This window comes from Acanthaster planci, linkage group LG02, assembly GCF_054643075.1.
Source record: "Acanthaster planci isolate LZ-2023a linkage group LG02, COTS_SCS, whole genome shotgun sequence".
Taxonomy (NCBI): domain Eukaryota; kingdom Metazoa; phylum Echinodermata; class Asteroidea; order Valvatida; family Acanthasteridae; genus Acanthaster; species Acanthaster planci.
The window spans coordinates 3,441,019-4,299,799 of record NC_141778.1 but is presented as its reverse complement, the minus strand read 5'-3'; the positions used below and the strand labels follow the sequence as shown (position 1 = coordinate 4,299,799).

The following is an 858,781-nucleotide window of genomic DNA, read 5'->3' as shown; positions in this document are numbered from 1 at the left end:
GCAAAGCTTTATATACTTCTATGTACACTGGGCTTGAACACCCTGCAATGTGTAAATACCAACACTGACTACATTGACAGCTTGTTAATTACAGCTGTCAGAATAACCTGTTCAGTGCCGGGACGTCTGTCCACACCTTGGTTTCTTATCACTCACAGGCTGATTTGTACCCCTTTCCCTCGCCCCCGCACAGGGGACACGTAATCCATTTTCCAACTTGATTATAAATAAAGGATCTATACATGGTGCAGTTCTTGTCATTGCAACTGTTGAAAATACACCTTTGTTTCAGTTAATTGTATTTTCATTTTTTGGTTTTGCTCATCACACAGTTATTTTGGAGTCTTTGGGGTAACGGTGTATGCTAATGCAAATTTCCATATTCAAGGGTGAAACAGTAATATCCCAGGGAGAGAACCTCAGTGTTGTATTGATTTATACAAACGAAACTGCTAAAATCTGGGATAGTTTACTGTCCCAAATTTCCTAGGCTTTGGATAATTTATTTTTATTTATTTACTGTTATATTTAATCAGGGTAGCCATGTCAGTAAGACGTACTGCTATTAATGAGGGCCCTGAACACAAAAACAAATTATTATACAAGGAATATAAAGCAAAGAAAACAAAATTGAAAATCTACAAAAGGTAATCAAAAATAAGAAAAGATAAGAAATAACCAAATACTGTTTTGTAAAACGAGAAAACATGAAGAAATGGAAAAAGCCGAAAATAATAAGTATTGACACACATTATGACTAAAACTGAATAAAACTAACTGAGAAGGCAGCCTGAATAGACGTAAAAAAATAACAAAAATACATACTAACATGAAGCAAAGAAAACTAAAACTAAAACCCCAAGCAAAGATAGATTAAGAAAGGCATAATTAAGAAAATGAACTTTGAAAAAAAGTACAAAAATTAAAATTTGCAATTCAAATTTGAGGTAATAAACAAATATGTAAGAGAAAACAATAGCACAAAAACAAAGTTTTGTACCCTTACATTAAAAGTAAAACATATTATTATTACTTCTGGTAATGAAACCAAAGATTCCTCAAAAGTGCCCTATGCACTGTAGCTCACAAGCCTGAAGAAATCTGACAGAGAGGAGACAGTGAGAAGGGGTTACGGTTTTTTTCTATCCAGAGTAGGGACTGCAAACCCAATCCACATGTGGACCGACCCGCGAATCGAACCCGGCCCGCAGAGGTGGAAGGCGAGGAAAGAACCACTCCACCAGCCCGACAACCCCTTTTTGTTTGTATATGGTAATAATGCATCTAGTAACCCTTTCTCGGACATCTTTTCAATTAGCAAATTAATTTTTGGTTCATAAAGTAAACATTACAATTAACTGAACAATGATCCCCAAGGAGTCATCTCAAATCTCGTCCGGGATAAGTTGGGGGAAAACTGCGGTAGAGTGTTGCGGTGGAATGTTGAAGGCTGCAGAGATTTTCTCTACAATCTCCCCGCAATGAAGCTATCAGTATTTGTATACACGTTCCTCCCCCCCCCTCTGCGGTTTTGGCCAGGCAGGCCACTCAAGGACACCTGTGGTTCTGTTGACGGACGAGCCACAGGCAAAGACTGCAAGTCTAAGAACTTCCTCCCTACACAGTTTCATGAAACTGCTTTATCTGTATCACTTGAAATAAATATATTTTGACCCTTATAAAGAATTCAAAGCTTAATTTTTTATCTGGCTGAAAAGCTTTGGTACTTCTTCAGGCTCTTATAACTTTATATGCATTCAATCTGGCGATATTACTGGACAAAAGGCCATGAACAATATGCCCTGTAATTTGTATCTCAAACAATCTCGATATCTTTTTATTAGGAAAAGAAATCTTGGCATAATATAAGGAAGGTTGGGTAGAAAATGTTGATGTCAAATGCTGATCAGACAATTCTGGAACCTTTCAAAAAGTTAAAGTGAATAGTGCATAATGATTGTCCAACGAGAATGTTATTAATTTCAATTAAACTTTGTGCAAGATTGGAAAGCAGCAATAAAAGATCCAGTTCAGTGACCAGTAGAGTGTATAAAAAAATGAGTCATGCCCTAACCTTTTCAGCAGTGTAGTAGGGAGAATAACTCCCATGGGATAAATTCTGATCCCATTAAGGCTGAAGGATAAACTATTAGTGAAAGAATTACAGCCGCTTTCTAGTCTAGATGATGTGGGCAGCCTTGTGGTTGCACAGTGTACATGTATATGCCTCTCTTCCAACCTGTGATGATGTTGTGTTAAAGTGGTCACGCACATGATGGGAAATTTAAGAGCCATTCAAAACAATATCATGTGAATGATATGGAATTTCTTCCCACAGAAAATCTTAAAAGTGCTACAGTAGCCTACCATTAGAGAACTGAAATTTAACTTTTAAATCCTCAAAATAGACTCTGTGTGAACACAAAATATGCACAAAATTAGGGTTACTCGCTGTGTTTTCTTAGTTTAAATCGCTCACTGGAATCATTGAAGTTGTATGGAATGGTTTGTAGTGTGATTGTGGCAATTTTTTATCTGATGGGATGGTAATGGAGTAAGGAAAACGTTCCTCTTATGCAATTAACAAAGTTCTTCAACTCTCTTAACAACACAAAAGATTATGTCATTGTTCCTAAACTGCCTTTTTAAGTGTGTGACTTCCAGCCTACTTAAAATACATTAACATCAGCAGGGATTGTTTTGTTATTGTCTAAAAAAAGCTTGAGTTTAGTGAGTGCTCTTCAAAGTCCCAACTACTGCAGTAGTTTTGAAAGGGTACACAACTTTGGAGCATCACAAGATTTACACACCATGCTTTGCATTGAATTTGAATGGCTATGGATCTTCTTTTGTGGTTTTTTATTTTTTTATGTAATTTTCTATGTTTTTGAGTGGGATATGCATTTCCGAGGATGCGTAATACTGTAAAATTGTTGGTGGTACACTTTTGAAAGTAGAATGTCACATCATGTATTAGCAAAAATGAGAAATGCACAGTTTCAATTTGCAACCAGTCTAATGAAAAAGTGAATGTTTTGATTTGATTTGTTTCTTGGATTTACAATCGAAACAATTTTGTCCAGGTCACTGTTAATTTAACTGTGTTTTTTTTCAATGTAACTTGGTGAGTTAAATTTTTGGTTCATGAAATGAGGCAATTAATTCATAGAACGAGGAAAGTTTGAGTACGTGGAAATGATGTACGCCAGTTCGATAAATTCAAATCTGTAAAGAACATGAATTAACTCAACCGTGTTTTGATTTCGTCTTCAGGATAATAGATATTAGTTACTTCTTGACCACATCTTTTAATGCTCAATTTATTTTGTGCTGGTGAATTAAATCAACTGTGTGATATAAGTTCCCACAAATTTTGAAACCTTGCATTTTTGATCAACAAATGACTTCAGAACTGAATGGGTATAATCACGGAGGTATAACAGGGGCAGAGATAACGAACTTATTCATTTGCTGAGTTAGTGTAACAAATTAATATAATAATAGGAAATAACAAAGTCTGTAATTTTCCCCAAAAAACTATCTGACTCAGTCTTCAACACTGAAAGCATGACTGCAGAGAAAGTCAGTGTGTTCAGTGATCCAAGGTCAGTTTCTAGAAACCGCAAACCACTTAACTACTGACCACCTGTTACAAGCCCACTGGTAATGTAAACAGTCCTTCACAGTAAGTGACCTACTAATGCAAAATTCCTCCACAAGTTCCCCCCAATAAGTGCACAGCTACTTGCGGGGAAATTGTGGGGAAAGGATTCAGTTTCCCCACAATTTTCCCACAACTTATCCCGGACGAGATTTGAGATGACTCCCAAGTGACATTACACCTACAAAACACAGATTGGTTTTCCAGACAAGCAGGGACAATTATTCTCAAGTTTTTTTTAAATGCACCCTTTGACATACATAATCTGAAAGGGATATCAAATAACACTAACACTTTCATCGAAAACAACGGTTATACAAAAGTGCTTCCGAGAAAAATGCTTCACATAACAAGCTCCGTTAATGATATTGCAAAAATTTTGGTCGTTGAAAATCCTGAAAATTCTTCATGATCCACTTTCTTTTTCTTTTTGCTCATCACAAAAGAAGTATATATCCCCCTTTAAAAAAAGGTGGGGGATATACAGCCCCAGCCTCACCTCGGGATTTACGCCCATGCCAAATACATAACTTCGTCATTCAAGTAGACTTGAATCAAGTCGGACTTACGTTGCTCGTCCTCAGTCAGCCACCCTTCACATACACAGTACACGGTCGTAGTGCTAGGCCTCTCGTATAACTTCTCATAAGGCGCCCAATATGATAGCTTTTGTGCAACTTACTGCGTCAACGTCTAAAATGGTACAACGTGTACACTACGTCCGACTTGACGGATGAGCCATTCGAAACCCCACCCCGTCGGTGATATGTAGTTATTCATAATGCATTTACATGTACATATATACGGGATGTCCACCAATCAAAGTAGTCAGACTTGTAGACTCGCTCATTACAACGGGGGTATGGAAGAAGTCCGGCAATTTGATTAGCTGCTGCCTATTTTGGCAGATGAGCTGTTCGCTGTGTACAAACGGCCGGCAGATTCGTCAAGTCCGGATTTCTGAACTCCAGTAATAAGTGGACGCAAGAGGACGCGAAGCAAGTAACGACGCGCAGCCTCCATGTCCAAAGCATAAAAACATGACGTCACTTAAGATTGCCAGTTAGTCTAGTCAATAATTCAAGGGAATTTTGCCAGGAAAGTAACAGTGAGTGCAGCAATCTTGGAACTACTTGCGGATGAAGTAAGCTTGCCATGTAAGCTTAAGAATGACAAGATAAACTCACAAGCATTCTTGATAATGATACTATATGCCAATAAACAATACAAATTCAGCAGCTTTTGTGAGTGCTCATATCTACTAAAGCTTTCTGCACAATATTATCATTTTATTATTATTTTGATTTGGGATCACTTCCCATCAAAATCACCTACATGCACAGTAAAGCCTGATTGTCACTTTTTACATACAGATGGTAACGTGGATGGAATATGGCCCCTTCCTGTCCCTTTGTCTGCTTTGGGATTTCGCCTGCAGTTTTGACGTTATAAAAATCACCACTGTTGCTTTCGACATTCCGCAAACGCACATCGCGACCCGCATTAAAGTGATAGGCCTACATAAAGTGTACAATGAAAATTCATTATGTGCATGGTTCGTTTAATTTAAGAGCCACATGAAATACCCCAAGGGACTTGAATGAATTCTGAAAAAGTTTAATTCCTCAGTTTCCACTGAAATGGTTATAATCTGTGAGCTGTCAAATAGGACCACTTGTCCACAGAAAAAGAGATCACACGGCTTATGCGAGCAGCCATGCGTTTCTTCAGAACCATCCCTTTGAAGTGTTCGTGCGTCCATCAATTGGCGGTCACAATGCATTGGGATAGGTACCACTGCACGTTACCTATGACAGAACGGTGAACGTACATTTTATGCAGTGAGTGTTGTGCATGTTAATTCGTCTGCGTGCCATCAATCTTGGCATGCTTAATAATGTAAAAAAAAAAAGCGATGCTCAGTGACGTGTGCGGTTCTTGTACGCAAGGGCTTTGAGTATTCTGTGCATTACATTCGGTGTTTGCGGCGGTGAGGATGGCTGGTCTACATGTCTTGTTCTTCACTGTGGGTGTGTCCTACCTACTGGCACAAGAAATAGCGCCTGCAAATACTACAGCACCTACGGAGGTGCCACTTTCACCCACTGATGCACCTAGACCCCAGTCCTTCACGGGCACAGGAGGCGCGGATTTTGCGATCGAGGACCAAGCTCCTACTGCGTCCAGAGAAATAGAGGGTGAGTTTAAGTGTCAGGCGGTTAGTGGTAACTGCTTCATTTACCACAGAATGAAACTTCAAGTACTTCCTGGTGCATGCATATGGTACCAGAATTTCGGGAGAAAAATTCGACCATCCGTCGGTCAGAGATATTATCCAAAAAAATTTTGGTTAGAATATTTCTGCACGGAGAGCAGGTTCTAGTTGTCAGTAACCTCCACCCTCGTTTAATCTAAAATCACATGGAACACATTACGCGCCTTTCCATAATGTACGTTTTAGGGGTGCGTTGCACACACAATACGTTCATGCGTTTCACTTTCATGGACACAAATCGACTCTATTGGCATAATACTCCTATTCGTTGGATGCGGCCGCAACGCTTGGCTCAAGGGTTGACGCCTAATAGAAAGGCGCGCATATGGAAAATTAAGGCGTCTTTATTGGATAAATGTGTTCAAGATGAAACCTTGGTGAAAGTGTGAATAGAACAAACAGGTGGTTTTTTATCTTGATTTTTTTCTACCTTTCAAAGGATATGTGCAGGAATTTTAAAGCTCTACCTTCCATTGCACAAGGCAAGTGCAGCTGGTTTTTTTTTCAAACTTCAGATTGGCCTGGACTGCACCCGCTAAGTCACATTCTATAGCCCAGGGTCTCGGTGTAAAATATCAACAAACATGGCGTTCTCCAGTAGCAATGTGTTTGTAAAGTTTTATTTGGATTATTACTGAAGACGAGCACATGTATGACGATCAGATGGATGCATAACCCGACGGAAGCGAGTGGCATGGCAATGAAAACCATACAAGGATCGCCAGAAGAAGCCGAATCATACGGCTATTGACGCAATCACGGACTTCTCCAATTCAACCTTGAACATGGGTATAACACCAAGTAGCATAGACCTATACCGAAGTGGTGGAACCCCCATAACCCTGAGTTGAAATAATGTAGCTATTGATTCAACACACTAACTTTGCTTGAGCCGACTTTTGTGTTTTTCTCAGCTTCTTCGTTGCTATACTTCTAATTGGAGCAACAAGTGAAGTTAAGTGAATCCTCGTACCCATAACGGTTTGTAGGATTGCTGTCTCGTATGGTTTTCTATCCTCTCGGCCACCGAATCTTTTGGTTACTTACTTGCTGATAGTTTTCAACACACATTTCTTGCTTTCAAAGGGCAAAATCATGACCAGTGTGATAGTAGATCACTCGTGTTCCATCTCAAATGTTCATTTGAAAACCAATAATGCTTATTTATCCGAAATCTCAGGAAAAAATAGTAGGAACAGCAGGAAAAATCAAAATGGCTGAATTTCGTTTCGTTTACCCTGGGGGTGGGGATTCCCTGGACTAACACTGCAGATGATGTTGAAACATACAGATGCATTGTTTGCTATACATGTATTTGCTTGGTGAAACTAACAAAGATGCCATTGTCTTCCAACCGGACATACTGGCACATATACTTGCCCTAATTATTCAAGTCACCTCCCTACTAGACGTAATTTTTTATCTGAATTAAATCCATATCCTGCCAATGCGCAAGTTGTGATGGTGCAACAGATTTGTTGACATTTTCTGTTGCACTAAACTCGTCTTACACCACAGGTAGGAAGTTGGTGAGCGTCGTAACACATCGATGGTGCACCCAAATTTCGTTCGTTTAGTAGGCCTTCAGCACTTGGGACCTTTTGTGGAAATGGGCCCAGGTACTAAAATGAACAATTTACTGGCGTTGCTGTCGTGCATCTTAGGATGGGTGTGTTGGAGAGACTTTGGTTTTTTTTTTATAATTGTTTGGATTTATTTCACATTTATTAGTAGTTCCGTGTTGAATGACAGGGGAGGGTTATAGGCACTAAGGCTTACATTAAAAATTGGAAGGGGTGCGGTGAGTTTGCAAGGAATATGTTGAATGTTCTTTACTTGATCCACAGGGCATTTGTTAAATATAAAGAGATAAGAAAAAATTGGGGGCCAAACGTGCAAAAAATGTACAGCAAAAATGTATAAACTACTCACGCATAGTGAAAATAATTGGTACGTGCAATGAATTTGGTTGGGAAGAGGCTGGGTTTTGAGCACTGAGTGTTACTAGTCTTTTTGGATCCTATGCCTAGCGATGAATTTTCTTACAGACGCTTTTTATATGCAGCTGAAGACGCTGTTCATTTAAAAAGTTTACTATCCAAATTGAAAAAATATTGATCATCTAGAGTATTTCTGGGAAACGGTTGCTAATTGGTGGATTGCTGTGTTATGAAAGATATGTAGTTAGACAACAATGAAGTGCAGTTTTAAGCCAGTCACCTATATGAACAATTCCAGCAAATTGTTTGCACAGATCGATATGTAAAATTGAGGTTTTTATTCACGAGATAACACCGCAGTTTTTCTCCAAGAATATGTAAATACTCATCATAAAACAAAATACACCCAAAGCATCAAACTAGCAAAACAAACCTTGAACATAAGGTTAATTCATGGAGACTAATGAGGTGCTTGTACCTGTGCAATTACGTAGCCAAATTAATGCTACCTTGCAATTTGTCTCTACATATTTTTTATGTCCGTGAGAGGCTGATACGTCTTTATCAGCTTTAATATACACGTATAATACACCAAGGCTCTTATCGTATATTATACATTATGTTGTATATAATTCCATGCATGTAACATGACCTGCTAACAGGTGGCTACACTTTATGAATACCCAATGTGCAGTGCTTAATGCGGGATCTACCTTTTTGAACTAAACTATGTAGCCTTTATATTTTCAAAAAACCAGATGCTTTTAAAAAGGGTATATACCTTAAATGTGAAGAGTGTTTTTTTGGGGGGGGGTTGTAAATTGTTGTAATACGATTTTGTGATGCAAAATGTACTCTTAGTTATTTCGCGAGGTTTATTCATTCATGGAAATCCCCAAGTCCTCCAAACCGGTTCGACATAATAATATCAAAAATGTAAAACAGTTGTTTTGGGTAAGATTTACCGTTCCAATTAATAGGAATTTAATTCGGTTGACTCACACTAATGATTCAAAGGTATCAAAATTCAACAAGAACTAATTGGCAATTACTAATACAACAATGAACATGACACAATAGGAAGCTACTCATTATGCAATATAAGACTGACGATCATCAGGACGCTCCTTCCGAACACAGATCCAGATCCCACGTGGGCGATCTCGCACAAACAGAAGTACGGAAACAAGCCTGTGAACCGCTGATTCAGGAACAATTCCGAAAGGAAGGGACTATGCGATCAGACTCGGCTAAGGGTAGTACTTCTGACGTTCTCTTCAACAGGAGAGGTGATGATCTGGATACAGGAGTGGTTGGTTGGATACATTCTCGTACTCTTTGCATGAAGAGTGCAGGAATCGATTCCAACGTATCCTCCAATCCTCCTCCAATAACTGGTCACACATTTCAATCCCTTTTCACAAAACTGGGGCAACAAGTTACACACTACATTTACAAAAAGTGCAAGGTGGATGTCGATATGGTACATTTCACAGAACCAGTTAACTGTTAATCTACCAACAACATTAGTCTGCCTTTTTCTTTCCGATTGCTGTCCACTTGTAATGGGAATTTTAAACACAAGTCGGAATAAGAAGTCATTCACGTCACTTATAACCTAAACTCCCATTCAAGGGAACTCTGTAAACGTATTTCTAATACCTGTCGTTAGAAATCGAGCTAACAATTCACAATGCCCAATTGTATACTGTCCACAAATCGACTGATGTCTGTGCAGCATACAATGTGCTCGTATCAGCAGATGCATGGTCCTCGGCTCTATGCACAACACGACCGAGTTTGGGCGGTGCATTCTTAATTCGGTACTCAAGAGCACTCATGAAGATAAACAAAGACACTGAATAAAAACCATTGTCATGGAAATATATTTTGCATGGTATACAAGTCATTAGTACAAGTATGCTGCAACCAGTCTATTTCAAGCTAAAGAAAAAAACCTCCAAAGGTTGCAAAATAATTTCAAACACCCCAAAACCTTGTGGGGCGTGACTGAAGTTCCTTATGTGGAACACAAGTTTTGTAACATTTTGTACAGTAAAGGTTAACAGAAATAGAAAACATTTAGTTCACGTTAAGTATTTCAAAATAACAATACCAATGTAGGGTACGTTTTTGTCAGAAGTAATTTACAATTATAAATTTTCTAAAAATTACTATGCTGAAATCGGGACATCTTTTAGAGGCGTTTTGACACAGAAATAGCCATTGTATGCTGCCCTATTGGAGGGAACGACAAAATAATTCGAGATAATTCGAAATAAAATAAACTTCTCATTGTGCCTGTCCCCTTAATGCATATGCTCAGAACCCTCTAAAAGGGCAATTCATTAGCTTTGGAGCTTTTCATGGTGAAGGTGGCAAATTAAGTGAAAGGTTTACGGTAGCAAGATGTAAGGAAATCTCTCTTGTAGGAATAATAATTCACACATTCTCAGTGTTTCCTGCTATCCTATGGATAAACGTAAGACTTACTAGAAAATATTGTTGAGCTTAATAAGATAGGTTATAAATAAAAGGGCTGTAGTCATGGAAATAGCTTCCACCCGTCACCACGTTCGTGCGACTCTAGCCAAGACGAAAGAAACATTAGCCGTTTAATGGAAACAGGAAGATTTTTATTCATTAACCCGCCTAAACTTCAGACAGTTCTTGCATGAACAGTGGCAGTCCACTAGTGGCTCCAGTGGGACCATGGTTGGAGTCTAAAAACAAATAAACAGGAGCTTGTGTATAGTTGTTGGGTTCATTTCAAGAATGGGGCACGTCACGTGGATTTTGTTTTTTAGTTGTGTCGTATTCATTTCCTATATGCAGGCAAATTTTACAACGCTGCCCAAATATTGAAATCTCTCGTCCCGCATACAGTAGCTCATGATTTTTGTCTACAAATTTAAAAAGACATCGGACAGGACGTGTTTGGTTTAATTACAAACTAGTAATTTGGATGGTTGGATAACGGCAAAGAGTTTTGATGTGTGTCATCGGAAACCTAGCTGAGTGATTTCGTTGCTATATACATGTATAAAATGACGAAGTTAAAAAACAACGAAACCGATCATCTCTAGAGTGCCACTTTGATAAATTCTGGGATGAAATTATTCTTTTGAAAATTTGTTGTGTCTTGTTTTCGTCCACTTCCATAAAATTTGAATCTCAAATACAAAGAATAACAGTGACGAGTCGCAAGCGGGCAACCCATGCTTAACATTTATAGGAATTAAGTTGGGTTTGGAAAAGTCCTTCAGTTTTGAGTTATAATCCCATATTATTTCACTTCCGGTTACCCCAAAGTCGAGGTCATGTGACTTCCCGCTGCAATCAGTTGTACAATGACTGGTAATTACTTGATGATTCTCAATGACGTCACGAAAGAAAGCATAGCAGAACCTCAAGGTTTTTGCTTGTGCAAGGCTTCCAGAACTGTTTGGGAAGACTGGACGAAGGTATTGAGGTTCATTTAAGCATTTAACTGTAACTAAATTTGACCCCTCATTACCCCGGAAGCAAAGGCGTGATCACTCCGCTCCGCCCTGCCCCACCCCACCCCCTCAGATTTCTGGCACCATTTACTCCGGTACTATTTGCATGTGTGTAAATTTTAATTTCTTGGATTTTTTTTCTCGAACCTATGTCTGGGATTTAGGAGCACGGGTGCCGCCGGATGCCAAGGGCAGAGTGCCCCTCTCATACAAATTTTTAAATAAAAAAGGGGGGACACGATCAGACCAAGAACGTCTAATGATTGGACGGAAATGCATTGGGGATATGCTTGCAATTAACGAGAATATTGAAGCTTTAAAGTATATAGGAGAGTTGCGACAGGAAAAGAAGTCCCCTAAAGATTTTGTGGCCGCAAATAATAAATAACCTCCTTAGAACCCTTAATTTCGGTTCGGAAAATATACGTGCAGTACGAGGAATTACGTGTTTTATAAAAGCATAATTCATAACATTGCTGTGTATTGTTTGTCAATAACAAACAAAACCTCAGAATTCTAACCACCGTTTAGTAAAAGATCATTATAAAATTAATGTGACCCCCCCAAGAAAACAGCAACGGTTAATGCATGATCCCAGCTGTCTGTTCATGGATGCATTCTTCATTCCTTCCACGATAACGGTGATTGATAGAGTGCTCTCCATTATAGTGATTGCAGCAACGCAGTCTTCTCTGCCATCATATGAGCGAAACCACGAGGGGCCCGTTGCACAGTGTTTCCTGCACCACCTGATTAACTGAACTTCCTTCCCAAAATTTTCTTGGAACGATTTTATTATGGCTTCACAAAAAGAAATTGTTTGCTTATAGCCATCTGCGCCGTTTTCCCCGTTAACTATATAAAGATTTACTTCCTGTATTGCGACGATTTTTTTGACTTAATATGTGTATAGGGCCTATCATGTACATGCCTGGCAATGATTAAATGTTTCAGTCACTCTTGCAGTGCGTTATTTCGAAAAACAGACTCCTCTGACTATTGCCTCCTTAGTATAAAGGACCGCAGCTTGTGAATCCCAAACTAAGTACTGTATATGTATTCAAAATCGGTTACTGGCGCCACCCATTGCTACTAGGCTACATGAGGGAAACTCAAAAGGGGATAGATTGATCTGAAAAAAAATTATTGGAGAGATTAATAGTGGATCTCTGTGTCTCTGCCACATTACGGTCATTTATGCTCATTTTCTTGTATCATTCTTTCACATTAATTAAGTAGAGATGATACAGAAGACGTGCATGATCAGTGTTTTCCCTTTCAGCCGATCACGTGACAAGGCTGGACCTTGGTGGAACAAATGTTGGCATTTGCACCCAACGCCACCTGTGCAGAAGCCTTGGTTGTCGCTTCCAAACGTTCAACAGCACCGTCGGCACCTTGGCTGGTGCCATGTGCCAATGTGATCCAGCCTGCACCTTTTTTAACGACTGCTGCGTAGACTACACCGAGCACTGCCACCCACCATCGGCAAACTACACCCCTAATGCCGGACTTGTGGTAAGTCAAGCAATTGAAGCTTTGGGTTCTGCGTTTTGGGGATTGGGGGTTATCTGGTACGTTCAACCCGAATACAACTTCAGTAACAGGAACCACTGTGTTTGACCCTGTTTCCACGCTTCATCAACTCACCCCTCCTGTACTACATCGGTCGGCCCCATTCAAACGCAGGGGGGGGGACTTTCCATACATACACACACATTGACCTTTGACAGGTGGGGGACTTTCCATACACACACATAATCTTTCACACGTGGGGGACTTTCGTGACCACCGCCTCAAGTAAATGTGTATTTAATAAAAACATGTCAAACCAAACATACATCGTAACTGACGACCACGAGTGTCTCAATACCAACAACAGCGATCCCAATGTCGTTTACGGTCCTTTTGATGCAAGTAAACTGACCATTTCAAAACCCGCGACTAAAGAAGGCCAATGCAAATGTGTGCAGCTCGCCTATTTTTTATCGCCACAACGGTCAAGATAAACGCCTGTTGATTATGACGAGAGAATCTTGTTACGGTATAAATCCGCTGTATAAATATGGCGTTAGAGATAAAACGTTGGAAAATATAGCGGGCCGACAAATATTCTACCAATTACAACAGCCTACTGTAGACATACTCGTTCACATAAATTTAGCGGTTTACAAATTTATTGAAGAACAAGCGACTGAAAAGTCTAACATACCATCTTGCACAATAAACGCATATAATGCCAGTCGCGATATCGACGATTTAAATAGGATCGAATACGCCGTTAAACCTGGCCATGGGTACACAGACAAAAACCGAATGTACGTTAAAAAAAGATCCCTATACCTTGTTATTTAACCATGGAAAGACACCCGTTAATTCGTCAAATATAGGTAAATTTATAAACAAAAGATGTGATGCTCAGTCATTCATTTATCCAAGAGACGTGTACCGTTACGGAACCCACGGTTCGCTGTCGTGTGGTGCTAGTGTCAGGTATAAAGTAGCGGCGGCCACGTTGAAAGTTACAAATGACGATATCATTTCAAATATATCAGCATTGCAAGCGTTTAGAGGACTTGGACGTCACGAAACTGAATCTGAAATCTGAAACCGCCTTAAGTAAATGTGTATTTAATAGAAACATGAATACCAAAACCAAAGCACGGCTGCCATATATTTGTTTTAAAAACAACATCATCTGTCACTTTTGTAAAAATGTGACCCGATCTAATAACGCTATAGATTCTTGTGATTGTGATCGTTGTTCAGATTGTCGTTTTATTAATGTATGTAACTATTGCAAAAAATGTGTAGGTTGTGACAAATGCACCGATTTTTTTTATTGTACTGAATGTCAACGATGTGATAGCTGTTATGATTGTACTGGATGCAAACAATGTGATTGTTGTTTTGATTGTACAAATTGTATCGAATGTACCAGTTGTGTTGGTTGTTCTTTTTGTATCAACTGTATAGACTTGGGAAATAAAGCGTTTTTAATACTTGTAAATAATGATAAAACCGACACTGAGTATTACAAAAATAGTGAGATTTATTACGCCATGTGATCGCAAACCCGATGTAAAAACCGAATTGGACATTGATTTGAGAAAATTAGACCTAATGATTGACGACAACGAAGATTCTGATGTAAATGAAAACACAGACGAAGAAGACAAAGAATGTGCATATGAACACGATGACCCTGAGGTAAATGAATACACATACGACGAAGCCGAAGATGAAGATTCTAATGTAAATGAAAACACAGACGAAGAAGACAAAGAATGTGCATATGAACACGATGACCCTGAGGTAAATGAATACACAGACGACGAAGCCGAAGATGAAGATTTTGATGTAAATGAAAACACAGACGACAAAGCCGAAGATGAAGATTCTGATGTAAATGAAAACACAGACGACGAAGCCGAAGATTCTGATGTGAATGAAAACACAGACGAAGAAGACAAAGAATGTGCATATGAACACGATGACCCTGAGTTAAATGAAAACACAGACGACGAAACCGAAGATGAAGATTCTGATGTAAATGAAAACACAGACGAAGAAGACAAAGAATGTGAATATGAACACGATGACCCTGAGGTAAATGAATACACAGACGACGAAGCCGAAGATGAAGATTCTGATGTAAATGAAAACACAGACGACGAAACCGAAGACGAAGATTCTGATGTAAATGAAAACACAGACGACAAAGCCGAAGATGAAGATTTTGATGTAAATGAATACACAGACGACAAAGCCGAAGATGAAGATTGTGATGTAAATGAATACCCAGACGACAAAGCCGAAGACGAAGATTCTGATGTGAATGAAAACACAGACGACGAAGCCGAAGATGAAGATTCTGATGTGAATGAAAACACAGACGAAGAAGACAAAGAATGTGAATATGAACACGATGACCCTGAGGTAAATGAATACACAGACGACGAAGCCGAAGATGAAGATTTTGATGTAAATGAAAACACAGACGACAAAGCCGAAGATGAAGATTCTGATGTAAATGAAAACACAGACGACGAAGCCGAAGATTCTGATGTGAATGAAAACACAGACGAAGAAGACAAAGAATGTGCATATGAACACGATGACCCTGAGTTAAATGAAAACACAGACGACGAAACCGAAGATGAAGATTCTGATGTAAATGAAAACACAGACGAAGAAGACAAAGAATGTGAATATGAACACGATGACCCTGAGGTAAATGAATACACAGACGACGAAGCCGAAGATGAAGATTCTGATGTAAATGAAAACACAGACGACGAAACCGAAGACGAAGATTCTGATGTAAATGAAAACACAGACGACAAAGCCGAAGATGAAGATTCTGATGTAAATGAAAACACAGACGACGAAGCCGAAGATGAAGATTCTGATGTAAATGAAAACACAGACGAAGAAGACAAAGACGAAGATTTTGATGTCAATGAAAACACAGACGACGAAGCCGAAGATGAAGATTCTGATGTAAATGAAAACACAGACGAAGAAAACAAAGAATGTGCATATGAACACGATGACCCTGATGTGAATGAAAACACAGACGACGAAGCCGAAGATGAAGATTCTGATGTGAATGAAAACACAGACGACGAAGCCGAAGATGAAGATTCTGATGTGAATGAAAACACAGACGACGAAGCCGAAGATGAAGATTCTGATGTGAATGAAAACACAGACGAAGAAGACAAAGAATGTGCATATGAACACGATGACCCTGATGTCAATGAAAACACAGACGACAAAGCCGAAGATGAAGATTTTGATGTCAATGAAAACACAGACGACAAAGCCGAAGATGAAGATTTTGATGTCAATGAAAACACAGACGACAAAGCCGAAGATGAAGATTTTGATGTCAATGAAAACACAGACGACGAAGCCGAAGATGAAGATTCTGATGTAAATGAAAACACAGACGAAGAAGACAAAGAATGTGAATATGAACACGATGACCCTGAGGTAAATGAAAACACAGACGACGAAGCCGAAGATGAAGATTTTGATTTAAATGAAAACACAGACGACGAAACCGAAGACGAAGATTCTGATGTAAATGAAAACACAGACTGGTTTTGCTTTACGACGTGACAAGAGATTACATTCGAGCTTACGAGGCAGGGTCTTTTGCAGAATTTAACGACAGAGTCAACCAAAAATAACTGACCTTGAGAATCAAATAAAAAGGTTAACATAAAACGTTCAAGGTTAACTTCAATACAAGCCGAAGCATCGGGTAAAGGGAAAGACGACACGCTAATTGATTTTATACTGTTATCCCAAGGCCAAGTTGATACATACACAGAAGCCCGTCGCATCGCTTTAGAATTTATTCAAAAGGATTTTTAGGCAACGACAACGAGGAGAAAACGAGGACCATCAGAGCCGCTCAAACCGAACCCAGGCCCACTCTTTTAGTTACTGGGTCTGGTTCAAACGCCCCGGTTATGCATTGCTTGCACAAGAGAGAAGCTGGTGAACAGGGAAGTGATATTCCTCTGGGGTTTTACAACGTGGATTGGTTTGATTGCTATACTCCGAGTATTTCAACATGACAAAAACCACAGAAATTGAGTGGGACGTAAAAATTAACCTATTCAATTTCTTTATGGAAGTGGAAGGTATGGTTAATGGCACAGTAGGCAAATATTTATTAAATGAATATCTAGAACAATCTGCAGCTAAATTGAAACAATCGACGCAAGCGTTAGTTGGTTGGTTAATATATTTATTTGAGATTTACCTTTCTAATGTATGGCGGAAAGTAAGAGATACATATTATTATACACGTAATTGGGAAAAATTTGTCCATACTATAAATTACGAAAAAAGCCATTTTCTATCACTGGCAGAGGCAACGAGACAAACTTCAGAAAAGTTCTTTAGTGATAGAAAGATAGCAAGTGCTTCTGGTAATCATTATACTAGACAAATTGATCTTTTAGGCTTACACGGTGAGGTTCTTAAAAAATTGAAGGGGCAACAGACGCAGAAAAGGAAATAATAATTGAAGGAGTAATACGAGGACATGAACGTTTATTGGCCAGGTTACTTCATAAAGATATAATAAATAAACTTTCTTTATCCGAAGTAACATTTGAGAGAAAAGTAAAATATCTATGGATTAAACCTCCTATTTATTATTATAAAAGGGGGAAGCTTTTTAATACGTGATCCAAGAAAAGAAACTATTTTAAGAGAACTCGACGCCGATATATTTGATAGTTTTCAAGGGCAAGACACGTTTGAACGTTTACCCGAAGATACAAGCGGAAGTATAATATTATTGCCCGGTTGTTATGGTATAGATTGATTTAATTTTATTTTAAACGCTATTCCAGGTGTGAGTTTTAAAGTTTTTTCGGAGACAATGAAAGTGACTTTAGTTGTTCTAGACCCAAGACTCAGATTGGTGCTAAATAAAGAGGTAGCTAAGCTGTTGGGTCTGCCCAGAGATAGACTTTCTTATAAGACTGTTTATCAAGGTAATTTGATTTAAACCCCTTGAAATGTGTGTTTATTCATTGCAAACAGTTAAATACAAACACTAACTTTTATAACGGGCAATCTTCGGACATGTTGGACGTTGTAGCTGCTGTATCTGGCGATTCGGTTATTGTGCAAGATAATAAAGAAATATAGACAGGTAAGAGACAGAAACATTGACGATTTGACTTTTTCTTTAAAAAACAAGCGGGGTGAACTAGTAAGCAACAAAGGCGATGGGATTTTAATCGAGTTGGACCTTTTAAAAACACGTATATAATAAAAAGATGACAAAATAAACGTCGAGTCAATCATGTATCCGGATTTGAGTAAGTATCCACAGTTAAACTCAGCCGAACAAGCAGAGACTAAAGTCTACAGACTCAAAAAGATCGAAGAAATCAAATCGCAGATCTTAAGAGAACGCGACGCACGTGAGCACAGTTACAAAAAGATTGAAAGGCTATTAACCACTTTAAACTACGTGGAAAACGGTGTTGAAGCGATTGGCGCCACTTCGGCAGCTAAAGGAATCCCCGCCATTATGGGAGTCATCACCAGACCCGTAGGACTTGTAATGGAAGGTCTCGCCATCGGCGCATTTGGGGCTTACGCGATGCTAAAGCACGCCATCCGCCCACAAAACTAAAAAGCACGATCAAATCCGCGTGCTCGCAGATGCCAAGCTAAACACCATCGACAAATACGTGTCTCACGCGATTGAAGACGGTGACGTGTCTCAGGAGGAATTTGCACTAATGTGTACAAAATTACAAGAAAATAAATCAACGAGTAAAGAGGAATTTGAACGACAAGTCAATGAAAAAGCAGAAGTGCTAGCCAACGAAAGGGCCACAATTTTTTAAAAAGATCTTATGAAAAAACTTGGCGAGTAACTTTGCACAAGTCTGTCAAGTACGATGACCCGCCTCCGGCTTACTGAGAAATAAACCCACCGCGCCTCCTTTTTAAAAAGGCTCTTTAAAAGATGGGACAATTTAGTCATTTGGCAATCGTAGTCGATAAAGACACCTGGTTTTCATCCGAGTTTCCAAATTTAACGCACGGGTATAAATTACCGAGAGTGAAAACGGGCGAAGCAGTCAATCGTTGGGCAACTGAACCAATTTGTTTTACCAAAACCAATTTAATTTCGCGATATACTGCGCGACGACGGCACGAGGGGTGGGCTTTGATCTACTGTCCGATTCCAATCCATACGTGTCGGCTTTATTCAACTTTCACCTGTATTATACAGTACGGAAAATATTTTACGATTGAGTGATGCAGATACCAAGCGACGATGTATTTGATGCATTGCACAACAATTACGATCATCGCAAATTTATAGACACTTGTACATCGTACAACGTTGACCCAAATATGTCCTGCAAACAAACTCGCGACAACGTATCAAACGGATTGGGGGCTGCTTCTTATACACTGGGTAAACTCGACGGGTTTTGGGGGGTTAAGTGTAGGCAAATTGCAGCTTTAAGAAAATGTGCGGCAAGCTCTGTGGATTCGCCGGCTAACGAAGAGGAACGAAAAATATAGCAAAGTACAGGAACCAAGTTCGTCCCGGGTAAAAATTATAACAAGTGTGACATGCACATAATAAGCGGGACTAACGCGGGTCTGACATAAATGTCGATAGATACCGATCACCCATACACGGTCAAACGCGGTCACCTTAGCTTGGTGGGATTTCATTCCTAAAAAGTCTAATTTGACAGACGTGGGGATCACAAAAGTAAACGAATCGATCTGAGCTTACGTTTACGTGTTACTGGGTGCTCAGGTTCAGACGAAGACAAGCGTTTTAGCCCATGGCACCGGATTAGACGCTCAACTACAATTTATAACAATCGTGGAATCTTTAATAAATTCAGAGCCCGACCTCGAACAATCAATTTCAAGATTCTTTGCAATACGCAAAAACGCCTTTGTAGTCGCATCCAGTTTGTATTTGGCTCCGTCGGACATGGACTTGCGCATCGGTACGTTTGAAGGTTATAATAACAATTTACAAATTGCAACCAAAGACATGCAGACTGGCTATGTACCAACGGTGAATTCTAGTTCAATGTCAATTATAGAGCCTGAAAGTAAGCTTGTACCTGAGACCCTAGAATCAGACCCAGCCCCTACGTTACCTTTACCCGCGCCAAAGAAACCATTAGACATTCACAACGAAGAAGAGTTATCATCAACCGAAGGAGTCATTATACTCGGTGGGCTAGGTTTCATGTTGTGCAAGTAGTAACTTAACTTTAAAAAATAAAAGCATTAAAAAACCACCTTCTCAAATTTGGGAAGGGGGTTTCAATTTTTTTTGCCTCACGTTACATCTTTTGAGCCGGCATACATCCTCTGCACATAAGTCAAAATCAAAACACCGACACCTACAAACAAAGTCCACAAATGCTCGGCAATCCAACCGACCGCTTTACTCGCCACGTTAAATAGCCCACTCAACACGCTACCGATAATGCCAGGTAATGCGCCCAAGGCAGACAACCCAGTTTCTTGAATACATTTGCCAAATTTTGCACTTGACGTTTGATCCAGTCTGTTACGCCTCCTTTACACGGAGGCTTAGGTTCAGGTTCAGGAGCGGGACTTGGGCTAAGCGTTCCGGCAGCTCTGACGGCAGCTACGACAGAACAGACAATGGTACTTACGTCTAAACTGAAAGCCGTCAAAATGCTTACGATCGTGACGCCTTGTTCTCTAAACAATGTTCAAATCTTCTCGCGTAAAGTTGTATCTTTATTCATTACCTTTTCAATTGTTTCTTTGATGCGGTTAAATTGACTTCGTATCTGATCTGTGTTTCTGTTGGTTACTTCTAATCTGCCACGTCTCTCCACTCGTAAATTCGTCCAATTGCTGCCGAAGCTCTGCTCGTTCTCTTTCAGATTGCGCTTCCTCAAATTCGTTTTCAACCTGCGGAAATTTGCGTCCAATTCGTCCAATTTTCCCTGGTTTAAAATCAATTCTAAATTAACCGTTTGTAACGAGTTGTCTATAATTTAGCCCTTCGGTTTGTGCCTCTTGGTTTTTGGTAAGCTCTTCTACGTTGTCACTGATTTGGTCTGCTGCTTGGGGAAGTTCTTCCATCTCGATGTTTTCAACTTGAATAGAGTTTAAAGCCGCTTCCGCTTGCTGGAGATTTCTTTTATAATTGCGAAAACCTAATTCATCTCGAATAAATGCTGTTCCTAAATAACCAGCCTCTCTAGCATTTTTTGAGATTGTGTCAAGCTTTACAAATAAAGCGGGGTTTTGTTTTGCTGGTTAACAACACATCGCCATATTTACCAACGGCTTTGTAAAATAGGCCTTTTGCGCTTCGCCATTCAAAATTTTCATACTTGGGTAAATTTGGTACGTCAGTTCGACCGGCTTTTTAAAAAAAATCATAGAAATTGTTTACTTTGGGAATATTTATAAATACCGTTCTCCCTCGTTCTAATGTATCGCCTGTAGGTTCTGCCAAAGTTGAATATTGACCTTCTACAAAAGCAGTTTCTTGTGGCATTGTGTCAAATGTATCATCCCATTCCAAATCGTCTTCATTTGGTTCTTCTTTATCTTGATCCAACTGGGGCATTTCTTCAGGGTCAAATCCGCCTTCTGCCATTTTTATAATAAACCGAAAACTGCTGGGCAAACTTGCAGGTAATACACCTTGCGCCACGAGCCGGCCTTGGGTAGTCAATGTGCCGCTGGCCATTGCAGTCATTTTTGCTACGTCTTCGATAGACAACCGATCCAAATCTGGCGGTTTAATTTTCAATAGCCTTTTACCAAGCATGGCAAAACCCATGGAAATTGCTGATACTACAGCACTACGATACTACACCGTGTTAGCGATCCCGTTTATGTTAATGTTTGCGTTACTCATTCTTATTATATACGGTTTTTATAATTACTACTCCATGTCCAAAACTTCTTGCACAGGTGCTTTGGTTGTTGCTATTGGTTCAGGAACTTTTGTTTGAGCTGATTCAACGGGCTTCTTTTTCAAGTAAAACGCCAGTAACATTCCTCCAATGACCAGGCCGCCCAAAATTAAATACTGGTTATCGATGCACGCCGAGTAAATTTTACTTTCACTCGTTTCACTAGCTTCGCTCGCTTTCATTTGACGAGCTGCTGTTTCATCTTTTTGTTATGTTCTGCCAGGCGTTTACCCTGTTCTAATTTTTTCTGGATCTTTGGTTTTAGTCTTAGTTACTGTCTATACCTGCGCTTTCGCTGGACTTGGTGCTTAAGTCGGTGCTTGTGATACTTGTTCTTCTGTTGAAATCTTCTTCTATAATACACTGATTCTTGTTGATGTCTAAATGTTTAGTTGTAATTAAAGTTGCTATCAGTGGTGATAGATAAACCCCATACTTGTAACAAAGTTCAGTTAAGAAGTGTCCCATGGTTTGACTAATGATGGGATCGTCGTTCAGGTCTTTCGTTAGAGCATCTTCAGATTTCAAATCGACGTTGAAGCCCAGGAGGTCTACCGGACATGCGATGTGTAAAAGCCTGGCGTATAAGCTTAATTAAAATCGAATGACCCAACGTTTTGACGATCTCTCGACCGAATCGAACCTCGTATAAATTAAATAATTTTTCCTAGTCTGCAGTGGTAAGAGATTCTATGTCTTTAACGGAGTATTCTTTGCCCAGGTATTTCTTACTTTCGCCTGAGGCCACTACTGAACAGAGTCTGTCTTTGGTTTAGATTCGGAGCTTGATTTTGCACCGGCGAGGATATTTTTGACGGTTTCTTGGTTTGATTGGTCCATTTATATAAACTAAATTTAAATTGGTTAAACTTACCTTTAATTCAGAGGTAATTGTGGGTGTAGTAGGTCAGGTTAACTGCGATAACTAGTTCTATAACTACCTGGACGATCTGTAACATTGCTGCTCTTTATTTATAATAAAATTAAAAAACTAGCTCAAGCACGCTCGTCAGTTAGCTTAAGTTTGTTGTCTATTAGCTCGTCAGTTGTTTTAAGTTTGTTCATCAGTTAGCTCATTAGTGAACTCAAGATTGCTGTAAGTTTGTTATTAATTACCTCCTCAGATGTTATGAGTTTGTTATTAACTAGTTTATTAGCTAGTTGCGAGATCATTGTATTATTAGCTAGCTTGTCAGACGTCCTTTTACAATTACAACTATAACAGCGAATTACGCAGTTTTTTTACCATTTAGCCGTTCAATGGTACCCAGGTCAGATTGATGATTTTCAAATTGCAACTTAACTGTGCAATCCTCATAATAGCAGTATTCATAATCTTCGATTAATCCGCGACAAAAATCAGTATCAATGAAGTGATCGGGATCGAATGGGTTGTACTTCTTATCGCTTCGGCGACAGCTATAAATCCATTTTTTGATTGTGACTTTAATCAGATCTACACAAATTTTAAAAGTTTGCCTCTGTTTACCAAGTTTACAAACTGAAGAGCCGCCGCATTCGATACATAGATGTCTTTGTCCACCATGCTCACAGTTTGAAGAGCCTCCACATTCAATGCATAGATGTCTTTGTCGACCATGCTTACAGATTGAAGAGCCTCCACACTCAATGCATAGATGTCTTTGTCGGCCATGCTCACAGATAGAAGAGCCTCCACACTCAATGCATAGATGTCTTTGTCGGCCATGCTCACAGATAGAAGAGCCTCCACACTCAATGCATAGATGTCTTTGTCGGGCCATGCTCACAGATAGAAGAGCCTCCACACTCAATGCATAGATGTCTTTGTCGGCCATGCTCACAGATAGAAGAGCCTCCACACTTTATACACTGACTCTTCTGTCTCCCGTGCTCACAGATTGAAGCACCTCCACATTCTTTGCATTTTCGTCTTGCTCTCCCGTGCTCACACCTATTTCTGTTAATTCTCTCTAGCTTTTTATCGCTACATTGATTACAGCAGCGGTTCATGGTACCATCTGACTTGGTTCTAAAATCTTGTTTTGACTTTTCACAGATTGTGCAAGTTTTGTTTTCCATCTCAGATTTAATACTTATTTGTTTAAGGCAGTTGTAAAATTTTTCCATTTTTATTGAAGTGAAAAATCGACCGCCGGTTCGGTATTTAAAATCAATTGATTAAACCTTACATCTCTCAAATGCTTTTTAATTGAGGCCCTTTTTTATCGGGCACTACATTGTTCTCGTCAAAGCATTGATCAAATGAATTTCGATCTTTACAATAAAACATAGCAATCCAGGCCGTGTTCTCACTGTAGTCCTTCAACACAGAGTTGTACTTTTGCGACAATAACCAACATGAATGGTTAAAATGCCAACCACTGAAAGCCATGTACTGCTTCCTTCAGATTTTTTTAACGATATTTAATAAACTGATCGGCAGCACAATCGTCCACGATAAATAAAGTGTGTGTACCATCGAGCACCTTTTGATATAATTCAATAGCTTTGTTTAATTCGAGTTTCTCCAGATCTATGTCACATATAAGTACATTTTCGTCTGTGTATATCCATAGAAGATTTAAATAAGTCTTATTTTTAACTAGCGTCGGGCATATGATCACGATCGCTTCAAATGTAAAGCGATACTCAGTTTCTAATAAATCTAATATCCACTGGGTCTTCCCACTTCCCGTTTTACCTACGATTAATGCACAGTGTGGCTTCTTGTACATCTGGTTCATACTTTTTTAATAAACCAAACTTTTAAAATTCCCGTCCTCTACCGTCAATTGCGCGACCATTACCAAAAACACGTACATTGTCAACGGACCTGCAGTTTTTGCTTCCCTTTCCATCTTTATCGATATGTCACCTCCACCTCCCAAGGGCCGACCCTATCCGTGTGCTTCATTGTCGTCCGAACTCCTAAAGTCTAACCAAAGTCCATATTGGTCCTTTAGATACTTTAACTTCTGTCCAATGTTGATATTCAAATAGCCCTTGTGAATACAGCTGATTTGGTTTACCCTCTACCGTGACCACAGTTTTACTTATATGCGGATAATAGAATCTTTGGGGATTTTTAACGGCCGGATCTTTGAACAGGATCAAAACGCCTTTCAGGCTTCTAATCGTTTGATCAATGCTGATTTTTCATAACGTGTCTGACTTTTTTACAACTTGTTTCTTCCAAAAATGAATTTGGTAAAAAGATTAAAACGGGACCTACTTTATACTATGTGTTAAACGGGCCCAAACGGAGTTTCGTAAGACAACAGCTTCAAGTAGCCTAGTACCCAAAGACACCGAGTTACCTCCCGACCAAGTTTAACTGCGCAATAACCGAATTGAGAGCTTTTTCTTTGTTTTTGAAATTAGAGTTATACACCCATTCTTAAATGAATGAATCGCGTAGTTTTTTCGATTTAAATTTGGGACCTTGTGAAGCTTGCCTGGCGCGTTCTAGGTCAGTCGCCTTAAATCCGCTAATGGCCGATTGACAGTGCCCATAAGCTAATGTATCAATGCCATTTGGTAATATGTACCGCTTCATGTCTAAGTGGGACAGACTTAGTTTATTTTGCGAGATTGTGTATAATTGATGCTTGTCTGATCTGAATAGCTTTTGTGTGTTATAATGCTGTACCCGTTCAAATAAGTATCTTTTATAAGCCTCGTGCGATAAGTGTGTTTCGGTTACCACTTTAGTGACTCCTTTCACTTTTTTCAAATTTTGGTCCTCCGTTAAAATGGAGTACATTGTTGGTCGAATGCAAATAGCTTCCTTTATCACTTTGCCACCAAATTTGTCCCTCGTCTTACCGATTACTTTTTTTTTATTTTTAGCATCACATGCGTAGGTGGATAGTTGCTAAAGTCGAATAGCCCGCGCTTCTTACCCAAGTAGTCGTTTCGGTCCTCAGTTTGAATTTGAACGAGCAGCTATCGGTATCTGTATAAAGTAAGTTTATTTTGTCGCCAAAATTGGCTATCAGTTCGTTATAGTAAAAGTCATACATTAACGTCTGAGACAGGTCTAGCACGCTTAAGCCACAGTAAATGGGCTTATTTAACTTGGTCTTTATGCGATACCTTTCGACGAATGAGAGCGTAGTCGATTTGTAGTTTGGTTTACTAAGTTAGTTTCTTATATTGATCTGCGTCTTGAAGGTCCTTCAATAGATGTCCATTGATTCGGTATCTCAGGTATTCCATCGTCTTGCCAAATACCGAATTGTTCATCAATTTGAAGAAGTCTTTCTCAAAATCAGACTTGGCTTTTTTTACGCAATTCGGTGTTTTTATCAATGTAACTCTTCATCCAAGACGCCTGTTTAAACGACATTACACGGTAAACCTCTTTTAACTGGAGACCGAGTTGCAGGTAGGTAATGTTTGATTAGTGTGCCTAAAGTGGCTATGAGTTTATCTACTGAAGTTACTAATTATTTGCGTCTAAATACATGATGTGTTGGCATATTTGGATCGTAGTCCGGTAAACTCGAATTATTTGCCTTTGCATAGCGCTTTGCACCCATGCTAGAAATGCCGCCTCGTTTGGCCCTTTCAAAAAATAGGTGCGAGTCAATGTCTGTCAATAGTCGGTTCCAATTTAACCCCGGAATGTTTTAACAACGCATCCCATGATAAACCTGGTGAAGTGTAATAGTTGGCTGGGTCAAGGCCATATTTTCTTTTACACACTTGACGGAAGTTCTCAAATACACCCGCCAGTAGTAGTACATCCGTTTCTACGTATCGTGGCAGTCTCCCAGGTTTTGGCAATTGAACGTTCGCCATACTTTTTGCGCTCTTACGTGTTCTTTTTCTGTAATTGTCTCTTGCTTCAAGCTACTATAAAATGCGTCTCTTGGTGGTAAGTTAATCTCTTCAAATCGGTCAAAGGAGTCGATGTATTTATGAGGATAAATTCCCTTTTCTAAAAGCATGTCGGTGTCATTTGGGAATCTTCCGCGAAGTAACTAGATATCATCCGGGGAACAATTTTTAATCAACCGATCGAGTGAAGCGGCCATGAAATAAAATGAGTCGAGAAACCATAGTTGCCCAAAGCTAAACGAAATGTAATTTTCGGTGTTTTAGCGATTACTTTAATCTCCTTCCCGTTGATCTCGCGCACACCCTTTATGATTAAATGCGCGTCATATTTCTCCAGATTGTGTAAAATCACGGGAATAGGCGTTTGATTAGGCACGACTCTTAACTTGAGATTACAGTTGGCATGTGCGGGGCCTCTGTATTTACCCATTAGGTGGCAGTGGTCTCTAACTTTGCTGAAATTATTGATTGGCTTTGTGCGTGCCATACAAAGCAACTCCCTAAAACCAGATTCGTTTACTGAACTAAAAGCGGCTTTTTCGTTCTTTGTTTTCGGCTCCTTTGGAATTGAACATTGGCAATCAGATTCTTTATTTTTATCGATGTGCTTTTTCATTTCATTTTTCATATCGATGTGATTCAATTCGTGGAATTTGTGAAATTGGTGTTGGAAAGCTTATGTTTGTGAAATTTAAACCGTCTTTGTCCGTGTAATTTGAAGGTCTGTCTTCGTGTATTTTATATCTTGGTTTGATTTCCAATTTATTTTTGACATTGTCTGTGTATAACTTTAAAGCTGCTCTCAATGCCCAGCGAATGCACTGTTGATCATTTTTGTTTTGAACGTTTATGAATGCTTTCTTACGGGCTAGTTGTTCAGGTAACGGAATGCAAGTTGCGCCCACCGGATTATGCTTTACCACGTTGATGTAAAAGGCGACTACTTTATCAAAGACCCAACCAGACTCTCTCTGTTCGATTTGCTTTTGTCTTTGCTCCGCAAGTGCATATTTGATGTCTCGTTCAGAGATGACTACGTTATTTTTGCTCAAAAAGGTAAAGGTGCCAAGTTCGGTCTTTTCGGGTTTTTCCAATTTGAACTGAACTTTGAGAGCCGTTTGCAATTTATAAGAGCCGAGTTCTCGAAATTCGTCCAATGCTTTCTTCTCAATGTAACTCTTGTAAAAGTCCAAAAAGTGAACCAAGTCATACTCAAAGAAACGAGGTATCAATTCCCAGTTGCTAAAATTACCCTGAAAGCGCCGAACGCTTTTAATGTCTACTTCTGCAAGTTCTTCCGGTTGACTATAAGCTTTAATTGCTTTGATGAGATCTTTCTTTAGGATTCTGCGCGTGTATATCAAAGGGTATGTGATTGGCTTGGACAGTCTGTAAAAGTTGATGATATGATTGACGTGGGAGATATCTGAACTGTTGTTGGCTAGCTCGAATTGATTGGACTAGTTCTGGGTTGGTGTGTAATTTGCGCTTTGGTGGTAGTAATGGAATGTTATACTGCTTGACAAAGTCGGCTAGAAACGATTTTTTAAATCGGTTAAAGGTCGATAATAATGGTCTTGATTTGTGGCTGTTCATGTCTCTATTTATATATACATTTTATTTTTTCCCCTTTTTTTCTTAAAGCCCTGTATGTTTGATGTGACATATTTTTATTAAATACACCTTTACTTAAGGCGGTTGCAAAATTGGGGAAGTCCCGGTGGGTCACGAGTTGTTTGTGGAAAGTCCCCCGCGTGTGAATGGTCATGTGTGTGTATGGAAAGTCCCCCGCGTGTCAAAGGTCAATGTGTGTGTGGAAAGTCTCCCCCCCCCCTGCGTTTGAATGGGGCCGACCGATGTAGTACAGGAGGGTTGAGTTGATGAAGCGTGGAGACAGGGTCAAACACAGTGGTTGGTCTCGAACTCTCTTATACCTACTACTACAGGTCAAATCATTGCTCCATGGTCGAATACCTCTACGATCAAGAGAATCTTCCGATCATCAGTAGGCCTATTAATATATAGATTACTCCAGTCTTAAGGTTCTGAAATGCAGTAGAGATATTGAACAAAATCAAACTGATACAAAGAGGAAAGCAGCAATGTGATCAATAATTAGAGTGTTCACCACTTTAAGCGTCGACAAAGTTGATCAAAAGTGACTGGTTTTGTTTTATCCTGGTCGGTTGAAGTACCATCACGTGTGGTTCACCCATGGACTTTATACATATTTGGCCATGTTGTAAATAAAGGCGAGGTTAACTCATCATTTTTTAAAGTTGAGAGTAGAAATGAAAGTGATAATTTGAAATGTCACGACAAATTAGTACCTGTCTGATGAATATTTTCAAATTTGTAATTAAATATAACAACATATACATACCTTATTGTTTTATATGGGCGACATTTATTGCGAAGGAGGCTTGGAGAGCAGCAATCTGATCTCATTCTAATAGACAGTTAGAATAAAACGGATGCAGGAAATACGATTGAAAATGGTGAAACAAAACGTATCATGGAGGAATTATTTCGTGTATTGAAGGGCGACATCGTGCAAAAACCATTAGAAAACAAGCTAGAAATCTCCTAAATTTGGTCTTGTTTGAAATGAACAAATCACATGTCAAGGGTGTAAACAGAATACGTTTCCAGTGAAACGTGCAAGGGAACGGTTGCTAGTTCCATCACAAGTCAAATTGCCAAGGCAATCTGTTATTCAAGTCAAAAATAACGGCTGATACGAGTGACAAAGGATTCCCTTCGCTTAGTTATTTCATTTGAACAGCTGCATGGAGACTTGCATGGAGCCTAGGGTAAGGACTTATAGGTTGGACTTGGAAGGCACGTGATGGTTTTTATGACAAATCTGTATGGTTGTATAGAGCCAATGATACCATGGAGATGATGATAGAAAGGATGTAGTGTTAATTTGCCCACGGACAGGGCTATTGGGTTACCACTACTCAGCGTATAACACTTTCTTTTACATTGCTCAGCGTAACAATTTCACTTGCTACGTGGAAGATCCCAGAACTGACATCAAAAAGGGATACTATGTCATCGGTGCCTGCCCTCTAGACCAAACGACTCAGGACAGCAAAATACGCCAACGTTGCGAGAATGTCAACGAGAACGACTTCTTGTCCCGTGTCCTGGTCTCCGGCCGGAAGAACGACTTCCCGTACTCCAACGTGCACTGCGCTCTCTGCTGGGGTGAGAAAACGTCCGACTTGGAGGCGTGGAGCGTGGCCGTCAGCTGTGAGTCGGAATCGGCCGACGCGTCCGTCACCCAGCTATTTTCCAACTCCACGTCCAAGAACACGCTGGATCTCGTAGAGCAGGTCCAGGGATGTCGCGTTACGATTCGACAGCCACAGATAGCTGGTGCCAGCCTAAGAGCGTGCTTTCTCGGCGAAGGGGGCACTTACATCGATCAATGCCCTCCTGGAAGCTTACTGGACGTTGCCTGCAAATCCTACACTGCAGTCAGTGTAGCCTCCCCTTTGATGAAGTACACAGTTGGTAAAAACCCACACTGTTTGGTGTGCAACAACCCTTCGTTGTTAAACACTGACTGCGACGAGTATTATCCCTTCGTTTACAGCGTCTTATTCGGAGGCCAGACACCTCCGTACGGCCCATCCCCAGTTCCGCCTCCGCTGTCAATCATCTTCGACTTCCGGTCCGGGGGCAACGTCAAGGTGGTGACGCAGGACGTCGTGATCTCAGAACAGCATGTGACCTGTCCAGCCAACGAGGTGTATGACCCATTCCTATCTGCGTGTCGCGTGCTGTCCTGCGGCAAAGGGTACGTCTTCGACGGCGACCAGTGCGTGAGGGAATCAAACCCACTCCGACCAACATCTGAACAAGATATAGTCGTCTACGTACATATCACAGCCTGCAACTTGACGGTTTCAGGGTCTGGTCTCGCACAGGACGTCGAGTTCAAGATGTGCCTGGGTGACCTCATTGGAGTCAATCAGAGTGATATTCAACAGTCGACCATGTCCCCAGCAGTAACCGATGTAAACTGCAACTCCACTAAGCAGCCAACAGTCCACCCACTCATGGTCTTGACAGACTGGGAGAGTTTCCTCACCTTCAGTCTTAAACTCGAGAAGATTGACGATGAGACATTGTGCCCAGGTGCTACTATCCTGTCCATTGAGGTAATTTATCACAGCGTGAATTTAACACTGAGTAGATGCAATGGGCGCTGGATTGACGAAACTTGCCTCTATCGAAACCAATTGCACTGGGCATACAGCAATACAACGTATGCCATTGGTGGCAGGATCCAACGTCAGGTGTATGAATCACTAGCAGTGACAGCTGGCTTTAGGAGGTGTTACAGTATCCAAATTTGCGATAATCCGGATCTCTCCTGCCTTCTTGAGACTTTCAATGGTTCCCTGTTTCACCAAAGTGCCGAAAACGCGACGTCCCTGGTGTACATTCCGACAGGGGATGTCTTCGATCGGGAGCAGTACATAGAGACCGCCGACGGGGAAATCCAGGTGTGCTCCTTCAATCAGCCGAACGGGACGCGCAATCGCACCCAATTCTTCACCTTATTCGAGTACTCGCCCGTGCAGCAAATTCTGAGCATCGTCGGGAACAGCATTTCCATGTTAGCTGCTGTCATCACATTCGTGACCTTCGCCGTCTTCAAAGAGCTCAGGAACCGCACCAGCAGTCCGATCATGAACTTCACGATTTCCCTGTTTCTGGCCCAGCTTATTTTTCAACTGATCGGGGTGGGGACTGGACATGAGGCAATCTGTACTGCCATCGCAGTCTTAGCGCATTATTTTTTCCTAGTCTCTGTCATGTGGACAGGAGTTTTGGCTTTCATTCTCCATAGGGCATTTGCAAAAACTAGACAATCAGCAGTCCAGCAGGGCCACCGTCGCGATGGAGTACTGCTGCCCGCCGCATTTGCCTGGGGCGTCCCCTTGGCCATCACCCTCTCGTGCTTGATTCTCCACCTGTGCGACTGCACCGATCTTCCCCTTCAGTACGGCAACAGTCAAATCTGCTGGATTGGGAACGGTTACGTCAACATTGTCGTGTTCGGAGTTCCCATTGGGATCGTCATATTGGCCAACGTTATCCTGTTCAGTTTCACCGTCCGTGGAATTTGGCAGACCAAGCGTGTTACCAAGGCTGTCCAGAGTAAATCTGAAATACAACAAGTGAAGGAAGAACTGGTCATTTACATAAAGGTAGGTGGATGTTATCAGGAAGTTTTTTCAAAAATTGTTACAGTCTCGGCACTTTGGCGCTGACCGTGTTGTAGCCAAAAGCTAATGGGTGACACGACTTGCAAATATACTTTAAGCAAAACCAATCAATGAAGACGGACCACTTGCTTCTTAATCATATTAAATTTATCAGAAAAAAGGTGCTGTTCGATTGATCAGCTTGCAACTGAAAAGGTCAACAACTAATCAATAAAAAATAATCTAATAGCACCCAACTTGCAGACATTGTAAATCTTATAGTCAGAACACCTCAATCTTGAAATCATGAACCCATACCGAACTATGTGTCGGCCTTGCAGCGCCGATAGGTAACAAGCAGCAATCTTGATTGCACCTTTCCAGAAAGGTGGACCATTTCAGAACAAAGTTTCAAGTACATGTAAAAAGAAACTGCTATGGTCAACTTTGTATGCTGAAACTGATCGCCATGTTGAATGCTCAGGTCAGGAAGTACACATACTCATGAAAACGACCTCACACATGTATGATTAAGATTGCCTCAGACCGGAGTGTTCAGACTGAAAAAGTCAAGACGATTCTGGCTCAATGTCTCATAGGCTTATATATTTCTGGAGACTCTAAAAAAAGGAGTGTGGTAACATCGGTTCCTTCTTAAATGAAACCTGCTCTGTTAAAATGAGTATTTTCCCAATCAATTTCGTTTCGGTTAGCATTAATAGTAATCACAGCAAGAGAATCTTTTGTGATAAGTTTAATTTAGCATCCTGATGAAGATCTAGACATTGATAATGTCAGTGACAGATGTGGAGGGTTCCTACTACGTACACTTTAAATACATACAGAAGTCACATTGGCACTGGTGACTTGTGGTTCATTTTTGCAGAGCAGCACATTACACTGGCGTTCCCTTATCACAGTTACAATATGTTAATGTTAAACGACACGTAACACTTATGTCGTACCGATTCTTTGTGACAGATCTCAAGCCTGATGGGCTTCACGTGGATCACTGGCTTTGCCGCTGCCATCAGCGACGTCCCAGCTCTTTGGTACGTCTTCATCCTCCTCAATTCTTGCCAAGGTCTGCTCGTTTGCATCTCCTTTGTCTGCAATCGGCGAGTCTGGTGTCTCTGGCGGGACGGCCTGGGCAAGATGTGCGCCCTTGCGCGGGGACTGGACGCGGGCGAGAGCGATACAGGCACGCTGGTGACAGGGGTCAGCTCCAAAGCGGTCCAGCTAAGCATAATTAAGACCAAGCAATAGAGATTGCACCCAGCAACGTACAGAGGTATACATGGACACGACGTCCTGCAGCTGCAGACCAAGTATAAATTCCCAGTTTGTTCATGTCTGGGCCATAGTGTTACGAAGTCTTGCTTTGCTGAAGGCACCCATCAACACGTTGCAGTAGTGGTAGATCCAGATTTCTAGTTGGGAGGAGAACCAAAATGAGAGGCTTTTTCTTAAAAAAAATCCTATCCGTACATGAATCCCCACCCTTCTCCCAAAGCAAGGTGGTACAGTTTGGAGTGTTGGCAGCAGTGACTAAAAGAAAATAAATTGGCAAGGTACCTCTTGGGTTGGGGAGGGGCAACTTGCTTCCCCCATCCCATCCCCCAGTGGATATGCTACTTACCTTCCTGTCCAGAAAGGCTGGGCGGCAGGCTCGAGTCCACATCATTGGGTAACCACCTGATGGCTTGGAAATTGGATCAGTCATTTCGTTCTACGTTAATATCAACACGTAGGGTCGGAATCTGTGGCGTATCGTACATTTGGTTTTGAATTTGCCTCCGACACCAAAAGCTGATGGATACGTCACTGGTGTGAATGCACATTAGGGACGATTACATTCATAGTAAATACGTGTACTTCACAATCAAAACCGTTCAAATGGGTGGCCAAGTTTCCTCTGTCAAACAGTTTCTATCTGGTATACGACAGTCAACTGCGTATGATCGATATGATTGAGGCACGAACAAAAACAAACATTAACCCATTCCAATGTCGATATATCCAATTTTATTCGTAAAAAACAAAGTAACCCAACCCCAAACGTTTGTTCTTTCCAGTACGACTCTACGTACTCGGTTTGACATTCTGGGAAAATTGCACACATGCCAGTTTAAGGAGAACATAAAATCCTACACATTGAAAAGTGCATTGTAAAAATGTAATTCCTGATGTAGGACCGAGGAACACCTCCCCCCGACATTGTCTCAAACCAAATCGTGTCTTACAAATAACAACCACTGTCTTGGTATTCACAACGTATCAAACCAAATCGTGTCTTACAAATAACAACCACTGTCTTGATATTCACAACGTATGCTCGTGAATTAAACCAATCTTAGACCTTTTTAGAAATATGAACAGAAAATAAACCGGAACAATTATTGTTTGTGCGCTAATGTTCATTACGATGAGTGCTCAACCCCTAACTATATTACGGAAGAGCCTCATGAGGTTTTTGAGTTTACAACTTAAAGCGGTCAGATTTGGTGGACAATTTTAGCACATTATCGCATGACTAATCTCAAATATTTGAAGGCTAGTATGTTTCTGTTAAAAGTCTTTAAAAACTGAAGTACGAGTAAACTTGGTTCGTTATAATGTTAGAGCATAGGTATGGCGCCAGCATCGAACTAAACCTGCATCTGTCCGAGGTCAATTTCTAATACGTTATGGATATTTGTGATTACGTTGGACATTTCCAATTGTCATATTGATCCCAACTCATTTTCACACATTCTCTGTTGGTTAATGACCTTGGCTATATATTTCTCTGTTGAAACTCAAAGCCTATGTCAACATCCACTTTGCATGCGCCTCAAAAGGGACTCGGCTAGTTAAACGGTTAACAGAATTGAGGAAACCCTTGTGATCTTTGAGCCTCAATATAAGTTCACAAATAAAGCATTCCGGCAGTGTCAACAGACTGGGGTAATAACTACCCTGCTCATTTTGGTACATGTACAGGTGGGCTATTTTCCGTTCAAAGTCCATGGTCACTCTTAGATTCATAAACACATAGAACAGTGTGCACAGGGTAAATACAAACTAGTTCTCCTGGTGGTATGAGTGTCATGATCAAGGCGTTGTTTACTAAAGACACCGTTCCGAACGGCTAATTAACTGTTCAAATGCCGATAAATGAGGCCTTCTGATGTACATAACAAGCGAACACAGATGATACTTTGACAGAATGCTTTTGGTTGCAGTTGCTGTGTACAGAAAAGCCAGACAGCGTTGCTAAACATGCCCCCTATAGACCACTCTGATTTTGCCTACAATTTGTATGGGCAGAAATATCTTTTTGGTTTTTCAGTGCTACTTCAATTTTAGAATTTTGGGACTGTTAATTTTAAATAGGTTGTATTTTCATTTAGTATTTAGTAGTATGTGTATTATCTGGCAATCTGATAGCTGTGTGGGATTTCTAACACTCTGAATTATTTTATTTTGACATTTGTACTGATGGCCAACTATTGTTTTAAACTATTACCATCATATGGAAACTGCTTTTACAGTCATACTGTTTACGGACTGACATGCAACTTTAAAATCAGAAAAAGGGGTATTCTGAACTGTCTGAGACTTCGTGGGGCTTTCTGTTTTTTAAAATGTCTTCATTTGTAATGTTTATGTGCAAAAGTAATTGGTCCAAGGAAAAATTGAATGCCTGAACATAATTGTCTATTTCCTTTCAAGCAATTTTGAGTATTTGAAAATTTTATGTTCCTCCCTATTGGTTATGGCCAATTAGAACTCTAGCCAGTACTTGGTGTTTTCATTTAATTTGTTGGTATTCCTTACTCAACACTTTAATTTAAATGACTAAAGAAAATCAGGTACATGTCCTCAAAATTGTTCTTATTCTGTGAAACCAGGCCAAAAACATACAAAGCTATGTTAGGTTATAACTATCAATCTAAGGAACTGATTTTGACTGATCAATGGACTTCACTAGATTTAAAATTACTCGATCATAGAACAATGCCATGAAACAAATGATGCAAAAGCAGATAAAAACCTATTTTACGAAAATGAGGAAAATCAAACATCTGAAGAAGAAAAAAAATCTGAAATACTTTGAATCAAAACTGAATTAAAGGTCTCATGACCCGATGACATGGGCAATCCACATCCTCACAGAAAGTAATGGACCACATCTTTTCAAGCTGATTTTTGGAAATGGATGTCTGGTTTTTACATCTGAACTCTTCAAATGTAAAAACTCACAGTAAAAACTAATGTGCAGTAAGATATTGTAAACTTAAAAAGAACTGCATAAATGTTCATGTGTGCTCCTAGCAAATTAAGTCAGTAATTCAAATAATCAACAAAAAACTGTGCAAAGATTACAGTGTTTCTGGTTGAATTCTATACATTATTTGTCAAACACGGTATTGAGAGTCAATGTTGGTGTGGAAATACGAAAAAAAAAATGCTCGAAATTGGATGTGCAATTTTGGTCAATGCAAGTAATGACCTTGAATGTTGACCTTTCTACTGAAAGCTGGTCAAGTGATCAATGTCGGCGAACCAAATTACACTTCTGCATTGGTGAGTCAATATGAACAAAGTCTTAAATGCTGCACGTGGACTTCAATGTAGAAGCTGAACAGTTCAGAACATTGTACATCTAATGCCACTGGGTGCTGTTCATCAACAGGTTTCTCCTGCAAAGATATACATATATCAAGAAAAAAGTAAGTTTTAATGAGCAGTTTTGAAATTATTATCCACCTGTGTGCTAGCAATTTGTTTTTACAAAGATTGTGCAAAAAAGCTTTTTTTGTCATCTGTGACAGGCTGCACCCTAAGTCATGTGACCTATAGCAGGTATCAAATATCAACAAATATGGCATCCTCCCATAGCTAAAATTAAAGTGTGCCATATTTTCCAAAAATCAAGCTGATGGCCAGTACTGTACTGCGACTACACGTACTGATGTGCCGCATACTGTATCGAAAATCAGCTCCATTTTTGAATTAACACTTAAAACACACTTTGCTATGGGATTGATACCAACCAAAGACCACGACTTAGTGGGCGGAATAGGTCTTTTCAACCCAGGTCTCGCACATCTGTTGTTTTGAAGGGGGTAATGCAGTAGTGTAAAAGCTGTAGAGAGTTCCTACTTCCGAGGTAGAATTAAAGTTTGTGTCAAAATACTGAAGCAGACATCAAGACTCAAGCCCTTGTCATTTAGCTGTTGAGCTACAGGTATTTACACATGTTCATAAAGCCTATGGGCACTGTCGTGTTTGTTGGAAAATGTTTATCTCCTAAAAGTTTATATCGTCACCAACACCACGAAGCAGCACTCAACAGTACTTGCGTAATGCTTCGTGAAAACCATGTTTACAACAATTTCGGTTTCACGAAGTAGCACTCAAGTGTGCGCGCGCACATCGTACAGTGATGCATAATCGAACGATTTTCATTTTCACGAAGTAGCACTCGTGTGTTTTGTCAATATAGCATGTATAGAAACACTTCGAACAGTAAAAAATTATTCAATTCGCCCGTAAATATGTGACTTAACTAGAAGATGCTCGTAAAAACTCATTTTAACTGTTTAAATTAAGGAAAAAAGTCATTTCCTGAAAACAACAACTCACGGAGCACGTGCTACTTGGTGAAAATGAAAATAACACATTTCTGTGAAATACGCCCTGAAGCAGCACACACATCTATACGAGTACTACTTTGTGGTGTTGATGACGATATGTACGCTAATTATACCGAAATCTTCAGATGTGCTCACAGTGAAGAAAGGGGAATACCTCCTAAGATAGATGATTTCCTCTGTCATGATGAAGGATGCAAGTCCAGGACTAATCCACAGTCACCTAGGGTAGGATTATCTCAGTTTTTCCCTCCTAGTACATGCCATTGTACACCTGCAAAATAAACACAAGAGCCATTCATATCCCAGATGCTTGGTAATGACTGATTTATTTAGACCGCTGAGCAATTCAGACCCTGGATACTTGGAAAGGACTTGTTTATTCAGAGAGCTGACCATTCTGAAACCAACAAGCAGATGAATGATTTCAATGGTCCCTAGAGGGGTTAGGGTTAATCTGTGCACTAATAACTTGACACTCAGGTAAGTGGGGTTACAGTCTCTAGTGTAAGTCACTAATATGACCCACCCCCCCTCAAAAAAGGGGAATCAGGGGCAACAGAACATTGAAAAGATGACTGATGTCAAGGTAATGACAATTTCAACTTAAATTCATGTTGTTACCAACTAGATTAGTTATCTTGAAACGTGGCTCTGTGTGTGAAGATGTTGAATGTAGAAATTTGAACCCTGGCATGGCACACCTCCCCCCTTCCCGACCCTACCCTCCCCCAAAGGGAAAGGTTTCTTGCTGTGCAAATGGTTAGCAGTTCAACACTTGTGTCTACAGGCAAGCAACTTGAACTTTGACAAAAAGAGGAAATTCCGAACTTTACAATACTCTGTACAGTGTTTTCCAATTTTCAACAGCATGAGTGTGAAGTGAAAACCAGGAAATCAACTGATCCAAAGAAAAGAGCCCGGGCCTGTGTCTATTTAACTTCGCACAGAAGAGCAGAAATGAATTTGTCGGCCCTTGCCACCATCAACTCGTACCTCAACACAGTAGCAAGCTGTTTGGGTTTTCATCAGCATCTTGCACAAGTCTTTCTCCAGCATTGATGACTGCTCTGTCAAAGTAATGGACCTGGACAATAAAAGGGGATACAATTAGTTCTTGTAACGTGCAGAGAAACAAAAGGGTCTGATAATTAAATAGAGATTCTCAAGAACATGTACAGTCAACTCTCGTTACAACAAAGTTGTATGGACCAGACAAATGACTTCGTTATAACCAGGACTTTTGTTATAAGAGTGGAAAAGCAAAGAAAAACGTAAGAATTCAAGAAAGTAGGATTCTCAGAATTTGGTCTTTATAAAGAGAGTCGACTATACAACTAACAGATAACAGATTCCATTGAATCCAAATTCAAAGACCCCAAGAAGTTTTAGACCTTTTCCAGTTCGCAAGTGCTAAAAATGTGGACTAGTGCATGCAGAGTACAGCCAACTCGAGACGTGTATATAAAATGCTCTACAGTAAAGCGCCAAACAGTGAACTGCAGGTAGGTCTTCAAGGTTTTATACAGCTGGTCCAAGGAATCTTCTCAAAAAGACTCCACTGTACACTCGTGCCGAGAGTCCTACTACCTCAATATTTTTAAATTATGGTCTTTGGAGTTCATATAAAGCAACAGACAGTGCCTGGATTTTAGGGACAATGACTTTCAAGTGGCCTCTCGTCTAAGGTTTGGGGAGCTTCAAAATTGCAAAACTAAAGCACACTTTGTCACCAGTAGATCAAAGGCTTTGTGAAAATGCTTGACAAATTCCTGGCAATGGACCCTGAGCAATAAACTTCGAGCAAGCGTAAGTATGGCACTTAGAATGGATCGCACACATTATTTCTGAACTGTTCTCTGCAGCAATAAGCCTCAACACGATAAAAAGGAACAACATTGTTTGGGCTTTGTCTATGCTTCATCAAAAGTCAAAGACGTTTAAGGCAACACTCTGGAAAGTTATTGTACATCAACTCCTTGAGGCCGAGTTGTCACAAATCACCCCAGCTCTAGTCATGTCAGTGCTGGTTTTCTGTTATATCCGATGAGTCAATGTGCGATTGTGAAGTTTGAAACTGGGGATTAAAGAGGTTTCCTTGCAATGCCGCTTAAGGGTAAAAAGGACCCCGAAAGAATGGACAACAAACTTTCTCATATGACTCATCTTGAATCATATCTTCCCCGACAATGAAAACAAGCCCAAGCCCCCCCCATGAAAACCACCTTTGGACCAGCAGAAAAATAAACCACTTTCATCTTGGTGTCTATTACGAAATTTCTTTCAGAGTTGTCAAGCCAAAATTATTGAGTAGATGAAGGCTTTCACTGCAGTTTCAAGTAAACTGGAAACAAAAATTTAAATTTCAGCCGGGACAGAAGTTGTTTATAGCAAGCACAACTGTTCCCAAATTGGTGGTACTCCTTTGAATACTGCAATATGATTGTATTTCCCCCCCAAACACCATTAAAATGATGGACACAAAATAGGAATCTCAGAAAACGGTTAGCTTACCTCAGACACTAAGCTGGAAAAAGTTTCAAACTTAAAGGTTTGACATAGAAAACTAGTAGTCCAGATGTATAGTTCATAGTTCAATAACAGTTTCTTAATAAACAGTCTGAACTAAGTATTCCACACTGAGAAATATGAAGTACATTTTATAAGTCACTAATACGAATGCTTCAACAAGTCACAATAATTCCATTTGTATACACTACCATTTATGCCGAGTTCTGTACATGTTGCGTGAATGGACTCTGGACGGTTCTACCTCCCCACCATCCCCCACCAATAAAAAATGACAAGGGAAACACTTGGAAAACTGACACTAGGCTGGTTGATATTATGGGTTTGTGCTCATTCTGATGAGAGCTGCATGTACGTGGCCAAGTGCTTGTGAACCAGTGGGAGGCATACTTGTATATACATGTATACCCCTGCACATGACCTCATGCAAGAGTACACTTTGGGTAAGCCATGAGTCAATAGAGTTCACTTGTGCTGCTTCTTGGGATTGCTACATGTAATCTCCACAGATTAAGAAACTCGGTACTGTAAAACTAGGCCCTGTGCAAGTTGGCCCACTGATGAATATTTCCCACTGCAGGAAAGTGATCCTTTTAACACTGAAAGCGATTCACATACTGCTCGCAGGTCAGCTTCAGTAAGTATGCAGCGCTTTAAATGCTACTGTGCTTCCAAGATGGCAGACATCCAGCAAGTGAGATTGATGCAAGCCGACGAAGTAGATTTTGAATGATTGCAGCATCCGAAGTGGATTTGGGTTATAAAAGCATAGACAATGCATGCTGATTGAGAGCAGTTAATATCGAATTGCTGTATAGAGCTGAGTGAGGCAATGTTGGCTTTTCCCTACAATGCAGTGCAAGTGATTGATTTCAGCCTTCTGGTGACAGAATTGCTCCCACTGCCCATGTGATTTTCAAAATACTTTTGCCCTTGTCACTTGAAATGGCAACAGACGGGCTGATTTCCTGAGGGCACTCGAAGCAGAATCTTTTTAGTACTGTGCACATGTACTTGACACACTCCACTTTTGTGTGTACACAGCTATACAAGTTGGCAGACCCTTGGTGTAAGGAACCCCACAAACTCCGGAGCACAACACTGTTGGGCTTACGAGCTGTGCAAATGAAAATGTCCGATTCCACATTTCTGCTTGAACTCAAGTCCCCCGCCCATTAAATTCCCTGCCATCAACAGTTTTTCTCCACTTGTAAAACCAACGTAACATTCATATGAAGTATTTCCAAGGCCGGTTGAACTTTGTCTATTTCACTGTGTCTTCAAAATGATCACATATTTATTGGATGTTTATCGTACTTAACAAAGCTCTTATGATAGTCTAGGATAACATTAAAACCCAGAAATACAAATATAGATATTTAGACTCAATAGCAAAAAATTAGCCAAAAATGAATTCCGCAAATAAAACAGTTAAAATGAAAAAAATGCAAGAACTCCTGAATATCTGGGATCACTGTGTACATAATACAAGTGTATGCATGGTGCATTGTTCACAAAACAGCTAACACAAAAACACGCTAGCTGATCTTCCTTATAGGTAAGAAATTAAAAAGGAGACTGAACAGTCGTATCTACACCCATTTAAAGTTTCTGAACACTTTTGTGGGGGGGGGACACAAATGGACGAGAACTGGAGTAGGACGCCTGTACAGATTTTCCCCCTTGACTCTTCATTTTAAGCTGTCCGCCGTATCATACAAAAGCACTGTCCCCTCTGCAAGAACGCTGTGAGCGCATGGTGAAAAGCGCGCACTCGCCTGGACACAACACAGGCAAATTGCCCAACAAGCACCACTTCGCCCTGCGGCGAGCACTACATGTACTTGTCAACTGCTGTGAGTTGCAATGGGTGAAAAGATCCCAAACAAGTTATAAACAAGCTACCAGTGAATGTAGAATCAAAACTCATAAGTTTACTGTAAGATTTTCGTATTTACAAGCATCACAAGTACGCTTAAAACAGACCAAGAATTTTTTCTTCCACTTTTAAGAACTAATACAGGCACTAAGAATACATTGTACAAGTATCATTATTTACTTACAAACGTTCTTAGGGGCTGATAACTGGTAATGGGGGAATCAGAAGCTACAGTGCAAACAGAAAAAACACGGAATTTCTTTGGTTTGCTTAGACTGACAGCTGAGAAGTCTTTAGAATCAGCACCGAGGAAAATGACGATTTTGACCACCGGAACAAACCAAAATCCTCTGGGAATGAAACATATTCTTCATCTTCAAGATACTGCCGAGAAAAAAGTCTCATGTGGCCAATAATGCAAACCGAAGATTGCATTCTTGAATTATAGTCTGCTCAGCTAAAAATACCCATCGCAATGCATGCTCAGTGAGAGTCATTTCAGCATGAAGATGCCAGTTCTTTGCTTGCCAATAGCTTCCTGTTACTGGCTCTTGCAAAAATCTTCTCATAACGGTGTGACCAAAGCCAGTGTTGGGTCCAGATAAGATCATTTAAAAAGTAGCAAATCCAGGGTACAATAGCAATAGTTACAAACACAATAAATCCTGACGTGCACCTGTGACACCTAAGTGCCACTCATTAAAATTTCAGTGTTCATAGAAAACTGAAATTAACATTAGAGGATGAGCAGACGACTATGTCCTTTCGAAAATCAAACGTTTTTGCTAGGAATTTTTTATTTGAAACAGGATTTTGCTTGAATATATGTACAGACACTAACTAGCACTTGAATGATACCGAACTGTGATACACTTAAGATACTGCTGTTTGAAGCCGCGTAATTGGTGCAAACTTTACACCAATTAAAAAGCTCCAGAAGTAAATGGTAATATCTTAAAAACATATTAAATGTTCAAATGAAACTAGTATCTGACAGCTACTCTTTGACAAAAACTTTCATTACGAAGCAGCTTGTCGGACACATACACTGCCCTACTCAGGCAAGAAAACCTCAACAGTTGATTCCTTAGCTTTCTCAGACGGGCGGTAAATCCCCAAACCTCCTAAATGACTCTTCCTAGATCTGCAGCGCAGGGTCTCTAGGTAAAATACATCCTTCATCAGGGCAGACCTAGGCAATGGGTAACAGGTCTACAAAGCCAGCCTAGTAGATGGGGGCCGATCGAGACAGAGAGACTCCTGCTGTATAGCGTTACAAAGAAGGCAAAGACAGACCTCAATAATCAGCAGGTCAAATAGAAACAAATCAAGTAGGTAAAACAGTAACAACGTGCCGTGGGCGTGAGATTCAGAAGTGAAGCGCAAGGTTTTGGAACGACGCACGGCTAACAGCTCTCGGGAGCAGATGAGACAGTGAACCCATTTGCTGACTGACACCCAAATTTGAAAAGGAGGCTGTGCACAACATTGTCCTAAATCTCCCAACGTCAGAGGTCTCTTACGTCACAAGAATGACTTTCACCAAACCAAACTTACACCTAAAGGTGGTGGCTAAACGTTTTCCGCAGGTCCACTTACAAATAAGGCTTCCGTTTTGGGTCTAAGTCTTTCATCGTTTTATCTTCCTCCTCACTTTACCCACTGCCTGCATTTGCAACAGGTGCTTGATTCTCGCTAAATCGTAGGTGTTCCAAAGCATCAGTCTCAACGCAAAGCTGACAAAAGTCACTTGTGAAAATCACGGCAACACAAAAAATTGAACAGTGTTCTTAAACAATAATCAGTGGTATGAAATTGGTTGCTCTGGGCCAAGCAATATAAAGAATTCGCATATATCAATTTTCTGTTAACTGTATTTTGGAATCCTTCAATGACGCATGTTAATGTGTTAATTTTAATTATGCCATTTCGTATAAGACATGTAAATGTAACTATCAAAGTTATATTCTGCACTGACTGAAAAAGGTAAACAACCTGGTCATCGGTGAGAAAGGCTAGTCGACAATATTTAAACGAGAGGAATGATCCCAAAGCCGCGTTCACATCCTCTTTCAGTTGGGAACTCAAGACTGACCCAATTCGTGTAGTTTTAGTCATTCTCAAGGTGGAACCATTCTTTAGACTTACTTCCACAATCAGTTCGTACTAATTCAAATACTGGAAGAGTCCGTAACTGGTGATTTGGGAATAAAATCCCTTCCCGTTGGACTTCAACAGAAGAAAAGCAATACTGGGGTCAAAAAGCAAGCTGCATTGTAGATAGCAGCCAACTTCAGGCTGACAGAAGGGGGGGAGAAGTCTAGTAACCAGACTTACCTTAGGTAATCAACTGGTGATGGGTTGGCAAAGTCTAATACGGGTTGCTGCGGTAACTGCCCCCGCCGCCACCCGTGCTGCCATAACCCCCAGTGCTACCCCCACCATAGCCACCGGTTCCCCCGCCGGTGCCGTAGCTACTTGAGCCGTTAGAGTAGCTACCTGTTCCATAACTGCTTCCGTAACTGCTTGCGCCTGTTGAGAGAGAATGTAGCTTTGTAATTATTGAGCTCTGCCAGAAGTGCTATAGACAAAGAAACTTCAGCAAATGACCTTCTTGCTGGAAAGTTTTGATGGAAAGTTTTCTAAGGAGGGCTCGACACTGCAGGATGTCTGACAGACAAGTTTGTTCAGCCACTGTCGGCCGTTATCCTCTGCACACCAAACATTATGAGCCAAGGGACAAATTATTCCTTATATTCTTCCCCCCGTCAGAGTTCACTGAATTCAGCTGCAAGAGGGCTGCTTACTGCAGCCCACAGTGGGCTCAACTTTACTGGCACTTCTTAGTAGAGATCATTGCCCAACACATTTTCTTACAAAGCGGCCACTCACCTCCATAGTTGCTTCTTCCACCGCCCCCTTTCATGGGTCCGTAGCTTGAGCTGCTCTGGCCATAGTTGGAACCGAAGCTGTCATAGCTACTGCCCCCGCTTCCGTACGAGTCACCATTGTAGGAGCTGTTTCCTCCCCCATATCCGCCATACCCGCTCCCTCCTCCGTAACTGCTGCCACCACTGCCATATCTGCTACCGCCACTGCTTCCAAATCCTTTGGATCATAGAAACATATTAATTCAACAGAAGTAATTTCATAACTGCAAAGTCTATGAGTTGTGCGACTTTGCTGTTTTACCACAAACCCTTCATACAACTTGTAATTCATGAAGCAACAATGTTTGAGACACAGTGATCCTCCCAAAAGTATTGAAACCAAGTCATGTCCCCCAAGTCAAGTCACAAGCCCCAAGTCTTTATGTTTTCCAAGTCTATCTGAGGTCATAATTGGCATGGTACCTACATCCAAAAAACCTCATAGTGTCACATGTGATATTCTTAAAGGTAGGTCTGACCTGTCTCCCTGACTATTTAATAAAATACATTGCTACTTCAGATGATCGTCAGTACAATGAAAACAGACAGGGTTTTTATTTAGCATAGAGGCATTTTCTCTTTGATTTCATTTGAACACTACTGTCAGTAAATGTAAAAAACTGCATTCAAATCAAGTCATGAGTCACTTTTTTCAGTAACGTCTCGAGTCAAATCAATTGTGACTTGCATCCGAGTTGGCAACTCAAACCTACAACACTACCCCCAACGAATTTACAGAAACCTGGGAGAGGACTCACCTCCACCACCACCACGGCCGCCACTTCTCCTGTATCCACCACCGCCACCCCCAAAACCACCACCACCACCGTAGCTGCCACCCCCGCTGCCGTAACCACCGCCGTAGCTCCGCCCACCACGACGACCATCACGCTCACCTTGTGGCATGGCCTTCTTGACGTAAAACTTGAACCCACTGAATTCATGGTCCCCTTGCACTGCAGGAGGAAAGTTTTCACGAGTTACAACTTCTGAAAACAGGGCAGTTAGGCCCTAACCCCCCCCCAAAAAAGTCTCCGGTTTCTGGTCAGCGTGCACATTGCCACAAACCTAAACAATGGCAGAAAAAAAAGTTTTTGATTTGGTATAAAATGATGTCCAAAGGCTGCCAAATTGCTTAACCCTCACATTCCCAAATCCTCCAATTTCAATACGATTTTACATACACCCTTGGGGGTTAGGGTTAATCGACTGGAATCCTGCTACTGCATTATTTTGACGTGTTTTGATGGGTACAGTTGAGTAATGTGAACAGTAAAGGAGTCCCTCTAGTTCCCCATACATTTAGTCGGGCATACTTTTCAGATGATGTCATTTCTGTATTATACATTTACATCTGAGATTCAGACAAACAAGATGGTCTTATGTCCTGCGTACAGGTACAAGCTGAAATGCTTTTAAACAAAACATGCAGGGGCCAGTCTATTTTAGTGTTGGTAGTGGCCGGCGTTATGTATGCATGTAGTGGCGATGGACATTGCGTGTTATACATGCATCATTTCCAGAGATAAAAGTGAGGGTAAAATAGAACAAAAAAGCTGCGTCGCCATACTACTTTTGGAGCTGGCTCCTGACCAGAAATCATAAGACTTTTTTTAGCATTAGGTGGAATTGTTTTAGGGGGCTCTTTCACAATGATTCAGAGTGCTGCTACTAAGTGAAAACCAAAGACATCTGTTAAATGCATAAATACACGTAAGTCTGTTGAACCTTTCTGAACCACAACTACGATCAATGATCGACAGTCCAAGGAACAATGATGAAGGCAAAAGAACACCTTGCACACCCAACCTTTCTGCGTCTTGCTGTGGACGCTGTACTTACAGACAAGCTTGTCCACGGCGTCCGTTTCCTCCAGCTCCACAAAGGCATACTTCTGCCTCTCCCCGGTATCCCGCGACGTAGGGATCTTGACGTTGGTCACCGTGCCATGCTGACCAAAGAAATCCTGCAAGTCCTGCTCCGACATCTGCATGGGCAAGTTCCCGATGTACATCTTCTTGACGGCTCTGGTGGACATGCTATCCTGTAAATTTGGTTCGATACAAAAGAAAATAAGCGGTTTAAAGCTACAAATTTTGCTGAATACTACAAACGCAAATTAGCACTGTCAGGAGGGCGGCAGAAACTGGTTAGCTACATGGCAAATAAGTGGTCTAGAAATAGTACTGGTCTGCAAAAATTATTTTTCAATGGCCATCAAGTCCCATCCATATTCAAGACAACTTTGTTTAAACTCAATTCCCCATTAACTTTGTTTAAACTCAATTCCCTATTCACTTTGTGGTGTTGATCTTTCCGAATCTTTCAAAATCTTGAAGGACCCCATGGCAGGTTCTTTGTATTTTAAACTTCTGATGGGAACCAATTTCTATGCACTTTCCCTCCATCAATCATGGGAGACCCAGCACTATCTCTTGGGGGACTTGGAAGGAGGTGCACCGGTATAATGCAAGGCTCTCACAACTAGGGCCAAAGCCAAGCCTGAGGCTTGCACATTACTTCCAGTAATGCCTAGGAGTGGGTTTCTCATCCTCTTGTTGGTTTTGTTTTGGGTGAATGGTCAGATGGCTTTCACTGACTACTTCCAATGTAAAGGCTGCATAAAGTGATAGTATGTAAGGGTGCCTTGTTACATTGCGGGCGGGGCAGGAGGCTGGTTAGGAAAAAAAGACAACTGGATTACCATAGAAGACAGTGGTATGGTAAAATCTAATAAAAACTCAGTTACAAATTACAACACTGAAGGCTTTGTTTGGGTCAAGTATATATCCCGTTTGTGAAGTCTTAAGTGTGGAACCCGTTTGGAAAGGTCTGCACCGGAGTGCAATCTTTAAAAATTCCTCCATCTGAAATTGATCTTTGTAATAACAGACATCAAGAAATCCGTACAGTGTAACTTTATCAAACATTCCCATGACAATTACCAAACACACTCGGATAAGATACTAAGTAGATGATGATCCAACGAGCACATTCATATACTTTTTTGAGTGGAAAGGGTCAATATTACCATTGTAGCTTCTATGCCACAAAGTGGACGTCTGCAGGCAGGCTGAAAACTAAGAGTAGGTATCTAAACTAATCAAAGGTGTGGGTGACACACAATGCCAACATTTCAAAGTTTACAAGCTGTAATTCCAATGGGCTTCTTTCCGTGCTTACTTCTGGCAAACAATTGGTTTTCACAAACCCATGAGGCTGGGGGCGAGAGGCCTACCAAACAGGCCCCTGGGGACATCACAAAGGGATTACTCACCCTCCATCTACCACCACCACCACCGCCACCGCCATCCCGTCCGCCTTGCGACTGGGTGAGAAATGAAGAGTTTATTGCAACAAGAGCATACAAACCAACCTGTCCTCCAACCTCCACTTCTCTGCTCAATGTCTGGGGCACGGGCGGGGGGCTGGGTGGGGCGGGTTGGGGCAGTGACACACAGCAAAGAGTCAGTAACATTTTGGGGCAGTATGAGGTGGTATGCAAGTGCATAAGCAGCTTGGCTACTCACAATCAACTTTGTGCAAAGACTACAAAACGCGACAGCTAACTGCACAAACACCACACTTGGCTACCTCTGTTGAAGGGAAAAAGCCTAATTTTTGCAAACCCCAAGAAAGATTTAAACAATATTTATCTGCAACTCTGTGTTTAGACACTGTCCTTGATTTGCCAGCAGTAACTCAGTTCCATGATGCATCATTCAAGTTCCACACATGGTGATTTATTTCAATAGCCGACTAAAAAGTCAGATTGTACATTTTTCTACTAGTTTAACCCTAACCCTACATGTAAATAATACCAAAAAATTACTACTTAGTAAAATGTAGCAAACAGCACTGTCACTTGCATGAGAACATGACCTTATTGTTCTCTGAAGCCATAAAATCCAATAGATAAGACAACGTACAATACAGTGCTGTGAAACTATGAATGCAGGACTTTACTGTTATCTGTAGGAATAAAAATGGAAGTGCCCTAGCCAGAGGCAGTGCTAGGTCCCTCAGGCTCAGACTACTACATAGTATTTTGTATTTTGTACTACCGAGTCCTGTTAGCCGAATCACAACGCCTGGGGGTTAGGGTTTATGCTTCATATTTTGCATTAGACTTTTGCTAACAAAGACTGTTATCTTCTAGGGTAGGTGGCATCAGTGCACATATTCAAACCTTTCAGGTTAAATTCCTAGAGTAAAATGACTCCCCCCGCCCCCCAAAAAATAAAATTAAATACACAAAACCTGAAAGTTTTAAATCAAAGCCAAAGTACAAAAAGCCCAAGCTGATTATGTTCTTCTGTTCCGAGAACCAGCTTTGAAAACCAACAACTATCCCACTAGCAAAATATGAAAACTTTCAGTTCCTAATCCTCCAACTCGTCAAGGATCAAAGATTATTCGGATTAGCAACTTGAGCCATATTTGCAAACTTAAGAGAGAAGAAATGAATCCCCAGCAATGGCGAGAACTTGCATACAAACCTCCCTTGGGACTGCCCTCTTGACTTCCACGCTGTTGCCCATGAACTCTTGCCGGCCGTTGGTGTTCTTACTCAGTACCTTGTCCGTCTCCTCCACCGTGGACATGGTGACAAAGCCAAAGCCCTTGGACTCCTTGTTGGGCTTCCGGATTACCACCTGGTCTTCCACTGTGCCATACTGGCTGAAGAAGTCCCTGATGTCGTCATCGCTGGTGTCGCGGTGAAGACCGCCAAGGAACAGTTTCCTCATTTTTTCCTAGCAAAACACACCAAAAATACCCCAAAGAAATCAGTTACAAAGATACATGTGCTGAGGCTGCTGTTTGACACATGCACCTGAATCCCACAAAATGAGTACTGAGGCTATGCTTGAAACAATTTTGTTTGAGTTACATTACCCCTGACCCACTGACCTTTGGCAAGAAAACATCCTCATCCTCAGTGCTACACTGACATACAGTTTGAATCGCTACATAAAGAAGATGGGATACTGCGAGCTTGGCCATCAAAAGTGTTTCAATATTGAACAAAAAATTTCTGTTTTCTTCCTAGATGTTGGTTAACCTTGGAGCCACCATTGGAATCTTGGATTCCCACTGAATCCTTAAGTGTGTACATTAGACATTTTCAGGACTGTGGGGGGGGGGTGACTTCTGCGGATTTTGATTTTGGGTGCGACAATGTACAAACCGTTTTGAGTGATAACGATTAAGCCTAACAGTCCTCAGTCCTCCGACAGGTGAAGGATTGAGGACAATTACGGTTAATGGAAGGGAAAGACTATGAAGGGTACTTGGACGCGAACATGTCCAAATGTTAAAAAAGGCGATTTGTACAATCTAAGTTACTTGGACTAAACTGCCATCTCCTAGTTATGGATCGCGAAAATTATTCAGTTAGACTGCAGCTACAAAAAATCCTCAAATTCCAGTGATTTGTGGTCAGTAGTCTACCTTGTGTGTTGGAAATATTACAGAATTATTTTCAAAATCTAAGGTTTTTAATTGGACTTACAGGATCAACGAAAGTGACACTTTTCCTTGTTCTGGATAGCAATAAAACCTTCACAACTATAAAGTGACCATGCGAGAAATCCAATTTTCAGCCAGAGCCATTGTAAGAAGCTGATTTTCTAATGAAGAATTTCTTAATTTAGAGTAAATCAGTCCATAAATAAGAAGTCCAATGAATTGAAAAGCAGAACTTGGGTAAATTTTGGCTCAACCTTTTTAGCTGTACAGCGAGCTACCAGGCCCAATGATACTATCCCCGCACCACAGTTGACAAGCCCATTATGTCACATATAGGCCATGTCTTTATAGTTGTCTTGATGTTATATGTTATATAGGCCATATAGTTGAGTTGTGTGCACTTAATGCGTGATCGGAAAGTAGGAAAAACTATATATGCATTCACTTTTCAGCCAATTCTTGAAAAACAAATTCTACAAGTCACTTTAATTAAACAGATGTAAAAGTTTATTATATGACTATTGAGTATGAAACAGTATTTGGAATCACACAGTGACCTATCAGCCTGTAAAGATTTGTCTTTTTTTTGGCTTCCGTGATTTTACACAATTTTTTAGCCTAATGTTGAAGTGCGAATCGGATATCCAGCCAAAATTTCTTTTCTAGAAATTTTTTGAGAACCCCTTTTTTTGGCCTACAAGAAACTTACATTTCATCTTTCAAACAGAACTAGTCCTGACGACGTATGTTTTTATTTCAGGCGATCCAGAACAAGGAAAATTTCTGACCTAGCTTAGGGTGGGCCAAAAAAGTCCCCCGAAAAAGAATAGGCCCCGGTCTATTCTCCGTAGTACTGAGTGTCATCTAATTATGGGCGGGAAAGAAGGTACGCTAGTTATGTTAACTGAAAATTCTCTCAAACTCGAAGCTGTTGTCCGACTTCCATGACTTCCCTCACAAACAATTCTGGCATCCAATCCAACCCATGGCCGAGCATCCAGTTGAATGTACATCCTGCCACGGAGGTAGAATTTCTACCTCTATGATCATACATGTGCCACCACGTGGTCAAGTGGTCAGCGTGAGAGCCCAAATAATACAAAAAATTCAAGCGCACAATCCACACGAAATACATTCTTATTGCATGATCTTTCTCTCACATAATAACACTAACGTTGTCTACAGTATGCAGGAAAGGTCTTCCAACAAAAACCTGGCACTTTCAAGGGAACTTTTGGGTAATAGTTGCAAGGAGAAATTTACTTACGTCGCTTCTGTTTCGGTTCATGACGCTTTGAAAACTCTGGTCTTCCTTTGTACACGTACACGATCGACTCAACACGAAGACAGCGTACACGATAAAGAATGCATAGTGCAGAACCTATGCGCTTGCGTATTTCCTGCCCCTGCGGTGCGATTTGAGAGGCCGAGGGAAAACAAAGCCTTGGCGCATGCGTACACGGCAACATTTGATATTGATTGACACTTACTTTATTAACGTCACGCTTTGGCGGTAAAAATTAAGTTGCCACGAAGGTGTTCTCTTTCCAGAGGGTTAGCTCTTCCAGAGGACAATATTAAAATTGTGCCAACGTGACTGGACATGGATGGAGAGAGGGGTTTGGGTTGTTTGGGGGGACAGTTAACGCGGCAGTTAGAGCCCATTCAGCTGTTTCCTAGGTTTGCTTGCTGTGTGATTTTACCATCCAACCCCCTTTTCCCCGCCAAGGCGGAGCCCCATCACTTCACTGTTTTCTCATGGCCATCATCAACTTGCCCTTGCCACAAGCAAGTGTACTAGTAGATGCGAAGGCTTACACACCCGCGAAAGCGTTCTATGTGCGGACGCCATGAATTATTCCCTACACTGACCTGTTAGCCGCCAGAAAGCAGGCACATGCCCAGAAAAGGTCAATTGAGGAGGAAAAATACCAAGTCGCTAACCTAGAAAACACTTGGAATTTTTCGGACTTGTCTCATGAGGTTTGTACACACGGTGTTAAGCGGCGTCTGTATAAGAACTCTTTCCCTTGACATTTTATTAACCAAAGATCATTATACGTGAAATGAGGGAGTTGTTTTAGCCAACTCATTCACCTTTGGTCATTGAGGACCATTTTGTTTTAAATCTTCGCAGAGACGTCGTGGCCCTCGCGCCCTTGCCCTGTATTTATTTATTTGCAACCATTTAAAAACGGATTTTCGTGAAGGCGAAATTTCTTTTTATGTTTATATTCGTGTTTCAAAAATGTTCCGATGTCCCCTTTTATAGTGGTGCAACAGCCAATGTGTGCATTCTTAAAAAGAATATTCTTTCTTATGATAGGAAAACAACTGCGCGACTACACGCCTATAGGATATTGTATTATGCACCAAAAGCGTCAGACACCAAAATGAAAATGGGGGCCGTTGCCAACCGTCCGTCAATGTCCTTTGTTATTTAAATGATGAAATAATTTTCACAATCTAATGTTCGTGTGATGCACTTCTTTAGAGGAGCATTTCCCAATCGGGGCTGAATAACCCGGCGATGGTTGAATGGAATCATTAATGAATCAGAACTTTTTCTTGGAAGTGGATAGGGAAATCTCTCAGGAATAGGCAGCGTCAGGATGCCAAAACCGGCACAATAGCAACCCCCGCTTTATATACCAGTCACAAAATGGGACAGAGGGGTACTAGTCCAATCCCCCCCCCCCACACACGCACACAGCCTATTGTTACTTAAATGTCCCTTGAGGTGTCTGAAAAGAATTCCTGATATACCAGTATAACAATGACAAACACAAAGGCGCGGGGGTCTCTTTGTCCATGAAGGTGTGATTCTACCTCCATGCTCTGTCCACAGCTTGCATCATAAATGCCACTTTATGCCACGAAAATGGGGTCACTCACCAGGACGAATTCTTCATCACTACTTCCACCCTTTCAATGGTCAACCATTATTTGGAAATGCCCTTGCATTCTTAAGCTCTTCTAAACTTCAAATTGGGAGCCCACCCCATCCCTAGAAGTCTTGTCCCTCCCCACTGTCGATATAGGCCTTACCTACGAAAGTGACGCCACCTGTAGGATATAATGAGGCATTCAACACGTGAACGCAGTCAAGGGGGCTTCTATTATATGTGAAAACAGACGCAAAAACTAATCATTCAATTTTACCCGAGTACAACTATCATAATCTTAGCAAATGAAAGTCAAAGAGTCTGGTCTCCTCTGCTCGGTCCCACTTTTAACTCCAGTATCTAGTATTGTCGGAAAACGCATATTTTGGGTTCGGCTTTTGCTTATCTAGCATTTCAATCTGCATGGATCAATGACGCTTCTGTTTATACTCGATCTACAGTTTATGTATTAAACCAACGTTTATAAAGCCACGTACTTCCAAACCTGAAATAAACAAAACCTGCGAATACGAACACAAATAAACAGTACTTTGAGCTGTGGACCGCTGTTACAGATTTCTCACAACACAATAAAATGATAGTTAAATCTGCTAAAGACAACTTTAAATAGTGGTCTTTCGGAATACTTTTAACATGTTTAATTTCGGGCACTGAAGTGTGAAAAATGCCGATTGTAATGCGTTTGACTTAGAGAGACTCGGTAACACATGTACTTAAATTTGTGAACAGAAAAAAACTCATATACCGAGACAAGTAACGGAATGGTACATTGTAACTGGGCCGATCCACGTTTGTTTACAAGGTCAATGAACTTTTCATTGTAACACTTTTTTGCCCTCTAACCAATTCTTCAGGTTTTTCCATAACCGTGGGAACCCTGAGACAATTACAAATGAGCTTTCAGAACTGAGCTGAATGAAAACGTAAAAAAAAAGACTACATACACAAAAACAACCCACCTTCCACTCAAACACGAAGACACACTACTGCGGCACATTTTGGGTCTTTTGCAATTTATTGACATCACTGAACTAGAACGTCACGAAAACGGAACTGTGTAATACTTACAAAAGAGTTCAACCAAATAATGAACATTTAAAGAGCTACAAAAATGACTGTCCGAAAAATATATCTATGCATGACTAGTACATATACATATAACAAAAAAGGGGGTTTTGCAGTGAATTTGGACTTCTGTACATAAACATCAATCCTTTTTCCCGCTAAAAAGTTCTTAAACCAGGAAAAAAATATTGGCAAATGGCAAGAGAGTTTGCTATAGAGTAGAATTATAGCAACAACTACTTACGATTGTGTGATGTGTTGAAACAGTGTACAACAGAATGACAACAGGCTAACAGGCATTCTACTATTTGAGTATGAAAATCACAATGAGGAAAAAAGTTCAGAATTCAACCCGAGAAAAATATCTGTAAGAACTAAATGATGTGATTTACTTTGGCCATGTCAATTTTTCAAGAAGTTACTTTTTTTTGTCAGAGATGTGACAACAGTGACTTCAAGGTGATGCTGGTTTAACTCTGAACTTTTTCTCGGAGGCAGTGCATAGCTGTGTCACAATCAACATTCTTTACAATGTCTTGTACAGTTCTTTTAAAAAGGCTGTTTTGGACAACAAAAATATAAGAAATTGCTGGAATTTTATGGATACAGAGACTCAAGTCAGAAGAAAGTTGGAGGCACTGTGAAAGGCATTTCACCTCAAGTCCCTGTGTGGTCTTCGGAGGGCTAGACAATGAAGAGTCACAATTCCTTAACTCATCCCCAGACTAGTGATGTCTTAGACCAAACCCTATCCAAAATGAGCCTTCAGGCTTAATTGCTCCCATAACTACAATTACTGCACTCGCGCTAGGACTTTCCCTAGCCACGGATGTGAACTGCCGACTTGAACACAGCCTTCAAGAGAATAACGTACACTGGGCTAATGACATGACCAATCTGGATGCAAGAATCACCTCATGCAGTGCTTGTTTCATCATTCCTAGCCAGACGTCTGATACTGTGCTCTTAAAAGTGCTCTTTAATATGTAACCATTAGTGCTTAAGGGCAGTAGCCGCTAACCAAAAAGTCTGCAGAGAACCACTCATGTGAGACGGCCATTTTGACAGCTTTATGACACTAATCCAAGTGAATATAGGCAAGACAAGCGACTTTTTTTTGGTCAAAACCCACCTCTCTTAATTTTATTTGGTAGGGATCTCTTAGATCCTCCAGCAAAATCAAACACTTTAAAAGAAATCAATGGAGAATGCTTCGTAATTTGAACATTCAAAAGGCATATTCGTCAGATCCACCTCCTGATGGTTTGTGAAGGATCTAGGAGGTAAGGGTAACTTCCACAGAGAATCTGCAAATGTTGCAATGCCCTCCATGCCAATAAGCACACTGCATGACTAGTGCTCAACTGGCGCACATGCTTTTGTGCATAGTACAAGACCTCTGGCAAAATTTGTATCCACCTCAAAATGTCTTCCGCCCAAAAATTTTAAAGGTAAGGCCACACACTGAAACTTACTTGGATGAGGTTCGATGAAGTTTGGGGGCAGAAATTAAAAACAGACTGATCTATAGATCTGACAAGTACATGATTGGAGTATGCTGCAACAGCCTTCATTTCAGCAATGCTGGAGACGGGTTATGCTCGGGCAATGGACCAAACCAGTAAGCCCCGCCCACTGCGCAGGTGGGCACTTAGCACATGCTCTTTTCCAAAGCCACATCATGCTTGTCGGACTTTTGTGCACGCATGTTGGATGTGGCTTTGATTGGTCAGAAAACAATGGGGCAGGGCTTAATGGACCAGTCCACTGTGAGTACCTACCACACTCGAAATGGTTAATTTATGGCCTGTTGGATGAAGTGGGGCCTGCTAAACCAGCCCTGGAGAACTCTCTGATGGTTACGTTGCTGTAATGTTCTACTTTACAAGTACCTTTTCTGCACAGGTATTTGGCAAACATGATGACACAACACTGCTTCGCTGTAAGAATAAATACGGCCATTTCCAAATCATGTGTCAAAGCTGCACACGTAAGATACTTTTGCCGATACCCTGTTGTGGAGTTGTTTACTTTGACTATGAGATGCAAATGAGGAATATTGTCCCATGTTGACACACAATGTCAGGCAAGATATACATGGCTAAGAACAAAGTTTTCCAGTGATGCATGTACTGCCAATGGCAGCTGGAGAAAATCAACACTTAAATTGGCCTCAGACATGACACCGGTTAGGTTGCATTTGAACGGGAGAGATGCTGAATTGTGCGGGACGTGTTTAATAGGCAAAATATATTCCACACATGTGCGCAGTGTTATACAGATAATTGAAGCCCTTTTGTTTCTTCGAGAGTTAAAATGCTAGACATGGGTCGCACCACCCTGGCACACTTAGCACAGGCAATTAAACCAAGCGAGTCTCGCAGTGCCTCTCAGTGGTTTAATCCACTGAACAAGGTTATTTTCTTCGTAGCATTTATGAGGATCAAGGGCCAAGACTATCGTATCTTCCTTGGTAACCTGCTTCCAATATGAGAAGCTATCAGAGTTGTGAAAATGGGGCCAGTGTTTTGATCTCACCACTTGCCACCCAACTACCTCTTACCAAATGTGCCTGCCAAGCAACCTGCTGGAAACTGGTCACTGTTTATGTACAATGCACCGGTCAGCATGACTACGGCTTATCTGGTCTATTATAGGATGTGCTTGGTGCATTTTAAGCATTTTAAGCTACACTGTTTTTGTAATCACTGAGTGACAAGAGGATGCAGCCAACAGCAAATTATGGACAATATTCCTCATTCAAAATGTGTTCCTCTTTCCACCATTAGAATTCACTGCCACCGCTTACTATAATCAAAAACGAAAAGAAACCAGGTGACAAAAAAAGGACAAAAAAGCCGACACATCTTGCAATTTGTTTTTGTTTTTTTGCAGTAACCGACAGTTTTCCCCGCCCAATCATAGCGAATCACAGTACATGTACATAGTATATCACTAAACATTTCATTTTTCTCATCAATTACTTTTCCAATAAAGTACACCGCAATGAAAATGAAGGGAAAAGCCACGAGTCTTTTTTTCCGTTCACCAAAAAAGTTCGGTTGGAAGAATTTGACACAATTTTGGTTTCTGCTCAACAGTGTGCTGATCAGATATCCGAAATTTTTCTTCGGTACAGCAGTTTGACCACTTTCGACCCAAAAAATACAAAAGTGAATCTTTGGATTGAATTATTTACAATTGATAGGAAAAAACCAAGTTTACAGGATACAATAGCAGCAAGAATGAACATTCATTGGGCGTATGAATATTCATTATTGTCAGAAACTGTCAGCCAATGAAATGAATCATTACACTTTCAAACTGACTACTATGGTGCCACTGCTAGTTAGCATTCAAGACCCAATTTGACTCCTCAGACTATCTCAGTTTCTTGGACTCAAAAGTGACCTGTACTTACCTACGGTAAATAGTATTTTGGGGTTTTAGTAGGCACAAATTTATTTTTAACCCCACAAAATTGTACATCTACTTCCTACACAAATGAGCGCATGTCACAGTGGCATTTTCAATACCGTCTTTCGCTTTACACAGTAGCCTTTGAGGGCACTATTCTACGAGAGTTGGGTTACTTTTGAGCCCAAGGAGCTACTGCTCAAGATGCTGTGTGAGCCGACAGCTTGCCTTGCTCTGCAAGACTTCGGTGATCTAAAGCGTAATGGACTAGCCATTGTAAGACTTCGGTGATTTAAAGCGTAGTGGACTAGCCATTGCGTGCCAAGTATCATCAAACTGAAGGCACTAGTACAGGCTGCTGAATTTTCTGATGTCCTCACTGGACAGTCTGTGTGACATTTCAGAGGAGGGGGGGTATCAATGAACGTGGCCCTGCGGCACATTACCACTTCATGTCAGCACAGAGCTAGTTTGATTGAGAACTACTACTGGCTGGCCAAAGTCTGATCAATTCTGACCGAATGCAGACTAGCTGCTGGCTGACAATGGTTGGACTACCTCAGACACAACATGCAACGTTGGTGGCATTGTCACTGGTTACCGAAAGCTGCCCTATCGCAATGCACAACTGGGGAAACCAAGACCAACAAGCAGTGGTTGATGGCGTTTGACCCTTGCTGATTTCTGACTGTAGCATTTTGAAATCAGCATTCATCCATCAAGTACATCAGAAATTAACCGCTGGTATAACCAGTGGTCCTAGACTGAACTTGCTGTGTGCACATATAAAGGCTGCGGCTGGAAATGATGCATGTTTCTACAGTAGCCCATGACAAGTGGTTTCGGTATTTTTACCATAGACATGTGCAATACTCCTAGCCACAGCAAGTTAGTTGGGTGCATACATGTAGTCTCAGTTTGAAGGCTTGGGCAACCCCATATTTTAGGGCCGACTTCGATACCATAGACCCACAGCTTCCACATGTGCTGTCTTGTAATATGACTACATAAAATATATTATATAAAAAACCTCCAATTATTGTGTAACTTTGGGGATTTTTCCAGGAAGCAGACGATTATGTTTTATGCATCTATGAGAGGGAGAGATACTAAGAATTAACAAAGCAAACAAAATGAACGGGGGGGTAGGTTACAGTAATGCAGTTTTCACCATGTAGCTCTTAAGCGTCTTGCAGGAGGAAGCCTTGATGACTATGCAGTGGTGTTGATCTTTTGAGAGTCAAAAATTGCATCCTGCTGCTACTGTACTGTAAATATACACGCCCTCCACACACTCTGTTGGGTTGGAAAAAAGGGCAGAAATTGTTACCATTATACTCTTGAGGTGGTTGACCCTAACTCCTTAGATTGATTTACTAGGAACCTTCCTCATCCTTACAAATCCCAACACCACAGAGTAAACTGGGCACATAAACAGTTGGACTCTGTTTATTTGTGGTATGCTTTTTTAAATCCTACTTAAAAACACACTCAGTCCACTCGTGCAGGACTCATCTTAACAGATTCTAACAGGCCCTGGTGTTGGAGTTTGGCTGGTTGGGGATCGTTAGGGTTAACTAGTGAGTAAACGAGTATCACAACTCACGCTTACAAATCCAAGGCAAGTGTCAAGAAGGTTTGCAGCATAAAAAGTCTGAGGTCACACATGCCCATTCATCTGAACATAGCTTTTCTTAGCAGCATTGAAAGAAATTTCAACTAATTTCAGAAAGGTAATGAAACGAAGACTTCTGCATATTACTCATGTATCGTCTGCAATTCCGAGAGTTTTTCTTAAATTAGCTAATGCCTTCATAAAAAACCTTACATCGCTCCAGGCTAGGGAAAATGAAGCTTTATTGGAGGCATGGTTGAGCCAGCACCGAGACTTCCAACCTTGTCTGGTCAAGACAGGTCTGCAATCCAATATCACAATGCTGCTGACCAGTCAATGATGTTTTGTAGACAATAGACCTAGCCGTGGCTCTGGAAGCCCGTTTCAGACACAGCCAGAGACTTCGGTTCTAGATTTATGGTCCAAGATCACAACCAATATCCCAATCTCACTTGGTTTGCCTCTATCTTTTTGGATCACTTTCTTTGCCGCTTCATTTTAAATTTCTTCCCTGCCACACCGTTGCAAATTAAAAGATAGCTCACTACAAAGAGTTTCCAACTAAGATGGAGGATACCCGTTCAAAATGAAAGCAGAACAAAAAATGTAACTTTGGAAACAAGAGAGAACTACGACAACCCCCATACCCTATGTAGCTTACCTGGCTCAACAAAGCACTAAATGACATGTACCAAACTGGACTGAGATTCTATTACATGTAACCTAACTTCCCACTTATGCAGACTCACACTGTACAAGCATCCTTGCAGTTTTGTGGGCCATAGATTTAATCAAAGACAGTCCAGTTCAAGTGATCCGTCTTGAGGAATCTTTTTCTTTCAGTTCTTTATGCGCCCACTGTATACTTTAAGCTACATTCTTTGTGTTTGTCCATTGTTTTGCTGGAGAATGTTAGAGATTTTTAGTTCTAATAGTTTTGGGCGATTCCCTTTCAACCTCTGAAAGACATCATTTTCACCAAAGTATACACACCTAATGGAAAAGCCAAATTGAAGGGCCCATGGGAGGTTGGGGTTATAATGCCCAAGGATGGGCAATTTATAAAATCCTAGACAAAACCCTTCCCTACAGTAGTCCTGTCTAACATAGAACTTACCATACGACTGTGGAGAGGACCGGGGCTAATATCCCTTGTAGTTACCCCTGCCATATGCCCCTCCCCCACCATAGCTGCCCCCTCCTCCGTAACCACCACCGCCGTATCCACCACCGCCATAATTGCCACCACCGTAGCCACCACTGTAACTACCGCCCCCACCATAGTTGCCGCCCCCATAGGGGTCACCCCCGTAGCCTCCACCCCCGTAGCCGCCCCTTGCCCCGCCATAACAGCCGTAATTTCCACCTGCAAAGACAAACTCTGCTGTCAGGTTGCTGAAGTAAAGGCAGATGTTTCACGTCCGCGTGGTTTAAACGTGCATTAGGGGTTTCTTTCTTACGCTGGACTGCAGGGATTTTCAACATATATGTTTCTTACGAATGCAAATTAAATGAGGATGACCGTGCTGAGGAATTTGTATGGAATGTAACACTTTGAATGAAATAACGATCCAACAGCCAGCCCATTTGGGCAATAATGGACGCATCCAAATTTACCCCAGCAGCTAGTCTGGCATGAGTACAAGCACAATCAATGCAACAGGTGAATAAGTCAACCAACTCAAGTCAAGTCACAGGCTGCTCAAATTAACTGTGCCATTACTGTTAACCCGCTGTTAATCAATCAATAAATAAATCTACTTCACACTGACTTGTGATTTTTTTAATGGATTTCACCACTACTATGATCAGTCACAGTGATTGATTTGGCCCAATTAATTACGGAAGGCCAATTAAACAGCAAGGCCGTGAGATGATATTGGGTACCAGGGAATTCCCATGGTCACTCACACACCCTCCTGGTGCCCTGCAGGACTCACCTCCATATCCATCATAGTAGCCCGGCATTCCACTTCTGCCTGGATTCCGGCCAAAGGGATCTGCAAAGATACCCAAACCCCCCCAAAAAAATCCAGTTGTGAGCCTTTGCATTTCTCTTTAGCCAGACTATCCCCAATCCTAGCAAATCCTCTTTTGAGTTTTTGAAGGATTTTGTAGGAATGAAGCCAGTAGAGCCTAGTCACTTAAAACTGTACACAGCACCAGACCTTCCTGGTCTCGAACATCCACACTGTCCAAGAAATGGCTCCACAGCCGTTACTTATCAACACTAATCATTTGAGATCCTCCTAACTCATCTTACAGGTTTCAAAGGATTTTGGAAAGACTGCAGAGGGTAAAGCCAAGTAATTAAAGGGGCCAGCAATTCACACCTGTTATAATACCTTAAAAATTAAAAAGAATAAATAAAATTTTATATATCTATAATATTAATAAAAAAACCCGATATATCGGTACCGGCCCAAATATATCAAGGGTACCTAACTTACTTCCTCTCATTGCTTGATGTCTGCCATAGTAGTTGTCTTCTTTGTTACTTCTGTCTTCTGCTTTGTTACAGTAAACCTGCCGGCCTTCGATTGTGTGCTTCTCCATTACTGCAATCCAAAAACAAACGAAACAGACATTTCAGTCTTAAACTGTTTGGTCTGTCACATCTGAAACCCATTCCACCATTACTTCCTATCTGGTGTGTAATTTAGGGTGCGTTAACATGGTTACTCCTGTTAACACGAGTAGGATGCATGCGCATTACACTCGGGTGCAGGAATATACTCCCCCTCTAGCAAGAGTATACTCTCGCTGACCCGCGGGTCGTACTCCAGCCATTCGAGCGCTCAGGAGTATAATCGTGTCAACACAAGTAGCTCGCACGAATGCACCCTTAAGAGTCCAATAACATACCCAGTACGCACCATGATAGGCTGAATTGTATCTGGGGGTTGACTGCGGGACAGACCTCACATCTTTGGGAAGTGGTACAGATTTCATTTTGTGTGGGAGGCCGAGATTGAGACCAGCTTGTGGCAAAGGGCTCAGTTTGATGTCCACAAGACTGGCTAAGAGCAACAGTTGCAGGGCGGGAATGCCACAGAGGCATCAGAGGCAACTGCCTTGATGCCCCTGGTCTTTGCCAGGACGCCCATTGAAATGTTCGGTCCGACAAGTAAACATAACTGCTTTTTGCCCTGCATGTATGTTTGAGCCGCTCACTTAGATTGTGTGCATGTGCACCAAATCAAACAAAAGCCAGAAGCCAACAAAATAGCTTTTGACTCAGGCGGGTTGACAAAAAAATTGATTAATATCACAGGAAGATATAGTTGTTTCCCCCATCATTTCCTTACTGATTAGAATGTAAACGCTCGAAGTCCCTTTGGCTAAGTAGCACACGATAAAAATCCATTTTTTGTGAAATTTTTACCCATCCTTATCATGTACCTCAGAAGTAACAAGGTCAAAAGTTGGAAGTGAAGCCAACATCTTAGAGGGGAGATTTTCGTTTTTGCTGGGTTTTCCCCGACATTTCTCGACTTGTGAATGGCGAGGAATGTCACTCTAATAAGAAAGTATCATGCAAGAAGGAAATCATATGCATGGGAACAGGACATTCTAGTTTGTGCCTTTAAGTCGGGCGATTTGACGTCATTATACATGTACATGGAGTGCAATGCAGTGAAAGTCAACTCGTACCCAAATTCACTCGTATCCAGGTACACGTGCGTGTAAGTGTATGCCTTACCCCAAATCCAGACATACATGTATCATTTTTGACCATTGTCGGACTCAGTGCAGAAATTTGAATCTGCTTGAAAAATGTACATTTCAAACACATAGCTCTCGATCATGAAGAAATGAGTTGATAGTCACAAACAATGCATCAGTCTTTCCTACAGTATCACCAATGTTCTGAGGGAAATTCGACAAAATTGTGAAAATTAGATACAAAGTGAGGCAATAAAACCTTAATATCTTCATGACTATCCTTTGTCATAAAATTTACACTTTCCACTTCTTTGATTCTTTTCCACACTTATTGTAAATAAATAGGTTCTGCGGTGTAGTGAAAATCTACTGGAATCCTGGGCAGATAGGAGAACTATATTTTGTCACCATTGCATTCAATTTCTCAGAAATAATTGTGATTACTGTTAAAATAACACCAGAAATTTGTGGAGGTTGAAATGTCATCTCACCCCAGAAGGAAAAAATTAATACAATGCACTGTAATATGTGAAAAAACATGTACAACTGCCAAGGCATGAGTTATCTCCCGGGGCTAATTCAGCTTGTCTTGTCTGTCAATTTGTCTGTTGAAAATTTCTATTCCATTTAAATCTTTTCTGAATAATTTTCTTTTTGAATCATCACAAGATTTGTCAATTTTCATTTGATTTTGCTTAAAACAACCCTCCACAGTGCAATTTTTCTCATTTGTGAATTTTGCATTTGACTATTCAAATTCGGAAAATCATATTTGAATACGCGATAATGGATCAAATATTTGGATATTTGGAACAGCCCTATTATCTTCCAGTAATCTTGTATGTGGTAACTCGTAACTGGCATAAAAAGGGGGTCAGCTGCACGGCATCGCCAGGGAACATGTACAAGTTACATGCACCTCCCTGGAATCATATGGGATAACCAGGGATGAGATTGACCAATGACAAAAATAGATGAAACCAGCTGAAAAAGGGCATAAAGAAGCTGAACTGTGAAAATCCCTATCTTACCTCATCCCCAGAGGTTACTTCATTTCCAGCTGGGCTTTCAATACTAACCCCTGGAGACCGAACTTTTTCTTGTGTCTGATTCGATGCAGTGAGGAAATGATTTCTCTTATGTATTTGGTGTTTAAAATTTAGACATATAGTTTATCGTGATTACATCCACTTCCCCTTCTCAACAATCCCCTCTTCTCCATTTTGATTACATTTATAAAGAATTTGATACTGCATATTGGACCGATTTTCACTTTTAATCTTTGAAATGTCCTGCTCCTCAGTACAACACACCACAAACTGACTTTGGAGTTATCACCAGACCTTGCATACAAAAATGACTGCTGACTGAAAGCATGGTCAGGCACCAGACTATTCCTCATTTACATAATGTATCCCAAATTGTTGTATATGCAAACAATCCAATCCCAGGGTAAGAGCGGGTACAGTGTGCAGCTCTGGGGGGCTAACTGCATGACAGTTTTGGGACGAAAGCTGGCATGACAACATGGCCAACTTTACGCTACTGCCAATAATCAGTAATCTCATTGGCGTTTTATTAACACCATAAAACACTAAACATAAAAATGAACGTATCCCAATCTGTGTAGAGTTAAAAAATAACCTTCCAAATATGCACACATGTGTACCTTGCTTTGCAGAGAGTGCCTTGAACATGTTTAAACCTCATTTTTTGCAATCAAACCAAGGAGGGGTATTTGCGCACTACGCCTTTGCTATCTCAATATATTTACTCTGCCAGTGTCCAAACCTACTTGCTAACTTATCGACAGCATGGTGGCCGAAGGGCTCCTCGAACTCAACAAAGCCAAACCCCCTGCTCTTGTCCCCGCCCTTCTCCTTGATGACCTTGGTCGACTTGACCGGTGAGAACTGGCTGAAGTATTCCCGCAAGTGCTCCTCTGTGATGTTTGTACCCAAGTTGCCCACAAAGATTTGGTTGGTGGCCTCAGCTGAGATGTTTGACTATGAGGGGGAAAAAACAAGCACAGATTACAGATCAACGTCGCCAAAATATTGGTTGGCATAATTTGACCATCCATGCCAATGTGAGTGCCAATTTTAAATTGAAGAAAGGAACGAACTCTGCATTCAGTTTTGGCGAACATAAATCTCATATTTTTTTATTTGAGCATGACTAAAAACTGGTTTTCTCATTTGGTGTGAAAAATGAACAGTTACACCGTGGTTACACAGGTGCTGGAAGTATGCTTGGGCGGTTCCGGCGGGTACCCGGTTCTACCCAGTTCCAACATCAGGAACTGGCACCAGGTATCAATATTTTTCAGAACCGGCTACCCATAGAGGAGTCGGTTCCGAGTGGTTACTTATTCCCTACCGGGTACCCGCAGTACAGTGTTGAAACCGAAGCCTCACTAAAGGCTCGGTTCCGGTACCAAATTCAAGTGAGGAAACCTCTGAAGGCCGTCCTCCGAAGAGATGTGAAAGACAAGCATTGTTTATTTGGTTAAGGCGCGCCTGGCAGTGGCCCTGCACTTTGGATGTAAGAAGACTAAACCCAGGATGAGGAGCGCCAGGAAGTGGTCCTGTAACATGGATTAACACGGACCCACCAATCCGTCTGGCTGGATCCTACACGCTGAAGTCTGCATGCTGCGCCAGTGTTTTTGTGGTTGAAAGAAAACACCCCTACGATGTTTCAAGATTTCTTCCCGAATAATACCGATAATTGCCTTGTCAAGAGCCAATCGGCAGCCCCGATCTCACCGCCTTGAGCTTGTTAGTTTCGGTGGCCCCAACATGGATAGTTGTAAACAAGGTGTGCCGCGTCAATCAAGGGGACTAAAATAATCAGCCAATGACGATACCACATGTACTCCATCCAGGGATTCACTGCTTCATTGGCTTGCCTTATATGGAAGATGGGGGCGTGTTTACTTGGTGAAATCGAACAGCGGTGAATACCCTCGCAGCTTGTGGGCCGCAGATCGAATGCGCACGTTGCCTATTTGACTAGACTAGACTTTATTACAAGTCTCTTACATGTAGAAGGAAAACGACGCTCCACTTGGGGTTTATCGGAGCACTGATTTGATATTTTATTCTTGTCAATTATATTGTTGTCTTGTGCTATACAGCCCTTCCATATTTCTCCGATTGGGGTTTGCAGCTTCCACATGGGGCTGCGGCATGCGGATCTGGACCACAGCCAAATATGAAGAGATATAACGTGTCGAGACAAGTCTAGAGTGGCAAGCCGCGTGCTTTGTTTTTGGTGGTCGATAGGCCGGGCTATGTGGCTGCGCTGGCTGCATGATGGCACCAGCAGGCAAGACCGCTATCGATACATGTACATGATACATGTAGGTGTACGGTGCACAACGTACAGCACGCACGTGTACAGTCATGACAGTACACGTACTGAACGTGAACACAGTGTACTTCATGGCTCTGTGTCAGCCGCTTAAGTCCGATGACTGAGAGCCGGCGCAAATTTTAACCCCTAAAGTCAGACATGAGCTCTTAGTCTTCCATAAGTCAGACAAGTTTCAAGACGTTCATGCAAACAGACATAGACAAACACATTAACTTCGCAAATTCAATGATTTTGCAAGGGCACAATAATGGCAGACATAGAAAAACCTTTGACCTTAATTATGTTATTCTTTGAATTACCCGGAACTGGGTACGACTCAGAACCAGGTATTTATGCAGAACCGGAACCGGTTCCGTAAACAGTGGAACCGCCCAAGTGTAGCTGCAAGTAGGTGCCAAGGTTTGGTTTTGGTTTGGTTCGGACTTCGGATCGGTTCAGGTTCGGACATGTACACACATGTACGTACATGTGAAATGCATGTTGAGAGCTCGCTACGAATGTGCCGTATATAGTACTTCCGTGTATAAAATATGTTAATACAAGCAATGAATCTCGTCTCCATCCCAATCCATGAGTAACTTCAATGTGAACATTGTGAAACTGTTTTCCCAAAGTTTGTATAGGAGTTAAAATTCCATAGAAAGTTACTGTCGGAGGTTTGACAGTTTCTGTGGTTTGCTGACCGAAAGCGGTTGTTTGGACAAGGCCTGACTCAACAAATCGATAGTAGGATATGTGAAAACAGAAAAAACAGCAGGCTGAAAATGGGAGTTACCTCCTTTACAGGATACAAAATCAAATTAGAGTTCGAGCGAAGTGCATTTTGGTTATATTTCACAAAACAGATTCATCTACCAAACTATGGCTTTTGATGTATTCGCAGAAGAACCTTGGTATCCAGTCAGCATTCTTTCCCAGGACGGCACCCACGTGGCCAAAGGGGCAATTTTCCATTAGTCTTTTTCGAACGGATAATGGCATTTTGAGATCTAGCAAAATTCCATTACAACGTATTCACACTACGACTTCGATCAAACATGATCAACAAAAGGCAAGTTAGGCCACCGTCGCAAACCAAATATTGTCGCGCGCTGGAGCACTGCACTGGCCCGTCTGGCAAAGTCAATTTCCCTGTGGAGTAGCCTTCGATCGAGCATCCGACTGCAATCAGCATCCTATCAAAATTCGTTTTGCATGGCCATTTATGCATCATTGGCCTAATACGGAATGTAAGGGCGTGGCTATTGGAGATTGGCAAACATAATGCTAAATCTAATAAGTTACATAAGCACAATTGGATGTAGTGAGCATTTAGAATTTTTGTGCATTGGAAATGCCGTACATTGTGTGTTCTGGGTTAATTATTAGTGAATTCTCACTACTTGCTTTGCTTAACCCTAACCCCAAGGGTGTATGTAAAATCATATTGAATCGGAGGATTTAAAGCAGCTCCCTTGGAATGTCTAGTGAAGCGCCGCTGGATTTATCTACATAACATGTGAAATAGTCATTGGGTTTCAGAAATCACCCTAAGGTTGCCCTCTGGGACTTACATCACGCGGAATGGCCCTCTTCACCTCCACCTTCTTCTTGCAAATGTCATGGCTCCCGCAGTTGTTCTCCCTTAACGACTTGTCAGTCTCCTCAATGGTCGCCATGGTGACAAAGCCAAAGCCTTTGGACTGCTTCTCGGTGTTGAGGATGACGATGGAGTCCGTCACTTCGCCGAACTGCTCAAAATGCGTCTTGAGGTCATCCTTGGTGGTAGAGCGGTTCAGACCCCCAAGGAAGATCTTTCTGAGATTCTCCGGCTCCTGAAGAGAAAAACATTTACTGGTAACTAATGCTACTCATGACACCCCGAACTCCTCAAAAAGTTCTTTAGGCACTGTAGCATACAAGCCTGAAGAAACCTGTACAGAGGATACAGTGGGAAACAAATGACAGTTTCAGAAGTGGACGCACAATCCCAAGAGTGCTTTAGGTGAAACCTATGGAGTCAGGCTGGGACTGAAAATGTATACATGTAGATCAGAGTCGGCCTGGTTGGGAATCGAATTTGGGATGCAGACGTGACATGCAAGGCAAGTGCCAAAATCTAGGCTCCCCGTACTTTTCTAACCTGGCTCCTTGTGAGAGTTGGCTTTATCCAATTGAATTAGTCCCAGCCCTTTCAGCATGTTTTGGAGAGAAACCCCCATCAAAGCACTCTCAATTCCTACATGGATGCTGTGTAAGAAACCAGTGGCGCTTGAAGCATCCAGGAATGTCTTGAAACACCACTGAAAAGTAATAGTGGCTTGGAAACTCCTGTTAAATCATCCAAAACATCTGATGGATTTTTGTGGATCGGGGGGCAGCGCTTGAATTTCACCGTGGTCTCTGCAGCCATGGCAGTCCATGCCCTTACAATTGGCCGCGGTGCCCTGAAAATGTCCACGTAGTCCATGGCCAAAGCTAGCCGTGGGCCCCATTCTTCCTGGCAGTGGTGCCCCTCAAAAATACCCTATATTTCCCTTAAGTTTCCGACTTCACATTCGCATGAATGTATTTTGTGTTGTGGTCTACCGGTTAACGACTGTCTTCATGGGTGCACGGCCAAGGCAGCCAAGATGGCAGACCCGGTGTGCCGCGCCACAGTGCCGTACCACACGATGAGGCTTGTGCTGTGAAATGGCTCTGATTTACAATACATTAATGTACGTGTATTTCGTTCTGCAGTCCAACGTTCGGTGGACGATTATTCGCTGCATGTACGTACATGTACCAGCAAGCCTAGCCCAGCACGATACGCAGCAACCTGGCTGGCACAGGCGTATGTGGGCTTAGGCCGCGTCCGTAAAGGGGCCTCCATAGCTACGTCCAGGTATTTTGTCCCCCTAGTTTCCCATCGCGTATGCATGCACGCAGCAGTCTCAACTACACATGGGTAACCGATTATTCTGTGGCGCGATAGGTTGGTCAACTTTGGGGGTTTTGGTAGGTAAGTCTGCGCTTACACCGTGGCCTCACTGCCTTTCCTTGAAGAAATTTTGTTTTTGTTGCCGTGGTGCCCCCCCTCCCTTAGCATGTCCCATTTCTTGAAGCAACAAAAAAGTTGAAATTCAAGTCCAGGGGAGGGGGGGGAAGAGAGGAAGTAATGGATCTGGTGAAACTCCCTATGTCATGGTCCACAGAGCTGCGTTTTCCAAACTACTGACGTATGCGCCATAGAGCCCTGCATTTTTCTAACTCCAAGCTAGGGCTTTAGTAATACAGTAAACTCTGGCTAAGTCAGCACTCTCGGGACTCAAGAAATTATGACGACTTACGCACTTACGCTGTAAGTCGTCATTTTGCCCATTGATGAACATACTCATGTATTGCCTGTGTACATTATGATTCCTTGCACTAATTCAATGGCTTTGATTTACCCTGCTTTATTTCTACCTCCATGGTCGATCCCAGCAAATTCGTTCTTGATTATTATCCTCACAGGCTGCAAATTCGATAATTGATCATGTGCCCCTAAAGACGAAGCAAGGACGGCAAGCCACTTGCATATCGCATCACTACTCGACAGTGCAGTACGTATGTACGTGATACAGTTACGGTACAGAAAACATACACTCATCCACACATGCGCATTGGTTAAGTTCGTTCAATGTAGTCTGGATACCAGGCCCGATGATTCTGACTACCCGACGAATCATTATCAAGGGTCGTCAGGGAATCTTTGCGCAGGGAACCAGACTACGTTCAATAAGGCAACCCCCAAAATGGACAGAGCGCATGCGTGTAGCACTAGAGGGGTTACTGTTATTGATGTACTCATGCTGGCCGATTATCAACTACGGCCTGTGCTGCAAATAAACAGACATCAGTCAAGCAGTGTGAGAATTGTCACTTGACACTTCTTGGCAACCGCAGTGAAGGAAACTGATACTGAAGCACGATTTTTGTCTAATGCCGACATACACAAAGTAATTTTTGTGGTTTGTTGGAAAAGGGACCGAGAAAAACATGTCAACTTATATAAAATGACGACTTATGAATGCCGACTTAGAAATGAAATTGTCAATGGAAATGTATTATAGATGATCGGGACTTTTGTAAAAAGGCCAATTTAGATGATAAGACAAGTTACGCAATGCCGACTTAGTCGGAGTTTACTGTACTGTAAATTGAGGTAGAAATGTACAGTCAACTCTCGTTATTATGAAATCCGCGGGACCACGTAGAAACGTTCGTTGTATCCGAAATTTGTTATAGGCGGAACGCAGTGCATTGGTTTCAGTACACTGTACATGTATGTGTACATGCATAAGCATGTGCATACATGTGAATGCGTGGTTGATGTTATATCAAAATGATCTCTCGGTTATAATTAATCTAATATATTGTGATGTGTTTAGAATAATAAAATTCACTGTCATATGAAATAATGTGTGCATGTGGAATTAAAAAAAAGCAAGTACAAGTGATAGCATCGGTCCAGGGATTTTTAAAAGGCTTTATTCGCCATGGACAACGATGAAGCTAAACGGCATGCACATTGTAGGCCTGTGTGTAACCTGCAAGAATGTGAAGACTCATCAACTGGAGCCCCCATCTATGTAAGTAGTCTTTCAAACACAAATTGTGCCACAGAGAGACATTTTTAATTTAATTTTTTATCTGTTTTATGATTTTCAATACTAGCTGCAATTGATCGATAGTCCGAGTTCATTCACCCACTGTGGCGCGGCCGCCTGAGGGTGAGATGGTCCCTGAAGAAGCATATGTTATGAAGGAACATTGCGATTGGTGTCTAGCAAAATGTAAGTCACGAAAACAAACAGTCTCATTGGTGAGTACACAAAATCTTTTTGCAGCAATATGACTAATTCGGTATTTGGCGATTAGTTGGGCTTTTGAGATGTGAGAGTAGTCAAGTGAACTTATTTGGGCGTATTTTTATCGGAATTGGGAAAGGAATTTTTGTTTTGATTTTTGTGTAATCAATGTAAAAAATCATTGATTTTGAATTGAATTTCAATTTAAATACATGAACACAGAAAACACAAACATAGAAATGAGGTAAATTTTTGTGAATGTACCTGCAGAAAAATTTGACATGGCAGTGTTTTTTTGACTTGCAACTGTCGAGTTGCATTTGTATACAATGTACATGGAGTGGAACTTTCGCGACCCTTTTGGGCAGAAACTGCGCATTGACTGGTTGCTGCATTTCCCGCATGCCTTCTTCGGCAACGTGCACTGCACATGTGTTTTCACCACTGCGATTTGTAACGATTTGACTTGTAAGGAAGCCAGTAATAATAATAACTGGATTTCTTAAACGCTTAATACATTTAAGTTCCTAAGTGCTTTACAATGAAGGAATAAAACACAAAGATCACAGGAACAAACAAGAACAACATTACTATCCTCAATCCTTCAAAATCCTCCAGGCGGTTTTGGAGGATATCTGAGGATTGAGGGGGTATGACGAAATTGCACTGCTGATTGCGAAGGATGCATTGTCTCAAGGTTGTGGGTTCGACCTTGTGTTGTTTTTTTGTGTTCAGCCATGCATAAATTCATGCCTACATCATAGGCCTATGTGAAATCCCTGTATACTGCTCCAGGATACCATTCACACAGCCTCAACACTACAGGAACTGCAGGAGGATTTTGGAGGACCGAGTCTGTATCCCATTTTTTTCATGGTGGCTGTTGGAAGATTTTGAAGGAATGAGGGTGTACCCTAGCCAAAAGGGCCTAGGCAGTTAGGGTTGAGAATAAAGAAATGGTATTTCAAATTGTAGGTGGTTGTAAAGGCACTTTGGGTCACAACTGGGAATTTTGGGTGACCGTTTTCACTTTTCCTGTAGGCCTATATAACATCATGGAATATTAATATGATAATAATAATCCAATACAAAATTCAAAGGAGGAGTACTAACAGCTCCACTCAGTAGACATGGTAGAGCTTCCTAGCTGGTGTTTTCAAATGGGACAAAAATGAACGGATCTCGAAAACAAACTTAGTCTGCATGGTCTGGGCCTCCGAGTCCTTGTGACCAAGTTTTACTGAGTGTCACCCTCAGTATGGAGCCAGTCCAGAGCCTGGGCCCCATTTATTGGGATAAGGTAGGGCATAACATTAACAATTTCAATAGGTCATGTAGGTGCGTGATCATCATGATGCATTCATCATGTTCAGGACATGGGTGATCATACCGACTGTGATCAGTGATTGACATGCAAAAAATTACAAAAACGAATGCATCAGAATTGTACAAATATTAAACCAGGACAAGAAAGATGGCAGTACCTATACATACGTTTAAATTTCAACAAACTGTTACATTTTCACCGAACAATATGGACGTTCCGTGACAAAAAGTCACAATGATATGACATGATCAATGTCATTCATGTGTCCCCCATTCAAAAGCGCACATGGCGCGCACACTACAAACAATGCCATTTTAGTCAACGCAAATTCAGACTCTGATTTTTTAGCACTCTCTTTGTAATGTGCATAAAACAACATCAATTTTGCGAATCCCCTGTGACTGAATTTTGTTCTGATCGACAGGTACAGGAACAAATCCATGTATTTAGAGAGAAATTCATGGAAAGTCACAACTCACTTCGCTAGTGTTCGTAACTTGGCTGGCCATGTTGAATCTCAGCGGATCAATGGTACCTGGCGGTAAAATTGAGCATGCGGAACTTCAATATATTTTGAGTTTTTCGGCGTTTGGCAACCAGCTAACATGGAAAGCATGGCCAACCTCTATCCATGATGTGTGAACGCGTTGTGTGCAATGCACGTTAGCCATATTTGCAAAAATTGCTTTGTTTGTCATTGGCTATTTTTGTGGTCATGTGATAAGGGCGAGGGGCGTGGTCAGTTTGGTGCACATGCTGTTCCTTTCCCAGCCGGGTGAAGAGTGTGCATATGAAAATATAAGTAGGAAATTACGAGTACGCGTATTTCCATTGTTCTCTATTCAGGACTTCATTGACACATTTTTTGTCAAAGATAAAAGGTGGGGAAAAAAAACGGAAAAAGAAAACCAATAAATGTGATATCATCAAGATTTTCCAAAGAGATCCCATAAATATCTCCATTTAAAAGAAAGATCACTCGGCCATCATCCCCAGCACCCACCCACCCCCCCCCAAAAAAAACTGAACTTTCATCTATTCACTACACTTCAAATCTACAAGTTATGAAATGTAAGGCTCATGTTTCAGTCCATGCATTCACGGTGCCCGTAGAAAAATGTGGGGAGCTAGGTTGGGGTGGTGGTTCTTTTCTAGCCTTCCACCTCTGCGGTCCGGGTTCGAGCCCAGGCTCGGTCCACATATGGCTTGGGTTTTCAGTCCCTACCCGACTCTAAGGGGTTCACACAGAATATTCCTCCCACCTCTAAAACTGTAACTGGTTCTCACTGTTTCCTCTTTACAAGTTGCTTCAGGATACGAGCTACTGTGCCCAAGACACTTTTGAGGAATTCTTGATGTCATTACCAGAAATGATTACATGAATAAGTTACAGGACACAGACACTTTCTTGGCAATTCCCTTCTCACTTGTGTATTTGTCATGCTTACTATTACTCCCATTCATTTTAAGACGTAGGCTCTAAGCGTCTAAGGTACACGTGAATCCACAAGATCAATAGGAAATTTTAGGAAGTGAACAAACACAACAAACCAATTCTGGACATATGGATATTTTTTGTCCTGGTTTATTAAATGGTCCTACGAACAATAAGTGTAACAAAATCACTGAATGAACCTCAGAAAAACAAAATAATGGTCAATTTAAGTCGTGTAATGTTGTCTTGTTTTATATCATTAATAACTAATTCACCAATTAAAACAGTCGTTAATAAAATATTTATAAAACTACAGAACAATGAATGTCTGCAGATCGCTGTTATTTTGACCTGGGTAAAATCGACTTTGAGAAGTCAGATTTTTCTGCCCGTATGTACAAAGCAGGAGATTGAGGTGGAACATGGTTGGCTTTCATTTTTTTGCTTTTTTTGGCCAATTTCGTGTTGCTACAAAAAATGTTGACAACAAAAACAAGATTTGACTCAATTTCTTTTTATTTGCTAGTGTGTGGATCAATTCTGTGGCATGTAAGGACTGAGCATGTATTACATGTGCACTAGTGGCAGTTAATGTCAAACTCCAGAAATATAAATGGATTATTCTGCTGTTTTAATATTGGGAGGCTCTGCAGACAGGGCTTACTACTTCAGAACAGTGGACTGAGAACCAATCGGATTACTCTAAGTTATGGGATTCATTAGCAGTCTGTACAGCTTGGACAAAAAAAATAAGTTTAGAAAGTGTAATATTATGATGAGGTTAAACTCATAAGGAATTACTTCATTTTTGTTTTTACAGTTTGACAAAACTAATCAGTTTTAAAACAATGTTTGGTTATTTCACGCAGGTCTTGATTTTATTTGTTGAAAGTCGTGTTTACTACCTGAAACCTGAGGGATTCCTGGCTCAGACACACACACAGCAATGTTTGCCTCTAAAGAATACCAAGCTGGCAACCAGCCAAGAATATTTAGCAGTTACAATTCATTTGGGTGGTCACCGACAGAAATCTACTCAATCAAACTCGTCTCAACCTTTAAGCAGGGGTATTGTGTCTATATGATACCAATAGCATCAGTGACTTAGAATTGCAACCCGACTTCACACTGTGAGGATATAAAGTGCAGGCAATGTTCAACATTTTGGGGCATTCAGTTTGTAGGAGGGAAAGTTATTCTGAAAAGAGTAGAGGGTTTATTATGTGTATTTTCTGTCAATGAAGACGTTTTCATTTTAAGAAAAAACAGACCACAAAAAAATTCTAACAATCATCTGAATTGGGGCAAAAACTTGAATAACTATACACAAAATGGCACAGAAACATGTTCCAAACATGGCTCCAAGTGGGCCGGTGTACTCAACACCACAATTACAACAAAATGATGCAATGTCTTCAGGGCACACAACAGGGTCTTGTTTAGAGGCAGCCCGGACCACGTCTGAGACAGGAATAATAGCTGAGGCTATTCAATGTAGTGTGCCAACGGCAAAATCCAAGCAGTACCCACTAGACGGCTGATTGGGACAAGGCCTTGTTCTACATCACACGCCGTAATCATCCTGCAGTTGGCTCTAGTTATTTCCCTTAATTTTCTTCTTCACTATACACTACACACACTATCACACTAACACAACTAAAAGCTTCTGGACAGGGGGGTAATCCCAACGATCTTCCACCCCTTCCAAAAAAGTCTGTACATGATGTCAAATGTAAAAAGATCTGAACAAGTTTATTTTTGCTTGCTTAAGAAGAGAACAGAAAATCAAGGGTAGGTCAGAGTTTACAAAAGACACAACAAGACTGGTAAACTGCCCCCCGTGCAGTACAATAATCAACTTGTACAGTTATTTGAGATGCTGCTTCAAAAGGAAATTTGTCACACTTTAAGTCTATCAGAATCACAAATACAAAATTCTACTCAGGAGAAAAATTCCAAAATGGTCAACAGGATTGAATGGGTTGTGAGTCCCGGACAGTTTACCAGTCCTTACTTTTGACCATTAATTACCGGAATATTCACATCCTTTTTTTTTTTGTCAAACTGTCGAGAGAGAAGACAGCTCACGCCGACACTCGATTGGTCTGGACCTCGCTGCATATGCACATCGGTTTCTGAAAATACTCACTGTGCTTTCTGCAAAAGATGGGGATTGGGGAAAGTCATCAAGTCAAATTAAATCAAGAGAGCTAAGCTTATGTCTCCAGATATTTAATATGACTCAAATAGCAATAGGTTTTCACAATCTGAAAGAAAAATGGCAGTTTTCATGTCAGCTAAGGAGGCTCTTTAAGTCTTTTTGCGGTGTCTAACTCCTACTGCAACAACCCAGTAACACCAAAAGGAAAGCTTTCTTTGTAAATTAACCCTAACCACCTAGGCCCTTTTGGCTAGGATACACCTTCAATCCTTCAAAATCCTTCAACTGCCCCCATGAAAAAAATTGGATGTACAGCCTCAGTCCTCCTCTAATATTTCTTGCATGTATTCTGTAGAGGGGTGCTTAATGCCTCAATCCTCCAAAATCCTCCAGCAATTTCTCTCACTACGTTGAGGCAGTGTAATTGATGTCCTAAAGCTGTATAGAGGATTTCTGTGGCCCCATGCATGAATCTGATATGCCACAGACATGAAACTGAGAAAAATCTAGTTAAAGTTTTTGCTTCTTGGAATTTTCCATTCAGAATAATACTGCCCTCTATATTTTAAAAAATAGGCCACCCTATCTGTTGAGATTTTTAGCAAATAAAGATATGATATTACTCTACACATTCACGCATCTAACTGTAAAAGTTTGAAAATGTGGCATATCAGATTCATGCACGGGGCCACAGATTTCACATACAATGTGGGCACGAATCTATGCATGGCGGAACAAACAACACAAGGTCTAACCCAAGACCTTGAGACAATAAATCCTTCGCTATCAGCAATGCAATTTTGCCATGCAGCCTCATTCCTTCAAAGTCCTCCAAAAACGCCTGCAGCATTTTGAAAGATTTAGGAGGATTAAGGTTAATGGTATCACAGAGATCACCACAGCCCCAATGACCACAGGTCCACCAAATAATACTGTTCCAAGTTAACTGGCCCAAGGAGTCAAGGGATAAATTGAAAAAACGGCACTTGTTCATGCTTGTTTTGAACGGTGGGGGGGGGGCAATTATTTACTGACAAAGTGCATGTATGAACTAGCCTGATGTATCCTTGAAGAGCCACTGATGAAAGTTGTACTCAAATGGAAAAGAATGCAATGTATACATACATCACTGGCCGAGTCCAAGATCAATTATCTTAAAGCTCAAAAACCAGTCAGAAATCTTAATTTGAAAGGCCAAGACGGTTTTATTCACTGATCCCTCTCACAAACTGTGCACATTTCCAGACAGTTTTAAACTTGGCCCCCTTCATGAAGGCTCACTTGACCTCTCACCTTTGACATGAGGTTTGATGCTGGCATCGTGACCTAGTAGGGCCTGTAGCGACCTCCCCGTCCTCCTCTCCCCCTGCTTTGGCCACCGTAATAGTCTTGGTATTAAAGGGGAAAAAAGTTTGTTGGTTTTTAGCCGAGTAAACGGGTTTTGTCCAAACTGAAACACAACGTCAGGCCCAGCATAAAACTGAGCATGTTACAGATACCACACAAGCTCCATTCTGATACCACACTTTTTATGCAAACACACACGATAATATCTGTTTGCGTCACAAATCAGTAGCAAAGACATGGAAGCCATCTTGAATGGACGGGAAAATGACAAGGTAAGAGAAAACAGATTTCCTTGTCATTACATATAAAGACCAGTGGACTGAACATTCTTTCAAGGCAATCAAAGAAGCGTTTCAGAAAATCCAAAAGGCTATCCCTACTCTCGTATCTGGCCTCTTTTTCGTAATTAAAAAACAAAATAACTGGTGTCCGAGTAAGAATATATTTTGAAAGTTGCTTACCTCTCTGAGGGCCATAGCTAGAGTAATTATCATATCCACCTAGAAGAGAAAGGTTGGTCTTATTTTTAGCATTTTAGCACATCAGGATTGACAAAAATCTTTTTGGATTGCACAGCGCTGGAATCCGTAATTCTGTCAGCATTTCAAATTTCAGCGTAAGAATTTGCCTCATTTTGAAAAGTGGGGTGCCCGATTTAGTTTCAAGGGTTCACGAAAAACATATCCACTATGGCAGACAGGGTGTCTAATAAGGCCTAGTGGGCATCAAATGTGGCCTATTGGGTGTCTAATGTGGCCTGTCAAATAGATGCCCGGATACTTCATTGGCTAAAACCTGTGGCCTACTGGTGCAGGATTCTGCAGGGTGTCCAAAAAAACCCAACCACAGAAGTTGAAACTTTTTCCCCCACTAAATATTTTTTTCACACCAAGTGTTCCACATCAAATCACAACGTCACTCAATCAAATCAGGTGTCAAGGGCAGAGCCATCAATCTAGAGACGCTCTTACCTCCATAGCCATCATAGTCATTGTAGCCGTTTCCCCAGTCTCGGCCGCCACCGTAACCCCACCCACTGTAGCCGCCACCTCCGTAGCCACTGCCGCCACCGCCATAGCCGCCACCCCTGCCACGCCCGTAACCACCTTCAAAAAGGGAAGAATCATGGGTTAGTTTTATTTGTCAACTGCAGTTTCGGCCTCAGTCCCGTATGGCAATAAAGGAACTTCTCCACTTTGTTCCACTGAGTGGAAGGGGTCCAACCTGTGAGTAAGCCAGAGCGTACTCTCAATCAGGCTGGGGGTATATTCTTGCATCAGGCGGCTATTTCAAGATGGGAAAAAGGTAAACGTTTCCTATTTCCATGATGTGATCGAAGAGTAATATTTTCCTGCACACTGACAATCGCGAGTAACACATGCAGGAACACAGCCCAAGAAAAGCTTTTTTCAACAGTGAAATTACAAGTTTCACCGATCCCAAACCCTTTTTATTTCCAAATAACATTAATAACCCTAACCCCAGGCCCTTTTTCCTAGAGACCTTCCTCAATCCTCCAGAATCCTCCAATTTGGGGGTGAAAAAAATTGGATTCTTCCTCAATCCCCCTAAATCCTCCAAAAGTTCTTGAAAATGTTACTTGGAGGTGTGCCTCCTCCCTCAATCCTTCAAAATCCTCCGGCAGTTCCTGTCATTATGTTGAGGCAGTGCGAACGGCATTCTTGAGCAGTGGGGTTGATTCAAAAGAAGATCAGGCTGAATTTACGCACGACTGCAAGACCACCGCAAGGTCTAACCCACGACCTTCACTCATGGCATCCTTCATAATCAGCCATGCACTTTTGCCACTCACCCTCAATCCTCCAAAATCCTCTGAAACTGCCCGAAGGATTTTGGAGGATTGAGGAGGGTTAGGGCGACTGGTGTATTCTGATTAAGCGGCATCTACTTTTTGGTGCACTCCGATCTTGTGGCATGATTCATAATCCTGCACACCGCCTTATCAAACGAAACATGCAGTGGACATTCAGCTCAACTTGTTTTCACACTCATCGCTATGTGTTACAACAGTACAAACAAGATCTGAAAACTTCTTTTCATTAAAAGTGACAAGGTGTTACAGTTATTTCATTCTCATAAACAGTTTCATAATGATCAGCCACTGCTGTTCTGCTTTGGCCTGCATGGTAATTTAGTTCATGAACAAAAATTTTCACTAACATAAAGACCAAACACTTTGAAGTTTTTACCTTTTATTGCCACGAAGGCGATGTAAAGTTAGAACTAATTTGCAACAAAGCTTTCCTCAACACATTCGAGTCACAAAAATCCTCTTTCATGTCTCCTCCACAGTGTGGTGAATAACAAGAGAATGCTATGAACCATTTTCCGTACATAAATTCACCTTCTGCCCCCCCATATGAAGAGGTCATTAAAACACAAGCATAACGTGCCACAAGACGTAGCAACGAGCCAACAGTTTGAGGCTGCAAACGCACGGTATTTCCCTGAGGAACCGAAGGACAATTTGACATGCAGGGCCTGAATTTAAGTGAATTTTGTTTGCCCAGCTGACAGGAACTTGCATGCGCCTAGCCTAAATCCTCACCTCCTCCACCGCCTCGCCCGCCCCCATAGCCGCCACGCCCACCACGGTTCTTATCGGCGTGGGCTTTGTTCACATCTATCTTGGTGTTGTTGATTACGTGGTTCGTCATTACTGCACGGGGCAAGACAAGGGAAGAAAAGAGACAACATTAATGGCATTTTTTTTTTTACACAAGGAATACTCACAGTGCCGGGAAGGCTTCATGATATGGCGAAATGCTGAGTGTCTACCTAAAAGGGACGACTTTTCAACTTTACAGTCGAATCTTACGTTATGTTAATCAAATGTTAAGCATATTTGTTCCTATTCCCTTTACTATTGACCACGTTGTTGACAGTTGGCCGCTGACGCCAGCCAGGGGGCACTGCTGCCAGTGTCAGGCATTACGTGAGTGACACTGGCATAAGTAGCAGTAGGTATAGGCCCATTGCCAGTGGGCATAACATTAAAAGCAAAATAACTGATTCAAACACAATCTTAGCACATCCTTGGTTAAGGTTAATATATTATAAGTCCATTGCAAACAAAAATCCATCACTATTCAGAAAACTTCAACTCTGCCTAGTCTCAGTGGGTACATACCCACGAAAGTGGATTTTGATGCAAAATGAGAAAGTATTTGTTGTTTGAACAATCAGACAAAACTGATCTCTGGTTGTAAATGTACAACACATGACAGGTTATGAAGACATTACACAGATCCTTCAGTTTTTGCACTTCCACATACTTTTTGCATCGGTTTTAAGCCAACATTTTAATATGTGGCTGTCCAAATTTGTCTTTAACTTGAAAAAAGACAGCAAACTCAGTTTTTAAACTTTTGACATGAAATTACGTATTGAAGGACAATATCCAAAAGAGCTTGTATGCTTTAGTTTTCACAGCCAAGGACCCAAGTTTGAATCCAGCATATTATTCGTAAGAGAAAAAAACTAGGAAGGTTTCTCTTACACGCTGCTTTGTCGACCATGTAGTAGTACTCCAACTCGACAAAAGCGTAACCCCTGGACTGGTTGGTGTTCTTGTCCTTAACGATGGACACACTTTTGACCTTGGCGATGGTGTTGAAGTAGTCCTTGAGGTCGTCTTCGGAGATGTCGCCCTTGTTCAGGCCGGCGACGAATACTTTCTTGACCAAGTCATTGGAAACGTTGCTCTGTGTGAGGTGCAACAGCAAACAGAAAAAAGTATGAACGCAGGTCAAGGTACGATTCCAATTGGTTTAAAGCTCATTATGTAGTTTTTACCGACTGGTAAAACACTGACATGTTTTGTACAATTTCACACACGACACAAACCTCACATGTTGCATCTCCCCCTGGGATGTCAGTCACTATGCTAATCCCAACACAATATTATTCCCTTATTAATATATTATCCTTCATTCCTACTCCAAAGGGATGTGGAGCCCAGCCGCTTTTCACGTAACATGAGCCTCAATGGCCCCCCTTTAATATTGTAAGATAAAGACTGAGCCACTGAGCTGCTTAAAGACTGGCTGATGCGGAACGATTCTGGCAGATTCGCTGTAAATACAGCGAGGGAGCAGGAGGCCCAGGCGGGGAACGGCAAAAGGAATTGACGAGTCCCACAACAGCAGACTAGGGGCTCAGTGTGCAAGAAATGGAGATCATGCTGTACTTTTCACCTTGTCCAATGCAATTAAACTGACTCAGCAGGGGCAGAATGCACAGCCGCAAAATTCTGTATTTGACTCCAGGGGGCTGTTTAGAATTAGGGTTAAACACAACACCATCATAAACCAGATACAAATACTTTTTTCCATTCGCAATATGCCTTGCACCAACTTTTAAAACAAAGGGGTACGTCGACACTCACATTTTTTGGAATGGCGCGCCTGACTTCTATCTTCCTGCCCTTGAAGTGTGTGGGATTGTCTTCGTGGTCATGCAGCACTTTGTCTGTCTCGGCTACTGTCCTCATGGTGACGAAGCCGAAGCCCTTGGACTTGTTGTTGTTGTCGGTAGCCACCGAGACGTCCACCGAGTGGCCCAGTGAGCGGAAGTGCTCCTCCACGTCGTCCTTGGTCGAGGAGCGGTCCAGGCCGCCCAGGAACAGCTTCCTCAGGTTCTCATCTTCCGGCTCCTCCTCCTGCTCGAGATGGAAATGAACAAACAAAAAACGATCAGTACTGAAATAATTCCTCAGAGGGGAGATATGGCACATGCGTCTGCCAAGTTCCACACATGTGGTTTACTCTGCCACTGGTGTTCACTGCTACATTCAACACGTGTTACTTTTTCACCACTCATGGAATCTGTCGCATTCGAGCTAGGATGGGGTTAAAGGTACATGTAATTTGTCATGACAAGTGACGGAGTCATCATGTTGTCACTGTTTTGGAGACTCATACTCGTCTAGCCCTAATCCCTCAAGTGTGTGCAGAAACATACAGCTTGAGGGTTATTTATATTTATTTATACCATATAATTTGTGCATGAAAATCTGTACATTTTGTCCCAGTTTTTTTTTCTTCCGTGTTTTACCCCTCGGGTTGTTCTCATTGGAAGTTGAATCATGAACAGAAATTCACCTCCAGTAATCATAATGCTAAAACTGCATGTGACATGCAATGCTTTAACACTGGTTCCTGCTACTAAATTGGAAAGAACTATGACGGATGGGAGACATGCACTATGTGCAACAGGTTGAAAAATAAACTTAGAGTGTTGTGTTCCAAAATTAGTGGCTTCTAATGTCATCAGATGAATCTATATGTTTGTAAAAATGATGCTGTTGTCAAAAAAACTAGCAAAGCTCAGTGATGTGTGTAAATGTGTACAAAAGACTGTTTTACAAGTTATGCCGATGCTACTATGTTTTATGCATGTCGTAAAGCTCGCACAACATTAAACCAGAACTTGATGATTACGGCAATCCCCTTGAGTAAGGGTAGGGTGATTCCAAATATAGTGCTGAATACTAAGGGTCAATAGTGGCCATGGGTAGTCTGTAGAGTTCCATAACAGTCTGTAGTCTGTAGCGTTCCATGCATGGACATCACCTCACACCCTATGCACAAATCCTATGAGACTGGTCTGAACAATTCTACACTCTAAGTGTTTTCTAAGTAAATGCTTCGATATTTTCCCTACTTAAATTTGACTCCTTAGGACACGTCATTGCTTTCTGAGTGATAGTTGATATACCATGTACAGTTAACTCTCGTTATTATGAAATCCGTTATTATGAAATTTTGTTGTAACAGATTTTCTTCCCATACCAATGTGCAGATTTTCACCGGGACCACAGATGTGTGTTTGTTGTAACCAGAATTTCGTTTCAGCCAATTTCGTAATGACAAGTCGACTGTATATAGTTGCCTGTAGGAAAAGATTAGCTAGTGATGTCTGTACATAAAACTTTCCAACTGTAGTTTGTTCTGAATCCCCTCGACCTACATGCATGTTCAAGCCTGGCAAAACTCAAGTCCTCGTTCACATCAAGGCCTAAAATGTTTGGCTCGTGCTCGACCTCCTCAAAATATTCCCACCCCCCCAAAAAAGTAGCAATCTTGCAAAAAAAAACAAAGCACAAGCACGATTTATTAGTTGCTTTGCCGTAGAATTTTTACAACGCATTGTGCCAGCTCAAGAGAGGTTTGCATAAATAACACATGCAGCACGATTCGCCCAGCAAGACTGACTTACATGCCATGTAACCTACAACCACAACATTCGCCCAGAATTTACAACCTGGATTTGAATGCAGCCCCACTTCAAAGGACTGGCTTGTCATCTGTTGTACATGTACATGTATACATTTATGTAACACATGTACATGTCTCGGCCGCAATATTCCTGCGGGCCATAAACTGAGTAACAGCTGGAAAAGTATTGTAAGCATGCTTGTGCTTTCAGTTTGTAGGGAAGCAGTGCACCACAGGAGTGCCACGAAGTGAATCGCAACTCCTCTTCAATGGAATCTACAAAAGCTGGAAAGTTTCATACTCTTTCCCAAATTCAACCTGGTGTACATGTATGCAAAGGTGGCAACTTCAGCCGTATTTGCACTGGACTTTTTCGCCATTGGTTTTATCGAGCCGATGGTCAAATAAAAAATGGTCAAATGTGACCACTGTCTGCACTTGGACTTTCAACACAGGAAAATTTTACCGAGACCGTAGGAAAGTAACCAATGCAATGACTTATGAGGGCGCTTTGCATGACCTTTCTGCATGTATATTCATCCTTAGACATTTTACTGTCCCCATTATCATCAGGAAATGGTACATTCCCAACTTAATCTTCCAACAGTGTCAACAACTATTTCTACCATGATTGCGCCAAAAAGAGGAAAACATGTACGGGAAATATACGCCACATACATGTACCATACTGCGACGATACGTAGGCCTTACTGGTTCTTCACTTTTAATGGTTTGTTATGCTTTGGCATTTTTAATACTGCCCAGAAATAACCCTCCGTTGCTTGTTGAAACTGCACTCTCTCTGTCAAATCTTCCCCTAAAAAGCCGTAAAAAAGTTGATTATATATATCAAAATTGCATGCCCCATGGGTTTGAAATGTGTAACCCACTTTCTTTGCAAAAATTCAGAGCTTTTTCTTACCATCTTGCCTCTCTTCACAAGAAGATCTGCACAATCTCCATAATCCTGCCATTTACACAACGCATCACACATTGCACATGTGCAGTGTCACAAACGTCTGGTATCAGCTTGACCATTTACTAGTGTGTAAAAGCTTCACAGCGCAGTGTGAATAAGCTGTAAGTCATGACTTTGATTGGACAATACTATGGCATTAATATTCACAATCTTAGGGATTCCCTGGATTTTTCCGTTCTGCCATGTTTGTATCTTCATTCCAAAACTATAATGCAACACTCTGTGAGAAGAGGTGGCTTGAATTGGAATATGTAATAAAAAGGAAGCAGACTAACATTTTGCGGGTTCACTTCTCCGATTGGGTTGTGCATAAATGGATTGCCATCCAAACCCATAATGCATTGTGAACGTCGAAATGGTCTATTTCTGGGCTGCATTCAAAATGCCAAAGTGTAACAAACCATTAAAAGTGAGGAACCAGAGAGGCCTACGGAGTAAGTGTCTTACTGTTCGGTAAGTAATGACAATGAGGTCAGTAATGATGTGACCAAATTTCCACTTCTGCATGGAATTGCTCAATTTCTAACAAAAGTAGATAGGCCTAGGCCTATACAGTTGAACCTTGTTGACTCGTTCTGCTTACAACAAATTCTGCTTATAAAATTTTGGGGTCCCCAATCCTTTGTTTTCATTCCTGATAATACAAGGTTCCTGTTACAACAAAGTAATTGGCCACGTCCGAAGGACCTCTTATTAACAACGTTCGACTGTATTTTGAGAATTTTTCATGTCTTACTTTCCCACCAAACATCGTCAATTAAGAATACCCCCCCTTCAACACATCTGCAACAGGCCTAGCCTAAATGATAATTATCTGATTACCGTGATTATTAAGACGATAATGACTAGAAATCTGGAGTGCTTGGGGCATGGGGTGCTGAAATCATGACATAGATTGGCCCCATGGCAGCCTCAAAATTGTCGAACAATAAAAATGCGGAACCACCCATGCCACCAGCAAACAGGAGCACTTTTTTCGCGATTTTTTCTACTCCTTTTCAAATCTGGTGGTATTTTTACTTACAAATGTACCTACAGGTGTGACAGGGATTACTTGACCCAAGTAAAGGCCTTCCAGAGCTATTTTTCGACCCCGTTTTTTCCAATGAATATCCCGCCATTTTTGAAGCAACGCGCGCCGGCTTTGCTCGCTTGGCACGCGCATGCCATGCCTTGCTAGCTTGCACGCCAGGGAACCGCCAAAAACTGTCGCAATTTGTTCCACAAATTTCTATCCTATCTGTCCAGAATAGGGAGCTCTGTCTCTATCAGAAGTTCCCATGTATATCATAGACCCCTTAAATGTAGTTCAAACGTCACAAAAGGGCGATTAAAACCATACCTGTCCACATTCAAATTGTGCTCCATCTTCGGCAGCAAATGTGGTCTGTTCTTCCGCCATCTTGGATTGATACGGGAATGAACAAAAAAAAAAGTACACGTGCGCTTTACATGCGTACATGCACAACTGCTATGTGCATTGGCGTGCGGTTTTCCAAATCTTGGCTTTGTCACTATGTGGCGCTTCTGATGTTCAAACTCCAATCGCTCAAAATTTCAGTTCAACAAAACACAGTTTTTGCTAGAGGTACGAATAAAAGTGAAAGTTACCGGCTCAAGGGTGGCTAGGTTTTCATTTAGTTTAAAATTTGGCCTACAAGTGGTTTCGGTGATGGGGGAGACAAAGTCCCAACGAAGTCGGAACCCAGACTTAACAAAAACCCTTTATTCTACAGTGCATTGACAATGCATGGTGGCGTGCTTCGGAGTGCCACGCGGGGTGCGCTCATGCGCTGTAGATAGACTGAGTCATCGCCACTGACGCTTTTCCATTCAAAGATCGTCTTTTTCTTTAAAGAACAATGCACTTGTTTTGCATTAAAGCCGGATTATCTTTCTAGATGTGAGAATGCCTGCACTGAAAGTGAAGTCTTGTGAGGAAAGTGTAACAATTCAAGGATAATGTAATTAATTCAACACTTACTGGGAACTCCAGTAACATTTTAACATGTATTTGAGTGTTTAGGAAATTAGGAAACCAGTCGAATACAAGCTTCCTCCATGATACAAGACACAAATTCGAAAACAGTTTAGCCAAGGGTAGATCCAGAGCCGTGTTTTCGGGAGGGGCGCCAAATAAATTTAGAAACCTTCCCATGTTCTATGTTTGGGCCTTTTTGGGTGATGGGGCGGGGGTCCGGGGCATTTACCACTTTTGGGAGGGATATGAAATAGACCCCCCAAATGGTCTTTCGTTATTTATCAAAATTGTTTAGCTCTTTTGGAGGGAGGAGCCATGGTCCCCATGCATCCTCCCCCACCTGGCCAAGCCCCTGGTTAAGCAACTTTGAAGGTGTGACTTGAGGGAGGCTTGGATAAAAATGGGCAATTTTTTCCAAAGCTATTGCACGTACACCACGGCACTGATCGGGGGGTCTATAAAACTGATGTAATTTTAAAAACGGGGAAAATAATAGAAAAAAGTACCACTGTAAACAGTGTGCGTCGATTTGTTTCATCACCGTTTCCGCTTGTCCGCAAAAGAAAATGCAACAGTAAAAAACATTCTCCAGCATGAACCCCCTCCCTGAAAAGCTCCTGGATCCGCCAAAGAGTACACCCATCCCTTTTCTGAAGGATAATTAAAAGCAGTTCAGTGTCAGATAATTTTGGCAAGTTTTGCCCTTTAGATTAACATCTTCAATTATACCTCTGTCCCTCAAACTGCCCGTTTATAATACTAAATTGAATCATCAGGTTATGACACCCCCCATATTAATTGGGAGAAATGAAGCTGTAAAGTTGGAAAAGGCTACGCCTGTTTGGAAAATTCTGTTTTCACACCATGTTTTCACACCCTTAGGGCTATACCATGCAGAAAGTGCTCAGGGGTGCAAGTGGAGTGGATTCAACCATGGTCCAAGAAAGTACGTAGAGTACATGTACATGTATTTTTATAAAGTCATCGTTCTAACTGACCCATCAGTTTTGCCTTCGATTCCCACATAATTTATTCGAGCCATTGGTGAAGGTCGTGAATTGGCAAGCCCTTAATCACAGCCTCAGGAAACATTCAGTTGGGAACACTTTGAGCATTGTATTTGTGACAGTCCTTGCAAATTTTATTTCATTAAAAAAACCCTGATGTAAAAGTTAAAAATCATATTCACAACCTTAAGAGTGGAATGAGTACTTGAAGATTTAAAATGCAGGCATGTTCAGCTCATTCCGCGTTTCAATATGTAATGGTTAGGACATCTAAAAAAAATATCTACGGTAAAATGAGGTTTTAAAAAGGCCACTTTCTGAAACTATCTGCATGTAAAAACTTTGATCAAGAATGCATTTAACGAGGTTCAGGCTTTGGTATGAATTAAGTACGAAAATAAATAATTACACAGATAAAATGTTGTTATGCCAACACCTTTACTCTGGAAGTATGCAATTATCTCCATGATATAAAAGTCTTTTAAACAATAAACATTTAAATACGCACAGATCCTAAATGAACATTTAATATTTTGTCATGAGCACCAAAAAGAGATCAGATTAAGAGTCATTTTCATTAATTTTGATACTGCTGAAGTAATCACATGTAAGAAATGGATCTGTATCAAGTCCCTGTGAAAGAATTCACACAGGGTGCGCATGTGCATGTATGTGCATTTTTCTATATGCATAAGGCATACACAAAGTTGTAATCTTTGTATTATTTGACATGGGATATTCTTTCACTGGATGGATATGCACAGGGGTATGGTGGACAAAGCCTGCTGGTTTCATTAAACGAACTGAACTGACACTTCCTCTGAGCTTTGCTTACAAAATCTTGAGGAAATAACAAGCATCCTTCAATGTTAAACTTAAACTGCTGCTGTAGTTGTGAACCCTTCAAACAAAACTGCATGACACATGAATGTTGAATTACTCTTATATTTCAGACGTAATAGCGTCAGATCCACACGAACCAGTTTCATCATGAACATGTTTAATAAAACTGCTCAGTGCAATGTAGCTCTTCAGATGTACGACACCTGTAGAGAAATCCAAAATGGAGCAAATTAATTAAATTTGAACAAATGATCCATGGAGTTACAACGCATCTATGCTCCCTTCAAGACTGATGATGCATGACAGGATATCATTAATGTAATAACAGACGATAGCAACGCTTTATCTAAATGTGCATTGTCCTGTAGCATCCAGGCCCCAGAGGAAATTGCACATGTAAACCAAGTCCGCATTTATCGGTTGAAGTCTACTCAGACCAGAGCACATGGAATCCAAGTTGAGATTGTAAGCCTTGATTCAGGATTGTTTTCAGACTTAACTGGTGTGATGGAATTTGATTAGACTGGGTATCATGTCCATGAATATCTTCAATTCGTGCCATTTCAAAGTATGCGCAGGGCCCCCCCCCCAAAAAAAAACCCCAACCCATATTTGATGCGAAATTGACATTCAGTTTCCACCATCAAATCAAAACAGTGCCTTGAGTGAAAAGCCAACTCTGTAGAGATGCTGTCTATGTGGACGTATCTGTACAACTTTGGGGAACATACCATTCACGTGTACCCCCCTCAGATGTGTACCCCCATAATCCAGCAAATGCACAGATAACAAAAACATTCAACGAGATAAAAGTCGATGGCAATCAAACGAAGAAAAGTTCAACCAAACAGGTGTGTTATGAGGAGACGCTTGAATAGCTCAGGGCTAGGAGCCAATCGTATGGTTGATGGGAGGTCATTCCACAATTTAGGGGCAAAGAAAAAAGATTAAGAATGACTTTTTCACAACCGTCCTTTGACCCCTAGGGTGATCTGTTAATGCCACTGATGCATATTAGAGGCAGAGTAACAATCCAATACATAAACCATGTAAATTTGTAAATTTTGTATACATGTACACATCGAGTATGCATTTTTGTTGCGATATTTCAACTTATTATTTTTCCCACAAAACTTTTTGTTGAGTCACTTAAAATTTTAGACCAAAAAAAGGTGTAAAGGCGATTTCAAAAAGTTGACATCCTCCTACTCAGCGACAGTGCCTATACATGTATACTGTGACAACTCCGCAAGAAGTTCATTTAGAATAATGATCACTGCCATAAAAACGATTCTATGCTTCCCAATGTACATAACACGTGCACCATCATCAGCTCTACAGGTGTTCGGTACCTTGTGGTTTCAGGGGAAAAGGTGAAAACTTACCACAAACAAAAAATATGCACTTTGTGGATTTTGTTCCAGCATGCAGAGTGCATCTTAACGCTGCACAGAACACCTCCCTGCTAAAAAACCAAATCAACACAGATTTGTTACCTGTGTAATCTTCAACTTCAAACAATCCTGTGTCCTACTGGTATTGGTCAATGGCATGGGTGTTGCCAAGGAGGCATAGCTCTTTTTGGGGAGGTGGGGGGAGCAAACTTCATGCACTCCTCAGCAACAGGCTGACCAACCCTTAGCAGTGAAAGGGGTTCAATTCTCAGCTTTTTTTCCATGAAACTAGTTATTTTCATTTCTTTCTTTACTTCTTCCACTCTCTTTCCATGGACATTTTCAGTGGCTGAATTGACACTCCGGAATCGAATCATTAATTTAATGTCAAATTTCACTCATTCAGTCGACAGCACTTTCAAATTTCTGCAAAAATGAACTGCACTATGAAAGCAGTGTTTCATTACAGAGGCTGAACCAACGAAGAAGAGTCTGCCATTCATGTGCAGATTGGATTTACTTGACTCATTAGCAGTCTTCTAGCTAGCAAGTACAAAGCCTGACATCTGTTTCAGAAGTTTTTAAGAAGTTCTGGTAACACTGTGCTCATCGAGACTGTTTTCCTCTCCAACGAGCAAAAAAAAACGCACCACATTGGAAAGTCCTCAAACATCATATATCAAAGATGATCAGTATTTAACAAGAAGTGCTTAATCCTCGACTTGTGTGACGTGGAGATTACATCTGATCGAAGGAGGGCATGCAGAATGGCCTTCATGTTTACAGTACGGGACATTCTTCATCAGAATGTGCACAGCATCTCTACTTGGCCAATGGGAACAAGCAGGCAATAATGTCTGACCATCTTTCACAAATTCAGTCTGTAAGGATGGCCTTGTGGGGAATTTTTTGATGATGTAAATGATCGATACAAAATTCTATAATTCTGAGAAAAGCAGTGATTTTAAGACAGAAACTCAAGGGTTAGAGCGGCAGAAACACAAAACACATACATACTTTCAACCACTTGCAACGTTTTCTTGTAAAGTACACTCCGGCTAAGTCGGCACTCTCGGAACTCAAGAAATTATGACGACTTACACGAATGCCGGCTTGTGTTGTAGGTCATCATTTTGCCGACTTACACGTACACATGTATTGCCTATGTACATTATGATTCCTTGCACTAATTCAATGGCTTTGATTTACCCTGGTTTATTTCTACTCCCATGGTTGATCCCAGCAAATTCCTTCTCGATTAATATCCCGCAAATTCAATAATTGATCATGTGCCCCAAAGTTGCATATCACATCGCGACTCGATAGTGCAGTACAAACATAGTACGTGTACGTGATACAGTTGCGGTACAGAAAACATACACTCATCCACACACACGCGCATTGGTTAAGTTCGTTCAATATAGTCTGGATACCAGACCCGATGATTCTGACTACTCGACGAATCATTATCAACGGTCGTCAGGGAATCTTTGCGCAGGGCACCAGACTACGTTCAATGAGGCGACTCCCAAAATGGACAGAGCACATGCGTGTAGCACTAGAGGGGTTACTGGTATTGATGTACTCATGCTGGCCACACGCGCACCGGTTTTGTCACTTGACACTTTGGCAACCGCAGCGAAGGAAACCGATACCGAAGCACAATTTTTTTTTAATGCCGACTTACACAAAGGAATTTGTGTGGTTTTGTGCAAAAGGGACTGAGAAAAACTTCCCGACATATATGAAATGACGACGTATAAATGCTGACATAGAAATGAAATTTTGAATGGAAATGCATTACAGACGATCGGGACTTTTGTGAAACGGCCGACTTAGACAATATGAGGGATTATGCGATGTCGACTTAGTCGGAGTTTATTGTATTTCTTTGTCCATTCAGAACAGAACAACTGGTCAACATCACGGAAATATAATTTTTCCAAGGTGTTGAAGACTGCTTGCAGTTTTCACAAACTTGGTTGCAGATATTTGGAGATGGCAAACACTCTTGCACACAGCATTTGCATTAGAAACAAGTTGAAATAATCAGAACAAAATCTAAATAAGAATATACAGTCGAACCTCAATAAGAGCACTGTTACTACATGTACAAGGCAGTGATGGAAATAAGAAAATAAAATTGATTAGCAAAGTTGCTAATCATATTGTCATTTGATTAGCATTATGATGAAATTGACAGGCAAAAAATAAATGGACCTAATTCAGTACCATTATACCATGGTATACAATTTAAATATTGACTGATGTGTACACCAAGGCTAAACACTGAAACAACACACAGGTATGGTATAGCATGGTTGTTGGTTATGGCTCTGGCCAAACATGTGGAGAAACACATTTTTACACAATCAAGGAGAGAATAAACCAAAAAAAAAAATGCTATTAGTGAGTCCCTTCTCGTGATTTTTGGGGGGCCATTTTAGCTCCAGAGATTTCTACATTTGACCTAGAACAGTTGGTGACTTGCACACAAGTCAAATATTTAATAAGGAAAGGGAAATAGGATACAAGTACATCACTACAAATTGCACTGATCAGAAGTTACTGTCAGAGTCCATGCTTTAATGAGATCTAACAAATGTTCGGCAGAATTTCGAACGGCTTTGATTTTGGCCACTTAACCATATTAACTCACAGAAAAGGACGATGTCTTCCAACTGATTCTTTTGTTTCAGCCATGGCATATCTCTCTGCCATTTTTCAACGGTATATTTGGACGCTGCTTTCAGCATTTTTGTTACGCACTGATTACCACAAAATGACAGAAGTTAACATGTGCTTACATGAACGTACGTGTGAAGCTGGTATCTTGCTTGGGGTGTATGTAACAATGTGCAGTTCATGGCGCCACTTATCACGCATTGAATGTATATGTGTGCACTTGTACCGTACTGTACTGAACTACACATGCTATATAATCCCACCAAATCACAGAAACCTAGTTTGCTCCACGATCCATGGGCCTCGTGCTGTGCAAAACTAGGATATGCAACTAGGGGCAAGTTTGTTTTGTCAAACATTTCGTTTTTTCTGTGGAGCCGCTAGCGCTCCGGCTCCGAGCAGACAGGTGGACGCCGGGACGACATCCATGCCGCAATCTTGCCCAGTGCACGGTGGTTATGGCCGGCGGGGACAGGTTGTATGGCCGTTGTTATGCATGATTTTAACAGAAATTTCCATTTGCAAAATTCAGTTTCATGTTTGTCTCACTTTTTGTGCAAAATGTATCGCATTTAGCGATGCAAATCCAGCAATTTCCATCACTGCAAGGTTCCCGTTATAACAAAGAAAAGTTTAGGGCCCAAGTCTTTGGTTTTCATCGTTTTCCACTCCTGAAAATACAAGGTTCCTATTACGACAGGGTAATTTGTAAAAGTCCCAAGGACCTCTTATTGACGAGGTTCAACTGCTCTCTCTTCTTGGCCCTACAAGAGATGCTTACTTAGAGTGGATTTGGTTTGTAATTGACGAGGGGAATGCACTGTTTCTGCACGTACACAAATATTGTGCAGATGGCTGATGAAAGTTTAAACGTGTATTTTTCATGAGGCTATTTCCCACTGCAATGTTTCTGCACAATCACCCACAGCCGAGCAACACTGCACTTCCTTACAAACTTACCAAGTCTGTTGGGCCAGGGGCCTACATGTGAGCTACCAGATTTCTGTCCCGCAGAAACAGCAGAAAACCTACAAAAAAATGGAAAGTTATGAGAAAATAGTGTCAAGCATTACACCGCACCGACACAAATAAGCTCCCCCCCCCACCTTTGCTGTTTGGACGTTTAGCAAATAGGTCAACTGCAATGATACGCAGTAAGTTTTTAAAGAGAGTAACAAGTTCTTAAAATGGACGAAGTAATCACATTACAATTACATCTCAAGTTTAATAAAAGACCAATTTTTGGAGTCTTTGCAAGCAGAGAGCGACAAACTTATTTTTTCAGTGGGAGCTAAGTAATAAGCACAAGTGTACACACGGAGATAACTTAGATCTTACCTAGCAGTTGGGAATTCCACCTTACGCTTGATTTCATTAATCAGAGAATGATTTCAGGTTGATTTCGAGTTGTTGATATCAAGTCAGCAGTTATCAATCATTGATACAGGATTCAGTTCTTCATAGAGGAAAAGGTATATAGGTACAGCACGTGGCTTTTGATTCGAGGTGACTTATAACTGGATGTAAAAGCGAAGACTTTGTTAGTTAATCTATGCAATGTACTGGCTGAGTCTTACACTATAACTTCAAAACACTTCAATGATACAAGCATGCATTTGTATGAACTCTCATCCTAAACATTAATGTCTGAAGTAGAAGGCCGGTTGAAGAACAATGACAAAAAAGGACAGAATGCATTTAAGGTATTAGAGTTTAGCTCTTCACAGTGGTACAGAAACAGTGTATATGAAAAAGGCATGTATACATGTACTATTGAAAGATTCATGCACACCGCAGGGCGGAACTTATTTATGATTTTTGGACGTAAGACACAAGGTACAACTTTGCATTTTGGAGAGGGGAAAAATCAGAAAATTGGAAATTCTGCTTTTGGTTTTACAAAAGAAAATGCACACACCTATCAAGAAGAATGTGAAACGTAAAAAAAAAAAAAACAGAAATAAGAAAGCCTTTTCAACTTATTTTTGTCGAAATAATACTTGTTCAATACTGCAATTCAGTTGTGGGACTTTGAGGATGGTGTGAATAAAACCTTTTAATTCAGGAAATTCATTAAAAACCCACAAGATATACACAGGAATGTGGGATCAACTTGTCTGCATTTTGAACAAAAGAAAAACGAACACCTGTCAACAAAAAAGAATCAAACTGCAGTTCAAGATACTTAATGCCTTAAGGAAATTTAACTTGAAATGAAGAAAAATGCTGAGATAGTCGAGCTGAGAATTAGGCTGGTCTAAAACTTCCATTTATTTGACATCACGAAAAACTCACTAACATTTGAATACTTCTAAGAATTAAAAAAGGGCATTAATAGTGGATCTTACTTATCTGCCATCATACCATGCTTAACCGTTAGTCTTAAATATATTGGTTTCCCAAAATGTCTGCATGTCTGAGGTTAGCGCAAGCACACCGAGAAAAGCAACTTCCATTAGTTTACATACATGTACGATGATAGGCATTGTTTGTCACACTATGGGGAAAGTAAAAAACTGCACTATTGTACAAGCACTTCAACTCAAAGGCAAATGTTCTGAGCCTTAACTTTTTTTTTTAAAGAAAAAAGAGTAAAATAAAAAAAAGTATGCGACGCACTTACAAGTCACAATGCACAACTTACGAAACATCAATTGGTATTCAACAACTATTATGTACATGATTTTTAAGAAAGTAAAGGCTGTAGCGGGAGGGCCTTCAGACTGGTTATTGGAACCAAACTGAACTAATACTTGATTATGATAACTGGAATGTTGCTACTGAGTGGTTCTAAGTAGTCCAAAGAAACAAGAACATTCATGATGCTATGAAGCGAAAGGAACTACCTTGATTGACAGAGACATATTTGGTTAAAAGGGGTGGTCCCCAAAAATGACAATATGGAGTGCATATGGACAGGACGACGAGATGGAAATATTTCACATTAGGTTTTTTCAGTGATATATGTTTTTCTGACACATTTCGGACATCGTCAAGATCGTATGGCATCGTCAAGACTTTCTTTACGTGAACAATGATTGCGAACCCAAAAAAAATCACTGATGAAAAAAACTCTCATTCAAATTATCTCAAATTTTTTAGTTGCTTACAGAACTGCTTAAAAATTAAACTGACTGAAATCCATTTCTTATTTACAACTTAGGGAAAAATGCAGTGAATTTGCTTTCAAGCATGTCTACAAGAAGGCTCTTGTGGGCAGTAAATCTAATCCCGGTTGAGATTCACGTCTTTGCTCAGATTAGGCTCAGAGGGGTGAACCAGATAAAGGGGGGGCAATCGCCAACGGTAAACCGACTTAAAATACTTTGAAAATGGTGCCTTATGTAGTTTGCAAATTCACTGAGTTTTTCTACTTAACTTAGTCTTGGAAAATCAAGTATTTTCCAGCAGGGTCTCCAGAAGTCTACATATTACACAGCCTTAGACTGTACTTCCCAAGATGGAAAAAAAAAACCCTTTCCTTGGACCTTAAAATGTAGTCTGCGAGTTCTTCAGAGTGGATCCTTATCTAGCTAGCTTTCGTTTCAGTTCAGAGTGGTAAGTTTCTCCAGTCTATTCCAGTGGGGTTTCTTGAGAGAGAGTGGGGTATGCTTTGTGATGACTAGGTTGGTGTCCCACTGCTTTATTGATTGGGTAACGCTAACATTACCGTCCCATATAGTCATCTCTAGGAAAGGAAAAATATACATAAATGGTGAGAATGTGGATCTTATTCACTGAAATTCGATACACCAAAAAAAAAAAATTCCTGGCAATAATGAACAGTGACTTATAGACGACTTCAACAGATTGATTTTCTGAGGAAAAAAGTCTTGGCAATAATGAAGGAAAAGTGCGGAGACACTTGAGTGACTATCGCAGATGTGACCCCTGAAAAATAGTCTTCGCTGCAAAGCTACATGCTCTAGATAGAAGATGTAATACACTTTCCGCTGAAGAAATCTTAGATCGGGGCGATTTAAAAAAAAAAAATGTCAAAGATATAAAAAGGGAGATATCTCATGACTAGTATTTTTAGTAATTGGACGCAGTGACTGAAAGACATTAGCCAAGACCTTTTTTCTTTACTGGACCGTCTGCAATCCTCAACTGCCGAATGAAATAAAAAACTAGAGAGACCTTTTTACCACTAAATCAGTGTTTATCCATCACATAAGACTGATGCAAAGGCTGCAAATGGGCATTTCTTCCCCAAACGGACAGAAAAAAAATTGACGGCTTGAGGGGCACAGTTCACAGAGCTGCCAAATTAACGGCACTACATCAGATCTAATACAGCGATCATAAGCTTCACAAGATTTGGAACACAAGTTTATTAAAGTTCCTTCAGATTACAAACACGAACATGTGCTTCAGATTCAAATCTTTGGCAACGAATGTCTTGCCAAGTAACAGCTACACTCGAAGTCTATTTTATCTCGGCATCAAGCCTTGGCCTGGTTGCTTCCTTCTTCAAACACTTGGCAGTTCTGTGAGACCTGTCCCCACGCTTGATTCTGTAGATCCTACTTACCTCAGCAGAGGTTGAGTCATTCGATGTGATCTAATACGGACGGCCCCCTCTGCCGCCCCCACTGTATCCACCATAGCTGCTACCCCCACTGCTTCCGTAACCCCCGCCGCTGCCGTAACTGCCACTGCTGCCACCATAACCTGTCCAAAAATAACCCCAAAAATGTTCAAGTCACCAAGGTCCGCTGTAATCAAACCTCTTGGGCCAATGTATGTGGAACTGCCAAGCGCACGGTTGTCCTGAGCTTAGTTAAGAATGGGTAACTGGCTAATATGTTGTGATGTTTTGCTATCCTTTGGCCCTTTTATGCAAGTATCCATCGTGGGAAAAATCAGTCAAGTGAACTGTTTTTAAGAGTTGGAAGTCCCTGCCTACATCAAGCAAGATTGAGTGGCTCATGGCTGTTATTTGATACAGGTGAGCTCAGTTGATGGTTGACAAGATAGCTTCGTCTGTCACGTGTAGTTGATTTAATCTGACAGGTCACAGAACTACCAAGACATGACAAGCCTCAGTATGAAGTGTAGCAGGGGAAAATGAGTGGAACTTTTGCATGTGACTGTTATGACCAAAGGAGGTTTTCATGGTTCTTCACCTCTTGGCTCTTGAAAAAGATGGCTCTTTGAAAAGGTTATGTTTGCCGAGTAATGCTCTCTGCTTGCTAACTCCACATAACGTCAATGCTGCACTCTCACACAAATATAACATACACAGAGTGCATCTCCAAGTTACTACAATCTACTGGTCAGCAGGGCAGTGGAGTAGTTCTCAAAGAGAAAAATTCCTCAAGGGTTTGTACCGCAACAAAACTCACATCTTCAGCTTGAAAAACCATTCATGAGGGATAAATGCCATCTACTGGTACTAACCTCCCTTCATGGGGCCGTAATTGGAGCTTGCACCTGCGTAGTTGGAGCCAGCATCATATCCACCACTGCCACTACCCCAGCCTAAACATCAAATGCAAGTTAAGTATGAATGTAACATATTAAATGTCAAAAGAAAACCATATGGAAGGGGGAAAACAAGCAAAAAAACAAAACCCAAAAACAAACTTCTTTTGAATCCCTATCGAAAAGTTATTGGAAATTTTACGGAAAACAGTTTTAATGACTCAAGTGAGTCAATGAAGTATTAAGATCGGTTATTAACCCTAACCCCCTAGGGTGTATGTAAAATCGTATTAAAACTGAAAGATTTGGGAGTGTCAGGGTTAAGGTATTGTCAATTAATTTGCTTGTGACCAGACGAACCCGCTAAACATTTCACACACTAGCTCTTATTACTAGGTCAGAGCTGCACATAGAGAGTAGCACCAAGTTCAGACTTTGGAACTAAAATGGCTGTTCATCATGTGTGCTGGTTGTCCATGGGCACTGATGCAAAGCCACCTGTTGGGTTCCAACAATTAAGAGACTCGTGTCGCAATTCTATATACACATAGCTCTGCACTAGGTGAAGGGTCAGAAGGGGGTTCACTCACAGAGCCACTGATAATCCATGGGGAGACCATCATGCACATCGCAAGTTCTTACCGTCATAACCATTGCCGCCCCAGTTACTGCCTCCGCTGGCCCCGTAGCTTCCACCGCCGCCTCCACGGCTGCTGTAGCTACCACGACCCCGCCCTCGGCCACCACCGCTGTATCGGTCGCCTCCATAGGAGCTATAGCCCTCAGACATGTCCCCACTGTATGACCCATAGCTGTCACCACCCCCGTAGCCACCACCCCCGCCATAACTCCCACCACCGTAGCTTCCGCTGTTGTAACTACCTGCAGAGAAAAAATGTCGACTGTTAACGGCCAGTTCATACATCAGGCAAATGCAAAAGTGATGGGAATTTGGAGGTCACAAAACAACTCCAAAGAATGTTGCTCAACAAATATTGGATCTGACGTCCCATTCCCCATTTGTGTTCACGCCAAGCATGAACTGACCTTGAGTTCAACTGCAATTCGTAACTCATTAAAGGCTCATGTTGATGAATTTCCACCCAGATTAGATGAGGCTAGGAAGAGATTTCTCTTCCTTGTTGGTACTCATGGTATTCTTCAATGTGTACTGAGGCTTCAGAAAGTGGCTTCATGGAAGACTGGTGTTCTCTCACTCAAAGAGTGTTTCATGCGAGGGCTGTACTCATTATTTTGAAAAGTCACATATTCAACTGAGTTTTGAATATTTATTTCTGAAATCCAATGGAGGTAAATGTCAATGATAGAAGAGGGAAAGTTTAAATACACTGTTGACAAAATTCCCTCTCAAAGCACAATTCAAGGCGTTACGAATAACCTGCATGCAGCCGACTACAAATGCCCAACAATAAAGCCAAAATGACATTTCCTTCACATTCTTCTGCTTTCTGTAACTCACTGAAAAAAATAAATTCTGATTTAACTTTGGGGGATTATGTATAATTTGAATATTCAATCTAATGGAAGGAGGACTACTCAAATATCCAATCATTTGAATTGACTCGAGCTTTTTTTATGATAGGCATGAGGAACACAGCTGCTCCATTCTCTCTTCATCACTTGCTGCTTGCCGAGATATTTTGATTGGGTATGGTCACTATCAGAGTGGAAACCACGGCAGGTTTCACTGCTCAAGACTGTGCAAGTTTCATTAAACCTTACCCCCGCACAAGCAAGTTTTGCGGGCTACGATCTTGCTTTTACTCACCCCGCCCTCTGCCTCTGCCACCGCCGCCGCCTCCTCTGCCTCCGCCCATGGCCTCGTCACCCTTGGGTATGGCCTTCTTGGCGACCACTTTGATGCCTCTGATTTCGTGATTCTCAATGACTTGGAGGGGAAAAAACAAACACAAAAAGGTGTGAAGCGTCAAATCCCTGTTTCAGTCAAATGTCCCAACGCCAGGCTCTGGTGTTGTATTTCCATGAAAAACTGAGTTATCTTCAAATAGATATTTGTATTTCGACATCCACATAAAATTCAATGCATGAACTTCAAGTATGGAAACTGTAAATGTAAAATGCTTTTATCTTGGGCATACTTGAATTTGAGGCACTCTAAGCAGCTGCAGAAACTTAAATAGGAGCAATAACTCATTTTTAAAAAGGAGCAATTTTTATATCTTCCAATGAGTTGGGCCTCCACTGAAGCTGTGCAACTCTGCAGTTCAGAAAGTGCACACTTGTATCACGTTCCTCCAAATAACCACCCAAATTCAGTCAAAAACCGAGTGTACATGGGCGATAGTTTAACCCTAAAGATGGGACTGAGAGACAAACGTGTGGACCAAAGATGTGGCATTGAGACAAGTTGTTTCCTTACTTGCAGCTTTGTCGACCATGTGACGGTTGCTCAATTCGACAAAGCAGTAGCCCTTTTGCCTGTTGGTCTCTTTATCTTTCACAATGTGGACTTTGTCAACGGTGCACTTGTCGCCGAAGTAACTCTTAAACTCGTCTTCAGTGATGTTGGCATCCTTGAAGCCGGCCACAAATAACTTCTTGATCGGGTCAGGCAAGATATCTCGCTATATACAGAGCATTAAGTTGACACAAAGTGAATCAATTCACTGATTTTCTTTTCATCTTCTTTTTAAACTGCTAAAATCTACTGTATGGTTTGAAAAACTCCCAAGAAGTATTTCTGCGAGTTTCACATCCCACTTTATTTCAGGTCGGGTACTGAAATCACCTGATTTAAATAATAAACATTTTGCGGGAATTCAGTATCCCAAGCGATGCCAAAGCATAACACTGAATGATTCTGAACCTTGTAATCTACTGTAAATCAAAATATGTAATAACTAAATATTCTCTTGATCTCCCCAGATGAAACCAAAATGTTGCCCTTGTTCAGGTACTGTCACATTTGAATAGGACCCATGAGAAAAACCAAAGGTGAGTAGTTTAGGAGCTAGTTCAACTTACCCCTCTGGGTATGGCACGTTTGACCTCCACTTTCTTGTTATTGATGATGTGAGGCTCGCTGTCATCTTTGTCCAACAAGACCCTGTCTGTCTCATCCACCGTGGACATGGTCACAAAGCCAAAGCCTTTGGAGGATCCCGAGTCGTCCTTTATGACGACACAGTCAGTGACCTCGCCATAGGCGCTGAAGTAGTCTCTCAACTGTGCCTCCTTGGTCTTCTCCCTGTCTAGACCCCCCAGGAACAGTTTGCGCAGGGCTTCCTCCTCGTTCTGAAGAAGAAAGGAGAGACAAACATCCAACTGAATTCACATGGCTTTTCATAGGAGCGACTCTGAATAAGTGTTGCCCCAATGTGAAGTTCCAGGAAGGTCTATTTCTGGGTCACTGGTTAACATGCAACACTTTTGCACTCTGAGGCTGGCGGATACCCAGCAAGTGAGACAGACGAGAGTTCATGAAGAGTTTGACGTAAATTTGAAATGACAGCTCCATCCTATGCAGTGACAAGATGGATGGTCTGTATATCCAACATGACACCATCATCCTGTTTCCCGACCTTCGACCTTCGCAAAGATGGGGGAACAATGCTGCAGCTTAATTTCTTGTGGTGACCTGTTGAAATAATGTGTGCACCCCGGGTGCCCCCCCCCAGACATTTAGCCTTAATTACGTCCCTTCTTGCCAGTTGGACTTTCTCCCAACTTGACACCAACTCAGTCTGGTAGAAATGTGAGTAATGTTGTGTGTATCCATGCTATCAATGATTAAAAATAGTACAATAAGTGGCTCTGCCTGGTAATTATGTGTTTGACTACATTGTAGTTATGATTCAGTATTAAATCTTGATGCTGAATTCTTTTAAACGGATTAGTTTTTTAATTTGCAGTTCTGAAAAGAGTAGTTTTAATGTTTTGCAGTCATTCAATTCCAGAGTTCAGACTAAAACTGACAGTGTCCCGTTGCGGCGCACAAGTTTGTCCACGTATGCGTCAGTCAGCTTATGAGTTGGTCTGTGTACGAGTTGGCCAATACACATACAAGTTGGTCAGTGTACGATTTGGCACACATACGAGTTGACCTGTTCCCGGTCTAAGTGAGTCTTGGAGTGACTCTTAGCATGTCTGAAGGATGACAGTTGATGGAACACAAACTTGTTGAATGTTGCCATTCTCACTGTTGGCATGACGTCACTACGAACGTTTAGGCTTAACACTGCAGCAAAGGGGCAAAGTTACCATTCATGCCATTCAACAATCCCTGATAACGTACGTTAGTTCCCAGACAGGCCCTATCCGACTGCAAAAATTGTTGGCAAACAGTACCAAATCCTAGGTTTCTAGAAGCAAACCTAGGATCATGTTCATCATGTTCATAATTAGGGCCTTATGTGAATTAAAAGTTGAATGGCCATACTGAAGGACACAGCGCCTGCCTCATGCTAAACATGTCTTATCATATGCCATGTGAGCCAGGTCCCGCACTAACACAATGTCATGTGCATCATAGTCATACAAATTCAGGGTGCGAGTGGCCCCTTAAAGGTAGTGAACACCATTGGTTTTTTGTTGTAATTACACAGGATTGGCTGATTAAGGTGTATAATATTCACTGCAACTTACATCTTCCGACTTGTTTCATGTTTGAATCAACGGCTTTGTGAAAAATCCAGAAAAACAGTGCGGCATTTGCGATGCTTAAATCGAAGATCTTGTAATTTCTCTTGCGTAAAATATATGGTTTACAGGGTGTTTATAGTAAGCAAACAACATCTGTGGGATCAGGGTGGGAAACAGGCATGACTTATTTCCTTAAAAAAAAGTTTTCACTGGTTAGGAGTAATCAGTGAATTCACCTTGGAGTAATGCGCCTCCTCGACAATGTAGCATTGCGGATTCATGAAAAAACTTCATCCGGGAGCACAGTCGACTTGTGTCCGTGACACCAAAATGAGTCGGCCTATATGATAACGCACATGCATGCGCGATCGAATGTTGGTCAAGCTATTTCCAAGTCATGTCATCCCCGGGTCAAGTCATCTGCGGGTCAAGTCGTCCCCGAGTCAAGTCGTCCCCCGTATAAATAATTAAATTATTATGTAACTTTTTTTTTTTTACTTTTAAAATTTTTACTAGGGTAAAATTTTGTTTGGGGGTGGATAATTTATTTAATTTCATTTTTACTCATCAAGTTTTTACTGGGGTAATAAATATTTTGTATTTTACTGGGATTTTTTATTTGTTTTACTTAAACTATTTCTTTTTCATTTAATAACCATTTATTAATAATCAATATAGTAGACAAGACTGAATTATCTCTTTGAAAGTGTGCTGGCTCTGGAAAGTGTGTTGACTCTAAAAAGAAAAAGAAAATTACACGCACAGATAACACTTGTGAAGAACTAGTGGGGGACGAATTGACCCGGGGACAACTTGACCCGTTTCCCGCGCGATCATGCTTACTGACCACACTTTCGCATCAGTTTACACGTCAATAAAAGTCTAAGAAGTTCATTCTTAGTTGATTCACACATGGAAATCATACTTTTTGTCGACGAAAATCCTTTTCACCATTCTGCTTGGAAACAGCCACCAAATTTGGATCATACCATTATGATCTAGGGGTGATTTTGAATTCGCAAAGTTTTCGCATGACAAAAAATCCTTTCCTGAAATAAAATTTAACTTCACACTAATCAGCTGACCCAATTTATTTCCCTACTCTAAAACTTGAACTCAGGTTCCTATAATTTCAGTTTGCTATGCTTTGGGTGAATTTTTGTTGGTATATTTTAGCTGCTTTTAGGTTTACCCATTCATTGATGGAGATTCCCACATCAAGCCTACAAACACTACACACTGTACAAGAAATTGCCGCCTGTTAATTTTTAAAGAATGTGATGTGCGAAGTGAAATGAACTCCTATATGATGGTTGGCTGACCACCGTAAAAAAAAGAGAACAACATGGCAGCATTCTGGGCGGAAATATTTGACAGACTGAGTGTGGCCGTTAATGTTATGTTCTTTCTTTCAAATAAGTTATTTCAGGATTATATAGTCATGACGGTAGCCCAATTTTAGGGGATTTTACCAATCATGCCTATGTGTATACCTACCATCATTCCTAGGCATGCTAGGCCTACATCTACACAAATATTGCTGAAATCAGCTAAACACCTTAATTCTCACACCTCTGCCATGGCTGCAATTTAGTGAAAACTGAAATTGATAATGGCGAGCATGGCGCGCGTCACATTTGTATGATAGCTAGTTTGAGTGCAAAAACATGACTCAATTTCTAGGCCTCAATTTATCGTACACTGTCACAAATTTCAGACAAAATTATCAACACATTCATAATCAACAAAATTTATATCATGACACTGTTATTTATTGCAAGAAAGGGCAAATTTTCATGATTTTCTTCCTACCGTCATGGCGAATTTGATGCGTCGACTTCAGGCGTGCGTGACGAGAGCTGAAATAAATGTTCACTGGTTCACCCACACGTCGCTCACTTCAGTAAAAGGACGTGAACCAGTTAACAAACTGCCCGCGTCCGCTTTGTGCTGTTACATGTGCGCGTATAAATACAAGCCTCTTTTTTTACGCTTCCGTAAATTTTTTTTTCATTCTGGCATTGTATCTATTTTGGGATGGAAAACATCAGTTATGCAAGGAGTTTCAATTTAAGATTTGTACCAATTTCGTTACCAATTATGGAAAAATTACGACAAAAATAATTTTTATAGAATTATTATTATTTTTTTAGAATTCAGGTACTACTTTCAGCGGCAGACTACATTTCAGGTAATCCGTTCACGAACACCCCTTGCTTTGTGGACGCTATGTGGACGCTATGCATCACAATGCACAGCGTCCACGAAGCTAGCCGCTGTGTCAAGAACCTACGAAAGCCCAATCATGCCACAGACAAAAAAAAATCAGTGGGAAACTAATTTGTAATAACAAATTACTAATTAGAATTACTCATTCGAATTACTCATTAGTAGAAATTATTTTGTCATTGATACATCATGTTTGCAACCTACACATTCTAAATGGTAAAAATACCTTTGCACTATAACAATGTTGGTACATATAACTACTGAATATTCAGATCATGCCAAATTAACCATCATGACCTTACAATTATGTACTTTCATGTCATACATGCCCTCGGACATGGTACTGCTGTGCTTAGCATGAGATAAAGAAAAGCAACTATCCTCGGAATAGCATTGGCCAGTCATCTCTGAATACATCAGCAAGAAAGTCAGTTCAAATTCCTGATGACAAATCCTTGTTGAAGATCAGCGTGTCACTGAGCTAAAAGAAAAGGAGAGTTAAAAGAAGTTTTGAAGTTGTGACTTCAAAACAAGGAAAGGAATTTTCAGCTATACGGGAGATATGGCCAGGCTAAGCCACAGATTTAAGATAAAGTCTTGAACAGTTTGAAACAAAGTTGAGACTGAGGAGATCAGAAAAGCAATTTTTGGGGCTTCAGCCAATTCTACATTGGGTATGGAGAACATCTTCAAGTTGGCGATGAATATATGTAGTAGAATCATTGTCAGACATAGCGGTGAAAAACCAAAATGAATTTTCAAATGTTTCAATACAGGTGATTCACAACACATTGCACCATCAGTTTGCTGCAGACAGGCCACTGTCAAACTTATTGTCAACACTCTGCCCCGATTAAGCATATTCTGGTACTTAGCTTGGGGATATTTGATTGATTTGAGTTGTTCCCTACACCACACAAAACGACCATCTTGACTACCTTACGCCCATTCACAATAAGCAATTTCGAATTTTCAACCAATATAAACGTACAATTTGAAAAATTGAAGGTTCCCATGCACAGCACAGTTCATGAATGAGATTTTGGCAACTAAATACCCCTTAATGTATTATGAAAATAAGGCCTCTCCATGAAAACCTCTTGGTGGCGCACTGCATCATGAATCGCTCATATTTTCGATGATAAATGTTTCACTTTTTGTTGTAAACAGAATATCCGTAAAAACAATTCCACTGAATTTGTCATATCAGTCAACTCATTAAGGTTATAACAGTCAAGAATACTAACGTAACCCTCCAGATCCATCATCCAGTGGATCTCAAACAGGAAAGTTGGCCTTAGATTCCACGGCTAACAGGGTAGGGAGTATGTTCATGCCAGATTGAACAGTATCAGATCAGACTTCAAACTGATAAGTGGAAATCCTGAAAAACAAAATTTAATGATATGTATCATGAAGCATCACAGTAATTTCAATCAATTTAAAGTGGCCAAAAAGAGCTTAATTGTGATTTATAGGTTGCATAGAGAGGTAATGAAAACGTGTTTGCAGTTGTACGGGTTAGAAAGAGTTCCTTATACGAACGCCACTTGAGACCCTGTGCATATATCATGCAATATCTATTTCTACTTCCATGGTATGTGGGACTGGTCAGAAAATTTTTATCTGTTTTCGAAGTAAACGACTTGGTTTTATTCCTTCTAAATTGAACTTTTCTCGACATGTTTTTGCTTTCTGACGGCTGATAGGTAACTATGTAGGAAATTATCACTGGCGTCTGTTTATCCCGGAAAACTGTTGTGTTGGCGCTATAACACATGCCTGGCCCACATGCGCTGGACACGGTATTGACTAGGACCATCGGCGAGGCCGATCAAGTTCCCAATGCCAGATCTATAAAGCACGACTTTATCTCTTTAAATATCTCTTTTTATTTTAGTCTTTTGGCGATATATTTTGTAAATGGGCTTTAATATCTTCATCGCACTGGAACTTCAGACTAAATGTGGAGTAATGCAAATTATCACAACATTATCCATTGCACCGAATAGTACTGACCTATAAAGTTTCAGTCATCCTCCTGGCCGTGCGCCATCCTATAATGCTACGGTCTTGGTCTAAGACGTCAGTGATATACCCTTATACATGTGTACGTATCGACCATTAGCTTCTTGAACAAAGACTAATATTCTGCCTGCGCTTGCTCAAGCCTGACTTGGGCTGTGGAAGTACGTCATTTTCTGTTTGGGGGCCAAGTTTTCCCTGTCGCTCTTATATTTGTGACCCAGCACATCGAAATCAGGAATAAGTCTCAAATTGACTTTTTGAGATATGTTCGCATAGTCAGAAAGAGAATTTCACAAGCTTTCAAATGGTATATATTACACGTATGTTGATGGTAACCTTTCATACATACACTTCCAAAATATACAGAAACCACCACATTGATTTTTTCAACATTTACCAATATCACCACTTTGCTTGGCCATTATGTAAAACGGCCACAGCGACTTAGGCTATTCCTGATAACAATGTACCGGGTCAAATTTGGTGTATGATTTTGTAAGTTTAGAAAACATTCTTCGATTTCCAAGAGTGATTAAGTACCGTAATGCGAATTACTTACTAAGCAATTACAACAATTTGATGTAAATTTAATGACTAGTGTATATCCAATCACTGCAGGTCAGGTATGATAAACATGGGAAGAGAACTATATCACACGACGGACCTGAAATGTAGAAAATGACCTATACAGCAAATCACATGAGAAATAGGAAAAATGGCCCAGTAAAACTTGCTGAGAAGGTGAACTTCTCTCTTCGCAGTTTAGGCCACAGCATAGTCATAACAGATAAAGTGGCTCAGATGCAGTGACACGCAAAACACAAAGGTCTTAACATCTTCCATGAAAGAGAATTTTCAAAAATATATTTCCAATCACTTTCACGTACGACAAAAATTCTGGCAGTAATTATACACCACAAAAATATTTATGATTATGATAGATTAACTTATAATGACAGAAAACACATTGTTAGCTAGACACTACACGTTGGATCGGTGTTCTCATCACCATCCTTTTTATCTACTGTAACGTAACGACAGAAAAAGGTCAGGGTGCATACCTGTCCCATCTTTATTCCGAGTAATGGTTTTTTGATGTCTTTAGAATTAAAACTATTAATGTTATTAATAACAAGTGAGCCTCATTCTGGAATACTGACTATTTCTTCCTCTTTAAACTTGAAAATATACATTAAAGCTATTATAAAAATTGTGTCAAATACTGATGACTTATGGCTAGGAATAACATCTCAAATGCATGATGGACCAATACTCTTAACTTTAATATCAGTTGTAGTCAAGAATATACAAATATAGATGTACAACATATTTCTACTGACTATTTACACTTCGATTAAATACAACACTGATGATCAAAATAGGATAATTAACGTTTTTTCACGATGACGTCCATGATGATATTGTGACATGATATTCTAATAATATTTATGTCATTGTAGCTTAACTCAGCTTGAACCTGCAAGCTGTCACAGGGTCGTTTGTCCGAGTTGACCATCGCAAGGAAACTGAATACATGTACACTGTATACTGTTCATTACCAATGGCCATTCATGCAATAAAACGAGATAGTGTCCGGTTATAGTGCCCAACTCCCCCTCAATCCCCATAACATAATCAAGAGAATCTTTTCTTAAAACAACTTCTTTTTATACAAAGCAAACCAATCAAATATGACCAGTTTATAAGTAAACTGAAGAACTTTACCATTTTGGCCATGTACGAAATGTTTATGAATTTATAAGTTAATGAAAATCTCAAACGACCACATGTCGAAAATGGAAATCTCAGAAATTTCATCCATTTGCTATTGAAACTTAATGCCTTTCCATCAAAGCTGGGAGACTTTACTTCTTCCCTGGTATTAATGTTGGTCATTTTCGGCACAGGTGGTGCCGCTGGTGAATTAATCTGATTTCGAGCCTCGTGTCTCATTCTGTTAACTTGGATGCAAAAATGCCCTAGTTCCTCCATGCCTTTTTCGTCATGAACAAAGAAGAAAATGAAAATACTTTACCCAGGGTCCACTTGACCCCAATGCCTTACAAGTACGACAGACTTGACGGCGTTAACCATTCCGGTGGGGGAAAACGCCATGGAAGGATAGCTATCCTTCAAAACAGGAGTTTATACAATCAATTAATTTGTTTTAATACAAACCTTCGAAATGCACCTCTGTGTTTCAATTAATCTCATTTAAAGTTTTGTTTCACTATTTCAAAGGTCATTTTACTGCTTTTTTGTTTTTATGCGAATGTTTGTGTACAAAAACTCCTGCATTTTTGTAGATTTTGCTGAACTCAGTTTTCTCTTCTTTACTGATCCATTGCTGTTTATGTGCATAGCCATAGGCAAGCAATCCTTTCTCAAATATGTTTTCATGAAGTAAAGTCTGGGTTCTCAATTTGAACAGAAAAGCCTTTGCAATAAACTATGTCTTCCCTACATGACTTCACATGCAGCAACAGTGCCCTCAGTTGTCCAGGAACGCATGGATAATTTAATTGTTTAAAAAAGTGCACTTTTCAATGCATTTAACCAAATAGGAATGTAACAGAGTTTTCATACATTGAAGAAGAGTACAGAGTTGAAGAAACCTTGAAAAACTTCTTTATAAGAAAAATTCATTGCAGCTACACTTTAACGTACATGTACATGTGTATGTTGCATGCAAAGCAGAATTAGAGTCAAAAAGATCGGAACATGTTTTCCGAGAAATGTAATGCTGTTTGAAAAATCGAATTTTTTTTGTAATGTAATGTTTTTTAAAACAGACCGTACTTTGAATTTTTGAATTCATTTGCCAAAACCGAATGGAATCTTTCGTAACTAAAATATCTTTTTGGATGAAATTTTACAGACTCAATACATTTTTAAGATTCGAATGAAATTTTTTTGACCCAACATTTTTTTGAGATTCGAATAAAATTTTGTCGACCTGACATGTTTTTAAGATACGAATAAAATTTGTTGGACCTAATATGTTTTTAAGATTCGAGCAAATTTTTTTCAGACCGAACATGTTTTGAAGATTTGAATGAAATCCGAATGAAATTTGACAGGCCTAACGTTTTCCAGATTCGAATGCATTTTCCCCGACAATAAACAGCCGAAGGTTTCGAGTTCCGCACCAGCATTTCATCCGAATTCAGAAAGCATCCGAATTTCGAAAGCATTCGATCTTTTTGACGGTGTTTGGCCCGATGGTACCCGAAGTTCCGAATCTTTTTCGACGATTTGGCTGTGTTCGGTAGGCGCATGCGCAGTCAAGGAAAGGGGACGTGATCGGGAAAAGGGGGATGCACGCCTTCCCAAGGTGGTGCTGCAAGGGACATGCCCCCAAAACAGTTAAGTGTACGGTGATCTCTCCAAGCACCTTTGGGCTACTCAACAAAGAATAGGAACTTCACCAAGACATTAATGATGTTAGATTTGAACCCCCAATTTATCCCCACGCCCTTCTACAAGCGGGAAATCACCCCCCATCAAGCTGAAAACCATTTAATATGGTGTGAATATAGAACTTAAAATGTCAAGCAAAAATCTCAGTGTAATTGATGAGAACCACCACGGCCACCAAGACTAGAATCAACACGATAAGTAGAAACAAGGAGATGATAATGAGATGTCGGCGCATGTGACCGGCTGAGTTGATCCCAGACTCCACGGCTTTTTTCTTCCGCTTGGTGGATCCACTGCTGCTACCACCACCTGATCCGGTCTCCGAGCCGTGTTCCAGTTTGGCAGGAACCGGGATGCCGACCGGTGCTGTCGAGGCCGTGCTCGCTTCGCCAGTATTGCCGGTTTCAACGGCGAAAGGGTCGCGTTTGACATTCTTGATCAACCGGATTCCACCGTCATCGTCGGTACAGTTCGCATCTTCGGTAACCGTCGGGATTTCGGCGCCTATCTCGATCCCAGCTTCGGAATTGATTCGTACGTCGATGACAACTTGAGCTTCATCATCTGGCTCCGGGGACGAGGCCTGAAGTGACTCCTCCAAACTGATTGGTTGTGCGTTCAAAATTTCGGGCGGTGGCTCTTCTACATCTTCCAAATCCACACAGACATTGGTCTCTTCCTCTTTAAAATTCGGCTCGTAAACGCCCTCTTCAGGAGTCTCGTCGTGACAGGGTGCCGTTTCATCACTTAATATGTTCAGGACAGTACTTGCACTATGTACAGTTTTGACGGGACTATCTGGTGGGGTCTCAAACACGTTCCGCGAGCCCGTGACTTCGGGTACGGGCGGCGGCAGCAAGTCCTCCGGCGCTTTGTCGCGTTGAGTCCGCGGGACCGTCCCGCCGAACAGGCTGGCCAGATCTCGCACGGTGGATTTGGGCAGATTGGTCTTCTTTGCGAGTTCCGAGTACAGGCCGTTTCCCGAGGTGCCGTTTCTTGGTCCACCTGGGACCGGGGGAGGGCTACTGGGTTGCTGGTACTTCTTGACATCTTGTTTGTCCACTTTTTGCTGTCTCTCGTCTTCAATTTCATTTCGAAGCGCGACTGGGTCGGCATAGACGTGCTCCTTATAATTATAGGTGTCTCCTGGATTTTGTTTGTCCCTCATCTGAAAATGGGATACAAAAACATAAAATCAGTTGAGATTTACTCCTTTGTCCAGTTTGTCACTAGCATAACCTTGCTATTTGAAGAATATTATCCTTTCTGGAGTATGTAAAGCAGTAAATTCCATTCGTTCCATTGCACAGGAAATGGATTGATCGAAGTTCTATTCATCAGCTGCACGGTAACATTGCTATAACGATGGAGGGGCTTCTTTACATTTTTTTAATTGTTTGAGATGCTGTATCCGTAAAAAACAGTGGATGCTTCACATTGTGCAGTGGAAAGGATATGATTTTTGTCAAAGGGCAGATCGCTGAAAGGGAACAATAGGCCTACTGACAGCCCGAGCTTCCACTTGCTTCATTTGAATTGAAACTTGCCTCAGTGAATACTAAAATTATACTCAGTTTATGTCACTTTTCACCTTATTACATGTAATTTGATTTCAAAGGAGACGATGACAGCCCTGTGCGCTGAAACATGCTTCTACGAGCTACAGACACCGTCAATTGACCTTTTATGATCATAATGATGGACAATATTTCCTTGTACGTTTTGGTGGGAGAAGACACCCAAAGAAACTGCATGGAAGGCCAACTTACAGAAAAAGACTCGTGATTATCCGGCCCATTGAGAACCAAATCAGGGTCCATGCATATTTTGATAGAATGTCTTTTTTGTTTTTCTTTATCGCCCTATGAACATCAAGGTTAGAATACCTCGTAGGCATATTTGGTCAGATTTTTCACTGAGCCATGCAACTGGAAACTCACAGTTTCCGAAATTTCAACCTCTAGACCCTGCCCCGTCACCACTTTGTGTCAAAGCGGGAGGTTTCCGGTTAATTATGAACAGAAGCTGTCATCCAGCCAGTATGCCCGAAGATTTGTCACAATGATGCCACAGCAGGAGAACGGGGTAGCTTTGTGGGGAGCAAAAATCCCGCAGGTTGCGAATTCCACAGTTATTGTTCAATAGAATAGGACCAGCCAACCAAAAACATAATAGCTGTTATGGCCAATTCAAATTTGGACAAAGCGGGCCCGGTGAGGTATGGCCTGGTGCCATTGAAAGTTTGACTTAAGAGAAACCGCAGCGGACCTGCCCACGAGAGGTGGAATGGAATAACGGCGTTTTGGTTCTTTTAGATTTAAATACATATTTTCAAGCCCTAAAACGAAGGAACTGTTTAAAAAGGCTAAAAAGTTGGAAATAATTTACAATGCCAATTTCTACAAACTGTAAAAATTCTTTCTGTTCGCAACGTCCATCTGCATTCTGTTGCACCGATTAGAGTGTTATACCTTACATTTTATTTATTGTATAGTTGTACATGTATTCAACCTTCATGCTTTGTGGGTGATGATATGTACGCGCATAATAAATCACAAACTTCCTGAAACCTAAAGTAAGGGAAATTCGAAAGTGCCAACCAAGTGACATCCTTAGTCTTTTATTCCAGAATGACGCAAACTTGGCACAGGCTATGGGCCTAGAGCTTGACCGAGAGTGGACGAAATTTTCTCAGCAACGGAGGCTCCCTTGGTCGGAACTGCACTTCGCTGGTTCACGAACGACTTTGAAATGAACGCGTTCGGTGGCATTGCAACCGATAAAAAAGAACACTCGTGACCAATGAAGCTCTTTTCAACCGATGAGGGGGTGCTTTTGCTCGAGGCGGATTATGTGATTATGCTTCATGCGTCAAGTTACAGACATGGATACCGACACATGGGATGCATATCGACATCATGACAGAAGGATGACGAGATCAAGTTGATAAAAGAGCGAAAACTCACTTTCAAAAAAGAGTGAGTCATATTTATTAACCACTCAAAAAGAGTGAAAACCACTCCAAAAGAGTGAAGTTCCCACTCTGTCAAGTAGCCCATAAAAAGGACAACTCGAAAAAGAGTTGTCCTTTATATGGCTCCTCTTTCAGAGTGATTTTCGTTCCTTTAGGTGTGTTTTTTTTACTCTTTTGGAGTGGATTTACGAGGGACTCGCTTTTTTGAGAGTGAGTTTTTCACTCTTCTGCTTTTAGAGAGGATTTATCACTTGCTGTCAAGACATTGTCATCTAAACGTCAACATGACACTTCTGGGATGAAATTATCTACGGATGTCGACAACGTGCCTGGAATAATTACATCGTCATCCCAAGATAAACAACTCAGGATTTTTACAAGTTCTCTCATGCAGAGCTAGCTGCGTACTAAGCTTCAAAGCAAGTGACAGAATGCAATATAAAGTAAACGGATGGTTGGCTGGTCCAGCCTGCACATGTCGTCTGCCTTTGTCCATTACGGCTCTCCGTCAGGGCCGACGAAGGAAAATATAATAACTTTTCGACTGGGACCCACTTTCTTGTGCCGTATTTTATGCCCATTCCGGGCCGACTCCGTGCATTGTCATGTACATATCCACTACCAAACAGAACCGCTAAACATCTTGCCAAACAAACCTATAAAAAGAATTCATAAGTGAAACCGCAGAATTGCCAAAACGAACTTTGGTATTTCGTTTGGCAGGATTGCAACAACCAAACCATGTAAAGTTAACGACCAGGTTCAGGTTCACATCTGTTGCCTTTTAAAAGCAACGCTGCCATAGAGCATAGTTTTCCATGCCCATCGAGTCGAGCCAAATATTTTAACTATCTCATGACTTGCAGTCAAAGTGCACTGGCTTCATTCAAATGAGTTCATCATTATACAGATATAATTGAAACGAAAAATGCTGCAGAGCGAACAACAAATGCATGTTTTCATCAAGTTTTAAGTCGAAATAGTCACGGTGCTCGTGTTATACTTGAAAAAAGTTCAACAATAATGTTCGATATCTGTATTCATTTGGAGATGAACCACTGTGACAGTGTATTTACAGAACTTCGGTGTCACTGTTTTCCGCTATTTTCTTTGTAAGTAAACCTTAACCCTAACAGTCCTCAGTCCTCCAACAGGTGAAGGATTGAGGAGTGTTAGGGTTAATCGCTATGAAGCAGTAATCCAGAATATTTCCCGATAACACCGAAACGTTTTTACTCACAATATATAAGTCAGACGAAATAACCCCATTTTGGCAAAGATGAGGACCAGGGTATGCTACCAACAAGGTCAAAAGATTCAAGTAATTATAAATTCTCGGTAAGGTTGTCTTCCAACTTTTCGCTCACGGAAGTGATGTTGCGGTATTTCAACTATGAGTTTAAAAGCTAGATAGCAACAAATGTATGTAACTGTTGAAAAGATGGACAAGTTACATGCAGTTGCCGAACAAACGCGATCAACATAATGTGAAACAATTTTCTTTTGACACACTTCAGAGCATAGATCACTCTCTTAATGGATGAAACGCATTGTTTTCTGTATACTTTTCTTTGTAATGCATTTGATACGTTTCCGGGTGATTTTCAATAAAGTAAGAGTGCTGTTTATCTAGATGCAACTTTTCAATTGAGTTCAACGTGTATAGGGAGTTGTGAGAATACCGAGTTTGTTTTAAGAAAATGTGAAACATTAATTTGTTAAGCGCAACTTGACTCCCGCGCAAATTTATTGTGTTCCTTCCTGAGTTGGTTATACTACGAATGGTTTTTTTCAAAAGCAAATCAACATTGGATGTAGTAACAATAAATCTAATTAATCAAGACTCCAGATTGCGCTGAACACATTTAAGAATAACAGTTTAAAATGTTTTTTCAACGTAGGCTGTTTCACAACTATTGACCATTGACTATGCAATCATAGCAGTAAATAGGCGTTTGTATGATGCCTTCTTTCCTTAACCATGACTTCTCTGAAACGAGCAAGATGTAGCTTCATCTGGACTCTGCACTATTTCAACCACATATACTGAAGTAAAGTTTAAAAATCTGGTACAGTCCTGTTATGAAAGCAATACAGTCATGCCTTACCTTTAATATGGATTACGATGCAGAGGAAACACTACTTAAAGGAACTGTAACGTTCACATATCTTAAACTTGGTGCAGAGTTCGTCTGATTTGTGTGCAAATAATCTGCGGAGTCGCTCTTCCCTTAGGCTTACAGTGATAACTGTAATAACTCCCAGCACACCCAGCAAAACCGCGGCCTGACTAAACAAGAGCCGTTGACTGTAGGCTCTCAATCCCACACATTAAATGGTACAGGGTCGTTAACGTATGACGTGTCCTAACAATAGAGCCTCGCCGGTAAGAGTTGAATGCACCTTTTGTTGTGAAAAATTTGAATTACAAAGGGCGTCGTCGGTTGACTTCATTTTCAGGGTAAACGGCTGAGACAAGTACAGAGATATAACAACGTGAGATCAAAGTGGGCGATTCCGTCATGGACATATTGACTTCAAAAACTGTATTGGACTACAAAATGACTCAACATGTCAGTCTCTTTCATTACTTCTTGGCTATTTTTTCCTCACGCTGTTCAAACTTGCCTGTCAGAGCAAGCAAACCACAAAAGAATAGTGCATGGCGTTACAAAGACAAACCCATGGCCCATGTGGGGTGTGGCAAGCTTTGGTATTCTCGTTGTAAAAGTTATTGACTAGTGACTTCCTGTGCCGCAGTGGCATACATAACGCTGCTGTGTTATACTGGAATTTCTCTTCTTCGGGGGCAACTTAAATCGGGTCGCATACATTACTGTCAATCACCATCAAATGCAGGCTTCATTTTTTTTATTGCTTTAGGACAAAAATGCACTTCGGTCGACACTGGTTTTGTTCTTTTGCCAAGAGAACCCTTTTGTCATCATTTTGAATAAATTACTGCCTTAACTATTCGTATTTAAGTGCGAAAACTGTCCTGCAGGAACTGGAAATATCAGTGAAACTATCACAGAAATCCCGCAGTTTATTTTTACAGCTCAAAACTGACAGTCACATCCGTAATTATCCTCTCAAAACAATGTTCACTGACCCATTCAACAATCTGTTAAAACTGTCACAATTGTCATCCAAATTGGCACCCAATATGCGGTTCAAAAGGACAAGGTCCCCGTCAATATCATTAACACTGGATTTGTCATCTTGTAAAATTCATCTTTATAAAATGAAATGAACTGATCGCGATCTTCATCCTTGGCTGCTGCACAAACAAGAGTATTTTTACTACAATGACGTAACGATGAGGGCGCTATTTGGTTTGGTTATATCTCAGGTGTATTCTCCGTTTTCACCCTGACACATTTGTACTCACTCGAAGCAAATATCATCTTGGTTTTGTGGCAGCAAAACCAAAGCAGTTCTGTTGGCTTACCTATTTTTAACAGGAATATAAACTTTTTAACTGCTATAAAATGGCGTCCTACCACTGCAGAGACAATGCCATTGCAGCGGATAAAATCCACGGGCGAAAATCCGGGGGGGGGTATATAATCCCCCAACACAATTTTTGAGGTGGGGGATGGGTTATTAAATCCTGCCCACACTTTTTGTGGTGAGCAAAAAATTAAAGTGGATTGTGAAAAAATCTTGCGACTAAAATGCATTCAGTATCACACAAAAGGAAAAACCATTGTAAAAGCCATAAATATGCCAATCAGGATGCATAATACAGATGTACATCAATATCATAAACATGGACCATATAGAGCCATATGGTGTGGCCCATCTGCTCCCCCCGCTTTTCAATTTTTCATTACCAGGCAAGTCAACCCCCCTTTCGCCCCCTCCCCCCCCCATTTCCAGCACAGATTTACTCCACTGGGAGAGACATAACTCTTATAAGTGGCTGTCTACTTTTTTCTTTTCCCACTTTTTGACCCGTTTTTGTGGACACAGGCCCTTGTCCCCATATTTTATTTTAGTCTTTCGGCGATATATTTTGTAAATGGGCTTTAATATCTGAATCGCATTGGAGCTTTAGACTGAATGTGGAGTAATGCAAATTGTCACAACATATCACGTCCAAAATATCGACGTCATGGTGTCATTCCTTCTTTAAACCACATCTTAACTGAACAGCTTCAACAACTGATCATCGAAACAAGAGATTGTGTTCATTTGCCTTTTTCAGTTATTAATCTTATCTGATTAAACTTCGTTCTCCGACGGCAACATTCACTTACGGGTAGGGGGAATGTTCACGGTTGACCTTTGGACAGAAATAAGATGATCCCTCGATGACCAAATATTTACCAAAGATACCGACCCAGCCTTAAACTATAGCTTTTGAGTAAACAACTTACAACTCCCACACAAATTGCGTTCAGGAAGAGACTTGCCCAGGCTAAACTGCCACAATCATGAGTCTTTGATCGAACAAAGATTTTTTTCTGGGGAGAGATTACACAATTGAACTGCCAAACTGCATCGAAGAAGTTAAAAGACAAAAAATAACAGTAAAAAAAATATTGATATTGGCTATTGTTGGTGAGGTTGCAGTGAAATTCTTCTTAATGCGACGAGGCCTTTGTCAAAGTGAGGTGAGTTTTTAATAGTTTTTACTAGGTTCTTTCAACCGAGGGAACCTGAGTCTCCTATACGTCGGGCCGCCATTTTGACAGAACCTTCAAATCCATCGGAATGGAACGAAAAAGTGTGTTCTTTTATCGCACATTTTATTTCTGTCTTGGAATTTAATTAGTACATGCAATAAACCGTGGAAGGGTTATAATGCAAGAGGTTCAAAACAAGAGCCGGTGGCATTTTCAGCCCCATTCTAAATAAATCGCACGTCAAAAGAAGTACTTAAGAGCTACAGACCTAAAAGCAACGTTTTTGCAATGGAAGTCAGTACGAACTATCGACGTCAACTAATCCCATCGGTTGCGGATAGGGAGGGCACCCCCCGACACAAAACAAACATTGCAATTATAATAATAACAACAATAACTAAAGTGGAATGACGTATATGATGTAAATATAATCCATAGCAAATATATAAAACGACACCCTATTAATACTATATTCATAAAGTTAGTGAGTGCATCAGAATTAGTGTAATGCATTGTCTATGTGCCCGATCTACAAGGGACATTCAACAAATCTGACGGGCCTGACCCCCCTTGAAAACTTCCTGGATCCGCCCCTGTTTAATCTGAAATGCCACACTAATTGCTATATTGAAGCAAAGAATTATACACCGTTCTCCCATCATACAAGTGACGTATCCACGCGTTTGGAGTCCATGAAGCTGCGCCAAACGGCGATTGTTTTCCTGAAACGTTCGTCCAATTTTTATATTATTTCGTGTTCATCCGTAAAAGAATCCTTCCCATTGAACGTACCACTAACCATAGGCCTATTGGTATGTTCAATTCCTCAAATAACAAAAGTGGCATATATTCACAGAAAATGAGCCAATAGTCCCCTACAGTGACTTAGCACTTTTCGGGGGGAGGGACACGCCACTGCATACACAGATGAAATCCAACGTTTATTTTAAAAAAAAATTTATTTGGGGTTCACTGAAAATTCATTTATCATTCGGAAGCCCGTTACCTTTATCTACTCTAGACCTGTACGTTCTTAATTATATTCTCTCTGTTCTCCCGTTGATTTTTATCCAGCATACACAGGGAGAATATTATACGTAATCTTATCTCCATGTCGACACTTCGAAACAAAAATAATCTTCGTAAAATGATTAGATTAGAAACATCCAAGTATGAAATATCCTAGTTCTGGTTTCGAAACTTACGAATTTCCTTGGAGAGATTGTGAGTCAGCTTTGGCGGCGTATTATTGTTTTATGTGCATGACAGAATCGATAGACACATCAGCAGATTATGCATCACAGTCAATGACGGAATGTCATAATGAGTCATGTTCAGTTCAGCTTGAGGGCTGTTCCTGATTGGACGGCCATCCGTCGTTGTTTGATTAGCCTTCTGGTGCTTGTCAATTTTTAAACCACCGGTGGTCCTACCTCGGCATAAGAACTTCATGTCTGCAACTTTTCCCAGAGTTAAGTTGCTTGATAATGCCATCACCATCTTTCTGTATCTTGAATGTTTTCTGCCTCCAGCAAGCCCTCTCTCCTTTTGACAAGCCTCCTCTCCTCCGATGGTAATGGTTGACGAGTAATCCCAGTGGTTAAAATTTGGCGAGTCTCTTAAATACCCTGTAGTCAAAACGTAACATGGGAATTTCTCCTACATTTTTCTGTGATTTCATAACAGCGCCGCGCTGCGTGACATCTTTGGCTGTGCAGTGAAGGTACGCACACGTTTGCAGCAAGACTTAGGTTCCACTGCTATTAATTAAAACATTCGGTTCAAAGTCCAATTTGTCGATGAGCTGGCACCCTTTCTAACGCAAACTGCCTCAAACTTACGCGATAAGTCTGAAATAGAGGTACATGTACTCGAAAAAAGTCTCTGCTGACAATGGCGGCCGCTGGAGAACTTTGCACAGAAACTTCTGTCCTAAGATTCAAAATCTCCTTTGTGCTTTTGTATTGTGTGGAGGAAAGATGGATATGAAGTATTTTTTTATGTTGTGTTTTTCATGTAGACTGAGGAAAGGGGACTTATAAGATGGCCTTTTCCAGGAAAAGTTTTTATATGACCTTTAAATTGTGATTTTTTGTGTCTGTTTCAGTTATAAACTTTATTTGAAAACTTTCAAAGTTTGCATCGGAATATGAGAGTTCTGTCATGATGAAGCGTATTTTTTTCACCAGCATCAGGTGTATAACCACTCACCGCAAAAAAAATGTGCTGCTTCACTGTTTCTGCTTTACTTTACTCCCACCTTTTCATCAGGCCAACAGATAGAGTATTACAGGAAAAAATGATGCATGTTTTACTAAAAATGACCATTGACAACGCACATGAACCTGCATACTTCAGTTGATGGAAATACATATGGGCCATGTCCGAAGGCCTTGACTGAGTCTGCGTGGGAAGTGGATCCACCGGTAACATAGGGAGTCAGAGTCGGTTAGCCATCCATGGTACCACTAGCATAGGTACTGGCATAACAATTTGGCATACCTATTTTGTATTTTCATAATTAGTTTACAGACGAATGGACAGACAGTACTTAGAATGAACAACTCAACCGCCCAACATCAGGGACAAAATGGTGCCGTTTCCAAGACACAAGAGGCGAGCCAGGCGGCATGCAACGCCCGCGTTGTCATTCCGTACAAGTGCAGTTTGTCTCCGCAGCTTCGCAAACGGGCAGAAACCGAACTTGGCGAAAACCACCTCGTCCGGAAACTGGCCTTCGAGGCCCTGCGGCACCAGATGAGGACGCGGCCGGACATCCACTTCGCGCAGGACGAGCGCTTCCTGTTGAGATTTCTCCGCGCCAAAAAGTTCGAGGTCGATCGTGCCTTCAAGGCCCTCGTCAAGTATTACGAACTGCACAAGAAACACCCGGACTTTTTTCAGGACTACAAGAAATCCTCCATCAAACACGTGCTCGATGACGGATTCCCAATGGTCCTATCTTCGCCAGATCCAGAGGGACGACCAATAGTAGCACTCAGAACAAGTAAGCATTTACAATTTTATTATATAAGGATAGATTTGCGCCGGGGGAAGATCAATTAAGTAATTGTTCGCGGTACCTGCTGCTACATCTGACTCGAACCAGCCGGCCAGCACCGGCAAGCTCGGTGGTCGAGTGATTTAAGACGTCTGCACTAGTGAGCAGGAGGTCGTGGGTTCGAGTCCAACCCAAGTACGCGTGTGGTTCTTTCACACGCCCCCAGGCTGTGTTATGACTCATGTCGGGCAGGGCAAAAAATTAATAAGAAATTAATAAGAATTATAAATAATTACAATTTTATTGTCATTACATTTTAACAAGTCTGGGACAGATTCAGAAACCGCACTCGGAACATCACGGGCCTTTCCCTATAGGCTCTCAACCTCAGCAACGTATTGAAAGATTTAGATAAATACAAACAAAAGTAAAAAAAGCCAATAGTCTGGACTTGAAACTTGAGAACGCTAACCTCGCTTGGGTGCGCGAGCCATCACAACCCTTGGCATAAATATTATGACTCTACAAGTCTCTAATAAAGTGGTGCAACATGGCTTGAGGATTGAGGTCAGCTTCCCTCGGTATTAAAAGTGAAAAACTATAGTTCCCGAGGCGAAGTTTGTCGACTTCCAGTATCTCGGGTAGCTATTATTCATTAAAACATGGGTTTTTAATATTCCAATGCAGTCAATTGGGACACGAATAACTACGGCGCCGTAGACATTGTTAAGGCTCTCTTCATGGTGATGGAGGACCTGATGGAGGCCGAGGAAGCACAGATCACAGGGATCAACCTCCTGGTGGATCTCGAAGGCATGGGAACGCAGCACGTCATGCAGATGGGTCCCAACCTGGCGAGGAAAGTCACCTCCATATTTCAGGTAAATGTGGCGACAAATTCAGCCCATGAATTGATTATTTATGTCACAGCGCACTTGTACTGACAGAGCAGGTCGAGCCAAATGGCACAGAGGTGAAAGGCTATAAATCATAGCTTCTGTAGCGAGTCAGCTGCTCAGCTACGCAGTTTAGGATCAAGGACGGATCCAGAACCAACTTTTCAGGGGTGCCAAACCTGTTGTCGCGGAGGGGAAAATATTTCGATTTTTTTTCATTTAACCTTTTATGGCTTTTCCGAGGGGTGGAGCTACTTTCGGGGGCTTTTTACACGCCTTTTGGGTTATTATTTAGCACCTGAGGCATGTCCCTGCTGCACGCCCCTGTCTCTGTCGCTGTTGTGACACATCACAACAGCCAAGTAGATTTTGTTCTTTTGGCTTGAAATTCATGAAAAACAAATAATTGCGGTGTCACATCATGGAACCCCCTAGACTTGAACCCGTGCGGAGGTTAACAATTAAGGTAGCCGACCAGAACAGTAACGAACTATAAGGCTAAGAAGAACTATGTTACCACTCGGGCAGCAAAACTTCACTGGATCCCGAATCTTCATCTAAGCCGTTGGCCACTAAAACCGATATACAATGAGTCAAACTGATGGGAATCAGGAAGACCCAAAACACACAGAGACGGCAAAATTATGGTGGTCATTGGGTAGGGGCTTAAGGCCAAAAAAGGACTCCGGTTTTTGGTAATGGGCTTGGTCCAAAAGTGGTGCGGGCGGACGCGGTTTTTTTTTTCCTCGGTGATGTACATGCACATATACATGTACTTTAGAGTGCATGGCCTTGTTACTATGAGAAGTGTGAATTAACAACTTTTAATCAATAAAAAGACCATAAAATATGACAAGAAGCAATAGCGTCAGTCATCTCACTCAAAAAAGAGGCTTCTATTCTTGGCAAGATTGAGCTTGTTAAAATACAGTAGCACAACCACTATGGAAAAATTAAATGTCAAAAATAAATGTTCAGCTCCAGTCTCCGGTTTTAAATGAAATTCGTATGAGGTAGCAGTATGTGACATTCTTTGCACTTTTTTCTGCCTTAGCTTAGAGGAAACAAATTGCACGTCAAATGTGAAAAAATAGATGAAAACAGTTCAGCTCCAGAGTCAAAATGAAAATAAAATTCTCATGAGGTAAATGATATACTGTGCACATTGTTTTCTGTTTTAGCTTATAAGAAACAAGTTGCACATAAAATATTGGTGAAAAACATTCAGCCCAGAAATTAAAATCTCCTGTCACTCAAATCTACTTATGTCCTTGGCAAGTGACGATGCATGAGTTGTTACATGTAAGTTGTTATCATAACGCGATGTCCATCGCCACTGCATGCGTATTACCGCCACTGCCTCAACGACACTGAAATAGACCCTCACAGTTTGTTGCTTAAAAAGCGTTTTAAATTTGTATACATAAGCAGGACGTAAGACCACTTCTTTTGTCTGGTTCGCAGACGTGGGCCCGGGCCCGAATCAATTGGCTACGGCGAATATTTGGTAGCATCCACGGCCAGTTCCCATAGAATCATGCGTTATATCAAGCCGCAGCCAACTGATTCGGACACGGCCCGAAGTTCCTGTGAAGATACAGGAATGACGTCATCTGATAAGAGTGCCCGACTGAAATGTACGGATTCCTTCACCGTACATATTACTCAACCCTACCCATCAAAAACACTTCAAAAAATTACGCGGTAGCAGAATTTCTGCCGGTCAAGTAAGTTTGACGGCTTTTGGAAATCGTTTTATGCAAAATAAATGCAAAATAAAATAATCGTTTAGCGTACAAGAACGTGGCGCTTAGCCTACCAACTTGACCATCTGACTGAAAGTAATGGATGAAAAGAGATATCAAAAATCTGCTTGCGATTTCCCACTCCACAGAATTGTGTTCCTGTTCGACTGACTGGCATCCATTTCGTGAACGAGCCTGTGGTATTCGACGCTGCATTTACGATTCTGAAGGCATTCATGGCAGACAAAATGAAACAAAGGGTAAGTAATTATCATTGTCACCTTGGGTCCCTCCTGCTGTAATAATCATTATTATTAGAAGATTACCAACACATTTCCATTTTAAAGGCTTATAAGTAAGCTGTCACCTCGTTTCCCTTTCCCAGCAATGCTTCTCTTCATTCCTTTAAACACATTCAAAGGAAAAACGTATTGAAAATTGTTTTGGCCCTATTCCGCTGAGCTTTTGTGTTTTATGTGGTAATTAGTGCAACCATAATGGATACCAACACATCTAGAACTCATCAAACAGTAAGATCCAAGGTCGACTCAGCAAAAGAAATCAAACTAGTATACTTCCCAGACAACACAGTGGTGGTAAGTTGGCGTGCGTGACAGCAGTGGACCTTTATTGTTCACGCTTACCCAAATTGATATTTCTTCGAGCCGAGTTCTAAACGCAATTGTTTTTTTTAAAGGGAAATGCTTCCATCGGAAATGTCATTCGAGCTTTTCCAGTACGTTTCAAAGGTATTTACAATACAACAGGTCATGTCAAACAGACCTGGCAAATTGCAGAGCTGGTACACCCCCCCCCACACACCATTTATTTTCATTTCTCAAACTCGTAAGCAGCTTACCTTTGGCCTCTGCCCTCTGTCCCAAGGTCAAGGTACATGGCAGGGACTTCGGCAGTCTTCACCAGCACTTCCCGGCGTCGATTCTCCCAAGCGACTGGGGAGGTAGCCTGGGACGCTACTCGAACGCCGACTGGAGAGACAGGTTTCTCGCCCAGGACCGAGACTTTGCGCCTGCTGCCGACGAGGGAATTCTCCAGCATGCCAAGAAGTCCAAAGGTCACTCAAAGAAGGACTCGCTAGGCTCGTCCAAGAAACTCTTCAAAAAGGACTCGGGCAAAGGCACAGCTTGATACAGCTATAATCAGCCACAAAATGATGCTTAAATTTTGCTTAATATGCACGAATGTATGCTTCTATTCATGGGATAACAAATATAACATCAACTCTTTAACATAGGTGTGCATATCAGGGTGCGGGGTCCTGGTCTAGTATGAACCGTGAAGGTACTTTGACAAGAATAAAATCAGTGTAGGTATAAATCAAGCAAGAAAGCTTGAAGGCTGGAAGTGCAGGGGATTTGAGTGACACAAATGTGTCTCGGTAATTGCGAATCCTGAAACATGTACATGTAAAACTGAATAGAACAAAGGACACTCGTTAGAGACTAGTCTGCAAGTAAAATGAGCGGTCCCATATTAAATTAGTACAGCTTAAAAGGAACCAGGAAATAGAAATATTTTTATAAATTTTACTAAAAACCTTTTATATTGCACCTTTGGGTTTCAATTAACCTTATTTTAAATTTTTGTTTTGCCATTTTAACCCAAACTTTGATGCTTTTTTTGTTTTTATGCTAATGCTATTTGAATATTCATGAGCAGAAATATGATGCCATCCAAGGCACTGAATCTCAGTGTTGCACTGATTTGTGCACAGAAAATGTCTAGATTTTTTTACCACTGCTATGGCAGATTTTATTTTCTTTGGCAATTTATTGCAGTGTAAGTATATGGCCATAATCCAGCAAAAATCCTTTTCACAGAAATGTTTCCAGATGGAAAATTTGGGATTCACAATTTGAACATGAAAACATGCATCCTGAACCATGTCTTCCTGGATTTACATCAGAGCAAAAGCGTCCTCACTTGTCCAGAAATGCTTGGTCAATTTTTGATATTTGAAAAAGTGCAACGTTCAGTTCACGAAACTTAAAAAAAATGTCAAACAGTCTTCATACATGGAAGAAGAATATAGAGATACATGAAAACTGATTCTAAGAAAAATTCATTTCCTGGTTCCTTTTTAAAGCATATGTTAACATTATTACCTCCTCATTACAAATCATTGCTGTACATTCTCCACAAAAACACCAGTCTTGCACTTCCATTTGAAATGGTTTTACTCATCGTTTTGCAAATGTTTTGGAGAAAATTTCAAAGGATAAGTAAAGTTGGCCTGATATTATTTGGAAGGCGTTTCTTTACTTTGATGCCTGTGACGAAGAGATCCGTACGGTAGAATTTACTTGTGCATATCATTTGACATAATGATTAAAGAGAATTACAAAATAATAATAAAATGCAAAGTGCTCTCTTGCGCCCCAAACACACAACAACAGAAGAAAAGGGAAAGGCCTAAATACCCCCCGAAAAACGTAAACTGGAAAAACGCAACGAAGTTTTTTTTCAAGTTTTTAAAAATGCAGTTACCGAAACAAATAAACTCTTTTCGACTTGAAATAAAACAAAACTAAAATATTCATTTCGGAACCCAACTGATGTATTACTTTATGGCGTCAAAGTATGGAGCGCCAGCTTTAAACTTCAAAAATTAGTCAGTCTTGTTTTCTTTCATCTCCGTTACTGCATCTTTTATGGCAAAGCACACAAAAACACAAACCAAAAACGACACAAAAACTCATAAAAATGCTCTGCATTAAAGATGATTGAAGTGGTACAAAATGCAACCTTCTCAAGAAGGCCTATCTGGTCTAGTTCCCTGACCTGGTCGCCATGATAGCTCTTGAAAAATTGAAGCAGTCAAGGGACTAGGTCTAAAACTAGGTCATGCAATGGCGTAACTGAAGGGAAATTTCTGGGGAAGGGCGTCCGGGATGCACATATTTTTCCAGGGCAACTAAAAGCAAAGAACAGTGAATACTGGTGCACACTGTAGGAATTGTACACTTTTCACACGTTCAACGAGTGGGGGCACAACCTTCCCGCTGGGTCGAGGGCACGTGCCCCCCCCTATAATTTATGCCACTGAGGTCATGGCAGCCGTCACACGTTGCACTGTTTAAAGTTATAATTCAGTAATTTTTGCTGATGCCACTTTCAATAAAATAATAAAGAAAGATAATTGGAGAAAGAAGTCTGACAAATAATCTCTTCGCTAATTAAAACTTAATTTGAACGCTTGCCACCACTCCCCCCCCCCAAAAAAAATGGGTAAAGTTTGACTTGGCCTGACTTTGTGCATGAAGCTCTTCCGCTTCTGGTATCTGCGTGAGTTCGGTGCAGTTCCTGCTCAAGGTAAAATTGTAAGTGCATGTTACCAGCTATTACAGATCATGTTAGAGACACGGGAAAGGGCTATATTAAAAGCCGAGAAGAAAATGCAAAGAACCCCATTTCACCAAAACCGTATCCAAAGTAAAAGAACAACTGTGAGAGACAACGTTAAGCACGTCACAAAGTTGGAGTTACAGCTTTTATTGAAACAAACATTCTTTCAATTCATTTTTTGACATTTCTTCATGGAATCGTTCTACGAAGCAATAATACGGGGGTTCACAATAGTGCGCCTCTAAGAGTTCGCAACGCGTTGGCCCATCTCAGTGCGCGAAATCTGTCGACGTAATGTATATGTGCGTTTGGAAAGGGTCGACAGAATCCGTGCACTGTGATTGGTCAACACGTTGCAAACTCCTGGAGGCGCACTATTGTGAAACGCCCGTATTCTTTGATGAAAATCATCTTTCATAATTTATTTCAGTATGTGTATCAATTCCTATTTACACAAAACAAAAATAAGCAAACACAAAAATAATGTCGAAATCCGACACAGCGAACAGTCCTTGGATGTGGCTTCAGAGAAAGTGGATGCTTCCCTAATAAGAGCGTGTCTAAAAACAAATTTTTGAGAGTAGGGGCGATATTTTGTTGGGAGCGATTTTTTAAAAATTCTTGAAACCTCTAATTGCCTGGGGCTAAATATACCCCCCTTTTACACGCTTTTTGGAGGATGGTAAGTGAAAATATCCAACAACAACTAAATTGCCCTCTTTTCATTGTTTTTCCAAAAAAAAAAACTCTGTCCAGGGGGGTCCCTTTTGCCCCTCCGGATATGACAGTGTGACCTCATGGACTTACGTCACAGACAGTACGTGTCACTCTGTGACCAGCCAAAGAATGCGTCAGCTAGGCGGTCTTATTCTACACGACCACTACAACAGGTAACCGCAAAGGTCTGGAAAACAATCGGTGGATCAAATTCTTTGCGTGGCTTTTTGGAAAAAAGAATAAGAAAGCAGTTTTCTTTGGACTATTATATTCTCCCTTCCCAAAGCGTGTACAAAGACCCACAATGTAGCGTCTCTCCTCTAAAAGACTAAGAACGTATTTTTAAGGAACTTTGCGAATTTTTCGTTTAATTAAATAAAAAAAATCAATCGCGAGATTTGGTTCCGAACCCGCCCTTTTGTACATAACCAACTACTTGCACATCAGAAGTCCTCATTTCACATGCAATCTGGGAGTTGAAAGCAACAACAAAGTACACTTTGCCCGTGAACACAGACTTTGCCCCTGTCATATTCGTTCAGATTAAAAACAAACAAACAAACAATTAAAAAACAAGCATTATATTTAACCTCATGGCTTGGCCAAGGTTGGCACCAAGTTGCGTGGCAAAATATGTTCAGTGCAACCACGTTCCATTTACAAACTTCCAACCACTGGGAGCATTAGCTGCTGAAAGGTAACGAAATCACGTTTGGATGAATTCCCTCATTTTCAGAAGTGGTTTGAATTCTCCATGTTTTGGCCACGCAACACCGGTAGCTTCTCGGCTACAAAGACCCTGAAGGCCGTGTCGAAATTATTTGGTTGCGGCCTAAAATTACACGCAAGTCTATAGATTACCGTTGTGAATACGTCACGCACACAATTAGTGTGTAAAAGGCATTAGCGCGAGAACCAGCGCGTGAACCAACATGCGCGCGTATACTCCTTTCGTTTGCACTGCACTTTCTGGTTCACAGTGACGTCACATTTCGGTACTCTATGGTAGTGGCCGCGGTTCCCATAGAGTCGTGTATTATTTTAAGCCAGAACCAAGTGATTTGGACGCTGCCTATGAATTGTCACGTCGGGGTACCAGGCCATGAGTAAGGAAAGACGCGTGCACGCGCATGTATGCTGTTTAGAACTGCGATTACATGCGTTTATAGACGAATCCAGGCGCGTGAACGCAGTGCACTCAGAAAAGAAGCAACCATCAAGGGCCCATTATTCCAGCAAAAAGTGGCTTGAAGCTCCCGCCATTTACGAAGAACCTTTCTGGTGCCCACTTGGTGATCACACAGCCCGGATTCGTCTTCAATGGGGATTGAATACGCGCTACTCAATTTTCAATTGAATGTGCACAAACCGTATAGCTTATGGAAAAGATATATATTCGCTCAGCGAATGTCTAGGATAAGCTTGAAGTTGCATCACGTGATTGCGGTCCATCGGCAAGCATCTACCTTACGCAAAGAAAGCGTCAGTTGAAGCAATATCGGCAAATCACAAACTTGTCCTTTTTGATCAAAGGCTCCAGTTGGCTGGCGGCCAAGATACATCATTATTTTGCATGCACACAAGAATACACATAAGCACCATGGCCGCGGCTGTATACGTCGTGACGCGTGCTATTGCTGTGCCGAAATTAACACGAACGTGGTAATAGCACGGCAATAGAGTGGCAATTGCGCTGACCATGGTCACGCCACTATCATTCAGAACACCTATTACGCAGCATGTCCTGCAGAGCTTGCCCCGCCGAATGCAATTTGCCGATTCGAATAGGCGTTAAACACCGTGCTACAGCAGAGCGGAAATCAATTTATTTAAGTTCGGCACGGCAGTTGCACCGCAAATAGTCCAGGCCTAAAGGCCGGTTCATACTTCAGGCGAATGCGAAAGCGAAGCGAATTTGTAGCGAAATTTTCTCTCGAGGTGGAATGTGTTCGCGAATTCGTAACGCGAAGATTTGATCTGCCCTGCATACCGTTGCGTTTTCCCCTGCAGTAAAACGAGCGTCACAAATTCGCGTTCGTTTCCGCTTTGAACCGGCCTTAATAATACACTGAAAAAAAAAACGCCAAGCATCTTTCTCCCCTCAACACGTATGCAAGCGCAATGAAGGAAACAGGTTCATGGGTTGTTCTTTGTTTGTTCACTGACAAGACAACACGTGATTAATGTTTGTCATGAATGAAGCTTAACGTACACATACGGTGTATCAGCACAGACTTTGAGGGAACCAAGGTGGCGGAAACGTATACAGTTCGCTTACATCGAGAAGAAGCGCCAGTCAGTGTGTTGCAATCGGTCCAACTCATGCCACACAGTGAGTACTTCGGCGAACGATAAAAAAAACAGTCATTCTTCTTGTCGTTCGTACTACGCCTAAGAGGACCAACGGAAATCAACTTTCATGAGTTGGTTTAATGCCTTGTTGTACGGCCGGTAAAAATCCCGCAGCTTCAGCAGAGTCGCGTCGTCGACATCCGGATGGGGGCGCCCTTTTGCCTCTCTCATACAGTTCCTGGGGATGGGCTTATTGAGACAGAAGAACCCTTTCTGGGCTTCGAAGTAGAAGTGGTCGGGCGTGAAGTAATCCCTAATGCCTAAAAACTGTTCTACGCGTTTGACCGCTGGATAGGGGTCGTTGATAAACGCTTCACCGTCTATTGCAAGAATCTGCTTTGGGTGGAAGTACATTAGGTAACCCCGTAAGACAGTGACGTAGACCCCTTTCGCGACTAGAAGATTGGTACGGCTAACCTCCCCGCTGGAGTTTATGACGGACTCTTCGAATGTGTTGCCGATGAAGTAATTTGCGGAGTCGACTTGACACTTGGCGTCCGGCGCAATGGAGGACGTGAGGTTGCACTTTTTAGCCATCGTGACGCGCATGTGCACGTAGTCTGAAATGGCCCGTTGAACGGGATCGCGCATGATGGTGATGAGTTTGACGCGCGGCAGAGCCTTCCGGATCAGGGCAGGGATACCCCGGTACTGGAAATAGGCAGGTGACTTCTCCATGGTAATCTGATCTGGGATTGATTGAATCATTCTGCTCCGATAGTATTCCAATCCCTTCGACCTCTCCTCAGTCGAGGTGAAGAACTGCACCTCCCTTTGGGTGAAAGCGATGTCAGGATGGTAGCTCAGAAAGTTCTTCAAGGTGGTGGTTCCACCCTTCTTCACGCCGAATATGATGGCGTCCGGGAACCTCTTGGAGCAGCCCCTTTTGCGGAGATCCGATTTGCTCCGAATTTTCACGAGTCCCTTGTCGATGGTGGTGTAGCGATAGCAACATTTGTCGCACGTGGCATTTTCCCGAGGGACCAAATCCTCCTCCATCCAGCTCTCTTTCTTCATAGGTTTGTGTCGATCAGGATGATTCTTTTTGGACGAATAAGTGAGTTTATGAACTGCCAACTGGTAACCATCGCTTGGCCATGACAGAGTGTTAGCAATGCTGTTCCCTGTTGGGTACCTCCTCCCTAATATCCAAAACGTAAGTAATAGACAGACCACAGCGAACCAAACCGCTCTCTTTTTCCATCTTCCTCTGAATGACGTTTCAGCGTATTTCATGGTGCGATTTTTCACTAGGTGTACAATATTGTGCGTCCACTGCCTACACTTATTCGAGGTTTATTCCCTTCAGACAGGAGCAGACTGATTGTCAGTCTTTCAGCTGGGTAAAAAGGGGGAAAGAAACAGAGATGTGTCACTGCTTTAAGTTGGGCTGGGTTTATAGCGCCCCCTTTTAACTCAAAGTTGATCTCTATTGACTACATCCCGGCGGTGTCTATGACTGTGTCCGAAACAGGTTTCCAGAGCTATTCGGCCAGGTCCATTGCACGCGCGTCTCTGCGTATTTCCAACGGACTGAAAACCTAGACCTAGCTCTGGACAACAGATTCAGATGCAGCCTATGTTTCTTTCCCAGTAGACTCGGCTTAGTCTCCGTCTCAGTCTTCGCTCAGTTTTTAAACCCCTGACTTTGAAGTTGTTAGCCTAATAATAATTCAGAGAGTGCCGGATATACTGCGAGGATTTCTATTTAATTTGAACGCTGGACCTATAATCAGAAGTTGGTTTAGAGATGAACCTTCGACGGATACAAAGCTAGATTGGAAGCCACGAGTTTACATCAGTGTTGTATTTGAGTCCGTCACAAATCCCTGCAAGTTCATCACAAGTCATCCAGTCTTAAGCCAATTAACAAGCTATTTAAATGAGCTGAGACAAAAGTTTTATTTTGTCATTGTTTACCATGTTACTTGTGACTGGCCTCAAGCTTATGAAGCCGAGCTGCATACACAATTCAGTGCGATCACGCCAGTATCCATGGTTCATTTATACATCACATAGCATAGGGATCATAACTTTACTATTACGATCTCTAAGCTATGCCCCATAACAGTAGTTGCTAGGTAGGAAAGCGCCCTCTCTCGTTCTGGCACGGACTGCGTGGTTACCGCTTAGTGGCGTATCATTAGACTGGTCTTGAGTGAGGGGGACCAAACAGGATTTTTTTCTTCAAATAAGGGCTGTCCCAACTTTCACTAATAGAATTCTCCCCAGGGATAGGTTGCTGTGCCGTTTGCAATTACTAAAAAAAAGGGACATGTGTCCAGGAGGGCACCCACCCAATGCGCAACTTGAATCCCGAATTCCATAAATGCTGTCTTGAAATTACTAAATACGTCCGCAGACAACGTATTTTGCAGAAAATTCTGCCAAACTCCACGTATTCCGTCGAGATTCGTGAACGACCTACGTTCGTCTGGTAGTACGCATTAGCGCATGCGCAAAATGGTTTCCAAGCTCGCCCCACATTCTGTCAGTTATGTTGTCTTGAGCTAGGTCTAGGTCTTCGCTACATTGGAAATGCGGGGAGATGCATAGACAACAGACCCATCCGGATCTTTGGAAGCCCGTTCGGACACGGCCTTAGGCTGCGACTTCTTCACGCCCACGGCTCTTCAATTCAGCGCATGCGTAAGGGGCAGTCGAATACTATGCATTTCGTGCATGTGCGAGTACGCGTGATAGACGACACGAACGTACATGTAGATCGTTTACGAATCGCGACGGAAAGCGTGGAGTTTTGCAAAATTTCCTGCAAAATACGTTGTCCGCGGGCGTATTTAGTAATTTCAACACAGTATTTATGGAATTCGGGATACAAGGCGCTTGTGAACGACATTTTGAGCTGTCTTCGCCAGGTAAAAATGTGAGAAAAAAAGGTTAAAAAAATTCGCACTGTAGGAGGACTTTATACCCTGCAATGTAGACGACGTCCAACATGGGCTAGGTAAAATCCGTACCGGTCGGCCTATCTTTGAAAATGTGTTTTTCAATAAAATCAACCAAAAGGAAGATCGCATCGGGTTGACATTAGATTAAGAGGAAAGGAAAATGACACAAAACCAGTATCTAAGAAAAAAAATCATCCCATGGACCCTTTAACACAGTCGAGTGTGCATGGGCATGAAAACCTATGGGCTTGTTGGGGGCAAGCAGAACTGCAAAGGATTAAAGGGCCATGCGTTGAATTCCTCATAACTTGCAGTCTCACCCCTTCCCCTTTTGAACCAAAACTGATATTCAGCATCATGGTTTAAACATTGGTCTGCAACTCGGTTAAGCACTTAAAGAAAACTCGGAGGTATTTTCTGAACAGTTTTCCCGGAAGGGTGAAGTTCGAAGTGGTGTAGTAAAAAAAAAATTCACCATCGGTGACGGCCGTCACGGTGGCGTTCACTTCTTTCGTATATCCTGTCTTTGCCGCTGTTTTTATTGTTTGTCAGGTTTCGTTGTTATTGTTGTTTTCTGTTACTGTTATTGCTGCTGCTGTTGTTGGCGAATTATTTTGAAATCACCAACGTTGAAAAAATTCCTTTCTTCTGTGCACAGCAAATAAAAAACTTGGTAGCCTATTTCACGGGAAGAAATTTTCGTCAAAATGTTCAAGACACATGCGCAAGATATTTACCTCCATACAAACTCCAAAAAGGCTCGATGAGATAAAGAAGCAAATGGTGATACTGTAAAAACATTACAGAATTCCAATATCACCGGCCCTCAAACATATTACACTCAGCATTTGTCACACAACACTTCTGCACTTCAGTCTCCATGCGCAGACAAATCCTATCCCACCTCAAGCTAAGCTTCTTCCCCTTTGACCTTTGGCCCACTTTTTCAAGTTGTCGCCTCCAAAACACATTAAAGGGCACAAACGTTCCTTTCAATGCATTCCTTGAAGATTATTTTTTTTACTTCGATTAAATCTTATTTTTCATGAATTCTTAGGTTTGTCATTTTACAAGAACATTTTGGAACCTTTCGGGGCCTTATCCACATTTGAAATGGATATTTATCAGTCATAACCAGATCCGTGATGTCAAATCAGAAGGCGGACCACTAACGTGACTCGTATTTTTGTATCTGATTTTACCGAAATGTTGGTTGTTTGGCTTCCTGAAATTTTCTTTACTTCAGCGAATCTCTTATTACAGTATATATACTGAATATGGCAGATGGCCAACCTGCAATTTTCATGACAAATATTTTCACTGAGCGAAATTTGGATTCACAATTTAATCTGAAAGCCCCGGAAATGAAGTGTCTTTGTCAGTGATATTCAGCATCAATGCCCACAGGAAGAGCATGAAAAATTTCAAATTTTTCAAAAAAGGCACTTTCCAATAAGCTTTAATCCGTAACAAGGGACGGGACATTGTTCTTTACATTTACGAGAAAAAGACTATTGCGCAAGCTAGTCAATCTCGTGTCACAGGCCCTTATGGAGAAGTTTACATGTATAAAAGCAGTATAGCTTATACAAATCGTAATGTCTGAGGCCAAGTTATTTCCTTACACCTAATACCTACAAGACCTGTCTTCGGATAGCGGAGTCGGACCAGACAGATCCCTCCATGACCATATGCATGGAGGTGCTCCGTGGCCATTCTTTGACCCCACCGGGGGATCACACGCACACATGGTGTCGCCATCAGTTCTCGGAACAAGTTAAGTTCATCGATCATGGGTCTTAAGCATGTGGTACATGTAGGTAATCCGTGTCATAAATCCTGGGTTCAAAGTGTGATACGGGCAGGATATTTTAATGGATATTCGGAGCAGTACGTTAAATTCAATTTACAAGCGAAGCTTAAATATTATTTCCCAAATTTCACCGCATGCACTTTTTATACCCCCGAGTCACACATGTGGACTTGCAATCAATAGTACACAGTTTCCGGGGTTTGGCGAGACTGCGGGTCAGCCTATGTACCAGTAGATTTTAATGCGTGACAAACGGGCAGATTTTTTTACGACCTGATTCAGCCAAACAGTTTAACCAAACCGAAGCTTTGAACAGCATTTTCCGTTTGAGTTCACCACAAGATTACATTACGTGTACATACATGGATCACACATGCTTGTTAAGCATGGCTGGTGTAGAAATTCCTTGTTCTCCTGATGTTTAAAAAACTGTTCCCTATCCTCCCACTAACTCCTTCGATTTTGAGACTGATTCCCTTACCAGTTCCTCTTCATTTTGCCACAATGACCCTGACCCCAAAGAGGGGAAAACACAGTGTGCGAGTGGTCCACACAACGTCGTCTGACTTTACATTATGTGAAATTCTCTTGTTCGAAGGTCCATGGTCCAACATGCTCAGGTTTACATCCAGTGTTGTAGTAGGGACTATTACAAGGCCAGACACAAGACCATGCACAAGACCATCACGAGACCAGACACGAGACTATGTACAAGACCATGCACAAGACAATGAATGCTTCTGTTGCAGCCCATTTTGAGTGGTTGTGAATTCAATTCAGACTGGAGGTCTTGTGTTGGTCTTGTGCTGGTCATCTGTGGTCTTGTGAAGGTCTATAAGTGGTCTCAACTACAAAACTGTTTACCTGACATAAGACGTCCACCCACAATATTTCCATATTTTGAATTTAAAGTTGTCTTTGGATTAACCAGTATAACACAGACCGGTTAAACAGGAGTACAAAGAAAAAGATTCACATCACTGAAGGATAACAATTTGAAGATTTCTTTTGGATTACTTTGAAGAGGTCCATCATGGTTTAAGTCGATATCTGCGTATAAATGCATAAAAGAAACAGCACAGATCGAGTCGCAATTAAAAACCGAATGGCTATCGATCACGGGGAAGTGTATGTTGTGAACCTTACACAAGATCTACAAGACAAATATTTCAAAAATGACTTGTAAATTGGGTTTAGGAAAACCTACATGTCAACCCCACTTGTACAGTTTTTTGTTCGACTCGAGGAAACACGGTTATTGTGCAAATGCACAAATGTTTCCTTCATTCCTCTAAATTTTTCATTTGATATTTTAATGATAAAAACCCCAGAGCATATCACTCCCTTGACAGGGGGACGAGGAATAGTAACCTGGAATAAAAGCACCATTTTCGGTTTTCACAGACATTAGAAAAATTAGTTAGTAATTTCAGGAAAACGAGTGTGCTCTTCAGTGTGTAATTATTTTCGACGGTATAATTTTCAAAGTTTTTCACCTCCACGGCATACATTGTGCTGCTTATTGGCTCCAGGCATGGTTAGCGTGTAATGAGTTTTCATCTTAATTTCTTTTTTCGTAATTTATGTTTATTGTTTATGGTACACGTCTATAAAGTTATTTTTTTAGATTATTTTGTTCCTAACTTTGGCCTTAATTCTCGTTGCCATTTTGTGTGATAACGTCATACGACAGCTTGCCAGACCGGCTTGCTCTTTCATGAGTTTTTTCAAGTCGCTGGTTTGAAAATAGGGCAGAAAATATTGCACTCTCCGTGTCAAAAAAACACTAGCAAAGGCCAGCCTATTTTGACCTTCCGTTGATAAAACGAAGTCCAAAATCTGACTTTATAGTCGCTATATATAATCATCGCAACTTATTTTCTATTTAACTAACACTGTAGATCTCCGTGGCACTCTAAAGTCCATTTGGGCTTCGGCTGTTGGAGATATTGAAACTACATGTATTTCGTTTGAACTATCTATAGCAAATCTAGAACTTTGAAAAGAAGCTGTCGCACTTACATACTAGATACTACACGGAGAGGACCTCAGTTCCCAATATGAAATCGATTTTGGAATCCATAATGAAACTACCTCCCATTTTTACCTAAATAGATGCAACATGTTCTACGGGAGTCGACCGTCATCTTCACGTCTGTGCTCCTTCCTATAGCCTTGAACTAGCTAACCTCTTTCCCTGGAATCGACCTCTTTACACGGAAGTATTTAAAATACTCACCCTGATAAGGTTAAGGATCAAAACATGTTAAATATGAACTGTTAACCAAGTATTATAATCAGATGAAGGTACTAAATAAGGAATACTTTATTTCTGAAAACAAATAGAGGTATCTTTTTTTTACCTGATTTGAAGAACGTACGGCTAGCTGAGGACTGGATGCCCGTGACACGTACGCAGCCGTCCCAGACAGCATACCAATGTAAAGTAGTCTGATACAACCTAATTAACGAGCGGTGGCGCTATGCAACCAGCTGTTGTACAAGGTTAAAGTGAATGTCTGGTGCCGTCAGGCCAAAATCTGCGGAAATCCCATCCTTCAACCCAGGGAAACTGGCACACTGAACAGCCGATTGTAGAACTGAAAATATTTTAAGACTTTTACCTCCAAACATGAAAACTGCAGAAGGAAATACTGAGGTATTTCTATTTCACCATTAAGTTTCATTTGACTGTATTCTTTAAAAAAAATTCTTTACCGAATCCTTAGCCCTAACTATTTTAACTCCTGTGGCATCAAACATATATAGGCCTGAGGGTGGACCTTAAAATAAAACAGGGCTTCTCAAAGCATTGCCCGACAACAAGCCACAAAGATTTTGCATCTGAGACACGGAAGCGTGTCGTGTATTTATCTTTCAATGGTGACAATTTTGACAGTTGTATATCTACTGATATACGCTCAAATGCAAATTGTGGTAACTTGAAAAATGGCATCCCCTCGGGAACGTTTCGGTGGTGCACTGTGTTGGAATCAACTTTTTCTCCACGACTTTTCTTCTAACCGGCAGGTTTGCCACAAACATCAACTCTGAGCCCTAGCTGTTATAGTGTTAGTGTTACGTTATGATGACGTCATCAGGTGTCAAATTACAAATAATTTCAGGACAAATCATAACTTGAACTTTGGCACTGAAAGAGATAGTGTGGCAGAGGCAAAAATGAGTCTGCACTCTCTAATAATATTCAGTTTAGTTTAGTTTAGTTTAGTTTAGTTTAGTTTAGTTTAGTTTAGTTTAGTTTAGTTTAGTTTAGTTTAGTTCAGTTCAGTTCAGTTCAGTTCAGTTCAGTTCAGTTCAGTTCAGTTCAGTTCAGTTCAGTTCAGTTTAGAGTTTCCCTTCGCCCTTCCTTTTCCTATAGTAGTGTGTCCCCTGTTTGTTGAAGCCTTAGCTCCCCCCATATTTAGCCGCTTGGACTTATCACACTCAGCATACAGCAGAGACAAGTCAACTTCAATGTCATGTATTGTTCCTCCTATAAACTGGAGTCCCATCATGCTATAATGATTAAAGTCTTTGTAATCTCATCAGGTCATTTATACTCTACTGGTACAACGTTTCACTTTTTGTTTTTTACTGCACGGTCTTAGGTGTTCAAGGTTCTGCAATTTTAAGTCTAAGGTTTCGATCAATTTTATTGGGTTTTCGGTTTTTTTTTTGTTTTTTTTTCAGGTTCAGTTGAAGTGGTTAATTTTCACCTGGTTGTTTCCTTGATGAGGGTAAGTGGGACATTTACACGTTTAAACGAGACTATTTCCAAATCCGTTTACAGATGTTCTGAAACGTTTAAACAGAACTGTCCCTTTTAGAGGATTGATGTTTTGATTGATGCAGTCTGGTGTTACTTTTTTTTTATTGCAAACGATGCCTGTGAAATGTACTCAATGTTCGGAACACTTTTCCCTTTCGACATCCATGCACTTTTTGAGAAAAGAGTGGATTCTAAAACAATAAACATTGCTTGTTTTAAATGCCCCAACATCAGCTTACATTTTTACATTGGTTGAACCATGTGCATTATTGAACTACATAATTATGCGTATATGAAAACACCGAGGTAGGCTGCGGGGGCTTCTGTGAAGTGTTGGCTAAACGTTTAAACGGTACGGGAAAATTTTCTACACGTTTTTCAAATGAAACGTAAATCCCCACCTTTATTCCGTGAATAAATTCTTTTTGCCTGTTTTTGGTTTGGAAACCTAAAGGTTTGTGTCTGAGTCCCTATCAATTCAGTTCCCTGCTACTTTCTTTCAAAGATCCTTGGTTTGGTTGTTTGTTTGTTTTTTTCTTTTTCTTTTTTTTTTTAGCATTGTTAGCTCCCGGCTCCATTATAGCGTGCCATTTGCTGATTGCAACAGCAAGTCACGTGCCTTCGACTTCTAGGGTTACGGAAGGACAAGTGATGTGGGACTATAACTGAGAAACGAAAGGTTTTTACACTCAACAAATTTACAATACGGTTAATTAGGGGCACTATGCTGAGCACTGAGGCATTGCTAATGTCATAACATGAAAGGGCGCCCTCTTGTAGAACGTCAAGGACCGTTATTGTTTTGAGATCAGGTTCAGTGCTAGCTGCAATCAATTTTTTGATTACAAACCTGTAAAATGCACCTCTGTGCCTCGGTAAACCTAATTTTTAAACTTTGGTTTCACTATTTCAAAGGGTATTTAAATGCCTTTTCGGTTTTTATGCTAATGAGGATTTCCGTATTCATGAGCAATACTGTGATGTCATCTCAGGAAGAAGCCTCAATGTTACAATGGTCTTTTCACAAAAAAAGTCCTGCGTTTTTTGTAGACTTTCCTGGACTAAGTTTTCTCTTCTTTGCCAATTCATCGTTGTTTAAGTGGAAAGCAAAAAGAAACTATCAATTGCTCTCTAAGAACTGTTTTTAGTGAGTAAATTCTGGATTCACAAGTTAAGCAGAAACACCTATGCACTGAGCCATGTCTTCCCTAGATGACTTCACTGCATTAGAATCTTCAGTTGTCCAGGAAAACATGGACAATTTTTATTGTTGAAAAAATATGCACTTTTTAATGCATTTAACATTAATGTATTAATAGGAGTGTGGAAGAGTTTTCGTGCATGAATTGAAGAAAAGTACAAAGATGCAGAAAAATTGTGTCGAAGAAAAAATCATTGCGGCTGCACTTTAATGATGCCATGCATGAACGTTTATTAAAATCATCAACCAGAAATTGATATTGCTGGATCATATCGTTCTGCTATTAAAACAAACTCTCCAATCTAGTTCAGGTTTGTACCCGAATAGAGGGAGTTGAACGCAAGGTGCAAATCTCCCATGTCGCAACCAAACCCAAATAAAATCATTAGTTCCCTCAAATCGTGGAGACACATTAAGCGGTATCCGCAAATTTTCCCAAGTTGAACAAACAACCAGAATAGATAGTGCCTTTATGTTATGACAGTACACCTTGAGCTAGAAATAAAGAATTTACAATTCGTCTGATATGAATTTTGGAACCAGTTGCCGCTAATTCATTGTTCTCCAAAATGCAATTATTCAGCATGCGTTCTCTCATTAAAAAATAACAACTTGAGGGCGCTGTTGCGGTGATGTCATTGCAGGAGGAAACTGATCTTTTCTGGTTTTCTTTGCTTAGATAATTTGCTCTTTGAATATTACATTTTATTCATTAACTTATTAACTAAGTGACTTACTTAACTCCAACAGCAAAGACGCAAAGTAACAACATTAACATCACACAAATATGCAAATTCCGACACGTCAGAATGCGAAGTAGCTGTAATACCGACACGTATCACACTTTTGGTCATAAATATGTAAATAACATAATTTAGTATAAAGACAAGGCGGTATCTTACTTGAAAAAGCCGTGAAAATGGAACGACAGAATTTAAAAATAACGTTTAAAAGGACAAAGGAGAAAAAAATGCATTAAAATTACATTGCATAGGTTCTTCAATTCAAGAGGATTAAGAAGTTTCATTTAAAAAGTATGTTCTGTTAAATCCGTGTCATGATCTTTGATAAGTAGGCCTACAAATCTCAGTGCAATGTATGTCCATTATCACAAGAGATACTTATTACTTTTTTCCAACACTCGGCGTTGTCGAGCTGCCGTAGTTAGCTGAAGCCAAGGAGTGCCATCGCAACATGAAGATGGATCTACTCGCACCGGCGCCAAACACTGAAGCATATTAATTCCAACACTGTAAGCCAACATTCGGGGTTCAATCTCAGAGACCAAGCCAGAGGAGGAGACAAAGCCGAGTGTTGGAAAAACGGCTAGATTCCAACGAGTCAATCTTTTGGCAATAACTTTACCCAAATTGAATGTAACTTATTTGCCCCATTTTAAAATTTGAAGATATTTTAATTTGGTATAAATAGTAGTGCTTAATTTTAATGCTTCAACAGCTAGCTGCCCGAGGTATATTTTTTTAGCTTCTTGCCAATTACTGTTTTATTTCGTAAAGGTGGCGAGCCAAAGATTGCCAACCACTGATTGACAGAAACAACACTGTTGTGACGTAACAAAAAATTATTCAAATTAAAGAGTTGATCTGCACACTCACTTGACAAAAAAGAGTCAGGCTCGTGGGAAATTTTTCAACAAGGCTTGCGCATGCACCCAGACGTACAGGGCAAGACCGAACCTCGTCATGTTGGCTCCCATCATGTTGGGTGTACATGTATTGAGGAACGCTCATGCAGTCCGTTAGCCAATTTGAGGTGCAGGAGGGCACGTTTTGGTTGAGATAAAATCTTTCGTGTTCACTCCTAGTTTACCCGTATTAAATAGCGCCTGCCTATTGTGTCCACAATGTTTCAAAAAGGCTACTGAAGTCGAGAATGGCATAGACCGTACAGAAACTGGTAGCGTGTGCTACACGTGTCCCATGCCAAATGCGCAGAAACCTATGCACATACCCGGTGTCTTCCACGGCCGTCATTTCTTTATGTAAAAACTAGCAACGGATAGACAAATTCAGTGACCAGAATAAAAAAACATCGATGCGGTTGAACTGGATGCGTTTCACATGCCTCTGCTGAGTAATTTTGCTTGCTGCACGCGCACCTGAAGTTTAAGAACACGTGCCTGAGTGAGATGTCACTGCAGTACTGGCGTTTCTTTGGTTTCGTCTACGGCAGTAGGTAAACTACTATGTACATGTATTAATCCACCCTGAGTTAAAAGTGCGCTCTCACCGGCAAAGAGGACATGGATGAGTGGGAAGTTTTTCAACCGGACTCTCCATCACATTCAAACAGCCAGAAATTGGTCTCGTCTGTCCAGCGTATATCGAACACCTAAAGGTACATTTCCATATGCGCGTCAACACTTGCACCGAGCGTCGTGTATCCGTCAAAATCGTTCCCGGGGCGATTTTGAAGGCCGAACGTGAAAGCAAAACGCATGAACGCATCGTGTGCGCAACGAACCAAAAAGCGTACATATGAAAAGGTGCCTTAACGCGCCCTAACTTCTGCAAACACTCAGTGGTCGAGTTCGCGCGGCCTGTTCTACCCAGGATTCGTGTTCTCGCGCTCAAACGGCGGGAACACAACACAAGAACACTGATCTCGGAAGAGGTTCACACACCACCTCTGCGTCAGGGTTTTACAGAAACACACGGAAAAACTCATGAGATTTGATTTTGAAAAGCTGCAAAACTATCGAGGTGGCTTACAAAGCTGGAGAAAATAGAATGTTTTGCAAAATCAACGTTTTTGATGACAGCATTTTTTTTAATGGAAAAGAAGTTGCAAACATTAACTCTTGAAGAATGCACAAGGATGCCGCCATGTTGAATGTTGCTTGCTACAAACTAGTAGCGATAACCGGTTGTACTTTCCCAGCGTTCGAGCGGCCGTCCCATGAACAACAAATCGAGCTCTTCGGAACATACGAGAACAAGCCACCCGAACTCAGCTAGTGATTACATCAAAGGAACGCCATTACTGACATGCCCTCTGGTTTTCCCGCTCGGAGAGGACAGGGAAGACATCAGGGCGTCAAGAATGGTCCACGTGTAACATTTATCAAGACCAGTGGAAATCAGTTTCCATGAGCTGGTTCAGTGCCTTGTTGTACGGCCGGTAGTAGTCGCGCAGCTTCCTCAGCGTCTGGTCGTTTACATCCGGATGAGGGCGCCCTTTTGCCTTCTTCATGCAGTTGTTGGGGATGGGCTTGTTCAGACAGAAGAACCCCTTCTGCACGTCGAAGTAGAAGTGGTCACGCGCAAAGTAATCCCTGATACCTAGAAACTCCTCCACTTTCTTGACGGCCGGGTAGGGATTATTGATGAACGCCTCCCCGTCTATTGCAAGGATCTGTTCGGATTTGAAGTACTTTAGGTATCGTTTTATGTCAATGACGTAAAGTCCTTTTGCTACAAGCTGATTCGAATAGTTGACCTCGCCGTCTGAATCGATGACGGACTCTTCGAAAGTATCGGCTATGAAGTAACCCGAATTCTCGATCGAGCACTTTGACGAAGCTTTCCCCTTTTTGCATTTTTTGGCAATCGTGACTTGCATGTGCACGTAGTCGGATACCGCTCGCTCCACGGGGTCCCGCATGATGATGATGAGTTTGACATCGGGCAGGACTTTTGCAATCATTGCGGGGACCTTCGGGTAATGAGAATAAGCCGGCGTTTTCTCCATGGAGATCTGATCCGGGGTGGAGTAGATCATCTCGCGTCGGTAGAATTCCAATCCCTTCTCCCTGTCCTCAGACGAGGTGAAGAACTTTAACTCTTCCTGAGTGAAGGCGATGTCGGGATGGTAGCTGAGGAAGTTCTTCAAGGTGGTGGTCCCGCCCTTTTTCACGCCGAAGATCATGGCGTCTGGAAATCTCTTCTTGCAGCCTCTTTCTTTGAGTTCAGGTTGACTCAGGATTTTCATAATACCGTTTTCGACGGTTGTGTAGCGATAGCAACATCTGTCGCACGTGACATTATTTGGAAAAAATGACTTGTCCCCCGAAATGGAACCGGTTTGGTCAGGATAAACTTTGTGAGTAGATTGGAATGGCTTATCTACCTCTGACTGGTACCCGGCGTCTGGCTTTGACCAAATTTCAACATGACTCTCCTCATGTGGGTATGTTCCTCCCAATATTCCAAGAGTGAATGTTAGCAACAGGAATGCCAGTGCAAACGATGCGACCATCCTCCTCCAACTTCTGCCGCTTGCAAATGTGTCAGCGTCGCTCATGGTGGAAGATCGTCAAAGGTGCCACGACCACTTTCTTTTGGAATGGATGAGGTTGAATCCGAGGTTCTTCCAATTCCACATTGGACAACGCAGTTTATCTATAAATACAAAAATGTAACCTCATTAGTAAAAACTTTTAGTTCGCAACTTGGCCCACTCTGAATTGGGTTCTTGCCGCATATTGTAACATTTTGAAAAGCCGATGAAGCAGCCGATACACAGGAACAGATAGAATCATTTCAGCTGAGTTTGACTAATTTGGAGACGCGCTTTACTACGTGAACTAAAAGGTACAGTACACTAAAGTGGTACCTCAGAACACCGTGAGCGGTACACATACATGTACAGTCTACATATATTTCACAATCGCGTCAGTTGAACAAAAAGGAAAGGCTTTTCTGCACTGTATGTGGAAAATTGAGCAAATAAATGTAAAACCGTGTTGTCAATACATATAGGCTATATAACACAATATTTTCCTGTAAAATCGAGTCAAATTGGGAAATAAGAATTACATTTGCGTACATCCAAAGTGATGATGTCATGCAGAGGGAGCACAACCTGTACGAAATTATTTCAAGGATGGTCAATTTAGTAAGCAACCAATGAGGTCATGACCCTGGGGCCACTAACGCAGGAACTGTGGCTTGTCCTCATTGGGGAAATGGAAAGACGTGTGTCCAAGGAATAAAAAACCTTGAGAACAGGTGGGCTGTTTAATGGAAACACCTGTTACATAGGGTATGTCAAATGGTCAAATTTCTCCGTCACAGACAAGTTTATCCCTTCACGCTTCAAATACAACCATTGGCTAGGGACAGGTTTTGTGCCTGAAAATGTACATCAGTAACTATTACATGCACTTTTATAAGGGTCTTATTTCTGTTTAAATAACAGTATTTGATTATTTGGTGTATTAACACCCGAGTGAGAATTTTAGGGTAACACTGTGTGAAACATACGTATTGATTTGCTTTTCTACTGACCACCATCCATGACGTTTAGAAGGAGATTTATTTCCAGATAAAGCTTGATTCAAGCTCAGTCAACACTTTAATGTATGTGAGGGTAATCTACCGCCCTCGGTCAAAGACCACGTGTAATGCGCCTACCAAGTGCCGGGGACCGCATCCACTACTGACGAGGGAGCCAAAAGTTTATAAAAGGGGCAATGCTGATAGTCAGTCTTGTTGAATGGAACAACATTACAATTTACAAACTATACATTCGATTTCCCAGTGCTGTATTAACACTCAGTTTAATGATCGCTGCCCAGTTACGGCGAAGCAGTGGGATTTTTATGGATATTAGAATCGTAGAAAGCATCCAAAGGAAAGAGTTCCATATACGGACATTACTTGAAACCCTATTCAAAAACATATGAGACTGGTCTAAAAATTATGTTTTCTAAGTAAACGGTTCAATATATTCCCTGCAAAATTTGACTTTTCAGGACATATTATCCTAGCGTGGATCAAGGTGCGGGGGGTGTCAAAAAGCACCCTAAAAGGGTTGTACATGTATATGTGCATGTAATTCGTTGCCTATATGTGCCCGCATGTTCCCAACTAGTTCCCAACAACTATAAAAACATGACCCCAAGGAAAATTCCTGGATTCGCCCCTGTTGTCTCTTTCTGATGCCTGAAACGTTACCGCAGTGATTTGGGGAATTCTTCCCAAGACTGAATTACTACCACGACTTTGGAAGGAAATCGACAGAAATTTCAGAGCATCGATACCAGACTGTCCATCCATGAAGTACTGCATGCACGAAGAAGAGTCGGACTGACTGTTTCTTGCACCAGCTCCATGCTTCTACTCACGTTAAATGCTAACGTTAGTTCTCAAGTTTTGGGACTCTTAACCGTGTCTAAACACACGAAATGCAATGACACGAATGGTAAGTCCTTTTCCAAACGGCACAGAGCTGCACACTGCTGACGTTACCTTTCAATAGATCACAGCTTCATGAATAGATCTTACCTCTCTCCTGGGCAACTTACGAGGGTATACCCCAGTCGCACTTTAGTAACAGGACGGACCGTGCTCCAGCCATTGCCATGTTGGAATAAAAATGCTGTCGAGTTATTTCTGGAAGGTAATTTCCTATTGTCAGCAAGCAGTCGCTAACCTTACAAGTATGCAAAGTGATTCCGCGGTGCATAGCAAATCACAACTCTTTTGTCCGCCGAAGAGGGACCCTTTGACGGTTCACGCATGGGTGCACTCGGCCAGATCAGACTGTGTGCTGCCGAAACGAGGATACAGCACACGCACTACACGGGTGTCGTGAACAGGATTGATACTAGTTTATAAACCATGGAGGAATAAAACACACACTGCCATGGAGGAAGTTATAAAATGTCCCACTCCGTGATACCACATGCAGTAAAGGACGAGTCCAGAATGTTTAACTGTGCTGTGTGCACTACGCTTTTGGTTATCAGGAAGATATTCGCTTTACGACAGCATTGTGTGCAGTTGACTCGGAAGTTACCGCAAACGTTAGAAGCAGTAGAGGCCAGATACACATTAACTCGCCTTTAATAACAAGACTTCGTTCGAGCCGCGCCGGTGCACCATTTTTATCTATCCCGGCCGAGGGGTTTTTGTATTGTTTGTGGATTTGGGGTTTGTTTGTTTGTTTGTTTGCTTGCTTGCTTGCTTGGGTATTGGGTTGTGTGTTGGTTGTTGTTTGTGTATTCGTTTGAAAACAGAACATCGGGAACATTTCTTACAGACAAATCGAAACAATCTCAAGTAAGTCAAAACGGGGGATTACTTAGGGGATAAACCATGGTCGTACATGTACTAGTCTATGGTCAAACCTCAACGTTACATTTCCAAGGTCACCACAATGGGAATACTCGAACAAATAAAAGCCAAAGTTTGGCACTGTATAGTTTGGGGGGACTTTTTTCCTATATTTGGTTTTGTTGCTTCATCAACATTTTTGTCTCGCGACTGGGCAACTGCAAGGAAGAGCGCCACGCCACTTTTCTGCCACGACCGTTAAATACAGATGCCACGGCTTGAATAAAGGCTTTGAAGAGAATGGCATTTGTTGGTATCCAAGCGCCCGGAAATGCCCACACCCGTAGTCGTGTTGGATTATCACGCATGCCCGGATTTAGATAACTCGCCTGCATTTTGGCCACCGAAGTAAAAAGTTATGTTAATGGTAAACTTAAAGGCGCATACCGCGCTGAAATGCACCAGGCTTTGACCGTCGGGTGTTGGTGATTGTATGGTGTTCTATAGACAATAAAATTAGCGTCGCGTCGTCCCGTTGCCCCGGCGCGACGCTATGACGGCTCCGTCGTGTCGTGGCATCGCCTTTTTTCGTATTGCTTTAATGCTGTGCTTTATGTGTTGAGTTGTGCCGTCGTGGCGTTGCGACTTTCCATCATATCGTCACGTCGTGCCGTCGCACTGTCGCGGCGCGCCGGCGTCCTGACGTCGTGCCGTCGCGTCTTGTAGTCGTCCGTCGTATTGTGCCGTTGTGCCTTACTGTTTCTAAAACTGAGGGCTGGTAATAATCACGGCCAATAGAGGGCGTATGTCACAAGTCATGGGGAAAAGTGTGCTTGCACATGGTGCATAAAGCCTACTAGATGTGATTATAATAAGGGTGCACCACAACAAATAAATTCCCATAGACAGCAGTGATAAATCCCCATACTTCACAAATATTTTAAAAATACTCACAACTCTCACAGGTGTTCAGTCTGCACAGAAAAATGATGTTCCACATGTCCTCTTTCATTTTCCTTTCAATTTTCGGGGGGTTGACCAATGAATTTTTGAGAAATTTTCACCAGAAGCAGACCACCCCTAAAATGAAGAAAATGTCCCTGCCCAGAAAAGTAGCCATTTTGAAAAACCATCCCTCTGCAAAATGGCCAAGTAGTGCCATTTTCGGACCCAACTGCATCCAAATTACTCAGAATTTGAAGCCCAGAGTCCGGGCCAGGGGTTCAGTGCCATATTTCTCCAATTCCTCAATTTCATGGCTCTCAGGACTCTCTAATATAGAATATTTTGAGTCTATAACTTTTATTAATGAGCGCGGCGGACATATTTCTGGCCTAATTACCAGGGTGCACCCATAAGCCAATTTCCCATTCCGTCGGCATATTGATTTTAGCGCCCCCGCGCGAGTAAGTGAACCAAGCCAGAGCGGAACAAATTGTCTCCAACAATAACAATCCCGAGCATCCATTCGCCAAACGTTATGCAACGTTGTTGAAAAGTCTTATTGGTATATAGTACATGTATTAGAAATCAGCCCGCCTCTGAGGGCGCCCCGTATTTCCCCTAGTAATGAGGCGACGGCGAAAGCACGATGCGACTGCACAGCGCAACGGCTAAAGGGCATGATGCGTCGACGGCACGACGCGACGGTAAGACGCAACAGGAACTCGGGGCCGTCGCGTCGTGGTGTCGGGGCCGGCGATGGGACGACGCGGCGTAATACGGGCGATTCACAATAGCGCACCACGAAGAGTGCATTTTGATTGGTCAACGCGTCGCAAACTCTTGGAGGCGCGCTATTGTGAATTGCCCGTATTTTGTCACCTTTCTTTGACACAGTAAAATGAAAAAAAAATGAAATGAAAATATGAAATATACTGTGAAATTGACACTGACTCTTACCCATCTCTTCGCAGTGCAGTGCTGCAACAAGGCTTCCGTCGACCAAACGCTGAAACTAAATGGCTGGACGGGTTCGGCTGAATCATTACAGTTCATGGTCGCACCACTGGATCTGAAGGGCCATGTGTTCGCCATGTCCAGCAGCGAGTCCGGCTTGTCCGTGCTCCGAGGATAGACCGCTGACCTCAGGACAAATTGCAACATGCTGGGGTTGCCGCAGGCCTGTCTTCAATACCATTTGACGTTATACAAGAAGAGGCAGCTGCCCTGACTTTCTCTTTTTATTCTGACAACAAATTTAGTTATGGTTGCAGACCAGCAAATTAAAACCGTCACATAGACAGCAATTCAATTTTATTGGAAGGCTTCGGGGATACGAGAATAAACCGCACAAGCTGTAACAATGAATAGGTTGACATGAGGGTCCAGACGATTTCGAAGGAACGATTTAGATAATAAAAAAGAACCCCTTTCAGTGGAGGCTCGAGTGGCATGCGAAAATGCTATTTGATTGAACACATTTCCTTCCAGCTCGCATTGTTCTAAGTTTCAGTCGGGAGGATTGAAGCTTCACTCAACTGTATTGTCACTCTCAGATTTTATGAAGTGCGCACTCTCTAAATTCCAAGAGCGACAATACAAATGTGCGTGGTTGCTAGGTGACAAAGCGCCTCTAAAGAAAAGAAAGTACATGCATACGTACAATCACAAACAGTGGCCTTCGTGTAATACAGTGTTTGGCTCCCCACCAACTTTTTGAATTTTCGTGGCCAGGCAATTTTGGGACCTGGGTCATTCCCACCTCCCACCCGCCGGCACGGATTTACGCCGCTGCTCTCAATAACGTGTGAAGATAGCGTATATCATGACAAGCACAACTCATATTCACTGTTGTGACACAAGCCCATGATGCCTTTCACTGCACTAAGCTGCGCGTGCAACTGGAAAAATAAGGGACCATGGTTCTCCTTCTGTGGGAGAAATGAAGTTTGACACAAAGGTCGCTTTCTTTACCTATGGATTGGAGTCGCTTTGTTGACTTTGCTGGTCGCACACTGACATTTTCAGGGCCGATCATTCTTGGCAAAAAATCACCCTCAGTTCATTTTAACAGCTTGCCATTCGATTTTGGGTTGAAGCCTCCCTCCACGGTGGCAAAAAAGTAAGAGCTTGAACTGAAAATAGCCGGCCATTGCTGGCGTGATTCCCGAGTTCATGCGAAGATCCTAGACTGCTTTATTTCCACGGGTGTCGTTGCAGCTCCAACTGCACGCCCTCACTCCATAAGCGCCCGCTGTTCCTCAACAAACGCGTTTATCAGCCGCACCACGGAGCTATGATTCCCTGGCCCCGTATAGCTTTGAGATCGCATAAGTCATTTAAATAGCACACTCTCAACACAATCTATTAAGTCTGTCCTGTATTTGCACGTTCAGCCTATTTCAGACCATGCTTTTCTAAAAAGTTTTCGTTTTGTGAAAACGGGGAAACTTATATGATAACATCAACCATCCTGTTAATTCAAACAAACCAAATGACGAAAGAGGAATGCGTGTACATTCTCGAAATTTGCTCACAGAGCAAATACGTTCATTAAATAGGGTATCTCAACGATTTCACATACAAAACATAAAGTAACTTGAAAGAAACGAAGAGTGTTCATAAGCCAAGCTGTACATATTAACAATGTAAATGAACTTCGCATAATTTACTCTTAACACCAAGTAAATATTATGTATGCACTTTCTACGGCATGTACATGTATATTCCATAGAGATGTACAAATAAGGGTTTTTAAATGAAAAACAAAGAGATTTCGTAATTGCCAGTTTCTAAAAAAAAATATAGCTCAAGCTATTTTCCAGTGTGGATGAACCTTAATGCAACACGTTCACCTATCTACCTGCCTCTTTCACTGTCATTGGAACATGATGCAACATATAATCATTAACTTCAGAGATGAGCCGATTCTACAGGAATAATGAATAATGCATGCTGAAGTTTCTTTCATTCAATAAATGCCGAGTCAAAGAATTGGGAATATTAATGGGTGTGCACAAAATGCCAGAAGTGCCAATACACAAACGACTTAAGATGAGGTGAGTAAATATTACATTCAGTGGAAATCAAAAGGAATGTCAATAGCCATCCTATTCGACTCCTTTGTATGATGTGCGCGATTCACAATACACGTCGCTACCAAGAGTTTGCCGCAGACAGGCCACTTTTCAAGCTTACGCTGCCACGATTTTAAGTGCACTAATGCACTTCGTAGGGATATTTGATTGATAGAAGCATTCCCTGCACCAAACAAAACCATCATTTTTACTACCTAACACCCATTCGCAATAAGCAATTTCGAATTTTTAACCAAGATAAACAAACATTCAGAAAAATTCAAGCTTTCCGCGCACAGCGCAGTCAGCAAATGAGACTATTTATCCCATTATGTACTGCGAAAAAGCCTCTCCATAACAACCTCTAGGTGGCGCACGGCATTGTGAATCGACCAATCTACCTTTATAAAAAGGATCGACCGATCTACAGTTGTAACACTTTCTTGAAACATACTTGGATCGATAGTAAAACCTGCATATTCATATCTTTTGTAAAAGCCTCACTTTTTAAGGTATAGATAACAGTTGGCTTCTGTTATGTGGTCCACGGTGTTTTGCCAAACTGAAGGGCCAACAATGCAGCCAAAGCACCATCAAAGTGACGATATGCCCTAAAATTTGTGAATAGGGTCGAGCAGGCAAGTCAAAATGAGCACAAAAATTACTTCTACATCTTAAAACGTCAAGAATGCCACATTCCAATCATAATACAATTCACAGTTGGTGGCTGGAGAAATTTGGAGTCTCTCGATTAGAAATTAGACACCACAATTAAAGTGATTAGCTTCGGCATAAACAGTGCACGCTGGCCAAAATCGAAGGACTGCAAGTTCGCATATCACTCGTGAACGCAACATATTTTGCTTATCTGGTTAACGACTGGTTTTTGCATTATTAACTAGCAGCACAAAATTTCCCGCTTAACGCCTCCATGAAACTGGGACGTACCACTTTTTTTCAAAGCAACAAGATCTGGCGTCTTCAAGTGACCACAGCACTGAGAATTCAGGAGGAAAATTGGAAAATATGCACATGTACCGCAAAAAATGCATCTTTGGGCGCGAAAAAATATTCCACTATGAGGACCAATGCAAGTCCAGCTTCGTCAACTGCTTGAGCTCTGCGTTGTACGGTCTGTAAAAGTCGCGCAGCTTCCTGAGCGTGTCTTCGTGCACCCGCGGATGAGGGCGCCCTTTCGCCGGACACATGCAGTTGTTGGGGATGGGCTTGTTCAGACAGTAAAAGCCTTTCTGCACGTCGAAGTAGAAGTGGTCGCGCATAAAGTAATCCCTGATGCCCAGAAACTGTTCGACTTTCTTGACGGCCGGGTAGGGGTCGAGGATGAACGCCTCCCCGTCTATTGCGAGAATCTGTTCAGGTTTAAAGTAATCCAAGTATCTCTGTATATCCTTGACGTATACCCCTTTCGAGATGAGCTGACTTCGATCCTTGACACGTCCCTTGGAGTCGATGACGGACTCGTCAAACGTGCTGTTGATTTCGTAGCGGGTGAAGAAGTCACAATCCTTAGGCAGAGTGATATTGGTCAGCAGCGACGTCAGGGTTGAGGTTCCCAGTTTGTGGCAGCGCTTGGCAATCGTGACCTGCATGTGCACGTAGTCGGATACCGCTCGCTCCACCGGGTCTCGCATGATGATAATGAGTTTGACATCGGGCAGGACATTTGCGATCATTGCGGGGACCTTCGGGTAGTGAGAATAAGCCGGGGTTTTCTCCATGGAGATCTGATCCGGGGTGGAGTAGATCATTCTGCTCCGATAGTATTCCAACCCCTTCGCTCTCTCCTTCGAAGAGGTGAAGAACTTCAACTCTTCCTGAGTGAAGGCGATGTCGGGATGGTAGCTGAGGAAGTTTTTCAAGGTGGTGGTCCCGCCCTTTTTCACGCCGAAGATCATGGCGTCTGGAAGTCTCCTTTGGCAACCCCTTTCTCTGAGCTGCGATTCGTCAAGTACTTTTGTGATATCATTGTTAATAGTAGTGTAGCGATAGCAACACTTGGCACAAATGTCGTAATACACAGCTTCAGCTGTCGTTTGTGCTGGAATAAAAGTTTGCGTAGCCTGAGTGGAGACACTGACTTTTCGTCTAAAAGGTACTGTTCCGTTGTTTCTGTCTACGGACATTTTTGGATGATCAGGGAAAGATCCCTTAACAGGCACTGACTCTTTGAGTCCTGCAATATACTCAACTTTTCTTTGGATAGCTTGTTTAGTGACTATAGATGGCACACGTCTTGTTTCTAGGTTTATATCGCCCACTGTGGCATTAATTTTGTTCCTAGGCACTGATTTGATGTCGTTACCGACGCCCTCTGCTGCTGCACCCTGTTGAAACGGAGAGTTCGAAGTGCCACTCACTAGATCAGAAAACTCGGTTTCTGTCTTGGCGGCGCTCTCCGTCGGAAGGGTTTGCTCACTTTCACCATAGGTAGCGCCCTTGCCAGCAAGGACTGGAACAATTTTAAAGAAGTCATCATCATGATCATGACTGTCAAGAATATCTGACCTGACCTTGGCAAAGCCTCCGTCGCTGTGACCAGGTTGGTCTTGGATCCTCATCGGCGTGCTTATTTCCAGGTTTTCAGCACCAGACTGGTACCGGGCACCGGGATCGAGCCACCTGTGGAACTTGTACACGCCCGTCTGGTTTTGGCCTCCCAGTATGATAATGGCAAAGCACACCGCCAGTGCCACCAAGCAGAACGAGAAGACCCTCTTCCGTGACCAGCAGACACCCTTTTTGGTTGCTGCGCTGGTGCCATCCATTTTGTCTGGCTACTGCCTCTGAGCACAATCCTTTCCCACAGCGCCTGACCCACAAAATCTGTCCTCTGCACAAGTGAAGAGGACCAAATCACATGGCAATTACACAGCATTGAGCTCTGACCGCGTAGAAATCTGGGAGACAGATCTCAAATACTTTATTCATTCATGGACTATTCTTTGTGACTTCCAGTTCTCCTGCCCACTCACCAAGCAGGCGGCTCTTGCCTCGTGGACAGTCGGTTGATGTCCCTCCCCGTCAATAATTCGTTGTTCTCCAGCAAAGGGAACGATTCTCCAGCACTACACTGGCTTTTACTCCCCGGCTGCTTCGCTGAGCTCATTTTCCTGTATGATGTTTAGGGCGGGGCAAGGAAAGGATGAATGATAGCAAGGGAAATAAAAGAAATGGAAAGGTTGAAACAGGGTCAGGAGAGAGAGAAGGAAAACATGTGATCTCAGTGAGTTATATGGCAGGACTGAGGTTTAAATGCGGTTCACTCTTTAGTTCAAAATTTCCCGGTTGTTGCCCCAAAATCCTTAAACCTATTAGTGTAGCGATGTGTGTTTGAATGCAGTGATTTTCAAACATTTGTCTTTGCGTCAACATTGTGCATTTTACATTTTCAATAATGGCAACTTTGGTACCTCACAGACTAATGGTCTCTACTACAAAAACTAAATGCAGATAAACCCTTGCAGAATAACGCGTTTTTTTTACGAAGTACTACAACTATTCCCTTCAAACTTTCCCATCAAATATTCCTATGATATATCACAAAGTCCAACTACGAAAATATATCCCAATCAACCACTCTTAAAAGTTGGGTAAGAAAATGTTTGGCACTTTACTCAAAACCGACGGTTGATAGTAATTTATCAAACTGATCACGATTAATACGAGTAATTATGAGAGTGACTGACCCTGGGGAGCACCGCGCACAAGCGCTGGTTGCTGGCCTTTTTTCAGCGTTTGGTAAGATTTTAGACAGTAGATTTCACTGTTTGTTAATTAAAAATAATAATATTTAACTATTTCGCATGTTTATCCATGTTTATGGAAATGAATGATGAATGAGCTTGTACACAGTCAAGTGAAGCCAAACACCCAGCCACTAACGTGGATCTGACAGAACAGTTTTCTTAAAACAACAAAGTTGTCTGGTCTTTTGAATTCGCTGCTGTCACAGATTCGAAAACACCGGTTTAAACACGCCTTACACGAATTTACCCCACGTGGCAAAACGCCGAAAACCCATTCCCTGAGTCTCAGAAAGTAGGCTTGCGCAGGAAAAAAAATTGCGAAGATGGAACTGATAATATCTGAGGAGTGCTTGAGGATTTAGATCCAAAAACACTGCCGTGTTCATTCAAACAGACGAACTTGGAGAGGAAACACTGAATGAAGCTTAGCATGCCCTAGCAAACCGCCTTTATTTCTTCGAGTGCTTCTTCGATGTTGTTTCGAGTGCCTCAAGCTCCTTCTGAAATGTCGTCGGCCGACAACCCGCCGACTTTCGACAGTGGGGTCCAAGTGTCGTTCGCGTATTTTTTTCAGTGGTGTACAGAGAATAACAAACGCATTTTCGAGACCCATCCTCACTGCCGAACACTGGAAAAAAGGAGGTAAACCTGGGCACCCAATTATAATAAACACGGGACCCCCCCCGGCAACGACACGGGGCTAAAATCGAATTACTCCCCAAAACTGCCAATGGCAAGATACAGTAGTTGACGCAATGTAGCATTCACGCATAACGATGGTCTTTTTTGTGGTGAAGTTCATATTTCTCCTGGATATTACAAAATTTGGACTTCGCATCGGTCGCCACAATCACACGTATAAAATCTTTCCTGCGCATATGTTTCAGTTGAAATGTTGAAGGACTAATAAAATCAGCATGGTTTGCTTTTTAGGCACCAGTAACAAAGCAAGTAGGCCCTAAAAACACTACACTCTAAAAACGTCCGGGTCAGATTGACCCAGAATTGGGTCCCATGCGGTATAACCCTTTTCCGGGTCAAATTATGACCCAGAAAAGGTCAAATATGACCCGAAAAGGGATCATATTTTGACGCAGAAAAGGGTCATACCGAATGGGACCCGATTCTGGGTCAATCTGACCCGGAAAATTTTAGAGTGTACACTTTGGAAACTGAATGGATTTCTATGGATACTCTGCTCGCTTGTCTACTTTCCTGACCTGAGACATCACATCATCAAATAAAAGAAAGGGTATGACAGCAAAATATCAAAAATTCTATTAAGTATTAAATTGAACTACAACGGAGGAGTATTCCTTAAACGACATCACATGCAAATCGAATGATAGCTTAAAATCCAAAGGGCACCAAAGTGCCCTCAGAATGACAAAACTGTAACTATATAGGACACAAAGGTATGTTTACAAAGGCTCCTTTAAAACACATTTATTGCAAGGACCCCCTTCTCGCTGTGTTTGTGTTAATTGTTAATCAAGTCTTTAAGATGTGACCGTTTGATAAAAGATCGTTACCAGTATACCACAACAACTACCACAGATTTTACCCTTGGGTACAGCAAAGATTTGCTAGCATAACCATGACATGCCCCAACCCCAAAGACATCTTTTATCATAATTCCCGCCAGAATCAAACAACGTGCGCCTCGGCGCCGGGGCCAAAGGGCACGTGCGACGGCATTCCACTGGCGAAATACCAACGCTGAAGCGCAGCTGGGGTTTGATCGCTAAAGCCGATTCCCCGATGTCCCAGCGCTGCAGCTTGAATCCAAGGTCCATGCCAGCATTCCCGCTGGGAAATCGTCTTGAGTTATTGATGTGCGAAGCTCAGACGTTATTGCCACTGCAGACTTGAAACACGACTACGGCGGACAGGGCACCCAACGTAATTTACAACTGCCCTGCCAAAATACCAGTTGTCGTAATCGAAACATACCTTTTAATTTCGCAGAATTTTGCTCATTCACATTTGCAACATTTGCCTTTGCTTTTTACCGCCAGTAATAAAGCCATCGTCCAACGAAACATAAGGACAAATTATGGATTCATCAAAAGAAGCCGTCACTCCGGTGGCATCGCACTCACGTGCACATTCTTCAGCTTGACGCACAATGCATTTGGCAAATCACGACACCCTACTGGTCAACGAAGCAAGTAACGCGCGCGTGCCACCTGTCTACGAGCGTCGTGCCACCGTATTTACGGCTTCTACTTCTGGTTGTCGAATTACACAACTTTTCCTTCCTCCGTGGATCAATTTCCAGACACTTTGGAATTGCCAAGCACAGCTCAACCATTCACGTGTAGCCAGGGAAGGGATCGGTGGTTCAAACGCCCCCCCCCCCGTTCGCTGGGGGGTTTTATTTTGGTTTTTTGGTAACATAATATCTTCATACCGTGCAATGACCATCATGAAGTTGGGTTTGTCAGTATTTAAGTCGATGCAGTAATATCGTAGATGCGTTGCCTCCAAGTTTTTGCCTCTTTGGCGTTCCATATTATTATAAGCTTGCTGTTTGATCCATCCCTTGAGCTGAGAGAGATCGATCGCTTGGCGTGGTCACCGGCTCACCTGAAGCCGACATCATGCGTGCGAAAGGAAACTTGTGTTTTTATCGCTGGAAATAGAGATGAACAGAACTCTCAAGCTGTACTGACGGTGTACTGAGATAGACCACATGAGACGGACGATTCGGGCTATACCTACAGCATGCACAAAGGATACTGCCAGGTAAAATGTCACAGGTCACGATCTTTATACATCCTAACCATTTGGTCTAACCATGACCATCTGCGAAAGAAGGCAAACTAGAACTTCAACTGCTAAACACAATCCGATTGTACTTCTTTGGTAAATATATCAGGCAAGGGAGCAAAGCCTTGCAAGAATAAAGATGCAAGCTGGCATTTATCCACAATCCGGGCTCTATACATTTTCAGAATCCCGCAGTTGTATATGTTATACACAACACATGCATACGTGTTTATAAAATGCTTTTAAATCACATGCAATTTATAAGACCGATGATGGAAACGAAAGCAGTGGCTATAAAATGCACCAGATCACGGATTTATTTTTCTACCTTTCCTGTGCATGGTTGTCTTCACCACCATGAAAGCATGTTACTGATATCTGACAGGCCCACATTTCACGAGTTGAATGACAAAATGCATATTTTTGTTTGATGTTTCGTTGCCGTTACTAGTAAATTGTCACACAAACGAATTCACTTTGCTGTTTCATTTCACAAGAAGCATGGACCAGCGTCTAGGTATCAAGAAGAATTGGAAAGTCTCCACTTCTGGTAATTCTGGTAAACAACTTTAAAGTACGTTGAGGCGCTTAAAGTTTCATCAATTTTCTTAGCTGCAAAATCCTAGCCATTTTACGGGTTTAGCAGTTTTTGAAATGCGAAACTGTGAAAAAGACAAGAGTTCATCTTGTCAGATTATGTCAATGGACTCACTGTTATTCCTCCATCGTGCCTGTTTCTCGATTACCATTCTGTGGCGATTTTAAGAAGTGCTCCGCTCCCCCCTCTGTACTCGATTCCCCTACAAAGCAACATCCCACTACAAAGTTTATCACCCATTCTCCAGGCCTTGACGCAGCTCATTTGAAAGCTAACCGGGGAGAGAATTAGGGACTGCGATGAAAAGATTAACAGTCCAAAACGGGGTATTAACGCGCCCGGCCTGGTTAAAAACACTGGATTCGTTATCGATTAGGTATCAAACTAGAAGACAACCAGAAAGGAAATGTACCAAGCGCAGCATGCGCATGAGTAATAATATCGTCATCTATACTAACTCATTTCGCACCCGAATTAGGTCTACCTTCACGGAGAAGGCAGAACGCTCTTAAAAGTGACACTGCCTCAGCGGTTTGGAAGTCGGCCTTGTTACGTGTATAATTTTATGAACTCTGTTGTCTTGGGTCACTCATGGTGAGTGATTGCTTTCAGTTTGAAGGTTACCAGTACCCCAGGCCCGGTGCAACTTGCAAGACCAACATGTAACGGCTGTGTCGAGTTTTCTGGCGACGTCGCACATGGCCACAAGCTGAGGTGCCGCGTGGGCTTGGAGGAAATGTCAGTTAGTTTCTAATGCAGTTTTCGTGGAATTTATGATTATGGCAGACGATTCATCTCGTATCCGCTGAAGCTGCTTGTTACGTCGACGAAAGACTTCTTTGGTGTCAAGAATTTACAAAGAGACTAATGGAGTCTGTGAGATCGCTTAGTTATCAACCAGACAAATCGCGAGAGAAACTTGCACGAGCGGTCTCACAATGAAATGGCTGCGCTTCATCGGTTTACCACGTCAACTATGATTTCCGCAATGTTGACGGTTTACCAGACCGCAATGGGCGATAACTTGGACAAACACCCAAAAGCCCCAAGCAGCTGCAATGACGAACATCCGTGCGACCTTTCAGAGATCACGGGTCACATCCCATTCCTCTGAAATCCGAATTTGTTCATCTCGTAAACTAATTAAAAATTCCCGATACACAGGAGTATAGGTCAAAAATATTGATACCCTACAAATGTGTCAGATCGGCTTACAAAGTGTTTGGCAACAGAAACTTTGAAAATAATCGTTGTCGAGTTAAGAAGGGAGAATGATTATGATCCAAATTATTCAGTGATGAGAAGGGTTTAGGATCGTTGAGTTCAAATCAAAAATATCAATTAGTTCTGGCAAAATACCTGTATATACACACTTATGCTGAGATAAAAATGTCATTCAGTTCAAGTGCAGCAATGGCACTGCGTGTAAACTACAAATCGGTCAAATCCCCATAACATCAAGGACACGAGCATTTTAAGTACCCTTAATTATCATATTACAAGCTTAGGCGTACTCTACCTCTGATCGCGCCGCCACGGTCAATTGCCTTGATGTCCAATCAAGCTTCTACCTTAAAACGGTATGCAGGGTGCAGAGCACTAATTCAAGCCCAATGAAGAGTGTAAAATCAACAATGTACATGTCCATGCACAGAGCTCAATATCACACCAGTCGGCATTACAGGAGTTTCTTCAAAAAAACTTTAAATTATTGTCTTAGCCTTAATCTTTCCATTTCTTTTCTACTTTCAATTATTCACACAAAGCAAACTCACCCCTAAAAAGTGCTAGTTCCCTCACCAGCCCGCAGTCATTTTTAAATGACATCAGTCTACTCTCTCAGGCACTGAGCACCATTTTTCAACCATAATTTTATCAACTCGGGTGGATCATGGAAGCCCCTGAAACCAAGGAGTTGAGCCTGGCCTGCATTTCCACAATCCCTCTATTTTCTTCGGCCAAACAATCTCCATTTTCAAAAGAAAATGTGGGGCACTTTTCATGCTTAAGAGCTTGGGAAGGAATTACCACCTGAATTAGTGTACTACAATCATAAAGGGAATCTGCAATCAATTTTGTGTATTAGTAAACCTTAGTTTCAACTTTGGTTTCACTATTTCAAAGGGTATTTTAATGCCTTTTGGGGTTTTATGCTCATGAGATTTCCATATTCATGAGCGAAACTGTGATGTCATCTCGGAAGAAACCTTTTGTACACAAAAAAGTCCTGCATTTTTGTAGATTTTCCTGGACTAAGTTTTTTTTTAATTCTTTGCTGATTCTTTGTTGTTTATTTGCATAACAATAAGAAAACATCAACCCCTCTCCCAGAAATATTTTCAGTTAGTAAATTAAATCTGGGTTCACAATTTGAACAGAAATACCTATTCACTGAACCATGTCTTCCTTCATTGACTTCACAGCATCAGCGCCCTCTGTTGTTCGGGAAAACATTGATAATTTTGATTGTTTAAACGTGTGCACTTTTCAATGCATTTAAGCAGACAGGAGTATAGAAGAGTTTTCATACACTGAAGAAAAGTACAAAGGTGCAGAAACAATTTGTCGAAGAAAAATTCATTGCAGCTACACTTTAACGCTTAAGAACTCCACGTGTGCATCCGTAGGTTACTTTAACAATAGTTAATGACCCCTTCTGAATCATTTTGACCCTTTTCAAGGTCATTTTGATTGGGAACCTTAATCCGAAGGCTTTCCTGATGTATTACTCAGGATCACCATGCTAGAACTCACTGTAGGGTATTATGCACTGGTGAGGTGGGTATTACGACATTAAATTCAAGTCGGTATCCATTTTCACAAAACACCATCAAAGACAATGGAGAACAGTTCAAAAGGAGAATATTTGCAGCACTTTTTAACAGAAAAAAGCTCAAGAAGACAGACCATTTAATAAAAGCTTTAATTACAAATGATTTTTTAAAATACCAATCTACAAAGACTTGTAAACGCAAAAGATTTCATTTCCAGCTACAGTACAAAAACTGTGGTGCTAAATTAGTGTTAACGTAACACTCTCGGTACTCCTAGAGAGGCTCACACCGGATTGGTGTCATCACATATGCACACCGACAGTGCTAAATTTACACCACAGGGTTTGCTGTTATAACATCAATTTCATTCAAAGGAACAGTACCTCAAGGTAGTACATTATTGCACACTACAGCTTTAAAGTATTCATTACACAGTATTAAGTTGATGTCCATCTCCAAGAGATTAAATATATCTACATGTACATGCATTTCACACAGTAAGAGTGTCACACTGACAGGGTCAGACAAAATACATTTATTCGTGTTAACCTGACACACTCAGCAAGACAAGTTGAACAGAAAGACTACTGCATGAATCTGGACCAGACAGTACTGGTAAATGTTCGTTTGAACCATTCGTGTATAGCCTACGAAGACACATCCTCGATGTTAACGTGGGTGCTCCATCCAACCTGGTTTATACTGCATCCCTGGAATAGACTTTTTGACAATTAGACGAAATCATTTTTAGAAAAGGGCATGGACCATGTTGGCGGCCCAGGATCCAGCCCTAAAAAGTTGCATAACACGCCAACTGGTGAACACCCTAGCTTGAAATCGTGCCAAACTGGACTCAGATGTGATTTAGAACAGGCCGAACCATTAGGCGGATTCACAGCATGTTTGCACGGTTTTGTCGGCCCTTCTTTTCATGCCTCTCCTGGCTGTAGAAATACCTTCCAAATGACCTTTAACCCAAGAGAGTCATTATATTAAGTATCGCTCTGCAGGACGAATACCATGTACTTCCTTTTAATAAACTGGCCCAATTTCAAGGCAATCAGCAAACTTTTCTATGCCATGATAAACGCTTTCGACTGCAAATAAAACCAATAGATTTTTTCACCATCGTGCGTCGAAAACTTAAACATTTCGTGACAACTACGGATTAGACTTTCAACAAAAGGACCCAAAACACGTTCCAAATATCGTTCTACAAGTTCAGAACGGTTTTGCAGTAAACAATGTAAGCGGACAGACAGTAATGTCTGGAACATGTACTGTTTGGGCCCCGTTTATAAAACTTCAGTGGTGTAGTATCACATCTGAGTCCAGTTTGGCACGATTTCAAGTCAGTTCTTAGTAGTCGTTTCTTCATGCTCAGGGGACTCTACTGCAGCACACAACTGGGAAAAAAACAAGTTCCAACTATGAAGGCTCGATACCTCCCATCGATATGGGGGGGAAATGCATTTGGAATGAAGATCACTCTTTCAAAGGTCGATTACCGCTTAGAAAGACTGGCAAATGTGACCAAACCTTGACAAGACTTCGTTGAAACACGTACGTGTATAATCTATGGGGCTGGATTCCCGTCTACATGTCCAACAGCAACAACACCCTTTGCACAAAATATTCTATTTCTATAAATGAAACAGACCCCCAATTTCACCTAGTATCATGACGATTCTTCCAGTATGTTTTTCCCCTGAGGGTATGGTCAAATATACCGAGAATGGTCTTTGTAAAATTGTAAGTTTGTTTTACCGTATCGACGCACGATCGACTTGATCTTAAGGGGAGTCGAAGGATTTTCTTTTGTAGCACTATCAGCGATCTTTTCTACAGGTTAAGCTTCTTGGGAGTGACCAGGATGATTACGATCAATCATCTATCATTCAGGCTCTAACCACTATCCCAGACATGCCAGAATTTCAAAACTATTCGGTATATTTTTACTATCCATACTGCAGTTGATGACGAGAGTACCATGTGTGTGACCTTTAAATGTTGTGCTGGCAACAGCGCGTTTATTCTGCTAGCAGTTCAGAAGATTATCAAGAAAAAGCACTAAAATTCACTTTCCCTACCTTGAGCTGTCCGTGAGTGCGTCCCTCTTCGTGCCATGTGTTGCTTATTGGCTCAACGGTAGACTACTTAACCGCATACCAAGCACAATGAAAGTACAATTACTAATTAGGTTCACAGTACTTTGCTCAATCATGCCAATAAGGCGCGTGAAACGTTGAACACTGCTTTCGAAGCTTTAGACCTAGCACGACCGTCCCCGACTTTCTGTCGTGCGCTGTGCAAAACGCCTAAGACAATGGCCACGTTGAACACGAAGCACAAACATCACTAGTCCTGATCCGAAACTAAAAACCATGGCCCGAAAACCCCTGCACTGAAACGCTGACCTGCACGGGAAAGCGCGTAGCCATTTTGGAACCAGAGACCGGGCTCTTAGTCACACTATCAGCTATCAAATCTTGGTCAAATAACTTCAAGCTAGGGAACTATTCCAGAGTGCTGTGTACACACAACTCACGATCCCAACTCGATGCGTGGTACGTTGAAGGTCACGCGGCGTCAAAGCGTCCGGCTTGCGGTGTGTCTTTAAAGGGATCCTGGGTGTGCTCCAAATGGCTCATGATACTATTTTGAGAGGTTACCCAGAACATCTGCAGAAGGCTAAGTGCCCTTAATATACGCCCACAATCTCACACACGTCGTCATGAATGTAGCCTACGTTGCTTGTTGTTTGTCATAGGACCAGCTCGACTACTCCTTTAACCTTGTGCTTCCGCCCATGATTCAGTGCGGCTGATCAATAACTTCCGGAGCAAAGCACAGCAAACATTGACTCGACGCCAACTATTGAATGAATCGCATTTCAAACAAAATAAACCGAAAAATGGAAGGGAATCAGAATCCATTTGACGTTTTCATTGAAAGACCAACTTCACACAATGCGAAAATTTACTTGAATTTGTTGAGCATAAAGCGTGTCGTGCGATCGAGTACCATGGACGTACATGTAAATGTACATACATGTACATATACGCATGTACATCGGCTGTCCATGGTCACAGGTTAATGTACTGTACATGTATACTCCCTCATTTCAGATGCATTTTTGAAACCTTTTTGCATTTAAATAACTTCATTATTATTCATGAAATTTGCAACCAATCATTTCAAGTATCCTTCGCGGACCCCGCGACACACATCATTCTAGCTAGCCGTGGTCAGAGAAGCATCTAATATACTATTCCTTATTCGGATATTTAAGATAATTCATCATTTTCTACTATTACAGAGATATCTTTATCCATTATTTTGATCCTATATTTTGAAATCAATTGTTTCAAGAACTATTTACCTTTAATTTCTTGAATTTTTACATGTTTAATGCACAAGTGTCCTAAAACTTCCAAGATGGCGGCCTTAAAACCTGCTCCTTGTAAGGAGCAGGTTGGCAGAAAATTGCCACTGCCGCTATTTCAATTTGTATAATTTTTACTCTTTCAATTGCTAGCCGTGGTCATGGAAGCATCTTATCGATATTGTTCCTTTTCCCGCACTCATCACAGAATAAAAACACCATTAGATCAACAAAGTTCGCCGAGTCCTTTTTGCCTATTTTATTGACTCTAAGACATCAAGGGCCACATATAAAATAGTCCATGCGAAATTTCTCACTCTTTTAAAATATTTCATTGCTTTTCAGTCTACTTCAAAACAGTAACAGGGGTATTAGCTTGACAGATCTGAGGAAACATTACTTTGGAGGAAGATGAGTTGACTTCTGTAACCTTTAAACTCTCGCCGTCATGTTCACTACCATTTAGTGGGCCCGGTATGCTGAAAATACACTTTACAGACATGATACCTGTAGATTAAATGCACGAAGTCCGACGGTGGTTCGGGTGTGCTTATCCACATCCAACAGTTTTATCGGTCACTCTGAGAGTTTGGAGAAACGCGTCGGAAAGAGATTGATATTAGCCTGGAGGTTGGCAAAACATTGCTTTATATAAGAAAAGTATGAGCGGTAAGATCTGGCGGCAACTTTTTTTTGTCTGTCTGCAATTCACATTTTTCTGACAAACTTTGGTCCACATAACTCTACCATCGTATCGAATATTTCAGCGTGAGAGGATAAGGACTATCTCGAGAGAAAAGAATCACATCTGTTCATTCCTTAACTAGTTAGATAGATTCTTGCAACTGCTCCATCCACCATCAACATTCCAAGCAGCTTCCCGAGCGGGCCCTGATTCCTGTCATATCTCACGTATCTAGCTGTCAATTAACCTTAATTATCTTCAGGTAAGCCTACAAAGTGCCGTAAACTTGTAACAGTCCGTCGACAATCCAGTTCGTGACTCCGTGTCTATGGTTATACACGCACACGTACAACTGATAACTAGTCGGGTTCCCTGACCTGAATCCTCATATGCAGCAAAGTATAAGACGGAGAGAAACCCCCCCCTGCTTTGTGTTGGCCATCGTCTCGCAGGAATCTGGGGAATTTCTTTCAGACATCTTGGGGGATGTGTTAAGTAACAATAGTCTGGAATGTGTATAGGGATTGGACATGTTGGGGGGGAACCTTCGGTCTCACTTCTTGCTGGGTAAGCTCTATGGTATAACCGAACCCTTGCAATCGAAAGTGAGTGGTCAAGTCTGGGAACCAGACTACACTGATTACAAGCTCCCGTTGGAGAAACACTCACGTTTGCGCGTTCATTAGCCTTTTGCGAGTTGGATTTGAATAAAATCTGGTACACTGAGTTATCTGATTAGACGCACACATAAAATATAAAAAAAAAACTGAATTCCGCGGATTAAAGACACTGTTAGTATACATCGTGATTCGGGCTATTTTTTTCCCACAGCGACCACCATTTCTGGAATGGACTGGTTCCTTTGTGCTCTTCCTGTCCATTGAAAATAGTGTATTGTGCAAGGTGTCTTTATGTATGTAGGCCTAACTATAAGCAAAAGCTTTCCCAAAACAATGAGGTATAGCAAAAGTGTCTTCAGTATGAAGAAATCAAATTGTTATGTTCACGTGAGTTTGAAGAACTCTGTGTACCAGATTTTATTCAGATTTAACTCGCAAAAGGCTTATTCTGGCTTCATTGTTCCATGCATAGTAACTCCACGTGGAATGGGCACGGCTTGAAAAGAAGTGACGTCACGGTTATGAACTGGAAAGAGCAGGGAGCCATTTAGGACCAAAGTCTTGGCCCTGTACACAAGTAATGCATGAAATGCCTAATTTTCGCGAAATATAGCAGATAATATAGCTGAGAACTTCCATAAAAATAAAGTTCAGAAGATAATATGGTCCTCTGTTTAAATAATCCATTATATCTAAAATAGAGTTTATCCCAATCAGTTAGCACCTTTTTGTCAGAGAATAAGACTTTATGATAATCCATTCCGTTCCCCATAGTTCTCCAAAGCTCGAGCGATAAGACTCCCTATAAAAAATATGAAGATTATAGGCTCATATTCTAACCCCTGACTCGGGTATCCATGTTAAGTTCGTTCAGTTTCGATTACTGATCACTGACAAAGCAAACGCTCGTACACCTAATGGTGGTGATGGAATGACGTCACTCTTTTATCCTTAAACGGGTAGAATTAAGTAACACTTGATACCGTGCTCAAACGCCACGAGCTGTCATGCCTGCAGACACGTGCTTGCACAATACCTTACTACGTGGACTCGTACTCGATCGAATTCGAGGCTCGAGTAGTCAGACTGGTGTTACGAAATCCTGTAAGTAACTGTTACCCTGTGTAAATTATGTAGTGGGGTCAACTGTCTTTTGCAGAAACAACTGTAACTATGAATAGCCAAAAAAAAGAAAAAGAAAATGTACCGCTACGGTAGCAACTGATACGAAATTCTGGCCAATCTTGGCTTTGAAATGCAGGTATATATGCAGTTGCAGAAAAACTGAGCTCTCTATGGAAATGACCCGTCATTTTCGTTCATGAATATGCAAATAATAAGAGAAGTCTTAAAGAACCCCAAAGCACCAAAATGCCATCAAAATGGCCGGCAAAATGAAGTTTGAAAAGGAGGACTGCATCCAAATAAAAGGAACATTTACACGCACATGCCCAGTAAGCTTCACGAATGAGTGGATCAACTTCGGGGCTCTGACAAAGACTCTAGATTTTGTAGAAGAATTCAAGCAGAGCTGTCGATACATTATTAGGTGTTTTTGAATGCCACCCATGGAACATTTGAGGTGACTTTTTCATAAACGCACTTGTCTGCGCACGCCTAAAAACTATTCATTTTCCTTTCAAGATATAGACTATTGAAAAATGTGTTTTCTATATATCTTAGAAACAAAAACTTACAGTAATTTCATCAATTGAATCATGAAGGTGCATTTTTCAAAGACTGCAAAAAAAATGTGATACATAACATTGCCCTTTAAATATAGAAAGAATTGCCTGGCAGTCGGAACATGCAGTCCTCGCTTTTAATGCAGTGAACACGATGTAATTGCCTTTGGCATAACAAATCACCGAAGAATGTCGTAAGTAACAAGTTTATGCCACAAGGCAAATCCGCATTATTATACTCTGACAAGTTCGGCAACAGCTGCACAAGCAGTCACGTTTATTGGGGCATTTGTAGATATGATGACACATAACTTAGCTGGAACGGTGAAATCCACTCCGCGCACACCGCGGCCCTCAAGCGACCACAAACTCCTATTTCCCGGCCCTGACTTATTGTTGAAAAACGTGTTTCCCCTTAAAGGTGCAGATCAGTAAATCGGTTGCCATAGACAACAGTGATAAATATCCCCACTTCAACAAAATTCATGAAAAATACTCACAAGTTTCACAGGTGTTCAAGACACATATCAAATTCAAGCTCACTTCCTTATCTTTCATTTTCCTTTCAAATTTTCAGTGGCTTAACCGATGACTTTTGAAGATATTTCTCTCCAGAGAAAATCACCCCTCAAAACAGTCAGGAGGCCCATCGCCATTTTGGAAATTGATGCCTACACTCTATGGCAAAATAGAGCAATTTGGAGGGCCCCGTTTGGTCTGATGATTTCAGAAATACAAGCTGACAGTCCTGCCCCTGCATTACATCCACCTTTTTAACAAACCACCCTGTCCACGTGCCACGAAAGGCTCTAATAGTAGAGAATTTGACAGTGTACAAAACGTGATTTGGTCCGCGCAGGCAATTTGGACCTATTCACTGGCCTGCAACCTTAAGTGTTTCCTAGTAGCTGAAAAAATGGCTGAACCGATTGGAAAGCGTTGTATTTGGGGTAGGGGTGTTTGGATACCATCATACAAGTCATACCGACACAACCAAGGTGAATCAGCACTAGTATTTTGACTGAATGTGTCACTACGTGTAAACTCCACTGTGAACATCTATGCAGCGGAATGAACTCAACTTGCTTTTGACACAGTTCAACAGTGTTACTTTTACAATATTTTTATAAACAAGATATAAATACGCGTTTTCATGAAAACAAGAAATTGGTGGTCCTTTTTCCATTCTTAGGAAATCCTTTCATCACTAAATTTTAGAGAGCGCTCTGTTCGTTTTGTCACACAAGGCTTGTCAAAACGGCACGAGAGAAACAAAACCTTTTCCTTCACAATTACTCCTAACAACGTACTGAAGTGGGTCAATACTATTGTCCAAACAAGCTACTTAACCCCAAAATGATTAAAAAGTGGAACTTATTTCAAGAAAATGTCCAAAAGTGTGATATATATTTGTACGCAGAGATAATTATGAAGGCACTGCTGTTCTGCCTTGGTATGACAAGCTTTAGCTCATGAATACGGTAATTTTCGTTCGAATAAAAAGTAAATTGTTGAAATAAGTTCTCCCTTTTACTGCCACAAACGAGATGGAAAATCATGGTAACATCGCAAGAAAGCTTTCATACTCCTATTTCTTGTCGGTTTGGAAGGCACAAGCATCTGCCATTAACCTTGATAAATACAGCATCAGTCCACAGACTCTGCAAGCATGCTTGAGTTCTGCCGGAACACTTTGAACAAAAATTATGATTACTGAACCCATGGCCACCGATTGAGGCTCAAATGTCTCAAACACCCAAGTTACCATCTGTTCTGTAGAAGATTTAGTATCCAGAACTACCGACGATGTACATGTACCTGCCCGATAGGTTCCACACTAGCCTGAGGTCAGCGGTCAATGCAAAACATTCAAAAGTTCTCTCGTAAAGCGTGAATATTTGTTATACATGTACATCTAAATTCAGGCAACCGTTCGGAGATAACGCAGGTATATAGTCAGGCTTATTCTAAGCAGCTCTTACAGTGAACTTTACCAGTTTCAATAAACTTTGTATTATCCCCTCGTCATATGAACTCGTGTCGTGGCGGTCTTTAAAAGCTTTTCCCACGCCCGACCTGAACCTACGAATTCCCGCACGAGTTCTCAATGTGGCGTATCGCTTCGCAATAACTGGCGGAGGTAAGCGTGGCGCAGCGCCAGATCAGCGTGGTAGCTGACGGCACATCATGCAATCACCCTGCTCTCTGACCCCTCGTACAATTTTTTATAACTATGACCCGAGGCCTAGCTGGAGAACCCCTGATATTAAGTATGGGGCCTTGTGATACCAGATTAACTAAACTAATTGTGTCCATTAAGTCACGTGACCTATAGTGGGTATCAACATCAACAAGCATGACCTCTTCCCTCACAAAGTCATAAGTGTCATTTTAAAAAATAAAGTCGGTCGGTGAAGTACTATACTGATGTTCAAAGCGCTATACTGAAATCGACTTTAGTTGGCAACTATGTTTTCTGGCTTTTGACAATTTTTATGCCAGCTAAATCATATTTGCGACCTTAATACGCTTAGGTCACTGGACAAGTTTTACATGAGAAAATAGTACAGGCAAACTGAGAAGCATTGCCAAGAGGTCAAGCGGCCGTTCATGCGATGTGAACCAACTTAGCTACCGGTTTGGATCCCAGCTGATTTTCCTCTTTCTGACCGGGAGTTTGCAGAGATTCGGGGACTATTTGAAGACGTTTGCATTATGTGTCACATATACAATGTACTTCAGACTGAAAGGTCAGCACATACGCTGCACTGACATCATCACTACATGTATACAGAGCCGAATGTGACGTCACTGTGAACCAGAAAGTGTAATGCAAACGAATAGAGTGCATGTCCGAGTGCGTTTCGGTTCACGCGCTGGTTCTCGCTCTTATGCCCTTTACACACACAATTGTCTTTAAACCGCTGCAAGCACTTCTCTTACCCACTGTCCCCCCAAATATATACACCAGAATAACTGCAAACTGTACAGACTCTGGACCATAACACCCTTCAGTTTTGGACGCGTCTGGTAGGCCTATAGCGTGAAATTTGGACTCAAAGGTCAATTAATCATAGTGATTGAGAAGGTTAAACACTTGCGCCAAGCGTTGCATATCCGTCAAAAATCGCTCCCGGGGCGATTTTGACGGCCAAACGCAACGCACACGTGTGTCATAATAATGAATTCGATTATTATGTCCGTGAAAGTGAAACGTATGAACGCATCGTGTACGCAACGCACCAAGAAACGAATTATGGAAAGGCGCCTTCAGGCGTTGCGTTTGGCCGTCAAAATCACGCTTTGCGCAAGTGTTGACCTGCATATAAAAAACATGCCTTTACGCGTGACTTATGTACTGTACATGGACCCTTGACGATCGAACATGCATGTGGATGCTCAGATTCCAAAAGGGCCCGTATTTCATGTGGGTCAGAATTTCCTACGACACCGGACTGTTGTTCGTGTTTACACTGTAGGTCGGCGAAAAGTCATCAGTCTGCTAAATAAAAAGCACCATCCTCTGGCCTTTGTCAAGACATAGGTTACCTGACCAAGTTCATGGCATACCATGCTGTCTGTGTTTACATCGTAATTCGCTGTGTACGGCGAGGGCGCGCAAATAAACTTGCCGCTATCACAGAGACTTTGGCAAATCACAACAGCGCCCAAGACAAGTTCGTATCTCTCTAGCTCTGTGCATGTACGGAGCCCGTAATAAGGTGTACAGCTTGACACTACTATCTGCAAGCCGGCAAGGACGTACAGAAACGTGTGTAGGAATTCCGACCTCGCCGGGCTAGGGGTGCATGGCCTAAAATTTATTGATATTGTCAGATGTGCAATATGAGGAAAGCAGGCCTTGTACGCCTATGTCTGGCGAATTCCCAAAATTGCTACACAAAGCAATAAAATTTAATGAACAGTTAAACTGAACTCCATGAGACTGTAATTCTCCCATGTAGGGGAATTCATCCCAAAACACAGAAACTGTGTATGGTAATGATTCCGAACTAACTTGGGAAAAAACGTGCGCACGTTCACACAGCTTACTATGTTGTACGCACGCGAACATGATGGCATTACAACACATTGTAAGTACGCCATAGGGGTGCAGTGCCCCAATTCAAGGAAAATTCTGCGCCTGGCGGAGGTGCACAAAAAGTACCCCCCACAGATTCTTTCGACAAGAGGGGTCTGTTTGGGCCAGGAAATGGTGGGATCGTGCCAGTGTGGCCAAGGATCATCTCTGTAGATTCAGGGGCACCCATCTGGGGGCAAAGCAGACAAAAATGGGATTGAAAATTTGTCAGAAGAGCCCTAAGGAAGGTGAGGGATGTCATTTGAAAAATGGCTGCTGAGAAGACTTGGGGAACATTGACTTTTTGAGGGGTGAGTTTGTTTTTGGCGGATAATTAAAAAATTCATTGGTTAACCTGCTAAAAGTGGAAAATCAAGTGAAATCTGAAGGACCAAACAACACATTGTTTTCTGTTTGAGAGGCCTCAGGGACTTCAGTTGCCTGCCATGGGGCTCCAAACTTGGTTGATTTTACACTATTTTCAATGGAGCTTGAATAGGTTCAGTGCACCAATAGGCCCATGGCTAGGCTATACGCCATGCTACTGCCGTGCCGAACTCAATTTTAAAGGGTGTTTAGTGCGATTCGGCTCGGCAAATTGACTTCGGCAATTGAAGGAGTAATTTTCCTAGCAACGGAGGCTCCTTTGGGTAGGGTTAGAACATCGCTGGTGCTCGATCGACTACGAAACACAAGCGTTGCAGTCGCATCGCTACTAGCAACGTGAACACTCCCGACCAACATGGCTCTTTTCAACCGATGAGGGGGTGTTTTGGGGCGGATACAGCTAAAAAAATTCGCTTTCGGGACCATGCAGAATTGAATCACTTGCTGAATCAAATATTTCATTAAACCAAGTATCTCAACTCAACGGTTAAGTTTATGCATTTATTAAATGATATTCCCGCGTGCTGCGACAATGGGTAACGAAGGGAAGTGTGGCCTGTTTGCAGCTTGCAATTTGGTGCAAGCGTTTGTAAATCCACTAGGAATTTACCATGGCTGTTTGGTCGATTTGGGCTGGTCAGTAACATGAGAGTTTGACTTGCCAATGGGGCTATACTTGGAAGTAAAAAGTGAATGTGCAAGTCCAGCTTGAGTCTGATTGCATAGCAAGTTCAAATTGGTTTTATCATGTTGCTGCGCTATAGACACGTTTTACAAAAGGAAACTTTATAGAGCCCAGAAGTTTGCCCCTGTAGGCGCGCTTTGAGAACCCTTGAATAGGAAATATTACGTGCAGAGGTTTTAGAGTTTGCAATTCCTTTTTCGTCCAATTTTCCTCATAAATCACCTCGACAAAGGCTTTTATAAAACGTTTGCTGGAATAGGAAATTGAAAATTCATCTGACCTGAAAGACAAATCCTGCCAAACATTGACTTATCATTTCCAAAAATTTTAAACACATACATACCGCTGCAATTCGGCTTTTTTTCCCGGAGATGAATAGTAACCGCAACGAGATGACATTTTCTAATAAGGAAGTACACTTTATAAAGGAATAATCCGTCTTTACGAAAGATTCCAAACTTTAGTTTCTCTACTGACGTCACATGAATTCATAAGTACCTTGGCACTCGGTTCAAGAGGAAAAACAAACATACATGTTCAAGGAGGAGGGGGCTATGGTTTTATGAATGACAAGATTCAGGTTTATTATATTCATTGGTCGGATGAAGATGTCACAGGAAAATAATTCTGGTCTCAATAAACAGGTCGACTGACTGACTGGCTGACTGTTTCAACTGACTTCATTACTTTGCGGCACACGAAATTATTTCGAGAGAAATTCATCTTCCTATGTTCTGTCGCACTCATTATTTTTTTTCTAGCTGATTCAGACAGGCATCAAAACACTGTTCGCCCAATTTACGGGAAAACGCGCGCACAACCGATTTTATTTTATGAAGCAGCGTGTCTGCGAAAACGGGAACTTAGTTTTTACCTTACTGTCAATTCAAGATGACCGTCACATGAATACAGTCTATATATACCTGAACACAAATATGCAGCACTAGGTGCAGTTTTCTCATCAGATGGAACTCACATTTGTATGGAGGACGAAAAGTGGCCATCTGCTTTTCTGCTATCAGAATAGTAGGAAAGCAGATTCTACGTCTTTTTTAACATGCAATTATTGACTTTTCTACTTTTCTGCTGTCTCCAAAGCAGAATGACCATTTTATTGTAATGCATTTTTCCACTTTTCTGCTCTACAAAAGTAGTTTTATTTCCTCTTTTGATGGTTGCCGAAAAGTTACCATCTGCCTTTTACCTGTCAAACAAACAGGAAATAGATTGAACGTTTTAGCGACAACCGTGAATTCAACTTTTCTGCTTTGTGACAACGGAGAATCAGATTTTATATAGGTGGCCGAAAAGTGGCCATCTGCTTTTCTGTCCTCAATGGGCCGTGAATGGGGTCATGAACCTGTAGGTTACCACCATTTCCGTTTTGGGGGGAGTGAAGACATTATAGAAACCAATACGTAACTATGCTTTCTGGGGACCAATTCCATACGATAGTATCAGTGTCCCTGTGAGGCAGAGAAAACAGCATCTCAAAGGAAATATAGTTTTATAAATATTATCTAATAGACACACAAGCTTGCTTGGGCCGAGGAAAACATGTGAATCTTTCATCGTAACAGATAGCTTAGGGCGGACTGTAATTATTGGTTTATACGTCTTCAATACCCAAGAAAGGAAATGGTCATAACCTGAGGTTCACGACCCCGTTCACGACCCTTGGAAGGCAGTAAAGCAGATGGTCACTTTTCGGCCGCCTATGTAAAATTGCTCCTCGGGTATAAAAAAGCAAAAAGTAGAATTCACGGTTATTGTCAAAACGTTCGATCCTCATTTCTGCCTGGAGAAAAGCAGATGGCCGCTTTTCGGCCGCCAGCGAACGAAAAAAAAAGTAAAATCTGCTTTTTTCAAGCAGAAAAATAGCAAAATGCATAACCAAACAATGTTCGTTCTGCTTTTTGAGATGGCAGAAAAGTAGAAAAGTCGGAATTGCATGCTACCAGAACATAAAATCTGCTTTTCTGCTACTCTGATAGCAGAAAACCAGATGGCCACTTTCAGTCCTCCATACATTTGGGAAGTTGTGTCTCCCCACACACGCGAGAGGAAGCGTGGCATCGGCCAAAGGTATTTCGTGTGAAACCTTGATTCTGCTGTATCAAACCAAACATTATTTCGTGTATTCAGAATGCTTTATAAAAGGCCCTCAAAACGTGTTTCTCACGTAGCGGTGTGGCGTCCTCAGTTGTTTCCCTGTTGAATGACAGCGTGGTGAGCGGCTATTGCCGTTGGTGAGTGGTCCAACCACACAAATGAGTCATTCTATAACTCGATACGTCTAACGTTGTGACATCTGTGAGATGCCCGATAAAAAAGCCCTCATAGCCGGTTTCTATTGCAGCGGTGGGGTTTCCACGTTAGTCTCCGCATTCCATGCCATTTGTGCAGTACAGTGTTGTTACGATGTGTCTACGTACGGTGACGCTACGTAAATCAGTCATTTCCTGAAGTTTGACTTGCGTGACGTGACCGGGAAAAACGGCTGCTTCTCTCCCATAGCGGTTGTCATAATTTCGTGCGCGGCAGTGTTCGTAACGCAGACGCTCACAACTACGTTTTCGATTACGATAAGTTTTTCATTTGGGGAACCAGCGTGAAAATAAACAGCACTGAAATAAAAAGTTCATACAAATTCACGTTAGTTTTTGTGTAGAATAATTTCAAATTTATGTAAACTATAATATTTATTCCCTTAATGTTTGCCACAGTTTAAAAAAAATCCAAGTGAGGTTTGGAACCCCAAATAGTCTGCCACTACTCATTCAACAGATTCAGGGAGCAAGATAAAAATATCTTCCCTGTGAATAAAGAAAGGTCTGTTGCAACGTCCAATTTGATCTGCAATTCGGATTAAATTATATGTTTAAGATGAGATTGTCGTGATGATGAAATTCACTTATTTGTCACTCACATGAGATATTCAGGTCATAGGTTTTATACAGAAAGAATAAGTAGAGCATCCCTCAATATTTTTTGACACGACTTTTTTTGACTTTTCAAATGGAAACTTTATTTCATTCCATTGAAATGAACAAAATTACAATAAGTTACAAGAAATTAGAGTATTTACAGATAAAAGATTTGTTTTAACACAATTGAAAAAAACAGAAGAATGTATTAAGAGATACAATATAACCGATTACAACTGTAAACAGTTGAAATTATCACAATCGACACAATCGGTGAACAAAAGAGAAAAACAGCAGCAGCAAAATTTAGTCAGGAACATTGTACAATACATGGAAGGAAGTATACACTATTGACAAAATAACTAATGAAAATATTGTATATGGCTCGGGGAGGGTTACTGGAAGGAGAAGTGGAGGGCTTACGTCACGAGGCAGAGGGACTACGGCCCATATCTCGCCAAGGCGAGCAGCTGCCCCGGACTCAGGCCCGCCTGAGAGAGGGGAGATGGGAGAAGGGGCGGAGTAGGCCACCGGCGTCTCTGGACGTGGGCAATTCTGCCCACTGCCGTGGCCAAGCTCCTGGAAGGGAAAGGGGAGGGGGATAGAACAGTGATTAGATGAGCCTTGTTATCGTACGATTGACCACAGTAAAGAGAGAGCCGTTAATATAACAATTAACTAAGATTTATAAACAAGGAAAAAGACACGTAAATAAGGTTGAAAACAGATGGCGTGAAAAACACAAATGAAGAATGAATACAAACAAGAAGTTACTGAATAGTCATAAGAAGACCAAGAATCACAAATTAAAGTACAAAATATACAAATGAGATCATTGACGAGAAGGATTGCAATAAAATTGTGCTAATGTCAACTGTAACCAAGAGTTTGTAATCAAGGACAGAAACAAACTAACTGATGAACAAAAATAAATTTAACAAAATGACATACAACAAAATTGTAAATGAAAATTAAACTAAAAGACAATACTGACAGGAATAAACGACTACGAATTTTACCAAAAAGTACACTTGGATAAACGGAAAGAGATACGCAGAGAAGATTATAAATAGGCCTACGAAGACAAATCTTTGCGAAAATTTCACACAATAGTTACTCGTTTAATAGATATAAACGAAGGCAGTATTAAAGGGAGGGCTGGGAAGAAGGGTAAAGGGAGGGAGGGAAAGGGGAGTGGGGATCCCGGCATCACTGGAGTGGGCATCATAAACACCCACTGTCGGGAATCCCCGGTTGGGGAGTGGTAGGACCGCCGAGGTGGGCTGTGCGCAAGGCACAACGTCCCGCCTTTGGGTCAGCGGTGACTACCCACGCAACGGCGATCCTGGGAGGGGTGGGAAGATTCAAGGAAAAACAAAAAGCTTATAACAGTGTACATACAACTACACAAATGTATGAACAGTATAATGGGTAAGTGAGACGGAAAAGGAACATTTAACGATAAGTAACAAAAACTGATGAGAAACCAAACTCACAAAGTATAATTAGATTAAAGAAACAGATAAACAGTGGAGAAAAAACTCGAGGGTCTCACCCGGGAGTAGAGGTATTTCACCACGCTTCGTTTGCACGAACGGCCACTCCCGGGGACACCCATTAAACATGGTAAAGAAATTCACGAGAAAAATACAAACTCTGGGCATAAAAGATTACATTGAGAAAATTAAGACACACAAAAAAAAAGATTAAAGACTTTATGACACACTGAATTTAAACCGAAGTATAATCCAAATCGAAGTTTATGTGGTATAATAGATCAAACACAATTTACGACAAGAAGCAATAGGGTAAGAAAAGGCCCGCGTCACGGACGGTGGGATCCCCTCGCTCGACAAAGCGAGCAGCCGTTCCGGACTTGGGCCGTTAGGAAGACAAAAGCAACAAGACGGTGATTAGATCAGCCATGTTATCTTGTCGTTAACTACTGTAAAAAGAGAGCTGTTGATATACCATTTTTTGAAAAACAGATCAAGAGAGGAGTTCAAGCGGTAATAGTGATATTCTATGACGATTTTTTTATTTAAGGCGGTAGGACCAGATGAGAAGGGGATCGGAAAAGGCAGCAGAGCGATAGGACCAGTAGATGACGTTTTTGAGGCTGACGATGAGATAATTTGCGAGTTTGACCGCGTCCCGGTCCCGACTCCTGGCGTTTGGGATCAGGATCCAGTAGAGGTCAAAGTTGAGACGGAGATCGGGAAGAAGACGGGAGAGCAGGGTATGTAGTAGGTTGAGGGCTGGTTGGATGGCAGGGCACAGGATGAAGAGGTGGACGACAGTTCCTTCCTCTCCGCACCATTCGCAGGAGGGTGAGATGTCGGAGTTGATATGATGAAGAACAGGGAGAGAGGGCAGGAAGTTGTGAAGCAGACGGAACTGAACGTCGCCTTCTTTCTTGGAAATAGGGAGCTTGTAGATCTGATTCCGGGGATGGAGAAACTACAGTTCTTTAAAAAGCCGAGTCGATGCCAGTGGGTGATTGCGGTGGGAGGGTGAGAGTTGACGGAAACGTTGAAGATGTCGTAGAGAGTCTTTGAAGATAGCGAGAGTCCGTTGAGGTCGGGAGGGATGAAGAAGGGTATCGGAGTGTCCGGAAAGCAGGGGACGGTGCGGAGTGGAGTCGGAGGAGAGAGCAGACCGGAGAAGCCGAAGAGCGACGGAAAAGACGAGCGGAGGGCGAGATGTAGACGGTGAAGCCACGAACTAGCAGAGGGAAAGATGGATACGTGCGCCTTCAATAAAATCTCCGCGGTTTTCAGCGATTCGAAGCCCAACTTTGCTTTCTTGTCACATTCCGCTCCACGCCCCCTCCCCCAATAAAAAAGGAGGAAGATTGGATCCCAAAGCTTGTTTTTTATTGTACAGTTTGGTGTTTCAGTCCAGCAATGTTAAATGAAACACGCGTCTGATTTGACAATCAATTACTTGAACAGATAACTTCGGTGCATTTCAAACTCTACTCGAAAGTAACGAGGAAGGAAGAGGTATTGAGATCATTTTCAATTAAATGAAATGTTTTAACATTTTTAAAGCATGTTAGTTCATTTTGCACAAGGGAAAAATAGCCGCGTTTGAGAGCACAGCAAAGACGTCACCAAAAAAACCCAAAACACAGCGCAACAGGATGTCTCCATGGAAAACTGCAGTAGGCCGAGAGTTGTTAGTCAACCATGTCATACATAACAAAGCAGAAGTGATTACAAAATTAACATCATAATATACTTTTCTTTATAAGTCCGTCTGTTTTACCGCGTAGTCCGTTTTACGCCGCGAAAATTAATGAAAGTAGTGTTGAAACAAACCTCATTCTATTATTGAATGAAAACAATGAAGAAAGAAGTATCGATACCTAACGTTTTCTTTGTTTATAATAAGCAGAATGTTTGTAATTAGAGACACAGTGGTAACGGGGTTTGACTTTTTATGCAAATCTTTATCACTGTCAGTCAATAGGCAGCAAAATTTCCTACGAAACACTGTTTCTCATTCGCCTGTCATTTTACGGCGAAATCCTGTACAACTGCAAATTTACATACAATTTCTATGAGGGAAGCTGTCCGGCAAAGCCGAGACTTCTGTCACAAGAAACACGGTTATGTCTGTCTATGTTACGAACAATGCTGCGCACAAAATACGATACACCACAGCTCAAACAAAATGCCTTTTAGGAAGTTCCAGCGACCGGGCGTGATAAACTTGCCCCGTGCGGTATTTAAATGGAAAAGTTATATGTTGCGTTCGTGTACAATAGGGCGACATTCTTCGTTTCCTCTAGCGGGTCACGTACGTGTTTGTACCGTGTTTCTCAGACCTACGACGACTACAGAAAAATAGAATCATGTACGTGGCTGCAACTTCAAACACACATAGCGTGATTGAATGCGGAGACAAACGCGGACACTGGCCATGAAGAAACACGTTATACGGGCTTTTTTATCTGGTAGCTCCAACTACAGATAACATTGCACGGGCACCGGGCATTCAATGCCTCATTTACGTGGTGCTATCATCCACACACCTCCAAAACACTTTACTGCACAATGTCATTGAATACGGGGACAATCTTGGACGCTGGCACTGCCACTCCAGAAACATGATATTACGGCTTTTTATCAGGTATCGCCCACAAGTCCTAACGTTGTATGACTGCACTCAACAGAATACCTCATTTCGTCACCGTCACCTGCACCACGAAGTGACTGGCGTTCTGCCGCCCCGAAATTCTTTTAAAAGGCACCCTCTCTTGTTCAAACATGGACAGTCCAGTTTCTGTTGTAGACTGGTGCCATCCTCACTGTGCACCGCGTGTTAATTAATAGTTTGCGAAACTGGCCAAATTTTATGAGATTGAAAAGGTCGTCAGAAAAGAAGAAATAGCAATAGTATAATAGCAATAAGCAACAGTAAGCTAAACTGAAAGATGTAAGCTTAAATTTGAGGTGACATTTGTCTTGTATTTTGAGCCCAGTTACCCCAAAAGAAACAGTTTCTTCGGTCACATCCATGTCACGTGAAAATACTAATGTACAATGTACAATACGCAGTGAATAACTTGAAGATCCCATCGTCAAACGTTGTTTTCATTCTTACTGGCAGAGTAATATTGCTGAGAACATCAGGACTAAATTAGACAGTATTTTTCTTGCATCGTATCATAAATTTTAAGGGAAAATATAATTGGACTTGCCTTTCAATAAGTCTTTTATGAAATCTGAAAAATGATGACGTCATTAATCAAGTTTAAAACACCAGATTTGCAACAAATTTTTTAATGGACTATATCGTTTCATCGAGGGTCGATAATATCACCGTAATGGTTTAAAGCGGAAGGATAAGTGATGAAATATCACCCTCAAGCGTGTTTGTGTTGTTTTTTGGACAATTTCGGAAGTTAACGTCAATAGATTTTCATGATTTTGGTTCAGGTTACGTCATCATACTACAGAAAGTTCAGTCAACCATAAAGATAAAACAATTTGTCATAGCGGTTATATTTTTCTTGGCTTTATCGAATTAGGACTATAGTTTTCCAAAATAAGGGTCCTGGATGTGCCTAAAACACAGAAGTCTGTTAGACACGGCTTTTCACTCGCATGCGCTCAGCTCTCAATGTAGCCGTACGCCTCTGCGCAAAATAGGCCCACGGGTTGGAGGATTTTGTGAATGAAATACGGCGATTTGGACACCAAAAGTCCCAAATTCGCGATTAATGAAAATATCTCTATGATCGCTCCTGTTGATGGCACCTCCTATTGTAAAAAACCTCGTGGGATCACAAGATATTAATGAACTCGCGCGCAGAAATCTATCCATTTAGGGGAATGAATGCACCCCTAATGTTTTATACAAGCATATCAAAGGATTGTTTTTTCCATTGTATGGATTGTTCAAGCCACAGTGCCCCCCCACACACACACACATTCCCACAGAGGGATATGGCGGAAACAGTTATCATGCCCTCTCAACTTCGTCGGCGGGGCATAATGATCACATTTTAATACCTGTGCTAAGCGCCAATGACTGCACAACAAGGTTTTTTTTTTCAAGCCTTAATCGATGAGCAGGGGTATCGGGGGTACAGAATCTTATTAAATATATAACACAAAGCCATACAACAACAGGCTAGAGAAGTCTCGACGTAGACCTTGTGGATCAATATGCTTCAAAGCTCACAGGTAGCCTCAGCAACAGGGTTGGCCATTTTTTTAATTTCTTTTTTAATCAAACAACCGCGGATTTTTAAAGTTAAATCGGATTTGTTTGATTTAAATCGATGATTCAAATCAGCCAACCCTGCTCAGCAATACTGTATCCATTTATATCCCTCTTCGACATATCGGAACAACACTTTACTGTACAAAAAATTAATGGCATCAAATGCGGAGACAAACGCGGACCCCGAAACGGGCTGAGAGGGCTTTTTATCGGGCATCTCACAGATGTCACAACGTTGGACGTATCGAGTTATAGAATGACCCATTTGTGTGGTTCGACCACTCACAAACGGTAATAACCCTCACGACGCAAATGTCATTCAACATGGAGACAACTGCCGAAACCACACCGCCACGCGAGAAACGCGGTTTTGGGGCCTTTTGTAAAGCTTTCTGCGTGTACGAAATATGTTCGGTTTGATACAGCAGAATCGACGTTTTCATATGATGCAAGACTATAGGGCGGAGAGAAACTCCCCTCCCACGACCTTGTGTTGGTCATTGTTTGATCGAAATCTCAGGAACTCTTTACAGACTTTTAGGGGGGATGTGTTAGGTAATAATACTCTAGAGTATGTATAGGGATTGGACATGTGGGGGGGGGACCCATTGGCCCCATATCGTGCATGGTATCAATGTTTTACACGGAATACCTTTGGCCGATGCCATACTTCCTATTGTGTGTGTTCACGTATGTTTCACCCCAATTCAACGTGTGGAAATTAACGACTTCGACCGTGCGCGGCGGTTACTTGACCGGACCCTCGTGAATCCAAAGGAAATGTCCTTAGCAACCCGCCAGTCCTCTTGAGCCTGCCTTCTGGTTTGGAAGACTTCGTTTGCGCAAAGTTAACAAACGATCACATTGAAACTCTTTGTACGTGCTCCACAAGGCATAAACCGAATAAAACACTACAAAATCATGAAAAGAAACGCTACATAATTAAAATTTAGCCTCAAAGTGGTTGTTGCTAAGATAATAAATTACATGTATTTCCATTTTCAATAGATCTCTTGGTCTTTTTTTTCACTAAATTTCTCAGTTTTAGAAGTTTTCCCAGAACAATGAGACACTGCAGACGACAGGCCAGAATCGTAACTACACGATATAATCAGTTCTGTGCCGCTAGATTTTTTGTGTCGTGAGTTATATTTGATACTTCTGCGTAGCGCGATCTACGTATGCACAAAACCGATCCAGCCACCTGGCCACGTACTGTGCTCGCTACACTGCAGTACATGTATGTTACACGCGTAGCGCGGCGTACATGCCCATAGAAATTTTCGACGGAGCCGGTTGTACAGTACATACCGTGAATTTCAAGAAGACGTAAATTTCATGAAATGAAGCAGCTGTTTGCCTGGCACGAATTCCCATGGCCCTCATTTAATGCATGCAAATGACCCTAAATCGGGACATGCACAGTTAATAATTTCCCTCTGAAAAACATACGAGACGCGTGTTGGGGCAGACACAACTTCCCAAATGGGGTGAGTTCAATCTGATGAGAAAACGGCACTTAATTGCTGCAAATTTGTGTTTAGGTACACACGGACTGTATTAATGTGTCGGTCATCTTGAATTGAAAGTAATGTAAAAACTTTTTTTCAGTTTGGGAACCGGAGCGTGAAAATAACAGCACTGAAATAAAAAGTTCATAAAAGTTCACGCCAGTTTTGGTTGAAGAATAATATATATATATATCTTAATGTTTGCCACATTAAAAAACTGCAAGCGGGGTTTTGAACCTCATATAGTCTGCCACCACTCCATGCGATAGATTAAATTACATGGAGTATGATAGATGCAAATTAATAAAATAGTGCTGACAACCACGATTCTCTTTATTCAGACTTGCAGAAACCTCATTATATTAGGGAATGAAAACAATGAAGAACTATCGATATTTTCTTTGTTAATAAGCAGAATGCTTTTAATTAATTAACACGGTGTTTTTTTATAATGGAGTTTGACTTTAAATGCTATATATAGCAAGCAGATATTTTTTCACAGTCAGTAGGTAGCGAAATACTATTTCCTACGAAACAGTGTTTCTCACTCAGCTGCCGTTTTACGGGAAAATCCTGTACAACCGCAGATTTTACATACAATTTCTATGAGGGAAAGCTGTCCCCCAAAACGGACACTCCTGTAACAAGAAACACGGTTATGTCTGTCTATGTTACGAACAATACTGCGCACAAAATACGATACTCCACAGCTCAAGCAAAATTCCCTTTTGGAAGTTCCAGCGACCGGGCGTGATAAACTTGGACTGTGCGGTATTTCAATGGAAAAGTTATATGTTGCGTTCGTGTACAATAGGGCGACATTCTTCGTTTCCTCTAGCGGGTCACGTACGTGTTTGTAGCGTGTTTCTCAGACCTACGACGACTCCGGAAAAATAGAATCATGTACACGGCTAGGCTGCAACTTCAAACACACATAGCGTGATTGAATGCGGAGACAAACGCGGACACTGGCCAGAAAGAAACACGTTATACGGGCTTTTTATCTGGTAGCTCCAACCAATTTTAACGTTGTACGGGGACTGGGCTTACAGTGCCTCATTTACGTGATTCTACCATACACAGACCTCCTCAAAACACTTCTTTCTATACTGCACAATGTCATTGAATACGGGGACAATCGTGGACTGCACCCAACAGAATACCTCATTTATGAGTTAGATCTTACGAACACTGCCACAACACTTCCTACACAAATGTCATGGAACGAGGAGACAAACGAGGACACTACACCGCCACAATGGAAACGCGTAATAAGGGCTTTTTGTATGGGAGTTTCACACGCGAGAGATCTTTTAATTGACAACGAACATCAATCAAACGCTGGCATATCGTCGTTTCCTAACTTTCCCAAATCTGAGGGAAAAGATACTTTTTCATCGATTGCTCAGATGAACAGTAGTTTCAACTCGGAGTGTGAGCGATCACAAAGAGTATTTTGTCCTTTTGATCGTTGTATTTTGTGAGGAATATTGTGGGAATGAAGATTATTATCCATGTCACTTCTACTCACATAGGAAACAAGTAGGACTACAAATACGCGCGCATAGAAAGCAGTGCAAAATCGGATAGAAACAGCGCCGCCTAATGACTCCGAGGGAGAGGTTGGCCCCGCTTTTCTTTGGAAATTCAAGATTACGGCCAGAAGTGCACCTTTCTCTTCAATTTGACACTGATTGTTAGACAGCCACGCGAATTTTTTATTCGCCCTTCGCCGAAATCTACGTACTCACAAATAGGAGTAAAACTATGCGCGCAGCTCTCAATGTAGCCGCCCGCCTCTATGCAAAATAGGCCCACGGGTTGGAGGTTTTTGTGAACGAAATACCGCGGCGAGTTGGACGCGTATACGCCAGAAGTCCCAAATTCGTGACAACATTGATTTATGTGTCATCGTTTTGCAAACTTAAAAAACATGCCTCACTTAAATGATTGCCCAGAAAAGACTTGATTCTTTTTCAACCGATATCCCCCCTTTGGAGATTCGCCTCATAAAATTTAACTGTAACAGGGTCGAAATAAGCAATACTTATCAACATATAATCACAATCAAAACCCTGCTTACGCGGGCAGTTTTCATTGCAGGCCATTTTTGTGCTTATCAGACTGACAATTTCCTAGGACGGACCGTTTTGGAAACTGCCACGAAGTTTTTCATAATGACATCTGCGGGAAAATCCAGAAAAATTATTTTCTTCGTATTTAAATTTAATCAGATTTTTCTTTATGCAGCTGCTTTCCTTATTCATTAAAGTTTTTGGATTATTCTAAATCATTTATTCTTAAATTCAAGGACCAAATGAAAATCATTATTCGTTACTGGTAAAAAAACCTATAGCTTTCTAGTCCACTGGTTTCATAGCGCCGCCAAGAGTTGAAATCACTTTGGGGCGACCGGTCTTAATCTCGCTGGTTCCCTGGTTTGTGCGTTTTTATGATGCTGAAAATGTGTTGTGGAGCAGTGCGCAGCTGGCCGCCATAGATTTTCCAACTTGTGTAAGTGCCGAAATTGTTATGTAAACGTCAGCGCAAGGCTACCCAGAAATCAATCAACATTTAGCCAAAGAATTCTTTAAAGCTTGGTGGATCGAGGAAGAACTGAGCTCCAGAAATGGCACTTTCGTCTAAGCTATCAGTGCTGTTGCGAGGAAATTTTGGTAAGCAGTAGGATCTACGCCAAGGTGTACTTCTATTTTCTAAGCCAAGGATATAGGACTTGTCACACATGTAGGGCTAGCATGCAGTAAGCCGATGCTGAATTGATCATTGTATTGTGTTCTGTTTCTGTACTGCAGGCCGCTTGCCGAGTCCATCCACATGTTGCCTCAGTGTAGCATCCAGGCAAAACTCCACAGATGCTCCCATCAAAGTAAGTTTGTTTAAATAACGGTCACTTTTGCTTTGTCTGGAAAGAATTTCCTCCTGGGCTGTAGGACCTGAGTTGAAGTGTGTCCCACTTGTATGGATTCACAGCATGAATATTTGAAGTGACATCACAATTTAACGCTTACATTCACCTTCCTGCTAAGTATAAACCATCCTTTACATAATACATGTGAAGTGTACAGTACATATACCTGTATACATGTACATGTAAATCTCTTGAAACCATTAAATTGTGCCGGAGAAGAGATATGCTCTCAATTGTTCGCATTTCTTTTTCCCTTTTTTTTTTAGAAGTATGGCCCATTGAAGGATCAAGATCGTATTTTCACCAATCTGTATGGACGCCATGACTGGAGGTTGAAAGGTGCCTTGGCAAGGGTAAGATTCTGCAATTCACCGTTTGTCGGTTGTTAAGTGCAGTTGATAATACAAACGCGCAATTTTCATTGCCACACTTTCCATGAAGCAAAATACAGACCCTGATTGAGTGGAAAGAACAACCCACCTTTTTCAAGCTGACTAGCTGAAAAGAAACATGATGGCCACAGCAATTGGGCTCGGGGGTTGGCACCATGATTTTTAATTTGTGTTATTTTCTTTTGAATGAATAGATGAAGTGCTGCGGGATTTTCCTGGTTGAGGCGGTTAACTGTAAACAAACTGCTTTTGTGTGGCCCATGGAAAGAACCCGTATTTGCCCATGCAGAAAAAATACGGCACTATCAATTGGCATGTGTGAGAGGCTTTAAAGGAATTTGGCGGTACTCTCACTGAAGATAAGTTGTCACCCCTATTTTGTTGCAAATAGGGCGACTGGTACAAGACCAAGGAGATACTGCTGAAAGGGCACGACTGGATCCTGAAGGAGATCCGTGATTCAGGGCTGAGGGGGCGCGGCGGTGCAGGCTTTCCAACCGGAATGAAGTGGGGGTTCATGAACAAACCGTCGGATGGCAGGTGAGCTCAAATGCCAAACACATCAAGCTTTGCTAAACTGTAACACTGTCTTCGTCAAGCTAAACTGTACACTGTATTCGTCAAGAAATCAGTGGCCCAGATGTCGCAGAAACTTGCAGCACACTGTTTTTTGGGGGGTTTTTTCGTATCAGTGCTGCACTTCTTGCATCCCTGCCGTACTGTACCATTTGGTATTCTTTTTGTAGCAGACAAAGATTAATTCACCTTGACAATGAACATTGCGGTATGATTTGCAAATAGGGACTCCATAGAATCAGTTAATTACTGATCTATTGTGGATAGCTTTCGCTATCTTACAACTGGGTTACAAACGTGGTTGCCTCTAATGATAGCCTCTTGTTTATGGTAGCTTTATGCCCCATTTGTCAGGAACGTTCTTAACTTGACAGTATTCACGATATCCTTGGCATTCACGATGTCACTGGTATTTATGATGTCACTGGTATTCATGATGTCACTGGTATTCATGATGTCATTGGTATTCATGATGTCACTGGTATTTACGATATCCTCGGTACTCACCATGTCACTGGTACTCACGATGTCACTGGTATTCACAATGTCACTGGTATTCACAATATCCTTGGTACTCATGATGTCACTGGTACTCACAATGTCACTGGTATTCACGATGTCACTGATATTCATGATGTCACTGGTATTCACGATGCCACTGGTATTCACGATGTCATTGACCATTTTTAATTTAAGCTCATAGAGTCGCCATGTGTCTACTACTCCAGTATTCCCTCTCCAAGTCCTTTCTTTTCAATGCTGCCCACAGGCCCAAGTACTTGGTGGTCAATGCAGATGAGGGAGAGCCAGGCACGTGCAAAGACAGGGAGATTATGAGGCATGACCCCCACAAGCTGGTGGAGGGGTGCCTGGTAGCTGGCAGGTCCATGGGAGCCAGGGCAGGTAGGTAGACCACAGCCCCACTGGCTTCTTGGAAATGCAAGCCCCTGTCTGTAATTTTCCAGATTCCTAGTCACTTGGTGATGAATATGTGGGTCACGCCACTACAGTTCATTGGTCCCTCCCCTTTTGTAATACTTACAATGGAAATAGGGAAATAAAGCAAATTTGTGCGTAAAATTTGTAATGTAAGAATACATTCACATGAACGTTATACTTTGTCTCCTGAAAAAATTGGAATCTAACTGAGAAAAAAACTATATCTATCACAGATTTCTAAAAAAAAGAGAAAACTACATCTATCACAGATTTATTTACAAAATAAAAAAGAAAAAGTGCCTGTACCACTTGTCACATCTGTGAAATAAGCCATTTGCGAGTTAAATTTGAATAAAATCTGGTATACTGAGTTCTTTAAATTCATGTGAACATAACAAATAGAATTCTCCATACTACAGCCACTGTGATTCGGGGCAAGCTTTTGCTTAGTTACATAAGAGACGCCTTGCAACAATCCACTGTTGTCAATGGATAAGGAAGGCATACAGGCACCAGTCCATTCCAGGGATGGCAGTCGCTATACAAGAGCTTGCCCCAAATCACGAGGTATAGCAACAGTGTTTTTAGTCTGGGGAATTCAAGTTGTTATGTTTCTATGCACTCAGATAACACAGGGTACCAAATTTTATTCAAATTTGACTCGCCAGTGGCTTAGTGTCTGAATTGTTATCTTTTATTATTTCTAGCATACATCTACATCCGTGGTGAATTCTACACTGAGGCATCCAATATGCAAATAGCAATCAAGGAGGTAGGTGCTGAGATTGACAGTTGCACACCGCTTGAAGCTTTAGTTAAATGGATGAGTGCACTGATAGCTTAACAGCAGTAGCATTGATGAATATTAGTAGACGATGTTTCAGAAGACCAATGTGCGGTTCATTATTATTACCCCTGCTCATCAGGCTGTGAAGCGTCCAGAAACTTCCAGCTCCCTTTTGCCATAAGGATGCAAATGAAAAAACACAATAACCACACCTGTTCTGGACTCCTAGATTAGGAGCTAGTTGTGACAAAGTGTCTTGCTCAAGCCGCTTTGACACCTGATGCAGACTGATGCTTCTGGCAGAGTTTGGAGCAGAAATACCCTCAAGGGTTTAGGGATTCAGTTCCATCTACCGAACCAGAGAGTGCAGCACCTGCAGAACAGGATCACATGTTATCATCCACTCTGCGTGGGGACAAAAGAGGGCGTGTTTTTCAATGAAATTGACACTCCTTTGGTACCAACTCACGGCATAGGCATGCAAGTTTAAGAGCATTTGACGCAGAGCACTCTACGTACGCACAATGCATATACTCTGTATGGTCTTTGAGTGCACGCTGAACGTGTGCAAGAACCCGGTTTGAAAACGTTGTACCATCTGTCTTTCTTTCGCCAGTGAGGGCGCACTTCAACTCAGGGTGGATAGCACCTTGTCCTGTATTTTTCAGTTGATAACCGTTCCTTCACTTGTTTCCAAATGCTCAGTGCTCTCGGATGTGCTGTTTATTTGCAGGCCTACGAAGCGGGACTTATAGGCAAGAATGCCTGTGGGTCAGGCTATGACTTCGATGTCTTCATGCATCGTGGGGCAGGGGCTTATATATGTGGGGAAGAAACGGTAAATATGTTAACATTTTTAATGAATAAAATTGAAAAATCACATTGTTTAGAAAGAAGTGGAAAGATTACTTGGAAATATGTTGGATTTGTTCCCTAAAATCAGCTTCCTTTGTTAAAAAAAGGATTTGCCATCGTGTACATAAACTGTTTGCCAGCCAGACTGTAAGATTTGTATCTCTGGTTTAACATGTTGACTGCTGTGCATTATGTTAAGGGACATTCCCATTTGCTAAACGTTGTACACATGCGCGCATATTTAATAGGCACCTTTCAGGTGTCTACTCAAACATGAGCTTGTTACAGATGTACGCCCTATTTGTTGTGTTCTTCGGTGATGCCAGTGTATTCAATTTACATTACAATAGCCTTTTCTTTCCTACGAGTATACTCATATTGGCAGAATCTGATACACCTGTTACTACGAGTATACTCATATTGGCAGAATCTGATACACCTGTTACTACGAGTATACTCATATTGGCAGAATCTGATACACCTGTTACTACGAGTATACTCATATTGGCAGAATCTGATACACCTGTTACTACGAGTATACTTATAGTTGGCAGTCAACGTGTTAATAAGCAACAAACTTACATGTACCACTTTAATGGACGTAATAGGTTTCTGGTCTTTGGAAGACAAAAATCGGTGCTAACAGCTTCAGTGTTGTTTGGATCGTGTTCCAACGTGTAGTGGCAAATTTTGCCAGAAAACACTAAAAGAAAATTATCCATTTGAAAGATTGGGTTGAGGTAAAAATTCTTACCCGTTGGTTGAAATACATACGTCAGATGCTGTACCTTTGAGTCGAACAGTGGCATTTTCCTCGGGATGTTTTAGTTTTTGGATGGTTTTTCATTTCAGGCATTGATTGAAAGTCTGGAAGGAAAGCAGGGTAAGCCTCGTCTCAAGCCTCCCTTCCCTGCCGACGTGGGTGTCTTCGGCTGCCCAACGACGGTAGCTAATGTGGAGACGGTGGCTGTAGCCCCGGTAAGCATGACCTATCCAAACCCCTAATTATTGGCCAGTTCGTGCTCATCGCAAACGTGAATGCACTTTGACACCAACCCAACAGAACAAGCCACGAGAGCGACTTTCGGTATCATTCCTCAATGAACTTCTCACAGGCATAGTATCATTTGCTATGGAGAATACTGACTTGAAAATGAGATGACTCAACCAGACTAACATATGATTGATACAAAACCTTGGCTGGTTCCCTGCCGGTTCAGTAGTTCTGGCGAGGCAGCCACTGTCCACTAAAGGAAAAATTACCTCATGTCTAGCTTGCCTCCTTCACATACTGGTACATTCCTTCATTTTTATTTGGTCAGTGTTGTCAAAGTTGTGTACAAGTTGAGATCAAAAGACAAAAAATACAAGAAAACTTGAGGATGTTTTTTTCAAACTGTGATGCATATGAGAACATTAAGTACTTTATTTATGCCCGGTTTTGAGGAAAGTTAAAGACAGTGATTAGAATAGCAACAAAGTTGGTCTTCAAAATTTTGGCCACTTTTGGAAATTGTTAGGAACAGATGGAATTCCTATATCTTATCAAGTGACCATGGCAGCCATTTGATCTAAAGATCTCTCAATGTAGCTCTTATCCTTAGGTCTGGAAACCAAACACCGAAATTAAAGCCCCCTCGCTTTCGTTCGTTTTTCCCCAGAGCATCTGTCGCCGGGGTGGCAGCTGGTTCGCCTCTTTTGGCCGGGAGCGCAACTCGGGCACCAAGCTTTTCAACATCTCAGGCAGCGTGGTCAACCCCTGCACGGTGGAGGAAGAGATGTCCATTCCCCTCAGGGAGCTGATTGAGCGCCACGCCGGGGGCGTGACTGGGGGATGGGACAATCTCCTAGGGATTATTCCAGGCGGGTCCTCAACACCTGTCATTCCGAAAAGGTATTGAATAAAGACAGAGACAAATTGTCACTGTCATTATTATCAACGCACTTTTTTTCTGCAGCCCTTGAAATTCCCCTTTACGTTTCACATAACCTTCATTTTGATTTAGTTTGGCCATTTTACCAGGTATTTTGGTGCCTTTTTTCATTAGGCCAAACAAAAAAATAGCTGTGCTTCTGGTTACCTGACTCAACCTAGAAACTCTCGAGGAACCTACATCTTTTTACTCAACAAATCCCTAAAATATAAAAACTTACGGTGCCTTGCCCTGAGCGTAATTTTGTGTACATCGTCCTGTACATTGTGATTTTTTTAATGTTGCTTGAGATGGAAAGCTCTTGTGTGTTTGTATTTCAACAACCAGCTGCGTTCCTACTCAATCACAGTGCTGATATGTAATATTGACATGCACATGTACAGTATGAAGCAGACACTGACTGAGTACCTGTTACAACTATATGTGGCCCCCCCCACAGACCATCATCCGACCCGAATTTTTTGGGCTATAAAAATTGAGAGTATAAAAAAAAATTTTACCCAACCAACCACCCCAATAATAATAATTAGTTTTCAGTAACAGGAAAGAGTAGTTTTTGCTTTGGCCCTATTATGCCGATGCACATTTCTATATTCATGAGCAAGTGTCCGATGTTGTTCTTAATGTTGCATTGATCTGTGCCTCAGAAAACTGATTGAATTTTTTTATTTTGCTGTGCTAAATTTTCTTTTCCTTAAAGAGTTAACTGATGTGTAAATATCTGGCAATAAGCCAGTCAGCAACCCTTTTCCAGAAATGTCGTCCTCGGGAAAATGTTGGGTTCACAATTTGAACAGTGTCTTCCCTGAAATATGTTTCTGCAATAGCACTCCGCTATTCCAATTGTCATATCTCTGTCTTGCATATATGTACTGGCTTCTCATTGGTCCAGAACAATCACATGACGGAGACAAAAATTCATTTTTCACTCACCGTTAGACATCACATCAGCTAGCATTGTGTGACATCATGTGAATGCATGCACACGCGCACGCCAGCGCCCCACAGGACTGCTAACGGCTATTGTTGAAAGATTTCTGTTACCCTTCATTTCTCTGAGTAAAAGTAGTGGAAACGTCATCGAGACAGCGATTCAACATATGATGTTTGGAATTCCCTCGGGTACACATGGTGCCCAAGGCAAAACCGAGAATGCTACGCATCCCCTCTGGTTTTCAGAATGTTATAGCCTACACCACAACAGTCAGCACCTGTGAAATGTTTCAAAATATGCACCCTTCAAAAGTCTCAACCCAAATAGCATGCAAAATAGATTTCATACACTGTACATCAGAGCAGTGCATTAAAGAACAAAATCATCGCTGGGACTCTTTAAACCACTTTCTGGGCATTAGATTTGGCCCAAACCACTAGTTTTGTAAAAAAAAAAAAAAATTTAAATATGTCCACCAATTTTTTAACCAAGTCAAGTACCACGGATCTTTACTCTTTGCGTCTTTTGTGCAATGTTTACACAACACACCTCATGTCTGTGAAACTATCACTATAAAACACGTCGTCTGGTATAATTGGATGCCCTTAAGATGTATGTTGTGAAATTACGTGTGCAAAGAGATCCCCAAACACAGCTTGTTGGGTAGGGATTTCATTTTGCAATCCAAAATTACCTGCACTAAACATTTTATTGGAAAATCCTCACAAGCAAACCTGATAACAATCTATAAGGAAGATAATTAGGACGATTCGTATTTGGGTTTTTGTTTCAGTGAAGTTCCCATTTTCTACCTTGTACTTTTTATCTTAGTGTATGTGATGACGTCATGATGGATTTTGACGCCCTCGTGGCGGCTCAGACTGGTCTTGGCACAGCCGCCGTCATTGTCATGGACAAGTCAGCCGACATTGTCAAATGCATCGCCAGGCTGATCACCTTCTACAAGCATGAAAGCTGTGGACAGGTACTCGTACCATTAGCTCCTTATAGTTTGAGAATATTTCTGAGAATAGCTTGCATATGCCTGCATTTGTAATGTAAGTGAGTCCGTATGCAATCTGCTAATAACATTCTCATAACTTCAGAATATCTGGTAACATACTTGTACATGCGTTGATTAAGTGCTTAGGTTGGAAGTTCTTCTCTTAGGCAAATTACATCAGAAAAGTAGCAGCTATCCCAGAATACCTGTAGCATGAATTCGTCAAATTCCACTGAGGTTGAACATCTCTTCTTGGCTGTAAACACCCTCTTAATTGTCTGGTTTATCAAGTGGCTTTGTCTGCAAACTATCTGTAAAGGATCTAAAAAGTAGTAGAAAAATATTGAACATTGAAAAGCGGGAATGCTGAAACGACATTGCTTTGACATAAATATAACGGGTTCTGTGTGATTACGCCACAAAACTCATATTTTCCTTTCAACACAGTGCACTCCATGCAGGGAGGGGACAGGTTGGATGGAGAAGGTCATGGATCGATTCGGTAAGATCTCGTTCACTGACTGAAGTAATCCTTAAATCCCCGAATAAAATATTCCTGAGTGACTTATTTTGACCAGAGTAGGTTCGTGCACCAAATGTTTGAGATTCACCATGGTAAAGGTATATTGTTAGGAATTTCTCTTGGAATGAGCGCGTCATCAGTTCGCACAAACTCAGCAACACCCGCTCGGATTGCCTGAATACCTTCTCAAGAGTTTTCATTGCATAGCACATCCATTTTTATACATATTCCATCTGTAGTCAAGCTAGCACAAGTTCCGCTGAATGAAACCGTTGTTGCTATTGTTCAAAATTGTTCTGTATGTAGTAATAATGTTATGTTATGTAGTAATAATTATTGCACTTTAGTATGCTTGTAAAAGGACTTGTGTCGTGACTTGAAACATGACCTTGATTTGGGACTTGACATGAACTGTGGAAAAAAGAAAAGATTATAAAGAGGAACAAAGAAATTGACTGAAGCGGGATTTGAACCTGAGACCTCTTGAATACCGTACCAGTGCTCTACCAACTGAGCTATCCAGCCCTACGTTGGTGGCTCTTCCCATTTGTCAATATCTTTGTTGGGGGTGCCAGCCAGAAGCCATTAACTCTAACACTCCTCAGTCCTCCAACAGGTGAAGGATTGAGGAGGGTTAGGGTTAAACCTGAAATACCATGTATGTGTAGCCAGGGATCATCCCCCAATAACACAAAACAACCTGGGAAAAGGTGAGAAAAAAGAGAAAAGGAAAGAGACAGAAGACTGGAGACTTAACTCGTAGAAACTGTTGGAAATGGTCACCAACTTTGACTTTTTTTAATCTTGTGTCGGCAGTTACTGGAAATGCAAAGCCTGACGAGATTGATATGCTATATGAGCTGAGCAAACAGATTGAAGGACACACCATCTGTGCGCTAGGGGACGGAGCTGCCTGGCCTGTACAGGTATGGCCAAACAGAAAAACCTGAGGTCAAAAGGAGTCACAGGCCCCTAGAGCCCCCTAGGAGTGAAAGGGTTTTAAAAGAATCAAACATAGGGGTACATCAAAAAACAGCTTCACTTACTCTTTCTGACAGAAGCTAGTATGAAGTTTTGGGGGAAAAAAGAAGGCCTTCAGACTGGTTTTGTTGGATCTAATTTTTGTTTTGCACAGCAAGCTTTCAGGAACTTTTTCTAGCAATGTCTTGCTATAATTTTGGCACCAATTTTATGAAAAGCAGACATTTTTCTCATGGAATGTCCATTTTCCCATAGCAGGTCCACCAAAGGTACAAGCCTTTCTCACCATTGACTTCCTCAGATGAACGCAGGCTTACACTCATGAGGCCATGACCTGTAGATTACCACAACAAAACCTATGTTTGATTGAACTGAAGCGTCGCAGATGTACTCGATGTGAATGTGTCTACATGCATGCAAAGTTTCAGAAAGATTGGGCGTGGAACCACTAAAATCTGGCCTAAAATCTGATCTGTGCCTGGTTGCACCCTCAGGCCTTACATCACCAATTATCTGACAACGGCGATGACTCTGTTTTCCCTGCAGGGACTCATCCGTCATTTTCGTCCGGAGCTGGAGAGCAGGATGCAACGCTTCCATGAGCAGCAGCAGAAACAGAAGGCTGCGGCGTCCTCATAGCGTCTCATTTGTCCTTAAAAATGACCAGGAGTAGCTGGGAAGGATGATGGACCGACGTGCAAAAGTAATTTTCTCAACCTGGCACCTGTGTCAGTTAAGTGCTGAAACTGTGTGGACTGATTGATCAGGAATACCTAGAGTATCCAGCATAACTTCAAACACCGTCAAATTCTGCACTTTGAAGGGTAATAGTACACACTGCCATATTTTGCCTTGGATTCGGTCATAAGCAATCCATGAAAACAACTGTTGTGACACATACACCAAGTGGCATATGGATTACCTCGGATGCAGTGTGTATTGTATATAAATCATAAAATGTTCCTTTTTCCTTGTGTAGGCGACCTCCCCATGTCATTTTAGGCGAGCAAACTGCCCAGTCATTGCAAGGTGACATTGGAATGATTTCATTTATTTTTTGTGGAGTACACCAAAACCTTACATCTGTTTTGACTTCTGGATATAATATGACCAGAGATGTAGTTGAGTTTATCACAAGTTCAATCACAAGTCTTTTCATAAATCCAGTCATGAGTGACGGGTTGAACGACAGAAATGCTACGATCACCGTTCATGTGAATAGTTTGTGAATTGACTTGGGAACTGGATGATCTGTGATGCACCCGACTACTGAAATTATAGCCCACATTATAGACTGGATGTGTGCATAGCCCCCTCCCCCAAGACAAACATAAGATTTTGGGCCATTTCAGGTCGGTGTGCTCCTTTAACTGAGCTGCTCACATGCTCCACTGTTGCAGAGTAATGCAGACAGTGGTTGGGAAACCAGCACAAAGACCAGTTGTATATAAGTATTTTGATGTGAACTAGATGTGGACGAGTAACATAAACTTGAGAAACGTAGTTGTACACTTCAGGTGGAATTAAAGGGGTGGTTATTTATCCAAGTTGAGATAACTCTAAAATCTCACATTTCAGAGAAGCCTCATGCTCTTTCAAATTGAAGAGCAACACATGCTTGATTCTGTAACAAATGCCGCGTGATAAAAATTAAACGTCTGTTGACAGAGTTTTCAATTGATTTTTTCTTCTTGTATTTTTAAATTTAATATTGTTGAACAATAAATCCTGAGCAGTCATTAATGAAAACATTAAAAAAGTAGATGTTTACTCGAATTGAAAGACAACACAGTAAGCATTTGTGTTGTCAACATGTGTTGATTCTTTATTTCCAATTTTACTCATTTTTTTTTTCAAGCACTAGCTTGTATCTTGAACAAATTTGACAATCTCTTTTAACTTTTCCGAGGGGAGGGGAAAAGTTTGGAGATGTTTACAGGCTTTGGAAATTGAGAACAGTGAAAGTCCCAAACATGTATTTCCTCCATAAAACACTTATATTGGATGGGGGCACTGTCTCATTGCCTATAGAGCAAGAAATGAGACCATGGGGTTCCCCCCTTCATGTCCAATCGCTTTACACACTCTAGACTAGTGTTACCTTACACATTCCCCCTAGATGTCTGAAAAAGAATTCCTCAGATTCCAGTGAGACAATGACCAACACGAAGCAGGGGGGGTTCTCTTCATCTCATATCTTGCTTCATATGCCCGTTGCCACTCACCATCTGCCTTTTGTTCTTGATTGGTTGGGAGAAATTCAGTGATGAGGGAAAGGGATGAGAAAGTCATGCACAGAAATATCATGTGAATGCAATGAACACCAATGCACTTGTTCCACTCAGAAGCTCACATCATGCCACCTTTACAGCTCTGATATTCTAATCGGCCTTTCAATTGTGAGAGCCTCAGGTGTACACTTTCTGGGGATTTTCCCAGATGTTGAGGGGACTTTCTACCCTGCGGGGATGATTGGCCTTTTTTACTCATATTTTTTCCTTGATTCACTGGAAGGGAGAAATTCCTTTTTGGGGGAAAGGGGGGGGGGCTTTTGAAACTCAAGGCTGAAGTAGAAAATTTATCTCAAAGTACATGTACAGTTTCCCAGATGAAGGCCTTCACTTTCACATGCCAAAGGCAACCAGAAGGCGTAGTCAGTATAAAGTCTAGCAACAAATACTTGAGCCTGGCATATGAATATTCCAAACTTTTATCATGATAAAGAATGAATGAGCTGGTTGCTTAAAGGGAACACCTAATACTTTTATTTTACAACCCTTGAAATTACACCATAGTGTTTGGAATAGCCTCCTTTTAGGGTTTTGTTTGATTTTATGATAACGGTTCGCTTTAACATTCAAGAGCAAACCGGTGATGTCAACCTCTATGTACAAGTGATTGTGATAAAAGGAACACCTCAGATTCTGATATGTCACTGTACATGTAGTAATTTTCCATTTCTCTGGCATGCAAAAATCAAAGTTGGGGTTCAAAATTTGAACCTTTCTGATTAACCTTACAGCAACAGCACCCTTACTTGTCCAAAACAGCTCGAACAATTTTTAATATTTAAAAAGTGTTATTTCATTACACATAACTCCAAAAGGATGTCAAACAGTTTTCAAAGATTGAATACAGTATAACGATTCACAAACAGTGAGTCTAATAATAAAAAAGCATTACACAGATCCTTTAAAATACTTGTAAGACAATTTAAATGTTATTTGACATAAAATGCAGCCCATTAAATTCATCCATTCTTCCACGGAACTCTTCTTTTGGATTCAATTCAATTTTCTTTGGATTCAGGTCAGTGTAAAAAAGCAAGCTCCCATCATAAAGCGAAATCCAATTCTGAACGTAATTGGCTCCAAAAAATATATAAACGAATAGATTCTTTAGAAACTAAGATAATTTCATGCCTACAGTAACGTTATAAACTACATGTAAGCCAGCCCGAGGGGTTGGTTGAAAGCTGTAAAACGAGCAAAGATTATGCAGATATGAATGTGGTTGCATAGAGCGTATGATGTTTCATCGTCGGTTGCTCAACGAGGAATGACTTGAGACACGGCCAAGGCGAACAAAGGGGTGAGTGCACTTCCTGCTGGCTGGGTGTCTTAGCCAATCAGAAGGGAGTGACCATGGTAACTAGTCATCCCTCAGCTGATTGGTTGTTGCAGGCTGTGTTCTAAGAAAAGGAAGCTTGTATTTGGGGGGGGGATTTTCCTTCATTTCTCTGGCAGGGGCACTACTACCGAAAAATAAATGTCTCAATATTTCCAGACTAAAACAGAAGAGTATATGAAACGCTTAAAAAAAATCAAGTGTCACTCCAACTACGAGCCGCAATGCATCTCCTCAAGTTACGGGTATAGCGCAAAAGCAGAATTTATGTAAAGGTGATCAGCCTTTCTCAATTCCTGAAATCTGGTTAAGACCATGAATAAAAAAGCATGTTATGCAATTTACTGCAGTTAGCTGCATTCTCGACTAGTAGGCCAGGCAACAAAACACGTAACACATAAACAAAACCTCAAAAAATGCTCTCTTTAGCAGACTGATGGCTGGTGGTAGTATGGTGCATTCAGCATTGGCTGCCATCCTGTTGCATACTGATGGGGTTGATAGTTAGCTGGTGGGTAGTACATCACGAGCGGGTATGGCACTCGTCGTGGATGTGGAGTTCCCATCTGCTGTGTTACATGTGAAGATTGGTCTTGGGTGGGGCCACCGAAAATGTTCCACTTTGCAGAGGGAACAGCGGTAGGGTTCGTCATGGAAGTCATCACTGGGGTGACACATTGATAATTGGGCACACCAAGTAGACTGCAGGTGAGACTATTTGGAGGGTGTCTGTCCCGGCTGAGGTAGTCATCACCCGCTTCAGCTGGTACTCTCTCCTGCAGTGGTCTAGACTCAAAGAGTTCTCCTCAATGACTTATGGGGTAAGTTCCTCCAGCTGCACCTCTAGCTCCTGCTGAGGCTATTGTAGATGTGGCTCTGTAATTGGGTGGTGTACATGTAGAAGGGGTTCCCTTTTTTACAACGTGTAATTCCCTTAAAATTTTATTTTTGTTTTCTTTCTTTTGTATGGTACACCCCCAACCACCTTTTGTTTTCGCTGTTGGAGTTTCAACTTGATTTAGCCCATTACACCTGCGCTTACTGTAGACAGTGAGATCCCCTTCTCAAAAGTGGAGTGACCCTGGATGCAGGGGTGGTGCTCTGGGCTGGGTTGAGTGGTCCAGTATGCTTCAGTGCTGTACCATTCACTACCTATTCCAACCACCTTGTCTGTGTTCTCTCCTTTTCAGCCTGCCAGCAATCAAGGGTCTCAGGCCCCCCCACCCCCATCGCATACAGCAACATCATCCACCTCTGACGTGGCCTGCAACAGCGGATAGGGTTGTTGGGTTAGAAGATAGCACTTGTCATCAGAGCTGCTCATATCTTGGGTTGGGCCTGATTGGTGGGCACGTTTCTTCGTTGAACGCAGTCTTCTCTTAGTGTGTGGTGGTACGGATTCTGGTGCATGTTCTGATGCAGGGAAGTGATTATAGGGGAGAAGCAGGTTCTGATGAAGGACTCTAATCCTGCCGTTCCCGCTCTCTGACCTCACCTCACACACCAGCATGTCATCTTGCATCTGTCGGATGACAACGTGTATCTTCTTCTCCTCGTAGGATCTTAGCTTTCCTGGACCACCAGTCTCGTTCAGATTTCGCACAAGAACTCGGTCCCCAGGCTGAAGGCTGATATCATGTACCCTCTTGTTGTACTGATAAGATAGAGAGGGGAATACCCAGTTGCCTCGCAAGTGAAGTTGTAAGCATGTACAACTTTATCCAGAGACGCCTTCCAGTTAGATTTCTGCTCTTCCGGCATAAACAGAAAGGTTCGGCTGCATCTTTCAACTTGCTCGTAGCCTTATGGATGGAAGGGTGTGGTCCTCAACCGTTCAATGCCACACAGCTGATGAAGTCAGTGAAACAACTGGTTCTTACAAACTCCCGGCCCTGGTCATGGTGCAACCTTCGAGGAAATCCAAACTTTAGGGCAAAGTCGTTGACGATTTTCTCTGCAGCTGTTTTACCAGACTTGTTGGATGTGGCTTCTTCAAGTCGAGGGGTAACCGTGAGAGTGTATCAGCATCAACACTGGATTTTCCTGGCTTGTACTTCACATGTATGTTGAAGTTGAAGTCTGACACCTCGGCCACCCTGTAGCATTCAACTGGGCAGAGGTGAGGACATAGGTGAGCGGGTTGTTATCAGTGTAAACCGTCAAAGACTTGGTGTAATACTGGGAGTCACAGAATTTCTCGCATATCGCCCACTTCATGACCAGGAATTCTAGCTTGCCTGAATGTAAGTTGTAGTTGTTCTCTGCCGGGGTGAGAGTTCGTGACCCATAGCTGATGACCCTGAGATTTCCCTGTTGCCGCTGGTAGAGGATTGCTCCTAACCCCTCATTGGACGCATCCGTATGAAGGATGAAAGGAAGCGAAAAGTCAGGGAATGCCATCACAGGTGGATTGGTAAGGCGGTCGAGAATGACGTTCAGAGTTGGCTGGTGTTCATTTGTCCAGGTGATTGGTGGCTTAGAGAGGACTTGTCCTGCACCTCGTTTGGCGGCCTTCACCTTGCCTCGTCGAATGGTATGGTGTTGGGGTTTCTCATGGTTATCTGCGCTGACAGTGAGGAGATCGCACCTGATGAAACCTGCAGTTTCAGCTCCTTCACATCTTTGACTGGTGGGTTGGGCTTGGAAGTCTTGGGGGGTTCTGGGTCAGAACCCCCCACAGGCTGTGTTCTAAGAAACGGAAGCTTGTATTTTTTGGGGGGGGAGGAGGGAATTTTCCTTCATTTCATTCTAGCAGCAGCACTTCTCACAGAACTGCCATTATTGGTTGCAATGGACATGTAGTTTCAGGGGATACTTGTGTAAACCACTTATCTCAGCGGCATAGCCAGGGGGGCGGGGCTGACTGGATGTTGAACATAGACATGTACATAATCGTGATCACATCGGGATATGCATGTGTACCTTTTCCAAAATGCGACAGTTTTCCATGGCAGGCATGTGCCCCCCCCGCCATGCCGCTGACTTATATTCCCAAATTTTACATTAGAGAAATGAAAACCATCAATGAATTGAAATCAAAGAGAACGCACCAGCAGAAGTTTGATATGAAGACAAAACACAAAATTACAAAATTAAGTACACCAAGCTTTAAACTACTTTTTCAAAACAAGGAACTACAAGACAAAATGCAACTGAAGAAAAGCTCTTCAGCAGTTACTAGTCATTTCTACTTGAATCAAAAGAGGAAAACAGAGTGTATACAACTTACATATAGGTCAGATTAGTTGTTAGAATAATTGTTCCCCGTAACATTTCCAAACCTGGAAATATCACACAGCACCGTCATCTGTTATTAAATAAAAGAATAAAATTTTTGGTTCAACCCTAAAGCCTGATTTTTCTGCAATACATTCTACCTCCTTTTTTTAAGTTTTACGCTGGCCGGCTTGGAAAGAGTAGCTCATCCTTATGAATTTTGAAGCCACAACCAACGGCTGTCTAAATCCTGGTATTCTTCAACCACTCGACCAGTGAACATACATTGCACAGCCCTGATATGCAGTGTTACAGTGTAATGTGTGCATTACTGCAGCCGACAGTTCTTATGAATCGCAACAAATGAGAAATGTACCACAAAGAGGTATATAGAAAAAGTCAAAAATATAATGTAAAGTTTTTTAGTAAACCCCCTGTTTACTTCTTTACCCCTGAAGATCTCCTTCCTAAGAAAGATAAACAAATTCTCAGAATGATATTATGCATGAAAAAAGCTTAAGCCTTCACCTCTTTTCAAAAGGATATTAGAGAATATCAAACGGCACAAAATCTGAAAGAATATTTTTTGGATCATACTCAGCAAGACACTTCCAAAAAAAAAGAAAAAGCCAAGAAGTTACTGAAAACCCTATCCAAAATTTAAAATTTGATTTCAGTGCATCAGTCATTTAGGCTTACAGCTAAAGAACTTCTTTGAGAAGACACAAAAGGAATAGAATCTTTAATAAAGAGTTTCCGGTTCAAAATTGAGATCAAATCAGAAAAAGTATAGAATAGTATTGAGGAAAAAGTAACGAAAAACATAAACTTGTGGCTATTTGCCAATTCTATGAGCTGGGTTTGTTTCAAAATGCCTGCTACCCTTTACAAATATAAAAAACCACTTACAGCAGAAGTGAATTTGGTCTTATTACTGACTTACAGCAGGTCTTAATTTTTTCTGCAGAAAAGTAAAAATATATTTTCAGGAAGCTCACTTTGTAGGCAGGAGAGTTGTGGTTTGATTCCAGCACAGACTATCTTTGCCGCAATTGTTCACATTTTTTGAAGTAATAGCAAGAAGTTGGAGTTTTCAAAACATTTTAAATTTGCCAATTGTGAAATAAACACAAGTGAAAGAGGCTGGGTTGGGCAAATATGCGGTACAAAAAAAAAAAAGCTTCGGCCTGGTTTGGGAACAGTGAGTCATATATTGCTCAGATTAATAACAAGAAATACTTTTTCCAAAAAAATGACCATTTTTAAGTAACTGGATCCTTTAACGATCTACAGCAGTCCAGGAATGCTGAATATCACGTAGAGTGTCGAAGCGACCAGGATGATTAACACCAGGTTGATGTTGAGGAAGATCTTGGCCCGGGGGTCCTGCTTAAGGGCCGAGACCTCCCGCAGGTGCGCCCGGTGCTGACAAGCTTTGGTCCTGCCCGCAAAGGTGTCGTCGTAGCCACAGAACCAATCGTAGCCCCGGCGCACAAGAGACCTCTTGGTCTCCAGTTGTCCTGGGAAAAAAAAAAGGGCATTGCACCCAGCGAGTTAGAGCGATGCCAGTCAACGAGGGGAATCAGACCCTGTGCAGTGGTACCTTCCTCACCTTCCAGCTTCCGCGACCCAGGTTCGAATCCCACCCAGGCCAACACATGGAGGGGTTTTAAATCCCTACCCGATTCTGTGGGTTCCCCCTTACCCTCCCCGAAATGTTTGCCCCAAATATTCCTCCAACATCTCAGAATTGATCATTTCTTTGTTGGCTTCTTGTCTAAATTACAATCAGCTTACACTGTTGGAAGACAACAAAATATATGCATTAGAAAAATGTAAAGGATTGCCACATCCCGTGGGTTGGCATGAATGGGGAGTTGTAAGATCCGGTTTCGAGTTGAAAGCACGGACAAGATGGAGAGGCATGCATTATCACTACTAAATACAGTTGCCTGATGTCCACTTTTTCTCCCGACGCAGTGTAATTTGCATAGATCTCAGCTCTCTAATGAAACTCCAGCGATATAATGAATTCCTCCAGTTGAAAATTCCAAAACATTAGGCAGCTTGGTGTTTCTGCGAATGAAAACAGCTCTGCAACGGATCAGAAGATCACACAGTGGAGGACTAAACTCACGAAACCAAAGTCTGAATGGATGCAAAAAACAAAGCCATGTTGGTCCCCCATCATACGTACAAGGGAATATGGGTAAACTATAACAAAGAGAATATGGATGGCTCACCTTCAGAGGTGACAACTTGCAAACCATCGTTTAGTTCAATCTCCTCCTTGTCATCTTCAAAGTCATCCACGCGTTTGCCCTTTTCGAAACGTGTCCACCAAGTGGTGCGGATCAACTACGAAATGAAAAAGTGCAGTGAAAATTTCAAACAAGATAATCAGGACAGGATTAAGGCTTTGGAACACAAAGGGCCTAGTTATGAAGTCTGGGTAGGAACAGTGTACAGACATGATGTGTGCTTTCTCTGGTACATGTACAAAAAGCATGGCCAGTTTTCGTATGAATGTGTACGACCCTTTAGCATCTGTGCATGGGGCACCAGCCACACAGAGACAATGGCTTTCAAGTGTCATATTTGTCAGCCTTGAGGCTGTGCACAAAGACCAAAGCTATCAATATTTACATCATCAGTGACACAGTAATTTTTATGGATGCATTACTGAAATGGAGACCCGTGGGCAAATAGGAACTCTTGTCGGCATGAGCATCGTCTTTTGAGTGGCAAGAGGGACCATGGGAAAAGCTTCCTCATTTGATACTTGTTCTCATGTGAAGACCAATTTTATATGTCTCCCTTTATCTGGGTCACTCTGTGACTATTCCAGCCGGAGCTTGCAGAAAAAGACTTCTATTCGAGTCACAAAACATCAAGTACGAGCCCAAGTTTGAGTCACATCTCTCCCGTCCAAGTCCCAAGTCATCTGGGTCGAGTTCGAGTCCAGGTCACAAGTCACAAAGGTTGAGTCCAAGTCACGAGTCACCTTTATTGTTTCATTTGCAGATACGAAACCTTTTTTCCCCTCTATTTTTCTCCTGCAGAATTTCCCTTCTGCACTTGATCTCCCATTACCACTTATCTTCAAATTGATGAACTCAAACTTTCTTACTTTTCCAATGGATGCCGTGACCGATCTTTGCACTTTCACAGACCATACGTACTGACGTCAGGTCGTCAGACAGGTCAGACCCAAAACCAGCTCCAACTGAGATTCTTCGAACAGCAACACACGCGATTCCAAGCTTCTGCTTGGCAGGGCATTGGTCTGTGTCCAACAAGAACAGTCTGACACTGAATACATCATTCTGTATTAATGCAGTATCAAGTCTGGATGGCAGGGTACATGTTTCGGTACATCCATTTCCCTAATATGTATTTCAGAAACCAAGTGTGCACCGCAGTAGCTGCATCCTACACTGATTTGCTCAGTGGAAAAAAAAAAGAAACGATGTAATTTCTACCGAGTCACAAGTAATGCAGGTCGAGTCCAAAGCCCCGAGTCTGAGTCATTTGTCAAAGTGACTCGAGTCCGAGCCCAAGTCATTAAAAATGTGACTCGAGTCAGACTTAAGTCCCAAGTCACGAGTCATACAAGTTGTACTCCTCAACACTACCTAACTAGGCTATGCCTGAACTTGAATGTGCTACATATTTTACAAGGTGACTGAAATGCTTAACAAGCTCTCCAGCCACACACACAAGAAATCATAAAATTTAACACAATTAATTGATTGATTAAAACAAAATACACAAAATGATACAAAACAGAAAAAAATGAAAACACTGATGAAGTCAAATCAAATCAAATCACTTGCTTAAATTACCATTTGTTTTTGAGGGGGTACTGTCAGCAGACTGACCACCACATTCACGATGACCGTGATCCAGAACAGTATGAGGGCAAAGTACATGTAGTGGACTTTGGCCGTAATAGCCGGCCTCCTGTCCACCCCCCAGCAAGGCGGAGCTCGATAGGTGAAGTCCAGTATCATGCGGATCACACCCACGACGAAACCGACAACCAGCCCCCAAAAAGCACCCTGAAAGAAAAACCAAATCAAAAAGTAAGAGGGGCATCTGCAACCACAGCTACGACGGCAAGATTTTCTGCCGTCTCCATATTTTCCCTCTAATGGCTTGTACACATTTATTTACATTTATAAACAGCGAACACTGGCACATGCTCACTCCATTACTGCAGACGAGTCTCATCCAGCCAATGAGCTCTTTCAAATGATGAGGCGTAAATACAGATCAATGCAGGGACGCACTAAGCGATCAAACCGCTTATTTTATAACACGGGTCTGGCAGTCAGGTACGTAAATGGGAATTAATAAATTTCAAATATATATATATGTTTAAATCTTAACCTAAATTAATCAAAAATAGACTGTTATTGTGCTTTTTGTGAAAATTTTAGATACATGTATACATATATTTTAGGTTTTTACTGAGTGAGCAGTCAAGTAATTTCTGCTATTTGTACTTTTATGAATATGTAGCAATAAATTTCTGTTCTATTCTATTCAGAGGCAATTCTCAGTATTGCCTGAAACCAAAACATATTTCTCACCGTTACTTTACCTTTTTGACACTTCAAGGCAGTGCCATGGAGTGATACTTGCTAGGGTGACACAACCCAGTCAGGGTACCACACACAGTCTGCCCCCAGGGACAAGACCAACTGTGTATCGGTGTGTTTACCAAACCAAAAAGGACCACTTAAGCTAGAGTGCATGTTTACATGTCATCCATTTGCCCACCTACAAATTGCCCAAATATTTTCACAAGTCATTACAACAACAAACGTTTATGTTTCTGTTTAACCAACTGCAGAACACATCTGGTAAAGTTACAAGTAAGATAGCACATTAAAAAAGTAAAAAGAGAAAATTACCGTAACGTGCAGTGATGTAAGTCTTAGAACCTGCTCTAGCTTTGGAGATCATCTCAATCTTTGGGAACTTAAGGTTTCAGTCTTGATCTGGGAAGTCCAGATCTTAGTCATTGTCTTGGAAGTTAACGTGTAATTTTCGATTTGCTAAGTTGAGGTCTAGCTAAGGTCTAGCTCAGGTCTAGGTCTCAAAAAGCTAAGGTCTAGGTCTTGGTCTCAGAAAGCTTAGGTCTCTGTCTTGGAAGTTAAGGTCTCTCCAAAGTTAAGGTCTCAGTCTCAGTATCAGAAGTCAGGGCCTAGGCCTCAGTCACAGTAATGGAGGTTCTGACTATATCACTGGCCTTTCACCTTTTCATTTCCCCGGGGCCAGAGCAGTGCCACCAGGTAGACGGCAGCTATGGGCGGAGCCAAGAAGGAGGAGATCTCCTGGATGTAGATGAAGAGCTGACCGCCCTGCATCCGCTGAATGACGGGAATCCACAGGATGCTGATTACTGTCATGACAACCACCACCAACCTGAAATAGACAAGCAAACCCACCACCTCCAGGAATCAACACGGGCTTCCTCTGTTAACAGAGCTTAAAAGTTGACTTAAGCTCTCCATGCTGTTGTCAGTTATGAGAGGGAAGATTAACTTTGGCAGCAGGTGCACGACCTTGTGGATACTGAGGGCCGGGTAAAAATGCAAAGAACATTACAACTGACGTTTGCAATGCCAATCAAGCAATACTTGAGTTTCCAATTACCTGAAGGAAAATGACAATCAATCATTTTGAACCTTTTCAGGAGAAAAAACCAAACATCTTCATGGAATTAACTCCATGCCTAATTTTGTACATATTTTTTGGTATTCTTTACCTTAACACTCCTCAATCCTTCACCTGTTGGAGGACTGAGGAGTGTTAGGGTTAAGGAGGTAGCTCGAGATTTTGAAATTGTTATGCTACTTCAATTACATATACATGTACTCTGAGATACTGTGTGCCTTATAAATGCTTTGATGTCACCTTTCAAACCACTGAACATACGCTGCTGTATTTAGTAATTTATTTTATTGTAAATTTATAATATTTATAAATTTTATAATATTGTAATTTAAAAAAAAAAAAAAAACATCCTAATTATATGGCAAAAAATTTCAACAAGATACACATTAATAAAGAGCCTACTTATTAATCATCTGCACGATTACACTATTTGTTATTTGTGGACGTTATTAAAGTCACTTTGGAGCGAGCACGCCAACCAGTTTGTGAGCAGCACTGCAGTGCGAAGCATTCGTCAGGGCTGAACAGGGCCACCGGCAAACAGTGCACAAGGCAGATGAGACTGCAGAAATGGCCCACTGGTATAGTGGCAAAACCAAAAATTGGTGCCCACTGCATATACCTTCCAACCACCATGAGCTCGCGGACACTGGGAGCTTTCTTGCAGCACTTGGCCCGGAAATATTTCCAGATGTCGATGGTGAAGAGTGTGCTGGTGCTGTTAAATATAGAGGTTAGGTCGCTCATCAGAGCGGCCAACATAACAGCTAACATGACACCGCGAAGACCTAAGGGTTTCGAGAAAGAGGTATGGACACAGTTTACATCCCACAGTCTGGGGAAATAAAGATTTGTTGGACAAGCCATACTGGTAAAAACTAAATCATTAATGCCTCTTGGCCAGCAGCAAAGGGCTTGACACCTGGCCAAGATCTTGGCAAAAAAAGCCAAACACTTGGCAAAAGCGATGACCAGGGACTGCAAAGACAGGTTCATTTAGCAGAAAGCGAACAAGTATCAGATTCAGTAACTTCACAGCTTTTCTTATCCCTGGGATTGTGCGTGGTCTTAAACGGTCTCCTTACCTACAGGTAACACCCCGAGGGCCAGTTTGGGGTAGGCGATGTTGCTACATCCCGATGGGCTGCCACAGACAGCCATGCATGTCTCCTCAGATGCACAGGCAACTTCATCTACCAGGAGACAAACAGAGAGGAAATTACTGACATTGGATTTCCTGACTTTCGACTCACAGTTGGTGGAGGCTTTGTGGAGAGATATGGCAGATAATGGCCTACCACAGAAGTCTGCACTTTTTACACAACGTGGGTTCTGGTATGGTTGAAGAGAAACACTAAGTTTTATCAGTGGGTGCTCCTTATTTTCTGGTCGCTGAATTATACGCACCGGTGAAGAGCACCCGGCTGATCATGCCCGGTAGGACCATGAGAAAGAGAGGGAGGAACTTGATGTAGCCGGCCATCAGGCATCCACCTTGGGCATGGGACAGGCTCTTTGCTGACAGTGCCCTCTGAACCATCATCTACATTGCAGGAGAAACAAAAAGCCAGCAAACGTTGACCTTAACTCCCCCTCTCAGAGCGAGGTTTCCAATCTTCAAAATCAAAAATGGATGTGTGCTGCACTGTTAGAGTCCACGTCATGCACAGGCAACTTAGGTTATCTCACCCCACTGACAAACACTGGTGGCAGAGGTGGCTTGTACACAAAGCACATGTCTCTCACCACAATGACCCGGGATTGATTCAAGTAGTTTGTTGGTTCTTTCTGGGGTGTCACGGGGGAGGGGGGGGTTTCTACAGGATCTCCAGTCTTCCTCCTTCTGCCAAAAAAATCAATGCTATCAATATCTGGCTGTGCTCCGTGGCCAAACAAGGGTGGTCTGGTGGCTGCCTAAGGCTTCTTTACATTCACTCTGGCTCAACCATAATACTGTGCCCTTTGCAATCCACAGGGATACCAGTTGCAGTCTTATTGGGAACTTCAAAATACGGCCAGAGAAGCCGAATTATACCGTGTTAAGGCCCAAAGTTAGTCCAACATTTTCATTGGAAAAGCCTGAAATCAAGACATCTGCCTGGAAACTGTCATCCCTGAATTCAGCCTTGTGACCGCAAGGATGACTTACCCCCAATAAAATAAACACCCAATTAAAACGCAACACATTTCGCCTTCTAGTCTAACAGTATTAACCAGTGGTACTGCAGTAATATGGCCTATATAAAGCAACATCAAGAGACGCTGTCATCGCTGATGTGTGAAGTGCCTGATTAATTCTCCCTCAACAAAAAAAAACAACCAAATAAATAAGGGCATCGACACTAAGGGAATACATATGTGCTTGGCCTGTCTTAAACGTGCATTTATGACCGGCACAGGAGAATGGATGCGACTATCAGCACTCAGTCTCCTGAGCTGATCTTAAACTAACGTAAACATGTACGACAGGCACATGTTTATTCCCATCCATAAATACCGTTTTAGTCAGAGAGTCGAAAGAAGTCAATATATGATGGATTTCGAATGATTTTGTTCTCAAATTATACTTTCATTTTCCCGAGTACCCTCATCCATTTTATGGTATATTTCTTTTACAAGTTGTCCAACAGAATCTTGTTGTATGAACTTGGTGCGCGCATGGCGACCCGTGTGCACACAGACTCTTAACCAATCCGAATCAATCAAACTGTCCTGTATCCAGGTGCCATGATTTACACAGCGGGTATTACCACTTTTCAGCGGCATTATCAAATGTTAATACACGGTCAAGTTGCTTATTGTTGAAAAGGGAGACTGTCTGTGGTATTTATGAATAATTTGTAATACATCTTGCAAGACTTAACACTATTTAAAGTAACAATTTGCAGGATGATTTACTGGTGCATGCATTTTTACTGATGTCGTGCATTTTTTAAGGGTACAGTAAAAAAGGGGCTGAAAAGAAGGCCCTACATGCCACAAAGGGGGGAAGGGGGTTGCAAACATAGGGCCGAGTTATTGACGGGTGATTGAGGAATCAGCTTCAACGTGGTCACAAATGACGGGTCACCAAACAACACATATCTTGATTTTCACTCAGGAAGGAGAACTGAAGAACTTAGACAAAGAACCCCAGGGCAATGGAGAGAATCAACGAAGAACTCTACTCCCACTTGTCTTGGCCAGGATTCAAACCTGAGCGAGATGGGAAGAGGACAGTGCCTTATGCACTAGCCACCTGGGTGGTCACTGAAATCAGTGAGGGGGGCCTGGCCATCTCGTGTCTGATTGGACCGGGGAAACCCAGGTATGCCACCTGCTGAATGAAAAATATAAAAAATATGCAGAAACATGAATTGGCGTCTAGTACCTGGTCTGCACACCAGTACCAAATGGAGGCGGGCGTTTGGCCGAATAGGAAGCCCGCCCAGGGCATGTCAGAGTTGATGGGGTCCCGCAGCATCTGCCAAGAATCCTCCCTGGGGATTCCGCAGGAGCTGTTGCCATACAACGTTTCATTGGGAATGGCTCGCATGTATTCTTCCTTAAGGGCTCCATAGCCGCCAATCTTGATAAAACCTAGATTAATGCATAACACAAGAAAAAAGTGAAAGCAAACAGAAAAACAAAACAAAAGCCACAAAACAGAAGAGAAAAACAAACACTCAGCAAACTGTGCATGCATAGGGCACAACTATGTTGCAAATGCATCAAAAGTTAGATTCAAATAGGCTGATCGGTGTTATTACTTTGGTGAACCATTCAATTCTCATTTTACTATATTTAAGGGCATTTTGGTACCCTTACTGTCTTCATGCTAGCGTATATTTGTATGGTCATGAGTATGGATGAAACCGTCATGTTTACACTTATTTCTGCACTGAACTTAAAATCATATTTTTGGGAAGGATACGCTGATTTGCTGTTTCGGTTCATGCAATTTGGCCAATGGGCAAGATTTTCTCATGATTATTTTCAACAAGCAATCTCAGATTAAAATTTGACCAGACAACCCAATGAGCACTGTCTCCCCAAAATGGCACCATAAAAACAATGTTCTCATTTAAATGTAAACAAGAAAAGGACATTTAAATGGTTTTAATAAGAAGTGTACTTTTCAATGCGTCGCCAAAAAGAGAGATAAAGCACACCCAGTTTTCAAATAAAGATTTGAAATTGCAATTTTTCTGCAGGGTGGGAGATTGGTGTATTTGTTACCATCGTTAAAGCCATTTTATCTCTTTGTTTTGTCCTTTACCGAAAACACAAATAAGATGCCCACAGATCTGTTTGGGGGCTTGCAACCTTAAAATGTACATGTAGACCGCTCAAATAACGGCAGACCCCTTCCATCCCAGCCTGGTGGCAGTTTACATTACTTCCACAAAAGTCTTTCATGTGTGATGATTTGTTCTGATGAGAACCCGTATCAACACGAAGCTCAAAACAGAAGCTCTGTACTTTGTTAAGTGAATTGCTATACCAACAATCAATTTGAGTATCAAAATGCAAACAGGTGTTTTGCTCTGTTCAAAGCTTTCTGGAAATAAATCACAGACTGTCCTGTCAACTGTGAAATTTCCTGACCTATATGGAAAGATCATGAAAATTACATGCAAAGAGTTTTCTTTGCATCCATGCTCCTGCACGTACATGTACCTTTCAACCAAGGTCTGTCTTTGTGTTCAATACATCTGTTTGGACAGGGGGGGGCATATCTATTGGGTCACTTTTTGGGTGGAATGTTCAAGACCTGTTCTATGCTCTTGCACATTCTTTAAGGAAACCTTAATCACATACTCTTGATCGAATTTAAAAAAACAATCAATGCATCAATCAGTTAATCAAGTGACCGGATGACACTTGTAGGTCTTATGGACAGCTGCAGACCCTATGGAAGGTCAATTACTAAGCCTCTATGCAACTACATGTATCAACTTTTTGCTAGGTCAATTTAGAAATCCTTGCTGATAAGATATTGAGTTCACCAATGCCAAATGTGGGCATGTGGTTTGCAGTACACGTACGTATATGAATCTACTTACCAGCAAAAAAATGAAAAACCGGGTGAAAATGTAATCAAATTTCCAAAATTGTATAATTGTACTTGTCTGCGGACCAGTCAAAGCATATCGGGGCGTAAGATACCGTAACTCATCGAAAACGAGCTAAACTTATTTTGCCATTTTGTACATACATGTACATGTATATTCTCTCCCTTGTTTTACGTGTACAAAATAGTGTAAGTGCAATGTTACTGTGTTTTAAATGTCAGTCTCCTCACAAAATGCCCAATGCCTCATAGGTTTATTCTCGTGCTGCATGTAACGGTACTTGCAGTGTCATCTCAAGGTTCAGTTAGGCTTCATATTCCCTTGCCAAAATGGAACCAGGCAGGCAAGCACAAGAGACAAAAAAAACTGTACATGCATCTTCATGTACATGTATTTTGTTAGTAAAACAATGTCAGTAATTGTAAGTACAAGTTCAGTTTGTACAAGACATTTTGTACATCCGTGTGATGTGCACGTTCTGGTACATGTACAGCTCTGTTTGATATTCTGCATCAAATCAGTACACTTTTACCTCTGGCCTTTTCCGATTTTTATATCCCAAATTGGCTGCTTGCTGTACCACGACGGAAGGAACCCTAAAGCACAGTTTTGGTCCCCTGGGTTTTGCAAGGTCACTGAATTCAGTTATCAAGAGTTTGGGTTTTGTTGTTGAGGGGGTGGGGGGCTTTTTCCCCGAATTGAATTTCTGCCTTTACTAGTACCGTGCATTTGCAAGCTGGATGCACAGACAAGCATCTCGCTGGGTAGAGAATGGGGTACATGCACAAAGCCGAAAATCGACATAGCATCAGGCAGAGAAGGTTGTGCTGAAAGGGGACGGGGGATTTTATCCCCTCTATTTAGAGTAAATCCCTACAAGGCTCAGATATGTTCAATCTGCCAGGACCAGTTGCTCTCGCGGAAGTGCAGAGCTCCTAAACCTAAATGTAATCCCAGCTGCTGGGAGGAATTCCACGGAGATCTCTACTCTATCTAGAATTTTTTTTTACAGAATGAAGTTAAGAGGCACTTAACCTTTTCTGGTCAAAGGGCACAAATGAAATCGACATTACAGGCCCAGAACGTGCCACAAGTAATAAGAAAAACAGGTATCTACTCTCGAAATTAAAGGAATACAGAATCATGAAAACTAGCTGGTGAAAGCATTTTGCTACAGGAGAAAAGAAATGCTTTATGACTCATCACAGTGCCTTGGCAAAGGGATGAATGGACTCACTCAAGATCATCAACATGCAAGCTCCAAACAGCATGATGAAGAACTGCAGTGTGTCCGTGTAGATGACAGCTGCAAGCCCGCCAGTAACCGTGCAGATGGCTGTCAAGAGCAGCAAGAGGCCCACAGCCAGGTAGATGTTCCAGTTGAGGGCCTGCTGGAGGAACAGGGCTCCCGAAAACAGATTGACCTGTCACCAATTTGATTACAGAAAACAAACCTCTGTACCATTTGAACCCATAAAAATGAGTTGCAAATCCACAGACGTACTGTACTACAGTGCTTCACAAGTGTCTGGTGTTTGGATTGTGCACAGTGAAAATTAAAGTTGGGAACAGTTTTCGCATGCACATGTAACATTCAAGTTGCTGCAAATTCTAACATCCTGAAGCCGCATCAGCTTTATCAAGTGCTATGAAACAGGCTGCGGTAGGTCAATTCCCAGCAAGATCATGTGTTATTAACTGCAGTGCAGACAACACTTTTTGATAGAAATTTAGCAGTGTTCCCCAACTTGTACTGACTATTGAATCTGGATGACCTGATAAACTACTGATGTGGAAAACCTCAGCACAGGATTAAGGGTCTACCTGCAGGATTTGGGACCTGCAGGATTCAAAGCCTGTAGGATTCAGGGCCTACTTGAGGACCCCTCCTCAATTTTTTGTGTTGGTTTAAGGTCCAGCACTTTTCTGGAGACCTAGGAAGTAGCATAACGGCCACATCCACAGTGGCAGCCAGACTGTACAGCTTGGTGGCTACTTCTGAAACATGGTGGGGGGGAACAAGCCAAACTTGGCAGGCCGCCAGGCTACTGCCATAGGCCAAAGAACATTGGGGGAGTGGCTTACCGAAATCTTGGTGAAGATGTACAAGACGAGGGAGAGCATGGCCAGGTAGACACGGATCCTCTGCCCTCCAAAACGCTTCCTCATGTACTCTGGTAAGGTGTAAACCTAGTGGTACCGATGCACATAAAACCCAGGGGTGGGATTGAGCAATGAAGAGCAATCAACGAAATACAGCGAAAAATTGACTCAGGATTAAGCAACAGAGTTGGTACATGCATTGCAAAAGGTACCAAGGGAATGGTTTGAAAAATGAACAAATTCACATCAATCCAGAAATGCGATCTCACCCCACTGGCAATAAACACTGGTAGAAACACCCATCCCAGAAGCTGAATGAGAAGACATGCCTGTCAGTTGTCACAGGGAAAAACAATGAAAAATATCACTGCCAGCAAACAGGAGAGAAGACAGCTGACGCCAATCATTACATGAACAGCTGGAGAGCAACCGGTGCCCTCACACTGAATATAAAGGCCTACTTTACGCTGATGTTCATATTCGCTACTGTTTTAGTCAATTCTAAAACAATTCTTAATTGAACACATGCATACATGTACAACATGTATTCACATAGGGCATACCATGAAGAATGCAAATTTTCACTTCTCATTTGGGATTGTTTAAGGTGTTGTGGGTGAAAAATAAAATGCATTTCTAACCTCCAAAGTCCCTTAGTAAGTTTGCAAGAAAAGCTGAATCCACTAGGGTACATTACCAAAGTGGAATTGGCATCTGTACACCACACTTGATGGCTATATCCATATTTGTGCAGACCCATGGAAAGCTCCAAAAATGTAGAATGTTCTACTACAAGCTACACATGTACATGGCCTACATGTATACATGTATGTGTTTTTGAGATACAGGTAAATTCATGAAATTAGAGACAATGTGCCTAAAAACTAGAACATGCCACTTGTAAGATATTTTGCAACACCGCAAATAATGTACAATGGACAAACTCCATAGAATTGTACGTGAAGCCTGAATTCTCACTTTGCAAAATTTACATGCACAAGAATATGCTGAGCAAGTAACAGATGGATCCATCAATTCAATTCAACGTTTACATGTATATCCATACATAATGCATGACATTTTGGCTGTTATACTCAGTCACATATATTACAAAGCACATGGCCATGTCTGAATCACCTGCCGCTTGAAATCACATACTAGTCTATGGTTAGGGTTGCAGCCATTTCCAAGTTATTCCGAGTTTGGACACAGCCTATGCTTTTGGCTTCACAAATCTTCCCTTGGCAGCTCCATGAAATGAGCCCTGGGTGTATATTAAGCTGCGTCCAAAAGTTATGGCTGTGGCTGCAAATGATACATATGCTACTGACTGGTGGTTGCAGCCATATCCCATAGCTACATGTACCTACACTACTCCAAGCCACAGCCAGTTGATTAAGACATGGCTTTATCAGACAAATTTTAGGTAGCACAACTCGACTTACATTGAGCTCAAAAGCACCAACCCCAATGCCACCTGCAGCACCAGACCCTGCCAGGCCCACAAAGTGCTCGCTGCCGATGTTGCTCGCAAAGAGAGAAGCTCCAACCTTAGGGGATACAAGTGTGTGGATGTAGAGAGTTAAAATAGTGACTGGAGGGAGGGGCAAAGGCAGGGTAGCAGCGGGAAAAGGGGAGTTGGAACAGGGCCAGGGGCACCGGTGGGGAGGGAGGGATGAGAGGGTTGGGACAGGGCCAGGGGCACCGGTGGGGAGGGAGGGATGAGAGGGTTGGGACAGGGCCAGGGGCACCGGTGGGGAGGGAGGGATGAGAGGGTTGGGACAGGGCCAGGGGCACCGGTGGGGAGGGAGGGATGAGAGGGTTGGGACAGGGCCAGGACAGGAATACATGTACACGTACAGTGAGCGATTTCCCCTGTATCGCATCGCAAAATGTGACATGTTTTTGACATTTTTTCATGACCATGTTTTTATCAGACATCGTTAGTAAATTTTGACTCAACGAACCCTGAAGTTTTCTCTCATAACCCGACCTAAGGACAGAGGTACATGAAGCTGAATCTTATATACACTGGACAGCAAAAGAATCTTGCCACTTCTGTCCTTATAAACAAAGAAGAAATTGACATGCACAGCAACTTGGTTACTGAATCAAAAGTCACAGAATGTAACAGAATGAGCCTTAAGTTTTACGCAGAAATCAATGTCACAGGACGAAATAAAGAAGTCACAATCATTACTTTTCAATAATGTGTATGCATAGTCAGTAAGGATGGCATCCCTATACAGAAACCACTCATGCACATCACTTTGACAAAACAGGTGTTCACTTTGTCATTGGTTGTTTAAAATGTTGTCCATTCATGGGTCATTTTTGCTTGGTGGAGAGTGCTTTTGTGTGTGACTTTTGATTCAGTAACCAAGTTGCTGTGCATGTCAATTTCTTCTTTGTTATAAAGATAATCACTTGCTTTTGGGCATGTGATTAGTAAGGGGTACTGCAGCATACCTGTGTACAAAAATTGGAGTGAATTTTTATGTGTGGCCTTTGAAAGAAGTGGCAAGTTTCTTCTGCTGTCCAGTGTATCATGAATCACACAATTAGCTTTCACGTTATTTTTAGTGGTTTAACAGGGATATCTTGTAGTATTTTTAAGGTAAAGTAGCAGATCAATAGGACCAATTTTTATAGTGTGTTTGTCTAATGATATGCAATTGATGATACACATGCACCGTACCTTACGTTATCTTGGTTTTGCCCCCCTTAAACAGTGGATCTAGATTCTCATATAGGTAGGGATCTGCGGTTTCCCCGGTGAGATAATTACTTTTGATGCGAATATGAACTCTGACCTGCTGGTCTCTGGCACGAGATCAATGCGTGAGTATGAGCGTCCCTTGCCGTGTGCAGACTTCAATTATCTTTACGCCACGCCCTTTAGCCGGAAGTTGCTTACATTGTATTACATTTTGGCGGGACTTGAGAAGTTTCCGGGCTTTTCACAGTGACCGTTCCCACTCTTGAGACCTGCACCACGGTCACAGCAACATGGCTCCTTGTGAAATAACCTAAGCCCTAAATTCCTGTTGGCTTTAGAGTTCATACCAATTTGGGCAGTCTTTTAGACGTCAGGGTAAGAGAATTTATGATTGTACAGAGACATTTCTTTGCGTGAATTTATCACGGACATAGCGAATGTAACGTTTATTACGATGTACAGTACATGTGAGCCATCACTCAATAATAGTACGTCCTCTGTCTTTCTTCAGGGTTTTTTTCTTGGCTTCCTTTTGGTTACATTTTTTCTGATTAGCACCTGGGAATAAATCGAAGGGAATCAAGCCACAGTCGCCTCGAGTCCGTTTGTTGCCTGGTTTTGCGCCTCCTATCCTCCTTAATTGGTGGACGGATCTCCACCCTCCTGACAACTGCAGAAGGACCGGACCGCTACATATAATTTTAGGATTTATAATATCCTGAATTCATTTCTTGCCATTTATACCGGATGATTTGAGGTTCAAGTTATGCAGCATTTCTAATCATTCCCCATTTTTATTGTACTTGGAGATGCACTTATGAATTTGTGTTTATTTTAATCTTTCATATATATATTCCAGTTTTTATGTGAGCCACAGTGAACTATCATCAACCCTCATGAACCATTGTGATATCTGTGAATTTGTGAACCATCGTGACACCTGTGAATTCATGAATGCATTGACATCTGTGAAATCCCTTGAGTACCAGAACACTTGGGAAATCCCATTATTGGCATAATTGGCTGTAATGTGAAACCTTGTGAAACTGTATTAAAGAACTCAAGCTCATTATATACAATTTGTCAACTTGGAACTTTGAACTTTAATTGAAGTCAGACAATCAAGGGAGCTTTGTAGCGGTAGAGCAATCAACCGAAAACCGCCACACACCTGTATTTTCAAAAAAAATTTTATTGTTTCTAAGTAAGATTAAAATTTGCTAACCCTGTAAATACTGAAAAGTGGAAGCTAATTCATAAACTAACGCTTCCTACATTTTACACATACTAGAACATGTACGCATGTGAAACTGCAGCTGTTCAAATTGTATTCTCTGTCCTGATAGCATTGAAGATAAATTACTGATATCCAAATAAAACGGTAGCTATTATTGTCAACATCCTATGTGTGCCGATATTTCTTTGAAATGTTAATCACTGTAAATTATAAATGAATCCAAACTATGAAAATCCAAACTATGAATGAATCCCAAAACTCTCATGAACTGTTTACCCACATGCCTGTTAAGAGTTTCAAATAACATTACACTTTCACTTCTTACTCTGGCTGTCTCATCATCCCACTAATCCAACCCAACCATTACGCCAACCTTATCCAGCATTTCGTCCACTTTCTAAAGACGTGTACTTTGTCCCCATGATCCTCCTCCTACAGGTACCCCTCCCCCAACCAATATCCTAATCTGTCACTTGGAGTCCCCCCCATCCCTTACATTTTCCCCACATGCTTTACATGTACATTTGTATGTGTCCGTCCATCCGTCCGTCCATCCATCCATCCATCCATCCATCCATACATAACAGGAGTGCTCAGTACATACATGTATGTAATGTGTGTACATGTACTACAGGACAAGTACACAATACAACTCAAAACTTTAACATTCAACTTGTATAATTTTTTTAAAGGGATGAACGAAGGGAGGAAAACATTAAATTATTTTAGTTGGCCTAAATTCGCTCATTCAGTAAATGTACACTTGTTTCTCCAGGCCTTGAAATAGTACTAACCCGGCGTACAAATTCTAGCGAAAAATGCCCCTATCATGGAGCAACCCAATCATGCATGAGTAACATTTTTGACAATGTTACTCATGCACAAGGCCTGCTCTCTTGTAATCATGCCAGCATTTTGAAAAGGCAAGGAATGTCCCAATCGTGGAGCAACCCGATCATGCATGAGTAACATTGTCAAAAGTACTGTACTTTTGACAATGTTGCTCATGCCAGCATTTTGAAAAGGCAAGGAATGTCTCAATCATGGAGCAACCCAATCATGCATGAGTAACATTGCCAAAAGTACTGTACTTTTGACAATGTTACTCATGCCAGCATTTTGAAAAGGCAAGGAATATCCCAATCATGGAGCAACCCAATCATGCATGAGTAACATAGTCAAAAGTACAGTACTGTCTGAAGGTACCAGTAGGGACTTGTACATTTTGTCAGAAAAATCTGATACTGTGAAATTTGATACTGCAAAACTCACCTGTGATACTGTGAAATGCAATACTAATGCTTGCTTTAATCAAATTTATCCCATTCGTAACCCCCCCCCCCACCGGGTATTTGCCAGGGACCCTGCTACATGTAAATGCACCAGAATGCACCAGACCCCAAATGGGACCCTGCAAAATACACCAGTAGGCACCAGTGCATTTTGGTGCATTGTGCAGTGAACTAATGTTTGTCAGTCTAGGTACCTGTAGGTACTGGATCACAAGATTTGTGTTGACTGCTACACGCACCAATTTGCAACAACTTTTTCCCTCTGGTGCATTTTGGTGCATTTAGCAGGGTTAGGGCTAATTTATAGTACGGAGGATTAGCACGCAATTATGGTACATATAACTCTACTTACCGGCAACCAAGTCATGTAGCGGCCGGCCAAAAAGTAACCACTCACTGTCCCACGATTGGAGCGGCATAATGACTACAAAAAAGGAAAGATTCATAACAATAAATTTGAAGTTTTCATTATTAAGCTTCCATGACAGCTTCATTCGTTAGTTTATTAGTTAACAAATATGACAGATTTACTCAGCTGAACTTACTTTTTGCCTTTAAGTCAAAAAATAAGTCTCAAATTGTGCAGTTATCAATACATGTAGCCTTGTTGTTCCACGGACAAGTCGACATGGCTTAGAAATAGAAAATTTTGTAAATCTTCAAAACTAAAATAATGTGGAATCAAAGAGACAAAAAGAGATTCCCTTTGTTGGGTATACTAATTTGAAGTAATGAAATGAAGTGGGTTTGGCAGTCTAAAAAGCCTGCTTGGTGATAAAACTTGTGGGTTTTGGGTGGTATTTTTGGGCACCAAACTGATGCTTCTGTGAAGTTTTGTTGGTAATCACTTTTTGAAGTCTCTCTTTGTTACTAATTATGCGCAGGAATAAGTGATATGATTTACATTTTACTGGATTACATTCTACTTTGCAAGTACTTTCAGATGTGTACGTCCAACACCAATCTAACAATCGCTTTTTCTGCAAGTCACGATCAGACAAAAATATGTCATGCCTTGAAGTACATGTACACGTGTATATTAACAAGAGTCTAAAGAAACTAAACACAGGAAAAAGATACATGTAACTTCTGGTCCTAGCACATCACTAGAGTTTGTGATACAAAAATGGATACTTGACCAATTTTCTCTGAGTGCGTCTGTTGCTATGGTGTTAAGAGTCAGTTTCTATAAGAGCAATAATGCTGGATGAGTAATGTTTCATTGAATCGAGAACTACATGTAACTACGTGTACCTACCGTGACGGCTGATGCTTTTATCAAAATGAAAATCTGCTTTACATGTGTGATTATAAGTCTAAAAATGCAACTGCTGGAGCGTCTGAAATGGGCCTCTGACACCATGGAACTGCCCATTTCTGGATTAGTTATTTTCATTTGACAAAGTTTGCCAGGCATTACGAGAAACCCACTTATTTCAGTCCTTTTAAAAGAACTTTTTCAAATTTTTAATTCCAACACTTAAGAATTAAAACCGGCAATTAAACTGGTTTCTGATTGATAACCGATGATTTAGAATGAATACGTACAGAGCTGGACGACAAAATGGTAATGGGACATAAATCAATTTTTCAAGTACTTTTCACAGCTTTTTTTAATTTGAAATGAATTAAGTTCATTTATTTTCAAGGGCCCTGAATTCATTGTTCCTTTCAAGGTTAAGGGCCTTCCACAAAATAAATGTTTTACTCCCCCCCCACCTCTAGACCCTAGTCACTTTGGGGCAACCACACACAGCACCCTCCCTCCCTCCCCATACCAACACGGTTTGTTAGTGTATACCGTTATGTGTTAGAACTATCCAGATAAGGACATGTACATGTACATGTACTTGAAAGTCTCTGATACAGTACGTTTAATGAGGTAACCTTGTGTCAGATGCTGTCAAAACCCAAACAGATAATCAAACTTTTTTTCAATCAGTTGGAAGTTTAATTTTATTCACAGTCGTTGGACATGTGCATCGTATAGCCTACATATACATGTACATGTATATATACGGGTAAGGCCTTTTTCCGTAAGACAAATTTGGGGGTTGACAAGGGGTGGACACCATACAACATTTTACAGTGGCAAAATTTCACCCTGGGGCCTACCCCCAGTCAACATGAGACTGATTTCGCCCCAGGTTAAAAAACTCATTTCTGCTCCAGTCCAGGGGTGAGATTTTTGAACCCAGAGTTGAAAATCTTGCCCTGGGTTCAAAACAGCTAGCGATGTGGAAGGAACAGGGTTGAATACTCCCCCAGGTTGATCCTTACAGGAAAATCAAATGCAGGATTACTGCTCATGCTCACCTAAATATACGGTCAACTTGCCGGATAGAAAAAAAAACATGCATTTGAAAATATCTGAGAGGCCAAGCCTGGATCACCCAAAATTACATTAACTTCACTTACAAATATGAAAATACATGTAGGTGGAAATTAATATACTCCAATTCTTGTTTATTCCTGAAAACAAGAAAAATGCACATCTTTGAAATGATGAGCAGCCACGTTTAAAACATCAAAAAAGTGCCGGTATTTATATAATTAACCCAAAAGGATTACACTGTACTTTAGGTAATTAAAGAATGTAACTTACATGTAATGTACCTTGTAGCTCTGCAAATAATGCAATGTGTAGATTTCTAAGGCCTTGAAGGACTGAGTTACATGTAAATGCAAATTAGAAATGATGAAACTTTCGCTTAACAAAGAGGCATGTTACAAGTACTTGCCCATTTACAAGCACATTTGAAGACTGACTCCAATGCTAACGGGCCAAGGTTTAAACTGTCTTTCTGAATACATTCAGTCAGCCATTTTGTAAACGTCAGTGAAATTCAAAGTTGGATTCAGGCTTGTGTTGAGAGTGCTTCCTTAAACAGGGGTTTGAATGTGGAGTTGAAAAATCAGCAACCATGGGCAGGCCAAAGTTGGCACAGAGTGGAATTCAAGTGGAGTTAAGAGGCAGTAAAGTGAAAAGGCATACAGGGGTATGGTGGTAATATACAATGTGTCAGTCATGCCACATGCAGCATCGGTCCAAGCTACCGTACATGTACGCTATGCACAGGTGGCACTCTGGTACTGCGGTTATCAGCAGTCTCCTTGAAAGTCACAATTTTTTAAAATAAATAAAAGAATTCTCACCCCCCCAAAAAAAATTAAGTGCTACCGTCGTACAACTGCTGCCTATCAATTCCCAGAGAGAAACAGGGAACCACTTCAGCTAGCAAAAATACCGGTACTTCCTATGCAACAACCTCACCCTCCTTAATATAAAGAGCTGTAAGAGAGGTAATTATACAGCGTGCTTTCATTAGCCTACTTTATAAATATAGTGGACACCACTGACGGGGATCATCTTTTGTGTTGACTCAAATCTACCCACTTCATATAGTGGCCGCCTTCTGTGTCCGCCCTGCTCCAAAAAAGCTAATGGAGGAAAGGCTCCCGAGTCTGTGTAACATGCACAAGTACCGCAGATGCTGAATTCAAACTTTTATTGTCACTGAATAACAAATACTACCATCGCTTACAGTTTGATGCACTCTGCACATGTGGCACAGCCAGAAATTAGCCTGTGAATGAACCTTGCAAGTTCACAGTTCAGTTTTAGACTTTCCCTTTTCTTCACTTTTTAAGTTGTTTATTGGACATGCCACAGGATCTGAATACTTAATGAGCCCTATCAGCCTGTGTACAGTTTCAACATCATGACACCGCTCTCACCTCCCAGTCTAAGCACAAGGGATTTGTTTGTTGTTTCTTATGTTCTTTGTTTTCTTCTCTTTTTTTTTTTTACAGCTAAAAGTCTGAGCGTGTTCTCATACAGACTATTTTACGCACCGTGTCGGTCAAGCTTTTAGTTTTGTTTTTAGTCTTTGGTTTTCAGGTCTAACTTTTTGGTCTTCGGTTTCTACATGTAAGTCATTGTTTCTAGATTTGATCGGGTCTTGACACTTCTACAAATCAATCGTTTTGCCCTTTTTTTATTTTGAAATCTAGAATTGGTGTCCGAGTCCCCATTAAATCAGTTCCCTGTGACTTGTCCCTTCAAAGATCCTTGGTTCAGTTTGAATTTCTCTTAGCTATTGTGCGTTCCCCCCTAGTGTGCCACTTTTCCGGGTTACACAAGCATTCTGGACTATGGGATGAAGCACCACTCAGCTCCATGACATCTAAGCCATTACATTTACACGTCAACGGTATTTTCACCTCACTGTTACCTTTGGTTGCAAAAGCTCCCAGATGAAAAGTCTATCCATTAGTGTCAAATTAACTACAGACTATGGAAAAAACTTAACTATGTCCATGCACCAACGGAGAGCGGTCGATGCATGCAGGACTGTACATGTATTAGAAACATGCATAATTTGAACACCGATCTCCACCTGGGCCGATGCCATTGCCGATCTCGCCAGCTTCTCTTTCTTAATGAATGGTTTAAGTTTAGTTGGCAAACCCTGGAAATGTTTGACTTTGAATAACTTCGGATCGCTGATTTTATGTCAAGTTATTGTGGGATTGGGGAATTTTCCAAAAGCTGGCATCATGGGAATTTTCAAATGCTTCAACAGTTACATGTACTTGCATTTGGAGTAATTCATGCTAAAGGAAGAATTAATATCAGGCAAAGGGCTGTTCAGTTTTTTCTTGCAGTTCTGAGCAAATTTTTGTAATATGTGATGAAGTACATGTAGGCCTACTTTCTCCAACACAGTTTGATTCGATCTTGAAGATTAAAACGCAACGTTGGTCCAGCGGAAGATTTTTTTTGGAAGCAATAAACTTTCCAAGGAATGTGTGTCAATCCTTCAGATGTTACAATTAAGTTTCCAATAAGAAATAGAGGGTAATCAGCGACAAGAAATTTCATTGCAAGGAATTTGGCGTCCGGGAAAAACTCCGCTGTACGTGTAGTTTTCATCGCTCACAATGTAGCATCCAAATGCTCAGCATGTTAAGGGGTCACAATCGGCATGCAGCCAACAGTGGGCCATGGGCATGCTGTAGACAAATGGGTCGGAGTACTGCACGGAGCCACTGCGATTCTGCAAAGCATGTGGGCTATAACGCGTCGCAGACTTCAGTTTTTGCCAACGAAAATAAAGCCACGTGGATTACGTTCCTTGATTTGACATAAAACCACAAATTTTTTTCAAAACTCGACGGATCATTTTATATGGGAGTCTTTTGGAATCGCTGGACTGTTCCTGGAATCAGATCTCCAGGTGATGGAATCGGCAGTGGCGTGGATTCGATTCCTCAAAAAAAGGGAATCGCGACTCCGATTCCAAATTTGCAATCGATTCTACCCGCTTTCAGCATGGATTCACCCAAGCCTGAATAAAGTCTCGTTTTCAAATGCGGAAATGCGCAGGTCAATGCTAAAAGCGTTGTATTGGGATCCCTCTAGAATAAAAATAATTAAGTACACGAATACCGCTGTAAATAATGTATGTCATGTAATGTTTCAGCATCATTTCTGCTGGTCTGCAAAAACTGAGACATCAAATAAATCTCTGGCCTGACCCCCCCGGGAAAGATTCCTCCATCTTTCCCTCTATTACCAAGCATGACTGAATGGAGCTACAGTGACACACTATAAACAGTGATTAACATTTAACAAAAGCAAAAACGTTTGCTTTGTTAGATGTTTGTAGTCACAATATTATTTTAATAGTTCCATGCTACTGATCAGTTTTCAAGATTCCAGGTCTTCAATTGGTTGTGACCATGGTGACCAGGGAGAGTACCTTATTTTTAAAGACCTTCCCATTAGCATGGTTAGTAACCTCTTTATAGGGGCATGGATATAAAAACCATCCCCATCCTTAAATTCTCCTAGATCCGTGATGATAGATCTAGTTTATGTGTCCTTGCTCTATGATCCCCGTAACCACCCGCGTACTCCACCCCCTCTAGCTCTACACGCTTCCGGCCAGCCTTTGACCCCTGAAAAGGGGTGTTGGCTCGGTATCTATCATTGTCTTGAGTATCAAGACAAGTAGACAAAGCCTTCTTATTATAGGCGCGCCACTGCAAGGAGATAAGTTTTTATGCTTGGTTGAGCATCTAGACATGCTAGATGTCACACATTGTGCATGGTTGTGAACCGTGGTTTGGCTTCACATGTGTGATTGAGTGCAGCTCTTGCAAGCAGCGGAAGGTCTGTATGGAAGGCTCGAGATTAGGCTGAAGGTTTAGAAACGGCGCTGCCGCTTGTTATCATGGCCACGATCGACCGTGTTTGTTCATTGATCCAGTCATGGAGGAATGCTCGCCAAAGATTACTTACAAACAATCCCACGCACAGGACCAAGACAAAGTAGGTGGCGATGGCCACATAGTCCCAAGCCACCAGGGTTGTGTTGATGGCCTCCTCCGGCATCTTTTGCAGACACGCCCTCAAACCATGGAGCTATAAACCAAACCAAATCACCTCTTCAGATCACCGAAGGTGGTGTGTTCTCCTTGGCCAGCTAGGCCTGGTCTACATGTAGATCGATATACATGTACATGTATCCCCACTAATTCCTACGACAAACAGAAGCCCAAGGACAATGTCAATGGTTCCATGCAATGGTTTGAAAAATATTTAATAGGAAGCAAACTGCATGCAGAACCTTGCTCGGCTAGATAGCCCACGTTGGACGAACGCCGCGTCGGCATAAAGTACATGAACGTGTACTCCACACGTACGTACGTACAGTGTACATGTGTACATGTGGCGAGGGTATTCTTGCGCATGCGCACTAATGGCCCGTTTGCCTACAAAACAAGACGCACGGAGACGACGCACGCAGGGAGACCCGCGAAGATTTTGCCGTGACCGGACGTAGGATTGAATGTTCGAGAGCGCGCGAAAATTTGAATCTCTGTCAGCCAGTGACTGCCTTCGTTTGGCATACTTGATTATTTTTCAAGATTCTTGTGTTGCTACTTCAACTGTTAAGCAATATCTCATTATCAGGAAGTTTTAAACTTTAAGCTTTCCCCCTTTCTAGGCCGCTTTAGGCCGATTCCACCCCAAGACATGGGATCAATTATCACAATCTAATCAAAGGCCTTATGACAATCTTCAAGAGAATGATGACAGATCACGATCAAACCCAGATAGATTAATGAGTCAAGCCCAAAATGAAACACAGTCTCAACCTAAAAGCCATAAACGACAGCACATAACATACAGTGACGTCTACACAGATTCAGATAGTGACCCTCCACAAAACTCCCAACCTAAACGCCGTCTCATTCAGAACCCAAACATCAAGAGTCAACCTACACTGGTCATCATTAATTCCCCTGATATCAAACTTGCTAAGGTTAGCCCGATTAAAATTGCTAAAGCCTTGAACATCCTAGGTCGCAACTACGGTGAAAAGCGTCACCAAAAACAATCAAGGGGGCATTACTGTAAGATGTAATACGTCAGCCCAGGCCAAAAAACTCAAAGCCACGTCGCAACTTGATCAATGGACTATAACTACCGAATTTGCAAAATCAGAAACCCAGAGTAAAGGTGTAATAACTGGAATCCCCACTGAACTAGATGACAAAGAAATTCTAGAAGATTGCAAGAAACAAGGTATCCTGGAAGTCAAGCGTCTAATGCGCAGAAAAGATGGTAAATTCGAGAAAAGTCTGTCTGTCTGCCTAACTTTTAACACTCCCACCCTCCCTGAAACCTTCCAGCTAGGATATGAAAACTTCAGAGTCAAGCCTTTCATCCCACCCGTCATCTGTTGCTTTAACTGCCAACGACTTGGTCATGTGGCAAATAACTGTCGTAGCGCTGCTAGATGTGTTCGCTGTGGCGGCTCACACTCATACGAACACTGCACACAGAAGGATGAAGTTAAATACTGCAGATGTGGGGAGCAACATTTATCAGCATATGCAGGTTGCAACACTATGAAACAAGAAAGACGCATCCAGAACATCAAAGTTTCATACAATATATCATTTGCAGACGCAGCAAAGGCTATTAAAACAGACATCTCAATAAACCCAAACACATCATCCACCCAATATACTCCTGCAACACAACCAATGGCAACCCCTGAGGTAAAATCCACAAGTCGTGACAACCCAAATAGAACAAAAACTAAGATCAGCAGACCTATTCAACCCAAAACTACCCTCCCCTCGAAACAAAGAAAGGATGCCACCACCCAAACTGCACAGGCAACTGCAACACAAACTGAATCCACGCATCAGTGCCTTTGTAGCGCAGTCAATATCCTAGAACTACTCACCGGAGTAATGCAAATAATGGATACCCTCAAGAACAAAGACGAGAGAGTAGCTGCAACTAAATCTCTTATCGACCATCTTCGTCCCGAACCTGAAGAACTCAAAAAACACAAAGAAAAACCTGGCAGACGCAGATCAACTCCACAGACTCCATCCAGCCCGAAGAAAACAGATGCGTCGAAATCTCATCAAACAAAAACAGGAACACACTCATCTGACCAGTCAAACGCAAGCCAACCCCCCAAAAGTAACAGAAACGCAACATCATGAATATTTACACTTTGATGACAGACTTAATTATCTTACAATGGAATGCACAATTCCTTCAGGCTCATCAAAAGGAACTAAAAGAAATAATTTACTCCTGGCCTACGATCAAGAAACTAGACATTATTTGCGTCCAAGAAACTTGGTTGAAAGAGAATAAAAATTTCAGATTAAGTGGCTACGATGTATACCGCCATGACCGAAACAACTCAAACAAAAAATGGTGGTGGATGTGCTTTTATTGTAAAACATGGAGTTGCTTTCAAATACAAAACGGGTTTTAATATCCGTCTGGAGCTCCAAATAGGTGAAATTTACGATGAATGTAAAAATAAAATTAATATCATCAATGCTTACAACCCTTGCTCCACACTAGACTTCAACTCACTTAACCAAATCATTGGAAACACTGACAAGCCTTGCATAATTTGTGGCGACTTTAATGGTCACAACCCACCATGGGGTAGCTCTAAACTTGATCATAATGGACAAATTATTGATGATATTATCTCGAACAACAACTTGGTCCGTCTTAACACTGGAGAAGATACCAGAGTTAACTCATCACGCAGTTCCCATTCATGTATAGATATTACCCTTGCCCCCCCCTTGCATAGCCTCCAAATGCAAATGGACCATTCTAAATAACACGATGGGGAGCGATCACTGTCCAATCACTATTGAAATTAATCATCGCATTTATAAAAGCACTAACCACTCTACACCTCGGTGGTCACTTAAAAAAGCTGATTGGGGCAAATTTGCAAAGGAATGCAACTGTCTAATCAGTAAGCCAGACAGCACAGTCAGTATCGACGCTACATACCACAACTTCATTCATGAACTTGATTGCGCAATGATTAGTTCTATACCTAAAACCAAACCTAGTCGCACAAACAAACCACCTACCACTTGGTGGAATGACGAACGTCAGAAAGTTATATAAAACAAAAAGGAGGCTTTAAAAAAATGAGAAAAACTAGTCTATATCCCATCTGATCTAATAAACTACAAAAGAGCCTGTGCTATCGCTAAGAAAACCATCAAAGTTGCAAAAAGAAATGACTGGGAACAATTTTGCAACGACCTTAAGCCAGGAACTAATACTAAACTTATTTGGAACAAAGTTAAACGTATTGACCCTTCTCACAAAAAGACCAACATTCCGGTCATTAATTATGACGGTAAAAACGTTGTCACTGACAAAGACAAAGTTGAGACCCTTGTTGATAATTTTGCTAAAATCAGTAGCAATGAAAACTGAAACCCCTCTTTCATCAACACCAAAAAGAGGCGGAAAGCACTTTCAGGTTTCAAGACAACAATGATGGAGTCCTTAATGAACCTTTCAACATTGACGAATTGAATCATGCCATTGATGCTTCCAAATATACAACACCGGGAAAAGATGAAATCAGCAATGCGGTTATCAAACATTTGCCCATTAAAATCAGGGAATACTTACTCATCATCTTCAACATGATCTGGTACACCTCCCAATGCCCTAAGCAGTGGAAAGACACTATTCCCATTCCTATCCTCAAACCAGGGAAAGATCCAGCCAACCCTTCATCTTACCGCCCAATGGCTCTCACCTCCACCTTATGCAAGCTAATGGAACGCATGGTTAACTCCCGCTTATTGTGATATATAGAAACACATGACCTCTTCAGCCAGAAACAGAGCGGCTTCCGTAAAGGACGTAGCACAAAAGATCACATTCTTAATCTTGAGTCGTCCGTTAACAAAGCCCGTGCTAACAAAGAAAGCACTCTTACAGTCTTTCTTGACCTTGAGAAGGCTTACGATATGCTATGGCGTAAAGGGATCATAATTAAACTCCAAGCCATGGGCATATATGGGCAAATAACCCGCTGGATTGATAATTTTCTCTGTGATAGAAAAATCCACGTTAAGATCAACAATATTCTCTCTACTGAAAGAACCCAGGAAAATGGTTTTCCCCAAGGCAGTGTCATCAGTCCTTTGCTTTTTAACATTGCAGTGAACGATCTCTCCCAGCACCTTCCTAACGTCAAAGTTTCCCAATATGCAGACGACATAGCCATATGGAAGTCTAACAGGAACATCTCTTTCCTTGAGACAATAATCCAAAATAGTCTTAATAACATTCTCACTTGGTGTGAAAAATGGGGTTTCAAATTATCCTACCCTAAAACCGTTGCAGTTCTATTCACCAACAAACAGAAAACCAACGTCTCCCTCTCTATCCAGAACCGCTCAATCCAATTTTTACAATCAGCCAAATTCCTGGGCGTTACCTTTGACAGCAAACTTACGTGGAAACTACATATAGATAATATTGTCATGAAATGCAAAAGAAAACTTAACCTCCTGCGCTGTATTAGCGGAACCACGTGGGGCGCTGACTGCAAGACACTTTATCAGTTATACTCAGCTTTAATCAAACCAGTTCTTGAATATGGATGTGAAGCTTTCGACTCCGCTTCCACTACCATGAAACAAAAATTAGACAGCATACAATATCAAGCTCTTAAAATCTGTACAGGGGCTCTCCAAGGTACTCCTCTCTTCAAGCTTCAATTAGAATGTGGCGACCCTCCACTGAACCTCCGTCGTCAATTCTTGAGTGACATTTACAGCATCAAAATAAAGGCTCACAAAAACCACCCAAATCAGTATATTGATCAAGATAACTGGCAAAAAAAGTTACTTCAATGAGAAATGGAGTCAAACGCCACACAAAACTCCTTTTGAAGCCAGAGCTACTAAATATGATATTGTTACCTTCCCTTTGACTAACACCTTTCCATATTGGCACTATTACAAACCTAACATATCTACAGAAATCTTTTCCCGGATCTCATACAATGACGACCCAAACATGCGAGGAAGTATCAGCAAAGAAGTTATTAATACGGTTTGGCACAAATCACTTCGGATCGATACTGATGGATCTTTGAATCCTGACCTCAACACAGTTGGCTGCAGTCTGCATATTCCCCAACTTAACTACTCCAAAAATGTCAGACTTAACAACGGCATCTCTATTTTCACAGCTGAACTTTTCACCATCCTCTTAGCCGTGGAATGGATAGAAACCGTCAATCCACTTCACTCTTGTATATTCAGTGACTGTTTAAGTGCCATCCAAGCTATTGCTAACCCCCTGCCCCAGAATAAGATCGTCTTTGACGTTCGACATACCCTCATTAATATTCAGCACCAAGGAAACGTTGTTGTATTCGAATGGATTCCGGGCCATTGTGATATTCCTGGCAATGAAAAAGCTGACAAATTAGCTAAACTAGGAACAAAAAAAAAACAAATAAATGCTGACCATCACATCCCTTTCTCGGACACCGAAATCAAACGCTGTCTTAAAAAGGATCTCATATATAATTGGAAAAAGTCCGTCCCAAATATTGACCCTTCTAAGCACCTACAGCTTGACCCTTCCTTTACCTTCACAAAATGGGGCAAAGGACGTACACAAGACATTAAACTACACAGACTTCGCCTGGGCATCTGCAAAGGACTTAATACTTTCCTCTGCAACATCGGAAAAACTTCCAATAATTTTTGCGATTCTTGCGGCACTATCGATGATGTCAAACATTTCCTGCTTGAGTGTAATAAGTTCAATACACAGAGACAGACCCTCCAGAAAACACTAGGTATAACTGACGCTCAAATGAATCTCACACAATTATTAGGGCAAAAACATTTCTCCCATTCAATCCTAAAATACACATCCATAATTGTAATGTCAATATCTAACTTCTCCCTTTAGAGTGTTCATTCCTCCTTGATTTTGAGATTATTGCTCATGTGCGGGAGAGGGGGGCGCCAATGGTTGGCTGGACACAGTGTTGCCTTTCATCACCTGAAGGTGTTGCGGACCTGCGAAGAACTTGAACCAGGCGGGGCCCGGGCCCTTAAACTGCACGGTACACGGTCCGACCTTGCAGGGCACCAGCGACACTGCATGTTCGGAGGATCATTGGCGCTACCTCTTCTCTTGATCACATGTTAATGCCGTTTTGTTGTAGCATTTTTTAATGTCCATTTTTTTTCCTTTCCGGCTCTCATAATATCCACTCTTTACTGTCTGATCAAGTGTCTTCAGCTATTTGAATTTCTAGCCGTACTACCACATGGCTAAGCGACCTTTTTGCTAATTGCATACTAAAGGGCACTAGCGTATGCCATACATGCCATTAATTCTACTACAACAAGAACGACGCACGCATTGTGCATTCTGGGTACACCAATGGTGTTTTCACACTGTGTTTGAGATTCCTCTTGTTATTTCCCAGACTCGTGAATTTTTTTATTTTTCACGCTGCCTTCTCATTCTGTATCTCATTTTCACACTTTTACTGAGTTTTCCTTACAATCACTCGTGACACCATTTGGGAAAATTAGTAATTTTTTTGGAATAAGACAGTTGCTTATGGTTTCAGGAAACTGTTAGCTTGAAACGCAGCTCGTTTTTCACGCATGCTCATTTTAAAACAAACTGTAACAAACAGCTTGCCATGTACCTCGTGAGCATGTAATGGAGTCACGTAGCTTGCATGGCCCACGTTGACTTTTTGTGTAAGTTTAATTCTTTGAGAAGTGTTGTTAAACGTATCTGTAAATGAACTTTAAGCTATCAGATTTAAATATTTATTATACTCTCTTAAAAAACACTAGCAACAAAGAACCACGTGCAAAATACAAAAGTCTTGATGTCCGGAAATTGGGCATCGGCCCGGATTTGGTGGGATGCGCTTTCAACACACGTCGAAACTCTAAGATTGTTTTTTTCATTTTTAACTAAAAAGGTGTTAAGGACCGATACATTCACTTATACACTTCACTGTATACAAGATTTTTTGCATATTTTTGGAATGTTTTAAAAATAGTTCTCGACACTTAAGACAAACTCTGGCGAAAAACTTCACGATACGGTCGAATAAAACCAACTTGTTAATCGTCTCTTAACTCAAGATAAAGAACACTAATACACATGAACACGTACCCGAAATTCCCCAGAATTTCACTTTCTGTTGATTTTGGGCTAAAACGATAACAACATCAAAGGTCAACCGGAAAAAAATCAGAAACGCATCATGTTTCAGAACATTTGTTTAAGAACGTTTGAGACTGTAACGTCTCGTTAACACTGGGGACGGGCTTTTCAAACTCACATCGATCTTGCATTTGAAAATGCTTTAAAATTTGAAAAAAAGAATCAGTCAAACACTATGTCCCGATCGATGCACAAGATGCTCTTGACCTTTGTACTTTCCTTCGCATTTTCTGCATTAACAGTCATACCTGACGAGAAGCGGAAGACGTTGCAAATCATTTTGCAACAAGTTAAAGAACAGGAACTCTATACTGAAACATTGGATAAATCTGAGATAAATTTGTGAGGTCCTATGCACGGACCTTTATAACAGTGTTCCACTGTAATTTCGCTCGATGCCCTGCGCCGAACAAGGCGCTGGGAAGGGCTGATGGTTTTCCATTGTGATTAGCTACTTTGTGCACGACCCCTGACCGCGAGGTTATCACTTCCTGTTTAATAGGCCTATGTATGGAGGACGAAAAGTGGCCATCTGCTTTTCTGCTATCAGAATAGTAGAAAAGCAGATTTTGCGTCATTGTAACATGCAATTATTGATTTTTCTACTTTTCTGCTACCTAAAAAGCAGAATGGCCAATTTATTGTAATGCATTATTCCACTTTTCTGCTTTTCTGCTACAACAAAAGTAGTTTCACTTTTCCTCTTTGTGATGGCGGCCGAAAAGTGGCCATCTGCTTTTTACCTGTCAAACAAGCAGGAAAGTGGACAGAACGTTTTGACGACAACCGTGAATTCAACTTTTCTGCTTTTGTGATACCGGGGAAGCAGATTTTACTTAGGTGGCCGAAAAGTGGCCATCTGCTTTTCTGTCCTCAATGGGCCGTGAATTGGGTCGTGAACCTGTAGGTAGGGGAGTGAAGACGTATAGAAACTAATAAAAGCATGCTTTCTGCGGACCTATTAGGCAGAGAAAACAGCATCTCAAAGGAAATACGGTTTTACAGCTGCATGTATCATCCAATAGACACACAAGCTTGCTTGGGCCAAGGAAAACGTGCCAATTTTCCTTATAAAAGATAGAGTAGAGTGTAATTATTGGTTTATACGTCTTCAATACCCAAGAAAGGAAATGGTCATAACCTGAAGTTCACAACCCCCTTCACGGCCCTTGGAAGGCAGAAAAGCAGATGGCCACCTTTGCGACCGCCTGTGTAAAATTGCTCCTCCGGTATAAAAAAAAAACAAAAAAATAGAATTCACGATTATTGTCTAAACGTTCCATCCTCATTTCTGCCTGCTCGAAAGGAGAAAAGCAGATGACCGCTTTTCGGCCGCCAGCGAACGAAAGAAAAAGCAAAATCTGCTTTTCTTGAATCAGAAAAGCAGAAAAATAGCAAATTGCAAAATCAAACAATGTTCGTTCTGCTTTTTGAGGTGGCAGAAAAGTAGAAGAGTCGAAATTGCATGTGACGGAACATAAACTCTGCTTTTCTACCATTCTGATAGTAGATAAGCAGATGGCCACTTTTCGTCCTCCATACCTATGGTTAGCCAATGGCAAAGCACAAACTATAGTCAGTCAACTTATATGAGACTGGGCCGTGGAACAATCACGATAATTTATCTTCCAAGTATCACTGATCACGTGTCTTTTGGAAATATGTTTCGAATCATTGGTTATCTTGATAATTCTAGGATGAACTAATAAAGTGTAGTGAGTATATTTTCTGCAATAAGGGAGAAAAAGAAAAGTATCGAATTGATAACCGCCACATTGAGGGAGCGCGCCTGGCAGAAATTTACCAAAAATGCTCTGCACGTCGTTCATGCCTAGTCGGTTCCCAGACCAAGAATCTCCGACTACTCTGCCGTTTCAAGATTTTTGCAAGAGTCGTCAGGGAATCTTTGGGCAGGGAACCAAACCAGTTCATGCCCAGCCCCTCACTTAGTTGTGCGCATGTGCACCGAATCCACTAACGACAGAAGCCATTAAAATGGCTCTTCACTCGGGCAGGTGGACCCCAAAAGTAATCGATCAACATCAAGCTCAGAGTCTCTTTTGATAACTTGCACACTATCAAAATCCATTTTCTGCCAAAGTTTGGCCCGTTTTTGTCACGTACCTCCAAAGTAACAGGGTCAGAAGTTGAAAGTGAAGCGAACATTTTAGAGGGGATTTTTTTCAGTTTTGCCGAGTTTTCCCTGACATTTCTCTACTTATGAAGGGTAAGGAATATCATTAACACCCTAATGAGAAAGTATCATACAAGAAGGAAACCGTATGGATGAAAACGGAAAGTTTTTGTTTGTGCCTTTAGTGGGGCAATTTGACGTGATTGTACACGTACCGGTACATGTATTCGTGCCATGCAGTAGGTCAACTCGTACCCACACGCATTCGTATCCAGGTATGTGTACATGTACGTGTGCACCATGCCCAAAATCCCGACATCTCACATTCGACCGCTGCCAAACTCAGAGCGGAAATTAAGTTGAATCTGCATGAAAAACGAACTGCATTTCAGACAAATGACTCTCGATCTTAAAAAAAATTGAGCTGATATATACAAACAATTTATCAGTCTTCCAAACAGTATCACTGATCATCTCAGGGGAATTCGACAAAAGTGTGAAAATTGGGCACTAAGTAACGTGAAAAACACGGAAAAGGACTTTAAAATGGGTCCCAATGAAAAACGAAGGGAATTTCAAAAATGGTTTTCTTCCTAGACGTAGTCAACTTTTTTGTACATTAGATATACTGGTCTTTCATGTGGCATCAAAATTGTTTGAAGGTAAACTCGGCAAAAATTGTGAAAATAAAACACAAAGTTAGGTAAAGAAACGATAAGTTTTCTTAATTAAACATTGATATTTTCCACTTTCTTTGATTACAATCCGGCGATCTTTCTTAAGAAGCAATTAAATATTACCATTCGATAGACCCTTGGCAATTCATTAACACAAATGAATTGATTGAAATTGAACAAATCGCTCACATGGGTCACCACCGAGTCGTCTGCTAGAATAATTTTTCAGGCCGACGACCATCATGTCACTATTGCGCATGCGCGGATTGGGCACAATTGGCGCGCAAAAGGCATTAGCGCTAGAACCAGGGCGTGAACCAACACGCGTGCGTACTCCATTCGTTTGCACTGCACTTTCTGGTTCACAGAGACGTCACACTTCAGTACTCCATGCATGGGGACTGAACATTCGTGATAATATAGCTGTGACCGCGTGTGACGTATTTCTTTCACTAAAATCTGATGTGCCCCGTTCGGCCGGGCGCCGGGCGAACTTCGGTGATAACAGCACTTCGCTGGTTCACGAACGACAATGAAATGCATGCGTTGCGGTGGCTTAGCTACCAACAAAAATGAACACTCCCTGCCCGATGCCGAACCGCTCATTTTAACCGATGAGTGGGTGCTTTTGCTCAAGACGGAAACCAGTGCAACCCACAGGCAACGGAAGCGGGGGGGGGGACTTTATAGACTTGGGGTAATGGCCCACCAATTTACGCAGGTCTTTTAATGGCTGATCCCTGATGGTCTCACAAAATGGTCCCTCACTTTGAAAATCGTTCCGCCGTCATTACTCCAACCTCTGCTCTGATGAACGCCGTTGCTATCTTCGGTAGCCCTTAACGTCGTCCTTTTCATAAATTACACAATTTCGTTCGACAGTTTTGCCGTTTCATCAGATGAGTTTACCAATCAGTTTGGCAATTTCACCATTGGGATCATAGATGTGCCAATTTAGACATCCAAGCCGCCTATTCCATCATTCAGTGGAACAGAGACGACAGAGTATACATTGTACAATATACGGTCACGTATGGAATCGAAATTACTTCCAACTTCTATATGAGTGTTGGTTCTCAGAACTACCATTCTTACTAGTAAGAAGAGATCGATTCCACATGGTGTACCAGCAAACCTTCTCTTAGACTTGACTTCAAGTCAAGCATTTTTGGGAGCATACGTAAGTTCATTGTGCAACTGAATTGAATGACCACTCACAAGAAAGTACCCCCTCTACTGACAAACCTCTGACAGCATCACAATAGTCGGCACATTATATTCAGCTTTGAGATGATGAAAAGGTACCGCTCGTGCAATTAGCAAATTAGAATACTCTCTTTTTTAATTTCGAGAATATCCGAAGCTCTGCTTTTAATTTTTTTCAGTTTGATGAGCACAGGTGCACATGAATGGGTCTACCCATCAAAACAACAATCAATTTAAAAAAAAACGAATCCTGTTAATATATTTGAAGTTTCAACTCAACTTTACTGATTCATACTGTTCCTTGCTCTATGACTGGTAACATTACAATTTTCCAATGACGTGGTGGTGGGTGGGGCCAATAGGGAAGATGGTTCTATGGCTCAAACCATACCCCACCCAAGCAATGTATCCAGGTCTTGAAGTTGAAGGCGTGACAAAATTGGAATTTTTTCCAAAAACAACAGTGCAATTTTTTTTCATCTGTGAAAGAATCTTCAACCTCCCCTATGTCAGGCGGTGGTAACATTCCTAAAACACTGCCCTCATACCCACCACTAACTGCCGAAACACCTGCCCCAACAAACGAAGATATCATGAAAGTCATATCGAGTCATGGACACTGACGTCATTTCAAATTTCAAACAAAGGTACCGCTTGAGCCCAGCAAGGGGATGCAAATTGCTTTTCTGAATTAAATGTCTGTGCGTATACACTTTGCTGCTTTCAAATGAAAATACAAGTCTTAAAAAAGCATCCTGGTTAAGCCCAGTTTTTGATGACTCTTCAAGCTGACAGATTTTCCCCCCTTAGTGGGCTCTCGGGGAATTTACATATGTAATGTAAACTGCAGCTCAAGGAGGGCTGAAGCTTGGGGCCTGAAAACCCCATAACTTAGGTGAAAGCAGTGCCCATTCATGCAGCACTCCAGTTACAACAATCAGTCACTCTAGCTTTGGTAAGCGAGCACACACCAACAACAGGTCAGCATAGTCAGGTTGACGTAGTGGTTCTTTCCTCGCCTTCCACCTCTGTGGTCCCCAGTTTGATTCCTGGCCTGGTCCACATGTGGATTGGGTTTTCAGTCCCGAACTGATTTCGTGGGTTTTACCCAGAATATTCCTCTGGGGTTTTCCTCCCACCTCTGAAACTGTCACTGCTTCTCATTGTCTCCTCTCTTCGGGTTTCTTCAGGCTTTTGATTTACGGTGCCTAGGGCACTTTTGAGGAATCCTTGGTGCCATTACCAGAAAGACTTAAATAAATTTTTTTTAAAGAAAAAACACCAACAATGATTCTCATTTGGTTGAAGGTTAACGCCTGCCATGCACATGTACACTCAAAGGTCCAGCCTTCTGGTTTGGATGAATGCATCGTCAGCTCTGGTCAGCTGCTTTTTCCCATCGTTGCTTGTAGACTTCCTTCACCCATTCTTGAACAGTCGGATGCGTAAATTTGCCTGGAGGCAGGTTGAATAAACAAAATTTATATCAAAAGACAAAGGCAGAGAAAAAGAATGCAGGGGCCAAAAATGAGTGCACTGAGGTCATCTTTTCATTTTGTGAGGGAAGTTCAAAGAACTGCCCATGAGCAAGCTGAATTACACAGATACATATTAGCTTTATTATGCTGATGTGGGACCTTGAATTTTCCTCTCAGAAACAACTCCAACTTTCAAAATATTTCGCAATGCCGCACTAAAGATGCGACACCCAATTTCCCATTTGGACATTGCTTTTCTACAAATTGTTAACTCCCCCCCCCAAAAAAAAAATTGCTTGAATTACAAGATTTGTTTTCTGGAATGATGAATGAAACACAAAATAAGTACAAGTTGCAGACAGTGACAACCTGCAAAGGGCAGATCTAGGTTCACTGAGATACAGAAATACAAAGGGACACAGAAAGCCATAGCCTTGCATGTTCCACCGTATTCCTGAATTTTAATGGAGCCTTGATTGGACCTTGCAATGACCTCTTTCCTACGATGGTAACGGTTCCAGTTTTGCTGTCAAACATCCCCTGAGCCAATCTCAAGTCCCAAGATTTCACTCCCAAGTCGCAAGCTATTCAAATGAACTGTGATAAAAGGGCCTTCATTTTATCACCGTTCACTGCAGGTAACCAATGATCAAATGGTGATAGACTTACAATGGACTTGATGAGAGACTATTCTGAAGGATACCACACATATTTAAAACTTCTTTTTCTTAGAGGAAAATTGATGTAGGCCAAAACTAATGCCATTTGAGTGTATGGTGTTCAGGAACCCGTGGAGCTATGGTTCTCACAAGGATGCCAAATCCACTCATGCAAACGGATTCTGAATCTGAAAGGCCATTATTTCCACCAGTGGTGTTTTTCCGAATTTAAAAAATGTTTCCGGGACTTTCCGACCAGACGTTTTCCACATTGTCTGGCAACTAGCGCTTTCATCTGGTTCAACCAATGGCCTTTATATGCCGAAGGACCGAACAACATTCACCTCAGTCAGATCCTTTGAATACTTTTATGAGATAAATTGTGATTGGATCTTTGGATCGACGACTTGTAACTACATGCGCTGACTTTGAAGGGCTTAAAGTCTTGCCTCACGACCAAGTCATTGTGGCGATTCCATTCTAGTTTCATTACAGTTTGGTAATGGTGGAAATGTGCTGCTTCTCTCCCCCTCACTTCAAAAGTTGTGAGAAAATGGTTAATTTGGTCAAAAAGAAACTACAGATGGATAACCACTAATAAAGACTTGTAGAGTGTTGGCTTAGGAGCTCAGTTTGCATTTTACACGTGCGTTCCCAGAACACTTATGATTTCTGCCTGGTTTCAAACTGAACAATCGTTCCCTGTTAAATTAATGCACAGCATCAGCAATGATGAAAAGCAAGGAGTACATGTACATGTGCGGGTACATGCATATGGGGAGATGTAACCAGACCGTGATGGCTCACAAAGGACTGTACCCAAATGATTCTACTGTGTTTTTGATTGATGAACTACCATCACAGAAGTTACACTTTTTTTTTCCTTTTTTCATTTTGACACGGTCTCGCCGAACACATGGCTACAACCCCCCCTCCCATAAAAAACCCGCAATATTTTCCCCTTTGAGTTCTGCTCCACTGAGTTTGTGCAGTTACAAAACCAACACAGCCGCAGAGGGCACAACATACTGGTATTAGAATGTTTGCCTGCTCAGTTTGGCCGGTGTTTGGATGTGGGGCCTTTGCCCAGCGGGTCAACTCCCTATTGAATCACCCTTGAGCTGAGGACTCAGAGAGTTTTTCTGCAGTTCTTAAAATAGAATCCTCAGAAATGTGCATTGATGTCTCGATTAATCTCATTTTCATTTTAAGTTTCACTTCTTTAAAAGGGCATGTAGCACCTTTTTGGTTTTAAGTTAATAAGTTCAAGTATTCATGAGCAAAACTGTGATGTCATTCAAGGCAGAAAACCTAAAAGTAACCAATTCTCTGTAATAGTCGTAAGTCCCGATTTAACTGGGTAAGTACATGGCAATAAGCCAGCAAGCAATTCTTTGTTAGAAACCTTTTCAATGAGCAAATTTTGAGTGCAAAAACTGAACAGTAAGTGTATAAACTGTGCTAAACAATGGCCTTTCCTGAATGACATAATAGCAATGGCGCCCTCAGTCGTCTGGAAAAGCATGTACAATTCAAAAGGTTCCAAAAAGTGCACTTTTCAATACACTTACCCCAACAGGATGTCAAATTATTTTCATGGATTAAAAAGGGGTATAAAGTTTCACACTCGTTCTATGACTGTGTGTCTAATTCCTCACGAGGAGCAAAACTGACAGCCTTACCATGGCATTTCACATAGTGAGCTCTGCTTTTTTACCCAAGTATCCATGTCGTGCAATCGGTGATGTCCCGAGGCTTGTGAAAAAAATTTCACAAGCTTACTCGAACCCATGACCTCCTGCTTGTTAGTGCAGACGTCTTCCCATTTGACGGCTGCACTTGCCAGTCAGTTTGAGTCAATAATGCAAGTTTGTATCAATAATCATGGATATCACTTAGTATAGTAAATCGGTAAAGAACAAAACTCCCAACGTGGCATAAACAATAAATATCTCTCTGAGGCTGTTGCAGGGTGTCAGTAGCTTCTTGTAAACACTGTGGAAGTTACACAAAAAGACAGCAGTAAAGAATATCACCAACAATCCCCCCCCCGGGTCATAGATGTCAGACACCGGTGGCGTTCTAAAATTAGAAGCATGTTTCATTTCAAGTTTTGCACTCACTGAGAAAGCCCTTCCACGGACAGGCATTCATAGTCCTCGACGCGGAACAGCAAAACAACTCCGGGATTATCGAGCGAGATTGATATTGGAAGCTGGGAGATGTTTGTCTATATACATTTTGCTGTTGTCGAGGGAAGATCCGGCTTTGTCCCACGGTTTGACAATGACGTTGGGGGGGGGATGCTGCTACAGACAGTATTGCCTGGTGACTCCTTGTGTATTGGGGACAGGTATGCCAGTTGGCTGGTTGGTTGCAGCACTGATCCGTGACATGCACTGTGAATGGGCCAGGTTTCTTCCCACGATTCCACACCCTGTTTCCTCAGCGTCCACCTGCCATCATGGTTTGTGTTTTTGTTTTGTTTTCGTCTCCTCACCGGAAATTGCCAGATTTCTAGAATGGAGGGCTTTGACAGAGAAAACACTGAATGCCAACCAAAAAAGACCACAAACAAGTGAGAGACATGATCGCTCCCACAACTTACTGAAATGAATAAAGAATTCTGTCCACACATGCTATTAGCTCAAAGGACTTTACACCATTGCATTTTTAAAACATTTATAAATATGATAATCATGAAAAACTGAAAAGAGGATTGCATTTTACTGCGAGCCACATGTATCTGACAACTGTTGTCCATTGCTAGGCAGCTTTTTGTGTTGAGGTCAAATTTGATGAGTAATTGGACTGGACAATACTGACACAATGGAAAAATTTTCTGTCCAGTCATCCAAAGCAAGCAGACTGTAAAGGCTGTGATAGCAGTACATGACAAATGCCTCACAGTTGATGCCACTCTTGACTTCCACTCCACACTACATTGCCCAAAAATTTTCATCTTGTTTCAATTTGTCACATGGCTACTATGCAAAATGCAAATTCTCACATCCACACGAACCAAGGCCAACTCAGGCAGAGGTTTCAATTCCACCAACAAGGGTGAAATGTAGCGTACCCGGTACACATGAATTCTCCTTTCTGGTTTGCTTCTTCAAGGTTCCTGCACCTAAAGGACAATTAAATTCCATGACTTTTCCATGACCAGATTATGAAAATCCACGATCAAATAACATAACTTCTTGGACTATTCGGCTATTTAGGTTGCAAATTTATACATGTACCGTACAATCACAGATTTTATGCGCTTATTTCTGATAATAGAAATCACACAGTGTTTTATGACATCCATGACAAAATTCCATGACTTTTCCATGACTTTACTCATTTTGACAAAATTCTATGACCTTTCCAGACCTGAAAAGGAAAAAACAAATTTCCATGACTTTTCATGGCTGCAGGAACCCTGCTTCTTACTTGACAATGACTCTGTGAAGGAAGGCACAGTACACATGCACATAAATGGCAGAAAGAAGCCGAGTATGGGGTTTTTAAATGCAACATTTGTATTCTCTCAGATTTCACTACGTCGACTACGTCGAACACTGAATGTCTATATACCTGCACACTTCTTTGAGCGCAGTGTGATTGAATGTTTGTGGGTATGCTTATTGTCAACCCGATACCAGACCTACGCCGTCCTCCACAGAGCATTGTTTGGGAAGTGCGATGCACAAGGACTAGATTGATGACCCCACCCACAAAATGTGGCAGTCCTGGACGCATTCACGAATAAATAGGTACCTGCATCGCTATCTCAGCTCAACGGAACAAGCCAGCATTTGTCTGGAACAGACCCAGTCCAAAACTCTGGTTCCCCTTGAGTTATCCGAGTTGATGCCACATTTTAATCAGCAACTCTCTCACGCAGGTTCTTCAGCTTGACGCCCATTGACATGTACATCGGTCGACTGACAGCACCCTATTAGACGAGGAGGCATGTAACGCATGCACACCACCTGTCCACGAGCGTTGTGCCGTTGCAGCACTGTCCTCTAATGCTGGTAGAGGCATCACGCTACAGGGCTGCCCCAACATTTGAATATTTCATCTAACATCAAGTATGGAATTGACGGGGGAGGGGTTATCAACTACTCAGAAGTAAAATGCACCGATACAAATTTGGAAAAATTCGATTTTGGGTAAGGAAACTCAATTCAAGTATACAGCAGTTCAATGTTGGAAGTGGCGGACAATTCCGCGCAAATACCATCCAGGGTTTTGATTCTGTTTTTTGCTCATGTTGGGCATTGCAGTGTTGGAAAAACAACCACCACGAACAGAGACCAAGGCCCTATCTTTACAATGTACAAGTATTTCATGAATTATTCCTTTTTCTTTGTGAACTTCAGAGTCTACATGTATACCACAAAGAAGGGAGGTTGCCAGGGTCTGTCAGCCTGTTCCTATGACAACACATAACTTCATCTGATTCTTTCAAGTCCAGATTTCAAACGAACACAAAATCTCTTTGATAGAGGAACACTGCCAATTAAAGAACGGCACTAGAGTTTAGGTCCTAACTTACTCTCACCACATGACAGAACAGGATATGCGCAATTATAATAATCCCTTCCAATATGTCAGATGGTTTCTTACAGAATTACTGAAAAACCGAAAGGCAGCTTACAAATCGAACCTACTTCTATGGCCTGACTCCAAGCTTGCATGTACACGTATCGGCAACACAAAAAAAGAATTTGACTTCTGTCACTGAACAAGGGTTAATTCTTAACTTTATTTCATGTCAAACACACTTTGAATATTAAGAGCTGTTGGTATTTGCTATTCTGTCTCTAGTCACTTGTTTCAGATATCATTTCTCAAAAGTATCCCATGTGTCATTCGGAAATTTTGGAAATTTGGTTATTATACAGCCAAACGTTCGATTGAATAGAAGAGCAAATTTACTGACAAATTAAATTCTCTGAATTGACTCATCCCTACTGATTCTGCCCACCAAAAGAGTTGCTGGTGATCTAAACGTAGCTTGATGCTTCTCAATGCAATTCATGGTTAAAACAACGGAGCTCAAGTTGAAGACAGACTTGTGGAGACATTGACAAAAAACCACAACACTGGGGGTGGGCAGTAAAGGGGCCAAGCCATGGGCGTCGTCCGATGAGAGGAAAAGCTCGGGGGAGGAGGGGAGGATGTCGACAAAGCACTCAGCCGCAGCAAAGTGACAAATCATTGACAGTGAAAGATGGGGGGTTCAATTCCGAGATGTTTTCCAGCATACTGGTGATTTTTATCCCATAGTCTCCTTTCCATTTTGTTTGTTTATTCTGTTTTATAGCCTTTTTTTTTTCATTTTGCCATTTGCAACTTTTTTTTGAGGGGTGGGGCTGGGAATCTCCCTTCTGTCCCCCACACTCAAGATGCCAGTCATTTTAACAGTTTACCTCATGGTTCCCCCATTCAGGCTGCCGTTTCAGCAAGACAGTGGAGTGTGTTCTTGTTTGTAAACAATTCAACGCTGGCCTACATGTACATAACTACGACCCCTGTATCAACCCATGGTTTCAATCCAATTATAGCGACCACATTGGTAACGGTGCACCTGAAGAACAGGCTGTAAAATATACATGTTCTCACATAATGCCATTTCCTAACCAAATATTTACCTTTTTCATTTCTCACTTCACTGATTTTTCACCACGGAATACTCAATTTTGAAAAAAAACACTTGAATACTCACTAAGGAATATCTGAATAACTGATACAGGTCTATGACCATGGCTGAGTGCAACTGAAGATTCCATACATAAAGGAATCCCTTGTTGACAAATCCGAGGAGACGCCATTAGTGCGGGGCCATTGCACTCACGCACATGCCTTAACTAGAGCACCCATGTGCACTTTGGCGGATCACGACACCCTATTGGTTGTGGAGAGGAATGTAACATCTCATACCACCTGTCTTCCGACAGGATGGCCCCGCAGCAGTGGCTTCTGATTCGCCGGATTTGTCTAGAGTGTGGCATCTACTGGACCAGTGTTGGCACTGAGCCAAGAGACCATGGGCATGACCCAAAACGGTGCATACCTTTAGTTGTGTCGAAGAAGTCCTGTAACTCCATTGGCCTGTTCTGGAGCGTTTCATACTCAAAAGCCTGCAGGATCATCTCAAATTTGTCCAAGTCTTTCACAAACTTTGCCTCTTCAGTGGAGCCGTCCTCATACTCCTGCAAAAAAAGAAAATTAGGATCTGATTCAAAGTCAGTTACATTACTTAGCTTCGTGAATTTCTTGAATACAGCCTTTGCGCTGGCCCTGTCTTCATTGCTAAGATATCAAACAATGCCGCTGATCATTTCCAAACTCAATTCATACACATTCAACTCATTAGGAAAACGGCTTAAGTAGCTACCTGTATTAACACATTGCTTTAAATCCTGCCTTACTCTGTTCTCTTTTGTCATAGAGTTACTACATGAACCTTATCCTGCTCTGCCATGTCCTTCTTACCCTGCCAAGTCTTGTCCCATAGTTTCCTATTTTAACATGTCCTATCTAATCTAACATTCACAAAACAGGCTAAAGTAAATTGTACCCAGAGTGATTTGTATAACGTACCCCTGTTTCTTAGGGTTTTTTTCAGGGTCATACGTCATGTGACACGTTTTAAATTCCATAAAATCTTGTTAACGTTGAATTTTAGAATGTTTCCCCCAGACTCTGCACAATCAGTTTGATCTTTATTGACTGAACAGGGCCCTGACTTCAGGATGTCTTACAAGGAATCCTAGTTTCACAGGAACCTGACCTTATGAGAAACGGGTACATGTACCCAGTTGCATTAAAATCCATAAAGTACACCTCTCACACAGGTCTTAGAGGAGTAGGAATCTAACGTACTTACTTCCCAGAGTTCACAGAACTGCAAACCAACAGTAGGGTCCACAAGACCAGCCAGGTGCTTCATGGCATTCTGAAAGTACATCATGCACCATCATCAAACTATCAGTGGGACATACATACATCTCATTTTCAGACTATGTTGTCCAAAGACAGTGGCGTGAATCCAATCATGCAGGCAACCCAGTAAAAAATGTAGACCAATGTTAAGAGCTCGTATGACTCTGAGGGAGTTCAGTCATAAGCTGCTGGCAACAACACTTCGACTAACTCTCATCGAGCGCACGTCAGTCATTGGTGGTAGGACTTGGGGCCAGCCAATACAAGGATGATTGCATCGCTGGTTGCAAAAAGCGTTACACACAGCAGGGAACCAAGTGAAAGAGTTGCAGTGATAACTGGCCATGATGAGAGATGATTCACACTTTGGCATTTTTGAAAGGAGTGGATTCGGCTTAGACTTCGGTTTCGCTGGTTCCTGTCAGAGTTTGAACATGTGGTGTCGAACATCACCTCAAAACAGATGGAACCAGCGAGACCAAAGTCTAAGCCGAATCAAGTCGTTTCAAAAACGCCCTTTGACTACAGCACACAGGAGCCAGCTACATGTACATGTCACCATCAAAACCCTAGTCAAATGACATCAACTTGATTGAACTGTATCTTATATTTATCTGCGGACACAATGATCTTCTGTTGGTTACCAGCTTCCCCCATTGCCACCGCTGAGGAAGTGTACGTGTATGTACATGTACTCATGCGCAGAGCTTACAGTAAAATGACTGGTGCTCCTCAAGACTACAGGGTAGTCAGGAATGGGAAAGATGGAAGGGAGACGGTAGTGTAGTTGGAACCCTTTAAGACAATCACAGGACCCAAGAAGATCGTCACGAGATGCCCTACAAATATCACTAGGCCCCACAAGACTATCATAAATTTAACACAAAACCTCCAATCAGAAATCACACTGCTCAAATGAACCACTGCCTGTGTCACTATTCACCTTATCACTTCAACTTACGTCTGCTCTTGTCGGTAGTTCTGTAGTCTGGTCTTGTAATGGTCTCAGCTTCAACACTGAGGGGAGAGGGGAAATGTCAGGGGAAGTGGAATGGGTACGAGGGAGGACTGATTACTTCCCCTCACCTTTTCTCGTCTGTATTTCTCTTCTTTGCTGATCCCATCCGCCGGTGCAATGTCCCCAACTATGCATTCTGCCAGGTCGTGAACTATGGCCATCTTCATACAGCTGTGGAAGAGAAGAACAGGTGATTTCTGTCCACTTTAGAAGCTCGTTTTGGCTACCGGTACATGCATATCAACATCTACGGTGGTTGGGTACATGTACCTACATTAACAGTGACTTCCCTCTTCAACTAGCAGACCCAAAGTGTTCTGTTCATACGGTTCATTCTGAAAATTTCCTGGGCACCACCATATTGCTGCTTTTCATTGCCTATCATTTTGCGGCTCAGTACAGTTCACTGACCTTGAGGAAAAACAGGACAGAGTTCACTGCACCCCTGCAGACCCTCCAAAGTAAACTGAATTCAATGCCGAATGTTGACAAATGGAGGAAATAACGGCAATAAATGAAAGGTGGAAAGAAAATCTGAACTCCTATTGAAAATAGGACAATATCGTGCCTGTTGTAAATACATGTATCAATAAGGAAACTGTCACAGTTTGCTGTGTGTTCCTATCAGAATGGTGTTGTCAGAATGTGCGTACTGGTTGACATGCACTGAAAGAAAAATTTAGGGGGGTTAGGTAATTTTTGACTAGATTATCGGGACTTGGTGTGTCTATGTTATGATTACAGGTGCGTGGTCCTTCTCAAGACCATGGAACATGCCACGAAACATGTAACAATATGGTTTCATTACAAAAATGACTGGTCACCAGGCACCCACCATTTTGTGTAGTTGCCTATCAGCTATCAGGACACCCCTCCCGGCCCACGGAAAGGACCTGTTATTCTTTGAGAAAGTGTGTGACTAAAGCAGTGTGAACTTGGATAATTACAAAAGACCGAGAGAAGGTTTGTGGGTGCGCCATAAGGAATCAATCTCCTTTAGAATTGGGGTGGTTGCGTGAAGAACAAAAAGCATGAACTCGACGTCTCGACCCGGATGCTCTGGTCGTCCTCAGGAAGAATGCCAGACGAGAGTGGAGCACTGCAAAAGATTTTGCTTGGGGAAGGCAACAGCTTCTTATTTTGGCAGTTGGTGATGTGGATCAAGCACCAACTAATGAGTACATGCTGTACCACTGGGCAATTCCATTATACTCAACGTGCATTCAGGGGCTACAATGTAGATGTACATACTGTACTGCAAAGCACTTACATGCACATGTACTTTACAGTAAAAGTAAGTCTTACTATATGTACACATCTGTATGTATTTGGTACAACTTAAGCTTAGGCAAATGCGTATGATACATGTATAACACAGTTACCTACGTACATGTGCCTTATAGTCTTATCGGCAGCAGAACCGATGAGATATGAGCACTTACATGTACTGGTGCAAACCTCACGCAGTCTGACATGGGCTTTTGCATTCAGTGCATATTGATAAAAGTCTGTGAAGTTTGTTGCATAAATTTAAGGAAATGAATTCGCTGCGGTAGATACATATTTATGGATACATTCTGTACACATATGAATGATATTTTTTAAAGTTTCTGTAACGATAAGGCAACATCAAACTGTGAACATTACGGACATTACCTTTCAATGTTACGGATGTTACGCATGAAAAAACGTTTTCACATTAGTAACTTATAGCACACTAACTCAAGGTATAGTCAGTTCTGCATATTATTCTTCACTTTCAAGAGACCGAACACAAACACAAAATGCCCAATGAGAAATGATTGCTTTCTCTGAGTCTGTGTCTCGCTTCATTGTAGCAAATTTACATGTCTCCCACTGTGCTGGACGGTACTGAAAATCCATAATTTTAGCAAAAATGAAAAAGGTTTTCTCCTACTGTAGGTCCAATAAACACATCCAATGTCTTTGGTGTACCCTATGCTTCTGATATAAGGTGTTGTCTTTCTCTATAATTTATACTACAATGTTGACATACATGCACCTGTACTCACACTGAACCTTGCAGTTTAGAAGATTCAGAAAGATTCCACTTTTCAGCCATGTCCACTTTGGCATGCAATCGCCGCATCCCAATTTGGACTGCTGAACACTGATAGCCAGAAGTGTGGAAAAAAAATTAAGTTTCGATTAAATTTGTTTACGGTCTACTTTGTAAGTGTACTTGAATGTACATTGTACATCCTGACACCGCTTTTCTTGTCCTGAGGTCCATATGCCATGTGTGGGATGCATCTACCGGCAGGTGTGAATAAGCTCGCCAGGCGGGGGTAACAATGCAGTCCCCCCCCCTAAATGCTTCAGTGTTCTATAAGAAAACTATTTTTCTATGCTACATGTATGCTTAATTTGAGCTGAATGATAAGGCGTGCAATCACGTAAGAATAAAGACCAAACCCAAAATTCTTTGCAGAGAAAACCTACATGTACAAGGGAAGCCTGCCGGTACCCTGCATTTTCCCAATGCACAAAACTGCCTCCCAAGCACATCACGCAGCATTTTAATTCTGGGTCCGAACTGAAAGTCAACAACAGACAACAGGAAAAAGCAATCTCCTGCAAACAATGTCCATGTTGAATACCACTGCTTTTATGCATTTGCAGAAAAGTTGTGACACTGTAAACATCACAAAGAGATTTTCCTGCTGGTATACACCTTTTTTTTTTCGTTCGAAAGAAAAAAACACCCTGCTTGAAGAGATGTGCTTTCTAATGTCATTGTTTGGTGAACAACTGTTTTTGGGTCACGTTTCTATAGCACTTTGCCCCATCATGGTGCACTCTCCTTGTCGCCTTCATTTTTAACCACTTGGGGGGATGCTTTTTGTCCACAATGAAGTTTGTATTACATGTATTTTTAGTCCAAAATCTTGAGTTTTTAAGAACAGGATCAGGAGCCCCTTTTCGTAAATTTTCTGGGACACCACACGTCACTCTTCTCTCGAGAGTCATTGTTCATGTACGAGATTTGTACGACATTTCTTGCAGGTACAGACTAATGTTTGTTTTTTCATGCATATCATCACGGTGCTTTGCGCCATGTTGAGCCTCTAGGGGCCCTACCACTAATGTCTTTTCACAAAATGCCCATTTTTCCAAGGCAGCTAGCCAAACGGGTTCAATTAATATTTTTTTTCATTTCCATTTTATTGTCAAATCTTTACCAACAATTTTTTTCCCCTGGACATTTTCACAGCAAACCTGTCTCTAGTGGTGATTCGCTGTTTTCCCCTCCATCCATTCAGTGCCAGCAGAAAGGTTCTTTGACCATCTAACCGTATCGGAACGTCCTCATGTTGGTTTTAATTGTGGTCTTGCATCATGTGGTGCGTGTAACTTCCCATTCAGTCGTAAACAGCTGCTCAGATTGGATGCAAACAAGTGAGGCTTATCATGATGGTGCATCAGGCCATGCAAGAGTTTGAAAATTGGATTCATGTTGCTTCCAAAAATAGTACAGTACTCTCTACCAGGTTCATGCAAGAACTCACAGAGAACAACTGAACAATAGAAAGAACAGATCTCCAAAGTTGATTGAGCTATTACATGAACATGTAATGTTAATTGTGTGACATTTGATGCGGAACAGAAATCAACAAGCCTGACAGGGAGCATTAATGAGCTGGAATGTATGTGTGTGTCTAGCCTCCTTTCAAACAAATTCTTGTGTGTCTCATCAAGCAGCTGTCTCAACTAAAATGTCACGCTACATAGTGCGTGCTACGATCAAGTACACGTTGTAGCAGTGTTACCAGTTGTAGTCAGGACCATCACAAGACCTTTCACAAGACCATGCACAAGACCATGCACAAGACCTTTCACAAGACCATACACAAGACCATGCACAAGACCTTTCATACACGTAAGACCAGTCACAGGTACAAGTACCAGAGTGAACAATGCCAAAGCAATGCTTTTGTTGCATTTCATTTGAATAGCTTGAAAAGTGAATTCCGACTCAAGGCCTTGTGTTGGTCTTGTGGTGGTCTGTAGAGATCTGGACTACAACGCTGACTGTTTTAAATCTCAGCACATGTACCTTGGACGCATCGTATCATGACGATGTGATTATTCTCAAGATCTCACAGTCCTGTTTCCTATAAAAATTCACGGCCTAATCGAGGCACAGGCAAAAATATGTGGCTAACAAATTCTCCTGTGCTTACATGAGGCAAAGACGGAGATCCTCAATACATCACTTGCTATGTTTGAAGTCTCCAATCAATTTTAAAGGTGGCTTTCTTTATTTTGGAACCCTGACAGTGAACCCAAGCGATTTCAGGTTAAAGCCTTAAGACATGATGACTGGAGCTTGTACAATGTTGCTGAAAAGATTGACCACTCCCTGGTCTGGTGGCATACATGTACATGTAGAAAATGTACAGAAATACAGATTACCTGTAGGTACCGACAAGTGCCCCAATGGAGTGGCAAAGGAATATTGCACAAGAGCCAGTCTATTTGCTGACATGGCATGGCTTTACAACTTTTCAGTACTGTACTTTTTGAGACAAATTTTTTATACATGTAGAACTGTTTACAAATGTATACAATGTGTTCACTAAAATTATCAGGCTCCTACATTGTAAAGATTGTTGCACATGATGTTTGGAGTGTGAAACTTTGCGGGATAAAGTGCCATTCGTGAGGCCCGAGTGATAGCTATTCCAGCCTCCACTTGCCATGAAAAATTGTTGTTTTCCCTAGGGCTGTGCCAAATATCCAAATATTCGATCAATTATCAAATATTCAAATATTATTTTCCGAATTTGAATATTCAGATACAAAATTCTTGAAAAGAACAGGGAATTCCTTTGTTTTAAATGAGAAAAATTGCACCATGGAGGCTTGATTCAAGCAGATTCAAATAAAAAAGGATTCAAAAAAGTAAATTATTCATTAAACAATTTAAAAGGAATAGAAATTTTCATAATCTTTCTAAATCTTACCTGGAGATATTCCTAGATGTGAGAAGTTATTACAGTGATCATATGTACAATTGTGTGCATTATTCCAATTATTTTGTATATGGTTTGTGCCTCAACAATCTGCTGGTTGGTACAACCAAATATTCGGATATTCAATCAAAGTGAAGGTCAAATATTGGACTAGCATATTATTCGATTTGACTCTGCCCTAGTTTTCCCTGCAGGACTGTGGAATCAACTTATTTACATAATAACTTCTCCAATAATGCATGTAGGTGAAGTGGGAGTCCCTGTACTGAGATGACACGGTACTTCTTTTGAAGTCTGAAAGGCATTTTGATGTTGTTCACGCTTTGTTGATGCTGTGTTTGTTGACACTAAATGCATACATGTAGCATTGCGGTGAAAGTTTCACTGATTCACGTGCAATAAAATAAATGAAACAGAAAGCTCTTACTGGTCCCTACGCAGTCCTTTGCCCTCTGGAATAAGCATGGCAAGGACAGCCATGCGATACATGTGGTCTGACACACTCTCTGGCTGTTCCACCTTGTGGTTCACCCACCCTGTCCGTTTCACTCGCTGCAAAGGACCAAAATACCACAGAAATGTATTGCAAGCATTTGTGTACTAAAATGAATAAGAGCCATAAATTCTTCTTGGGGAGGGGCTCCGTATACATGTACATGTGCATTAATTTAACAAGGAAAATAGCTATTGATTTCACCAAGCCACAATCTTTCATGGATGACATATACACTGTACGCAAAATACCTTTGTTTTCATAAAGCTCCAAAGAATCAGAGGGACAAAAAAAAAAGAATTTTTCTTAGACTAACTTCTTTATTAACTTCCCAATGCCATAAATCATGCCCGAAGGGTTGAGCCTCAGGAGTCATCTGGTCATTTTCCAAAGCCATGAGAAAAGAGAGGCTATAGACTTGCATCCACGCCCACATTAGTAAGAAAAAGATTTTAAAAAAACACAAAAATCAAGGTTCCAAAACTTCCAGCAGCTGTATAGAACATGATATTTATGCGTTTCATCCATACTGAGCTCAGTTGAGATAGCTTTTGAATGTCCAGATGTCTGCTTGAGCTACGGCCAACTCACATGCCTTGGATTGGATTGCTTGTCTATTATGTACATTTCACTCTTTTTTGTTGTGATGATCCCTAATCGACCCAACCCATGAACTGATGAAGGGCCTACAAATGTAACTCATCTCTCAGCAAGGCTTTGATTCTAGTTTGGCAATATTATGCTTGAAAAGTGTCTGTACTTGGAGGTTAAAATAGAAGAATGAATGATGAAAAACGAAAAATGAAAAAATGCCATGGCAATGACATGGAACAGCCGCGGAGACGATGAGGGGTCAAGTGACGTAATGCTCAACGACCTTATTTTAAAGATGGCGACTGTGAGAGTGAGCCTGTTAGATTGAATGGATAAAGGAAAAAAGACTGGAAAATACCTGAATAACGTGAATGAAATCATTCAATAAATGGTATTTAGAAAACGGAAAAGTCAAGAATCATGTTCGTATGCAAAAGAAATTGCGCCCACGATGATAAGTGGGTGCGCCAAAAATGTTCAGTATTTTAAATGTTCAGGTTTGACCCTAAGGTCCTTGGGAACCACTGAGTTCTTGATGCAACGGACAAGGAAGGTCAGGTGGTTGGAGTAGCGGGCAAACTTCATCCTGCAGCGTTCATACCTACGTATGAGCTTGAGGGTAGTGCGCCCATATTAAAAAATTCATGGTTAACCTACTAAAAATTGAAAATCAAATGAAAATCAAATGAAATCTGAAGGACCAAACAACACATTGTTTTTTGAGGCCTCAGGGACTTCAATTGCCTGCCATGGGGCTCCAAACTTGGTTGATTTTACACTATTTTCAATGGAGCTTGAATTGGTTCAGTGCACCCCTAGGCCCTTACTTTATCAATGTTTATGAGATGAGAGAAACTATGGCCAAAAATCGACAACGACAAAACATAAAACCCTAAATCTGCCTGAACTCATTGTCCTGAACTTACTTTTAGTTGACCAACAAGGCGCATAAAATCAATGATATTTTTCAATTGGTCGTCCATTTCTTCGGCACAATATGCATGACGTGCGGGACGTGCACGCCGCGCCAATGATGAATGTAAACGACATGATCTATCCCAGAATGCCATCCTCTAGTTTTTATAGAGCCAATGAAAATACTCGTTACTTAAGAGATGGCGAGTAACTACACGATAGCTTGATTGTGATTGGTTTAATGGTTTGCCGGCAAGCAATATGGCGGCGCCCATGCGACTCGGGGTGAGTGCTATTAGGTTGGCCAGAAAGCTTTCGCAAATACGGTCACTGCGTGGGCTAAATGCCCCCAGAGCCACTTTTTGTGATACATCAGATAATAGAGATAGTTCAGAAATAAGTCGTTTGGACCAAAGTGGTGAATCTACCGAGTGGAAGGCAGAGGAAGTTCAGCCTAAATTAACTGGATTCGCTCGAGCATTCGCAAAGCATTCGGCTGTGCAGCAGACCGGTCTCCCCGAAACAGACGCATCACCAGAGACGCCTCAGAGCTTTGCTAAGCTCCTAAGACATTCATCCCACGTCCATATTGGCAACGCCAAGGGTCAAATTGTCATTGGAAAAATTTTTCACGTTGTTGATGATGATCTCTATATTGATTTTGGAGGGAAATTCCACTGTGTGTGCAAGAGGCCTGAACAAGATGCAGAGTAAGTAGGACACACTAGGAATTCCACAATTTTATAAGTCCATAATAATTATTTCGTGTATTTTAGAGGGTTGACTTTTTCTTGAATGACCCTAAAGTAAGCAACAAACTGGGGGGCATTTCTTTCTCAACACATGTACAATAGGATGACATTACTTTTTACATGCAGACAATTGATGCCGGTATTTGACAATTACATGTAACTAGTAGGCCTTGTAGGTAGTTACATGTACAGCAAAATGAAGTCAATTTTTCAGATGGAGATCAGGGACTAAACTACTTCTGTATCCTGGGCCCCACTTCCAACTATGAATAAGACAGATAAAGTGAAGAGTTTTTTTCCACAACACAGAGAATATTCTTTCAAGTAGATTGCTGGTTTCAGCGTATTCATAGCACACCTACCTCGTGTTTCTTACCACACGTAGCAAGGGAAAGTATGTTTACATGATGAAATTATAAGCCTGGGAATCACTTTTGCGACACAGGGCTGTGAAAAGGCAGGTTCATACTTCCACTGAACGTGATAGCAAAGCAAATTCACTCAACTTGCAATGTGTCCAACTTACGCAAATTTGCAGGGCGAATACTTGATATGGTCTCACAAAAGTGCTACATGTACATGAACATGCATATTCACTGTATTGTCGCACTGATTTCATAGCTCTTTATTTCTTAACAGGAAGTTCCACCGTGGCACCAAGGTCCGACTTCGCCTGCAGGATGTTGAGCTGACAGATCACTTTATCGGTGCAGCCAGGGATCTCAGCCTGTTGGAGGCTGATGCAGATCTCTTGGGACTCGCCAAACCCCATACACAAACAATCTCTTGACTGATCAATCGCATGCATCATTCTCTGGAGGAAGGACTCAAACACCCTTGTTTGATGCAAAAGTTTTTAACATTAAAGAGTAATTTGAACAACCTTCTCTCCTCCATTTTCAACGTACATGTTAAGCTGGCATCATCTGAAAAGTGGCCTGTTAGAAGATGTTGCAACAAATGCCGCTTAAATATAATACAGTGTAAATGATCATTTATCACTGACACAAACATGGCTGTGCGCACAGTCATGGACATTCACTTGGGATGAATCCATGGGCAGATCCCGGGGTAAACAGATGCCTACCCCAACCACCCCCCCTTAATCTTTTTTTTTTTGAAAAATAATTAAGGAATTAATTTCCCTCCATTCCCAAAAGTGTGTAAAAAGACCCAAACTGTGGCCTCACCCCTCAGACTGCCCATAACAGTTACATGTCAAGAATTCCACTACATGTATTTTGGTCCCTCACAAAATTTTGTTCTGGATCTGTCCTTGGATCAACGCAGGTGACTGGATACAGTCATTGATATGGACATGATCATGGACAGTGGTGTAATTATTCAGTGAGTTATTGTTATGGACACTGGCACGAGTAGCGACCGGCTACATGGATATGGACGTGTACATGCTTGACTTGTATCCTGTGAACTGGAAGTGTTCAAACTATTGGCTGTGGCTTGGAGTGGCAAGTGCGTCTGGGGGAAATGCATGCAGTCACTACCAGGTGGCTTCCATTGAGGCATATCCAGCTGTAGCCAAGCAAATTGGACATTGCCTCAGACAGGAGTCGCAGCATTGTTATGTAATGTATAGTTAGATGGCACTCGTCAATATGAACACATTTTAAGTAAGGCTTTAAGGGTTAGCACTCCCAGTTATGTCAGTTTTCGTAGCCTGTACACTTTGTTCGGACTTTTGGCATAGAGCTACATCGAAAACAGTTGATAATGTAAATGGGAATCGAATGTGTAATGCTCAATTTGGTAGCACCCTTTCGGGTCAAGCTGCATTTACTTGTGAAAATAACTAAGACTTTCGAATCATTCAGAATTGCAGATTGACTGCAGTCGAGTTCGATTAATTTTAATCTATGTATGAATAAGTATATATAATTTTTTTTTGTCAACACAGATTTAAGACATTGCATTTGTAACCAAATAAAAGTGAAATTTTCATCTCGATAAGGTTCTGTACTTTCCCGCTTTCATTGTGTTGTTTTCCTCATTTGCAACATGTCTCATAATTTTATTCACTGGAAATGTGTTCAAGTGCAGCATAGTCTCCTTTTATGTCTTTCAAATAGCGAGGCAAACTAACGTCCAGATGAGTGATATTCATCAACATGCTTCAGAGTTAACCCCCGGTCGCCGTAAGCAGAAATAGGACAAATTGATGAAATTTTAAGGGAAGCTGTAGACTTGCTCTTTATACTTCCCAGTACCTTATACGGTTAATCGTTGGCACCAATGGCCGACAGGTACATGTAATTATCGTGTGGTAATTGAACTTTTTCACAGTGAATGTCCGAAGTTAAGGGAAACGTTACGAGAAGAAAATAACGCAAAATCACCAAAAACTTACCCAGATTGGGCTGCAAGAGAATCTAATTTGAGTGCATCTAACTAAAACTCCCCGATTCGACATAATGTCAGTAGCCGGACAAGGAGGACACGTTGAACGAAGTGCGTCATATACATGTACATAACTGAAATATTTATACTTTATTCTATCAATTCTTCTACAGTTCGATTTTGAACTTCCCATGCCGTGTCTCTTCAACGTGAATGTGATTTTTTTTCATAGTATAAAGTATAAATATTTCGGATATGCGTATGACGCACGTCGTTCTACGTGTCTTCCTTTTCCGTCTACCTGTGCATGAGGTCAAACAACTTGCTTTTGATCGCATCTCGAAGAAGCGCCCTCTCGGCTTCATCTTTGGTCTAGTTCGGGCGGTCTGTTCTTGGTATGGGTTTCTTGTTCCCGCGCTCGAACGGCAGGGCTGAGTTCGGGCGGCTTGTTCCTGTATGTTCACGAACAGCTCGATTTGTTGTTCGTGGGTCGGCCGCTCGAACGCCGGGAACAAACAACTGGTTATCGCTGGTATAGTGACATGCAACATGGCGGCGTCCATGTAGGCCACGTTATTCGAGAGTTAATGTTTGGATGGGCTGAATTCTTTTCTATATAAACAGGAACATTCATTTCTGTGTCACGGAAAATAATAAATGTTAATTTTGCAAAACTTCCCATTTTCTACGGCTTTGGAAGCCATCTCTCTACTTTTTGCAGCTGTTCAACAGCTGCAAAAAGTGGAGAGGTAGCTTCCAAAGCCATAGACCATGTAGACAATGGGAAGTTTTGCAACATTAACATTAATTATTTTCTTAAACACAGAAATGAATGTTCCTGTTTATATAGAAAAGAATTCAACCCATCCGAACCTTAACTGTCGAGTAACGTACATGGACGCCGCCATGTTGGATGTTGTTTGTTTCTTCCCGGCGTTCGAGCGGCCGACCCACGAACAACAAATCGAACTGTTCGTAAACATACGGGAACAAGCCGCCCGAACTCCACTAAAATGAAAATGATGTGCATACTGGATACGCATGTGACTCGGAAAACATAACGAGCCCATCGGCTACATATTATTTGTTGTGATTCTTTCTGCGCGCTTCTAATGAAATAACTATTAGAAAGGTGGCTTTGATCGGCAACGGGAGCAAGATTAATTTTACTTTTCTCTTGCACATATTGCTTCTGTCGCAATAAGTTTTCTGAACATTATTGACATCCGGTCATGTACAGTGTGTATTTGTCGAGTTCGCACTGACTTACGCACGTGTTATGCATGTGCAATGTACATTGTACATGTGGTTCTCTTATTTCTTCTGCAAAAACCATGATGCAGTCTTCAGTTAAGTTGACAGCGTGTACTCAAATTTGCATCTTAAGGTTGTATGTGTGAGCATTTCCTAGGGGAGATATGTTACCCCAGAATGTTAACCATGTATGCAGTTTCCTGGAAAAAAACCCTCGCCATGCCTAGATAGGTGTAGAATTGAGGACGCACCTTCTGTCGTGTGCCGGGGCATTTGGACGCACTGCGACCGCGGCCGGACGTCCACGCGGTGCAGTGACGGCGGCGCGCGACTGGGCGCTGTTTCGCGGTGGGAAGAGGGCGAGGATGGGCTGGATGCAAGCGTGACAACGACTGCAATCGAGCAGATCCAATAGTTACAACTTCGCAGAAAGACACCGCACGGTTGGGTGGCAAGAGAATCTATAGTCGCAAACTCCAGACTACAGGCTAGACTCCAGACTCTTCACCACAGCAACCTATAGGCCTATATGTGCACAAGAAGAACAATTCCAAAATTTCCCAGCCTTTACAGAAGTCCATCAAATCGACGATGGCGTCGGTGTCCCCGGAGGTTGTGCAGCCCCCCAAAGATGGAGTCACAGGTGTGAGGCCGCACTGTTGGCAGTGGAGTGGAGTCAGGTCTTCTCTCCTTGCGGACCTGCCGCTTCTGGTCCTGATGATGCAAGCGCCTCTCCTCAACGTACGCTTGTTTGAATAATGGCGAGCGAATGCGAAGACTGAATTTCAGGCGATGGTTTCAAATCTTCAAAAAGGGACGGGAAAGTTAACTAAAAAAAAGTTTGATCGACAAAACTCACCATGAAAATCGGTTATAAAGTATGATCGAAATAGCCTAAAAGTTTAATAGCATGTGCAACGAGAACATGACGTGACAATTGCTTGGATATCAGAAATTTGGCGGATGCAGTGTCATGCAGCCGAGTGAGACCCAAACTCAGAAAGTTGCCTGACAACTTATGCCAAACTGCGGTTACCAGTTTCTTGTCGAAATGCGGAGGTGGACTTTAGAAATTTGGAAACTGTGTGCATGTGTGACTGTGAGTGTTTGACGGTACCAACTTGTACGTGGGTCGGCCTATAACGCGTCTTTATTCATGTCTGTATTCCGTGTGATGGATGAAGAGTTCTCTAGGAGCTCTCACGTCGCGAGAGGGGATGTTTTAACATTAAAAGTGACATGGATTTCAGGGCTTGTATTTGTGTATAATGTGCAGGGTTGACTTATCGAAGGGGCTACTTGTCATTGAGCCTCGATCGCCCCTGCATTTATAGGGATTCAAATGTTAAACTATACATGCTCTGTAAGATATCAATATGGATGCATGGGCATGGAGTGCGCCCTTTCTCCATGCTTTCTTCTGTTGGGTGTCCCTATGGTGGTATATACATCAGTCGTTGGACAACTTGAAAATCCCCCTAAAACTGCTGCATGAGCTGACAAGACGTAAAGTGAGGCAACAGGTAGGGGTGGGCTTTGCAGGGACAGCCTGTGGGTCGCTACGCCTGTCTAGCAAGGCCAAGTTGAATGGTCGACCACCCGCCCCCGGTATACACTGAACCGTGAAAAATTGTCTGCGCCGGTTCGAGCTAGCCAGCGGTCAGCCCATCTGTCAGGTTCGGTTAAAAAGCCCACAGTTTGGGAAAATATACATATTGAACTCGTATTAATTAATCTGAATATAACACGAAGCGAGGCATGTGACAAAAACGTGTCGGGGTTGCGGTGGGTGAGTTTATTGTATAGTGCTGAAGTCGCGGTTGTGTGTCATATGCGTCATATGGGTGAGCTGTCTTACTGTTCGTCATTTGTTTGCCTTTTCTGTTGTTGAATGCATTATTCATACGAAAAAAAGAGTTGACAGGGGTCGTTGGCCTCAACTTTCCAGCTCCAGGAAACGGCCCATGTGCCTAACTTCAAGTTATATTGAAACAGACTCTGAAAAGAGCAAGGAGGTTTTTTAATGAAATTATATCGTGAATTCTTTATTGGCGGTCCTGGAGTTATTACGTCGTAGTTGCAGGAGATGGTCCGTAGGTAGATGCCTAGGCAATGTGTGAGACATTTCAGGAGTTCGTAGCACCTGATGAAAACAAGCAACAAAGACTGCATGAGCGACTTACAGCCGACAAGGACCTCAGGAACAAACCCAACACAGCAATGTTTCGTTTAGCGTGGTTACTGTCCGCGCGACCAGCTGTGGACGCCGAACTTTGTTGCAAAGCACTAAACTCGTCCGCTGTTTCTAGCTCACAACCACGGCTGTCTGAGGCCCTAGCGACACTACGTTTTTGTGAAAACCATCAATAATTACTCCTTTCAGAGCTACGAGGGTCTGAAATGTGCTACCCACATTAAGTACCCATTGCACGGATAACCGATCCTAGCTCGCCTGAAGAATAAAGATCTCAACGCCATTGGACCATTAAAATGTTTACCAGTCTGGCAACACGCCAAAGCTCATGATAACTTTTTAATTTTCTCGGACCGTCGTCCCGACCAACGCTGAGGTTTTTCTTTCGCCCCAGCCGTTCTTTTCTTTTCCCGTCAGTTTTTTTTTTTTTGGTGGGGGGGGGGCGTTCATGCACACAGGGGGGAGGATTGAAATGGACGAAAATTCGGGATCATGCCGGCCGGCGTTCACTCGCTGGCGTTTGGCAGACCTCCCAGTTACGGGCCGGCCGTACGCCTGCAGATTGTCCGGCCGCTCACACCTGCACGAGCCGCCGATTTCCCGGCACCGTGTCCCCTTACAAATCGCAGACGTCTTGGCGGACTTACCCAGCTGCCGGGGTGGGGTATTTACGGGGGCGATAGGACACAAACGGCTGTGGGTCTTAGACACGCAAAAGCTATAGGCCTGGCAGGGAGGGGTTTTGGTTACGTATCAAGGTCTTACTCAGTGCTCGCGTCTTTCTTCACCACTTGCTGGGCCAGCCCTGGCTTTCACTCGGATGTGTATGTATAATTCCAGGGCTTTTTGTTTTCCTGAATGTTGTAATAAGAACTGATTTGTTTTGTTGTGTTTTCTGGGGTTTTTTTTGTTGGATTGGTTTGTTCTCGCTCCTGCATTGTCGAGTTACAGTGTCCCCGTCTTTCTGATCTGAATCTGCTCATTAAATTACAATTCATCACACTTGACGGAGGAACATGGGAACGGACAATCCGGTGCCCACGAGTGTAGTACACTCAAAGTGATTAAGTACCGGTACAATTAATGGTCATTCCAGTTTTGTCCCCCATTTTCGCTCTTTTATGTCGTCCCCTGCTGACCTGTGGGGGGAAAATTTCTCCCGTGCGCTGCTGGCTATTGAATGCTTTGTGGGTGTTTTCATCCACTGCAGCGGGGAGCTACCGAGACATCAAGCCCCATTTGGAGCACCGCGCGGTCTCCCCCCCCCTCCGAAATCTGCGCCGGCCATTCATGCCAAGATTGCAGGGAAGTATTGCATTACGGGCCCCGGCCCCCCGCTTACTCCCTCGCTCCCATTGTACCCCTTGCACCTCGCCCGTTAATCCTTATTAATTGCTGCTTCTTCTATTTCCATGCCAGCGGTGCTAAAACGGTTTCATCCACCACTTTCTCCCCTCCTTTCTCCTTCCCTGACTGTAGTGCTTAGAAATCGCGGAGTTTTGTTTAAAAAAAAAGTTTTGTTGTCATCGCTAGTGACGCTGGAACGAGCGTGTCCACGGACTAATAGCCGTGGGCGATGTGCCTCGCGAGACCCCGGTCTTATGCACGAGCGGCCAAAATGATCAGCCGGCGCTCTTATGATGGGATGAACGGTTGCCAAAGTCCCCCTGTATGGCATGGCATGTACAGGGCTAATGTATTCGCCCTCTTCTGCCTACGCAACATACAAAAACTCACACCTTTCTTGCAAATATTTTTATTTCTGCCTCTTTTTCCTCTCTCTGCAACTGCTATTAATTAACTTCTTCTCTAGCGATCTCTGATTTCAGAGGATGAACGTGGCTTTTCTTTTTGTCGAACACGATAGAGTAGTCTGTCTCTCTGACCTCTTAATAAGATAATGAAGCGTTTTCGCGAAGGCTTCACAAACACCACCAATTCCGGAACCTTCTTGCACCATCAACTTCCAGTCAACCATGCCGATTAGCTGTACAAAAGGAGCGTGCAAAATCCAACTTTAATTGTACCTCGTCCCTGACAGCCATGTGTATTTTTTCAGTTGCGAAGCACAGGCCACCTGCCCAGAAATCAAGAATCAATCTGTCTTTACTAAAACATCTATTTCCTCCCCGTTGTGTTATGGTGGGGCTTCTGAAAAAAATGCCTAACAGGAAGCATATTCGCCGGTCCAATCCATTTTTAGCTACACAAAAGGTGGTCTTAAGAAGTCCCATTGGTACATGCATTCATAATGCAACCTGATGTGAGCGTTTTGTCCATCACTTATTAGAATAAATACATTGTCGGAATATGCCGATAGCCACTATCGATAAAAAAAAAAATCAGTTCAGAAAAAAAGGAGCAGTTTTGTGTGCTGGCTTAAGGCGACGGGAGAAGCGTGTGTCGGAGCATTTTTGACTCGATTTACCCGGAAGGGAAAGCATTCCAAGTTTTGCTGTGCTGCTTTGGAGCCTTGACGAACAAAAGACCTCGGCGAAAATAAACCTTCGAAAAGGTCCAGTTGAAAGCAGAACACACAAATTAACGCGCAAAGCTTTTGCCATGGTCCTGTGTGGCTGTGGTTGTTTGCGGAGGGGGTAGTCCACGAGGTGTCCTTTTGGGGTTGTCATTTCAAAACGACAAGGGGAGTTTCCGTCCAAACTATGTCCTTGTGGCTCAACGAGAAATTCCCAGTTCATCAGTTTGTAGCGTGGGGAGAGGAGAGTCATTCCTGCCCGTGTTTTCTTTCCCGTTTGATAATAAGGGCGTGGGGTTGAAATGGAGGGGGTCACTGTGATTAGAAAGCCTGTATGCTTTTTTGCGTGAATGACTGTGTAATTTCCCAAGTGCACGGAGTCCAGATTTCCTTTTTTTAAATTAAGGATATCTCAAGATTTCTGATACGATCAGTGCATCGAGACCCTCAGTGATCAGTTTAATTCTTCCTTTCCCGTTAACTTTCATGTAACTTGAGTGTCCCCTACTGCGAATAAGAGTGTGATTCAAAAATGCACTATTAAACAGTTAAAAAAGATAGATGTCTCTAACAAAGGAGGTTTGACGTCCGTCTGGTGGTCAGTCGGCCTTGGACTATTTAAGTTGTGTTTTAGCAAAAAAGACCTGTCATCGCCAAAGTATCAACAACACAAATCACGATTTGGCATTGAAACCGCGCAGGTGCGAACTTGCACGGGCTGAATCCAATATTTGCCGTGGGAGGTACGCTTGAATCGGCTCGACTGAGCGAAACCCGCCCGGCCGGCAATGACCCCGAGCGCACAATTGACTCCTTCCCCTACAAAATACTCTATATGCCGACGGCAGGCAGGCCATTTGCTGCCGATTGAACCCTCATTCAGATGCTCCGTTTGACAACTATCTCTACTGTTTTTGACCGACATTGAAGACTGGTAAACCGTAACCGTAATTTTGTCGTCGGGCCATCGGCTGGACAAAAGGATTTCGTAGCCAGGAGTCATGTTTGAATCTGCGCGTGTGCAAGGTCGGCGAACTCCAAAGTACATCTTCCACGTTGTTTTGCGCAAAATCAACAGTTTTGCCTCAAGCCATTGAGTCTGGAATCGAGGATCGACCGAAAAGGTGTCCCGAACTGTAGGATTCCCGACCAGAATGTTCAGCTTGGAGTCTGTGCAGATCGTAGAAATGCGATTGAAGTTTGGGTGGAGGGGAGCGCGTAAACGGGGCAGTATTAGAGGGTGCATTGAAAGCCTTCATAACATTTCTCCTGATGACATTCAGAGCACGCAGGCAGTGATGATGTTCCCACCATTGGTTCTCATCAGAACATGTTTGATGCATGGTTTTTTAAAAGGAAACGGATGGTGTATTCAGCGTTTCTCCGTTCCTATGCACATCACTTTCTACTTTCTTGGGGGTATGCCTTGGCCGGTGGGGGGGAGGGGATAACACGGCCCAACCCACCCCCAACAAAAATATGGGAGGCAAGGGGGAAACGAGAAAGAGAAAAGGGTGATTCGGGGGAGTATTTCATTTCCACTGTTTGCCAAATGCTCCAAGTTTAAGCCTAACCCCTCTTCATGAATCATTTGTCACCCCAGCTACTGAAAAAAAGTGGCGCACCAGGTTTCACGGGCTAGTATTAAGTCGCTTCCAACCAACCAGCTTACACTAATCATGCGGAGTGTGTTCCGAGACAGAGCATCAACAGTTTATTTCATCGCCCATCTCGATCATTCAATTTAACGAACCATCCATAAGACTGCCTCCACGGTAAAATTATATGGTGAATCACAAATACAAACAAACATTCGTGGTTGCCAGATGTGAGGGCCTTTGAAAAAAAAATTTACCTGCAAAATCTGGTCTTTTCGCTTTGGTTTTTTTATGTTTCAGCTGACAAAGACGTTAACAAGTTCCAGCCCAACTGCAGAGGTCTTTAACGAACCGCAGACGCCTGTGCGCGCGATCTGAAGTAACAGGCCAGAACAAGGGGCCGTGTAAGCCAGCTTTAATCAACTGACATACGGGGTCCCATCCACGACAGGGCATGGTTCATTAATTTCCCCGTCATTTCAGGCCAATACTCCCCTTATTACATGCCCATTATGAATAAGGAATATACCCCTTGTCTGGACTGAGATTGAAACATGGTTTACCACAAGGCCGCAGGTTAAAATTAATAGTTAAACTCCAATCGCTTCGGGAGGCATAATCAATGGGCGTAGGCGAACTCCTACCTCGCAATGTATCTTGCCTGAGATGCTATGTCTTTCAACATTCAAATCAATTTTCCCGTTCTTTTTTGTGGTTTGTGTGCGTATAATTAATACAACTGGACGGATATGGTAACCATACCAGCCGTGTAGACAATGGACGTCCCGCAGTGGCACCGATTGCGCACCCGGTCCGTCACGGTCTGCGGTGTGGCAACTCCTCACCGGCCGTGTGTACCGTCTGCCCCCGGGGCGGTAAGCAAGGCCCGCCAGTGGATGGCGAGTGAACAGCACGCGGTGAGCGCACCCCGTTCACCTGTTGCGTTCTACGGTACCACACGACGCGGCACACGTGAGAGGAACAAAGGTCTGGCTCTGTGGCAGGACTGTACTGTGACGTACAAGAACTGTTTTGGAGGTTGAACTACTAACCGCCTGTTCTTGATTTGATTGATTTTGAACGCGAATTGGAACAGCAAAAGGCAAGGAAATCGGCATGAGAACACAAAAAGCAATCATAGCACGATAGATTTTGCGTCCTTTCCAACTGGCAGGTTGCTATCGATACAAAAATCACCGACCAAAACTTTTATCATCTCTCGTCCCATACAAAGGAGCTTTTTCAACGGTTGCTTTCTCAAAAGAGAGAAACGGTGGTCGGCAACAAATAGTCTTCAAGCAAATCTGTGCCGAATTTATTATCACTGACGCCAGCCACGTGCAAAAACAATGGGAAACTATGCTAAGTGACCGCAGCAGTTCGTAACTCAAAGAAGACAGGTTCATGTGTTGTAAGAACAGATTCATTTTACGGCGTGGTACGCACTTCCACCAAAAACCGACTGTAGCGACGGTCTCGTTATTGGCTGAAGCTGACCATAGCTGGTCAACAAGTTATTATCTCCGGACAAGCCATGCGTGAACAGGACCAAATATGAAAATAAATATTACTAAACCTTGTAATTGTCTTTGTTGAACGCAAGACTGACCATTACTGGCGTTGGTCAGTGGGTCTTTGTTTTGTTAATTTTTTCTGTAAGCACGATCAGATTTCTCATTAAACGTGTCGGCCTGTCGTCGAGCCTTAAGCCCTTAAATTAAATCATTTGGGGAAAATGCCACGGAAATCCGGGCAAAGTCTTTTTCTTTTGTAATCTCAGCCTTTGGGGGTATTGGCAGAACTCACAACGTTTGCTCCATACCCCAGTTTGCGAGGATCCCCTTTTCGTGATAGCGCCCTCTTTTGTCCGCAATATCTCTGGGCCCGTCAGCGTTGCCAGGCCAGTCGCTGCTCATGAGCGTGAATGTGAGCGTTTGAGAACTTTGTTGGCAATGCACGTGTACAAAGCGATGCCTTCAAAGAACCAGAAGTAAGACACTGGTATAAAAATGGAGGACGGTGAAGACTGGACATGGGCACTGTGGGTGGGGAGGATCTGCAGGAGTTATCGGAAACGCTGATTTAATTGTATTCCACTGCAGACTCCACAGCGCGACAAAAAACATTTTTTACCATTTATCTTCCCATGCTTGACCTTATAATTTGAACGGAGATTGAAGGTATTGAAGAGACTGAAGGGAGTATAGCACTTAAAAGTATTTTGTATAAACAAACTGGCGTTTGAAAGCTTTAACTCACTAGGTATTAAGGAGAGAGAAAGTTCATGAATGTTTTCTTCACGTAAATCCATTTTGTGAGGGAGGGAGTCTTATTGTTTCTCGGGACAGCGCCAGATCCAGATTGAAATTCTTACACTGTGGGAGCAAAACTTAATTGGGCTTTGGTTTCGGGAGTCTGTTTAATTGCCCTGGGTCTGGTTGGAACCTGCACTCCTCATTTTGTCCGTTTGTCTGAATTCCTTTTGTGTTTAAATGCCAAGTTTTCATAAGTTCGTCTGCTGATGTCTTGCACACATTTTGGCCCAATACCTAGAGTGTCGTTCTTGCGAGATGACATATTTTCTGAGGCACGTTGCCGTAGAAGCTTTTCTGTGCTTGCAAAACCAAAGTTTTGTGATGTTATACGGTGTATTTCAAAATGTTTGGATATTGTATGTTCCTCAGTGTTTTTTTCACAATTTATACTAATGCCAAGTACAGTTACGATTCATATTTCATCAGAGCTATTAAAGGATAATTCTGATGCGCTTTCCACACTTTCTCCAAAATGGCAAGGCTCAGCTCAAGCTCTTGAACAGGAAACCCAAACCGCAGAGGAAATATTAACATGGGAGACAACACTCGATCGCCTAATGTAGAAAATATGTCCACGAAAGGATCAAAGGAAAGTATAGATACTTTCTGAAGGATTCCAGACAATAACATCACTTACACAAAAGACCAATATCCCCCCCCCACAATCGACTTTTTTCCCGCTATCATCAGCTCTCACGGTCCCAAACACCTTGGACGCTCACGCAGCGCACACACATAAAAACCATGGAAGCTCGATTTTCATGGGAAAATTTCTCCACACAATAGCGCCCAACCAAAACTGCAGTAAGGGCAAGACGCTTGACTGGGCAGGGTAATGTGGGGCCGGATTTGTAAAGCAAATACCAAATGCCGCAGCGGCGAGCGCATTAAGACAACAAAACACAGGCGCAGAGAGGTGAAACTACATTAAGGGCCCTTTTCAGAGGTGGCCCCAACCATTCCAACAAAAGCCTCGCACCAATACCCATTCTTTTGCGCGTGCCGTTGGAGCCCAGGTCTCGTGCATTTCGCGTGCAGGGGTGTGCCGGGGCGTGTGAAAGTGGGGTGACGGAAATGGGCTCAACTTCCCTTCGCGTGCCGGGCGCACCGCGACACACCTGGACCCACGTGCGACTTTAGTGGCGACACAAATAAAGTTACCAACACACTTACGCACTCACCTGCTGGCTGTGCGCTGCCACAATGGGATTATTTCCGATTTTGTTCCGAGTGGGGAAGTTTTTTGCAAAGATGTGACGGTCCTACCCCGCGGGGTTTGTGGCACAGCCTTGGTAGATGCATTGTACGCGTGTGCATGTTGGGTCCGGGAAAGTTCAATACCGCATCGTCTCACGCCGCACGGAGAATTTCGTTTCATTTTTTTTTCAAAGAAGAAAAAAAAAAGATTTACGGCAGAGAAATTTTGATTCATGATTATTAAGGCCGAATTCGCATTTATAGAGTTAAGCCAAATTAAATTTGACCATATTTGAAACAGAAATTTTTGTATTTTTTAAAATCCAGCCTGGCCGAGGAAACGCATACATCATTTATTTTTACAAGCCAACGAAGCTATCACTTACACTTTCTTTTTGGCCACAGCGTAGCATTAATTAAAAAAACCCATAAAACAAAACAGAATCAAATTTAACAAAAACCTCTTTATTCAGCACCTGTGGGGCGGATAGTGTTACTGTGTAATTTGTTTTGATGATACGGTCCTGAATCTAACCACCGACACTCTTCCTCGTCAGGTTCTTTTGCATCTATCAGTTTTTCTGTATCATTGTTATTCTTTGTAGGTATGTTAGATTAACCACGTTTTTAAATCCATGTTCAGATTTTTTTAATGGGAAAATTAGCTATCTGGTGCCAAAATTGCTGAACATGTCTTATGAAAAGCATGGGATTTAAGTCTATTCGTAAATTTTACACTTCAGATTTTGGTGTGCCCCATTACATTGCAGGATTTTTAACTTTATAATTACAACTATAACTAATTAGGAGTTACTTAACACAGTGGAAAATTAACGGCCTAAACATCAAATTTTGCTTTTCAGAAGAAACGTAATTCCTTCTTAATGTGGAAGCAGAATAAGACTGTCGTGAGAAAATTCATTGCTTAATCCCTTCAACAAAATTCTTGCAGCTAGGTCGAATCACTTTACAAATAAAGGAGATGTGTGGGTATCCATTCAAAGAGTGGAAAGCAAACAGGATTTACTACAATGGCTTAAAATCGATTTGCTTAACCCAGGTTCAACTACCCCCCCCCGGCGAGCCGCTTCTCTATTCAGGCGAGCATGCAGTCCATGCTCTATCTGTTTCTTATCACGGACCGTCGCAGACTTGTTGCGGGTGTCTAACCCGCATGTCCGTCAATCAAGCCGTTCGAAAGACAATAGACGAGGATGGACCGAGCCTGGGGACAACAGCTTTCGCTACCCAGTCCAACGATCGGCTCTGTCTTGCTGGTAAAAATGGCCTGGAAATCCGACATTCCCACGGTTCTTACCAAACACTTTGCTGGTAAACCCGATTCGTTCACGTCATTTAGGATCAAGGTGCGTCTTTCTTGTGGCAAGATTAAGACCTGTTCCAGCAATGTTGATCATATCGTGGAACAGATAAACCCCACACAAGAAAGCCAAACTAAATTAACAAATTCATAATCAAGATCACAACTGTTATTTCGATATCGATGGATATATTCTGGAAATATCTTATATGCCCTATAAGCACTAGTGACCGTCACAATACGTTGTTGAGTGAGCACAAACAATCCCTATATTTAAGGCATTACATGAACCTCAATTTAATTTATCTAGTAACATTACTCTGTGTATGACAGTCATGACTAACAAGAACCAACTGTATTCCTGAAACGACCCCCCCCCCAAAAAAACCCTGTTCAAGTACAGTCGTGCAAGGAGAAACTGACGTCAAACCTCTCTTAATTAACCACTTACCCAAGCCCTCCATGTCGAGAGAATACACGGCTGGCCTAATAATAACCACGAACAATGGGCCCAAGTGCCCATGTATGTAGTACCGTTATGGGACAGTGCGCGCTGAGCCGTTCCCACAGCAGCGCGGCTGCAGCGGATCGCGCCTCCATTGTTCCCCGGCCGGCCCGGGGGCAACGTTGGGCTTCCGACGTGGACCTCTAGTTAATCATTTCTGAGATTTTTTTTTCTTTTCTGTCCCCCTCACTAAATATAATCCTTGGAGAAGTCCAGGCTCAGATGGAAATCAAACAATAGGGAGAAAATACCGATCATTTCATTATTTGGTGGTGAAAAAGTGACCATGGGGTGTTACGATAACAACTGCACCAAGGCAAATGGAAATTACTTGAATAGTGAAATTACACTTAACTGATTACCAGTCGTTATTTTTCTTCAACATTATACGCCCCAATAATGTTTTTAAAACAATATTCATTCAAATTCAAATGGTTATTCACAAAAACTGAAAGAGCTGGAGAATAACTTCATTCAGAAATCCTTCAGCATAATTACTGTAAAAAGATTGTAGATATTATTTTGGGAGATTACAGTATCCTCTTCACAAAAAAGAAAGGCAAAACAATATTTTAAAATTACATCAATCTTTTTTATTTTTTTGGCCGATTTTTAAAGTTTCATGATTTGGATCCTGTTGGACAGCACTTCACTTCACTCCCTCCGACTGAAACCAGGGTTAAGACGATTACGCATGAAGTTTATTTGACACAAAATCTTGATATTCCATTTGAGCTTTTGACCGAAAACATCTTGGTCAAAGCATCCAGTCGAAAAACTGAAGTGTTTTTTCATTCCGAATCATCTGGTCTGTAGTTTCTTTTTTGGATATAAAAAGAGTAAAAAGTTAAAATGTGGCAAGTTTAAAATTTCAAATTTAAAGTCAAAATTCTTTCAGGATACAAATATTTTAAAACTTCTTGTTTTTTTTAGTTGGTCCAAATGAGAGACAAAAACGAAAAAACAAAAAATCCCCCAGGAAAATTTTTAAAAAGTATATATAAGGCAGCAAACGAAAATAGCTCGTTTGATGGTTAAAACTATCCATTTTCTATTTCGGTTTGCTAACTACAATTAGCTTATTCAGGTAACGTTTGTAAAAAAAAAACGTGTGGGGACCATTAACAACTGGTATACTAAAAGGTATCAATTAAATATCGTCGTGTGCTCCAAGGATACAAACAAGAAAGTTCAAGTGATGTGCATGTAAGTGTCACATTTCCTCCAACTACTTTTTTGTTTTTGGCCTGATATTTCCGGTAATGGTTTGAGCTCTTTTCTTTTGCAACTTTTTATGCAGTGAGTAATCCGATCTATGAAAGAGTTCCACAATTTCCACATGCGCCACGACGCTTGCGCACGGCATGCTTGAATAACGGCCGCAAACGACCCACAATGTTTTGGGTTTTTCCATTAGAAGAATTTGGGACTGCGACCGTATCCATGTGACTTGGATACGGCTGGGGAAAGCACACGTGCCTATGAAAGCCGCAAGCCCTCGGCTTCATGCATGAATTCCGGTCCGTATGTATTACAACCAGCCGTAACAAAGTGAAGCGACAAGATATTCGTTGTCAGCAGTCCCGTAGTCATTATTCACTTGGAAGCCATTTTTTTCGATCTTATTCCCTGAATCTGTTTTATATTTCTTGAACTGTCGATCAGAATGGCACCAGACCTTTTTTTGTGATTGGCATGCATTTGAGGCCTCCCTTTCAATATTTTTCTTTCTTGCTTATACTTTTTGTATGATGAATAGCTAATCTGAAAGTATTCAGCAGAGTGGACAGGTACTAATTTGTCATGAAATGATCATTTGATTCCTTTCGTTTCTACTTCCAACTTTCAAAAATGAAAATTTAACCTCGCTTTTAGGGTTAACATGACAGACCCATGAACAAGGTCTGTATTGGTTAGCGGGTTGTGTATAAGCAGTCTGTAGAATTTAGTTTTGCCTTTGGTGGGCCTTTGGTAGCTTATGTAGCTTAAGTCTGCTGCGTTGTATGGATTATTCTTGTAATGAAAATAGCGTGTGCTAGTTTGTGTCGGTTTTTAATTAAAGCAGTTTATCCTCGCAGTAATGTCTGGGATAGCTCACATATAGCTCATAATGTATATACCAGATAGCTTGGATTCTTTGAACAGTGGTTAAGCAAATTAAGATAAGTTTCCTGTTCAGTTGAAGTTTTAGGCCAGGTAAAGTTGCAGCATGTAGATCACTTCTTTTTCTTTCTTTTTTTCCTTTTATATTTTATGAAAGAAGACCATCTATACAAACATCTTTAATACAAAAGGTCCGCTACAGTTTTGTCCTAAGTTCACAACTTGGGTTGTCTGTTTGTATACAATCGCACGGCTCTCCCATTTCATCTTGACAGCTCCGTTGCGGGCTCCTCGTGCGGAGAATTCTCAAAATTCCCCCTCGGAAACGATCATGACGATCATGAAGGATATTGTATCCGGGGCCGGCGCTGTCCCACCAGCAGGCGAGCTGGCGACGAGCCACGGGTGAGTTACACCGGTGTGTTGATCCAAGGAACGGTGGTTCGTATCATCGATCGACGGGGGTGACATCGACGGTCTTTTACCTAGATGCCTAACCAAGGGAAACAAAAGATCACGGGGCTGTTTTTGTCCCTCTATTTTTGAGGCAGAAAAGAGAGAGTAGTCCTTTTTTTGCGAATCAAGGTGGAATTCTCTGATTGGTTAGCTGATCTGGGACAACACGCCATGTCGACAGTCATTTCTTAGTGTTGCTTCCACCTTACGATAGTCTAATTGTTGGACAAGCGTTGCGATATTAAATCTTCGGGCTGGTAGAGTCTGGCCCCTATTGTGCCGATGATTTTTATAAATGACCGAAAAATTAGGGCTCGTCTCACCGTCACCATACCGGGAAAATTAGCAAATAGACGGCGCACGGCACACCGGTGCGCGCTCCCCGAAACCCCTTTAGAAATTCACGCAAAGAGGGGAAATTGATAAGATAAGAAATTTTCTTTCGTCGGTTGACCACCCCGTTTTTGGTTTTAAGTTTTTAAGGTGTGAGGGGGGGGGGCAAAATCGAGATATTAATTAGGAGGATTTCTTGCTGGTGTTTGACAGGGGCCTTGTGGCGGGCATGCGCCACGGTAAGTGATCGTGTTTTGCGAGGGAAGGGGCATCTTGGCCGGGCGGCGAGGGTACGGGCGCGCCTGGGTTATGGTGTAATTAACGGTGAAAGCTTCCTGTCTGCGCGCCGGCTGGTGGGCCACGCGACCCCGTGTGCACTGCTAGTGCTGGACCCTCGCGCATTTAAATAAAACTCAGGGTTTTTTAAGTAACGCCTTGGCGTTTACTTCAGTTGGCCTTAAGCAACGTTGAAGCAACGCAGGGAATAGCGAGGTACTCCTGCTTTTAAGGTTTTCTGAGCTTCCTTACAGTCAACTTCCAGATTATTTAATAATTGAGACACGGCATAATCTTTGCCCCAACTTTAAAAGCGGAATAATAGATAGACAGATACCTTGTAGTGAGACGATCCTTTTTATCGCAAACTTGCGAATTTAAACCGCCACCGATATAGATCGAACGAGCCCATATAGAGAGACATAGACAATTGCACTGAAAACGATAGACTGATGACTGACGTGCCACAGGGGCGCATGTATCCCGGGCGCAGGGATACACCCCTAAGTTTTGACCAGGGAATGGGCCATACGTTCTTCCCCAAACTTTGAATGCCGAGCTTCAAAGCAATGTTCACGGCGTTTTCCTGTCGACGTAACCGAGAAGACATTAACTATTGGGAAGGGGCACAATAAAGTGACATTGAAGCTGCTTTTGAATTTTCAGTTTGATAAGCAGCAGTGTAAACCACCGGGCGTTGATATCATTATGCATTAGGCACAAGTTTTTGTTGTGAACGGTGCCCGTTAGACTTTTCCAAGTGCGAACTCCAGCGCTTTTACAATTTTCAGCATTTGAAAAATAAAATCAGCCTGACCATCCTCCCTGGACTTTCAGACATTTTTCACGCCCCTAAATTCCTCCGATAAATAGAGGTCGCGGTCGCAGCACTCCCTGAATCTTGTTAATCGCTAGCCACAAGAAGTGTCGATGCACATGTACACATCAGCAAAGATGGAGTTATTGCCGGCCGGTCAAAGGTTACCAGCTCTCGTTAAGTACAATTGCACGAGCCTCACACGCCTACTGGAGCGTTGACAGATTGAAATGTTCCGCCTCAACCTCATGTTCTACAACAACAACAAATTTTTTTTTAAAAATCTGGCGAGTCAGACATATCTTCTGCTCGTCACTTCATAAAAAATCACAGCTAGGTTACTTCATAGCTCATGAATAACGGTAATTAAGACTTAGCCTGATTATTTGGTTAATGTCCATTGCATTTGGTCTCCTTATTTTGTCAGTCGAACCGTAAAAGCTTCCGAAAGTTGTGTTCCACCGTTTTAACGGTGAAAACATAGGCACACGCCCCTAAATGTACTTGAGCGGGATTTCAAATTCATTTATCCGTTCAGTTTTCTAGTTACTGGGATAACTGGTGGTGCATCACGCAACCGACCCATACGGAAACAGATTTCAGCACTCTTCAGTGCCTTATAATATACTTGATTAATTTTGTTTTGTTCTTAAATTATTCTTCAAACAGCGAGTCAGTGCTGATAATTTTTCCCGTTACCAGCAAGAATCAGAATCATTGCATATTCGTAACAATGATTCGGGAATGTGTGAACATAACTTTATGTATGACCGACGAGTCCAAGTAGGGTGCTTAGTGAAGTTCGCTCAGTGCTATTTTGCTATAAAGATCATATCTTATATATTCCCCTGACCTTGCCACAGCCTGTATAGCCCACGTAGGCTGTGTGAAATAAGTCAGTGAGTCATCTCCACATATGGCCAGTGTTACAGCTGATTCTGTGGGTCACAGGCAAATTCAGTAACACGGCGAGATAAATTTACCATTTTATACACAAAGACCAGTGCTGTTCAGAGAGGGCATGTCAGGCAGTACGCCCAGATCTGCCCCCCAAAACGGTCCTATGCATGACAAACACGTCCCCGCCTCGACGAAAGTGGCATTAAATCAAAACGCCTTTATATTTTATGGATCCACAACGTGCACATTGCAAGAAAATAACAAGTCAGCGATGAGCCGGCCAAGCTAACGCGCGTTTTCCGCTCAGTAAATGTTTATGGGGTTTTTTCGGGGGGCTCCGTCGTGTAAATACACGATGCGAACGCGGTAAACCTTGAACAGTTGGCAACATTGTTTTATTGCCGATGGCCATTAAATTCAACGCTATAGAAATTTCATATTCTTGTGCGCAGTTTTGTAGGCAGCGTGTAGTGGATGAAATTGCTCTGCTGTGAGAGTATTTCAACTGAGTAACAATTATTGAACGTAAGAAAAGCAATACGACTCTGGACATGTTGTTCCCATTCGATTGGAACTAGACGTGGCAAGCACTTTTTTGTTCAGGCGTGGCCTAGATACGGTGAAGCATTGGCCAATTATGATTTATGCAATCCCCTGAGGAGTTTTATACACCCTGAAATTTTGTTAAAGCGTTTCATACGCTTCACAGAATGGTCACGTACGGCAAGGCCTTCTTTTGTCAACCCGAGATTTTTTGTGTGTTTTGCAAGTCGCTTACTAAGGCCTGACAATCAAATCTTACCGGCACAGGAAGTTTTCAGCCGATTGTGACATGAATTTTGTAATCATCGTATAAATCTTGGTCACCATACACGCTTACCTAGTTCCCAAACAAAGGCAATGCCCCTCGCCAAAAACTGCCCCGACAAACCTTTCCTGAAAGTTTACATCCAACCAGATTGTCGTTGCAACAGACATCGCCCCTAGGGATGCTATTGCACGGCACCGGCGATCATAAAACGAGGAAGGTGTACAATAACATCGTGTTAGCTAAAAAAATCCACTCACTTACAATGCGCATCAACTATTTGCGCTCGAGCGCCGGGTACCATCACAGCAATGGCTCCCAATCCCCTTCCCCTCAGAAGTCTAAACTAATTTGCCGATCAGAATCTTAAGCCAAACTGTTTTGATTTTTTAAGGAAAAAAAATGGAGGGTGAAATATTCTTTACTTGAGCTGGGGTAGTTAACCCAAATAAGCCAAGATTGTGAGGCACTGAGACACTGTCACAACAGATTTACATATTTGCTGAGTATAGGCCTACACACACGTAGGCAGTTGGCCTAACAAATGGCCCACACATGCATTAAAACAGACCGAGGGAAAACGGGTCTTCGTCTTGAAAACCGCCGTGAACTAAAATAATTGAGTCGTCAAAGAACGAACGGGCACGCGCGAACACCTAGGCCGGAGACCGGCAGCGGTGGACGGCCGGCCACGTGGCCGGCAGTCAGGCCGATTCTTCCCCCCTAAAGGTGTTGGGCAGGTTACGCCTCCCATCCCTCAGAAGACGGAACGTCAACAATAAGACCACCAGCGTCTGCCGGATCAACTGAACAAACACACGGGGCAATTTGTCTAGGGGATCCGTGCTTGTCAGAAAGTGGCGTCTTCCGTCAACCAACATGAGGAGGGAAGTTGTACTTACAGGCTAAGGGGATCAAAGATGTTTAAGCAGAGAAGGGCAGTCATCGTTGTGAGTAATAAGAAAGCCAAGGACAAGGAAGTGTCAGAAAGGGGAGCGCTTTGATTAAAAGACCTGCCTCTTCGTAGATGTAGTTTTTTTGTCTACCAGTGGCTGGCCCTCAGTACAATTTAAAAAAAAAACTTATTCACAAAGCGCTAAAAGGTTTCACGCAGTTATCAAAACAACAGATCATAACAACCACCATTAATACTGAATGAAAACAAGACCCTCTTTGAAGGCAATGGGCCAAAATTTGTCTGAGCTTCCGGGGGTGCATTTCTGCGGACTTTGGCCAGTCCAGTAGTAAGCAATGTGAAAAAAGAAAACAGTTTGCAAAGTACTTTGAGAGAGGCTGTTTCTGTATACATTTTGCTTTTAATGGCTTTCGATTGAAAATAATTTAAAAGCAGTATTTTTCATTTGCCAACTTTCCACTTATGTTTCCACGGAAAATAAAGGAAAACTAAATAAAAACTATTAATGACAAAAATATCAACCTCCTGCTCTGCTGTACACGAGATACTTCGGTACTTTTTAGTATATGTTTAATTCAATTTACTAAGCGTGTCGGGGTTTTATGGCAATTCTATCCACTAACAATGCATTCTCAAACACATTTTAGGGTTTTGGAAATAAGGTGAAACACATTGGCAAAAATTGGTAAATTTTCCAGTATGGAAAACCTCTCAACACATTGGTGACCGAGGAAAAAGGCACGCAAAACAAAAAATAATGAAACCATTTATCAGTTCGAAGGGACTCCCCGGTGAAGTTTAAAAAGAGCTAATGAAGGATTCAAACAATCATTCCGATCCGAATTATGTGGTCAAGCCAAGGATCCGCCAGTGGCGTAATATAGTGCGGTGGGTCTAACAGCATTGCCAGCCAGCGCACCGCCTCTGCTGGGGGGGGGGGGAATCACCCCATCCCAGCCGGCACACCGCGCGCCACACCGCTGCTGCGCACGGCAGACCTGTCGGCCGGACACGGGCCCCGCGCGTGTTGGTGCGTCGACGGCTAAGTGTGGCGGGGAAGTTTAAAAGTCCGTCTTGTCCTCTGCAAAAACATCCTGACAAAACAACACTGGCAAAAACAGGCGGTGGGATTAGTTAACTAAACTCCATAATTGTTTTAGTGATCCCTTAGGAAGGGTGATATTATACCGATGCCTTACCGTACTTTGCAAATTAATTAAATTACCCACAAATAAGACTACAATAGGAAATGTCATAATAATTTTTCTGAGAAGAGAGAACATCTTTTGGGGCTTACGAAATTATGCCAATTCTGATTTTTCTTGTTTTATCGAGTTCTTGAATTGAATTTAAGAGGAAACCAAATACCGTAGCTAATTTTGGGACTTTGACGAGGTTGACCGCAGTTTCAAAAAAGGTCCCTGAATAACGGGAATGTAGCAAGGCCGTTGGACTGGGAAGAAAAACGCTTTGAGTGAGGCTGTTTAGTTCATGTTAATGTACATAGAAAAGGAAACCTCTCTCATTGTGTTGACCCGTATGTCACTCGCCAGCAGCGACCTTGAAAATTGTAGCACAGGAACAACATGTCACAGGTTCTGAAACCATAACTCTGCTGAGGTGAGCAACATACATGTCCTTCTCTACAAACTGGAATCTTCTCTCTTGTAATCTGTGGTGTTAATGTTCTAACATGTTCAAAACTCTTTTCGAATCATATTTATTGACAGGAACAAAAGCACCCAACTTACTTCAATTTCACAAATATTGTCATACAAGTGGGAAAAGCACAGTGCCGCTGTTTGAAAGGGAAAACTTTGAAGTATGAAATGATTTAGGGTGGAGACAAGGTATGCAATTTGTAAGAAGGAGTACAGTCGCGTCCCATTAAAACCGCAACGCCACAGAGCTCCGAAATGGCACCTTTAAACACTGATATTTCGAACGGGCTTGCACATTATGGAAATCACTTTTTTGTTAACGATTGCTGTATAAATCAATTCCATCTTTGGTTTAGATTTTCCTCACGGCCACGGCTTGGGGGATTAAAAGTCCTAATATTTACTTTTGCCGTGTTCTCTCATGCGAATGACGTGCCAACAAATGATCAAAAAATAATACTGCGCGGAATTCATTTCTTTCTTGGAGATTACTTCCCCGCAACATCAACTGGTGACGCGGGTGGTTTGGGCCGGGGAAAAATCCCCCGCCGTGTCCGACGGGCCCCCAGCGCGTCATGCGTTTGATTTGCCCTGGGGGCACTCCGCACGGGCGGGCGTACGGTTGGAATTAGGCGTAGGTCTCGACCGTGAGAACGGAAACCAGAGAAGGGTATGTACTTTGACGTATAAATCTAACACAATGCCGTCCTCCATGTTTCCGTTTGGTCATGTTACGGCGGTCATTGTGAAGAAATGCTCACCAGGACGTACGCCTATAGTTACAAGCACACTCATTTCACCACATCCTCGTGATGATAATGATGAGGCAACTAAAGACGAGAAATGGAAAAACAAAACAATGAAAACGAAGGAAATCACTGCGCTAACTGGTTCGTAAGTGTGACGTAAGGATTCAGTTCAAACCACGCCGACAGCACATGCACTGCACATAGAGAGTTGCATGCATTGATCTCTGTTTACGTGGAACCATGGAACCGGAAGTTAACGCGCAACTTCAGCGATTGTCCAATGGGAGCCTGCAAATCGTGGCGCGTCCGCCTTTTGTGACGAAGTCACTTACGAACCGGATACTCCTACAGCAGTTGCGCAGGCGCAAATACAATCTTCCCTTTGCTAAGAATTTTACTATCAGAAAGGTTGAACTGTGAGGCGAGCTCTGGGGCAGACACCTTTTATTTTAGCTCAAAGATAAATATTTATCCTGCACACTCGGTTTCTACCTTTTATCGGAAATACAGAATTCTTCCATGCAGCTTAAATGCGGCGGCTTGACTGGTGGTGGTCGCACGTAATCAACGACACTAAACACGAAGTTCATAAGGAAGGGACACCGTCTTCTTCCTGAGGCTAAATCTAGCAGGGCGTGGCCGGAAATCAGGTGATACCCCGTGCGCAGCCGTATCCCTGGTACAAGATTCAGACACGCGAACTTCCATCGGCACTTCATGCCACCGGCTGGATAGACGCAATGAAACTGGGTGAGGCACACACAACCTTTGGTCTAAGTACTGCAGGCCTACACCCGTGAGGTTTTCCTCTTGATTCAAAACGCTATACATGTATTTACGCATTCCGGGGAAGGATCTACTGTCTACTTTGCAAAATTCTATAATGTAGGTTCACTGCTGCCACATACTTTGACATTCGGTTTACCCTTAAGATTCTCTGTATTAACTTGTGATTATTGTATAGTTTAATAAAGTAGGCCTAAGAGGACATTGGCTGGTGTTAATGCAAAATTATATTTTAAAAAAAAAGCTTTAACAATTTAGAGCAGTGTCTCATAAAAATTTACCAGTAGGCTCGATTTATGAACCAGTTTTGCAGTTTGGAGAAGCGTCCGTGGTGGTGTCACGTCCTCAGAGGGAGTCCAGTTTTGGACGAAACCTGCGGAGCGTTTTCGCACGCGTGGCGGCCAATTTGGAAAACTCAGTTTCATTGCAATCTCCAAGGTTAATGATTGTAGATACACGCCTGGTCCACTCCCCTGCCAGGAAGTTGGCAGGCGGAGAGAGAGAAAGAAAGAGAAATCCTCCCCAAGCCTAGCAGACGGGCCAGATGGGTTATTATCCACGCATGATGCGAACAAGTCAGCTGTGAATTTCGTACCAACATCACATCGTCCGGCAGTTGGGCATGCATGCGTTTATGATCACCGGCATGGAACTTGATGGTCGTAATCCGTATAGTCTGCCAACCTGCTCCCTAAAAAAAATCTGTTTAAAAATACTCCTGGGAGTTTGTCTCTAAGTGAGCGCTTGGGGAGGACCTATGATTGGTACACTTAATGATATCCAGGCAATTAAATTTCTTTTAACTTAGTGTCTCTATGAGCCTGTGGGGGCCTGGGCCCGTTGGCAGCGCCGAGGTGGGCCTGGTAAAATTGGCCAAGTTCCCAGCGCATGTTAGCGATCATTGGGATTAGGTTAGCGGCGATCTGCCACGCGTCTCGGCTCGTTTAGGCCTGACGTGCTGGGTGGCAAATGTCATCGGGGAAAATCACCCACCAGAGAGCTTATGGAACCGGTTAAGACAGGACAGCCGTGCCTAAACCCGCTTTGCAATAAGTGATTGTTATACAAAAATTTACCTACGCCTCGCAATAAGTGTGCATTTTGAATCAATGTTTTACCCACACTGTTTGAGTTATTTTTTTTACTTATGCTTCATCATCTTAAGACGTTCATGTTCACTTCCATTCTCCTCATCTATTCCAATGTTTTTCTTTTCATACTTGTGTTTCTACAGCTTCATTAATTCCGCTGTTTACCACCACTTTTAAAATGTCTACTGATCCTTCAATCAAATTCTTGTTCGAACTTGTACAACTTCTTGAATCTTCAAGCCGTCACTAGTCACGCTGTCAATTTCGGGTAGGCCTACAGGAATGACATGAGCTGCTATGTGGATATTGTGTTCAGCCATTGGATCTAGTCTGGATGCCAGACCCGGTGATTCTGACTACTCTACGAATCAAGGGTCATCACCCAATATCCACGTGACCAAGACTGGAGAAATTCCTCCATTTTTCCGGAAATAGCCGAACTATTACAAAGTCGTCCAACCTATTTGGCATGTCCTTGTGGTACAGTTGATCTTCGGTTATTCCCGGCCGGGTAGGTAGGCTTGCAGTTGAACGTAAACTCCGGTAGCCTAATGGCTGCTGTTGATCCTACAATTTTGACGTTACACTGAAATTGAAGGTCGCCTTGGCCGAAATCAATGGCGGGTGAAGTGCAGAATATAACCTTCCTTCCTTCATGGACCAATGCATTGCAGGCTTTGTTTATGCTTTGAAGGTCTCCTCGGTAATCTAGGAAGAATCAGGACCTGACGACGAATGGCAAATGCCCACATATACAGGGTGCACCACTGTAATGAAATCGAAAACACCCGGTACCGGGCTCTCAACTTGTGGAGCCTGACCCTTGCTTCATATCTATTTATATCCGTGGGTGATGCCTGACCATTGATGTCCATCATATAGACTGGATAGGACATCGCGTCCAAAACGCATCCCGCGTATGCGTATTTTCAGGAGGGTAAATAACAAGCGTTGCGCATTTTGTTGCGTGTACTTTCAAATGGAGTTTTTCAAAAACCGGTTGAGGTGTTTGTGCTTCAATCGTCAGATTTTGAAGAAAAACTGAATTCTGCACTTGGAATGGATAAATTTGGAGAGAACAATGGTTGAGGTGTACGCAGCAGTGAATTACCAGAGATCAACGTCAACGTCTTTGCTCGATATACCCAGCACGATATGAGACCGAGGGGTACCCCCCATCATGTCCAATCCCTATACACATTCCAGACTATTGTTACTTAACACATCCCCCCAAGATGTCTGAAAGGAATTCCCCAGATTCCTGCGAGACAATGACCAACACAAAGCGGGGGGGGGGTTCTCTCCGTCTCATACCTTGCTGCATTTGTTGCTCGAAGGAGTGGTTTTTCACGTGACGTAACGCTAGTAATTTCATGTACGCAATTAGAATGTTGTGATACTTTGAAGGCTCGCGCGTTTCCCCGGACATCTGTGTAAATCGAACACTGACCTCCAAAAATCACGTGGCTGAAAATCCTCCATGAGTACCGAACATCAACCTCTTTTCTATGGATACGATCTCGCCGCGCCAAGTTGGCTCCTACCATGCCTTGCGCGATCTAACTCCTGGTATTGTACAATAGAGTACCGAAGTGAATACGTCACGCGCACAATTAGTGTGTAAAAGGTATTAGTGCGTGAACTAGCGCGTGAACCAACACGCGCGCGTACTCCATTCGTTTGCACTGCACTTTCTGGTTCACAGTGACGTCACACATCGGTATTCTATTTAAATATCCCATTATTTAGGATATATATGTTTAGGCGCGACAGAACAGATTTACGCGTGCGTGACGTGCAGGAGAATACGTGCAACTTTTGAAATAAGCGCGCGATTGACTTCACGTTTAAGTATATTCATCCTGCACAGCCAATCAGCGTCGTTTTTGTATTCTACACGACCAGGGGCTAGCGTGAAGTAACGTCCAAGCAGCCCATGGAGTCGATGTTGACCGAACATTGATTTCCATTGTCTTTATCCGCCCTGAGCTGAAGTGCACCCCAATCGGCGAAAGAAAGACAGGTGGTTACAAACGGATTCTTGCACGCGTTCTGCGTGCACGGAAAGACCATCCATCACAAAGGCGGACTCGCCACGATTTTCAGGCTCTCATTGGACAATCAGTGAAGTTTCACGTTAACTTCTGGTTCCATGGTTCCCTGTAAACGGCGATTAATGCATGTATCCCCATGTATCTCCGCGTCAAACGCGCATTTACATGAGGCGCGCCTATGCGGCGAGTACCAAAAACACGCCCTCTTTTGTTCCGCTCGTAGCAGATAATGAAGATCAATGGCACACGAACAATTTTGTACTCCATCGTTTGCATAACTGCTTCAAACTGACGTCACACTTCGGTACTCTGTATTCCTGTGTAAGGAAGGGAGTAGAACCCGTGTCGACTTATAACTTCACGATGAGGAAAGGGTGTGGATCTATGGCAAGGTGCATTTTTTGTGGATTATGCAATGCAGTCTGAGGTAAGGTGCCGGCGTGGAGCTCTTCCAACGGAAACAAAACAATACTAGAGGGTCTGGCTTGAGGTCGTTGATTTATATAGCTTGCACGCGCAGCACGGTTTAAAAGTACGAAGCACTAGATCAAAAGGCAGAAATCCCTGCATATACACTCTGGAATGACAGTATGTGGTTCTATACCCAGCAAAAAATGAGACCGAGGGGTACCCCCCCCCACATGTCCAATCCCTATGCACATTCCATACTATTGTTACTTAACACATCCCCCCCCAAGATGTCTGAAAGGAATTCCCCAGATTCCTGCGAGACAATGACCAACACAAAGCAGGGGGTGTTCTCTCCGTCTCATACCTTGCTGCATATGTGTGGTTCAGTGGCTGGGCCAGGGGAGGATTCCCATCATGACCGCTATAGGAACAACTTACAAACAAGTTTGTAATCGACTTAGCACCTGCACAAAACTGAGGGAGCGAAGAAAGAAGACAATGTGGAAAACAGTGGTCTGGGCTGGTTTCACTCACATCCGTTATGGTTCAGCAATCTATTTATTCATAACCGTCTATTCACAAAGTTCATGCCTGAATTGCAACATTTATCCTCGGGCAATTTATGAGAGCCTGGGATATAACAGTGTGAGTAACACGTTGTGTGGGTGTTGCATAGGCTGCCATGTTGGTGAGGAAAATAAGAATGGATATAAGCGGAAAAATTGAATAATTTCGTTTACGTGCAGTGTAAGCTACAATAAGGCTTAAAGAAGCAGCTTACCAACAGCTTCGAATGGCATTTTTGATACAAGCGTAGGATACCAGTTTTCTGTACCGAAACATTTGCTTTGGGGAGGCATGACATGAAAATTAAATTTTTTATCAATAATTATTCTGCCCCGCAGCTTTTGCAAGCTGACTATATTTCACGGCGCCGTCGTCTTGTTGCCGTGGGACTTTCCAATCCCCCACACCCATATAGCCCGCTTCCCCCCATGCAACCCAACACCCTATCACGACAATCCCCATTAGGTTACCTTATAAAACATCACTTATTTACACTGAATGCTCAAATTGTAATTTGACGGACAACCCCCCCCCTCCTTTTTTGGCTGCGCGGTGGTGGTGGAGCAACTATGATGACCACACAAACACTATGGCCGTGTAGGAACGGGCCTAGGTTGCCGTTCACACGGTAGTCCCAAACAATCGAGCCGACCGCAGAGCTGTGATTGGCCGACCGCGAACGCGAGTCCAACTTTCCCACGGTGCAACACAACGCGTGCTGGTCACACGCTAGCAATGTCTCGCGGTTTCTATTCACCCCAGAAGACTATCACACCCTTTGACATTAAGCATTACTGCCAAGTTGGTTTTTTATCTCTACGTAAACGAACAAATCTTTGACTTCAGTACATGCAATGAGGATTTTGTAAGTCGGGTTTGTTTTGCCCGTTAACAGTATTCTTGGATTGTCCTTTTGAGTATTCCTTTGAAAACAATTCTCTCGGTACTTGACAAAGTTAAATAAAAAGAAAGATGAAATTACTCCATGCGGCTCACAGATTTTTTGCAGATACATGGAAAACTATTTACATATAAACGGTAAACAAAACTGAAGCAAGTGCTTTTTATTTTGGAGGCCACCATTTAAATTGGTACGCCTTACAAAAGAGGAGCGTGGGGGAAAAGAAACCGCCAGGGGAATGACCGATGACGGCCTGGTGGCATTAGCCAATGGCGTGTGCCGTCTTAAGGGGTGACGGTGACCGTGCGAGTGCCGCACGGTTGTCAATCAACAGACAATTGGTCCCGCTGGGTGTTGTGTAAAATGTAGGGTTTTCTTCCCCCTCTTTCTTTTTTTACCTCACAGGGGCGACCCTTTGCCAGTCGCATGGACTTTTTGAACAGGAGCGTGGGAACAGAGCTCCTCATTCGTGACTTACGGCCGTTGCCGAGAGGACGTGTTTTTGTTGGCCTAGTCCGCTGCTCGCGCCAGTTCCTTCCTTAACCAGTGTCAACGCCTTCCATCTGTTGCTTGCTTGGACTTCACAGCCACAAAGAATCAACAAGTTCCTCAGTGCTCTCAGCATCTTCTTCCAAGTTAATCTACTTTGTTAATTTTTTAAAGGGGAAAAACCAGCGAGGCATTATGAAGAGGACACTGAGCGATTCTGATACGGACGAGATTTTCGACGACTCAATCAAAGGGTGAGTCTTTACTTTATTTACGTTCTCCAAAATGCAAAAATACTGACCTTTGATGAAAAGGGGAACTTTATCATCTAATCTCTTGAGGAATTGTTCCAGATGTGTGTTGAAAAAGTTTCACTGATGGTTTCAATGATATTTTCAGTGAGTTACTATGACAGTTGATGGTAACTGCCAAACCAAAATCAATGCTTCCAAAATTATGATTTTTTTCCTGTTTAAAATTCCTCCCTGTCAAAAGAGATAATAATTGTTTAAATCTTACGTAAGTAGTTTACATAATTCATGTATTTGTTTGTAACTTCATTCACTCTTACTCGATGTAAATGTGGCATACGTAACCACTGGTAGATGAAATTGCCTGATGAGATTAATCTTGGAGCGGGATCAGGTGGTCTCGATCACGTGACAGCTTGGAGAGCGATACTTCGCAATTCTTGAGCTAAATTGCTAAATTGGCCCGCCCACTGACTGCATCTCATCTCGACTGTTCACTGATTTGAAAAAGTTTTAATAAATGTAGTAAGAATCCCAATTTTTTTTAAACCTATTTAGATCACCAAGTCAGTCATGCCCGGTGACTGCCCGCAAGAAGCGAAGAGGGGTGAGTGTTGTGACACTTTTTTTCGATTGTTTCTGTCGCCAATTATCGCCAAATCCAGTCTATTACTTAGTATATATAATTAGTGATCATATTATGATGTGTGTGACCAGCTGTGAATAACTTTGACTTCAACAACCTTGTTTACTGTTGATTTTGTTTATGCAAACGTTCCCCCGAACCTTTGTATTTGGAAATAGGCCTAAAGGTATTCATTTCAGTTATAATCTGGAGTCGAAAAGTGCGTTGGCACCTAGGATTTATGTATTTTGGAAGCTTCCAAGCCAGATTTGGGCTTTAATATCTTTCAACAGTCTGAACTTTCAAAATTCGTTCCTGATTGTTCTGTTAAACCTGAAAATATATGTGCTGGTGTTGCGTAACAATTGAAATTTAGACTCTATGAAGAATGAATTTATCGCCCTTTAATGTCCATGGCTTGACTGACTTTAACACCAGATAATGAACACGTACATACGCACCTGAGGCACCCCCATTGGGGTTATAAGAGGCACTGTATTTGACAAGGTCCGAATTTCAAATGAAAGTTTTAAAAAGGGAGAGCAACCTTAACCGATACGCTGATAACTATGGCAGACCTGCCAACCTTGCCATACCCCTTCCTAAGGTCAGGTATTACCACACAATTGATTAAAAGGTATTTGAATGAGCCCTCACTTCAGTTAAATTTTTTGTGAGGTAATGCCTGACCTCAGGAAGGAGAGTTTCATGTTGGCAGGTCTGCTATGGTCACGGCTTTCTCAATCGGGCGGCCCATTTCAGAAAAGTGCCATAAGGGAATCATTAGCCTCTGTACATTCTGCAATCGACGTCACATGGAGTCGCAAGAACGACATGTATATTACTTGGTTTCAGTTTCCATGGCCATACTGCTTAGATCAGCCCAAATCCTTAGTGCTGGGCATATGTACGCTGCTTGGCATATCCATGAAGTTGATTTCTTCTTGGTGCTCTTGTGAAATCTTATTGCCCTGCAGTGGCATATTCAGCGGGGGACGGGGTGGCGGGAAAACTTTGCGGGGGGCCGGGGGTGTCATTTCTAAAAAGAAAGTGAAAGTTCCAACACTTAAGAACGGTAATAGCAGCTCTCGAGGAAGTTAAAAACAATCAGAAAAAAATTCCCATTTGCCCCCCCCCCACCACCACCCACACCACCACTGAGGAGGTCTGTTTACAATCAGAACCTGACACGCCCACGCTGCGGTTGGGTTAGCATTTAAAGTTTACTGAATAGCAGCGGAACTTTAACGACCCACTCAACCACTCCTGTAACTCTGTAATATACAACTCCCGTATAATCTTAACGCAGAGGGAAGCCTTGGCTCTCACAAGCAATTAGGTTTTACCGCAATCCATCCATAATCAGATATTTCTTCAGACATAAGAACAAAGTTTGACTGTGATTTCGTATTGTTTTCTGCTAAGATCATTGAGAAGCGTCGGCGGGATCGTATCAACAATAGTCTCACCGAGCTGCGACGCCTCGTACCCGCAGCTTATGAGAAACAGGTAATTTGACTTTCATTTGGAATAATATCCATTAGTTTCTCAATATTAATCTACTTTGTGGAAAACCAGCCCAACCTGAAAATGGATTCGCCATGCGTGTTAGATGAATACTTTTTTGCTAGCTGTCCGAGCTGTTAATAGTTTGCGTTAATTGTGCTGGACTGTCGTAGTGGTTTCCTACATTGTCTTTTTGCTAATTTTTTTTTCAAGACAAAAAGGAACACAAGGGAGAGAGAAAGAGAGGGGCTGAAAAGTAAAGTGACTTTCTTTTGTTTCATCGAAAGTACTCAGTTAGTTATCATTTGGTTTTAATTCGACGAATAGGGGCATGCCTTTATCAAGACAAGTACAATTTCTAAAAAACAAACATGTGCGCAGTGTGCAAATATTTACTCTTGACTACTCGGAAATAAAGAGGAAGGGTCGACCAACCAAATACTATGTTGCTTGTCTTGGATAAATAATACATCTTTTCCAAGTGGCTCTCATGGTGAACAATTAAATCGTGTGAACATGGTGACAAAACACACTAGCCCCGTAAGTGTCAGGGCGGCTGACCCCCTTTCTAGCACACAAGTCTCGCCCGTAGTATGAGTACACGTCCCACGGTTGTCATTAAACGGTTGCGTTAGCAATCACGGCTTCCACAAGGCTGTTCCCCCCCCCCACGTCCCCACCCCCGCCCATTGTATCCTGAATGATAGTTAAACGCAAACTAAATGGCCCTCACACAATGCCCACTCCAGGCGGCTCATGAATTTTTCATGTGAGAGCCCGGCTCGGGGGAGTTTTCCACGGGTACACGGGGAGCTGACACACCGCCGGGCGGCAGCACCTCCAATGCGGCCCTCGCCTGCGGGGCCCGGGTGGAAACAATGGTGTCCGGGCCGGCGGGGGACAATGGACCCAGCCGGGCAATTAATCATGCGAACCTTTAATCACAAGAAATGATTACAAAGTGGTTAACATGGGGCCAGGGTGTGATCACAGCAGCGAATGCTAAAGCTTAATCATAGATCCTAATAAAATGGTTCGCTGAAGACAGGCTTTTTATCGATTTCAAGAGGCCCCCACCCCATCCATCCAGTATAAGAAATTTAACCAATGCAACATATTCAACAGGTTAATTTATTCAGTCACTGGAACAAGATGAGAAGAATTCTTATATACATGTGTGGCTAATTGACACGAAGTTACCCAACTTTGAATAAATAAATCTTGAACTTATGTATTTTTTCCTACTTATCCACAGGGCTCAGCAAAGCTCGAGAAGGCCGAGATCCTGCAGATGACAGTGGACCATCTGAAGTACCTGCACGCCAAAGGTAAGCATGGTAAGAAAACCGAATCAATTTATATTCTTTAATTTAAACACACTCCCCTAAGCCCCATTTGACATGAAAAAAAAATTATTTTCCTAAACTTCAAGCTTAAAATTATTTTACACATGAAATACCAGAAGCTTATTCACTGTATAACAATTTTATATCTTATTCAGCAGCAAATCCATTAATTAATCCGTCTTAAAAGTTGGCATTTTTTAAGGCGGTTAAAACACCTTGGGGGTCTTGTAGTCTTAACAAAATGTCAAAAATTTGATATAAATCTCTGAACTCTTCTAATACATGTTCACGATGTTTTTCAAGTTTCTCCCACGGTGTGAAACCCATGTGGCCGCAAAAGTCACAGTTTTATTTTAAAACAACTGATTGGTTTTTGAACCCTCTCTCAGTTCCACGAATGGCCAACTTGCGTAAGTAGGCTTTGGTTGTGATTAAATTTTCACTGTTCTGATATTCTTCAGGTATCGATGGCTCCTTTCATCCGTATGGCGATGCGCACGCCTACGCCATGGATTACCGTGTGCTTGGGTTCCGTGAATGTGCCTCCGAGGTAGCACGCTACATGGTCACCGTGGAGGGAATGGACATCCAGGACCCGCTACGCCTTCGCCTCATGAGTCACCTCCAGTGCTACATGGCCCAGCGGGAGTTCCAGTCCCGTCAGCACTACTCGGTCCCTGGCCATCCGCACTCGCAGTTCAGCTCCCACGCCGCCGCCCACGGTCAGACCGGTGTCCTGCCTCACGGCCAGCAGCACGCTGTCACGGCCGAGCCCTCCCACGGCACCTCCATCCCCTCCGGGGTCCAGATCACGGACACCTCCACCCCTAGCCGGCAGATGATCCCCATGATCACCAGCTCCAGCCAGGAGGCGTCGTCGCTGACCTCTTGCCACACTCGGCTGCCCGTGCCGCCCTCTACGGGTGCCTCGGTCCCCATCAACTCCTCGGTGTCTACCCAAATCTCGCCGCCGGTAGCGCCCATCCAGAGCCTCCACACGCAGTACCCGGGGGTTACGTATAACAGTCTGCCAGTTCTCTCCCCGAATGGCTTCAGTCCGACAAGCTCCTCCCACATGACCCACAGCACCCTCGTGTCTAAACCCTACCGCCCCTGGGGAGCGGAGATGGCATACTAAATTTCAACCTCATGAACTCCGAACTCCGTCGGAAGTCTTCCTAAAGTCGTGACCTTTACAAGGCGAGTCTCTCATGTTAACATCTATCGCACGAATGAGAATCATCTCCAGGTCAAAGGTCACCTTTTGGAGTGCCTGTAACATTTTTGAATTCGAGTCTTTTTAATTTGATTGTCTGTGCTCTTTTTGTATTTTCCTCACACTACCATCACTCTGTATTTATACAATAGACCCAGCAGAGTTTATAAGCCTTGCAGTTCACTTCGTTTGCAGTTAAATCTCCGAAGTGAAAACAGCCCAATTTTTTTTGTCATTGTATGCCTCTTTTTTCATCGCATGTTTATAAAACGCGGTGCTTTCAAAAGAGAAAGCCAAAGATTGTCAACATTTACAAAAAGTTTGAAAACAGTTCCTGTTGTTTTGCATAGATATGTTGCTACGACGTTTAGGGTTTATAGAAGGTAGAAAATGCGTGAATTAGACTTAAAATAGAGTCATTTTCGAGTGCTACCTTCGAATTGTGCCTCCAATAATGCAATGCAATTTGCTTTGATTTTTATTAAATGCATTTCGTACCAATAGGAATGCTAAATTATTCGTTAATTCGTTATTTAGTGATATCCCTGATTAATTTATTAAATTATTACATTCCATTTCGACGACCCATTGCTTCATTAATATTTTATCCTGACGGAACGTCATCTATTTATCTCTTTCACACTAAGGAAATGTGTGGCTATTCATTGTCAGTACTGTTGCCATGGCAACGTGGAGGTATTCAGTTGGATGTTTATTATAAATTTCTGTTTGTAATGTTTTGTACCATTCTGTAAATACATTATTTATTTAACTCTTTTGATATGATACGAGAAAGGACCTCTTGAGATAAAAGTAACAGACTTGAAAAGATACACCTCAACTCAAACTGTCGGTAATCAAAGTGAGTATATTTATAGTGACCATGTCGAGACGGGTAGAAGATGTCCCACTGACAGTTTACCGCTGGTATAAAGTTCTATTTGGCGTTAATGCAGCGAAGGGGTTATAGAAAATGTCCTAAAACACACAAATAAGAAGTACAACCTTCGCAGGTTTAAAACTGCCCGATATAAATATTTGAGCGTTGCGTGCGATATTGTTGCAGTTTTAGACAGTATAAAAATGATTTTGTTTGTTTGTATGTGTTTTTGTTTAATAAAATGATTTTTTATATCGAAAACGCTGAAATGCAAGATTAAAATTTGAAATAAAATGAATGCTACCATGTGCGTGTTTTATGGGAATTCCTCCCCGATGATATTTTCGACTGAGACTACCTACCCACTGCCAAATTTGTTCCCGCCATGAATGACGATTTAATCTGGCTTTTAATTTTTGGGGGGTTGCTTTTGTTGAGAAAACAAGAGAGAGAGAGAGAGAGTTACAAGCTGGTTTTGACCTTTGGAACTACTTTTTTTGCCAAACATTTCCTTCATTTGAAACACAATTCTAACCTGTAACAATCCCTATTTCTCCAGAACCTTTTGCAGAAATTAGGACTTCCTTTCGGTGTTCTGGGCGTACATTACCGGTGCTAGAGTAATCATGAGCTGCAGAGAACTAGCAGCTCTCTGGTCTGTCTCGCGTGGGAATTTCATTCAACAAACTTGCTCTATTGAAAAGTTATGCATATACATCTAGATCCAAACTGGTGACAAATTTCACAATGCCTCAATAGTTCCGGCTTGGTGAGATTAGGTTTGCTAAAAAGAATCCTCGACACTTTCTTCCATATTCGGCGCTGAAGGATTTTCAAGATCCCCCAAAACGGAGGGGGAAATTCGATATTAGATTATATTGCTTCGAAAACGGGTTATGGGGGAGCTACCAATGTGGCAAAACTCCAGTCCGGGGCAGATTAAGGATTTTTTGCTGGCGAGGTTTCGGGAACTTTTTTCGCACAGTGGGGTGGGGGTACTAAATGTAGTTGACGCCGACTGTGATGCATTTATTCCCTTTATGTTGTCCTTAATGGTAGACGCAAAACAAAACTCCTAGTTGTCAGGTCGTCCAACCTTCACACGTAGGCCCCTGACAAAATGAGCGGATGGTGGGGGGTCAACCTTCCCTCACTGATTTTTGACAGTCTTGACATTATTGTCGGAGGAATCCACCCACTTTCATTGTGTTTCGTGAATTTGAAATGAATTATGCATCGCTTTCCTATCCTTCATGTCAATTTACAACTCCTGCCTCCCAACGCACGCCTCTCAAATAACTTGGGGAGACTTCCACAGACTTCATTAAATCCATCAGAAGGTCGACCGACATGCAAAGCGATCATTCGCTCAATGATCAGAGTGATGGTAATTGCTGCTCTTTCTCTAATGGAACGATCCCAGATGCCGCCCAAGGCAATATGACCAGTTTGACCCAGTTATATCTTTGAAAAACTGGAATAAAGGAGCCTCTACATTATGCAGAAACTTGTACCAGCACGCTTAGGCCTACTCTGCCCATTGCTTCCACTCACTCAAAAACTACTATCCTATGAATGTCTCCCGCAAAAAATCGAACGAGGAGAATGGACTCATTGGGAACATGGAACACCCACTGCGACAACTGTCAGGCTCAGCTCCACATCTTATTTGGGATGATAAATTTAAGAATATTTCTTTTTAAACCGGTTTGGGAGTACAATGGTGTTCCACCCAGGGTGGCATGGATCTTTTGGGGGTGTAAAAACAGAGGAGTTATTTATTATTTTTTTTCTGCCGGTGTCTGCTCTCGCGACAAGCAACAGCTCCAGCAGGGTGAATGGGGCCTTTGCGCGTGGGGGGAGCGTGGGAACCTCACCGGGCCTTTTGTGCCGGGTCAACCGGGCAGAACGCACCGTCGCGGCATGCCATCACGCCCCGGTGGACCCCGCGCGGCCAGAAAGGCAGTGTTGTTCCTCTGCGGGGTCACCAGTGTTGCAGGCTGGAACCCCGGCGAGTTTGTCGGGGGGGATAGCTGGGCCGGACTGTGGGAAACCACCTGCCAGGGATGTCCAAGGTTTGGAGGGGGAAGGGAGTGGAGCGAAGCACAGTACACAACCCAGTTCTTTGTGGTTGGTGTAGTTCCCGCTGTCGTTCAACTCGTCAATCAATTTCCCACGGGAGGGAGGTCAGACACACAAGACAGAACAAGCTCAAGTGCGTCATATAATGTCAGCAGGCACTCAACTGGTGTCAAGCTGTAGTCATCATTCTAGCTCTGAGGAATTTAATATATTAAAAATGAAAACATAATTACTTAAAGTATTAAACTAGCCTTGAGTTGTAATAGTTTTTTCCCCCGCAACGAACCACTTGTTCGATGATGTGCAGGGATATTATGCACTGAACAAAAGATATAATTCCATACCATGTGGAATGCTCAAGGGTCACCGCCATTTTGGCCGGGGCTGATTATGTCGCATACATGCAATTGTGTTACTTTTGGGCGTACGGTTATGCCAGTTGATTATTGGGTGAAACCATGCACAGATCTACACCAATAAGCCTCGCGTTTTTTCCGGGGCTGGACGAAGGTCCAGGAGACACTAATTAGCAACGACTTGGTAAACCATTCGAAACGGAATGGGGTCAATCTCCAACTTCTTGTTGTTGTGGTGGTGGAGGTGGTGCCGGTGCTGGTGGTGGTGAGCGGCCATGGGTTGTAGAAACCTCACCTTCGGCTCGCAAAATATTTTGCCTCAAATACTTAGCCCTATATTCGTGATACAGAATCCATCCAGTGGCTACAATTATCTAATGATTTAGTATGAGTATGTGATAGCGCCACCAAGCTATAGGGCCTATAGGCCTACGTGACTTTTGCTTTTGTACTGACAGCCGGCCATGTTTCGGAAACCTCTGGAAGTTAAAATCTGTAACTTTAATGGGTCCAGTGGTATGATAAATTTCATTAAAAAAAGGAGAACCTCGTTGAGTGGCGGTACACGCGAAAGTATTAAAACATATTTACAGTTGAAACTGACACAATATAGTGACGGCAATCCAAATAACTGAAGGCAAATGCTTTGCCAACCGTTTATATCACATTCATGCAAGACAAACTTGTCAGATTCTGTACAGTTGCTACTCGCAAAAGCTACTCGAATTCGACGAAAAATAGCCTCTAAATGGTTGTTAGTTTGCCCGCCCACTCGTGCCCTCCGTGCAAACATGCTCCCACCCACACACTCGGCAATAATTGTTCAAACTCTCTTATCAATTAGTGCCTGCGTTCTCGAAGTCCGTTGCAGGACCGCAGATGGTGCATTGTTCTCTCTGTGGATAGTGATTCACGTCGGGCTCTGATGACGACGACACTCAATATAGCTGTTGCCCTTTTGCTGTGAATTTGGTGACCTTTATAAACTCCCATGAACACCCTACCTCTACAACTCATCGCAGTAGGACCATTTCATCAAAAGTCGCCGATTTTGTCGATTAATTCCATTACAAAGTCACCGTGGAGGAAGCTATAGTCAACACTTCGTGTGTGGCGGCAAATAGGCGCAGAACCGTCTTGTGCCTCGTCGGTACACACTCTCCCAGGAGTTCAGTTTTCAAAGTCTTTGAAAACCAGTAGAATTTGTCCTTTTGGTTGCAAGGAGTCGAAAGCACAAGCAATTCAGTCAACCCGCCACTTAAAGGGAAAGAGAAGAGTTATTTATATATTTGGGCCATTTTTTTCCCCTCGAAATTTCCTCTTAGCCTTCAAGGGCCCCAAACCTGCAACTCACATAACAAAGGCTGTGTTTATAAAACTGGATTGCCAGAACCACCCCAGACACTATTCAGCATTATGATCACACTGACAGGAATATGGAGCCACTGTATCACTGTTTAGAAATTATTGTCCCTTACACCAAAACATACCAGTCTGAGGTTTGCATTACGGGATCTGCAAACAGTCGTACAATATACATATTTTTTTTTTGAAATTTACAGAGCGGCTTAACCCAATCCTTAGGGCACAAGCAAAGGGTAACCCCTGAAGACCTGTCTATAAAACTTTGTGATGCAGCTCGCTGGGGAGGTGAATATGCACTGTCTAACTTATGAAAAGGAATCCATTACGAATGTGGCATTATTTCTGAAATATTAGGCTAAAGAGGCAACCACCTGGCAAATAAATTTTCGGAACATTTACGGCAATTCATATCCATAATGAACATGAGCCACAAGACGGCGCACATGAATTTTCGAGCATGGCCGTCACCAACATGCAAACAATTAATGGAGGAAAAAACAACTTGCCCGTGATGTTTGGATCCGCAAACAATGAAGCAAAGTTAGTCAATTGGAAAATGGGTTTTTCGTAGGACAAAGACTTTGTCACATCGATAAGCCTAATGCGTGGGCAGAAGGATACATTCAAATCAGCTCAAGAGATGCAGGTGCGGTTCCTACGATTACTGTTACTGTTCCGTATTTGTTATATTTGGGGGAAGGGACCTCCCCTATTAAGAGTCTGTGCTCATCAAGATGACATTACAACGACGAACTCATACACCGTACTCATCTAGCTGCATGACAAGTTCTGCGGTTTTAAAAGAGGATTATTCATTAGGAGACTTTCAAGTATCAACTATCATATCGCCATTGAGATCCCTGCCTCGGATGCTTAGCGAGACAGCAACTTCAATCAACCCCTTTCATTAAAAATTGCTTCAGTGAAGTTTATTTAGACACACGTTTATGTGCAACTCATTTTTTTCATCGTTAGGGGGTTAAATGTAAAGAAAAGAGCACTTAAAAATATTTAAAATTGTCCGTACTTTTCCGGAAAGCTGAAGGAGCTGTTGCTGTGACGTCATTCGGGGAAGACGATGGTCGGTATGTAGGTTTGTCCCAATAAATTAGACTGCGAACAACAAATCTGCCCATTAAAAACACTCCAAAGAGGGTTGTTTGTTGGTGTATTGCCATACACTCCAACCAAAAAGGATTACCAAAGATAAAGAAATCTTTATCACCACAGAATGTCACAATTTTCATCATTTTGTCTATACAAATCAATGCAACATAGAGGGTTTCTCCTTGGAATGATATCACACTTTTACTCATAAACACAGAAATTTGAATTAGCGTAAAAATCCTTAAGGCTCCGAAATGCCTTTGAAAAAAAAGCAAATATTGAAACTGTGGTTAGATAAAGTTTACCTCTAATAGTGACACAATTAACATGGAAACTTGTTAAGTTGACTCGGAGATTTTCTAGATCATACGTTCAACAATTTGGAATGTCAGACCAGCGAAACTTCTTGCTTTCTTCCTGATTGTAGGAACAGTAGGCGGGGGCCTAGACCTGTATCAGCATTGGGGCGGTGAGACGTTGGAATAATCTTGGCATAGTCACACAACTCTAAATTTGAAAAGTTAAGGGAAAGCTGGACACTATTATAGGCGCTAGGTGGCGCTCTTCATGATAGACTCTTATAGACATCTCCTAGTGCTCACCTTTCAGACAAGTTTACCTTGTTAATTCTAAATCAGATACAAATTAAGAACGGACTGGATCTCCCTTTCTTAGTACCATTTATTTCGAATTCATTGGCTTTCTTAATGTTAACTATTAAGCAAGTGAAAATTTGCTTGGGGATAATCCAATGATGCGTTACTGCATACAGGTCAAAGAGAGGGGCTGCTACCCCCTTCCCCGCCTATTTTATACACCTTGTGGAAACTGGTTGGCCAGATGTAGTATACGCCGACTGTGAAACAGATCTTACGTGTCCATATGCAAGAATACTACATTTGAGTTTCAAAGCAGAAACTAGCCCAGAGGAAAAACAATGTATCGTATTGCAGAGGCCGCTCTTTAAAGCGGCTACATGCCTTATGCAAGACGATCCTCGAATTGACCCATCACTTAAAACGACAAATTGTGGCCTTTCTGGTCTGGCACGTCAGTTTAGCACCATATGGCATATTACAGGTGTGTTTTTAAAGACAGGAAAAACACGTAAGAAAGATTGATGACTGGTGGTAAAACTTTATATTTATTGTTTGCCGGAGCAGAACATCAGTTTCACGCATCACGTATTGTTCGGATGCAAACTTAAGCGACAGCGCACAGAGTGACACTGATGTTTTGCACATCCGTGAGAAGCCTTCGCGTTACGCCGGCTATTTTCTGTCACAACTAACCCCTCAAAACGTACAGGTCACGCACTAGTTCCCCGTGCGTTTGTTGTTACAAAATGCCGGATTGGTCGAAGTAAAACGTCTGCCCGTTTTTTCATTCACACAAATAAAGGTTGGTCATTTATATTTGTCACACTGTCTAAAAACAAAATTAATAGCATTTCGTCTCACACATGCAACAGTCGTTATCATGACAGGTGCACCTCACGATCTGTCTATAATCTCGAGCTCTCCCGCACCTGTTCCATCATAAACCTTTATAAGTTTGATCATTTATTATTACGGGGGAGCAGTTGGTGATAAACCATCACAATTTCTGTCTCTTGTCTTTGGATAGATGGAGGACGATCCTGAGAGTAAGGTGGACAACCAGGGTTCGTGGGTGTAAAGCTGCACAGGCTGAGGTTTCGTAGGGTTCAAATCAGCGTTGAACTGGTTTGGAGTGCCGATAAATTATAAGTTTAGATTGGCAATCCACTTGCGCCAAGGACGGTTGGTTGAGAGCTCAATATTAAAAATGATTGCCAAGCTGGTATGACTGCCACCACCATAATGCATTCTTCCAGCACTCGACATTACCCATTTTTTAAATTGTAACCACCTGACTCTGCCAGACGACTGGGGCGAACTGATCTGGGCTTAAGCTGTTGATGAAATTCAGATGTTGGACAGGCTAATATGGCACTAAGCGAGGAAGCATACGGGGTTTTAAAACGGGTTCACGACACACGTGCAGGCTTTTTCCTCGAAGGAACCCAATTTCTATTACCCCAGGAAAAGTCAATGGCAATGGCATTAACTTTCTTTTTTTTAAAAACAAGTTTACGATGCACACCTAAGATTGATTTATTTGCAGTTTTGGAAAATCATAACTCACACTTTTGCCAGTAATCTTCAATTATATCCCATCCTTTGTTCATTTCAGCGTTAAAGGGAAAAAGTCTTGTACCAAGCAGTTCATGTTAAACAAAAGTGCACCCCCCCAAAAAAAGACAGCGAATATCTAAGATAGCGCACGTATCCGAATGATAAAAGGAACAAATAAGGCAGTTTTTGACATTTGGCGCCATGTTCGTTTAATTCCTCAAAAAGAGACAACAGACATGCAACAGTTTCGGAAGAAACAATGACATCTGTTAAAAATTCGTCCGTAGACACTACGAACATTTAACAAAAGAAACGCAGTGCCCTTACAATCAACGTCCATTGTTATTCCATCGTACTTCTTTTGTTAGATGTTCATCGTGAGAGTATAAAGCAAACCTCCTACACATTCTGTTTAATAGTCACTAAATTATTCTGCATAATACAGCATCATAGGCAATACAATAACTGTTAAATAAGATTTTACTAAAACGCCAAAATAATACTTTCGGTTAAATAACATAAACGTAAAATATCAAAATGCTCGGAGAATTATAATACACTAGAATAATATCAGTTCAAAACCTGGGTACTTGCAGCACACGTTCAAACGGGTACAGCTTCCAGATAATTCAAAGAGTATGGGTCACAACTCATATGACATTATTCCTTCGAATAATACTCGAGCCAAAAATATTTACTGTATGTACTGTTTTATTGTAATAGGCTTTGAAGTGACGACATGCGAAAGCAATGAAATAGGGACATGCAGCTCTTTCTCCAAATGAACTGATTCGCTCGTCACCAACCGCCCTTACAGGGCGCTGGAAAGGGCAAGTGCATGACCTATATTTCGATGAGCACGCTTTGGGTAGAGTTCATGTTCACTTCCACACGACGAAGTGTACGTGAGACTTGCGCACTGAATACACATGCGTGGATCAGGACAGCAAGTTACCCACAATGCTTTGCTCACCCATAGCTGTGACATATTTTCTTCACAAAATTTGTGGAGCGCATTTGCCACTCCTTGGGCGACGAGCGAAACAAGATGGCCTTGTTCTTCGTGACGAGATAAATTGTTGATCAGTAGAGGGCGTCGTTTCCATAAAAAGCCACAAGCTGGCGCTGTTCAGGAAAACATTTTCTGGGAAGTTGGCTTTTTGTGGAAACTTCTGCACTAGTTCTAAACAGTGTCATATACAATTGTAACTACGTTTGTTGTTTATACTCGAAAGGATTTTATAGCTTACTGCATGCTTCGACTTTGTCGTTTATACATTGGAAATAACATTCACTATCAAACAGGTCTTTGCCGAATCACTTTCCGTATACATTGTAAATTACAATAAGATAGAATCGGATGATTCACGATAGAGAATGGAAAAGTGCTTGGGATTTTTTTTTACCCCAACGAAAATTCATATAAAAATGATCGTACTGGTAAAATTGTCTTCTTGGATTTTTCCCCAAGCGCAAAAACAAAACATGATGTACAAATTGAACATAGATGGGTAATGTTCCTTTGACCTCGTGGATTACAAGGTCGTATCACTCATATCTCAACATGAGTATCCCATACATACACACTCTTCGTTGTCTTCATGCATAACTTCAGCAACACATGGATTACTAGAAGACGCAACGTGACTTCAGCTCTGGTGGTTTGACTGGCCAACAGCAAATAAAATGTAATTTGCCGGGGGTCATGGGCATCTCACCAACAGTGGCATAGCCACGGGGGGGGGGTTCCCCCTGAAATAAAACGGATGAACGGATATTGAACAAGGCTAACAAAAACTTGCCCCTAAATGCCACACCACTGAAAGCTGGTGCCCCCCCTCAAGATGCTGGTGCCCCCTTTGTGCCAACCACTAGTAAAATCCTAGCTACGCCACTGCTTACCAGTCAGTTAGGTTATGCCGTTCACACACTGTTCAAAACTGACAAAAACTGCCGCATGTATTGTGGGTTATACGTATTGGAGGAAATAGCTCGTTTCTTCGCAGTTTTGTATATAAGACAGGAAAGCTTTCTTACGGTAGCATAGAGTACCTTTATACATGACATTTCATAACATTTCGAAGCATACAACTAAATACCCTGTAAAGAAACAACACTAGAAAATTTATCATTATGATTACGTACTCAACATTCAACAGTAATTTGTAAGGCTTTGTGTATGCTATCAAAATGTTTTGGCATCAAAAGTATGTTCTATAAAAGTAAGAAAATTACAAACATCGTTTTCCCGATTCACACTTCCATATTTTGGCAAGGTTTATGTCCAATATAGTAGACGCAAAATTAAGGTGTTTTTGCAATACGGATTTCAAACAAAAAAGGATCCTGTTGGCCATGCAGGGTTCCATATACTGCAAAAACTGGTGTCACTTTAACACCCTCGGTCTCCACCGAGGACATCAGTGGAGTCTTCTACTATATGAATACAGGGTGCTAATCTAACACTACAGTTTTGCAGTTTGCGTGATATCTGTAGTGATAGTGGTGCATCTTTGGCCGTAAGAGGGCGTAGTCACAATTTATATAATTTGGGAATTGAAGGCTTACAGGTAGATTGGTGAGAGTGTTACCGAACCGTGAGTAACTCAAGGTTTGTGTAGATTGTATCCTTCATACTCCCGCTTATTTCTAACACAACAAAATAAACAAGGAACGTTCATTTAATTCGAATAGTTCGTCGAGCTTTTTTCCTAGAACGAGGCGGAGAATTGCGCCCCGCTTCAGTCAAATTTCGTACCACCAAAATGACACTCGTCTTATTCAGACTATAGAGCTAGGAACACAGCTCTATGTTCAGACATGTTCTTTCCTCAAATGAAGGGCCCATCGTTGACCACAGACCTTTCCTATTCCTGCTTTCTTCTATCCTCATTAATCTAAACCAACTCCTTCAGCTGATATCCTACGTTTTATCTCTGTGTAAAACCTGCACGTTTGCAAATTTAGGTTTGTGACTTAAGCAGGGAGAGAAAGAAAACGTACTACGTCCAAGTTGATTGGATAGCATTAGAGCCGGGTCACACTTGGTGCAAGAGCGAATCCAATCACGAATTATTTTTTTACGTCAAATCATTATTCGCGCTGCAAACTCGCACAAGTTGAATACATTTCAACTCGTAGGATCTTTGGCTGCAAATTTGCTGTGATGGTAAAAAAGGAATTCGCTTCGCTTTCACATTCCTCTGTTGTATGAACTGGCCTTTAAGATGCCATCGAATATTCTGAAATGCCGACTCATGAGCTTTCAACTTGTATACAAGGAGACATACGCGATATGTCCAAAGACTCCGTTTTTCCTCAAGTCCAAACCGGTTATAGAATGAGTACTGAAGTTCCATGGTGCATTCCGCAGTAAGTGCAATAGTGTTAAACGAACGTAGTGTTGGCCAACAGATATCTCCAAAGGACTCCCCAAGATGACCTCGTTAAAGTGACCGAAATATTGACTTATTATCATGGTTGTTTTCGGAACCAAATATATTGTGTTATGCCAAACATAATTATGATGTACAGTTACGAACTGGATATGAGAATAACTTCTTTTAATTCATACAATTAAATTGTAACTACGCGTAATTAGAATAGGTACTAGGAAGTGATGTTAAATAATAAATCTAATCTGTGGAATGAATCTTGGAATCAGACCGTTGTTTCAATGCTGGACCTTTTCCTCTTAAAATGTCCATCCTCTGCTGCTGATACCAAGCCCATCTCTTGTTCCGTTGTCAGGTCATAGTCGGACACCGACGACCCCGACGGAAGTCGTTCCTGGTAGAACGACGCCTGGGCATCCAGGCCGGTCTTCAAGCGTTTGCTGGCCAGCCAGCGCGCCGGCAAGCGGCGGCCGGGGTTAGGAGAGGGCCGGGGGAAGTGCACCGTGAGGGCTGGAATGATGCCGACTTGGCTCGGCAACTGTGATGGTCAGTATACCCCGTTCGATTGAACAAGGGGAAGGGAGACAGGGAATGCAGGTTTAGACAGGACACACGCGAGAGGGTTGAACGAAAGATGAGATCGGAAACACAGGAGTGGAAGACAGGAGAGTGGACGGAGAAGGTGCCGCGACCAACCAGGGCAGGAAATAAAACGGCGAAGAACAGAAAATTAATGACAAACAGTGCCAAAAATCAAAATAATAACATGCAAACATACTGAAGGCTGTAAGAGCAAGACGTGGACTCTGAACGAGGCGTCTGTGTAGAACTGGAGTTTGATACTGGTACCAAGGCCATGATCACGAAAAACAAGGTGACTGCAGAGGATTAATCAATATACCGCTAAAGTCTCCAGACGCTTTTACGCTGCTCTGGGATTGAGCGGGAAAGTTGCTCATTCATGAGCGCACTGGCCTCAAGTGCTCTCAGTTTGTTTTCTCTTTTTCCAGAAAATTAACCCGTCGACGTGTATCGACTTCTGGTCCTGGACATTTTATTATTTTGCGCTTAAGTCTAATCCATTCTTTTTAGACCATTGCCCCTGTTCAGAGTACCTGCCACTGTTAAATAACGTAGGCATTCAATAAAAGCTGAAGAGTACGGCGTAACAGGAATTAGAAATTAACGGACAGAAACGGTTTAGTGTACAAAAATCTGGATTACTGTATTATGGGAACAAAATGAACAGTAGATAACCGAGCAAATGGGTCAAACAAAACGAAGTGGTGAGTGGTGGGTTTTAAGAACACGTTATTCAAGGGGAGGGGAATACAAACAATTGAGACGAACAAGGCGACAGACACGTTTTTTTGGACATTGGAAGCGGGGAAGAAAAATACAAGAGTTAATGAGCTAATGCCGCAAGAAGCGATGATTGATGTAAGGGAAAGTTTGACTAGTACATACGTGTCAATGAAGCTATCGTAAGTGTGATGTACAAAGTTGAGATTTTTTGGAATTAGTCGCAAAGATTCCTGTTAATGCACACTGGAGTATGGAAAAGGAGCATGCAGAATGCATCTGTCTATGGGAATTGTTTGCTTGGTTAAGATTTTTCTGCGACCATCACAGGGCAATAGTTATTGCGTCTACTAATCACTGAAGTTTGTAGGATGTTTTGCTGGCAAGATGCTCGTAGATAGAATCTAGACTAAAATGTTGTTTCTATCTTTTCTTGAGAACCTACCATTTCGTCAAGGGAGGCTGTAGGGGCAGGTTTCAGGGGAGCCTCTTGACTTGCTTTCCCTGGCTGTTTTTCCACATCTGCCACCCCTTTGTCACCAGTGGAAGAGCTAACCACACGGCACGTCTCCACTTGATTCACTGTTTTCTTGGACGATACCACCGTTACACAGGTGGTGTTCGGCTTGGGGGGGCTGGTGGGGCTGGAGGGACTGGCGGAGGTGGCAAAGGTCACACTCCGCGCAGGCGTAGCGTGAGAACGATCACCTGACTTGGACCGTTTCTTGTGCTTGGACGCGATAGATGTTTTGGTTTGAGGGGATACGCAGTCAGGCTGGGCAGATGCTCTAGGAGTTGGGGAGACAGCGGCAGATGGACGCTTCAAACTCGTCACTTGAGTCTCAACAATTTTGTGGCTGTGCTCCTCAGTTTTAATCTGGGAGTGATGCTGAGTGAGTGACACGGCCGGTGCAGCGCTCCAAACAGAACTCTTAGAGGGAGGGGAGTGAGTCTGGGGACTAGACTGGCTTGCCGCAGCCCCAGCAACCGTTTCGTTGTTGTTCGTCACTGAGACGGTGAGTTGTGACGGTCGGTGGTAGGGGTTGTTATTGTTGTTATTGGGTTCACGGCCGGCGGTGCTACTTTCCGTGATGGGTTTGATGGTCTGCTGCTGTTGCATGAGCAGACTCGGGGGCAGGTCTGCAAAGAAGTTGGCCCTGGCTGAGCGAGGAGACACCCGCTTGCGTCTTGTCGTCGGGGACTCCACCTCGCTGGTCTGGCCCAGGTGTTGTAGTGGGACCTCGGAAAATGGTCTAGTTTTGGCTTGCATTTGGCTCTTAGTCCGTGGCAACTGACCGGGAATGACCGCGAGAGGCTCAGCACTCTGCATGGCAGTTTGCGGGTAGGGCGGCAGGGGGATGTTGAAATTCTTCCCCGAAGCAGCCGAGTGTCTCCAGGTCGGCGGGGGAGACTGGGCTGGGGTCGTGGCAGGAGCGCTGTCGGACCGTTTGGTCGTTGCATGGACCTCGTTCATTTTCTTTGGTAGCAGGAAACCCGGAGGGGCACAGGGGTAGTTGGACACCGAGCGGGGCAGTCTAGGCGACCCGACAGGGCTCGGACCTTTGATGCCCGGGACTGAGCTGCTGGCTTTCACCGGGACTGTATTACTGTTTGGTTTGGAAGCACTCGGGGAGATAAGTTCCTGACTCTGAGCATGCACGCTTGCTTTCGAGGTAGTCGTGTTCCTAGCACTTTGGGAATCAAGGCCACACGGAGCACTGGCCCCAACACCTTTCATAGTCACGACAGGAGGGGGCGCACTGTCTTTCACAACGGAGGGCTTGGTGATATCTGGTTCTGAGGTTGGTGGGCTGCGACGTGTGTATAGTTCGCTGTCCGTGTGGCGCTCTCGATCGCTGTCGTGATCAGAGGAATCGTCGTGTTCCCGCCTCGGCGACAGGGCGCGGCTCGGCAGCGTCCCAGCTCCCCGCGCCAGGTTCTGCTCAAACATCTTCTTCGTCGACGTCACCCTGTTTTTGTCCAACTCAGCCATTCGCTTCTCCAGGTCCGCCTCGAGTTTCACCTCGGAGTCCGAGGACACGGGCGAGGATTTCCGGTCCGTTTCACGGAGCAGCCCCTGGCCGTCGAATCGGCCGAACTTCGTCAGCACCGGCTTGGCGGTAATTTTGGCCGGTGGTGCATCGCGCTGCTTGTCACTCAGCGCGGGGGACGAGGACGCCGAGTTGGTGTTGCTGTTACAGCTGCTTCCGTGTTCGCTATCATCCTCGTCCTTCACGGGAGAAGCAGTCCGTAGATCGGGCGGACTAGGGGTTGAACACATCCGCTGCGCCAGCTGCACCCGCATCGAAGATGTCTTGGGCTCAGGAGTCTGAGCCCGGGCCTGCTTCTCGGGAGATCGCTTCCTGCGCGGTTTGGGCGACGAGGAAGTGAGTACCTCAGCGCTCCGCGTGTGGGGGCGGTCATCACGTTTACTGCCCTCAACAGGTGGCCTCTCCGTGGTAATGATTTGAATGGAAGTGGTATCCGAAGTGCTGTCTTCGTACTGTTTGGCTCGCTGGCACACGGGCTTGGAATATTTGACAACGGAAGCTGCATGCGCGACGTCTGAGTGTGACTTGGACCTACGAGATTGTAAGATACAAGACCAAACATAAAAGTGAAAATCTGAAGGTGCCAGCCAAGTTATAAACAGAAATGCAGATTATCCTGTACAGGATAAATAGAGTGAACTCAAGTTTGCCAATGTCAGCCTGTAACAGTTGCCATTTTGTGGTCAGGCTGATTCAATTTCATTTCATATCCCATGTTTTGAGATCTCCCCCATAGGGGCAGTGCTGGTTGAAACATCAGTAAAACATTCGAGTATATAAAGAATCCAAACGGACTCTGACAATTTGGGACTGTCTCCCATAACTTCGCCGAATCTTGCCAAATCACGAATAAATTTCAATACCTCCACAAGGAACCCCACAGCTAACAAATCCTTGAAATTACAGTGGCTCAGAAACAGAAATATAATTCTGGAAGGGACACTAAATCAGGGCGAATCTCATCGTTTCTTTTACCGTCAGGTAGCAAGACCAACAATGACGCAGAACAGCAATACGAATGCACATGTACGTGTTTATCATTACCTTCTTGGGCGTGTAGCACACACTATCTCTAGTTGCGCCTGATAACAGGTTAGATCATCCCGAACAATTGCGATTCGTCGGAGGGCCTAGAGTTGCCAAAACCACGACCCCACAAATTTTGAGAAAAACACACAAAAAACCACTGTGAGAAAAAAAATGAAGACAAGCGGAAATACGCTGCCTACCTGTAGTCTTTCTCCGCTGAAGCCACCTTTTGAGCGCGTGCGCAGATGAGAGGGCAGGAAAGGAAGATGGAAGAGAAAATATGGCTGAGTTAGTACATGCGCTGTTAGAATCTACTACCAGTCTGCCACCTACATTTTGCTGTAAATTCTACGTGACAGGTGCCTTTTCTGTATCTCCATAATGCATCTAATTGGGCAAAAATGTTGCTATTCATGGAAAACATGTCATCAACGATAAGGTCCGTGATTTATAATGGAGCATACCTTCAGTGTTACGTCGAACAAAGAAATTCAAATTCAAAGAGAGAAATGACGTGGAAGACAACGGGTCAAATTCTATATGGGCAAAACCGAGATTTGTTGACTTCTCTCAGAAAGTTTTGATTGTTCAGCTTCTATGGCAGCAAATACCTCAACTTTTTATACCAGTTTTGGTTTCCTAGTAGATCCGTTAAGTGTTTCATCTTCTGGTTTGGGACTTTCAGCGCACGTTTTAATGATGAAATTCTATCAAACACACACGAGAAGCTTTAGGATGAATAACAGGGCTTTCATTCCACCAGAAAGCTTGCTGAAGCAAGTCAAAACATTTCTTAAATCTAGAAATCTGAGTCTTTATAAAAAGTAAAAGCCACTGAAAAATACATTGGCAAGATGCAAAGATGCACATGCTAGGGACAGTTTCCCGGTTTTCTTTTGCAAAGAGATCAGCATGCCGCACAAGGGAAGAATACAATATCGTTTATATCATTTTCGGGACAAATTACCAGGAGAAAGAAATTTACGTGCAAGCAATACACAGACCTTCAGGCAAAGTATACCTTAGGCTGAATAGGGGAATTCTTTCAGTGGGTGTAATTTGGTAAAAATGTCCTGCCTTGCTTAATAGTTCAACGAGAAGTTTGTATCATATGGGTATTACATGTCATGAATATTTCATACTCTCTTTATATGAATATTCTAACTAGCTAAAATCGACCGAGGAATTGGTTGGTTACCAGGTCAGTTATGGGCAAAGTAATATACCTTGGCATGCATGACAGGGAACAAAGTCACCAAACTAATTCAAAGTTTGAGGTTTGGACCTACCGGTTTTTATCCTAGAGGGCAGCATAGCAATGGGGCACTACATGAAACATGAGACTACAGAAGCAGCTACGTGGCACGCGCGCACCCGACTGATACAAAGTTATTTTGATGAGCCGAAAAAGATACGAATCTAAAGCAAAAGTTAAGATGGCATTACATCAACCGTTATGCATAACGTGGATTAAGAAGAGGATAAATTATAAACTACACCAGTTTCAGCTCTATAGAGTATTTCGTTACGTCTCATTTACGGCGTGACACATAACAGGGTGTGTACACAAATCCATAGTAGCAAGTTTCAGCTGATTTTAAATGTCCAATTAAATTCAGTGAACTCAAACTCGTCTGAATATATCAAAGTGTGCGGAAATCAATCCTGAGTAACGTATTTTGCAATCTGAGAGGTTTGAAAACAGATAATGTTAAAGTATCGAAAAGAAAGAAAGTAAAAAGAAAATGCAAGAACCTCGTCAAATGCGTTCTTAGCCGTCATGCTATCTGATGCTTTGATGACGTCAGGCACTTCTTGCGCATGGGCAATCCTATCTTTCCCGTCATGCTCTGGCACCTTTTCTTGCATTCGACGCACGAGGTCGCTCTTTTCCGTTTTGGGTGGGCCACCTTTCTCACTGGATGTTCTATTTTCCTTTATCTACAGTATACGTGACACATGTTTCTATTTCAGGTATGAAAAGCACTACTATAGTTGCACTAACACAGATCTCACAGAACTAGGTTTTAAGAACGATTGTGCATAATTTTTCTCATAGCATTTGATGTGTTTGTCTTTTATACATTTACACTTGTAGAAGCCGTTTACACGACTCATCGGTCTTTCATAAAACGAACATCGCTCATCCGAAATAAAAGATTATTCTGACCTCAGGATATCCTTTCCATTAAGCGAAGTCCATTACATTCCAAAGAGCAACTGGCTCTTGGATAAAAGACTGGTATCATTTTTTGTTTGAATAGATCTTGAAATTTTGAAACTATGGGTATCGGTCGGCAAAATACGTAAAAACAAAGGAGGTAATTTTCTGTTTCATGGTAAACTGGCCGGTAAAACCTACATGCCACTATAAGGGTTGGAATATACAAATATAAGGATACCCAAAGTATTTGATAATCAGCGTCAAATATAACGACCTTTGTTTTTTTTTAACTTACACTCAATTCCTGAAGTCCTTTAGTTAGCGGTTCTGTTGAATGGGAAGGGCTAGGACTTGAGGGTGTATCACTCTTACTTGATACCTGAAAACAAGTACACTTCGACGCCAATCATAATCGTCAACTCAATATGATTTGAAATCTGAAAAAAAGATTACTTTCTAATATGAATTATTTGTTTGCTCTTCAGCAAAAATGGTTCTCATGACCAGCTGAAAATAGTCTGGAAGTCTAGGAAGAGAAACAGATGATCTTACCTGCTTTGTGGCAGAATCATTCATCCGTAACTTTTGCAGCTGAAAAACACCACAAATTGTAGACACGATTAAAATTATGTTTTAGAAAGAGCTTTAAAAATTGTCTTAAATAGAAAAGCATCCAGGTAACTTGTAAATGTGATTCAATTGCATGGTTCCTGCTGATGGGGAAAAAAGGGGGTGAATGTCAACACTGAAACAATAGAGAACAACTGGACAGATGAATGGTGAATGAAACGAACAAAAACAAAAGCTCATGTAAATAAAATTACTCAGATGGCCAGCAGTTAAAAATAATTAAGCGAGTTTATATTATTATCATTTTTGACAGTAAAAACATACACAAGATTATTCAAAGTGCTAGTCAAAGAGAAAAGAACATACAATTAATGAACAAAGGACAAACTTTTGTCAGTATGAGCAAGAGATAGCAACAGCAAAAAATTTACTGTGGCCCGTAGACCTGCCATCCATCATGATGGCAAAAGAAACATAAAATAAGGTATTAATATACTCCTATTACTGGAGGAATTTGAAAAAACATTTGACTGTTATGCGGGTACCTCCTGTATAATGTTCTCAATCCTATTGTGTTCCAGCCTCCGCGAGGTTAGACTCCCCTGCAGTCGTTTTTGCAAGTCTGCCCTCTCGCTACGCCAAAGGTCCCTGTCTCGCTGGTACCGCAACTCCAATTGGCTGCTTCGCTTCTGCACATCTTTTATTGCCTCCAACTGCTCCTCAAGCTGGGACCAACCAGGACAACAGTGAGTTGTTGTATGGGTAAATGCAAATCATTCAGTTCTAACCATCAAAAGTAAGTGTGACTCCTTGGATTGTTAAGATTTAAGACAAGTTATGAAAAGACTTTGTCACAAGGACGCCACAAGACGTCAAGACGCAAACATTCGTGGAAGAGACGCTGCGTGGCGTCCTTCCACCCAAAAAAATACACAAAATGGCATTTCAGTTGGCAATACAACCTCTAAAAGCCAAACTGATATTCCCGTTCAATGCATTTTATTGACAATTGGGGCTGCATAATGTTCATAATAAGGAGAAATGGGCAAAATGAGATGTACTAAAGCAAGGGTGGCATCGTTGTACGCCCGTCATACCAGCTTGCGTGCTTGTATAGACCTTCCCTAGCTACTCAACGTAGAGAGTCGACAAAGTTGAATCTAATCCAACTTTGCCAACTGTCTGTGTCAACGTTTGCGTTAGTCACGATGACGTATTTGGATATCACTGCGTATCGTCGTTGACTGATCGGTGATACCCTCTGTGTCTCTTTACGTCGGTATGGAAACCAGGCTTTACATACAAAGTGTCCAACTACTATCCAACCTGCACCACATCTTGAAAGGTGAGCTTACCTCTTTGATGGAGTCCGAGAGTTTCTGTCTATCGTCTTCCCATTCTTTCTTTTCCTTGGCGAGCTTCTCCTGAGCCACGTCCAGCTCGCGCTGAATCTTGCCGTGGCGAGCATCGGCCTGCCGCCGGGTCTCCAAGGAGTTCTGGTTAGCCTCGGCCACAAGTCGTCGGTTGTCGGCCCGCTCGATGTCCCAGGCCGCCTGGAGGCGAACCTGGAGCTCTTCCAGTTTGACCTTCTTAAGTTTAGTCTGCTGCTCAAGCTGTCGGGTTGAAAAGATTTCAGAGTGAGTTGAAGAATAAAAACATAAAGATCATTAAGTCACATTTATCCAAAGACAAGCAATCAGAGATGGATTTCTAGGTACACTTGAGCGTATTGTCCTTTGCAAGAAAACCTACAAGTCTCAAGTTACACACCCCATAGACGAGCCATTGGTAACGCAAGCTATGCAGCCTGAGCTAGACCAAGAGAGGGCAAATTTTCCTAGCAACGGAGGCCCCTCTGGTACTTGTATGGAACTGCGTATCACTGGTTCACGAACGATTATGAAACGTAAGCGTTGAAGTCGCGTCGCTACCTACAAATGAACACTCCCGACCGATATTGCTCTTTTCAACCGATTAGGGGGTGCTTCTGCTCAGGGCAGATAACGATGCAATGTTCACACGGAAAAAGAGGCAACTATACTGTTTCAGGTATGTTTAATTCGACAATGCAAGTTTCCTCCGTCCCCAAATGTTTCATACCGTTCTCAGCAAGTCAACATCAAATCCGACCGCAAACGAGATCATCAAGTCTTCGTGAATGATGAAAGACCAGTGTCTACTTCAGAACAATGATGTTACAGCAATGCAGACATTAAAGAGCACCTCTAAGGAAAACATGTTTTCTCTGATTTTATCTGTTCATATAAAAATATGGAAGCATCCAAATCGAACACAGTGTCATTTGTCTTCAGAACACAACTATAACAAGTTAAAAAGGCGTTTTTTTTCTGTTCAGGCCGAGATGCGAATTCTGAATGTAGATTGCGTCATTCAGAGAAAACGAGAGGAACCCTCGCCCTGTGTTCGTAGTGGATAAACCCTTATGCATGTCAACCAATGCATGTAGCCATTGTTTGTAGCCATTGTTTGGCATTCACAAGGATTTATCCACTACGAACGCAAGGGGAGGGTTCGATCTGGATGCTACAACATTTGAAGAGATAAAATAGAAGTGCTCTTTAAGAACTAAAGGTTTTCAGTGTCCTTGGTGGCAACTCAGACATGGCACACTGTACCATCCGTTACCTCCTTACCTTTCCTATTTTCGCTAGAAGCTCGTTCTTCTTGACGTCCCACGACGCCTTCTCGTTGGCGTAGCTCCTCTGCAAGGCGTCGCAGCGTTCCCTCTCGGCTGCCAATTGGCCACTCAGCTCCCGCCTGTCTCGCTGGAGTTCATCCGCTAGCTGCTTGGACCTCTTGGCCTAAAACAACAAACGCGTATGAAGGAAAACCTTATCTCGCGTTTTACTTCCCAAAAGCAACAGGTGAAAAAGTCAAACTATTAAATACCATGCAGATAATGTAGCATTTTAAGAATCAGATGAAATTCCCGGAGTTAATTAATTGGAACATCGTAAATGATAGAGAATATGCCCAGGGGGTCATATCTATTTCCGTTATCATTTTTCGATCAATGTACACTACATAAGAGTTTCATCCATTTCTTTTGGTAAAACACACAGAAAAGAGCCCTGTATCCACTATGAGCAAGTCTTTCCCTAAAATCTCTCACACGTTGTTTCTTGAACTGAGAGAAAACTCGGACCCTCTTGTCTTTGTACAGAGCAACTGTTTCTCCCTTTTGCAAAAGAGCCTTTAACTTTGTGTTTTTCCACCCTTTTTAAACTTTCAAGCTTGTAAATGTATTTCAACATGACCCACCAGTCTAATACAGGCGTTTCACAATAATCGCGCCTCCAAGAGTTTGCAACGCGTTGGCCAATCACAATGTGCGAAATCCGTCTACCAACCCTTCCGACCCTATCCCACCCTTCCCGTTTGGAAAGGGTCGACACATTTCGCGCGTTGTGATTGGCCAACGCGTTGCAAACTCTTGGAGGCGCACTATTGTGAATCGCCCGTATTAAGATAAACTGTGAGATGTTAGTTTTTTTGCTCCTTTGTGTCAATCCAATGAGCTGCTTCAAAAAAAGATGAGGGAGACAATCGTGCAACAGAAAATCCTATTTTCGTAACGTGTACTTGAAATTCCTAAACAACATTCTTCCTTGTAAAAGTTGTCTCTTTTAGAAACTAACTTTGACCACAACACATACCGAGAGAGACTCTTTTTCAGCCGTTTGTCTGGCCGCCGTCTTGTCCGCTTCAGCGCGCTCAGCGATCGCCTTCTGCACCGTCATCTCCTTCTTTGCCATGTGCAGATCTTTCTCCATATCCGACTTCTCTTTAGTCTCGCTCTCCAGTCTGCACTGGAGTCGGATCAGCTCCTCCTTGAAGTACTTAGTCTCGGCCTCCAGCTTGAAGCGGCTGGCGGCTATTTCGGCCTTCCAGATTTTCTCGTCCCTATGGAACTGCGACTGAATCTCGAGGCGGGCATTCTCGATTCGGCGCGATTGATTGTCGAGCTGACGCTGGAGGCGCTCTAACTCCTTAGAGGAGTTTTTCACAACTATCTCCTTGTCTTCGATCTACAAGTCCAGAATGATTACATTTACATAATTTATATTTCGCATTAGTAACGACATGCTCTTTACAATGCCCAGCTGTTATGGAAACAGGTAGACACAAAATGAATTTCTGAAAGTTTGGATTGCAGAGAAATGTCTGAATTTTACTACCGATCTGGACGGTAAAAGATACACTAATTCAATGGCCACCGATTAATGACGATATCATCCTATGATAGACTCTGTGAAGAAATCAATAAACTTTGGCAAATTTGTGGAAAGTGAAATGTGTATTTGGGCTTGTATTAACTAACCTGCTTTAGCAGACGTCTTCTCTCGTCTTTGAACTTCGCCTCGCTGACTTTATGCGTCTCCACAAGCTCTGTTGCTGCCTCTACCCTAGACATCAGATCGGCTGATCTCTTCTCAGCACTCGTCTGCGCCTCTCTGAGTTTGCCTCTAAGCTCGTTTAAGTTGCTGATCAAGTCGGACCTCTCGGCTTTCCAGGCGTCTTCCCGTGTCAGCAGTGAAGTTTGCAGCGACTTGATGTTGGCCACCAGCTTGGACCGATCACTCTCCCAGGAGGCATCCCTGGCTTTCAGGCTGGACTTCAGCTTCTCCAGAGCCTCCTGCAGCTCGCCCCGCTCAGCCTTCCAGTCCTTCTCCCGACTGGCCAGCTTGCTCTTTAGCTCTCGCATCTCGTTGGCCAGCCGGGTGTTCTCCGTCCGCAACTCATCCTCGCCGTTGCGGGCGCTCTTGATCAGCTCGGCCTTCTCTTTGCTGCGCGAGTCCTCCTGCGCGCGGAGCTGCGCGTCTAGGGCGTGTATGGTGTTCCGGCTCTGCTCCAGCTCCTGCTCCATGAGCTCCACTTTGGCCTGCACCTCTTCCAGCTGCCGGGTCTTGCTGCGCAGCTCCAGGTCTTTCTCGTCCAGCTCCACCCGCCCCTCCGAGGCGCTGAGGCTGAGCTGCTGCTGGTGCGCCTCGGTGAGTTTGGACATTTCTGCCCGATAGGATGCCTGTAGGTGCTCCAGTCTGGTCTCCGCCTCCCGGAGCTTCTCCTCTCGTTCCTTCTCGTTGTCCTTCAGGGCTTTCATGTATGTTTCCAGCTCCACAGTCTGCTCCTGGAGGGTTTGCTTTTCGAGTTGAAACTGGCCGAATTCGTGCTGAAGCAAGCAAATAGGATGGACACAGAATGAAATGACACAAAAGCACAGGCTAAATTCTCAAGTGGAATATCACCGACTTGACCGAAAGAGAAATACGATATAGGCCCTAGATGACAGTCATTCAAGGAGGTTCTTAGGAATACACGTACATCACTTGGCTTATGTTAATACATGTCAGTCAAAACCCGGCTCAAGACTGACTACGCAGACTTGCACTTTCTCCTATAAGTGAACACTGAATCTCGGAAGTTAACGTTTGCCAGAACTTAATCTTGGAAAGGTTGATATGAACGTAAGACAAGTACCTGCCAAGGCCAAAAAAGAAGCAGTCCACGTGTCATAAATGCTTCTATTTAGAGTGGATATCAGCATAACCACATGAATGTCTTCGCTACAAAGGTCAACCGGAAAACTCTGAACAGTATTCGCTCTTGAGAACTGAATCATCCATTGCAGTTTAAACGCAACCTCTGAAAGTTTTGTGAACTGCCCGAAAGCTACATGAAGAGATAAGCTGTATGAAACGATCAACGTGACATAAAACAAGTGTTCGTGAAGTGCTTTGTGAAATGTAATGTCAAAAATACTTGAGGTTGTATTTTCTGTTTTGACAAAATATTATTTGTTCTTTGAAGAAATGCAAAGTTAGGAAGTTAGTTTCACACCAGTCCTTTCCCATTTCCCACTCTTACACTACTTTACAAAGTGAAAACGCAAACGGACCCAAAGTAAGTCCGGGAATTGTTTTACAGCGGCTCAGAATCCTTTCAACTTTTCACACATAAACCCTAAACAACCAGTTTAAATAAGACCAACCAAGAATGGGCCATTAGTTAGAAACTACGACAAACAGCATATGGTTTTTCGGCGTTTTACATTACTCCCATTACTTTTGTAGCAGAACGCTATCTGCTGTATTTTCTCAATGATCTCAAATAAGAGCATCCAGCGATTGGTTGAAAAGAGCTGCGTTGGTCGGAAGTGTTCAATTTCTTGGGTGGAGATGCAACCGTGACGCGTGCATTTCAGTCGTCGTGAACCAGCGAAGTTCAGTTCGGACCAGGGAGCCTCTTTTACTACGAAAATATCGCCCTCTCTTGGTCAAGCTCGAAGCCCATACCTGTATATCACTGAGCTTTCGGGCGTTCTCCTGTTGCTGGATGTCCTGTCTCGCCACTAGGTCGCTCTTCTCTCTTCCCCAGGCCTCGCGCTCTTTCTTCAGGCGGATGTCCAGTTCGGTCCGCTCCTGTTGGACAGCAGAGATCTTGCTGTGGAGCAGAGATCGTTCTTGGTTCAGGATGTCGTTGGACGCTTTTAGTTCCTCGGTCTGCGCTGTCATCTTAAACGAACAAGAAAAAACTCTGGCTAACAATCCCAGTTGAGGAATTCTCTTTCACATTCAAATACTTGAGTTATTATTTATTGGTACTTCTGTTCCACTGCCTTGTTAAATACAACATCAGTTTATCAAAATGACGGTTTTCTTGAACTTGCTCTTTTGCTTAGTCCCCGAGGTTGGAGAGAAAAATACCAAGTAGAATTCAGTCAGGTTACTCTCAAATCCAAAAGAGTGAAAACCTCACCCTCCAAAAGAGTACATACCACTCTAACAAGAGTGAAAACCACTCTAAAAGAGTGAAATTTTCACTCTGCCAAAAAGCTATGTATAAATGGACAACTCGAAAAAGAGTATGACTGGTCTTTTAGAGTGACTTTCACTCTTTTGGAGTGGATTTATGAGAGACTCACTCTTTTTGAGCGGGAATTTTTCACTTTTTTGCCTTCAGAGAATATTAAACAGCACTTCTTTGGCAAACCTACCACTTTCATCTTGGCCTGCATCTCTTCGGCCAGCTCCCTGTACTTCCAGCATTCACCGTCCAGGATTTCCACTTCCGTCTCCAACTTACTCAAGATTCGCTTGAGTTCAGCCTTTTCGGCATCCGGTCGTTCGGACGGTTGCGACTTGGACACCTGATCGGTGCAAACCAAGCGGAATAAAAATACATGGATGTTTTACTCTGCACAGAAAACTCAAGTGGCTGACAAAGGACATTCCTCAATTTTTGCACAGTTCTGTAAGCTTAAAAGAGGAAATATGCATCTTCAGTTATGAAACGCTCCCTATGAAACATGGTGACTTTTCTCAATTGGCGACGAGGGATTATTTGGCATCACAGGGAATTACCAGCCGTAAAGCAGACACGAATAAAGCATATCCCTTGCGCTTGAGTGCAACAATACAATTTGCCTGATGACGTCACTCTGCATTACACAAAAGCCATTGTATCACTCATTGGCTTCGAGGATGATCCTTTGGCTTTTTTAAAAGAACGTCAGACAGACTTTGAGCAGCATCATGGACCCTCTGACGTTTTTTCTCACCGAAGCTTAATTAGCTATTGAGTTTATTTAAATAAAACGCAACTCCACTCCCAAGGGCAATTTCTCGATAAAAGATCATATTCTGCTATTGCTTACAGTCCCCAACTAGCGTATCGGAATACGTGCACGGTTTTCAAAGAGATTTGTTCACCTAATTACGACACCATGGCCAATATAACTTGCGTAATGGTGCTTCATTCAGTCTCGAAGCTAACGACCTGATGGCTGAAAAACTCTAACCCACACTACTGAACTACTCTTATTTTCCTCGACGCAATCAGTGTGAATTGGTCCAACCTGAATTCCAGTGACTGTCACTCAACAGAGCACCACGTCTTACATATTTCAGAACTCCATTACTGCGCAGGAAACCGAATACCTTAATAATATTGACTAGCCACTGAGTCATCATATCTTGTACCCGCGCGAAATGGTTTCGATTGGGGGCTGTGTCGAATGGGGTCGTGCAGCGGACGTGACGCGAACGCTACTTTCAACCGTATCGAGAAGTGTATAGCTTCCCCTGTCCCAATGGTATAGTCCGTTTCTTTCCTCCATTTTTGCTTTATAAATCAGTCCATCACATTTCGAAAAAAAAATGACCTGGCCTTATCTGTGTCGGATGCAAAGTGTGGGGTCACAGAACAAAAACACTCATAAGATCGGCTACCAGGGGAAATAATGAAAAGGGGGTTGTGCGCACGCAGCATTTTTGCATTTCTTTTATCATAAGAATATTTACAGTGTCTCTTCTTATACACTCATCTTCCATTTGTTTCCCACTTGCTCGTACATTTCTATTGTCAGTGCATTTACTAAGCCCTGTGGGCTAGTGTAGATGAATACAAAATGACTGAGAGTAAATACACAGTAGTTTATTTCCTCCTGTCTGACTGACACACACTTTTTCATCTGTATCAGCTTTTCGTGCCAAGTAGGCCGGGGCCAGCGTTTCTCTCTTGGTAGTAAAGTGGGGGTAGATTAATTGGACGCTTCCCGGTTGACGAGAAGACCTTGTCTGTCGGGTGTGATGTCTCATTACAAGTCTTCTGGGGCTCCAACTTAAAGTGACTATACTGACAACAACGGCCAGTCGGATATGTAAAACGTTTCCTGCTATGAAGCCACGGTGGAATTCGTCCGGCGCAGGGTATTCCCGCCTGGCCTTGTTGTTGACTTATTTAAAAGATATTACATCTTTGGGAAATAATTACGCGCGTAACATGAACCGTTAGCCTTGAATGATTCAGTCTGAAAACAAGGTAGGTGTCTAAAATTCAGAAGAGAAAAGTTGGGAAGAGTTTGATATTCTTTTTGCAAGGATACAGTAGCCCACAGATACACAAATAAAAGTGAAATTACGACAGTTCATAAAGTAATGAAACCAATGACTGAAGGTCACTAGGAGATTTCTACTTCCCTGGTGATGTCCCCGTTTGCTTTTAGAATCTGGATCCGGATCCCATATTTTGGTAAAATCTCATCGACATAAAAGTACAACTTGTTTCCAAGTGCAGGTCTGGATAAAAAGATGACATTGTTGCGTACACAATGAACAAAGCACCCTTTAGGTTTTACATTGGAATGAAAAGCAAGTTAGTATACCACACATTGCTAGAAAGCAATAATTAGCAGACGGTTATCAACACCCTGTTACCAATAGTAAGGCCAATGAACCATGAAAATGTGGCCTACTACCTCTTTTCCAGCCGTTGCAGTGGCCGCTACGTCAGGTCGCGTCTGCAACTCCTCCATCTTCCGTTTGAGCTCGTCCAGCCTCTTGGACAGTTCGGCCTTCTCCCTGCGCCAGGCCATCGTCTCCATCTTTTTCTGGAGGTCAGCGCTCTCCCGCTCGAAGACGGACCGCTTCTCGGCCCGGTCCTTCTCGTCCAAGGTCTGTGTTTGGGTTGGTGCGGCGGGTGGAGGGAGTGGTGTTCGTGGTGGTGGTGATGGTGGTGAGACAAGAGGGGTGGGGGAGGTGAATTTCTTAGCGTACTGTCAAAGTCGTTTTGATTTTGATTGGAGTTACCGACACGGGAGTTCACATGATGTTGACGAGTACACAAACGGTGACATGCACAGCATGCAATGAGCCAAACACGATAACATGGGGACAAAGTGGTGTGTCAAAGTGTGTGCGCAGAGTGTCGGATTGAGACATTCCAACACAAAACACATATTAGGATATCGCAAGACCACGGTGTTGGCAGAGTTTAAATGGAGTGTCGGGCCCAGTGTATTTTAAGGACATTTCCGAGAACCAGACGGCAAGGTAGTATTATGAAGTTATTCACAGGGTGCCGGCAAGGTGTATTTTTTACACCAAACAAAGGGACAGCAACAGGGGAGATCGTCCGTCCATTCAGTCCATGCAGCATCCATGAGGGGTGACGATCAAAGCGCCATGGAGCAGGCATCATGCGATGACAACAACACACAGGACAACACACGCAACAGGAGCACAGGACATCCCACGAGGGAGACGAGCACGTGGTAGCAGGTCCAACATTCGTCAGGTGCGAACGGTGACGTTGAGTGCCCGGAGATTGCACAGGGTTACGATCGTTGGATCAGTCCGGAAGTTTGAAACCCGGTGTTTAGAATCGGTCGTCGGAGAACATGCGTGTGAGTGGAGAAGAACATGAACAATCGTAAACTGGGGTTAGTGAAAGTTATCCAACAATTAAAGTAAAGGCGACTACATTATAAAATAAAAACAGACAAGACAACCATACTGACCCGAGGCAAGCGACTCATGTTAGTTGAAATCAAGCATGAATGTCTGGCAAGTGTAAAGGTAGGCACTGCAGGACAAATGCACAGGGCCTGGCCGCAGTGTGACACATAGCTGGAGATCTCCCAGCTCTTACCGAGTGCGGTGTGTTTGGAGACCTGGGGCCGGAAACAAGGCCTCGGGGCGAGTCATACTTTCTCCAAATTTAGAAAAAAAAATGTTTCTCGAAAAGGAAAAATGATTTTCGAAAAGAAATTATTACACACCCAAGCATGCGCGGATGACCTAACGCTGCTTAAAGCATTGTTCTGATTAACAGGAAAGTCAATCATTAATGTGGTTCTTACGCCTGATGACCGAACATAAATTACATGTACAAAACTCTCAGGGTATGCACACAGATAGGTAGAATTCAGAGTTTAGGCCAAGTTGGGGAAGTGAGAAAGATAGCAAGGCGAAAAGCATGCTAAGCAAATTTGATGCAACATAATTACAGTGCCGCATATTCGCGCGGTTCAGTGAATAGGTCTAAGAATAAGTATCCCTTGATCACAAATTAGTCGATGTTGATCCACAACTAAGATGAGTTAAGAGGAAAACAGATAATCATTTAAAAAACATGTTATGTGAGATGTACGGACCCAAGCCGGTTAAGTCAGCCCTGGTTGCTTAATTAAGCACAGTTATTGCTGCAACAAGAAAGTATTAACTCAAAAACACCTTCCGAAAGAAGTAATTTCACGTAGTAAAACAATTCTAATGTTATATGCAAAAGAATAGACACAATGCTGTAGTCCTACAAATCAATTTCCATCATTGCCGGACAGGTTTTGATCTTTCGACATTTAACCACGATAATTTGAATACAGACACTAGACTTTCACAACTCATCCACAGGCAACAGGACTTTTTTCAACCGTGCCAAAATCTGGGCCCACACGGTGAAGGCCCCCCGACCGTACACATTCTGTCCGTCTTACTTGCTTGACACGAGATGCTGGAGCTATTTTAAGAATGAGCCCCGTCAGAAAGAGGATGTCTTGAGCGGAACTCCTCATTTAGTCTGCAGGACAACTAGGATGGATTGCATCTGAGATAATGCGCTGAAGGGGCCGTCGGGGAGCCCAATTGCCAATTTTGGTATTTTTAGTATAAGACACGCTGCATCACGTTCAGAAGTCGGACAACTTTCATTCTTTACACGTACAAACCGTTAAGAGCCGTTAAAAATCTGAAGAGGTTTTTTCATTTTCGTTGTATGTAAAATGTAGCATGGAGACGGTGGGTCCTGCGTAGCAAGTACATGTACTTTCTAAGACAGACAACCCGATTGCAAACTTGGATCTAGCTAGCCGCCTGGTATTTCAAGATAAGTGGAAGCAATGTTGGATGAACAATCAGTTCTTGGCGCAAGTTATCAGATTATAATTCTGCAACTTGAAACTTTTTTCTTTTGAAAGCAGCGCCTATTCCCCCCCCCACTAACCTCAGCTAAGCGGCGTTCCATCTCTTCCTTCTCTTGGGCGAAGCGTTCCTTCTCCCGTGCTAGCTCAGTCGTCAGGTCATCAATCGCTAGATGGCACTCCGTCAACTACATTATTATCAAAACGTAATAAAGCATTCAGCACATCCACACCAAGTTGAAACATCACGCTTACAGGGACCAAAGCAAGAGAAAAAAAAACACCTTCCTGAAAAACTAAATCAGCCACTTCGTATTAAATTGAGCGAAGCGGGTCACACAATCGTGTTTAATTCCACGCGTGACGTGGCTCACGTGGTTTTAATACAGATTGGAGTGATCGTGTGAAATGGCGCAGGTTTGACGAACTTGGTATCGCTATGTGTTACCACACTGGGAAAACACACAAAAAAGGTCTTACATTCTTACCGGACTCAAAATCGACAATGCATCATATCTTCGGAGGGATGAGTGCTCAGATTTTGCGCAGCTTACTTACACAATAACGACGAACGGCAGGTTGCGCTAGTCATGCTAGTCGGCACTTCCGAGAGATAAAGCTCGACACAAACTGCACATGCTTGGATTGTGTAAACTATTATCGTAAAACAACCGTGCGGGGAAAAGAGCGCCAACTGCAAGGATATTGAATAATTTGGGCTTTGGTGATGGAATGAACGATTAAGCCAAGTCGTCGGGAGCACAAAAACAACACGTTGGCGGATTTTTCATGAACAGTCTGCTTATTTCCTCAACGGAAGACTTGAAAAACAAGCACGTCACGTTTAACAAACGACTCTCCATTTGTAAAAGCAGGAGCTTGATAGTCATCAACGGCAAAGTTCACTAGATTCAAATTGAATTGGATTTCTCGTGCTGAACATGTTTCTGAGACCTGTTCACAAGCCCCGGGGTTCATGAAATGGTTATCTTGTCCTCGATGTACGCTAGAAACAAACGCAATGCTAAATTAAGACTGTTTTTCATTTTTATATCAAACGCATCCATCTAATTTCCACAAATCACAGGAACCAAACTCAGCGGAGTAATTTTTGTACTGAGGAGAGACACAGCAAAGTATCCAGGAGCAATGTTTTTTCGGCCAAGAATTAACACAATGACGACCTTGTATCCGTTCTACGTCAACGATGCACGTAGATCAGCTGGGTCTCATTTATACAAAGGCGTGGTCACCGCTAACCAAGCCGAAGCATTGGTCTGTTATCAGAAGCCACGACGCTGTTGAAGCGCGTACAGACAGGAAAGACTATCAAGGTTCTTCGCATTAATTTCACTGGTAATGTGAAGACATCACAACCATTTGATGAGCTATTCATTTGCAGACCAATGATTCTGATGACGTCACGTAACAACAACGGTTCACCTTTCCATGCAAGGAACGCTATACTTACCGTCTCCTGTGTCACATGTAAAAACGAGTGGTTGCCTTAAGCAATCATTTAGCGTCAATTTACAGACCGATAGATGGAGCCCAAGTCATTATGCATACAGAAACTAGCAATCAAACAAGTCGAAGTGTGCGATGGCCAATCGAGCCAACAGTCTGGTGACCTTTACCTCCGGCACATGTTGTATAGCTAAGCATAAAATAGGGTATGGCGTAGACGGCGTCTTGGTACAAAACAAGGGAGAGTCACACACCTTTTATCCAAAGATCTAACCAGAAAATGGAGAGCTAATGTTCAGGAAGCAAATTCAACGCAACTGGTATAGACGCTGAATAATACTTAATGCAAGAACTGAGTACGAGCACCAACTCTTGCATGCGACTGTACAAACCGAGAAAGGCGTCTCGATGTCATGCATAGCGGTATCGCATTCGTAAAACAGCAAATTCCACAAGCACCGCCAGACGAAATATTCGTGTAGTGTAATTACCCCCTACGTCTCTGCAAAGTTCAACGGTTAGTGCACTTGGGAGGGCGACCAGCAGTAAAAGGCGTTATGACAAGACGATGATACACCTCTCTGTACGGTTTTGGAGAGGTTTTGATTTCTCAGTTTTTAGCCTACTTAAACCAATACATCAGAAAATCTTCTCATTCAAAGATTTGATATTTGGTTATCATCATATGCTTTCTTCTTGGTTACTTAAAACTTCAACAAAATGAAAGGATCAATTGTAGGTAGAATTTATGCAAATTGGACAAATTTTAAATTATGAAGTACAAAATGGCCAGATTTAAGGTACAAACACTGCTGTATAGATATAGAGAATGAAAGATGTTTTATCAATCAAACTTGAATGGACCAAGCTCGAGGTAGGAGAATCTAAGATTATTTTCAAGCAATCGAGATCGTTAGGCCTTGTGTTTAACAAAATATTAAATACCACAATAATTACACCTGTCGACGCATGCCGGTATTAAGCAGTGAAGCAATTTGAGAGAACTCTTCAATTTCGATACATTTACGAATGGTTACTGACGATGGTCTCTTTATAACTCGCTGGCTCTGCGGATCGAAGTGCGATTGAGCAAGCTGATCACGCGCGGCAGGGGGCGGCCGCCTGACATTTGGCAATCAGTCTCTATAAACGGACCGCGTGTTCCAAAGACCCGTATCGATATCGGGGCTAGCCCACAGGAAACAGCGAGCGGGCACGATTCTACACTTTCGGACTAGGGTATACGATTTCCCCCTTCACGGCACGTTGAGCAGCATCGCGAGTGCAGGAGCCACATCTTCAAGTTTCTTCAATTATCGGGCGTGACGAGGTGCCGGCAAATGTTCAGTCTGTGCGACAGCCAGCCAGAATGACAAGGCCCTTTCTGAGACGTATCTGTGACAGGTTCACGCCGGACACACTCCTTGTTAACAACCGAAGAGTGAAGATCGTTTTTATTTTTGCCGATCAAATCGTGAAAAGCAACACCCTCAATATCGAAATGACTGAAAAGAACTTTACAAGGCACTTGTGCATAGGCTTTCCTAAATTTAAGCTCAAGAATTTTGTCCGTATTCCCCCGAAAATCAAAACTACAGGTTGCCACACTCGATATTCTTACAATGATCAACAGTTCAGGATAACAACACTGCTGAAAGTAACCAAAAAGATCCCCAAAACTAAGGAAGATTTCATAATAAAATAGCAAGACGTAGCGTGCCACTCTCTGTTGTTCCTTCGGATCTTCCTCTATACCTACAGTCAAGAAAGGCATCTTTACAGTCACTTTAACTTTGTATTTACATGTAATCATATACTTTCCCAAGTGAAACTAATAGGCCCTCCTGTACCATGCAAAGACAACAAACAGAACCATTAATACCAAGTGCATTGGTTTCTTGAAACTGTTGCCACCTGTCACATGTACTTATTGATACACTTGGCCGTTATATGATTCGACAGTTATAACAAGGTCACATCCCTTTGCCAGGAATACAAAGTTAGCCTACAGCAACGTGAGTAAAATTTGGCATAAGATTCCAATGTGTTAGCAATCTGTAAATTATCTGGAAAGAATAGAGAGTTATTCGAGATTTTTAGACCTGCGGGTACTTTTTCAGAAAGCGTAATGCAAAATTCAATAGACATGTTCAGAATTCCATAGAGATGTTCCGAAATATTGTAAGCTTTATCATTCTCAACACAGCTTACATTCGCGCCCCGTGATTCTCTGTAACCAGGAAAGGGTAGTCTACAAGCTATGAAGGCCGTACAAATTGATATTCAGAAGCGTCTTGCCAGTCTTCGTATAAGAAGACGTGACACTGACCATGTCCACATGCAAACCGCTTTAATGTCTGGTTTGGGAAGGATTTACTGATTAGTTTGGGAAGGATTTAAAGTCTTATTTCTGTATACATGTATGCTCTTCCGGCTGATGGAATTTTAGAGCCTGTTGGCTACGGTAAAATGTAGCAAACGTTCTTGTTTCTACAGAAACAAAAATATGGCCACAGCTGCAACGAGAGAAGATTGAAAGGGTGAGCAATTGACCAAGGTTTTCACGATTAAAGGCGGGTTCATAGTTCAGGAATGCAAAAACGAAGCGAATTTGACATCGTGACAATTTGTAGGAAAATTTCACTGAGTTGAAATGTGTTCAACTTTGGCAAATTCGCAGCGCGAATATTTGATCTGGCGTCACAATGTCGCGTTTGTGTTCGCTTTCGGTCCAAGTACGGAATGAACCAACGGTCAGTCATCAGCCACATTGTCGGTTGACGCCTTTCAGATTCTGTGCAGTGACAAAATAATATGTAACTATAACGCTTAAGATTGGAGATTGACATGAACTCTACTTGAAAGAACGAGGCAAACTAATTTGACCGAAGGAGCTCAAATAGTATGGAAGCGATCAATCTTCCCACGTCCAAAAGATCAAAAGAAAAACAAAGAAACTGATTAGTAGGCTTAAATCGAGATTTCACGATCTCATCATGAGAAAGTTTGCTACTGAGCATGGTATTGGTTAGCACTTGGTACAGAAACGTGTTGGAGCTGGCAATCCAATTACGCCATAGGATGTCATAAAGATTAGGGGCTGACTCATTCTCCCTAAAATAAGCTAACTCGAGCCTCTCGGCCCGCTGATCTAGATTGGCAGGGAAACCGGTCTTGTAGATATTAACCCGACACCAAGAGTAGGCCTTGAATTTGCTTTAACGTAATATAATATCAGTAATGTGCAACCATTTCTTTGGCTCTTGAGGGCGTTCGTGGGGTGGAAATCACGTAAGACTACGTGTCATCGCTTAACAACATTCTTTTTCATTAAGTCAGAATTGTGGTCTAATTTATCACATGGACGGGTCTATCACAAGTGAAATCATGAGTGATAAAGGATGGACCATGGCAAAAGATTACCTCCACCACAGTTCACGTATTTAGCTTTAAGCTTGCCTGAGTGTGTCCTGACCTGTCAGGACTTGGGAGGATCTCTGAATGAATTAAATGCAACGCCTAGAAAGTCGATACCAGTTTTGGTGGACAGCTTGTTTAGACAAGTTTTCGGAGCAAATGGTGGCACTTTAAGATCGACGTTTCGCTGAAAGAAATCACTTCAAATTCAGTACAAAAAAATCGATACGGTTCTCTTCACATTCAAGGCATTAAAAATTCATGAAACGCTTTCAAACTTGCGTCATCAATGTTAATACCTGAAACTGTGAGACGTTCTGATTACAACGTAAGAAACAACGTGACTGACATGTCCACGCAACTCCAGACGGCTACAATATTGTAATGTCAAGATCACCGTGGAGCATCAAAATGTACAGTTACTAAAATTAAGCTGTCCATGACATTCCTAACACAGCGACAGGACCAAGAACTACTTAGAAAATGAAGCCATAGACATTAAGGTGAATTCTGGTTACACCTACACATGCAGATTAACTCTTCCTTCCTGGGAAACTGGTACATCAGATGATTTGAGATTGAAACATAAATAAGGTACAATTTATTTCCCAAAACTGTCCCTAGGATGCTTGAAAAGTTGGAGCATTTTCGCTGAACCGTGGCAGTCACAGTGATGTATTTCATCGTAGGGTGATTTGAAATCGTTGATATCGGAAACCTAAGCATTTATTGTTTACAGCCCTGATCCTGATAATAAATAGCGTAACAGTTTTAACTCTGACCTCGAATCGGAGCAGTTCTTTCTCACGCTCCCTGTAGGCGGCATCTTCAGACTGGCTAACCTGAAGCCCGCCCTCATCGTCGACCCCGGAGGATGACCCCCCGTTCAGCATCTCGGCCTTCTTCTCGGCAACGCGGCATCTCTGTCTCTCCTCGGCAAGCTGCGTCTCCAGGGCGGAGATGCGGTCCTTGAGACACTTCTGGAGGGACAATGTGGAAACACACTCAGTGCCTGGTTACCAGAGTTGGTCATTTCGAAACAAAGCTCCCTGGACAGGCAGGGAAGGGATGGACGGATGACTAAAAAAGATGGATGATTGAAGAGGGTTTAGAGCCAGGCCTGATACCTGTAATAACTCTCAGACGGGTAGCTATGGGAGTCGACAACCTGAACAGGTACCACCGATGGTGCATTGTGTCACCACGCTCCAGAGGGGCAAGCCCGGTGCACGTCCCCTGATTTTTTTCCCCAAAATTTAGGAGGATACCTCGTCTCTTTTTTATTCCTTCATGGTTCTCAACCGGAAGGTTAATCGCCAAAAGACAGACATTCTGACCGGGTAAGAAAAAAATAGACCCCGCTCGTATGCTCGGCTTGGCTTCCATTCAGGAGCACCCCCTTTCCGCAAATGCTAGATCTTCATTATGCTGATAGCCTGGTAGTATTCCTAAAAGTCCGGGGAATTTAATGAAGGAGGGGATCACTTCCTTTCAGTACCGGCCAGAATAGGATACAGGCTAACGTTTGCTCAGATGGAGTCTTTATAATTTCCTTTTTAAATTGGTTTACAAGAAAAACGAAGCTTCAGATGCCTACACACTGAACAACTGAATCTTTGGAAAGTGGCAGGAAGAGGATATTGTCTAATTTATTACGCTGGAACGGAAACAAAGCTAACAAGCTAGGAAATCACTCATTATTATTCGAATGATGCAGTCACAGTTCCTTGAATGACAGCGAAATAACGCACGCCAAATTGGCTGAAATCGACTAAGACACAGAGGGCGGTAGACAAACTGATAAATTTTTATCCGACACGATGTTCTACCATCACTTCTTTTCTTCGGTTGAACAAATTCGGTTCTGGGCACAGAAACGAAGCTTGGGATTAGATAATAGCGTACTTAAGAACCCCCCCTTATTTTTTTATCTTTTCTATATTTTTTTATCCCAACATCTTAAAACTGAGGGCGCTGTTTGAAACTGACTGCGGTGACAGGTCAGAATGCATTCTGACACGTGTTGCCAAGCGCCTGATGTCGTATACAGGCAACCCTTAGTTTGAGTACCCAAAGCAAGTTTAGATCTGTTGTACCATCAGCAGTTTTGTCTGCAACCCATGGGAGGGCACATTTCCAAGGTATAATGATGCAGGCCAGTAAATAGGCCGAAAGCTGCTTGCGCGGTCCAATCACAATTTGTATTATGCACTCAAATTCTCTACGAAATAGAGCATTTTGTGGCCCAAGAACTTGAAGATTTGTAGAAAAGACAGGTTGAGGCGGGCAAAGAGAATAACACCCTGCGTCTGAGTGAGATTTGGAAGCAATCAGTGCCCGAAAAGGGATTTTTTTTTTTTAGAAGTGTAGGCATCGATATTTCAAAATGGCAAGGGGGTTCACGGATGAATTTTAGGGGTGACCTTCCGTGGAAATGAATCATCGGTTAATGAATCGAAATTTGCAAAGAAAGAAAAAAATCATAAACTTGGCTTTAATTTGATGTGCGTCTCGAACGTTTATCACTGTCGGCTGTGGCAGTTTATTTACTGGCCTGCAAACCTATATAGACTTCTCCACATGTGCGCCCTCTGTGACAAGCCACATACAATGCTCCACGAGCGGACGGTTAACCGAAACTGGTCTCATAAAAAGACTTGCTATGTATATGCGTGGTAGCCATCTTGCAGGGCGGTTCTTTTGTTCCACAGGGAAACGCTCCCATTCGAAGATTTCACGCCTTGGTCCCACATCCGAAGCATATGAACATCGGATGATAACAGGAAGGGCATGCACTTTGGAAATCCTGTTTCTCATTTCAACCGGGCCTATTTTGGCGTTCATGAGACCTAAACCTACGCCCTCACAGAGAACAAACTGAAAAGACCTTTACTCATGAAAACGATGAGTCACCAAAACGCTCAAAATTAAAACCAACAATAACCCGAACAGTTGTTACTTAAGCTGACAAAATACACCCATGGTTAGGTACGGCATCGGGCGACTTCTTTAATAGTCTGAAATAGACTTCGTTGGGGGACAAACCCACCTCATAATTCACTCGCACTTCAGTTTTAACCTCCTGCTCGGCAAACACGTCATCTGAGGCGACCTCGCTCCTTGCAACCGCTGGTTTTTCCCCTGCCACCATGCCTGCCTGCGGCCCGTCTCCGCCCGGCTCGGCCAGGGCACAGGCGCGCTTAAGCTCCTCCTCCAGTCTCTCCGAACGCTCCTCAGAGATGCTGAGGCGCTGCTCCAAGATGTCCTTGTCGGTGGTGAGGCTGCCGAGGCGCTGCTTGAGGGTCTCCTTGAGGCTGGCATTGTCGGTGCGGAGCTGCTCGGCCTCTTGGCGCACCTGGACTAGCTCCTTCTCCTGCTGTTCCTGGGTCACCTCTTTGCTCTTGATGACAAGTAAAAGGTCCCCTGAAATGTAAAAGAAATACTTATTTTACACATATTTACCCATTTAAAAAAAAAAGAGTCGTCAAGAACTTGTTACCACTGCTGTAGAACAGGCTGCTATGGTCAGACTTTGGGCAACCCAGCAGCAAAAGGTGTCCAAAATTGGACAAAGCGATGGACTGCCAATGTTCCAAACGTTGTTCACAGCTTGTTTCCTGATAAAACTAATGCCTTGTTTGATTAGGTACAACTCCAGAGTTATGCTCATATTAATCAATAACGACGGGCACCATATGGTGCTCTCCAACTACAAAGCGCGCTTACATGTAACAGTCATGCATAACTTCCATAAGCGATCTTCAAGCTGTAAGTCCAGACGGAACAAACATTTTCACTACCGATTCTCCCAGCAGGGAAGTGTGGCTTTTCAGCATGCCAATGCATGACCAGCAACATCTTCAGCAGATCAATATTACCACCGACATCGACGGCTGCTGCATGCAAGCAGTGAAGTCGAATTAAACTTATGGGGTATGAAGGTTGACCGAGGGCGGTAACAGTGGATCGTCGAAGTAGAACAGACGTGGTGTCGTTAGAACTGCAGATAAGCACTATCATTATCAGTAACACATGAAACGATAGGGAGTGTATGGAATATTTCTGGCATTCTCGAGGAGCTGCCTTTATTTCCCCCGGCCACGGGTAATTACGACACACATTGCAGCAATTAGGCTTCCAACCCCCCCCCGCAGCTCTGATACCCTATCCGAAATGCTAGCTGATTACGGGGTCTGCGTTGGGCCTGTGACGTCAGCCGCGTTGCATGACGGGATATTATCTTGAAAATGGACGTGACAGGTTCTCCTCGGGGAGAGGGGAGCTGACTAGAATATTTCGTGTGAGGGCGTGCTTTATCGAATACTGAGTTGAGCCGGCAAGGTTGTGACTCATAATGTAAGGGGCCTGGCCAGACTGCTTATCAGATATTCAACCACATTTTAGTATCCATTCAGAAGTATCGATATCTCTGTGGTTCCACTGTGTGTCCTTGCACTTTGCTCCATAACTCCGTTCAATAAACAGATACGTGTCTCTTTTTCAATTTAAAAAGCCCTGCTTGATTCTATGTGCTTTTCCCTCATTTTGGCAAGGTTAATAATAATGATTTTCGAACATAAACCCCTGAGAGAAACCTTTCAAACTGTCATACAGAAATAATCACAGCTGCTTTTATTGCAATCAGAAAACTATAGAAAAAAGTACAAAAGTACAAGTGCCAGAACGTGTGTGAGAATAAGGGGACAGTAGTCAGTGAAATAGCTAAATGTCACAGCAAAACATTTCGAAAACATTATTCCACTTTTACCTTTCATCTCTTATTAATTTACAAGGACGGTCGATTTTTCATTGCTGAATGTCAGCATTGGAAAGCTATTAAAGGTCACTTGAAATAAACGAAGTTCCCCTCAAGTTTTCCAAGTCAAAATTTTATGTGCCTCAAATTATCTGCACATGCATGCACACGACACACGCAGCCAATCTCAAAACGGGAAATGGAAATCAAGTTGATAGGTCACTCGCACTTTTTGGCTTGCACTTTTGCTTGGCTTTTTTTCGTACTTCAGTTTTTCTCCCTTTGGACAAGCAGCACTGTCACAAACAAAGTGCTGGGAATATGGAGAAATTTTGTTGTTGTTGATGTAATAGGTGTATACGGCTCATATTGTGCGCAGCAGCTAGAGCGAAAGCGAATGATATCATGGTGCTTGGAAATTATGCATGGAATAACTATATAAACGCTTTAAATTATTTTGTCTGATTGGGGGAGGGCATTTTCTGATCTCGTTGTCGTCTCCAGCTTGTCAAGTTTAATACTTGGAGACAAGACTTCAAGGCTAAGGGATCAACGCAGCTGCATTCTATGATCAGCCTCCAGAAACATACAGTTTTCTTATAAATGAAGCAAAAGTGTTTAGTATTATGTATTTTTATTTGTGTCCAACGGCAAACATTCGAAAGTGACTGCAAAACTCGAGATGAAACCAAAATTGGAAATGAAGTCAACATTAAAAAAAAATGAAAGGCGAGCCCAGAGACATCAAGATTTTCTATGTACCTAGGTAGCCTCTGTACGGTGGCTCTAAAAATAAAGTCATGACTGAAGCCTGGTAGGAGGTTGACAAATATTATTTTGTCCAAAATTAAGCCATAGCAGCGCCGCAAGGCAGGAAACCGGCATTAATGGTGTGACGGATTCATATGCAATTACAAAGCCAACCCACTGATTTGTAACACCAACTGGCAAGATTCATTCCACCAATTGTGTCCTTCCGATAAGAAGGGGGGGTTTGCCCTGTTACCAAGTTCCTTGGAAGGCAATGTCTGATAACACCTCAAGATGGGGTCACAGATCTTGGATTTGGGTCAATATCGAGACAACACCTTCCAGATATAGCTATGAAGATGTCACAAAAACGTTTGTGGGCGAACAAAAAGAGTGACTAATTGACCAATTCAAACTAAAAATAAAAATAGGCAGAGAATCGCACGCGTAGAGTGGAGAGCATTCAAATAACATATCGCCACAAGAACAAAAACAACACAAGTCTGAAAAGTATTAGGGTCGAAAGAAAAAAAGGTCAGTCTAATGAATGAATGGAATACAATATTGGCATTCCATGTAGTATTAACACGCAAAAATCACGTTAACTCCTTGTAATACTCTGTAAGGCATCCATGCAATCCTTTAAACATCTCTGCAATTAATTCAGGTATAGCTTGGTTAAGAGTTTTGCCATATAATCATGAAGATAATTTTGCATCTTTTTCTTGAGCAGTTCAAGGTCAATTGGACATTCTCGGTGACTATTACATCACTAAATATCTCCATTACTGGAACGTGTGCACAAGGAAAACAAAAGAAAAAATTCCCTATCGAAAAATGCTGGCTGCTTTGCCACATGGAAACTCTCCATAAGACATAAAAGAATGATTCAAAAGCTTTCAAACCCCTAGAGAAAAAGCTAACATTGCTTTCGAGTCAGGTGGCCAGCCTCAAAAACAATTTGGCACTGAACACGGGAATCGTTCCACATCAGTCACTCTTCCGAAATTTTCAAACTATTTCTAAATTCAGAAAGCACCAAAATGAAGTCACGTAAAGGTTTACACACCTAGCTCCTCTTGTAGCGTCCCGATCTGACTTTGTAAGCTCTGCAGACGTTCATTGTCCTCTGACGTCGTAGATGACGTCGACTCCTGCCTGATCACCGGCTCAGGCTTCCGTTCCTTCTCCGTAGCCGCCAAGGCCTTCTCAGCCGACACTTTCTCCGTCAGTGCCCTCTCTGCGGCCTCCTCTAGCCGCTCAGTAAGCTCCTCCAGCCCTACGATCTTCCTTCTCATGGAGTCCGCCTCGGTTTTCAGCAAAGCGATCTGCGACCGCAGTTTGTGCTCGACACCTTTGACCTTGCCCTTCCCAGGCTCCTTGGCGGTGGCGATCTCACTGAGCTTGCGCAGGCTCTCGGTTTCCAGCTGCAGGCTTCTGTTCTCGAATTCGGCCTCCACTAGGCGCCGTTTGAGGGATGCTATCACCGTCTCGGCTTTCATTCGTTGGGCCCGGCGCTCCTCTGAATCTTCCGCGGCTCCTCGGTTGGCATCATCCGGCTGAGGGTACAAGGCGTTGAGCTCCTCAAAGGTCTCCAGTTTGACGCGGAGGGCCTCGTTCTCCCGGAGCACGTCCTCCAGCTGCCGCTGGAGGGCGCTAGACTCGGCGGCTATTTCCTGGGCACTGTCACTGGATTTCTCATCACCTCCCGTCGAAGCTCTTGTTTTGCCTGTAGAAAGACAAAAAAGAATAAATAAAATATAGTAAAACAAAGGCAATCCTTTCAACGAGTGTCCCCACTTTGATACTTCTACTTGTTAAAGAGTCCCAACACTACCTGCAGTGGAAACATTCTCCAACAAAGTATATATTTATTTGAATGGCAGAAATTGAATTGAAATTGTTATGCTCAAATGCAAACAAAGGTACTTCAAGAACATTTTAGGGAAAGATCATTAGATGCCTTCTAATTCCTTGATAAAAAGAATGAACTAAGGAACACCTTGACCATTTATCACACAACTGGGCAAATCCATTACTTTGTTGCGAGGCATGCATTAAACGCAGACTACGAAAATCCGTCTGCACCTTTAAGATAAACCTGCTTCACTTGACCCAGTTTCCTCGGGCTTCAATGATCAGGTTTTTTGAAATGATAGCCCTTAATCTGTCAATGCAGGGACCCTGGCTGAGAGGAAGGGGCTCGTTAAACCGGGCGAGGGTATAACGTGAATCAGAGGAAACGACCGCACAGCGTGCATAAGCAGCCAGTCCTCGTCGAGCGGGGGGACTGGGCAAAACGGATAGCTGGTCCGTCACATTTAGGCCTAGGCCTCGCTGTGGATCGACCATTCGCAGATTGACCGCATGCACACTATCGTGGGCAGTGTGCTCCAGACACTCTAGAAATCGTGGTTTTAAAACGAGTGTTAAATGAACACCCTCGGTTTCCATATAGGTGGTGTTGTCCTGCATGGATGCTGACGGTGTTAAATATGTTTCAGAGCTTTTGCACTGCACCGATATCAGACTAGCAGGACTAATGTTGGCGACTGGCTTTATTCCAAGGCAAAGCAGCTGAAAATCAACCTTGATTAATCCAGGGACATTTTAGGACTACAGATTTGCCTGTCAGTTCCATGAAGCCCGAGACAGCCGATGGCCAATGACAGAAAAAAATGAAGCTCCACAGTGGTGTGACATCGCATTTTTAGGAATGTGAGGACGATGGTGTTGATTTAAGTATCGATTCCTCTAGGTCGAGGATGGCTTTCATTCGATTCCGGTCATGCACTCGGACTCGTCACTTATCACAACTCAAGCCAAGACTGTCCCATCGATAACAGATAATAACGATGGTGATTTATTTTCACAAAATTCCCCTACAAAACCATTGAGGCACCTTTCCAAATGTGCGTCAACACTTGCACCAAGCGTTGTGTATCCAATGAAATCGCTTCTGGGGCGATTTTGATGGCCAAACGCAACGCACTCGTTTGTTTAATATGTTAATAGGTCGATTTTTGTGTCCATGAAAGTGAAACACATGAACGAATCGCAACGCAACAACCCCCCCCCAAAAAAAAGTACATATGGAAAGGCGCCTGTAATGTGATGTTATAATTTTATGTTTTTGTACTTTCTTGCTTTAAGTTGGTCAACTTAGAAGCAAACCTCGATAAATCAGGGCACACTTACCAAGAACTTTGAATGAAATTAGCAAAGTGAATAAAAGTATTCTTGAAAGACTTAATAGTAGACAACATAAGGACGTTTAGTTCTCCATCGTGGAGGCGTAGCTTTTTTCCATCCACGGAATCTATTTCCAAGGTTATTCGGGCGAGTTTGAATATAAGCCGGTAACAAATCCCACTTGCAGACTAATACCACCAAGATCTTGAGTCTGATGTTTGAAACAGAGCCAGATTTTCATCTAACTACCCAGACAGACATGCCTTGGGTTATGCGATAAAGCGGGCCCATGGGTCCGTCCCCAAAAGTGTACCACGTGGGTTTATGATGACTGTATGTTTGACATACACATACAAAATTCACATAAGATTGAAAGAGACTTGTAAAATGTCCTGGACAAGTCTTCGTGCAAATGATTTCCTTGGGATGTTACATAATCAACAAGAGTTGCGTTTGTATAATACGGACGAGCATTGCTCCGCTTGCAGAAAGGTGCAAAGATGAGAACTTTCTTTTCCAGTACTGCAATACCGTCTGATGTTACAGTGATCATTCAGGTTTTGGTTAAAGTTTGCGTTACGTGAAATGTGCTTTGTCTATACTATGGACGACAGAGTTTATCGACTGTAGAACTTTTGCCAAATATCGTATATATATCAAATATTAACTGCCAATAAGCTGTTGGGCAAATTCGTCTTTTTCTTTTTTTCACTCGGACAATAAGCTAGCACCTTTAAGTAGGCCAAAGACTCTACAAATTTTCGGTATAAACGAAACCCCCAGCTCAGTTGCACCAACATTTTGGACAATGTGGCTTGTGACCTTTTATGACGGTGTGGTCAGTGTGGTCAATAAAGGTATTGTGCAAGCAGTCTTAGGCGTTGATGCTGGTCGACATCTTAAGCTGTAAAACATGGATATTAAATCATTGCGAGAGTGGATCAAATCGGCCCAAACAACCGCATTAAGCAGAACGCTAAACATCCTTTAACCTTTAAACAGGGATCTAATAATGAGATAAATCTATGACATCCATTTAATTCATGAAATTGACTGACAGTGCTTGTGTTTGAGCTTGTCTGAGTTTGCCTTCTTGCAGATCACGTGTGCGCATGGATGATGACTCTTGTATGTCTGCCACGATCTAAGCCTGCTATTTTGATATTTTTATCAAGTGTGGATTAAATGTGTGGGACACGATCACCGTCATACCTGATGGCTCATCACCGGCAGACTGCAAGGACCTCCTTTGCCGCTCGAGGGCGCACTCCAGCTCCTCATTGGCCATCTCCAGCTCCCTCATCTTCCTGCGCATGACCGTTGCCTCCTGCTCCACCAACATCAACTGCAGTCGTAGCTCTGCCTCTTTCTCCGTGGACGCCCCGCGGCCGTTCTCCGGTTTCTTTGGTTCGTCTAAGGTTCCAAATCTCATCTTGAATCTGAAAAAAAAGCAAAATTGGAAAAGTTTTGGTAGCTACAGTTGCAGGTTTTCTTGTCTTCATGTTTTTCGACGCATGCCTGGCAATGTTAAATTTCCCTTTTTCTCGGACCATTTCCCTGCAATCGACTTCTTTGGCGCCATCGAAGTAGCAATTAACAAGATAAATGTATTAAGCTGGACAACCACGATAAACTATACATCAAAACGCTTATTTTACACGGTCGTTTTCCAGTTGCTGCAAATGAAGAACCAACGGCTGATAAGATACCTGGAAATTTGACATGGTCCTTGCTTCCAACTTCCTTTTACTTGACCCTTTCAGTGAAGATGTTCATTTTCATTACAATACTCCTCTCATAAAATGTTCCCCTTCTTAACGTCTTTCATAAAAATCCCTTTGTCCCTACAGCAGGATTTCTCCAATATTGAACAGCTTGGGATCAGTTGATCTATGTCAAAAGACCGTCCATCTAATGTGTTTCGCACGTCATGGACTTGCCATTTTTTATTCAAAATCCAACTAACTGACCTGAATCCGACTCATGTGAGACTAGCAACTTGCAGGAATCTTAAATTCTGATGGCTCCTGTTTCTCCAAAGCCAACATTCTTTACATGAGTTTAACGCGCATTACTTTTCCCTTTTTAACGCAAACCACACGCTTCCATCATTTACCTCTCTAATTCGAAGTCTAGCGCCTCCTTCTCCTGCTCCACCAGGGCCAAGTTTTTGCGAACAGCGTTAGCCTCTTCCTCCAGCAGCTGCAACTGGTGCTGCAGGTCGCGCTCCCGCTCCGTGGACTCCTGCAAGTCGTTCAGCAGCGCCGCCACGTCGATATCACTGTCCGAGTCCGACGACGTTGAGGCACGCAGGACCTCGATCTGCGTTGGGAAAGAGGTTGTTGGTATTCAATGGTGATTCCAGAGGAGATCAAAATAGAACCCACTTTGATTGACGTTGGACACTCTTTTCGAAACTTCTGCCTTTCTCAGTCAGTTCCCAGTCGAAATAAAAATAGTATTTTTATGCCAGTACTTATTATCATCAATGGTGAACTCGATGAAAGATTTGATTTTGGAAGAGCTCCATTTTCAACAAAACAGGCCGTTTTCGAAAGCGCACACACCCAAACCTGCTTAAAGCAATTTTCTTGAAAGTTTGGATTTTTGTTCTTGAACTTTTGGTCCGCGACCGTCACTTTCATAGAAAATGCTATAACAAAAACGGCCCAAACTTCTATGCAGACAAGTACGTTTGACCCACAGACATCGCAGATATTACATGGTAATCATTACAGAATGTCGGAAAAGCTGTACAGAACTGTTTGCCGATTAGCTGTGTCCTTTTTCTTCTGTTAACTAGACAATTCTGATTTGAATGATGATAGAAATTTAAGAAAGTACTCGGTTTGTAACATTCCAGAACATATGTAATACAAAACTGCTGCCCTCTCTCAGAAATGTTTTCAGTTAGTGAATTCTGGGTTCACAATTTGAACAGTAATACCTGTGCACTGAACCATGTCTTCCCTAGATGACTTCACAGCAACAGTGCCCTCAATAGTCCAAAAGAACATGGATAATTTTGATTGTTTAAAAGTGTGCACTTTTCAATGCATTTAACCAAATAGGAGTGTGGAAGAGTTTTCAAACTTGAAGAAAAGTACCCAAAAAAATGCAGAAAAATTGTGTAGAAAAAAATTCCTTGCAGCTACCCTTTAAGCGTCGCACCCATAGTCGGTAAAATCAGAGATAGCTGAGAGGGTAGGATTTTGACTGAGTCGGCTGCATTCCAACATTACGTTTTATCCGCGTTCACTCTTTATTGGCACAATCGCACTCTTGAGTATCGGGTCGATGTTTTCCCGGTTTATGGTAGGACTGATTCCATGACGGATTCATGCATCTATCCCCTTGATCATTTGCAGCACGCACAAACTTTTCTGATTGTCTGAAAGGTATTTTGCGCTTGTTGGGGACATCAGCGATACCTCCTGATGAAATGTTTGAGTACATCTGTGTACAAGTTTAGGCCTCGTCTGCTACGCTCTCAGCGTCTTTTGCGTCGGTATATGATAACTATATAAGGAGGGACCGGACTTTTGGGCGACAATTTCATGGATTCAGGTATTTTACTCTCCGCAATAGCGAGTTTAAATTGTGGCCGGATCCTATAACACGCTTCTTAAAGCCACATTTTTAGACAGTTTGTTTTAGTTTGCATCAGAGAGAGAGAGAGAGAGTAAATCAAGGTTTATTTGTGATATTTTACTCGGTTTTTCACTTTGATAGAAACTGAGATTAATTTTACGGGTGAACATGTTGAATATTTCTCATGAGTTGCACTTTGCAATGTTCCTGTTAAGGCCATTAAACTCTAAGTGTTTCTGGTGACTTGAGACCCTTTTAGTTAAGTTCGATTAAAGTTTTTTTCATCAAACCTTGGTCTGAAGTTTCTTTGATGATTCTTCATCTTGCGATTGCTTCAGTTTGCGCCGAATGACATCGACCTGGAAGAAGTCAAAAGAAATAAACCGTTTAGCAGTGGTGAACAATTTTCTGATCCCTGGCAAGTAATGCGTAGCGCTGGAGCAAAAAATCCTGCTGTATAAAGGGAGCTTTAGAACCTTATGACCAAAATCAACTCATGGCAGAGCAAAAAAAAAATTAAGGTGGAGACTATTAACTTATTGACAGTCTTTCTCTAGAGCATTCTTTAACTAGGCAATTGTTAATTCAAGTGATATTTATGGAAGGCAACATAAACGCAGATTATGACATGAATTTCAACGTGTATAGGAGATCCACGTTTCAGCATTAGTTTATTTCATAATTAGTGTAATTATTATACATGTAACAAATTGTATCGGTTGACGGCGCGTCTGGTTAGGACCTGACATTGTCCATAAATTATGCTTCGATTTGTTTATGCACGTTGCTCTGCACATTTCTCCAGATACATGAAATGAATGCGTTCTTAAGTCGTTTTCAACTTAATCGAAGGGACACTTTCGCTGACATCTAATTTGACAAACCAGTTGTACCAGTGACACAGGCTTTGTCAATAATTTAAACTATACAGAACGGGACAACTCAGTTATCGAACTTCTCAAGGGGACTAACATGTAACTAACATGTAAGTGGGGTGAGAACACGAATTTGTTCAAGGGAAATTTTAGCTGAACAAGTGACTATATACTTTCGTGATGACGGAGGCGGTTAATTTCATGAGAGCTTTAAGTACGTGTGTCATCGTGACCTTCGAAACGGGAAGTGCAATCTTTGAACCAGAAACGAAGAGCGTTTTCTGATGCATTTTTTCACGGGCCAACGGATGTTAGTGTGCATTTGCAGGGATTTTCTGTTGACCGATTATAAAGCTCGGGAGACAAAAGACAGCATGACAACAGATGTTTCAAGGGTGGATTTTTCTGATGCGCTGTTGATGATCTTTTTTTTCTAATTTGTGCCGTGGAATTTTTTTATAAATATCAATGGTTGATAGGGAACATAATAGGATTTAGTTCCTCATGTTGTGCTGAATAAAAAATAAGCGCTTGCCAAGGTCTTGCATGCAAACTTTGAAGAACAGAGGTTATGTACCCTATTTAATCTAATTAAACTTACAACAAGCAGTACTGACAACACCAAAAAAATAATGAATACCGGTAAATAAAAATACAAAATACATGTGAAACGGTTCCTGTACGTCACACGGAGAATTGACTAACAAGTAGACACGCCACTTTGTTACCATTAAGGCTGGCTCGTACTCCAGGCTAACGCGAAAGTGACGCGAATTTGACATCAGAAAGCATTTACAACGGAGCCGTTAGAATTCGCAGCAAGAATATTTGATCTGACTGTCACAATTTTTGAGTTCAAGTTCGCTTTCGCACCAAGTATGAACCGGCCTTAACTGTGTGCAGGAAATTGCTAGACGACAGAAAGTGGTCTGGGTGCCAAACAACAAATTCAAAAGCGTGCCATCTTCAAAGAGGTGATAAAGATAAGAGTGCATTTCGGAAACCACAGCTTTCGCATATGGCTTAGCCACCCTCCGCTCAGAGGATCATTCGTACTTAACACAAGTATGACGTCACGAAAAGTTGGCAGCAAAATTCTCCTGAGATTAAGAAAATCATTCCAACTTTAGTAGCACGAATTTGTACAGGTTAAACATGACGTCGCAGATTGGCGTTTAAGTTTGTTTGATGTTGAGGCTCAACCTCAACTGTCTACTTACAGCAAGGCTACAGACGCATTGAATCCTTCCAAAGCTTCAGAAACGCTGCTGTATCAAAATGGCTCTGCTACTGTGCTTTGATGAGATCGTCCCTTATGCGGACGGTAGTGTTAACAATAGTGTTGTCTACACCGATATTCTACTTCGACGTATTAATTAACTGCCACTGTGATAAATTAAATTCATGTCCACAGAACGATTTGTTACATCTATAGTCTGGTAGTATATCAACTTCCTATCAAGGAAGACGTACTTATACCACAAGACAATAGCGCGAGATAAAAAGTGAGAGAACATAGGAAAGTTTATGTGCAACTGTCAAAAAACATTCGGGCAAATTGGTGTTCATGTCACCATACCAAGAATGGACTCACACGAACTCTGATTGGCCCAACAACAGACCCTATTCAAGTGAAAGCCATTTCTGATCTGATCCCCTGAATCTGTCTCATGAAATGTGAACTGTCGATTAGCATGGCACCAGACTGTTTCATGATCGGCCTTTGCGTTCCAAGCCTCTCTTTCTATATTTGTCGAAGTCTGGCTTAAAACACTATCATTTTTGCATGTTTCATCACAAATTCGAAATTATTCATCAACGCAGAAAGGTACTCATTCGCCATTAAATTTCATTTTATTGCTTTAATTTCTCCCCTCAACTTTCCATAATAGGCTACAAATTAACCTCGCTTTCATTCTCCAAATGGCTGACCCATGAATAAAGTCTATAAGAGTTATCGCATAAAAGAAAACACCCAGCACTACCGCATATACCACAAACACAGTTCTACAAACGTAACATGCTATAAAATCAATCAAAACAGTGAGTTGTTACTTACTTCGCTCCTATGAAGCTGCATGCAAGCAAAAGGGGAAATACAGCAAAATAAATAAAGCTGTTCCTTGAAAATAACACACAACGATGAAAGCTACAATTAACACGCCTTTCGTCCTGAACACATATTGAAATGTTTAAATACTAATCAAAATCCTTACAAGAGGAATGAGAAATATACGGTATATAATACTCTAATGATAAAAATCAACTTTAGTCACCCTCGGGACAGAATTTTAATGAACTCTGAACTCATTTTAATGAACTTTAGAGAATTATGTCAGGCTCGGTGCATAGCAAATTCTTTGATGCCATGTATGGTATCATGGGGACTGTGTGCATGCGCATGAATGTGCACGTTTTGCGCATTTTGTGGCAACACGCAGAGAATCATTCTTTTTCCCTCGCACACTATGTCTTGGTCTCTGTAACTGTGAATAACGATTGTTTCTCTGCTGTTTGCGGCCTCCTTCAACTTAACAATGTTCTACTGTGCGTTAAAGAGTTTGAGAGTGATGTTTTCTTGTTGCTTTAGGTTTGGTTTTACTTGCTCGTTTTTTCTTCGTTTTTCCTTGCTTTAATTAAACAGACAGTGTCCCATTTGTAATTGTGTTTAAAGGGCATGGTGGCGGGGAATTTGTGGCTTCAGTCGGCTGATGGTATTCGCTCTTTGCACGCTGCTGCCATGGGCATGCAGAGCCTCCAACTGGCAGCTTGTACAATCGCGTCAGAATCGCTGTGTCCAATCTTATGATACATGTCTAAGAACAAAAGCAACACGCGCAAAATTACATAAGCAACATGCACAGGAATCACTGAACCGGCTATGTTAATTGTGTAAAGTTGCCAGATCGAGGCTCTGCACGCCAATGGCTATGGCGGCAGAGCGCATAGAGCGAATAGCAATGTTTACCAAGTCTTCTCGGGTCAATTGCAAGTCATCTTGTCTGAATCATGTCAGCGTGAAACGTGACAAAGAACTCCCCTGTTTTCAACTGTTACTTGTGATTTATTTGTGAATGACTAATGATCTACCCGGCAGCAACTCTGTTATCGAGCAAAAAGTCCCTACAATTCTGTTCCAGCAAGATATCCAGACCAACACAGCGAGCATCTAGCACTTCTGATCTACAGGGAATGCCTTAGCCGGCCTTGTCTCTTCTTGTGTCTCTGGTGAGTTCCTAGCCCGTGATATGTTTCCGGACTAGCTCCTTGAGTCATGTGCAAGAACAGAGGCGTGAATTGTGTCTATGACGGACTAATCCCGCCACTAAAGAGTTTCTGCAATGCATTTATGTACCCTTTGTATCTTAGTTGGTTAACATTATTTGGCTAATTTGCAATTTTTGTGTCAGTTGGTCAATTCACATTCACGAGAAAACTGGTGGTGTTATCCAGGGGAAAAAATCCATGTCACGTTGATTTGTGTAAAATGAAAGGTGCTGGCTTTTTCTGAAGATTTTACTGGCTAAACGTTGTTTTCATTGGTGAATCTATTTTGTAAATACATAGCAATAAGCAAGAAAGCAACCCTTTCATAGAAATGTTTTGGTGAGTAAATTCCGGGTTCACAATTTCAACATAAAAATTTGTACCGAGCAGTTTCTTCCCTACATGATATCATAACAACCGCGCCCTCAGTTGTCATGGAATGAACGAACACTTTTGAATGTTTTAAAAAGTGCCCTTTTCATTACGTTTAACCGAAAGGGATGTCAAACAATTTTCATACATTTGAAGAAGAGTCTAAAGCTGCATGCAGATAAATATGTCTACGAAAATTTCACAGGTGCTACCCTTTAATGTTTCCCCATTATTTGCACAAGAAATCAACGACCGTTTCATTAATTCGTTGGAAATTTTGACAGAGTTTCAGGAAGAATCAAACTCCAAGTCACACGTACGTACCATATAAGTCACATAGTGCCCCTTATTTTGCAGGTATATGCCGATAGTAAAAAAGAAGATTACTTCGTGTGTCAGTTCCCAAACTTGGCCTGAACAGAGTGCCATGTCTCTTTGTCTTTGCGATAATATGTGAATGTTTAATTACAAGAGCTAAGGATCTTCCATGTCGGCCACCAACAAGCACTGCAAATATTTCACAAGGGGGAAGTGTATTATATAAGCAATGCACAAGCGGGTTTAGTTGTTGTTATAAATAAAACCGGCATCAACGAAGACGACGCCACGGCGACGCCGACATTGACAACTAAATACGCAGATTACTGATTTTCGCATTTGAAGTTGGATAAAATAACCATCTCCAAATACGAAAATCGGTAATCTACTTCCGTGAAGGTTTTAAACACGACACATAACGCGTCACTTTCCTGTACAGAGATCCTCATATTTCAAGATTACTCCAGGTTATGTTGCACAGGTGCCATACCCAGCAGCTAAGGATGGGCCACATACGCGTAATGGTAGTAATTCTAGTCCAAAATGCAATCAAGTGCTGCGGTCGATGTAATATAGACACACAGACATTTCAATCATTATTGAAGTATGTGCTATCGTCGAAGGCTGGTCTGGAATACTCAGTTATCACTTGTAATCTGAACAGCATGTTATTAGCTGAACAGGAACACGGATATTGTCGAAGATCTGTATTTTTGCCGAGAGGTACAGGGCCAATGAGAAGCTTATAAATAGACCCGGGCCCAATTGCATAGAGTTCTAAGCAGCAAATGATACAATTCACCAAACGTATGCGCTAAGCAAAATCTGCTGGGAACAAGTAATAAGACATTATAAAATGCCGGACCTTTTTGCTGGTAACCTGCTTTTTGTTAAAGAGCACCTCTAAGGAAAACATGTTTCTCTGAATTTATCTGTTCAAATAAATAGGGAAGCCAAATCGAAGGCAGTGTCATTTGTCTTCAGAGCTCAACTATAACAAGCTAAAAAGGGCTTTTTTCTGTTCATGCCAAGGCGCGAATTCTGAAGTAGATTGCGTCATTCTGAGAAAACAAAGAAAATGAGGGGAACCCTCACCTTGTGTTCGTAGTGGATAATTCTCTTGTGCACGCCAAACAATGGCCAAGGGTTTATCCATTATGAACACAGGGCGAGGGTTCCCCTCGTTTTCTCTGAATGATGCAATCTACATTCAGCATGTTCAGAATTCGCATCTTGGCACGAACAGGAAAAAAAGCCCTTTTTAGCTTGTTATAGTTGAGCTCTGAAAACATACGACAGTGCGTTCGATTTGGATGTTTCCAATTTATCTGAACAGATAAAAATCAGACAAAACATGTTTTCCTTATAGAGTTGCTCTTTAAGCAAGCACATGTACTTTCTGTGGTTTAATAGCAAACTTCTTGGCAGTAGCAGCTCCTTGAAATCGGCTCCGAACTAGGCGCGACAGCTGCGAGGGCGAACACGAATTCCACGTGATGGCACGGTAAGTATTGGCACTGCTACGTCGTCAAAGATGAGCCAAATTTAACTCATTTTCGTGGCCAGCGTTTTGTGAAGTCAAATGCACTCTGCAACCGTTAGATGCACATATCAGCCTGTTTCGCAAGCTAGCCAGCGTACAATAACTTTTTCTGCAGATACATAGTAGGTTTTGGCACTGACATACGGTGAACACACAAACTGACGTGTCGACAAAAACCCCGTGTAAGACAAAGTCTCACCTCGTTTACTGGGATAAATATACCAGGCAAGATATGGGACGGAGGGGTACCCCCCTTACCTGTCCAATCCCTATACACACTCTAGACTATTGTTACCTAACACATCCCCCTAGAAGTCTGTAAAGAATTCATGAGATTCCGATCAAACAATGACCAACACAAAGGCGGGGGGGCCGGGTTCTCTCCGTCCCATATCTTGCTTCAAATGAGGATAAAACAAAACCGGTGTTCAATTTATAGCCATAGTGTGTAGTCTAAAAACGGGTTGGATTCATGTCGTCAGCTTGCAATTTGTTTGTTGTTCTTATCTAACATCCCTGACCTAAATTTAGATCTTTTATCAGTTGGAATCAACTTATTTTAAATGAATTCTTCATGAACTCTTCATTACATGTGTGTAAGAAAACCCAGTCAAAGTTATTTAGCTATTATCATAACGAAGGTGGTTTGCTATTTTGACCGATTCAACTTCGGGACAAATCTTGCGCAATACGAAATTGGCTGAAAAGTTCCTCTTCCGTGTCAGGCGCCAAATTTCAAAAACTTTCATCACCACAATACTACACAGTGCTTCATATTTGGTCTACCGTTCAGAGTGTGAAAGGCAAAAAAGGATTTTCAGCCACCTGATTTTTGACTGTCAGTGTTCAATTTACACAGATTTTTATATATAGATGTGAGCGGAAACGCGCACGCCTTCGAAGTCTCTAAGCATTCTTAGGTAGCCTACATGAAATTCCCAATGGAAACACCCCGATTCGAAAATGCACGCACCCCCACGGACATGGTGCGCTTCCCGGAATGCCTCTGCCCGTCGTTTTACGTCACGTGAAAACCTCTTTATTGGGTAAGGTGTATATCGGCGAGACTGGAAGAGATCTCTCTACCAGACTCAAAGAGCACATTGCCCACGGCTGCAGAGGAGACTATGACAAATCGGCCATAGTGAAGCACTCACATGCTGAAGACCACATCATCGACTGGAAAGCAGGAGAACTCATCGTTCCTGTTAACAGATGGCACCCAAGACGCATCAGAGAAGCCATCAAGATCTGCAGACACAACACAGTACCCCAAGACATTGGCTTCAACATAAGCAACATCTGGCGCCCCCTACTACCCAACCAGACCAATGGGTCCTCGATACCCACGTCAACAGTGACACGCACCACCGAGCCCACCAACAGCAATCCACGGGATTAGGATCCAAGCACCAGTGAAGCTGTTCTGCCTCAACGAGTTCCCACTACACTCAATCCTCCCAACCAGTACTTAAGGGCCACACGCACTAGAGTTCGTCACTCTTTCTCCTAAACCCGGACAGAGCACGCTGGCCGAAACATCGAGTGAACCTCGGTTCGTCTCAGAACCACATGCACTCACAAAAGAGAAATTTATCCACATGGTGTCACCGCAAACGTGTCCATAGTTAACCTCTTTACCATTGTTGTTTTGCTTGTTTTTCATTGAATTGAAATTCACATATTTCCTGATTTCGCTTAAATACCATTGTCCTCACGGTAAAGTTTATACTTATGGAGGACGCTATGTGACAGCCAACATTACAATCTGCCCTTGGCGGGTAAACACCTGGGAACACACACTAAGTACCTTGTAACTGTTGAACGTCATCTGCAAAGATACACCGAAGCCACCGGTTGAGTTTTGAATCACATCCGACACCACACTTGCTATTTTTATTCTCGTCGCACTAAAATCAGACATTTCCTAACTGCGATATTCAATTTGGCAAAGATATTGGAAGGTTGCCATGATGACGATAAGGCCGTGACCTCACGCAAATTGAATTCAGCATGCAACAGCCGCTGCGCGACGGCTGTTTCTGCTGATGGATATCAACAGATGGACGGACTCCTGAGACAGTACAGCAACCTCCCTCACAGGAGCGACCAAGATGGAGGTGTCAATCAAAATTACAATGTTATAAAGCCTGCAAATCACACTAAACTGCACCAGGACTAGTGCCTCTATGGCAATTTTCATATCAATTTTGAAGATTCAATTTTCATTCCTGTAAATCTTCACAGATGTGCAATAACACTTTTGAAATGCCCAAACACAGTTTGTATCACATACAAGTATCTTCAGTCAATACCGTAAACTCAACCATGAAAAACATCCTTGTATATGTAAGAACTTCAAGTCTAAGTGAAAATTGAAATGTGAATAAAAATTAAAAAGTCAAATATAAAGCTATGCCATATTGATACTCTACTTATTTTCAAATGCACTGAGAATACTGAAGCCGGGGGGAAAGTAGTACAACGGAAAAACCGACCGTCAAAAGTTGTCGTGGGATGCTTATTGAGCATTTAGCGGATATAGAGTGGCGCCTCTCTCGACAGGTGACAGGTATCCACCTGCCAAATAACGTGCCATCATTTATCGCCAACCAACAGTTACATGCATGGGAAGGAAGGATTACCCCAGGCCACGACCTGAGACGTGAGCTGGTATTTGTATTTTAAAAAAGGACACCAGACTTCTTGTGCCATGGAATTCTGCAAACTGTACATCACTTGACGGGAACTCAGCTGGTTGTAACTGAAGGGTTGAGAAATGGGTGCCTTCTTCCAATCCTATAACAGAAATTACACGTGTGGATTCAACACTATAGTGTTTCTCCGCCCTTTTCCCTTAAGCATTGGTTACGTTATCACTCTCTGTAGGCCCCCTGGAGAAAGATCCGACCGTGGTCCCAGAAGGGGAAATGTCAGGGTATGGGGAGACAGTGACGAGGTATGGTGTGCACGGCAGTCTGATCTGGAGAGAAACGAAAGATTCATAACGCCGCTGCTGTGTCAAGTACATGTTGGATATACATCGGTATCTTCAAGAGCTTCAAGACTCTTAGCACAAATTATTAAATTTTCGCGATAACCAGCATTTTTGAAGAGATGAATGTTTTACTCACACTAATTTGCAAATTTGAATAATCACGACCACTCTCTGAATGTCGATCCAATGCGCGTTTGGAAAGGGTCGACAGATTTTGCACATTGTGATTGGCCAACGCGCTGCAAAGTCTTGGAGGCGCGTTATTGTGAAACGCCCGTAATGCCCATTGGATGTAACTAATTTCTGATAGTTTCTTATTCTTTATTATTTTCAGGATATCATTAATATTTCCAGTTAAGTAATGATACCAATGATCTGATACCAAGCCTATGTTTTAAAGGGATGTACTTGCAGTATTGTTACTGTTTCGTTAAGAAGAAGGGCTGTTGCTAGGATACACAGAAAAACTAAAAACTTCATGGACAGTATCATTGCCATAGCATGTTTTAAAAGACTTCAAAGTAACTTTGTTTCAATACCCTTCAATATGTGCTCGTAAATCACGGCTCTCATACAAAAACTACCTCAATGTTGCATACTCCGTTTAATTTGAAACCTAAAGGAGTATAATAAATGGAGATAATAATACATAGGGTCTTGAAATAATTATTACAGTCATGATTTTCACCAGGCCGTGCAACGGACGTTGCAAATTAATCCAAATGGGGGCTCTAAATCTTGGAGGCGATCACCCGGCAGGGTCGTTCAACCGTCAGACTCTACAACTCTGGGGGTGGACCTCCCCGGCCTGTTTTAGCTTCAATTTCCTGCGTTGAGCGGCTATGGAGACATCCTGCCCCCTGTCAAGGATTCAAACGAGGACCCTCGACCTCACGCCTCGTACGTGAGGGGTCGGCCAGCTTGCTAATGAGGTCTCGTGTTGAAAGAGACGCCGGGTGAATGTCCTCTCTTCAAAAGATAGAACCAGATACACCAAGCAAAAATCTCTAAAATTTATGAACGTGTCAGTGTTTCACTGTCGAATATTGTTTTTTTTTTCATTGTGCCGGAAGATACCCTGACAACCAGGAGAGACTCCATCCCCTAACACGTGTTACATTTTGTTCAAAGTCGGAAGGTGAAATCTGTTTAGTTGTTGATACCCAAACATGTGCCAGCAGCTCACCAAGCGTTCCAAGACTCTTCCACAATGTCATGCTCAGGAGATCCTAGAAGCGGAAACAGGAAATTATTATTATTATTTTTTTAAAGAATTTTTATAAAAAGGTGGTTCAGTCGCTGTGTCGGTCACTGAGCAAAGCGTGCCGACTTTCCAGTTCGACGCACGCGACGTTGGGTGTCAACTCAACCGCGATTCCCTTGTTTAGCCTTTGAATCAGATCAGTTTATTTGTATGTTTTCCTAACAGGTGGACTAATAATATTACTGGAATCGTGAAAATGCCAACCACGAGCACATCACTGATGCATAAAGTATGCATATCACTGTACTAGGTACACATTAAAGACGGAAATTATGAGAAAGCTGGCGAGAATACCCAAATTTTGGATTAAGTTTCTTTGAGTTACCACCTTATTTCATATCAAAATATCCTGTCTTACTGTTTTGCCGGTGGAGATGTCTTTTAAATGGACAATTGCAATAATACCTAGACTTGTGCTCAGAATTATCTATACCCTTTGGAAAATAACATACATGTACTTTTTTAACTTCTTCATTTGTAAAAGCTATTAGGTAGGTGCTTCCACTATGTCTTTTGTCTATTTGTTGCAATACACAAACCCACGCAACACTTCACATTTCTGGGCTCTCTTTAAAGCGCGGCAGGCCTGGCTGAAATATTCAGTCAATGAAGGTACGTCAGCTTAGCGTAGCCACAGTCATTCGTGTGGGTGTAAACGTCCATTAAAATAAATGATGAATTTTTGAAGAATTTTGTAAACGGAAAATCTTGGAAATCGGCCGTATGTGTGCACTGCATTTTTAAAAACACCCGTCAGCATGTGGTTAAGAAGGGACTTTGGACTATGCAAACTTGGGGTATGAACAATTTTGCAAATGAAGCCAACACACATGTGGGTTGTGTATTGCAGCAAATATACAAAAGATACAGTGGAAGTACCAACATATTAGCTTTTACAAATGAAGAAGTTAGAGAAGTATGTTGTTTTCTAAAGGGTATGAACAATTTTGAGCACAACTGTAGATTCACGTATGTGCTTTACCCAGAACTGTTTTTCTCAAAAAGGACGAAGACACAGTAAGTGTTCAGTAACTTGAATGAAATCCGAGAGAATTGCAATGTTTGCGACTCCTAAGGCTCCGAAGAATGAGTTTATGATGATTTGAGCTGTTAAGTGTGACGTATACGTATTTGATGTAAGACCATTGCCATGGCAGTTTAGAACACGAGCAGAAGGTCTATCCTTTGAAGAAAGAGGAAAATTTCGAACATGTACTTATTAAGTGTAGCCTATTTTCCAACGTTACATCAAATAATTTTTTCAAACAAATAGCAAACCAAACAGTCGTTGTGCTGAGTTCAGAACACCGGAAAACCAACGACTTGAGTTTGAGTGAGCAATGATGGCGATTTCTTGCCCTAATGCCGCTCGAGCAACAATTCCTATTCCCCCGTCCCCCCTCAAGATGGACTCCAACTCTCGGAGGAAACTGACAGGTATGTAAGTCATCGAACAGCAACTGCACCAAAACGCGGTCAGATGTTACAGAGGCGGTACAACTACAAGACAGAGGCCAACCCAGGCAAAAAGGGAAAGTCCAGGGCGTGTGTGAAGAGGAACAGACCACCGACTTTGTTTATGATTCATTTTCACAAGCTTGTGGAAGTTTCACTGATGAGGTTTCTCAAGAGAAAAGTTCTAAAAGTGCATGCAACTAATTACAAGGTCAGGCGTCAGCCGCTCTGAAAGTGTTCCTTTCTCGGACTCGACCTTGATCGATCACAGTTGTGGTTCATAGCAGAAATGAAATTTACCAGTTCCCTTTAACTTGTAATTGGTACAACACGACCTGATAATTACTTCCAACTGAGTTCTCAGAATGGCCAAGAGCCAAAAGAGAGGACAGTCCAAGCATAGAGTCAAGGGGTACGTTTCTCAAACCAATCAAGACCAAACAGTCTAAAACAGTCACTAAATAGAGAACGTCTCCGCCTTCGGAAATAGCACGTGATGAGAGCACCGTGTCCAGCAGTCGTATTTGTGAATGACGCCAGACACTGTTTCGGCTATTTAGATTGGAGCAGTTTGTTGCCGTAGAAATAGCACACGCGCCTACGGCCGCTGCTGGCATAACGGCTCCATATTTTCCCCTTCAGAAGAGAATGCGATGTGATGTGGGCTGTCTCTGCATGCTTGACAGTTTGTGCATAACTCAAGATATAAAGGTCCGTATTTCATAAGGGAAGAAAGAATATCTTTGTCATAATGACTATCCACCTCTAGCAGAAGCACCCCCTCTGCTAAAGGGCCGTGTTGTTAGGGAGTGTTTAATAATTGTTGGTAGCGATGTATCTGTGACGCGTACATTTCCTGGTCGTTCGCGAACCGTACCAGCGAAATTCAGTTCTGATCAAAGGAGCCTCCGTTGCTAAGAACACAGCGCCCTCTCTTGATCCAGTTCGAGGCCCATAACCCATTTCTCATTATCCTAATTTTGCGGACATTTCAGCTTTTCAGGTATTGTGACGCACATTGAAGCAAAATTAGAACCGTATTCGGCTACAACAAATCAAAGTGATATGCGAACGTCAGACATGCAGACAAAGTGTCTCCACGCGCTATTCAAAGCAACCTTCAAATAGAAATGTTTTTGAGGCAGATACCTTTGACAGAGTGTCAGGTGCTCGAGGGGTGGCAGGTTAGGACCTAGATTCAATTTTCTATACGAAACGAGGATTCAGTTTTCTTTATGGAAGTATTAAGATACTGATTAAAAGTGAACTGAGCGAGTTTTCATTATACCATGCAGGTTCACCGATATGACTGTGGAATTAATGGTTAAATATAAAGTGTCAAATGGAATTTACAATGTATGCCTAAATTTATTATATGCTTTTATATCACACGGCACCCCGCTCCACGACCCACGTTGTCTGCCTATTGTCTGTTCAATACTAAATATTAATAACTAAATTGCGTTGCGAATTATCAGATAATGACATAATTTTGCAGTTTTTGTGGGTTCACTAAGAGCCTCTCCAGGCCGTATCCTCTTGAGAACACCATGACCTCAGATGACTCTGCTTTGGATATCAATTTATTTAATTGACTTGATACCGGTCGCTAATCCAATTCTGGGGTGGCAAGAATAACCTTGGGGACATTTAGGCAATGTCGCACGGCAATGATGGGGGACGCTTCTTCCAGCTTCAGCAATATGTAGTATTGTGCACGCGTAGCCCTCTGGGTTCGTGCGCTGAATCAGAGAATTAGAGCATGAGGTTGCAGAATTACATTACGACTGACAAACACACTGCATGAATAAAATCACAATAACCACGCCCCAAGAGGGGTACAAAAAAATGAAACAGAGACTCTGAGGGTCTCCGTGTCCTCCAGAAAGTACCAATCAGCATGCTGTTCAGTATAGCATTAATTTCTTGACAAAGACGAGGGAAATTAAGCAATTTCTCACTTACAGATGCAAAAAAACAAGAGGTGGACATGCACTGAGAGGAAGAAAACGGGAAGATTAAAACGGATGTCGAAATAAACACTCTGCAGTGAACAAGACAACTCTTCTTACCAAACAACGCAGCAATATATTTCGTTTAGCGAGAGAGATGCGCAGTATGGGAATTCCGTCAACCTTGTAACGCATTAGATAAGTACACTTATCTCATCTAAGTATAATCGTCAACATGGCGCAATTGTGAAATTCGGAATGAAAGCAATCACTTTCTGCGTTGTGCAAATTTATAAAGCGCGACCCCTCAAGGCGACTGGATGTATAACGAAGTCGACACATCCATGCTTGCAGAAAGACACCACTCCCTGTTAACTATTAAAAAAAACACTGAAATTTGAACACCCCCCAAATCTCTGTTCAATTCAATATAGCAAGGTACTTCCATCATAATTCTGTTCGTTCATTTAATTGTGAAACACCTCCTGTGTGCGATATATGGATGTGAACCTCACACCTCATCTCATGCATGGTATACAAAGGCATGGAATCTAGTAATTTGTTTATTTTTCAGGGCACCACACCCCATAATAATGGACAAGCAAGGTTATGGTGCCTTAAGATTGGGCACAAGATCCACCCTTCGCCTCGGTTATAAAACTGAGTAGAACTTTTGCCCATGTTTGTACCCAAAGGTACGTTGAATTTACCATTGATTAAAGGGGAGTAAAAGTACATCAGAGCTATTCAAATTACAATGTATTGTCCAAACCATACGCTCACTCGAGAGAAACATCACGATTACCCAATTCAATTAGCATCTTCGATCGCAAAGTAGGGAAATTATCCTTAGTCCGCTTAAGACGCCAGTTTAAGTTGGCTTTTCCCATTAACTGAATTTTCTTGCCTGTACAGTTTATCCGAAAAGTGTCCAGATAGGGGGCACTGATGAATTTTTTTATAATTGATTAAATACACAAGTGTTTTAAAAGTCTCCTTTAGTTACAGTTATTCATAGACGATCCAGTTAGACCTCCCTAAAAGTATAGGGTCTGGGGACATGAGTTTCTCTTAACGTATGTCATTTCATGATTCCCTGGATACAGTTAACTTTGATTTTAATGAGTACCACATTTGTCGTATCGTTTCGCACAGCGTGTGAGTCACCGGCCCGTCATGGAGTCATACCTTGGCCACGGTCCCAGAAGAGTCCCGGCACGTTTCAGTAGAGGGTCCGTGGTCCCGGGAATGAATCCAGTAAAACCCTTTACGACTTGTCCCGGGTCAATCAGAAGGTCAAATAACTCCCCCCGGAGAGACCTTTATTCAACATCTCTTGTGCTTTGTTACATTTTCAAACGGGGTCTCTCCTGACTATTGTCTTAAGAATCGGCCGGTGCAGGCCTGAACAGCAATCTGTGACAACTCGGGACGACCATGTGAATGGATTGACAGGGTCAAAGGTGAACTCAAAATGTAAAATCAATCCAAATCAAAGCAAACTGGCAAAAATGAAGCAAGCAGAAAACGATCGTTTGCATGACAAACAATACGTTACTTGAAGAACCCTACAAAATGTTACATGTGAGGGAGGCATACATATAAAACGGAAAACGAATCATAACCTCCCCTTTTCCGAAAACCAGGAGAGTTTGTGATTGGTTTCGAAGCAAAGTAATCCCAGGAAATAGAAATAACCGTAATGTCGACTTAAAGAGCCGGATTTCTGGAAGCGAGCGACCACAAGCAGTGCACACACTGAATTGTCGCAGGTGGGCCTACATACAGTAATTGGAATAAATCATCTTTCAGACACATTCAACGAGGATTTGTCGGAGAAGTCTAAATGATAAAGCACTGCAGTTTCTACAAAGAAGACCTTTGAAAAACTGACGCCTCAACTAAAAAAAATGTCCTGTCCATTGCAGAAAATATAACATTTTGTATCCATAAAGGAATTGAAAAAATGCATGCACTTTACGGACTAATGCAATTTTATCCCTGTCACTGCGCAGATCGCATTTAGGCTAGTGTCGTTGATTCCACATCCTACCAAAACGTGGTGAGAAACAAGCACGACAAGGTTCAGCCATGAATTCGAATCTGTTGCAGGCTGTGCATGTATAATCATTGTCATAATTATATACATGTAAGCGTTAGAGCAGTGATGCTGAAAACTGACCTAAGAAATAAAGACTACACATGAGTCAGACTGAGGCTTTGATGAAACATCTAGGAAGACCAGTTTCTTATCGAAGTTTACAGATGACAGTTTTAGAAAGACTGCTTACAACCGATAGAAACCTACTCAGCAATTAATGAAAAGATATCCCTGAACATTCTTCTCCGGAACTTTCTTTCACCATCAAAATCCTCCATTTGCTTCATATTGAGTGGGAGTCTTCTTCTGTTAATCCTTCACATTAATCCAAAACATCCAGTTGGAAAAGGTAGGATCGGGAAAAATAAGTGGCACAGACGTCAACTGACATGAAGTGTTCGATCTGTTTCACGAACAGTTCTATCAAGGGCTATGCCGTTCCTTTAGGATAAAGGCAACCGTCACGTGGTACATGACGAAAGGTCTGAATTTTATCTTGCAGCTTCCGGGCTTTCAAAGTCGAAGTCATTCTCGGCCATTTGCTATCTTGTAGCTGCAATGCAACAGTGAAACTCAACATCAATTGCCGCAGGGCCGACGGACTTGACAAAGCTTCCCCGATTACAGAAGGAGACTGTGTCAAGCTAACCATCTAAATATAGTGAGCAAAACCGGCTTTCTGTTAAGCCCCACGGTCAAGGGGAGTTTAGTTTATCCGATATGGGTGGAACCACAACTTTAATCTTTTCCGATCTCGACTTAACAAAAAATGAGGTTGCAGTTCATCGGCTTCCAGCCTTGCTGTCTTGCAAATCACACTAAAGGTGCGCCGGTGATGTTACGAACCTCTGCAGAAGGAATTCGGTATATTTACTAGAAGCCCTGTAGAACACGCCGCACACATTTACACATGATGTGGGCAATCAGTCCACAAACCAGTGGGCTCTTAAGCTGTCAGACGATTCTCATGCAAAGATACGGAGATACTTAACTACTAACGTTTAAAAATCTAAGGAAGATGAATAATGCTGCAGGTGTGAACACGTCAATTCACACGGCACAAAACATAGGTTGATGTCGACCGCGATTGTAAACGTAATTTATGCGTATTTTGGTGAGGTGCACCCTGAACAAACAGGTGCGGGTAGCCGGAAGAAGCCTGTATAGTTATGCAGCCAATGGTACATCCAGGTATTGTGACAGTAATGAAGACAATACAGCATACAGTTACACATATAAGTCGTTCCGTTATCGATATCATACACTATTTACATTTAGCCATTTATTAATCTAGTGATCTTTCAAAATTCTTTAGTCTGAAGTTGGCTGTGCATGGGTTTGACCATTGAGGGCGCTGTGGTTGATGGTCCACATGGGTGGTTCCTTTGATTCCCCCTTGAAGCAGCCTTGTTCTGCATAATGGTTGCAGCGATAAACATGTACAGTGCATTAATTTGTTGCAGTGTTTGTCCGTCATTGTCAGAGTATGGCTATTTGATGTTTGTCATTGTCATTCACTACGTAGAAACCTGTGACGGTAAAATAGGCAGACCAGGAGGGATCTTGGGAGTCTCTTTCGACCTATCAGACCTCACAACATTTCCCGTTAAAACTCAGCAGCGGAAGAATTATAAGTTAACAGCCATCACTGTCAGTCAAGCCAAACTTGGGACGAACACTGCCAAACGTTAATTGATGAAGATTTTGCTGCTAGCCTAGTTTGTGTTAATTGCTTTAGGTCGTTTAATCCCAAACCTATGATGAAGAACAGATCTTATAGCACAACCAGGCAGAGGCAAACATACGCAAACAACGCATGCACAAGTCAACCTTCCCTTGGCGGTAAATTAAAAGACACATTTTCGTAGAAGGCAAAGCATGGCCGATAGCTGTCTCAACTTTATCTTGATCGAGCAGCAGCCCAACAATGAGCGTTGCATTATTAAACTCCCAGCTCCATGACGGAGCGTAATTTCAGCACGTTCTCATGCCTCACTCAGCGTCTACCCTTAATCTGGGTAGAACATGCGCGATCTCTAGTCAGACAGAATATCGCATGCCTTCATTCATGACGTGCACATCAAGTCGGGTGTGAATGAGCAGCTATTCCACTCCGTCGACCGTGAGGATCAACCTAGTTTGAACTTCAAATTGACATTAAGAGCAGCTGTGCTGTAAAACAGGATAATGAAGGGGTTTCAGACAACAGAGAGATACAATGTACTTACATGTACATAATCAATACCTACCTGATGGCCACCAAACGGTTGCTGATGTTCTCGTTTTATGCAGTGAATGATACACTTACTACACACAATTCCATATTTTGTGTAAAAATGTCACATGTTGGCTACCGAAGGATTGAAAAATGATAGATGAAACTATAACGTGACGGCAACCAAGGGCATGAGACTAAATGTATTTTCACATTGAGGAAAAGATGAAAAAAAATGACAAGAAAAAGTATTAACACTCGTTAATACTCGTGGAAAATGCAGGTAAAAGTCCAGGAACGTATGCGCATGTGTTTAATTACTTCTAACAAACACCGCCGAATAAAAGGTCAAATGATCACTGTGAATAGATGCAACAGAAAAACATTCCAGTTGAATGAGTTCCATACAAATTTCATTCTCAACAGCCGATGGAAGGGCCAGTGAGTAGGCGCAACCATTTGTCACAAAGGCCCCATGGGACAGGATGTCCAGGTGATTAACGGTGAACAGGAAAACTACACATTAGCGGAGGAAATTTCAAACTGGTGGATTTTGTTTTGCTCCAGGTGAGGCAATGGGGTCAAAAGGAAGGGCAAATGCACGTGGGGGCAGATGACCGCACCCCTTCCCCCCTCGGGTATCTGAACCCTTGCCCTCCCCTAGGTCAAGTCCAGATTCCGTAAAGACTGTCTCTTTGGATTCGGTATTATCCGCTCCGAGCAGGAAAAAAGAGGGCGTGCTTTGAAATGAAATGGAAAGTCATTTGGTACGCACTCACCACATAGGCGCATCGGTGTATGCACGTTTGACGCGGACTCGGAGCACGCTGAGTACGCCCAACGAATTTAGTGTGGGATCATTGATCTCCATTATACATTGTGTGGAATTGAATGTATGTTCTTCCCGTGCACGCCAAACGCGTGCAAGAACCCGGTGGGGAAAATAATATCCTGGCTCCCCTAACCAGAAATATATGAACTCTATCTCTTCCACTGAAGCACCAGGCTTCAAATTACTGCAACTCTATACTGGATTCACACAGCGCCGGTCTGGATTCCTGTTACCATTAAGTGTCTCTGCCCAGAGGTGTAACCTCGTTACCACGACCGCACTGCCGGCTTTGCTCTTCAGCACTCTACCTGAAAATTTGATAATCAGTTCACGTGCAGGGCATCCTTGTCCAGGCCTAACCGGATTAGGGTTAAGACATCCATTAAGGGACGCCACCTACTAGTCCCAGAGAGACAGGAGGTTCCAAGAGATCAGGCACGAACTTACATCACGCTTGTGTCTGCAAGCGTATAGTATCACATAGCTATAGCAATGAAAGACGTGACGTGACATTATCCTGAAAGGTTGACTGTTTAAGTGTTATCCACTTGCCATGTGTTTGCCCCCACACCCAGACATTTGGCATTAATCATAATGTCAAAAACTGCCCAATACTTTTCTCCGTTTTGTTACCCCATCTTGGTTCTGAATTGGAAGGATTTGTGGTATTAGTATGATCGTACCGTCCTATCGCGAAGTCGTCCCAGTGGGCATTGTGACTGCAGCATTACGCACGTCCAAAACGCACGTTCGACGGCTGCGACATTCCGGAATAAGTCTAAAATGGCGCTAATCACGTTTGCACCATACTGTTTTGCTTTAGTTCTGTTGATGATACAATGTGACGCCGTCAAATGATAACGAAGCGAACAGCAGTTACTAATCTGTTCCTTGAAAACGTGGTGCTACAGCGTTGTGATTGCATCTGTGATTGTGATCTCTCAGTGGGCGTCTACAGGTCTACCTTACACGAAAGAGCAGCTTGTCAACTACTGGCCAATCACTAGCATTGGTGTTTTTACTCGACGGTGGTGATTGGCTGGCTTGCGAGGAAGCATAACATTTGATGCACATTGCACACCAAAAAACGTTTGAGATAACAAATGAAACCTTTGTGAATCTCAGTCGTTTCCAGGAGCGAGTACTTCGCGGCCAACCACATTCTGGAGTCTAGATAACCAATACCATTTAAAAACGAAACACAAGCCCGAAAAGGGGCAGTTAAGTCTACAAAATTACACTTCCTGTGCAAATCGAGTAGCCTCAATGCGCCTTCCATTGTGTTTTATGGTTCAATGTACACATCTTTAGCTCGGCAATCACAAGATGGAGCACCAGTCTCGTACCCGTGACTCATCGAAATATCTCTCACTCAAGTCAATGATACCCAAGGGAATGTGACTAATAACACTGCATTGGCACAGAAAGTCTCGAAGTTCTGTTTGCTTTAAGACTCTCGTAGGCGTGTTGACGAAAGCAACGACAAATCTGACTTGAATCTCTCCCGATTTCCCTGTGATCGGTGATGTTATTATGTGTCTTCTGCAGCGACGAACAGAGCACCCTGCCTGTTTGTGTAGCGCAATACACAACTCCGACTGGGCAACTTCAGAAGTGTAACCGCTCACTCCAAACGTAAAAGATGCACCGGGACCCTACAAATGGCATTGACACAAATATTTGAATACCGCTGCATTGTGTCATCCACGATTAATTCCAAACTGACAGGCAATCTGCGAATCCCGGGACAAAACCAAACACCGTGACATCCAAAAGCCGTTGAAATCAATTAAACATCAATTATATCACTGGTCAAATAAACACTGGTAACAAGTTTCCCCTAGGTTTACGTTTCATATGACTTTCCTAGCACTCAGTGTGTGGCCACGCACTATCAATGTGCGCACACGGGTTGTGTCAAGTGACAAGCGTCCATGCATTGCATGTCTACAGCGAAAAGGGTATGGCATAACTTGTCTGCACGCTAACGTTCCACGGAGTCCAAAGTTATGATTTAAGACTTAAAATCAACGTTCGGGGTTACTGTACATTAAAATGCGTCCAACACAAATCAAAACTGACCATGAACTGCCAATACTCTAAGTCAACAGAACTAATTCATTTCGTTATTTTAGATAACTGTCGATTGCCCAGTGAAATTTATGTATAGGCCTACGACGTTGAAATGGGTTCCGAATGAACGATGTGAGGTGAGATCAGAGCCTGGGTGTAAGCCGAGTATTCTGAGTGAATGAAAAAAAGTGAATGCAAATAAACTAAGTCAATGCACTGTTAATTTTGCATTCTAAGCCCTTTCTCAACAAATTATGAAAAGGTGTCTATTCTTTACCAGAAATACCTCTCATCTATGCTAAACAATCTATTAAAAAAACCGAGTGATAAGAAATCACAGAAAAGGTTTTTATTTTGTGAAGACAAACACCTGTGGTTTTACGGACCAAACGGCGTACTCAGAGATATGGAGAAACTGCTTTTTGTACATGCAGCCAGCATACATCTGCAAGTGCACGCGACGTAATTTGCACTTATTTCTAACGGAGCTCCGCCTGTCAAGTTTACAGCTTCTGTTAGATACACTTTACAGATGATAATCAGATCCGGTGACACTACATTCTATAGACGGAGGTTTCCAATTACACGCGACGCTAGCTGTGTCCTTGGACACCAATGTCATTGTGCCGCCCGATAAACCCCTGGAATGCCTGTCATTTTCACGGTTGCTTGGCAAGAAAATACTACTGTAACAGTACATGTACATATGTGCGTTTACGACAGTCCTATAAATACTGACCTTTCATAACTCACGAACCTTTCTCGCTTGGTGCTGAAAAATAAATAACTCGGTTCCAGAGGATAAGGACGGACGGACGGAAAGAGTGTTGGCAAACGTCCTAAATGTGTTGGAAGCTCGAACGCCCAGAAGGCAGGAATTCAGGCGAGTCCTTCGAATTTTGCGGTTGAACGTGCAATTTAAGTGCATGATCCTTTGGTTTCATATCGTGCAGAGAACAAGGCAATACGGTTAACTTCGACAAATACGCAGCACCGTTTTTTTACGAGATGGGGCATTTCATTCCCGTGGCTACAGCACAGTGCAAGTGGTCAGCCTATGAATTTAAAAGTCAACCCAAGTGGCTAGTGGCGTATAGAGTTCACTGCTGGAAAGTCTAACCAGCTGATTAACACAGTGCACTGCACAAACCAAATTACATCGTTGCATTTATTTTGTTGCATTAATTAGAACCCTCCTCCTGTTTTAACCGTGAAAAACAGTCAAAAATGCCTTCCACTTGATTTCCCCCAGTACACATACACGTATGGGAAATTTGACTGATTCTGATTGATATAACAACTGTGTCAAGAATGTTTCTTAGAATGTTTACTTAGCATAGGAAGGTTAAATTAAGCAGGGTAAACTACGCGCGTCCAGATGGCCAGAGGCGCAGGCGCTATGTCCACTTCCGAATGTAGCATCATTCCAGGAACTGACACTAAGGTTCGTCTGTTTGACCGTGAACTAAATGTAGAAGGAGTCGCTCCGCACGCCTTGACTCGAAGTCAATCCATCCCGCCTCAATTAAACCGCATTGACGTGTACAGATAAACAAGTTCAACGGATGTCAAAGATCACTACTTGGATGTTCCTTATTATTTCAACTTGAATTGCATGTCCGCTACGTGTGGGAATGCAGTAAACATTTAGAGTATTCGTAGAAACAGCTGCTATGGCGTGGCAATATCTCCGGGGTGGGTAAACGAAAAGCTGTGCCAAGGCAACAAAAATTCCGATGACATAAAATAAATCACGGTATCCAGTTAATAATAAATGACAGTGAAATATGCTTAACACGAGTTCAATGATAATCGGACTTTTTTCTGAAGGAAGGTTTACCCTCTCACAGGGAGGTGTTGTAAGCATCTAATTCTTAACCCTCAACTTCAGACAGGCTTTCAACCGGTATAATTGCTAAGCGAAGAAATCCCAAGATTCGTATGGGACTGTAAAACTCTACCCAGACAGGAAGTCCATCCGTCACGCAAACATACCACGATCACTTCGATGTATATTTTTTTTCACCATGCATGAACTTGAAGGAACCTGCTAGTTCGTGTCCCTTCTTAAAATGGACTTTTGGGATCCTAGCTTTAGATCTTGGCTTCGTCCTTTCATCTAAAAAAAAGAGCCGGTTCAGTTCTCCAGCCTCACCGTGTTGTTCCCTAACGGTCCGGGGGGCTCTTTGCTTCTTACTACCTGAACTTCACTAACCGGTAAGAATGAACACCTTTCCAAATTCACACCTAGCAAGAAATTCCAAGATATTAATTCGATTACAAGAACTCCACAATTAATGAGTCATGCTTTCAAACCGACGTGGTGTCTGTTTTTCGAAACTGCTTCTTCGTTTGTGCTGATACTCCATCAGCACAAACTGTCACAAAAGATGGAGACTGATGGCTTAAAAATAGCAGCAACGGAAACAAAACAGCAAGACTAGTTTTAGACTGGATCCACTCACGCTACGAATCATCAATCGAAACTGACCTGCGTGTTTCTTCATCGAAGTTATCATCTCTTTGTGCTGTAACAACATCATGCTGTGAGTGAAGATCTACGTATGTGTAACTAGCACACCGAAACCATGACAATAAGTAAACATCATATGCGAATAATAATGTTAAGAGATTACTCATAAATCTTTCGGTTTTGAAATAAGCACTCCTGTTTATCGTCAATTTTTTAGGAACCTGACACAATTTTGCTAAAATTTCCCCTCGCAGTCTCTGTGTACTGTGTCATTCATACTCTATGGCCCTCGTAGCTTGTCATGAGATCAATCCGCAAAGCTCAAGGTTGACAGAGAAACAGGTTTACTGCTTATAGGAACACCGAGTCCCCGTAACCATGCCTCAAAAGACAGGTCCAGGCGAAGCATCGCTCCACGCAGCTTTGACCCTTGTACTTTTTGGGCGTCAAGATGAAAATGAAAGCTGTCACGTTATGAAATCAAATTACACAGGCTGATCCGTGGGCTGATAAACCGCAAGCCTCCTCTTTCCCTTCAACCGGGGTTACTCACAGTTCCACTCGGCAAGTGTTGGCAGTAGGGTTAACTATTGTGGATTAATACATGGATAGCCTTGTTTCAAGGCTGGGATGTTAGCTGGCAAGAAGTGAAGTGTACTTGAAGATAACGACTCCAAACGATTCCCCATTAATTAATCTCTTCAAAAATGCACCACTCGTTCTTCAATAAAGTGTTTTCTTTGGCCACAAAATGAGAGACAGGGTAACAGGAATTTCGAGAAATGGATTTGCCCTCTAAAGATGGATTTTTGGCACAGAGAACGGTCAAACTTTTTTGTGGTGAAATGCCACTTTCATTAAATATGACCACCGAGTCTTGAGTAAAACAACTGGTGTACATTTCAAACATCAGTTATCATTGGTACTAACTTGTATGGATAACAGAATACATGAATTAGTTTCGCTGGGAATCAGGTGTCTTTACTCCTGGCAAAATTAACTGCGAATCAAGTTCAGACCTGACCATCATCAACACCGAATCTCAAACCGAGTATTCAACACACGAGTGTGGGTTTTCACTCTATTCCCCAAATTGCTATTTTCCGTGGCTGCGGATCTTGCCAATATATCGACCAGTTCCGAGTGTGTAGCTTTTGAAGCAGCGACTCGAAGAACCTGAAACTCTCGAGTATTGATTTTCGACCACAGTGCTTACTGCAGAAGAAATCTGAAGCGATTACGATGGGACTGGACGGATAGTTTGATTCTATGCCTTGAGTGGATAAGAACAAGCTTCGAGCTTCTGTGGGATGCGTCAATACTGAAACGTACAGTGTTCAATATTGGTTGGAGTTTTTTAACACCTTGTCTATAAAGGCAGGAGCACAGCATCTGTGTGACGGGCCCTTTGTTGGACAGGTGACAAATCTAAACTAACGTACACCTGTCCACCTGATTTGGTCGGGCAATTCATTACAGAACCCACCCCACCAGCTCCCGGATGAGATCCGGGAAAGCTCAATCAAAACGTCGCCGGTGGGGGATCCGAGTCCCCCTGCGTTATCTCAACCCCGTGGGTCACACACACGCGGTATCCTGGCCAGTGCGCGGAGGGTGGAAACTTCAATAATAGGAGGGACTGCTGTAGCAAATGGACCAAAGAGGCGAGGTGGAACGAGGGTGGATTTAAGCCACGGGAACAAGTCCTGCCTCATTTCAATTTGTTATGAGAAAAACCTGACACTAGGTACGATTGAACCTAGCTCAACAATATGCTTACCTCAAAGGAGATTAAAGAGATTGAAGGCATGATTCTTAAAATTGCGATAACCACAGTTAACGTTAAAAGTCGAATAGATTTACTTGGGATCACATTTGATTCAAAAGCCTCAATAACGATTGCTGTTCTTTTTTATGTTTTTTATGTCTAATGGGGATTCCGTTCATGTCATCAGCTTTTTTTAAGCGACGATATCTCTTCATCCACATGGACAGCCAGTTTTATCACGTAGTGTAATTTCAGAAGATTTTGCTCATGAATATGAGCAATTTTACTCATGAATATGGAAATACTCTCATAAGAACCAGAAACTTCATCTATACGGGCATATATATATATATATATATATATCATATAAACATTATTACATGCACAGCAGTAGCACAAACGACCACAAAGAGAGACAAATTGATCAAAGGTCGTCAAAAATGGTTCATCTCGAAGTCTGGACAAGGGCTTAAACATACGACTGCTTCCAGTATAAGGGTGAGGAATTTTTCTGGAACACAATTTTTCTGCCACTTTGTACTCTTCTTCAAGGTATGAAAACTATGTGGCATCCCCAAAAAGTGCACTTTTTAAACATCTAAAATTACCCATGCTTTCCTTAACTACTGAGGGCGCTGTTGCTGTGATGTCATCCAGGGAGTACCTGTACATGGTTCAATGCAAAGGTTTTTGTTCAAATTGTGAAGACAGAATTTACCCAGTGATAACAATGCTGAGACAGGGTTGCTTGCTTACTAAGCTACTTATTGTTCTGTAGTTTATACAACAATAAATTACAAGAGAACAAAATTAAACAAGCAAAATGTATTAAAACGCAGGAGTATTTTGTGCAAGAACATATGGCCGTTTTCCAATACTCAACTTCGGCTCCGTCTCAGGCTTCAGCTGTTTTTTTACAACCTGACTTTGAAACTGGCAGCGCAATAATTAGTCTAATAGTGCCACAAAACATCAAATATGATGCAAGAGGGCCAAAAGTACAGAAATCCAATTTTATTTAAACGCCTGAGGCCCACAATCGGGGATTGGTTTCGGGGACGATGCCTGAGACGGAGATGAAGTCGAGTATTGGAAAACGGCCTATGTAACGGTCGGATGTTCTTCCTTGGATGATATCACAGTTTTGCTCATGAATATAGAAATACTCATTAGCATAAAAACGTAAAAGGTAGCAAAATATCCTTTAAAACAGTGAAACAAGCATTTAAAGTGAGGTCAGTATTAAAATACTCCCACTGGTGCTACCCTTGGATGATATCACAGTTTTGAGAATACTGAGAGTTTATGTGGCTGCTTGACCACATTGCGGTGAACCACAGATCAGCGGACTATGCCTCACGGGGTGGGCACGTGCCCGGTCGACATTACGGTCATCTCCTGTAATCGGCTGGTTACAATTCCACGGAGGTGGACAAATTAGAATTTCAGCCAGCGACTTTCACCGCGGATTGTCAACTTGTCAGGGAAAAAAATTTAAAGCATCCGCCAAACCCTCCAGGCTGCAATGGTAAAGCCAAGGGCCGGGGCTCGTTTTTGACAGGTCGTATCAGACATGTCTCTTCACATGGTAGACGACAAGGGTGATAAAGTGGTGGTGATTTGGTGCAAAGGCAAGAGATTAAGCGAGCGCCATTTTGTTCAATATTAAACCCCATTTCTAGGCTTCGAGAGAAGTTCACCGTTTTCAAAATGTTGGCTAACATTTCAAACTGAATGTCACTGGCTAATGAACAGCAAAACACATTTTTACTGTGTTAGTTAGTGTAGCAAATCTTCCCAAGACGTCCTAGTGCAAGCCGCCCTTTTCTTAGGAAACTGACACCAACATGGTTCGAAATCATACGATAATCATGGATTACTCCAAATGTATATCATTATTACGTGTTCCCCTAAGGTTAGCCCTGGGCCCAACGTATGAGTTAAATGTCAGATTAACGATGTTTGTGAGTCAAATGTTATTTTTAACCTCATGTATACTGCACAATGAACCTTACAGACCTGGGCTTATGATGAACTTCTGTGAAGTTCACTATGTCACGTTCACTGCAAGAGCCTTGGGGCGGAGTTCACGGAGAAAGGAAAGCCGGATGCATGTGAATATTGTACATGGGGGTCTACAGGTAACCCTGAGACCCTCTTGGCATTTTCGGTGCCTTGATAATGTGAGCATCACACCGATGGCCTTTATAGGCCAAGTGATTCAAATTCTGAGCTTGGAATTCGTCTGGGTGTTTCACGCTATGTATCAGTACGGGGCTTTAATCGTGGACGGCTAAATCGCTTTGAAGACACACAGACAGCCTTCTCATTTACGGCGCTCTACTTCGATAAAAAGCCAGTGCAGTGTCCCAAATGAAAAGGTGCCTGACTGTACAAGCGACGATATTAAAAGTAACAAAAGTGGGCTGAGATAATCAGGGATGAAATCCTCGTCTCTCCGTTAATAGCTGTTGTGATTGTTTCACGCAGCTGCGGAAGAGTCGGCTTTGTCAAGGGAAATCATCGTTTCCCTAATGGCTCACACCTAAGCCTCCCGTCAACTGGCAACGCAGTCAATCATTTGTACAGCAGGTGTATCCATGCCCGATATCTACATAAATCGAAGCATAATCAAAACTGGTCAAATTACCTCTGGTGACACTTCGGCTGCATCCGAATCTCTTGTCTAGAGCTAGGTCTGGGTCTTCGCTCCGTTGGAAATGCGTGGAGACGCGTAGACAATAGACCTAGCCGTAACTCAGGAAGCCCGTTTCGGACACGGCCTTAGTATTTAAAGCTTTCATTTCCCGCACGTAGTATAACAAGACAACCACATTCAATCCCTTTTTATTTCTTTAATTGATTGCATGTGTACAGAGTCTGGGCGATGATAGTAATGTTTCCGTGTGGAATAGAAGTATGAGGTTGAATACACTTTTGCAACGACTAGCGTGAAGTGGCCATTAGCTTCCTTTCATTTTGTATGCATTTTTCCACGGTAATGTTTTCAAGGAGATTCTATATTAGCCAGTATTTTAAATGGTACTACAGTCGACGACGCGGAATGACATTTCCGGACAACCAATTCGCCCCAGATTCCATAGTATCCAATACCAGCATGAGAAATACGAATGTGGGTCAGGAAAACAGAAACAAAATACTTCGTTGACCGCGTCAATCGATATCCCACCACGCCACTTGGTGATTCGTTTACATACCTAGACTGTCATGTTTTCATATCAAAGAGGAGTTCATTGACATGTTACACCATCAGCTTCAAGGTACACGTGGGAACCACTGAGATGTTAAAATAATACCAGGATATTTAGTCTCCATTGGGTGCTGAAATTCCAGAGAAAATAGTGTCAACCAGGAGTTGTGTAATGATCAATGTAACCGTCTTAAAATGCTACGTGTAGGATGAGAGATGTACATCACGGCGATTCTACCGGAATTGCCCTTCCTTTCTATACTTTTATATACGCAGCGTGCTGCGAGGTAATATTTCCAGTATTTCTATTACAACCCAAATGTAATACGTGTAAAGTGGATTGTATTCTGTCTCGTAAGAATTACACTGTTGCAGATGTAACAAAGAATAGGCACAAAGGTTATCTGTATTAACTTCAATCAATTTAATACGGGCGTTTTACCATAGTGCACCTCCAAGAGTTTGCAACACGTTGGCCAATCACGATGCGCAAAATCTGTCGACCCAATGCGCGTTTGGGAAGGTCGACAATTTTTGCGCGTTGTGATTGGCCAACGCGTTGCAAACTCTCGGAGGCGCACTACTGTGAATCGCCCGCATTAATTGCATGTCTGCCATCACTACGCTATTACACATCAAACTACTTGTCCCTTGCTTTACTACACCCAACAAAATCTTTCATATTACAAAAATTGAGTCTAAATTCATAAAGTTAATGGCCTTTCAGTTAAGAAAGACTGTTTCGATAAATTTCGATAAAAAGATTTGGTCCTGACATTTCACAACACTAGTGCACTACAGACACAAAGCAAACATACAAATTGCTACCGAGTGCAGCCCACTCATTTAACCTGACTGCCCTTTAAGAAACAGACAGTTTTAAAGTCAACTTTCCAGATGATGGTTTTTACGCATGTGTCTATTCCCCTGAGGTAGGAGCAACGTATCTTACTACGGTTTACCGATAGAAGTTCAAGTCTAAGAAATTCTCAATGAAGCGTATGACCTTTGAAATAGGGAACTTGAAAAACAAACACAGACGGTTACCTAGACCCCTGTGCGTGATGCTACGCATGAAATAATAGCTCGCCAACTGCCCGATCGAGGGAGTGCTTTTGCCGACGCACACCATGACACGATAGCCTAAAATAGGCAATAATTTCAACACCGTTTACAACATTGTTCTCCATTACACGCAATTCAGCGTTTTAATTTAACCAAGAAATTGGTGGCTAATGAAACCTGTTTGTACGTATTTCACTTGAAGATTATATACGCTCCAAATCGCGAACAATCTGCGACAGTGGCAACTGACAAAATCGTTACTCCGTGCCCTGAAAGGTGACGCAAAATTTGCCACAGTGGAGTCTGATCAGGGCATTCAACTTGCCTTCCCTTCATATTACAAATGAAATCATCGGGTAACCATGCGAATCTGAGAACTGAGACTCTAGTAACGTGATCGCAGTGACAACTCAGGCGTGCATGTGATGAGAGACAGGCTTATTCCACGCCAGACGAACAAAAGGGACGGTGTGAAAAATCATAAAATCCCAGACGTAATCAAAACATAAATGCATTGTTGGCAGATGGCATTCAATTAAACGATTCATTGGGCCGTGGGAACAATAACACTTGATGATAGCACAAGGACCCATGGGATTCAGGACACCAAAACTTGGCGGGAAATCGATATATTACCAGTGCAAAAATTCCAACATGATTAAGCAACACCGATTAAAGCTATTTTTAGGTCTGGGCCTACACACTGGACATGTTACATTGCAAGTTACGCCAAATGTAACTAACTTCACATTACTGTGTAGAGCTGTTTAGAAACAGTGGAAACTTGTGCTATGCAGTGGTTATGGGCATCCATTTTGCTACCGTGTTGTTGGTCATTGTAGTCAGCAAGCAGTTTGCAGCAGTTTTGTATTACATATCTTTGGAAATAAAATTATGAAAGTAAAAAAAAACAAATAAATTAATGAAGAGCCTGGTTCCCTTATGAGCAGGTTTGAAAAAAAAATCAGGTGCCAACAACTCACAAAAAGTAGCAGAAATAAATAACACAAAGATCAACTGTTTTAACACCGTATATGACACCTTACGTCCGCGCAACATTCGAAGTCCTAAAAGAATGCTAACTTAACATCTTGCCAATTACCCTCTTCACAAAAATTATCGTATCCATTATGCCAAGGTTACTATTTCTCACACAGCATTTCGGTCTCGTTTTATTAGACACAACAAAAGCAGCATGTGCATGTGATATTAAGGCAGCTTGTTTTCACGAAAGGATTTGAATCTCACGTTTCACCGGCATGTACGAGAGGGCCTCCAGAATGACTAAGAACTCAAATGCCAAGATTGACTCGAGAAGGGTATCCTGCCTGGGAATACTTTCTGAATTAAAGTTCTGGCAAAACGCCGAACTTAAAAGGTGGCCCGAGAAATGAGTGTAGTTCCTGTCTATGTGACTCACATGTTACAATCGGTCGCGTATTGTGCCCTGGTTGTTCCAGTGATTCGGCATTAATTTTACGACGACACAAAAAGCGGGCAAATAAACAAATCCAGGTAAAGTGAAATCATGGCCTGCTTGTGCCAAACTCTTAACTGGGCCAACTCGGTCCCAAGCAATTTCCGAAGCTCGGTTGGATCCAATGTGGAGTTTGATGCGGTATACCAAACACTACCTGTAACTGGTTTGCCCACCGAACACTAACTGGTTTGTGTACCTTTCCCAAACGACATATTTGGATAACTGTTAGCTGTCTGACAATGACGCACAGAGACATAGGCCTACAAGAAGGCATTGTGTCATCTTCTGCTTAGAATTCAGTGTATAAAGTGTCTTGTGCTCGATGTGTGTCCGCCAGTTCTCATGAAGTTCTTGCTTGCTTGGAACAAATTGCTCGGAGAGACTCCATGAATCTGCTGCAGCGGGTATACCTGTTACCTGGTATACAAGGCAGTGGGATCAAGGAGGTAGCATTCTGGGACTCGAGTCATGACAATGACCAGCCTGGTCGACACTCCCACGCTGATTTAGGTTGGGTTGGCAAATGTACAACTAGAATATCTGTTATTTCCACCTTCGACGACAACCGTGCTCTTTGGCAGGTGCTCGGTTATCGGTTCCCCTGACGCGATCTCAATCATGCCAGACAACCCGGCTATTTGTTCAGAGCGCTCCTAATGGAAGGCCCAAAAACGTGAAGGGCATCCGACATTTTGGCCACAGCCCGAACTGGTGTTTTCACGATAGTTTAATAAAACCACATTGGTTGAACGAGAAAAGAAAAAACAAGGGACTAATTCACATAGGACACGAACGTCATCGCAGGTTACACTTCCAAAAATACCTATCTCTTTGAGAAGAATGATATTGGGGTTCACTTTGTACTGGAATGAAATATGCGACACAAATATGTAAGTTGTCTCCAGAAACTCAAACCGAAATGGGTCAGATTAGGCCTATTGTCACAATTTGGAGGAAGAAGGAACAGTGAGAAGTGAGTTTCGTCGGAAAGTGAGCAATAGAAATACTTGCTTTCTGCAAAGTTAGAACAGAACACCATATTTGAACAAATTAATTAAGTATTTCAGGTGGCAATTGTCAAGTTCAGTTTCAATCGCTTTCACCATTAACTTTTCAGAAATCCTCACTACAAAAAAGGACAACAATGCGTCAACCTGTATTCTGACACAGCGTCTAGTTTTACTTTTACACTTTTAAAGTTGAGGGGTATTTATCAAGGACGACTTGAGACGTTTATAAAATGACGACCAGGCACGAGTTTGGGGATTTGCCTTTGAAACGTCACTGTGCACCATAACATCATATAAAAGTACTGGTATGTCTGATACGTCGCAAATAAGAACATTGGATCTTATAGTATCCCGTTACTGATATGATAACAAAATATATTCCAATCGTTGACGATGTGTAATTTGAGCCCGAATGAGCGTCAAATACAAAACATCCGATGTAAGCCTTTTTTTCAGTTTGAAAGCACACAGAGAGGATGCGGTTAGCAAAAAAAAAAAAACTTCCGTCGCGTATTTATTGCCAGCTGAGTAAACCAGCATTGTGTCAGTTCTTTTGTAACACACGCCATTTTGTGCCAATATTCCTCGTGCATGAAGCATACTGTCATGAATGAAAGGCAAATATGAAGACCGCTCAATCATGGCTATCGCGTAGGCATCCCTCAAGCTCTAATTACAAAGGTCAAGGGTCACCCTGTACAAACACTTACAATTGGGGCCCAGCAGGAAGAAATGGAACATCCGAAAACTTACTGGTAATGAGTGTTTTCAAGAGTAATTTATAACATGTTTCAGTCTGCTATTATGCCAGCATGAGGCCAAAGAGTATGATTTGACGCGCCGGATCAACACAGCACTTCGTGGCATTGTCAACACGGTACAGTTTGTTCAACCCGCCAAAGTACAACCATGGAGCAACAGCGCATGCAAGGCGATGAAAACTTGCTGTTGGCGATGCTTGAGTGAATGTACATGTACATGTACGTGTACATTGCAAAGGAGCGCCAAGATGTGCAGGTTTGGAACTCACTTTAAACATACGCTTTAAAGTAGCGCATAGCTAAGATAGGCTGTGTTACTAACACCACACGTCAGATGTTTCACATCAGAAGGCGATTGTATTTTGTATCGTATTTGTGTCGAAATTGTCTATTTCTTTTCAATAGGCTGTTTGATCTTTGTGGTCCGGAGCGTGATATCTTCCTTTCGAATGCTTCTTACAAATGTAGCCCCCCCCTACTTCGAAGAAATAAATACATGTACATAATGTCTTTTCTAAACTTCTTTCCGATAATTATCGCATCTACATGTAACAATTGAAGCACAAAGTATGGGTTAAGTGCTTCCTGAGAATGTTGATGGAAAGCAGTTCGCAAGTTCCAGGCTTGATGGACAGAATTCCAACCCGCAGGCTTCTGCTAACTATGGAGCCCAATAATCGAACAAGAACCGAGGTTGCACGGGTCGCTTGGACGATTCACAATAGACTTCATTTCAAGTCGCTAAACAGTCACATTGTGTCCAATAACGCCTCCAAAACTCTTCTGTCACAAGTATTAGGTGTGTAATCATTTGCTCATCTCTTCCATCGCACACTGGAGATGAGGCAACCACAGTCTCGCGTGATAGTAACCCCCTTGCCGCAGGCCACAATGTCTGTGGCACATCATACCGATCGACTAACGACTTGAGATCAAGTCCAGTTCAAATTCGATTTCAAAAACATGTACCTCGTAACACACACTACAGTTTGCTGTATTTCTTAAACCGTTCGTTAGAACACATCATCAGATAAGATCAGTTTTTATAGTGAACATCCACACGTAAATATTGTGGTCCAACGTACAATTGCATTCCTAATTTTACAATACTTTATCGAGCAACTGCGGCGTTTTGCAAATTTCAGAATAACTTTATTTTGAATCATCGTAATTCGCTTTTTCCCAACAGAAGAGACTTCTTACACTGTGCTTTTAAGTTTCTAAAGTGGCGCCATTTGTTCTGTTTTGCCAATTTTGACTTGTTTGTGACGCTTTTACGGGGGGAAGTCGCACTTCACCCTCAGTGACCTCAATCCGAGTTCCATCTGCGGTTGACTGAGCGGGACACCATGTGGATTGGGTGGCTCTAGTCTCCCTACGCTGCCGGAGTCATATCCACTTGAAGCTCTACCACAACTTGTTACGGTTTACTCAATAATACAACAGTAAAATTATGACAACATGATAAATCAATGTGTGAACCACTGGAACTCACTTTTAGTTATATACAGGGTGTAACGACTTTTCCAAATCCATTCAGTCTGTTTCAAGAACGTGTGGCCCATCAATCTTACGCTTATCTCCGGTTTCTTCAAAGTGTAAAGACTGAAAGATAAGAACACCTCTCTTCTCCCTAGATGGGATGTTCATCGAATTTGCTCCTAAGGTCCTAAGGTAATGCCGACACTCCCGAGAGCCATTTATACTTCTGGATGGAAAGAGGTAAGTAGGGGGGAAAAGCCTTGCCAAATGAAGGCCGCAACTTTTGGCCAGCAGGTGGATTGGAACCCTTGATTACCAGTCACACAAACCTTATCAAAAGGCCACACCAAGTTCCCTTTATGTCCATTAATGATGAAATCAAATGATGAATACCAGAAGCTTAACTTCAAAGTTCAATTCATAGCCCAGCACGTTTCTGCTCCTTCCGCAACTTGCAAATCTATATATAACTAAAAGTAACATGAAACGGTTTAGGGATGAACGCTCCAGCATCGGTCTTATTTTTATACCCGCTGCGACCTGCAAGACGCCAGCTAAAATTTGTCTGGTGTCGCAGGTATGGGGAAGAGGATTGGGCTGATTTTGGAAAGGTCAGTAGTTCCTCGAAAGGTAGAAATCTTAACAATGCTCACCAGTTAAAATTTGGAATCCAGCCCTTGGAAGTAGGACAGACATCCTGTTTTCATAATCATACGCCCGAGAGGGTAATAATCATCGAAATTTTGTCAAACGGGTAGTATTTGGGACCACGGTAACGACTGAAAAACTGAAAGGCAGGTAATGAACCAAAAGCAAGTTTGGACTGGAATTTCGGACAGAGTGTTTTCCTTGTGCACGTTACTTGCGAACGTTCCACCTGCACATGTGATACAATCCAGGTCCAATTTCCCTTCTTAAAAAAGGCAAACTTTATTCACTTTTGAAATGGACGAATTATAAACATCCGCCGAAGAACTGTCCTGCCTTGCCACGTTACAAAGAACATGCATGGTGCCAATCAAAATTTCAAATCAAACAAACGGCGAAAATTATGTTTTCTTAATTTACACTTTTGACACAATGTCGGTAATAAACAAAATGAAAATTACATGAAATACATAAATATGTGTAAATACAGTTTTGATTTCAATGTTTATGCTGCTTCTCTTATAAATTCCAATGGGCAAGACAGTAAAGTAAACCATTCAGCAATGATTCAGTTTAGATCTATATGTACACACGGTAATTCAGCACAATATTTTGCGAACGTATTTCTTTCGTTTTTTTTCGTCATAAGCTATTGTGATACTTGTTTTGATTGCAGGGAAAAGTGTATGTTTAATTTGGAGCAATTTGATTCCCTAAGTCATGCGTCAATTATATAGTAATATGCCAAAAGGCACTGGGCGGGGGGGGGATTACGTCATGAACAATGTTACGGGGATTCGTGATTCAATATTATTAACTGCATGGACAAAGCCCGTCTGCACAAAAAACCCACCGACCACGACTAATCTGTGGTAATGCAATCATTTGCATAATGGCAGGATTACAGCCTGTGAGCCGGGCGATAATATTCGCCAACAGAAAATCGTGAGCATGACGGACAATGCATGTGGGATATCTAGTTTACTCCTACAGAAATTCCCAGCAAACATACGTACCACGCTGATGTATGCTTTACATCTGATTACCTCCACAGACGATCAACCATCAATGGCAACACATCTGTCGCATACATTATGTTAATTACTTCATATTCCCCGCCAAGAAAAGAAACGCTTCGACTAGATAGTATAAAATGTACTTCATTTTAATTATATTCCATTCAAACCATATACAATGGCCAGACAGGCTTGGAATGTTGCATGGGAAGAGTAGCTATGAATGCACGTCGTGTGCCGCGACTGCCTTATGCTAATGCATCAAACCACAGACCTCAAACCCGTACAATTTATGCGCGCTCTCGTAAACAGAGCGCATATTTAAAAGTCAAATCATTGGGGGGCCAGCTTATAATTAGATTGAGTATGTTAATTGTGGGTGCACACAAGGTTCAATCTCAGTGGGACGGTGGTTGGGGGTTTCTTCACGCACCAAAAGTGCTGCACCGGCGCTGAAATGCCACGCAAATGTACTGACCCCGTGCAGGTTAGTGGTGCGACTCCAAGGTAGTAATTTTTTCATCAAACGCGAGCGCTGTAGGGCAAGGCAGCAGCACGCATAATAATGCATGCAGTGCATCGACTTCAAGGGTGACTCAGTGACCATGCTATGACTGAATTAATGTAAATGAAAAATCAATCACACCGGAGACCCTTGCATAATTTCTGATGTGTGTTCCACCTCCTCACCAAGAGCTAATGACTAATTTGCAATACTAATTAAAAATTAGTAATTGATCGCGTCGGGTTTTTCAGCTGGTCGGGACACCGTGGGGATTACAAGCTTGGGTCATTTTCCAGGCATTTCATTTTCCATCTATTTTTCATTTACGGAAGTATGTGGGAGATATTTCTTGCCGGGAGGTGTGAAAAGGTCAAAGGGGGCATTCATTAGCTTTTTATTGGGGAACCCGGCGGGGGAACTCTTTCGTGATCTGAAGCTCCGTGTACAATCCAAATACATCATGATATTATTTACAATGGATAGGATCTCCCAAATAAAAAAGCTACAAAACTGTAAACAAAGCTTAATATTTATGAAGTGATTGAATAACTTACTATTTTGAAACCCCATCTTTATGACTGTATTTTTAAAAAATGTGTTTGTACCTTTATGGGTGTTTACAAATGTGAACCTCGCCGGTTATTAAAAAAATATTGCTTATATAGAAATGAGTCTTTGTCTGACTGAACATAAATGCCATTGGGAAGCTTTCCTATTATGCTTTGAGGTTGAACAATGACGTACATCCAGATAATTATGTAGAAAAAAAATATAAATTGACAAAGCAAGTACATATGCCATATTTAGATGTAGTCTCCGTTTACAATACCAAATTAAAAATGAACAGGGATGTAGAGACAATAAATTCAGAAAAGCCTAAATTTTCGACAGGTTGTTTTGTTACAAAGGAGCACTTCCACGAACGAGATCAAATATTCACAAGATAGCAGCAGTTGCGGGTACTTTCCGTGTTCGACAAAAACATCATAAATATTCAACTTCAGTCTATCGGCTGTAATATCCAGTACGCAAAAGTATCGCTTCACCATAAATGAACTTTGCTGCGTTCACGGCAAGGCTTTCAGTTCTGTCACAAAATCATACTCAGCTATGTGACCGAGTATGGACACAAAAATGAACACATGTAGTTCGCTGCGGCAGATTCAAGGTTAGCCGAAGTGGGGGGGGGAGCAGACGTCTGTTATTATTTACGTACATGAACACGTACAGTGTCAAGAACAGGTATCAAGTGGGTGTGATTTCTAGGTAGATACATTTATTACACAGGACATGTCAGATGACAAGGCGGACCACATGTGCAGAAATGTGTCATGTGAATCATGATCTGTCCAAGTGTTCAATTTGAGTCATGCTGAAGCAGACAATGGGGTGAAATGAACTATTTTGTCTGGGACGTATCCATGAATGGGCCCGGCTTGATGAAAAAATGTTGTGAAGAATGCAGTGGCCATTGTTTCATAATCAACGAGGTCATATATATTTTCATATTTTAATATTTTGTTTATTTGAATCAGTGTGTGAAATACATTTACTTCATCATAATATTTATGTTATTGATTTTTGACAAGCAGCATACACCTTGTAGGCCCTATGTTGTTGTTTTTTTCTGGAAGGAGGTACTACAGTCATTCTTTACACAAGCTTTGCTGCTGCACGGATTAATATGTTCGACTTTTTACTCGTTAACAGCTTTCTGAGGGGACCTATGAACTAGGAACACGTGTTTAGAGGAAGTGCTCGACTCCCAACAGAAGATTAAAATGTTTTCAAGAAAACAACAACCAAAAAACCTCATCATTCCCTGGGACAAATTGAAGATGCAGTAAACTTTTCTTACCTCGATACGCGTTTTTTCCAACTCTCTCTTCATCTCCTTGCGGGTATTTTCCGAGTCCACGAGCTTCCTCCTCAATATCTGGCACTCGTCCTCCGTCTTGGCCCGCTTCTCCTCGATCATCTCCAGTTCTTGGTGTAGCCTTATAGACACATCCTTGGCCGTTCTCAGCTCCTGCTGTAGCTCGGCAACCTCACCAAGCCGAGCATCCTCGGCTGGGGAGGAGTCCCCAGAACTCCGAGAGGAGTTGGCCGAGGGGGCGGGGATACCAACCGGGGTGGTCCTCAGGCGGTCCTCCCACTGTGTGCGCTCCTGTTCATACTCCTCGACCTTCCTTTCGGCTTTCCGAAGGCGGAACTGGAGGATGCGGCAGTCTCGTACAGCTCGGTCGAGCTCCATCTTCATTTCTCGGTATTCCTCAATTTCCCCTCCCTCCCGGAACTTATCCGTTGACTCCTCAACTTCCAGGCGCATCTCGGTCAGCTCCTCCTGGAGTTTGGCGTTCTGCTCTGAGAGATCTTGGGCAAGTTGTTCCACAGCACTAAGACGGGACTGGAGTTGGAGGACTATCCTTTCCCCTTCGTGGTCATCATCGCTCTCCACGAGGGTCTCTATTATCTGCGGCACGTTCACATTGGCGGCCGCCATATTGGATCCCGTGTCAGCATCACCTGTGCGGTGTTTATCATTTGTTCCGTGCTCCTTCGATTTCTGCTCCATGGTATCTTTTACAGTTGCAGTGTTCTCCGCGGGGGAGGATGACGATGTTAAAGATGACGCTCTCCTGATCACTTCATTGGCTGTGCCTTCCCCGGATGGGATGCTACGCTCTTCACCACGTCGCGGCTTTGGCGGTGCTGCTTTGTCCTCATTAACGCCGATAACCTCCTTATTCTTCGTCTTCTCCGTTCCTTTGCTCCCTTGTGTCCGTCTACCTATCTCATCCTCCTCCTCTTCGTCTTCATCCATCTCGATGAGGGGTGAGGGCACCCGTTGGTGCTGATGATACATTCTATCGACGGCAGGTGGGATGTAAACAGGGAGGGCACACAGTCGCACCTCCTCAGCGAATGATCGTTCTACGAGTGTCCGTTCAACGTCTCCCTGCTCTATTGTGACCTCTTCTTTGATATCGTCTCCCTCTCGCACGCTCGCATCCGTCGTAATTAACCTGCGCTTCGCGCAGGCGCTCCGTGTCGCCGACCTGCATGCATTACTCTCGCTGCTTGCATTATTATTATTATTTACCGCCTCCGTTCGTGCTGATGGCGCACGGTCGGATAACGGCGCCACTGACGATGAAGTGCCCCGCAAAAAGTTTAAACTCTCCAAGCTACGCGATCGCTGCAGCGGCTCGCTATCGCTTGCAGAACGTTTCTGTCTCTCCGAATCCACGGTCGTGGGGATGGATTCTGTAGACTTGGCCAGCCGTGTGTTTAAATTCGCAACTCGCAAGTCGAGTGTACGACAGCTGGATGCGGAGCTGGAATTGTTTGCGTTCAGCTGCTCGCTAGCAGGAAACACGTCCCCTGACAGTTCGGCTCCCAGTAGGGAGGATAAGTCATCGTATGTTTCATACATTGACGAGTCCAGGCATTGCACGTTGGGCTGGAACATGGCCGTCAAGTCTTGCTCATGCTGGGCCCTAAGGTGAAGGTGGACCAAACTATCCTCGTCTCTGTCAGAGTCAACATAATCCTCGTACTCATCTTCCTCGTCTAATATTCCATTCTGCCGAGGATGATACACATAATCCGCCTGGTTATTAGGGCGGGAATTGTGCCTCCTAGAACTACTGGTCTCCATCGTGTTAGTAGCTATCAAGCCGTACAGTTCTAGTATGTCTGCGTCCTGTTTACCTCCAATCAGTGAAGACAAATGAGATGACGAGACATTGACATAACCCGATTCCGCATGGCTGATACCAGACACAGCGGACGGTATCGTCTGATGATGCCCGATGCTATCGTCTGACGGCAAGTCTCCTCCTGGCGATGCTCCCCCACGCTGGCCCCCGTTCTTCGCGTTCCAATCATGCCTCGCCGTGATTTGCCGAGGATGATCCCCAGTACCACCGCCGTCACTGATACCACAACTCCTAGAACAGCCGCTGATAGTGCTGTTACTCGTGCTACGCGTATCATCAGCAGAGCCTGTACTGCTGAGTTTGTCCCGAGGTAACTGCCAAGTACAGAGATGGCTCCCACGGCTGGCAATCCTTCCTACGTTGTCCCCTGCACAATCAAGCAGTCTAACTTCCTTGTCGCATGCACTGAAGTCGGCCACGTCTCTCGTATTTATATCCGGGTCCAGGAAAGGGGGCGTTGTGTGACGGAGAGGGGGCCACTCATTCGACAAAACTCTGCTCATTTTCCAGCAGTTCCAACTTTATTATGTCGCATGCTACAGGCAAACACCGTCGAGTAGCATCATCGTAACAACGTCCTCTGGGGCCAACATATCGAGCAAGGTCACCAGTGATTTATAAGGCGTTGCGCCGGCCAAGCTGTGTTTCCATTGCCACTTCACAGTGTGAAGCCATCATCGCACGCGGTCTTATGGAATGACAACCTGGTTTGTATTATGCACGGCTCTGTTGGTGTTCAACACAACTTCTATTCAGGCTCCTGTGATTGGGGTAGCTGTTTGTACACACACACACAATCGGTGACTGTGAATAGGGATGCACTCCAGTGAACCCGCTCAACGGATTTGGATGGTGTTAGCGAACGTACATACGTGATTGAGAAGCACTAACCCCCCATGCCCGTGTGGCTGGAGTGCAGTAAACGTGAGCAGTGTACACCTGAACAACAAATTCTCAGTCTAACGCAGCGGTGTTCAAGAGTCCACTTGTTTACTGATGCACAAAAGTACCAGCAAGATATTGTTATGTTGGGAAGCTTCTATCGTCCGCGCATCACGCCACAGTCTGTTGCTGAACGTGCACCGTGTCGGGTTTTATCAACACACTTGTTGCGTGTCGTCTGTGCAACCCTCTCCGTGACGTGTTGTTCAGTGTAAGGGTCATCTGGTGTCGCAGGTTCTGGGTCGATTTCAGATGATTGGAGTGGCGAGAATGCATGCACCTGTACATGAACTTGTGGACTTACTCATTGGTTGCGTGGTTTGTTTTACACAAAAAAAATTGTTACAGATATGTCACTGCTCTGGTATTATTATTCATGGTATATCCACGTGATGGGCGTGCCGTCATGCCTGTGGCGCAGTCTAGTGAATGCATGCACGATGGAGTGATGATTTTTTTTCACACACAGCGAAGTTTCACTGGTCATCTGAGTAGTACTTCCCCTCTACCGCGCCGCTGCGGTCACATTTCTCTTTTCCTTCCATCCTGATCATGGTTACTTAATCAAATCAAAAGTACTGATGTCATAGCCTCTTCGTTTAGAGAAATAACCATCACAGACCCGATGATAAAAATTCTGTGGGCGACTTATTGACCGAAAAAAAAATATGCTGGGTATAAAACCCCGCACTTCTATTGAACCATTCGCACGACCCACTCTGCAAAGCCCGCGATCAGAACGAAATCCAAGTTCGCTTTTTGATGATTTTTACGCAAGTAACTAGCCCGCTTGAAATGTACTCACGTGCAAGGAATGCGCAGTCACTTTTACGCGTGTCACGTCGAGCCGGCGGCAACAGTGACCTCCCTACTCTTTGCGTATGCGTGTTGCGTTTTCCATCCTTGAAGCCAACACGTTAATTGCTGCTTGTTCTGCATGACCATATGGTGCAAGTACTAAACGCGTTCATATGTTATAACCACGTGCAAGAGGCAAGTTTTTTGCCAGTTAAGGTGCATTTGGCGTGACTCAGTGTTTGTCCCGCATATTAATTGAAAATTTATTGCGGCATCTCACTAGCCCATAATTTGAATATTTATTTTTGGTTGTTTACATTCTACTCGTAATTTAATTGATGTCGGCCATTTTGTTGCGACCAATAAAGTTGCATACATGCAGCGAATTGACGATAAAGACAGAACCTATCCCAAACTGCCGGGAGCGACTGAAGGCTCCGAACACATTATTCAAACGGCCAACGGTTTAGGTTTCCGAGATAAGCCCCGCTCTGGTCTGAAATGACGAGAGGCTTATTTCATTCGTCCAGGAATGGCAGACGGCAAATGACTCATCCGCGACGATTGCCATCACATCACTAAGTTTTCACTTCACACCATTGGCGCCCCCCCCCTCTCCCGAAATGCTGCGATGATTGAAGCTGGGCAATTGATAACTTGAAATAGACTATCGGAGAAAAAAACGAAAAGGCAACCAAACTTGACGCGGGTGTGCATCATTTTCATGCATGTCAACCGAAATCTGAGGAACAGGGTTGCTTCAGTGAGTGGACACGGTATAAATTAGGATCCACTCGTTTTCTGTTTTCGTTTCTCAGTGTTGTAATTATCAGGGAGCGATGCTCATCAAAATTGGCGCTGTCGTCTGGTTATATACAGTGGTGAGCAAACTACGCTTACGGAAATACTGAGGACGACGGAGTTGTAGAGGGCGCCCTGTGATTTTGACAGGTGGCTGCAATTATCCCCTCAATGTTAAAGAGGAAATTTAGGCCAGGGAGAGACAAATACGAGTATTTTTGAAATATTATAATACTTAGTACTTTTATCTCCCTTCTATTGTACCGGTTTTGCATTTGTGGTTATTTTCCACATCCTAATTTTGCATTTGTTGTCTTTTTTCCGTCCCGATTCTCATTCTATCAGCGTCCTGATTTTGTTCTCGAATTCGTCGGTGTTGTCAGTTTGGCCACTCTGCACTTTCTTTGCTATACATTAGTGTGTTAAATGAAAGGATTTCTAACATCATCATTTCGACGTTTACTTTGTATGCAGCGCTTGAGTTTCTTTAGCACCGATCTTGCAGCTGACTGGGAAAACCTACATACCAAAAGACAACGCTGAGTAATCCTTAAAGTGACTGCGTGCCACGCCGTTACTGAATGACTTTGTATGTACAATTTCCAACCAAGGTTTCCTTTGAGTGACACCGTTTGTGTCTTCTTGATTAACCATTAGCCCTCGAAACTCACTGTATACACCATCCACGACCGAATTCTAACAACAGAGAATGATGAAAGTAAAACAAGATTTCAAGACATTTATACCATGGGTTATTCCAGAAATTAGGGGTTCAATTTTTTTCGTGTCCCTGTCACATATGATATATGATTTTTTAATTTCCAAGAGTGATGAATTATTAAAGCAAATTACCTGCCAAACAAATACTAACAGTTTGAAATCAATTCCGGTGATATTTCCATGTCAAATAACAAAGGTTACATGTAACAGGGACTAAACAATGTCACACTTTTGGACCCCTAATTTCTGGAATTACCCACTTATTCTAAACAGAATTGGATCCTACAATACGAATGCATTTCTACTTCATTTACACAGCCTGGGCATTTAGGGTTGGAGTTGTTATCCAAATTTGCCTATACTAGGACTATGCTGGCACCTAGCTTGCTTTTTACACCCAGACAATGATTTCACACGTACGGTTCTGTAAAATAGTGTTTGCCCCTTCAACACACGGCTTTGCATTCATCAGTGAGCCGACTGGAAAGCTAACAGGTAATGCGTTTGTACACTACAACATGACAGAAATACAAAACTGATCATCAACATTTCAGTGAAAAACAAACTAGGAAAAAAACACAAATTATACAAATAAGCCAAGAGAAAACATAGACTTTTGGAGCCTTTTCAGTTTGCTTTTAAATAATAATTTCAGGAAAAAGTTACCTCAGTTAATGCAATCGCAGTACAGCTTCCATCCATTAACATTCAGAGCACACACGGGAAGCCCCCCGTTCGTACTTCGACACGGCTTTCTTCCTTTATTTAAAATCATTATGCACTTGCACAAATTTAATTTCCGAACCGGCCGAAAATTCTTAATTTATGGTATAATGCCTGGGGTAAGGATTAATTGCATTTCTTTTCTTGCTCACAAAACCCCGAAAGTCTCGAGGAACATTGGCTGAAATTAAACGACAGCAAGGTTGGATCCACACGTCACTACTTTGCGATCGCCCTGAAGGTGCCAGACGCTTTTGATTCTGAAAAGATTATGCAGGTTCCCCAATCCCCCCACAAGGACTGATTAGGATATTACTGGGCATGCAGAGAATGGCTGTCGCAATGCATCATCGTCGTCAGGCAAAATAGAGCATTGGACAAGGCAACGTGGTATGAACAGCGATTTAATGCTTTGTCTCATCTAATCTAAAAATATTGAGGCTGGAGAAATCCAAGAAATGGATGAGGAACTGTAGGCTGGACTGTGACTATTTTAAGAGCGACCCCTTTTATTTCGGATAATGAAATTTGAGAAAAAAACTGTGTCTTGATGTTTAAAAAAGTGCTCATGAGGTCTCTTGGTTTGTTTATTGTAACGAATAAATTATGAATTGGTACGGCTGAACCAAATTATTTGACCTGTATTAGCAGGTTAGTGTTAGGCCTATATGAAATCATTATTTTCATAAAGAAACTCACCTTAGTTTAGTAAGAGGCCGTCATGACCTAACTGAACACCGGCCCCTTATTCATTTCAGATCGAAATTGCATGAATTTTGCTGCCACACTCCACACACAGAATAACTGGAAGACCACTGCAATACGTTGTCGATCTTCAATTTCAAATTCCTTTTGAATTCAATTTCAATCTGTTTAATTCATAATCCCTGCACTAATTTGCATTAGAAATGACGTAGTCTCAGGAGAGCATTGCCAGTACGCATCTTTAATCTGTCGTTTGCCCAATTAACACTCAAACGAATTAATATTAACGGGGAAAATACAACCTAACATGGCATAACCGTAATCTTTGGCTGCATGCTGACAGGAGAAAAAGCCAGAGTCGCCGATCTCATGCGGAACCCCCACCCCACCACCACCATCGCCACAAGAACAAGCCAACAAAAAAAAAACAGCGTAAAAAGAACTATGAAATGAGACAATGTACACGTGAACAAACACCTTCAGGGAACTCTGTTTTCCCCAAGAACTAGCTCCGAAACTGTGAATACGAACCCATTTTAGGAGAAACACGACACTCCTAGCGTATAAGAATGAATGGTCGCAGGCCAAACTTTGCTTTATGTATCACTTTAGCGTTCAGGTTTTAAGAAATGTTAGGAAACTTAAGATTTAAAAATGTGTTTCAGGTTGTCACAAACTCTACACATAAACTACATGTACATCGTGACGTCTTTTAATCATTTTAAAAGTACATTAACTTACATTGACTCTGACTGCTTTGTTTTTAACATTATCCTGTTCCAGTTTAGTTTTCATTACTTTGAAAGTAGTTTTCATTACTTCAGCAGTTTTACTAGGGTATACAACTTTCACCGTAGAAGAACTTGCAATAATTATTCAGAAGAAGGCCGTGTCCGAAACTGGCTTCCAGAGCTACGGCTAGGTCTATTGTCTACGCGTCCCCACGCATTTCTGATGGAGTGAAGACCTGGACCTAGCTCTAGACAAGAGATTCGGATGCAGCCGAAGACTCCAATCAAACTGTATAGCGCCCTCAGCAAATCAAGTACACATTTAACTTCCTTAAAAAAAGTAATTTAACAATTTGAATTAAATAGCAAATATTTTAAATAAATTCTTTTCCATTAACAAATAAAATTGTTAATTAAAATCCAATGACTAATTTTAATTTATTTCAAGGATCAAAATTCTGAATGATGACCATGATTTAAAGATAATCAGGAAGTTAAGAGGTTCTCTTGCCTGAAGGTCAGATCAGGTCACCTCTACTCGCTAAAATGTCTCTTATGAGGGTATCTGCAATTCGTCTTTTTCGGCCGATAGCGGCAGTATGGTAGGACCCAGCATGGAATTATGATAACTATCCATTCAATTATTCCCATTGTCTGGGAAATGATAACGAAATTGCAATTGAAATGTGGGAAAAAAGACTTGTACCATTGACCGTATTTGCATTTATGTTAGCTGGTTAGCAATACCAATCAATAATGCCGTACCAATAGTAAGTAGGGGGCTAGGCATGCTAGGCCTACCCCAGAACTGTGGGGTCCATCATCCACCCTACTCTCACGACGTCGGACCCCACAGTTCTATGAAACCCCTTTTCCGTGTATGGATCACTCCCCCCATCAGTACTCTGATGAGTTACTTTTGGGCGATTTCCAATTTGTAGAAATCCGTGAAATTTTGGGTTTTGATTTGGGCCATTCGTTTACTACAGTGACTAACTCCCGATCGCTAACTGATGCCAAACGCAGTCAGAATCTGTTTTGTCTGGGAACCAGACAGCTTTGGAGATGGTGATCCGAACTGCTGTTTCATCAGCAACTGCATATCACTCGCAAAACCTTGTGTAAAAATGTGTGAAAACAACAGCCATCAGGTATTTTCATGGGTGTGCGTCATCATCGTGCAGGATGCGCATTGGATGAGCGAATGGTGTGCGCTCTACACATGCCACACTATATCTGACATTGAGTTCACACTCGATCCCAAGCATCAAATGCATTTCGGTTCATCATTCATCAACGTTCATTGACAATGTCATGCTCCGGGGATCTGTAGTAACGCTGTTTGGTTGCCAGACCACACAGATCCCGACTGTGTTTAGCATCAATCAGCAATCAAGAGTTAATCACTGTAGGAAATGAATGGCCCTAATCCAAACCAAAATTTCACGGAATTCTACAAATTGGAATTCGCCCAAAGTAATACAACAGAGTAGTGATGGGGTGAGTGATCCATACATACAAAAGGGGTTTCATAGAAGGCATTTTCCCCGAGTCTCCACTTCTTGAATGGACCCCTGTGGGGCGTAAGATACAGAGAAAGTCCAGTAGACTGGCCCCCAGTCTGCATGGTCTGGGACTAGGTCGGGCGATAGTAGGGTCCATGTACCTTCCATAGGCTTTGCTTCCATTAATTCATTTCACTCCAAATAGCTTGTACCCCTAATCAATATCCTCTGAATTCACCTCCAAAATGGTCCCTAAACTGTCTTAGGATCAAGTGAGGATCGGAGATTCCAGTAACAATGATAAGGTTTACTGACATTTGGGAAGTAAAGAGAAATTTCCCCTTCAAATCAGAAACAGTCTTGTCGTCGAGCGTGATGTCGCCATCTTGTTCTAACAGCGATTTGAACTGTATGTTAATGTTCTGGAGATGACGTCACAGCATGCTGGCCTCTAGTGGACCATTCACCAAATGCATGCCATGTTGTGTCAGCACACGCGCCGACAACTGATATCTGAGTGCCGTATGTCTGGTAGCTACGATCACATTAAAACTTTTTTCAAGATGTATTTTTTTTGCGTTGGGGAGATGTTAATTTATATAGCAGGGTTTTGCCCTTATCCAACGTATATATCAATAAACACTGTATGCTCAGTGCTTGTCCGAAAGCTTACTCGGATGGGACTCAAACCCATGACCTCCTGCTTACTAGTGCAGACGTCTTAACCACTCGACCACCAAGCTTGCCGGGGTCGGCTGGCCGGTCCGAATCAGGTGAAGCAGCGGGTACCGCGAACTATTTTCAGTTTGTATCTTTGCGCTGGGGAGATGTTAATTTTTATAACGGGTTTTGCCCTTACCCAACGCATATATTAAAAAACACTGTACAGATGTATTTTCAAGATGTTTCACTTTAAAACAGGATTTATCAAACAAACATCAGCGAATACAGCTATCGAATAGCCAATGGTAGACAATGACATTTTTTCAGAAAGACATATTTTTATAATGGTGCAGGAAAAAATCACTACCAGTCAGTGTTTTTCCAAGGATGGATTTTGCGCCGGGGACTACCGAGCTTGCCATCCGTCCATCTGTGGAAATAGTTGTTCCCGATACCCGCTGCTACATCTGACTCTGAACCAGCCAGCCGACACCAGCAAGCTCGGTGGTTGAGTGGTTAAGCCATCTTCACTACTACGTAGGACGTCATGGGTTCGAGTCCCACCCGAGTACGCTTGTGGGTTTTCTCACAAGTCTTTGGGGGCAAACTCTGAGTATACAATGTTAAAATACCCATCAGGCAGGGCAAAAATCCAAAATTAGTCAGTGTTTCGTTGTTGATCCTTTGCTACCATGCCCATGGCCAACAGCCTCGAGTTGCAAAATCTCTTCCTGAGTGTATTCTGGCACTAGAAATATTGCTTCATCAGCTCCTTCATTGTCGTTTTCTTCATTAAATGAATGAGGGGAAGATGACAACTGATCGTTGTCATCATCGGAATAAGCATCAGCGTTGGAATTATCGTCGCTTGAGTCTGACATGATGGCACACACTAATGCTACTGCTTTACGTACATGTTGACACATCGTTGCGTAACAGTAAACAGTCGCTGGATAAAGGACTCCGTCCTATGACGTCATTTTTCTTGGGAATTTCTTCAGACAACTTTCAGTACTAGACGGCTGTTTATTAGCTTTTGCTCCGAGAAGGAAGTTAATTATGGTTGTGAAAACTATCATTTTTAACATATTTCAGCGCATTTTGAAATTATGCAGATGTATTTCTTGTTATATTTATGTTTGGTTTATGTGTTGATGCATGTTTTACAAGAAATCTTCCCAGCAAGGCCCGTCCCCTTTAACCATGTCCACATGCTCAGTGACAGGTCGAGGATGAGGTCGTGCATGTTTTTCACAGTGACTACAGTTAGAGAAGTTTAGACAGGTTGCTGTGTACCTTTGTTGCACCAGTCTGGTGCATTAGAGGCAGGAACCAGAACAGTCTGAGTCTACAACCAACGGATTCCATACTTTGTTTCCCCTTACAAAAGATCTTCCAGGGCTATAAGCCTTAACGCTAATACTGCGTGGGTGATCCGGCACAATGTTAGACAGGCATTGTGGGAAGGCAAAAGGGGCCATGTTTACCACTTTTGCCTTCATACAGTGCCTTTCTGCATGTATGTTATAAGAATACTAAATGGTGATAAACTGTTTCTTGGCTAAGCTTGTTATAATTTCCTATGGCTTATTTTATGAATTATGTTAAAAATGAAATGTGAAGTACATTTATGTTGATAAATATGTGAGATGTCCCCATGACATATTGACGAAGTAATGATGTTGCAACGCTTTGTGCATGAATATCAGAGTGTCTGTGTATTATCTGCTCCGAGCGCAACAAAAGAGGGGGTGGTTTTTTTTGGTACTCACAGCATAAGTGCCCGTTTATAATGGAGATCAATGGCGCGTTAAACGCGGACCACGCTGAGTACGTGTAACAGATTTATTCCTTAATGTTTGGAATGTTTGGAACCCGCTTGGAAAACTCACAACCATCACTCTTTCTTTTGCTACTTGGGGGTGCACTTCAACTCAGGGCGGATTGTGTACCAAAATCAAAATACATTTGGCCTGTGGATTTAGTGAGAAATTCATCTAAGAATGTAGTATTTTCCAGAACAGAACACACTTTCAGAAAAAAATGATATTTTCAAATAAGCCTTATGGGCTTGAAAATCAAGTCAAGCAAATCTTGCAATGTAATTCTGCTAATTAGTGCAAGTCGTCATGCGAATGAATGTTCGTTTTAACTTTTCAAACATGGTTTTTAAACGTCTTCATAGTAACTAAGGATTAGTAGAAATGGCCAGTGCCAGACTAGTAAGCAGGTACACTGAAGCTGATTGGGGGCTTTTGCATCACTGGACATCTACAAACAGATTTCATTGAACTTATTTTACGATGGTTTAGTGGTCCATGGACATTACTCCAGTTAGTCCAGCTTTTGAAGTCCCATCTTTTTTCTTCCGGTTTCATTTTAGCCAAGTGCAGCGTGGTTATTCCAATGATCATGGTGTCATGGGCTCCGGATCCGGCAAGGTAAGACTCATAATACAGTCTACCCCTAGTCACGCTTCAAAATGTAACATCTTGGACCTTTTCTTGCCTGGAGTGTGAGCTTTCTCTCTTTTCTCAAAAATGGGAAATTTGAATAATCGTAAAAGGCTTTTTAAAAGTGGATTAGAGGTGTGCACTGTTCGTAGATCAGAGCAAAAGCTCCTCTGCAGTTTTTCAGTGCTTGCATGCGTTTACACTGAGGTAATGTATAAATTCCAGTTGACCTAAAGGAAAAACCAAGCGTGTTTTGGCATTAACGCAACCATGTACATGTAAACGTATCCTACATGTCGGTTTGATGTACATCTATACATGATCTGTGCAAAGTGTACACAAAGTCCTTAGAGGTTGAGTAAAACCTTGAATATAGATGAAAAGTCACATGATGATGTCATCATTGCATTACTGGAGGTTAAGCATTTATTGGGTATCCATGTACATGAATTTCTGCACACAGCCAAGTATCATGACAATTATAACTAACTCAGGTGCCTTACATGTCTTTAAAATATCAATTTTGATGACATTCATATTTTTTGTAACACGAGTCAAATGTCTATCGAAAGACAATCAGGTTACAGGTATGATGTCATCAAAATGTCAACTGACTTGTTCTCAAAAACAAGCAGAAAAGCCTAAATTAGCACAAAAAATGGCTGTGTCACAAACACTGTGGGAAAACAAACACTCAGATTGCAGGTTGGCAGGTTTTTTTTTTTGCAAGCCCACAAGTTGATAAATGAGTACTTCTCTGTCAGAAATTGCAGGCTGTCTGTGCTGCCCATCTCAAATTTTGCCGTAACTCAACGGCAGTCTGATGCTGAAATGTCTAAACCTGACAGGGAAGGTAAATGGGAGGGGGAATTGGGACTGACATGTTTCTAATGCCTGAGCCCTTGAAAATCAACAGATTTTTATCAACACAGCTTTCAGTTTGACAAGTTCTTTAAGAGGTTATTCACGAGGGCAGAAATACCTTTTGCCCTGTAGGGTGGAGGAACAGGTGGATCCATCCGCGATGCTGGTGGAGCATTCGGCAAGATGGAAGCAGCACACGAGGAGCAATACTTCAGACAGCTGGTAAGTGTTCACCCATTGACATGCCAAATCTTCTGCAATAATCGCAGTCCTAAGATCTGTCAAAGCTTAGAGCCTACAGCATTAGGCTTTTCGGGTAGTGGGTGCGCGCATGTTGTCGCTGCCCTCTCTGGTAATATCCATATTAATAAGCCTGGGTGGAGAGAGGCAAGTCGAGGTAAAATGCCTTGCCTAAGGCCACAACATATAACCAGCTGCTGGATTGAAACTTCACACCCTTCAGCCAGGCATCACAGGCCCTAACTACTTGTACCAGGTAACATGCCTGCCAAGTCTGCCAGAACCTATCTGAAGAAGCCAATTAAGATACCCCCCCCGGCCCGTTCTGATTTCAGGGTGTGAGGTTCTTGAACAAGAAATGCAAGATGCCCTGAAGCTCCTGTTTTATCTGTCGATCGAGAGCACTTGTATTTAAACATCTTAGACGTCACTAGTACTAAGGGTACCTGGAACAATTGGAAATTAATACCCAAGTTGCAGGGGTTCACATATACGCAGAACTGAAACAACGCCACTCAGCGTGAAAAATATCAACAAGGTTAAATGACACAAACACTGTAAGAATACAAGAAGGTATGAAATGTGATAGCATGTACAGAGGCCATGTGTGTAAAGAAGAACGTTCCTTGGACATTCTATAAATGAGAGAAATTTGGGCTTTTCCTGACTCCTTTGTAGCAAGCTGAGCAGCTGAAGGCCCTCAAGAAGCACCACGACGAGGAGATTGAGGCCCACGAGCGAGAAATCAACCGTCACGCTGAGGAAATCAAGCGGCTAAAAAAGCGCCGGAGAGAGATTGATAGTCACACCGGGTCAAGTAGCGATAGCGATTAGATTTGGTTGATTTTGCAGGTTGGCAGGTTTTTTTTTTTGCAAGCCCACAAGTTGATAAATGAGTACTTCTCTGTCAGAAATTGCAGGCTGTCTGTGCTGCCCATCTCAAATTTTGCCGTAACTCAACGGCAGTCTGATGCTGTACCGTGTTCTGCATATACCATTGTCATTAAAGATCATAAACTCACCAAAAAAATGTCGTTGAAATACACTGATTATTTGATAGTAGCTTTACTCCTTTGCAGTGACTTGTTCAATTAAAATTTTACCTGGAAATTAAGTCCACAGTGTCCGTTCCTTCCATAAACAAGATTTGCGCTTTATGGAAAAAAAGTAGTTTTGCATTTTTTTTGGTGACCTTTTCACAGAGCGTCTCAGCTTTTGTGAAAGATATGACAAGGATAAGGAAATATTTGAAGACAGGATGTTTTAAAAGTATTCTAATTTTTAAGTTGCATGCACAGACTTGATGCATTTACCACCAGTAGTGTTTATGAACATGTAAAACTTGATATTCATTTATACTGATTATTGCAGATGGTGTTTAAAGTTATGCTACAGAAGGAAAATCTCTTATTTTCCACTTCAAGAACGTCATCGTTATGGAATTCAATGGGGCCAGTATCTGACAACTACTGAGAGACAGTGGGTGTTTTTTGTGCACTGATGTCATTGCATCTCATAAAGATGAAGAGTGCCCTCGTTTGTTGCATATGGAGTAGGAATTTCTTTCTGTTTGTTGATTACCGTGATTATTAGGCAAAGCTATGGATTGTTAATAAAGGATTTTAGTTATGGCATCTTTAATTGTTCAAGATTTCCTGAAGTCTCTGTCCGATTGTCCATGTTTGTTACCATCAGAAATAAAGTGGGACGGAGAGACATTACAAACTTTCCCAATTTACTTAGTGTTAAAACAGAAATTACTCAAACTGAATGTATAATCCCCATAAACAAAAATTTTTTTCTTGAAAAAGTCGGCAGGTTTTTAGAACATGGTTAACCTTCCCTAGTCATTTTGGAAAAATAGGTCTATCTTACATTTTTGGCACCTTCCAAGCCACATGCACTCAACAAAACTGCAAAGCTCCTGTACACTGTTTCACTAGAAGTGCCTTCCACAGTTTTCTGCTAGGCCTACATGAGCATGTCAGAACACAAACCTCTCACTGAAAACCTAAATTTGTTAGTAATAATCATGTACAACGTGCAGGATTGAACAGTTACCAAGACTGTCCTGGTTGAAAACACTGACGAATCTCTCAGTTTTCAGTTCACTGTTTTCTCCATGGCAAATGATATTTTGTCATTCAACGGAGGGTCGTGACAGGTGTCGCCAATAAGGATGCGATCAGAATGTGAACTATGGAAAAACAACAAAAACCTCAGGTAGCTCTGCACCTAACCGAAAAAAATCTTGTTTCTGAAGCTGCAAGTTCCCATACATGTACAATAAGTACTGGTACCCCCGTCATTCCAAAGTGGCTTTCATTTATAATTAAAGACGAACCTACAGTGAACTTTGCCAGGTCTTGAATGTTGGTATTTCCTGTCATGTTGCGGCATTTTCTAAGAAATTGATAGCCAGTCATGTATTTCAGGGGTGGTTTTTACCCGCATTATCGCTCCACCTTCTGCCACAGGCATTCCAACTCGTGGAATTAAACTAAAGGAACACTGCAGTAAGTGCCTCAGCACAAGACAGTTTCATCCAATCATAGGTCTTGTGGCTGGGTAAAAGTCTTTCCGAGTTTGTGCGGTAACTACTTCTTGCTCTTTCAGTGAAGAAAGCAAAACTAGGGCAAAAGGTCTTCCGCATTCATGCTTGCCAGTTAAACTTGATAGATTTGTAACAGGTGGGGGAGGTCGTTACATCACGTACAATTAAAATTTTATGACCAATGATAGTAGTTTTTGCCTTTGATATGGTCTCATCGAGACACAAAACACACTGGTTGTTGACATGGTTTGATTTTTCTCGGAATTTATTCAATTCATTGAGCGAATATTCAAATTTTATACACGTGGCTTCATGTATACAAATATACAGAGACGTCAATACTAAATCTGCTGCACTCTTCAATAACAAGTACCCAAGAAAATGAAGACCAATCCTATTATCAAAATACCAGCAGTTTATGTAGCAAGAGTTGCTTCTATTGGATTTGAAGAATTCTTTGTATCGGAAAACGGTACAACAAAAAGGATGACATAAAAAAATGAAAACAAAACCAATAAACACATAAAACAAAATGGGTCTATTGTTATTATTTGGATAATGCAATGTTGAACAATACATCGTTATTGCAGCTTGTTCGTTTGTCAATTTGACTCGTCCGTCGGAGCGTTGGCTTAAAATCTGCCATCAAAGAAAGTCTTGAAAGTCAATGGTTGGGCAAAGTGCTCCTTCTTTGAGCAACGCATGAGCATTGAGCATGATTCACACATACTCTGCAAAATATCACAACCGTCAAGATTTTTCTGAAGTCGATTATCTTTCCATCTAGTTTGGAAGGATTATCAACCGTGATGAAGTCCTTCTCACTAGTGCTGTCTCCTTAGTCTTCCGTCAAGTCTTCGTCAGAAGTTTGTCAGTGGTGTCCTCCTGTGGTAGTTTAACTGTCAGTCTCATTCCCTGTCCTTCCGTGTACTTGTCCGTGTACTATTCACTTTGCTATGTGTCCACTGACGGCATGCAGGTTAAGGGGTTGGCAAATGAAGTACTTGCTTTGGCAGCTGCATGAAAAGTCAATGAGACTAGTTTCAAGGCCTTGTCTGTTCCTCCATTTGGCATGCATCTATGATGGGATTTCCTCCACGTGCGGGAATCAGGATTGCGATGCATCTGCTAATTCAGCTTAAAACTGTCTACATTTAGATGGCAAGTAGTTTTTTGCTAGCGATCTTTCCTTTGGAAGGTTTTTGATGTAGGTTTGCGTGCTCAGCAGCAATAAAAGCTTGGCCCCTGACATTAATTTGAAGCGCAAAGAAAATGTATTGATGAGCTTGTAAGAAAAAAAAAGTAATGTAATTAACTCCACTACTCAAAACGGAATTATATTAAAACATGAATCCAAAAATAAAGATTTAAATGTACATTATGAAGACTCCTGTACAGGTTTTTAAAACATGAATGCCATTTGTAAAACCGTGCAATTAAACTCTGTAACTGAAAACATACACAACTTTGAAAAACAACTGCCCAAGATGCAAATGCAGCATGAAGAAGCATTGTGCATGACGTCTGGGCTATTTGTGATATGCTTTGAAGAAACATAATTTCTTTTTGACAAATTAAATATACCCGAATTAGCATAGGAAGAAAAATATTTCCAATACCACGATAAACAATCTTAAGATGGAAAACAATAAAGAAAAAATCGGAATCCATAGTTACACATTATTTTTCAGTTGCACGTGCATTTGAAACTCCGTCAGAAACAGGTCATGTCTTGTAATTGTTTAGTTTGGCGTCTGGTTCAACAAAACAGTCCATATGTCACTGTCAGTAACAAAAGACACCTCACAAAACTACCTTCAGCGAAAACTGACAAATTGTGTGCACATGAAATTCTGAGGCAGCGCTGAGTTTTGACAATCAAGAAACAGTAAACCACTACACTGGTAATGATAGTGTGGTGTATACATAAATCCTTGTAACATTCCAACATCAGAGTACTGTTTGTATAAGCTAGTAGGACGTAACAAATTTCTTTTAACATTGTCACGCAAAATGGTATAAAAGTGCTCAGCTGTGGGGATGATTTAAACTGGGGGTAAAGAACATTTATGTCACACGCAATGAAAATAAGTTTCTCGGGATTTTTTTTGCGATCGGGATCTCGAATGATTGAATGCTGATGAGGTTTTGTTGTTTTTAACGATCCTTTGTAATCATATACTGATTAGATCAATTGTCTTCTTTACCAAGTGTTCAATCTGAATGTTGTAGCTCACGGAAATCAGAGTTTGAATGATGAGTTAGGCATCTTGTTCATCAAACCATGACTGCAACGAAATGCAGTACTTTAGCATTTTATGAATGCTGCAGAAACTGCTCGGAGTTCTGTTTGTTGGTTGAAAAAAGTAAAAGTTACCCCAAACACAAATAACCCGTAACTTGACTGAAATTGGACTTGCAAGACTAACGTAAAAAGATTAAGAAAAGCTCAAAGCAAGGCAGCACGGGCCAAACACTGCTATTCCAACAAATCACATATCACGTTCCAAGCCAAATGAAAAGAGGACAAAAGAAACCCCCAAATGATACCATTTCTGAAAATGAATATTAGATTTTCCATCACACGCAATACTACTTCAGCAGATTTTAGAATATTTCTTGAAAATAGGAAATTGTTAAGCAAATGTGGTACTTAACAAACCCAAGCTTATATAAATTGAGTCTTGATATCAATATTCATTACTGAAGTGAGCTAATTCAACTTGAGAGTATGAATGAACATGGAAAAATGGGTAGAAAACGATTATGCACGATCTATGATAGAAACTGGGAAAGCTGCTATAGTACCTCATACATACTTAAAATCTACCACATATTCACCCCTGGTCAAATTCCTTTGCTGCGCGCAGAAACAAATGGCTAGAATAGTCATGAACCAACAACAGACAAAGAGGAAGTTGTGTCACAGGTGGTACGATGCAGTTCTCTGAAACCTTTGTAAAGTGTCAGTTCTCTTTTCAAGCACATACAAATTTGAATATTTGATAAATTGTGGAATATGCATGAGATAGTGAAGTAAAAAAATGGCGTGATTTACCATGAGAAAGCTGGCAGAACTAGTTCCATTCAGCAGCAGCTGGCCAATGACTTTCATTATTCTCGGTTGGTCACTCACCAACACCTTGTATGAGGAACTTTATTGAGCTATCTATAGACTTACAAATCACCTCTTTATTATACTTATTGGCGGGAATGCCCACCTTCCTTGCATGCGTCACCCACATTAGACCCATCCTGGGGCTGTTGCACCATGGACTTTGTGTTAAACTAATAAATGGCCCTTTGTGACCACTCATGAGAACCCAGGTGTGTCTGAACCACCAGGTGTGTAGGAGCAGCCATTCCGCTTGTGTTGTGCAAATGCACTCTACACACACTGGTCTACACACAAATGGCACACCAATTTTCGTCTGAATGTGCACAGTCTCCCGTGCACAGGGTGTTCATTATGTCCAATACTGAAGGGGTACTTTGGCAAAAATGTCCTCCTGTGCCAGTCAGAGAATGTCAGAGCTAATGAGAGTAAAATTTCTGAAATTCTGAAGAGTGCACTACGAAAATGATAATAGTTGGTCACAAGCAACAACACAAATCTTGGTCATCTTTTCAACCATTGCCAATTCTCTCTACAAGAAAGTAATACTATATGTAGATCTTATTTTTGTTAATACACCACACATCAAAGTAAAAATATGATGAAATACCTTGACACCTTTTCCTGTATACTATTCCCACTTGAAGAAATTTATTACGTCAAAGTAAAATACACAGGTTACCTTATAACGTCATCCGTACGGATATTAGCTGGTAAACACAGTGTTATCATATACTCTGTGCATTCTTAATCAGCCATTGAGTTTTGCTTCAAAAGCAGAGTTCTTATTGGTGAGTTGTACTAAAAGTATTTCTACAAAATCTAGCAATATCGAGGAGGCAGGTCCACCACTACTGGCTTTTATGGTTGTCCATTGCACAGGGTAATAGAAAACCCAGATTCACTTTCGGATGAACACAGGGCCTGTATTGCACCCTGATTGGACAACACAAAAATGTCAGTGTATTGCGGGAATGCCTGTAATTCACACACTTAAGTGGCCATATTCACATTGGCAAAAACTGCAGAGATAACATTTTGAAACACGTTTCAGTTTCCAGTTAGTTTTAAAACCTGATCTTGTCTGAGGCTTCAAGGTTGAATCTCTGTGTTGTTCAGTTATGCACTATTGATGACACGTAAAACACATACATGTTGCAGCCCTTCCAACTGACAGGATCTCACAAGCTAAGGAATTGGTGTTCATGATATGAGTTTCATTTTAGTGCTCACCACAAGGGATTCACAATGCCGAAAAGCTGCCACCAGTGAGGCGAATCCTGAACACCTAAACAGCATCTTTAGATAAAGTCAACACTCGTTTGTGGACACGGCAAGAGAGCATTCTCTTCACTCAAGAGGTAGGACTCCTCCGAGTGCTTCAGGTTGAACACGGTCTTAGAGCATCGAGTGTAATATTTTTGTTTGTAAGGGCCTGCTACATGTGCGGTACTAGTCAAAAAGGGACAGTGACAAACTTCGAGTTCATATACCCAGAACGATGACATTAAGCTAACGAGCCCCCATTAAGGCAACTGGTGCCACAGGTGGACTGGAGGGGACCAGCAAATGGGCCAAGCCCCCCCCCTCCACCGAGACAAATGTTGTTTCGACAGTTTAAATGCCCAGAGAGGACAGCATTTGGGTACTGTTTCGTTTCCTCCACAAACTTCTAACGCCCCAACAAAAATCAAACTCACATCTCCAAAACATCATAAAGACTGCATTATGGGCATGTGAAGAAATGTTCAAATTTCACTGCCGTCCCCCCCCCCCAAAAAAAAAACTTGGTTCTAGGCTCTGCCCCTTAAATGGCAGACTGCCTCGTAGATACCTTATCTTGTAGTGCCTGAACCGGCTACTACTACATGTAATGTGAATATGCCCCATTTATTCCTCGGGTCTGCTATTACACTTCCTACTTTTGCCAGACAACCTTTTTTCTTCTAACTTCAAAGATACAAATACCTCTTGAAAACACTCTGAAACTACTGTACTTACTTTTTTTTGGTTCAGTTCTTTTGTTTTACAAAAGTCACTGAGATTAAACAGGAAAGACCATGGCAGGTTTTAATTTTCCAGCAGCGAAAGCACAGAAAACGTTAGTGCACTTTAATGTCGTGGCATTTTAGTATTCTGAATCATACGTCACTTGTTCACAGCACTGGACTTAGGCAAAAATAGTAAAAATGTCAATGTCATGATGGAGGTATCAGCTTTGGATCGGTACAGGCTAAACCTTACGCCCCAAATCTCTGATACCGTTCAATTTTTGAATTGGTTAACATGGTAATCTAATGCCTATCACTTCTAAGTCTTCTGCCAACCCCCCCTACATCAAAGCCTCTTGTCCTCCTAATGCAAACTGAGGTCAAGAGTTGTTTTTTTCTGTACCAGCTTCCTAATACACAACTTTTTTATACTCTGGCCCTTTACCCTTCTCTTCAGCTGATCAGGTCAGTATACAATCAGGAATACAAAAATATACTTAAATATACCTTGTATCTGTCACACGTTCATGGCAGTTTTATTCTACAGCAAACCCTGGCCGCTTCACACATCCTTGTACAGCCCAAGACTTCCCAGCCCCCTCCCCCACATTTCCTCCCTCGATGCGGGCTTGCTACTGTGCTAATACTGAAGACATCTGCTGGAATATACTGTCAAGTCGTGGCGTTGGCTGGCTGTGCTGACTTTATCAGAGACGTCTGTCGCGTTATGCTACGTACATGTACATGCCGTTTTGTGCAACGTGGCGTCAATATATAGGAAATGGAAAAAGCTGGAAAAAAGTAGACTAAGTTTTGCTCACAATGCGAGTTGAATCCTTTGTTACTTGTCAGTCAGGTATCGTCAATTCTTAAATCCTTGTCTCGCCTTCGCCGGGAGCTAAGCTTCCCATGCTGGACTGGCGACCACTGCTGTAGGAAACCGAATCCCCGGATTGTGGACAGCTGACCGACTCTGCCGAGCGTGCTGGCCGTATTCTGACTGCCCCCGGTCGCTTCCACCTCCGACTCAGTTTCTTCGGCTCTGTGGGAGTGGTGGCGGTAACTTCATCCTTGCTCCCTGCTTCATCGACTGCATCTCGAGTCTGGTGGCCGAGTCTTGTTTTCCCACCGGATGCATCCCCAGATTGCGCCTGCGCATCAGTCGGGGGACACGTGCTGATAGTTACGTCCATTTTTTCCAGGGTGTCGTCCTCCATTAGACTTGGGTCGGACGCCTTCAGTTTGTGTGCCACCACCGTGCCAGTAATGTCCGCCGGGGAAGTCGCCGACGATGTGTCTGTCGATTCATGCCGCTGGCCTGTCCCCTCCCGTGGGCGTGGAGTGCCAGAGCTCCACACCCGCCTTCGGAAACCCTTTGGTGCGGTGTCAAGTTCAGACTCGTGCGAGTCATCCTTCTCCTCACTTCGGCTCTCTTGCGTCTTGCCATGCCGCTCCTCTCGATAGAGTTCAATCAGCATATCTAACTTCCGGTCGATCAACGTGACCCGTCGCTCCACTTTGACAACTCGTGATAGCAGGCTGATATTGGGATCAAAGAGTTCCAGGTCACCGCCACCACGGCCCTTCACCCTCCTATCCTGTTGCCCTGGTTTACCTAAAATATTGTCAATCCTGTGAGTAAAAGATAAGAAGTCTATCATTTTGTATTGTGCAGGTAATGAAAGTTGAATAGGAACTTCATTACTTCCCAACAGGGCACAGTTCTATCTGAGCAACCAGTAAGACCTGCAGCTTTGAAGTCAAAACCTATAGTGTTCATCATATATTCCACCTAGCAGGTCCTATCTAGCAGAATGCGCACTCCACGACAAATGTCTGAATGAGAAGTCAAGGGGTTGACCAACTTTAGAAATTGGTGCCCCTCCAACACATCAGTGCTATACAGTCTCAACATACGAATACCCCTCTCTGATGGGCAGTGTTAAATGAAGCAGCGAGTGTGCACATGCTACATTCTTCTCTTGCACAAATTCACAAAGAGACCTTAGTAAAGGTGCACTGTGTGCTGATCATAGATTGTATAGCGCTGCGTAGCGCCGCAAGATGGTGAACTTCACCCTGAGTACATGTAAAACGTTGTAATCGCATGGGCGCTATTTGAGCAAGTGATACGCCTGTGCAATGCACATTAATGCAGAGGCGCAGGCGCTGCGGCAGGCACGTGCACCTGGTGAGCCTGTGCCTAAGCATTACTGTAAACTGCGCAGGTGTATCGCTTGCTCAAATGGCACCCATGATAATTACACCGTTTGGGCAGAGTTATCCATCTTGCGCCTTTGGCGCTATACGATCTTTGGTGCTGATCGTCTCCCCATGCCAAAAACTGGGAATTCAACTGGGAACGGTTAAAATGATGAAATTTCAAGCAGCATGAAGATCAGAAGTGTTTTCCGCAGATCTACCTCAGCAGACTATGCACAAACCAACTGGACAGAGCTGTAAATTACCTTGCTTGGAGGCTTTTGATTCTGGCCAGCATGTCAGCATGTCCCGAGGAATACTGCTCAATGACATCCTTGACGTCGTAGGGCCTAAACGCCTCTTTGAACTTCCGCCGCGCCACAAAGTACTTGATTTTCCGGACGGCCCTGATGGCATTCTTGTGAGCCTCTGTCAGCTTGGTTAGCCCAACTGGCTCTTCTTCGTGAAAGAGCAAGGAAAGAAAGCACAGCCACAGTTTCAATATCAAAATAGCACTCATTTCAGGCACAACTCAAATCATTTCTAAAGGTTCAATTTTATTCAGCTTCAACTGCCAACAAATATCCCAGCAAGAAACAAGAATAAAATGATAATCAGCCAGAAGTTAACCACAGTGTATTCAAAGCATTATGGCGGCTGGTATGGATGTCAGCAGCCCAATGAAAATGACACATTATCTTTCTTGACGACAATGACCTTATGCCAATAGATCTATGAAGACACAGTGGTGTCGTTTGTGAAAAGGCAGTGAAGAGCATGTGGCGTGCGTGATCTGGTTTATACATTTATATATGGAATACAGTGTCCATGGCTTTGAACTTGAAGCATTTTGCCACAAGAAGACTGCACCTCAGTGGGGCCACAATATGACCATGGCACTTTAGCGAGCTTTCAACAAGCTGATGGTTTGCATCTGAGGACCGTATTCAATGAGAGGAACTTCTTATTCTAAGAGTCACTGAGTTTTGACCGAGTTTTCATAATATGAGCTTTTATTTGACCATACCAATTTGGCAGTGGGGGTGGGGAGTATTGTGATCCTGGTCTGTTACAAGCACAATTCCCTTCTCCACAAGCTGATTCATATGACAACGTGAACAATACATGATAATAACAATAAAATTGTCAGATTAAATTGAAACTTTACAGATGTACTTACAATGAGAATAGCCTTTACATGCCAACCAAGAGTTTAATAAATGTGCATGGGACAGTCCAGATCTTTGAGTGAGGTGGGGAGAGAGATTCTGCTCATTTAAGGTTAACTGCCTTGTTGGAAATACTGCAACTAATTGTTCAAAGGCACGAATGAAACCTAACGCCAAACCTTGTGCATGCTGAGTGTGGTATCGGTGTGAACCCCGGGATCGAATCGAGTCTTGTTCCCCGTATGCCCCCGTGCTGAGCTCCATCTTCTTGTCCTCGTCGTCGTAGATCCCGTTGGCGCCCTTCTTGACCCGATCACTGTTCCGATGCAGCATGGGGCTGTTGGTGCTCCTCTTGATGGACAGCCGTGAGATCAGATTGTTCGTACGGAAACTACTGTGGGGAACCAAGAAGAGAATGACAGAAAGGCATGCCAGTTTGAACAATGCGGAGCAATCACTCAAGCCCCTCCCCCTTTTCACAGGCGTGGGGGGGAAAAAAAGGAAGTAAAAGAAAACACATTCACGTGAGAAAACAAACAGGTTTGAACAAAAAATGCACCAACAGTCGTTAAGAAAACAAATGCACCATTACATTTCAACCATCCGAACAGAGGTGTGACCGTCAACAGCTATCTGGTTCCCAACAAGTGCAAACGTAACTTTGCATTTGCACGCCAATCCAAGATGAGACAAGTCCCAAAACGTGCAAACACATGTGACATTTCACACTTTTAACAACTAATACACTTCCAGGAAAACTTACATGAAGACAGAGCCAACGTTTGTAATCAATAATTAACAATGACATCTCCCCACCAACACCTGTGTGCAACTGAATTCAGTTTGTAATATAATTTCTGACAAAGACAGTACTACGTGGAATTTATGACTGAATGATGGTGACAAGAAATCCAACGGGAAAAAATGGGACTAGGTGATTGGATAGAAGTTTTGATGGGTGCCACTCGGACAACAGAGGGTGCTCTAGCCATGGAGGAAGGACACAAGGAGTGTAAACTGCCCTGGCCAAGTACCGCTTTCTGGCATGGCCAGTATGCCCGTAGCCAGAGCGCAGTGAACGCTTGCAACACGCCATCTGTTTCACTAGTGTAATATGGAAGTATAGGAAATTGTCTTTGAAAACTGATGTTTGGAGGGCCAAAATAAAATTACAAACATTGCGAGGATAATGGAACAGTGTATCACAATTACTCATGATGGCAGAAGTAGGTCTAACGTCAGGGATTTTCTCTATTTCCTAGTCACAGTGACAAGTTGTAGTTAATTGAAAACAAAGCACCAGAAGAATTGCTAAGATATTACTGGCCCCCTTGTCTGACTACAGAATACTTTCTATTATTCGTCTGACTGGGCAGCAGTGATCATCAGGCACTTTGAAGCGCCAGAGTTGTAACTCCTTCTGTGTCTTTCGTCTGTGGACTATCTGTCCCTTACCATAGCGAGTGGCAAATACAGAGTGTCCCAGCCCCAAGTTAGAGAGAGTGTTGGGAAAATGTGAGTTCTAAGTGTTCCAAGAAGAAGTCTTTTAAGCGTAGCATCAAAACCCAGCCCTGGGCACATAGGGGGGTTGAAAACAGTAGGATCGGCGCATTCAAGGATAAAAAAAATATGTTTATTATAACATTATTATTATAACCCCCCCATTTAACCACGCCGGGGGCATTTATGAATGTTGATGATGCTGGGACGGCACAATTTTCTTTTTTTTCTGTTTTCAAAATTCTTTAAAAATTCATATCTTCATTTCCTGGACACTTACACCCACACGAAGGACTGTCTGGTTTCTACTCTAATCTGACAGACAACATCTATTGACGCTGGAGTATTTCAGCCAGGCCTGCTGCCTTGTAAAAAGAGCCCAGATTGTGCAGTGTTACCAACTTTCTTTTGTTCATGAAACTGGCACAGTGCACTGCTGACCTCTTTTCAATAGGGGCCAGATTAGCGTGCAGCGGTACTGTGTTGGCTCATCACTGGGTGGTAGAGCGCTTTTGTCCCCGGTGGGAATCCGCTTGCTCTAAATGCCCCAAACCGTAGTATAGTGTTTCAAGACAAGGCTGGATTATCTCCACTATTGAGAGTGAAAAAAATGTTGATAATGCCCAGCAGCCTGGTTTTTTGTTACGAATACGGTCTTTTGTTACAAGGCCCAGTTCCCTTTGTCCGATTTCGGAGACCCCGGCCACGCGTATAAAGAATACGGTTCTGGTACCGGCAACCGGCAAGTGGTTAAACAGCATTGAAGTCAAGTCCTCGTAAGCAACTCAAAACATGGGTATTGCCAGGATTTTTGCCAAGGGGGGTAGGATTATTTGGGCTGGCCGAACACTTATTGGTAGGAAACTGATAAACCATTAACCCTGGAAGGGGATAAATTCTGAAGTATGTTCCAATAAATGGGTGAGTTTCCTCCCCTTTCCTCCTTTGTTTTTCATTTCTCGTGCGTCCTCTTAAGTTATTGTCATTTTCCATATTTGGCCATTATTTGTCCTTTATTACTTGTGACCTGATTTGTGATGGGATTGATGACAATTCTGCCCAAAAACCGTCCAGAAAAAAAAAAGTTGGGATAGTGAAAATGTCTTCTTGAGAATTCTGAGGCGCAGCGCAGATTTTTGGCCCACTATTTTTCAACGCTTAAACTGTTGAAACTAAAGTATATTTATTGAAGTAACTGGTGACCTTGCAAGTTGATTGAACAAGAGTCAAGTAGGCCTATTCACCCCCTCCTAGCTGATTCATCAAGATTTAATAATTGGAAAGGTCTTAATGGTATATACAAAACATACTAACAACACCATTAAACATGAAGACAACGGTTTTCCTAACCTACTTTCTTCTCAAGGCTTTAAGACTTAGACAATGCACCTACACAAACACCACAACAGATTTACAATGGACTAAATATAGGATGATGGCAGGTACAACTTGGGATTCAACAGAAGATGTCGAACACAGCACTGCCGTGGATGCAAAAAAAGGGACTCTTCTCCAGGCTAAAACAAGACACGTCAATTTCATTCCAAACACCGAGTAATGAGCATATTGATGTTGATTACAAAATAAACAAAACAAAAACACTCCTTGATGTTGATGATCACGATACCCTCACAGATGAACTAATCCCCGCTTCTCAGTGATTAACTGCTCTAGTAACAAGCACGCCACAGTAACAATGCTCCACAATGCACCCACAGCAGTACACAGACATGTGCACTCCATGCTATCTGCTCTGTTCATATATCCTGGTCACCCGGATGCAAGTAGGAAAAACACATGCATGCGAGTCCCCTTTACAAATGTTTTGGACATACGCAGATGGATAAAAAGTTGCAAAAGCCTCGCTAACTGACCACTTACACACACCCCTTGTCAGACTGTCACAAAGTATATTGCCCAGCTGAGCATCACCCAGTCAAAAACTTTTCAACTTTGAGATAATCTCTTTCAAAATGTGGTCATGGAAATATGCAGCAGTGCTGGACTCATAATAGTCACTGTGATCATATATCACAGGATGAGTCTCAGGCCATTTGTTTTGAGAAATTTGGTTATTGGTTTGCATAATACAGAGCTGTTTGTTTTGATGCATATTTCAATCTGTCTTCCTGATACAAACAGTATTCCAGCGTAAAACATCATAATGGTTCCCAATACACACCGGTTCCTTGCAACTCATTCTGTAAGGTTGGGTTCTATTTATAATTTGATTTTTAACCACAAAAGAAATTGATTTCATTGGTTGTTTTACAAATCTCCAATATTATTGGTGTAAGCTACGGTCAGGGGTCTCTTCTGGACATCCAGTATTAAAGAATGACATAAAAGCCACTTGAACAGGCCAGGCATGAGACTGCCACTTGAGTTATCTCACGGGAGCCACTCAAACCCACCCAAAGGAATCACAACTTCCCTGGTTTTCACTGATCCCTATCAATGACAGTGCACCTGTAACAGTGAAATGTCATTCACTGTGTAATTATCTGTCATAATGGCATGTATATTGCACTATTGAACAGACTTTGTATGGAAACAAGCTGCTTTAGCTGCAATAAAGGACAAGCATATACAGGCTAAAAAGGCTGTAAACTATTAACCGTTTTCCCCCTGTACTGGTAGGTTTTTTTTCATGGGAGGGTGCACTCTGTAAAATTAAGAAAATGTTTCTGCTACAGATTGAAAGCTGTCCCTCATTTTGGAAGGAGTGATGATCACAAATGTGCTAGAGATAGGAAGAAACTAGCTGAAGCTGCAATAAGTGTATGAAGTTTGCGATCACAAAGTCTCTGACAAATACCCAAGTTGGCAAGTGTTCGTGGTGATATGGTAACTGTGTTTTGTAAGCTAGTAAACCCTAGCTTCTAATCTGATACTTTGCAGCAGGAAATAAAACTCATCGCTACCCTGTCTCCAATGGCAGTTGTGGTGCAGTTTGGAGTGGAGTGGTGGGGCGGGAAAATGAAGATGACAAAAAAAAAAAAAACGGCTTGTTTGGTCGCCCTGTGAATTGCTTGATCGTTGCATGATTGGTCAATCTTGTTGGTAATTCTGGTATCAGTCAAATGCTTTTTCTTTCTAATTTGCAGTTGTGGAGGACTGTTTTTAAAAAAGCAAACTTAAGGGATGTTACACAGGATCAATTGACAGTGCTCCATTATTGTGCTATCATGCCGACTGATCACGACAAACATATACATCAGCATGCATAAAAAGCTTCCCCCAATCAACTAGTGTATTACTGTGCATACAGTCCTGTTTCATCCCACTATGCAGCCAAGGCAAGCAGATGTTACTGTACACGTGGCCACTATCTTTCTCACTGGGTTTACACGGCTTTATCAAAGAGGATGGACACACTATTAAGGGGACATTTTTCCTCTTCTAGAGGGCCAAATTTCTGTCAAGTAAACTGATCCTGTGCTTGGTCCCAGGGAGAGTCAAACGGACAAAGACGCCTTGTCCTCAGAGGTACAGCACTTTACAATTATTTTGGAGTAAACCGAAACAGCTCTGAATTAAGACTGTGACAAAGACACGACAGACATACGTGAGAAGCAGGTGGGGCTGCCTGTGATAAGCGGGGTGGGGCTGCCTGTGATAAGCGGGGTGGGGCTGCCTATGATCATCAGCAAGTTTTGAGGTGTGATTGTCCACTGCTGGCTGCTCACGAAGTCCTCAATTTTGCCGACAGGCGAGGTGATGGGATGCAGGTCGTTAAAGGGTGGGGGTTGCTGCTGAGCAGGCAGTGGGTGTGGCGGCAGCATGTGGGTGGGGTGTGAGAAATGGTCTTACCTGTGCCTGTTGCTTCTGGGTTGGACACTGATAAAATGAAAATGGCATTGGAATGTACATTATGATGGATTGGATCATTTGCACGGACATGCCACTTTTATGAAAAGGCACGTCATACCAATGGTCGGTAAGAACAAAAATTTCAACAGCTAAACAATTTTTCTACATTGGGACATCTCTCAAAATTTGAAGTCTTGGAAGAAATGTCACAAAAGTCTCTCATCCAGCCCGAGGATTGCACGAAAGAGTGGCCACTGAAAATATATAGCAATGCATGGTCCTATGCATGGTTTCATTTTTTAAATGCTTCAACATTCACCAGCAGTATATATTTACTTAAATGGCCGAGAATTGAATTAAAAAATGTACAACAACCAACGGATCAAAACATAGCATCTGAGCCACAACTAAAGAGAGCTGCAACCGATCACTGCTGTCCCACAGGTGGACACAAAATGGATGCTACAGGCAATGATACAGGCAGTCTTCAGGTTATCCATCAAGTGAAGCCATTTTGTGTCCCTGGGAAACTATTTGTCACATTGAGACAGTTCAGTATTCCCAATACAAATGCACACATCAAGGTTTGACACGTTTCTCCTCCGGGTAAACAATCTATCACAAAATCTATCTGTGCAAAAATTGGCATGGGTTACCAATTGTAAATATCTAATTTTTTCCCTCACCAGCACAATATTCAGAAAACTTTGGACTTTACCACATTTGACAGTTTCATAAGTCCAAAAGCAGCCAAATTGTTTTGGCAGTCCCTTTTTTCATCCATGTAAAATGCAGATTTGGTTAGCATTGCAGATACAGACTTGTGTACAATCATCCACTTTAATGATCCGAAAGTTCAAATTATATCATAATGACTTATGTGTGTACGCAACGTGTACAACAAATAGGCAAAGCTATGCAGTCTCCAAATTATTGGGATATGGCTGAAAATTACACACAAATTAATTGGGAAATGATTTGGCTGCTAGCCAGTGGTTGAAATTGATGCAGGCATGATGCCAAGACAGACCACAGCAAGAAATTATAGCGCCATCTGTTGGCCAATGATAGTGGGCTGGTTCTTAGTTGGATCATTGCCCCTCCCCCTTTTTTCCTTCCAGGAAAAAAAAGGGGGTTGTTATAACTGGCTGTGTGACCAGGGTAATTGACACCAGAAAACTCGTTTTTAAGGTAGGAAATGGAAAACAAGAAGAGAGAATTAATGCAGAAATTGGACATAACCGCCCATTTTGATTTCTTTGATCTCAGCTTTCAGTTGAGATTTCAATGAAAAAGTTCGAACTCAAACTGAACGAGTGGATATTCCAACAGCGCATGCCCTAAATGAAGTTGTCCCGGGTCATTCAGAGGTCATGGAGGTCTACCCAATCAGTGTGGCCCTTAGCAGATTCGTGCAGTGCTTTGTTCCTGAATGACCTTGCTTTTTTAACTCATAGGAAAAGGACTGGGGGGGGTTCATTAGAGTTCCTTACAGCCTTGAATATGAGTTAGCATCAGTTCCAGGGTACTCACTTGTTATTGGTGGGACTCTGGACAGGTTTTAAGTGTGGCTTCCACGTGGCCATGGAACATGAATTAGGATCGGCTGCATAACATCTCCACAGGCACTGCAAGAAAGCAGTAAACTAAAGCTTTACAATATAACCTGTAAACAGCCAAATCACAGTCTTCAATGTTGCTAGGTGGGGTTCTTGTTTTTCAGGGAACAAAAAAGAGTCATAAACTATTTTGTTCTTTACCCATGCACTTCAAAATGAGTTGGTTATTGATGCAATAAAAGAACCTAATTGATGTAAGCCAAAGAAAATTCTGTGTTGTACCAAATCGGAGAGCTTTTATGGGGAAAACAATTCGTATCTTGAGGGAGGGGATGATCTTTGCATGACAAAAGAAACCATCCCAGGACCCCACGGATGTATTCTGAACTGGAGGTGGACAAGATGGGGAGAGGCAGACAGAATCCGATGGGTGCTTCAGCAATCCTGGCTCAATGCCTTCCCTTCAGATTGCATGGCCCACCTGTATAAGCATGGCTGCTGGATGCCGCCTCCTGGCAAAATGCTTCTGCCTCTGCTGCTGCTGGACTTGCAAGGCAAAGCCTGAACCCAGGATACCCTGTGAGAAGGAAGTCAGCACGAGGTGAGGATTAGGAGAGCTAGACAGCCACAGCCTTTGAATCTTTTGGCATTAGTACTACGCTGCATTTTCCTGAACTAATTCACTGGTGAATTACAAAATGTAAAGGGAACTCCTGTTGTCCGTTGTCTCTGGTGATACATGGAGTTTTAAGAAGCCATTTCGGTAGTGCAATGACTAATGCTTGAACTCACAAGAGATTTATGCTACTGGTCATGGACAGTTGCTTCATGGCCTTTTTGAATTAGGTTGGCCAAGTCTAAATTACTTGGCCTACCTTCTTGGCTGCCTTACAGAATGATGTCTGATCTGATTGAAATTTTAAGTTGACAATAGCCATATCTGGTGAATGAGTGCCATCTGCTTGTTGTTAAAACTCAAACTGTTTCTGACAACATCATCTGACATGAACAAAATGAACAACTTGCAGGTACAACAAAATCACCTGCACGAAAAATGCTCAAAATAAACCGATACATGTACAGCTACTGGTCTGGCGCTTACTGTAACCCCCCCCAAAAAAATGCACTCCTGGACTTTAAAAGCCAAAGACCTGGAGCACATTTAATTCATTCTGTGCAGCGGTATGGGGCTCCTGATTCCAATTAATGACTGCTGTACCAAAGTCATATTCAGGACAGTGCCGGAAGCACAAGGCTGTGTGGCATGGCCAATGTGGCACTCATCTCTTATTCATCAGGATGTAGTCCATGCACAGCTGTGCCTTAGGAATCATCCGACGATCCTGAGGCTAATGAACCTCCTCACCAACCACGCACTTCACAAGACATTTGAACTGGCGATTTCTAGACAATATTTTTGATGAGGACTACCGGGGAGAGGAAGTTCTTTAAGCTGCTTTGGAACTTAGTGGCAGTCACACAGGCGATGAACCCAGTGACACTGTTCTCTATATGTGCCTTGTAATGCTTTCTCTACAGAGCTTTAGACTGTATCATGGAAATTCCTTCAAAATGTAGAAAACGCTCTTCGTGAATATTATTCCGTGCTGGACAAGAAGTTACCTTTTACCTTGATAATGGAATGCAGCATGTATTCTGATGCTAAAATAATAGTAATCAGGGATGTGATCCAATGCACTACTACTGCCAGAAAGCTTTGCCCGTAATTTGGGAAATCCATCTGGTTGGAATAAACTTTGTAAGAATATGACCGTAAAATTGAGAGGAGGCAGTAGCAGTGTGCACATTGCTTTTCAAAATTCAACAAAAGTGAGTCTTTGAGAATATCTTAAACTTCTGGCAATTATCATGAGGGGGCTGAAAGTGAAATAAACAAAGTTGACTTCAGTATTTTTCACCCTGTACAGAAAATAAACAAGGGGTGTCCAAGTAGTCCAGATGTTCAACGTTTGGTAACATATTAAATATTTCAATGTTGGTACACCCTAGTGATGTCTGCCTGCCATAGTATGCCACACAACATGAAAAGACTATTGTTTGATTCCTAAATGAAACTCCTGAAAAGTCTGAAATCACTTCTGCTAATTCTGCTGAAATAGAACAAGATGACTACTCTAAATGCAAGGCCCGAAAGTTATGGACAGAATTTGAGCTCACCGCTGGAAGTGCGAAAAAAGACACCCCGAGCACAGCTAAGATGGCAGCTGACAGCTTCCCTGCCCAACTCTCTGGTGTCTTGTCACCGTAACCTACTGTCGTTAAAGTAACCTGCAGGTAACAGAAACCAAGGAAGACCAATATGAGATAAGTGCTGAGGAAAGAAAGCTGCTAACTAAGAGATGAAGTCAACCTGCTGATCAGGGCACCTGATCCAGGCTTGGAGTCACCCCACAGCTCCACTGTCGAACTCCACCCGCAACATTTGACCCATCAAGATACATGTAGGGTGCACTGCCTAGCACCTGCTATAGTTCATGCGCGGGAATCAAAGTCAGCTGAATGGTGCTGACTGCAAGATCAGTTTACCAATTTTAACCCCCCTGCCAGTTTCACGAGTACCCTTCAAATCGTGAATGTGCAGGCAACGCATGGCACGTTCTCAGTGCTTGAACAAATCTGGGCCATCAAGTAGCTAGCAGCCAGGTAACAGTGAATGAGCACTGCAGAACGAATGTCCTTCAGATCATGTGCTCATGGGCCGGTGTACACCAAAAATACATCTTTTACTTTATTTGCTGTCATTTTATGAAACTGACCAATTTGGGGTATTGTAATTTATTGCAGCTATCAAGCCACTGACTTTATAACACTGTCTTTCAAAATCACATGATTATGGGTAATTACCTTTTTGCTTTACTTGCAGTACTTTTATAAATTGACCAATTTAGGGAATTGTAATTTATTGCAACTATCAATCCATTGATTGGTTTTATGTACGGGAAGGTAAGGGCCAAGAATAATTGACATGTACCGTGCGTGCCTCTGCACCAATTTTCCCATGCACAGATTCCCTGACATTGTTTCATTTTATGTAACAGGTTTTGCTCTACTCAACGTATATATTGATAAACACTGTATGATCAGTGCTTGTCCGAGAGCATGCGAAAAAAGTCACAAGCTTACTCGGGTGGGACTCGAACCCACGACCTCCTGCTTACTAGTGCAGACGTCTCAACCACTTGACCACAGAGCTTGCCGGGGTCGGCTGGCCGGTCCGAGTCAGGTGAAGCAGCGGGTACTGCGAACTATTTTCAAGATGTATTTTTTGCGTTGGGGAGATGTTAACATTTTTGCAACACACGGCAAACAACTGCGTGATGAGTTTTTCTCAGACACAGTTTCTGTGCATTTTTACACTCTTCATTTTATGAAAATAATCTGGCATCCTCTTAGTGGTGGAAAGTGCCATTCTTTAAACATTTAAAATTGTCTAGTTTGTGGACAGCAGCTGATGCTTAAGTGGGTGGATCGTTTTTGAGATAGCATGATGTACGTTTAGTACTAAACTTTGTATCTGTGCCAAGTCATTCATGAAAATAGCGCATGTGCTTCATACATCAATGTGTCAACATCACCTCATGTGGTAAAATGCTGTATCTGTAACATACACTACTTCACCAAAAAATCTTTTCAATGTTTGGTGCCACCCTGCTTGCACTGGTATATATTAAGATACCTCAGGACCTCTACGCTCACAATCTTTGAGGAAGGCCTACTCCTCGGAAAAATGATGTATCTTTTAAAAGATGCCCTTTACATTGTTTATGAGGTAAATAAAGCAGAATGACATATTCAATCAATAACAAAAACTGCTAAATTACTCAAAGAAGTAAGCTTGGGCAGTATTCGCTTGAAAACAAGAAAAGGGCAGCACCTCAAACTTTAAAGCGAACTATCTCAAAAGAAACTTTTTCAAAGATACATCAATTCTCCAAATGAGGATCGCACTGATCAGCTCATAGGTTTTTCTATTGAAGCTGTGGGCCCAAAAATTGCTCAGTGAGAACATTTCTGTGAAGGGGTTCCTCACTGCTCTTTGTACTAAACTATAATATATCAACAACAAAAATCCAGTGAAATATTTTTAATGCACAAATTGATGCAACCTTCAGGTTTCCTTCTTTGGAAAACATTACAGTTTTGCTCATGAATATGCAAAATTGTAACAGCATAAAAACCCAAATAGCACCAAGATACCTATTAAAATAACAAAACAAAATTAGAAACTCAAATTAATTGAAATACGATGCGCATAATCAAAGAATGCAGCAAAAGAATATGCACTGAATGGGCTCTTTAAAATTCCTGGTCCAAGCACATTTGCCAACAAGCTAGTACAATCGAAAGTGCCCGGCCACATTTCATTTAATCTCATTTGCACCATTCTTTAAAGAACTGACACAGCAACCCATTAAGCAACGTTGCCGGAGGTAGCTACAAGACCCCCCCCCAGAAGAGAACAATTTCCATGAGAAAGATACCTCCCCAAAGAAAAAATATAAATAAGAGACAAAACACTGTCAGCGTCAGTCAACCTCAGGGAAATCCTCCATCTAGGCTTTGAAAAACGGCACTCCAACACTAAGCCTATACAAATGGAGATGGCGTTGACAAAAACCGATAAAAGCAGATCAACAACCAGTGTTGGCAATTCCAATTCCCACTTGAGCTACAGAGCCGTCACTTCTAAATGCAAAAAAACCTGGCAAATACCAACAAAATGGGGAGTTTACTCAAAGGAAATGGGACAAAATATGTAACTGGGCCATTGGCGTCACTTTACGGTAGGTGTTTAAGCTGGAAGAAATACGTCCTGCACAGTCTTGTCTGTGACTGAATACACTGCGCAATGCTGGTGTATACATATAAATGTGAACTCTAAGTGGCTAATTCAGAGAGTGATGTTTACCAGCATGTCAATGTGTAAAATGCAGCCATTCCACGGGCCGAAGACTACAGCTATGTACGTCTGAGTTTCCATCATGCACTTTGACTTTGACTTTAAAAGTTTCCGGTGTTATCCGAAAACAATGCAATCACCTGATTAATGCTGGCCTAAAATGTTTATCAAATGGGAAGACCGCACTATGTGGGAAGTAGACAGACTGTTTTCAATTGCAGATGATTACTGCTTTGGGAAATCAGGAAGGCATATCTCAAATCCTAGTAATAATGCGACCTGCTGACTGGACGAATCGGCCACTGAAATGAAATTTTTCACACTGTTCCCTGCACAGAACAACATCAGCATTAACCGGTGCACACATGGCCACAAACAGGTTGGTACACATACAGGCACAATGAAAGTTCAATCAGAACATCTCAAGAGCGTGAGCTAAAGCCAATTTTTTGAGGAAAAGAAAACAAAACACAACATCACTTTCACTGTAATCTTTAGTTCTAGCAGACATACACCGATGCTTGCATGACTGTGCACATTATATTTCCATATAGCTGTGTCACTATGGTAGACAATGAATATCTGCCTCTAAAGTATTTGTGTCTGGTTTTTCAATCTCTATGAAATGGATGAGAGCATTTGGCAACTCAGTGAAACTGGCATTACAGTTTCAATATTTATTCTTCAAAAATGTGACAATACTGGTACATAATGCTGCCGGTGGATTGCCCATATATGCCTACACAAGCAGTAATCTGTTGTCTCAGGCAACAGAACAAGAGAGATTTAAAATAAAAACAAATTTGCCGATAACAGTGTGAAAACAATGTCTTGTCTCAACTTCCCATTATAAATGTACACTTTTAAGTAAACATGTCACTTCCACCTTCTTTTGGGGGGAAAACGCTGAAAGAGTTTGCGATCATTTCGAAAAACTAAGGAGACAACTGTAAACAAATGGGACATGATTACTAATTGCAAGACAAAGGCACCACATTTTCTCTTTTCCTCTGTAAAACTATTCCTGATGCTGCAAAAATCCAGTCCGAAATGTCATGTAGATATGAACCGACACAGTCTCAAAACATTAGTTGCCAGCGAGAATTACCGCCGGAAAGGTCTCAGGCCCACCGAGCATCAAATATTCATCGCCCTTCTGTTTTTTCCCACTTAGAAGATCTGCATGTTGTAGGTCTCTTCAATGCCCACACACAATACACAAATATGTGACTACCCCCCCCGCCCCCGCCTTCATAACCAGGTACTGCAGTAGTGGTTTGGAACATTAATCGCTGGTTTGAAAGACGCCTTGTTTCCAGGCTCTACTCTCCATTAGCAGACCCTGGGAGAGGAGGGCACCGTTACAAATTCTGATTGTCAAGGAAAAAAATTGCATACCTGGTAGTTTTGGTTCAGGACCTGAATTCTATATTTCATATCTGTTCAAGCGCTGCTCTATTATGCTGGCCTTAGCAATAAGGCTGGCATTTTAAGACTTTCGTTGTGTTATGAAATGTGCAGACTCTGATCAATACAGTTTTAGAAATAATATAGCAAAATTTTAATCATTTTTTCCAGATGCGAGATATTTTGGAGAAGTATTCAATTCTTTTTCTCACGACACAATGCTGAGAGTGGACACAAATAAAAAGCATGCCGCAAATGGCACTTAAAGCCTCTGGTCTTCATTTTGACATTTCAGACTATTTTTCTCTTTTTGTAAAGAGGTGAAAAAAAATCAACATTGTGTACTAGTGAGCCCTCATCAATAACTCGAACAGCTTTACAATTTTCACTCATTATTTTCAATAGCCTATCCAAACTTTCCGCCCCTGTTGTTTCTGCAATTGGGTCACTGCACTAGCTGGCGAATAGCACTGTCCTAACAAATACTATCAAGAGGGACCATCACGCAGACAGAACCACTTAACGTTAAACCCATACCAAGGAGGCAAGCTTGCTCACTTAATCCATCTTCATTCACGTTGTCCTTCCAATGGGAACATTTATGCATATAACAAATCATTTTCATTTGAACGTGTGTGTTTGATAAATGCTTTCTGAAGTCCACTCAGGAAAAACACATCCATTAATTTTTGGAGCTCTCCCAGACAATTTCAATGTAACCCCATCCATCTGTGCTCTGTGGCTTTACAGTTGATCCCTGGTGGCATTCGTTCCCATCCCATTTCTTGTTCTTTTATTCTTCTGTCCGTCTCTAATTTTTTTTCCGCAATTTCCAATGCTTCTGAGGCCCATTCTCCATTCTTACACTTGTTTATGTCGAAACTGTAATGAAATAAGTGCGACCCAGATCTTGTACCTGAAGTGGAACTGCGGTTCTTTTCTCCGCTTGGGGGATGATCGAGCGCGCCAGCAGCAATTTTATTTGAGGTTGGACGAAGGGTGGAAAGGTTAGTGTATGACTAGGGCAGGAATTAATGTAAGGAATGGGATTTAGGCACTATGATTAAGAAAAAGCAAAAAAAAAGTTATACTCTAATGCGAGGGAGCAGGTTACTTGCTATTACTAAACCAAACTGCTTTCCCCTGAGGATAAAAAAGATCTTACAACCATCTCACTAAAACATTATTTTTTGGATATACGTATACTTCTCAACTGCATGGAATACCTTCTTAGTCTGGAGGATGGGGGATTGGTTACAATGACTTACCAAGCCATACCACAGGGCGTCTGGTAGCGTTGCGTAGTCCCTGGGATTAGCCTCGTGTTCCAATGTGTATACAAGGAATGATATGGATATAAGAGCTAAGAAACCAATATACCATGTGGTAAGCAGCTCCTGCATAAAAACAGAGAGACGGAAGGGGGCAGTTATGCCTAAATGCACTCAAATGATTACTTTTTCTCCGGGTTAAAGAATAGATTTGTGTATGTGAGCGTGTAAGGTCACTTTGGTTAAAGGCTGTGTCATCATATGTCTGTTCTGCTCATAAAAGCCACTGTCAGTCCTAGGTTACAAAAAACCCATTTGCTCTTCCCAAGCACAGGTACCTCTCCTGCCCCTCACAAGCATAGGCCCAGGGACTTATGCACAATTGAATGCATTCTTGCAGTAACAGTGGTTAAGGCGAGATACATGTGAACGGCGGCATATACTTGTTTTGTTTGATGGGACTAACCTGTCTGTGTGCCCATACCACAGAGCCTAGCAGTTTCCAGGTGCTCCCTCGCCTGTCCAGCCGCACCATGCGCAGGATTTGGAGGAAGCGTAAGCCACGGAAGGCCGGCTCCAGGAACTTTGCATTCTTTGTGCCCACGGCGATAATCAATACTGAGGCAAACACAACCACAATGTCTGCAAAATGGATGACAGACTGCATCACAATCATAGGCCGAGAAAGTCACCGCAGCAGTTTTTCTTGGGGAGGGGGTTTGCAATCGAGTCCATCACAACTTTCACAAGTCCGTGCAAGTCCATCACAAGTCATTCAGTCTTAAACCAACTCACAAGCTGTTCAGATGGACAGTGACTAAAGCATTCCTTTGTCACTGTTCACCCCGTTTATGACTGGTCTTGAGAGAGGACTTGTGAAAGGACTGGCGCTGGATTCAGCTACAATTCTTAGGTGGGGGCCTCCACTATGTCTTTCTCTTTGTAAATACTTTATTAACCACACACGCGCGAGTGGAACACAGAATAATGAACATGTAGTGTGTCGGGTGCGCAGGACACAGAGGTACTATGCTATTCTGTGTCTCCCTACGTGCTCCACAAGTCTGAGCGTAATAACGAACTTATCTTCAAGCAGACGTGACATGCAGAAAAGATATTATTGGGGCCTGTGCGTGCAAACACGACATCTTTGCTTTTAGTGTAAAAACAGCACAAGGTGTTGAGCTAGAACAGCACATTACGCAGGGTTAGATATAAACTGTGCAATACAGTTATATATCACACTGTTTGTTGAAGGATCGACCAATCTGAATTGAGAATTCAGGGCCGGAGAGCTCACATGGTAGAGCAAGGTACCAGAGGTCACAGGTTCAAATCTTCCTTCAGACAGTTTCTTAGATACATTTATCATTAAGAACAGTCCTCAATCCTCCAACAGGTGGCAGATGAGGACAGGTGAAGAATGGAGGACAGGATAATTGAAAAGTGAACTAGGCTAAGTTTCCTATTTGGCTTTTAATGATCACTTTTTGTTCAAACTACCTGTTTGCCTGTATTCTGAATGCTTGGAAATTTTAAACCAAATCAGAATTGGATTCTCTTGTTTCCCCTTCACACTGTGAATGGCCTAGATGTGATTTTCCTACAAAAATGGAAAGGCGACTTGCCTGGCTGTCATTTTGGTAGGGACTAATGTCTACATTCAAATCACCTGAATCACATCCAAGTCAGCAATAACATATCCTGTGTTAGTGCCTTTCCAAAATGACACCCAATGTCTGGCCACTCGACCCAAACTGCATTATAATCCTGGACGTGATTTCTGGCTCAGATGTGATCTTAGATTATGCCTGCCAGAATCAAATTTTATCTCCAATAATACATCCACCCAAACAAGCTTTCTCTTTTTGTAGGGAAATCATGTCCAGGCTATTCACCATGTCAACTTCGTCAAACTCAAGACATTCAAACTTTCAGACCCAATATGTACACCTTACATAATAGATTTTGCACATAATCTCCCGTCAGTTTGGCTTGCTTTGCCATTGTAATGTTTTAACAGGAAGAAAATCTTTGGGTTTATGCTGCAAGGGATACACGTATCTTACATAAATAAATGGGCCTGTCCGTATAAAGCTCCGGCTCACATGTATTGAATTTTGCCAGGTTTCTTCGGGGCAATGACAAAGCACTTTGAGAGTCCAGACATGAATTTACATGAAAATATTCCATGGAGAATAATGTATTACCAACCCCAAAAAAATTTAAAAAAAAAACGAGAGAGAGACAGAGAGAGAAAAATGACAAGGAATAGGGAGAGACGAGTGGCCACTGCTATGCAGCTCTCAGCCAATATGAACCCTGCGGCCAACTCGCAACTCAATCACGAAGGCTGGAGAGATGCAATCGGCCAACGGGAACCAAACCAAGAGAGGACTAACTTTGTTAAGATGAGAGGATTGGAAAAGAAGGGAAAAAATCCACGCACGAGGAGGAAAAGAGGTACAGAGATGTGAGAGGTAGAATTCCTGGGTGCCACTCCGATACTCTGCTCTGCTGTGCCCTGAGGGGGTGGCACTGGAAACTCGATCAAGCAAACCGAGAGATGTCATTTACCCAAATCGATGTTATACCTTCCATGCTGGCTAGAGTGTCCCTCCTCAGCCTGCTGTTTGTGTAAAGGGTTTTTCTTTCCTTTTTGAAACACACCTGTTTTTAAAAGAGTAACTATTTTAAAGAGGGAAATATGATAGAAAGAGGATAGGCAAGACGATGTAAGGGTGAAAGGGGATTGTGCTTAAAAAGCAATAGGGGTGAGTTATTTGCGTGCAAGGCGCCATTCTGATGGGTGTGGGTACACAGGCGGAAAGGGTTAGGTTTCTCTGTAATGCTTCGGTGATGCACTTTTGGAGACTGGGACTCAATTGAGCACGGCTAATATGCTACCCGTCCTATCGATTGTGCCTGCTTAGTCACACTGTGACCAGGGGCCTATCTGGCCTTTGGTTAAGTCACAATATTTGAGTCACATTTATTTTAAGAAAAACCCAACTACCCAGAACAAAAAAATATGTCAATGCTGAAGAATTAAACGCAATGTTTAGCTAATGGGTTTAGAGAAGACTGAACGCATGTTGACTGACTGAAGTCGAAGGCTGAGTTAACGTCATAGAGGCCTTCAATGGCATTGACTGGAATAGAAGAGATAATGTTTTCATAACGTCTTAGACCGGAATGAAGAGGTACCGAGCGGGACCTTTTAATTGTGCAGTGCAATAATAACCAGAAACAAGAAATATGCCAATTTTTGGAGCAAACAACAGTTTCCGGACATTCTGGCACCTTGGTACAGGAAAAAACTGTCTGTCGATGCCAGGATGGGATTATCAGAATAGGTGCAATAGGCACTGTACCTCGGGCCAGCTAAAAACAACTCAGAGCCGGCCACAAATTTGAGGGCCTACAAAAATGCCACAGCACGCCCCACACGTTGTGTGTTTACAAGTCCTCCAAGGTGGAGTGGTTTAAACATGTATGCATGTTTATATCAAGCAATTCATTACTAATAAAAATCAATTTACAGTATGGAAATAATAGCAGAAATCTGCCCATTAAAAGTTATTATTTGACCAACTGATGCTGACAAAGCTGCACACACACAGGCATAACATTTACATGTAAAGTTAATTGGTCTGGAGTACACGGAGCTAAGAGGTTTTAGAGCCGTCCGTGTGGCCTTGGCTCTTGATTTCGACATGAAATGCAAGGCTTAGGTGCTTACCTGTACAGTGAAACCATACCAAACACTAGTGCCTAGGGACACACCAAATCTTGCACTGGCCGGTGTGTTTGAGTTCATTGAAGAGCACAGACAAATTCATCTTTTTGAATACCAGCCATGGATACACGCACTGAGCTCAACACAGATTTTAGGTGTATTTTGTCCCCGAATCAAATTTCATACTAAGCACTGGGCTGCGTACAAAGAAGATGGCAGAGTTTTCAATTCTCTCATCTCAAAAATCATCAGAGCAAATTATACCACACTCATTCAACAAGACTTAGTATGCAAGAAGGTCATTCAAGACATACAAAAGTCTGTTGAGTTTTGCTCAGATCAGAGCATCAACACAGTGAGTGATGAAAGTGACTCATGGCTCATACTCAGTGAGTTATTTAGAAAACCTTATTACTATCAAATTAAGGAAGTAGACTAAACTGGCCAAGTTTTGTCGGCCTGCCATGAAGTGGGACTCAGTTTGATTTGTTCACTGCTGTGACTGAACGACTTGGCTTGAACCTGCACATGCCACAGCTTGTTTGCATTTCGAATAAGTAAAGGCTCTCCTTTCATGAAATCTTAATTCTCTCGGCATTTGAGACACTCAGGTGCACAATAATACCCGGCTGGCCCTAGATAAAGCCCTGTCAGGCAACATTGCCAGACCGAGGGCCAATCCACAAATGGACGCGACAGCCCTACAATGACAGCCGGTGCGCCGGATTGTCTTGTGCACACGCTCCTTGCCAGATGTAAATATGCCCCTCTTTTGGGACAAGAAAGAAAAAGAAGAAACTATTGGATGCGTGTAGTGTCTCATTATCTGCACTCGGTCGTGCAGGCTTTCAGAAATGGACAAGCTGTCGTGAGTTTGAATCAAGATTTGAAGAGTCCTTTTGACAGGATTGCTCCGTGCAGGTGGGAAAAAAAAATAAATTCGCAAATACTACAAAATGATGAAGAAATGCCCGGCTTGTTGACACAGACGTTCAGACAAACATGCTGGCTACGCCTCCCAATTGATTCATTTCTTTTTTTTGCAATGAAAAAACATGCAATCGGAGTTGTGTGATTTCTTTTTTGTTTGCCATACTGTAGCGGACACAACCCCGAAGAAGCCAAATGTCACATACATTGAGATTCGGAAAGCAAATCAAATGCAGTGGATTGTGTAGTAGTGTCTTATTTGCAAAATCTTTTTGCATGTTTGTCCCATTCTCTTCTGGGCTAGGCTACATCATTTTTATCAACGAGTTCTCGCTAACACGATGTGACCTATGCCAATTAGTCCTGAATGTTTCATATTTTCCCTCAAGACTTTAATCTTTTCACAGTTCTTTGTAGTGCCTTGAGGTGATATTGTGTCCCACCTTCTCTGGTGCATAAATTTCTTTTATTAGCGATATCTTCTGATAAGTAGGCTGACATGCAGTAGATGGCGGTAACATTCAGAGGGGCAATCATTCATAGTGGAGAGTGTTTTGCTGAATTTTGCCTTCATACATGTGTATACCAAAGTTTTTTCTTAGAGCCGGAAATTAGCAAGAGCGGGGCCGGCTGAAATACAGCCCATTTCTAACACTGATAAAAAATTCCAGGTTAAGTTGTCTTAAGACCTCGGAAAGAATGAACAATTCTAACCTTGGATCAAGTCTTTAAAAAAAAAAAAACAGGGTAAAGAGAACAAGCACTAGCAGGCATGCCGACACTTGCTCTCAGGGGAGTTCTATCAGCCTTTTTGAGGCCTATCAGCTCTGCTCAACACCCCCCCATGAGTATAATCCCTCTAATGCCCCCCTGCTCACACTCACCTAAAATACACAGGGGTCGTCTTATAAAACGAAGTCTCCCATAATGCCCTTGGTATCGACTCCTGCAGCCCGCCGACCATATTCTTAAGATGCACTCAACAGTAAGAGTTAATACAATTATGAGTTCCTGCCAAAAGAGAGAAAATAACAAAAAAATAGCCTTCTTAATCATTTTCTGGCATGTCATGTATCTCATACAGCAAATTGTTACCATGGCAGCAAATAGGAAAAAGGACCAAACGCAAACTATATCCTTTACAACATTATTATTAAAAATTACTGCAATAGCTGAAAATGTGAACTTTCTGCCCTGAATGTCTCTGCGGCAGTCAACTGTTGCAAGAATACTCTGGCAGCATTCACACCAGTGTTACAGACAGTGCTGCATTGTGTAGATAATGCGAAGTTTTTCCTCTTGTTTGTGGGGTCGGGTTCAACTTCAGCACTTCCTTCATTCCGCAGCAGCACTGGCAACTGTAATTCAGTTGAAGAGGGGAATCCATTTGGTGCCTTTTTCATTAAGGCAAAGAAATTTATAACTAGAAAAGGGACATAAAAGGGACAAGATTATGCACGGGTTAAAAATTCAAAGACACCTGTGCAGAACCTTTCGAAACCGTATAAGCCTACTGTACTTTGAAGATCAATGCAGAGTGGTGACTCTTTCACTAGAAAATTGGACAATCTTCTTTAGAGGCATTTGCCATTTGAGCTAACAGTCCTCATTTCTTTAATCTAAATAGGAATTTTCACATGCCCTAGAGAGTTTTGGTTGACCTATAGTTTAAATTTTTTCGAAATGCAAAGGACATACACTAGAAACATCAGTCATTAGTGAGATGACATTAGGGACTGACTTCAGTCAAATCCTTGTCCTGTCATCGCCGGCAAAGTGGGGCAAAAGAAAATCACGTCAAGAGCAGGCCAATCAACGGGAATCTGCCTGACGCAGAGCTTCTGACTCAATCTAATGGATTTCAATACCACGGCAACCAACAGCTCAAAAACCATTTAGCCGTCTGATGCTGGCATGCAAACAGGAAGAAAATATCCACAAATAGATGCAAGAGAACTGAAAAACAAGGCATATAAGCACTGTGTGTGAGGCCAAAACATTGACTACAAGTAAACAGCTATAAAAAGGACAGGGCTTATAGTACAGTCAAAATAGCATGTTGACCACGTCAGTGACAGAAGACAAGACTGTGTTAATATATGGAGGGATTAAGCAACCTGAGTACCAAAGACGTACTGAACGTCAATTAAACTTCTTGGTCTCTCGTGGTCCGGGCTGGGATGGGTAAGGACTTTATATGCATTGTGTAATATTGTTACAAAAATGTCTAGATGAAGATGTCAGATGAAATGTTCAGCTCCATTTGGCTTCACTTCACGGAGTGAAACATGTCATCTGTCACCTCATGACTTTTTTCTCACCATTGGACTCATAAATATTCATTATTTGTATACTATCTTCTTTTGGTCCCATATGTAAGTATTAGCTTTTTCCAGACCTGGGTCGATCCATTCCAGCCATATCCTTTTGCTCTGACTTGTACGTCCTTGTATTCGAGGGGGGCATTGCCCAAATCCAGGCTGATTTTCAGGTCATTTCATCTATTTCTACCTATTGGCTCATGTGGAGAAACATCTAGGTTGCACAGCTTCACTGCACCCTTTTTAAGGGGCAGGAAGTCACTGGCTCAGTAATTTCATTCATTTTTTTAATGTCCGTATTCCCTTGTATTCTTCTTTAAACTTTGTCATTTGTCCTCTTATATAGAAAGTCACCAAAACCTTTTGTGTGGCAAGGTAAGTTAATCAATTATTTCAGGTCTTAGTTTTAATACGAGTCGTTGATCTTATTACTGAAATTCTTATCTTGGCAGAATCCTTCAAGGGGTTTTGTTACAATATCCATTGAAACTAATGGGTTCATATGAATGAATGCTAAGACACTTTACAAGCCTATTTTACCAGTAAAATGAAATAGACATTAGCGGATTTAGGGGGACATGCTATTGGGGGCCATGGCCTTATCCCCCTAAAAAGGATCAAAAATACATTTTCTTTTTGTTTTTTTGTTTTGAAAAAAGAACTGAGAGAAAGAAGCAATAAAGTGGTGCCCCAAAATGTGGCCTTACCCCTCACAAAGACCACAAGGGTTGTACAAAAAATATCTGCCCCACTGAGCATCTGGTTCTGGATCCACTCTGGGAAATATAATTTAACGAATGCATGATCTGTGTGATCCTCCATGGTTGGACAAAAATTATTCACATAAGGTTTGGAATGGAAACAAAGAGATCTGATCATGTCATCTGTGAATTAGGGCAACTGGTGTTGACGCTCCTGGCCGAAGAGGAGAGGGTAAGTTAGTGATGCAACAAGGGGCCTCATGCTGTCCAGAAATGGTCAACAGGGGAACTGCATGGTTAAAAAAAGTTTGGCCATATCACGCGAGAAGCACGGATGCACATTCAACAATCTCCAAAAAACAAGCCATCTTGTCCACGACAGGGGAACTAATAAATGAAATGAGGCATCCTCGAGACACAGAAATTGGCTATGTTTTGTCCTGACAGGAGACAAGATTGAGTTGAAATAAATGTTGTAAAAAAGGGAGGGGGCACCTGGTAGCAGCACAAATTATGAAAGCGTGTATAGAGCTTTTTCACCCATGTGACTAAATGTAAACAATACCACCACGTGTGGACCGCCTTGGCCACGGTGATCATATGTATTCCTACGGCTAGCTTCAACTACGTGCAAGCGCACGTGCGAACGCTGCATGCTTGACTAGTTTATCTTGAATAAGTAGATTACCATCACAACACTGTGCACTCATTACCATCACAACACATCAGAGGTCCAGCACGATCGTGAGTGGGAAGGGTTTTTGTTCAAGCTTACAAAGGGCTCCCTCCCCCACCCACCCACCCCCCCCCAGCCTGCCAAATCTCATTAATCACAAAGGGCATTTTTGCATCCCGTACACATCCATATCTCTCTGGTTTCCCGCAATTCGTCAGTTAAGGATTGCTGTTGAATTCTTGTGGGGGTTGGAGGAGAAAAAGCACTGATTGTCCCTTTCAGGAGGCAGTGACACAGAAGCCCAACTGCAGCCGCCAAGCTTTTCACATGGTTGCACAGTGAAAAATTGTGTAAATTTACGCTTGACTAATAGTGTTTGACATATCAAAATATGACAGCTGACTCTGCTGCTGTGGGATATAAATGTTATGAAAAACACAAGACTACCTGTAGTTCCAGAGGTAAACTACTGCAATTTTCCTCTGTTGGTACAGGTGATTTTCTGTTCAAATGCAGTTTTGTAACAGCCAGTAAACATTTTACGAAAAGTGCTTGCCTTTCTTTTCTGTTTATGGAGTCAAATTAGTGCTTGGTAATAGAAAAAAATCAGTGTTTTTCCAATTTTCACATTGGCCAATCAATGGGTAGTTCCTGTTTAAATAAAACTGCACGTCTCATATTGAACACAGTGGCTCTTGCTACATTCTGTTGGGGTCTATAAGTATACCTTCACTTGTCCCTTGTCCAACAATGTGGTGATTTCAGGCTTTAAAAGTGACAGATTGTAACATTATTCAGGACGCAAGTATTGCCTATTGTTTTGGACCTTTGTTGAGATGTACTGGTCAAAATGAGGTAGATGTACTGGTCAAAATGAGGTGGCCGGAACTCACACTGCATCAAATTTCTGAACTCATAGTTGAATAGTCTAAGACAGGCTCTATGAATATGTATCAATATATCCTTGGCCAACGAGTGGTTGCATACAGCATGCACTAAATTATCAATTGGAACCACATAATTTTTTTGTATAATATCAGGTAGCAAAGTTATAAGTAGGCCAGTGTTTCCTTTTGGATTTGTTTTCATTGGAAAACTAACATCATGTGGTAAGGGTAACAAATAGGTAACCTAACCTCCCTTCAACAGCAGGTTCTTGTGGCACTTGTAAATATCAGCATTGCTTCTTGAATGTGTGCCAGGTGAGAGTGCACTGCAGCTCCCACTTCATACCAATTTCTTGATTCTGATTAAAGTTCCAGACTTTGCCACGGAGCGGAGATATTCCAAGAAACAGAAGAACCCCAAGGAGGTCCAAATTGAAGTCTGTGTAATTCAGTGCAAGTCAAGTAGAGGGATGTGGTCTAGGGGGACTTCTGCAGTAGGACTGTCATACAGCAAGACTGCCTTACATAACTTGGAATAATGATCAACTCTCTTGGCATAAATTTCAATCCTGCCTTAAGGTTAAAGAATCTGACTTCCTCTTCAAATATGTCTTCTTTATAGCTGATGATGCCTACATACTTTATCACAACTACATGTACAGTTAGATTCACGATGGGAGCACATTTAGTTACCTAATCCTCGGCATTTTAACTGCTTAATTCCATTGAATTAGTTTTCTTGTAAACATCTTAGCTGTTGCTGCATTTCATCGCAATGTTTTTTGGGGACTTTTGCACCTGTTGTTACCCAAATTAACATGTTTTTATTTCATTTAGATTGTTTTATATTCTTTATTGATTAACTTTGTATGTCCAGATGTATTGGAATAGAAGACCTTCAGGTAACAGTTTTTGGTAAATATTTTTCAGTTCCAGGTTTCATCCTTGTTTTTGTGAGAAGTGCAATTTTTTTTGTATGGTCCAGCTCATATCAATAACAAACATCAAGTGCCATTTATTTTTATTTATTTATTGATTGATTGATTCCTTCCTTTATAAATCCAGGTAGCCCAAACAGTCCGAGCTGGTTTTCATGGGGGCCTTGCATTTTAAACATACAAGCACTGATTTCAAAATTAAAATAGAAATTAAAACAAAAGATGAAATAAAAACCAATTAGGAACAGGGTTAAAACAGGAGCAAAGTCATGCTATTTCAGAATGAATTAATGATAAATAGCTAAACCACAATATAAAGGTAACTTTATTACAATTTAGAAACTCAAAATGGACAAGATCGAAAGGTAAGAGCATATAACAAGGACTAACAAGAGACAAACGAGAGAAACAATACACAGCAAGAACACAAAAATTAAAAAGAAACTTATAGACCATAAAAATAAGGTTCTAAAATCTTAACATATTACAGAAAGATGAAGCATGTTCATAAAAATATGTTAACAGATCTTTCTGAAAATTAGGAAAGGAACGTATCACTCTTTAACTGGGCAGGAAGAGGCTTCCAAATCGTCAAGTTGCACGAGTGACTGCAAATCTGTGAATGTAGTAATCTGTTTAGGCAATGGGAAGTTTTAGAGTGGCACTGTGCCTAGTGACTTTGTAATGTGCAAAATAGGAAAAGAAATCTACCATGGAGTCAGAAGCCACGGTGTTTAAACATTTAAAGACAAGAATACCTTTCCTATAATTGATCCTCTTTGAAAAAGAGAGCCAATTTAGGGCTTTAAACATATCCGCAGATGAAGTGGTAACTGGACACCCAAAAATCAGTCTGCTCTTTTAAGCAATATGCGGAGTATGTTATGACTTGTGACTTTCATATCAGCCCCCCTGTATTATGCAACAGTAATCAAGTTTAAGGCAGAACCAGACACTTAACCAGAGTGCGAGGACTGTTTCTGGGAATACAAAGCCAAATTCTATTTATCATGCATAATTTGCACAGACTGACTTGTAAACATAATCAACACGAGGAGACCGAGTCAGTGTTTCATCAATGACAACGCCTCCTGAAGCATTTGAATGTGCTGACCTCCTCCACTAAGTAAAGAGCCACTGATAAATATGTTCAAGCAATTTGAAGCAACTTTATGTTTTGACCCAATGAGTATGGCCTTAGTTTTAGAGGGATTAATGCTCACTTTATTTCTCATGGCCCAACTGTTTATTCTGACCACAGCCTAATTAAGGTTAGACTGGATCTCCTCTGCAGAAGAGGATGAACTATACATAATTGTGCAGTCCTCGGGGTACATATGTAATTTGCAGTCCACAGGAATGACAGAGGTAATGGCCGTAGTGTACAGAATAAACAGGAGAGGTCCAAGAATTGAACATTGTGGGACATCAGTAATGAGTGGGAGAGAATCCGATTTGACCCTGTCAATGCGCACTGATTGTTTAAGATTAGTTACAGGTAAGATGCAAACCAGTTTATAACTGACCTGGACAAATTCGAGTTATGCAGCTTTTTCAAGAGGATGGCATGATCAACTGAATTAAAAGCCTCATTTAGGTTAATACAAACAAACCCTTGTCATTTGCCTATGATCTATAGTGTTAAGACAGTCAGATCATCCCATGGAAAGTGGTCTCTGTCAAAACCAACGGTCTGAAACCAGATTGACGGGCAGGAATCAAGTTGTGTTCATGGCAATGTGTATATAATGTACTAAGAACTGCACTTTCAAGAATCTTTTAGACAAATGGCAAAATGGAGATTGGCCGACAGTTGTTAACGCTTATTACACTAGAGACTATGGGTTGAGGATCTTAAATTTAGAAATAATTGGCTTAATCATGTGATTTGCTTTAAAAATGTTAGTATGCTTCACTGATGCACAAATTTGTACTTCTGATCTACTGTACCAGAACAGCTGTCGAGATGCATAAGTGTTTAGATTGGCCTGGGAATCATTAATTTTGTGGAAGGAGCTTTCCAGCTTAAACCACCTGTTGTTGCACAAACACCTGTTGATGCTTAACTGAACAAACCACAAATCCCAAACCATGATTTCACGGCTGCTGTTCAAATCTGCAATGTAATTGTAATTTTGCTTCTTAAAATTAAAAATCTCCCCCATATGAATAAAACAGTTGCATAGTGAGTTTGTAATATGAAAGTGTGAAAATGTAAAATGATCCTAATAAACAAATTACCTAAAAATGCATAATAACTGATACTTGTTTCAACAGAGGAACGAACACGTGTCACCTTAATACTGCACTTCCATCCTGAAACACATATTCTCTTTTTTTTCTCGATGATCTTCTCTTTATGAGGCAATCTGTAAAACTTCATTTGTTAGTAAATTTATCAAATAAAAAGTGACTTCAAGATGGATTATTTTCTCAAAGAATATATACATTTTCAGGATGTCTCTCCTCCTTGGAAAAGCAGTGCTGACAAAGGGGAAATTTCCCCAAGGATGCAGGCAGCAAATTGGAGTTGCCAGCTACTAATGTCCAAGATTCACAAACCAAATGGGAGGAAAATCCCACAAACATTTTTGACAAATGACCACATTTTTTATGGCTACCCACTTCCCTTCCAGAAGCTTAGACTAAAGATAACAATCACATTACCAGACATAAAAGGCTTGCCGGCATGGCAACATGTATTTGCCTTTAATAAATGGTTCTATTAGCACGGAGAAAAAGGGTCTATCTATGAGGATGAAACCGTCATTAAATTTCATTTGATAACAATCCCATACACAGGATGCACTTGCATGAGATTTATCAGGGGGAATTACTTGTCCGAGGAAATTGGATACAAAAGAGGTCATTCATTATGGAAAGCTCTCCAAGCGAAGACAATAATTTCCTTCTTCCATCTTTCTGAGAAGGGCTGGAAATCTAAGTTTCAAACAGCCCACAGCTTCAGAGGCAAATTCTTTGAACATTGCAATTTATAAAGTAAAATTTGAACCCCCACCCCAAAAATTAGCTCTAGATGTTTTGCACAACAATTGAGTACAGCATACGTGTATGTTCACATGTTCATTTTATCCTGTCGATTTATAACACTGTTTTCCATGGTGAAACACAGGTATCCACTGAGCCATTTACAATGTAGTTGGCATTCTCTGAAACACATGTGTGGCACATGAGGAACTTTCCTACTAAATTTTCTAATGACCAAAAACAGATTTGATGTGAAGGGCCTTATGTTATTGTCCAGATAAGCATTAAACTGGTGATGGTGTGCAAGCCTTACACATCATCGTGGTTGGACCAAGGAACAAACGAGGTCCACACAGGCCACGTCCACACAAGGCAGTCCCCTTTTTTGGAAAACAGTTTTTTGGCATTTTGGGGCAAGGGTAAGGGTTATCTTGTTTTAAAGTTTGGCATCTTGTAACAAAAATGTGCCCACAACTGCAGCCATGTTGTCTGCGATTCTGCAAAACTACCTCCAATGTTATTTTGACTTCGTTTTCAGTGACAAGGGCACCGTTTCCCATTAACAAACAAACTCAGTGTTCAGTTTCATGAGCTGTAACAAATGAACTGTCGGCAGCCGGTGCACTTTCGCCGGCGAATTGAATAGATTTTCATCATTCAACCTGCCCCTCAGGAAATCGCCGAATGATGCAAACAGTTGCCATAGCAACTGTATCTGGGATTTTAAAGGTTGACCGCTGACTGTAATTTCATTCAGTCAATAGGACACAGGGAAACAACGCACTGGGGCTTTGAAATAGAGACTGTTTTTAAGGTGTCGACTGTTTTATCACGGCTTCATCAGCGATTGAGAATTTGGGAGAAGCATACTTGCTGATAGATGCCTCCCCCCTTGCTCAATGATATGTCACTCGTGCACGCTGGAACTAAACATGAAGCTACAAAGCAGAAATTAACTGCCTGTGAATTATTTAAATCTGAATGTTTCCACAATGTCTGGGCAACCTTGATTACTGAAAAGCAATAGAAGAATTGGCATTTAATAGTAGAGTGCATTTACAGACGAATTGTCTGCTACAATTTCCCTTTGGTCAATGAGCTAACAGAGGCATTCCTTGAGTCGCTTCTCTGCAGGAAGCATCAAACTTTATAGTACATGTATGTTGCAATCTGGGGACCATGCCATGGCAGCTACCAACAAGGCCTCCTGAGCCGAGGTGATGGAAATGAAGCAAAGTACCCTCCTGATGGACACACACATCACTGCCAAATAGAGACGAAGCTGTCAAGCAGTAAATACCACCAGGAAAAATATATTAGTGACCAAACATCAGCTATGATTTTTTGTCCGAAGCAAATTTGCATGCTGATAGTGCATGGGTATGAAACAAACCCCTTACTGGTTATACAGTAATGTTTTTAGAACAAAAATGTTACCGTTTTTATTAAATAAATTTCAGAATTTCACAATTTCAGAATTATTCACATTATCATCAGCACAAATTTGCACATTTTCACTGGTTCTGCTGTCTCCCATTACGCCCTTCTGTCCCCTGCACTTTTGCAGCCGGCACCCGCGTAATTTTTCAAGTCTGCTCAAGGCATGCTCGTTACCATGATGCAATAGCAACATGACATGACAGGGCACGCTAATAGCATGGTTCCCCCATCATGAAAACTTCTCATCACCATCAACTGTCCCATATATCGCGGGCCTGCGAGCTTACTGTACAAACACACATTCGATGCGAAGTCGTTTTAGTCTCAGGTTACATTTCCTAAACATTTTCTTTTAAACGATTGTCTACAACTTGAGGGTTCTTCTTTCAGTGTGCATTACACCTGATTCATCAATGTCTACATTGGATTTTAGACTTCAATTCAAGTCCTCTCTACACTTCTTATAAAGCTGATCAATGCATGTAATGTAACATCACACCTTGTCTAAATGTGACACCTGATTTCTAATTAGCTAGAGAACTCAAATAAACTCTATATAACAATTTCTTGGAGCGCTCCACAATTATAATGTTTTAATATACACTTTATATTCGCTGACCCTAATACACAAGCACAGGGAACACCCACGCCCATTTTGTGCGTGCCTGTATAAAAAAAAAAGGTAAAATGGTTGGACTACGAGAATCACAATCTGAATTATAGAAATGATTAGAATATCAAGAAATCTGTATCACTGTGAGGTCACAGCTTTACATTCACAGCATCATTGTCATTAAATTGCCAAGACTTGTTCTGAATAGCAACAGTTCTGGTGTGCTGAAACCAAACATTTGTAGAACTGAAATGGAACTTTCTCCTCCCACAAATCAGCAGAATCATATTCAAGCCATGCATACATTTTAAACGGTTGATATCAATTCCATGTCGCTCATTTACAAAACTCTTTAATGTCGAGGGGGCTGTACATGTATACCCACAATACAGCCCCAGGTGTTCTTCAATGTGAATGTGACAATTGGGTGCGTCTCTTCATTGACACCATAGAGCGACATACATGCATTGGGCCTAGTTTCTGCACCAGATTTGACGTATTTTGTGGACAGATTACATGTGTGTGACACTTCAGACTGCATGAAAAACTTTGTTCTCTTCAAGTGGCCTTGTCAAGAAAAGAGCACGTTGGTGCACTCTACTGGGAATCCCATCTTTGGGGGAACTTGGACTATTCTCATTCTGAAAATAACACTTTTGATTTTAATGTGAGGGCAATTACCCTGTGCTCACACAGCTGTCTGTTGAACTGCTTAAAGTGATCTGTGCAAAATCCAGCTTCGGCACTGCTAAAGCCAGTCTCGGACAGAAATAATTGAGAACTGGGCAAGGATTGACGAACGGCTGCATCAATATCAGCGTCAATATCGCAGCCGCAGACGGAGAGACCCAACCAGCTGTCTGTCAAGAAGCCGAACGGGGTAACTGGAAATTAAAGGCCGACCAGCCATGGCCGTTATCATAACTGGCCGTCATCGTTTCTAGTAGCCTGTAATTACCCTCACGGTTTATTGATCTAAACTTTATGGATTGTCCTTCTCAGGATGATTGAGAGCACAGAGACTCACTGAGAAGCATCTGCCAAAGACTTCTCATTTGTTTTTCTACATATTTTTAATTGTATCTCTTTTATGAGATTAGGGACAGGCTTTATGTGATCAGCAATCTTGGGCAACGGCATTTGGATAGGCAAGTCATCTCAACATCAAAAGTTGCGTTTTGTGTCTGCTGCATGAAGCATCTTGTCCACAGGGCCATTGAACATGGATGCCGAATCTACATCATTATTCGTAGTGTTGTTACGCCCCAACTATAGCATCAGTCCCAACTATAGTTGGGAGTGTTTACACAAGATTCCAGGAAGATGTTGTGGCCCTCAGACCACACACCGATGATATAAAACTCCAGGTAATTCTCATTGCTGTAACCTTACTACAAAACAGTTCCCCCAAGACCAGTCCTCAGTGACAGCCGGAATGTAAGCTATCTTGGTATCAAAATTGATGACTACAGTTGTTTTTCTAACTGCAAAAAATAAAGCATCTCCATTGGAAAATAACTTAAGGTGTTGTAATAGTATAAATGTGTCATAAATTATCTAAGATATATGTGTCAGAAAATGCCATTCCTCACTTATGAATGATTTGGTCAGAAAGGGAAAACCAGTGGACTGCTGTTACATCTTGCCTGTGATACAGAGTCAGTGATCTGCATTCTGCATCAGTCAGCTATCACATTCAATGACCACAAAAACTCCTTTTCAAGTGGAGAGCTTTAAATGCTGGAATGACACAGCAGACTCCTTTCTATTTCTCAAGACTTCTGTGCCTTATTCAGGGAAATAGATGGGGTCTGACACGTTTGCTTAAAGTGTCAATTATGCAGAAAGAGTTTAACACAAATGTGGTGCAAATGTGTTAACTGACAGTTAAGAAACACATGAAATCAGCCTGCATTACGAGAGAATTTGTAACCCTGTTCTTCACACCCTGGTTGGTTGAATTGATGTGATGATGTCATTTTGACCAATATTCAGCACTGAAACAAATGTCGCCTACCCCCTAGGTTGGCACCTCCTCAATTCAATGCTTCCCTGGGAGAAAATTGTTCATCTCTTATTCCTATGAATTCTGCAGCAGCTGTCCCCTTATCAACTACCAGTAATGACTTTCACCACCAGCAGGGAGTGCAGCGCGATAAATGACAACTCAGAAGGGGGATGCTTCACCTACTTCCTTCCATTGCACGTGACAAATTTTTCGAGGAGCGAGTCAGGACCCCGGCAAATGACAGGACTTCCCCACTTCTCACTCGCAGAACAACACAGTCACGTTTGCCTGGTCTGTTGTCCAAGCCCCCAAGACCCTGACCTAACAACTCTGAATGCCAAAGGGTGTCAAATTTCGAGAGATGATCTCGTACTTTGGACGCAGGAGAAACAAGGGAAGCGTGGGCAGGTGGAAAGGCGGTGAGGATGCACATGGGCACAGGTGTGCGGACACAAGGTGTTATCAAGTGCGCAAAGATGTTCTATTAACACATTCATAAGCTCATCAATTTAATAAACAAGTCTCATCTCACTTTGTTTCATATCTGTAAAGACTAGAGTTGAGGGGTTTAAGACCTAATTACAGGTTTGTATTGAGGAAATTTAACACACAGTACTAATCTCTCAAGAGCTGTGTGCAGAGGTACTGGTAGAGAGCCGGGCTATGTACTTTGAAGTTTAATTAGGTCAGCTTGTTGTCACCAAGAGCATGCATCTCGGTGAGGGAAATGGATCTGAATGATTCTTGTGGGGTAGCATGGTGGAAAGTACACGACTGTGAAATGCAAACGTGTGTCAGGTTCAAAATGGGACCATTGGCTCTCAGGAGAACCAGCTGTGTTAACTTAACCTCTTCAGTCAGGTTGACTTGAACCAACTTTTTATTGGCATCGTTCCGTCTATACCAACTGCTTTTTTAAATCAGTCACACTTGCAAATGTGTGAATAAGGTACCCGTTGTTGCAAACCATTATCAAATTTCTAGTGCCTGGAACCATTTGAAGCAAGATATGGGACGAAGAGAACCCCCCCCCGCCTTCGTGTTGGTTGTTTGCTTGGAATCTCAGGGATTCTTTACAGACTTCTAGGGGGGATGTGTTAGGTAACAATAGTCTAGAGTGTGTATAGGGATTGGACAGGTAAGGGGGGGTACCCCTCTGTCCCATATCTTGTCTGGTATACCTGGAACAGTTTGTCTTTTGTCAAAGTTTACTCAAAACCAAGGAAGGAAGGACAGCTATTCACATTGTGGCATTCTTATGTACAGAGTATAGCCACATTAATGAGCACATCCCGACTAAGTACAGATAGAATTTACCATGCCACAGTTCTAGAAGACTGGACATCATGCCCGTGCACATGTATACCCACACAGTAAAGACATTTCTGTTTATAAAGGTCAGTGTAATGTACAACTTGTAAACATCCTGGAAAAAAAACAAACCAAGTTGGGCTGGGTGGGTGGGGATTACTTGCTTGTTCACTATTGATACACCACAGTGACCACACAGGCATCATGCCTAACATCAAGCAAGACATCAACCGATTTATTCCCCATGTTCCAAAGAACACATTTTTTGCACTGCCTACAGATATGCTCTTCGTTTCTTGCTCCTCCAAGTCAAGCATTCTGATCCACTGCCATGTTGGTAGTTTTGACCGTCAAGTAGGCCTGATTTCTCCCCAATCCACACAGCTCAAAGGCTGCATCTGAGATGCCACAGTCTGATCTGCGTGTAACTAAGTTGACTAACTAAATAACCTCTGTGGCCGAAATAAGACTCTACATCACTGACGAGCACCACCGCCTCCTAAGCCGCAGTGAGTAATACCGACAGCCTTGGCCCAATGTCGCACATTGATCCTCTGCGGTTACAAAATAACTACTTAATTTGTTCCCCTCGACCAGTCTGGGCCATTGATTTACTGTCACGCAGGGGGCTGTGAGACTGCCAGGGGTTTAATGAGCCGTGTAGTCAATTGCCAATCATATTCGATTCATGCCAACGATGGATGATACACATTTACCTTGCTGGATTAGGGATTAATATTCCCTTGTCGCTCGCGCAAAATCACAGCGTGAGAAAGTGCAGAGGGCGGTCAGCTGAAGTAGAAAGATAACGTCCCTCTCCACAGCATAACTACGTGTATAGCGACCACAGCAAAACTCCATTTTCAGGTTGTAAAACTGCCCCAAAACTTGTTCCTTTATTGTTTATTAGATGGCCTGGTATTGGGTGAAGTGCCTACACCTCTGCTGATGTACATTGTACCCCCATTGTATGCATAACTCTGACACAAATGCTGACCAAACTGTGCTGAGGCCAGAAGGATCACGTAAAAAATTAGTTTGGACAACATGTCAATGTATTCTCTAAACACATGGGATGTCTGTACCTCATTTCTGAATTTTTAGATGGATAACGCAATGCATTCCATAACAAAGTTCACTTAAGACACACTGTCCAACAGTATTGGGCTTGAAACCAAGGCACCAGCACTGACTGATATCTCTTTCAGTGAATTTTTTGAGTGAAGTGAACGCACAGACGTACACTGTACATGTATACGTTTGAATGAGAGGAGAGCACCACATTTGGTGTCATGACCCCCAAACCGGCAGGATTATATTCATTTCCAGATCAATCAGATCTTCCCAGGAGACAAACACACTCTCCAATAGGGAAACATCATTAGGCACCCAAACCTCTCTTACATTAGTTTGTGGAAGCATAAATATATATTTCATTTCATGCAGGGCATTGCGAGGAATCTACTTGCACACTTGGTTTCCTCCCCTCCTTGGAAAAATGAAACATAAAAAAGAAAAACAAACGAGAAAGAAAAGAAAATGAGAGAGGGCGGAAAAGGGATAAAAGTTATCGATCTTAATAAGCCTTGGAATTGACACCTTCCACCGTTAATGGGTTATCAATTTGCTGCAATGAGTGCTAATTTCCCCTCCCCCACCGGAAAAACCTGGCAATATACCCACAACTAGGCCTATGGCATAATTCCCACAATGGTAGCATTGCGCAAGGTATGAAGTACAGGCCATGGTGTCCATTTTTATAAAGTGTCTGTTTGACCAAATCTGGTTGAAAATGAGCTTGTTGTCCTGCAGACAGTATGCCCATGCACCAATGACGTAATGCTTTGCTCATGTGTGGGCTTTCTTTGGGGACATCAGACTTAAAGCTCCATAGGAAATCATATATGTAAACAATGCCTAACATCGTCAGTACATAGGACTACTGGAGAACGCATGTACAGGTACATGTATGCCTCGGCCTACCAAGTGGGGGCCTGATCGAGCACCTGTTCTTTAAGGGGGAAGGGAAGTTGGAAACAAGCGTATACATGTAATATGAGGAATATCCCCCTACCAGTGGTGGCTATAGAGCTACTGCTCTTAACGCAATGCAGGTTCATTTTCTGTTTGGAGGGGGGGTTTAATTGTTGAATATGTATTTTGGTTACTTACATTACCTTTTCTCTGGAGCAAATTATGCAATAAACTAAGAATTTGGGGGCAAATGCTGGCTTGTGTTTTGGGGAAGGGGGTAATGAAAAGCACACGCTTATAAAAATTAAAAATCACTAAACCAAACTGCACGAAATTCATTCCATTCATCTAATTTGGACAAAAACCTTGGAAAACAAGATTTGAAGCTTGCATGTATTGCTTAAAAAACAACAAATTGTTGTTTAACACTGAATGCCCCATAGACATGAATCTCATGCACGACACTCTCCCTCTTCACTTAACAGTCACTAGGAACAAAACTTCAATTTTATCAATATTGCTTTTTCCCCTCTGCCATGACAAAGGATTCTGTCAAATGTCTGATGGGACCTAAAATCCGAAGCTTTTGCCATTTGCCCTTCCTTTGTTGTTAATTTGATATGCCACAGCAAGCAAACAGTTCCAACTGCAAGACACAAAGAAATGCTAGTGGCGTTATTTATGGTAGCAGGTTGTAAATGATTTTTATGCTCACAAAGGTGTGTTACATTGTGAGGTGACGCACTTTATGGAATATAGGAGTGCATATTCTCATGACATCCGACTAGTGTGTCAGTCAAATTAATGTATACATCATGTATTTAAAGCTTAAACAGAAGTTTCAGTACACTGTTGAAATTCTAACTACATGTATACGACTTGAAGAACTCATCACCACAATTTGAGTGTAAAAGACCATGTGGCAAATAATGGTTGACAATACAAAGAAATGAAACAGAGAGATTCCATAAAAAGCCTGCACTAAGCGTTGAAGCCTTGGCAAGACCAAACAAAGATTCTATGTTTGGCTTCCAATGTGGGGCACCTGTCTCTCCATGCCCTCCTCGGATGTGCACACATTGTGCAACGTTAGCTCATCTAAACACAACAGGCCTTTCTGCTATTCACAGACCCTTCCTGAATCTGACGAAATCCAACATTATAATTGTGCAACATTGACACACACCGTGCAACATTAGCACATCTAAAACTTACAGGCCTTTCTGCTATTCACAGAACCTTCCTGAATCTGACAAAATCCAACATAATAATTGTGCAACACTGACACACATTGTGCAACATATGCACATCGAAACATTACTAGCCTTTCTGCTATTCACATAACCTTCACGAATCTGACAAAATCCAACACTCTAATTGTGCAACATTGGCACACATTGTGCAACATATGCACACCCAAACATTACAGGCTTTTATGCTGTTCACAGATCCTTCACGAATCCGACAAAATCCAAGGTACCACTTTGGCTCTTTGACAAAAAATTAGGACAAAGATCCCTTCATCTGCGGTGATTAGAAGCTCCCCCTCACCCGCACAGAAGAGACAAGCCAGAGGGAAAACTTTCTACTAGGTGCAATGCGAATATGAAAAGACCACACACAACATTTCAGGAGACCCTGGCTGTGCTCACTTGCTCAGGGCATCTCATGCCAAACATGAATGAACTTGTATGTACGAAGTGTTTTCCCACTCAAAAGATAACAGGAATTCTTCTCATTTCCATAGCTTTCCAAAATCAACCAAAATTTTCCGAACCCTTTTTTGTTGATTTTTGAAGAGTGTCATCAATATTTACAAAAAGAGAGCCAATAGAAATGCTTACTATTCAATAAATTCCTCACTTTCTCTATCATTTTACAAATTTATCTCTACTTTTCCACAATTCTTATAATGTTCGCGGTTAACTGCAACTAGTATAGAAAGGGGTGGGACATTCTAGGCGTGACATCATACTCTATTTTTACAGTGACAGTTATCTGAGCCTTGGACATCAATACCTTAACTAATATTGTCACACATGTTTAGACGTGTACTGTTTTAAATCACTGATTGGATAATGATTCCTTAGCAAATTTATGTCCTCAGCAAACATCAGCAGGGAACCAGCAAGGAAGCCATGTACATGGAGTGAATTTTTGGCTGGTAGCCTGCTTCTGCTCAAGCAAGCATTTTCTGTGCTTTACAGATTCTGGTGCTTAGCAGCTCCGTGAAATTGGCCCAATTGAAGAAACTGGTCTAACTGGGAAAATTGGCCCAATCAGATTTTATTTCGGGCACATAGGCTTCGTACACCAACCGGAGAGCCCAAAACTGGACAAAAGAGCTATAGACCTTACAACAAAAGACCGTACTCCGAACAAAAGACCGAGCTGCTGGGAATTGATAACATTTTTTCAGTTGTCAATAGAGGAGGAAATCCGTCATTGTTTTGAAAGATATTACCACTGTTTGTGGCATGCAGTGCGAGCAGATTACCACCGGGGACAAAAGCGCTCCAGCACTCCAGGGATGAGCGATACAATATCACAGTCATTCCTGTGGGTGTAAACGTCCAGTAAATGAAGTTATGATTTTTTTGAAGAATTTTGAAAACGGAAATGCTTGAAAATATCCCGCTTTTACGTCATGCAACTTCACGTCACACCCGCAAGCAATTGGTTCAAATTGCAACAGTCCATTCAAACGTCAAATGTCACTTACCATTGTAAAGACAAGATGATTGCATGTGATGTATATAGACGATCGAATGATTTCACCATTTGCAGTTTTAGTACTCGTATCCACGGTTGCAAGAATACTGATGATAAGGCACAGGAAAAGCAATAGAAATCTGCCAGAGGGGGAAAAAAAAAGAAACATGACAAAATTGCTCATGGGTTCAATTTGCAATAAGGCTTGGAAATAAATTCCATTGTTCATGCTTCTTCTTGCACTTTGAAGCACAACATCTAAAATCAAACGACAAAAGCTATTACAGAAGTTGATATCAATATATAAAGTCCAAAGGACTGTTTGTATCACAAATTTTAACAACAGTAAACAAATGTAACTGGTTTTGCCGCAAAACCAAGGAAATCCATTACTTCTGATACCCAGCCAGGGAGCTAGTACATCAACTATCAATCAATTATCTAGTTAAGATAGACAAATTATTTATCATATACCGGTACCCCATATTAAAAAGCATCACAGCTCTGGAAAACACTGAATAACATTCCTCCATGTGCTGTGGCTGCTGCTACCATTTAATGCTAAGCTACAGGATGATGTCAGGTGCTTTCCACCCCTTTGCAACAGTTCCGCATTTGCTCTATAAAGCACTTGAGTGGTGACTATTAGTACCTGGGTAAGTAAGCCAGGCAATAGTCTACTATACACCCAGCACAGATACCAGGATGTATGCACCTAGTTAACAACAAAAAACGGTGACAGTCAGCAAAAATAAGGACTGTCAAACAACGGTGAATGGACGAGTGAAAATTTGGCTCTCCATCACGAATACGTAACCTGATCGACTTGATGCATGCAAACGTTACTGTCTGTGATTTCCACCGTGGCAGTCCCAATGGGCGTCCTGGCTCCATACCTTGGTACAAGCTTCACGACCTACATGTATTGCTGACAGAAGTCCCATGAACTGACACTATGTAAATATGTATATGTATGTACTAGATTATGTCTGTGCATAAGAACTCCCTCACCAATTAAAAAAAAGGGATAGGTTGATTGGGCTGACTGCTTGGTTCCCATGTCCAGGATATATTATTATTTCTGAATGTGTTTTTATTCTCAAGTACATGTATACTGCAGAATGCAATAAAAGAGTGACTGCGTGTGGCGTGGTATAAAATGACAGCCTGGTGATGTGTGAAATGACAGTATTTTCACGGTATCAGGTTTTTTGACTATACTGAAGTTGTTCACTTTCAGAGGAGCTTCAAAATAGCTTAAGTTTTAATACTGACAGGCCATAAGATATCATATCATAGGTTCTTGACATGCTCTTACGTTTCTCCTCCTTATAAAAAATTTACAGCCTAGCCAGGTTCTTATGCAGAACCTGAAAATGAGGCTGCAGAGGCCTTGTGAGTAGTCAGACATTGCAAACGAAAGAGCCCAAAATCAGGCTTTGGCCTGATAACTGGTATTCCTGAACCTGGGTCTGAGGTTACCAGCCCTAAGGGCATTTTACAAATCCACAAATGATCACTTCAAACTGTTGTAATGGAGCACTACTGATGCACGAAAACTGTGAAATCTGTCAGCCCATTAGTGACACCTGTCACAGTGTTAAAGTAGGTCAGAACCCAAATGTGTGAAAGCGTCATCCCCGATGAACAAGTAAAAACAGCAAAACCACAAGAACAGACGGATGTTCTGTAAGCCGTAGCCACAGATCAATCAAATTGTCTGGAAACAATGTGATGGATGAAGCCATGAAATTGATCTGATATATCTTCTCCATAATCTCCTAGCAATCCATAAAATACACACCTTCTAACCTAAAGGGCATACAGTGACAGTTTCAGAAACTCAGAATCTCAAATCAACTCCAAAAGCTAATGAAAAATAAACAACCCGTAAAAGGCCAATCTTTTTTCCATATCTTGATGACTGCTGCATTGCTGCATTAACATTTGCGTATAGCGTCAAGGCAAGGATAGCATTTGTGATAATTTATGAAGCAAGCACAAGAGAAGGGGAGTGAATGAAATAAGAGTTCACTGAGCAGCTGCCCCTGCAAATCAAAATATGGCATGTGCTTTTTTAAGGGAAGATGTGGTAAGTAAACAAGTTTGCATTTGATCAGTTTTGGGAAGCACGAAGTGGAGATAAATCCGTGGGGAAAATATCAGGGTGCCATGTGAGCTGAACATATCTGGGACATCTGTCACTTTAGAAGTAAAGCGCAATGCAAAATCCAGCAATTCAGAAATACAAATTTAAGAAATTGAAGTTGTGATGTCCCAGGAAAAAAACAACAACAAATAACAGGGTTCCTTTAAATAAGGCAGCAAAGCAGATGTTGTGGCCAGTGACATGATAAAGCACTGAATCTTGTTGATAAATTGTTCACGCTTGGGTATGGCAGAGGGATCAATAGCACTACCTTGGTTCCATTAGCTAAGAGCTGCTATTGTACTTTCAATCTCTGCCCTTGCATGTTTTCGGGGGGGGGGGGTTGTGCAGCAAATGTTTAGTTTGCAAAGGTACTGGGGTTTTTCTCTTGGTAGTAAAGTGAGGTGGATCTTGATCCCTTTCATGATGACACCGATACTAACTAACATGGGTGGCAATGGCAGATTTGTCGTCAATTGGAGTTAGATTGAAGTGCTCAAGTGTGGTGGCACTTTGGTTTCTGTATATCAGTACATTGACAAGTCCTATCTCGCGTTAAGTCTTGAGCAGGGCTAACTTTAAAATCATGGTGGAATCTCAAAGAAGAATCTCAGTCTTATGAGTGTTCGTGTTGAGTGTTGATGAGTTTAAATGTTGGAGTCTATGAAGTTTGATCATCAATAAAGTCCATCTCTCAAGATACAAGACTAGCTCTAAATTTCAAGCCTGAGATTCAACTGTGAATACGAGTCTAAATGTTGAGTCTGAGTCTGCCAATTAGTCTTACTTTCAAGTCTCACTTTTAAAATTGAGGTGTCACTTAGTCTGAGTCACCAATATAAAAAAATAATGCAAACTGAACCATAAACTACATGTAGGCAAAAAATCTATAGTTTCCACATGTCTGTGATAGCCTCAAGAAGCAATTAAAAAAGCAAAAGGTATTCTGTCGGTTGGATTATTCATATTGATTACATCTCCACACAAATGATAGCTAGCAAGTTTAAATGTAACTCTTGCTTATATTTATCTATTTTTTACCTTGCACATTTTGATAGCGTTATAAATGATTTTTACATCTCGTGAAGAAAAGTAGAATAACAGATTGAAATTTGCCACCGAGCCTTCAGCTGTGACATGAAACCATTTGTCTAATGTCTAATTCTAGGATATTCAGTGACCAGACAGGTCCCTATGAGACCTGCTGTTCATGCTACACAACAGCCCTGCCAAAGCTGGCTCGAATGGATCCCGCGTACTGACACTCCAACATGTCACAAAAGTCTGGCCGGCCCCTGCCGGCAGGGCCGGTGGGGGTGAGTGGTTGAGGAGAAGGACTGGCTCAGGGTGCTTTGCGAGCCTCATCAATGCTGCATTAAGAAGCAACCTGCAAGCTAGACGTAGTCACACTGTGAATACTAACAACAGGACTGCACGCTTGTGTCTCTTTACATGTGACACAAAATCCATCCCGAGCTCTAATGGATCCTTCCACCTGTCCGAGTAAACAATGTATCTCAAATTCAAACCAGTGCAAGGGCATGTAAGAACGCTAGACACACTTCTTTCATTTCCACATGTATGCCTGAACAGAGAGCAGCGCTCTGCTTTTAACTTGCAATTTCTGACATGCTTGGATAGTGGCAAAACAGCTTGAGTGTTTGAAATTAGATACGGAGGTACATTAATATATTCCTATTCGTTCACTAAAGGATAGTTCTCAACTGGTTTATTAAACTTTTAGTGCATTGGCAATGTGATGGAAATTGTTTGACTTGACACCTTTGTGTCAAGCTAAACTACATACACTTTAATGAATGTATTTCAGCATCTGTATGGCAGCTGTGAATTTACACAAACAACAAGGCAGCTGCAGTGCCTGCAGTTTCGTGATCAATTTTTTTATACATTTTGTAGCTGCACAGTTAAAGGATCGCATGTGCACGACATTAAGTCAACATGCTCTTTCTAGGGGAAAAAAAAAGACTGCATATTCCTGTAGTCATCGAGCATCTCAGGTATTAAACATGTTGCATCAACTTTTGAAAAAAAAAAAACCTTTGCGGGAGGAATGACAAAATACACAATGCAAACAGCTGGAGTGATCGTTCCCGTATTTAACTGAATAACAATGCAGGCATGTGCAGCAATGGCAGATACTGCTGCAGGGTTATGGCCCAAAAATCATTCCATACATATTTGAACAACCTGAGTCAGATATTCAATGTAACAAACAGAAAAGACCATTTACGCTGTAGGCTTTTCATCGCGTGCACATTCTGTAACCTGGCTTGATGAGCACGTGCATCTCAGGGTCAACCGTATCATGAATAAGCACATTTCCTGAAAAAGAAATTTTTGATGCAGAAAAGTTCTAAATTTTTTCAGAGCAAGAGTCCTGCAAGTCACACAGCTGCTTGATGTAGGTCATTTGTGCTAAGTCATTTTTTCCCCTCTGTGTGACACTACTAATATTCATTCGATATGAATCCATATTGAATATTTGACCTCCTTCCCAGAGCACCTTCCCTCATCCAGAACAACTGCACATGGAATAAATAGGTCTTTTGTTTACTGCTCATGAGATCATCCAAGAAAAACTGCCCAACTGTCAGTGTTTCATGTGGCAAGTATAGGGCTAAACAGCAAATGTGCAAAACTTCCTATTAATTTTTGGATTTTTGCCCTGCCCGACGTGTACTTTAACACTGCATGTTCTACATTACTATATCGGAATCTTCATTCAGAAAAGAAGATCAGATGTGACATGCCTCGACACAAAAATAAGTGAGGTTGAGTTTATGAAGGGAGGTAACTTGTTCTTCAGGCTTCCGCTCAGGTTAGTTTCTCCTACACCCAACCACAAAAACCAAGTCTTAGGACATTACAGTAAATTAAAAAAAAGAAGTCAAAAGTGTGAACCAGACGTGAACAGAATTAAAGCAGAGAAGTGCGAGACACAGGGAGGTAAAAACTAGCAGACTGGCAACAACCAGATGGTTGAGAGTCTGACAAGAGCCCTCCAACCCTCCCTCTGTGGGTATTCCTGCTATATCTGTGTCAGTCCCTCTGGAACCGATCGTTTTGTCGACTGAGCGGTTCGTCTTTGCATACCCAAGTCTGCAGGCCCCGCGAGGCATGGCCACCCGTACTCTGGTGGGAACAAAGGCGACGCTGGACCGATGCGGGGGTGATACGTGTCTAGGGGAAATGTGATGTAACAACAAAAACAAGCCATCTGCATGCAGCAGCATTCTTGCAAAGGATACGAGTCCACAGTTTAAGCCATTTAAAAAGCATTTTCCTGTACATAATGTTTCCCCGTATCATTCTGCTTCATTCTCTTCTGGACCAGAAATAAGAACGAAAACACAATTTTTTTTCCTTCAGTTTAAAAGGAAACTCTGAACTCGTTACAAACCTTCAATTCTGGATGGAAACTCTAAATATTTTGTGAGTTTTTCATACTCCTCAGTGGAGTCATTTCAAGACAAACTGGTTCGTATCAAATTTTTGTAATAAATGTAACTCCGTGTTGATGTATGCAAACAGTGCCAGAATGCGTTGCCACGGCAACAGACAATCTGCTTGCGTGGAGGAGGGTGGATGTGTTAGCATGGCCATGTGGCATTTAAAACGTCCCTGAAGCACCAGGCTCAGATTTCTGCATGGCCAAACAGTGATGCAAGGAAACTAGGGAGAAATTAATCGGTTGAGCTAGTGGAGGAGAGAGCTGAGTTTACATGATTGGCGCAAGGCGGGGAACAGGGGAATTGCACATAACGCACAGGAGGGCAAGCACATCCCTGCTCCAAGCTGTGCAGCCCGGACCCAGCGGAGCGTGTAAATGGTTAATTAGATTGATGGCACATGTATTTAGACCGCGGAAGAAGAAATCTTGTTAGTGTTTGTGGCAACAAACGCATTAAAGTTAGACACTGCTTGTCCGCTGTCAATCGGATCACTAGACATCAACCATACATGTACATGTACCAGCACTAACTCCACGAAAGTCAAATGTTTACACACCATCCAAGCAAGCGCAGTTGGCCCCCTTGAAATCCTGCTGTACAGCGTTGACGTGTTTCCTCCTTTATATTTACTTTTCAGTTGTATGTACAATGCACATTACTCAGGACACAACCATGCCTGGTAAGAGCGTCAGGATGCAGACATCTTTTCATTTCGTACATATGTGCGATATCCATTAATCGGGATACATGCAGGCATGGTACAGCACTTACACAAAAATCTTAACCATGATAGTAAATTTGAACCAAAAAATGGAAAGAAAAATCGACCCTTTCAGGAAGTGGAATGAATGTGGGCACGAAAATGTGACAAAATGAATGACAATTAAATTACCTCAAACTACAATGTTGCAGAAGGGTAATAGATCTGTTTGGTTGGATTTCTGCAATGAGTCAATTGTGCTGATTTCTGATGATAACGCCGTGCCAAGAGCTGATTACCCTCTCTTTATGCCCTCTGGAAAATGGCTTTTAAGAGGGTCGAATATTTCCTACGGAATAGACTGACAGTGCAGCAGAATCAATTGCTACTGTATAGATCCATGGATCACGTGCCCCCCTTCCCCCAACTGGCATATTATTACATCCTTAATACTCTGATAAAATTTTGAATGTGGAATTTAATATGTTTATGCATTCATATTTCCACAATGGCAAAATATTCTGAAGCTTGAAGGACTTATAAAGTCGTAAGTTCAAACAGCTGTTGTGCTGTACTTCAAATATATCAAAATAGGTGCTACATTTCAGTCTGTCAGTTGGTAGGGGTGGGTGGGTAGGATCGGATTCAAATCTTCTTCACAGGCTGAGATCACGTCCATCCCAGCGAGCAGCCTTCTTCCAGTTCAACTGATCCAGGGCCCATTCCTCTTCCATTTCATGGTTGTTTCATGTCCTCTCTGACGCAGTCCATCCACCTTTTCGCTTGGCTTCCCCACTTCCTCCTCCCAGGTATAGCCAATTCAACTGTTCTCCTTAAAGGTTCCTCTTCCAACCCCTCCGTGTCACATGCCCACACCACCTCAATCTTGCTTCTCTCACTTTCTCTTTACTCCCAACCACTCCTGTCATTTCCTTGATACTCTCGTGGGTCTTCTTCTAGAACCCACCTCAACATCAGATTAAAACGACGCAAACTGTAAAACTGCAAATGATTTCCACACAACAGAGACTGCTGCATAATATCGCATCCCTAATAGAGGCCGGACCCGAGGAAGAAGAGAACTGAAAGATACATCCAGCACAGGGATTGTAACAACGACAACAATTGAAAACTCCATGGCAGTCTGACAAAGGATGAGTTCTGATTGATTATACCAGTATCTCCGAAAAAGTACTCCTACTTACAAGTCAGCTGCACAGCGGCCAGTTACAAGGCTTCTCCACTTAGCTCTATCTTCTGCAATCTCAAAGATTTCCTTTGATGCAAGGATTATATTTTCAGACAGAAGTCTTGTAATGTGCCGTGCGCACAAGAAGAAAGGTCTTTTTTTGCTAGAATCCCAAACACGGGTTGGTGCGTGGAGAGCACAGAGATTATCTGAGCACAATTTAGCGTCCAAAAATTCTAAAATCTGCGGAAATCCTGACAAATCACAAACCTGACCTGAGTTGTCAAACAACAACTTTGTAAATCTAAATGCACCTTTGAAACTCTCCTAAACAAAATGAACTTCTCATGACCTGCAATGCAACGCACAACTAATACATTTCCAGGAATAAAGCACCGTGCACAATGCCTTCAAATGTCAGCTGTGTTCTTGTTTAAACCCAGCTGATTAAACCAACCCCCAACCTCCCACCAATTCTTGACTGCGCCAAATGGCTCGTTCTGCATTCAAATCACCATGACGACACAAGTACCAGCACTAACTCGCAGCCAACCTATTAAGGTATATTAATGCCCAGTTACTGATGTCTACCAGGGCAATTTATAAGGCGAGCAGAGAGGATTCATCTATGGCTGGTCAGTGCGTAATGGTGGAAAATTGCCCCTGTAAATTTGAGTACAATGAATGCGCAGGGAGTTCCTAGGATGGAGTTAAACATCAACCAAGACTGTTTTAAGCTTGGGACTCCTACCTGCTGTTGGACAACAAATGAGTGTGTGCTCCCAACTTTTGTGGGTCTAACAATTAAATGATTGCTTTGTGGACACAGCTCTCGGCCCTGAAGTGGTGATGCTTGTACGACAGTGTTCAAGTACAAGTTAATTTGGAGCAGTTGGGGGCAATATTTTCCCATACTTTTTTGATCCAGCATTATTAGTCTTGAACAACTGGGGAACAACCATGCACAGATGCCTGTCTTATCACATGACCAGAACCAAAAAAACATGGGAAAAAACTGGCTCACACACAGCCCCGCTGAAAAAATGGACAATTGTTTCCAGGAAATCAGAGTAGAACTTAACAGATGAATTTCATCAGGCTTTTAAATGTTTTTCAGCCTTTGGTTTTTAAATTTACTGTAGCATTGGATCCTGTCAGTTCCATTTAGATAATGAAATTCTTTTGCAACTTGCTCACAATCACAATAACTATAAGAAAAAACTACCTCAATGATAAGGCTAGGCTCAGATGACAACTTGGAATTAAATCTGAACCCGCTGGAGTCACAATCTATTCAGAGCTGATGCCAACATGTTCCCCATGCCTAGAAGGCAAGGAAAGAGTCCGCAATAAAAATTAACTAATGGAAGCAGAAGTGAATACTGCTGTGTGGAACGCCGTATGCTTTTTGTTTGATTCAATTTGTTTCTTTCAATCTTACTCAATTTGGCCAGTTTCAGAACTCACTGCTCAAAGCAATCAGGCGCTGTCTGAAATTGACTCTTCGGGAACTGGAATTGGTTGCAACAGTGAGTCAATTCCTAGAAAAAAGGAGTCCCATTTCCTAATTCAAGTTTGGAATAAATGCTGGCGCAGCTACCCTTGCAAGACGGATGTCTACAGCAATCTGAAAAAAATACTTCAACTTGTTTGCAAGTCTCCCCTGGCTCACTGCGTGCACAAAAAAGCAACCTCTCACAACATTCACTTTAATGAATTGGACTGCGGTTTACCGGTGGCTGCCCCGGATGAGTTGCTGCAGGCCAGCTGCATTCTGAACTCTGGAGCAACAATTTGTGAGCATGCCCCAAGAGGTTTGATGGGAAGTGTTTGTGCCACATCTCTCACCATGTCCCTTTTCTTGTTCCTTTGAAGAATGCAGGCGCCTGTAATTTTGAACATGGTGACATGAGCAGCCACTGTTGGAGGTGGAGGAGATCGACACGAGTAGCCACAGTCTGATAAGAAGGGAGGGGAGCCAGTAATGAGAATGCTGTGGAGGAAGTAATGAGGCAGTAGGAGGGGCATAGGCTATAGGGCTGGGGGAAGCAGTGTAGCCAGGGTTCTTACCACAGGGGCAATTAGGGGATGCTAGATGTTCCCGTCTATAGTAGTGCATAATTCAGATGCCTGAGACATGTTAATTAATTAACATATCAATTCAAAGCTTAGTTTGTTTCTCATTACTTGGCACACTTGGTCAAAGGATTTTTTTTCTGGACAAAATGTCAGTTTTGCTTCATCCGATTTGAGAAGGGCTAGTATCAGCAAAAATTATGTTTCAGGAGGGTACAAATCTGAAAAACATGACTTATGAAGAGGTCCCTTAAAGTTTGCCATAACCTGAAAACACAACCTATTGAGAAGTGATTTTTTTTTTTTAAACTTCACTTGAACCAAAAGAGTCCTGAAAAAAACCTTCAGCATAATTTATCAGCCAATTACCGACAATATTTTCTGACTAGAAACATAAATACCTGAAAAAAACCTGAATACTGCGCACACTATGGCACAGACAGGAAGACAATCTAACCAACTGTCAACAAACCTGTTTTTGACCAATCCAAAGAGCCGATCTCTGCCCACACTTACTAGGTACCCATGTGGCCTGTTTAATACAATCTAGAAGACAAAAAAATGTCTATGACTGAACATATGAGCCTTTGTCTTCATGTATGATTTAAAACAAAGTGAGAGACAGACAAAACAGAAGAGAAAAGCAAAAAATCCCATGTGTCTTTCTACATCTCATCAATCATTTAGAACTTCCTCAGAAATCTCGAAGGTACATACATGCCCTCGCCTCTGAAAGCACAGTGAAAGGGAACAGAAAAAAACAGTAACGGTGAGAAGAAACTGGACAGAATCGCACAATGGCAACTGAGTCGCTTGTTTGATATGTCACCTGAGCAATCTGTCACCAATTTGGGACTCAAAGGAAATCAAGTGAAGGATGCAAACAGCAAACTGAAATATCGTTTGTTGACACACAGGTATGTGATCCTTAATGTCACAGACCGCATATTGTAAATAATAATTCTGGAGACGAAAACAGGCTCGCAATGTTTCCGCCTTTTGACAAGACTGCAATTTGAAATTCATCAACCTCTGGATGATATACATTTGTTTGACATCCACAGCCTGAGGTACATGTACATACACCTACATGTGTGTTGGCATGCACTGTGTGCCAGTTAACCAATTTGATGACATTGTAAAACAAACTATTGTTTTGTTGCTTCCGAACAAATTTCTCGGGGAAAGCTGCTGTCTTTTTAAACTTCCACGTGGAAGAACACCAACTGCTGAAGTGACCCGTTCCCATGAGCTGACCAAAGCCCAAACTCATGTGACAGCTGGGTCTAGATTCCACTTGACTTACAAGATACATTCTGGGAAGGATTCTTCAGAAGAGGGTTGGGTGCTTTTGAGTATTAGTCCTGAATAACAATTAACTCCACAGCGACCGAGGAATGATTTAATGACCAGCTGAGCTGGGGGATGATGAGACACTTTACTCTGATTAAAGCTACCTCAAGCTACTTTATCACTTTAATTGGCTGTGTAAATGGTAACAGCCCATGAAAAAATGACCGAAAAAACCCGAAAGCACCCAGGGTTCTCAGGTTTAGAGTCAATCTCCACTTCATTCAAAGAGAGTGACAAATTATCTTTAAACAGATGATTTGACGTCAGAGCTGAGAAAAAGAACTAACCAAAGTGGAAACCTTTTTTTTTTCTTGCGCAGGCTTTCTTTCGCTGATGTCACACTTGTTTACCACTGTGTCTTGGCATTGAATTTGAAGTTGTTGACAGAGAGACACCTTTTTTGTTCAGAATGATGCAACAAAAGGGAAGGAGGCAGGAGGGGGGGCATGGGGGCAGCTGCCCAAGATTCTGACGTCAAATAGGGTCTTGCGTTAGTTCAGCCAGAGTAAACAGGCAAAGGTGCAAGGTGTTCCCAGTTTCCTCTCTAATGAAACGCACACTGTACCTTTGCTCCGTGTTAATTGGGTCGGCGCTGCTCCTCGGACAGGGTTATTCACTTATCCTGCCGTACTCCTCTCTCCGCAGCACACAGAGGATACATTTTTAATGGTGCTGGGTGTGTTTTCCCATTATTATCCAATCCACAAGCATCAATAACCACCACCCTCGCGGAGCCCTGCATGTATATAAAATTCTCACCTCGGCAACTTTGCCGTATTGATCTTGCGCCAGCACTGAAAAGTAAAGAGAGTTCCTCCGTGTCAACAACCCCATTTATGTTAAATTAACCCGGCGCTGTTCACGACACCGCCGCAAATTTTCCCTGTATTTCATTTTCCCTCCAAGCGAGCTACCCCATCGATCAGCACTCAAAATTCCAGACCTGCCTATCTCATGCACTTCTTACGTTTAGTCAGGGTGAAAGTGAACGAGACAAACAGAAAAAAAAAAAGGCCGCGCTTTTGTTGTTGAACGCCACTGCAAAGCCACTTATAGGGCCTACTGCTTGAGTGCTTCGCATACCCACAAAATTGCTCAATTATTGATATTGCACAGAAGACTCGTTAATGCAGGGATCATCCTATCAAAGTCTTAATGTGTGTTTGGCCCTCAGGGCCCATATGGTCTGTATTGATTCGACAACCAACTAATTTTCCCCCCCCCCAAAAAAAGAGAAAGCCTTTGAAGGCTCGTGTCTCTCGGAATAACAGTGTATCTCCTGAACTTCAATGCATTATTGTTGATGCATGAATACAGCAGCCGGCCAAGCCCAGTGTGATGACCTAAACGGAGGTAACACAAGCTGGCAGGAAAGTCATCAAATTTCTCTTGCTTAGCATTATCTCATGATCTTGCTAGTGGGTTTTTTCTCTTGGCTTTTTAAGTCATGGTATCTTGGCAATTTCAAACGGCCAACTCACGCATGTGAAAAAAAAGAAAGGCAATCAATACCATTTTTCTTTAGTTTGTCTAATTTGTTAGATGACCACCTTGTAATCAAGACCCACAGCTTTCAGTCAGCTAAGTTTAATGCAAACAAAAGAGAGATGGTCCACTTTTTAACAGGAAAGAGATCCCATATGTATTTCAATCTCAATCTCATAATTCCCTCGATTCAACTTCATTTCCAGATAAAAAACTTTGAAACGCCTCTGTAATTTCATATGCTCAAATCACACAGCTTACAAAAGGTTATAAATACCAAGTGCTGAAAAAGACAGCTAGTTTGTTTTATATATGTCAGCCATTTAAATAAATTTGTGATTCAAAGATGTTCCCCTCGCACAAATAACTAATTCCTAAAAAGAACAAACTCTTCAACTCTGTCTTTGATGGGGACCAAACAAATTCCTCCATAATTTCCAGTGATTCTGTAGATTTTCAAAACTGCAGGACAGTAGTCGACCACTCAGTCTTTGAATGAGTCCAAATAAAAAAAATAGTTTGGCATCAGTTGTATTTACGAAACACAAGGTTTTTGTTTTGTTTTGGGTTTTTTTTTGTTTTATACTTTGGTATTTCTGAAATCTGGAGCTGCAACCACGGAATGAAAGTGCCATGTTCACTTCAGACTTGTGCACAGCAGTGCAGATGATATTGTGTGTCTGTACTCGGGTCGCATGTTGTGCGTGCACGAGATTGTGTGGGCGTTGTAGAAACTACGGTGTGACGGCTAAGGACATTGGAAAAGACAACTTTTAAAGAAAAAAATAATACATGTAAAAATAAAAAAATCACTCAGCAAGATTTTTTTAGGCGGGCGCTGATGCTAAACTAATAGTTTTTTTAATGTGGCCTAACTGCTACTCTCCTTCAGATCTGTTCCATCTAGTCTACACATATTAGTACACACAGGGCTGTGAAGCATGAAGTGCAGTATCCGTGTTTCTCATTCTATGTTCCCATCCCTCAGTACAAACCCAGCTTCCTCAATCAATCGACTCCCAATAATATACAACACGGCACCTGACTCCAGCACATGGCATTAATACGTACGAACACATAAAACTGTAAATTGCTAATTCTAACTTCGAGTACCAGCCCCCCCCTCCCCACTTTCTCTCCTTTCCCTTCATGCATCAGGAGTCCATGAATAAACCCCGAGGCAAAGCACAGTCCTCCGTTGCAAACAAGATGCCACACACCCACCTTTTTGTTTTTTTTACCACTACATAGAGGGTGTCTTCGGACTGTTTTTCAAGCTAGTGGTAAGCAGTCTGCAACTGCAGAGAGTAAACGTGTGTAAGGGGTCTTGTAAACCGACTTTGAATTTGGGTAAGCACTCAAGCACACAAACAATTGAATCAATCTTTGCCTCCCCCCCCGGAAAAAAATGTAAAATTTGGTCTGACATTTATCCTTTATCCTTTACACACGTTTACTCTCTGCAGTTGCAGACTGCTTACCACTAGCTTGAAAAACAGTCCGAAGACACCCTCTATGTAGTGGTAAAAAAAACAAAAAGGTGGGTGTGTGGCATTATTCTAATTGACACAAATCAATTTTTTTCAGCTAAGGAATGATTTCCATCATCAGCATCAATGTGTTATGACTAAATACAAAGATAAAAATACATCACCGTACCCTAAGACGATGAGTGTGAACTTAACACAATGGTCTAGCAAAGTCAATCATACAAACCACAAATTTAAACTGTTTCTCAAAACACCTGATCCTCTCTTGAAAGAGACTTTATTTGTCAAGATCCTTTAAACTCTCCTGTTGAGTTTCTGAAACATGTGGAAAGGCAGTGGTGAATAATTTAGTAGAAAAAGATTTTATTGTTTCAAGTGTTTAAAAAAAAATGTTGGATGTTTTGCCCACTGCTAGAAAGCAATCTAAGGATATCTAAAGCATCTGAATTTTCTCCTTTGAAGAGTCCATAACACAAAAAATCCCAGGTGCTATCTTTTTCAATAAAATTTACAGACAAAAATGAACACTGATGAACGGGTGATTCATTTAGGTGATAATCAGTGGCAATGCATCCTCAATCCACATCTTCCAATCAATCTTAAAACGAGACTGCAAAAGGCCGTTTTGTTGCCAGGGCAATTTTTTATATTAAAGGATCAATTTAGTGATGCATGGCTAGCCATGCGACTCTCTCGGGGCAAAATTAAAGAAAACTGTTTTGACCTAACAGAAAAACTGCACCATATGTACGCTTTCTAGATCGTCAATTTCGGAGATTGATAGGCCAGCTGGTAGGTAGGAAAGCCATCACAGACAAAAAGTCAACTAGGCATTAATTTGTTCTGTAAAAGGCATTGCATTGTAATGTGGGAATGTCATATTAATGCCGCTGCCTTCTCACGTTAGTGACACACAGTACTGAACTGATCCACTTCCTTCAATTATGGACAGCAAGGAATATTTACAAGTCTGGGCAACTGAAACAATTATCTACATTATTATGAAAGAAAGTCTCTTAATTCTGTTCGACTATACTCAGCTAGATTCAGTCAGTGTATAACTGTTTTGGCACCAAGAAAAAAAATGATGTAATTATGATAAATTCGTGTTTTGAGAGATTGTAATTGCTCTGTTCATTTCTTCTGGTATTCCTAAGAAATGCATCCCTCTGAATCTTCAGGGAAGAATAGAAGGGAATTTAATCCGATTGTGAACAAATTCAACAAAGGAGCTGACCAGGGTGAAAACTAGGGGAATAGGCAAGGGGCAGTGTACCACGAGATATGAATGCACATTTCTGTGAGGTAAATCTTTCCAGTAAACTCATTTGACGCATCCAGTTGTGAACCATGCTGAGGATACGAAACCCCAAGCAACATGGTTGACAGTCACGCCCAGATGGCTTGTCCACTGCACACAACCAAAAAGTGTGACTTTTACAGAATTGAAGCAAAAGATTACCCTGTGAACTGGTATGCAAGTCTGCAGCTGGGCGATGAGAATTTGATCAGAGGCCTACAAGTAACGGTTTGGCTACCACAGTCATCTGCATTTACCTGTGCACACCTTGACAGATTTATTTTTCAATTGCACTGGCCATATCAAGCAAGCCAATAAAGGAACTTTCTTATATTTCATCCTCCCCAAAATGCCCAGGGTAACTAAATGCCGGTGGATCAGACCCACAAAGTTAATACAAGGCAGGGGATAAAACGCGCCGGGCAAGACAGCTAATGAAATTTAATTTGCCACCCTGACCAAAGATGCGATTTGGAATGCTGCACTGCTTTGCTGAGGCCCATGTAGGCCAGCACGTGGTCATTATCCACTGCAACCCAAATCTGCTGGGGGATCCGAGAACAGCATTTCTTATTTTGTTTCCTGGGCTGAAGGAGGGGGAGGGGGTTGGCGGGGGAGCACAGGGACTGTAATAAAGTCCTGAAATGCGATTTCAAATGAATGGTGACAAGGGGTTTTGCAATAAATCCGCGGCCGATGCTATTACGGGCAGTGGTGTGCCTGGTTTGCTGTGGAATGCCGTAATAGGGTTCTCGCCCACACACTCTCTGCTGCAATACGCTGACTGCATCGCCTCTACCCATGAACTGGGCTCTATAAGGTGTGTGCTCATGTACCCCCATTATGTAGGGGGTTTAGGCAGTAAGATCTTGTCCTCCTGCTATTTGAGCTCCGTGAAACTTGATTGAGTGAAACCTCCAGGAAGGCAGTCAATTTTAAAAATGGGGTGCAGCCACCCGCAAAGACCATTGACAAAGAAGCCACAGTCACGCATGACAAGTGTGTCAAAGTCACCAGCACAGAGTAAGCAAGAAGGGATCCTTAGACAGTACGATATGGCTATGTCCCACACACAGTCGAAGATCAAAGTCATTCTACGTGCACTTCCTTGCTTTAAGGCAAGCTTCGTATTTTTAACACTATGATGGATTAAACAATCAAATGCTACACGTATGTTGTACATCAAATTTTGTTGACCTATAAGTTCTGCTTATTCTGTTCCCATTATTGAATATGATCTTAATCATTCTTTGCCTTAATTCTTTTGAAAACTCACAAGAAAAAGAAAAGTTGAAACCTGTGAAAGTACAAACCTGCAACCCACTTTTTTCCTTTCCACAAACTATTCATTTCTTATTGTCATACTTTCATCTGCAATTCACTCCTCCTGGCTCAAATATTGGACATATCTGTCAGGTGGTTCAGCTTCACAATGCTTAAAGAGTGGATCTGCATTTATATTAAAATTATGCAAAACAAAATCTTACGAGTACACAAGTAAGTTTCAAAAACAAGATGGTAAAATATCACTTCTTGCATACATATATATCACATCTGTCAAAACACATTTAGAAAAGTTGGAGGAAATATCAGTGGCTGTGCTTCAACAAAGACACAGGAACGTTTTTAGTAAAAGCTATTAACGGATTAAACTCGAATCCTAGCACACTTCCTGGAGGATTTCCTGTGATACTCTGATGAAAGGTTGCACTCTCAAATACATTTGCCACATGTAATGCTTGTTCAGAAAGGTACACTTGGAACAGCAATCACTGTCTATGGAAAGAAGGCAGATGATGGATTGTATGTAAATGGGGGGGGGGAATTGGCTCACCAGTTGTGACTGTGTTCTGCTTCAAAGGTACAACTTTCTGCTCACTCAAACTGAAATTAAATAACACAAACAGCCTCTGTGATCTTATAATTGAATTCATCTAGATAACAAATAAATGGTTAAACTTCTACTTTACTTTGCTTTACAGCCAAGTGTGATAAGACTGAGCCGAATAGCTGAATAACCGAATATATTGATCAATTATCGAATATTCAAATATTATTTTCCAAATTTGAATATTCAAATGTAAAATTCATGAAAGGGGAACATTTTCCTTTTGTTTTAAATAAGAAATATTGCACTATGAAGGCTTGTTTCAAGCAGATTCAAATGAAAAGTGACAAATCTTACAACAATTCAAACAGTAAAATAGAAATTTTCAACAGGGCAAGAAGTATTGTTCATTTCTTAAATCTTGCTAAATCGTGGCTGGAGATGCTCCTACACGTGACAAGCTATTCTATTGATTATAATGTACAACTGTATGGATTATTGCAATTGATTTTGTATGTGGTTTGCTCATCAACAATTTGATCGAATTGAACGTTGAATATTTGAACAGCGAATTATTCAAATTGACTCAGCCCTAAAGTGTGATGACTTCTGAGAAACACCTCAAAGAAATTACCCTCTGGATCAAATCACACCCTGGAAATATCACAACCTTCACAAGTTTAGGAAACAACACAGAATCTCTCCATTTCAAAATTAGCGTCAAATTGGCTTCTGGTGTCAACTACAAATGATGAGTTGAATAAATCATGACGGGACTGAGAATGCGAATTACGCCCCCTGAAAACATCAGATTAACCTTCTGGGATGGGAGGGAAAAACCTGAAATGCCTGAAGGCTCTGGCAACCCAAGGGGCAGCCCGACAGGAAGAATATATGGTGCTAACTTAATCAGTTTGGGATTTATAACAAGATAATGCGATACAGAAGAAATTGTGTTTATTAGCTGAGGTCTCTTGGAGCATAGACCTCTAATGCAGAAAATTTGGGACTGGCAAGACATCTTCACAAACCATGGGGAAGTCACCAGATTTTCTCTTTTATAAGAAACGGCTCAATGAATATTGTTTTGAACACCGCTTGGCGAGACTATGTGCCATGTAGTGGCTAAGGCATCAACTCGATTATCATTCAATGGTGACGCATATTCACCCGGTTTAAATTTGATTTGGGCAATCAAATTTCGATTTAGCCTCAAGAACGGTCCGGCTATAATCTGGACATGGGGTGGGATGGGGAGGTGGAAGTGAAGGTTGGGATGGGGAGGGGAAGATATGTAGCGTACAGGTAATAACAGTGTATGAGTGGATGATGGATAATGAAGGGAGTTTGGGGCTCAAGCAGGTGGAGTTAAGTACACAAAAGTCGGTTTTTATACTATGAGGGTTCCATTGTCATTCAGTAGTTTTCCTTGAGTGCAAGTAGAGCATACACTGTAAAAAAAATGGTGTTCAAAACAGTGTTGGGCATTTCTTCTTCGCCCAACCTTGGTTAAAGCTACCACACTGTTGGTCAATTTTCCGTCACCGTTGGTCAAACATTGGGAAGAATTTGCCCAAAGGTTCCTAAGTTGATATTTTTACCAACACTGGGCAAAGTATCGATCCAGAAATTGACCAACCTTTTTACAGTGTATGAGTACATGGGATATTTTATGTGATTGCAGGTTTTCATCAGTATAATTGGTATAAATGCATAAAGTAATTCTGGTACAAGTAAAAGTACTACAAGACTGCAAGGGTCAGTTTAGTAAAACAAATAACACCATCAGTAGATGTAATGGTCAAAGACACTGACTCTTTCACAGTTCACACCAATTTAGGGTAAAAAAAATCCTTGCAGTTGAAAAGGTAAATTTACAATGCCCCTGATGAAAAAAAAAATTCATCTTGTGCTAACAGACCCCGATTAGTTTTGCTCAATAACTGGTGTTAGTTAATCTTTACTTGGAGGATTTCTTTTCTGTTATGAAAAATATTCAAATGGGCCACGTTAAAAGTTTTCATTGTCTGACGGATTATACTGCTCTCCTCTTCTTTCTCACTCAACTGTAAAAAGAGAAATTAAAATTGATCAGTCCTCTTCTTTTCATCAGAGGCACTTTGTAGACAAGCTCGACTTTCGGAAACGCTGCACCTGGCAATGCTTTGACAGGCCACGAGGCCACGGCTGGATTACGCGGGATCAATAAGCAGGGCAGAACAGAAGAAAACAACAACAAAAGAAAAACTTACGAGGGAAGAGATTACATTGCCAGGTACGGTATTGTCTTCAACCCATGAATGCTAACAGGATTTATGAAAACAAGGGAATGAGGAGATGGGCCGGCATGTGTTTGTGAATCTTTGTCAGCAAATGTGTGGAAACAGAACACTCCTGTATCTAGAGTTCTGGTACAATGTAGTTTCTGGCACTGATGTAGTCGAGTACTTTTTGAGAACCAAGCTCTCTACCAAATATTTAACTAGTTAGGAGGGAACAAAGCTAAAGTACATCGGCATTTGATGGTACATGCATAAAGGTAAGATTACAAAGCAACATAATGACTTCAGACCATCGCTGTTTGATTAAAATTAACTTTTTAGGACAAAAGTACTTGGAAAGTACTCAGCTGAGTACTTTCCGAGTACTTTTTTCCTTAAAACTGAAATTTTACACAACTGGGAGTGTCTGAAGTCTAACATTTATTTTGTAATCTTACCTTTGCACATTTACCATCAAATGCCTGTGCACTCTGCCTTTATTCCCTCTTACCCAGTTCAGTATTTTGCGGAGAACGTCAGTACTCGGAAAGTACTCGACTACAACACTGGTTTCTGGTCAACAAATGCCATCCCAGCAATAGTGTCTGGAGGGTACATAATGCATTATGAAACTGTACCTAAAATCTGTTGTTTTGGGGCTGGGCTGTTGCTAACGTATGTCGAAAACAACAAATATACATGAATCATAGGGGTTCCAAGAGACAGACAGAAAGATGTGTGGTATAGACTGGTCTGGTGATCAGAAAATTAGAAACCATTACTGTGGGGCCATCCTGTGTGTTCACGCAGTTGGTACCAGTGCTTTGCATTGTTCTTAGCCGGGTCAATAGGGTGTTGTGACTTGCCAGAATGTGCACTCGCACTCGAATTAAAAACCCATGCAATAAACTGCACCGACTGCCATATATCTCATTATTTACACGTATGCATTATGCCTGGAGTTAATGGGAAAGTGCACAAGGACACCCTGTAAGACTTGTGAAAGGAAAGACAACTCTCAATCACAGTCAGCAAGGAGGTACGGTAAGCAGGCCGACTCCTGAAAGCCGCCAAGTAGGCCATAAGGCACAGAGACATCCCCAAGCTGATACAGCAACATTCTAGGTCACCATCGCCAGCACCATATCATTGCAAAGTTGCTAGAAAAGATGTTTGACTTGTAAGCGCTAGATTGTGCCCTTTAAAGGGAATTTCAATTCAATTTTTTATGTTAATGCATTTGCATATTTATGAGCAAAATTGTAATATCATCCAAGCCTACACGTACCTGTGTCACAGCTATTTCTGCATTAACTTGCACTTTGGTGGTCTGTTTTTGTTTAGTTCGGGACGGTAGGCCAGTGAGAAAAGTTTTCTCACAAATATTTTGGATGAGCAACTCAAGGGATAACCATTTGAACACTGAGGAAATCCCTACAATGAACCAAGTCTTCCTGCAATGACCTGTCAGCAACAGTGCCCTCGTTTGTCAGGAGAACACGGAAAAAGTTTAAATGTTTCAAGAAAAGTGCACATTTAAATCACAAAAACCAAGACGAGATGTTGGTTATTTTTCTAACATTTCAGAATAGCAGGAGATGGCCCCCAAACCTTCCATGATGTGAAGAAAAGCTTTTAATCCCAACACTGCACAAAAAAAATCACGGACAACAATAATAAGACACAGAAAATATGAGACCACATTTTCAAAATGAGCACAAGCTCTTGTAACTGAACAAAAATCAATTTTAAAGTAATGCACATAACAGCTGGATGGCCAAATTCATGGACCAGTGTTTGAACAAGATACGGCGGGAGGATGTGAGCAAATACAATGCATATCAAAGTCAACATTTTTCATGTGTCAAGTGGGCCCACAGAACACATACATGTGCTGTTGAACAAGTCTCGCGTGCATCTGAACGTTTGCATATGAGTTCGATATTGGCGCACAATCCAGGGTACATGGTGAATTCATGACATCTTTTTAAAAAGCATTTTCACCTAAAACACTAGACCTACGCAAGACATCACAGACAGGAATGCCTGGCATGCTTTTACTAACGAGGCAGGTGTGCTGAAACTTCACGTATGCAACCCAAGGAGGGTGCTATCAAAAAGATGCTTTCTTATAACATTCCACTCTCCATCAGATCAAATTTCTCCGATCTAATCAACACAACTCATCCCGAGTGCAAGATAAATGACAGCCCTGCTGCACATTAACAACCTCACCAGGTGCTCAAGTCAGAACCAGAATAATACTGATGATTAAACTTAAGAGTCATTTAATGGCTGAAATTGACGCTTTATTACTCTCGTCCATCATGCCCATACATCACGCCTGGACTCTCGCCTCACCTAAGATTAAAATGTGCAACTGTACTCAGTGTACTGCAAGAGCTGAGCTCATTAGGTATTGAAACAAAAATGTAAACATAAGTGGGTGTTTGATGATTTTTATTTATTTACAGTTTGTCTCATGCTGATTTTTTTTCTGTGCAGAAGGGGGCACTCTCAATTTTCAAGACACAGCTGCTCATAATGTTGCACTGTAATTTAATCCTTAACTACGTGGAGATTAATACCTTTGAAATGTTTTTTCACAAAGAAATGTTCCAAAACTGTGATGCAATATGTCTGCTGCAAGGTGTTTTTTTTTTTTATTTGCATGTAGGAAACTAAAATAACATAAAATTCAGGCCGAAGTAATTGCTACCCGTCACTGTTTGGTCAAATACCACAAACTCACACTGTCAGTGATTGAAACTGATAAAAAACGGGGGAGGAAAACAAAAAAGACGAAAGTCAAGTTGCAACTTGTCTGGAGATCCGTGTATTCCACCAGGGATACAAATGCCTCGCAAATCGCATAATGTGCATATATGTGGGTGAATCACTGACATTTTATATTGCAAAACATGGTGTAGGAGTTAAAAGGATTGAGGATTTATCTCTCATACTGTCTATCAAATAAGGAAAAAAAAGGATAGACAACTGAAATTAATTGTTTTGTCACTGTAATTTTTTTTCAACATACACATTATTATGACGAGGCAAATATGATTGAGTCAGATTCATTTGGAAGATTGTACTCTATTTTTCCATTACTAATACATGTATATTTCAACTCCATGCATTCTTTACGTGTACAGGGTGTCTCAAAAAAAGGTAATCCTACTTAAAGGGGTTATTGTGGCCAGACTCTTGGTTTACCAGCTTCACGCCTTGGGTAGCATTCCAGGGTCACGCATCCTGGAGCACCAGTGTCTTGAAATTGTGGTGCAAAAATGAAGTTGCTCCACTTTTGAACCGATGTCATTCTGGCCTACAGACGGTGTGCAAACCTCAAGAAATGGCATGAAACCAGAAGTATGCAGGCTACATAGGATACCTTTAAAGAAGCATTCCCAGACCAAGAACCACCAGCAAAGAAAACAATCTGTGCCAATGTGAGAAAAGTATGAAGCACAAGGAACCAGCCTCAACCGCAACAAAGGACGTTCAGGAAGGCCAAGGACGGCCAGATCTCAGGAAAACATCGCTGCCGTACGACAGCAACTGATTGACCTCCCAAAGGAGACAAGTGCTGGACGGAATGGTGTTGGACTGAGCCATGCCATTTTAATTGGATCACTCGTAATGACCTTCATTTCCATCCGTTCCGCGTCCACATCCGTCATGAACTTCTGCCTGCAGGCTGATCTTGCAAGAAGACAGACTTCTTGTGAGTGGCTTCATGAGCAGTGTGAGAGAAATCCTAGATTTCTTTGCAACTTCTTGATCGGGGATGAGGCTGCGTTTGCAATAAATGGTGAGGTCAACACCCACAATGTTGTTCAGTACGCCCCAGCTGGGCAACCACCAGTGTTCAACTTCGAGCCAAAGATGAGCAGAGCGAAAGTGACTGTCTGGGTTGGACTGTGTGGCAATGGCGTGATCATTGGTCCATTTTTCTTCATATGATCAACGAAGAGGTTGTGCCACAGATGGACTCCACTTCCAGCGAGGGCAAAATGGAATGTTCCGTTACGTGTGGTGAGCTCAAGATGGTGCGCACCAGCCCATCGTCTCATCGCTGTTCGAAATCACCTCCATGAACTCTTTCACGAACGCGTGATTGCTTTGAACCACCCCAATGAATGGCCCCCAAGGTCACCAGACCTCAACCCCTGCGACTTCTTTTTGTGGGGTCAATTGAAGAACAGAGTTTTCAGCACCCCTCCCCACAACATGCAGGATTTGCGTGAAAGGATTCATTGCGAGGTTGACAGTTTGCGACAAGATCCACGTACGGTGAGACGAGCTGTGGAAGACATGCGCCATCGATCTCAACGGTTACTGTGCTTGGAGAGGGAAGGTGGACATGTCAAGGGTCTTGGCCCATGAGAGAAAATCATACAAACTTCGGCTGTTGGGTGTTTTACGCATAGTTGTAAATAAAATCAATGGAGCAAACCATGCCTAAAATTCAGGAATAAAATCCAGGAATTAAAAAAATCATGAATATGTGTCGATTTTGTTCAGGAAGAAAGTGAAGCAACTGCATTTTTGCACCACAATTTCAAGACAATGGTGCTCCATGATGCGTGACCCTGGAATGTTACCCAAGGTTTCATTGAAAGGCGTGAAGATTCGGCTTTAAGATGATACAATGCTTTTTGCGGGTAACAAATATTCTGGCCACAATAACCCCTTTAAGTAAGATTAGCCTTTTTTTTGGGAGACACAACCGTAATGGATGAAGAATTAGGGAGTATAAAGTAACTTTTGCCTGATGCCATCATTGTTCTCAACACCCTCTTTCACCTTCAACATTGACTGCAGTCTCTCTACCTTGTATGAACCAATGCATTTGCTCAAAATCATCCATGTTCCCCAAATTGTTTTGAAATTACCCACTCTATATTCTAGTGAAAATTGGCCCTATTTGACTGAAAATTTACTCCCTCTGACTAAAATTAGGGGCACGACAAATTTCAGTGAAAGATACTCACTCAAAGACACAGAGATTACACTCATGTTTTCACGGGGCATGGTTCCTTCAATATAAATTTACAATGATTGTGTACTCTACATTGTCTAGTGAATCATAATGGGTGTTGGTAGGGGGGCAATGGAGGTCCCCCCCCCAAAAAAAATTAAAAGTAAAACGGGGAAAACAGGGGAAAGGGGGGGGGGAAGGAGAAAAAAAGATGAAAGGGGATGAAAATCAGCAATGTCCTTGAAAATACAAAACTTAAAATTGACCCCCTCAAGTCATTGATGAGTGCCTCCCTCCTGGGAAAAAAAATTCTCCTCCCCTCCCCCCCAAAAAATCCTGGCAATACCCATGGTCTAATCTCTATTTCACCCTCAGGAAAAAGACTCCCATTCGCCCACAACTGCAAGGAGGCCGGTGACGTATAACTGGAAAGTTATTATTATTACGAAACCATGTACGCTGGCACTATTCAAGCTCATGATTATAAGCCAATTTTTAGATTACATATCTGCTGTATTGTACGGCCTGTGGATAATATATATAATCTTCATGGATAAAAACATGTTTTTACTTTGATCAATACCAATCACAAACATGTTGACTTTCCCAACTAGCAAAGCCACACAATCGCTATGATTAAAAAAGATGTTTAAAAACAGTACGAAAACATTCCTGTCCAGTCAAAGCACACATGGTTTCTCTTTTCTTTCCATATTTGTTTTTCCCAGCCAATCAAGTTATTAAAGTTGTCGCAGTGAAGCACAGATGTGGAGCACGGCCGGGGAGGGAATATATCCTCTTGAAATTACAAATGTGTTGTTTTAGGGGTAGTGTTCCCCCCTTCCTGTAATTGAAGGATTTCTGATATGGGAAAGACGCATTCTGTGGCTATATAACATCAGAATGAATCGTGTTTATCAGATGGTCATATCCCCTGGATTCATCCTTGCTTTCAGGTTCTTCATGCTCTGTACACATATTAGTATGCGCGCAAAAGTGTCTCAATGCCTCTTTGCATGACAAGGTTAAAGGTTGCCGCTGATGGTTTTGTGTGCAAGTCTTCTTTTTGCAAGGTCTGGTGGGGGAGAGGGGGTCAGGTGGGGAAAATGCCCCTGCTCAGGGGCTGACATGGCTCAGGCCCTTTGATCTTTGTTCAAACTGCTATGAATGCTAATTGTAAGCACCATGCTTGCAAGCAGCTGCTTCATGTGCTCTGAATACTTTGTCGACCACAGGGTGCTGTGACTTTCCTTAAGTTTAAGAACCTTCACGTATCACGTAAGTGTGGCGCACACCGCAGGAATTGCTTCCTGGATTAGTATGATTATGATCATCAGCCAAAGCCCCAAACAGCAAAGCAAATTATCAGGCCTGTCCTCGGTCCCCAACTAATCAATATACATGTACAACTCGTATTCTAAGGAGCAACCAATGAAACAAGTGTAAAGTGCATTCAACCAGTCCTGCATTTCTCCAGCTTCTCAAGCGTCCATCTCTAGAGTTTCCTCCCTCAGGAGAACCCGTTTACTTCTGAGTCAGCAGGACGGAAGAGCAAACAACAAATATTATGACTGCATTTCAAATGATGATGAGCAAGGTTCCTATTAGCTCAATACAACATTTATTTGTTAATTGCGGAGTTCCCTTCTGGTTCAGTTCAGGTGACAATGAAGCGGGGATATACCGGTAGTTATCCACCTGCCCAGGTAGTGCCAGTCAGAAACATGTTGTCTGTTGGCTCCAACTTCTGGAAGACCAGAAGGAAGAGCAGAACTTTAGTTCGGACAAGTTACGGGAATGTTCAAAATCAAGCAAACATTACAAAGTAATTGCTCTGCCTGTTTAGTAAAACATTCCACTTGCATTCCATACCTTTAAATGCAGATACTGAACATTTCTAGACTCGTTAGATAGTTTGTTAAGTATCTGGTTTCCCTCCTTGGTGCCGATTACAAGTACGCCTTGTTGCTACTCCTGTGTAATCTGTTCACTGAGATTGGTACAGATGTCAGTGCAATCATTCTGTTATTCTGGTCAAAACATTTGATTTTTCCATCACAATTTTCTTGTACTTAATCTAATGGGAAAGCATTGCTTATATGAAAATCTACTTTAAGTTATGTTTCTAGTAGATGCGTTAGGAAGTTGAAGAGAGTGACACAAGTTGTTTGCGACATTTTCCGCTGCATGCATTTTGCATGCCATAACATCTCTAGAGCTTGACATGAACTGGCACTACATATTCTCAGAAGGAGCGATGCACAACAACCTTCCCCTTCATTCGTTGAAGGTTGTTGTCATCTTCAGTAAGAAGTAAAGCAATGTAGTTTGATGGGAAGTCCTACCACACCCCTTGCGGCAGACAAAAATTTCTGGTATGTTTGACTTGGAGAACATGCACAGCATGTTTCTTGAAAGAACCCATCACAGATGTTGAGATACTTGTGTGGGTTAATATGCTCCTTTTCAGAGAAAAGATTGATTTCACACATGTACATGCCGTTAAAAAGCAATGCAATGATGCCCACACGCTGCAGCACGAGCGCTGAGATGGAATAAATCAGTGTCTTTGGCCGCAAGTGACAATGGACAAAGAGCACATGGCATTGACATCGAGGCCAATGCTGCAAAAGCCTCAACAGGAATTTCAAAGACCTGTGGGTACATGCATTTGATCTATCTCAACTTTAACGTGCGTGCACTTGAGAAGATTGTGCAAATCTAAACTGACGATTTTTCTGAGAAATTTCCCCAAGAAGGAAAAGGATGTACATGTACAGATAAAAGAGAAAAAGTGTACCCATCACTCTTGATTCTGATTGGTCAGAGAAGACCTTATGATAAACGATCCTGCACCCCTCAGCAATGACAAGTGAGAAGGGGGGGAGGGGAGAATACAGCACAACCAAACACAAGTCAGGACTCAATTCCAAGGTAAACTTGGTGGATCCTGGGGCAACTTGGTGGCTTCGTGTTACGGTTTTTCTGATGAAACTGCGGTTTGCGCCGGCAGGTGCTATCACAGCCAGTCTCTGGCCCATGCTCCCGAACATGTCAGAGTAGGCTACCCTGGCGTTTTTTAATATGTACCTTTTTTTTTTCTTTTCCACCTTGATAATTGGCATTGCCACAACTGTCGATACCACAGAGGTTTTAATGGGCAATTAACGTTAATGTCCGGTTGGCGGTCTGATGGCCCTTGTGGGCCCTTGGCCAGGAGTTTTTTTTTAAGGGAGAAAGAGACTTGTCAGTAGGCTGTGACTACTGCATTGTTGGAAGAGTCTGCTCTTGGTGGACTATGACTAACAGAAATTGGACACACAAGAGGATGGCGGATATTAGTGGCAGTTACCGTGTCTACAATATGATGCTGAAACAGAATTGTTGGCTTAAAGTGGAGCTGCAATGAATTTTTCTGAGGCACATTTTTTTCTTCGACTTGGTATTCTTCTTCAATGCATGGAAACTCTTTTACATTTCTCTGAAAAGTGCACTTTTTCAATGCAATCTTGCAAAACATGCTCATTCTTTTCTTTCCATACATTTTTAGCTGCTGAATTCAAGTGCTCCAAAGTGCTTCTCAAAGAATCAGTTTGAAAGTGCCAGATTCCCTGCCTTCTGCCTTAGCAAACTGGAAAGTGTTTTTTGGGGGCCCTCAGAGCAGGCAGCTATGGTGTCTAAATTGATCTTGTTTATTCATTACTGTGTGGTGTCACGTACATCATTTGTTTGTAACCTGAAAGTATGTACATGTTTGTTGCTGAGCCAACATACATGTATGTCTCGGGCCTACAAAAGCTAAAATGAGCTAAGAACATTTCTGTTCAACCTCAAAACCAAAGATCTGCACCCTGCAGCATATAATATCATTGACCACACAGGCCTCAGAAAATATACAATTCATCACATACATATAATATTTGTGAGTTCAAGGCTTCATACATGATTATTCTTCAACTATAGGTCATAAGCTATTCAGCCCCGCAACTTTGACATTACAAGTGATGGAATGATGGTGTACATCCACAGGTTGTGTATGCACCCTCTTTAATAATTAGTGACCATTATTATTAAAAAGAGTGAGCATACCATTGGTGCTGTGTGTCTGAAGCCAACATAAAGATGCCATTCAGGTTTGTGCGACTGAGATGAAAATTGCATTTAGCCTGCAAACCATTGGTCAGTTTAAGATGCTACATGAGTTTGAACACACTGAGATGAAAACATATTCTGCTAACCAGGGTTAATGTACCGGTAAGATGCTACATACATGTAGCTTTGTGCATGTTGAGATGAAAATTGAATCTCTCTGCAAACCTATGGACAATTAACCAGGGTTAATAAAAGATGCTACACAGCTTTGTGCACATTGAGATGAAAATTGTATGTACTCTGCAAAACAAAGGTCAATTTCAAGGAGCTGCTAAGCACAGATATTTGATAAGCACAGAAAACATTTGCTTGAAAAGAACAGGTTACCTGCCAAATATGTGCACAATGTGTATTGGTGTCTTACTGTTTTCTGACCAATTTTTGCTTAGCACATAATTCTATCAGCAATCCTTTCTGCTGTGTCACTGCCACTTTGATCTGTATGCCACACCCTGCTCCACATTGCACACTGCACATTCTGTATGTGATTCTGATTATCATTGTGAACAAGCCACAAACAACGTACAGCTCATTTTCTGCTTGGATTGGATGAGGAACGTTTTTGTTCTTAATGTCATTTGCTTGGTAACAGATTCTTCAAGCATCTTATACTAGCCTCCTTTTGTCCATCACCTGAGAAACCTATTTCCCTTCCCTTCTGGGAAACAGCTTTGGGAATCCTCAACTAATTGAAAACAGCAAGCAAGATTCACATCCAAGTGGCATTCACATCCAACTGGCATAACCGTTAGGCCAAGGACGGCTCATTGGCACTAATCTCAAGTTGGACTAATGCATTACAACTACCCAACTGATCACTTTGGAGAGACTGTCTTCTGGGGATAGCAGAGATCTGAGCAATTTCTCACTTGTGAAACCTTGGCAAGGCTATCCAGCAGTTTTTTCAAGCCTAAATGTAAAAACCAGAGGCTGTCTATTGGGAACAAAACCTGAAAGTGTATTTTTTCAAATGGTTTTGTTCTACACGGGTGATGTTCGACATGGCAACACAAAGGCAAGTTAAGGCAACTCCACTATTCATGTATGGACGTAAGGAGGCAGTATCGCATACACTGTTAGTAGAATGATTCTTGTACGTGGTTTCAAAAAAAAAAATGGTGCGGTCATCCAAGCCTAATATGAAGTCGTACGAATACAAGCCAAGTTCTCAGCATAAGTAATAGTGCTACAGTGTAAAACATTCTCTAATTTTCTGGGGGTTTTGGCATGCTGCCAATTCAAGGAAACACTCAGTGCATATGCAGAAAAGGTTGACTTTTATTTTGAAAAAGATCTAGGCCTGGAAAGAAATATAAGAAACTTAAAGGATTACAGTTCACCATGGTTATTAATCTTAAATTACAAATATATTAATATTTAATATTAAGATAAATGTTTATTCTCAATGGATGTTAATGGATGTAAGAAAGATAATCTTAGAACCAATACATGTGGCAAAAAGTGCCATGGCGATTTAAATGGTACACAGTCCTCTACATAAACTTCTACTAGAGGTGTTTGAAGACATAATATTTCCTTGTGAAGCTTTTTAGTGTCATTATTGGGTGAAAGGAAGCGGGGATGTTCACGGATTGTAAACTGCAACTCTGTGGGAGAAAAGTTATCTCACATCTACACAGAGCACTTAAAGTAATAGGATAAAAAGTTTTGAGTTCAATCAATGTTTGCTGTCACGACTAAGGTTTCCAAGAATCAACCTTTAACAACCCGAAACAAACAGGGACTGAATCGGCGATAAAATGCATGATTGATTGACCATGCCAAGGGCCCTGAGTACAGCAACTTCACAAACAGGTTGTTGATTAACCATTTACAGTGTTACATCTTACTGCTTCGATTGCTGGTTGACATTTAGGGCCGCTTGTGCCTGCAAAGCTGAATTCATCTTTAAAAATACATTCATCATTCTGGAGGTTTATTTGTTGCCCCCTTGTAATGATGATCAACCCACAATGTAAGTTACAGCTGGAAACAAGGGGGGGGGAGGAGACTTTTTGCTGGGCACATGTGGGAGTATCGACCTCCACAACAACCAATTTTCTTGTACAGTACGGAAGTGTTCATGGGGATAATCTGATAACAGTGATGCCGTGTACAGGTTAGACAAAATGAACATGGCTATAAATGCATTTGTTACTGGGCTTCTTCGCGCGTAGGCTCTATCCATCTAAAACTTAATTGGATGTTGTGGGTGGTATAACGTTACCACGGAACTCATTTTATAGCAGAACAAAACTTGAATACAAAGATACTGCTGATCTGAAATGAAAATTCCTTCAGGAAGAAAATGCACCGAGCTCATGAAGTTCTTATGGACATAAAAGGCAACGACAATTTTTGTTTTAAAAATTAATCTTCTTGAGAGTTGAGATAAAAACAAATGACAGAATCATTTTATCTTCTGGAGCAAGCAGACATAAAATTACCACTGGTGCTGATAAAATACAAACCAATAAAGACATTTCTCTGCATTTGTTTCCGATTCTTTCTTTTTCGTTCATTTTATTGCTACCGCCCAACATTTCATGTGGTTAGATTCTGCATCTACTGAGTGTGCATTGGCTGCAAGGATTTTTTTCTCCAATGGCATTTGTTGACTACTCTGATGGAGGGTGCAAAGTTTAAGTCTTTTGTTCTGATTTGATATGTGAAAACGTGCATTTATCAGTAAGTATGAAATGTGTTGTCAGATGCAACAAAAGCCCGCAAGTCAAAATGTATCTACAACGAATATGCAAAATGCAGCACTGACTTATCAATTTTTTATTACTGATTACTTTTTTAAAGGTGAAAGAACAAAAGAAAATAGAGAGGATGTTGTTTTCTCAGGCTGCTCTTCAAAGAGGACTTTTTTTTCTTCCTCAGCTGCCCTGTGTTTTTGTTGATAAACCGATTAACACTTAACAAGCTGGATGGAATAAGATGGAAAGGGGAGAGAGTGAATTTAAAGGAGGGGGAAACAAAGGTTGGCACTACAAAGAAGGTGAAGGATTGGTTCTACTTACACAAAAACGTGATAGATGATGGCAACCCATCCTGCCGGTCTTTCCAAGAAGTTGTAGATCTTAGTTTGCACTTTGCGGAACTTGGCGTCCCGTTTGGACTGTCTGTAGGCCAGCGGCTTGCCCAGCAGGCTCATGCGCTGCTGCTGCAGCCGCTCGTGGCTGCTGCGGCCGTTCATCTTGGCAAACTCCCGCTTGACCTTCTTGCGCAGCTCACTGTGCTCGTCCTCCTCTTCCTCCTCCATCAGGAAGCCCACGCGCTGCCGGGTGGAGCGCACCACCAGGGGCATCTCAGCCGTCTCCGGGCTGGGGGTGCTGCCCCCTTTCTCCTCCGTGCCACTGTCGGTGGCGCCCGATGCCCCGCTGGCACCAGACGGGTTCAGAGGTTGCATTTCGGCCTCCTCGGTTGCATCGCTGGCTGACATGGTGATCCCAGAGAACCACCCGTCACCGGGAGAGAAAAAAGGCAAGTAATCCCAGTGACTTCTCAGTGACCCTTCAGAGTGTACTTCAGACTCGTGGCTGAGGACCTACGTGCAAAATAAAAAGGACAGAAAAGCCAGTGGGTACTGAGTCGCAACAAAATTGGAAAACATCAAGAACCGTAGAGAGAGGACCCGAAGGAAGCGTGTTTGCACAATTACCCAGGCCACAAGATTGATGGCTAGGGCAACAATGAAGGTAATCACTCGGTGACAATCGCTAAACCGCAGAACTGTACTCAGACCTTCCCTGCCATGAGAGCCATTTCCGATGACAAACCAGGCAAGAGAAACATCCCCCATCACACACGTATCCTGATAGGGGGCCTGGTTACCTACATCTTTGTTCTTCCTTAGTGATACTGCGATATTGAAATTACTCTGGGGGAGGCTGTCTGCAGACTAATCGATTGTTTGCCACTTCATAAGTGTGGGCATTGCTGAGCTTGTGCACGGACAACAGTTATACGTCTTGACTATCAGAATTTGGTGTGTTACAGTGATCAACATTTTGACTTTTTTCAAAGTTATATGTTACATTTACGAGTTTACGCTTTGTCTGTGATGTTTTAACAGCACAGATATACTGATTTTGGAAGGGAAATTAGGTTGAACACGTACAGGTATGAATAGTCTTGTTATCAAAACACCTGCATGTCATGTAATAGAATCAGAGCACCAAGAGCTGTGCAGTAATGCTGCATCTCTTTGTCTAGAGTTTTCATAGCAACTTGCACAATGTAGAGAAGGCAATCACTGGAAGACTCGATGGTATTTTGCTTTGTCAAAGGGGGTCTCAATGCTCTTTTGTCGAGGGGAGATTATCAGGCCTCACATGAGGGACTCACGGCAAGCGAGCCAATTTTGGACGATTTTGGGGTGTCTCTGGATATCTGGGTATGCTTTATATGAATATTGACAACTTATCTTAAGTCATTCACATCAAACAAGCTTTCCAAGAATATGAATGATTCATTTCAGTAAGTCAATCACCAGCTCTTGAATAACATGTGACAATGTGTATGTGTCCACTATAGTAACATGGCGTCCAGTTATGAAACAATTATGGGGGCGAATGCTTGTAACTTTTTAGACTTTTAATGAGCTTACAGGATTTCTTGTGGACAACAGAGGGGTTTCACATTAGCGCCGTCTGCGCATATCTGCATTGAAACCGAGGCTCTCTGTGTTGAGCTTCGTCGCGTGAGCCCGCAGAGTCCACGCAGTACATGGAGTATCCGGTTCGTAAGTGTGACGCCACTTCAGTTTAAACCACGCCCACTGCATAAGATACACGACCATCGCAGGTATGTTAGTTCGCGGTAAAATGCCGTTATTTTTTACGTGTCAAGTCATCCTGAAAGACTCTTCCCCAAAAATTTGCAGCCTGAACAGTCTGAATTTAATATACCTTTATGTATTTTGTGTCTTGACTCCTTACTTTCAATCGTCTGATCGTATTAAGAATTGAAGCTGACAAATACAGCCTCATTTTCAAACGTGGAAGTGCGCAGATCGATGTGTCGTATTGGGATCCCTCTAGGGAACCCCATCACAACAAAATCTTGATGAAGAATTCGTGGGAGCCCATAATACAGCAGTAAAAACTGAGAATTCAAAGACTTGCACCCACGGTAGCGGTCCACCATTACATCATTCCTTTGTGGTTGGTGCAAAAATCTATTCATTGAGCAGGACCACTATTGCGCACTGACCAACAAAATGAGCTTTGCTGGCTAGGGACAAAACCATCAAGGCATTGGGTTATGGGCTGGAGCTCGTGCCGTGTCATGTACACGTGAATGCGGGCAGTGACCATGCAAACCACACATGCAGAAGGCATGCATGCACTAAATGCATACATACACAGTGCACGGGCTAGACCATAGTGAACAGGTGCACATCACGCAGCGTATATTTGTAGCCCAGATTCGCCCAACGCCTCGGTCAAGGCTAAGTGGTATCTTGCTTTGACCATTTAATAGAACTGCAGACTAAATAATAGCATACTGCTAAGTTAGGCTCTTTTCTCCCACATTTTAGACAGTCCCAACAGGCTTAAAGACTCTGTACACAAACAATGGTTACTATGGTTACAAAGGATACTATGGTTTGTGCACATTATGCTGAAAACTACAAACCCATTCTCTGCAGGACAGCATGCAAACTGATGCCTGTATGCAATGTGCCCTACCATGGAATCCCTCAGTGGCCATTATGAAAGCACCCTTACTTGGTTCTTACATTACACAAGGCAAAAAAGCACTTTCTACAATCCTTACAATGGCAACAGGGCTGAGCAGCATCCAGTTTGGTTCCGGTATTTCAACTGGAGAAATGCACACAAATGCAACTTGAAAATGATCTGACATACATGTATGTTTTCTCCTTTCACAGGATTTCTGCAATTTTATGCAGAATCGGAAACTGAAGTGCACCAGTACTGTCTAGAAATTCTTCCCCTTCCCACCATGCATTCAGACAAGCCAGATGTCTCTTTTACACGAGTTAATGAGATGCTATCGACAGCAAAAGCAGCACTTGTTCATTAATTAACCGCACTAATCCATATCGCTTAAATTCCCTCACAGCTACTCGGCCCTTGTTCCAAAATCAATAGGGTCAGAGATAAAGTAATTATTTATGCCCAGCATAAGGTGCTGCCATTTTACTAAAATCCCATCGATACCTGACAGGACACAGCAGCATCATGGTGTGAGTGAGAATTTTCCTTTTTAGATGGAATCCACGGGCACATTATCCATGAAAAACTTGAACAAGTAAACTTGTGATGTCTGATATTGCAAGTCATTTTCTGATGACAAATCATGATCCAAATGTACAGAAAGTGGATCATTTCTCATTGCCATTTCATTGAAACTGAGCGGCATAAAGTTTCGGCAAGCCTGAAGGGTGTGAGAATAATTTGTGATGTGCCAGATGAAAACCAGACACACGTTGGCAAACGAAATGTGAGGGTTTTTCTAATAAAGTCAGGCAGACACCTTTTACTTTATTGCTCATTTATGAAAATAACTTCAAGAAAAGTGACAGCATTAAAAATTATTTCAAGTCACACTAGAATTTTCTAAATGGGTTGGCATGTACCTACCTATTTCTTTAAAAATCAAGAAACAAAATTCAACTGGAAATGTACACATACATGCGAATGGTAGTGCGGATAGTCCTTTATTTTAGTGTAGTTAAGAAAACTTGGAGAAAAAAACTAACATTTTGTTGTCGAAATTTTTTGTTGTCCTGTTGACGAAATAAATTTAACAGCAGGCTACATTCAACCTTGTAAAGTCACACAGTGTACGTTTGAAAGAAATGACATGGTATTCTTTTCCATTTTTCAAAGACAAGCAAAAAGAGCAAAATGTGACCGAGATGCTTCACAAAACCAACAATAGAGGGATCCCAATACGACGTTTTTAGTGTCGATCTGCGCACTTCCGCATTTGAAAACGAGGCTGTATGTATAAGCTTCAATCCTTAATATGATCAGACGATTGAAAGTAAGGAGTCAAGACACAAAATACATAAAGGTATGTTAAATTCAGACTTTTCTGGCTGCAAATTTTTGTGGAAGAGTCTTTCAGGATGACCCAACACGTAAAATCAAAAGAAAAAATAACGACAATTGACCGCGCACTAACGTACCTACGATGGTCGTGTATCTTGTGCAGTGGGTGTGTGGTTTAAACTGAAGTGGTGTCACACTTACGAACCGGATACTCCATGTCCTGTGTGGACTCCGCGGGTGCGCGCGCTGAAGTTCAACACAGAGAGCCTCGGTTTCGATGCAGATACGCGCAGACGGCACTAATGTGAAATCCCTCTATGACAAACTTCCTGGCTCTAGTCACACAAAACCACAACACAGACACATTTTTTGGAGGCAGTCGATCATTAATGCATCTGCCAATGTCTGGCAAGTCATAAGAGCATTTCTGCACACATGAATATTCTATGAGATCACCATGGTAACAACAAGCACAATAAGCAATTAACACAAAAAGGGACCATGGTAACAGTGGAAAAATCAAGGCCACGTTATTTTTAAATGAAGTGGGCTGAACATTGCTGACTAGCCTCTGTGGTAATTCTTCAATACCTAAAATAAACACCAAAGGGACACACTTTCTATTGCAATGGGAAAGAAAAACCTGGCTACTCGAATGCACCTGATTCTATTTCCCCGACTAAGCTATTTTGGAGTATGACTATACACCAAAGCTATTTCCTTTTTTCTGCAATATGCGCTCCTGGAGGTTTTTCTTTGTGGGGAACTGACATCACGGATGAAAACACTAAATTTTATCCAGGGCTAATAGAAATAAACAGGTCCATGTACATAGTGCATGTTGGCAACGAGTTTTCCTCGGCATAAATCTGGGGCGAAAACCTGTTGGCAACAAGTTTTCCTCGGCATAAATCTGGAGCGAAAACCTAGAATGATCTTTCAGGGAGGGAATAAAATGTAATCTTGGAGAGACAGATGCAGTGAGAGGGCAGATCATTGGTGAATATCAGGGCCTGAGACAGTCTGACTAGCGAGAAGACACTAAATACCACCCACCCCAAAACAGACGCCTCTTCATGCACCGTCCTCCTCATCCACCTGCCCTGACAAGCCAAGAAGATGACGAACCAGATCCTGGCCTTGGGGCTTGCAGTCAGCTTCCCCCTTCCCCCCCCCCAGCACTACACTCATCATGCCCACCTCAGCGTGTTTTTTCCCCTTCCCACCCTTTAAAGGGATGACACTGAATTAGTCATTATCTGAAAATTTAATGAAAAATAATCCACCGACAGATGCGCTCCTACACGGATGGTGTGCAGAGCGCAACTCTGCACTGAGAGATTTTATGGAAACAAGTCTGATCTCCTGATGCAGAAAGTTCCATTTCTTAGAAATAAGTTGAAATATCGCTGTTTTGATCAATTAAAAGAGTCACTGGACTCTGGAGGTTTTCACATGCCATTTAAAAATCTGTGATGAAAAATCGTAACTATTTTCCACGTTTTTGCTCAAGGGTATTGAACGTAGTTCAAACTTTTCTTGTCTCTCTTAAAGGTCTTAAAAATCGGTTCTCTAAATACATTAATTCGAGGTATCATTTGCTCTGTTCAACAGTTTGGTGCACACGAACTGTACACAAACTTTAAGTAACGATGCAGAGAACAGAATAATGCACACATTTGATACTCTCCTTTTTTGTACCAACCACTTGAAACGAGGCCTTATGTTTCAATTCCAATAGAAGCATGAGCTTAGCCTGAATAAGACGTGGAAGAAACATCAGTCTGCTACATCTGCAACAATCAACCAAAAAATCTCATGTAGCATTTGGGCTATATATTTTTACTACATGTAAATTAGCAAAGGTGGAGTGCACATGTACATGTACGTTGTGACAGAAGTTTTGTTGAAAAAGTGAGAGGACGATTTCAATAACAAAAATGCAGTAATTATAAAATTCTGTTTGCTTTACTGGATGTTAAATTACAATGGAAAGGGGCTGCAAACATGTTCCCACGGTTTCAACAGCAGACTACCTCACAAAAGGAGTTGTGGGTTACCCGTACAATTCTAGGGAAGCTGTTAAACTGTTGCCTTCATCTGCCTTGAGGCACTTGTGTCCAATATGGCACACAGCAGGCTAAATCCTAGGATTTCAAAACAGGGATTTTTTTTTATTTGTGGGTGGCATTTTGCAACCAAAGGATCAGAACCTTAAAAACCAGACTTTCTCTGTGGTTGAATTGGGGGGGGTAATTAACCACCTGCTTCTCAATCTCAATATGTCCAAACAACATTTTAAGATGAACACTGGCACGTGTTGGTTACATTCTCATATTGTAAGCAACCAAAAATAGAGATCATTATTTGAAAAATAGAATTTGTTGATAGTTTGTTATTCTATCAAAAGTCATAGTTATTTTGGGATTTTTAAGACAAAAATCTGCTTAACTAGTCTCAAGCAGTCAATACAATGAATGCAATACAGTCATATTTTGATGACAACAGTTTACTACATGTAGTTTGGATTTAATCTTTGTGAATAATTGCAACTTTTTGCATACTTGAATGTTAACATACAATGAAAACAAACAGAAAATACAATTTGTAGGGGTATGAGTGCTTTCTGTAATTGTGCCCAAACATCCATGTATCCACCATTTTTTACCGCTAAGCATGCTGTTCTTACAAAAACCAAAAAAGTCTTTTTCTTTCTAAGGACTCAAAATGTCAGATACAGAACATTCAGAGGATTCAATAAATCTGAAGATACATGTGTATGTAGTTGCACAAAGTTCCATTTGGAAGTTCCCCCTAAACTAGAAATGAAGATAGAGACAATGGAAATCATAACTCAATTGAACTAAACTGGTTGTCTTGGGCTCAAATATAACTGGAGAAGAAGTATTCATTGGAAGGTAGAGATGTCATGCATACTATAAGACCTGACAGGGTAACATCCAACATGTTGAGACAATTTAAACCCCCCCCATTGCAAAATGCAACCTGTGGAAGGACCCTTGACTTTTTAATATATCTCATGTTGAAACAAAATGGGCTTCAGACCTCCTTTAAACTGCAATGTCTAGAATGATACAAATGTAACTATACCTGAATTCAGCAGATGCTTTCCGACAGAAGAAATCCATTGGGCCTGTCTGCTGGCCATAAGATTCACATTGTAACCAAATGACTGAAACAGAGTCAACCTTTGAACAACTAGCAGACCGAGTCAACATGTCAACTATGTCCTACACAAATCATCAGCAAATATCTCAGCAAAGGGGAGAGAGCGAGAGAGAGAGAGAGAGAAAGGAGAAATCCCTCTCTGCTGGCGTGCACGCTGGAATCAACTGGACCGATTTCTGAAGGCAAGTCCCACGCTACGCAATTCACAGGCCAAGTTATGTACACAGATTACGATCGCTGACAGCACGGCGCATTTACAGAGTCCTCTCATAGAGCCTCAAACGTCAAATTGAGCCCATGATAAAAATCGCCAATCCAAACGGCAATTATCCTTCCAAACACAGCAGTCTGCATTATGGCATCTACTCGTACACAACTCGGTAAACATACGTACCAAGGCAGCTCCACACATACCCCTTTCATTCAAAGGCCTCCAATCTCATTGTCAACTCCACTCCAAAGGCCAATCAATTGTTCTGACCACTAAATTAACAGTTTGGCACACAGCTAGCCGTCAACCATATGCTTGAAATGTTTTCACTTCAGTTGGCGTTAGAGGGCTTAGTTATATATGCTCCCGCGTTTAATTGTGTGCTGCTGGTGCTGTTGCTGACACAGTTGTGTGCTGCCCACCGCACCGTGAAGGAATTAGTCCATTACAGCTCCCACGTATACACCTCTGCGTAGGGATTTTTACACAGGCAGGAAAGGCGCACAAGATCGAGTCTCTACTCCTGCACACGTGCATCACTGCTTTCTCATTTGGCTTCCGGCCAGCATTAAGCACTTGTGTGAGAGGCAACTAGGGGGGGGGCTTAATTGTCAGAAAGACATGGACATGACACACCCCGATGAACCAAACCAATAATGGAATAGTCTCCCAATGTTACTTGTAGCATCTACTGCCTCAATATATCCCCCATGGCGGGAATTAAATTGCGCATTAATTCCACATGATGTATCAGTCAAAAAGAGGGGAGATGGGAACATTTCACCTCAATCATAAGATACTCGTAAATTTTAATAAAAAGAAAATTAGTTTTTTTTTCTTGAATACCAATAAGACCCATCTTAAAGGTTGCTTGAGGACCGTTCAAAATTGAACCTTTATTGAATGAAATTTTTTTTCAGCTTTTCATTGGACAATCACCCTGGTCGACAATGTAACAAATCAGCAGCATATAAATCAGGACTTCAGTTTGTAACCACAACACTCAGAAATGGTTTTAAATGAGGCATAAACAGTTGCTCAGTGGTTGAAATACTCACTAGACCAAATTGAGTTATTGTTTGAGGGGCCAGTGGTATGACTGTATTTCTTCAGAGGTATGTATTTCATCAAGTTACTGCAAAGCATCAGTATTTTTAAAGGACCTGCCAAAGAAATACATGAATGGAGATGCAATGGCAACTTTAGACAGCTGAATGAAAACTCTCCATGACAATTTTTCCACAACAGACCAAAACAGTGTCATTATATATGTGACAAAATGTAGTTTTTACATCAAATTTTATCTATTTCTCTCAGTTTCCTTGCAAACCCAAACAAAATAAGTGAAGAAGCCCTTTTACACATTTCAAAATTTTTATATAGCTGCATTCTGCAATGTACACTTGCAAATTTTCTTTTGACTTGTTTTTAATAATCTTTCCATTGAAGGTATTAAGAAATTGAAACAACATTTACTTTAATTCTTTATGTTCAGTCTCAGCTTTTTAAAATAACAAAAAACTCCCCATATGTTGACGGTTGGGAGAACACAATAACTGTACACACATCTGTGGCGTACGACACCATGTGCCTTATACATGTGTAGGTCTGTGGCTTGAACAGAGCCCCAAGCTTGTCTAAACACAAGGTGGCGCCAGATTGCTAACCTGAGAACGGCTTCAGACAACTGTACTGAGCAGGTTCAAGGTCTGACATTTATACAGAAGCCCAGACTACGCAAAATGGCACACACTGTCAGCTTGAAATGTGCTTGTGCAAAACATACAAACCTTGAAAACATTTGTTCATGATTTAGTTCATCATTTCTCCTAACTTGTTTTCCAATTTCTTGAATAAGTTGAATAAAGAACATGTATGTTCGCATATGTAACCAACAAGGGAACCCTGAACATTTTTCACCCAGAGAAAATGATTTCTCGCAGCATGCCAAACTGAGTGATGCATCAAAACAATCACTTTGCTCTTTTTAATGCAAACTAAAACATAAAATTGTTTCTTTAAAACGGTCTTAAGACTCATTTTGTGGGATCCGGTCAAATGAACAATGCTGCAAACAACAATGGCAGAGTAGGCCATGGGTGTAAATCCCAGGGAAGGGGGTAAGCCCTACATCCCCCCTACACACAAGTTTTAAACGGGGGAGGGGGGGCATATGAGCCATAGAATCAGCTCCCCCTTTATGTGGATAAGAGTAGATGGGGGTGTCAACCAGGGCCAATGATTTGTTCAATGTTTCTTGCAGTGCAGGTTTTACAGGCTGTTTCATTTCATTTCATTTTTTTCATATTGGTTTATTAAAAAAAATCCATTTTCGCAGTTAAAAAAACTGAATTAGAGTGGATTTAACAATCAAATAATAAAAAAAGATTAAGCAATTAAAATAAGAATTTTTTATAAAATCATAATTCAATGATTACAAAAAATACAGTTTACCCTCACAAAAAATAAAACATATAACATGACTAATGACCAACACGCATATAAGAACACTACTAAAAAACATCCGCTGCAATTTACACTTCAAAGATGAAATTATTGTGATCTTAAAAATTCAGTCACATCTAACCTTTAAAATTTCACTCCCATATAACAAAAAAACATTTAACAGAGGGCATTTCTTAAGAGGAGCACAATCCAAATGTTTCTACCAAGAGAACTAATCTATTAGAGGGGCATTCCTTCCCACGTCTGTTATGCAACCGGATTAAGGTAGGACGCGCACTGGTGAAATAACGTTTTGTTCGTCTACGGATTTCAGGGATAAATGGTTTATTCCGCAACATTCTTGTACGTTGAGGCGGAAATAATTCACAAAAAAGGTCAGTGTGGTCAAGGGTTGCTTGAAAAAGGATAATGATATTTGATTAGGCCTGATTGCCAAAGAATCTAAATTGAAATGAGATAACAAGACAGTCTTTTATCATGGTCATTTTAAATGGTGATTATCATTTCGTTTAGCCCCACTTAGGCCTCCACTCTGTGCTTTTCATTGGTGGGAGACCAGTGCCCTTGGCCCATACCCTTGTTTGCAGAAGCTCAACGAGGTGCGCAACAAATAAGGCCCCTGGTTATCTTTTTAAATTAGTACAAACACCCATTGTTTCTTCGGGTTTGGGACATGGCTGTTATCAGGTCCCTCTTTATGCCATGAGAAAATGCCGCTAACGACGACAGTACATCGGAAAGTGCAACTTGGCCGAAATACACGGAAAAGGATAGACCTAAAGAAATAAATGATGATCCGACTCGCCACTCCTTGCTGATGAACATTCCTCCATGGTTTAAACCAGGAGCAAAGGAGCACAACTGATTCTGTTTATAATATTTTTTCTTCTTTTGGTAGCGTACACATGCATATCCTGATGTAATTATAATTATGCACATGTATATGGCCGACATCCAGTCAACCCCCCCCACTTTAGCGTGAATTTTTTGGGGGGGCACCAAAACAAGTTTTGTACCCCAAAAAAACTTAGTCGTGGATCCCTCCTTGCTGTTCTCTGAGATTTACTCTGACTCGCACTCTCCGCACAGAGCCAATCTTCTTGGAAGCAACTGATACAGACCACTAAGAAATCAATAACGGGAAAATGTGGGCAAATTTCCTTTCAAAATTGGGCGCAACATCTCAAAAGACCCAGTTTTATCAAGTTCAAATTGTAATTAATATTATTTAATAATATTTGCTTACACTCCCACTACTGATAAAGCAGCCCTCGAGATTCCTTGAGCTGTAATTTGTGCACGGTATTTCTTAATACCTGTAAATTGCATCAATGAATATACAACCAGTATATATGCCATGGCCTTGTACACTCATTCCACTGCAAAATATATCGCTGTGCTGGTGAACAACACACAAATTTACACAAACAGCTACTGAAAAAAACAGTACTCTAGCCCCTAGATGCCATTCAGTGGCTTGCATATAGGGTACCGTACTTTACCCATGTCCCGGTGGTAATAACAGCAGAGATGTGTGCTGGACTCAGGTGTGTATAACCCCTAATCACTGCTCTCCAAGGACTTGTCCACTGCACAGGAGCATTATTTCACCAATATCCTTTGTGTGAAGTGCAACTGTGCCAAGCTATGCCCTTGATAATCTACATGTACCTGCATGCGCTACATTCGGCCACAATGGAATAAAAGTATTTGGAACTCGAAACAAAGGTAGACTTCTAACGTTGAAACTTGTTTGGCAGAAATAGGCACTTCCCTTTTTGGAGAATGCATGCACTGATAAAGTTTAACTTTTGGGCCTCAAACTGTACCACTGCCCCATTAGTGTTAGAGTGAGAGGTACATGTAAAAGTATTTATAATTACCGCTAATGGGTCATTAGGGAGACATTCCCATAAGAACGTGCACAAAATTTTTCCAACTTTGCTGTCCCATAATTTAATATTCCCTAATCTGATCTGAACCAAACTTTGTCTGTTTTCATTTTAGGCCCTAAACTATCATCTCTCAAAATATGGACTGTAAAATTTGGCCTCCTTCTGGTAGTTTGAAAATAGGGAGACACTGAAATGTCTCCCTATAAGCCAATGTCTCCCTAATGCTGAAAAATTTACCACAAAATGTCTCCCAAATGACCTATTTGTAAATATTTCATTTAGTTTAATGCAGAAATCTAATTTCCATAGTGTTACCATAGCTGCCTGAGATGCTTGAACAGGTTGTGAACAACCGGTAGACAAAAACTTTGACTGTGATGGAGCAAGATAAACATGAGAAAGGTCTACTTGGAAAGTATGAAATACTGCAGTCAGTTAACCAATTGGGTCTTATGTGAGTGGAGGGTGGACACGAAACTTAGAGGGGGGATGGGTGCCGGATACTGGGGAGGGAAGAGTCTACATGAAGTCCTCCCCCCCATGACTGGTGCGGTGGGGCTTATTGGCAAATGCTATATCCACAGGCCCACTACTAACGCACAGCCTACTTACCCTTAAGGGTGTACTTCATTTGCCAGGATTAAGTTCACCCGTGATAGCCAGCCCAGACTCTGCAATCTACCGTGAAGCTGAGTCTACCCTCTTATAAAGTGGCTACAATCAAAAAGGGGGCAGTTTTATTTTGGTGAGTTTCCTGTACAAAAATTATTGCTTTTCATTCATTCAGGAATTTGTTTGACTTAATAAAGTCATTTCTACTGATGTTAAGAGAGTTTTCATTAACTTTGTTTGACTAGATATATTTAGATCCCAGCTGCCTTTATGGGACAATGTAACAGCAGGACATGGGGGAGGGCTATTTGGTGTTTCATGTACTGTAGCAAATTACCCCTTTTGTAGAAACGTTTAGCTCAGGTTCTCTTGCAAAGACTCACTCAGTTTAATCTGTCAGGGGACACTCCCCAGAAAACAGCCTTCACTTCCAAGACCACACTATTCACCACCACTAGCCCATATGGTGGGCAATCATCCTTGCTGACCACAGGCAATGGGGAATGCTGAGCCTCCAAGCCCAAAGATGCAAGGTTGATGGAGCCACTGGAAATTACAGACCACAGCGCAGGGGGTCCCTGGGCAAACAGGATATCCCCTCCCCTCTGGACACCTCACAGGAATGGCACCATGTCCAGGGCCACCTTGTCTGGTGAGCACTCATGAAGCCAGACCCTCCCCTGCCCTGGTCAATATTCCCCTGATCCCCTGGGCTACCTATAGAGAAAGGACATGGCTACCAAAGGCACAAGTACATTCCCCATGTACATATACCTCGGTGGCAATCCCACAAGAAGAAACCCTGGCACCACGGCGCAGATGATTCAAACTTCAGGGGACCCCACCAGTGCCACTTCAAAGAATCAGCACTCTGTGATGCTCCTGAAGCATCTTACTGTAGAATGACTCTCTTCCTTAGATAAGGAGACATAAAAACTGAAGTGTTAGTGTTCCTATGATGATGTTTGTCCCTCGCTGGCTAAGACGACCACAACTTCATGTATCACTGGGTGTTGTGAGAGCAAAGATGGCTGAAAAGTCTGATCCCCGCTCTGAACTTTCTGTTGCAATGAAAACACGGGATTGTTGGAGTTGGACCAGGGTGAGAGCTGACAACGGCTCTGCTTCTCCGTTTCTGGCGTTTCTGATGACTTGAACCTCTTCATCAAATGCCAGAATATTCTCAAAACACATATCCTTTGAAAGAAAAATTCATACAGTGTATATATCACCAGAGTTTTTTTTCTACTGTCATTGGAAAGCCATTGTTGGCGTAATTCTTTAAATCACAAGTATAATACCCGGACTGTAGACCGGATGAATTTGGATTACTACTGCCATCGGTAATAGTACATTGATATAATATGCATATGCACGAAGCCAAATAACAGAGTGACCAACAGTAAGTAATACAGATGGCAAAATATGTATGTGTGTAACCATTACAAAGGCATTTTTAAACAGTTAAAGCCTTTTTAAAAACACTTTTTATTATTGATTCTAAACTGAGGGGGTAAAGTGACGTGGGCATATGTCTGAAAATCACAGTCCAGGGCTGAGGCTTCTTAGTTTCCACAGAAAACAAGTGTGGTGACTCGAAAGTATGCCTGAACCCTGAGCCCTCCTTTCATCAGATGTGCACTGTGTAAATTCCATACCAAACTGAGACTGAATTGTAGTGCGACACCCTTATCTTAACCGACTTTCAAAACACTGAAAGAAAAGCAAAAACAAAAGACGGTCGGGAGCCTTCAAATTAGCATGGATATAACATTGGACCTGTGCAACACTGGAACTTATTTGTGCTACAGCCTGTCGCCTACTCCACCGATTGTATCTTATGGCTGGAGGAGGAATAGGTTATCGGTTGAGTTATCAATGTTTTAGTGGTCAGTCCCCCCCTAATAAAGTCTCCTGTTGTTGTGTTGATGGTTGGCAAGATATGAAATTTGCAATTCATGATGGCTAGAACAATAGTCTGATTACATCAAGCTAACCATCCTTACCACTATTTGGCTGAAGGTATGGCGGTAGATTTGGTTGTCCAGAAAACTAAAATGTGTATGTAGGCAAATCCTTGTACACACAAGCTAAATACAGAGTTAACAGTAATAAAAATAATAGATAAAAATTTGTATTGCTCGGTCTATATAACAATGATCGAACACGCATTACAAAGAAAAAACTATTAAAACCACTTTAGAAAGCAAGAATTGAAATCACAGTCCACGCAGAAAGATCTGATTCTTGTTTCTTTCCTAACTTTGCATCAGCCTCGATTTCATTTTTACATTGACTGCAAGCAGTGGTAATAAAAAGAACGGAAGCAACTTCTTCGTTGCAAAATTAATCAAACTTTTGTTGGAAGGAAACGATCTGGTAATAACTGTCAAGTCTTCTGAATGTTTTCCTGCAGCAATTCTTTTGCAAAACTAACCCTTTTAGAGTGGGATCCTTCAATTTTTCTCAGGGCTAATGGAGTAATATCTCAACAGACTTCATGATGTAGCAACAATTATCTCTGCCGTCAGGCCATTCAACTATGTCCAGCATGCCACTAAGTACCCCACGTTCTTCTGTTGTGTCGTTGTTGCTTGTTTTTGTCTTCCAGTGCCTCTTTCATGGCCAATTGCACGCAGCTACATGTAGATCCAACCAGCGGTGATTGCATTGTTGCAAGAGACAAACAGGGCATGTCAGGCCTTCAAAAGGGCCGCCACGTTTCAACCCCTTTTGCGTTCGGCAAACAGATGAAAGGCCGAAACCTGTCACACACGAGCAGAGATTTAACGGGCTACTTAAAATGCAGAGTGCGTTCACAGACAGAAACCAGGATCGGCCCATAATCACCGTCCATATAAATGGAAATTATTGAGAGTGCCATTAGAAAATTTATAACGGAGACATGTTTGGGTCATCATTTGCATTGTCTTGTTTCCGGCTGGCAACTTACCTAACTTGCACACGGCTTTGTACATGTATAAATAATGCCAGGACACCAAGTTCATAAATTTTTTTCTTAATTTGAAAACAAACCGTAAAAACCTTAATAAACCAGCAGAAAATAATATCTCATCTGGGACAAGTTTACTATTAAACAATAAACCCTCTGCCAAGTGGTAACTTAATGCACGCATGCACTCAGCACACTGAGTACTTGATTTTGGAGACCTGGTAGAAACGACAAACCTGATACACAATTTTTGGGAGCATTCAGACAACTGAATTTGGGATTGCTCTACATCCACTTATTTTGAAACATTTAAAACATGACATAAGGGGCCACTCAGGCTGCATCCGAATCTCTTGTCTAGAGCTAGGTCTAGGTCTTCACTCCATTAGAAATGCGTGGAGACGCGTAGACAATAGACCTAGCCGGAGCTCTGGAAGCCCGTTTCGGACACGGCCTCAGTGTTATTTACAATACTTGATTTGTATTCTCCTTGAAACTGTACTGAACTCCGTCATCTACCTTTAGTTTACATGTATATAATTATGAGAGGATGTTTGGATTGGGGTCCATGTTTGAAGTCAATAAGTATTTTTTTCCCCTTCATCAACTCAATTTCTGTGAGCAAATGGTACAGACTTATGGTGGGGATAAGGGTCTGACCTGCAAACAAGCTTGGTAAATAACAGTGCTAATTTGAGGTGACCCCCAAGTGATGATGGTTCTAAGAAGGTTACCGAGTTTCAAAGCTCTGACCTTACAGTTCAAATACGCAACTGATTCACTGGCTTGCGTCCAATCATCGCAGAGCTTTGGCCAAAATGACAGCCCTGTTTGCCAGAACAGAACAACAACCCGTGTTGTTTGTCGCACAGTGCAGCGCAAGTAGAGAAATGGTGTACAGGTTAAATGCATAATGGATACGCAATCTTTCAAAGCACGTGCTGGGCCTGCATGAGGAAAAAAAAAATCATCCCGGCTTGCCTAACTCTCCTGCACTTGTGAAGGGTGAAGATGCCATCAACCAGTAATCCCCATCCCTGTTGGACTTCCCCCTTGTGATTTTGCGGGCAATGGAAAATTTTGTAATAAACAAGTGCTCTCTCTCTTTTGGGGGAAAAAATGGGAAAGGCAAAAAATACCTCTCCCCCTGGAACACGTAGATCAGAGAGCACTGTTCCACCTAGTAAAGATGGTGATCACAGCAACGATGGAAAAAAGAGCCGATGGGTGAACAAGATTAGTTTCTATCTTGTTCACGGCAATGAAAATCCTATTATTGGGAGAGTTGATGGCTTTTCCACAATTTGCAGAAAAGCCACTGTTTTTAATCTATTTTATTCTTTCTTTTTTTTTTATTCGTGTGTCTTCCCCATCTTCTGGGTTTGAGAATGAAAAGTCCTCCAGAGAAGAAGTCATTCTTCATGCACTCGTATCTCAGTTGGCTATCACCCATCATTTCAAGAGCAGCGACACTGATGAATCTTTCAAAATGTCAATATATTTTGTTATGGGTACGGCTGGTCTGCGAGATACGGATACTAGCACCCCACCAAAAAAAAGCCAATAATAGTGTAACTCATTCACTTTCCCACTTACTTTTGCTTGGATGAAAATCTAGGTCACTGATGACCTGAACTGAAAAAAGGGGGAAAATACACAACAAACTTAATTTCTGCCCACTTCTCTTCCCAACCACTCGCAGAAATCCATTAAAACTCTGAAATTCTACCCCTAAACAAAATTCCCAATAATTCAAAGATGTGAAAATTGAACTGTCTGAGACAGTGTGCTGTCCGAAGCGACGGCGACTCCAATAAAAATTCACTGCAGGAATACCGTCAATTTTTTTGGTCTCCTTTCATCTTAGAGGTGAAGAGAGGAGGGTGTAAGGTATTACCATCTGCGTGGGCCTAGCTATCTTGGCTCTCAAATTACGAGATGGAGTTGCTCTCGCCCAGCTTTGTTACTTCATACATGTAAGAAAATATATAACTGAAACATGCCTGCTGCACATCAAGTGCCATCAATTTTGCCCCGGCATTCACCATGTTAAGGGACACTTTATTTTGTTAGGAAAGTTGGGGTAGAGTTCTGGGGACAAAAATACGTCCGCGTAAGGGTTTCGGATGCCGTGACATCTATCTTTCGAGATGTGGGAAATCCTCCACAACTGGTGACAAGTATTCAGTGTGTTTTTCCATCATCACCTGCCATTTCATAAGGGGGACTACAGTGGAACATGTTACAACGAGGTCCTTGGGTCTTTACAAATTACCTGGTTATAATAGTTACCTTGTATTATCAGTAATGGAAAAACAAAGACTTAGGCCTGACACTGTCCTTGTTATAAACTTGACCGACGGTGCTCTTCTTATCTGCGTTCGAGGGACATGACCTTCCTGTGCTTTCATTCCTTCATGCACCTGTGTAAATGACCCATACAACAGGGCATGCATTTTTTACTTCAAAACCTGTATATTCTGCAATCCCTGCCTGATGAGAGAAGATCTTCTAGAAAAATTTACGTATATATAGACTAGATAAAACTTTTAAGTTTATGGTGTACTGCAGCAGCAGTTTTTAAGTTGGGGGGAAGCTCCAACAGGGGAGGATCCAAGATCTTTTGGTGGGAGGATCAATTTCTTCATACCTTCAATGGCTTGGTAGAAAGTGTGAAGGGGGGAAAAATACCAGTAGCTACCTTTTCAAGCATGGGGGGGGAGAACATTCGCCCCTCCCGGTTCCAAAGCCAGTGGTGTACACAAGACGTAACAAACCTCCTTACTAGTACCTCCGTACTTGGAGACTGAAATTTCCTGAGATGTACAATAACTCAAATGAACTCATGAAAGGATGGAATCGCTTCAAACTGTGAGTACCATAATGATGATGGATTCTACTCTGTGAAAAAAAAATTGAATGGGAGAGACACTGCCTACATGACTGATTGATATAGGTCCTGCAAAATATTAGAGATTTGAAATGCAAAGTTCAACTGCCTACTTTTTTGTTAAGGGGGGCTCCATAAATTGACAGTACATGATGAATTACCGGTAATTCAATTTAACCGACAATTCGCTGCATATTAGGTTAGTTTAATTTCCACTATTCATCTCCAAATAACATAAAACTATAGGGGCGTCAATTGAAAAGCTCCTCAGGCTGACTTTATGTTGGAACAGATTGCACGCACATCATGAAATGCGATGCAAACTGCATTTCATTGCATTGTGTTGCGCTGCAGTGCAGTTCAGTGCGTTGTACATGTGCTGCAGTACGAAGCCGTGACAACAACTTTTACAGCACTTCTTTTTGGTAAAATGGTGAGCATCACTGAGACTGAAGAGAAAAAGGGAAACGGAAAAGGAAAATGCAAATGAGGAGTTCGGAAGGGGGTGTTGTAAGAGGGGACCAGGGTTGGGAGTGCCTTCCTTAATTCATACCCTATTGGCGTTGTTTCTCCAATTTTGCAAGCCCTGCTTTTATTACATTCATGAATACCTAGGAGAGTTTTTCTATTCCTATTGGTCGAAACAAATCATGTGACCATGTATTAACAGTAGATAATGCCCGCTGAGAAGTGATAATGCACACTGTGTAAATCATGCGCTGGCACATGGATAGATGACAGTTTAATCGGGTCTGACTGGTCAGGAGACTGTGTGCACAAGACATGTTATCTATGCGCCACATGTAATGGGGACTCAAAATACTTAGTTTGCCCAGAACCATTGGTTATTGTAGCGGTTCCCCTGACTTCTATAGGAGTGTTTCCCCTTACGATTGCACTGTGTTAATTTCCCAGGTTACACACGAGCACGCCAAGTTCATTGAAGGGGATTCTACTGGACAACTTTCAAAAGGAATATACCATAAACCGGACGGAGGTGCGGGAAAAAATGGAAGTAAAATTTTAGAACAAAATCATTGGAAATCCATCACATGTTGACTTCTTTTGACTCTCTGAATAACAAGGAATTTATGAAGGGCAATAAATATATGCTTGGCAGGCTCAGAACAACAAATGCTGATAACGCCCTCGTCTGCAGCTTGGGCATTAGTCGCATCCATTCTCCTGAGCCAGTCTGAAACACACGTTTAAGACCGGCCAAGAACATATTTATTCCCTTAATGAATGCAGTCCTTGCGGATAATAGGCTCCAAGATTTACAAATAACTACTGATAGCTTTTACAGCATTTCATTTGAAAATTCATCACCAAATTGTTTAAAGTACTAATTAATGAGCCGAGTCCACTTGATGACAACCAGCCTTATGCATACCAACGAATGTTCTCCCAGTCACCAGATCAAACTGGCTGGCGAAAACGGAGGAATAATTTAAAGGGGCCCCGTCGTAGGCGAATGACTCAATATGAATAACTTTACTGCAACATAAGCTTTCTGATCTGATTGGCTGAAGGGATGCTGCATAATCAGTAAACCAATAAGAACTGCCAATGGACAATACTCCCATGCCCTCCCCAAAAAATGGCTGTGCAGTGAGCCAATCAATCTGACTACCCGGTAGATGCAGTTTTATCAAGCGCCACTCAAGAACACATCCATACTCCGGAAATTGGGACCTACTTATGACGTGGATATAATTTCCTGTATCAATGTCACCTGCAAAAAGTGAGATGGGGGGCTGAGTGGTTTTTTTTTTTCCTTTGTGTGTATCTGTGTACTGGTAGTGTAGTGCAAATGTCAAAGCAATTTAAACAGACAGATGCATATTAATATTTAATACGGTAAAAGTGCAGGTACACTCTTGGAAGACTCAAGCTAATGTGAAAACCTATTACCTGGTACATCCACAAAATTACACACAGACAAATCCAAGTGAAAATTAAAATGTACTGCAGTTACATGTTGATGGAAGCCAACATGTTTTTGTTGTTTAATACAAACAAAACTTTCACTCATGTTCTTTAGTAACAATTTAATATTCATAATGCACCAATTTAAAAAAAAAAAGATCAAAGGGGCATTACCGATACCAGAGATATGGGGGGGGGTCTCACTGGATCAGTGCTCACGGACACTCTTCAAAAAGGCCCAACTACGGTACAAGTGACACAATGAAAATTATTCACTCTTTCCTGCATAAGCTGAGTTTCTAAGTGCAATACCAGTGCACTTGGAAAAGACAATCTTGGTGTTCTGTTGGGTAGGCATAGATTTCGTAAGTGGGGTGGCTGATTTTTACGAGAGGTTCCTTAGCTCCACAAAAATGCTGCAGTGTATCAAGGGGCTACTGATGTGAAAAAAGAACAAAGGGCTTATCTTAAAGACTGAACTTGACAATAATAATGGGCAAAATTGCCCTGTTTTATACCCGGTAGATATATGGTCACGTGCTTAACTTCATGCGCAATTTTAATGCATGCTGCTCTTGACCAGGCTGATGAAAAATAACAGTTCTATTACAAGGTCAATTTTTATTCACTGACAAATATTTCCCAGATTTAAAAACAACTCGTAATTATACATTTATCTGACACTTCTAGACAAACAAGGCAGGCAACTTCTATAAACATACAGTGCATTTCAGAGCCTTGGTCTTGCCTGTCAATCTTTCACTACTTTCCATTATGAATCTCCAAATAATACATGTATTTTCCACCGGTGCTTTCAACAAACCAATCAAAGGAGAAATCAAATGGGCTTTGCAAAAGCCGTGACACCTTGCGGACAGTGAATACGTTTTGGGATTATTTTTGTGCGATCTAAGAAGCTTTTAATTCCTACTTACCCTGAGGCCAATGTCGGCTATTCCTTACTGGGCAGCAGGCTAGGGGCCAGTGTTGCTGAACACGCTCCCATTCTTGTAATCAGCTATAGGGCCAATTCATCAGCAGATTACCAAGCCGGTTGAGTAAAACCATAGCCTGGAAATCAGATAGCACATAACAAAATTGTTTTTTATTAACAGCATGCTACCTTGTCTCTCTCAGCGTGGACAGGAATTGGCAGTGTATGGTTGTCAGACTAGGTGAAAGTAACAACTTTCCTGTATCCAAGCATTTACTTAACGTAGCTGTCTTCGAATTTGGGATGGAAAAAAACGATGTTCATTCACTTTGCTCGTTCCTTCCAAGTGACAATGCTGGTGTCGAAACCTTTGTGGGTTATTTCGATATAATACAGTACAGTTCATAATCATAACATCAAGCATCTTAGTCACTGAACTTACTCAGATCAACATCAGCAGTGTAATAAACATAGCAAAATTGTTCTAAAATTATGCACAAAAATGTTAGTGTTTCAAGCATCATAAAGAAATACAAAAATGAATAACAGAAACTAGGTTTTTCAGCAAATTCTAAGGATGGATTAAATATTTCAAGTTTTTTTCGGAAGACACAGAGCTAGTAGTTGCTTGATATGCATGTATTTCATGAATGAGCTGTGTGTGTCTGAACAATCCAGAATCACTTTGTCTTCAGGATCTCTTTACAAACCAATGCATTAACCAGTTCCTCTCAGAACCAGAGAAGTCACAGGAAGAGATACACATGATGCTGATGTAGCATGATGCTGCTACAAAATGTGCGACATTGGGACTCCACTTTTCAAATTACCACCCACCCTAACTTGGCTGCTTTCAGCACTGATCAAGCCAACTTTTCATATCACTCGGCTTGTTTGTCTTCTATTAAATGGCTTAAAATAAAAAGAGAAAATGTTTCAACATGTTGAATTTTGATTTCAAATAACATTTGCAACATTTTTATGTTAGTTTGTTAAATGGTTTATTGCAACACATCACGAGTTGCAGCTTAGGGCTGAAACAAACATGATTTAGAGCAAACAAAAGGTAATCGGCACAAGATTACAATTATTATGAAGATATTAAACTGATAAATATCTAAAAAAAATTAACGCAGTAAACATAGCTCAAAACAAATAGGGTATGAATTATAGTTCCAACAATCGTTAAAAAAGCAACGAATAAAATAGATGAAAGGATGTTTGAGGACTACAGTTATGACAAGACATTCATTAAATTAACAATGGAGCACTGTCTACATTATTGTCCAAATGTTTATGTATGTGAAATAGTTTGACAAGGGTAGGGAGTTATAACAAATATTTGAGATCCTCATTCTCCTGGCTACCACAAGTCATTCGTAAAGCACTGCCACTCTGTCTATTTCTTAATTTCCTACGATAAAGTAGAATGTCATCAAGGTGTTACGGCTTGATGAAAACATGAAAGCACAAACATAATTTCATTCATCCCCCCAAAAAACAAATCGCTAGAATCTATAGATCTACAGAAGAAGCACGCAGAGCACGTGCACCATGCAGCGACGACACACAACCCACCACAAATTTTGACATCTATTCAGAGGGGCCTGTATAACTGACTGTGATTTTCACCACAAGGCCCTATGATGATCTCCTTCCCCAATTAAAAAACAGACCAGGGGAAGGAGCTCAGATCTTGACTTTATTAGTAATGTCAACACTTCTATAAATCATACTTAAAATCAGACGAGCACGTTTCAAGCCCTTTTTCCAGACCAGCCCTAACAGGCACAGGCCAGCATCACAACTGTGAGGTGTGCAGCTTCGATAACGTTATTTGAACCCTCTAATAAATTAATTTCCCTTCTCTTGTATCGGCCAAGCCACGAAGCCACAAATGGTGGTAAACAGACGAAGTGACTGAAGATATTAAGAAAAAAAAGGGAGGGGAGAAATGGAGCGGATGTTTCACCAATGGTGGCGCAGTGTGCACGGATGGTGTGTTTGTTCTCATCCTAACGGCATTTACCGCACGTTTCGGTGATTTAATTCGCCATGATGAGGTAAAGCATGGATCCGCATACTGAAAAGGGAGGGGATTTATGCTGGGGGGGCTATTTACACTCCACACATTTGTGTCATAAATTCTGCTGAGGGATAAAATATAAAAAAAGAGGAAGGGCTTAACATGAGATAATAGACGCATCATATAAAAATGAAAAGGCTTTCCATTTAGTTATTGTGTGGTTCTGAAAAACATGAGAATTTCATGCAAAATTTATAAAAAGATCCTAACATTTTTTGGGGATATGAAACTCATTGGTATTTCATTGACATTTTGTTAAGGAGCAGACCTTAATCAGGTAAACAAGAACATCGAACTAATTGCAAAAGTGAGCTGATTAAGCTCACTCTTCAAGCATATTATTATAACGTCACAGAAAGAAACTAGACTAATTTATTGCTTCAGTTTAACTTGAGATTAAGTGGAACAGTTTGTCGGTGACACTACTGTACAACTGTACAGACTCCCCTCACAAATATCAATAAGAAGAACTTCATTAATACAGTACGTAGCAATTAATAAAACATGAATGAAATGTTAAAGTTCATCAGCATTCAATTTCAACAAGGTGTAGACTTGACAAAAATTTGAAGTGGGTTAGGAAAATAATGAAGTAACACATTTTGAACGTATTTTTCTTTATTTAGCAAATCTCTTAAAAACTCGTATTAAAAAAACTAGCCATGTTTGTTTGATTATATAATTTTTTTCTCTATCTTGGGGAGCCCTTATAATAGAAAAACCATGTCGTGCTGGTCGGATTTTCATCGCAACCTTTCTGAAAGAGTAGAATACCTATACCCAAGAGTATGCTACATCCCAATCGGAACAAAGTCATATCCGCATTCAAGGGATTATTTTTTGCTTCTTGATGAAAATCTAATTGTGATGGATTGGGCGTACAGGCACGTCACACTCAGTTTCTCCTACATCACTGGACTCCATTTGCTGCTATGAAAAGGTTAATTCTATGAGCTTCCAGATTCATTTTGAATTTCCCCCAAGGGAATCAGATTTCATGAAAATTGCAACAAAACACCAACCTGGATTTAAGACATCCCTGGAAATGCCAATGAAGGTACAATTTGAGAGTGTTGTTGCAAATGGTTACGCACAGTAACACGCAGTGTCTTTCACTGCAGCAAGACTTCCCGGTTTTCAGGGCCACAATTGTTAGGAGCCAGGTTCCCACCAGTTTCACACATTGCTTACATTTACCCAACGTGCCTGTCAACAAGTGTCGCTGTATTCCAAATTAGCATTTTGGCCAAACCTACTGGCTTCTCTGTGTCCCTCTGCTCATCTGGACAAATGAAACGAGGGCACTGCCAGATCAATGCCACCGTCCCCACTCATGGTGTTGCCATGGATACCCCTGTTAGCAGATACCCATGGACTTGTTTGCAAAATACCTTGAGGATCACCAGGATGTCAAAGATTTCATTTTATAAAGAAATGAATAAACAACGGTCAAGCACAGTTAAGGGTTTGTCATTTTTCCCTTGTCAATTTTCATTTCTTCTTCTCAATTACATGCAACTACAGGGCTTCTGAAGGCTGCAGTGTGGCATACAAGTACATGTGGATAAATTCTTTAGGCAGAATACATGGCAGACGAGTCATTTTACCAAATACAACGTTCCTTTCCAATTTTGATTTCAAATTAAAATCCCATGGAATCATGACTGTCAAAATCAACTCCAAGTTTGGTGTTTCTCAGCCTGGTGTTGATCACGATGGCTTTGGAAAATTCCACAGACAAATGCCAATGAACTAAATGTACGTACAGGTATGTGAATAAAATGAAGTGTTGAAAAAGAAAAGATTCACACTAAGATCAATGCCAATTCAACTGTGAACAGTAGGAAAATATCTGTGATGGCCACACTGACATGTCTTATTTAGTACAATTTATGAGTAAAGTTTTGAAGATTTTCACGGTGAAGGTGGCAAGTTAAGTTAAAGGTTTGCGGTAGCACCATGCAAAAATATCTCTTTTGTGAGTTGAGTGGTTCTGAGAACTGGAAGGTTGTGAGTAACATTTATTTCCTCTTCATGGTGAGCTGGATTGCACAAGGCATAGAAAACAAATCAGAAAATCAAGCCTAGAAGAGGTGACAAAACCTAAAAACAAAAGTTTGTGTAGGGCACGCCATGCATACAAGACACGTAACAAAATATATTGTCTAAGTCCTCAAGTCAGACAGAAGAATACAGTTTCAGTTATTTTTATCACATGACAGTTTGGGACGAGTAGCACAATACGTCGCAATGTTATGAGGATATTTTCAATACTATTCAACAAGTGTTGGGCGATCTAGTGCAGGTCTAAGCAACTTCCTCTTTGTGGACACTTCACATAATCAAGGAGGCAGTTGGCACTTTCCTTGCATAAATCCATCATGGGTTACTGACACCGTATCCAACAAAAGTGGGGGTGAGAAATTCTCTGGAGTGTACACAGGCACATGTAGTGATGTACTGTATATGTACCTGTCTGTGACTGACAATGTTTTACCTCTCAAGGGATCTGCTCACACCAGTCTAACAATCTGTACGGTGAACTGTTTTCAATGACTCAAAATATGGGCATAATTTACCCAAATTAAATTGGTCTCTGCCGATTGATGAATATTAAAATGCGTCTCTTCAAGATCGAGAGGGAGAAAAAATATAAAAAACAGGCAGTTACGTTTGCAAATACCGGTACTCAATACTCAAAGAGTTTGACAACTCTGACAAAATGCATGTGCAAAGGTGTGTTTACAATGGGCTTTTTAAAAAGGTTTTACCAAGGTTATGCTACAATGAAAAATGGTCGGCGCTTCCTACATTTACCCACTTGTCATGCTTTCTTTCATCATCAGGCAAGATGTTGATGTCAATCGTCACCTGGGAATGATGTACATTCCAATCAAATAACCAACTGTATCACTAACATCTGCCATAATTGCGACAAAATGAGGAACACTGTTGAAATTTAATTGCCACATACAAGTACCTGCTGACTGCAGTGAAATAATGTGAAGCGCAGGCACGGTGTCCCGGTGTTGCATGACCTCGCACTTCGGCCGGATGTTTTTTACTGACTCACACTATCCACACTCGACTTATCGTCTCAGGACACTAATCAGTTTTCCTAGGCAGCGGTTGGCCAGTAGAAGTAACCCTTGGATTCAAGAAAAGTATCTGAGATGAAAACGTCCCAGGCTGTCCGCACCAGGCTTAAAATAGGAAAAATACCCATCGTCTTGGTAAGCTTTACCAATAAAGTCCAGTGCAGATAGGGTTAAAGACGATGACTCCATGTCAGAACTATAATCACAGTTTATAGTGGTTTTAGTAAGACAACTTTTAACTGAAAGTACACAAATGGATTACAGATTACCAACTGAGGAGAATTCATGGCAGAGTGAAAAGTTTCACACTTTTTCCGCCAAAGGCTTTATTTTTTATATTCCATCTTGTTTATCTAGAGCATTATCATCTAAGTAGAGTTGTTCCTCTCGTTCAAAGTCTTCACAGAAATGCAAATTTCTGATGAGTCTGACAGCAAGGTCCAACGATGATGATCTTTCTCCGTGAGTGAATATTGCTGGATTAAATTGAAATATCTCTTGTACCAATTGCAGGGGAGTATGTGACATTTGTGGGCTGCATGAATTGATTTTCCCCCAATAATGGCAATGACTTGACTGACTCATTCAGCACGGCCGGGGTACTAACCAAATGGAAGCCTATATTGAATCACATGACTTCACAACCAAGGATAAAAGATTTGGCACGCTCCAGAAAGTAGGACGTGTATGAATTTAGCAGACATTACCATTGACGAGCTGGCCTAGTTTTGGCTCTGGAATAAAGTTATAGCTTGAGTTAGTTGTAATGAATAGCCAATTAACACATGGCACAGGGGCCAATTTCATAGAGCTGCTTAAGCACAAAATTTGCTTAAGCATGAAAAAACCTTGCTTGACAAATCAGGTTACCAGCCAAAACTCCATGTGATGTATACTGTTTTGGAATGGTATTCACCTGTCTTTTGGTTAGCATGACAATCACATAGATTTTGAGCTGGTAATCTTTGTTGTAAGCGAGGTTTTTTGTGCTTAAGCAAATTCTGCACTTAAGCAGCTCCATGAAATTGGCCCCAGGTAGCACAGAAACGTTCCCTATTCAGCAACTGTAGTGAGAAACGGATCGCATAACCTTCTACACTGGACTTGCTGTCGCGACATCACTGACGCAATGGGCTGAAACAGTAACACTTATTCCAGATGACAAAGTTGTTCAACAGGCGTTTTGACCGAGGATGTAACTTCAGACCACATTTGACATGCCGGGGGAACATATCATCATAACATGCATACAGAGTGCCACTCATACAACAGGCTGTGTACATGTACATGTGCTTATTCCATGCAATGTGGTACATGAACATCCGTGATCACCTACATGTACCTGTGCTTATTCCATGCAATGTGGTACATGAACATCCATGATCACCTACATGTACCTGTGCTTATTCCATGCAATGTGGTACATGAACATCCGTGATCACCTACATGTACCTGTGCTTATTCCATGTGATGCGGTACATGAACATCCGTGATCACCTACATGTACATGTGCTTATTCCATGCGATGTGGTACATGAACATCCGTGATCACCTACATGTACCTGTGCTTATTCCATGCGATGAGGTACATGAACATCCGTGATCACCTACATGTACCTGTGCTTATTCCATGCGATGTGGTACATGAACATCCATGATCACCTACATGTACCTGTGCTTATTCCATGCGATGAGGTACATGAACATCCGTGATCACCTACATGTACCTGTGCTTATTCCATGCGATGTGGTACATGAACATCCGTGATCACCTACATGTACATGTGCTTATTCCATGCGATGTGGTACATGAACATCGGTGATCACCTACATGTACCTGTGCTTATTCCATGCGATGTGGTACATGAACATCCGTGATCACCTACCTGTACCTGTGCTTATTCCATGTGATGCGGTACATGAACATCCGTGATCACCTACATGTACCTGTATACATTCAAGATGTACAGAATGTAAATTTAGTTACTAAAAATATTTTGCTGAAAATTGTCAATTCAGGAGATAAGACACTGTCAATTTCAATTTGTATGTACGTGTCCTTATAAATTTTTCATTTTGATTTTGTAGGCAATATGCACAATTTGGCCCGAAGACTGTGTGTCCCGCGTCTCTATCTAATAAGGCCAAATAAATGGTTCTCCAAATACAATGGGTGCTGTGCCCCAACCTCTCCTCACACCAGGGGGAAAATGGGAACCCAACCAAACACTCCACTTAAACCAATTTGAAGAAAAATTAACTCCAAAATTAAGGTATTAGCACATGGAAAACTAATTCGAAGAAGGAAAAGGTATCATAGAAAGGAGAGGAAATACAGAGCTTTCTGAGTACGTGTATCAGATCTGCTGTGAATTTTGTGCTCTTTTTGTGCCAAACCGAAAATAACTCTGCAATGCCTCATTCCCTCTTAAAAAAAAACCACCAAATGTTAAGCTATCCCTGATGGATCAATTCCAGGGCACTGGGTCATGACATTGCCATGGGAACAGGGCTAATGGATACACTACTGAAGAATACGATTCTCATCATGTGCGGCCTAGGGAAAGTGTGTGTTCAAAGTGTCTGCACACTGGCAAAATCCCATGGACATGGACATCTACGCATAAAGAACATGCACACTGTACCAGCAAATTGCATTGGGGTACACTGATTGCTTTCTTATAGGACTCGAGGCAGGAACACAGGCAATGGTCTTGAGAGGGGATATTCTAAGACATCGTCTGGGATTAAAATTTGTGACGAAAATGTAATCACAAAAGGTCCCTTAAATGGGCAGGTTGGTTACGATAGGACAAGACTGATCTAAATTGGCCGATTCAATTCCTTGATATTAACTGTGTATAAATCCGGAGCTGGACATTGGGATAGCAGTGTTTCACTATGTGTTGCAGACAGCAGTGTTTTTCCCCACAAAGTTCTATTTCTAACTCAAGGGTCAAAATTAGTACATGTTATTACACAACAGTCTACTGGCTACAATACAATACTTAAAAAGACTGCCGACAACCAGTGAGTGCGACCATTCCTTACTCTATGGTGCGACCAAATGATGTGAAGTTGAATCTAAGACATATTTGTACGACACCTTCATCCCGGTGTAACAAAAAGAAGGAAGAGTCACAAGATTCTGTTATGACTTTTGCATGGACGTTAACCCTGTCAAACAGAATGGTGCAATGTCAACCTTTTCTCACAATGTGGTGCCTATTTTTGATGATTTGACAGAGACCTCTAACCATCATACTTTAGTGGTATGTCATTTGAATATCGTTCTCAGTGCTGTGGATTGCATGTAGCTTCTCAACAAGTGCCCTCATAATGGCTAAGAGATAGGATGGGTGCAAAAAATTAGCCATGCTGTGTGTCCTGCCATATGTGTGGGATATTGGGGAAATGTGTGTATTGTACAGAGTATTTTAACCAGGGCCAAAATTGTTTCCAGCAAACGAAAAGCCTCCTCGTCATGCATGCACAAAGCATAGACTTGAATCAAGTCAGACTTACATTGCTCTGGTCTGCTATCCCTGTACAAAGTACTCGGTCATCTCGCATAACCCTTTGATAGCCTTAATTGTAAACCTGTGTCATAGGTCACCAGTCAGTAAGTCCAACTTGACCGATAAGCCAATCGGACCCTCCACCCCTTTGGTGATGTGTAGTTAGTCATAATTGCATACGAATGACATGATCTTGCATAATGTTTAAGGAATTTCCACCAATCAAAGAAATCAGACTTGTAGACTCATTCATTATAATGGAGGTACATGTATGAGCGATGTAAAACAAGTTCAGCAATGTGATTGGCTGCTACCAATTTTGGTAGATGAGCCCATTGGCTGTATACAAATGGTTGGCAGATTCGTCAAGTCGGGATTTCTGAACTCACAGTAATAAGTGGACACTAGAGGGCGTGAAGCAGGTACCACCACGCAGCGTTTAAAAACCTCCATATCCAAACCAACGTCACAGAGGATCCCAACTTGGTCAAGTCTACACAAAGCATGGATAATCTTCACCTCTTTCTATCCTTTTTTGTTGAAATCCAAAATATCCTCCCTGATCACAGAATATTTTTACGTGGACAAAATTTTCAAAATTAGGTGGCAGAAATATTCTACAGTTCGGCAAATCTTGGTTGAAACAAAACGCTGTTGATTTCTTCATATGTTGATGACTTCAATTTCTCATCAACAAATCCTACTGAGAAATCCCTTACCCTGTCACAACACAAACATCATACCCTGGAAGTCAATGAACAGTGAGTTCTGGAGTTGAAATCCATCAACTTGATTCATTTTCAATACCAAACTGGAATTGCCACATATTTCTCAGAATGTTTAGCCACAAGGTACTAAAACCTTTGCATTAACATTCTTTCTACCTGTCTCTTGGGTACCAGAAGGCATGAAATGCTGCAGACGCAGACTCATACATGATGGTGTGAGAGGCCACTGGCTTGGGCATTAGTGCAGCTGGAATGTGAGCCACATTCCTTTTCACATTTCGGGGCATGATTTTCCAGCCACGATTTCCTAGCATCTTTGTGGATGTGACGGCAAAGACAGAAGCTAGCTAGATAGAGCCGGCCTGAGCTGTGAATTGAGGCGAGGAAACTTACGGGCTGGTCTGAGGCCAGGTGAGATGTTAAATGATACCACACAAAAGATGCAACGAACAACAGTTGCTTAATTACACAATTACATGTACATGTAAAAAGTACTAAAATAGGCCACACTAAGACTAGAAACCAACATCTCAAGCTCTGGGGCCAATTTCATAGAACTGCTTAAGCCCAAAATTTGCTTAAGCGTGAAAAAAACTTGCTTGACAAATCACATTACCAGCCAAAACTTCATGTGATGTACGTTGTTTTGGAATGGTATTCACCCGTCGCTTGGTTAGCATGACAATCACATAGATTCTGAGCTGGAAACCTTTGTTTTTTAAGCAAGATTTTTTTGCGCTTAAGCAAATTTTGTGCTTAAGCAACTCGATGAAATTGGTCCCTAGCTTCGTATGTGGCCGGTAGAAGATAAAAATGAACAAATGTCCATATCACGGTGGACACTTCTGTCTCTGCATACACAAACATTTGGGTGAGTTAAGTGCTTCAACACGTTTTAGTTTCACCACTACCAAGCATACGTGTAAAGTGCTGATATTTTTGTGCTTCAACAGCCCAACTTTATGGCGCGCAGGTACATGTACATACACAGCTTGCTGGAGCTTTCACTGACACCCTTCCACCTAGAGGTGTGACCTGTCATGACAAAGTGAGCGTAAAGTTGCACTCTCCTATTTCCAATTAAGACAGTTCAAATTCAAAAATTGAAGGGGAGGTCTTCGTCTATTTTATATTTAGTAAGATTAGATATTCGAAAACATAATTTTCTTACCAATTTTGACAATTAGCAGTGTTCATGCCTGGTCAGAAAAGTTGAAATAATGTCAGAAACAAAGACGTAAAGCCACCAAAAAAAAAATCACATTGTCACGGTACTTTTACCCTGTTATATACCGTCAGAAAGCTCTTTTCTGCTGAATTCAAAACATCTCAATGTTTGAAACTTCAGGCTTTTAGTTCATTTTGTAGTGACAGATCACATATAACTGAAGCATTATCTGCTTCATGCATGGCTGATGAGATGTCCACACAGAATGATGTTTGCATGTGGCTATACAATCTTGGCCAAATCTCGTTGGGCCCTCACCCAACCCCCTCTCAGTGCAAAGTCTGTGGGTACCTGGGGAGCTGACTGCCATGTGTTCCAACAATTTTGGCCAGGATTGTAGGTGCAGTAATCCGAAGACTAGCCCCACAGAGCAGAGTTAGTGTGCATCTGGGCACGTGATCACACATTTTGTATGAAACTTCCAATAACAGGTACTAATATAACTCATTGAAAATGATGTGTAAACCAAACACAAACATACCGTTTAACAGACATCTATTTGCTTATCAGATGCACTTCCCTGAAGAAATATCCACAGGGTTTTTCAAAGGGCTCTGCAATTCAACCCAGTAATTATGTGACGGGTAAGGAACTTTTGCAAAATATCGGTCAATCAAGGTCCATCCAGCTGACAATGTGAAAGAACTTGTGAGTGCCAAACCAGAGGGGAATTTGATCAGGCCAGGCTTGGGCCAAAACAACGGCAAGAGGTTTCTCAAAAGCGCCACACAATCGCCACTGCTACATGCCTGACTATAGCACGCCTTGTAGCTGATTGAAACTGGCGCAATGGATGAGACCACAAAAGTGCAAGCTCCAGCCTGTCAGGGTTGAAGGTTTCCAGTTACTGCAGGGCTCATTTTGCTTAAGGTGGTTGCAATTAACTAAAGTCAGGCACACTGTGGGGATAGTTGAGAGCACGGATTCAGGCACTGTAGTGAACTACAGTAATGTTTCCATTTGGTCCACAAATACAATGGTACACTTTGATGTAAGGCATGCTTAAACCGAACTATACATGCTGGTGCTCCACTTTACAATTTTCACAGGCTGTACTTTCTCTGGCATTGGGTAAAACTTCAGATCGTGGCACAACATTGCAGTTAATTTTCCTAATACAAATACATGTAAAAATGGAAAATTACATGATAGAATCATCGCAACCAATGGGAAGAATTCTTTTCACCGTTACAAAGATCTTTGAAAGTACCGGTACAAGTCGTCATGTGCCTGGAAGAAGAACGTAAACGCTTACGCCCTTTTGCCGGGACGCATGACTACCGCAACAAAAACCTTTCCCGGCACTTACTTCCTGGTAGTGCCTCCAGCTGATATGTAATAAATGGAATCCTACTGAGAGTAGATCAGCGTCAGATAGCACTGATCTGGATCTCTTGCCTAAACTAACTTAATGACACAATATACATGTATGATAATTGTGAATCACACTGCAACATTTTGCGTAAAGCAATATACACACAAGCTCCACACCAGTGCCCATGCAATTCACTAAGTGCATGGCTTTAATGCATTTCTACGCTTGTTTGCACAGACTGTTATGGTGAATGAATCAATGATGTGGAGAAGGCCGCTGGAGCGTGCAAGAGCGTTATTAGTCAAGGATCCCCCAACCTAGTCAGTCAAGGTGTTAGCCAGCGAGTACATGTTGAGCCTATAAGGCTGTCTTCCATAAATGTGTGAGAGGCTTCAGTTGTGGGGACTGGTGCACATGTTGCTTACATGGAGGTGACGCAGACTTAATTGTTAATGGATCCTCGGAATTCTACACGCATCTTACTCAGCCTTTGTTCCCTCTCTTCCCTGCTGGGGAGTTCAAATCAATTGGGAAAGATCAGAGCTGATCACCAGAAAGATCGAAACTGCAGTTGATCTATTGGAATCGCTGGTGTGTCCCAGCTGACAGGGACATCTTAATTAAAATACATGACCAGAAACTTTAAAGGGGCTGACAGGGTTGGTTGAGCTGAGGGTAGGATGTGCTTGAATGAGTGGGCTATGGTGGTTGAGCATTTATGCTTGGCCACTGGCTACGTGGTTAACTTCTGATCAGCGTATTAAGGACGTGGCAGTGGCTTGTTATCAAAATGACTAGTACTGTACATGGGCAAATTTAAACATTTCAACCGTATACCATGCAGAAAAATGCTCATTTTTGTGTACGATATTGGTTGAGAAGACAACCTACCACAAACTGGAAAAAAAAGCAAGAGACACGATATTGAATACTTTAAATAGGAGTAATTTTTGGACATCATCTCTGCAGGTGTGTGGTCCTGTAACTGATATCACTGCAGGTACATACATACATCCCGTGACTCTTGCCTGTACAAATGTCGAATTCTTGCGGTCACCTTTCAACTATAATCTTCAATTTTTTTCCAATCCTCCCAGTTTTAAACCAAATTTAGTCAACAGTCCATGGTGTCAGCCTGGTCCACATTCAAGTATCGCAAATATATAAAAAGTATATATATGCACACCATGGGCATTACATGTACAAGGGGGCAACCTAGGGTATAACTGAGCTTTGGCAACATGATGAGGAATGTACAGAAAAAGAGCAGTAGACATTACATGTAAGCTGGTGTTAGATAGAGAAGTTGAAAGAAAGGAAAGAAATTAAGAACTAGCAAAACTGGGGGTAAAAATGCACAGTCAAATGGAGAAAGGGCAGCAATTACTGATGGAATATCTGGCAACACACTTCATATACGAGGTCTTATCAACGAGTGACAAAGAAAGAGGGCATGTGCACTCTGAGGCTATACCATGCACCTGGCAGCCATGTGAGGACATGTTACGGTCCTCAGCACATCTAGATTAAATTTAGTCTTATGAATTCTTCGCACATGCCAACCAGTGCAAGCAATCCAGTACCTTCACTGATGCCTCTTATATGCTATTTGGCTACACAATGGCATCTACATGCAATTACTCCAATGCCGTCTACACATCGAAGTTTCTGGGTTTATATCCCACTGTAGTGAAGTTTCTTACTGATACAGTACACATTTCCAACTGTGGGATTTTACTTGAAAAATATAAAACTTAAATAGTTCATTAGATTGAAATAAGCTAAGCTTTCAATGTGATACACGTTGTTTCATAAAGCATGGTTGAAGGGCAGGTACAGCAGTAGCAAGGCTGAAATACCAGACAAGAGATAAATGTTGATATAAGGCACATCACTACATGTCGATACTGCACCACTCTACCCACTCCTGAGTGGTATTGATGTTTACCTAATGCTTTTCATGACATGGTACCTACAAATGATTAGTTCTACGCTGAAGGTTGTATGTCGTCATGCTACATACATCTAGCGGATGTCTAGTCAATGTTCACCACAGGGTCTTAACGAGGAGCAAAAAAATAACCTGATGTGACAGGAGCTCGAACAATATTGATGTAACATTGATTTCTTTTGATAAATGCCAAGCACAACTGAAGTAACTCCTGTAATTTATCAACACCTCCTGGAATGACTACTTAGAAAATCTCGTTCTATGCGACCAAAGCCAATGCACCGTTCCCCTAAACCTATGTGTAATGGTTGATTTTGATTATTTCCAACATAATTGGGTTCAGAATGTTAAGCCTAAGTTCAAATCACAAGAGCCTTCTTCATGTAATACCCCTACATATGGATGACAACTGGGTACTACCTACATGGTGATAAAAAGGAATGGTCTTTTGCTATCAGTCAGAAGGGATCTACACGTAAGACACTGTTCACGAGAGAACGAGTCTCACTACAAGGTTCAGAAATCATGGGTTGGCAGCGCTACACGAATCTAATTCTGGACTCGGTTAGAGTGCAGGCTTACGCCTCAGCAGGGGCAAGCAGTTAAGCCATTTGATGGAAAAGGCCATTAAAATACCAAGGTGTCCGATGTGATAGGCTACTGACAGTCAAAATGTCAGATGTGCCACTGACTTAAGCCTTGGAGGTGATCAGTCTGGAACCTTGGTCATAAGCAACAAAAGACAGGTATGTATACACTAGCACAGCAGGTGAAACTAGATGTTCACTGAGCTTTCTATAATGTACATATGAGCATGCATCACTAAGGTCTAGGAAAAGCAAATCTAAGGGGTTGAAATTAAATCCTGATTTTAATGATTTGATAGTCTCCATAAGCAAGGCTCAAATTTTAATATGTACTACACTGTTCCCACAAATTAGCTCACTTCACCTGTGCCAAAATTCACAAACAAATTGAATCACTGATGTCCATGTACAAATGAAGAAGGTATACAAGAAGATGTGCATAATAAATCAGAACATGATGCACAGGAAATAAGAACATTATAGGTTCACTGTTCTCAGACCTGTGGTAATTGCAGGACAAACATCTAACACACTGAGTTCACCAGGACAAACTCTGGACTTGGTCAACTGGAACTTCAAATGAATTTGACATCTCAATTCTTGCATGTACAGAGTACATGACACAATGCACAAGTTCTCACTAAACACTGGTAAAGAAATTTCATCCCCATGCACCAGTTGTTTGTACATATTCTGATGAAAAGTCGTAGAGCATGATGCTCCCTTTACATACATGTACATGACGTGCAAACTGCTTGTAGGTGTTCAACAACACACACTGGTATAATGCTTGTAAAGTGAAAAACAACACCCAGCACCTTAAGCTGTGCCTGTACAAAGTCCAACCTGCAGACATGGAGGCGTTGCCAGGGTTATGAGGAGGCTGAGGAAACCAGTCCAGTAAAAGAGGAGTACGTAACCTTATCAGAACGGGAAGTCAGCCAGGAGTGGTCTGTCTCATGTACATGAGTAAATACATGACAGACTTCCAAATTGCCTCCATGAACCTGATCATGCTTTTCCCCACATCATTGAGCACTTCTTAATTACAGGTACTTTTGAGAGGCATGGAGAGATTTGAGGAAATGAAGAGAAAATCTCATGCAGCCAGGAACTTGAAGAAAAAAGGCGAACAGCTAATCAGGACTCTTCAGTTTTATGGTGGAATGAAATATTTATAGAATGACTGCTTCCAAACTCAGGATACTACATTAATTAGCCAAATGTTATAATTTTTAAAAAGGCATTTAGTTCTGAAACAAATGTAACAGCAGAAAACAGATAAAACAACTACATGTACATGTAATCTGAGTACAGCATCAAATTGAGAAAACTCAGGAAATCCCCTACAGTGGAGAAAAACAGGATGTAAACTGATGGTTTACGATCCCTTGCACAATGCTTCCATCTTAGCTGCATTTCTTGCATGCAGTGCAATTTCAAACTCGGGCTTTAGTGGTCAGTAACAATACAAGCTGTTACACAGTGACATGTATGCACATGAATGTGCTCTGAATGATCCGGAAGAAATTTCAAAGTACAGGAAAGAGAAAGAGTCATCGATCTTCATTTTTAACAATCAGAGAACAAGAGCGGTGAAAGCACATCAGGACAGCTCTAATGATGCCCTGATACAAAAAAACGCACGATTCTGACTGACAGATGTTAAAAATATGGCAATGCTGACCACAAGACGATTTGTTGACACACTTTCCTGCACACACACTGGTGTAAACAGACGCATTGCCAATTTTTGTATAGGTGTGTAATTCACATATCATCTGCCTCTGTACTGAAACAAAGCATCCCCACCTCTGTGGCTTAATTACAGAAAATGAGCTCATATAATCAGAGGACATCTCACAGGTACATGTATTATTATTTTCATTTTATTCATGTAAATGTGAGGCTACCTCTGACATATCTGGCGAGTGCCTGCAGCCACTTGCCACCAAGGCTGCCACAAACACCTTAACATAGATTAATGATATCTGGGTGTGGCTGAGTAAGTTGGACAAGCAGCTTTGATTTGTCTGCAGAGCACAGCTTTTGTTCATTATGTCTCTCAATGCTGATATTAGCTTGGGAACCGTCTCCAAAGAAGAGTCTTTGTAAAGATATCCGTAGCGTGGAGTTGAGTGGGGGAACAAGACAAGTGTCCTTGTCCCCTATCCCAAGTCACCACTGGAGGATATTTTGTTTTCATGCCAGCAATGTGCACAGCAAACTGCTCCTCATATACTGACATCCACATCCTTTGATTCAGAGGAGGGCTGGAAATGACCACCCAAAATGATGGTGGTAAATACTGTCTGCGTTCACAGGAAATTACATTCATCCGTTGTTCACACCTGGACCTACATATAGTCAATCTCACAACCAGGTCGAACTGTATACAATTCAATTTCATTATATGTTTCCATACACTGAATGTTTGATTTAAACAAACAGCCTACATGTATCTAAAAAAAAAATGACAGTCCCATGAGAGGGAGGACTACATGAGAACACTCAAAAGACCACACGACATCTACTTCAAAATTTTGGAAATAAAGCTGTATTTTCCCCCACAAATATGCCACTGGCAGGTCATCACAGCCCTAGAGCAAAGGAGATGTCAACGATTAATATTTCGATTAAAGCTCCTGGTTTAAGAGCTTGATTGCTGGGATGGCTCACCAATGACTAAAACATGTTTGTGACCTCGGAAGGATGACCAAGAAACATTGAGGCAGGATATTCCCATTTTACATATTCCATGACCGCAGTACATTTTTAGGACAGTGCTGCATGTTGATATCATGAGTACAGAGACCAAGGAAACATTGAAGGGCAAGATATTCCCATTTTACATATTCCATGGGCCGCAGTACATTTTTAGGACAGTGCTGCATGTTGATATCATGTGTACTGAGACCAAGAAACATTGAAGGGCAAGATATTCCCATTTTACATATTCCATGACCGCAGTACATTTTTAGGACAGTGCTGCATGTTGATATCATGTGTACTGAGACCAAGAAACATTGAGGCAGGATATTCCCATTTTACATATTCCATGACCGCAGTACATTTTTAGGACAGTGCTGCATGTTGATATCATGTGTACAGAGACCAAGAAACATTGAAGGGCAAGATATTCCCATTTTACATACTCCATGACCGCAGTACATTTTTAGGACAGTGCTGCATGTTGATATCATGTGTACAGAGACCAAGAAACATTGAAGGGCAGGATATTCCCATTTTACATATTCCATGGGCCGCAGTACATTTTTAGGACAGTGCTGCATGTTGATATCATGTGTACAGAGACCAAGAAACATTGAAGGGCAAGATATTCCCATTTTACATATTCCATGGGCCGCAGTACATTTTTAGGACAGTGCTGCATGTTGATATCATGTGTACGGAGACCAAGAAACATTGAAGGGCAAGATATTCCCATTTTACATATTCCATGGGCCGCAGTACATTTTTAGGACAGTGCTGCATGTTGATATCATGTGTACGGAGACCAAGAAACATTGAAGGGCAAGATATTCCCATTTTACATATTCCATGGGCCGCAGTACATTTTTAGGACAGTGCTGCATGTTGATATCATGTGTACAGAGACCAAGAAACATTGAGGCAAGATATTCCCATTTTACATATTCCATGACCGCAGTACATTTTTAGGACAGTGCTGCATGTTGATATCATGTGTACAGAGACCAAGAAACATTGAAGGGCAAGATATTCCCATTTTACATATTCCATGGGCCGCAGTACATTTTTAGGACAGTGCTGCATGTTGATATCATGTGTACAGAGACCAAGAAACATTGAAGGGCAAGATATTCCCATTTTACATATTCCATGACCGCAGTACATTTTTAGGACAGTGCTGCATGTTGATATCATGTGTACAGAGACCAAGAAACATTGAAGGGCAAGATATTCCCATTTTACATATTCCATGGGCCGCAGTACATTTTTAGGACAGTGCTGCATGTTGATATCATGAGTACAGAGACCAAGAAACATTGAAGGGCAAGATATTCCCATTTTACATATTCCATGGGCCGCAGTACATTTTTAGGACAGTGCTGCATGTTGATATCATGTGTACGGAGACCAAGAAACATTGAAGGGCAAGATATTCCCATTTTACATATTCCATGACCGCAGTACATTTTTAGGACAGTGCTGCATGTTGATATCATGTGTACTGAGACCAAGAAACATTGAAGGGCAAGATATTCCCATTTTACATATTCCATGGGCCGCAGTACATTTTTAGGACAGTGCTGCATGTTGATATCATGTGTACTGAGACCAAGAAACATTGAAGGGTAAGATATTCCCATTTTACATATTCCATGGGCCGCAGTACATTTTTAGGACAGTGCTGCATGTTGATATCATGTGTACGGAGACCAAGAAACATTGAGGCAAGATATTCCCATTTTACATATTCCATGACCGCAGTACATTTTTAGGACAGTGCTGCATGTTGATATCATGTGTACTGAGACCAAGAAACATTGAAGGGCAAGATATTCCCATTTTACATATTCCATGACCGCAGTACATTTTTAGGACAGTGCTGCATGTTGATATCATGTGTACAGAGACCAAGAAACATTGAAGGGCAAGATATTCCCATTTTACATATTCCATGGGCCGCAGTACATTTTTAGGACAGTGCTGCATGTTGATATCATGTGTACAGAGACCAAGAAACATTGAAGGGCAAGATATTCCCATTTTACATACTCCATGACCGCAGTACATTTTTAGGACAGTGCTGCATGTTGATATCATGTGTACAGAGACCAAGAAACATTGAAGGGTAAGATATTCCCATTTTACATATTCCATGACCGCAGTACATTTTTAGGACAGTGCTGCATGTTGATATCATGTGTACGGAGACCAAGAAACATTGAAGAGTAAGATATTCCCATTTTACATATTCCATGACCGCAGTACATTTTTAGGACAGTGCTGCATGTTGATATCATGTGTACGGAGACCAAGAAACATTGAAGGGTAAGATATTCCCATTTTACATATTCCATGACCGCAGTACATTTTTAGTACAGTGCTGCATGTTGATATCATGTGTACGGAGACCAAGAAACATTGAAGGGTAAGAAGAATCTGACCCCTTCTTTTTCTTTCTTAACTTTCTTGCTGGTAACCACAGTGAATTCCTTAGGGGGGCACAATTTGTTTTAGGGGAGCACTGAAAACCTATGTGCTTGAAATAGGTTGCGTCCATTTCAAAATTTCAAATGGGGGCACAGACCTCTGCTGCCAACCCCCCCCCTTCTACGCCATTGCTTTCTTATCCGACTGTGATCAGGAAAACACAATTCAGGCAGATACATGTAAAGTATGTGCATAGCAGCATCTCATGACACTTAGTATGTATTTCTTTAGTATGACAAAACTGTAACATCAATCGCCATTCTATCACAGAAAGTTGAAATTCAATTCACACATGCTGTTTTGAAATTCAATTCACACATGCTGTTTTGATTTTCATCAGCGATCTTGCCGGGGTTGATGCAATACACGAACAACTCTCAGATCTAATGTACACATCGAAAAATAATCCTGAGCAAACACTGCCAGGGATCCCATCACCCGCAAGGAAACATGACTGTCCGTCATATTTGGTGTTCCGTTTCTTTTGCCATAACAAACTGACCCATCAGGTGTGCATCAAATGACTGGCTCGTCAAAAATTGACGAAAATCGATCCCCACGTAATTTGTGCTCTCAATGTCGGGGGAAAATTACAAAATCATATTGACATGCTTGCAAGATATCGGCAAACGTGTTTTGGTACTTCATCACTGTCATTGCATTTGTGACACAGCTGGATTAAACCATGCCAAGTTCCCATAACTAAGGGAATGAAAAGGAACTAATCCTGAATTACATTTTTGATGCATGTGAAGAGTATAGGTTTCCCACGAAACCTTGTAGAAATCACAAAAATCATTTCATCTCCAGGAGTGACAACACAACAGAGAAATTCAGCACACCTGATGAAGTACATTTTGAGTGGGGGGAAGGTGCGATTAGGATATGTGCATTCATGTACATGTATGTACACACAGCCATGGTTTGCTATACCACTGAGGAGAGGGCATTTGTGTTTCCCATTGTTTCTACAATATAAAACAATCCCCTGGATTAAGCGCAAGCACTTGCCACAGACGACAACATACTATGACCAACGAGGACATGGAAAACACCCTTTCTTTTATGTTCTGTCCTCAGATCTGTGGTAAGGCCAAACACGTAAACATAACACAAGGGGTGCTTTAGTGTTATTCCAGCACCCCATCCAAGAAACTTCAGGGTGCTACAGCGCCCACAGCACCTTCCTCCCCCCACAGTTCCTACTGGTTTGTTCTGCACTTCCAACTCACTTCCTAAATATTTACAGACTTTGGGTAGAAAACGGAGCATATTTTCAGTCAACAAAAAATAAACTACAAAAAAAGGACCAACAAAAAAATGAAATGATGAAATGACGTGATGAAATCAAAAGGCTGTGTGATTCTTCCACTGTGTTTGACATTCAATTTTATGTACGTGTATGATACAAACATTCAATTCTATCATAAAAATCCACCGGATGGTTCTTTGAAAATTTGTCTCGTTATCTTTACAATTAAAGCTTAGGCTACTCATATGACCCGTTCTGTGAAAATGAGTTATAAGTCGCCAGAGCCACTTTTTGAGTTTTCATTTGAATTGGAAAGACCAAATGGAGCCTTTTGTTTTGATTTATCACTCAGTTTGCCATCCTGATGGAAGTGGAGACTCCTATTGATTTACACTGTGCAAAGTTATTCTAAAGGACTTTTTACTCCAAAGTGGTTCTGGCGACTTGTGACTCATTTTCACAGAGTGGGTCACATACACTCTCTCAGCTTGCTCTGAGTAATCCTATAATTCTGAAATACTCGGAACTGTAGAAGGAACTTCATGACCAGAGTAGGGGAGACCAGATAAATTGACAGCTGAACCAGCAGTTTTAACTAAAGGCTGGTTGCAATGCAGCTTTTTTGAAAACACAGTGGCAGAGCCAGTGCTTATCAAGAAGTGGCACTCAAAAGAGGAGATGAAACCAAAACGTATGAACTGGACATATTTTCATCATCTTGGTGAATTCATTCTTTAAAGTTATCAAATAACTTGACCATCTGATGGCAGAAGAAACGGGAGAAAAAACAAGATATCCCCAAAACTGTGACGAGTGAATCTTTAAATGTCCATCGATTTCCAGGATTCTATGTAGTTCAGAAATAACTGCAGGCCACATGCATCATGATCATGCAATACAATAATCTCTACTACGAGCATTATATTTATACAACCATATGCATTCATATCAAATTATGTACATGTAGCTGTATGGGATCTCCTACTACTGATGCACCATGCATGTATTCATACAAAGTACCCTGGGTACTTAAATCTGACCCTGAAGGGCATTAAATGGTAATGACAATTACTGTAAGGAAATATGAAGGACGAACATATATTCAAGTTGTATCCAATTTACATGGTACTGCTACCAAAAGTGCAACAAACTTTCCGTCCAAGGTTATCGTAGAACATTCTGTTCACCAATGAACTGAATCAATGAAAGTGTGTGTTTTGTGGGATCTCATCTGATTTTTAAATAACTAACCACTACTATTTCAATGCCGAATGAGCTGAAAATTGACGTGCACATATGGCAGAAATGATATACATGTACATGTAAATACGCCTGATGAAATAAGTCAAATTATCTTAAAAACAACACCCAAGATACGTACAAGGCTTCAATCCTCCTACTGCTACATGTATACAGATAATTCCAGAAATAAGGGGTCCACAAATGTGACATTTTTGTGTCCCTTTACATCTGATCTTTGTTACTTGTTACCTGGAAATATCACCGGAATTGATTTCAAACCATTACTATTTGTTTGGCAGGTAATTTGCATTAATTCGCCACTCTTGGGAATTAGAAAATGTGTTCTGAACTTACAAAATCATATATTAGATGTGACAGGAACACACACAAAAAATGAACCCTATTTTCTGGGATTTCCCATATATGAGCATGGTGCTTTAGCTGTTGTGGGCTAGAAAACAGTTCAATATGCCACGATGGAATGCCAAAAACTCTGACTGCTTCAGTATTTTGATGCTTTGTCAAGGACAGTATTATCAGACAAAAAACCCAGCAAATTCTCATTTTTCTCTTCCAGAGCCAAACCAGCCCCCAAAACACTGGCAACCCTGGCTCTAATGCACCAGCTAAAGTTGAATAGGTTGAGGAAGTCTTTGACTTCGCTTGAGGCAGAAAACAACAAACAAACCCAAAGAAAGCAACAGTTGAGTAAAAGACAGAATGGAGGAAATGGACTCACCTATAATGTATGAAATAACATGGGGGCAAATATCATTACCATGCATATATCATAGAGGCACCAATGAAGGGCCATCACCACTTGACACTACTACATCTATTTTGATTCAAGGCTGCACATTCTGAAATAAAATACACACTACTTGAGCTCATATAACTGTGACTCAGTCTACAGGGAAACCTTGTTAGATTTCATAAAATTCTTGACAGAAATGTACTTTCAGCTTGCTGATTATTTAAAGCTTGCTTGAGTCCACTGTTTTACAGGACATACATGCAAGAAGGCCCTCTTTGGTTAACATTTGACCAACTTTGACCCTAACCTGTATCAAGCATTGTCTTTAACAGTTGTGAGGAGTAGGTTGCCCACAGCTTGGCGAAAAAGCAAAAAGGACTTACTTCTGCATGCAGTAATACATGAGGTATATGACTTAAATTAGTTTGTGTGGTTGAGATTAAGGGAGAAGCAGACCAATACATACACTGTAGGTAGGCCAATATCTCTGTTTTAAGTTTTCTCATAACAATTAACACCATAATTATAGAAGTCTAAGGCTTGTATGCCATATACAATATTGTGTAAAAACAAGCGACTTTGATACCTGACTTGAAACTTGGTAAACGTTTGCACATTCCTAATGCGAACAGAGTGCACCAGTGTTATTAGTGTAACTTCACAACAGAATTCAACCTTGGTATTTAGAAGATGCAAAATGTTGATGACAGCTAATTGAATTGACATCAATGTAAGTCTGGAAGACTTGTGATAAATTACTGAAGATGTACAGACTGCTGGCTGCTCCGCATGCAACTGTGCACCAACAAAGGCGCATTAAAGCAACTGCATCCTTACTGATGCTGAAATTCACACATTACCAGCTTTTGTACAGACTGACAAGACAATAATTACACAGATACCAACTCTGATGCATAACTTGGCTCAAATCCTTTTCCTGCTAGTGATTAACACATACTCAGTATTCAAGGGCTTCTTGAAAAAGGCTTTGAATTATTTCCTTGAATAAAAAGGCTTACAAAGGTAGTTCTAGAGGGATCAAGGTATATCCAATATATTCATAAGCTGCTATCATTAATGGAAACATGCAGTGGATGTTCACCTCATCTTGTTGTAATATAAATTCCAGCAATTTAAAAAAGATTTAAATACTCCTCTTCATCGGGAGTTATGAGAAAGTGGGAGTTTTTCCATTCTTAACAAATCCTTTATCGATATTTTATCGAGGGAGGTGTTTTGCTTTTGTCGTATTTGGTATTCTTTGTCAAAAGAGCTTTAAAAAGGTAGAAAACAAACGCCCTTCAAAATTACCTTCCATCAAAAATACGAAGAATACTGTCCAAGCAAGCAGCTTAACCTGATAAACAAGTTAAGAGAGGAACTTACTCCAAAAATGTAGAAAAGAGTGATACCGGTGTATACCTGAACAGAGTCATTGTGACACTGCTGTTCAATTCTACCTTGGATGACATTACACTCTGGCTTATGAATAGGGCAAGTGTGGTTGACATCAAAACCAAAATGCTGAGGCTTCTCCTTTTTACTGCTTCAAGGGAGGTGGAAAGTCAGAGTAACATTGCAAGACAAAGCTTTCCTACATGCATTGAATTCACAACAATCATGTTACATGTCTCCTTCAACGAATATCTCTCCCAAAATACTAGAGCCCAAAACCCTCTGCAATCGCACACAATCAGTGACGAAGTAAAGACAGTGTACACTGGTTGAAGTCGTATCCACTTCTCTACAAGATATACACGTACATATAAGATCTACATATGCGCATCTATGCTGAAAGCGTTTTGCATACATAATCAGTATGAACAGTTGAACACCCATGCAGGCCTACATATATAATTGAAAAGCGCACCTGTCCATTAACCATGGCATTATCCACACAGTTAATAACTTTACAGGTTTAAATGTGTGTTCCTAACCAGTAATCTAATACTGGCCATAATTGAAGAATGCGTGCACAATATATCAACTTTAAGGCTTCCATCAAATAATGTCCCTAAGTCCCACCAATCTGTATCCAAACAGCTGCATTGCTCAAATGGCAATTAATCTTTAGCCTACACATAGGGTCTAAAGGGCACAAGATACGGTAACAATAGCATTTCAATTTACTGCATTAGTCCTCCTGAAGGACTTTCCTAATTATGGACGTAAAAATTAAGGGATTATATTGCTGACGCATGTATGTTCAAAAAGCTGGATATTCATATCGTCAATGATGTAAACTTACCACAGAAAATGCAAATCACCACAGTGCAAATGCAATTCAAAAAGCTTACAATTCGAAAGGCCAAAAGGCTCATTTGTAAAAAAAATGTTTCTGAATTAATACACCTACTTGCACTTGTAAAAGACATAATACCTGTGTTCCCGACATATTAACAATACATGAATTTGGAAGCAAAAAATGTCAAATGTCGGCTCGAGCTTGTGGTATACTCATATGTGTAGAGTACACACACAGGTAGAATGCCAATTAGGTGAAATCCGATCGGCCGTATAGTCATTCCGTCTAAACGTTCCCATTGCCTGGCTCTCTCCTGTTTGCAGCATAAACACCGTGGGACGGCAATATGGGTAGGTGAGGGCATGGTGAGGGCTTCCATATCACTGTTCCAGATGGCAAGGAGGGATTAAAGATATGCGCATGGAAACAATTCTCTGAAGCTCAGTGACTAGCCTGCAATCAGAAATAACTGAGAGAGCATTTTTTTGTTGGGTTCTTTTTTTCACACACAGTCTTGGCAGTACATTATGCTTATGGTGGAGAAAAAAGTGAAGTGATGAGACATGAGACTTGAGGCCAATTCAATCAGGCGAATGCAAGTTGAAGCAAATTCGAGATCACAAAATACATGTAGTGAAATTCACTTAAGTTGAATCGTGTTCAAGCTCTGCAAATTCGCTGCACTTTTTTTTATCAGACATCACAATTTCTTGGATTTTGTTTTCTTTTGCAATAAGGATAATGGGCCATGATGCCAATAAATGATCATTCACTGTTGGCTGACCATTCTGTATCACTAATAGGCATAGCCATGCTACATCATAATGTAACATACAGATATAAACATTCTGACACGGAAAAGCATATCTCTCTACGTTCTTAGCTTCCTGGACAACATCAATTGCAGTCCTGATGGAAACACAGAATATAATAGATCAACTGTTTTGAAGGCCTACACAATATGCCTGTTTCAATCACGGCCACTTCTGGTGGGAAAACTGTTTTCCTCAGATGTGTCACTGATTTGCCTACTGAAGGCACTGATGTTACACCCCTGCTGTCTGGTCACATCCTGGAGGTCAGTCTTTCATGTAAAACTTTTTAATCAGCACGATCGTATCAAAGACATTTGATTTATAAGTTACTGTATTCCAAAGACCTGTATTCAGTAGGCCAAGAAGAGTGCATGATGAGGGTCTAAGGTTCTTCACAGATCACTGACGATTGTACCGTCCTTTTAGTAAGGCATCCATTGTGAGCATCCGATTTCCACCTGCTTTTTTCAACCAGCGGTGTGAAATTCTCAGTGGTGCTTGAAAGTTACCAGTGGAGTGACAGTCCATATTCACAGTATAACATGAAAACAGGGAAGTAAAAAAAAACCTTCTTCTCTGCGACTATCATATTTTTCCCAGTCAGAACTGTCTCTTCCGTATTTACATTATTTCTAATTCCGATACAGACTAATGGCTTCCAAAGATATGTTATACAAAACTGCTGAAAACTGCCTGATCCTAGCAGAATCTTTCTTAAAGGCAAAAAATGCTAAGACTAATGTCTTGTTAAATTTTTAAGAAATAATAACAGTAATCTACATTTTGACATTAAATTTTGGGTAAGAGTTTACAAGAGCCTGTCCTTGCTCTATGATAAGAGTTTGAGCATCTCACAGCTGATTTAAGGCTTAATACCGGCGATAACACTTAATGGTTTGTAACAGTGACAAAGTTCAAGGATGGATTAACATACAAAGCCTCTTTCAGTGAGACCTTCTTTAATGCCCCAGCATGGTATGTTTCAATGCTCTGATTGAAAGTGGGGCGGAATATGATCAAGTTCTTCGGACTCGAGGGAGATTGCGTAGTGCACTACGAAAACATTATTGTAAGTGGCGTCAGGATTTCCCAGGCACAATAACAGCAAAGACAGAAAAAAGAAGTCATGAGGCTATCGTATTTTGTGTGCTGTGGAGTAGGGTTCGGGCTTAGCATAAAAAATTCAATTACAATGCAAGATCGAGTTACAAGCACTACATTCATTTGCAAGGGGAATGGACTGTTTACGTAACATTACACACAAGGCATTTTTTAAAAAAATTTTTCTGTGTGATTGTGAACCCGCTTCACCCAGACCAACCTCGGAGCATAAACAGAAATTCCAGGAACTTAACTGGTTCAAGCACGCCAAAAAAAAACCAGCTGATGCGCTAAGTGTGATGATGGTTTAGATCAATGCCAGGCCTTGATGACATGATTTAGCTTATCTGATGCAGACAGGTGGACTCTATAATTCTGCTGCTGAAGACAATATCACAACCGTACATCCACCTTGTATTGTACATACATGTACATGCTGCGCAGTTGGTAGACAACTGAAGGCCATTGTTATTATGTGTAAAATGAGCAATGTATCACATCGAAGATGTATTCTTGATACAGGGACATAGATCAAAATACAAGTTGCGTGTAATGTATGTACACATAATGTTTACATGCACATCTGGGTAATGTACTTTGCCATGGCAACCAGATCTGCTACTCATGCAAATAAATTTCCATTCTTTATCTCCAAAATTCCTGTGAAAGCCTGATGCTAATCATCATTAATGTGTACATCGGTGAGATTTTTTTTTTATAAGACCTTGACAGTGGCACCATGAGGCCTTTTGAACACAGTTTAAGAACTTGAAACTGTGATCACATGAGAAACCGATGCAACATGTAGACCCACAACTGTTTTCCTTGATGTTTAAAAGTGATCTGGCAATGTGGGTCTAAATATTATATTCAAAGTTGAATTTCTCATTTGTTTTGTGATCACTCATCTGTGGAGATTGTGGCTTGTCACTGCAGCAAGTTAATGTTCCCTGTTCTTTTGAAGTGTTGTGGGTGGGGGGTCCTTGTGGTGCAACCTTGGTATCAATCGGTCAACTGCATAATAACACTTTGTTATCAGACAATTGTTCTGTTGAACATGTAACTGCTAGGCATCCAAAATATAAGGGTTCATGGCGCCAGAGGTGCTTGGCTCATGACAGTGAATCTGCAGACAAGGGTTTTGAATTAAACAAATACCGTTGTGACTCCAATGCTTTCGAATTTTAACCCTCTTCATCCAGGGCCTGAAATCAGTTTGTTTGTTTTTTTTAATGCAGGGGTCTGAAATTGAGGCATTGTGTTCTGTACTGCTTCACAAGCACCCCTCCTTCCTGGGCCAGAGAGTCAACTGCAGAAAAGCATCTTGCCTAACAATATCGGCATGTTCAACACGTACCACCCACTACGACACACCTCTAACTGACTGTACAAAACAACCGCACCATTTCATTAAATCTGTTTACACATACCCCGTTTACTAATATGTATTCTTCAATAGGTCCAACACCATGACAAAAATTGCCGTTTTTCTAATACTCAACTTCGTCTCCGTCTCAGGCTTCGTCCCCGAAACCAATCCCCGATTGTGGGCCTGAAGCGTTTAAATTACATTGGATTACTATAATTTTTGGCTTTCTTGCATCTTATTTGATGTTCTGTGGCACTATTAGACTGATTACTGCCCTTACAGCTTCAAAGTCTGCTAGTAAAAAAACAGTTGAAGCCTGGGACGGAGCCAAAGTTGAGTATTGGACAACGGCCTAAATACCGGAATCTGTAAGAGCTCTTCTACAATGTATGGAGCAAACGTATGACAGCGTTTTCCGTGTTTGAAACACTAATTACAGTGAAATGATTACATACTTACACGGGCAATTCAAACACAGACATAGACAGAATATATAGACTTTATTGGGTTCACATTACTAAATGCATTACCAAAAAACAAGCACTCACCAACAATGCTGATCAGAACGACATGTTTATCCAACATAATGTGCACGAACATGAACATCTCATCAAAGCCTGCACGCCATAAGTAATTTGTGTTGTCAAGCACTCAGCAATCATCCTGCAGATGAGCGATATATATTCCACAGACTTGCAAGTCCACATGCGACCTGTGCCTCATAGAACTCTTTTTAGCTGGAGCCCGCAACCGCAAAGCAGGGAGGGAATTAAGGATATTGGCACGTACTTGAATTGTATGCCATCTCTGCTATGCAAACACCCAGCATTTGTCCTTCCTTGCTGCGTTATCTACTTACTTTTGCTCCTTCTGCCCTTCCAGTGTAAAGCACCTACGCAAGATTGGGACTTTAGCTTATCGACTGGGAGAATTTAGCCTGCAAAAACATCCTCCAATGCGATTAACATGGCAGTGATAAGATTGACTGGTTGGGATAAGAACGTTAATGGGAATTGTAGGTATGCTCTCGTAAGCCAGTTTTCCCTTATACTGATGTGTGCCTGTGTGGCTGCTGCGTGGCTAGTTCAACCTTCAAGTGAATCTGGTCGTTTGTTTTCACGGCAGCTGGCTTCAGCACTTTTGAGAATCTTCATCTAATTATTGTTAGAGTTTTCACAGCTAGAAGTGGGCATGGCCACTTGAATGTGTGAAACCTATTGATTTTCATATCCCCTATTAATTTCATTTAGACTGAGCCAGCTGTTTTTGTGGAGCTCCTTCTCAAGCCAACTGCCGCAAAATCAGCAGCATGGCAAGAACTGTAAAAATTCAATAAGCCTCCATCATGTGCTTTAAAAAATGAAACGGATTATCCACAAGTACATATGATGGACACTGTGCCAATAAAAAGACACACACAGACCACCGATTACCAGTGTTGCTACACAAAATGAAATCTTTTTGAATAACTCTCCGATCTTACTCAGCAATGAAGATGAACTTACAAGTAGTGTTTCAAATAAAGAGAGCAATGTATAGCTTGGCAAAGGAGGGAAATTGGGTGGCACCATCTCTATCCCAACCAGTTGGATTTTGATTGTTCACGAATAACTTATCATGTTAAGAATTAGTGCTTTGCTTGGTAGGTCGGGTTGGCTGAATATAAGTTTAATTTTAATTTTATGTTAAAATAATGCCTACAATTAACCCTAACTCCCTAGGGTGTGTGCAAAATCATATTAAAATTGGACGTTAGGGTTAAAGGACACACATTCAATGGCAATTAACTGACATTAATTTACCAATATACTGAATCCCATTGTAAGAATACTCGTTTCCAATTTAGATCAATTTGATAAATACTTGAAGGTTTTTACTTTCAAGTCTTGCTTGACTTTTTAATTACGTGACATCTGAGGAAAAATTGCTTATTGATTTCCATCAAATGCTGTGACAGTTTAGTTACCTTGATTCAGGTGAGGCACCTGTCACTATATATTAATTCAATTAACTGTATGGTACGTGTACATGTACTTGTAGCCAACCCAGACAAGCAAAACTTTACAATCCAATACACACAAGTGCACGTGAGCAAACCTTGACAAATTCTACCCAGGTCCCAGTAAGAAATGATATCTGCATTTCACATACACCTGATGTGCTTAAGTTTTTTTTTTCTTGTTGGTAGGGTTCTCAAAAAAAGGGGAGCTTAATCTGGTGTCCAGGGAGAGTCTTTCATTTTTCTTTCCCTTTGTCAGAGATCACATGACCTACACATTTTCTTGGACAAGTTTACTCTACTGATTGGGTAGGGGGTTAACATTATGAAACAAGGCAATAAGGGTGGAGGAAACTGAAAGAAATTCATTGAAATTCTTCAATTCTGCAATTAATAAGCATCTGAAAAAGGTCCAAAGCAGTAAACTAAACAAAGAAAAATATCTTATCAGCTTTGACACGGGGTCAGCGATGAACAAGACAGACTCATTAGTCTTTTATATGGGCAAGACAGCACAAGGAGAAGAATCCTCTTTGTATTTCACTTTCTCATTTGTTCTGTTGATGACATGTCTTCTCTCCCTAGCAGCCTCTCATTCGCACTGTGGCTGTATGTCTGGTTCCTCCTTCCCACCCGTGGACTCCTTGTCAGATCAAACCAGATCATATGCCACCCTCAAGGTCATGCCTTGCTCGTTACCATCCTCCCACCTGGGTCCTTATGGCCGGACCTTCACAGCTTGCCGTTTATTTATGAAATTGGCCGGTAAATCTAATATCGTACGGTCATTTGTGCTATCCCAAAAAATATGATCGCCAAACTGGGATGCTCTGTGATACCGTCCGGTCTGTCTGTAACATTTATGATAATAAACATCTATGGCGATGGGGCTGCATGGGAACCTCTAGGCAACTGGTACTCTGTAAACATGCTAGCGGAGTGATTTATCACCGGATATAAATTAGCGTCTTGTGGACGTGGGAAGATGTAATCAAACTTGCACAATTGTGGTATGTACCATCAGTGATAGATTGTCTCTTCTTCAAAATGACGGCATACGTTTGTTGAATTAAAACATGTTTTTGTTTATATATACAGCATTTACATGCACTTGAACAGTGACCTTTAAGACTGTCAGTCTTGTGTTTGGGAGATACGGTAAATGTGTGCATGACTGAATGGGAGAGAAATAATCCCAAATTTAAAATTAGAATCATGACGGTGTGTCTGAGGAATGGACTCCCTGCAGCAAGAGATTCTAGAGTACCTGAAATGTTTGGTCATCAGACATTATGGAATTTTGTGTGACTGTTAGAAGAGCTTTGTTGTAACTTACGTGTATCTAGTTCGTGACAGTTACTACAAGAGTCCTTGTTCAATTATATCAATGAGTCATTGCTATATCGGTTATGTCTTGGCACTGTTTCCCGGTGCTTTCTTGCAAGTACATGTAAATTTGGAGTGAAAAGTTAATTACAGCTAAAATACAAGTCAGTCATATGTCAAGCCACAGTTCGTATTCTGTATAAGTAAGAAGGGATAACTAGAAGTGTGTGACCAGAAGGACTTGTACATGTACATGTATATTACTAATACCTATGACATAAAATGTAACCTGTAATTTGACACTGTTCTAAACAACTACAGGTCCCTGACAGCATTTTTGCTTTTATTATTTTTTTCATGAAGCAGTGTCACAAACTGCACACAGCATTCAGGAAAGAGAAAGAAAAAAGATTCAAACTGTTCTCATTGCTGTGGAAAAGGCTTTTATATACTCAAAGTAAACATTTCCGTCAAAAGAATGGCTGTCGATGATGCACGCTTGTACGAATATTACATGCTGGACTTACATAATGCTTTCCAATCCTGTGGGCAATTAGAGATTAGGCCCCCAGGAAGGAAAAAAAAAAGCGAGGCTTGCAGCAGGAAACTGGAAGTAGATGGCAATTGGTCTCCACCTGTCCGTTTTACCTTTCCATTAACATTAGATTGAAATTTAATCAGCAGCATGGGTAAAAGGGCAAAGAGCATCTTGCGATGCACATATTTAAATGCTTTGCATGGAACATCAGGTGGATTTCAGTGCCGCAGCATGATGAGCAGCACTTAAGGGGTAGGTTTATGGGTACACCTGCACGCATTCATGATTTCATTCTAACCCCCTGACATTTTTTTCTGACAAGCATCCCCCCTCCCAAGAAAAAGGATTTTTTTTTACCCACTGAGTGTTTATTTTTTTTAAACTCAAATTAATGAACAGCATATTTCTGAGATTTTTTTCAGTTTTTTCTCAAGATTATAAAGCATTGTTTCTTTTTCTGGACATCTCCTCTGTTTGAGCCATTGATAGTCACTGTCTGTACCCACCCCAGCCTTTCAATCAGGTGAATATAAATGTACATACTCCCGTATTTTCACACTTTCCAACAGCTAATTATATTCTTCATTTTAACTTGGATAGCTTGGAATGGATGGAAATGGTGTCCAAGAAAGTCCAGTGCAAACACTCAGCAAGCAGCAACCATAGACATGTAAAACATCCGTTGATTCGGGGATGAGTGTAGATTACAATAAAAAATTAGTCTTTTCTATTGAAATTCTTTGAATAGTTGCTGATATGTTGAAGTAACTGTGTGGAATCTGAACTTGCTTCATGTTGCACTGCACTGCAGCATTTCAGATCTTGCAATATTTCAGATCGCGAGTATTGCTGCTTATGTCTCATCACCACGTTTGTAAGGTCCAGCGAGGGGCCACAGTCAGCTAATTATAACCTTATACACCTTATTCGTGTATACGACTTCACTGATTGAAATCTCTTCTTACTGCTCCTGCCTACAGTCAGCCAGTAGGACAGATGAGAGAAGAACGGAGACTATCTTCACTGTATGACCAGAGCCTGTGACTCAATTTGATGCGGTGACAGTGGGGCATATGGTTTGACACAAAAGCACAAGCCTCTGTGGTCCATTGGCCTGGTTTGGAGCATACACGTACTCCAATTTGCACCATTCTGAATCCTAGGCCGTTTTTCAATGCTCAACTTTGTCTCTGTCTCAGGCTTTGTGTAGGAAACCAATCCCCAATTGTGGGCCTGAAGCGTTTAACTTAAATTGAAATACTGTAATATGTTTGGCTCTTTTGCATCTTACTTGATGTGTTGTGGCACTATCAGATTTACTATTGCGCTTACAACCTCAAAGTCAGGAAGTAAAAAAAAACAGTTGAAACCTGAGATGGAGCCCACGTCAAGTATTGGAAAACGGCCCTAGATTTCAAACAATATTCTTCACACACTCACACAGGTTAAGGTTATATATGTGTACACATTCGTACATTCCAGGTTTTTTGTTGGAAGTACACATGCCGAAAATAAATCCCATAACCTGTGAAGTACTGTGTACAGGATGGTACTTTCTTTTTCTCAAAATGCACATTTGTTACAAGTATGTACAAATTCAGTTGGAAACCAGCCACATTCATGGCTTGACTTCCACTGGTGGAAAACTCTTTGGGATGTCTATTAGACACTTATTTAATTGTTCAATTAATTGCTTGATTCGCAATCTATCTTTTTCTGATGAATATAATAGGACAGACCAATTTGTGTAGAAAATTCCCCCCCCACGAGCAACCCTGATATGTTGTCTTGAAGCCAATCATTTTAAGAACAATTCTTTCCAGTCAAATGTGGGGTCCAATTTCACCCACATTTCTCATCCTCCATGTTCCCAAACTCTTCTCAAGGCAACAAAACCTGAATCAAGTGAGAAACTGCGTAGACAGAAATTACGCTTTGGTCACTGGACATGTTACAGCCAATTTGGGGCCTAGATGCTGGTCTGCATTTCTCACACCACTCAGGTAACATTTTGCTAAGAAACATATGATGCACAGAATATTGGCAAAGTGTACTTTGCTGATGCATGGATTATGAAATCTATTGGAGCCACATATCAACACCATTACTGTTATGAGCCAAATGGCAGCTGTGATGAGGGCCAATGAACTCATTGCCAGGTCACAGCCTACTCTTGAGCACTGTCCCCACCTGGCCAATTCACAGATCAAGTAATTGGATGATGATAGACCAACACACTTCTTCACATTTTCAGTGCCACTCAATCGTCACCAGCCTGGCCTTGGTAACTTTGACCGAAACACGTTTAGGAAAGACAGAAAAGAAAAAGGTCACTTTTATTTATAATATGGGATTCCGGAGGAATCCTGGGGCTATGTGGGCCTGGAAGTTCCAAGGAAAAGAGGAAAGACATGGAAGTGCCTGAGAAAACTTATTCCATAAACTTGATAGCACTGTACTAGGAGTATCAAAAGTGAAGATATGTCGTGAACTGCAGCTTGAAATTGTTAGTTCAACACATCTTTGTGTTGTCCAAACAGACTTTGTAGGAAAAAAAGCCTGTTATTTTGCACAGGCATCTCTCTTTATACATTCCCATGACAGTCATGCCATCACACAACTGAAGTCCAAACTTGGAAAAGGTTTGATTTGACCCACTCGATTCTTATAGTTTAAATGGACTTTATTTAAATATTGAATGGAGGCATCAAACTCCAAGAGTCTAGACCTAGGAATTCACACCTACTCTGTCAGTTGAAATAATACTGGATCTGCTTGTTGCATGGAGAGCAAGTACATTTGCTCTAATTTTGTTTGGTATGTGTTTCTCAATACTTCAGATACTTTGCTTAATTGGGAGCGCTCCAGTGGCCATACAGAAATATTGTTTCCAATATTGAAATGTCTTCTTACCCTAGTAGGCACTGGGATGAGAGAAACTGTGTTACAAGTGCAAAGCATCACTGGTAATGAGTTGCTATGCACACTGCCCCACGCAGGGCTCGCAAAATTTTCAAAAATGCAAGGGAGTCTAAGATCTGGTTGCCTGACAAGGAAGTTTTTGCCCCAAGCTGCAGGCCAATACGAAAAAACATGTTTACTGATCGAAAATGACCTTAGTGACTTTTGTTTGAAGGGGAGCATAGGAGTAGAACGAAAATCCAACACTTGAAAAAAATTACAGGTCGGTAGGTCACTCACTATGCAAGATTCCATGAAGTTGAATGTATTTCCTCGTTTTGGATTGTGCATGCAAGTACCGGTACATGTACAAATGTCATGAACCCAACTACACGTGCGTAACAAATTTGTACATGACATAATGGGTTTGACAACTTTGCAGCATGGGGATTTATGGTCGACGGCTCGCTGAACAGCAAAGTCAAGTCAAAATTTACGCAGGCTATCCATTTCAATGCACTGAAATTCTAATATCTGAACTAATTCCCTTTAAAATAAGACACGCTTTATGAGAAAATATGCTTGTTACAATGTTTTTGGCTGAGAAATGGGTTCACAGTTGACTACTTTTATGTATAAGGAAATTTTTGAAGCGATCCGGAACTGGCTAAACAGATCCAGAACTAGGAAAAGTGTCATTGTCACTTTTGTCAGTCTTGTAAGACAAATTAAAAGCTTTAAAATTTGAAAAAAATTTTGAAGTACCTCTTGCATACATGTACAAGGTAGACCTCTGACCCCATTTCATTGGTATTTGAAGATAATTGAGCAGTAATATGACTGAATATAGTTTTCCCGATCCGGAACAAGGAAAGCAACTGAATATATAGACACGGCTACGTTGTTCATGCCATTGATTCAACCGGACGGTGCACCTACATGTACCCGAACAAGTACAGTCATGCAACATCAAGGTTAGGATGTCGATCTTTTTTTTGCAGTCTTTTCTGCCAACTTTTTTCTGTGCACAGTGCTGAAATGTCTAAAATGCCAGGATTAAAATGTAATGCAAAAAATGTGTTGCTGAAAACAGGTACTTGCCCGTCGGGCTGGCAGCCTTGAACATTTGGTTGTCTGACAAAATATTTTGGTCGTCCCCGGATGTCAGATTACTGATTCTGCGAGCCCTGCCGGCTGCCCACATAAGGTAAATTCATTAAGGACAGCATTGCCATATTATATTAAAACTAGAAACTAGCTACAAATTTTACCAGTTTCTAAACCACTTCAGTGAGCTAAGTACAGCATTTTCTGTGAAGCACTTGATGCTCTCAGCTTCCAATAAATACCATCATGAAACCTTTGCCAGCACTCCAAGTATCTACTTGTGACAGCAACAGCTCCATGGTGAGATCTTACTTGTAATCACTTTCACAGTTGGTGATAAGAGTGTCCTCACCAGGTCACACAATTGTCCATGTCACCATCTGTTGCTGATAATGAGATTAGCAATTGGAAGCCACTTGAGGTTTTTAAGGATTGGCTGGGCTTCTGTGCCATCAGCTTAGAAAACCATGCTCTTCAAGTACCATGAGCATAGAGCTGGGTTTGCCAAGTGTTACAGCATGCGGCTATGGTTACAGGTGATACCCGCTGGACTGTGAAATTACACTGCTCATGGCAATAATACTGTATGTAAGTGGAATGGGTGGGGATCACATGTGACACTCAACTACCCATATCTTAGTACCCCTGTGTTGATTTGACTTTCAACGGAAGTGCTGCTAACAAAGGAAAGAATTGGATTGAATCTGTGGTTTATGTAGGAGTCCAAAGAGAATTGAAGGAGAAACTCTCTGTAGGTTTAAATGAGATCAGAGTGATGTGAGAACTGAGTGCAACAGGAATATATACAAAGTCAGTAGGGTGTGAGGGAAGTAGTGGGAAGAACTGGTCCAGAGGTGTTACAGCTCCATGGCTTGACAACTTCCCCGACAAGAAGCAGACAGAGGAGGTAGTCTAGCCAGCCTACACAGAGGGACCACAACTTTCCAGAAATAAACCATGCTGTATTTGTTTTGCTAAACCTCATAAATATTCAACTCATTACATGATGGAAATCTGGTGATGTTACTCCTAGATGCCATTGTTGTTTCTGAGCTGCAGAGTTCTGTGTTATGCATGGCAACAGGGTTGACATAGCCTTGTGCCAACGCTCTTTAAATTAATGTGTCTTTACTGTGACAGTTGAAAGGCTACAACAGGAGACTGGTTTTGGTGAAGATTGCTTGCCAAACACTAAATGTCTAAGAGGTGGGTTCTAGAGGGAGCTTTTGGTGCTACCGGAAGCGAGGTGAACACTAACCAGGAGGACGTTGCCTGGACGTGTATCATTTCTGCTTCTTGGACGTGCAGTGGAATCGGCCAATGACACATTCCCATTTGTTCATACATGTAAGCGTTTATGAGCTGTACATGTACCGGTAGTTATATGAAATCCTAATTAACCAACATACCTAGGCTTCATCAGAGATTCTATAATAAAGATGTGCACGCCAAAGCTGCTCAACATAATGTGGAAGTCTAAAGCAATTAATCACAGATTCCAAAGTAACACTTCCCATACTGTATGTTGTAATGGAGTAAATATTGCTAATCTGTGCTACTCTTGGCCTTGGGATTTCCTTCATAGGCATTAACATCAAAAGTCATCTTTCCAAAATGGTAACAGTGAAGAATTTAACCACAAAACAGGGGCACCAATGATACCTCTAAATATTACAGATCGAGTCATAATATTGCTAAACTCGAGGCACAATGACAATTACAGCGAATCTTGCATGGAGCTTGGTTTTAAGGTACATGTAAGGGGCAAAATGTTCTTTTTTACCATACTTCGTAGAGAAGGTCCTCCCCCCTTTTTAACAGGAACATAAATCATGGTATAAAAAATGCCCAGATTTCAATTGAAATTTAAAAATACTTTTAAAACAATTTTTTTCCTCTGTGCTTCCTGTCTGTTTTAATCGCATTTCAGTTTTAACTGGGTTATTCGCCACAGTGCAGTGTTCCTTAATCAATGTCAAGGGGGTTATGATTAAAAACTCAAGCTCTTGACAGGAACAACGCTGGTCAAACGAGAGGAATCATTAACGCGCTATGCTTTGCATCATCAGCAGGGAGCCACAGAAGCAGCTCACAGTACAGTGGCATTATTAACTTGAACCCTGCGCATGTTGCTACGTGTGAACGATACTGTAGGTTCTGGTGATTGATCTTTTGATGCAGAAACACAAAAAGAACCGCCCACCGTGCATAGGGGGGGGGAAGAAGCCACGGGAGCACAAGTGCATTATGCGGTTACACATCTTGAGTGAGCCATGTTTTGCAAACTTGCCTCAAGAGCGAGCGGGGAAAGAGGGAGTCAAAGTGCGTGACGTCATTAGCCAATGCCATGATGGAAGGGGAGGTGCTGGAGTGTAGCATGGCCACGAGAGCCAGGGAAAAACATACTACGTGCATGCCCTAGTGCCTGGACTGGAACAGTTTTTTAATATGCATAGCCAATGTGTACAAAATATCTGACTTAAAAATTCGCTATTGAATCCAAGGCTGAACTTGACAAACTAGTGTGAGACATATCACACAGAGGCTGACAATGCAATGATTCAAGAGCAAAAAGTTGAAACCATATTAATGAGATCCCACCACAGCATTGTCCAACGATTCCGAACATTACATTTAACATCAGCTTTGGGTACATATTTCCCTGGTCCAGAAGTGCACCTTTAATCACTACACAAACAAATGGCTCCAGCCCATCAGTCAGCAAGTTCTGCGTGATGCACATCCAAAGTACACAGCCCCTTTGCCACAGGGTCCTTCTCTGTAATCCCAACCTCCCAAGACGCAGCATCCTCATCTCCCACACCAAGCTCTCAACACACTGATAACATCCAGTCTCTCCTTTGACGCACACCAAGTGATAAGGATTAATAAGGTCCCCACTCAGGACAGCCGCCGTCCTTTGTCATTCCTTCAATGCATTAATAAAAATCCAGATGGAGAGGACTTGCGTCTGACATGGAGTCATGGATTGACTGCCATCTGGAATGCACTGATGGATTCCCCCAAATCCAGAGCCAGTTTTAAATTTATGACCCGTGTGTAGGAAGTAATGGAGGTGACTTAAGGCTGCTACAATAAAAAGGCTCTGGGAAGGAATCAAGTCCTATCAGCAAATGGCAGCATAATGCATGTCACTAATTCTCAGTTGAATGGGCAGAAAATCATTACATAATCTTGTCACAGCAACTAACACACATGTACATTTGGGGGTGCGCACAAGCGTCCTCCTAGATTTACCATGTTCACATTTTTGTCCTCAAGAGCTTACTGTAGCTAATTTGTGCACGCCCGAGAAAAGCATAACTTATGAGCAGCAAACTGTACAGGTGGACAATTAAGTGAGTAGGGGGAGAAACTGTAAATGAGTCAAAGCAATAAAAATCTGTCCTCTCACCCTCAGAGATCCTGACTAACAAAAGTAGCAGGAGACATGGACAAACTGCAAACAGGACTGGAAGAAAACTGTGAATGTTCTCAGCCTTCAACTTGTGCACATACATTTCAAGGTACTCCAATCAGAATTTGACTTTTCTCCAGTACAGTGTGTATACTGCGCGCTCACAGTATTCGGCTCTCAAGTGCATTGAAAGGGTTGTTTAGATTGTTGCAACCTTTGCTCCTTTTTATTAAACATCGTGGCCATGAAAAATGTTCTCCATGCGAAATAGCACATGCGACAAATCTTGTGTTCCTCTTAACGATGCTTTTATACACTCTCGCCTAATGGCATGATCATTTACAGGTAGTTTCTGGTGGCAGAGTGGCAAGAAGGGTTCAAGTGTCTTGGTGAAGGGCACAACAAACTGGGTCCTTGCTGAGCGTGAATACCAGCTTTCTTGCAGTGGTACATGCGTACTATGGGCTGTTTATATCATATAAGAGGTGCAGTCCACTAATTCAAGTGAGAATTTCTGACCAGCTCATTAGCATGGGAAGTGCCCCACAATTTCTTTTGAAAGAAAGGGAATGTTTGGCCCCCGAATTGGTGAGGTTTTTGTAAATCTTTCCAATGATCAACTCCCTGGTTCTTTGGGCTTCCATCTGAGAGCAGGATGGCTGAAAAAATATGGCTGAAAAATGGTGTCCTAAATGCTCGAAAAAGAGGAAGGTTGTCACTTGAAAAATGGCTGCATGCAGACTTTGGAAAAATCACTTTTTGGGGAGTAAGTTTGTTTTGAGGGAATAATTAATAAGAGTAATTTGTTGACCAATTCATCAGAGGCTTGAATGGGGCTGTGTCTTCTCTCAAAGACTGCACCTTTAGTACTCACACAATCACTGCAGGTGTCCAGGCAGAATGATGTCACATCACCACAGTAAAGATGCAATGACAAGTTGAACAGAACACTTACCATCACCAGTACCCCATAACAAAATTAACCATGGTTTTTTTGGGGGGGGTTGTCATTTTTTTCATCTATTTTTAAATGAGAACAAAGTCAATCACTGCTTTGCCATTTCAGAGACATGAGACTGGAATGAAGATTATGAATACCTAGAAATGTAACTGAATGCGGCCTGTTTCGACATTTGGAAAGCACTGTCCCTCGGTAATTTGCCTCCATGGTTGAGGGTGAATGTTCCCAGAATAAACTGAATTGATACCCTCTGCAATCCAAAGAGTGAAAGATTCACTACACTCAAGTGACAGTGCACTCCCTCTGATTGAAATTGAGAACCAGGCAAATTTGCACAAAACTTTTTCAAACCAATATATCAAATGTTTCACTCAACTTCCCACTGGAGGTGGCCCTTTTTTTAAAAACTTTTTCCATCTATGTTCCATCTAAATCATCAAGCTAGTCCTCAGTTTCAATTTTTGGAAATAAAAGCATAAGAAAGAGAGCACATCTAAGACTGGCACATTAAACAAAACAAACAGCAAAGTGGAGGATTATAAGATCACCCTCACTGGACTCCTGACAGTTTTCATTCCCAATTTTGTGCAACACTCTTTTCAGAAGCAGTGTCTGGAAATACTGTGCATGGTGCTATTTTTGTTAAGGCTGTGGAATCTCAACCCACGTGTGAAACTTTGTCACCTTTTTGCATCTTTTTGATTTCTTCATTCTTTGGAACTTTGTTGTCCATCCCAAATGACATCCAAACCTGGCATCTCCCAACCGAGGTGAGAAAGTACATTCGGTGCACACAGCCATTTCTGGAACCTCACTTACTTCACATTTGCCGGAGGGCTGTCAAGCTATGGTCTGAACAACTGAGGTCTTTTTCTATCAGGCTTGTAGACTGGCTGTCAACCTCCACAAGTATGTGGGTCAGCTGAGAATAAGGTATGTTGAAATGCTACCCTTGCCTCAGGCTTGCTAAAGGGCAAACAATCACTACATTTAGCACGATCCAGCCTCTCTACATAAAAAGCTTCTTATTCAGCTTTCGCAGGCAGTACTTATTTGTCACAACGCCGATCCCACCTCTGAATTTGCCAATCAAAGTTTTTGGGGCTGAAATATCACTCAGATTTGATTTGAATTGGCTAAAACAGCTGTCTCCAATTTTCACACTCAGACGGATACATGCATTACGGAGCATGCCGCTTCCACAAACAGAGGAAAAGAACTTCAGTTCACATGTCTCCAGCCTGACAGAAATGATGGCAAGTCGGTGTTGCCCATCTTGTCCCAGACACATTCCAATTCTCCACCAAGAAAGTGGATCACTGAAGATTGCTTGCGTACAATCATGGTTTATCTGACGAGCAAGACCATGCCTGCTGCACTGTGATTTACAAACAGTGGTAACAAGATTGTAGCCCCGGGCAATACCACAAACTGATGAAATTGGATGTTCACAACTGAGGGACCAGGACCGGATAAGATGGGGATGTCATCACTAACATAGCACAGTTGCAGACATCTGCAGTCTGAACAGGGACCCTACATCTTTCAAAGGAAGGCAGGCAGCTCACAGGGGAGGAGATCTCCCTTTGCACTAAATGTCATCCAACTGAATGGAGTTCAGAGTCTTCGGCTTTGTGCAGTTGCAGAATGAAGCATTTTCTGTCTCTTGTGGATGGAAGATTTGTGCCACCTTGGTGTACGATCCCCAGTGGAATGTACTCAGGCTGTTAAAAGTACCCTTAAGCATGATGCGGCAGGTACTGAGTGCTAGAATTTTGGACTGGGCCAGACAACATACTTGAAGACTTTGTCATCCCGAAGGGATGTAAGAGTAGATCTGCCTGTGAGAATCCAACTATCAAACATTGGCTTCCTGAACATACATTTTTTAACCAATCTCTGACAGCACAGGTACTAAAGGTAACGAGTGCAACCTGATCTCAGCTAAGATTCAAATAGGAAGTTACTCGAGTGTAAAACTTATCTAATTGATTGAATAAACTTTCACTTTGAATGGCCTTTTCTTATTGTTTCAGTCAAGCAGAGTGAATTGTCAATCTTTGGGATAAAGAGAGCTCTGTAGAATAATTACAAGTTTATACTAATGCAAAAAATCTCTTAGTGATAGCACACTGACACGTTAGCCTGTAACTCTTCATTTCATCAGAATACCTTTACAGCTAATCAAAGATAATTTCCTGAAACCTTCAACACATATTTTACAAAAAGATAACATTTTTCAGTCAATTTGACAGTTGTTGATACCTCTTACTAAATATTGGTGTGACAGCTACGTGAGGAAGTCTTAATAAGTCTGTATCATTCTGCAAGAAATTTCTTTTTGCAGCAATCCTCCACCCTGTCCTCTTGGGCATCTGACAGCCTTATTGTTGTTGGAGCGGTGTTGTTTTTACTAGTCCATGTATCGATACACTTGGGCTCGCATGACGGCTGTTTTACCCTCCCAACGTGCCACAGTGTTTCCCTCGGCAGTCTCATGCATAAATGTATTTGGAGTATCAAAACACCCCATGGCTCCTGAGAATGTCAAAGATGCGACTCTCCTGAGGTAAGCCAGCTCCTACTGGAAACAAAAAACCCCCTGATATACGCTCTTCCCATGAATGTGGTTGGCAAAATAATCAATGTTTTGCTCCTAACAAAGTGGATTCATCCAGCTACAGTAAATGTTATCACATTAGGAGGCCACATGACATTCATGCGAAAATCCACACTGGGCCAACGAGAATTGAGTTTGGGACTTGAGAATGGACTCAAGCACTCCAAATGCTTTCACAGGAGTCTTGACGAGTCCACAGAGTTGATTTCATGTCACCTTGTCCTTTTTTAATAAACAGTCCTTTCTGTTATCTTTTTTTTTACATAAGATGTATGCAATGTAGAGTTTCAGCCAATTAGAAATTGGGTTTCTTTAAAACATCTGATGAAGTGCCGTGGGGAGGGGGGGTTGCCATGCATATCAATGAAAAAAATTGACTAAGGAAAATTGTGTATGACTACCAGCTGTGCACTCTTGTTCTGTGCACGCAACAGGAGAAACTAGGTTGCCTGCCCTGGTAGTCAGTACTGCTTCACTGCACTTGGTTAATTATCCATTGCTGTGTGGAGCAATTTATCGTAATTTGTATGCAGAAATCCTTCAATGCCCTTGTGCAAAATGTCAAGGTTATGTGAACTAAACATTATTCTCTTGGTTCAACCAAATGAGTCCGTACGAAGAAAAGAAATTATTCAAGCAAATAAACAAATTGAAACTATGCACACAGGGGTTAATGGTTCTGTTGGTCAAAACTAGCATGGTCTATACTCAGAAGAGCCAGTAGAACCGGAAGGTGGGGGTGGGGCTCTTTTCAGGGGGAGGAGCACAATGGGTTATCATATAGACACAGAATCAATTCATTAAAATTTAAAATGGGTGAACAGACCGATGTCTGCTACACATACGGGTGGCACGTGTGCCCCATGTGCTAGCCCCATACGTAACTGCCCGTACGTGACTACACTGACTTTCCAGACTGTACTGATATGCAAAAAGTGGATAACAGTGCAGATAAATTAGGTTCCATTTATTTGGACAAGTAAAACAGAAGTCCCTGCAGTGAACATGGACAAACTTTGCAAGAAAGGGCCACAATTAAATTAAATGCCGCATGGCAACACAAGTGGTAGATAAGCAACTATTTGATGATCAACTCCAACAATGCTGATTTTTCTCATATTGAATCCGATTCAGAAGGGCCAAGTCTAATAAAAGTGGCACATATCAATATCTCCCTTGCAATACATATTTTTGTGTTAATAAAATACAGTTTTTGTACCCATTTTTCCTGTGAGTTCAGTCCGGTATGGTAAAAATGGATGTGTGGTCACAACTTATTTGCATCTAATGAATATTGATTTCTGTGATGTGTTACCATGGAGAGGAAATACCACAACGCATGTGTGGCGTGCATAGCACATGTAGCCATGGACGACAGCATGAACTTGAAGAATGCTCTCATTCTTCGGAAACTCGAAGAATTTCAATCCCGATTCTTTCCCAGAATTTGTAGTACATCCACCAATGACGCACAATTTCGCCATTATTGTAAATCATGAAGAAAGGAGAACAAAGTCTCAACGGAAAAGAAATAATGTGGCACAGTAGATCCAGGACACAGATCGATCCCTGGTACACAGTGCACGCACTTGTAGCTCCATGTTCATGTACTTTTGTAGCGGAACCAGTCGTGCCATGGATACTAGTTTCAAGGTTTTCTCCGGTATCACATCATACAAATTTTCGTTTCTCAACAGCATCGCCAGCGGTCAGATTGTAGAAATTTTTCATAAAATCCAAAGACACCATTCAAAAGTTTCGGTAAAGATGCAATACAGGCATGATTTGTTGATGAATAAATGATTTATAACACACTAAACACAAAAATAGTTTATTTTCAAAACTTTCAAAATCATTGGAGTTTAAAGGACTTTAAAGATACCATGACAAAACAGTCCCTTTTAGCCAAGAATTACGAAGTAGCTACTGTAGGTATCTTGGAAAGCCAGTAATATTTATCTGCTCACCAAGCACATTACTACCTTGTGGGTGAAGCACTGTAAAATATAGAGCAATACATTTGTTTCCACCTGCCTATGTAAACCAGCCCTCAAACAGTCTGACAGAAAAGTTCATCCCAATGAGCTACAATTGACGTGAATTGTTCTCATCTTTAACATTATACTGATTGAAAGGCCATTCCAGCAGCAGTACTACTGTACATGTACATAATGGAGTGACCCATGGGCAACCCCCATTACATTCCATCATTACTTGAAGGCTTCTTTTAATCCTGCTTTTTGCTTGCCGTCTTCTGGACAGCTGTGCATTGTAATTCCTGCCTCTCAATCAAGCAAAATGCTAGCACTGCTGATGACAAGTAGCTATTACTGTAAACTGAATCATAGAAAAAAAATACATCCCTGGAGAAATGGCCCCATGGGGCTTTAGACCCTAATTCACTTTCAATTCGGATGGTTATGACAAGAACTCTTTGACTGCACAAACATAAATGCAAAGATTAAGAATTCTAACCCTTTTTTACAAATGCTCCCAAGTAAGTCCCTCTAGGCAATGAGGGAGCCCTATCAAGAATCCATTGATAAAGCAAACAGGACAAAAGTCTTTTGGAAAGGTATGTACATGCAAGACCTCTCCATTTCCATTGGCACAGACACAGTAACTTGAACCCCAAAGTACACCACAGACTCAAGTGAAAAGAGCTTTGAAAGAGCCACCAATTACATGTATCTGAATCATGATCACATACAGGTAACCTTATACCGAGGGTCGGAATCTCCCAGGAAATAATTCTCCCGTCTTTTTTCTAGTATACACAGTATAATAGTAACAGTGTAAAATCCCTCATACATATCCATGCAACCGTGCTCTAGAGCCTTTTTTACACGCCAGACAAGCAACTAATGATTGCAACTGGTCATTCAGACATTAAAAGTTCACTAGCTCCATGTGACACGCACTCAAACTTCTGGTTTATTGTCTTTCTGTCTGATTTACGGGATACTTTCAAATGAAATCAACATTGAGCATAGTTGCTTGGATTACATACACACAAGAGACTTTGAAACACACGTACATATACTTCATCTGAGCCGCCAGATCTGAACTCATAAAAAAGCATTAAGTTCATTTCCAAATCCTGCACAACTATGCGACAAACATGTAAATCAATGAACACCTACCTTTCAGTTCACGATCACCACAGTATAGCACGCGGCATCCAGAGAAATACATGTACGTGTAATTGAGAGCAGAACTTAGAGTGTGCTTAATATTGTAGGTCTTCCCCCGGTGCGAGCGTGCAATTAAAGTGTGCCAGCCTGGTCACTGGTATGTCGGTGTTGTAATTGACTGTCGAGAAAGAGCAGGGAAAATACTATGACGCACATTCAAACCATGCGCAATATCATGGAAGTCATTAATATAGTCTGTCAGTCCCCCAGCATCCGATCCCCATCTGCGCGCAGCAAAGTGAAAGGTCTAAATTGTTAATATTAAGTGCCGATTTTCTCCCGACAAACTGAAAGCGAATGCATCATGGACTTAAACTGTGCCTCCCGTTAAGAATCCTTTTAGATGAAGTGACAAGAGCAGGGATATTTGTCACATTGATGACAGTTGGAGAGTCCATTACTTACATGTACATGCTGTGCTTCACAAGCAGTGCAATTCGGGTTTGGGCAAGTACACTGTTCATGTACACCAAAAGTACACGTAGTACGGTTCGAAACCTGTTGTGTTGTGGTACACAGTGTGCATGTTTGTAAGGGAAATTTTGAAGATAAACAAATAATTTATCACAATCTCTGAAGAGTTTAAGTGAAATGCTAATTAAGCAATGCCTTTAAAGCTCAAAGTTCCCCTGGCCCTACATGCAGTAGTATAAAGCCAAGAAAAACACCTTGCTACATCAAAAGAATCACGGTATGAGCTCTGCATGCAGACCAGTAATCCAGGGCAGCAATCAATTCATTTGAGTTCATGTTATTTTTGTTGGCAAATTTGCAGAGGCTTCTACCAATGGTAGCTACTTCCTTAACTGAAAAGTGTCAAGCAACAAGGCCTCTAGAGGCTTTATTCCCCCCCCCTCCGCCGAAAATGTTTTAGGAGACCTACATGTACCTGTGGATTTGGCTGCAAAATCAGGTTGGCTTTGCCTAGAGACATTTATATACAACATGTATGTGGGGTAAAACTTCCATTGTAAATTTTGATGACGTAGCGTATGTTTTTCTTTACATTTGCTACCGTTTGGTAGCAGATACGATATATGCGTAAGCATAAGTCTCCACCAATCAAAACGATCGCCTCTGTCGTGTATATGTATGTCATAAATTATTCATCATTAAGCTCTAGACAACAATCTCTTCCAGAATTGCCTCAAATATGCAGCACCGAAGTTTGGGATTCCGATCGACAAATTGAAACCACAGCAAATGTTGGCCATGAAGGCTGTTCTGGAGGGTCAAGACGTATTTGTCAATCTTCTAACTCGATGGATATGGCAAAAGTTTTCAAATACCAGGCCGCACCGTTGTGCAGCGACTTCATGAATGTAAGTAGCCTATAGACATACTCGGACTTCTTGGCCCCCAAAACACGATTGGTTCAGAGAAATGTGAATAATTCATAGCATTAGCATATTGAATAATTCAGATAAACCACTGGAAACAAAGCTCCAAAGGCACTTGCGGAGGCGCGCACAGTCCACGACACACACAGCTTGGCTACTGCATGCATCGTGTGATCTTGACTATCCATTTCGCCGCGGGCGCCTTGATCAAAGACTAGTGCAAGACTTGTTCTTTGTGACAGGGCCCAACAGTCGCACAAACCTTGCACCGACTGCAACTTACTGTGCTTCAACAGAGCCTGTAGAAGATCTTTTGCAAAGTAGCACAACTCCTAATTCTGCACAATACACATTCTACAGCTGAGCCACAGCACACTTGCAACAACCTGCTGCTTTGTCCAATCAATTATAAAAGACCTACAGGTTATTATGATTCACATTTGGGAAGCATGTCATGCAGGACATTAATTCTCAGAGGCCCTGTGTGGCAGGGCACGCTGTCTTAAATGGAGAAGAAAGTAATTTGATTTGGATGTTCGATCCATGGATAAACATGTTAAATCATGCCTCTTTGGCCTGCAAAAGCCAATGTTATGAGTTGAAGGGGGAGTTTACAGTTTAACACTAGACAGACCAAGGTTTGACTTTCAGTCATATTAAAACTGCATTATCCCACCACTTTATACATTTCAGAGATAACTGCAGATAGAGTTACCAGACTTGGACTTTGGAACAGTCACACACTGGATTTGCCTGGACTGGTAAAGATTTTTCACTGTGCGTTCAATAGATTTTTATTTCACCATGGCTCGTTTCAAGTTTGACGACTCCATGATGCAGCGAATTGATCCCACTGATTTCCACTGGCAACATTATCAAATTGTCAGTGTAAATAATACAATCATTTGTAAAAACACGTCACAGCAGAAGTAACTAAAATTGACATTATTACTGAAGTTTAGAGGCATAATCTCAGATTGTGACATTTATATCTGTTAAAAATTCATATCAGATAGTTGCTGTGTGATTAATAATAAGGATACACTCTGTGTGTTTTTTTGTCATGAAATGCACGGCATAAATTATAATGTATGCACTCCAGATCTCACCGTAAAGTGAAATGTTAAAAGTACGTGGATGTAATCAAGGACACAATGTTGGCAGAGTAAACCTTTATTTGACACTCGGCACAACGCGGAGAATGTTCCTTTAAACGCTTTCATCTGTACGTGCTAATACCAAGACAGTTAATATCACAGGGCAGACCAGCAGATAGAAGCCCTACAGGTGTATCTATCTCCCAGTGTAAACATCCCTCCATGCCTGCTCCCAGACAGCCAACTTTAATATAAGGGAGACAGTGTTATTTCATTACTGACACAGCTGTACATGTTCGTATATGAACAAGTGTCAGGTACAGTGTATCGTCCTTCTCTAGTTGATTAGGGGCTTTTCGAGAACAAACACATAATAAACCGGAGGGGCCAATTTCAAGGAACAACTAAAAGCAAACTATTAAAAACTGGTGCAGGAAAGGACATTTGGCTCTGCCGAAGCAATACCAGCAACAATGTGCGACTGGATCTGCTGATGTTTGCTAAGCACCAGAACACGAACTAGGAAAAATCCCACAAACATTTAGTGATGTAAAATTCTGCCATTTTCAGCGATTTAAGTCACTAGCTGCCAGTTTGTTCTGCATGGCTGTAATTATGACAATCTTTCACTCACTGTTTTGCAAAGTACTGCACACCATGATTGCAGAACTCAAATAAGTAAGCCTCTAAAATCCAAATTTTTGAAGTAAAAAATCCAAATTTTCAATTTGACTTTGCTTACTGATACATGGTGTGAAACAAATCTTGCTGAAACACAGATTTTCATGTTAAGTCTGGTAACTGTTGACTGCTGTATTACAGAAGGCTCTTTTTACACCCCAGGGAATAGCAGTGTGTTGAGGTGACATCCTCAGAAATGGAATCCAAGTTTTTGAGGCAAGAAAACACCAGGATCAAGTCCAAGAAGTTCAAGTTATAAGAACAACTTAGATGTCTCAAAAACTCACAAGACAAAAGCCACAATTTGTACCATGGGACAAGCGTTGACAAAAAAAATTGACTTTTGGACTGAAAATGTATGTCAAAATTCTTCAAATCGTAACAAGGAAAAGAATTGCTCCTCCCTTCAGTCCAAGACAGTTCACTTTCAGGAAATAAGAAAGATGGCTACATGTACATGTATAGTGTACTGGTGCATGTGAATTTAATATTTGTTCGAACAATTTCGTGGACAGAACACCAAATGCATGTTCAGATTCAATTTGACATTTACATGGAATTTAAGCAGTGCTATAAATAAAATTGTCTTCTAGACGCAGGACCTACATGTACGACTAATTTCTGTTGCATTATGCCAGAGTGGTGTGTACAAACGATCAATGACTCTCCTGTGTATGGCGAGTCCATCAAAATGTGATTAGTTTTTATAATGCGAGACAATGATGCCAAGCAAATGCTGTGAAGATGCCAGACGTATAGTTCTCAAAGACAGTTTGTAAATTTCTGAGAGATCGCAACACTTCTTGAGCAAAAAACATACATAGTATATGTACAATTTTTTTTAATTACAAGTTTATTTTTAAAATTCTTGACCATGTTCTCAACAAATTGTTATACTGTACTGCTAATTCCCATTCAAAATAAGGAGTAAGGTTTACCCAAAAATAACCAAAGCACTCCAGGTCAATTTTTTTCATAATTCATGGTAACTAACAATGCATGCTATAACAGTGCTGGTGTTAGATTGAATTTGAAACACGGCAACTGAATCTATATATAGGATGAACCTCCCCCCCAACCTGTCCAGAATTTCTCTATCACTTCTGTCTATTGCTCTGATAATGACAGCAATTCTACAACTGTAAATCAGGCCAGGCACAAGCCCTATGACATGCCCTGCAAACCACCCAGCTATTAATTCCCCACAACTGTTCACCTATCAATGTTTATTTTCTCAATCTGTTCTGATTTATGGCACAGACTATGTATACATAGGCGGTGTACATACATACCATATTTTATGTCACTGTCCAAGTGAAAGTTGCTGGGGAAATTGCTCCAGCATTGCCAACTGAGATTGTGTACACAGATGCACTGATTACTTCAAAGGCACACATCACATTTCCATAACAGGCGAGGACAAGACTGAACCATATTGTGTGCCATTCCATGCTTAAATTAAAGAAGCAGTCCATTTATTTATTTTGGGGGGGAGGTCAGGAAACATTAGCCTACAGATAAAATCTTAGCACACTCAAGGTATTGGAAACAAATCTAAGCATGTAGCATGCATTGTTTTTTATATACTTTCTTCAGTGTGTTAATATGCACGGGGAAAACAGCAAATCACAACCTAAACATCATCCAATCATCACGATGATTTCACTTTGTTTTTACATCTCCTGGTTAACCTATAGGCCATGTCAAGTTACATGTATATATACTTTACGTCATTACAAGCCAAGTTTGACGTCATGGAAACCTCCACGACAAAAGCAGCAATGTGCTGTTCTTTTGACAGTTTGTCAATTGGCATTACAAATTTAATCATTTGCACTAACTATTTGAAAGTACTTTGAAAGGGTTACTGGGGACAAAAAATCTTTTCAAGAGATGTACTAAGTTTGTTTTTTATAAAGAAGATCCCAGATGACGGATCGGGAAGGTTTGGAGACAAATCTAAGCAGCTGGCATGCATTGTTTTTTTTTAAATACCTTCTTCAGTGTGTTAATATGCACAGGAAAACAGCAAATCAAAACCAAAACATCATCTAATCATCACAAATGCATTCCTCATTCCAGTGTTCCACTGTTTTCACTCACTTCCATAAACTTCATTGTTCTGGATGAGGAACTGATTGGTAGTGAAAGGAGGCATGCTGGACAAGATCCATGTAGAAAATCCCAGGCCTCCCATTAAAGCCAATTTTGTTCCTTTGTCTACTGTCACAAGCGTCACGCAAAGACAAGTAGGTCCAATTCACTCAACTATGAAGAAATTTACAATTAGCCTTTTGCGGGTTAAATTTTAATAGAATCTGGTACACTGAGTTCTTTAAATTCACGTGTGAACATAAAAATTTGAATTCTCCATACTAAAAACACGGTTGCAATCCTCATGATTCAGGGGAAGCTTTTGCTTAGTTACATAAGAGACGCCTTGCAACAATACACTGTTCTCAATGGATAAGAAGGGCACAAAGGAACCAGTCCATTCAAGAGATGATGGTTGCTATGCAAAAGCTTGCTCTGAATCATGAAGTACAGCAACAATGTCTTCAGTCGGGAGAATTCAAATTGTTACATGTACATTTATGTGCAATCTCATAACTCAGTGTATCAGATTTTATTCAAATTTTACTAGCAAATGGCTTACTGTCCACACAATCCAAAACTGTATGGACTCAATGAGCACTGGGAGTCATTGAGGCCAAAAATTCAACTGTGATTTTGAACACTGCTTACAAAATTGAGCTAGGCCCTAGATTACAATGTACGGTAAAGTTGAGTTAACAGGCAGAGTATCCAGGATACAGTCAACTGTATTGTCTGCCAACTCATTCCTTCTGCCATTTGAATACCACCCCTAACGTTGCAAATGAAGGTGTTAAATCCACATTTCAACTAGCAGATTACTGACTGCTTGTCCCAGATATCACACAAATTAAGAGGGATGCATTTCTAATGGTTTCCAGATCTGATCATACACTGCAATCATTTTCTAAGAGGAAATGATTTTTATAACAGGAAGTAATGATTAGAAGTACAAGCCACAGCAATCAAGGAAAGTTACCACACGACAGACCCCGCAGTTACATGGGTAAATCTTCAAACGTTCCCTCAAAGACAACATCCACATAAGGCAATTACAAAAATCCTAACAATGTCACAAATCCCCTGGGTTTTCAGAGAGGAGATGGGTATAGTCATGAAGTCCTAATTGTAGGGCACAAAAGACATGTAGGTGGCACTTACTGAAATGGCAACCCTGAAGGGGGATGCGTACCTAGCCTTAATCGCAGTCACCTGCCACTTTTCCTGCTACTGATGGGGGGTCTCAGTTACGCATCAGCAGTAGGAGAAAGGCGGCATCCATTGGGATGCTGCAGTGAGCCACCTGCTCCCAATCCAGTCTGAAGGATGTTAAAGAGATCTAATGATACAGATAGTGGGTGTTAATTACTAATTCAGGATGTCGAGAAATGACTTCATGGGTAGAGATGACTCGATTAAAACAAGGATCAAGGTCAGGGACTTTTGACGTCAAGGTCATGCACACTGGTGTTTACATGTTGACAAAGGCTAATTAGCAGAGCAGATGCCTGATTGTTTAAAGTTTGAAAGAGGCTGTGTGTTATGACTGAGGGTGATGCTGAGAGAAGTGCCTGTCATCCACTGGAAAGAGCAAAGTGATGTTACTATCTCAATATCTCACACATACAGACACTGAAAATGGTCCCCTACTAGTGGCTAACACCATGAAGTGCTTGTGAGTTGTGACACGTTTACATGTACATGTAGTTGCCATACAATGGACTGATACATTGTGTGCATGAAGTCTGTTTATATTATGGCATCTCACTGTTGTATGACAATTTGCACAGAGGCCTAACTAAAGTCTCGAAGCTGGTTACCAATTGGATCCTTACAGGTTTCCTTGTCATCTCTTCCTGAACTTTGTACATACTGTATACAGTGCTCATGTAGCTGCCAATGGCACGAGGTCCTGGCATTAAGGTTAGAGACAACACACAGGGTCCGATGGCATGTAACAAAAACCTTTATAGAGTTTTATAGTTTTCTTTCAGGACTTTCCGGAGACCTATGGATATACTGATCCCATCATAGAATTCTGCTCTGCATTCAAAGAAGAGTACAGACAACGTATGATGACTGCAAAGTTCTAACCTCTCATAAGCCACTTTACAAGTCCAAATGTCTTTTACTGTTACTACTCGGGCCCTGCCAAGGGCCAATTTCATAGAGCTGCTTAAGCACAAAATTTGCTTCAGCAGGAAAACACTTTGCTTAATAAACAAGGTTACCAGCTCAAACTCTATCTAATTGTCATGCTAACCAAAAAACAGCTAAATACAATCCCAAAACAATATACATTAAATGGAGTTTGGCTGGTTACCTGATTTATCAAGTAAGGTTTTTTTCATGCTTAAGAAAATTTTCTGCTTAAGCGGCTCTATGAAACTGGCCCCAGCGTCAATGAAATGCATTTGATTTTTCCACTGTTTTAACAATGTGTGTAACATTCATTTCAAAATTCCTTGCACCATTTTTAGGATGAGTCATTTTCTTTTTTACATTTTTGCTACAGATTATAGTTATATCAGTGAAGACCTACTTTTCATGGAGTTGAGATTTAAGATTTTTAATATTTTATTATTTTATAAATGCCACAGAAAACTTGTTCTACACAAATTAATTAAAACTTTTTAAGTTTTATAGCTGTATAAGTATTCATCATGTACAGCATGCCAAATTTAAGAAGCAAATCTCCATTTACATTCTGTTGATAGCCTACATTAACAACATTTTCCACCAAGATGCCACTGAATTTACACAAGGCTGACCCAAAAATGAAAATGGGCAGTTTTCCCCTGAACTGTTTTTAGGGGGGATAGATATCAGAGTTTTTAAACCAAATTCCAAAATTATTCTAGGTCACAGAATTTCTGTTGAGAACCAAAAAACAAATCAATGTAATTTCATGTTCAAAAAGTGCACAGGGCTTATTTGAAAATTAACATTTGGCTTAACTTGAGAACAAAATAATGGTTTAAATATTAGTAAATCAGTTTTTTATATACAATGTAAATATTGCAAAATTAGTAAGCAATGATTTTTCATTAAACAATACAATGGAATCTCAAATGTTACCCGTGCTAATTGGAGTGAAATGTATGCTTGGTACATGTATGATCTCCTGTACATTCTATGCACACTGTAAAGGCTTTCCTAGACAATATCTTGCTTTCAGTTTATGCACATATACCGTAAGTATGTTTAATTACTTAACGTGTTCACGGTATTGATGGACAGTGACCAATTGGGGATTTGGGCACATTAATTGTTGGCTTCTAAACATGTTTACAAGTGCTAGCAAGAATGTGTTAATCCCAGATTGAGGGTGTAACAATGATCCACCTTTACAGAAGTTTAATGAGTGTTAGTAAGTCCTATGGAAAAATGCATTGAAACTCTGATGGTAACTGTTAATACAGGCTGAAGAGTTGACCACACTCAGGATGAACTCCATAGGGATGTTCCCTACTCCCCTCCCCACTGTTCAAAAGGAAACTCTTTTTCCTTTTTCCCTACTTCTTTTTGCCCTCCACCAGGTATTTCACAAACTTTAAAAACAGAAATTTGCACTCAAACAATGCCCCTTTTATATTCACGCTCACCCAAGGATGGGGTTTTCCCCTTTAAAAAAATCTCCCCCCCTCCCCTTTGTAGGTCTGCCACTGAAGTTGGCTTTATGTCTGGCTTACATGTCTGGCAGAAAAACCAGCACTGACACATACAGTTTAGTACATTTGAAAAGTGGCCAGAGGTACCTACGCTTGTGAAATGAGTTGGTTTGACATGTCTCAAAGTGTGTCACAAAGGCATGATCATGTATTTTCTGAACTGAGTATCACTGAGTGTAGTGCAAAGAATTCTGAAGCAACAATTTCCGAATTGAAAATCAATGACCGGGGTACCCAACTTCATATACAATACATTTGCCTAAAACATGAATTTCCCTCGTGGCCTACAAGGAAAAGATTAATAGCTTGATGTGGGAGGGGCATACATGTACGTTGTGGGAGAATTGCATATGTATGATACCCTCGGGAGCTCTGTGCTTCAGAATCCATTTTTTCAAATGGTCCGTTCATTCAACTTACATTCAAATGTACCAACTTTACCTTCCTATGTGAGGGGTCAACAGTTCAATGTGTGCCAATGAACAATACCGACTGGCTGGCACAGGGCCAAAAGGCATTGTACAATTGAAAGGTACTGGTATGATATGGCAGAAAAATATCTAATGAGACCAGAATGTCTGATAGTGATCACGAATGATCACCGATGTGGAACTGATGATACTCTGTACAGGCCTTCACCCCATTAATTTTCACTCCAAAATTAATGGATGTAAAGAAAAGTATGCTTGCATTTGAGCTGGCATGAACACGGGAGTCAAAAGCAGTGAGAATCAAGACAATTATAAATTTTCAAATAAACCGCATTTTATCTCCATGCTTACCAAATACATGCATGGATCAGGGAACAGATGTCTCCACTCTGTACCTAAGTACCTTGCCTGCAATGTTCTGATAGCTGTAGTTTCACCACCAAAAATCCCAGTAAATACCGTTAATTCGTTTTACCCTTTTGCATTTCCTCGCAGCTGACAACGGTAAACAATCCATCAACCGTTTTACCCTTTTACTATTTTTACAGCGGTCAAACGGTATTGGGATAAATACAGTTTTACCGTTTTCTTGTTTTAATCAGATTAAGTATAGTATAAAGATCAGTGACTGTGCCCAGCAGTTTTACACAAACAACTCAGCAAAACAGAAAACCAGTCAGTCTTGAGACTGATGGTTTTTCAGTTTTGGTGTCAGTTCAATGGTCAGCATGTGGTGCATTTGTCACCCTGGGCTAGGGGATAGAGAGGGGTACACCCTGCAGGTGTGAAGGAGTGTATCCCTATAAATTAAGCAGGATGGCCCTGACAATACCCCATCTGGGATTCAGTACTGTTGATGGGTCTAGGCCTAAACAGCCTTTATTCCAACGAATTTTATAACAGAAAAAAAAGTGAAACCTCTTTTGGAGGCATCACCAACCAGAATCAGGAAACTTGCCTTCTGAATACATTCGACACACTTGGTTAATTTCCTGCTTATACCCTCAGCATTTCAAATTCTCATGTAAAACAAATTCAAAAAGAGCACGGACTGTATATGAACTTAACATCCGGAATACGGGGTCTTTTTAATTCATGTTGATTGAACTTCGAGCAAATGTGCATGTACACACACTTTATGGTTGGGCCTTGCATGAAAAATCAAAAGGTATACATACATGTACAATGGACTTGTCCATACTGCAGGTACAGTGGGGTTTTTTTTCAGAAATGTTTATCCTCGAATGGTTGGGCTTGAAAGAATAGTTGTGTATACTGTAGGAGAATCGGCCTATACCTCGTGGATAAAATCTTCTGGAATTATAGAACAAGTTTTTCACGTCTTTTCTTTTTAAGAAAAACACAGTAGTCTTTACTACATTAGTATTAACAATGGCATTAAATCATACTTGTCTCACTATACGTCCTGGTACGCTGGTCTCTTTTTCAAATGCTTATTTCCCCTGTATGTAGCATGCCTTTGATGTAAAGCTACTGCATTGTTAAAGAGGGGATCTTAAATGACACAAAATGCAAAAAAAAATCATTATAGAAGTCAATAACAATCGTTTATTTAGTTAACAAACAAATTTGCCTCACGAAAACGCTAAAATTCATGCCACTTTTGTCTATTCTGGAAATTTGTGCTATTTTGCTAACGCACGTGCCAGATGCAAAAGTTTGCTTCTTCATGAAAATGGGGGATATGAGTTGCCCATGAATTTGCCCTTTATTGCTAATGCTACATCTATGGAAGACAAATTCGCCTCTTTGTGAAAACGTAAAATCACAATCTCAGAATCTGTGAAGCTGACAGGTTTAACCAACAACAAAAGTGGACACGAGTCCTTTTTTAAGCATGAGAACCACAGCAGTTACTACTGCCTAATATGCATTATATAAACATGAGTAAACTATATAACCAAAGTGTGTGAGGCTTCCTGTCTTTTACATTTCATGAATAGCAGGATCTTGATTTTTTTTTCTCAGATCAGTCTCCCCATATGCAATTACATTGTACATGTACATGTACAACAATTACTCCCTCCTACAACTCAAGTGAAGGCACATCAGGACAGGTAAATGATGGTCAAGGTACAGGTGCACTTCTAATTGTCCAAGTCTTCATTCCGTGCTACAGTTCACGTTTGCCATTAGCAACCCAAAGCTGAGGCAAATGTCAGTACAATACAAAGACATTAGCAACAATTATTCATCGAGTCCGACAAATATTTACCGAGAGATGTACATCATGATCTCTTATCTAGTTTAAGCAGTGTTGTGTACTGTGTTAACAAGGCAATACACATTTTAAAATGTTATGCACGATATGTAAAGCACTAATTACAACAACCTCAACAGGAGTTGACAGCTGTCCATACTTTTCAACTTTGTAAAAGTGAATCCAAAGGGCTTTGCTTTACTTCTCATGTAAGGAAAGACTGCATGCAACTCGTGGAGAAGTTTGACGATGACCGTGAAGAACTGAATGCAGTGAAATGTAATATGATCTCTAACCCTTATGGATCCTCCAAACTCCAAAAAGAGCTGGGATGCCAGTCAAGTTATTGTTCAGAGACTCCTGAATGTAACTTGTTAAGGCCGGAAATCGGTCTAACATTTTACACGAAAAGCCAACAATAAGGTTTTGCCTGAAAACTGACACCCTTGCAAGAACTTTAAAAAAGGTTTGGGCAGAAATTGAGCAGACACTGTTACTTGGCGCAAGGCATGATAATGCCCCTTGAAGATCGAAGAATGTGCCACTAGATCTACATTTGAGGATTTGCAGGCTGGAAAAGATTTCTTACCAAAAGTAGCTTCAGAGGTTATTGTTAGGGTGGGGTTTCAAGCAAAACTACACTGAAAAAAAAAGACTCCAACCTGCTTGATGTGATCATGGAGAAAGAACCTCGAACACATCACAGAGATATGCTCACACTAAAAAACAGAATCACCCACAACAGGACAATGTAATCAATTTTGTTTACTATGTACAGAATAATTGTTCACATTGAAACAAGACAACAGAATTGATGGCTTGGATCTTGAATAAGTTAAAGGTACTTTGTAATTTTAAAGGCTGGATAGTAGGCTACACAAATATGTGTACCCACTGAGGACAAATGCATGGAATTTACAAGAGTCAGTAAATATTTGCATTTTAAGAAGAATATGTTCAGAACCTAGAACAGTCCGTATACAAAATCCAGTCGCCATGAAAACCAAATACCATGATGAATATGCTGACGCTGATGTGTACTGACCAGCAACCTACATTGTGCAAGTAACATATTCAGTTGTGCCACTGGTGCAGTGGTCGGGCAAATCACAGTTCTCAAGTTCTCAGAAATCCATTACACAGAATGTTCATTTAATTTCTCTAAAATGTTTCTTTCATGCAGCCCTTGGCTGCTACTAACAAGTGTTTTTTTATAATGGACCAGTGACCCAGTAAACCAATACTTGGGAACGGATGTTTAGAGATGAGACTTTCAGTGGAATTGCCCTAAGACTCAACCAAAGCTATGTTACACAGCAAAATATAAACTGCCCTTTCAGTTGAATGAGTTGAATGAACAGAAAATTCAAGCCAATTAAAATAATTCCACGAATTTCTATATATTTGTGTTAATTTTAGAAATTAAAAAAAAAGTCCCACATAAGGCTGTTCCACCTTTACCGCCCCACATTCAACCTACAGTAGGCATAATATTCTTCCCAATTTCCAATCTATTTTAGGTCTTACCAGGAGTAAAATGCAGTTTTATAGTATTCATACGCTTCTACTGTATGAAACATTCACTGTGCGAATTTTGATGCAATTTGGAAACGAAGGGAGAATTGTTAATTTTTATGTTATTTGCAGCATTCATCAGATTTTGCAAAGTGAAGGGGGAAAGTGTGAAGCCTTGTTTCCACTTCCCAGCAACCATCCACTTCCCCCAGTAAACACCAACCTCTTCAGTAAACACTCAGAGGGCATTTGAAGCAAGGACACCGAGCAAAGTCCACATAGCAAGTTGCAATGCATGTTTTTTCCCTTCTTTTATAATTTCGATCAGATCCTATGGAAGAAATTAAAACACGAGGGTTGTCCAGGTGTGGAGAGCTCTTAGTACCCTCACTGCCAACTACATCAACCAAGGACAGCCATCTGAAGTGTAGTTCAGAATAAAAGCATACCTGACACCTTTATTTGTCACCTGTATTTGCCTTTGACACATTTAATTTAATTTTTGGTAAACTCCAACCATCATCTAGTAGACTAAAAGCACATAGCCTTGAATGAATATATGTAGAAATATTTATTTGTTATTCACCTTAGTTTCCATTTGATATGCACTACTTTACTCATCAATTTATGCATTTTCCACTGAAAAGGCACTTACACATGAATGGTGATGAACAACAGCAACTGTGATTTGGAGTAGCTGGATTTCTAAGTAAAGTGTGCAATGCCTGGTCTCATATAGCAAGACCAGTTTTATCTGTCATTGTGATAGTATGGTTTAAAACCTTTCGCTGAGTAATGTGAAAGGGAACTTCACAAATGTTCCTGTAATAGAAGGGAGACCTACATTTTAACTTTTGGATTCACCTTGTCATAGATGTCTACGGCATCATGCTCAGTAACTGTAGGATCGATGTTGTGAAAAGAGAACGGGGTTTTGAGTTTCGCGGGAAATTATGAGGGGAAACTGTGAGTGTTTTAACACATGACACATCGTGGATTCAAATTTGCATGGCTGGTTTATCAGTAAGAAAGTCACATTTCTCACAATTTACAATTTGAAATTTCCAAAACATAAGGTCAGAGCAATAAAGAAAGCATTGCCTTTGGTTTTTGGGTCCCAAAAATATACAAAATAAGTCTGCATGCACAAATGTTGAACAAGCACAGTACATGGAAGTATGGATTCATAGCATAGTTCAGTGCTGAGCCCATACAATGTCAACAAGAAAAACTTGGTGCTGAGGCAGTTACTGCATACAAGAGTTACACTATTCAAAATTTCTATACATTTTTTTGAAAGCAAATGAAACTTTGCATGGACTACTTCCAAGAATTATGCCTAATGAAAACAACTAGGGCCTATTACATGAATACAAAATGCTTCTCCTGACTTCAAAGCAGCAGAGATCCAGGTGATTAAAAAAAATCTCTGAAAGTTGATCTTGTGTTTTATTGATGCAAGGTAGGCCTATATTGAATCTAAAACACTGCGCTTTAAATAAGCAGTTTGGAACCTGGGTCATGCATTTTATAAACAACGAAACGGAGGCACATACATTCATTTTTCTGCACATCAAATCTCGTACATGTACACCCGAAGGGCAGTCAAAAACGCGCAACGCCTACAGCCTACAGGTCTGCCTTTAGAACCAAACGCCAAAATGCGAATGAAACTGATACATTCTTACCAAGAATAATGTCAAAAGGGAAAGAACGGCGATGCCCAGCCAACATATTCCGGTTAAACACTGTTTAACCACATACCAACACACTACTCGTCCAAGGTTCTTCGAAACTGTGACACCGGTTAGACTCTCGGTGCAGCGCTGTTGTAGGTCGTGTAGTGACCATAGATTCAAGACTGGCTACAGATCATTGCGACAAGGCCCATCTGAAAACAAGTTAACTTACCCGAAAATTCTGTCATGTGTACCTCTCACCACGGTGCGTCAGAGGTACTACATTAAGTTACAAAGACAGACGGCAATAATAAGAAGGGCAGATACATGTTCTGGTGGAAAAGTGAGGAAAACTATTGGTGAAAACTGGAAAGACTTTCTGACGATATAAAATCACGATCTCACAGCAACAGTAAACCCGCGCGTAAACTCAAGCTGTCGTCTGCCTGCAACTAGTGCAGTAGCGCCTTGGTACTAAATGGCAAGACGCAGTTTATCTGTAATGTTATTTAACTGTTCACTTGTCAAAATTTGGGGACATGGCTTTCGACTAAAAAAAATTACTGAATTTCAAGGAGACTTTAAAAATGCAGAAAGATGGTGTCAAGATATTGCTTCCTTAGTGTCCCATGATAGCCTGGGAGGGCGCTGTGATTGTCACAAGAGCCCAATCACTGTCCCTGGCACAGTTTTTTAAGACAAGTAGTCCCAAGAACAAATGCTGCCAACGCACGTTTCAGTATCTTAACCCTGGCTTGGAACAAATTAACGTCAGCACATAAACAAGCAAATTCACGTCCTCTTTTTAAATCTTTTTTTAATAACTTCATTATTCACTGTTTTTAACCTTTCACGTCAGTTTTTTCGCTCAAACTGATGCACGTGTGTTTGGGAACCAATATTTTGTGAAGTTTTGAAGCGTTGACCTCCCGCGGCACAGTGACAATCCACAAAAAAAATTGGAGCCGGCCGGAGCGTCCAGAATAGGCCTAATGTGGATGGATCCAGGCTGTCATGTAAGGACCGGGGGCAGGGTCGCAGCTTACGCAGCCTTATTGGGGAGGGGGGTCTGGGTTGTCACCAGATATTACGAATTCAATTTGATCTGAAAAGATAATAATAAAAAAAAATGTACGGGACGTCCTGCCCCGTGTCAAGAGTGAACTCATCAGCGGAAGCACTGATAGAAGAAAGTAAACGCTGAAGATTTTATTACGTTTGGCAGATCAATTGACGCACCCTATAGGACTGCATTCCACTAAATCGCTAGGTTTCTACGGGTTGTGTACTGTAAGAGATGTAACAATTGGTATCGATCATATATATCTTTCTGTAAATCACGATTACGGGAATTGTGGCTACCAACAGTTCGGGGTATTCGTTCATAAAACATCCAACTTTGTGGGTTTATTTTGCGTAGGCCGAGAGACGGGCAGGTAGATTCAGACCTGAGCGCATAGTTTGACTAATATTTTAGGGTATTTTCGGGAAAGGGCTGATAAAAAAATGAAATCGCGTGGCTAACCTCATGAAAATGAAAAGAAAACTGAACATGTGGTTATCATCTTAAGTTTCCAATGAAACACGAGCGGCCAACCTGTTCCTGAGAGTCACAAGGCGGCGCTATTTCTGTCCGACTTTGTACTGTTTTCAGTGGGCGCGTGATGTCCAACTTAAGACCTCCATACACGGAGGATCCGGGGATATCTTGCCTTTTTGTCTGTTTTTAACTCAGTTCTAAATTGGTTATTTAATAACTTGAAAAAAAGCAAAATGCCTAGAGGTGTATCTATTCCACTACATTTCTTTGTAATATTTTTTTCTATTTGGTAAAAAACCTATGTACATGTAAACTGCCACAGGTTTAGCCAGTTTTACACTGAATTAACTTAACTTAAAATGTACGTATTTACTCAAGTTTATGTTTATACAATTATTTATTTATTTCCAAGTAAGTTGGATTTGTCCTTTTTTATCCGCAAGTCAGTTTTTATTAGTAGTTGTTTTTTGTTTTGTTTTGTTTTGTTTTCGGTGATACCTGTAAGTGGCGGATCTACGCTTTCGGATATCAGAATAAATAAAAAATAAACCTAGAGAGGGCGCTCTATTAATTTACTGGTGTACAGCTTGGACAGACCCCTGTCGGCAGTGATATCGAAACGCTATGTCCGATATATGGTACATGTGCCGCTTGCGGTCTAGTCAGGGCATCGTTTACTTAAGTCTTCAGCGTGTAGTGTAAAATTTGGACTCCTACAATAATGTCCTCTGAAGCCTTACACGCATGTCTGTAGCGTGGGTTACATGCGTTGTTGAGGCTACGCTGACAGAAGAATAGCGACTACAATTTATTGGTTAATATTAATATGACACCAAGTATGGCATATGACTTGTCAAGCCTCTTCGACATTTATATGTAAATTACCAGGTAAACACTAGTGATTCAGCAAGAATTAGTTGAGGTCGTGCATGGTATGAAGCCGGTCGAGGGTTTTCAGGTGAGTTCACAACTCCCCGACGGTCACTGTAACTTAAGGCAGTTGCAATCAGCAACGGCAGGAACATTATTTTTGTTCGTGCTCGCACCTCGCATGCTTCGCAGTGCAGTCATCGACAATAGTCAAGTTAGAGTTGACAGCGTAAAATCGCACAGACGGTACTACGGTAGGCATGTGCGTATTAAAACGGGCAAGATTTTTACTAACATAACTTAGCTTAGGCCCAAGGCCTACACAGTTGTAGATTTGGGACCTGAACTGTGCATGCAGACGTGGTAGAAAATAACGTGCAAAACAAAATCGTACCAACCTTGCTCAAAAAAGTTGGAGAAGACAGTTCTTATTCATGTTACTCCTCGATGGATTAGGCCTGATCAACCAACTTATCAAGAGAGCAAGGTAGGCCCTAACGTTAAACATGGTAAAGTGAGGTAGGGATAGGTTAGAGGAGACCCATAAACAGGGCCCTACGTATACTCCTTTGTGGATGTAGGCCTACTGTCAAAATGGGGAACATTTTGTAGGGACAGAAATGGGATTTTTGAAGTTGCTCTATAAGCTTTATGACTGTGTTGTGTTGAAAGAGGGAATAATTCTGAGCACATTGATACCAATATGTCTGTATTTGGTCGAGGCGTTGCTGAGATATGGCGATTTGAATTTTCTGAAAATGGGCATTTTTCGTTCTTTTTCTTAATGGAGATCATGGTTAAAGTAGTGCCACATTTTGTGTGTTTACAGCAGTAAACAAAATGATAAACAAATTGAGTCACAGAAAACATCTCTGTTGCTCATTTATTTTCAGCCGTTCTTTTTTGAATCAACAAAATTGTGTGCACAGTGTATGTTGTACACATAAATCTATGTGTGGAATGTTGATTACAAATAGAGTTGCCATGGAAACGCGGCTATTTACCTTTCTTCCTCAATTGGTTGTAATGAGCCCCAATTTTACAGTTCAAACTTCATAATATCAATGAAAAACTGATGAATCACCCTGACTTGAAATTGGATTAAAATTGGGATTACGATTAATGAGTTATTTACGACAGCATTTGTTTACTAATTTATAGTGTAGTAAACAATGTAGTAAACAAATTGAAGCTTCCATATCTTCGGATATGAAAATGCTAAACGGATCCTGTTTTCACTATATTCCAATAGATTAACATCTCTTTCCAATTTTAAGGATTCATAACAATTCTAAAGGTAGATTATTGGAGAAGGTTGCCATAGAAACAGACAAAAAACTTTGTATAAAATAAGTTAATTTGCCTTATCTTTAGACATGAAAAGGCGAGAAAATTGCCATTTTCTTTATGTTAGCCATATTTTTCTGTTTCCAGTGTTTAGGTGGAATAAAAAGTATATTAGCCATACTTTTCTTTTTCCAATGTTTAGATGTACAGTATTACTGAAAAGTATGCTTAAGCCTAATACTGGCAGTAACCAGTTGCCATGGAAACGATTAATTCAGCTGAAATTTTCATGGTGATAGCAACAGCACAGTTTAAGAAATTTTAACTTCAGATCAGGGACCATTTTTAAGAGTACATGTTTGGGAACCAATATTTTGTGAAGTTTTGAAGCGTTGACCTCCCGCGGCACAGTGACAATCCACAAAAAAAATTGGAGCCGGCCGGAGCGTCCACTGAGAATAGGCCTATGGATCCAGGCTGTCATGTAAGGACCGGGGGCAGGGTCGCAGCTTACGCAGCCTTATTGGGGAGGGGGTCTGGGTTGTCACCAGATATTACGAATTCAATTTGATCTGAAAAGATAATAATAAAAAAAATGTACGGGACGTCCTGCCCCGTGTCAAGAGTGAACTCATCAGCGGAAGCACTGATAGAAGAAAGTAAACGCTGAAGATTTTATTACGTTTGGCAGATCAATTGACGCACCCTATAGGACTGCATTCCACTAAATCGCTAGGTTTCTACGGGTTGTGTACTGTAAGAGATGTAACAATTGGGATCGATCATATATATCTTTCTGTAAATCACGATTACGGGAATTGTGGCTACCAACAGTTCGGGGTATTCGTTCATAAAACATCCAACTTTGTGGGTTTATTTTGCGTAGGCCGAGAGACGGGCAGGTAGATTCAGACCTGAGCGCATAGTTTGACTAATATTTTAGGGTATTTTCGGGAAAGGGTTGATAAAAAAGTGAAATCGCGTGGCTAACCTCATGAAAATGAAAAGAAAACTGAACATGTGGTTATCATCTTAAGTTTCCAATGAAACACGAGCGGCCAACCTGTTCCTGAGAGTCACAAGGCGGCGCTATTTCTGTCCGACTTTGTACTGTTTTCAGTGGGCGCGTGATGTCCAACTTAAGACCTCCATACACGGAGGATCCGGGGATATCTTGCCTTTTTGTCTGTTTTTAACTCAGTTCTAAATTGGTTATTTAATAACTTGAAAAAAAGCAAAATGCCTAGAGGTGTATCTATTCCACTACATTTCTTTGTAATATTTTTTTCTATTTGGTAAAAAACCTATGTACATGTAAACTGCCACAGGTTTAGCCAGTTTTACACTGAATTAACTTAACTTAAAATGTACGTATTTACTCAAGTTTATGTTTATACAATTATTTATTTATTTCCAAGTAAGTTGGATTTGTCCTTTTTTATCCGCAAGTCAGTTTTTATTAGTAGTTGTTTTTTGTTTTGTTTTGTTTTGTTTTCGGTGATACCTGTAAGTGGCGGATCTACGCTTTCGGATATCAGAATAAATAAAAAATAAACCTAGAGAGGGCGCTCTATTAATTTACTGGTGTACAGCTTGGACAGACCCCTGTCGGCAGTGATATCGAAACGCTATGTCCGATATATGGTACATGTGCCGCTTGCGGTCTAGTCAGGGCATCGTTTACTTAAGTCTTCAGCGTGTAGTGTAAAATTTGGACTCCTACAATAATGTCCTCTGAAGCCTTACACGCATGTCTGTAGCGTGGGTTACATGCGTTGTTGAGGCTACGCTGACAGAAGAATAGCGACTACAATTTATTGGTTAATATTAATATGACACCAAGTATGGCATATGACTTGTCAAGCCTCTTCGACATTTATATGTAAATTACCAGGTAAACACTAGTGATTCAGCAAGAATTAGTTGAGGTCGTGCATGGTATGAAGCCGGTCGAGGGTTTTCAGGTGAGTTCACAACTCCCCGACGGTCACTGTAACTTAAGGCAGTTGCAATCAGCAACGGCAGGAACATTATTTTTGTTCGTGCTCGCACCTCGCATGCTTCGCAGTGCAGTCATCGACAATAGTCAAGTTAGAGTTGACAGCGTAAAATCGCACAGACGGTACTACGGTAGGCATGTGCGTATTAAAACGGGCAAGATTTTTACTAACATAACTTAGCTTAGGCCCAAGGCCTACACAGTTGTAGATTTGGGACCTGAACTGTGCATGCAGACGTGGTAGAAAATAACGTGCAAAACAAAATCGTACCAACCTTGCTCAAAAAAGTTGGAGAAGACAGTTCTTATTCATGTTACTCCTCGATGGATTAGGCCTGATCAACCAACTTATCAAGAGAGCAAGGTAGGCCCTAACGTTAAACATGGTAAAGTGAGGTAGGGATAGGTTAGAGGAGACCCATAAACAGGGCCCTACGTATACTCCTTTGTGGATGTAGGCCTACTGTCAAAATGGGGAACATTTTGTAGGGACAGAAATGGGATTTTAGAAGTTGCTCTATAAGCTTTATGACTGTGTTGTGTTGAAAGAGGGAATAATTCTGAGCACATTGATACCAATATGTCTGTATTTGGTCGAGGCGTTGCTGAGATATGGCGATTTGAATTTTCTGAAAATGGGCATTTTTCGTTCTTTTTCTTAACGGAGATCATGGTTAAAGTAGTGCCACATTTTGTGTGTTTACAGCAGTAAACAAAATGATAAACAAATTGAGTCACAGAAAACATCTCTGTTGCTCATTTATTTTCAGCCGTTCTTTTTTGAATCAACAAAATTGTGCGCACAGTGTATGTTGTACACATAAATCTATGTGTGGAATGTTGATTACAAATAGAGTTGCCATGGAAACGCGGCTATTTACCTTTCTTCCTCAATTGGTTGTAATGAGCCCCAATTTTACAGTTCAAACTTCATAATATCAATGAAAAACTGATGAATCACCCTGACTTGAAATTGGATTAAAATTGGGATTACGATTGATGAGTTATTTACGACAGCATTTGTTTACTAATTTATTGTGTAGTAAACAATGTAGTAAACAAATTGAAGCTTCCATATCTTCGGATATGAAAATGCTAAACGGATCCTGTTTTCACTATATTCCAATAGATTAACATCTCTTTCCAATTTTAAGGATTCATAACAATTCTAAAGGTAGATTATTGGAGAAGGTTGCCATAGAAACAGACAAAAAACTTTGTATAAAATAAGTTAATTTGCCTTATCTTTAGACATGAAAAGGCGAGAAAATTGCCATTTTCTTTATGTTAGCCATATTTTTCTGTTTCCAGTGTTTAGGTGGAATAAAAAGTATGTTAGCCATACTTTTCTTTTTCCAATGTTTAGATGTACAGTATTACTGAAAAGTATGCTTAAGCCTAATACTGGCAGTAACCAGTTGCCATGGAAACGATTAATTCAGCTGAAATTTTCATGGTGATAGCAACAGCACAGTTTAAGAAATTTTAACTTCAGATCAGGGACCATTTTTAAGAGTACATGTATGTACACAATGATATTGCATTTTTCTTGTCACATTAAACCCTCAACTGGATAAAACATTAGGAAGATAATAAAATCTTAAATCTAAAATCTGAAACAAGTCAAATTCTAGAATCTTTGAAGTTTGACATACTTTAACGTTTCTGTTTGGTTCAAATGAACCATCTATTTATTACCACACAGTAATTTAGTGCAGTTGGTTGCCCTGAAGTATGTATTAATACAGACAAAGGTTTGGGTAGCCAAGAGCATACATTAAGAGATTCAACGCATTTTCTAAAACGAATGAGTTTTGTTTCATATACATGTACATGTACATGTGTATTCAGGGCCATGAACTGTAACACAAAAGTAATGCATTGCTCTACGGATGACATGTAAATGAACAGTATGCATGTATTGAAATTGTTCACACATCCCATGCAATGAATACAAATAAAAAGGGACCTGTATTATGTAACAAGAGCAATAAAGTCATATTAAAACTGTATATGCATGTACATGTACATGCAATACACGTGCATCTTGGTTCATTTTGACAGAGTTTAGTTTCAAATCCAATCACATTTATATTTTATAATCCTAACTTTATCTCACATTCTTACTTCTGGCTTGTTTTTGAAAGGAAAACACGGTTAATTCTTCATAGTTGCTGGAAAGTAAGTCAGCTTTCTAAGCACCAGCTGTGGTTTCATCCGTTTAACAAACTGTAAGAAGTTAACTACTGGTAGGTGAACCAGTTCCTTGCATGATTTTAATAATACAGTTTGTCTGATTTTCTCTGATATAGCTTAGTTTTCTTATTGCTGACACTTAAGAATATTAAGGCAAGAATGAAGTTTACAGAAGTCCTAGAAAGAACAATTTCTTTATGTACAAGTAGGTCTACTTTGAGGATATAGGCATCCATTATGTCCTACGATCAGAAATTGAAAATGAGGAGTGAATGAAGACCCTTTTCAACATACAGGAACAATGGTGATAAGAACAGATTCAGATGCTGTTTAATATTGAACATGCATTGAAATGCATTATTTTCTTTTTATGTAGTTACGGGTGGATAACGGATTAGGAGGGAACAATTTCCAAGTTGCCATCTCTGTAATCCTCGACAAGTTTGTATGAGTACACAGCTTCATCGTCATCTTATGCGATGTTGAACCAGTGAGGAAACCCAGGAACCTGACTAATAACTTTACCCGTGTACATCTGTCTCTCCCCATCCTCAGAAGCAAAGTGGTGGCTGACAGTTTCACCGACTAGCAATGGAATTGTTACATTCATGTCATCACGTGTGGTTGTTTGAACTGACTCCCCATCGGCTAAAGAAGTTGCTGCATCAATAAACAAATTGTTTAAACGATGGTGAAATTGTTTCTGCCATTGAAACTAGGAGGTGAAGTCCACAGAAGAAATTGTTCATTTCAATCAACTTTTGCTTGGCAGTCTTGCTTAAAGAATCCCAGTTATCTGTTATTTTAGGAAGGCATGACTCTCTATAAGACTGGAGGATTGCATTGAACTTAGATTCAGTAGCAGCACGATCACTCATTGTGTTCTTAATCTCACACAGTATTTTAGAACCTACAGCGTCTTTTCCATGGCAGATGTCTGTGATATCGTCTTGAATCTTCTTAAAAGTTGTAAGGGTATCCTCAGCACTTTTTGAAACCATTTCTCTTAAACCTAAGACAAAGTTGTTATACTCTGCATCAGTAACTGTGTATGTCATGTAAACATCACCCTGTTTTGGCGTTTCATCCAATCCTGGCCCGCCACAACTGAGTTGGGATGCCCATGACTTTGAAGGAAATGGGCTGTTTAAAAACGGACAGAAAAAGAAGACTTCATAATTCCAAATATCTGCCGAATAGTTTGTTTTATTAAAGGAATCTTCTTTCAATAAATCATAAAATTGAAGGATATTAATACATTCAGCATACAGTGTTAACATATTATGTAAAAAAATAAAGATTGTGAAAAGGCAATTACAACATAAATAGAAAAGAATCAAAACTAAACATTCAAATGACTTACCGAGCAACAGTAAAGCAAACCAGAATGTTTGGGGCATTTCATATGACAAACATCCACCATACAAATGACCACGTCTTTTTCTCGAAGATTTTCAGATGTAGAGCTCCACTTATTAAAAAAACTTCGAAGAAATTTTTCCAAATTTCAGTTTTCATTCAAAATATAAAGTAAAAAAAAAAAATTGGACAGAACACTCAGATACATGAAAAACATAATTTTAACTTAAATGAGTCGGTGTAATTTTTTTAAATACATTAAAGTTAACAATAAAAACTGTGCCTTTGAAATAAATATTGTGAAGTCTTTTGTCCTTCCTATTCAGCCTTTCTTTATTGGAAGTCTCATAGAATTATTCCTATCCCAGGTTCATTCATCATTTCACCCATGGTGTGCATGTCGACAGTCATTTCATATTCCAAAAAACATTAACATCGACATATTCATGTATAGATGTAAGAGCTGATAAATGTTGGTTTCAAAGTCATTTCCCCAAACAAATCTTCACCAAAAATGATGTTACACAAAATGCAAAGGTGCGTGAAAAAAGCTCCGCGCTGTACGAAACAACGCGGCTACACCACCGCGCACACACGATTGTTGACAGACCGTGCGACGCGTTGGTCCCATGGCGGTCACTCGGCGTGTTACGCTAACTTATTTCGCTCGGCGGTCAAATGCGCTCACAGTCTTTTATACAAATCCAAATGATTAAGGGTATTTATAACCTGAAAATTTCAAAAATGGACACTAGTTTCTTGTATATACGACAGAAATGCTCCAAAATCGCTTGTAGAAGAACCAACCTCCTTTTCACGGCCGTATTTCGAAGAAAAATCGGGCGAAGTTCACCAAAACTTCGACGAGGTGCTGACGGAAGTCGTCAGCTTGCCGTGTGTGAAAAATGAAGCGATTTGAGAATGGTGCTGTGTGGGAGAACCGGTTCAAACCGGATAGTTCCGGTTTGGAGACGCGAAACCAAACTTTTGTACACAAAACTGTACGTGCGCAGATGATGTGCGCAGTAGACCGTTGCGGTCCCTACATTTTGTTTAAAAAGTCCACTTTCTCAATCAAATCTTCCCTCACAACCCCATCAAAGCCCTGTCTATCTATTAAACTCCTGTGAATGGGTTCAGAACCGTGCTACCAACTATTTCACTCATCACTCTCACGACTCTCTCATTTTCCTGAAGAAAACGGTGTAAGTACACCACAAATTTGACATGCATCACACAGTGCGCATGCGTCAGGTTGATGGCTGACCATTGTGTATTGGTTCAACCATTTTTGGAAGCAGGGATGCAATCTTGTTTTCAGTGTGTGACCTTCCTGTGTGTGTCTTGGCGGGTGTGCTCTGCGCGCTGTGCTGTAAAGTAGAGACTTAGTTGGGAGTGATTTTTTGACTTATTACTTGTTGGTTTGCATTCAGTCGGCACAGTTGGACAGTGAAAACAAGACTCCATCCCCCCGCTTCTGAAAATGGTTGTGCTGATATCCAGTGGTCAGCCCAACCTCGTTTCCATGCGTACGATCTTGCCGCACCATGCTTGTTCCTTGCACAATTTTTAATAGCAAGTGAACGCGCGCACACGGCCCATAGAGTTGAGGTTGCAGTCAACTTTCAATCCGACCCACACGCATTGTGTGATGCACATGAATGCGCGCGATGTGTTTGCATCGTTTTTGTCAGGAGAATGAGAGAGTGATCAGTGAAAGCTCTGATTGTTTTTCAAGAAATAGTCAATTGCATGGTCCTGAACCCATAGATCATAGGAGTGCATCAGGTTTGACGGCTCTTTAAGGGAAGATTTGATCGAGAAAGTAGACTTGTTATTAAAACAAGATGTGCCCCAATTTGACATAACTGGGCTGCATTAAAAAACCATAGCGTAACAAACCCATAAAAGTCAAAGCCCTCCAAGTCACACGGAATAGTGACTAAGAGTTCTGCAAGTAGGAGATATTCGCCAGTGACAGTTGAAGGAACTCACTCTCCCAGCAGATTAGACATTACAGCCGATACTTTCCTCTTTTGTCAGGGTAACACTTGGTAGTTAAATTGAGTAAACATTCGTGGAGCACATAGTTCACCATGTCCATCGAAGGTGTAAATGTAATTCGGCCAAACTCTCCCCCCGCCATAAAACCAATAAAACAGGAATTGTCTGGGTAACTCGGGTTTTTCCAATTTTTTTGGGATAGGACATGGTGCCCTCCATCTTTTGCTGAGGGTTTTAAAAGTTTGAATTTGTTGTTTAAAATGTGCAAAACCTGCAAACATTGAAACACTTTTGCTTCCCCCCCCAATTAAATATGTTGATTTAAATCAGTGATTTGAAAAAAAAAATCATTTGATTTAAATCGCGATTTCAAGAAATTGGGATTCCCTGAATTTGTTCTTTATCTCTAGACCTCCTCAGTTCTCCAAAATCCTCCAGGTGGTTTTGGAGGATTTGGGAGAATTGAGGAAGAATGGCTTAAAAGTGTGGCTGATTGCAAAGGATACATTGTGTCAAGGTTGTGGATTAGATCTGGTGTTGTTTATGCTCAGACATGTACATGTACATGTAAGCCTTCTTTGTGTACATTCCAATTCTGTCAGAAAAATTGCATTGGAAATGTTGTCTCTCACTGATTCTCTATAGAGTGTGTACACAACCAAAGAAGATGGCATCGGGAGTCAACATTCTTTCCCACCAGGGGAAGGATAACAGTCTGGGAGGGGGCACGTAGGGGTACACTAACTTCTTTTTCAGGAGGAATAGCCTGCTTCAAAACACCTGGAGGGATACATCTCGGGGACATGTCAAGGGGAGGGTATAGATTCCCGCCCCCCTTACCCTCTTTCCCACCCTGTTCCCCCTTCCATGGATCCCCACGTTTGGACATGTGCATGTATGCCACAAGGGTGGGGAGCCTAAGACTTTGTGCCTAAGACGCAGTTTCTCCTCTCAATGCTAGATTTTGGGGGGGGGTTAGTACACAATAACATTAGGCCCAAAAAATAATTCTGTGTCAAGTTTTCCCACCGAACCATTTTTATAACATGTAGAAAATCTGGAAGAACTTTCCGTACATGTGTATCTGTTTATATGCAGAAAACTCACTGTGCTGACCCAGAACAATATTTGTATGGCGTTGTGAATTTTTTAATCTCTAAAATGCACGTGTAATTTGAAAAAAAAAAACGGTTTGCTAATCACTGACACAGTCTACGATTACTCAAACAAGTTTACTGGTAATGTACATGTAAACAGTGACATTGCAACTTGATTCAAACTACAACCAACAAATTAAAGCAGCAAATTTATGCATGAACAAGAAGGGAATGTGTAGGTTATTGTAGTTTTGCCTAAAGATGAGAGCAGGCACTGAGAAATTTCCAAATTTTCTTCTCGCCCAGAGATTTCTTTTGTTTATTAAAACCCTGCAAAGAGCCGCTAACGTCTTTCGTGGATGCCATTTTTGCTTCATGTACTATCTCCCACATGTGCCTGTAAAGTAACCGACAAAAACTTTAGTGCAGTTGACCACATGTTTTCAACTGGGGCTGTGCTAAATAACCAAATATTCGATCGAATGTGTGAATATTTTTTTTTGTATTTGAATATTCGAATGCAAAATTCATGAAAAGGAAGAGAAATTTTGTTTTAAATGAAAAAATTGCACTATGGAGGCTTGTAACAAGCAGATTCAAAGAAAAGGGAGAGAAATCTTACAATGATTCAAAACGTACATTATTCATAAAAGCAATTTAAAAGGAATAGGATTTTTCAACAGGGCAATTAGTATTGTTCATCTCTTAAATCTTGCTAAATCGTGGCTGGAGATACTCCTAGATGTGAGAAGCTATTTTACTGATCATAATGTACGATTGTGTTTGTTATTGCAACTGATTTTGTACAGGCTTTGTTTATCAATAATCTGCCAGTCGATACGAGCGAATTTTCAGATATTTGATCAAATCGAGATTTATACGAGCGAATTTTCAGATATTTGATCAAATCGAGATTTATTCAAATTGACTCAGCCCTACTTTTAACAAGTGACATAACCCCATCTGTTCCCATTGTCTTGCTGCATGTAGTTCCTGAAATCCTACATTCTAGTTGCTTGTAACTGGTGTCATGGGTCTTCTGAGCCTTGGAAAGCCCCTGTCATGGGAGGAGATCAAGGCCAGTGGTTATGAGGAACACATCCGACGCCATGGACTGATCCAGTTTGTAAACCTTTACAACAGGCTGAAGGACCGTCCGTGTGACGTGCTCAAGTGGGGGGACGAGGTAGGTGCCGAAATGCTGGATGTCATGCCTGGATATTAAGCCTTTAGAGAGTGCCAAACAAAGATTGACATATTTTGACGATGTAGGTGAATAGGCAGAGCACCATTACAGTTTTTGGAGGTCACAGGGTCGAATCCCACTTTAGTAAGTGTTTCTTTTGTTTGTCTCAAGACAATGTCCAAAGCTTTTGATTGGAGAGCTTTTCTCTTAAAATCGTATTTGTTCTTCCAATGATCATACATGTACTAGTGATAGTAATCAGTGTTTGCTTTCTAACACTGAGCAGAGAAATTCATTGGCGTCTGATTGTACATAATCTCTTAACAGTGCAAATTTGAAAAAAAAAAATCTGCTTGCACTTCTCCAGTTTTCTTCCTAGAGGAGTCTGTAACCATCTTTATATTTACATGTAGTCCTTTGTCTGGTTAGTTCCACATCCACAATCATTTGCTGTGTTTTTAGTTCAGTACAGTTTTAATCTCCATGTACGTGAAACACCCTCCTTAACTTCGGCATGCATACAGAGAGGATGCACACTGAAAATTCATCTATGGAATGGCTCCTTTTCTGTGTAGATTTTCACGTCACTGAGGCTGCACAGCTACATTTAGATAACATACATGCATTAAACCTTGCTATTTGTGTAGCATTTCAGTAACAGGTGTTCAGCAGTTGCGGCGGCAGTAGTCTTTCGAGAGTGAATAATGTTATGAGGGGGCAGATCGAACATACCCAGTATTTGCAAGGCAAATATAGAACAATCTTTCTGTCTTTGAATGAAATTCTTTCCATCGAATGAATGTGGAACATTCGTCATCGTGCACAATGCCGGAATTGATCTGCTTTGTGCGCAAGTTGCCGTTATGCTTTCTCTGCATGACAAAAGTGCGACAGAAAGTTTTCACATTCTAAGCCTTCAGAGGAATTTTGTCAATCTCTGACTCTGCAACCAGCCGTGATGGCGCCTACAGTGCACAAAATTCAACAGTGTATTCAGCAGGATACAAGTAGGATAACTCTCTTGAAATACCAACTAAGTCAGTGACCTGTGATCAACAACCCACCATTCAGATGATGGGGATTTGTGTTGTATAAAAGTGGCTCAAGAAGATCATGTGACCTGTCAGTTCATGGAGAAGAGACAGACGTCGTGCAATGTGGTGCAAATACATTTATTTATTTATTATTATTTATTTATTGTATTTGCTTTTTTTTTCAGGTTGAATATATGCTGGTGGCATTGGATCGCGAGAAGAAGACGGCCAAGCTCTTGCTCAAAGCAGAGGAGATTCTCCCAGCACTTCAAGCACAAGAGGAGAACAATCCCAAGTCAGTTCCAAATTGTTTGGTACACTCAGCCGGCAGGCCTGCTGTATGCCACTATTCAGCTCATTGACAATACCACCTGTAAACCATTCACCGCTTTGGCGTGGGACGTCACAATTTGAACCAAAAAGGGGCGTGTAGTTGGAATGTACCAGTACCGTTTACCTTGATCCTGCAGTGATGTGTGACAATGCTTTCATGAGTTGAAAAAGTTAGCAGAGGGAATCTGATGTTTCTATCCTTTCTCAAACTCTTTTGACAAAGATTTCTGCCGGGGGGCAAAATGTCAGATCCTCCAGCTTTCTTCCTTTTGTATATTTTATGGGTTACTGTAGCCAGCAAGCAGTTTGCTGCTAATTTTTACATGCTCTAATAATGCCAAAGTCTCAATCGTCGTACTTGCCTGTGAAAAATCTTTGTCTCAAGTAAGAGTGTTTCAATTGAAAGAAACAGTTTCTCAGCAATACGCCTTTTACATGTAAATCATGAAAAGCGTTAAGTTGTTTGCTGTTCTTCAGTCCATCCAAGTGTAGACATCATTTCATTACGCAACTGTTGGCTAGCAGTGAGAAAATTTGAGTCCATCCAAGTGAAGGTTGGGAAGGCAACATGGAAACAGCTGTAACAGTTGGAGGGAGTTGTGATCACTAGAACCTATTGGAAATGCACTGGATGTGCACAGTACATGAATGAATGTGTTCCACGTACAAAGAGCATCTCAAACAACTGCAGTGGTTGCCTGATTGATGTGTGTTGTACCATGACTGGAGTATTTGTGGCATTATGATGTGCCATGTCGTGACAAATTTATGTGGCCTTCCTGGTGTCATGTGCCACAGGAGTGTCCTTGCAGGTTGACAAAAGAAAATACACGACCCACATCACAGCACCGGTGGCGTATCCAGTTTTTGAGTTGGGAGGGAGACACAGGATTTTTCCTCAAAGGCTGTCTTGTTTTATTCCATCCATAAAAGAATCATTCCTGGTGCTGGTACCATTTCCAACATGCAGGTGATTTGATAAAAAAAAAATTGCGATATGCCCCCCCCCACCAATACACCAACCGCTGTATGCAGTTTTTCTGTCATGTCATGTCATCTCAACAATAAAAAAGCCTAGCTATTGTGTAAGTGAATTGAGTTATCACTGTGCAGCCCTTTCATTAAACAATATGAGGTTTCCTGCTTGGTTACGGAGTGAACCTCTACACACCCATTGTGTCCGGCACTCAAATAATTCTGGGAGGGAAAAATAACCTTGTAGCCACGAAAGTAAAGAGATGCTTAAGATTCAAGGACAGACATATTCAAAAAAGGAAAAAAATGCTGCCCTCAGTATTCAAAGAATTGCCCGAAAAACATTAAAGGATAATGGGATTTTGTCATTTTTTTTGTTATTTCACTTTCCCAGAGGGGATTTGAAAACACTGTGGCGGCCAGAATATGCTTCCTATATGGTGGAAGGAACGCCAGGCAAGCCGTACGGAGGATTGATGGCACACCTGAATACGGTAGAGGCCAACATGAAGCTCAGGTTAGACTAGCTTAGCAGCAGGAGGAACCGGTGACCTTTCAAATTCAGTTCCATTCACAGGGCCAAGAGTGGTCCCCTGTCTGGAACATTAACCCATCAAGCCTTGTGATTTTTTGCAAGGAAGTTCCTACAGTTTGACCCAGTCCAGTTTTGAGGTGCGTGCAGTATCCAGACAGTGTGTTCCCTGTTCTAAAATTGGCCACACAATACAGCGTAGAACACGTGTTACGCTGCATGTGTTTCATTTAACTCACTTTCCATGTAGGTATGCTATGCAGTGTGTACAATTAACATAGGCATCGGTCCAGTTATAGCCGTCAAGGCAACCCCTGCCCCAGTGACGCCGCTTTGTTGCCAGAGTCCGTCTGAATCAAGCGGCTGCAGCTTTGGCAAACGCATGCATAAATGGAAAGTAATTGCAGCCGCTGACAGTGGCTTCATAGGCACACCTGTTCATTTCAGCCACAGCCATGTTATTTGGACTGCAACTCGCCAATGCGTGCCTGGCTGTTATTCTCATCTTCCACTGAGTAATTCAATGTTTATTACATGAACTTTTAATCTCCCTCTTGCCCGTTATCGTTTGTCAGATCATGGTTTTATCAAGCAAGTCAGGGCGATTTGCTGTTGTAACAGTCAGAACATTACGACATCATTGCCATCTTCGCATGGATATGTACATTGATGCAGTGTTATTGCTACGCCGGTTGGGGATCTTCACCACAACGTTCTACCGTCCGGCACTAAACTTGATGCAACAGCCCACCGACCGGCACAAAAATCCCAGAAAAACAGTAGTCTCTATGAAAATTTCATATTTTTACCTAAAAAATTTTTTAAAAATTGAGCTCTTAATCAATATGGAAAGAAAAACTCTCGGAAAAGTGATTTAGAGCCCCCTAAAGGGGGCCCCTGGACTCCCGGCCGTGACCCGTGAGACTCTGGTCGCTTAGTTCCTTCCGTTCACCATTAATAAATTGTCTTGCACTAAAATGTGGCGAGCTGTAACACTGCGCTGATGGTCTGTGTTTTATTATAGGTGTTACATTCTTTCATTGCATGTACATGTAAGGTAGGACGGCAATGACCTCAAGTGCATACTTTAGCATAAATTTACACATTCCTCTCCCCCTCCCGCCCCAAATATTATGCTTGATATTTATGGGAAGCTGACAGATCCTAGTGATTGATCCAAGCATGCAATTACAAGCTTATTTGTCAGCGTGAGGAGGATTTTTAAGGTTTTGATATCCCATACTTTCACAGATATCTCGGACTTGACCTATCCGAAATCGTATCAGTGTGTTACCATGGACACCATATCTACAAGCAAACAGGGACTTGTGGCAAATCAGTATATCAAACCGAACCCCTTATTATATCGTCCAAAGTTTGCTGAATTTTCCATGATTTGTGGATAACACGTGTTGCAAAATTGGTGCAAAGAATCCAGTGCAATCCACGTCTTTAAGCTTTCACAACGCTGATGTTATTCCCCCCTTGTAGATTGTAGCTATGAAAGGACAGATTTTAATTTCATTAACTGAACATTTTGCAATGGTTAAGGTCTGTTGCACAAAACAATTGATAGTGATGCGGCTTGCAATCGTCATATGATACGCTATCATTCAAACATGTTTAGTTGTTTAAAACGAAACAGAACATTATACAGTACCTGTTTGCCAATTGAAATTTGATTATTTGATCAGTTGAAAATTGACCCCAGACAAAACTAAAGAGTTATGCCAGGAACAGACGTCACTCCAATTGATATCCCTCATTTTCTGTCTCGTAAAATGTGCATGCCCATATGGTTATTAAAATTTGCCATTCTTTTTCAGGAGGCAGGAAGTCATTAAGCTATTAGACAGTGACAAAGGGGAGACAGCCCTCAGCCTTACTGTATTCCCCAGGTAAAGTAACGGCAGATTTTGTCAATGGGATGTGAACAGCATTTCACCAGTTCAGTCATCAGTGTGTGTCTTTTACCACAGGGTCCCTGTTTTTTTTGTTTTTTTTTCAAATCATCAGATCTAGTCTGAGCTCAGCGTGGGGTAGTTAGCGCTTGCACCCTTTGTCAGAAAAGAGCCCCTTCCTTGCTGCATAATGTACATGAACTGTACTTCTTTTTATGTTGTCAGCAGGTTTTGTACTAATGGTCTGCATTGCATGGAAAATACACTTGCCTCTTTCAGGTTGCCAACGTTCAGTGTCATTAATGTGTAGCATTTTAATACCATAAAATCCTTGGTTTTAAAAATCAACAGACCGAATCTGAGCTCAACAGGGGGTCGTTAATGCTTGTATAGCATACCAGAAAGGGGCCCACTTCTTTGCTGTACAATATTAATGAACAGTACTACCTTTTTAGGAGAGCAGTTTTTTATTTCTTGGATTATGAACACAGCAATTTTGCAGAGTCCAAGGACAGAAAAAAAAATTAAAATAAAACTCTAAAGTTCATTTCACCCTAGCATCTGGTCGTTATAGAGAAAAAATTTAATTTAGTCTATTTTTTTTCATAAACTCTTTAAAAAAACCATCTGGAAGAATAAAATATCAATTGTTATATTTTAATTTTTCTAGAATTGCATAGTGGCGGGTTGGTGATCCAACTAATAAAAATAAGTTGGCCTTATGTTTTCAGCAGGCTGTGTCCTTAATGATGCTGTGCTTCACACTGAAAAAGGACAAGTCTCTTTCAGGTTACTAACAAAAAATTACAAAATATACAAACAGATCAGGACATGTACATGTACTTTGTGTGAACATTTGTTTGGTAATACCGTGTGTTGGGGAGTGCCGTGGCCTTGTATTTAAGAGCATCGGATGCATAGTCGGCGGGTAAAGCTTCAAGTTGCAGGTTCAAATCCAGCCTGGGGCTGTGGTGCCAGTGCCCTTGGGCAAGGCACTTTGTCACTCATTGCCTCTCTCCACCCAGGAGTAATTGGGTACCTGTTGCCTGTGAGGGCAGAGATGGTTATTGTGGTTGATTTAGCTGCTTTGTGCCGAAATGGTAGCATCGAGCTGTATACTCCCTAGGGAGCTGAGATGGTATTGGGAATGTTTCATGGGCCCAGTGAACAGGGGTAGTAATAATGGAATTGCACCTTGATCAGTTTTACGGATAAGTGCACTCTATAATCTCTATTTTTATTATTATTACATGCAGTCTCCTTAAAGAGGAAGATAGCATTCTTTAGTCAAATATACATGTAATCCTGTGACTTGAAAGTTACCATGAAAGGGGCCAGTATGTTACTGTCACATTAACCGTGTTTCCCTGATGGTTTTTACATATTAGCATTTCTTAAGCATTCCACAGCCTCTGTATCAATGTTGAGGCTGTGTTCTGTAATTAAAAACTCAGTTTCCTTCTCTTTTTTTTTTGGTCAAGACCTCAAAAGTGAGCAACAATTTTGGAAGGATATTAAGTGTTTCACGGATTCATTTTCCTTTAAACAACAGCTTCTATGTTCTTTCATAAGTGTGAGATATTTTTGAGTGTTAACACATTGATTGCCAACTAGGGCTGTTTTCCAATACTCAACTTTGGCTCCGTCTCAGGCTTCAACTGTTTTTTTTTAGTACCTGACTTTGAAGCTGTAAGTGCACGTATTAGTCTAATAGTGCCACAAAACATCAAATAAGATGCAAGAGAGCAAAACCTTACAGTAATCCAATTTGATTTAAACGCTTCAGGCCCACAATCGGGGATTGGTTTCGGGGACGAAGCCTGGGACGGAGACGAAGTTGAGTATTAGAAAACGGCCTATAAGTATACTCGTAGTCACAGGTGTACCGGATTTTGCCACTGTGAGTATACTCGTAGGAAATGAAAGGCTGTTGTATTGTAAACTGAATACACGGACATCACCGGAGAACACAACAAACGTGGAGGGCGTACATCTGTGAAATGCTCTTGTTCAAACTGACACCTGAAAGGTGCCTATTAAATATGCGCACATGCACACATGGGGCAAATGGGAACGCCCTGTGAAATTATGCACGGCAAGCAAGGTGTTAAAACACTTGCAGAAATTTTAAAACCATCGGGGAAACACTGCTTAGATGACTGGTTCCCCATACATGTTAGTACATGTCATTTATAAGTTGTGCGTTTAGCCCCACATCAGAAGTACGTTTGTTCACTGGCTATTAATATAGATGATGTAACCTTTGGACAGGTCATGGCTTCATGTGGTGTCTGTTCTTAGAAGTGTAGTTTGATGAGCTGTAGGCATTTATACAGAGACCAGTCCAGTCTGACGTGTTCATCTTGTTTTAGGCTTGGGTGCGAAAATTTCTCCACACCATCCTATGAGCCATACCCCAGGGACGAAGGCATCTCCAAGTCTCTCTTCATTCCCGATGAAGTTATTTATCCAGGCCATCCAAGGTTCAGGTGAGAGATTGACAAAAAAATCTTTCTCCTTGGCTGGAGCTTTGAAGCAATTTTCATCACGGTGCCCTAGGATGTTGGACTTTGCGCAGTATTTTGACTTTACCAGTTGTCCATTGTCCGAATTACTGGACTGTAACTATGACCGATGGAAGCCGCTTGCTAGTGGCCAAATTCAGTTTCCATCGACTCGTGTGTGATAGCCAGCCATAACCAAGTAATATGGACATGGCCATTCCGCAGCTTTATCTTGGGTTGGCGACGAGACAGATTGTGTTGGATAGCGCTTCCAGGAGTCATGAACTTGGTGCAGTGATGGTACACTGGGGCATTTTCTTAACGCCTGACAGCCAACACTCTCTTAAATTGGGTCCATTGTATTCATTATTGAGCTCGAATCTTCAGGTAGAAATTTGAAGGCTTTTTGTTCATCCACATTGTTTTGTTTGGTTTCAGTTTTTGAAAAGTACTCAAATTATTTAAACTTCGTGAAATAATCGTTTTAAGATCAAAGAATATATTTCTACAGAACGTTTGATATCCGAGCTGTGCCACACCCCCCCCCTCACACTCTGGACCCAGCACATGCCACATATGCCTGTACCAGCAATTGCCTGCTGTCTTGAGTTTTAAGATCTGAATTTGTCTGAGATGAACATGTTTCACCATTAGGGTATTTCTCCTGTCAAGTTAGAAGTACATACAAGGCTTCTATGCACACCAACCCTTACCCCCCCTCCCCCGAGGTTAAAATGTACATCACAGCCAGTTGTATTTAATTTAATATTTGGTGCCACGGTGCCGATGCAAGGTGCATGACTGTGTCACTGCTGTTCCAGTTAACTCTCAAGTCGACAGTAAGGTGTAGAGAATTTAGGTACCTTGAGATTCATCCTGGAGGCATTTCAAGGACATTGCCATTATCCTAAATTGATCAAATTTTACTTTCTCCCAACTGCAGGAGCTTGACACAGAATATACGGAAGAGGAGAGGAGAGAAGGTGGCAATTAACATCCCAAGTAGGTGGACCGAGTTTGGGAATCAAAGCTGTAGAGTAATCTTACAAAACTGGTTTTTGGAGACGGGGAACCTTGTATGGGCGGGGACGTCTTCACTGTCAGCACCATGTATGCATCTTTTGTTCACAGGTCCACAAAATGAACACCATGCTTACATGTAATATTTGCTCAGTATTCGATGGATCTACATAAACTCGGCCATATTGGTGCTGTGCTGTTATAGTGTTCTGTACCACACTTGTGTTGACTCCTAATTGGTACAATATATCACAGATTTTGGCCACTGGTGAAGTTTGGAGGGTTGAGAGTGAATACTGTACGTAATCAGCCCGCTTCTTTGGCTCTCTGCAGTTTTCAAAGATAAGAACACCCCTTCCCCCTTTGTCGAGACATTCACCAATGACCACGATGGTGAGGGCGCTAGAGCAGCTAAGCCAGACCACGTGTACATGGACTGCATGGGTTTCGGCATGGGCAACAGCTGTCTGCAGATGACATTCCAAGCGTGTAATATCAATGAAGCGCGACACCTCTATGATCAACTTGCACCACTCTGCCCTATATTTGTGAGTGTTTAATATCAAAACGCCTCTGTTTTTTTAACCGCTTGCTGATAGTATAACTCCAGCAAGCTCGTGTTCCAGGCACAGTATTTTCAGTATTTGACAAGTTAACACAACACTAGTTCTTTACAAAGTTGGACTTCACAAATGCTGACCCTTGGCGGTCATTTGCTCTAGAGCTTTTGGAAAATGACTCCGAGATAGTGCCACGGTGGGATATTTGCCGCGGCTTGCCATGGCCTATGTCCACTTGAGGGCTACAACACATTCTCGACCTCCAAGGTCTAGTTCCTGCCTCTCTATGAATCACTCAAGCATGGGAATGAGTACAGATGTCATGCAGTATGTACAGAATCTGCAAGAAGACGTATTCATTTTAATCTAATGACAGGTGCTGGACTTTCAAATTTAATGTATACCTGTGTGACCATTTTTCTTGATTTTTCAGTTGGCCTTGAGTGCAGCCTCTCCTGTTTACAAGGGCTACTTAACAGAGCACGACTGTCGATGGAATGTCATTGCGGGATCAGTAGATGACCGGACAGAAGAGGAAAGAAACTTAAAAGTACGAGCCCTCCTCACAAAAAATAACAGAGAAAAAAATGAAAAGAAAAGAAGACAGAAATGAGAAGGAAATTGCCAGTTTCCACAAAAATGTCATAATTGATGCTGCTTAACTGTTCATAGTTTGTCAGTCAGCTATTGTTGACTACTTTGCCTCCCCCTCCCACAAAAGAGCCACGCCTCCTTCCTGGTGGCACACATAATTTCGTGTATACAGATTCATTGTTTTTTGATTCACACTGAAAACCTTTGTCATTTTAGGACCTGAGATAAAATGATCTGTTTGTGATTTGGTGTTGATCCCTGTGTCCTTGCAGCCACTGAAAAACAATAAGTTTGTTATCCCCAAGTCGCGGTATGACTCCATTGATAGCTACCTATCACCCAACGGGGAGCGGTACAGTGACATCGATCTGGTACTGGATGAGAAAGATTGCCAAGAGCTCATGGACAAAGGTAGGTTTGGAAACTTCCTTTTACTATAGCAATAAAAGTTCTTCAACTTTGGAAGTGTCCTTATTGTTTGGAAAGTTCCTGTTTCAGTTTGAAAAGTTTTCTTCCATTTGGAGCATTTCTCTTCCATTTGGAATGTTTTTCTTCCATTTGGAACGTTTCTCTTCCATTTGGAACGTTTCTCTTCCATTTGGAACGTTTCTCTTCCATTTGGAACGTTTCTCTTCCATTTCGAATGTTCTTGTTCCATTTGAATGGGTTCCTGTTGGGAAAGCTTCTGTTTCCATGATGCTTTTCTTTTTGGAAATGTCCTGTTTAATTTGGAAACCTTATGCTTCATTTCTAAATTCCTTGTCCATTTTGAAGCTTTCTATTCTAAAAAAACTCTTTTCTGTTTGGGAAATTTTATTTCATTTGGAAAGTGATGCAATCCAGGAAATTATGGTTTGGAGTAGCGCTCTTGATTTAAGAAAGAAAATCAAGAAACTGGTCTTTCAAACTGTTTCAATTTAACAGATTTTACTGACGTTTTAAACACTGTGATCAAAGAAAAATCTTTCAAAAGTACCGAAAGAGAAGTTTTTCTTAGACACAAATCCATCAATTAAGCATGTGATCCTTCACTGACATCACAGGTAATTATTTGGCTGTGGGAACCAAAAAGTTAACAGAAGGTAAACATTCCAAATTTGTAGATGCTTTTCTTTAACCCCTTCTCACTGGGAAGCCGTAAGAGCCGCTGTAAAAGTTGAGATCCCTCAGCCCGCTTTTCAGCTATTATTCTCGGCCCATGCTCGAGCGAACACGGTGAGAGAAGGCAGACCCTGGCTCTTGTATATATGGTGATTGGCCTTTGTGTTGCCAAGAAATGAAAAGGTCGAATTTGCATCATAATCACCAGCTTCACAATAGTCCCCACTTTGAAAAGAGGCAACGGAAATGTGGAAGCGTGAGTAGAACCGCATGCCACCAAATAATCAGCCTTTTCACTGTGTAATTCAAAGCGTGCAGAGCACGCAGAGCCACAAACTGAGAATTTGCGGTTTGGCAGGTGGCCTTCGTGGTCAAGCGAGGCTAGAATTCTCGGAGTCGGCTTTCAGAAAAAAGTCCTGACGTCAAGGGGTTAAAAAGCTGCTCCACTTCTGGTCGTCAACAGGTATTGATCGGCAGTTGGCTCGGCATATCGCGCATCTGTTTATCCGTGACCCAGTGTCTGTCTTTGCAGAGATGATTGACTTGGATGACACCAAGGACTCGGACCACTTTGAGGTAGATCACTAAATCCCACCCCTATCTGCTCTTACTCTACCCCTTTGCGTTTAATTGTGGTCATTTCAGAAAGTCAAGCTTTGCAGTGTTGTTCTCTCCAAATGCAGTAACTTAATAGATTACTGCATATTATAGAGTGTGATACAGAAGTATGAAGCTAGTGTGTGCTTGGGCATGGGTGGAAGGGGGGGTCAAGGTGCAGTGACCGCCTTTACGGAAAACATTGAAAAGTCTAAAAAGGAGAAATAGAAGAAATAAATGAGAGAAAGGAAAGTAGGCAAGGATGTGAAAATCACCTACTTGTTTACAAATACCTCCGAATTGACCCGTTCACTGTTAACAGTGTGACAGTTTGCTGATGAGTGCCCATGAGTATGTGGGTGCCCTAAAACGGAAGGTATCTCAAACATTGTTCGTGACCTTAGGATTGATTTCAAAAGAATCTCATCACTAATTTCCTAAGTGAGGGGACAAGAATGTAGGAACTTGTAGAGTGGACGATTTGTCGAAGCTCTAATTTCAAATAAATGTTTGGTTTGTAAACTTCACAGCCTGAATATCTACCCCAAAAGCTGCAGTTGTATGTACCTTTTCTTGGTTTCAATTCTAGAACATCCAGTCAACCAACTGGCAGACGATGCGGTTCAAGCCGCCACCGGTCAACTCCAACATCGGCTGGCGGGTGGAATTCCGGCCGATGGAGGTCCAGTTGACCGACTTTGAGAATGCTGCTTTTGTTGTTTTTGTCGTCCTGCTGACCCGCACCATTTTGACCTTCAAGCTGAACCTACTCATGCAGTTATCAAAGGTGACTGCCTAGTTGCAGGTTCACTGTCAATTCGGTAGCTCAGCCAGGTCCTTTTCTGCGGTGCTCACCCTATTGAGGGCGCCATTCCCTGGTTCTACTCAGAGCTGTGTATGGAGAGAGTGTCCCCAACTCCAGACTTTGGAACCAAAATGGCTGATCGTTGTGTGTGCAGTACAACATGGGGGTATTGTGCTAAATCTGTCATTTTCGTTCCAATGATTGAGACACTCATGTCGCAGTTCTCTCAGCTGTGGTTCTACTTGGAACTGAAAATACATTAAATTAGTCATCAAGAAAATTGGGAGGGGGGTCTAACATGGCCTGACCTGTAGCTTTTCCTGAGTGTTAACCTCCTTCCCTGAATCTGGTTTTTATCTCATTGAAGAACTTAATCTTTTGCTGGAGGAGCATAGCTCTGTACGCTGAAGGCCTACAAGTGGTCTCAATGTCAAAAATGATGGCTGAAGCAGAGACAAACCCTGAAAGAGACTTCAAAAAAGCTGAAAAGAAGTGAAAGGCTGAACTAGCAGATGGCCCATGGTCTGTTTGAACTGGCGACCTTTCCACTGAGCAATCCAGCCCCTCATTTGAGGTTTTTCCAAGTAGTCCATGCCGTTTTCCTGAGCTCAGAATTAGATTGGAAAACCAAGGGGCATCCAAAATTTAGACCTGGCCTGAAATGGGTTCTAATGTTAACTGAAATAGTCACCTTTGGCCACGATTGCTTTGGTATCCCACATTCTAAAGCAACTTACATCCACATTATAACCCCCTGTTCCTTCATAGGTGGACCTCAACATGCAGCAAGCGCAGAAGCGCAACGCCATCCTGAATTCAAAGTTTTACTTCCGGAAAGACCTGCGGTCCTGTGAGTAATTGTTCTGGGGCTCTTGACGACCAATATCATCCCTTAGTGTGAAGCCTGGTTTGCTCTTTTTTTCTTCTGAAGACAAAACAGCCAATTATCAAGTACAGAGAGACCAATTTTCACCCAGTGGATTATATATAAGTCTCTCTCTTACTATTCGGGCTTAACTTCCACTTTGCATCAGTGCTAGATCTTTGACCAATGCAAGGCTAAAAATTGTCAAGAAAATTTTGAGATCATTTCTTGTGTTAAAATCCCGGGTAAGTTGTGACATTTGCTCGCTGGGTGTCTTTGACAGCTCAGTTGAAAATGCGCTGGGCTCTAGAACATTGATGCAGCCAGCAGTGCTGATGTATTAAGTCCCAAAAGAGAAAAACTTTGTCCTGATACCTGTGCAGTTCCTGTAACCCCTGACCTTTGACCAACAGGTGCATGTGATTGTCCAATCGAGGACGAGCAGTGCCTCATGAGCATCGACACCATCATCAACGGGGGTCCCCTGGGAGAGGGGCAAGGGGACTTCCCTGGCCTGATCCCTCTCATCAATCAGTACGTGGCCACTGTGGAGACAGACCTTGACACGCGGTGCACCATCATGTGCTACCTCAAGCTCATCTCGGATAGGGCCTCAGGTGGGTGGGCGTGGCCAAATGTAAAAGGGGAGGACTTAAAGTGAATATTATATTGACACTATTGACTAAGTCCTCTATGCCTAGTAGGAAAAAAAACAACTTTTAATTGAACTTGTTTTCTGCAAAATGTTTACTTTTATCTTGTTTACCTTGAGCAGTGAAATATGCTCAAACACAAGTATTGTGTTTATAAATCCAATAGTGGAAAAAAGAAAAATGTCTGCTGTCAACCAAAATTTTGCGGGTGTTGGGGCATAGACCACTATCATTGGGCAGCCATCTTGCTTTCCTTGTATTCAAAACAATGTATCCAAACTGAGGCTTGAAGAAAAATAGTCTGTTCCCTTTTATCAATATGTGAAGGTGTACTACTATTGCCAGTGGGTCTATAGGGAACAAGACCAACATGGCGGCGTCATGATAAAGGTCTATTGGGGATCTCCCCTCTTGGTTGTAGGAAAGTATAAACCCAGCTATGTAATGGGAAAACCAAATGTGATTCCTTTAATCACCGTCACAGGCAAACTGGTGACATTAGCCTCCTGGATACGGAACTTCATCACCAGTCACCCAGACTACAAGCACGACTCGGTCGTCACGGAGAGGATCAACTACGACCTCGTGGAGGCATGCGATCGCATCACACAGGGTCAGTTAGAGCCTCCCGAGCTGTTTCACTGCTCCGAGTCCAAATCTTCCAATGACATTCCGAACTCAGTGAAGGTGGCCCAGGAGATAGTCTAGTGCTCTCGCCTGCTGAGGGGGGGGGAATCACTGGCACCCTGTAGTGAAGGTGGATGAAACCACAGAACTCTGATACTAATTGGACTGGGCAACAGGGGTCGAAATTAACCTTTTTTTCCCTGGTAGCCAGCAGGACCAGTGCTTCAAAATTTTCACTGGTCCTGCTGAAAGTTTGGTGGTTCCATACCAGAACTACACATGCAGCCGTTTGAGCAATCCTTGTTACGGCGCAGGCTGCGACAAATTTTTTTTTTTTTTAGTTTGGCCGATTGGGCAGGCCATGCCATAAATTTGTTTGCTCGAATAGGATCCACACTTGCCCAAGATTTCCCGGAATCCATGATCATTATGGTTATTTAACTTTGGTCTACTCGTGAAAATAATGTTTGTTTGTTTTTCTTAAAACAAGCATTTTAACGTGAAGAAAGGTTGTTGAAAGATATTTGTGAAGACGGAAAAGATGTCAGATTTCAACTGGCCCACCGGACCACCAGTTTTATCAGATCAGCTGGTCCACCGACTTTTTTACTGGCCTCGGGCCAGCGGACCACCGTTAATTTCGAGCCCTGGGGTAAAGTGCCTGCAGATTGAAGCAGTCAAGCACCATCTTGTTCCTCTCTGATGTATGAGCAGTAAATATGAGAGTTTCAGTTTTTTAATTCCAAGTTTGACACAACTAAAAAGTCATACAGACACTCTCAGATTATAAACAAAGATTGCTAATATGAAGTCATCATAGCTTGTGCCCATGGTAACTGTACCATTGGGCTAGTTCATAGGGAACCAAGATGGTGAAAATGTCCACTTAAGTTGCTTCAGTTGGGCCAGTCAGGGGTGCATTTTGACAGTCGTCACCATAAATGGGTTTGGTTGGTCCTCGTTGCTGAACTGCTATTGGGCAAGCTTACGTTGGGCAAGAATTGAGCATTGGTAAGCATTGTACTCAAATCCTCCAGAATTTTCAAGCCGGAGAGAAACAAGCCAACCAGTACTTGGTTGCGACTGCCAAAATTGACCGCCCCACCGTGCAGTCGCCCATCCCGATGAAACGCTTTCAGATTTGCTCCAACCTCAGGCTTTGACCGCAGGCTTCACTAATGGGATTGGGAGGGCCAAGAGGGGATGCTTAGCCCCTGGGCCCCCACCAGCCCAGAAAACAAAGGAAAAATGAAAGAATTTTAAAAAAAGTGCGTGAAAGGGATGAACCTCACCTGTTTGCTTGAAATACCTCCGATTTGACTCCTTTCATTGTTGACAATTTGTCAGTTTGCTACTCGTAAGTGCCGTACCCTCCCCCAGAGAAAAACATCCCAGCAATGCCCATTCACGCTCCAAAAACAGGGTATTCCAACTGTGTACATTTCACGTGTGTATTTTATTCACTCCAAGTATACTGGGAGAAAATTCAAGATTCGTATAAAGAGAAACAATTGTGAACATTCCCAAAGTTAAGTTTGATCGTAAAATCTTTCTGATCTTGATGGAATGTATGCCATGCCATTTTACTTCTTTCAGCTTTTAACAGTAAAGGTACAGGAATACTTTTATCATACCGTGATTTTGAGAGGATTGCTTATGAAGTGGCAACCAGTTTATACAGTGCCTTCAAGAAAATGTAAATTTGACAAAAACAGACTGATCAGGTTACATTGGGAAGTATTCTGTCACAAACATATAAGATTTGGAAGCATGGTTGGGCCATTCATGCCAGCTTCGTGAGCCATTTTCAGACCACGTCAAATTCTGCAATTCCAAACCAGAGTTGGGACTATGTCGGCCACATTGAATTGAAAGTGAGGTTAACTTTTTTTTATTTTGGGAACCTAAGAATGAACATTAAAACAATGAAGAAAAAATCATGATAGATTCCTTTCATTTAACGATTCTCAATAATTTAAAAATATGAGGTTCGTAACATGTCAGTGTGTTAAGCAACATTTAAAAAAAATAAGAAAGTGAAACGTGGAATCCAAAATTGTCTGGCGCTACTCCATTTGATGGATTACATTGAATAAGGCCTAATACTGCATTCTTGCACTTGCGCAATGAGTCATCAGGCGACTGAGGGCAACGTTACAGCATGGTAGATGGCCCTTCACAAACACACTGTAGAGTAGTTTTATCGTGCAAGTGGTGTATTTATGGCTGTAATTACTAAATTATTTGAATTTGCATTGATCTGAACATTTGTTTGGGGTCCTGGGCACTATGTGGGCACTAATTTGTTCCATAGCAACAGGGATTTGGTAACATGGGCTTTTTAAGGGGGGATGTAGATACTGATGGCCTGAGATGCTTTTTGTGCATGGTACCCCGCTCATGCAATGAAGAATTAAGATTAATTGCAAGGTAACAAGGAGATGGGCCCTGGTGTTAACAAGTGCTTTCTGTCGTGCTAAACACCCATGGCAAAACTGTATTGTGAATTTACCAAATTTCCTTACTGTTGTATGATTTATATCTATATATCTCGTAAAAAAGAAAAATATTTTTTATCGGTGTACACATAGATAGCATGCCAGTAATATTTGTGTCAGAATTCATCAGCAGGCAATCATTTTTCAGTAATTCAACTTTTCATGGTTTTTTATATTGAGGCTTATGGAAGAGACTTATGGCAGGACTCTACAACTTGATATTCATTTAGTTTACTGTGCCCGAATCACTTGGAAAGTGAGTGAAAAACAGTCAAATGCCCAGGGAGTATTGTTTTTACTTTTTGCTTATATAGTTACATATATATCTGAAAAAATATAAATATATTAGTGAAGTATGATCATTGTTTAGTTGTCAATAGACTACCCTGAGGTGAGGCCATAACTACAGTGGTAATGCATTCATATTCTTGGGCAAAAGGTGTGAGCATTTTGGGTATCCTGACACCTGTTGGTTGAAGTAGCACGTAATGCATGGGCACCATCCATCCAAGAGTGTTGTGCCTCCACAGTAATGGTGTCTAATTCTGGTAGCCATGTTGACTCTATCATAGACTAATTTGTTCACATTACAGGTGATAACGAGAAGATTCTATATTTTTTAAATGAATATACATCAACAAATAAGCTCATAACCATTGTTTTGGTTCATTAGTTGATAGTTCAGAATTCCTTTTTTGGCAGCCGAGCTATTTTTAAAACAAAACACAAGCCTTGGAAAAAAATCTGTTCAAATGTCTAATTAACACCCTGCAAGATGGAAAAGAGAATTTGCCGGTTGCTTATTCAAGCCTTGATTATCTGTCATAATCCTGAATTAATTTTATATTTTCACTCAATTGTACCGATTCGGTCCGATCGCTGTTGAAGATTTTGTAACACTGGCTTTGGTACTTGGTTTAACAAAATTTTTTACTTTCAATATTGATAAGAATTTCCTTTTATCATGGATTCTTAAAATGTCTTTTCCATGGATAGTACTTGGTTGCAGTATTAATAACAAACAGAGAAATGAAGAGGGTAACAAATCGCTTTACTAAAACCCATTAATACAATGAAAGTGTATTTTCAACGTTGAAGTGTCTTTTTTCCAAATTCGTGTACTCATAACAGTATTTATAAAACAGATCTTGCATAAACTGTTTCTAAAAATATATCTAGAAATTTGGGAAAAAGACTTCAGACCACGCCCATCTCAAAGCAACCAATCGATGACTGCATACCATCTGATGTTTGAACACCCTGAAGATAGGGCTACAATGCTCATCATTGTTCAGTAATGACCACAGCCCTCGCTTGAGCTCGTTGAGAGATGTGCTTGTGGATGGGAATGCATGAGCATTTTCAAATGTGAGCAAGCGTGGCGTACAAAGTGTGGACCTCTGCATAAAAGAAGTCCACGTAATGTAGGGTGCGATGGCATTGTGCGGAGTCGCACACGTCCACACACTTTTTCCCCCCCCTGAAAAACCACTTAAGAGGCATGTAGGGGTCGGGGCTATCTGGCAAAATGAACAATCCAGGAAATAAAAAAGTCTAAGTGGGAGTCTAAGTGGGAGAGAAAGGAGAATTTTGCCCGAGTTTTCTTAACCACAGGAGAACAAAGGAATGTCCACCCTACATATTATGACCGAGTATGGGTAAGTTGGAGGGACCATATTGGTTGGGGAAGTAGGTCTGAACTGCATTGATTGCCTTTTTTAACACAAAGAACATTTTTGGAGGCCACTTGCTTCATAAATTTGTTATTAGAAACTGCAAGAAAATCAGCACACTGCAATTAGTGTTTGAAGTATCAATACAATGCTACTTTATTCTGGCCTACAATTGCTAGGGAAAGGCAATATTTCCACGTTTATACAATTACAATGGGATAAACCCAGTATAAGGTGATGCTAACCAGGTTCTAGATGCCCGTAAATCACATAAATATCCTAACTACTCCTTTAACCCGTTAACAGCCACCTGTAAACTTTCAGTGTACAGTAGCTATATATGTATTTACCAAAACTGGTTTTACAGGTGCAAATCATATAAAATGTCTCATAATGTACATACAAGTATAATCAAGACTTCAAAATCATACAACGGCCTCGACAAATATTAGGAACGACTTCAGACAGTACACAAAGGTAAGGATTAATCTCGGCATGTAACCGGTAGTTAATGGATTTAGAAAAGAGAACATTCCAGGCGCTGAAGTACATAGACTAGCAGACTAGCCTTCAGCATAAATATATAATCTTTCTTTAATCCACAGACATGGGTCAGTGAAAAATCCCATTAAGGAAAAGAGTTCAACCAGGGTTCCGCATCCTGTCAATTATAATGTGAGGGTATTTGTACCATAAACACACTGGCACAGTTGCAGCATCACACAACAAAAGATCAATGGCTGGGCCATTTGTACTGTTACAAACTAGGAATGCCCTAAATACAACCACAATCGATACCTGTGAGGCCACAGGGGTCATTCTATAAATGGGGGGAAAGGGTACAGAAATGTGACTCTTGGGTGTCCTTGTTATAACTGTCTTGCGCAATTTGACTTGGACATATCACTGAAAGTGATTTCAAACTATATTTGTGTGGTGGGTAACTTGTATAACTTCATCACTCTGGGAAATCAAAACTTGTGTTCTGAACTTGCAAAATCATTTGTCTGATGTGACAGTAGCCTTGGTTCCAAGACCTTCCAGTAGCACACGTATACTGTTAGAGGGCGCCATCATCACGCAAATCGTTATCACAGGAAGTTATAACGATTCGGGAGGTGATAGCGCCCTGTACAATACATGAACATACATGTACATGTATGTACAGTACGTGTCATGTCGTGGAAAAACTGGAAGGTCTTGGAACCAGGACTAATGTGACAGGGCCACGAAAATAATTGGACCCCATTTTTCTAGCAAAACCCTCGGGCATTGGTAACAGGGCTTTGCACATTATTATTCTAATTCATGTGTGTTTGCCAGTCTTGAAATATCACTAAATTTGTACAAGGCAAAGAAATGTCATGTCTCAAAGTCAATATTTTTCAGTTATGCCATATAGAATCAGCAATAAAGGAAAAAAACAGAATAAAAAGACTTGGGATTGCTTGGTATTTCTACAGACTGTATATCCTCCAACATTGCAACATCATCTGCAAGACAAGGACAACTTTGTCTCAAGAGAATTCAAAAGAGGGCAATAATCGCTGTACGCAGGCAAGCCCAAAGTTCTATTTCCTGTTGAACTTTTCTTCTGGAGATGCCTTATGAATGTACAGTATCAGGAAAAAAAGTAGCATGAAAATAAGCTTAATCATATAAATAAGAGCACAGTGTGCAGTTTGTGCCAAATCATGCAAATACAATCAAATATATAGATACATTATGTTAATACAAGTACATTTAAAAAAACAACTGACACAGACGCTGGGTGATTGTTATGAATGAACAGCTTGATTAAATTGATTTTAGTGATTCCTCAATACGAGAGTTACGTCTTTTCAAATGTACACAAGATTCTACATGCTTATTCTCCCCAAAACTGAGCAAACAAGAGACAAAAGTTGAAACTACATTTAGACTTACACCGCAAGAAAGAAACATTCTGACATTTAAGCAGGCTTCTGAGTGAGCCGTGAAATTAACCCTTTCTGTGGAAATTTATGCTTGCCTTATATACTGAGGAACATGTACAGAAGCTTGTGGCTTCATACATTTATATAGGTGTTGTTTTTTGCCACAATAGGAGGTGGCCTCATGAACAACCATTTCAAAGTTGCGAGTGACTTACTCCTTGATTCAAAATAAAGAATTGACGTTTAAGGCTGACAGAAAAAAAATGCAATGACATCTCTGACAAATTGAAATTCAAGGTCCAGGACTTGATCCTGCAAATATTTGAAGAATTGAAACCTCAGAAAAAATGTGAAGCAGAGATTTCTACACAATTTACAGTAGCACATTGATCTATTGTAATGCACAAACCACAAGCACAGACCATAAAAGATTATGGAAAGTCAGTAGTGTTGTGATTGAAGCTGTAAATTAGCAGAAGCCATACAGCTCATACCAAAGCCAATCTGATTTAAGCGCAAAATTAGTTAGGGATACAATGAATGAAATTCAGATGCAAAGCTGACATTACTTGAACGGGAAAAAAAAACAGAAACTGACCTGAAGAGATAATCTACGTGACTGACAATTTGATTTGTAAAAGTAGCAAAAGTCAAAGATGCTCTCCCAAAAATGTTTTCAAACCAAATACAGCAAGAGATGAACATATACTAGTCATATATGTCCACTTTAAAAGTTTCAGATTACATCAGCTAAAGGGTGAGGGCTGCAAACGTGGCGGCCATCTTTGTCTGGGTACCCTGACTTCATAAGCCACCAACAAACAAAGCAGGCCTCCTGACTACTTTTTTCCCATTCAACACAGGTTTGCATCAGAAAAGATGGGATATAAAATGGGAACCTGCACATGAGAACATCTGCAACAATGACAGATGAAAACCATGCAATTGACATGCACAATAAGAACAGAATTTAATATTCTTGGTTAGTGTATTTCCCTCAAGAAACAACAGGGAAAAAACTTGGGTGACAGTGTGAAGGATCTCAAACAAGGAGAACTGATCCACAAATATACTGCAAACCAAAAAATATACATGTACGTATACACTAAAATAATTACAAATCATTTCCAGGCTATTTATGAATTTGATGCACGGCAACTTTTTGGCTACGGTTTTACAACTTGTGTTGAGTTCCATTACATCTGCATATTTTTCTTGCCAATTTTCTTTTACTTTATAAGCCATTTTGTGGTAGGGCCACATGTCAACATTTAACATGCCAGTCATTTCAATGGTATATTTCAAAAGTTAACAGGTGTCTTCTGTTCATCTGTTCCTTTTTTTCAGATTTTTGCCCTTTATTTGGTTAAATATCACAGCGCATCTGTGTCTACTGTGAGCTTCAGCCAGAAAGCCTGGGCCCTACTTTATGGAGCTCAACAGAAGTGAATAACTAGCAAATTTATGTTCTCATAAAAAATCTGCAGAGTACCGTGCAGTCCCTGACAATATATATGTTCCCGGCATAGCAGTTAGGCAGGCAGTTAGGCAGGCAACCTGATTTCTGCTATAGCAAATTCTTTCTGCTAAAGCAAATTCTGCTGATCCAGTTTCCTGGATCAGCAGCCCCAGCTCTCGGCTGAAGCTCACTTTATCTTTTAGTTCTTGACATTTCTGAGTCAGTGACAAGCTCTACAGCATGTTGAAACTGATCCCAAATAAGATGTCACGTGGTCTGATATTTCAAATGCCTTTCCAGTCTTACATGGACACTGTACACTACAACTTGAGGCAATCCAAGTAACTTACAATACATCTGTATGGGCCTCAACCTGTTCATCTTGGAGATTAACTAGGTGCACTGTTCAACAAAAGCTTTTGCAAATGTTTTCAAAATATGCTTTAAAAGCCTCCCAAGGTAATTTCTGATTCTGTATGGAAATACTTAAATTGAACTGATACGTAAGAGAACGCTTGGAAGTCAATACTCTTTCAGTTCTAAATCGTGGACTATCAAGTTGGAACACAAAAAACAGAAGTGTGCTTGTTTTCAATTTTTAGATGAGCAGTAGTCTTTCTTACAACTGAACCTCAACTTCCTTCATCTGACAGAATCTAACACCCTGTTTTGATTGAGTTTGATGGATACAGGACTTTGAAAAATAGAAATGCATTCCAGCTTTTGATTGACAAAATATATAATAAGTTCTGTGCTGCCTAAATGCATTGCATGTAAAGGCCAAATTACACAGCGAGTGAAAATGAAAATGCAGTGTTATAAAAAATTGAGCATAGCGGCTCCTATGGAATTGGTCACACTGACTGCAATATACCACACGACAGGTTGGCAAACTGCTGTGATTCTAAAGCTCAGTGAATTTTTTTTCAAAGATGTCACACTGAGACAGTGCATTCTGGCCAATCAACCGTCTTGTTAGGTATGACGTCACAGATCGACTGGCATGGTTGAATGCTGTCCCTCATTACACCCTCCACTCTTCCTGTGGGGGTGCCATTCATATTGCGGAAAGTCAGTGCTTAGCATGCCAAGCGGTTTCCGCCTTGCGCGTACATGTAAAAACATTATGCAGTCTACCGTTCGGGCCGCCACTCTCAGTTATCACAGGTCTGTGTCAATGGGCACACAGGCTACGCCTGAATCTTGAATGCATTGCTAGGTCTAGGTCTTCAACAGTTGCGAAAGCATGTGCAAACAGCACTACTCAAGAAGTCTGCGTCGGACACAACTATAGCCACTTTTTTACAACTGCAGCGATTTCACTTTCCATTACTGTATGTCCTTGACAGATTCGACATGCTCAATATGTGTTACATGTGACACATGCGTCGCATGTGTCATCCTTTATGTTTCGACACCTTAGAATGTAATATTAGTTTGTACAATGCGAGGGGGGATGCGATTTAAGTATCGCATCCAAGCGAAGTTTGCATTTCCTTCAAATAAAAATGCACAACATTTTTCTTTATGGGGAGGGAGAATGAAATCATGTGACCCCCAGATTTACGTCACTGTCTATTTACATGAGATGTTCCAAAGTAAAACCTGTACAAAGCAGCCACTCAAAGATGACATGGCTGTGATGGGCTGGTGTTACATTGGGTATTACAAAGAGGCTTGGCAACGCTACACACTATGGCTGCTCTGGTCATGTGCAATCCGTCCACAGGCAGCCACAGTGCGTGCAGGTCCGACCTGACCCCACGGAGAACGATAAGAAACCCAACAGACAAAGACACACACACACATGACAGACTATGGTTTCACAGGATGACGCATTTCCGCTTGCTCCGTCCGCCGGATGGCGTTGTCTTGCCCTTGCCGTTCTGCTTCTGGTTCTCCCGGGCCTTCTGCTCCCGAATCTTTCGCATGAGATCATAAAAAGCCTGGAAAAAACAATGCACATGGAAAAAAAACCTTTCACGTTAGATCTCTATGCTTATAAACGTGGATATTACTTTGATTTCACAGAGGAGATACCTTGTAGTGTGACCTTAAGCAGAGTGGGTTATAGTTACTGCTTCCCCAACTGCTCTTCTTTGATTTGCTAAGCGAGAACCCTCAACCAAAAATGCCTCTAAACCTCTTTTTCTAGGTCGGTTCGGGCCACTCTACGTCACTCGTGCATAATGCATTCAATCTGTTGACCACTGCTCCAAAGGTTCACACAAGGTATACATTATCTAGGTACGGCTGGTACACATTCACTAATGATAAGGAGAGCAATGCGAGAGGGCGGTGAACGTTTGGGACTGGTTTGTCACAACACCATTACAGCTGGGTCATACTTGGCTTGGAAGCGTACACCAATGCAATTCCGTGAGGTCAGATCAAATACCTGCACTATGGCTTAGCAATAGTGGAGCACATCTCAACTCAAATGAAGTTTGCAGCGAACATTTCAGGACGTCACATTTGTTTCGCTTTTCCGTTCTCCTGCAGCACAAACCGATTTTCAGGCATACTAAGAACCAAATTTCATAAACTTGAACGGCTTCTACCTTGTCCCTGATCAGCAATCACTTGAGAAGATATTTATACTAAGATGTCAGAAAAATAAGGAGAGGAGTACCTTATCGACATTTTCCCTTGTTTTGGCCGAGGTCTCGACATAGGGAACCTTCCAAGCCGTCGCCCGGTTCCCTGCCTCCTCTGGGCTCACCTGCCTCTTGTCAGCCAGGTCCGCTTTGTTGCCAACCAAAAGAAAGGGGATCATATCTTCTGTCCGGTCGCACTTCACTCTCAAAATCTGTTCCCTAGTTTAAAAGAAAAAGATGCAAAAAGGTTTTCTTCAATTTCGGCACTGCAAAAGGCCGCGTCACTTGGAATAATTAGAATATTCCATCTTCAATTCAATTTAATATTCAGCTGTACCATATTCCCACAAAAGCACAAATAGAACAAAACTTGAAGGAGAAGTACTTTTGGCCTTACTGTGGGCATACATGCATTCAAGTACTATCAAAGATCACTCAAAATACTTTGAACTATGACCTTAGACTGTAGTTTTGAAACCAAATAATTGAGACTTGCTCCCTTTTTCATTTTTACTGACTAGAGGCCACTATTACTCAAAATGGGACTTGATTTCCCTTGAGATTTGAACAAAACATACCCACATTTTTCAGTATACTTTATTTTTCCCAGACCCTTGTAGGTTCTACACTAAAATGTCTGTGAACTTAACTGTACTATTTGAGTATTATTTGCCACAACTTGAGTACCAGTTGAACTCACTGAGAACCACAACCGAGGACAACAGACCGGTATCAAGTGCATGAAACATTACTTTATATGACCATGTATGCTACTTGAGGTATGCACAGACAACCAACCAATCATGACCTGGGATTGGCTGATTTCGACTTAGAAGAAATATAGGGGTTCAACATTACGAGTTGAGGGGACTGTCGTAACCAAAATTAGTTTGAATCCCAAAGAAATAAAGTGATGGTGGCAATTCTCTTCCCCCAAAAGTCACCACAAGAACTTCTTGCCTACATGGGTGCCCAGCACCTGAGGTAGATGGTCATGAAAGTGAAACGGTCGGATTTGAGATATATGTAAATGTACGTCCAGTCGAATATTGGATGTGGCGGGCTGCTGACCTGAATTCTGTAGTGGTTGCGAACGACTCCTGCTCGGTGATGCTGAAGACGCACAGGAACCCTTCCCCTGAGCGGAAGTAGTTGTCGCGGATGGCTGCGTAGTCCTCCTGGCCCGCCGTGTCCAGGATGTCAATCTGGACTTCCTCACCATCCAGCGTGATCTTCTTGCGATAGCTGTCGGCCTTGGTTGGCTCGTAGTCCTCAACAAACTAAAAGTACAGGAGACACTATGAGCATAATTGTCTCCATTTTGTAATGGCACCCTAACCACTTGCTGCCTGGTGCTTTTAAAAATGCAGTGCCAACATGCGGGAGATTTTCAAGATTTTCAATGTTCATAATTCTTCGAAAATTTATCATTTCATTTAATAGACGTTTACACCCACACGAATGACTATTTGGTGGATACTCTAAGCTGACAGGTAACTTTCATTGACTCCTGAATACTTCAGCCAGGCCTGCCGCCCTGTAAAGAGAGCCCAGGATTGTGAGGTGTTGCGTAATTTCCTTTGTCCCCAGTGAATGCGAGTGGCATCTTTTCAAACGCGGCTGGATTAGCATGCAGCAGTGCTGTGTCGCTCATCGATGAGGCCCTGGAGCACTTTCGTCCACTGTGCTAATCCGCGGGCCCGCTATGCCCAAAACAGTGGTATACTGTTTAAAAACAGCGGCAGATTACATTCAAAAAATGCAACCCAAAAAATGATGGCAATTCCCAGCAGCAGGTCTTTTGTGAGTAGGGTCTTTTGTTACACGGACCAGCACTTTTGTCCCATTTCGGGCACCCTGGCTCAGCTTATAATCCCATGGTACTCGAAACGGGGTTCCCTGGCAGCAAAAGGTTAATGCAATTCTTCAATACGTAGGGTGACAAAGATCACTGCAGATTAGACATTAACTGATTCTTCCAATAAAGTAAGCGGTAGGTCAGTTTGCATAATAAAAACGTTAGGCAGATGAAATGAAGTCCTGCCAAACACTGTGCAGAGTCAATGTGCAGTCACAAACCCTACCCACAGCTCATTCCAATGGTGTAATTTACACCAATACATGCAGTGTAAGTTAAAAACAAAGACGCTCTTCACAGAATACTTCTCGTATGTACTGGGTAACTTATAGGAAATTCAATGCCAATGTCTGACTATGTGTACTTTTTGTGCCCAAATTAACTAATCTTTGGTACATGTAACTAGGGCATAAAATTCTGACCCAACTGTTCAGAACACCTCAGGAGCTCGTCAAAGACGTTTGATACAGCCGCGTCCAAATTACTGGCACGTGGCTCCAGCTGGGAATAAAACGTGGCTACTAGCTAGCGGCTGCAGCTATTTCCAAAGACATATGCATTACTCCTAGCCGCAGCCAGTCAATCCGTACATGGCCTACTGATGTGCAGCATGTTCAATTACTTCACCCACACATAATACCCATGCTTTTGCCACAGGCACTGATGGACTTGTGCAATCTGTAGTAATACATTTACAAGTATATGAATGATTGCGAGTCATTCCAGGTGCCTTGACGGGTTTAAGAGGTAATGCAGTGTGCAAAATTTGCAAAGGGAATTCGAAAACCTGCAAGCAATGGACATTCAACCGCACGTCTGGCCTTTTCACGATGGTGTCAGCTTTCCTTTGCATCTTTAAACTAATGTAAAGCATTCAAATTCCAGTATAGTATTGGGGAATTCAACCCCAAATATTAACCAGCTGGGTGAACTGGTCACTTGGGCCACGCCCAAGCACAAGACGTCACAAGAGTGTCAAATTGAACGTACTGTAGCTGCCCAGGTATTGAGTAATTAATCAAATGCGCTCTCTGATCCCTAGCCACCTCTGCTGGGAACCACTCCCACTGGCATCTCCCTCTATAACCTCACCTCGTCGTACATGAACTGCAACGTCAGGGCCGACTTGCCCACCCCTCCGCTGCCCACCATTATCACTTTGTGCAGGGGTAATGCCTTGGGAGTTGGCATGGTGATCCTGGCTCGCTGGGGATTCTTCCCGAAAACCGACCGAAGAAATCGTCTCAACCCTTCTGGACTGTAAATATCAATGAAGTTGAAAAAAAAAAAAAAAATTACACTGAGAAACATTTGGAATGCACATCTATGTACATATACATGTAAATGCAACTGAAACATTTCATGAACTGAACAATGATAAATGTACACTACATGTACAGTCAGGAAAGGCATGAAACAAAACAGCTGAAGTTACCTGCATTGTACCGTACACTTCACAAATTCAATTGAAAATATTATTATTGCCATAAGGCATGGTTCCAACATGTGAATTACTGCTGCTGGGAGAATTACATTTACATGTACATGGACTACTTCATTGCAACCACAAGCAGAAACCTTAATAAAAAAAATATCAACAGCAAATACATTTCATGTACATGGATGCTGTACAAACAAGCCAGTTAAATTAACAGCACAGAAACTGAGTTTTGCACTTAATTTCCTGCCCCCCGCCCCAGCCATGGTGTGGTACTCCTACACCAGCCTACACTAGGGTGTGCAAAATTGTTTGTTTAATTAGTCATTATGGCACTAGGACTCCTCCTCTTGTCAACAGCAGAGGACCATCATAGATGTACTTTGAACTGCTTGAACATTTTGCCAACACACAAGCTGTACAGTACATGGTGGTCTGCATGTGGCCCAATGTACAGGTGTATTTTTACTGTACATGTTCATATGCACCTATACCATAAAGAGCTTGCTGAATTTTTTTTACTGGTCTCCATGGAATTCACGTCAAATCCGCACCCTGCACTCGCACATGCTTCAGCAGCGTGGAATTCCGCAGATAAAAAAAAAGACAGCATGACAGTGCGGCGCGATATGCCGGATAACAGCCCATGAATCAAATGTGGAAGATATATGTACACATATATGTACGTCCAGTTCAGACAGATGGACACTGATTAAGCCCACCTCTCCTGAGGCCTTATCGATGTGCAATGAATTTATTGAATATTTTATGTACATTGAATCAATCCACTCAGCACAGGAGACAGACTGTAAATATGAATACAATGAATTACAGATACTGCACTTAATGCAAACATCCAAAAATGTGCTATACCTGTACATCTACGGGTATGCATCTCAATTTGCATCAGAAAGAGAAGGTCTTAGTTTCAACTGTGAATTGCTCTCTATCAATATTACGGGACATGTACATGCAACTATACGTTTCAAAATGAAATTAAAATCTTCACTATTCTGGCACGAGCAACATACAGGAAGGAAGTGCACACATACTGCTAGAAAGCAAAATAAAACAAAATCAAATATGCTCAAAGCAGAAAACCCTTGTATAAAGTGTGCCTGGATAAATTTGTATTGAAAAGGAGATTTGTTTTTCCTTCAACTGTCTCTTTAAAGCGACATTAAAGAGTTCAAAGTCCATTATGTAACCAAATGACATGCTTTTGTGCACATGTGTCTCAATCCAGCTGTCATGTCCACACTCAATCCCAGCCCGGCGGGTACACACTATTTGCCCTCCCTCTTCTACTCGCTTGGCTCCTTCTCTCAGCCCATGACGTGGGTTTGCTCCTCCGTCCCCCCATCAGGGGGACTGATCGACGCTGGCAGCTGATGGGAGCTTATTGCATTATCCACCCACGGTTGGCCTGGCCCTGGCGTGGCAAGCCCTGCAGTGCTAGGCTGAGCCATGCCAATGATACGCAGCTATTATTGGGGAGATGCACACAGCTAGGATCCCATTTCCAATCCCATTTCCCATTGGTACCGTACGCTATATATGAATCATCTCGAGGTTTTTTCCCAACAATCAACATCATAAAACACACTGCAAAATACATGTATAAAAGTACCTTACCATTACATATACAAACATGAATTGTATACGTACAAATGTATAACACACATCTAATGTACATGTACCGGTACATGTTCAAAGTACATGTAAAGAACAGTGTACAACACATTTGTAATGTACAACTTACGCACATGTACATGTACCATACAACGCACAGCAATGTACAACACACAAGTGATGCACAGCGCACATGTAACGTACAATGCATATGCATTGTAATATACAATGCACATGTAATGTACCGGTACATGTATGTATGTACAACGTGCAAATTTGCACACATGCATGCATGTGTAATGTGCTGGAGTACTTGAAGGAATTGGTCCCAAAAGTCCCAGCCCACAGGATCAGCATACTAGTGCATGTACATGTGTACATACATGCTGTGATTCTCTTTTTTCCTGGTGTACATAAACGTTTGTTCACCCTCATTCAAGCATTCTAACTATGCACTATATGTACACCCCACTGGATGATGACCTTTCAGATGGACTGCCTGTAGTTCATTGGCCATATGCAAAGTTCTGCATTATTTATATACAGTCATGACAGTAGAGACTGTGATAAAGGTAAACAAAAACATCCACCTCCTCTGCCAATTCAACCCAGTTTGTTAACAGGATTGATTGGACTCTTCCCTCTAGAGCTACCCAAGTAATTACATTACCTCCGAGCCGATTCTGACGAGGGCCCAAAGAGCATTCAAGGGGTTGGAACACAAACAACCTGTCTGCCTCAAGGGCCAATCAAAATGAAATGTTGTTGAGCAACAACGGAGGTAGCCAACACCTACATGTGAAAATAACTATACCCTTGTTGGTTGGCAACACCAGAACATTAGGGATGAAACAATGTGGCATGTGTTGCTCATGTACATGTACACTCCTAGATCATTAATGTACGTACATGTCTCACGGAAGAATGATCACTTGTAGTGTAGTGTACATGTACATGTATTTATGTACATGTAGTGTACATGTACACAGGTCAGGGACTCGCCATATGGGTACATGATAGTAATTTTGTTCCCAGTTCATCAACTGCCTACATGTATTCTAATAGTATTAGTAACAATGCTGCTACCAGTACATGTCACTCTTGCAAACATTGTTCCACTCCAAACTGTGGTACATGTAGTGCTGTTACCTACAATGTACATGTACATGTGCACCCCGGTACACTGTACATGTACATGTACGTGGCATGACTGTGCAAAAACTAACCTTTTTATTTTCACGACTGATGCCTTTTTGTGTCAATTTAGCTTGCCTAACTTTGGTTTTGATTGTCATCAATGTTGTAGAAAATTGGAATGTCAAGTGTTCAGGAAAAGTTTAACACACTGTACATGTGTGCATGTCATCAAATTACACGACACTATGTACATTCCGTCCATAGCATATTTGCAGTTGCTATCACATGTCCTGGATATATCCTCCAGTGTAAGTCGTTGTAAAACACTCTATCCATGAAATAAATATTATGAGATAAAACTGAGAAATGTAGCAAGACATATTATTAATGACATGATACACGGCATGTACACGTCCATGGCTTTGAACCCAAGTTACAAACTACACATAAAAGTCATTGCATACTGTCATATTTCCGGTTGATATGTGGTTACAGAATACACTGTGCACAGTCCCTTGAACAGAAGCAGGAAGTCAAGTGAGCTCAGTGGGGATATGGCAAAATAACTTGAGTTCCAAAAAAAGCTTGATGACAAATGTAGCATGGCAACAACTGGAAAGAAAGAAGTTAGTTAGGGGCCATTCAAAATTTTCAATGTTTTTATATTTCAATTCTTTTTTTCGAATTAGTGGGTGGGTGGGTCAAGGAGAATAACTGAAAATTGAAATTCAGTTTTGATTTTTAGGGTGGTAATCTCAGGCATGAAAAGTGATCAGACAGGTCACTGATTGTCTCTTACTCTGTCATACATGTACATTTGCATGCGTACTGTATGTACATGTACATCTATGTACACTCATACGTGTATAAAGGTCAAATGGGTTACTGTACATGTACATGTATAAAGGTTAAATGAGTTACATGTTCACATAAAAAGGTTAAATGAGTTACATGTATATGTACAAAGGTCAAATGAGTTACTTGTACATGTATAAAGGTTAAATGAGTTACATGTACACATATAAAGGTTAAATGAGTTACATGTACAAAGGTCAAATGAGTTACATGTACATGTATAAAGGTCAAATGAGTTACTTGTACATGTATAAAGGTCAAATGAGTTACATGTACATGTATAAAGGTCAAATGAGTTACATGTACACATATAAAGGTTAAATGAGTTACATGTAAATGTATAAAGGTCAAATGAGTTAAATGCACATGTATAAAGGTCAAATCACTTACGTGTACATGTATAAAGGTCAAATCACTTACGTGTACATGTATAAAGGTCAAATCACTTACGTGTACATGTATTAAGGTCAAATCACTTACTGTACATGTATAAAGGTCAAATGGGTTACATGTACAGTACATGGCTACGCACTGTACAGGTGTATTCCAATTAATGCACACATTGTTAGTATACTATAATTCAACTGCATTTTTCATTGCACAATTTCACTATGAGCACATCAACTTTTTTAACCCTGTTGACACCATTAGATAACGGTCATGTCCTCTTACAAGCGACAGGGCTGAGTACTACATTTTGCTACAAGTAGTAATTTGTGGTACTACGTAGGGTTAAACTGAGTAATTGCTGTCCATGAGGGAGGCTACACTCACGCAAGACTACAGATCGCAGATGAATGAAAACAGTTCTACACCTGTCACGCACACCGTTAAATTGTACACACATTCATGTAGGTCTCCATCATAGCATACAGACACACCCATTAGGCTCGATTCTCAAACAGTACCCTTTGATCAACTTACACAGAAGCCATTGATTGAAGAATTTCTCATCAGCGGATATAATTCCAATTCAAGAAATTCCCCTCCGGGATGAAAGGGTATGAAGGCACAGGTGATGTATAAACTGTAACAATTATTGTTAAGTCCTCGGTGATAATAATCCACGAAAGCACAACCGTTTTCCGATGTCCATTTATTCACAATGAGCAGTCTGCACTTTGTACACGTCAATGCACAAAATACGTCTATTTCAATCCCTCCCTCAGACGTGCTGTGCCGTACTAGTACATGTACACTTGTACCGTCGTGCAGGTTCACTGTACACAAGGATGCAGGGATGAGTCACACAACAAGTGTCCCAAAAGAGAATGTTGAGCTTCATGGACATGACATGTACATGCAGCACTGTGACAAACACTCGGGAGCAGCACACACTTAAAAACAAGTAGTTTTTAATTTGTAACTACAATGTACTAGTATACTGTGTGTGTCTCTCTCTCTGCAGGCATGGCATACATAGTGTGGACCTCTTCACAAAAGAAGTCCACATAATGTAGGGTGCGATGGCGTAGTGTGGACTCGCACACGTCCACACATTGTTTCCCCCTCTCTGAAAACAGTTTCAGAGACATTTTGGGGTCAAGGTTATCTGTGGCAAAATGAAGAGGAACAGTCCAGGAAATTATCATAAAAAAATCTAGCTCAAAGGAGTTATCCAAGTTGGAGAAAAAGGAGCATTATCCTCAAGTTTTCTTAACCACAGGAGAACAAAGTAATGTCCACACTTTGTATGTAAAAACAGGTAGGTGTGTACATGCACATGTACTTTACAAGCAAGGGACAAACCACTTTTGTTTAGGCTTTCGGTGTGCAGGGGCAGATCCAGGACCAATTTTTCAGGTGGCGGGGGGGGACACAAATTGGGGCATATTTTCTGCACACGTTTTTGGCCCTTAAGATTTTTTGCACACTCTGAAGGGGGGAGGTGTGGACCAACAATCAAGTCCCCCAAAAGTTGCCTTTCTCTCAGGACAATTTAAAAACAAACAACAATTTCTGCATTTTGTAGGGGGTGTGGGGTGGGAAGGGTGGTGCATATTGCTGCCTCCTTGGACGCATGTGAAATTTGCTTATGGCTGGATGCCCTGGTCTTCACAGCATTGAAGGGACAACTTCTGCTGTTTGGAAAGTCAGGACCAAGTTGTGGGGATGAATAAAACTACAAGATAACAGCATCCAACTCCATCCAAAAGCTAATAATACACAGAATAAACAATAAATATCACACCACCCAAAACCTTTACTGCATCTAACAATGACTACAGTGACTAACTTACACATTACATGTACATGTATTTTCCTGTACGGCCATAGTACTGTACGCATGCATTACTTTGAACAGGAAAAGGAAAGGATCTAAACTTGCTACTAGTATGCACGTCCACGGATGAGTCATTTACTTCTCAACAAAGTTCAATTTGAATTCATCGCCACTTCAACTAGCTTGGACAAACCTTTATTTTGTCAGGAAGCTGATCATTTATCAACATGTATTTTGGAAATCTATGGTTCACATTGTACTGGCTGCAAACACTGATATTGGCCTCGGTGCTTTGCTTAATGAACTACCGTAGCTGAATCACCAGGAAATTTCCTCATTTTGAAATGACAACATCTCTCAATTTAAATCTATTACTAGTCCTAGCCAAGGGGTTCTTCTATTCACAAATCTCAGTTGTTCTATTCATGAAAATATGAAAACAAATAATTGTGATTTGCTACGAATAGAGATGAGTGTTGCAACTGTTGGACTCTGTGGTATATAAGCTGGCTATATCATATTTTACCAAAAAACAATAAGATTCTAGGAGGAAAAAATTTCATAACGTCCTTGGAACCAAGCATGTAAGTCACTGTACACAAGACATGCATGTGCATGTATCAAATGCACATCAAGGTGAAGGTCGTAAGTTCAAAGAGTACTTAACCATCAGAATAAAATCAGGTGCAAACAAAACCCCATCCCCTCAAAGCAAAACTGATTACTAGCGTAGTAATGCCCGCTGCTGGAGGCCACCCACGTAATATACATGGCTGACAGACGACTTAATGCAAGGGTTCCTATCCAGCCCAAGGCTCCCAGCACGGGCCTGGCAGAAGCAATCGGGTGATTTCACGCTACTCGGTTGGGACATGGACGTCACAAGTCTATAATCCCAGGCAGAATGCGCAAACACAAAAGCAAACAGCAGGGAGAGCTGATGAGATTGTCACTGTGTGTCCCCTCACGGATTTTTGTTTTATAAACATACACGTACATGTAAGTGGATGAGTTCCGTAATGGCTACACCTGTATCTATCCGTTTGTTGAATTGACAGGGTAATGACAGCGTAATGTGTACCTAGGTAAACCTACCATATGGGTGCTACATTTCTGGGCTAAAAAGACAGAAAATCAATACAAAACAAAATTACATACTGGTCATTTCTCCATCTATTCTTTTAATTGAACTTTTGTTTTCAAAAATTCAGACAAAACATATTTTAATTTCCAAAAGGTGATGTCACACTAAGCATGTTCAAAGACATCAGAAAGTTAAACATTCATTCTGAATAAATAGCATGAGGGCTTGAAACAGTCTTTGTCCCCCCTCCAAAAAAAAGATGATCAGAAACATGAATACGGGTAATTAAAGAAATTACGGGTTCAAAGGTGTGACATTTTTGTGTCCCTGTTACAAGTACAGGTACATCTGACCTTTGTTATTTGACATGGAAATATCACCGGAATTGATTTCAAACTATTACTATTTGTTTGGCAGGTAATGTGTATAAATTCATCACTCTTGGAAATTACAAAAATGTGTTCTGAACTTACAAAATCATATGTGAGACATGAAAAGGACACAAAAAATGGACCCCTAATTTGTGGAATCACCCACAAAAATGACTTCTTTGAATCAAATGAGATGTTCATCTTACAAATGAACAAGACCATCTTGCAAGGTCAACACTGAGTCAGTGGGCTGCAAATCAACTTTATAGAAAAATCACTACCCATGGATCAAATGGTCTAATCTGAATGGCAAAGATATTAGACAGGAAATTAATTTTTCTGCCCTTTCCTTTCCATCAGTTCTTAGTTGATTTGTTCCAGGCATATGTCCAGTGGGTCTACTTAACTATGGGGGCCAGAAGAAAAAAAAAATCAATCATGTTTGGCTGACTGGGGGTCGCTAACCGGTGATCCCCTATTCATCGTGCATTGTTATATTTGCTCTCGTCCTCAGATAAAGGGTCAATTTCACTCCTGACAAGGCTGAGCTCACATGGTTTCCCCTGCAAAAACGAGCTACCAATCAAGCTAAGCCAATTATAAGACATGCATACTTGGATAGTGCAAATAACGGCTACCTGTATCTTAGTAAATTCATGTCAAGACCAAGACCGGTACATGTACAGTGACATGATCAAACTATCATACATATCTTATATCATACCTACTGGCATGTACATGTACAGTGGAACACTGTCGTAACAAGGTCCCAAGGACTTCCAAAAAATTACCTTCCTCTAACGGGTACCGGTACCTTGTATTATTTATTTGTAACAGAAAACAAAGAAAAACAGAGACATACCGGTAGGACCTAAAGTTTTCCTTGTGATAAAAGTGACGTTCTTATTATCGGTGCTCTTATGGACATGTGCAAATGATGCAAATCACTATACACCCATACCGTTACTTGCTCGGCAGTTGTAGGGGCCACACTCGTGTTGAAACACAAATTTGTGGTGGCCAGAAACGTTCTGAGGATAATAATGTTCTGTCCACACAACTCAGTCCTGACTGTCCGAACGAAAAGAAACTATCCCTAAATGTGGTGGAAGCCTACCTGCACCTTCCCAGAACTCTTGAGTCACTACTCTGTACTACTCCGTGTGAGTAGCATGAGTAATGACTCAGAGTAACCTACACTCATAAGTAGGCCTACTTGTCACTGGGTTATCTATAGGGACCACACTTTATACTGAAATATTTACAAGCATTACGGTCGGCTAAAAATGTCATGGGGACACATTTTTGTCTCCACAACCCGGTTCTGAGCTTCGTCAAAAGAAGTTCAAAAGTGTCCCATTAATATACTTGGCACCAGAATGTGTGTGCAAAATAAACGTGCACAAAATATACACAAACAAGCTCACAATAATCTGACTTTTCGAATTTATCAAGTTGAACCAACAACAAACAAATCAGAAAATACGACTGTATTTACCAAATGGAGTAGGGTGCATGAAGTTTAGTAATTTCAGTAGAACTTACAATATGTACTGTATGCACCTGTAGGCCTACCTGGAATACACAATTGAAGCTGGCCCTCTGGTAGAATGGAACAACTCATAAACAGTAGGAAACACCAAGACAACACATCACAATAGATGACTAGGATGTGAGTCATGTGTGGAGTTAACTGACAATACATGTTAACTGTTATCAGTTTTGATGGCAGGATGACTCAACGGGTACGTGGGCGGGGACAGGGAAACTTTGCGGGCTGGCTGCTGACTGGACCTCGAAGTTGGAGAAAAGATGAGGGCACGCGTGTACATAGAGGAGCACTGTTGGTGTGCACAATCAAGTCTGTTTGCGTAGCAACTGGCTTGCAAACTGTACATGTGCATGTGAAATTTTGACCACAAAAACCCAACATGTCCCGGTACACGGTCTCCTTGGTCTAATTTCACGCATGCAGAACGGCTAAGCACGGGAACGTACATGTCATCAACACAGAAAATATTTGCTTAAAACAAAAACTGGTTACCAGCCAAAGTACAAAACACACCATACGACTTTCAACTGGCTCACTGTTAATTTAGTTTACATTGCTTGCTTGCTGATATTGGGCCCATCACTCTTAAATCCAGTGACTTTGAAAAGTTGCAAAATTGAGAAAGCTGTACATGTACATACCAGTACATTACCGGTTATTACCACACTGGTAGGTCTGAAAAGCTTGGTCATATTTTCACGAGTTCCCTAATTTATGACACCCAGAAATATTCGAAGAGAGCCCCATTCAAGATGTATCGGGCAGAAGTTAAATTTTAATAACAGGGTTTGCCCACACACTGATATACAGGTATAATGTCATTGGTGTGAGGGCAAAACCCGTTATTAAAACTCGACCACAAGTGCCGTACTTTACATGCGTACTTGATGCCCCTTGACAAAGACTTGGATTCCTGAAATGGATTATGGAGGAAGTACGCATGCATCATGGGTAGTCAGTTAGGGTTCAAAGAGTTTCAAGTAGTAGGCCTAATGGGCCTGAAAAGAAATCACTGCTTACTACAACCAAATCTAAAGACAACCATGTACATACACTGTACATCACACATGTGCTTTGGTTAGCATTGAATGTGCTTGTACAATGTATATATGTACAAATGTACTAACTGTTTTTCCAAAAGAAATTGCTTGGCACTGATACAAACCTAGAAAGTAAACTCTTAGACTACAGTAGGGCACCTGCACATCATTTACCTTATCTATTTAACAATCAAGTTAGCTAGCAGTAATTGTCTTAATCCTCTTAAAAAGACCTGTCAAGATGAGTTAGGGTCAAATGGATGTGATAGAATGAAAGGCCCTCTTGAAAGGTTACTTTCCACAGAGAGTTTACTCCTGTACTAAGTATATGTAACATGCATTATGCATTGATACATGTACACAGGTTCATCTGGGATTAACACAGCCTCCTGTCTCTTCCTGGGAGACTTTTTGAAACTGGTACAAACACCCAGGTATGCGCCATGTGCATCTGAGGCTGTAGTTAGCAACCAGTAGTTTGGACGAAAATGTGAAGAACTTGTTCAGTGTTCACCAGTGTTAATGAATAAGTGAAAAAAATGAGGCTCGTGAATTTTGAACAAGCAAAACCTGCCAGTCCAACTTTGTTTTTTTGCCAGTCTTCAGGACAGGTGGGCAGGCAGCTACAGCATGTGTGGAGATGAGACACTGCTATGTACGTATGAAAGTTATACATAATGTATGAGAAGACAAGCAGTTTGCATTGTTAAAGAGCATCTCTAAGGAAAACATGTTTTCTCTGATTTTATCGATTCAAATAAATATGGAAGCATCTAAATCGAATGCAGTGTCATTTGTCTTCAGAATTCAACTATAACAAGCTTACAAGGGCTTTTTTTCTGTTCATGCCAAGATGCGAATTCTGAATGTAGACTGCGTCATTCGGAGAAAACAGAGAAAACGAGGGGGGACCCTCGCCCTGTGTTCGTAATGGATAAACCCTTGTGCGTGCCAAACAATGCATGTAGCCATTGTTTGGCATGCACATGGGTAGCAGCAAAGAAATGCTCTACTGGCACAATGTTAAGGCTATGTCATACTCCTCTTCAATGTACATGTAATGTACATGTACATGTACCCCGATATGACAACCATCTGACTTCCCTTTTTATTTCCATTTATTGAAATGACACCTTTTTAGACAGTCTAAATTACCCACGCTTTCCTCGATAATTGAGGGATCTGTTGCTGTGATGTCATTCAGGGAAGACACGGGTCCGTGCACATGTACAGTATGTTTTCTGTCCAAAATGTTAACCCACAATTTACTGACTGCAAAAAATTTCAGAGAAAGGGTTGCCCACTGGTTTTTGGCTATGTACATGTACAATGCTTAAACAACGACTCATGATAACAGAGAAGAGAATTCAGGCCAGTTACATGTATATATACATGTACATGAAAGAAATTCCGGCAGTGTTTGTGAGGTTTTCTCCCAGGGATGAAATCACAGTTTGGCTGAATGTGAAAAATATACTCTGCATAAAAAACAAAAAAGCTGGAAACTTTCATGTAAAACAGTAAAACAAACATTGAAAATAAGGTTTAACAAGTCACAACCAACTTAAACAAGCATTTTGAAAGTTTTCATTGGAAAAAAGAATGCACTGGTCAGTGCACTGACTCGTCAAAAAATTGAAACCTTGAAGATCACATCAAAATTGGGTTGATTTCCCAACCAACTCTATTTTGATGGTACGGTACTGCAATAAACTTTTTTTGGTACGGATTTCAGGAAATGTGTAAAGAAAGAAAAAAGAACGAAGAAGTATACGCCAACTCTACCCTAACATTGAACGCTGTGCAAAAAAGCTCAACGGATAAGCATGGCACTACATGCACGTGAAGTAGCCTTTAAAGTGTCGTCCATTTCATTTGAAACAAATCATAAAACGACACCCAACCTTGCTTACATTTATTTTTACCCAGCTACACGTAAAACATAACAGCACACTGAATTAGTATGACAACTGTACCCCCCCCCAAATTTCCCACATGTCCACGTACTAACCTACTCTGTAGACTGGCACCAACCATATTTCAGATGCCATAGAAAGTAGCTGACAATTCTTTGGGGGCCTGATCTGTGTAATGCTGTCAGCAAACACTTTCCACGACAGCTGGTAACAATCCTTGACTGGAACGTGTAAGCTGTACATTCATGTACCGAGATACCAAGTACTAGGCCCTGTACAGCCAGCCCAACATGGTATGGTGCGGCATACCGGTATATGTATATTTACATGAACATGTATGTATCCAACTGATTGCCCTTACATTTACCGTTCTCATAGGTACATGTATCTGGCAAATTTTCAGTACATGCTGAACTTGGGCACAGAAAAAATCTTGAAAAAAAAAAGTACACGCTAGACAAAGAAAAGCAAGGCTGTAATTTGCGGCACAAAATGTTGACAAGTCATTCCGGCTTATGGAAAACTCAAGAATTGCATATTGGACCATCGGAATATTTGAGTGTTACAAACATCAACAAGTTTAATCCGTTATGTTGGGGGGATATCAGCAAGGAAAAGCGGTTCGGTACCAGGGGGAAACCGGTTTCCAAAGTTAAATGTACCGGTACTAATGTTTATGACACTTGAAAAATGTGATGGTCTGATGTGGAATTCCTTCCCAGGTGACAAGGTAAATACTCCCCAAAATTGGTAACAATTTGGAAAGATTTTGAAAGAGAAATAAAAGGTGACACTTACACAAGGACTGAATCCCACATTGTGGATGCAAAGTCAAAATGATGAAAGTATGAAACTAAACATTTGTCACAGTAACAAATATTAAGTCTTACAAAGCACCCACAGCAGCATAAAAATAGTCTGGGACCAGGTTCATGGTCAAATATCTGCTGCCAGAGCAAAATTCAAGGTCAAGGTTAAATACCTAGGTGATATTTTACTGCTTCATGGGGTCATGTTTTTAAGCCTCAACAAACCTCAGCAAGCATCAGGATTCCAGAAAGTATCAACAAAAAATCTACACAAGTCTTATCATGTGCTCAGTGCATCACCTTTATTCCCCATTTGGAGAGGCAACAAATGAAGATGACTGTGCCGCTTTTGCAGCCTGGCTGGCAGCCATCTTGATGGCATGTGACCAAACACGTCAAGAAAGATGGCGGCCTCCAATCTTTGCAAAACATTTTCTTTACATTGGTGTTCCTACAGGAACCTGGGTGTACATTGTAAATTTGCCCTATTTCTTAGGTGAGATTCTACTCCTGTTGACATGTTTGAAGCTATCTGGCCAAGTACTACTTACTAGGTCTAGTGTATTTCAACTTGTCGTGGTTCCAGGGATCGAGTCGAACCACGGCAAGTGCCACGGCTGCCTTCCTCACCTGCCGTAGTGCCCTGAAAATGTGGACATCAATGGCAGTAAATTGCCAAAGTTGCCCAGACACATTTTGCCTCTGTGCCCTTGACGCAAGTTGCACAATAAGTCTGATCTAAACATTGAATGCAGTGATCGAATACATGAAACCGGGACAAAACAAGACAGAATTAAAGAATAAAGGTACACGAACGGCAGGCTGTAACAGCTAAATGTCATGGTACAACAGCGTAGTGGGAAAAACTTGGGGAAAAGTTCAATGTATACTGACATTACTAACTTTTCCCTCAAGTGGTATCAGCCATCAGAAAGTGATCACATGTCCCAAGATGTTGAATGTAGCATGGAAAATATTGCAGTGGGATAAAATACTTTAAATAGTTCTAAATACCAAATAGAATTTTCAGACCAGTCTCATAAGGTTTGTGCACAGGCATGACAAAGTGTCAATTGATGCCCACATAAAAGCACTCTTTCCCAAATTTGAAAAAAAAAAAGTTGCCTTGGTGTCCCTACTTTGAAGGAAATGTTTGTCTTCCCTCCATACATCACGAAAACTTTTCATTTTTCTGCAAAAATCTGGACCTGGAAGCGAATTCTATGTTTCTCTCAAACAGCAGCAGGTCTTACTTAGAGCCTCTAAATATGATAAAACCGCGTTTAAGTCTGAAGAGGCTACCTATTTTCAAATTGTTGACGCTTGGGTAACGTTTGACGCTACCTGAGTGTGTTGACGCTTGTTGACAGTAAATAGCATGACCGGTAAAGGAAAGAGTTCCATATCTAGACATCATGATACACAAACCCTGAGACCAGTCTGAAAAATTCTAAGTCTTTTCTCAGTAAATGCTTCAACATTTTCACTGCTAAAGTTGACTTTTTAGGACTTGTTATCAACTTCTGATAAGCCTTATCTCAAGTACTGTATGGGTGATTTTGTACAATGGTAGAAACGCATTGTGGAAAGGCAAAAGGAGCAAACATTGCCCCTTTTTCCTTCCCATGATTCCATTCCACCACTGTGCCAAATCACCCATGCAGTATTTGCGAAAAGGCTTATGGACGATGTTTTTTAAGGCGAAAGGAAAATTAGTGAAGTCCTACAACATATTCACAAGAAGTTACAAAGAAACTTGGCCTTGCGCAGGCATGTGCATCACATGATGGTGATATATTGGTGGCTTTAGTCTTTAACTAGTTTTAGATTTTGTACAAACACGATGAACAGGTAGGCCTAGCTACGCGGGAGTAGGCTAAATTTCTTCAAATAGGCCTACCTTCCAAGTTCCAATTTGCGTCTTTAGTTCGGACTTACCAACAACAATCTTACCAAGTCTGTTTAACTGAAGCGATCCGTACCAACGTCCGGTGCGCACTCAACAACAATGTACTTCTGGATCTGATTCTGTAACCCACCAGCACTACCGATACCAATGTATACACAGGCAACATTAACAACACTAGGAAGAAACTCCCAACATGGCCGTCACCGTCATGTCACTAGTAGTCGAGTGCGGAAGCGTAACACAGCGCCCTCTGTTGCGCTTTGGATGAAATGCCACCACCGGTCACACCCGGCGTTTTGGTGATCGTAGCCAGTGGCGAACTATAATTTAATAGGCCTTTTTTTATTTGACATTCTCGAACCAAAAAGAAAAGTTCTGAATGCAATATTGTTCTCGTGTGCGGCTGGTAAGGGTTCGAACCGCACGTGTAAGGCGATCATGCGGCACCAATTTTATGAGGGACTCACTCTTTTCGAGAGTGAGTTTTTTTACTCTCTTGCTTTTAGAGCTAATCAGTTTGTGAGGCCACCGGAAGCTCACTACCACTTTGGAAGGAATAACGCCAAGAGTCCTGTTTCCACAATTCTTCAACAAACGGGCGAGTTCACAATGTTCGTTCCGTTTGTAGGTCTCTAACTCTTCGCGATACCGTTTTACTCAGCACTGGTTGGTTGAGAAGAAATTTGGTTTTGGTTTTTTTTGTTCCATCCCACATTATTCCAGGCAATTACACAAAGTTAGGGGCCTGATAACAGAGCTACCGGTACATGACAAAAACATCAAATTCGTATAGCTTGAACTCGTGGAGAAATCGGTCAACAATATTGTCGTGAACTGGACCAACGCATGGAGTGAGCGTGTGCAGACTTAATAACAATCTACTTGATAGGCTGGTTGGACGCCCGTTTAGATGTTTATAGAGATTGAATATTCAACGAGAATTATGCATATTGAAAAGCCGGATATATAGCTACAGATGACGTATTGCGTGGTCATAGCTTCTTTTATACGTGGAGAAAAATGGCAGATATGTCACCGAGATTGCCCTAACTTCATGAGCTCATTCTGTATGTAAACCTGCAGAGGGCACCTTCTCAGCGATGCACTGACTACTGAGAACCTGTTGTGATATATCTCAGATTAAAAATACGTACTATGAAATTAGAGAATTTATTTCTATTGGGAAAAAAGCTGTTAGCATTGTGCAACACATGGTTGGGATGTTAGATATATCTCAAAATGAACAAAACTTCAACTTTTATTGCAGGGGAAAATGAAGGTATGTAATAAACATTGCACAGATTTCAATGACGGAATGATGTACTGCGTTACTATGAGACGTCAGATATTTTCTCGAGGTAAAAAAATATGCAATTCAGCTTTGAATTATTGGGAATCTAGCTATTTCAAATTTTTTGACTCTGTAGTTTTCTTGTTTGAGAATATGGAAGATATGTAATGAAAATTTATACATATTTCATTTCTGTAAATTAGAAAAAAATTCATGCGGAAAGCTGTCATTGAGTTGATGTTCTGGCAAAATGTTACATAAGATGTCTCGAAATGAATAATTTAGGTACTAAATTAAGTAATAGGTTTGCAGTAGCACCATGCGAAAATATCTCTTTTTCTGAGTATGTGTGATTCTATAAAGAACCCGGAGAATTCTGAAAATTCTGGGAAAATTACGTTGTTGAAAACTAGATATTAAGGTTACAACATGCTGCAATGAGCCAGCTCAGTATTTTCAAAAAGCCAATGGCTGTCGGGAATAAAGCGAGTCAGTGTATGGCTGTGCTGATGGGACAGACTATTACACTCCCGTGTAGCCGAATAATATTATCACCTCGTGCTGGTATGGGCATGCGCTGTTGGAATACCGAACTTGCTCATTTTGCTTTTACAGTGTTTGAGAAAATTAACGATATGTTGATAAAATTTTGCCTGTTTCTGTCCTATTTTGATATTTTCAACACGGAAGTCTGATTTGCAAAGATATATCAACAAATCAAAATATCCGGTTGAATTACAGGGTTTCCCGCAAAGAAAAATACATTTAAAAAACACTGTCAATGGAAGAAGCCGTAGTTTTTAGGCGCATAAACTTGGTATCGTAAAATGTGCAACAGCTTCAGCTTCACTGGTGCCATTGCACATGGATTCCCTTTCCGCTTGACTGAGCGACGATTAACTTTAATGGAGGTGACGTTAAAAATAGTTTTTTGTTTTGTTTCGTTTTGTTTGGGTTTACTTGTTTAGTTTAGTTTAGTTTAATTTAATTTAGTTTAGTCCAGTCCAGTTCAGTCCAGTCCAGTCCAGTCCAGTCCAGTCCAGTCCAGTCTAGTCTAGTCTAGTCTAGTCTAGTGGGAGGAACCCAAAGAATGAAATACACATTTACCAATTATTTATTACAGTTACACTGACGTTAAATAATTGTCCTTTATTGAGAACTTGAATACTTTCAGGAAAAAAAAAATAAAATGTAAGATTTGTTACTAATCTTTATGATAACTAAGTAAAGATTTTCTTGGAAGCGACATGACACATTGGCAGTGTGTGATCTTATGCCTTTATTTCCAGTAGTCTGTGAAAAGCGTAGTCTGTTAACGAGGTCGTCTGCTACTTGACGTAGTGCGCATGTGCACGCTGTGAAGGACTACTATTTAGCATGGGTGATGATATCTGAATGTTTTGTACATGTACATGTACTCGTCATGTAAATTGTATGTACATATGTATACGTACGTAAGAGTCAGTTGTTTGCGGCGCTTCATAGAGACTAGACGCATGTGCTGATCGCACTCTGGATTGCGTACGGACGTAAGTGCTAGAACGGCGGGTTAGTGTAACAGACGATCGGTACCTTGGGAGACACTGAGGGACCCATTAACATCCCCGGAGGGAATACTGGTCATGTGCTTCCGGGGATCTCGGGGGTCCTACCGCGGACAACTTGGCGGTTGAACAAAATTCACCGTTGTTGCCCAGGCAGTCTGATGGGTACATTTCTCTATCTTTCACCAAGGTGTAGTCCGTTGATTTATTTATTACACCTTTAGCTAAAAAGAAATCAAGAGGTAAAAAAAAAAAAAAACAAGTAATTGCTAATAGGTGTCAGCGTGTCTTGCCAAATGTCGGTCCTTGACTCAACAAGGCATCATATCATGGCTGTCCACTTGCTAACGGACCCTTTCATGTATAGCAACTAGTCTCGGATCACAGGGTAGGTGTGGAGGCTGAGGCCACGGCAGTGCATAGCCAAAGGATCAGGGGGTGAGTGCACCCAATAAAAAATCGTTATTACCAATGAAAACTTGTGAAAACAAAGTAGTATGAAAAATATTAAAATTTGCGCCCCCAGCATTCACCTCCTCCGTGAGCCCTGGCTGTGATTCAGGGCGACCTTTTGCAGAAGCCCCAATTCCGCCACAACGACGTTGTTTACTGACTTTATCTCTTTATCACAGGGTCGTGGACTTGGAGGCTCGGCAGCGCTGATAGTTCAGCACAGTCGCGCCATTGGAGTGTTCTGTATAGGGGCTTTGTAGGTCACTTGAACTTCAGCCTGCGTGAACTGTGTACTGAACTATTAAATCTGCACAGTGAAATATTGTTGCCGAGGTGAGGGCTTTACGATACTTAAGTGGAAACTTTTAGCATCTGTTGAGAACCTTGCTTATTCATATTCTTCAGAATTCGTGAGACACCGATCCTAACTGCAGGTCAACGTTTTCTGCGAGTTGTGGAAGATACTTGTTCAATAGAATTTTATCTCCCGAGACTGGGAGCTGAAATTCTGCCATACAGTTGATTGGTAGATTCAAACAATTCATGAACGTGACAGCTCGTCAAACCTCACCAGGACTATGGAATTCCATCTCTGCCGTCGCCCGTCGTCCGTCGCATTTTACTTTTTGTTGTGTCCCAATTCTGCCATTTACCAGTTCCAAACATGCCATTTTCCGTCGTGCGTCGTCCGTCGTGCGTTGTCCGTCGTGCGTCGCCCGTCGTGCGTCGCCCATCAAATGGGTTGCATAGGACCTGCAAAAGCCAGGGTTTAACAAATGACAATGTGATGATTCCATTCACTTCTGAAGATCTTTTCCGAATAAGGCAAGTACAAATCCCACCTGCAAAGCATATACTAGTCACATAATTAATGCCAATAATGCTAGACTACCCTTGCCCATTGACAAGGAAATATCGCCTTTCTGAGAACTCAACCAAGTGTTTTTTGGGGGGAAATATTTTCAGCAAAAATGTTCCGACTAACTTATCCACAGTGTTATTCTGATCTGCATACTGTAAAAATGTGCTGACCTGTTTTCATCACATTCCAGGAAGAAATCTGCCAACCGATACAGATATTCCATCTTGTCCTCTCAATTTCACCTTGAAATCCAGAAATACTAGACGTGCTGTGGATAATAAACTGTTTATTAAATGTATTGTTATGACGTGCTTGGTTTAAGTTTCAGAAAATATGACGTGTTGGTTTTTGTGGGTGTGTATGCCAGGGTGGATAGACCAATGAGAACAGGTTGTCCGGCACATCAGCATTATTTATGGGGCTAACAAGTAACGTTACTGTTTAAGAGACTTCTGTGAGCCAACCTGCGACTAAAGTCATGTCTAATTTGGAGTATAAAGCAGATTTCATCATAGGTATACCCGCCCTCAAAATAATGTTGAATCAGTTTGTCTCTTATGAAAACTATTAAGGAATCAAACCTTGTAAATAATCTATTATTTACATTCCATTCTGTGGGATATCGTGCAGAGACAGACAGAAATATTACATAGGCTATAGACCTAAAGTCAGGCTGTTAACGAGTAAAGTTACGTCTAGAGTAACTAAGTTATCGAGAAAAACAATCTACCCCAACAGAAGTCTATTTTGTTAATTTATTTAAGTAACCAAAATGGTATTATTTCATATACACGTTACTTAACCGATGTCAGGGTATTATTTCTTCTTTCAATTGGAGTATGGCGCAACTGCAAAAACGAATACATGTACATCTTCTAGTTCTGTTGCTAAAATGAGAGTCAGGCATGGTGGATCGATCGAACAAGGACATGTACATGTGAAACGATCAAGGGTCAAAGTTAAAAATACCACTGCGCAATCGTGAAAAAAAAAACCACGGACAACGGGCGACGCACGACGGGCGACGCACGACGGCAGATAAAAACCAAAAAGGCAGTAAAATACCTCTTGAAATAGTAAGCCTAAAGTCCAAAATCAGGTTAACTGAAACACAAGGATGCATTTTGAAGGTTTGTATTAAAACAAATTGTGTTCTACCCTTTAAAGAGATACTTCATTGAGAAATGGCTGAAGTCCCGAATGAAGGACCTAAAGAGAAACAGTTGCGCTTCGATTGGGAACTACTTGCAAAGATCTCTGGATTAGAGGTATGACTGTGAACAATCTTATTGTAGCCATTCTACAGAGGTTTTAAAGTCGTATGTACATGTAAATAAGCCAGTCAGTTGACCGGTTTAGTCATCAAAATTTCCACTTAATGCTGAGAGTAGAAGAAAAGACGACGATACTTATTTAAAACAATTACATCTGACGCATTTATTTGCCAAAAAGAAACAACGCGTGATACTTTAATCATACTTAATCTGGGTTGCTAAAGCTCAGATGATTAGTGTTTTCTATTACAATGCTCCTGTTCGAAATCTGTTAAATAGTCTCATTAAGTTAAGTTTGTTTTTATCTGTTTTTGTGTCTGTTATTGCTTTTTGCCTTTTAACGAAACATTGTAACAAGAAATGACGATACATCAATCCAAATGCATCTCTGATTCTGTTGCACTCTGCTGTATGCATTTTTGGCCTTGAAATAGCATTTTGGACCACCTTCCAATGTGACGATAGAAGCGATAAATGGAGGCGTGAGTAACTATGTCTACCGGCTGACGAGCGACAAGGACCCATCTCACACTGTGATCGTCAAACATGGCGAATCTTACATTCGGGTAAGTCTGTCCCTCACCACAGGCAATTTAAAGACGGAAGATTCTCGATGCTGGTGGCAAATGCATCGACATTGAATTTTTCTCTGTTAATCTGAACAACTTGATACAACAACAAAATTCCGCTGGTCAAGGGGTCAGACTTCTTCAATTTCAGGCATTTCCAAGGGCGCGCGCTAGCCTCAAAAGAACTAGTTTGGAATTCTGGGGGCTGAAACGGATGGAGGAGTTGGCACCAGGTTCCGTACCAACACCGCTGTATTATGATCCAGGGCAGAACTTCAGTAAGTTTCTTCACCAAATTTTCGAGGTGGCGGCTTGTTTTTTTTTATGGGGGGTGGGGCAAAAATCGGGAGTTTTTTCATGTAACCGTTTATTACATTGTACATGGCCACATTTTTAGGGGGTCTAGACGCTTCCGGAAGGAAAGGAAGTGAAATGGACCAAAAATTTGCTTTTCTTTAAAAAATGGGGAGCTCTTTTGTTGGGGGGGGGCAGCCCCAAATGATCAAGACAGCCAATAGCAGGTTCTGGTTTGCATGGCGGTGAAACAGACAAGAGAACGCACCATGGGAAGCAACTAAGACCGCCCGTATTTTTCAGGTATCAAAATGAATGCCATAACAGCCCAAAAGAGTGTAGCTTTCACAGGTGTGAAAGAACCAAGTTCGTGGTAAACCCCTCTGTGGAAAATTAGACTTTACTTCTTAAAGTGTGGGGAAGATCACTTGATAAAGATCAAACAATCTGAAAAGTAGGTACGTTTAACACCTTGTTTGTGGTCTCTTCCTCAAGTCGTTATGGAAGACCTGCGTAGTTACCAGCTTCTGCGTGACCAAATGAATCATGGAACTATGCACTTCTCGGCAGTGGAGAAATTGTCAAGTTACCTGAGTAAACTGCATCGCACCACACACAAAACAGTGGTGGACGAGGAGACTTATGAAAAGAGTTTGGAATTCTACAAGTAAGTCAGATCACGTACCAGCGCTTTTTAGCTCTCTGGTGCCCTATTTACTTTATGGTAAAATATTCCCTTTTCAATTCCCAGCCAGGTGTCTTTCAAAGCGTTAGTCGTTCAGACCTATTCTCAGGAATTTTGAACGCAGGTGTTACCATATTATCGGCGTCTTTGGGTAAGACATTTTGCTCGAAACGGCCTCTTTCTTATATAGTTACTCCCAGTCCCGTCAGCTTTTTTAAAACTTCAGTTGAAGGCTTTTCCTCCCAATGACCTGGCGTTTGTTCATCCCAGGATGGCTCCATCTACTCGCTGCATCGCTGTGAAAAATTGGTGACATCCCCTAAAGAAGGGTGTGTAATCTAGCACTCCCAGCGTCCTGAGATGACATGATCAGAAAAGTTCCTTTTGTTATAACTCTTTCTGCAGGCCAAATGAAATGACAGGGTACCAGACGTTGTATTTGTTTGAGAATCCTTTGACCCATCAGGGAAATGGGCAATATTCAAAGGAAGTCGAGGCATTCAAGATAGACGAGACGCTGTTCCCTAACTTTCTCAAGCTCAAGGCGATCGATAAGGACAACCACGACTGCTTGATACACGGGGATTCCCACGTCAGTTCTGTCCTTGTCAAAGGATCAAGTGTTAAGGTGTGCGGTATTATTATTTTTTTAAGGAGGCCAAGAAAGTTGACTGAAAATGCCACAAAGATTTCAGCTTTCAAAAATTGGTACTTGTTGGTTGTTTTGGAGACTTGCACAAGGAATAATATTGCCAATGACTTTAAAAATGCTGCCTATGAAGCTAGCCAACAAAGTTGACAATAGCTCTGGTCCACGTTTGTGTTTCTCTCTAGATTTTTGATTTTGAGTGCGCTCGTATGGGACCAGCCGCCGCAGATTTATCCAATATCATGGCGGGTTTGATTAAGTCGTACCTGGATCACAAGCATTATCCCTTGAAAGAGGGCTCGACTTTCCATGAAGAGCTCAGGAAAGCTGTCGACTCTGTAGGTAGGTCAAATTCACCAAACCTCGAGGATTTTCATTTTCATGCATCGGAAGAAAGTATCGAGGGGCACAATAAAAGTACATCTGAACTACACTAACCTGTCTGTCGAAGCTTCGTAAAGGTTCAAGCGGTGTGGTGATGGTGGAATTAATCCTTCATTGTCTAGTTTTCAAACTACCAGATAAGGGCGTCGACTTTTGCCTCCCTTTCCAGTGGATACTTATTTCAAGGATGCAGCGGAGTACTTGAGTGAGAAAGACTACACTAGGACTATTTCCGAGACGGCAGGATTCATCGGTGCCAGACTTGTGCGAAGGTATCGGTACATCGTTCGCTGATTTAATGCACACTTAAGTTAAAGTTATGAATTCTGCTCAGAATTCTGCACAGAAAACCCAAGTCGCCCAAAGGGTGAGTTAATTACAGAATGAGTCCATCACTGGGCATCCACGCGATTGTGTCATAATTCAGTCACAACATGTCCCATGTATTTCAAGGCGTGGCCAGCTCCTGTCTTGTTGTCAATCTTCACCCTTGTGATTGTGAGCTATTTGTATAATTTGACCTATAAATGATTAGATAACATGTTTGAGGACTCGTCCTGCAACTCGGATCATGCACCCTAAACTAACTCTGTTCACACATCTCCTTCAAGGTCCGTCATCTTTGACGCCATATTTGATTTTCTTTACGTCCAAGCTCGTCTCAACCTGATTTTTCCGTCCAGGGTTTATGGACTTCCAGAAATGGGTGACGGACAGAGCAACTCACTAACTATGAAGGGGTGTCTTCAGATTGGATACCATCTTCTCAGGGACTCTGAGAAAATCTTCACCAGAGAGGCCTTGAAGAACAGTATTTTTCAGGAAGTGGACTAAGTTACACCTTTTGGATGTAGTAATAAACATTGTTCAACACACACACAAAACTACACTCATGTAAAATTTTACGTAACTGAATTTTTAAAAACTTCATAGTTATTTAGATGATTTTTTCAAGCAACTGGCATATATGACATGATAATGAGAATGAGAGACACGTTTAAGATTCATTACAGGACAATTATAATGATAATAATGTCACAACAATGAAAAGGAACAAAATAAGCAATCATCCCAGGCAATAGATGACAAGGTACAAGGGAGTAAAATAAACGATATTCATAACAGAGGAAAAAAGAGAGAAAATCGTTAAACTTATATAAGATGTACGGGCCTATTGATTGCTATTTTGAAATTGTATATAACAGGTGTGGATAATCTTTGTAAAAAAATTACTTGGAAAGTTTATTTACCAGTGTTTCCGTAAGACGATTAAGTGATGCTTCTCAAAATTAGGAATAAAAATACAAAATTACAATTACTTGCAGTTTATTTATGGGATTTTTGCACCATATCAATCTGTTTCAAAAAGTGCTGCTAAAATATGTATTTTGAATTTAAATGAAGAAATACGTTTTTCAGACGTGAAGTAAACCAACACACGTTCACTAAATATGTACTCCACTAGATCACTGTAATCTGATCTCGATCAAATCACAGATTTTTCAGTAAATCCAGTCAGGTCGTTTTTATGTAGATTACTTCAAAAAAGTATTTTTCCCCAGTTTCATTTATGGCCTGAAAAGAGCATTCACCTCTTAGAAAACTGTCCAGAAGTAATTGTAAACACGGAGGGAGATGTAAATCTGTTTTAACGTCAGCCTGACCACAGTTAGGCTGGCATTTATACCATTGAGGCATTTCTGTATTCCAACGATGCATGACCAACTAAAGCGTAAACGAGGATATCGGAGAACAGCAACACGCGCACACGATAGATTGTCCTATCAGCGCAGCTGTTACTCGATTCACGCGTATACTTTATTCCTGAAAGACTCAAGTTAGCAATTAACAATAAGAAAGGGTACCTCGAATCCTGCTGATCGCTTTTTATATCCAGTTGTAAAATAACAGTGTTACTTTAATCTTTAGAAAGCAGCGTAATCAGGGTTTCAGAACTCTGCTCTGGCAAAACGTAAGCCGATCAGAATTGAACAAGATCTTCAATAAGTTCATTAAGCTTGCTTGTAACTTAGTTTAAATAAATAAACATGTCAAAATCAATGAGGTGTACAGTGAAAATCTACAACCCAGTTTTGGTGGGTTTTTACACATTTATTAACATTTATATCTGTATCAGTCGTTTTTTTAAATATTCCTTTGATGCCAGGCACTACTTATGCGAAAAACTGTCGAAGCCCACTTATTTTGAAGCGATCGCATACTGAAAGATCCAGAAAGTGCCGAAGGGATGGGTTTTGTTATAAACCCTCCCCTCCATGATCAAGATGCTTACCTGTGGTGAAAGTTGGGGGTTCCATCCAGTACCAGGCTGTTTAGCTCAGAGCAGAGACGCGGGGGGTAAATTTCTCTTTGAGTGTTGTTCCAAGAGAAACAAATTTTTTTAAAAATGAAAAGAAAAAAAGACATCAAGATTAACCCGAATAAAATGTGTGTTTGAATTCAGCAGGGAATGCTCTGAAGAGTTTACACTTTGTGGTTACGTGAGTTTTCCTGAAATATCCACACACCTACTAGTTAAATGGACCAATCCGGCGACGCTGGGCTGGTGCACCTTTTACAAAAAGAACTTTTGAACATTTCCATATTGCTGATTTCATGGCGCACTTGTCAGTGTGGTAGCATGCTACTTCTCTGGCTGGGCTGTTTGTTAAAGTCATTCTGGGTAGGTAACAACCACATACGTGTAAAGTCTACGTGTAGGGGGCTTTTGTGAAGCCAGATTATTACACGTAGGTAGAAAATCAGTAAGAAATGTCTGGTGTCAGCAGAAGTAAACAACTAGCCATAATGAGAAGTACTTCCGTGCCATAGAGTGAAACTAGGAAGAAGTAGATTTGGGCTTATTTTCACTCTAGATGTACATGTATGTTAGAGTAAGAAAATCACTCTAAAATTCGACTGAAATAGTTTGAAAAAATAACCTATTCTTTGATTCCGTATATTTAACCCAAATTTGTATTTTCTCTGGTTTTGATCTCGGGAGGAAGTGTATATTGTGTGAAAAAACTGTTGGTGCTTGGCAAATTTTGTCAAGTATTTACACAGTCGGTTGGCCTTATTTATTGCGTGCGAACTACGTATTCCACATTCCGTACTAAAGTAAAAAGCAAAGCATGTTTGAACATTTCAGTTAGCTATGTCTTGCTTGTCACAGCAATGTGTATAGATATAATAGTGTTTTCTTATACGGGGATTATCAGGCTGTCAAAGGGAAGTGCCTTGTCATTCGAATATTCTGTAAATTTTAGATTAATTTCCCCTGTAGAAAGATAGTGCCCCTTTTGTCGGCTACAATACCCAGTCCAAGTCCAGAGTTGACAAGAATGAGCACAAATTGGATTCCTGCTCAGAGAAAGGCTATATAGCGTCAAGTCACCATTTGTCAATTACACTGAGCAGTGCTCAGGAAGCCAGGCTGGAAGAACAGAAGAAAAGACAACATCTGGAGGAGATGAAACGTCAGCTTGAAGAAGAGAGCCAACTTGACGATGAGTTGAGGAGACTTGATGATGCCGCAAATGAGGCACGGATAGCTGCTGAAGAAGAGGCACTTGCAGCTAGAAGACGAGCAGAGAAAATTGAAAGAGAGGCCCAGCGCCGGCGAGAACAGCTAAATACACAGCTCTCCAGAAGAAGACGACCGAGAGAGGCCGAGCATGAGCTACAGAAAGCCCAACTTATTACGTCAATGACCGCTGAAACTTCGCATTGAGCAGTCAGGTGACACCTTGCCTCAGCCGCACTTCAACCAGAGGTTTCCACTGAGTCCCCAGAAGAAAGGGCACAATCCACACCCAACGAAGCCCATGCCAAGTGATGAAAAATGATTATCAAAGTCGCATCCCTATACATTTTCAATCGCCCGTTCACACTTTCTTCTCGCCAAGGCCATTAGTGCGAATGTGTGCATGATTATGAATTTATCAATGAAGAGGTCTAGGGCATGGGATCAAACATACGTGACAGCGAATGGGCTCATCTACCAAAAGTGGTAGCAGCCAATCACATTGCAGGATTTGTTTTTACGTCGGTCATACCTGCATTATAATGAACGAGTCTACAAGTCTGACTACTTTGATTGGTGGAAATTCCGCATACATTATGCAAGATCATGTCGTTCACGTGCAATTATGAGTAACTACCGTTTACACTAGGAACATTGCCTCCCCGTGTTATGTGGTTCATGCCCCTCTCACCATTCAACATTTCCATGAGCAGGCAAATCATTACTCCCAGCAATCCCTCCCCTCCCCATTTCCTGGCACAAAGTTACGCCACACCCCCACTGGCTGGTTAAGGAGAAGATTATTTTTAATCACTAGTTTCATCCCAAATAATTGCGGGCACTTACACAGCGTTACAGGGGAGCCGACAAAGGGCTACCACCTGACGAAAACATCAAATTCTTATTGGAGACACTCGTTGGGAATCGTCTGACAATACTGTTACCAATTTGACGGAACTGCACCAATGCATGAAGTGTACGTAGCACGCAAAGGGACCTGAGGCTGGGCGCACGCCTGTTGATTAAGATTAATACTGCGGCGGGACAAGTGACACCTTCTGTAGCGGACCGAGTAGACCGGCCTGATCACGGGTGGAATTGACCTGGCCTGACCCCACAAATATATTAATTAACCTTGCGCAAGGATGAACAGCTACCCTGAGCTAACGAACGGCGGACTAAGCCTGGGAGCAGTTCGTTTGGTGGAGATTTACCACCACTTAGCAAAGACAAGATCTATCTGGCAATGGAGCAATTAAATGAAGTGAAATCTATTTCAGCCTCACAGTGACACAGGATTTCCAAGGACAATAATTTAATAATTGGCTTATTGCAATAATAAATCAATGAGGTAAACCTAACCATCCGACTGACTTTAGCGCAGCTAATCTATAACCCAATTGATACCTGAGTCACTACTAGCAAATAGCGACAGCCCTCACGCAAATAACATAGAGTGTCTTCACATCAGGGTCGATTTAACGAAAGGATGATCACCCTCACAGCGATCTGAGCACATCAAGTAAACCTCAAGGCGTAACAGGATAGCCTTCTAGCCGTCACCCGGCCCACTAACAGTGCTTTAAGACGACAAAGAATCCAACAGCAAAGACCACTAGCTCGCAGCCTTGGTTTAGTGCTTACACTCAGCTCGACCATTCATCAATCTAGACTCAACACAGCTTACTACTACATCTACCAGTTGTAGCGTGTCCACACGCAGCGCTCCCGGTATAGTGTCCATGCTACGTCACACGCCGTCACAGCCCAAGACGGTTCACAGCGTTCTCCGGCTCCGCGACCATACTTTTCGTATTTTGCGGCTATAGAACAGCAAACCAAGGGGCGACGCCACGACGCGACGGCACAACAAGTGTGGTGTACTATTTACGACAAACATTTCTCTCTCTCTTGCCTCCCTCCAGGCGACGTAACCTTACGACGCTACGGCACGACGGCTCCCTTGCGTAGGGTCGAACCGTCGCCTTCTTACCATTTCGTTTGTACTCACACGATGCGTCACGTCGTGCGTCGCGTCGTGCCGTCGCCCGTCGCGTCGTGCTGTCTTATGTCCCTTCCTTGTTGCATTTTTCTGCCTAAACGTCGACCCTTCCGTCGCCCGTCGCGTCGTGCTGTCGTGCGTTGCGTCGTGCATCGCGTCGCCTGAAGCACGACGCGACGCGTCGTGTCCTGTCGCCCTTTACTTCATGGTATTTAAATTTATAGAGGGCGCCTTTACTGTTTTCTTTCATTTCCGTTCACCTTTCTTGCAAAGTATATGCTATTCGCTCTTTGGTGTTGATTTTTCATTGTTTTTATCTCATCGATTCATTAATCTGGATTAATTTCTGTCATATTTTATTGAAAAAATTATGAAAGAGCAAAAAAATCCGAATATGTAGGAACTGCTCTCTCAAAATAAGTGGAAACCGCAAGCTCAGAATTCGTCACTCCTTAATTTCCCAGCCAATGATTTCTTTTGCTTTGTCTCATTTCCGTCCACTGCACTTGCAAAATACATGCTCTTAGCCTCACTGGCGTTGATGAAGTTCCCATTTGTGGTAGATTTGTAACCTTATAAATATTTCTCTGTGGTCCATGCCAGCAGTTTCCAAGTAGTTCTCCCACTCCTCCAGTCAATTTGCATTATTGTACGACCGCAAGTTTGACCACGGGTTTCGGTAGTTACCATGCATCCAGCCTGCACTATATCATTACTCTCAGAATATCCAGTCTTCAGTCTTCCTTCAGTTTAGTCTTCCCCGTGAACTTCATCATTCATATTAGTGCGCCGGCGTGTTTCTTAATAAAACACTGTAGATCCTACTACCATTGTGACGGTGTCTTTTCTTCCTCTCTGTTTGGCCTCGCGCTTAATTTCTCATCAGATCCGCACGTTACATTTTTTGCAAGCACGTAATAATGATTGATGTATTGTATCTTGGAATGAATTTACAATAATTATTAGAAAAATCAGAATTAGATCAGGAAAAGCTAAAACATTGTTGTGGCTGACGTTAATGTTATATATTTCCTGAAGACAATGCTGATTAGTCGCGAAGCTCTTTCTGATTACATTTGATTTAAAAAAAAAGGAAAAGAGTTTTCTTCAACAAATCACTGTTAATGAAAACAAAGTTAGAAAGAATCCACGAAAAGAACAACAGAATCAAGGCCTGGTACCTACGGCATGTACTGTGCAAGCAAGGGTCGGGGGAAGGAAATGAAAGAAAACATTAAAGGCGCCCTTTATAAACACCATGAAGCAAAGGGCGACAGCACACGACGTGTCGCGTCGTGCGTCGTGTCGTGCGTCGCGCTCGCGTCGTGCTTCAGGCGACGCGATGCACGACAGCACGACGCGACGTGTGACGGAAGAACACCATAAGGTTGTGCTGGGCTTCGTGGGCACCTCTTTGTAAAGAATTTGCATATGAATGAACTTTATAGAGTGGATCAGATTGCGCCACAAGGGACAAATCTGCTAGGGTGAGTCTACTCGAAATTGTGTCCGACACCCAAGGGTGCACCCTCGCAAAAAGGCCCTAAATATGTCCGCCGAGCTCATTAATAAAAGTTATAGACTCAAAATATTCTATATTAGAGAGTCCTGAGAGCCATGAAATTGAGGAATTGGAGAAATATGGCACTGAATCCCTGGCTCGGACTCTGGGCTTCAAATTCTGAATAATTTGGATGCAGTTGGGTCCGAAAATGGCACTATTTGGCCGTTTTGCAGAGGGATGGTTGTTCAAAATGGCTACTTTTCTGGGCAGGGACATTTTCTTCATCTTAGGGGTGGTCTGCTTCTGGTGAAAATTTCTCAAAAATGCATTGGTCAACCCCCCGAAAATTGAAAGGAAAATGAAAGGGGACATGTCGATCATCGTATTTCTGTGCAGCCTGGACACCTGTGAGAGTTGTGAGTATTTTTAAAATTATTGCAAAGTATGGGGATTTAGGCTATCATTGCAGTCTATGGGAATTTATTTGTAGTGGTGCAGCCCCAAGCAGTTTCTGCCTATTTACTGGAAAGCGCCCTCTAGAGTTTAACAGAACTCGCGCACGTACATGCACAACATGCAAGTGATGGCTGCGCCCACTAGATAATGTCACGTTGTCCGTGCATCTCGTTTTTCTCCTCAAGTCCTGGTCTCTGGTTCATGGAAATGTATTCAGCCTAGCAGAAGCAGGCTGCTTCCACATTCTTGTGCGTCCCTGTTACTGCGACCGTGTCCAAATGATTCCGACACAGCCTACAGTAGCAAATGACAATATGCGAGTTGCGGGCTAAAAAAAACCTTAACTGCGTTTCATACTGATCTTAGCCCAACATCATGTGTCAGCCAGCCGACTAAGTAGGAGAAAGAAGGTGAAACAGGATGTCGGAACTGAATGGTTATATTGGTTTTGATGCAGACGATCCGCTAAAGGTGTGTAGGCCTGTGACTTGCATAAATATGATTCATAATGTATTTGTCAATTACAAGCATGACAAGCACAGTGATTATGAGAAATGTATTTGCCCCATCGAACTTGTCAGAGATTGTGGAAAGAGTTCCATATACGGACACCACGTGACACCCTTGACATGATACCCCATGCACAAACCCTATGAGACTGCACTGGTCTGAAAAGTTCAGTGTTTTCTGAGTAAATGACTTGGTATTTTCCCTCCTACATTGAACTTTTTGGACATGTTTTGCTTTCTCAAGGCTACTGACATCTGTATATGGAACTCTTCCCTCATCATCTCTTTGAATTGTTAAATCCACTTCATGAAACCATAGCTTAGGCCTGTTTTAGAATAAAAACCTGACACTTAAAATACATGTAAAGTAAGAACTCGACATGAAAAAAGTTGTGACATAGTTTCAAACAGTAGTTTGAAATGTGGCTTTACAAACAATTAGAGACAGCTCGTTCAGATGATAAATGTCTCTTTTACAGAGTGGACTGGAGCTTGTTTTATGTATTTGGAAATCTAGATTTTTCATATGAATGAAGAGTGTGGTACGTATTTGATGAGTTTTATAGGTGCAGATTGTAAAAATTGCTCTTTCTATGGTGGCCCTGAAGGGACTTGAAAATTCACTACGATTGTTTGTGCGACGTCGTGAATATTTTTGTGACATGGTGAATTTATTCACGACTTGTCGCAAACATTATGCAACGTTGTGAATTTATTCATGACTAGTCACGACTATTTTCACGACGAGTCGTGAATATTTTCGCGATGTTGTACATTTTTTTCACCAAAAGTCGTAAATATTTTGCCCATTAGCTTGGAGGGTAAGTACGCTAATAACATACAGCAAATATATGATGATAAGCACCTTGGGCATTCTGCACAAGACAGCGGTGCAGTGATCATGCACTTGTACTATTGCATGGTTGTCCACATGCAATGCCAAGTGGACAGTGAAGCTCTGCACTGAGAAAGAAACAAGGGCATTGGGAAACAACATGGCTCAGAAAAACAAGGTTTGCCTTCTACACGGCTTGTTCCAGCTGTTTCCTAGAGCTAGGTCTGCATGTAGGTCTTCACCAGATTGGAAATACACAGAGATGCACAGACAACAGACCTAGCCATAGCTCTGCTGGTTGCGCCTTTGCGTTTGCGACTAGTAAATTTATTCATGACATGTTATGAAATGTATTCATGATGTCGCAAAAATAATTACGACTTGTCTTGAAAAATATTCAGGGCGTCACAAAAAATATTCACTACTAGTCTTAAAAAATATTTATGATGTTGCACAAATGTTAACGACTAGTTGTGAATAAATTCACAACGTCACGCAAATATTTGCAAATAGTCATGAGTAATTTCATCATGTCTCAAATGTATTTGGAAGAAGTCGTGAATAAATTCACGAACAATCGTGAAACTTATGTCCCTTTAGGGCCACCATATCTTGCTGCACTTGTGAATTTCCTGATGTCACAAGCATTAAAGCTTGAGTTGCTCAATCTTACCCGAGGGGTAGAAACTGAAGTGACATTGTCCATCAAACGTGGATAGGATCCTCCCATTTGATGTGTCCATGACGATAAGTCAGTGACAGTGTGCAAATGCCAACCCTAATAGTGTTTGAAAAACATGGCTGCACACCTCCTTAAGACCAGTAGCAGCCCAGAAAGAGGAAGGCTTTGAAAAGGGGGTGGGGGAGGGTGCTGTCTTCACTAAGCCTTTTGCGAGTTAAGCGTGAATAAAATCTGGTACACTAAATTCTTCAAATTCACCTAGGCCTAACATATGAATTAGACCAACTCCTATTCCAATATTAATCACAACCAGGCATTAACTTGTTCCTATTTTATTCAGTGCCAGATGGCACTATACTTTACTTTACATTTCTTACAAATATCACACCCACTGCCACGGTTTGTTTCCTTCGGTTTTGTGTCGCTTGTTGAGGTTTTTTTTAAAACACTTCGCTGAGAATAATTTCCTATCTGTTTGTGCAGGGTAATCTGATTCTTTTAACTGATTCTTTAACTGATGGAAGTTTTCTAGTTCACCACTTCCTGTCGACATTCCTCAAAGGTAAAATTCAATCTAGAAAGTCATAATTCACGCCCTGCTCAACATTTCCCTTAAACAGAGTTCTCCGTAAGAACAAGATGTGAAAGAACGCCAAGTTCGGTATCTAATTAGAGAAGTATGGTTTGCGGGTATATCATGCGAACGATTTCTCTAAAACTGTGCTGTGTTCTCGGTTTTATTTTGTGCTTTGTTTTTCTGAAGAAAAATTGGCCGCACTTTGAAATGGTGACACCTGCCTTAGAACCCTTCTCGTAGCCAAGACTTCTTACCAAGGAGAGGTTGTTCTTGTGCCTGCCAAACAATACTTCTACACCACTGCACCATGACAAACTTAAACAAATTTTAAATTTAGTACTCAGAAGGTCACACATTCATATTTTTCTCCTGTGACATAGTTGATAGTAAACATGCCTGTTTGTTTTTATAGCATATTGAGAATGGTGGAATATTCCTCATTCTGGCTTTGAGACTTGGGACTTCAATCCTTTCTTATTTTCCTTTTCATGCAGCGGGTCATGATGTCTGCTTCCTAGCCTTGGCCCAATCCTTCAGCCATTATAATGCTGTAGCACAGAAGCTGGTGAGTCATGTACCCTTCGCAAAGGTCAGAGGGCTGGGTGTTTCGAATCTGGAAGAATCTGTCTCAAAGGCAAAATAACCACCCTCCTCGGGATGTGTAGAGAACCGTCCAAGAGGATGATGAAGCATACATTATGAGACGAGACAAAACCCATTATGTTCAATAAGATCTTCTTGTTCTGTGCAGTACATTGCCAACAGAGACCTGAAAGTGCAAACTTTGCATTTTCTGAAATTACTCTTGTCATCGGAGCATTTTTTGCGGGCCTCTGGCAGTGATTGCCAATTGTCATCTAGTTTTTATTCTTTTCAGTCACATCTTTTCGATCATTTCTGCAGGGGCTCAACCTGGCCTCTCTGAGGGACTCCGGCCAACTGGCATTCATCAACGGTTTGGAGTTCTCCCTGCAACTGATGCATGCTGGGACTGACAGCAGCCAGGCTGGTCAGCCAATTGCATTGCAGTGTCTTGTGTAAGTTTACTGGTAGCCATCTGTTAACAAGTTGGTGACCACAGTGTGTTGTGATGTAGGGGATCTTTCACATCCAAGATGGAAACAACCAAACAGTTCCTTTACCAGTTTGGAAGATAGGAGACTGTTTTTCTGAGGGACTTTATCATTTAAGTTTCATTTCAGAAATGTAAATACAAAAACCACTGCAGACTGCTTGCTGACATGGGTGGATCCTGCTAGGGTGGGCAAAGGGGGCTTTAGGCCTCTCAGAATAGGAGCCATTTTCTTCTTGGAAGAAAATGGTGAGTCTTTTTCATTTCACTGCCTCCAAGAAGCATGAAAATAACCCAAATATATCCCGATCTCTCAGAAAGGGCACAAAAGGTTATGTGAATAAATTTCCAAGTAATCTGTAATGTTTCAATCCCAGTAGAATCTTTCTCAATGGCAGAAGGTTTAAATCTATTTCAATTTGTGTTCACAGTTGGGCATTGTGATTGATTAAACCATTGAAATTATGGTATCAGAAACATATTTACAAAGACCAATGTGACAGCTGAAAACCATAGTAAGGTAGTTGCCGAGATATTGCCCTACTAGCATGGCAGTCTAGTGTCAGAAAGTGGCGTGCGCCAACTGAAAGGATTTTTATTTAAAAATGTCTTTTGAATTTGGTTGATCTCAACAGCGATCAGGCAGCAACCATACAGCCTCTGTACCATGTCATCCGAGATGCTTCAACCCCTAAACAGAGGGATCAGAGAAATACTGGGTCCAGGTTACTATTAATCGATGACCTGAGTGTGCTTATTTCCTTGGGGCTGAGCGTACAGCAGGTGATGCAGTTCGTGCACTACTGCCAGGCCTCTCAGGTTGGTGGAAAGTTGTTGGTTGATACACGGGCATATATATTGTAACGATTCCGGCTCAGTGCCTGCCATTTTCATGGGCCTTCACTTAAGCAATTTTAAGTCTCCATATCTGCCGGAAGCTGGGTACTGAGTTGGCAAGGGAATTTTTATTCAAAGGGGGAGACAGAAAGAAACCATTGTCTTGAGGCAAATGGGCTACTCTCAACCATGAAAACAACACTGTCTGTATGATTTATTGCAGTCCTTGTAAAGTCACCAACATCAGGTAAACAACGCCTTCTATAACTTAGGTTAAACTTGCATTAGTCTCTTGTTTGTGGCTAAAAGTTCACAATGGTAGCGTGCATTGCACTGTGGTCCAAACTGTATAACTGAAGTTTTGATGGCTAATCATATTATCATCGACTTTCCTAAGGATTACTCTCATAGTGCTTTGCCCCAGAGTTATACTTGAATTCTTGACTGGTCTTGAAAGATCTTGCACGGGTAGCTCCCGGTAGAGAACCATCCCCAGAATGAACATGGGCAGGCTTTATATACATGTAGCCGCAATGCAAATGCGCTGTATGTCCCAACTTTATGCGCGTATCTAACCCATAGCACACTGATTGGTTCGTAAAACAACAACCTTTTGGTAGCTTGTAACAGGGCTGCAGTATGGGCGTGTGACTATTCTCAGCTCAAAGCCGTACACAGGGCAAAGGTAGGCATGATGTTACAATGACACTATTCCTGCACTGGATGAAGTTAATGCAACACACTGTAGAACCAGAACTGGAAAATATCATCATAAATGAAACAATCACCCTAGTAATCTCCAAGTTCTCGCCTGAAGAAAGTAATTCATAGAGCCTCAATTATAATTTGTATGCTTACTCAGAATTTGGGAAGCACTTAAACCATTCTGGCGATTTTGCAACAATATTTTCTTTTGTCTTTTATTTTTTAACCCATCTGTTTACTGTGTGTTGGTAGTTCATTTCAGTTACATCACTTGTGAGCTTTTGTCACATGAAAACACCAAAAGCAGCAACAGAGGGCCTGCGTATGACATCACGTTAAAGGGCATTAATTTCTTCCTCTAGGATAAACTCGAGTAAACCTTTTGTGCGTTCATTGTCATTGAATCTAAATAACAAACCCTGTCCAGTGGGAGGGCGCTCCAGGCAGGCCCTCTATTCGTTTTGTGGTTTGAAATGAAAGTGATCACTGTCTACGTCCTTAATTGGACCTTTGCCCACACAACCTGGCTAGCGCTGCAAGTATCCACATCCAGTGAGCAGCCGCTAACCTCTGTCAAGTGTACTAAACATCCTGTGCTGTTGAATAATCGTACACGCCCATCATATATTCCCTGAAAGTCTGTAAGCGCGAACAAAAACAAATTATAACTCGGCACGGAACAGCACTTTGTCATTAACATTTCACACTGCACCCGACTGTTGAGTTCTCAAAAGCTGCTTCACTCAAATTGGACTTGACCTTTGTAGGAATTTTTGAAAATAATTAAAATTATACCTAGGTTTTGGAAATCAGAAAGGTTTGAAATTTTCTACCATGCAAATTTCCTGATTTTTGTAAGTACCAGTGCGCCATTTCTGCTTAAATTCCCTTTTTGGAGGTAGACTTGTTGAATTAAATTTGTAATGTATAATAATAGTAATATAGGTATTTATTTATCAAGCGCCTTTAACACAGATCAAAGCGGTGTACACCATTATTACCCCTGTTCACTGGGCCCATGAAACATTCCAAATACCATCTCAGCTCCCTGGGGAGTATACAGCTCAATGCAGCCACTATTTGGCGCAAAGCGGCTAAATCAACCCTAATAACCATCTCTGCCCTCACGGGGTTCCCAATTACTCCTGGATGGAGAGAGGCCACGAATGACAAAGTGCCTTACCCAAGGGCACACGCACCATGACCCCAGGCTGGATTCGAACCCGCAACCTGTGGATTTACCCGCCGACTGCAAATCCAATACTGTTAACCACATGGCCTTAGGCCATGGCACTGTGCAATATGAAAGGCTGAAAATCCAAGCATTCAAATTTAACTCTTAAATAACCCAATAAACCTAAAAGTCACATTTTTGTCATATTTCCGCTGGATCTCAGGTATTCCTTAATGTGTTATCACTCCTTCCTCTCTTTTTTCCTCCTTTGTAGCCTGAGACCACCATCATTTGTTTGGTTCACCATGACACTGATGTCGATGATGAATGCAATGCCGCTCTAATCACGCAGCTCAGACACCAAGCCCACTGTCTGCTGCAAGTACAGGGTCTTGACAGTGGCTACTCAAGGGATGTCCATGGACAGGTAAGTGATCGTCTCTAATCTAAGAACAATTGCCAATTACACTTTTTCCACTCAGTTGGCACCCACTCACTTCCCTGGTTATCATTTCCACCTGACCCTTTGGGCTCTTAACCCTGTCTAGACCCAAGGGCGGATCCACTACCCAATTGGGACTAAAAATTTCTGAAATTTCTTTGTGTAACCTTTTGTGGCCTTCTGAGGGTTGAGATTAAATTTGTAATTTGGAAGTAAGAAAAGTAAAGTAACCCCCCCACCCAAAAAATGAACCCCTTTGGCCCCTTGGATATGGCACATACCACCAACTGAAAAAGGCAACGAAGTCAAACTCTGTCCAATTAGTAGAAAAAAATTGGGAAGCAGTGGTTGAAATTTTGAGTAGCGTGGAACTCATTTTTTTTTCTGGGAAGCTGTTAGCACTCATTAGCCTGTATGAGTTATAGTGGGCGTGGAAGGAGGGTGCTCGTTTGAAGTTGGTGAATATGGAAACATTTTACCCAAATCAGTCAGCACCCTGCTATTGTGTGTCGCCGGTATTTCAAAGAGGTATTTCAGCAGTCATCTATTACTGTTGCATTTTCATGTCGGCCACTACAGCCAGATGTTGGCAAGCTGCGATGTGTGGAGACGGTGTTTTGTCAACAATGACAATTTGGCAATAGTGACCGTAGATTTTTGATCCATTTGTCATTAGCTTGCTGCATCAGAGCAAGGGACAGTGCAAACTCAGGCGTCTCCTGGTTTAGGCTCGTTTTGTTCGAAACATCTGAACAAACTGTGTGTATTTTGCCACTTGTTTTATGCAGCTGAAGATCAGCAAGAGGGATCCCACTGGAACCAGACCAAACCGGAACCAGCCGGACATTACACTGCAGTACAAAATACTGGACAAGTCGGTGACTTTTTTCGCCGTGGGCACGTCGTCTGCTGTGTTGTGAAAGCTTGGGAGAGCACACCAAGTTGGTCGGTCACCAGTAGAAAGAGCACGGTGTCATCATGTGGTGATCAAATGCTTCATGCTTACTAAATTTAACAGCGTGAGACCTGATTTGCTAGAGTCGTAACAGTGACTCCACATGCATCGCATCAGAGTCTGCACTCTGCCTATACTTGCAAGGTTTTCCCAGCTTGAAGCCTGAGTGACAACTATAGATAATTAGAGTTAAAGTCAACTAAACACACTAAAAAAGAGTGAACTAAAGGTAACCTGAACAATGGATGGATGAATTAGTCTTGTCCACTCGTTTGAAACTCGGAGTACTGTGGACCATTGACTTGAAAATTAGCTGCATGAAATGGCAGAGAGTGTACGCAGCGGAGAGAGTTGTAACCAAAGGCAAAGTGATAGGTGTAATGGATTTTGCAAATTGTTAGACTAGGTCCGTTGCGGTGGGACTGTATTTTACCGCACAACACTTGCTGTGTTAATGTTGGCGTGGCCACAGGTTCAAAATGATCTGGTTATATTAAGATTTGAAGCCTAGGGATCTTTTGAAGAGAAAAGCAAATTGAAGATCATTTATTTAAATCTCAGGATAGAAGCTGTTTTGAACAGAGTAAAAAGTGCAGCTCACCCACCTTTCGTTGCTTGATTCGGTGGTTCCAATTGAAAATTGGAAATTGCATGTAGTGTTTTTTTTTTCATCAAGAAAGGAATTTATTTCTTTCAGTTACTTTAGTGTTGTAAGATCATGTACATGTTTGTAAGAGACATTTATGAATTAAAGGTCTTCAGGTAAGACGTGGTTTCAATGTTTTGTTTGTGACCATGCTGCACAGACACTAAGCCACAGCCTGGACACATGTGTCACAGGAGAGTTGAAAGGAGATAAAAACCACCTATTTACTTCAACAAAGCTCACAATAAACCCCCCCCCCTCTGTTAATGGTGTATCACTTAATTTCTGATGAATGTCTCCTCCCCTGCGTCTATGTTCCCCCAAAGGAGCACATTTCTTTAATCAAAGCAATTTTTGGTTAATTTCGTTCTGCTTTCCAGAAGCGTGTAGAATCCTCCAAAAGAAGCCTCACACCTCTGAGGCCACGGAAGGTTGTATAAGAAAGGTTTAAATTTTTGCCTCCCCCAAAGAACCCCCCCCACACACACACACACACGCAAGTGGGTATTTGCCTGCAACTGGGGACCCCCTATTATTCCTCTTTTGTTTGTACTTTAACTTTATTGGAAGACTACCCATCTGTTTTGTACACAGTTGTCAATCGGGGACATTATTGTCCTCTAGTGTTCAAGGTCCCCAATTGAATGCAGAGACAAACTCAAACACTCATAATACGCATGGTATGTCACAAACTTGACTCAGTTATATTTTAAGTATTGACTGGAGGACTGGCAGCAAGTCTAAAGCAATTATTGCCGATGGGGGGGAGCACGATGACAATTAGGTGCACCCACACACACACACCCACAAGCACACCGGGCGTTCCGCTTCACTGCATAAGAAAAGACCCACACCCTACCCGCGGTCCCAATCTCCAAAATATGCGCCATCCAACTACAGCCCCGCCGACCTTTATGCACAAGTGAATCAGACGAGACCCGTGAACAGTGGAAACTACGAAACATCTTGCTTGTCTTCCCCACGTTTTGGAATTTTCTCTAAGGGATTTTTATCTCCATTTCTTCAAAGTTACTGCCAGTGTCGAGACAGGGATGTTGTGGGGGAAAGTAACATTTTCCTGGGCGCTGATCGCGCTGACCATGTGCCTGGGATTCTCGTCTGTTGAGAGCAACGGATTGAGTAAGTGTAAACGATAATTTTGTTTCATCAGTGAAACCTGTCAAAAGAACCGTGGCATATACAGTCGGCTACGACCCAAACTCTTTAGAGACGGATCTTATGTGCGTTTTCAGTGTGCATCGATCAAGTCCGTAGGCTGTAACTAGTGTTAACTGAAGTGAAACGCAGCATACGCATACGGTACGGGGCTAAAATGTTGCATCCTGACTCCATTTTTCTGAACATGTATCATCTCAATAAAAGTCAGTCATTACAGAAATGCTGGAAAGACACAAATCCTGGACTGAGAAACATTTACCGATGTTGTTGTTCTCTTCACTTCCCATAGACTTTGTACACAACTACTGAAGTAGAGTCAGGATGCAACATTTTTTTCCATTTTCCCTTGCAGCGGTTAATTATAGGATATCAGAAAGTGATAACCTGCCCCCAAAAGTCAAATTTAGCAGCGAAAATATTAAATCATTTAATCAGAGCAGGGACGGATCCAGGGGGTTGGGGGCGCATAGCCGCACGCCCCACTTTTTAACAAAAAAATGAACAAATAAATAAGGGAAGAAAAAAAGAAGGAATCCATCCCCATAAATGCGACAAAAGTGTTGAAACAACAGTTCCGCTTCCAGTTACCTAACCTGCCTAATTTTACGGTCACGACCCTTAAACTTTTAGTTCACCCCCCCTGGAAAATCTTGGATCCGCCCCTGTAGAAAACACTTTGAATTCCTTTCAGGCTAGGCACATAAATAAGGCTTGTGCACCAAGGGTTTGTCAAGTGATGTACGTATATGGAACTCTTTCATTTCATCACATTTATTATTTCTCAAGGAATATAGACACAAGGTATAAAGCCAGGTGAAAAAAAACAGACTTAAACAATTAACATTTGGTAACACCGCCGAAGGATAACCTAAAAGCGAACTCCATCACTGTCGAGAGGGCCTCCTAAAATGACAACAGATACAAAAACAATCTAAAATCACACACAGAGATTTATACTCACAAAACGTAGAATTAGTAAAATCAGCTTGTCGGTATGGGAAAGATACATATAATCTACTTTGCTGGTTAGTTTGGGCAAGATTGCACCATGGGTCTGTTGAAAAGTAGTAGGCATTAGTTAAGACTGAGAAATACTTATGTAGGCTTAATAAAATTCTCGACGAATACTAACGCACATTATAAGACGGATCGAAGCACTGCAGAATGCAATGAGCTGGAGAAGTTGAAAGCTCAAAAAGACAGAAACGAAATCATTGATGATTCAAATCATAAATGGAAAACTGTGGTGAACATTATGTGGTCACAGAACCGAATAAATGTACCGTAAAAATATGACTGTATTCTAATGGTATTCATTTCCTCATCTAGGAACATTCAGTTTTAGAACAGGCTAAAAAATCCTTGTGCCCGGCCCCCTGCATTGTAACTGAATACATGTTTTCTGTTTAAATGTATACAGATTTATATGCATGTGTGATTTTTTTTTTTCGCTCTCTGGTGAAAATTGAGCTTCGTTGTTTGGTTTTAGAATGTCATTTAAAACAGTTTAAGTTATACTTTGACGGATGTATACCTTGCAGCCCTAGGACACTAAGTTTTGAAAAGTTCTCATCGTGTTTCTGTGAGAACTGTTTCCCGTAAAAAGGGATTTTTAGAAAGCATTTTTTTGAAAAATGTACCTTTGGTCAGTTTATAAGAAACTGTGATTTCAAATTTAACGTCTGAAGTAAATTCTTGTAGAACTAAGAACAGGTGTGATTTGTGTGTGATCACAAGTCGGGGGAACGTGTCGTAGTAGGGTACAATACTGCAAAACGGCCATTGTATAATATACATGTACATGTATTACGTAGGGTCTCCCCATGTGGCGCACTTCAACTTTCATTTGACTTTCTACGTACAGTGTCGCCAAACCTCTTGTTTAATAAATTGGTTAAATACCAGTAGTGTACTATTTACCTTAATAATAACTGCTGTTTACGAACAAATTCATACTGATGAAATTTCGTCCAAAATTCAAAATTGCGGCGTCCGATAAAATGTGGCTGCTGACTATTGGATTCTTATTTGTCCACGGCTTGTTCCTGATTGGCATTTTTCTTTATGTCTTTAATTAAAGTTTGCTGCAGATGTAACTGTTTCTTTGTCTTAAGTTCGAATCTGCCGTCGACATCAGAGCCTTAACCAAAAACAAATACATGTACAAATTACGATAGGAAGTTGGGTTTAATGTGCTTAAATTGAATGATATTTGCTTGGATCGATTTTGTTAACACGGACGCAAAAAATAATGTATCCTTTAACCATTGAATCAGATCTAGAGACAACTGTACAGTGTTGTTCCAAGCGTTTGAAAAAAAAATGCAGGAAAAACTCCACGACATGTAGGCCTAGATATGCGCACTTAAAAAAAAACACCACAGGTACGGTCGACCGTTTTCAGGTCAGTGAACACGAAATACCACTGTTGGGCGTAGAACTAGAACCAAAGAATATTATGCCAAGTTCAATCGTTCCACTCAAACAATTTCCATAACAAAAACGTTACTGATGGTCCCAAAAAGGGGTTGTGGTGACGCATACATGCAGACTTTCATATCAAATACATGTACATGTATATATTGTTGATGTACCCTAATGTACGTGGCGCGGTTCCAACGGTAGCGCACTTCGAATGTTTGCCTCTGGTGCCTTGCCTGAGTGATATTTTTTACCAGTCCTCAAATAGCATACTCAGTGACATTTCACCAAATCCCAATATTTATGATCCAAAAATCTCAATTTTACTCACCCCGTTACAAAGTTCCAATTAAATTTTATTTTAGCTCAATTTTCCGATTTTTTTCATGTGCAAAATGGACTCTTAAATATGCGCCAAAAATACGAAAAAAAACACATTTTTAACAAACTTTTGTTGATAGTGGAGGTAATAATAATCTATCGGAATTTATCGAAGCTAGGATTTGGGGACCATGAGTAAGGCTTTTGATATTTTTCTCCCCCAACATCATGTCAAATAAGCCCAAAGCCGCATTGGAAAGCAAAAGGTTCTGAACATTTTATTTCTAGATGCACTCTTATGAATATTAAGTTTCATTCGGTTTATCATTTTTTAGAGTGAATTAATTTAACTAGCACAAAAAAATTGTAAAGGAATCAAAAAGTCATATGCGATAAAACCTAAACCTATACGAATTCAATATGCGTGAAGAAATGGGTATGGTCTCGGTCTTATTAAAACAATTTATCTGTGTTTTTCCCCCAGACTTTTTATTTATCGACATTCATGGCATTTTCCAAAAAGGCATATAGCCAGTCTATTCTGTGAAGTCCCCCACAGCTAATAAACACATACGCCACCGATGATGGCTTGAATGAAACTGTCCGCGTAACATGACACTAAAACTAGGGTTATGATTGGTATACTCATTTGGACATTTTGTCCGTTTATCGTTCAATTTCATGGGGGGGGAATATTAAAAAAGACAACTTTGTTGGAGAAACGGAAGAATGAACTTTTTGAACTTGGAAAACGAGTACGCAAAATGGTGGAAATTCAAGAGCGGGGCGGCACTACCTTGAAAACCATGCATGCTTGCTTTCTTTCTGAGTAAGAATATCTTAGAAAAAAGTACACTCAATCTGATTGTTTGTATTTGAAATTATTGAAAGAAAAGAAAGATTGCGCCCAAATTGGTGGAAGAATCTTTTCTTCTCAGATGGGGAACGACGACGCCAGTGGTTGTATATACACATAAGTATTTACGTGTATTATATACATGCATGTCACCGGGTGTCACCGTCCGACGTATTGACGTATTTCCGTGTTGTCGATCCAAAGACCTGCTGTGTAAACTAGACGCCATACAAAATGCCCTTATAACGCGTTTCCATTGCGGCGGCGTGGTGTCCCCGTTTGTCTCCGCATTGCATGACATTTGTGTAGGGCGGTGTGTTACGGTGTGTGAGAGGTTGAACCATGTAAATGCGGCATTCTGTGGAAGGTGGTCGTCTGTTGTTGTGACTTGTGGGCGTCGGCAGATAAAAAGCCCTCAAATCGCGTTTCTGGAGTGCCAGTGTGGTGTCCGGGATTGTGTCCGAATTTGATGACATTTGCGTAGTTAAGTGTGTTGGGATGTGAGTAAGGTGCAACCACCGAAATGACTGGTTTTTGTACATTCTAAGGAGTGCACAAAAACCTCATAACACATTCTAGTATAGGTGTGGCGGGCAGGTGTGTTGTCCTTGGTAAGTTCCTCATGCATTTTATACAGTATCGTTACGCTGCAGGAAACAAAGAATGTCGCCCTATTGCACACAATTACAACATATAACTTTTCCATTGAGTTATCACACGGCGCAAGTTTTTCACACCCGGTCGCTGGAAACTACCTGCAAGGCATTTCCTTTGAGCCGTGGTGTATCCTGTCTTGTGCGCGGCACTGTTTTTAACACAGACAGGCATAATCGTGTTTCTGGTTACCGTAAGTCTCCGTTTTCGGAGACCGTTTTCTTCCATAGAGAGTGCGTAGAATCTGCAATTTTACAGCATTTTTGCTGTAAAAATACGGGCGAATGGGAGACAGTGTTTCGCTGCCTGTTCATGGCGTGTGAGAGACGTGTGCGTTTGTACTTATGCAGATGGCGACCAGGACGTGTGTTGAACATTCATTACACATGTACGTACACACGTCAGTCACATTATATGAGAATTATATGATGACGATGACAGTTTGGTTCAGAGACGAAGTGTGTGCAGGAAGTAGGTGTTAATTTAATAAAAAATAACGATGGAACTCCAAGCAAAGCGGAGAAACAAAAACGTACAGCAGAACAAATGGAGCCATGGTGAACTGGAGGAAGGAAGACATGGGCATCATTACAAATAAAAGTCTACAGCTTTCTTTTTCTTGGAGTCCAACATGCACGGAGGCCCCACATTGATTACATGATTTGGTTAATTTCTCACCCCTTTATTGTTTAGACAAAATACATTATTTCACAGCAGTGTTAAAATGAAATGTGTATTTTTTCTTTATCTCCTCCTTGCTTTTTTGGAGAAGGTGAATACATTCATGGCACATGATCATAAAACTTACCTAGTACCTAGCCTGTGTCTTGAAAACCACCAAGACACAAGACATTGATCCTCTCATTCACACCTGTATGGATACAGTCAGTCAGATGGTCAGCTGTGGGGGCGAGTGATTGATCAGCATGTCTGAAATCTTGGTAAATTGTTAAAATCTTTTCCTACATGTACCTACCTTGGATCCTCAGTTAAATTGCAACATATTTCATATTTCTTCTTGTACCGTGGCTCTAGACGTGCATTTTGGACGTGGTTAGAAAAAAACAAACATTTTTTACGTATGGATTACTATATCATTATGTCAAAATTACTATTCCGTACATAGCGATTACTATTTCGCACGTATCGATTACTATTTCCCACATATGGGAATTACTTTTTCGTGTGATATACAGATTGCTATTTCATATGTTCAGATTATACTATTTTGTACATACGGTTTTGTAAATAAATTATCTTAGGTAATGGCATGCATTCAAAATTTCAAGTTGAGCATAAGCATCCCTCATTAGTTGAAAACAACCATGCCAGTAGGGACTGTTAGTTTTGTTGGTAGTGATGCTTACGCAATGCATGCATGGTCATTTGTGAACCTGTGAAGTGGAGTTCCTCGAGGCCTCTTATAGAAGCCTCAGTTGCTTGGAAAATGGTGCCCTCTGTTGGTCCCGCTCATGGCCCAATAAACTTAAGTTTAGTCATGCACTGCAACATATATGAATTACTAATCTGTACACATGGTTTATAAAATTGCATTTATCGAATCTCCAATGTGCAAATGGAGATTCACTGTCGATGATGGAGCTAGATGAAGATTGGTTGTGCAGTCAAAGTCAGAGTTTGATCCAAATACACTCACTGTGCACATTCAGTACAAAAGATAAAGCAAATGTGTACATGTATATCCTTATATCCAAAAGGCATGATACTCAGGGGCTGCATCAAAGTGAAATTTTTTTTCCCTTTTTGATAGGTTTGAATTCTTGTCCGATGGACATCACGGCAACACGGTCTGAGTTGGTGTACTGGTCTCCTCCAATGGTCAGCACAGCAAATAGTGCTGGTTTCACTCTGGTTGGTACCCACCAGCCAGGCCGCTACTACTATGAGAACACAACTGTTACCTACACTGCCGAGGATGACGCTGAAGTTCGAATGTGTACTTTTAACGTCGTCATAGAAGGTGTGCTATAAAATGATACATATTTGAAAGGGTACAGTCCATCAGTTACTCATCCGTGCAAAATTGTGTTTCCTTTGAGGCAACAAAATTTTTCTAAATATTTTGAGGGCCTAGAACTCATCTCATTCATAGCTGTGTAATACAACTGAAAACTAAAGAATTTATGAACATATGATTATTTTAGGTCTGCTCAGGTCAATAATTTTGTCAGGTTGGGTCAGGTTAGATTAAGGGACTCAAATTTGTTTGGGGTCGAATTCGGTCTGTATCCGTAATGCTTTGCAGCTTGGCCTGTTTAACTCAACCCGATGCACAGCATTACTCTGAGTGGCCTCTGTTTTTTGTCAGATGACGGATCACCTGTGATCACCTCCTGCCCTGGCGACATGACCGCGACAGCCCCTGCCGCAGCCACCCAGGTCTCCGTGTCCTGGAGTGCCCCCACTGTCCAGGACTCGACCAATGTCCAGGTCTCTTCCACCAGATCCCCGGGTGACCAATTCAGCCTCGGCCGCAACACTGTGACGTACACCTTCAGATACACTAACAACGATTCGGCGCCGATGTCGTTTTGTCGTTTTGATGTCTTTGTTCAAGGTTTGTATAAATCGACATAATTACTTGTTTTCAGTCAACCATGGATCTGCCAATTCACTTTTTGTCTCAAGTCATACAGGTACATGCACATGTAGTATGTGGAATTTTGAACACCCAAAAGGGGCAGCATGCTTGGGTCTGTCTATTAGACTTGCTAGTTAATAAATCGGAAACCGAATATCCAGTACGTTTTTCCCAATGCACAGTGAACTCTTTGTCTTTATCGTAGAGGGTGATTCAGCTACAACGCCAACCATAGACTGTCCCCCAAACATGATGGTCACCCTTGAAGTGGGCCAGGAATCGGTGCCCGTCACCTGGGATGACCCCACCTATCCCACCAATCTCGGCAGTGTCACCGTGGCTTGCGCTCGGAGCAAGAGCGACCTATTCTTTGCAGGGGACAATGACATCAACTGTGTGGCCTACTTTGAGAGTGGGGAGGCACGAATGTGCGACTTCACTGTAACGGTCACAGGTAAGGCAATGCCTTCGTGTATAATCATGCACACCTGGTTTCCATGGAGAGGGCATTTCAAAAGTCAGTTCTCGAGTAACTTGTGCACAGTGTTCTTGGATATTGTGAATGAACCTCAGAGTAAGTGAAGACAGCAAGGTGAAAATTTAACAAAAATATAATATAAAATCAGTGCTCTGTAATATGTGATATTCCAGAGCACTGATTTTATATTATATTTTTGTTAATATTCTGATCACAGTGTTACGCAGCCCTTCCATATTTCTCTGAGGTGATATACTATTGAAATAGACCTCCTTTAAGACCATCAAAATCTCCAGAAGCCCGTCACAAGGCCTCCAATCTAGCATACAAGCCCGTCTCCAGAATTGCTTGTAGACCAGGTGATGTGTGAACTAAATGTAGAATACATGTACCTCTGCCTTTGGGTCTGCCTTGTACGGTTTGATTTTCCTCGTGCAAAATATGACTTTTTTTGGAAGGGAGCAAAGATTGGTCAAGTTGGAGAGAGGAATGAAGCTTCAGGAGATTTGGAAATGGCAGCACTGAATCTCACGTCCTGCTCTTTAATGTGAGGAGCACATTGCATTTGGGGTCAATCACAAAAGGGGTTGAACAGAGTGCGTACATGCACCTGCATTCCTGCATGCAGACTTGATGACACTGGCACAGCAGCGGCTTCTGATTCCTACACGTGTAGTTTTTTTGCCTAAGATAGGCATGTACATGTATGTTTCATTATGATTCCCTTCTATCCACTTCTATTCTAATTCAGTCCATTATAGATTTGGCCGCAGATGAGCTCTAGTAACTGAGATTGGCATAATGATGCTTCCACCTCTACTTACTCTCTGGTGGATTGGTATTTCGATTCCTGCTTGATTCCATCCCCTACCTCAAAAAAACAGAGCAATTGTGCATTATCCGCTGGAGGCGGAAGCGGCCCCTCCCCACTTTTTCGACTGGGGGACATGGCCCACCCACTTTTTGCAGGTCCTATAATGGGATGGGGCCTAACGATGGATCAACCTTGTAATGACTGAAGCCTGGTGGTCTAGCAACTGCCCCCCTCCCACTTTGAAAATCATTCTGCCGCTGGTACCAGGATCCCTATAGTGAGAATGTTCTCTGACTACTCCGGTGAAATTAATGATGGATAAATGTAAGACGCAGTGTAAGTAATTAGATGTTGTGTTTTGTTACCAGCTGCCCAAGACTCTCAGAATCCGAGCATCGTTGACTGCCCAAGTAACATCGTGGAGTATGTTGCCCCAAATGCCACTGGCAAAATAGTGACGTGGCCCGAACCCACTATTATCGACAACAACCAGCAAAACCTTCAGCTGGTGTCCAGCCACACCAATGGCATATTCTATAATGTTGGGACATACGACATCACCTACACGGGCACCGACGCCTCCAACAATGCAGTCACGTGCCATTTCCGCCTTAGTGTGAGAGGTACGTCCCATTAGTTTTTTTTAATGTTGTACCCACAGTGGAAGAGTAAGGGGTCAGGGGTTCCACATGAACTGCTATAGCCCAGTCACCAGTCTAATAGATGAACCACTTTTCCCAGAGTTTGGATTAATACCCATTAGCAATAATTTGTCAATTCCACTTCTTAGATGTTACACTCAGTGTTTCCTGTGTGTTCATATTAATTGCTCACATTTGACCAGTGTTTGACAACGACATGCACTTGAATAATTCATGCAATTTTCTCCTTCATTGCCCCCACAGTTGATGATGCTCCACCTGTAATAAATAATTGCCCATCGTCCCCGTTCGTGGCCTACGTGCAATCAGGCCTAACCTCGGGCCAGGTGAGCTGGCCACAGCTCACCGCCACTGACAACGCCGATACCAACGTCCAGCTTGATGGTCCCATGGGCTTTGCCAATGGAGGAACAATGAGCATTAATGAAACACGCTCTGTGATGTACGTCGCCACTGATGACTTTAACAATACCAACATTTGCGCATTTACCGTCATGTTGTTGGGTAAGCAAGCCGTTAATGATTCTATATGTAGTACAGGTCAGAATTTTAGCCGACATGCAAACACACTTAGCGTGTCAGCGTGTATCGAGTCAAACAAACACGAAAGGAGTTAACCGCAAACACGAAACACACTGACCCCTGCGTAACAAAGAACGCAGACACCGCAATCCAATCTGCCGAGTATAAACATGCACACGCTACACGCAAACCCCAGAACAGCCAAGCCTTTGTTGACCGGAGCAGTCAGTTTCCTAGTTTCGCACAACGAAAAGTATTCAGTTTGACTGCAGCTCAAGTTATTTTCAAATTCTAATCTAGCATTAGAACCAGCAAGAAAAGCGTCGTCGTCACTCCAGTCGATCCCTCGAGTTTAAAATTTAAAGTTTATATTTAAGAAAAAGTTTTGTAGTAACTAAATGCACACGGTGGACTACTGGCCAGTTTCAGTGAAATTTGACATTTTCCAGATGTAATCCGACTGAACAATTTTCCCGATCCAAAACAAAGAGAAAATGGCTGTGATAGTGATACATATTTCAATACTTCAAAGACGGTTTTCTTGCCAGCCGGGCACGGCATGTTTGTGTACATGTATGTACATGATTTCACTTATTCAGTGCACTGCCATCCGTTGTACATGTACTGTACAGTGTACATGCATACACGAAGCTGGAGCGACGGTCCTGCGTGTGCAGTGGTTCACTACATGTTGTCGGTCACCTTTGCCGTCTGCGGTCACAAGCCCTGCCGAGATAAGGAGGTCGGGTTAGGCTTATCATGCATTGGACCAGCAATGCACGGTAAAAACCGCAAAGTGTGTATTGAACAGCGTGTCAGGTTCACTGGTCGTGTTAGCGTGTCGGTTAGAATTCTGACCTGTACTGTATATCCACCCTGAGTTTGAAGTGCATCCTCACTGGCAAGAAGAGGCTGGCTGATGGGGAATTTTCCAACCAAGCTTGTTCACATGTGAAAATGAAAATCTGAGTTGACCGCTTAGCAACTCTTTGGTACTGTGTACTTTGCCACAGGGATAGGGCTTTTGTGGTGAAGGTATTTCAGAATGAAGCTTTCCAAATAATAAATTGCATCTGCCGAGTTGCAAGAGTTCATAAAAACCACCTGAAGCGGCCGATGCTCACCCCCCCCCCCCAAAAAAGTAGCTAATGAAGTTGCTTGCAGACTGTCAAGCTTATCCGATTACAAGACACAGGGGCAAACTAATGACACCAAATCAGTTCCAAATTCCACGCAGCTGTGAAACCTGAAGTAGAACGTGGAAGAAGGTACGTGTAGCACTAGTGAAGATGACTTTACGCGTACACGTACGTGTTATCTCAGAGCGCACTCAAGAGTGAACGTGCGTGTTGGACCAGAGGAGCCCACCTTGGGGATTTTTATTTCGGCACTCCACACCTTGAGTTATGGAGAGTTGGAGAGTGTTCTGTTCGCTAATACTGGGGTCCTGTCTTTATTGATGATCACCTGACTGCATGCTTGGACCATTGCACAAAGAATTCACTACAGGGCATTCATGTTAATATGCGCGTACAACCAAGAGCACAGAGACAGTGTATTCAGTGTGAAAATGTAAATTTCGTTACTCCATGATGCAGAGATTTGTTATTGTTTGTTAGTAAGCAGTTTTGTCGTCCCTTCAAGAAAATGTAAATTTATAGAGATATCAGCCCCTCTTACCACTAATTTCAAAGTCATTATGATTTTTGTGATGTTTTGCCCAGGCATTTTAGAATGGTCAAGAATGATGTCTGAAAGCAAAATAATGAAACCACTTGAAAGCTTTTACTGAAATGATACATGGCCAGCATAATACTTCTTGCCTTAAAGCGCCATATTCATCTTTTTCTTGCCGCCTCAGTGGACCAAGTCCCGGATTACACCGTCGGCTGCAGTTCTGACACCACCTACCCCACCGAGATGGGGGTCAACTACAGGAATGTGACCTGGCCCGAGCCCAGGGTAACTGACGACCTCAGCCAGGACAGTCTGATACTGACCAAGTCCCACGAGCCGGGCATGAACTACGAGATCGGCGTCTACATCGTGGAGTACACGGCCACGGACGCCGTCGGAAACGTGGGCACCTGCAGCTTTGTCATTACAGTCGCAGGTAAAAATGATTGCCTGCTTCGGAAGGGAGCCTCTGGAAATATCGTGGGGTTATCTAGATTCCCACAGGGTCCAGCTTGATAAGTCACTCTCTCAGAACAAAGGCGTCTCAAGTCTAGAACCCTGGAATGGAATGCCCAAATACACGTAGGCATTTTGGTTTTACGCAGTTTGATAAGGCGTCACGGTCACAAGTTTTCATTCAGCATCAACAACGTAGACAAATAGACAGCAATAACTTAGAAACAGTTTTTGATGTTTGAGAATGCTTAATAGCGTTTGGGTCCGCGAGACGGAATTGGATACATTTTTTGCAGTTGTTTTCTTTTTCTGTCATTCACATGTTTGAGCATTCTTCTTTGGAAATCTGTGTTTTTTTGCATTTGTCAAATGTTTTTCCCTTGAACAAAACATTGATGACTGTTGTGGATGGATCAGAATGCAAGATCTATTGTAGGAAATGGTAATAGATCGTGTAATTTCTCTGTTTTTCAAACTGGTGTTTTATTTGACCGAGAAGTGTTGGCTAGATGGTTGGTTTGCGCCCTGATTTTTGCCACAATGTCCCATTTCTTTTGCTTGACACAGATGAAGAGGACCCCATGCTCAACTCTTGCCCCGATTCACGGTCCTACACCCTGTCGCGAACCCAGAGCACCGTGGATGTCTTGTGGACCAACCCGACAGCCACAGACAACAGCTGCCCAGCCCCCTCCAACTGTGACACCGTGCTCTCGGTCACCAGCAGTAGCAACCCAGGGCCGTTTGGAGTTGGAAACCACACAGTGACCATAACAGCGAGGGACGAGGCTGGCAATACAGATACCTGCACTTTCTATATTAATGTCATGGGTGAGTAGGAGAGAGACATTTCTTGTCTCCGGCTGCTTTGGTTTAACCACATCTGAAATCCAGTGCCTCTACCCGGAAATAAAATCAAGGCACAGCATTAAATGTTGCAAATCCGTCTCTCTAATATTTCATTTCTTCTGTCATCTTTTCACTGCTCCATATTTCTAACAAACTTGGTATACCTATAGACAAAATACATCAGAGTTTCATTCTAACCAAGCGCACATAGTTTCGTTATCATAATTTTACTGCTCATTTGCAAAGCTATATTTCATGAGAAAAAATGTGAACAATCACTGATATCTTGGGCTAGTCACTTATACGTACATGCCTCAATTCACCCTGGAGTAATTGGGTACCTGTGAGGGCAGATATGGTAATTATGTATTGCTGTTTGCGCCTGATATGGCAACATCGGGCTAGTTTACTCCTCAGGGAGCTTGGGCAGTTTCAGGAATGTTCATATGTTGTCAGCCCAATATGCAAGGATAATGAGAAAAGTACTGATGTCTTTAAATTACATGTACTGTGAGATAATTTGCACCTTATAAACATTTCAGTGTTATTTTTAGTAGTATTACCAAGGAGTGAACAAAGTGTCACTCAAAGCTTCAAATGATTGATGTCAAAATGTGCACATTAGAAAGCAGACGGAACTGTGAATGTCTTGATGCCAAAAAGTGTTTATGTTGCGATGTCGCAAAATGTTCAAGGAGTAAAGTGCAAGGCTATCACAAGTCCCTGCAGGTCCATTACATCTTAATGGCAAGCTGTGCTTGTCAAAAGACACAAGTTACATGTATGTTACTGGACTGTGACAAAACGTATTCCTTTCTCACTGTTTACCCTGATCATTGTGACTGTAGAAACTAATGAAAGGGCTAGCTAGTGACAAGATTTGTGGTAGAGTATTCACAGATTTTTTTCACGTCCGGGCTCTCTTAGAACCAATTTTACAAAACAATCTGAAGTCAGTGGAACGTGCTCCCACATAGGATTGACTGTTTTGCTGCAAATAAAGCTGTGGTGGCTCTGCTGTCAATTGGAAACAATTCAAGTTTAAATTGAAGGCCTTGTTTTTTAACGTAATGGACCTTTGCCATGAGATATGCAAATAAGGCTGGTGCATGCACATTACTACCACTGGTTGGCAAAGTTGCTTAAATCTTTGATGTATCTATACAAATCTCCATACGCGCATCACTATCGCCGTTTCTGTGCCAGTATAGTTTGACATGAGTGCCAAACTTAAAGATAAGGAACTTTTACTTTCCAACCTCAGGACACTGAAAACTTCACTTAGTTTTTAGAAAAGCATGCTCAAGTATCGGGCAAAGGCTGTAATATGGTTTTGATTGACCATCAGTGGTCCAGGTTATGGTTACTAGCAGCTCGCCTATGCTACCGCACTTGCCAACCAGTGGTAGCAGTGCGCATACGCTCGGCCAATTTGCATATTTCATGGGAAAGGTCCATTATCGAAGCTGGTTGTCAAGAGGGCACTTTTTGAAATTATCTTTTTAGCATATGTTCGAGACACAATGAACCCGGAGTGGGCCAACTGTCCTTCACCCGTCTCTGGCAACACGGACAATGGACAACCGACGTACACGTACTCTTGGGTGGCACCCACGGTGACAGACAATCGTGGCGTCATCGTCTCCCAGTTCGCCTCACACTCCTCACCCTTTGCCTTCCCCATTGGCCAGACTACCGTCACGTACCGGGCCACAGATGCTGAAAATAATGAGGGGCTCTGCACGTTTGTTGTTACTGTGACCGGTAAGTTGAATTCACACACCGTATCTGATCATCATAATGTTAGACCTATGACAAGTTCGAGCGACGACCATTTTATCAACCACTTGCCGATTTTCCCCTGGTCGCCTGTGCACAAATTGTATCCTGGGTACCAAGCAAAATGGACTATCTTTACTTCCTACTTGCCCCTTACAGTGTGAACTGTCCAATAGTTGGCTTAGTGTCGCTGAGTAGATTGTAATGGCAAACTTGGCTGTTTACAGTTTGCATATTCATGAGCACTTTAACGCCCAGTGCTGCCAGCAAGCTTTGCTTACTAGAAGAAAACTCACAATTTACTCCCTTGGGACTTGGAACCCATGGTCTTTTTTCTTTTCTTTAAAATCTTAACCAGTGTATGCCCAAAGGTGTGTAAAATAGCAGCAGTTTTCAGTGGCTTTTACAGAGAGGGCACATTTACACCTTAACAGGGGTAAAAGAAAGCTTTCTTCTCCCATTTATAACCTTTAAAGAGTAAGTGACAAGACCATCTTTCAAAATTAGCATGAAAAAAATGGAAGATTCCCATTTATAGTCGAAAAAATGGGCTTCCGGCGTGTCCCATTGTCGCCGATTTTAGAAACACTCATGTATTAATGATATGCCGGTGACCCCAAAACGTCATGGGGAGATACGGCTGCAAACATGAACAGTGTGTATCTTTCACACAAGTCTCGCATGCTCAAAATGCAATGGTCTTGCACACTTCTTGTCCACTATGTTGATTGTTCCAGCCATCAAGTTTCAAACATGATTGGTTGCGTTTTTGTCATAAAACAAAACCCTGTCTTGTGCAGTTTGTAGTTGCAGACAGGAATCTCATAGACTGCAGAGACTTGGTCTTGACGTTTCCGTTCAGTACCATATTGAATCGATTGTTCTCAGACAGCCCATTAAGGGTTGATCAAACCTTCCCAGTTGTCGTTGATAAAAATAATATGCCGAAGGATTTTTGAGGACTGCTTCGACAAATATCCAGTGTCTGAAAAAGCACTCTGATCTGAGAAAAGCGATGCATAAGCCTCGCCGACTGCTTGTTTTGTGTGGCTGCTGCGGTGTATTATTTTGACCAGCTAAGAGTAAGATTTCAGGTTTACACATCTTAGAGATTAACCCTAACCCTCCTCAATCCTTCACCTGTTGGAGGACTGAGGAGGGTTAGGGTTAATGTAGAATATTTTGCATTTTCTACACGTCATTAATGAATATTTGAATGCATTCAGGGGCCACAACATTGCCAGGTTACATGGATCTTCATGCATGCTTTTTGTTCCTTTCTCCCCAATGATGTCATCAACTCAACATAAACACAAAATTTGACCTTGTGTGTTTCCGAAATTGGCCTAGTTGGTCGTGGAAAGAAAATTGCCTCTTGTTTCTCTCGTGTTGATTTTCAGGAGATGAATCCACTTTATACTAGTTTGTGGGTGGCCAATCTGCCTTCAAAACCCTAGATATTGAAATATTTGAAGCCTTTTCCCTAGCACGTTAATTTGCCCCGGGGGTGATCACAATAGCAGGTTATTCTGTATGACTGAGAATGTGTCCATGAAGTGGGGGCTGAATGGATATACTCAAAGCTCTTACCTTCTTACCTCTCCATTCTGCCTTATGACTGCCTTTACTGTAATTGTCTTCTTTTGCCCCCCATTTCAGACAATCAACCACCTGCATTTACTCCCAACACGGGTTGCGGATCCACCATCACCCACTACGTGCGCACAGGCCGCACCCTCACGCTGGCCGTACCCACCCCCTCAGCGACAGACAACTCAGGCGTGGCACCCACCATTACCAATTCAATAACCAACCAGGCTACCTACACCTTCAGCGCTGGGAGCCAAATGTTTGAGTACACAGCCACCGACGGTGCGGGGTTGTCTGTCAGAAATTGTCAAGTTACGGTGGTTCTGGTGGAAGGTATGCCCACTCGGACGTATTTGTGAAAACTTATTCATACATTCGGTCGCTCTGCATCCAACAACCTTTTTAAAAAAACGGCAGGGGGGGAGAACATTACATTTTTAACACTTGTGATGAAAAAATCTGGACATGCTGCTCAAAAGACAAAGAAAAACAGATAGAATTTTGCAGGGTTCTATAAACAACAGGTCAATGGTTCCTCCATTTCTGGGTAGAAATAATGGGAGCTGTTTCATATAACCTCCTTTATGAGCTGCTAACCTAGCCCAAATCTTATGGCACTTTTACCCAGGCTTTTGAGCTGGAACAATACACCTACGTGTACATGTACACACAGAAATGTTTTGGGGGTAATCGTGGACGTTCCTATTGTCCTTTTTTGTTCAAACTTTTACTTTTTAACTTTAACCTCTAATATGTTTTGTACACGTTTGGCAATCGTGGACGTATCAGGAATCGTGGACGGTCATTAATTCTTTTGTTTAACGTCCACGATTGTCTGGGAACATCAGTGCATCTGTACACACCTGGCTTCCTTCATCAGTCGTTTACATGTTTCAAACACTTAACCCATTGATGAGGGCAGACTGCTATAGCTGCAGCTCAATGGGAGGATTTAATAGTGCATGCCACGTATACATTCTATTCATCACGCACCTGCGGTTTCAATGTGGGCCTGCTGCTGGTCATGGCTTTGCATACTGGGCATACCGTCCAGCAGTCAGGGTCAAAACAATCCCGGTGTTAAGGGGTTGATCATATTTGGCCTTTCCATAAACAATGATGTCCCAACCTGAAACCCCTGACGAACTGATCACATAGATGTTTTGCAGTTCAGATGTGTGCTTTTTTTCACCCTGTTGTCTGGGTTCTGTTTTCTACGAGTAACTTGCATTCACAAGTGAATATTAGCCACTTTGCATCAGAGGACACCTAAGTTTAATCTGGCTATCTGTACACGCAGACATGGTCGACACATTAAAATGTCAAACATGCTTCTACTCACCTCCGACTGGCGCCAAAAAATAATCCCACATCTGCATCATGTGCCCATACACACAATGTTCTAGAAGTCTGTGGAGGCAGACCGTTTGTTGAACTTAAAACTTGGTTTCTGTGCATGGCCTACTGTGGTAGCAAACGTGTCGAAAAATATAAGATTGCAGTAAGAAATGTCACACATATACTCTTCAAATGACTCTTGGGATTCAGTAATTCTGGCGGATGTCTGCTACATTTCAAAGGTGTAAGGCAGCTATTATCTTGCCTTTTTCAAAAGTCAAAGTTTTGGGCCAAATATAATACCGTCCACAAGTGTTTTAAAGCCTCAAGTCTTTGAGTCAAAAAGCGAAAGAGGATGCCACATGGTCACAAGAAATTTGAAGCCAAATAAATTGTATAAAAAGGGGTGTTGCAGCACAGTGGCTTGTGTCTTCATTGTCTGATCTTGGCTAAGTCCTAAAGTCGTGGCTGTGGCTTGGAATAACATGGGTACTTATGGGAGGCGCTAGTCAGTGGCTGCAGTCACTTCTCGTAGACACCTGTGTTTAATACTGCCAGTGCAGCTAGAACACAGATTGTCCGCACTTCATATCCTATGAGGTACTCCATATGTTTTCAATTTCTGCCAGGCCAAAGAGTCGGGTGTACAGATTTAGCTCCATCTGTCAGGAGAATGATGAGACACTTCTTTGATGAAACTAAAGAGGACACAAGCAGTATGCCAGTTCAGATTCAGTGCATTCCCAAAGCCACCGGCATCAGCCATTATTAGGCCAATCAATTAAGCCCCACCCATTATGAGGCTAGTAAAAGGTGGGGGCCAGGCCCCCTAGACAAAAAGTGGGGGGCCACTGCGTCCCCCCCACTTCCGTCGCCAGTGAACAAAGCACATTCAGCTCTCTAGCAATTATGCACTTGTCCATGTCATCTGTCCTTGTTGATGTGAATCACTTTGTTTCATCTGATTTGATTGATTAGATTCCGATCCATGGTCGGTGCGAGGTTCGGTCACGTTGACGCGCATCCGGGGGGTCGCTGGGCAGTTCTCTGATGCCTCGTCCACACAGCTGCTGGCCGAACTGACAGAGGATGTAAGTGCATTTTAACCTCTTTGCACCAGAGGCCAGATTGACAGTATCTGGTTATGTTGGTACACAGGCACGGCTGATGGGTCGAAATGTCAGGAGCGACTCAACTCACACCTCAGGCTGATGTTCATACACGTGCTAATCCCCGTCGGTGTTGTACACACCCAAAGCCCGAAAAGTGTGTAGATGTGTCAAACTTGAATTTGGCTGCTGTGCCACGGCCTCACGTAGTTGGCACATGTTGCCTCGTCAAAAAGTGTGAGGTTACTGTGTACCACACAAATACTGTTCAAATGTCTCTTGAATCGGTCCTTTTGGCATATGCCTGTATATCAAGAGTCAAAGCTGAGGGCTCTATTTTACGTCTCTTGAAAATCTGAATTTTTGGCCAGTATTTGTACCTTCCACGAGAAGTTAGATACTCAAACATTTATTCTGTCCCTTGGACTGAAAACAATTTCCAAATAATATCTCTTTTTAAAGTATCCTTTCTCCAAATTTTTATTTAAGTGGAAGGTACCCAATAGTATCCTTAAAAAACAATACTACACAAATGAAAGTATTTAGTCTTGAATTTTCTAAAACCCAGATCATAATGAAATAAAAGTATTCAAATATTTTAGCCTTTGCAAGCTTTTTTTCCAAATACTTCCTGGTCCTGAATTTTCTAAAACTGAGCACGAAAAAACTAAATTTCCTCAAATAATTGCTAATTTTTTTGCGGTCAAACGAGTGCCATTCACAGAAACTCTATCCCCCCTCACTTTTCCCATCTCAATCAGTTCTATTTTTCTCCTCACAGATGGACAGGCTCTTCCGTGGCTCTTCCATCCGCTCCCACTTTGTCGGGGTGGACTCTCTCACCCACACTTTTGTCGGAGGAAACCCGCGGGTCACCTTCCGACTGTACTTCAACAAAGGCCGGGAGGGACGGCACACGTCCCGGCAGATCACCGAGGCCTTCTACGCAGCCCTTAGCAGCTCACGTAGTTTCGCCACCAATAACTTTGTCCTCTCAGGCTCCCTCGATATCCGTAAGTCATTAGGGGTCAACCGGGGGACGGGAATTTGAACACTGTGGTGCCCCGCCCAAGTGGAAGGATTTTGATGAATATGTATGAGTTAGACACTGCCCACTCCAAACAGCATGGTGTCAAAATGCATGTATGCCTCAAAGAGTGTTATTGTAGAAGTATTGTAGAGTGATATACATAGAGATATAAACAAAAGGAGAAAAAAAATCATTTACAATCAGCAGTTATCCTAAAAATATTGAAAAGACATCAGCTAAAAACCAATTGTACAAAAGCTCAGATGAAGTCATTCTGTCTGAATTATCAATATGAGACTTGGAGAGAGAAAAAAATTAAAACTCCAAATTTTGGCCACAGGGATTTTTCCAGATTTTTGCAGCAGTTAATTGTTACAATACGGAGATAACTTGTAATTTGATCTGATGACACACCATGTTAACAAGGTTTACTGGCGAATTGCTCTGCAGCAATTAGCAGAAAACATTCTCTGCAGCCATCCATTGTGACTCTGTTGTTTGATATTTTAAACAAAATAATGCAGATAATGAATATTTATGAGTTCAGTGGAGAGAATAATGATTGAAAGTTCTCATCCTTGAGACATGTTAAATAGTTCTTTCATGGCACTTAGAATGCGAAACATTCAATATTTGTTTGATGAAATGCCTGAAGAAATCCTCTCTGTACACATCACCATTCAGCTCGACAGGAAAATTTGATACTCTCTTATTGATTGATTGATTTATTTATGTATTCCATTTCTTTACCCAGGGTCTGCCCAAACAGTTTCAAACTGGTTTTCATTGGGGCCCTGTGAACATAAATTAATACGATAGTTAGAAACTCACGATGAAAAGTCAACTTGACAAATACGACAAACATTAATATTTACAAATGCAGACCACTACAACATCATACACACGTGAACATTTAAATAATCAAGGCATTAATCAAACACTGATCATGGGATGGGTGAATACACCCCTCACAAAAAACCTATGGAAAAAAACACGGGGAAATTCCCGATCCGGCTCCAATGAACATTGGCAACCAAGTTAACAACGCCGCCATAAAGTCTTGAAGCCGTCTTAAAGCCGGCGACAGAAATTGTATCTGTGCGAAGAAGGGCAACTGCTTTCCTTGTGTGCATGCGTACGGCATTCTTTGCCTCTGTGAACGGCCAGGTCTGGTCCTGCTCACATGGATATCTGCATAGTGCGGATAGAATGGTGGGCCCCACCATTGACTGTCCTGAATAACTCAAAGACACATGACTTGGGATCCACCTGTCAGATGCTGGTGTTTATTCAAGCGTCGCTCAAAGTATGGTTGGTCTCAAGTGGTTTAAAATCGTGTGCTACATTTGAATAATGAATGGCAGTTGCCACCGTTTGCGTAAAAGAATCTTTGCAGTGACAGTTATTAACAGAATAAAAGTGGGACTGGGCAGTTTTAATTTTGTCTGTTTAAAATTGGCTAGGGGCCTCTGGATGATTATAAACTAGAATTATTTTAGTTTCTTTGTACGGAATGGTATAATGGGCTTTTACTTGAATGTTTTGCAGATGTCCGGGAGTTCAAGCTGACGTCTACAATTATTCAGCTGGACAACACGCCCAATCCAGCCTTTGTTAGCTCATATGATGAGCCCAAAAGCTCTGTGTATATCGGCCTGGAAAATCGCATCAACATGGCGGTAATTAGTACACAGTTTTAACCCATTTAGTTGTCTCACAGTGGCCTGATGTGATCTAGGGCCAATTTCATAGAGCTTCTTAAGCACAAAATCTGCTTAGAAGAGGGCCACGCAGGGCCACAAACCGAGAATTTGCAGTTTCGGAGGTGGTCTTTGTGGCCAAGCAAGCCTGGAATTCTTAGAGCCGCCTTTTTGAAAAAAGGCCCAGTGCAAGGGGTTAAAAGGTACATCAGGTTGGAGTTGGTAGGGCCATGTCCATGGGAGTTGCCGGGAATTTGTTTACCAGGTGGGAGGCCAAGCACTCAGCAGCAAGCTAGCAAAACATGAATGGAGGAAGGAGTTCATTTCCAGGGTGTTTTCAAAATAAATTGCTGAGTGTCATCCCCTTTCCTCCTTTTTGCTCTTTCCTCTCATTTTTTGGATTCCCCATTGGCCCCCCTTCCGCAATGCCAGTGGCCCTGTCTGAATCGTAATGTACCTCGAGAAAGGTCGGTCTGTATCAGTTGCATATTCATGGTGATCACTGACAACAGGTGTGGCATAACTCTGGAAACCCATTTTCAATTACAAATGGCTGATGAATATTCAAATTACCCACAAAACTAAAGAGGCTCATTATCTGACAAAAGAAGAACTGAGCAGGATTTGATCCTCACTTCCTGGGTTCCTTTACCTACATTCTACTGAATAAGCTTGTGTGACACAACAGGGACATTCTTGTTTGTTACTCAGTTGAAACGTGCATTCTTGGAGATTTCAGCAGCGGCGTTGCCATTCGTCAAAAAATTAGTGTCTGGCCATTTGGTGGCGCAAGCCAGACACTGGTTCCAAACTTTCATGTCCTCCATTTTTCTGATCCATATTGCTTCTTTCCTCCATTGATGGAATCCCACTGTGGACTATGCTGTACTGTTGTCCCTGTCAATCGTGTGATATTCCTGATGGAGAACAGTTTTGAGGAAATGCATTTGAATAGAAGACACTGAATTCAGTCAACGGAGCCATAGCCACAACTGCAGTGTTTCCCCACTGGTTATAACTGTCAACACCCCATGACATTTCATGATTAGTAAAACGCATGCAGGCTGTGGTAAGCTTGACAGTGGGCAATTATGTTCTTGCTAAGTTCTTAATCCCATTTGGAGTTGACGTCGATGGAACAGAATTTACCTGTCAGTTTTCTCATTAAAATGGACAATGATTTTTTTTAATCAAAACGATGCACTCTCTGGTCTCAGTCTCCATATTGACACACACAAAGAACAGACTGTGGAAAGCTCAAGGTATTGAAAAAAGTGCTAAACCATCATGGCAACGCCGCTAATGTTATGGTTTACTCACTGGCCCCATTTCATTTTTGCCATAAGCAATGGGATACAGTTCTCATGCGAACTATCTATTCTCTCTGTCCCTGGCCAACCAGATGGACGGCGTCTATGGTGGAGACGCTACCTACTTGGTGTCGGTGCTGGTAGACTTTAGGGATGGAAGCATCATTAACGATGTGGTCTTGGTCTATGATGATACGTCTTCGGCGACAGAGGCCAACATTGTCAGTCAGTTCAATGGCCAGCTGGCTAGTTCAGGGCTGCTGTCAGGAACTGGGCTGTATTTCAGTACTATCCCTACTGCCCAGAACCAAGGTATGTACTGTACATATACCCTCTTGTATTACCTCCTAGCTGCACTGTGCATAATGAATACTATAGCACCTCACTCACAGATTCTGTATCTTGATTGGCCAAGAGCCAGTCACATGACATTGGCTATATTAAGCTGTCTTGTACACAACCAAAATGTTAACTCTGTCCGCCTTGAACAGATGCACCCCGTCAATGGTTGAAGAGAGCCATGTTGGTGGGGAGTATTTATATATTTGGTCGCAACATCACAACCATTCTGAACCAGCAAAGTGCAGTTCACACCAAAGGAGCCTCCGTTGCTTGGAAAATTGCGCCCTCTCTTGGTCTAGCTCGGGGCTCATACCTGCAGTCAATCAAAGAACTAGAGAGTATGAAGGGGAATACTTCTCGTACAAAATTGCATGCATAAAAGGCATTAGTGTGAGAACCAGGGCATGAACCAAAACACACAAATACCCCATTCGTTTGCACGACACATGCTAGTTCAAAATAACGTCACACTTGGTTATTCTGTACTCATGACCGCTTGCATTGAGTACAAATTCATACTGATGTGTAAGTTGCACATTACATGCACTCCGTCGAGCACTAGCACTGTAGAGCTGGGTTCAACCATTTTTATGAAGAGATATAGTTTGGAACAGTGCTGGTAAAGTTTCAATAAATTTCTTGATCAAATATACGTATTCTTATACGTAGTCAGATTAAATTAATCAGTTGTCTCTTAAGTCAAGCAGAATCTATGGCACAGATGTTGTGAAACAAATTTTGACTGCTTCATCACCTCAGGAGGCTATAGTTTTACTATTCAACTAGATAAAGCAGTCAATATTTGTATATTTTATACCTAAGTTTGGCACATGTGTGTAACAGTTTACATAATATTTTTTGTCAGCTTTGCTTCTTGAGGTTGGTGTTCTTGACTGATCTCAAACTCTGACATGAGGCTAACTGCTTGCCTATCAAAGCGGTCATTCATTTGCTGTTTACTCTTTATCCCAGTACAAACATGGTAACATTGGGGTCCACTGGTATAAGCTGCATTTCATGAATTTTGCAATGAGAATGGACTGTGTGCATGCCAAGTATCAGGCGGTGGATAGTTGAAGAGTATATAGTACCTGGCTGGTTGGGATCCAGACTCTACTATTTTTGACTAGAGGTTGGTTGGGATCCAGACTCTACTATTTTTGACTAGAGGTTAGTTGGGATCCAGACTCTACTATTTTTGACTAGAGGTTGGTTGGGATCCAGACTCTACTATTTTTGACGAGAGGTTAGTTGGGATCCAGACTCTACTATTTTTGACTAGAGGTTAGTTGGGATCCAGACTCTATTTTTGACTAGAGGTTGCCAAAGCTTCTCATAACATAACATGTGACAGCATTACGGATTTTTGTTTTGTAAGACTCACCCCATTATTTGGTCACTAAGTGTCCATCTGTTCGCCCTTTTAGTCTTGGAGCAACTGTTTAGGAGTCTTAGTTTCCTTATATTTTGGCCCCAGAAGGAGCTAATTCCAGCGGCGGTGGAACGATTTTCAAAGGGGGGGACAGTTGTTAGACCATCAGGCATCAGCGTAAATGGGCCGATCCATTAAGCCCCACCCCATTATAGGCCCTGCAAAAAGTGGGAGGGCCATGCCCCCCAATTGAAAAAGTGGGCCCCCCCCCCCGCTTCCGCCACCAGTGGCTAATCCCCAGTACAAAAATAAATATTTGTGTGTATTTGTCTTGCAGATGCTAGTTAGATACAGTCTGGCAGTGTACTGGTTACATGTAATGGTCTTCAATATAATGTCGTATTCCTGTCTTCTACAGAGCTGTGTCCGACTGGGGAATGCCAAAACAGCGGTACATGTGCCGTTGACACAAGTTACTCCAATGTCTGCACGTAAGTTACAAACTGTGGCCATTTTCCTGATTCAGGTACCACATCATTGCAATGCCATGCCCCTTTGGAGCACTCCAAGCCAATCAGAAACTCTGGCCAATCATGAATATTCACTGATACCTGTCAGAACTTCTTCCATTGCAGGTGCCCTGATGGTTACAGTGGAACCAACTGCGAGACTGTAGACCCCACAACAGGTATGTGAACAGCCTTAATGTTCCATTCATTGCTCGTCACAGCATCCTATTGTTTCCAGGTAGTGCAAACTTTTTTAAACAGTCAGTGCCAAAACCGGGGATTAACCCTAACAGTCCTCAGTCCTCCAAAAGGTGAAGGATTGAGGAGTGTTAGGGTTAATCAGAGCATCTACTCCAGGGTATACTCCATCCCCTAGTCTAACTCCAGTGTGAGGTCAGAATTCACTGTCCCCTGACATTTTCTTGGATATCCCTACAAGAGATTTTTTTTCAGGCCATGCCTTCAGATGTTCTTCCTGTAGCGTCCACAATTAGTTTGGCATCTGTTTTATGGAAATGAGATACATTATAGTTGCCCGTTTTGGTTTTTTTTTTTGCAAGACAGGTAGGCTAAAATTGTTTTCCATTTTTCCGGTGACGTGTACTCCATGCTTCAGGGCTCTTAGAGAATATGTAATAGAGGATTGGAGAATTTATACATGTGGAGAATCAATTAGATATTTTAAACTTTACTTCAACCTAGCAGCAGGACTCATTTTTAAATCAGTTTGTTTCTTTGACATTTGTCATTTCCACAGTCCTTTCACCGGCAGTCATTGCTGCCATCATTGGGGGCTCTATTCTCCTCCTTCTGCTCCTCTTCGCCCTCCTCTGTTGCTGCATCTACTTTTGCCGGGAGCCCTACAAGGATTACGGCTACCCCCTGGAGAGGCCCTTCCAGATCGTGGACGACAAGGCCAGCGTGGTGTCCTCCGTGGACGTCTTCATGATGCCCAGGGTAAAGCGGGTATTGCCTGATTCACAAATAGTAGGGACTGGGGCGGTTGTGCCAATCGACTGTAAACTGGCAGGGGAAGGCCTCGTTTCCGTGCGGCTGTGACAAATGCCGTCAGCTTGCAGGAGGTCATGGCACACTCACAGAAGAGAGGATGCACGACATCACCCCACCCAAAAGATTCATCAGAATGGCATTTGATAGTCCAAAAATGTCTCGCCTTTGTAGGTGGATATACCTCCGTTATGGTCAGCTATTTTGTCCGTTATGGTCAGCTATTTTGTCGTCAACTGGCATGCAATATTTTGAGTAATACAGGGAAAATGTGCAGACTGGTTGGTGTTTATTGTTAGGTGATTTCTCTCTTTTTTGTTGGGACAGGAGCGTGTTCCCCTTGCCCTCCCTCCCCCTCCTGCACTGGCCCTGCCCCCTCCCCCACCTCCCAAGGCCCCGACGTTGAATCTAAACGACGAATACTACCCCATGGAGGATGAGCTGTACGGGCGACGCAATGAGGCCTTTGCCCTGGATATGTACCCATCGGACGGACCATCATTCTCTCCCGACGGGGAGGTCTACGTCACGGTAAGAGGAGATCTCATTTGAGTCCAGCAAAAAAAAAAAATTACTGCCCAGGGTACAGGTTTTCCCGGAATGTTTTGAACTTTCTGCTGTTTCAAATTTCCCCATTTGTAAATTGTGAATTTCTTCCATGACAGGGCCCCAACCAAGTTGCCATTCGCCCCCGGAGCAAGCCCAGGCGTAACTATCATTACTAGAGGTGACCGGAAAAATATCAAGACCTGTGTTGACGGTCAAGACATAGATTGCCTTATTCCTTCTTTAAAATGGTGATGAAAGTAAAACATACAGTAGTTCACTGATTACTGAAATACATTCTTATTTTTTTTTTAAAAAACTTTTGACATTAAAAATTCCATAAAGAATATATGCAGTGGCTTTTACCTCTCTGAGTTGTTTGAAAGTGTCAATTCTATGAAAATGGACTTTTTATATTTGAATTTTACCACTCCAAAAAAACTTTGTTCTTGGAAAAAGACACCTCAGATTTCAATACTTTTTAAGATAAACTTTTTGATCAGTGTAATGTATACCAATTAATTTTTCTTCATAAATGTTATTGGCTCTTAATGAATAAACAGGCAAAGATGCTCCATTAAAATGGCTTTAAAATGGAACCAGAAAATCCCTATTTTATCCAGCGTAGTTATTTCTCATTTTATTGTAAAGTTTGCTTTATTGTAACAAAAATATTTCAATAAAATGGCTTGGTGGTAGAACAGAAATTGCATCATTTTATCCAAGGTGAAACAATGGTTATTGAAAAGGCTTGTTTTATTGGAGAGGTACCAAATAGTTTTCAGATTTATGAGACTAGTTTTGATTTTACAAAGGTGAGTCTCAGACACATTTGTCAATGATGCTTCAAGGAGCGATCTTGTGGCAATGCACATCCCTTTCACAAGTCATCAGCTCTACACCAATGCTACTTTTCGTCAAGTAGTAAATGGGACATCTACAAGTGTCTTGCCGAAAAAACATGGAGTGCTCAACTATTACACAGTGTATCCATACTTGCATTTTCCAGAGCTTCATTAGAAGTTTTTGAACAACTGCACATATATTTTACGTTTATAAAGCTTCCACATTGCTTGTACAAACCTGGTTGTTGCAGTGTTGATACATTTTACAAGTCCTCCTCTTGGGATATTCTGACTGAATTAAGAACAAAGTTGGCAATTTTGCTTGTAGTTGGAACATGCTACAGTCACTTTGTTATCAAATCCAATAGTGAATGTAGCAACTGGAATTAACAGCTATGCCCGTGGTGGCTCAACACTCGTGGAGAGGTCATGCTTTTTCGACCAACGGGGTGTCATGATTAGCCAAATGAGCACATCACATTTAAGAATGCATGTGCATGTGCAGGATCCATGGCATCTCCATGGATGAGTCTATTACCCTGAGTGTCACTGTTTGAAATCCAAAGCAAACATGTTGTTCGATTTGGCACGGTTAGATTAATGTAGAAACATGTTGTTAAATTTGGCACGGTTAGGCACCAACTTGAGAGTTACATCTGCTTGTTTTATAAAGACAAGATACCAGAGCACCTACCCAAACTATATCTGAAGGCTATTGATTATGGGTTCATCTGGAAACCATTAAATAGATATATTGAGTTCATATATTTTAATGAGTAACACTAGACAAGAATAAGTTTTTATATGGCCACAGCAGCTTATATAACATTACACCCATATATGCACATCCTATTATTTTCAAAATGTGTTTTCATAATTGGGCCATCCACTTATCAGCTTTACTAAATATCACTTCAACCTATAATGCCAGAGGGTCTGCATCTGTTTAGTTTTTAGTCCCGAGTCTTCAATTTCTTTCTAGATATGCATTGTATAAACGTTTTAATGACCATGGTAGCAATAAAGGGAAAAAGTGGAAAAGACTCCTTTTGACCTGCCTCTGCATTTATGTCAAAAGCATTTTTGTTTATATCCAAAGTTAGAAAAACAATGCTCAGGTGTGGCTCCGGGGGGGGGGTATCAAGCCCCCATGCCTGTTTTAGAGGCCTATGTCTAATTGAAAATTGGAAGACCCCCCCACCGCCAATGGTCTGGTTTTGTGGAAGATTAATGACAGAAAGAGATTAAGTGGCTTTTACAGCGACATGTACTTCACCCTTGTATGAACAAAACTTTTCCACACACCCCTCCCCCCAAAAAAATTTTTTGAATTGCCAGTGGTGCTTCCTTCAGATGGGCGGGCTCAACAACGGTGGAACGATTTTCAAAGTGGGGGGAATTGTGAGACCATCAGACATCAGCCATTAATGGGCCGATCCATTAAGCTCCCCCCCCCATTATAGGCCCTGGAAAAAGTGGAGGGGCTGCTATGTCCCCCTAGTTGAAAGGTGGATGGCCACTTCCCCCCACCCACTTCTGCTGCCAATGATCAGGTTTCCAGGTACTTGAGTTAAATGCATCAAACAGCATCTGCAAGTGTTTGAACCCATAAAACTACCACCACAAATTCCATCAGCTTTCAGAGGTCGCTAGTAATTATGATGAGGACTTTGCCTTTATCCGAGGGGCTACAGAGTTCATTGCTTGGATTGGGCAATTCAGATTGAAGACTGGTGTAGACAAAACGCTTAGTGGGGTGCACCTCTGTATAAGGATCCACAATGGGGGTGGGGGAAATAGGGACATAAACCCCCCCCAACAAAGAGCAAAAGTCACTCTTTCCAAAAAGTGAGCTCGGCAAGGATTCTGTTTCTGTTCCCTTTATAGCATCAAAATGTAGCAACAAGGACTGTCCAATAATACTGTGCTCTTTGCATGAACTCACCCAACAGTGCCTATGGTTTCTCGACGATTGAAACAACAGAACAAAATGCATTGGCTCGTCATCACCACCACTGGCTTTGTATCAGTCTTCGACCTTCTCTATCTGCTGAGAATTGGTTTGTCCCTTTCATGGACTTGTTCGTCTGCTGTGGCCCAAACCACACTAAACTGTATGCCCCTACTTGGGTGCGCACCTTGAAATTTACAGAGGCTACGCCCCATAAATTATGTTCCACATTTGCAAACTCTAGTAGCTCACACCCACACTCTTATTTTTTTTTTAACAGTGTTTTATTTTCCCCAATATCCCCCGAGTTTCCTATAAACTTTTCCTCCAAGAAAACGTCCACATCATTCAAATCAGTAACTTATACATGTACAGAGAAAATGAACAAAAATTTGTGCGACATAATAGATTTCATTTTAATTTTCTTCACATAAAATAGCAGAGTTGTTCATCAAACTTTATATGTACACAAATTTACACTGTACAAAACAGAATACCATGAAGATTTTGACCCAACCAATTTCGTGCAACCACTTCCAAAGTGTCTCAAAGATGTACATGTAGATGAAAGCCACATAACCAACGGCTGACTACTAAGATGAGTCAGATGGCCAGAAATACAAGCACATGAATATTTGTAGGTTAAATCCGAAAAAATGTGACCTGTCACCACAAAATGAGCGGAAAGTCGGAATTTTCCAAAACTGAGATAAAGGTATTTCTGGATTCAGCAGAAAAAGAGCTTTCCAATACTAGATCATGGGCCAGAAATCATAGAATACTAGAAGTATGTACATGCAAAAATTAGGGTAAAAGTATAAGGTGACATAGTGACATTATTCTGACAGCTTTGCGTCTTTGTTCCTGAAATTGTTTCACCATTTCAGACCAGGCACGAATAATGCTGTTGTCAGAATTCCTGAGAAAATGGCATTTTTAAATATGAGATTCTGTGAAATATTTAGAATCAAATAGGAGACGGGTTACTCTTTCCAATTATTACAAAACCCCCAAATTGACCTCCACTTCAATATGACTTTGAACCCTCAAAATAGGAAAGAGTGGGATGTGACTTTACTCTCATTTTGTCGTGACAGGTCACAATCAACACGAAACACCAATGGGTGCTGTTGAAAGCAATGGAAAGAGTAATTAAGCGTTTGCCTCATGACAAGGCGTTAACCTTCTAAGAAAGATTAAGTGACACCCAGATGTACAGCCACATGACTCAGTTAGAATGAAGAGTGGCTTGCCTCAGACCAAAACAGGTTGTTCTGTAAGCTCATTCAGGTTAAAGAGCAGCTCTAAGTAAAACATGGCTGCATGTATTGTTTGGCATGCACAAGGGTTTATCCACTACGAACACGGTACAGGGCGGGGGTTCCCCTCATTTTCTCTGAATACAGAATTTGCATCTTGTCATGAATAGAAAAAAAAGCCCTTTTAAGCTTGTTATAGTTGAGCTCTGAAGACAAATGACACTGCATTCGATTTGGATGCTTCCAAATTTATTTGAACAGATAAAATCAGAGAACCATGTTTCACTTAGAGATGCTCTTTAAGAAAATCTCCACAATTCAGAAGCCCCCACGCAGAAAAGTAATAGAATATGGCAGATTTCCCAACTGTACTGCATGCAGATAACAATTCACAATATTCATGGTGCACATCTTCATTTAGGTCTGTATTCCAATCTGTCTAAGATCTGTCACAACTTTAATTGCAAATTGTAAGACGTGTCTGGTTCTTGGCAATCATGCTCTTCTTGCAGCTGATCGGCGAACACATCTGCTTCAGTTTTATTACCCTGTAAATAAAGCACTCAGTAAACACAGATGTTTTCCGATCAGCTACACAAGAGAAATGATTTCCAGCAATAGATTAAGTCCTCAAAAGTGTTGTAACTGTACATCAAAACACATTCTCGCTCTGCAGTTGTGTGGGGGACTATGCATCTGCTGAATGGTTATTACGAGGGCTAAATGTTATCGCATTTCACAATGGTGTCATTTGTGCCCAAGAACAACAGAAATGTGTTGCTTTGGTGAGTGATGTACCACAATGCATCAATCTGCACAAGATCCCAGAAACTGGAAGTTATTATGCAAATAATGAATGTTTAGGAATAATTGCTGGAGGTGACAGATGAAACGATCTATTCCACAAGGCAAAGCCGGGTACAATAGACCATTTTATCTGTCACCGAATGCAATCAATCTGACCACTGTGCGTACGCAAAGCATTCATTATTCGTTTTATACAACACCTGTTAATCCTTGTCATCTGATTTTCTGAGTACAGCTTGATCAATTAACTGATTCAAACTGGAAGTTGTCAAGTTGTGAATCCTATAATTTTTCAACATCACATTCCAAGTTTGTTTGATCATCTGGCAGCATTTTATCTGTTTCCTTATGTTGGCAGCATCAGCATTACTACAAAACCGAGTTCTTATAATTATTTTGTAGAATTGTGAACAGTGCAGCTTGATCGCTCTTCATTTTGCCATAGAAAAACTTGCGCTACTAGAAGTTACAGTGCAATCAATCTGGAGGTGTTTGTTATCCATTTCTAACGCACAGTACTTTCATACTCAATCTGCCTGGGCGTCGTGCGTGTGTCATGTAGCAGCTGTGTGTTGGTACAAATAATTCAATGCCATGTGATCACCGATCCACCAATTAGATGATGGGGATTTATGCAGGTGTCGTATAAAACCTACTTCATCTCCATTAAAGGCTAGCGCGGACACTTTGGATCAGATGAGCAGTGTGGACAATAGGGGCGATTCACAATAGTGTGCCACCAAGAGTTTGCAACACGCTGGCCTCTATAACAATGCGCGTTTGAATGGGTTGACATGTCTGGACCTGTCGACCAGCAAAGCGTTTTGAAAGGGTCAACACATCGTGCATCTTGATTGGTCAAAGCCTTGAAACTCTTGTGAAACTATGCATATGCGACTATCAATGCCTATGTGCTGTATCAAGCAATTAACAATTTAAACAAATTAAATTTTAACACCCATTTCCAATATCATTTTAACTCTCTTCCAAACATTTATGAAAAGTTGGCTGTCTACCAGGTTATCACAAAAACTCGTTTAATGGTACACGTGACATAGCACAATATACACATAGATGTATACCCGTACAGGCAGAAAACATTGTCACACCGAACACCTGGGTTCGCATTCTCTTGTTCAGGATTCCATTCCCCTTCACGCCATCCCTTTTTTCCTTCCGAATTTCTACCGACTTGGGTATCAGTCTGTTGCAATTTCAGATAGGTGACTTTGTTTTAAAGATGAGTCATCTTTCAGTTGATCGTTGCCCTTTGCTGGTACTTCCCCCAATTGGAGGTTCTCATAGATCTCAGGAGGGATGGTGCCTTGGTCTATCTTTTTACACCACTGCTTGTACTGTGAATAAATGAAAACATGCGAAGAAAATACAAGCTATCAATTTAGCAAATGAAATTGACTAATGCGATACCTGGGCCTATTACCCCTGAACTGCAGGCAAACTATCTCAAGTTCAAGATTAATGATGTAATTACAATAGAGTGCCTAAGTGAATACGTCACGCGTGTGTAAAAGGCATTAGCGCGAGAACCAGCGCGTGAACCAACACGCGCGCGTACTCCATTCATTTGCACTGCACTTTCTGGTTCACAGTGATGTCACACTTCGGTACTCTAGGAAACATGGCTTTTCCATTTATGCCAACATCCTTAAAGCCCCCACAAAAGATTTTCGGAGCTACGTACATGTAAATAACTACATGTATATACGGTACCTTGTTCGAAATTTAAAACAAACTGGTGCTCATTAAATTCTAGAACTTTTCCTGGCTTCTGTCTTTTATAAAATTTCCATGAATTTTCCCAGACCAGGATATTGCAAGTAAACAATAATTCAATGACCTTTCAAGGTCACGTGGAACCCTAAAGTTTAAAGAATGAATATTGCCACGGTTTTCAAGAATAGACAAGTTGGCCCAAAATTATATTTTTTGTCAAATTTGTTTTTTGGCAAAATCAACTAGGCTATGCGATGCCTACATGTACAACTTGGTGTAATCATTTTTACCAAATCTACTGAAATCAGCCAAATCAAAACGATCTCTGTGGGGACAACTTCAACTAAACCGCATTTTTCATGTTCACTGAGAGACAAACTTGTCTTCCATACAGCAAACAAGGGCAAAACTCATTTTATAGTTTTCATGAAGAGATGAACAACAATTTTGTACCTGGCATACAATATGGACAAACGTGTACTGTGGGTTCAGTTGTCATGAAGAGACAAAAAGTCACATGAATTTTAGCATTTTCAAGAACAGACAAACATGCTTGTTGACAAAATCATCCATTTTCATTGATTTCTCTGATTATTAATTTGTAGTTTTGCGTCATTTAAGATCCCCCTTTCATGCACTAGCATTAGTGAAGTCAAAGGAATGCTGAATACTTGGGAAATAAGCATTTGAAAAAGAGACCAACTTCAAATCACTGGCAGCGGAATGGGGGCGGGGGACCGTTGCCCCCATCCACCTTTGAAAAGGTAGTTATTGCGCCCCCTCCCACTTTATAAGCCTACCAGCTGTTGGATGTACACCGCAACGTTCCTATTTGTATTCTTTTCAGTCTAATGGCCAGGGCTTGCGCCTTCCCCCAACTTTTAAAAGATTCCGGCATTGTTGCTTCAAATGTGATTTTTCTCCAAACCTCATTTTGACTCTCAGGTGATGATAACTTGGGCACAATCAGCTGATCTACACCAATGCCCAATCAATTTGTGTGGTTGGTCCATCCTGCAGGAAATCTCTTAGTTAACTTACCTTTATTGAAACTACATGTACATCTCCCACAACCATGAATTCTGACAATAGGCGGTTTCCTCATGGGCAATTGTTGACAAAACTGTGCAATAAGATCGCAGATTGAACCAATCTCGCCCTTCATCAATCCTGCCCAACTTACTACATGCAATACAAATAATTACTGCTGTTTTTTGGCAAGTTTCCAGTGTGGGATATTACCATGTCCAGTTCCTCCCTCAGAGCGCAGATGTCTCGTTCCTTATTGGCTACCATCTCTTCAAGCATCTGGTACTTCTGCTTCTTGCGAGCTCGGCAGTCCCTGGCGCTCTGCCGGCTTCGCTCCAGCTTGGCCTTCTGGTCAATCTTGGAGGGCTTCCGTCCCCGCTTGCTGCCAGCTTTCCGGATTTTCCCCGAGGAGACACTGGCCGTCTTTGGCTGTGTAGAGAGTCATTTTGTTTTCACATCCCAACTTGAGTACGGTATAAAATTCTGATTTTCAGATAAATTTCACACCTGGACATCACTTGATGACCTGTGCACATGCCCTACAAGACTGGTCTGAAAAGGAGTGTTCAGAGTAGGCCTTAATGCTTCATTATTTTCCCCGCTAAATTTCACTTTGGAGAGAGTTCCCTACACCATACAGTAAGGAATTGTTCCTTGCTCTATGCCTGCACAATGCGGCAGAGCTAGAAATTTGTTATATTACATAATTTTCTAGCTCTCCCACATTTTCATTACATTTAATCAAGCTCCGGGTCTACGCATGCACAAAGAAAATAGATACCAGGGCCTCTCCACCTTCGGCGTGACTCGCCATGCAATCAAGGATATTTACGGTCGTTGTCATTTATGAATGAATAAAATAAGATCATTTTTGGTAGTGGCATTTATCAAAGACATTTACTACTTTTTGGATGTAACTTTTCATTTATATAATCGTCTTTTCATAGAATCATGCCCTTGTCTCTCAAAGGGCACCTGTTACCATATAATTGCATGCCACCTCCTGGGGTAACCGATACAAGACATATCAATTTGTCTACACATTAAGGAGTTCAAGGTGCCAAGAGAAGAGATCTAGTCCTAAAAATGCCCAGAATTGATGACCTGGATGTCAGTTGTGCATCTGACTCGATAGAAGAGACTATGATTGAGGACACATGGAATATGGATGGCGACACCATGACCAACTTGGTCCCAGTAAATATCAGAAATAGTTTGATAGAGGCAAAATGGTCCACTTGTTACATCGCAAATGATTGTAACAAACCACAAGAATCCAAAAAGATGTTCTGCGAGGGCTGTCTCAATTGGCTGGATATTGGGTGCGTTTCAAAGGTTGGAATCTGGATGCCAGACACTGGATGTGTCTGCAATGAAGCCTCAAAGAAGAGCTATGAGGCTTGACCTTTGAAACCTCACGGTTCAGCAGTAGAAATTTCTGTATGTAGATCCATGGGTGTCGCAAGAACTTTCTCCAGAAAACTGCCCTTTTTCAAGGGAAAAGGGGACAGTGATCACCTTGCCCCCCTCTGTGACACAAATGCCTAGACCTGATGTTGACGATGTCGAGAGGATTTAAAGCAAATTCAGTGTGATGCATCTGTAATGACTGAGCTCTGTTTTCGAGCTCAAGGCAGTTGCTGATTTTGTTATTTCTTGCGTTCAAAATACATGTAAGTGTTATCAAAGAACTCGCTGTTAAAATGTTGATGCAAAATTTAAAATGACAAGCCATTCATTTCTCATGTAAACAGATGTTAACATACGGGGAGATCCTTCAAAGATGCTGCTGTAATCTCTGCAGGCTAATTCTCTAATCACCCCTGGTGTCGTGTAACCACACATTGCCTCCGTCACCACAACGAATAATTCATCACTGTACTTTGCCATTACGACTTTTTTGTAAAACGATTTCACTTTTAAAATTACAGTTATCAAGTACATGTAGAAAGTTTGCTTATTTCTCTTCAAGGAAAAATGAGGATGCTTTCAGTCAAAAATTTGCCCAGTGTGTATCTTGCATTGTGAACATTAGATTCATTATCATGCGTCATCTTTTGGAATCGTCCAATGATCGACAAGGAGCTCCACCGCAAGCTTTACTTTCAAGTTTTGTAGCAATAAGCTAACAAAATTCACTCTGTTGTGAGCAAGAGTTCCGATGAAGGGAATAAATGAAGTTAATATCACATGAGCAGCTTTCTAGTACTTCCTCATTGCTCCCCAGTGACCACTTTACATCTCTTCCCGTCTCCCTTTTCCTGTCCTTCACTCCCTCTCCTTTTCGCCTACCCGCCCTAAAACAACGTTCTACAATGTACAACAATTCAAAAGTCACCTGTTGCAATGACCCCATGACCCCCTGCCTGTCCCAATACACAATTATTTTTATACCTTGGCAAGACATACATATGTAGCGCCACCATGCACTGGACATGTATACACGTACACACAAAAAACAATTCCCATACAGTTTAATGAAGAAATTTAAAAAAAATGAATTCTTATGTAAGCATTCATCCTAAATATTGTCATTTTTTGCTGATTTTTTGAATTAGTTTGAATTACTTGTACTTTAAATCAACCATCGGGTCGTCCCGTACATATCAGAAGTTGAGTATACTACACAACATACGTGTATCTCCAGCCTGACGTGCTATGCCAATGAGAACACTTTACTGACTTTTTGATCAATATGTAAAGAGAAAAACAACAATTTCTTGTTGTGGCATTCATTTAAGACATTTGGTAATTTGGGGATAATTTTTCAAGTAAGTTTTCACTAATTTTACTCAACTTCTGGGTTGACCCATACATATGCAGAAATTGACTGTAGGGTTGGTTTATTGCTACCTCTGGCCTGGCGTGTTGTGCAATTAAGGATAATTTACGGTTGGTAGGGTTGGTTAATAAAGAAAAAAAACATGAATCTAATGCATTGGCATTAATGAAAGAAATTAAAGAAGTTCTTTGCCCTTTTTTCATAATTTTTCAAGAAAAATTGTATGAATATTGTTGCAGACCTATGCAGTGGATTATACCTCTGGCCCGACGTGCTCTTCAAATGAGGATATTTATGGTCTTTATTGTTAATGAAGAAATAAAATAATTTCTTTTTTGTTGAATCATACTCCAAAGACATATTTTTGATAATTTTCTAAGAAAGTTTCTGCTACACCGTATTTTCATTCGACCTCTTTGAAGCTTTGGATTTCCCCTGTTGTCGGGCAGAGATACATGTACATGTTTTAACAAGCAAGTCCTGTCGGAGCCTCCATAGTTGTTCTTTCAAGGTTGGTGGTTTGCTTGTGTTGTTTGTGTGGCATCACCAGTGATCACAATACACGCATGTCATGCACACATACGTGCATCGTACCATCGCTACACCCAGGGTCAATTTTGATTCACGGTAATATCATTTTTGGATGCTTCTGGGCTGCAAAGAAAAACAAGCCCAATGAGAAAATGATCCTTCGTAGCAGGAGGGTGAATGAGTAGACATTTAAATGCCTTACTAAATGTTAAACATGTTAAATGCTACATGTACCTCCGACTTTTACCATGGAGGTAAGAAAAGAAAGAGATACAATGAAAAACCATCAAGCTCATCAGCGCCTCCAGCTATGCTGCAGTAAACCAATGGGGACACCCACTGCATGCAGTCGATTTATAACAGCGATAACGTTCTCTGTGCAGAAGGTCTAATGCCGCATTTAGTCACAGTCTTATGAGTCGGAGCTCATTACTCGAGAGAAACTGTAACGTCCTCCATCAAGTTCTTGTCAACAGATCAAAGCAGCTTTCCCTTGCCAGTTTGGAGTCCACTGGGACAAATGTTAATATTAGTGTAAAGACCATTTCTCGCTGTTTGAAAATAAATTTTAAAAAAATAAAGTTTCAAAGATTTATCCTACCAGTTACTGCATTTCGCTTGGGTGGTCTTAAACTTTTGCAAGTGACTGTACTACTACTATAGTACTAGCACGCCTTGAGTGGGAAAACGGGGGGGAAAATAAGGCAATATTGTTTCCTCCAAACAAGGAAAAGGCAAGTTTTCTGCAATTAGCAACCTAGCGGATACTTTACCCCGTTAAGTAGTGAACTCACCAGTGCAATTTCAGCTCATAAAATCAAGCGGATGCCCCCGGATATCCCGGAGAAATGTTTTCGAAAGAAATCCCTATGTTTCGGGACAGGGCCCTCTACACGACGGAGAAGTACATGTATTCGTCGGGCCCTGTTTACGGGTCTATCATGACTATTTAGCATGCCGTACCTCGAGTTGAAAGTTGGTCCGCTTACCTTTTTTGTGCCATCATCTTCCATTGATTCCTGGTCATTCTGCCGACCAACAGGCTTCGTCATATTTTCAGAACGGTCTACCGACTACAAATTCCACCAAGTTGCTTGAAATAACTTCTCCTTTTTGTCTCTTTGTCTTAATTTTATCTGGGACAGCCGTCGATTGTCGACCGACATGATAGACGTTTTCCCGGAACCAAAACAAAGATGACGTATTTGACTGAGCGGTGCCTGGTACTCGGTGACACTAGCCCATTTTGACGATTGTTTGTCGCTCACCAGCTAGTCATAATTTTTTTCAATTGAGGGCGCTATTAAAATAAAATTTGCAGACGACGCAGTTACACAGACAGGAACAATCACTGCACGTTCATCCCCCCAACAAAAACTTTTTTGTGCAAAAACTATCTGTAATCTATGATCAGAGTATAAGAAGAGTGTTTTGAACACGGCTTGTCTCGCTTTTGCTTCATTGCATATTCACCAAAAAGCCCCCGAACAACCCAAAACCTGCCACAGTTTTTCATTTCTTAAGCTTATTAGATGATCATTGACATCATGTATTGAAAAACGAATGATCTTCCTGCCATATTATGCATAGAATAATTTAAGTTTTATTGTATTTCAGACATTACACTTTCTGTGTGAATTACCAGACAATGAAGTTGCTTTTCTAATTCACATTCTCAGGGAATATGTCATGAAATGTTTTGAAATCAATGTATCAGCAACATTTATATATATTCAAATCTGATAAATAAAAGTGCTGTCACTAAAATACTTTTGTAACAGTGGTTTGGGATGGGTGCAACTTTATTCATGCTAGCAAAATTGTGTAAATCGTAAAAAAAAAGGCTATGTGGGCTTTACTACTCAAATAAGCCTCCCGTGCCCCATTAATAGTCTAGCAATACACACACACACATTGTATGATATGCACTTGGGCCCTTTTAAGTTCCAACTACTGCCTATGCCCAGCCATTGAAGTGTATAGCAAAACCCATGTTCCTGTACACAGCGTGAAAACACCATTGCCTTATATTATACACAAAATGGTACTGTCATGTTACTAATGTATACCTAAAGCATACACAGATAATGCCTGTGACAATTGAAGGAGTTTAAAACAAAATGGACGTGATTAGACAGGTGATCTTAACATGTAGCAAAACAGATAAAGAGTTTTCTGAGAACCTTTTGAGCCTATTTGCATCATGTTGAGAAACAGAGTCCCTAATCTTGGGCTGTTCAAAGCAGTGTCCAGCATCCAGGTACCTGTTCTATCCATTCCTACCAATGGTCATGCCACCAGTCTACAGCATTGTTTTGATTCTTTTCAAAAAACTGGATATGCCCTATTTTCGTCATCTGATGAAAAAGCTCAAAGTAAACATTTTGAAATTGAACTGAGAACTCAGACCTGATTGCTGGTGGGTATCCAGAACCTAATCCTGGCCACAGAGAAACGGCTTCATTTGGTGCTTTTTCTACCCAAGGGTCTCATTCTGGGATAAAGCTGTGTTCTCTCGGGGTAACTACCAGCTTTCTTCAAAGACCTCATCCAGAAGGATTTCATCTCCCACTGAGAACAAGTTCTTTTGAAATCCAATCGCTGAACAGCCACCGTTTTTGCTACTTTGTGCACTTTCATCCCTACTCTGAGTCCTCATACTGTCAGATTTATTGTCCATTGAATGACTCTCTTGAAACTTCGCTGGTTGAATTGGATTGACAGTCGACTCTCTTTGATTTTTAAATTCAGTGGAACTAAACTGTAATGGTGAATTATAGCGATCTTCAAATTCATGCTGATTTCTGGTCAAGACTGAGGACACATCTCCTTCAAGGTTGGTACCGTGTCCTCGGATGTCAACAGTGTCCTCTTCATCACCACTTTCGTCCTCGCAGTCCTGGAGGAACTGTCCCCACTTGCTGCTGACACAGGGCCCAGCTTCTCCTGGATTCTGTTTCTTGGACGTCTTTCTTGGCGCCGTGCCAGCCCTGCTTTCATTCATCCCAAATTTCTGTCCTGCTTTCTTGGTCTGGACTTCATCAGGGTCACCAAGATTTGACAAAAGTTTCATGGAATCCCTGGGATGCTCTTTAGCATTGGCTACATCTCGGAAAATATTCCCTTGATCTTGTAATCTTGTGGTCTTGAACCCGCTTGCAGATGTGGGCCAAGTTTGGCGAAATCCTAGACAAGAGAAGTTTGCGTTTTGAAGACTTGCTGTCCCGGATTCAGCATCATATCCTACAGAAAGGAGAAAAAAGGTTTTCCATAAATTCACAAAAGCAAGAACTTCAAATTTTACATTCTCACTCCAGTCAAAGAGCAAACTGCTGCAACTTTTTATCCCTTATTCTCAGTAAACTTTCAAAACGTTGAGAGTTCGCTTTATTAGAATTCAAGGTAGTGACGATGTACAGGAGTCACAGACTGAAGGAACAGAATAATGTGACAGTCTGGACAAGCTAGACACAAACTAATCCAAGCCTCCACAAGGATCACAAATATGTTAACTGGAACACTAAGTTTTAAAAAGGACCAAGTTAGCAACTTTACCGCAGTGGCACAAATGAAAATGGTGTAGTTAGAACTTATTTTAGGCTTCACTTAAACTTTCATTTAACATTTCAAAGTCACTATAAAAATTCAATTTTGAGACTAGTTCCAATCACTTAAAGATCTTTTTATTTAGCCTAGGGTTGTTTTTTTCTATGTCACAAAGGAAGAGGGAATTAGTTTTCAATACCTGATCGGGATCATCTCTCTTCCTCTTCCTTGCACTCTTCCATCCACCATGCCGCCTACCTCCTCTTCCACGGTAAGCGGGCCTGCTCAGTGTGATTTCTGCACTGCCCAGCCTGGGGTGTGAGTGATCCTCTTGAGTGGGCCCTTCTGGGATCTCATCAGTGCCATCTTCATCAATGAATGCCTGCCATTTTGAGAGGGGAGCTTCAACCTGTAGCACACATAAACGAAATGAGTAAAATAATTTGGTTTGATTTCTGCGAAATGGAAAATTTGTCAGGCATGCAACTTGAGTATGAAACAAAAGAGAAAGTTCCAAGCTATGCATGGCTCTTCATATTGCTTTAAATCTGTGCTGGCATGCATAAAAAGTAGAAGAATTATTAGGAAACCAAGCGATCCAAAGAAAACTTGCTTGCCTGATGAGTGGAAAAGCTTCAGCATGAAACTTCATCTATGCTGCTGCATGGAGTTGATAGAATTATTGTTTAAACTTTCTTTCACAACACCTGAGAAATTCAGGTAGAAAGGTATTAGTCAGTCATTTTCTGTGGATAGAAAATATTATCAAGGCAAAAGGGTCTTCACTCCTAGCAGTTCAAAATGTATCTAAGTGTGAGACTTTCAAGAGACTTCAGGATTTCAGATGATCATGCCATAAAATCTGTGGACTGTACACACTGGTGTGTAGTGTGGGTACTCCACAGAAAATGGTTAGTCCTCATTTAACGGTGTATTAATCGCCTACAACAATGAAATGACTCTCTCCTTGCGGTACCTCTGTATTTTCAAGGGAGTCCTGTCTGTTTTCTGTAACATCTCGAAAATCTGCATCAAAGCTGCTATTAGCAATGGCTTGGCACTGCTCCGGAGATGGGTCTGGTGTACAACCTGTGCCCCCCGACCCTCCAGCTATCATATTGAGCTTCTGAACGTGTCGTCTGCAGTCTGCTCCAGACCCCCTGCCATACTCCTGCCCCCCAAAAAAGAAAAAAGCAAAGTTTAAGGCCAGTTCGGGGTCTGTTTGTTTCACACAGATCTGGATCTCAATCAGTGATCCTAACACTGGTTCGCTTTATCCATTAGGCAGGTTCTGGTGTCAGTGAACCAACGTCGGATCACTGATTGCAATCTGCATCCGCGTGGGACAAACAGACTCACAGATACAGATTGATACAGGCTCCATAACGTTAATTTTTATGGTGAAATAAATTTGCGTCAATATCAACTCCACTGTTGTGACAACACTTTACATGCTTATTGGTGCTTATGACAGTCTAGATCGTAATGGTCCGATACCGAATTCGTCCTGTCAAGCCTATCCACTCCAAGTGGGAACAGGGGGAATGTGGGGGGGGTGTGTTTTTACAGAGCAAAAACTGTTCTTACGGAACTCACCACATACACTAACACATTCACACAAATTTGGCATTGAAAGCACTGAGCATGAGTGACCAATATTCATTTGAATGTACAGTCTATGTGCACCTGCTGCTGTGCGCATGAACGAGCCTCGTCGATGTCTCACCAGATGTCTCTTCTTTGCAAGTGAGGGCACACTTCAACCAGCCAGATGCAAAGGGCCCAAGACTCGAACCTACCTTTTTCAGAGACTGCTTCTCACCGCACATCTTGCAGGCCCACTTGTGGGCCTTCTTCACTTGTTGGACTTGGAAGACCAGGCAGGCATAGCAGCGCACCACGTGGAACTCTTGTGGCATCTTGACTTTGTCAGACTGGCTTCCCTTGTCAAAGAGGACGAAAACATTACAATGGGTTGTGCGTGCATGGCAATATAAGGGCCAATTCTAAGGATGATCTACTTGTTGAATGAATCAAAGTGGTATACACTGACAGCAAACAACAACACGATGGGGCTCTCATCAACCGCTGTATTTAGAAACCTGAGCAATGTTTCAGAGATATCGTGCTGAACTGAGAAAGTGAGATACTAATCGGAAGTCTTGCTACAATGAGGTACCATACACATACTAGTATGACATCACAGACTAATGGAAAGTTGGTGGGCTAGTTTGCATGTCAAGAAGTTAGTCTCTTACAAACTTACACACAATTTTCCCTTATTTGTTCCAGTGAGGATGTGTACACTCGTTTCAGAATTCTTTTTTATTTCCACAGTTGACGAATCAACGCGTTGTGCTTGGTTGGGTCAAAGCGCAATTGCAAGGTTGAAGAATTTGCAGGTAAAAAACCGCACCCCCAGCAGCTTCTAACCGACGTTAAGTTGGCAACATTCAAAACTTGGCACTGCATTTAATCATCATCATAAGCCTTATATCACCTTTTGTTTTGGTTGATTTTACCTCTGATTCATTCAAAATGGCCATTTGTCCTAGAGAAGCCAGGCTACATGGAGCACCCTCTCAGAGGACATGTTTGTTAATAGATTTAATGATAATGAAGTAGGCCTATAGCCCCTATATTGAGTACATGTATAGGGTCTACTCAAGCGTTACTAATCACACACTCAGGAACAAAGAGTGAAAGACCTGTCCTCTGTGATGGAGCGCCCTCACACTCACAGCTGTGAGTGTGAGGGCGCTCCATGCAACCCCTCTATCAATTTTAAAAAGGGTTGCATTTTCGTCTGTGAAGTTCTCCACAGCATTTCTCAGTACGTGGCCGGGGCTGCAAGGCATTTTTTAGCCTAATTCTTTTGCCACTTGTTAAAGGAAAGACGCACGCGCCTGCAAGTGACGCCATGGTGACGGCAACAGGTCAAAAGAGCAGGCCAAATATTCATGTATTAAGCCGCGCTGAATGGGGAAAGCATAAATTTGTTAATGCATGAAAACGGGCGGGAGAATCCTTTGCACAACTGTACAGCATTTAAAGTTTCTTGAAAGCAAAGCCACATTTTAAAGGTATTTAGGCCCATTTGTAACATGACAACTTACTGACACTAGTGACAGTGACACTGCATATGATATGCAGGGCGACCTTTCTCGATCTCGCACACCGTACCGAATCGACAGGCGCGCGGGCTCGGGTCCGGGTCCCGGTCGCGTCCAGGGGCCGGGGGGCGGTCTATCCTCAAATTTCGCGGGTTGATAGGGCGCCCTCTCCTTGGATCTGGTATGACTCCCTTGAGATCATACCACTTATTTAGAGGTAGAGCGCAACAAACTTCAGCTATAAACTTCAGTAATAAATAGTGAATCACAGCACTTTTTTATCTCAAGAAAAGTGGCATTTTATTTTATCCTTGCTATTTTACTTTTAGAAAGATGAAGAACTGCTGTTAAATTTTATCACCTTTTTGTCACTGGTTTAACGTCGTAGGGTCCTCAGGAGACCCCTTTCAAAAGATTAGACTGCGCCAGTAGACCTCCAGATCCCATATACGCACGCGTGTGCGTGGCCGTGAAATACACTCTTGTTACTTACGTTTGCGTACGGTTCACGTGTAGACAAGTACAAGTGCGGTCAAGACTGGAGACGAATTATTCTTTGGTAAGACGCTTTTTCACATTTATTTATCAATACGTGTACATGCCCAGCGGTGTTTATTGGGAGTGTAGATTTTGTACATAGTTAGTCACAATATAGGCCCTAGTAAGTAGTATCTTCAATTTCTTGAGTTAGAGTTAGGCCCGATGGGATTCCTCACTTTACGTTCACCTTGCAGTATACTGTACATGTACATCCTGTATATATATTTATGCACGCAATGGCGGTTTTTAGCAAGACGCTTGCCTGCACACGTGGGTCTTCTACCTTCATGTTGGTATGTGTCTGTTGCACGGTGGACAACCATCACTGGCCCACGATGTTCACTGTGACATTACATACATGTAGTGTACAGTATATGCATTACTTGCACACGGAGAAAGCTGGAAACCCCATCCTTTTGAATTCTATGGCTCTGATGCATTTTGATGCACTGAGCAATTGCAACAGCAGCCAAACAAAGTGGTTATGTTGAGATAATGAGAGCTTATCCCATCCTGTGGTGACTGACAACCACAGACTCCCAGGCTATTAGGCTTTAAGCTTTGGGAAGAGTTGACCTGTTGGATCTTGTTACATGCTGGGCAGGCAAGCCACTTTTACAAATTGTGCAAATTGATGGGTCTGGCAGGGTTTCTTGCCAGCTTGTAGGCATATGCATACCCTAGAGAGTGTTCGGGTTAAAGCTGTTTGTTAATGAATAAGTAAAGATAGAATAGATATTACTTTAACAAAATAGCCTCACTTCGTGATTTATGTTCTGTACTTGTAATTGACTCCATTTTCCAGTTTTCTGAGAGAACGAGAGTTGGATTAACTATACACTTCCCCCCTTTGTACATTTAAGCTGTGTTCCCATTGGACATTTTCCCTGCGGCCATTCAGAAACTTACTGCGACATCCCTCTTGTCAATCTATGACGCATTCCTACTCTGACTTTTTCTACCGTAACAGAATATTTATTCGCAGTGCAAGACTAGCTGAATACATTGTCAGCACTGTGCAATTCACCTTTGACCTGAGCGGAATATGACAAAATCGGCAAAATCTGAAAAAAAAAACAGAACAGAATCTGACAACTTCAGGCAAATATGCCACAGCCAGCACAGTGCAGAAGTCCTTATTTTGACTCCGAAAAGAGGGCCCCTTCGCAGTTAAAAAGTGTCTTTAGACACCTGTGACCATTGTGGCAGTGACATATGGGAACTTAGCAATAGATGTCCATGGGCAACGCGGCATTAGAAATAACTGTTAAAAAGAAACGGTTGGTAATGACACACGGTGGAGCAAAATGTACACAGTACGGGAAAATGACAGTTTTTATTCAACATTTTTCAAACTCTGAACATACTGAAAGTTGCAACATTTTCATTCCATAAATAATCTGAAGGCCCCAAGTTAGTGATTACCTCGGTGAATATTGCCGATTGACAGCCTATTGGCAAAGCGAAACACAGTATTTCTGATGCCAGATTTCTGACAACAGAATTACTGGGCTTATGTAGGAACTGAGTGTACATGGAGTATTCATCTACCCATCTCCAGACTGGTTATGTACAATCAATGGCAAGGATGACTCATGCCCCCCCCAAACCTTGCAACAGGTATTATGTTTGTTACTTGGCTAATCCCTGGGACCTGTATATGGTTTTCCAGGTATTAGTGTTTATTGCCCCATGGAAGGTGATAAGGAGTTGGGGGCTTACAGGGAGCTAACAGATAAGGCAGGAAGTCTTGGATAATGTGTCACCGGGCAATTTGAATATTTTATGAATGGTTGGCTTTGAATTTGTTGAAATGGGATAAACATTGCCCTTTGAGCTAAAAAAGAAAGTAGAAAAAAAGCCAAATTCATACATTGGTGAATAAAATAAATAATTCCAGAACATATGTAATACAAAACTGCTACAAACTGCTCTGCTGGCTTCAGTGACCTAGAATACATGTACAAATCACAAAATGAGGCCCTGGCATTTCGATCCCAGCAAAATCTTTCTCACAGGCAAAATGACAAGTGGACAGGAAAAAATAAGCAAGCGGGGAATCAACCAAGCATGGACGCATGCAGGAGAGCAAAAGGAAAAGTCAAGAAAGCCGCAGGCTGGATGATGGGGAAAGGGGACTGCATGAAGGGTATGGTTGAACAACAAAGGGATGTAAGGTGGGAAGAGATCGCAAAATAAATACAATGGAAGGGGTAGTGGACCCCAAGTTGGGGGTAATCTGCAAACAAAAGGGAGAGAAAGGGGTAAGGGAATTAGTGTCCCTCTTGGATATTCGGGCCATGGAGTTACATGTATATGGCGCTGAGTCATTTGATTCACAGCTTCTCCCTGTTGAAGTGAACAGCTTCCTTAGGGTGCCCAAGTGATTCTATGCCCTGTGAGATCATGTCAGAAATGGAATGGTTAGGAAGGTTGAAGTGATAGCCAATGGGGTATCTATCTTTTGTTGGCTGCAGACGTGCGGCCTCCTTATTTTGTGTAACAAATAGTTGATAAATTAGAGCTGAAGTTGTTTAGTTGGAAAAAAAATTAAAAGTTCAGGATCAATCAGAAGCCTAGTTTACATGGTGGAACAGTACTTTTTTGATATGCTAATTTATTTTTACATCTTCTGTAGACTTTGCAAGATGTGCAGGATAAGCGTATTGAACAAGTTACACTACTGTATCCATGGTTGATGAATGTCTCCTTTACATCGTTAGCATTTGTTTGTGCAGCAAGTTCCAAGATATTCCAAGAAAGTTGCTGCCTGTGAATTAGGGTTGATAACAAGGGAAGGAAAATGAAAGTGTCTAATCTGCATCACTCAGCAGGGGCAGTTCCTCATTCATGTCTTTCTACAGGATCTTAGACACTGTCAGGGATGAAAGGCTCTGCACATTGATTTTTCTTTTAATTCCTTTTTCTTGCAGCCAGTGTGTAGAGAAGGTTTCGGTTGATTTTAGACTGAATTTACTGGTGAGGATGTGCATAATTGGCTTCCTAGAATGTGTTTGTGACTTTGTTTCCCTCTGTTTTTTTCTCGGGAGGGGGGGAGGGTGTCACATGCAGCTAAGATGTATACCTGCCCACCTGTTTTTCTATTTTGTGTTTGGAAAGCAGCGAATTATTTTCCGTGCCTTTCTTCTACATCATCGCGGAATCTTTTTCAAATGCAAAATGACAGGTGGACAAAACAAATAAGGAAGCGGGGAATCAACCAAGCGTGGACGAATGCAGGAAGACAAAAGGGAAGGTCAAGAAAGCCGCAGGCTGGATAAAGGGGCAAAGGATAAAGGGGCAAGGGGTGATTCAGTCCCCTTTGCCCCTTTATCCAGCCTGCAGCTTTCTTAACCTCTCCTTTTGTCGTCTTGCATCCGTCCACGCTTGGTTGATTCCCCATGTGCTTGTTTGTCCAGTCCACCTGTCAGTTTGCCTTTGAGAAAGATTCTGCTTGGATCGAAACGTCAGGCCCCTCCATATTTTGTGATGTTTGTTTTAGGTCACTGTAGTCAGCAAGCAGTTTACTGCAGTTTTATATTACTTGTCTTTTACACTAACATCAGTCATAATTTGTTCAATCCTCACTTCACTTTGGAAGTGAATGTGATTTCAGTTCGCAGTCCAAGAGAAGACTGCTAGTTGTACTCTTCCAATTTTTGGAAATACTTACTCCTAGCAGAATGTCTCCCTGTCAAAGATAAAGATTCTGCTTCTCAGCTGCCTGAGTAATCAGGTGCCAGACCTTTGCTGTCACCATACATGTACATCCAAAATTTTCCTTAATTTTCCAGAGCTTGGAGTTGTTCCGCAAGATCTTTTGTTCATCATGGCGTACCCAAACGAGTTTGCCTTCCCCAGCATGAGCGACTGTGACCCGGACCAGTTGTTCGTCTGCCCTTTTGACAAAGTCCACCGGATCTTGGCCAAGAGATATCCGTACCACATCATGAAATGCAGGAAGGTAAAGATTTTTTTTTTAAATGTGTTCATTAAAGAAAACAGTTGCCAGGCGAAGTCAAGACAAAATCATGCTTAGCGCCCCTGTTTGCTTCCTTGGATGAGGGTGGGAGCAGCATGGATTTTTGTTAGTTTCATCACAGGAAAAAACATGAAGTGGGATAAAAACATTTACGCTTAAGAGTCCATCCAAAAATAAAAACACCTTAAGCTTAGACAGTCTTACGTTAAGACAATCTATGTCACTTTCCACATAATTCACTTAACAGTGTGTTCTCCAAACAGATCTCAGAATAGCAATGTCTTAAATTTAATGGTTGAAGAATTAGACTTGCCCCCAATGGAAGTACAGTAAGTGTGTTCCCCAGTACTTGTGAAACTACCATCAGTATACTTAATAAAAACTTCAATCGAAACATCTGTAACTATATTGCTCTTATCCAAAGTGTCTGTTTTCGTATTTGTGTCTTGGAACAGTGGAGAAATTACCAACTCTTACGGAAAAAAGAGACTGCTAGGCTAGCCTTCTTGAAAATGAAGGAAAAGTCTGGCCTCTCTGTTTTTTTTCTAAAGCCCAGACGCTTAACATGCGTGTTTTATACAAAACTGATTTCAGCGTCATCCCCTTTTCCCTGAGGGTTACAGGTTGAATGGTTACAGGCTAAGGGATAAGACGTGTGGCCTTTCACATGTATCTCTGTCTGGGTTAATAAATGTTTGTTCTGAAGCATTCCCAAACGATTTTTGTCTCTTCTCTCACAGAATCACCGGACCGCTAAGGTGCATTTCTGTCCGTTCAACGCCAGACACATTGTGCCGGTCTCCGAGCTGCGTCACCATGTGGCCAGCTGCCCAGACAGAAGCACAATCGAGCCTGACCTAGCCTATGGTGAGTGAAATCTTGCCAAATTAGAGTCTGCAGTCCAAAGATGGCTGGGGATCGTGATCGTAGGAGTCTACATTTGAAGCTGCACTTTCTGTAGTTAGTTGTAATGTTAGCACCGAGAGTATTCTGGAGAATTTAGATGTAGAAACATTCAGTGATACAGAACATTCTTAGCTTCAGTTGGCAAAAAGTGGTTTAGGACCTGTACACAATGCATCCATCTTCATTTGAAGTCAGCCTGCCAAATTTGTTGGTATATCTGTACCCCAAAGTGTCTTCTTACCGTAGGAGTGTATCTCCGAAGAACTTGCATCGACACCATTCTCATACCTGCCAATCTGTCATACTCCTTCCTGAGGTCAGGCATCACCACATAATAGATTAGAATTTTAAATGAACTGAGGGCTCATTTTAAATACCTTTTAATCTATTGTGTGATAGTGCCTGACCTCACGAAGGAGTACGACAGGTTGGGAGGTCTGCATTCTACCGTAGAGTACGATCAGTACAGTACATTGTGTGCATAGACTGCAGATTATTGCAGATCCTATAGACAATTCATTTTACAGAGTAAACCCACAACCCACATGACCTGATGTACATCAGTGATCGTCATTTAGGCAAAGAGCTCGGTGCCATAAGTCCTGTCTAGTTTACCGTTAGACCATGGGATGATCATGTAAAAGGCATTCAGAAATCAAATTCTGTGATCTACCCGCAAGAAACTACCTGAAATTGTGCTCAGTGTAAAGTTTCGAAACCCCAAAGCAAGAATATCTATTTCACCAGTGTTGAGAAACGCACACTAATCAGTAAAATTCAATTAAAAATTCACGTCTGGAAAATAGCGCCCTCTATTGTTCGTGTTTGGAGAGTTGTATACAATTCCTGTGGAAGTCACAAGTGTACACAAACCCATGGGGAAATTTGCCTGCGTTTTTTTTTTCCAACTGACAGGTGATTCGGGGTCTTTGTTACTGTGTTTGAGATGCATTCTTTCTTTCTCTGCTTTCTCAGTCGTTTCTGAAGAAAGACATTTGCAATAAGTTACATGGAAGCTTCCTTTCTTATGATGTTCTCAGTTACGTCTAATACATGTACGTGTATTTATGGTTTGAAATCATTCCTGCATCCCTGCCTCCCCTTACTTTTGCTTAAATACATGTACATGTACTTGAATGTCATTTGTTCATTCATCAATTATATTTCTGTTGGGAGATTATTATCAGGCATGTACTATTGAATGCAAATTTTCCGAGTTTTTACAAACAGGTTTTATTTTGTACTCCTCGTCCATTCTGAATTGTAATTTCATAGCCAGCCTGTACAGGTTAACCAACACTTCGTGCAAAGTATCATGAACAATGTAACTTGGCTCATATGACACCAGGTGTATGTGACGCTCTTTGTCAAATAACTGAACATGACTTACATCAGTAATGTACATGTATGCATATGCTTACATGTAACAAGCCCTTCAATTAATTATCTCAAGTCTTCATTACAGCTGCAAGATAAGGACTTGTGTTCAGTTCCTTTCCTCACAAGTACATGTACTGCACACTAGAACCCTTTTTTAAGACGATGGAAAAACAAATGTTGTCTCCCTTCAAACATGCATCATGTACTGTACATCACATAACATGTAAGGTATTTTATGGAGTTAAGAAAATTAAGAAATTTAACTTGAACCCAAATAATATTTTGTGATACAAGAACCTTCCTTTTAAAAAGTACATGTACGGTGGGGTACTCAGGTTAATCTAGGTTTTCCCTGCTAATTTCGAAAAATGTGCAATCTAATTTGTAGAATAAAAATTCAACTTGGCGTAGGTTTTAAAAATAACTAAAAAACCTGGTTCCATTTTGGCAATAACAAGCATTCGACTACATTTTGCATCCTTCAAATAAATGAATTTACAGTACGTTTCATTAGAGAAGTTACAAATACGTGACTGGGATTTTGGGTTGGCGTATCGGTTTTCAGTCACAACAAATGTGCATTCTAATTCACTAAAAATCTGTCTTGTACCGTGACCCATCAGAAGTGAGTATTCATTTTCATTTGCTGTAATTTAAAATCACAAAATGTACATTTAATTTGATTATAATATATACAAGGTTACACAAATAATGACTTTGATAATAAATGTCATGTTACCCATCAATGTTTATAGTGTGTTTGTTATCAAACTGTAAAAAAAAATTAAGGTTTTTGTGATGGAACCTAGCACAAGAAGGAAGGTTCCCTCGTTGCCAGTATTGATAGGTTTCTTAGTTGGTCTGTTTCCAAAGACAACATGAATGGTTTATTTCAATCATGAATATTCAAACATTTAACCATTCAACTAAATACTTCGAAGAATGTAACCTCGTTAGCACACAAATAAATTCCAATTCTTGACTGGCATACCTTAAATAATATTTCGCATGGAATTGCCTGCACATTTTCCTAAATATAGGTGCGTTCAATTTCAGGAAAAATAAATGTCAATATACGAAACCAGTGCAATATTGTGATATTGAACGCTAACCTTACATGTACATGTATGTATACAACTGAATGCACCCTCATTGAAATAGAATTTGTATTTGTTAAATAGGAATTTGAATGGTAGTTCTATTTTGCTCGAAAACAAATGCTGCTATTACTAATTCATTTACACATTCTTCAAAATTGGCCAGGAGAACCCATCTGAACTGGTCGCTATCATACAACAGCATTTACCTGTATCTGTCAAACATAATATTGGAAGTACATATTCATTTAGTCCATCTAATATTTTCAATGTCTACACTGTTACAAAATAAAAATCAATTTTATTTGAGGCTTCGTTTGGTATGGAAGTAAAAAAGACCTGTTGAATTAAACATGGCATGTGTAACTCTTACTGTACAAGTGTCAGTGTATGCTGTGCTGGGACTTCTTGAAGATGTTCACCTGTAAATCTTTACCTTCTCAAAAGTTATACATGTAATGGAAGTTGGCTGAAAAACCTGTTTTTAGCTTACATGTAAAATAAAAAGCAACAAATTTGCATGTACCCAAACATTTATTGCTATCAATTATTGCAATATAAACCTTTCCATAGAGTTATCTTATAAATTGCCACTGGTATGTTGTTCCATTATTTACTTTTATATAAACGCTGTTATTATGTACACTAAGCCCTGGTTGGGCTGGATTAGTGGAAAAATGGGACAGCCAGGGTAAAAAGTGAAGGAATGATGGGGAGGGGGCAGAGTAGGAGATGGACAGGATGATGGGGAGGGGGTGGAGTAGGAAATGGATGAGATGATAGGGAGGGGCGCAGAGTAGGAAATGGATGGGATGATGGGGAGGGGGCAGAGTAGGAGATGGATAGGATGATGGGAGGGGGCAGAGTAGGAAATGGATGGGATGATGGGGAGGGGGCAGAGTAGGAAATGGATGGGATGATGGGAGGGGGCAGAGTAGGAAATGGATGGGATGATGGGGAGGGGGCAGAGTAGGAGATGGATAGGATGATGGGGAGGGGGCAGAGTAGGAAATGGATGGGATGATGGGGAGGGGGCAGAGTAGGAAATGGATAGGATGATGGGGAGGGGTGGAGTAGGAGATGGATAGGATGATGGGGAGGGGCGGAGTAGGAGATGGATAGGATGATGGGGAGGGGGCAGAGTAGGATATGGATAGGATGATGGGGAGGGGACGGAGTAGGAAATGGATGGGATGATGGGGAGGGGACGGAGTAGGAAATGCAGAGGATGATGGGAGAGGGCAGAGTTGGAGATGGATAGGATGGAGAGGGACGGAGTAAGAGATGGATAGGATGATGGGAGGGCAGAGTTGGAAATGGGTAGGATGATGGGAGGGCAGAGTTGGAGATGGATAGGATGATGGGGAGGGGCAGAGTAGGAGATGGATAGGATGATGGGGATGGGTGGAGTAAGAGACGGATAGGATGATGGAGGGGTTAAGTAGGATATGGATGGAAAGATAAGGTGGATGTGGGATTGGAGATTGATACGATTAGGGGTGGAGTCAAAGTAGACATAGTAGATATGGGATGATGGGATATGGATGATGGGGGTAGAATTGTAGAGGATAGGATGATGGGATACAAAGTGCAGGTCTAGTCTGGCTGTAGGTCTAGTCTGACTGTACTGGACCCACATTCTATAGACCTTTTTCTAGTTATGTCACGATCGTGCTGGACCTCTGATGTGTTGTGATGGTAATGAGTATGTAGTGTTGTGATGGTAATCTACTTATTCAAGATAAACTAGTCAAGCATGCAGCATTCGCACATGTGGTTGCACGTGGGTGAAGCTGCCCGTAGGAATATATATGATCACCGTGGCCAAGGCGGTCCACACGTGGTGGTATTGTTTACATTTAGTCAGATGGGTTAAATAGGTCTATAGGCATTCCTCTCTCCTGTAAAGAACTGTGAAGCCTTTGTACCTTTTTCTCCCATGTTAATGGTCTTTGTTGATTTACTTTAAACCACAGGCGCCTTTCAACACACAGTCTGCACACAGCACTAACTAGGATTTTTCTCGTAGAGTACAATGAATTTTATTGCTAAGGTCGATAAAATATCTTGTACATCTGTATTGCAGTCATATGTCAACCAATCTTGTAGAAAAAATTTAATAAAGCTTCATTGGTATTTTCTTGTTTAATTTAGTAACCATATCTGTATAACTTGGATGTCTCTTTCGTTTGTCTTATTACAGGAAAGAAATTCGAATTCATAACAAGCAGGGAGCCATGGCGGCTTTGTCGTTCTAGTTTTACAACCACATCGGGTCAGTTCAAGCAAACTGTCTGGTGCAGGTGGCTGATCTCCCCAGACAGTTTCCAGATTTGTATCAACAACCTGCCACCCATGGCCGTCAGGACTTGGAACATGAACAGTGTGCTCAAAACATCTGTGTTGAATGGCAGCCGGGTACTTAGCCTGCAACACATGATGCTTTAAGGAATCTTGTGTGGGTGGCATGCAAGATTCAGCCTTTGTTGCCATCAAAAACATGTTATACCTTGCTTCATTTACTGAAGAGCAATCTTGGCTGTACATTGCACAGGTGGATTTCTCAACAACGTCAAAGTTATTGTCGGTTAGGGAGAAAACTGCCCCTACCTGCTTAAAAGCAGACTGGTACTCGACACTGGCCATCATCAACTTGATAGCCTTGTTCTTTCCCTTTCCATGGAATGCTCATACAGAATCCCAACCTGTGAAGCAGTGAACACCTGTCAAAAGCATCAGCAACCTGCTCTCCAACATGAGAGCAGTACGTTTGTTCCCTTGTCCAATGTGAAGAAGCAACGTCGTGCCAATTTTATCAGCTTTTGATACACAAGTGACAGAGACCTCATTGTCTGGACTCTTCACCGCTGTATGTTATACTGGCTGAGATGAGATCAAATGATGTGTGTCAATCCCCAAGTGAATAATATGACTGTGCATCCCTCTGGCCGTAGTTACAAGTTGCCTCAACAGTTGATCAGCCAGCAAACCAAAGGTGGTAGGCACACTTCTCTGGGGAAGCTCCTGTCGCATGGCCATCCTATCTACTATCCATACACTGCCATTTGGGGCATTATCCATGGCTCCACAAGGGACTCGACATAGTGCATGAGACTACTGGAGCTTTTGTGGTCTTGCTAAGGAAACCATCGAAGCTTGTCAAGGACAATGGCGCTTGACCCAAATTGTAAGATAATATTTTGGCCATGTCCAACTTCCGTACGTTGGCAATGATGAGAAGTCTCTGGAGGAGAATTTCTTCTGCCTTCCCCTTACCTTTTGACCTTGTTTTTTTATTCATGGAACTAAAGGTGTTTGTCTTCTGCCTCACTGCCATGGCTAGGGAAGTGTGCTTGGGCATGGCAGTTCTCCCCTTATGTCTTGAGGTAGACGATGTCCTGCACCATTGCTCGCCATTCTTCATCCTCTGTCACTGCCGCCCTGCTTGTGTCTACAGGTTCACTGCTGATGCCTGTGGTCCATGCCAAGAAATTGAATAACTAGTAAGGGATTACCTTTCTCGCAATCTAAAGTGTCACATCGGACGACAGTGAAGGCCAAGGTGAAGCCGAAGGTGATCCATCCATTGCAGCTTTGACGAGCTGAGCAGTTGAGTACAGATGTTGAAGTTCTCCAGGCAGTGTCGGTGGTTTGGGATCTGTGTCGGAACAGCCTCTACTTATGCTCTCACTTTTGCTGGATGATGTCTCATCACCTGCATCTTCAAGGGCATCTTGCATTTCAAGGCTGCCTGCAAATGCAATGTCGCTTTCAAAAAAGCGAGAAGGCCTCAAAGAAATTTCAGGGTGAGATTTTTTCATCCTACTTTTTAGACTTGCTGTTTTGTATCCTTCAACCTCTGTACCTTCAACTTCCTTTGTCGTCTTTATAAATACCTTGTTCAGCTTATCTCCATATGTCTTTGTCTTGAATGAGCTTCTCCTTTAATAACCTGACTTAATTACAAGTGTGGTTGCTGTGCTAGGTCTTTCGATGGATAGTCTCCGAGCAATCTTTGTATCCTTGAGGTAGCAAGTCCAGTGGTACCTGACCTCGATAGCAACCAGATCTCTACCTGCTATGTCGAGTAAAAGCCGCTCGTCTTGCCTAATTTTAGCAGCTTTCATCCTTTTTTTCCACCTTGTTTTCTTACACAGTTTACGAGCCTCTCAACCTTTCATTTTTTTGTGGCTCGTTCCTTGGTGTAATTTACACTCCTGCATGTGATGCATTGAACGGGGAGAGCATGACGTCTTCCAGGTAGAGGTTTTGACTGGTCGCTGGATGTTAACAGAGCAAAGTACATGTCGTTGCTTAGTTCCACTGAACTCTCTACAGGATTAACTGAGGACACCGCCATGCTTTCTGCAAAATAACACAATAATATTACAAATCAGAGAATCTGCAAAACAGACTGGTTTTCAATGCAGAAATATTGATTTGTGACAAATACTGTAGACTGTATCATATTTTGAATGTATTAGGACATAAACCTTCCGCATCACTGCAGACCTGTATGATATCGTTCCTTCCTCATAATAATTTAAAGGAAATTGTTTTTTGGAAGTACATGTACAGCTGTCTAATTTGCAAGGTAAACTCCATTGCTCAATTCACTGCCTTAAAAACATTGTTTCCAAAAGAGGACAAGTAGGTTTTTTGAGTTCGGGGCAGCCACACATCCCTGTCGCACACCAGAAGTGGTGGGACATGGGTCTGATAGAGCTCCCCCTGCCCTGACTCTGCACATGGTATTGCAGTACAGTGCCTGGGGATGTAACACTACGTTATTCTGCTCTAAGAAAGGCCTATTAGAAATTTTGTGTTACCTTGTCGTTTCTTTTTCTCTCTTCTCTGCCTTCCTTTTTCTGTCCTCTGCCCGTTTGATTTTTGATGTACACATGATGTGTACATGTACACAAGCATGACAAGCTATACATGTACCCTCCTCCAGGGCATGGCCTTGCCACACATGTACCTTCATCATGTTAGCCTGCAGTTCTCATGCTACCGGTACATGTATGGTTCTGGAAATGGGGTTCATTACCTATAGCCTCCTGTTCCTGTAATAAGGAAACAAAGACTATGTTTTTGAAACAACTTACCTACAAATGTTCTTGGTAATTTCCTCTTTCATATTAGAAAGAAAAGAGAACCAGGCTTTTGTGTTTGAGGGAAAATTTGGGGGAAAACAGCAGCATACATGCGATCTGCATGGCACCTCAAACTATGGGCAGATCCACTCCTCAGTATAGCGCATAGTTGAAGAATTCAAGCCATAAAAATTAGATGAAGTCATATTTCTGTGATATTAAAAGATCATCTCTTTACTTAATCTGTAGATTCAAAACAGTGCATTTGCAAAAAAGTGAACATAATTTGAGAGCCCATGTACCTGTATAGAAGTACAGGCAATATTAGTGTGTTACACACTATACACACTGACTGGGCTTCCATCCATCATTTTGCCCACTGTTTGCCCATACTTTTCAAAATCATGGTTATACAGTACAAGACTGGTGGTCTATGCATTTATGTCTGTTTTCTGGGATCACACTGGCAAGCTCATTGTCACAGTCAGGGGTGAGATTTCTCAGCTTTTTACCTGATTTCAGCTTTTTTCGTTTTGGATTTCGGCTTTTTTTCCTCACTGACTGTGTACAAAAGTATAGGAGATTTTCACAGTTCAGCTTCTTTATGCCTTTTTTTCAGCTGTTTTCAGCTATTTTTATCTTTGGTCAATCTCATCCCTGCATAGTCATATGGAATGTGCAGATCTTCAGTTCGTTACCATGGATGATTCCAGTTCTCTTTCTTTGATAAACAGCTCAGTCACAAAACGGAGCAGACGGCAGCTACATGAAGGGAGATACATCTGTCCCCAGCTACCGCCATAGCTATGAGCCCATCTCTTCCGAAAACTGGGACATAGGTAACTATCCCCTTTGAGGTTCAGTGCATGTGATCCGCTCTGTAATGGAATAAGAGGTTGACATACTTTTACTTGAGAACAACTTCCTTTTTGCCCTAAAATACTGCATGTGCAAAGGGGTCCACACACTTCTTACACAGGATGCACCGAGCTCAAGCAACCAGTTTGTACTGCGTGGTCATCTCATGTGTGCTGCATGCTAACTTGAATTGTTAGACTATAACCTGGAAAAATGGCATGCTGTGACAAATGCAGCTAAAGCAAAGCCAAAGCCAAGCTCTGAACGAGGGATCTTCGGAGGGAGATGCCACGAGAAAATTGAACTAATAGGAACATAGGACATAAGCTTCTAAATTTCACTCTAAAAAAGGGACAAAAGGAGTGTATTAAGGATATGTCAAACCAGACTTGGGAAAAAGAAACCACTGTGTGGATTGTGAAACAAATTGTACAATCCAGTCAAAACACCTGTAAATCAAGAACAAGAAAATCACATGTAAAACAATCGAAATGAAATGCAAACTGAGTATTATGAACAGCTCTTGTAAGAAAAGCAGGGACAACCTATTCATTCGTACGTGTATGTTTAGAAACGTGTACCAGTACTAATCCGAATGCAAGAAGGTTATAGTAAATAATTTAGGTAAGATGTGGCTACTCCCCGGGAACCAGGTAGGGACTGTTCCCCAAGGGCTAATTTCCACATACTTTGTCAGTGAACTTGTACAAGTGTTACCACCGTCATGTACTGGTTGTGAGAGGGTGACTTGAGGAAGGCAAATTAAAAGCTGGCAGCAACTGTGTAATGTTCGACACTTTATCCTAACTCGGCTCATGTCTCAAATTAGAATTACCAACCATAACGTTGTGTTTTTACTCACTTACTTTTGTTTGTTTGTTTGTTTTCATAGAAGAGAGTGAACCAAGAAGAGCGTACTGTGAAGCTGAAGAACCAGAAAAGATCCACTCACTAGTGGGGTAAGAAATTCATGGCCAATTTGCATATCCCGGGCCAGTTGGCGTAACATTGACAATTTACAATGGCTAATTTGCATATTTTTGACAAGTATTATACATGTACATCGAACAATGCTGCACACCAAATCATTGGCTCACTTCCCTGTGATTTGCCTACACATATGTTAACTAAATGAGAAACAGCAGGTCAGTGGAGTTAACCCAAAGGGAAGCCAATGCTCAGTAGCATAGCGCCCTCCTCTGATCATGCACAGATAGATCAGTGGAGTAAACATAATGTTGGTCGGCCATTGTTTATTCCGTTTGGAGCGAAGTTGTTCGCGGATTTCCACCCAGACTCAGATACTTTTCCCTTCTTTTTTTGACCTGCAGAATGACAAAGGCCCAGAGGAGGGAATTCAACCGCAAACTCTTGGAAGTACACAAAACCAACAATGCAGAGATGGGGTAAGCTATTCTTCGTATTACATATTATCTACATGTACTAGATTACTTAGCAGCTTAATCATGGGTTGGAACCTTTTAAGTGTAAAACAAAGAATACACATCCTCGGTACTCATGTGAGGGCTTGACTGTGAATTGTCTCATTTCAGAATTAGCTGAATTAACAGAATTTTAAATTGGTTTAGTCAAGATCCAAATTGATTTCCAAGGAATGATGGATTTTCTCCACAGAGAAAGAAATGGGTGTATAATATTCAGTAGGCCGACGATTTGGTTTGGCTGATAAAGAGGCTGCACTTGCAGATTTCACCCATTTGGACAGGTTTTTACCTTGAGAGTTTGGGCTTTGTCAGAAAGTCATGGCTGTGGCTAGAAACACCAAAGCACTTGTGGAAGCCACTGGCTAACAGCTGCAGCTTCTTTCTATAGGTGTGTATTATTCCAAGCCACAACCAATGGATTTGGACAGCGTCCCATCAAAATGTGATCTCCAAGGGCAGCCTCCCTTGTGTTGAACATGTCGGGTCCAAGCAAAGAGTAACAGGGAATGTGATTTGTCTGTTTCCAATTTTTTGGGGGGGGGCGGTCTGTTAATGCCCTATCAGCAACGATGAGGAACCCACAGAACCAGACTTTTGTGAGGAAGAGGTGAGACGGCCTAAGCAGCTCCCCAAAGCAGTGCCCCGCAGTTCCCTGGACCAGCAGTATCTTCCGCCGCAAAGTGGTAAGAAGTATTACCAAGGATTTTGACCGCTCTGCTAATCATTGTTACTTGCAGCCACAAGGCTGCCTTACGGATGAAGCTAGGCATTTCAAGATGCCTTGTACAGCTGTAAAAAGACTTTTTGACCACAGAGAACCTTAGCCCACTTGTGTTGATTTTTGTGGAAAGCCTGTAGAATCCCTCCCCAACCCCCAGCACAGGGGAGAATCAATGACTCTACTTCATGTATGGCCCGGGTCGGGAATCGAAGCCAATCCGCACAGCCGAGAGGCCAACACGTGCCGCCCCAATTACAGACATGCCCAGGCATGTAATCACTCTACACTGTGGACCAATGTTGAAGTTGAGTACTTTTCAAGTACCAAGAGAACAAAGCTGAAGCATATGGGTATTTGATGGTCCATGGACAAATGTAAGATTACAAAGTAAAATGATGCCTTCAGACTATCACTGTTTAATAAAAATTAATTTTTTAGGACAAAAGTATTCAAAAAGTACTCGGCCAAGTAATTTTCTCCTTAAAATGTTAATTTTACCAAACTGGGAGTGTCTGAAGTCGTACATTTAGTTTGTTATCGTACCTTTGTGCATTTACCATCAAACGGCTGTGTACTCCAGCTTTATTACCTAGTCCAAGTCCTAGTCCCTCTTACCTAGTCCAATATTTTGCTGAGAACCTTGGTACAGTCGACTCTCGGTAATACAAGCTTGCGTGTTACGAGATTCCATTTAAGATGAGCATTTTGGGGGCCCCAGCTGCGTGCAAATGTATTGTTATCCGTCTAATTAGCACAAGCGTTTCTGAAGGCAACTTGTCAATCAGTGAATCCATTGAATTCGGAAAGGCGCTTCCATAATTGATTGTGTACAGCAGTAAAGCGCTGCGGTTTTCACTCACCAAGTGAAGCCCTCTACTGGCCGATCCACACTACCAATAACTGGTTCCCGCCCTTTTTGTGCAACAAGCGCAGCACTGATGTTGGTTACCACCTAAAATGTTAATGTACTTACATGCGTGCGTTATATGACGATCTCATCGCAGCATGCTGGAGACGTAAAACGGCATCACTCTAACCATGCATCCTCCAACTCGACTTGACCGGTTTCTCTGTTCTTTTATTATGTTATTGTTCTTTATTTCAAGTCTTTATTCATAAAAAGTACAGTTACTTCTCACTTTCATAAACATAAACTGTTTTCAAATCAAATTCCAAACCACACGTACGTGCATACAAAGTACATGTAGGCCTACATGTATACGTGTACAGGAAGTTGTACATGATTTACTCTTAACGATGCAGTCGATCGGTTACTCATGCAACAAGCGGGACAGTAGCTTTCGCATAAAACGAGGTCCGGATAATACGAGCTAATTTAGAAAGTCCCAAGGCCCTCGTATTAACGAGAGTCGACTGTACACGGAAAGAACTCAACAACAACAACACTGCTTACGACTCGACCTCCAGTAATGGCTAAACCATTGTGTCATTTATTGTCCCCAGCCTTATATGTTGATAAAATGCCTTGATATGCTCTTTATTAGTGGGAAATGTGACATGAATCAAGACTGTACATTTGGGTTTTGTAAGTTAAAAATTGGTTGCAATCTCCATGGAGACATAGGGCTTCAAAAGTTGTTTATAAAAATCTCTTAGTGTGGTTTCTCTTGAACTACCAATAGTCTGCCAAACTAGCTCCATGTAATTGAGAGTTTTGGTCAAAGTTGGTCATTGGCAATGTCAACTTACATGTACATAGAACATAACAGGTGCTTTATATTTGCACTGAATATCTTGGCAACACCAAGCTGGAATTTCATATGCTTAAAGTCCACCATTAATGCTGTTGAAATTCCAGGGGCGAAGCTCCCTGTGGAAAGGGGCATTCCACATGGACCCATCGGGGTGGGAAGATCCATGCTTATGTCAGGCCAGAACAGCATGCCCCGACCAGGAACAAGTGAGTGAAGTTTTCTATTCCAATCTATTTTCTGTTTTCTTTTCTATTCTGTTTAGTATAGAATTCAAAGGAATGAGCGAGGATAAAATCATGTGCAGTTTTAGCCGGAATCTTCTGTCCCTTTTCTTTCAGAATTTTGCTGATGAAAGACTGAAATGATTTTGTTTCGTAAGGGAAATGAAAAAAGAATTCTTATAAACAAGTGTACGCATCCTCTGTGGAACAAATTTATGAAAGTTGTGTGTTAATGGATCATCTGACATCAAAGTGTTAATTTGTTAGTTATTTACATTTTCTCTGTATGGTCAGACATAAATTCTGTGACTGAATTACCCAAATCTCAAATGCTCCGAGTGCAAAATCCATTCGATAGAACGCATTTATGCAGATGGGCCTTCTTGGTTCATGGAAATCTAATGTCACTTGAACTCACAGATGCCGTTGTTTCTCAGCTGCTAAATTTCCGTGTAATGATAGTCAAGTGCAGCAGATGTGCATAGCAACAGGGCCTCAATAGTCTGGTGCTGACATACGTTTTGTGTCTGTAATGCAATAGTTATTAGGATACAACTCCAGACCAGTTCCTTAAAGATTATATGACACAGATTACATATTTACATGGCAGGTTCCAGAGGGACTTATTGGTGTTACCAGAAAATAACAGTTCAGTTCAGAAACTGACCTGAACTGAGCATTTCAGCTTTTAGGACTTGTTTATTTTTCATGTAAAAAAATTAATGTTTTGTCCTGTTATGTCTATACAATCTTGAAGTGGATGTCATGTTGACTGATGAAATTTTTGTCAGTTACAACAGCATTGTTGAACCAACCCAAAGAAGGCTGAAAAATCCTGAGAATCACCAAATTCTGTGGGAACTTTGCTCAATGCCTGCTCAATGCCATCTCTTGATCAATTAAAGATGTTGAGACGACTTGAGACCTTCACAAGACCACACAAGACCAACACAAGACATTCAGTCTGAATCCAAGGCCATGTCCGAAACGGGCTTCCAGAGCTACGGCTACGTCTATTGTCTGCATGTCTCCACACATTTCCAATGGAGTGAAGACCTAGACCTAGCTCTAGACAACAGATTCAGATGCAGCCCAAGTCACTAGCTACATGTACATGGTCTTATGTCTGGTCTTGTGTCTGGTCTTGTGTGTGGTCTTGTGCCTGGTCTTGTGCCTGGTTTTGTAAAGGTCTCGACTACAACACTGCCAATTAAAACTGCAGAGATTCTTCAGAAGTTTGATTTCCTTTTTAATGTAACCCCACATTTGAGAACCAGGAGGTGAAATCCACCCTATCCCCTAACAGATTTTTTTTTTGTTATTTTGTTGCCAAGCATTGCTTTTTTCAAACTAAGTTTTCCTAGTTATTGTATGTCTTTCAATCATTTTGGCATCAATTTTATGAAATCATACTGTTCTCTTCGGACATATCCTTCTGACAAAGTGCCCATTTGTCCAGGCAGGTCAGTCAAAAATTGTTTGCTCCCCCATTGACGCGCTCAATTCACGTGAACACGTGAAGCCATGAGTTATAAATGACCATAAAAAACACTGCATGCCAGATTGAGTACGGCCGTTTCACAATAGTGCGCCACAAAGAGTTTGCAACGCGTTGGCCTATCACAATGCGAGAGATTTGTCGACCCAATGCGCGTTTGGATAGGGTCGACAACTTCGCGCGTTATGATTGGCCAACGTGTTGCAAACTCTTGGTGGTGCACTATTATGAAACGCCCGTATTGATGCATCACATATATATATATACATGTATTCATAGTAAATGTCTCTGGATGTATGCTACATTTCAAAACGAGTAGGCATGGGACGGCAAAGATGAGGTATGTGGAAACAGTCCCATTTGTATCGGCTGGCCCTAACTGTCCCAAATCCTCCAATTTCATTATGATTTTACATGGGAGCCTACATCCTAGGGGGTTAGGGTTAAGTGTATAGAATCTCTGGACGCACCCACAGAATGTTGAAAGTCAAACGGTTCTTGAAACCTCCTTGATGTCTGGAAAATGTCTTGTTGAACTTGTTCAAAGACATATTTCAAAAACGAGTCGTAAAGTTGGACTGTTTTGTTAAATCTAGCTCATTGGTGTATAATTGACGACTAAAAAAATTTGGTCTGTTTTCCCCTTCATTCAGAGGGTTCCAGACAGCTTTTTCTCCTGTGATTTTCTTAATTATACTTACCTGGCAACCTGTTTACCGATACCTCCTCTAGTTTATACCCAAGTTACACTCCAGCAAGTTTCTAAAGGTGTTGTTCAATAGTGGGAAACTCTTTAATGTAAGAGAAACAGGTACCAATAACCCCCTCTCAGCAGGAGATAGGCTTGTTTAAATGCTTCAAAGAAGAACTCTTATACTAATGGCTATGTGTCTAATCAAAATGTGATTTCAGGATTCTTGTCAGCATTCGTCCTTTCTCGCTCTTTTCCTACTGCTGGTTCTTTTGTCCCCAGACAAAATAACCCACTCCTCAGGGCCAAACCCATAAAAGTTGTGAATTAAACCCGTTAATAATATGACAAATCACTTCAGATCTAGCAGTGCCCAGACAAGAAAGACTAAGCGACCAAAGTGGCAGTCGGCATGTCCTCTGCGGTAGGGTTGCATTTAGATCAAATGACCAACCAACCTCCACCCTTCAGCACCCCCCCCCTCAGCACCCTCCTCCAACTGGTCCTTGATAGAAGTAGCACCTGATTTTATGCCCTATCAATTCCTAATGCCTGTTTATCTCCTAGGTCTCAATTCTGTAGGATCAGGCTTGTGTGATGTACGAGAGCAGACCGTATCACAGACTTTGACTTCAAGAGTCAAGGAAAGTAAAGCTCTCCTGAACCCACCTCCAACCCCAGTTTCCCAAATAAACCATTTTTATTCAAATAGAAACTTGAAATGTTGTGTCATTCAAGGATCAATTTGTAATGTGTGTATTTCTGGAACAACCAGTGAGTGAAAATTGCACATGTACGTGTGTGTACATCTACCCATGCTTCCTTATGAACCGATGGCTAAATGATTGGGACAGCTGATGGATGCAAGGTTTCCAGAAAAAAGCCTTTATTTCTGGCTTTTATTCATTAAATGTTTGGCCAACATCAGGCCTTAACAAAAAAGATACCTCTTGGCAAGAATCTGAAAAGGGAAAGATAGCGTCCTCCTGTTAGCATCCTTCCTCCCCCAGGATTGTAATTCCCTGGCTAGACCATGTGCATTCCCAAGCTATTGGATAATGTAATACCCCCCCCCCCATGGTGAGTCTCCTTCATCTCTCATTCACCTCTTCGTAAATTTATTCCATTACAACATGTTTTTGAAATCCATGTCTTGAGTGGTTTGGACTGTCACTGAGAATGGTGGTTGGAATTCATTTCTCCCTTCATGCAGTAGAATCGTGATCAACATAAGCAAGCTGCATCATCACACCGGACACCAAATGTGACCACTGAATCGTCTGTCTGGTGTCTGAAACGTTCAAAGTGACATCACAAACATCACTTAACACATTTGGACTGGAAAAAAACTGGCTTTCCTTTCCTAAAGGAGGCTTTGTGCTAAAGCTCAGAAATCCTCAGTCTTTTTTTGTCTGTCTGTCACAGCATCTGAAAGCCACATGTCGCCTGCAATTCATTCAACCTCTACCCCAGTCAAAAGATCAACATTACCACCACTTTACCTTAAAGCCAAATTGGGAGGTAATTAGAAAAAAAAGAAATAACTCTGAATACTTACTAAGATCAGTTTGGATGGAATTGCTCAAAGAGGAAGAGTTCTAAAGGTCAATTTTTTTTGTTTTCCTGAGGCAACGTGCCTGAACAAGAAAGTCACCAGGATGGGGAAAGCTGGTTGTTTTGTTGAATGATAGTCTTCATTCTTCCCTGGGGAGACATTCTCGAGGGGACAGGTGGAACAATGGTCCGCCAAGGCCCCCTGTCACTTTGAAGGGTTTTAATCCCAGTAGGCTGTATTATCGGGCTGGTGTGTCCGGGCTGTTGTATCACTTGGTGTGTTAATTTGTATGGGTATGTACATGGTCTGGTGGGCCTATTGGCAGCCTGTCTTCCCTGGAAGGCCAAATTAACAGCTCTGAGGATTTTGAAATCCCTGGCTGAGGTTCTGGAAAGGAGAGGAAACAGTATGAAAAAGCAATTGTGTGACGCTTGCCTTGATGAGCAGCAAAGGGCCCACTGTTACTGCATTTGTATTCATAGCTGCACGTGTAATGCAGGTGCACTAACAAGCATGCTTATGCCGATGCATCTACATGTACTTGCAATAAGTTTTTTCTCATAGTACCATGATTTCCCCCGTCCATTCAAGTGTGAGGCGGCCCACCTCATTGATTTTTAGCGACCACCTCTGGCTTTTCTGTTGAATTTTACCACCTCGCACTTAAAATAGACCATAATGGAAGGAAAAGGCAAAATAACTTAGATATTTTGAAATAGATCAGTTTTAAATCGTTCAGAATGGTAAAGGAGACAGATAAGAATACAAGATCAATTTATTTTCGTGTGGAAATTTGGAGTGAATACAAAATTTGTTTCAGGCCTTTCAAAAACACTCGCATTGAATTATGCACTCTGAATGCAATGAGCACCGGGTGCTGATAAAATCTGATTTTAAAAAATTTATATGCCGCACATATGTGCATACATTTGCATTGTTTGGGCAGAACTTATTTCCTGTAAGTTTTTTGCATATCAGCTTTGTTGACGCAGTGTTTAAGAATACAGACGCAGATATGAAAAAGGAGTACAAAATTCGGGTTTCCCATAAAAGATTTCAAGTAAGCTTGTGAATTCTTTCACAAGCTCTCGGACAAGCACCGAGTATACAGTGTTTATGAATGTATGTCGGGTAATTTAAAATTGACATCTCCCCAATGCAAAGTATGTATATCTTGAAAGAGTTTTTCCATAGGTTTGTGCACAAACATGGATGCGCCCAGCAGGCATCACTTTGTACATAGGCCAGCGCTCTAGTTTTATGTATACATTGTAGCTCTATGGGTGAAGTATTTCAATCCCTGGTGTGATTAATACAGAAATTGAGAGTGTTACAGGCAAAGTAAGCACACAAAGTCTACTTTGATATAAGTATTAAAAACTTCCAATGTAAAAGGAATCTCGGTGATGAATTTCTCTCTTTGCTTTCATTGATTCAGCTGTGCAGGGCCGGTCAATCGCTGCGAACATCTTCAACTCGAGAGATACTGACGAGGAGTCAACCTCAGACAGACAGGAAGGAGGACCCAGACGAGCTCCCACTGTTGCTTTGGTAATGCAGTCAGTGACGTTACTGACATTTTTGCTGTTGGCCGCAACTCTCATTGCATTCATGCTTTGTGACATGTCATACAGTTATTTTCATGGGGATGGTTTCTTCCACACTGTTGGTCTTTGAACTGGAGTTACCGAAAAGACGATTTTGTACTTCTGAATGAATCTGATTTCCTGGCATTAATACTGGTTTATTATTTGACCATCTCCGATATAGTTTGGCAACCCCACGGTTGAATTCTTTTTCTTTCCATATTTCCAGGCTGCTTCAAGCATTGCTCCCCTTGTTCACACAACCACAGTCCCCCAGAGTGAGTTCAACAATTCCCCCCTGCCTACTAACAGCGGGCACAACCTGGCTGGGCTGGGCAGGGGGCTTGGGGTACCCCGTGGGAGCAAACGACCTGGACTAGGAATGCCTGCCGTTGGTGAGTTTCAAAGTATTCTTGCCAAGTTATTGATGCCTTTTGTTTGCACTGAGAGGTTTCCCATTATCAACTCTCTGTTTTGAAGAAAGGATTGTGCTTTGACTGAAAATTTGAATTTTTGAATCTTGTGGGCAGGGTGGTATGGTGGCTCTCAAGGGACATTGCCAATAATCAATATTCACATCCAAAATTCAGGACTTGCCCATGGTCGCACATATTGACGGCAGTATTCAAGTCCGCAATCTATGGCTCACTCGAGATTTTTTTCCCAGTAAGCCAGGTAAAGTATGTCCATGCTAAGTTCAGATTCCAAGTAAGGGTCAAGGGTTACTAGCTTGATATGCCACACACAGTGTGTGTGTTCAGGCTGCCGTGATCATGTCAACCTCACGTCACGCCTACCTCATTGGAAATGAATACATGACAATACTAGCAACCTGGAGAGTGAGTCATGAATTTTGGAAATAAATATTGACGCCAGTTAAGGGTGGGACGTTTACACATTTAAACAGAAATTCCAGATCAGTTTACAGATTTTATCCAAACATTTAACGGAACCGCCCCTTTGAGAAGTTTGACGTTTTGACGCAATCTGGCATTCATTTTTATTGTAAACGATGCCTTTACATACTGTTTTTTCCCCTTTTGGCATCCATGTTCTTTTTGAGAAAAAAAGGAGATTTTAAAACAATGAACATTACTTGTTTTATATGCCCCAACATCAATCTACATTTTACATAGTCTGGACCATGTGCATTATTGAACTGTATAATTATGCATATGAAAACACCGAGGTAGGCAGCGGTGGCCTCTTTAACGTTTTGGCTAAATGTTTGAATAAAACGGTATGCGAAAGTTTTTGTAAACTTACAAAATAAAACAACTTACACAAATTAAACATAAATCCCCACCCTTATTTAACACAAATATTTGTATTAAACTGAGGGCAGGTCGTGAATTTTGGAGATGGTTGTTATTATTAATGCCAATATTTGCAACTTGGGGCGATAATATTGGATGTGAATGTTGACGTCAGTATTGACAATGGGTGATGTTGCTTCAGAGCCACCATAGGATGGTTTGTGTGGATCAAGCAGGAATTTCTTTACATTTTTGTTTAAAAATTTTTTTGTTCAGCCAGCAAATTCATTACAAATTTGGACAAACTAATAATCAGTTTCCAAGTACAGTGGAACATCACTATACCAAACACCGCTATACCGAACATTCAGCTGTGCCGAACATCGTCCTTGGCTCCCAATATTTTGTGCACAAAACCTACCGAACATTGTGAAGTTGCAAATCAACCGAGATTCGCCACAGCATGCATCAGAGTTCGATCCTGAGTGGTAGCTTCACGACTTTTAGGATAAACTAAATATCAATTTTGTAACTCAAGATTTAAGATCCATTTCTAGGCACCTCAAACGTGAATGCAATGACAAAACATCACAAAAACAGCAAACTCAGAGTATCACAAGAGGGTGCACTTCAGTTAGACAAGAGAGGGCGCTATCCAACCTGGCAACAAATTGTTCAGCAATTAATTTCGCTATACCAAACGACCGCTGTACCGAACATTTAGCGTGGATCCAGTTGTGTTCATTATAGCGGCGTTCCACTGTATTTCTCCTTCCTTTGGATTTCTTAATGTGTAGTTATTGCACACTTGAATATCAATTCAAATTAATCGTGTGTTTACACTTGTTTTACTTGATTCCCCCCCCTTCCAGGCCTGCAGTCTAGCACCCAGACACCAGGCTACCCTTGGACCCAACCATGACACAAAGGAACCCTAACTATAAGAACAAGATCTGCTCAAAGGAGAGCTGATTTGTGTTCTTACTTGAAGATTTTCTCAGAGCAACATTAAGCAGAATGGAGTGCGGGAAGAGGTGGTCAGGATTGACTGTTAAAATAAGCAGGGAACAGTCGCAGTCAACCAGAGACAAAAAAGAGGAAACTGTCACATGTGGTGTTCCTTTCTTCAAATATAAGAATGGACTGAGATGGGAGAACAGAATCATCCGTTGATGTAGCAAGGAATGTACATTATCTTTGAATGGATATTTATTTCATTGTAACTGGGCATTTCATTGCAGAGACAGGCATTTTCAAAGTCAGGTTTGAGGGTAAGTGCATATTAAAAGGAAGCTTGTTTTGGTCGTATTTAATTTTGACAGTCATCGACAGCCATTTTTAGAATTTACTGGTGATTTCCAGAAAGGCTTGCCTTGTCTTGTGTAGTTTATTTCAGATTTGTCAGAGTTATGGAATATTATAAGAGAAATCTTCATTTGACTTTAGGCTTGAGTGACTCGGAACTGGATTCAACTATGGAATTCAGGATAGGGATTTCTTGAGTCGTCAGTGGTCGAGTCATGGTTGCTGGTTAGTAGGGTTCAGTTCAAGACTGCTCAAAGCAAACTTTGTTTTGCGTGTTACGACACTTAAGGGTGTAGGTCACATCTGTTAATGACCCAACATTGACAACTTTATTCTGTCATTTATTTGGGACTTAAGACTTGGAGCCTGTTTTCCCAAAGAAGTTTGAAGTCAATTTCGAAATCTGATTCCGAAGTAGAATTTAAAGTGAATTTCAAAAAAAAGGAGTCACCTAAGCCTACTTAGTAGCCAAACCATGTCCTGTTAGCAGGACACAGAAAATCACTAAGAATTATTTGCTTCCGCCAGAATATACAACAATTCTCATGTAGTCTCTCCCCTAAATCAGTGATCAACACTAGCATGCTTGGTCCAAGGTCTGTAGTTATTATTGATTTTTTTTCACTGGAGTTGAAAAAAACAACCTGAGAGGAAGTTTCCCAGGGGATTAGCTCGGACTTATGCTAAATGTTGAATAATATAATTTTCAGACTGTACAGGCAATTTTGACTGTTTCAAGTTTTATGTTTGATTTTTAATTGTTTTACACGCTTACATTTATAGCACTTTTTTGCCTTAGTTTAGCCAATACTCACGAAACGTTAAGATATCAAGTCTGTCATTTAAAAGGTGGGCTACGAGTAAAGGAATTCGGATGTAAATGTATTGAAAAAAAGAACAGAGGTGTTAACCAGAAACGTGCACAAAACAATAACAGAGATTGGACACAATACAGCACAATTTCAGTGTTGTAAATGATTCAAAAAGTGAACTTCAGTTCTATTTATAAACTGGAGGGACGGTTTTTAATTTTTACCTCGTTCGAGCCTTTGTCTCAGCGCAGACTTTCAAGAAAATCCCACTTGCGTTTGATCTTTCATTTGTTCCTGGACTCGTTGAGCCCAGACTCCCAAGGTATGGATGTGGGTCATGAAAACATGATGATCAGGAAGGATCAAAGTTCAAGATAGAGAATGGATCATGTCAGAACAATAAATCCAGTACGACCTTCAACCTAGTTTTCCAGTTTTCGATTGAAATACACATTTGCTGAACTGTCTTAACCCAGATTTATTTTAGTTCTACAAAATCATTACCAACATTTTGAGAGGAAGAATAAAAAGTTTGAGAAAAGTATTCTGTATTTAAGATAACCCAGCTTTTTAAGGAGTTAATGCATTTTCATGTTGAATTTTTTCTTTGTTCTTTATACAGTGTGGCATGTTAATTTTATAAAGACATGGAAAATTTGAAATGTTGGCAGATTTAAGCCTTGGAAATGTCAGCTCAATACTTGAGGAATTCAGGGCAAAAGAGTTTCTTCACTTTGTTTAGAACACAAGCTAGAACATACCCAAGACGAGAGAATATTTTCTTTATCAAATTGCGTGCAGATTTGAATTTTAAACCGTTTCCAGAGGGATTTGTCCTCTCTTTGGACCTCCAAGATTCCTTTTAAAACACATGCAAGAAATTTGTTAATGGTACCGAGCAGACAAAATGGAAATAAGATCTCTGCAGATTGTTCAAGTTGAATGATACCGATTCATTGTTTTCATGCATGGAGAATGGCGTAAAATAATTATTTTCTGAAACATTTCATAGTGTGGCATTTTTAAATGTTGGCATCATAATCTAGCAGGTTTAAATTGTTTTATGTGTTTGTAATAATAGGAAGGCTGATAAGGATAGATATGTCTTGTGTTGTAATCGCTCATCTCTCATACTGTGTTATAATTTGTTTCTTCCTCTGTGTTATTTTGCAGTGCTGAAGTCCAGTCCGTCACAAGTCCCTTCAATTCCAGCACAAGTTCCCCGATCTTAAGCGAAGTCGCAAAACAGTTAGATAAACTGTGACGAAAGCATTCATTTATCATTCATAATGACTGGTCTTGTAAGAGACTTGTGGCGGACTCGATACAGTGCTTGTGTGAGAGTGTTGTCGGTTTCATCTGTTGTTTATAAGTATTTTTAGAAGCATATTTTTGTAATTCTGATTAAAATGTCTTCGCTTTATTCCTAATAAAGTGAAGTCTTACGTTGCTTTAACTTGTCGTAAATTAATTTCAAATTGTTGACAATCCTGCTGCGTTAAGTCTACTCAGGTGCCAGTGAACTATTCAGGTATTTCAAAACGGCAAGGTTATTCGAGAACACAGCACGCGTCCGAGTTGGCGCATGGCCGCGCTGATGATACGGCTGCACATGCGCGCGCGTGCACAGTTCCGTATGACCACGGATGCGTTTCATTTGGGGCATGCGCTGTCTGAATGTCGCTTGTCAAATTAAAGCGCCAACCATAAATCTGCCTGTGACCACTCTCTAGCAATGCGGATCGTAGGCCTCGTAACATTTTTACGGGCAACCTGAATTTGCGCAGGAAATATTTCTGTACGCAGCAATTCACCTGCTGATCCAGAGCCAGGGGGGGCGAAATGGTTACATAATAGTTTGGGGCCAAAAGTGGTAAGAATAATAGTGCAATTTGGACCACCGTATAAGTACCGCTCCATGTTTTCTTGAAGGACCTTCCTGACTGCGATTCACGGGTCTTGGGTGTCTCGTTGCTTGCGTTTGATCATCACCTGTTACGAAAGACCACGTCTGTCAAAAGAAACGTGACAGATAAACACAGAAGTAGCATTTGGAGGAGTTTTCTCAGGGTTTGTGAAAGGATCGTGTACAGTCAAACCATGGTCAAACTAGATGATGAATTTGACATTTCCTGCTGAATATCAGTCCGTTAGGTCTCTTGTTTTGTGACGTGGGGTGGTGACATACGGTAAAACACGAAAAGTTGAGAGTATGAATGACACCAGCAAGATATAATTGGTATTAAAACGGACGTGTTTCTTTGTTAGCCCAAAGTATCTTGGCGAATTTCAAAGGTTGTTGGTATCAAAATTTAGCATGCTGTCAGACAGAAAAGGAAGTGATCTGTGAAATAAAGTCGTAATGGCCTCCAGACCTAAAGCCAGCATCTGCCCTTGGAGAGGTGACCGAAACTGGGAAGGTGTGAGACAGCAGAGGTTGTGGGATCTCCTACGTTATTTGGGGGGGGGATCAATAGCTATTTGTTTCTGTAACAGGTCCTCACAGAGTGTCGCCAACGGCAGGTATGCCTAAGTATCAAAGAACCAAATGACGTCAAGACGGCTAACGTGTAAAGGCGTTCCCAAAGGATAGCCAGTGCAATCTCTTAATTATATCATACGACTTACTGACGCTTCGAGCTGTGTTTGTTCCTGGAAATGCTTCAAAGGAGGGGTGCCAAAGTCGAGGGAAAAAGAGCAAAGGAAAAACATAGGTTATGGAAGTTTACAGTGTCTTGGAACAAAGGCTACGAACTTCCTTTTTACTTTGGTGACTTCTATAGTTCCTTGTACTTTTTTGTGTAATCCTGATGCTGCGTTGTTATACTGCGGCATTGTGTCGAGAAATCGTTCAACACTAACACACTTTCAAAAACTTGGCTTCGTTTCGGTTGCTGCTCGAGGTTTCTAGGCACCAGACATTGCTACATCATTATTTTGTATATATTGTAACGGGCCGGGCCATTGGGTCATTAAGATACAACCAGAGAAGGCACACTGACTTCGGGGGTGCCTCCCTGATTTTGTTTGAAAATACACAAATAGCAAATAACTATTTACATGAATAATCAAAGGCAAAAATTAATAAAAGCGGATAAACTACAAATTGGGTACCACTTGCAAGAAATATCAGACTGGTGCAGGCGCGAGGCTGCAGGAGAAAACCAATCCCCCAACGTAATGGTGACTACAAAAAGAAAGAAAACGAAAGAACGGGGAACGCCCCAATGCGCACACCTGCACCTGCACAGTGCACCCGACCAGAAAAGGAACCAAATGAATTTAAGCAGAGTAAGAACATCACAGACCTTTTTTTCTCTTCCAGGTCTATGGAAATATGCTGCAGGTGGCGAATAGATAAATCAATGGCATTGTTTCAAATTTTGGCCTCCACATTGAAGATTTGATGCTCTTGCAAGAAAAGAGACATTATAATGGAATCTCTGAAAGGGAGAATATATCGAGCTGGAACTTGTGGCTCAAGCTAAACAGAAGACAAATGGCTTACCACTGAGCCCAACAGGGGCTGTACAATTAAGAATTACGCGTGACAGAAATGTTTGACTTCGCTCAAAGACAAATCTGGCTAGGCTAGAATTAGGAGGAAAGTCTGCACCTCGCTGCACTTTGCTTTGTCAGCTGAATAATGCTGCAGTAATTCTGGCATCTAAACGCGTTAAACTGGTACTGAACTTCGCTTTAGGCATGTAAAACTTTCTAACCGACGTCTTGTAAGAATCCCTGTCAACTGAAAGTCAAAGTGGAGCTGCTAGACTGAAAGACATTGTGAGCGAGTTAACATGTTTTAGTCATTAGCACAAAGTAACACGCACAGTTTCACACAATCAAAAATATACATATGCATTACGGTATTGTTCTTTGGGGGTAGAAATTGCGCATAGACACTCATGTTTGTCTCTGTCTCCATAGACCGCAAACAAGAAAGGACTCCAACCTGAATTCAACAGTCCATGCCTGGATGCACTGACAGACACTCTTAAGCATTGTCTCGGGCATTGGACAGACTTCCTTTGATAGCTCCGACAATCCGTGCCAACCGGCGGTGGCGTGTACTCACAGGTGCCACCGCCCGGGGCAAGGCTGCTACGGGCGGTTGAAGCATCCTCCGAAAGAGCATGCCCAATATAAACTCGTCGAGTGTGACAGCGCAAGGTGCATATTGTCTTGGGGTTGGGAGAGGGACAAAGTGGAAGTTTTCCCTCCAAAAACATTTGAAGCAAGATATGGGACGGAGAGAACCCCCCCGTCTTTGTGTAAGTCATTGTTTGATCGGAATCTCAGGAATTCTTTACAGACTTCTGGGGGGGATGTGTTAGGTAACAATAGTCTAGAGTGTGTATAGGGATTGGACAGGTAAGGGGGGTACCCCTCCGTCCCATATCTTGCCAGGTATAACCAAAAGCAACTGTCCAGTTTTGTTCCCCGTGTAAAGGCCAGTTCACACCAACGCAAAATTGTGAGGATGCGAAAGTTGAACCGTATTTCAACTCGAGGCAAATCTCTCTTCGAACTTTTCGTGACGTCAATATCGCACTTCGCCATCGCATTCGCCTGAAATATGAACCGACTGTCAGAATCCTCTAATCCCCTGGAGTATGTCGGGGGAAAGCCCCCTAGCCCTCTGGATACCCCCTCTGAAAATCGGCCTTATTTTATCATGCTTGTTAATTTATCACCCAGTGCAATAAAATAAAATCAAAAAGAATGAGTAAAAGGGTATTTCAATAAATTCCATCAGCTGATTAAAAAGAAATCTTGTATTTCTTCAGAGGACAAGTGAGTTCATGGTTAGATTGGCATACTATTTAATAGTACTAATATTAATATGTTTTTATAAGGATGATTTCTCAGTATTCTGATTTTCGTCCATTTCAGTTACATGTAGTATCGATTTGATGAGCCAAACATACTACCATACGTCCTTTATTATACTCGTTATAGGTTTTGTTGGAAATCCGGTTGGCCTCACCAGTGTACAGGCCTACATAGCAAAAACACCAGCGAATTTCGTTGCATCGGAAAATATGCACGGATCTTACGAAACCCAGTAACTCCGTCTCTGGGTGGATGATGGACACCAATGGCATTGTCAGGTGGTTTCCGGCTGCCTCCCTCAACCTTCACCGGTCATTCCCTTCCCCAACTTGCTTACGCAGATTTACGCCACTGCGCAGCCATAGCCTAATTTGTGTAAAAATGTCTGCCGTTGGATACAGTGGCTGCGACAAGGAATGTGTTGGAACAATGAAGCGGTACGGCACCCCTGGTAAATGCTAGTCATATCAACATAAACAAGCAAAAAAAGACAAATGTTTCCAAGACGGAAGCAGGAAACGAATAGCGAACAACCCAAAGTGTCAGAATTAGACGGAAAGGACGGTTTTCGTTCAAGTCTCATTTATATATGTATTTTTTACATAAAATTAACATAACATAAAAACATTGTCTGGAATATTTTCTTTCTGAGAAAGGCTACAATGCCTGCCAACGTTTAACAGCCTTCCGCAACAAAATCTCAGCTAAATAAACGGAGTGATTGAATGCAGCCAGGAACTTTGCCATGGGCTCTCAAGACTTCTCTCGTACCCAACAAAAAACTTCGAGAGCTCTTTTCTGCGGCCCATTGTTCAATGCAAGCGTCTACTAATTCCGTGTTCAAACAGCTTTGTTAATTGCTCGGTAAATTCTTGCGTGGCACGACAATAACCCTTGGCGATTTTATGCGTACACACTCCACCACGTAACTCCACTATAGGCAAATCACACACACTTGGGAAACCCTTAGAGAGTTCTCGTGGAGTCGCTCAGGCGTTTTTGTTTATAGTACCACTGACAACTCTTCAAACATTCCTTCAGAAGAATTTGACAGGTTGGCCAACAGAAAATGAATGACACGGCAGGAATGACGTCGAGTAGCGGGGAACAGTAATATGCATAATTACTAACACCTCGCGGGAAAAAAACACAGGGGAACCTGCATCATTCTACCTTCCTGTTAGTGAACTGATTGTACATGTATGTACGTTAATCTCTTCCTTAGTAAAAGATGTTTATATCATATCCATCTTCGGGACGTACATGTATATACAAGTACAACCCAGTTCTCTCTATCTTTGGCATGGAAAGATGGCGGAACTAGGGCCATATGGGAGGGGGGGGGCAATGCTGTTAATTTTTAACGCAAGCTTTTCTTCCTTTTCCAGTACGTGAGTTCAAATTTTGAATCTTTTAGTGCTCTGGGGGAGGGAAATCCCTGCTTTGTCTAAAGAACCAAGCACATGGTCTACTTTTACCCTGGTCTAGTCATTTTCAACCCGAGTGTCCCAAATGATATGATGTGAACATTAAAACAAATATCCTCAGACTGTTTTTGTGAGCAAAATACTGAAAAACAAACATCCAAAAAAGACGTACCGTAACAAAACCACTAAAACAATACGCACAACACACAAGACGGAATGAAAGCACATACACACGTACACACACACACAGACTGGTTCCCGTCCCGGCCCTACGTTCAGCAGGAGACTACGTAGGGAACGGGAACCAGTCTAGTGTGCGAATTCCGCTACTCACAACCTTATCTCCATGGTGTCAAGCAGTATGGCTACTCTGGATTGGAAATAAAGTATCAACTTGGAACTAGGTTGTATCATGCTACATTGACTAGTCTTCATTCCAGCATCGATTTCATTGTTTATTGCCAAAAATCTCAACATTACTGTGTTGTATTTATATCAGTGGTTAAAGATTTGACCGAGAATATGGCATCCAAGACCAAGACCGGTGCTTTCGAGACCGAGACCGGCCCTCCCAAGACCGAGACTTCGACAGGGCGAGACCGAGCCCGCAAAAAAGGTCTCGAGACCGAGACCAGGTCTCGAGACCTATAACTCGTATGTACACACGTTCTCGTGAACTTTTTGAAGTACATGTAGTTTGAACGCATCCTGGTGAATTTTGTCGATCTCCGATGCTGAAGACTCTTGCCCATGGTGTCATCTTCGTATCAAGAAACACAGTATCTCCCCTTTAGATGCGCCAGTGTTGACGTGAAACCTTGTGTTTTGGCGGTTCATTATACATGTATGTTGTATTGAAAGTTGCATCGCCCAAATACGCCACGGCCTACTGAACTGGATACTCTTTGACAACTAGTTGGAACCACCTTGCGCCGAGATACAAATGTGTACATTGACCCACTCTGCAGTGGAATGTGTCAAGATTGTCAATTTCTGGACCTGTCAAAAAAAATTCCTTGAAATCCTCGAGTCACTTCACAGTGCCAAACTTTGCTGTTTAGCCACATCTATCGTGGTTCTAACAATAGCAACTGTGAATGGCTCAAATTACCCTAGCGCCCTGAAATCCGATTTGGAAACGAATCCAAATTTTCCGGTCTCAAATCGTTGCACGCACGCCGCCTGGAATCTTTTTTCCGCGGAAAAGAGCGTTACAGGAATCGCCAGTGTCCAGTTTCAATGGCACCGCGGTCGATGCCTATTTTTATCCACTGTCCACAAAAGAATCGGGGCCATTGTTGATTCTAGCAGGGTCTAGTGTTTGTGGATTAGACAATGGGAGGGCTGGACGGCCTTCTGTAATTTACAGGGATTGTTCGAAAGCACCAAGCACACCGTGAACTCGGCTACTGGTATATTTCAAAGGTGAAAGACTGCCCAAAAATTCGTTGCTTGGTCTCAGAATTAAAGAGGCGTGCTTAAACATATACCATTGTTGCTTTTCAATGTAGATAAGGCTTGAAGCTTAGTGGCACTTTCATCATCAATCTTGAAAATACCCTGGTGTGGCCAGGACTCATTTACAGAGCACGCAGTTAGGGATTATGTATTTTCATCATCTCAAAAATCTCACGACAGAAAGGCTCAAATTCAATTGCTCTATATGGAAAGATGTGCCAAAACACCTTGTAAACAGTCAAGAAAACAAAACAAATTTTTGCTCCAAGAACCTTTGTAACATCTTTTTAACGTAAGACAAAGAAATGTATATTTCGACATCAACTCTTCAGCTCAAATTCCAGGTTTAATTAACTTATGGGCAAGGACACTTGACGCTAACAAACTTCCATACCTGAGTCACGTGACAAGTCTCGTTTCTCTGCGGGTTTCTCCCCTCCAGTCAAGGAAATTTTCCTTAAGCTCTTAACGAATGGGAATGTGGAGTGTGCTTCATCACTATGTTCACAAATTGGAGGTCCTAGCGACGCCTTATACTTAACGACAAGTGTCTTTCAGAGACCCTGCACCACCCCTGCCCCCCAAAGCCATTGAGGACGCGCTCTCTGAATTCGCCAAGCGAGAAGGCTGGGAGCAGTTGTATGTTTTCCATGGTAGTTCATGAAAGAATAGACATGTAGGCCTATGGACTTCATTTCAGCTCGGTGTCTTTTGAATGTAAGAGTGGATTTGTTAATTGCGGCGTAAATTCTCTAACAACCGTGCTAAACACTTCAGAGGTGGAGTTGTATGTTCGTTGCCTGGTTGGTGCTTCGCGGCGTACCACTTCAGATCAATCGCTGCCGCGATAAGTTCCATTTCGCAGAAAATCTGGACGTAAGAAAATGGAAGATAGTCACTTGACCACCCATACTGGACTAAATTAAAGTGTGCGGGAGCTAGACATGGAAAAAGGTGCATGTAGGCCTTATACCATTTATTGCGAGATTAACGGACGATTCGCTTGGAAGACTGGGTTTCATCAAACGGCGAGCGTATAAAGTGGAAGTGAGAAGCCATATTCTAGGAACTACTACGTGCTGATTGATTCACTGTAAAAGAATGAAGGATCCGAAACTGGACTTAAACGGAGAGAACTGTCAGGCCTGGTCTGGTTCTGATTTGCTAAAATGCATGTGATTTTTTCTCGTGGACTTTACGCCACATTTTGGAAAATTAGTGATTGAAGAGGAGACAGAAAACATTTCTCCAGCCATGCCACAAAATTTCGGAAACAACTTTGGATAAGAATCCACGAACTGTCAAGCTATAGAGCCGAGGCCTCAACTTCAGCTTATTAACTTCAAGGCGTTTTCTACAAAGTATTCAAAGACATCAACCTTTCTGTTTGTGAAAATGTATCTAAAACCTGCCGGTGGCTGAACCCAAGGTTCAGCATTTAGTACGTGTGTAGCTTTCCACATTCAAAGGCTATCTGCTGTTCATCAAAACGCAATCAGTCACGCGTCTCAAGTTGAATAACTTTGAACTCGACAATAAAGAACAGCAAACAAAGCACTTCAGACTCTGATATCAAGAAATACCGTGGCCAACCTAGACCTCCAGCCTTATCTCAAGTGGCAAACAAACGCCAGAAGAGAGGGAATTTTTATTATTGTATTATCCGAACTTCGGCTGCGTTGACTCTATTGCGGCTCAGTTTTAATGCTGAAATATTTGATGGGAATCCAGCACTTCGCCGTTTCAATTCACGTTTAAAGTCTGTGCGCGTTGGAGACGGGTAATCCAATGGAGGCTACACGTTGCCAGACATTATGATTGGCGATCTGTTTGCCTGTGTTGTTTACGAGGAAATCATTAGTTGGTGTTGCAAGCAAACATCTTACCAATTATACCTTATAAGAGAGACGGACTTTAAGATGATTGGACGATTATCGGCAAGGAATTTATTCAAGCCTGGCGATCTTCGTAAGTAGAAATTGTGGTGACCTCAGTTGACTGATACAACACGATCGCAGGTGCTTAATATAAAGCTCTAATGTTCCACTGGCAAATCACTGAAGTTTGAACCCAATATATCATACCAGCTGATGCCAGCTTGGCGGCAGATGATATGCATAGCACAGGCGAGTGGTTGAATTGTGGTTTAACGTTTAGCTCCCCAACACCTGTGGATACTGCTATAGAAAAAAAAACCAACAGTATAATATTTGACTTTTTTTGAACACGCTGCATTAGATTACCAGCTTTTTTGCTTTACTTTGACCGTTCGACAGCGCATTCTATCGAGCTTGTCCCCCTGCAACTTTGTGGCACCTAAACTGTATTGGGCGTTCTGCTTAATGTTCACACCTCCCCCAGATGTCATGTTTACAGAATAGTGGCTTTCGTTCGCAGGAAAATGGTGACTCGTGTGCAATTTGGGACAAAGCCAGGTCGAGATGAGAGGCATCCCAATGGCGGCAGGCAAGCTGTATAAACCCCGACTAGGCTTATTTGCGCAGACTGATATCGCCTTTAACTCGCCTCACCGGTCTACCAAAACTGGAGAGGTGAAAGCGAAACCCTTCGCAACAAAAGAGCACCCGTGGAGCGAACAAAGCAGCCCCTGCAATCTACCTTAGTGCGAGATCGAAGAGAAAGGAGAGGGGATATAGGAACACCAGTTGCCGTACAACGCTGCCAGCGCACCCCATGATTCTCAATGGTTGCCTTATGTGCATCGGCATCATTAAGCTTCATGACGGCCGCGCTTGGCCGATTATAGCGTGACTTCACACGCATGGATTCCACCCGAGCATTCGGTCGGAATGAAAGTTCCGAGAGGAAAACATCTTCCCAAAGCCAGTGATGTTGGACAAATCGAGGATACATATGCATGAGATGAAGTCGAGAAGTATTTTATTGTACTAAGTCGAAAGATGTGACTAATTTGAACCGCGGATGAGGACAAGTTTTGCGGATCGGAAGCGCCAACCCGACCTTGATTCTGAGCGTATACATGTCAACTGTACGTTGGCTTTTTGAAAACATGAACGGAATTAAAATAGTCAATAGAATTCACTGATTAGCAGAGCCAACTGGTCCATCATACACCAGTTATTCTTCCAATTTCAAGTGGAATTGTGTTTGACAATGTTGTCGTCGCCTTCCCGAAGGAGGTAAAGGCCTGCGTGTTTGTGAATTCTTAAAAGCCCAGGCATTTTGATTGTTTTTTAAAAGTTCTAGGTAGGTATTGCATTTCTGCGAACTTTGCTAATGAAAAGGTCCTTCGATGATCGATGGAAGTTTTCGAGAATTTTTAATTAGTTTTAGGAATGTGACGATGCAACATAAGACTAGGCTCTGTATTGTGTATTCAGCATGCATGGAGGGTTAATGAAAGTCGATACGTCGACCAGTGACCTCGACATGGCAATGACGTCAGAAACAAATAGCCAATCAGAAGGAAGTGAACCCACAGCTATTAACACTATGAGCCAGACCGGTGGTGGTGGGGCTGTAGAGATTGAATTAATTGTATCAATAGACAGCGATTGCGAGGGAACAAACACACCCCAGGTATTGACACGAGGAAAACATGATGAACACTCGCCGAACGCCAGTCCCAGGCAAGGGAGCCTCCCGGACATGATGCGTCTGCTACCGCCGATACGGGACCACGACTCGGACTCGGCCGTCCATCAGCAGGGACTAACAGTGGGTGCTGGCAGCCTCAGCCTGCGGTCCACCCGCTCCAACAGCCCGTTGCTGGTTCTCGATCGAAGTGGTGGGCCCGGACTCTGCTTCCGCGCCTCGGACTCTGAGAAGATGCTCCCGGTGTTGCTCCCGGCTGATGCCGGCCTGCACCCACGCTCGCACGGCCTGCTCGGTCACGGCAGCCAAGGCGGATCGCTGTCGGCGCTTTCCCGGCCGCTGTCCCCACGACATCTGTCATCGTCCTTCCCCCATCATCCCTTAAAGGACAAACCTGCCGGAATGACCCATCACCTCCACAGGCGACTTAGTGAGGATAAACACAGACTTCCTCTGACTTCAGAACCGCTTGGGAGGACTGTAGACATGCCGAACGAAACCACTGATGCCCACCCAACTATGCTACGAAGACGCTCTTGCCAGTCCCCCAACCGGATCACGTTCAAAGAGAGACGACGTGCCAGCGAGGGAGTGCTGGCAGTGTCACCGTCTCAACTGGGACAATACTCCCAAACAAAAACCCCGATCGAACTCCGTAGCCCGCAGTCGAAGACCAGCCCCTCCACTCGTGGTCACCGAGAGATCGGGGAGCTGATGTCCACCGTCCCTGGCCGGAAAGCGAAGGGGCAGAAGACGCCTCGCGGCCCGGGCCTCAATCGAATGTCGCGGCTGAGCAGCGCCTCGTTGGAGGCGGTGAACAAGCGTGGGGACCCGGACGAGAATGATTCGGAGCAGCAGCGAATTCTGCAGTGGCTGGAGGGGGTCCGACGGGGCTCGGACGGATTAACAGATAATGTGGACTTAGGGGTCGGCCAGTTTGAGCCTTTGAGCAGAAGCAGCACTGAAACGGCCATCCGGGTAATCCACAAAGATCGGAACTAATTATAGGATCACACCCACGAGTTACCATCAAAACAAGGATTACCGTTCGGATGACTGGAAATTGCACTCACAGCTGGGCCAACGCAACCATGGCATTGTCTCCTTGTAATGAAAGTGAACAAATGAATGACTTTAACGGTTCGGAGCATTGGCCCAAACTTTCTGGACAAAAAGAAGTTCCTTTAGTCCTAATGCATATCACGTGAGCAGCAATTACCTGCAGTCGTTCTAACTATCCCCAGCTTATCTCTTCCTACAAGCATGTAATCAACTCTATGCATGCTCCGAGTGACTCACCAGCAACTTAGCATTCGAGCGGAGTGAGCCCTTTCAAAGGTTTGACTGGGGAACTGCAATCCAAAATCAATGTTATTAAGTGGTATAAACACCGAATTGTTCAGCGATTCGATTCTTGAATCCATTCAGGATAAAGAGAACCCATGGGTAGGCTAATGTCAAGAGCTCGTGAAATTCAGCCGGAACCAGGAGAAATATGTTTTAATCGAACCTCGTAGCATGAAATCCATATAGTTTTATGCATAATAGCAAATTAGTTCTCGAACATTTTAGTCTTTTTTCAGAGGCAGACATAGCAGTTGCAGTCGGGTCCGTCACATTTTCCCCCTCTCAGATGTTCAGATATAAGTCATTTCCACAAGACCACTTGTTACATTGCATAGTAGTGACCCAGGAAAGTGTTTGCTAAAGTTAATGCGAATTGCATAATATTTCGAAATTACAACGCTTTAAGACTTGACTTGACCTGGATGACTTTTGACAAACTTGCAGGGATTTGTGATGAACTCAAAACAACACTGAATTAAGGGGAAAAGGGTTGGAAATTTTCCAGTTTTGTTGCCTGCGAAAATGTTAGCTGTATCAAACACTGCAGTTTGTGATGCATGTGCACGAAACGTCTGCATGCCTTTCCATTTCTACAATTTCTAAAAGCTTACCGGTACATTCAGTTTGGAGGAACTAATTTACTTGAAATAAATGTTTACTGATACACAGATTTAAAAAACGAAATTGCTCTATTTGGCATTTTCGTTAAATACTGTTTGTAATTTTACTTAATTTTGTAAAGTTTCTTGATATGACAGATCTCTTTATGTACAACCTTTGACGGGAAACTGTCTCAACATCGAGCTCGCCAGTGTCAAGTTGTGCTTGCATCAACTGGTTGCGGCTAAAATATCATGCACGTCTATGGGAAGCGGCTGAAGCCGCTATGCATTGAGTTTCATGGACGCACGTATTGTATCCAGCCGCAGCCGTAGCATTCGGAAAGTCGTAGACTTATGCTGAAATTTTAGTGGTAACCGCCGAACCCGGACCGAATAAGCCATTTGCGACTTAAATTTGAATAAACTCTGGTACACTGTGTTATCTGATTGCATAGAAACGTAACAATTTGAATTTCCCAGACTAAAGACACTGTTGCTAAACCTCATGATTCGGGGCAAGCTTTTGCATAGCGACCACCATCTCTAGAATGGACTGGTTCCTTTGTGCCGTTCCTATCCATTGAGAACAGTGTATTGTTGCAAGGCGTCTCTTTATGTAACTAAGCAAAGTGATAGTACGGAGAATTCAAGTTGTTACGTTCACGTGAATTTAAAGAACTCAGTGTACCAGATTTTATTCAAATTGAACTCGCAAATGGCTTATTGAGCAACCACGTTGAGTGGGGTTGGGCCAAGTTGACCTTGCTTGTCGTCATTCGTATGCCACCCCACAAAAGTAGGCCTGCGCCAATTAATTCAACTGCACATTGGACATACTAGTGTCAACACCCTGTTTCAATTTTCGAGTAAAGTAGAATAAAATTTGTGGGCATTAGAATCATTTTTGTTGGGCATCTCTCTCATGCTATGAACTGGCTGCAACACTGTCAGTACATGTATATGGCGAGGCCGTTGCCTGCTTATTTGAGTATGAGACACGATGGCCGTGGGTGGCTCATGAGAATCAATATTTTCTCATTAGTTGGAATTTAAACATAACACAGCATGTTTTTCTCTCACTTCTGGGTGGGATTAGGTGCATAAACAGATAACTTAATACTGGAATAAAAAAAGACCGTTGATTGGCCAGGAAGACGCCTTTTGTTTTAGTTTAGAATCGTAAGTGATCTCGATGGAAGGAAATTCGGTGCGGGAAAACTTGCGGCGAAACACTTAAACCAATTTGATTTATTCTGTGTTCCCGTGTAAAAGTAGAGCGGGCGTCGGTCGTCAGATGGTCAGACGTACTGGAGTGCATGCAGAGGACAAAAGCAGCACCACGTCGGGCATGATCAACATTAAAGAAAAGGGTGTTATTAATGAGGCAGCGGTCGATCTTACGTTGCGTTTAATGGGACAAAATCCCCGGCAGAGTCTTCTTTCAAACTCGGCAGAAGAATGACAGGGGTGATACCTGGAGGCTTAATAGCCCGTGAGGCTTTTTTGACCCACGGACCAAATTTCCAGCACCGAGGCATACTTCCCAAATCACACTTAATCGGCCGGTCTGGTGTTTTTGATGCTTATTGCTTTGAACAGAGCGATCCTAGTGTCCTTTGCATCTGCAAATCAATAGAAGGAGACACCTTTTGCCTCAGACGAGGAATATTCGTTTTGCCTTACCTTTGCCTCATCAGTGGCTGGACAATAATGCACTCCGGTTTGTATGGTGATCAGGGTTCGATCCTAACGGGTCTGTCACCAGGGAGCCAATTTTCCCGTCGCAGACAATAGTGACATTTTCACAGACAGTTGCGATACAATTGTATTTTACAGGAAAATGATTTCAACGTGCAGTAACTATTTGGAGACTGGAAAGGCAGTAAAAAAGTTATTCAGGGACTAGAGGGACTGTCGTTTTGAGAAGTTCAGCCTATGGGGGGGGGGCTGGATTCATGAAGGGGATTAATCTGCGTTTATTGAGCCATTCCCTGCACTTATGACCCAATTTCGTCAGAAAATGAAGATTTTATTCCAAACATAATTGACCATTGATGACTATCAGGCATTTTGCTCACGTATGAGCAAACCAGCAAACGAACAACTGACACAGGGGAAAAAAATCAACCGCTCCCGAAATAAATATTTTAAAACCCTGGATGATAAAGTGGCTGGGAATGACCTTTGGCCTTTATTAAACCTCGTTTGATTTATATCAATCCAAATTAATGAATTACAGTTAGTCAACATTGAGCTATTGCTAACACAGTAATGCTGTCGCCTTGATGTCGAGTCAAACGGCAAATTTATTTGCCTCAATTATTTTCTACGATTTGACCCCTGTCCTTTTGATCGAGAAATCAATCATTTTCGATAAAAGCTCTTTTGGCCAGTTCAACACTTGACCTAAAATCAAACGCATAGGCTGATCAGGTTTGTAGCCACTGTGACCTACATTGGGCCTACCGTAAAATGATTGCTATCACGGTACTTAAAGAGCCTGTCCGGTGATTGGAAATCGGAGGATTTTATTTCCTATCTCCAGAAAATCAAACTGGCTAATTGGATAATAAGCTGCTCAACGCACACTTGGTCTCTGACCTTGATTCCTGAAGGCATGGACACAAAATAATGCCGGGGGATGTGGGAATATCCATTCACTGTGCCAAGCAAAACAATGCTTTAGTATCACCCCCATTCAATCAATTGTTACGAGGTAACTCGATTAAGGTATCACTGTAAAATTTGAGCTGGTTTCAGGAAAGATAGCCGGCTTACAAGATCAGCTTAACAAGATATAATTGATTCTGTTCTTGATTTAGATAACTTTTGGACAATCCTAACTACCTTGGTAATTTCAAGAATTTAGTATCGATTTGAGGAGCCAATAGGCCTGCCTTCAGTTCTAACGTTATGTTTTAGGCTTATTGTTTGATTGTAATTTCATTGGGGAAAATAGAAAAAATGGAAAAAAATTAGACATACATCAGTTAACCTTAATATGATACATCAGATAATACCAAGGAATTTCATAGCATTAGAAAAATGCAAGGATCATACAAAACCCTATTTTATGGGGGTGGGGCTTAGGGACACTAAGGGCAGTGTCACATCGTTTCCAGCTTCCTACTCACTGGTCATCCCCCGTCCCACTCGCCAACACAAATTTACCCACTACTTGTGGGTTGAGAAAAGCCTGCCCCCCTTCGTCCCTTGGACCGTGACTGACTCCCTTGCAAACTGCGCTTAGATGTGTGCAACCGGGTGAATCAAGTACTATCTAAGGGGTGAATGTCAGTGAGGAAAATGTTGGGAATTAGCGCTTTGAGACAGGAAAAAGGGATATAAACAGTTCAGAAAATCTAGCGGCTCTTATTAGCTTTAAACAACCAGAAAATGTCTCAAGGACATTGCCCAAGCCTGTCCTCCCTCCCTAATGGCGAATGGCATGGTGGCAGCCTGCACGTGACTTGTTTGACGCAGTGCCACCAGGCCAAAATGTGCACAAACTTCTTAACAAACGTTGTCTATTGGGGGCGCTGATCAACATGCTTCTACCTTGTACCGTTAAATACCGTCGACGTGCACGGACGACCATCTTCATGCTTTTTCTAATTCTGTATCTGTGATGGTCAAATCAGTTTGGTAAGAAACAATTGAGTAACAAAGAAAGAACAAGTTGCGTTGATCAAGACGCCCTTGCCTTTAGTCCCGACATGAGAGATAACACTTCAACGAGCTACATGCGTACTATATAGCCTGTAAATCAAGCCACGTTTGCATGGTTTGTAGGCTTAGCGCCTACATGTAGTACCACTGCCCAGAGTCCTTAGGTTGGCCCGGAGACTCTTCTTACACTGCAGTGTGTCTGCGGCTCCTTGGCCTACCTAGCCCTAGAAATCGGGGGTAGGCCTAGCTAAGGTCGTGAAGGTTGGACGACAGCAAGAAGTCCACATGGCCTATGGATGTTTTGAATTTTTCTCTGCAGTGCAGTGATCTGAACATGCTGAAATCTAGCCCCAGACTGGCAAAGTCGGTGATGTGAAGTTAGTAAGGCCCTACCGATTCCTCGTTTGACATTTATTGTTCAACAAATAACCATCTGATATTTAACTTTGAATAACAGTTGGACATTCAGCAAGCGCTCAGGATGCACACCCCCAACAGAGCCCTTGCTGCTAATCTAGTTGTAACAGAAAAGATGGAGTGGATAAGTAACAAAAAGCAATAACTATATTGGTTTAAAAGTCTGTCACCTACATTTGAGGGCTTGTTTGACCCTGGAAAACCTCATGCCCTGGATTGCAAGGAGTCCTCGGTGATTAAGGAGAACAATGAGATCAGATTCTACGTAATCTTGAGGTGGGGCATGGGGTTTGAGTAGGCCTATTTTATTTTGATTTGAGAAAAGTGTGGTGTGATGTATTCACGTCACTTTCCTACTCTGGTTTGCAAGCAAAGACAGTTGATAAAACTTTAGTCAAAGCCATTTTGACCGTGAAAAAATGTGTTGCCCTGGTTGAATTGGAGGCAGGGAGGTCACTAATGAGTCCAGAAACACTTTGAAAGTAAGTTTATGGATTGAAATAGTTTAGATGAAAACACTAGGTATAACTGACCATTTTGCCCGCAGATAATTGTGTTGCTGTAAAAAATGTCACATTCGAGGGCTTATGACATGGCCCACGTTGCCTCTGTGGGAGAGAGTTGTGTGTGTATACCTCATGGTAAAATGGCGTGTACAATGGATGTGCATCATGGCACATCCTTTTTGTCTCGTTTGCACTCCATCATTTATGTCGCAACCAGCGAGGACTTTGTTAGGGGTGGGCATCCTGATCGCACGCCGAATATCAAACTGTTACTTATTCAGTGTTGGATATCAGTGTTGGATATCAAACCGGTTTCTTGTTAAACATTGAATGTTAAATGGGGAACGAGTAACTAACTTCACATCAATTAAAAAGTCAAAGTTAGTAGTGAAAACATTGAGGTTTATCAAGCCAGAATATTTCAGTCCAGTCTCATATGGTTAGCAGTGAAAACATTGAGGTATTCATCAAACCAGAATATTTCAGACCAGTCTCATATGGTTAGCAGTGAAAACATTGAGGTATTCCTCAAACCAGAATATTTCAGACCAGTCTCATATGGTTAGCAGTGAAAACATTGAGGTATTCATCAAACCAGAATATTTCGGAACCAGTCTCATATGGCTTGTGCATGGTGTGCAATGGTGTCAAGTGATGTCTGTAATGGCATTCTTTCCTTGACAATGTCTTCATCACATTACATTGCGGCATCAATTCATCCTGCCATGGCAAAATTTTTACGTCATTTTTTTACACTTTTACTAGATAAAGCAGAAAGGCAAGAGTTCCATATATGAACATCACTAATTTTTTCTGAAGTGTTGTATATCAGCCAAATTTAGCCGGGAAAATATTGGAGTGTTTACTTAGAAAACCCGTTTTAAGGCCGGTCTCATAGGGTTTGTACTCAAGAGTGTCAAGTACCACTCCTCCTGCTGAAATTTAGTTCTCAAGATGTATTTGTGCGTTGGGGAGATGTTAATTATATATAACGGTTTTTAATATATGTTGGGTAAGGGCAAAACCGTTATATATAATGAAATTTAGTTCGTTACACATGTTCCTTGTGTCTCACTTCCAGAGAATGTAAAGCGTGACCTGGTGTGTGGGGTTGAACCTTACAGTTTCTGGAAAGTAATGACCCAAGGTCTGGATGAATAGTAGGCTTATATTCTTGGACGGTGTATTTTTAGAAAATAGTCATCTGCTTCTTAAACTGCCGATTTTGGTAAGAATAAGAAAAAAATTGACATTTTTTGGGTGATAGCCTCCACAAAGGACTCCTCAGTTGCTCAATTGTGTAAACAGAAGGCTTACAGAAGTTTTGAGGGTAATCGTGGATAGGCATTCACCGCGGTCAGGGGACAAAGTTCTTTTATTAGGGAAATTTGAACCGAGTTGTGGAGACATTTCTGAGTCCCCACAACTTTTTTCTCTACAAAATAGGTGAAATGTTGAGTGTATGTCCCCACAACTACGATGTGGGAGTGGGTGGACTTGTTATACGCATTTTAAAAGTGAATATTCAAAAGAAACAAAATGTCTTGAAAGTAAGGATTGCCGTCAGCGCGGTCAAGGTAATAATGCACAAATTATTCTATCAATGATGGCGTCTTCTGTAGATGGACAAGATCAACTTTAAACAGTTCAAGCTTTGCCGTACTGTATGGTTCCATTGACCTTCTAGTTCATTTGAGCAAGTTAGTGTAGATCTTAAAATTTTGTGTGTTTGTGCTTGTTAGACGGATAGTTAAACCTATTGTGATGTCGGCACTGAAACCACCAAGACGTAAGCGTCGTGTCTACCAACAGCTAGACTCGCCATTTCCTGTCCCCATTGAGTCCATAACCAAGAAGCCGGCATCTAACAGTCATTGGTTCCACTACACGGGAGTGCTCAAAGAGAACTGCGTGCTGGTGCAACAGCAAGGCGATGTGATATTCTTGTATAAGTTGGTAAGATATCTTGCATGCCGCCCAACAGCGTCTGTGCCGCTTGTGTTATGGGTCCCTTGACTGTGTGTGCCCACAGGCAACATGTCAGACACCCTCAAGCCTCCTTTTGCAGATTGATTTTTGGGTGCCTGATGGCAACCACAGACAGCAATGATCAGTTAAGCCCCAAAAGTTGGCCAAATTTATGTCTTGAACCGGACATTTGTACAAAACGATTGGAGACTGAACCCAAAGATTGAGCTGTAAGCTGCCTGAAGCACTGTGGAGTTTCAAAGTGTGTGTCTCATCTAACCGGCATGACCTCTGTTTCTGTGTGGCAGGGTTTCTTTGGCAAGGGAATGCTATCTAAGAGCAAGCCAGAGCATAGTGTCTTCCTGAACTCTTATCAAGGCCTACGCAAGAAGAACTGTAAGTCGCCGTCCTTTGAGGGAGGGAAGATGGACAGGGGGTCGAAGGAGCATGGTTATGGATTAAGCATACAGAAATTTGACCAATGACTCTAAGTATTGGGGTAATCTCAGAAAAAGGAGTCCAAAAGTGTGACATCTTCATGTCCCTGTTCTTTGTGATTTGACATGGAAATATCACCGGCATTGTTTTCAAACTATTACTTTTTGTTTTGCAGGTAATTTGCATTAATTCATCACTCTTGGAAATTAGAAAATGTGTTCTGAACTTACAAAATCATATGTCAGATGTGACAGGGACATGAAAAAATTTCTGGAATTACCCATTGGTATTTACTCAAGGAGAGTTAACGGTTGAAAATTTACACACTTTTTGACTGACAATGTCTAATTCCAACTTTGAAGACTATCCATTCCTGGCAACCACTCCTCCTCCCTGAGTGATCAATCAGAATATCTGCTCTATAGTTCAGATAAATAAATTGGATGTGCTGACTAATTACCTACACAATTGGAATTAAACACTTTGAGTTCAAGAGAACCACACAGTCAGTGGGTCATCTTTATAAACCAGTGAAAATGCCACTGAAGGTGTCAGTAGTCTGGCAAAAAGAATGTTAAAAGTTACAGTTGTCTTTTAAACTTATTTTGGGGTGGAAGTCAAGGGAATGCTTTTCATGTTTGGGATTCATGATTTAATAAATCTTAGATATATTTTCAAAGAATCATTTTTTACTAGAAGTAAACTGTGCCATTCTCTTCACTTTTACCAGAAGGTTGTACAAAAGTTATATTTTTTTGAGAAAGCAAACCTTAAATGTTAATATTATTTTCTTCAAATATTTTATAAATGGTTTCCGCATCTTTAATGTGCATGTTTATATTTTGCTAAGTTTTTGTCTGCTGGATAGGAAAAGATTTGAAACACTTGCTTCACTTTAAACACCTTGGGTACTTGACAGTATTGCAAGAAATCAATGCAAATATTAATGCACTTTTTAAGCAGAAAGTGTGGGCATAAACGTACAAAGTAAACCTCCCGTGCTTCCCAGGAATAATCTTTGCCTCTCAAAATGTTTTGAAGATTGTTGGGTAACAAGAAGAACAAGAGGAGATTGAAATTCTTAGAAACATTTTGCCGACCTGTTTTTTCAGTGGTACTGCTCCAGGTTAGGAAGGTTGCTGGAGGTATTCCCTGGCTCTGGATTGGTTTTTTTTGTTTTTTTTACTTTGTTTTTTGTTGCTTTTACCCTCTTTGCCATTAGTACCGCCAAAAGAAAGAAGGTTTCAGCAACAGAGATTTCAACAAGTCCGGAAACACAGGTACAGATGGGTAAACCTAGTTTGGGGAAGAGTAAATAGCAGCTTAGGGGGTCTTCTTTTCTGCAAGTCCCAGGCCACCCACAAAATATTCTGGAGAAAACCCACCGAATCAGGTGCATATTACTGGGACTAAAAACCCAATCCGCATGAAGGCTTTGATGGGGTTTGAAGCCCGGGCTGCAGATGTGGTAGGTAAGGAAAGTACGACTAAACCAATCTTACATGACACCATGATGGGTGCACGGCTCCTGAGTGCCCTCTCTCATCAAAGAAATTTGCACGTTTGTGATATTTCTGGTGAGGAAAGGCAGCCGAAAGGCCTGACATAGTAGCAAGAGACCTTCTTGAAGTTAAAAAGGTAACAGTCTTTCCAAGTTGAAAACAAATGGACTTATGTCCAAGAAATATTTGACTTTGGCCTTCTATTAGCTGCATAATTGGTCCCCTGAACCCTGATAGTTCTCAGTCCTTCACTTGTTGGAATGTTGAGGGCTGTTTGGATTAACGGAGCTAGATGAAAATCAGGTCATCACAATTTGATTCCCCTATACACTGGCAAAATTATTCAGTTATGGTCTGCTTTTGTTATGATTAACATTCCCACTTAACTCATCGTTATTCTGCGTTTAAGGTACGAGCGACATCTGAGCTGGTCCAGACAGTTTGTCCGACAGGCCCAAAATTTGGCCGCAGACGATGGTGAAAATGACGGGTCAGCATCTGTCCATGACCAGCCTGCCTCTCCGGAGGTCACTGGAGGTCAAAGGCAAAGCTGTCCAACTCAAGGACGGGACAAGAGGGAGGACACACCAAGTGATGATGTCACAACAGGTATCGATGAGGTCAGCCCCGTAACGGCTGATGTTGTACCAGCGACGGATGACATTACATTTGAAGTCACTGTCAGAGCCACTGCAAAAAATGCTGATGTCAGTTCCAGTACCAGAAGTGTTGATGTGTTAACTAGTTCTGATGACATCACAACTAGAACTGATGATGAAACAACCAAAAGTGATGATGCTGCATCCAGAAATGCTGATGTCAGTTCCATTACTAGAAGTGTTGATGTGTTAGCTAGCTGTGATGACATCACAACTAGAACTGATGATGAAACAACCAAAACTGATAATGTTGCATCCAGAAATGATGATGTCAGTTCCATTACCAGAAGTGTTGATGTGTTAGCTAGCTGTGATGACATCACAACTAGAACTGATGATGAAACAACCAAAACTGATGATGTTGCATCCAGAAATGATGATGTCACAGCTTGCAATGCAGTGGAAGTGAGTGGCTTGCCTGAAGCATCATCTAAGTCAGCAATAAATTTAGACATAAGAAGTTCAACAGATGAAACTCTTGAGAAAGTGGACAGTGACACGTGGCGTGAACTGGAAGTTGCAATCCAGCCTGAAGCTTCTAGCTCTTCCTTGCCAGAAGCAGGAGTAGGATCAAAGGAGGAAAGAGAGGTAACCATGAAAGAAGACATGACTTCAGCTTATCCTCTGGCTGTTTAATCTGAAGCTCTTACTCCCCTCACGATTTCTAATAATTCTCTTCCCCCAGGTTGGTAGTGCCGAGAGCTAATGTCCGTTCAGAATTTTTCAAGGAGTGTATTTAAATCCAGCCAAGGGATTATGGTGTTAATGTTCCTGATCAGGATGTTTTGCTACATTGATGTTTTTTCCCTGAGTAAATGAATACTTGTATGGCCTAACTTGTTTGGCATTTGTTGGGTTGCATTGTCTATGTTACTCAGAATAATTCAAAACCAAGGCATTAAGTAGCATTTTTAAGGTAAAGCAGGTTTGACTTGAAATTTATGTTTTACAGGACCAAAGTATCACCAGGAAAGAGGATCCATATCAGATCGATGAATACTTGCAACTCAAACTTGAAGAGGTATTTATAACCAGGCTTTTGTGTATCAAGGCAGGGGTTAGTTCAAAGAGGCAGGGTTGATATATTCAACAGCTCATTTACTGGCTCTAAACATTGCTTGACTTAACCACATGCTGCCGGGTGCTTTTAGATTTTTGGGAGATTTTCAAGATTTTCAGTTTTCAAAATTCTTAAAAAATTCATCATTTCATTTAATGGACGTTTACACCCACACAAGTGACTGTTTGGTGGCTACTCTAAGCTGACAGCTAACCTTCATTGACTCCTGAATATTTCAGCCAGGCCTGCCGCCCTGTAAAGAGGGACAAGAATTGTGAGGTGTTGCGTAATTTTCTGTGTCCCCAGTGAATGCGAGTGGTGTCTTTGTAAACACAGCTGGATTAGCATGCAGCGGTGCTGTGTCGCTCATCAATGGGGCCCTGGAGCACTTTTGTCTGCGGTGCTAATCCACGGGCGCGCTAGGCCCAAAACAGTGGTGTACTGTTTAAAAACAGTGATGGATTACCTTCGAAAAATGCAAGACAAAAAATGATGGCAATTCCCAGCAGCTGGTTTTTTGTTCCAAGTATGGTCTTTTACATGGACCAGCACTTTTGTCCCATTTTGGGCACCCATGGTGCTCAAAACGGGGTTCCCCGGCAGTTAAGAGGTTAAAATGGGCCACTCAAGTTTTGTTGCTGGACCATATAAACAACATAGTAACCTCATACAATTTGATGTTCATTGATTTGTAAAACTGGTCCTATTGCAGGCATTTTTCCTTTCATATGGACTGGGATGTTTGACAGTTCTGGACGAAGCTAAGGTGGGAATTTCTTATTTTGTATCTTGTTGGGACACCCTGTTCTTGTAAAGCCAATCACAGTTTTAAGAACAGCCCAGTACACGTTACTAGTCATATTCATGTTTGGCAACAGAAAGTGAATGAACAGTAACCGTCCCTACGACTTTTACTGTCGAAGGCACAGAACTGTACATGTTTAAATTAATGAAAGTGCGAGACCAGGCCGTAATGCAAACTGCAAAAGTTATTTGGTTCTATTAGTTGTGGTAACGCAATGACTTTGTACAATCGCTGACGCTAGAAAATTTATAAATAGTGTAACCTTAAATCAAACTTGCAACCTAAAGGTGATAATTACATGTTCATTAAAATGTCAATGTCATTTAAACAGTTCTGACAGTAATTTGGTTGCCAAAAAAGTGCATTTCCAGAAATGAGTACTTGTAATTCGAAGAACATATTCTTTAAGTTCTTGTCTTGTGAACATTGCCTGGTGGAAAGCTTATACGGTGTACTGAATGATCGTGGACTTGAAAATTTTATTCACAACCTCAGCACCCCCTTAGAAAAATGTGTTCCAGCAGGCATGTCAAAGGGTCCCAGCGATGAATTATTCTGGGATGCACTTTTTGTGCCTCTTCATACTCCTCTGTAGTTTGTGAAAACTGTTTGATATCCTTGTGGGGTTAGGTGTAGTGAAAAACGACTTTTTTAAAAGTTTTAGTGAGTTGTTCAGTGTTCAGACAATAGATGGTGTTGTTGCTGTGATGTCATTGAGTTGTGAGTGTTTTTGTTCCAATCTTGAACCCAAACTTTGCTCATTGAAGAACACATCGGAGAGGCAGGTGCTTATTGCTGGTTTTCATTTCACTCATGCAGCGGTCAATCAATTAAGAAACGGGAATTTGAGGCAGCAAAATACCAAGAATTCCATCAGTTTGTTTGTGTACTGGAAGTGCGTCACGGTATTGCTCTTGAATATAGACATTTGCCTTAACATAATCACCAAAAGGCACCAAAATACCTTTTAAAATGATAAAGCTAAAAAATAAAATATGGTTATTGAAATATAAATACGCATTTTAAAATGTTGTAATAAAACTTTTGGATAGATCCTTTGAAATACAAATGAATGCGTCATTGGTTCCTGAGAGAATTGCTATTCGATATTCAGGAAGGTTCCTTGCGCATAAAATGTTCAGAGCGTTACTCGGAACTCTTGTTTTTTTGTAAACCACTGATGTTGCAGAAAGCCCTGGACCTAACGGACATTTGGCAGGCTTTCTGTTCCAGGCAGAAGAACTTTGTGGCTAGTTACGTAGCCTACCATTACTTCCGAAGTAAGGGCTGGGTGCCAAGAGATGGGGTGAAATATGGGGCCCATTACGGTGAGTGACAAACCAGTTGGTCATTGAAGTTCATTCATACCTTCTCCCTTCATCAGAGCAGTTCTTTAAGCTCACATCCGATAAATTTGGTCTCACCTGTGACGTGAAGTTGGCATGATTGATGCACACTGAATCCGCTCCGAGCGGGAACAAAAGAGAGCGTGTTTTTAAATGAAATTGACAGTCCTTTGGCACAAGCTCACCGCAAAGGTGCGCAAGTTTATGTGCGTTTGACGCCTAGTATGCTGAGTACGTGCAATAAATTTATTCGGGAATGTATGGTCTTTGCCTTTGGAAAATTCCATATCAGTTTGTCCTTTCGCCAGTGAGGGTGCACTTCAACTCGGGATGGATAGTCTCTAATACAGTACACTAGTCACAGCAGAAAGTTGGTCACAGTGTGTACCTTGCATTTCCTTAGTCCGTCAATTGAGTGAATCATCAAACCCTGTTTTGGCAGACAGTCAAATCAGGATGGAACACTGACTAGACCTGAGTTTCGGTGAACACTTCAGTCAAGCCTAGAGTTTGTATAAAGCATAGTGCACACAACCTACATGTATTTCAACTTTTGAGCGGTTAGTGTAGACTCTACTAAGCCTGCATAATTGCACTTTCAGTGGTAAAAATCCCATCATATACTGTTACTGAAGTGTTCATGACCAACTTCCACCTTTACTGCACTTTGCTTATTAAGATGCTACCTTTTGTGCTCATTCAGTCGAAAATATTTGCACACCTTAGACATTTCAAGCAGTTGCTCAGCAAATTCTTTACTTTTAAGTTGTGGTGTTTATATTTTGAAAATTTCCAGTCTTGTACAAGCACGGGCCTCCGTTCTATCACGGTAGCTACTCGGTCATTGTCCAGATGGTGACTGAAGGATCATGGGATTGCACCGACACCAGTGCAACGTTGACCTGGCCAGCTCTGTCCGGAATGGACCGGATCACTGAGACGGTTGCGAAGGTCAGTCTTAAATGTATCACAGCCAACAGAGGGCACTTTTTACAGGCAGTGAAATGTTCTTGGTTCAAATCTTACCACAGCAGATTATTAATTGGCCTTTGTCAACTGATAAATCTCCTCCGCAGTAAGTCACTTTGTTAGCCTTTCTGATCAATCAAAAGGACAGCTGATGATCCGCATACAGCAAAAGGGAAACGAGCCCATGAAAAATTTTCTGTAAATAAGAAACCGATTGGCTAAATGCCTGAATATCATGCATTTTGAATCAATAAATTTAACTAATGCACAGCTTTGTTAAAAGACTCATTCTTGAATATAGCAATGTGGGGACTGACAGTGCATTGTACCACGGAGGAATAAAACACATTACAGCACACAGTTAGCATGGTTAGAAGCTGTGCCGAGTCTGTACATTTAAATGCCATATATCCCCACAGTTCAACTGTGTTTCATTGCGTTCCAGCGGGAGTAACAGCACAAGGATGGGCACTCCATCTTATTCTCAACTTGCACCAGTCCTACATTTACTTTCTTCCAAAATTTGGAAAAGGATACTCACAATGTCGGCAAAGCCATGCCGAATAGAATACTCATGTATCCTGAACACATTTTCAAAAATCCGGAAGTCCCCCAAAAGCTAATGAAATCTCACCCCTGATAACTTGGGCCGTTTTCCAATACTCAACTTTGTCTCCATCTCAGGCTTCGTCTTCGAAACCAATCCCCGATTGTGGGCCTGAAGTGTTTAAATTCAATTGAAGTACTGTACTGTTTGGCTCTTTTTCATCTCACTTGATGTTTGTGGCACTATCAAACTTACTCTTGCGCTTACAACTTCAAAGTCAGGTAGCCTGAGACGGAGCCGGAGTCGAGTATTGGAAAAGGGCCTTGGTTGTATCTGAGTTACGAATGGTGTGGCTTTTCTACAGAGTTCCTGAAGCAGGAACCACCTTGGGTGATGCATGAGGATATAACCACATGCGCCATGCTGTCACATTGCCACCCTATATTTCAAGGCAGCTTTTATGTTCATGTAGGAAGTGATGCTCTGCTACGTTATACGGCCGTCAAATCTGAGCGACGAGGACTTGCAGTCGCCTGGATGCATCCCTCAGTTCAGGGTGCAGGAGATCCTGATGAAGCGGTGGGTGTCGTCACGGGAACGGGATCTCAAAGAGCACCTGCCGTCCTTGATATCATGAACAGCTCCCTCTGTTGATAGAGACAGTTACGGCGCATTGTTAAGGAAAGATGGTGATTTCAGCAGCTAATCTGACATTTTTAGAAACCTATGTTTCATATCTATATTGACCTAATGAGATCATGGCCGAATACAGGCCAGTTGTCATAGGAACAGTAACCATGGTAATTTGAAGCCAAGAGTGGTACATGTAATCCTCTGGAATGCTTTCTGAGCTTAGAAATTTTCAGACACAAAGTGGAGCTTTTGAGAAAAGACCCATTTCCTGAAAGTGTGCAGTGTGGCTGTGTGTATTGTTTAGTTTGATAAGGCTAAATGGAAAATGAAATGAGTTGATAACGGAGCTCCAATTATCTTGCAGTCAACTGTGAACCTGTCCCAGGTATTTTTATGCACGCCAAATGGGACGTGTTCACATTTTGGTTGTCATTTCCACCTTGTTCTTCACTGAAATCAGGTCTTCAGACATTGAATTGCATCTCTGAGAGCATTGCAAGTTTTGGGCTGCAAGGAGATTCATATTCAGTTTGAATCCAGTTTCCATCACCGTGTCTCAGGTTGGGGCAGGGGCCAAAAATCGACTTGCTCCAATTTTTTTCCGAAAATATCTGTCCAATTTTTTATTTCATCCATGCAAGCATTCTCAACCCCTTCCCCCCCCCAAAGGGGCATTTTCATTTCTAAATATGCTGGTGCTTTAAATCCCTTATAAAAAATATTAAAACTTACAACATGTCTCGGCCGGGGGGGGGGATTGTTTACTATTTAACCCTCTTTATGGCCCTTGATTTGTTACACGAAATGGCGTTCTTGGCCGCCAACAAGAATGAGGTAGAATTTCAGTGCCTCGGTGTTTCTTGACAATACAGATGTGGGTGAAGCAATTTCAGTCCGTCAGCCTCTCCAAATCTAATCTAGGCCAAAAATTTAGGTGTTTCTTTTGCTAGCCTTATGACTGGGTTTGTGGGGCCTTTTATTTGCTGTGCATCCCTTTTTCTCTGACCCTGGGGGCCTGAAATTGAAGTCACTACCAAACGAAAAAGTCAGACCGGTCCCTCAATAAAATACAGACAGTCGCAAGTATTGAAACCTGTCTCGTTAAAGTCGTTTAATTTTCACCCCCGGAATTACCGTCTTATTCCTGCATATATTATTACATTCCTTTTCAATCCTGGCACTGTGAAAACCCTGATAAAGATGACATTTACAGTATAACATACACATTTTATACACTGCTAATAACAATAGACAATTTTCAAATTTTAAATAATGACAGAATGAAAACAAAAAATTCCAAAGTAACAATTTAATTACTGTTGAAAAATGCATATGCTTTTGATTAAAAAGATGAAAGGATTTCATATGATTAATTTATCACAAAAAGTGCATTGGCTACACACACTGGGACATTGACAAGTATCTCTTTAAATTGTGGCCTCAAACCAAAATATAATTGATTGATCTATCAAAAATGTACACTTTCATGATGAAACAAGAAAACAAAAACTTGGTGAGCTAACTTTAGTCAATGCTCTAAGATTTTTCATTGTTCCTACAACATGCAAGGATGTTGTACATTTCTAATGTTAAAAGAATTTCAGATAAAGCCAAAATGCTTTTCTTTGACCATTGGCATTCAATGACATGAGTGGATTAAAAAGCGTAATGGTTGGTGACCAAATTTAACCAAGTGAATAACCAACCCTGAAAGTGGGACTACCCTCACACGTACTGTTTCACCGTTCATTTCTTTTTCAGGGCATGAGTTGGCCATGCATACAAAGACAAGCAACATTCACATTTACATGGGTACTGTATCATTTTGGATAACCCCAACACAGCAGAGAAGTGGTGGAATTAGGTTTCATTTTCAGGCATAAATGCTGGGAAAAGTCAAGGACAAAGACACTAACTGTATTCGTCATGGATGTCATTCTACATCAGCATAAAGAAACTTGACGCCAAGTGAAACTGAAATAACCTGTAAACGGGTTCCTGTCCAGGGAAAATGTTTGTTTCATTAGAACTCGACGAGATACACTTAACACTACTCAAAGTTAAGTACCACTTTTTATTTTGTCATTTGACTTTTCCCTGAAACTGTCCATTTTGAAAAAAATGAGCATTTGATGTTTTGACACATTAAAAATCTTTTTTTATTCCAATGAGAACACCATCTAGACAAACAAAAAATGAAAGAACTACACCGCACTCATTGCTTGGAAAAAATTACAAGCTAAGAAAAAATGTGGTCCTTAATTTTTTTGAGGAGTATATTAACCATGACAGTTAATACATTCATTGTTATGAGGGAAAAAAACAGCCAGTAAGTGCCATTGACCATTTCTGTAGAGCAAGCATACGACTACAGCTAAAATCCCTGTCCATCACTGCATATGACTTACTTTGACAGGATGAATGGTAAAAGTAAAATTAGTTCCGTTGCTGAAGAGTATTTTGTAGGCAAAAAGGGAAAGAGATTACGGGTGGTTTTGAGGCACTTCTGGGTGTAAATCTTGGTGAATTAACAATTATGTAGTGATTTCTTCTATCATGGACATAACCAAGGTCCTCCAGTACATGTAATACACTAAATGTTGAGCCCTTTTGACGAATGAAAATCATTTTGCCAAAATGCAAAGCCATTCTACTAATGAACGAGAATCACAAAGTTTTATCCATCTAAAACTCAGGAACTAGGGGGTCAGGAATCCCTTTCTCTGGAATCTGTTCTTCAGTTGATTCATGTCCATTCCCCAAATGAGTTTTGTCTGATTTTTTTTAACATAGTGAAAACCTACCACTTACATATAAATGTACACATTTTTACTCTCGTTGCATTTGAGTTTCCAACCAGAAAAATGAAAACAAGGTAAAAGTTTTAAGTACTGCATTTCGATACTGAAATTCGGATCAGATTTAACACTTACAATTATTGGGGGGGGGCTTCAAATGTGCACTGAAAATTTGTCTTTTTAGGAATAGATATTTAGAAGAAATTGAGAAAAACGTGAAAACGTTAGGTGGAAAATAAGGATTAAGCCAAAAAAAGGAGGGGGGGACAACTGGGATTGGTTTAATTCCCCAGGGGAGAGTAACCTCACAGCCACAGTTTTGACACAGGCTTAACTGTGAAAATGCCTGACAAGAGCGGCATATGCAAGTACAAGCTATACCTTCAATGAAGACAAGTGGGGCGTGAAATAACTACAAGTTTAAAAGAAAAGACACGCCCTATCAGTTTTCACCAGAGCAAACTGCCAAGATCAGGTTGCATGCTGTTGCCGAGTAAAACGGGTTACCAACCAAAGTTTTGTAGATTGTACATGTACACGGTTTGAGACTGGTTCCAGCCAAGTGCTGCGCAAGCAACCAAATGAGAAATGAAATGGGTGGTATGTATAGTGTGCGGAGAATGGGACCTAGACCTTGCTGATGGTTTGAACTAGTTGTCTACTCTACAAAAAAACAAACCTAAGCCTTAAAAAGGGGTACCAATAATCACAGTTGCAAAAAATGTGTAACTTGCTAAGCTTATCATAAGGTTTAAATTAACAAGCATAATTGATCATCAGGTGCTGTACATAATGCCCGACCTTGTCTAATTCCATCCAAATTTTATCATACACATTCCACATGGCAAGATATCACTGTAATTTACAATCTAAAAGAATTAAAACAAAGTATTAATCCCAGTGTTACCTTTAAGTCAATCTAGCATGGGGGGGGGTTTGAAACAATTCCACCCAAAAACCTCCCAAAAAATGTTTCCCTAAAGATAATTTGGGAAGTTACTGTCTGCTGCTGCATATCAACAATGCTAAGATTGTTACCAGACTGAAATTATCACTTGAACAGCTGGCCACTGAAATTTTGCACGTTTGAGCATAAACTTTGTACAAAGGATTACATACAGAGACCAAATTTGAATCATTTTACAATTTACAACATAAAAGTACCATTGTTCCCCACCAAATCTCTTCTTCTATGGGTTCCTTCTTCCTTTACCTGATTAAACTAGAAAATTTGTCAGCAGGTTACAAAATATACTCATCTGTCCAATATCAGGTGCAACAGTACAACCGGAGGGGAGACAGAGGTTATGTGTAAATTGAAGAATATCAAAAGTTGTTATGTGAAAAGATAGAATACTGGGCAATCTGACGTACAAAGATTGGAACCGATGCAGCCATTGTTGAGGAAATGCAGCGGACATGTGTGTATGCTGTATACAGACACAGTTGTGGCCAAAGACCGTATAGCGCCGCGTAGCCGCGCAAGATGGGGAACTTCACCGTGAATACGCGTAAAATGTCATCACATGGGCGCCATTCTGGTTGGACTACGCCTGCTCGGTGCATGTTAATGCACAGGCGCAGGCGCCGAGGCAGGCACACACACACATGAAGGTTCACACTCGAATGGCGCCCATGGTGATAACACCTTTATGGCTGAATTATCCATCTTGCGCTTACGCGGCGCTATATAATCTTGGGTTGTGGCCTTGGTACAAAATTTAAATATACCTCTAAAACTATGCCAATGTGGAAGAAGTTAATCTACTTGTTTTCACGAATGTTTCTTTTTTTTTTTTTACATGCCACGTGAAATCTGCCCGGGCAGAGCCGTTATTGACCAATTTTTCTTTAAATGCCTATACATTAAATTTAAACTGTAATTACGGGTTTTGCCCGCAAAAGTACATCTCGAAATTTAAACTTAAAAAAGGGCCCCCTTTGTATGAATTCTTGGCATGGGGGGGATAGGGTGGAGGGAGGGATGTGGTTCGCTTCATGAAGACAGATGTATTCGACACAGCCAATCGGTTCGTCATCATACAGAGCAAATGCGTCCACTTACAGACTGTCACTTCTCTAGTCAGTGAGCTGCTCTTCAACAGGCCATGCCTGCTAACGATGAGTTTTGGTGACCATGGCAAAGCAAAGACGGGTAACAATGGAGAAATTCATAATGCACACACATCCATCAGTACTGGTGCTTTAAGGCGCCATTATTACCCCTGCTCATCAGGCTTTTCGTCGTTCCTTCAGCCATCTCATATCCCTGTGGGCGTATACAGCTCGACGCTGGCGTTTCAGACACTACCTCGATGATCAATCACAATAAGCCTCTGGCCTAACATTTATACTCTTGGGCAGAGAGAAGCAGGTGAGGGGTAATATGACTTGGCCGGATTCGAACCCCTGACCCTATGACTGGGAGTTGTGATCCCTAACCACTCTGCCACATGTCTAAGACACAAGTTTATGCCCAGGTGGCATAGCAGGGCCATATGAATGGGCCGGACATCGGTCAAAAATATTGAGAGGCTCACATGAACACAAAGTCTACCAGAAACGGGTTGTAAGCTAGAATGCCACGCAGCATACATGTACATTGGATTTGACTGGTTCCCAGCTGCTTTTATCAGCACACCAACTTGGCAAGCAAGGAGCTTCTAAAGAATGGACTCTGCTGATCAGGGGTTTTCCCACGCCTTGGCAAGAGGCTGTGGTATCATGGACAGAGTGTATGAGTTTTAGGGGGACAGAGCAGGTTGCAATATTCAGTGTTGTAGTGGAGACCATCACAGCACCAGACACAAAACCCGACACGGGACTAGTAAATGAGACCGAAGACTCGTCGCAAGACCAATCACAAGACTAATGGGGTGAAAACTGACAAAGGAATGCTTGTTATTGCAGTTCATTTGAATAGCTTGTGACTGGACTTCAGACTGGAGGTCTTGTGATGGTCCTCCCCCCCCCGGTGGTCTTGTGATGGTCCTCCGGTGGTCTTGTGATGGTCTTACAGGTCTCAAATACAACATAGGCTATGTCTGACAACTGGACATGACGTCTTCACGTGCACTTTTCTGAACCAACCACCAGCTTGCTTGGAAGTTTTCCTTTCTGTCCGCGAAGATCAGAAGTTGACAATCTCCGATAACTCAGTGCTGAGATGCAAAAGCTTGATGTTGAAAAACTATATTTCCTTTTTCTGTTGCTCTGCTATAAGTACCATTATCCATCCTCGGTGAAACTGAAGAACTTTCTGTGGTTCTTTTTTTGACCTACAATGGTCTATTCTCCGCAGATTAGCAGAAAGCATAATATTTGGGCCTGGCATTCAATCACTGCAGGCAACTGACACACGTGAATTGTCAACTTGGTTTGATTAGTCATTTCTTGCCAAAAACACTTTAAAAAAAAAATCAGGTATATTGAAACTGCTTTCTGCATGGATTCTCCACAGTTTTTCTCCCTCCATAATAATTCGACATTCTAAAAACTGTTTTTTTTTTTTTTTTTTTGGAGCACCTAGTCCGTGGCTCATCATTAAAAGATGTCGGGGGATCTGGAGTAGTTGCGATTCCAGTAGGTGCCCTTGTAGATCCAGTCCTGCTCGCCTGTGTTGGGGTTGGTATCCAGCTTGAACCACATCGGGGACCAGGCCTCCTTGGTCTTGGCACGGTGCTTGCGGGTGGCTCGCTGTTTCTCCTCTAGTCGGTGCTTTTCATCCGAGGCCGAATCTGAAAGGGGGGAGGGCAAAATGAAACGTTCAGCAGCATATCCAGGTTTGGGGATCGGAGCTGATCAAAAGTGGCAGTTGCAAATGGTTAGGAACGTTCTTGATCCAAATATCCGAGTGTGTGCCTGCCCCAAGTGCACGTGTAATTTGAAGGTCGCCATTGGAAAGATCAAACAGTTCAATGACATGTGATGGATGACCGATCAATCAGATTGTGGGGATTTATTCGGGTGTCGTATCATTACCTATGTCTCCGTTCTCCATGCAGCGAATATCTGGGCGGAACCTGGAGTCTGTGGGCGGCAGGTGGGTCTTCATCTGCTCAGTGACCTCATTCAGTCTCATGGCAAACAGTGTGAAGTTATAATACTGGTCACAAAAAAAAAGAGAGCAGGTGACTTCAAAATGCTTTTATGACTGATCGTCAAGACACTACGTCCGTATCTCACTCAGAGCCGGGGACTGAGTAACATGCTGATGTCTAACACCCTGTCACATAGTGCCCGTGTGTGAAATTTCTACAATTTCGGTCCAAGGTTCACACGCACACAAGAACGAATGTGATTCATTGCAATTTTCAAAACTCTGCCTACATGTGATGGGCTAGCACTCCCCCGTGGCTAAGTAATCAGAGCAGCTAGCTTATTTCCATACGTGCATGTCGACAAAATCAGAATGAGGAATAAGTCAAGTTTTAACAAAGTTTATACACTGTAACTAGTCTCAATCTAATGAGTGAGTGTAAACTTTCAACCACAGCTGTATTACAAGTGGGCTTAGAAGTCTACTTGTTGATATATTGACTGCTTGTGATGAGAATATTTACAATGTTTACTGACAGGTGTACGGGATACTTTCACAAATATACTTGTACCTACAAGCTCTTTGTCAGGTGAACACACACAAAAACCCCTGCAGTCTCTAGAGCATTCATGTACACGCACTTCAGGCATACAACTTGGACTTTAACAACAAATGAGGAAATTCCAATCTTGACAAGACTCCGTACAGTGTTGGCATGAGCATGAAGTGAAAAATGAGGAAATCAGCTGATTCAAGGAGAAGGTGCATGCCCATACTTGAGATACAGGGGGGGTTACAAATAGGTAACTGCCAAGGGGTGCACCATAAATATGTATGCATGTGCATATCGGCAGGAGCCAATGTTTTCAAGAGCTTACCACAATCAAACTTGAAAAGTTACAATTAACCAATATTATTTCTGAAATTATGTGAGAATGAACAGTATTCATCTGAGTATGTGTGAGTTCACATATCCAGTTTTCATGGTGGCTACATGTATGTAGCTGCGATCATTAATAATAATATGATAATAATATAGATATTTATAAAGCGCCTATAACACAGATCAAAGCGCTGTCCACCATAATTACCCCTGTTCACTGGGCCCATGAAACATTCCAAATACCATCTCAGCTCCCTGGGGAGTATACAGCTCGCTGCAGCCATTTTGGCGCAACGCAGCTAAATCAACCACAATAACCATCTCTGCCCTCACAGGGTACCCAATTACTCCTTGGTGGAGAGAGGCCACGAGTGACAAAGTGCCTTACCCAAGGGCACGCGCACCATGACCCCAGGCTGGATTCGAACCCGCAACCTGCGGCTTTACCCGCCGACTGCAAATCTGATACTCTTAACCACAAGGCCATGGTGCTCATCATCAATTTCATTTTGTCAGACAGCATCAGGTTTGGAGAGGTTTGCTTTTTGGGGGGGTTTTACACTACCTGTGAGGAGTTGTCTGGCCTCTGCGTGTTGCGCCACAAGAGCTCGGCATCGTTGAACTCTTCTCCCTCTGGGTTGAGGTTGCTGTCGTACATGACCTGTGGGAAGGGGTCAGATGGAAAAGGCATGAGCTCATCAAAGAGAATATTCGGCCATGAATATTGTCGATCAAGCTACTTACATATATGAGCACAATGCTTTGTTATGCAGTAGTGTTGGTTTAATTTTTTTAATGAATGAAAGTTGAATTAATAAGAAGTAACCACTGGACTTAGAATCTTTTTGTAGTGACTGGATTACTGGTTTGACACCATGACAGACCTTAATGTTAGAGTTCAGAGGGGCATGCATTCCCAGTGTATGCTTCCCAGAAGGGTGAGATCAGGGGGATGAAATCCATGAAACATTCCAGCACGGGATTATAAAAATGGTGCCAATAAACTGTCATTTCTCAGGGCTCTTGAAACAAGAAGTTCCAAGTGTTTGCAAAATTTGTGTATTTTTGGTCATAGACTTCTGATATCTACCACGTGACCAGTTTCTTGACAAGTGAGTTTTCACAACACAACATGCATTTGGTGTTGATGTGATAAATCTGCTCGCAATCCAATTTGCGTTAAACACCGACAAGCATTTGGAACACCTAAAGTGGTGGAACTGTTAGGCCAAATTCTTACGTGATCCGAGGGGTTTCCCGAGCCGTATCCAATGCTGTGCCGATGACGTTTCTTCTCTTCTTTTTTGGCATCCCCGTAGTCTTCGGGTTCCATGGCATAGAGATACTCAGTCCACTTGCCAAACAGCATGACAATCTTCCTATCCCTGTCCAACAGGGAAAAGGCACAGGTGAGGTATGACTGTCAACATTATGGCCTCTTTGCAGAAGTGAGCTCTCATGGGTGACTGAGGGGGAAAACGCAAGCTTGAGGGCTCCAAACACGCTCAACCTCCGCAGACAAGTTTGAGCCTGTATGTGTAAGTGTGTGTGTGTGTACACCCCATGGCACTACATTCAGAGTGAGCCAGCATGAGTTCATAAGACCCCCGTGTTGTGTTACAGGAAATCCTTGTCTGTACTCATATCCAATGTGAAGTGGTTACATCAGTATCTGGTTCAGCAAGGAAAAATTGACCGGGGAAGATCTGAACCTGTAAATTCTTTAAAACCATATCAGTGGCCTGTATTCCAGAGTTTACGGGTTCAATTCCTACTACACTCACTTTGTTTTCACTAACAAGAGGAGACATAAAGTCCATAGAGAAATTCTTCCTTGATGATTGAGAGCATCAAGAGAGATGCCAGCAGGACGGACAATGCGCTGTGTGAAAGAGAGAGAGGGGATGCCTTACTGGGAACAGCCCGGGGCAACTTACGTCTTGTCCGTGATGTAACCCTCCACTTTGTGGAGGTCCTTGCCGAACCAGCCGGCTGGTTTGAAATGGAGGAAGCACTTGTGACCTGTCTTGTGGTTGGTCATCTCCAGGAGGCCGTACATCTCAATCCACAGCTTACCCACGATGAGATTGTGCAGACAGCTGCTGGGGTTGTGCCATGTGTACGTCTCATTGTACCTGGGGTGAAGGTTGGCGGCGGGGCAGGGGGGGGAAGGTCGGGGCGGGGACACAATAATGATAATCAGAAATATCTGGAGTTTTGTGTTGTTGTTAAGCCCATTACAGGTCCCTTCAAAAGTCAAACTGCGAGTTCTTTCACAAGGCCACTCATAGGTAACAAAGTGAATACAAAGGAATGCCTTTACCACGGTTCACTTGATTGGCATGTTACTCGGCTCAGCTCTTAAAAAGGTGAGGAGGGGGTTCCCATTTTCTATATTATCATAACGATTCATTTTTGTACCACGCAAAGCTTCTGGAGTTCTTCTCGTAATGTCTGGCAATCAGTTTGATGCCAGTTTTGTTAAAACTGCACATAAAGTCCCTGCAAACCGGCCATTTCTTCGAGTCGTTTGCCCTACTTTAAGGCCTTGCAGTTCAGGCGCCACAATTGGAGTGAAAAATATCACTCCGACACTCCGCACGGACTACACGGCCACACATTTGACTCACTTTGGGATGGTGACTGTGACCACACCCTTGGGCAACACCTCCAGGCTCTTGCCCCAAAACTTGAGCTTGGGGTAGACCGAGCCATGGAACTCGAAGTATGGGGAGGTGCAATGGAAGGCGCTGATGGGCGGATGGTGGCTGACCTGTTCAAGGACTATCTTAATGTCCATGTCTTCCCTGGATCAGAAAAAAATAACTGTTCTCACAACTGCCTGAAAAGTAACTGCTTAACTTTAAAAAACATCTGTCCCAAGCTTGTCACAAGAATAATTATGGCTTGTCAGGATTGTACAATGTACTTATCTCTGGTTTTCTTAGCTGAAAATGAACAAAAAAAGTTTAAGATTCTAGTTCTAGATAGAAAACAAGTCTGTTGCTGGCTAACCAATGCTGGCACCAATTTATGCTCCTGGGTGGAGATTTCAAAGTTGGGGGTGAAGTGGCTAGCCTAGGGATACATTAACATATTACCCACGGCCAGATTTGAGACTTTTATGTTCTGGTCATGAGGCACAAGACCCTACCCAGTAGGCAGCACCACCCACTTTACAGATGGAGAGATCACCCTCAGGCATCTGACATATTTTTACCAAGTACATGTACTCCGTTTGCATTGGTCAAAGCATCGGTGTTCACTCTAAGAATACTGTGCTAACAGGGCTTATCCACGGACAGAAATACCTGACTAATTCGTATGTCTCCCCGAGTAATGGGTTGAAAGGCTTGCTGAGTCTGCCAAGGTTGGAAGCCCCCGCTGCCATGGCAAACGTTGCTACGTACTGTGCGAGAGAATGACAAAGAAGTCAAGGTACCCGATTAAATTTATCTGACTATTTGTCGGAACTGTGACCAGCTTTCACAAACTTGCTAAGCATATGGGCTCATTCACACAGATGAGCAAAAATGGATATTGCAAGTGGTAACAATTTTTATACAAGTCATGTTCATCGGTGCAGTGGTAGGAATAATTTCATGAGATGACAGATAAAATGTTCCAGGCAAAGCCAAATTGCTGAAATGCTTCATCCATCACTGAATGAACTTATTCCTACTTTTTCAGTAAATGAAACATTCATGATTTGTTTCTTATGACACAAGCATAAATCCACTTCTGTTAGAACAAACGGTCCTCGTGCATTTACGTCTGCCATTTTGTAACCCCTTGGTGGCACTGTGCAAAATTAGACTGGTTCTTGCCCGTTTCTACACTATGTTCCCTTTCTTTACTGGGAATGAAATACTTAAAATGGGGACCCATCAAGTAGAGATCTGTTGGACAGGTACCATGGAATGGAATAAATTATTCAGTGACGTGATCAATAATCCACCAATCATATGATAGGGATTTATGCAGGTACTGTAAAAAAACCTTGTTTACACTGAGGCAGATTAGGGTTAAGGTTTGCTTTTTTGTGTCATCTGGAATTGACTTTAGGCAGAAAATGAAAATTCTTTAACCAGATGGAGTTGTTTCTTGCAAACATGAAGTCATGATTTTTGATTTAAGATTTGATTCCTAGCAATTCTGATGACGGGTTGGCTAAAGCTAGCAGAAAGGGACCACAGGACTGGAGAGTCAGCTTGGGTTGGGTTGTCAATCCCTACCTGATTCCGAGGGGTTTTCCTTGGAATATTCATCCAGGGTTTTCCTCCCACCTTTAAACACAAACATTTGTTTGTTGTCTTCTAGAACAGTCTGTAGGTAAGAAGGCATTACCCTGATTATAAAGAAAAACTCAACCAAGTCGAATTAGTGCTGACCTTTATTCTCTCCACGGGGTCGTCGTTCATGGCAGCCTTGTGCAGCAGTTGACAGTGTTCCGTGTACTCACAGAACCGTTGGAGGAAGCTCAGGGGCTCGTTGAACACCACTGGCATGGTGATCTTGGACAGTTCCTTCCCTATACATTGCTTCAGAACCGTCCAGAGGCTGAACTGGTCCCTGCGGATCATGACGGCGGGCAGCTTTGTCCTTCAAGACGGAAAGCAAAAAACCAAACAGAGTGAATCCATACAACAGAACCGTTTCCAACTATGTATGTGAAAAAGTGATTGGTTGCTAGGGACCTCTCTGGATCATTCAGAATGCAAAACTTGGCAATTTAATGCCATGGCACCTTCTCTGTGCTTGAACAAGGTTGCAACATCCAATCCAGGATTGGATTATCCAATAGGTACATTTACATGTACAGTAGGCACTTGGTCAACAATTTCAGGACCCAACATAACACCACAAAATAACACTTCAAAATCTACCCGACATTTTTGTCAATACCCTGAAATCCTCAAATACCAACTGGACGTTTTGGAGGATTGAGGATGGTTGGCATTAATAAAGAATCAAGAAATCGAAACTTCTAACATTCACACAAAATCTGACACGAAACAATCTTCTTCAAGAAACCTCAAAATAATTAAACTCGCCAAAAAACAAAACCTACAGCCACAAATATAAACACATCACTTTCAGGACCAACAGATTATGGCACCACTTCCTGTTGTTTTTCAACTGAAATAAATGTATGCACAATACACCTGGACTTAAGCTTAACACTTCCCACTGAAACAAGTGACCATGCATGTCCTGAATTACTAGAAATTCTTTGCTCGCATAATGCACTGTGCTGGAGCACGGACAATTGACAGGAAGATGACTATGTAAAAAAGGTCATAACAGGAAGGAAAACGACATCAACCCACTGAACTTCTGACCACTGCAGCCGACACTTTGCCACAAAGCTTTCAAAGTACATGTATAACATCAAATAACCTCTATCAAATACATGTTGGGTGGACATAGTTATCTTTTGCACCCCATCGTCCATCTTTACTTTGAAGCGAGCATTATGACCATATCAGAGGTGTTCACCGCTTCAAATAGTGCCTACATCAGTTGCAGATGCGACCAGATCTTTGCCAATGCAATAATATTTTCACCATACAGTCGCCATTTGTGACTACATACAAAAACATACCTGAACAATTTTGAGTATGCTTAAAAATAAAAAAGCAAAGATTGTGTACTCAAAATTCATTCCGGAAAGGTAGAAATGGCAGTGCAAGTCTCATCATGAATTTAAAAGCTTAACTTTGCGCTGTATATGTACATAAATGTATGTGATACTGTACATGCGTCGCGATCACACACGTCTTGGTTGGTTCCCGATCTAAACATACGTTGTTGATGCCCTGTATACGGACACCAGGCCCATTTTATAAACCTTGGCTTGGGCTCCATTTTTTTGCTGCTTTTTTGCTGCAACATAAATGAAGCCTGATACGGAGCTCATACTGGAATGGAAGGGTGTCACTGTGATTAAGAGTGTCGGAAATAGCGCAACTCATGCAGCAGGGTGTCCTGCGACACGCTGAAACTACGGACGTCATGTAACATCTGTGGCTGAACCCCTTGGCGAGTATGAAAACTCTGATTTCATGGACTGACCTCATCAGCACTCGTGTACATAGTATACGCACGTTGTGTGGTGTACATGTGCCGGGCCAGGTCACGATTCAACGGCATGGACAATCTAAACACAGGGTATTTATACTACATGTGTGTATGTACGTACATTCATGAATAATCAGCATACGTGATTGCTAAACTTTCATAAAAGTGCTGGCGCCTAGATTTTTCCCCATTAGGAGCCAATGGCTACCAAGCAATTTTTTTGTCTGTTTAAAGGGTTGGAGGTGTTGGAAAACAGTCAAGTTGGTCTCAGGATAATGTACTGGTAAATGACTCATCCAAACGATGTTTGTCACTGGTTCTCTTCAACATGAAGTGGCTAAGACCATTCCATTCCGCCGGATGGAGTACCATTCCGTTGCTGGTTGCTCCCAAGCTAATAATGCTGGTAGCCTGGTACCCATCCAAGCTCCAAGGTGGGCAGAGTACCGAGTTGGAATAAAGTGGCTTGACCAAAGCCACAGCATATGCCAGTCAGCTGGACTTAAACCTTTACCCCTTTTGGCCCTGTGCGGTGCCAATAATCCCAACCACAAGATCACATTTTCCTTAAAGTGATGGAAAACTTTTTTTTTAACTGTCTGAGTTCTGTTGTTGGTGCACTTTTGACTCAAAACTGCAACTTTTTGAAAAAGAGCGTGTGTGCATGTTAACACATGCAAATTCTGTAGGAAATACTGAGCCCATCTCGTACATTGTATCCTGCTTAACTCTAACAGTCCCGAATGCTACAAAGTACTACTTAGTAGTAAAATGTAGTACTCAGCCCTGTCGCTTGTAAGAGGACATGACCGTATTGTTCTCTGAAGCCATAAAATACAACAGAGAAGACAACGTACCATACAGTGCTGTGGCACTATGAATGCATGGTTTCATTGTGTACAAGTAACAATGGAATAAACCTAGCCAGAAATAGTAATTTGTAGCGCTAGGTCCCTCGGGCTCAGAGTGTTACGTATTTTTTTGTAGTGCTGAGTACTCTGAGCCCAACAACGCCCGGTACTGTTAGGGTTAAGGAGAATTGAAACTGTACTGTTGAAATACATGTAGTGGGGATTGTCAACATTCAAAGTTTGAAAAAGACCCAGGTGATCAATGAATATTGTACCTTGTAAGAATAAGTCTGCAAAGCCCCACCTAATGTTCCTGAAACAAACAGCTTTTAAACTAAGAAGAGGGAAGAGCCACCAAAAAAGGGCTGGGCAGCTCAGTTGGTAGAGCACAAGTACGGTATTCCAAAGGCCGCAGGTTAAAATCCCGCTCCAGTCAATTTCTTTGTTCATCTTTGTAATCAAGCTTTTAAACTAGCGAAATTTCCCCAAATGTGACCAGCTCCACAAAAAGAGGTATTATGGACATTTTTTTTTCAAAATGAGTTACATACGTATTTGAATTGGTTACAATAATCTTTAATTTGGTGTAGGTGTGAACCCTGTGGCATTTTACAATCTGGAGATGTATTCATTTTTACGTAATCATATCATACACATTAACAGAACTGCTTTCAGAGATAAAGCCCTTTAAACACAGGAAGTGGAAAAAGAAATCAGCCAAGAAGAGAGTTTCTTGATACCCATAGCAACAGTTAGGTTTCTTGTATGCATTGTGAAAGTACTGATCTAATACAAGCCAATAAACCAAGAACTTAACAAATCACCATTCACATCAAAAAGCCCTTAGTGTGAAATAACACAGCGCCCCTTAATACCCTTTTTTTGCAGAGCGGGTCACAAATAAACGCCAATTCAACATGAGCAGGCACTATTTGAATGCAGTTATTACGGAACAGAACACAAACCTTCTGCAGCCTGGTATGACTATATCTGTCACCCCGTTCGCTGTGAGTTTCTTCTCCTCTCCTGACACCTCCTCTGACCTCTTCTCTGACCTCTGCCCTTCCGGGTCGGCCACATGTAATCGCTCCAGGGAACCGCTCGTCCCATCCATTATGCTGTGGAAGCTGTCCGTGTCACTCAGGGAACCAGCTAAATCCAGGGAAGCCCTTTCACTCAGGCTCTGAAAATAATAATAATAAGCCCAAACTCCATGTACATTTATGTATGTACCAGTACATTATATGATACTTTGAAATGCACTGGGTGGAAAACACACTGAACTACCAGACCCTTGAGCTGTAAGCATGCAAAGGCACATCAGGCACCTGCCTGATCATCCACAATTTTCCGCCTAGCACAGCCAAAGTTCGTAAATGTTGATTTTTGCAGAGGGAGGAAAACTGAAGAATCTAGAGAAAACCCTCAGAACAGAAGAGAAACAACAGCTCTAGCATGTCTACTCACAGCCTGGCCGGGAATAGAACCTAGGCCACAGAGGTGAGAGGCAAGCACTAGTACAAACCAAGTTTTCAATCCAGACAAACGGATATACATGTGAGTTTATAAAAATCTGTTTAAAAAAACCCAGTTTTGCAATTACGGACAAGTCTACAGTGCTGTTAACCCAATTTGCTGACAAGGACTCTAGTCCGACTCAAGTTCCAATATTTATGACTTCAAATTTAACTAATGTCTTGATTTTTGACATGTTGACAATGTTTGACATGTACGGTACCAAATAAATTAATATGAAAAAAGTACGACTGTCAACAGGTACATAATAAAAATACTACAGGATTTCTATAGCATCATTCCATCTAGATCAAGGCCCTAAGGATAACAACGACCAGTGATATAAGGACATTTAAATTTAGATTACAAATATGTTTTTAGTTGTTTTCTGAAAGATGAAACAGTTTTCAGAGCTCTGATATGGGCAGGTATCATATTCCACAATGTGGGACTGGACATTGTGAAGGCTTTGTCAGTGAAGCTGTTTTTTTGATCTGGGTACTGACAGCAGGGTGTAATCACAGCACCGCACAGCACAGCATCAAGGCATGTACCACTACATGTATAACAAAGACCAGGTCGACCAGGAACATGTGGTGTGAAGCAAACTGTGCGGTGAATACACTTGAAGATGAGCAGAGCTAACTTGAATTAAATTCTGTTGGACAGGAAGCCAGTGAAGTTGGGCAAGTAATGGAAACACCAGCCAGCAGCCAATAAAATGCAAGTAGTGCGATTTTGAAGTCGTTAAAGAGTCTTGTTAGATGTGTTTTAGCAACGCCAAATAACAGAGAATTACAATAATCGAGCCACGAGAGAACAAGGGCTTGGATGACAGGAATCAAAATCACGGTATCGGTGAATTCGTGCAATGTTGTGAAGGTGGAAGTTAATGGACCGCGGCCTTGTAGCAACGTGTGTAGACATGGACAAGTGTTCATCAAAATGAATCCCGGAGATTGCGGACCGACTTTGATGGTGAGATGATGGAACTCCCAAGAGGCAAATTGCAAAGTGAATGGGCTGATGCTGCAATGAGACATTCCGTTTTTGCTCCGTTCAGTTTGAGCATGTTGTCAGTCAACCATGATTTCAAGTCCTGGATGCAGGATGACAACCTGGAAAGCACAGCTGATATCGAGTCTGGATCCTTAGAGTTGAAAGTGCAATATAACTGAATGTAATTGGCATATTTTAACGGGAAACTTGAGACCGTGTCAGCGAATGACGTCACCTTGAGGGTTGACATAGATGATAAATACTGTACCAAGCAAGGGCCCTAGAGCAGAGCCTTGCAGCACTTTTGTGATTGAGAGGTTCTGGTCACGAGTAGTGCCCCTCAGCATATACATGCACAAGTACAGTACAAGATCTGTTGGTAAGACACATGTAGCTGTGAAACCAAGAGAGCATTCCCCGTCAGGCCAATGGATTCAATAAGCCCCTGGAGAATATGGTGATCCACATAAATCAATCGCATCGATTTTCATTACACTGGTGTCTTACCATTAGAAAGATGAGATTGTAATGTCTACATGTACATGTTTTATATGAAAACGACACGGGAGCATATGTTGGCAGCAATTACACACTGTATATGTAATCAGACGTGTCAGAACTGTTTTGCAAAAGCATCATGGGTCACTTCATCAACAAATAATGTCACAAAGAGATCGACTACCCAAGTCCAGAACACTTTTTCTTGGCTTTGTTTTATTACAGGTACAGGTCTTTAGGGATATGTGGTCACTACAAAGTGAAGACAGTTTCCGACCTACCTGTGACTCCAGGGACATTAAAGAAGCTTTACCATACAAAAGCATTCTCACTTTCTTGCTTATCTCAGGCAGAAACTTACATGTCGGAAGGGATTTTCACAGTGTCAAGTTATAGCCTGTTCAACCGTATGGCGGCAGTAAGTTAGAACCCAACTGTAGAGCTGTTTCTTCCTTGGATGTTTCCCTCTTTCAGAGAGATTTCATGGTGACCGTAAGCGGTCAAAGTAGTGCTTCTGGTTAGCAAACTTTTCTGCCACAGTAAGTGCAATTTTTCTGCTAACTGTTAAGCAATGCCATGAAATTGGGCCCTGGTAAGAACAAAAGCGGCAGCCACTGCATTTTTTCCCCCCCGCTCACCTCTGGGCTGCCAGCACAACTGGCCTCCGTCTTGGCATCGTAGAAGGTCCCACTCAAAGAAGAATACCTGGAGATTTGCTCCAAGTCGTGGTGCTCCTGCGCTAGGGCCTGCAGCCCATCCTGCAGAACGCGGGATTTCTCAAGGGCCTGGGACAGCTCGATCTTATGTAGCTGTGGTGAGAAAAATAGAAATGGAAATACCGTATAACCGTATTTATCCTGCAGGATTGGACGTACGGGTAGCTGGCAGATCCTGTTTGATCGGGCAGAGAACTCACTTGTTTCGTTCTTGTCAAACTCAGTTGTGTTTTAGCAGTTAAGCAGACCTCCAAACATTGGCTATCAAGAATTTGGAATCCGTCTCCCTAAAATTCAGAACTTTTCGTAAAAAACTGGGAATATTCTCTGTATTAACATGAACAAGGGAAAATCAGTGCTGCATTGAAAGAAAGTCGAGTCCATGTCCGTGATGATGTACAGTACCACATGTACTCACCAATTCCATAAATTTTTATTTCCACAAGAGTTTACATCATCTGAAATGGTTTGCAATAATTTTTCATCTCCTAAATGTGCTGATTCACCGCAAAATTCAGCACGAATTTAAGTGCGAAATTCAGCGAAAAATTCGCCGTGTGGTGCTTGCACACTTGATGTATCATGGTCAGTTTCACAGCAGTGCTTGGTCTTACGGTAGATCCAAACATTCTTAGCTGTGGTTCCTAGCGAAAGTGGGCACAGCGCAATGCATACAGTGTTAGTTACAATGAAGCTTGTTGATAGAGGGTGTTTTTGTCCAGAAACAATTTCAGTATCATGTCCATGTATCACATCCATCTCGCGGCTGGTACGCATCAGAAGAGGGCGCTGCCACAAATGTGGTGTGCGTAGTGTGCACCACACTGACTGTTTGGATAAGTCGAATAAGGGGTGCTACGCTACATGCACAAGATTACATAGCCAGTTTCTGGTAATACATAGGTGTGTCAAAATTGTGATTTGCCGGAAATTTTAGGGGTGAAATCGGAATGGCGGAAATGAAGTGAAAAGGCAGAAATTTTCAGCCAAATCGGGAGGGTTGGGAGGTGTTAAGTTAGGTAACAGTGAACTTAGCGAGGTACTGTTGGATTCAGCAGGCAACCAATGACTGTGCACAGTTGACATGTTACATTCTGTTGGATTCAAGAGAAAACACAAAAATAAGGCACTGTTGGGTTGAGCTGGCATAACATTTTAAAAGCTGCAGCAACCAACAACTGGGACTGTTGGACTGTGTTGGATTGAGCAGGAAAATCCCGGGGAACAGTTGGAGGTTAGAGTTTATTTGGGGCAGGGTTTTTTAAAAACCATTTCATACCAGACAATGGATTTCTCCTCAATAAATGATTCCATAGCTTTGCAGAGAGCACGTTAATGCATTCTGGGAATGCACAATCAGGGAGACAGGTGACAGGTCAAACTACTAAATTTCCCACTTTTTTGAACACACCAGGTACTTCCTTCCTGGGTGAACACACTCACACAAGTCTTTTCAAAGGTGACTACATGTATGTGTTAAACTTGGCTGCTGTAAAAATGAAACTATGATTACAAAAATTTGTTGTACATACAAAAGACTTGGAATGGTCAGCAATGTATACATGTACCATAAATGCAGCTTACACAATGTACACATGTACATGCCATTTTTAAAGGTTGGCATTTTTGGTCCAAAAGCATGTCTGAGGCTCATTTGCTGTGAAATTATCCCTGCATTAATCCTGTGAAGTCTTACAATACCTACATGTACATGTACATGTAGGCTCTTACTACATGTACTGGCATGATGGCCTTGATCTTGAGCCATTAAGACCTTCCAAACTTTACTCCTGGTTCTTTCAAAATCCACCAGGTTTTGGAGGTTTTGGCAAGATCGGAATCAAGGAAGAATCATACACGTACCATACATACAACCCAGCCATTGTACCGGGGAAACTTTACCCGGTTCACATGGCACTTTATATGCTTTATAAATTGCAGGGTGAAAAATACACCTATCAGTTTACTTTATACAGTGATGGACTAGGAGAGTTGAGGTGAGAGTTTATATAAACAAAACAGCTGGTAAAGTTATTGCAGGTGAATCACTGAAAACATTTAGATCACTGTGTAACACTTTCTCACACTCCTACCAGTAAATGCAAATGCTGTGGAAGAATTGTATGAAAATGACTTGGGTGATTCATAACTTCAAACCACATTCCGGTACTGTACAATGTACATGTACATACTAGTCCGCCAGCATTTTCACAAGTCCGTATCTTCCCCCAAATTTCAACATTCTTCTTTGGCAGTAATGTTTTCTGCTCCAACATCATGCATAATGCGGTGCTGACTGCTGTTTAATTGTTAATGAGTAATCATAAAATAAATGGCCATGGGACTTATGAATTTCCAGAATATTCATGACTATAACTCTACTCAAGCAAATTAAACACACAAACAAACTGGTTACTTGGTGAAAATGGTTTGTTTTATTCACAATCTAAGAGACAGAAAAAAAAAATTCCATATCATTATGAACAGTTTATGTACATGCACAGTACCGGTATGCCTGGCAAAATGTACATAAACAATGTACATGTACTGTACATGTATATGTATGTATTGTACATGTTCGTTCTTGACTGTGTCCAGTACCTGTAGCGTGTGAACCAAACACGAAATCACACCCCCAACATCATTGCTGTAACAACTACCAATGACCAATCAGAAAAACCAGTATTGCATATTCATAGCACACATAATGCATACACATGCCATACATGTACACACACACGGCACGTCATACACATGGGATGCATATTCATGAACTTACACGTACCTCTGAGATGTAATTCATTAAAACACGAGCTGATTTAGATCTTGTATGCAGAACCAACGTCGAGACCAACCATACCAGTACATGTATGTGGTCGTACAGTAAACGGCCGACAGTTTGCGATCGCGTCGCATGGGCATTGCGAACAGAAGTTTCAGACGATTTACAGCTGCTGCATTCATAGACTTTAGTATTGCTTCTGCTGGGCTGGTGCCAGGGACCAAACTAGTCACAATTAACTATTTCGACGCTTATTTGAGAATCCTGTTTTACTAGACCGCCGGACTACCCAGACCAGAGCTTATGCTAGACCACCGCAGCTTTTACTTGGATTGGCTAGCGGACCAACGTTGACGTCGAACCCTGCAACTTCACATTTATTGGACTGGAGTCTGTTAATGAATAAAACTACAATGGAGCCACCCAGTGGGAGGTTAAGAAGCTTTGTTTCCCAAGCATTGACGTTAGGAAAAAAAAACAATAAAAATAAAGACAACCTTCAATTATTAATATGGCACCATTAGAGAGGTGCCAGCATGTTTAATCAACCTTCCACCCACATCAAGCGCTGCCCTCCAAGACTGCCAATGGTGCGGAAAATGGGGTTAGTACTTTTAAGAGCTCCCATTCTGTACACAGTGCATGCACATGTACTGGTACATGGAAAAGATGTAGAAATGACCTCCACTTGCCAGAGGGGCAAGACAGTCACCGCACCAGAAAGAAGTCTGTAAAACTAACAGAGTGTGACAAAGTACTGATGAAGGCCTAACCGGTTCATGAATTTTAGTGATATCAAATTATATACTCGAGTACATGTGCACATGTACATTAAACATGCAGGCTCAGGTACATGTACGGGTACATTTATACCATGTGGGCCCTGTATGTGAACAACGAGATGGCATATTGAACATGTACATGTTTGTACCGTACTGTGCCAATAACAACCCAGTGGAGCAACACAATGAACATGTGAACAGGTTTGCACGAATACATGTACATGTACATGTAGGTTGAATAGCTCATGCTGAAGATGCATGCTGCACTTACGTGTACAGCATCTGACCAACTTTCACGGAGTTACGGTACCTATGCATGCGCATATGTAAAATGTGTATAGGCAATCTCATCATGCTCACTGACCCACGTGACCTAACACACATCCACGGACGACGGCATAGGGAAAGACCATGGCACCACACATAGTGCCCTTACAAGTATGAAACAGTTATGAAACAGACGCAGACTAAGCACGAGGGGATGGACTTGCATTTAAACGACAACCGTACACGTATCTGGCACAAGTTGTGACTATTATGCCATCGGATAATAAAATTTACTGTTATTTTATGTGAGAAAAAATACATCGTGTCCAGTTGGTTACGGTACTAAGGACTTGCCTCGGGCTAGGGCAGAGAGAGCTGATCTGGGAAAATCTGTGTAGTCTCATGATACTTTAAGGTATTTTGATTGGACCCTGTACATGCTGGTTTTTTTAAGCCACTGGTTAACAACTCATAAATTCTGTATCATGTACATGTACATGTACCATAGACGTACTGGTCAAGAGTAGTGTACTTGTGCACAGAGCAGATAAAACCTGGCTGCGTGCTTCTTTCTCTAGTTTCCCTAAGGTAGACTGTGTTATTTGGTGCATTGCATGCAGAGTCCAGCAATGTCAACATCTCCCATACTGCAGTGTGATTTTCCAAGGATCTGCGCCTTCCAAAATGATTACAGAGTGATGTAAATCACTCACACATGCAAATATTGCTTCCCCGACGGCACGTTTCAGGGGCCTCACGTTTAACCCGAACAGCTGACGGACAGACTCAGATAACTGCGCTTGTATGTATGTAAATGCCATCGAGACAATTACATGTACAGCGAAGGCTGCCTTGTCTGTCCGCCGAGTAAACTGAGGAAACGTCTCAGCTGAGAACAACACTGTCCTCTTTTTCGGCCAAGAAGATTGCTTTGCATGTTTCTACATACGGGTAATTCCAGAAATTAGGGGTCCATTTTTTGTGTGTCCCTGTCACATCTGACATATGCTTTTGTAAGTTCAGAAGACATTTCTAATTTCCAAGAGTGATGATTTAATGCAAATTACCTGCCAAACAAGTAGCAATAGTTTGAAATCAATTTCAGATATACCGGTATTTCCATGTCAAATAACAAAGGTCAGATGTAACAGAGACATGAAAATGTCACACATTTGTACCCCTAATTTCTGGAATTACGCATCTGTTACTCTAATGAACAAGAGTACTCAAATCTCAAGAGCCAAATGGATTTCAGTGTGTAGGTAAACTGTTTGCCCATGCAGGCATACAGTCCATTACATATGTATACATGTGGGGTATTTCCTTTGTTCTCGTGTACAAAACTCCCACACAACACGGACAAAATTTCAAATCACTGCCATAGCTTGGCAAATCACTGCCAAGCAAGCATTGAGCAAAACTTGTTTATCAAAATGTAAAGTTGAAGTTCAGATTTCTTTCAAAGGCCCGGGCAATGTGAGTCTAACCTTTAATACAATTCTTGTAAAATATGCATTTTTGTGTACTTTTTTTTGATAACATTTTGTACTCGTATGCTCCTGTTTGTACAACCTGATTTTCAATTTTTGGTGCCTGTGCATGTACTGGTGTGTGTGTATATTTTGTGGGCACTTGATCCATGTTTAACCGAGCACATCTTCAAAAATTACTTGGGACCTGCTTGGTGAAAATGTCACAAGTCACCAGAGCCACTTTGGAGTAGTAAAGAAGTCCTTTAAAATAATTTTGCAGCGTGTAAATCAATAGGAACGCACAGCATTTTTCACCATGGAGTATCCGCTTCCATCAGGATGGCAAACTGAGTGATACATCAAAACAAAAAGCTGAATTTGTTCTTTTCTGATACAAATGAAAACTAAAAAAGTGGTGACTTATGGATCATTTTCACAGAGCGGGTCACATTTGCTGCACCTGTACAGTGCATGCCAACATTTTAGCAATTAAATCCAGCTCATGGGGGATCATTATCTTGGATGTTCAAAACCTCTTCAAAATCTAAGTGCTTAATTTACAACATGTATTTACACGTATTGTCTTGAGGATGCTTACAGACTGATGTACCATACATCAATTTCTACAACGCTGCAAAATTCGTCAGACATCTCCCACTGGAACCCAGCATTTTACATGTACATGGTGAAATACCGGTATTTTAAACATGCATGCGCAATTTGCATAACAACAAAGGAATGTACCAATTGGCTCACTGTGTGCTGACCGTGCATGTACATGTACATGTACATGCATGCAGTGTACGGTGCTTGCCTGGACTCTGTATGTATTTTGAATCAAGACAGATTTATGCATATTGCTGCATAATTAAGGTCACTTATTCCCCAGGGATATCTGAATGAGACATATCCTATCCAGTAACCAACGGTACTGCATAAGTATGGTCAAACACATTGGTAAACTGTAGCACTGGTGCACTGGTAACCAGCGGTATGGTGGACATATCCATGCACATGTACCTGTACCATGTCTATGATACTACGAACATCTAACAAAACAAGCACAGTGCTCCAACGATGAGCTTCCATTGTTCTACACTGTGCTTCTTTTGTTAGATGTTCATACTGTGAATGTATTGATACATGTACACGTAAACATTGCAGTACATGTTCATGTTTGAAAAATACATCACAACCTCATTCCATCCCACTGAATTAGATTTTGTTAACATATGACGAGGACTGTACAGACGACCACAGTTTGCCAATTCATGCATGATGTTACTGAACTGGAATTTACTTTCCACACAAGCATTTTCCCAACACTGCATGCTGTCTTCAGACATAATATCAACTTTGTATTAATCAAACTAGATTCCTTTTCTCCCACTTCTTGATCTGAGGGTGATCTTCTTGATTCACGTGTATCTGAGGGTTTGGTCGAGCTCAAGCCCGCTAGGGTAGGTAATTATTATAAAGTCACTTTTCACAATTTGTACTGCAGGTACAATGGAAAGGCTGTCCTAGGACTGGGATTTCTGTCAATTTACAAAGTGCCAATCTTTTGCTTGTTCTGTTTAGTGACGCCTTTACACCTCGAATCTCAACAAGAACAGTTTCTGACTGGTCTGGAGTCCATAACTTGTAATGTGCATTTGTAATTCACAGATCAAATGCAAAACACCAGCTGCACGGTGCTGCTGTAAATCTGTTTTCACATTTCTCCATCGGCTGAGAGCTTCCTTTTTTCCCTTTTCATGGACTTTCTTATCTCCAACGCACGAACCAGCCATCTGTGAAGCAATTTGAACTGGCAGAGGACCTCCGTCTTGCACGCGATGCCGCATCGCCACATAATATTACTGGATACTGTGTGTGGCTGTGTGACCGTTGCATTCTCTATGCACTGGGACAGTCTGGCTATATTCATAACACTGCATGCATACGTATTATGAGTCAGGGCCAAGGTTGGAATTTTAATCAGTTGATCACTGTATGAACTGAGTGACTGACAGTCATCACACACGGTATATCAAAAACGGTACACAGGAAATGAAACTGTCCAAGGACGAAATCGCCAGCACAGATCAGTCTGCCACCTTATGAAACAAGTATCACACATTTACATGTACCAGTACACAAACCACTGCATTCATAAACATAAATTTTTTATTACGTGCGAGTGTGCAACGGTTTGTACTGTATACATGTACACGTGTACCAATTACTGTACATGAAATTGGTGTTACTGTATATTTACAAAAATTCATAAATACATGCTTAGTCCATTCTCAATGTAATGTTAAAAGAGCACTCTCCTGAGGCAGTTCTGTACATGTACTGTTCCAAGAGCAAATTCTGAAGTTTAAAGTCTCTTGAATTTTTAATCTCAGTCCTCTTGTCACAAGGTTCTGGTCACGACAAGGTGGTGGTGATCCAGCTTGTCCCAGTAATAAACCTGGGCAAAACCAGAACAGACCGAGTATAAATTTAGCCCTGTTGAAAGCACCAGTGTAACCTACGTGTAAACTGTTCAATCCTACAGTGGTACTTCAGGATTTTGACCAAAATGTAGACACACAATTAATGTCTTGGATATCAAAGTGAACTTTCAACCCCAGAAAAACAACCAAACATCACGGACACCACACTATTTTTTTCTTTGATTACTACTGCACTGGTAAGTTGCTGAGAGCTCTAGAGCCGCGTATTTTAAGGCCTGAGCTTAAGTACATTGTACTGACGGGGTTCAAGTGCCGCCCACACCTACGCCTATTGTCACCTGGCAAGCGCTTATCTTCTTTGGGTGGGGGCAACATGCAGGCCAGTTTCTCTGTCTTTTTCAAACATGATGTTGACATTGATAAAAGTTTTCCTCAGTCTTTCTGCCCAGTAAGAACTGAAACTGTGGTGCCATGACCACATCTGGAAGGAATCTGTTGCACAACTACATGTACATGTAACAATACATGCACACGGGCCTACATGTATGTGCATAAATCCACTGTAAACGATCACTTGAGAACCAAATACCACAGTACGTGGACCTGCATGTCTACTGGTATGCAGACAGACGTGTTATTGGTACATCAAAAACGAGGTGATATTTACTGTACACCAACCACACATGTACGGGAAGATGAAAAAAAAAAATTTTATGAATTTGGTTTACTGACTTACACTGTACATACATGTACATGTATGTACAGTACTGTCATAAACTGAAATAAATCATTGAAGAAAAAAATTCATAGCAGCAAACTGTCAAAATATCAGATTTCAGTCATATTAAAAACCAAGAATGCTCCAAATAACCTTCAAAATGGCAAAACAAAAATTAAAAGCAGAATTAAATGGGGTACAAATGAATATTTTCAAGGATTTAAACATGATGATGAAGTACAAATCAATGTACTCGTACAGGTACAGTGTACATGTACATTTGCCCTTTAATTCTAAAGCACTTTGAAAGTTTTGGTATGATGGAAAGCATGCACTATACCATTACAATGACTCTAGGGTTGGCACACCAAGTCAACATTTTCTCAAATTTGGGTCAGATTGTGAATAACAAAACTAGGTCAAAGGTTGTTTTTGACCTTAATGTTTTTTGAACCAAGAATCAATGCAATGACTGTACAGTAAGTTTGAGTGGAAAGCTGACAACTTTTTGAGATGTCTGTAGAGACAAAGTACAAGATATTGAGCGTCACCTCAGATTCAGAAGTTGGAATTCCTTTAATTGGTCATTCCCCAATAATGCAGAAAATCACCAGTCATATTGCACGAATGAACAAAAATGATGCACATCTAAGTGCAATGTACATGTATGTATCAAATAATTTACATGTAAGCACATGCATGCATGTACAACCAACTGGTAATCGGAGTCCTACCACAGGAGAATTTAAAGCAAATCATACAGCAGATGGGGCACTCAATCTATGCATTATTCATCATTTGGAATTTGCTGGATACATATAGACATTACATGTATGCATTATAGCACCTTTTCATGACACAGAGACCTTGTCCCACATTAATTTTTTTTTACAAAGTTAAGGGGGCCCAGGAGGAAACAGGGTCAACAAACTTTGGTTGTGACTGCTCTTATAGAAACCGCAACCAAAATGTGATCAAGGCCAATCAACAATTGCATGGCATCACATCACATCACCAGTGTACATACAATGTAGGTTGAAATGGTTCACATGATTCACACAATAGTTGGACTATGGAACCATGGCCAAACACCACAGATCCATGAGCAAACTCACAATCAACTGTAGCTGTACTCCAAACTGACATTATTACCTACATGTGCATATGGGTCATTCCATGAAAGTAAATTCAGCCATTAGAGACCGGTATCATTGATTTTGAAGTACAAAATCATAGAAAGAATGAATCCTTAAAATTTATGACACTTGTAGTGTGCTCATGCTCAGTAAATTTTGACTAATTAAAATTTGCAATTGATTGGAAAAAAATCCAGACGGTTTCCAAGTTACGCCAGATCTTGTTATTGCAATGACCGTTAATCCGTTACCATTATGTAATAATAGGGGTGGTACCGGTACCACGATCCCCTTGGAGGAGCCACAAATTAAACTCGTACATAAACAGGTTTTGAGCACTTTTTTAAACTAAAAACGTTAACCTGCTGTAGTTAAGCAATCACTCCAGTTTGCATACTTCCATGACGGTATTAAAATCTAAACATAAAAAGGGAAAATATGGTACATGTACATGCCCCCACAGGTCCAAAATGGCATAGTCTTGTTGCTAATACATCTAGTTCCATATATCCCTCAAGGATTAACGGTAGAGAAATTCTGTGCTGTGAGGAACTGTGGTAGTGAACACAATGTGGTGCGTGCAGGCCGCGGGTTCCCTGTTTGCACCCCGAGCGGGGACAGGATTTTGGCAACATTCCGGCTGGGAAATTGTAAATAAAGGTGCAAAATTTTTGCGTTGTTTTCTGAGAAATCTGACATGATATTTTCAGTGTATTTTGAATATCATCAGGTATAATGGTATGTGGTAAAGATCAAAACAAATATTGCCATCCATGCGGCCGTATATGGCCACAAGGATTACGCTTTGTTTGAACCCTACCATGCCGACCGAATACGGGAAAATGCTCAGCCCGACTGCACGGTACCTGGTCTGGAAAGTCTCCCAAAACGAGTTCATGTACCTACCCTGACATTCGTTCTTGTGGTGTATTCCCTTCCTAATTGTTTTATAATTGATAAAATACTTGCCAATCTTTAGAACATAACAAATGAATCTTCATTACATATTGCAACGGAGAAATCTTCGCTGTGCGCTGAAACTCTGTGTGGGTTCCGTGCTACATCCACAACCCGCTACATGTGGCATAATACCTGAGTACCGGTATTTCCTTCTCTGTCTGAGTTACCGGTATTGCAAAAGTATTACAAGTTATGAGAAACACAGTTAATAATGTGTCCAAACTTGGGGGAAAAATGACACATACATGTAAGCGAATTTGACATTTCAGCTCCTTTGTCACACTTTGTTATCCAACTTCATGGAATGACCCATATGTACATGTACTGGTATTCCACATCCATTGACATCAGTACCCTACAAGTACAGTAAAATCTAGATAACTCAAAGTCGGTTAACTCAAAACTCCGCTTAACTCAAAGAATAATTAATTCCCGCCGAAAGAATAGGCTTTTATGTACAAAAACATATCCGTAACTCGAATCTCATGTTGTCGGATTCGTTTACCTCGAAGTTTTTGTGTAGCAGATCCAAAAGAAACTGCCACCAAAATACTTCCAGAAAGTGCAAACAGAACACGGGTCTAGTTATGAATCATTTCTGACACGCACACTTCGTCTTTTCACATCGGAACACTTGCAAGCGCACTACAATGACGATCGATCTAGACACGTAAACCACACCATGACCGCAAAATCTGACTTGCAGGAATTGGCCCAATTGTTACCGTGGGCCCATTGTAGCCACACGCAGTGGACCAACCACGTGACTGCAACGCAGAGCTTTTGCGTAGCCAAATCTCACTCCCAAAAAATAAACAAAAAGTTGAAAATAAAGAACGAAGAACAAAAACAAAAAACAGAGACCAATAGCATTTTTGTTTTTTCAAAATTTTATTGAAGCGCAAAAAGTTGCGCCCTCATGTGACGAAAAAAGTCGTCTGACTAAACGGGAAACCCCGCCCGAGTACGCATGTGTAAGGCGCTGTGTTGCGGGGTGGTATCAGAAATGGGACCACCACAATGCGTCACATTTTGGATTCCAATACTGGTGGGCCACTTAGATGCTATAGTATGTAGTACTGTATCTATCGGTATGTAGCTAGATTCTTGTTTTTCTTTCTTTTCATTTTATTTTTTATCAAGTACTACGGTCTGTTTATAATATATGGCATGTTCCATGGAAGTTTTCCTTTCTTTTTGGGAGACAGATTGATACCCCCCGGAGAATTTCTTTTTAAAAGAGGAAACAATATCTGACACTAGACCAGTTCCTGTTTCCAATGCTCCAGCTTAGTGCTACTGAAGAAGACAGCGACCAGTCTACAGTGCCAAAACTACATGTAAAACCTACGTGTTTCTTTTCAGCCAAAGTGTATTTTGGAATGGAGACATCAGAACTTAACCAGTAACTTTATGAAACAGTGATTTTTTGGGGTGTCTTGCGCTGTTGGTGTGAGCCATGCAGAGGGGGAGGATAAATTAAAATGTCAGCCATAAAGCCGACCAAAATAAAAACAAAGGAGTAGGAAGGAGAGCTTGACGGGTGACAATTATTGACGTGACTTGAGTCTAGGTGGCACATAACATGGTAATGGATGACTGGCAACAACATTAATGATTGCAAAGGGCCACAATATCTGCAATGAAGTCCTTATCCCTAACACCCTTGGCCTTTTTACTAGGAACCATCCTCAATCCTCCGAAATCCTCTGTTTTTCAACATGAAAAAATTGCATTCAGCCCAAATCTTCCCAAATTTCTTGAAAATGTCATTTGGAGGTGTTCCTAACTGCCCAAATCCGTCAAAATCCTCCGGCAATTCCTGTCATTATGTTGAGGCAGTGCGAATGGCACTCTTGAGTAGTGCCGTTGATTCAAAAGAAATATCAGGCTGAATTTGTGCTAGACTATGCACAGAAAAGATAAGGTGTAATCCAAGACCTTCACGTATGGCATCCTTCAAAATCAGGCATGCAATTTTTCCATACACCCTGAATCCTCTGAATACCTCCACTTTGCAGAAAAGGATTTTGGAGGATTTGGGTGGATTAGGGTTAATCAACTGGTCTGCATTACATGGGAAGACTTTTCAGGGAATACATGTAGATCAACCAGTTAGCTTTGCTGGTGATCTGGATGAGTCCTGTGACCTACCAATGACCTGCACTGGTTACAAAAATGATTGTCATAACTGTGGTGGCGCTTTGTGATTTGACACAACTGTCTTGCCAAATGGACATCATGCAAATGTTCAAACTCACTGGCGGGCACACGCAAGATTTCTAACCCCCAGTTCTTTGTGATCATTCTTGGGGATTCCAATCATTAATTTTTCAGGGATTAGTATATTTAGACCATTTTTTGAGCTCGGAACTGGGATGAAAGTACTCTTCTTTCAAAGAGATGATCAAAGATTTAACTAAGCAAAGTTTCTTTTTTCTATTGGAACAAGGTTAGGTCCTACACTTTAAAATTATCTGAATGGGATCCAGTTATTTTTGGGGGGTTTGGGGGTTTATGACCTAATTTCTTCCGCGGAAGTTAAACAGTGGGAAAGCCCATTGTAAAAAGAAAAGTCATTGTCACTCTTATGATTTCCTTTGGAGAAGCCAATTATGAGAAAAATATCATTTTTACATGTACAGTAACCCACGTGACCCCAAACCCTTAAGAGCCAGATCTCTTACATGTAGATCAGACAATGCATTTAATGGATTGGCTAAGTAAATAATGCACTGGTCCTTTCTGGAACCTTAAAATACATGGATACATGCATGTACAATTTGAGTACACATGAAATTCACTTGTGTGCACATGAGGTTTGGGAACACAACCCCAAACTTGCAGATCTAACGCCCACCCGTGACATGCAGGGCGACGTCAATCCGTGTACACGTACTTGCGGTCTTACAATGCATGAGAGAACGGTGAACAACATGCCTGGGCAAAGGAATAATAGACGGACTACAGTGCATGCAGTGGGTGCTTTTTTGTTGGAAGAGGCACAATAGGTATTCAATGTATTATCTAAGGGTTATGTAACTCAGGTCTGGGTACTTTACATTACAGCTTACATTACATGTACAAGTCTACATGTACATGTACTAATGCTATTTTGTTCCCAGTTTCATGGAAGGGTCAAACTTCAAGGGGCAGAGGATTTTGCAACGACACCCCTTTCCTGGCAGTGATCTTCGTCGTGCCATACATTTGCAACAAGCGAATGGCAAAGTGCTTAGTGCACAATAGGCATTGCATTATAAATGGCAAGTTAAAGGAACCATGTGATACACGTGGGTGTTTTAATGACTTGAAAATGTGAATCACAGCTCTGGTACAATATACATTTATTCTATAGCATAAAAAAAGGAATTTTAACATCTGAGATTTTAAGCTGATGTAAATTGTAAGTTAGTCTTGCATAAAAGCTTGATGGCATTCAAAAAATTTCAAGGCAGAAAAAGACAATGTGTCTCCACAGGTTTGTGTACAATACACCACACTTTTCTCGATGTTTTAGAAGTCCAGCTACATGTACCGGTATACTTATTTTTTTTAAGTTTAACAACTGGTCGGGAGAATAATAGTCAATATTTAATTGTTGATTGGTGATTTAAAAGATTGATTTTTGTACTGTTCTTTTGACCAAGAGTGCCTTTCACATATGACAACATTAAATAGAACCCTTGCGCATACACATGACATTGATAAAAGTACATTGTATTTTGTAAAAACTGAGAAAGAAAATAAAAATACCACCTTCTTTTCAGTTCCAATGAAGAGTCAGATCTTGTTTGTATAGTCACAGATACAATGTACATGTAGTAACATATGAAAACAAGTTGAGCTGAATATCCATAGCATGTTTCCTTTTTGCATTGATAGTACAAAGTACAGTAACCTCTCGATAAATCGAAGCTCAGGGGAATGGACGAAAAGTTCGAGTTATCCAACGTTCGAGTTATCGAAAGTTACATGCTTCAGTGCACATGCAACCTTACTGGCTTACGGCAGTTGGCCTGCAAGCTGAGTCGAAGACGAAGTGGATTTTAGGCTATCCCTACTGTGCAAGTGTTCCTCAAACGCCATCATTAAACATGTTTTTCTGTGGTACATTAATAAACAATAAACCAATGAAGTTATGTACTGGTACCTGTGTCTACATCTTGAGAATTCATTCATTTGCTTTGCTTGATCGGGCTGTTACCGCATAACGCAGTGCACGGGCCAGTCGGCCAGGGTTTCCGTGCTGGGTCAAATGATACATGTACAAAGCGCTTGAGGGCGCATCATTCGTGCCTGATTTAGGCTGCATACGAATCTCTTGTCTAGAGCTAGGTCTTCGTATTCACTCCATTGGAAATGCGTGGAGACACGCAGAAAATAGACCTAGCCGTAGCTCTGGAAGCCCGTTTTGAACACAGCCTTTACGGTTGCGGTTGATGCCCACCCAGTGCTTGTCGACATGACAATGGCAGCCGGTGTGAACATGCTCGGTTCATCAAAGAAAAGCCGTGCGCGTGACAGTAATGACTCATAATGAAGGCAAGCATTCTTTCACTTTTTATTCATCATTCTTCAGTGTTTTTTTTTAATTGGCCTGCAAAAACTTCGAGATAAGCGGCTTTAGTGGTATTGACGTTTCTAGTTACGGATAGTTTATTGTACATAAGGGCCTATTCTTTTGTTGGGAATACAGAAAGACATCGAGGTAAACAGAGTTTCGACTTAACGGGCTTTGACTTATCAAGATTTTACTGTACTACCGATATTAGTGTGTTAGACCAGAAGAAATGCTCCCAAGTAGATACCGGTAACTTGCATCTAGTTCAGTGGTTGAGAAACTCACTTTATACATGTAAGTTAAGGTTAGTACATCTCTGCTTCGATTCCTGCCGAGACTAGTTTTGTTCTAACTCTCATCATAATTTTGTTAAAAAGGTCAGCAAGAAGTTGGAGTTTTAAAACATTTAAAAGTTTGTTGATTGCAAAATTTACACATATTAAGGAGGAAATTGAGGAGAGGTGAATAGGTGGAAAGGGAAACATCACTTCTTGGTCAGAAAACACTAAAGCCAACAAAAAACTCTCTAAAAATAATCAAGCCCCAAACAGCAATTTTGACTGATGCCTGTAAACAGCGTGTCTGTGTTCTGCTGTACTAAGCACAGCGTTTGTCTGGCTACCAGTGCAAATCAAATGGAGTTGAATTCATTTTAAGTTTTACGTCACAGTGTTTACACCAGAGGACTTGATTTCAAAACTTCTCCCAACAACACTTGAGAATTTGGTACATTTTTTGACTGATGTATTTTAAAGCACCTAAGAAATAGCTTTTAAAAATATAAGTCACGAAAAAAAGAGCACAAAGTTGACAGAAAATGATGAGGAAAGTTTGGCTATCTTCATTCTCTTGCCGTTTATAATCACTCTCACTATGCCAGCATATCTGCCAGGTCTTACACCTTTCAACCACTGAAAATTATCTTTAAGTTTGGCTGCATCAAAAATTTGAGTACAATATGTTCTTAACTTTATCCATTCAATCAAACGGGCTCGCTCTCTCAGTTGCCATCTTTAAAATAAGGTCGTTGAACAATATGTCACTTGACCCCTCATCGTCTCGACGGCTGTTCCATGTCAAGACATATGTAATAAACGGACTGAGTGATAAGATACTACATGTACCCATGGGCTCTTCCAAAACTTTGGCAGCAGTTTAGATGTCTTGACAAGGAACAGCCAAGTCAAGAACAGTCAAGTGACGTAGTGTTCAACGACCTTATTTTGAAGATGGCGACTGAGAGAGCAAGCCCGTTAGATTGAATGGATAAAGGCAAAAAGACTGGAAAATACCTGAACAACGTGAGTGAAATCATTCAATAAATGGTTTTTAGAAAGCGGACAGGTCAAGGATCATGTTCATGTGCAAAAGAAATTGCGCCCACGATAAGTGGGTGCGCCGAAAATGTTCAGTACGCCGACACGACATTGCGTATACGGATGTGTGGCTAAGGATGGATTGGGAGTGAGAGTCTGTGCCACACTAGTGGGGCTAGTGCGTAAACAGTCTGAGCCTGTCAAAATTGATGGCTCTAGTGCCATTATAGTGGTATTGTACACTTGGGGACCCCTATTTTTTGTCATTTTAATTTTATAAAAACTTGTCAGTCTTCCTAAATGCAATGCTCTCTTTATTGCGCTGACCCTTTTTTTTTGTGTTAGGCCTATGTATTAAAACAGTTTCCCCTCATAATTTCCCTTAAATTTCACAAATCTGTCCACTTTTCAAAACGTTAGCCCCACAGTTATTGAGCGTGAAAGATGATGTCATTGAGTCTTGATTCTTCTCTCTGATTGGTCACTTGGTGGCTATGCCATATTTCACACTTGAAACTCAAAGGGGTAAAAATAGTCTTCCGCTCCATGAAGAAAATCTGAATTGACTAAACTCTAACCCTCTAGCCTCCATGTACATCAATGCGCCTAAAATTTCATTATTTATACACTGTGAATATATCCCACACTTTACTGAAATGGTTTCAGTTGCAAATCATGTTGCAGCAAAAAAGGAGGAAAACATGCAAATCCCTGTACAAAGTGAATGAAGAGTTGCCTCTTGGACTAGATGTGAGTGCAATAAATGGAAAAACCTCCGACGGCAAGTGAATCAGAAAGTTAAAAGTAGGTCTCCTCTCTTCCAAGATGGATTGGGTCCCCAACTATACAATCCCCATTGAAGTTCCAGTTCCACAAACTCAATATGCTCAAGTACAAATCACAAGAGTTTATAATCACTTCACGGCATAAAACCCAAAAATAAACTCTGGCGTGATCTGACCTGATCGCACGTACACTTCAAGTAAGGTTTAGCTGGTTGTTAAGCCTCGTAATCTAGTAGTGTAAACGAGCAGTGACGTACACGGCAGTTTGTACCTGCTGTCCGTACCGTACATACACACGTACGTTTCATTCCGCAAGATCGGCAGCATTTCGCAAATAAATCCAAACTCTCAGAATCTTACCTTGAGATAAATGAATCGGAAAAATATTCCACCAAGATGACAAAACTTTATGACAATCGCATTCCAAAACACAGTCGATCCACATTCAGCAAAACTGTGAAAAAACACAACCAATTTCCAGCTTGCACCTCACCAAGAAATTGATTGACTGGCACTCGTGCACACCCCTTAACTTGCTGATAAATTACAAAATCGTAAGAGTTAAACAACAGAGGGCGCCCATGTACTGTATCTTAAGTTGGCAAAGCATCCCTCCCGCCCGGGAAAACATCACACCAACTTGTGCACCCTGTCTGAGGTTACGTTCAGTTCAATTTATTTTCCACGTAATATTATATGTCAGATAGTGTCCCCACTCTCCAGTCTTTATTTTCTATGGTTGCAAAAGTTGAGTGTTGAGCTGTCCAAAAAAATCTTTAAACACGAATAAAATCCAAACTTTTTTTCACCAGGTGAAAGGGGCAAAACGAACTGTTTTTGACGTGAAACTCGTAGAAACCGAAATAAACTTGCTCAAACACAAAAAATCTTATCTTATCCAGTTCATAGTTGGACAAATTTAGTTAGGAAATTTAGTTTCAAAATAACTTCCTTCTTTTATTCATTCTTGCCATCTGGGCCAGCAAGAAGTGGATTCAATCAATTACAAGTAATTACTCAACTATTTCATCTCGTTCAACTCTTGCCACATCCTCCAAATTTTGACTGGCAATAAGAATGATACCCCACACTTTGCAGACAAAACACTACAATAGTTAAACATGCTGACCTCAAGTGAAACCTGAAGTCAGGAATACGCCCAACCCCTTCCAAGTGCAAATGACCCTCCAACTCATTCCATTTATTTAGAGGCTCTAAACAAATCCTCCGACTTCAAAGCCTTTTGTTTGGAGGGGACTGGCCAAAAATTACATACAAGAGCAAAAGATTCCATACCATAACTTTATTTGCTGTTGCTCTGAAAGTTATCAGTAACTAATTCTAAACGACAAAAAAGCTCACTGAGATGGGGCCACATGACAATCAAACTTCCACACTACCAGGCCTGTCCATTCTTATTTTCTCTTCATGCATTTATTTCTCCAACAGTGATCCATACATAAAAAAGCAGCATTTGTCGCGAATGATCAAAGCAGTTTACAATATCATCACAAGGCACATGACCTGAAAAAGAATCAGTGTTTTTAAACATTTCTCCTGCTTGTGGCTAATTTCCCTGTTTACAAATCCAGTGAGAGAGTGGTTGACTTTCACTCAGATGTGAAGTTTATTTATATTTCTATTCCAATCTTCCATAGCGCCTCCTTGTAACAAAATCATTAATCCAAAAACTTAAAGAAAGGAATTTACTAGTACCATCTTTCATCTTCTCCCTGTTCACAACACTCATGAAGTGACTCCACTAGTACCGTTTTTTGACGAACAAACAATGTTATTGTCGTCCGTGTTCCTGACCTATTGTGGGTGCTGTTTGTTGAAGGGTGCACGGGCATGCCCTCTTGTAAACAATGTTTCATTTCTTGTAAACAACGGCTGTTTTCCAATACTTGACTTGGGCTCCGTCTGAGGCTTCAACTGTTTTTTTACTTCCTGACTTTGAGGTTGTAAGCGCAAGAGTAAGTCTGATACAGTGGAACGTCGCTATACCGAACACCGCTATACCGAACATTCGGCTGTACAAAACATCGTCCTTGGCTCCTAATATTTTGTGCACAAAATATACCAACATTATGCAGTTGCAAATCAACCAAGATTCGCCACAGCATGCATCAGAGATTGATCCTGAGCGGTAGCTTCACGACTTTTAGGACAAACTAAATATCAATTTTGTAACTCAAGATACAATAAAAAAACAAAAACAATTTCTAGAAACCTCAAATGCAACCGCAAAACAACGAAAACAGCGAATCATAGTATTACAAGAGGGTGCACTTCAGTTAGACAAGAGAGGGTGCTATTCAACATGGCAACGAAACGTTCGGCAGTTAATTTCACTATACCGAACGACCCCTGTACCGAACATTTAGCATGGATCCCGTCGTGTTCGTTATAGCGGCGTTCCACTGTAGTGCCACAAAACATCAAGTAAGATGCAAAAGAGCCAAACATTACAGTACTTTAATTTAAGTTAAACCTCCAGGCCCACAATCGAGGATCGGTTTCCCACACGAAGTCTGAGACGGAGATGAAGTTGAGTATTGGAAAACAGCCAATGTTGCATTTTTGCTTCATATACTGTATGGACAAGCGCATTAAATTTAATTAAGTTAATCTGCATACATGTACGTACCTCCTCCTGCTGCACCATAGAAGCTAGGCACTGTGCCAACGTGCTACACAGACTCTTGGATGCATCTGTCAGGCTGGCTAGTTGCCGCTGAACTTCGGGTAGGCTCTCTACAGATAAAACAACAAAATGAGCACAAAGACGAAGAGATATCGGTGCCATGGTCAAACATATCCCTGGGACAGCTCGGTAGTTTCTGGTCGTAGAAAAGATCTGTTTATTATGAAAGTAGGGGCATTTTATCACAACCAGACAGGAAACATGCTTAGGTCACTGGTTGACTAGTTTAACGATTTCAGTTACGGCTGTGGGGCATCATTTTTCTGACCAAATGAGAACTGAAATTTGGAGTAGGTTTATCACAGGTTCAAAAAGCCCTATATTTTGTTGTCCCCAAATAATGAATCAGACATTTCCATGTATGCAGCCAACAGAGATGCGTACATTCTTCAGAAAGAGCAATTGCATTGAAAATTTGAATACATATTTGTCAACAATATCATCCACTGCCTCATACTTTGTCTCTATTGAATCAAGTAACTGTTTCTGATTTGGCATTTATGCAGGCCATCTTAACTCCCAGTTCTTCTTCCAACAGTTTGAGGATTGAAGATTGCCAGGGTTTAACATGTTCCGGGGTTTAACATGGTTATTACTTTGACGTCAGCAAGACATTTCTGGTTTCGGGGTCACTTCAACATACCCTGTGAGGAGGGAAGCTGTGTTCAGTTAGCATGAGCACTGGTTTCACTTACCGAGATACTCCAAAGCTGAAGCCTGGTCGTCAGTTTTCCTGCTCAGACAAGTTTCCACAAGTTTCTGAAAGCTCTCGGCTGACTGCTCCAACGACCTCTGCCGTGCCTGTGCAGTCTGTCGGAGATGAAACAACACTTCACAATTACCAGAAGAGGATCATATTTCCCTTGGCCTTCAGCCTTGAAAGATAAGACCCTCTTCTAGTCACTCACTGGCCCTCTCAGAGCATAGAAGTGCACTAGTGACTTCACTGTCAGTCCGTATCTGAATATACTGCTTGTACATGAATATTCTATTTGTTTGTCTTAATTAAAATATTAAACTGATATTACAAAAGTACTTTTAGGGAATCAGCAACTGAGACTAGGGGAAGGAAGTCCTCGCTGATTTCATCATAGTCGTCATCTACCGTCCTGGCCGTAGTGTAGTAGTCACTGTAAGCCCGATGGTCCTCCAGGGCAGTCAGCCAGTCCTGACAAAAACAAAGAAATAGGGAGTCTGGAGGACGACTTAAAACCCCAGCAAAAATGTTTCAACGTTTGCTTTCTTGGACCAGGGATTTGTGATGGTAAATTTTTCAAACCATTTTCTTTATGAAAAGAAGAAGAAAAGTCTTCATAAAATCCTTCCAAACTTTTCTTTAAAATTTTTTACAACAGATTGTATACAAAAGTCTTATCTGTGATTAAACTAAGATGCACTTGTACCCAGTTGATCTATGTTACAATCACAGCAGTCTAATTCAATTCTGAAAAGTACCTTCCGGACTGAATAACTTTCATGAAATATGTCATAGCCTCTTGCACAACTTTACGCTATAGAACATGGCATAAGTGAAGTTATAACACACCTCTTCCTGGTTCTTTATCCTGGTTGGCTGAAATACAGTCACATGTGGTTCACTAATATGGGCTAGTGCATGAATTTGGCATCAGCATAACTCGACACGCGCCTAGACATTGCACGCGCATCACTTCCAGAGACTAGTGCCCAGTCAGGCACTAGTATTGAAAATGGTTGACTGGTTATTGCTCCCTCTGGAGGTTGCTATGGCTATTGTTGAATTGACAGTTGTACACAGCAACTAAAAATTAGAGTGTGTCTATGAAAACTAAATTTTTGAATTGGTATTGGGTGAAATGTTGAATTTAAACAGTTAAAAACCCTGGAAGAATTCTTTTCCTTGTTGAGTATAGCAACTCAAAATTAGACTGCGTCAAGGGACACTAAAATGAACCTTTAATTCTTTGGCAATTGTTGAAGTCCTATTGAAAGTTGAAGTAAAACAGTTAAAACTCTGAAGAAATATTTTTCTAGTTTGAGGTCTGTTATAAAACATATGGACTGGCCAAATTCGGTCACTAGTACACGCCCACGCCCACTGGGGTCTGTGACCAGGACGGCCTTTGGCCTCGGGAAATAGGACCCTCTTCTGGTCACTCACAGTCCCTTGCAGACATAGACGTGCATGAGTGACCTCAATGTCAGTCCATATGTGTATACTATGACATTATGAACAGTTCTGGGAAATTGGTTGCTGGATTTAGTCTGATTTAGGTCTCAGACATGGACTGTGATTCAAGTACAACTCGAGCTCTACCAACTAGATAAGCTCACACACGAGTTTTTGAGACATGCTCACCTCCCTGGAGAATTTGGAGGTGTCAGAATCCAGGATCCAGGTATGCAAGGAGTTGTTAGAGTACTGAACTGTGAAGATGTTGGAGTTGGTGGGACTAGGCTGCAAGGGGATTTTGTCAAACATAAAGAAACTGTTACATTACATTTTAAATATTACCCACTCTTTGGCAGGTAAACTTGATTTTCGAAAAAAAAAAGGCAAGAGAATTTTAAAAAACTATGTCAAATACTGACCGACTCCTTTGAGTCATCTGTGCACAGTATATAGCAACCATTAATTGCTATGACTTCATCTTTAGTAGACCATATTCTGATGCAATAAGCCTTTTGCCAGTTAAATTTCAATAAAATCTGGTACACTGAGTTATCTGATTGCACATAAACATAAAATTTAAATTCTTCAGACTAAAGACACTGTTGCTGTATCTTGTGATTCGGGGGCAAGTTTTTGCATAGCGCCTACCATCTCTGGAATGGACTGGTTCCTTTATGCCCTTCTATCCATTGAAAAGAGTGTACTGGTGCAAGGCGTCTCTTACTCAACTAAGCAAAAGCTTGCCCCAAATCACGAGGTATAGCAACAGTGTCTTTAGGATAGAGAATTCAAATTCTTATGCTCTCGTGAATTAAAAAACTCAGTGAACCAGATTTTATTCAAATAAAAGAAAAACAAAAATGAAAGATTTATTGAAGAGAGGTGTTGGTTTCACCAGCTGGTATAGTGTGGTGTATCAAGGTTATTGGGTCCAGGAGGAGAAACTTGACTTTTCTCTAAATATGCCTATCCATATCATTTCACCAGTAAAAGAATCCTCATCTCCCACCCCCTCCAAAAAAAAGTTGGTAGTACTTTGAATTCCTTAAAAAATGACGCCCCCTTCCTCGCCCCTACGGATTACACCTCCCCCACTGATAACAACTGTCTGCATACAGCCAGCCAAGTAATGTACAACACATGGTCTACCTCAAAAGGCCTACCAGCCATTACCTGTGTGTGTAGAAAAACAATGGAAACCGCAGATATGTGACGTAGGATAAACTCGATAATTGCACCCATTAGCCCTGGAGTACAAAATACTACCAAGCTCTCTGCCAATGTACCAATGATGTCGGGGGTTTGTTTGCAAGTACAACTTTTAATGGAAGCGAGAGGGAGACAAGTTGAAGCAAATGATGATGTCACAAAGAGTGACATCATCAGCACACATACTCCTGATGGTCAATCTTGGTGCATGGTATTGGGGCTTTAAAGTGTACATGTTTTACTTTACTGCAGAGGAGAAGCATGCCTGTGATTAATCTACTGGAGTGTTATATTGTAAGAAATATAAAAAAACAGGATGCCATCTCCTGTGCAGCATAACACAACACCAGTAGGTGCACTAACCTTACATACCTAGTGTGGACTATTGAATAAAGATGTCCACATGATGCAGGAAGGGAAGACATTTTGTGGATTTACCCATGCCCACAGGATGCTTCCCCTTCTCTAAAAAAAGAAGTTTACAGGCATTGTGGAGTTAGGGTTATCTTTGGCAAAAGGAAAAGAAACAGTCGAGGAAACCTTTGACAATGTCCCAGCTCAAGAAAAATGAGTCTTTTCACTGAATTTCTTAACTGCGTGAAAACAGAAAAATGTCCACACTAGGTATGTAACGTAAGTAGTTTGTTCCTGTATGTATAAGCACTGAAACTTTGAGACTTTATCCAAAGTGCTTTTCAAAAAAATACCTGTGACGCAGTGTGTATTACGTGTTAATAAATGGCAGTCTTAAACGTGCTCCAACAATGTTACCATCAAACTGGTCTGTTCAAGGCCACCCCTCATACCAACTAGCAGAAAATAACCCCAGTACACTGTTTTTGCTGGAATCAATCCTGTCTTTGATTTCCTGTAAATGTTGAGTGCCTCGCACAACGGGTGTATGCCAAGGATTGTTTCGGGGGGGGGCACAAAGCATTTTTTCAATGGGAACAAATTTCCAGGGAGGGGTTAAACGACTTGAGGCAGAAGGGGGTCAATTCTGAAGTAATTTCAAGTCAATGGGGGATCTCCTTTCATCTCCTTTTGTTTCATTTCACTTTGTCTTCCCCTTTTTTCCCAAGGGAAGGCACAAGCATCCCTTCTTCTCCCCGATGTGACAGTCATGCTTGGCACTGGTATTACAAAATAGTTGATCTAAAGGTAAAGGGGCCTGCAATTAAGCCAATTGATCTCTCCAACAGAGCATGAGCAAAACGAAGCACATTGCAAGTCATCTGAGACTGTCGCCATGGCTGAGTTTGGGCGGCTTGTTCTTGTATGTTCATGAATAGATCGGTTTGTGAGTCAGCTGCTCAAACGCTGGGAACATACAACTGGTTGTTGCTGGTAGTTAGTAGCTAGCAACATGCAAGACGGCGGCGTCCATGTATGTTATTTGAGAGTTAATGTTTAGATAACTGGGATGAATTTTTTATTTAAATAGGAACATTCATTTCTGTGTTATGAAAATAATTAATGTCAATTTTGCAAAACTTCCAATTGTCTCTGGCTTTGTGAGCCATCTCTCTACTTTTTGCAGCTGTTCAAAAATCAAAATGTCACGAGATTTTCTGTGTGTTCCTGTAAAACCCTGACGAGGAGGTGGTGTGTGATCCTGTTCCAAGAACAGTGTTCTTGAGTTGTGTTCCCGCTGTTCGAGCGCGAGAACAAGAAACCTGCGTCAAGAACAGACCACCATAACTCGACCCATGTATGTACAAAATCTGCCATGATTAGCATGGCTTTTATACCAGGTGGTTTTTATCCTGAATAACCTTTCCCCCTTAAAATTAGCACCCTTCTCTTGACCTCATTGTCAGTCTGCATAGCGTGCTTTACAGTTCAGGAATGGAACTGATAGATCAATAACCTCTGATACGAGATACGCAACATACATGTATCTACGTGTACAGGTCCATGCACGTAAAATACATAAAAAACAAACTTAACCAGTCACTCTCAGCAACTTATGTTTATTTTGAGTGTGTAACCTTGGTATCTAGGTTGAACAGCATTGACTGCATTCCCATGATTGGAAATGTTTAGTGTTTCCTCCTTTATTTCTGATGACTTAGACTGGCTTTTTTTTATCCAAGCTGCATTACTGACAACATGCCATACAAGGCCTGCCTTTGTAAAAGAAATTCATTCGAATGGCTCATAGCATGACTCGGATGTTATGGACCACTAGACTGCAAACAACACGTTATATAATCATTCAATGAAATACTGTAATGCAGGCCTCATGACAGAAATACCAACAAAATAACAGGTGGTCTTAACACCTGTAATTGGGGAGTCGGGTTGGCGCAGTGGTTCTTTCCTCGCCTTCCACCTCTGCGGTCAGGAATCGATTCCCGGCTCGGTCAACATGTGGATTGGGTTTTCAGTCCCAAACTGATTCCATGGGTTTTACCCAGAATATTCCTCTGGGGTTTCTCTCCCACCTCTAAAACTGTAACTGCTTCTCACTGTCTCTTCTCTACAGGTTTCATCAGGCTTGCAAGCTACAGTGCCTAGGGCACTTTTGAGGAATCCTTGGTGTCATTAACAGAAATAAATAATAATAACACTTTGCAAATGACTGTAGTTGGGACTGATGGGGCAAATGGAAACAACTTGACAGAATGTTCACCTTAAATTCGGCATGATCAAGGTACCTGAATCCTACACGCTTAATGCCCGCCACAGCATCATCTCTGAAGGAAACAACACACAAACAAACAAAACTGCAATGACAGACCAATGATTAGTTTGAAAAAATCTCGAAGAATCATGCTCAAATGTTGTGTCGGTGAGATTTGTGTCCGTGAGATTTCAACCTTTAATTAGTATGAATTGTGCAAAACATGAAAAGCACGAGAGTACAGTGCGATGTCTAATTTTGGCCTGTGCAATTGTGCAGCCACACCAACATACCTGTGCCTGTACAAGAGTGCTAAAAAATAATTTTTTTCTCTCTAATCAGCCAGACTACCCCAGTGTTTTATTACAAGATGTATTTTGCATCGGTAATGTGCCAATTTTAATAACAAATTTTGCCTTTACACCAATGTATATAAAATACTCGGTGTTTGTCTGAGAGCTGGCGGAAAAAAAATTCACAATCACGGACTGGCCAGCCGACCCTGGCAAGTTTGGTGGCCGAGTGGTTAAGATGTCTGCATGAGTAAGCAGGTGGTCATGGGTTCGGGTCCCACCCAAGTAAACTTGTGAATGTTTTTGCATGCTCTTGGACAAACACTGAGCATCCAGTGTTACATACCAGTATACATGTCGGTGTAAGGGCAAAAACCTGTTCTTAAATTAGTTCCGCCTTGGTTCACAACCTGCGGACAGACTGTTTTCTTCTCTCTTTTTTGTTCTTTTTCACATGTTCATTCAACAGTTCTGTATGCCAATAGCAAGAATGCAACTCCATGGCAGGGTGTGTGTCCGAGCAACTCCGGATACATTTGAGCGTGAGGCATGCACAACATCAGTTTGGAGTGCTTCAAATCTTAGAGTCAGGCCCATCAAAAACTCACAAATCAAATCTCACAAAGTGCATAAACATGGAATACCAAAATGGCACCTACATGTACAAACAGAAAGGGTTTATTAAAACAAGCTAAAGGCTACCTTTTTCTGTAGTACGTTAGTATACCTCTATCTAGAACCACCCAGTACTTTCTCAGGCCACGTGTAAATTTGCTCTGAAATACATACAAAGAAAAATGTCATCAAAGGTACAAAAAACCTTTCCCATCAAGTGAATCTTTGTCCTTCCATGTTTAATGCAGCAAAACAAAACAGTGATTAGGTTGTACACTGTTGGATTTAGTAGTCAGGACAATTGGCAGATTACAAAAATGTACATGTATGACAGCTCATGTAATACTGAGACAAGGGATGCATAGGTACAATGCAACAAAATCCAGTGTTGCTTTGGTTGCACTTTGTTGCATTCGGGAGCGTTTCCCAGCTTTGTTGGACTTTGATCTGTTGCATTTGCGCAGATGTTAACCCCTTCTCGGCGGGAATTTCTTTCCGAAAGCCGACTCGAAGAATTCCAGCCTCGCTTGGCCACGAAGGCCACCTACCAAACTGCAAATTCTCGGTTTGTGGCCCACCGTGCTCTGCATGCTTTAAATTACACGGTGAAAAGGCTGATTGTTCCGTGGCATGCGGCTCTACTCAAGCTTCCACATTCCTGTTGCCTCTTTTCAAAGTGGGGACTATTGTGAAGCTGGTGATTATGATGCAAATTCGGCCTTTTCATTTCTGGGCTACACACAAAGACCAATTACCTTATACACAAGAGCCAGGGTCTGCCTTCTTTCACCATGTTTGCTCGAGCGTGGGCCAAGAATAATAGCTGAAAAAAGCGGGCTGAGGATCTCAATTTTTACGGCGTGTCTTAACGCGTCCCGGCGTGAAGATGTTAAGAAAATAATGAGCAACATTTACTCACTTAAGTGTTCACTTTTCGAATTCATTCTAAGGTACATTTTCATAAGTTTTTCTATTTTGGGGTATCGCACTCTTAGACGTCATGATGAATTTAGATACTTTGCAGGTATGGACAATGACAACTCCTATCGGGCAAGAAGGCGTGTAATTAAAAATCAAACTTCACCAATTAAATTGTGAGTCATTTCTTCCAGTTGGGTGAAATGTTCAGGAACAATTAGTCAGTGGTGAAGACGATTCCATCACAAGTCCTCTTACAGGTCCAGGCACAAGTCCTGTCACATGGCCAGTCGTCACAAAGTTAGTGTCAAAATTAGCACAAAATATTAGTGGTCAAATTCCTGGAGGCCCGGCACATAGAAAAAGTGCACTGCAACAGTATCGGAAAAGTAATCGACAAGGATTCTGCTCCCTCCCTTGGGCTCTTTGGCGTGAAAACTGGATAACTTGTGATGTCAACAACACTACAGGCTAATTCCCCAAGAACATCAAGAACATGCCATTACTGCAGCAGCACTGCACTCGCACATGTTCCGAAACTTCAGGCATATTGGCATGTCGCAACAAAGTTTTGGTCAAAGGGTCATTTAAAGGCTGGCTCATACTTCAGGCATATGTGAAAAGCGAAGAAAATTTGATTTTCAAGTGTGCGTTTACAATTTGGCAGCACGAAGGTTTGATCTGACAATTTTTGGGTTCATTTTCACGTTAATTCACAGTGAAATCCAGCCTTGATAAGTACGAACGACCTGTATGCAAGCATGGACCAATCACAGTAATGGCTTCCAATTTTGGTCACTGGTTTTATAGGCTAATGCTAATATTTTTAAGCAATGATTTTGAAAACAGTTAAAATGTTACAATGCACTCACCCTTAGCAGCGAACCTTCGATTTTATCCACACTATGCACAACCTATTAAAACAAACCAACAATTTGATCTTGTATCGGTCAGGCTTCTACAATGCAAATGTACTTGTATGGTTTTAAGGCTTACAGCTTGTTTAGAAGAGGTTCAGTCAAACACTGAGTCATCCGCTTTAACTAGAGTATGGCGAGGATGAGACAAGCTTGTGGGAAGTCTTTCAACTGGGCTAAAATGCACGCGCACTGTGCACATGCAAAGACTATATTTTGATAGAAATCGGTTGTACATACTTGGTGCACTCTGTGTGAAGTGTGCAAAACCCTGTGTGCACAATGTGCTTTCCCACCAAAATGGTGTCGTTGCTATGTAAAAATGTAACAAACTGTTCCTCTACAGAGCACAACATATGCGTGGATTTCTTTCACGAGGGAATCATAACAAAGAACAGCTCTAGAGAATGCTTGTAAATCTTAATGAGAAAACAGAAATATTGGTCTAAAATTTCGCCTGTTACCTTGACAGGTTTGATGTTCAGCAACTGTTTCATGTGCTGCGACTGGGCGAGGTCGATAGGGGTGTGTCCCTTTTTGTTTGGGAGGCGGGCATTGGCTCCGTGCTGCAGTAACAGCATGGCCACGTCCCGCTGGTCGCGGTAGCTTGCACAGTGAAGGGGAGTGTTTCCTGTCACGTCAATGCAGTTGATGTTGGGTGGGCGGGGACCAAACAACTGTGAAAATGTAAGATAGGACCAGTTTCCAAAGGGTAGCAATAATGAATCTTTTGCAGACAATTTTTCTCTTAAACTTCATACTCTGCTTCATTCTCTAAGAACTATACCATTCCATATAATTATTGAAAACGGCAGATTTGCATCCATTCAGAATTGTCTGTGCTTTCCTGGACAACTAATCCTAATGCCCAAAGGTGTATGTAAAATCTGGTTGAAATCAGAGGATTTGGGACTGTTAGGACTAAAGATGCTGATGCTGTGATTGGCTTTTCACGTCAAATTGTCAACCCAAACATTACTCACTGAAAACATTTCTGAGAAACGGTTTTTCACTGGCATGTTAGGTACTTCTATAATAAATCACTGAAGAAAAAGAAAACTCAGCTAAAAACATATTCAGCATGTAAACACCTCGGTAATACTGAGGTTTTCTTCCAGTTTTGCTCATGAATATGGAAATGTTCAAACCCATCCACCAAGTTCCTCCACTTCTCAAATCCTGTTAACAACTTTATGTCAACTGCCAATGACCCACTCTGCCATCTGAAATCCCCTTAAACCTAGTAGAGTGAGGTTAAGCACTGGACTATTAACCACAGCCCCAGATATAATTATTAATGCAATCAGTGGATCCACCAATAATCAGCTCTTATCTACTGACCAATGACTGGACATGGTCCAACAGGCCTTCTGCTGATGCAGCCAGGAGCTGTTGCTCTAGCTTTAACCTCTGAGCCTGCTCAGTTGCTGTGAAGAAAACAGGAGGGGAACAAATCAATGTGGTACAGAACTTCACAAGTGAGTCCAGAGGAAAAGTCACATTTGAGCACAGAAGCGAACAGAACAAAATAGGTTATCTGCAGAATCTTTCAGCAAAGTCACTTGTAAACTAATTTTCAGATGACAGGAAGCACAAATCTTTAAGCTTCATGGAGTTGAGCCCTAAACCAAAGTCATAGCTGTCCTAATGGGACTGAGTTTGGAAGCAGTGAGCTATGCTATTGTGATAAAGTGTCCTGCTTGTGGACAGAATCTTGGTTTGTTTGGTTGTTTAACTAATAATGTATACATCTCTTCACTAGTGAATTTCATCCATGCAGAAAACATCTGTAGTGTTTCTCTCTGCCCAAAATTTCCCAATAGGGGAATTTTTGGAAGCGGGATTATGTTACATTGAACTGACCAATCAGCATCTTCTGAACTTCGTCACCATGGGTGATATCCCGAGCCATATGCCCCTCTCCATTGACAATGGTGACATCTGCTCCATACTGAATGAGCAGGGCGACAAGTTCCTGTAAAGTATTGGAGCAATACGACCTTGTTCAGTTTTAATCTTTTACCTTAATCAAAAGTTGGAAGCGAGCAACTGAGTGGGTATTTGTTGGGATGGGGGAAATGGTAGGCTGGATGGGTGAAATTGAGTTGGGTGGATGGGTGACATTTGGGTTGGGCTGATGGGTGATATTTGGGTTGAGTTGGATGGATGAAAGTGGGTCAGGTGGATGGGTGAAAGTGGGTTGGATAGGCAGGTTGGATGGATTTAGATAGGATTATGTGCTATGATTGAATTGAGTTTGAATTTGAGTTGGGGGGGCCTGTCACAGACCTTTTTATTCACATTCTTTTTTCCCTCTTACCTTGTGGACAATGGTTGAATCTAAAGTTAATTTTCCTTTACCCCAGAGAAAATGGTTAATTCCAAAGTTTTTTCAACAGTAGTATTTCACTGGGTTTTACATCTGATTTCCTATTGACCAGGAGTTGTTCCTTAATCACTCTCACCTATTTTTCACATATCTGACATACTCCCTTTACAAGTGATTGGCAGGCAGGTGCGCAACAAAATTAAGTGTTTAGCAGGTATGCAATTGAAGAAGAATAAAGCTAGCAGCGTGAGTTAGGCTGCGCCTCCAGTCGTTTCTTTATTTTATTGTTGCCAGTGAGTTAACAGTAAATGGTGTTACATTAAAGGTAGTGTGCAGCTTGTATGAGGTGACCCTCATAGTCGTTGAGGCAAGTAGTTTGGGAGGATTTGAGTAGTATGCTTGAGCTACAGAGAGAGAGAGGACCATGCTCAGGGAGTAACCATTCTGCTAAATTTTCATGGTCCATGCTTCAGCCAACGCAGTTCAGGTGTTGAAAGGTACTTGGTTTTAAACTAACATGACGAAAGTCATCAAGGCGGACACCACCACACACCAGCTTTGGCGTAGCCAAGTTCTTTGGCATATTGCAAAAGTGGCACCGGAACCCAACCTGCAAGAAGTTTTGCCTGAGGAAAACTCGTAAGTGTAATTTTGTTATTATCTTATTTCATTCATCATGTAAAGTTGACTGTTGGGACATTAAAGCTATACAAATGTGTTTCTGAGCTCAAAGTGAATGGATCAGCACGCTTATATGATAAATATATAGTATTTAAAATCACGTAGATGTGACATCGCTAAACCTGGGGATTTATGTTCTGCCCCTCCTAGATGGCCAGATATCCCTGGTGACTGTAGAAGTGACATGACTGAATCTCGGAATGATGGTGCTGCGGCACAGACCGAACTATAACCTGGCAGTTGATTGGGTGATCCATCACAAAATGGGCCGTTCGTCATGTTCGTGACCAGGCGGTCACACATCAGTAGCCATTAACAGTGGTTGCAGTATCAAATTTATATATTTTTGAGGAAGGGTTCTCTTGGATCCTTTTATTCAACATTCATTTAACTCGGATTTAAAGTGATTTGTAAATTTTCTGTTTTATTTTATCTCTTGATGACATCCAACAAAGAAAAAAAGAAAACCAAGGGAATTTAGGTATTAATTAATCAAGGAATCCTCTTGTATTTATTATTGGATTCGTCTCTCTCTGCAGAGAAATATCAAATGTAAAATTATCGATATTTTTGAAAAAAAAAGTGTAAATATTATAGATACCAAAAGAAACTCGAGTTCTTCTGAGTTTTCTCTGGGTTTATTTGGCTCGGGATTGACAGGGGGGGTGCTATCATAATACCAGTGGATAGCGCTGGTCGTGAAGACCCCATGCGGACTTTCAAAGGCATGTGCCCACTTTCTGAAAAAAAGTTCCGGAAGAATTTGGGTTAATGTAACTTGTCACAAAATATTGAGGAACTTTACAGGAACCAAGAGCAAAATTAAGGTTGAACAAGTGTTCACATTAGTTCCCCTTTTTCTTTATGAAGAAAAACAAGGAACAGTCCACACAGGGTACGAGGCATGTAAAACCAGTGAGAGTTTGGTGGGTGTAAGATAGTCAATGGACTTGGTGGTCGGAAATGGGATGAAGTCTGCATGGGGATAGGGGCAGTGCAGACAAAGGATGGACGGAGGAGTAGATAAGTAGGAATAACATGGCGATTGGGGTTGGACAGTGAAGAGGTTCACTTGGGTTGGGGAAGGGGGCATCAAACCTACATGTCTCCCAGTAAATGCTGCTCGGTGGAGTGGAGTGTCTCCGCTGTTGTTGACGATGTTAACATCAGCATTGTAGCTTAGCAGTAGGGTGGCTACCTCCACGTGTCCAAAGTAGGCTGCCAGGTGGAGCGGGCCCCAGCCTAGGTTGGCCTTACTCGTACCTAGTCATTCGGCAATCGTGTACAGGTTTTCATAAGGAGAATAAAATAAATGCCATGATGGAATGAGGCCGAGTCAGTGTGAATAAGTGAATAATAAAACATTCAACTCTCCATTCAATGGAATATTCGAGCATTCGATTGGGCAAAATTCCCACAAAAACAGAAACAAAACATTCAATGTTAAAAAAAACCTGAAGGTCAGTAATTTTTGGTCTTAGTGCTGAAATGTATTCAGCTGCCTTCACATTTCTTTTTGACACTTTGAATTATGTTATATTACATTGAGTGCAATAAAAACATGAACTCAAAGTGGAGCCATGGGATACCAGTTTCCAAAACATTTTCTGGGAGCAGAAGGAACAGGCAGATATTTTAATCTCAGATCAAACCATGCATGGAATTACAAGAGCTTCCAGTGTTGCCTATACACATGTATTCACTGTACACTTGTTACACTGTCCGCTCTTCGTACACCAGGGTGACTGTCAACAGCTTTAAAATGATAAATCACTATACTTTACGTTAGAAAAACTGCAATAGAGTAAGTGTGCAACTCTGACCTTTGCAATTGATATTGAGTTGAATGGCATCCTCACTGTTCCACTCAAGAAGTTGTTCAACGGTCTGGCAGTCGCCGTGCCTGGATGCATAGAGAAGTCTCTCTTCGTGTGTTGAGAAAGCCAAAGGACTGTTGGGTTCACTGTTGGAGTCTGATGTACTGTCATTTCTTGCCATTGTCTTAAGAATGAAACAGATCCGCAAACTCAGCTACATGAATTGTTTAACCAAATTAAGTGAGGCCCAGAAAAACAACAAAATATATCCTAAAGAAGCCTTTAATTTTTTGTCAAGATGGCCTGCTGTCTGTATTTAAGATTTCCATCACTTACTAATTTACTTTGACTGGTTCACAGTCCCGTAATGGTCAAAGGTGGAGAGAACCCAACAGTGCAATGCATCCCCTCCCCTCTGCACCATAAAAAAAGATAATTTTGGGGCCTATTTCATTTCCCATTCATCCAATAAACATGTAAAAAGCCCCAAACATGTAACCTCACCCTCAGAATCACAATGAAAATTTAGAAGGTACTTAAAAACATCTAACTTTTTTTATCCGACCTAAACAGTTTGCTCTTTACCTCCACCCTGAAAATTTGAGTCTTTATCTGGCTTTTGATGACTTTGATGTTGTATTGTATAGGAACTGAGCATGTGAACTAAATCTTCACTGGCGCGGACTCCATGCTTACATACCATTGCAAATTCAAATTCATGAGATAGAATTCAGATTTTTTGTCATTTTGGACCTTTTCCCCTTAACAAATCTTCCAGAATCACAAACTGCATAAAAAAATTGAAATATTTTGGAATTGAATTTAGAAAGTTTATTGATTTAAAACGCATTTAAAGGGATATATTGGGACTTTTGGGGGCCAGGAGAAATCCAATTACAATGCCATAGCATGGCCTGGACTGGATTGAATTCAGCAATCATGTGTTAGTATGGCCAACTTACTACCCACTCAATACCAGTACGGGAATTCAGCAATTAGTGGTATCAGTTTCATGCTGGCTGTTTAACAAAAGATTATGTGCGACCTGATGATGGCAAAATTATACACTCTGACTTTCCAGAGGAATTTATTATTATTATTATTTATTCATGCCAATTCTTTTTCATCACATATAAGACGGGCATAGGAAAGGCAAAAGTGATAACAATCACTCTGGCCAAAGACCTGCTACTCCTCATCAAGTTGTGTACAAAGTAAATACATATAAATAAAACTAAAAAAAAATTAAAGTATTTGAAGCCACACATTAGAACTTATAAATACTTCAATATAAAAAGGAAAAGAATTACTGGAAATGAATAAAAGTGGAAATGAATAAAGATAACATAAATAAGAAATAAATAAAGATAAATTAATTGAATAAGAAACTGAATAACTTGAATGAATAAGCAATTAATGATAAAGACACAAATAAATACAAAAAATGCACGTGTAAGAGATCAGCAGTTAAGTGTACAATAAAAGTAATGAAAGTGTAAAGGATAATCGACAAAGAGGAGGCTTAAATATTACTTAAAAAGAAGACCTACTGCTCCTTATCAAGGTATGTATGAATGAGAATATATAAAAATATTAGAACATATGAATATTTAAATATAAAAGAAATGAACTCACTGGAAATGAATATAAGTGGACATGGTGGAAAGGAATAAAAATGATGTAAGAAATTGAATGAATTTGTACGTGAATAAACAGTCAGTAAAAGACACAATAACTGAATACAAAAATAATACACGTACATGTATAAGATAATATTCAATATGTATTATACACATGTACATGTATATGACAAATCTGAAAAAAGTAAAATATAATTGGCAGAGAGGAGGCTTAAATATTAGTTTTACTTAAAAAAGAACCAAGTACATGCAGTTTTTGTTGTTAGTTCTGCTTTTTTCACCTCTTTTTCCCCTCAAGGTGAAAATAAATCTGGCAGTTACATGTACCAAAGAGTAGAGGGCATGGAGGATGGGGCTACCCCTGGAACTCTGTGGTTCATACTCCGCCAGAGTGTGGTAGAAAATGAACCCCAGAAACAAGGCCTATGGCCCATTATGCCCATATTACCTTGAAAGCATGAATAGTGGAGAAAAAAGCATCTGGGAAGAATTGCATATAACTACATAGACGCGACTATTTTTTCCCTACAGCTGTCAATTAGCCATTTGAAAGCAACAACATGACCTAATTTATCAAATTTAGCAGGGAAAATATTGAAGTAAGCCTATTCTCGTGGTCAGTGTGATGGCACTATGGACTTTTGATTATAATGAACAAAGAAATTGACTGTCAGAGCGAGATTTGAACCTGCGGTCTTTGGAATACCGTACCAGTGCTCTACCAACTGAGCTACCCAGCCCTATGTTGGTGGTTCTTCCCATTTGTCAATATCTCTGTTGGGGGGGCGCTAGCCAGAAGCCATTAAACCTGAAACACCATGTAGCCAGGGATCACACCCCAATTACGTGATACAACCTGGGAAGTGATGAACAGGGATCACTTAAAGAGGATATGGCTTTTTGAACATAAATCATGAAACAAACCATATAGGGAAACTGACTAGGTGCTTATGAATGAATGTGCCCAGTTAGTAGAGCACTGGTACGGTATTCCAGAGGCCGCAGGTTCAAATCCCGCTCCAGTCAACTTCTTTGTTCATCTATCTAATCATTCATAAGCAACTTTTTAACATATGGCAAAGGGCCAAATTTACCCTCCATGCCATTCAATAATGTGCAGAAGTTCCCAGATGTCCAACCGCGAGAACATACGCTTAGAGGTAGTAAACACTTTTCACATCAGTCTCAACAAAGGGTTTGTAGATGCATCAAGCAGAGTCCATATAATATATATCAGTATACATTTACACTACACATGACTCGATGAGGAGTGGCGGGTCTTTGGCCACAGTGATTGTTATCACTTATACCTCTATATGCCCATCTTGTATGTGATGAAAAAGAATTGGCATGAATAAACAATAATAATATTATTGTTACGCCCCAACTATAACATAAGTCCCAACTATAGTTGGGACATTCCCAACTGTAGTGCTGCAATGTGTCTCACACTTGACATAATTCATATGCATGTAAAATGTGGCACTTCATCTGTTCATCTAGCCCTATGACCAATGACATGACATTTGTAAACAATGACTTTGGCACATGCTGGGCACATCATGCACACAGGACCTCTCTGCTGTAGTTGGACCGGCCCAACTGTTGCACTCTAGTTGGGACGGGCCCAACTATAGTTGGGACAGGCTCAACTATAGTTGGGACTGATGCTATAGTTGGGGCGTAACATTATCATATGAAACTCTTTCCACTTCCAGCACCTGTTTCCCAGTATTGATCTGACAAATTAGGCCCATTAAGCCCCTACCTTGATATGCTTAGGCTATCATGAGGTTCACATGCTTAGATGATGCTACATATATGTAAGTTATATCAACCATTAACCATGTCCAACTGTCATCATGGCTTGACATGATTCACGGTCATGATGCCTACCAATCACATTCGCAATGGTCAGATGGTAAATCAGCGGGAGTGATTTACGAGGAAAACATCAAGGAGCAAGATGGGCGTTTTCATGTTTGGCTCGCACTGTGGTCCCTGATCATCCATGCCATCATATGTTGATAAACGCCCTGACGTGACATGTCTGAACCTTAGCCCAAACATGATTGTCGGCGTCTATTATGTTTTTAATCACATGTGACCACTGCATGTGACTTGTATTTTTTTTACGCATTGATTTATAACGCAACTCTGCTTGAGTCTGGGTTTCAGACAGACTATGCGTTGACAGCAATATTATCCCTAGAAACAGACTATACAGGGCAAAAGTCATGACGTCATAAATGCGAAACATGGCGGTGCACCACCGTCAGCCGAGTAGCACTCGAAGAAAAGTTCAGGTAAATAAATGGAGTTCCAGATTGCAAACTGTTCGATTATGTTGGTTGAACTAAAAAAAACCTGGAAGAAGTAGAAGGAATGTATTAGGAGAATTTGAGGTTCTGAGTTTGTGAAATTTCGGTCTCAACTGTCTGACAGTCAACACTGGCGTGACTGGTTTCATGATTTTGCCGAAGGAAGCGTATGTTTTGCCGGCGACGGCAAAAGTTTTTCAAAGCTATTTTGCCGGGATGTGTTTCTGAATGTATGTAATTTAGAAAATACCACCTTCAATCGAGCAATGCAGTCAGTAGCTCAATAGGATATTAAACCGAGTTCCTTCGTGAGTGCAAGGTTCCAGGTTCAAACCTCAATGGAGAATTTTTTTTCCTAGCACTGAGTATTTTTTTAATGAAGTGGCTGTCTATACGGCAGTCGTAATGCTCATCTCATTTTCTAATGTTACGGCACTGAACTGCGCGAGTGCGATGACGTAGCTGATCATCACGACAGTTTATATATGTTAAAAAATTGATACCTCTGAATGCTTGTGGCTGAATGGTCAAGGTGGAAGGTTTGGAACCACTGGTGTGTTCGAATCCGCGCTTGGACTATTTTATTTTTTTTTGCCTAAATTTCATGTTATATACCATAATTGTTTTTTATGTTGGTTTCCAAGGCATAGGCCTAAGCAGGAATCTTTTTTGCTTTTCTTATCGGAGGCTTTGGAGGATTTTTTAAAGGAAAATAAAGTCCGAAATTTCATAGGTCTGATTTCCGCCCCCTACTGTACGTTAATGAAAGCGAAACATCATAGTCTGATGACGTAGGGCCTAATGAGAATTCGCCAATGAAAACACGTCCCGGCCAAATATTGTTTCGGAACGTTTGCCGTCACCGGCTAAATATCCACTGCCTTTTCCGAAAGATTATTCGTGAACATAGGCCTAAATATTAAACATTACGGTTAGGCCTAGCCCAGGTGGACTCCTGACCGTACTACGTTACAGAGGGAGTCTAGGATATAAAGGGTGCAAAATCGGGCGAAAAATTTTGTGACTAATATTTTCAACACTTGTACCATTTCCAAGGAGCCAATTTCACGTCTGTAACTCCTATGCATCCTTATCTCCACAGCTAATGGGTTAAGAAATTCAACACATCACCACCAAAGACAAAAACGGGAAAATAAAGTCTTACGTAACGTTAATTCTGGCCATTGTTGTGGACTGTTTTCAGCCGTTCTCCAGTGCAGTTCGTACAGTGTGCGTGCGCAACTACTTGGTGCATGAGATTCCGAGCTGCGTACAGGCACATGGAAACTACATGTTTTGACTGGAACCAGCAAACTGAAGTCAAACAAAATCCACTGGTTTCCACGCTCACATAAAGCCCGTAACATGCAGCGTGGTTCTCGGCCACGAGTACCGGGTCATGCTATTTAGCGTCAACGAGCCTCAACAAAGCATGAACAAGTTATTCAAGCATATTTATGCAAAGATGTTTTTCTAAAATGTTAATTAGGATCCTAAATATCAAATTCTGTGTTTTATATCAATCTGAAATGATATTTGAGTGTTGAAATTTGAGTGACAGAGTCGGGCCTGTTTGTGCAGTCCGACTGGCCGCCATCTTGTTTTCGCGTGGACGGCAGAGGGAAGAAAGATGGCGGCCCCCATACATCACGAAAATTTTCGTTTTCCTGCGAGAATCTGGAAGCAAATTTGGTGTTTCTCTAATAAAGTGGCAAGTGTTACAGTCTCTGAAATATAATAAGGCCACTTTTAAATCTGTAGAGGGTATTTTCAAGTTGTTGATGCTTTGTTGACGTTACTTGTGTGTGTTGATGCTTGTTGACGCTAAGTAGCATGACTGGTACACACAGCATTGGGCCGGGGCGAGGCTGTGGATTGGGTTGGTGACGGTTGGCCTAGTTACCTGCATGCAAGCCGAGTCTCCTACGGCCGGAACAGGAAAGCTAAAGTTCATGATTTGTACAAATCCTGGCCTTTTTTGTAGCATGTATTTTGTGTTAACAGGTGAACTTAAAATAGACAGACAAAAGAAGTCCCCAAAATTTGATAGAAGTTCAGGGACTCCCGGCAGTTCCGTGTCGAGGGGAGCCTGAAGGTATTATCCAGCAAGGCTTTAGCACACTTCTGTTGCTAGCAAATTACTAATATCTGTTGATTTGTTCCATTTTAAAAGTTATACCGAATACATTTTTTTTTAGAGATGGAGACCTCCAGAACGCGCTGGCACAGATAGGTATTTTTGTTAGTAAACTAGACTGATAATGAGAGTCAATAACAGCGATTAACAATCCTAATCTCTTGGGCCTGAATTTGTAAACGAAAAATCACCTTTTTTGATGGAATTTGAGATTGATCATTTTGATATTGCACATTGTTGGGGATCCATCGCCCGATAACCAGACAGAGCTCTAGCATGACCATAAACCTCAACCTCCCAAGCCAATGAATTTTAAGCCCACTGACAAAACTGTTCGGCGACATGATTTCTTCACTTGTGAAAAACATTTTTAGAGAATATCGGAAGGCACTTGTGATTACAGAGGACTCCAAACAGCTACATAGTACACATGGATTTGAGTCTCCAGCTGTTTCATGTAGACCTACATGAGGCTGAGGGTTTTAAGAGCATCTCTCCACCCCCCCCAAAAAAAACCGTATGATTTAATTAGGAGATTTTTTTCAAAACTTCAACACAGTCTATCTGTCCATTGCTCTAAAATCCGACTCATCACAGCCAATTACTACTTCAGTCTGTTTATTGTGTGTTTAGTTTACGAATAAAAAAAAGGCAAGGCCCTGTTCGTATGATAAGGACACAAAGTCTACATCTTCGAAACAACTTGCCTGTACCTAAATAAATTGGTGGCGATGTCCTCTTTCATGATATCAGAAAGAAAAGAGGGAAGGGCTTTAGTTTAAGGGAAATTATGGGGTAAAACAGCAGCGTAAAATGACTTGAAGAGCTGAGAACAAAGGAGGATCCGCGCAAGAAGTCTGGTTCTTTAACCTGGAACCATAAAAATTTCTTTTATGAAATTCAGTATATCCACAGTGGCTGGGTTGGTTGACCAGACTTGAAACAAAATGGCATGATATGCGGTCGTCTTTCACCGAAATTGGGTAAAAAAATTCTGGTTGTCTTGCTTAAATATTGTCAAAATTTATCAAAACTAGAGCTACTAGGATTGAGGAATGGATCCTCAAGGTCTGAATCTCAGTTAGTTTGAAAAAGTGGACTTCGTTTTCCTTATTATAGGAAGAGGGTGCTAATGGTAATGAATGCCGTAATGAGTTCTTAACGCTATGACTGTTTTCAAATTACACGATCATGCATCACACACTGCAATGTTACGAACGTTTGGCATCAGCTTGACCATTTGGTCTACAATGTAGGTGAACAGCTTCAAAATGCTGGGTATGTAACGTTATAGCGTGTGGCTTACCATACTCCCCTGCTTTGAAAACGGTCGAGCTGATACCGGGTGTTTATGACATTGCATAAGCTTATATACATGTAGCTACACGTACAGTACATGTGCATTTTGTGATCGTGGTGATGCATTGTGTAAATGGCCACAGCAAATGTCATGGTTGTATGGATCGTTTTGTGATGAGAGGCAGGAGGTAAATGCTTTGATTTTTGTCCAAAATAGTTGGTTATGCCGTCCCAAAACCATAGGGCATGTGATTTAAGAGGAGATAATTCTGTTACAAACCCATTAAAAGTAAGGAACCTGCTAGGGAAACAAAGTTCTGTAAGTTACATTTGTTAAGCCCTCTTGAAAAATTCCAAGTCACTACTCAGTGTGACTTGGAGCCATTGTTGTTTAAACAGGGTCGTAACGCCATGTGGTTTTTGAATCCAGCCTTTGAGGTTCTTTGACGCAAATTCAGCGTTTTCAAGTTTTCAAGTGACAGCAACCGTGAGATACCTGTAGCTCTTGAAAACAGCGTACCGGGAGTTTCAGACCTTGAAACCAAGTGTTTTTTTTTTTAATCTGAAATTTTTACTTACCAATCTCTCATTTCCACCTGACGATGATCACACTGTGATTGGTAAATTACATTGTGCATGCATCGGGCCAATGGCCAAGTGCATGTCGGTTCTACCATTTTCGGAAGGGGGATTTATTAAAATACTACATCCTGTCACAGCTACACAGCGCAGCACGTGTCGGTTTCAACTTACAGGTCACACAGCAAGGATGGTCATGCGATGAAAACAATATACCATCGCCCCGCGTCTAGTTTTTACTTGTCCAATGACAAAGTTGTTGCTGATATTACTGATGTTGTGCAGGTCACGTTTGTCATCCGCGATGAGGTGGAGCGACAGCACAGGTCGGGGGTCAACGGCCTCCAGTATGACCCAGCCATCAACAAGCTGTACTCAGCCGGACGTGACTCTATCATCCGGATTTGGAACCTCCACAATCCGAGGGTGAGCCGGGAGAAGCGGCAAGGGGATTTTGTGCGCGTTGGCTTGGTGCTACTCCTGCTGAGCATGCACCCTTGTCCTTTGGCGGTATCTTGTGTGCACAAGTTCCAGTGGGCTTTTTATGGCATATGCTGAGCAAATGCGACCGGTGCCCATGTAAATCTATGGTCATTACGTGCGCACCACTCATGTTCATGATCCTGACCAAAAATTGCCCACCAATTGGCGTCTTCCTTGCAAGTGAGGGTGCACTTCAACTCGGGCCTGTATTGTTTCCTGACATCACCTCATATACATGTAACTGTATGGTAGGCCTGCCACTCCCATGTAGGGATGTCTGTCCGTCAGTTTTACTTGCGAAGGATTTGACATTTATTCAGCTTAGTAAGTGGGTTGGTAAGTGGGTTGGTCTTGGTGCAAATTGATTTTGGATCCGTTTGTCAAAGGTCAAGGTCGTTATGGTTAAAACAGTAGGTATTAAATTTGATGTGCACCATATCTCCAGAAGAACTTTGCATATCAAATTCAAATTTTGTTTATTGGATGTCTTGGTGTCTTCTAGAAGCCTATTAATTTTGGACTTTATAGGTCAAAGGTCAAGGTCAGCATGGTGATAACAACAGAAATGGCTTTCACAATGAAAAAACAGTTTTTTATTACAAATGAAAGTTGTCGGCTGAGGCATAGGACATTTGTTAAACACACCATTCTTGTTATCTCTTGTAGGACCCATATCAGCTGTCTATGGAACACCACACGGACTGGGTGAACGACATTGTGCTGTGCTGTGATGGCAAGACATGTGAGTGAACCGGATCCGAACCAGCCCAGAATATTTATCCCAAGCCCTCCCCAATCCTCCAAAGTCTTCCGAGTGGTTTTATAGGGTTTTGGCAGAAATGTTTGTGGGTGACTTCAAAGGAGGCTCTGTGTTATTGTCCTTGGCCGAACACTGTGTTGGCAGTGCCGAGCCTTGCTCGTGTGTAGGCCTTGATTATGCTTGAAATCACTGGCACTGCCTCAGGAGGATTCTCAAGGACTGAGACTGTGTCCAATTTTTGGGGGGCTCGAAGAAGGTTGAAGGAATTTGAAGGGGTAAAGATGCATCCCAGCCAGTTTGGTATTTCAACAGCGCATGCCCAAGATGAAGCAGGTTGTGGGTCATTCGAGAGGAAGGGCCGCTTGATAAGTGCAGACAGCAAGGCTGTCCGCCAACTCCCACACTCTGAACATGTCAGAGCAAGCATGATGCCAGATCCCTTGTTCTCGAATGACCTTGCCGATTTGAAATACCAAATCCACATATTGAATTGACTTGGCGTGAAGGAGAAAAGATCGAATTTTGGCATTTTGACCTGCCACATGTGTATGCCTTTCTGTGTTACGATTTTGAAATGCTCTGCTGCAACCATTTAGAGCTTGTGGCGTAACAAAATGCAACGCCAGGCAGTGGATGGTATTTTTCCTTATTTTCTGCATACAGTAATTTCGGCTTCATCTGACACAACAGTCAAAGTCTGGAATGCACACAAAGGTTTCTGCATGTCCACACTAAGGACACATAAGGTAAGTGACACTTCCTTCTTTGCGTTTCTTTTGAGAAAAGTAGAATTTTGACCTGTACGGTCCGTTATTTGCAATATCCAAACAGAAACTGATGTAATTATTGCTGAATAGCACACTTGGTTTTACCCTAACCCCCTAGGATGTATGTAAAATCGTATTAAAATTGGAGGATTTGGTAGTGTTAGGGTTAATGATGGTTTTTGGAGTATGGTCCCTGTGAAATTTTTCGATTTTTCGTTCTTGCAAGCTGTCATTTTAAGGAAAACGAGAGGGAGCCCTTTCCAACGATGGGTCTGAACATGCATATTTGGAATATTGCTATTAGAAGTGCATGCAAGCATTGACGAGACACACACACATTGCAGTTATTGTAATTTATCCGATCAGTGCGTGACATCAGGTAGGTGCATTCAACTGAATGTGAGATCATGTCGTAGGTGCCGAATTCACTTTCGATTCAAACTAGACCAGGGGATGTATAACGTTCACTGCGATGAGACTTTACAAGGTTTTGTTTAGACTTGGAGTAATTTTGTTGTCTCAGAGGAACATAATGTACAAATGACAACTGATGGACTGTACCTTTGATAATACTAAGACACGGGTTGTAAGTCGTGCGTCATGCAAAGAGTTGCTATGCACTTCTGGTTGTAAACAGGTAATGTCTTGAGCTGTGATTTGACAGCTTCCAAGGTTGAGCTGATCTATACGGCGTAATTGAGGTTCTCCTCTTCTTCCAGTGCTCCTCACTGAAATTCCTGTTGACCGTATAGATTTGTATGAACTGGCAATGGAATGAAATAATGTTTCAGCAGGAGTGTGAAGGTTTCTTGCTGGATCTTGAGCAGTATTTGAAGTGTGTTTGAAAGCAGTTTTCAAATGAGACAAACTGTCACAGTGTTCTCCAACCTGTAGTTGCCAAAAGTAGCCACCAAGCTTTAAAGTCCTACTGCCAAGTTAAAAAAATTGGGTGCTACGTTTGCGTTCTGGATTATACCAATTACGCAGCATAATCTTGATGGAAAAAAGCTACCTATGAATGTCTAAATTGCTTCCCATTCAACAGAAGGTGAAGTTGCCAAAATAGCACCACAATTTTGACAAGATTTTGACTTGTGTGTGCCTTGAAACCGGGCTTTGATCTTTACAGCGGCCACCAGCAGCCAATGCCGTGATGCCCCAGTGAATTGCCGTGATGCCTTTTAAAAATAGCGTGTACCTTTCAGCAACTTTAACCCTTTTCAATGATTAGTAGGCCTACATGTATTTTAAAGTTGTTAAAGTTTGTACAGTATTATCTATTTTTATTTTTTACAATTCAAGCAGACTGCTCAGCATGTGAACAGAAACAATAAAAATTGCAGGTTGAAAGTTAATCACCGTGTTGAAATTGAAGGAAAGTCTGTTGAAGTCACCAAGCATGATGAGTAAAAATATCAAAGTGGCCTTGGTGCCCTTTCAGTTGGCCTTGGTGCCCTTTGGTTTTTGGGAGCATTCAAGGCCAAAGTGGCCTTGACCCTCTGAAGCTTAAGGTTGAAGCCTGCTTAAAACTATGTCCCCCCCCGTTTAATTTTCTTCTCAGTCCCCACCCACTAATTGACAACTTGGAGAACGCTGTGGCATATATTGGACATTACTCATGGTCCCTGTAACTTTCAAATCAAAGCTTGTCAGTATTCAAGGAAGTGGCCTTTACCGGTTTTATTTGTGAGGGGAATGTTTCTCTACAGGATTATGTCAAGGCGTTAGCCTATGCCAAAGATAGGGAGCATGTTGCTTCAGCTGGCTTAGACAAGCAGATATTCCTGTGGGACGTACGCACCTTGACAGCGCTGACAGCCACTAACAATACCGTTACAAGTAAGTCTTGAACAGCTCTGTCTTTAACCATTTGCCAGCGTTCTTGTCCCACAACCTACTTATTACAGGTGCCATTTTTTTCAGCCGCAAATGCTGATGCATTTATACGACGAGAAATCACAACCATAGTGTCTAAACCCTAAAATGAGTCTTCAACTTGTTCTAAAGTGTGAGAAGGCAAGATTTAAACAATACCCTAAAAAGTGTTATTGGAGTAATTTAGGGATGGCTTTTTAGGGAATTTCATGCTTGATGTAAGTACAAGTCCAGCATTGGTAGACTTTACCAGTACTTCATTTGATAAACTGTTCCCCCCCCTTTTTATCTTTTGAAGTGACAGTAAATTACCCAGTAGAGAGCTTTTCCTCTTTGATAGCATTTGCAGAAATGATTTGATTTTTCCATTTGTTTATGTGTCTTCAGCTTCTTCACTAAATGGCCAGAAGGATTCTATTTATAGTCTTGCAATGAACCAGTCGGGCTCGGTCGTCATCTCGGGGTCTACTGAAAAGGTTTGTAATTTGTCAATGAATCTCTGCCTATAGAAGCCCAAGAGGGAACAGTCATGCAGTGCAGGGAAAGGAGTCAGATCTTACCTCCGTTATAGTGCACAATGTCATTGAACTGCTTCTGTTTTGTCCTTTTTGGTATTCATTTGAATTGTTTTATATTGTCTGAAATTTTTCCAACTTGGACTTTCAACCCAAACTCCCAGGGTTGTGTGTAAAGTAATGTTGAATATAGAGGATTTAACCCTAATACAAGTAGAAAAATTGAAAGTAGATTAATTGAAACACCAATGTGCATTTTCAGTGGTTAAAGTAAAATACTTGCATAGCATACGCCCTTGAAATTTGGAGCAGTTTTGACTAGGTGTTGGTTTAACGTTTTAGTAAGATTTGTTTACAAGGACGCTTAGATAAATGTGAGGAGGGAAAGGAGTTGGATCTTATGTCCGTTATTTTTTTCTGTCTGTCTTTTTTTAATCTGACATTTCCACCCAGGTGTTGAGAGTGTGGGATCCACGGACGTGCGCCAAGGTCATGAAGTTGAAAGGTCACACGGACAACGTCAAAGCTCTGCTGGTCAATCGGGATGCCAGCCAGGTGACAACCTCCCCCACTTCCCCACCAATATGTGGCATTGCAGAATGTCACTGAACAGCCTCTGGTTTTCTTCAGATTTTGGCTCTATTTTGATGTTGTCAATTGGACATTTTCCATCCTGGACTTTCAACCTGGACTTCCAAGGGTGTCTGTAAAATGATATTAAAATCGGAGGATGTAGCCCTGTTGAGATTAAATCAATTTTTTCCATGACATGAATGTCAAACCATTACGTTCAATTCAGACAAAATAAGCAGAAATGATGTGTTTGGCGTACGTTTTCCCTGTTCTATGACCTGTATGGTGCTGACTAACAAGTCACGTCGGCCTGGGTGGAATTTTGAAGCGGGGTCACCAAGAATGAAGTGTCATTGAACCGTGCTGGCCTTAAGCTCCATGTCTTTTTAACGTGCTGTTTACCTTTTTAGTCAGTGGTAGTTTCCCCCACCACTCCCGTCCCCTTTCATGGTCCCTGGCTATGTGTCCGGGTTGGTCATGTCTTTCAGGCCCGGGGGGGTGTGAGATTTTAGTCACAAGCCCTTTAACCTGGCAAACTGTATGAAGAGGCAGTGGGTAATAATGCCCCAACTCATACCTGTTGAGTGAATTGTGACCTCCAGGTGGGGATTTGTCACTTCAAAAGAACAGCCCTTGTGTCTCGTGTCAAACAGCCCAAAGGGGTTGGGAAGGGTACAGTTGAAATGTACACAAATACAAATTTTGTAGGGACCAGAAATGTTTATTGGGACAAATTTTTGTCCTCACAACTTGGTCCCGACTTTCCTAACAAAAGCAAAACACTGTCCTCCCAACAAGGCCGTCACTAACATTCATGTTGCCTGTGTCTCTGTGGCAGTGCTTGTCGGGGAGCTCAGACGGCACGGTCCGGCTCTGGTCCTTGGGCCAGCAGCGATGTATTGCAACCTACCGTATGCACCAAGATGGCGTATGGGCGCTGCGCGCCAACAGCTCCTTCACCCACTTCTACTCAGGCGGGAGGGACTGCCGACTGTTTGAGACAGACATCAGGTACGATTGTGAGAGAGGGAGGTTTGATGTTTGCTCATCGCCGCTGCCCACACAGGGCACTGGGACTGGCAAATGTATTATGAACATGTTATTTTTCCAGCGAGCACTCATTGGATAAAATTCATTTGAGCCATAACGTGGGTCAACATTTCCTAGTGCACCATGACACTTGTGTTTGCTCGATGGACATGCCAGGATTGAGACAACGGCAAGTAACCCACGATGCTTTGTGCATCCATGACTAAAATTTTGTGAAATACAGATGCCCTTCCCTATCGCCCTGGAAGGGCAGTGGGGGATGAGCGGAAGGTTTATGGATCTCGGCATGAACTGTAGAGGGCAGTCTTTGTCTCCTTTGCAAGAGGCAAGCTTTCATGACTGCTTGAGTATGATGCATTGATCGCAACTAAGCCCGTGCACATCGCTGTTCAACTGTGTGCCAAACGGCAGGGCTGTGTGGATTTTGGGGGTATTTCAATTTTAGCTAAATTCCTTTGAACTTGGATTTGCTGAAATGCTTTGAAGCTTACAAAACCCTGAGAGGACGGGCAGAGAAGACAAATTGGTTGGTGAAAAACTCAGTTTTAAGAGATTGTACCCTCTAAATGGTAAATTTCATTCCATCAAAATGACATTTCATTCTCTTAAAATGATGTTATGTCCGGCCATATACTCATATTTTTTTTCTCCAAATTTCATTTAGTTCCTTCAAAATGAAACTCTTGCATTTTTACCTCGAAATAATTATTTTCTTCACCCTGAGGTATTTATTTCATCACCTCAAACTGTAGTTTCATCTTCTCAAAATACTGCTTTTTTCCCCTCAAACTTATTTTTTCATTCCTTCCAAGTAACTATTGTGCTGCCTTAAAATGAATGTTTGGAGCCAGTGAATGCAGCCTTTTGATAAAAAGCGGCATGCACGGAGGGATAGTGACCAAGTTTCTTCATCTTTTAGAGGGTTTTTTATTCTTGAGGAAAAACTTTGGCCGATTGAATATATATATTATTCAAAATGCTTGATGAAGTCTTCTCTAACTATGTCATGAGAGACTGAGAAATCAGCAGTCTGCTTCATTCAGTTTGTTGCATAGATTTGGCCTGAAAAAAAAAATGGTTTGATTTGACAGGTACCCCGAGGACAGTGTGTTGATCTGTGAGGAGCACGCTCCAATTCTGAGGATTGAAATCACCCCAGACCAGAATGCCCTGTGGGTGGCAACGACCCGGTCGGACGTCAACGAGTGGGTAAGATGCGGAATCTTTGAACCACTTCGACTTGGAGGGCGGGCTATCCCAATCTGGCTATCTGCTTACACAGACAGCCAAGGCCGATGGGCCAAGATGTCAGGCATGCTTCAACGCGCACCCTAGGCTTTAGGTTCATTCAACCATGCCAATTCCCATCGGTTGTGTGCGAACACCAAGTCCACGAAGCCTTTGGAAGCGGGCCGAGTGTTGAACTTGAACTTGGCTGCTGTGTTCCGCCTGTTGTAGCAAATACCATGCTCCATGGATTAGTCCCAGAGTGTTGAAAAATGTGAGGGTGTGGCAAGAAATATCAATACAGTTCAGTTGACTCTTGTGAATGGATAATTGTGGCTTTTGGCCAAATATAGAAAGTTTGCAGCTACATCTTTCCTTTTTCAAAAATGCGGATTTTCGGCTCCAAACAATACCGTTGAGGTAATCTTAACCCCAAACCACCGTACCTGACCCTTCCCTTACCCTGTAATTTTGTTCGGTTGTTTGTCCCAAAACAGAATAATATATTTGGTGTAGTGGATCCCCCCTCAAAAAAAACTTAGTGCATGCTCTTCACATTCTACTAGAAAAATCATTATTGGGACAGAATATTCAAAGAATCCGAAGTATTTCTTTTGGGTTAATGATTACAAAAAAACTCTGCTCCTTCTGGAATTGACATTAACAACTTGCAAAATTTCATGCCATAGAAGAGAAGGACAAAAATTGTTACAGTTTTGTGGGAATACTTCTGTATACTTTAAATTCTTCACATTTTTTGTTTGGTTCTCAACTCCTGCTGACATGACCGAATTCTTGTCTCGTTCAGTCACTGAAGGGAAGCGACAGTAGAAATTCTGGGGATTACGACAACGCGCCCTGCGAGCCGTACATCAAATCACCGGAGTACACAATCAGAGGTGAGCCCGTTTATCTACAGAAATCTTGGCCAAGATTTCCTTCAGCAGAGCTGTCTTGGAGAAAATCTAATATTTAACATTTAAAAACTTGAGACATAAACCTGAAACATTGTTACCTTATTGAAATGCCTGCTATTGCTACTTTGTGCTGATGTTTTTTATTTGTGTTTTTTCTGCAAGGCGGACCAAGTGTCGTCCAGTACCACATCTTGAATGACAAGAGACACATAGTGACCAAAGACACAGACAGCAATGTTGCCATTTATGATGTGCTGACTGTAAGTAACTATACACAGACTTTATTTGAATTATGCATCTCAATTAAAAAAGGTTGAGTATATGGCTGATCATCCGTCATTCTTTTGAAAGATTATACCACTGTTTGTGGCATTCAGCAGGAGTGGATTACCACCGGGGCAAAAGTGCTCCAGGCTCCAGTGATGAGCGATAAAATACTGCTGCACGCTAATCTGGCCCCTGTTGAAAAGGCGTCAGCAGTGCACTGTGTCGGTTTCGGGAGCAAAAGAAACTTACATAACAGTGCACCATCTGGGCTCTTTTTCAAGGCAGCAGGCCTGGCTGAAATACTTGGGCGTCAATAAATGTTGTCTGTCAGATTAGAGTAGCCACCAGAGAGTCATTCATGTGGGTGTAAACGTCCAGTAAATGAAGTTATGAATTTTTGAAGAATTTTGAAAACAGAAAAAAAATTAAAATTACAAGGCCCAGCAGAATCAACATGGATAAATGCGCCCGGCGCAATGTGGATAACAATCACGCAACGGGCTTCAAAATATTCAAAACCCCGGATTTGTAATGATTAATGAGATGGTATTGTCAAGTCCAGATAATCCTCTTGGAGCTCCTATAAACAACAATTTTGCTTACATAACAGTTTAGCGTATGAAATTTAATGCTTTGTTCGTAGGCTAAACAAGTGGAGGATCTTGGAAAAGCTGACATGGAGATTGTGATCAAGTCCAAACATCAGATGGTGTATGTGCCTAACTGGTTCTCAGTTGATTTGAAGATTGGGGTAAGCAACTATACGGAACCAGTGATTGACTTTCCTGCAGAACTGTGGAAAAAGCTTTCTTTTTTGTTTTGATTTTTTCTTCCTGTTTCTTCTTTTCTTCAAAACCCATAGACTTTGCAAGCTTGGGTCCCCATTGTACTTGATTACAGAAAAAAAAATCTTGCGTTTATGGTCCAAGAAGAATTGCATTTTGATGACATCATTATTCAAATTGATATAAATTTTTTAAACATTTACCCTTTTTTTGTGACATCTCTATAAGTCACATCCATAAAACCATGGATATAAAGTAGACATTCAGAAAGCTTGTTTTCCCAGTAGTGACATCATAACAACTTATTTCCGTGGATTTTTGTAGAGTTCACATTTTTTCTGCTAATCCCAAAGACTTTGTGCACTTGTTTTTACTCTCTGTGTTGTAGCACACACCTGTTTAGCATATGCACTCCTTTAAACACTTAGACATTTGAAAAAGCCCCTTACGTTGGATTGACATCGGGGAGATTTTAATTTTGGATTTTTGCCCTGCCCGACCTGAATTGTTATACCGTATACTCAGTGCTGGTCTGAGAGCTTGTGAAAAAATCACAAGTGTACTCGGGTGGGATTTGAACCCACAACATCCTGCTTACTAGTGCAGACGTCTTAATTACTTGACCACCGAGCTTGCTGGTGTCGGCTGGTTGTGCTGAGTCAGATGTAGCTGGTACCATGAACAACAGTTTCTGTCGATGGATTTGTGTCATGGAGATTTTAAGTTTAATTTTGGATTTTTGCCCTGCCCAACATGTACTAAGACTGGGAGTGGTCAAGACATCTACACTAGTAAGCAGGAAGTCATGGGTTCGAGTCCCACCCGAGTACGCTTGTGGTTTTTTCACAAGCTTTCAGGGAAACACTTGAGTATACAGTTTTACAATACACATCTGGCAGGGCAAAAAATCCAAAATTAAAAAAGCCCCTTGTTCTTTTTTGTATAGATTTCTAGTTTTATTTACCTTTTTTTACGGAGAGATCTACAGAAGCTTATGGTTTTGAGGCTTAGATAAGTAGTACATCACAAGTCCCTTCAAGTCACCCATTCTCAAGTCCAGTCTTCTGCTATTCAAATGAACTGAGACAGAAGCCCTCCTGTGCCATTGTTGACCCTGTTCATTGTGACTGGTCTTGTGAAAGCACTTGTGGTGGGCTCAGCCACATTACTGAATGCTTTACACGGTCAGAACTTGCTCTGTCTGAAGTTGTCATTGGTTGTCATATAGATGCTGTGTATACACCTCGAGGAGAGCGACTGCTTTGCATCCTGGGTATCATCCAAAGACGTTGGGCTTGGTCCCGTTGACGGTCCTGAAACGAAAGGTGGATACCTTAAGATATCATTCTTGTGCCCATGTCAGTGCTCTGAATCAATCTTTTCAGCCTTGTGACTCGATTGATGTCCCCCAGAAGTATGCCGTTGTGCCTTGTATGCCAAATATCCCCGGTAGTTTCACAGCTTCTGATCCTACACTCAGGATATCCCATGTAAACTTTTCTCACCTTGAGATCCTCAACCCAGAAGATCCTCAACCCAGAAGATCTAGGTTACATTTTTACACAAATTTTATTAACTACTTCCTGCCGGGGCAGTTATCAATGTTGATGGTGCTGGGCCGGGATATTTGTCATTTTTTCTGTTTTCAAAATTCTGTAAAAATTCCTGTCTTCATTTACTGGACTATTGCAAACACGTGAAGGACTGTCTGGTGTCCACTCTAGCCTGACAGACAAAATCAATTGACACCTGAGTATTTCAGCCCGGCCTGCAGCCTTGTAAACAGAGCCCAGATTGTGCGGTGTTATACAACTGTCTTTTGTTCACGAACCTGGCTCAGTGCACTGCTGACCTCTTTTCAATAGGAGCCAGATTAGCATGCAGCGGTGCTGTGTAGCTCATATCTGCGGTGGTAGAGCGCTTTTGTCCCCGGTGGTAATCCACTAGCTCTAAATGCCCCAAACTGTGGTACACTGTTTCAAAACAAGGTTGGATTATCTCCTCTTTTGAGAGTGAAAAAATGTTGGTAATGCCCAGCAGCCTGGTCTTTTGTTCCGAGTATGGTCTTTTGTTACAAGGCCCTGTTCCCTTCGAGTTCGAGTTTGGAGACCCCGGCCATGCATATAAAGCATACGTGTCCAGATCGGGAATCCCCAGCAAGAAGTGCTTAATATGTTTATTTCTTATCTTGCTGCTTATCCGTTCCCAACTTTTGACACTGGTCATTTAACTTTAGCGCCCTCTGTAGTTTATGCCTTGAGCCATTGCATCCGGAGCATCTGATAGATGGATTTTGTTTGTCCCTTCTTTTGCACCCAGTGAACTTCGGAGGGCTGCTCCTTCAGGCTCTTTTGGAACACTGGCCCAAAACACACAGCTTGGAACCAGAGGAGATGAATGGGCATGGTAAGGGGATAATCCTGTGTCTGAAATATCATGGGGGTATCATGCAACTCTATTCAAAGTGGCTACATCTACTAGCTTGGAACTGCCCTAGATGTACACTCCTTCCAGTCGTAGCCACAAGTTTTGGACACGACTCAGATTACAAGGGAGGCAGCTTAGTGTTTTAATGCCGTCTCATCCCTCCTTGTGAATGCTTGTCAGCGATCTGAGAAGGCTGAAATATGTGAAGAACTCGACCATAACTGCAGTTCGTTGTTACCTTTGATGACGGTCAGTGGTCACAGTAGCTAATGAAAAATATGGCTGAAGTCCTTGCTGAGTTCGTAGCTGAAAATACAAGTTCCTCTCACTAACTAGTGAGGAATATGCCTGAGGTAGTTATGAAGTACATGTATGTGGCCATAACGGAGCAATTTTCATCCATTGTTTCTTTCAAGTTACATTGTCACCACGCAAATGGTACATGTCTGGAGTACTTTTGAACTACTTATGTTAAGTACTTGACCTCAACACTCTGAGTTTTGTTCCTTGTTATTAGTCTGAGCTACCTGATGACGTCTTTGTGTGATACTTGACCTCGACTCTTCAAGGTTTTTTCCCCATTTTGCCATTTTAGTCAACGGCCACAACACCAGTCCCGGCGATATCAACCTGTCGTTGGACCCTGTACACCAGGGCACGGTGCTGCGTAAGGGTAACTGCTACTTCAGCGTGCCCGGTCACACCCCGGTCATCTTTAGCGAGGTCGGGGGTCGCACAGTGTTCCGCTTCCTGTGTCGGGACGCCGGTGGGGACTCGGAACGTGTGCTGCTGTTGGAGACGGTCCCCCAGTGGGTGACGGACATCACTGTGGAGGTGCGCACCATTTTTCTTTGTACTGTCTCATTCCAGGTGTTATTTTAATGCACAGGGATTCCATAGGGGTAATTCCAGAAATTAGGGGTCCAAAAGCATGACATTTTTGTGTCCGTGTTGCATCTGACCTTTGTTATTTGACATAGAAATATCACTGGAATTGATTTCAAACTATTACTATTTGTTTAGCAGGTAATTTGCATAAATTCATCACTCTTGGAAATTAGAAAACATGTTCCGAACTTACAAAATCATATGTCAGATGTGAGAGGGGCTCGAAAAAAAATGGACCCCTACTTTCTGGAATTACCCATATATCAAAACACAGAGGGTGTGGTCACATATGCCACCTGCATCTATCCACCTTGAGCAGAAGCTCTCCCTCATTGGTTGGAAAGAGCCATGTTGGTGGAAAGTGTTCATTGTGTTGGTAGCGACGGGACCACAACACGTGCATTTCATAGCCATTTATGAACTGGCGAAGTGCGTTTCCCACCCGCTTTCAGTGTATCCACCAAAGAAGCCTTTGTTGATGTGAAAATTGCGCCCTCTCTTGGTTCCAGTAGGAGCCCATACTCGTCCACATGCCTAAGTGATTCCCATTGAATTTGTACGCACACAAAAGCTTGAACTAGTTGTGTGGAGGTTGAGCATGTGGGAAGCTCTCAAGGGGCTTGGGGCCACAACCGGACATTGTATCAAATACTGCTCCACGACAGTGTCAAGGATTTTTAGAAAGTGAGGATATGGTGGGTGACAGATGTGACAGAAATCTGGAGCAAATGACCGCCACAGGTCAGCATTTGCAACGATCAGCATGGTAAAGAACTATGGTTATATTACTTTGTTTTTTTAAAAGTCGGTATTTTTGGCCAAAAATAGTACTGTGCCTGGTACATGTGAGATGTCCAGTGTTACCTTTGGCAAGTGGTTAAATATGGACAATTCAGAATGCAGTACTCCGCCATGAAATTGCCATGGAGAGGCCATTTGTTCACATTTACTGTTGACAAAACACAAATATTAATGGATATTTAGAAGGGTTTACGAGTTCCAAAGTTTGGGTTGCAGCACAGAAAACACAGATTGTACAGAAAACGCCATCTGAATTGAATGAAATCGATATGTGAAATAATTTATGAATTTTCTGCCCAATGGAACATTAACAACTATTCAAATTCTCTGCATGCTGTCAGTGTACGAAATTTCTCGACAGTTTCCCACAGTGCATTGCAAAAAGGCCTCTCTGTGTCATTCTCTTGGTGGCGCTCTGTAATACGAATCACTGTATTGCCAGGTTGCTTCTCTGCCCTGGGCTGTCATTGTTGTCCAGATAACTAAAGTGATGGGTTCTTCATAAGAGTATACAGTGAAATCTTTATTTCTCAAACACTCAAAAATGCATCTTTGTGTCCCAATTAACCTTCCAAGTTTTGCTTTGCTATTTTAAAGGATGTTGTGAAACCAATAACCATTCATGCATTCTTTGCTTCATCTGCAGAAAAATCAGCCCAAATTCAACAAGATTTCCTTCTTCTTGCAACCTCACTCCAGTTCCGGGGCCAAGACCTTAAAAAAGTAAGTGCTATCCTGCACACCTTCCATTGAACTTGTCAACATTGCTTTGACATCAAGCGGAGTTTGGACTTCACAGGAGCAAGTTCTCATTAACCCTCCTTTGGCTTTACAGCACAAATGTGCACAAATGCCCACAGTCACTGGTGAGCATGTAGTTTCTATATGAGCCTCAAACATGCACAGGTTCAGTGTGTACACAGTAGGTTGTCAGCACAAAATGACCCAGGGTCTTTTGTGCAGTCCTCTTCACTGCATTTGGTTTACTGCACAGTTATGCACATGACACAGTGAAGTACAGTTGTTGGGCGGCACAAAAGTGCAATCTGATATTCCTGTGAGGGACTGTTGGTGCAGTGCACAACACGACACAGTTGTGCTTCTTTGAGGTGTTTTCCAAGTGACCCAAAGAGTGACCTCAGCATAGGAGGGTTAGAGTGCAGATATTGTAGAAATTCATGCGAACCTGTAACAAGTATATTCAGTACATTACAACGGGAGGCTTTAAGATGTTGGGTAGCAGCAGCAGACATAACAGTCCTTGTTCACAGACATGCGCATGCTCAAACATACGCACACCTGCTCAGAGCTTCCCAGCCCAGCACTGGCAAGGACAGGCACATGTATGTCTCCTGCCATCTGTGTCTCAAAAGTCTCCCACTGAAAGTCAACCTGGAAATGGGAAATTCCTTTCATGCTTTATCTCTTCCCAGGGAACTCGTGTTGTGTTTTTTTCACAACATGTGAAAACAGTTTCCTACAGTGGGAAAAAAGTTCTATGCTTTTTCACACGAGTGGGAAAACGTGTTCACACTTTTACACACAAGTGGGGAAATATTTTCAACCCTCAAGAAATGCGAATATAAATGTGAAGGCATAAGTCTTTTCATAAAATGTCTTATTCCCATGCACGGTGTCACACTTTCACTCATGATGTACTGTTGCATTATTGTTTACCCGTTGTTGGCCGTGAAAGCGTCTCATTGTCTGGCATGGGCTGTCTTTTTTTCCTTGGAATAGCGTCACACACCATATAATGTAGTTTATCCCAGTGGAATGTTTTAAGTGTGTCAAGACACTTCCTTACCAGCACTATCCAATTACCTCGCAGGGACAGACTGTCTGCCAGCGATATGTTACAGGTTCGTAAAGTCCTCGAGCACGTCTATGAGAAGGTGATGGGAGCGGATGCTGGGTCGGGAATGAATGGCAAAGGACCGCAGGATGGAGACGAGGACCTGCCTAGCATATATGAAGACAAGGTGGAACTACTGTGCCAGGACCAGGTAATTAGGGATGCCCTCACACCTTCTTTTGACTGAGCAAACCGAACTAGCTGGTGTGTTGCTTGGTCACAGTGAGGTCTACGCATAGGTCCGGGTGAGTGATATCTCATCTCAGTCCCCAGTTGACTGAGCAATCGTGAACAAGCCATTTGTTGCTCGTCTAAATGAATTTTAACCAGGACCAGGTGAGTGATATCCAGTCGTGATACCCTCATGTCCTCCAAGTCCAGCCGACTGGCTGAACCGGAGCAAGTACGCATTTTGTTACACAATCCAAACAAAGTGAGTGAGTGATATCTATGCATAGCGCCCTCGCATCCTCCTGAACGACTTCTCCAACTTTGTGTGTGCTGGGGGGATTAGCGCATTGAAACGTCGGCCAGAGCAAGTCAAGACGCACAGAAACATAATCCCGTCAGCCGTGCCTGAGTGTACACAGTGCAGGGTCAGATTTCTACATCGTCAGGACGACAGTACAACAGTCATCCGTCCACATTTGTTACTCGGCTCAATCTCATTGTGAGTGTTTTTTTGTTTTTCTACCCCTCCCAGGTTCTCGATGCCAGCATGGACTTGCGTACCGTCAAGCATTTCATATGGAAGAGCGGCGGCGATCTCACGCTACACTACCGCAACAAACAGCCGTGACGGAGCCCGTCTGGTTTTGCAGCATGTTATTTTCCTCCTGTGGGCATCTTAAGTCCGTCATCTCTCAGGCGGTGTTACTCCGTTTCTCAAAATCATTCACTCAAGGAAGTCAAACAGGAGAGCTTGCAAAGGATGGCTACATCTGCCTGAGGAACATTTGATTGATGGTCGTTAAAAATGTACCGGAAGAAATGATTACACTGAAAAGTGCCAAATTTGTACATTTTTAAGGAGAAATAACCATTGCTGCATATCGGCCCACATTACATTTGATTTATGTCCAATGTCAATTCCTGTACATAAGATGTTTACTGACTACATCCCCTTATATTCAGTTATTTAGAAAAACAAAGGTAGATCCCCCACCTTTACACTGGGCACGTGTCATAAATCGTCTACTTTGGAGAAGTAATCGCTTGGCAGAGTTTTTGTGCAACCCCAAAGCCGGAACCTGTGAAAAGCGGTACACAGAATGCCCAACTTTTGCTGGTAGTCCACTGTTTCCAAGAGGAATTCAGTCTTCAGTAAAGCTCGAGCAAAGGGCAATTTTTATTCTTAGGTTTGATATTTCTAGTTTTTGAAAGACTACATCTATGTTACTAGAAGATGTACCCCAAAACACTCTCTTCTGTGGTCTATTGTGCCCCAGCATTACGAAACTTCAAGGATCACCTAGTGAAGATCCAACTGGCTGCTGATCCACTCACATGTACCAAAAACTAGGCGCACTAATTCCTTGCATTGTGCCGACTGTACGGGACTGCCAAACCACGCCATTGCTCAAAAGCCAACAGATGCAGACGCATGGCATGGCTTACATTTTTTGAGGTCAGCCAAATGTTTGGCAAATTTTCAACTTTGAAAATTCCATTTGCTTTACACTGTAGAAGCATGACGAGAGTAGAGGCAAAGAACCAATTCTGATCCAGTGCGAGGGATAATACTAATTGGGAACACATGCACACTAGGAACTGGGCTGACTTAGGTCAGTGCAAGAAGTCACGTGCATGTATTAAATCGAATGCAGTAAGCACGGGGGAAGCAGTCGAACGCACTGTCAACAGGTTACCCCGTTCTCACAGAGCCTGCCAGTGTGTGCGACTCGTTAGACCAGCCCGGTTTACCATGCGCATTCATTTATTGCCACATTTGGTAGGACACCAGTATCGTGGAGTTCATGGACGACATCTGAGCCTAGACTGGAAATGTTCGTGGCATTGTATTTACAGTCGGGAGTATTGCCACATATGGGCATAGTGACCTTCCCCTGTGCCCCAATTGACTATGTTGCGGTGGTCATTGACAAAACATTTGTTATATATTTTAAGTTGGCAATGATGAATTTCTTTTTGCATCGGTACAAACGTGTTTCAGAATGTGTAGATGATGCCTGTAATGGTCCTTCTTTTGCTCAGCCAATCAAACGTTTGCAGACTTTTTTGGTCGGTGTTTTCTGTTATGCTCCAGTGTTTGCAAAAAGCACTCTTTGTCCTGGAAACACCCATAATCCTTTACGGGGTGCTAGAAGATCTTGTGATTGGTCAGATTGCATGAGGTTTGTGACATGTAGATTGTCCAAATACGGTCATACTCCAGACTGATTTACCAGTGAACCCCAGGGTGGTGACGAGTTGCAGCTGAAGCATTTGTGAGAAATCAGATTTTGAAGTTTCTTGACACCCACTTGATGATCTTTATTGCCAATGATAAGACCCTTGAACTGTCAAGATTTCACTTGTCTGGAAATGACATATTTGTGGGCATTAAAACTAAGACTGTCCCATTCTAAAAGACTTGGGCCTTGCGGACTTCTAGCCAGGAGACCAGATTCAAAACTGCAGCCTAAAACTGCTTGTATTTAATAAACATTGTACATACTTATAATTTTTGTATTTGGTAACAAGATTGAAAAGCTGATTGATTGTAAACAAGATAGTGTATGAATTATAACAGGCCATATTGAAATTAATCAACTGAAGATATGTGCATTAATTAAATGTTAAGTCTCCAGAAAAGCATGCGTGTTTTCATGGTCATTCACAAGTAATGTCTTTTGGAGAACCAGACCTTGTTCCCAAACGGCTTTAGGAGTAAATTGGCATTTCTTGATATAAGCTGTGTACTACACATCCAGCTACGACATTAAAACTCAGGTGATAACATGACACAGATTCAATAGAATGTGTAATGGTGTTATGCCTTGTGTTCACGTGCACTTTACTTCTACACGAAAGAAATAGGGACTGAAACAGTAACTCTTTCCTTTCGGTACTTTCAGAGCAAGTCCTGAAAAACATGACACCATTTTCAAGCTCCATACAGTAAGGCCGCATCCAAATCGCTTGGCTGTGGCTTGAAATTGCACACAACTTAATGGGAACTGGCCGCAGCTACAACCATAGACTAGTGTGTAATATCAAGCTACAACCAAGTGACTAGGACGCGGCCTAAGACAAAACAATGGTGTGCATCTGGTTCCCCTGACTAAGCGAATGTCTGTCTTGGATAAATTAGAGGTGTGAGAATTCACCTTTTAAGCTGATTTCAGCTTTTTTTTGTGTAGATGGCGACCCTGAATTTCTGCTTTTTTGTACACCTGGTCTGTACAAAAATATGGAAACTTTCTACATTTCAGCTTTTTGCTAGCTGTTTTCAGCTTTACGGGGCCACTCACACCCCCTGACAAATGATCAGCCTCTCTCATCAGCCATTTTGAAGCCCAGCCGGTGCAAAAGGAGGGAGGTATTTGGAGTTTACTCACACCAAACAGCGCCCTCCTATTGTGTCCACCATACCTTGGAGCAGCTAATGTACGCATGAAGCTTACACATTACCCAGGGTCACATGCTCTCATTCAACAGGATACAAAAACTTGATCTTGCTTGCAACTGTCATGAATAATACAGGTGCACTGGACGCACTAATCAAGGTAGAGAATTTAAAGTAACAGTACATTGTATGTAATCCTGTTTGGAATGTTAACTGATATTGAGGAAAACAATACCTTGAGTTATGTCAGCTGACGAGACACTCAAACTAGGCCTGAATTCTAAGCCCAATTAAGTCTAATATCCCATCTAAGAATATAAATATGTAGTACTGTGTGGGCAGACATTTCAATTGGGCACCAAATCTAGGGCATCCTCAGGTAGCCATCAACAAACTGAACACAAAGAAAAGTATTCGTGACTTTGATGCTTTCTAATGAATTAAATGTAGGGTATACCTACCCACTAGTGTTTCAAATCCTGTGTTGGGACTTAAGCTATGCTTTTGGTCCTGAACTTAGTGATACACGAAACTGATCCATTCACTCTTTCAATGATAATGTGCTGTTCATGTACAAGGATCAGAAGATACAAGAAATTTGATGTGGAAATGGTTATTCTTTGTTGACCATTCTAGAAAGGACCGAGTACATGTATGATTTATAGCAACACAGTATGGTGATGCCATACATAAAGTCTGCTTTCAATTCACATTCATATTAAAATGATAACACAAATGGAGTGGCAACTTAAGCCTCAATTTGACAGAGTGGATCAGATTAATGCTTGGTCCCTTCAAAAAACTACCTCACAAACAAATTGTAAATTGTAGGTTTTTGTTTTCAGTCTGAGATTTGTTCCGTCACTCACTGTCACTGAGCACAGCGCTCATTCTGTTTCTCACACAGTTTAAATGAAATATGCTGCATTACATATTTAACAGCTCAAATCAAGTTTATCCAAAAATATTTGAAGAAAACCAAGTCTGTTTTAAAACAGCTTTAGAAAGGTCGAGAAATATCCCCAGAGTGTGTTTGGGATCATCAATAGCACAAGACACCTTGTCCAGAAAGTCAAGGATTGCATGAGTAGTAGTATGATTGGTACGGAAACCAAATTGAGAGTCAGTTACCAGACTAAATTTATTTCAAAACTTCAGAATACATATATACACACATTTTTCGAATATTTTAGAAAAACAGGATAATATAGAAATGGGTCGGTAGTTGTTGATGATATTAGGATCGCCATTTTTATATACAGGAATTACTTTTGCAATCTTTAATCGTTTAGGAACAATACCAGTTGTGAAAGAAAGATTAACCCTAACACTCCTCAATCCTTCAACTGTTGGAGGACTGAGGAGTGTTAGGGTTAATGGTGCTGGCCAAGGGTTTACAAATTGCTGACAACAAAAGAATTCCAGGCTTGACTGACCAGTTGAGTACATGTTTGGTATACAAAAGCCATGTTCAGCTCAGGTTTTCCAACTGATCTATTCACCGGATCAGCAGATACAAAAACTGTTATCTGGAAACGGCAAATTACTTGTGGGCATCCCAGAAAAGAATAAATACCGTACAAACACAATTAGGCGTGATAACAAGTTGTCTGCAATATTCAAAAGTGTCCAAATGCATATGGCAACTTAATCCAAAATTTGACAGAGTGAATCGGATAAAATGCATCAGATAAAATGGTCCCGTCAGAAAACACTATCTCAGAAACAAATTGTGTACTGAATGGCGGACATTCACATAATCATATGTTTCTCTTTTCAATCTGGGAATTATTCTGTCACTATTACTAAGTAGAGGACTAATTTTACTTCTTATTTTTCCTTAGGTCAACAAATAGACACTAGTAAAAGTTTAAAATTGGCAAAATGAACCACTCTTACAGACACCTTTTTGAATCGGCATACTGGTGAACCACAAAACATTTATACATTTATTCACTTGGAAACAGAGACAGCAACAGTATCACATTCTCCCTCACTGTCCTCTGAAACTGCTAGGCAGTAAACATTATCACTATTTACAGTTAACACTGACTGTGTTACAAGCAAAGTAAAGGCATTCCACAACAAATCCATTTTGAAGTCAGAAGACTTGAAAGCAAAACACGATAGATAAATCCCTTCCCCACAAAGGGACAACTGTCCCATCAGGACATCCCCTGAATTATAGCATCACCGATCACGACATAAAATAGACCAATACCTGTGAAAACAAACTGATGAAACCTCGCTTCTACATTCTTATAACCATCATGCACAACACAGAGCATCTCTGTTCCAAAATGTCTAAAATTGGTGTATAAGATCCATTTCGAAACCACAAAGGTACAGGTCCACGTCTCTGACCAATTTCACAAAGAGTCATCAGTTCTTTTGCACTAAATCAATTGACATTATAAATTATGCAGGTTTCCAGTGACTTCCATGTCTGTATGTATCTGTAGCTCGGCTCTCCAGCTCAAAGACAGCTACATGGTGATGACACATTGTTGCAGTATATGCATGGAATACAGTTGGTCTTATTTGGAAGCAACCTAATCAAGCTCAATGCAGCAGTTACCAGCAAACCACAATAGAAAAGTTATCCACAGCTATACAGATTTAAATGCTGGCAAGTTTCATGCTTCAGATTGTTAACAAAATTAAATCTTAGCTCTTTGTATGTCTGATTTCAAATCAATTGCAAAAAGAGCTCTCTAATCCCGTCATATTTCAGTTCAGTAACTTGTAATTTACATATAGGTCTATTACAAAAAAAAAGACAAGCCTGGAACCTACATGTACATGTTACTATCTCCAACCACCATACCATCGTAAGGACCACACAAGATGTCATTACAACTGTTAACAACTGTCACAGCTATTCAGTTTTCGGCACGTAGTGACAAAGAAATATGGTTCCCCCTTATTCACAGATTACAGATGAAAATACATATAGTACCATAATTTTTTATACATAGTACATGCATATCTCTGTCTGTTCTCCCTGTAAAAGATATCCTTATATTCAACTCACTGCAGAGTTCAGTAACACTGAGCATTGTCTATCGTCTCCTAGAAAGCTTGAAAGGCTGTACAAATGCTGCAAACGGTGTTTTCTGAAATTTACAGACATTCAGGGCAATATTTATACATTGATTCCATTTCTGGTGGGGTTAATTCTATAACATTATAAAGTTAATGGAATACTGTATACATGTAGTTAATGGAAGACTGGAACACTATGAGGTCGATATTCTGCATGCAGTTCTTCCAAAGTGTTATACTTTTGGTTGTTGTGATCATGCAATCCAAACAGACAGCTTTCAGACAAATAGAAAGGCTAGTGGTTTCTCATTTTGTGCTTACAGGTTGAGGAGTGTTGGGAATTAGGGATGTGAGAAATGTCACATATCAGTTTTCATATCAAGTGGCTCACAGCAGGAGAAAAATGTGAAAAATGCAGGAATGACAGAGAAGCAAGGCACAGTAGACAGTGGTCAAAAGGTAAAACGGACCTTATTATCAATATCAGGGGATATCAAATGAGTGTGTGTGGTAAAGTCATAAATATAATGTATATCTTTTGTGTACATGTACACGAACATGAACAGGTTATGTACCACGAACCTATGTAGGCCTGCAGAACAGTAAAAGTTCACTAAGGTCTACAAGATGAGTAGTCCTTTCTTTTTGAGGTCCCTCAGTGATTTCTTAATGAGTATCTTTTCTTTCTGTGACAGCTCACAGCAATGAAGATTCAGGGTCCGAAGTGCCTTACACTTCTTCAGTTGTTCACACCACACTGCTGCAGTACCACCCAGGTTATTGTTAGTAAGATACAAGCCGACCAAGTTTGGTAAATCACGGAGTGACCCAGCGACATGCACCATGTCCTGTCCAGTCAGTGAGCACTCACGCAAGCGCAGCTCCTGCAGGGTCTTGCATTGCTTGACATGCTGGCACCATGATGCTGCTGTGTCACCCAGGTTATGACGAGAAAGATCTAACGCAAGGGCGTTGGGGAAAGGAATGAGTGACTCCATAATGTTTATCACGTCTTGTCCATTTAACGAACAGTTGAACAAGGCCAGGTCTTGCAGGGCCTTGAAATCCTTCAACTTCTCGCACCATAATGCTGCTGTACCACCCAAGTCATTACCAGGAAGATTCAACATTTCCAAGTTGGGTAAATCACTGAGCGACTCACCAAAATGAACCATATCCTGTCCAGTCAATGAGCAGTGACCCAGAATGAGATTCGTTAGGGTTCTGCACTGTTTTAAATACTTGCACCATGATGCTGCTGTACCACCCAGGTTATTACCGAAAAGATTCAGTCTGACCATGTTGGGTGCATCACTGAGTGACTCAGCAATAAATACCACGTCTTGGCCGTTCAATGAGCACTCACTCAAGGCAAGATCTTGCAGGGCCTTGAAAGCCCGTAACTGCTTGCACCACATTGCTGCTGTGCCGCCTAGGTTACTTTCATTAAGAACCAATGTAACCAAGTTGGGTAAATCAGCGAGTGACTCAGCAACACGTGCAAAGTCTTCACCAGTCATTCCGCACTGTATGAACCTTGCTGCATGAAGATTCGTCATTGCACTCATGGCATATGCTAAGTCTTCAACACAAGTACCTGTTATCAATTCGGGGGACCGAATTTGTAACAACTCTACATTCCCAAGGTACGCATTGCCACAGTCCTTTGTTTGATTGGCAACACATTTCAGGAAGTATGCGTATGAGTGAAGGTCATCAGTGCGAAGTAGTACAACAGCAATTGTATTAGTTACAAATGATTGTATGAATGACTCTTGAGGCAAACATGTGCACTGACTTTCATAGTAACAGTGAAGCGCCAACAGACCCACCTTTTTGTGCAATGATAAATCCCCCAGAAACCTCTCCTGAAATGCCTTCATTATCTCCAGTGTACATGCCTCATTGTCACCACAACAAAAGCGCAGAAGATACTCAAAACCCAATGGACCCTTGGACATGATTTCGTATAGTGTCTTCTGAAATGTCTCTCTGTTTGTTTCAAACATGTCTTTCAAGTATAAAGCAACAGTGAATTCCTGGAATGTCTTGTGGATGAATTGCACATTGTTGTGAAGGCTGAATACCTTAGCAACTCTCTCTCTTGTCAGAATACCTGCTTTAAGAGCCATGTCAAGCACACTTGGCTCAAAGTCATTTTCCTTAAAGGACAATATTTGACCTTGTGAAAGAAGACCAAGCAAACCAACCTTGCCGAGTGCAATTACCGCTCTAGACATTTCTTCTTTTGACACATTTTTTCTTTTGCCAAAGTATTCAAGTGCCTTGAAGTAAAGACGTGACATTGTTTCCGGGAGAGTGGAATGGTCCTTCCACAGTAAGCACATCAACAGAAGCAGCATTGGACTAGCTGCCAAAGTAGACAGAAGATTGGAGGACTGGATCCTTGCAAGGAGCCCCTCAGCCTGGTCAGAGTCATCAGAGTAAAACTTCTTCACATACTCCCTCATGTCCTCCTTATTAAAACCCATGACACTGACATGTGCAAATTGTTCTCCAACAAGATCCCTGGTTACCAATCTTTCAAAGTGTGATGGGCGGGTACTAACAAGTACAGTGCAACCTCTACACAGCTTCCCATTCAGGATTTTCAGTATGGAGCCAAATGAGGATTTATCAAGGGAGGTGGTCATCAATTCGTCAAAGCCATCCAACAGAAGGAGGACTTGGTGAGGGTTTGTCTTGATGTACGACCACAGAGCGTTTTTCTCTACCTTTGTGTCTTCAGCTAAGAGCTGGTCAAAAACTGCATCAGTAAGATCTGATCCCTGCTCCAATGCAAACATTTTCAAGAGGAAGACCAGTTTATACTTCTTCAATACAGGACAGCCAACTGCCCAGTCACTTGCAATCTTGTCAAAAAGAGTGGTCTTTCCTGAGCCAGCCAACCCACTCAACACAGCAACATGTATGTGCAATGGGATCAATTCACCGTCAGATCTGTTACTGAGTAAAATATCCTCAAGTGATATCAGAGAGTTTTTGGTTTTCTGCGGAACACTCAATAACAGCAACTGAGTGTGCACGTACATATCGCTGGTGTGTTTTTGCTCACCCAACCATGGGTTCGTTTTCACAAAGCTACCTCTCTTACTGTAGTGTGTCTTCATCTCCTTCTCACATAAATCAGAAACATCTTGGGATTGCTCATCAGATGTACTGTGTTCTGGGTAAAAATATCCAAAAGAAATATTTAGCAGACAGCTTGAATTTTTACACTAGCTTCTGCCCAAGGGCTACAGGCTATGCGTTGTCCTACTGCAGCGCCAAACTTAATTAGAACAGTTTTTAGAGTTCGGCTTGGGAAAAGCCTATTAAACTTGACGAATTGCATTTGGCACGGCAAGCTGGTTAGCTGAACAGGATATATGCCATGCTGTCAGTGTTTTGAAAGACAGTGGCATGACACCTCTACCAAGTTTGGCATTTAGTACAACTGCCGCCCCATTATGCCGAAGTGTGGCATCATTTTGAACCAGGAAGTGCGATGCAAATAAACGGAGTAAGCACGCGTACATGTACAGCACATGTATTGATTCACGCACTGGTTCTTGTGCAAATGCCTTTGACACACATAATTGTGCACATGACGTATTCACTTTAGTGCCAGCAGCATGCATTCATACAACAGTCTCAGTGTAGTCAAGTTTTTGATTCTCCTTCAATCCCCCTTGCAGGATCCAATGTGAACAAGGTCATATGCTGTTGTGAGAAGGAAGTTATGGTGTCCAATCCCATCCAAGCAAACTTGTGAACTTTTCACAAAACTCTATACCAGGCAAGATATGGGACAGAGGGAACCCCCCCGCCTTTGTGTTGGTCATTGTTTGATCGGAATCTCAGGAATTCTGTAGAGACTTCTAGGTGGGATGTGTTAGGTAACCATAGTCTGCAGTGTGTATAGGGATTGGACAGGTAAGGGGGGTACCCCTCCGTTCCATATCTTGCCTGGTATAGAGTTTTGTGAAAAGTTCACAAGTTTGCTTGGATGGGATTGGACACCATAACCTCCTTCTCACTACAGCATATGACCTTGTTCACATTGGATCCTACAAGGGGAAGGAGGATCAATTGCAAGTGGAAATGCAAGGTGGATTGAGATCTAACCTGGATCTTATCTACCTCTCTCAATCGCCCTTTTGGAGAGGATCGGGTAATTTAACCCAACTGTATCAAGTACATGTAAGTGTGGCAATGTTGAGTTTAGAAGTCCATGACTGCCTGATGAGAATTTCTCATTGGAGGGACAGGGTAACCAGTGCCGCTGGTTACACGGTTCAATATGGAATACAAATGTGTGCCTGGTACTTCTTCTGCAACCGCACTTTATGCAGTATGTGAGGGTACTTTCAAGTTGTCCACAAATGGACAATATCATATCATTCTTTTTCACTGACATGCACAACAACGCCACTTCGACAATTTGAAAACTCGAACTCCCTCAATGTTAATCAAATTCATGCTTTAATTCAGTCAGTTCGGTCTTTCTTTTGAATTAGAATGCAGATCAACGGCGATACAATGTATGCTCAAAAAATATAATTCACACTGCATTTGGCATGCTCGGTGTTCAAAGTCACATGGCGTGTGATATACAAAAGGATTAGGATGTAGTGTCAACGCAGCATCTTTTACTTGTGGTTATGGCTTCCTCGTGGTTTTTATCACCCTGGGAAAATGTTATCCCAATGCAGGATTCATTTTAAACACTGCTGTCATTATATAACATGCACTCACCACTGAACTCATCAGCAAGATAAGCATTCCCAACCTCCCTTAATGCCTTGCTGAGGGCTTCTCTCTGACTGGCATCATCAGAATGTTTCGTCCTCCACGAGACCAGCATGTGGTAAATCTGATCAGTGGTGTAGGCGTAATGGCTTGTAAAGTCAGAGATTTCTGCTGGGCTGAAGCCAAGCCTTGTAGCCAGTTCCCTCCATTCACCTGCATGAATCTGAGCAGATATGCTGAGCAGTGTGTTATCATCCAATTCTCCTGTATTGAGAACAAAATACTGACAGTCAAAAAAAAAAATTAGTATCTTAACACTGCGCTCTAAAATGTGCACTTTGTCTGCAGTGCACCTGACCAAATCGCTAAAATAGTATAGATGATGCATGACTTTGAATACATGTGTGGCACACATCCTCAAGTAATTAATTCTAACCTTGCAACTTTTGTAAAAAAAAAAAAAATTTCACAGCAGATTACTGTTCCCAAATAAACATTCCTTGTTCACAATTTTATCTACACGATTGTGTAAATAAAATGAATACGCGCACATTCATTTATTCAATGAAAAAGAAAAAGAAACTCAAAACAGAAGAAAGCATCAAGCAAAAATTAAATGAAATTGTTAAAACCATAACTACAATTATTTAGAGCTATTCTGTACATTATCCCCAGCAATCTTTGATATTCCAACAGAAACAAAGATTAAGGACTGCAGTGGATTTTTTCCACATGTGCATGGGTGACATATGATATCAACTTATTTGTTGGGTCACAGAGGACAAAATACATTTTCAAAATACATTTTCAAATCTGTAAGGTCCAATTATTTTAAATTACAAGGGTTTACACGACAGCTTGAATAGATACTGTACATCACCTGGTGCTTCATGTCTCCTTCTCTTCCATTCTCCTCTGCTCTCTCCTCCGTCGCGGTCAGCCATTCTGTTGGGAATTGATCAATTTATCAAGCAGTGAATTAAGAAGCGAGCAGTTGAGGAAAAACATATCCCTGACTTAGATGTAAATTTCTCTTATGACTGTGCACTTCTGAATCGTTTTTTTTGGTCAATGGTGAAGCGTGCCACAGTTTTTGGTTTTGCAGTTTATCATTTTCATATTAAAACTGAGGACTTTTTTGGATATTTCCATGTATAAAATGTATCTACAGCTTATATCAAGTCTACAAGACTTCTCTTATGACAAAAGGGTAAACTACATGTACGTGCACCTCCCTAGACTAGAAACGAGAAGAAAAAGGAGCGGTCCTAATCAAACCTACAGAATCATGTATCAAATTTAGATGTTATAATCAAGATTCAATGGAAAAAAGTTCCACATACAGACGCCACTTGACACCTCGTGCACAAACCCTATGGGACTGGTCTGAAAAATTTTAAGTGTTTTCTTAGTAAATGTCTTGATTTTTTCACTCATAAATTGATCTTTTCTGGACATGTTTTTGCTTTCTGATGGCCTAAAGTCACCATAAGGAAAAATACTGGTGGCTGTATATGGAACTTTACCCATTCAATGTTCCAGGGTACCAGAGGTCATTTTAGCCATGTCCAGATCAAGACTTGATGTCAGCTGGAAGCAAATACTCAACAAAGCCAAAGGGCAGTGCATAGGTGGAATAAATGGCCCGAGAGTGAGTGTGTCTTCCCAGCATCCACATCTGCTTCAAGTCATGGAGTAACTTGGGATTTTAATGGGCAAATAAGGAACCCTTCATTGGTTCAGTCCGAGTATGGAGGAAGAAATACCTCCATAGTCTGAGGCAGTAAGATGACCACAGAGGTGTGGCCTTCAGATATGTCCAGTTCCATTCAAATAAAACCTTTGAAAGTGTGTTCGTAGGCCTAGCTCTAAGTGGAGCGTTAATATTCCTCTTTTAACGATTTTGGACGCGATTGTCAGACAAACATAGACTTATGACGATCCCGTCCAAAATCGTTGAAAGAGGAATACTAACGCTCCACTTAGTAGAGCTAGTCTAGGCCTTATAAAATTCTCAATACTTACCTTTAATTGCGTGCAGAATGGATCAAGTTCACGTAAAGCACCATATGGGTCACTGCAAATGGCCTGCCTTTTGATGCTATCCGTGATGTCAAATAGTCTAAGCTCAGCTAAAAACGTCTAGTCTACTGACTGAAATTAACACATAAAGTGCATCTCCTGAGTGCAATCCATGTAGTCTATCAACGGAGTAATAGTAGTAGTATACGTAGGGCCTTGTTAACGGATCCGTCGTGGAGCTAGCAATGATCCGACGTGGAGGCGTCACCGATCGGATATATCCACGGAACAGCACTACTAGTCACCCGCAGATCTTTCGATTTGTCATTGGCCCATTGGCCAAAGATACGATCTTTGGTGATGACACATGTAGGGCCTATACTATACTGTTCGTAAGGCTTTTTTCCTCGCTCCGATCCGCATGCCGCGCCTGTAGTGCATGTAAACAAATTTTTTACCCGTCGAACCGCAAGATTGTCCTTTGGACTTTTCTCAGAGGCATGGAACAGCGAAAATCTACGAAAGTCCAATCGTGCCACTGTAATTAAAATTCAGCGGGAAACTAATTCGTTAATTGTTTTCCTATTGACACGTGTGGTCGATCCACGCGGGCTGACACGCGCCCTACGCGTACGCCTGAACTTCAAAAAGTTAATGATCATAACAATAAAACCATAGCATGTCAAATATTTAGTTGAAATCCCTAATGGATGTCTTTACATGATGCCAAGTTTTGAAAAGATCGAGCGTGACCTGTTCTTAGTGGGGCGGGGGCGTGGTGGGGAGAGATTACCCTCAACTTTGAGACGATCCAAAATTTGTTTGGCTCCGAGTGTCAGTCCAAATCTGTAGCCCATGTGGACCCCCTGACCACACTACGTGAGGGAGGGGCTGGCGTCCGAGTCCAACCTGGGTGAGAGCCGCGTTGCTGCTGCATTCTCATCAAAGTCTAGCCTCATAGCACTGCCTCATAGATCTGTCCACGCTGCGAACTGTCATTGATCACTTGTCTAACTGATATCGGTGTACCAGGTAACCTAGATGGTTTTTAATTGAGTCGTATACTTGCCAGTCCTGTAGAACGATTGAGGAGGAAACATTTCAGAATTGAGAAGGCCTTGATTCGGAATGAATACAAAAACATTTGCGTCGCTGGCAGGGCAGGGTTCCATGATTTGTCGGCTAACTTGTTATTGAGCTAACAGGTTCAAAGAAAAGGGGGTTAAAATCATATAGGCCTAGTTATATGTGAATTAGGAGACAGAGACGAAGCCGAAATGCAAGTCCACGGGAGGATGCACCTTGACGTCCTCTGGCATTTCTTCAAAAGGACAGAGAACAAATCTCAGGAACGCTCCCGGGCTATGACGACGAACTTAAAGATTGGTGTCCGGTCCTGGCATTGTAGCGCAGGAGAGCAACAGAACGTAACCCTGTCAGCCAAGATTACCTCGTGTTATCCAGGATGAGTGTGAAGTATAATTATATCTCATGGCAATGTTCGCGTCCACGATAAAGACCAAATGGAGGACAAGGTCGATACTCCAAGTTGTGCTTGCGAGAAACGACATACCGTTTTTCTAGCGCCATTAGGGCCATCAGCATGGAATTCCCAAATGTCTTCATCAGTTAAAGAGATCGTTACTTTCGTAATGGTTGCATCGTGTTTACCGCAATACGCCCAACTATTCCGTGTAAGGAGCTAGCCCACTAACGCCGCTGCCCCAGCATGATTACAGGTACAGTTCACAATATGTTGGGCGCATCACGAATCGGTCCAAATACACATGTACATATAGTTGGTCAAGTAATCTGAAGTTAATCACACAACGGGGTTTCATCCACGCATTGAATAAAAGAAAGAAAATAAAATTGGAGCTGTGATTAGCAATGTGACAAGGTTTGCATCACAAGTGTGGAAAGACAGCTGGCTAATCATCAAATAAGGAGGCCGGATCGACAGGTTTCTGGATTACATTTGACCATTTGACTGACTGCAGCAGGTGTGCACTTTCAACAGATTAACCAATGTCCATCAATTCAGCGGGCTATAGGTGATAAAAAACAAGTCATAGCCAAATCGTGCACAGAAACGGCCACTGAGACTCTTTTATTGTGGCATTCACTTGTTGAATAAAGTACAGATATATACATGATAGGCTACAAGCATGGTGTAAAACGAGTTGCTTTCAAATGCATAGTACATGATCAAATGAGTTTTGTCCTGATCGAATGAATACAAAATGCATAGTTGGATTTAAGCATGCCTCCATACATATACATGTAAATGTGGAGTGAAAAAAATCAGTCTGGCTTTTCTAATTGCCGACAATAAATAACTACTACGAGTACCAAAATAAAAAAAAAAATTCATATTTATGTACAGAGAATAGCACAATGTTTCTCAATATTCTGAAGGCACATTTCTAGCTTTAAAAATACAAAGTGAGTTAGTAGACTTCAATGTGGTGTTTCTACTCAACATGAAATGATGACTTAATTATAAACCCTGTCCACTACGATTTGAAAAAAAAACAGATACTTTAACAGTTTGTACACTTTTGGCAAAATATGGACGGAAAATACCATAGTTCTGCACACAGCGAATTATTTTACTAATACTGAAATGGTGATGAGCACACATTTGGCACACTGAGCACCTGGACCGTAAACCAGGAATTAAAAAACCCCATGAAACTATTTTTTCTGTAGGCGCTTAATAAACCCTGCATATATTAGGCACAACGTGTGTCTGAAACCAAGACCACCATGATCAAATTTGAGCTGCACAAGTTAAAAAATCGGTTGGGCTACCTCTGGTGATAAAAGTAAGAGTGCAGAATTGCTCTCCATCGTTTATATTGCTGGTTGAAATGAGCCAGGGAAAACGGTGACAAACCTGTACTTCGTTTCCCTTTTATTACTGTTATGAGATTCCACTCAAGCTTTGCAGCATCTCCTCCACTTAGTCCATTTGAAAAGTTCTTGGGGTCAAGATGACCTGGATTACTTTGCATGCTGCTCTGCTCACGGGCCAGTTCGGGGTTGAAGCCAGCATGAAGTTAATCCCATGACGAGCACTAATGAATAGAATACTGCCCTCTACAGTTTATGCTCAAAGCCGATGGAAATTCAATTTCTGGTGTCAGAAGCGTTATCATACCACTGAATCAATGGACAAGGAGCTGGGAAGATCGTAGTCAACTGGGGGTGCTATGATACTGACCTGACGCCGTCGCTGAATCTCTGGGAGTTTGGGAACGCTTGACCCCCGTGGAAGACCGTTGCCTGGGAGGTCAGGGATCTCACCAGGGATGGAATTCCGGGCTCTTCGGCCAATGGTCTCGCCGCCGTTGCTGGGGATGTCCTCGATGTCATCGCCAAGCATAAAACGATCATCCATGGGCGTCTCACGGCCGCTGGGCCCACGCAAGGGGAGGAGTTGCGCGCGGCGGTGGGAGCGGTCGCGCCGTTTCTTGCGGCGTGCCTTGCGCATGTTGGGAGGCGGGGGCTCAATGACAACCTCCGCTTGGACCAAGTTGCCGCCAGCTGTGGCTGCAGTTCCGGGCCTCGATGCCAGCTGGGAATCTGACAGAGAGAGTTGAAATGCTGTCAATATCCAGGATGGTTGAAATTGAGAAGTTTTGATTGTGGCTTTCAGTGCATTGCAGTGTCATTAACTACAATAGATTCCTGTTATAGCACTCCGATGTAACGCTCTATTTTCATTTACCCCAGCTGCACGCCCATTCACTGTGTACATTGTTATGTGGTTATAGCACTCCCATTTACAATGCTTTTCTGGATATAATGCTCACAATTTTTGGCCACGAGAACCATACAAAGCGTGTGAAATGATTCCGGTTACAGCACTCTCTTTACCTTGGAAAATCAGAATCTTTGAAAATCAACGCATATGAAACCGCATCGCAAGGCTGCCGCAATAGGCCGGGTATCCTAGACACCAGTAGTTTAGCAATCACACAGAGTGCAGACATGCCCTGCCTGTCCACGCAGCGTGATCGCGAACACGTGCTCACCATGGTGAGCCGCGGCCCCGTGGCTTTGCTGTGGCGACATTGTAGTGATTATTTTCCCACTTTTTATTTATTCTCGTGGTGTACAGTAGTTTGGGACATAAATAATCAACATTGAGATACTACAGCACATATACACTGGACAGCAAGAGAAACTTGCCACTTCTGTCAAAGGCCACACATAAAAATTCCCTCCATAGAAATAAACAATGTTTGTACACAGGTATGCTGCAATACCCCTTACTAATCACATGCCCAAAAGTAAGTGATTATCTTTATAACAAAGAATAAATTGACATGCACAGCGACTTGGTTACTGAATCAAAAGTCACACACAAAAGCACTCTCCACCAAGCAAAAATGACCCATGAATGGACAACATTTTAAACAACAAATGACAAAGTGAACACCTGTTTTGTCAAAATGATGTGCATGAGTGGTTTCTGTAGGGATGCCATCCTTACTGACTATGCATACACATTATTGAAAACTAATGACTGCGACTTCTTTATTTCGTCCTGTGACATTGATTTCTGCATAAAACTTACGGCTCATTCTGTTACATTCTGTGACTTTTGTATTTTAGTTTAGTATTTTTCACCTGAAAGTTTCTTTCTACCGAGATATAAAAATCAGCAGCTTAAACTGTACGTGTATCTTCGTGTAGCAAATCTCGTCTTTTCACCGATTGTGTTCGGTGTGACATGACGGGTCTGTTTTCACTTGGGTTTTCTGATGACATATCTCTTTCTATGATCCATGGTTATTGGCAAAAGTCAGCGATTGGACTGTCCGTGAATGGGATACGCAGTAGCAGTCAGGATGTCGCAGTGGGTGTAGACGCAGTGCGTGTGCCGCGATGCAGCATGCACGAGGTCCCGTGGCGGTTTTTGAAGAAATTTAAAAAAAAAAAAAAAATCAATGTCATGAAAAGGTCAAGATAAACTGATACAAGGCACATACATCTGCCAATACATGTAAATAAAATTCACTTACATGACATACATGTAAATGTAGATACATGAATCTATACATGTACAAGTACACAGAAGTCCTGTTGGTTATAGCTGTTTGGTTATAACGCTCAATTCTGTTAGGTCCCTTTGAGAGCGCCATAAAGGGAATGTACTGTAAGAGGCCTTCGACGTAGATGTCTAAACCTGGCTAAGCCTTGTTCTCATCAATGACAATTTTAGGAGGCTACTTAGGTGGTAGGAATGTGGGCAAAAGTTGCCTAAATTGCCTTGCTTCAAACCCTCCTTTAGTTTTACAGCACAAATATGCACAAGAGTCCAAGGTTACTCTCTTGCATGTTGGTGCAGTGCACAACACAACACAGCTGTGCTTCTTTGAGGTGTTTACCAAGTGACCCAAAGAGTGACTTCAGCATAAGAGGGTTAATCAAGGTTCTCATTCCTCAAGTCAAAGGATTCGTCTCTTTAAGTATTACAAGGTCAGGGCAATGTTTACTTCTGATACAAGTGACCAATTATCCTCTTGGCGAAAAGAGCTATTTGAAGTGAAGTTCCTCGCACAAGATCACTATATCAAGGTCTTACAGCAGTAACTACGGTGTACCACTCGAAAATGAAAACTCATCACACTACGACATCATTCCTCATAAACCCTTTCAGACGTTAAGTTTAATATAGGTCATCAAGTGGGGGGGGGGCATGTGAAGCTTGGATTGATCAAAGAAAAACTATCCCTATTTGAAGTTGGGCGAGTCACTCGAATGTTACAGTGTGAGGAAGACGGCGTTTACCTCAACCTGGTTTCTAGCAAGATTGGCGCCAGTCCTAACTGGACAAACAAGCTCTCAAATCTCACCTGGCGAGTTCCTTGGGGAGCTGGCGTTGGTGGCAAAGACAGGGAGGGGCAGGGCCCCCCCTCCCCTTCGCATCAGCATCCTGGCTGGGACGTTATTGCCTTTACCCCAGATGGACGAGGAGTCTTCGGTTACGCTGGACTTGGGCAAGTCTAGCTTCATGCCTGTGGCAAATAGGAGACCAGAATATCTGAGAAATTACCAACTTGCGATTGACCCGAGTCATTTGAGAAGTTGCCGATGGCAGGATTCCTGCCCCTGAAGGACAATTAAATTCCATGACTTTTCCATGACGAAATTATGAAAATCCACGACCAAATAAAGCAATTTCTTGGACTATGCAGACTTTTAAAGCTGCGAATAAACTCATGCATTTTATGCACTCATTTCTGATAATAGAAATCAAACACAGTGTTTGAAAAATTCCACTACTTTTCCATGACTTTGGTCATTTTAACAACATTCCACGACTTTTCCAGGCCTGGAAAATGAAAACAAATTTCCATGACTTTTCCAGGCCCCAGGAACCCCGATATTGGTATTATTCTATGGAAAACCCGTCCCCGGCAAAAAATAATGTCAGTGGAAAATACCGACGTTTTACAATCGCTACCACTCCATGTTGCACCATCTGGCATGCACTATTATTTTCACCTGTGCATACCAAGTTCTTAGGACACCAACATACTGCAATGACAGTCCTCCAGAAAATTGGACTTATATAAATACTGACTAGTAGTGGTGAACTGTTAACCACTACCAGCCGGGGACTCCGGGATCGGAGCCGTATGGTTTATATGTGTGGCCGGGGTCTCCGAACTCGGACAAAGGAAACAGGGCCCTGTAACAAAAGACCGTACTCCGAACAAAAGACCAGGCTGCTGGGCATGACCGGAATTTTTCGCTCTCAAAAGTGGTGATAATCCAGCATTATTTTGAAACCGTATACCAGGGTTTGGGGTATTTAGAGCAAGCGGATTACCACCGGGGACAAAAGCTCTCCACCACCGCAGCGATGAGCCACACAGCACCGCTGCATGCTAATCTGGCCCCTATTGAAAAGAGGTCAGCAGTGCACTGAGCCAGGTTCGTGAACAAAAGACAGCTGTGTGACACCGCACAATCTGGGCTCTGTTTACAAGGCTGCAGGCCTGGCTGAAATATTCGGGTGTCAATGAAGGTCACCTGTCAACTTAGAGTAGTGCCTGAAGATTACTCCGTTCGGCTATAAACGACTGTTAAATGGAATGATGAATTGTTGAAGGATTTTGAAAACAGAAAAAATGATAGTCATGCCGGCCCAGCATCCTCAACGTTGAAAAATGCCCCGGTCCGAAGTGGTTAAGTGACATTTCTCACTGCATTATAGCTTTTTCGTAAATCTGACACTACGACACCCCAAATTTGGGACAATCGTGGACATCATCTGGCAGTGCAATGGTGAATTTACCAAGACGTTTGAAAAAGAGCTAGGCTATTTTTGCCCATGTCACGGGGGAAGGGGGGTGGATGGATAACATCCCCCCCACAAGAACTTGAAAGAGCCTGATTTTTGTTTTAACTTGGCATGCATGTAAAGGCACTCCACATCATTACAAACTAGTCTGAACTCAATCAGACGCTTAGTTTTATTGATAAGGTCATTTGAACTTCAAGGCTACATGCGTGCCAGTCTGTATGCATTGAGCACCGCAGCGGAAAAAGTATACATTTTTGGCTGACACGTCTCCGAAAAATGCACGCTGCACAAGAACAGTATGTTCAATTTTTGCAAAACTGGTGTCAAAATGACTGCAAAGCTCAACTTCTGAAAAAAATGCACTGCGGCGATATCAGGAAAAACTGTTGAGGGTGGGGGTTTCTCCGCCCTCTTTTTGGGTTAAAACATCCTCCACGTTAACTGTCACAGGAATTCACTGAATGGTAACATGTCCTGTGGTGCGAAGTGGTTAATCATTATGAAGTGAGACATGCACATGACACAGAACACAGTACACTGGACCCTTAACCACTTCGTGCCGGGGCATTTTTCAATGTTGATGATGCTGGGCCGGCATGACTATCATTTTTTCCGTTTTCAAAATCCTTCAAAAATTCGTCATTTCATTTAACGGTCGTTTATAGCCGCACGAAGTAATCTTCAGGCACTACTCTAAGTTGGTAGGGGACCTTCATTGACGCCCGAGTATTTCAGCCAGGCCTGCAGCCTTGTAAACAGAGCCCATATTGTGCGGTGTTATATAACTTTCTTTTGTTCACGAACCTGGCTCAGTGCACTGCTGACCTCTTTTCAATAGGGGCCAGATTAGCGTGCAACGGTGCTGTGTGGCTCATCGCTGTGGTGGTGGAGCGCTTTTGTCCCCGGTGGTAATCCGCTCGCTCTCAATGCCCCAAACCCTGGTATAGGGTTTCAAAACAAGGCTGGATTATCACCACTTTTGAGAGTGAAAAATGCCGGTAATGCCCAGCAGCCTGGTCTTTTGTTCGGAGTACGGTCTTTTGTTACAGGGCCCTGTTTCCTTTGTCCGAGTTCGGAGACCCCGGCCACTCATATAAACCATACGTCTCCGATCCCGGAGTCCCCGGCAGGAAGTGGTTAAGTTACCTTCACTTTCACCGTGGTTCCCTAAAGGTTTCTATTGTTTTGTTAAGTCTTGAGGGCTCCACAATAAGGCCGTTTCACAATAGTGCGCCACCGAAAGTTTGCAACGCGTTGGCCAATCACAATGCGCAAAATTTGTCGACCCAATGCGCGTTTGGAAAGGGTCGACGAAGTTCGCGTGCTATGATTGGCCAACGTGTTGCAAACTCTTGGTGGCGCACTATTGTGAATCGCCCGTATTCGTTCCTCGTGTATGTCAGCATGGAGGCTGTAAACATGACAGAAACCACAAGGTGATTTCTGATTTTAAATGAGAATCAATGTCGCAACTGACACACACAGTTATTTGTTCCTGTGCATTTTTGACAGCGACAGAGACAACAAATTCGTGAGCGCGAAGAACTCTACCACTTCACTCAAACAACGTCCATGCTGAATCACAAGTGTGAAATGTTTTCGAGTGTTGAAATGCAGAAATGTTGGAGCACTGGGGAAACGCTGCTAACGTGACTTGCTCCCTTTGCTGTGCTCAGTGTCATCTTGCGCTGCTGCGAATATTGGCCTTGGGGAAACACTGCTAGCGTGACTTGCTCCCTTTGCTGTGCTTGGTGTCATCTTGCGCTGCTGCAAATATTGGCCTTGGGGAAACACTGCTAGCGTGACTTGCTCCCTTTGCTGTGCTTGGCGTCATCTTGTGCTGCTGCGAATATTGGCCTTGGGGAAACACTGCTAGCGTGACTTGCTCCCTTTGCTGTGCTTGGCGTCATCTTGCGCTGCTGCAAATATTGGCCTTGGGGAAACACTGCTAGCGTGACTTGCTCCCTTTGCTGTGCTTGGTGTCATCTTGCGCTGCTGCGAATATTGGCCTTGGGGAAACACTGCTAGCGTGACTTGCTCCCTTTGCTGTGCTTGGTGTCATCTTGTGCTGCTGCGAATATTGGCCTTTTTGCATGGGACAAGGTTCAGCCTACAGGTCTTCCAATGACACTTTGTGCCTGGAGGATCATCATGTCCCCAATCATTTTCCTGAGTAGTTCCTCATCATATTTCTACTGTTTCTCAACCTACTTTTGTATTACTCTGTTAGCCACGTTTTTCATGTACATGCTTGTACATAGAGATATGCAGCTTTAACCCACAGAGCAACTGTCTGCGTGCCACCTATTATCACCAAATAATGCATGCACGCTATTTAATGGTGTGGATTTGTGGCCTCTGGTTTTACGTGTGCCCTTTACCGTGAAGGGCACAAAGAGCGCACACGTGCACCATACATGCCATAAGTGCACCAATAAACCAGGGGGAGCGGATTGGCGTAGCGGTTCTTTCCTCGCTTTGCACCAATGAGGCCCGGGTTCGAGTCCTGGCTTGGCCCAGGCTTTAAGTGCATTTGGTTTCAGTCCATACAGTCTCGCAGGTTTTCTCCGGGTACTCCAGTTTCCTCCTGCCTCTAAAACTGGACCTTCTTCCTAACTCCGTAATGTGATGCTGATTAATAAAGTGTATGAATAAACGTACAGTTATTGGCCTAAATAGCCCGAGTTGCTGAAAGCGCCATTAAAACAAACACCACCACCACCAATAAACCAACCAATGGACATTCTGACTGACGGCATTGACCTCCTTTGTAAAATACTGATAACCAGATCAGGTTTTATGTCCTCCGATTTGAATTGGTCAGTACCACAAACACTTCACAGTGCACCAATTGTTTCCAACAGCTCTGAGTGCAATCTCTAATTACCGATGGCATCGTCATGGGAAGCAGACTCGAAGCTGACCGACATGGCGTCGTCGTTGTCTTCAATCTTCTTGTCCATCTTCTTGGCAAATGCCTTGGCAATCATGCGGCTCTTCTTCAGCCTCTGGGGCTCGTTGATGGCTTGCCGAGTAATCCTGGTCAGAAAAAAAGCCAAAAAAGGGAAAAATTCCCACCAACCCTACGCATTAAACACTAGATAATAATTACAGTAACATTAAGACATGCAAATAATGTATTATATATAGCACTTTAGAGCAATTTCAAGGATTTTGGAAGCAACAAGGCCAAGTTTTGACCTTACTGACTGGCTGCGGCTGAATGTAACACACACGTCTATAGAAGAGGGTGCAGCCGCAAGCAAGTAGCTTCCGTGTTATTTCAGCCACAGCATGACTTTCTTATGAAGCCATTTGATGATTGTAATACAATAATGTACAGAGCAAATCAGTACCAGCAGATTGGTTCACATCACGTTATCCCTGCTCGCCGGGCCCATGAAATTTCCCTGAAACCCACCACAGCTCCCTGGGGAGCCTACAGTTTGATGCTGCCATTTTGGGTACAATCACAACGACAGTCTCTGCCCTTAAGGACACAAAATTTTACTGCCAAGTGGAGACCGAGATGAGTTGGTGCAGAGTGACTTGCCCAACGTCACAAAATGTAAGGAGCTGCTGAACGTGTCCCCCCCCCATGATTGGGAGTTACAGACTCTAATAGACTGTATGCATGTGTCTGCCATCTTGAATTAAGAGAGGTAAAACCTCTGATTTTGGAACTTGACAATAAAAGCAATAGTACCAGCCACATCAAACAAACTGAAAGTGAGGCTTTGAACCCCAAATAGTCTGGCACCTCCCTTTTTAACATTACATTGAATATGATTCAGGGAACCAGATCAAAGATGGCTTCTACGTAAATAAGGTCTGTAGGGATTTACGGGCTGTAATAGCTACATGTATGCCACTTGTCCTCCGAAGATGGCGACTTACTTTCTCCACGTGCGCTGCCAGATGGCCAAGGAGGATGGGGTCCAGACCCACATGCTCATAGCGATGCCCGCCCCAAACATGGAGAACAAGTGCACCATGATCACGCTGATGTTTGGCCGCGAGTTGAGCGAGCAGGTGGGGACGGGCTTGTCCGACAGGCCACTCAGGAATGTGACGTTGGCCTCACAGCTTGGGAAGGAAAAAGTTGCAGAGTCTTTTTCAGACAATGATGGCGGCTCACAAATAGCAGTCTGGACCTTTATCCCCAACCTGCCTACAGGAGGGGGGGAATCTGCCCCCTTACAATTGTCCTGATATTGTCCCTTCAAATTTTACAAATCTTGCCAGGCATTCTAGACCTTTTGCTTTCATCTTGCAGTTATTTGTTCAAACGTTTTTCAAAATTGGAAATATATTTTCTTTTTTTGGAAGACATATTGGCCAGAAAACGTTTCCACTAACACTGATGCAAATGCCCACAATGATCCAGTTCAGTAGTCAAAAAAGCCAATGTCTTTCGTATGGCTGCGCTAATAGGACAGACTGTCGTGCATGCACGTAGCTAGTCCCAAATAGCTCTGTGCTGGGCATGCGCAGTTGGATACCGAACTGTCTCATTGTAAGAGCACAAATGAAATGGCTCTAACAAACTCCTTTTGTCAAGTTGAGATAAATGTGCAGAGAACATTGATAACAAACCGAAATGCATACCCAGTTACAGAATCCCTACGAGAACTTCAAGAAGAAAGTTTCAATCTTTGACACCTCTGGTTCAAACTAGAACCACTTGGCTCTTTTGAAGGAGTTTCTTGCATGTGTAAACCTAACTAGATAGAACCACTTGGCTCTTTTGAAAGAAGTTTCTTGCATGTGTATACCAAAAAAAAATTTCCAGTCACTACCTTCTTGGACAGCCAGCTGGACAGAGAGATGGACAAAGAAACAAATGCTCTTACACAAGGTAATCCTGAAATCCCTGCCTCCAAGACTCCTGGTTGGTGAATTCATACAGGTGGCAGGCAAACGTGATGAACACAAAAAGAAATGCTAGAGCAGCGAAGACGCCTGAATACCAGGTGAGAAAAATACCAGCCATTTAGCCATTAAAGGCAGAGACAATTCCAACAATTGAAGATTTGGATATTCAACCCCCCATTTGATGAAGCATTCAAATATTAATTCGTGTGGAATTCCCACTTTAGTAAAAAACAAAATAAATTTTTTTTTGACAAAAAAGTAAAATAAAGAAAAAGTAGGAAGGAAAACTACTTTTTGGCCTTATTGCTAGGCATTTGCATCCATCTACCTTCAAGTTTGATCTTGAAATATGCTTTAAACTGCAATTCTGTTCCAAGTGATTAAATTATTGCCTTTTCTTCATTTCACTGATGTTCACCTCTGAACAATCGATTTTGATAAGAAATGTTCAAGGATTCGCTGAATGATGAAATAAACGAAAACTTGAACAATCACCACAACCCTACTTGGCATTTCAATTAACGTTTCGTCAGGCTCTTTTGGCAAGCATAAATCCTTCCTCAGGGAAGAAAAGCCGAGCAGGGGCAGGAGTCAGTCCAGATACTTTTATTTTTACCAATGCGGACGATGGTTCCCTTGATGCGGTGAGCTGCCTTGTCGCTCAGCAAGCCTGGATTGTCCCGATCGATGGTGCACAATGTCTTCAGACCTGGTAAATGGACGACAGATTTGTCAAAATTTGTCGGTTTATACTTGGAAAATGAATACCAAGCAGTGTGAGCTACCATACCAGGAAGGCACACAACTACAAACAAGAAGCCAGAACAAAGGTCACAAGCCAAGGGTATGTGAAGCTAAGGTAAGATTACGACTTTATTTTAAATTCATTAATATCAAACTATTGTAGCCCTGGAGCAAAATTAAAAGTTTGGTACACACAACCATTTAAATAAATTAAAAATGAAATCATTTAAAATAAGTCATCTTTTGAAATGAACAAAATAAACCACGCATGGCTGACAAACATATGAATTATTAAAATGAAACTGAAAATTCAAAAAGTCACATTTTAGACAAGAAAGATGAAAGCAATAAAAGATCATCCAGGTAAAAATATTATGAAAATAGTTGTGAGCAAAACTGAAATGAGCAAGAAATCGTACACTTATCTACAAAGTCAATAAACATGTGAACAGGCCTTTTTTGAAACTACTAGTTCTTGCAGAGAATTGAGAAATTGTGTTGTTAGATCTCAGACATCGACTGTGACTTTCCAATCAAGTACGAACACGGGAACAAAGGTAAGAACTTGTTTTACCAGGTACATGTACCTGTAATACCTACAGTATACTATCAAGGCTCTGTGTGATGATTTCTTTGGAGATCTTTTACTCTGTACTCTTCTTCAATGTCAGGACACTATTTGGCATCCTTTGTGGCTGAGTATTTTGAAGAATGCACTCTTTCACATGTACAGCAGACACTTTTGCTGTGATGTCATATGGGGAAGGCCCTGTTTAGTTTATAGCTTTTTCTGTTCAAACTGTGAAGCCAGATTTTGCCCACCGAGGACATTTCAGAGAGACGGTTGTTGGCCCACTTATGGCTGTGCACACACTTTTAAAACAATAATACTTTAAACAATAGGACGACATCACAGTTTGGTCATAAATATGAAAATTGGCATTTACAAATTGGAAATGGGCTAATTTGATACACAAAGGAGCATTCCCATGGGTTTAGGTAAAAAAAGTCTCAACCCTTCAAAATCCTTCAGCAATTCCTGTTGTGTTTCAGTGCAATGACTACCTCGTGACAAAGTGTACATGTACAAACAACACAAAAGCCTAACCCAAAACCATCGTACAACACATCCTCGCTATCAGCCACATGGTTTTGCCATTTAATAAGCCTCAATCCTCTAAAATGCTCCAAAAAACTGCCTCAAGGATGTTGAAAGATTGAGGAAAATAGGGTTAATGAAACCTTTGAAAAGGCCAAGAGATCCGTGGAAAAAGATCCCTGAGGGCGCACCTCCCTATTCCAAACTCACCACTTGTGAGAAAGAAACCGCCCACCAGCAGCATGACGCCGATAGGCAGCAGGACAAACCCTGCCCGGTAGTAGTGGTTCTGATACCCAACAAAGCAGATCCCAGACACCGAGTCCCCGTCCACCTACACAGTAACCAGATACTAGGTCAGACAGCAGAAATCTTGGGTTCAGTGTCACTGATCTCTGTACGCTTTGCTTGAATAGTGCAGTGAGGCCACCACGACAAAATTGTTGGGCCTCTAAAGATGGCTGCCATCAGCTACGGTGCAGCACAGCACACGAGAAGAGCCAAGTTCATAATAACATGTAAAAAATTAGCTAAGTTAAGTATGAAAGGTTTGTAGTCACACTATGGAATAACTCTCTTTTTTGAGTTGCGCAGTTCTGAAGATTTTTCCTCAGGACCACGCAACTAAAAACAGAGATGAACTTTCATGGTGGTACTACAGACCTTCCAAAACTTTGTTCATGTCCACCATGCAAACCTCCTAGTTTATTTAGAGAGATACTCATTAAACCGGTTTCATACAACCTGAGCCCATTTTGGCAGAGATGGTGAGACCAAAACACTGCCTGGCACAAGTATCCACCGAGCCCATACCTGATTGATGGCGACTATGATGACCACGAGAATGAATGGCAAACTCCAGGCCAGCAGGTGGAAGTAGCTGGTCTTGCCCTTGAGGGCCTGCCGGGGAGTACCCAGGGCACGGAAGGAGAGGTGCCAGGCGTAGGCCAGCCAGACGAACCAGATGACACCGGCAATGATGAAGTAGTAGACCAGGATGAAAATGATGGTGCAGGACAGGTTTTCTCCCTCGCTGGATGGGAAACAAAGGATAATAAATAATAAAGGATGGAAACAAAGGATAACAAATAATAGAGGATGGGAAACAAAGGACAACAAATAATAAAGGATGGGAAACAAAGGACAACAAATAATAAAGGATGGGAAACAAAGGACAACAAATAATAAAGGATGGGAAACAAAGGATAACAAATAATAGAGGATGGGAAACAAAGGATAACAAATAATAAAGGATGGGAAACAAAGGATAACAAATAATAAAGGATGGGAAACAAAGGATAACAAATAATAGAGGATGGGAAACAAAGGATAACAAATAATAGAGGATGGGAAACAAAGGATAACAAGTAATAAAGGATGGGAAACAAAGGACAACAAATAATAAAGGATGGGAAACAAAGGATAACAAATAATAAAGGATGGGAAACAAAGGATAACAAATAATAAAAGATGGGAAACAAAGGATAACAAATAATAAAGGATGGGAAACAAAGGATAACAAATAATAAAGGATGGGAAACAAAGGACAACAAATAATAAAGGATGGGAAACAAAGGATAACAAATAATAAAGGATGGGAAACAAAGGATAACAAATAATAAAAGATGGGAAACAAAGGATAACAAATAATAAAGGATGGGAAACAAAGGATAACAAATAATAAAGGATGGGAAACAAAGGATAACAAATACTAAAGGATGGGAAACAAAGGATAACAAATACTAAAGGATGGGAAACAAAGGATAACAAATAATAAAGGATGGGAAACAAAGGATAATAAATAATAAAGGATGGCAAACAAAGGACAACAAATAATAAAGGATGGGAAACAATGGACAACAAATAATAGAGGATGGGAAACAAAGGATAACAAATAATAAAGGATGGGAAACAAAGGATAACAAATAATAGATGATGGGAAACAAAGGATAACAAATACTAAAGGAAGGGAAACAAAGGATAACAAATAATAAAGGATGGGAAACAAAGGATAACAAATAATAAAGGATGGGAAACAAAGGACAACAAATAATAGAGGATGGGAAACAGAAACGAAACCAAACAAAAACAAAACACAAAACAAGACCAAACAAATCAACTGGACCAGTTGATTTTGGTTTTGCATTTGTGACTTTTGGGTCGAGTCAGTTTAACCGTAACACCCCCCCCCCAGGGTTGCTGGCTCTAACCTTCCCCATTCACACAAAGTTAAACACCCATATGGGACTTTGTGCACAGAGGCTGTTGGACTTTGTTTTTCTGAGGTATGCCAAGCCCAATGCAAAAGCCAGCTGCGATGGGTCTACCAGACCCACAGAATTAAACACTTCACTACTGTGTGGTTGGGGAAGGTTAGGGTTAAGTCATCTTGATAAAATCTGAAATTAAACATGAAAACGGAACAGTTCAGACATTTGGATTGCGCATTGATATTGCAGAGTCACGGTGCCTGGTATGGCAAAAATGCGTGACTTTTTGTTTTTGCCATAGCCACTTGCCAACTAGGAGAGCATACAATGTACCTTATAACGACATAAGTTGCAGCAGCTTTTGAGTTGTTACAGTGATTGCTCTGAAAGTGTTCAAGCAGCCTTGTTATAGGACGACTCTTACCAATCTGAATTTGGTTTTCTTGGGGTGGGGATCTGTTTGGACTCAGGTCTGTTGGAATTCTTTTTAGTTTAACTTTTATCGGATCAGATTCGAGGAGCTCAGATCAGTTTCTGGTCGAATTTGGTTTATTCACGTCTCTCTAGTCTACATGTATCTACATGTGCATGTATCTACATACATATGTACATGTATGATGTCAGAAGATTCAGGCACTGCAAACTGAAATGCCAAGATATTTCAATCATTGTCTATATTACAGCCGAGAGAGTCCTACCTGTTTACACGTCATACCGCATTAAGTGGTTACCAAGATGAATGAGTACCAGTTACCGTACCTCGGTTCGGCCAGGCGCATGGTACCATCTTTCCGACAGATGATGTCGTCCCTCGCACCGCTTGGAAACTGGGCCAGGAAACCGATACTGCCGGCAAAAAAGCAGCCGTTCATGTAGAACAGGATCAGGGCTGGGTACTTGCTGGAGTTCTTCCAGTCAGCACAGAAGGTGATCTAGTTGACGACAAAGACAGTGTAAAAATAAAGAAAGACCATCCATGGAAAGTGAACACGAGTGTTACTTCATTGAATGTCTTCCCTCATGTTCAGTTCAAAAGGGTTTGACATTTGTAATGTGGTTTTCATTGCTGAATTACATGCAGTCATTTATGGACCCTTCTCATAAACCATTTAGTGTGGACGGCTGATATTTTGCTTTAAGATGTCCTTTACAAGTGCATTTGCCAATTTACTCTTAAAGAGAACGCTATTTTCCAGAAACATTTTGCAGTAAGTACCGGTAATTTTTAATTTGGAGATTTGATGGCTGTGTGATATTTTATAACCTTTTGTCCTGTACTGATGATTACCCTAATTTAGAAGCCATGGTAGGCATAAAATACAACCATGGCATGGGAAGAGAAGGCTATGTACACCAATTTTTACCCTTAAATTGCAGGTCTCCCCCCCAACACACTGCTTAGACTCTGTTGGATGGTGTTCTCTGTGGACAGAAATCATTTTCCTAGATAGTGGACCCTTTTCTGCTCACTATTCTCATCTCAAGAACACAACTTCATGAAAATTCCTCTCAAGTCAGTGAAACTTAGAAGTTGGTTGGGCTCATGAGTATCGGTTCGGTACATGATGTATGCATATTTTCAAAACTGAAATTTCTTTGAATGTTTTGATGCTTGTATCACTTAATATTTATATCACTTCTTTTCTTTATTTTTTTTTTGGAAAAGTGAAATTGAATCTAGCCAATAGATCTGTGGACAGCTTTAACAGGGCTGCCTGATCTCAACACACCCCTCCCCCCTCCCCAGGAACCACGTAGAATACATGAATATTGTGTCTGAACTTCCTGCTACATGTAGCTGGTGCCCAGTTTCACTACAGACTGGCCATTACACTGCAGTGCTTCAGAAGGTTCAGCGACAATAGCGATGGGCCGCCTGACGCCATTCCAGAGAAAATTAAGCCTAAGGCGAAGGCAAGGAGGATGATCTACCCTTTTCTTAAAGCCCCGTATCTTTCTGATTTCGATGGCCTTCCTCGAAGGGAAACAAATACACAACAGCCTTGCCTGTGCCAATGCTAAAGTAATGAATTCAACACCGATGCAGCCAACAAAAGAGCTGAACTGTTTCTCCCTTTTTCCAACCCTTTTTTTCAACTTAGTTTTTTTTCTCCACAATTCAAGTCACATCAGCGCGTCGACAAAGTATTATTGCCATGGCAACATTTCATATTCTTACTCTGTAAGAAAGCTGCCAAAATGTGGGAAAGAGTGACTGGGGCCAACTGCAACACAGTGTGATGCATTACTATGGAAACAGTGAAACTTATACGTGTTACACTTATACCATGGATTTATTTTTGCATGTATAAAATTACATGAAGTTAAATGGAAAGTGTAATTTTCAAAGTCAACCAGTACATTAAGCTGGCAGTTTGATATTAACTTGTCCACTTTTGTAAACATCCATGTATAACTTCTGACTTCACTTGACCCTACTACAATAAAACTAAAATACCAGAAAACAAAAGCCACAGACCAAAACCCAGAAAGTCAAAAGGTATTAAAAAAAAAAACCTCCTTGTTACCCTGAAATTCCAAACTCCACTAACATACACATGGAAATCAATCGTTTAAAAATGCCCCTTAAACAAAAATGTTGTAGATTCCAAGCTTGATGGGTTAGAAGGGATAAACGCAAAGAGATAAGCCTGTGGCCATAAGAAAGAGAAGTAAGCAAGCTGAATGGATGGCTACTGGGCACACTTGGGCTCCTTTACTCAACCTTCTCAATGACCAACCAATGCCCATTGTGTCTATTCATGGAGGGATCACACCAACCATGGGAGAAGGGAACACAGTGAAGGTGTCAATAAACAGGGGGAAAAAGGCAGCATCAGGCATGTCAAAAACAAGTTACTGCAGCTGTACGACACTGTGCGTCTTCTGACTCCCTGAACAAATGTCAATGAAACCGTGCACTTCTAATGATAGTTCCCCAATGTAAACATTGGTACAATAAAATGCAACACATTTACACCGTATCTGGACAACTTTAACCCTCATGTGCAAAGACACATTCTTGACAAAGTTGTCCCATCGGTCAAATGACCCTTACATGTCGGTGTACCGGGCCAATCAAGTGGAAGGAAGTTTTGACACTCTGTGACAGCAAAAGGGAGGCTTAAAAACGATTAAGATGTACATACGTGTACCAGCTGATGTACGTGCAAACAAATAGCAGACAGGACTACATGTACTCATATAAATATTTATTATCCTAACTGCCAAAAATCTGCCATACTCCAACAGAAGGTTTTGTGAGGTTTTGGCAGGTTTGGTACCGTACCTGAGGAACTTTTTGTTAAATTTTGTGAGACTTGGGATGAAAGGCCCAGGGAGAAGGTGTTGGATTCTGAGTTGGGACACACGCGGGTCACTGTGTGCAGTGTCTGGCTTGCTAAACCAATTGTTGGACTATGCTTGATTTTGTCAGGTTTGGTACTGTTCAGTGCAAGTCATCCTATACTGAATAGATCCATCCATACCATATCACTCAAACTCCAACGGGCTCATTCTGTTGGAGTTTATCAGGTTTGGTGCAGTAACCTGCATGTACAACTACATAGACAAGTACATGAACCTGTTGGATTTTGTGAGGTTCAGTATGCTTTCTAATGCAGGAGCCTAGGGGGTTAGGGTTAGTGAACGTGATCCCAGCGTACAGCTTTAAACTGCTCTATGCTTTTTCTGGCAAACCTTCGATTATCAATTGAAAAGTCAGGCCAAATAACTGATACACCAATTAGTTAATTGAAAGACTGAAAAACAGTGGTGGGTTTCATACTCACCAGTGTGAAGAAGGTGCAGACCACACAGACGCTGGCAAAGACTGCAATAAAGAGATGGACTTGGGCGTGTTCCTCGTCCGTGTAGAGTGGGTTGCGGCACTGGATTCCGCAGCCCTCCACCGTGTCGTACCAACTCTTCTCGTTCTCCGTGGCCACCAGGGGCGGTTCGCACTCCCCCGTGGTGTTGAAGGTGATGGATTTGTAAACATTCTGCATTGGGGTGGAGGTTGAATTGGAGCATTGAGGAAGGGGGAGACTTTCCATACATGGTTTTTAATGTAGAGCCTACTTTTTTCACACAGATCCAGATCACAATCAGTGATGTTTGGTTGGCTCACTGACACCAGAGCCCGCCTAAGCAAATCAGCTTTGGGGTCACTGATCGAGATCAAGATCCATGTCAAACAAACAGGCCCTTAATTTTTTTTTTAACCTAACTCCCTCTATGGGATTTTTGTGAAGATACAATCTCAGGCTCTATGCGAATCGCTTGTCTATAGCCGGAAATTACGCATGAGTCTATGGCAGTGGCCGCGGCCAGCTCCCATGATGTGTGTAAAGTCGTGTGTAAATTCCAGCCGTAACCGAGTGATTCGGACACGGCTTAAGTCTTGAGAAATCCAAAATCTCTTCCATGTGTTCCTTGGAAGGCCACTGCCTCAATCCTCAATGTAAATATGTTCAGTACAATCTATGCCTCATTCTGTTTATAGCCAAAACATGAATTGTAAGGTTTAGGAACATGACAAAACACACCCTTTAAAATCTGCCACACATTTTTGCCATGCAGCCTCCGTCCTCCAAAATCCCTCAAAAACCATGATGAAGATGTGGCAGAGCTTTGAATGATTAGGGTTAATAAAAGACAACATGAATTTGCCTGAAAGTCTGCCACTTTTTTAATGATTTTTTTCACTCTGCTTGTATGAGATTCAAGAGTGACTAAGTACGGTAATAAAATACTAATGGCTTCCTCATCATTTTTGGAAAAATTAAGGTACACAGGGGAGTCCCGTGTTTAGGGTGAAAGAAAAATTCAATTCAAATTTTCAAAAACACTTTAAACTGAAAAAGTTGCTGAAATAATAATCAAAATCAACAGAAACTTGTATGTACACAAACAATCTAAATTGGCTGACACATCATCCCCCGTTTCTGTAGATCTTTTAACAAAGTTTAAAAGCTCAACTCTCGTTCAGTACGTGCCATTCCCCCAAAAGATCCAAAACTAACAGAGACAGGCAGTGTAACCAACTGACTGCCCAAGTTTTCAACCACTGGTATCAGAAATGCGCAACCAACTTAATTTCATTGTTCACTTTTCAGACGATAAACAGGTCTTCGGAATGTTAACCATTTCATGCAAGATAAGAGGTAAATAAACAGGGATTTTCTGAGCCAGGCACCCGGGTGACAAGGTACTGGGCGGGGTCTACACCCATTTCCAGGCCTGAGTAAATTCCATTTCCATTAAGTTTGTACATATGTACAGAGGTGCTAATCTGTGCAAGTTGAGTGTGTATGAAGCCCCAAGGCTTCTGTGTACCACAGCTGGGTGTTGTAGCAAATTATCAATCCATGACACGGTCTGGGAGTTTCCAAACAGCGATGATGCATTAAGAAATATCAAACAAATCTTTAACAATGACCACCCAGGGTCAACAATTGTAGAGTTCAACTTTACAAAAAGAACCCTGGATGTGGTATGTTGTATCCAAAAGTTATCAATTTTTGGATGAAAATAATACAAAAACATCAGATGACATCATCTGCAAAATGCAAGGGGCTTATATAGTTAAATAAAAACAGGAGTTCCTGATCAAGCCAGAATGAACAATCACAACTCAGTTTATTTTTCTTCCTTTTAATACATCGAGGTTGGGTTTCTCTTGAGGGCAGATGAGCTTTACTTTAACGGGGTAACAACTTCTTGTGCTCTCTACAAATGCACAGCTGTGCACCATACTTACATCACAGCTGGGTGGGAAACGATCTTCACTGCACGTGACAAACTCAGGCCAGCCGTGCTCAATGTCCACGATGCGGCAGGGCCCCCGGGTGACAGAGCACATGTCATAGCTGGGCAGCTCCACAAGCCCGTCCTCGCAGTGCGGCAGATAGACGGCGCAGAGGAAGGGCTGGACCACCTCCCAGCACTTGGGCACCAGCCGCAGCCCCTCCCACTTCTGGAGGTTGCGCAGGGCTTCGGCAGAAGTGGCCGAGTCATTGGCAAGGTCCAGCGAGGTCTGGGAGTGCTGGATGGCCGAGCCCAGGCACGTGGCATTCAGGACAGGGATGCATGTAGCCTGTCTTTGGCATGAGGGCACGCCCAGGCTGTCAAAGACAGTCCGGTTCACGGCCCCCACTTGTGGTAACATCCATGCCCAAGCAGTAACAAAAGTAACGACCCAACACAATGCTACCCTCTCTTTGATTTGAGCCATGATGCAGTTTGGCTATAGGTGCCGTTTTCATTAGGAGTACCCAAAATATTGCAAGAGCAGGCCATCTGAATGAGTTCCCATCAATGCTGGTAAGTGATGATGTTAAGGTGAAGTGACAAACTCATCTACACTCTCAAGTCTGACAGAGGGCAGTATTGGAACGTTCCATGATTTTTTCCACGCCCGACACTGACACTTTCTCAAATGATGCAGTTTCCAGGGATGAACTGTTTGCAGCCCCTGGGGCGCTGCCGCTTCTGTGGGCACTGGAGGTAAAAAAACAAACAAAAACCCAGTAATACCTGGCTCTACACAAGGCTCCTTCATTTGAGAAAAATTATTTCAAATAAAAACGTGACAGGAGAAAATCTTACAACTGTAATTCCTCCAACATGAACAACTGAATAAGGTGCACATAGAACAACTGTGTAGCTGTTTTAAAAAATTGTAAATAGGGCAAACATCAAGTTTAACAAAGGAACTCCAAAGATACAATGAAGTCAGAAATTTATAAAGTTCCTTCTCTTTACCCTCCGTGGCTGTATTCTTTTGACATTTTGTTTCTGACAAAGTACAACATGTGGCCAAAACTGATCATGGACGGATACATCATACAAATGTATGGTGGAAATCCTTCAGTTGTGTCAGAGGTCAGATTTTCGCAGGCTGGCATGGCTGGTAATTAGTCTGAGTAACTTGGACACTGCGAATCGCTCTATTTAACATTTGGAAATAGACCATGTCCCAAGTGTTTAAAAAGAGGCATATTTGTAGTGTTCACGATACTCAGGTTACCTGCAAAGGTAACTTTGAACTGTTGATGCACCTGATACAAATCTTGAGAAAGTTTTGAAGAAAATTGAGTGAAACAAAAACAGACGTGTCCTACAAACTAAACCAAATTTTTTTTCTTAAATTGACACCCAAATTCTCACTGTCAATGAACCGGGGAAAGATTCACACACACGAAAAACAATTTCCATCTTCGAAAAATATGCTAACTTGGAAACAATGCATTGCTAACTCTTTCCTTAAATTTTTGGTTAAAACATGTAAAATGTGGTTCTTTTTGGTGTAAAAAAGACTTTGAATTACGGTGTTACTTCAACTGGGGCATGAATTTAATAGCAAGGCCACGTCTTGCAAGTTCTGAAACTCAATGTATTTTCAAAGGTCTATTAATATTAAAAGTAGTCTCTCTAAGAATTTCTTTATCTTACAAACTTTACTTTTTAGTGCAACCATACAGAAAGAACTCAAACAAGACGGTTACTATAGCGTGTACATGTATTATTAGGGCCTAATTAGGCATAAGGCCTACCTGTACTTCATATTTTTGCAGGTGCCTATTCCAAGATGATATATTATGCACAGTGTTTGTTGATCAAAGCATAGGCCACCCTTTAATCAGTAATACATCAAAGACACAAATCCCTACCCAAGAACTTCAAGATGTCGACAATACCGTCCCTTACCTACATGTATTAGAAGATGAGACAAAGTTAACTTCCTTGAGAAACCCCGAGCGAACGTCTCACAAACTAACCGCTTCGACCCCCTCAAATCACGGCCAGAAATTCGTTTGTCTTCCCTCCATTTATTGCCAACAAAGCCTGCACGATGACCACTTCAGTCGCGTCAAAGCACTTAGACTTGTTTGCCTATTAATTTACTGGCAAACAGAAAGATGTTCCACTTAGAAGTTGACAAACAATGGTAGCGGCAGGCACACCAGCACAGTACGCGTACGCTGGGCCGACGATGCAACTTAGTTCTAGCGAAATCTTGACCGGTCACGTGACGATATGGGGCATTCCTATGCAAATCAAGTTGCGAACAAGTTCACATTACAAGTTGGGTGGTAGCTGTCAAAGATGTAGAAGTTTACTTTTATTTTCCGTTTACTCCCTTTTTCAGAAAGCCATCAGACACATCAGTGCCACATGGAGTTGGTTTTGTGGTGGTCAGGCTCATTGTCAATGTCATTGAAGCTCCAGAAAATTTGCAAGGACAGGAAAAGAAAACGAAAGTGAACCCGGGACGCAGCCAAACACCCGTGAGGGCGCTATGAGCTAAGGATGCTGTTATGATCCGCTATTCACCAGGCGCTGGGTGACGACTGACGAGCGAAGCAGTTTTGGCAGGGTCCGAAAAACTTGGCTGCGGCTTGAAACTGGAAACACCAATTTTATGAAATCAGGCGTACTGTTCCAGCGAAATGCCCGCTTTATGACTGAGACAGTCGCTTCAGTCTGAACTTTGGCCACTTAGGGCCTACATGTGCTCATACAAGCTCAATGTACGTTGGCCGATGCGAGTGAGGTCCTGAACTTTAAAGTTTTCGTAAAACAAAACCCGAACTCCAAATGAGTTGGCTTGAAAAAAAAAGTATTCATAACAGATATGATGCATTCCAGGTATCGGAACCAGGCATGGGTACAGGACAGCTATTGTTGTGATGTGGTCGAAAAAAAGAGAAGAGGGCTTTAGGTTTTCAAGGTAAACAACTATTTTTCTTACATTTTTTTTGAAATGTGGTTACTAATTAATAGACCTTAATCACGGGAATGTCACTTTAGATGAAACGTGTTTAAATGTTATGAACACTTATCCATGTACAAGTTTAGCTTCTTAAACCTGCTTCGCATTTGTCTTGGATAAAGTCTTGGATAAAGAAAGCCAAAAAACTACTTCCTAGAGTGTGACCAGTGTGAAGCTACATGTAGCTACATATTATAGGAGAAACCGAAAGGGCACTTAAGAAACGACTCACAGAGCACAAGAGGGAGTCTTCCCGAATAAGTCATCATCTGGAGAAGAAAGTCACTTCAACACAGACATGACCAAAGTCATAGACAGAAAAGGAAGATGGTTTGAACAAGGATTCCGTGAGGATTCACATCAGGTCAAGGTCTCCCCCACAGCATTAACTCCCCCAGGATATTACTACCTCATAAAGTCACGTGACGCCGCTTCATCGATCTCGGCTGCGTCACGTGACCCAGTTGACCATTGCTGTTGAGGCTTCCGTGGGCCTCTCCCAGGCGAAACGCTTCAATGCTTCAACTTTTTGTTGTAAGCACAGTGTATCTGTTTAATTTCTACACCGACCAGATACAGTCCCTCTGTTTTCGTGTAGTTAAAACATCTCAAATGCTCTTTTTCTCCAGCTGTGAATACGCCAGATTTTTGACGGACCATTCTGACGCCAAAATTTCCTTAAAACTCCATTTTCGAGAGGGGGATGTTGTCCCAACCTCAGATACCTTGTGTGGACCCGTGAACAGAAGGCGTTTTCCTCCTACACGAAAAAAGGAACTGTAAGGTTGGTCACGGCGTCGCAATGGGTGCGTTGACAAGCGGTTTTCTATACCAGCTTCTTAGGGAAATTTGAACAGTATTCAAATGATTTTACCAATGGTAATTTGTGTGGGAAAAGTAATGGTAATTCTAACGGCAATTAATACAGTCACTTGGAATGTATTTCAATGATATACCACTGACCCATTTTCTTAGGGGTACCTGCAGCGTTTTGGCGTGTATTCAGATTTGATTGTAATTAAAATATGAAGCTTATTTAATGCTGTATAATATATTTAATTCATCTTTGGATGGACTGAGTGTATGGAAGCCTTGTTCCAAGTCCCATGCATGGACTGCACGTTTTATTTCAAACAAAGTAAACAACTTATAAAATACACACCAAAAGAACCATTAACCCCAACCCCTTCGGGGGTTTATGTGAAATGATACTGAAGTCTGAGGACCTTTGGGGTTAAATGTACATAAATCCAAGGAGAAATGCAACATTAATTCCTCCAGAAACATTCAATGGACGGTTCAGACTTAGTAATTTTTTCCCATATGGCAAGCATGCCAGAGACGCGGACCGCATATATCTCAGGATGTTAATCAAGTGTAAGATATGTAAGGCTTGGTGATCAATTAAATAAAACTGGGCCAGTATGAAACGCAGATTGGGGTCTGGGGATTTCCCAGTGAAGTAATCTGTCGTATTTAATAATAAATAATCTGTCGGCTGAAAGTCGCTTACCCAGTCATTTCGGGCGACTCGGAAGCTTTGCTATTTGACAAGGGAGTTCCCAGGGTTAACAAACGGAACCGATCGGACACAGTGACTCGTGACACAGCAAACTTTGGACTGATTCTAAGATCTCAGGGAAGCATAAGCAGAACATTTAATGTTTATTTAATTTAAATCCAAGCTTCTATTGAGTGTAACTCAGAATAGTATTCAGGAAATTTGGGAAACAGGGGGGGGGGGATTTTTAACGTGACCGCGGCGGCTACGTACTAACGCACCTTTCAAGTCGGAATCTTTTGGTCTGGGGATTACCTTATAATTGTATTAACACCTTTTCAAATTAACTTCTCTGTGTGGTCATTATGCCACACAACTTTTTTGTCTCATTATGAAAATACATTTAATAAATAATACAATTTGTACCTCTGATTCGTTGTATGCCCGGCAGAAGTGTATGAGCGCTTAGGCCCTTTTGCCGGGAAGCATGATCACTGCAAAAATATTTTCCCGGCAAAAGGATGAAAGTATGCAACTCTTGCATTTTAATGAAATATCAGGATTTTATTGCAAAAAGTAAAAAACAAAATGCCCATGTCCTTTAATAAGTTCCTCAAAGGTTGCTTTTTGTACAGCCCAAGTTGATTTTGTAGTAAATTATATCCGTTTTTACTAAATAAAGAGAGTGTATTTCTTACGCCCTTTTGCCGGGAACATTTTTTCTGCTTTGATCATGCTTCTAGGCGAAAGGGCCTAAGTGCGCTAATGCCCTTCTGTCGGGTACCCGACGAATTATGATTTTTTTATTACAAAAGGAAAAATAAATCTGTCCCTTTGAACAGCGGTGAGATCGTCCGTTGACATCACAAATTCGGAGGCAATATTGTAGTCAAACCCTGACAAGTCCATTACATGTTCTCCATTCTGAAGTCAAGTCACGAGGTATTTGACCAAAAGCAACTCCTAATGTACATTTTAATACCACGATAATAGATAATGTGATTTTTGTCGGTCGAGAATCGATCACGTGATATTTCGTATTAACATATTTCTTTCTGAGACACTTTTGCGAGCACGAGCTGGCCACGTCCCTTTTTCATTTAAAAAAAAATTTCAATTCGTTTTAGGGACTTTACCTTCTTACCTTTAATAACTTTAGAAATAGAGTTTATCATCGAAAATATGCCTGTTTGGATTTGCGCACCCCCTCTTTTAAATGCCGGGCACCCCCCTTTTGAAAATGCTGGATATATTAGGCCGAGTTTCCATAATTATGATCGTAAAGATTGCGGACAGGATGATGCTTAAGAGACGACATGTGACATTATCACATCCAAAAATTGAAATAAAATGGCGCCCGAAACTCCTGATATTTTTGTTTGAAAGGTTCTTTTCAAGTGATCATAGGACTTTAATAATTGAAGCCAAGCTCTAGCACTTTCATTTCAGGCTACCTGTTTTGTTGACAACTGGGGCTTTATTTTATTAGTCATAAAGAGCATTTGAAGCAAGATATGGGACGGAGAGAACCCTCGCCTTTTTGTTGGTCATTGTTTGATCGGAATCTCAGGAATTCCTTACATAAAGACTTCTAGGGGGATGTGTTAGGTAACAGTAGTCTAGAGTGTGTTTAGGGATTGGACAGGTAAGGCGGGTACCCCTCCGACCCATATCTTGCCTGGTATAATACAGAGAAAATGGGTCGAATATGTGGTTCTCAAAAGGGACACAGATGAGAGCCTATATACCCTGCACTCAGACATCCGGCTACAAGTTGAACATGTACCCAACGTTGCCTATTTTCTACATCTGTGTTGGCGTCAGTCGGAATGATCACGTAGCATATCATGGGAAACAATTTGGAAACACTCTCTGCGTCTGCATGTCTTTATATGAAAGCTAGGTATAACTGAAATGTGTCATTCTTTGTTGAATTCTTATCTTAAAAATGAGTATGATAATCAAGGGCGTAAATCCCGGTGGGATTTCGGGGGTGTATACCCCACAGTTGGGGGAGGGTGGACAATTGAATCATCCCCCACACTTTTTTTGTAGTGAGAGAAAAATCTGAGCTGATTGTGACGAAATGTTTGGACTTCCCCAAAACCAAAATGTATTCCCGGAGATTAATTTTAAACAGCCATAAATCATATGCCGTCCTGATATTCCCGGAGATTAATTTTAAACAGCCATAAATCATATGCCGTCCTGATATGAGATTAAGCATGAATTCAGCATATAATAAACACCACTCCCTGTACAGTGTCACTTCCATGTCCATCCACTCCCTCTTCAAATATTCATGGCCGGGCTAGTCATCTTCCCAACAACAATTCCCCATCCCCCAATATCCGGCACAACTTTACATCACTGTTAATAAATAACAATAATGAAACATGGTCGACAGAAGGCTCTCGAGCGTTCTTCTAGGCCATCCTGCTACAGAGGAAGATACACAGTGAAATTTTTACAGTCAATTTTTTTAATTAAGCAACCATTGTTCCTAGAGTATGACAGCAATGGCCACTGCATTCAATGTGCCTTTTCATGGACCCTATATTAACGTATTCCAGATCCTCCCAAGTACACAGTACAGGAAAATGGTACAAGTGCAGCTCGGACCGAAAGATCGCCACGGGTAGGCTACATGAATTCAAATCAACGAGTTAATTCATGCAGGTATTCCAATAGGGCATGCCCAGAATCGAGCGCGTGAGGTCATTCGGGAACAATACTAAGGGTGAAAATTGCTTGCTCAGGCCAAAAAACAATTTGTATGCACTCAAATTCTCTACGAAATAGAACATTTTCTGGCCCATGAACTTGGAGATTTGTAGAAAAGAAAGCTTAGGTGACCAAAACGAATGACAGCTTGTGTCTGAGTGAGATTTGGAAGAAATTGATGCAGGAAACCTTCTATAGTTCGAGAAGTGTAGGCATCGACTTTTCAAAGTGGCGAGGGGCTTTACAACTGCTTTGTAGTGGTGAGCACCGGTGACCTGTGGAAAAAACATCTCCAAAATTCATCGGTTAATGAATGGAAATTCGAAAAGAAAATGAAAAATCATAGAGCGAACTTTGATGTGTGTCTCGAACGCCCGAGAAATTCGCAAGATTTTTTGAAGTTCTGGTATTTATCACTGTTGGCTATGGCAGTTTATTTACTGGTCTGCACCAGCGTGGTCATAAGCCCACTTGCTGGCGTTTAATGACCTCAGTTCTTTTAATGTACCAAACTATAGTTCATTTGTGAAACCCAAGGTGACTCGAATTTTGAAGTTGGTTGTATTTTGCACTGCTTCCACGGCCACTGCCATCCCGCGAAATTATTTTCCGTGCCAGCGGTTAATCAGCTTCTGAAAAATTCTAAACTAATTTTTAAACTTAGATACGTTTTTAAGTATCACAGTGTATCGAGCGATGTTTTAAACACTACAATAAGTACTTAGAATTACACTTACGTCTACGACTCTTTAATTGCTATAATGTACTTTAATATATTGTCAATTCATTTTGCGATAGGTTTTCCCGGTTAATTTCGCAATTCTTTCATTTAAAATTGCTTAAACGAAAGTTTAATTTCGTCAAAGACGGGTCACTGACCCTAAATGTTGATTACAATTTCGAAGCAACACCCCTAGATTTCACTTTCAGAGCATTGTAATTCACCAAAAAACACTTATTCGTCCTATTTACCGTTATTTTCGTCTAACTCCGGGAATGGCGTTGAATTGGTAAAGCAAATTCGTTTTTTGTCGTTCATTTTACCGATTTAATCATCCAATTTCATCAATGATATAAACTGGTATACAAAGCATTGGCCCTTAATCTAATTAACAAAAGAAAGTCAAATAACAGTGAATTATGTATTATGCCTGATTTCTTCGGTCTATTCTTTCTTAGTCAATTTTGAATCACAACAACAAATAATGACGTCTATAACCGCTAATTCAAACGATACATTCATTTTAACGATACATTCTATGACGAATATTATTGAAGGATTAAATTGGTAAAATGGATGACAACAAACGAATTTGCTTTTCCGATTCAACGCCATTCACGGAGTGATGAGACGTAAATGACAATAAATTGGACAAATAAGCGTGTATGTTTTTTGTGATTTACAATGCTCTGAAAGTGAAATCTAGTAGTGTTCGAAATTGAATCAACATTTAGGGTGGGTGACCCCTCTTTGACGAAATTAAATTTTCATTTTAGCAATTTTAAATTAAAGAATTGCTAAACTAACTGGGAAAACCTATATTTAATCTATAGTCACTTAGTGGTTTACAATGCTCTGAAGGTAAAATCTAGTGGTGTTCGAAATTGAAGCAACATTTTGGGTTTGACGAAATTAAACCTTCGTTTAAGCAATTTTTAAGTAAAGAATTCTTAAACTAACCGGGAAAATCTATAGTCACTTACTTTCATATTACATATCGTTATCATTGATTCCAGTATAATTTATTTAACTGTCTTTTACGCTACTGGAAATTTTTTGTACATTAAATCATGAATAATTTTAGAAGCCTTTCCTCAACACTGGAATTCAAAAGCGGTTCAGTTGTTGGCTGCTTCATCAAACCATAATCAATCCTTTCACATAAAGGTTTATGGAATATTTTGTTGTCTGTTTTAAACACAATTAGGCGGGCGGGTACGCAGGTACCCGGTCCCGTCGCGATGACCCCCCCCCATGTCAGAGAAATGAACGAAATTGCGTAATACAAGTCTTCTCCGTTAATCTCACCAAACCAACGTTCAGTTTCGCCACTGCTTATTCAGATTCGTGTCAATTTTTTCAATTCTGTCCAGTGGGATTCCTTCTTCCCCATCAGTGTGTTAAATTTCGTTTTCGGGCGCACTGGACTTTGGCTTTCTCATTTAGGTTCGTTCCTATGCTCGTCGAGCATTCAAAAGCACATAATTCACAATTCTTGAGTGTAATGGCTGCTGTCTTTTGTAATCGACGCAGCGATGCCTTTTTAACTGCGCCTGCTTTTCTTTGTTTCGTTATACTTTACACTTTGAGTGTTAAATTTATATGCTACTTTCTAATATTTATTAATTTACTGTTTATTTAATCAGGGTAGCCTCGTCAGTAAGACTTACGGCAATTAATGAGGGCCCTGAACATAAAAAACTAAGTACTATAATTATACAGTGTATGACCAGGTAAAACAACATTAACCAGAAAAAGTCTGCGAGTGCAACATAAACTGATAGGCCCTATGTACTTATTTTTATTCTACTAAAATAAATTCTTATAAAAATTCTATTTTTATTCTACTAAATCCTGCCACACATTTATTTTCTGTTTTATTTATTCAGGGTAGCCTCGTCAATAAGACTTACTGCTATTAATGAGGGCCCTGAACACAGAAACAAATTATTATATACAGGAATATAAAACAAAGAAAACAATTAGATTTCAATTAAAAATTTTACAAAAGTTAATCAAAATAAGAAAAGACAACAAATAGGCCCCGCCTAAACAAAAACAACTTTGTAAAACAGTTAAACATTGAGAAATAGAAAAAAAGTCAAAAATTGCAAGAATTGACACAGAATTTATTATGGTTGTCTTTCACTCTAAGTCGTTCTTCAACGTTCGGTTGCTCCCTGATCATTGTCTGGTTTAAATAATTTCTCTGTATCATTAATCTTTGTGTTCACTCTTGTCTCTTGAATTCATGAATCAAATCAGGGGATTTATGTTTTTTGTCTTCACTCTATGTACAAGAGCTGGTGGCATTATACTGTTTGCAATTATTCGGACGATGTCAAGTTAAGAGTTAAAGGGTAGCTGCAATCAATGTTTTTGATTACAAACCTGTAAAATGCACCTTTGTGCCTTAGTAAACCTTATTTTTAACTTTGGTTTCACTAATTCAAAGGATATGTCGGTTTTTATGCTGATGTGATTTCCATATTCATGAGCAAAATTGTGACGTCATCTCAGGAAGAAAACTAACTTAATATTCTATTGGTTTGTACACCAAAAAAAGTCCTGTGTTTTTGTAGACTTTCCTGGACTAAGTTTTCTCTTCTTAGCTGAGTGATTGTTGTTTATATGCATAGCAATAATAAACGACCAATCCCTCTCTCAGAAGTTTTTCAGTTAGTAAATTCTTGGTCCACGATTTGAACAGAAATACTTTGCACTGAACCATGTCTTCCCTAGATGACTTCACATTAACAGCGCCCTCAGTTTTCCTGGAAAACATAGATAATTTTGACTGTTTGAAAGTGTGCACTTTTCTGTGCATTTAACCAAATAGGTGTGTGTAAGAGTATTCATACATTGAAGAAAAGTACAAAGATGCAGAAAAATTATGCCAAAGAAAAAATTCATTGCAGCTAATTCAAATTATGAACCCAGAATTTCCTAATGATATTTCTGCGAAATCGAATGATGGTTTCTTATTGATGTGCACATAAACAACAATGGATCATATCAGCAAAGAACAGAAAACTTAGTCCAGGAAAATCTAAAAAAAACACAGGACTTTTTTGTGTACAAATCAATGTAACTGAGATGACATCAGTTTTGCTCATGAAAATGGAAATACTCATTAACATAAAAACAAAAAGGCATTAGGATACCCTGTGAAAAAGTGAAACCAAAATTGAAAATAATGTTTACTGAGGTACAAAGGTGCATTGCACATGTTTATAATCAAAAACATTGATTGCAGCTACCCTTTAAGGGTCACAGGCGTGCCGTACCGGTTCTAGCGATGGTGCTGCTAGAAACGGTAGGTTTGGCAGAGCTTGTTGCAGAGCACCTTCCATCCGTTTCAGAGTAAAAGATGGATTTCCATTCAGCAGACGTTCTAACTCGTCTCATATCTCTTGATTTACTGGAGTATTATGCGCTCCTCCAGTCGACAACTTATCGTGACAACCTGATACGGCCACTTATCGATCTGAAGAAAATTATTTCTCTTGATACCAAGTGTGCCAGCCATTTAGATGTACCGTATTCTGTTGCATTGCCCTCAGACGCGTTCACAGACCCCTCCATATCTGTAATGCTCACTTTTATGTATACAATAGGACCACGGGCCGCCCGTTTTTGGTGCAAAGTCAGTGAGCTGTAGGCCTATCATGATCCACAGTTGAAATATCACCATTATTTACAAATACGAATCAGAAAGAGTACAATATAGGAACGAAATTGAATTCACACACGTGAGAAACAGAAAGAGTACAATATAGGAACGAAATTGAATTCACACACGTGAGAAACGTTTGACTAAATCGAAGTCTTCATCAACCTCTTCCTAAGGCCTGTGATGAATAAAACAAAACGACTACTTGAATTCGAATGAACGTATTTCTCGAAAAAGAGTTCAGATAACGAAATTGAATGACTTCTTTTGAGTTAAGAATGCTTGTATGAAAGAGCATTCATTTTAAAACGAATTTAGATGGGTCTCGACGACTGCTGAAAAAGAACAGGAAAACATATGGACCATGTGAAACGAAGGCACTGGAATATGGTACTCTGAAACTCGGCCTCTTGTCTACCTCTACGACTCTGGCCTTGGCACTGGCCTTGTCACATGACTGCCGACAGACTGATATTTTCGAGGCTAAGCCTGAATCAGCCTGTAACTAATGCTGAATCTAAAAAATTCTCTCGAAGCAGACATCAGAAGTGACAGATTGTTAAATTTCTTTTTCTGCCAGTCTATTTACGGGTGTGGTTGTTTTCATCTTTCATGCGTTTGAGAGGCGAGAGAAGCTTGTACCAGCTCCGGTGGTCGTTCGTTGCTTGTCAGCTTTGCGGGATGTCGTCATTGTGCGCATGCTCAGACTGTCCCTTTTCCTGAGCGCGACTTTTTTACAGCCGCACGCGCGCGCAGTCAGGCAACGGACCAGGCAGGCTCGGTGCCGCGAGCTGATGCCGAAGAGGATCCAGGGATCCAGACCAGTGTTGATCACAGGCATGACGAAGCCGACGTAGCGCAAAATGTCTGTCCCGTGGGGGAACGGTTGAATAAGGAAGTCCTCTTGCGGTGTGAAATTGATCCAAAGGTAGTAGTAGAAATACGGGAACCAGCAGACAGCGAAGAAAATGGTGATGACGAGCACAGAGAAGGCAAGGCGCTTACGAACACGTACTTGCTTGGCCATGGCGTCGCCCATATACTCATTCTGAAAACTGATAAACACAAAAGGTTTTAGTCTTTGGGGCAAACGTTTAAATTCGTGCCTAATTATGATTAGACTCAAAGCAGAAATAAGGGAAATTTGTCCAATTCAAGAGCACCTCATTGTCTAAGAAAAGGTTTTAATCGAGGAGTATCATTTATATTATTAATATCAACCATTGCAATACTTTGGGCGAACTCAGCACCCTTTTTCTCTGCCTTGATAGAAAACCTAACCCTAGACTCATGGTGACATATAAAGGTGTCATCAATGATGATTACAGGTTTCGTCTGACATCGGTCTATATTTATGTTGCATTTGCGTCGACCGGTATCCAAGGTCTATCTTACGTTAATATGTTGCTTCTACGTGGTATCTGTCAATTATGCAATGTAATATTTTGGTAACACTGCAAGGGTGGATTTTGAAAGGGTGAAAATTTCTATATTTATATATTCGTGTGAAACTTCTCTCCCTCCAATTTGAAACTAGAGACCAGACGACTGAAATTTCCTTATTCCAATCGGGATTTCACTAGATTTCCCACTGAAAGTGGATTTTTTTCTAAACCTTCTTCAGTTTAAATTCAGAGTGATTTTAACTTTAAATCGTCAGGTCCCTAGTTTCAATCGTTGGGGACGAGTGATTAGATTAGACTAAGCCAAGTTTTAATCTGTAATGATTGAATGCCAAATAATTGCGCAAGATGAAGTTGGAAACCATCTGGCAGGACCGTAAAACCACGTTACAGGACAAGGTTGCCGTCCAACCATTAGCTAAAGTCCACCAACCTGTGCGTACTCCGGAACAGCGAAACAGCGATCCTCATATAGTAGATTCCCACGATGAATAATGGTATGAGATAGCCCACCAAGAAATGCACGCACTCGTAGGCCTTTGACAGAGTGGGATCGCTGGACGAATATCGGCACTGTTTCTCCTGCACATGAGCAAAGACCAAGGTTGGGACACTAACGGTAAGAGCAGCCAACCAAAGCGTGGACACGGCGCATCGGCTGCTGGACAACCAAGACATGACGGCTCCCCGGTGGCGCGCTTCCATCCCCCCGACGATAGCAGTGTGGCGCTCGCGGCTGAGGGCGGCAAGCGCGAAAACGCTGGCGTGCTGCGCCACGAAGGCCAGGTAGTTCTTGACCTTGCAGGCTGCCTCGTCCAGGTGCCAGTTCGGGTTGAGCTCGTGCCGGGTGTGGATGGGCGTGGTAATAAGGATGTAGAGCAGGTCGGCCACCGCCAGATTCAAAATGAGCACGTTGGGCAAGGTGCGCATGTGTCGGTGCCCCAGAATGGCGTACACCATACAGACATTGCCCACGAGACCGACTAGACTCAATATGACAACAAACACCGCAACGCCAAGTCTAAGAGGATGGGTTGTCGAATCCCCATGGGTGGTGTTTGTTAGGTTGTAAGAATAATATAAATAGGAGCCTTCCATTATGCGCTGTGAAAGGAACACTTAATATTTGCCCACAGAAACTTCAAAACACAAAATTTCAAAGGCCTTAAAAATATGTGTCTACCCACTGTCTAACTTTCAATTCGACAAATGTGAGCTGTTTGATTGTCTGAAAGACGTGTGGATAACACCGCGTCCGTGGTACCAAGATGCTTCATCTGCTGTTCAGACTTCACTTGTTCGATGTCTGAAATAGCGTAGTAGGTATACTGTATAAACGACCTGTCCTGAACGTACGGTACTTTTAAAAGTGTTGCGTCGTCAAGGCCAAAGAGCAGGCTTCAAAAACGGTAAAATCCCTGCAAGGCAGCAACATGTGTAGATCTCCACGATGTGGTGTCCAATCACTAAGCGGCTCGAGGACTTGTCTCCATCGATTGAATTTCCCCGTTGGCGAGGTTCTTCAGTGGTTCCCTTGTCGGTTGGCGTTATACTGATGGCTTACCTGGGAAGGGAACAACATAGTGCAGTGCATTACACTTCGCATTCGCATTATGCAAGTCGTCATAACTGAAAACAAGTTCACTCGAACTTTCTCTACAATGTGTTTATGCGGCCCAGCGAAGGTAGGTCCCGCAGAATCCTGGAGCAACCGGCATTTGGCATTATGTACCTGACACCTTATGTCGTTCTCTAAGTTGTGTTTTACTGTTGACGTCTGTCGAGTTACATCTTCTGTTAACATGAGCACCGTAATCTTTGCATTTTCTCAGTTGGTGTACGCATTTTAAAGGCATCCTACTTTGACTGTAACAGCTTTAACTCGCCACGCACAAGGCTTCGCTTTTATAAGTCACGGCACATGCATGCAACCCGGCCATAGGCCTATGGTTGACAGAGCGAAACGCGGTTAACGCAAGTCGCATGCACTCTACAGTTTTTGAACTGGCTACCCATCCCTAGCACGTATGTTCACTCCCATCCCTTTGTGCGCCACTAAGTTGAGAGACGGTTAGCGCATGCGCACTCGATCACTTTACTGTGGATTTTGAGCCAGGCAACCTCAGACATCGTTCCGACAATTCTTTCCATTGATAGAGACCATAATTTATTTCTTACAAAATACAAACAAATAAAATTCATGGAGATAAGTTAATAGCTAAAAATTGATAAGACAACATTATACCACCGTATTATATGAACCCAGTTGCACAAAATTTGAATCAAATTCCGAAAAGGTGATTAATTTGAAAGAAATTAAAACAATCAGATATGAAAGAAAATACATCCACGGTCTTTCCCATTTTAAAACCGCTTGTCCAGTTTAGCTACACAAACGAAATAAAGTGCCGTATGTATTAAGACCCGATAAAAACACTGGTAAAATTTGGAGTTATTGCGAATTGAATATCTTGCACGAGAATATTTTCTCCGTAGTAGTGCATGTATACGTGCCGACTACCAAACGAAAGAGAGCCAAAGTTCAAATGAATAAAACTATTAAAGGAATATCAATAGCTTAAACATAACATGGTACCTTTTTTCAAATACTCCTTCAATTACCAAGATATGCAGCATGCGTGGGAAAACTGGAGAGAAATGAAAAAATTTCGATTATAAATTACCCTTCTTTACGTTCTGAAATGTAACGTACATGTACATAGACATCTTTCACCCCATTTTCTCCGAAATGTCACTTATGATTAACAAGTAGTACATCACAAAATGAAATCTGAGGCCTGATTATATTTCTCTGCTATAAATTCAGAAAATCTTTACACAGTGCAGATGGATTTGGGTATAGTCGTTTACTGGCTGGCGTCGCCATTTTAACAAGTAACAGAAAGTGACTTTGCCAAATTTTAGCGCATGCTCACAAACTAAGTGGGAGGGATGGACATACGTGCCCTACCCCTCAGACAGTATTCAGTTCAAACTTCTTCTAGCACGATAATGTCAGATGTGGACTCGCACCAGTATAACTAAACAATCTTGACAGTCCAAAGACTTCAAACTTCATTCATCAGCATTCAATCTCATTTCACTTCAACCCGCCAAAGACCAACACACCAACTATGGCGAGTGGGCGAGTGGATACTCCTCTCATATCCAAGACTCGCCCTCGATATCTGCTCCGAGCGGGAACAAAAGAGGGCGGGGTTTTGAAATGAAATTGACTGTCCTTTGCACATATCACAAACCTGTGGTCCTTTGGTACGAACTCACTGCGTAGGCGTGCAAGTCTATGCACGTTTGGCACGGGGCACACTGAGTACGCAAAACGAAATATATGCTGGAATGTTATGTTCTTCGCGTGCACGCCGAACACAATGTATGCAAGAACCCGGTTGGAAAACTTTTTACTATCAGACTGTGTTTCTCTCGCCGGTGAGGGTGCACTTCAGCTCACGGTGGATAAGCCACAAGCATAATAAACGCATGGACTGGTCACGTCCCCGTCCCCTCAGGGAGCGGTAGGTAGCTGCGATTTAACGCGCGTGATTAGCCCTGTCAATTTGGGTGATGCTGAACGACGTTTAGGGCCAATTCATGTGGCGTGTCGAGACAGGATCACTCATTCTAACACGGATGCAGTACCACAGCCCACAGCTGTGGCACAGCCATGTTTCAGCTGACACTCCCAACGGCCCCCCTCTAGTGGCGGACAGCATTTTTGTTGGGTTTGTACCAGAGCGACCGTCACCGGGGAACAGTGGCCCCGGATTCTTTTATTTCAAAGAGTCCATGTAATACATACCTGTGCAAGGTTTTATATGAGCCAGCATGATTTCTAAAAAACAACAACAAAACCAAACAAAAAACAAAAAAGAATCATTTGTTGCGACAAAACGGACAGTTAAAAAGACGATAGGATAAAATGTATGAAGACAGTAAATCGTGGACTCAGTACTGTGCAACATCGGGTAATCGAGTTAGTAATGGCCCTCAGTCCCACAAAAGCCATTTTACCTCGTTCATCGAATCTGTTTTATAATGTTGGATGGGAGGGTATCAGACTATTTTAGAATTCATGTGAGGTACGCCTCCGATTATTTTTTTCCAAATCTGGCGTAAAACACTATTAAGTATGTATTAAGACGAATACGAAATTATTCTTTAGAATAGACAGGTAGCTTGCACTAATTTGACAGGAAATCTTATTTCATTCTTTCACTGATTCTTTCAAATTTCAAAAATGAAGAGTTAACTCACACTTTCGTTATGGCCTACCGTACTGTGAATCAGATCCACCATTAATTCCCGTTCAGCGATGATAGATTGCGCTGTAGATCTATGGATGAAAATATTGTATGTTGGCCAATCTAAATTGGCGCCTGTGAGATTCGATGATTCGCACGTTGGGCAGTGCAGCCTGGCATCAATATCATGCGATTTTCAGCAAAATCCAGAAATCTTTGCGTTGCAGATATATCAACCCAGCCAGGAGATGATTGGCAATTACCTCATCCCACAGCCCCAGGCTCCAATCTCAGCCGATAAGGTTTAAATAATATAACAAACTGCATTCATTTGGCGTCTAACGGGCGTTTCTAAGCATTTTTGACAGTTCAAGTAGGCGTGTCTTTAACTGAATTTTGAACGTACTTATCCCACAGACATAATTACAAACGTACAGTCTTGCGCGTACAACGGTTACCGTGATTTTGAAAAGTATCCCATGTACGTTCATGACCCGTATTGAATCCCACTATACAGGCAGAAACCAGTGAAATGGCTCTTGACTCAGGCAGGTGGACCCCAAAATAATCGATCAAGCTCAGATATTGTTGTTTGCCCCTCATATCCATACCGATTAGAATTTAAACACTTAAAAGTCCCTTCTGCTAACTCGTACACTATAGAAAACCATTTTCTGCCAATGTTTTGCCAGTCTTTGCTACGAAAATCGAAAGTAACAGTCAAAAGTTGAAAGTGAAGTCAACATTTCGTTACTTGTGAATAGCGACGAATATCTTGAAAGCTCTAATGAGAAAGTATCACGCAA

General features: G+C 41.6%; 34 protein-coding genes and 2 long non-coding RNA genes across 96 annotated transcripts in view; 16 read left to right on the top strand and 20 right to left on the bottom strand.

Annotated features, from left to right (window-relative positions):
• Positions 1–5,505: 5,505 nt before the first annotated feature.
• Positions 5,506–35,756, top strand: LOC110975275 (uncharacterized). The gene is made up of 4 exons (XM_022227617.2): positions 5,506–5,859; positions 12,659–12,894; positions 29,687–31,918; positions 32,897–35,756. Exons 1-4 carry the CDS (start codon positions 5,658–5,660, stop codon positions 33,179–33,181), a joined length of 2,955 nt encoding a protein of 984 aa, XP_022083309.2. The 5' UTR covers positions 5,506–5,657; the 3' UTR covers positions 33,182–35,756.
• On the bottom strand, positions 33,918–51,783 carry LOC110975269 (heterogeneous nuclear ribonucleoprotein A1-like 3). Of its 7 annotated transcripts, none has more exons than XR_015424440.1 (10): positions 51,629–51,783; positions 49,392–49,646; positions 48,170–48,220; positions 46,735–46,936; positions 45,651–45,848; positions 44,855–45,070; positions 44,300–44,494; positions 38,551–38,641; positions 37,671–37,828; positions 33,918–36,600 (listed from the first exon to the last, which is right to left on the bottom strand). XR_015424440.1 is itself a non-coding variant. In XM_022227605.2 (8 exons), exons 1-7 carry the CDS (start codon positions 51,647–51,649, stop codon positions 44,334–44,336), a joined length of 1,104 nt encoding a protein of 367 aa, XP_022083297.2. In that variant the 5' UTR covers positions 51,650–51,783; the 3' UTR covers positions 41,337–43,225; positions 44,300–44,333. The 7 variants fall into 7 exon arrangements, 4 of the variants coding, with proteins under 4 accessions (XP_022083297.2, XP_022083298.2, XP_086989540.1 ...); XR_015424439.1 differs by having other exon boundaries at positions 37,693–37,828; XR_002597676.2 differs by having other exon boundaries at positions 37,712–37,828.
• A 2,480-nt stretch (positions 51,784–54,263) lies between these two features.
• On the bottom strand, positions 54,264–73,193 carry LOC110975276 (heterogeneous nuclear ribonucleoprotein A1-like 3). 2 transcript variants are annotated; one of them, XM_087133415.1, is made up of 7 exons: positions 73,029–73,193; positions 67,962–68,222; positions 64,826–65,036; positions 61,815–61,922; positions 61,305–61,376; positions 60,482–60,730; positions 54,264–59,045 (listed from the first exon to the last, which is right to left on the bottom strand). In XM_087133415.1, exons 1-6 carry the CDS (start codon positions 73,056–73,058, stop codon positions 60,507–60,509), a joined length of 906 nt encoding a protein of 301 aa, XP_086989541.1. In that variant the 5' UTR covers positions 73,059–73,193; the 3' UTR covers positions 54,264–59,045; positions 60,482–60,506. The 2 variants fall into 2 exon arrangements, with proteins under 2 accessions (XP_086989541.1, XP_022083310.2); XM_022227618.2 differs by having other exon boundaries at positions 61,305–61,364; positions 73,029–73,190.
• Positions 73,194–74,118: 925 nt separating this feature from the next.
• On the bottom strand, positions 74,119–86,417 carry LOC110975327 (heterogeneous nuclear ribonucleoprotein 87F-like). The gene is made up of 8 exons (XM_022227722.2): positions 86,053–86,417; positions 81,901–82,173; positions 81,013–81,217; positions 80,062–80,172; positions 78,464–78,598; positions 77,954–77,992; positions 77,439–77,533; positions 74,119–76,141 (listed from the first exon to the last, which is right to left on the bottom strand). Exons 1-7 carry the CDS (start codon positions 86,170–86,172, stop codon positions 77,472–77,474), a joined length of 945 nt encoding a protein of 314 aa, XP_022083414.1. The 5' UTR covers positions 86,173–86,417; the 3' UTR covers positions 74,119–76,141; positions 77,439–77,471.
• Positions 86,418–87,805: 1,388 nt separating this feature from the next.
• On the bottom strand, positions 87,806–104,623 carry LOC110975295 (heterogeneous nuclear ribonucleoprotein A0-like). 4 transcript variants are annotated; one of them, XR_002597678.2, is made up of 10 exons: positions 104,483–104,623; positions 101,054–101,323; positions 100,449–100,653; positions 99,837–99,956; positions 98,690–98,929; positions 98,024–98,104; positions 97,155–97,294; positions 93,581–93,648; positions 89,927–90,006; positions 87,806–88,744 (listed from the first exon to the last, which is right to left on the bottom strand). XR_002597678.2 is itself a non-coding variant. In XM_022227663.2 (8 exons), exons 1-7 carry the CDS (start codon positions 104,486–104,488, stop codon positions 97,185–97,187), a joined length of 1,032 nt encoding a protein of 343 aa, XP_022083355.2. In that variant the 5' UTR covers positions 104,489–104,623; the 3' UTR covers positions 94,868–96,308; positions 97,155–97,184. The 4 variants fall into 4 exon arrangements, 1 of the variants encoding a protein (XP_022083355.2); XR_002597679.2 differs by having other exon boundaries at positions 89,927–90,003; XR_015424441.1 differs by lacking the exon at positions 89,927–90,006.
• A 3,133-nt stretch (positions 104,624–107,756) lies between these two features.
• Positions 107,757–115,643, bottom strand: LOC110975262 (uncharacterized). The gene is made up of 2 exons (XM_022227585.2): positions 115,430–115,643; positions 107,757–111,515 (listed from the first exon to the last, which is right to left on the bottom strand). Exon 2 carries the CDS (start codon positions 111,513–111,515, stop codon positions 110,478–110,480), a length of 1,038 nt encoding a protein of 345 aa, XP_022083277.2. The 5' UTR covers positions 115,430–115,643; the 3' UTR covers positions 107,757–110,477.
• Positions 115,644–117,744: 2,101 nt separating this feature from the next.
• ttpal (alpha tocopherol transfer protein like) lies at positions 117,745–125,560 on the top strand. Of its 2 annotated transcripts, none has more exons than XM_022227735.2 (5): positions 117,745–117,940; positions 120,478–120,959; positions 121,641–121,834; positions 123,744–123,854; positions 124,480–125,560. In XM_022227735.2, the coding sequence occupies exons 2-5, from the start codon at positions 120,509–120,511 to the stop codon at positions 124,741–124,743; spliced, it is 1,020 nt and encodes a 339-aa protein (XP_022083427.2). In that variant the 5' UTR covers positions 117,745–117,940; positions 120,478–120,508; the 3' UTR covers positions 124,744–125,560. The 2 variants fall into 2 exon arrangements, with proteins under 2 accessions (XP_022083427.2, XP_022083426.2); XM_022227734.2 differs by lacking the exon at positions 117,745–117,940 and adding an exon at positions 119,385–119,525.
• Positions 125,561–127,074: 1,514 nt separating this feature from the next.
• Positions 127,075–137,204, bottom strand: LOC110975371 (heparan sulfate glucosamine 3-O-sulfotransferase 1-like). Its single transcript, XM_022227821.2, has 2 exons — positions 137,115–137,204; positions 127,075–131,368 (listed from the first exon to the last, which is right to left on the bottom strand). The coding sequence occupies exon 2, from the start codon at positions 131,263–131,265 to the stop codon at positions 130,069–130,071; it is 1,197 nt and encodes a 398-aa protein (XP_022083513.2). The 5' UTR covers positions 131,266–131,368; positions 137,115–137,204; the 3' UTR covers positions 127,075–130,068.
• Positions 137,205–139,915: 2,711 nt separating this feature from the next.
• LOC110975378 (heparan sulfate glucosamine 3-O-sulfotransferase 1-like) lies at positions 139,916–146,521 on the bottom strand. Its single transcript, XM_022227827.2, has 2 exons — positions 145,970–146,521; positions 139,916–144,082 (listed from the first exon to the last, which is right to left on the bottom strand). Exon 2 carries the CDS (start codon positions 143,982–143,984, stop codon positions 142,806–142,808), a length of 1,179 nt encoding a protein of 392 aa, XP_022083519.2. The 5' UTR covers positions 143,985–144,082; positions 145,970–146,521; the 3' UTR covers positions 139,916–142,805.
• Positions 146,522–150,197: 3,676 nt separating this feature from the next.
• On the bottom strand, positions 150,198–163,369 carry LOC110975359 (uncharacterized). Its single transcript, XM_022227798.2, has 3 exons — positions 162,761–163,369; positions 153,753–153,890; positions 150,198–153,610 (listed from the first exon to the last, which is right to left on the bottom strand). Exon 3 carries the CDS (start codon positions 153,543–153,545, stop codon positions 151,836–151,838), a length of 1,710 nt encoding a protein of 569 aa, XP_022083490.2. The 5' UTR covers positions 153,546–153,610; positions 153,753–153,890; positions 162,761–163,369; the 3' UTR covers positions 150,198–151,835.
• Positions 163,370–184,845: 21,476 nt separating this feature from the next.
• Positions 184,846–196,020, top strand: ndufv1 (NADH:ubiquinone oxidoreductase core subunit V1). Its single transcript, XM_022227638.2, has 13 exons — positions 184,846–185,047; positions 185,186–185,259; positions 185,568–185,654; positions 186,085–186,233; positions 187,039–187,172; positions 187,916–187,980; positions 188,729–188,833; positions 189,703–189,828; positions 190,512–190,744; positions 192,550–192,703; positions 193,169–193,223; positions 194,061–194,170; positions 194,772–196,020. The coding sequence occupies exons 1-13, from the start codon at positions 185,002–185,004 to the stop codon at positions 194,862–194,864; spliced, it is 1,431 nt and encodes a 476-aa protein (XP_022083330.1). The 5' UTR covers positions 184,846–185,001; the 3' UTR covers positions 194,865–196,020.
• LOC110975286 (sodium/myo-inositol cotransporter-like) lies at positions 196,002–225,867 on the bottom strand. The gene is made up of 14 exons (XM_087132794.1): positions 225,466–225,867; positions 219,511–219,582; positions 215,356–215,460; positions 214,180–214,239; positions 213,893–213,997; positions 213,045–213,231; positions 210,124–210,332; positions 208,161–208,296; positions 207,839–207,946; positions 207,376–207,541; positions 206,333–206,501; positions 204,914–205,129; positions 203,312–203,426; positions 196,002–202,588 (listed from the first exon to the last, which is right to left on the bottom strand). The coding sequence occupies exons 1-14, from the start codon at positions 225,556–225,558 to the stop codon at positions 202,356–202,358; spliced, it is 1,974 nt and encodes a 657-aa protein (XP_086988920.1). The 5' UTR covers positions 225,559–225,867; the 3' UTR covers positions 196,002–202,355.
• Positions 225,868–237,030: 11,163 nt separating this feature from the next.
• Positions 237,031–257,275, bottom strand: hddc2 (HD domain containing 2). 2 transcript variants are annotated; one of them, XM_022227706.2, is made up of 6 exons: positions 256,983–257,275; positions 252,291–252,415; positions 246,935–247,037; positions 245,793–245,861; positions 244,977–245,115; positions 237,031–238,224 (listed from the first exon to the last, which is right to left on the bottom strand). In XM_022227706.2, exons 1-6 carry the CDS (start codon positions 257,163–257,165, stop codon positions 238,142–238,144), a joined length of 702 nt encoding a protein of 233 aa, XP_022083398.2. In that variant the 5' UTR covers positions 257,166–257,275; the 3' UTR covers positions 237,031–238,141. The 2 variants fall into 2 exon arrangements, with proteins under 2 accessions (XP_022083398.2, XP_022083399.2); XM_022227707.2 differs by lacking the exon at positions 256,983–257,275 and adding an exon at positions 253,877–254,032.
• On the top strand, positions 254,098–256,594 carry LOC110975318 (small ribosomal subunit protein bS1m-like). The gene is made up of 2 exons (XM_022227708.2): positions 254,098–254,575; positions 255,257–256,594. Exons 1-2 carry the CDS (start codon positions 254,127–254,129, stop codon positions 255,405–255,407), a joined length of 600 nt encoding a protein of 199 aa, XP_022083400.1. The 5' UTR covers positions 254,098–254,126; the 3' UTR covers positions 255,408–256,594.
• A 27,777-nt stretch (positions 257,276–285,052) lies between the features above and the next one.
• LOC110975321 (hairy/enhancer-of-split related with YRPW motif protein 1-like) lies at positions 285,053–291,272 on the top strand. Of its 2 annotated transcripts, none has more exons than XM_022227714.2 (5): positions 285,053–285,404; positions 285,960–286,008; positions 287,452–287,535; positions 288,788–288,869; positions 289,340–291,272. In XM_022227714.2, the coding sequence occupies exons 1-5, from the start codon at positions 285,346–285,348 to the stop codon at positions 290,014–290,016; spliced, it is 951 nt and encodes a 316-aa protein (XP_022083406.1). In that variant the 5' UTR covers positions 285,053–285,345; the 3' UTR covers positions 290,017–291,272. The 2 variants fall into 2 exon arrangements, with proteins under 2 accessions (XP_022083406.1, XP_022083405.2); XM_022227713.2 differs by having other exon boundaries at positions 285,054–285,404; positions 288,788–288,860.
• Positions 291,273–298,223: 6,951 nt separating this feature from the next.
• LOC110975268 (uncharacterized) lies at positions 298,224–379,306 on the bottom strand. 7 transcript variants are annotated; one of them, XM_022227602.2, is made up of 23 exons: positions 375,983–379,306; positions 340,375–340,389; positions 337,731–337,799; positions 335,966–336,171; positions 335,062–335,288; positions 331,727–332,386; positions 328,201–328,574; positions 325,934–326,131; positions 320,351–320,455; positions 317,829–318,125; positions 315,567–315,719; positions 314,866–315,084; positions 312,894–313,742; positions 312,229–312,600; positions 311,206–311,373; positions 309,907–310,164; positions 309,097–309,276; positions 308,534–308,572; positions 308,277–308,360; positions 307,573–307,758; positions 306,018–306,043; positions 303,183–305,319; positions 298,224–301,973 (listed from the first exon to the last, which is right to left on the bottom strand). In XM_022227602.2, the coding sequence occupies exons 1-23, from the start codon at positions 378,347–378,349 to the stop codon at positions 301,701–301,703; spliced, it is 9,462 nt and encodes a 3,153-aa protein (XP_022083294.2). In that variant the 5' UTR covers positions 378,350–379,306; the 3' UTR covers positions 298,224–301,700. The 7 variants fall into 7 exon arrangements, with proteins under 7 accessions (XP_022083294.2, XP_022083292.2, XP_086988379.1 ...); XM_022227600.2 differs by lacking the exon at positions 306,018–306,043 and adding an exon at positions 305,833–305,918; XM_087132253.1 differs by having other exon boundaries at positions 307,675–307,758.
• Positions 368,612–374,555, top strand: LOC147799804 (uncharacterized). The gene is made up of 3 exons (XR_015424138.1): positions 368,612–370,729; positions 372,111–372,195; positions 373,658–374,555. It is a non-coding gene; the product is annotated as an uncharacterized LOC147799804 (long non-coding RNA).
• Positions 379,307–383,750: 4,444 nt separating the features above from the next.
• LOC110975341 (uncharacterized) lies at positions 383,751–390,632 on the top strand. Of its 2 annotated transcripts, XM_022227758.2 has the most exons (5): positions 383,751–383,868; positions 387,818–387,875; positions 388,884–388,973; positions 389,670–389,843; positions 390,363–390,632. In XM_022227758.2, exons 1-4 carry the CDS (start codon positions 383,813–383,815, stop codon positions 389,823–389,825), a joined length of 360 nt encoding a protein of 119 aa, XP_022083450.1. In that variant the 5' UTR covers positions 383,751–383,812; the 3' UTR covers positions 389,826–389,843; positions 390,363–390,632. The 2 variants fall into 2 exon arrangements, with proteins under 2 accessions (XP_022083450.1, XP_022083449.1); XM_022227757.2 differs by having other exon boundaries at positions 389,670–390,632.
• A 1,160-nt stretch (positions 390,633–391,792) lies between these two features.
• Positions 391,793–552,080, bottom strand: LOC110975339 (potassium voltage-gated channel subfamily KQT member 1-like). Of its 17 annotated transcripts, XM_022227748.2 has the most exons (16): positions 551,795–552,080; positions 536,783–536,951; positions 497,352–497,412; positions 490,283–490,418; positions 469,198–469,724; positions 437,742–437,871; positions 420,047–420,173; positions 414,960–415,135; positions 414,491–414,619; positions 409,073–409,183; positions 407,376–407,471; positions 406,869–406,963; positions 405,336–405,362; positions 400,202–400,416; positions 399,120–399,312; positions 391,793–398,283 (listed from the first exon to the last, which is right to left on the bottom strand). In XM_022227748.2, exons 5-16 carry the CDS (start codon positions 469,617–469,619, stop codon positions 397,521–397,523), a joined length of 2,484 nt encoding a protein of 827 aa, XP_022083440.2. In that variant the 5' UTR covers positions 469,620–469,724; positions 490,283–490,418; positions 497,352–497,412; positions 536,783–536,951; positions 551,795–552,080; the 3' UTR covers positions 391,793–397,520. The 17 variants fall into 17 exon arrangements, with proteins under 17 accessions (XP_022083440.2, XP_022083439.2, XP_086989537.1 ...); XM_022227747.2 differs by lacking the exon at positions 497,352–497,412; XM_087133411.1 differs by lacking the exon at positions 536,783–536,951.
• Positions 552,081–556,934: 4,854 nt separating this feature from the next.
• gclc (glutamate-cysteine ligase catalytic subunit) lies at positions 556,935–582,782 on the top strand. Of its 5 annotated transcripts, none has more exons than XM_022227766.2 (15): positions 556,935–557,153; positions 564,905–565,100; positions 566,320–566,429; positions 567,837–567,959; positions 569,801–569,872; positions 572,248–572,364; positions 573,323–573,381; positions 573,733–573,947; positions 574,393–574,509; positions 574,826–574,964; positions 576,118–576,230; positions 576,841–577,038; positions 577,825–577,906; positions 578,335–578,538; positions 579,059–582,782. In XM_022227766.2, the coding sequence occupies exons 2-15, from the start codon at positions 564,945–564,947 to the stop codon at positions 579,280–579,282; spliced, it is 1,929 nt and encodes a 642-aa protein (XP_022083458.2). In that variant the 5' UTR covers positions 556,935–557,153; positions 564,905–564,944; the 3' UTR covers positions 579,283–582,782. The 5 variants fall into 5 exon arrangements, with proteins under 5 accessions (XP_022083458.2, XP_022083454.2, XP_022083457.2 ...); XM_022227762.2 differs by having other exon boundaries at positions 556,935–557,223; XM_022227765.2 differs by lacking the exon at positions 556,935–557,153 and adding an exon at positions 557,230–557,389.
• Positions 582,783–583,503: 721 nt separating this feature from the next.
• LOC110975288 (ras-related protein Ral-A-like) lies at positions 583,504–607,382 on the bottom strand. Of its 7 annotated transcripts, none has more exons than XR_002597677.2 (6): positions 607,214–607,382; positions 592,295–592,460; positions 590,416–590,624; positions 589,380–589,563; positions 584,586–588,693; positions 583,504–584,409 (listed from the first exon to the last, which is right to left on the bottom strand). XR_002597677.2 is itself a non-coding variant. In XM_022227643.2 (6 exons), the coding sequence occupies exons 3-6, from the start codon at positions 592,391–592,393 to the stop codon at positions 588,571–588,573; spliced, it is 615 nt and encodes a 204-aa protein (XP_022083335.1). In that variant the 5' UTR covers positions 592,394–592,460; positions 605,812–605,903; positions 607,214–607,347; the 3' UTR covers positions 583,504–588,570. The 7 variants fall into 7 exon arrangements, 6 of the variants coding, with proteins under 6 accessions (XP_022083335.1, XP_022083331.1, XP_022083333.1 ...); XM_022227643.2 differs by adding an exon at positions 605,812–605,903 and having other exon boundaries at positions 583,504–588,693; positions 607,214–607,347; XM_022227639.2 differs by having other exon boundaries at positions 583,504–588,693.
• A 2,467-nt stretch (positions 607,383–609,849) lies between these two features.
• LOC110975267 (uncharacterized) lies at positions 609,850–617,645 on the top strand. Of its 4 annotated transcripts, none has more exons than XM_022227599.2 (10): positions 609,850–609,989; positions 610,637–610,790; positions 612,487–612,587; positions 613,028–613,159; positions 613,314–613,440; positions 613,952–614,123; positions 614,547–614,769; positions 614,976–615,132; positions 615,344–615,446; positions 615,858–617,645. In XM_022227599.2, exons 3-10 carry the CDS (start codon positions 612,504–612,506, stop codon positions 616,006–616,008), a joined length of 1,149 nt encoding a protein of 382 aa, XP_022083291.1. In that variant the 5' UTR covers positions 609,850–609,989; positions 610,637–610,790; positions 612,487–612,503; the 3' UTR covers positions 616,009–617,645. The 4 variants fall into 4 exon arrangements, with proteins under 4 accessions (XP_022083291.1, XP_086989757.1, XP_022083290.1 ...); XM_087133631.1 differs by lacking the exon at positions 609,850–609,989 and adding an exon at positions 609,991–610,008; XM_022227598.2 differs by lacking the exon at positions 609,850–609,989 and adding an exon at positions 610,219–610,442.
• On the bottom strand, positions 610,056–611,614 carry LOC147799803 (uncharacterized). Its single transcript, XM_087133633.1, has 3 exons — positions 611,490–611,614; positions 611,029–611,210; positions 610,056–610,228 (listed from the first exon to the last, which is right to left on the bottom strand). The coding sequence occupies exons 1-3, from the start codon at positions 611,540–611,542 to the stop codon at positions 610,056–610,058; spliced, it is 408 nt and encodes a 135-aa protein (XP_086989759.1). The 5' UTR covers positions 611,543–611,614.
• A 5,115-nt stretch (positions 617,646–622,760) lies between the features above and the next one.
• elp6 (elongator acetyltransferase complex subunit 6) lies at positions 622,761–631,378 on the top strand. Its single transcript, XM_022227679.2, has 7 exons — positions 622,761–623,133; positions 625,172–625,250; positions 625,760–625,830; positions 626,169–626,302; positions 626,973–627,156; positions 629,328–629,480; positions 630,284–631,378. Exons 1-7 carry the CDS (start codon positions 623,083–623,085, stop codon positions 630,413–630,415), a joined length of 804 nt encoding a protein of 267 aa, XP_022083371.2. The 5' UTR covers positions 622,761–623,082; the 3' UTR covers positions 630,416–631,378.
• Positions 631,379–631,920: 542 nt separating this feature from the next.
• Positions 631,921–660,108, top strand: LOC110975301 (hyalin-like). The gene is made up of 19 exons (XM_022227678.2): positions 631,921–632,236; positions 638,299–638,508; positions 638,857–639,105; positions 639,335–639,583; positions 640,790–641,044; positions 641,327–641,587; positions 643,467–643,718; positions 644,306–644,569; positions 646,094–646,351; positions 648,026–648,289; positions 650,273–650,385; positions 651,185–651,416; positions 652,982–653,112; positions 654,536–654,755; positions 656,576–656,648; positions 656,793–656,845; positions 657,424–657,623; positions 658,002–658,205; positions 658,340–660,108. Exons 1-19 carry the CDS (start codon positions 632,149–632,151, stop codon positions 658,397–658,399), a joined length of 3,636 nt encoding a protein of 1,211 aa, XP_022083370.2. The 5' UTR covers positions 631,921–632,148; the 3' UTR covers positions 658,400–660,108.
• A 1,743-nt stretch (positions 660,109–661,851) lies between these two features.
• LOC110975347 (cAMP-responsive element-binding protein-like 2) lies at positions 661,852–670,370 on the bottom strand. The gene is made up of 3 exons (XM_022227767.2): positions 670,148–670,370; positions 666,059–666,274; positions 661,852–664,437 (listed from the first exon to the last, which is right to left on the bottom strand). Exons 1-3 carry the CDS (start codon positions 670,208–670,210, stop codon positions 664,282–664,284), a joined length of 435 nt encoding a protein of 144 aa, XP_022083459.1. The 5' UTR covers positions 670,211–670,370; the 3' UTR covers positions 661,852–664,281.
• A 1,974-nt stretch (positions 670,371–672,344) lies between these two features.
• Positions 672,345–676,015, bottom strand: LOC110975337 (MRN complex-interacting protein-like). Its single transcript, XM_022227740.2, has 5 exons — positions 675,821–676,015; positions 674,504–674,647; positions 673,681–673,875; positions 672,904–673,113; positions 672,345–672,401 (listed from the first exon to the last, which is right to left on the bottom strand). The coding sequence occupies exons 2-5, from the start codon at positions 674,621–674,623 to the stop codon at positions 672,345–672,347; spliced, it is 582 nt and encodes a 193-aa protein (XP_022083432.2). The 5' UTR covers positions 674,624–674,647; positions 675,821–676,015.
• A 210-nt stretch (positions 676,016–676,225) lies between these two features.
• LOC110975344 (uncharacterized) lies at positions 676,226–703,934 on the top strand. Of its 5 annotated transcripts, XM_087133162.1 has the most exons (12): positions 676,260–676,376; positions 679,291–679,336; positions 680,152–680,321; positions 681,080–681,206; positions 689,550–689,654; positions 690,566–690,632; positions 691,005–691,079; positions 691,683–691,801; positions 693,659–693,760; positions 698,958–699,070; positions 699,335–699,500; positions 701,234–703,934. In XM_087133162.1, the coding sequence occupies exons 3-12, from the start codon at positions 680,187–680,189 to the stop codon at positions 701,281–701,283; spliced, it is 1,059 nt and encodes a 352-aa protein (XP_086989288.1). In that variant the 5' UTR covers positions 676,260–676,376; positions 679,291–679,336; positions 680,152–680,186; the 3' UTR covers positions 701,284–703,934. The 5 variants fall into 5 exon arrangements, with proteins under 5 accessions (XP_022083452.2, XP_086989288.1, XP_086989286.1 ...); XM_022227760.2 differs by lacking the exon at positions 679,291–679,336 and having other exon boundaries at positions 676,226–676,376; XM_087133160.1 differs by lacking the exons at positions 676,260–676,376; positions 679,291–679,336 and adding an exon at positions 679,713–679,823.
• A 6,984-nt stretch (positions 703,935–710,918) lies between these two features.
• Positions 710,919–715,695, top strand: LOC110975381 (uncharacterized). The gene is made up of 2 exons (XM_022227834.2): positions 710,919–712,167; positions 712,597–715,695. Exon 2 carries the CDS (start codon positions 713,563–713,565, stop codon positions 714,775–714,777), a length of 1,215 nt encoding a protein of 404 aa, XP_022083526.2. The 5' UTR covers positions 710,919–712,167; positions 712,597–713,562; the 3' UTR covers positions 714,778–715,695.
• Positions 715,696–719,267: 3,572 nt separating this feature from the next.
• On the top strand, positions 719,268–731,335 carry tsen2 (tRNA splicing endonuclease subunit 2). Of its 3 annotated transcripts, XM_087131936.1 has the most exons (11): positions 719,278–719,369; positions 721,398–721,544; positions 722,059–722,272; positions 722,593–722,680; positions 723,945–724,002; positions 724,634–725,471; positions 725,836–725,904; positions 726,656–726,709; positions 727,938–728,076; positions 728,891–729,045; positions 730,083–731,335. In XM_087131936.1, exons 3-11 carry the CDS (start codon positions 722,081–722,083, stop codon positions 730,245–730,247), a joined length of 1,758 nt encoding a protein of 585 aa, XP_086988062.1. In that variant the 5' UTR covers positions 719,278–719,369; positions 721,398–721,544; positions 722,059–722,080; the 3' UTR covers positions 730,248–731,335. The 3 variants fall into 3 exon arrangements, with proteins under 3 accessions (XP_086988054.1, XP_086988062.1, XP_086988072.1); XM_087131928.1 differs by lacking the exon at positions 721,398–721,544 and having other exon boundaries at positions 719,268–719,369; XM_087131946.1 differs by lacking the exons at positions 719,278–719,369; positions 721,398–721,544 and adding an exon at positions 719,382–719,770.
• Positions 731,330–785,788, bottom strand: osbpl1a (oxysterol binding protein like 1A). 2 transcript variants are annotated; one of them, XM_022227709.2, is made up of 23 exons: positions 785,650–785,788; positions 782,120–782,297; positions 781,399–781,559; positions 779,150–779,261; positions 778,628–778,713; positions 777,751–777,963; positions 777,242–777,283; positions 775,539–775,612; positions 774,553–774,616; positions 770,895–770,993; positions 769,593–769,724; positions 769,252–769,366; positions 768,500–768,606; positions 748,546–748,716; positions 745,861–746,078; positions 742,355–742,565; positions 741,275–741,372; positions 740,594–740,770; positions 739,901–740,098; positions 739,204–739,348; positions 738,529–738,624; positions 737,023–737,146; positions 731,330–736,778 (listed from the first exon to the last, which is right to left on the bottom strand). In XM_022227709.2, the coding sequence occupies exons 2-23, from the start codon at positions 782,292–782,294 to the stop codon at positions 736,585–736,587; spliced, it is 3,012 nt and encodes a 1,003-aa protein (XP_022083401.2). In that variant the 5' UTR covers positions 782,295–782,297; positions 785,650–785,788; the 3' UTR covers positions 731,330–736,584. The 2 variants fall into 2 exon arrangements, with proteins under 2 accessions (XP_022083401.2, XP_022083402.2); XM_022227710.2 differs by having other exon boundaries at positions 785,522–785,656.
• Positions 785,789–785,981: 193 nt separating this feature from the next.
• On the top strand, positions 785,982–808,243 carry wdr48 (WD repeat domain 48). The gene is made up of 18 exons (XM_022227807.2): positions 785,982–786,059; positions 790,375–790,515; positions 791,239–791,314; positions 791,996–792,078; positions 793,809–793,938; positions 794,362–794,450; positions 794,943–795,044; positions 795,901–796,073; positions 797,204–797,321; positions 798,148–798,238; positions 798,419–798,516; positions 799,167–799,274; positions 800,537–800,633; positions 801,628–801,714; positions 802,331–802,569; positions 804,071–804,147; positions 805,256–805,430; positions 805,983–808,243. The coding sequence occupies exons 1-18, from the start codon at positions 786,003–786,005 to the stop codon at positions 806,076–806,078; spliced, it is 2,037 nt and encodes a 678-aa protein (XP_022083499.2). The 5' UTR covers positions 785,982–786,002; the 3' UTR covers positions 806,079–808,243.
• Positions 808,244–810,753: 2,510 nt separating this feature from the next.
• LOC110975361 (NACHT, LRR and PYD domains-containing protein 3-like) lies at positions 810,754–819,107 on the bottom strand. The gene is made up of 4 exons (XM_022227802.2): positions 818,670–819,107; positions 817,525–817,589; positions 816,651–816,908; positions 810,754–815,079 (listed from the first exon to the last, which is right to left on the bottom strand). The coding sequence occupies exons 2-4, from the start codon at positions 817,586–817,588 to the stop codon at positions 812,513–812,515; spliced, it is 2,889 nt and encodes a 962-aa protein (XP_022083494.2). The 5' UTR covers position 817,589; positions 818,670–819,107; the 3' UTR covers positions 810,754–812,512.
• Positions 819,108–820,820: 1,713 nt separating this feature from the next.
• smo (smoothened, frizzled class receptor) lies at positions 820,821–842,909 on the bottom strand. Of its 2 annotated transcripts, none has more exons than XM_022227804.2 (12): positions 842,629–842,909; positions 840,680–841,419; positions 838,710–838,919; positions 835,678–835,850; positions 833,522–833,741; positions 832,919–833,042; positions 831,482–831,574; positions 830,844–830,952; positions 829,888–830,076; positions 828,878–829,029; positions 824,534–824,695; positions 820,821–822,254 (listed from the first exon to the last, which is right to left on the bottom strand). In XM_022227804.2, exons 2-12 carry the CDS (start codon positions 841,151–841,153, stop codon positions 821,824–821,826), a joined length of 2,337 nt encoding a protein of 778 aa, XP_022083496.2. In that variant the 5' UTR covers positions 841,154–841,419; positions 842,629–842,909; the 3' UTR covers positions 820,821–821,823. The 2 variants fall into 2 exon arrangements, with proteins under 2 accessions (XP_022083496.2, XP_022083498.2); XM_022227806.2 differs by having other exon boundaries at positions 842,633–842,909.
• Positions 835,135–836,519, top strand: LOC147799802 (uncharacterized). The gene is made up of 2 exons (XR_015424273.1): positions 835,135–835,388; positions 835,602–836,519. It is a non-coding gene; the product is annotated as an uncharacterized LOC147799802 (long non-coding RNA).
• An 8,156-nt stretch (positions 842,910–851,065) lies between the features above and the next one.
• LOC110975358 (neuromedin-B receptor-like) overlaps positions 851,066–858,781 on the bottom strand; it is a 36,706-nt gene continuing 28,990 nt past the window's right edge. For 2 of the 4 annotated variants that reach the window (XM_087132822.1, XM_087132823.1), the window contains 3 exons: positions 856,313–856,364; positions 854,150–855,280; positions 851,066–853,368 (listed from right to left, as the gene is read on the bottom strand). In XM_087132822.1, coding sequence (XP_086988948.1) covers positions 852,924–853,368; positions 854,150–854,814 — 1,110 coding nt within the window. In that variant the 5' untranslated portion in view covers positions 854,815–855,280; positions 856,313–856,364 and the 3' untranslated portion in view covers positions 851,066–852,923. The remainder of the gene's footprint in view (positions 853,369–854,149; positions 855,281–856,312; positions 856,365–858,781) is intronic. The other 2 variants (XM_087132821.1, XM_087132824.1) reach the window with 1 other exon arrangement.

Coding starts and splice junctions, on each gene's coding strand:
- wdr48 (XM_022227807.2), top strand. CDS start 786,003: ATGCGAAACATGGCGGTGCACCACCGTCAGCCGAGTAGCACTCGAAGA. Junction 791,315..791,995: donor GTGCTGTGATGGCAAGACAT/GTGAGTGAACCG, acceptor TTCTGCATACAG/TAATTTCGGCTTCATCTGAC. Junction 793,939..794,361: donor CACTAACAATACCGTTACAA/GTAAGTCTTGAA, acceptor ATGTGTCTTCAG/CTTCTTCACTAAATGGCCAG.
- LOC110975295 (XM_022227663.2), bottom strand. Junction 98,105..98,689: donor GGGCGGCAATGGTTATGACG/GTAAGAACTTGC, acceptor TTTGATGTTTAG/GCTGGGGTAGTGGCAGTGGT. Junction 97,295..98,023: donor TTACGGCCCCATGAAGGGAG/GTTAGTACCAGT, acceptor ATTTTTGGACAG/GTTATGGTGGCAGCAGTGGC.
- LOC110975301 (XM_022227678.2), top strand. CDS start 632,149: ATGTTGTGGGGGAAAGTAACATTTTCCTGGGCGCTGATCGCGCTGACC. Junction 638,509..638,856: donor TTTTAACGTCGTCATAGAAG/GTGTGCTATAAA, acceptor GTTTTTTGTCAG/ATGACGGATCACCTGTGATC. Junction 641,588..643,466: donor ATTTACCGTCATGTTGTTGG/GTAAGCAAGCCG, acceptor TTGCCGCCTCAG/TGGACCAAGTCCCGGATTAC.
- LOC110975276 (XM_087133415.1), bottom strand. CDS start 73,058: ATGGCCAGCCAAGTTACGAACACTAGCGAA. Junction 68,223..73,028: donor AAGTTACGAACACTAGCGAA/GTGAGTTGTGAC, acceptor TTTTCTCTTCAG/GAGCCGGAGAATCTCAGAAA. Junction 61,923..64,825: donor TGCTGTCGATAAGTTAGCAA/GTAGGTTTGGAC, acceptor TTTGGATTGCAG/TAATGGAGAAGCACACAATC.
- LOC110975321 (XM_022227714.2), top strand. CDS start 285,346: ATGAAGAGGACACTGAGCGATTCTGATACGGACGAGATTTTCGACGAC. Junction 287,536..288,787: donor CCGCAGCTTATGAGAAACAG/GTAATTTGACTT, acceptor ACTTATCCACAG/GGCTCAGCAAAGCTCGAGAA. Junction 288,870..289,339: donor GCACGCCAAAGGTAAGCATG/GTAAGAAAACCG, acceptor GATATTCTTCAG/GTATCGATGGCTCCTTTCAT.
- LOC110975262 (XM_022227585.2), bottom strand. CDS start 111,515: ATGAGGGACAAACAAAATCCAGGAGACACCTATAATTATAAGGAGCAC.
- LOC110975337 (XM_022227740.2), bottom strand. CDS start 674,623: ATGCCACAAGAGTTCCACGTGGTGCGCTGCTATGCCTGCCTGGTCTTC. Junction 673,114..673,680: donor ACTCCCTTGAAAATACAGAG/GTACCGCAAGGA, acceptor TGTGTGCTACAG/GTTGAAGCTCCCCTCTCAAA. Junction 672,402..672,903: donor AGAGAGATGATCCCGATCAG/GTATTGAAAACT, acceptor TCCTTTCTGTAG/GATATGATGCTGAATCCGGG.
- LOC110975347 (XM_022227767.2), bottom strand. CDS start 670,210: ATGACGAAGCCTGTTGGTCGGCAGAATGACCAGGAATCAATGGAAGAT. Junction 666,275..670,147: donor AAGATGATGGCACAAAAAAG/GTAAGCGGACCA, acceptor CTCTCTACACAG/CCAAAGACGGCCAGTGTCTC. Junction 664,438..666,058: donor TGAGGGAGGAACTGGACATG/GTAATATCCCAC, acceptor ATTTATTCACAG/TACAAGCAGTGGTGTAAAAA.
- LOC110975268 (XM_022227600.2), bottom strand. CDS start 378,349: ATGAGCAGAGTTTTGTCGAATGAGTGGCCCCCTCTCCGTCACACAACG. Junction 332,387..335,061: donor TGCCGGTGATGAGCCATCAG/GTATGACGGTGA, acceptor GTCTTTCTACAG/GCAAAACAAGAGCTTCGACG. Junction 307,759..308,276: donor AAGGACTTCAGGAATTGAGT/GTAAGTTAAAAA, acceptor CGTATACTGTAG/ATAAAGGAAAATAGAACATC.
- osbpl1a (XM_022227709.2), bottom strand. CDS start 782,294: ATGGCAAGAAATGACAGTACATCAGACTCCAACAGTGAACCCAACAGT. Junction 746,079..748,545: donor GTTGTGCTGGCAGCCCAGAG/GTGAGCGGGGGG, acceptor TATTATTTTCAG/AGCCTGAGTGAAAGGGCTTC. Junction 739,349..739,900: donor GGTTACATCACGGACAAGAC/GTAAGTTGCCCC, acceptor CCTGTTGGACAG/GGATAGGAAGATTGTCATGC.
- LOC110975361 (XM_022227802.2), bottom strand. CDS start 817,588: ATGGCTGACCGCGACGGAGGAGAGAGCAGAGGAGAATGGAAGAGAAGG. Junction 816,909..817,524: donor AAGGAGACATGAAGCACCAG/GTGATGTACAGT, acceptor TTCTCAATACAG/GAGAATTGGATGATAACACA. Junction 815,080..816,650: donor TCTTGCTGATGAGTTCAGTG/GTGAGTGCATGT, acceptor ATTTTTACCCAG/AACACAGTACATCTGATGAG.
- smo (XM_022227804.2), bottom strand. CDS start 841,153: ATGGCTCAAATCAAAGAGAGGGTAGCATTGTGTTGGGTCGTTACTTTT. Junction 835,851..838,709: donor TCTGCACCTTCTTCACACTG/GTGAGTATGAAA, acceptor GTCGTCAACTAG/ATCACCTTCTGTGCTGACTG. Junction 833,043..833,521: donor TCATAGTCGCCATCAATCAG/GTATGGGCTCGG, acceptor GTTACTGTGTAG/GTGGACGGGGACTCGGTGTC.
- LOC110975275 (XM_022227617.2), top strand. CDS start 5,658: ATGGCTGGTCTACATGTCTTGTTCTTCACTGTGGGTGTGTCCTACCTA. Junction 12,895..29,686: donor CCCCTAATGCCGGACTTGTG/GTAAGTCAAGCA, acceptor TACATTGCTCAG/CGTAACAATTTCACTTGCTA. Junction 31,919..32,896: donor AACTGGTCATTTACATAAAG/GTAGGTGGATGT, acceptor TCTTTGTGACAG/ATCTCAAGCCTGATGGGCTT.
- tsen2 (XM_087131928.1), top strand. CDS start 722,081: ATGTCGGCACTGAAACCACCAAGACGTAAGCGTCGTGTCTACCAACAG. Junction 722,681..723,944: donor AGGCCTACGCAAGAAGAACT/GTAAGTCGCCGT, acceptor CTTTGCCATTAG/TACCGCCAAAAGAAAGAAGG. Junction 725,472..725,835: donor GATCAAAGGAGGAAAGAGAG/GTAACCATGAAA, acceptor TATGTTTTACAG/GACCAAAGTATCACCAGGAA.
- ndufv1 (XM_022227638.2), top strand. CDS start 185,002: ATGGCACTTTCGTCTAAGCTATCAGTGCTGTTGCGAGGAAATTTTG. Junction 187,981..188,728: donor TGCAAATAGCAATCAAGGAG/GTAGGTGCTGAG, acceptor GTTTATTTGCAG/GCCTACGAAGCGGGACTTAT. Junction 194,171..194,771: donor GAGCTGCCTGGCCTGTACAG/GTATGGCCAAAC, acceptor TTTTCCCTGCAG/GGACTCATCCGTCATTTTCG.
- LOC110975339 (XM_022227742.2), bottom strand. Junction 409,184..414,490: donor ACGCCCTGTGGTATGGCTTG/GTAAGTCATTGT, acceptor TGTTACCTGCAG/GTTACTTTAACGACAGTAGG. Junction 406,964..407,375: donor CAGCAGCCATGCTTATACAG/GTGGGCCATGCA, acceptor GCTTTCTTGCAG/TGCCTGTGGAGATGTTATGC.
- ttpal (XM_022227734.2), top strand. CDS start 119,440: ATGCCATCACCATCTTTCTGTATCTTGAATGTTTTCTGCCTCCAGCAA. Junction 120,960..121,640: donor AATAGTAGCACTCAGAACAA/GTAAGCATTTAC, acceptor ATTCCAATGCAG/TCAATTGGGACACGAATAAC. Junction 121,835..123,743: donor AAGTCACCTCCATATTTCAG/GTAAATGTGGCG, acceptor CCCACTCCACAG/AATTGTGTTCCTGTTCGACT.
- LOC110975269 (XM_022227605.2), bottom strand. CDS start 51,649: ATGAACCGAAACAGAAGCGAC. Junction 49,647..51,628: donor TGAACCGAAACAGAAGCGAC/GTAAGTAAATTT, acceptor GTGTTTTGCTAG/GAAAAAATGAGGAAACTGTT. Junction 46,937..48,169: donor GTGGTGGTGGTAGATGGAGG/GTGAGTAATCCC, acceptor CCAAATTTACAG/GATAGCATGTCCACCAGAGC.
- LOC110975288 (XM_022227639.2), bottom strand. CDS start 607,335: ATGTTGCCTGTGTATACATTGGTATCGGTAGTGCTGGTGGGTTACAGA. Junction 589,564..590,415: donor GCAACCACTACAGAATTCAG/GTCAGCAGCCCG, acceptor CTTTTAAACTAG/GGAACAGATTTTGAGAGTGA. Junction 588,694..589,379: donor CAAGGGAAAATGTCGATAAG/GTACTCCTCTCC, acceptor TGTTTTTTCCAG/GCTTTTTATGATCTCATGCG.
- LOC110975381 (XM_022227834.2), top strand. CDS start 713,563: ATGCATGGAGGGTTAATGAAAGTCGATACGTCGACCAGTGACCTCGAC.
- LOC110975344 (XM_087133159.1), top strand. Junction 691,802..693,658: donor GTATCTTCCGCCGCAAAGTG/GTAAGAAGTATT, acceptor TTGAAATTCCAG/GGGCGAAGCTCCCTGTGGAA. Junction 693,761..698,957: donor CATGCCCCGACCAGGAACAA/GTGAGTGAAGTT, acceptor TCATTGATTCAG/CTGTGCAGGGCCGGTCAATC.
- LOC110975267 (XM_022227599.2), top strand. CDS start 612,504: ATGGCTGAAGTCCCGAATGAAGGACCTAAAGAGAAACAGTTGCGCTTC. Junction 613,441..613,951: donor TGATCCAGGGCAGAACTTCA/GTAAGTTTCTTC, acceptor CTCTTCCTCAAG/TCGTTATGGAAGACCTGCGT. Junction 615,447..615,857: donor GGTGCCAGACTTGTGCGAAG/GTATCGGTACAT, acceptor TTTTCCGTCCAG/GGTTTATGGACTTCCAGAAA.
- hddc2 (XM_022227706.2), bottom strand. CDS start 257,165: ATGGGAAGTTCAAAATCGAACTGTAGAAGAATTGATAGAATAAAGTAT. Junction 252,416..256,982: donor TCTCTTGCAGCCCAATCTGG/GTAAGTTTTTGG, acceptor GGTCCTTTGCAG/CGAGTGAAACGGACAGGGTG. Junction 245,862..246,934: donor AGAAATACAGACGAGAAAAG/GTGAGGGGAAGT, acceptor ATGTACTTTCAG/AATGCCATGAAGCACCTGGC.
- LOC110975378 (XM_022227827.2), bottom strand. CDS start 143,984: ATGAGCGACGCTGACACATTTGCAAGCGGCAGAAGTTGGAGGAGGATG.
- LOC110975341 (XM_022227758.2), top strand. CDS start 383,813: ATGTCTCTTATGAGGGTATCTGCAATTCGTCTTTTTCGGCCGATAGCG. Junction 383,869..387,817: donor CGGCCGATAGCGGCAGTATG/GTAGGACCCAGC, acceptor GTTTCATTTTAG/CCAAGTGCAGCGTGGTTATT. Junction 387,876..388,883: donor TGGGCTCCGGATCCGGCAAG/GTAAGACTCATA, acceptor TTTGCCCTGTAG/GGTGGAGGAACAGGTGGATC.
- LOC110975286 (XM_087132794.1), bottom strand. CDS start 225,558: ATGCCGGAGGAGGCCATCAACACAACCCTGGTGGCTTGGGACTATGTG. Junction 215,461..219,510: donor GCTACATGACTTGGTTGCCG/GTAAGTAGAGTT, acceptor GTATCCCCTAAG/GTTGGAGCTTCTCTCTTTGC. Junction 205,130..206,332: donor GGCCCCGGGGAAATGAAAAG/GTGAAAGGCCAG, acceptor TTTTTCTTTCAG/GGTGCTTTTTGGGGGCTGGT.
- LOC110975318 (XM_022227708.2), top strand. CDS start 254,127: ATGGCGGCGCCCATGCGACTCGGGGTGAGTGCTATTAGGTTGGCCAGA. Junction 254,576..255,256: donor AGGCCTGAACAAGATGCAGA/GTAAGTAGGACA, acceptor ATTTCTTAACAG/GAAGTTCCACCGTGGCACCA.
- LOC110975371 (XM_022227821.2), bottom strand. CDS start 131,265: ATGAAATACGCTGAAACGTCATTCAGAGGAAGATGGAAAAAGAGAGCG.
- LOC147799803 (XM_087133633.1), bottom strand. CDS start 611,542: ATGGAATATCTGTATCGGTTGGCAGATTTCTTCCTGGAATGTGATGAA. Junction 611,211..611,489: donor CTGGAATGTGATGAAAACAG/GTCAGCACATTT, acceptor TGGCTTTTGCAG/GTCCTATGCAACCCATTTGA. Junction 610,229..611,028: donor GATGGAATTCCATAGTCCTG/GTGAGGTTTGAC, acceptor ATTTCTTTTTAG/CTAAAGGTGTAATAAATAAA.
- elp6 (XM_022227679.2), top strand. CDS start 623,083: ATGTCGGAACTGAATGGTTATATTGGTTTTGATGCAGACGATCCGCTA. Junction 625,251..625,759: donor CCTGTCGACATTCCTCAAAG/GTAAAATTCAAT, acceptor CTTTTCATGCAG/CGGGTCATGATGTCTGCTTC. Junction 625,831..626,168: donor ATGCTGTAGCACAGAAGCTG/GTGAGTCATGTA, acceptor TCATTTCTGCAG/GGGCTCAACCTGGCCTCTCT.
- LOC110975327 (XM_022227722.2), bottom strand. CDS start 86,172: ATGTACGCATGTAAAGCGCACGTGTACTTTTTTTTTTGTTCATTCCCG. Junction 78,599..80,061: donor CGGGCGAGGCGGTGGAGGAG/GTGAGGATTTAG, acceptor CCCTTTTTGAAG/GTGGTTACGGGCGTGGCAGG. Junction 77,993..78,463: donor TGACTATGATGGCTATGGAG/GTAAGAGCGTCT, acceptor TTTCTCTTCTAG/GTGGATATGATAATTACTCT.
- LOC110975359 (XM_022227798.2), bottom strand. CDS start 153,545: ATGGATGGCACCAGCGCAGCAACCAAAAAGGGTGTCTGCTGGTCACGG.
- gclc (XM_022227766.2), top strand. CDS start 564,945: ATGGGTCTTCTGAGCCTTGGAAAGCCCCTGTCATGGGAGGAGATCAAG. Junction 574,510..574,825: donor AAGAGGAAAGAAACTTAAAA/GTACGAGCCCTC, acceptor GTGTCCTTGCAG/CCACTGAAAAACAATAAGTT. Junction 576,231..576,840: donor AGGACTCGGACCACTTTGAG/GTAGATCACTAA, acceptor TTTCAATTCTAG/AACATCCAGTCAACCAACTG.